The following is a 1,065,974-nucleotide window of genomic DNA, read 5'->3' as shown; positions in this document are numbered from 1 at the left end:
AGAGTACTATTAGACATGGACGATGAGGGTAGACGCGCGCGAAAAGCGAACGGTCACGGCGCGTAGAGGCGAGAAAATATACAAATGATACGCGCACGACGGAGTATACTCGCACGGCGGCACGTCGCGTCGCGAAATACGCGTGCGAGTCGGCATCACTCGGCCGGACTCGGGCCGGTTCGCCGCCGCCGCCGCAGCCGGTGGCGACGCCGCGCGGCGCACGCGCGAAGCTTCTCCGAATTTTCGACTAATATTCGACCGAATAATTATAAATTCTATAAATATATGTATGCGATGTGAAATATAAATATAGCATTGTAATTTGCAATGAAACATTTGTTTCTAAAGAGACATGTCCATTTGTATTAATTAGGATTTTTATATTAATTAGAATCATAAAATAAAAATAATGAGAGTAATTGATAAATAATATAGCATTGTATAATAATCTCTTTTCGCTAATTACAATGCTATATTATTTATCAATTACTCTCATTATTTTTATTTTATGATCCTAATTAATATAAATAGATAAAAATCCTAATTATATATAAAAAATGGAAAAATATTTCTTTCTTCTTCTATACAAAAAAAAATATATATTTGCCTATTAAATCAAATATAAAATTACCAACGATGATATACTGATGGAAATAATTATTAATAATGAGAATAAAAATAATAATGAGAATGAAAACAATATCAACGCTATTTATAAAATCGATGATATGCATACCTGGTTTTGATTGTGCACCAAAATTGCATCTTCGCTGCATTTTGACGAGATATTCTGATACTTCTGAGGAGAGGGAGAGAGACATAAGATGTCGGCCGTTGCACACAGGACTCAGGACAGGGCTGTCGATATCGAAATCACCATATTAACGCTCAGCAACGATTGCACACGATGTTTACGTTACGACGCGAACACTTTACGAGACACTTTTGATAATTATTCACTCGCGAGATTCACTTTTCGAAGAAGAACGATCGCGAGAAATACGGAACGAGTCGCGACGCGTTTTCTTTCCGTTCCGTGTATTAACTGACTGCGGTTCGAAAAGGATGCCTTCGAGAATCGCAATATTGCAGAATCGCGACTCTCGAAGTATCGATACAATCGAAGTAGCGACGTCATAGCGCGTCACAACTTCGCGCGAGTTTTGATTTCATTTGAATTAAAAATTGTAAAATGATTATATAATGATTATATATATAATATATAATGATATATATAATATATAATGATATATATATAAATATACGTATTTAATTTTTCTATCTTTTGCGAGAAAAAGAAGCGAAAGAAATGAAAACGGAAAAAGCACAAATAAACTAATATTTAATGAATAAATATCTAAGGCAGAGAGAAATAAACTTTGAAATATTTTTATAAACATATTAGGAATAATTGACACAATGCATTATTATTATTATTATGCAAAGCGTAATCAAATTATAATTACAGGTACTTATGTACCTAACTTTTCTTAAAGAAAAAATTTTTTAAAATTTATACTTCTTGTTTATGATATTTTTACCTTGTTTTGTTCAGCTTAAAGATACTCTCTTACAATAAATACATAAATTTTATCAAATTTATTTATTCCTAATATGTATAATTAGATAGAGATTAGAGTTATGTAACAAAGTGTAAAAATTTCTGGCACTAGAGTGTCATATATTTTTCGTATACTAAAACTTGTAATAATTTGTCTTTGTACGTCGGATCTAAAATTTCGTCCAGTTTTCTTTCGAGTGTCGGCACGTTGTTTCCATAATTACGCGCGATATCTTTAAACGATGATAATAATGAGAAATCAGTACCTAAGCGATAATTTATCCATTTTACAGCATCGGGTGATAACGCATTATCAATGGAATATCGTTGCATTATCAATTTCGTCAAGTCGAAGCATAATTCTGATATCTTCACAGGCTCGAAGACATCGTAATTCCTACATTTATTGAATACCTAATTCAAACATTCAAATTGTTATTCTATTGATAAGATTTCACTTTAATTATAACTAGTAATATATATTTTTGCTCACATCTGTTTCGTCCATTTCGTAATCTGCATCGCCTAATAACGAAATGCTCCAACAGAATAGAGCGCTAATCGCTATTCCGGGACATTTATTAGCGATTATTTCGTTAAACTTTTGGAAAAATACCGACAAAGTACTTTCGATGCACTCCAATTCGTTGCACGGCTCAATTTTGCAAATTAACTTGGATGCTTCGTGTCGAATGTCCGCATTATCGTCGATTAATAATTGCAACAGCATTGTCCACCAATCTAATGTGGGATCTGCAAACATTATATTACACATCCTTACATCTCTTATATTACACTCTCACATGAATTTAATTATAACAATGCTCAAACTTACGACAATGTTCAGAATCGATATTGTCCTTATTAAAAAGATCATACAATATATCAAAAACCGATGATCTAAGATCTTTACGTAATGAACCAATCCAATCACTATCACAGACTTTTCTATAGATATCCTCTCCATATTCCATCGTAAGATCTTCATTCTTAAAATAGAAATACATTTATATATTACAAAGATGCCGAAAAAATATAGTAAAAATATAAAAATATGAAACAATCTGCAAAAAAGAATTAAAAGATACAAAAATGAGCAAAATAAAAAATGAACAAACCTTTAACTCGTGAATTAGTGTCACCATACATTTGCCTAGCAATCTTAAGTAACAAATACGTTGAGAAAAGATATCACTCGCATCATGTAAATGCATTTTTCTCATAACTAAGCTACAAATTTCACGCTTCTGGGCAATATCACACTCATTTACACCCATTAGGCAGTTATACAAGAAATCGAAGACTGCATCTTGCAACTTAGGATTATATTTATATAAATCTTCAGTAAAATTGACAACTGCGTCAATAGCATTAGCATTCAATATTTTTCTTTGCTGACAAGATTCTTTCTTGAGTACTTCGAAAACTGTGGTCCATGCGATGCTTTGTATCTCTGCTTCTGGTACAATCAAAAGTTGTGAATATATGTTGAATGCTTCACTTTGTCCATTGCGCATTGATTGTAAGAAATTCGAATATTTTTCAATGCAAAGTATAAATTTGATTACAGATATTTTATACATTTGTTCGCCTGGTCTTTGTCTTAATAAATCTTTTTCTATTAAATGTTGCCGCAATCTATGCAACATATCTTCCATTTTGCAGCTTTCGATTCTAAAAATATATGAAAAATTGTATTAAATAAATATTCATAATGTATAATAAATATTTCAAGTATTACAGATATCGTAAAATAGTTATCTTACATATTTTTATCTAAATTGTATAATTTATGAAGAATGTCGATGTAAACAGTAGCTACTGGAAAACAACCAAATCCATTGGTTCTTTTCTCCAATCCTTTCAATATCCAATCTGTTGAGTTTAAAAAATCTGTAACGTCAGATTTTAACAACTTGACGGATGGCAATCTTGTTAAGATTTCTAATATCTACAAATTGAATATCAGAAATTAATATTTTAATTACTTAAAATCTAATTATTCAATTATTATGTACTTGCCTGTAGTAAATAGCCATGTATTAAATTTGCAGAGATCTGAGTATCTCGCGCTGTACATAAAATTAAAAGTAATTTTTTTACAAAAATGTGAGCTGTGTTCTCCGTTAAAAATGGCACCAGTGCTCTAGCTGCAAGTTCACGTGTTTTATATACAGGGCTTTTAGCGCATTGCGATACCAAATTAACAAATTCATTTATCTGAAAATACACCTGCCATTATGTCGTTTATCTAGAATAAATAGCAAAAAGATTGGATTTTTTAATAAATACCTTCCAAGCAATATCCGTTCCATCGAAATGATAATTAATATACAACCGTGACAATAACAATAAAATTGCTTGTACGTTCGATTTTATCATAATATCGTTAATCGACACGAAAGTTTGCAATTCCTCCAGAATAAAAGGTAGGAGATGAGGATATCTTTCGAAAAATATTCTCCCTGTCATTTTGTTATCTGTCGTCAAATTAATGTGATCCTTGGTTCTTTGAACGCCAAAAATTCGAATTATAAGTGCACTGAATAATAACGTAGCCGCGTTACGTTCCTGTATTTCAAAATTATTCTCTATGTGAATAAATTATTCATATGATTAATATTAATATTTTTCATATCAGAATAATACAGCCATTACTTACCGCCCATGTTTTACTATCATAATTTCTGAATGCCACTATCAAACCATCCGCAATATAATTCTTGACCATATCTCCGAGTTGAGAGTGTCTAAACAAAGCTCTAAGAATGTTCATAGAGTGAGTTTTTATCTCAGTTATATTAAAATTAGTCTCCTTATAATTGTCCTCATTTCTATTTTCTATCATAGAATGATCGTATTTGGAAAATATTGTATTTTCATACATTATGCACTTTACTTTCTGCCAACTAATTGTATTTTCGAGCATCGAAAATTGCAATAAAATTTTCATAACTGAATGAAACGCAGACACATTTGAATTATTATGGGTTTTTGGTTCTGAGGATAGCACTGCCTGTTTTAAAATAAAATTAATTTGTTTTAGCAATTATTCTGCTAAATCTTTGATAAGATTTCATCTTTCATTTTTGTCCAAACCTGTATCATAAACGGTACTCCCGCGCTTCTTCTTGTTGCACATAATTTCGAATACCCTGGCGTTAATCCTGTAATACCTATTAAGATATCGTACAACCAATGCATAGGAAGTGCATTTAAAGTTGTGTTTGTTCGCCATAATCGTGTGCATACTTGATAAAAACCGACATACACCTGTTCAAACGCACCTCTGTGCTTCGTTTCACATAATAATGAAACTAGATGCTTCATTATATGCTCGATCTGTTAACATATCATTATATTAGCCTTGTTTAGTCATAAAAATACGCATACGCATATAGATATATGTATATCTTACTTGTTGCTCCGTTAGTAATCCGTTTATAGATTCACCAGTTTGTATCGATGCCTTGCTGGAGAGTAGCCCAAACAACTGACTGACTTCTTTAACAGTACGCCAAGAACACAATAATACCATTTGCGGCGTTATAGTTTCTTTCTCAGGAAATGATGTATCGTCATTAAAGTTTAATAGTTTCAAGTCCATAGGTAAATGTCCTTCTGGCGAAGAATTATTTACTATTACAGAAACAGTATGATTTAATTCAAAGCACAATAATATGATATTAGCTATGGTGTTTCGCCAGAGATTGTCCGTTCCTGCACCTCTGTAAAAAAAAAATTACAAGTATATTACCATTCAAATTTGTAAAAAAATTAGTAATACAGCACATTTTTTCTCTTAATTACCTTAAATCACAATCAAAAAGCAAACTTCTCATACAGAATAAATATCCATACAAGGAACATTTAACAATTGCCATCCCTATGTTCTGTTTTGCTAAAGTTAATGCTTCCTGAAAAAATAAAGACAATAAAGCATTTTATATACTATAAATTTGTAGTACAAATTAATAAATTTATTAATAAATTTATAATAAATATTATAAATAAAAAATATACAATATAAATATATATAATATATAAATAATATATATAAATATAAATATATGTAATCTAAAATATTTATTATATAATAAAAATAATAATTAAATTTTTAATACATTAGAAGAAATGTCATATTTTATGTATACATACATGCAATTTTCCGCATAACAGTAACACCAATTGCAATGTTATCTCTTCTGTAACATTGTCTTCTATATTGCAATAATCGCAAAATATATTTTTTATGACAGGTGATAACTGGGATACTTTTAATATATATGCGGCTGTAACACTGTCTATGGGTCGTATGCTACCACCTAATTCAAGTGCAACTTTAATCATTAATTGGACCTGAGATTCCAAATCCAAGCACAATAACATTGGATCCATAAGTTTTAAAATTTGATATGCCATTTCCTTATTTGGCTCATATGTATCCAGCAATAAACACTGGAATATCGTTTCGGCTTGTTCCTTACTCCATTTTATATCTTTGAATTCATTGCAAAGTAGCTGTTGCGTAAGTAAAAGTATTTGCAAGCTGGATCGTCTACGACTGTATGTTGCATCTGGATACAAATTGTTCACACAAATTTCACGCAAGTTTATAAAAAATATAGTGTAATCTTCTATATTACGTTCAATTTGCTCAGACGTTTTGTAAGATAAAGCCAAAGCATTTTCATATGTTTCAGTAAGGTTATTTTGTTCTTTATGACGATTTCTCATGTTTTCTTCTTGAGTCAGTTGTCTCTGCATGACAGCCAAACTGTCTTTCAATCGCTTTAAAGCCTAGAAAAGAATTATAAATTTAATTTACATAAGATTTTGAAGATTTAAGAAATAAAAGACAATGCCAATATATCTGATACCTTCTTAACAAAGGGAACATATTCCATCTTTTCGCACATATTATGCTTTAGAAACAATAGAATTGTATCAAGTTCCATGCGTGTAAAATGTAATGTGCTTTTCTTTGATTCCACTAAGAGTGCCAACATCTCCAATCTGCACTATGTAAAAAAGACAATGTTTGAAACTGTTTATTACCTGATTGAATTTTGAAAGTAAATATTACGTATAAAATAAAGAATTATTTTTTTATTAAAGCAAGTTATCATTATTAATTCGAGGTAAATCGTTACCTTTTCGCTGTAATGCCTGATGCATGTTTCTAAAACACTGTATTCCAAAGTATTTCGCCATTTGACAGTTTGCTGCGCTAATTTCTCATCGGTATCCAACTCGCCCTTTTGTTTCAATATTCTTAAGCCATTTAATAATGTATGAAGTTCCTCCTCGTTCATATTTTTTAATTCCTGCATCCTTTAAATCCGCAATATTGTACAATGCTGTATAGCGAAAATGTGTCTTTTTAGGTTGGAAAACTATTTACATACATTTCTGATTAGTTCATAAAGCCATCTTTGATACAATTTAATATAAAAATAGACAATAACGCTTTTACTGATATTCACAAATTTCTCTATTAATCAATAATCAGTCAATTATTCGATTAATATAGATGTCTGCTTGATTGTAACAAATTCAAATTTGTTATATACATTACGATATCCCGATAAAATGAGAATACCACGACTTTTGATGTAATAATCGAGATAATACTCTCGTTTAAAAACGAATATCTCAATTAATATAAATACAGTATAAATATCAACGCTAATTCGATAAACAAAGTAATTTATTCACGAATAACTCAAGCGATTCAAAAAACAGCGCTACTACGTCATCAAAGAAACGTCAAAGCGTTCGTAAATCTGCCCGTCAAAGTGCAAAATTTGATCGACCAATCGGAGACCGAGGATCTCTGTGTCCTGATTGGTCAATCGAGCGATTCACCCTAGGTAACATATTTTCGAACACGATCTGCTGCCATCTGGTGCACTTTCGAATTGTGTCGTGGTCAACGGTCGCGTTTTCATCGCCGGTCCGCGAAATGAGTGTGAATACATTAATTAGCGTCGTTAATTACCTTCACGTCATGAATTATTGTATAAATCCGATCGCGTCGCGTGTGCCGACATCGGGATCGCGATCGCGAGCGCGAGATCGACCTCGTCATCCGTGTATCTCGCTCGAAACATTCGTTCGAAAGATCTCGTGACGTCACAGCTCATCCGACTCGAGCCACCGAAAGTTCGCGCGCGCGAGTTTCCGAGGGCGGATTGTGAGAATTATTGGGCGTCTTTCGACGCGAGGTAATAACAATAACAATCTTTAGTAATGTAAATAACTATTTTTGGCGCTGCTACAATTTGAATTTGTATGTTACAGGTCATCCTGACGACGCTTTTACAATCTGAGAGGAGGCCTAGGAGAGGCATCAGGCATCGACGAAGTGATCCTTGGGTATTGTTATTTATTGTATATAAATTGTTACAAATTGTATGTACACGCATTAATTCGGTTCATTTATTTGAATGATTTAAATGAGAGAGATTCAGAAAGAAAGACTTTTATATAATAAATCGTATGAAAGTTGCTATTTAAAAAGTTTTGTAGTATTACAATATTATATATATAATTAGAGAGAATTTTGTAATATATTAAATAATTAAGATTTAAATTTATTTCATATTTATATATCTGCTTATTATAATATACGCATTGAATATAATATTTGATGCGTACAGTAGTAATTTTGGAATATTAAATATTTTGCGCTTTGCTATAATTTGGATTTTATATTTGTGTATTACAGATAATGTAGCTACAAAATCAACAACTTTGCTGTGCATCAGTGAGTGATGATCTTTTAATATTGAGGTAACGGATTTGTAGTAGACTATATATATTGTGGATACATCCATTGCCTTAAAATGGATGAGTTAGAACAAATTAGATTAAATGACTTTTAATACATTTTTTCAATATGCACCTACTCTCCATGAGTTAATTAAAACATAAATTAAAAGAGAATTATAGAAAGCAATTTTGTCAAACGTAGTAAATTTTATCTAATTTACTTAATAAAAAGAGAGAATACGCTTATTTTAATAATTACATATATATAATGATAATAATTTATTCTTATATCGCATCAATCATATTCTGATTTGTTATAATCCATCTGTTTCTATTCTAAAATTTGTTAAAAAAAAAAAAATATACTATTTTACGCACAAAAATACATATTGTACACTGAGAGAATTTTCTCTTAGAATTTACCCTGAAAATCATGGTAATCGTAGGACAATATGGTATGGAAAGAATTTTATGAGAATTTCTTTTATTATTTATCACAATAAAAATAATATCTATCACAATAAAAATAATAATATCTATCACAATAAAATATAAAATATGTTTGATTAATTTTACTAAACTGCATAGTAAAATTAATCAAACATGTTTTATATTTTATTGTGATAGATATTATTATTTTTGTTGTGATAAAAATATTAATCAGAGAAGTTCTCATAAAATTCTTTCCATACCATATTGTCCCACGATTACCATGATTTTCAGGCTAAATTCTAAGAGAAAATACTCTCTGTGTATGAATCATCAATCAAGTACATATATATAAATAATGATTTTCAATATAATTATTATTTATTAATATATATTTATTATTTATTAATATATTATTTATATAAAAGTATTAAGAAATACCTATTATAGATTCGTTCATAAAGCCATCTTTGATACAATTTAATATAAAAATAGACAATACACGCTTTTACTGATATTCACAAATTCTCTATTAATCAATAATCAGTCAATTATTCGATTAATATACATGCTTCATAGTTTGCTTGATTGTAACAAATTTAAATTTGTTATATACATTGCGATATTTCGGTAAAATGAGAATAGCGTGACTTGATGTAATAATCGAAATAATACTCTCGTTTAAAAACGAATATCTCAATTAATATAAATACAGTATAAATATCACGCAACGCTAATTCGATAAATAAAATAATTTACTCAGATAAATAACTCAAGCAATTCAAAAATAGCCACATAACGTCATCAAAACGTTAAAGTTGCGTTCATAAATCTGCCCGTCAAAGTGCAAAATTTGATCGACCAATCGGAGACGGAGGATCTCTGTGTCCTGATTGGTCAATCGAGCGCTTCGCCCTAGGTGACCAAATTTTCGAACACAATCTGCTGCCATCTGGTGCACTTTCGAATTGTGTCAACGGTCGCGTGTTCATCGCCGGTCCGCGAAATGAGTGTGAATATATTAATTAGCGTCGTTAATTACCTTCCCGTCATGAATTATTGTATAAATCCGATCGCGTCGCGTGTGCCGACATCGGGATCGCGATCGCGAGCGCGAGATTGACCTCGTCATCCGTGTATCTCGCTCGAAACATTCGTTCGTTCGAAAGATCTCGTGACGTCACAGCTTATCCGACTCGAGCCACCGAAAGTTCGCGCGCGCGAGTTTCCGAGGGCCGATTGTGAGAATTATCGGGCGTCTTTCGACGCGAGGTAATAACAATAACAATCTTTAGTAATGTAAATAACTATTTTTGGCACTGCTACAATTTGAATTTGTATGTTACAGGTCAACCTGACGACGCTTTTACAATCTGAGAGGAAGCCTAGGAGAGGCATCAGGCATCGACGAAGTGATCCTAGGGTGGGTATCGTTATTTATTGTATATAAATTGTTACAAATTGTATGTACACGCATTAATTCGGTTCATTTATTTGAATGATTTAAATGAGAGATTCAGAAAGAAAGACTTATATAATAAATCGTATGAAAGTTGCTATTTAAAAAATAAGTTTTGTAGTATTACAATATATATATTATTAGAGAGAATTTTGTAATATATTAAATAATTAAGATTTAAATTTATTTCATATTTATATATCTGCTTATTATAATATTATACGCATTGAATATAATATTTGATGCGTACAGTAGTAATTTTTTGGAATATTAAATATTTTGCGCTTTGCTATAATTTGGATTTTATATTTGTGTTACAGATAACGTAGCTACAAAATCAACAACTCTGCTGTGCATCGGTGAGTGATGATCTTTTAATATTGAGGTAACGGATTTGTAGTAGATTATATATTGTGGATACATTCATTGCCTTAAAATGGATGTGTTAGAACAAATTAGATTAAATGACTTTTAATAAATTCTTTCAATATGCATCTACTCCAAGATCAAATTAAAACATAAATTAAAAGAGAATTATAGAAAGCAATTTTGTCAAAAGTAGTAAATTTTATCTAATTTACTCAATAAAGAGAGAGAATACGCTTATTTTAATAATATATATATATATAATGATAATAATTAATTTATATATCGCATTGATCATATTCTGATTTATTATAGTCCACTCATTTGTGTTCTAAAATTTGTTTAAAAAATACACAAAAATACACGATTTTATGCACAAAAATATATATTGTACACTGAGAGAATTTTCTCTTAGAATTTACCTTGAAAATCATGATAATCGTGGGACAATATGGAAAGAATTTTATGAAAATTCCTCTGATTAATATTTATCACAGTAAAAATAATATCTATCACAATAAAAATAATAATATCTATTACAATAAAATATTTAAAATATGTTTGATTAATTTTACTATGCAGTTTAGTAAAATTAATCAAACATGTTTTATATTTTATTGTGATAGATATTATTATTTTTATTGTGATAAAAATATTAATCAGAGAAATTCTCATAAAATTCTTTTCATACCATATTGTCCCACGATTACCATGATTTTCAGGATAAATTCTATGAGAAAACTCTCTCTGTGTAGTTTCAACATATATAAATAATGATTTTCAATATAATTATTATTTATTAATATACTATTTATATAAAAGTATAAAGAAATACTTACACAGAGAGAATTTTCTCTTCAAATTTATCCTGAAAATCATGGTAATCGTGGGATAATATGGTATGGAAAGAATTTTATGAGAATTTCTCTGATTAATATTTTTATCACAATAAAAATAATATCTATTACAATAAAATATAAAATATGTTTGGATTTACTATAGTATTTTTACTATATTTACTTTAAAATTATATAGTACTGTACTACATAATTTTACTTTGTAAAATTAATCAAACATATTTTATATTTTATTGTGATAGATATTATTTTTATTGTAAATATTAATTTGTGGTAAATATTAATCAGAGAAATTCTCATAAAATTCTTTCCATACCATATTGTCCCACGATTACCATGATTTTTAGGATAAATTCTAAGAGAAAACTCTCTCTGTGTAGCTTCAACAAAATCGGAGAGGACGGAACTCTCCTTCAGTATATTACTTTTATTTGACATTGCGCGCAGTTAAAACTCGTAGACGTAATTACCACGTGAAATATGCGATTAACTCGCTGCTTCGATCGTTTCGATACCTCGAGCAATATTGCGGTTCGACAGATTTCGAATGGCAGTCGCTTCACCGAACGCACCGCGGCGTATCGCATTCCAATTAGTCTCGGCATTTCTCGCGGTTATTATATCGTCGAAGGGCGAATTTTACGCGGGAGTATCTCATCGCAAATTGCCGATATCGGTATCGACTCGGATTCGAAATCCTCTTTGCACATTTAAGGCGTCGTTTTCTTTCCGAAATGCAGCGGAGCGATTGATGCGGAGCGTCTTCATCCAGGTATCTGCAGCATGTTTTACAATTAACTGGCACAAAACTGGCATATTATGCTTTGCTTTTTTTCCCCCAACAAAAATGATATTTTTGATTCGCCTTATCTTATGTCTGATTTAATAAAGTGTGAACGAGAAAGAAATCTCCACACTTTCTCATTGTCTGCTACATTGATATTTAATGTTTTTTGTGCTGCGAAAAAAATGTATCTCGTAAATATTATGGCATTTACTGTCTAGTGCACACTATGTGTGCATAAATCACGCACTGTGTATAGCTCTCATATTCTACGGCGTAACCTGTACTCACTACTTTATTCTGTCGACAGGCTTATCTTGGCGGCATATGTTACAAACATATCTCTGCTTATATATCTCTAGACGAATGGCTGTCGCTAAATTTAAAAAGTACAATCTTTTGTTGATTTACATAAGCCGCATGACGTCTCATTATTATAACTTGAAATCTTATACTTATAAAATATCCTTTATTTTTAAAGATTTTCTAAATCTATTTGCGCGTCGACAATTAATTCCATTTCATTTGCTTTCCAAAGCGCCAATTTTCGTATTAAACAAAAAAATAATACGTATACAATATATTACATAAAAAATATCATTTTTGTAAGAAAATGTGGAAAAATGATGTTCCTGATTTTATTTTAAATTGTCGATACTTTGTTATCGCTATATTTTGATTACATATTATTATCATAGTACAATGATATTCATTTTTTTTTTCTTAAAAAATAATTATTAATACTAGCAGGGCAAAATTTTAAGCCCTTTTTGAGATACTTTAAATATTTCAAAAAATTTATGCAACTACATTGTTTCTATTTTAAATAAATAGAAATTATATATCGCAAAACTATATAAATATATTAATTAATATTTCTCCGATAATGATATTAATATTTTATAATTACAAATAAATAACATATTTTATGCACAGTTTGCTACACTAATGTGTACTGTATAATACTTATATTTTTATTATTTAACAATATTTTACTTTTTTAGTAAATAATTTATAACAAACATGAATAAATTTAGTATTATTTTTTAATATTTATGATAAAATTATATTATTTTTTAATATTTCAAATATTAATATTTTTTTTCTCAGACCAGTTCTCTTTATTATATTTTATTAAATAGCAAAATTTGTGAGAAATTTGTGAGAATTGTTGAATATATTTTTTCCTCTTTTTATTAGGATGTTTGTAAAGTCTCAAATATCGTTAAATAATCGTACCTATTTATATTTGCATGATGCAACTTGTTTTATGAACTTAATTCGCGAATGGATTTTCCTGCATTATTTAGAAGATTGCAATTTCGCTTTAACGATCTTCATTACAAAACAATTTCAAAGAGCATCAGTTTCATGGTGCACTCTGACATTATTAGGTCAACCCATCCCAGTACGATTGCAATTATTATTTTGCAATCTTTTCTCTCTGGTAATAAATTTGCACGGAGAATTCTTTTTATGAATATTTACAATGTCGAAGATCGAATAAAAATGAAAACAAATATTATTTATAAGCACAATGTAATTAAATAATTTAAGATTCCATAAAACCATCATTGTGATAATTTTTTAAGATATCTTGTAAATGCTTAAGCCGCGTTTGTATAATTTAGATGTTCTTTTCATAGTTTTGCACGGATGATAAAATCTGTGTAAAATATATATTATATCAAGATACCTATCTGACAAGATAATTAACTGTTTTTATTTTGAATTATTTATGCCAAATAATTATAAAAAAGAAATCAAATTGTGAAAAATTAATTTTTATAAAAACTGTAAGATTATAAAAAATTCTTTATATATTTTATAAAATTAGATTCGATTACAGATAGTTTACTTCCAAAAAACGCATGATAAATTCAAGTATAAAATATTTCGCGCATATTTTCGCAAATCTCGTGTATTTTTCTGAAGAAATTACACTACATGGTGTCTCATATTTTTACCTTCTTCTTAAAGACGAGGTCAAGCACAGGTGGTATGTCTTCGTTAATGTACGAACCGCGGGAAGAGATGGATCTTTGGAAATTACGTGAGAGCTGTTTGTGTTTCGTTATTTTAATTGCGCGTCATCCTGGGAAGAATCCCAGAACATTTCCGACTATTCTCCGGTCAAAGTTTCTTCCTTCCATCTAACCGAAAATGCGGTCACGCGGTTACCTGAGAGCCTAACATAAATTGCGTAATTAATTGTCATTTAAATTGGCTACAACTTTTTTTACTAATCACAAGTTTCACCTTCAAGTATATTTACGAATTTATCCCGCTTCTCGCGAGATCGAGAATAAGTTTCTTAAAATCAGATTTGAAGATATATAATTGAGTTATGGATTACATTAAAGAAAAAATACAATTGAATATTTATTTTCTCAGAGAATAAAAATCGAGAAACTATACGTGATTGTCTATAAATGTAAAGATTTAATTCAAGCTTTATATAATGATTTGATAAAGTTTTGTTTCTTTTAGCTACATTCTCTATGTACTATATTCTCTCTTTGTTTATGTAATATGTGAGCATACTTATTTCATTTTAAGTGCACAAAGCACAAGAAGATTTACATAAAGATGTAAAGAAAAGGAATGATGAACGAAGAAAAGAATATTATTACATAGTTCTATATATATATATATATATATATATATATATATATATATATGTGTGTAAAAATATATACAAAATATTACTTGCATTTTATATTTATATTACGAAAAATACCGAAATGAACGAAAGAATACAATGAATGTTCACACTGAGCGCGTAACCATCCATTGATCCATCTACTTTAATATCTTTAGTTTGCAAGAGATTACTTCTGGCTTTCAGAATTTATTAATAACATTTTAATAAAATCGCGCACAATTCTTTGAAATTGTTTACACCGCGCGTATTCTTGATAATAAGTAATCCGCGTTGCCGGCAATATATAACTATACATACGAAATTCTTGGATCGACCGCGAATCTCTTTCGCGCACGAGGGTGGCTTTCTGGCGAACAAGTTTGTGGAATTTTCTTCTCATTTACGTCGGTTCAGCGACGCAACGCGTTTTGTGACTCTCAATTTCCGGCGAAACTATTCGACAAGCTCACACCGCGAGTGGAATACTTTCGCAACTGTATAGAATACAAAACAACTCTAGGATTGAATTCGGAATTGGGGGAAGGAAATTTTAAATTGAGACTTCTGTTCAAAAATCTTTTCTCGAATCGAAGAGTCTCTTTACCTATTTGTACGTCTTTAGATATGTATACGGGGGAATGTCATTAAAGATACACGAAGAGAATTTTCTCTTGTTAGAATTTACCCTGAAAATCATGGTAATCGTGGGACAATATGATATGGAAAGAATTTTATGAGAAATTCCCTGATTAATATTTATCATAAGAAAAATAATATCTATCACAAATATAAAACATGTTTAATTAATTTTACTAAATTGCATAGTAAAATTAATCAAACATATTTTGTATTTTATTATGATAGATTTTTATTGTGATAAATATTAATTGGAGAAATTCTCATAAAATTCTTTCCATACCATATTGTCCCACGATTACCATGATTTTCAGGGTAAATTCTAAAAGAAAATTCTCTCTGTGTATATAATCTCTCAATTATATTTATTTTTTCTGCTTTGAGATATATAAATTAATGGTTTAATTTTTTTTGTCTTGCCATTGCAATATTTTTTTTCTTTCTTACTTTCCCATTGTTTTCCAGTCGCGTGAATTCTCGAGGGATGTATTTATCGTGTATGAATAAGAGACAATGTGTGTCCCGTCACATGCACAATGTCTTCACCGACCAATTCCACGCTTCGTTTCTCACTTCACCGTAGGACGTTTGTACTGTACCAAGAGAATTCTCTCCCTCTATCTCTCTCCTTCTCTCAAATCACTTGAGCGGAACATGATGTCTCGCGGAGAATTGTCTGATGCTGGTAAATAACCGAGGTAACTGCTAATTCGATTTACTGGCCAACCCCCTTTGCTTCTCTCCCCCCTGTCAGATTCAATTAGCGAGGAGTTTACGGGGCTTCGCAGGGGCAATCGACTAGTCTCTACAATTAAATTCCACACGCCACTATGTCAATTATCGTTTCGAATTCGGAAACAGGAAGATGCTTCTTCCGACCCGCCGGATAAACAATAATATTCGAATTCCCACATAGGATTAATCGTCGGCAAAACATCGCGAAGACGTCAATAAACGTCTTAATCCTTCGCACGTACTTTTTTTTAGATCCTTTTTAATAGAATTTTGAGATCTGTGAGTCCTCTTTCTTTTTCGTTGTCAAATTGTCGTGAACATATTTAAAAGATATAATATTTATAGAAGAGAAACGGAATTTGCCACGCTTTACTTTCTTAAATTGTATCAATTTTATAGCAATATTTTGTATATTTTACTTTTAATTTTATTTTTTTTTCCTGCACGTAAACATTATTCAGCGACAACGTTTGAATAGAACGCGTCAAAGTGGGTCAGAAAACTGACAGATGATGCTAAAGTTTGCTCAACACATGATTGCAACAATGCGATACGCTTATCACCATAAAACGTGTCGTAAAAGATATAGAGGCTCTTTATCGCTTATGTATTGCTATATTGTAAATTAATCATAGTTATCAACACAGTTATAGAAAACACTAGTTGAAATAACTTTTTTTTTGATGCCATAATGAATAAAGATTATTTCTTAAAGCCGAGAGAAAATAATTCATTGGTCATAAATTCGAGATCAACGAAATACGTGTGTTTGCATAATTGATTAATTAATTAATTCGTAAATTTTGCGTGCCATTTCCAATGAAATCTCTAGTACTTTCGGGTGGGAAAGAATTAAGGATCGACTTCTGGTTAATACATTCTCCGCATATATACATGTACACATACACACAGTATTATGTATAATATATGTGCCTCTATATAAATTCTTTAGCGGTCCTCTGAGTGAGCTGCGCAGGTAGAAACCGTAGGTTGAGATAAACATAGGAATAACAGCCATCGCTATATGTGTTATCGTTGATGCACTTGTTCTCCGGAATTCCGGACTCTCTAATTTAAAATAACGAGACACGAGGATCTATTGCCGCGTGTCGTCTGCGCGCTTCAGTGTTCACCGAGCGTTAAAATTTTCGCACAGAAACGAGCAAGTTCCCGCAATAGGGCACAGACATCTGGAAGTCCGTATATAACGGCGTCTCATTAAGAGAGCGGTACTTTCCCTTTTATAGCAATACTACGCGATGCGAAGATATGCTAAGCTTATGCCGAATACACGAAGAAGTTCCCCCTGCCGATTGTTCGGCTTGATTGTCATGCATTATTAAAACACATTTAGAATTGCAAGAAAGTTCTTAATTCGCGCGAGAGCGCGCGTATATGTATGCGAGAGAAAATATTTTAGATTGAGTAATTCAAGTAGACTATTAATTTCGAAATTGAGAAAGTTTCTCCACTCGTTCTCCAAATTTATGCCAGTCTGATACTTAAATTCGCGCGCGGTTGCTGATACAGAAACTTGAAATTTCCTTTTGTACTTGGTTGTGTTTCGAGTTTTCTCCTCGAAATAACGCCGAGAGATCACTTCCGCTGTAGTTTGCATTTCATATCATATTTGCGAACAATTGTTGGGAGATTACAATAGATTTAAAACAGAGTTGCACCGCAAACCCCCCGTTCGTTCGTTCGCGAGCGAGCGAACATTCGCGGATGACAGTAATTGTCAAGCTCGTTATAAATATACGGATATCATGAAACGAATCTTTAATTATATTTGTTACACATTTTAATTGTTACATTCGAAATATAGGTATATATTCGACAGGGAGCCTCTAGACCTGAATGTGCGAGAGAGCTTGACACTTTTATATGTCACTTTTTCTCCTGTTAGATTCTAATCGAACGTTAATGAGTAGCGGCTTCCGGAGTTCAATGAATTCGCTCGAATAAAAAGAGTTGATTGAACGGTTGCGGAAGAATATATCGCGACGAGAGCGTGAAGAGCAGATTTCAGAATCGAATTTCCGAAAGTACGACCGCGAAGAAACGAATTACGCGTCGAACCGTAAAACTTAAGATCGAACGCGTTACGGGAAATACGTAACATCTAACGGCGTATTATATACCTCGCAACTTCTTAAACGAGTAATCTCTCTTTCGTTTTCCTGGCGCCTCCAAGTCGCTCGTACGTAAAAGATAACACAAATTCAGGTACAAAAAGGGCTGATAAGAGCGTGGCCCCAAATATTAGGTGCAACAAAATTATTTTTAAATTCTTCTATACTTATTTTACACAATAATTAGTATTTTTTAATAAATATTTCTTAATAAGTAGTATATTTTATTTATATTTTATTATACATTTTATTATATATATATTTTATTTTATATATTATATGTATATATTTTATTATCATATATATATTTTATTTGATATATTTATTTTAATATTTATTTTAATATATTTTTAATCAAGTATTTCTTAATTAGTAACTTTTAATAAGTAGTATATATATTTATTTTACAAAATAAATATAGAGGAATTTAAAAATAACTTTATTGCACTTAACATCTGTGCTTGGTTCTTTTAGTAGCCCTTTCTATGTCTAAATTTGTATTTATATATCAGAGCTTTTTCGATCTATTATTTCAATAAAAATAATAATATTTTATTTTGTAAAAAGTACAAGTATATCAGCATAATAAATATTTTTTTAATAAGTATTTTTTAATTAGTAATTTTTAATAATAAAGTAGTATATGTATTTATTTTGCAAAATATATAAATTATAGAGAAATTTAAAAATAACTTTATTGCACCTAACATCTGTGCCTGGTTCTTTTATTAGCCTTTTCTATATTTAAATTTGTTATTATATATGAAAGCCTTTTCGATTCATTGTTTTAATAAAAATAATATTTTATTTTGTAAAAAGTACAAGTATATAAGTATAATAAATATTTTTTTAATAAGTATTTTTTAATTAGTAATTTTTAATAAGTAGTATATATATTTATTTTGCAAAATAAATATAGAGAAATTTAAAAATAACTTTATTGCATCTAACATCTGTGCCTGGTTCTTTTAGTAACCTTTTATTTATCTAAATTTGTATTTATTTATTAGAGCCTTTTCGGATTATTATTTTAATTAAAATAATAATATTTTCCGGTCATTCTGGCAATGCAAGAAACGCACGCGCAATCTCGTACAACACAGCGGCTTCGTAGTCGGCGATTAATCGAGACGAGCTTCTCGGTGTATCTTTCAGTCTGTATTTTACATTTTACGCGCACGCGAGTGTCTTGTCTCAAATATAAATTTCCTGCTACCGGGCGCTAACTCGTTTCAATCTTATCTCTTTAATGGATATCAAGATGGCGAAGGATGCAAATGAAGGCTTTTCATCCCGACTTCCTTTCTCGCGAGTAATTCACTAACGGTAGGCGGTATGGGATTTATTATATCCGTAATTTTTTAATCTATTCTTTTCTTTTTTTTTCCTCACGTCGCTTTTATTATGCGAGATCTTTGTTACAATTGTACTCTAGGGCTTCTTTGTTTCCATTATTGATTTAAATATATCGATCGCGGTATTTCTCTTGTTCCGCGCGCTATGAATTTTCATTATTTGCAAAATAATAAATGTAAGTTATATCTCTCTCTTTCCCCTCCCCTCTCTCTCTCTCTCTGTATTTCTTTCTATTATCAAGCTTGTAAAATTAATATGATTGCGGTGAGTGAGTATGGCGTGGACAGAATAATTGGCAAACGACCAATATACCGGTGAATTAATATTTACTTACTAAGTAATATTTATTCATCGTGTTTCGTCGTGTAGTAGTCTTTTTCAGTTTGCAAATTTAATTAATAATTAACAGTACATTTTCAATTACTAACGATTACATATTCAGATATCGAATGACCAGACTTTCGGCCTACTTTGCATATCTATCTCTCCATTTATTATTTTACTGAACAATTCTTTTACCGTTTGTATTGCACGTCATTTGCAAATACTATTAATACATTAATGAAATATTTTTAAATTAAAAAAATATTAATATTAAGCGTACATGATACATAATATACACAGTTGAAAAATTTGTGTTAAATTTAACAAATATCACATGTCCCAAACGGTCCACAGAAATTTTTGTGTTAATTTAACATAATACGGATATGTTAAATGATGACACGAATACTGTGTTAATATTTTAACATAAAATAAATGCAAACTTCAAGTAAATTTAAAATAAATTTTGTGTTAAATTAACATAGTTTTCATGTAAAAATTAACTTAAAAAATTGTTAATTTTACATTTTATCATCCCCACTTACATTATAAAGTAAAATTAACATTTTTTTCTGTAAATTTTAACAGAAATCTTGTTACTAATAATACCAAACATATTTATTGTGTAAAATTAAAAGTAAATACACATTGTGTTATTTTTAAACTTTTTTCCAGTTATTTTAATAATTTAACATTTAAGTTCAATTAACACAACAGCAATATGTTAATTTAACACATGAATGTGTTAAATATTTAACACAAAAATTTTAACGGGGATCGTTTTTAACAAGAAAACACAAATTTTCAAACTGTGTACAATTGTGTTTATTTAATATTTATTTTATATTATAAGATATATGTATTATGTATTTTTTTGAATTATTAATATATTTATTATATATTTTTTAAAATAATTATTATATATTATACATATATTAAATATATAATAAATATATTGTCTCATGTATGATTACTAAGTATTGTTAGGTGACCTGATTTCACATTTCACACATACACATACATATAAAAGATATATAGGGATTTCTTTCTTTTCTTTTATTTCATTGTTACATTTACTTTCGCGCAATCTACTCTCATTCATCTTCTATTTTCCCCGACGTATTGTCAGATTAAATACCGAGTACATTTAAAAGAGAGAGAGAGAGAGAGAGAGAGACCAGGTCCATGTATACAATATCCTGCATATGTATATAACTCGCGCGTGTGTATGTACATATACGAAGGAAGCGGAACACCCACGTCGATCCGATATCGACGTCTAGGACGATCGTAAAAAATATACAGCATTTTTTCAACGCCGCATATTTTTCAGACACTCTATCATCGCGAAATCGGCCAGAAACGAGAGAGAGAGAAAGAGAGAGAAAGAAAGAGCGAGAGCGCGCGATACTCGATTCGATCTCAAGAGTTCGGCGTAATTCGGCCGTTTCTCCAAACATTCTTTGTCTCTCTCTCCCTCCTCCCCCCTTCCTTCGCCCCCCTCCCCCGAGCAGGTAACGTGCCAGCGCAATGGCGCCTTACTGACTGCACCTGGGACAACCGTTCGCCAGGTTAGGCCTCGCGCCGATTGGCCGGCCGGCTTAAAGCCGGGCGCTGATTGGCCGGCGTCCCGGCTCCGCCGGCACGAAGGCTTAATCTCGTTTACCGTAGGCGCGCTGGCGTTCAGTTTAAGTTACCTCGGCCGGTCGGACGGTCGATCGTCCGTTCGCTCGCTCGCTCGCTCGCTCGCTCGCTCGTCTGTTTGTCGCGTCAAACGTTCGAACCCGAACGAACCATCCGAAGGACCCGAGATCGTCGTCCGGGCCGGATTATTTCGTACGAAAACCCGACGGCGACTCGAGCGACGCCGGTCCCGGGGAAGAAGTGCTGCTCTTCTCTGCGCGTACGCGAGAGCGAGGACGCGGTGACACGATCTCTCGCGCGCGCTCGCGCGTTTCTCATCGCGCGTGTTTCTCTGTGTGCGCAAGCGCCTCCGCCGTGAAATGCGCCCTGGCCTCGCGTACATATACGTCCGTAATTACGAGCGAGTCGGTGAGTGAGCGAAGCGTATAGTACAAACGCGCGACGCATCGCACGTATATAAATACATATCTGCGTGTATGTGTATGTGTATGTGCGTGCATCATCACGGAGAACGGGTAGGCGCGCGCGCGCGTAACGGCTCTGTGTTTCTTCCCCTTCCGTCTCTCCTCCTCTCTCTCTCTCTCTCTCTCTCTCTCTCTCTCTCTCTCTCTCTCTCTCTCTCTCTCTCTCTCTCTCTCTCTCTCTCTCTCTCTTTTTCTCTCTCTTTCTCTCTCTTTCTCTCTCTTTCTCTCTCTTTCTCTCTCTCTCTCTCTCTCTCTCTCTCTCTCTCTCTCTCTCTCTCTCTCTCTCTCTCTTTCTCTCTTTCTCTTTCTCTCTTTCTTTCTCTCTTTCTCTCTTTCTTTTCTTGGATCGCGGCCGAATCTCACCGTCTTGTGTCCCGCGATTGGTCGGGCGCGTAGTATTTTTGAAAAGTCATATATATATGTGTGTGCATGTGTGTATGATATATATATATATATATATACGTGTGACGTGCTGTCTTTCTCTCTCTCCCGTTATAACCGCAAGAGAATCGCGTTCGCGGCCGCCGTATGGACGATTTTGAGAAAGCCGTCCGGTCGAGGAGTCGCGTCGGTCGGATAAAACGGATGGACGGAGAAAGAGAGATCCCAGACGTCGACGCAACATACGCGTACTTCAGAGGGCGCGTCTCTCTCTTTCTCTCTCTCTCTTTCTCTCGCGCGAGCTCATGCGCGAAAGTTCGAATTTCGAGTGACAGGTAAAACGAGATCTCGGGCGAGCAGAAACGAACGTGGGAGCGAGAGAGAGAGAGGAGATAGCACTTATTCGCTCTTTGTTCAAACTCCGAAGCCGTGCGCGTAATCGCTGTAATTTCGGGCGAAAATTTATTCCCCTTCTCTCCTTTTCTTTCTTCCTGCCGCCAAAAGTGATCTCGAGGTTGTTTTTCGGTATATTTTTCCCCGTATCTCTGTTGAGAAGTGAAGGGCCGAGAGAATCGCGAGAAAAAACGCGGGTAAATAGCGCGAGTGAAGTGTCTTTATTCAGTGTGTTTCTTCATCCAAGTTCGTTATTTCAGTGGTGTGAAACAAACGGAGAAGTAGGATCGAGATTAATAATGCCGAAGATTCTTTCGAGCGTCGAAGTTTGACAGACTGAAACGTCACCCGGAATTTTGACAGATACGTCGCGGAGTCGGGAAAATCGACCGGAATTTCCGTTCACGTCGCGAACCTGTATACCTGTGTTTGTGCTAGTTGTACAGTGTACAGAGGTTAGAATCGCGTGTCGAGGTGGGAGAGAAAAAGCGATTTCTCTCTCTCTCTCTCTTTCTGTCTCTCTTCCTCGAGAAAAGGAGAGCGGAAAGGTTGTAAAACGCGAGCGTGGAAAAAGGAATATCGAAACGACGTCGGAAAGAGGCAGTTCCTCGATCGAGATCTGGATTACGCGGGCGTGTCGAGGATCGCCAAGATTTTGCCAATTCGTAAAAAAGGTGAGTGACATTCTGTTCGCAACCAGAGAATATATTCTTTCGCGAAAGGATCTCTCTCGCTAAAAAATTCCTTGCATCTCTTTCTTCCGAAGATTATGCGTATCTGAAATCTGAAATCACACTGTAGGTAAACTGACAAAGTAACGCGTGTGTTAGACAATGTTACGAGAGAGAAGAAAACAAACAAAAACTCGTTACTCTTTTATATCCGCCGAAACGAACGATTTATTTTACGGTCGAATTGTTTTCGTTTCTGACATTCGAGCATCGCTAATCGATCAAACGGTTCCGTTCGAATAATTCGATCACGCGCGTTTCTTTGGAGAATCTGCGTTTTATACTCTGTAAATCGAGATCACACCGTTAATTTCGATGAATTTCGCAATTGAACGCTGTAAAACGACGATTAAAATTGATTGTAATTCCGCTGTTATTTATATTTCACGCCATTTAGAGAAGCGTTTAAAAAAATGTAAAATAAATGAGGTAAATAAATAACATACGATTCCTAGATTTAAAATTTAAACGAATACGTGATTTTCGAGGGGTGTCTCACTCATAAAAAATTTGAACATGTATTGCGAATTACCGAGAATTCTAAGTAATTCCATGTAATGCTCCATATAATTTAGTAAGAAAAATGTAATCAGAATGATAGATTATAAAAAGAAGTGTTAAGAAAAGTAAATTTATGAGATATTGTATAAATCATATAATACCAATGTATTATGCAAAAAATTTAAAATTAATATTTTTTTTTTAATTCATATTGCAAGTATTTAGTTGGAACACCTAAATTAAAATATTATATTATAATATAAGATATAACAAAAAGTTACGTGTTCCCAATTATAAGTTTTAAAAAAATGTCTCGTTTTAAACTTGGTGATTAAAAAATTGAGAAATTTTTAAAAATCAATTTAAAACATTTTTAATAAAAATTTCTTTTATATAAATTTGAACACACAAAATACAAATAAAATTATTTTAGATCTGAACAAATGAAATATCAAATATTAATGATTTTATAAATTATAATATTTAGTAAAATACATATTAAAAAAACCTCATAACAATATTATTTTTACTTTTTAAGACGTTTTAATCTTGTCTGGGTTATTTTATGCTTGTAAATCAATTCCAGAAAAAAATGTACATGTATTGCGACAGTGAGACGCCCCTCGTAAATAACATACGATTCCTAGATTTAAAATTTAAACGTGATTTTTTTTCTATTATCGACGCGCACGAGTTTCACGTCTTGTCAATGTTCGTGATAAGAAGGGCCGTTCGATAACGGCCCAAGTCCATAGAAGTAACTCGTCACGAACTTAATTCTAGAACCTAACCGATCGTTAGCAGGGGAGATGTTGATCCTATTAAACGCTCGCTCGCCGGCTGCCAGCTAGTTTAAAGCATCGCAGGAGTCGGACGATTCGGACGATTTCGCCACCATCGTACCCGCTCTCCAGTTAGAGCGTACTTTCCCGAGAAAGTCGACGTAGTGGAGGAAACGCACGCGATATCCCGAGAGTCGCACCGAGAGAGCCCCCGTTTCGCGAATAAATCGAAGAAAAGTCGGTGCTCGCGTGCTCGTCGGCCATCCTCTTACACGGATATAATTATTCGATTCCAGAACGTGGATCGATAATAATTTGCAATTTGATGCTTCGTACGATATTGTATGAAATATAGATATCTCACGCGGATTATAAATTAATTAATGTCATTTTTTATATAACTTTTATGTATAATATATAGGTATATATTATTTTTTATATATATTTTATATACTTTTTATGTATTTTATATATATTTTTATATACATTGCATATATATAGTTAATAACATTTTTTATATCGATATATATATATATATATATATATATATATATATATACAATATCGATATGAAAAATGTTATTAACCATGTACAGTTTGCGCTGAAAAATACATTTGTAAAATGCGTTGAATGATAAATCTGACATGTATAAAAAAATATATATAAATATACAAAATATAAAAAACATACATATAAAAAATAATATTAACTAATATATATAATTTATTATTATATACATATATTTCAAGATATACGGAATGATATAGGTAATAAAGATTATCCGCGAAATGAAGAGCCTGCGGATTATTTATTTGACGTTAATTTTAAAATAAATTAAAAGCATCGTCCATATATTATAATTTCGCTAACGATATCGAATACGTACACATTTATTTGTGTAATGAGTTATAGAATTTGCCCTTTTCGTTTCGCTCGATATTTTCTTGTTACTGATTTTTCTACTTATTTTATCTAATTTCTCCGTCTTGTCTCTTTCTCCATCCAAGTTTTATCTCATTTTAAATGCAAAAAAGTATAAGAGCATGCAGCTTAAGAAGCACCAAGACTTACTATTCCCCGTTCGACGGTGCTCCGTCTGCTGAATTTTATTTGTCTCTTAGCTGTATTTACATTCGAAAGATGTACGAAAGAGACGCACGAGCGGAATTTTCCGTTTCGACGATCGCCGAAAGATGATTTACAGCGAGAAAAGTTTCGACGATCGTTTCGCAATTCCAATCGGTATCCCTCGCAATTGTCGCTCATTGTCTGTCCTGACGATTTGTGCCATACATGAGCTGAGTGATAACAAATCTTTTCTCTGCAAGTCTCTTTTGTCTCCATCGGAATTCAGAGTTCACAGTAATCTTTCTGCCTTATTAGTTCGAATTTCCGACATCAAAGTCGATTCTGAAAGAAAAAAAAATACAAGTTATTGCAGCATATAGCTGTCAAGTATGCTTTAATAAAAAAAGATATAAATCTCAACTAATTAAAAGGACTGCATTTCCGCGAAACTGAATATTTAATTTCGTCGAGTATACGAAGTAACTTTATAGATAAAAAAAATATGTTATTTTTCAGGAGGACACACGGACAGGGATGGCATGAGGGAGGGCTCCGGCAACGTTGCCGACGTGGTGAGTAAATGAAATACACTTTTCTCTCTTTGTAGATGAGAACTAGAGATAAGTAAAGATGAAGACATTTCTTCTTTTTACTTATGCGCGCGCTTTAATCCGTCCGCAAATTTTTTATCTCCCTTGATCTATATTTTGCCTTTCTATATATATATTTCTCGTATAAGTTTCACCACAATATCTGATAATAGGAGACAATATTCCTTTAAGACGGTTATAGTGGCTATCTTTTGGCGTCTCGCGTCAAAGCCGCGTCGAGAACAGCCGCGCCAAGTATTTTCGAAAGCCTTCGGGCTGTCGGCGTCAAGAGAAGTAGGCTACCGGGTTAATATCCAGCAGAGAGAGAGAGAAAGAGAAGGGGGGGAGGGATGACAGTAAAAAAGGGAAAAACGAGGAAAAGCGCGATCGATGTGCGAATGGTGAAATTTGACATTTCGTGGCAATTGACTCGTAACGAGATATCGCGAGGAATGTTTCATGTCAGTCAATTAGACGTCTGCGATCGTGCGATTTCGCACACCTATTATGTATGTACGTTTCCCTCAGTATTAGTAATTCTCGCGAGAGACGACATTCGGGACAGAGCAGCAACGTGCAACATACAGTATATGTATAAATTCTACGTAACGACTCGCTAAACGCGGACGGAAGCGCGGATATAAATATACTATGCGCACGTTTCGAGAGACACAGAGTGCGTACGTCCGGTAAAATGCGACTGTCTGCTCGCACAACTTCGCGAAACCGGAAATAATTCATCGTCCTTTCACTCGAAATAATTTAAACGCAAACTTTTTGCTAAAAAATTGCAAACGATAAAAATTTTACGCGATTTTTATCTTATATTTATCTAAAAAGTTTTCCTATTTTCCCTATCTAAGAGTTTTCCTTATTTTTTGCTCAAATCGAGAAATTAAATAATTGCAGTCGATTAAAAGATCAATGAACGAAAATATTTCATCATTTTTCTACTCGCCATAATTTAAACGCAAACTTTTTACTAAAAATTGTAAACGATTAAAATTTTAAGCGATTTTTATCTTATATTTAAGTATCTAAAAAATTTTTCCTATTTTCCCTATCTAAGAGTTTTCCTAATTTTTTGCTCAAATCGAGAAATTAAAATAAATTGCAGTCGATTAAAAGATCAATGAAAATATTTCATCATCTTTCCACTCGATATAATTTAAACCAAACTTTTTGCTAAAAAATTGCAAACGATAAAAATTTTACGCGATTTTTATCTTATATTTATCTAAAAAGTTTTCCTATTTTCCCTATCTAAGAGTTTTCCTTATTTTTTGCTCAAATCGAGAAATTAAATAATTGCAGTCGATTAAAAGATCAATGAACGAAAATATTTCATCATTTTTCCACTCGACATAATTTAAACGCAAACTTTTTACTAAAAATTGCAAATGATTAAAATTTTAAGCGATTTTTATCTTATATTTAAGTATCTAAAAAATTTTTCCTATTTTCCCTATCTAAGAGTTTTCCTAATTTTTTGCTCAAATCGAGAAATTAAAATAAATTGCAGTCGATTAAAAGATCAATGAAAATATTTCATCATCTTTCCACTCGATATAATTTAAACCAAACTTTTTGCTAAAAAATTGCAAACGATAAAAATTTTACGCGATTTTTATCTTATATTTATCTAAAAAGTTTTCCTATTTTCCCTATCTAAGAGTTTTCCTTATTTTTTGCTCAAATCGAGAAATTAAATAATTGCAGTTGATTAAAAGATCAATGAACGAAAATATTTCATCATTTTTCCACTCGACATAATTTAAACGCAAACTTTTTACTAAAAATTGCAAACGATAAAATTTTTGAGCGATTTTTATCTTATATTTAAGTATCTAAAAAATTTTTCCTATTTTCCCTATCCAAGAGTTTTCCTAATTTTTTGTTCAAATCGAGAAATTAAAATAGATTGCAGTCGATTAAAAGTTCAATGAACATATTACAAACCGAAAATATTTCATCATCTTTTCACTTGAAATAATTTAAACGCAAACTTTTTACTAAAAAAATTGTAAACGATAAAAATTTTGCACGATTTTTATCTTATATTTATCAAAAGAGTGACTTTTTTCTAGTATTTTTTTTTAAATCGAGGAATTTAAAACAGATTGAAGTTTCTCAGTCAATTGAAAGTTCAATGAACATATTACAACCGAAAATACTTTATCATCTTTCCACTTGAAATAATGTAAACGCAAACTTTCTAAAAGTTGCAAACGATAATTATTTTAGGCAATTTTTATCTTATATTTATTTAAACTCTAAACTCTAAAGAGTGACTTTTTTTAGTATTTGTTTTTAATCGAAGAACTTTGAATAGATTGAATTTGCAGTCAATTGAAAGATCAATGAACATATCACAGGAATGAAGATACTAAATAATTCAAGAGTATTATATGTAATATACTCCTCGCCAATCTATTAATTTCTCAACCTTGTACATTAAAATTCCGCGGTGGTTTCTCCTTCGTTAAAAGTTAACGAGCTTTTTAATTTTAATAGATTGTGAAAAGTTTCTATTATTAAACTTTTCCGCTCTGTCGGCTTTCCATATGGTTTTGTATGAACTCTGCGCGTATGTTCTGAATTGCGTGTCTCATGAAAGGGAAACCGTTTTAAATACAAAAAAGGGAAATCTCTAAGCGCAATATCTTGTTATTAGATTTCTTTCTCACGACACAGCTGGCACAAATTTAAGAATCAGAACCTGCATTTACATTTTTAGAGCACATATTCATAGTAACTTGTTACCAGGGTTTTCAATTAGTTCGTACATTATTTACAAACAATAATAAAGGGTAGCTGTCGGAATAAGCACTTTCCCCGTCAAATATGCCAGCAGATTTACCTTTGTATATTGCGTTTGCATGTTTATCATGTTTATAATAACGAAATGTAAATGACGATATAGTTATATGAGATATACATATAATCAGTCGAAATATTTATACACTAATTACAGCATTTCCAGATATTGGATAACAATCCGCATTAGCTAAATACAGTATAATACTATCGATATACTAGTCACATTCATTATTTCAGATATTTTAACTACAAATATTCAGGACATTTGATAATAATTACATTTTGCTTTACGTGATAATTTTTGTTGAAAATTTGATAAAAAAACTTGCTGAATAATTTATTTAATGATGATTACTGCATTACATATTAATTATTGAAAAAAAAAAATAATGAGTAATCATATTCTGTATAATAAAATACGACCGTGTCAATTTCCATATCAGTATGGAGACTCTCAGAGAGCAGAAGACAGGTGATATAACAGTCGTTGCTCGTTATTCGCTATTCATTATGCAATACGCGACAGAATTAGATCTCGTTATCTCCTCGTATACGATTTTACGGCATCGAATCGGCCACGTGTAGTAATCGACACGAATGTAATCGATATTAATCGACATGTTTCACGGCACGAGTCGTTCTATGCTTTCTCATCGGACAGACGGATTGCAATTAACAGCATGGTATTAATTAGCGAATTTATCTGCGCCCCGTGTACTACATACATATACAAGTATAATGCATCGTCGTTATAAATTGTACGTATCTCGCGTCCCATTTGTTTCGTTAGTGCGCTTAAATGAGATTTGGATACGTTTCATCTGCGAGTACCAGTGCGAACCAAATTATTCCGTATCGCGCTTTATTACGAAAATTGCAAAAATACATCGCGCTTTTAGAAGAGGAAGCGTCGGGCGTATATATTATAATTGTCGAACGTAGTATACGTGACTTAAAAAAATTGAAATTTCTTTAAATAATTTGAAAATTTTGTATATGGAAATCCCTTGTATCTTATAATATTTTAATCGTCACAAACTCCTATTAAAACACTATAATTTTTTTAGTAAAAAACCAGAAGTTTATCACACACACAATCAAATAAAAATTCTGTAAATATATACGATATTGATTTTTCACACACAGAGAGAATTTTCTTTTAGAAATTACTCTGAAAATCATGATAATCGTGGGACAATATGGTATGGAAAGAATTTTAAAAATATGTTTGATTAATTTTACCATACTTTTAGTAAAATTAATCAAACATTTTATATTTTATTGTAATAAATATTATTTTTTTATTGTGATAAATATTAATCAGAGAAATTCTCATAAAATTCTTTCCACACCATATTGTCTCATGATTTTCAGGGTAAATTCTAAGAGAAAATTCTCTCTCTGCAGAGGTGCAAAAATCGAAAATATCTTTTTTTTTATGATACGAAATAGCTTTATGGAGAAATAGTTATATCGAATGGAGTATACGATTTTAGATATATATGAGAAATTCTCGAAGAGAGAGAACTGCTTTTGTGTGTGTGCGATGCATCCTTTGATCATATATCTATGAAGTGCCGGCAGTCGCACTTTATCGATAAGATCTGTATCCATCGTATCTAACATTCTTGACACTTTTAAATTTCGCACGGTATTCCGATGAAATGCATTCAAGCATAATAGAGGCGAATGCGTTATCTCATTCTATCTTTAGCTGTTGCGACACGAGGTTGGATACAGATCTGAATATATAGGTAGTAACATCTTTATAGTTACGTAGTCAAAGGATGCGCCTGGCATAACCAGAACCATGCTGCTTTTACCTTTAGGGATTAGATGTGTCGACGGGTTAATCGCTGGAGAATTTTGGTGCGCAAGATTGACTTTATTAGTTAGAATTAGCGAGTATCCCTTAAATGAGATATTAATTAATTACCGTATATTTTCCACGTAATCTCAGCGGGACAAGAAAATGGAACACATATTGATATATTAAAAGAAAAATCGATTATTCAATTATAAAAATGGAAAAAAATATCGAAAATTATATTTAATACATTTCCGATGTAACAATATCTCATCTCTCATTACAAATCAATTAAAAAATAATTTAAGAGTAGAAAACAACATGTATATACGTTAGTACAAAATAAAAATATGTTGTTATTACTAAAATAATATTGAAGTAATAATTGAGCAATATTTTAATGGTTTGTTTTACTTTATTGCAAAAAGATTTAAATAATAAATACGGCTTACATAAAAATTATACGAAATAATATTCATGAATATAGCATGGGAATAATTTAAAATCATCGCAAATAGTACTAATAATAAATCACGTTTATTATACATATACATATATTCTATCATATATATTATAATTTAATAATATATTACGTTTTGTTTGCAAACTGAAAATTGTTATCCAATGTCGAATAATTATTAAAAACTTGATATACATACATATATTAATTTTTATTTTATGTTAGATATTTTTTAGCGATTCATTCATTGTATTTTTATTAACCTGAAAATATATTATTACATATTAGAATTTCCTCTCGCGCGTTATAAAAAAAATAAAACATTCTCGCTTCGTTTTTGCATAGAGTACGCGATTTTTACATTAGGCAAATATCAGATAGGAATCTAGGACTCATATTTTATAAGTCGTAAAAGAAAAAAATCGCAAAATCATGACGATCGCATAAGGTAACCAACGGCCGTTACCGCATCTATAAGATAAGCAAATACGTTTTTAATGATATTCGTCATTCATTCTCTCTCCCTCCCTCTATCTCTATCTCTCTTTCTCTTTTATCTCGATACTTGATAGTATAGCGGTGGCGGATCTGAAGGGGAAATCCCGACCTTTCTTTCGATCCCCTTTTCCAAATGACTGAACTCACTCGAATGCATCGATGAAACCGAGGAATATCAGGAGTTATTTAATAATGCTGACGCCGCTCTTATATCCGATATTGCTCCTCAATTAAGGGGGAAGTATTCTCTCTAGAATCTGCATATAGAGTGCGTTTTTGTATGTTGATCTTTCCCGTGAGAATAGGGAACGTTGGGAGGTAAACCGCTGACCAAACATATGTGGATTAATTCCGTAATGTGCAGGTATTAAGCTGGTTGTTCGCTATAAGAGCAAACAAGTATAACGATGAACGGCAAATGCGAAATTAAATTTGTATGAAACTTATTTTTTAAATCGATTATATCACGAGCGAGTCAGATCGAACATGAATCGAACGCATAATTAATACTCCCTATTTGTCGTTTATTTAGTACATATTAGATAATAATCTATATATTAATGTATAATCAGTACTAAAACAACAATACGTTATTAAATTATTATTGGAAATCAAATATCATTGGTTGCTTTTAGAACAAATAGCTTTAGAAATCATTTAAAATTAGCATTTTTGTTATTTGATAATTATTTTATTTTTTGATAATTTTAAATTAGTTTTATGATACATGATTTATTTGGAAATTGAAGAGAAAATTCAGTGATTAACTCTTGACCAAAGATTATCATTAATTATTTAAACGGAAATTATGTGTTATTACTTTCGTTAAATAATAGCTTTATAAGCCCAATAATTCTATAACTAATATCTCAACGCGCGTCAGAATTTGCTAGCGGTTTATATCTCTCAAACAGCGTATCTCAAGTTATTTGAACGTTCTGTGGATGCAATTTTGATCCATGTTCGACCACGATGGAATGTATCCATTAGCACGTTGGAAATGGACATTGCAGATACAGTTGGGAGAGATGTAAACTGTCTTTTATAGCAATTGCGCTATTCGAAATATGCATGTTTAAAATTGCATTCACTTTATTCATTAATGCGGGCTGATCTCTCATTTTTAGGATGAAAACTTTATGAATAAAATAATTTTTTAACAATATAAATAATTCCTTTCTCTACATAAAAGTTTGTTGAAATTATCTAATTATCAAATATCAGATTATTAACTGTTTAATAATTTTAATATTAATTTGAGATGTATATTTTATTTTCATTTTTTTATATTGCAATTATGGCTTTTAATGGATTGGCAACATAAAACGCAGAAGAATTTACGATGTCACAATTCAAAGATTATAATGCATTACAATATTGCTCATCAATTTTGATTTAATTGATTTATCGAGCGATAGAAAGACACAATAATTCAACTTCCATCAATTAATTAGCCAATTGATGGATTAATTTTTAAATAAATAATAGATGAGAACTTTTCCAATTAATCCATTGCGTCTCGTAAAACGAGTTGGAAATAATTGACAGAAAGTTTGAATGAAGAGACAAACACACGTGTACATTACATTGTATAAGGCGCGATAGTTGGAACTTTAATGATATCTCCCTCTCTTGTCAGCAATGCTTCTCGCTTTACGTTGAGCTCATGGTATTATCTCAGCGTCGTTCTATGTAGTAGATACCTATATACCCTCACTCTCTCTCTCTCTTCGTAGATACGGAAATTCCATAATGCATACAAATACCTACAGCTTATTGATGGGCGGATGCGAATCCGAGCGCGTCACGCGAGTATCGTTTTCGCATTCGCCTCGGTATGCGCTAAACGTCAGCGCTAAACATCAAAGGCATATACGCCCCTATTGCGCTCACAATCGGTCAACGACGACGACAGCGTACTGCTGATTCGATCGTATATGCTAATTTCACGGCTGAACACGTCCGCGATAATATTCGACGGCATTAACTCTTTGACACTTTGACTGCTGCTGCTGCGTTAGACGTGACGCCTGGTATATCTCTTTCGGTGTTATGTACAAGATAATAGAGTCAAGAAAGTAATTCCGCATGAAGGAAATACTCGTCTTTTATGTTGGATCTTTCGTTGTCGAGAAAATTAATATCGAAGAATTAATATCCTTTGTCATTTCAAGCTGAAATAATTTTTACTTATATTACAACATAAATTATCCAATATATGTCAATAATATTTCGATTCTATGAAGATCAGTTAATTTTATAAATTAATTTCTAATTTAATTTTTAGTAAAAGATGGATTTTGAAAGACTTCATCTTAATTAATTAATATAATGGTTGTTTAAATTTTTCGAGGAGTGTCTTCTGAAATACTCGTCTTTTATGCTATTATAGATTTTTTGTTGTCGAGAAAATTTATATCGAAGAATTAATATCCTTCGTCATTTCACAAACTGAAATAATTTTTACTTATATATTACAACATAAATCATCCAATATATGTCAATAACATTTCGATTCTATGAAGATTAATTAATTTTATAAATTAATTTCTAATTTAATTTTTAGTAAAAGATGGATTTTGAAAGACTATCTTAATTAATTAATATAGTCGGTTGTTTAAATTTTCCGAGGGGTGTCTTCTGAAATACTCGTCTTTTATGCTAGATTTTTCGTTGTCAAGAAAATTAATATCGGAAAATTAATATGCTTCGTCATTTCACAAGCTGAAATAATTTTTATTTATATATTACAACATAAATCATCCACTATATGTCAATAACATTTCGATTCTATAAAGATTAGTTAATTTTATAAATTAATTTCTAATTTAATTTTTAGTAAAAGATGGATTTTGAAAGACTTCATCTTAATTAATTAATATAGTGTCGGTTGTTTGAATTTTCCGAGGGGTGTCACACTGTCGCAATACATGTATATTTTTTCTAGAATTACGCATTATTTCGCATTGATTTACAAGCATAAAACAATAATAACCCAGACAAGATTAAAACGTCTTAAAGTATCCTAAAGTAAAAATAATGTTATGACGTTTTTTAAATAGGTATATATTTTATTAAATATTATAATTTATAAAATCATTAATATATTTGATATTTAATTTGTTCAGATCTAATCTAATTTTATTTGTATTTTGTGTGTGTTCAAGTTCATATAAAAGAAATTTTTATTAAAAATGTTTTTTTAAATTGATTTTTAAAAATTTCTGAATTTTTTAATCACGAAGTTTAAAATAAGACATTTTCTTAAATTTATAATTGGGAATGCGCGTAACTTTTTACTATATCTTAATTATAATATATTATTTTAATTTAGATGTTCCAACTAATATTTGCAATATTAATTTTTAAAAAATATTAATTTTAAATTTTTTGCATAATATTATATAATTGGTAGTAATGATTTACAATAATATCTCATAAATTTATTTTTCTTAACATTTCTTTTTATAATCATTCTAATTACATTTTTCTTACTAAATTAAACAGTACTAATATTTAAATATTGTATTTTATTTAAAAAAAAAGAATTAACGCACAATTACACGCATTCCGTCGCATTACTTAGAATTATACGGTGCATTACATGGAATTATTTAGAATTCTCGGTAATTCGCAATACATGTACAAATTTTTGAGGAGTGAGATACCCCTCGGAATTTTCTATCGAATTGTATCTCTTTCTGCCGCTCTTCGTCCTACGTTTGTTTATGTACTAGTCCTAGTCCTTTGAAACCATCTGTGTGTGTTATTCGGATGAGTACGCGTATCCGATCCGTTCGCGATGAGGTGGATTTCGTGAACGACGTTTACAACACACAACGTGACGCGACACAATGCAACAAGGCTCAAGAGACGGAAGAACCGCAAGAGAGGCCTAAGTGCAAATGCCTGTTTCCGGAAGCGTATCGCTTCCTGCTTTTCTCCTGTAATTCGCGATCGGGGTATCGATCGATGTGTGTCCGGCTATCGATCTGCGAGACACATTGTGTTCGCGAAGTTCCCGAATTAATCTATTTTTTTCTTTATTTCTTTCTTTTTCTTTCTATCCTGGAAAGAGAGAGGAAAAAGAAATATCGGAATAAAATTGCAATAATATATACCTACGTCATATTAATATAATAGGGAATAGGGAAAAAAATTAGAATGCAATTTGCTTACAATAGTTGCAAATATGTCTTCCACATTTTATTCATTTATTTTATTTTTGTGTGTAACAAATGTGTGACAAATATTGCGCTGCGTATGATTTATTTAAAAGATATTGATGACGTTCCGATAAATAATCCAAATTTCATTCGTGCATATATTTATTATATTTGTTCCATTTGTGTCATAAAATTTCACTGCCACCTGCGCCTGTTCTTTTTTTTTTATAACTATACACTTTTCGAATCGTCCGATATCGCTTGTCACGTCGTGCTTCGTCGACATTCGGATAGATACCAACCACACGCCCACAATAGCGTGCGCGTTTACGGTTGTACCTATCCATCGCCTTTTTCCGCGACGAGAGATAAAAATCCACCGGAGATGTATTCCCACGGAGGATCGAAGGGATACAGCGGTACAAAAGAGGGAGAGGATCGAAAGCGAGAGGAAAGAGAGAGAGAGAGAGAGAGAGAAAAAAAGAAAGGGAGAAAAATCGAGCAGACCGCGAAGGAAAAGGACCAACGCGATTCTCTCTCGCGATTTTCCGACCAACCTAGAAACTCTTACGGCTTCTTCGCTGCAAGCTCTAGTTGTCCGAGAGTAGTACTGGATGCAAAATGACCTATTTCATCCTGCGCCGCGAGCAGTCTTGAAGCTGTTTTTAGATAATAGGAGCGCTGCACCGATGGACGCGAAAAGCTATAATTTTCGTCTTGTTTATTTAATTTAATTTATTTTTATTTATTTTCTTTTAGTTATTTTTATTTATTTTCTAGTTATTTTTATTTAATTTATTATTCATTATTTTATTATTTTTTATTTATTTTGTTATTTATTATTTTTATTATTTTATTATTTTATTATTTACTATTTATTATTTTATTTATTATTATCTATTTTTATAATGATTTTTATTTACGGTCATCAGTGCGGTTGCTCTACACAGAGAGAATTTTCTCTTAGAATTTATCCTGAAAATCATGGTAATCGTGGGACAATTTGGTATGGGAAGAATTTTAAAAATATGTTTGATTAATTTTATACTTTTAGTAAATTTTACCATACTTTTAGTAAATTTTATTATACTTTTAGTAAAATTAATCAAACATATTTTATATTTTATTATGATAGATATTATTATTTTTTATTTTATTTAATTATTAATCAGAGAAATTCTCCTAAAATTCTTTCCATACCATATTGTCTCATGATTACCACGATTTTCAGAGTAAATTCTAAGAGATAATTCTCTTTGTGTACAAACGTATAAATATTAATAATAATGATTACATTTTAAATGATTATTATAATACTTGGTCAAAACGTACAACGATATTAAAACAATTTTAATAATTCTATAGCTTATGTTTTACAAAAAGAATGGAGATATAATATACAATTATAATTAAATATACAAAATTCTGTCTACGCGATTTTTCTGTTCTATACAATTCCATTGTATAATTTTATAAATTCTCAAAATCTCTGAAGGAGAGTGGACGTGATAAAGCTTACTCGACTCAAAATATCTCGACAACCCTATTTATCTCGTAAGGTTAGCACTCAGATCCATAACACTCAACGCGATAATGACTGAGAGAGCTTAGCGAGAGCTTTTATTTCGTGAGACGTGTCGACGTCGCGTTGATGCATCGATTTACGCCGTTGTGGACACCAATCCAGAGACGCGTATGTAAAATCGAGTGCACGCAATTCGCTTGCTGCAGATGCACCCAATGAATGTGTGAGTCTCATGGTAAACGTAACCAGGCTACGCACTGGCGTATTCAGTGCGCTTGCGAGAATTAATGCAGTTGGCTCGTTGCATTTACAGCTATTTCTCGTACATAGGGTGTCTCGTAGAAACAGAGGAACACGTTCTATCCGCTCGTAGATATTTTCGAGCGAAATAAAAGTAGCGATTGATATTTTTTTTTCAGTTAGAACAGATACTCTCAACATTGAAAAGAAAAAGAATTTTAACGGATTACACTTTACGAATGATTTACGAAAGTAGATTTTTTTTAAAAGTTCTGAAAGAGATCAAAGGATTTGCAGACGAGGGGTGGGTGGGAAAAAAATTGAATAAAAAATAATCGCATTTGTCTCTCGAGTTACATAGTAGCACCTCTTCTGCCTGCATTTTAATTTTGCGATCAAAAATTCTTTTGTTAATAAAACGGATTATCGCATGCGCGGATTCTTGAAAAAACTTTGCTAATCTTTTTCGTAATTTTCGTTCGAAAATTTTTTTCCACGAATTGAAGAGACTAGATTTATTCCCTCGTAAAATGTTCTCGTATGCATTCGGCTGTAATTAATACGGACGTATGCAAATGTGTAACATGTATGTACGACTGGCAGAAAAAAATATCTCTATATAGATTTCACATTATAACGACTTTTATATATATGACTTTTTGAAGTCAGATTCACATAGGTACTTTGATTTTTTATTTATTCTTGATATGCGCGTTTTATATTTGGCGCGATTAAAAATCTGATAAGTTAATATTTTTTTAATAAAGGTTATTTCGATTATTTAGATTTAAAAAAAAAACTTGGTTAATTTTTGTGCGTTTTCCACTCGGAAGAATTGCGACGCGTTATTCGAAAGAGCTTGATTTATTCTCTCGTTATTTTCGCGAATAATATTTCGGTTCTCTTTAATTAATGCGGACATATGCAAATGCGTAACAACAATAATGGACAAAATAACATTCAGGTGTATCGGATTTCACGTAATTACGATGTTTTGATGTCGGATGCACATAGGTAATTGTGTGCACAGTACATTTCGCGATTTACGCTGCAACTTTTTAATGCGGTTTACCTTTACGCGATCAAAAATTTCTTAAATAAATGTCAGTCTTTTGTAATTTCATATTAGAATTAATAATTGTTTTTTTTCTTTGAAATCCATGAATTTAACCTGGAGACATGGCACATGACATATTATTGTTTATTCGTCTAATTAATGCGAACATGTATATACAAATGCACACGATATATAACAATGCAAATGAAAAAGCATCTTCACACATATGTGTGATTTCATATTATTGGTATAAATTATTAGTAATTATACATACATATATATGTAAATATTAATTATAGTAATTATAATTATTATAATTTATTATAAATGTAAATATTTATTGTTTATAGCTATTATTATTTATTGTATTAGTAATTATTATTTATTGTATATGAATATTTGTATATGTAAATATTTACATATTTTTTAAAAATCTGATGCCATCAAGTTCACATAAGTAGTTCACATAAGTAGGTGCATATATCCTTTTGCATTGCTAAAATAAAAAAAATTCTCTTATCTAAAATAGTAACAAAAAATCACTCGTAGAAATTTGTTAAAATCTTGCTACATACATACTTTGATTTATTCGTTAAAACGTTATGCTTGCTACGATTAAATTCTTTATATAGAGCGACATACATATTTCTTCACGTGTAATGTTCGGATGCATATGGAGACCTCGTTTAGTCGACGCGAATACATATACATACACACACAAATGTACGAAAATAAAAATGTCTCGTTTTACCCTCGCCTTGATCGTTTTCGCGCGCGAAAAACGTACATATATGTACATATACATGCACATATATGCATATATGTGTCTCGAGATATGTAAGCTGCAAAAAGTCGCAAGGCGGAAGATATATAAAATTCAGGCGCCTATATCGTAGCGTCATATCCCCTCGCGTCCGAATAACTCGCGCGCGAGAAATTTCATCTCTCTCTCTCTCTCTCGTCATCGCTCGCGGATAGTCTTCGAATGCACACGCCTCATCGCTGTCGCGCCATTCGTTCGCTCGCTCGTTTCTTCGTTCGTCGGCTTCCTTTTTCGCTGCGCACAATTTCCGTAGCACGCGGACTCGTCAATATTCATTCTCGTTTCTCTCCGGTTCGTACGCGCCAGCAGCAACGCGGAACATTCAACGGAGGATTGATTTGTCCATAATGTTCAGGAAAGGAGAGGAGAGAGAGAAAGAGAGAGACAGAGACAGGTAGTTAGCAGCGTTCCGATAACCATTCGATCATCCTGCTGCTAAACGAATTACTATCCGATATACAAGAGGGAAAATGACAGTTGATTTTTAGCTCGATGAATATTTCGAGAAATAAAGACGTAGAAACTTTGATATATTTTGCAAACTTTATTATAATATTAAAAGATGGAGAGAGAGAGAGAGAGAGGAAGAAAGAGACGGAAATTAATTGGGTATTAATTCTTCTTCTGTTCTTTTGAGATATTTTATCAGTGTTTCCAAAATAAAATCTTTTCTGTATATGAAATGTTTCAAAATATCTTCTGATATATCAGATGTCTTTTGACATGTTTTTCTTGTATATGTGAAATATTTCTTTTACAATGTTTTTTTTGTATGTGAAATTCTTCAAAATATGATACGTGCGTTACTTGGTATTACTATGTTCGCGAAAAAAAAACACAAGATATCCATGGAAAGAATCGGGATGCGAGATAATTTATCTGTGTGAATCAGAAATATCGATTAATAAATTAATTAGAAATATCGATTATTCGAATATATACGAAAGAGTTAATTGTTAATTCGTGTATTTAAAAAAAAATATTTGAAATCTTCTATCTTTTAAAAATCTGAAAAATCTTGGAAATTTTTTTTTACTGGAAAAAAATTGAAACTAGAGATTTTAATAAGTTACTGCTTTTTCTCGTCTTTTAATTAACATCACTATTAAAACTGAAATGAAAGTAATTTTTATTCGTTGTTTTTTTGAGTTTACAATCAATTTATCGCGATTAAATCGTAGGATATTGCTGAAGAAAAAAGTATAAAAAAATAGAAAATGTATGGTTCACCAACGTCAGTTAATCTTACCTTAATCGATTCTCTGTCTCTTTCTAGTGCCACTTGCGGTCAGTTGAAGTAAAAGTAAAGTTAACCGAAAGTGAAAACGGGCAAAAACGGTAATTAAGCTTCTTATAAAAGAACGCGTAGGAAAAATAGGGGACAAATTAATTATACAACTTCCAATTTTTTCACTTCGTACCTTTATATTTTATTTTCATTCTTACGCAGAATTATTTTGCATATTCTATAAAACAATTAAGGATAAAAAATAAGATATTATTCATTTCGCCTTTCGGAAATTCTCAACAAAATGTGCATAAGCGTATCCAACGTTTGAACATACATAATTTCCTCTCGAAACATCGCTATTATAATCAAATGTTCTAAAACCGCGCACATTTCCAAGGATATAAGAGAGAATTGCGCAATTGCCAAATAAATTATCGCCGGTAGGATATACGAGAGACGGGGAAGGAACGTGTCTATAAATCGTATGCGATATCGTGCGGTAATCAATCCGACAGGTCAGTCTGACGCGGGAAACGAGAACCTGACGAACACGTCGTATACGTTGTGCTCCGGTACAAAAAATCCATGGGTGCCATTGATTTTCAATGTCTCGTAATTCCATGTCCATTAAGATAGCACGTTCGAAATTCAAGCATCCTGTTATCGCCCGATTTGCCGCCATTTCTATGCTAATCTATTATCTATGACCGCGAAGTCTTACGCTCGGAAAATTTAGCAGGAGGAGGAATGATCGCTTGATCCATCAAGAATTGATTTAAAGCAGATTGCCATATTATTTCTAACGAATTATTATCTAATTTAATCCAACATTAAATCGAACGGAACTTTCAACTTGATGTAATGTTTTTTTTTTTCGCACAGAATCTTTATTACTTTTTTACATGTGCGCAAGAAAAAACTGATGATCCTCCAGGCTTTTTGCTTAAAAGTAGATTCACGCTTTCTATATCCCTGCTTTACGTCCCGAGTTTTCAGAATATACGGAGATTCCGATACATTTGGGCTCGTAGAACATAAATCACAGGTCACTGCGTAACCATCGCTATAGGCACTGGACTTAATTAACAATGTAAAATCTCGCGGCGACCCCGACATGTGTGCGATGTCCGTGGCTCTGATTTATACTCCTTGAGGAAACCGAGGTTTATAGTAATCTATACAGAGTGCTCATTAATAGGTCCATTTGTCGAACAACCTGCTTATTTATAGAATTATTAAAAAATAAAATAATAATATCTTCATCAACAAAAAATTTAATTCACGATGGATATCACATTTTTTGCAGTTTTTGGAATTTTAATAAACAACAATTATAATAAATATAATTAATCTCTAAATAAATGAATAATATATAAATATTAAAAATATATCTATACAACTAATAAATAATATATAAATTAATAAATAAAATTAATTTATATATTATACATTATTATATACACAGTTGAAAAATTTGTGTTAACTTTAACAAATATCACATGTCCCAAACGGTCCACAGAAATTTTTGTGTTAATTTAACATAATACGGATATGTTAAATGATGACACGAATACTGTGTAAATTTTTTTAACATAAAATAAATGCAAACTTTAAATAAATTTAAAATAAATTTTGTGTTAAATTAACATAGTTTGAATGTAAAAATTAATTAAAAAAATTGTTAATTTTACATTTTATCATCCCCACTTATATTATAAAGTAAAATTAACATTTTTTTCTGTAAATTTTAACAGATAAATCTTGTTGCTAATAATACCAAACATATTTATTGTGTAAAATTAAAAGTAAATACACATTGTGTTATTTTTACACTTTTTCAGTTATTTTAATAATTTAACATTTGAGTTCAATTAACACAACAGCAATATGTTAATTTAACACAAAAATTTTAACGGGGACCGTTTTTAACAAGAAAACACAAATTTTCAAACTGTGTATTATTATTGTTATATATTATTTTAAGTATAGAGATTAATTATTTATTAGACGTTTAATGTATCATGGAGCTTATTCTTATCTTCATTTACTCGATCCTGCGATTCGATTGTTTTACTACGCGTTTTCGATCTGAATTATATTTAAATAATCGAAAAGTCGACGGAGCATCTCCCATCACTATATTTTTCTGTCGGCGCGCGAATAATAAACAGAACCGCAGCATATCAACAATAGCGTGCTAGACGACATCGAGGTTGAACTACTTTGTTATTGATAATTCGTTGGCGAAATATTTTACGCGCTAGTGGGGATATACAAAGCCTGCGCGATACATTCCACAACCTCGTTGTCATTCGCATAGTGAGACTCGAGCGAGAAGGTGAGGGTTTCATATATTATCATATTATCATGCGAAATGCGATCATTCCGGATAATTATTATAATTAGCAATTATCAGCCTGCGCGATCGATTATTTTAAAATGCTCGTATAATTTAATATTCCGCGTAAGTGTAGCACGTGAAATATTTCGGGAATACTTCGGGAATACTAGAGTCAAATATATTTCGTTCGATGCTTTATCGTTTAACTTTTCGACGATCTAGCAAATAAAATAAAAAATAATTAAAAAATAAATAAAAAGATAAGTTCCGTGATACATTGATCGTCTAAAAAGTAATTACTCTATACTTAAAAATAATTGTATAATTTAATATTTCACGTATATATACAGGATGTCCGGTATTGCCGCATCTCTCGTGTGCAGATAGAGCGAAATAAACCGAGTAGAAAAGTACGTTTCGCGATTTTCACAATAATTAAGGAGAAATTAATTTAAAAAACTCGGTCAATCCGCGCGAATGCAAGCGCGGAGTGAAAAGAGATATGTATATCCCACTGTTATACGGTTGCTAGGTGCAATATATGTATAATTCAATTTGATTATTAATCCCAACGCTTTGTCGCACGTCTAGTAACCGTATAACATTGGATTGTATAACTTGTCTCTTCTCGTTGTACTCGTGCGCGGATTGGCCGATCTTTTTTAATTAATTTCTTATTAATTATTGCGAAGCTCGCAAAACGGTAGAGGACTTTTCTACTCGGTTTAATCCCATTCTACCTGCACGCGATAAGTGGGGCGATTATTACTGGACACTCTGTACATATATAATATTTTCCAATTATTTTTTTAAATATAAAATTAAAAGAGAATTAGCGAGGGGTGTCTCACTCATCAAAAATTTATACATGTATTGTGAATTATCGAGAATTCTAAGTAATTCCATGTAATACTCCATATAATTCTAAGTATCTAATGCGACGAAATGCGTGTAATTATGTTAATTCTTTTTTTTTAATAAAATACAATATTTAAATATTAGTAGGTACTGTTTAATTTAGTAAGAAAAATATAATTAGAATGATTATAAAAAGAAATGTTAAGAAAAATAAATTTATGAGATATGATTATTGTAAATCATATAGTACCAATGTATTATGCAAAAAATTTAAAATTAATATTGGAAATATTTATAGTTGGAACACTTAAATTAAAATATTATATTATAATTAAGATATAACAAAAAGTTACGCATTCCCAATTATAAATTTAAAAAAATATCTTATTAAACTTCGTGATTAAAAAATTCAGAAATTTTTAAAAATCAACTTAAAACATTTCTTTTATATATAAACTTGAACACACACAAAATACAAATAAAATTAGATTAGATCTGAACAAATTAAATATCAAATATTAATGATTTCATAAATTATAATATTTAGTAAAATATATACCTATTTAAGAAAACATCATTTTTACTTTTTAAGACGTTTTAATCTTGTCTGGGTTATAATTGTTTTTATGCTTGTAAATCAATGCGAAGTAATGCGTAATTCCAGAAAAAATATACATGTATTACGATAGTGAGACACCCCTCGAGAATTAGAATAGAAATCATCTAAAGTAATTTTAGTGAAAGTGAGATTAACGTAAAATATATATTCGTCCGAGTCGCACACGTGTCGAGTACAATCGAAGCTTTGTAAGCAGAAAGATGAGAAAACGAAAGGGGAGTCGAAACGAGACAAAAGCTCCTTTTAGCTTCCACTTTGCAACGTGACTGTGGCTTGAACTTTGGATTGGCTAAATATATGTTTATTTCAATCGAGATATTTATTTGCACACGTCTCATTTGAACACGGCATTTTATTTTAAAGAGGAGAGATGCGAGTTTAGTAAATATACTCTCCAAAAATATTTATCATTTACTTATTAGCCGAGAGTTTTCGAAGGAAATTTACGTGTATGCTATTCAATATGTGCTGTAAATTGCTCTATATATCCGGGTTGCGAAACATTTACGAAATTGTATTTGAATTTGATGCATCCCCTTTAATCAAAGCGTCCAGAGATCCTTATGCACACAACTTTCGCACCTGTTATTTGTTGCCGTTACTTGTTTACTCTAAATAAATAGCTTCTACTTGCAAGTGACAGTCAATTTCGCGGCCCTTTCATCTCGTGTATACTCGCAGAAATAACAATTTGCGAAATGCTGAAGTAATGAGCTCGCTTGTAAATGCGTGTATGCGTATCGCATGTGCATTTGCCGCGCGCGAGGCGTACAACGTGATCCGCATAGAAGTGAAATTCCTCTCGAGAACTCGACTCGCGCGAGTAGAATGGTGCCAATTTGTACAAAAGCTGACCAGCGAAATATAATATCTTCGACCGCGTAAGTGAAACGACCTCGCGGTTCTTGGGGGATGAAGCACTATAGAAGCTTCAAGCGAAATCGAATCTCTGTGTGGTTGTGAAAGAATACTTTACTGTGTATACTAACGAGAGTATCCAAGTATCGAGAAGGGAGAGAGAGAAAATATATTTTACTGTAAGCGGATCTAGAAAGATTTTTTTTTTTTTTTATGTTATTATACGATGTACGGAAAATTTCAAACAAATTACTCAACAAAAATATAATGTTACGAGTGAAAATTAAATTCAAATATATAGAGCATTTTTATGTGAATATATATACATATAATAAAATCTAATATAGTATGTATATATGTCGAAAAAATAATGAACTGAAATGATTTTACCTGATATATTCTTCTGTAATTTAATCTGATAAAAGTCTCGATATGGTTTTTTTAGTACGTGGGAATTAATAGCATGCAATTGAAGGGTGAATGTGCGAACATCAAATGCTAGATAAATATTATTTTCAGTCTATATTTCGTCATGTACTTTTTTAAAAACTTTTTTATTATAAAAGTAAAATGTGTGTAAAAATAAAATATGCAACGTTTTCGTTTTACAAATGTCAAACATTACAAGTGGTACAAACATCATAATTGCAAAAATATTATTGATAAATTTAGCGCTGTTCAATTTGTTTCAACAGTATATTTTTACAAACCATGCAATCAAAAATGTTTTTTTTCGTCGCAATTTAGAATATTATATTTAGCATTTGGTCGTCATTCGATCTCCATTCTTCAAATGAGAATTCTCGGAGAATTCTCCAATTCCATTTGAGAGTCCATTTAAGTCGAAATGACTTCAACGAGCCATTTCGGAAATAAGTGCATCGCAAAGAAGGGGACTTTCTCACGTAGAAGTTGAAATTTATTCCAGACATGTACGTCTGTGCGTTCAACCCTGACCCTGCTCAAAGCCTGGAACTTAATCGAAACCAGAACGGGGGCAGTATCAGAGGAGAGTAGATGTAAGAGATAGGCAATGGAAAAGAGAGAGCGAGAGAGAGAGAGAGCGCTCGACTGCGATAGAAGATATTAAAGAAAGCAGTATAATATACACTCAAGTTGTTTCACATGAATAAACAGCCGATTAACAGAACTAATATTTTGTAGAACGTAATCACAAAATTAATATCGCATTACATTTTATAATCTATTATTTTTTTTACATACATTATGAAATATATTTTTAAAAAACTATATTAAGAAAATAATGTATTTTTTTACAAGAAGATATACGTTTTAGATTTCGAGAAAAGTTTGTCAATTTTTTAATTGTAACAAGTTTGAAATTTAAATGATATAAATTTATTATAAATTAAATATTATAAATTTTTTATTATATAAATATATAATTAAAAATGAATAATCATAATTAAAACAAAATAAAATGAATAAATTATAAATTTTTTGCCATGTGTTACATTTTACGTAAAATTAAATTTAAACGTTGTGGTGCACATATGGTATTATAAATTTGCGCAGAGAGATCTTAGGCAAATTTATATTAAAAAATATACAAAAGTGCGAATCACTCTCTCTCTCTTTTCCATTTCTAATCTCTTTTGTAAATAGAGTATCTAAATATGATTGAAATGAGATTGATTCGATATACATATATGACAAATATTATTCATCCATACAATGTTCTCAATATACGATGTTGTCCATTTCCATACGAGATATTATCTCGCGGCCACATCGCGTCATTTTGTAGCTCAAGGCAAACATTTCCGTAAAGTAATTGCGTCCTCCTTCATTCTTTCTCGATGATTACATCGAGGTGAGCCGGACTCGCCGAACTTTTACTCCCGCGAATCTCTCCACTCTCGTTCACCCATTAGCATATCTATCGAGAGTTTTCGAGACGAATCGATGCTGCTTTCCTCATGCTCTTACTTAGAAAAGTTTCGTTGGCCTGCGGCCCCCTCCTTTATTCGATCTTACTTTAATTAGACCTCGTTTTCATCGTGTTTATCGGCGTCTAACCGCTACTCGAACTTTCAATTCTGGCACAATTATAAGGCTCATTAAAAACTGCATTAAAAGCGTGCTATTCATAAATAAAAATCTTTATTAGTATGTCGGGATTTCGCTATGATATTTAAATACCGCGCGAACATATTACTATTTTTTAAATAATAAACAATTTTTATTTTTTATGTTAAAATTATTTTAAATAATAAATTAAATGAAGAAAAGTAATTAAAAAAAGAAAATTATATAAAATAAAAAGAGAAAAGCGATATATATAGGAAATGAATAGATTCTATGGCGTCAATATAATTTTATAGTTTGATGTCTTCAAAAAAAATACAAGAATTGTCTTTGCTATTCAAGAATAGTAGTTCGTACACTGACAATGAGAGAATTTTCTCTTCGAATTTACCCTGAAAATCATGGTAATCGTGGGACAATATATGGTATGTCAATATTTAGTCAATATTTAGTATGTCAATATTTAGTATGACAATACTAAACTGCATAGTAAAATTAATCAAACATATTTAATATTTTATTGTAATAGATATTATTATTTTTATTGTGATAAATATTAATCAGAGAAATTCTCATAAAATTCTTTCCATACCATATTTACCACCCGCGATTACCATGATTTTCAGGGTAAATTCTAAAAGAAAATTCTCTCTGTGTAGGCACGATTATATTTGCACGACTAAATGCTCTCTTGGCGAATATTACAAGAATTACATCTCTGTGATACTTTGTCTACTGAAAGAGATCGCGTTACACCGCGGATATACATATACAATATACGTACGCAATGACGATGCGTGTCTATCAGATTTCCGTTTCGCTTCGCGAAGTAGTAATCTGCCGAGTTTCGGATTTATTCCGGTTTCGGGCACACGCAGCCATTCACGGCAGTCATTCCGGGGACAAAATTACTTTTATTTTTTTATTTTTTTATCCGAAACCGATATACGGCTCGACGAATCAGGTTACGGTACATTTTCAGATTTCAAATTTCAGATCTATTACGTTTGTGTAAACACCCCACACATATTCGCGGTGAATAATTCCGCACGCTCGTGCGAGAAATTAATATTCGTGTGAAATTATTACCTCGCTCGTCTCTCCACTACGAAGAAACCTATGTCCCTTAAAAAAAATATCTGAATTTCGGAAAAAGATTGGTTCCCAACGGGCTAATATACGCCCGATGATTTAATAGAGTAACGATGAACGGGGGACAAAACGCGCCTATATCGATCGGGCGACGTTGCGAGGAGAACGCGAAATTACAAAGGCGTAAAAGTTCGGTATTCAGTTTAATTAGATTTTCCCGATAATAAAATTGTGCCCCGAGGGGCAATAATTTTCAGACAACAGACTTTTGCTCGGCCGAGTTGCCCGGCTCGTTATAAGCCGGCATGGCCAAGAGCTAACTTTTTTTCTGGGTCAAAGGCGTTTTGTCTAAAGCTAAAGTTGTATGAAATGCAATCCGGATTTATCAGTACATTCCCTCGTTCCGCTGCAGCCTTTTGCACGATGACTTCTTTTTGTCCTCCCTCCGTTGACTTTTTAATAAAATTGATTAATGCTCCTTGGATGCGCGCGAATTACGAACGAATGCATTTCGTGATTAATTTCAATTGCTTTATTAATCAATTAAAATAATCTAATTAATTAAAATAATAATAACTAAAATAATCGCAAAAGAAATAACCAACTGTTTGATGTAACATAAAATTTAGCTGCTTTGGACTCTTCTTCGTGATCTCTCGCAAGAAAATGTGTCTGCAAGCAGCGATTATTTGGCGATAATAGCGAATATATAATCGTACAATGTATCATTCTTTATAATCGGCTTACCGAAACTTTAGTAATTAATAGGACTTTGGCGAGTGCATGCAATATTCTCGCTTTCGCTTTGACTGGATTTCGGTTATCGATTATAACCCCCATCGTTATTGAACTTGGCCAGAATGCTGCTCTTCGCATAATGATCGAAAATTCGCAAGCAACAGTGTCATTAAGCTAACAAGGCTACAAAACAATCTACTGCGTTTTCGAGTAAAAGAGCACGTTCTCTCCTATAGCTACGTATCGCGTCGAATATACATGGTGCTTAAAAAGGACCGCTGTTTGTTACCAACGACCCCCGGTCAATTTTCAAACCGAATTTTTAGCTAGATTTTTTTTATAGTAACTGTTTCATATTTATCAGCTCTCTTTATCACAAGCCTTTCCATCTCCTAAATTATTTCAAGAGTTCATAAAAGTTCGAAAGGTTGCTTGCAGGTCCGGAACACCCGAGGGGTGTCTCACTGTCGCAATACATGTATATTTTTTCTGAAATTACGCATTACTTCGCATTGATTTACAAGCATAAAACAATAATAACCCAGACAAGATTAAAATGTCTTAAAAAGTAAGAATGATGTTGTTGCGATGTTTTTTTAAATATATATTTTATACTAAATATTATAAGTTATGAAATCATTAATTATTTGATATTTAATTTATTCAGATCTAATCTAATTTTATTTGTATTTTGTGTGTGCTCAAGTTTATATAAAAGAAAGTTTTTAAGTTGATTTTTAAAAATTTCTGAATTTTTCAATCACGAAGGTTAAAATTTTTTTGAACTTATAATTGGAAACACGTAACTTTTTGTTATATCTTTATTATAATATAATATTTTAATTTAGGTATTTTAACTAAATATTTGCAATATTAATTTTAAATTTTTGCATAATACATTGGTATACTACCTATATGATTTACAATAATCACACATATCTCACAAATTTATTTTTCTTAACATTTCTTTTTATAATTCTAATTATACTTTTCTTACTAAATAAAACAGTACTAATATTTAAATTTTATTAAAAAAGAATTAACATAATTACACGCATTTCGTCACATTACTTAGAATTATACGGCGCATTACATGGAGTTACTTAGAATTCTCGGTAATTCGCAATACATGTACACATTTTTGATGAGTGAGACACCCCTCGGGAACACCCTGTAGTACATACAATATACACATACATATATTTCATCGAATGCTGCAATGAACAATAGCGCCTTCATCAATTGCGACAGGGTGCTGATGTCGTGTTCGTTATCACACGACGGTGAATGCCACTCGATATTCGAAGCCATGCATGCCAAGCTCGATTCTGTGTGCCTTTCTCTCAAATTTTCGGGAAATGTGGCCAGGGAGGGGTCATACATACCTCGCTTGTGCAATCGAGACCGAAAATGCTCTAACCTCGGAGTTCTCGATAGGCCTTGCATCGCTGTTGTTGTCACCGTCACGTTTCTATGACGACCACAAACCTGTTCGATAAGCGTTGAATAATAAGTCAGTGGTTCATTGCGGTGTGTACGATGGAGAATATCTCTGATAGGGTTTCACTCTTGCGCTGTTATTTAATAAACGAATACCGCGACGGAATGCTATTCCGTATTGCAAATTTGAAGAGCAAAATAAATGAAATAAAACAAATGAAAAAATACTGAAGCTAAATAAAATAAAATTAAAAATATTGAAATATTTATTCGAAATTAAATTTGTTGCGTTAACATGGTTTTTCTATTTTAATTTGCAATTGATTTTATTACTGAAAAAATATATATGAAATTAATCAACCAAGTAGACACACACACACAACAACAGAGTCTTTTGTTTAAATATTCATGGCTGAGACTCTTGTACATTTATATTCGTACGTATTTTTGCTGAGCGCTTAAAAGGAGCTTAACCCAAGTCAAGATAAATTCCCTCCACTCGCTCACCTACTTACTTTCGAGTCGAGTGGTCGCATATGGTTGGATATAGGTTCTGTTTTGTGTCACAGACGTGAACAGGAAAACGCTCGTTGCCGACACTCCCTCTACGAGCAACGAGCTGTCCTAATCTGAATGGCCGTACTTGTTACGCATTGATTTCGATTAATTAAAGGCAAGACCCGAAAGAATTTCGTCTCCCATTCGCATCGCCTTCGCTGTAGTAGAGACCGAAAAAAAATAAATAACGAAGACGAAATTCCGTCAACGACGGCGAAAATTCCGCGAATAGAAAAGTCATTACGTTACGTATACAGATGTAATGTACGTAATGTATGTAGCAGATTTTACATTTTCTTATTTCTTCTTTGAAATTGCGTAAAACTAGATTTCTCTCTCTCTCTCACTCTTTCTCCGAGAGAAAAACTAAAATATATTTTCATATATGCACGTACACACACATATTTTAAGTTAGAGAAAGTCGCATTAAATACACATACACATCTCGCATTGTCTTTTACGTACAGTTTTTTAATGAATTCGTACAGCGTCTTTCTTTCGTTAAAGCATTATTTGCGCGAGAGTCACGGATTATTTCGCACGAAATGTAATAAAAAAAAAAAAAAAAATTTTCCGACTGTAATTCTTTTTCGAACAAAAAAAAGTTTTAAAAAAATAGTAAGCGTTCGCTTCTGCAATCTCTTAAATTAACATTCGTAAATAAAACGTTAGTCCGCGGATAAAACTAAGCTGAGAGTTTAATCGTCGCGATGAATTAATATCTTCCGGATATAATATGCGCATAGGCAATATCAAGCAGCGCATTTTTAATTCGGACGATATATTCGGCGACGAGGAGGAGAGAGAACCATTTTCCGATAGACACCCGAGCGGTCCGCGCGGTTTTGAAATACGGGAACCGCAGGGGAGGAGGAAACGTAATCCAGCTACGATATTTCGATTTTATACCGCATCCTTGCGGTTTTACGCAGGTGCAAAAAGCGCACTCGTTACTATATATACGGAGGAGAAGAAGTGAGCGTCGCATGCAAATGTGGGATTATAAATTTGAGGGATCATACATATCCTTCTGTGCGCGCGAGTGGAAGAGTAGTATTTTTTTTTTGTACGCGGATTATTTTGTCAGGAAAAGGATATACTAGATCGATAAATCATCTTGACGTTAATGAGATAGATCTTTACACGTAATTGTGATTTATCTGCAGTACGTTGATCTTGTACATTTTGACCGATACGAAAAATCCTAAACGACACGCGTAGAATAATAAGAGATTTTCATAGTGTTAGAGAATAATGGAAGTATATTAATTATATATAATTAGGCGACAGCGGAGCATATTTTACAAATTTTTCACGTGTAAAAAAGAAGATTAACTGCACTTTTCAAGGTTATTTTATTTCGAATTTGATTGATCTGCATTAAATGTGTATGATACTCGTATTTATTATTTGATGTTTATGTTTCAATGCGTGTTAATTTTTATTTATTTTATAAAGGTTTCTGAAGAAGTGTTTTTTAAATTAATGAAATAAAAATATCACGAATATTTTTTAAAGAAATCAAAATGATAAAATTTTTTTTACACATACGTATATATATTATACATAGAAAAGTATTGCAGCATTATTACAATTGCATTAATACATTGTTGTAATGTTGTATACGTGGCGAATAAGGGTTTTCGAGTTTAGTTTATTTTATCTTTAAACTGCAACAAGAAAAAGAGCAGCGAAAATATTATTTCACGTTATCATAAAGAAATGTTTACTACTTATCGTGATTGATTTCACGATACATTTATTTCGTATATAGACTTAAACCGTAGCAGAATATCGGCGAAATGGATGAGAACAAATATGTACATCGAAATCAGAAGTAGTAGTAGCTGAGTTTATGACGAGTGCACGAAACGCGCATTTTAAGCATTCGAGATGAAAAAAGTTATTAAAAAAATATGTGACATGAATATATTCGCAAAATAATCACCGTTGAAAAATATCATCCTTATTTATTTATTTTGATTTAGTTTTATTTTTATATTTTTATTTTATTATCGCGAAATAATTATGCATTTTGTGTATAACTACACTTCTCTATATTATATATATAGTAATTACAGAATCACAAAATATGTAACATTATTTTTGATTCACAAAATTCAGAATTAAATTTTTTAATTTAAACGTTTCGGTGCTTCCCCATTTTTTTTGTTCATTGATTTGCTGAAGAGAGTCCAAAGGAAGGACCGAAATGTTCAAATGAAATAAAAAAGATTCAAAAACAAAAGTTTATTATGCCTTTCTGCGCCAGGGCTCTTATATTTAGCCCATTATCTACTTGAATTTTGTATTTATATTTTTTTTTCCGTTTTATTATCGTTTTTTTTTTCGTCAGAATAATCTAAGTTTAAAACGCAAAGTTTTAACTATGTTAGCGATCTTTTACGCTTAGGCATTCGTCGAGTTCGCCACCGGTCAGGGCCGACGTAATTGGAGAGGACTCGGAAGTTCTCCAGTTCTGTCCTGCGCTCCAACTATCCCCCTGACTCTTCGTTTGAATTTTCCACGACACTCGTCCGTGGCAGGCAGCTCTCCAATTGCCGCCGAGTGTAAAGAGAGCGCATAATTAACGGACTCGCGGCAAAACGCGCTTTTAGCCCGTGCGAACTTTCTTCTGGATCAACGTCTGAATTGCGCCAGTTTAATATATTTACCGCCTCGAAATCCTCCGGTATCTAATATATATTCGATATTATTATTCCGTATCTTACCATGTATGTGTATGTATGCACGTCCTTTTCGGATAAAAATGCATAGCGAAATCGACAAATCCCTCGACAGTTTTTATTTAATCTCTAAAAAAAATCACTTAAAAAAAACACTCGAAAATTCTATGATAGCGACATATGGACATGAAAGATTAGTGTTGTAGTGTAAAATGCAAATAATTACATTATTCATCATATAACATTAATTATTAATCACTGTGTCAATTATCGAAAATCTTGTAATATGTATAGCATTAATGATTAATCTACAATAAGCTCAAAATACGGTTAAAAAGTCATCAGCGAATACACTAATCGAATATCGTTTCGAGAGAAGAGGAGGATCGCTCCGGCGTTAGATAATTAATCTGCATCGCTTATTCGAACATAACTCGTGTGTCTTGCACAGAACGTGCATATTACCCATCTTTCGCATGAGTTAAAACACCCGTGTTGTATATGCACGATTGGAGAACAATAAAGGTGTGCAATTAACGTGTGCGCGAGAAACGTTTGCCACCGGCGTTTTCCTTCAGAGGAAATTCCCCGATATTCGCTCAGATTCTATCACTTTTCAAAGCGGTTTAATCCCTTTGTTTGATTTTATATATATATATATATATATATATATATATATATGTTTTTTTTCTACTTCTTTTCCTTGTCGCGACTTGCTCCTGCAAATGCGTTTTTATAATTTTCATTGTTAAAACTGTGATAAATCCGTCGAGTTTTTTTTTTTTTTTTTCAAGGAGTTATTGATTTCAATTTTTATTTCATTTTTTTCAATTTCAATTTATATTTCTGCATTTGCGCGGGAGAGAAGCATAAGCGATATTTACAATACAAAAATGATGGATTATATAATTCAAATAATTCACGACGCGAAATATTATTGTTTAGTTTGCGTACCAATTTTAACAAACGTCCACAATGACGATTATATAATTTTTAAAATGGAAAAATAAAATACGAGAATATTTACATAAATTTGTGACCATAATAATGAGAAGTTATGATCATAAAAATGCTTTTTGTATTTTGCAATTCGAAATGATAAATGTTTTAATGTCGTAATATTTCTTCGTATAATCTCTGAAATTCCGAAATATAAAACGAAAAAGGGTATAGAATGTAAGACTGCAAGATTTAAAACTTTTTTTTTCATAAGATCAGACCTAGCAATATCAAGTATGCATCTTTTCTCACAAAATAGAAAAAAAGAAGTTATTTCTCAAGAGGTACGATATTTACTTAAGGAACTTCAGATATTTAAGGAAAGTGGAGCAGTAAGTGGAAAAGAGGGTGAGAGGAAGAATGTAGTGATGAATACTATGATAAAGACGACGATCAATGATAATGATAACGATTGCGAGAAATGAAAATTAAGAAGACAATAAATAATATGATATTCTATACCTATATAAGAAAAAAGGGCTTAATATATAATGCTTGTTTAAATTTACAATTGAATGAATAAATGAGCGTAGTTTAAAAGACCATTTAAAAGTTCATTTATAAAAAAATTGAATATAAATATTTAATATATTTATTAATACTCGAAAGAGAAATCTCAATTTTCAAAAAGTTGTCTAATTTCATATTCCTGTAACTTTATCATTTTGTGTACTTTATTATATAAACTATTATAAACTTGATTGTTTTCGAAACTAAGCCTCTCAGATATGATAATCGAGCTAGTTACGTATAAAATAATTAAGTATTTTGATTATATGCATTTTACATATTTATCAAGATATTTACAAGATTCAAATTAAATTATTAAAAAAATTATAATCAAATTAATTTTACATACAAATTAATTACGTATCTTGATGATATGTATTTCTGAATTTCACATATTTACAAGATCTTCACAAGATTCAAATTAAATTACTAAAAAAAAAATATAGCTATCGAGCTAATTTTACGTGTAAACTAATTATAAATCACATATTTACAAGATCTCTCTTCTTTCAAATTAAATGACAAAAAAAATTATAATTGAACTAAGCAGTTTACGTATAAACTAATTACGTCTCTTGATGATTTGTATTTCACATATTATATCTTTACATCTCTTTATATATTTATATCTTGATATATGAATTTCACATATTTACAAGATATTCACAAGATTGAAAATAAATTATTTAATTATTTAAAGAAATGATAATTTTGTTAGAAAAAATGCTCTTTGATCGCACACATACGCGCACAAAATGCAAGGGATAATTATAAATCTTGATTACATGTATTTCTGAATTTCACATATTTACACGATCTCTCTTCAAATTAAATTACTAAAAAAAATTATAATCGAGCTAATTTTACGTATAAACCAATTACGTCTCTTGATGATACGTATTTCACATATTTACATCTTTACATCTCTTTATATATTTACATCTTGATGTATGAATTTCACACATATTTACAAGATATTCACAAGATTGAAAATAAATTATTAAATTATTTTAAAAAATGCTCTTTGGTCGCACACATACGCGCTAAAACCGTGTGTTGCGGTGCAAGGGATGGAAGCGGATTTGGGGCCGGCAGCAGGAAACAGGGGTGGTTGCGCGCTGCGCGATGCGCGACATGGGGTGGCGCGGCGCGGCCACCTCGGCCACGCAGTTCGTCGACGAGCGCGGCCGCGGTGTATTCGCGGTGTCTCCGCTCCCCGTTACTGTTCGGCAACAGTTGACAGTTCGCGTTGACACCGATTGATTGACCATTTTTCGCGCGCGATCTATTCGAGCGGCGATTTTCCCGCCCTTCGCGATCTTATCGCTCTCGAATATTATACCTCTTCCTCCTCTCGGATGATTTTAGATTTTAATATCGCGGCGCTATCTCAATCCCGAGACAGGAAGATCACTCTTGCGTCCCTCTCGCTTTCGTAAATTTATTCGACCGCGATATAACCGTGATTTTCCACGAGCGTTTTCTTTTTTTTTTTTTTCGCTCTCGTACGTCGGCCGAGTGTCGATAAAAATCTCCATATCAATAGAACATTCTCTCTTCCGTGATTCATCGGGCACCGGCTGATTTTCCGGCGAATCGAGCGAGATCCTCGTCCTCGCGACTTTACGTCCCCGCGTTCATTTTTAGAAATGAATTTATTTTTAGAATTTCAAGTTCATCGACTCCGCGCAGACCTCGTATGAGCGCATTACTGAGTGAGTAACGAAGTATAGCTCTTAACGTTTGCAATAGAGAATTTCAGCCAGGGTAAAGGAAGGGAGAGTGGAGTGTAGAGGTAGAGTAAAAGGGGAAAAAGCTCTTTGTAATTTGCTTCCTACTGATATCATAATGAAATGTCGTATGAGATTTGTTTTCAAGGATATAATTGTGAAACGAGTATTTCTGACATCTAAATGAATTAAATTTTAAAATCTTTGGCGTAGAAAGGTTTAGGAAAAAAAAAATTTTAATATTCTTTGTATGCTGCTTAAATTTATTTAAATCTTTTGATTTTATTTGGACGCCAGAAAATCACAAAGATAGGCTGTATTTTATATTTATATAAACTAAAGCGTCTATATATGAAATAATTGAATTTTCTTAACGTCATTTGACCTCTTTACTTTTCGTTTGTACATGAAATGAAAACCTGAAAAACTTTAAAACTGCAGTATTTTCACAACTAGTGAAGAAAGTAACCTTGTTACTTTTTGAGATATCGCTTCGATGAAAGAGTAGCTAATTGCATTTCAAATGCAATATTTTCTAAATTGTGTATAATTCCTTTGAATACTAACTTTAATTTAAAAGGGAGAAAAGGACGGTATTTTTTTTAAATTGAGGGCTTCAGAGTGCAATATCGGACTCTCTCTTTTTAAGAACTTTATAAAGATTGAGCTTTTACGTTAGATGTGATTATTGATTTTTAATAATAATTTAAATTTTCGTATTATTTCGTAATCACTGTTGCGCTGTTACGAAACAGATGCAGATGTTGTTTACATAAATTATTCATCAGTACGTTTTACATGTGTATAACTAGATGTAGATGTAAATTACTATCACATATATGCGTGGAGGCTCAACTTGGATTTACACTACTTCAAATTACGTTATCATGCGGTAGACAGCTCTCTCGAGCTTGATGCACAACTTGGAATTATATCATCGAAATAGCTTTATCAAGCTCGATGGAAGCTATACGATTCTGTAAAGCGTATCTCTTCGTATCGCTTACCTGCTGTGCCGTGTAATGATACTTATCATTATATGCATGAGTATCTATTGCGGATAGATCGTTATTACACCACTCGAGGCAATTAAGGAAGCGCTCCTTTGAACGATATTCTTTAGATAGAATCAGATCTCTTATAGCGATTACGGGAGCTAAAAGTACTCGCGCGTTTACATAAATCTATTTATTTAAAATCAAGTCTCTTTCTTTGAGACAGAATATCGAGATAAATTTTTTAAAAAATATCGAATATCTACTGAATAAATTCTAGGTATCTATATTTCATAAATTTTTATACACGCGTATATTAATCCATTTTATTTTATATTATAAATAAAAAAATCATATACGTTTTTTTTTCGCATTTTACATAGTTGCAGCGATAGATTAGAAGCCTTAAGTAATTTATTAGTAATTAAAATTGTTTGAGGAAAGATCGGAGGAGAAGTAAAATTTAAATGACTGGAAAATTGGAAACTTTCGTATATATATATATATATCATTTTGTTACTTGATATAAGCTCACAAAATTGTATCCTTGTTTACGTACTCCGTTGAAATTTGAAGTCAAACTCGGCATTCACGGAAAACGAAACTGAAACGCGCACAGAGAGTCGCGTTGGAAGATTATATTTCCATAGTTTGTACGTCCGAGAGATGCAGCTTGAATCGCGATATGTACAACTTTGATGAGCCAGGAAGTAAAGACCGAGAGACAAGTTAGTCTCCCTGCGGAGCGTGCTACCTCTGCGGATAAATCGTGCCGGATAATTTTACATGGTACAAAATTGATCGCGTTTCACACGCGAAAATTTAATTTAATTTCCCCGTGCACGCTAAAGGAGAAAATTCTTCGACTGTGTCAAAAAGATAAAGCGTGTTTGATATTTCCAATAAATTTCGACTTTGAATCTTTTTATCTTCGCTCATGATTTAACAATTTTATTTAAAAAATAAAAACATATATGTACACAAAGAGAAAATTTCAATTGTATTAAAAATAATTTAAGAGAGAGGAAATAGTATATTGCAATATAAAATTAATAATAGTAATACAATATATTATTGATTATATACAATGATAAAGTATAATATTAGGCAAGTAGAAAAGTTTTTTTAAATTATAATATAATAGAGTAGAAATAGAAAAAAGCCTTCGATGTTTTCACGTAATACATATTGTATTATCGTTTTAATATTTCGCGAAACTTGAACGGAAACAAAAATTTTTGGGAAACTGCATCACGTATACTCTAAACGCTTTGACCTACTTTTTTCGAACCTATTTTCTCAAACTTGAGGCGATTCAGAAAGAAACGTTTAGAATATTCGCCGGAAATATCGGCCAGAGAAAAACTATCGCTACGTGTTATATAAAATTTAATTCAACAATAAAATTTTTGCTTGTATGTATATATATGTTTAAAATTCTTACATCTTATGCGCGAGATTCGAAAGATTATAAAACACACACTCGCTGATGCCTAATATATAATACACGTTTTCAACGCGGAAAGAATATCGCCGAGATGATGGCGCACAAATAGCGGTCGTTGAATCTGATTTTCCTGTTTGGTCTATCGCACTTGGTCGCCACAGGGAACGTCCTTGAAAGCATCCCGCTGCCCGCGAAATTACCGTTCGTTCTCTATACGTGGCTTCTCCACGTGCAGCAGACGAATCGTAAATTCCACGGTCGACAGCCGAGCCGCTCGAAAGACCCGCTTCGGTCTAATTCATTTCAAGTCGACGTGGCCGACACGCGTTTGCGTCGACAAATACCGCGAATTGCACATTTTCACTTAAAAACTCGTTTACCCAACCCGCTCGTTAACTCGCTCTACTAACGCGTTCAACTAACGTTTCGCAGGTTCGGAGTGTCAGTTATATTAAGACGTGTTGCCCATAAAATATGAAATAATGTCAGTCTTGTATCAATGATCTATCTAAAGATAGGCTTTGACTCGAAAATCCATTTATATTTTTGATATTTTTTCGCAGAGCGAGAAACTGCACAGAGAGAATTTTCTCTTACACAGTTGAAAAATTTGTGTTAAATTTAACAAATATCACATGTCCCAAAGTCCACAGAAATTTTTGTGTTAATTTAACATAATACGGATATGTTAAATGATGTCACGAATATTGTGTTAATATTTTAACATAAAATAAATGCAAACTTCAAGTAAACTTAAAATAAATTTTGTGTTAAATTAACATAGTTTTAATGTAAAAATTAACTTAAAAAATTGTTAATTTTACATTTTATCATTCCCACTTATATTATAAAGTAAAATTAACATTTTTTCCTGTAAATTTCAACAGATAAATCTTGTCACTAATAATACCGAACATATTTATTGTGTAAAATTAACAGTAAATACACATTGTGTTATTTTTACACCTTTTCAGTTATTTTAATAATTTAACATTTGAGTTCAATTAACACAACAGCAATATGTTAATTTTACACATGAATGTGTTAAATATTTAACACAAAAATTTTAACGGGGACCGTTTTTAACAAGAAAACACAAATTTTCAAACTGTGTAGAATTTATCCTGAAAATCATGGTAATTGTGGGACAATATGGTATGGAAAGAATTTTATGAGAATTTCTTAAGCAATAGAGAAAAATAAAATAAAAAATAAATATTAATTAAACCTATTTTATATTTTATTGTGATAAATATTATTAATTTTTTTTGTGCTAAACATTAATCAGAAAAATTCTCAAAATTCTTTCCATACCATATTGTCCCACAATTACCATGATTTTCAGGGTAAATTCTAAGAGAAAATTCTCTCAGTGTAGGTTTCGTTAATATCGCTTTGGTCAAATACAGGAGGTTTAAGAGGCTCTCAACACGCAAAACTCGGAAATATTTAGAAAAAAAATGAAAGAATTTCTTCTAAACAAAAAGTTATGTTTATATACTTTATATACTTAACTCAACTTTACTTTATCGACTTCGCATCACTCGCGGCATTACGTTAGCTGCACTTTTCCCCGGGGTGTCTTTAGCTTTAATCCTATTCGCCATGCCGTTAACGTAGCATGGAAATTGACGGATTACGACGTCGTAAGCTGCATCCGTACTGCATAATAATCGGGCTCGATAAAAACCTGTTGAATTCGCATCCGATCCCATGGCAAGAAACTGCTCGGCGCATCTTATATAGTAGTACGTATAGAAAGAATTCGCGCAATAGACAGATAGATAAAGAAAGAGAGGGCAAAGACCGGCTGGGGTATCATCAAATTTTAAACCAGGAAAGAATCGATCCGAGGTGGGTCGAAGAAAAATCCGCGGACGAAAACTAGCTCGAGAGACTCGGGAGAAAGCAGTTCCATGCACAATTTACCCTCGCTCCCTTTCTTTCATTAGAGACGATTCAGGTCGCGCAAGCTTCGCAGGTTCAGGAAACCCTATATACGCGCTTACGTCCGTCTAAATTTCGTCTGTCGAATCTCGTTACACCTCCCCGGGAAAATTAACCGACTTGGCCGACACACGCGACATTTTCGCGAATTAATCGGCCGAAATCTAATTTGCGCGCGACGGCTATCCCCGAGCTTTGCATGCCAAATTGGATAACCATCAACGCGCACTGATGTGCAAAACCATCGTCGTGGAGACGCGGGGCCACGCGCAGTGTTCCCTCTCATTTCCATAAATTGATATGCACTTCTGGCCGCCCTGTAGGTGGGTACGTAGGTACGAGTTGTCGCGCCGCAAACGCGGCAACTCGTTTAACTCCATCCCCCGTACGTCGTTGTGTACCGTTTATATACGAAGAATATTTTGTCACTTTAATAAATTTTTTCCCCGACCAGAGAGAGAGACAACGCGGCTTTGTAATAATTTGCATCAAATGCTTTTGCACGTGGGACGTAGCTTCAAACGCGCGATATACGTCAAACACGCTTTATATAGAGATAAAAATTTTTTTCAAATATTTTCCGTATGCGGATATATTTTCTAAACTATATTTTGCAGAGTTTTATTTATTCCGGTTTTTGTAGGTCGATACACAGTTGAAAAATTTGTGTTAAATTTAACAAATATCACATGTCCCAAACGGTCCACAGAAATTTTTGTGTTAATTTAACATAATACGGATATGTTAAACGATGACACGAATACTGTGTTAATATTTTAACATAAAATAAATGCAAACTTCAAGTAAACTTAAAATAAATTTTGTGTTAAATTAACATAGTTTTAATGTAAAAATTAACTAAAAAAGTTGTTAATTTTACATTTTATCATCCCCACTTATATTATAAAGTAAAATTAATATTTTTTTCTGTAAATTTTAACAGATAAATCTTGTCACTAATAATACCGAACATATTTATTGTGTAAAATTAAAAGTAAATACACATTGTGTTATTTTTACACTTTTTTTCAGTTATTTTAATAATTTAACATTTGAGTTCAATTAACACAACAGCAATATGTTAATTTAACACAAAAATTTTAACGGGGACCGTTTTTAACAAGAAAATACAAATTTTCCAACTGTGTATATGTATTTTTATATCGACGCGTAATTGCAAGTTCAATACTGTGAAACACGAATCGGGCGTAGAATGTGAACTAGTAATTAGGAGTTACTCTCTCATCTCGTGTATTATTCTTAGCTGTGAAATCGAATAATAATAGTACATTCGCGATTCAGACAGAACGCGATTATATTATGTTCTACTTTATCTTGTTAGCATCGTTGTTATTAATTCTCGAACCGCACATTCGAGTTTCTTTTCAAGTATTGCTGAAAAATTTCTATTTTCTTGCATTTGAACTGAAATCATGAATATATGAAAAATAAAAATTTTTTTAATAAAAACATTTATCTGTTTGTTTGCATTCTTAGATTCGAATCTTGCGCGAATAAAACATTTTTAAACAATTTTTGCGATTTTAATATTCATACATCTAAATTACTTTGATATAATACGGGGAATATAATTTAAAAAAAATCAAATATATAATAAATACATAACGATACCTATATTTTGATCAAATTATGAATTTGCTTGTATATTAAATCTCTTTAAGAGAGGTCCATCCAATTTATATTTGAAAGGAATACGATTAGAAGGTAAAATTTTAACAAGGATTTTGATGAAATTCTAACAGCATTTGTCGCGAAATGTTGCCTGCGACTTTCAACGACGGAGCGATGGCAACGTAACTTCATTCTTCGGCTCCTATAAGATGGAGCTCATTATCACGCCTTATATTCCGACTTTATGGATGAGGATAGAGAATTATCGGGTCACGGCGCGACATAAAAAGATATCTTCTCCCTTCTTTAATGCCGATCTTGATGAGATGCCGAATCGTAATATCGGAAAGATTTCGGACTTTTTGACACACACACACACACACAGCGAAGCCGTGTTTTCATGACTCTTTTTCATCCCCCGCATCTTTTGCATCATTCTTATAGGAAAGTATATAAATTCGGCCTCGTCGATTTCCCGCCGCGTTCAGTTCACTCCTTCTATTAAGAAAACGGGAAAGTTATGGATTATTTGAACGTTGAATATCGAGGAGAATGAATATCGAAAGCGAGAAGACAGCAAGCTCGGATTCTAGTGATAAGCGACCGAAATAACTGCAATTTTCTTGCAGATATATGTGGAGCTATAGAAAGTGCCCCACTTTTCTATCAGATGACAATTGAGTGACAGTTGCTCTCTGAGCATCGTGGATTCAATTTTTTCTTAATGAAATTATTTTTTAATCAGACTCGAGAGTTCAAAATTGTCAAATTATTTTTTAATTACAAATGATGACATTGCCGAGTTGTTTCTCTCGTTGGATCTTCAGGTATGTTTCGACAAAAGATTTTGAGATAAGAATTTTATTTCGTCGCTAAGAAATACGTAACACTCGGAAATGTGAAAAGTTGGAAAAGTTCAGAAAGAGGACACTCTGACAGGCTCGCTTCGACAGTTTCGCTGAGGAAGAATCAAATTTGTCTCGATGACAATGTTATTAAAATTTGTTTCGGTTAAAAGTTTGCCGCTTCCTTTCTCATTAAAGTGATAACGCGCCAGCTTAAAGTTAATAGAGTGTGAAAAAATTGAAAAATGAGAGATATGTCTTCTTTATAATATTTATTTTCTCGCTGATTAATCGCTTCGTTTTCGCGACAGCTGTGACGAGAAGCTGGTAATGTTAAATATAAATTCGAAAAGTCACGATGCAAATCGATAAGACTTGACCTGAAAAAGAAAAAATCGAGGTGGTAGAAGTCAAATAGAGGCCGAAAAATCAGCGTTAAATATTATCACAATAGCAGCAGCGGGATTCGTATCTCTCTATCTGCCTTTCTATATATCTATATAGTTTCGCGCGTTCCCTGCATTACAAGCGATTCGATACGCTGTCGTCCTGAATCTTTAAAGCGTTACATGTCGATTTGTGTCAAGTGGCTTATAAATGGAAAGTAACGCGCGTACTATACACTCGCACTCGCTCAATGGCAGATTTATCGATAGGCGGTCGCTTAGGGTCCTTAACTCTCGAGGGGCTTTCACAAATCATTCTGTGAATTTACAATTGTTCCATAGGATGACATTTTGGCTGAGAGAAAATTGATTCAATACTCGATGGAATTCAACCAGAGATTTCATTAATATTCGATTGTTTAAATTTAAGAAAGGCACGAATTATATATATTATTAATCTGCGCTCAAATTTCAAAATTATATCAATATACATGGAATTTAATCCAACGAAGGTTTCGCATCAAAGAGCCATTGCATAAAGACATATTATCATATAACACAGAATATCGTCTCTTAAATAATTTTCCTTTCTCAATTAACGGTTTAATTATATTATGATAAATTATTATGATAGTATTATATATTCGGCACGGGTGGAATAGCAGGCAATGCTCGCATTTGCTTTGAATGAATATTGCATTATCTGGTGTCCCCCATTCGTCGAGCGATAACTATTACGAAGAATAAACTTTTGATTATAGGATTAAATTGTTAGGTTTAAATAATCGGCGAACGATTTCCAGAAATGAGAGGAAAATAACAAGGTTAATGACGAAATATCACTCAGACAAATTTTATTTGACAAAGATAAGATTTGTAATTTATATTTTTTCTCTTATAATATTTAGAAATGACACCTCCAAATGACATCTTCAAACAAAAGAGCCTTTTCCTACACTCTTTCTCAGAAAAGATTTTGCAGAAACTAAAAATTAAGAAGAATCTTGAAAGTTTAAAGAAAATATTCCTTTACACTGGCAAAACGACGCAATTTTGCAGTTTTTTCAACGATCAGCGATATCGTTTCTTCTTAAAGCTGTCATATCGTTTTCACGTGTGAACGTGCGAGAACAAACGCGTATCCGCCGAAAAAAAAAAAAAAACGTGGGCTTTTGCGTTTTAACGTCAATTAAATCGCGTAAAAGCGAAAGTCGGTGGACCGCTGGCTGGTGGTCCATGTCATCAGGAAGATGCTGGCGTGCGTCTATCCGCGGGAAAACTTCGAGGTGAAAACCGTGGCTGTGAGGCTCCACCATGGAAAATCATCCAAGAGAAAGTCCAAATCCAATGTAAAGGAAAAACTTGCTTCGGCCACCACGGAGGCTGAATGCAGCAACGGCGAGCGAGTAGGACACGAGGTAAGGTTCTGCTCGATGCACTTTGCCGTCTCGCTTTTCGCTCTGATGCCGGCGCCGCGCCGGAGAGAGGTTTACACACATTATGAATAAATACGTAAAAGTTTGTGTAAACATTATATTCTGACAACGACAGTGCATTATTAAAACTTACTAGAAACGTAATTAGACATGCCAAGGAATGTTGAAGTTTTCAACATTTTATACGTTACGATGCTACAATTAAGAAAGTTTGTTAGAGAAATAACACGGAAAAAAACAATTTTAGCTACCGTAGCTAATTTTAGCCAACTAATATTTTTAAGCTGTATTTAATAATTTATATAACTTTTAAAAATATACTTATATTTAAAGCATTTATATGCATCAGTTATCAGTTTGCGTACACAGTTGAAAAATTTGTGTTAAATTTAACAAATATCACATGTCCCAAACGGTCCACAGAAATTTTTGTGTTAATTTAACATAATACGGATATGTTAAATGATGACACGAATATTGTGTTAATATTTTAACATAAAATAAATGCAAACTTCAAGTAAACTTAAAATAAATTTTGTGTTAAATTAACATAGTTTTAATGTAAAAATTAACTAAAAAAATTGTTAATTTTACATTTTATCATCCCCACTTATATTATAAAGTAAAATTAACATTTTTTCTGTAAATTTTAACAGATAAATCTTGTCACTAATAATATCGAACATATTTATTGTGTAAAATTAAAAGTAAATACACATTGTGTTATTTTTACACTTTTTTTCAGTTATTTTAATAATTTAACATTTGAGTTCAATTAACACAACAGCAATATGTTAATTTAACACATGAATGTGTTAAATATTTTACACAAAAATTTTAACGGGGACCGTTTTTAACAAGAAAACACAAATTTTCCAACTGTGTATCGTTTAAGAAAGGAAAAAAATAATATTAGCTATATATCACAGTTAAATTGTAGCTAATATTTTTAAGCTATACTTAATAGTTTATATAACTTTATTTAATAGTTTAATAGGAAATTCTCCATTAAGTTTTAATTAGAAGTACTAGCTTAGAGAGAGAGGAAAATATATATTAGGGAAAATTTAGCTATGGTAGAGGAAAAGAGAAAGCGTTTGAAAGTTTTATTCATTCCAGGTTAAATTAATGTACATATATGCCTAAAATGTTCCAGTTTTTATTTGAATGATATCATACAAACTTTCGTATCGTAATTATCTCTCTCAGCGAGTCTCTCGTATACTTAACTTTAGTAATACTCTCGTACTTATTATACTTTCACCAGTATACTACATATTGCATAAAACGTATAATCTGTATAATGAGACAACAAGCTCGTCCTTTATATATGCTCAAGTCTAATTTTCTACACTTATTTTCTTATTTCCCTTTATAAAGTTATTTTAAATAAAAACAGTACTTAGTTAGCAACAGTTGTTTAACATTCTTTATATTTTATTAATTCTCTTATGCATTTATAACTGTAGCGCGAAAGAAATGGCAATTTTTTTCATTATCCAACAATTATGTAGAAAAATATTTTTCTCTCACAGTTCGAGAGATATAATATAATACGAAGTGAGGTGCGAAATACGCACGTACAGAAATTCTATCATATAATCAAGAAATAGGAGAAATTACGAAATTACGCTTACATTAATTTCGCGAATGAATGTGCCCGAAAAAGGAGAGGGGAGGGAGAAAGAGAGACTTCGCTTTAAGCGAGCCGTTCCGTGCCGAGGCGAACAAACTGCCGATTACGTTACGGCTTCTTCCGCGCTACCTGTTCTCAGGCTCTTGGAAATTAATTTCGCAGGGGGATCGTCCAGGCGGGATCATCCCCCGAGGATTATCCGCTCCTACAAGAATCCGTTTCTATGAGAAATTTCTTTTTCGTTTACGTGTTCCCACGAGGGAACATCTTTTCGCAACTTTCTCGCCCATTCACGCACGAACCAATTCGATTTTATGCCCGAGATTACTACTCTTTTTCCCTTCTAATGTTGGGAGCAACTGGTTAGATCAATCGAGAATTTGGCGTTCTGAAGGATCGCATTCGCGCTCCGTATTCTTGTAATTTTTCTTTTATTGAAGATATTATACCTAAGAGAGAGAGAGAGAGAGAGAGAGAGAGAGAGAGAGAGAGAGAGACACGTGCATATTAAATAATATATGGAAAAAAAATGTTAGCTTTCCATGCCTAAATTTTAGCTATGGTAACTAATATTTTTAAGCTATAGTTTAACGGGAAATTCTCTGTTAAATTATAATTCAAAAATATTAGTTACCACACAGAGCTAAAATTTAGACATGGTACCTAAATTTCAGATGTATACACAGAGAGAATTTTCTCTTAGAATTTACCCTGAAAATAATGCAATGATAATCGTGAGACAATATGATGTGGAAAGAATTTTATGAGAATTTATCTGATTATTATTTATCACAATAAAAATATCTATTACAATAAAATATAAAACAAAGAGAATTTTCTCTTAGAATTTACCCTGAAAATAATGCAATGATAATCGTGAAACAATATGATGTGGAAAGAATTTTATGAGAATTTATCTGATTATTATTTATCACAATAAAAATATCTATTACAATAAAATATAAAACATGTTTGATTAATTTTATTAAACTGCATAGTGAAATTAATCAAACACGTTTTATATTTTATTGTAATACATATTATTTTTATTGTGATAAATAATAATCAGAGAAATTCTCATAAAATTCTTTCTATATCATATTATCCCACGATTACCATGATTTTCGTTGTAAATTCTAAGAGAAAATTTTCTCAGTGTAGGGATACCTGAAATTTAGCTATATATGATAGTTAATATTTTTTTCCGTGATAAATGATTGTGGATATCATTTTTTAAAACTTGTTAAATGCGAATGTAAAGATAAATATACATTTGTAGATTGGAGAAAAAATATTCTTAAGAGAGAAGTAAGATGTTTTAAGAGTTTCACTTTGATGGTTTGTAAATCAGTTTTTATATCAAGTCCTATTTTAACTAAAGGATATTTGAAAAAAGCTTGAACTTAATGTAAAGTAAATCTGAATATATAGAAACGTAATAATGAAACATAATATTTATTTAAAAGCATTGAAATATTATTGAAATAAAAAGAATAATGTATCTAGACATATAACAAATGTAAAATCCAGAAAACAAAATGTTAATTTTTATAATTTGAAAAGAAACAATGAACATATCTCAATATTTTAACTAAAGGATATTTGAAAGAAAAAAAACTTGAACATAATGTAAATAAAAAATCTGAACGTGCATAAAAACGTGATTAATGAAACATAATATTTATTTAAAAGAGAAGATGAAATATTGAAATATATGCATAAAGAGGTATATCTAGACACGTAACTCAGAAAATAATAAATGTTTATTTTTACGGTTTAAAGAGAAACGTATTAAATATCTCACGTAGTCCCGCATTCGCTGCTGTATCATAACGGTGTGCCGGGATAAATGAAATTGAATGGGATTCGCGTCTCCGGCTGTCTCGGTGAAGTGACTCTCTTTCCATTTCTGCTGGCGATCGCGATACGTCGCGCTCGCGCGACGTTTAACATTTAACACTCTGTTTCGCCGTTTCCTTAACATTCTCCTCTCGCGTTCGCCGGTCGCTTCGAAACAATTAACTGTCATATGTACGAGCGAGCGTACGCGCGCGGAATGAAAAGAGGCGCGGAAGCTGGAACGATGATGCTGTTCTCTGGAGCGGCGCCGAAGGCGCTCGTATTATCTTCCTCGTTTCACAGCACGATTGTTATTGTGTCTCGCGAGCGACGCGATGATACTTTCGTTCGTATAGCTGCTTTGAAACCACCGCCTTGATTCGCGCCTGCTGGAGAACGTGATTGCGCTCTAAGAATTGTATGCGATGAAGATTCATTTTTTACAGTAACACATATATTGTCTAGAGTTATCTCTCTCTGTCTCAATCAGATATATCTCTCGTTCATTTTTTTTCGAATGTCTATAAATATTACTTGAATCATACAAGTGACGTCAGAACTTTGGATCTCGTGTGTTCAATAATTTCGGATACGTCTGTCTTGTGAAAAAGTATAGGATATGAGTAATGTTTGCGTTTTTCTTATGCGAAACACGTTCCTCGCGTGCCACGTCGTATCCTTTTCTTCTACCTATACATATACGAAATGTTGGGAAAACAATGCAGAATTTTGAGAAGGCGGATGTTAGTAAATTAATAAGTGATAAATCAGTCGAAAAATTAATCTGGTTTTATTTGGAAACAATTTTGTTAAAATTCGTAATCCTTTTATTTATTTCCTTCATTAAATTATAGGAACGCTACCTTGTTTTGTATCTTATTATGTACGTTACTTCTAAATAACAGCGAAGCGGAGCTCGACGCTGTTAATCTAATTTTTGAATGAGAAAGAGAGACGGATAATTCGTTTAAAACTGTTCCCGTCAAAAGTTTTTTAAAAATTTGTTTCTTGCATTTATTTTGCTTTGTAAAAATGCAAAAATATAATAAAAAAATATATAAGGTAAGAATGCAGAATTTTGAGAAGGCGGATGTTACTAAATTAATAAGTGATAAATCGAAAAATTAATCTGGTTTTATTTGGAAACAATTTTGTTAAAATTCGTGATCCTTTTATTGAAATATAAAAAAATATATTGTATATATGAAAGAGATACATACAAGCTTATTTTTCTACGAGAAAAATGCAATTTTATTCGAATCGCTCAAAAAATAAAAGAAAATTAAATAACGAAAGAAAATCCCTGCGGAGATAATCTCTTTACACAGTCGTCGATCGGTTTTGCGCGACCGCAGCATCGGCCGATCGTGAAATATACCTTTGCGATATTTTCATCTTGCGCGCGGGCCTTCGTTTGTGACACGCGGTTTATTTTGCACCGTTGACCGCACTTTCATTGACGTACGAAGGTTATACGGAGTCCTTGTCGGTCGGTGGAATTCGAAGGGCCGGCCTTGGGATTCTACCTGGTATCGGGCGCGCCGGCCGGTCCTCCAGATGGTGGTGGAGATGAAACAAAAAGAGCCGTGAACGCGCATCATTCGGTCCAGCGATCTCTCCTCTCGCGAAACGCGTTCCTCGCGCTTCTCGTATATCTCTTTTCTCTATGCGAAGCGTTAAGAAAATCTCCAGGGCTCGAAGGAGAGGCCTTCGACTAAACTAGACTACGTGGAAGATGCTTAATCAATGGGGGTCCGAAAGGGGCAAAAGGGGGCATTTGCCCCCTTTGGAATCAGTAAAAAATTAAGCATTTGCTCTCATTTTGAATAAACGGTGGAATTTGCATATTTAATATAAAAAATGAAAATAACAAAAAAATTCAGTTTTAAAAAATTAAGAAAGAACAAAAATAAGAAACAAAAAAAATTTTATCATGCCCCCTTCCTGGAAAAAATCCTGCGGACGCCCACATGTGCTTAATCTATGAAAAAACTCGATCTCGTTCGAGTCGGAAATGATTTTCAGTTTCGGTAATGTCAAGTGACTTAATATTTTCTGTCGGATGCAGCGAACGAAAGATTATTTTATCTCGAGATATTATTCATAGGCTGTATTTAAGTTGGAATTTCGATGAAAGATGAATGAGAGTGAGCGCGCTATTTATTTCCTTCTCAGATCTCTCGATTGAAAGTCTTTTATATTTCTTCTCTCTTTGTAGGAGATATGAAAGATTCTTATTTCTCGTGTCTTACTACTTGTCAATAGGATATTTCGATATATAGATTATATGCGAGCATGTTTTTCCAATTTTTTATTTAGCTTTAAATTCTTTAAATTTTACATGAATTTAATTTTTTTTTATATTTCCATAGAAAAATTTTTTTAAATATTTTAAATATCTTTCTTTTAAATATTAAAATTTTTTAAAAAATATTTCGAAAAAATAAATAGCAATATAATCTTTCCAAACTTTTATCTGCGCATCTGTCACATGACACGTGCGTTCTCCAGAAGCTCAGCGATATTGCGGAAGGTCAAGAAACAATAATGAAGGGCGTCGATCGAAAAGCCGGTATTAAAGCGCGATATAATTAATCGGTCGATTCGGCGCCTGCTCCCGCGTTCCACGCCATCATTGTCGTTTTACCTCGACATACATCGATGCATTCGTGCGCTTATGTGCATTTATCTTGTTGTTTCAGTTAGCAGTGGGCGGGGGTGGTGCTGTGCTGGTGCTTAGCGAGCTTGAAAGCATGGCAGCCAGGCAACAGCGGGAAATCGCTCAGCAAAGGCGCCTCCTGGAGCAGAAAGAGGCCCGCTTAGCCGTGCTTCGAGGCGCACAGGTGAGTCGCATCATTCTCTCCGATCATCCATAAAGAAAAAAAATATTAGTTGCCATAGCTGAATATATATTTTAGCCATCTCTATATTAAACCTAAAATTCAATTATTATTATGCTTGAATTTTAGCTAATTAATATTTTTAGGCTTTTAGTTTAGTAGAGAATTCCTCGTTAAATTATGGTTAAAAATATTGGTTATCATAGCTAAATATTTTAACTATCTCTATATTACACCTAAAATTTAATTATGTCTGAATTTTAGCTAATTATAGCTGATTAATATTTTTAGGCTATAGTTTAGTAGAGAATTTCCTGTTAAATTATGGTTAATACTTCAAATATGTTCTTATTGACACGTGAAAATCGCGCTCAAGCACTTATTTCGAGAATGAAATTTAGAGATACACATGTAGCTGTGATGAGAATTGAGATCGCTGAGAAAATAACAATTTTGATCGAAAGATACGCCTGCACACTTTGACAATTTGGAATCACAATTATCTCCGATAATTTAAATAATTGTTACACGCGTTCTCTCTCTCTCTCTTTCTATTTATATATTTATTTTTTTAAATATCGACGCGCATATAATCTATAATTGCATCGAAATATCCTATTGACGAGTAAGACACGAGAAGAGTCTTTTATATCTCCTATAAAGAAGTAATACAAGGAATTTCAGTCGGGAGATCTAAGAACCAAATAAATAGCGAGCTCACTCTCATTCATCATTCATCGAAACTTCTAACTTTAATATTGCCTATCCTATAAATAATATCTCGTATATCGATGCGAGATAAAATAATTTCGTTCATTGTATCCGACAGGAAATATTAAGTCACTTGCATTATTAAAATTGAAAATCATTTTCGACTCGAACAAGATCGATTTTTCATTGATTAAGCATTTTCCACTTAGTTAGTTTAGTTGAAGCATATAACATTCGCTTCTTTGTCGAGTCCTGGAGATTTTCCTTTCACTTTGCTTAGAGGAAAAGGATATATGAGCATATTTCATGAGAAAAGAGCGCTGGACCGAATAATAATATGCGCCGTGACTCTTTTTGAGAGAATCAGGTCTCTTAGAAAATTAATAAATATATCACATCGAAATCCGGCTCTAGATTACGGTTTTTTTTTTTTTTTTTTTTTTTTCCTGGAAAATTAACTTGTCGATGATGACAGATTTTCAAACATTGTTTGTGATAATTTCACTTTCTATTTCGTTTATCCATCTCTTAATCCAGCATTCATCGCATTAGGCGGATATTCATCATCTGCCAACAATAGTCGTATTAACGTACTGTTTACCCTTTCAGGAGCCAGCACAGCAGGACAGACTCGCTAGATTGAGGCACAAACTGGACCAGCAACAGAGCAAGCTGAATCGACTGCGATTACTCAGATCGCAGACGGATCAGTCGCGTGTCAACAATGCAACATTGAGTAAGTTCATCAGAATTTCTCTCACATTAATCCTTCAGCATTCGATTTATCTGATATTTTGAAAACAAAAGTGTAGAAATTTTTGTGCATTTTTAAAACTCTTTATTACAAGGGTAAAAGTTTACATAGATTTGCATTTATTTGAATTTACCGAGGGGTGTCTCACTGTCGCAATACATGTATTTTTTCTGGAATTACGCATTACTTCGCATTGATTTACAATTTACAAGCATAAAACAATAATAATTTAGACAAGATTAAAACGTCTTAAAAAATAAAAATGATGTTATGACGTTTTTTTAAATATACATTTTACTAAATATTATAATTTATGAAATCATTAATATTTGATATTTAATTTGTTCAGATCCAATCTAATTTTATTTGTATTTTGTGTGTGTTCAAGTCTGTATAAAAGAAATGTTTTAAGTTGATTTTTAAAAATTTCTGAATTTTTTAATCACGAAGGTTAACATTTTTTTGAACTTATAATTGGAAACACGTAACTTTTTGTTATATCTTTATTATAATATAATATTTTAATTTAGGTGTTCCAACTAATATTTGCAATATTAATTTTTAAAAAATATTAATTTTAAATTGTTTGCATAATACATTGGTATTATATGATTTACAATATCTCATAAATTTATTTTTCTTAACACTTCTTTTTATAATTATACTAATTACATTTTTCTTACATATAATTAAACAATACTAATATTTAAATATTGTATTTTATTAAAGAAAAAGAATTAACATAATTACACACATTCCGTCGCTTTATTACTTGTAGAATTATACGGCGCATTACATGGAATTACTTAGAATTCTCGGTAATTCGCAATACATGTACAAATTTTTACAAATTTTGTGAGACATCCTTTGGAATTTACTTTTGCTTATATATATTTTTAAATAAACGATATAATGATCTTTAATCTGTCAAAATCGACAAAACAAATGAAATCGATGAAGAATTAATACTGGGTAGCTCATAACGATATTTTTCGACGGTGATCTATATTTCTCGACAGATATGTAATCAATGTTACGGAAATTACTGGAAAAGCTCTTTCCTGATCGAAAGTTATTACTTTCTTTTACATTACATAAAATAAAAAATTATTTAGATAAAATTATCTAGATAATATTAGAAAAACAAATTTATCTAGATAACCAATTCTCACATTTGTTAGCATTAAAGCTAGACGTAAACGCACTAAATTTAAATCTAATGGTAGGGGAAAAAATTTTGTTTCTTTTTATATGTTTGTCACGCGTTTCTCAAATTGATTGATTTTTCGAGTCTCCCGAAATTTATCGCGTATCTATATATCCCCGCGTTTGCGGCGCGAATTGATATATATGCTGTCAGGCGCCGTACTGTATTCCAATTCGTAAAAGCTAACGCATAGAGCTTGGCGTCTCTCTCACGTGCGCATACCTTGTTAATTGAGCATTGTTCGGATCGTTACATCTATACGGCGTACTGAAAAACGATAACTGCGGTTTGCAATGCGACACGCCGTCGCGATAATAGCTTCGAAAGGAAAGGGCGAAACTCGCTCGCTCGCGCGCTTCGTTACAGAAATTCCCTAACGAGTCGACACGGCAGCGAACCGTAAATTCTACACTTCACAACAATCTTCGAGTAAAAAAAAAGCTATAATGATCCGCGGAGTCTGTATACGATCGTCGCGTTTCATCGCTTTAATAAACGAATGCATTTGCGAGCCTTATGGCGGAATAGAGGAGATTGCTCTTTCAAAAATATTCTCAAAGAACAAAATTATTCATTCTCAAATATTTTGACGTTTTTGATGTTTAAGTAAAAATTATGTATAGTTTCCGCAAACCCGGAAGATTTTGAAGTATTTTTTTATCTAATGTGATATATGACAAAATATTTGTCTCTTACTCTCTCTTTTTGCAATATTTAATTATTTATTAATTTTATAATTTATCACTTGATTTTGTTAATTTTATTTATTATTTATTAGTTATTTATTAATTATTTCTTTATTATAATTATTATTTATTAATATTTTATATTATATTTTGCATTTTAAAATTATTTTGATTCATTTGATATTGAAGTGATAATACATACTTTTATTCTACTGCGCACAAATACTTTTTTCCTTTAAAATAATATTTTGAAATGAGAAAAATTGAAAAATTATGTTTAAATCAATTTTAATTTGTATATAAGAGTTTTTTTTTTCAATGTTATTAGAAGTGGAAAGTGAATATGCAAGTGTTTGCATCTATAATATAAATCCTTCTGATTTCTTACTTCTGAATCTCATCTATCGAATCAGCGATGTATATCTCGTCTTTTTAGCAAGGATCCGCAAAACTTCCTTCAATAATCGCGCAAGATTTATCACTTTTCCTCTTCTCGAAGTCATAGGAAACGCTTTACTTTCAACTTTCGACCCTTTTAATTTGTAATCACGACGCCTCTGACCTGCCCCTTTTGTCTTTCGCAGAGAGCTTTAAAAGTTTAAATAACCAAACTCTCTCGCGCGTTGTGTAATTTGCTATAAGCTCAAATGGGCAAGAAATCTTCCGGCTGGAATAAGGAATTTCCTCGCGTGAACGTATACACTTCCGTATATACGATTTCCCGATGGACTTGAACTAATTTACCCGATGCACCTGGGTTAACCATATATTCGGTCGCTCTTTCGATCGTATTCTTGCGAAATTCTCCATTAATTTTATATGTACTATTATTAAAACGCAATATCAATATGGTATGATTGGCTATGAGAGCAATAGCGCGGTATGTTAGGCGCGGCATGTTTTTAAAAAAATTTTATTTAAAAAATTTTTATTCAGATGTTTCGATACATATGAGACGTACGTTTCGGCTCTTTTTTTGAGCCTTCTTCAGCGCAATACAAAATTAACAGCGCATGAAATAACATTAAACAATAATATATGGATTGGATTCGGTAAATTTAAGAGACCGCATGTTGGGGTGCAGTGAATGTCAAAGTGGTGCTCCGTTTCTTGACAAATATCCATAAATTATATTCTATGTGGCTGTATCTGAGGTTAAGGAATGTTATTACCAATGGGTAATTTACAATAATTGGGGTACAATGTGTAAGTACTAAAAATAACTCACAGAAATAACAACTTGGTAGCCATATCCGCAAAGCACCCATCAAAATTCGAATTAGACTTCGATTCGACCGCAAAGCGAGGTGGTAATGTACTAATCCATTATCTCGACCATACAGCGAATGATCTCGAGAGTGACAAATTTAATATGTAGATGTTTAGAGTTAACCCAAACGGTAGCAAACAGTACACTAAACATAATAAATATCTAAAAAAGGTCGACAAAGACCCTAAAAATGTAATAAACATAATATAAAAAGCGTGTGTTGACATAAATTGGCAAGCCATATAATCCTACTGTAAAATTAACAAGTAAATTAAAATAAAATTTCTTATGAAGTAAGATTTATACAACAATGAGAATAGCTTCAAAATGAACACAATTATCGCATTATAGTTACTTATAATTATGCAACTATGTCGACACTGTGTGTTGTTTTAATTATATTTTAGGAAGTTTATTAATTAAAGTTGAATAGATATCTGGCAAAAGTTCTGTATCCGTTTGTAAATTTATGCTATTTTCTTGTCTCTTGATGAACAACATTTCAGAAGTTAATCGCTTTGTTAATATGGGTTCTTTGTCTAATAATTGCACATCATCCCATTTAAAATCGTGGTCAAATTACTCTGATGCATAATTCCAAGTTTTTTTGATGATAACGTGGACCCATACCGCGCCTAACATACCGCGCTATTGCTCTCATAGCCAATCATACCATATTGATATTGCGTTTTAATTTAAGTAGAGCGTTCGAATGATAATTTTCTTTGTCATTTACTATTATTAAGTTCGATATATAAACACGAGAGTCTAACATCGGATATTTAAATATAATGCTCGGGAAAAAAATGAAATTTGAAATATTAAAGCCGAGGGGTGTCTCACTTATCACAAAATTTGTACATGTATTGCGAATTACCGAGAATTCTAAGTAATTCCATGTAATGCGCCGTTTAATTCTGAAAGTAATGCGACGGAATGCGTGTAATTATGTTAATTCTTTTTTTTAAATAAAATACAATATTTAAATATTAGTACTGTTTAATTTAGCAAGAAAGATGTTATTAGAATAGTTATAAAAAGAAATGTTAAGAAAAATAAATTTATATATGATATTGTAAATCATATAATACCAATATATTATGCAAAACATTTAAAATTAATATATTTTTTTTAATTAATATTGCAAATATTTAATTGGAACACCTAAATTAAAATATTATATTATAATAAAGATATAACAAAAAGTTACGTGTTCCCAATTATTATAAGTTTAAAAATTTTTTAAATTCAGAAATTTTTAAAAATCAACTTAAAACATTTCTTTTATATAAACTTGAACACACACAAAATACAAATAAAATTAGATTGGGTCTGAACAAATTAAATATCAAATATTAAATGATTTCATAAATTTTATAATATTTAGTAAAATATATATTTAAAAAACGTCATAACAACATCATTTTTACTTTTTAAGATGTTTTAATCTTGTCTGGGTTATTATTGTTTTATACTTGTAAATAAATGCGAAGTAATGCGTAATTCCAGAAAAAATGTACATGTATTATTGCGACAGTGAGACACCCCTCGATTAAAGCGTTCTTCAGCTACGTTAAGCGATCGCGAATGTTAAATCGTAGAGACGCCCGAAGATAAAAAACCATAGTTTCCCCCATTTTCTCGATCCATTTTCGTAGATCGGCGATATTTCGACGGCAATCCATCTGGTTTCGGTTGAAACGATAAGGGAGATTTATCTTGTCTTCGCATTGGAAGGTACGATTAATCTTCAGTATCTCGAGCCCCGACGACATCGAGCGTATACTCGACACAAGCTATCCGAGGGGGGATACTCTGTATACCTATATAAAATGAAATCCAAATACACAAACCGAGGAACGGTTTAAAAACGGTTCGCGTGCTCCTCGCTATTCAGCGGCCGAGAATCATCCCCTCGGAAAATAAATTGGAAAGATCCGAGACGCGCTTCACTTTTATAGGAATGCAATCGCGCAGAACTCATCCGCGGTCGCACATCGCCGATAAATCATTCTCCGGAGCGCCGAAATATTCGATATAAACGTCCGCGAAGAGCCGAGAGAGAATTGGCAACGAAAAGTGAACCCCTCCTTAATTCGTTAACGTCACTTTATTTATCGAGCTGCGCGAAATCGGTCCCCGGCCTTCCATCACGTTTTATTTGTCATCGAGATGAAGTGATTCACATTGTAAGAGGGAGAGAGAGAGTTGTGTGTTGGCACAACTACTTATATACATATAGAAGAGTAAATATCAACAGAAAAAAAATTAATCGTTCAATTTCACAATAGAGGAAGGGAAGGGAGAGGAGAAATCGAACAAAATCTGCGCCGGTGGTCGCCCTCGCTTGAACAAATATCAATTTCGCTGAGCAAATTACGCGTTGATGCGGCGATCAATTATATGTCGCAATAATAACAATCGCGAATTGAATCAACTGGTTGCGTCATTGATCGGAGCGATTTGTTTGATCGCTCGGTATCTGTTCGAACGAGTTTTCGTACGTGCGCCAATCTCTCCTTCGTTCGACTCTCCGAGTAACTTTTTTTTTCCCTTCTTCTCTCTTTTTGTTCGTCAGCGCGGAATTCGCGCACTGATCGAAACGCGGACGCTCCCTTTTACCTTTCGTATGTATATGCACACATGTGTTGCGCGATATTGGCCCTGACACGCAACACGTGTGTGGCCACACCCAGCGGAACACAGGCATATATATACCAAGGCTTGTCGTAATTTTTATGACCCAATCCTCCTGGAACGCTTGTCGAGGGATAGGCCGAGTTTTTTTTTTTTTTTTTTTTTTTTCCCCCCCATTGTCAAATGTCACTTAATACGCGAGTATCACGAGTATATAGCGATTTGTGTTTTTACAGAGCTGAAAGCTAAACGTTACTTTACGCTTTAATACAATATAAAAAAAACTATCGAAAATGTTTTTACCATCTACTCAATATTTCAATATTAATATTTGCAGCGAGCAAAAATTGTTACGATCACTTTCCTAATTCTGCTAAAGTACACTCGAGTGCTTTACATCTTTAGTGTAAAATATTAAAGAATATAAAAGAAGTAAAAAGTGTGTAAATATTTGCATAAGTATAAAACTGACCGTAAAATATTCCGTCCAGATACATTCTTGTCTCTCTCTTTTTTTTTTTAATAATAAGTAACGTTTTACGATCAATTTTCTGCGGAAAATGTTCGACGGAATTAAAAAAAACCTTAGAAAACTACGAGAGTTACAGAATTTAGATGAGTACACGGGAATACTGGGGTAAATATTTGATATTTTTGTAAAGAAAATGTTGTACACACTTTACAAATCGTAGATAGAATATCGGGCATCGGGTATATTGAAATTCCGGACAGTTAGTTTGCAGACCAGTTTCCGACGTATGACAAGCCCGCGTATATGCATTTTCATAGCGGATTTTCTCGTCGTTTGACGTTGCGTTTTGCATGCATATATCGGTGTTGGTAAATTTGATCAGTTTTGCATACCTCGCGTCTCGAGTACTTGCGAGCTTTCTCTGTGTCAGCACTCCGAAAACGATTAGAATTATAAAATATATTGCATGAAGATGAAATAAGGGCAATATAAACAACGATTCGACACATTTTTCCATCAATTTCAACGTTTCAAATCAAGTTGTCCGAATGTTTTCGAAAGAAAATTGAGGCTTTTTGATTAATAATTCTGAATAAATGATAAAAATCATTTCGAAAGCTCGCGCAAGCTCGTTTCGCTTCTGCAGCTTGCACATTTTGCCCAATAAATAAATATTGGATATTTTGCATTTATCAATAATATAATTATAACTGTATTCTCGGGACCAAAAGTTTATAACTTTTTTGTATTTATGGAGAGACAAATATACGATATATTTAGAGATTTTTTTGAATACCTACATATAACTTTTTCGAAAAGAAAGAAATTTATTTGAAATGGAAACAAATATATAGATGAACAAAAAGAATGCAATATAGTTTAGACCACGAGGTGGATTTTTTAGCGTTGCGAAAAAGCTTGTATTCTATTTAAAAAAAAAATCTCAAATATGAACTTTCGCAATCTTGCAAGTTTTGATTGTGCCGAGAATTTTCAATGCAACTCACTCGAAAATCGTACAAATGAACTAACGTCGCATGTCGCATACATACATACATACATTAAAATCTCAAGTTATTCGCTGCAATCTTTAGTGGTGTTTGTTCGCTCACTCAGTTAGGGACTCTTCTCTTGAACGCGCGCGAACGTAACATTTCCATATACAATGGAATATCCGTATATGGGTGGGACGAGGGGACGACAGGGGGAGGAGGGATTGACGTGGAGAAATTAAATATTATCGCGATGTCGGGCGTGTGAATGCCGGGTGAAATTCTGAAGCGGGTGCGACATGTCATTTGCCGTGTGGTGCATTTATAGCAACGACGTGGATGCATCTATTGTTTAACGGCATCGCCTCGCTTTTCCTATATAGGTGCACATATTTGCGCGACACGGGTTCGTTCGATCGCACGCGCACCGGGGATGTTGAAAATGTGCACGTGTTATTTATTTCTGCTCTCTTCGGCGGGAAAAGGGTCGATACTTTGGCGAGGGATTGTATAAAGGTTAATAAAAAAAAAAAAAAAAAAAAAAAGAGTACAAAAGTTTTTCCACGAATATGCTGCCCCTCGTCAAAACGAGTCGTGAAATTCGTTGTCGGCTTGGAAAATGGAAATCTTTCGCAGATTTTCAAATTTTCACTATTATTGCGACGATGTCATTCGGGATGTTAATGTCGAAACGTTAAATCGGGCAGTAATTCATTTCGCTCTCTCTCTTTCTCTCTTTGTTATTGTTTCTTTATAATTAGCAGTCGCAAATAAAACAATTATAACTGTTCGTATAGTATATTTTTTGCATGTCGGTACTTTTGTACTCTTTAATAAATGTGTATTAGTATTTGTTCGATTTTGAAATAATGAAAATGGTCATAATATTTTCGGAAACGCAAAACTATAGGAGCATTTTCGAGATATTTTGTTTTGATTTACATTGCTATTTTCATCCTTATATACCGCGGCCATTTATTCACGCATTTGCATTACAAATAAGATAAGAAAGAAAGAGGACAAGGTATACAATTTGCACTTCATTATGTATATTCATCTAATGAAACTTTAATGAGAACGGATAAAACGTGCAATGATATTCGAAAATAAAAGATAGTATCCAACGAACGCGAAAAAAAAGTATAATAGCTTTTATGTTTCTTCGATATTTTCACTGACAAGAGTAAGAGTCGCTTCCCCAGATCAGGTGTGGAGAATCTGTTATTAAAATTAAGATGGTACGTATACGTACATACAAATATAAGGCAAGAAAAAGATAAAGAGTGCGAAGGGAACCCCGTTTCCGGTATAAAAAGACTCTCAGAAGGCATTCGGTGGTCGCAAAATTTCCTCTGAATAGACTGACATTCTCGGAAAACGAATTCAAGGAACATTCACGAAAAAGTTGAACGCCCCTCGATACTTTAGCAAAAATATATTCGCTTCGCGGAATACTTTATGTGTGTATATGCTCAAGTGGCATGCATAATGAGAGATATTTGAGTTTGTTGGAAAGACTGGCAAAACGATTGGCTTTCATACGAAAAGCTCTCTCGTATTTTCCCATCGGTTTTCCCTCGTTCTCTCGCAGATGCATATTAAAACTAACTCATATATAGTTCAATTACTTCGAGTGTTTTTGCTGGAAACTTAACGGTTGACTGATTTCGCTTTATTGTTTAATTTGTTTCTGCTTTCTAGTAATGAAATACATCTTTGTGGAGATACATTTGTATTTATATATGTTAACTTTTCGTTATATTTTCATGTAGAATGAATATGACAAACGCGATCAATATTTGATCAAATCAAGGAAGCGGTTCTCCGCTCTTCCCCTAAAATTGAGATAAAGGAGAATAATAAATGTCAATTAACTGTAATTGATGAGACTTCAGATATGATTAATCGTTTAATTTAACATCAAAATTTTTGCTAAATATTATTAAGTTTAACAGCAGTTCTCTATTGTTTTAATACTTTTTTGGATTCTGCCTGTAGGTATAGAAAGACAGACACGAGATAGACTGTTAAAGTTAATCGGCGTTTGTGAAATTGGTTCTAAATTTAATTTAATTACGGTCAAAGTTAAACTACGCGGAAGGAATCAACCCTTGACCCTTTTATCCTTTATTCCTTTTATATGCAAAATACCTACAAAATCGCCCACTAGTCACATAGACATTCTACACTGTAAAAAAATTTAGTAAATTTACACAAATAATAGGTGTAAAAATTACATGATTAGTCTTGTAAATATAAGAAATCATGTAATTTTACAGAAATTATGTAATTCCACAAAATTATGTAGATTTATCTTTTATTATGTAAATATATCTTCTTTTATGGAAACTTACGAAATAATATGATATTTTAAAGATTTTATGCGTAATTATCTAAATTTTTGTAATATTACTCAATACAACAGTAATATTCTATATATCGTGTTTAATAATATGTTTAATAATAATATGTTTAATAATATGTTTAATAATACAATTATAAAAAATTTTTTATATTATCGTTTTATAATTTTACATACATATTGTAAATTTACTTTTGCAATCAGCTTAATTACAAATGAAGAAATTAATTTTACTTGTATATACTGCAAATTTACAAACGCGTGGAAATTTACAACTATTATAGTGGATCTTAAAATTACCCACTATAATAGTTGTAATTTTACACAAAATTTTTTTACAGTGTAGCGCAACCGCATTTATATACTGAATTTGTATTTTTTTCTTAGCATAAATGAAACTCTGACATATAATAATGTTATTCATTAATTAATTATATGTTTAATAAATTAATTGGTAAATTTATATATTTTTTATATCACCATTTTTTTGTGTCATCACTTTTTTACGCAGAGTTCACAGATTCTATGAATATGCCAAATTTTTTTCCCTCCATTTCTTCCTTTTAACGCCACGTTTACGTGTTGCTTTAATCGATTCGCAAATTTATTGCCATATAAGTGAACACGTGCGGATCGATCCATGCCAATTGGCAAAAGTGCCGATCTGCATACCGATGATTTTAACGCACTGCGATAAACAACGCAAGAAAAAAGTCAAGTCAAATCATTTATACGCGATGCGTTAAAACCGACTGACTCTTTAATTCACAGCTCTGAAATTGCAGCATCGTTTTCAACGCGCGCAATATTGATAAAAAGTTTAATATACTTTAATCGATTCTTTTTCTAATTCTTTGAAAAATTTTTATCATAAATCTTTACGGTTAATAGAGACAATATATTTTTGGAAAAATTATAAAAATTCATATCGTTAATTATATTTCGCTAGGAATAAAAAAATTACAAGGCGAATTTTTTTCTCTAAATATCCTTAATTAATTACTTGTCTTAGCAAGATTATTAAATATATAATTAATTAATGAGTCACATTTCATTAATCATTTTATTTTATTTTTTTTTATTTTAACTATTTTTTGTTCTTCTCAAAGAATTAATCGAGGTATATAGTAATTAAATATACCGATCATTTTCGGCGAAATCTTAGCGATTCGGTGAGAATCGAATGTAATCTCGGGGATTCTCGGTTTCGTATTAATTAGTATTACAATGGCCAGTTTCGGCAACGGAGATTCGCGCGGCTGCAAAATAATGAAAGACCATAATAAAGGGTGTTGTTCTTGGATAGATCAGACAGTACTCAGAGATACGAGCGGGTACCAATCCAGAATTCGATAATGGAATTCTAGGTCAGAGCAGATCGCTCTGTACTGGCCAATACGGAGTTCCGTGTAGCAATATGTGGTTGGTTTAGCGGTCCATCGCGCGCGTATAATAACTTTCTAATCTGATACGAACTATCTGATACGAACGAGACGCTGTGTTCTCCACGAGACGCTTAAGATATACGTCGACGGAATTCAGGAAAGTATATATATCGCTCTCGGGGAGGTCACCCGACGATGATTAATGCGCCTGTTAATACGACGTCATCCTCCTGGCACGTAAACGTTGGCCAGTGTTGGGCGCAGACAGGGTGTATACCCCGAGGACGACAATTTATGATATTGAATGTCAAAGGCTGAACGCGTAAAAGGATATCTCGTTCATTTCAACGTATACATATATATACATATACCGTATAATAATTCAACGATAAAACTGTCCTAATTTTTTAAAAATTAAAAAGAAATTTTTGTAATGCCTCGTATACTTTATATTTAGTTTACGCGTTTAAGTTTTATTAAATTTTGTTTAAAAATTTCGCACCCGATTAATCGTGTATTTAATTAAAAATGTACGAGGCGCCAGATTATTCAGTATAAAATCAGATGTAAAATCACAAGGTAATATTTTTTTTAATTACACTAGTTTACAAAAAAGCCATTTTTTTGAATATTAAACTTTAATTATTTCGGAAACTTGCTGACGTGCTGGTGAAAATTGGCTTGCGGCATCCTTTTCAGCATCCAAGAAACTTTTTATATTTAAAATACTTTTTGGCTGTAAACTAGTGTTATCTAAAATTATCAAACAAAGTATCCACAAAATATTCCAGATCATTTTCGATATTTACATAAGAAACACAATAAAAATGTGTTATCTTCCACAAAATATATATCCTTCATTCTTATTATTCTGCATATTTTCTTGTTATATATATTCTTCATTATTACTCTTATTTATTCCTATTTTATCCTCTTAATCTGTTCTTTCGCAGCCTCCGATCTGGACTGCATCAGAGCCCTGTTCAATGAGAAGGAGAAGGAGCTCTCGCTGGCGGTGGCGAAAGTCGAGGAGTTGACGCGGCAGCTGGAGGAACTCCGGGGTCGTCAGAATGCTCCCGCCGGTGGTGGAAGCGCCGGCAACGTCGGGGGCGGTCTCGCGGGTGCCACCGGCAACGGACACCTGGCCACCCCGGCTAGCGCCGAACTGGAGAAACTCAGGAGAGAGCTTATGGTAAGCTCCCGCCATCGATTCTCCGTCTCCTGAGAGCCGACCGCGCTCGCTACGGGAGTATCATCGTATTTGTCCCAATTTCGACCGTAATCAACCATAAAATACGCGTTCCAGTTATGAACGAGTGGCTCGGAGTTGCCGAGAAATGGATGTAGAAAGTTTAATTGGTAAAACGTAAAATGTTCAGGGGTCGTTAAAAAGAGATATTTTACTTTTGCGCTATATATTCCATGAATACTTGAATAGAATCTATTTAAAGCGTTTATTTATTCCTGCCATCTTTTTCCGATATATAAAGATGATTTTTTTTAACAAACTTATATTTTACTATTATTTTTCTTGTAATTTATAATTATACAATATAATTGTTGATCTTATATTTATGAATACATGTTGATGATTAAAAATAATCTTCTTGATTTGTGCACAGTATCGCAATAAGATGAACGAACAGCAAAACCAGGTGGTGTCCCAACAACGTCAGGCTCTGGCTCAACGGCAGGCCGAGATGGCATCGATAGACGCGCGAATAGCTCAGCTCCAAAGTCGTCTCCAGCGCAAGAGAGCGTTAAATCAGCGGTTGGCGCATCAGCTGGGTCCTAATGGAAGCGGTGGCGGCGGACGTGGCGTCGTCGGCGGCGCCAATAACGCAGGATTCCCAGACACGAAGCTCGACGGCTTTAACAGCAGCAGCAAGCTGAGGCCGACCGGCAACATCGCCGCGATCGAGCCGTACTCGCACATACCGAACGACAACGATTTCAATCTGAACAAAAACGACCCCAAGTACCAGACACTGCCGTACAACACCAAGTTCACGGTGAACTTCAAGACCATAGAGGACGACGTGAACAAAAACAAGATACAACACTCGGCGAGCGCCTCCCAGTTGGGACAGCGGCCGACCTTTCAGCAATACGGACACCAAATCGTTCACAGTCAGTCGCAATCGCACATTCAGGGTGAGTACTTTTACATTTTAGCACAGTAACTGTAACTCTCTGAACGATTTTTAAAGTCGATTCTTATCTAAAGAAAATATATAGTTTTGGAATAATTTAAATTAATTGGATCTAGTTGTTTTATATCGCATTTTCAATGATAATGCGGTATTTATTCATTATGTAAATTTTATTCAGAATATATGTATTAACGCAGCGCACGCGCATACATATTAAACAATTATTTATAATGATTAAAATTGATATTTATAATGATTAAAATTGATTAAGATATATATAAATAACTTATTTGTCATAAAAATTAATTTCTTTATAAGTGCTTGTAAATTAATAGCCTTCGTATTATTTAATCAGTATCATATTAGTGCGATTTGACGTGAATTTAATGTGTCTAAAATGTTTAGGGCAATCTCAATTATTAGGAAGCAATCAGCAGCAACAGCAGCAGCACAATCAAAATCTCGGCAATCAACCCGCGATTCAATCGAGTTGCGCCTACAATAATAACAATAACAACAACAACAATAATAATAGCAACAATCTCATCAGTAACGCGCATAACTTTAGTCCGGACAATCTGTCGCAAGGTCTTCGTCTTCATCAGAGCCATCAACAGCAACAACAGACACAGCAGCACCAAAATAACAATGCCCAGCAGAAGCAACACAATGTGACTAGCATCGGCGGCGCATCGACGACATCGAATGTCGTTGGTGTGACCGTTCCGTCGATCGCACAAGCCGCACAGAACTCGCATCGGAATCTACAGCAGACCGTAGGTGGACATCAGAAACCAGTATCGAGCGTGGCGCCGAGTTTTTCCGTCAAGTCGCAGATCTATCAGACTTCCTCGACCAAGATTCATCCGGTGATGCCGCAAACGTTGAGTCTATTGGGTCGCGGACACAACAATAACAATAATAACGCGGCGCAGAACTATATTAGCAACAATCAGCAGCAAACAGCAGTGAGCACGCAGCTACAATCTAGTGTCGGAAATCAAGAAGCAAATTACAGACACGGTTACTCTGCTGCCCAACAGCAGCAGCAGCAGCAACAACAACAGCAGCAGTATCCCAATCAGACGGCTAGTATTCACGCGTCCTCGCCGGCAGCCGTCTATCAAGTTCAGAATTCGAATCTCGCCGGCTTTCACGGCACCGTCGCGACGACTTTCGGCAATTCTTCCCAAAAGTACAACCAACCCTCGCAGGTATCGAACTCTAACGATCTCGTACAGAATCAAGATCAGAACCAGGTATTGAACAGTCAGAAGGTCAAGTTCGAGCCGGGCAAGAGTCAGGAGAAGTTTGAGCACGCATTACCATCCAGTAATAAACATGAACAACAGCAACAACAGAATAGGTACGATCAGAATCTCACGAGTAAATACGAGCCCCAACAACAGAGCGGTAAGCATGATCCGGTCGGAATTCAAACGAAACACGAGCAGCATCTGCACAACGTTAAGTACGAGTCCGGTTGCCAGAATTCGCAACAGTATGGCAAACACGAACAACAACAACAACAACAGCACGAAGGAAGATTGCCGAACAAGTACGAGAGCAGCGGTCAGAGCAAATTCGAAGCGGCGTCGACCAAGTATGAGCAGAATTCCGCAACGAAGCATGCGGTCGATCACGTAATCGCCAAGTTCGAGATTCCCGCGAAAACGCCGTACGAGTTTGACAACAGGCCGACGAACAAGAACAATGAGAGCGAGAGGAAGAATTTCAATGAGTCGCGAATGGAGGATAAGACAAAGCCGGCATTGCCGCCAAAACCGAGCAAACCGAATCCACCACCAAGACTGACTCATCACGAGAAGATCGATGTGCCGTCATCCGAAGGCATCAGCGAGTGCAAGATGACCAACGCGAATCTCAATTCAAGGTTTGTATACTTTCGATTTTGAACTGAAGATGAGAAATAATTTTTTTATGATTAAAACACTTTTTCCAAACTGCCTTAAATTTATATTTTTAAGAAGACTAATAATATTAAGATGAAAGAAATGAATAATATTCATTATCATTGAATGATATTATTCATTCGTCGATTAATTTGATTGGTAAAGGATTAGATAATTAATCGGATATATAATAGACTTGAAGTTATGAAATTATAATTATTTTTGTATTAAACTTCTCTCTTCTTTAGTTAAAACGTATCTGTGCTGGTTATGTAATAATGCTTCTCTAATTAATTACCGAGAATAATTTTCTAGATCTAATTAGATACACCCATTTGAAAGAGACTTTTTTAAAAATATAAATGGGAATCATGTTAATTTCATTTTACATCCAATTAATTAAACAAACTAATATAGAATTTTAGACATTATATAATACAAAAGCTTCGCATCGTGTTAAAAAATTACACATTATTCACTTTTAATTAAAACATAATTTTTCGTTATTTTTCTTTTATCATTCGGTGAAATATTTTGTATACATGTATGTGTGTAAAAGAACTTCTCGTACATGTTACAGTTTAGGCAGGCGCGTGACAAGTTTTATAAATCCTACCCTTTACACTCCCGCCTCCTCCCAGAAGGGGAAAGTTACGAGGTCGTCGAGAAATTCATCGTCGAGCGATTCGCGCGAACTCAAACTGCGGAATGACAAAACGATTACCGGGTTAATTATAAATGTTAATTAGTTCGCGATCGATTTGGCGAGTGAATCGAAACCTCTCTCTCTCTCTCTCGAATAATAGACACCGAAATAGAACCGCTCTCAGTGTCCGCGGAGACGACGCGCGGGCTATCCTCTCTTCAGTGTTCACGAGTTCTCCGAAGTTGGTTCGCCACACAGTGATACGCGGGATCAACATTCGAGTCAACGATTTCGATCAATTGCGGGACGATCCTCAATTACGCGGCCATTAACAGTAACAGTAATATCCGTCTATTGGATGGCCGAGCTCTTCTGATAGACAGATTGAGCGACAACTAGATCGCGACCTTTATTTATGTCCTTTGCGATTTTGCATGCCGCCGACCGATTCATCGACGCGCTCGTTTCGGATTCGAAAAATCTTGAATGGGATTCCGGCATTGCAAATTATATTCGGTTTCCCTTTCGTCGCGGTGAATAAAAAATCGTAAGTCTCAGATATAATTAATTTACACGCAATTCGATTACTTATATTTTATTATCATCGATTCTGTCCTGGGCTTCTTATAATAAGACTTCTGACAGAAGTGTCAGAAGTTATTATATGTTCATTAATTATTTTAAGTAATTTTAATTAATTCTTTGAATTAATATTATTTAATAGGACGAAAATAAGATAATTATTCATCAATTTCTTTAATTATAACTCTGTCAATCCATGTAATCCATGTAATGATAACGTTAATGCTTACTGAGTTTTTAATTTTATAAATCTCGTGTACAGGTCAGATAAGGACGAGGATATACCGCCAATTCCCACGTCGGAGCCGCCGGAATCTCCCACGGAGACACAGCTGGCAAATCATCAAATCATCAAGGCTCGGCCGCTGACTCTGAAGAAGGCACCGATATCGGAACAGCCTAGGCTAAGATACAAATCCAATGTTCACGTATCGATAAATCGACGGATTGAAATGCCCCCGGCCTTCCTGTTCCCGGAAACGGAAATCCCGGCGGATCTTATGCAGACCGAGCAACAGCAGCAGCAGCATCAACAACAAGTTATCGATACTACGGACAATTGCAAGAGCTCCGTTATAGGCGACGATATCGGAGACGGCGAGAGATTGGAAGAGGCGGATATCATCGATGCTCTGAATGTCATCAACATCGAGGATAAGCCGTCGAAGATGAAGACCGATTCGGAACTGGCTGGCGAGGTAGAAATAGACGGAGGCAAGATATCGGAGGTAATGAGGAGGAAGAAGGGAAATCTCAAGTCGTCGAGCACGACAGGAAGCGGAAGCGGCAAGGTCAATCTATCCAGGAGGGTGTCGTTCGATCCGTTGGCGTTATTACTCGACGCTAGTCTCGAGGGAGAGCTTGAGCTCGTGAAGAAGACCGCGAAGGAGGTTGCCAATCCGAGCTCCGCCAACGATGAGGGTATCACCGCTCTGCACAACGCTATATGCGCCGGTCATCTCGAAATCGTCAAGTTTCTTGTGGAATTCGGCTGCGATGTCAACGCCCAGGACAGCGATGGATGGTAAATGGAATGATAATTATTTTCAGTAGTTGCGTAAAAAGCAAGTACCCCGCACTAATCTTATGTGGAATGGATTTCGGTTAAAATAGCTGATTTTTTCATATGTTGTAGCTTATGATCTGTTGAACAAAAGATTCAATAGTTTCAAAGCTAAATAATGGACAATTATTGAGTTACAGCCAGTCAAACAGTTCGTAAAACCCGAGTTTTTCATATTTGACTGATTGAAATTAGTAACTGTTTAGATTATTTAGCTTTGAGCCTGTTACATTTTTTGTTCAGTAGATCATAAGCTGCAACATGTGAGAAAACCAGCTGATTTTATCGGAATTCAATTTCATCTAGGATTTCACATAAATTCAAAAATTACGCACTAATCCTATACAATATACAAAATTGAATCTTATAGTGCAGGGTACTTTGATAGAACTATATATATAATGTTGAAGAGATTGACTACACAATTTTTTCCAGTATTTTTAAGAGAAGATTAATTTCACAAAATCTGTCATTAAAATTAATAAGATTATGATATAAGAAAATATAGGGTGTATGAAGTTGGCACCCCTATGTTATGCTATCATAGTTCTGTTAAGAGTTCTGAGTTAAGCCTACGGCACACGGTACGATTTTTCGTACTGGATTTGATAAAATTTAGTAAGATATTAGAAATGCTGCATTCTGATTGGTGCATTTTTAGTATGTTACTAAATCTTATCAGATCCAGTACGAAAAATCGTACCGTGTGCCGTAGGCTTTATTTAGAACCATAGGAAGAGTTCTTGATAATTTTTAGAAATAGTTTCGGTCATTACGATAACGAAAATCAGTTTCAAAAAATAGGGGTGCCAACTTCACATTTTTTTACACATCGAGTTCTAATATAGTTTTGAGCAAAGTTTTAAGGTTCTTTTATGTATATATACATAGTTCCTGATTATTTTTTAAAAGAGTTCTGCAATTTTTAGATAAAAAAACGTACCTATTTTAGAAATATCCTCGATATTGAAAGTATGTTTGTTATCTCTATAAAAATTGCAAAACTCTCAAAAAACAATCAGCAACTATGTAACTATTAACCAATTTAAATTTACTCACCTCACGGTTGCTCCTTTGTTGCCCGATGCCTCCCCGGGCCTCCTTCTCGTACAAGTTTCGAAACACTTGCATTCGCGTTATTTTTTTTCGTTCGCGACGCGCGGCGACGTCCGGGTTTTAGCTATCACAATCTTCGTCGCGTTTCGGTAAAACGCGAGACTCGCGAGAGCTTATTCGCGCGCGACTAAAACCGAAGCTCCATTTTCGCGTCGCCGCTTTTTCCAAGACCTACTTTTCGCAGGGGCTTATCGAACGAAGATGATCAAGAGAGCGACTTCGCCGCAACGCACTGAAGTCGCCGAAGGACGCAAGCGAGACGAATATTAAACGAGATTCACGGCCGACGAGATCAGTCTCGCGCGTGCGACGCGATCGGATTTATATGATAATTAACCACCAAAGACGCTAATTAATACACTCGTCCTTTCGCGGACCGGCAAGAAGCGCGCGACCATTGATCACGAAGAATCGAAGAAGAGCACTGGAGGTGGAGCTGGACTGGCACTACCAGGTTCGGAACGCGCAACGATACGTCGCGCCGAGTCGTAGTGGTGGAGCATTGTAGGGATCGCGACGTGGGAGCTCGGCGAATCACGTCGCGACTACATACCCCCACCACTACGACCTGATTCGCTGAACCTCGCATGTACGTTGCGTCGCGATCCCTACAATGTCCCACCACTACGACCTGGTGGGGGTATGTAGTCGCGACGTGATTCGCTGAACCTCGCACGTACGTTGCGTCGCGAGCCCTACAATGCCCCACCACTACAACTTGTCGCGACGTGTCATTGGTCGTTGCGCGTTCCGAACCTGGCAGTGCCAGTACGTGCGAGGTCGTAGTGCTGGGGGTATGTAGTCGCGACGTGATTCGCCGAGCTCTCACGTCGCGATCCCTACAATGCCCCACCACTACGACTCGGCGCGACGTATCGTTGCGCGTTCCGAACCTGGCAGTGCTAGTCTAGCTCCACCTCCAGTGCTCTTCGGTTGTCCATGATCAATGGTCGCGCGCTTCTTGCCGGTCCGCGAAAGGACGAGTGTATTAATTAGCGTCTTAATTATCGTATAAATCCGATCGCGTCGCACGTACCGACATCATAATCGCGATCGCACACGTGAAATTGATCTCGTCGATCGTGAATCTCGCTCAATGTTCGTCTCGCTGCATCCTTCGGCGACTTATTCAGGGCGTCGCGGCCAAGTCGCTCTCTTGATCATCTTCGTTCGATAAGCCCCTGCGAAAAGTGGGTTTTGGAAAAAGCGGCGACCCGAAAATGGGGCTTCGGTTTTATTCGCGCGCGAATAAGCTCTCGCGAGTCTCGCGTTTTACCGAAACGCGTCGAAGATTGTGATAGCTAAAACCCGGGCGTCGCCGCGCGTCGCGAACGAAAAAAAATAACGCGAGTGCAAGTGTTTCGAAACTTGTACGAGAAGGAGGCCTGGGGAGGCATCGGGCAACAAAGGAGCAACCGTGAGGTGAGTAAATTTAAATTGTTTAATAGTTACATAGTTCCTGATTATTTTTTGAAAGAGTTTTGCAATTTTTATAGAGATAACAAACATACTTTCAATATCGAAGATATTTCTTAAATAGGTACGTTTTTTTATCTAAAAATTGCAGAACTCTTTTAAAAAATAATCAAAAACTATGTATATAACTATTTAAAAGAACCTTAAAACTTTGCTCAAAACTATATTAGAACTCGATGTGTAAAAAAATGTGAAGTTGGCACCCCTATTTTTTGAAACTGATTTTTGTTATCGTAATGACCGGAACTATATTTCTAAAAATTATCAAGAACTCTTCCTATGGTTCTAAATAACTCAGAACTCTTAACAGAACTATGATAGCATAACATAGGGATGCCAACTTCACACACCCGAAAATATAAGAGAATATTTTATCTTTAATAAATTATTCGCAAGATCTCAAAAACTTATATAAATATCTAATATTTTTCGTGTATAGGACACCGTTACACTGTGCAGCCAGTTGTAATAATCTGTCCATGGTGAGATTCTTGGTCGAGCACGGAGCCTGTATCTTCGCGACCACTCTTTCGGATCACGAGACCGCTGCAGAGAAGTGCGAGGAGGACGAAGAAGGCTTTGACGGATGTTCAGAGTACTTGTACAGTTAGTATCATCGTCGTCAATGTCAAGATCGATAATAATTATGCGTTTGTAGAATAAAAATTTAATCTTCTTTTTGGCACACAGGTGTTCAAGAGAAATTGGGAATTATGAACAACGGTCAGGTCTACGCGGTTTTTGATTATGAGGCGCAACATACCGACGAGCTCTCGTTGAAGAACGGCGACTCCGTAGTCGTACTTCGGAAGGGCGATGATAACGAACGGGAATGGTGGTGGAGCAAACTCGGGCATAAGGAAGGCTATGTACCTCGGAATCTATTGGGGGTAAGCGTAATTAGTTAAATGAGATCGTTTTCTTTTTGTTACAAATTATAAGTACGAAATATAAAATTCTCCGAAAAGGATTTCGCGATTACTTAAAACTTAAATGTATAAATTACTGAAGAGTAATTTTTTAAAATATAAAAACAAATTAAGTACAAAATTTCTCGAAAAATCAATTTAACAAAATTCAAAGAGCAAAAGTGTAAACTTACGAAATAAAATTTTAAATGTACTAAATTTTAATTAATTTTATAAATTAATTTTAATAAACTTATAAAATAAAATATTAAATATCGAAAGTATTTTATATAAATGTACTTATAATTCATGTATAAATGCTTTTAAAATGTAAGATACATATAAATATATCGGAAAAGTTTGCAATATAAAATGCTATACAGTTTTTTTATTTAAAATATGTATTTCCATCAATTTTAACAAAATGCACGAGACAAACTATGTTGTTTATATGTTTCAGTTATATCCCAGAGTACAACCAGCGAAGGCGGTTGACTAAGGAGTTTCGTACTCGCAGAATATCCGACGATTATTACAGTATTCGATTTGCAGCTTTATCTTGTTAATTGTTATTACACGACACATAGGCACATTAGTAGCGTTATTTAATAGCATCTCATTGCGTATCCGAAGCGGATACGGATATCGCATAGTGGGATTCTACCAAACTTTTTAACAGCGTAATAATCTCTTCATTTTACAGAGTAATTTTTTTATGACTTTTTTAAAGGGAGATCAGGATGGATCTCTCTTTCTCGATCAGCGGTCGTGGATTTGCCATAATCCGCGAATTGAACGATCGCGCAAACTCGTATTATTGACGATGTACATAGAACATTTGTTTGAATGTGTATTCCCCGATGACTCTTTTTCCTTTTCACATTATTTCGATATAATAGGAACGTTTTAATAACAAATCGTGTGACTATTGATCGACGTCTATCAGTTTTTATCGCATTTGCCACGATTATGCGCACACTTTCACTCTTTCGTTCAAAAGTTACTTAGTTAAGAATTAGTGAGACATTTCGTGTGTATACACAATTGCAAGCCATTAAATCACTTATTACATGTTTCAAAGAATCTTATCTTTTTATTATATATACAGGAAAGAATGTCCTGTAATTAGCGAAAGTGCATGCATAGCATTAAACCTTGTGAAATTTAGAATCGATTTTTGTTAATGGAGGATATTGTTCCCCATTTACTTAAGCCTTAGAGATGCAAAAATAAATAGTGGAATTTTTTTATCGTTTTATTTTAAACACATTATTCGTTGTTTAATGTAAAGTCTATATATACATACACATTACTTTTGTATTTGTACAAAATTGTAATTTAGGACATAGTTATTATTAGAATTGTAAATGTTGAAAATCGAGAGAAATGTTGTAAAGAGCAGATAATGATTTACCTCGCGACGTCTTCGCTAAAGAACGATTGACTCGAAATTTCACAAGCGCTATATATGTCTACTTTTCCTCGATTCCGGATGTTTACGATTACTCTGTAATGCGCGAGCATCGACTGTAAGAGTTTTATCACTTTAATTTGCTTCACCTAAATGCTCAAGTTTAGATGAGGTCAGATTATGTTGTTGCATTATTTACCCAGGAGATATTATCGAAATACTTCGGATTTTGTTCATTTTTTTATATATATATTTTTTGGAGCTGTTCCTAAATGACGCGTAATCTTGCCAATACGCAATGATGAACGATACGATAGCTTTTCGAATGTCAATGTGCAATTATATGGGAAAACGTAAAATGATAGGCTATACTAAAGAAATATATATATATATATATATATATATATATAGATGATATACATTTTAATTACGCCCAATTATACTATTTTGATTCGACAATGTTCTAAAATGTAATATCTAGAGCATCTACAAGATAATTTCTCGATCGAGTGTAGCGCTGTCAGAAATTTTCTAAGCATCCTTACTACGTTGTGCTCTCCGTAATAGATATGTACAGGTGTGTGATATATGCGAATATGAGCCGCTTAGAGGATTTCTGATTGCTTTGTCAAGTGAAATATGTGCCTTTCGAAAGTAATAAGAAATATATAAGAAAAACACACACACACGATATATTATGACAAATAAATTGTTTTTAATAAAAAAATACATTCTTCACCAGTTAGTCCATTACCCCTCTCAGGCATCATTTACAATAAATATATTACAATTACGATATAAATATGTAATAACGCTAATTACTATTACATTGGTTATGAAAAAATGTTCTCGCAACATACAAAAAAAAAATATCATTCAATATAATGATTTTGATAAGAGCGAGAACTTAAAATACATCAAGAGAGTTACGATGAAATAATTGTTATACAACATAACATAAAACAGTGTTTGGTTTCTGATATAAAAACGTGCCTTTTTAATTCTATGTACACTGAAGTATGTATCTTGTTTATACTGTTAAACTTGGATGTGTGCATATCTCTCTTTTTTTATATACGAGAGTAATATATAATTTATATAAAATAGATTTTTTTTTAAATGTAAAAACGCGTATAAAAATTTTACAACAAACTTATGACATAGTCTTGTACAAGTATTATCGAAACAAAACAAAAATGTACTTTTGAGAGTTAAAAGTTACATTCTTATTCATATACTCTGACAAATGTAACAATTATCAAAGTTTTTTCATTTAAAAAGACCTCAACATCTTATTGTTTCTCGTCAATTAATATTTTTAGCTACAATATTATTCACTTTCTTTAACATTTTTCACATGTGCTAACAATTCTTTTCACTGGGAAATTAAAATTGTACTTATTTCCTGTATTTTAAAAGTAATACTTAATAATAAGATAAAAAAAATCTATTAAAGAATTAATATACAAAGAGGCACACACTATCTGTAGCTTATGAGGCTTAAAGAGAGTTATAAGGCATAAATGTAATTTGTTTTATATCAGCCACTATGTCTAATAATGATCGTTGGATGATATATATATTAGATTCATTTCATATATATATTATCCGCGTGTTATGTGTGTGTCTACGTAGTATAATCATTGAGAGACTGAACAAATATATAATAAATATAAAACACTTATGTTTACGTCAATGTACACATGTATAACACATGTATAGTTCAAGATATAAATTAGTGTTAATGATGAGAAGAAATCTTTTCCATTTTTTATTCTTTAAGTGAAATCGTCCCCAACGGCTTTTGTACTGGTTAATTCTACTTTATATATCACCCTACATACTGACATACAGGGCTGTCAATATTATTAGTTTAGCTTTTACCGAGCCCATCTGATAAATAATTAAATAAAACTATCAAGCATATGTGTGTGATATCAAATAGAATAATTAAATAAAACTATCAAGCATATGTGTGTGATATCAAATAGAAAAGAGGTCTAAACCTGTTTTGCTTCCTTTGCCATCTGCAGACATATTTGAAACTCTTCGCATTCTTTCACTATGGTTTTAAGACTGTAAATAATTAACACTCAAACTACCAATTTTAAAAAGTACAGTAAATTTAATATAAAAATTACTGCACAATCTTGTAACAGAAAGAAATAGTAAGCTGTTCTATTTTACATACCTTTCAATATAAATTTCCAGACTTGAGATTTCAAATTTTCCTCTTCTTATGCTTTCAGCACAAAACTGTGACAAACTTCTGAAACATTTACGTGTGGTATTACAAAGACCCTGATTCTCCCACTCGGGTAATTCTTTGGCGATTTTCCATGCTTCCAATACATAGTGCATCAATGAGACCCAGTGGTGGGATTCTTGCAGAATTCTTGCTTGATCGATTAGAGCTTTCTAAAGAAATAAAATCACAAGATAAGAATTCATAGTCACTCACTTTTAATATAAGTTAATCAAGTTTAACAAATAGAACACTTAATAAATGTAATTAATTTTTTATAATCAAATAAAATAAAAATAAAAAACCTTTTAAATATAAATGCTCGAAAAATAAAAATGTTTAAACAAATATAAACCTGAAATGCATCAAGATGTATGTAAGCGCAATTGTATGCAGAATCATCATTCAAATTAGGGGAAAATACGAGGCTGGCGTAAATATTCTGCCTCAAGACAATCAATTTCTCTAAGAACGGTTGAATATCCACGTCTGATATTTTCTTTGAAAGAATATAACGAAGCTTTTCGTTCTCGCGCAGCGTACCGTCTTCCTGCGCGTATACCAATTCCATAATCAACTGCACAAGTTGCTCGTGACTAAGATCTCGTAAAACGTTCACAAAATTATCATCAGATCGCTGTTTACTTGTAGCATCTAGTGACATTCGTGAGGACAACAATGTTTTGTTTCTCTTGCTTTTCGGTGTAGAAAATTCAGACTGACTGGTATCGCCAAGAGAGAGTCTCTTTCTGGCTGCATCTCTCAACGTCATGTTTGACGTCGATGGACTTTTAATTGGCGTATGGTCTTTAGAACTCAAACTGAAAGAAAAAGATTATTAGATTTATTCAAAGACTAACTATACTGTGATCTTCCCGACAAATTAGCATTTACAAATTAATACACAATATATTGTACCTGAGTAAACTATGTCGCTTATATGTGTTGAGATCGGGAGACCATACTATGGACTTGCGTCGACCTCTCTTTTGAATGACAAGTTCATCGGGACTCTGCGGCGAGTTCCAATTGTCGGGAAGTCTGTTTAACCAATTCTGCACTGTTCTTACATCCATGTTGTGAGACGCGGCTGAAAAATATAGAGATGTCAAAACAATTTTTTCAACAAGCATCACAAGTCATACCTTCTATTTACATACAGGCATACATATTCTTGCTTTCGATAAAAATCTAACTATCTATAAATAAAGAGACTTATTTTCAAGAGAAATAACAAATTTTTCAGAATTCACAATCCATCAGGGAGCTTAACATTTGAGGTTAATTCCCAAAATATCGCGTTCGCGAGTCAAGTGTATGTCGAGAACGCATTATTTACATTCGGAAGCAACGATTGTGTACTGAAAGGAAAAAACGACACGGAATAACGACATTTGGGACGCGAAACATACCTGGCAGGGAATTGGCGGGAATCGGATCCTCCGCACGTCTTGTGCGCGGGGAAGGATCCTCTCGGAGTCGTCTGACAGTCGTGGTCATCGCGATCGCGCGATAATATTCTCGGGCAACGTCTCGAACACTCTTCGCGAAGAGTTTCAGTCACGAGGTTCAACGAGAGACGTCTGTCAAAATACGTAGATCGGCATTCACCGGTGTTGTTGTACGAGAGAAGACAAGAGACACCGAAGCGTGACTGGTGACTGATGTCTTCCGCGCATGCGTGACGTAACAGCTGCGAGCTGCGAGATGTCATGGGAAGTTTCGAAACGTCAAACGGAACGAAAAACAAAACGCGCGCGAAGAGAGAGAAAGAGCTCGATGAAAGGAAGGAGCTTGGGTTAGGTTGATTTCAAACGCGTGTGTTTGTTTGTGGACAGAGTATTGTCAAACTTGTTTGTTCGACGATGTCCGAATCAGTAACAGGAAGATGCCTTTTAATGTGTCCAGAGAAAGAACGACGGATGTAAGTTTCCGTGCAATGTAGAAAATTCAGAAATAAAAAAAATATGCAATATTGAGAGAAATATAAAATATAAATATTTAAGATTGATTTATCTTCTTATTTTTTTTATGTGTAAAAATAGAACAAGCATTTTCTTATCATTTTTCTTTGTAACTAATGATACCAGTCTATATCTGTCTTTTATATTAATATATATTTTTGGAAGATGTAACAAACAATAAGCTGATATGTAATTTTCCAATTTTTCATTCAGGAGAGAGAGAGAAGGCTTGTTACACAAATACGAGGTTGATGAGGAAACAAAACATGTGAAAAAGCCTAAAGCTGATCCTGCGAAAACTATAAAATGTTTTAGTCGTTCCGCTGCTGGTCAAGTTATGACAGATTCTTACTCGTTACGTCCACCACACGTATTATTATCCACTGTCCGATACTTATTCACCAAGTAATTTCAGATATTTCTTTAAATACGATTTATCCATCACAATATTATTATTATTAATTTTATTCCTATTATTAGTATTATTAAGAAGCGCAGTTTCTCTCATATCTGTCATGAAACATTGATTATAATATGTAATGAGATATTATTTACATAACATGATGTATAATAATATTCTAGAATAATCACGCGAACGGATTTAGATTGGACGTTAATATACGATTTTGTATTCGACCGACTGAGATCAGTGCGACAAGATGCTGTAATCCAAAGAATCAATATTACCATGAACATTCTCCTTCTAGAACCAATCGTCCGATTTCATACTTATGCTGCGCAAAGGTACAAATTGATCAGCACATATTGCAAGTTTGGCAAAATATTACAAACAAATTCTTTTTAGGCTCTGTGAGAAGAATATTTCGGAATTTGATGCAAAAATAAATAATAAACATTTATTAGAATGTATCAAACAGTTACTCGTGTTATATGATAAACGAGATTATAAAAATACGAATAATGTAGAAGTACACGAAGAGCTAGAAAAGTTGGCGTTAAACGATAGTCGGTCAGAAATGGAAGCTTTATATATTCTTCTCCATGTCGGCGATCAAGAGGCTTTAAAAAGAGCTCTTATGCTTTCTTCAGATCTGAAGTAAGTTGTTGGTCTCGTGATAAAGTTAAAAAATTAATATAAGCGTTTATATATGTATTATGAAGTATCTGTGATATGGTATCATTAATTTCTAATATTTTTTCTAATATGTTTGAACAGAAAGTCGCCGGCAATTCAATTAGCTACAAAAATATCACTTGCTTGGTATCTAAAAAATTATGTTCGTGTTCATTATCTGGTTCAACAATTACCTCCAATATTGGCTTGTGCATTTTTTTGTAACTTACAAAGTTTCAGAAGGTATATCTTATTATTTGGTTTTCATTATTATATATGTATGTATATATGAAAAAAAGAATTTATATTATTCCATAATATTTAAAATTTCATTTCAAATTATTTATAAATTAATGAATTTCATAAATAAATAATAATATATATTTCAGAAGTGTTTTACAAATGATGAGTTTTGGCTATAATAGTAAAGTATTGACATTCCCAGGATTAAAGCTACAAGAACTTTTATTCTACAGAGATATACGTAAAGTCCAGGCAGATTGCAATTTATTTGGCTTGATATTTATTAATGAAAATATTTTATTTCAAAAATCACAGTTTAATAAACAAGCTTTGCAAGTTAGTACAAAATTCAGAAATTGTGTAATATTTTATAACTGTAATATTTTATCTTATTCTTTTTTATGTTACAGGCCAATCCTGAGATGTATTATACTTTTGCCACGTTACATAAATTTATACCAAAAATTTTGTTAGAATGTACCTCTAATTAATAATAAATGTACTCTATTATAATATTTACATTTATTGAGAATCACTGGACGAACTACTCGAGGAATCTGTAGACATAACTTCAACATCTTCGGTTTCTTGTTTATGTGTATTGACAGCCACACTGCCTTGTCCGCTGACAGACATATGAATCTCTCCCGACGGATGCCAAGCAAATTGATTCGATTGTGATACAGGTGGCTCTGAAATAGCAATGAAACATTTTTAAAGATATGCATATATTTTTATTATTTTTTAAATAATATATAAATTTTATTTTTATCTTTACCTCCAGCAGGATGTCCTGCTCTATGCAAATCAGATGGGATACCTGGATGAGATCCAAGTAATTGTCCATTTAAAGGTAAATCACTTAATCGTCCCAGGTATCCTAATCTCATTTCAATATCTGTAATGTAAAAAAGATGTAGAGTTTATAATTATATTGTAATAATGTTATGAGCAAGAGATAAAAGTGTAATACAAATTTATTTAAATATAAATATAAAATTTATACCTGTTGGATATGGTCTTCTGGGATCTCCCTGCTGCCATGATAATGGTGCACAAATTGCATTGGTCGCGCTTATCCTGTGTGCATATTTAATAAGCTCTTCTGAAGGAACAGGTCTCTTATTAGCACGCGCGATAGACTGTAATTTCTGCTTTGCTTGATAAATTGCGGTAGCTAAGATCTGCTCTGCCTCCTTTAATTGCCGCTGCAGTTGCTGAATGTCTTGATCCTGTCTCTCTACTTCGGCTTTCAGAGCCTCCATCTTTAGATTAATCTTGGCTTGCTCCGCAGCCCGTTTCAATGTCGCCTTTAATTCATTATCCTTGGCAACCAACAATTCGGTTAGCTGAGCGTGCTCTGTACTAGAGAGCTTTGAAGGCTTCTGAGCGATTGTGTTTTCTATCATTTCTCTGGAAAAATATCAGAATATTATGTTGAAAAATCACAAATTACATAAATTCTATAAATCTATCAAATCTCTCATTTAACATTGCTCGAGTCCAATAAATTCTACAAAATACTCGTAGTGAATACAACTTACTTTGCTATTAACTCAATATCATCCACTAATGATAACAGAACTTCTCTCGTACTTCTGCTCGATGCCATCGCGACTCGTTTAACAAATTGTCTAAAATATGAGCACTTTTAATTGTCAACATATAATTATAACAGCACTCATATCAAATGTAATAATCAATATTTTTGTTATACCTTTTCAATAAAATACCGAATACGTAGACATTCCAAATACACGGATGTCTCAAAATGCATCAGCTGTGCTGTGGCTTGATTTGACGCGACTTTTTAAAAAAAGTATGCACAATTTTATGCCACGATTACATTTGTGCGACAAATTTGTCCAATAGAGAATTTCTGGAGTGCAACCAATCACATGGCCAGGTATGGGGGATTTTTATTACCCTAGGCGCGATCGACCAATCACAGGATTCCTGGCCATAGTTTTAGAAACTAGATAAAAACCACTGTACGTCTCCCGCCCAATTTAGGGATTTTATCCCTTCCACTGTTCCACTACTGCTATCAGCAGTCCGTTCTGTATCGATGAAAGAAGAAGAAGAAGAAGAAGTCGGTTGAATGTTTTATCGCGTTTGATGAGTGAAAAATCGCCTTCCCTCCCTTTCTTTTAGCTGTGAATAAGGCCCGAATGATCGACAAGATCGTCTGATTGCTCCTCGCATCATGTATATTAAACAGGTATTGCGGATGAAATCATAATACTCCAATCTTTCGCGGCTCTTTCCACAAACTGCGCTTTATTTCTTGATGCTTTCTGTGTTTCTTTATTGAGACATGTGAAATCGTTGAATTCTATAGATATTTTCGTCCAGATTTGATATAATTATAGATTACTTTGAATTATAAGTTATCATTGACTCTTGGAGATTGATATTCCATTTAAGATGTCGATACTTTGTTATTATTACAATTCTTATGGTGAGATTAGTGAGATCGGTTTTAGTATGATGTTAAGCTTATATATTGTTGATTTATGTCAAAACAGGTGATCATTCAAGGATTTAAGTCGTATCGTGAACAGACAATTGTCGAGCCTTTTGATCCAAGGCACAATGTAGTAGGTAAATATCTGGAAATTTCATTTAATTACGCAGAATCAATATACATATATAGTTACTATATATTGTAACGCTTAATACTTTTTTGCAAGTTGGCAGAAACGGATCTGGCAAGAGTAACTTCTTTTATGCCATTCAATTTGTCCTGAGCGATGAATTTTCCCATCTTAGACCCGAACAGAGACAAGCGCTGCTGCATGAAGGAACTGGACCTCGTGTTATATCTGCTCATGTAGAGATCATATTTGATAATTCTGATGGGAGATTACCGGTAAAATTTTATTAAAGCACTCTAAATATTATTAAAGCACATAAATATTACATATGACATTGTTTCTTTTTTCACAGATTGATAAAGATGAAGTTTACCTAAGACGAGTGATTGGTTCGAAGAAGGACCAATATTTTCTTAACAAAAAGATAGTAACGAGGAACGATGTAATGAATTTATTAGAGTCAGCAGGATTTTCCAGATCTAATCCTTATTACATTGTGAAGCAGGGAAAGGTTTGTGGATGTAGTGTATATTTATATTTATTCTGCAGTTACATAATCTCACAACATAATTGTTTTTAGATAAATCAAATGGCAACAGCACCAGATTCGCAGAGATTAAAATTATTAAGAGAAGTAGCAGGTACTAGAGTATACGACGATAAGAGGGAAGAATCAAAGTCCATTTTGAAAGAAACAGAAGGAAAACTCGAAAAAATCGAAGATTTTCTACGAACTATAGGTAATTAAAAATCGAAATTACAATACAGGACAACAAATTAAAAAAATAATTTAAAAAATTTTTATTACAGAGGAACGTTTGAAGACACTCGAGGAAGAGAAAGAAGAATTGAAAGAGTATCAGTTCTGGGATAAACAACGTCGTTGCTTGGAATATACTATTCACGAACGCGAACTCAAAGAAAATAAAAAGAAATTAGAAGATTTTGAGAAATCTAGGGCGAATAGTGGAGCTGAACAGGCGAGATTGGGAGCAGAAGCAAAAACTGCACAAGAGATGGTACGCGCAGCTACAAAAAGACTAAAGGAAGCAAAAAAAGAAGTACAAACAGCCAAAGAAGAGAGAGACACTCTTAGGTAATATTCCACATTAACATTATCGTGTATAGTGTATACTGTTGATAAAAATATAGTAGAGAAAAATTATACGAATATATTTAATATTTAATTTAATACAGTGCAGAGCAGCAGCAGTTATTAAAAGAAAAGAACAAATTGACTTTTACTATTAATGATTTGCTGGAAGAAGTAAAAGGTGATAATGATAGCAAGAAACGCGCTCAACAAGAATTGGAAAAGTTAAAATCTAATATTTCTGTTCGGGAACAAGAGCTAAACGATCTTAAACCACAAGTAAGAAAATATATAAATATTAAACATTAATTAAGATAAATATATATGTACATTAAAAAATATGTTTATTCTAGTATGAGCAAATGAAACGAAGAGAGGAAGAGTGTTTACGAGACTTACAGTTAAAAGAGCAGAAACGTAAAGAATTATATGCTAAACAAGGTCGTGGCAGTCAATTCACCACTAAGGTACACAAAAAAAAAGAATAAAAAATACAAGAAAAATAATTAGAGAAAAAATTCTTAAAGACATTTTAGTAAATTATTTTAATTATCTATTGCAGGATGAAAGAGATAAATGGATTCAAAACGAACTTAGACAGCTCACCAAACAGATAAAGGATAAAGAGGAACATCAAAAAAAAATTAGCGAAGATTTAGGACGCGATGCCGAGAAACAGATTGGTCTGGAGAAAAAGATAGGAGAGCACACACGCGAGATGGAACGACAACGCATATCAATTGATGATCATAACAAGCAATTTTACGAGCTCAATAAATTGAAGGATCAGTGTCAAGCAACTCGAAAAGAACAGTACGTCTATTCGATTAAAAGATTGTTTTAAAAATAGCTTACAATAAAAAGATAATCTTTAATCTTAAATAAATTTCTTAAATTTACGAGATAAATGCATTCAATTATAGATATCGGCAAGAGAGTGTATTGCAATTAAATTTATCTGGTCTAAAGGAAGATTTAGCGAAAGCGGATCAAAGCTTAAGATCTATGGCTGGCAAACCTATTTTGAATGGCAGGGATAGTGTACGCAAAGTACTAGACACTTTCCGGTAAGGTTTATTTTTTTATGATACATATTATATGAAGACTTTAAGAAAAGAATTCTCGAACGCTTCTTTTAAGATCTTATATATCGATATATTGTAATATTACATGTATATATGTGCTTAATAATATCTTTGATTTTATAGTACACGGACAGATATGGCTCAAGAAGTGAGCAGTTACTATGGGAATGTAATTGAGAACTTCAATTGCGATAAGAGCGTTTATATGGCTGTTGAAGTGACCGCTGGAAATCGATTGTTTCATCACATCGTGGAAACTGATAAATTTGGCACAAAGATCTTAAAAGAAATGAACAATCAACGATTGCCAGGAGAAGTGACTTTTATGCCTCTAAATAGACTTCATGTGAAGTATATCAATTATCCACAAACTTCTGATGCTATACCTATGATATCCAAATTAAATTATGATCCTAAATATGATAAGGCAATAAGGTAAAAGTACATGCAAAATAAAAATCATTGAATCAAAACTTTCTCTTATCTTCTTATTGTCTTTGTGATATATACTGATTTGATTTTATATATTAATATTTTTATGTATATTTTATGTACAGATATATATTTGGGAAAACTTTAATCTGTCGTAATCTGGAAGCAGCTACTACTTTGGCACGAGATTCTGGTTTAGATTGTGTTACCTTGGAAGGAGATCAGGTGTCATCCAAAGGTTCTTTAACTGGTGGTTATTTCAACACGCTTAGATCACGACTTGAAATACAGAAAACTAGATCTGAATTAATATCTCAAGTTTCTACCCTCGAAACTCAATTAACGACGCTTAAGGATGAAATCAGAAAAGCGGATCAAAATATCAGTTCTTATGTTAGTGAAATGCAGAAGACCGAAACTAGAAATAGTAAAGCCAAGTAAGCGATCTTAAGAGATATTCTACTATATGTATATAATTAGTAAGAACTTGGAATTTTCAATACTAAAAGTTTTATTTAAATATCTATATTTAAATCTATTTAATATTTTTATATTTAATTTTTTAATATATAATTATATATAACTTTATATATAATTTAATTATATATAATTTCTATATATAATTTTATATATAATTATTTTTATATTTAATTCCTAAATAAATGTTAGATTTTTATCATACATTTTCATTATCGGAATTAATTAAATTATTATTCACATAACAGAGATATATATGACAAAATGAAAGCAGAAATACGTATTATGAAGGAAGAGTTGAGCGGGATTGAAAGATGTCGGACACCGAAAGAAAGAAGCCTTGCGCAGTGTACATCAAGTTTAGAAGCGATGCGTGCGACTAAAGATGGCTTGGAGAGTGAATTACATCAGGAACTCATGGCGCATTTATCCGTCAGTGATCAGCGTCAGGTGCGCATAAAAAAAATTAAACGTAATTGATCTTTTCGAAAAGATCACATTTCAATTTACCTTTTTATTTTTTATTAAGATTTTAATTTTGTTACGATATATATATGATTTATAGGTAGATACTTTAAATGACGAGATAAGGCGTTTAACAAAGGAGAACAAGGAAGCGTTTGCAAGACGAATGCAATTAGAAGCAGAAAAGAATAAATTGGAAAATTTATTAACAAACAATTTAGTGAGAAGAAACGATGAGCTAGTTCAAGCTTTGCAAGAAATATCGGTTGAAGATCGACAGCGACAACTCGACACGTCCAAGACCCAGTTGGCGGATATTGAAAAGAGATTAGTGAAAGTAAATGAAGACATTAAATCGCAGAATGAAAAAGTGATTACTGCTGCGAAGAAGGTGAGACATTTACAAATATTGCACAATAGTCGCTTGTTATGTTTAAATGAAATGTTTAAGTAAGTATTTGTTATTATATCTTTAAGTAAAAACAATCTACAATTTTCATTCTGTTGTATGTTTAGCAAAAATCAGAGTCTAATGAGGTCGAAAAATGGAAATTGAAAGAAAAAGAAGCGCAGGAGAAAATAGAAGCTGATGCAGAGGACTTCGAAAAATTAGCGAGCAAATTAAATATCTTGCAGCAAAAAATAGCGGAGTGTACACAGAAAATTACTGAGCTAGGTGCCCTGCCGAGTCAAGAGATTTATAATAAGTTTAATAATATGTCCACAAAACTGGTTTTTAAAGAAATGGAAAAAGCAAACAATCATCTAAAAAAATATAGGTGCGTTTTTTATAGTAAATTTGCTGCAACAAATAAAAATTATTATTAAAAAAAAAGTTAACACTATTTAATTAAACTGAATTAAGAATTGTCTCAATTTGTATATATTTCTTGTTTTTATATGTTGGTTTAAAATTTTTATTTTTATATAATTTTTCTTATATTATTTCTAGCCATGTTAATAAAAAAGCCTTGGACCAATTCATGTCCTTCAGTGATCAGAAAGAAAGATTAGTGAAACGAAAGGAAGAGTTAGATCGAGGTGATGAGAAAATAAAAGAACTCATGTCAGTACTCGAACAACGCAAGTGCGAGGCGATACAATTTACATTTAAGCAGGTACAGCCGTTTATGTATAACTTAAACAACTATTGTTTGAAGCTTGACTTTTCTTGCATGAAGAATTAATAGTAATATATTTAGTTTTTCATGATAATATACATATAATTTCAAGTGCAGTTTCACATATGACATTTTTTTTTTAAGGTGAGCAAATACTTCAGTGAAGTATTCAAGAAACTTGTACCTTCGGGACATGCACAATTAGTCATGAAAACTGCGGATGGTGACGAAGGAGATGATGGAACAGCGGAACCATCTGATTCTGATAGATTTATTGGTGTTGGTAAGAGAATATATATATATATATCAAATACTTTTTCTCTCTGTAGCATGATGAGAAAAATTTGTTTGAAAATTTGATTACACAAGCAAAAATTAATTTTTTTAAACTAGTCTAGCAACGTTTCATTTATGTAAAAATTTATTTTTTAATTTTTAATTTAAATTTGTAAATGTAAAAAAAATTAAAATTAAATTATAAATTAAATGTAAATTAATTTAATTTTAATTTTTATGTAATTATGTTTCATTTATAAATATAACAATTTATTAAAACTAGTCTAGCTATGTTTCATTTATGTGATACACATTTGACTTACGAATGCTAATGCAATTTTTATGACATACTAATTTGTTATTTTAGGTATAAGAGTGTCATTTACGGCACACAGAGGTGAAATGCGAGAGATGAATCAACTGTCTGGTGGACAGAAATCGCTTGTAGCATTGGCACTGATATTCGCGATTCAAAAATGCGATCCAGCACCGTTTTACTTGTTTGATGAAATCGATCAGGCATTGGATGCACAACATAGAAAGGCAGTAGCAGATATGATCCACGAGCTCAGTTCGGATGCGCAATTCATTACTACGACTTTCAGGTAATATTCAATGCAATCAATCTTAGTTTTGTAAGAAATTTTAAAATTCTCTTGCTGCTTTCAAAATGATTGAATTGTAATCTTAAACGTGAGGCAATATGAAAAATGTGTTTGTTTCACAGACCGGAATTGTTGCATCATGCGAATAAATTCTACGGAGTAAAGTTCAGAAATAAAGTTTCGCATGTCGAATGCGTGACGCAAGAAGAAGCCGCCGATTTTGTCGAGGACGACACAACACATGGTTAAAATATAGAAATATTTTATTTAGAAAATCGTATGTATGAAATTATTTTTTTGTTCAGTAATGAATATCAACGATCGATTTTATTATCTTTACTTTTTTTTCGTGATGGTGATTTTAAAAAATCTGATATATGAGATGACATAAAGAAAAAAAGAAGCAAAATTTGTTTTTGTATTCAATTTTATGTATTTATTTGAATTCTCTGCATGTTATACGTATGTATGCAATATGCAAAGAAATTATATAAATTAATACTAAAAGAAAGACTGTATGTGTCAGTGTAGTATATTACATTATGAATTACATATTATCACAAAGTGAGTAAACAATATAAAATGTATAGCATTTTTGATATTTGATTTTCAAAAAATTATATATAAGAATATCATATACATAATATAAATATATGATTTAAAATTTTTATATGTGCAAAGTTACTTTTTATATTATAAGATTTATAGGATAAAAAACTAAGTGATAAGTGTTATAATAATAATTGGTTTTGCATGACAAGAAGTCTTAAAATAACTATATCATTATCCAGGATAGTTTTTAAAGTGAATATAGAAAAGATGGTAATAAGAAAATATTCCAAAATAAAAGAGAAATTTGGTTTAAAAAGAAGTTTATTTATTTGAAGCATTCTTCTCGTATTATATTTGTTGCTTTAGTCATGCTTCGCATTCATCACATTATATCATATAATTAATTTTAGGTTAAAAACTAAGTAAACCTTGATAAAATAAATGTTAGCGGGTGCTCATATACAGAAATAATTCCATTTTACTATTTTAAAAGATTATTATGTTTTTTAGATGACTTTTGTACCTAAAATATAATAATTACACTATTTTGGTTCTGATACTTATGGCTCAGCCATTGGATTATGCGAGTTTTTTTATAAGTAAATATTACAATATTTTAAGAATTCACACAGCTTCCCACAATTACACTTTTTTTTTGTTTGCACAAAGCTTCACGTATATGTATATATTGGTATACATATGATCACTATAACAAGTCTCGTAGCGCAAAAGTCATCGATGACACTAAAGGCCACTGTATTTGCACGAAAGGATCATGTGTACAACATAACTTCTATTGCGAATGGCGCTTTGAACACAGATTTTAAGAGCAAGTCGATAAGTATCCCAATGGCTAATGTATCTGCAATACATGAATGCGAATTTCCTTAATATTGAAGGAACTTGATAGCAAAGTGTCATTTTTTTTTATTACAACTATGTTTTCAGTTTCTTACATCTTCAATGAATAGCTATGAGACCAGATTCCAAAAGTTTTTGTAACTTTGCAGCTATATCAGGATTCTTCAAGTGACTATAAAAAGGAAAAAAATTTATCAATATCCACATTAATAAGAGAAAGAAAATAAATTATTTTGGAAAGAATATTCATAATTTTCTCTTGATTTGCAGAAAACATTTAACAATATAAATGTTATAAGAATGTCTTATTCATCTTGAATGAAGCAACAAAAAGACAGGAAGAACATATATATAATATTTTTCAACAATTTTTTGTGTACTTATAAAAATTAATATTAATCTATTTTTAATTTCCGAAATAAAATAATAATAAATACAAAATTCTTTCCAAAACGAACGATTAAATGATAAATGAAACAATATCTAAATCAATAGGTATACTTACTCTTGTAAAGCTCTTGGATCTTGTTGCATTTGTTCTAAGATCATCCTCATGGCCGGGTCTCGCAATATACTTTGGACTTCAGGATCTGACATCGCTCTTTTTCTAACTTCTTCTGGATTGGAACTAGCGGAGACAGCGCAAGAACGATAGCCCTCCAACGCTTCGCTGTTTTGTGGATCCAATTCCAGAGCCTTCTGATACGCCGTCAAAGCTTTCCCCTGCTGTTGCATGGCTTGCAGAATCTTTCCTTTTCTAATCCAACCCTTGATGAACTTTGGATCCAGCTCGACGACCTTCTCGCAATCCTTCAGGCCGAGATCGAACGCCGCCAATTTGGTGTAACATGCCGCTCTGTTACTATAATATTTAGGATCGTCCGGATTCCTTAGGACCGCCTCGGAGTAGTGCTTTATAGCCGCGGGATAGTCGCCATCTTTGTACTTTTGATTGCCAAGTTCTTTCTCCTCTTCCGCTTTGATCGGGTCGACATAAGCTTTTCTCTCCTCTTCCTTGATTCTTTTATCTATGTCCGACAGTAAAGTCTTAATTTCCGGCGTTCTGTGTTCGGACATGGACTTTTCATAATACACTTTGGCCTGCTTCCAGTTTTCTATCTTCTTGTAAGCGTGACCGATTCTCGTGAACGCTTTAGCTATTAATTTGAAATCCGCTCTGTTTTCTCTACCGACTTCGATAGCTTTCTCACACTGAGCGATACATTTCTGATACTCTTTCTGCTCAAAGTACACCGCCGCTATATTTAGCAGATAAACGATCTCTGTCGAGTCTAATTCTACGGCCTTATTGTAATGTTGTAAAGCCTCCTCGAAGCATTTCTTCTTATAAGCTTCGTTACCCAGTTTCTTTTCCTCCAAAGCTTTTCTCTTCTCGGGTGGAAGATTGTCCTCCTCCTTCTTCTCTGGTTTCGGTTCTGGTTTGGGTTTTGGCGGTTCCGGTGGATTCATCGGTTCAGTTTCCATCGGTTGGTCCATGAACTCATTCCTCATAAGTACCCCAAGAGTGTTAAACACTCTAGGGTCTTGGAGTTTGGTACTGATAACCTGTGGATTGGATCGTAGCTCCTGCAACAGCGTTAGATAGTCAGGATCGGACATATATTTCCTCGTTGTGGGATCACTTGCTAGCTTCTCAAACATATGTGGTGCGTTGAAAGGATTAGTTGCAGCTGTTCTCTGAGCTCTCACTTCGACGAGAGCCTTCTTGAGTTGCTCGTTGTTAGGATCCAACTGCAGACCTTTCTCGTAAGCCTTGATAGACAGGTTGTATCTGCCTAGGTACGCGAGAGCGCTTCCTTTGCGCGAGTAGCCCTTTCCCCAATCCGACTTCAAACTGATGGTCTTCTCCGCATCTTCCAACGCCTCCTGATACTTTGCGGCTTTCGCGTAAGCCGCCGAGCGATTGCTGTAGAGAACGTGATTATTGCTGTCCAGGGTGATCGCTTCTGTATAATATTTGATGGCCTCATCAAATTTACCTTCTTGTAAAGCAACATTACCGCTCTCCTTCAACAAAGCAACCTGCAAAGCGATACGTTTCAACATTCTAGTATTAGGAATATAAATTATATATAAAATACATATATATCGCAAATATTATCTAAAAAATGTAGAATCTCTTTCATCAATCTATGAATAATATCAAGGGGTTAGTTTGCAGTTGTGGATATTTACTCCTAATTTAGCTTTATCTCAATCATTTCTCTGTTACGATTTATTTCGACGAGAGGTAGGAGTAAACAAGTAACACGTGTTCGGAGAAGCTCGGGAAGATTATCGGAGAACGAGGGAACGAATTTATTAAGTCTTGAAGGTTCTCAAGAAGCGTCCTCGAGGGAGCACGATGTTTTACATCTCTCTCGCTACTCTCGATCGCGCGCGTAAATATTCACAGCTGTTCGCGTTTACCTTATCAGCCATCATGTACGCCAGGAATACAACGTTATTCCGTTATCTCCGTCTCCTCGTGCGAAAGACACGATTATTAGGATACGATGACTCGTGTGAATCTTCGCCTTCGCGAATCTTCTTTCTCGTGTTATATTCACTCGCGTGTCCGGCGCTGATCTCGGAAGGCTCCAGAAACAGAAACGGACGAGTGGCGACCTCTCATCGCAACTAGCGCGACACGTTGCTTCCTCTGATAATTGTGTGTATTGTATTTAAATATCAGAAAAAGAAAAGATATTGTACAAAATATTTTTTTTCCTGCGCATAATAAAGAATATATTATATCTTATCAAATAAAGTATATGAAAAAAATAAATACGAAATTCTATATATAATATTCAATGTATATTTTATTGTTAACTCTTCTCGTTCGAAATATATTAATTCTTCTTGTTATACAAAAAAATATATGTTAAATATATGTTAACATAAATATATTAGAATAATATATTTATATATTAACATATATATTAATAATATATTTAGAATATGTAATAATTCTATTTAGAATATAATGTAATGATTATATTTAGAATAATTATTGTATTTATTAATATAATAAAAATAACATAAAAAAATATATAGAATACATAAAAAATATAGAAAAAGATATATATATGTGTGTATTTGTATGATATGTATATATGTATGTGTGTAGGCAATTATGCAAACGAATGTTCTAGCATGCTTGAGACACTGACATTGAAAATTAGCATGTATATAATTTTTTCTTACAACGAAAACATTTTAAAAAATCAATGCTTTTTATTTCAAGTTAAAAATAAAGAAGAGAGACTAAACTTTAACAACAATAAACGATGATAAAACTTTATTTTTCGAATATCTTTCGTCTCATTTAGCTTGTTTACTTTAACACAAAATGCCTCTCATGTGATAAACTATATAAAATAATGTCAGTCATTAAATCGTTGCGTGCAATACATTTCTTTGTTGTTGTTAATAAGACTTTATAAAACATGAAACTGCGAGGCAAATTTGAATATCACGTCAGATTTTTTTTGTACACATATATGTAATAAAATATTATACCCTTATAATATCTTTTTACAGAAATAGGATTGTCATTATGTAAAATATAATGCATTTCATTCTCTTAATATTAAAACACCAATAAAGACACGATCCTCTGATAGCATTAATTATTACTTATGTAATCTCCGTATTTATGCTCAATTATTATGTTCGCATTAGTTAACTTTGATTGCACTCCATTCGAAAAATAATAGTCATATAGTCACATAGTTAAAAAAACACAAGAATTATTAATTATTAATTATTATTATTATTATTAATTATTATCTCGCACTTTTTATAATGACGACATGAACAATTCACTTTCAAGTTTGTGAACAGGTCGATTTACATAGAATTTTTCGAGAGGTAGAGACTTTCTTTCTCAAGAACGCGAACTATAATTACTCTGTGCTTACGGAGGCTCAGACGAAAGAGATTTCATTTCTCCAGACATCCAAATATACCCCGAAACCTGCACGGGGATCTCTCTATCCCTTTCTTTCTCTCTCTTTCTCTGTAGCTCAAACTCTCTAAAAAAGGAATAAGTTCACGCGAGCTTCTTGGAATGCCTAGACCATTACACGAAACTTGAAATAACCCGCGACCGGTCCTTGCTCTACATTTTTACCTCGCTATTTCTGATTTAACGGCGTCGTTTCATTTGCGTCTAACGCTTCTAAAAAATACATTACGTCTGTGTTGTCGCACAAATTTTATAATACATATTTTTTTCTGTATTAATAAATACAATAATTATTCTAATAATATCTATATTAACATATATATTTTTTTGTATAACGAGGAAAAATATTTCGCGAAGAGTTAACAAAATATGTATTGAATATCGTATATAAAATATTTCGTATTCCTTTTTTTTTTTTTTTTTTCATATATATACTTCATTTTATAAAATATAATATATTCTTTATTACGCAGAAAAAAAATATTCTGAACACACACAACATCTCTCTCTCTCTCTTTTTCTTATATATACGTTCTTTTTTTCCTTTAAACCTATATCTCCTATTACGATGTGGGAATTTCCAGATTTCCTCGTGAGAATATGTTGACCCATCTCCAAGCGATATCGATTTCGTGTAATTTTTTGTGTCGTTAATAATAATGTCAGACGCGATCGAGGAAAAATAAAAACATAACTATATATAAAGCGCTGAATTTTTTGCGATACATTTTTTTTATTAAAAATAATTATTTGGCTTTTACATACGAGTGTAACAATAATGATATCATCGTCAATGTTGTAGTTGTTATTAATATATTTCATGACAGTGAGATACACTCTTATACGACTCTATATCAAAAGATAGCTATGTACAGAAAATAATTAGAGTGGATTTATGAGTGTCGATAGGAGCGATCTTATATTATTAAATGAACACCGATCCGTTAATGTTCGTCATTTGATAAACATCGTACCGTTCTGTGGATCTCTTTTATCTAATATAAATATATCGTACACATATTTATAGTACTTTTGCACATTAACTGATTAGAACTAATAATGCATATATCATACAGCTATATAAATCGCGCGTGAAAACCTGAATTTAATTATTTCTCCTCGATTTAAAGTTCATTTTGTACATACAGTCACACATATTCGTTTCGAACGGGGAACTTCTCTATATGTAAAATTACGCACATTAGCTAAATATTAGATATTCCATTCTCGCATTCCATAACTATCATTCATATTTTTACAACATTCTCTCGAAACACTCTGTATTTTACAGGATGTTGCAGAGTTAATAATAAGAAAAAGAGACTGCTGTGTAAAAAACTGCCTATGCATTATTGCTTCGTTCGTAATGGAATATTCGTTAATCCCGTATCAGTTTGTTTCTGAGATCTTGACTTTTATCCATTAGCTTATCTTGCATATATTGCTATCGATTCGAAAAACGACGTATACAATCAATTAAGCAACTGAATAAATAAGAATGCAACTTTGATATCTTTTTTCGATCTGACAAACTTTATCATCCATTGCAATTATCTCTCAATTGTCTGAGAAAGATAAATTTCATAAGCGCGTTTATGCAACTCGCGAAGATATTTTTTATACATGTAGTCTTTCTATCTTCCTCTCAACAATTGTCCAGTGTCTGACTGCTACTTACATTATGGATTTGGACATTTCTCTCTTCCTCTCAGACCTTCAATGTCTGTACGTTTTTTAACTGGAGAATTGTAGATACGTAATTCGGCTCGTCGTCGCTGCTCTCGGAATCCGAATCCGGCAAAGGCTCCGGTGTCGCGCCGTGTCGCAGCAGCTCTCTGGCGAGCTGTCTATCGGTATAAAGGGCCAATTGGTAAACCGTCAGACCGCTATACGTCTTCGTGTCCAGACAGGGTTCGCACTCTTTCAGCAAGAAGATGATTATCGGCCAGCATTTACGTTCTACCGCGAGATGAAGTGCCGTTCTTCCCGCCAAACACTCCTTCGCCTCGAGATCGGCGCCGAGACGCAGCAGAAGACGCACCAGGTTCACATGTCCATTGGTGACGGCCACGTGCAAGCACATCTCGCCTGAAATCAAATGATGATATACGATTTGCCGATGTCTCACTATTTTATGAATAATTTCCACTTGAGAAGTTTCCATATAATTATTTTAGAATTTTTTCCTGACAAATTTTTTCTCTAAAATTATTTAATTATATGTTGCTCTTTTAGCTATCAATGATATAGTAAATAAAAAAATAATTTTTTCCATATTTGAAATAATTTTGAAAAGAGGAATTTTAGAAAAAACACTTTGTAAATTCTAAAATTCTAAAAGTGGAAATTATTCATAAAAAATAGCGAGATACTTTCTATAGTTACATATATATCTCTCTATATATCCTATATGTGTTTGATAGATGTTGCTTTTTATGATTGAATAATCGACTTGTATCTGATCTTCCGACTTTCCCATCATCTTTCCCGATGAAGACGGGGACTCGGGGGTGAGATGGGGACGAGTCGCATACCTCGACATGTCGCGAGATATAGATAGAACAAGGAAGACGCGGTGAATCATTGTCGTTGGAGAGGATTTCGCTGGCGTCCCGCGGTCCAAACTAGGCCCGCGCCGATCAAAGCGACTTCTAAAATTAACCGCGCCGTGTTACCATAGTCTCATTGGCGGAAATTTAACGTTACATGTACATCTCACTTCCGCTGATAGAAATATTCCCGTAGAATCGAGCCATAATCATCAAGTATTCAAGTAAACCTAATACACTGTCGCTTCTTGTTTTCATTTCGCGTAAGAATCCCGATCACGGAAATGCTGTTGACATTGAAAGAATTAATAGCTCTGGTTATCCACTCGTTTCCAATTACGGTTGTCAGTGTCAGTGCCAACGAGAGATTGTTAATTTAAATTAGATCATCGGGCGCTGCTTCAAGGAATTCAGAACGACATATATTGCGCTACTGTATAACATTACGTAAAAAAGATTGCGAAATTCCTAAGAAATTCGCGTCAAAAATACCATGCACGAAGTTCGTGGATGTGATTAGGGTCAGTCACGAGGGAGAATCGATTTGTTTAAGGGTGAAAGTCTGACGGAAACCACTGACGTCGACGCCGCTGTGGGGTTTCCCGACCGAGCTCAGGCGAGGCGAGAATATCGAGCAGCATGCAAATAGTCTCGCGTGTATTTTTAAATATCAAAAACATCTGCTCTCTCTCTTCTCTCTTTCTTCCTCCGGTTCTCGCGGCGTCGCGACGCGCCGCGTGATGTAACGCAAGCGTAAGAAATGCTGCCAAAATTCCATCGTGCATGCAAAACATTCTCCCTCAATGCCGAGTTCGATTCTTCACGGAGAGATTTCCCTGCGCTTTCAATCATCGGTTACGATAAGCTTTGGACGTAAATCGACGCGTCTTTGCACGCTGGAATTAGAGACGAAAATGATTGAGAAATAAATAAACCAGTTTCGCATTATCATAATTATTCATTCAAGCCTATTGGCAAAAATTAATTTATGTAAATCAAGGCTAAAAATAACATTGCTGCATATTTGAAGAAATTAAATTGCAAATTTGTTTCTACAAAAACAAGCTTTATCTAATTTAGATTGTGATAGTAGAAATTGTGTGTCACATATTTTGGGAGCAATTATTTAATATCGAAACTGAGAGTTCGTTTAAGTAGAGGATTAATGAGGAGATAAAATAAATTCGCAGAATTTTATGAATGTCGCTAACAATTGCCCTCGAATTCGATCAATCAGTCGTCATTTCAGAACGATCGGCTGCGTTTTGCACGCGTGCCCATATGTGCGTTACACGTGTAGCCCGAGCTTGCAATGGAATATGTGCCGATGACGCTATACGGGATTTCCAAGACTTAAAAAGTCCGTGAACATTTCGAACGACCGCTGACTAGAGTCATTTTCTCTTTCTCTCTCTAAATCCCATTGAAGATTCTAGTTTCAGAAGAGAGCACAGGAAAGGAGATCCAACACGCCTTCGGGCTTCTTTCCCCCTTTCAGTTTCTTCCTAAGGATTTATCGATTTTTGAAAAATATAAATATAAATATATATATTGTGTGTTTAATATTTTTAAACAATTTTTGCAATTTTTTAATTTTATTAAAAATTAAGCCTTTCTCTTTTTAGTGCAAACGAAGAAGAAGAAAGGGAAAAAGATGGGAAAGTTTTGTGATTAAGCTTACTGCGATTTATGTAAACTGTTTTCACAGGAATTTTTTCTAAATTTCTTTGAAATCTTTGCTGATAAAAAAACTTCCGCGTTTACAATTTCCCGGAAGGATTAAATATTATAATCAAGAAGCTAATCGAATGACGATACTTGTAGGAATTTAAATTGCTAGTTTATTAAACGAAAAATCTATCTAGTAAAAAAACAAAAAAAACCGGAATTTCAATATATACAGCTAGATAATTTGTTGCACCTGATGAAAGAGAGACTTGTATACTCGGTAACACTTGCATCTCCGCTCGAGCGTCAACGTTTTAAATAAAGGAGACGAATTTATTGGCTCATTAATTCATCGGATTTGATCTGCTTCGATCATTTATCGGATTTATGGTGATAAGTCACGGTCGTCTACGCGGTCAAGATCACGACTCGATAACGGATGTATGCAAAAAATATGCACATATTCGTATTCACCTGGGAAATCCCCTTGCGCCACTAGGACGAAAATTTATCTTTAGATAAGGTGAACAGTGCGTATAATAGTGCGCGGCCTCGGTTCAAAATTTTACAAATAAATAAGATAAGGCTCTGAGGAATAATATGTTGTATATTATTTTCTAGAATTATTTCTATATATTATTTCCATAATTTCTATATTTTCTTTCTTCAATTTTTAAGAGTTAAAAATATCTTTCAAATCTCTCTTCAGATATTTCGGATATATTTCTATCCAAACAAAATTCAATGAAAAATGCAACAGAGAATATTATTTCTATCTCCATTTCTTTTTAAAGTTAATTTTACAAAAAATTTGCTTCTACTTTTAATCACCTTTAATTTATACATAAACCGTTCGCATCTCAACGTTGAAAAAAGTTTATTTCGAATTAATAAAAAGATTTAGCATCGGAATATATGTATATAAATGCGTGTCGTTCGATGCATAATGGCGCTATGCAGTTTTTAAAATTCAAATTACCTCTCGATTAACGATTTCTATTTCAAAAGGAATATTCTCTGACGTTATTGAGACGACGGAACTCCCAAACGTGAGGGCAAAAAAACATTTACAATGAAATTATGAAAAATATACGCATATGTAATATCGTCATTTATTGCGCGAGCTTTACATTTAGAAATTCCACCTCGATGTCCTTCGTTTCGCGGACGTAGATTTCCTTGCAATAACATTACTATGGACTGACAGTCATTATGTTGCAAATAACTGTTCGTAATTGCAAATTATAGGCACCATTAAGCAATATAATACGTACTTAAAATACAAGACGAAGTCTTTGTGTGCGATAAATCCTGAGATAAATCTTTCCCAATTTTTCTACATGTTTGCCCTGTGCTCCTAGTTTTCTATCGAATGCTTACCGTTATAGTTGATTTGCTCCAAGTTCTGAGGTAAAGAGGGAACTTTCTGTCCGGGTATCAGCTTATTCCTCTCCATCGGGTACAATGAATCCGTGAGAGCTTTAGCGCAAGCGAGATCTCCGCTCGCGCAAGTCAGATGGAGAGCTGTATTTCCACGGAAATTCCTCAGGGATAGATCCGCACCCGCCAGGACCAGACGTCTGACAATCAGCGGTTGTTGCGTCAACACCGCCAGATGCAAGGGCGATTGCAGGTGGTCGTTCATGACGTTCAACAGACGTGGGTGAGGCGCCAGACTTATCAAAATGAGCGCAGCCTCCACGTAGCCCTGCATGATCGCGATGTGCAATTGCCTGTGTATAGAATAAATATGTGTTACATAAGACTGTGGATAATTAAAGTCAGCGAGAGACTCGCATTATGTATTATTCTTGTACTATTTATCAATCCTTAGAGCTATTGTTATTTTTCTTATAGCTTTCTATTTTTATCTTTCAGTCCATTAATACTATTTTCTATATATATGCATCAACTACTTAAATAGTTAAAAATAAATAATTAATTAAATATAAATAAAATAGTCTTTGCTTAATTATATATAGTGTCAAAAATTTTCCTTTAATGTTAGTAAAAGTCTATACACAATTCTTTCTATTTGCATTATTGTATAACTTACAGTTGCTCAGTTTCTTTAAAGATCTTTAAACGGAAGGAATTTGTTTCATTGAGCCGGTCATTGAGCGCTTCGTCGCACGTTAAATATGCATATAAATCACTGGATTTACGTAAACGTTAACGTGTTACGCATAATGATATTCGCGCCTGAATCAATGTACTCGTGAATCAATGCTCGTAAACAAAAAAGAGAAACAACTTGCGATAATGATATAAGATATTAGAGATAATTTGCTAGGCTGATCAGTTCACACGATTCAAAAACAAAATTTACAATCTTTTTTTTCTCGCGTTTTTTCAAAATATAATGTAAAGTCGAAAAAATGTCTTACACACGTACAGTACGTATTTTTTGGATTTTTTTTTTATTTTGAAAATTGAATTAGAAGTTCTAAATATGATATATCATTACATTATTTTTCTCCAAGATTTCAAAATATTAAAATTTTTTTCTGTTTTGTTTAATAATTATGAATATATTTTAGAACAAATATAATTGAAACAAAGATACAATAATTTTTTTTCGACTTTAAAATTTATAAAATATAAAATTATAAAATATCTTTATAAAATATCTTATGTCACATTATTATTTAACAAGCTTATCTTTAAATTATTAAGTTTGATTAGCACAAAGATTGCTTCCTATAATAAAATAAAAAATCGTATATCAATTATTCAGCGATTATACTTTGCGAGGAAATATTGTCTGAATATAATTGTGTTTCTATTTTCGCCGATGTCACACGAGAGATGTCATAGATAATTTTAATTTTAATGCGGCATTAAAAAAGAATCAGCTGATAGATAAGTAAAATGACTTCAAGATCAACAAGATAATAAATTAATTATATTGATTAATAAATATCGCAATAAAACTCACGTGTCACCATCGCCATCCTTGGAATAGAACTGCCAGAGATCCTTGTTGATCATCAAGCACCGATCGTCATCATCAACGTCACCTTGTCGATGTTGCTCTCCATCTGTCACACTAGCACCCACGTGTGACAGCTCGAGGATCTTCGGCTCGGCCTGAATTAATCCGCTGCTCAGAGTTAGTCGGTCTAGGTCGTCGCTGAGTTCGACGTCCACGACGCCGCTGTCGGAAGTCCTGATTGATTCCTTCGCGGTCGATGCCGCTTCCGGCATCATCGGACCCCCTGCTTGTCCTGGCTGCGACCCCGCGTCGCGAATCTCGCCGCTGAATTGCATATTGCCGACAGACAGGAATCCGGAATCGTCGTTACTCGTCGTCAATCCGCTGTCATCTCGCTGCTTCCTGTCATCGTCCTCTCGCTCCTCCATCCGAGCTATCGTGCTCGGGGAGTACCACATTTTTCGGTGGCTCGAGATAAAGAGGTTCGATCGCTCACCGGCGACGCTACACCCAGGATTCCAAAGAGGAGAGGATGGCGTCTCTGAAAAACACCGCGCGCTAAAGTTTAGTTAACAAGGTTCTTATCTGCGTGTAATTCGACGTGATACTCTTCAGAATATGCGCTCTGTGTTTTGTCGTTACGTTTCCAGGATGATTGTCCGGGCTATTGTCGATCTATCCTCGTTCGGTTAATTTGCGTTTTCGAATTCCTCCGGCGTTTTTCTTCCGTTCGTTCGTCGATGATATATTTGACGCTGTTTATGAGGTCCTTCTTTTTCTACGTCCGTCGTCTTTCTGCTTCTTCGCTCTGTGTTAGCATGTTCATTTTTCCGAGATGGATATCCGTTCTATATATCTTCTTAGAAAACTACTATCCTCCAACTCTGTTTCGCATGACGTTCACCGCATCACGGAAGAGATTCGCCTGTCAGCGTCAGTTGATCCTGGTCGCGTGAACGGAAGACGGCCTGGTCGGTTGATTCGTCGTCGTGACGTTGGATCGTGGACGTTGGGAGGTTGATGAACCTCATCGTCCCGCGTCTCGAAACAAACTGATCGGTAGCGAGCGTGTAAATAACGACGTGCTTATCGTATATGCGTAAAATACGTCGTCGATCACGTGACAGATCTCGACAGACCCGTAGGCGGAGCACTTCTCGAGACTCCTGTAAAATTTACCATGAAAGAGGTAATATTTATACAGTGACTTCGATTACGATAAATTAATACAGATTCGATTTACAATTTCTTATTTAAACGAGAGAATTCTATATAGATATTATTTATTTCAACATTGTGTATCGTTTTCTCGCAAAGGGTCTAACGAAACCTCTTATGAATGAAATTTATACAGGACTGAGGTCTGAACAGCGTCTGCTAGCGCTTCCTCTAATGCACATGCGCGTGATTCGCTCTCTCAAACTGCACGATGAAGCCTCCAGCAATAATTCCAAGCTACACAATCGCGCGAAGTAGGGATGGGAAAAACCCATCGGTCTCGGGCAGGGCTGGCCGGAAGGTATATCGCTTTGATGCCTTCCATTTCCGTAATTTTGAGCAGCAAAATATATTGCATTATTTTAGAAGTACTGTTACTTTGATAAAAGTTTTTGAAATATTCTCGCAGAAATCTTACACAATGTTTGAAATAAAATTAAAAATATGAGAAACGATCAATTACATTACAAAACTAGGCATTTATTTTTATTATTTTATATTAAATTTTGTATTGAAAATATAAGATACATATATATACAACATACCGGGATTTTTCGAGAGCGGAGTTGTGCATCTCTTTCTCTCTCTGTTCTCTTTCACGAGATATCATGACACTCGAGCGTGACTTCATATAATTATATGTTGGAGAACACATTCAAACGAAAGCCTACACGTTTCTTCAATATTTAATTACGCTGGGAAACTCTCTCTCTTCCTCTGCAGAAACTGCTTCAAGAAGAAATAAGTTCGCCAGCTTCTTGGAATGCCATTATACGAGGTTCAAAATAACACACGACGATCGGTTCTTGCTCTACATTCGCGTTTTACGTTTCCAAAAATCCCGTTAAGTTTGTTATCTGCATCTTTTAAGATCCTGTCAAATAAATTTATAATTAATAATTATCAATAATAACATAATAATCAATATAATCAATCTTTTATAATCTTGTTAAATAAAGAAAGAGGAATTCTTTTTTCTTTCTAAAAACTCACATAATCGGCCTTCCTAAAATCATCGGGATATCGTACGATGATATTTTTATTCTATGCATGTACTGTCAAACGGCTAATTAAAGTGACTGCAATTGAAGAGCAGCACAAGACGAGGAATTGACATTTCCGTTTTTGAAATCATTTCAAACAGACATCTTTGCGTTATTTCCCATGTCATTATTCCGTGCCTGTAAACACGAAAATTATATAATGAAAAAAAGATCGAATTTAGATAAATTGTAATACGAAACATTAATTCTTTTTTTATCTTCGTAATTTTTCTACAGATGTAAAAAGAAGAAAGTTTTCAAAACTAAAGAAGAAAAGAGGAAAGAATAAAGGATAAAATTCTTTAAAGGAAGAAATATTGATTGAAGGAAAAAGAGATAAAGAAAGCGACAGAAAGAGAAAGAAAGAGAGATTGTATAACATGTTTTTTTATTAAAAATAATTATAGACTATATAATATATATACGAATATAACAATAATGATATCGTCATCGTTCCTGCTATTAATATACCATGACAATGACATATATTCATGATTCTAACGGAAGATGCCTATGTACGAAGAGATGAAAAGGATTAACTATGGAAGTAATTACATACCACTACAATGAACACTGATCCGATTAACGTTCATCGATCGTATTGTTCTGGACCTTTTTTTTCGATACGCTGATTATAAATATATTGTACAAGTCGCACATAAGAATGTGGATTCAATTATTTCTCTCCGACTTAAAATATATGTTGCCAAACCACGTGCCAACTTTGCGTCTATTCTATGAATCTCTGTAACGAGATTTTTCTTCAAGAATATTCGCGTCGTCGAACGCGCGGGTTTGTGTGAAAACGTACTCCTCTATTTACAACCGTAAAGTATCGTATTGGCTAAGCGCAAATATTCCATTCTCGCTTCGTCACAACTAACACACACATCTCAGAACTGACACACCTATTGTTCGCAGATTCTACGTTTAACATTCTCGTTAAAATATACATTGTCCTTTTTATTATTTGTACAGCCTTTCTTGGAACACTCTGTACAACACTCGGAACACTGCTGCATGCCTAGCATGGCTTGCTAAGGATTACTTACAAAGGGGAAAAGCGAACGACCGGAGCTGGGACAGCTCGCGCCTACGTATTGTCGCTTCGTTCGTAATCGGATATAGTTCGTTATATAAATCGCGTATAAGTTCGTTTCTGAGATCCTCGATTTCGAACTGAGATACTCGTTCATCCCTCAACTTGCACATGTTGCTGCCGATATCGATTTAAAAAGCGTACACAGTCTACTATATAGTAGTAATACTTGACGACTCTTAAGACATTTCTATGATCGCGCATTATATGTTATGTAACAATCTCGTTTCATTTCCTATTTGTTTAACCGGCAAATCCTTTCACTTTTCATTATGAATCTTAATCCATCCAGCAGATTAAGATGACATTACAGGGACGCGTTTCAAAGTTAGACACTGAGTTTACTTATGCATTAAAATCATTGTCATGCCAAATGGATTTTTTATATTTTCTTATCTATCAATTTTCATTCTAATTATTTATCTCGATATCTTTTCAATATATTAATATGACGTCGTCCAGCGCGTCAAAACTCGAGTTTATTACATTACTAGTTAATTTGTGCGAAATGCAATTTTTAAATCTAATTTGATAAATCTAATCTAATTTTTTCTTTTCAGATTTTCTTCCCAATTATTCACTTAAATTCGTCACTTAAATTCGTCATTAATTTAATTCATTCACTCAAGATACAAATTTATACGGAAGATAGAGAGACGCGAGACGTACTTTTATAATTTTCTTTTTTTATCTGACAAGTTTCATTCATTGTATAAAAGTTATATCCATCTTAATTCGACTAATAAACTAAAATGATTTCGCAGACGCGATTCGAGAGAGATCTTCGTGCACTCTTTCTATCTTCTTTACGGCCGACTAATTCGGCGCCCAAAGACGTTCAATGAATTAATGAATAGATTACTGACCGAGGTGAAATAGATTTTAGACCGTCACTCCGACCGTGTTTTGCGTCTTGACGAGCGCGGGCAAGTAATCCGGCGTCCACAAGGACCTCTCCGTTTCTTCGTCCTCGCTGCTCTCGGAATCCGATTCCGGCAGCGGTTCCGGGGTCGCGCCGTGACGCATCAGCTTCCTGCGAGCCTCCTTGGCGAACCCACTGTGAATGTCCAAGGTCAACTGATAGGCCGTCGTGCCACGATACGTTCGCTCGTCCAGACACGACGTTCGTTGACATTCTGGCAGCAGGAGCTCGAACACTAGCCGACATTCGCGCTCCACCGCGAGATGAAGGGCAGTATATCCCGCCAGACCCTCCTTTGCCTTGAGATCGGCGCCTAGGCGCAACAGAAGTCGCACCAGGTCCACGTGTCCGTTCGCTGCGGCCACGTGCAAGCACATCTCACCTGAAATCAATATAAAAAGATTGATAAGCACAACCGGATGATCCAACGTAATCCTATATTATAATATTCGAGATTGGAAAATCCCTGCAAGTGATATCTAATCGAATCAGGATTGATAAAGGGATCTAACGTCTAACACGATGGAAAAATATCTATCCGTTTTATATCTTGACGAGATATCGCACTGATAAGTGTGAGCTAATGTGAGCTAAATGTGAGCTACCGATTTGGATCTATAATTTTACCGAATTTTTCATCTCTTTTTAGGCGAACCAGAAGAGATACGTCGGAATGACCGAGTCACGTGTCTCTCGAGACTTGTGTCGCGGGATATAGATAGAACTAGGAAGGCGTGAGATGAATCATTATGTCGTATCGGAGGTTTGGCCGGAGTCCCGCGGTCCAAACTAGGCTCGCGCCCGATCAAAGTAAGTGCTAAAATTAAGCGCGCCGCTTTACCAGTCGCATTGGCGGAATTTAACGACACATATAGCGTCTCACATCAGTAATTGCAAATACATCATGACTGCGACGTCGATATCGCATCCATGAAGGCAGAAATTATTTCTGCCTTCTGCACGAAGTACATAGTCATAAATACAGTATCGTACGATAGGTATTATAGCGTTCGCTTACGTTTCATGTCATGTAAGAATCGTACATGTGGTCATTCGCAGCGTCATCCAGAGAGTCATTCGACCTAATTAGAGTTTTAGCTTAAACCATACTATGACGCGATGTAAAAGAAATCGTCGAGTCTCTTCGTGCATGTTAAAAATACGAAGACTGACTTGAGACCGCTAGGAGGTTGATTAGGGCGAGACATGAAATAGAATCGATTTTTTTGAAGGGTGAAAGTCCGATGGAAGTCACTGACGTCGACGCCGCTGTGGGCTTTCCCGACCGACCGAAAATATCACGCAGCAAAGCACAAATAGTCCCGCAGGTATTTTTAAGTGTCAAAAACATCTGGTTTCCTTGGCGTCGCGACGCATAATATAACGCGTATATACACAAATATAAATAAGATAGCGGCAAATTCCATAGTATACGCGAAACATTCCTCTTCGATCTTGTTTTATTAAGCATATCTCTTTTTTTTTACACGATTTTTTTTTATAAAGACGAATATCATATTCATCTTTCGATAAAGGTAATTTTGCATGTCGCATTTTCGATAAATTAAAATCGCGCAAATCACAAAATCTCTGCTGCTCGCGGAAATAACAACTTTACTTTATCTAATTTCAGTTGTAAATTGTTATCGCTGAATATAATAATTCATCGTCATTTATCTTCGCCGCTTGTTTTACCAAATTATCGCTTGTTTTGTACAAGCGATTATTTAATCTTAAAAATTCAGAAATCTATTTTCCGCAAAAGTGTAAGTATGTTAAGTAAGATTTGCGGTCATTTCGAATGAATCAGTCATTTCTCGATTGCGGAAACAGTACCGAGAACTTATTTTATTACTCATCGATCGTTAATCTAGATCTAGATGAATATGTGCGAATTAATTTAACATAGAGAGACTTTTCGACGTGTTTGCAATTTCTCTTTTAGATTCAATCAATTGCTCACGATCCAGAATGATCGGTTACGTTGCGCTTCGCACGTGCGTGAATATATTAAGTTATCAAGCAAGCTTGCGGCGAAATAAAATGCCGATGACGCTATATACATGTATATGGGATTTCCAAGATTTCTAAAAAGTCTACCTAAATATTTCGTGATGAACGATTATTGCTAGAACAATTTTTTTCTTTTTCTGTCTTCTCTTCTAACTTCCTTCTTTCTCTACGCTTTACATTTAGAAGGAGAACTGTATATAATATAACATAGAAGAGAGATTTATAGTATACTTCAAGATCTCTTCGTAATTAATTTTTTTAGAAAATATTGTATATTACAATTATAAATATTATAAATATTATTAATAGTATTATATATATTATAAATCCATATACAGTATATAATAGTACCATATACATTATAAATATTGATATATTGATTATAAATATAAATAGTAATCATTAATAATATATAACAATTATTAATAATAACAAATACAGATTTATAAATAATATCAAAACTAATGAATTAATGAAAAAAAAAAAATATATATATATATATATATATTTTCAAGAATTAAAAATTACATAATAAATTTCTTTTACAAAGAAATTTATTTCAAGGAGCAATTTTTTATCTCATATTTATAGAGAATTTAATAGACTCGCGTACGAAACAAAGATTACAGATTTTTGCAAAAAGGCAAAAAACAAATGTAAAGTTTTAGAGACAACTTTTCTTTATACTGATATTCATAATACTCTCTTTTTTTACATCTTCGATTATTTTTAGAAACTTTTACATATGTTTTGTGATACAAGCACAATGACATTAGTCATTCCGACGAATCCCGCGGTTTTATCACGAAACCTTTCACCGAGGTCGATTGTTACGCTTTATCTGAACGCAAATTTTCGTCATAAAAGCAGGAATTCCCCGGGTGGAATATGAGTACGCGTATATATTTCTCGCACCGTTATCGAGTCGCAATCGTAAAAGTGACAACGCGTATTATTATCGCCGTAAATCGGAGTGCATGCGTATATTAGAAATACATCGAAAGAGTATTTAACAAATTTATTATGTGTAAAATTTGATGTTCGAGAAAAACGACGTGTCATCAAATATATCATTAAGTATAAGCCAGCTGTATATTGAGTATTTCGAACTAAATAAATTTTTAATGACAAATTATATGCGATCAATTATCTTTTACTAGAAACAAGTCGAAATACAATGCATTATTTTGCAATGTTTTAATTATCACAAGATTAAACATTTTTCTTATTTATCTTCATATCTTAAGTTACTCTCTCTATATCTCTTTCTATTAAAGTATATTTAAAATATAATGAAAAATAATGCTTCTAATTACATTCCCGAAGCTTATTTTGTGAATAATTAAAAAAGCGATTTACGTTTTAATGTATAAACATATTCAATACATTTTTTTTATAAAAGAAAAAAATCGATTTTAAATTATTAAAAGAACTTCTTATTAAAATATAGAATTCTCAATATAATGACTATGAAACTTTTCGAATTCAAATTCGCATATTTTTTTTATTAAAATGATGTTTCTGACATGAGATGATGGCACTTTCAAACGCGAACGCGAAGATGACTCTCGATGAAATCACAGGAAACCTGCGTACGGTTCCACGTGTTCATGGTCGTAATATCATCGTTCGCGAGCTTTATATATGACTTATTCTGCGTGGTAAAAGCAGTTAGGATTTTCCACTGCCATCTCGGCTGCGTTCTTTGTCTCCACCGTCACGGACGTGGATCATCTTTTCTTGCATTATAACGGTGATTAACGGTCATTATATTGCACGCTTCCAAATAATTATCGTAATTGCAGGAAAAAAATTGCAACGTCATTACAATATTGAAAAGACGAATAAGTCCTCGTTATGCTTATTTAACGCGCAAGAATGCTGTTCCCTCTCTATTCTAATCATTTTTCCCTAATTTTTCGAAAAATATTTTCTTTTTAGTCCTCTTATTTTTTATCCTATACACTGAGAGAATTTTCTCTTAGGCCCATATTCTGAATCCTCTTTTATCGATAAAAGCGCTTTTAAGCATATATAGTTTCTGTAACAGAGGGGCCTTAGAATTTACCCTGAAAATCTTGGTAATCGTAGGACAATATGGTATGGAAAGAATTTTATGAGAATTTCTCTGATTAATATTTATCACAATAAAAATAATAATATCTATCACAATAAAATATAAATATGTTTGATTATAGTAAAATTAATAAAATAAAATAAAATAAATAATAAAATAAAATAATAAAATAAATTAATAAAATAAAATAATTTACTATAGTAAAATTAATCAAACATATTTTATATTTTATTGTAATAGATATTATTATTTTTATTGTGATAAATATTAATCAGAGAAATTCTCATAAAATTCTTTCCATACCATATTTACCACCCACGATTACTATAATTTTCCGGGTAAATTCTAAGAGAAAATTCTCTCTGTGTATAAATAAAAAAAATAAAAAAAAAATAGCTAATAATTATCGAGTGATATTTACCGTTGTAGTTTCGTTGCTCCAAATTTTGAGGTAAGGCGGGTACTTGTTGTCCGAGAGTCAGCTTATTCCTCTCCATTGGGTATAACGGATCCGTGAGAGCTTTAGCGCAAGCGAGATCTCCGATCGCACAAGCCAAGTGCAGGGCTGTGTTTCCACGGAAATTTCTCAGCGATGGATCCGCGCCTGCCAGGATTAAATGCCTGACGATCAGTGATTGGTGTGTCAACACTGCCAGATGTAGGGGCGATTGCCAGTCGTCGTTCATGGTGTCCAACAGACACGGGTCAGGTGCCATTCTTATTAAACAGAGCGTAGCTTCCACGAAGCCTTGCACGATCGCGATATGCAATTGCCTGCAATTAAATATGTTATATAAGTATAAACAAACCAGTCTTGGAAGGAGTCTTGTGGTATCATAAACTCTTGTTTTTATGTCTATTATGTCATTCTTATTCATTAACCCTTAACCCTGGAGCATATTATTAATTAATTATTCAATCTTTGCATTATATTATCTCTTTCTATATATATAAGAAGATAAGACAATATTTTAAATTTATTGTACAGTGATAAAATCAGTATTCTCTTTAATTATATACATATACATATATATATATATATATATATATATAATTAATAATTAAAGAGAATGTGGTTGATTTAATTACTGTGTAATAAATTTGAAATATTATCTTTTTTTTTTTTATTGTATAAGAGAGCCGTCTCTCTTGTGGAATTCCTATGTGCGTCACTCAATAATTTATCGTTGTTGTTATTCATTTGAATTCCCAAAAGATGATGCGTATCGAAGAATGAAACTCGTTTCATTGAATCGGTCAACGAGCTCAAGTCAAGCACTGAACACACGTCAAAGGTATATATAGGCCGCTCTACGCGAATGCCAACGTCGACGTTATGCATAATGACGTTCGCGCTTAAATCAATGCATTCGTGGTCATTAAAAAAAAAATCCTGCAATATGCCAAGATTAGAGATGACTATTCGCCAGCTTCGATTCGACGGAGCGTATAAATCGGTTTATACAATAAATTTCAAGGATACAGTAATAAAATTTATGATCTCTTTCTCTTTGATTACTTTTCATAATTTATGGTAAAATCGAAGAACGCTACTATTTTCTTATTTTTGCTAATGCGTGTAATTTGCGACAAATTGATTACTGCAATTAAAAAAATTAAAAAAAAAATATATATATATAAATAAGGCAAATGTCTTTAGCAACTTTATAAAAATGTACAGAGATTTTTAGAAACTCTTCAAGAATTTAGTCATATGATTCTTGGAAACTTTTTTTCGCGAGCTCGATCAAGTAAGCAGGAACTAATTACTACTTGAAAAATAATTGCTGCTCACTTCATTACTGCTATTTGCTTTTAATCACTTGTTGTAGTATATTTGTTAAGTTGTGTATTAGCATTTGCATAGTATGAATAATACACATTCGACCCTGGACCTGTTGACCGCGTTAGCATCGTGATCACGAATGCATTCTGACTGCAATAAGCCGTTAACACGTTTAGGATCTAACGGATCGCCGACTTATAAGATAGATGATAAACACAAGATGAAGATTCGTGTATCCTCGATATACAAATCATAATAGTCAAAACATTTCGAGAGCTCGCGTTAAAAGCATCCTATTGCAATATTTCCTAAAAATATGTCGCACTATTATAATTAATATAAAACCAATCATACTTTGACATAAAAGAGTCCGAGTGATTCTAACATTAATACAGATAGTAACTGACATATATCACCCACGTGTCTACTCCAGAGAGAGTCAAAGGGTTAACAAAAAGGTGGTCGATGAAATAAGAAACGTTCACTAACGTGTCACCGTCGTCGTCCTGGGTATAGTAGAGCTGCCAAGGTTCCTCGTAGCTGGTTTCCCGCTCGTGTTGCTCGAACAGCGGTGCCTCATCGTGTTTAGTGTCGCTGTCCGGCGAGATGAGGTTCGTCGTCACGGGTGACAGCTCGGGGCTGGTCGACTCGGCGGCCTGTATCAGTTTGCCGCTCTTGGAGGCCAGCGGATTCAGGCTGACCTGCTTCAGGCTGAGCTGGCTCAGGGTGTCGGTGAGGTCGAGGACCACGCCGCTGTCGGTCGCCCTCATTAGCTCCTCCGCGATCGCCGTTGCTGATGGTGATGATGATGATGCGGTCGTCGTCACCGCTGCTGACACGGGAGTCGGCGGCGTCGCCGCTCGCTCCTTCCCCTTCTCCCCCCCAGGTCGCCCCTCCTGCTCCAGTAGTAACCCCGAGTCGCGGATCTCGCCGCTGAACTGCAGATTGCCGCTCGACAGGAATCCGGAATCAACGTTGCCCGCCTCGTCGTCCTCGTCGTCGAAGCGCTTCTTCCCGTCCGCTGTAACATGTCCCTCCATCTGGGTGCTGCTTCCGCTCTCGCGGCTGGGCTGCCACATTTTTTCAGGAAGCCCCAAAAATTCGTACAATTTTTTTTTTAAAGACCTTCCCTCTTCTTACTTTACCCTGACCGCGACACAAAAAATTGTGAAATAAAAAAAAATCGCTCTTCGCTGCTATTTTCTCGTTGTCGCGCGTGATGTGACCCTTGAAGTCTCTCAATCAACGCGTTCGATCGATTCTTACTCGAAACCGACGTTTTCTTCCGTTCGTCTTCCTCGTCCGCGCGTGTATTCGGCCGCCCGAGAGAGAAAGAGAGATCCCCTTCTCCGCGAAACAGCTGTGCCCGCACTTTGGTCTCGTCCCGTCGTCTATCTCCGTCTGTCTATCTATTATCTATCTACCACCTTCGCTCTGCATCGCTCGCGTATTTTTTTGACACACTCTCTACTCTCCTTCGCCGTCTGATCTCCGTTTCACCGCACCGAGGCGAGGCGACTGTGTTGATTTCCGGTCGCAAACAGATGGGAGAAAGTTGTCGCTTCGTCTACAAACTTCGTGGTCGGACGTCGATACTCCTCACCGTTTCGTATCTCAGAACGAACTAAGCGACGACGGGATAGATGCGGTGTTGCTGTTGTCGGACAGACATTTCTCGCGCATGCGCAATGAATGTCGCGCAATGACGTATATATCTGCGATTCGACGAGTAAAATGACAGAAGAGAATCATTTATCGTTTTTTCAAAAAAATAATAAATAGAGAAGTGATTTTGCGTTCATATCGCTTTAAAATCTCCATTGATTTTTTTTTATCGAAATTCTTTATTAAGAATGATAATTGTAAACGTTTATGCGGGGTCTACAATAGAGTCGTAAAGTCGTAAGTCGTAAAAAAATTGACCAATCACGGTTGAATGTAAGGAGAATAATCGACTGTGATTGGTAAACTTTTTATGACTTACGATTTTACGACTCTATTGTAGACCACGCATTTAGAGATAGAGAGGGGCCGAATGACACCTTTTTTATATTCACGCTAGATACAGACTTGGGATCACGTTTGATGCGCACGCGCGAGGAAGATGGACATTTAACATCTCTCCGGCGGTATAATTCCCGAGGAAGAGAGAGGAAGAGAGAGCGGAGTAGGGGCGGGAAAACCCATCAACCTCGGGCAGGGCCAGCTGTATGGCGTATAATAACCGAGACACCGATGCGACTTTTATTTTACAGATAAAGCCGATTTCAAAACCGCGAAAAAAACTATCTTAATAAAACACGTTACGTTATTTTATATCAAATATTTTATACCAAATTCGCTTCGGAAATTTTAGTTTCACTGAAGAAGATTTTAAATAAAATGCTTTGATATCTATTTGTTTTATTATAAAGATAATAATATATTGTTAAGATATTAATAATATTAATAATAAGATTGCAATATATTAATATATGATATATTTATCTATCATAATAAATATATCTACTTGGAAAGAGAAATAAAGGAGCGCGGTTTAGTCCCGCGATCAATTTTAATTGCTGTTTATAAGAACCGACCCTATGTAATCGCGAATATTGCTAAACGTTCAGACATTTAAGGAAATATATCTATAAAGGAAATATCCATCTATGCTCTGTTGTTGTACAAATAGGTTTTCACCGCGAATAAATGAACTGCGAAGGAAAATACGTTTGCTTACAATAAATTTGCGGGAAACGCGAGAATTATCTGGTTGATTGAATTACTTTGAATTAAATATCATTTACTGCGCTTTACTCTGTCAGCGGAAAGCTCATTTAAAAGCACGTAGGAAAAACCGATTAGAAAAGAAATAATTTTAAATACATTTAATACTATTAAAAGTGTCTCATCTAAATAAAGATCTAGAGCAGTCTTGAAAAAGAGCCGTATAAAATTAATCGATTTTCTCTTTCAACTATCCGAAATGTTATGTTTTCAATCATCAGATCTGGATGAAAGGGCAGTATATTAGATAGATTATTAAACGGAGGAATAAAATTTGGAGTTTTATAAATACTCTCAAAAATAATTTCGAGTTTATAAATACTCTTCATAATTTGGAGTTTTATAAATATATCTCGATTTTTTCTAAAGGCGAAACGCGCGGGAGGCTCGTCTCTTAAATCAATGCACGTCTTTATGTAATAAAATATTCTATGACGAGCGCGTATCGTTGTTTTTTTTCTTATCGGCATGACATTTCTTTCTTTCGTAGTAATTTGCGTGCAAGCGCGATCACAGATTCTTATCGATATGTATCGTAAACGTCTCTTTCAATAATGACAGCTCTTTTAGAAAAATATCTAGACAGAGACAGAGAGAGAGTGCTCTAAATTTCTACGTAGCAAGTCGATTTGTTCGTATTGGAATTGTGTAATATTGCACGATAAGGCGCGCTTTTATCTCGTAAGTTAGATTAATTATTAGATGCAAAAAATGTCGCAATTTCGTATCGATAAAGTTTTACTCTTCGTTTTCTGAACTGACACACATACGCGGATCTTTGGACAAGATTTTATATCTCTCATTCATTCTATAAATCTTTTGCGTTTAGTACCTTTTTTATTCTAGAGACATTGACACCGCTTACATTCAAGTCGCATCATCTTTTTTTTTTCTTTTTTCTTTTTTTGTGGAAATGAATCATCGGATTTTTCAGGTCTTGTAAAGTCCGAAGAGATTTAAGACTTTAATATCTATTTCTTCGAAAAAGAATTCATTGAAAATGACGCGAAAGCTAAGCGAAATTTAAAAAAAAATTATTTTCTGACGCGCGATGGATACGCTTGGTGTAAACAAAACTGGCAATTATAAACAGCAAGTTATTTGCAGAAACTGCATAAGAATGTGATAGTGAATTTATAATTATAGTCATAAGTCAATAAATTATTATCGTTAAATGTATAAACATAATAATTGATTTTTTATAATTATAATCATATAATTATTTTTATAATTATAAATATATATATAAATATTTATAATTATATGTTTATAAATATATTTATATAAATTATATATTTATAAATATATATAAAAATATATATTTATATAATTATAAACATAATTATTTTTATAATTATAATCAAGAGTTGATAATTAGAAAAATCGACTTTCTACAATCTTCTGTACACGCATACCTTTAGCATATATTTAGCAGATTTTTTTCTTTCTCTTATGAATCGGCGCTACGCGTGATTTACACGTTAATCGATGTAACTTTCGCATTTGCCGCCGCATGTGATAGTCGGACTACTTTCTTCGTAGCACCTCTGGGTAAAAGCGGCGCGACGCGACGAACTCACCGGAAATTCCACCGGCATTTCTTATCTGAAGCGGCCTCGCGACGATGCACCGCAGTAAATGTCCCATGGTCGTTTACTGTTCGTATACCGGGAAATCGATTCGCCGAATATGCGACCTCGATGCGTACAAAGGAGAGAAATTCCATATGGGTTTTCCCATTATTATATTGAGGCCGTACAATAAACCGTTAAGGCAATTAATCATTTATTACCTGTTATTTTTTTTCGTCAGAACGGTCCAAACATGTGTACGTGATCTTCTTTCCTCGAAAGATAACGGTGCTGAGATTTTTCAAATTTCGCTGATGTAAGCGTTGCACGGTAGCTAAAATTGTAAGAAACAGAACATTATTAAAATAATAATTTTTTAAATAATATAATTTATTAAAATAATAATTTTATTTAAAAATAATAATTTTTGTTTAAATTTATAGTAAATGAAAAGTATATTATGTAATATTTTTTCACAAATATAAAACACATTTTTAGATTTATGTTTATCTTTTGATTAAAATATTTGAAGCAGATTTGGCCAAAATAAAAATATAAATCAATTTGCTCGCAATTTGTTATTTATCAACACTAATTTTATCTTCGTAATTAATATTTAAATTCAATCTATTTGCACTTATAGAGAGCTTTATTCGTAGGAAATCATTTGTCCTTAATCACTCTGGTAATTACTACTAATGCCTTGAAAGAGAAACATACTTTTGAGAAATAAAAGATCGAACACGTGCAATAGCAAAGCTTTTTGATAGATAAAGAGATCGAAATAAATAATGAAGTATCTATTCGGGACTTACTATCGTTTAATAAAATCGATCGATTATTTTACGATGGAAATTTTTCGGTGTACGTGCTTGTAGTCACAGGTGAATATCGCCGACGTCAATGTTCGGATTATCTGGGGGAAAACCTACGATAACGATAGAAAATGTGTAAATAATCTCAAACATTGTATTTGCTCGATATATCGCATATCATCGACGTCATATCTTAACAATTAAACTATCATCTCAATTATTAAAAGTACAATTTCTTCTTTCCTTCAATATTATTTAAATTTTTCTACCAGTAACATTAAATGCATCTGTCTCTCAAAACAAATATTTTAACTAAATTAAAAATTAAATTTAAATTAAAAATATTTTAAATTAAATATATTTAATTTATTTAAATATTTATTATGTTTTTAAAATCTTTGCACACTTGCGCAGAGAGAAGAAGAGCAATTAGGATAATTTCTGATTGAAGCTAGAAACATGTTTAAAATATATGTTTAAATCAAAACATATATCTTAATTTAATTTATCAAAGATAGAAACTTAACAAAATGATATTAATTTATAGCAGCGTAATTAAAACTTATTCAGGTAAAAGATTTTGCATAGCTGCTTATATGCGCAAAAGACTCGATCGATCACGTGTTTAATGTCTAAGGATGCCCACATAGTTGCATTATATTAGACAACACATGATTGGTCGATTCATAAATATGCATTATGCGGAGGCTATTCAAGTTTGCCTGTATGCATAAATTTTTATATACATTTATGAAACAACACAATCTTATGAATCAACATAAATTATGAATAATGTCATTTGTGTTATAATATGAAATGTTTCGAAAAAAATATTATTAAAAAAGTAAGAGAAAAATAATCGAGGAAAATAATTTTCCATTATATATTGTTAGACGTCCATACGTGACGTGATGTTATTTCGATTGCATTTGCGTGCGAAATTGCATTCGCGATTTGCACGCGACACTACTTATCACACGCATAATATCGCACAATCGCGTGCACATGCATATTTACGCACGAACACCGTTCCAATATTCATTGATAAGTGCCATGACGAGATATGACTTTCTTAAAGCAATGTGATACTTGCACAAGTACTCGCGACAAGCGGGTCATCGAGGTCCCAGCAATAATTTTTCGTAACTCTGCGATGTAAAATACAGTTGCTAAATGGACATTGAGAATACTTGCAATACAGAATATTATAGATATATTTTTTGCATTGTGAAGTTTATGCATTCCGCACAAATATCTTTCAACTGAGATAGCGAGCGACTACGATTTCCAACTATAATCTATTAATTTTGCGAAATAAAGTAATTCCATGAATGAAAATTAATCGAATGCACGATCTTTAATATTATGCTTTCCCGCACGTTTTAAATATATTAATATTCTATATAAATTAATAAATATATATTAATTATAGCATTTTTTAACTAATATTTGATTTGCATTGAAATTTATATGATGCATTATCAATATACATATTAATATTTTCTACTATGTCTACATTATAATTTATATTTATGTGTGTATAGCATAATAGAAAATATATATTAATATAAATCTATCTTATATAAAGTTATTGAAATTGTACACAAGGTTGAGCTAGTTTCTGACGTATCGAATTAAACTGAAGCATTTGCACGTCTGTTATCTCAATCTTGGAAAATTACTGATTATTTATGTTGTTTATAAAAGAACCGATTAAAGTCGCGATTATATAAGACAAAAGAAAGGTAGCGCTTTTAAATTCGTGCCGCGACAGATACCATTATTATTCAGCTATACAACAGAAGTTGGGGAAGTACGCTGACTCAAGAATGGCGAAGCGTATGGACGACTGCATCGCTTTGACATTTCAAACCTCATTCCATGGTGCTTCTTTCTAATATATTGTTTAATTGTTTCCTTGTATCCTCAATATTCCTTATTGTTAGCGCGATTCAATTATTCGCTTGATCTATTTATACTACTAATTAACATGCGATTATGCAAATAAAGATTTGCAAAAAAGAAAGCGATAACTAGTTTTACTTTGATAAATACTTGAAAAATAGCATTCTCGGGATATTGTTTACAATAGCGCATAAATAATGTCGCATAAATGTCGCATGAAGTCAACGTTTATTTCGTATTGATATTTTCCTGCGAATTCATATATCACAGTCATGTTTCTAAATTAAATGCATAAATTGAAGATTGATTGAATCTGTCATATCATTATTTATAAGCGAAAACTTGACACAAAAGTGATATTAACTACTTCATTTAAAATGATTTCGATTACTTTTCGATTACTTTTTTATTTAAAATAATAATCATCGCACATTGCTCTTTTCTAAAGCTTTTCTAAAACTTATGCTGTCGAATCAACTACAGATATAATTCAAATTTTCTAATCGGAGACGTAAGAATGAAGAAAAGTCTGCACAATTTATAATTGATCAATTTTAAGTGAATAATAAATAAATATTGCAAATTATCGACGCTTGACTTTTCATTATGTGCTAAATTCTTCAATCTTGCGTATAATACTCTATATAAAAATATTATTGAGAATGCTTGCCAACAAGGAAGTATAACTTTTAAAATCTGACACTTACAGCTTCTTCTATGTCAATTTTCCCAACGAATCTCATATCCTTGACTGGCCATCTGTCGTTGCCAAATATTGACGAACGGCGTTCCAAGTCAAGTTTACAGAAAGCCAAATTTTTTATGCTGCTCTTGGTCGATGTGTTTTCTTTCCTTCACTGCAGGAAATTCACACTGCCTTGTCTGTAGCTTTCATAACCAGGAGAAGGAAAAACTCGAAAATGATAATTCCGCGAGATAGATGTCGACTGCTACCGGTCCTCACCGAGAAACTGTAAAATTTTCAAAACGAATAAAGTACGTGTAAAATTATCGTATGATATTATATGCTGTTAACTTACAAACTGTTCGTCTCCTGTTTATGCCATGTCTGTGAACTCCGTTTTAAAATATCCCGGTAGATAAAAAAGAGAAGGAGAAGGTAAACAGATAAAAAGGGATTAAAAATAAACATTCTTACTTTGTTCTAGAAATTGGGAGGATTCATTGATAGAATGGAGAGGAGGAGTTACAATTCTTACCATCACTGAGCTGTACTGACAATGAGATACGTCTCACTAATCTCAGATAAATATTGGTTCACTGTCATTTGTCACATACGTGTGGATTTCCCCATGTATTATCCATGTTCTGTTATTAATAGCGATTAGTAATTCTATAATATAATTTTGGAAATTGTAGCAGTACACAAAAATAATTAGCAAAATATTATATTATTCAAATAAACATTGCTTTTTAATATATAATAAATATATATAATAAAATTGTAATTATAGAGGTTTAAATGTAACAATATATATATAAGATTGTAAAGTTGTGATAAACGATAAAAATAATCATGTATTGATACAAAATTTATAATCAAGAGTTGATACTTTAATGACGAGATCATATTTACTTTGATGTATTACTTTATACATATATCACGTTCGATATGTGTACAATAAAAATTTACTTTTGAGATTAAAAAGCGATGGAAAAAAACTGATACAAAAAGACTAGAGACATAAAAAAGCAAAGAAAAATCTAAGATTTGAATTTATAATCCACCTTTTAGCAAAATGTGTCTATTTCAGCTATATTTCTTCGATACGATGGTACATAATCAAATAATTAAACTGAAAATAAATCACGTTTAACACTAAATACAAATACACATCTCTGAAAGATACACGATGTAATTGTAAATAATTACAATGAAATAAAAATAAAATCTTTATTATAGAGATGCGTAAAGCATCCAGTTTTGGTAGTTTTGATGCAAAAGTGATATAATATAATAATAAAAGTAGTGAAGTCGGAAAGTGACAACTCTTTTTATATAGCACAATTATTATGCGTTATAATGTTCGAGTATACCTTGTCTGATAAGCGGCTCACATGTAGCTCTTGGTAGCAGATGATATGTGTTCTTTTTGAGCGTAATAATTTCGCCATCGTCGAGTTCCAGCTTACCGAAATCGGTTAAGCATTTCACCTGAAAGAGAAATTATATTTGATTACTATCGACAAAAAGCTAATTATAATATTCTTTCTATCTCTTCCTTTCTCTCTGAAATTTCAGAATTTTTGAAAACGTTAATGCTTTCCGCAACATAATCTACATTCTTAAAAATTCATCAAGTTCATAATGGATTAATATTTTTCTGTAAAAAGTCTTAAAGTTTTGATATATAAAATTAATTAAATGATAAAATCTGAGAAATTTTGAATATATATTTATAACAATTAGAAAATGCACAAAAATGTGACATGAAATATACATAAAAATATACATAGATAGAAATAATTATACATAGAAGCAAGTAAAATGATTTTCTTGCACAGTTCTTTCTATTATGCTCTGACTTACATTACAGATACTTACTTCGACATAGAGCGTCTTTGGAGGACTCATGTTCACAGTCAGATTCAATCCGTGATCATCTCCGATTGATCTCATATAGGTGGCCAGAGATTTGTTGTAATTCTGAAACCATTGCACCTCTGCATTTAGCAAATTGGCGGTTATCTCAGTCGGCAGGATGCTGCCCAATTCCCAACGCATCTGCCGTAAACGCCTAATCCGATGACACAGATATGCCAGAACACACCTTTTGTTTCTGAGCAGGGCTGTATGGCGGAAATGCACTGACGGTAATAACTCATTACTTCCTTCATTCTGTATAGCGTTACTGAAACATTTATAAAAAGTTTAAAACATTTGTAGAAAGCAGAGAAAAATTGTCAAGAGATTGACATTTAATCTTTGCAACTCGATTTTGATCGCTATATATCACAGAACAGACAAATATATTACTTTATTAAATTTATTATATCGTTATCATGAGACTCGTTACACAAGAACTATATAAACTTTTTATTTTTTGTTAATTTTTTTAAGTTGTAAAATAGTTTTGATCGAAATGTGTCATATAATATACCTGTCCACCAGATTGGCCTCGTAGAGAGTTTGCATCTCTTCAAAAACTTGTCGCATCACCTGTTCCTGAAAATTGAAAAAGGCTTTATGGTTATGATTATATTTACAATTATATAGATATATAGAATAATATAACATTCTAATATATATATATATAATTAACATTCTAATGCTTACATTAAATGGTCGGATATCTTCGTACATATCGAGCTCTGTTATAAGTTTGATAGCTTCTTTTCCGAACATGTTTGTAAAGCTCTGTATAATCGTTCGTCAAAGTTTATTAAACTTTTTGTCACATATATATATATATATATGTATATCTCTGTAATATAAGAAATGTACATTTATTGTAACATTTAGTTCATTTAAATTACCTTTTCTCTTTCCTACTATTTGAGTCTTTATCTTCTATTCATTCAACGAATCATACGTTTAATTAATCGCGTTTGATTCTTAGCAACGTGTTTACAAATACGTTGAAATTTGAACATTGATCTCGTCATCACGTGATCAGCTGCGCAAGCGCGAAACAGAGCCTAACCTCCAAGACACTTGTCGCATTCATAACAAATTATCAAAACATATTATTCTTGACGAAAATGAACTTCGATCGACACATTTTCACGTTATTTACGAGAATTGATAAATCCAATGACTTCACACCTTAGACTTTGATCAATTTCGATAATAAATTATTTTAAAAATGATTACCGTATCCTTAATGATGATTCAAAAAGTCGATGATCACAATTCGTTGATTATTTTGAATATCCGATTTTATTGTAAAGAACAATATTCAATATTGTCGAATAATTCATTCAAAATTAAGCGAAAAAATTGCAAATCAACCCAAGCTGCGGATTCGAATGCTCTATATATATCACACGCACAAATACATATAGATGCCATATGCCATCTTGCCATCTAGTGATTAAAGAGATGGAACTTTCAAGAATATTTCTGAATTATCAACTATTATTTTTTTAAGATCAATAATTAATTTATTACTTCATAATAATTAATTCATAATTAATTGTTTAATAATTATTTTTTTGTATGCATATAGGCATTTGTTTTTCATACTTGTTATTCGAAAAAAAGAATATCTTAGTATAAATAATAACTTTTAAAATATTTTAAATATTAATACATATACATATATATATATATATATAAAAATATATAAATATTATATAAATATAAATATTATATAAATATTATATAAATATATATATTAATATATCATAATATATAAATATTATGGCAGCACACTCTTTTTCATCTATATTTTTCTGAAATACATTTTTTTGAGTATTCCGAGATACATATGAAAATTAAATCTTTTACTGAATCCTATGTAATATATAGTTACATAGTAACCAAGTAGATACAAAATCAACAAAGATCGTGGTTATTTCTTGATGCGTGAGTCTCGTTTTAATTATTAAACGAGCATTATTCTAATTGCCAAGGAAAAATTGGTCGTGACACGCAATCTATTTCTTGCAAAGCTCTTTAAGAACGCGACGAAATAGAACTGTCAATTATTTCCTTAATCGGTAAATTAAATCACAATTTTCGTATTATATAAGTTAATGTTTTTTTTTCAATTTTGTGAAGTTTTATACAAGATAGTGGCAATGATGATTTTGTTTTTGGCTACTTAGCATTGATTACGAATTATCGAATTCAGTATTATCAGTTGAATATTAACTCTCTTATGCATTTTAAAAATCAGAATAATTCTATATGTAATTTTTACATATTTTTTAAATATATACGCAATTTCAAATATTGATTTGTATATAAATATTAATATTATGCTAAAATATTGTTCTTTTTGTTCATAAAAATATAAATAATCTTTGTTATAATTATTATATTTTATTTGTATATATGAAAGAGAATATATAATTTTTATATAATAATTTAGCATAATACTTAATATCTGTGCCAATATTTGCATAATTTATGTTAATATTAAAAAATAAGAAATATATGAATACTGTGATGTTTCAATATTAAAAAGTGCAATTGTATTCATTAAAATAAAAGAGAAAAAAAACTCTGCTGTTGAGAGAGAAAATATTAAATATCAAATGACTTTCAATTCTAGACTAGACGTTGCTATCGTTTCTTTGTTAAAAAAGAGATTTCTTTCTTAAGACATATTCGGGATAATAAATGTCTTGTGACAGGCTATTATATCGGGGAACTTACTTCGCAGAACCCTCGATTTTCTGCACCGTAATTACCTCTGCGTGTATTTGTATCACGAGCTCGTTAATCATTATATTATATCGCGTGCCTACCATGTCGCCGATGTCCCCGTGCAGCCGAAAGAGAACCCGAAAGCCGAACCTACGTAAACGAACAGAAAATACGCGATTAATGCAGTACTTCTCTCTGCTTTGCCGAAGATAGATCAATCGATCTGATATTGAAATTCACACAATTATATCTTCGGCGAAGATATAATTAGCGTTTTGTAATCGCGATCCGATTAACATCCTTCCAACTTCGAAGATGTTGCGCAATAAAAGGGTACAACAGGAATCGAGTGTTTAAAAAAATATATAAAATAATTACATATAAATTGCAATAAAATTATAACATTCACAAATAATGCGGAAATCCTAAAAGCATTGAAGAAAGATCTAAAAGATATCTTGGATGTTTTTTAGATGGCTTTCGAATCTCTTCAATGTTTCTTAGTTTTAAACATTACGTGGAGACTATCTCAAAGATGTATTAACATAATAAATTTCGTACTTTAGGGTGGAAAAAAAACGACGAGACGAATGGCGAAGAAAGTGCAACCCGCGGCATTGCAGACAGAAGTTCTTAATGACGAAGAATGGGCGAAGGTATTGGCGCGGAAAGGTTTAGTAGGCGAGTAGTTTTTACCTCGTAGAAGTATATAAAAATAACTTTTCTATTAGATACGTTGTCAAACATATTTTTGATATAATGTCCTTGTTTAGTGGTGGACGTGTATTCGGATTGGAGTGGTCCTTGCACAGGCATGGTGAGCATCCTGAAAAAGATAAAAATGGAAATTGGAGGCGACGCACTGAGTTACGCTACGGTAAGTGTTAGAAAATGTGATATAAAAAGAATTATCATATCGTATATAAGTAAATAAAAATTAAAAATTAATTTAATAACATAAAATCAAGATATGCTAGAAATAATATATTTATCCTACAGAAATTACTTTTCATCCAAGTTAATCTCCAACATAAATATCAATTATATATAAAAGTATTCTTAGCATGTTACCCTCTTTCATTGTTTTCAGGCAAATTGCGATCGCGTCACCGATTTAAAGAGATTTCAAGGAAAGAGCGAACCCATATGGATGTTTATTCATGTAAATATTTTGCAAGTAATTCACATTAGAAACAATTATTATATGAATTTGAGATTGAATTATTTTTGTGACAGGAAGGACGAATGATTAATTTAATGTTTGGAGCGCATTGTCCGGAATTTGTGAAAATGCTGACGACCGAGCTTGAAAGAGTTCAAAACGGCGGCGAACACGAGTAAGTTGAAAATCAATGATTACTTCAAAATTTTTTGCGCGTTATTAATTAGTTGTATAACTTAAAATCTAATAATACTTATAAACTTATCAATTAAACAATTCATTCATTAAATATCGATCAACCGCGAAGATTCTATGACATCCTAATCGTACAATATCATATTGCAAAATATAAATTTGTTATTACTTTTGTACTCTTTATTATGCTAAAAAAAATGCAGATTCTCGCTGGAGATTTCTGAGAAGAGTCCAGAAGAAGTAACACGACTGAAAATCCAGGAAGAGGCAAAAATAGCCAAGGAAATAGCGAGAAAATCTCGGAAAGGTAGAATATTTTATTAACCATAAACACTAAGTAAATCAACTTCCGCCCGAGACAAAATTCTATATATGTATATATCGAAAATAACTTATCACCTGACATAGCAAAAATCGTTATATAGAAGCTGAAGCTAAAGCGAGATATGAGGCGGAGATGCTGCATCTGACCACCTCATTGTGCAACGAAACTTGTTTGCTGCTGTTTCCTTGGATATTCAAAGACGAAGAAGGACGTAGAAGAGACAAGAGATCGAGCCCATCATATGTGGAATTAGTTGAGGAAATATTGCCGGAAAATTTCACTGTGGAACAAGAGATACGCAAACGATTGAATGAGGATTTGCTTCGGCAAATGCTCGATGAAGTATTTTCATTTTCCTATACTATAACAGACTCTCTCATTATAAATGTTGTTAGTAAAATATTCATATATATACATATTCATAAATGTACATACATATTCATATATATACATATTCATAAATGTACATACATACTCATAAATGTATACATACATATTCATATATATACATATTCATAAATGTACATACATATTCATATATATACATAATCATATAGTATATATATATTTAGTAAAAATATATGATTTTCTATTCTGCAACATGCAGTCTACCTATAGCTTTTCGGAAGCTGCCAAACAATTGCTATTTGATGGCAAATGTATGTTCATGCGATTGAAGATTGTCGAAGGGAGGAAGAATCTTGAAGTTCATAATTATCTGTGCAGTATTTTGTTCAACGAACCAACATTACCGGAAACAGACGACTGTTTAAACGAAGAGTGGTATATGATTTATTTTTAATGTGTAATTTGATACACTTGCAAAGTATAGAATTAATTGAAAAACTGACATCACGATATTTTCTGACAAATACTAATGATGATAAAACTATTGAAAATGAATAAAAATACTTGCAATTAATATTCTGATGATTTATGTTATTAAAATTAATCATTACATTAATCTTTATATAGTTTTGCTGGAAAACATTGCCCAGCTTTTGAAGTCCCTGACAAGGAAAATAAAAAATTTCCTTTTGCTTGGACACCTCCAAATCCCAGAAACAAGGCAATCGTTTTTCGTACGATATTTAGTGTTTATACTAACACAACATATCCGGTAAGTATATGTGAAAAGTACATAAGATTTAATAGTGTCTTTCAAAATCTTTAAAAAGCTTGAATCGAGAAATAGATATTAATTTTATATGAAATTAAACAATATAATTATAACTCTGATTCATATTATATATGCTTTAATCTAATTTACTTGAAATTATAATTTATTAAAAAACATATGCACTTTTTTAATAATAATAATAATAATTATGTGTTAATATATAATATATAATTAATATATAATATAATATATTATATATATCTCGATTTTTTCCACAGTATGAAGATAAAATGACAAAAGTGCCAATAACTATTTTCAAATATGATTATACGCGTAAAAATGATTTAAAAATGGTGCTGAAGATGTTCAATGATGAAGTTATCAATTTTGGTATATTCGAATATGATAAACCACCTGAAGCTAGGATAATCGGCAGAAGTATAGAGGCATTCGAGATGAGCCCAGAGGAAAAAACGGGGTATATATTCTCTTCTATCATATATATATAATATAAAAAAGTTCGGTGATGTAATCCATTTTTTCAGAATTTAAAAAAGTAATCTTAAAATTGTAATTTTATTTTTAAAAACCTTAGACAATATGTTATACTACTCTTTTACTTTCTATCTTTAAAATAGATAATAATTTTATAGATAACAACATTTACAAAACTTTTTAACTTTCATATCTTTATCAATTTCTCAATTAGATAAATATTTTTGAACATTTCTTTCAAATTCTGAAAAAATGATAAGTGTATATATATATATATATATATATATATATATATATTACATTGAATTTTTTATATCTTTTATAACAAAGAAAGCTTACCTGAATATTAAATTACTCCACATTATATTCACAGTTACGAAATATTCGTCTGTACAGTGAAGAAAGTAGGTTGCGAAGCATTTCTGGGTTTTGCTGGAATTGGACCTTTCCACGTGAGCGAAAATCCAGAGAAGGCTATTGAAGAGTCCAAATTATATTTTCCAGATGTTACTGTCGTAGAAGAAACGCAATCGGATGACGAAGAAAAACCCGAGGAACTGGAAGAGAATCAAGATGATATAGCAACATAATTATTTCATGGCATGATATATTTATAAAAGATAGTAAAATAAAAAATTTAATAAATTGAAATGTAACAAATAGTAAATAATAATTTTTAATTGCAAGATTATAAACAAATTTAATAAATAATAATGTGTAATATCGAAGAAGAAAAATTACTAATAAATGATATTAAAATTTTAGCTATGTATGACAAGAAAATAAAGAATGAACATTAAATTAACGTTGATTTTCCAGCCACTTTATTTGATGTAAAAAAATAAGAATGCAGTTGAGAATATCCATTAAAGTGATTAGATGAAACTTATTTTTTTAATCACAATTGCTACCGCAGCTTCTTGTCTTTTCATATTTTTTACCTTTTAGAATGCATGTATAAGAATAATGCATAGATCCGAGTCCAAAATGTCTCACGCTCTTACAAGTCTTACATTAATGCTCTCAGAATTTGCTCCAATATGGAATTTGCCGATCAGAGCACATAATATCAGCTGATCGAACATAATGATCTCTTAGTTTTTAAAATGCACATTTTTAAAGCACATACCTGCAAGAATATTCAATGTCAAGATTAATTTATTCCCTCTCTGTATATTTTGTACATAATTTTATTTTATATATTTTAATAATATATAATATTCCTATAATATATAAACTGTACAATATGATTTCTGCAATAATAAACATTATGTACAACATAATATTTACCATCAATTTTTGATCTCGGAAGATTTTAATGATAATATCAACAATTACTGCCATGCAATTCTCTCTTCTATGTTTCTTCATGAATCTCACTCACATAATATGTGCGCAAGATAAATTTTGCTCATAAGGAATCATTTCAACATTATGTAATGAAATTTTGAATGTTCTTCTTGATAAATACCAATATAGCTAAAATAAATAAAGTTTTTATTATTATAATTATTATCATGATTTAAAATTCTTACATTTTTCTCTCTTTTTTGAAATATGCCAAATTTATGAAATAAATTTTTAAAATAAGCAGAATTTTTCAGACTTATATAAGCTTCTAATAAAAAAATTGTATTGCTAATCAGAGAAAAAATAAGTGTATATACTTATATAGAAAATAAGTACATACATATATACATATACATAATTTATACTAGAAATTAGGAACAGAAATTATGTAGAATATATCTATACATATATACAGGGTGTTACAAAAGCATCGGATTTGCTTAGCACCATGTGATAGAGAATCTAAGAAGATTTTTCCTCAATGAAAATGTCGAGGCATCAATAATTTTCGAGTTATAAGTGATTGAAAATGAAGGGCTTTTCGCAAAATAAACTTTATGGAATTAAAATATTAACAAAACTGCATTCTTCAGTTAATTGCAGGTCAAGTTTAATTTAATAGAATTTTAATTTAAGGCTTAGTTACTAAGATATATGATGGCAAAAATTGGGAACTTGCAAAAAATGATGACCTCCCTCGACACTTTCGTTGAGGAAAAATCTTCTTAGATTTTCATTCTCTATCGCATGGTGCTAAGCAAATCCGATGCTTTTGTAACACCCTGTATATAGACTGTATGTTTATAAGATTCTATAAAATTTTGTATACAAAATTCCATAGTCAAAAAAGTTAAAGAATTGCAATTACAAAGAATTGAAGAGATGTATCAATTGCAATGATCCGTTTATTTATACTACCAATAATCGAATCATAAGGTTACAACTGACAAAATATTTTTTAGCAAACATTCAAACTGAATCAGTTTATATAAAATCTGATACAGAACCTGTTCTTTTTAGATATATTAGATATATATATGTGCAGCTAAAAAGAACAGACTTATAGTGGGTGCAATTTTAAAATTTAAAAGGCAGATGAATTTGTTTATAAGTATATATATTATCATAATCACTAGATTTCTCTTTTTTTAAATAGATAAATAAATTACAGAGAAAGACACGATATGAAGCTTTCACGTGTAATCCATTGCAAAAACTAATCTCAATGAAAAATCGATGCATTATTTTTAATAAAGTTTAATAAGATCTTATATGTGATTTTGGCTTGATAGTGATTAACTGATATTTATCGAAAATAATTTATTTACCTTGAGCAGAACTCATAAATATCTCGAGACATTCGTCGCATCTTCCTATCGTGTTTATGATTAATATTATTGATATCCTAAAAAAAGAAACAACTATTGTTAATTAAACAGTATAATATTCGATAGGTAAACACAATTATCTCAATAATAAGCTGCATAATATCTGATTTTTAATCATTTTTTTTAATCAAATCGAACATGATCTTACCGTTACATTTCGTGCCATTTTTCTATAGATCATGAACGACATAAGAGATATAGAAGAGGAACTCGCTTTGTGAAAAGCTCGAAGAACAAGTTACTAAAGAAGTTAAAAAAAAGGTCTGTTCCTTTTTAATCCTACTCTGGCCTAGTTTACATCGAGCACTTGATACGCGTATCAAATAGTGCATTTAAGCTGATCAGCCAATAAGAGAGATAAGACAAGGTGCCGTCATGGGGTAAAACCGGATATCGGATATGACGTTTTCGATGGCGCTTTATTTTGATTGTTGAATAAATGCAAGAATTTTAATTCGAAGTTATTGATATTTTTTCATAAAAAAATGTGAATAATGAATATTAAAACACAATATATTTAAAAAAAAGGTTTACAAACATATATATTTCATTACTTTTCCCATGTAAGATAAGGTAATATAAATTGACTATTAAGAAATTATATATTGTCTATATATTATTATATATTTACATTATGTATTATTATAAATATAATTTAAGCATTGTATTTAGACTCGTAGAAAAATGTGCAAATTCTAGAATAATAAATTGCAATATTCATAAAAAATATGTGAACAATTTCGTTTATTTCTCACTAATTTTTGAATGTTATTTTTATATACAATTGTTTATTACTTGTTTCTTGTCGTTTTTATTTACTTATGTATAATTACCTTATAATTTACACAAATGTTAACACCACTTTCATTTTATATTGACAGGTGACAGGTTAGGGTCGGCTAGGCTTTCTTTGTTAGTTATATATATCTTTCTCTCTCGCACTTCCGGTTATATCCCAAGCGACGGAGCCAATCAGAAAGTGTTGTCAGTTTTCCTAGTCACGCAACACGGGGAGAGAGAGAGAGAGAGAGAGAGAGAGCGCGTGTCGATGTGCGCGGCGCTTGATCTTCAATGGCGCTGCGTCGCGCATCGGAATTCGCCGGCGCGGAGGGGGGTGGTGGTGGGGTGGTGGGTGGTGGCGGTGGGGGTTGTGGTGGGGGGATGCGCGCGCCGGCGCGGTTATCCCCCCACCACCACCCCCCTCCACGCCGGCGAATTCCGATGCGCGACGCAGCGCCATTGAAGGTCAAGCGCCGCGCACATCGACACGCGCTCTCTCTCTCTCTCGTTTCGGTTCCGTGATTCTGTGTTGCGCGATCTGAAATTGGCAGCACTGATGTCAGTTTTCAGTTCCATGAAATGACAGACAGTTCGTGACCTAAATAAATTGTGCACACGAAGAGAAAGATGAAAGTTACATGGTTACGTTTATCATGTCTTGCAAGTTTGACGAAGTCGTTGACATAAATATTAATTAGTTATTATAAGAGTATCTAAATTTTTGAAGAAAAGACGTAATTGGAAAAATGCAGTGAGTATATGTTGATATCTCGCTAAAGTGCTGAAAATATTCTTGCACGAATTCTCTCCTTTTTCTTTTCGCTGTCACTTTTACTTTCAAAACAGCTGTTCGCCAATACGGCTGATCAATTTCATCTGTCACGTTGATTTCCTTTCACGAAATTGAACATTATTCTTTTTGCCCCTTATTATTGTTGGCATTGGCCAAATTATTTGTTATAACGCAATGTGTCATAACATAGCACATCTGTCACATCTTTCGATGTAGAGGGGATATTTGCAAATATATATATATACGAGAGTATATCTTGACATCAAAAGTATATTATAACTTTGCTTTGAAAGAAGAAGTGTAAATAATAAATCACATTTAACAAAATATATTTTTCTTGTTGATAAGTTAATAGGTATGTAAAAAAATAATTATGTATATTTTGTTTCTTTATGAAAAAATACAACTGAAGGAAATAACAATAGATTCTTACATTTCCAGAAATTGTGCATCATCTTTAAAAAAAATATTAGTTTCTGACAAAAATTGTAAGAATTATATTCTGTTAATTTTAATTCGATTTTAATAGTAATTTCTTTAATCTTTTGTGATATATTTTTATTTAAAAAAATTGCAAACAAGATAGAAAATATCAAAATTGAAATCGCGAATTGTGAAAACATGTATGAATATGATGCAATCTTTATTCTGCATGATGGTATATTACAAGATTTTCATTTCATATTTTATTTACAATTATATTATTTTCATCCTAATATATATTTCAGAAATTTTATTTTTATAATAAAATTTTGTAAAAAGTATAAAAAGTGCATAACGTAGTTATTCCTGTCCCTATTAAATATTCATATAAATTATGAACAAAAGTATCAATTTTTTTATAGTTAATTAAATTTCATAATTAAATTTTTAGATAAATAACACTAAAAGAATGACAATTTTACAATTAATATATTATTGATTACAGATATGGAATCGTTTTTACAACTTTTTAATCCACAAGATGATAAGGACATAAGAAAAAGGCAGTGGGATGATTTTGAAAATAATGGAAATGGATTATCGGATTGCGAAACTTCCAGTACCGATGAAGATCAAGAGGACTGTCTGCCACCGGAGCCTGAACAAGGAAACATAGAATATAAATTAAAATTAATAAATCCATCTAGTCAACGTTTTGAACATCTTGTTACCCAGATGAAATGGAGGCTAAGAGAGGGACACGGAGAGGCAATTTATCAAATTGGTACATATAACTACAATATTTATAGTTTTGCATTACTTTTCTCTCTGCTTATCTTTCAATGTGTTCAATATATAGGAGTGGAAGACAATGGAAAATTGACTGGTTTAACAAAGGAGGAGATGAAAGCATCCTTAAAAACTCTGAAAGACATGGCTTCCAGACTGGATGCTACTATAAGGATATTACGCGAGCGTATAGTCACGAGTTCTACAAATAAAACTTTGGCATCTCAAAATAGGAATAATAATATTAATAAGGAGGAAAAGAAAGTTGCTGAAGTATTAGTAAAAAAGTTACGAAAGGACGACAGAGAGGACCAGGATAGTATCGTAGATCTGAGACTGGCGGTTATTGGTGCGCAAGATGCTGGAAAGTCGACTCTCTTAGGTGAGAGAATTAGCAGAGGATATTTAAGGTAGAGACACTGCCAGTCTACACTCTGCTACTTAGTTGCCTGCTATTTATCTTATGTTTATACTCTCTTCATCGAGAGCACAATTACCAATTATATAAATGATAATAATAATATAAACTCAATGTGTACATAGGAGTACTGACGCAAGGTGAGTTGGACAATGGTAGAGGAAGAGCGAGACTCAATATGTTGCGTCATCTGCACGAGATAAAAACAGGTCGCACGTCATCGATATCGCACGAGATCATCGGATTCGATAGCACGGGTCACATCTTGAACTATGCTGAAATGGCCACAGCCGAAGAGATATGCGAACACGCCTCGAAAGTCGTTACGTTCATCGATTTAGCTGGACACCGAAAATACTTGAGGACGACGGTACTCGGGCTTACAGGTATGTAATATTGAAGTTTCTAATTACGTGATATATATTATAATGAGAATAACTTATATATGTTATATATAATAATGAATATATTGTATATTATAATGAATATTTATATATTATATATAACTTATATATGGTTTTTTCCTGTAATAAAAAAAATTTGTTATTAAAATATATATATATTTGAAAATAGTCATTATACTTCCTTAGGATATTCACCGCATCATGTTATGCTAGTCATAGCGCCACCTCTAAATGAAGTGTCGCAGGAACATATGGCTCTCTGTTTAGCGTTAAAACTTCCATTCTTTATCGTTGTGAATAAAATCGATTTAGGATTCTGCGACATGTCTGAGACTCTAGTTCAACTTGAGGATGCTATGATGACGCAGGGATATCCCAAGCAATTAGTATTGTTTAGCAATAATGATATACCGTCATGGGACTGTACGTCAGATGTGATACCAGTATTTAGTGTCAGTTGTGTTACCGGTGAAGGTCTTGAGGAATTGACCGCGTTTATCAAAAATTTGACACCTTACGAGATGAATTCAATCGATTCCGATCCGGAATCCTGTCTATTTCAAATTGACGAAACGTTTAGGTAGGTGTAACAGCCTTAAACTTCATATTTTACGATCAGTTTTATGAATTTTTGATATTCTACGAATTAATATAAATAATTAATATAAATAATAAATAGTTTTTACATATATCTTTTTAATGTTTCGAAAGTAATGTGTTTGCTTCATAAATCTCTTATAAATATTACACGATGTAACTTTTTTATTTTACTGTGTATAGGGTAGCAGGTTTGACGCAACCAGTTTTAGGAGGATTACTCGTTAAAGGGGCGATTGCACCGGGAACACGTTTATTAGTAGGACCTTTGCCGGACGGAGAATTTAGTCCAGTAAGAGTAGTTAGTTTACATCGTAATAAAGCTCCGTGTTGTTTAGTTCGAGCGTCGCAAAGCGCTAGTTTAACTCTAGCGCCACCGACGAACCGTAGCCCTCCCCTACCGCATCTTCGCCCAGGAATGGTTTTAGTCTCTCTACGTGATCGACCACACGCGACACTTTTTTTTCAGGTGTGTGGAGAAGCTTCGATTTATGTGGTGTGAATTGTATAAACTATGCTGTTAGTATATCGATTCAAATTCTTGTTTTTTATTAATTTTCTATAAAATATAGTTAAAATCGTTTATGAATTAATTATAAAGAATTTGTTTGTTAATACCATCGAGATTATTATTGTTTTTTAAAAATATGAATGGTTTGCTAAGAATAGGAATATTCAAGAATGGTCAACTTATGTACGATCCGATTTGTATATTTAAATATGAAATTTAAATACTATAAATGTTGTGTTTTAGGCAACTGTACTGATATTATATCATGCCACTGCGATATTCCCCGGTTTTCAAACGACAGTACATGTGGGTAACGTGAGGCAGACTTGCGTCATTGAAGGGATAATGGATGTGCAAGATAGGGGACTGCAGACAAATGACACTGCTTCTGTATTATTTAGATTTGTTAGCCATCCAGAATATCTTCATGTCGGAATGCAACTCTTGTTCAGAGAGGGACGTACTAAGGGAATTGGTACAATTACACAGATCTTTCCCCTGATTGGATCGCAGAACTCGATCAAGTGAAAGAAATTACATGACGATGTAAAATAACATCCGATACACAATTTTCTAATATTTATATAACTTATAAAAGAAAAAGGGAAAAGTGCATACATTTTTATTTTAAAGTAGAATCATATTTATTGGTATTAAAAAAAATAATATTAATTGTTTTTTCATTATATGCTGCTCACAACAGAAAATCTTTTTTAGAGTATCGATATCTATTTACGTAATAGATACAAAGCTTCAAACATTTTTGTTAATATAAAATATTTTAATTTCCAATAAATACGTTTATGTAAATTTAGTTTTACCAATTATTTTTTATTGTTTGTGCTATTTGGACAATTTGCAGAATTCTCCAAAAAATAACTCCATTACTGTTTTGAGTAGCATATTAATGTGTCACGCAAAAAGAATTTAATTTTGTTTGTTATAAGTAGTTAGATTTTATTAGAATAATTAGAGAATAAATAAAAGCAGGAAAAAAATAGTATGTTTGAGAATAGAGGCATAAAAACTAGGAAGTTTTTTTTGACCTATTAGCAAATATTTAATTATTTTGAACAATTGTATATATATTAATATATTAGAAAACGAATTTACTTTTGTGTTATAAGTATTTAGTGATGTTATTAGGATAGGTCTCCAAAAGAGCAGGTGATATGCGGTATGTTTTTATATAGGTACATAGTCAAATTTTTTTCTTTATGTAGAATAGGCCCTTAACATAAAAATATAAAATTTTTATTTTCTTTTATTGTGTGCATATATATTTTTGTATAAAAATATAATGCCAATATCTCAAATTTATAATGTGATATATCTTACTTTAATTACTTAATTTATAAATAATTGGTGTATGTGCGCATAATAATTATTAAAAAAAAGATCAGAACTTGTGGAAATTTTTCTTTCAAGAGCATTTTTTTTTTTACTACATTCTTGCTACGCTTTTGATGATGCACAGTATAAAGCACAACTTCGTTTATTAAATATGCACAATTCTTTATCCTCATAAAAAATTTGCAAACACACGTATTTTACAAATGTAAAAGAAAAATAAAAATGAATAAGAAGGTAATTTTTTTTCTGTATTAATTATACTAATTATAGCTTAAAAATAAAACTTGATAGTGTCTCTACGATAGTATATATTTTCTCGATTACAAAGCATCTAATGCATATGTATCATTCGATGTGGTTGAATCTGATGATTTATTATATCTGTTAATGAATATTATTTGATTATGCTATCTCTTTCTCTTGTTTTCTTTTAGAAAAGATTACTTGTCATTATTAAGGCATCGAATGACTAATGTAAGATATTGAATTTGAGAATGTATAATAATTCTTCATAATACTTTTTTTTAACAATTAATTTTTTCTTTATTTCTTAGAATATTCTTTTATATAAAAAATACAAATTGTTTAGAAAATTTAAGTAATAAAATTCTTTATCTCAAGTAATCATTTTTGAAATGCAGCGCTTTTTAAACTGACCGCGATCGCCTGTCCGCTAGTTGCGCATGCGCAAATTAAATCCCGCGCATTTTACGCGGTCACTGACGCTGGACGGAAGATCGCTCGTTCGCTCGTCGTTTAATTCAATAATTCACGGTATTTTCACAGATCACGTTCATCTTGCAGCAACATAACGTAAGCGGACAATCTTCTGATTAATTTGATAATACTCTTTGATTGATTTTGATTACGAAATACGTATATTTATGTGACGAAATGTGTTTCAGAGAAGGCGCAACCTCTCGTAAACGTTGCAGAGATCGCAAAATACGCAGAGCCCGACGAGTAAATATATTTATCATTTCTTCAGGAATATAATAGTTAATAAATCTGTGAAATCCATAGCCCGAGATATTTCTCCTCGGAATGTTAATATAATTAAATGTTTCAATCATCGAAAAATTAAGAAATAAAAGTCCGCATATTTTTATCTCGGGTAGTAGTTTCCGAGAGGCAGAGCTGACCAATCACAGGCCGCGACAGCCGTCACGTGACTTGCGCATACAGTCGATTAATTATCGCGCACTTCACGCGGCTGTTCATACCAGACGGACAGACGAAGGATCGCTCGTTCGTTTAGTTGGATAATTCACGATATTTCGCAGATCACGTTCATCATGCAGTAACACAACGTAAGCGGATAACCTTCTGATTACTTTGCTAATACTCCTTGATTGATTTTGATTCTGAAATGCTTATATTAATGTGAAATGTGTGTTTCAGAGAAGGCAACCTCATAAACGTTTATGCAGCGATCGCAAAATGCGCAGAGAGCTCGGTGAGTGAATACATTCATTATATTTCTTCAGAAATAATACTTCAATCTGTGAAACTCATAGCCTGAGAATATTTCTCCTCAGAATCTTAGCATATTTAAATGCTTGAATCGTCGAAAAATGAAGTAATAAAAGTGCGCATCTTTTTGGCTCGGGTAGTACATATATAGTTTCCGGTAGAGTTCGAAAGCTGACCAATCACAGGCCGCGGTTGAACAAGCGGCAAAGTAATTCCCGCGCATTTTACGCGGTCATTATTGCTAGACGCTAGACGGAAGATATCGCGCGTTCGTTTAGTCCGATAATTTACGTTATTTTCGCGAATTACATTCGTCGTGCGGTAATATATATAAGCGGATAATCTTCTGATTAACTTGATAATACTCCTTGATTGATTTTGGTTATGAAATGCATATATCAGTGACGAAATGTGTGTTTCAGAGAAGGCAACCTATGATAATAAACGTTTATGCAGCGATCACAAAATACGCAGAGCTCGGTGAGTGAATATATTATATTATATATTATATTATTATAATATATTGTATTATAATGATATTATAATATCATTATATAATATATTATATCATTATATAATATTTATTCTAGAATATAAAGTTAAATAATAATTAAATAAAATTAAAAAAAAATATATATAAAAAATATAAAAAAAATAAAATACAATGAAAAATAATTAAATAATAGTTAAATATTTAAATCTGTGAAATTCATATCCTGAGATATTTTTTCTCAAAATTTTAGGATAATTAAACACATCAAGATGAATAAATGTGTTTCGAAGAAAGCAGCCTCTTTTGAACGTCAGCGATGCAGCGATGCAGCGATGCAGTGATGCAGAAATGCAACGACAGCGATGCAGAGATAGGGTGAGTGAATTATTAAATATTATTCATTATATTTATTTCAGAATTATATCTGAAATTTCTTAAATTTTGCTCGGAGAAAATATTTCATCTCTACATGTAAAACTTCCCAAGTAGCAAAAAAATATTTAAAAAATGTTTGGAACTCATTTTCAAAGATTTTAAAAACGTTAAAATAATTAGTTAAGTCCCTTTTTATTTATTAAAGAAACGTTTATTTTAACATTAATGTAATATGAATATTTATTTACCATTTATTAAATATTTATTTTATTAATATTTTATTAATGAAATATTTTATTAATAAAATATTTTACTAATAAAATAAATATTTAATAAATGTTAAATAAGTATTTATATTACATATTAACATTAAAATGAACGGTTTTTTAATAAATAAAAAAGGGAAACTATAATTATTTTAACGTTTTTAAAATCTTTAAAAATGAATTCCAAACATTTTTCAAATATTTTTTTACTACTTGGGTTATCGCTTGAATGCTTTTATATTTACTGACGTTAATTTTATTACGTTTTTGACAGACGCTTTTTTTCGCGTCCGTTTTGAATTATTATATTGCAATATAATATAGACTCAATGAAGTAATAAATATATACACAAAGAATATATTAGAAATATATAAAAATATATTAGAAAATTGGAAAAAGAAATGCTCCGAAATGTTGACGAAATATTTTTGTTTATTCTGAGCAAAGTACAAAACACTTTTCTAGCTTAAGATCTAGCAAGTTACATTTGCAATGTTATTTCTGTGTTTTGCGCGATCGCAAATAATTGATAAATGCGTCGTCGATACGCTCGCTCGACGTGTACTTTGAAATAATTTAATTAAGGCAACTGTTGTTACATTATTAATATTTCTCGCATACATATATATATATATATATGTATATATATATATCTCTTTTCATCACTCGTTAATTATCTCGATCTGTCGTAATACATTACACTCGTCTCGCGCGATTAACGGCACTTTTTCTCCCAAAAAACGCGATATATGTACTAAATTCTACCCCGACTAGACTAGTAAGCGATCGAGACTTAAAACTGGTTGCGATTACATTGCTCGTTATATACAAATTTCGCCGAATCACTGGGCGGGAGTTAGGCTATATTATCATCGACAAGTCGACAAATAAATTAATACTTAAAATATGATAATTTAATATCGTTGACAAAATAATTAACCGAAAGACTGTTGACCCACAATTGTGAGTGTGATAGGATGAAATAATATAAATCGCATATTTTCAATATTTAGATTGTTTCTATTGTTTGGGACAAGATAATTTGATCTTTTTTTTTATCTATTTAATAGTTTAAAAATATATTGGCAGCGATCGTTTCGAGTAATATCTTGAATTTTTTAATATGATTATTCTGTACTTTACTCATCTGCTTATATAATGAACGACTCGTAGTTCATCGAGTTAAATTTCCACTGCTTTTGTTCATCAACGTGTTTCTCTCTTAACTCCCATAAATAAATTAATATTATATATTAATATAATTATTATATTATTAAATTTAAATATATATATTAATATAATAATATTAATTAACCCAAACATAGTAAAAATACTGTATATAATATTTTAATTTGAGAGAATATAAAGGTAACGATAGTTTTTATGTAGGTTTCTTATCATAGAATTATAGACATTTTTTTCACGGTTCTCTCTTCGTATCGCAGATAGAATTCTGTGAACGCGAGATCTTGTGCATCACTAATATAGCGCAGAGCATAATATATTTGTTCCTCGTACTTAAGAATATATATGTCGGGATGAGATATTCATTTAATTCTCTATACTGTTTAAAAAGTCTCTGATCGTGAGCTTGAGATCGTGCAAAGATCAAACTGCTTTCTTCATTTAAAAAATCAAAGAAAGCTCATTTAGTATAAAGAATGAGAAAATATCGAATACACGGTGTATAAATATACCGATGTATCACAACTACGGTATATCGTCTCACAATTTGTGAGACTAGATTTAGAGTATCATTTTATACAGTGTAAATATTTTCTTTATAAAATCATTATATCAAATAGGCACGCGATTGAGATTATTAGCGTTGATATTGCTTATGATTTGATGTAATTAGGTATATGAAATTTAGTAAAATTATTTGCATTATGTAATGTAACATTACATACTGTAAAATACATTTTATATTTGATTGGCAGAGTGTGAAATGTGACATTTTTCGCGCTCTAAAATGTTCTACCTTTGCAAGTGGTTTCTTGCAATACTGGGTAATACTAATTCCCTTTATTACCATATATAATGGTTATAAATTATTGTCTCTTAGTAAATGCAAGTTGTGTAATTAGGAAATATTGATTTAAACCGCGCTCATTTTTATCTTTTTTAAACAGATTTAGATGTTCAAAATATTTATTCTTATTAGTAACTCTTCATTAATGTGCTGAATAAGAATAATTGTCATATTATAATAAAATTTTAATATAATTTGTTGAAGAAAAATTCTATTACAAAAGATTTAAAAAAATATTGCAGTTGAAATTAGAGTACATCAGATTTTATAAATGTTATGATTATAATAAATGTGTAAACCAATTTTAATTTTATTAATATGTATATAATTTTTAATTAATTTAAATTATAATTTTAATTAACAATATTATATGTATATAAATATATTATATACATTTCAATTTACTAAAAATTGACTTATTAAAATATTGAAAAGAGAGCCAATATACATACATATATATTATATGCCACAATAATGAAGAGTTATATTCTTAGTCTCGCGTAAATCCGTTGTCGCGCGTTGTCATGATTATCGACGTATTTTCGGATCATAAAGCGGTTTCGAGAGCAGGAGCACTCGGGCTACGTGTTGCAACGTTTTGCGTCACAGCGTGCTGCGGAGATTCTGATCGCGCTCTAAATCTCTTGCTAAAATAGAGATTCTGCGACGGATCGGTGCTGGTAGGTGTGCCAGCTAGGAACTGTGCTCTCGCCAATTGATTGCTGATCCTCCGCGACTCGAGAGCGCTAATGGGATCCTCATTTTTCGATTCGAGCGAACTCTTCCGTATCGTCGTACTGGTGATATCATTTCGGGAAGTCAAGGACGAAGTATCTTGACCGGTCATTGTAGTTTTCGCAGGAAACGCGATTCGTGCAGGTTCATTAAGCGCATTTGTAATTGGTTCTTGAGTTTTCTTATGTTGATCCAGCAATTTTGCGGGATCAAGATTGAGCTCGTTCGCGTTAGACATCTTGTTCGCCGTTAGTTTATCCTTGAGATTCGCGACTTTGTCCTCGCGATCGACGATGTGCAGATGATTCGCGACGAAGTCGTTGCAGAGATCTAGCTGTCTTCTAAGATTCAGTCTTGAGATGGGAGACGTGTTCTCCGGCGATGGTTTCATAGCCTTCTCTTCCGCCGCGGTGTCCTCGATTATGGTGGACGAGAGAACGTCGGTTCTCGGTGTTTGAAACCTCCAGACCGAGCGTGGACTCAGAACCTTGGCTAGAGGACTCTGATGAGCGTTCGGCGACGATTGTTGCTGTTGTTGTTGACATTGCTGGCGCGACAGTTTTAATTGCTCCGCCGCCGACAGTCGCACAGGATTTGCCTTTACGCTTTGCTGAAGAAGCAAACGTTTGAAGTCCATCCGTGACGTAGGCGATTGCACGGTGGTTGGTACCTGAAATCGAACATCGAAATAATATTTATTCTTCGACATTCTTTTATTTGTTTAAACAAATTAGCACATTTTCTCTTGAACTAATAATAAGAAATTTAGAATCGTTTATCTTTGAATTCTTTATTGATATCGGTGAAATTACCTCTGCAGCTTTCTGAGATTCTGGGCTCCAGCTGTGCCTGGTGCCAGCTGGTGCCTTCACTAAAGAGTTCATCGATCCGCAAAGCGACAGATCTTCGTCATCGTTCTCGTTGAGCTTGATGTTGAGTCGCTTTTTCGACTTGTGAATCGCGGCGTATAACTCCTCGTTGGACATGGTGCTCTTAGTAGGAGACAGGATCAGATTGGTCGGCGTCGTCCTGCCGGAAGACGTCTGGACGGGAGTGCTTCTACCTGAGGAACCACTCATCGGTATCGGCGACGAGCAATTATTGCCGGCGGTGATGGTTAAAGCTAGACGTTCCGCCACGGTTGGCGCCGATCGCCCGTGATGGTCGGTGGGAGTGGACGATTTGAAGCCGTTATTGTAACAGCCATGGCCGATCGGTGAAATTGGATTATTCCGTAGAACGTCCGTGTTAGGAGACTTCGTAAGAGAATCATTAGCGGGCGAAGATGCGAAGAATCGATAGCCAAGTGCAGCTAAATTTAACGGCGTTGCGAACCTATAACAATGAGACGTTTAAAGCAAAGTCGTTTACTTTTAGGCTTGATGATTAGGGTGTGATCTCTTTACTTTCCCATATAATCTTTTACACAGTATATAAAAATAGAGAAGAAATATTTATAAATAATTATTAATAATATTATATTTATATATATATATTTATTATATTATTATTAATATTATTAATCTCCTCAATTTACCCACGTATACATAAGAGTTCAAACTTGCATTTAATTTAAGAATGCAACTGAGCTAAAAAAAATTCGAGTTTTCTTGGTCCTCACCTATTTCTGACATCCACAACCGATTGCGATTGACTCTGCACAAATTTGCCTCTCGTTTCCGCTTGCTCCAAATTATTATTTCTCACGTCCACGTGGGCGCCTCGTTGACTCTGCTCGCTCTCCGCAGTCGTGACCCTTTGTTGACTCTGTTTCGCCAGCATGTGCATGCTGCTGAGAGAACCACGTCCCAGACCCCTGGTGATATCCGGCGTGACGCTACGAGGCGGCTCGATTTCTCGCTGAGGCCTCCTCGTCGGCAGGGTGTAAAACTGCTGTTGATCGATATCTCGTACCGGCGCGCAGAGCTGCTGGTTCCTCGCATTATGCATGTGCACCGTCTGATAGTTGCTGACTCGTTGTTGGTACTTGTAGTTGGACATCCGCTGCTGATCGTAAAAGTTCTTACGATTGTCATAAAGCTGGACATTTTGATGAGGCTCGTAGATCTCCTGCGCGTACAATTGTTTCTGATCCGCGATCGGTTGCTTCTCATTTACGGGATAGGCTCGCAGATTCGGCGGCTGCGACTCTTTCAGGATATCTTGGTACCTCTTTTGCGACTTTTGCCGATCCTCGGGCTTCGGCGGAGCGATGTAGGGCGGCGGTTGAACGATCGCTTGTGGCGGTACCGATTCCGAAGGTATCGCCAGTAAAGTGTTGTCTGCAACAGTTAAGAGAAGGTAGTTACATTCCTCGCAGATTGATGATTGATAAGATACAGGATCTCAATATTATTGTTTCTTAAAATTTTTCTTAAGTAGTGTAAGAGAGAATAAAGTGATACTTTAGGAAACATGTTAGATCTTAATCATGCTTATCTATGTTTTAATTAGTACATTTTATTATTTATTTTCTTCTTTCGCGTGTTACGATTGTTGTTCGTAATATTGCGATTAGAAATTGAGGATATAAAAAAGTTACACAATTTTTACATATTAAAAATATAGTGTAATACGTAAAAGTAAATTTTAATACAATCATTAATCCTTTATTTATTTTTATCGGCTTTATGAGCATTTCAATTCAATGTTAATTACATCTTAAATGTAAGCCAAAATCACGTGCGCGTTCGCGCATATAAATATTAGAAATATTTATATAAAGATTATTGTCGTAATTGTGAGCAATTAATCTTTCCAAGCACAAAGCAAACACATTGCAAAAGCGTCACAAACACAAGCATGCGGTAAACAAAACGCGAGCAAATCATGATATAGCACATGAGTTTGATATCGATTTTTCCATAAGTTATCTAAATGAGTCGTACACATTTTAAATAGACTAAGCTAAATTTTGGAAATTAAAAAAATTATATTATATAAAATTTTTTTCTCTTGTTCACGATCAAGATCAAACTCTTGCGCACAATATCCACAAAGTTAAAAAAAACGTACTCACCAGGTACATGGAACTATGATATGTGGGTGAGAATTACTAATGAGGGGTAGTGCCACACGCGCGCGAGGTGCATTTTTTCTAAAACTATATGGCCACATATATCAGATAAAAAGAAAAACAAAATAGACAAAAAAAACAGGCTTTGGATTGCGGGATTTGGTGCAATATTTACACTCTTACAGAGGTACAGATGATGGACATTGATGATCTATATATAGATGATAGAAAGAGAGAAAGAAAAAAAATGACAAAATGCAAGTGCTTTCAAAAAAGAATGACGTCTATTCAACATACATTCCTCGTAATTCGTTAATGACACATCGTATCGGTGACAGTAATAGTTCTATGTACAAGCATGAGATGTACCGCCGCAAGATGCACCGGATGTATAAGAGAAAAAAATTACATATATATATATTTTTTTGTAATAAATGTGCATACGAACGGCGGGTAGATCTTAAAGCTACAACACATATATACATGTACATACAATACACGCTGATAGTGCATGCTCCCCCTCGCCCAGGTTGTAAGTACATCTTCGCGATATTAGTTGCAAGCTGATTAATTAACAGCACACGTAGCTCATTGTCAGAGTAACATCGTGAGGAAAGCGTCTCGACTTCCGGGTATCCCGATGATTTTAATTAACGCATACACGCGATGTGTCTTATACAGCCGGTATGTTATTAGCGCGTTACACCTTGCATAGAATTTGCGATACATAATATGCTATTACGCTAACAAAGTGTCAGCGAGATTATGACACGGTAACTAGATTGCAGATGGTTTATCTCTACCTATATTACAAGAATAGTATTATGTCATTTGTAAAGGAAGACTAATCATTTGAAATATATTAACGATTCGTTCGGTGTATTTTATTATATTGCAATAGAATAACCGACGTTTCTTTATATAATTTTCATATTTTTATTCACTTCAGTCTTTTTTCGTTATATTGATAGTTTTGGCAAAAAATATAGTAATATTAATTTTATAAATATAAAATTTTTATAAAGATATAATTTTTTTATATTTTAAAAAAGAAAAATGTTATATATCACGGCGTCACTCTGATTGAGATCTATGGTTGCAGCTACGGGATTCTATGTAATGTACCTATAGTTAGTCCTTGTTAGTCAGTGATAGACTACTTACAACGAGAGGGCGAGCACACAATATCGAGCAAACATGCGACACGGCAAGTTAGGGCATATTTAATACGAGAGCTTCACAAGCATGCCGGAACGTCATTACTGCCATTACTTCGTCAATTATTAGGGAAGTGACGGCTGTTTGTTCGTGTAGAACGTTTATAATGATAGTCAGTCGTTGATCAAACATAAAGCTCTTAACAGTTTCCCGAGATCACGAGAAGCGCAATAATTTTACGATATAATCATTAAAATCACCATAACTATATCATAAATCATTATTTACACAATTCGAGTCGAAGTAAAACATAATAGCTATAACTTATATTAATTATAACAATATAGCAAATGTAATATATATATATATCTAAAGTTTAAAGATATAATTTTAACAAAAGGATTTTTGAATTTTACGAAAATTTTCGATTAAAGTAATGGACGAAAATGATCAACAAAATAAGGTAACTTAGATATACAATAATCGCATCGTGTAGATCAATAATTCAACTTCATATAATGTGCTACTATTATTTATCGATCAATCTCGGCCGCAATTACACTTAAATGCATGCGCATCGAAAATTTTTTCTCTTGTTGCTATTGACGAGAAAAAAGTCATTCTCGTTCATAAGAGTCATCGGAATAAATATTTTCTTTACCCTTGACTTATCGCTCACAGACTAAGTGTGAACTGCAACGTATTACACATTTATTGTTAAGTAGATAACGATTTTATAGGCTCTAACTAATCCTCGTTTTTTTTTTTTTTTTTTTTTTGCGATATTTGCACTGCATCTCAAGAAATAACCACGAAATTATCAATCGCAATAACAGACTCATTAATTTCGTAACGTGTCAAAATTGTGATAGTATCTAGCGATGCGACAAAGTATTCTCTCTTATACGATAAGATATGTTGTAATAATAAAATGCGGGTAGCAAACACAATTTGGTATAATTCCACATGAGTGCACATATATATGTGTGCTACTAATAAATATAATTATTATAAATATATGACACAATAGATTGACCATGTTTTTTTCTAAATTGTCTAAACACATAAACATAAAAGTATGTTATGTATTTTTCGATAAAATGACTTAGTGCTTGTTCTGTGCAAAATCCAAAAAAATCGATAATGAGGTAAATTACTTATGTCCTTTTGTCACTGGCCATACGTATGATTATACAAAGAATATAGATCAGCGTAAATTTAACTAACATAAATTATATTATATATCAAAATTAATACTTTGCATGTCGTATTACACAATACGTTTGTTCTTAAATTAAACGAAGAACCGCAATTACAGACGGTATCGCGTACAACCGATTTCGCAACTATTTATATTTATCGGCGCGATTTTTTGTCGTACATCTATAAATTGGACGGATTTTACGGTTTTCTTACGTCTCGCAAAAATTGCGCGTCTACATGATGTATCCAGTCTAAAAATAATCGTATAAATATCGGCAAAGATAAAGATTATCTGGAATCAAACTTCAACAGTTAAATTTACACGTGCTCTCTTTCTTAGTCTTTCTTTTAATATCATTATTTTGAAAAAACCCGATGAATTATTATCTGTAATTAATTACCGTTCGACGCAGTCCGTTAATTTCGACCGCGATTTTATGTAACGGCGGCATTTTATGTATCACTCCCTCCAAGGTCTTTATCGTGTGACATTTACAGATCACACATTCAGGATCTTAATTATCTTTTACGTTTCTCTCGCTCTTTATATATGAATATTTATTTTTATATTTATTTTTTATATTTATATTTATAAATATAAAGATAAAAATAAATTTTATATTTATATTTATAAATATAAAAATAAATATAAAAATATATATAAAAATAATTATATATATATATATATATATATTTGTGTATCAATCGTGATGATAATATTATGTACACACTTCGCGGGAGACCGGGCCGATGCACGTTACATGTTGGTGAAAGTTTGTTTTCGAGATAAGTAATGTTGATTCATCCGTCAATCTGGAGTTGATGCGATAGGGGTGGCGAAATGGGGAGGATCGACCTTTTCGTTCTCTTTCTCTCTTTTATTTCTTGTGTCTCTGTATGTCATTTGATTTCACAGCGGTACTTTCCACTGAATTTCTTCATCTCGCTCTCTTTTCTCTCGTATTAAGCGCTTTTTTATAATCGTGCGCTGGTTTTGCAATACCGATAACAACACGCGGTCACTCATGCGATCCCTAACATTTAAGCTTTCGATGATGTCACTGATACAATCATGGACTTGACAGATAGACAAATTAGCACCTTATTTGCCCACTTACATGGAATGCTGAATGGAGATCATAGATGTATATCGATAGCGTAAAGAGGAAGATAAACGTTACATTTGTCATCGTAATGCAGAAAAATATTATTCTTTTCGCGTATAAAAATTTAGAATAATATTAACAAGATCTATATATGCGAGAAAAAAACAATCTAAAAATTAATAAATTTTTAAAATCTAAAAATTTTTAATTTAATATTATTAAAAATTCAAATCAAAAATTTAAAAATTTCTTGTGTCAAAAATATGTTGCAAATACAGAGAAATTTTTGATGTCTAAAAATGTAATTGTATATCAATAAATATAATCTCTTGAAAATCAGAAAATAAAAGTACCGCAGCTTACGTAAAGGATATAAATAAACTTTTTTTCTCATTAGTATATCACTGATACAAAAATATTATGGCTCAAAGATCAACGCAATACAAACAAATAACCAAGTTCGGAGTAAACATATATATATATATATATATATATATATACATATGAATACACGTATATTCGATAACGATTTTCTTTCTTCAATTAAGAGTAATTAATTAAAGCTGGCGTTAAGGACAATTTTTAAATTATGATGGAATAATGGAAAATTTTTAGTTATCAATTTGGAACTTGTCAAAAGATATGGAATATGATTGAGTTGATATAAGCGATGATAAAAAAAAGTCATGATATAATGCTAAGAATGCAATGTTATATCATAAATTCAATTTTCTTTTACTTTTATTGTTTCTTCGTAATAAATATAAAGCTTTAAAAGTGCAATAAATATAATATATTTAAAATTCAGAAATAAAATTTAAATATGTCCATTAATGATTTGGATATAAATGTTTTTTAAGCACTATTTGAGTAATATATTTATTAAAATACTAAATATAGGGTATGGATAAATTAAAATGCTGTATTTTTAGACACTGTCAAATTTGAGAAAACACATCTTTAAAATATAAGTCATAAGTCATAACTGATAAAAGAGCCATAAATCATTTACAGTGTATAACTTGTAATTGCAAAAAAATGTCGGGGGGATAGTGAGACAACAGGTTTAATGATCGAATTAATTAATTTCTTGTGATATGCAACACTTACGAGACCGCCTGGTCGCGATGAAGAGAAGATGTCTCGCCAGCATGTCGAAGTATCGTCGCGACCGAACCGGCCGGGGATCTTGAATCGATTTACAACCGCGCTGCTCTGTCTATCAACAGCTCCGGCGACTGTCTGTCTAGCGACAAGATTTCCTCCCCGTTTTTGCCCCGATAACGTCTTATCATGGCGCGGCTCTAAAAAAACCACGATTTCGTTCCGCGAGTCATCCGATCTGACACGCGAAGCCCCGCGAAGAGATCTCTCTCGATCTCTTTTAGAAAGGATTTTCCTTGATCTCGCAAACCTCAAATTTTTAAGAGAAAAATAATCACGCAAGAGATACGATAGAAAGGACGGTGTTACAAGGAGATGTCATTGGATCGCGATTAGACGCTCTGATGGCTCGAAGAGACGTGACTCCTCGTCTTCGTAAAAGTATGTCAATTTTCTGCACCGCATTTTGCAATCGAGACTTTTGAAAGTCGCAATTCTCGAGCGAGATTCTAGGAGGAAAATTTCGCGGGCGAAGGACGAACTCTCTCTCTCTATTTCACGATTTGATCGACCGGATCGAAGACGCGCACTGAAGACCTCGGGATGCGCATGAAAGTATTTCAATCCTCGCGGTGGGGATTTTTGTTTATCAGCACCCCGGCTATTATCGGGTCGGGATAAATATCTGTCTGATGCAATTCGCGTTGCTTGTTGAGCCAGCAGTTAACGATGCTGATAAGGGCTAAACAAAGTCTTCACTGGGAGCTTCGTGGGAGTTTTCCAACGGCTCGCTAAAGATTTCCTATACTGGCCACCTCATTGCGATAATTTCCTAATCGCCACCCCTTTGCGATAATTTCCCTCTTGTATCGTGACAAAAATTTTTTATGTTTCGTGATTTAATGACGTTTAATTTGAATAAAATAAATGTGTAAAATAAAAGTTTAATTAATTGAATCTCTAGAGTAATACACAATTAATTAACAAGTCTAATCTGCAATAGCTTGATTTCAAGAAATAAGATTATTACATTATTTTAAATAAAATAATTTATTTGATGATGAATCTAAAAAAAAATTGAATTAAGAAAATTTCATATTTCTCCAAAAGTTGAGTCATCATAGATCGTCAGAGTATTGTGCGATCTTGTTGAGTGTTCTCCGATAAAAATTCATCGATAAAACTGTTGAACTCTAAAATATTCCATGTACACAAAGATTGTCGTTTGACGACAGAGAACTCGGCGTTTTATCTCGTCACAATAAATTAAATACACCCTGGGGATCGTTTCGCCGACTCGCGGTTGTAAAGAACGGGCGCGAGTGTCAGAGATAATGGAAAACGTGACCGGTAATGCGTATTTCCCTATCCATATCTTTGTTTGCGTGCGAAAAACATAGCCGATCTTGCTACCGTGACCAGCCGGCGTTTGCTTGTGGCCCCTCGTCTTCGAAAAATTCGCGGGAATGACATACTAAAGCCCTGATCTGCCAATTTCGCCTTTTGCATAATTGCGCGTGCAATATCGGCGTTGCGCGTCTCGATATCTCCCCCGCGATTTCTCGCTCCAATTATATCTGATTAGACCTTGATGATACTCTCTCATCCTCCGATCTATTTTACGCGATGATCTTGCTGTTATTTAACAACTGAGTATCAACATCTTGACTCGTGGAAATCGTTCTCCGAGAAGTTATCGCGCCGAAGCGGACCTTTGATAGCAAAAACGCCGATTTTCGAGATATCGTGTGATGCTTGTTGTATAACAAAAGCTTGCAATGTTATATATTCTAATCTCTCGAGCAATATTCCATTTTAACAATTATAATATTTCTTTTCAAAGTATTCTCTTTTTTTTTAAACGTTGAGATATATTTACCAATATTAAAACTAAATTAAAATATGAAAAGAATTCAAAAAACTTTTTGCGAATAAAAATATTAATTTTCCAATATTGAAACGGTTGCTGTATAAAAACAATTTATATCCCTGTGATTTATATATAGACTTTTATTTTTTTCGAAAATAAATATATAATAGAGAAATTTAAATTAATTTTTTAAGATATATAATATACATATAATATATATAATATATACATATATAATATATATAATAATATATAATAAATATATATAATATATATTTAAGATATATTTAGCTAATTCAATTAATTAGCCATTGTTTTAATAGAAAAATGGACTCTAAAAAGTACATTCCAGTACATATATACTCTAGTGCCGTTAAGAATACATTATCACACTCTCCAAGAGTGTCTAATAATCATTTCCGATTAAACCCAACGTTCGCGTCCATTTGTTTTCCTAAGCGCGACTTGATTTACGCCAGAGCTCACAGCCTATCATCTCGCTATGCCGCTTCGTATCATTCGCATTTTAAAACTGACTTTTACATGCTATCAACTTTCTTCAGTAGATTTCTACATCCGTTAACGGAGCATTAAGATACTTTAATCGTTTCAAAACTTAGCCGAGCTTAAGTTTTAAATTCTAAAGTCCTTGATTTCGTCAACCTTGATAAGATAGAAGTGGGAATCAAGTTGTTAATTTCATTATTTTAGCTTCATATCGGTATTGCCAAAAAAAAAAAATAGTATTGCTGAATTGATAACGCGTTTTTTACCAGATTTCCGTATCGTTACCAGAATACTTGAGCACTCTAGCAGGTTCTAAGTCCAAAGCTCTCGGTCTAGGACTAGCCGGCAGCGATTGGATAGATACGGGTGAAGTCGTTAACTTCGTCTCGAAGGTCACATTGCTATTGACCCGCGGCTCCGGACTAGAAACCGTTTCGGGATAGTTGATCCTCTCTCTCAGCAGCTCCTCTTGGAGCTCCTCGGAGGGCGTCCTGCTGATCTTGGACGACTTTTCCGCTTGGCTGCTCGCGGAGAATTTCTTGATGAACATGATCGGACTGTTCGCCATGCGATAGCTCTCGCTACGCTTCACCTTGCGATCCACCCTATCGCCAGATCGCGTCGGATCGGACTTCTTTTTCGCACTCTGATTATCTAATTCCGCGGAATCGGTCGTCACGTTTTTATCGCTAGTTTCCAAGTTGTTCATTGTATTCTCTTCGATTTTATTTTGACTATCATAATCGGATCTCTTCCTACAAAAGTTCGGAGTATCGAGATCCGAGACCAATAATTTCCTACCCAACTTAGGCGTGTTGCCGGTTACTTTCATAGTCTTTGCATAGAGACCCGATTTCTCAAAGTCTAGTCGCGAATTCGCAGAATTCAGGACGACAGGATGGTTGACCTTGGACGGAGCGATCGCGCGAACGTTCGTCTCGTGAGCATCGCCATTGTGCGCCGGCGGATAGTTCTCGTCGTGATCGGATTTGCGCTTCGTTTGCCTGTCTACCTGCGAACCGCCCTGACTAACCCCTTTATCTACGAATCCGTCCGGTTTGTTATTCGGCGCAAGAGCGAGGGTCGGACTGCCAGATTGCCGTCTAGCGCACTCGTCGTTAACGCGCGATGATGCAGGAAAGATCGCAGTGCGTGGTGCTTCTAATCTATCGGTGCGGCCAGTGCAATCGCGGTGCTCGTCAGTGCTGGACGTCTTACCTTCGTCGCCTTGCACGTTGACGTAAGCCCCGCGGAACTGTCTGTGGGGACTGGTCGGGTTTGTGGGACCGACCACGGTCGCCGGGGTGCGCACGTAATCCGGACTGGCCGCGCGATCCGGACTCCGCGCCGCTCGAATGATCAGCTTGCCCAGCTGGGGCGACGTCGGCGGCGTGGATGCCCGAACGTTCGGATCGTCCACGACGTCGCCGCTCTTTGTGACAGCGCGGACATTCGGCGTCGCGCGATGCAGCAACGGCGAAGGGCTAGGTGATATTCCTTCCCTTACGAAAGGGCCTGAAAAGCGACGCGTTGCATGAAAGCAGGAAATCGTGAAAGTTATTATATCTATGAATTTTTTAATTATTTCATCTATCAATTATTATTTTTTATTTATTATATTATTATATATAATTATATATAATATAATAAATATATAATATTATATATAAATATTATATTTAATAATTAACGTCCATTATATATTTATTAAGATTTTGAAAAAAAATGTGAGCTTAAATTTCGAAATGTTTGATTAAAGGAAGATTTTTATTAGACGATAAATTGATAGTCGAATGATTAAAATAACATGCCTGGATTGAAGGTCGTGTGCGCTCCTTTCCTCCTTTTCAAACTATCGGACGAGTAGACGACTTTGCCTTCGGAATCCAAGGTGACTCGGGCGCCCTGTCTTTTCCTTTCCAACGACGAGTCCGGTTTCTTTGGCAATTCGCTTAGACTCACATACTCGGCGTCTTTCTTGAAGATGTCGGAATTGGCATAGGTAACGGTAGGTCGGACGGCAGTCATGCCTGATGATGACGATGACGATGACGATGACGAAGACGCAGGTAGACCCGCGGGACGCTTGTCGTTGTTGTTCCTCACGTCGGCTATGGTCACATAGTCGCCGGAGTCTGCGTTCGACAGCTCCTGCACGGCGCTGTTCTTCGTGGCGTGCTTCTTGCCCGGAAGTACGCCGCGAAGTTTGCCCAGGACGCCGCTCAGCGGACTGATCTTGATCGACGACGACGACGGCTGGCTCGTCGTCGCGATCGCTCTGTCGTTGTTGGCGATTGCTGGCAACACCTGTACGGTGGCGTACAGATTCTTGTCCTGGCCGTTGATCACCTCCATCTTGGAGGTGCCAACGGTGGCGGACATCAGCACCGATCCGCCACTTTGAAGGCTGATTCTCCTGGTCGATTCGTTCGTCTTCTTCTCGCACTGCTCTGTCTCTCTCGCGTGCTCGTCGTCGGACACTGGTGGCGTGATTACGCACATCGAGGGAATTCGGCTGGTCGTGATCGCCGTCTTCGAGCGGATTCTCTCGATTCGCTCGCAGCCCTCCAGATCGCTGGACTCCGAGTACTCGAACTCGGAGCAGGATCGTCCGGTGCAGGCAGGACTCGAGGCAGACTCGACGGGAGACGAGGACGTATTGTGACCGCTATCGGGTGATTCGCCGCCGTTTTGATTTTGACCGTGAACCTGTTAAAATTAAATTAAAATAGATTAATAGAACTGAGAAATATTAGAAGAGTATTGGAATTAATTATTAAAAGATTTAATAGAATTTATACATGAATATTATTATTTTATCTAAAGCCCAGAATTTGCTATTTGATATTAATTATTTAATTCTTTAAATAATTAATATCTTATTTTCATAATTGTATAAATAATTATTTAAATAATAATTATTTATATAATAATATATTATATATAATAATTATTTAAATAATAATTATTTAAATAATTAATATCAATTTGCTATTTGATGTTAATTATTAAATTATTTAAATATTATTATTTATCTCATTTTGATAGAATTTTTTTCATTGCAAAGATAAATTTGATTCGTTCAGTTTAATTTTTTGTCAGAGCTAGAATATTAAGGCTGGAATATTAAAGTTTAAACTTACCATAGCAACAACCGTGAGACTAGATTTGCGTTCCGGAGGCAGTGGTGCCAAAAGCGCGGTGCAAACCGTTCCGGCTGAACTAGTCGTCGTAGAAGTCGAGCCTCTGCCAAATAGTTCGTACTCGTTCTCGACAATTGGCGAGGTAGGGTCTGAACCGATGTCATTAGTTTTGGTTAAAGGACTCTGCGGCATCGGTTCCTCCTCCCTGAGCGTTTTCAGACCTGAATCCATGTGAAACGAGGTATAATATCCCTCCGTGTCGCAGGAATACACTGACGACGTCTCACCGTCGTCGGAGAAAGGCACCACCGTGATATCCTGTATGATATCCGGGGTTAAGGTACCTTCGGAGGTTACCGAGGATGAGGCCGAGGTGTCTCTTCCCTTGAGTCGCCTCATGTGATTTAGGGAAGTCGAGGACGTGCCGATCGAAGCTGTCGTCGTTGATCTGGATTATAAAATAATTTTTATAATTAAATTTATTATATATTATTTTAATAATTTAAATAATTTTTATAATAAATTATAAAAATTATATTTATTATAATTTTTATGACTAGAACAACACAAGCGCGCGCTACGCGCGCGCCATTCTTCAGTTTTATGTAAAAAAATTATATTTAAAAAAAAATAATATAAAGTTTGTTTAAACTCAATTAATATTTTTCACAGAAATTAGCCGATTAAAGCGTTAATTTGCTAATTAAATTTTAAAATAATAATATATTAAAAAATTAAAATAGTAATATGTTATAATACCTTATTTTTGATTAATATTTTTTGACAGAAATCAGCTGATAACTGTCAAAAATATTAATTGAGTTAAAAGTATTGTAATATATTATTTAAAACATATTATTATTTTAAAAATTAATTAACAAATTAACGCTTTAATCAGCTGATTTCTATCAAAAAAATATTAATAAAGCAAAAATTTGCTAATTAAATATTCTAGCTTACATATTTATATTTATATTGTGTATGTTATAATGCGAAATAACAAGATTATTCTAATATTCTAATATATGTATGTATTTTATTTGTTACAGGTAGCATTGCGATTCACGCGTCGTGTCGAAAGTGCCGTATAAAGTTTCGCGTGTCGGGAGTGCCGTGTAAAGTGTCGGGCGATCGTAATTATTCGTGTTTTCGCGAGTGTCGTGAGTGCTACGAAGGACCAAGAGAGGAGAAAGAGGCCTGAGGAGGCATCGGGCGACAGCGGAGCAACTGTGTGAGGTATATAAAAACATTTTTTCTAAACTACATTGTTTATGAGATATTCGACACACACATGTATATGCATAATTTGAATATTTTGTTTTCAGATCAATGTGTGCTGTGTACTACAACTCCGGTATTCTACGTATCGGTGAGTGAGAAATTATTTATTTTATAACATTTCTATAGCGATAATGGGGGGGTGTATATAATATATTGGAACTATTAAAGGTGTCCAAATTAATATTGAGCTATGTCTTGGAAATCATCAAAATGGGTTTAGATTCTGTGAAAGTCTTACCTAGGCTGATGCGTAGTAGTGGTGGTTTCGCTACCTATGCTGGCCCTTCCGCTCTCGGAGGAGGCGCTCCAGTTCCCGGAGCTCGAGTGCGGGGCGTCGTCGCGGTTGCTGCCCTTTCGTCGTTCTCTTCTCTGAGCGGCGCTCTCGCGCAATTTCACGCTTGGCTGTCTGTTGTCCGTGCTCGGCACCGACACCGGTATGCTCGCCGTGCTCTTGCCGCTCGAGCTGGACGAACTGGGCTTCCTCTCGTGCGATTTATCTCTCCTACGTCTCGTGGTCACCGTCTCGTAGATGTTGATCTCCTCCGGCGATCTCGTTTGGCCTTGAGTCTGCTCGCTTGATCTCTCCGTCGCGCTGATCGTCGTCGGTATTTCTTGCTGCTGCTGTTGCTGATTCGACTTCGGACTGATCAGCTTCAATCTGGACATGCCCCAAGCCTTGAGCGTGTTGAAGTGCGACTTCTTTTCCGTAGGAGAGTCTTTCTTCGTGGCGCCCAGGAGGTCCGTGCTAACCGAGCGATGAGCTCTCGACGCGGCGCTTGGCATCGTTTCCTCGGGCTCGTCGCCAGTCGTCTCCCTGTCGGCGATAAATTATCTCTCAACGATGCGTACATGATGTAGGAGTGCTGTAGCGAGGGCGATTTCGCATTTTTAGAAGCGAGGGAGAGTTTATTGCGCGAGAGATCGCGTCGTGATTAATTGGATAAATCGCGATGTAGGGTTTTACGACAGATTTATCATCCGCGTGTATTTCAATTTGATAGTCGAGTTGGCAGGGACCTCGTGGGAGGTCTTGGACTGATCGAGATTGCGATATCGCGCGACAACGATACGGAGATGATCCGCGAGTATTATCGCGGCAATAGAAGGTACAAAGGTAGAGTTACGGGAGATTCTTCGTGCTTGAACGACTGCGAAAATATGAGTGAGCTTTATCGAGCGTAACAAATCGCCGTCTCTTTTTCGAGGTATAGATCTCCGGAACCGCGTCCATCTCTACTAGTTAACAAAATTGCTACGCGATAAAACGGATAAGATGAGAGCAAAATATATATTCCTCTCCCTTATATTATATTTATTATGTCGTAAAAGTTGAAAGGACGAAACACTCGGTGGGCGATCTATTCCATTAAATATCTACGTGTATTATATGCAAAATTTTTTCTGTATATACTTAACATGTTCTTACTTTTTAAAAAAGACTTTTTTATATATTATATTTATCTTGCATATTGTATATTCTGTATATATTTCTTGAGTCTCACCTCATATTCACTAAATGGCACATAATGGAGCGTTTTAAAGCAGTATTTTAATTAATAATTAGAGATATTAAAGGTATGCAGAAAAAACTCTCAAAAATATTTTGATTAAGAATCGCAGGATATGATAAATATGATAAATAAATACTAACCCTCCAATAGCTTGTCGAATCTCTTTCTGATCGGTACCAGCGATCGTGTTTCGTCTCTTTCCTCTTGGTCTGCGTGGCCGCGATCTCCTTTTTACCGCCGTTTCCTGAGTCTCTGGCCCTGACAGCAAGGACTTCCTCCTCATCGACATTCTTGCGAAACCTCGTCCGCTCACATCCACCGCCACGATTTCCGCCGGGAATCTACGATGAAAGCATCGTACATTTTGGGATCACAATAAAGGGAGATCATCAATCTGTCATGGGGTACAAAAACTGAATGTGGGTCGGGGAAAGGACATATCGAACTACATAAAGGAGACAGACTTTTAGCTTATACAGACCTATTATATGAACTTACGAAGATATCTGTAAGATACCTCTGTAAGATTTTGTATTCTAATTTTGAATTTCTTATGAATAATTTAAGGAAACAGCAATTTTTTTATTCTTGAATCTTTTATGGTCAATTTTTCCACTTTTTAATTTTTTAAAAGTGGAATTAATGTGAGATTTCTTAAGATTCGAAGATGATAATTTCTTTGTTTTATACGACATTGCGTTAAATTTTAATAATTTGTAATATATAATTTTCTTTCTAAATTATATATGTAATAAAAATCTATAAAAATTTAACGCAGAGATGGCAGTGTATAAAATATGCTAATGTTTTTAATATCCTTTCAAATCAATCATTGATCATAATTTCGATCGGCGTAAAGATTTCTCTATTTTACGCGGCCTCTATTTCCACATTTCTTCTCTATCGACGATCTAATGTATCCAATGTATTGAGATAAACCGCTTACTTGAGCGCGATAGCCTGAACCTGTTCCTCGGGGCTGGGTAGCTTGTGATCGACGGCATCGTCGCTGGTCGTGTCGCCCAGAATCCTGGACGAGCAGTCCGGCGGTACGGTGACGTCGCCGAGCGCCTCGGCGGATGTCCATCTTCGCAGATCTTCGATAGCAGCCGGCTGCAACAGCGTAATAACACGCGCAATAAAGTCACCGCCCTCTCTCTATATAAGATACCTTCTTTTGCACGGTCTGTTACGCCATTCTGTATAATTACCCAATATCGCCCAACTTATCTTTTTGAAGAAAGAGAATGCAGATAGAGAATATATTTATAAATTTATCACAGAGATTTAGATAAGTCTCATAAAATATATATTTAATAAATGACAAATCTTTAAATATAATCATAAAAAAATCAATAAATAATATTTAAAGAATATCTTTTATGATCAAAAAGAAATGTTTTATTATTTCTATTTATTTTAAAATAAATTGTGAGAAAAAAAGAAATAAAACATTTCTTTTCTTTCACAAAGGATATTCTTTATTAATTATATTAGTTATTGATTTTTTTATGATTATATTTTATATAGATATGTTATTAAATATATGTAAATTTATTTTATATGAAGTACTATAAATACAACTATCTCATTTTATTATTTCAAAACTGAGCCTAATTAAATAGCTAAATAGTTATAACCAATAATATTGGAAAAAATACAATTTGCTTCTTTATGCCACCTTAAAAAAAAATTGTGCTAATTTGTACGGGTTTGCTTGATGTTGTTACACGACCTGGCGTGTAACAAATGATTCTTTCCTTTCTTCCTTCCGCGACAAGAGGGTCGCCTCCCGCGATTCACCTCGCGAGAAACTCGACGCCGCGGCGGAGGAGGAAGAAGAGCGAGCGAGATATTTTACGCGCGTGGGTGTTAACCATTGTCGTGATGTCACCTCGTCGTCCGGGCAAGTTTCACGCGCGGAATACGGAACGGATCGAGTTCCAAGCGTCTGCTAACTTTTCCACACGATGCACTCGCCCTTGTTCGCGACCGGTCCGTGAAAACGACCGTATCGCTATTGTTAGGGTCTTAATTTCGCGTATCTCCGCGAAGAAGCGAGAAGTAGAAGAGAGAAAGTAAGTCCAAAAAGAATTTTAAAAAAATTTATAAAACTATTTACAAAACTATTTACATCATTTTAACTGGACTGACTGTAAGTTACAGAATCGAGGTGGGAAATATTAATTTAAATGTGAATTAATAAAAAAAAATTACTTGTCATTTTAGACGTACAATTTGCGTTTATTTAAGAAAACAGCTGTTGTAGTAAACATAAAAAAGATTTATGTGTTTTACATAGAAATTTGTATCTGATTGAATTTAATCAATTTATCTCGAAAGTCATCTTTTGTCTTCAAAGAGATAAGGTCGTTTTTAACTCTTACATTCTTCAGCTTATTAAGTACTTCATTACTGTCATATGTTGTAATTATATCGTAAATCTTCGTGTTTGATATGAACCAGTTTAATGTCAGTTCAAGTTCAGAGAAAAAAAATTAACCACCGTTTGCGATTTAACGTCAAGTGGGGAAAAAGCATTTCTCGGGAAATTAGTGAACTGTTTCAAAGAAACGGAGTTCGACCGTAAAAATTCTTCAATTACCTACACGGTGAAAGTTAATTACATTGAATTAAGTAGGCAAAGGGGTCAGATTTGATTCTACCTGGCATTTCAGAGCTAATGTCTCAGATCGAGCGTTATTAAATCTGACTGTGATCTCTCTCTCTTTCTCTCTCTCTCTCTCTTTGTTCGGTCACTCGTTATTAACCAAAGTTTTAACTCGATATTATAAATTTCTTCCGCATTTCACAAAGTCAACGGGAACAGTGTAATCACGGCGATAAACCGAGTATCGTTACGTAATTCATTAAGAAAATATACGTATGAATGCGTTGCTTGTGTACGCTTTTTCACTCGATAAAAAGATCTCATTGTATGCCAAAGTGCATGCAAAATTGTTACAACATTCTATAAAACATTAATTTTTAATCCCTAATAAAACTGATCTATTTTATAAATTTCAAATATGCATTTTGCTGATGTGCAGATTCATATAATTCAATCTAAAATTCAGGATAAATAAAAGATTCTCGTGACCTATATTCCTTTGAGTATTAAAGGATTAATTATGATTATCGCTGATAAACACTTTTGTAATTTTTATAATATTCTCCAAATAATAAAAAAAATTAACTGCTACATTAGGCGATACACTGATGACATTATAATTTAAGAAAATTAATGTTAATCTATTTGCTAAAATCGATGGAGGGCAGAAGTTAAGAGAAGTATATATCAACTGGTGGAATGTGCCGTAACGCGTTTTCATAGAAAGTTAGATAGAGGAATGTAACTTACGATTCTGGACTCGATGTCGAGGCTGTGATCCCGTCGTCTCTTACCAAGGACGGGAGTACAGAGGAACATATCCATCGAGCTGCCATCCCTCCTCAAGGAATCCAAACTTCGGACGGCGACTATGGCAGCGAGCTCGTAGAGCTCCCTCAGGGCTCTCGGCCTCGTGTCCGCCGTGAACAGTCTCGTCGATGGTTTATTCGTGACGTGAAAATGTTCCGTTCTCGTCGCGAAAGTGCAGATATCCGATTCCGCTGTAACACCAAGAATACGAGGAGTTTAACTATCGGCTTGTCGCCAAAGGAGCAAAATATCGATTTTATAGATCGTTACGTGTGTATGTAGCCACGTGTTTATATAATTTCCATATCTTACCCCCGAGACATCGCGCATAATGAGAGTATCAATCTTTTTCCTTTATGTAATTTCCATATCTTATCCCCAAGACATCGCAATAAGTTATAAGAGAATTCTCTCTCTCTCTCTTTTGAGATTATTTCATTTCTATATATTTAATAAATTATCCTTATTTCTTAAATCATTTTTTAATATACACAGAGAGAATTTTCTCTTAGAATTTACCCTGAAAATCATGGTGGAATTTTATAAGAATTTCTCTGATTAATATTTTTATCACAATAAAAAATAATAATATCTATCACAATAAAATATAAAATATGTTTGATTAATTTTACTAAAAGTATGGTAAAATTAATCAAACATATTTTTAAAATTCTTTCCATACCTTGTCCCACGATTACCATGATTTTCAGGATAAATTTTAAAAGAAAATTCTCTCTCTGTATAATTATAATATACAAGAATATATAAGATATTACAAATTATTATGGGTGGGAATATGTTTTCTTAATTTTATGATTAAATATTGCACAAACACATGCTTGTGTCACAAAACTTTTTTATATTTCTTATATTAAAGACAATTCGCGATCGTATTCGCGTGGATTAAATATTTGCAAACACGTACGGTATTTCTAAAAATAAAAGAACAGGAAGAAAGATTTATTGGAGTAAATAAAAAAAAACGGTCGAGTAACGATGAGGAGGAAAAAGAATGTCTCGCGCGCCTCGTATCAAAAAGAGGCGTTCACGAGGCGCGTCTTTTTTCTCCCATGGCCGTCCCATAATGCGGCGTTTTAAACTCCGTAATATACTTTTTGCCGGTCATGTGTGGCGGGTGATATCACGCCGCTGACATATCTTAACTGTAAACATGTTCCATTCACGGTTTCTTGCACCGCATCGCATGCAGGCGCACAGGAATCAGTAAAAAAAACCTAACTCATGCCACCCGCGCTTCGGAGGGGCACGCTTGATTCGACGTTTCCGGTTGTTTTCAGAAACGGTTTCTTCCGTGACGCCGGGGCCTTAATTTCCGACAATGAGGCCCTTCCTAATGTTTTCAATTACACGCCTAGGGACAATGATCTCATACGTGCGAATTATGAAATAACAATTTCTTTGAAAAACAAGCAAGTTATAATAGATAATAATGAATCTTGAAGTTCATTTTTTTTTTAATCAACATTTTCAAAATAATTCTTTTCATTATTAATTAACAACGCGCGCAAAATTTTGTCATATTTATTTATTATTTCCTGATAATCATTTATATTTCCTGATTTTTTCTTTTTAATTGGATTTTTTATAGTTTAATACTGATACTTTTATCCAAGATTCTCTATACACACACTCATATATATATTTAAAATATATGTGAATTGGATGATGGATGAGTCATAGTTTGAGTCTGACTTGCGTTTTTTTCGCCGATGTGGTCGTCGATCGTGAAAGAACAATGAAATCCCGTAAACACCTTTTGTATTCACCGACAATTAGTTTTGTTATTCAGAGGGATCCTTAATTGCTGACTTTTTTTAGCCAGTTTTTCTCGCCCGGCAACGTGTATACGGTGATTTGACAATACACGTTTCTCTCGCCATGCTTGTGCTTCTATTATCGCGTGCTTCTTATGTTTTCTCCCGTTGTTCGGGTTTTGTTTCGCACAATACCGCGAGGGGGGTTAATCATCATCGGTCCGACACGCGATAGGGTTCGTGCACCCCTTTAGAATTCCGTCTCGATTCTCCTGCGAATTCGCTGGCGCATCTAATAACGCTCGATTTGCGCTCCGATGCTGTGAAAAGCTATTTCACAGAATTGCGATCTACCTCGTAAAGCTTTGCCTTTTAATATTACGGAGCTAACTAAAAATGAATTAACTTATAAATTAGAAAATTTTAGAATCTTTCCTGATTTAAAAAAAAAATATATATATATATTATAATAGTTAGAGCCATACGGTTTTCACGTTTTTTCTTGTCTTAACGAGTACGATTCAGAACTCTAACGTCTTTCACCAGAACTTGATATTTTAAAAATATCTTCAATATTGAAAGTATGTTTTTTATCTCTCTAAAAATTGCAAAACTCTAAAAAAATAATCAGGAACCATAAAACTATAAAAGTATTAAACAATTTAAATTTACTCACCTCATGGTTTTGCTCCTTTGTTGCCCGATGCCTCCCCGGGTCTCCTTCTCGTACAAGTTTCGAAACACTTGCATTCGCGTTATTTTTTTTCGTTCGCGACGCGCGGCGACGCCCGGGTTTTAGCTATCACAATCTTCGTCGCGTTTCGGTAAAACGCGAGACTCGCGAGAGCTTATTCGCGCGCGACTAAAACCGAAGCTTCATTTTCGCGTCGCCGCTTTTTCCAAGACCCACTTTTCGCAGGGGCTTATCGAATGAAGATGATCAAGAGAGCGACTTCGCCGCAACGCACTGAAGTCGCCGAAGAACGCAAGCGAGACGAATATTAAACGAGATCCACGGCCGACAAGATCAATCTCGCGCGTGCAACGCGATCGGATTTATACGATAATTAACCACCAAAGACGCTATTTAATATACTCGTCCTTTCGCGGACCGGCAAGAAGCGCGCGCCCATTGATCACGAAGAATCGAAGAAGAGCACTGGAGGTGGACTGGCACTGCCAGGTTCGGAACGCGCAACGATACGTCGCGCCGAGTCGTAGTGGTGGGGCATTGTAAGGGTCGCGACGTGGGAGCTCGGCGAATCACGTCGCGACTATACATGCCTCTACCAGGTCGTAGTAGTGGGGGTATGTAGTCGCGACGTGATTCGCCGAGCTCCCACGTCGCGACCCGTACAATGCCCCACCACTACGACTCGGCGCGACGTATCGTTGCGCGTTCCAAACCTGGCAGTGCCAGTAGTGGTGGGGGCATGTAATCGCGACGTGATTCGCTGATCCTCGTACGTACGTTGCGTCGCGAGCCCTACAATGCCCCACCACTACGACTCGGCGCGACGTATCGTTGCGCGTTCCGAACCTGGCAGTGCCAGTCTAGCTCCACCTCCAGTGCTCTTCTTCGGTTGTCCGTGATCAATGGTCACGCGCTTCTTGCCGGTCCGCGAAAGGACGAGTGTATTAATTAGCGTCTTAATTATCGTATAAATCCGATCGCGTCGCACGTACCGACATCGTAATCGCGATCGCACACGTGAAATTGATCTCGTCGATCGTGAATCGCGCTCAATGTTCGTCTCGCTGCATCCTTCGGCGACTTGAGTGCGTCGCGGCGAAGTCGCTCTCTTGATCATCTTCGTTCGATAAGCCCCTACGAAAAGTGGGTCTTGGAAAAAGCGGCGACGCGAAAATGGAGCTTCGGTTTTATTCGCGCGCGAATAAGCTCTCGCGAGTCTCGCGTTTTACCGAAACGCGTCGAAGATTGTGATAGCTAAAACCCGGGCGTCGCCGCGCGTCGCGAACGAAAAAAAATAACGCGAATGCAAGTGTTTCGAAACTTTTACGAGAAGGAGGCCCGGGGAGGCATCGGGCAACAAAGGAGCAACCGTGAGGTGAGTAAATTTAAATTGTTTAATAGTTACATAGTTCCTGATTATTTTTTGAAAGAGTTTTGCAATTTTTATAGAGATAAAAAAACATACTTTCAATATCGAAGATATTTCTAAAATAGGTACGTTTTTTTATCTAAAAATTGCAGAACTCTTTAAAAAAATAATCAGGAACTATATAACTATTTAAAAGAACCTTAAAACTCTGCTCAAAACTATATTACAACTCGATGTGTAAAAAAATGTGAAGTTGGCACCCCTATTTTTTGAAACTGATTTTCGTTATCGTAATGACCGGAACTATTTCTAAAAATTATCAAGAACTCTTCCTATGGTTCTAAATTACTCAGAACTCTTAACAGAACTATGATAGCATAACATAGGGGTGCCAACTTCACACACCCATAGAATTTTATATTTTTGTCGAGAAATAAAAAAATCTTGTACACAATATACAATTCTCTCTCTCTTATTAAAATTATTATATAAATTTAGAAGAATTCTATACAATCTTTTAATTTACTGAAACTAATTTTAATTTTTTTTTAAAATTTGGATCTATGAAAATGAATAAGATTGATAAAGTGTACACACAGAGAGAATTTTCTCTTAGAATTTACCCTGAAAATCATGGTAATCGTGGGACAATATGGTAAGGAAAGAATTTTAAAGTATGTTTGATTAATTTTACCATACTTTTAATAAATTTTACTATACTTTTAGTAAAATTAATCAAATATATTTTATATTTTATTGTGATACATATCATTATTTTTTATTGTGATATATATTAATCTTCTACCATATTGTCCCATGATTACCATGTTTTTCAGAGTAAATTCTAAGAGAAACATCTCTCTGTGTATAAGTTTAGCTAAAAATTTCGAAATTTCGAATATTCTATGTTATCAATTCCTCGGCATACACGCTCCAAATGGCTTCTGGAATACTTCGGCATTAAGAGTTAAAGCTAACGGTTCATTACGAGGCAAGGTAGTAATATCGCACGACTGCTCCGGGCACATTTATGCCACAGTATATAAACAGAGTGATGCGAGTACGTGCGGCCCGCTATCAGCGAGAGGGAGAAAGACCCGCCTGTACTTCGCCGCAGTCCGATTCGATACAATCGTCCGTGGAGTATTTCTTACTAACCGTCTGTAACCTCGGAAGCCGATGCACATAACTACACGGCCGGGTACAACCTTCCGAGCGGACGAGCGGAGGATCGACCTTCCATCGTGATGTTCTTGCAATCGCGAGCGCGAATAATCGAGGCTGAAACCGAAGCTCTCCGTTCCAGCACATTTCAGATTCCCCTAAAAAATTATTATCTTCGTGCAAACGTTTCTTTTTCTCATTTTTAAATAAGCTTTATTGATAAAAATATCAATTTTGTACTTTAATTGATTCGAATCAATTGCGATTTTTAATTTTCGCTAAAATAAGATAAAAAGGCATTAAGTAATTAATTCTTATATTTTCTCTAGAAAACATATTTCAATTGCATAATAGTCATATTAGCAACTCGCAATAGTTTACAGGAGATTGCAAAAATTTGTCGTTCTCTCTTTTTAATTGTGTTTGCGAAATCTTACATGGAAAAAAAATATATTAGCTATATCATAGTTAATATTATATACCTATCCCTATATTAAATTTAATTATCATGTCAAAATTTAGCTATAGTAACTAATATTTTTAACTATAATTTAATGGGGAATTCTCTATTAAATTATAGTTTAAAAATATTAGTTACTACAGCTAAAATTTGACACGATAATTAAATTTTGATTTTAATAGGAGAACAATATTAGCTATGGTAACTAATATTTGTTTTCCATGTAAGATGCAAACACAGTTAAAATGAGAGAACAAATTGTAAAACACAAATTTTTGCAATCTTTTGTAAGCTAACTGTAAGTAATTCAATTTCAGATGTAATATAGAGATATCTAAAATTTAGTTATGATAATTAATATTTTTTCCCCATCGGTTCGCATTTCTTTTATAGTAAAAAGTGGCAAATATTACACAGAGAGAATTTTCCTTTAGAACTTACCTTGAAAATTATGGTAATCGTGGGACAATATAGTATGGAAAGAATTTTATGAAAATTTCTCTGATTAATATTTATCACAATAAAAATAATAAATATATCTGTCACAATAAAATATAAAACATGTTTGATTAATTTTACTAAACTGCATAGTAAAATTAATTATTTTATATTTTATTGTAATAGATATTATATTATATTTTTATTGTGATAAATATTAATCAGAGAAATTTTCATAAAGTTCTTTCCATGCCATATTGTCCCACGATTATCATGATTTTCAGGGTAAATTCTGAGAGAAAATTCTCTCTGTGTAACGCGTATCACTGATATTTTCAATCAGACGCGAAACGGGAAAAATAAAATATTATATATAAAAAAATACTGTTTCGGTTAAAAAAACATAGCGGTCCTAGGTTGCTCGTTGGCGGAGAATGCGCTTGGATGCGTTTCCGAGCGCGGGATCTCGTCTCGATCGAAACTCGCGGCATTAAGCGGCGTCACGGTTGTTAGTAAAAGAGGGCCGGACTCTCGGGAGATTTTTTACAGACGCCAGAAGAGAGCGAGTTACGAGTCAAGGCCGGCTGCACAGGTTGCTCGGTCATGAGAATAGAAATATGAGCAGGGAGGGAGGAGGGCCCGTGTTCAGTAACAGTCGTACACCTGAGTATAAGCACTGCCCTGATCTCGGCAATAACAGGCTTCGAACTAGTCGTAGTCATTTCTCACAAATCAGCACGATCCACCGTAACCGCGGCCGGCATGAGCTAATTACAATAGTATACTATATGGCAACGACGTATGGGGTCCGGGAAATAATGATAGAACCACTTCGAGAACGTGAGGTAAAATTTGTTTGTAAGAAAACACGGAATTACTCTGAGTTCTGGAAAGCATGTATCATTTTAAATTACTGGATGCAATTATTTGTGAAAATTTTATAATCTTTCCTTATTTAAAAAAGTAAATTATATATATAATATTATATATTTATATAAGAATATTATATATAATATATATAATTTTTTATATTTTTTATAAAATATTATTATTTTATTATATTATATTTATAATTTAAGAAGAAAAGAAGAAATGTTAAGATATTTAATATTGTGAAAATTGCAAACTTCTTTCTTAAAGAAAAAAATCTTTATATTGATCCAAGAATTAATGAATGAAATAGGTAACTCTCGCAAGTTCAGAACACATTAGTGTACTTGAAAAGTAAGAGAAAGAATACAAAGATTTTATTTACTTTTTCACCCTCCTGATTATATATATTCTCTTTTATCTTATTTCTCTATACATCCTTCCAATCTCACGTATCCTTTCGACTGCTTGGCTCGTCTCTGCGAGACGACAAGTTTCATGGCGCAGTTTCGCAATATCCGGTAGATCTCTCTTGGTTAACCGCCAGCCAGCGAAAGCGGAATCGTCGTCGATCGCACGAGGCACGAAGTAAGTTCGACGAATCGAGAGACAAGTAAAGTCGAAAGAAAACAGAAAAAGAGAGAGAAAGAGAGAGAACAGGAATATACAACACACCCCGAGATAGACAAGAAGACGACGAAGAAGACGGAGGAGAGGAAGATGGCTAAGAGAAGAAGGATGGGACGAGGGGAAGGAGTAGGCAGATTCCCGATGGTGAAGAGCCCGGTCGGCCCGTGGGAGGTCCGCTGTAGCCGATGAGCCTCGGTTGTGCAAAGTGCCCCGAAGGGCCGCTCGCGCGGCCCTTCAGAGGGACCGACAGACGGCTCACCGGTTGCTCCGGCCTCTTCGCAGACCACGACTCAAACCAAGATATCAAGAAACGCGTAATTCATGCTTGCCTCTCTCTCCTTCTCTTTGTGCTCCAGTCTGTCTTTCTCTCTTTCTCTTTATGCTCCATTCTCTTCTGTCTCTTTCTCTCTCTCCCTTTTTCTATGTAGAGCGAGAAAATTGAGCCTTGATTATTTTTCTCTCGAGTGCCTAGGATTAATTCTAAACTTTCTTCCGCGTTTCTCATGACATCGGATCAGCTGATCTTGTTTGCATTATGAATAAGTACTGGGATTTGTCTTGAATATAGATTAGAACACCTTGGGTTTTTTTTTTAAATAAATTATCGATCGCGACAAGTTGTTTGGTTTTCGAGAAAATAAGCTAGGATTATATCGTATACCTATACCTCACATTATTAATTTTTAGAATATATAATCGGATTTATTTCTTTCTCGCGATCTCTTCGCAAATTCGATGCAGGGAGACTCTTGCAATAATATTGCGACTGTTGATCTTCTTGATAAATTTAGATTGCAACTCTCTATAATTTGATTAAAGACTCTGCATACGTACGATTCATTCTTTTGCAAATTCGGATCACGGAGAATGCGAATAACGCGATGCGAATGCGAGTGCGTTGATTTGTGTCGATGATAAATCGACGAAGATAGTATCTCGAATCGAAGGTGGGTATAAGGTGGAATACCGTGACGTATACGCAATGATGTATTACGCGATCATCTTAACGAGAGTAACATAATTGTTACATAGACCGAATTGTTATAGAGACCGAAAAAGAGAGAGTTTATCATAATAATATATACAATAATACACGGAGAATTTTCTCTTAGAATTTACCCTGAAAATCATGATAATCGTGAGACAATATGGTATGAAAAGAATTTTATGAGAATTTCTCTGATTAATACATATAAATAATAATATCTATCACAATAAAACATGTTTGATTAATTTTACTAAACTGCATGGTAAATTTAATCAAACATATTTTATATTTTATTGTGATAGATATTATTATTTTTATTGTGATAAATATTAGAGGATTTCTCATAAAATTCTTTCCATACCATATTGTCCCACGATATCCATGATTTTTAGGGTAAATTCTAAGAGAAAATTCTCTCTGTGTATATAATATATATATAATATATATTATATATAATATGTAATATATAATATAATATAATATATATAATATATATATATATATAATTAAAAAAATAAAATATATAATAATTAACAAAATAATTAGGTATATGTAATCGCTGTAAACGATTACTCGTAATTACGTTAACCCAAACATCTCTCCTCTTGTCGTCATGTTACGCTAATTGTATACGTCGACACGCGCGTATGGTGCAATGCAAACGAGTCCGACAATCGGCAGACGCGATTCTATCAGGTCTCTAATTACGACACGTCCCAGGCCTGCCTTAAGGCCCGCGTAAGAAAGATCGACCGATCGATCTTCTCGACAAAAACCCGGAATCTCCCGGAGAACGAACCTGCGGAGGGAAAGAGGGTAACCAGCCGGTCGTCACGTAACGCTTGTATTCGAATACCAACCGGGCCTGTTTATCTCTCTCTTCTCCCTTTCCTCTGCTATCTTCTTCCTCCGTGAGTGCCCACAGGGTCTCTGACGGATGGCGTAGGCACGCATCACGCACTCAGACCGGGGTTTCGCGGCCGGGTAAACACAGACCCGCGGCAAATTCGGGTCCCCGTGTAATCGCGAGAAAAACAAGTTCGCGCGCTGGCCCCGCCGGATATGCATTTCGGAATCCGAGCCCCCTTTTGTAAGCCACGTTCGTCGGAAGAGAAAGAAAGAAAGAGAAAGAAAGAGAAAGACGAGACAATCAAGAGAAGAGGGAGTTTGCTTTTCTAAAAATAATATTTATTTAGAAAATAAATACGTTTGGGGATTATGTCCCTCTTTTTGATTTATGATGTATAAAAAATACTCGCGTCACATGTGTTCATATAAAACCCGGTGCATTCTACCGTGCTACTGATTTTGATATGTAGAAGTTTTATTAACGAAAAAATATGTCACTCTTTTTATGTAAATTTTTATTTTTTACGCGTTACGAAATTCCCGATTCTGTTAATCAATACGACATGTTAGACAAAAACATAGATATATGCTGACAATATATAAAAGAAAATTATTAATTCTTTAATAAAACATAATAAAATTCTTTGTCATATCTAAAGTAATTAAAGTCTAGACTGGAGGTCAAAATAATTAATTCTATAATAATTATCGCTGAATAAGGAATTGAAAAGACTCTAAGAAAGAGCAAAAAGAAAGCTAGAGAGAGGGAGAGAAAATGAGCGACGAAGAAGGAAAGAGTTTGCGCGGCAAAAGACTGAATAAAAGTGGCGAGGAGAAGCGCGAAGGGACGAGAGGGAAAAAGGGGAAAGGGATGAGGAAGAAGAGGGAAGCAGTCGGTGAGGCACAAGGGAGAAGACCGCGCGAGGGGCAAGGTGAGGTAAGAGTGGAATGCGGTTACGGTAGATCGCGGACCAGTCCTCGTACAGGTCCTGCAAGACCCGAGAGACGAGGCTCCCACAAATAAAAAAAAAAAAATAAAAAAAAAAAAAAAAGAACGACGAGAACAACGAGAAGTGCCCCGCCAAGCCCCGAAGATCCTCGCCGACGTCGCCATTCACTACCGGGGCCCGCGTGTGTATGTATACATGCTTATACGTTAGCTGGCCCAATAAATTTCCGTCGTTTTATAACGTCGACCTGCGGCCTATCTACGACTACCGAGATTGTTCGCAGGCTCGCACCTGATTCCTCCTGCCGTAGAAAACAGAGGGTCCGATTGTTCTGAAAAGCTCCGATAGCGGAATCGTTGTTGATATAAGACAGGTTTTTTTTCGGAATCAAATATTCCATTCAACATAGAGAAATTCTGAATTTATATTTATTACATTTATATATTTTTATATTTTATATTTATATACACAGAGAGAATTTTCTCCTAGAATTTACCCTGAAAATCATGGTAATCGTGGGACAATATGGTATGGAAAGAATTTTATGAGAATTTCTGTGATTAATATTTATCACAATAAAAATATCTATTACAATAAAATACAAAACATGTTTGATTAATTTTACTATGCAGTTTAGTAAAATTAAATGTTTTATATTTTATTGTGATAAATATTAATCAGAGAAATTCTCATAAAATTCTTTCTATACCATATTATCCCACGATTACCATAATTTTCAGGGTAAATTCTAAGAGAAAATTCTCTCACAATCAGTGTAGAATTTATATACATGATTAATTTCGCAATTAATTTCAATTAAGAAATCGTAATAAAAATATAGAAAAAAAATATATAGGCTATACAATAGTAAATGTATTAAATTGTTTTTAACACAAATTCTAAATTAATATTTATAATCATTTCATGATTAATTTCGCGATTATACACGGAAAAAAATTAGCTACCCTATATAGCTAAATTTTAGCTATATTGCAATCTGAAATTTAGTTATCATGCCTAAATTTTAGCGATGATAACTAATATTTTTTAGCTATAGTTTAACGGAGAATTCTATAGCTAAAAAATATTAGCTATCATAGCTAAAATTTAGGCATAACTAAATTTCATGTGTAATGTATGAATTAAGAAATCGTAATAAAATTATGAACAAGAAAAAAATACTGCATTGTCCATTCAACACAAACAAATTCTGAATTCATATTTATAATTATTTCATGCTTAATCTCGCAATTATATGAATTAAGAAATTGTAATAAAAATGTAGAAAAGAAAAAAATATATACCTAATATATATGGTAGTAAATGCATATAGGAATATAAATTGGAAACATTCATTTTCTCTCGAAGTAAATTACCGTAAAGTAAAGTGACCTCGAAATAATACCTCGAGTACATTAAGGGGAAGGGGAAAAAAAATAAAATCTTATCGCGCGCGCGTATATTATGGAGGTCGGATGCGACATGCATCTTTTTATACGTAGCTTTTTACGAGCAGCCATACGTGCGCGCAAATAACGGAGATAATATTTCGACGTAACCGCAACCACGCTCGCTACGATTTATTTTCGCCGGGAAATAAATTCGGCTTTCGGCGCGGAGAGAGCACGAATAATGTTTCAACGAAGTCGCGCGAGAGAGGACGTCTTTCTCTTATAGGACTCGTACTCGTTTCTCAGGATTGGGTTCTCGTCAGAATGCGGTGGGTGTTCCCGATTGCTTGCCAGGACATAGCTCCTGTAAAAGAGTGACGTATCCCCCATGCCCGAAATCCTGGCACACCATCTCCCCGATCCCATTAACTTCCCTAAATTGCTTGGCGCAGCGAGAGTGCGAACAATATTTCGCGCAACCCGATTTCATCAATCTTTATTCAATATCGCAGTATACATGAAATAGGATTAGAACCAACCAACCATTTCTCTGTAATTTGGGAGTAATATTTCTTATACTATATAATTATCATTCTAAGAAAACGAATAATATATTTCGTTAATCATTTCTTAAATTTTAGATAGGAAATTTTATATGTATATAAATTTAATTTTTTTTCTTAATTTAGCTTGTATATTTTTATCACTCAAATATTACTCTTATATTTTTTTAATTGTCTATAATTTTTTATTAAACTTTTATATTTCCAAATATAATATTTTTAAAATAATAAATTGGCTCTGATATATAAATACAAAAACAGATATGATAAGGATTAATAAGAGCCAGGTGCAAATATTAGACAACAAAATTGTTTTTACATTCCTCTTTAATATTTTAAATCATCATTTATAAACCATCAATCTACATTTAAAACGCGTTCAAAATAATTAAAGAGGAATTTAAAAACAACTCTGTTGCGATTTTATTATCTGCGCCTGGCTTTCAATAATCCCTTTCATATATGATTTTGTATAATATTTTTGTTTTTAATATTGAAAATAATTATTGCGAAATTATTCCTCCGTTATTTCGTTGCGTGCATTTTCTGCAGTGACCATGCACGCAGAATGCAATCGTGAATACAAGACGAAGGGTGCGGGAGTTTATTGAATGCGTGCATTATGACGTAAAGGAGGGACCTCGTTAATGCCAAACTGAAACCGGAGTTTATGGCAGGCAAAGACATTATGTAGAATTTGATCGACTGGAGCGCGGTGACGAGAAGGGTTTACTGACACAGCAGAAGAAAGTTTCGGTCATCATTCATCGGTTTAAAATGATGATCACAACTAATCTCAAACGTATAATAATTGCATGCATACTGCTGTTTCGCACAGTAATCGCATTATTATATATCAATTTTAAAACAGTTTTATATTTTAATTATTTTTTTGTTATATAGTATTATACAGGATAATTTTAATATAAATTACCAGAGATTTTTTGATCGATATTTAGTTTTCTTTAGTGAAATTTTCTCAAAAGCTCTGTTAATATTTCGATATTTTTATTAAAGAAAAATTTCAAAATGCTCCAAGAATACGCCTGCAAAACTTAGTTATTTTAGAATTATTCTATATAATTCAACATACTATCACCTTCTTGATATCACTTATTGTCTACGAAAATATATATTATTCCGAATTGATCTTTATTGCGATTCTGCTGCAATTCAAAGAGAATCAGATCATGTGATCGTGTGGAACGAGGACGGCATCAGAGACAGTAAGATTCTATCAGATCATCCGATCGGAGTCGAGGACTGACACGACTAGAAAACTAAGATCGAGAGTCGATAACTTTCTAACAGAATCTTGACTCAAGCTAGTGTCGATTCTTGGCCCGAGAAGAAAAAGACAAAAGCTCCAATAATAATCATCTCTTCCGCTCGTATTCGTCGCAAAATCCTAATGTTGAAATTAATATCGCGGTGTAGATAGATTCGGTCATGTCGAAAACTTTGATCGAAATAAGAGATTCTCATTATAGATTAAGGCACGAATGTGTGTGTGAAGATCTGGCATCTGATTTCGTGGGAACTCATAAATAATTACGAGTGTTGCGACTCGTGGATATATCCATCTTTAATTTTAGCTTGTATATTTATATCATGTACGTTATAATGCAAAAAATAATAAAATTGTTCTAATATACATATGTATTTTATTTGTTACAGGTAGCATTGCTGATAAGCTGCGCGCGAGTTTGCGAGATTCTCGAGTGCCGAATGGATCGTTATTTCGCGTGATTATAGTTTTCGCATCGTTTTTTTCTCATTGTACAATGTACGCGAAATACGCGTGCGATTCACGCGTCTGGGACTGTCGGGAATGCCGTGTAAAGTGTCGGGCGACCGTAATTATTCGTGTTTTCGCGAGTGTTGTGAGTGCTATGAAGGACCAAGGGAGGAGGAGGAAACCCGGGGAGGCATCAGGCGACAGCGGAGCAACTGTGAGGTATGCAAAATAAATATAACATCCTCAATTTTTTAATTCGTTACTGGTAAAATTATTTGATTTATCTCTTGATTTATTTATGGAATTTATTTTGCTATTGTATATATATATATATATATATATATATATATATATATATATATAGAGAGAGAGAGAGAGAGAGAGAGAGAGAGAGCAGGGATTTTAAAATAAAATTTCAAGTAAGCAAGGCAGCAAGGATTTTAAAATAAAATTTCTAATTTCTATTTTATGTACATAAAATATTTTGGAAATTTTATTTTAAAATCCTTGCTTCAAAGTTAGTAGGCATTTCCTTATATAGCTATATATATACACACACATGTATATACATAATTTGAATATTTTGTTTTCAGATCAATGCTGTGTACTACAACTCTATTGCACGTATCGGTGAGTGAGAAATTATTTATTTTATAACATTTCTATAATAGGAGTGTGTGTGAAGCTTTACATACACGGCACGAATGCATAAAACTGGTTATATATGAACATAATTGACATATGCAGATTTTATTTTGCGATATATCTATATTCGCGAGCGATGATACCTTTCACATCCGCTGCTACTTTGATAGCAATTTATATTTGGGAGGGGAGAGAAGGTAAAATAAATTTTTTAAATATTTTTTGTCACCTCAAAGAGAAATTATATATGTATATTACAAATGATACGATACAGCAATATGATAACGATAGAAAATAATCTACACGAGAATGGCCTATAAAGATATTATCGTTTTAATTCACTTGTCGCAAAATGATTGATTGGCACGAACGAGCGAATGACATCACGACTCTGGAAAAAAAATGAGACTGTCTGCGCGAATTATCCTGCCGGGATATCCATATGTGAAGGATGCTCGTCGCGACGCGAAAGACAGATGACCGTAATGCGATTCACGTGTGTCCTCGAATCGTCTAAGGGAACGAAAACGTGAGATAGAGGCATCCGGCACCGGCACAAAACCCGTCCGACGACTTCGAGATTCTTACTTCGGAGCGGGTGTACCTTTGTGTGTCGCATCGAAAGCGTGGATTTCTTTTTTCGTTTTTTTTTTTTCTCTACGTTTCTCTCTCTTTTTCTCTCTCGGCTCGCTCATACGAGAATGAATCAACGGGAAAAGATACTCGCGGCTTTAACGAGCTTTCTCCCTCTCCCCCCTGTCCATAAATTATGAATTATTCAATGATTCATGGCTCAAAGATGGCGGATCGTGAATCGATGGAGCTGTTGACGCGACGCGTGAATGACAGGCGGACTTAAGGCTCGTTTGACATTAAATGTTCTGGCAAATTGTGGTCCTGATACAGTCGTGTCATTCGTTTTCGACATCGGGACACAGCAGCATCGTTTCACTTTTTATATACTGGCTTCCGTGTCGTATGACAGGAAATATTGTGACACGATATTACACGAAAACGAATATTCAGTCAGTATAAAAAAATTATTTTTATTTTTAAAAATGATTATTAAAAATAATTTATTATTTAAAATTTAATAATTATTATATTTAAAAATAATAATTATAAATTATATATACTTTACTTATACAATTAAAATCTTGTTTTACTGAAATAATTGTTACTTTTTTATGTGATATTTTATCGCGAAGAGAAATATATATAATTATTCTATATACTTACTTTTTTTTAAATAAAAATGAAATAAAATAAACAGTCGCGTTTAATCATTCAGTGATATTAAATTTATATTCTTTTTAATTTTTTCATATATCTAATATTTATCAGTATCGCGCGCGCATCTTATAAATATATGCATATATACATATGTATAATACAATATGTCAAACGTATTATAGTGAATATATCAAATGTAGTAGTATACAATAGTACACAATACGCATGTACACACTACAATGTATTAATGAATTCTCACACATTAATTGGCAACTGATTGGACGTTAAAGAAATCGGATCGGCAAACATCGGATTAAATTATAGTCTGCGGTAGATGTTCATCTAATTCTGTCGATCAAGCGATTATTTTTCCGTCCTGTGCGGTCAAATCGCCGGTTTAGTTAATTTCTTTTTTCATATCGCGTTATTACATCGCAAATAGAGAGAGAAAAGGAGAGACCGTAAAAGTGACGTCCGGCCTCAACTGTCATTATGAGTTGGCGCTCGCATTTTACTTGCTATAATCATTAGTACACGAACGACTAGGCCACCGTTAAACTTGTTTTGCGATCGGTTGTAAAATGCTAATGCATGTTCTTTTCTTCTTTTACTATTTCTTCTCACGCGCGCGGAAAACTGGAACAATCTCGGGTTCGGTATCGTCGATAAGTGAGATTGCTTGCTTTTAGTTTCGTTTAATTAACAGCGTATAATTAAATTGTTAGTCGGACTTATTACCAGCACACGAACTTAACGTTAATTGGAATATCCGACGTGTCATTTCCCCGTATATTGCGAGGTAATGAAATTAATTAGCGGGTTTATTCGCTGACGATGGCTTTTTTAATGATATAAATAATATAATATATTTTTCGTTCTGTGTGCGCAATCTTCGCGTCAGCGATATTTTAATGATATGTGTAAATGTAACATCTAACGTTCGCGTAAAACTTGCATCTCTTCCAATTATTTGTTACCAACGAAATTCTACTTCACACCGTAATTCTTACTTTATCGTAAAGTACTTGCAATAAAAATACACGTTGCGTATTTTTTTCTCTGTTTCGCGCAAGACAAATATTCTCAACTTTTATTGACGCAGCAAACACGAGAGACGTCGTTCTTCGCGTGACGCAAGAATTATTTCGTAATTTCCGGTACACGAGATGCACTTCGTCGGAGCGGACGAGTGACCTAATTTTTCATTTCCCGAACAGAATATTTCCGCAGACAAGACAAGTAGTCTTTCTTTCGCTTTTTTTCTCACGATGCATCGTGTTTCTTACAGTGTGTCTTATTAAATTCTGACCACGAATATCTGTCAACTTTATCGACGAATAAAATACCTTCGCGCGAATTGAATTAAATCTATTTTTCAATTCAATTTAATAATAATATATTTTTATACATTTGTTGAAGTATATTATTAAATATATATTTTTTAAAAACCTTTAATTGAGAAAAAACGCGATAGAAGAGAAATGGATGCTCTTATATTAGATTTCGGCTGTGAAAGAACCGATCGTCGCCACGTGTGAGACACAAAGTCACTTTCTATCAGTGCCGTTTAATATATTTGCGCTTAACCGAGCACCATTATCAGTAGACGTTCGCTCAAAGTGTAAAACAACGATGGACAAAGAGAGTCGCTTAAACGGCATTTCGAAGCCGCCATTTTCCGCGAACCGCTCGTTAATCTTCGCGGTCCCGAGGTACGAAACACAGAGAGGGTCCCTCTCCTTCTCGAGTGCAATCTCCTTCGTACTGAATACACAACGCGATTCACGGCGGTGCGCTCGGTTGCACCGAGCGCAGCGCAGCGCAGCTAAGGGTCACTGCACTGTGTAGGCCGCGGCGTTTAAAAGTCGCATTGCGACGTATAGGTGCGCGCAGCCATCACGCTTTTGGACGGCTGTACTTTATTCGGAAAATAGAGAAAGTCGCGTGCAATTCTCTTGGAAACGAGCCGATCTGCGCCGTACGAGTCGCCAAAACGCGGGCTCTTTCTCTCCCTCTTCGCGTTTCCAAGCTCAATTTGCATAATGGGTAAATTATATTTTTAACGTCGGAATACATAATAAAAAATAATTAAAAAACCGCGGGATCAAGGACGCGAACATTCGGTATGATGACGCGTAAAGTGTTTTTATTTTATTTTTTTTTTTTCGATGAGAGATAATTTTTTACGACATGCGATATGATATATTCCGTCTTGCGATTTTATCGGTCTTATCAGCTTGATAATACCGTTCGATTTCCACGAAGGTCTCGTCGTTAACCGGGGGGATGAGGTAAGGCGGTTAATTTTCGATGCGGACGCGCAAAATTCGGTAGCCGACCGGCAATTTCGCTCTGGTAACGACGCGTCATTCTTTCCCCCCGCGGGAAATCGGGGCGAGCGCGAGATCGAAGAGAAGATTAACAGATCCGACGACGATGAGCGATGGGAGGCACGTTCGATCGGGACGGTAATTAATGCCGGCGGCGATCGCGATTCCGAGGGCGGTACCAAAAGGAAAACAACGGACGCGCGGGAGGCCCTTTGAAGTCGCGCGGATTGCGCGGCGCGATGCGCCGATTGCGCTGAAGCTGCACCGCCGCCAGGAAGTGCATTGTGTCATTAGCTCTATTTAAACTTCGGCTAATTGACGATAAGAGCCGAGCTCTCTTTCTTCAATCTTCTATACAGAGAGAAGAGGGGATGAACAGTAGTTACTCTACGCGAGAGAACATAGTAATCGAAGAGAGCTGGGTAGAAAAATAAATAAATTGCAATTAAACACATTTATGCAATTTCGTTAAAAAAAAATTCGACAGTACATTATATGAATTTTAATATTTTTTTATGGTTTGGAACATATTGAAAAATTTTAAAGAATCTTATTATTTTGTATAGTGATTAAATTCACATGTCATTAGTCATTAGCTGTATTTAAACTTCGGCTAATTGACGATAAGAGCCGAGCTCTCTTTCTTCAATCTTCTATACAGAGAGAAGAGGGGATGAACAGTAGTTACTCTACGCGAGAGAACATAGTAATCGAAGAGATCTGAGTAGAAAAATAAATAAATTGCAATTAAACACATTTATGCAATTTCGTTAAAAAAAAATTCGACAGTACATTATATGAATTTTAATATTTTTTTATGGTTTGGAACATATTGAAAAATTTTAAAGAATCTTATTATTTTGTATAGTGATTAAATTCACATGTCATTAGTCATTAGCTGTATTTAAACTTCGGCTAATTGACGATAAGAGCCGAGCTCTCTTTCTTCAATCTTCTATACAGAGAGAAGAGGGGATGAACAGTAGTTACTCTACGCGAGAGAACATAGTAATCGAAGAGAGCTGAGTAGAAAAATAAATAAATTGCAATTAAACACATTTATGCAATTTCGTTAAAAAAAAATTCGACAGTATATTATATGAATTTTAATATTTTTTTATGGTTTGGAACATATTGAAAAATTTTAAAGAATCTTATTATTTTGTATAGTGATTAAATTCACATGTCATTTAAATTTATATCTTTTATTAAATCTCCCTCCCTTAATATCAGCAGACATTTTCAAATCCAAGTAACAAAAAGACAATAAATCGTATGCATTACAAGATCCTAATGATGATAACTGAAATTACTAAACTAATGACACAGTTAGTATATAGTTGTAAAAAAAAATGAGAACGATTCAGGGATTGGCGATCGATCGGTAAACGAGATTAGAGTAACGATTGTTCTACATTTACATATACACATGTATCACGAGACCCCCCATAAAACTTGTAAACTCGCCGTCACGATTTGATCGTTTGCCGGCCAACTCTGATCAATCGGGCGATGTTTGGCACGATTGAAGAGAGATACGGCACGCCAACGTGCTGCGTGTACTTTGACTCGCATGTCGAAATGTTTCCGCATCGCCTAACTCCGAATCGATCTTCTCTTTCACGCCAAATGACAATTAAAGGGCACCAAGCAATGGGATCACGCGAAACAATCCGTTCTCGAGCGTTTTATCTGTACGCGTGTTACACGCTACAGCTTCATAAATCTCACGAAAAAGCCCTCGTCTCTGACGAAGAAATGAGAGCGAAAATTACATAAGAGAGTTTATACGAGGAATTTAAATTAAACTTTAACAAAATGAAAAATTTATCATTGTATCGAAATTTCTAAAATAAATTAAATTCTCCGTGTACTTTCTAATTTAAAATAGCGTTGTGAGGAATCTGGAAAAAATAATTTTTAGAGCAACTTGAAAATTATCGGATCGAATATCATATAATATTAAATCCCCCTTGCTTGATCGAGCCAAATTGAACAGCTGAGGTTTTTGTAAACAGTTTTTAATATGGACTATTAAGAGGTCTCTCACCCTCGTATTGACTCAAGGATTAGTCACATCACGATTCTTAATTCTGCCCACGGAGTATCATCGTGTATCAACGATAGTGGTTTTGTATGCATTGAAGCTAGGTCTCATTGCTTGATCCCGTCGATCGATCATCTCGCGAATGAAACTGGCGCCGTAAATGGCACTTATCTCCGTGGCAGACAAAGGGATAAAAGCCGAGGACACTTACTAGTTAAACTCAAATGAGATTAGTACCAATTGCTCTGACAGAAGACATTCAGTGCGCTTGACAAACGCTCCCTGGCGACACACAAGACCGTAGACAAGAGCTAAAAAGCTTCGTCATTACATTATATTCATTTATCGGAGACACGTTCGTGTTCAGCAAGAAGTTGCCAGAGAATTCTCATGCAAAACGTGATATAGGTAAAGTAATTGTAATTATCATCTCCAACTAACTGGCGTCTAAATTATTAAATTGCTTTTTCTCTATCTCTACTCTACTTCAATTAACGATCTCCCATCCGAGTTCGATCTATCACAACGATTCCCATTGTCGGCGCGAGCAATTACGGTAATTACATTTCGTAATCTAGGCGCTCCATCAATCAATATACAGACGGATAAACGGAGCTCGTTAGGGTCCGAAAATTGACCGTCTTGTTTATTCGTCGTCGTAATTGGCCGAGAGAAGGAAGGTCCGAGTCCGATCGATAGCTGTCGCGCTTTTTTTCCCGCGTGGGTGAGCGACGCTCATCATCAGGGGAGCGACGAGCGGCAGCATCGACAGGAAGAAGAGAGAGAGAGGGAGGGAGGGAGAGGAGAGAGAGTGCATCGGACGTTGCATTGTGCTGTTAGACAAGTCGCTGGACAAATGGCCGCGCCATGGATGGATGGATAGACGCGGTCGTTGACAATTACAATGAATCATACACGATACGTCAGCCTCGAGACCGACCGGTGCTCGGTCATGCTAGAACACATCTCCCTCGTCATCCTCTCTATCATCTTCCACGGCGACTTGTGTCCGCGCTGCTTACATCGCGCGACTACGCGAATCGCGCTGTATGTCGTCTGGTTGGGGGTCCCTGATACGAGATGCAATTCACGCGGATTCATGGGGTGTGATAAGCATATATTATTCCTATCTGTGAAACATAGTGCGCGTATAACCAACGGTATTAATCTCTTCCCTAATTCGCGATTAATGATAAAATAAGTCTGTATGTTGCATATTTTGTGATACAAAATTTTTCTGCGGCTTATGTCGCGTTGAAGCAAAAATATTTCTAACACGAGATTTTAAATCCGCGATCTTGAACACATAAATATTCGGATGTGATGTATGACATGATTTGAGCCATGTTTTATTACTATTTAAAAATAATTATTATTTTGAAATATTATTTCTTGAATATTGTACGATGTAATTCTTGGGCTTTGGATAACTAGATACTTCTTTATATTTTTATATAAATAATATATTAATAATATATAAATAATAATTATATTGAAAATCATTATTTATATATTATTAAATATTTCTAACACGAGATTTTAAATCCTCGATCTCGAATACATAAATATTCGGATGTGATGTATGACATGATTTGAGACATGTTTTATTATTATTTTAAAAGAATATTATTATTTTAAAATATTATTTCTTGAATATTGTACGATGCAATTCTTGGGCTTTGGATAACTAGGTATTTCTTTATATTTTTATATAAATAATATATTAATAATATATTAATAAATAATAATTATATTGAAAATCATTATTTATATATTATTATCATATTATTTATATATTATACACACTTAGTATGTTGTTAGAATTTAAATATAGCCGGGATAGAATATATGATACGAGATGCAATTCACGCGGATTCATGGGGTGTGATAAGTGATAAGCATATATTATTCCTATCTGTGAAACATAGTGCGCGTATAACCAACGGTATTAATCTCTTCCCTAATTCGCGATTAATGATAAAATAAATATGTATGTTGTATATTTTGTGATAAAAAATTTTTCTGCGACTTATGTCGCGTTGAAGCAAAAATATTTCTAACACGAGATTTTAAATCCGCGATCTCGAAGACATAAATATTCGGGTGTGATGTATGACATGATTTGAGACATGTTTTATTATTATTTTTAAATAATTATTATTTTGAAATATTATTTATTGAATATTGTACGATGCAATTTTTGGACTTTGGATAACTATAGGTACTTCTTTATACTTTTATATAAATAATATATTAATAATATATAAATATATAAATAATAATTATATTGAAAATCATTATTTATATATTATTAAATATTTCTAACGCGAGATTTTAAATCCTCGATCTCGAACACATAAATATTCGTGTGTGATGTATGACATGATTTGAGCCATGTTTTATTACTATTTTAAAAGAATTATTATTTTGAAATATTATTTATTGAATATTGTACGATGCAATTCTTGGGCTTTGGATAACTACACTGAGAGAATTTTCTCTTAGAATTTACCCTGAAAATCATGGTAATCGTGGGACAATATGGTATAGAAAGAATTTTATGAGAATTTCTCTGATTAATATTTATCACAATAAAAAATAATAATATTTATCACAATAAAATATAATAATATTTATCACAATAAAATATGAAACATATTTAATTAATTTTACTAAACTGCATAGTGAAATTAATCAAACATATTTTATATTTTATTGTAATAGATATTATTATTTTTATTGTGATAAATATTAATCAGAGAAATTCTCATAAATTCTTTCCATACCACATTGTCCCAAGATTACCATGATTTTCAGGGTAAATTCTAAGAGAAAATTCTCTCACAATCAGTGTATTAGGTACTTCTTTATACTTTTATATAAATAATATATTAATAATATATTAATAAATAATAATTATATTGAAAATCATTATTTATATATTATTATCATATTATTTTATAAATTATACACACTTAGTATGTTGTCAGAATTTAAATATAGCCGGGATGGAATGATGGTTATAATGGGTCCATAATTGGCTATACGTCTTTGTCGCTGTTTTTTCATGTTCTCGAGTTCCTGTGCAATTTCCTTCATTCGTCTCCTCTCTTTACGCACGCATCCGCGACCATTCGTCTTGTAAATCATCTCCGGCTCTTGTAAATCACGTCATAGCTGCGAATAAATGATAGACTTTAACGCGCAAGGTCACTGGCACGTGGTAACTCGTAGTTACTCTATTGTATTTGCATAAACCGGTCACGTTACGCGGATCACAATAAGAGGGAGAACACGAGAAACTCGGAGTGTCTGTGCCCTTATATTTTTTACGTTCCACACGAGGAGGTAAGAAAACGAGTGACACGTGCAATGATTACATTAGCGAAACACCTTCGTATTTCCGCATTCGGAACATTAATAATTCCGCATTTCATCATAAATATAAATAATTAATTAAATATTATTTTTATCGTGCGATCTAATTGTAATATTTAAATTATTATTATTTCAAATTATGCGTATTTTGTATTTTATTATCTTTTTTATCGGAACTTTTGTTACTTATATATAATAATCGGAGTTTGAATATTCAACCCCGTTTTTTCGTTATCGTCATCAATGGAGGACTTTTCCGATCGAGTGCTTCTTTATCAAAGTTTGCTTTTCAATAAACTCGTTCCTCGGATTCAATGGCTATCATAGAAGATAGCGCTTTTGCGCGATAAGCGGCGGATTATTTTTCTTTCAAGCGAACCGTCTTACTCGGTTTTGTCGATAAAGATTTCCACAACTCTCGTCTTTCACGGATTACACCGCATTCACAACCGCGTAGTCGATGGCAAGAAAAAGTGGCACATGTGTCGAGTCAGATAGAAGTTTTCTTTACGGGTAGAAACACTCGCACGTGCGTAATCGTTTTCGTCTTTCCACGGTTCAATCTCTCCTAGATGTAGCCGAGCGAGTTCTCAAAGTCTCGTCTGCCAGAAAGCGAATGTCGTCGAGTGACTTAATGCTACGTGATATGTTGGTTTCCCTACCACGTGGCCGCCATCCTGGTCCTGATAATAGGCTCGCAAACTGATTTTTGATATTACATAAAATGCCCTACGATAAATTGTGATAACGATGAAATAGAATGAAAGATTATATATTTATTTTTATGAGAATTATCTTTAATTTTATGTATTTATTTAATAATATCTTTTCACTCTTATATATTTATTTAATAACATCTTTTCAATTTTCTATATTTATTTATTTTATATATTATATTATTTATTCTCTTTTGGAAAAATAAAATAAAATAATATAATAAAATATTATATATTATATAAATATTATTATATTATTCACTCTCTTTTTTCTTTTAAAGAGAAATAATATAATGTAGATAGTGATAATGTAAAAGAATGAAAGCTTCATGCTCGGCTACCGCATTATTGCCGAGAAAGCAGCAAAAGCATGAAGAAACGACGAAAGAAGAATTTACGGGTAACATATGATGGGGACGAGACTCAGGTCTCCGGTTATGTCGTCACGGTTCCCGAGAAGGATTTTGGTTATTACCCAATTCCGGGGGATCACGCACCGGAGGCAACGCTTTCTAAACGCGTTCGGGTTAGGTCCGGCTCTCTTCGGGTTAGATAGGTGACGATCTAATGCGATGAGATCTATTCGGGTGCGCATGAAGCAACATACCGTGAGAGATATAATAGTATATCGCGCTCGCAGGTCATTCCGTGTTACACATACGTGGATGGAACTTCTCTCCCATGTGTTATATACACACGTGGGCAGATGGTGGCCCCGGGCCTGTTTGCCCACACAATTCTGACAGCTCTCGCGCGCGGTGAATTCCTCGCGGATGAGATTGTTGGATCGTCGATCGTTTATAGTAGCGGATTGTCAGACTGCGAGATTGCTGCCGCGGAATTTTTATGAAAATTCTACGGGGGATGATGATTTGAAGGGTTGTTCAATTTTACGGAAATCTCGTTTGTTTTTTTTAGTAAAGAGGCTAGAAAAGATATTTTATATAAATAAAGAATTGTGTGATGTCGAAATGATTTTAATACCAAAAAGAGAATATTTAAAAAATACTAAAAAATTTTTCTCTATATTTGTGTAATTGTTCTAGAGAAATTATAGCTCCTATATATTTATTATTTATACGGAAATTTATTTCTGGATTAAAGAAAAAAATTATGCGTGCGTGGAAAGTTGAAATTTTTCAGAATTCTTTTTTTTCCTTAAAGAATAATCTCGCAGATGATAATAATTTAAGGAAGAACAAGAATTCGATGAACTTCGTATAAATTCAGTCTGCACGCGCCATTATTTCATAGTCACTCGGTCTAGTTATTTTGAACGGATGCGGTCGAAAGGTCGATTTACATAACAAGAGCCTAAACTCGCGTAATTTACATTTCCTTTCTACCCCTCTGTCCTCTCAACAGTACATATATGTACACGTATGTGGAAGAATAGGAGTCGCAATGAAAATCGATACGAGTATTTTCATTGTATTAAGTCGAAATAAAAAATTGAACAGACGTTTCGAATCCTTAGATATTGGACTAGATATTAAACTATCCTTTTGTGTCATATAAAGTAGTAAAATATAGTTGAAAATATCTATCGAAAATATAAATATGTTTCATAATTTAAAGTGATTATAATTAAATTAAAATATTTTGTGAGATGAAGCAGCATCTTTCTTAAAAGAAACGATTAATTATTATTTATATATTGAAAAAAATATTATGTAATTACACACATGTATAAGAATTAATGATCGTATTCTCTCTACGATACTAAGAATTGTGTTTTGTCTCCTCCAAAAAATAGATTGCTTTAAAAAAATTATATACATACATTTTTAAAGTTACAATTAAATATTCACGCATGAGAGAGCGTTAGATGTGCGGCGCGCTCGTTTTGATACAGAGGAAAAACGAAGCGAGGAAGGAAGTTGCTGCACCGTGACGACTGATGTTTCCGTTTGGAACAGCGGCGGCATAGACGAAAACTCGTCGGTGGAATAAAAGTTCCACCGGTGTTTCCACCGGAAGCGGCAGCCGTTGCGCCATTATCTATTTCGTTTTTCATTCACATACGTTCGAATGCAGGTGTGGATGCAGTTTTAGGTACGAAACGCCTACGAATAATAAAACGAATCGATCGCTAAGATAAAATTTTCCACGCAAAATTCCACAAAGTAATAACATATTTACATAATAGAATTTTATTTAAATTATTTCAATTGTTAATTAAAAATTGTAGAAATGCATATATATATCGTGGCGTATGTTTGATTTAATTGAATTGTATAATCCAAAAAATATATATATATATATGTATAAAATCAAATAAATTCAAGCCATGATATATTTCATTTGCGTTACGTTGTTCAAATAATATTACAAGCGCCATGCTTTTCGTGCAGAAAACTGTATCACGCGAAGCGAAACCGAAACGCCTATTACAAGGGTGAACGACACACCCTTCAGGGTAAGGGTTCGGTTGCGCATCCTGCAGGAAACCGTACGAAGAGAGTAACTGGAAAGAAAATATCTAACACCAAAGGGGATACTCTTGTAAGCGAAAAGAGGCTTCTTTTGTAACGAAAATCCGTTACGGAAGAATTCATGACTCGAGATAAACTTGCATTAACTCCATCTTCTAATCTCTCTATGAATTTATTTGAAATAATTAATATTAAGACTCTTAGCAACGCATTTTTTCATGAATTTTTTTTATTAATTTATCATTATTAATTTATTAATCCTCTCCGACTTTATCATCGAAACATACACGAAAAAAAATATTAATTATCATAACTAAATTTTAGATATCCCTATATTTCACCTGAAATTTAGTTATCGTGTCTTTTAGTTATTAATTAATATTTTTTAGTGTAATTTAACGGAGAATTCTCCGTTAAACCATAGTTTCAAAATATTAGTTATATCTAAATTTTAGCTATGGTAGCTAATATTTTTGTCTGTCTATTGCAATATTAAATTTATCTCATCGTTGCGATGCTTTTAGTATCGCTCACAAAGATTATTGATGCTCACGCATTTCAACGAGCTGTCGAAATAGTCATTTCCTCCTATCCCTGCAACGAGTCGATCCACGTCCGCCGAAGGGCAGAGTCGGATGCTTTTACTCGCTCCAATTGCCGTATGCTCTTATTGAAGTGTTGACCGATTAATGACCGGGCGTAGCAATGTTGTGCCGACCTTGTATAAATTCACGTCGACTTTTTCACGCCAACTTCCTCTCCGAAGGCGTCCATCATGTCGCTTATCCAAACAACAGCGAAGGCCGGAATCTTAATTTACGGCAGTATCGTCGCGGGGTATGAGATTAAACCAGCAAAAATATATACAAGAAAAGCTATATGTAAATTAATTCGCAAGGATTTTTAAAGACATGTTGAACTTGAAAAGTTCTTTACTAATTATTTAAATTTAACTCTCGCGCGAATTTTTATCTATTTATTGACTCCCTAAATATTATTTCTTCAACGCCAATTAATTTTAATAAAGTCATTAATTTAAAAGCTCTTTGTTTCTTTTTTTTCAAGAAAAAATTGGCAGAAAGGAGTGATATTTAAGTTACAATTGTACTTGACTAATATCGGAGAAATTGGATCTTAAATGTCACTATTGTTGCACTTAACGTGCACTTGTGCAAGTCTCTCACGGTTAGTCGATATACGAGTCGTATTGAGAAGCCATTTTTTCGCGAGTGTGTCGCTCTAATGCTCGCTTCGATATCTCGAAAAGAGGGTCGCGTGGGCGCGTTTAAGAACTACGTGCAACGCGAACTCCGACCCCGGCTCGGTTGTCCCCAATTTCGAAACTTAACCTCTCGACGAGGCCTCGTGCTAAGTGCTACCTAAGTTAATCGTTTAATTAATTCTCCCGGTCCGGTCGTTCGCATCGCTTTCACCCAATTAACTTCTCTCCCCTGCATCTCCACGTCGCAAATTCGAGATAAAAAATAAAATATAAGAGAAGAGGAGGGAAGATGAGGAATTAAATCCTATCGAGCACACGCTGTGAAAAGGCACACGTTCCCCGCAGATAATCATTTAAATGGATAATTGTCCGCTAGACAAGAACTGAGGAAAGAGAATGTCTGTTGTGAAACAGACAGTTTCGCTTAATTATCGTGATACTGAAGGAGGGCAATTTAAGTAATTTGTATCGCGTGTGTAAGTTGCAAGATATTTTTCGAGCTAATATTTAAAATAATTTTTACAAAGCACGTTGCTAACACGAATTTAAGCCGGTTATAATTAAAGCAATCTATTATTTTTTTTTTTTAAATATAATATGTAAAGTTGTGACACATACATACTTGCTGCGGATATTCATATTATTTTCATTTTAATTTTACTTATATAAAGAGAGACAATATATATATTTAATTTTGCAATTAAAATATGAAAATTTCTTAAACAACATTATTAATTGTTACATTATTTCGTAATTGGTAGAAACATATTTTTTTACATTGATTATACCGATGAGAGAAATGAATTTATTACGTCGGCTGTACACGTGTACTTTGATTTTACGCGCTTTGAAATTCTAGAAGGATGATCAAAGTAATTATCACGTCTTGATGGCTTTTGTTTGTCTCGTGCAAGCGAAAAGCAAAATTCGTAGCATCTTGTTAGAAGCACGAAGTTTCTTGTCGGTCGAATCGGGAAAGATGTTGGAAAGAAGGAGCAGGGAAACGAGGGAGAGAAATGAGAGAAGGGTTTTCGATCTTCTTGGGTCTCTTCAAGATCCTCACTCAGCTTTAACGCTCTCTCGAGGAGAGAGAGCAACGTCTCAGTTTCCATACGACGTATCGCTTTCAGACTCCCTTCGAAGCAGTTCTCTAATTCCACATGCTGTAGTCGTCTACGATAATAACGGGTTTTCTTGTCGCGCGAAGACAATGTCAATTCGGCCTAAGTCAACTCAAGTTTCAGAGTCTCGCCATAAAATAAACCCTGGCAAACGTTGACCGATAAGAAGGTATCAGTGTAAACTCTTTTGGCAATGTAAAATAAATATAAAATAGAGCTAGTATATATTTAAGAAAATCAATATATTTCGTAGTTATTAATTCTTTTAAATTATTAAAATTTTTTTGTTTTATTTTTAATTATTATTTTTTGTTTTATTTTTTAAATAAATTTTATCTGTTATCAGCATAAAAAAATAATATAAAAGTAATAAATATAATAAAAAAAATGTATAATAAAAATATACAATATGTTATATAGTAATATATATTAAATATATATATATATATTTATATATTTTTCATACATTGCCAAAATGAGATACATATCTCAGCATTTAATTATTAATATATAATTATATATATATAATTATATATAATTATACTGCTTGCGTGAGAAACGATTATTAAGGCTTATAATTATAAATTATGTCGCGATGTGCGATACACGATAATGATAAGCGATGCCTAGATTAAATGGAGAAAATACCGCGTGACGCGTTGTTGTTTACGTTTGCGCCTCGACTTGTTAAAGTATGTATACATGAATTTATATACATATGTCGTACATACATATGTATACGGTATGCTCTGCCGAGTTTACCTGTGCGTGCAATCATACATATCGTAAACAAACGACGAAATTCCTCCCCATTACTAGCGAGACCGTCATGAATTATAGAGTGATAGCATCGCAGGGTCTACGTCACGTTAGTCACATAAGATTTCGGCTGTAGTCGTGAGAGGAGTGTCCGTGAACAGGACACACAAAAATGTCTTGTGTACTCAGAAGTAATTCTTGTAACTAGAAACTGACTTTTTTCCAAGATGTTTTTATGTTTATTAAAGGAACGGTATATAGTTGATATTTTTTAATTAAAAGACAGACGATATGAACAATTAAAGTTATAGGGTGCATCTTTTCTTCCCTTTCGTATAGTTGTTATTTTTTTAATTAAAAGACAGACGATATGAACAATTAAAGTTATAGGGTGCAAAATATTATTAGACGCTGCATTAAATATTTATATCATGAAATTTTTCGTTTTTTAATAAATAATAAATATTGTTCAGTTTTGAAAAAGTGGATATATGTTGAAGAGAGTATAATTGAATATATTTTATTTGAGAAAGAAGAGAATAGAGGTTTATATGTTATTTGAAGACATATATCGATAACCAGAAGGTTATCGATATATATGTCTTCATAAAAGGACTAAAAGATTAGAAGATTTTTTTTAGAAGTGTAATATATTATCGTTCAATTACCTCTCAATATTTTTTACAAACTGATCATACACTTATCTCATTATTATTAGATCGATCATATCGTATTCCTATGTTTTTCTTTCACACCCCAAGTGCACGATAAGATAATCGAGAGAAAGAGAGAGAAAAAAGAGATTATATAATAAACATTGATAAAAGAATATTACTCTTTGATGTATATACATGTTTTCATTAAATTATTATCAAAACAATTCTAAAATAAATAAAGTTTAAATTAGGGTAATTTTGTAGCTCTCACTATTTTGAAATGTAAAATTTAAGAAAACTAGAACAACACAAGCGCGCGCCATTCTTCGATTTTATGTTAAAAAAAGAATGTTTTAAATAATATGTTATAATACTTTAAACTCTATTAATATTTTTTGACAGAAATCAGCTGATAACTGATCAGCTGATATCAAGAATAAGGTATTATAACATATTATTTACAACATATTACTATTTTAATTTTTATATTATTTAAAAATTTAATTTTTTACCATATTATTATTTTAAAAATTAATTAGCAAGTTAACGCTTTAATCAGCTGATTTCTGTCAAAAAATATTAATAAAGCGAAAATTTGCTATTTAAATATTCTAATTTACATATTTGTATTTATATTTATATTTATATTGCAATATAAAAATATTTTTTCTAAACTGCATTGTTTATATTCGACACACACATATGTATCTACATATAATTTGAATATTTTGTTTTCAGATCAATGTGTGCTGTGTACTACAACTCAGCTATTGCAGGTATCGGTGAGTGAGAAATTGTTTATTTTATAACATTTCTATAGCGGTAATGAGGCGTATATAATAATGTTGAAAATATTAAAATACTAATATATTTTAAATATGTTATAATACCTTATTCTCGATTAATATTTTTTCTTTCTAAAGCCATATCTTTTCGAACGAATCTCCTTCGAGTTTTAATTAATTATTAATATTAAGTCATGTATTATAGTATCGCGCGCGCGCTATTAGAATGAAGTTGCCGATGTTTGTAGCGAATAGCGGCCATTACCGAAACGCCGCGAGTATCAGACAGTTCGAGCTTCGTCCCGCTTTGATTAATTGGTAAGCATAATCGTTAGAAACGATTTCGAACCTTTGTATTGTAATATTTATCAATCGCATATCATAATTTCACCGTTAATATGTAGGCGTAATTGTTCGAAACGCATATTTCGCGAAAAATTCGATGCAAAATCTCTTGCCAACCTAACCCAACTTAATCTGTTGTCGCGCGCCGCGAATGTGTTGCGATCCGTGGATATATTTATCGTTAATTCTAGTTTACATATTTATATTGTGTACGTTGTAATGCGAAATAATAAGATTATTCTAATATGTATGTATTTTATTTGTTACAGATAGCATTGCGATTCACGCGTCGTGTCGGGAGTGCCGTATAAAGTGTCGCGCGTCGGGAGTGCCGTGTAAAGTTTCGGACAATCGTAATTATTCCTGTTTTCGCGAGTGCTACGAAGGAGTAATGACGGTCGACCAAGAGAGGAGGAGGAAGCCCGGGGAGGCATCGGGCGACACAGCGGGGCAACTGTGAGGTATGCAAAATAAAAACATTTTTTCTAAACTACATGTTTTTCTAAACTGCATGTTTATGAGATATTCGACACACACATATGCATATACATAATTTGAATATTTTGTTTTCAGATCATTGTGTGCTGTGTACTACAACTCAGCTTTTGCAAGTATCGGTGAGTGAGAAATTGTTTATTATATAATATTTTTATAGCGCTAATGGGGGTGCGTATGATATGTTGAAAATATTAAAATAGTAATATATTTTAAATATGTTATAATATCTTATTCGCGATTAATATTTTTTGGCAAAAATCAGCTGATAATTGTCAAAAATATTAATCGAATTTAAAATATTACAACATCCCTTTCTAAAAAAGCATATTAAGTCGATTCTCGCAAAATTGTTGCATCTTTTCCGCGATGCTGATTGACTGTTTCGATTCGCATTATGCGTTATATTCGTAGCATCGAGAGGCTATCATCGCGAGGGTTAGTAGTTTAACAGTTTGTTCAAAATAAAATTAAATAGAATAATATGTTTTAAATAATATATTATAATACTTCAAACTCGATTAATATATTTGACAGTTATCAGCTGATTTCTGTCAAAAAATATTAATCGAATTTAAAGTATTATAACATATTATTTACAACTTATTACTATTTTAATATATTTAACATATTATTATTGTAAAATTTAATTTAGCAAATTAACGCTTTATTAATATTCTTTGACAGAAATCAGCTGATTAAAGTGTTAATTTGATAATTAAATTTTAAAATAATAATATGTTAAAAATATTAAAATAATATGTTGTAAATAATTTAAAGTATTATAACATATTTAAAACATATTATTTTATTTAATTTTATTTTGAACAAACTGTCAAACTGCTAACCCTCGCGATGACAGCCTCTCGATACTACAAATATAATGCACAACGCGAATCGAGACAGCCAATCAGCATCGTGGAAAAGAGGCAACAACACTTGCGCGAGAATCGACTTAACATGTCTTTTTTAGAGAGGGAAAATCGCTTGTATGGCAATCGTAAATTCGCGGTTGTGTTCGATCGTAAATAGAATGAAAAACTAATGATGCTGATTAAGAATGCATTTTTGTCTCAACGTCGATAGTTGGTAAATGACGTTCCAGCTCGCGGAATCGGAAGAGACCGCAGTTTACGCTAATACGATTATATACGCATTGTATCGCAAAATTCGCTAATTCGCTCCGAGAGAGAGAGAGGTGTGTCGAACTCTCTTCGTTTAGGCGCGCACCTATATTAAGCGGCCCTTGACACTGTCAAACACGAGCGCGCTAGCAAGTGCAAGCAAACGTTCGCTTGCTTAGACGCTTTTAGACGAGGCCGACGAGCTTTCCGAGAGACAAAGCGCGAGACCAGCATTTTACCAGCATCTCTCATCCAGTGATCTGTTCACGAAACTGCGCGCCGGAAAATGTATGTTTGAGTACGTATATGTATGTGTGTTTAGGGGAGAGTCTGACTTAAATATAGCGCACAGGGGTGGCACTCTCCGCGATATACGCTCTCGCCAACCACTAAACCCTGAAATAGCTCTCGCCCGTCTCGTGGACTTTTACCTTCTATCCCTCTCTGTCTCTCTCTCTTTGAGAGATGTGTAGACATATTACCGCGTTTATAGCCCTCCGAATAACAGATTATAAAATCCCGCCGGCGAACCCCAAAGCCACGTGTACCCTTTCTCGAGGAAGTCTGCATATATGTTAATATGTTCACTTCGTGAATATGAATATTTTCTGAATAATATAAAATTTTGTTTTTAACGTTTTGTATACACATGCATTTCTACTCACGGTTGAAATATTAAATGCAAAATAATAGATGCTGGTAATTAAAAAATATACAAAATACGGACTTTTATATAAAATCCCGCCGACAAACTCTAAAGTCTCGCATATTTTTTCTCGCGAGAACGTCTGTGTATTAATATATTCACCGTATATGAATATTTTCTACATAATAAATTTTGTTTTTTTTTTTAACATTCCGTATACACGTGCATTTCTGTTCATGGTTGAAATATGAATTCAAAATAATAGACGCTAATAATTAGTGGTAATGAAAAAATATACAAAATACGGACTTTTAATATCGATTATCATTTTACTATTAACATTTATTCGCGTCGATTTTTTATCGATGCCTCTCAAATTACACAAGACATACCAGTTTTGTAATATTAGAGTTTGTTAGCGCTAAGTTATTACGTGTCGCGGAATCGCGAATCCTTACGACGCGCGCGAATGTAAAATCGTGGATGGCCGGATGTTGCCTGACCGAAGACGGATTCACAGCCAAGTAGCGTCTCGCGGCCATTCCATTGCGTGTCTCGGAAAAGTAAAAGGGTAAAGCGCACCGACGAAGGGAGAGACGACGGTCGGGACAGGCAATTAGCTTGCAGAAATAACTACTTTCCATTTCTCCGCCACGAAATCTGTCCGCCTCTCGTCTTCGCGTTATCACTTTGGTAAATAAATTTTCGGGATTACATCGAACGAAGGTTACATTGTAAAAGCTGATATTCAAATTCATAATTAACCCCAAATCATTTTTATACATTTAGTTTTTTAATATAATATAAATATATATTTAATTATTTATATATATTATATTTTTTTATTTAATTATTTATATGTATAATATAAATAATTTTTTCTCTCTTTTCAAAGAATTTATGTGCACGAAGAAATAATTATAATATTTTTTTAAAGGTGTTTTTAATTTCGAATATATAATGGAATATAACGCCGTCTTATGTCGAGATTTACAGACTCGTTTTAAACAATAATATCGTATTTTTGACCGATAGAGAAACGTTGATGTAGCATTATATCGCTCGATATATCGCGTCCCTTTGTTCCGTTCGCGCGCTCCGCCGTTACATAAAATACTCGCAATCTCACAAGTGGATCTCGACACGTCGATGCTCGAGAGGTGAGTATGTTTAACCCGAAGTGTGCCTCGCGCGCGTTTAAAGGATTTCAATGTTCGCGCCGTTCGAGGTACTTCGCTAATGAAATGCTAATGAGAGTGCTCGGCACGTCACCTAGCCAGTCGGATCGTGCGAATGTCGAAGATGCATAGTACAAACATAGTTCGAATGCACACGAATAAAACTAACTTTGAGTGTAGTATTGAGTATATCCGCATTAAAATTTCAATCAATTCGACTCTATCAATTTCGTTCTTTGTCTCTTCCTGCCTTTTAACTCTCATCTTAAATGTCATTCTAGAGATCCTTGGAATTTAATTAACAATAAGTGTAAGTTTTTATAAGAGTAAGTTTCAAGTCCTCAAAAATTTATTTTCTCTTCTAAAGATGTCATCGATGTAATCGCAAAATAAGGGATTAATTATAGAGTGAAATTAAAGAATTTAATTAAGTATAAGTTTTATAATTTCTCAAAAATTTATTTTGTCTTCTAAAGATATCATCGGTATAATCGTAAAATGAGGGATTAATTATAGAATTAAATTAAAGAATTTCATTAAGTATAAGTTTTCATAATTTCTCAAAAATTATTTTGGCTTCTGAAAATATTTCGTTCACTCTCTCTTCGTGTCTTTTAACTCTTATCTTAAATGTCATTCTAGAGATCCTTGGAATTTAATTAACAATAAGTGTAAGTTTCAAGTCTTCAAAAATTTATTTTCTCTTCGTGCCTTTTAACTCTCATCTTAAATGTCATTCTAGAGATCCTTGGAATTTAATTAACAATAAGTGTAAGTTTTTATAAGAGTAAGTTTCAAGTCCTCAAAAATTTATTTTCTCTTCTAAAGATGTCATCGATGTAATTGCAAAATAAGGGATTAATTATAGAGTGAAATTAAAGAATTTAATTAAGTATAAGTTTTATAATTTCTCAAAAATTTATTTTGTCTTCTAAAGATATCATCGATGTAATCGCAAAATAAGGGATTAATTATAGAGTTAAATTAAAGAATTTTATTAAGTATAAGTTTTCATAATTTCTCAAAAATTTATTTTGGCTTCTGAAAATATTATCGATCTAATTGAACAAATGAGAGATTAATTATAGAGTTAATTAAAGATTGATACTGAATTAAAAAAACAATGATCAAAATTTCTTTTTTCGTTTTTAATAATTTTCGCTTTAATGAGCTCGAGTTTGTGGGATATACTTGCTATGAAAAATCGTTCTACACTTTCAATCAATTGAATTCTAAAGGTCTCAAAACATTTTATTCACCCTCAGTTCTCGTTGTTGCTTCGCCATTCTTTACGATACCCCGACATCTTTGCTCGACGGTGTTTATATATCGACTGTATTCAAATCGGCTTACATCGTCGCGACTGAACACCTCCGATTCTATTCAAATTTCTTCAGGATTGATCGTCACTTTGGCGAGCGAGAGAAGAAAAAGCATAATTCTCGCGCGATTCGCATAATTCGCGACTCCTCTCCCACTTCGTCTCGCCTTTTCTCCTCTCGGTTCCCATCAGGTTTTTGCGTTAGCGAGCTTCGTTGGTGGGCTCTCGATTGCATTCACGCACGCATCGCGTAAAGCCGGTGGCCAGCGAGAATTTATGATACCAGCAGATATTTTAGAGAGATTTTATACAGACGCGCATTATCGGTCTACGAATCGCGTTTCCGTGAGAATTAAAAAATTTGGCAGCCTCGTCGCGATTGACAGAATCTTTTATATAACGCCACTTATACTCTTTTAAGTATATAAGTATCACTCGATGCAGTGTCATATCGCAGATGTGATGGAAAGCGTATCAATTTTTATTTACATTAAATAAAAGTATGAGCAATAAAGTATCATTAAATAAAAGTATGAGCAATAAATATTAATTTCTCAGATAATTCGAGATGGTGACAGTACCTTAATTTGGCATATTAAGAAATTTTATGCTATAAATTAATTAAAAGAGAGAAGATAATATCGCGAATAAATTCTTTGAATATATCGAGAAAAAAAATCGACTGGAGTTGACGTCGAACGGCGAAATTTAATATTGCGTCTGTTTCATATTTTATGCAACGAGATTTGCACGAGAAATGCAATTCACCAAAGTGCTTTCGATATTAATACGGATTTAACGATATGCGTATTACCTTATAATACCGAAGAGATGGATTTAAACATGGGGATACGTACCTGAAACAAAAAAAGAAAACGAATTTTTATATACATTATAAATATAAAAGAGTTTAGTTGTAAAATTTACAATTAGAGATTTTTTGCCAGATATTTTTGAATATTTTGGCATTGATATATACGGTTTTTCGGTGGAATAAAAAAATTACTGTCCGTTAACGAAAAAAGTCCGATGTAAAACTCGTTTCTGCAGAAAAGTCAGAATTGCTTGGATTTTATCCAACGATAAACTCATCGCACAGTAGTAGGTATAGAGAGTTACACTCCGCCCTTACTTGCCCAAATTGGCGGTAGCCTTTTAGCTGTTGGATCGTAGCCAGTGTCGCTCTTTTGTATCGGTTCTCTCCCTTTATACAGAGTGTGTTCTAATAATATTAGAACATACACATCCTTGCACTTATTATTCAGTTCAAATCAAAAGTTTAAAGCTCAAAGTTCTTAGATAAAAAATTCTTCCGCTAGTCTAATCGTCAGTCTGTCAAAAAAAAAAGTTATAATATCTATCTATAAATTGTTATGGATATTTTATTATTATCTGAGATTAAAATTACATTTCAAGTATCTATCCATGATAATAACAAAATTTTGTATCGGTTCTCTTCCTTTATGCAAAGCGTGTTTTCATAATAATATTAGAACACACATACATCCCTGCACTTATTATTCAAATCCAAAGTTTAAAGCTCAAAGTTCTTAGATAAAAAGTTCTTCCGCTAGTCTAATCGTCAGTCTGTCAAAAAAAAGCTATAATATCTATCTATATAAATTATAGATATTTATTATCTGAGATTGAAATTACATTTCAAGTATCTATCTGTGATAATAACAAAATGTTGTATCGGTTCTCTTTCTTTATGCAAAGCGTGTTTTCATAATAATATTAGAACACACATACATCTCTGCACTTATTATTCAATTCAAATCCAAAGTTCAAAGTTCTTATTGTTAGATAGAAATAAGTTCTTCCGCTAGTCTGGTCGTCAATTTATTAAAAAAATTATAATATCTATCTATATAAATTATAAATATTTATTATCTGAGATTGAAATTACATATCAAGTATCTATCTGTGATAATAACAAAATGTTGTATCGGTTCTCTTCCTTTATGCAAAGCGTGTTTTCATAATAATATTAGAACACACATACATCCCTGCACTTATTATTCAATTCAAATCCAAAGTTCAAAGTTCTTATTGTTAGATAGAAATAAGTTCTTCCGCTAGTCTGGTCGTCAATTTATTAAAAAAATTATAATATTTATCTATAAATTATAGATATTTATTATCTGAGATTGAAATTATCTCTCGTGATAATAACAAAATTCAATATCAATGCGAAATTGATATTCACCGATTCCCAATAATTTATTCGCGTCTTGCTGCAAACTGATTGCGTAATTCTAAACCGACGTGACGCGATTATATAACAGAGTTGCTCCATCGTGGAGAAAATGTCGCGGCTGCAATGAACAATCTATTGCCTCCTCTACAAGTTTTACGGACGTATCGTGTACCGGAAAAAGTCCCAAAAGTGATTTCACCATTGCCATAAAAGTCCCGACTAGGGAGTCATTGTTGCAACGAAAGAAGTTTTCGCGCGATACATGTTGCATATTTATGCGACGCCGTCGACACTGCATCGCAAAACGCATCTCGTGCCGGTTATTAAAGGGATAATAAAGCGTATTATCTCGAGGGATGCGCGCGATCGTAAATGCCGTCATGCGTATATACGAATTGTTGAAAGTCGTTAGGAATTTACAATCCGAACACTCGTGTAAGAGATAATTAACATCTTAAGCGCCGAAATGGCATTTCAGATGAACGATAAAAGAAAGATTTTTCTCAGATGCCTGCATATTAAACGAAATTATAATCTATCGTATGACGCACAATATATTCATATTCTTATCGTGTGTAAAATTCTCTCTTTAGAAAAGACATTTAATTTCTTCAAATAGAAATGATAAAAATAATCTCAAATTGAACAACTTCTAAATGTAAAATAAGAAATGCTCCAATATATAAATATAAATTCAGGGATAAAAAGGGCTAGGCACAGATTAGGTATAACAAAATTATTTTTAAATTCCTCTATACTTTATTTTGCAAAAATTTATTTATTATTTAAGATAATTTTGTTGCACCTAATAAATAAATTTTGAATTTATTTTCTGACTCTTACTAGCTCTTTTATATCTGAATTTACATTCTAAATATAAATTTTCGAAATAATTGTTTATTTAGAAAGCAAAATATAGGTCTTCTCTGTTGCACGTTTATATCGTCCATCTTGAACGGCGATAAAATAGCTCTCGTTTATCTTAACGCTCATCGACGCGATAAATGACTGGAAAACTTGAAAGCGATGGGCGAATCTCTCGATTGGATGCCGTGAAGAAACTAACACCGTCTCTGCACGCGATTTTACCAGAGTATCTCCCCTTTTATACCGCGACAGCAGTTTGGACGCGACACCGATCGCTCGCGAGAGGAGGATATCGTGGACACGATAAACTGCCCCTCTTTGGCGGTGAGGTCGTTAAGCAGAGTACCTATCTCTCACACTTTCTTCCTTGCTGCAAGGGATACCCCGCGTACTTTTACGATTCTTAAATTGGCAATTCCGCGGCATCCCCCCCTTCTGCTTTTATTTGCTCGATCGCGCATTCTTGGACGATCTTCGGATACGAAATATATACGTTGAATATTGCGAATCGTTCCCACGATTCGCATTATCAAGGAAACTCTATGGCTGTGATAAGATGAAGGGGGCGTCATCGCGATACACTGCATTTGTCGAGTTTCGAATTAATATAATAAGCTCTTTTGAAGAGAAAGAAAAATAAAAATCTAAGAAAATGTCTAAGAAAAATTAATTGTTATATAAATATATTAATTAATATAAATAGTTACTAATTTTACCTACGTGTTTTCGCGATTTATTTATTTCTTTTATGAGATTTCTCACATTTTATACATTTATTTTCCTGCGTATTTTTTGCAACACAAAAAATTCAAAGCTCTAAATATAAGGGAGAATGAAAAATTCCATACATTCCGTTAATCCCGTGAATTTATTCGTTGCGAACCTCCCACGTGTTTCACCTAATAAATGTACCGGGAAGGCTGAAGAAGCGATATTGGAATGTACGTGAATGATTGTGCGCAAAGGTCATTGGATGCATGCCAGATCTGCATTTCCTTTCTCGTGAGATGAATATGTTTGAGACTAAGATGGATCGTGCAGTTTTTCTCGTCTCGCTGACAGATGCAATTCTCTTTAAAAAACGATCTTCTGTCTCGTCGCTTTCATATTCAAACGTCTCGCGATATTTAAGGAACAAGAATAAATAAAAATAAATAATTATCACTAAATTAGGCGTTGAATAATTGTTATTATTCGTGCTTCAATGTTATTTTTATTGTCGGTCGAACAATTATTTCTAAATAATTATTTTTTTTTCTTTAATGAAGTTCTTGTCAGGATGACGATGCAGTAATAAAGTAACTAAAATTTCTAAGATACATGATGACTTTAAGATTCTCGCGAACGAGAACATGATACTGCGTTTCATATTCTCTCGTTCTCAAGAGAGATGCAATTTGCAATTTGTTATCATCATAGTCGTGACAACGTGAACTGTTTGTCACTATTATGACTACTGTCGTTTCCTTTCAGTTACAAAAAAAAATATATCGGTACGAACTACGGTAAAAAACTACGCAAGGTATTGAAAGTATAATATTCTTTTATGACGTTTTCATCATAATAAAACACGGTTCGACGCGTATCACCGTAGCGGTTATTTCGACCGAACAGAAACGCGCTCGGGTTGTTTCTTCATCGTATCGTGTCGATCGTAAAGCTCGAATTTCAATCACAATTTCTATCCCGGCTCGTTCCGGAATCCATAAACTCTTTCGTGTGACTTTGAGCATTTCTCACGCACGCAGATTTGCTGTGTAATTTTTTCAAGACCTTTAATCTCGAATTACACTCACGGAAGAAAAAAAAAATATTAGCCACCATAGCTAAATTTTAACTGTCCCTATATTACACTTAAAATTTAGTTACCATGCCTAAATTTTAGCTATGGTAGCTAATATTTTAAAGCTATAGTTTAGGCATGGTAACTAAATTTCAGATGTAATATATAGGGACAGCTTTTACGTGGCTTCTCACGCGAGAAACCGTAATTTTTCGTAATTAAATGGAAAAAAAATATTTAAGAATGCAAGCGAAAATATATAACTCTAGGACAGTTAAAAATCAAGAAATATTCCGTTGCGCGATAAGTTTTACAGAGTAGTAATCGAAGGAGGAGAGAGATTTATTTCTGTGCAGAAACTTTTGCTCCGTGTTCTCCGGTATCGTGTTCGCGATATATCTGCGCGATCTACGCGAATTATCGTGCATCCTCGTGCGGCCTCGCGGGGACGATTTACGAATCGGAGAATCATCCCTCTGCACGTCGCGTACAATCGATACAAACACCTATGTATGTACCTACCTACCGTTGCACGCGCGTGCATGCAATTTTACGTGCGTGATGCGCGTACACGCGCATAGGGTATAAACTGGTTCGCCCACCCAATCTAACCCGGTCGTATGAGCGCAAGAATCCCGCACACGCTCCGGGCGAACTTCGCGAAATGAATCGATTTTCGAAATTGGAAGGCGGCCGGGGCCGTCCGTTCATTCGGAAAAATAGTTACGCGCCGCTTCGTTTAGAAATCGCCTCTCGCAAACTCTCGGCAGACCCCTGTGCGTAATGACAGACTCGCCATGGTGGTCTCGCGATAGTTAAGCAGCGGAATAATCGAAGACTCCATTTCTCGAGGGAGAGTTACGGATTGAGTTATAGCCCGCAAATTATGCGTGCATGTGTTGGCAGTTGGATTATAGAATATTCGAATTTGCTGAAACTATAGGATTATGTGATGTCTCAGTTTCGTGTACATTTAATTAATATATAATTATGACTGTCTAGTATTAATTAATATTATTAATTATGCTATTATATTATAAATTGATAATACTATTAATTGATAATATTAATTAATACTATTAATAATATATTAACTATTAATATAACTATTAATAATATATAATTAATAATATTAATTAATACTATTAATATTATATAAAATTAATATTAAAACGAGCAATATTAAGTGGTTGGATATTAGATACATTTATATTAGAATTATTATATTAAAAATAATTATAATATAAAATATATCTAATATCATAAAATGTATCTAATATTATCAGAGCAATTATAATAATATAATTGAAATAAATTGTGCGAATACAAAAGTTTTAGAAAGAGCTTTAATTATCGCGCTAAATATTATTTTTCAATTGTTATTAAATGATATATCACAACGTACATGTCTCTTTAAATTGAATTTAATACGAATATCTTAATTAGGAAAATGCGCAGTGTTTTCTTAATATAAAGAAATATGTACTCGAAATGCAACCGCGGAGGAAAATTCATAGGCGCATGTTCTCACTTAACATTGCAATCTCCTTGTGTTTTATTTCTTCCGTCCTCGTGCTACTGTTTTACAGAAACTCATTTTAACAATGTGCTCGTAGATTCTGATTAGAATCGTGTGCACCGGGGCACGCGGTAATATTATACGGAATACCGTTAAATCTAATTTCGTCACTTTAATTAGATCCCTTTCTTCACGTGGCCCTCGTTTCGTGAACTCTACTAGCAAGCACATCATAAAACGAACTTGTTTGTTTTCCCTCTTGATTATTTTTCCAGCCGCTTTTTTCAAAGAAAAAAAAGTGCGATTTCATCGCGCCACATGTAATCCTTAATCTCGAACTCTTGATCTCTGCAAATTCAATCTATCTCTTCTGTACGGGAGAAATATTGTCGCGCGACAAGATGACTTTATCGATAAGTAGTAGTTTGTTGTATGTCTATTTCGTTTCCATAATTCAAACGGCATGAAGGGAAAGAGGGATTTACATTTGCCGAGATATAAATCATGTAAAGTCAAAGAGAGAGACAGAAATAAATATTGCGAATCTTGCTTTGGTGGAATTATGGCGTACAGTTGGAAAAGTTTTCTTGTTAAAAAATATGCGCGTTAAAATTTTTGTATTAAATATTTAACATATTTATGTGTTAATTTAACATATTGCTGTTGTGTTAATTGAATCAAGTGTTAAATTATGAAAACAACTGAGTGTAAAAATAACACAATGTGTATCTATTTTTAATTTTAGACAATATATATGTTCTATATTATTAGTGACAAGATTTATCTGTTAAAATTTACAGAAAAAAATGTTGATTTTGAAGATTAATAAGTGAGGATGCTAAAATATAAAATTAACATTTTTTAGTTGATTTTTATATTAAAGCTATATTAATTTTACACAAAATTTATTTCAAATTACTTATAAAATATTAGGTATTCGTGTCACTATTTAACATATTCGTATTATGTTAAATTAATACATTTTCTGTGGATTGTTTGGAACATGTGATCTGTTAAATTTAATACAAATGTTTCAACTGTGTGTGGCAATTATGCCATGTCTCGCTGTATCACGAAGACAAAGAAGAAGAGCGTCGCTCGCGCGGAAAACGCGACGTTTGCTCTCGCGAAGAGCAATTAGGGACGCGCTCCCGCGATTCTTCTCGCGATTTCCCCCCCTCTCCTCCTCCTTCCCGCGGACGGTCGACGAACCTGGGTTCATCGGTCATCCCTCGGGCGCTCTCCGGTTCGCGCACTTGTCCGCGAGTGGCGATTTCCTTATTCGGATCCACTGGATCGGCTCGCAGAAGAAGCACCGAGGTGCCTCGCGACTGCACCGCAATCTTGCACAGCTTCCAGATACGAATTAAGATATATCTATACGAGGTATTTGATTTCCTGCCGCGTTATATCAAGTGCCGATTCTTCGAGGGTCGATTTTATCTTAAAAAATTATCCCAATTATTGCTTCTGAATTAATTTCAATAATGTTACACATATATGAACGTCTAAACAGTTCAAATTAAAAAAATGTATCTAATTAATGTTATTTATAGTAGACACGCGCGCGTTTATGGGGTAAAATAATTCGAATTATTGTCCAACAAAATTTCGATCGATCAGCTGATCAATGTTTTACGTTACGATCGCATCTCGCACATTTCCGATTCGAGATAGTCACGATAGGAAACTTGCTCTCGCTCGAGGAAAAGAAGTCGCAGCGGCAACATGAGACAACACACAAGGAAAGAGGATGAGAGAAAACACATGCGACGTGCAGCCGGACCTGCCGTTGCATTTGCACGTGCAACGGCTGTGCGGAATTTATTGCAAACTGAGCGTATATACGTACGCATCGTACGCATCGTACGCATTGCTCTCACAGACGCGAATCCCGCCGATGCGTCATAATTTTCGGTGGAATTGTTCGAGGCCATTCGTAAAAATACACTGCGTCAGAATTTTTCGTGAGCGAAAGTTTTTTTAGAAACCGATTCAAAGTTATAACATTTTTATTAAGGTATTTTAAATTATATTTATCCCGTGAAAAGTATTACACAATTTATATTCAATGTTAATAATAAATACATAGACATTACACTTCATAAAATTTTCGTCAATAAAATATGTAGTGTAATATTATGATAATTGTTCTATAAATTTATATTCGTTTATCTTTTACATAGCAATTTTCATTTTTTTGGAAAGTACTTATTCTTGCCTCTAATTTTTTTTCTATTTCTTTTTTCGATTAATATTTCTTAATAAAGAAATCTCTTTCTTCTTCATATTGAACAACTATAGACAATGCAAATGTATTGTTTTATTTTCTAGATTTTGCGCATTGTTGATGAATTAATCTACATAGCTCTGGGTTCATTTAAAGACTTATCTAGAAACATTTTGACGTATCGGCGAAAATGTATCGTTATTTGAGTTAATCGGAAAATCTGTATAAAGAGTCGAGGATTGGAGGGTCGCCGGGGCAAATGTAATTAACGTGCTGAAGGGGTGGCTGAGAGCTCTCTCTCTTTCTCTCGAGCTACTCCAACCCTTTCCAACCAAAGGACTGTAACGTGCGCAATGATTTCGCGGATGAAGCGGATGGACCGGATGAGGGCAGCTGACCATTAATGCCGGGGGTTGGTCGGCACTGTTCACTGCGCTGTTTCTGGCCGCCCTTGGGAAGGGATCGGATTAAAAAGAACGTAGAAAGATAAAACCGGACGGCAGATGGGATGTTTACGGCTGTACAGGACGAGCGAGATTCATTGTTATCGCGATGCAGAGCGATTCTATCCGATCTCCTCCGAGCTCGATGCAAACTTGCCGTCTGATCTAGCGCGGCGCCAGAAATAGGAAATTATATATATATAATTATAATAAAAAGTTATATAATATATTCATGAACGCATAAATTTATATGATTAAAAACAAAGTTATATAATTAATACAGCACTATGGATAATAATTATTCCTAATTGGTTTTAAATTGTGTAACAGGGTAATTTTGATAATCATAATTTTATTTTTTTTGATGACATTTTTCATAATTTATTTTGATTATTTTCGATAATACAAATAGCAAATTTGGGAGATTACGAATATTTCATCATCCAAATTAAATAAGATCAAACGCATAAGATGATAGAAAAGATTGTTGTCCGTCTTTAAATTTATGTCTATCACAGCTGTCGTGCAATTTAATTTGCACACATAAGCAATTAACAGCTACTAATAGAACCTGTCTAACACTAGCTACTAATAGAACCTGTCTAACACTAGTATAGTATATGTGAAGGAATATAATTTCTTGCGCGGTTAAATCTTTCAAGCTGCCGCGCGCGTTGCGACATGCCGAAGAATAATTATCGTGTCGAAGTTAATGGCGAGCTACTTTCCCAAGGACTTTTAATCATACGAGCCGTTACTTGCGAATTCAGAGATCCCTTGAAATTTACCGGCACGTTGCGCAAAGCTCGCATCCAGGAACGGATTCAGAGAAATCGCGACCTTCATTTTGAGATTTTCAGTCTTTAAGTAATTTCTATTCATTTCTCTAAAATATAAGATATAAAAAATATAAGATCTAGAATTCATAAAATCAGACTTATTAAATTCCAAAATATGATCTAATAATTTAAATTAGATTTGAAATTAGAAGGCGAAAAAAATTAAATTTAAAAATATCTATAGAACATACTTGTATTGTTGCAAATTAAGTTTTATAGATCAATATATGATATAAGAAATATGAATTGAGAGAATAAAATTAAAAATTTTAAATATATAATTATTAGAAAAAAATTGCAAGAAAATCAGAAAGTCTAATTAAATATACCTGTGATATTTTATATGTCTCTTATATATTTTTTTAAATAAAAATTATTTAAATAAATTCCAAATATCCAAGTTACACGTGGAAATTTTAATCTGATTAATTTTTACAACTGAATTTTGAACTCTAACATCTTTCTGCTATTCAAATTTTTATCTTTTATATATATTTCGCGGATTCCCATTCGAGATTGATAATAAATGTCCATCTAACTATCTCGAGAACTGCTTGAGAAAGGTTGAGGATCTCCGTCCCTGATTGGCTCGGTGAGAACTTTTCGTTCGACATCGTCTAGATGGTCGCCCGTGGTATCCTGTGCCAAGAATGGTGCGGACGGGTCACCATATACGGTTTGCATTTATGCGAGTTGGCGTTGCGGGTTTTTTCAGACCCCGCGGCTTTGAGGCTATATCAACGAATTGCGTAATATTTTTGCAGCGATATTTGCGCGAACATGTCCGTATCAGCTGTGCTATTAGCTATTAAACTGTTCCTGCGGGACGGATCTCGTTAAGAGCGACAAGCTACTGTGTCCAGTTTCGAGATGACTTTTTTTTACCAGCTAGCGACGACTCGTCACTCTGCTCTGCGAGAGTCTAAATGATTTTATTTATTTTCGAATAAAAGAAAAACGCTGAGAACCAATAGGAAATTAAATAACAAATATGAAGAATGACAGTTTAACACAAACGTCCGAGTAACCGTGAAATTAAAGTGTGACACCCCCTGTAATAATTTAATTTCCTTCTTACGTATATATAATATTAATCTGGATTTACTTTTAATTTTTTAGATATATTATATATATTAAATATTATTATTGTATATTTTATTTTTATTATTTTTACCTCGAGATGATTTTTTATTCAATTTTCCTATTAATTTTCTATTACCTTATTAAATTGTTGCTACCAAGTTTTAACATAATCATCATAATCGTGTTTTTATAATACATATCAAACGGCAATTAAAGAATCGACGTTAAATGCAAACCACAATCAGCAATAAGCGCGAGTCCTGTCTCCTTAAACGAATTCGCGTTGTATTTACATACGTTTCAGAAATATAGACGATAGACCACGTCACACACACACACGCGTGTTCCTCTTATGTGCTTCGGTTCGGCACTTCGGCTTCGGAGCGAGCCGTAAAACGCATCGGCCGGTGAAACCTTTGACGCGACCTCTCCGCGAGAACAAGCCGCGAACATACAGCCTACGGTCGAAAGGGAAGAGCATAAAGTATAAAACACACACATCCACACGTACAATGTACGCGACACACGTGATTGCTCTAACGGCTGGCTCGCGGCAACAAACACACACACACACATTCACCCTTTCTCAAAATAAACGCTACGGCACCGTTTAACGAAGTGGTGTGTAAATTATGTATCGCTGTCTTTTCTCTTGTCTACACACGCTGGTGTGTTTCGCGTTCACCAGTTTCAGCCAGCACGTTATTTTAAAATTGATACGATAAAAGCGAAGAAATTACAAACAACTATAATTCGTAGTAGTAGATGAGAGAGAAAGAGGCTGAAAATCGATAAAACTTGTAAATAATCTAATGAATTTACTAGACTAGACCATCCCCAGTGAATAAATTCGCGTCACAGGAAACATAAAATTTGTGGTCCTCTATTTCCTCTAGTTTCTCTCTCTTTTGTAATTTATATTATATCTTCTGAGTTTTCTCTATCTTATTCTTGTCTTAAAATTTACTAAAGTTGCTTTATTCTTTTATTATATTTTCTTTTTTGTGACTCTATTTAAATATTCTAATACACATACACACATTATTTAATGTAATATTGTAATATTTCTGCATCGCTTTTACGAAATAATTAATACAATTATGCCGCGTAATTACAGATATATATATATATATATATATATATATATATATATATATAGCTTTACTTTAATAGTTACATGACAACTTTATCTGACTAACGTTAAATCCTCTCAGAGTAGTTAAAATATTTTATATGTAGATAAATCATATATTTGAAATCGTTGTCGTACTTGCGACACAAACGTGTCACAAGCCGAGATAAACTACCGTTTACACCGACATTCAATCTTCGGATTCAGATTGCACAGTCTCGATTCGCAAGCGTGGGCAGTCTTATCGGGGAATTCGTGAGTAATCCGATTAAAATCAAGACCAGCGGAAATGGATGGTGTCCGTGGTTGATTCTCGCTTTCTCTCTCTCGTCGTAATTTAATCCTCGTTAGAAGGATGATCGCGCAAACGCGGCGCAATCTTCTTTGCAAACTGTGCGCTTTTTGCAACTGCGCATTTTTCGCGGTTGTCGAAGGTCATCGCGTTTCAATTTTATAGTATAGCGAAGTGCTATACACGCGAATATTTTGCCGCGATAAGGTTCTCGAAAGAGCCGAAGATTATCGATGCGATCCCTAGGAAATCCTGGAACGACTTTGTATATCGGTATACACAAGCTTTTTATAATATACATTATTTATTTATTTATTATTTTTATTTATTTTTATTTTATTATTTTAAGTTTATAGGGTTTCTCAATTTTCTCGATATTTTACATTTATAAAATACTTGAAAAATTTGCTCTCTATAGCAAACTGATGCTCCGATTTGACGATAATTATATTAATAAATTGAAAAGGCTCTGGTATGTCAAATATAAAATCAGGACTAAAATCTAATAAGAACCAGGCGTAGATATTAGACGCAACAAAATTATTTTTAATTAAATTCCTCTTTCTGGAATAAATTCAAAATAATCAAAGAGAAATTAAAACACTTTTTAATTATTTTGGAGTAAATAATTTCAAAATAATTGAAGAGAGAAACAATTTTGTGTGGCGTCTAATATCTGCGCCTGGCATCTTTTATTAACTCTTTTTATACTTGATAATTAAATTGTATCGCATCTCCCATATGTCCTGACTGCCTTTCCTGTCAAATACCGTTACCGTGCATTACGTCGTCCGTTATTCCAGATTTGCACGCCATTTGCGACCGAGCGAGTGCAGGTTCCGGTTGCACGGTCCTTGAGCAAGGGCTACTGAACTTCTCGGTCGAGGATGCTCGTTGTGACGTGACGCGTATCCGGTTTATAAGGCATCGGCGACCGGTCGATGAGAAATTTCACGGGAAAAACCGCGCGGCTGGTTCCCGACATTCTTCGAAAGACTGTTCGAAACGATGAGAACACGCGCGGAAAAAGATACATCCTATCAATGATTAAATAGCTCCCTCGAGAAGCGTGCGTCTGCCGACTACTAATGCGTCTAATCTCGCTGTTGGAAATCTTAGGTACATCGAACAGTCTCCGATGTTTCTCTTGTATCAAAAAATTAACGCATAAATTGAAAGAACTTAAAAAAATTGTACATAAAATATATAAAATATATATTCTTTAATAATATTTTCAATAATGTTTAACATTATACATGTGCATTTTGCACGAAGAGAATTTTCTCTTAGAATTTCTCTGATTAATATATTTATTACAATAAATAAAATATAAGACATGTTTGATTAATTTTACTAAATTGCATAGTAAAATTAATCAAACAAAAAAATTCTCATAAAAATCTTTCCATACCATATTGTCCCACAATTACCATTGTTTTTCAGGGTAAATTCTAAGAGAAAATTCTCTCTGTGTATTATACATATATAACAAATGTATAATATTAAATATATATATTTTTAATTTGAGATGTAATTGCTGTCAGGACAAGAATGGCTATAGATATATTTCTTTGCATCAAATTAAGGTAATTTGACTAGAATATACATATTTGCTCGACGACATAGAGCAAAAGAAATCTATCTCGCAATAATCGATTTTAATCGAAAATGGAATTGTATCCCCGGGGGTGCGTCGGCGAGAATCGCATAACAATCGCGCAGTACCGGCTGCATCGTGAATTAATTCCCATCCGACCGTTAATCGAACGTGAACTGATCCAATTTAGCCTGAGTCGACTTGGCGAACTGTCGCGTCTCCGAACTCTGGAGCTCGTCTAGTCTCTCGAGTTCTGCAGCAATAGATGAATATATACGTGTAAAGGTAGAGAGAGAGAGGAGAGAAAGGGAGAGAAATAGAGAGAGAGAACACTGTGGGAGCTCACGATCCTCTGTACGTGCTTTGTAACCGAGATACTCGGCGCGTTTAGCCTCTCTTGTGAACAGCATCGGCGAGCCAGCCTCTCGAGTCGATGATGATGCATGGAGCCGAAATAACGAAAGAAGTGGATGGTTAGAAAGCGCGTTAGCTACGAATGATTTATTTTCATTTGCCGCCGTTGAGAGTGATGTAAACTCGCAGCAGTATGTACAGTTAAATGCGCGATGAGGAAATCGAGAAAGTAAAGGACCGCGTCGCGCTTCAATAAATTATTTATTTTCATAATTATTGTTTGAACATGTATAGTCCGTCAAATATAATATTGACATAATATTTTGATAATGATATATATATATATATATATATATATATATAATAAATTTTAACAATAATAAATAATTAATTATCTCTTCTGTATATAGATTTTTATATTAAATAAAATTCTTTATTTAATATAAAATGTATTGTAAGACATTTGTTACATTGCATTAAATGCTGCTACATAATAAATCAGAAAAGCATGATGAAAATTAAACAGAGTAAATGTTAAAATATTGTAAGTTATTTAATGAAGGAAAAATATTTCACGTGCCGAGATTAAGAGATATATATATATCGCTAGATAATCATTTATTAATACACAATCTAAATTCCGGAGTTTTCGTTCGATCGTTGATCGAATGAACAGCGACGACTACTGTATCATGGGAATAGAGTGAAGAGATGGGTATACATGCACTTCGATCCCGGAAAGGGAAGCCATCGTAGAGCTTCCAATCTCCCAGACAGAAATACGAGCCCATTGATCATTGACAAAAGGCAGCAGTTTCAATTACAACGTATAATGCGAATAATTCGACAATATCAAAAAATTATCGGTAAACGAATCGTTCGAATATTTCGCTCTAAAAGAATATGAAATTAGATTAATTAAAATAATTACAAAAAATATATATTTCGTTATAATTTTAATTAATTAAATATATATTAATTATATAATATGTATATATTAATTATTATTTAATTAAATATATATTATTTATAATTATATATATAATATATTGTCTATATACTTCTCTCTGTATAATTTAGTTATCTGTCAGCTATCTTAAAGATTAAAAATTCTGCGTTTGTGAAATATCTCTACGCTTAGTACAGATTAATATACGCGCAGTATATTTACCTCTTAATCGAAGGGGAGAGTCGAAAGAAGACGCAACTTTCTCCGGATACTTGCACATCGCGGACGACCTTAATGATCCGCGACACTGCCGGTAGGTCCGGTACAACGTATAATGGATGGCTCGAGATTGCGCGGAATGAAGCTCGCGACGTGACCGCACCATTAGCGCGATATCTACGAAATTAATCTAGTACGCGTCCTAGAATAATTTCTATGTTTACTGACATTTGCATGCAGGAACGTCGGCCCCTGTACACCGTAAACGTGCGAGAGCGCGCTTATTACAGCGTGTATTACGAGTCACGTCGCGTCGACGAGTTAGGGAACGACGTTACAGAAGCGCTACCGTTCGTAAAGACCGGCGGTAAACACGATGGGATATTATACAATATATGTTGCATAATACTCTGATTGATATACGCTCGGCATTCATCCGCGAGATTAAGCGATGAATAAATGCGCGTCGTTTATACCTCTGATTCCTTGACAGACATATTACAATGACGATGTGCGCGCGCGCGCGCGCGAATTCTCTTATCGTTTTTTTATAATTGTTTTTAGACATAAATAGCGATACACGGTATTATTAAAGGCGACTTTCTATTTTCTCGTAGCTCTCGTCTGGATGTCGTCCAGGTGATATTTCGGTAAAGGCACGAAACCGAGTGGCCTACTTCGCAAAGACTATTCATAGTTCGGCCATAATCTAACATTAGCGTTGCGACATCCGAAATATCCTCCTAATGTATATATATAAACTTAGGCTAATCGATATATGCGATACGAATTTTATATATCATCGAATTTTGCTCGATATTAAAAAAAATCAGGAATCAATATCCTTCATTATTCTATTTATTAGAATACAAGATTTTTAAAGAGAAAGATCTTTTAATTAAGATGGTGTTAAATGGAAATTGCTTATCTTTCTTAGAAGATACGCAAGTTTTTCCGGTTCCACATTGGTGTTAATTCTATTATCACTTTCGCACATACACACATATACACACATACACATTTTTCGCACATGTTAGAAAGAACGGATAAGACCCCATTTGGGTCGAAGGAGGAAGAGTATTTCCCGCACGAACACGAACACGATAGTCCGATTAGGATGGCCTTTCTTAATCCTCTTAAGACTCCCTAATCTATATACGCTCTCACGACAATCCTGATTTATCTACACAGTCGTGCGTGTTTGTCGTGAAACGGGGGTCGCATGAGACCAAATGGGTGCCTTTTATTATACGTGCTGTTACGGAAGTTCTCATCATTACATTGATACATTATAAAGTCAATCTTTTCACCCTATAACTAATTGGCATTAATTAAAATTGATATTAGAACCAACAATCATAAATAAATATTTTTCGTAATATTATAAATATATATCTTTTTATTATTTATAGATTCTGATAGAGAAGTGAAAGTAATTTGTAGAATATATTACTCCAATAATTAATCAAAAGTCATTTGTTACTTTCATTATTATTATTATTTTGATAATTAATTTCAGAGATATTTTTTTCATATATAATTACGTGAGATAATTATTTAAAGGGTTTTAAAATTCGATCCGATTGAAACTGAAGAAATTTAAAACAAAAGTCGACATCGCTGGGGCTAGTGTGACACGCGATATAAAATATGAAATTTTCTGCGTCGCGTAGGGGGTAGCAACCTGCTTTGATGGCGACTGATAGATGAAACGCGATATATGTTTCATCAGTTTTATACTGGATCGAGTTTTGCATGTTCGCTCTATTATTTTTTTTTCCTTCCCGCGCAATCTGATTTGCATTCTGCTGTTGCTGCTCCGCGGGATGCCGGCAAAGAATATATTTTCTCTCTACCATGTATGTAACAACATCAACTTGCGGTTTGCGTAAAAAAGACGATTTACTCTACGCTCGCTATTTTCTCGCGGTTTTGCCCCCTATAACTTGACTTCATCTACGTTGGATACTTCATGACGTTCGTTTTTCGAATCTCGCGGTTTTGAAACAACAGCGTTGTAGCTTCTAGATGGATAAAAATTCCTTATGGTAGATAGACAGCTTCAAGACTCTACTTATTCGTTTTCAAACGGTCGGTGCTTATAATCATGAGATGGGTCGCAATCTGAGAAGTCGTTTCTTGGAACACGTATCGTATATATGAAACAAGCGATACTCTGTCTACCGTTTAGTATATCACGCAGATGATGTGAGAGACACATTTAATAATAATTCATACACTTTTATTATTTTCCCCTTAATTTAATTAGTAGGAATATTATAAATAGCAGTTATTAGAAACAGTCGCCGTTAATTAAAATATTCGACTTTAAGTCTTCAGACATCATATAGAAATTATTTATAATTATGCAAATATAATTACTATGCAATAATAATCGCGTACATAATTATTGTCATTATTAAAAATGATATAATAATAATAATGATACAGTATCGATCTCAACAATATAGGTATAGAGATTTATTATAGTTATTATTTAGATTCAATCTCGCGAAAACGCCAAATGGACGCATAATTGTAATTATATCGAACAAATTGCGCGAAAATGTTTGACGACAAGAGCGCAAGGTCCAGAAATTTCCGGTGCTTTACGCGCGAACAGCGAATTAAATTCTTCCAGCATACATTCGGGCGCGATTACAGAGAGAGAGGAAAACAAAAACGGCGAGCATAATTTGACGTACATTCACCGGCAATTTGGCGCCCTTTCATGCACACGTTTACCCCCCCGAAAACCGCAACTGCGCGCTTTCGGCTCCCAGTCAGACGACTGCCATCGATGTTACAAAGACGAATTATATCCAACATCTGTTCGTGTTTTGCTACCTGAATAACCGTGCATAACGCTTAAAAGCGCGACATATAATATATATATATATATATATAATATCGAGGGCGACCCGGCATAATGTATCCATCGCGGGGTGCAGATTCGGATAATGCAGTTCCTCCTCTTCCTTTTTATACGAACAGTAACATCCGTCGACTGGATGACCAGCCTTTCACGCTCCATTATGCGCGTGATTTTCGCAGATTTTTGTCATTGTTGCGCAAGTGAGATTACTCCGTCATTAAACTATCATTATTTGATGGAACTATATATGTGTTAAATACTTTATAATAGAGAATTAAATTTTTTTAGGAAAAAATAAAATCGATAGACAATTAATGAATGTTGAAAAAATCTGTTATAAACGCTGACAAAATTTTGTTATAAATTAATCAAACAATAAATTATAATTGAGCTATAAATTGAGATTAAATATCATGTTTAATTAAGCTAGAGATAGAGAGCCTAATTAAAAATATACAGAGATAAGGATAAAAAGATGCTATCACGATAAATTTGATGTCATGTTTTTGTATAGTTGACCATATGTGATAGGACAGTTGTTAATTTTAAGCATATGCGAAATAATACAAACTGCGTTTCACCCCTCACTGACGAACTGGAGAACTCTGTTTTCGATCGAATGGCGTCCCACCTACATGCCATGCCTACCCTGAGGGTCAGGACAAAACGTATTTTATACCTTGAAAAGGATGCGAGCGAGAGCAACCCTAAAATTACATGCGCAGTAATATAATGCAGCCGGTGGCATCCCACGTGATTGCATTGATATCAAAATACGGGGCAACCGTTCGTATATATATATTGGCGATTTCAATAGCGCTGCACTTGAAATGAATCTCTAACATGTGGTATGCCGCATGGTGCACAGTTATAGCAAAACAACTTGTTGTTCGCTCTCAAAAAATATCGCAAGGTTTGCAAAAACCAAAAACTATAGAATGGGAAGTTGACTTTTTGTGCAAATTGATTTTTTCAAGCAAGAAATGTTTTGCGTTGAAAATTAAATGTCTAAATCTATAAGATCAAAAAGATATATCACATTTTTGATATTTTATTTAAATTAGAAAAATTTAAACGAGAGACGAATGGTATATATTAGAAATTATTTAGGACAAAATATATTAAAAGTAAAGAGGTTTTTAAGATAAAAATAGACAAAGAGAATCTCTCAGTTTTAAAAATTTAAATTAAAATTGTTTTCGTGCAAACACTTCGTATTTACCGGACCGATAAATTCAATCGATTGCTTTTAAATCGACGATCGCAATGGCCATCCGTGGAATCCGCCAAATCCGGATTCGTTAATTGTTCAGGGGGACCAGGTGCAGCGAGCTATGTGAACGGACACACATGACAATCGCCGATAATCACGACGCTTTTGTCAACAGCAGACACGACGCCGTGTGTGCTCCGAAAAGCAAAGAGTTATGCTCCGATGAACTTTGCGACATGAGAGCAGTGTGTCCCCCTATCTCTCCACCCCTTCGGAGGACCCCGGGGAGCGTTCTCGAGGGCGAGAGGTCGACCAGTTCGCAATATGAAATTTCGGGCACGTAGGAATGTCTTGGGTGCACTCGCTATAGAGCCGGAACGATATTCGCGGGATGGCGGAATACGGTATTCCATAGTCGTCGATCGAGATTTACGACCTGGCTGTGCTATGCGACCGAAATTACGTATCCAGTGCCAAAAATGATTTTGATTCGCCGCGGTTGCATCTATAGTCGCGCTTACGATGCTCGAAGAGCGGCGCGATATCAATTTTCCTCCGACGTAAATTTAATTTCTTCCAATAGGAAAAGATCGCGAAATCTCTAGACATCCATGTTGGGACTCGCAGCTTTAATATTACGATTTTAATTATTATCGTTTATTTCATTTTTTACATTTACGTGTTTAATGCGCCATTAACAACCTGACTCATTAACATATTCACCTGCGCAGAATTTTTTCCACGACACGTGTGCATATCCGCATAATTCACCGACTATACTCTCCGAAAGTGGAGTGGAACGTCGCGAATGTGGGTCGGCACGTGCGCTATAATTATGTCCATCTAAACATTATATGCACCCTCGATCTCGATCGACGGGGGTGATGGGAGCGAGGGCATGACTTGTAGGGCTGGGGAGACTGAGAACCGTCTCGGCGAATTGCATTCGGGGACGCCACGCATTGTCGCGGTTAAAAACACTTCATTTACGGCGAATTAGAATCTCGATCCCATGGGAGAGGAGGGAATGCGATCGACGTTAGATCGGCCCTTCGCGCGCGACGACCACGAACAATGCGCTGTTGCTCCCCTGTGACACCTTGTACTCCTTCCGACCCCCTTTGAACTCGCCGCGGCTCTCTCACGTTGAGAGCCGGCTTCCCGATTCACTTTCGCTCGTTTCAACTCATTTCATCGATTCAGTGTGTTTATCGAAAAATAAATCTCTTATTTCCGATGGACTCTACTCACGGGATGCTAGTTTTCACTTCCAATTCTATTCGTTCGTCACTGAATTTATTATTATTATAACATATATTATACACATACATATAATATATAATTTTATATATGTAATTAATTATTATATTATAATTTATTATATATAAAATTATTATATGTATATTTTTATTATTATATTTTTATTATCATATATATATTATATTATTATAATATATATGTGTATTATATAATATAATTATATATAATATATAATAAAATATTCGCTATATTGATAGATAGTTTGATAATGTATAAAATCGATTTTCTAATTAATGCTTGATACTTTTAAGAAATTTTATTCTTGAGAAAAATATATATCTATTTATAATATATATATAATTATTTATATATATATATAATATAATATTATTATATTATATTATATGTTATATATATTAAACATTATATATTAGAGAGAAAAAAATACATATATAATTTTGAGCGACAATTAGCAATATCTGCACCAATTTTGCTTGTTCGAATTTTTCTGGCGGCCCGCTGTTTCCGTCGAAGCCGGCTTCCTCCGGTTCGATCGCACGAGCAGTCAGGCGAGCTTCTGCCGTACATGTTTAAACGAACGTTGCCGTGAACCGAGGGTGGCCGAAGGGTAGTTTGATGGGCCGAAAGGGGGACCGGTGGGGACCAGGAGGGGCAGGTTTGATCACGCGACGACTACGACGACGGCGACGAGAACGATGTGGCTAAGGTTATTGACATCTTGCCGGGTAGTCTGCATATACGCGCCGGCATTACACGTCTCCCGATTGTCTTTGTTACTCTCTCTCTTCCGTACGTATAGTCCCGTGTTATCTTACTAAGAACACTCACCTCGCGATCTAAATTATGAAAATCACATCTCAAAGCAACATCCGTGCTTTCTACTAATTATCGGCAAATCGCGACATGAAATTTCACGATGTATGTATATTAGACTATACCATTACCATTTCCGCAATTCGAAATGAATGCAGACCCGTATATGTCGATAATGCGTTATATACATTATCGATGAAATGTACTTCGAAGTAAAAGCTATTTGTTGTGTTAATTATGAATGTCGCGCACAAGTCTATTCAAGTCATCACAATTGACATAAATAGCCTCGTTAACTGCGAACCTAAATTACCATAGAGCTAGACTAATTTAGTTGTTATTAGTCATATAGGAATATATCATTATTAAATTAAATCTTTTCAGAGAGAGAGTTAGTTCGGAAAGATCTATATCTTTTTTTTCTTTTTTTATCGATTTTAAGAAATATATAATATATATCAAATCACTTCTTTTTTTTAATATATCGTCACTTTTTTTATAAAAATTTATTTGATATTGAATTTCATTCATTCATCAAACGTCATTTTTATAGAAAGATCTATATCTCTTTCGTCCTTTTATTGTATTCAATTTTTCTGGAATTTAATTTCTCTGAAAAATATATACATATTTCTATATATTTTACATATATTCATATATTTCTGAAATAAATCTCTCTATAAAATAATTTTAATTTAATTTAATATATAATTTAATACATATAAAAGATTTTATAATTATATATATAAAAATGACGACGGAGAATTTGAGATATTAAGAACAGAGAGAGTATATATACATATATAAAAATCACTTTTTCCTTTAAAAATTTATAGACGAGTCTAAATTAAACTGCCACGTGCGTTTTACGTTTTTACGCTTGCCATTTGCGGTAAACGTCATTTAGTTCCACTTTGCATAACAGCTTCCTATAATGCCGTCGTAACGAAATCCGAGTGCGAGCGAATGCTCGGCGGCGGCGTACGTTGACTTCATCCCGCGCTTACCTGGGCAGCAGGTGCATTTAGTCCGTTGCTTGTGGGAAACACCTGATAACTCGTGCACATACGCGCATCTGCGCGTGTGCGGTTCCTTGTCCGGCTCTAACGAAATCACCTGCAACCTCGCGTTCGCACGTGTGTAACAAGTTTTCTCTTACAAATCGATTTTTGCAACGCGCAGATATACGATAAATGTGATAGATGTGTGTAATCGCTAATAATATATCAAAGAGCCCAATTGTTTTTAATAAACGGAAGCCACAAATGACAGGAAATCTGGACATCACGCTATCCTTGCGGATGCACCTGGCGCTGCGGCTTTCTTTAAGGATGCAGAAAACAAAAAGCACCGCGAACACAAATGTGGAGTACCATTCATTAACACAGATATTCCAACTCACGAGATTTCTCTGACCAGACAATGTTTTTTTGAGCATTAATTAAATATAACGAGGAGAAAATAGTATATAGATTGAACCTTTAAATAATAAACTAATAAGTCGCACTAATTTATGAAAATATATAAAGATTGAGAGAGAGAAAGAGAGACAGAAAAAGATGAAAGCTAAATTATTATTTATTTTATTCATATATTTTATTATTGTTACTTTTCTTAGAATTTAATATTTGTATTCTTTTTCCTGGATAAAGCGCATATCTTCACCGGACAGTTAATTTACTAGCTTATTACTGAATATGAATATGTCCAGATGTGGAAGTCAAATCCCATATTCTGATGTCAGCACAATTCTATCGCGTGTCGCACCTGGAGAAGAGAGCGTTAAATTAAGATTACTCATCTTCATCGATTGCTCCACCCTATATCCGCGATCACAATCGTATATCATATAGCCGCTGGATGCGTCCATTGTTACTTCGAGAAAGCAACAGCTCATTTATCATAACGTTTGTGAAATTGTATCGGGGGGGGATTGTTATCTCTTCTTACTTATAATTAGTTAAAAAATCGTCGTAGCCTTCTAAGCACAATGTCTATTCAGAACATTCTTCTGGCGATCGGAAATCTCATCCCGTCACCATCCTCATCGCGCTTAATTATCCGCGCGATGAGAAGTCGCTTTAAGCGATGAGAACGAAATATCCGATAAGAATAGAGATATAAACGTATTACACGGAGAACTGTTACGCTTCGACGATACGAAAACGGAAAGTATCGCGAGGAGGAGAAACAATGAGATAAGCGTCGGAAATTGTAGTTGTGCTGAATGCAGACGCGAGTCCCCATTCACACCGTTTATATGAATGCGCGAGTAAGCAAGCTCGCGCGCGCAAAGAGACGTCGCGCGTGTTACGAGATGATCGCGGAAGGATCGACGAGATAATTACGTAATTGCTTAGTAATTAAGTCAACGCGACACATTTCCGCGTGGGCGAACGTGGGATGGCATCAATAGGCACCGCGTGCGTTTGATGTAACCGTGTGTAATGGATCATAATAGTCACGGTTGGAATTTATACGGTGAATTATACACATACACACACTGTAAAAAAATTTAGTAAATTTACACAAATAATAGGTGTAAAAATTACACACAGTTGAAAAATTTGTGTTAAATTTAACAAATATCACATGTCCCAAACGGTCCACAGAAATTTTTGTGTTAATTTAACATAATATGGATATGTTAAATGATGACACGAATATTGTGTTAATATTTTAACATAAAATAAATGCAAACTTCAAGTAAACTTAAAATAAATTTTGTGTTAAATTAACATAGTTTTCATGTAAAAATTAACTAAAAACATTGTTAATTTTACATTTTATCATCCCCACTTATATTATAAAGTAAAATTAACATTTTTTTTGTAAATTTTAACAGATAAATCTTGTCACTAATAATATCGAACATATTTATTGTGTAAAATTAAAAGTAAATACACATTGTGTTATTTTTACACTTTTCTTCAGTTATTTTAATAATTTAACATTTGAGTTCAATTAACACAACAGCAATATGTTAATTTAACACAAAAATTTTAACGGGGACCGTTTTTAACAAGAAAACACAAATTTTCCAACTGTGCATGATTAGTCTTGTAAATGTAAGAAATCATGTAATTTTACAGAAATTATGTAATTCCACAAAATTATGTAGAGATTTGTCTTTTATTATGTAAATATATCTTCTTTTATATGGAAACTTACGAAATAATATGATATTTTAAAGATTTTATGTAATTATCTATTTTTGTAATATTACTCAATACAACAGTAATATTCTATATATCGTGTTTAATAATATGTTTAATAATACAATTATAAAAAATATTTTTACATTATCGTTTTATAATTTTACATACATATGTAAATTTATTTTTGCAATCAGCTTAATTACAAATGAAGAAATTAATTTTACTTGTATATACTGCAAATTTACAAACGCGTGGTTTACAACTATTATAATGGGTCTTAAAATTACCCACTATAATAGTTGTAATTTTACACAAAATTTTTTTACAGTGCATATATATATAAATTTATCTTTAAATGTGACGAAAAGTTTCGAATTAATCTTAAACTATTAATAAATATTAATAATACTAGAATGATATCCTCCTGTAATAATTACAATATAAAGAGATATTTGTAGAACATATGTTTAACAGTTTTAGATCCATATTTTTAAACAATGCAAAAATGTGTTATAAAAGATTGAATTTAATCATAATCTTTCATATTTCTTTTTAAATGTAAAATAGTACAGAAAATAATAAAATAAATGTTGTAATCGAGAATACGTTTAAAAAATAAATTTTTTTGTGCGAACAAAAATGATACAATAAAATGATACAATATAAAAGGATGCATAATTAAATAATAGCACAAAAAAAAAATATTAGCCACTATAGCTAGCTATGTGTTAAAGAAGGATGCATAATTAAATAATAGCACGAAAAAAATATGAGCCACTATAGCTAGCTATAACAGCTAATATTTCTTAGCTATAGTTTAATGGAGAATTCTCCGTTAAACTTAATTAAGAAATATTAGTTATGGTGGCTAATATTTTTTTTCCGTGAGGGAGACGATTAAAGTAAGACTAGGAAAAATATTAGGAATAAATATTAAATATTAGGAATAAGAATTATTTTAAAATAGTAAAATCGGAAAAACTCTAATATAAAAATACAAATTCGAGTATAAAGACTTAGTAAGGGCTAATAAACTACTAATTGTAAGAGTCCTTTATACCCGAATTTGTATTTTTATATTAGAGTTTTTCCGATTTTATTATTTTAAAATAATTCTTATTCCTAATATTTAATATTTATTCCTAATATTTTTCCTATTGTGCGCAGGGCCTAAGGAGAAACAATAATATTATCACAGAAGTCGTTCAACTTTGGAGTAAAATATTGGCGGAAATAAATGCAATAAAAATCTCGTTCTAATTAACGTGTACCTAATTACGGAGCGAAGCCGCGTTAAACGGTATACCGTAACCAAGTTCGCCGTTCCGCAATGCGGGTGTCGGTTATAGTTTCGAAGTTAAGTCGGTTAGCGTAGCCGCGTTAAACGGTCCGTTCGCGAACTTTCGTCCCTCTCTCTTTCTCTCGAAACACAAAGCCATCGCAGCGAGGACAAAGGCGAGGCCTTTTAACGGCACCGTATAGTTACGTATTCGGGGAGACACGGCGAGACACGCGCTTTAAAACATCAGTCAGCAACGGCGCCGAGACGTGTCCCAGCCAGATTCCGTATTGTTCTCTCACATGTGGCCTCGACTCATCGACCGACCGACCGACCGACCGACTCTCTCTTAAACGTTCGAATCCGAACAAGAACCGACCTCTCGAGAAAGTAACGAAGGGCGCATTGTAGTGTTTCTTTTTCTTTCGAGGGAGACAAAAAAAGAAAACATCTTCCTTACACCCGTTTGTAGCATTCGTTCTGCTAAGCTGGAATCGATCAATCTTATTTTCTCTTAAAGAAAATAAAAATAAAGAAATAAATTAAGCACATGTTGAAATAAAAAATTTATATTAAAAAAAAATTTCGCTCTTTATTTATTAAAAATACAAAGCGGTATATTCAATTAGACAAATCATTCGATTAAATATTATTAAATTATATATCGCCTTAAAGCAAAAATGCAAAAAAATTGAATGGCATTTTTCTTTTTGATAACAAGCAAGTCTGTCTGGCATCTCATTCATCTCCCTATATATTATTCCTTCGGTTGGAAATGAGAATAATTTACGACGTTAATCGGATTGTCGATGAGAAACCGAGTCACTAAGTGCGATTATAAGAGCGAAAAGTCAGCGTTTATCGGAACGAAGTGAGAAACCGGCCAATTATCGGTGCGAGAGATAGGATCGCGATATCGCGGACGAAACTGTAAATCGTAAAGCGAACGAAATGCAATAAATCGATCAACAGACGATGTAATTGGACGACGGTGGAAAGAAAAACCGCGCGGAGAAGAGATAAATGGGAAGAGTCTAACATCACGACAATGTCGAATCGCGAGAAATATCACAATAGTGTTTCTCTGTACAGATAACGGTGCCCTTCATGGGCTAGAATCTTCCCTTCGACGACCCTTGGATCGTCGATCTTTTTAACAACGAGCTAGAGATCCTTCCTACTCTACCTTTCATTCATATATAATCATATGTTCATCATATGTATTTAATATATATACATATAAATTTTTTTTAACATATATATTTATATATCATTAATTATATATATATGTATATTAAATATATATATTTTTTAAACGTATAAATTAACAATTTTCCTAACATGTGTTTCTTAGACTTGTTTTTAAACCGAAATATCCAATAATAGCATAAATATCATTATGGGGCGATAAAAATTGAAATATGCGCACCATTAAAAACTGCGGCCGACATAACAATGGCTGATAGGATAACAATGAATAACAATGTTATATAGTACACCATGATGTTTGCATTCACGTCGAACACGATATAAGATATCGCAAGGTTATCAACCTTTTTTATTATTTTTTTTTACACACCGCATTTCGCGATACTAGTGCAATAACAGAGCGCAGTTGCATAAAGCGGCCGAGATATATCTACGTAATCTGACTTTTTCTCGATAGAAATGTCGCGTCGCAACGTTCACTCCCGAGTAACGTCCTGGAGGAATTATTGTGTAGATAGCGGGCAATAAATGATCAAATAAAGCATAATTATATCATATGATTATATATACAAATGCATCATTTTAACGATAACGCTGTGAATATACCTATTATCATCACTTTTCTCGACGCGGTTGCTGTTTCCGAAGGACGAAACTAGTGCAATCACCGGCGGATTTTTCAGTAGAATGTCTGCGTGTCCTACATCCGTGTTGCGTAAGCAATAATTGCATCGTATCACGCGACGCGTCTCAACAATCCCGCGTTTCTCGCTAACGATCACTTAACTGCACTCGCGGCTCGACTACGCGAAACTGCATCGCATCTCTCATTCCATGAGATCCGCAGGTTGCGAGGATACAGTTTTTCTCACGAAAATCTGACAAATCTCCAAAAATTAGGAACTAAAAAATTATCCCGCAATTTCTAAATTTTAATTCCTTTAAATTTTTTGGCAAATAAATGTCATATTTAAATCCGATTGACATAATTAATTTCCAATAGCTCAATATTTATTATATTATTATCCTTATTTATCTGCGTTCAAGAGCTCGATTATTAAGCGCTTATATCTTAAAAATGATTAGTGCCTTTTGATCCCAGCTTGCATACGACGAAAAGATATTTAAATTGTGCATGCATCAACATAACGGAATTAATAATATAAGAGCACCATACTTGTAGTGTATGCTTGTATAAACGAATAGATTGAAAGGATAAAACCATTTAAGTGTAATTGACAATCTATATGAAGAGCGGGCCACAGTAAGTTCACTTGACTTTGACGTCCTTAACATCGACTTCTTCACGCTATTCAGTCACGTATAACGTCTAAAGATTCTTCCCTGCTCATTTAGATAGTTATAATCACTTTACCGTTCTGTACTTTCTCGTGGAAAAATAAACGATGAAAAATATTATCTCTCAATGCAACATTTCTGCTATAATAGAAATAAGAATTTTCCCAAAGTTAGAAAATCTCGGAGAAAATATTGCACTGAAATATATAATATATAGCAAACAATAAATAAGAATACCCTTATAAATAATAAGCACGGGAATGTTTATAAAAAATAAAGCAAATAATTTCTATGAGAGTTCTGTCCCTCATTAGAGAGTGGATATATATTTGTTTCAAAAAATTCAGGCCATTTTCCTTCCGCATAAAAGGATCATAAATAACATATAACTTTTACTGCACAAAGATAGAAGGTTTCCTTAGAGAAAAATTTAGGACACACAGAGAAATTCTCAAAAGATTTAATATGATAAAAAATACCGTTCGTTCGTTGAAATTAAGCGGCTATTTGTATAGAAATCATGTCTTAGAGAATGTCAGTGCGTTTCGTCACGCAAAGCTTGACGAGCGAACGCACTCGCAGGCCTTAGTTAGTGAAACGCAACTTGCAAGTTATCATCGGCGCGCACGTGAATTGTAAACAGAAACGTTTGAGTAACGGGGTCGTTACTCTTTCACAGGGGATAATCGTGCGATAACGTAACGTCTAACAGACTAACGTTTCACGCCAGTCGTGGACGATAGGTACTAGAAATTGCTCTTTCTGCCGCGCCTTTATCAGACATGTTTGAGAAAGCTGTAACTAACTTATAAGGTGATGTATAATTTTTATAAATAATTCAAATGATTAAAAAATATTTTTTTACACACTGAAAAAAAAGATTATTTAATTCAACTAATATTTAGTTGAATACGTTCAAATAAATCATTTATTTGAAAGTAAATAATATTGATTTGATATGACAAATATTTATTTGATATAAGAAAATCCTTTTCAAAGCAAATAAATATTTATTTGTTTCAAATAAATGATTTATTTGAACGTATTCAACTAAATATTAGTTGAATTAAATAATCTTTTTTTTCAGTGCAGATATTAAATTTTAAATTTAAACTATTCCAACTTTTATTTGCCACTCATGTAAAATGTAACATTTTTTTTACATCGACAAATCACAATAAAAATTTCTTGTAGATATTTTTCTTGTCGTTTTTACATCGATTCAGAATTATTTTATATTTACATAAATTTTCTTTTATAGAAAATTATTATAAAGAATATGGTTTATAGATAATTATTATAAATGTAATTAATATAAAATTGTTAAATATATTTTAATTATTTAATATACAATGCTGAATCGCCAAGCTTTCGAGATTAATGTCAGACTCGGTAGAAATGCGAAGCGTCGAGGATCGAAAGGAATTCGTAAACTGCACATCGAAATTCTCTCTGCTCTGTCTATCTCTTCTCTAGGAGAGAAGTCAAAGGTCGCGAAAGGGCTTTGGCAGGTAGATGTAGGCGAGTAATGGTGCTTAATAATAGGTTCGTAATGCGCGAGGGCAGGTGTGCGAGTCGAGATGATTAATTAAACAATGATAGGTTTAACTCGCTTCCTCGCGGCTCTTCCACCAGATCTCCAGCTCCTTGTACGATTGATTGATGATCGAACGGTTTACTGCGTCGCGTTTACACATGTGTAAAATGGCGGAAACGCCGGGAAATCGCGATTAATTGCATTATCGTCGATATAATCGCATTCTGCGAATTCTTCCAAGACCTCGACGATTATAGGTCGTTCGACGCGGTACCTGGACGCGCGAGAAAGGTCGTCCGAAACCGGTATTCGAGTTACGAAACCCGGGATATAGAATGGGATGGATGAGAGAGAACCGGACGAAAAAATTCCAGATAAAATTGCGAAATAAATTAGAATACGGAATTTTTTCGTTTTTCAAAGCGCGATTCTAGGAAGAGCAATCAAATGTTACCACTAATATTAAAGATTCGTTTCGAGCGTTCTCTAAATTTGACGTGAAATTTTTATTAACATTCCTAGAATCTCGCGAGAACGTATTCGCAGCTGGGAAAAGTCGTAAAGGTGGAGTCGTGGCTGCTCGAGTCGGTTCGCATTTGGTTCTCGTTCGTTCCCAAGACAGAAATCGTGACCACCGAAAATACCCTGCGATCATCAAGAGGCATCTGTTCCCTTCTTACAAGCACGTGGTGTAAGATGAGGAGGGCTGTTAAAGTGGCTGCTCGAGGAAATATACTCGCTATCTCCGAAAGAGGAATAAAAAAAAAAAAAAACAGGGAAAAGGATATAACACGAACCCGAAGGAGAAATTCCTCGCGTCCGTGAGATGTACTCATTATTTTCTCCTTGCTGTTGCCTTTTTTACAGTTACCACTGTGAGAAAGATAACTGGGATTATATAGGATAAGACACGTATGTATTTGAATTATACGTGTGTCGTAAAAATATATGTTATCACTTCGCGTATTCGTATACACGGAAACATTAATTTAATCATTACAATCATTCACTTAGAATCATCTTCCTCACTTATTTTTAATCCACAAACAAACCTTTCATTATTATCTGTGTGAGCAACCAACTAAATACTTGCAAAGGATAATGATTTAAATATATTATACACTTATCTCTAATATGATTCAAATATTTATGGAGGCTTTCATAAATATTATATATATATATATTCACAAATTTTTGTATGTGATTTTATCTGGGTTTATACATATTATCATCAAATTTCATTACTTTTCGATAAAACTTTACTACAGGTTTTTAATATATTTTGCCGATGTCTGCGAGGGGGAGCGTATCTTATCTAGCCAGGAACGAACTTGTTTTATAGCGATATATACTTTAACGCGGTAAAGAGAAGTTTTATTCGAAGCACGTGCCTGGGTGTTAAGCCAAGCTAAAATTAAGCGGGAAAGTGTCCCTGCCCCTGCTTTCTCTCGTACCTACCCTCCGTCCTATCGCTCGATGATCCCCCTCCTGCTCTTCGATGCCAGCTGGCAACCGGAAGTAAGCGTAAGAAGCCGGCCGAGGAAATAAAGGAAGCAACGAGACGAGGGGTGGTGAAAAACCGGAGACGGGGCTGCAGCCGAGGACCGTTGCGGCCCACTTTTATTTCCGTCCGCGTCGTTATTATTCGTGCACGGGGGTCCTCGCTTGATATCCACGGCGGGATTCATGGGGTGAAGAGGGAAAAAGTGCGTAAAAATTCCAAACGAGTCAAACAGCTGACGCGGCAAATTTTTTAACTTCAAATATAATATGAAATTTAACGTTGTACATTAAAGTGAAATTATATAACAGTCGTGATATTTTTTGAAAGATTATTGATAATGGTAATTTGAAAAAATTATGTTCGAACTCCTGTTTTTCTTTTTACAGTATTAAGTTAATTTAAAACTAAGTTATGATTTTTATTTTTACTTATGATTTTATTTGTTTTTTTTTTCTCTCCTTCGGACATATCATATTCGCAATTTGTATGAAATGGATTATATCGATTTTATAAACCAGGGTTCGATTACAAGGATTTCGTATATCTGTCTTAAAAAGACAGGAGTAAATTCAAAATATCAGTGTATTTATTCAAGAGGGAAGGACGAGGCTATTAGAGTTTCGCGTTCTTGTATACGATAAACCAACTACTTACGCGTGAAAATAAACCCCATCTTCTGGAATAAGTGTTTTATCCGCGGAAGAGAAAATCGTTAACATGGTAATGAAAATAAATCATGGCTGTATTTTTAAATGCAGCGTTGAAAAAAAAGTGAAAAGAAATTTCTAATAAAAGTCTAGAGAGGAGAAATTTATATACTGCGGCGTCTCTTTTCATATGAAAAAGTCTGAAAGGTATAAAGAACAACTTTACTGTCAGTACAAGTACGAGTAAGAAGGAATAAAAGTGCATTTTCGCGAAGTCGATATGGGAAGCCCCATCAAGCTAACTGCTCGCTTGTAGTTCGTAATACTCGTGAACCTGCTCGACCAGGTCGAACCACATCCTGCGCGTGGTCATTTCCGCAGAAGCCAGCCGACTGCTCTGTCCTCTCGACGCTCGCCGCAATATTGCACATTAATAATATCAGATTTCCGAAGTTAAAAAAAATTTATTCTACATTTTTATAAAAATTTGTCTGACCACTATTCTCACAAATTTGATATCGATTGACAAATAAAAATGTTTTATTCGTTTAAATTACCGGAGAATACAAATTTATGTATGTATCTCGTTTCTATTGATTCTGAGCTCAATCTAATTTATTGAATCCTGAGCTTGCACAATTTTTAAAAATACAGTCAATTTTCATTTTTATGTTCCTTTGCCAAGTAATCTTATGAGCTATATGAATAATGCATAGTTTTCAATAATTTTGCGAATTTATGATTAAAAGTGTTAGCTACATAAAGCTCGGTTTACGTTGTATTGTATGCAAACTAGTAACGTATGACATGTTTACATGTCAATATTTTGCTTTCCTCTCTCTCGACCTCGATGTGCCCCCGGGAATGTAAATTCTGATTTCACCGGGATTTGCGATATCCCTAGCGAGATACTTGAGCCTGAAGGTTCAAGGCTAACTATACTTTCAACCGGTGCTCGCGGCTCTCTCGTGTAGCTTCGGGAGAAGTTATGCTGGATGTCGGCGCACGGGAATATTATCTAGCGGATGTAATAATTTATTAATCGCGCCGCAATGATGTCTTAATAATCCTGCAAAGCGTATATCTAATCCTATATATAAAAATAATGAATAATGTAATTGACAATGTGTGTTGCGTTGATTTTATTATCGCGAGTACATAAATCAAAATCATCAAATAAGACGTAGCTTTAATAGACGAAGAGATTTCAAAACTGAAATATATATAAATCTTTAAAAATAAATTTTAATATCTCGCTCTATTTTGATAATCGATATAAGAATGAGAGAGAGAAAGGGCTCTCCTCCTCGTCAAATCGAATATATTCGAAACGCACCGGTATTACATTACGTCTGGCAGACGTTATTTTATCTGCTTCTTCCCTGTTCACCCTTGGGAATTAAAATTCTCGCCGCCCCACGGAGAAAACTCCGAAGCCCGATGCCGTTTGTCCCGGCGATTACCTGAGTCAGCTGTCTTAGCTAGAAGCGCCTTTGCAGAACCTCATGGCATAGGAGGCGGGAAAAAAGCGTGGGTTCTTTCCTACGGGCATTTTCGAACTACCGATTCCCTAGGGAGGGAGAAGAAAGAAGCCTCAGCTGTTTGCCTATGGTAGCCATAGATGAATATCGAATATTTCGTCAAAAGTAGATACCATGACAATATTCGCAATATACTTGCGATTTTTGACGGAGCGATTAATTAATTACATCAGAATGAATAAGAGCAATTCGTCCTACATTGAATTACACTGCATTAAAGATGGATTTTAATTTCTTAATAAGATATAATATCAAAAGTGAATATTTTTTCAGATTTAGTACAAGTGAGAATGCAAAATGTTTCTTTTAGTTTCCCGTTTGAAATTACCTATGATAATGCAATTGCATCGGAGGAATGAAGAATTAAATTAAAATGTGTCGACACGTGAGAGAAAACACGCCATTGTTACGCGCTGTGATAAAATCGTGGTTTTCTCTATTTTACGGTTGTAACGGAGCTTGAAAAAAACGTGAGTTAACGTGAGAATTCTGTTAGTTGATCTTTAAAATCTTTTTTTTTTTACCAAACTACTTCAAGTTATCTAGATAGAAAGAACATTGATCTACAGTGTAGAAAAAAGAATCAACAAGAGCACTTAACTTTAATGAGACTGATTTGTCACTTTGAGTTTGCTACGTAAAAAATTTAAATTCTTTTCTTCTATTATAGCAAAGAAGATAAAGCAGTCTATTTATGGTATCCACATTTATTTATCTTTATTTTTATTTTCATGCATTGTGCACTGTTTAATAATCATTTCATGAATTTATTAATTTAGTCTGCTATAAAACTTTTGGAGATGAACTAAAGTCGATAATTTAAAATCGATAATTATAAACGTAGCGTTCAAAACGCGCGATTAAAAATGCTACATTCTACACACATTTCACAGATACTCTTTGAATAGCATTTACATTCAGCTCGCGCACTATCTATCCTTTATTACATTCTCGGAGGTGGACCAAAGTGAATAGCTTCGAGCGACTCATTAACTCCGGCCCTTGCACCTCCGTCTTTAGATGTTACCTTGTTTCTTGCCTCCGTGAAAAACGTTTAAAAATAAAAAAAGGACACCGAGAATAAGAGATGCTTTGTGTTGGCAACACCACCCGGAGCTTAATCTCTCTTCTTGGATGAAACTCGCTTTCGGCACCTTCTTATGATCCGTTTCCCACGGTGCCATAAGGCCAGGTAACCCCCGGGAATGTTTTCCCCACAAAGTGAAAACCTCTTCACCGCGTTCGTCTCTTCATCAACTCAATCTTTTCTACTGCTCTCTTCTCGTTTTCTCCGCTATCCTCCGTGAAATTGAGATGAAATGTTGTCCCTTACAATTAGCGTCCTTTCGATAGGTAGAGAGAGAGTTGCCAAAGGTAATAACGCCGTGATAACGTTAATACGTCACATTCGAAATCGAGGGAGAGAAATCGATTTGCATACTTTTCCGAAGAAATAATTACTTCATTAAATTCTTAATACTTCATTAAACTTTTTATTAAAAAATCTAAAAGAAAGTAGAAGAAATCTGAACTCTTGCTTGCCTTTCGATCGCCTGTCGATCAAATTTAATGACAGCAATGTATTAAAATGTAAATATTATACGAAAAATTACGGATCTTACGTAGGACGCGAAAAAATATCGTAATCATCGAGAGTTGCCTTATGCAATTGCAGCAACTCGAGCGTGAGAGCATTACATCGTATATCCCCCTAGTAATTTGCCGAGATCTTAATTTTATTCAATAACCTGAAGCAGATTTTCCATGTCGCACTAATGACATAATTATAACCAATTTCAATCTTCCTAATCCTATTATCTCGACGATCGCTATTGTCAATCCGAACCAACAATCGCGATTTCGTCACTCAAAGTAGCCAATTACACCCATAAAACCGTCGTCTCCAGCTGAAAATCCTTTAATCCGAAAATCCTTAATCCTCGGTGAGAAAAAGAGAAAAAGTTCTAGTGCTCGCCGGACAGATACTCACGGACTGGTATCTTCTTGGGATCAACAGTGCCCAGTCGCTCCTCGATCATGTCGATCTTGCGACGCAGGTGACCGCTCCTATCGGCGACCTGGCCCAGCTCGGCGGTGAGGCCCGCGAAGATGTCCTCCGCGACGGTGAGCAAAGAGGCCAGCTGCTTGAGGGAGCTGGTAAGGGCGCCGTTCGCCACCGCCTCGAGCTCGGCGCCCACCGGCCACCCCGGATGCGAGCCCGCGGGCACGTGGCCGCGGCACAGGTGCCGCGGCTCCACTTTTCGCATCACAAACGGCATCACGACGACGTCGAACGCAGTGAACCGCACTCGCGCATAACACACTCTAATGTCGGGTCCCCCTCATCCATCACCGGGGCACCGCGTCGTCGCGGTCGCCGCACGCGGTTCCGCGGCCGAATCCCGCCGCGGTTCCGACGCGGCGCCGACTACGCGACTCCATGAAGCCGTCACTTTTCAACCTCCTTCACTATATCCCTCCTCTCTCTCTCTCTCTCTCTTGTTTCTATTTTTTTCTCCTTACCCTCTCGGCACTTTCACTCCGCACACTCTCGGTCGAACCGCGAGAAATTCGATTCGGATCGATCAGGATTCGCGCGCGATCGCGAGAAAGACTCTCGCCGGGGATCTTGGGTGCGACACCATCATCCTCGCGGTTAGGGATCTTTCGAACCGCGAGATTCTTTCGCGCGCGATGAGATTTTCTGTGGGACGGCGGGTTCAGGTAGATTCGGGGACACGAGGTAAATGTGAAAAAAAAAAAAAAGAAAACACGACGGTGACGGTGAGAGGGTCGGTCGAACGTACCGCGCGCCGCGACGATGCTACGCGAAGTGCCGGCCGGTTTGGCGACCAGTCGCCGACCAGCCGGCTGGTTCTCCCATTCAAGTTCTCGTGCGAAAGCCGCCTTTGATCGTCAGACATGCCGCCATCGCCATCTGCCGACCCTGGCTTTCGAGAAAGATATCTACTGCCGCTACATTGCTTTCTCTCCCTCATTTTATATTTAAAATATAAAATAAAATAAAATAAAAAAGAAATATTAAAATTAAAACACATTTCGACATATCATAAATTCATGAAGTACGCAAATAATGAAATATTAATGTGAAACATTTAGCTCCTGCATCGTGTTAGTTTTAACCAACAATGAATAACGCTACAATATTTCTCTCGTATTATTTTACATTTAAAATATATAATAAAAATGTAGAATATATTTAAACAAATTAACGTAAATTCATGAAATATGCAAATGATAAAATATTAATACAAAGTTCCTGCATCATGTTGGCTTAACCAACAATGAATAATGTAGAAACTGAAGGATCTTCGGAAGCTACACATTCTAGGTGTTGCATATTCTGTAACTTGAAGCTGAGTTGTCGAAAGTAGCGAATAAAGCATCTTATCCTGCGACAGGTTTCGTCGATATGTTACACACTAACCGTAAGTGTTGATTCAAACTCCAGAAAATTATCGCCCTTCTCGTGAAAATAAGAAATTTTTAAAAAATGATGATAAATTATTTTATACATGTATAAAATAATAAGTAAGATTAATATTCACTCGAAATTAAGAAAAATTAAAAAGCATTTTATTGTGTGTTAAAGTTACTCAATTAAGGATACCGAAATGGAATTTTCTAAATTTTTTATCTTCTCGATTAACGGGAGAGCTTCGATGTACATGTTAATTGATAAAAAAAACAACATGAACAATGTATGAGCAAGTAATTGTTGGATGCTATGCATAGTGCATCAGAGACGAAATATCTACGACATGTCTACATCACACCGGAAATTGATGATATCAAATCACCGATGCAATAAAAACTTGAACGTCCGCGTGACATTCTTCGCGAGGCACCATTTTAGAATGAACCAGATATCCCCATCAATGGTTACAATATGAGGCACCCGTAATGCGCCCACAGGGCTAAAAATATTTAAAAAGAGCTCTCTCCCTCCCTCTCTCTCTCTCTCTCTTTGTACGTGTATAAGCTTCTTTATATTTTATATTAATCGCAAAGAATAACAAGATACATGCGATCCCCAATTACACGTCCATCCTCGCGCAGAAACTTCACTGGTGGACGACCTGGTGCTATTCTAACTTAGCGAGAGACGTGTCCTGCATACGCGCAAACTATCGATCCGCGATAGCCGCCGCCGATCGAGTTAACGAACGTCGTAATTCGCGTTTATTTTCATAGCCAACTAAACAAAAAGTTACAGCGGCGGTAACAACTCGACGAGTGCGCACAACGCTCGTTAGCGTAACAAATTTAACGGACAATACCAGGGAGCCATATAGGGACGCGGGATTCGATTCGGCGTAAAGTAAGCTAGCCGGAATTGGGCTTGATGTAATTGATAGTCCAAACTTATATTATCCTTGGGCGGGTCGGTGTAATGGGCGAGGATTACCGGCGCTTTTCTTTCGCCTCGCCTTAATTTGCGCGCCGCATGTGCGCAATTTCACACGATAAAGTCCCGCACTTAGCGCGAGTGCTCGGGGATGACTCTCCTCTCCGGAGATCTATCTTTCGTCGGGAGAAGCGATCGCCTCCCCGTAAAACGCGTCGAACAACCTAATTTTACGGAATGTAAAAAATGTCAAACGAGCGAAATAATAGATAGATGCCATATAAATTTTCAAAGAACGTCTATACATATATCTTTAGTTTATAAAATTCAAGTAAATTTTGCGACACAAAGTTTTTCACATTTAAAGCCACAGATAGTCAATTAATTTTAATTTTCAATTTTATTTGTTAACATTTTCATATTTGTTTAACGCGATATAGAATTTAATATCAATATGAGATGAAAGCATTAGACAGACATGATTGTTAATGATAAAACGATTAATGATTAAACGAGTGAGTGATTTTGAGAATGAATTTAAAAATGTAGGAATCTGTTTTTATGCCATCGAAAATTAGTTGAAACACTGTACGAAACTCGAAATCAATTGATTATATGTTTGGTGTTCATTCGGACCAATGAACCTGAAAGAGTACTTACTTACTTACCTATAGGATAAGATTATACATGCCACAATGTACCGATTTAAAAAGATTTTAAGGACCGAACGTTATGTTGTTCTCGAAGCAAACAGCTTGTATGTGCTTTTTTATGCGCTTTTTCGGCCGGACTTTATCAGAATGGTACTTGAAAATGATTAGGCCGCGGACTACTTAAGGATGCTAAAATCGTGTTCCTCAGTTCTTTATTATCCAGCGCGTATCTCAGTTCTTCGTGAAAGAGATGCATGCTTAGTGATCGGCATGAATCAAACGGATTCCACGAAAAAGTACAGTCGAAATAAAAATTGAAGGCCTTACAGAAATTTCAGTCTCATTTTATTTCTTTTTTATCAAATTATTACTGCTCAATGCCAATATAAATTTATTATTCGACGTTGACATTTTATTAAGCATGAGTCACATATGCAATTTATAAGAAAAAAAATATATATTTTAATTTTTTTTAAAATACTCTTTTCTCTAAATTTTTGTTTAAACACTGTCTACAATATTTAAATGTTATACATGTAGAATATAGAATATAAAAGAGTATAGGATAGGGGATCAGATAGAATATAGGATACGTTTTTTAAATATTATAGTTATCTAAGAAAGCAAGACTGATTACGTTTTGAAAAATTCAATTAAAGCGAATTAACGCAGAACGCAGAATCAGCTGATGAAATCTTATTGTATTATGAATATATAATTTTCCTCGAATTCATAAGAAAATATATACTTCAACATTTAACATTTTTTCTAAAATGTTTAAATATTATATTATAGAATATAAAATATAAGAGTATAGGATAGGATACAAGATAGAATATAGTGTATGTTTTTAAATATTATAGTTATCAAAGAAATTTACGTCTTGAAAAATTCTAAAGCGAATTAACGGTAAAATCAGCTGATGAAATCTTATTGTATTATGAATATATTATAATTTTCCTTGAGTTTATAAGAAAATATATACTTCAATTTTTTTAATGATATTTCTTTTCTCTAAATTCTTATTTAAATATTTTGTTTAAAATATTTAAATGTTATATAATGTAAAATCTAGGACAGAACAAGATAGAATATAGAATATGTTTTTAAATATTATAGTTATCAAATGAAGCAGAAATGATTACATCTTGAAAATTTTAATTAAAGCGAATTGACGCAGCTGGTGAAATCTTATCATATCGTGAATTATAATTTTCCTGGAATTTTTCAACGCTGATCGCTCTTCGAATTTGAGTTAATTCCACTAGGTTTTCATCCCCACATTGAATTTTCCGTCTATTATCAATCTCATTCCTCTTCTTTCGTATAATGCGATTCATTGTCAGCGTAAATCTCTCAAACGAGCTTAACCTTGACAGAATTCTTTATATAAGTATAATTTAAAATGCGCTAAACCCGATCGAAAATGCAACGACACCAAGTTGCACGAATCGAACATTGTTTGTACAATTATTCGATCATGTAAGGATCCTTAAGGATCCATTCATCTTCTATTCTTAGCTCCGGTATGTTCGGACGACCGTACCTATCGTATGTATGTACATATATATATATATACGAGTTACAGGCCACGCTGTTTTTAGCTCATGCGCAAACAACATTGAGCAATGGGTGCTCTCCGATGGGATATCCGACCGGACAATCGAAGGTTCAGAGTGCATAATTACACGCGGTGACAGCGCCCCTTAAGTTAGCCGGGGATCCCCGACTGCCCACACAGGACGAACTCGAATACGTAGCGCAACGTTTGGTCCTTAAAACCAGGCGCGTTTCTTGTTTCAACCGGGTTGCAATGGCCGGATTTACCTGCTGCCCTTTCCTGCCGACTTCTTTTTACGAACGGAAACGAATGGGGGAGGTGGGAGAGGGAAATATATCTTCCGCGCGCGCGGGGTTTATTGTCAACAGACCTCGGACAATGGCCGAATTGAAGGACAGAAGTGAATTACGAAGGAGTCGAAGGGTTCCGGAGCTATTCGGAGCTCGACAACATTGCGTATTCGGCGAATAATTAAGAGCGCGCAAAAGGGCCGAGGAATCTGTTGTGACGGAAAGTGTATTTAATCGAGACGGTATTTTTATATATATTTTTTTTACGGGCGATCGAGCAGCTCGCTGGACGTCAGCCTCCCTCGTCACAACTCTGCGAGCACGACGTCTATAAATTATGTCAAAAGTATGAATTTTCAAAAAAAGTTGTTTGAAATTCCGGTCCTTTGTATCTGTCTTCAAAAATGGGATTCCTTTTCTTAAAAAAAAAAAAAAAAAAGTGAATATATTCGAAACTATTAAAACACACATTTATGCGCTCTTCTAAAAATATCCGAAAGTTCTCTTTTGTGGAAATTTTGCGAGACTTAAATTTATTCCGAGAAACGCACATTCATCAGTTGACGATTGTAAGATTAATTCGCGTTTAATATTTACGGTCATTCACAACTTTAAAAAATCCTGCATGTAATATAATATTTTGTATCCCGTTCTCTCTCATGTGTGTATATGATATTAAACGAGAAAGGATAAGAAGAAATATCTTTGTAGAGATTCGGGATTCTGTAAGCTGCGAAGGAGAACCAAGGATGTGTATCCGATCGTCTAAATATCTCGGCGAGACGAAGAATCCGCGTTCGGCTGCGAGATGCAACAATGTTGTATTCAGGAATGTTTCACGGGTTCACCGGGGCCTTTCGGGGGGGACGCCTGTACCATTCGATAGGCACGCAAACTGGAAAACAACAGGCCGAGTTATTTCGATCAGGCCATTCGTTGGGAATCTTCGGATTCTACAAGTCGCGACACATAGCGATTTATACGTACGAAAAAATACCGGAAGGGTTGCCGCAAAATCGAGCCGAGGAAACGAAGAGAGAGAGAGAGAGAAAGAGAGAGGGAGAAACCGAGGGTTGCGAGAAAGGGAAGAGGAAGAGAAAATGGGACGAGGGGGGAGAAGGGAGAGAAGAGATGCACCGCGTGCGAATTCCCTCCTCGTGGGTTCCTGCGCGCAGCGTTGATGTCTAAACCCCCTCCTGGGAAGAGGGGTACAGCATATATACCCCTTTTCCCGCCCACCCGTTAGATGCTGCGACGAGCACGCTGCACTTCCCCTCTTCGCGTCGCATTTCCCCCTTGGTCCCTCTTCCTTCCCCCTCGTTGGGTTCCTTCGTCTCTCTTTCTCCCTCTCGCTCTTCCAATGCACAAAGTTGCAACCTGCGAGCTATCTCTCTCGCTCCCGTTCATCTTTCTCTCCCTCCCCCACCATTGCAGCTTCCCACTCCGGCTTTCTTGTCTCCCTACCAAGCCGCCGAGCCACCCACCAGCTACCAGCCTCTGTGCCACTCTGGAGTACCCTCTGTGCATCACCCTTGGTTCTCTCTCTCTCTTCCTCTCTTGCCATCCGTGTCTCTCCTTCTCTTTTTCTCGCTCCCACGTGTCACGCTGCCGGCGATCGGCGCGCCAAAGTGCGGCGACAGGCGTCGCAAATTCGCTCCTCGCGACTTCGGCTCCACTCGGACGGTTCCGGTGCACCGGCCGGAGGATCAGAGGAATTCGCCAGTACACCAGTACGCGCCGCGCTGCCTTGCCGGCAAGTTGTATATGTAGTGACGTAGGTTTTCCTTTCCTCATCTTCGTCGTAATACAGTCTAGAGTGCCCGTCGTCGAGTGCCCGTCTCTCGAGGTCGCGAATCGCGCACGTTCGCGAGACTCTCTTTCGTCGAGCGAATTAAAAAAAAAAAAATAAATAAAAAAAAATAAAAAAAAATAAAAAAAAACAAAAAAAAACGCGACCATTGTCAACGTGAACTAAACGACGCACTTCCGGAGGATTCGCGGGATACGAGGAGAAAGGAGCGACAGCTCGCGACGTAGGGTATCGATGAGAGATACCGAGGAGAGAACGATCATCTTTCAGGAGCAACGAGGGCATCGAAGGTCGTCGTCGCGAGCATCATCGCGAACTCCGGGGAAAATCCCGTCGTCGTCAGCCGGACGACACGAGGAGCGCACGAATCATCACGCCCGCGACGAGCAGCGATCACCGTCATCATCGGTGACGACGCAAAGGAGTAGACTCATCAGCGCACATCAGCTCGCGCGGCGGGCCAAGTTCCTATCAAAACATGGCCACGTGACCCCCGGACGGCACGGGTTGTAAACACAGAGTTTGACCACGTGGTCTGCTTCCTCTCTCGCCGCCACGTCGTCGTGCGCCTATCATCTCTCTCTTTCTCTCTCTCTCTTCACGTCGCGTCTCTCTCCTTCTCCACCCCCCTCGCCCGCTAACCGCCGTTATCACCGTCATCGTCGCCGTCGCCGCTCTTCTCCTTCTACGACCCTCTCGCTCGCGCGCGCTCTTTCGGCACGCAGAACATACCGCGGAATCCTCAGTTGGTTCATCGCCGCCGCTAGCCGCACGTGAGCGCACGTCATCGCGAACTCCGAAAGAGTTTCCGCGCCCTTTCATCGTGGCCGCGTTTCACCGTTTTCGCTCCGATCGGGTCCCTTCGGATGGTGATGATGTGTTGAGGAATCCCAAGTGAGCGAGAAGGAGAAACACGCAGTAGTGTCGCGGCGCATTAATTGGACTCCAACGAGTGGACCAGCGCCGCTTTTCGGCGAGGACGTGCGAAGGCCATCTTTTCGCTCTCGCATATATATACTATACACAACATACATACTTATATATATATATACATCTAGTGATAGTGCGAAACGCAATCTGGATCGTCCCCCCTCTCGCGCGAACGAGCTTTCTCGATTCTCCCGCCTTATCAGCGCAATCTCGATTATTTGGATCATCGCAGATTCAAAGTTTCCAACATGATGGATTCGGTGCCGGTCTCGGCCACGGGGTCGATGAACCCGTCGCAGCAGCAACAGCAGCAGCAACAGCAGCAGCAGGCGCAGAAGAAGGGGGTCTCCTTCGAGTTCTCGACCTCGCCTGATCTGGAGACCGGCTTCGAGCCGCAAACCAGAGCGCGGTCCAATACCTGGCCGCTTCCGCGACCGGAAGGGTACGTGGAGGGCAACGCGCCCGCGACGAAGGAGGGCGCGGAGGGTGGCACGCCGCCCCATCAGACCCAGCTCGCCCAGGGTGGTCTGCTGCCGGTGAAGAAGAACTCGTCGAGGAGGAACGCCTGGGGCAACCTAAGCTACGCCGACCTCATCACCCAGGCGATCACCAGCGCGCCGGATCAGCGGCTGACTCTGTCGCAGATCTACGAGTGGATGGTCCAGAATGTGTCCTACTTCAAGGACAAGGGCGACAACAATAGCAGCGCCGGCTGGAAGGTAAGTCGGATACCCTTTTGTACTTTGTATTCGCGAGTTTAGAACTCGTCTTCTCTAGTAGAAGGTAAATTTGACGATTGGTTGGCGAAGATTGAATTTGTCAAGCGACATTCAAGTGCCTTTTCCCTGAGAAGCATTTGAATCTTGGCTCTTTTCGAGATAATTCGTTAATAGAGCGATAGGCAAACGACCGGCAGTAAAAATGTTAAAATGCGTGTCGAGACACGTGTGTTAATGATCCTCTTTTCTAACTCAGACAGCTTATCTTAATGTTGTTCGGTGTCCTTGTATTTTTTTTTTTTTTTTTTTTTCGTCTTAACGTAAATGCGTAATAAAAATTTTTCTTTAAAACGATGATTCACCCAACGAAACGTGATAAAAGACAGAATAAAAGTCCACGCTTCCCTCGAAGGTGTCGGCTATTCAGATATTTCAATTTAATGCAAGAACCGCGCGATTTTTATCACTCGGGTAACCCGAGTTCGAGCTAAATGCGCGGGCATGAATGCGTACCGAAGTCGCTCGGAGAGTCACGTTTATAGTAGTATAAAGACTTCCTGTTCTGTTGTATGGAAACAATTGTGACACGCGACAGTGCGAAGGTTAGACCGCGAGAATTCATCCGGCAGGAATTTATGCGCATGTAACGATATTTTTGATGATTCACGTTGAGATATTACATTACAAATGGGACGTTTTTTTTTTTTTTCTTTTTAGAGAGGAACTTTAGTCTAGGGAAGAGAACGAGTATTTTACCATATTTAACGCACTCTTGTAAACTCGACACTTTTAATATATTTTTAATTATTCCGATCACCCAATTATTTTTTTATATAATTCTTATTAATTCTATATCGCGCACAAGTATATTATTAGAGATTTTTTGTTCGGAAGATGTTTCGAAATTTATTCTTTTGTAATTTCAATCTTTATCAGTGATGGAAATTTATATGACAGAAATTAATTTCGAGAGAGGGAACGATATGTTCTTGATTGATTTCAAATCTAATCTATTTTAATTTGAAAGCTCTAATCTAATTTATAAAGTTTAGTACAATTCTCAATTACAAGAGATGATACGTTGTCTTTTGACAAAAAAAATTTAGATTGTCTTTCGATTGTAAAAATACTACTCATAAATCCTTATTTTACATTTCTTTTTAATTAATGGAAACAGTGGATATCTCTCGAGTAACTTGAAACTACGCTTTATAATTGATAAGAAGAAGCTTATCTGAACGATAAAGAAAGGATAGCACATTCGACGTTTCTTTCAATAGGAATCGAATCTATTTATTATACGTAAATTACCTACACACTTTGTTAATTTTTAAACCATGACATTATATTATTGACATATTATGTAATCTTTCGAGGAAAACAAAGGTCACGCAGTTATCACACAGTACAAACAGAAACACATAACGAAAAGCAGAATTGATTATTATTCCACATACAACTAAAACGCGGAATTTCGATCAAGTTATATAGTCTTATACATAAATAATTAATTGATAATTAATAATAAAATAGCTCATATAAATGACAGTTGATCTGTTAATGAAATTAAACAAATGTAATGCGAATGTGAGAGTTCGAACAAAACGTTAGAATTGCGCGAAGCGAGTGTTTATGTTAAACTATTTAGCGTGGTGCACATAATTAAAACGTTAATAATGCATTATAGCGTTTACAATTATAAAGCATCAGCTTCTGGGTCGGCGGACTCGACGTTACGCGTTTATGTATGACGAGAGGTATCTCGTTTTCGTATTTCGTTACAACTACTGTTCAACTAATTAGCCATCAACATTTCAAGTAATTTAATCTTGAAAACTTGCAGTTTTGCGCGAGTGTGCAATAGTTAATAGTCTTCGGCGTAAATTATGTCGACGCGCGAGCCTACTTCGTTGCAATGACACTTTAAACTCAGCGAGAAAAAGAAAACAAATTTGTTTGAAACGAATATTTCTTCGGCATTTTTTTCCGTGCTTTTTTCTTTCTTCTTTTTTTTTACATCGTTTCTTAATCGTTTTTCATAATTTTTAATATTTTAACAGAGAGAGGGAGAGTTGCAATTATCGAAAAATTACATTTTTCTTGATTAAACAGTTAAAATAAAGGGTAAAAATTATAGAAATTACACAAAATGGTATTATTTTTGTTCTATAATTTTATAATATTTTTATATTAAATTTTATATTATAATATATATTTTTTAGAAAGATCGTTCACAATTCATGAAGAGATAGACACACACGCATATTTGCCGATTAATATTTTTTTGTTTAAATGAAATAGTAAAAGTTTTAATCACTCATAACGTTTATTAGCCATTAAATGATCATGAAATAGTGAAAAGCGTAATGAATCTTTTTATCACTCATTTTCGTGGATCGATACTACTAGTACAAGAATATTTCAAAGAAATAAATCAATATTTTTCTCTCTCTATCTCTATCTCTAAGAAATTTACATTATTTGAATTGAAGTTGTTTTGACATATATGTGAGACAAGTTATTGCAATTCTTATCCAAAGAGCTAATAGCTCCAAGTTTAAGGACCTCTCTCTCGTAATTCTCGCAGCACCTAAACGCACCAATTGACAAGTGTGTTTTCCATGTTTTCCTCGCCTCGCCGTTATTTAAATGAAATATTAGAAATATCGCCGGTGAATGGAGGGACAAGCGCTTCTTCCTCTGATAGCTCGTCGTCGTTCAATTATCGCGCGTCGAACCGAGAGGCGTCAAAACTCGCGGCAAGAATCCGCGCTAAAAATCTACGGGCAGCAAGGGGGGTCGGCGGATCTGCGAAACTTGCGGATGCAAGTCGCGAAGGAGCGACGACGGCTGCAGCTGCGGCGGCATACAGTCACGTGGCGCAGCGAAGACTCGAGGAACAGAGAAAGAGAGAGATATCCGTATCTCTTCTTTTGTGCGTTTCCCGCGCGCGCACCGGGAATGCATACCGACGCAAAATGCAACGCGGGGAGTTTAAGGCCCGTTTGCACCGTTCGTTGGCGCATCGTCGTCGCCCATTGTCGCCGCTGCTGCGGCCATCATCATCATCGACGTCACGCCGGGTCGAAGTACACGCATAAATCGATGCCGCCGGACGGACAATCGTTGTCGCTCGTTTAGCTCTCTCTCTCTCTCTCTCTCTGTCTGTCACAGACGACATTACGACGCGAATTATTTATGCACGATGCTTGTGTGACGCGAAAATGCCCGACGAAAGTTCAGGGATACGTTCAGCGTTCCGAGAATCGGATGGAGAAGGAAGAGATATTTTCCTTGTACAAGAGAATTCATACGGATATCCCTTTTGCTGCCTCGTCGGTCATCAGCAATGAGAAAATCGCAAAGAATCGTCCCTATTATGACTGATCGCAAGTCCTCTCTTCCCCTTACAGCACACATATTCGAAAGACATTCAGAGAACATCCAGTAAACATCATCTGGATGTCCTCTGAATATATGTGTCTTGTTAGAGCTTTGGATATAATCGGATAAAATTTATCACGAACGCGCGCGCAAGAGACGTCATTAACCAATATGAATGTCATGAGTATGTAAAATTTATTCATGAAGCGCGTCCTATCCCCCTTTTACATCAAGGCCCTTCTGCGCACTTGTCCATACATATATGTGCACTTATCACGTGCGCGCTATTAATTACGTTGCTAAGAAGTTATATAGTTACCTTATGGTAACATTGTTGCAACTCGAGTAACGCGTCGCGAGCACAATAATTGGTGCTCTCTCCGGCATGCAATCTCCTCTCCGCTCGTCGAGAAATTTTTTTATTAGGCCGCCTGAGCGATAAGTGTTGCGCATTCTTTTCAGCGATATGCGCTTCGTCTCGGCGCGGTGTGAATTCAACTTTACGCGTGAATCGGTCGGACCTTCGTGTCAAGAGAGATGGGGAGACGGTCGACGACTTGCTTAGGTGCGAGACATATCTTACATATAGGGCGCGAACGCGGATATACGCTTCTCCTTCAGCCTTAATAAGCTTCCGCGAAGCTTCCGCGAGACAGTTGACACGTAATGACACTTAACAAATTACCGCTGGATCTACACGACGAAAGTATCTCGCGTAATAAGAGAGGGACCGAAAGAAGAAGCCATCGCGCCGTAGGATCTATAGAGCAGCCTAATTCTCCCATTTACTTCGTCCCTGCGTCCCTCTTGCCTTTTATAGTGTCAGCGAAGGTTTGGAATTCTAGCGCAACGCGCTAGAGAGAGGAGAGGTGTCGAGGAGCCAAAAAGGTCACTCATCCGTCTGGTTTTGAGACCAACGCTGGCGCCTGTTATTACAAAGCTCTCTCCTCTTCTCCCCCCTTCCCTTTTCTCCGTCCCTTTCCCTCGACGCTGATCGCCGGTATCCTTCCATGACGATTAGAGGCGGCCTGCTCTAACGAACGACAGCGAGCTCGACTGAGAATGCTCCAATCTCCGTCTTCTTCGCGATATCTCCACGTCGTTACGGCACGATAGATACTGGTACACTATCGGTCAGTGAAATCGGAACGTCACGGAGAATCCTGGATTCTCTCTTAGATCGTTATCGCCGAATTATCTCCGGCTTCTTAAGGAAAGAAGAGAGAGAGAGAGTGATGAAAGGAGATCAACCGGCGTGTCGCGCAAAAGCTTCGACTTTATCTTTCAATATTCTCTGATAATTAAAATTGCCACGGTCATCAATCTCAGGTTTGGACCTTAGGAATGATTTGTCAGAGCAATGGTATTTCTATATCACGCGTTCTATAAAATTATAAGATTAAAACATATAAAATATTATTTTTTCCCAACGACGTGACTAAATTATGATTTTTCTCAATAATTTTGTAAAAAATTTATAGCCATTTCACATATAGAGAGGCTAACTAATTGTAAGAACTATTAATTTTCGTCGCGTGTCATAATGAGAAGAAATGTAATCGGATTGATATTTTAAAGAGGAGACTAATTATGTGGCAATTGCTGCGTCCGGAAAAATTATAAATGCACCTGGATAGCTTCATGGTGTTCTGATTTCTCTGAACAGTGCCTTGCATGACAGTATCTCACGCGAAGTTACCTTGTAACTCTGACGTCGTTGTTTCGCGATTAGCGCGATAAGCACTGTCGACATGAAACGGTGATATATTGTGCGAATATAAAATAGAGAGGCGATTGCAATCTTCAAATAAAGTAGGAATCTGCCTGACAGAAAGCAGATGGAAATTTACTCGTCAGAAAGAAAGAAGATTCTATGCCAGTAAGTCGAGAAGTGCTCAAAGTCTTTAGTAGAGAATTCTTGCAAGCACACATACGTATATTTCGTAAGATACACGTAAATTTGTACATTTATATATATAGTTGCTGTATTAACAAATCGGAGATAGTTTCGCAAGGAACTGATAAATGTGATGAAATATATCAAAGATAATTAATCGTAAGCGATAATAAAAACTGGCGCCGTAAAGTAGATACGATATCGAGCTACGGTTTCTAATTTCTACTGTTCTCTACGATTTGATTTGATAATTATTATTGACCGGTCCCAATACAGGATTGAGATATATTAAATCGAGGTATAAAGACAGTAATCGACCATATAAACTTTTAACGAGACATCATCGACTTAATGAAAAGCAGTCGCCGCTTCCTAATAATATTTCCGTCGGACCCCGGCTCGAAGGATTGATTGCGAATCATTCTACGGAACGGAGCACATATTAGAAAGAGCACTTTGTGTATTATCTGGTACATGATAATTAAAAAAACTCGCAAAGAGTAAAATATACTCCCGCATTAAATAGCGCTCATAAAAAATTAAATGGCGATAATTATTTAATTATCCAGGTCATTAAAGTAACTAAATTATCAGGCTAAAATTAGAAATAAGAATTGAAAAAAATAATTATTATAAAAATAAAAATAAAACGTGATATGATAGATAAGAGAGAAAGAGATAAATATCCTGTATATAAAATATTCATTGAAGAATTATCTTTTACGCTTGTCAAATAAATAATATTCAAAATAATAATAATACCATAAAATAATAATAATTCGAAATAATATTAAAATTATTGCACATTATAATTATTATTAAAAGAAGTTTGCTTCAAAATAAGAACAATTTGTTAAATGAATCTCTGTAACGTGCGAATCTCGGATAAATAAATGTTGAATAAAATTCCGCATTGCAAAATACTTAGCATGATTCGAGATGCGTGTATCGCCTCATATCCTCGCCGCGTGAACAAATTAGTGGAAGCGTAAATCATGCAAAATCGCAAGCGCGCACAAAGTGCCATAATCGACGGAGCGAAAAATTCACTCGCAGCTCCGAGTTTTTTCCATGGAAAAGCGCGCGTTTTATCACGCAGTCATTAAGCGAGGGTTAACGGCGCAATTAGCGTAAATCGCAGCCAGACCGCCCAACGCGTTTCGAAAATTACTCGCGTTATATGTATAGAGTTTCTAATCTTACCGGAGGGTCCAAATTTATACGAACATAAATTATGTTATTCCAAAATTTTCGCGAAATCGAACTCTTCGCTTAGCAAAATCGATTGTCATTTTTAAAACATCTTAATTTGTGGATTTTTAAATTTTATGGAAACGAGATACATTATTTAGAAATTGAAAAATTATTATAATTATTAATTATTTGTAATTTAATTTTTTATCATATTTATTACATTTATTAAAATAGTAATAATAAATAAATATATTTTCTTGTCATTTACATTTCTGAAGCTAATATATCTTTCGTTCTCCATTTCTTCGCTCTTGAAATAAAATAAAAAAATCGGAAATGAAATCTTTTTTCGGATCCATTTATGAGGGTCATTTTCCTAGTATTCTCGAGTACACTCTCGATACTCAGCTCCAAAATTCCTTTCCTCTATACGCGATGTGTATTTCGAGTTATAGATGCGCTCGGTTGAGTTTAAAGGAGGCTTCCCGCGTTATTTTTGCACGACCGGCGTCGTTGGCGCATCTCTCTTTAGCCGATCATTCTCTCTTCCAGTTACTCTTTCCTCGATTCTCTCGTCCCTTTTCCTTTCTCTCTCTTTGTTTTTTTTTTTTTTTTTTTTTCGTTTCGGCCTCCGTGTGCGATCTTGCGACGCTACCATGTTGCCAATATTGTCATCCCGAGATCATCTGCTCCCCCGCCCACTTTCGGGCCCGGTGCGATCGGGACCGGTAAAAGTTTCCTTCGGAATTTCTACATTCGTCAATTTCTCGTTTCGGTGTTCAATACGCATTAAATCCTTCTTGCCATATTCGATTTTAAAAAAAATTTTTAGAAGAGTTTTTTTTATAAATATTATAATATATAAATTTTGTTTTTACTATTCAAATTTAAAATCCAAGTATAAAATCTCATGTGACTATAATTTAATTATATAAAAATATAGCCCCAATATAGAAATTTCTCTTATTATTTAATCGAATATTATTTATTTCGAAATAATTAGAGAATCGTATATATTGGAGAAAGTTCGGGAAATTTTTCTCTCTCTTCCTCTCTTGAAATGTCAGAAATGCAGCTAGGGAGATAATATAAAGAAATGTATATAATAAAGTAAAAAAATATATTTCTCTCGCACAGATGCAATTTTATTGTATTTAATTTTTTTATAATCTGTTAAGATTCAAGTTCAAAACGATCTTTACCGTCGATTTTGGATAACGAATAGGATTTGCACTATATTTTGTACATCTAAGACTCCGGATTGTCCGAGAAAAATGATTTATAGAACTCTTGGAGATTTTTTTGATATCGCGTTTATATCGACATACTTGTAACTGAGAGAAAACGCGATCTGTGACGTATCCTGCAGACTTCGCCGTATCGAAAGTATATCCGTCTTTTTCTTTGAAAATGTAGCCGTCAGTCTCGGGATTCCATGGTCAACACTCTATTCACCTTGCCTCGAGCAAGGCTGCGATTCCCTCGCCGGTAAATTGCGACAGAATCATGCCGGCTGCGCTTTACAACCGCGCTTCTCGATTCCGTTCCTCTTCTCTGTACTCGGCGCGCGACATCGCACAGAATCCGCCTTTCTCCCGGTAAAATTTCTCGCCCGGAGCGATTTTCTCGAGAACTCTCCGAGAGCGTTTCGTTCGTGCGCAAGACGGCTCTTCTGTGCGGTGGAATCTGAATCCCACCGATCGAGTCGGTTCGAGCCGTCGAGCTACGAATTTTCTGTGAGAAAGAGTGATCGATAAATTGTGACGGATTCATATTCGATCATAAATTTGCCAAGTCTCTCGGCAAAAGAGAGCCTTTTTTCTGGCCTAATTTTATTATATTATATATATTTTTATTATATATATTATATTATATATTTGGGAATTTGAGACAAGCCTTTTAGATGGCGGAGGAATAAAACGTTAGTCGATTTATTTTTTTGACATTTCTTTTGACATTTCTTTCGACTCTCTTTTTGACATTTTCAATATAAAATGTGCTTGTAAATAAATCTCTATTTAAAGTTACGTACTCGTGAAATTAAATATAGAACTGTCTTTCATTATTTTTTGACACTTTTCATAATTCCTAATTTTTTCTTTTCGAAAGCTATTGGTACCTTAACATTTTTATCGAGAAGAAATTAAATCCAAATTATTGGAAGGGGGGGGGGGAACTGTTTTAAGTATATAAAAAATATATAATTTCCGCCGAAATTATAATTTGTTTTCGTCGCCGGTGACGATATTTAAATGTCAAATAAGGTTGCTAGAACCGACGATGATGTACCGCTGTATTCTTGAACAAGGACAATTCCGCGTCAAAATTAAATGAGAACCGAATCCGTGTCCTCGACATTTCGTTGTCCTGGATAAATCGTCCTGCGTGATCGAAGCGAATATATATTTCTCACGCTGCGCTATTCCGCGAGCTTCCTCTCGCACGCTCTTTTTTCCTCGCGCGGAGAGGAGGAGAGTCGCGTGTTGCATGCGCTCGCGCGATGACGTAACAATGCCGCGCGCGCATATATAATGCACAACCGCGCTCCTCACGTCACGTAACGTACCCTTGACTCTCCTAATGAGTATCGCACATTCGTTACGTATGTTGCGCTTCATGGAACGGATATACGAGTTGCGGCCACCATCGCGAATTAGCGCGAACGCGGCAAGTAATATCCGACGTGCGGCTCGTATACGATTCAATGCCACGGTGAAGATCGTCTTGTCGCAATGTATAAATATTTTCGATTATACTTATCGTAAGACTGGATTATAAAATTAGAGCACCGTCCTATTGCTATTTTTTTTTTTTCAGAATTGAGATAACATTTATCACGAATTGTTGAAAGATAGATTAAGGAAAGACGTAGAAGGATTTTTTTCTTCTGTGTAATTATATTAGACTTTTAATAATTGTAGAAGAGTGATGGGAAGAGAGATGTTGCGGTTTGCAACATAATTAGCATGTTTCCTCATACGTACATGTACGTGAAAAAATCACGCACTGATCGCTTTATAACCATCTCATTATACGCAGTTTTATTTAATCTCCCCATCTTATTTCCGGTAGCGTTCTCACGTGAGACGTGCATTTGCACCGCTGACGAGACTTGATTATTATACTAAATAGCTGCCATCCATATTTCTGAAACGCGACCAAGTTTATACGGACGTTTTGCGTTCTAATAACATCATCGAGTCATAGTTATATCGCTCTGTTATAGCAGCAGCAGCAGAGTAATTATAATCTTTAGTGTGAGGAATCCCCCGGAGATCAGGCATATAGGTCACCTCATCATGGCTGATCCCGAAAGGGTCACGACATCGAACTTCAGATAATCGTAACGAATAAAGATCCCCCGACCAATGAGATTCTCGATGCGAGAGCTCTGAAGAAACATGCGACGGTTTTATAAAGTGTGTCAATGATATATTATACATATACATTCGAATGCGCTATTGAATCGAGTCGAATCGAATCAGTCTGCAACAGTCTGTTTTTTGAACATCTTTATATATCTTTATTTCAGCATTTCGCCGATAATTATAAAGTGTATATTTCGTTAGCATTCAAAAACACACATGTAACTTTCGAACGAGAACGAGCATTGATATAAAAAAATTACATAAGACGTGTATTTCTCGCGTTCTCTTGTCAGCTGTCACGAAAAAGACGATGATAATCTTTTTATAGTGTTTCTACAATCGATAGTATAGGAGATTATATGTGCCGATCAAGATTGCAATTATGCAGAATAATGTGATTCGTAGAAGGATATTTAATTGTGTAGATTATATTCTTTATACACGCAAAGCTATTTTCAATCAAAGATTATTGATACGATAATATAAATGCCTATATTTAAAAGAGAAAAGAAAGAGATTTAATATGCACAAAATAAATTAATATCCCTCGGCTAAGTATCGAGCAAAGCAAATGAACAGTGAGTTACGCAATAACAGTTGAAGTTTTAATGATGATATTTCTTTTAAAGTTTATTATCTTATAAAGTTTATTAAAAAGCGCGGAGACTTTCCTTATCTCATATTTTCTTTTAAATTTGATATAGTTAGATGTGTAATTTTAAGAAACAACGTAATTTGTTTAAATATGAATACATAAGATAAAAACGTTAATTATATAATAATTAGATAATCGTATATCTCGTATATATGTCACGTACGAAAGAGGAAAAATCTTTTCTCTCTTTTTTCTTCCCCATTTAAAAAAAATTTTATATTTTACAAAATATTTGCGAGAAAAAAAGTAGAGCTATCTATTTATATTTTATATAAAACCGAAGAATTTCAAAAGCCGCGCTCTCTACCAGATTCCGCTTCGTAAACCTTATTACATCCTAAGAGGGGATATATTCACAAGAGTTCTCGCTAACACAAAAATCCACCTCTTACTCGACCATTTTCACGAATGGTGGAAACTTCCATCTCTGTCAAATATGGAAACTTCGTTTATCACTTTTGAAACGAAGGCGCGGCGAGGAGGAGGAAAAGCGCGGAGCGGAAGGGGATCAAAGGGGGTCAAAGGGGGACGAGAGTCGCGAACAGGCTCCGTGTGTCCCAGAGCGGTGTGTTTCATACTTCTACGATGCATCTGTACCAATTGGTGTCCGGCCCCCCTCCGATTCCCGAGGCACTGACCTCTCGTGCCATTTAACCGCCCTTCTCCACCAAACTGATCTCCCTATCCCTCCTCTCTCTCTCTCTCTCTCTCTCTCTCTCGCGACGACGACGTTGTCCAGCATCATCATCACCGTCTTCGTCGTTCCTACATACGACGACCGCGTCCCTAATTTTTTTTAATCCGACCCGACGATCTATGCCTCTGTGTCGTCAGCTCTTATCTCTTCCCTCTAGGCGCGCGATAGGCGCTCGATACACATAACGTTATACATATCCTCGGCCTTCTATGTCGGCATGCTCGTTACACGCGCGTTCCGGAATCCGCGAGTATATGTGTGATAGTCAGAGGAAATATAAATTTTCCGATACGAATTTTTTTCGTTATAAAAGGCTTTAATCATTTTCACGGGAATGTAAAAAAAAATAGAGTTATTTCGATTCCTGCGAAATATTTAGTTAATATTTACTGCACATTCTGCGTTTGTAATATAATATGAGTGTTGTGTGTTTGTTATCACATTTGTAGGAATAAGAATATTTTTTTCTAAAATGACGATATCGTGTATTATCACGTGATGGCGATCGGAGTGTGATTTGCATGTACATAGTAATTAAAATTTATTCAAATATATATAAAAAAAAGAGCATTGCATTATATAAATGAAATGTTGAATTAATGATCGTCTGATTAGCGTATATAAATTCAACGTCGGGAATAATTTATCATCTTATTAGTCTACATTAAGAGAGACTTAATAATTAAAAAGATGCATATGTATTATTTAAGTTGTTTTAGATGCATTAATAATAATAATTGATAAATATGGATCGCTCAAGAATGTGATATCTCGGAAGCAATTAGAAAATTAAAAGGACAGAGTCTTTTCGATTGCAACACCGTCCTATATATCGACGTGACACACATCTATTTTCAAAGTTGTCGCTCATTTCACTAAGATATGGGCGTGTCTTATTCCACTATACTAATAAAGGGTCGTCTACTCCGTTATACAGACACGTGTGGTCAGATAGGAGCTAGACAAACGTGTCGTCTGCTCGAATTACATGTCGTGGAACCGATACCCGATAGTCTGATCTGTCCATTTCTATGATTTATTTTTCGAGACTGCGAGAATATATACGAACGCATTGCATCCTAATTTATTTTAACACACATTATTTCCCCTCGACGAAAATATACGGGGTGTAATCGAAAATAACATATATAAAGTACACTATCAAATTTTTTGACCAATTTGGAGACGATTCTTCCCTCAGTAAAAATATCGAGGCACCAATAATTTTCGAGACACAAAGGATTGAAAAAGAAGGGCTTCTTGCAAACTAAACACGTTGTGGAGTTAAAATATTAACAAAACTACGTTCTGCAGTTAATTTCAAGTAAAGTTTAACAGAATTATAATTTAAGACTTACACAAAATTATATGATGGCAAAAATTCGCTGAGGTAAAATCGTCTCCAAATTAGCCAGAGAAGAATCTGACGATGTTCTCTATATATATGTTTTTTTTTTAGTTACACTCTGTAAATGTAAACAGAAACGCGTCGTTTTTTTAACGCACTATATATATTTAAAGACAAATCGGAAAGAAGAAGAAGAAACGAAAACCAAAGAGGTGAAATGGAGGAAGCGCGGGACATTTTAAATAAATACAGTTTACATAACGATGTACGTGTGCAAAAATCACCTTTGCTCTCCGCGTACTGTATATTTCCGCGAGAAATATATTACTGCCGCAAGGCTCGCATGCACTTTCCGCGTCATTCTAATTAAGTCTTTCCTCGCGTTTCCGTCTCTGACGTAAAAGGAAGATGCTTTCTTCTTTGCGTTTCGCGCGCGCGGGACACTTTTATCTTTCAAATTGCACCGGGTAAACGAAAATATTTTTTGAAATATAAATTAAATAAAAAAAATTAATTAATATCGAAATTCTCAAGTACTTGTAAGTATTGCGGAAAAAATAATAAATGTAATATATATTTTGATATAACATAATTGCGATTTTAAACGTAACATTTTCCTTCGGAATAGTAAATACACGTATCGCTGCTCGCAGACATGCGCATATATATGGTAAAATATTTTCTAATGTAAAAAAAAAGTTTCTAAAACAGCATGCATACGCATGTATAAAATAGAAGAGATATAGTCAAATTTCGGATAATTACGAAAAATTGCTACTTGCGGCTAGGCCTTGATAATGAAAGGATGTGATGGACGTGAAAAGAGCCGAATGTTAAAGCTGAGAGTCCTTTCATTTCTATTTCTCTTTTTTCATGCTGAAAACTATGTGCTGTTGAATCTTTAGTTTCAAAAAATGTATATGTATATCCAGATATACATATATGGTTGCGCTTACTTTTTCTTTTTCATCTCTTGTATATATACTACATATAGGCGGTAGCATATCTCGTCTGATTTTTCGAAAGGACGACAGTAACGTTAATACGGGCAAAGCTATTATAGATTTGTGTAAAGGTAGAGTGTCTAAAAAAATACAAAGGGAATTCATTAATTTAGCTCTTTAGCTTTAAATATTAAATAATTTAGTTCTTTGAGGCTCTTGATGTTTCTTTTTCGATTAGCGAAACTTTGTAATTATTTCTTCGTAGTTTTAACTAATTACTGTGTATGATTTACATTTCGCATAAAATTAACAGAATTTTTGAATTTGAAGATAATTAACTAACTAAATAATTAAAATACTTTAATGAGTTATCTTATTAGGAAAAAAAATATGAGAGTACAATATACAACTATTATTACAAATTATACAATAATAAAAAAAAGTTAATAATTACAAAATCTCGTTAATTGGAAAAGAAACAACGCAGGTTCAAAGAGTTAAATTAATTAGTGTTTAAAGTTAAAGAATAAATTAATTATTCCTTTGTATTTTTGAATAGGAGTTAAACATTTTATCAAGGTGCATCATATAATAAAATTTTTCTACTTTGTATTTTTCGTAGTTTCATATTTCGTCAAGGTGCATTGTAATCAAATTTTTCTATTTTTGGCCATATGTCGACTCGTCTCCGTTTCCGCAGGAAAAATGGACATCGGCGGCAAAATCCGCTTATCTCTCTCGACTATATTGGAACCCGATATCACTGCAATTGGAAGGAAAACTTCGCGAAAGATTCTGATAAAGATTTTTGGGAGATTTTTTGGTGATTTTTGGCGAAAGGATTACTTCAAATATATCGTGTCATATCGCAAATTCATCCGGAATATCGAGATACCGAACCATCTCGAAGAGCAAAGTTGAACTTTAAAAGAGATTTCACTCGAATGTCATTTTATTTCGCTCGTATATACAAAATATCAAAACATTTTCGGCTCTTGCGTGCTTCTGACACAAATTTCGATTATTTGCTTTTAAAACAATTTTTATTTTAGTTAAGACGTATGCGTAACTAGCTGATATTATATTATTCTTATGTCTCTTAAATGAATGTTAATACAAGTGTGGGTAAATACAATATCAAGGGCGAAAAGGGCGAGGGGAGAGGGAAATGACAATATAGTCATTAATACAATTCGTATGATAGCAATAACTGAATGAATTCGTTCTTTCTGTTCAACATTGGAAAGTAAATTTATTAAGAGAAACATATACAAGAAAAATAATCCTCAAAATTTATTATCATGTTTATAATATTTGAATTATTTTTTATTTTCTTATTTCTTGACAATCGTTAAATTTAACGAGTGATATATTATAGAGAATAATAATTATTTGAGAATGTTACATTTGTATAATAATAATAATTTTATTATTTTATCGAATGTCATATGATATGTCAAATCGATTGACAGGGATTGGCTGAATCATTAGAAGTTGTATCGCATATTTGCATAATATTTCTCAAAAATGTCATATATTCGTGTCAGCTTTACACTCAGATTGCAATTCTGCCTCTCTCATCCTTATTTTTCTTTCACAGTCTCCGATTGCAGCAGAGTCTGTGAAACTCCAAAAGCCTTACGAGCTTTCTAGATATGTAACATGATTTCAAAGTAAATAAATTATTGTCTGTCCCTTTGGTGACCAACTTTTTCATGATTAACTGTGCAAGCACAACGACAAGTTTCGATTTCTATGCAACCTTGGTTACTATTTAGCAACTTTTGAATGGGGAAAAAGAAGTTTTATACACACAATGGAAAAACGGTTTCGCAGCGTTTAGGAACAACTGTATAAATATCGTTAAATGTTGATTTTATAATGTCTGCGACACGCGGTTGTCACGCGATTATTTCACATTCTGGAAGGAGTCACTTATACAAGTTTCTTTAGCCGAACATTTATCCGCGATTTTGATCCATTTTCTGCAAGTGCGAGCGAAAGAGAACTGTCTAACATTTTAACATCAGAGTAAATTACTTTATTGAGATATATTAATAGAAAAATTTATATTTCACAGAAAGATATAATTTTAATATTTGAAATCGCGATGTATGCCAATAATTATTGTGAATATTATTTCTTAAAAAAAGATTGTGAAATATTTCTGATATAATATTTTTCATTGCTATTTTTTATTGTTATTTTTTTACAGACAAATATAAAACTGCGAATCGGAAATAATTAATTAAGAGCTACATCACACAGTAAAATAGAAATAATGATAATATATATTTATTGTACGTAACATCTCTCTTTTGAAAATAAGGTTGAACGAGAGATATCGAGTCTTTAGATTTCTCGATCCACGTTTATGAAAGCAATATCAAATCAACGAGAAATCGCGAATACAATCGAACGAATCGACTTTATCTTGATTCATATTGTAGAAAGTAATTTATCAATATGAAGTGTCTGTTTTCGTTTTCCTCATTCGCGACTGACAGTTGCTTCGTAAAATCAATTTTCTTAAAAGATAAAGCTAATACAATCCCATTCAAATATTTGTTTCCATTTAAAAAAAGAGATATACCTAATGTATATCTCGATAAGAGGTATATTTCAGAGCTCACATTTTTTTATATTTAATACGAAAGATGTAAGAACTATTGCGTTATGCTTCATCGACAAGTATTGAATTTGTCAGAGGATTAATCGCGGCGAGAAAAGAAAAGATATATGCCTGTAATGAGACAGTAAACATTTATCTAGAGTACGCAAATCGATGTTATCCTCGACACACGTCCCGGATCTACGCACATGCCAATACCGGCGATTTGTTATCCACATGTGAGTAATAAATGAATTCATAGGCGCGGGGAGATGCAAACAATGACGCAGGGGGAGAGGAAAGAGAGGGGAAGGTGCAACATATTTCCTTGTTGCATATTTCTTCCCGCATTGCACGTGCTAGCGCCTAAATGCAGTAGATGTGCAGTCCACAAACACGAATATATATATATTTTTTACTTTTTTTTATTTTTTTATCTCATACTATATCTCATACTATATACATAAAAAACTACAACTCTGATTGTCTCTATGTGAGCGAGGATAAAATCAGCTGTTTTGCATTTCTTTTATTGAATGGGCGAAAACCACGAGTCATCTCTTCGACGCCAATGATTCGCCAGGCTTTGAAAGCCAAAAGATACGTTTGTCCGCTAATATTCTACGGTACCGAGCATCTTTTGAAAGACATTCCATTTCACCTATTCCCTTCTTTCAATCGTGTTTGAAATATTTTACTCGATATTCTATTTTTTTTTTAATTTCAATTTGTAAGAGATGTTTTGCGCGAACAGACTTTGTAGCGAGTATCCGGCCTCTTCTCCGTCGTTGATGCGAGCCGAAGACGCTCGATCGTTTTCCTTAATTAGTAGTAGTCACGGGACCTGGCAGACACCTCGTGCCAACCGCGGAGTAGTATAGTAGACTACTTGCCAAGACTGTACGCAACTCGTGTCGGCGCAGTTGGTGCGCAGTATGCTGAATACTTCTACTACTACTGCATCAGCACACGGCAGCAACAGCATCGTCGGGACACACACGAAGTGGTGGACCAATCGTCGCTTGCGACGCAAGGGGCACGACCGGGCTCATCTCTTCTAGCTCTTCTCGCGTCGTCCGCGTCGCAATTCGCGTCGGACACGGTCGTAATCTACGCACGTCGCCTCTCTTTCTCAAAACCTTGCGGTTTCTCTCTCTCTCCCTCCCTCTTTTTCTTTGGCATCACCAATCGCGTTTTCATGACGTTCATGCCCGGCCGTCAAAGTCCCCGGGGTCAAAGTCAACCGCAGACGTATACCGTCCCGCGCGAAGGTTTGCGAAGATGGTCTCTCTCGTCGGCGAGGAAAAAAGGCGCGAAAGGCTTTCGGTCGGGTCCCGAACCGCACATCCGTTCGCAGTTGAATCGTATTTCGCGTTTCGCAATGAAGGGTTCTATTCTTATATTCTAATCGAAGGTGTGATGTTCTAATGATACGCAAAGAGAATTTTCTCTTAGAATTTACCCTGAAAATCATGGTAATTGTGAGGCAATATGGTATATGGAAAGAATTTTGAGAATTTCTCTGATTAATATTTATCACAATAAAATATGAAATGTGTTTGATGAAAATATTAAATATATATATTATATATATATTTTAATATATGTAATATAAAATTATATTATATAATAATATATAATAATATTATATATGAAACAACTATTGAAAAATGTTAGTATAATATTCCTGTCACACCGCGCAATCTTTGAAATTTTGACGTTTCTCGCTATAGGCACGCAACCATAGACGTCGCTTAAAGTAAAGTGTCTCCGAGCATTCCGATGCCGATTATGCGCACGATAGTCGACTCTCTCGACTTGGTCCCCGCGTCCTCGAAGCAACTCCGCGCTCGTGATTTCGTTATCCAACAAGTGTCGCGGGCGCGCGGGAGATGAAGAAGGAGAGGGCGGCGCGAGTACGTATCGCGACACTCTAAACTTAGCCTCCGCTCATAAGAGGCCTGCGCGCCATGTCGTCTTATGGCTTGCATAATCGTTCTGTACTTTTTAATAAGAGGCCACGCAACGTGGAGCGCGAGGGAGATGCAGATGGGGAGATTCTCTCTATCGCGTTTGATAACCGCTATCGTTATCGAATTTGATCGGGTTACGTAAAGACATTTCATCATCATCGAGTCCGGTCGATGATTGATCGACCCCGGTTGATTGATGGACTGGTTGATTGATCAAAACCACGGAGAAGAACGAACGATATTCTTATTTCTGACAAGTTGATGGAATTGTAACAGTTTTTCTGAAATATTGTACATTATTACGGAATCATTGTCGATTATTTATCTTTGTCATTAGATTAATGATCTGTGTAATCTTATCTTCTTTTCCTTATAGGTATATTTAAGAAATTATGCTAAAAAGAGTGAGTCAAAATATATTATATACGTTTCCTATTGACGATAGATAAAAAAATATTCAAGTAATTACTATCAATTATTTTTACAAGCTTTATGAAAAGTTTTTCATTCATATTTTTTCTGAATTCTTCCTTTCTTTTTCTATATTTCTCCAATATTCCTTGAAATATTTTTTCAAACGTCTCTTTAGAATGAGTGTAAATAAATGTAAATTTTTTAATAAACTCTACATGTATATAGTTACTGGAGTTAGATAAAAAAATGTTGTTTTCATATCTATAAATGTCATAACTGTATTAAGAAGTCTCGAGAAATTTCAAATCATCATACATGACGTTAATCTCGGATAATCTCTTTACATAAACCAGACTAGAAAACTAAAATAAAAATCATTTGAATATACGGATTATTAATAGATACGTTATTGCATATCTTAATAACTATTTGTGTCACATTTTGCTATTTTTGTCGCATTCCCAGAGTAAGTAGTACCCGTTGTACTCGTATTTTTCTTTCGTGCGGGAAATCACGAAGTTGAACACTTATTATTAAGCGGAAAAATAACTCGCACATGTGTTATGAATATTTCAGTTTATCGGACGCCGCGATTTTACAAATACACATATACACGCATACATGCGACATTGAGGAGCTGCTTGTATCTATTCGTTATTTGTCACGCGCAACGAATCGCGCAAAAAAAAAGCGACCGCAAAACAACTGTACACAACAGTGTAAAATTGTCTATCACGTGATAGGCATGATACTTTAATGAATTACTCGATAACTGCTCAATGACGGTGTGACACGTTGTTTGCATTTTCTGTGTACGCAGATTTTCCTCCTTCTATTGTCGCGCATTTTAAATCTACATTGAATGGCGTTGTCGCTTAATATTATTAATAAAAAAAGTCAGGTCAAAACATCTAATAATAATGTGTCAGTCCGACTGTATGTCTCTTGTTTACATCCGCTGCTTATAATATGTCTACCGAAAGTTCCCACATTGATAATACGATATACCTTGACGGAAATATATGCTGAATTCAGAGGTTTATTGCCTTAATCTCTTATTCTTCAATTTTTTTTTATTTCGAATTTGAACGATAATTACGAGAAACTCGCTGGTGTAACGAGATTTTTGACCCGGCGGGAAATATAAATGATATTTTATGCGAAACAGTAATTTATTTCGGCGCGACCAAAGATTTAAGTGACAATCCTTAGTTGGTTCTAGATGCGGAATACCGCAGACCGCAGCTCGAAAGTGTTTCTCTCTCTTTACTCGTATACTTTCGCCGCATATTTAGGGTCGGATGTTTATTCAGGCCAGTCTGATCCTAAATCTTGGTTTTTTCTGTCGTAAAATAGATTAGCTTAGACGTGGACAGTTAACAATTTATGCGCTAAATGCGAAGTGAGAAAGTGCGCCTCCGAAAGAGTTAAGAAGAGTGATGCGCCAACCACCGCTGATTGCTTGTCACGCATTGTCAAGCCGGTGAATTCTTCATCTATACTTCATCTCGGTCGGCGAAACCGGACAAACACCTCTTCAGCCGGTTAACGATCTTCGCAACATTGGAAACCGCAAAATGCTTTTGTACAAATTTACCCTCATATATACGTAATATATAATTTTCATATCGCGCGCGCAACAGATTGATTTTAATAAGCTACTATTTTAATATAACTCACTGTAGGACACACACAGTAGGACACAAAAATTTGTGTTAAATTTAACAAATATCACATGTCCCAAACGGTCCACAGAAATTTTTGTGTTAATTTAACATAATACGGATATGTTAAATGATGACACGAATATTGTGTTAATATTTTAACATAAAATAAATGCAAACTTCAAGTAAACTTAAAATAAATTTTGTGTTAAATTAACATAGTTTTAATGTAAAAATTAACTAAAAAAATTGTTAATTTTACATTTTATCACCCCCACTTATATTATAAAGTAAAATTAACATTTTTTTCTGTAAATTTTAACAGATAAATCTTGTCACTCGAACATATTTATTGTGTAAAATTAAAAGTAAATACACACTGTGTTATTTTTACACTTTTTTTCAGTTATTTTAATAATTTAACATTTGAGTTCAATTAACACAACAGCAATATGTTAATTTAACACATGAATATGTTAAATATTTAACACAAAAATTTTAACGGGGACCGTTAAGAATTCTAACAAGAAAACACAAATTTTCAAACTGTGCAGAGATAATAAAAAGATAAAAGAATGATCATTATTCTCTTAAATTAATCATAATTAAAAAATTTTATTCTAATTAAATTTAATGCTGCGGTTTAATAAATTCTTATATATCTTATCGCGCGCATCCTGTGAAAGATTTTTTTAGAAGATCCTTCAGAGGAGATCGAACGAAATTAAACGCATCTGAGGATGGTAAATTCGTGATGGAGCACGATGAATGAGTATACGCGATATACATATATGTCTGTCTCTACTGCGCCTTACAACGGAATTATAAGGATAACCTATGATCCGTGATCGGTGTAGCGTTTCTCCTCCGCTGCTGCTGCTGATGGCTGGCTGTCGATCGTGCATGCGTAATTGCGAATTATCGCCTCATCGACTTGCGCAACGTTTCGCATGCTCGTCCACATCGCGAATTGCGAGGGATTATCGCGCCTCCGCGTATCGCTGAGGAACCCGGCGAATCGAGCCATATTCGTTCCGCATATGTAACGATCGTGCGAATTACGTTTAAACGGTATTATCGGATCTTGTAGACGCGCTCTCGATAAAATTGCGATTTAAAGGAGCAATATCTCGCACGGTGACAGATGTCGAAAAAGTATTTATCGGCGTTGAAACTGAGATTACACGGTTCCATTATATTCTCGTTTGTCAGTAATTTATTATAGTTATCGTGTCACATTTCAGATAATTTTCTCAGATTTTTTCTCCTAATAAAAAGAAATTGAGTTAGGAGAGTCGATAACGTTCGAAACGAGAACGATCGAATACTCTTCTCGGAGATGTTTAGGTAGGCGAGAGAACAACTGCGTAACGCAGATCTCGCGCCACGTAACGACCTTAGCCATCCGCCCCCGCGCCGAGGTAGAAGATGTCGGCCGATGGGCTCGTCGTTTATTTTGAGAATCGCGTTCGACCTCTCTCGGACTGGGTCCCCTTACTTTCGTACACTCGCGCCGTCGAAAATAGCCCCGGCACCGCAAGATGGGCACGAGGCGAAGTCAGAAGTGCGAGCTTGATCGGACCTCGCCGATGCGATGCGTCGATTCGCCGCCAAGTTGGGCGAAAAAAAGATCGCGATGCTTTTGCATATTTCCATATTTTTCTATTATAAAAAAAAAAAACACGTTCTATTTCATAAACGATATTGACTTGGAAGCTGTATTTTTGACAACGGCGGAATATATATTTTTACTGCAAAAATGAAATAGATTTCCCTTTTTAGTATTTGATTGTTTCGTTTGAGATGTTATCGCCTTCCTAATTCAATTTTTCGTCGAATTTTTATTTTTTTATATTCTTTTTATTGGGAGGAAAAAGTCGGGGAATTTTTCTTGCGCGAATATTTATTTGAAATGGCACAATAACGAATTAGTAACAAATAAGAATAAGAGGAAACTAAGTGTATTTGCAATCTAGTTTCAACGCTAATAAATGCTTTCGACATCTGTCGCTGAGATATTGCTTCTTTAAATCACAATTTTATGGATCGTGTCTATAATTTCCGATAATACCGTTTAAATGCAATTTCTGTGAGAAACATATCTCGCACATCTTTCTGCGTATCTTATATTTTTTTCGAACATTCTTCATCTGGCAAATGATTCTAATTTACAAACTATATTTCCGACCATTTGGCAGAGCAAACTGTCGGTGCATTGTCTCTCCTTTCTAATTTCGGACTCTCATTTTATAAATATTTCGTCGAATATTCGAAACAACGAGTGATTACGTTATAATTATATATTATTGTATATTGCATACGAGTGATTATATATTATAATTGTGTGTCGTATTTTTGCTCCTTGTTAAACATGACTTTTCAGTCTCATTCTGTATCCCACTTTTCTAATTTCGGGATAACAGTTTTGGAGAACAGTTATTATCGATATTATCGAAACTTATATAAACACGATCGATAAAATTGTAATTTAAGAAGTAATATCTCGCTTAGCGACAGATGTCGAAAGCATTTATTAGAGTTGAAACTAGATTACATGTTTGCACTTATTCTTGTTTATTAATAATTTGTTATTGTCTCATTTCAAATAAATATTCGCGCAAGAAAAATTCCTCAACTTTGTTCTCCTAATAAATAAATAAATAAAAAAAAAAAAAAAAAAAAAAAAAATCGACAAACGAAAATTCTAATTACGAGGCGATAACATTTCTTATGATTTCTTTAACATTATATATTTGACGTGGACTATTTAAGCGAAAAAAGAAATGAGGCAAACATGAAGAGTAAATATCAACGACAAACTTTAAACAAAAATAAGTGAATTTTATGTTTCATGATTGTATAAGTAATTATTTCTAAACGATACAGTCCCATATTTTCGTTAATGTTAATGAAATTAATTAAAGTTTAACCAATTCTCTGCCTAAAGATAGAACTAGAAAGGTTTATGTAATAAGTTGACTTCGATTAACGTTTATCGAAGAGAAGGCTTCTGTACTAAAAATAGGAAAACAATCTAATAAGCAGCTTAATAAACAGCCTTAGTCTTAAATGAACAAAGGGGAGCCTTTATACGTGATATATTGAAGTAAGACATTTAATTAGCAACGTTAATTTCCTATCGCTATCAATCGCTCATCAAAATCTCCCATCATAGTAGATGGTAGAAACGATCGGAGGAAAGAATTTTCTGCGAAATAATTATTTTGTATAATAATTCCTCTCCATATAATTTTTTTATAGAATTTCTTCCTAAATTCCTGATCTTGTAATGTCGAAAAACTGAAGTTTCTTCGACGGAGAAAATAGATATAAATAGATGGTTGAAATTGGCTGATAAGCGCCCGATTAAGTCGCGATAGATTTATCTGTTCTCTGGCTGGATTTTACGGATTTGTAATCGACTAATTTATCCGATCGTTCGCTGATCAGAACGAGTGCAGCAGCAGCAACTGCAGCTTTCTCTCGTATCCGCGACGTTCCGCTTCCTTTCTCGCGAGCAGAGGCGAATCGAGGTGAATTCACACGTGGCTCGCGTCGTTCATGATCATTAATACACACATACATATACACACAGATGCGTCTCGTCGGCCGCCTCCGATTAACCGGAGGCGTGGATGACGTCGAACGGAATGCATAAGGTCGTAGCATTAACGCCAAGTCAGAGACAATGCATCGTCATCGCTCTAACGCAGACTTCATCTTCTTTTTTTTTCTAACTTTAGCGCACGGAAAAAAATATCGCGAAATAAAAATTTATATGAAAAAAAAAAGACCGAAAAATATATATCTTCTAATTTATTATTAGAAATAATACGGGTAAATTAATTTTTCGACGAAAAAATTATTTTTGCGGGCAACGTAGCGATATATCGCGATACTCTCGATTATTATTCAAACCGAACCTTCGACAGAGACACAGGTATTTTTATGCATTTTCATGCCCGCTTCGAAAATCAATTGTCTCTCTTCTATACAATTCCCCGATCATCATTGCGAATGTGTCCCGGGATAGATCGACGCCTCCTATGCCGCCCAATTTTTACCCATGTGATAACCGTTATTATTACGAGCGCGGTGTAATGGTAGCTATGCAAATAAAGGCCGCGACGCATTTTTATCGCTACTAGATATGTACACGCGCGTGCGCACGCACACATACATGACTGGCGAATATGCGCGATATACTATATTGAAATACAGCGAAACCGCATTCTTCGCGGGGCGGCGTACAAGAAGCGGCACTATATTTCTATTAGGCATTCTCCCGCATTCGATATCGTCTCATATGTCACGGCAATGACTCTGTTTTCTTGCGCGACACGTGTAACGTATGTACGACATGCCTCGCTGTTTCGAAATGGAAGCAATACGTCCTCTCCTAGCTCTCGGCACCGTCGTGATTTATTCCATTTCTGGTCGTCGCTCAGAGGCTCCTCCCGGTCACAATGTTGAAATATGAGAGAAATTTATTTCCTTATTTATATATATTAAAAATTGATTATTTTATTATCCCCTTGTTTCTTTTCCCCCCCGAATAATCCTTCGCGCGAAGAGAGAGAAATTATATTGATAATTAGTAGCCAATGGATACCCCGTGACGGAAGAATGGGGGTTGGAGAGTGAATCGGTTTTAAGTAGAAATCTCGCTGACTCACTTCCACTCGCTTCACTTGCTTGCTTCTACTAACTCAACCCGGTCGCCAGGAAGCAGTTACTCTTATTCTCAGTCGCTATATTTTCTCCGGGACGACAGTTCTTGACTTCAATTTGATTCACTTCTGGACCCGCTTCTCTTCGCGCGCCAGTGTCCGAGTGCGAGCGATTATTCACTCGAGAGATCGTTCTTAATTTGTCATAATAATAACAATATGCTCGGTAATTTTGCAATCGATTCGTAAATATACGTACGTGTAATTAATAAATATTTTTTGCGAATATTATAATGTGAAAAGAAATTAATTGTAACGTAACGTAAGATAGAGAGATTCCTCGCGTGCTCGAAAATAAAAAAAATTCTAATTTTTATGATGCGAGACGAGAGTAATAGAAATGAGATCGCACGCAATAGTATATTGCGTGCGATCGACTTGCACGTAATATAACGTACGTTTTCCTTTTCTCGAAATTCATTACACATGACATTACACACGGGGTTAGACTCGCGTCCGGGGCTTCAGGGACACGCTTTGTACGCAGGCCTTTTAATTTATGTGTTATTACACCTGAAGATATGTCATTCACGCAGATATGCGGCTCTTCGCGATTCATACGTCGACATATGTAGAGCGATAACTCTCCGATTGTCAAACAAACGCGTATTGCAGCTTGGAAAAATGTTATTTGGAGAAGGGTAGAGAGAGAGGGATGTGATTCAGTAGACATTGAAATAGCGCGTTGCTGAAGAAAGAGGAATTAACGACGTTGCTAAAAGAAAAGCGAGGTCAAGGAATCGTTGCTGAAGAAGAGAATCTTTCGGAGGGGTCCCCGAAGTCTCGCGACACGAAGTTTATTTACACGTCTTTTATATACATATAAGACTCTTCTTCGACGGACAGAGATTCCTTTCGCTTGAACAAATCTCTAATTACGGAAAAATACGCATATCTAACACATTGCTGCCCGCCAAAAATAAATGGTCGTAAACAAGTTCGTACTTGGCGGAGAAAGGCGCAAATTCGTTCGGAATTCTTCTTCCTTCTTCGCGAAGTGCGTCCACCATCGTGTAGGATAGTTGCGCGTTGCAGTCGAGAGTTGCTATTTCTCACTTCCTAAAATATCCTCTGCATTTTCAGCTATGGCGGCGACGCACCACGTCGAGATTATATGCGCGCTGCAATCAGCATAGCTACCGGTTTGCCAGTTATATATCCCGCCCGATTCTCCTTCAAACGCATCGGCAATTACAAAAAGCGGTTCGGGTAAAAAAAATACGAGAAAATAGGGGAATTAAATCGCTATGTGTATGTATGTACTTTGTTTCATATCGTTCCGCACATACGAGACGCTCAATTTCATTTTATTACGCTGGAAAAAGGTTTTGTAATACGCAATACGGTAAATATTTTTAAAAATATTTTGTTAAGCTATTAAAAAAAAGATATATACAAAAACAAAGTCTCTCTCTTTCTCTCTCTCTCTCTTTTTATTACGAATACGACGAGAGATTGTAAAATGATTCGACTGATACTATAATGGCGAACGCGAGTCATTATATTTTCTTCACTGAATTTTGAATATCGGGTGATTTACGTCATCCTTTTGATCGACTGCATTAACATGTTGCATTAATCACGGATCGCATTCTTTTTACATATTTCGACGCGCACGGGACAAATTGTACATTTACATTTTTATTACAAAGCCACGTACTTGTGTAACGTGTAACTCTATGCAACCTGCGCATTTTCGCGCGTTCGAAATAAATGCATTCTAATAGATATGCAAGAGCGGGTTTGTCGTGCACCCGGTTTTTAGTGGATGATGCCGATTTTGAAGCGTGTTATAAAACTCAGCGAAACGAATAAAGCAGCGGAAGCGTGACGCAAAATAATAAAAAGCTAAAACGTAAAAATATATATATATATACATATACATATATATACCTATTTGCACGTGGAACTCGTGGAAATAATAAAACGACAATCTGCAATTAAATGAGTATTAGATTTTTCGGATGAATATTGAATTAGAGAGAATCGGGGAGAGGGGAATGATTATTTCGATGAGAGATACCCCTTTTAACGAGACGTTTTGTACAAAAAACCCAATGTGTGCGCGTGATACGATCTAATAATCTATATATAAAAATCCAAGTTGCGCGTCCCATTTGAAACTGAAGCGCGAAAGCTGCAATAAAACTTCCCGCTGCTAAAATTAACTGAAGTGCGATATATCCTCTGACTCATTTGGGTGCTTTCCCAGTGTCGTATAGTATAGTCGACACGCGTGACCGACGAGGCTTTCAAACGATACGCATTAAATGTTTTGTTAAAAGTCCGATCGTATCTCGTTCCTCTACTGCTGAAGACATCAGTTTCATCCGGCTCAAAGTCTCGTGTACAAAGCATTATTATCGATTATACGAGACATCGATGATAATCGATGATAATCGATGTCTCGTACAAATTATCACACTCCAAATATAGAATAAAACTTTGAGATTGGCGAGAGAACTTTGATAGCACCCAGAATCTTTAACATGGTTCTTATTATTAAATTAAAATTATAAATCGGAAAGGCTCCGATAATAGAAGCAAATTCAAGTGTGTTGATAAGAACCAGCAGATATTAGGTGCAACAAAGTTGTTTTCAAATACCTCTATATTTACTTTTATAAATAAGTATAGAGGAATGAAACAATTTTGTTGTATCTTTGTAAAATAAGTATAGAACCCTTTTCATATCTGTTATTATTAAATTATTTACTCCAATAAATTATTAAATTATCTACTTCGCTACTGTCAGATCTCTGTATATATAGGGAATTACTGATAAATTTAATTTCCTATCGATATAAAATTGCAAACTAATTGGAGACCCTCGCGTTTCGACGCGTTAAGTAAAATTTGAGACTTATAATATCAATTTGAAAAAATATGAAGGATATTTCGCAAGATGAATTTTTTGACAGCTAAAGAAAAAGCGCGAGACTTTGACGAAACGCGTAACATCGGGACACCCAGTGTACAATGTTACGTCGCGCAGCAGCGCGGCGCACACACACACACACACACACACACACACAGACAGACACACAGACACATACACAGACACAACATACAGTCAATGTTCATCACGACGAAGAAATCGTCGTGGATGCCGCACCGCCGTGGCAGCGTGTACGCAATAGCGCTTATTTATCGTTCGGCCGTGCACGTTCAGTGACACAGCCACCGTCGTATTATCATCCCGTGATCTGACCCTTCGTCACCCTTCGTACATGCGTATCTCGCCTCCATTCTATTCGCTTACATCTCTCTTTCGCCTCTTCGCACCTTCGTTTCCTCGCCCGGTTCCTCTCTACGTTATTGTGCTGAGACTCGTCTCTCATTCAACGATACGTCCTCCTCTCGCGTGCAGAGACTATACTGTATACTGATCTGATACTTAGACTAGACCGCCAACATCCGTTCTTGGCTGCTACGCCGAAAAGCAACGAAGCATCATGGCATAATCTGTCGACTTTGTGTGAAATATAATTCGAAAAATCCAGAGAGTTTCGAGAAACTTGAAGAAAGTGCGACGAGAATAGAAATTTCGAAAAATTTATCGCCATCTCGTTGAATTATATATATACTACCTAAACACATTGTCTTTTTTAATTAATATATACAACGTACTATAATAATTATTTTTAATACGATAATCGTCGTTACACATTAATACTATTGTGCTAATCAAAATAATTCGTTATTACAATTTTTATACAAACGAGAGACGAGACGAGATGAGAGCGAGCCCACACATAACTCGCCATTATTTCCTTCATCGGTTAATTGGAAGCGTCCGTACATATACTCTCTCTTTGTATCAATAGCAGCTTGTAACCATAACGAAATAATTACTCCTCCGGCAGTGCTAAATTTCCGCGATGTAGGCGTCTTTTTGATCGGAAGCAGCGTACGAAGAGATTGAAAAAAAAAAAAAAATATATAATAATAAAAGAGAAAGAGAGAGAGAGAAAGAGAGTAACGCCGCCGCCGGGTAACGAACCGACGCCGAATATTATTTTTCCGAAGAATTATTCTTTCACGTTCGCACGCACGTCACGAAAGCAAATGCTTGCGCGCTACGTTTAATTGGCAAATGCTTCGAAAAATACGAGCCCTTTAATTATTTCGAACCATAGCCAAGCGCGCGTGCATATACATATACGGGGGGCCGCATTGGCTTCGTTATTATAAACAGAAAATATCCGCCCGCATTTTTTCGCGTAATCCGATGTTTCGCGTGCATGCATGAGAAATTGCACGTCGGCGAACTTCATAACGGCTCTACCCCCGTGTAGTACGTACGTACATACATACGCGGATAAACATTTTAGTGTAATTATTGCGAAACATTTTGTGTGCGCTCCTGACATGCTATCGTCCAATCATCGCCGTCCGTTTTGACGTACGGCGTATCGACATTATTTGTTATAAGGTATACGAATGAGTTTAACAAATCGGCGCTGCATTAGATTAATAATGAATGAGAGAGGAAATCTGTCGAACAGAATTAAAATCAATCTTAATCAATCGATATAAAAGAATTAAAATCAATCTTATAATACTGTATACAGGGTCTCCCACACTGTAAAAAAATTTTGTGTAAAATTACAACTATTATAGTGGGTAATTTTAAGACCCACTATAATAGTTGTAAATTTCCACGCGTTTGTAAATTTGCAGTATATACAAGTAAAATTAATTTCTTCATTTGTAATTAAGCTGATTGCAAAAATAAATTTACAATATGTATGTAAAATTATAAAACGATAATGTAAAAATATTTTTTATAATTATATTATTAAACATATTATTAAACACAATATATTATTAAACATATTATTATTATACATATTATTAAACACGATATATAGAATATTACTGTTGTATTGAGTAATATTACAAAAATTTAGATAATTACATAAAATCTTTAAAATATCATATTATTTCATAAGTTTCCATATAAAAGAAGATATATTTACATAATAAAAGACAAATCTACATAATTTTGTGGAATTACATAATTTCTGTATAATTACATGATTTCTTATATTTACAAGACTAATCATGTAATTTTTACACCTATTATTTGTGTAAATTTACTAAATTTTTTTACAGTGCAGGCTTATTCGTTAATGACAGATTCTTGGGATTATTTGGAAATGATTTTTCCTCCATGAAAATGTCGAGGATTTTCTCGCAAACTAAGTCTTGTAGAAATAAAAATATTAACAAAACCACACTTTTCAGTTAATTTAATAGAATTTTAATTTAAGGCTTAGTTACAAAGATACATATATGAGGGTAAAAATCAAAATTCCTCCCTCGACATTTCATCGAGGAAAAATTGTCTCCTTAAATAACCTTTAAGAATCTTCCATTCTGAGACACCTTGTATATTCAACGTGAATTATTTTACGATGATCGTCGAAGAAGATCACGTATATATCGTAAGAACGGAAAAATTTTCACGAATACATGTGTGGTATAAGCTTTTTTTTCCTAACGAACCATTCTTTCGCTAACAAGACGCGAATGCATTGTTTTAACCATTTCATACGTGTTCTTTTGTTCTTCAAAGTCAAAGTGGAAGCTCTCAAGGCGTTTTTCATTCAGTTGTTTCGGGAAGAATACATTCGGAAAAGAAGAAATTCGCGTGTTAAACGTCGACAATTACGTTCGCTTAAAAGCGCGCGAACAATTCAACGCGATTTCGGACCCGAGTTTTCTCTCTCTTTCACGTAACGATATAATAACACCGTAATTGCATGCGACTGCGTTGTGTCTTCGGGTTAAAGCGAGCGCTCTGTTTTACGTAATTCTATGACGCGTTAAGGCGCATACCGACGTGTGTGTGTGTGTTCTTCCTGCATGTAAAGGCCGATGCGAAACGACTACCATCGGGCAGTGAGATGCAAATGGCGCTACAAAGAACACTTTTCGCAACAGATGTGCACGTATACATATATATGTATATATATGTGTATTGACGCGTTGTGCAAGAGAAGAAGGCGCGCGCCTCTTCTCTTCTCTTGCTCTTGCTCTTGTCGGGGGCCCCGAAAGCGCCTCTACAGGGCCAGCGACCTCGTTCGAGCGGGACCCGGGGCCCGCCGCGGGGTCCACGATCGTGAGAAGAGGACTTGGGAGCCTCTCCGAGGGCACCACGTGGCCGGGAGCGCGCGCGGCGCGTCCTTGGATTCTCTCCCGGCCCTTCGTGCAATTTACATTCGTCTCGTAACCGAAGCCACCGAAGGCCGAACGGACGGAATATATCCGGCAGAGATGAGAGAGAGAGAGAAAGAGAGAAAAAAGGAGAACCGGGGCCCCGAGGCCTCGAAGAGACGACGAACGGGGCCCTCTTGCTTTACGGCCGCCCGATCGTAAGGCACGTCTCTCGTGTCGGGATTTTTGAATATTTTCGAGTGGCGACCGTGGAAAAAAAATCGCACATACGAATGCGCGAGAGTTCAGGGGAAAAAGCGCATTATTAAAAATTTATACATATATATATATATATATATATATATATATATATATATATATGTATATTTTTTTATACCGCGTGAATATTCACGTGAATTGTGAATAGCGATTTTATTGATTACTAATGGAGAGAGAGAGGGAGGGAGTTGCGATTATATACTTCGATATATTCTGTAAGATAAAATAAAAATTTTAATCTTGATTCAGAATCACGAAATTTGACTTTTGCTGGTCTTTTTTTTTCTCGGCGAACTCCCTCGGGAATTCTCGATTATATAAAGTTTTTTCCGCCTCAATTATGCATTTTTTAAAATTCTTCCGACTTGACGCATGTCGCATTACTTGCGTTACCGTGGAAATAATTTGTATAATTTATATATAGATATATACAGGTATATATTTATATATTTACATCTGGAAATTAAACGTGAAAATTAAATATATGTGAACAAATATTGCGATTGAAATTTTGCGCAGATCATTACGGAATTTTAATTTGTGGCATTATGAATATTATGCTAAATATGGATGTTTTATACATACATATATTATTTATTTAACATATAGCTCTAGAACGAACGAGTTTCAACGATTTATATTTATCTATATATTCGTCGACGGTATACGTTATCTTAAGTTAAGAGTATTTTATCTCTTCTCTAAATTATATAATAATTCTGTATTGTCTCACATATACAAACACACACGCACACATACATGAAATTAGTAATAATAAGATAAAAATCTATTGTCGATCGGTAACTATCCGTCTCGATATTGATGTGTGAAGATTTCTCTCGATTTCCATACGGAATCTTTCGAAACGTATCTCGTATACATTTACGCTCCTTTCCATTCAGAGGACCGGACAATCGCAATCTCAATCTCGGCGATTTTTTTCGGCGATCACGTTTTATCGTAGACGTAAAGTGACGTATTTACTTTCACGTATATATATTTGCTTAGGTCCGAGAGCTCTCTGCTCTCTATATTTGTCCACATATAAAGAAGAGCGTCGTTCCCAATCCATCGTATTTTAATAAATCGGCTGCAATATCCCGACACTACGTATGCTTTCCGAGTCTCTCTCTCTCTCATTGTATCTACGTCGCGGGAGCAGTAAAGCCACGTCAAACAGAGCGCGCCGATAACGGACTGATAACGCCCCCGTGATAAGGCGCCCCCTTTCCTCCCCCAACGAGCCACCGAAATGCGCCCACATCTCTCTCGCGCGGAGGAGGCTCGTTTCTCTCCAAGTTAAGAGAGAAGATCTCGCGAGTCAACAAATTTCAGCGTTTCTCGATACGTGCCCGCGCAAAAATAGCTGTTAATGCCGAAGATAAAACAAATAAAAAACAAAAACTTGTCAATTTTAGAGAGACAGACAATATTACTCTCTTTAATTATATACATTTTCCCGTCGAGTGGCTCTTTTTCTTTCTTTCCGAAACGAAGAGAGAGAGAGAGAGAGAGAGAGAGAGAACGATCCTCCTTATCGAAACCTTGGTATCTTCTGCGAACGCGCGAATTGATGATCGACATTGTGCGTATCGGGGTACGCACTTAAACTTTAACGTCCCTTATTTGCCTGCCCTCGTATCTTCTCAGGGCCGAGGCTTAATGAGTCGCGATATTTCGGCCGTGAGCCGAAAATCGCCAACGACGTGATAATGACGATACCTCGATATCGCGCTCGCGAATTCGATCGCCCCCCTCCCTCCTTCCCTCTTTTTCGTCAAGAAGCTGAATTTATCCGCGGCTGGATTCCTCACGTGAGAGCATCAGCCTGTACATTTTTTCGAAACACCTGTGACAACATCGCGATACGAATCGAAAGTTCGTCGTCGCATTTAAGCCCCTTTCAGAGAAAGACATAGAGAGGGCGGGAGGAGAGAGGAAGGGCGAGTCGGGTCTTGTTAATAAATTCGATCAATATAGATTTATACGATGCACGCGTGATGTAAACTCGAGCCTCCTGGTGGGCCCTGACTTCCGATTTGCATACATACAGTGTGACGCAATTTTTGATCGATTTTCAACGAGCAGAGACGCGAAGCAGATATTAATCCTCCCATTCGTATCGTCATCGCTCATTTCCTACCCTCTCTTCCCCCTTTAACGATTAATCATGTTGCACTTTGTTTCGAGAGAGAGAAAGATGTTCTTGGTAGAGATGTGATTTTCAGTAGCAAGAATAATGTTGCGGAATAAATGTACGAGAAATATCGGCCGTGCGAGAGAATTTCATCCTCTGTCTCTGTTTTAACTTTGATAACGAAAGTATCAATCGCGAAACTCTCAAGTAGACATTCTCCTTTTGAGCAAACATTTTAATCTCGCCACGCTGCACTGCATAATAACAATGGTCAGAAGACAGAAAGAGATGACAGAAAGAAAGAGAGAGCGTGTGTATGCAAAGTTTTCGTTTAAAAATTGCACGTGTCTATTAATAATAATTAATCGTAGAATGATCATTTTTCTAGCAAAACAATGCAGCATCGTAGTAGAAATAGAGAGATAAACCAGGGTTGGCAAAATTCCACATTTTTTGGATAAAGTCCATGCCAGTGGTAAAAACCGGTATTTTCCGAAAAAAAAAACCGGCAAAAACTGGTACTTTCTAATAAAAACAAAATAAATTAAAAAATTTTTTATATCTTTAAAATTAAAAAAAATGTATTTTATATATTAATTTGAATTAAAGAAGATTTTATATTTCTCTTATTTTTTTAATCATAGTGATTAATATGGTTTATTAATTAAAGCAAACGCATATTTTTTCATAAAATTATATGAATATATTTTAATGTAATCATTTTTATAGTTTTTGCCAGTTTATTCCAATGGATAAAAAAGTCCGAGACGGTAAAAACCGGAATTTATCATGGTTTTTTCCACTTACTGGACTTTTCCGGCCAACCCTGAGATAAACTCGAGCTTGAAATATGCATTCTGAATGATTCAATATACATCGAAAGCAGAGATAAATATGTAAAGAATTATTAGAATTTTATTGCTCCGATTTGATATCGTTCGAATAATTTTGGAAATTTTGTTAAATCAAAAGATGTGTTTATTTGATTTATCAATTTTTTGCCTTCCTCCTCTCCCTCTTTCTCTTTTTATTCTAAATTTATAAGGAAAGGCCAGGAATTCTACGTACATTCTTTTTTACGTCATTATTGCTCCGATTTGGTATCGTTCGAATAATTTTGGACATTTTGTTAAATCAAAAGATGCGTTTATTTTATTTATCAATTTTTTGCCTTCCTCCCTCTTTCTCTTTTTATTCAAAATTTATATGGAAAGGCCAGGAATTCTACGTACATTTTTTCTGACGCCATTATTTTTGCTCCGATTCGAGTAATTTTCGAAATTTTGTTAAAATCTTAACACAAAAGAGAGAGAGGCGCATTTCTTCTACTGACACATCTTTATTTCATTCATCAACTGTCTGCTCTCCTCCTCTCTCTTCCTTTCTTTCTCTGTCTCTTTATCCCGACTTCATATGAAAAGACGAGGAATTCTGCGTACATTCTTTCTGACGTGTGGCCATTATTTTTGTTCCGCGGAGGTTTTACGAGCGACCGTGTCGCGTTGACGCGCGTGCAAAATCGTGCGTCGATGAAAATAGGAAAACAGGTTTCGCAGGAATGACGCTCTTTGCACCATTGACGACGGCGGATTAGCATTTTCGCCGGCACGTGTAAGAGTGCGCGCGCACGAGCACACATGTCAAGTGCTTTTCCATTCAACGAGACGGCGGCTACCTAGCTAGGCGGCTGTCTATCGTGACTGCTACAAGGTGCGAATATTGTACGCGCGCATAATTATTGTCGTTTAATCACGAATAATAGCCATCTGCCTTCGAGGCAGGTTTTTGATGCCGCGATAAAACGTCGCGATGGATCAGCAAGAGATATCGAGATACGTTAACGAGTCGTTCGCCGGAGAGAAAAGAGGAGAAAATGGTCGTAAATTAATGAAAATTTCACAAGCGCAAATATTCTTTTCGCGCGTGTAGGTATAGTTGCAATTTCGCAAGACGTTTCTTTTCTTTTTCAGCGTCGTCTCCAATAGAGGAGCGTCGCACTCGACATTTGCATGGCACAATGTTGAACAATGATATTGAGTGTTTCCTCCGAGGGAAGAGTTTAACTACTTTCGTTCATCAATTCATTCTGATCAATTACGCGATTAATAGCGCGTAATTCTACAGTAGTTACGCAGAAGAGAGAGAGAGAGATAGTTACGATCGGTACGAAAAATTTATTTTGAAAATAAAGAGAGATAAATGTTTGACTAATTGCAAAATAAAATCTCATCGCTTTCTCTCTATCTTGAGATTTAAATTTTTTACACACGAATACAGTGAATGATACATCGATCGAACGAAGGCAAAATGACACGATTCACTTGAAAAATATCGAGACACCCAGTATGCGGCGTCACGGACTCGAATGACCCGCAGCAATAATGTGGCCGATAACGATTCGAAATTTTTACACATGCTGCGGAGTGCAACGCAGATTTATCTGCGAACGAAATTTATTCGAGAGCGGTCGGTTCGAGTTAACGCTCCCCGATAAGTGCAGAAATGTATTCCATCGGCGAATTTGACGAGCGGTATCCGATCGGCAGGCGGATTATGGCTGAGGTATGGCGGATGTGTCATCGGGGTGGGAGAGATGAGAAGAGAGCGTAAGGGGAAAGAGAGAGAGAGAGAGAGAAATAGGGGAAGAGGAGAGAGCGAGAGAGAAGACGACAACCAGCTCGCGCGCAGATAACCGGCTCTTTATCAGAGCTCGAGACTTCATAGGGGTTATCGCACTGACCGCCGTTGCCACGTCCAATAACTTCGAGAGAGAACTCGCGCACTCCCTCCCTCGAACTCTCTCTCTCTCTCTCCCAAGCGCGCGTTTGCATATTTTATTCCCTTCTACAAGTATCTCACTCGACTTGAAATACGATTGAGGCTGATTATGAGACACGTGACATCGCGATAACGTGATTTCGCCGCGATTGATTTCGAGGGGGCGGAAGGGGGTACGAGAATTTAATTATTATTAATTTTCGCGCAAAGTCGAAGGTTCGTTGTAACTATATGCAAGTGTTTCAAAGATCATTATTTTATCATTATAAAATTGTGTGATATCGATATATATATAATAATTTTTAATATTATATATAATATATATATATATTAAAATAGATTAATTAATGTAAATATGAAGTATAGTAATATGAAATAGTAATGCTTATTTTGATAATCAAATAAAAGATATATAATATTCAGCGATATAATTAATCTGTCGTTAAAATTAACGCAGCAATCAAGTAATTGTATGTGTGTATATGTACATAAGCGGTCGTGATTTAATTTTTAAAAAATGAAACGAAATTAATTTTAACACACAATGTATGAAGAGGCGCAAAGCTTGTTTCAGTTTCGCGATATTGCGCGTGTTTCTCGTTATATTCATTATACAGATTTTTAATGAGCGATTGTTGCACGAGTAGTTGACCGATATGTGCGCCTTTAATAATTCATGAGCAACGTCAGATACGAGGAAACGTAGAATGAAAAATGACAAGTGCGTAGATATGCTTGGCGCCTTGTATTCCAAGTGTTTTGTATATGAGACGTAGATTGTCTACGTCTATACAAGGTGTAGCGCGATCAACATTTATACCTACTTTGATTATCTCGTGTTTAATAATAGCAAAATTTGCAATCAGCGCGAATCGCGTTTTGTTCCGAGAACTGATAATTCGCGATTTTATTGCACGAAATTTGGAAACAATGTTTCGTTATTTATTTACACATTCTTTTGTGTTTATCGTTTCCAACTTTATTAACGACGGTTCTAATGGACCATAAAACCATATGTAAACGCATCGAAAAATCGCGACGATAAACACACGATTATTTTCAATTATATGCATAACATGCATTTTGTGTCCCTCTCAGAAATTGTTCAATTAAATTATTTTTGCGGATCGTTCTTGCAAAGTGCATAATTTCCTATTTTCTTGCGATTTTCGCGGTATTAAGAATCTGTCATTGAAATAGCGTCTCCCATAACGCGAAGTTGTATCGGAGAATTAATTTTTCTTCTGAAAATTTCGTGAAAATTTTTTAGGAGCGAGAAAACGCGGCTGGAAAACAAAGGAAAAAGACTCGCTGTGCTTCACCTGCGCGCGAACGTTGATAAGAGAAAAAAAATTATTATTATCGCACCGCAAGAGGATCTTGGCAGATTTCCGGGCTGCGGTCTGCGGTCATTCCGTGCGATGTTTGAAAAACGCAAGGGCAATAGAGAAGAATGTTGCGATAGATGCAACATTCTTCCATTCGCGTCCGGGGAGAACCCGGGATAATCCAATTATATAAATTCACTTGGATCGAATAATAACAATGTTTCGAGATTCGCGATAATTCGCGGTTTATATAGTATATTTGTCGTTGATGTAATTTTTTTTATCAAACTTTAGTTATCGGTACAGTATTTTTGAGAATTATTTTACCTTGGCATCAATAATTCGCTCCGTTTCTTGCAGTCGAAAGCTTGAAATAAAGATCTAAAATTTCTTATCGCGATAACACAATTATATATAATAAATATACAATAATATACTGGAATATTTTTTTTATTTTTGCCTTACTTTCTTTTCTCGTGCTGCTTCTTTAAACGCATTATACCCATTACACTTTTGGCGCTTCGCCATGTTTTTCCCCTTTCTTATTTAAAATATGGACGTAATTCATTTGCATGCGAAATTTTAATTCGACATTAATCGCGCATTTGAGCCACGTGCAATTTTTATGGCTTATATACGTCGCTGACTATTTATACGAAACGGTAATATAAAAAGATCGGTATAATTTAATACTCGGGACCAACCGAGAGAGAGAAAGAGCGCCCCATCGGGCGTATCTGGTTGTAACGAATCGTCGAGTATCGACACGGTGAAAAAGGGACTCCTGTGAATTAGCGTTAAAGTGAACTCTCCCCGCACGTTTTTGTCGAGGAGAGTCGATGTATGGTCGCTTACACACGCCAGGTAAAACGCGGTATCCTCTCTCTCTTTCTCTCTCTCGCGGGCGCGAGGGTATGTCTGTGTCTGTGTTTGTGAGTGCATCCGTACGGGGTACCTTTGCAGGCCCGTCACGGGCGCCGTGGAGCGGGCGGCGGGAGGCACTTGGCCCGAATGGGCAACTTGTTGCATTTCGGCTGGGAGCGAACGGCTCGATAATATACTGCAAGAGGCTCCCGGTTGTGCGTGTCTTCCTTCGCGAGGAGGAGAGACGCGTCGGGTGATTTCGGTGGAAGGCGCGGATCGCCTTAAAAATTAATTTTTATTTCGCGCCGCGTGTGCAAGAGAGAATTCCGTTCCCCAGATTCCGACACTCTAATTCTTCTTCGCACACGAGTGTCCGAGATGAGCGACAATATCTCCTAGTCTTTGAAATTATATCGAGAGACACAAAAAAATGTTGCGATAATGATAAAATAATAAAAGAGAAAGAGAAAGAGTTGAAGAGCAAATTTTTTAATTAAAAATTTGTTACGTATAAAATAAAATTATTATAAAATATAATAATATATTATGAAATAATTTATCATTATATTATAATATGTAATAAATAATATATTGTTAATTTAAAATACATTATAATAATATTATAAATATATTATAAAGAAAAATTAAAATTTTATTCGCAGTAATTTTTTCCTCTATTTATTTTCGTTCTCGATAATTTTTTTCTTCTTCTTCTAATATCTTATAAATCTTTTAAATCTTATGAATCGCTTCTGTTCGCATTATCCCAACGTTAATAACGTACAGAATGAAATGCTCGTGGTATTATCTCGCGGTGCGAAGCGGGCGTTAAAACTGAGCTTCGCGGTTAACGAGCTGCTACGTTGAATTTTCATGCAGATTGCGGAAGCTCTTGGAACGTATAACGCTGAAGCCTTGCGGTTCGTCTTGTAAATTAACTCTTTTTTCTCTCTCTCCCTTCCACCCCGCGCGAAGCCCTTCGACGCAACGTGATCAAGTTGAATGTGGCTAAGTACATTACTATAACCACTTAAGCGGTCTGGACGAGGTTTATTCTCGCTAATTATCCCGTCCCTGCTATGGACGGAACCCGTCCGTGTGTTTCGCGTGGATAAACCCAATGCGAGAGGAACTCGTTTGATTATATTAAAAAAGAATTGCAAACACACTAGAGGAAAAGAGAGAGGGGGGGGGAAACGCGGAGATTATTTTTCCGCGCTCAATCAACAGGAAAATAAGAAGATAATTATTAACGAGGGGAAACCAATTTTCACCGTGTTAATTCGTGAGGAAAAATAAGAACGGAATAAAGGATCGTGTAACGTATAAAAACCAACCGGAATTGGCCCAATCGCGTATATTTTTCCGCGAATTTGGATGATTTTGCCCAGGTACCTACATATATATATAGCAGCGAGCGAGAGCCACGAGTCGATGTAAACGAAATATCGAATTTTAATTTGCGCGGCCGAATCGTTTTAATTGTTTACGGTCGAGAGGCGAAACTTTTTGCTATTACAGTTGATTATTTATTTAATTACTTGCATTATATCCGTGCGCGCACGTGCCACGTCGTTGCTCCTCGGCAAATTATGCTACACACCGATGAACCTTATAGCGGTTTGTCATTTCTCCCGCGGCAACCGCGGAGGGTGTGTGTGCGCCGATAATTAAAATAATTCAGCCGAATAAATTAAAATTCGACGATTCATTTGACCCAAGCTTGACAACGCGAGCGCGCGCGCGGGGCGGCTCTCCGATTTTATTTGCAAATAAATAGCAATTGTTAATTAGATACGAGCGTTAACAGCGCACATATACATATATGTATATGAAGCCGCCGCGAAATATATAAATTATAGTCTCGGAGGGAAAAAATACAGACGTATTTCAGTATTTATTAGACTCAAATACATTGTTAAAATTAATAATCACATTTACTAAAAATTAATTTTTTTATAAACTGAAAGATTTCTTCATAATTTTTGACTCATTCGCAAACACTTTCTTTAGTGGTGGAAATCTATATCGCATCACTGCCCATGATATTTGTGTTAAATGATTGCTGTTGTGGTGTTTTATTTTTGTACAAATCCGAATAATTATGTTAAACACTGTGCATCATAATTTATTTTATTTTAATTAAATTATAATTGGTTTTTTTTTTTTTTTCTTGACAATACAGTCTTTTCGAATAGTCGTCAAAATTTTAAGATTAGAGAAAAGGAAAGTGATTTGTTTATTAAATATTAAAATATAATTTTGAATATTCTGTGCATTTATAATTAAGATTACTTCCTCAAATAAAATACTAAAATTATATAAATTAACGTCCGCGAGTATTTTATTAATTTAAGATAATTTGGATCTAAATAAACGATGTGCGTTTGAATGCTTATATAATACATTTAATTTTATAAAAATTGCGCCCTATTAACACAGCACCTAGGCTCTTATTATAATTCAGTTTAATGTTTAATTTTATATATAAATTAAATTATATTATATTAAATTATTAAAATTATACAAAAATTATTAGAAACAGTAAAAATGTTATTTGAGTCTAACAAATAATCTGAACACGTCTGTAGAACGTTTCTTTTTTTCCAAAGAGAAATTTAAAATATATTCGCGGGAAAATAATGAAACATATTTGATATCGGTCCGCGAAATATATCGGAATACAGAGTCTGGATGAATCCTGGATATCCCTCGTTCTATTTTACTCCACTTCAACGGACATTGTTGCGTCGTCTGACAAAACCGGACACCCGATACATGCTCGATAAAACGCCGCGATAGAGCCGACTCGAGAGCCGATTAAGTGCGATGGCTCGTAAAACTCTCCTCGTCGACGGGATTCTTCGTCGTCGCCACAAAGTTTATTCGCGCGATGGCGAAGAGAGAGAGAAAGAAAGAAAAAAAAAAGAAGATTCGCTCTACAAACTCGTCCGATTCGCGGACCCAAACAGGTATTTCGCGAATATACTCACGCACGTGTCAACCAGGCCGACATTGCGTACCAGGGTACGCACAAATTACTCAGGTGAAGCGAGCGTGGTCAACCCCCTCCCGCCCCCTTACGCGTTACATGGGGGAGAAAAGGAAGTGAGGGGACCGTCGTTAAAAGCGGCCGTAAAAACGGCAATCGCGTGCCGGCGCACATACGTCTTAATTGTCGGCCCTTTCTCATACAATGAAGAAGCCGAAGAAGCCGGCCCCCCGTGTAAACGGCCCTGATTTACGGCGGATTCTCATTTCGGAAGTCCCGGCGTCGTAAACTCGGATTTAACAGAATTTCCGTTCTCGGTTTGCCTCGTCTCATCCTCCCTTCGTCTGTGTATTCCAAACGTTTCAGGTATTAATTTGATCCCGCCGCGTCTGTATAAGCTGATTATATTGTATTTTGTAAGATTGTGTGACGTTGTAAGGAGATTGTGCGCCCCCCGGATTTATATACTCTGTAAATGCGAGCCCTTTTTCATCTTTTTTTTAATTAACTTTCCTTTTTTTCTGTTATTAACTTAGTTGTATATTTATATTTATATTTATTTTTCCAACAGGCTTTCTACATACATATATATAATACATATGTATATCATCGTGTTATTTGTTTTTCTTCCGTATCGCTGAAATTTGCTACCGCGATAATAATAATTACGAGCTATTTAATGCGATCATGTATACTCGCGAATTTATGTCCGCAATACAATGAAACTTCATAAATACATTGGGGGATGATAGTATTAGATACGCTTCCCTGTGTGTGTATCGCGACACGACATCTTTGTTCTTCCATGATCAGTGCATTTCTTTTTTTTTTTTTTTTTTTCTTTTTTATCTCAAGCGCTACCGATTTGACGCGACGCGTTACTATATGACGTAAGACTTCTGAAATGGTTCTACAGTGTGAATAGTTTAAATACCCGCGTAACCTTGCTACATTGTGTAAATATGCACAGTACGTAGCCGTAACAAGATTAAAAAGGCGTAAGGTTGCATAACGATACCTGTGTTGTGTTTCGAGCCCGACGCTTGATGGGCTTCTCCTCTTTCTCTTTGTCGCCCTGATTTCAGACCCACTCGCTCAACATTTTCGAACCGGTTGCATCCGGAGCTACATCGTGACGGGATGCCGAGAGGAGAGAACGCGGTTGTATATTTAAGAATAGATCCATCACTCAACACCTTCTGACCGTGATCCATCACGCGGTTGTAATCGAATTAAAAAGAAAAGAAAATATATATGCGGGTTGCAAAGTGGATATGAATGAATCTATATGTAATACATACGGTTGCCGATACAATTTGGAGATTCTAATTAGTGATTATAAAGACGAGCGTGTTACGCTACTTGGTCGCGCATTGCGTTTAATTACAAAATATGATAATATCAGTTGCGATTTATTACGATATAATATTTAGGAATATAACGATTTTTTATATTCGAGTTTTGTGTTTTTTACGGAATTTATTTGCAGAATCGATTTTTATATCGATATAATAAAAAATATATAATATATATGATAAAATATTATACATTTCAAAATATACAGAATCGATTTTTAAATCGACACAATAAAAGAAATATCTTATATCGATATAATGGAAGATAAATATAGTTCCAAGTCCTTTCTATATAAATAGTCCGAGAAGATATTAGTTAGGATCGTTCCAACTCGAACTGGTCGAAATTAGCTCGGTTCCTTTTTCGCGTCCGGAGTTTAGATAAGGACCAGAAGTCCGATGGAGCGTTATTGAGTTAGAACGATTTTCTCTCTCTCTCTCTCTCGCCATCGATCCCTCACTATAGAACGCGCAGTAACCGGATCGGGATCTACTAAGTTCCTTACGCTTTTATTAGAAGAAAGTGCGAGCGTCGCCTTCGTCGCGCCTTATGCCATTTGTTGGCAAAAGCGAGAATCGACGAATCCGGGCCAACTGGGCCCCGGTCCAAGTGCGTTCCGCTTCCGAGTAAGGGCGAGAGGGATGATGCGGAGGGAAAGGGGAAGGACGGTATAAGGAAGCTCATGAGGAAATTACTACGCGATTACATCCCCCCCCGACCGGCAGTAGAAAGCTTGCGAGAGAGAGGCGAGGTTTCTCCTCCCAGTCTCATCTCTCTCGCAACGTTGTCTTTTTTTTCTTTCCCCCGCTTTCCTCTTTTTTTTTTTTTTCTTTACCCTCTTCTTTTCTCTTTTGTCCGTCGGCCTTCTCTTTAAGCTCGCGGACAGAGAGAGAAATTTCTCTCCCGCGGAACACTGGCAAGAATCCCGAACTCGATCGAGTTTGCTCCTCTTGTTACTTTTCGCCTCCTGGTCGTATAATAAGCAGTAAAACGTGATTCATCGCGAAACATGGTCAGCGGAGCAGAGGGTGTCGTATCTTTCGCGTCGCGTGAGATTCAATTGAATTTGAAAACCGGATTTCACGCGGAAAGAGAAATGGCCGCGCAAAGACGCTTATAAACCCCTTTGAACGCTGCAAACTTTTACGTTGCGTTGCAACACTCGACTTGCGAAATTTTAACGCGCCAAAGGAGGAATTAATCTTTTAAAAAATTGACTTTTAAACTTCAGAAGTTTACAATTATTTTTTGCGGTCATATGTATTTTTATTTGATCCTAAAAGGGAATCAATGATTATATACATATATATGTGTAATCATTGAATATAAAATCATATATATATATAATTATTGATCCCTTTTGAGAAAATAAAAATACACATAACCGCGAAATATCTCATTCAACATAAAAATATTGTCCATTTAATATAAACGTAATACTGGAATATTTACGCACATTACAAGTGTACAGGTTGTTATTTATGTAAATAATACACTACGTACGTGCGATGGACATTGAATAAATAATATTGGATAAATACTTGTAATAAAGATAAATTATCGATATGTTTTTTTATATATGTATATACGTGCACTTTTTTAACCGATAAATTTAATAGCTCGCCGCCAAATTCCGTATCTCTCTCCAGTTCGTCGCAATAAAAACGCGCTCTCTTGACTCTCTATATATTTGTGAAATATTTATAATTAGCTAATAAATCGCAATGAAATTTGTCGTTACGCGATAAGGATATCGCGCGTTTTCGTGTCTCTTCAAAAATGTTTTCCGTCGAAAAAAATTTACAATCAAAATCGTCCTTTAACAATCGCGCTATTCATTTAACAGACATGTCTATAATTATTATTTTCTCTTTTTTTGTTTCAGGTAAGCTCGCCTTATCTCCCGATGTTATTGATGGATCTTGTCAATATCGAAACGAGAAAAAAGATCATTGTTATCGCAGTGATCATTCATAATCACAGTGTGCGATAAGATGGTTATTTTATATCGGTAGGTAAAGCTTTATTATCAGTAATCGAATTGTCTTAGAGAATGTAAGGAACAGACTATAAAGAGTGCCAATATAGAGAAGAAATATATATATATATATATATAGTGCATGTAAACAAAAGAGAGAAGGAATTTAATTTTTTATAACTTGCCAAATATTCGAAATGAAAAGAAAAATACGAACGAATTAAACGAGGAACGCGTGAATATAATTAGCCGAATGAACTCGATGTTAAAAATTCGAGAATTTCGCGCGCAACGAACAGGAATATCTTTTTATTGAATTCTTCACTTAAAGAGAGGGAGAAAAACGCGAGGGGAATCTTCTTCTCGAAGAAGAAGACATTCGGGACATTTTGTAGACAACGGAGGGGAAAGCGCTTTTCTTCCACCGTATTTCGCTTCCTTTAATTGAATTGGCGCGCGGCGAGTCCGCCCGGACAATGTCAAATGAAGAAAAATTGCGAGCGCGGTCGATCCGGCTATATCCGACGTAAACGCAAGCGCTTTAGTTGCTCGGGCTAATGTTCGCGGCGACAATTCGACGACGACGACGACGACGACGGTGGTGGCCGGCGGCAATTGTACGAGAAACAAATTAGCATCGATATTAAGGCCCCGATCCCGTGACAAACGATTACGCGAACGTCATCCCGATACCCCCGCGCCGTGATTAACATCGGCGAGTCATTAATCGCGCGCGCTTTCTGGATTACGCAAGCTTTTCCTGAACAAGATATGCACCTGCATCTGCGCTTCCGCTCGCGAGGTTGCAGCGTGCGATATCTCCAATTAAGAAACGCTTTGTACATTTCCGTCTCATCGGAAAGTCTCGAGAAGATAGTGATTTATTTATACACATTTTTTTATTCATATGGCTCAATTTCTTGAAAAATTGCATGTTTATTTTAAAAATTATACAAATATTCTTAAATATATTTAAATAGAATGTTTAAAAATATATTAAATATATTTAAATATATGTATAAATTTTTAATATATATATTTGAAATAATTTTTTAAATATAATTAAAATAATATTTAAATATAATTTTTTTTAAGATTGGTAAATGAGAAAAAGAGTCGAAATATGCGACTTGAACAAGCAGATGCATTTGCATCTGCGCTTCCGCTCGCAAAAATGCAGTATGCGGTCCTTAATTAAGAAACGCTTTGTACATTTACATTTGTTTGTATTTGTCATTGCATTAGAAAGTTTCGAGAAGATAATGTGTGATTTATTCATACATTCAAAAAAACCTCATTTTCTTAGAAAAATTATGTATAAAAATTGTGCATATATTAATAAAATATATTATATATAAATATATATAAATATATAAATATATATTATATATATTCTTCCTAAATAAAATATATATAAATATATCCTTCTATTTCTCTTAAGATTAGTAAATGTGTGTTATTTATATATCGCGGTGGAGAATCGAGAGAAAGAGGGTCGGGACGCGACTAAATTTTTAGTGCTAAGAAAGACTTGTTGAGAAAGTTGAGAAATTTCTCGAACGGAGATTTTCATCGTGTTAAATGCATCGAATAATCTACCGCAGCGAATCTTCGCTGCTTTGCGAGATTCACTCGATATTCTACTTTGTGCAACATCTCGCAGCAGGTAACCCGCGGTCCGGAAAAAAAGAAAAAGAAAAAAAAGGGCGGCAGAGGCGTTTTGGATTCGCGTTGTAATGATTAACTTCACCAAACCGAGGAAAGGAGTGAAAAATTCATATATATTAGTAATAATTACTAAATTTTACATATAAATTATATTAAGAGTAGGCATTTTTCCCCGCCCTCCCTAGAATCAGCAATAAATTAAATATTTGTTCTTCCTAAATAAACTGGAATTTACTTACACATTTAATATAAAAAAATAAAAATAAGAAAAAAATTTTTAATTTAAAAAAATTAAGAAAAAATTAAAAAATTAATTATGCTCCCTCTGGAAAAAATGGCGGACACCCATGACATGATATTTCATAATCAAATGTTTAAAACTTAAAAATAAAAAAAATGCATTGGTCGATCGGAAAGAAGTAACGCGCGGGATTAATCATCTCTGTTCTCGAGGAAAGGTGTTCGGTCGTTTTCCATATTTTACTATCCTATGACGCGTCGAACGTTTCTCGCCCGAAAATGACGGCGATCGCGACTTAATGGACGTTACTTACGACACTGTAATGCGATTTGCATTCCGGTCAGACTGCCTTCTCACAATTTTTCGATTAACGACATTCGCGTCGCTCGGCGAGTATTATTGATTTATATACTCGGCAAATTTTTCGGTAAAAGTGATTACTTCGATACGAACGAAGACTTATGCGAGTCTAATGTAATTTGCATTCCGATGAAGACAGAACTGTTTGGCAATTCGTAATTAATTGTATGAAAATTTGCTTTCTTCGCACGAGTATTTTATATACATATATTTACACCGATTATACGGAATGACCCCGATAAAGTGAATATCACGAAAATGTCGCGAAGAGAGGCCTAATAAATATTTTTTTCTTGTCTCACAGCGTATTTTAATATTCGAGATCTTATGAATAATTAAATCCCCGAAATTAAAATTTCGTGTCGTTATAATAAAATCCATTAGAAATTGAAAACGACGAATAATCTTCGATTATTTATTCGCGCCTCTGAAAATTAATTTGTCAAGGACCTTTCAATTTGAATGGCTTAATGCCCGAAAGCCATTTTCGCCTCTCTCAAGGATATTTCTATAATAAAAATAAATTCAAATTAAAAAAATATATATATAAATATCTCGCAATTCTTCTGGGATTCTCTGGCGATTCGCGCGACGAGAAAATTTTCGACTAATTACATCAATCCGTTAATTTCGCGGAGCGAATTAATACTTTGTCGAACACGGCTTTCGCGAGTGTAAGTTACTTCTTCTTCGAAGAGTCTCGTAACGATGTTGCCTGCAGAAGAGCGCAGGTTAACTGCGTAAAATACTTAGTCCCCACCTGGCGCGCGACGCCGGTCGCCGGTCTGTCTTTCGCCTTGAAGAAGGTTGTGCCCCGCGAGAGACGTCGCCGAGGAAACGTCTAAATATATTATCTTACTACGTATTAATAGCCGGTAGCGTGTACGGTGGACGCGCACGCACACGTACCCATCAACCAGGTTGCCAGAATCGCGTGCACAGATCCACGGGGTGTCCGTTTCGTTTCGTTTCGGCATTTTCGATTAGCACGGTCGTAAATTGATACACATAAAATTCGCGAGATTTATCGAGGTGTCCGAATCGCGAATTGAAAATATGCAACGTTTTGTATATCGTTCGAGTAATCGAAGGGGAGAGATGCAACCAGTGTTTTAATCAATCTTAAAAAAAAATTTTTTTTTTTAAATTAATCTAGAAGGAAATTTATTTTAGATTGAAGTTTAAATGACTGCACTGAACGTGGGTTTAATATATGGGTGATAATAGAGTTAATCTAATTGTTGTCGAGTTTTTATTTTTATATCAGAGATATATGATGCAGGTCTTCAATGACGTATTTTTTTTTTATACGAATTTTTCGACGCTTGTCTATGTGAAATGCGCTATCTTGATTTGCAAAATTATAAGCTTTCTGAAATGTTGGAATTGGAGAGGCGATTTTGTTTACAAAAAGTAGTTTAATCGAAAAATTTTTAAAGCATCGGTCGTGCTTGCTTATATGAATAAGATATGTGTTATGGGAATTGTTTCGTGGATAAAACGTATACGTTACATTAAATGATATCTAAATTATTGCATCAAGTGGAAGTACGTGGTAATATTACGTATCGAATATTAGAAGCGAGATGTCGATAAAGAAGTAATTTTATAAAAGTGTTGCAAGCATCGCCTCATTTGTATAATGATTCGTAAGAGAGAAGAGAATGACATTTGGACCCTAATTATGTTTTAATATAGCAATTAAAGTTAGTCAATTAAAAGGACGTAGTCGGTAATGACGCTTCAATCATTATTAAATGTTGATTTATTATTATGACATGATAGTTGTTACTTAATGTGATAAGTGAATATCGTCAATCATAAGATGTTATTCCTTGATAAGATGCACACAATATGCGTCATCAATGATTTACGCTGTTCGCGATTTTGCAATGTTTATCGAGAGCCACTATCTTGCACTGGTAAACTTAATTTGTTTTGCTCACATTTTCTTATATAAAAAGAAAAAAAAAATTATGTCGCAGCACATAAATAACATTCACGCAGCACACACAAATTGATAGAAAATATTGTACATATTTTGCTTGCATGATATCGTTACCAGATATTTTATCATATTCGCAGAAAACAAATTTTTTTTTCGCGCATTTTAATAACGATTTAATGAAGAAACATTTTTCTTCTTTTTTTGTTTTTACGGAACAAAATAAGATTGTTGAACTGTTTGTAATGATACGGTTCATTAATTCAAGTCGATATTCATTGCTACATATTATATAGATAAGAAATATCTTGTAAATGTATGTAAAATTATGTGTAAAATTTTAGAAATTTTTCTAAATTTTTACTCTCTCTTTTTTTCTATCCTTAATCTCTCTATATAATCTCTATGTAATATCTATTTAATACCATAGTATATTTACCTAATCATCGTCTGAGATCTCTAATCGTCGATCGCGTTTAACGCTCAGACGCGCATATCAAGATCGGGATTTCTTTCCTGCGACGATTGATGACAAAGTGCGCACTCGTTCGCCACCGAGACTGCAAGTGCAACGATACGATGCTCTCTCGCGCGCGCGGATGCAACGCAGGAGGTGACGTCACCACCGCGGGTGCAATCGGAGGCTGCACAGTGGTTCTCCGCTTTGTTGATATTCCCGTGTCTGTGCGTGTGGATTTATGCGAATCGCAGAGACGAACGACGCAACATTACACGTGTTTTAATCGAGTAAACACGCGGTGTTACGCAAGTGCCACATTGTTTACGTCATTGGTTCAATTTGCCGCGGTAATTGAACGTACACCGGGCGCGTTCTATTTTTTATTATATTCTTGGAGCGATATTCGGAACGAAATATCTTCCCGTAAAAAAGTGCCGAGGGAAATAATTGTTTATCGCAATTTTTCGCGAAATGCAATTTTTTACATGTCAAGTTGTAAATATTTTGACAAATTATTTTATTAAGCTGTATATGTGTATATAAGTATCGGAGAATTGGTCCGATTGTTTTTTTTAAATTAGAAGAGTGGATTGACAAGGTGGGGTTTATTTTGCAATATCGAAAAGTGTGTAACTCGCATTCGATAAATTAATCTTAATGAACTCACTTTTGCGAGAAAAAACTGGAAAATAATCTCAAAAAGAACTGCGACTCATTTGCAGCGTCACAACTCATGGGAATTTTCCCGCGCGGCTCATTTGCATGCTTGCGTACTTTTATAACGTTGCGTCTGCAGAATTTCGAGGACGCTTTTACGCATTCGCTTATCGTAAGGCATAGCTTAGAGACACCTCCGACGATACCGACTATTTAAATGTTAAACACATATATTTCACACGCAAATCTTCAGAGCTAATTAACGAGAGATATTAATTTTGCGGTCTCCAAGTTTTTATTAGATTCTCGGTTTCTTGAAATTATTCGGAAATTTGTAATTTTCTGAAATCTGCGATTCTCAAATTCTGGGATAGAAATTCGAATTCTTAAGTTTATAGATTTTTTTAGATTTCGATATATTTTCAGATTCTTGGAATCTTAAATTCTCAGATTTTGAAATTTTTGGACACTCAAATTTTTTTAGATTCAAGGGAAGCCTCTCAAAATCTTTATATATTCGCATATTGCTTTTTTTATCTCGTTAGAATTTCGGGGGAAAGAAAAATGTTTCTACGCATTCGTTCGGTCTGAGACACTCGGTAGAGATTCTAGAGGAGCAACCTCGGCGAAACGACGGCATTCGTTATTTAAATATCGACGTATACACGAGGATCTTATGTTAATAGCGCGTGATAATTAATACAGCCTATGACGAGATATTATTTGTTCTTCCGCGGATCCTCGGCCACGTCGAAGTCGCCCGAGAGTCGCATATATTTCAATAAATCGCGAATCTTATCGCGATCGCGATTGTATCGGCATTCTCGTGCATTATGCGAGTTGCAAATGCGGGTTAGTAGCGACTTATTAGTTATTCAATACCGCACTTGTGGCCTCACCGAGACACTCGAGACGCTCATCTTTTTACGTCGCTCGAAGCCTTGAAATTTTCAAAGATTATTATTAGATTTTTAAATTTGCGCAAGTTGAAAATTCTCACATTCGTGAATACTATATAAACGTTAGATTCTCTCCGAAATAAATTGATTTTTTTGAACGCGCTCAAGCTCTTTTGGATACTTGGCTCATTTAATCTTCAAATTCTTGGCTCCTTAAGTTCTTAGATCATCGTTTATTAAAAAGACAAAAAAAAACATTTATTCGCGGCGGGTTCGAATTATTATAGTCCCGTAAAATTTCTGATGGCCTGAACGATGTCCTTGATCTAACAGCATTTTAAATTCACACGATCTGGATTGCTCGCTGACGAGTGCAGTTAAGGCCAATTTTGCACGAGGTCACGTTTCAATCGGACCATCGAACATTTGCATCCCGAGTTGCATTCCGAATTAAAATGTGCTTAGAGCAAACGCTCTTTGACAGCGGCGACGAGTACGTTTTGTAATTAAATACAAAAGAGAGAGAGAGAGAGATCGTAAAAATTGATATTTATTGCGTGATTCGCGCGATCTCGATCGCATCATTTTATGCTAAACTCGTTTAAATGCCCGGGTCATTTGAGGTTTTAGCGGCGCGCACTTTTTAGCTTTAAAACTTGCTCGTTTTCCCCGGAAAAAAAAAAAACGACGCCTTTGATCTCGCGACTTTTTTAATGTCCACCCGTTATCCTCGAATTCTTAAAGACGGAATGTGAATGAAGTGCCGGCCAGCCAGCGAGACTGCGACTTGTTAATATTCCGTCTGGCTCGGAACACGACTGCATGTTCTTTCTCGAGATGCTCGTGTCCTCCGATGTATTGTTAAAGGATATAAATGTTGCATAAATCGTAAACGCGGAGGCGCGCGCTTTTTCCCTCTTCGCGTTTCTCTTCGATTTTGCGTTTTTCACCACGAAGGACTAGAAGACTAAGAATTTGTTTTTTTTTTTATCGCGTCACACGTCGCCCGGATGGAACCGTCATTTCATATTTTCGATAGTAGCTGAGAGAGTGACGGAAGACCAATCTAATGCAATGAGGACTGAGAGTTGGGAGTTGAGAATTGGGGGAGAGAGAAAGAAAGAGAGAGATAAATTTTTTGAGAGTCGCAGGTGAGTTAAAAGTAACGAAATGATTGCAAGATAAAAACTGAATTTATACTAAATATACATTCTAAATTATGTCATTGGATAATATTGAAAAAAAAAAAAAAAAAAAACTATATGCTAAAGAAGAGAGAAAAAAAGAATATAAAAGATGAAGGGAGAGACAATAAATATAATAAGAACGATCGCTTCTTAGATTATTACGTCATAGACATAAGAATATTATTTTCGAGTTAAATATAAAAATTAAATATAAATATTAATAACGCGTTGTACTAATTATTACTGTATATCAACCATGTACAACTCTCGATTATCGTCGGAACGTCTTAAAAGACACTATTGTCTTGTTCTTCTTTGTGACGTGTACTGACAAAGCTTGATGTAATGTGCTGTAACGTGTACCTTCACTTCCAAGGGTTGCACCTTGCGTAAATAAACTTGCACTTTGATTCACTTGAGTTGCATCAACGTTATCTTCGATGATGCATTTTATACTGTCGCTACACGAGGGCGATATAGAAAAAGGATATGTTAATACGTGTAAAAGAAAAAACGAAGAAACGAATACTTAGTCTCTGTGTAGGATCAGAATCAGAAAGTGAACCAAAATGAAGTCTGACTTAAGAAATTTTAATTTTGTGTCTTGTCAAAAAAAAAGTTTCTAATTATCAATATTTTTACATTAATATTGTAACAATATTATATTTCACGTCAGTATCATTATACGCAAAAGGAAATTATAAAAAAATATTTTCCTCTGGATTTTCTCGTTACATATAAATCTGATTTATGCTTTATATATTATTTATGAGATATTTTAATATATATCGCTGATAAAAATCTAATAATAAGTCAATATATCCGAGATGATTGTAAGAGGTCTTCTATGATAGTATTTTCGGAATTGTCCTGAAGATGTATGTTCTCTCACACATTTCCATCTTAATCATCTTGGAAATTCATCGTTTTAAATTTAAATACTTTGTTAATTAGTAAAATGCAATTCACATAGACATATAAGAAATTTTGACCGAGATATTCTATCTCTCTTTCATTTATTTATTTCAATGCGGAATATTTATTAAAGCCATCTTTACAGAAAATACATGCAGAAATAAAATAAAAGAAACACACGTGTATTTTTAGTAAGATTATCTATTATTTATATATATAGTTAGTCCCCGATATGTGCATATATCATATAATTAATCAACCGACCTAAGGTTCTTTTACGGATGAGGATATTTCGGACATATCGTTGCGATATATAAATTTATTAAAAATATATATTGGAAACGCGCGCGGAGAGAATACGTTCGATGGCTTTAATTATAATATTTCACAGATCCGAGCGATTAACGGCGTATTTTTCGCGATCATTGTTGCGATATTTATCGAGTCTATTTTCCGCGAGCGCGCGGCCGGATAAAAAAGAAAGGTCATTATATGCACGCGCAAAATGGGTACCTTGATTTCTAGATGCGTTAATTTCCCCGGAGATCCCATCGCCCAGAAACTCGCGTCCGCGTGTTATATCGGCGCGTGTATGGCGACTCGTTTAAAAAAAACTAGGACGCTTTTTTGTTTCTTTCTTTTTTTTTTTTTTTTTATCAATATTCGCGCCGGTGATTGACTTTTTCTTCGTCGTGTCGGGGGGAGGGTTTTCAAACCGACCGTAATTATCCGCGCCAATATTTTCGCACAATGTACGAATTTACGGTCTCTCTTTCTTGCATATTCATGCCGCGTAATTAAAGCCCGGGTGCTGCTGTTCGTCGGCCGAATTAGTTTTATATCAAAGCCCCCGGGAGTTCGATACTACTACTACTACTACTACTACTACTACTACTACTACTATATATTTCGAATCTTTCGTCTATAATCTATGCATCTAGGGGGATCCGCGGGGTTATCGATCCGGCGATTATCCGATGTTTTGTGCTCAATGAAACGGTTAATTTTTGTACGAGAAACTTCGCCAACGTTATTTAATTACAATCTCTCTCTCTTTCTTTCTCTCTACAAAATTACGATCTTTATTGGTTTATTAATTCATAATTGCAAAAGAGTTTGATATTGTTTTATCTCTTCCTCTCTTTCTCTGCTGCGAATTTCAAATATAATTTATAATATAAAATTTATCACGAAATGGAGATTATATGAAATTAAGAAAATCTCATAGATTAGAAATCACACAAAATTATAAATTAGCAGTTCTCTTAAAACGCGATATTAGTGGGGGTATAGGATTTAACTTAATAAATTTAATAAATGACAATTTATATATTCATTTGTCTGAGGTAATAATTTAAAATATCAAATTTTGATTGATTACAAACACCCATATGTATAATACCTATGTATAACACTAGTTTACAGCCAAAAATTGTTTTATACCAGATAAGGTGATTTTTATAGATTTTTGGATGTTGAAAACGATGCCAAAAATTGATAAGAAACACCTTGTCCGGTTTAAAATAATGAAAACAATTTTTTTTTTTTGTAAACTAGTGTTATACATAAAAGACGACGCAGCGGGTCTTGTGGATAAATTATATTATAATCGCGAATTGAGGCTAAAAAAACGCGATTTGACAATGCGAGTTCTACTTCGTCGGACGTAATGAGAGACCTCGGTGGAAAATTACGTCAACTGGTGTCTGCGCTCGCACAAATGCGATTATTAATCGTCTAATCGTCACGATCAAGTACAAAGAGGAGTACTTATCGATTCCGTCCTCTTGTAGATAGAGCCGAGTCGCGTGAAAACCGAAAGTAAGAGATTTCAGACGTCAGCCGAGTATCACGTGCCGTCGCCGCCGTATAATCGCGATTATGCCTGAGAGCGCATGACCTACGTCAACCTTCGAATTTACGAAGGTGAGGGGTCCCGAGGTGGCAAAGCCGCGCCAGACGGCATTCACCGCCGCGAGAGAAAGAAACGGCTCTCGGTAAATAGGCTCTTTTTACAAAGGGGTTTTGTGTGCGGACACGCACGCGTCGACGAGAGGCGCGAGAATAGATTTCTTTTGTCGGTACGACGAAGCATTCTGTGATTTTCGCCATTCTGTAATTATCTTGTACTATGATGACGATCGTGCGAATGAGAAATTGTATACGGAGGACGAAACTAGAGTCGTGTCAATTTAATTTTATTTTATTGCGAAAAATTGTCTCAAAATTCTTGTTTACTTTGACATTTTTATATTTTATTTTAATTTTTATATTTTTCTCTGTAAATTATAATTAAACATGTAATCAGGCAGTAATATGCAGTCATTAAAACGATATGTTCTTAATCTCATCTTATCGTTATTAGTCTCATCGTAAGATAATAAATGCTGCATCTCCATACTTTGAAAACATACTACCGAAATTTCAATAAAATAAAATATAGATATTTGTAGCTTTTTATAATATCCAAAAGTAAATTTGATAAAATTATCGACGTCTCTTATTTTTCTCGGACTTCTTATTTTTAATTTTATCCCGAGACATTGAAGTTTCATGCATTAACTTCCGAAATAAGCAATATAAGAATAGTATCCGTCAAGATGGCATCATATAATGGCGAATAAGTTCCAGTTTATTTCGGCTTATTTTCCATCATTATGATTAGATTTGGATCTCCTTAATTTATCCAGAGGCACTAATGAAATTATTAAAATTTTGATCGCTGGAACTATATTTATGACACGTCAGACCGTCCGCGCTCCAAAATTATATTCCCAAATGCCATCGCGTTTGCCGGCGAGTAGTAGTAATGCACAGACGTCGGGAATCCATATAATTCATTATACGACCGACTTTATTTCCGTCCACAGTCAATTTAACGCAAATGAAACACATGTCATCGATTCATCGAACTTAAAACACGAGAATTTCCTTAGACAAATATTATGCTTATAAAAGAAAAATCTCAAGTATAGAGTTTGTCGTTCGAATCTTTTCCTTTAAATTCTATCAGCTGCCTATTCTCTATGCTAATTAATTAAATGAATCAGCGAGGATTATATCGTCTCTAATAGCACTATTTCGAGAGTCTCGCGATATAATTGTATTCGAGGGATATAATTGGCGCATATATAGAGTGAACAGAGCGTATCTTTTGAGAGGAGAATACTCGATAATATCGCGAGCCATTCCGTAATGAGATTGATCGGGCATTAATTTGGGATAGCAAGGCTCTAACAGTTAAAGCGTGACGTTAGTCGCGATCGGCGATTTGCATTATCAAAAATGCACCGAGCTAACCGTCTTATCATTCGGATCGTCTGGAATTGGATTAAAGCACGTTTACAACGAAGCTCGCAATCTTGACGATCTTACCAGGTCATCAAAAAATTCTATAGACCCAACACAGGTGTACGTATAAATTTCTATATCCAGAGTTACCTTAACTGATTCATAGTTGCTTTGAAAAAAATTTGGCCAACTTTAATCAGAGCTCTCATAGCTCACGAGTAATTATAATATATGTCGGTAAAGAAAAAAATAAATGATATAGTTAATTTTCAAGAGCGTGATAGTTGACAGCTCAAGAGCAGTTCATAAATTCGTTATTAATTCAATTGATTTTATCTCGGCGGCTAATAAAGGGATTGAAAATCTGTATATTCAGCACGCGTGACTCCGGAAGGACGATTGTTGTAAATATATCTTTATCTCCGAATTTTCACACGCATGTTCGCTCGCGTGCGCGCGCGCGCGCGCGAAGAGGAAAGCGCTTCCTCGCTCTACCGCATGCATATAGATAAACCGGACGACTCGTTGTCCGAGGTCGGTGCTCAAGGTTGCCGGTGACGTCACTGGACCTCTTCCTCGAGCACCCTCCGGCCTCTCCCCGCCCTGCCCCTTGCGCCAGCACACAACTTGCTCGGTGAAGCGCCTGCTATATGCGCGGCGGCTCCGCCGACACCTTCTAATATGACGACGACTTGGCGTTTACATTCGCGACACGAGGCAGACATCTAACCCAGCTACCTACCGTCCGTCTGACCTGCTCCGTCCCGTTCTCCTTCTTCTCCTCTTCCAGTTTTATAACTCGCGCGACTGCGCAGCACACGTGACGCGCGTGTGAAATAAACCTCACTTGGTCTAATGTCAACCGGCGATTCGGTTGTTTTCTATTTTGTTTTGTTTTGTTTTGTTTGCGAGGAGACAAGGTGGTGAATAGTAGCACCTGCTTTACGTTGAAGAGGAATGTCCTCTCTTTCTTCTATAATCCCCAAATTAATGAGCTCGACGGGGTTCACAGCCTACCATAATTTGCATAATTTGCATATATTTAGCTTTATCGCGGCAATTTTTAATGACAGCTTTGCGCATTCTTTGAAGTGGATTGATTAAGTCAGTGTTCGATAAAGTTTCATAATCTTGATTAATTTAGAAAGAATTTAGAAACGTTCTAAATTTTATTTATATACGATTCTGTTAAATTATTGATGCAATTCTGAATTGTGTTCTGAAAAAATAGAGAAAAGAAAAGAAACTCAAATCAGTGTTGCTTAAATAATTTTTTTTTTTTTTTGAGACGTGACTCATCCTAGTGTGACGCCGTAATATGTTAATAAAAGTCATAAAATAAATTTTTGAGACACCAGGAAAAAATATAAAAATAGTATTCACGAAGAGAGACGCCATCATAGACGCCAGTCCGAGATTCAGTTTATTTCGGGTCATTTTCGATCGTCATCGTCGGATTTGGACGTCCAGAAGTACAAATCGACTTGTAATCGCAATTACATAGATATGTATATTGTAGACGTACGAGGAAAAAGCATTCGGTCTCTAAAATCGAGATAAATGGATTATAAAGCTTTGAATACGTCTGCTAAAACGTTTTTTTAAAATCTGCTAAAACGTTTCTTAAAATGCATTATACATAAGATTTTCAACAAGATGCGGGCGCAAAAAATAAGGTTTATTATATCTTTTTGGAAGTAGTTTTAAAAGTTGTGAATTTAATTATTTATATAATAGAAAATCTGAAGAAAAAAAGGCTACTTATTCTGAGAATAAAATGTAGATAACTGATATAATAAAAATAGACAACTTGCAAATCTTGTTACTTTTTTTAACTTAGCTTTGAATTTTCTAGATAAATAACATAATACACTTTCAAGTGATTAACACAATAATCCTGATAATTTAAAATAATTTTTACAATATATATTCCCGGTCTTTATAAATCTTTCCAAATACGAAGAGAGAGGATTTAAAAGTCTAGCTCTCTCTGAAATCGAGCTTGAACGAGCTCAACCTGAAAATTAATTCATCTAATTGATTCATCTAAGTGGTACCTGCTAATTCCCGCTAATCCAATCTCGCAATTGAAAATTCACGCGAACGAGGGGGGATTTAAACGAAACGCGATCGAAAGCTTCGCTCTCTGCTTCGCTTTCTCTCTTCTTCGGCGATTCGGAATCAGCTTTTTCCCGTGACCTCTTACGTACGTAAACAGTGGTGATCTTACTAAGAATCAAGACCTTGCACGATTACGCTGGCGGAGAGAGAAGGCGAAAAAATATCCCGTCTCTCTCTCTCTCTCTCCTTTTCCTTTCTCGATTCTGGCCGGCTGGTGTCTCTTAGTTAGCGCACGACCGGGCCTCGGCCGATAAAATTGCAGATAGCGCATGCAGAGAAGAGAGGCGGAGACTCCCGACATTATTCGTTCTACGTCGCGAGAATGACGCGGCCTTGAGCGATGTTGAGGGAATGCGAAAGCTCGCTGGCTCGCGGGAAGAGAGTCGGCGCCGCGGCTGGTTACCAGTTAATTAAGCGCCGGGTTAAGTTAGGTGCGGTTTCGCGCGTGCATCATCAGCGGCTAGTGCGAAATTGAAGCTGCAGCTCTTTTGCCGCGTCAGCCTTAGATAGTAGGCACGCGAGATTTCACTCTCACAATCGGTAAAGAGTAATTAGGAAGAGAAAAAGGAGGCTCTTTTGCTTATCTCTCGAGTGAGATGTGTAGATAATTCTATTATACTTTTGAAAAAAAAATGCAAAGAAGAGAGAATAATAAAGAATAATTCTGACGCTTGTAATATCAAAATTTTTCTTTTCTTTAGAAATATGCCGAGATGATAGTATCTAGTTGTAATAAATTAAACATGTTCCGGCATGTAATACTTTAGAGATACATATCTTTGTATTTTTAAATTCATATATCAGAATAACGCGCGCGTTGGCTCTTTAAAGCTCCAAGTCGTAGAGAGATGTTAATTGTTTTAGAGAGTCGGAAGAACATATTATATTATTAGATCCGAATTGTAAAATGCTACTGGTTGTCTTAGTCTTAGTCTTTCAGGACGCATATTGTTTAATTGCGGTCCACAAATTTTGATATTTATTATTTTAATATTATCCCAGTACACCATATAGAATGATTTGTGATTTTATTTTCAAGTTTCATACTCATCGTTCTACTATGAAATCACGGAAATCGTTAAATAGTCCAGTCACAATAAAAATGATATTTCAATTTCAAAAACTGTACCAGGATTGTTTGAATATTGACTGCATCAAAAGTGTTTATATAGATATTGATTTTTATAAATATATAATTAAATAAGAAAAGAGTCTAGATAGATGCGATTCTTTTATATAATTTTTTCTTCACGTTTATAATAAGTCGTAAAGTACATAAAAATACATATTTAAATTTCGAAGAGCCAGACATGGAAGTCTGGCTATACTAAAGTCTTACTGTTAATTATACATAAAAGTATTTTTTTTAAATGACTACTGGAGAAAAACATATGTTAAATAAATAGATATACGGCATACAAACAGTCTTTTAAAATTTTATCTATTCCTTGAAGTCTTATAATTTTCATAATTCAATTTTACATCTTGCAGACAGTTTCTTAAGCGAGATTCATTCAGAATTTCAACAACTTTTTCTTCTCTCTTCTTCTCTCTTTATGTGCAATTTTAATTGTACATAGTTGGAAAATTTGTGTTTTCTTGTTAAAAACGGTCCCCGTTAAAATTTTTGTGTTAAATATTTAACACATTTATGTGTTAATTTAACATATTGCTGTTATGTTAATTGGACTCAAATGTTAAATTATTAAAACAACTAAAAAAAAGTGTAAAAATAACACAATGTATATCTATTTTTAATTTTACACAATAAATATGTTCCGTATTATTAGTGACAAGATTTATCTGTTAAAATTTACAGAAAAAAAATGTTAATTTTACTTTATAATATAAGTGGGGGTGATAAAATGTAAAATTAACAATTTTTTAAGTTAATTTTTACATTAAAACTATGTTAATTTTACATAAAATTTATTTTAAGTTTATTTGAAGTTTGCTTTTATTTTATGTTAAAATATTAACACAATATTCGTGTCACATATCCGTATTATGTTAAATTAACACAAAAATTTCTGTGGACCGTTTGGGACAGGTGATATTTGTTAAATTTAACACAAATTTTTCAACTGTGTAATGACTAAAAAAATGCAAAGGTTAACGTAAGTTTAAGAAAAATGGTTTATCCTAAAATATGAAATACAGCTAGAGAAAGAGAGAGCACGTATTGGGATAAGAGTCTACACTTGTGGGAATCGAAAGGTTAACGCGGCGGCTGATTGACGTCGATCGTAACCGGTCCTGGACACTCGCTCTTTCACTCACACGAGCTCTGTTAACGCATAATTTTCCGATCGCACGTACCTATGCGTACGTGTGTGTAGATATAGGTACGTATATCGTACAGAGATATGTGCGCACGCCTAGGTGCGTGCACGCGTGGGTTTTCACGCCAGGCTGCTCGGATTCCTTGAGAAGGCATATGTGTGTGAGGTCGTCGTCGCTGTCGCGCAAAGGTCGTTATCGAGATTGCGGCTTTTGTATAACGCAAGTGTAAGTTACGCAATCGCTCGCTCGCTCGCTCGTTCGTTCGATCGCACGATCGATTGATCGCCGCGATCCAACTCGTTGTCCGTCGCGCGATAAAAAGCTGCGGGAAAAAACGATTTTTAATCTTCCAGCGGTCGCCTACGTGTGCGAGGTGCACTGTTGTTGCAAAAAAAAGGGGGAAAAAAATGGAGAACGGAGTACTCTTGAAGAATCGAACGATTCTCGGATAAAAAAAATAATTCATATATTAATTTGTAAGATATTCATTGTAAATATTGTGTAAAGCGAAGTTGAAATAACCTTGTAAATTACGAAAACTAAAATATTAAGTGGCATCTAAAAAATGAATATTTCATATCCCCTTCGTAAATTACGAAATTAAATAAATCTTCGATGTAAATTATGGAATATATTCTTCAAATCTTGATTTAAACAAAATATCACTAGAAGTTCACGTGGATCCGTCCCGCATTTTATTCTTAAATATCGCGTAATCTATACATTTATACGATTAAATTAATAAATATATAAACATATTTTGTATATTTTTGTATTCAGAGATATTACTTATTTATTCAAGTCAAGTTATTTCATCATTACGTGAAACATTAAATTATATTTCTTAATGATACGCGATATGACGACAATGCGAGGTATACAAAAAAAAAGAGAGACATGCCGGAAGGTTAACAGTTTGCATTGACCAGTCGTCTTCTTGCGCGATCGTGCCCTTGCCTTGGATCGTTATATAATCAATCGTCGAGGCTCTAAATATTACCTCAGCGGCGGATGATTGTGCAAATTTTTTTATTTTTTTGCGAAATTTTATATTCTAATGTCTCTATCAACTTTACGATTTTACGCAGATTTTCTTGAACTTTTCATCTCGTTTAAAAAAGCTGTATAAATTAAATACAAAATTGATATGAATAAAGTAGATATATCTGTAAAAATTTTCATTTTTTCTATTTTTTTTTTACCTTTGGCATATCTGTTTTTGCATGCATATATATATTCAAGACGTTTTATGTATCATAAAATCCGCAAGTCTGAGCGAGAAATTTGAGAATAATAGAGAAATAAAATAAAATATATTACGTAATTCCGCGAGTCTTTGAAAATTACGGGTCCGGGCTCTCTTGAAAATTTTTCCTGCGAGAATTCGCGGAAACTCGGCGTCTCCGTCAAAATTACAGTCGTAGATTCTAGATAAGGCGCCAAGCGTGTCATTCAAGTAATAGTCAAGTAGACTCCTCTGTGAGAAGGAATACTCAATGACGAGGCCGGCTCATCTTCGGCATGAACTACCGATTACGTCGTTGCTTAATGAACCTCGCGTGAGTTCTCCAACCAATTATTTGAGGAAGGTTCGAAACGGAAGCAGCGGTAAAGACATGGTATTGCGTTTAAACGAAAGAGCAGCAATTCATTACTGCTATTTAAAAAAAAAAAGAGAGAAATAAAATATACTTGTGTAAATTAACGAGCAGAGAGAGAGATACGAACGGATACGAAGATTGTTCGCTGTTACGTCATCTGTACAGTCAAATATAAAAATATATATTTGATATATGGATATTAATCGCAACTCATAAGCATTTATTATTCGATTGTAATTAATAATTATTACAAATGTTATCCATTTGCTAATTTAATTATTCCGTTTAATTTAACTTTTATTTAATAATATTAAGGGATTCGAATGATGACAGTCGATCGGCACTTTTATATAGTCACTTAAATATAAAAATATATTCAATATATGGATATTAATCGCAACTCTCTCACAAGTATTTATTATTCGATTGTATCAATAATTATAACAAATGTTATGTCCATTTTCCAATTTAATTATTCCGTTTAATTTAACCTTTATTTAATAATGTTAAGGGACTAAGAGAGAACGATGACAGCTTCGGTCGAGACGAGGATCGGCAAGATGCGCGTTCGCGTGATGCATCACGCTTCGTCCGAATTGATCGTTACGCGAGCACAGCCGCCATAATAAATGTACTTGCAGACGCATTTAAACGTATGGCGATCGCAATATCCATGGTAACGGCGCCATCGATCTTTATGGAATTTTTTATAAAGCCACCCTTATGCGTAGTCACATCGCTCAAGTGCGTTTACGTAATGCGTGTACATGCATATACATGACATGGAAGGTGGCGCCTATATGTAGATGTTCGTGTGCCTCATGATATACATATATATATATATATATAAAAATATATATTATATATATTTTATATATACATATATGTGTACAGAGTGTCCCCGTGTGTGACGTGTTTTTTCTGGATCACAGGTACTGAATTCTACGTTAGGGTGTCTCAAATTTCGAGCCCTCAATAATCTCGAATTATGACTGAATAAAAATTTAAAGGGAATACGAATAATTAAAATTTTATTCCATTTTGTTCAAAAGCGTCGACTTTGTCTTGCGAGAATCTGAGTTCTGAGGCTTAATATTTTATGTTGGAAATTAAATATAAAAAATTAAATAAAAATTTAAAGGGAATGCGAATAATTAAAATTCTATTCCATTTTGTTCAAAAGCGTCGACTTTGTCCTGCGGCAATCTGAATTCTGAAGCTTAATATTATGTTGGAAATTAAGTAGGAAAGGAATATAGAGACGCCAAATCCGCAAGAATTCGCTGTGTAAATGTGTGAAGTTTGAAACACCTTTTATGTAACCGTGTATGATTATAAATGCGTAACGTAATACCCAACAATTTCTGCGTTTCATGCTCGCTCGTTACTATCGATATGGCTGCTACATTTAGAACAGCGTCTCTCAAAAAGTCCTTCGTGAGAGAGATCCTCAAGGAAAAAAGATTATTAAATTACAATGAATAATATCGTAAGACACAAAAAAATTAATTCTCGAGATTTAGTGAGAAAATATAATGATTTTTGAAAAATAAAAACATATTTCAAAATATAGGAAAAATTATGTAAATTAGGAGAATTTTGTAATTTGTTAATTTCATAATGATATTAGTGATAATTAATCATATTTTTGCGATTAAAAATATTGCCAGATATTTTCAGGAAAAGCAAAATATATATATCTGAATTTATATATTTTTGCGTTTGCTTTCTGTTTTACAATTTTATAATATTAATAAAATATATATATATATATATATATATATATATATATATTTTACATAATTATAAGTAGAATTCGTAATTGACAGCTGCTTCGAAATTAATTTTCAACGATATTCTTTCATTCTGTTGGCATTTAAAATTAGTTTTAAGAAAGGAAATGCAAATCGGGTATGTGAAAAATATATGTATGCCGTCGAATTCGCGCTTTCGAATATCTATCCCGAATTGAGAGGCACTGGATCACGGCGCGTTCTCGGCTCCTTTCACTTCGAATCTCCTTTTAGTATAAGTGGAAACATCTACCGTTACCTATATCTACCTACCTACGCCTCTTATACGCCAGGTATGTGCCCGCGTGCCATAAAAGCGGAGCGCGAAGGTATATATGTAAAGATGAGCATCTCCACAACAGGTGCTCAGTTTCCATGGACGCGGAAGTGCGTCGTTTACCGGGCGCGACGTCGGAAAAAAATGTCTCGGTATCTCCGTCGCGCGCGATCTCTTTCGGCCGGGTCTTGTTTCCCCTCTCGAGACGAGAAGATTGAAGATCCCAAAGAAAGTAAAAATAGCCAATTAAATAGAGGCGCGCGCGTGTCAGAGAGCGATAAAATTTTCATCATTATATAGTTTTTATATCGAAAATCACGCGTATAGTTAAATATCGATCGCGAATTATCTTGGAATTATTCTATATTTTATTTAATTACGAATGTGTAATTAAAAAAATATAATAATATGAGAAAATATATATCGCTATATATTTGTATCTTTATTTGTTGTAATAAAAGCGCCGTGTTGATTTAATTAATTTATATTCGTTTAAAATTAGACGCATTGATTTTATATATAATATAAATTGTTACGAAACATTTTTTAATTTAAATTAGATCGAAACAATATGGTGTAATTTCGTATGATTATTCCCAGAATAAAATTTCTCTGAACGATTTTTCATTTTAATGTATTTAAAAAAATGCGATGTATATCTTTGATGCAGGGCTGTTTGGAAATATGTTCTCCGACATATATTGCACGTCCTGTCTCGAGTTTGCACGCGTGTTTCTCACATTCCTTTCGATGTTCCATTATATATCTGTTAATTCCGTCCTCTTTTTTTCGGACGGAATTTTCGCGGTATTTTACACACCCGATATCGAACATCCGCGTGTGTTTATTTCATAATGTAAAATAAAAAAAAAAAAAAAAAAAACACCACCGTTCCACGGAATAAGAATGCGTATGTGTTATTAATAAATAAATAAAGTAGTATCGCCGCAATTTTATTTGAATTTTATGCGTTTTTATTTTTTTATTATTTTTGTGCGGAAAATATGGAGAGAAAAAAACGGCCGATTATCAGAAATCAAATATGCGATGCACTTTGTAGGCGAGGCATCAGCGATGCGTTTCGCTGAATCGATTTGCTTCGATAAATTTCTACGCTACGCGCATAATTTGATGCGCGTTTCGCTCCGTCATATCCAAAGTGTTATCGTTTTACTGTCCCGTTGCATTCTATCATGTTATAATCCCTTCGGACAGAATTCCGTTTCTTAGAAGCACCGCGCTACGTCCGGTGGAATCACACGTTCGCTTGATAAGTGAATTATAATAATAAGTAACAATGTAGGCTCCCTGCATTGATAAATTACAAATTCAAAAGGAGGCTATATGGAGCCACGCGTAGGGTGTAGGTACGTAAATATTAAAAACAAACTTGTTGGAATAACAAATTTATTGAATCTAAACGTTTCGATCCTTTCTTTGGACCTTCTTCAGTAAATTTACTGAAGAAGGTCCAAAGAAAGGATCGAAACGTTTAGATTCAATAAATTTGTTATTCCAACAAGTTTGTTTTTAATATTTACGTACCTACACCCTACGCGTGGCTCCATATAGCCTCCTTTTGAATTTGTAATGAATTATAATAATTTCTCAATAAGTTTATTTTTTTTTTCTTCTCAATTAGTTTCTTCTTTTTCTTGTAGATATTATCGTACACAATTTTATTAGCATTTTTTGTTACGTATAATTCAAGACGAATCAAATTTGTGTCTCTTACGAAACTTTTCTTAGAGAGCGCATATTCTTAATTAAACGAATTATATAGTATATATCCACAGAAATAAATTTGACAAATTGACAAAGTGTCAACTTTCGTTCTTCGCTTATGCTCGAAAAATTTCTTCTATTAATAAGACATTATTCTTTATAATGATACATTTGCCAAACGGTAGGTACCAAGTCGTTTCCGACAACAGGAAGTCTCAAGCGTCGTAGAATGTCTTACTCAGCTCCGCTTCAGCGACAGCGACTCTAGCATCACGCATTACCTATATCCAAGGCATCGCTGCTGTTATTTTATAGTCACTATCAGTTCGCCTTCTGCGTAGCGCATTCCTCACGGTATATATATATATATATATATATATACATATGTGGACCAAGAGAGAGAGAGAGAGAGAGCTGGGCATTTAATACTACGTATTTATCTCGCCGACGAGACGTGCCGCGGTCCTACATACGTGCGGTTATGCGGAAGACATTGACGTATATGGATATTCTTTCGATCGTCACGCGCGCGTGCGTGCGGGGGTAGGGTTAACCCCCTATGTGGTACCCTGACGAAATCGCGTCATTCGATAATCGTCGTCGTCGTTGTGACGCAGCCGATGATTGCCCCTGGTTGGCTATCGTCGGCGATGATACATTGTCGCGGTTCGCATTGTCCTCGAATTGCATCTGCCCGTTGCGTGTCTTATATCCCTTAGCGCGAGATGACGATGACGGACCGAAAGCGCAATCATGCATCCCGGCATCTCGCCCGCACACCGGCTCTCCACGCCTTTATTTAACGGCCAATTTTCCCTTTTCCCATCCTTTTCCGCCGTCCTCTCCCGGTTTTACCAGAATGGGGTATGTACAACAGGCAAATCCCTAGTCGGCAGCTGGCCACCCCTGAAAGCGGTTTTATGCGAATTTCGGGAAATGCGCCCCGAAAGGGTTTAACGCGTGCAATGTCGGGAAGAAGAAGCGCAAAGTCGACAGATGTCGAAGTCGAGACGCATCGATTAAATGCGGAGGCTGGAGTGGTTCGCATACCGGGTGATCAAATTTTTTATTATTATATTTTAAAATGAATATCGAAAAAGTATATAATTTATGAATATTCCCTAATAAATCACTAATTTATTGTGATTGTAATGAATTTAATGCGACGAGAAGGTAATATATTATTTTTTGTATATTCCATAATTTAAATTTTAAAATAGAAAAATAGAAAAAAGAGAGAAGAGTTTCCGAGAATTTATTCTTGCACAAATAAATCTTTCTTTATTAAATTAGTTAAATTAATTAGGAGTAAAAATTATTTTTTAAGGATCCCAAATACATAAGAGTTTGGCTTTTGGTGGACTTGGCTGCTTTTCTCATATGTTTTGTAGCTTATGATCCGTTGAACAGAAAAAAGAATAAGTTCCAAGTTAAATAATAGACAGTTACCGATTTACAGTCAGTCAAACACTCAGGCTCTGCGAGTTGTTCGACTGAACTGTCAAAGCTCAAAAACTGTCCATTATTTAGCTTTGAGACTATTACATCTTTTGTTCAGCAGGTCATAAACTATGACATATGCAAAAACCAGCCAATTCCACCGAAAGCCAAAATCCTATTTATTTAGTGCGGAGTTCTTTTCAAATGAAGACACGGTTTCCGAGTTTTTAACATAGAGATTTTTTTAAAGATTCTCTGTAATAAGGAAGCGCGTCTGTCTGGTTTCTGGCCGCGTCGGAAATGCATTTCACCGAGCGAGCGGTCCCATATGGACCACCGTGTGCATACGCATACCAGTTTTTCTCGCAGACACCCGCTTTCATGTGACGGCCAACCCTTTCCTCCCCGCCTCTCCCGCGGAAACGTCTCTCTCGTGTGACCGCGACGCACACTTCGGGGGTTCCCCGGCCGGCGCGCGATGAATGGCCGGGATTTTTGCATAAAGGACTTTTGCGAGCGCGCGGCCCGACCCGGTGGTGCGTGCAACATCCGAGAGTGTGCACCAGTTTTGGAATTAATCCAACCAGCCGCTCTCTCACGTTCGGTAGAGCGTGGGAGAAATCGGGACGATCATCTTTCGGGGCGATCTCCCTCGAATTTCCCGATGAAATACAGAAAAGATCTGAGAATGACGGAAACTGCAGATCTCGAGCGGATCATCTTGCTATAGTCTAGGATGTCGAGAAACTTTATACTCATTCATGATACTCATTATATCGTGTTATTACACTCTTTCGTATGGAAAGTTAATTATTGTGATTTTTGTTGACGCCAATTTGCATGGGGATAATTCTGTCGGAATTTACTAATTATGTTATTGAACTTAAATTATGATTAGTTTTAGTTTGCGCATCTTTTTCGTAATATCTAGTCTAGTCGAGCGGCGAAACATATGTACAATAATATCCGCGCAAATTGAACCGGTTCGGTTTTACTTTACCAAGGTTGCCCGGCGTATGTCTCTATTAAAATTTAGCGGCCGACTAACAGGCATAGCTTGCGCCGTATAACCTCGAAATAGTTCGTTTATATGCAAATACAATGGGCGATACAATGGGCGAGCGAGTGATACGCGAGGATGGTTTGCGCAAACCCGCACATGATAGTATACAAATGATAAAATTGCATCAACCATAATAATCGCGCATGCGCGCGTATATATATAATATTCGCTGCCATAAGTGCTCGATCATCATCATCATCACACTTTTTGTCCACACCTCACACGGGACGGCTAATATCGACGTTTATGCCTGGCGTGATCGTATCACGCGGTAATGGTCCTGCTAAATCTGTATTTACCCGCTGCATTTATCCGTGTAATTATGAGAGAGGAGGATTCACGAGCGTATCCAAAGTTTCCTCCGCATCTTCGAACAAACAAATTTGCCGAGAGACTTATTATTATCGGTCGACCGACGCCCTTATCTGTATCGCGAAGGTGCAAGCAGTTAAAATAATAAAAGGCATCGTAATTTTGATAGCACAGATCGTAGTACCTACATACCGTTCACTCTTGTGATAAGAGAGATTTTTTGCTCTTATCACGCTTATAAAATCCGCTTATTGATCCGTATCTTTGAAACAGGTATTTCTTCGAAAGATTAAATAATAATTTTGAGTAATTAATTAATAATTACAAAAGAAAACAATTTTACATCTTTTCTATATATCTGAAATTATATTTTGATATTATTTTTTACATTATTTTTATATTTTTATATTAGAAAAAATTTTTTTTTAATATATATTTCTGTATAAAATGTTATAATTCCATGCTTTATTTAAAAAAAAAATAATCGCTCTCTTTCGAGGTTAACGCGTGAAAAATTATTTTATCGCAGCTGGCGAGTGATTTCAAGAAGACGCGGCGCTGTCGCGTTGCATCGCGCGTTCGAGACCTTATGACCTACTGCGAAACCGCGCAGTGCAATTTACCGCGGCGACGGCGGCGTTATCGGCGAAGTGCAAAGCGCGAGTTTGCATAGTTTATTCCGCTTTCAGGCGAAATCAGTAGAAGATAGGAGAGAAAGAGAAAACAGACACACAGCGTTAGCGCGAAGCGATTCCACGCCATTTGTCATTAAACGGCCATTTCTCTCGAGAGCGCGCGGTGGTTAACGTTTTAGATCGCGAGAGATCTGTGGCTGATCTCTCGCGCATCGGACGTCCCGATCTCTCTGTCCCGAGCTCTTAGTAATTTTTCCTGCGACACGCGCTCGTGCGGTTGCATTATTGATGAGATAATTGACTCGCCGTATTTATGACGCGCGATATATTGTGCGGCATATAGTGCGCATTAACCCTTTCAGTGTCAAAGGCTTTACTCGTGGAAAAAAAATCGAAATTTTTGTAGAAATTGTATCTAAATATGTTTAAACAAGTAGCAATAAAATTACGTGAGGAGAATAACTGCTCGAGATAGAAAAATATACAAAAAGCAATAATAAAATTGTAGCAGAGTGAAGAAATAATTATGTGCATTTATATTTTTTAGAAATAATTATGTGCTTTTATATTTTTTATAGTCTATGTAATACGAAGAAAATTAAAAATGATAAAAAAGAAAAATTAAATAAAGATAAGAATGATAAAAATTACGAGAATTGTGTACACAAGTCGCATATAATTGTGTATATATATATATATATATATATATATATATATATATATATATATATATATATATGGCACGAAGACTATTAGTATATATTTTATACAGAGATGGTAAAAGAGCAGAGTGAAATGCCGAATGACTATAAAATTATGAACGGAAAAACATGGCGTATAATGGAGGCCGGCGAAAGGGTTAATGACATTTGCAGCGTCGAACAGAGAGGAGGACTCGATCGCGAGCGCGACCGCAAAGACACCAATTAATTCGTTGTAAATGAGAGAATACAGAATCGTGTATCGCGCGCACGAATTTTCGGGATATTAATATCGCGTTTTAGTTGTATGTATACGCGCGACGGATGTACAGAGAGCGACGAAGCGCCGCGCTGTTGTGTTGTGCAGCGACGATTCGAAGGTTAATATTGTAATATTCATATTTTATGCATATTGCGCGGCTGCGGCGGATATTTCTGTGATGTTGCAACGATACGAGCCCCATATGATACATTGCGAAAATCTAGAAATAAAATATTTAACGGCGCAAAATTCATTCGCTTTATATCCAAATCATTTTCGAATGAATTATTGCTAGGATCAGCCTCGATATACATATATGTATATACATATACATACATATATATATATATATATATGTTCATCATAAATATATCGAATCTCTTTAGGCTCCCTTAGATAACTTAAGAGATAAATAATTAATATATTTATAATTTTAAGTGGTTTTTTTACTCGAGTAAAGTGAAGTGAATATATGGAAAGTTATAGCGTTTTAATATTTGGGGAAAGTACGATGAAAGCTGTCAATGGAGAGCCATTCTTATCACTTTCGGGATTAAGAGGGCTTATGGTAATCGCGGTCTGGCAATCGATCCTCGAGACCCTTCTTCGCACCCTTTCAAAGTCTCATTCTCACCGCTTTCCGGCTTTGTGCGCGCGCGGATAATTCCAACCGATCAGTAATATCACGGCATGCACATGCACGCCGAGCGTGCATTACGTTATCGCGATAAATATCGTGCTCGGGATTTTTCCATCTTCGATATATATGTATATAGTAATATACGAGGTAAAGCGTGCGAAACCGTACACCGGTCGAAATAAAGCCGTATCGAAATAGTAAATCGGACGAGGAAGAGGAGGAATAATTTCCCTACCTTTCCGCTATACCTCGTGATCTCTTCTAAAAGTTGAACGTGAAATTATGCGTTTGGCAATATGGGAAATATGGTGAATTTACCTTCCGGCATTTCTTTTTTTTTCCGCGGACATCGGGAGCTTTCGCGATTCTTTTTAATTAAGAAGAAATTAAAGTCACCGCGACTTGTACTTGTCTTTCGTAAAGCAATCCGCGCAGTCTTTCTCTTTTCTTTTTTTTACTTCTCTTTTCATTAAGCGTAAAAAAGGAATCCATATACTTCCGCTCGAGAGAGAGAGGAGCGGCGATCTGCGATGATAATTTTCTTAATTTTCTGATATTCCAGCGGAACAGAGAGAGAGAAAAGAAAATGCAGCCAAGGGACAAAATTGGGTTAATTGGCGCGAGACATCAAAACGGAATTAATTTATCTAATCTTGACAATTATTAAGCTCGCATCTATAAAGTGTCGGGAGAAAGAGAGAGAAAGGAAAGGGAGTCTGGCTCCCTTCTTTGCCGAAGATTCGCCGACCGCTTTATTAGCATCTCGCGAAAACGCACACTTCCCACGCAATGTGGGTTCCCACCGTATATACTTCGCTCGCCCTTTTATATTCTTCTTCGTCTTTTTCCCTCCCACTCTCTTTGGCGCGCTTTGTCGAGGAACGCGGGGTCTCCCCCCGCGGGGAGTCTTTATGCAAATGCGATTCTCAGTTTTGAGTTCCTTACCGTGCTCCTTTTCTTGCGTCATAATCAAAATTTTATAGCCCGCCCTATATCCTTCACACGCATATATACACGCACAAAGTTGCTGCTGCCACAAAGCTGTGCATTGTAAACGCAAGGACAAAGCGCATACTCGCGTGTTCACTGCACTTTTCGAATGCTAATAGCTATTATGAGTCGGATGCAATTTCGGGTTGCATTCGGGATATCGTCACTTGGCAACCGGCGCGCATTGTAGACAATATGCTAATCCGCGAAACCTCCGCGAATTTCGGCGCAATGTGCTTCTACGCAACGCAATGCATGCCAAATGACTCGGTGGTTGTCGCTTGTACCGTCTGCTATAAATATATAATGCGCGCAGATCTTAAAAAAAAATTCGCAATTTAACGGTGCCTTCTTTCGCAACTCTTTAGAGCCACGAGCTTAAATCTCCCTTGAGTATTAAGTTTGTTTGAAGTTAAACAAGAAGAATAGATAATTTTGTTATCCAATTTCGATACTGAAGCTTTAAAACTCTTAAAAATTCGTAATAAATATTTTATCAGGAAAATATGCACTATAATCGTGAATACTTTTCATTTTAATGTTGAATTTAATAACTGTCTCGTTAATTATATTTAATTATATTAACATAATATAAATATAATAATATATATAAATATCCTTTTCTAAAAAAAAATATGTAAAGTCGATACTAGCATATCGAAGTTTATTATTGTCGCTTTTCTGTGATGCTCATTGACTGTCAAAATTCGCGTTGTGCGTTATATTCGTAGCATCGAGAAGCTGTCATCGTGAGGGTTAGCAGTTTGACAGTTTGTTCAAAGTAAAATAAAATAAAATAATGATATTAGTTTTAAATAATATATTATAATACTTTAAACTCGATTAATATTTTTGACAGTTATCAGCTGATTTCTGTCAAAAAATATTAACCGCGGAAAGTATTATAACATATTATTTAAAACATATTATTTTATTTTATTTTATTTTGAACAAACTGTTAAATACTAACTCTCGCAATGGCAGCCTCTCAATGCTACAAATATAACGCACAATGCGAATCAAAACAGTCAATCAACATCGCGGAAAAGATGCAACAATGCTTGCAAAAATCGACTTAACATGCTTTTTTAAAAAGGAATGTTATAATATTTCAAATTCGATTAATATTTTTGACAATTATCAGCTGATTTTCGCCAAAAAATATTAATCACGGATAAAATATTATAACATATTTAAAATATATTATTATTTTAACATTTTCAACATATTATATACCTCCATTAGCGCGATAGAAATATTATAAAACAATTTCTCACTCACCAATACGTGCACAAGCTGAGTTGTAGTACACAGCACACAATGATCTGAAAACAAAATATTCAAATTATGTATATACATATGTGTGTGTCGAATATCTCATAAACATACAGTTTAGAAAAACATGCAGTTTAGAAAATTTTTTTTTTATTTTGCATACCTTACAGTTGCCTCGATGTCGCCCGATGCCTCCCCGGGCCTCCTCCTCCTCTCTTGGTCGACCGTCATTGCTCCTTCGTAGTAGCACTCACGACACTCGCGAAAACACGAATAATTACGATTGTCCGACACCTTACATGGCACTCTCGACATGCAAAACTTTACACGGCACTCCCGACGCGCGACACTTTACACGGCACTCCCGACACGACGCGTGAATCGCAATGCTACCTGTAACAAATAAAAAATACATACATATTAGAATAATCTTATTATTTCGCATTATAACATACACAATATAAATATGTAAGCTAGAATTAACGATAGATATATCCACGGATCGCAACACATTCGCGCGCGCGACAACAGATTAAGTTGGGTTAGGTTGGCTAGAGATTTTGCATCGAATTTTTTGCGAAATATGCGTTTCGAACAATTACGCCTACATATTAACGTTGAAATTATGATATGCGATTGATAAATATTACAATACAAAGGTTCGAAATCGTTTCTAACGATTATGCTTACCAATTAATCAAAGCGGGACGAAGCTCGAACTGTCTGATACTCGCGGCGTTTCGGTAATGGCCGCTATTCGCTACAAACATCGGCAACTTCATTCTAATAGCGCGCGCGCGAGACTATATACATGACTTAATTCGTCAAGTTATCAGCTGATTTCTGTCAAAAAATATTAATCGAGGATAAGGTATTATAACATATTATTTATAACATATTACTATTTTAATTTTTGTAACATATTATTTTAAAATTTAATTGGCAAATTTTTATTAATATTTTTGACAGTTATCAGCTGATTTCTGTCAAAAAATATTAATCGAAAATAAGGTATTATAACATTATTTACAATATATTACTATTTTAATTTTTATAACATTTTTATTTTAAAATTTAGTAATATTTTAAAATTAGTAAATTAACGCTTTAATCAACTGATTTTTGTAAAAAAATATTAATCGAGTTTAAATAAACTTTATTATTTTTTTAAATATTATTTTTTAAATACAAAACCGAAGAATGGCGCGCGCTTGGATTGTTCTAGTATATTAAAAAATAAATATAAATATATTATAATATAAAATATAATAAATATAATATAATAAAATACAATACAATAAAAATATATAAAAAAATATATAATATATATGTATATATATAGAATGTTACTTTAATTGTTTTGCAAAATACTGTAATGTCAGTTGCTTTACGTTTTTTGTACCGATAATCCAGAAGACGTCTATTTTGGTTATGCACAGCAGACTCGTTAGACTATCACGTTGCAGCAAAAGCGTAGACGGGAATTTGCTCACAGGTATAGGCGAGTTCGGCACGGCAGAGTAGAGTTAAGAAGATTAGGAGAGTGGTCAGCGAAGCTTCAGCTAACGCCATTACGATTAAGAATGCTTCATTATGTACGAGCTGACCGATTATGGCCGTTGACCGCGCTCACTACAGAGCTACCTTGTACCATATCGAGTGGTAGTTCGTTAAACATCGGGGATGAGAGTCTATTATGCAATTAACCCACGTCGAAGAGCACCCTTCCCCTTCTCTCACCCCCTTCCTACGTTCTTCCCTTCTTCCTTTTTCGACGACCATCTCCCGCCCTTTTTTTCCCGCGCATTCGTTACATCGTTGGATATATGCACATTCGGCGTTGCGATATTAATATATTTCCTAGCGAGCTTTTTGTGCGTAATATTATTACATGTAATTAATATTCTAGAACTTTACGTGAAACAGATACGTAATATCAATTTTTATATCGAAATCGGGTAAAATAAATATGACATTATTCATTATGAAATTTAAAGAGTAAATTTTACAAGAATTTAAATTAAAGTTAAAATATTAATATTGATTTTCTAGTTGAAATATGTGTACGAGGTAAACTGCGATTACGTACACATCCGAAATCTTCAAATCAATTCTTGAAACGAATAATGAAGCGCCGAGAATGATAGATAGGTTCCCTTTAATACATAGCCGTTCATTCCCTCTGGGCCACTAATTATATTAACACTAACACAAAATCCGTGTTCTATACGCGTGTTCGCGCAAGTGGAAACATTTTAATTGGTGTATCTGCGAGAGAGAAAGAGAGAGAGAGAGCGGATGGCAAAAGGGAGCGTCAACGCTGTTAATTTTCGCGTTCTCGTCTAATACTTTCCACCGCTCTTCTTTACAACCTTTTTCTCGTTTCTCTCATACTACCCGTCTTGAGCGAGGGAAAACTCCCACGGCTATCTAGATGAGGAAGCAGGTGAGATATCGCGACGCGAAGAGGGATGCACTTAAGGGAGGAAGGGCCAAACGGAGGGCGACGGAGGCTAGGAAAGAGAAGATGAAGAGGCTTGTCGCGCGAGGGGGTGAGCGTCTCTCATCACGAGAGACCGATGCTAATTTGCTACGTATTACGCGAGGTTTACGCCTCCCAGCCCTCTAGCATTCCTCATTTCTCCTTGCGGACCTTTATCGTTTTCCTCTCCCCCTCTGCGACCAACCACCTGTCTTCATTTCTGTCTGCGCGAAAAGGCAAAGGAGCTTCTTCCTTCGTTGGCATCGACTCCCTTGAACGAGCGACGACGATTCTAAGATTTCTTTTCTACGCTTCTGATGTCGTCGTCGAGTGAACCACGACGCGATGTCTTTTAACATCAAGGAACGACGCTCTTCAAGTCAAACGCAAACGCGTTTGATACGATTTTTAATAAATGTATATGTATGGTATATGATATTTTTTTAATAATAAAATATGGTTGTTACGTCGACGTTTTTATTGCGCAATCGAATATGAAAGAAATTAATTATAGAGAATAATTAAAATTTGTGTCATAAATATATCTAATAACCCGTAATTTAATTATTTTTATTAATTAATAATAGAGTTGAAGGAACTTTAGTCACATCTCTAATAATGTCTGAATAAAAAAACATCAGTTATTAATAAGATTAATGATAACGTATCTAAAGAGAAGGTCTAATTGGCGCGTTAGGGAAAAATTGAATTTTCAAAATACCTCTCGTTCGATTATTTCAGCGACACCTCGCGCATCTATAGTGGGAATAACGCTCGCATGCGATTGTACGAGTACATAAATCGTCGTGATAAAGAACGCGGTATTACGAGGTGCAGCCGGTTGTAGCGAGAGCTTCGAGAACGTGAGGCGAAACGCTGATTGAGAGGCGCTGCCTAGCAACTGGTGTCCTCGCAACCTTTTTCCCTTTCGCCCCTCTCTCTCGCTCTCTCTTTCCGTCCCGTTGCAACCCCCTTCGAGCTTCCCGCTTATCCTTGACGGCTTCGCAGTCCCCGCGATGATGCACCGTTTCCACCACCGTGAAAGCGAACGAGGAGCATCCGCGATTCACGATGCACCTTTCCTCTTCACGCGCGAGCGATACAAACTCTCGAATAGGATAAACGACACCCTTACTGTGACGATTTAAACGATATCTATGGCGAAATGATCGATGGTCCATTAGAAATAATGCATTAATATGTGCGGATGCTTTTACGTCATTATGATAACGCGAATAAAATCTCTAAAATATATTCTTATTTCCGATATGTGTATTTCGAATATTATTAATATTATTAATATTTTCAATAACGAGAATAATTATAAAAAAGTGAGAGGAGACATATTTTTTCAAAAACTCAAGACACGATACTTATTATATCTTAAATACTATATTATATGAATATCATAAATTAATTGTGATTTGTTAATCAAGCTGGGAATAATTAGTGCCGCTTAAGCATCATCTCCTTCCTTCGTTTATTTGAAATAATATGTTTCTCGCGTTACTGTCAACACACATATACACATACAGTATATTCGAAAGTTTCAAAGCGTTTGAAATAAGCAGGCTCTATTACATTATCCAATGCGGGTTTTTTTTTCCATCGTTGTTTACTTTTCCACCCCCGCACTTTTCTCTGTGTATCCGATTCAGTATTTTTCGATGCGCGCGCATGTTTTGCGCCGCATTACATATATATGATCATTTTAATAATTAGATAAAACGCGCGAATTAAAAGTAATTAAAATGGATCCCGGCGAACATGGCCGCGCATTCGACAGAGATTAATAACGATTGATGCTACACTTGTAATCATAATTAAGTATGGATGAATCATATCCGCCGCAGGAATGCAATAACGTTTTGTGTAATGGAGATGGCAAAGTTGATTGGAACATATTTGATGGATTTTACGTGCTTCGCTGATTGGAGCGGGCTATACGAGCTCTCGCGCGCACGAAAATTGTATGTTTCTCTCATACAATGGGAATCCGAATTCATAATTCTTCCGATTAATGCGCATTACCGTCGAAACTCGTCAAAATTCCGAGATGCGGGAATAAAATATTCAGAAAGCGCGATCAAAATCGCCAATGATGTATATCAGCGAGAGAGACCAGAGTATTCTCAGATATATTTTTAATAACATTAATATTATCGTATGGGATAATACTCGTTAAATTATAATGAAGACATGCAGTATTGAGAGACTTTAGTTAACGACCGCTATTAAAAACGTTATTAAGAATTATTTCTGCATTTTATATATTTCCTGTATATTTATTTTAATTTATCGTGAATCATTCACGGCATAAAGTTTTATATTTTTAGACGCGAAAGAATAATTAATAATGAAGAGATATTTCAAATTATCATCAAAATTCATTTATAAAGGATTCATTCATAAATAAGTGCGTTTTTTGTTTCTATTAATAGTAAACATATTTAAATAAAATGATCAATTCAATATGATAAGTAGTATTTTATGATAATATTTTTCAATATTTTTTTATATAATATAATTGTAAGAGAGAACTAATTATAAGACATATCTACACAGAGAGAATTTTCTCTTAGAATTTACCCTGAATCAGATATGTTTAATTTTACTATATAGTTTAGTAAAATTAATCAAACATATTTTATATTTTATTGTGATAGATATTATTTTTTATCGTGATAAATATTAATCAAAGAAATTCTCATAAAATTCTTTCCATACCATATTGTCTCACATAATTACCATGATTTTCAAAATAAATTCTAAGAGAAAATTCTCTCTGTGTAGAGTTTTGAACATGTGTGCTAAATAAAGAAACAAGCTTGTACGCATAAATTCCGTAATTCCAGCGCAATTATTCATGCGACGTAAATTTTTGTGCACGTCACCCAGTATATGAAAGTTTTTGCGATTCCGACTGAAATCCCTTGCGCCACACGAGTATTATTTTCCCGCCTATATCGCGCGGAAGGGTGGATTTGTGTAGGTGAAGAAAGGTCGCCCCTCGAGGGTAGGTAGGTCGAACCCGAAGAGTGCCACTGTGACGGTCAGGGGGGAAGGTAAAAGGTAGAGGGTAAGGGATGTCACACTTGTTGCTCCTTCCTGAAACCCCTCGCGTTGTGTTGGTACACCAGTCTTTACAGGCGAAAACACGCTCGCCCTCCTCGACGGCGTTTGTGTGTGTCTGTCTGTGTGTGTATGTTTGCGCGGTCGCGATTTATGCAACCGCAATTCCTCGAAAAGAACCGCGCGTCCCCTAATGAATTCGCTAAATTCGATTGCGCTCCAAAGGTGCTTTCGCGCGCGCTTCATCAAACTAGTTGAGTCGAGTCTGTTTAACCATATGATTCGGACCGCTTGTTCCCAAAATATATCAAATTGTGGAATTGTTGGATTTGTTTCGAAATTTTAATTACGCTGCTTTTGCGAAGTAGAGTCTGTGTTTCGAGATTCTGTGATATTTTTACTTATCTTTGATTATCTCTAACAATAAGTCTAAAGATCGTGTTATGGATGCGACGAGATAGTAATAACAACATGACCTATACAGATATTTAATAATTTTATGATTGGCTGTGATTATGAAAAATAAATCACTTCTGATCACTATCTGATCTTACTTTTGGTTTTCCTTATCTGACGATATCATCTCGTGGCCTTATACTTTGACTTTTTACGTTAAAAGTATTAAAAGATAATTTCCAATAATTGAAAAAAATATATTTGAAAATAATTAATTTCGATACACGCTAATCCTTGCTATATAAATGCTAAGATTATTCATAAATATCTTCCCTACAACGATATAAAACGAGTTATCGTAAATTAAAATTAATTTGTAAAATATTGTTTGTTTATTTACCAAGGTTTTTCAATATAGATTGCATTCTGTATCAATATACAATTAAAAAAAAAAAAAAAAAATGAAAAATACGCGAAAGTACATAGCAAACAAATCCTTGTTCACGATGCATGATTAATTTAGCTTTCTCCAATCCGCGCGTGAGTAGTCGACTCTTTTATAGTCCGGAACAGTTACTGACGGCGGATTGCCTGTATTCGAAGCATCGAGAGGAAGACCTCGCGCGTACACAGTGTGCAGTTACGCAATCCTTCAACGGGAGCTGTAATTCACCGGTTTCCGGCAGATCCCCGCGCCGGTTTCCAGCATTTAATACATTACTACGCGCGTGAATGTGTCGTCGTAAGCGGACGCGGCATATTCGCGCAGACGAGAGCTCCGGTATCGGCGGCTAATGAATTTCATTTGGCTCGTTGCGCGCGATGCGACAGAGAGAGCGAGAGAACGAGAGAACGAGAGAGCGAAGCGGGGCGCAAATTACTACGGGTGCAAGGCGCGCAGGAAATTTAATCGGGCTTAATTACTGCCTGGGCTCTTCCGCAGCGCCGTCGATAATCGACTAAAACATGTCGAATCGGTCAATTCGATACCGAGAGAGAGAGAGATGCCGCATCGCGAAGCGCGTTGCACCTCTCTCCGTCTCGTTCATCGGTGCATATTAAATTAATCGCAAGCCGTCCGAAAGAGAGAGAGGGAGAGGCTCGTGTTGCAGGTAGCTATTTATTCTATCGGTGACAGTACTTGCGCCGATGCGTCTCTCTAACTGCGGCGTGTCACGCGAAGTGCACGCGCTGCAGCTGCTATCCGCTAAATTGATCAGCCCTCCTCGATTTTCTATCGCTGCAATTGCGCTTGTCAATCTAGCGCTAGGAACGCGGCACGAAACGGGCGGCGAGATCGTGTTGGCCGATAATTATGGATTCGCTTAGGAATAACGTCGCGCTCAACGTAGGAATATTAGCGGTGTGTGCGATAAGAGGCGCTGATAAATCAAGCGTGATAAGCTTGAGAAGGTGTGCGCGAAGACGACTGATATGAAAATTAAATTTCGGACGAGGTCACGAGTCTGCGATCGTATATGAATTTATGTTTGTATCTATATTATAAAGATGCGATCGTTATGAAGAAAGTTATGATGTATATAGAGTAAAGATATTGTCGTTAAAATGATAGTAAATTGTTGAGGTGTATATATTATTAACGACGAGATTATTGATTCGCATTTTATCGACGTTTTATTTCTTGAAAAATATATTGTATCTATTATGAGAAATATAATATTATTATTCAATACATATATTATATGAGATGCATAAAAAATGAATAACAATCGCGAGAGAACTTAAAAATATATCATAAAGCCGATTCATCTCTCTAGTTATTATTAATCGTTGAAAATTCGCAATTATTGATTATCGAGTTAGAATCCGGCTAATTTGCGAGAATGAATTTCCTTTTCTCTCTGCAGGAAAATTAATTTCCGCGCTTTCAAAGCCAGAGCGGCCGTCTTAATGGCCGCAAAATTTGAATAATGACTATGTTGTTGAGCACTTCACCTGCCGAAAGAATTTGTCTTGTTCCGAGAAAGCTCACCGCGCACACCGTGATTTTATCCCTTTATTCCTGAAAAATCCCAAACGATCCCGAAGGACGTAACGAGCCCAAGGAGCCCTTAATTTCCCGACGGCCGAAAACGGCAATTAATCAGGCTCCGCGCTTCATCGGATTGTATCGCGCCGTCTTGTTCACCCTTCTTCTTTTCCGCCCGACCAACTTCCGTTCGAGATAATTTTTCACGAATTTAATCTTTCCTTCCCCCCTCGTACTCGTGTAATATCATGGCATTGCCCGTCGACATTCTTACTACGCTTGTTTTCGACCGCGGTCGATTAACGATCGTTTAATCACGTCGCTGATATTGCGGCTATAAAATTCTACGCGACTATAAAAAAGCTATAAAATATAGATCTTTTCTTCTATATATTCAAATTGTTATTTATTTAAGAATTCTCCGCCAACTCTTGTTCTTATATATAGGTATATATTTAAGTTTTTCCTAATTTATTTTATATTATTTTATATTAAAATAATGTCTTATTAAAACAATATAAAATAAATTAGAAAAAAATTCAAACCTTTATTATATATATATGTGTGTGTATATCATGTATAATATATATTAAATTTTTTTCTAATTTATTTTATATTATTTTATAATAAAATTATATTATTTTATATTAAAATAATATTTTATTAAAATAATATAAAATAAATTAGAAAAAAATTCGAAATTGTATATGTACATATAATAATATATTTAATTTTCTTTCAAATTTATTTTTAATTTATATTGGAGTAAATTGTTTTTTTTTTCGCAAAATGCGAAACTTGAAGATAATTGCATCGGGTTCAAGAGGTGCATCCGAGGGGGTCAGTGACACCAAAACGCGTGTCTCCGCGATAAAAAGGCGCGTTGTTTTGTCGGGATTCAGCCCAGTCGCAGTCAGCCAACGACGACGACGACGACGGCGATATGCGAATGCATATTTTTTTCCGAGCTCCTACTTTATAATGTCATTCCGGGGAATCCGATAGTCCCCTTACTTCGCCGAATGAAACGGTACGCCGAGAGAGAGAAGAGGGGTCCCTTAAGTATTTATCCGTGGCATAAGAGTAAGCATTAGCTACCGACGTGCGCGATTCGCGCGTTAAACACGCGTGCACAAGCGCAGCACGTCGGTTCCTTTTTCGCCCATGTGTAATTGAATACGCCGAGCTGACTCCCGAACGTGATATCGCCGATAACGGGAGGTTACGGATTGCGCAGCGCGTATATATTCGCTTAATGAAAACAAATCGTCTTCCATCCGCTAACCACCCCGCGAGAAATTTGCACCGCGAATCGTATTATTACCAGAGGCGGTGTTTCTCTCTCTCGCCTCCTTTTTTTCCCTCCGTTTTACCTCGTGAAGTTCCACACAATCCAGCTCGAAACAACGTTAATTTTTCTTGAAAATGCTTCCAGCCAGTGTTCGATGCTCGTATCGAGATACTCCAAATAAATCAACCGGTATTTTGCTAACGTTAAATTATTTTTCGAGAGAAGATAAAGAGAGAAGGAGAGATAAAAAATATTAAGCTGCGGAATAGATTAATATATCTTCGGCATTACATTGTCCGTGAGCAAAATTTATACTCGTGAACATCGATTGTTAATTTGCGCCATTAATTTACCGAAAATCGTAATCCCATCAATCGAGAAACATATGTAAAAAAACAGACATTTCCCCTTTGTAAAAACAAAACTGAATAATTGATAAAAAAAACTGCATATAAAAATAAATAGCATTCGAGAGAAATGAAAGAAAAAAAATAATACACACATTACGGATCGAGAATTAATTACGGTCGCATTAATATATTCGTCGCCTATATAATCGACCGTCCATCAGAAAAGAAACCAAGAAACTAATCGATGTCGGACGCATATCGATAACGTTCCGGTGAATTATTCGCGACAACGCGGTCTGCCGTATCGTTAGTCCGCTAATCGCCGAGCTTTGTTATAAAACCATGAGATCTCGCATTAATGATGACGATGAAATCGGCATCGCGTTTGGCGACATGTTTTATTCAGGCGGTCGCCTAAACCCGACGACGAGTTAACCGAACGAGTTAACGAGGTTAACGTTAATCGGGCAATTAGTGATGACGTTAATCGTGATTTAGGGACGGGTTGCACGCAGGTGAGCCGCGGTTCTCTCTCTCTCTCTCTTTCTCTCTCTAAGCGGTCAACCCAAGGCTCGCTGCACATAATTCAACAGGTGGGTTGTTGCGAGGTAGGCTTACGAGGGTCCTCCGGCGCGCGTCACTTCAGCTTCTCCTCAACCCCCGATTGAATTACCTACCTACCTATCTACCTACCCTTGTCTCGGTCTGTACCCTGTCTCTCCAACCCCTGCCACGTCGCGTCGCTTTTGCTTGCCAACCCGAGAGAATTCGATCCTCATTCGCGCTCGCTCGCGAATCGAAGTGCACTTCTTTATGCATCCACCTCCGATTCTTCTTTTTTCTTCGTTTCAGCTCTCGAGATTCTTATCGATCTTGTATTTGATTATTTAGTTTAATAATTGATTATTACTCGACGATATCAGATATCGTATTTAAAAGTTTTCGTTCAAAGGAACATTATTTTCTTCTTAAAAAAAAAATCGTTGATAAATAAAGGAAGACGCTATATTAGATGAGAACGAGAAACGATCCGTGACATTTCCGTAAATTAATAAGCGCAAACGAGAGAGAGAAAGAGTGTACGAGGAACAAATACATATATAGGATGGGAATCCTCAAATATCGCTTTTCGAGCGAGTAGCGAGTAGTAGAAGTGAACGGGGGCTCGTTGGGGGCGAGTCTGGTGCTATCGTTCCTACGTAACGGATATTACACTGACGACTATAAAAATTAAATCGGCAAACTTTCGATCCCGCAGCGTCGGGCAGCCAATGGCGAAAGAGCGGAAGGATATCGGGATGTGCGAGGGGAACGATAAACCTTTATTACTTCTCTTGCGACGGTTTCCGCGTCGATGCCGCGAAATGGGACGCTTTAGTTTTAACGCGCGAAATCGCGTTTCTATCGATTAGCGCGATCGCTCTGTTGTATCGCGGTGTCTAGGATTACTCAACATAATCATTTCTTGCGTATTCGCAAAAATTTATAAATTATGGAAATCAATCTTTCTTTTTTAATATATTCATTCATTTTTCTAAATTTTGTTCTGCATTAAAAAATGTTGCGACTAACAGCTTTAATATTCCGTATAATATTATACTTTAATATATTCCGTATAATATATACAATATTTCGTATATTAGATATGCTTCTACAGAAATCTGTTAGAAGATATAGATGAGAGAAAGAGGGAAAAAGGAAGAAAAAAAATTAAATTGGGCAAAGACAATATTGGGTAAGAGAAAATTGATTAATATAAAGAATTGACAATTGTGTCCAAGTTAGTGATCAAGCAGGATCTTTCATTTTTCATGAAATTATCAATCCTCAATGGTTCGATAAATCATTGAAGACAATAAAATAATGACAGAATTTAGAATAAAGTAATCTATGTTAAATTCTTAATTTCTTAGTGATTTATTAAATTTTCCTTTTCTAGCTCTCATGTTAGCTAAGAAATAATCATAGTTCAAACTTTTCAATTTTAGAATAATTAAATATTAAGATAGAATTAATGGAACTAAAAATCTATTTAAATAATTGCTCGTTGAAATTTTGATGTCTATAAATATAGATATAGTTAATCAATTGAATGCATAATTTTTTCCACATATTACACATTGACGACAGATTATTGTAGTGGTTCGTCGTAAATTGAAGATTGTCGAGAGAAGTATAATTATTTTCCTCGCACTTGGGTTTTTTTTCCAAGTCGCGCCAAAGGATGATCTCTTTATGCGCGTTTCTTGTAAATTTAACGATTTAGAGCGTAACCGACAGAATGACAAACTACTGTTTCCACGCGCACGACAATGCAGCATGGGACAGTGTTCCACAATACTACATCATTATAAGCAATTTCAGCGGGGCCAACAAAATCGGGAGCTGTTACAAAACTAGTTTTATCGGAAATGTCGTTTCTTGCTCCGCTCTCTCTCGAACTTCTGCTGGGAAACATATTTCTCTGCGTTTATGTGTCTCTTCTCTAGGCAACATTTTATATCCAAAATTGACATTACGTTCCCGAAATTTATGGGACGGATAATGCGAAAATTTGAAAGTTGGAAAAATGTCGAACTTTTGCTTGATTTCACAAATTCGCGGAATGTAATTTATAGTGATCTATTCCAGACATATACAGTGTGTAGAGATGTAGAGAAAATTATATATCCTTGACATTTAAAAACACGCGACGCGGAAATAATTTTACAGAATCAAAAAAGCATTAATTCCGTACGACGTTTGACGTTAACAAATAATGTTAAAAATATAACTTGAATCGTGCAAAATTAATGTACAGCCTTAATAATAAATTGATTAAATTTATTAAAAGTTATAATCTTTGACAGAAAGCACTAGGAAGAATGCATTATGTATTAGCGATTTTTAAAAGATTTCTCGATTAAGATGTTATAGTATTAAAATACTTTTAACGTACTATTACTTTTTCATCGGAAAAAAGGAAAATGGAAAGAAACATATATATATGCATTCCATTTTACGGAATGCATAAGATCGAATTTGATAAAATACTTTTTCCGAGAACTTTAAAACACTGCGTAGAATAGTTTTCGTTCGTCCTCCCATAAAAGTGGATTTGCCTGGCTTTCGCACTCAGGCTTTCGATCCTCCGCCACTTTGCACACGATCGTCGTTCCAGAAGATATATCAAGATCCAGCGTCCGTCCATCGCGTCTCTAAGTTCCACCCTTTCCCTATAATCTCCGAGCAAAGTTCGCGGAACTGGTTCGCGAAAATCTCGCACACGCAGCTCCGTCGCATCACGGGGGCAGCATCTCGGATGCACGGGGGAGGGACAAGAGAGGGGGTGCACCCGGGATGCATTCAAAATCCGGGAAAGGGGAATCCCCGGCGAGGAGGAGGAAAGAGAGAGAGGAAAAGACGACGCGCGAGCGGAAGATGGAAGTTTCGAAGGTGCAGGAAGGTGGTCGTCGTCGTCGTAGGGGTCGTATCTCGCCGACTACCAGGGGTAGGTGAGCGTCGAGTCGAGGGAAGAAAAATGATCCATTAATCTGAAACCCAAAGTCTGGCGGCGCCGGGCGTCGCGGCGGCGGCAGTGGCGGCGGCGTCGACGGCGTCGGCGGCGTCGGCCGTGTGCGATGTCGGTTTCGGGCGGCGCGCATCCCTGCTTCTTCGTCTCCTTCATCTCCTACCCTATCTTCTGCTCTACTCTGCTCTGCTCTCCTCTCCTCTTCCCTCTTCGTATGTGCGAAACGAGAGTGAGTGCGTGTTCCCACACGCGAGCGACTCGAAGAAGTGGTGATCTCCTCTCACGAAGTCGAGCGAGTGGAAGAGAACGGCGAAGGGCAGACTTAAGAAATGGATCGGACGGAGAGAGAGAAAACGCGGCCATGTCGAGGTGTCGAGACGAGGGACGACCGGCGCGGTGGCCGCATCTGAATTCCAAATTTGACGCGGCTACATCGCGTCGGTGATTAAAGAGTTGGGAGTCGATGTCGATTGCTAGCGTTGGATGTCAGACTTGTGCTTCTTATCCCGAGGGTAATAGTCGGTGGTGGATACACGAGACTCGTCTGATCACTTGATAGTATCGATTATTGTGATAATTGCGGACCGGAAGATCGACTCCGGATTCTCCCCCGGGTTCAGTGATCTCTGGGTTTTTCCTCCGAAACAATTAATTTCGAAACTTTTACATTTATTACTTCTTTATAATAAAATTATATATTTATACACAGAGAGAATTTTCTCTTAGAATTTACGTTTATGTTTGATTAATTTTACCATACTTTTAGTAAATTTGTCTATACTTTTAATAAAATTAATCAAACATATTTTATATTTTATTGTGATAGATATTATTATTTTTTATTGTGATAAATATCAGAGAAATTCTCATAAAATTCTTTTCATACCATATTGTCCCAAGATTACCATAATTTTCGGGGTAAATTCTAAGAGAAAATTCTTTCTGTGTACATTCTAATAAATATATAGAAAGAAATTAAACTTCTAAGAAATAAAACAATTAAGGGAAGCTTCTAGGAGCATCCCTTAATTTTTCGAGTTCTAATAATTCTTTTTTCTAAATCCTTTCACCATTCATAAAATAATTCAATTTTTTTCGCGACTGCCAAATGATTCGATGGTCGTCGGTATAATTTTCGGATGGATCGTTTGACAGAAACTACGATCGAGCCGCGAAGCGTTAATGTCGAAGATCGCGGTGAGAAAGGTAGAAGACGAAGAGAGAAAGAGAAAAAAAGCGGGATAAAAACGCCGATGTTCAACCAGCCGAGCATGCAATCAGTGTCAGAGATATCAAAAGTTTCACTCTCATCGACTTTTTCCGAGTTCCCCGGACGAGTTCGACGAGGGGGCGGCGAATCGTCGCTTTTTCTTTTCTCCCTCGCCCCTCTCTCTTTCCTATCTCATTCTCTTTCGGTGACGCTGCTCTCGCCCGGCCATAAACGGCTCTAGCTCGTAATTTAAAATAAAGGAAGCATAACCGTGCATCTTAAACTCGCTACGGACTCGCCGGCGGCGCTGAAGTGAGAGGCAAAGCTGAAAAGAGAGAGAGATAGAGAAAGGGATGGAAGGAAGCTGCGGAAGAGAGCAGCAAAGGGAAGCAAGAGGAGAGAAAGAAACGAGAAAAAGGGAGAGGAGGAACGACTCGTTGAACTATTAGTGGCACGCCATTACCCCACGATGCATTCATAACAGCCACCACGCCGCAGAGCGTTTCTCTCCCTCAATTTCGCGACTACGAGACTCCGGAGTCGAATTCGCGAGAAAGAGAGATGGACGGCTTGTCGGCCTGCTAAAGGAAATGAAATAAAGCTCGCGCGAGAAGCTCGAAACTGTTGCGACGCGTCGATGGGCAAGCATTCATCCTCCGAGAAGTGAGAAATCAGGATAGGACGAATAATAAGAGTACACGCGATGGACATTATAATTCTAGTCTAGGTGGATCGTAAATTTTGACATCAATGTGTATAGATTTTTTTAATCCCCGAATATTTAAATATTTGCTAGAATATATTTTTTAACAACTTATGAAAATATACGAGTATATCAAAGAGGAAGAAATTTTTATTTGCGATTGCTGACGTATTTTTGGATAAATGGAAAATGGAATGATTTCTTTAAAAATAAATGCATTAAAAATTTTTATTATCTTCTTATCGAAATTTCAATTTGTGATAAGCAAAATCACAGATACGATATCGATGTATATCGCGTATACTTAATCGTAAAAAAAAGTGACTAAAAATTATAGAAAATTGTGCAACCTCTCGAGGAGCAATCTTTCTGTTTCAGCAATTAAAATGTTAAAACATTACAATATTGTTAAATAAGAGAAAGATTTTGTGCGCTGACCGTCTGACGTCTAAGTGGCACAACTATTCGCGTTACATCGAGGGGCTAGTTATACTGCAGTAACAATTTTGGAACAGAGCAACGTTTAATGGGAGCGCAGCGACTCGTTAATTAAGAGACTTCGCTCGGACAAAGTACAACAAGCGGCCTTGAAGCGTAGGGACAAAGGGATCTGGGTCAACTGTTACTCGCCTCATGATCACGAGAAATATGGATTAACTCGACCAGTTTAAACCTTAATTTTTCGAGTTTTCTGCTGAACGTTCTGCCTCAGAGAATTGTCCCAGAAACGTTTTCATCCCCGATGATCGTAAGCGGATGTCATTGCCATGTTCCCCGAAATTTCAACGCCAATTTTTGCAACAAGATAAACTGGTCTTAAACTAAAAAATTATTATTCCTTAGAATAAATTTCTATATTCTGGGATGCATTAAAGTAACTTGAATTCGAGTAAAATATATAGGAACGCGAAAGAAGAAGAAATAATATGAAATTAATATATTCCATCCTTAGTATACACGCTTTTGCTATATTCTTTTATATAAAATTGCGGGAAACGCATTTTGTTTGATTTTCGATGTCATATTGTTCAGACGCGATTCAACATTTCGCCGAAGAGCACGACTTTTCATTGTGTTCGCGTCTTCTTATTTCCTTGCCCGTTCTGCGATCTTAAACTTCAAGGCGCTGTTAAATCGCACGACTCTATTCATCACTCACTGCCTTCCGTTTCCTCCGTGGCCGATACCGCGCCAAATCATAAATTTTGCAAATCCTTGAATGCGGTTCGCCGCAGATTGAGCGTAAAGGGTATTTCGAAAACAGTAAGAAGAGATTTAAGTCTCTCTCTTATATATGCGCTCACATTTCGCTTATATCGCGTGATTGTAATCTCAACAATTAGGGAGTAGTAGATGTGCCATCGCATCTTTACACATAATGATAAAGACCATGAACTTTCACTTAACAGTTTCCATAAATATTAGTTAAGGCTAACGGCGATTCTACATGGCCCTTTTTAGAACAGGAAATGAGCGGAAAGTCAAAGTTCAATTAACTTTATTTAACATTTATAGAAACAGCCATATATAGTTTGCGTCAGAAAGGTTGAAACAGTCGAAACACTTTTTGTCTCATCGTAACCCTTCCCTCATTCTCTCTCTCTCTCTAATATATAAATAAAAAAAATAGTAGCTGTCATTTTTTATTTATATTTTATTTATTTTTTATTTATATCTTAGTATATAAAATCTTAATGTATAATACTAATGTAATAATGACTGTTCGTGAATTATATACTGAATATTACTTTACATTTTTAAATGATGTATTACTTTATATTTAATATTTTCTTAATTAATTTTTTTTACGGATAACGCATTAAAAATTTTATCATTATCTTCGACATATGTCGTAATTATTATATAGAAATAAATGTATACGTGTAAAAATATGTGTGTGTATTAATGAATGTATCTTTTACGTTAATGCTTTTTCTCTGTTGGGAAATAAAAATTCCTTTTCCTAAAAATTCCTAAAAATTCTGAAATTTTTTATTTTTTAATATTTCGTCAAATCTCATAATCTCTTTTTTCCTTGAAAAATTCTGCTGATAAAACTCGTTAATTTTCTTTTTCGAAAAGTCCCAAAATTCCAAAGTACGAAACGGCGTATTGTCCGATAGGTGCGCGATCGATCACGTGGCCGCCGGGTCGCGATTTCGGATCCCGTCGTCCGTTCGACGACGACGAACGATCGATCAGGGTCCATCCAGTCGACGAGTGCGTTCGCGCTATCAGGTACGAATCGCCCGATGCCGATTCTCACGGTGCCGGGAGGTGGCCGGCGCTGCCAATTGATCCCCAATTTCCCTGCCACTTGCTATGCAACCTACGCAATGGCATTCCGGGCGCGTTCGCGCGAATATATACTTCGTCCGAGCGAGAGGAATAGAGAGGAGACGCGGTGGCCTCGGTACCGTCGCAGTAGTCCCGAGTAGTAGTCAGAGTGAGTTGACCCTGGCTCGCTTGCAATTGATCTCAATTAGATCTCCCTCTCCTTCCCCTTGTCCTGTCTCTCTCGCTCTCACTCTCTCTATCGCGGCGTCTCGCTCTGCGAGCTCAATTTTTCTCGCCTCTCTTCGTCTTGGTCGAAGGTGATTTCTCTTCGGTCTTCTCTCCTTTTCCTTCTACTCGCCGATGCGCGCTGCATCCTCGATGCAACTTGTGCATCGTTATGCAATTGAGGCAGGGAGGTCGTCTCTCTCCCTCTCTCTCTCTCCTTCCCTTCCTCTTTCACCCCTCTCTCTCTCTCTTTCTCTCTCTTCCTTTCACCCTGTCCCGTGTTGATCGCTGTCTCGTATCCTGCGTGCGATCGATATCTTTGTACCCGTCGCGTCAGTCGAGCTTCGTCGTCGCCGGGACGAGTCGGGATCTCTCTTTGTCGAACCCGATTAGAGAGCAGAATATAGTATCTGATAAGATTCTTTGAGAGGCGGTGGGGTTTCCCCTCGCCGTTTGTGGCATTTTCTCTCAAGTTCATATATTAAATATTTAACAGGTTTCTTTTCGATCTCATAGCATGGGAAATATCGCTAGCGTAGTTAATAGTATAACAAAATAGTAAAATAAATAAATAATAAATCATTACATAAATACACACACACATCAGATATGAAATAATATGATGGAAATAATTCTCTTATAATATGATGGAAATAATTCTCTTGTATTTTTTAATTAAAAAAAAATATATAAAAAATTCCATGGCAAGAGTTTAACGAAATATATCTGTTGAGAGAGAGAGAGAGAGAGAGAGAGAGAGAGAGAGAGAGAGAGAGAGAGAGAGAGAGAGAGAGAGAGAGAGAGAGAGATAATTAAATATTATTTCAGTAATAAGTTGGATAAAATCTGCATGAAAATCGGCATGTTGAATATTAATTATTAAATTGAACGAACGACATAAATGAACTCTTGGGAATGATATGGCACGCGAATGAAATCTTGACAATTTTTAAATAGCACGTGCCACCGGAATAGACTTTGTATCCGTATATAGATGCAGTATCGTATTTAAGTTCAAGGTGTTTCGAAATTGGACTCTTTCAAAACAAACAAATGTTACTTACTTTCAAAACAAACAGCTCGTATGTCGCGAGTTCGTTTTGCACGGTAAGCTTTTCCCATTAACGCCGTCTTTAGAAAGAATCTAGCTCGAAATGTTACCTTCGATTAATCGGTTAGCAGGTTTTTAATATCAACTCAGCAAAATTTTGAGAAACGAGTCGACTGTAATATTATTAAAGTGAACACCTTGCAATTTCGATCGATCTAAGCTATCGAGATAAGTAAACAATGCGATGTATTATATATAAAAATAAAAGTTCTCGTTGTGTGCGAGGGATAAAATTTTTTACAAATATTATATAAATTGTAATAGAGAGCAGAGAAAAAAAAGAAAGAAGGAGAAACGTGAAAGAGAGTCGTATTCGATGTAGCAACCCCCATATCCTTCCGCTCTGACTAACTTAATTCGCGTTAGTGCGTCTTGGAAAGTGCAGTCAAAGTGGGCTCTTATTACTACATCTTGTCGCCGCCGGCGAAATTTCCCTAGTAAATCCGTGCCGGAGTTGTTTGGCCGGCTCGTAAGAACGAACGGACCGCGGCGATGAAAAGCGAAATGAGGCAAAGGATGAAGAAGAGGCGATGGCAGAGAGAGGACCGGGAGCGGATGAGGTATCGTTTCGGATGCTCGAAAGTCCAAGTGGCTTACAAATCGCGAATTTCCGTCGCGCCGGCAGCATTTCCGCGTTTTCCGTGGATACGAGTGCGTATCTGCGAGATAGAAAGAGAGGAAGATTCTAAAGAAGGAGAAGAAATTCTCCTCCCTTTTTGCCTTTCCTATGGTCGTCATCCTCGTTCCCGAATACGAATAGACGAAAGCAAAGGAGGACGATGGAGGCTTGGAGAAAAAAATTCGATAGACGACGTATCGATAGTTGTCGACTCTTGTTGGAGAACGGGTAATTAAAGCATTTTCAAAATTAAACTTCAGAAATGTAATTAAATGAACTTTGGGTACTCAAACAATGTAGCAAGCAAGTATGTGTGTGTGTGTGTGTATGGTGCAGACTAATTAATGAAACTCTCAGAACTAGAGTGAGAAGTGAAATAGGGAAAGCTATGGACGGATCGAATCTATAATTTGTTGAGTCAGTTTTAAATAGAGTTTCACATTTAAGGTAGACGTAGAAAACTTTGGACACATATGATACTTTAATATCTTTCAAGCTCGCGATATGCGATTCGCAATATTTTTACATCTCTCTGGCGAGTAAATATTAATCAAATTATATATATTTCAAAATCGTCAAAATTTTTTAAAGCGATATTTTATCTCTTGGGTTTGTTTGAACTAGTCATTTGGATCCAACTTTCATATTACTATATCAAATTTCTTTTATATTTCTATAGTTAAATTTTAGATGTCCCTATATATTACATCTAAAATTTAGTTATCATGTCTAAAAAATTTAGCTACGATAACTAATGTTTTTAACTATAATTTAACAAGAAATTCTCTATCAAACTATAATTTAAAAATATTAGTTATCATGGTTAAAATTTAGACGAGAGGTAATATAGAGATACTTAACATTTAGCTATGGTAATTAATATTTCTTTTCATGCATAAATGATTCTAAAATAAAATAATAAATTGCTAAAGTAGCCTTGTGCCATATTTAGACCAGTCGATATATAAGAAACGCGCAACTTACAATTTAACAAATTTGACACTTTTCCACACGCAATCTCGAGAGACAAAGAAGTTTCGCGCTATTTTTCCGCGCGGATATAGCAGACCGTCGTCATTGTTGGAGTACATCCCGGGGCTTGAAAAATCGCGCACATTGATGGGATTAATCTGCCGCCGCAGTCGACTGTCGTCGGTGCTTTTAATGTGGAAAGATATTCCTAACGGACGCGCGCGCGCGTATATACAACGTTATATATAACAATGCCGGGGACATTTCCTTTAGCTATCCAGCCGTTCGCGAGCGAGCGGAACAGCCGTCGCGAAGAAACGCAAAAAGAACTGCAGCCGGCAGAAGAGCTATGAGAGAAACTGGGGCCATCAAACAAGCGCGCGACGAGGAAAATGCAGAGGAGATCTACGAGTGTCGGAGGATCCGAGGATATATGACATTTGTGAGATTTCTCTTCGCCTTTTTTCGCCTTGGAATTAACTCGCCGAAAACTGAACCTTTGTTCGGTACTCGTGAGACATTGATCAGAGAGAGTTATTCCTTTTGTTAATTTTTTTTAAACTCGTAGATTTTTGGGGAAAAAAATGTAAACATTTTTCAAAAAAAAAATGAAGACTTTCCGTTCGCGTAAAATTAAGGAGCGCGCAATTTTTACCAGCGAAAAACGTTGATATAAAAATAAAATGAAAATTTCACCGGCAAACGTAAGAGAGGAAAAGTATATAGCGAAAAGAGCAATAGAAAGAGGAGAGGAGAGGATACAGATGAAAGATTAGAGCAGTCGCACTATCTTTATTGCCCCAGACCACATCCGAGAGAGGTAATACCTTTTGAAAGAGTTTATTTAGCGGCGACGATGGGTTAAAGCAAGGAGGAAATCTCGATCGTCGTTCTCTCGATGCCATACCGTTTGATCTCCGATTCGAACGACAAGTTCGTTAATTGGCGAAGGGTGAAATGACTGACTTCTGGGCGAAGAACTAATTGATCGCTCGAATGAAGGGAGAGGAGGGAGCGATAGAACACGAGGCGCGGAGAGGTGATTTAGCGCTTTTTCGCGACGAGCTAAGATCGGCCAGCCGGTAAAAATAGATCGTCGTCGACAAAGGGGAGACCTTTATCGTGGCCTGGCGATAGGGACGAGTTTACGGACTAGTTGTGTGCAATAAAGGGAATAGGGTTTCGCGTGGCGAGCAGGAGGAGGAGGAGCGCGAGAGCGCGCGCGTCGCGAAAAACGATGAAAAAGTAAAATCCCGGCCGGGATTCGAGCCGCGGCGCATAAAGGGTGCAGTGAGAGAACGACGAGAGGAGAGATGCGAGCGAGCGTCTCTCCTGTCTACTGATCCGGACGAGGAGCCGGAAATGCGGTCGGGATATAATACAGGCCTACCGCGCGCACCGGCCATTTTGCGCGCTGTCTTCTGGAATCGATAGCGCTCGCGTTTCATTTTGTTTTTTTTGCAAATCGAGATGTTATACACTCCAGAAGCTCTCTGAAGATGTTAGGGATATATTAGAACTTTTAATAAGGCTATGCATGTACTTTGTCACGTGCCGGATGTTATTTGTAATCGCCGCGGGACGATCAGCTGATTGTGACAGATGTGAATTTTTGCTAATCATATATATTTTTTTATAATGTAATTCTTAATGTTATATTTTTTATTTGATTGTGTGTGTAAACTATACAAGAGAGATATAGAGAGAGAGGATCGCTATTTTTATTAATATATTTTTGTCTGATTTTTTAAATTTTCACATAAAAACGCTTAGTAATAAATAAGATACGTGTTAAATACCGAATAATTTATATTTCAAATATAATGGTTATTCCTTTGGATTAGAGCTAATGGCACAATTTGCGGAATCGATCAGCGTAATCTCCGGCGTATCGAATCTGGTAGTGTCACGGAGAACTCTGCTCCTTGACACCACAAAAAGTTCGATATAAGGTGTATTTGATTCGCGAAAAGGGCAAAAAAGCGCAGTGACATGGCAGGGGATAGGGTTTTGTTAATAAAAAAAAAAGAGAAAACTCGGATAAGATAGAAGTGCGAGGGGAGGGGGGGAAGAAGGGAGCAAACGCTACTATCAATCAAACAAAACCTGTCTGAGACGAAAAATCGACAAGAGGTCCTTCTTCTTTCTAGAGAGGCACCGAAGGAACATACGACCGCGTGGCAAGGACATACGACCTCCTCTCCTGGGTGACCCGCTTTCTCCTTTAATCCCGAAAAAAGCCTCGTTCATACGAGATGCTGAGGATCAAGCGAACGAGATTGGATATCATCTAACACTCAGACGTTTATTTTCAACTGGCTCGTGTAATTAAAAATATTACACACGAAAGACACACCGATGTTATAACGCGTATCGATTGTTTATATTCTGTGTTTTCCCTGTCTAAAAAAACATGTTAAGTCGATTTTCGCAAATACTGTTGCCTCTTTTCCGCGATGCTGATTGGCTGTTTCGATTTGCGTTGTGCATTATATTCGTAATATCAAGAGGCTGTCTTCGCGAGGGTTAATAGTTTGACAGTTTGTTCAAAATAAAATTAAATAAAATATGTTTTAAATAATATGTTATAATACTTTAAACTCGATTAATAGTTTGACAGTTATCAGCTGACTTCTGTCAAAAAATATTAATCGAATTTAAAGTATTATAACATATTATTTATTACTATTTTAATATTTTTAACATATTATTTTAAAATATTAAAATAATAACATGTAAATAATATGTTATAATACTTTAAATTCAATTAATTTTTTGACAGAAATCAGCTGATAACTATCAAAAATATTAATCGAGTTTAAAGTATTATAACATATTATTTTGAACAAACTGTTAAACTACTAACCCTCGCGATGACAGCCTCTCGATGCTACGAATATAACGCACAATGCGAATCAAAACAGTCAATCAACATCGCGGAAAAGATGCAACAATGCTTGCGAAAATCGACTTAACATGCTTTTTTAGAAAGGGATGTTTTAATATTTTAAATTCGATTAATATTTTTGACAATTATCAGCTGATTTTTGCCAAAAAATATTAATCGCGAATAAGATATTATAACATATTTAAAATATATTACTATTTTAATATTTTCAACATATATTATATACCCCCATTAGCGCTATAGAAATATTATAAAGTAAACAATTTCTCACTCACCGATACGTGCACAAGCTGAGTTGTAGTACACAGCACACAATGATCTGAAAACAAAATATTCATATTATGTATATGCATATGTGTGTGTCGAATATCTCATAAACATGCAGTTTAGAAAAACATGTAGTTTAGAAAAAATGTTTTTATTTTGCATACCTCACAGTTGCCCCGCTGTCGCCCGATGCCTCCCCGGGCCTCCTCCTCCTCCTCTCTTGATCGATCGTCATTACTCCTTCGTAGCACTCGCGAAAACACGAATAATTACGATTGTCCGAAACTTTACACGGCACTCCCGACGCGCGACACTTTATACGGCATTCCCGACACGACGCGTGAATCGCAATGCTACCTGTAACAAATAAAATACATACATATTAGAATAATCTTATTATTTCGCATTATAACATACACAATATAAATATGTAAACTAGAATTAACGATAAATATATCCACGGATCGCAACACATTCGCGTGCGCGACAACAGATTAAGTTGGGTTAGGTTGGCTAGAGATTTTGCATCGAATTTTTCGCGAAATATGCGTTTCGAACGATTACGCCTACATATTAACGTTGAAATTATGATATGCGATTGATAAATATTACAATACAAAGGTTAGAAATCGTTTCTAATGATTGTGCTTACTAATTAATCACAGCGGGACGCAGCTCGAACTGTCTGATACTCGCGGCGTTTCAGTAATGGCCGCTCTTCGCTACAAACATCGGCAACTTCATTCTAATAGCGCGCGCGCGATACTATATACATATGACTTAATATTAATAATTAATTAAAACACGAAGGAGATTCGTTCGAAAAGATATGGCTTTAGAAAGAAAAAATATTAATCGAGAAATAAAGTATTATAACATATTATTTATAATATATTACTATTTTATAACTTTTACCATATTATTATTTTAAAATTTAATTAGCAACTTTTCGCTTTTTTTTAAATCAGCTGATTAAACCGATAATTTGTTAATTAATTTTTAAAATAATAATGTTTTAAATAATATGTTGTAATACTTTAAACTTGATTAATATTTTTGACAATTATCAGCTGATTTCTGTCAAAAAATATTAATCGAAAATAAGATATTATAATATAGTATTTACAACATTACTATTACAATATTACTATTTTAATTTTTTAACATATTATTTTAAAATTTAATTAGCAAATTAACGATTTAATCAGCTAATTTCTGTGAAAAAATATTAATTGAATTTAAAGAAACTTTATATTATTTTTTAAAAAATACCATTCTTTTAACATAAAATCGAAAAATGCCGCGTGCTTGTATTATTCTAATTCATATAAATATTAGATAAATTAATCAAATTAATCTCTGTAAGAGAGAGAGTCGAGAGACCGGAGGAATAAAAGTTAAATTCGTTCATTTTTAGCGATCGAATTTAGGGAATAATTTTAAACTCCTAGACACCGTGTTCAATGTTTATATGGAAACGAATCTATGGTAAATATGGTCGCCTTGAGAATAATTCGGCAGAAGGACGGGCACGTGGCAAATCTCGCTAGACACGCGCGTTTAGCCATGAATATTGCATGAGATTCGAAAAGCCATACGTTTCCGCGAGGCGGAGAGAAAAAAAAAAAGCTTATCGTGCGACATATATTTTTTTTCGGAATAAAAAAACCACCGTGATAACTGATAACCAGCGATAATCTACGCTTCCTATTGTGCATGCGGTCACGTTGCGCAATCGCGGCCGCTTTTATCGGTGCAAGAAACGCCAGAGCGTCGCCGACGATTAAGAATCCCCGGCGACCCTAAACCTCCGAGTTAGGGCGAGCGAAAGCCGCGGTCGCAAATCACAGATTCGCATCGCTCGGTTTCCCGATAGGTCACCAACCACACTAGCACACACCGCCACCACCCACAATTCAATCACATAAATATCGAACGCCCGCGCGCGCGTTGCCAGCCTTGAGATTCCATTCAATAACGGGTGGTCGTACGAGAGCGAGAATCGGCGACGCACAACGGTCGGGAAACGTGAAACTTATGTCAAAAAGGTTCTACCTCGACAGGAAATGAAATATCCAGAAGGTCAAAAAAATTTTTATTTACGAAAAAAATGTCTAAATATCTTTGTATATCTATATATCGCTCGATAAATGAAAAGGATAGAAATAATCGCTTTTTAATTTTCATGTTTATTATTATAGAATTGATTGGAATTTATTATTTATTATAGCTGCATAGAAATTCGGATATGACGGATTTAAATATTTAGCGGCGCAAAGTGATCTCGGAAACTTTCATTTAAGTGTGCTGTCAAAGAATTAAAAAATTCCGAGAATCTTTACATTGAAAAAAAAGGTGTTAATTTGACTAAATACGTTTAATTCTTTATCATATCTTTAATTGATCAAATATGATGTACTTGACTTAAATACTTAAATATTTCAACTAAAGAAATGATAATGAACTAAATTTATTTACTCAAATTAATAACTTTTTTCAGTGTGAAAAATATTAAAAAATCTTATTAAAAAATTATTAAAATTCAATTAATAAAATTAATAAAGCTTTTAAAGAGAAAAAAAGAAAGAGAGAAAGAGAGATGAAATGCCAGTAGAATTTGTACGATTTTATTTTACGATGGCATGTGCAGAATTCGCGAACATAATGCATTGTGATCAAAGTTTCGTAAGATGAGGGACAATGGAGGGAAAAAAGTCCGAAAAAGCGAAAGTCTGCTGGACGAGACGATGCCCGAGAGCTTTTATTCCCGGGTATTAGCATAATAATTGCGAGATTGGCGATTCAAGTCCGCGTATGTCGCATACACACACATATATACGATATGTGAAAAGCTCCGGTTTCACCGAAAAGCCGATCGTCGCGTCCCCGAAGACGGATACGTTCGTAGTTTTTCGGCTGTTTTGGAGCTACCCGGCGGAAAAGAAGGTTACGACATGGAATTCGCCGGCTAACCCACTTGCCGGCTCCTAACCGGAGATATAACCGACGTTGCAGTCGTCTTGCGGACTCTCGACAGGACTGTATTCGGAAAGAATGTGCAGAAGAAACGATATAAACTAATGCAGAGATTGATGAATTCATCACTGTATATATAAATAATTTCAAAGTGAAATGAGCTTTGAACGTAGTCGAATATCGAAACTTCAAATAAACAAAAGATTTGCGGGAAAGCTGTATGAAACATGTTTCAGTTCTTAGATTCACTGTAAAAAATAATTAATAATTGAAAAATAAATAATTAAATAAATAATTAAAAATAACTAGAATAAATAATTGAAAATAAAAACTGCTTTAAATAATATTGAAAATAAAAAAATCTTGGCATAAAAATTTAATAAATCTTTTGATTAAATTGCACGCAAATACACAGTTTTTCTGCGGCGGTTATTATATCTGCTCTCATGAATAAATTAAATTTGGATTCGAGTCTTCTTTAATATAACCGACTGACCATGTTTTCGCCTTGTTTTCTCAAATCGACCTCAAGTGTTGATGAAGAAAAGCAGTTTTTCCTTCAATCAAATCGCACTGGGCGCCGTATGGCTCGTGATAACCTATCAGCTTGGAGATAACCGTGCGGCGTTTATCATTGGATTAATGGAATATTACTGTTTAAGAGAATTAATATCGCCTTACGAAGAGAGATACCGAGAGAACTCTGCCAGCGATTCCGCAAGCGAGGAATGTCACGTCCTAATTACCTATTGCACGCGAAACGCATTTACTCGATAATAAAGAATCTCGGGAATACAATGTGAAGATACTTTAAATGTCAACATAAATTCTGCGACACTTGCAATCTGCAAAATTAGCGTGTTTTCCGTATGAGACCGTAAAAAAGAACTTGTAATTATCTAAATCCTTAATAATATTAGCGTGATGCGACACTGACATTTAATTTGTGCTTTGATTAGATAAAACAAATAATAATTTATTCCTGAACACGAATTTATCAGCTCCAGACAGCTAGATATAGAGAAATAGTAATATTTAGAAAATAATTTAAATAAAGCGTATACATTAAGATAATTTATAATTTTGTTATTGGCACACAATTTATTTCACACGAAATAAAATAAAGATATTCAGGTCATGTTCGGAATCCGACTGGAAAGCTATTAAAAGCTATTTAAAATTTTTCTCGCGTGTACACTTCGAAGTTGCAGTTTGATATGAACGAAAATGATTTTTCGGACTCTGTATATTGATAGTCGCACTCGTTGTGTCGTTATGCGACGAAACTGCAACGCAATCAGGAAGTCATCAGACACTCCGATAAGCATGGAACGCGTTACTTGATACAAATTCAATGGCATCGAATCTTTTGCGTGGAATCGCGGTCGTGCGACATTTCTTAGAATTAGTCCGACGTTGTCCTAGATTTCAATTCAATAAAACTGGCGATCGTGTTATTTTCTTTAAAATCTTTTCGACGAAGCGTAAAACTTTCTATAAAAGAGAAAAATGTGTGTATGTTTTTATTAAACATAAAAATATAAGCAGAGTAAAACAAAGAGAGAAAGAGAAAGACAGAACGTAGAATGTTTTTAGATATTAATTCTGCAAAGTAATGTTTGTATGCAGGCGATAGGGCGTTCATCTATACTACATAAAAAAAAAAGAAAAAAAGAAAAAAAAATGCAATTGCACTCACGGCGAGCAATATAACGCAGCTTGGAATAAATATCGCGATAACCGCCTCACAACGTGGAGATTGCACTTATATTTTGCAGGTCTATAACATAACAATGAAATTGCATTTGCGACCGATAACAGGTGCGCGAACGGTTTACGAAAATACGCGTAAGAATTATATTGGAGTCCTCATACTTTTCATTCGCGATCAGGAATATTGTATTTTTTTGCCGCGTCATTTCTCGACAGCGACGAAATTTTCCGCGACGACTAACGATGGAAGAAAGTGAGAAAAGAGAGCGAAATCTCGTTGACGATGACGACGACGACATCAGAAGAGGGGGAAAGATTAAGACAAGCAGCGGAATCGTTATCAATGGTGTCAGGGTCCCGTGGCTCGTTACCGCATAACTATCCGGATATCCGATCGAGACCCACACACAATCGCGCACACAGAGCCATTCGATCGCGCTTACTCGGATTAAAGTCGGCCGCGCGCGATTGTGATTGGGGTAGTTAAGGCGGTCCCCGCCCCCTATAATCCATTGTTTCACTGGCCGTTAATTGTTATCGCTGTTGCGCGGTACAATAAAAATTACATTCGATCGCAAAACGAGGCTGATAAGCCCTCTCGTCTCGCTACTGCAGCCGATTATATCGGCGCCGATAAGGTGGCTCATCCCCGATATGAATGCAATTCTCAAGTTGTCGCTACATTTTCGGTAATATATGACATTTAATTGCACGAGAGATGTGTATTCTTATACATTTCCATAATCTTTCAATATTCTTATTTTTTATCTGCTATTAATTCTCGCTTTAACACACATGCACACAATTTAAGAATTAATCTGGAATCCAAAGTACGCGTTTAAATCTCTTTCCATTTGAGGAGATTAAAACATTTTTATTTTGTATTAAATGTTTCATTATATCTTCAGAAGAAATCATTCTTTATATATGGACAGAAAATCTCGAGATACAAATAGGGAATTTATTTAATATCGTACGAGCATAAAGAAATTTGTTAAATTAATTTATATCGTAAATATTATTACTGCAGGTGCTGTTTCTATATCTGACAATCTAAAAATATTCTACAAACCTCTTATCTCTTTGATATTTGACATACTTGTGGCAATTTCGGTAAAAATATATTTTTTTTAGCACGTGTAAGTGCACCTGCTCACTTTAATCGATTATCTTGACCGATGCCTAAGTTTATCTAATGAAAATGCGAGTCTGAGAGATGCGTGCTTCTGTTACGTAACTGGTTATTGAGTGAATACGTCGCTGGCTAGAAAATAGGTCCGATCGATTGGAAACGGAATGAGATTAGTCAATTAGATTACATTAGTGATACTTTCAACGGAACATTAAATCCTGAAAATTTATAACGATTCTAGAAATTTTTTAATTTTATGCGAAATTTATAGATTAAGCAAAGTATAAATTACATGTCATACATAAGCGATTATACTCATCTGAAAAACGCACGTGCACATTACATGCATATATAATTCAAATAGAAATTTTAAAATTAAAATAAAAAATTATATATATAAGTTTATTTAAAAGATATTATATAATATAGAAATTATAAAAAAGCAATCACACTCTTTCTTTTAAACAATCTAATCTTTTTTTCATTACAAATAAAACATTTCTCAAACGAATATTTAATTATCTCAATCACCCTTATTGCGAGCTTATTGTTAGTACAAGAAGCTGTATGAGCTTTCGAAGATGCAGAACTCATCGATCGACTTGTCGTCGATCAATTTTTCCAGATTTCGATTAACTTGCGCGTCCTTAGAAAAAAAAAGGAATAATCGTCCTAGCGTGCGCACTCTTGAAAGCGACACTCGTTTGTAACAGTTAAGGGAATTCGTCGTCGACGAGCCGGGCGTCGCAACGTCGTGTTGGCATCGGGGATATCCATCAAGCTCCCTAAACGTGAATTACCACCGGTTCTTTCGACCTAGAGGATTTCCGAAGAAGCGAGTGGCAGTCGGCGAATGGCGGGACAAGACTAAAGGAACGCGGAGAATCCGAAGAAGAAAGGATGGCTGTCAAAAGTTGCTTTGCAAAGGGAAGAGAGCCATCCACCTTTTCTTGCTCCTCTTTCTCTTTTCGCGAGTGTTTCCTTTCTTTCTCGCTGTACCGGATTAAGTAGAAAAATCGATGACTTCTGATCCGCGAACTGCTTGAAGAATTTGACAAAGATGTAATTTATATATTTAAATATTAATGTGAAGGAAACTTGTGTTCGACTCTGTTTATAAGCTATACGGATAATTTTCGAAGAAATGACTTGCAGCTTTAGCTCGGGTCACTTTCGTGCCGACAGTGACGAATAATGGATATTCTCGAGTCAACGAGGGAGAGAGAGAGATATAGATACGATGGAGCGATGGAAGACGCAGGTCTCTCCTCGCGATAAATTCGCGCTATATTTTTCACGGTGGAACCATCTCGTGCTTCTACGTCCTCATAACCGGCACAAATTGCACAAAAATACTGCCACGTATAAATTGCGGCGAAATCGGCGAATGCGCGCGCCGACAAGTCCGGGACTCTCCCGTATCTAATTTGAGCGAAAGCCTTTCCCGTTCCTCCGTATAACCGCATCGTCGTCCCTTTTCTTGTATATCGTATACTCGTCCAAGGACGAGTACATCTCCGGATACATTTTTAACCCTTCCCGAGAAAAATTACGAAATTACCCCGGAACCGTCTCTCTCCTCGCTGTATTTTAATCTTAACTATAAAGAATAATATTTGAGGGGGCAACAAGAGATTAAAACGGCGATTAAAAAAAAATTTTTTTAAAAAGAAAAATTAAAAAACTTGTTTTGATAAAATTTTTTTAATGATAAAATCCCGCTGCGCTGAGAATGATACTTTAGATGCATCCAGATTTTCGGGAATTGCCGGCCTAAGGGAGAAACTTCGGAGAAGAAGCCGCGCGATCAATTATCTGCACCTATGTCGCGGGGTGAACTTTCGAACTTTCCGGAAATAGGAAGATCTGCCGCGCGTTTTTCTATTTGCCGATATCTTAGTCGCGATAAAGAGCAGCGGGGCACTGGCCGAGTCGATAAAGGAATCTATTACCGCGGAAAATAGAAGGAAAGAGGGAAGATTCACGAAGCGGGGAGATGCTGGCTCCGCGACGGAATATCTCGGAATTTTTCAGCTCTCCCAGCTATTACAATATAGTGTTTCTTTATCTGCGCGATGATACCGCGAATGTCGAAGGAGGGGGATTCGCCCTTTCGTTTCCGCCCAGGAAGATCGGTAGTTTTTCTCAGATTTTATTGGTAGCGCATCGCCAGGACACACAGCGCAGTTATATTCGGTTAATATTGACCGCCACTTTCCGATAGTGCTCATCGCGGAATCGCGGAGCTGTATTTATGATATACAGTTACGGAAGAGACGAACGATCGCGAGTATCTCGGATTAAATTCTGCGAGAGCTTCGTCGCGAGACGAGCCATCTCTTTCGCTTTTCGAGAAGTTACATATATAGCAGCGAAAAGAAAGATATTGTACATTTTCATAGATATTTCAAATATTGCAATTTTATTCAATTTTTTATTTTTTCCTATTTTATTCGAAAAAGTTATTATGTTGCAAAGGCTTCATTTTATATTATTTCACAAGACTAAAAAGTAACTGTGTGTGAGATTCAGAATTTTCGTAAATAAAAGCTTCTTTTCCATATAAATTTCTATTAATATTTATAAAAATTAATTTTTTAAATATATATTATATATTATATATTATATAAATATATTTTAATTATATAATTTTAATAATATTATAAATATATATTTTTTTTAATCTTAAATTTGTAAATATAAATTTTTTTTATATATTCATAATTATGAGACTAGACGATCACAAATTCTTATCAAATATTGAACCTTTACTCGAAAGTACTAATCCAGGAGAGATGACTCGCTTCACTTAAGAAAAATTACTTCTCTCGATTTTGTCCATCGCGAATGGACAACTTCCTTCTCCTCCTCCTCGCAATTTTCCCGAAAAACGCTGTTAACATTCAGTTTCGAGGGAAACGCACTCGGCAAAAGCGATATATCTGTTACGATCGCGTCCGCGAAATTCGTGCAAATATAGCTTTCCAAAGGAAGATCTCAAGAGCCGCGAATCGTCCGCTGCGAGACTCGGCCGAGACGAGATGGCCTTTCCTCCCTTCTATCTCCAGCAGCAAGGAAATGGAGAGGAAACTGATCGAAGCTGTTAACGTAAATACGCGAATGGATGTACGCGATCGGAAATCGGGATTAGTGAATTGGCTCACTGTTTCTCTCTTATACTTTTTCTGCGGCGGAAAAAGAGAGAAAGAGAGAAAGAGTGCGCTTCTTTCTGTGCTTCTTTCTCTCTTTTCTTTCCTCCTTCCCCCCAGAAACTGTCTTTTCGCCTTCTCGATCCTATCCTGCTCTATTCTGATATCTTTTTCGTTTTCTCCCTCTCTCTCTCTCTCTCTCTCTCTCTCTCTCTCTCTTTCTCTCTAGTTCTCTTCCGGTTCATCACCGAGCGAATTGAGCGTTCGATCTTACATTTGGCCGGCAATCTAGATTTCTGATTTGAGTGCTCGCAACTTTCGAGCAGTGGAATCCGTTTTACTTCTCGCTCGGTCGCTCGTGACTTCCGGTCTCGAGCGCGAATTAACCGAAGCTCCCTTTAGTCTCGATCGCGAGTTAATTCGCGTCTCCTTCGCTCCGATCGGCGAAGAATATATCGTACGTTAACTTCGCCAACTTGGTCGTGTGACGAGAGAATAATCGAGAGTACGAATAAAAATTTCGCGTGATACAAATTATCGGTATTTGCATGAAAGTCACGATCGTTCTCGAGAAAAAACCAGACATATCAGATTATGCAGAATACAGGTAATCCTTTTGCCTAATTAATATAATAGGTTCTTTGAGTTCACGTGTAAAAAAAATAGGAAAAAGATTATTTTTCCGAAAAAATAATTTAAAAAAATTAATTATAAAGTGGAGAGAAAAAATGAAAAACGTCTGTTTGATGTAAAAGCGAAGTCTTGCTGCGCCACTTGTAACGGATCACTTTTACGTCAGCACGAAACGAGTGGCCTGGCTAAAGTGCATACAGGTAGGCGGTGCGTGGGTGTACACGTGCGTGTGTATGTGTATATGTATATATGTACATGTCTCCAGCCATAAGCAACTGCACACTCGATCCTTCTTCGATCGTTCGGCAAATGCTTTTTACGAAATTGGGCTCGTCAATGGAATTGAATTAATGTATACCGAGAGAGAAAGAGAGAGAGAGAGAGAGAGTTATATACGCGGATTGGTGGGATGGTCTTGTTGGCAGTCTTCTTCATGGATGTGATCGGTTCTCGGTCATCATCTAATCACCTGAGAGCACAAACGTCGTCGCCGATGTAAAACGATACCGCTTCTCTTTTGCGAGCTTTTACGCTCGCAATCGCTGCCAAACTTTCGACTGACGTTGACAACTGTTATTACGTAACGTAGACGCGATTATTTCGGAAAAGAGCGAGGATTTGTTCGAATAAATCAAAGAAATAAATTGAGAGCCAAATTAAAGAGCTTACTACACAACAGCGATTTAAATGATTTTTTTAGGAATAAAATTTAGTCCAAATTTAATTTTGTGTCGATTAATCATGTCAAATTTTTTTATTAATAGTCGGTCTATAATTGTGAGAAAACTAAAAATCGAATATTCGGAAGAACGGAGATTTATTTAGATTTAGATGTATAATTCGATTGCATTGTATACTTTCAAGCGAGATTTGATCAAATTAAACATGAACCATCGCGAATTTTCTAATAAGAAAGCGGTAGAGAGGTTTAAATCTTCAACGCGATACCTCTGCTAAATTATATCGAGGCGCAAGTTCAAAGGGAACTCGAGTTTACTGTAGACTAAAAACCGAGGTCAAAGGGGAAAATCTCTATTGCCTTACTAAAGAAATGCTTTTGTCTAACTTGAGGAAGTACTCATTCAACAAAGTTCACTTGGTCTATTTGCGAAAGAGAAGTGGTTAAAAGCGTATAATTTAATTAATTAATCAATAAAATATAAAATAAATTAATTAATCAATATTCGGCGCGATTAAATATGCACGATGCATTAAGAATGCACAACTATAACATGATCTGGATACACACATTCGTTAAATCACTTTCTCAGATTATATATTGATTGACGAGGTTCGCATTCTGATTTTAAAATTATATAATCATGTGTGTGTGAAATCAGAGTTGTGTGTCAAACAGCAATTACTTAATGTACATCCTCTGTTGACGTTGAAACGTGTTATCGTTATCTCGGGCGTGATTATGAGGTCTCTTTATGGCGCGATGAAAATCATCAGCGTAAGACACGCGCGTGGTTTCGACCTGTCCGCAAACCGCAACTTTAGTAACCGCGTCCTTCTGATAAGAAAGACTTACAGAAGCGTGAGAGATACGCCATGACAAGATAAAAACCACGTCCGTAAAAATTGATGTAGAACCCTGTTTCCTTCCGCGATATTTATACGGCTATTTATAATCGTTTCCCGTCTCGCGCATGGCTTCAAAACACATTGCAATATGACGAAATTATTTATGTAACGATGAAGTACATAACGATAGATATATTTCTGAAATCGTTACGTACGATATATCTTTATATTTCTTGGACAAACTAATCGTGCTGTATTTATTAATATTTGGATTTTTATATCCTCGCATATTTCGAAAATTTATTTATTAATACATGTTTAATATTATATAGTATTATATTAATATTGTATAATATTATATCGATATTACATAATATTATGTAATATATTATATAATTTTTGTATTATACATATATATGTATATATATATATATATATATATATATATATATATATTATTAATGCAAAATGTATAATGCAATTTCATATTATCAACATTGCTTTTTGCATTATTACATCAATCATCTTTTGCATACTCAATGTTCCTATCTTTAAAAGAGGGAAATTATCAAATTGAAATATGTGCGATGAAAAAAAATCCTATTTCTACAGTTCTCTAATTCACATGATTTTTTCATACGATTTCCGTCTCGCAGATTTCTTTTCGTGCACGATGGTAGGAAATGACGTATATCGCGAGTGCATGTCGAATCATGCATCCTCGAAGCTCGAGGCGATCGAGACAAATCGTTTGTTCAGGCCGGGCCTGGTTCCTTTTTCTGTCTCCACAGCGGATTAAGAATTAAAGCTTCCGTGCTTGTAGTTACCTAACGATCGCGATTCATTATTCAAGCCCGTCCCTTTCCTTGGCTACCGCCGCCAATCATCATCGCAAATTCCCTGTGACGAGCGATCGCCCGTACATTTCCGCATTCCCCGTATCGGAAAGGCCATTTGCAATCTGTCGAAACCGAGATGTAATTGATCGCCGGCAAGAATGCTGTCCTCGTTCCGTAAGCGCATTGTGCGCGATATCAAGCACATACATTAAAACGAGAACATCTTTCATCAGTGGCCAAATTCGAGCTCTTTAAGAATTTTATAAGAAATTTCATAATAAATTTTATAATTAATTTTATAATTAATTTTATAATATAAATTTTATAATAAATTAAGTAAACTTTTTGATAGAGTGTTAACTGTTAACATAGGATAAGCGCGATAAACGTCACTATTAGTATAACAATTATTATTCTTATTTCAATCATGTTTTTTTGCAGGATTATTTTTTTGCAATAAAAAATGTAGAATAAATAGAAAATTTTTATGTGATTAACATGTGTCGCTTTTCTATCACCAATGCACACTCACAATTATTATCTATATATACACGTAGGTATTAAACTGTATCCATAAACTTGTTCCCAAATGATAAGATACTCTAATAAAAAGGACAATTGTCAAAGACACGCATAAAGTACGCTGGTTCTTGATTGTTACCGTTGTTTGCCAGACACCCTATGCCCTATCGACCTTGAATCGATTGCCGATTAAATTTCGGCATTCCTTATCACGCGTTAGTGAGAATGGCGACGTATGGATACGAGTATATATGTCCTATAAATTACGCGTTATACAGTCCATTCGAACGTGAGATAAAAATCGTTCCTTCTCTCTTGCCCTCATCTAATCCGAGCATCGCCGACCATCTTTGTCGCGTTCCTCTCGCTCCTCCGAACAACGAGGACTGTTTCCTCGCGGTTTATAGAGATTTTGGACGAAAGTGCCGAGTTTTATCGGCAGCGGAATATCACAGTCGAAACCCAAAGAGGAAGAGAGAAAGAAAGAAAGAAAGAAAGAGAGAGAAAGAAAGAAAGAGAGAGAGAGAGAGAGAGAGAGAGAATATAAAGTTCGTTCCTTGCGTCGTACGAGATCAACGAAAAGTGATCTCTATCTTGAGACTCAAGTCGACTAATCTCGCCAAAGCGTCTCTCTTTCTAAACGATATCTTTCTAGTTACGTTATGAATAGAGATGGGAAATTTAATTAAATATTGTCGGGGTTGATCGACATTGAAGGGACTTCTTAGCTATAGTTTGTACTTTGCATAATTCTAATTAACATCAAGAGAACGGCAATAGCATGTCGGGTACAGCAGCTTCTTATCTGATTTTTAGTTTTTGTAATTTTATCAGTTTCGACATTTTTTAAATTCTATTGAAATTAGAATTATTCAATTATTTAATATTTCTTCGTAAACACGTTACCAAACTAAAAGTACTTTTGTTAGGCTTGATTTACTTAAATCAGATAACCGTAATTATTATATAATTAACTAATAAAAATTACTTATATAGCATTATTTTTCTACAAATATAAAAATGCAGTGAGAAGCGTAAAAAAAAATCACACATTTCTAATTAAATATTTCTTCGATGTTTCGGAGTTTAAGGATTAAAACATCATTTTTTTCAAGTTGCAACTAATAAACTAATTAAGATGCTGCAAATCTGCCGACATAATTTCTTCGCAAAAACTTGGCGACTCGTCGAAAAAAATCAGAACGGTGGCGCCAAAAACGTCTTCATCTTTGGAGCGTAGTGCCGATAAAGGCGGGTAGATGATAGGGTTATAAAGTCCCGCCATATAGCTCGCGACTGCACGACTGGAATGGCTGATAGCCTCATCGGAGGCCTGTCCCCTGAACGAGAGTTCGTCGCGGAGGGTTAAAGGCGCAGGAAGCCTGACGCGCTGACGATCATAAAAGCATCCCTGCCAGCGCGATATCCCGGACAGCAGCTTCTCGAATTTGTCGACAAAAAAAATATTCTCTTTCCAGATATCCATCCTTCCCAAATATTCAAAAATCGGTCAAGCTTGAGATAAAAGCAATGCCGAGCTCGGATTTATATCGCGGAACTCATTTGTCATCGATTCATTTAGCGAGCTTATCGAGACCGGAAACACTAGCGTGACGAGACAGAAGGAGGCAGTTCGTAAAACTCTATTCTTCTATTTTGTTATACAGTCGTTCGCGGACTCTGCGGTATTCAGTCTACAACTACACATGCGGAATTTACACGCTGGATGAATATCGCCCGGTAGATATGTCGGTCCCATTTTTTTGCGGATTGATATTGAAAGGGATACGTGTTGTGTGGGTGGAAGCAGCAAATGCTGTGTGCGTCATGAAGGCGAGCTATTTCTTTCTGGCAGTAAAGAATACATCGTGTACATTTCCAGGTTATAAATTTTTGGATGTCAAAGTGCCCGATGCACACATGTCAGACAACCAAGTAAATTGGATATAGCAGCTGGATGATAAATATCTTGCAACTTTATGATTTTTATCAAAATCTATCGTAAAAAACTTAAAAAATTTTTAAAAATACTCGCGTAAATATATAAATATAGATGCAGAGAGACAGGATAGATATTCATTTTCTGTAAAAAAATTTCTAATATAATAAATATATAGAATACATATATTATAATAAATATTTTAATATAATAAATATTTATTAAATATTCTATATGTATTATATATTACATATATAATAAATATAATAAATATATTCGCGAATATCTTCTTTATATGTATATGTATTAAATGATATAAAATAATAATAGTAATAATAAGATACCATCGGAGGAAATAGATTCTACGATAATCCCTGTCTATTTAAAGGCTAACAATCCGCGACTGTTTTAGGACGGCGACTTAACGAAACGATAAAACGCCGCGGCACGAGTTTGCGAAAGTTCTTCGCGGTACTTCGCGTCAACTTCCGCCTGTCTCGTTCGCGGTATAACGGCCGTTTTGAAGAAGCCAGTTTTATTTATCGCGCCGTCTTCTACCGTGTGTGTCTTTCGTCTGAAAGTATCTTCCATCTTGCGTGGAGACCCGGGAGACGAAGACGGAAATTGTTATCGCCTCGCGACACTTTCGTATTAAGGTAGAAGCTTTCCGAAATTTTTCGGAAGAGAGAGAGAGGGGGAAAGAGACCCGACTCTTGTAACCGATTCAATTTGCCTAATGAAGAAGACAGGAGGGACGACGGGGAACTATAAAACGCGGGCTTCTATGATTCACTCTTCGAATTGATTTTTTCGTATACGCGATACTCCCGTATTCCCTTACACAAATGTCATGCGATGATACGAATTGCTTCTTCGCTGCGGATTTAGATAAAGACTACGGGGTATAACATCGAACATAATTTAAATCCTTCGTATAATTTATAAAAGAAGAGGGATACCTAAGCTGATTTATTCGACATGTATAAAATATATTTTAAATATTTTTAAACCTCTTTAAACGTGAAAGATTTCTCAATATTGAAGTTTCTTCTCTATTGTTCTATAATACGGAGAATCTTCAATGATCATGTCATTTTTTCATATTTTTATCGCACATATAAAAGAGATCAAATTGATTATTCAGCAACACAATCGATTCGAGACTTTATTTAATTCCTATCTACTGATGCGCGATTAAAGTTAATATCTTATTCTTTTTTATTGCAACTTTGTTATATAAATTATGTTATTCTATCTGTTTGCACAGAATTCTATACGTCACAACCTGTCGCTACACAGCAGGTTTATGCGGGTGCAAAACGAGGGTACCGGCAAGAGTTCCTGGTGGATGATCAACCGAGATGCCAAACCGGGCAAGTCCGCTCGTCGCAGGTAAGTTCGGATAGCTGATAATTTATCCCTTCTTTCGCGTTTTATCTCGACTATGAAGTTGAGAGTACCGTGCGTCATATTTATTCTACAGAGCCACCACGATGGAGAGCACCGGAAGTCTGGAGAAGCGACGCGGCCGATCGAAGAAGATCGCCGAAGCGCTAAGAAACGGCGGACTATTAGAACCCACGTCTAGTCCCAGCAGTAGCGTCGGTGAGGGTCTAGATTTGTTCCCGGACAGTCCCCTGCCCCCTGCCAGTGGATTCCAGCTTTCCTCTGACTTCCGGTACGTTTTATCACGGTCGGACTTTAATTTCGTTTAATCGAAAATTAAATATAAATGATCAATTTATAGACTATATATACGAAAATTTATATATATACTATTTTGATATATATTTTTTTAACCATGGCAGCTCAATGAATCTAGTAAAATCGGGATTAATAAAATAAATTTTTTTATTTTGCAAGAATTTCATGTATGCGAATATCAAAGGAAAATTCAGAATAGTGATTTTAATTATTTGGAGATATAAATACGATGAATATAGAAATTAGATATCACACACATCAAATGTATCATGTATGTATATATGTCATATATACACATATTATGAAAGAATTTATATTATATGGAGGATAGAAAAGATATCTCAGTTATCGGTACCGGGAACAATATACGGCTTAAAACAAAACGAAATATTTTTCTTATTCAAGTCCTCGCGCTTCGAGCAACGCCTCTTCCTGTGGCCGATTGAGTCCTATCCCGGCGGTTCTCGGGGAACCAGACTGGACGCCGACCTACGCGCCTTCTTACAGTCCGGAACAACAACTAGGTATATATTTAACACTAATCTCTCCTTTCTTTTCTTCCTATTCCTCTTGATACATTTTATCAAATTATTCTCACACAATATTACAAAATCCGTCTTTTAGAATATTAAAAGAGCGTTGCATGCGTATATATAAATCGCAAATTATATCATATATAAATAAAGCTCGATCACAACTTTAATCAAAATTAATTGGAAGATAATATAAACTTTTTATCGTCTATGCATCTGTGTGCGATATGCGATTGATACGTGGTAAATCGTGCTCGATAGCAGACACGATCCTAGCAGGCAACCTGGCAGAGACAATGAAACTGGAACCCTACCAAATCTATCAGACGTCACCGCCGGCCAGCCACCAGCAGCAAACCGGGCCGCCGCCGCCTTACTACGAAGCGCAATATCAGAGGAACAACGGCCTACGTACCCCATCGTCCGCATCCTATAGCTTGCCACCTACCCCGCAATCGGCCAATCAGCAGAGATGCCCGATCCACAATCTGCCGTGCGCCTGTCAGATGGTGAGTCCGAACGTTTTTGGCGGATTTTTCGCGCGTGAACGCCACAAAGGAGAACGTTGGCGTTTTTATATTGCGCACGTTCGGCCTGGCAGTGTTGCAAAATCAATAAGAATCGTGATACGTACGTTTTATACACATATACACACGTACGAGGAGTGCCTGTTTAGTGGTATAGTGTTCTATATCTGGTCACTTATGAGAGATATATAACGTTAACCAACGCGCGCGACAGCGAACGAAAGCGATTGATAAATATATCACGTCATTTTGTAGAACTTTAATTAAATGTGATATAATAGAGAGGCATTGTCGCGAAAGAATCGAGAAATCTTTTTTTTTTTTATGGACATTTAATACGTTATTTTTCACGACGCCACGTATTTTCGCAGGAATATTTTTGTTGTCTCGTGTGAAAAGATTCCCATTCGATGAAAGCTTATTTATATTTCATTATTGAAACTGGCTTAAAAAAGCATCATATGCTTATGAAATTGTATCGAAACGTATTTTCGATAACGATACAAACGCAAACATACTCGAGCCAAGCTCGGGGACAATCTATCTCTTGTAATTGAGCAATTTTCGAGATATTTTTACATTGTTTATTTCTTACTTATATACGAGTTAGTTATTTTATTGCTATAAAATATATACTCTTTGTATTTTATTTTTCGAAAAATTTAAAAATTTACACAGTAGCCCAAATAACGAAATATTTAATTTTTCGAGATTTATTTTGTAATAAATTATGACAGTTTTATATATAATATAGACGAATGGCAAAAACACGAATAGTATATTTTACGACGCAAATAGCTGCGTGAAAAAATATGTTTTATATCTCGTTTGTGAATTATTAATTATATATGTTTAACATATATGATCTATTTGTTTTTCACGTCCCTTTCTTTTCACAAATTTGAAAATTAGAACCTGAGCCCCGGAATGTCACCATCCGGCATGTCGCCATCGTATCAGCAGAGCGAGCCTAGCCCTACGACGCTCAGCAGCAGTCAGCAGCAGACGCTGCAATATATGATTCAAACGCAACAGCGTCAACAGCAACAACAGCAGCAGCAACAGCAGCAACCGCAGCATCAGCCGCAACATCAACCGCAGCATCAACCGCAGCATCGGCCGCAGCATCAGCCGCAGCATCAGCCGCAGCATCAACCGGCGCAGACTGGACCAGCCGGTCCCAGTCCGCCAAACACGCCGACACCCTGCCCCGCCACACCCAGCACCATGATGGGCCAGCTGATGGGCGCGCTCAATCAGACCGCCCTCCTCGACGACCTTAACATCCTTAACATCGAGACGATGCACGGCGGCTTCGACTGCAACGTCGAGGAGGTAAGTCTGATCATGCTGCGTCTGTTAGGTACTGATACCGGTGTTTCTAAGATATTTTCAGACTTTTTTTATTAAGATACCATTTTTCTCTTTCTTGCTAAGTAAAATAATTTTCGTGAGCCGTAAAATACAAATATAAATATGGAAAGCCAATTAGTTTTCCTTGTGTGATTTCTATGATATAAAATTCATATTTCGATCATTAATAATCTTATTATTCGAAAAATTGTTTCCCTAATCTATACAGTAAATATAATATAATTTTCCTAGAAATATTATGCTGTGTAAAAATATGTTAAGTAAAATAACTTTTGTGAATCATAACATATGTATAAATATAAATATGGAAAGCCAATTAGTTTTTCTTGATTCCTATTATTTGAAAAATTATTTTCCTTATCTATATAAATATTATATAATTTTAATATTTAATATATATAATTTTCCTAGAAATATATTATGTTGTGTAAAAATGTGCTAAGTAAAATAATTTTCGTAAGTCATAAAATATAAATATAGAAAGCCAATTAGTTTTCCGTGATTCTTATGATTTAAAATCCATACTTCGATCATTATTAATTTTCTTAATCAGAAGATTGTTTTTCTAATTTATATAATAAATATTATAATTTTCTTAGAAATATTATGCTGTATAAAAATTTGCTAAGTAAAATAATTTTTGTAAGTCATAAAATATAAATATTTATATGGAAAGCCAAGTAGTTTTTGTTGATGCTATACAATACTTTGATCATTATTAGTCTTCTTATTCGGAAAATTATTTTCCCCCCTAATCTATATAGTAAACATTATAATTTTCCTAGAAATATTATGCTATATAAAAATGTGCTTTATACGATAAACATTGCAAAAATTGATACAAAATTGATACACGGAAAATTAAATAAATAATTTGTAGTTTGAACTCTGCGAAAAAAATTTATCACCGAATGTATAAAATAAAGAAGGAAGGGGGAAAAAGCGAGCTTTCATAAAAAAAATATATATACACAGAGAGAATTTTCTTTTAAAATTTACCCTGAAAATCATGGTAATCGTGGGACAATATGGTATGGAAAGAATTTTATGAGAATTTCTCTGATTAATATTTACCACAAATTAATATTTACAATAAAAATAATAATATCTATCACAATAAAATATAAAATATGTTTGATTAATTTTACTATGCAGTTTATTAAAATTAATCAAACATGTTTTACATTTCATTGTGATAGATATTATTATTTTTATTGTGATAAATATTAATCAGAGAAATTCTCATAAAATTCTTTCCATATTGTCCTACGATTACCCATGATTTTCCGGGTAAATTCTAAGAGAAAATTCTCTCTGTGTACAAAGGCGCGATTCGACACGTGAATTGCAGGTAATCAAGCACGAGCTGTCGATGGGCGGCACGCTGGACTTCAATTTCCAGCAGGGGGTGATGGGCACCGTACAGGTGAGCGACGGCAACGTCGTCGGCCAGAACGGCGGCATCGTCTCCCAGAACGCGGGCGTCGTCGTCGGCACGACGGCCGGTAACGCGCCCACGGGCGTCTACGTCAGCACGAACGCGGCCACCCCTGCCGCGACCCCCTCGTGGGTTCACTAGCAGTTAACCCCCCTGCCCTCGACACCCCCGTCGTCCTTGCCGATGCCGCCGTTGTCCAACGGATCGCTGGATAACTTCCGCGGGACGACCGAAGGGCAGCTCATCGGTGAGTTCCTCGAGATTTCTTTAGACTTTCGTGTGTTAGACCGCCGATGAGATCCGGAAATTATCGTAATTGTTAAGACATGGCAAATGTATATGGATCGATTGAACCGCGGCAGTCCTTGGCTGCATTCTTCGGATTTCTTCGGCATCGAACCGGAAAAATATTTGTGCTTACTTGTTAGAAAAGTCATATATATATATATTAGATTTAAGTAGTTTAATTTACGAAGATTCCACATATGAAAAAATCCAGAGTTTCTAAATGTCATTCGTTGTTTATTTTTGCTTTATATGGGGCTAGTAATGAGAAGAGCTCATCATTACGTATTTAATAATTATTTCACGTTCGAGACCGAATATTCCACGAGAGTGATTGACAATTGCATAATTTACTCTATTTCTTTTTCGGACTTTACTATAAACGGAATAATAATCCCAATTAATTCCCACGCAATAATTTGATTCGAATGTATCACGTGTTGGGAATCATCGCCATTGTCTTGCGTTTGTAAAATATGTCACGATCTGCAAATCAATATGATGTACCCATCCTGATTAATCGTCCGAAAGTTCGTTCAGGAACGAAGAGAGGATTCTCTCACGCTCTCGCGTTTTTCGATCGCGAAACTACGAAGAGAGAAAGATATTCGGGACGGATGCAAAGAGGGACTGGCAGAGACGGAGAGGGGGAGGACGAGGAGAGGGCAGGTCATTGATTGCCCCCTCGTGCACGCAAAATAATATTTGCATACTCGTGTCATAACAGTGCTCAGCCGTATGGTATTTAATAAATCGCTTCGACGTTTTGTGCCTCCGTCCCCCTCGGACCCCCTCTCAGTCCTACCCCCTACCATCCCCGGGTCGGCGATTTCGTACGTGCCGACACATTCATATAGCGGCAATCCGTGTATCCGACGGTGTTTTGTGCGAAATCGCTATTGACTTGGACGCGATAACAATTACATCGCCGCGGGCCGCGAATTTTATGGAAAGCCTTAACACAATATTGCTGATCGCGATCACGGGAAAACAGTCGCATTTTGTTTGACGAAGAAGCGAAGCGGACAATTACGCGCATTTGCGGAAAAACACACTTGCGGCAGGTCTCGGTTTTTTCTCGCTAAGGTAAGGTTTGCGTTTAACGACTAGCCCATTTTTTTTCATCGTATATATACATGTATATATACATATATATATTTGCGCTCATTCAATGTAATTTTCATTATAGATATAAGAAAGAATCTAACTGCGAGCAGAGCGGATATTATATTTGTTTATTGATTTGTTTATTGATTTAATATAATTGGATTTAATATAATATATAATTTGGATAAGATATAAAATAGAAAGGTAGATTTATGTACAGAAGCTCGAAAAGCTCCTAGAAAATCAAGAGAGCGAAGAATGTACAGTAGTGTAAAAAAAATCTGGAAATTGTTTTGGAAATAAAATTGACAGTTATGGAAGGTATTGAAAAAAGTTGCACACCTGTGTCTTCAGTGTATATTTCACGTTTCAACGAGCGAAAATTATTTTTAAAAGCCAAGCAAAAAGCGCAATTTACAGGGGACTAGTCGACTATTTTACTCGATATACATATAGATATATACGAGATGCGATAATCTCCTCCACGTCATTTCCCAGAGTATTCATTTACGCGGAGTGCTTAAACATTCGCGTCGCTTTGCGGCGATGCGACCTTGGACGATTTATACACGAAATTACGTTGATAATCGCGTCCGGATAATGCGATCTGTCTCTTTGCTCTTGGTCGGCAGCGAGCTCTCTGCGCGTAAAGCTTATGTTAAAAATTTAAACGTTTTCACGTTCCTCTCTCTCTCTTTACGTCGGGGTTCTTTTTTTCACACTTTAGTCTCTCTCTTTCTCGATAGGGGCAGGGGAAAGCGGTGTAAAAATGTAACGTGATTTCTCGCGAAAAATCGCTTTTTGCTGTTAGTACTCTTTGCCGCAACACGACTAAAATAACTCCCACCCCGAGTTGCCAGAGCCTTTTAATCTTTAGCGCACGCACAAGTGCGGCGTGTAATTACAGCTTTATCCTACCATCTCGTCGTCGTCGCACTAATGGAAATAAAAATGCATATACGAATGCACGGATAAACGTTCGACGATATTAATCATCTGCTAGTAATCGCGTTCTAGCGTGTATTTTCCGGCGTCCAGTCGCAACTGGACGGCTGGGATGTTGCTGACTTCCTCTCTCTCTCGATCCGTCGCGGTTGCGTGATCGCCGCAATAATGTTTTTTCTCTCTCTCGAGTGTTGCAAAAAGAAATGTCGAGAATGAAGTGTAATCGTCCACCGATTCATTCGCCAGCCTGTGCAATGATTCGCAAACTAATTGCCGCGATATTACGCTCATCTCTTTTTGACAGCAGGATAAAAAATAAATAACAAATGGGAGATCGAATAATTAAGAGAGTTTCGATATTGATAAAGAGTAAAAATCAAATAAAAAATTAATCAAGGGAAAATTAACTTGATAAAAATTAGAAAAAAAAAATATATATATATATGTAAGTCGAAGTAAAAATTTCGCTTTAAATTAAACGTAAACGCATTTTCCCTCGCTCGATCGATACTCGAATGACGCTGATCTCGATTTTTCGCGAGTCTCCTTGATCTCACCTTCATCATCGAGCGAAAGCAAAGCGCAAAGCGGCAGACACGGGAGGGAAAAAAATGACGCGAGCGTTTGGCCGCGCGAGCGACTCATTTTTTTTCCTTCCGGGGAAGCCTCTTTTGGCGATTGCACTCACATGGCAGCCTACTTTGTTGTCCCTACGAGCGCGGATATTATTTACACGGCGGAATATCGGCCCGAGAGAGATATTAGCTTCTAGAAAAATATTTTTCAGAGTGGCGAACGCGCGCGAGCAGCGAAAAAATACCGCCCCCGGGCTTACGCCCCGGTATATTAACGCTTCCGGCGGCCGTTCCAGTAGTTTGTTGTGCGTATGAAACTGGTATGTGCACGTCGATCTCCGTTAGTTCGCGGAAGGGGGGAGGGGGTAGGAAAATCGATGTCTTTTTGTTTCCTGTCCCCTTCTTTCCCCCCGCGATCTCTCTCGCTCTTTTTTTTCGTCCAGACTGCATATCCATTTACCGTCTGGTGAAAAGGGCATAAATTCGAGCGTCTGGATAAAACCGATACTCGGCGGCGAAGCGGAGCCGGAGCGGAGAAACGCGACGCGTAAGAAACGCGCTCCGAGGCACGAACGTTTCAACGCGGCAGCGCGAAACGTCGTGACGGTGACGGGAAAAATTCCGCGGTAATTCTTCCGCGGTACAATCGGGGGAAAAAAATTCCCCTCTCCCTGCGCTTGCTGCTGCTTCGTGAAAATATTTTCAATCATTTTTAACGGGGCGAAAATTTTCTCCATCCAAGCTTAGGTGGAGTAACCAGGTAATTAAATGACGCGCCAGGTAACCAAAATTGATTTATCGAAGCCCGAAATACGATATAATAGACACCTTATCCGAAAAATCAGCTGATCATGTTTAATCGCAAAAACCAGAATAAAAGGGGAATAATTTTCCATTCTACTTTCTCTCTCCGGGCAACGAGATAACGAGAGACAGAGAGAGAGAGAGATGAGAAGGTTGATAATCCGGGGGATTGCTCCGTTTTATCGAGCACGACGATAAAGGAACGAGCGTCGAAGTCCGGCTTTATCCCGCCGTCGCTCTGTAAAACTACTCGCGAGAGTAGAGTCTCGGCCACGGAGCGAAAACGGCGAAACTATGAGAAGCGTCCCTCATTAAATGGGAGCACGCTCGGCGAAACTTTTGTCGTCCGAAATAACAATGGAGTCTCTCGAGCGCCAGATTATTTCGAGATCACACGGTACATGACTCTAATTGAACGACTTCCGGTCGGCGTCGCGCTAATGGAGAACAGATTTTCAGATTTTCCGTGCCCGTCCGTAACTCGCGGTCGAAACTCGCTTGTCCCCGATCGGTTCCCTTTCTCGCGAAAACTTCCAAGTTAAAATAAAAAGTATCAAGAAAGAAGAGAGCGAGAGAGAGAGACAAGCAGGAAAAGAATAGAAACAAAGAGGGTGAATAGGGGGCAGACTAAGATGCTACAATAGATCGAGGTGGAGAACATGTAGGTTGCGGGGGGGGAGGGAGGGTGGATTTTCGTTCGCCTGACAAGGTTGGGTGGGGCAAGAAGTCTCTCTTCCTCTTCTGCCTCTTTCTCTTCTTTCCTCCACCAACTTTATAATTCTTGCGACGCTTTTGGGGAATGAGATTGTCGGCAGCGGGGGCGACTAAGGGGGTGACTGGGCTTTAAGGTAGTCCGCTGGCGCCAGTGACGTCTGCCGAATAGCTGCTGACTCCTAGATTCCTGCAGTTTCGGCTAAGTGGTTCCCTTTTGCCCCACTTGAGCGTCTGTGAACGCACACCTTCACCCTCTCCCCTTCTTTCCCCCCTTATCACCGGACCGCGTCTATCGATAACAAGAGTTGAGTCGATTTTTCATCGATCGCGGAAAAGCAGCATGACTAGGGCGACGAACAAGTCGATATTTTCTGCCAAAAAGTTTTTGCCCTCGTAGGTCAAGGTTTAGACATTCGCACGCGAGGGAGGGATTTGCTCTCCTTACTCGCGAATAGGAAAAATTTTCAACTATTTAAAGTAGAATTTCAAAAATGATGAATATTAAACTCTATGAATTGTTTCATCTGCTCTAAGAAGAGCCTATTTTATTATAATTTCCTAAATATAACGAAAATATGAAGAAAAGTTTCTTAAACATTTTCTTTTCTGTAATATTTTAACTATCTTTAACTATTTTATGTATATATCCTAGGTAATAATTAAGAAGATGCTATCAGAGCAACTCGCAAAAGCTTTAGCAGCAATCAATTTTGGATTCTAATGTTCGATATATTTTTATATACCCAATAATATGGAAAGTTATTAAAAAGAGAAAAGAAAAGCTATAATTGACCTTTAATTTGCGAAATTGTATGATCGATTATTAATAAAAATGAGTTACATTAAAACTAGTTTGATACAGATAACTAAATTTATAAAGTATTAGATAGAATGTATATATCAGATATGATTAGCAACGAACAAAATGCTTAATCTTCATTTAAATGGTTAGCGACACTGCTGCAATCTTGATGAATCGATAGCGACAAGAGAGACGTGCCACACGTGTCAAAATTTAATTACATTTTGCAGATGATGACTGACGTAATTGGACGCCGAACGGTTGGTTTATTAAAGTTTCGAGTACTGCTGGATCATCGCCAATCTTACATTAGTAAGCAAAAGAATTCCAGTCATTTAATCCTCAACTTAGCCCGTTGAAGTCTCATGTTCAAGGCCATTTTATTATGTAATTAATCAAAACAAACTATTATATGATAGTATAAAAAAATTGAAGTTGAAATAATTTTTTATTATTATTGGATAATTTAGAAATTAATAATTATGTTTTAAAAAAATGATATAATTGATTGGAAAATTTTAATGAAAATACGTAATTATTTTTTTACCACAATAATAATAATAATAAACGCACTTTTTTTATTTTCAAGTTATTACTTGTGCGTGTACAAGTATGTATGAATAGTGACTTAAGAGAGTCAAAGGATTCTAAACATTTTTAAAACCCGTTTGACCTCGGTACTTTATGTTGGATAAAGTTAAATGCATCCAAGTGTATTCCCCGGTGGAACGTACGAGTCGACGTCACTCTCGATGAGAAGGGCTCGAGTTTTTTTTTTCTGGGTCAAGGCTCAACCCTTTTGTGCTATCCTGCAGTCTCGGAACACGTGTCTTAAAAAATGGTTAATTGAAGAGGCGTATCATATTGAGCGCTCATTTTCCATCAGAGAGCTTAGAGAGAGAGAGAGAGAGAGAGAGAGAGAGAGAGAGAGAGAAAGAGAGAAAGAGAGAGATCGCTGTATAAACTTATTCTAGATAAAATATTCGTGTAAAAAAAAAACTTGTAAATAATTAAATAATATATATATAGGATTATGCTTTTTTTTGTTTTAATTTATATACTATCATCTCTCTCAAGCTGATTTTTTTTAGAGAATAAAATCATATCTCGATATATTACGATGTGTGTAAAAGAAAGACTGCAATTTAACGCTCGTATCGTTGACCTTGGACGCAGTTTTCTTAGATAAGTACTTTAGTGACTATAGACGGCTCGTCGTTAACGATTGTTATTATAAACTCGTGCGGAGGGATAACATTACGCGGTAGTACGACATTGCTCTCGGTTACGGCCAATTAATCTCCTCTGACCCAGAAAGGATTTGAACTATTCGTTTAGAATGGCCAATGTTACCGGGAAAAATCGCCGGGGTGGGCAACGGGTGGTAGGTTGTAGGCCGCGCGCAAAATCGCCGTTAGTGTCACCGGGATGAATATAAAAGTAGCGACGATACGTCTGGTCGACTGCGAAATTTAAGATGAATCGGTATGTTCTTGGCCGGCGTTCCACTTTCGGAAAGTTTCGTTTATTCGTTCTCTTTCGGAAGGACAAATGTAGTTTTGAATGCAATTGGATAGCGCCCCCGCTCGAGTATTTAGGTTGGATTATACAATCGCACGGGATTGTGAACAAGTTGACCAACTTAAAATAAAACCCAACGCGTCGGAAGGAAAATTAGAAATAAAAGATTTCTCTTCTGACGCTTTAGAAAAATATATAATAGAACGAAAGAACTTTCTTTTTAAGTGACAAAGTTCCAAGAGATTACGCCTCTTCTTTCATTATATCAATAGATTAGATTATCAATAGATGATTGATAATTTTAATAATAGCAAACAAGTATTGAGCACGTATTGAGAGCTCGGTTTTTCCAATACTCTCGTAATTTCCCCTCGCAATTTGCATTCGCATTTTCATCGTATATATCTAAACCCTGCGTATTACGAAATTAAAATACCAACGAGTAACGACGACATTTCGTGTACCTATGTGTAAAGATCGATTCACGCTTCGAACCTCTGCAGCGACAACGTCGCAAAAAACGTATGCATAAAAGAGGCCTAACGCTCTTCTCGAGACTTTCTTAACCTACTTTTCTGCGGAACGTACTCACTCGACGCGAGCATCGTTCTCGATCCATCCATCGATCAAACGATTGATTCGGCCCGTCATATATATTCTACAAAACTGCGATGTATACGCGCTCGTATCCGCGGTTACCGCGAAATCGCAACAAATTTTGTCGTCTAGAAAAATTGCGTCGTTGTTCTGCCCTTCTTAATTTTAGAGAGAAGCTCGCTTTAAGATGAGAAATATATCGGATATTTATAAAATGCATAAATCTGTCATCGACAGGAACCCGCGAATTCGCGGATCGCGTAAATTATTTATATTATTACGTATAAATAATATATGTCCGAACATTCGGCGTTGACCGACGTGAAGCCAGGCCCCACTCTCTTCGTGTTCTGATCACTTCGCGGCCTCTTCCGTACCTGCTGCTCCTGCTTGTGGGAGTGGTACTCGAACCAGGCGGCCTCGACGTTTCCTCCGTTAATGCCAATAAGGAATGCCGCCGGGTGTGCATTCCTCGGAGCAGAAATGTCGCGGACGGAGGAAAAGGGAGGACGGCCGAGACATCAAAAGAGTCGAAAGAGAGAGAGGGGGGGATGCAGGGATTGCATAAAAAAGAGAATCGCGGCTTCCTTTGCACGTGCGTACGCGATATTCTCGTAACGGCATACGACGTCGGTCAATAACGGCATTCCGCAGAAAATTAGGAACGAGCGCACCTCGTCCTCGACGGCGTTTAACTCTTCTGCCCTTAATCAAGAATATATGATGATCGCGAAGGGACGAGAGACGATCGCGAGTCGAACGAGTCTTGGTTTCACTTCTCAGAGAGATTCTTCAAAGGTCTTCTTCACCTGTCTTCCCCTCCTATTATATTATATTAACCTTAATCCGCGATGACTATTGGAATGCTAATGATGCGAAATCTTAACTGTTTCTTATTGAGCTGCGTGACAAGCGTATTTTGTTACAAGCATATCTCTCATACGCGAAAAAATTAAGTTCACCCCGATGCTCTCGAATTTATTTTCTAACGCAACAGAGAATGTCTCTTACATACAGATGTATAATTTTTATTTAGAAAAGTTTCTATATAAAATAATGGTCATAATTTAAAAATGATTAATAAAGTGAAGATAATCATCGAAATAAATAGGATTTTTATCCATCTATAAGTGACAAATGCAACCATCTGCGTAAATTTGTCGGAGAGACTGTATAGAATTTAATTTTTAATATTTAACAGCAAGATTATGGAAACATGTAACGAAAAAAAAAATTCATAAAAAATATCCACACGGCATATTTTGGCCATTTATATCGCAAAATGCGTTGTCAATATGCAATTCTAATTATTGTTTGACAGACACGTTTTGGTTACAAAATATATTGCATTATTTTGTCATATATTTTTACATAAATTTCCAACGCCATATCATGAAGTACCGACTTTTTTTCTTTGTGCATCGACACGAAATTAACTATATCGCATGTCTCCAATAAAATCGGAGTTTTCTTTCTGCAACCAATTATCATCATTATCCACTCTATTTTGTCTTAGAAAAAATAATATAGAGAAGGAGCGCCCTAATTAGAGCTGGCATGCAATTTACGTTGCACGCCTCCGGCAATTAGAATTCCGTTTTTTGCGACTCTCCATTTCTTTTATTTTACCGCATAATTTTATTCTAAAAGAAACTATAAACACTATAAAAAAAAATACTAATCGTAGAGAAATGTTTATAAAGGAAACAAAAGGAGAGTGAAAATAGTCATGATTAAGAATTGAGTTTTTACTTTCCGGAAAATCAAAGAATAAATTATTTTAAATTACGTTTAAATTAATTACCGACGATCGGAGAACAGTAACATTTAAAAAATCGAGAGAAAGAGATTATAAATTTCCAGGAATTAATTAATATCTGATATTTCTGGCGAAACAGACATTTTCTCATTCGGCCTGATTTTCCATAAAGGTAACAAATTTTAATCTTAATTCTTGTAATCCTTTTTTTCTATCGGATCTCTTGCGTTAAAGAAACGCCCTTAAGGCGGTGATTCGAATCTTCAGCCTTTTGTAAATGTAACGATGTAACTATAGCGTCGCGATAACGTCAGTCGGTCCGCGGGGGTTGGAGAACGAAGGGCGCCAACCGACTCTTAGGTGGGAAGGGGGAAAGAGGGGGTGACTGGGTTTGCGGACTTGCCTAATCGAGCGTGCGTTTCCGATGAATTATTCAAGATCGAACGCCAGTCTCTGGACTTAGCCGTCCTTAGCCGTTAGGCGTTTATTCTCATTACGCGGCTTGCCTCTCCCGCATGTTTCGTATGAACGCGCCGATAAGACGCCCTGCGTTCTCTGCACCCTTCCGGCTCACGAGAGACCTCTTAACCCTCTCCTTCAAAAGATTCTAGAATAACACAGTTAACGTGTTCCCTTGGGAAATTCGTTCCTTACGAAATCTTGAACAAGAATTGTGAAATTTACAATAGACATTGATAAGTTATATAAAGTTGTCGAGAGAAAATTTATAAATTTGACAGTGAAAGGAAATTATCTTGGACAAAATTAGTAGAATATTTTGAAGTCAGAGATGTGCTCTCTCGAAATTGATTTGATTCCTTAAAATAAAGTAGAGACTGAAAAATATATATTCAATATAAGTTCTATAACAAATACTTGAGAAGTTCGAGCAGCGATAGGGTTCTAGGATGGCAGAATCCAAATTATTTATAATTGCAAATTATAACACGTATTAGATTCTTTTCTTCATCAAAGATAATAATAAATGTCAGAAATATGTAAATCAGAAATAAATGTAATATGTAAGTTCATAAAATAATTTTAAAGTGAGGATAGTTTTTCTCGTGGAATTCGCGAATAATATTTTATGTCTGACGCGATCGAACAAAGTAGCCACGCGTTGTAAGTACGTTGACGTTTCGTTGTAAGTACATTACATTCACCCCATTAGAAATTCTAATCAAACCACGATGTTCATGCACGCCTTTCGTGCACTTCGATTCGGTCGACCGATCGTTTATTGTAAACCTATCCGTATTTCGTTGTAATTGTGCGCACCATCCATAAATCATGTGTGATATAGATTTTTAATCTCTCTCTTTTATTTTTTTCTCTTTCTCTCTTTCTATCTTATCGTTAAAATTTCTAATGATAAATGTAATATTATCGACATAACGCGTTCCTCCTCGATAATTAAAAAGAAACACGATAGATCTGAAATATCTGGAATATTTATTTTCTTTTGATAATTTTTTTTCTATTCTTAATCACCTTCTTCCGGATTTCATCTTTTATTTTAAGCATATCGAGAGAATTTATGTTTCCAGGATATGAAATAAATTACTATACTCCACTCCCCTGTTCTTTCCGCCTCTTTAGACGTGCGGGAAAGTTTCAAAGCCGACGGATATATTTATGGTGTGACCTAACTTGATGAAAAATTGATTCTGTAATGCAGCGAGAGCAACTGAACGCGACTGCCCGATGATGACGCGACGGGACGGATGGGTAAAACGGGAGGAAATAAGGAAAAATCACGGTTATAAGAGTGGTTTAATTGATTTTACAACGACCGACATCGCTAAGTAGACCGTGATAGGTTCTCGGTGTCACGCATCGATAACCGTCCGGCTGCTTTTTAATACACTCAGTTCTTTTACGCTTTTCATTACATAATTTCGCGCATATGGGTCGCGAGCAGGAATTAAATCGATATTGTGAAAACTGTGCCGGAATTAATCCGCTCTATCAAGTTACTTCTATTTTTGGGGAATCTAAAGCGTCTAGTTGCGCGCGTAATTGTAGACTTGAATTCTAAGCAATGCTATGAGCTGCAAAAATCATATTATGTCGATAAATATCGAGTTAAATACATCCAGAAATATCTTATCGTGACAATTATAATTAATTTTGATTCCATAAATCAAATGAAAAAATTTTAATGATGAATTCTCTAAATTCTTTCATACATTTATTACAATATAAAAAAATACGATTAATTAAAGAACATATATATTTTCTGTTTCGAAGAAACACAAGAGAGAAATAAGTTGGAGATATTAGGTTTCTCTTTTTACGCGAAAAAGCTACAATTTCAGGATTAGCCAGGATCTCGAAATTCAAGCCTCCAATTGTCGAGGATGCCCACGAGAGTCTCCTTTTCACGGGAATCTCTCTATATACTCCCCGATATTACGGTAGTGTCTCAGGAGGACGTCTCTTAGTCGAGTACGATTTAATCGCGTCTTTCAGCTTTTTAATTCCCGCTTCGTTAAAAAATCTCGGACACCGGGGAATCTACGTTACGTAAATCGGCTTCGGCGGTCAAACGTCATCGGAATTCTTGATGCATAAGTGGCGCTTAGGTTTACTATACGTTTGATAGGGCGTCGCGCTTCACGTGCTTCCATTTGTCGGACGATGTCCGACAAATTGCGCGGGACTTCATCCCGTGACTCGTTAATGATGGGTTCCGTGAAAGTATCGAACGCGTGAGCGGAATTCGCGAATCTTACGCGATTAGTATGCTAATGCGACGTGTCTCTCTCTCTCTCCCTTTCTTCTCCGAATCGAGACGAAACGTTTCGCTGATCGATCGATCTCTCGCGAGCTAGATATCACGCGTGGCGCCTTGGCCTACGCACTTTGCTTGCGTAATGCACACGTGTAATGTATTCAACTTCAAATATATATACTACTTACTGTGAATTTGTACATATACAACAAATTCTGTTAAATAATTGATTTCATAAGCGTGTTGGGAGGACTTAAATTTCGCCTTCGTTATCGGCGCTTTTTCGGCTCGAGCTGATCGGTTGGTTCTCCAATAGAGAGATGTCGGCGACGATAATTTTGTGCGATAAAGCGCCGCGGCGTTTTAATAAAAATGTTCCCCGATATTTTATTTATTTTTGATATCCAGCCGGCCGCGTGCGTTCTGAATGTGTCTACACTTGACGTGCGTAAATATTTGTGACTGGTGCGCTCTCGCTATTGTCGGGCTGAACGGTTGATTAAAATTTTAGGGTAAATATATCCGCTGGCGGTATTTTTACGCGTCCGTTTCCGCGTTCGCGTTTCACTGTTATAATATACCTTCATAATATTTAGCTTGCGCTTTTACATCTGCCTTGTAATCCATCGTAATGCACACATCAAAGAATCAAAGTATCTAATATTCTCTCCGCGTAACGATTGATTTACAAAAAAAATTAGATCTTTAAAAGAATCCAATAAGTCTTGTTATTTCTTTTCTTTTAAATGTTCTCACCCCCCCCCCCTTTAGCTATATAATTAATCTTAAATTATAATAACACATAAGAGTAAAAAATGCAGTAACATTGCTTACTATCTTATAATGATTTATATTTAATGTAATATGTCACAATTTATATATTGTACCTATAAAAACTTCTCCAATATTACTTCAACAGTTGAATTCCACTCGTTTCTTATATTAAATTCTGTATATTATTTTTGGAAATTTTTTACACCACTCTCTGGGGGAAAATATATAAGGATTTTATAGAACATATATGTATATATATGCGTGCAGATTTTAACATTGTTAGCGAAATGGAAAGTTTATAGTTTAAATCGCCGACTGACGAGGTAATTGCTGACTACTACTACCGATTATTACTACTGTGTGACTATATTACTGGCAAGTCAAGCTTGTAAGAGATAAGTGTGCATGATACGTCCCAATGGCTCGCTGTCCCATCGTTTCATTCCGACGAACGACCGTCAGAATAAGTACCGTCGTATTTGTGCGCATGTGGCCCGAATGTGCAACGAAGGTTAGAAACTGACATTTGATGGCTGCCTCGGTACGCTTGCACTTGCTATGCATGCAGCGATGCACGCGGGCAAAATGCACAAGTCATTTCATTAGCTGGTCATAGATGACTGTGCCACTGAGAGTGCAAGTCTCTTTCTCAATGGCTGAGTTTCAAAAGGGGCAAAAAGCTCGGATTCTCGCATGTCATCGTCAATCTTGCCACTTTGTGTTTCGTAATTTCGCGGAAATGCTTATTACCGCGAACATTAATTTTAAGCCGTATTTTAATACAATTTGCATATAATTAAATGTAATATATTTTTGTAATGACAAATTTAATTATATAAATTAATTATCAATTTATTAATAAATTGGTCATTAATTTATACTATTTGTTAAAACCCGAGATTTCTCTCTTGAAGGAAAAAGAATTTTTCAGAGTTATTCAACTAATACTCTCATACCCACGGATCATTCATCTATGATATAATTTTATAAATTATTTTTTATATTTAAATATTTGGTAAGATTTTTATTATTAATTTTCCTTGGTTGAACAATTCACAATTTTTTTTATTATTTACAAATTAATTGAATACTCCTCCTACTGATATATTTCACTAATGAAATGATATTATGAGCCATATATCAATAAAATCTTATATATAATATATTATAAGTAGCTTAGACAAGACTGCGAGATGCCTCTATAAAATTATGCAAAATTATGTTCGGCATTTATCGGCGAGAGACTATACTCGAGAGATATTTCGGTTCGCTATTCACTGGAGTATTTTTAAAACATTTTGGCAAGATATCGAACGAGTTTTATCCTCTACGCCGAGAGATTGATATTGCGCGTACATTAAACACAATTTTACATTTTATAGATCATAACTCTATTTATAAAATCAAAGTTTCGCAATGGAGAATACGCCTACTACTCGCGCACTTTAATTTCGCGCCGCGAAATTCCGAAATCTATGAATCGGAAACTTTTTTCTCCCGGCACGAGATAACGTGATGCTCGTTGTAACTGTGCCATATCGTGACACACGACGGTATTTTTGCGATTCGCCTTTGGCGCTTACCTTTACAAAGCACGGGGAAAGTATTCGCGATTTAATGGGCCGATCTATACAAATTGCGTTTTATTTTGAAAATGGCACAAGCCAAATTTTGACGCGAGGCTGCTAACAATGTATTATTGTTTTACAATAATCGACCGACCTGTTTTAAATTGGAATAAAGTTGCGTTTTAAACATATGTTACATCTCGTAAAAAAAAAATAAGTCTGTTAAAAGTACGAACAACTGAAAGAAATATTTCAAAGAGAATTTTGAAAGCAGATTGATCGGATTTGTTTCTTCGTATAACTTTAGGATCATATTTTTCAAATTCCAAACACTGTCGCGCCGAAACATTTTTACATTTCGGCTTTTTACGGATAAAATAAATATCACAAGTCTGAATTCAATTTTGATGCATGATTAGCGCAAGAACATTGAAAAGCTTTACAATTTATTTCCAACACAAAGGCGCATTTTTTTGTCAATTCTATTTTAACGTCATCATATAATAATCACGTATCGATCACGCAGCAATCACGTAATATCACGTTGCCGGAGAGTTTCCTCTTAAATAATTAATATTCCGTCGCTTTATAAACCGAAAGTTATATTAATGTTGCAAGCGGACGAGATGGATTTTGAAAATTCCGGTTTTACAGCAGCGATTATTTGCCATTTTCGCTATTTCTGTAACCGAGACAGGTGATTTTAATGCTATTCGATGGCCAACTGGCGTTTTAAAGGCTGACTCGCGCGTCTCTGCGGATGATGATGCGCCGCGGAATCTCTCGATCCCCGAGATCTCTCGAGTTCTCGACGATGAAAAAGTAGGCCAATCTGTACGCGCGTGCGCACGTACAACACGCGATACGCGTGACCGACGATATTTTTCGCGTCACCCTTCTCGTATATATTCGGTCAACCATCGGTTGAGTATATCTCTAGAGGCGAGAACTTTCCCGCCAACAACGGGGCCCTGTTATTTTGCCTCACGTGGCACACTTTATGATGTACCGGGACGAAAAGTTTACGATAAATCGGGCCCCCTTATGCAATATATGGAATTTAAACATTTTGTTGAATTTTCAAGATAGTATAAAGAAAAAAGCAACATTCGTGCATAAAATGCTAATGCACGTGAGAGAAAATATAGCGATATTAGGTAATAGAATCATTATAATGCAAACGAAAAAAAGAATTTCGAGGAAATGTTTACTTTCTAAAAAAGGCATGTTATAAGTCGATTCTCGCAAGTATTATTGCCTCTTTTCTGCAATGCTGATTGAATATAACGCACAATGCAAATCGAAACAGTCAATCACATCGCGGAAAAGATGCAACAATTTTGCGAGAATCGACTTAATATGCTTTTTTAGAAAGGCATATTATAATATTTTAAATTCGATTACATAATATTTTTGACAATTATCAGTTGATTTTTGTCAAAAAATATTAATCGCAGATAAGATATTATAACATATTTAAAACATATTACTTAAATATTTTCAACATATTATACATCCCCATTACCGCTATAGAAATATTATAAAAACAATTTCTCACTCACCGATTACGTACAGTAGCGGAGTGTAGTCCAAAGCACATTGATCTGAAAACAAAATATTCAAATTATGTATATACATATGTGTGTGTGTCGAATATCTCATAAGCATACAGTTTAGAAAAACATGCAGTTTAGAAAAAATGTTTTTATTTTGCATACCTCACAGTTGCCCCGATGTTGCCCGATGCCTCCCCGGGCCTCCTCCTCCTCTCTTGGTCGACCGTCATTGCTCCTTCGTAGCACTCGCGAAAACAGGAATAATTACGATTGTCCGAAACTTTACACGGCACTCCCGACGCGCGACACTTTATACGGCACTCCCGACACGACGCGTGAATCGCAATGCTACCTGTAACAAATAAAATACATACATATTAGAATAATCTTATTATTTCGCATTACAACGTACACAATATAAATATGTAAACTAGAATTAACGATAAATATATCCACGGATCGCAACACATTCGCGTGCGCGACAACAGATTAAGTTGGGTTATGTTGGCAAGAGATTTTGCATCGAATTTTTCGCAAAATATATGTTTCGAACAATTACGCTTACACATTAACGTTGAAATTATGATATGCGATTGATAAATATTACAATACAAAGGTTAGAAATCGTTTCTAACGATTATGCTTACTAATTAATCAAAGCGGGACGAAGCTCGAACTGCCTGATACTCGCGGCGTTTCGGTAATGGCCGCTATTCGCTACAAACATCGGCAACTTCATTCTAATAGCGCGCGCGCGATACTATATATATATGACTTAATATTAATAATTAATTAAAACTCGAAGGAGATTCATTCGAAAAGATATGGCTTTAGAAAGAAAAAATATAAATCGAGAATAAGGTATTATAACATATTATTTATAACATATTACTATTTTATAACTTTTACCATATTATTATTTTAAAATTTAATTAGCAACTTTTCGCTTTTTTTTAAATCAGCTGATTAAACCGATAATTTGTTAATAAATTTTTAAAATAATAATATGTTTTAAATAATATGTTGTAATACTTTAAACTTGATTAATATTTTTGACAATTATCAGCTGATTTCTGTCAAAAAATATTAATCAAAAATAAGATATTATAACATATTACTATTTTAATTTCTTAACATATTATTATTTTAAAATTTAATTAGCAAATTTAACGCTTTAATCAGTTAATTTCTGTGAAACAATATTAATCAAGTTTAACTAAACTTTATATTACTTTTTTTTAACATAAATATTTTTTTAAACATAAAATTGAAGAATGGCGCGCGCTTGTGTTGTTCTAGTTAATTAAAAGCCTGATACAATCTACAATTCTTTTCAATTATTTCCAATAAAGAATTACACTAGTTTATACAGCCAAAAATTATTTTAAACCAGACAAAGTGTTTCTTATAGATTTTGGATGCTAAAAACTGATCTGATTAGAATTTTCGGATAACGTTATTATTTTTTACAAAAAAATCTCAAATATCACAAAGTTGTTTTTTGCATATTTATCTCAATTTTACATTAAATCTCGATTATTTCGGAAACCTGACATGCTGGTGATGACTTGCGATATTTTATTCAACATTTAAAAATCTATAAGAAACACTTTGTCTGATTTAAAACAATTTTTGACTGTAAACTAGTGTTATTGAAAGCCATATAATTATATTTCTAAAAAAAAAAAGATATATATAATAATCGGTTACTAAATTTCTCCGGTGATTTTTCGCGCCAGAAATAATATTCTTAAGACTTGAATTTGTTTAAAAAGGCGATATTGCACCTTTGGATTTAACTCGAGACTTTTCGCTTTCTTATGGATATCGATAGATAGGCGACCGCAGAATGGATCATACACGCACTCTACTTATAGAACACGGTGAGCGAGCACGCACGTACGCACGTACGCACGTACGCATGCACGCACGCGCGATGTTCAGCGAGTCGCAATCGGTGCGTCCACACCTTCTCACGCGTGTATACGTGCGTGCACGCACGCTTGGCTCCACTCGGTAAAGTTCTAAAATAAGCCGCGAATATAGGCCGTCGAGACGCTCCATCTGCCCGGTGGGAACTCTACGCACCGTTTATAATTGCCCGCTCGCCTTATCAAGGAAGGAAGGAAGGGACGCTCTTCCTCATAGTCTTTCGCGTGAGAGAGAACGACGAGAAAATCATTTGCGAAATAGGAAATCACATAAAGAATTAGACACCATCTTGTAAGAAAATGTATGAAAATGTCTCTCTTTTTTCTCTTGAGAGAAAAATTGGATGATGAAAAAATTATTTTCTTTAGTATATTCTTTAAATACTTTTTATCTAGCTTCTTATCCATCTGCCAAGTTTTAATGTTAGGAAAATAAAAAAAGTTTTAACTTTCTTGACTTATATATACATATAAGAAAGTAAAGAAAGTATGTAAAACTAAATAACTTTGATTAGAAGTATTCACATTTTTATTCTCTAGTCTAGTATATAACGTGTTTTCTTATATATATACGCGATAAAAACTTTCAGATAATACTTTAGATAGTAATCTTAAATGCCATGTGTGTGGATGTGTGTCATGTCAAAATAAAATGAAGGTTAATATATCTTAGATATGATTAATTATTACTGCTTATATCACTATTGCGGTCAACGACCCATTTATCACTTTATACGATAAAATGATTATATATGACAAGTGCGTGTCGATCGAAAATATATCGATCATGTATCGCGATGTAAGAGTTGTAAGAAACGTGCGATACATCTCTCAAGGCCGTTTTGAGTTTCACATTAGAACATATGTGTGAATAGATGGACACATCGAATATACGTAATAGGCCGGTATTCATAGTCGGTTCTTATTTCAAGACCGTCTTAAGTAATGTCTTAAGATGCAAATACGACTCTGTGATTGGTTAATCACATCTTAAGATTGTACTTAAGGCATTCTTAAATATAAGAACCGACTATGAATACCGGCCATAGTCTAGCATGCGTGCGTGCGTTCGAATGACGTATACGATGAATTAAGCTAATCTCGCAGCTAATTGGTCGAGAAGATACGATGAATCGAGCCCCTCTTCGTGGGAGGCAAGACCTCCATTCTTTCTTCTCAAATTATCAATATAATATTTTTGCAAGTAGTATACTAGCTCTAATTAAGCGACAATCTCGACAATTCGACAAACATACGATCTACGCAACTAGCGTTTCGATACCTTACGTAATATTTGTATTCTCGAGTAAATAAAAACGTGACGCGGTTGTCATTCTTTTTAATATTTCGCTAAAGTTGGAGCCTTCTTTAAAGAATCATTAATAAATGAATAATTAATAATCAATATTAGCTACTTAAGTTTTAATTAATTCACAAGAATTTTGTTACAAGAGTTAGAATTTTCAATATAAAAAGAAATTTCAAAAAGAGTTTACTTATAATTGCAAATTATTTATATATAATATTTAGATTTAAAAAAAAATAAAAAAATGCAAGAATGTTATTGATGATTAACGCCATATTCACTAATCGTTTATAATGCGGAATTTAAATAACATAGCGAAAGAGAGAGAGAGAGAGAGAGAGAGAGAGAGAGAGAAGCTTCCGACAATTGTCGTTGCAAAATCTAACTTGGGGGAAGGGCCCTCGCCCTCTCCTCTCTCGTCGGACGGGAAGGAATTAGGTGGGAAATTATTTAAATTATTCCTTTCCAATGGGTGACAGGTCGTCGGTGGCGGCGGCGGCGCGGGATCGTGGAAGTGACGGGGGCGAGAGGATGAGCGGCGCCGCCGCCACCGCCAAGGAGGACCACTTAATAAAGAGCCGCTGACAGCGTGACAGTAAAGTAACTTCGTTCGCCGGAATTTAAAATTAGATTCATAAAAATTATTCTAATAGATTCTCTCTCTTGCTAGCTGGCTGGCGGAGTCGCCGCGCAAAGCAAATGAGGTAAATTCGATTTGACACGCGGGCCGTTCCCGCATTCTTCTTCTGTTCTTCCACGACCTTATCCTCCCTCCTTCCTCTCATCGTCACCTTTCTTTTCTTCTCTCCATCTTTCTCTCTCTTTCTTTCCCTTCCGCATCTTTCGCCCCGACGGCCTTGTCTCTCGGTTACCTCGAGGTTCCCTTCGCGAAAGGAGCGGCAGCAGTAGCGAACAGGACGAGTTATGCAAATGCCAACAATAACCGAACGTCAATCAAGGAGAAAGTTAACTTCCGAGGATATGGCTGCTGCTTCTTCTTCTTCTCTCGGAAGAAAGGCGAGGTGGCGCGAATAAGTGTTCCCGTCTATATAAATTAAGGGAAACCGATGACGGGGCTGCGAGAACGAGCTCGTCCTTCGCGGAACAGTGACAGCCGGAGGACGGGTCCTTCGAATGTAATTTAAAGTTTGTCAGGTTAGAATCTTTCGCGCGCGCGAAGGGCAAAAATGACCTTCTCTCAAAGCATCGGCTTCGCAGAAGCAGCCTGGACAATCTAGATCAAGATAATATCGATGGATTTATTTGATTCTGATGTACACGTATCAAGGATTTCATTTGACATCGTTGAGATGTTCGGTAAAAATTATTAATTAATATAAATTTAACATATCTTCTTACAATCTTTAATAAGTATTAACAATCTATAATAATTATCAATATAATATCAGAAAATTATGTGTAAAAATGTTGAGCAGTAGTTTGAGATTTTCTGAAGTTACAATTAAATTTTCTAATTATAGATTTTTATATATCTTTAAATTAATTAGATATTTAATATCATATAATAATAATCTGTTACAATATTTTATTCTCATTCTTAATTACTGTGGGATCAAATATGTGGAATTACGAAGAGAGAAGGAGAGATATATAATCAGATTTTCGTATAAAATATATATTTTTGATGCAATTGTTGTCAAATATTTGTTCTAAATCGCGATGCCTCTGATTGATGTTCTGATCGCTTTCTTTCTATCGCGGCAATGAAATTAAAATTGGATGAGCACCCAATATTACTCGAGGATATTTAGCACTTTCCGTAATGGATACGTAATCGAGTTATTTGAGGAGGGTAAGAATCTCGGTTTTCATGGCGTTTGAAGCCGAGCAAATAATCAGTGCAGAAATTAAGTCAATTAGTAAGAAGGTAACGGTTGCGAGGATAAAATGGAGGAAAGGGGTAATTTAAGCTCTACGTCGTTTATCTCCGAAAATAAAAGCCGCGTATTTTGCGCTTTACGAAGTAAAGTTCCCGTACTTTTCGACTTTCACGATGCGAAATCTACAACAAATTATAATGACATCTCCATCTGTGCGCTGTTAATTTACTACCAAATTTCTCAAAGCAATGTAATCTTATTCTCTTATTCGCGAGCGCGATCATTGTAATTCGCTCAGCATTTTTTGTTTTGATTTAATACGCACAATTTAAATTGACATCGCATTAAATGCACTATTCGCGAACGAAATTCACGAGTTAAGCCCAGTATTTCGCGGGCTGCTCGCAAATTATAATCCGATATGAAATCTACAACGAGTCATGACGTCGCACTCGACATACGTGCTAATTAACATTACATTTATGCGGAAGAACCCTACCGTGGAAAATAATATCCAAAATGGAGTAACATTGACGCACGGATAGAACAGTGTTTCATATTACTTTTCAGAGTAGAGTTTCTCACGAATTATATTCGCGAATTATATTTTGATTGACCATTTCTTACCTAGATATAATCACGATCGGATTAAAAATTTTAGCAGTCAGAATTTATTGCAATTTTAATGCTAATTTTGTTTGAATTTTTCTTATATTATTGCACTTTGTAAGATTAACTGCCTATATAAATAATCTATCGTTTATCTATACTATTTCGTTTTTATCGATAGATAGGGATATATTGTTATGAAATTTCTTTTCGATTGCCTTAAAACAATTTTTTTTTCATAACTCGAGAAATATTTTTTACATTGCTTTAGGCACAAAAAAATTATTTTCTGAAAGAAGAAACTGAGTGTCTAATGTCTTTCTATAATTTTCGTGATATTTCTATGACAGATAAATTCACAAGATTTATATTACTTTGAGTCTATATAACGTCATAAAATTTTGGCCGCCACTGTATACATTTTCACGGACGACTCGAATAAGAAAGAATCGCGAAGCGCATCCTTCCGATATCTCGTGCCATATATGAATCCCCAACTTTACAAGCCGTATATACACAAGCGCCGATTTATAACGCTCCACGGAATGATCGCGACAGCAATAGGAAGCTCGAATCGCCGGGTGTCCATCGTCGGGACCGTCCGACGTATTTCCGGTGCGGGAAAGTAGCCTGTTGGCAGCGTCGTCGACGGACGATTGAACCACCGTCCACTCCTGTTCTCGCCCCGCGAAACCGACGACGGCTTCTTGCCAAAATCGGGGGTAAAGCGAGAGAAGGGATTCTCTTTCTTCACGATAATCTCGGCCGAAAAGGCGAAGATGGCGCATTCTTATACACAGCCCCGTTATAACATAACATAATGTTGAAAATCGATCTCGACTTGTCCGGTGCACTAAATCTGATTTTTTTTCGGATTTGCAAAATAAAAAAAAATATTTTACTTCAGATAAAATTAGATAAATTCCAAAAACATATACATATCTCAAGACGCAAAAATAATATATATATATTTGTACACATTGTGAAAATTTTTAGCGTTGTTTTTATTTCGAATCAACGTGAAACGCGATTTTTTAAATTTAAATCTCAGCATGAAACAGCCACATATAAAGGACGGCGTTAAGCCGGAGTGGGAATTCCGGTCATGGCGGTTTCTTATTTCGTCGCAAAATACTCGAGATATTCGGCTCGGATGCGCCACCGACTTTCCTGGTGTGTATCCTGTGTATACGGGGCGGAGGTGTAAAGCCAAGCTACTTTCTCGGTAGTGGTATCAGTGGGCACTTGTTGCTCCTCTGGCAAACCCCGTGAGTGTTTACACGCTAAATAAGTGTACACAACACCGTTACGACGACGACCACGCCACGCTTCGTCCCGGCAAACGGATTTTGGTGTATGCCCAATATATATTCGGCTGTGTCTGTGTGCGCCCTTTTGTTCGCGTGTAAGCGCGGTGTCCCACCAGCGATTATCACGTTCCTTTTCGCTTGAGGAATTCCTCGATCGATTTTAGCGCCAATTTCAGTATACGCGAGATTAACAAAATTTTATAATATATATTTTCTCTATTTTAATTTTCAAGAATTTTTGGAAGGTCATTTCTTATCAAGCTGTATGATTTTTCCGTCATTAAAAGCGAGATATAATTTTTAAGATAGGGCCATGTGTTGTGTTATCAAGTCGCGCATAAATTCACATTTTATTGTACATGATATATTGCATATACTGTCGAAGGATGCACATATAGCGCAAAAATTATATCGATTTTCTGCAATTAATACAAGAGGAGAGGGGATGAAATTTACCTAATATGTAATTTACTTTTGTAATTTGATTCATGCAACTGAAACTTAAATCAATGCATTTTATTGAAGCACATACGATATTGCAATGATTACCTGTGAAATACGTGATATTATGCCCTTTGTATTTTTCCCATGTGATTCACACATATTGGAAATTCCACATCTCGTCGTGTGTTAAACGGATAGATAGTACTTTTATGATATTAACGAGCAAATTAAAAGTACGAAGCAATAAATTGGAATGGATAATCCGCTAAAGGACAGCTTTATGATCAAACGCGCGAAAATAAACATATAGAAATAGTGTATCCCTATACTTTCAGGTTCTTGACATAGCAGTATATATATCCGGTGTACGAAAATTTAGTCTAGATATCACTATCATTCCGACGCTTTCGCGAGTCACACATGCACAAAGACGTGTCATGGTGAAGCGAAAGGGAGGAGGGGAGAGAGAAGGGGGTGTATACGACCTGACGTCGCGAGATGAGGTATCGCGGGATGAATGGGCACGCAACAAGCTACACGCTGAATGTGCCAAATTGAGGGGAGTCATTTGTTTGACGCCCCGTCGCAACCGCGACGCGTGACAGCTCTTTCTCCCTGCCTCTCTCTCTTTCTCTCTCTTCTATGTAATCTCTTTTTTTTTCGTCTACCCTCGTAATTGCACCACGAACAATCGGAGCGCGCCCTTCCCAGTATGATTGGCAGGCATCAATGACGCCTTCCCCTTCCTTCCTCGCATCCCTCTATCTCTCTATCCGAAAAATGATCGGTGGCACAGTGATACTCCGAAACACGCAAATTGACAGGACTTCGCATACATCATTCTTATACGAAATAGTGCCTAATGTACAATTTCGTGAGATCTAAACATTGTTAAAAATGTTGAAAAATTATTATTTATATCAAATCATTCAGAAATGGAAAAAAAATTTGGCCAAGTGAAAATAGCATCAACAAAGTAAAAATCATATTATATCTTTTTCTATTTTCATATAAAATAACGTCATATAAAATAACGAAAATATATGTTTGCCACGAAAGGATATATATTATCCGAAATAATGATCTGTCACTGGTGATGTTATTAATTTATAATATTTTCCTTTTATTATTAGTTTTGAGTAGCTGTTAAAGCAAAGTCAATTGAAAATTTAAAAGCTATAATATGTGTGAAATATATTGAAATATTATGTGTGAAATAATTTTTAATTAGCAAAAAAATTAAATAATCCTATATATTCTCTTTAACTAATTCCAAACCGCTCGCATATTCTATCAACCTCATTCTGATTCATATACTATTGTTAAAAAAATTTTATTTGCCAGTAAAGTCAAAGATAGCAAACACATTGCGATGGAAAATACAGTATCTGTGTTAAAAATGTCTGTGTATAGAGAGATATCGCGCAATATACATATATGGTATTGCTTTGCGTTAAAAATTGGACGTCACGTGCAGATAAGATTATAAATTATTCCGATCTTGAAAGGGGATGTTGACGTAAAGCAGCATCCGGAAGTAGGTCAGACGTATAATTATCTCTCGCGACGAAACGCAGCCTCACAGAAATCTTACCCTTTAATTACGGTCGCCTGGAAACTTAACCGAGCGTGTGAAGACTTGTAATTTATAACTTATAACTTAAGTACGCTCGATGTCTTCGAGAAATTTATCGCGCTCGCGCGCGCATAGTCGCGCGTTTAATAGCGAACTTCGAGAACACACCTTCGCCTTATTATATCTCAACTCATCTAATGACATCCCTAAACACGCCTATGAACTAATGGCAGATGGACGCGAATCGAAATGCATTAATCAACTCGTGTAATTTCATTTTCACATTAGCATATCTTAGCTTTTTCAATGCCATTTTTTTTTTTGCAATCTTCCATCAATTTTACGCGTCAATTATATGGTGTAAATATATTTACAACAGCATTCTAATTATTTCTATAATTTCTATTAAAAGAGGTAATAAAATAGTTGATAATATGATAAAGACGTTACGCATCAATAAAAGCGTGAATAAATAATAGTATCATATGACTGCTATAATCATATCGACATAATCTTCTTTCATATTTCATTGTTATATTTTACTTGTCAAATGCACTGAAATATTTCCGCGATATTGTATAATTAATATTCTCCTACGAGATGTGACAGCACGTAAAAACTGATCATCTGATGCGTAATTAAAAGCATTCTCTGTATCGAAAAAATTACAATAGTGCCATTTGCAGACTGCAAGATGCATCTTATAAATAGAAACCCTCGTTCATCTTTCAATCTTCTCAACGAGATTATCGTGCAACGACTAAACATTCGAAATATCATCATTCATTTTTGTAAGCTTGCAAGTTCATCCAAGAAATACGAAGAGTTATACGAAGAGTTTTGCCGCTCTAGCGAATTATTTCACGATTAGTCGCGTTTGTATCGTACGAAGTTTAAGAACCTGCAAAAAAATTGCAGATTCGAGAGTTTAAAAATCTGTGGAAAATTTTTAAGATATTGAAATTTTTTAAACAATTTCAGAGAGAGAATTCGAGGAGAAAGAAAGAAGAGAGGGGGGGAGTGTGTGTGTATCTTGCCACTCTATTATATATCTCCGTCACTCTCGGATCTGTATCGCACTCAACGCCTCGTTTAATCAGTTAGGCGACTTGACACACCTCCGGAACTTCAGGAGCAACCCGTGAAATCGTTAATCCCGATAAAGTGTACGACACGCCACGACGGCCTTATCGCGCTCTCGCCCGCTCCAGCACACGTATATCGATTATGCGATTTATCGCGCAGCGATAAAGTCACGGCGGCGACAAATTTCCCCGGGCGTTAATTCCCCCGACTGTCGCGCCGAGTGAACTTCCGCGCCGCGGCTTCCTCGCCGTTGCCTAGGTAAATCGGCGACGGATAACGCCTGCGACGATTATCGGAGGCAGCATGTAGGAAGGAAGGAAGGAAGGAAGGAAGAGAGGACCCAGAAGAGGACGTGTGTCCTCGCGGGAAGGATTGGAGATTAGCGACGCCTCAGGATCACTGGAGCAGCATGATCCGATGCGAGGCGCCTCGCTCGATCGCGCGTTCAGTGGCCTTGAAATAATTACATCGGCTCCCCGTCGCCGCCGTCGCTGCTCCTAAGCGACACTTGCTCTCGTTCCCTTAATGACGCGTTTTGCGACGTCATCTGGAATGCCTTCCCGTCGAAGGCAACGCGAGATCTCGCTTTGACATCCCCGGAAAGAGCAAACTTGCCACTTGCAATTTCGATTGCTTATACGTTCTTTAAGTTTGAATTTTGATGATAAAATTTGACTTAAGAAAGGCTAAAAGTATCATAAAAAAAATTTAAAGAATGTAAAATTTTATTGAAAAAAAAAATTGAGAAACATGTCTTATACTTTATGATGAAGATAATTCTAGTAAATTGCTAATATCTTTAAAAAAAGTTTTTTCATTATATATACTTAATCTGTTCATATTCAAAAAATTTATATATATATCCTTAAATAATCAGAAAATAATGAATATTGGAAAATGTTTCATATTTTTCATATTAAAAAAATTTTATATCCGTAAATAATGAGAAAATAGCGAATATTGGAAAATGTTTCATTTGGATCATCAATGAACAGCTACTCAGATACTTTGATATCCCGAGAGGAGAAGGGGCAGAGAGGAATTTTTCAAAAAGGACAGTCTAGAGAGAGATTGCAGTAACATGGAGGCATAATGAAATAGGATAGGTCATGGCGAAGGAAAGTACGCAACGGATGCCTCCGGCTTCCGGGGCAACCTGCTCTAGTCTACATTCTCAGAAGGGTAAACAACCCCACCGTTTGTTTACCCACTCACTCGCACGCTCGCTCACTTTTAAAGCTTTTCAAACGGTATTCAAGCTCATAGCTCCTTAAAGCGCCTACATTGCTCCGCAAGAAACTGCATACATCTTTCCTATCATTAATTATTTATTATATTTGTCACTTATCTAACTTCATACATTATATACTTCAATCATTATAATAGAACAGCTAAATAGTAAGGTATAAAAGGCATCATCTCAACGTTTTTCGTATAAATAATTCCGATTTTATCTTTTATTCGCATAAAATTATTTTCCTGTGCTCTATAGCGGATTATATTAATTTAGTGATACTACATTCGATAAATGCATCTGGTTATTTGAAAAATTCTTTGTCGGAAAAATGGATTTTAATTAATTTTTAAAAAATATGTACATTTATAATATATACACACGCGCGTGCGATATATATAAATAAAATTATTTTAAATATAATAATGTATTATTTCTTAGTAAATAATATAGATAATAAAATTACAAGAAAAATGTGACGATATTAGAAATAATAATAACTTCAAGAGTGTTTATTTTTGCTTGACAATATTTTTTTAATTACCTTTGACATATCGATTCCATCTTTTCTATCTTTTGAATGCGGGAGAAAATTAAATTCGCTGTTACATTATTGGATCTTGATACGATCTTTCTTACTCGGCGATGAGAATATGTAGGATCTTAAGAGAACCGCGGGAGGTATGATATATCCACTCACCCTCGTCCGAGAGAGGACTGTCATGGCAACAACGATCCATCCGCCTGCCTATCCGCGCCTCCTCTCATACTATCTCGGCTCTCTCGCACATTTTCCGTCCACTCTGTCTCGTTTCCATTCGTTTCTCCCTCTTTTCTCGCCCTCCCCCTTTCCGTTCCCGCCTGTCCACCCACCTGCCAGGAAATTAAAGTGCTTCGTCCGATTTCTGAGAGTACTCCAAATTGGTATCGTTTGTTACACGAAAGTGCGTGTTTCAGAAATAATACAAGTATGACGTGAGAGACGAGAGAGAGAGAATGCCGGATTACCTTTAATTCCGTAAACGTAAAACTTTGTAGCAGGCGACTTAAAAAAATTGAATTACTCGTTTATTTTTTATTTTCACTATTAATTAGTATAGTGTGTTTAAAATTCATTAGGATTAAAAATATTGTCAAATCAAATTGTAAGATTGATGTATCTTTAACGAATTTTGAAAGATATAAAATCACAATTTAATTTTTCTCTTTAATATAATTAAATAATATATCCATATTATTCTTTATATGTTATCAACAATTTTTCTTGTCATCTTCCTTGTTGGTAATCTTATTATTATTTTATTTGTGGCAAAGATTCAACGCACACATGACTATATTGTAGCAACAAAGATTTGTCACGTTGAATCTTTGATTTGAATACGTAAAAATAGAATAATAAGATTATCAATAAGGAAGACAACAAGAAAAATTGTTGATAACATATAAAGGATAATATACATATCAACTTAAATACGCATCAACTTATCGACTGACCTGATATTTAGGTTCAGCACAGCAGGACGGCTCTCTTGATTGAATTACCCAATGAAATGTCCAATTACCTTTTTTTCGGACGAGGGTAATTTTCGCAAAAAGACCTTTCAATTGAGTAATTTTCCACGTCCATTAGCGGTATACGATTTCAGATGCACTGTCATTGTTAACATCGTTGAAATGCGTTCTGAGGGTGCAATCGCATCTCTCTCCCGACGTAATGTAAATTTACGAGCCCGATATTGAGTTACACCGCGATTGCGAGAAATCACGTACGTTGTATTAATATTGCCGTGGAGCATTCTTACAAAAGAATTCGCGAACGATGCACCGACTGAAATTCCTCTTTTTATTCATAAAACTCACGTTTCTTCGCTCGACGATGAGCGATGGTGCAAGAGTGACTAAGGATGACACGCCCGATAAATCTGTTTGAAAAGTGAATAAACGACTCGTTCGATTTATGTATAAGACTCAACGCATGACTTTGCCATGAATAAAATGCAAATGAACACAGTCATATGTATATAATGTTGTTTTAAAATATTTTCAATACGTAAAGTTGCTCTAAATTACTTTTGAATACAGTCACGCATCAAAATTTCGTTTTAACATTATTTTAATACTATATATATCTTAATCAAATTTTTCCAATGCTAAAATTGTTCTAAATTATTTTTCTATAGTTATGAAAATTGAGCTTTAACTATATTTCAACATTATCTTTTTGCACCGATAATCTTTTTCTCGGAAAGTTTAAAAAAATATGAAAGAACGTTAAATAAAGTTTTTAATACAAAAATTAAATAATCTTTCCTAACTTTCGATTAATCTCGATTTTGCGCAAAACTCTCAGCCATTTATATCTTTCGTTTTACTTTGTGTTATATTTTATAACGCTTAAGTACTTGGGAGCATTTAACTGAAGTATATGCTAGATCTATCGATTCATTCGTTTCTGCTGGATTTATGTCGCAGATAGAGCACGCGGTGTTTGGAAAAAGTTTCCAGATAAATGTCATTGCGCAGTATGCGTCCGATTCTGCAGTCGGTCATCGCGGCATCGCGATAATCGAGTTGAAAACGATAATGTTCGTATACTTCTCCGGCGTCGTTCATGAGAATTGTAAAACGGAACGAAAATACAATCAGGCCGCTCGATAGTTTTGATGGTTTTGCCGTCGTAAAGCAACTTTTACGACAGTCTAATATTGATGTGTTTAAATTTTAGAGCGGATTTTAATTTCCCACAACTCCCACCCTCTCTATTTGTACTTTTAGGCTGCGCAAAATTTTGATTGGTATAAAATTATATGTCATTATTATAATAGAAAAATTAAGTCGTTAAAATACTCCGAATTAAATATTCGAGGAAAACACATTTTTATTTCATGCTATTGAGATGGATCTCTGCGTGAGAAATAAAGCAAAGTTAAATTTTATAACTCCTTAACAAAATTCAATTTTGCACTCAGAATATTCTTGAAGAGTAATTGTTTGCCATCTCGTTAAAGTAATCTGAAAAGATAGTTCTCTCTCGCTGTCTCTATCTCGCTACTTGGTAAAAATGTATCCTATTATACGCTTTCTCGTCTCTGAAGAAGTAGTCGACATTTATGAAATCTTAATCAGCCGCTTAATTACCCGCGCGGTGACATCGGGCCAATGGCTTTTATAATGATATTTTTCGCACGCCAGATTTTTGACTGATATACAGAAACTATTAATCGTCCAATCATTATATATACTATCCTTCGCGCGAAGGTAAAATTCCTAGTCGATCCTACAAAGATTTTACGCCGCCGTATGAAACATTCATCCGTCGAGACAAAGAGAAAGGCTTCTGAAGACGCTTGCTCTCAGCGGGTCATGAGGTTAAAGTTCAGAGGGATCCTTCTGAAGGCGCAGACGCTCGCAGACGAGCCTGTGTCGGGACGAGCTAATTATGAGTAATAGATTCGCTAGTCAGAGGATCGGGAGGGTGTCGGACACCAGGGATTGAATCGGATTCGGGAGAAATAAAGGATCGTCTCCTAATGTCGTCCTGTAACACGTAGATAGGCTCGCGACTGGATCGAGGGGGTGGAGGGGGTGAAGGGACGGTGGCGGCGCGACGACGGCGCGAGGACTAAAACTGTCAGCCTTGACAAATCTACGAGCGACGCCCTGATAAATTCAATTAAACAATTATATCCCCACACCCCGCCTCGTGCTCGAGCGAGGTCGGAGGGAAGAGAGCCATTTCTGAAGTTTATAGCCGGTCTCAGATCAAGCGTGGCGCGCGGCCCGGGGGATGTCTTGGAGGGCGGTTCGTCTTAATATAAAGCGAGTTGGTAAGTTTGGTAGTACCAGCCAGCAAGAGGCTAACTTATAATGCGATTTGTTTAATCGGCGCCAACTACTTTGTTCCGCCCGGCGTTTTCTGTCGTCGTCCTTTAAGAAGGAGCTACGTACATAGGAAGAAGCCATCTCTCCTTCACCCTTTTCCCCATTCTCGTTCTTTCACCCGAGGCCCGACTCGCGTTGACTCTCGTAACGACATGTAGTATCGAATCACTTCCCTCCCCCTTTCTCGCGTAAGCCGGAATTTCGAAGATGACGTGTTAACGACTTGAATCATTGTACTTTTTAATCTGCTTAGAATTCTTAGTATTAAAGTCTGAGAGACATTATTCTTTCAATCTATTAAAACTGCAACATGAAATTTTCTATGTTAATCAAATCAAAACTGTTTGGTGTTTACTCTACATCTCGATTTCCAAAAGTTTGAATAAATAAATTTGTATATTATTATAGCAGAAATATACAATAAAAATAATTTTCTGATAAATATAAAAATGTGGGTATATATAATATATATATTTTTTAATAATAATGTTAAATATGATAAATATTATTTTTGCTCCTTTTTTTAAAATAAATAAAAGAATTAGGAAATCACTTGAACGAGATGTAACCTATATATCTACTATTTTAATATATAATAATAACATGAGAAAATGTGGATTTCTCTAATTCGTTGATTTTTGGAAAACAGAATAATTAATGTTACTTTATGCCTCGGACATTAAGAAGAAGTAAAACGTACATTCAAATATAGAAAATTCACTATTTTGCTTCCAAACTACGAAATGACATTAATTGGGCAGCTCGGAAAGTGACGTGCATCAAATTTTAGAGATGTTACTGAAATAATTACATAGCATAATTTGTACTTGCATCTCCTTGAATATATTATAACTCAGAATAAACGAGTTAAATAACCTACTTTGAAAGTATATATACATATATATGTATATGTTAATTTATATCTTTTCCATTATATATAAATCACATTTCACAATTAACGTCTTTTCTTTATAGAATTTTCCAAAATGCGCTTTGTTATTAATTGCCAATATATAATAGAAAAACTATTTATCAAAGACAAACGTAATTAAAAATATATTAATTACACATTTATTATAACAAAAATTGAAAAATAATGATAAAAAATAAATTAGATACCTAAATTATTAGACTTATCTATGCAATAGATTTTTCTAACAGAATTAGCAGAATTATTAGAACTTAGTAGAATTATTAAAATTGTTTACTCAATAATTAATAGAATATCATTGTACTACTCAATTTTCTTTTAGAAAAGTCTAGATTAAATTTCTAAAATAGATTTGAATATCAGAAGGAGGGATCTTGAATAATTTAATGATCGCGAGTAACAATAAAAAGTTTTCATCGTTTTATGGAGAGCAAAACGTTTCTGTAATTTTCGAGAAACTCAAAAAAAAACTTCGTAGTAGCGCAGAATCTTTAAATTGTTCACGTGAGTACCAGAGTGCTCAAATGTAATCTTTTTTTACTCTAATATTTTTAGTGCGTCATTTCTTATCCCGCGCACGAAGATGTAAAAGCGCGAAAAATTTCATGCGAGGAGATGGATTCACTTAGAAATCTCGCCGATCAGCTATAATAAAACATATGTTTTCGCCAAGTCTAGCCTCTCGCATCACTCACATTTCACGCTCATTATTCACGTTTCGTCGCGTCAATTACGCCACTCAATTCTCTAAAATTCGCGAGAAATATGTATTCTCGGCTAAATAACCCGGGGATGCGTTCGCGACTTGGCTCCTCCAGAATCCTTCGCGGCATCGTTTTTCTCATCTTTTTCCTCGTCGTCTCTCGCGTTGAACCGGAAAGGGAGCCTCGGTGGAATCTCCCTTTGGGGCACCGCCGGCACCGGGGCCGCTTCGTCCTCGTTATGCGGATTAATAGACACTTTACGTCCCTTTTGGACAATCTGGGAAATTAGCGTCGGCCGAGCGTAACTCATTCATGGGTAGTTAACGGCGGATAGCCGGGGTTTCGCCGGACTTAATACGCGAGTCATAAGTCGTGAAGTTCTTGCGCGAAGGCAGGCGCCCGGCTACCGAAAAGAAGACGTCAGAATAGGAGGGAAAGAGGGTGGAGAGAAGGAGGTTAGACAGCGGAGAAAGAGGTCGGGAGAGCGAAAAAGAAGGAGAAAAAGAAGATCGCGGGAGATGGTGGATGACAGGGACCCGGGGATGGGTAACGCGAGGGAGAGAAAGAGGAAGATGGGGGAGGATTGGCGGTGGAAAGTGGCGGCGGCACCGGGGTGCACCCGGAGGTGGAGGAAGAATATGCGGCTGCAAGAAAGAGCCGTCCAATATTTCAGCGCGGGACGATCGCGCGACTGAGCGACCACTTGAAATATCTTGTCGCCGGGCGAAAACTTTCGGGCACCGGCAGCCGCTGAAACATGCTGACGCAAACGTATATATGTATATATATATGTATATATATATGTATATATGTATATATATATATATATATATGTATAAGACCAGCGGGGTAGGGGGGGAGAACTCGAAGCCATCGAGTCGAGTCGAGTCGAAGCGCCGCGACCTGCCTGACTCGCGACTGACTCGTTCTACTTCGCGAATGCAGGATGCTACGTCGTCCTTGCGGTCGTACCGTGGATCTCTGTGTTTCATCGCATGGACGAAAGTTAGATGGCTGACCTGGAGGAGCCAGTTTACAGAACACGGAAGCTGACAGTTAGTTCTCCACAAATGTGGAGAAATTGGAGCGATTGGATGGGGCGGACTTGTGGCAAAATGTGCACGTTTTTATAAATAATATTTTGTATACATTTTTCATTTATTCTCCGATATGAAAAAGAACTTTTTAATCGACCCTGCTTTTACTCGTTGTTAAGTTTTATGAGAAATATATACATATATATGTGTATACAATGCAAAGTTTCAGGTAGTGGTCGCGCGTTTTTTGCAGTAATCAAATGGAGTATGAAAGATCATGTCGCGCGCTAACGACATTATAACGAACCAATTTACTACAAAACCGATTTAGACTGTCTCAAATGAAATATTCATGGGTTAATTAAGAGTAACTGTTCCCGTATATATGTCGACAATAATAGGCCGGCGACTCAAACGTTTAAATATATGGTGAGTGCTCAGCTTTGATGCCAAATTACATCGCGAATTATGCAGTTACTGTTAATAAGGATAATTAAACACCAAGATGAAATACGACGAAAAGTAATTAAGTTAATAAATTGATTAAGTATAAACTGAAATACACTTTCACGTACCTTATTATACAGAATATTTCATATCTTTAATCATGCAAAATATTTGATATATTTGTTAAATTTTTTTTCTCATTAGTAGACAAAACATTAAGCACATATAAACATAGTCACAGATTAACAGCAAGTACAGCTCGCGATAAGCGTCTGATACGATTATAGAAACGAGGGGAAATTATACTTCGTAGTATGCTATTTAGCGTGTGCATAACATTCGTATCGCATAGCACGCGAATCTCAAGTTAAGAGTGCACGATTAAAACGCTAACGACGTGGAAAAATTGCATATTAATCGGACGGTATTTTCAATGTCCAGTGATGCGAAAAAATCTGAATTTTCTACGTTCTTTTCCAACAAGACTCTAGCATCGATCTCTTCCACATATAAAGAAGATAAAATTAAAAATTATTAATTTTCGTAATATTGTATAATATTAAATATCTAACAATCTAATTTTTATTTAGAACTCCTTATGAAATTGATTAAAAAATATTCTTATTCATATACTTTATGTATAAATCTGGAAATTTAATTCATTTCAATTCTATAAGAATAATTTTAATTATAACTATAGAGCTGAAATGAAGATAATTGCATGGATAGTAATAAGATTCTCTTGTTATAAGAGAAAACTCGATTTTAAATTTAGAAATCTGAACATAGTATGATCTTTTGTATTTATGCCATTTCTTCTGTGTGTTTCTTCTATATATCTTCGAGACACGTTCTTACTAAAGAAGCAAGCAGCCGAAATTCCTCTCCGGCCACGCTAAGATCGATAATCGGCGTGAAACGGCGCCGTTCATCGCGAATAAGTTGCGCTGAGGTCGCACAACGATACTTTCAGAGCGTCTAATTTAATTTTACGATATAAAGGCGATGCGACGCCAGTGGACATAAACCTTAACTATATCCGAATTGTGGGCATAGGTCGAAGGTCATACGAAACGAGTCAAACGCCGCCGCTATTTCATCTGAGCAAGGTCGATATACAATGTGTTTTGTCAATTGCGCATTTTTCTTTCATTCAAATAGCCGAGGGTAAAATTAATAAGAGCATGATCTTTTCATAATCAAGATATCGATATCAGCAGAGTAAAAAATATTTATCGAATTAGGTTTTAAGTTTCACTTAATCAGACTTTTTGCATTTTGTTTTATTATAAATGAAGTTTTATTCAACTTCTTTTGGTCGAAGAAATTTTTTATATAAATATAGGTTCGATTTAAATCCTATTAAAAAAGAATATTATAGGATAAATGATGGCCCACCCATTCTCCACTAAAAAAAGTTTAAAAATCAACTTGTCCATCAAGAATCACTACAAAGAGAGCATTTTCTTTTAGAATTTATCCTAAAAATCATGGTAATCGTCGGACAATATGGTATAGAAAGAATTTTATGAGAATTTCTTTAATTAATATTTATCACAATAAAAATAATATTTTATTGTGACAGATATTATTATTTTCAGAGAAATTCTCATAAAATTCTTTCCATACCATATTGTCCCACGATTATCATAATTTTCAGGATAAATTCTAAAAGAAAATTCTCTCACAGTGTACTAATTTATCTTTCTGTATTGAAAATGTGTTTAAAAAATTAAGACTAAAGATTTGCTGAAAGATAGCTATTCTAAAATTGCTAGAAATGGTATCTCGATCCTCGATCAAAAGATTGTAGTGTATTTTTGGAGCACCCGACATGTAGCCGACTCGAGCTGCACTCCCCGATAACGACGCGATCGAGTAGTCCCGTTCGTCTCGCAGGAGACGAAGAGAGCTAGCCAGTCAGCCAGCCAGCCAACCGGTTGGGCCGTTGTGCCGGGGGTTGAAGTGGAACTGAGCCGCACACGGGGTGTGCGGGACGACGGCGCCGGGACGGCGCGCCGCGGCGCCACGTGGCCAACCCCTCCTACCCGCCGCTATCTTGCCGCGTACCCTCCTTCGGCGCACCGACACGCGTCTTTCGCCCCCTTGCACCAACGAGCCCGTCGCCGTTTCTACCCCGCCGCTACTCGACAGGCTAACCCTCCTCGTTCTTCTTTTCCCTCTTCCCTCCTCCCCCTCCGCCGCCCCTCGTCCTCACATCTGCCTCATCCCCTTTCTTCGGTAGTCGACCGGCACCGTCTCTATCTGGATTCGAATTGCCGCGTATCTCTACGAGTAAGTACGATACCGCGAGCTAGGCTAGGGGTGGCTGAATATAACCTTTCGATAATGGCCGAATCCGCTTCGAGATAGTTGTATGTTACCGCGATATCTCTCGCCGCTTTTTTTTTTTGCAAAATTTACGAAATTCGTTCTTGAAACGGACGCGACGTAAAAGCTTATCAGGCACAAATCGGATAATACTAAAAGTTACATTATTTCCACTTGTAAGTTGACATTAATTGAAAAAAGGGGAAATCACGTAAGATATGTCGTATTCTTGTAAAAAAATTTGAATTATAGGGACATACAAATTACTATTTCGTCGTAATAACACGCTGATTAATCATGATTAGCCTCTTCTACTGAAAGATGATCCTAACGATGAGATATTGACGTCATTCAAAAAATTCGTATAATATAAATTTGATGAATTTTAATTAATAAATAGCACAGTTAAAAAAAGCAGGTCGAATGGTATCACATTTACCGCTGAATCTGCGAACGAAAAGGACACCGTTTCTCGGCCGATATCTTTAGTATTTAGCGCTGCTGTGCTTAATTCGCAATTTCAGGATGCATAACGATAAATGTCGCGCGAATATTATATGGCGTCATTTCCTCTGACCGTATATTTAGAAAAGCGGTGGCAACGGGTTCAAAATCACGACAGAGAGAGAGATAGAAAAAAAGAGAACAAGAGAGAGAAAGAGAGACAAAACGAAACGGAGAACACGTGGGACAAATAAATATGGTCGGCTCGCACGTGCCAAAACGTACGCGCGTGGGTGGGCTCGTAATTTTTGGCGGTGACGATTTTTCAAAATCAAACGTAACCAAAAGGTCGTACTATAAATTCCATTCCTCTACATACACCCTCCCCAACTTCCCCTTTTTCCCCCCGTCGCATTCTCCTCGCCCGTTCCTAGATACATTGCGTAACGACACGTAACTCAATGTAATTCAATCGGCCCCGCATTTTTGCTCACGTTACTGCCATATATCAGCAGGCACATCATACATCGGCATGGTACGCCACCACTATCCTCCCCCTCCCTTCCTGGCCTTCCACTCTCCGACTCTCGGTGTCAGTGACAGATAGAAATGGCGCTGTCCCGGGATGGAAATTAAAAATATAAAAAACTGTGCTCTATGCAAAGCTAACGCAACCTATTTTTTCAAATTGAATCCGCCCAACCGCTCTCTTCGTATATTGAACGCGTTTCCGAGTCGTAGTAATGGATGGCCGAAATGGAAGCTTGATTCGATGTGTAGTCGTGTAATTGATACAAGAGCTGTAAGTATTGCTAATGCTCACTCTTTTAAATACTGAGGAAGAATAGCGTCCGAGTTTTCCGAGTTTATATGTAACGCGAGTTTGAAATAGTGTAGTTTGTTTTTTTTTTTTTTTAGTAAACGCTAGAATCAAAATTATTGTACGGTATTGCAGTTCAATTTTTATGTTCCGTAAACTGTCATACTGGATAAAAATATAAAATATAACTATCTATTTCATGCTTTTTTCTATCGTGCACAAGGAATTAAGATGTATATCGTTATATATTTGAACAAATCGCTGACTATTCTATAACTTTGTATCTTAGAAATGTCTTTCTTCAAACAAAAGATTAAATATTTATTATCGTCTGTTTAAACAAAAGAAAATTCATATGATTGTGAATTTCTTATTTCAAAAATTGAATTATAAAAGAGAATATTCGAGCGGTACTGTTTACTTTGAAATATCAGTACCATTATAATTAATGTCGCTATTAGTGTAATTATATGGAGTCTATATGCATACTTAATTCATAATTCATAATTAATGACGTTTGACCTAGAATGAAACGTGAATGTAGCGTATGCACATATACATATATATTTGCATTGTATTATTTAGATAAATATTTACTTCGCTCGCAAATATATAGACATGTAATATTTTGTAAAAAAAAATGCGAAAAAATTTCTTTCCTCTTTTGCGCGAATCGTAGAAAAAAAATCGTAGAAAAAAATCAGCTATTAACAATAGTATTATTAAGCAACGTTTAACTCTGCAGAGAGCTAAAAATACACATAAACATTATAATTAACAAATCACGAAAGTTCTTTACTGTCACAAAATAATTTTCACGTCAAAATACTTTTTATGCTAAAAAATCTTTTTACGCGAACCGACATCGGAACATTTGTTACGAGTTACGCTGTATGAAAAACGATTCGCGCCGGTAAATGGTAATCCGCCAAATCGCGCGGAATAAAATCTCGCTTCGCGAGATAAAACCCGGACGTTCGCAATCGGATGTTTGCAGTGCGACGGTTAATTATCGCCTGAAAGAAAAGTCCACTACCGGTTTCATTGGGACGGAAATGCCGCTACTTCCACGCCATTGATATAGTTTCGGTTAATTGTACTCTTTTTGTACCCGACGCAATCGACGTTGGATTACCGCGATTATGCAATCGAAGGGAGAGGAAGATAAACGATCAATAAACCCCCTTGGGAGTCGGAAATAAAATCGCGAGCAATAAAACGTTTTCTTCGAAATTGTCACTGATTCCAACTTCATCACGAATTGCGCGATAAAAAACAAATTCGAAAGAGAAAAATCTCTCTTTCTCTCCGTTTCTTCTCCGAAGATCTATATCGGTTATATCTGCACTCGGCTCTTTCCCTTTCTCCGTTAAATATTTAAGCGCTATCCATTAAATACTTATATTGTTAGCGAGAGCCCTACTTGAACGTATAACGCCGGTGTTTCCGGTATATCTTTTCTAGTATAATAATGAATGCGATCGTAAAATGTTGGAATTTTTCTTTTCATTGCACGCGAGCGAATTGTGTGCCCAATTATAGTATATTACATCCTTGAAAACGTGAAACGCAAGCACCTGGAGCCGAAACGCAGGAAACGGAAAGTATATGGGTTCGAGCGGAGTTGGTAAAAAAAAGAAAGATGACATCGGAGAGTGTAGAATCCATTAGCAGGTCCGGACGAGAAGGGAGCCGCGCTTTAGCATCGACGCCCGATTTTTCATCCCGCTACGAGAGCTTTTGTACGTGCGCGAATGAATGAGCGACCGGCTACCATTTTTCCCTCTATCCTACATCGCTGTCTAAATCCACCGGAACTGGATTTTCACGCGAGACACGTGTCAGGAGAATCGCGCGTCGAATCTTCGAAAGATGCTGCTACACTTCTATAGATTTCTGGAATTTTACCTTTAGTTCTCAGTTATTAATTCTTAAGATTTAATGAAAATGCATAGCTTCGAGCTACCCCCCTCCCCCCCCTCTATATATATATATATATATATATATATATATATATATATATATATAATTTATATCCCTAACGTATCGTGAGATCTATTTATCGCTTTTCTACACGGAGATAATTTTCTCTTAGATTTTACCCTGAAAATTATGGTAATCGTGTGACAATATGGTATGGAAAGAATTTTATGAGAATTTCTCTGAGAATTTATATCACAATAAAAATAATATCTTACAATAAAATATAAAATATGTTTGATTAATTTTACTATGCAGTTTAGTAAAATATTAATCAAACATGTTTTATATTTTATTGTGATAGATATTATTTTTATTGTGATAAATATTAGGCAGAGAAATTCTCATAAAATTCTTTATGTATCTATAATCCATATTGTCCCACGATTACCATGATTTTCAAAGTAAATTCAGTGTATGAGTTAATTATGTATCAATTTGAGCCAATGTTATTACACTATTCTAAGTGTGTGCCAAGTATGCAACTACTGACAATTATATGTTTCAACATATGTTTCATCTCGTAATAAAGTTCATAGTATTATATATTACGATCGTTAAAGCGCAATTAAATTCGCTTGTGGATTTAGCGCAAAGTCGGTGCAAAGCAAGTATTTCAAAGTGTACAGTTCCTTCTTTTCACTTTCTCTCCTTCCGTTTACCCTCTTTCTTTCTGTACTTGCGTACTCAGTGTACATTTCCTGTCTTCTCGAATCGACAACATTTTGTTTGAGATCGCAATGAAATAAGAATAATCGACAAGAATTCACGAAAAAGAATATACGGGAAAAAATGTTATAATAATCGAATCCAGATAAAAAATATATATACAAGAAAAATATTAGTGACAGATTCAATTTTGAAATTAATCAATATAATTTCCTAAATTAACTATAAAAGTATTATTTCTGAGGAATAATTTTATATCCTTTTTGGGTTTCATTTATTCAGCAAATTATTGAATAACGATTAGAATGACGTACAAATTATCTATTGTATGCTAATTTAATTATTTATTATCTCAGAATTTTTCAAAATTTCTTTTTTCTAATATTCTAATTAAATAAAGAAATTTCTCAATATGCTTTATTCTATTCCTTTTATCTTAATCCCTCTTAATCCCTCGCGTATCTCCATCTTTTTCCTATATTCCACTTTGAAGTTATCTTTGCATTATCCTCTCTCGCGAATCTTTCTCTCTGATAGAAAGACAGAGCGAAACGGAAGTGACAAAAGGGAAAAAATACAGCAGCGAACGAAGTACATACATCGGCCGAACGAACAAACGGAAATCGGTTTGGTATTGGTATGCTGCCAATGCGCAGGCAGGCGGGGCGGGAGGGGGCGAGTGGCGATTGGTCGTCGCTCAACACAAAGTGGATCAGCCGCATGCATAAAGCTGGGTGGAAAAAATCGAGATGAAACGCTACGCGCTCTGGACCATCCGTCCGGTAAATATTAGCCCGTCCGGATCTACCCGTACGGGACACTTTTTCTTCGCTGTCTCAGCGCGTTCCCGTTCTCATAAACAAAGTAATGACGCCGCCCCGCCGACGCGAAACCCAATTCCCGGATTTCGGCGTTAGCTAGCCGACAGTGGTCGCAGCCTTGTGTGCACACACACACCCACGCATATACCCACATGCACATAGATATTCGCACACATATTCGCGATCGAACTACTACGTGTTACCAACACATTCGCGCGAGCCGCGTGGTAAAAGCCACCTCAGCATGTAAATCACGTCGACGACGTCGACGACGACGACGATGGCGGCGACGAGGACACTACTCTGTTCGTCCCTCTAAATCCTCTCTTCCTCTCCCTGTCGAGCAGGTTTGCGTGAATCTATCCGACAGTATCAGCTATCGACTTCTTGCTAAACAATGTCTCGATCGCAAGCTCTTTCTCTCTCTTCCTCTCTTTCTTTCTCTCTCTCACTCTCGCTCTCGCAACTTCATCCTGTGTAGTTTCTTCATTTTTTTAGGCTTCGACTTCTAACTTGATATCCGTTACCTGGTTCATCCTTTCGTCCCTTAGATTCTTCTTCTTTGTCTTCTTCTTCTTTCTTAGTATCCTGATTGGAGAATATTCTGATATCTATTACCCCAAGTTGTTGTCCTTGTCCCCTAACTTCGGCTCGCGTTCTTCTTTTTTAAATCCCTATCTTGATCCTGCTTCGTCGACCTTGTTAGTGCCGCTCGTTTATGCATTATTCGTACTTCGTCTTCGATCTTGATCCTGCTATCCTCGGTCCTTTGCGTCCTTCGAACTGAGAGAAGTTCCTCACCGCGTGTTTTTCTGTGTTTCTCAATATTTATTATCAACGCAACATCGTTCTTACTCTCTTTACCGCAGTCCTTTTTTGTACGATCCTCGCTGCTTTTACCTTCCCAACCTTTCTCGATATTTATTGTCTCATCACATCGTCCTTACTACTTTGCTCTTTCTCTCTCTCACACTCACACACACACACACTCACACACACACACACTCTCTCTCTCTCTCACACACACACACACACACACACATACTTACGCACAATGTTGTATATCCTTTCGCGTGTATCATTCTTCTTCATTTTCTCTCTATCTTAATCCTACCTTGTTCTCTTCCTTTGAAGGAAACGACTTCTCGACTTCTCGCCTTTGTTTCTCTCCTGTCATTTCTGATATTTATTATAATATTTATTTATCTATCTGCATCATCCTTACTACTTCGTCGAAGTTTCGTCTTTCATGATGTTTCCTCATCCTTTTTCTTTCTTCACTGTCCTTTTATCTTTTTTCCTTGACTTCAGTTAAATAGTATCTAATATATATTTTGTTTAATTTTTTATTTCTCATATTTTTCCCTTTATAAAATATTTTTTTATAATAGTTTTGATTATAGATGTATTACTATATATATATTATTTGAGTGACTTATACGCATCATGGATAGTTATCAACTATTCCACTACACGAACTCGCGCTTCATTGCTCATCATCTGCAATTTTTTGTCGGAATCTTTCTGGAAACTGTGTTACCAAAGTTTCTCTCGCGTTTTTGTAAGAAGAGTTACTCTCGCAGAAATCGACGTGATTTTTGTAACAACCTAATATAACGATGCGACGTTACGTCATCTCCACCTAACTTCCTTTCTTTCCGAACGATCGCTCCTTGTCTCGCTCGTATTCCCCTTCTTCGTTCTTCCAATCGCGATCCACGATCCTTTCTCTTCGCCCTTTAACCAATCTGCAAAACTGTCGCTTCCGGTCTCTCCCGTCGTCGACCATCCCGACAAACGTCGAGAGTCGCGTCGGAAGAGAAGGATTTTGATCTCGCTGGCTGCCGCGGTCGAAGGAAAACTTCTCAATATCAGGAATGAAAAAGTTGGCTGCCACGGTCGACTTCTTCGGGGTCGAATGTTCGTCGCGAAGCTGGACCAATTTAGGGCAATGGATCAAGCGCGTAGAAAATAGCAGAAGCGACCCTTTAGCAGTCGAACAGTCTCAAAAGTTTCCGTTCTTTCGGGAGATCGCGTTGAAACAGCCTCCGCTGACTGAGTTCAGTTGTGAGTGCATCAATCGAGCGTATACGTTATTGAATATCTTTTTGCTAAACGTCAATTATCTAGATCCTAATTATATTAAACTATATTTAAGAATCCAAATTGATAAAAAAGTTCCAAATTAATAAAATTAAAGTCGAAATTTTGAGGTTCTCTGAGATATATGTATGTTTTAAATATGTATCAAATTTAACATTATATAACTCTCAATGAAATTATATTTAATTAATTCTACACTATAATATTGATCTATATATCTTCTAATTAACAAAGAGTAAAATAGTGAATTAGATTTTATCAAAATTAAGACTAATTATAGAGGAGAGAAGAACCCGACAAGATTACACAATTAACAAAAATATATAAATTATTCCAAACATTAATTGTGTAATCTTGTCGGGTTCTTCTCTCCTCTATAATTAGTCTTAATTTTGATAAAATCTAATTCACTATTTTACTCTTTGTTAATTAGAAGATATATAGATCATTATAGTGTAGAATTAATTAAATATAATTTCATTGAGAGTTATATAATGTTAAATTTGATACATATTTTATGATGCATCCGCACTTTAAAATATTATTGTTTAAAAGTTTTACTTTCTCAAAAGAATTGATTTGGCAGTAACTTGAATATTATTTATTTATTCAAATAAAAAAACTCTTATTTGACCGAAGATATACTTAATTATAAATTGCAATTCATCTCAAAATGCGAAAAGTAGGAAATATTCTTTGAGTATATACAGATAAAGTTGGCAAAAAAGTTTCTCTCTCTCTACATTTAAATATATATTACTTATTTAACAAATAAATAATATAATGATAAGTATTTTTAAATATTACTGTTGTAAAGACTTTTTTATGGTAAATTGTTTGAATTGAATCAAGTACCTATTATTTATATATATATATAATTTTTACTTTTATTTAATTACTTAAAACATACATCTTCAAAGAGCAAATAAATAATCGTGTGTATTATTTATATTTCGCGAGAAAATTGTAAAACTGTACTTTTGTAAAACTACTCAATAACGATGTGCTTCGTTTTCTCTGTTACAGATATTCGGCATGCTGAGGACGAAAGGGTGAACCGACAACTTGTGATAAGATATAGACATAATGATGCCAGATTACGACGAAATACGTACTTCAAAAATGCCAATTTACGCTAGTGCAATTGTGGTGCAAGAAACTAAAATGCTGCGTGCGCGATCAAACGTCGGCGAGGGCTTTTTCATCATCATTTTATCAACAGTCTTTTCGATTTCTTCCACAGCGAGCGGCTGCTCAAAATAAGTCGGAGACGATTTATTTTGCCGGCGACGACTACGAGATTATATGAGCTCTCGCGAGTTTGCGAACACTTTCGTAATAGATTAATCGACTAGATCTGATACCAAAAATTTATTTGTATTTACTTTGTTGCAAAAATAATTTTGATAATTAACTTTTAAATTTTCCAGAGGAAACATTTTTTAAAACGTTATTATCGTTATCAACGTTATTAAAAAAATATCTTCATTTCGAATTGATAAGCTATGAGATATGGATTCACAATGTTATTTTTTTTCTAATAATTTATTTTAATATTAATATATATTATGAAAAAAACATTTATTTCAATATGAAATATTTATAGATTTTTTTCGCAATACTGGATTTTAAGGGTTAATTTATATTTGAATATTATATGATCATTAATTGTTCCGTAATGAGATTGTTTTGTTCAATAAGACATCCAAATAACGTATTGCTCAAAGAAATTCTGCCGATCCATTTCGATGATATTAAAAGTGCAATTTGTTTTTAACAATTGCGTAGCAGATTTATCGTCGAATCATTACCAGACCATCGAAAAAGGATTTTCAGAACCGTAACCTCGCGCGTGCATCCCGATTCACGAAGCGTCTCCGACCTTTAAAATCGAGGGCTCGAACCGCCGAGACATTAAACCGCCAAAACGAATAATTTAAGCGCGCGCTTAGTGCTTCGGTAGATTAACTTTGCTGAAAATAGGCGCCGGTTTAAGTTCTCCGCGTGAATTTTTTCACGCGATTTCCTCAAGGACCTTCAGTCTTTTCTCGATCCCGCGATCGGGCGGCATCCAAGTCAATTTTTTAAGTATAAGACGCGTCGGTCTGGATTAAACTTAGATTTTAACGCGGCGATTTTCGCGATCCCGAAGAACATCGCGCAGTACTATTATAATCGAATAATTACGTATAATGCGTGTATACGTTGTATACACACACACATACAACAAATATATATTATTTGTAAGGACACGGCGGGTGGAGGGTAAGGCGGAAAAGGGACGATGAAGAATTAAAGCTCGCCGACGTACAAGGCCGTACGTACAACGATCTCTGTCGTCTGTAAAAGTAACCTCATAACGTTCTAAGGTGCACGCTATCGCTGCACAATGCGCCCTTTTTAAATCCGGCACCAATATGCGCTATTAGTACATTTACGTCCCCTTCTAAATGTGATTTGTTCCAAACGAAAGCGCGAATCAATGACACGATCGAAAATTGTGTCTTTTTTCTTTTGTTCTTTTCTTTTTCAATAGAGATATCTATCTGATAGATCGTTACTTGCTCTAAATATAACTGTCTGTCTCTGAGACTTTGTTTTATCTCGAATGTGAGATGCACTAATTTATTTATAATTAGAAACGAGGCAATCGCGTTTAAGCAAAATGGGAAGAATTTTATATTTTTGTGTTGCGAAAGCGGAGCGAGTATATTAATGAAGAATAATGAATGAATTCGATGTTTGATTTCAAAAAATTAAAATTTTGAAGCTATACGTTAAAAAAAAGTGTCGAGCATTAATTGCGCGTGCACTTCCGAAAGGACGCATTGTGTGTGCAAAGAAATATAAAAATATATTACATATATATATATATAGATATATATATAAATAAATATAAAAGAAAGATATACATTATTATTGTACATGTAATTATTAAAGTAACGCAGAGGTGAACGAAAAAACAGTCGCTAGCAGCGATATATATGCATATATACATATATATATATGTATATATATATGATATTAAATAGAAAAAATATTGAATATACTCTATACAGTAAATATTGTACGTTCGCTAGTGTTACACGTTATACATATATATAGTACGTACAATATATATTATATAATATATTTAGGTTATATATTTAGGCTACGTTTAAGATAAGCATTAGGTACAATTAATATAAGTAAACCGCTATTACCAGTAGATGATGTAAAAGTGTAAGTTTAGTCATCGATCAATGGACGAATCCGCGACGCGATTCTAACGTCGCGGCACTTCAAATCTGGTATATCGATTTTAGGAAAAACGGAGAGGAAGAGCAAAAAGAAAAAGAGAGAAAGAAGAGTGAGTGAGAGAAGGAGAGAAAAGTACATTCAGCTGAGAGCTGTACGTTCACGACTCATTGGTGCTTTTCCCTAGGTAAATATATATTACTTTGTATCTTTCTCGTCGGCGGAATAATAATCGTTAATCGATGTCGCTGCTAAGTAAATGGGCCGAGAGTGTCGGAATTCGTCGTCGAGATAAAAATCGCGAGTCGCCGCAAACGTTTCTCGAGATTTCCCTCTCGCTGTGGAGAAAATTTCCAGCTGATGCTTTCAGCATTCAATTAAATATAAAATAGAATCGAAAAGATCCTTTTTTTTTCCTTTAAATCTCTATTCGAATTATTAATAACGTCTAATTTTAATTCAAATAATTAATAAAATTCAATATAAATATTGTGAAAAAAAATTAGTTAAAAGCTCACATATATTTCCGAATATTGATCAAGAAATCAAGGAAAAAAAACGCTAACCGCGATTATAGATGATCGCGACACACCGCGAAGTACATCCGAAAAGTTCTAGACCTGGATGTACAAATAATGCTTATTTTTGCTATATCTTAGAGCGATCGAGGACTCTAGAGCTCGTATACAAATGTTTGTGATGAATCGAAAAGATTAGTATATAATGCGTGATATTCGTCGATTCGCGCGATGCATCGTCGATTATTTAATTAGTGAATCGCGCGAACGGAGGGAGGCGCCTGGAACTTTTTGGAGTCATCCCGCGAATTGAATAAAAAGTCTAATCGCGAAACTTTTCTGACACTATCGGTATCTCGCGGTCGATAGAGATCGACAGCGAATGTTCTCGAGTCTGACCAGTGTTACGAGAGTACAGAGTCTGTCTCGTAAGAGATTGAAAAAAAAAGAGAGAGAGAGAGAGAGAGAGAGAGAGAGAGAGAGAGAGAGAGAGAGAGAGAGAGAGAGAGAGAGAGAGAGAGAGAGCTTAGACGAATTTGTTAAATATTAATATTCGTAACTGCTATTGTCCCAAACGTATAATGAAGCGGCAGCCCACGCGAAAACGATATTTCTGTATAGCACTGTTATATCTGGATATTCTTAGATTCTTCCCGGGTTTTCCTAGCGGATTTCGCCCGAGATGGTGTAATTTTGCGAGGCGTATGCTCTAGGTGCTTAAGACGGAGAGATCGACTCTTGTCGACTCATTGTCAGCAACGGCAAATTCGAGCTTACAGGTGACTCTAGTTGATAGCGCGGTGAAGTTTTTACGAATTTTAGAGATAAATCGCGTTGCGCATGATTGACGAATTAGTTGGTGTCCTATAGTTACGGAAATAATTTCTGCGATAATTCGATCGGGATTTTAACTCTTAACTGCGTTTTTCAACCGGTTTTTCGTTCGATTCGCAACTACGCAATGAATATAAATTATTTAGAAAAATAAAAATTAATCGGAAAAATAGATTGTTGTAATTTTCCGCGGAATAACGCGCATTTAAGAGCAAAATCCATCTGTCTAAATCCACTATACTTCCGTTAGACGAATTTATCTGTTCTGAAATTATGACACATTGAAACGATCAATTAATATAATAATTAATAAAGATATTAATATATGAAAATATAATAAACAAACAGATCTCTTCAAGAAATGCTTCGTTTGAATTCAAATGCACTGTCAGAATAGTGTCGTTAAAGTTGTAATTAATGTGAAGCATGGTGGATTCAAAAACGCAGATGATGTCGAAAGAATTCAATAGACTGTCCATCTTTTGTAGATGCCCAGATATTTGACATCGTGAGAAATTCTCGACGCATCTGTTACGTGCGAACAGGGCAGAATCGGAGTAACATAAGTAACCGCAACAAGCGAAATGAGGTCAATTCTATCGACATAAATACGATTAAGTTTTATAGAGTACCTATGTGCGTACGTCAATACCGATAGCAGATCCCGTTCGACTGAGATTTATCGCGTATGTGATAAGCATTGCATGCCGATTAACCTGAACGACTAACAATGGCCAACAATATGCAAAATGTTAAAAGAAAATTGTAGAATTTAATTGCAATCTTGATAAAACATTTAATTCTTTCGTAAGTATAACGTGGCAGATTTTTCTATTTATTCGAATAATGATAATTCGATAATTTTTCAAATAATAATAGAATAGAAAGTGTTACGTGTGATATATAATTTTAGATTCTTTTAATTAAAAAAAAAAAAAAAAGAATTATATTATATACATATACATCTAATTTATTTATTATGATTAATTGATAATATTCAAAAATATTATTTCATATCAATGTTAGTCGAGTTCAGACGCTTCGGCTATCCTTAAAGGTTTACCAGCGTTTTATTAAGGCGAACAGAAACATGAAATACGAGCTTTCCGTTTTGGCGCAAATGTACGAAATTATTCGTAAGTGTTCATAACATAATTACCGTAATTAGCACTTAGGGACGGAGCTGATTTACATACAAAACACACGTGTGACACTGGGGACAAGTAATCTTTTTCCACGACGTGAAACATGAGGTGATAAAATGACGGACAGTTTTCCGGACGAAGATTTCGAATGGCGAATAAAAATGCACAATTATTGCGTAAGATTGGCATTATGTAGGCGCATCGCTACGCTAATAAGTTTAAAATCTTTTCTAAAGAAGGATATGTTTTGAATTTTTCTCTCAATTTCCTGAAAATTTCGAAATATTCTTTTCGATCCTTTTGATTTGTATAAGAAAAATTCTATTTTTATTATTCTCTTGTTAAGTTAAGCGAAAGAATTATGCTCTGTGCATGCATGTATATATATTTCTGTGCTTGCAACCAATGAATTTCTGTAAAAAAAAGCGCGAAATCTAATGAAATCCAAAAAATCCATGTATGCGCGCTGGAATCAAATAAATGATTTTTTCTTCCGAAATCGACTCAATTATTGAAAAGGGAAATGCGCTACGTTGCGATCATTGAATCGACGTTTAAAAAAAAAAAAAAAAAAAAAAAACGTCACTCTGTCACACGAGCGTGCTTGATTTTCGATCGAAATGGATTTTAAAACGTCATTAAAATGCATTAGTTCCCATACATGTACCCAGCATGCATGATTTCGTCACCGAAGACGAAAACGCGCAAGTGAAACTTTTTTTTTTTTAGAAAAAATTACACTCGCGTCTCACACATACTTCGAAAATCACGCACGAGAAACGAACTTTTTAGGCAAAATTATTATAGCTCGTGTATCCGTCCACTGAATATAGTGCGTAAAAAGAAGTTTTGCGACATTGTTACACATATACAACGTGGCTTTAAGCGACAATTTAGGGTGTGATAGTGTCGATAATACAATCCTGAAAAGAGTCAATCTTTTCGACGTAATCCGCAACGTTTTACCTAGCCAGCAAGCCTAGCTTCACAATTATTGTTATATTTCTTTTTAAATTTATATATAAATTTATTTAAAAGTGCACACATACACAAGTAGTCTGATTTATTTTTTTTTAAATATGACATTTGGAAAATTAAAAAAAAAAGAGAAATAAAAAAATGTCTTTCTGTTTAAGATTTACTTTTTTTGCAATAATTTTTGCCGCTAGATAATTGTGAAACTGGTGCTTGTCATGTATCTTCGATACCTAAGTTCCTTCATGACGTTCAAGATTGCGAAGGGAGCCGTTCGGTGATTTCTTTCGAGAACATAATCTCTCGTATATTCGCGACGTGTAAATTACATGCTACTGTTGGCGACTTCCGCCTCAAACATTGGCGCGATTTTTTTCATCGGACAAACGTTATGTAACGCGTCTGAGACCAAGACAAAGATCGCGACTTAGCACGATAATTATAACGACGAGCTTCTTCTGCGAGATGATTTCGAAATGACGAGTCGTCTGATTTACATCGCGTTTTTTAATGAAATATTTTAGACAAATCGATCAACTATATAAAAACGAGCGGTCAAGTGCGAAAAAGATTTAATAAAATTTTAGCATTAGATTAATTGTTCAAAAGTAGTTGTTTCCAAAATGAAAGGAGAAATTCAAGTATAGGCTCCTCGATCGAGAATTGGAAGAACTTTAAAAAAAAATCTGTTTCGAACTTGTCCTCTCTTGTGTATGCGCGGTGCAAATATAATATTACTTAGCGATACATAAAGTAATGTTTATGGAAACACAAAAATGCATCTCGGCTGATAATTATACATATAGTCAATATTAATAGCACAAGAAAAAGAGAGAGAAAATGGGAAATAATGGAGAAAGCGAGCATCGCGTTTGATCGCCGCTTTTCGGATCGAAAAAGATGACGATTCGGTATCGATCGGCGTTCCTGAAGCAATCAATCGCATCGAGCGATCCAATTGCAGCCCAGAGAAATATGTATGAAGCGTGTTTTGCGGACGCCGGATATTCGTTTTCTCGCGCAAGGAATGTCTCTCGCTATGTTTTTCTTTCGTTTTCCATTTTTTTTTAGTAAATTTTACACACGCGCACTACACTTGGTCGCGAAGCGGCAAAAAGCGACGATACATTGACGCGATTTAATCATTAATTCTACTTGTAGCCCTATTATAGCATATTATTATTTTTCTTTCCAGATATACGCGCATGTAAGCACATATGTTTGATGATATGTATAAGATGTGTAGAGATATATTTGAAACTTGAGTTATATATATTTAACATAAATACTATTTAATATATAATTCAAGCTTATAATAAAAACGGGTTGTATAGAACGGATTGTCTTATTGTTTCCCTAAAGTTCCCTCAAAACTTTCCTACCTTTTTATAAAAAAATTCCTAGACGAGAGTTTACATTTTAATAATATATTTAATAAATGTCACTGTCAACAATTTTATATATATCTCGCAAAAAATTTTAACGAATAAATATGAAAATCTTAATCGAAATAAAAATATGAATCGGTATATAAATTTATATTTAAAAGTCAGATATTTTTATCTAATATCTTAAACAAGAATAATCTAGATTTTATTATTTTTATAGAACGTAGTAAATATATCATTAGAAGTTAAAAATTTAATTTATTTGTTAGATATTTTTTTCTCTCACGAAATACAGAAAAAATTTTTGTTGTAAGATATTTCATCATCGTTTTTCGGAGACAAATATGCGTCATTTCAGCATAACGATACTTGTTATAATAATGTTGCAAAGCTTCGAATGGGCCTTTTTTCTTTAAGAATCGGGTTCAAGAATCGAGCACGGAGGTATTATGCGAGGAAGGAAATAGATACCACTTTTTACGCATGGGCATATATATTTTACCAAAGAATCGTTAATCAACGTCAAAGAGAAGAATGGCGCATTGTAGTATCATCCTGAAAGGAGAAAGGTAAGAGGTACGATAGCGACAGAAGGAAAGACAGGAAGGAGGACTTAAAATGGAACTTCTAAATGCCAGCATACCTTCCCACCCCATCATTTCTATCTAGTGTTTCTAAGCGAGTGTGATAAAATACGTGTACTAATCGCATATATTAAAATGCGAATATAATTTTTTTTAAATGCAAAAAATTTACGCAACGTTTTTTAAGTATTAAGAGCGTGACACGAAGACATTAAATAGCAAAGATATTAATTAATATAATTAATTACGTAATTTGTTGCAATCGTTGACCTGCGCAATGTAAAATTAAATTCTGAGAGTAAAGAAAAACACGAACAATATTCTGCGTAAAACAATTAAAATGTAAAAAATATATCAATATTGTATCATATCGCAAATGATTGGAAATTATATTCGGCGACATGTTCATGTCGCCGCTAATCTTATCATCGGTTAACAATATAACTGTTGTTTAGTTAACCATGATTCGAAACTCCAATACCTCTCCATTAAAATTTACTTACGGCACCCAATATAGCGGATTGAGCCATTATTGAATCTCGGCGGAATTTCAAATATTGCAATAAAGGCATTACGGATTCTCTTCTGGAATCTATTATTGAGCAGAGTCAAAGAATGTCACTTTATCACGGAAGTTGCTCTTGATATTGCACAATTGACACGAACGAGAATGAAAATAATCGCGCTAATCGCATTTTACATATATAATCATCGTAATATCATCGCATTTAACTCGACGTTAAATATAACTTTTTATTATGCAGTAAGATTAATGCAAACGTCAACGATTGCAACGCCGTCGTTAATAATAATCGATAAGTGCACTTACTATTGAGAAATCTTCATATTTCAATGATCGTTGAAATTCCAACGACAAAATTAATAATATAGAATAAATCATAGTATATTAACTATATTTTATTATATATCCATCAAGCGTTTTTCAATCGGTGGAACGCGAAACATATTTGAGATGTTTTTACCGAGATTTTTACCAGGAAGCAAATTTTTTTATAAAAGTTTTTATTACATTCCTCGATTAATAAACATGATTAATAAAAGTAACATAAATTATATATATATATATATATTTATTTATTATTGTTTTGTTATTTTATTTATTAAATATTTTTTATCGCTCAGAAGAGATTGAAAAACGCTGTAATAGATATTATAAGTCAGTTAGTCGTCAATTTCGAGGATATATGTATAATAATTGCAAAAAATATTCGCGCGTAATAACGAATTAATAAAATAATATATTCCTATGATAAAAATGTAGTGTTTCATATCAATAATATGATAAAAAAATATTACTTATAAATATGACATATATTATGAGTAATTCGTATATCATTAATCGAAACTTTTCAAAAAATTTTCAAAATTATGTTGAAATCAGCATAAGAAAAAACATTCATAAGTGAAAAATTGGAAGATATAATTTTTTTAGCATAATTATACCATTCATCCGTATTAATATAGAAGAGAAATGTTATACCACAAAAATAATGTAGTAAAATAAATTCTCGGAACCACGAAGGTTAAAATGTAAATTCCGCATTTGCTGCAAACTTTTTCGCAGGCGAAATCATCGAATTGGCACCGAAGGAATACCGATGCTTCGGTATAAGAAGAGAGAGATCGAGAACCAGAATTAAACGGGGATAAAACGAGATAAAATAAATAGAGAGAAAAAGTACATCGAATGAAGAAAGAAGAGAACGGTAGAGATTTCTTTCGATTTAATTAGGGGTGGCTACGAGAGAAAGGGAAAGGTGGAGGGAGAGAGAGAATCGCGTGATTCGCGGCCGGGTGACCCGTGTGTGTCACGGCAATATGGCACCCCCGCAGTCCGCGGAAATTCTTAATTAAATTCTCGCTGCTTCCTCGGGGCAGACCTGACCGAGGAGGCCGCGCTGAAACTCTATCGGAGTTTTTTCATCCGCGTGGGTCCTGCGAGTCAAGCAGAGACCGGCAAGCCAATTCTCCCTCCATCCTTTTCCCCATCTCTTTCTCCACCAGCACTTGGCAACTTCAGATTACGTTTGGTCCTCTCGAGGCGAAGTCTTCTCGCCGCAAAGTGAGCTTTATTCTAATCTGCCGCAACCGTCGCAACGCAAAATAATTAAGCTCGCGACCATAGGCGCTGGTTCTGGGGATATATATCTCGATCTCTCTATTCCTTTTTCCTTTCTTGCTTTATTTAGAGCCGGCGCCGTCTCGTTTCTACGAAATGTAGTTCGTTCCGCCAGTTTTACGCCAGAAATTTGCTTAACCCTGTATTGCCTTGCGTTGTTTTGAGACAGTCGAATAAATATGAAAAAGCGCTTATTGAAAAAGTAGAAAAGATATGTTCTTTAATAAATTTAAATTTGATTTAAAACTTTTCTCAGCAAAAATGTAAATTGCGATTTAATATTAAAAAATAATAATTTATTATTATTAATTTTACTGTCATTGAAATAAAAAAAAGATTCTGAGAACAATTAATCTTAATAAAAATATAGATAAATGAAATAAATTTACATCATGTTATTAGTTTTTCATGTCAATATTTGCAAAATTAGAAAATCGCGCAATAAAGGGTTAAATTTGCCTGTCAAAGCTCAACAATTACGATTTATTACTTGTAAGCTAGTATAACTTGTCATTTTAAATCGTTTTTTTATATTTGAGTAATTACAATAATATTGCAAAATTTTTAGTAAAATAAATTGAATTAATAATATTAAAGGTACAAAATTTTAGTGTAATATGTATCAGAATAAAATCTTAAAAATATTTATAATTGTGATGTAATTAAAATATAAATATAAAAGAATTAAAATAAATAAATAATTTCATATATTGATATTAAATTAATATCATTTTGTTGTACAATTATTACCCGTTATAACGATATATGGAATTCAAAAGCAAATGTCTTTGTTATATTTTCGAGTGACGTATTCGTGTTTCCGCGTTGCGAGAATCAAATAAAACTTCGAAATATTCCGCTCGCGATATCATCTCGTATGCATATATCTATATATCATCGTAGTTGACTGCTGAGCTTTGGCAAGGCTCAACCATCGGAAATGGTGGCTGCCTCCTGGCAAAACCAGCAATGTAAAACGCCCGGTTTGCGCGAAAAATTGCAACATTTCTCAAAATATTTCACTATAAGATGTCGAATATACAGAGAACTTGCGCGACTAACTTTCTATTGATTTGCAATAATTTTATATTAATTCATCGAACAAGTATTATTTAAACACCAACATTGCACTTTATTTTTATTAAAACTTGCAATATTTCACGATGGATGTGAGAAATAAATGAATATCTTTTTATAAAGTTATTAATGAATAGTTTAACAAATTTTACATTACAGTACATAAATTTGCATTCTGACTAAAATATTATACCAATACTTTTTATAAATATTTATTTCTTTATTTGTGATTTTCTCAAAAATTTAGCAAAATATCCAAACATATCTTTATTAAACACGTAACAATTCTTATATTCCTTTACTTTATCTTCTATTTTCAAATTTATACGTAATTTTGTTGGTGCAAATCTTTCTATATGAATATTGAACTTAATTTTATGATGTCAAAGAATTTGGCATACATTATGTAATATATATGTGTATGTGTATGCGTGTAATAATTCTTATATAAATATTTAAAAAATTACCATCGTGAAATAATTCTATGTTATTGCAAATAAATAGTTGCGCAAGTATAATATAAAATAGTTCCACTTATCCATTGCTGCTTTAATAATTCACTCACCGCAGCTGTTATTTCCTGTAACAAAAACAAATTATTTATTAATTATTTATTATACTCAATAATTTTCATAAATACAAACCAAAATGTCATTACTCAATAAGCAAGAAATTATTAATAAAATATTATTACAATGATATTTTACAAAATATAACATATTCAAATATCTAGTTTTTAATGTCATATATAACGCCATAATAAACTTTGAGTCACATCTAGAGATAATGTTGAAATAGAAGTAATATTATCGTAAACAATAATGCGTCAACATTTTTTCATTTTGTTTTAATATTTTTTAATTTTTTAAATGTTATAAATAACATAAATCATTGACTCATTGTGTTTAATTAAAATAATAATGCAATTTATATAATTAAATTTAATTTATATGGAAACTCAGATTTTTTCCCAAATAGATAATAAACGAACAATTTCTCATTCATCCATTCAGTTTCAAATAATTAGTTTAATATATATATTCTGAATTTTCAGGTTTTTTGTATCAGAAATCAAATTAATGAGAACAGTTATTAGACTTTTGGTTTTAGTAGCTTCGCTCTACAATCTCTCATTGGTGATAACTTATACGTTAAAATTTCTAAGATTTTATATTTCTTGCTTATGTTTCTTCCTTATGTTCCTTGCTTATGTTTCTTGCTTATTGAGTTATGCTATTACATTATGCTCTTTCACGCATAATGTAATATATTGATATTTGCTTGAAATATATTATCAAAGTTTATTTTACCTTTTCTATATCTCCCTGTAAACTTTAGTATGACACCTGAAAAATATTCAAATAATTATAAATGAGATAATTAAAATGCACAATTACAATTTTATTTTATTTTATGGAATATGAAATAAAATGTGTATACATACATATGAAACAGAATCAGATTATCACAGTTGGAAAAATAATCGTGCGTATTTACAACAACTCACCGAGTAGCTGCTGTAGTCAAAATTATCGCTGAGGCTGCATCTGGGAGGCGCCGAGACACGTAATACAAGGAGTCCAATGTTTACAAGACAATAAACCATGTCCATCATTCGTTCGGCACTCCCGACGATTCACACGACGACATACACGATTACACGACGCGATGCGAAGAGAAACAACGAATGATTCGTACTCGCGCGATACATAATTCGGCACTCCCGGATATAGATTGGCGCGCAATACACGATTTTAACGCGTAAAAGGTGCGAAGAACGCGGAGCTCTTCGCTCTTACTTTCGCCATCGGCCATTATCGCCGAACATCCATCGTTCGTTCGGCACTGCCGACCATCTACGCGATCGCGCGACGCGACGCGAAGAAACAACGAATGATTCGTACTCGCGCGATGCATAATTCGGCAGTCCTGGTATAGATTTGCGCGTAATATACGATTTTAACGCGTAAAAGATGCGAAAACACGGAGCTTCGTCTCGACTTGCGCCACCAACCGTTACCGCTAAAAATCTGTCATGGCGCCCACTTATCGACTCGACGGTTCGAGAATCGCAATTGGATCGAGATCGATATATTCCGACGCCGCTCACGATAGCGCGATTCACGAGTGAATAATTAACCGTCACGATCGCTCAATATACATACGTAATTCGACTCCCGATGTATGCATACGCATATATATGTGTACTATTTTCACTTTTCACGGGTATAAAACATAAAAGGCGAGAGAGAGAGAGAGAGAGAGGCCGACGACGAGATACGGCGACGACACATCCGGCAATGAACGCGACACTTGAACGACTGAACCGCCTATCGTCCGACGCGCGATTAGACGCTCTCGGTGTTTGTTTACATCCGCGAGATGTTTTGTAAGACGCGCGAAAGGCAACGCATATCGGGGCGCGCTTACTCCGTCATTCCGGTAACGAAACGCGGCGAGGTGAAGAACGACGAACGCTTACCTCATCTTGTCCGGCGACGAGAATTTGGCGGTAACCGTCGACCAACTTCGGACGCTCTTTACAATCGCGCGATTACGTGTGATTGTACCATAGACTCGTAATGTCACTAGATTTCACATGGACAGTACGCGCGCTCCTATTGGACGCAGGATTACAGCCAATAAGGAGGGGGTAAGAGAGTAAAGATCCTGCGAGAGAGAGAGAGAGGAAAAGATAAACGCCGTCTTTTTTGGTGTGTTCCTTTTGACACTACAAATGGAGAGTTTTATCGACCAATGAGGACAAGGAAATTTTGGTTAATAAAAATGTACCTAATGCGAATTGATAAGAGATGGTCAATCAAAGCTATGGATATATTTTATGACACTCTGTTTTATAAAAGAGGATAAGGCCCTGCGCACAATAGAAAAAATATTAGGAATAAATATTAAATATTAGCAATAAGAATTATTTTAAAATAATAAAATCGGAAAAACTCTGATATAAAAATACAAATTCGGGTATAAAGGACTCTTTCTAGTTTATTAGCCCTTACTAGTTCTTTATACTCGAATTTGTATTTTTATATCAGTGTTTTTCGATTTTATTATTTTAAAATAATTCTTATTCCTAATATTTAATATTTATTCCTAATATTTTTTCTATTGTGCGCAGGGCTTAACACGGTTACATTTTCCCAGGGGCGTAGCCAGGTTGAAATGCTAGAGCAAGCAAAAAAATTGGCAGAGCAGGAAAAGAAGCAGGACGGACAAAAATAATTTTTTTTTTTTTTTTTAATTAAAGAACTAAAAAGTAATGCACATACAAAAGTATGCACAAACGCCAAATACATAGTACCTTGTTTATTGAATTAAATAAAGATGGTGCCTATTTTAAAGCTCTCAAATAATAAATTTTGATTAAGTATTATTAACAACAATAACAAATTTTAAAATAATAATGAGTGATAATTATGAAAAAATAATTATTATAAATAATGAAATATTACAAATAATTTGGGAATATTTTAATAAAAAATAATTAAAATTTATTTATAAACGGTAAAATTTATTTATAAAAAATAAAAATTATTTATAAACGGTAAAATTTATTTATAAAAAATAAAAATTATTTATAAACAGCTAGACTTTTCAAGAGCAGACAGAAAAGTTACAAGAGCAGGCGAAGCCTACTTTGCCCCCCACCCCTCCCCGACCCCAGCTACGCCCCTGCATTTTCCTCTCTTATTATTAACGTTCTTGGCTTCAATGAAAGCGCGCAAATCTAGCTGTATATGTAAATTTATAAAAATATACATAGTACGATAATTAATACTCCATTCTCTCCGCATATAGGTGTATTCGTATTTAACGTGGAGTAGTTCGTTTTGAGAGAGTAAAAACACGAGACGTGAGATTCGAACGAGCCTTGACAATGATACGACGACAATAATATCGCACAATACTAAGGTAAATGATTGACTGTCGTTCAATGTACAATAATAAATAATAACTACGATGCTGACAATACCGGTGTTTATGTACAGAGTTGTGTTTTGGCAGGTACGAGACAATACGCGAGACATTACGAGGTTAAGGTTACATTGATGAAAATGTGACGATAATCACGACATTATTTACGTATTTGACGTTTTCTACAACTCTCTCCGTGTTCAAGGTATTACACGTATTATATTTCTCTTATTAGATTAAATATTGACGTATGTAGATCACACATAGCCTATAATCATCGCCGGTCATAAACCGGAAGAATTGTGTCTGATTGCCTTTCGCATTACATATAATTAGTTTTTTATTAAATAATTAAATATTAAAAATGAATAATTTATTAATTTTTTCTATTAAAAATGCATTAAATAATGAAATGTTAATTTTTTGAGAGAGAGAAAGAGAGAAGGAGAGAGAGAGAGAGAGAGAGAGAGAGAACGATAACCCTATCTTACGCCATAATTGAGAGAATAGTATAGTCTCTCTTTTTGTTGGTAATTCTGTAATCAGAATCGCATCATATAGTGATTTGTGATTGGTCCGCCATGTTTAAAAAATTCTTCCATATTTGTTTAGTAATTTTTGTCGCTATGATTAGAAATCGGAGTGAAGTTCACGTCGCGAGTGAGTCGCCTTTCATAGTAAATTATTGCTCCTATGTACGTACATACTAACGTACTGTTCCCGCGCAAATCGGCCTCTCTCGCGTCTCGCGTTTCGTCAATCTTTCCTGCAAATATATATCGTACGTGCAATATCAGACAATATCAAGTGTCGAATTATACGTATCGGGCTCCGATCATAATCAATTGTTCGCTCGTCCGAGCGAATATCGCGCGATATTCGCGAGAAGAAGTGTCGGACGGAGGTACCGAGGCGTATCAAGTTGCTCGGGAATCGTGAAGTTGGCGTCGCGTCATCTGAATATAACGTTCGCGTTTTTACCGTGTCTCGTAATTCGTAATGGCGGAACAAAACGCGCTCGCCAAAAAATCGCGTCTCGCGTGTAAACAAGTAGCCGGGAGTGTCTGAAAATCGCGTTGGTCGTTCAGTCCGTCCGAGTGTCATGTATATAATTGTTGTAAGTATCAGTACGCGTTCGAGTTTCACGCGACATCGTCTCTCTCTTTCTCGCCTTTCGTAGCCCCGTGAATTCCGCACATAAATGTATATCGGACAATAATAATTATTCATTATTCATTATTCCAGTGAATTATGATGGCGAATGTGTCGGTACGAGGGAACTCGCAATCCGAGAGTGCCGAGGAAGTGATATTGGACTGTCGCGGCAAAGTGCAACAATTCGGAGGATCATCGACAAGAAGCGAATTCCGGAAATGATCGTCCGAAATAAAATGGCTCGGCACCTTTAAATGGCAAGTCAGTTCCTGCTCCATCGCTGTTAAGTCATCGGGAGAAAGCACCGAGGTTAAGATCACACAAAGTAAAATATTTATTGGCGAAGGGGCGAGAAGGAGGGCGATATCATCTCGGAATAATGCAAACATTTTCCGGGGATACGCGAATATCCCCGGATATCTAAATACACGTTGAGTAGAATTATGCGCAAACATCTGTCTTGTAGCATCGACGTCGAAATATTTGAGAAAAAGGGTTATAAAAGGGTTAGCTCTCTCTGCGCGAAAGTATCAATATGTATATATATTAATGGCTCGAAGCTGAGTCCACCCTGTAGATAGACGTAAAGGATCATGAATTATGAATCACTGTTCGCCGGAGGACAGTGCCTATTCTCTGTTTTCTTATCTTGCCGGCAAAAAGATGAGAGTGAGCTCGATATCGAGAATTAATGAATATTTTGTCGCGATTATTACTTTGCAAATATTTCCATTACAAATGATGATTAAAGATTGCGTTGATTCAAATCTTGTTTCGAGTTTGAACTTTGAAGATTTAATTGCAGACTATTTTATATCTCACTGTATTTAAGATATAATATAAAACCTGTATTTAAGATATAATAATGTAAAAATTGATAAAATAAGAATTTTATAATGCGTTATAAAAAATATGCAAGTAAAACAATTAAGAAATATTTTTATCAATTCTTTAGATTTGAACAATTATTGCATTTATGTTTAGACTGTACTGTAACGAAGTCAATTTACATATTATTTACATAGATTTTAATATCTAATGCATTTTAATAGTACATTCAAATGACGAGTTTATCACATTTTTATTAAACTAGAACAACACAAGCGCATGCTATTCTTTGTTTAATAAATTCTTAGTTTGTTTAAATTTGATTAATATTTTTTCACAGAAATCAACTAATTAAAGCGTTAATTAAATTTTAAAATAATAATATGGTAAAAAATTAAAATAGTAATATGTTATAAATAATGTGTTATAATACTTTATTTTTGATTAATATTTTTTGACAAATCAGCTGATAACTGTCAAAAATATTATAACATATTATTTAAAACATATTATTTTAATTTTTATAACACATTATTTTAAAAATTAATTAGCAAATTAACGCTTTAATCAGCTGATTTCTGTCAAAAAATATTAATAAAACGAAACTTTGCGAATTACATTTTAAAATAATATGTTATAAAAATTATAATAGTAATATTTTATTTTATTTGTTACAGGTAGCATTGCTGATAAGCTGCGCGCGAGTTTGACTGCGGGAATCTCGAGTGTCGAACGGATTCGTGTGATTATAGTTTTCGTTATTTCTCATTGCGCAATGTACGCGAAATACGCGTGCGATTCACGCGTCGCGTCGGGAGTGCCGTGTAAAGTGTCGGGCGATCGTAATTATTCGTGTTTTCGCGAGTGTCGTGAGTGCTATCATGGACCAAGAGAGGAGGAGGAGGTCTAAGGAGACGTCGGGCAACAGGGGGGCAACTATAAGGTATACAAAATGAATATATAATATTTCTTTTAAGAAATATATCATTCTTGTTATATTTGTTTAAGTATCACTATATATATATATATATATATATATATATGTATTTTATTTATTATTTTACAGGTAAGCAATAGTAATAGGATAGGAGGAGAAGGAGACCCGGAGAGGCATCGGGCGACACAGGCAACTGTGAGGTAAGCAAAATAATTATATAATAACATTTCTTTTAAGAAACATATAATTTTTGTTTAAGTATCTCTCTATATATATGTATATATTTTATTTGTTACAGGTAGAATTGCTGATAAGCTGCGCGCGAGTTTGAATGCGGGAATCTCGAGTGTCGAACGGATTCGTGTGATTATAGTTTTCGCATCGTTATTTCACATTGCGCAATGTACGCGAAATACGCGTGCGATTCACGCGTCGTGTCGGGAGTGCCGTGTAAAGTGTCGGGCGATCGTAATTATTCGCGTTTTCGCGAGTGTCGTGAGTGCTACCATGGACCAAGAGAGGAGGAGGAGGCCCAGGGAGGCATCGGGCGACAGCGAGGCAACTGTGAGGTATGCAAAATACCTAAAATCATTTTTTTCCTAAACATCATTGAGATATTCAACCGCTTTTAGGACTTTCAAAACACCCTGTACACACACACACACACACACACACGTATATATATAATTTGAATATTTTGTTTTCAGGATCAATGTGTGTGCTGTGTACTATAACTCGTTCGGCATCGTTTTGCACGTATCGGTGAGTGAAAAATTCTTTATTTTAACATCCCTTTCTAAAAAAGGCATTTGATTATTATAGAATAATTATATATATGGAATAGAGAGTAATTCTTTGAAAATTTTCATTTATATATATATTTTTTTTAGTAAACATAAAAACAAATATAGCTATTGAATTAAATATAAATTAAAATTATTAAATTAAATTAATACAAAAATTAATATAAAATGAAATAATTAAATATAATAAAATCAAAAATAATAATTATATTAAATTATAATTGTGTGACAATTATAAAATATTAACATTGATTTTCTCAAATCTTTTATAAATTACAATATTTTTTTCTAATTATTTTCTTTTTATAAATTTTTAATTCTGTAACTATATATTCAAATATATATTATACATATATTTAGTTAACGTTATGATAATGTTACAACAACAGCTCAACCTAAATGAATTCACTCAACCTAATTATGAATTTATTTTTAATGAGCTGTCTTATTGTTATTTGTTGTTGATAAATTAGTAATACACAAAATTTATTTGTACAATATTTGCTTCATGTATTTGCTGTTGATATATGATGTTTCTCAAACTTTAACTCTTATCAATATTTTTATTAACTATTCTATTATTTAATTTAATTTAATTTATCCAAGTTATCTCAACTGATGCCACTTATATTAGTTTAAAAGCACACTCCTATTTTTACTTTTCACTATCGATTTTTACTATCGATAAGCTTTTACGTTTGTATCAGTAGCTAGTAAAATAGAAGTCTTTTGAGCAAGCAATTTTCTTGAGGTAATATTAAATTCTGGAATTTCTCTGATAAATCTAATTTTATTATTGATTTATATTATTATAATTTATATTATTCATGTAGATATAATTTAATCATTTTTTTATAAATGTCACAAATTTCCGAGTTTTCTTTTTAAATAACTAAAATTCTTGAGAAATATAAAAAGTAATAGATTTATTAAATTAAGATTATTGATAATAATAATGCTAGCACCATGTCTTAACAAAAATTTTATGAATGTGGTGTTAATATTTATAAAATGAATTCAGTGTCAGTTAATTGAAATTAATTAAATCGCTTACTACAATTATACGTCACAGCCAGTATTAAGATGTAAAATGAAAGGGAAATTTATTAAATAACTGCAAGAGTTATTTAATGTTGATAGAATTGAATTTTATATCGACACGAGAATTCTGCGTTATCGGTCTGCGTTGTCCTTCTCGTTTTTAAAGTATCAATGTCAGAGGACGCCCAATGTCATATAGTTCGTCCAGGTCGGTCGCGGGCGCAGGAGCACGATGGTCGTCCTCCGGGTTGCCGTTTGGCAGGAGTTCAGTCGGTGCCGGTCGGTCCCGAGAACCGTTCACGTCTGGACATCCTGCGGGACGCAAAATCTAAGATGGCAACAGATATGTACATTTGATAGGACGGTCCATTCGATCAGAGAGAAAGCCGACTCGGTTTTAACGTAACGCGCGATAATGAGCGAGTGAAAATAGAAAGATAGAGAGAGAGAAAGAGAAAGAAAGAGAGAGAGGAAGAGGGTGAGAAAGAGCGAGGAACGATGAACGAATAAGGACAGGTGCAACATCATCAATCGCGCATTATCCAAGTGGGAGGGAGGGGGGAGAGGGTGCGATATTACCCTCTTTTTGACATAATCGCCGAGAAAAGACCGGATCGAGAGTGGCAGACTGCTAGTCGTGCTGTGACGGAAGTTAGGCGCTTTCGACGATATGCCCGTGACAAATCGCAACGGAAGATAAAGGTGAGTGAGTTCCGGTTGCTGCTCACCGGAGTATTGGACGATTTTAGGAATTCTCGATAAATTTTAATGCCGTGAAATATTGGTGAAATATTAGTGAAATATTAGTTTCGAGCGTTGTCGTGAAAATGAAAAATTTGTCGATCACACTTATACTGATGTAAAATTATTTTGGCTACAAGAAATAGAGAAATAACGTAGGAGAACGGAGGGTTGGTTTAAAGATTAGGAAATTAGTACAAAGATTTTTCTTTCTACAAATATATATAAATGCATATAAAGTATTTTAAAAATAGATCAATAATTTTACTGATATTAATCAAAATCATTTTTCTCTTTTCTTTTTTTTCGTTTAAATAACATTATTAACTTTAAAGTATTCTTTAATTGTCAAGAGCAATATAGAGCACTTTACATTGGTGCTTTGAGATATTGAGACAAATTTGAAATCTACAGAAATTTTCATAATTAACAACTTGAATAATCAATTGGTAATTGAAAATAATTGTTCTATATAGTTAATAAAATGTGAATTAAATTAGATTAATCAGATAATAAGAAGGTAATGAAAAATGAAAGACATCACAGGAAATATTAAGATGGAACAATTGTAGAAAATCTGTATCGAAAGAGAAAACAATGAAAGAGAAGAAAGAATAAAAGTTTGAAGGATTGGTTTTAGTTGACTTTAACTTTCGGTATGAATAGAGAACCGAGAAATGAAGAGAATATTTTCCTCGATAAGCTTGAGGTACAATAAATTCTTAGAATCAAAAATATTTGTTTCCCGCGATACACTAAAACGGACGATAAGATTTTTGTTTGGATTGATAAAATTAAGATTTCTTATAGAACAATTTATATGTGCGAGCAATTATATAGGTACTTGCTGATTTTTTTATAAGTAGAATAGAATATAAAAATTAGAAGAAAGACAAGGATAATTAATTGATTATATATCTGTATATTTCACGTGATTTTAATCATTTATTTATGAAAGTTGAATAGACGAGGCTACACACAGTTGTTTTAATATTTTCGTGAAAAGATGTTACATATACCTACATACATTAGAGAGATATGATAATTAAACTAATATAATATATTAAAATTATATATATCTTATTAATTATATATTTGTACATAATATATACAGTATTTAAAATAATGCAAAAAATTTAGTGGAGATTAATTACAATTTTTTACAACGCGTTCTCCTCATAAATATGTGAAGACGCATCGCAGAAATGCATGGAATTTATAGTGAAAGGTATAGAAATTGCATCTCTCTCTCTCTCTCTCTCTCTCTCTCTCTCTCTCTCTCTCTCTCTTGTATATACGTACATATATATGCTTGTATATACGTGTAAATATTTTATATATATATATATATTTTAACATATTGAACATTTGACGACAAGCAATTCTCTTTGAGATGAAATGGTTCCGTTATTTTATAATTTATGTGAAAGAGCGTAACGCGATGTTGTAACGAGACAATGACAGGCATTTTGCATAAGAATAGCCGATATCGCGAAAGATCGTTTATTACGAGCTTGCCGAAATTGCGGCACGATATTCTCGCGAATTCTGTTTACAATCCCTAACGTTTAACTTGAGCCTTCCATAGTTCTACATATCAGGCCGAGAGTTTCCGCGCCGAAGAGGGAAAGGGTTGAAGGGGATCAGCATAAATTTCACGATTTATTGATCCTCGCAAGGTGCTCAGTATTATCAAGTTTGGCTCAGCGACACACTCGGGGCTCAGTCTTGCCTGATTTATCAGCACGGCTGTTAAGTCAATCGAATCCCGCCTTATCCGCGAATGCACAAGATTCTCAATAATTCCGCAAAAATTAATATTAAAAAATCCAATTAATTTTCCAATGATAAAATATCGGCATTCGTCTTTCGTTCATCGGACAATATTAATCCCTCGTTTTCACGATAACCGCCTCATTCGCAGCACTTATGCATAAATGAATTTAATTCGAGGAGCAAATATTAGTAAGAAAATAAAAAATGTCGCGTTCGTGTAAAATTTAAATTTGATGAATTTAATTAATAATTATTTTATCTATATTGTAATCAATAATTTTTTTATTTTTTTTATAATATGTTTCAAAATATTATTATATATATATATATGTATATTACTTTATACTGATTACTACATGCATTAATTAATTTGTACATATTTTATTCATATATATAAATTCAGAAAAAAGACTCGAGACGAAAACTATAAATCGAGAAAATGATTATCGACGCAAATCGGTAATCTTACAGTCAATAATTCCAAAGTACTATGAATGTTACATTTCTCCGAAGCTTGGGCTCTTCTCCTTAGTTCGTTCCGCCTTCGGAATTTGACTCTTCAATTGTAGTTTGCGATCGTAACGTAAATTAGACATTAGACCAACTGCTCGGTCGATCGTGCGAAAAGCTCCACGCCACGTGCGGCGAACGCGTCGCCTAAAGGAAATTGTCGGATTCAGCCGGAAATTGCGAAATTCCCGATAGCAACGATCTCTCCATCCTCTCGATCGCGATTTTCTCGTGCGCTGTTTCCAGCCTTCCCTTTCTAGGACGTACGCATCGCGAGGATCTCTGTAGCGAGGATTTCATCTCGCGATTACGTCGTCTCTCGTTCCTCTATCGGTCGACCAGTTTAATGAAGACCTCCATTGATACCTTTCATGGAGGTATCGTAGAGCAGTCTCCGTCTCCGATTTCTTATCAGCACGCTACGAACGCGGCAGCGAGATCGTGGGTATATAGGTAGGATTGGAAAATCCTCTTCGCGGAGATAAGTCGAGAGGGAAGAGGAACTTGGGTTATAGCGCGGCCATATAGCTGGTTTTTGATAAGCTTGCTGAGGTCAGGTTATTTTTGCGATATATTTGAGTACGAGGATTCAGCGATCATTTCTTTTACGCTCTTTACTCTTTGTTAATATATTGAAGTTTTATAGTAACTATGAATAATGAATGAGATATTTCTCTCTTTCTCTTTCATCAATAAAATGAATAATTTGTTGTGAAAATTCAGAAAATTGGAAATAGACAATTATATTTAATATATTTTTCAATAATTATATCTATAATTAATCGATTTATACTAATTATCGACGCACAAAAATATTAGACTTGATTTAGTGTGTTGGTTTACCGACTTCTTTATGATAACTAGTGCGATCGATCTTTTCATGTGAAAAAGCTTTTAAAAAATAGCTACTGTAGTGAAGAGAAGAAATATGCGCTTGTATATATCGATGAAACCACCGATCATAAAAATAAGTCGTTTGCATGTCTTCTTTTTGTTAGATGTTCTGCGATCGTTAAATCTCTCTTATATATACATACAGTATCAGACTGAATGTGCTTACTCGTGATTGTCGAAAAGATCAATATTTCGAATGTGAGCTTCCGATATGATATTCCTTTTTATATATATATTCTGCGAATAATATAGATGCACGTTGAAAAGAAATATACCTTACTCTTTGAAAGATATATAAGGAAAATGAAAAATTAGTAAGAAAAGTGTACTTTTTAGCATTTTTTAGCTTTTTTGTAGAAACAGCATTGAAAAAATTAATATTAAGCACGATGTAAGCAAATATAATCTAGAGAGAAGTGATTTTTTATTTTTGCAGGATGATACAGAGAAATTGCGTTTTAGCTTCTAGAAGAGAATATCGAAATACGCGCAAAGAAAAACGTATTTTAATTTTCATAGAATTCTCTCATATGTAATATATAAATTAGAGCTTTCAAAAATAAAAAGTTATTAAGACATAAAATACACATTAGTAGTAGGCAACAAGAATATTTTAATATATTATAAATTAAATAAAAAAAGCATTTATTAAAAAAATGAATTACATATTGATAAACAACGCGCGCTTTCGCATTTTCTTTAATAGTAGAAAAAAATAGTAAAAATATATAAATTATTAGAAAATATTTTCTCTTTTCTCGCGTTCTCTCTCTGTCTGAATATTATTTCGTGTCTTATATATATCATGATTATTCATCGCATGTAATACGCAGTCAACTTTTGGTTCAATGCAGTTCGTTACTAGCGAGGGCGGAGAATACGGCAATAGTGTACCAATAAGTTTTCGACACGAAATTGAAATCCTGCGACCTGCGAGCGTAAACTCGTTACTTATTCGTTTCGAAGCACCGTAATAGCGTTGCGAAACTTTCAGTCGGAATAGCATGCTATATCCCCGATCGTTTAGCGTGCGAGCGCGTCGGGCCCTATCGGTGTTCGTTTCCCTGGTGGCCCGAAACTTAGTATCGTCGCATCGCTACGTTGCAATAGTGTTTATCCTTTAATTTATGTTCTAATGTCGCGATTACTGAAATCACACGTAGAGAAGGGCAAACAAAGCCAGCACAATTAACTGTAATTTTACGCATTTCCTTCTCCAATTTCTAAACAACATTCTTTTTTAAAAATATTTTTGTAATATTATAAAATATATATATAACAAGGAACACATATTTATTCCCGTAGAAAATTTAATTTCAAGATATTAAGATATATACAATATATATATATATATATATGTATATATATTTCTTTTTTTTCTTTTTTTTAAATCAAATTTCCTACGGGAATAAAAAACATGTCCCTTGTTCCGATCTGGAGGTAAACAATATTTTTTGCGGTACATACACGTGCCATAGTAGCTAAACATATTTTCAGAGCAATAATAAAGGAAACGCGAAATGTTTGACCGTCATTTAGTTCGTAAATATAGATGATTTATCGCCGAAAGGCAGGAAAAATGTAGAAAGCAAGTAGAATTCACGTTTTATCGCTGATCTTTTCCATCTTGCTTTCTTTCACATTCGCAAAGTTATGGATCGCGTTGTAGGAAAAATGGAATCACGCGTCGCCGTTTTGTTTTATTAACAGAGTCGTTTTCTTCGGCGATAGCACGTGACCGGCATAATATGTGGACGTTGCATGTGCGAGCAATATGCGAGAATTTCCTTTCAGATGCTCCGTGGATCCGCGATATTTCGCGCGTTACCTCCTTTGTTCATATTTTAAATTATTGAAAAGTACGGGACAAATTACAGAGTAGCAGATTTTTACACGGCTCTCTGTATTTTGGATAATCGAAAGTTATACAGTATCTCCTTAATTTATCGTTACACATATTATATATGCGATTTATTTTTCAAAATAGAACTTTGTTAACACAGTCGCTTCGGCAGCTTGAAAAGATTCTGTCGTAGGTGTATGCATTATCGGTGCATCACATCACAGTGATAAGTGCGTAAATTCGATCAGACCTGGAAGAGGAGATGACGGCACAAAGATTCACGAAAATTCAAAAATGCGAACGAGGTTCTCTCTTCCTATCCTTTCATCCCTCTTCACTGGCGTGTAATATCTCGCTCGTGAGTAGGTATCACGTTTGCGTCGGCTTTAAACCGTAGTTACAGGCGGTCGAAAGAGGAGACAGGAAGAGAGAGTTGCTCGTATCATATTTTTACGAGAGCCCGATTCTTCAAAGGCTCATCCTTTTTTTTTCGCGGAAATGATTCTTGCGTTTGTGCGTGAAGGATAAAACAGACCGACAATAGCCGGTGAAGAATAATTATAACGCCATATTTTTTGAGTCGTGTCCACGGTACGATAAATTCTTCTCGGGAAAAATTTGTAAGGAAATTGGATGCATTTAATGACACACGATAAATCTTTATTCCGTGAAATACATTATTGGCTTTTCCCTATAGCAGACGGCAAAATGGTTCCCTTCGGGCCTTCGGCGTATCGCCACGCTGCGAGATTACACCAAATGATAAATAAACACATAGATTTTGAACCGAAGATGAGAATAATTTGAAGGAATTTTATTCCGTTTGTGATAATTACTTATAATGTTTTACTGTGACAAAAAAATCACAGGAAATGCTTGTTCTGATTAATATATTTATTTATAATGAATTGGTCACAAAATATCTTTCTTCTATGTTTTACAAAATCTTGGCCTCGATGTAAAAATGATAAGATATTAATGTGTGATATGAAATACATACTCTGAAAATACTAAGAATATGTTTTTTTATTAAATAGATTTTTATATAATAATAGCAGATTTGATATTACAATACAAATTTATTATGTTGAATGGCGATTATTAGAAAATTAATATAAATTATTAATAGTTAGTTAGTGTATTTCGGTGTATTTATTGGTCCCCTTGGGGCTTCAAATTACAAATATATATATATTACATCTATCCGCACTTACAAATATATACATATATATATATATATATATTACATCTATCCGCACTTACATTTACAAAACTAACTTATCCTATTAATATAAATTATTAATATAAATCAGTAAATTACCTCTTACCTCATAAAATATTAATCAGCAATTTGTAAAATTATTTATTAATTTCATAAATAAAAATTCGTAAAATTACTGACCTAATTAAATTGAGTTATATTATGCAATATTTGATTACAAGCGATGTATATAATGTTCAATAATTATAACTATTAAATACAAGTTTATATATATTTATATATAAATGTTATTCTCCGTTTATATGTTCTAACATCAAATATAAGTATCGAATGCTATTTTATCCGTCCACAAACTGTATCAAACTCAACGCCGATCGATCTTTATATACACAATGAATACGGTACTCACGGTGTTTTTTCGCAATCGCAAAACGATCGCAATATCGCACAGTCGGTATCTCATTTGCCTTTTGCGACGGGCTCTATATATCAGTGCGGAAAACAGGAACTGTGTTTACATGGGGGAGTAAAAAGAACCGTGTCACTGCTACGAATATAGCCAGATGCACTTGTACATATATACTCATACATTTTTACATATATACTCATTTTTCGGGAAACGAGCGTAGTCAAATATATAACGAAATATTTTGCAATTGTGTTTCAGGTGGGACCCAAGGAAAGAGCATCTTATCCTAAAGGGAGCAGTGGGAGAAGAAAATATGGGAAAAGGAGACAAGAGAGGCATCGCGCAGCGCAGTGATGGTGGTGAGTCCGTTTTATTAACAATCCTAAATGCTTGAATTAATAACGAGGTAAATAACAGGAGATGTAACACACCCCAAAAAAGTCAAATAATTATCGTAATTTTTCATTTATTTATTGATTAAAAAAATAACAATGTTTCAAAAAAAAGCCTAAAAATATCTAGAAAGATATTTAAGAGATTAGAATATTTTTTAAATATTTTCTAGAACTTTTTGATTTTTTTAAAAATCGAGACAAAAATATGCAAAAATATTTAGAAAAATGTTTATATTAGTGAGCTTTGATTGAAAAGATAGGGACAACGTACATTATATCGAATATTCCTGTTACTTATTCTCGATTATTAATTTCTATTTCTGAGCTTTGCATGTCTCACGTCATTGCGCGAGTTTTGCAATTACGTTTGCAAATATTACGAACTTTCTTTTTATAATTCGAATGATTTTCAAACAGAAAATCGAAATAAGATGATGATTATCTTGCATATCTTTATAAACACTACAATTTCTCATATATACATATATCTCTCTCAGATATAAATATTATATAGCGAGAATTAAACCTAAAATATATATTTGCCCTTTTTGCGGTTAAGATACTCTTTTTGCGAATCAATATTCCTTTCTCCTTCTCTGTCGCAAAAGCGTGATTTACGGGGGTGCGCTTAAAAACATTTCCCTTGCCCTTTCGCCCGAAAATTGTTTGCTTCGTCGCCTATTTCCGGCGGCGATTCGTGACGCACACGCTTCACGCTCAAGATCGCGATCAAAGGAAGGAACCGCAAACCGGAAACTGCCGCTGCCACGCACGCAAAACGACCAGGGAACGTTTGCCTGTCGATCGAGCTAGTTGTAAGGTGACATTGAACGATCGGAATTTCGATACGGAACGCGAATATCGGGGCTCGCATGTTATCGACGTTATTTCGAGGGAAAGGAATAGTGCATGTCTGTAGTGCGCGTGTATAGGGACGGAATTGAATCGCAGGGAGAAACAGGGCGGGGAGAGACCGCACACTACGTATATTTGCGCTTCCACCCTTATTTTTCTCTTCGTTCTCGATACGACGACGACGACGACTGCACCATCTACGTCGCACTGTTATTTGCTCGTTGCGTATTTGCGATTACTCGCGCAGGAAATAGCTCGATATCGCGTGAGAGTGCTTGCCCTCTCGATTGTGCACACACTCGCGGCATTGTTGCATCCCCGGATTTCGGCGCAGTCGCGTTTCCCTCTTCAGCCGTATATTTGTTTCTCGATTTTGCGCGTGTAAGTTGTTTGCATTAGAAAAAAATTGAAAACGATATTCAAATTAAACAAATTGTTATATTCAATGATTAGACAGTTAGAAGGATTAATAGTCGTGAAATATAAGATATATACATATTGGAGTTAAAATTTTAAAATGCCTTGTTATATAGCGAATAAACTGGAAGCAATAAAATATATCGAAATCCTCGATTTTCGCGCGAATGGTCGCAGATACGTATACGTTCGCGAACAATGATACATTTCAGCGCAGTTTTACATACGAGAGAATCTGGAATACTTTCCGGCATTACTCGCCATTCGATTTTGTTCATATTCCATGAATGAAGATTGAGAACGATGATGCATCTCTCTGTATTTGCGATATTTGTCGGAGTAAACTCTGACACGATCCGTGATTAATCGAAATCAGGTTAATGCCTTATTAGCAAATCTATATTAGCTAAATTAATGAATACTAAATTAACCAATAATAATCAAAACATAATATAAAGAACATATTTGTCTAAATATTTATATAATTTAGCAGCGTGTGCATATAAAATTTTTTATTGAAATTGATCGCGAAATAATTATTCACGGTGCTACATATTTTGATCTTAAATCATTAATATATAGGGACATGAGAATAAATTAAATAATTTTTTTACAATAAAAACAGAAAGAAACGACTTAATTCGAATTAGTTTTGAAGACAATGCACTTCTCAAAATTCCAATCGCGAACACAACGGGGCCAAGAAAACTGTTCAAAACTCGACGCGTTAGATGGCTCTTTTAGCGGAACAATACGAGCGCGGTTCAACAAAAGCAACATGCCGACACAAAGGTGGCACGTGTTGGTGGGCCGTTTGTCACTTCAGGTGCACACCTCCCTGATGCAGGGGATCGCGCGAGTTATCTATTTGCTCGTGGATGCATCAGAGCGACGACAGAACGCCCGCGCTCGCTTGTATTTGCAAAGTTGAGACAAGAAGATGAGAAATGTGATTGCGAGAGAAAAGGAAATAGAGAGAGCTTTTCCGCGTTGTGAAAAGAAACGCTTCGTTTCAATGGAAAGATACTGTTGCGTCCGTTCGATTTTTTTTTTACTCACTTAATAACCAAAATAACATATTTCTCAATCGTACAGTTATTTTTTTTATATAATAAGTTTTTGCTATCAATTTAATTTAATATCTTATTTAATATTTTATATTAATATGATAAACTCCAGGAAGAATCAATTTAAGGAAAAGTAAGATAAAAAAAAAGAAACGGTTTTATTTAATAAAATTGATGAAAAAGTTTGTTTCATAAAGAATTCCAACAAACTTTGAAAGATCAAAAGAGAATTTTGTCGTTATTTTTAATAATTTCCGAGAAAGCAACTTATATATAACTTCAAAAAAGTAAACCATTCTATATAAATATCTACAAAATTGAAATTTTTCTGAAATATATGTATGTGTATGATATTTTACAAAAATTCCTGCGATAAGATATTTCTATTAAATAATTAAACACCGCGTAATTATATCTCATGCAGTAATTTAACATTAAAAAGGATCACATTAACATCAAAAGGGATCTTTTCCGAATTAAAGACATTGTAAATCCTTCTCCCGAAAGCTCGGCGCGTCTTTAATGGAAACGTCGCGAATCGCATTATAGTCGAGTCTTATGAATTGCATTATCTCGTTACGTTTCACAAAGCAGACTGAGCATCGAAGAAAAAGGCAGGCGAATCACGAAAGGATACAAAGATAAGGCAGCTTGGGGAAAGTGCATCTTGGATGCATATCGAGATAGACATAGCGAACAGACAATAGCCTTGGGGATGATCTTTGAGAGCACTGGATGTGCACCTGTTGTCGACACGCTGTCGACAGTTTGTTATTGGGGTTTATGTGTACGTGCGAGGAAACTTCAGACATAAGATCTCTCTCTATCTCTCTCTCTCTCTCTCTCTTCTCTCTGTCTTGTGTGTGTGCGCGCAAGATGATCTGTGTAATACATCATATGGAATAAGTCGTAATGTATCATTATACATCGCGAAAATACTTTTATCTTCGATTTGACATTTATTTTTATTATATTCGATATGAATAGTATGACTCAAAATATTTAACTTTTATGTCTTTCATATAAAAATATTCATGTCAGCTATTAATTCGCGATGACAAATCATATCTGCTTTTTTTAATTTTAATTTTTATTAAATATTATATAATTCTCTATATTAATAAATTATATTATTTTATTACTAAATATTATCTAATTTTTAATTCATATCATTTTACGATTCATATAGTATCAGAAATATCCACATATAAAGAATGGAAAAATAATAGAGCAGTATTAAAGGTCGCGGCAAAGATTAGCTTATGTTAAAAAATAGCTTGTGGCTTTTTTAAAGTTAAAAACTAATTTAGAATATAAAAAATACGATTGCAAAAAGTACATTGCACAATAAACTCACAATAAATATTAGATTACAAGAAGGAGGGAGGGTCTTACACTATTATTTATTACTGTACTTACGTTTGCGAATTATATGTATGTCATACGATGTTACATAAACTCGTTTTATAGTTCGAATATTGACGAAGGAGATGTAATACGTAGGGAAAAAAAACTAAGTATGGGGGGACAATACCCGTTTACCTTGACCGCGTTGTTAAGTGATTAGATGCGCCACCGTGATTAGCATAATTCGCGCATGAGTGCTAAAAAAGGCGCGTGCCGACTGATGAAACGCGAGTTTTCAAATGCAAACTATTGCAGTTTTTTTTTACTCGCACAAAAAACGCGCTAAAAACAGCGAGTTAATACTCGTATGCGTTTATTAAAAATTGCAAACCTACGAGCAAATATGCTGTAGCAATTATCGAAAAATTAGAGTGTATTATTATTAATTCTAATTTTAATCGTTGATAGACAATATTAATAAACAGTAAAAGATAATTACTAAAATTGTTTGAGAAACAATAAAAAGTGACGTTTTCAATTTTCGTCGGAGTAATTCTGTACCGAACGCATTGACGATTGCAACTAGAGCGACACGTAATGCATTATCCAAAGTGGTTGCTCGCGTCAATAGTCGACTACGTATGTATGTATTTGCTTTTGCCTTACCACGTGTCGAGATGCGATGCGAGGTGGCACCTTTAGATTCACAATGCGACTGATTGAACGGGAAATGTTTGCAGGCTCTTAAACGTTGAATGGCTTCGTTATCGGACGCGATAGGCAAAATGTCGAGAAAAAAAAGGAAATCGGAAGAAAGATATAGTGTACAGATAAATATAATATAGCTGAAAAAGAGCTTGTGGCATATTATCGTAAATGTGAGAATCATAGCTAAAAATCCCTCTTTTCTCGTTCTCTTTTTCTTGGAGGCACTTTAAATGTCGAATCTTGTATTTTTAATTCAAAATTTTCAATTATTATACACAAAGTATCTTACTACTACTAGCAGAAATATTTTAATTACTCTTCGAGGAATTTGTATGGAGTTTTCTGTAGCAAAACTTTGTCGCGAGTTCTTATAATGTTCTAAATTTTAATATTCTAATAAATGTTATCAGTGCTACAGTTTAAACTAAAGTTTTGTCAAAATAGATTAAATTTTTTAATTAAACAAACGGAAAGATTTGAAATATTTCATTTCTTCCGAAATTAGTTTTCCGAAAATCAGTTCAAACTAAAAGACAAATTAGGAATGTCAAAATATTTCAAGTCCAGATATCGGATTTAATTTTTAATTAATTAATTACTAACATTACGTGATATTTTATGCAATCCTTGTTACAACATTAACAAATATCGATAGAGAACGGCAAGCATTTTAAAAGAATTAAAAATATATAACACGTGTATATATAACTTTTCTATATTTCATGTTTTTTATGATGTGAGCCGAAAGGGCGTAAAAACATGTCAATGTTGCTGCGAGATGATCAAATTTTGCATCCGTAACGAAGTTTGGTCGTCGCGCGAAGCGAAAACGCAGACAGATATTTTGGGTTATACAGGTTCAGATAACTTTATTGTTTTCTCTCTCTTTCTCTCTACGTACGTTACATAAATATTCGTCTGATTACGGCGTACTAGAGCCTACCTCCTATATCACATGTGGAAAAGCTGCAAAAGTGTAATGCTCTTGCCTCTCGGCTACGTACAAAAAAAATTTACAGTAATTAAGCGCGCGCTCGCTTTCGCACGCCATGTTTGCGCAGGCAAACGCGATGACAAACGAGATGTCACGTTTTCTTCCTTTATTCATTTTTTTTACAGCTATACGTAACATTACATGCTAGATGTTGGCTGTTGGTCAATATCAAAGATTAATTGATTACTAATTTAACATGTTATCGATTTCTGACGTTATTTAAGATAAATACTGCTCGCTACATTTTAAAAGTTGACACTTTTTTAAAATGTCTCTTAGACTATATAAACACACTATATGTATATAAATGACTATCTAATGTGCACTATCATTGAAATAAGCGGATAGAAAAATATTATTTTTAGTTCGCGATTATAATAAAATAATTGTTTTCTCTAATATAATATACAATATATCTTATTGTATATAATCTTCGTTATATTAATATTACATGATGACTTAATACGTTAAATATAGCATAATGAATTTTTTTTGACTTAATTAATTACATCTTCGTCCTTGCTTGATAACTTTCTTCGAAATATATTTTATGAGTATTCATTTTTCTCATACGCAGAGATGAGAATTTGTAGATATTCGACAATTATAAATAATTGTGTCGCTGGATATATAATAAATAATCGATATAGTTTAAAATTTAAATTTTATTTTATATATATCTATGTGAAATGTATTTCCAGGCTTTAATGTTTATGGATATTTTTTAACTATGTATGTATTTTTACGTTAAACATAGAAAAATATATTTTAAAATTTATATTTAACTTTATTATTAGTATGTTTTTTAACATTTTATTTAATTCAATTTAATGTTTTCTTACTTTTATTAAAATTTGTCATAAAAATATCGTACTACATATATTTATTCTCTCTCTCAATAACTGTTTAATTCATATCATAAGAATTTACCGCAATTATCCGACTTGATCTTGCTTAATCCTAAAAACTATCGCCGATATCGTGACAGTATCAAGATTTTTCCTTCCGCAAACATCTAAGTCTACTTACTGAGCTCTTTCATCCAGCAACACAAATATTTGTACAGAGCAGATAGAAGTCACACACACAAATTGATTCGCAGTAACTCGAAACTTTCTATTCGATCTTGCGTTAATTTCGAAGAGACTTTCTCTCTCTTCCTCTCTCTCTCTCTCTCTCTCTCTCCTTTTCTCTGCCTAATTGGCATTTCTCGCTTGAAGGACGAAGGGCGGAATCTTATTGCGAATGTTATTGATTTGACGTGTTCTCATAGAACTTCATGACTTCTGTCCTGGCAGCATCCGCGACAGTACCTCTGCACGGGTTAGGATCCCAATTAACCCCGGGGCAGCCCATCGATTCGAAACACTTTACGAGACGATTGTTATTGGGCGAACAACATTGAACAATTGCCCAGATACATGGTCCGGGATTCTGTGCGGGTGGCCGCGAGGTCGGGGGGACGGGGAACATTGACGCTTGTATGCCCTCGCGATGCGGATTAATCCCCTGAAAACAATTAATTAAATTTCAATTTCTTCTAATTTCATTCCGATGGATATAATTGTGTGTGATAAATAAAAATTTCCAAATATATTTTCAACGTGTGTGAAAGAAAAATAACATTTGCGTGTAACTTGCAACAATGACATATTAATTAATATTTAATATTTTTATTTAGCACACACATACATCACTTCTTTTTCACTATACTTTTATTTAATATTATATCGCCGTTTTCGGCGAGAATATTGCGAGAAAATGTCGGAGAGATGGACAAGACGATGAGGCGCTGCTCAATGCTCGGTCAATTAAGCGAAACAAAGGGGCGCGATGAAAGGGGGGACTTGTCGAGGGGGCACGAAATCCGCCGCAACTTGCCGTATGGTTTAATGAAGCACGCTACGGTTCGGTAGCGCGAGACAATCGGCGACGACCGCGAGATCGGATTCGTCGGTAAACGAAGCGCTGCCCGGACGGATCGAGTTCGCGCGATCGAAGTAAAGTGCTTTGACAGACAAATGGGAAGGACTCACCGTGAAATCGATCTCGTTATTGAAGCCGGCCCTCGGTAGCACCGCCGGCGAGACGGACGAAGGACCGGGACGGACCACAATTATCCTTGCGCTCACCGGCAGGGAGTTGAGTCTGACTAGTTCGTGCCTTCTCCACTGGTCGGTCTCCTTCGGTTTGTACTCCCTTATTCTGCGACAGAAATAGGAATAGGATCGCGTTTATCGAACGGGTCCTTACGAGTAAATTCTCTAGCCCCGATCATGCAGGGTGTTAATAAGTCGTGCGATTGTTGCCATTTTAAATTTACGTGATTTAAGAAATACCTCAGATTGAGCGAGTAAAGTTTATTAAATTCAATCAAGAGCAACGCGATTTTTTAATCCTCTTTTTATTTCGGAGATAAATACTATAGTAACAAAACGTAATTATATATAGTAAATATATTAATATCATAAAATAAGAAATATATAAGAAATAATCGTATTAATTAATTTACATTTTTCCTATTTCATTTTATAATTTATTTTTAATAGCATTTTACACGGTTTATAATCCACGATAAAAAATTTATAAATTTATAAATTATAATAATTACAATAATTATAATTTATAAATTAAAAATTATTTATAAAAATTTATAAATTTATACATCATATACATCATATATTTTTTAATTTTTTAGATATTTTTTAGATTCTTAATTCTTTAAATATTCTTTCTGTCATATGGAAAATTACAAATAGAATTTATTCAAATTTCTGTCGAGCTTTATTCGCGAATATTTCATAAATTAAAATGGATTTAGCCATCAAAGATTTATATTCGCCAATTCCATCGCGATAATATTACTCCTCAGCAATAAGAAAACAAAAGGAAAATAAAAACAAACAAACAATATTAAGCATTGATAACGTGGTGCAAATAAAGTTTGCTGGCGGTGCGCCAGGCGGAAACTTAGTTTTTACAAAACGCGCCGTGTCCCGAGAGGATTCTTACATACCTGCTATCATCCTGTCGTCGTCTTTCGGCCTCCAGCCTTTGCTTCTCGCGTTCCGCCGCCGCCCTCCTGGCCCCTTCGTCCCGTACCAAATTGCTCGGAATCGGTTGACTATCCTGCCGTCTTCTGTGCTCTTCCAAAAGACGAGGATCTTGATGGTAGGTCGTCTTCGTGGCTTCCGGCTGTCTGGTTCTTCCAACTTCGCTCCTGGATCGTTCTTTCAGCGTCTCCTGTCTCCTTCTCTCGACCTGCGACTTCGTCGCTTCCAATCGCTTCCTATCCTCTTCGTATCTTCTGGATAGCGCCTTTCTCGCCTCTTCCTCTCGTCTAACCGCCTCTTCTCGCATCCGTTCCTCTCGCAGTCGTCTCTCCTCTTCCTCTCGCTGTAGCCTGGCAAGTTCCTTCTGTCGCTCTTCCGCCTCGTGTCTCTGCCGTCTCTCTTCCTTCAACCTTCTCTCTCTCTCCTGCTGCCTCTGCCTGACTTCCTCCGGCGAATCTCGCCAATCGATATTATACGTAGGCGCGGACGGACCGTGATGTCTTCTCGCTCCGGAATCGGGATACCTGACGGGATCGCGACGCCTAGCCTCCTCGATCAGTCTCCGTTCCTCGAGCCAGTTACGTTCCGTTATGCTCGATTGATTGCTTCTCGAAGGCACGTTCACCGGCTGGTTTCTCCTGATGTAGTCCTGCAGCTTCCGCTCTTCCTCCTGCCTCCTACTTTGCTCCTCGGCGACGCGATATTCTTCGTCGTCCCTGCTCGCGTTTTTTCGCGGATCTCTGCTCTCTTCGGGTCGATAGCGCCGTCTGTTCTCCTCCGACCTGCGATCGGCATGAGTGACGTTGACAGGTTGATTTCGCGCGATATATTCCCGCAGCTTCTGTTCCCGTTGTTTCTCCTCTTGTTCTCGCGCGCGTCTTTCTTCATCTCGATCACGCTGTCTGATATCGTTCGGGTGACTGATTCGGTGTCCCGTGTGCATCAAGTTCGATGGTGGCTGCTGTCGCCTCGTCTCTTCCTGCTGTCTCCTCTTTTCCGACCATTCTCGGCGACGATCCTCCAGTTGTCTTCTATCATCTTCGGAAAGATTCGCGCGGTCTTCTTGACGTCGCCTTTCCTCTTCTTTCTTTCTTTCCGCTTCTTGCTGCGATCTGTACTGTTCCTCCTGTTCCTCTCGCCTCCTGGCTTCTTCTTTTAATTGTCTTTGTCGCTCTTCTTCCCTCCTCCTTGTCTCTTCATCGTGAAGCTTTTGCCTTCTCTCTTCGTTGCTCATAGGTGTTTTAGATTCCGATCTCCTCGCGCTTTCCTCCTTCCATTTATTATCATATCGTCTCCTCATTTCTTCTTCTTCTTGCATTCGTCGTCTTTGTTCCTCTTCTTCCCTCCTCCGCTCTTCCTCTCTTCGTCTGGTCATCTCCTGTGTTCGATCTATTTCCTGTCTCTGTCTCTCCTCCATCTGTCGTCGTTGCGTCTCCTCGTCGTCTATGCGAGGTGTCGACGTATGATACATCCTGCTACGATTTTTATTGTATTGCATCTTTCGCATCTCGTCCCTTCTTCTTGCCTCTTCCTCCCATCTATTAGGTGCCTTTCGACCACCCTGTTGCATTTGCCGAAGTCGCTCCTCTTCTTCCTCCCTTCGTCTCTGTTCGAGTAGATTCTCGTACTCCCGTCTGATACTATCGACGTCGGGATTTCCACGATGCTGGTCACGTCGCCCGGATACATCTTGATGGTATCGCATCTCGTGCTGCCTGCGACGCTCATTCACGGTCTGTAATTCGTCGCTGGATACGACACCTTCGTTCTCGCCAAAGCCCCAATTGGCCGACCGCCTCGCGCGTTTTCGCTCGTCATTCCTGTCCGCAAATCCCTCGATATTTACCTCGGTGAGCCGCAGTAACCGTCGATTCCTGATAACGCCGTCGTCATCATCGTTCACCGAAACGAGCTCTCGTTTTGCTTTAGTTCTTTTTTTGATTTCAACATCAATGGATTTTCGCGACTTTTCTCGATCGATCTCGTGTCCGCGAGAATTTTGTGGAATTGATCGGCCCAAGTCTCCCCGACTCGGTAACTTTTCCGACATAGACTCGTCCAGATGATCGGAATTAAGATGGCTAGCGTCCATGTCGCCCCTGTTTGGCTTCTTCTTCCTCGTAGAGGTCTCTAATTTCTTTAACTTGAACAGCTCGTCCATCTCTTCGTAGTTCTCTTCATCGTATGACGGATCGTAGTCGAGATCGAGCGATATTGGCATTACATCTAGCAGCACGGACGGCGGTACCACCCCTTCCTCCTTGTCGGGCGTATCTATCGATCTTTTCGCCTTGTGGGATGATGGCGACGCTTCCAGACCCTCGCATCCAACCTGTAGCTCTGGCACGCCGCCGACGCCAAAGGCGTCTCTGTTGACCGAAGGTGTCTCGGTTCGTTGCTCCTCGAAAAAGTTCGATTGCCTGTGATGAATCTTCGGGTCCATTGTCGTCGACTTAATTTCCGGTGTCTTTGTCTTTAAATTCAAGTGGCTCTTCTTCGGAGCTTTACTCTTGTTTCTCGACGGTAAAACTATGGGGGATGTGGTTGCGGTAAGCAGAGCCTTCTCTTTGGACAGGTCCAGCTTGTATATTTCCATCGATCCCGGGCCTTGATCCTGAAACGTGTCGTCGGCCACAAAGGGGTCGTCCAAGAGATCTGAACGAGGTACCATCGCTTCGCGCGAAAGCGTCTCCGGCATCTCGTAACCGTAATCGACTTTGTCGGCCGCGAATTCCGTGGTAGCGATATTTGGCAACCGCCTCTGCCAGCTTGAAAGGGAGTAGACAATGTCCTTCAGAGGCTTCTCGAGCGAAAAATCTTGCTCGCCAAACTTGGCATTGTGATGTAGAGCTTTTAACTCTAAAAAATATAATTGTGAGAATTTTGAATGAAATATTTTTCGAAAAGGAAAAATTGCTTATTTTAGAATAGATAAAATTTTTATTTTTAATTTATGAATTTGATATTGTTCTTTTCGTGGCATATCTACGATAAAATATTTCACACACACATACATAAAGAGATTTTCCATATAATGCATATAATTCAATAATGTTCATACATTATTATGATTATTATCATTTAATTATATTATTTATAAATTATTATGTTTTTTTGGTTATCGATATAAAATTATTATATTGAAACTTTGACTGAATATAAAATTGAATTTTCCGAAATCGAATCTTTTTGATCTACAGTAACTACGTATATATTTTCAACATTAGGAATGTAATATTTTATAATGCAAAACTTTTCCAGATACGTGCAAGGCGAATAATTGTATAGAAAAAGTTACGTAATTTTTATATCTGATTTAAGAAGTTTAAAAATGACACCGATGTGTATCGAGCAAATTTTTTCTACTTGAAATTATGTAGATACTATTGAGCAAAATTTATGACACAAATTAGGATATATACTCGGAAAGACTTTAACTATTTTCACGAATACAGATTTTAATAAAGGTTTAATTTTGATTTAATATACGGACGCGCGAGAGATTCTTTAAAAGATATTTAATAACGATTTTATGCTCGGTTAGAACTAATGTAGTTGCATACTATAGCGACGTAAGTAATGCTCGACGTCAATTTATTACTCTGAAATTCTTGCATGCCGTTATAATGTAAAACTGTGTATGTGTGTGTGTATTACTCGAAAGATATGGATTTTCCATTATTCTCCTAAATAATCGTTATGCTCCTAATTAATCGTTACATTCTCTCTTCCATACTCTAACGCGTATAGAAAATTTACTAATTATTACTTATTTTTAAATATATTATATATGTTTATTTTATATTAATCAGATATTTTTTATTTGCTCTTCTTCCTAAATATTTTTATATCTCGAAAATTATATTTTTCTAGAATTACCACTATATTAACAATGCAATGCGTCAATAAAAATCTATTTTCGACACATATTTTTGACCTATAAAATATAAAAGCAGAAAAAAATGCATTCAAAATCTTATTTTCTATACATCTATAACGTGATGAGATAAAAATGAAATAATAAAATTATTTGGGATTAAATGTATATTGAAAATTCGAGCTTTTAACAATTATAGGCGGTATATGCATTCGATATTGGAATTGCACGAAGATGACGACTAAAGAGAGCTTAATTAATCAGGAAAGCCGGGGCAAAGGGGGAATCGGGACGAACGGATTTCCACCGGGTTAGGTCGAGCTTTGCTATACGTATATTTCGTCTCCATTAAACGGCAGCACGACAGAATTAAATCGCTGACGTAACTGAAGCTAGAACTTGAACTAGAGCACTATATATATATCTGCCTAGCAGGTAGATGAAAGTGCCAAGTACAACACCAAATATAAGTAATAAAATATTTAAAGCATATTTCTCTATTCGGCGTTGTTTATGTGCCAGAAAATTTATTGAAAGATTTATATCTAATAATTAAAATATTAATAGAATAAAAATATTGTAGAGAAATATTATATTTTCAGGAAAAATATTTATAAATATAGAATAAAGAAGCTTAATCAAATATTAATGAAGTAAAGTTACTATAAAAAGATGAAAACTTTTGCTTCGATATTTCCTTAAAAGCGAGGCAAGAAATCTAAGCAAATTGAATATTTTAATAAAATAAATATTTAAAAATAACGTTATTATATACACTTTTTCCGCGATATTTTATCGTACAGAAGGAAAAAAAGAATTAAATAAGATTTATACTAAGCTTTTCTTGAAATATCCTCAAAATAGCAATTTTGTATTCGACATAGCCCCTTGAATTAATCGCGGGACGCGATATAGTGCCTTATTCCGTTGAATTGGACGTAATACTATCAAGTCTGACATACCCTCCGCGGAAATCGACCTTCGCGAGCCGATCCAAAGGTCGAGCGGTTGATCCTCGGCTAGTTTGTGAGCCCTCCAGTCTCTGGTCTGGTCTCGTTGAAGCTCAGTGTAGTGATGCGGGGACGCGGGGGAGTATTGATCGTTGGAGAGGTGGAGGGTGACTGTTCCTCCTACCAGACCCGCCACCGTGAACCAAACCGTGGCCAGAGCCACTGTCACCCGTGGCTGCATCCTCCTGCAATCAAACGAAAGGTTTCCTCGTTATTCAACCTCAGTCGAGCACTCTGACTTACTTGGCTTGCATTGATAGAATCCCTAATCTCTTAATCCGAATTGAAATTATGCTCGAATTTTCGATTACTTCCAACATTTATCAATTCTAAAGAATTTGAATTGATTTAATTTATATGGAAAATTATCATCCTTCAAAAATGGGCAAGGAACAATTAATTAATTTTTTATTTAGAGGTCTTTATCGAAGAGAGGGTAGAATCGCACAAAACTCTGTTCAGATCCAACTAATATATTATGCTAATTGAAAATTTTAATTATGTAAAGTTACCTATCATTTACAATGGATTTTTTATTTAATGTTAAAAGTTTTAATATAAGAGAGAAAAATATATCTTTAGTCGTTGAGTAATCTTTAGTCATTTATTTCTATGGTTTCAAAAAATTAATTTAATATTGTAATTTTTAGGAAGAAAAAAATAACTAGAAAAATTAAACTAAAATAAAATCTCAAATATTATATTATTGGTATTAGTAGCCGCGCTTTATGAACTTTATATCCATTCCGTAACAGAAAAATGAGTACGAGATAACCATGATAACACGTCACTTCGCATTAAATGAAGGAATTAAAAAACACTGAACCAAGAACTGGAAAAACACACAGAAAGAAAAATAGAGAAAGAGAGAAAAAAAAGGAAAAAAATATATTATACAATATCAATATTTTCAATTTTAAAATAATTATTAAAATATTAAAGTTTTTTAATCGAATAATTCTTTCTCTATAAATCTTGTTTATAAATAGTACATATTTTAATACTTTAAAGCTTTAATTTTAATTATTTAATTGAAAATTGCAATAAGTTTATAATGATCAAAAAGCAGAACTTGAGTTCTATTATAGGTACAATAATATTAAAAGATATTTAGAGAAAGTTTTTTTATAGAATAAAAATATAGGAATAAAATTCTAATTCGATAGAATTTTATGGTTCTAAATAGAAGCTAAATAATATTGAAAGAGATTGATCTGACTCTCTACTATATTAAAATAAATGTTAGATTGAAAATTGAGGTAAAAGGAATATAAGCAAAATTCTGATTCGGAAAATCCAGAATGTATTTCTGTGAGTCTCGTGTTTTTTATATAGGAGAGAAAGAGGTTCTTTGATGTAACATCATAATGTAGTAAAAGAAAAACTATTGAGTGCCAAACCTCTCTCTATATCACTGAAAGAAAAAAAGATACCAATATTTTAACATAACAAATTAATATTCTAGACTCTTATTTTAATATATATATATATATATATATATGTAAATTATTTCTTAAAAGATAGATTTTTTCGTAAAATATAAATTAAAAAGTAAATTATATATGGAGCAAACAAGGACTCTATATATTATTAAAAGTTAGGCAAAGGATGCATCAAGTATGCGCAAATCAAGCACTCTCAGAATCTATTCCTTTTTATTCACTGTATCAACCATCTCTCGTGCGAATCTTATTCTCCGAGAGAGAGAAAAAGCAAGTTAGTCCAGCTCTCTTTGACTCTTTGAAAATCTCAAACAACTACCTATCGTCACTCTGTCCGCGAACTCTAGCATCCTTCAAAGGATCGATCCACCGCTTTGAAAGATGAAAGCAGGTATATCGAAACAGCCTATATCGAGAAAGCCTACCGTGCAACTCTCGAACGACACTCGAAGTAACCCTCTCTTCTCTCTTCGATTTCCGGATCCTGCTCCTCCTGCACACGAATCTGCCGGCACTTTGCGACACTTGGAGCGTGCTTCTCTCTCTAGCTCTCACTCAGCAAAACGAGAGAATGAACGAGAGGAATGGGTATAGATAGAGAGAAGTCGATATCAACGACGGATCGAGTGATCTTGACACACTGCCCGCGTCAGGTCGAAGTAGCTAAACTTAATATCGTGACGAAGGAGAAGGCGAGGAGAGAAGGCCGCTCATGTAGAATCAACTCTCGTGTCTGCGCGATGCGCCAATTGACTTCCGCCAACTGACGTCACATTTCTCTCTCTCTCTTTCTTTTTGTTCGTCGGCCCAGTTGACCGAAAGACCAGCGGTAATTTTGCCAATCGTGACCAAACGTCAGTGGTGGGTTTCTCCATTGTTTGCGTGTCAGATAGTAACGTCGAAGAGCCGTGGAATTCTGGCACGTGTCTGGGGAAAACTTGTATCTATCGTATTTTATTATTTTTGCGGTGATACGACGGTTTAAATGTGAAAGATATCATGTGCGGAAAGTACAAACATAAAGTAAGTTCCATTAGAACGCGGGGATTTATCTAAACTTCCGACTTTCTACTGATAACGATATGAATCACTGTGAATGTAATGCAGATTTTAAGTCATATCTAAATGAACACTTAAGAGGAAGGATTTTGGAAACTTGAATTTTTATCGTGTTTTATTACTTATTTCCATTCATAAAAGAATGTTGGTGAAATTTAAGAGAAAAAAATATTATCTGTTATTATAAGATATAAAATATCTTGATGAGAGTTAAAGAAATTATTTTTTAGATAAAAAATTTTAAGATATATATAACTGTCATATTTTAAATGAGAGTTTCGTTCCTGTGAGATATTGAAAGAGTTTTATCTTTATTTAGGTGATGGTAAAATCGATATATTTTTTAGAAAGTACCTTGTCTACAAGTATAGCGAGCGATTATATTGAATGGTTTAGATTTTGTCATTACAGTCAGCTAGTTAGTGCAAGTTATTTTTAGCTACTCATTTGGTCTATCATCTAAAGGAAGCGCGGTTGATCGGACACTTTATAGACTCAATGCACTCACATCATCATCATGAAGTCAATTAGAATAATCAGATATTTTTTTCTTTCTTCGAAGATCAACGATCTCGCGCCATAGTTCATTAGACTAGCATATATTTTCTCCAATCATGCAGAGAGATATTTTAAATCGTTCATGTATCGCAAAATTTTATGGGATTTTTTCTAATTATATATCGTATCTTGGCAATATAGCGATTAAGCTAACTTAAGTGAGAGGAATGCGATTTCAAGCAAGAACGCGTGGTACATTCTCGACGCAAACGGGAATATATATGTATATCTGAAAAGAAAAGGAAGGGAGACCTATGAATAAGGATTTATTCGCAGCCGCAAGCGAATACTTGCGATTTAACGGCAGAATGAATTATTCGCGACGATATAGCGGGATATATAATTGTGATATATTATCGTGCGATATATCACAATTTTTTTTTCGATAGCCATGTAATAGGAATAATAATCCGCTGACAGACAGTGTCGGCAAATGTATAATTAGAATGTAATTGATATTCATAGACATTATCGTGTATAAGCTGTAAAGAAGTCGAGAATTATATCTTGTATATATATATATATCAATATCAAAGCGTCTCCTAATTGTTAGATATTACAACATAATAGTCGATTGTGCAACTACACAGAAGTGATTAATTAGTAATAGACCGTGCCTTTAATTAAATAGTCGCAAACTCACGTTTAACGAGCCAAACTCGACGTTGTAAACTACAATTACGTTTAGCACGAAACGGAATGCATGACGTAGCCTTATCGAAGTACTTCATTCGTTTACATACATATTCATGCCTGCCGATACCGATCCATTTGTTTCATTGCAGAATTCAAATGTCTCTCTCGTTTTCAAATAATTTTTTTTTTTAATTGTAAAACAGTGAAAAAATTATATATGATATTTTTACATTATATATTTTATCAAAAAATATTTTATTTAATATTTTTATTTAATCATATTATTAAATAAATGAAAAGAACAAAATATCAGAGTAACTCTATATTTTTAGAACTGTTTCCAAGTTATATCAATTATGTCGTTAACTATCTCATTTCAGTAAAAATTAAATAATCCAGATTTTAATATAGAGATAATACATTTAAAATTGTGATATAGATCTGTTGATTACATTTGGCGCTATAAATACGCGAATTTTTGTGATAAATAATTTATTTCTCCGAGAAAATGGGTTTACCATGTTCTTGCTCACTCAGATCCCCAATTATAGAAAATGCTCGCGGCATCGCGCAAACTTAATTGCATGAATTGTTCTAGACAAGCCGGATTTAAGTTCTGCCAATAGTCGGCAAACACGCAAGTTTCATTTCTTCTTTCTCGTATCTGATCTATCTATCTTGCCCTCTCTCTCTCCTATTTATCTCGCATGCTTGAGGCAACAGCAGCAACTAGGATAAACTTTCCTTTCACATCTAATTCTGTGAGAAAATCGCTATAGTTCTTTCCCCTCCTCTCCTGCAAACGCGGTCAATGTCAAAAGATAGGCCCGAAAACGAGAAACATATGTGCAGAAGTTACAATTTTCTGGCTGGATGTGTATTACGTTATCTCCCACAGATATATTTATATCATTGATTTATTTTATTTCTATATCTAATGCGTATAGAGAAATGTAATATATGAATTATGTAAACATTTTCCGTATTTTTCTGCTTTTCATAGCTTTCGGTTTCATTTCATCTTTTTGGATGGAAATAAAATACATTTTCTCATATTCTTTTTATTTCACTATAATTACATATTTAGAATTGAAATACATGAAATATCTGTTCTAAAAAGAAAACGAGAGAGAAAGAGAAAAGGGAATCAAACGAATCATCCTTTATCTTTTCTTTCCTTTATTTTCTCTTAATAAAAAGTAGGGAATTATTTTTGAGTTACAAGCGATTAAAAAGAAATAAAATTTTTCAATGATAAATGAAGACTTTTTTACTGGTTCAATTGTTTATAACTTAAAAATTCCTCTCTCAAAACATCAACTCCAAACTATTCTATGAGAAAAATCTATAAAAATGTATCCATATAAGTGATTGTGCTAAAAAGATCTCTCTGTACAGAATTTTCATTCAAAAATGCTTAAAAGTGGACTCGGGCGAATACATAGATTTAGGATATTTTGTGCAACTTGTGTTGTATACGAAGCACACAAGTATCAGAAAGCTCCTGTCGCGAATATCTCGATTTTCGATGCTGATTTCACTGTATCGCGCGTGGTTTATACGAGTCTGGATATACTGTCGGAAAAATGGTCGTCCGGGGATTCGCGCTCGCGACGAGACAGCTGCATCGCGGTTTATTATGCGGCACACGAAATCGGATTAGGATCGCAAATGCGTGTAGCTTGATCGCCGATAATAACGCGTTTGCGACGCGATAGGTGCAGAGCTCTAGAACGGTCACTAGAAACGTTGCGACCACTATACAGTGTGTATATATATATATATTTACCTGTGTGTATATATATAGACGTTTTATGTACGGATATAGACACTCTCGAGAGTAGTCCGCGCTATCGATCGCGTCCGTTTCGGCCTGACTTTTTGCAGATAACGTATTGAAATATTGGAGCTTTACGCAAGTCTCCGATGTTGTGCGAGCGCGATGTGTGTTCACGCGAGGTAAACGAGATTTTTTTCTGTTTATTAAACGCTTATGTATACTCCTCCCTCGTGTATATGCACTCTTATCGATGATAAATTGTCTTAAACCGCGAACGATTAACCATCGAAACTTTAATGGCATTACGTTATGTACGTTTATTCCACGAGCAGCGAGAAGCCTGCATAATGCATATTGAAAGTAGGCATTAGCATTGCATTATGGAATGTATATGGAAAAGAGTAAAGGAGAATGACTCCGGTGAATCACAAAATATTCTATATAAACGTAAACTTGGAATACATTTTTTCTCGGAGTAAAATTTTTATAAAGAGCAAAGTTATAAAAATATACTCTCCTCTCTCCCTCTATTACTTGTATAAAATTCCCTTTATGTAGAAAAATATTTATGAAACATTATCGAGAGCTTACGAGGTTTTCTATCCGCGAAAAGCGGCAGCGGAGAGACAGAGAGAGAGAGATCTCTCAATCGATAGATTTTTACTCGCCCTCGACTCAAGGAAAGCACATTAGCAACGCATTAGCACGTTAAAGTGTACCGCGAATTATACGGCAGCATTGTTGGGGTTTCAGAAGGTTAATTGCGACTTAATAGGCGGTCCGTTTTCCGCCTCTTATTCTGCCGCCGCGAATTCCTTAACGCAATAGTGCGAGATGCCGCGCGGATGATTTATTTCTGCAAGCGACTCACGTACTCGTGCATAAATAATGCTGATGTGCCCGCACCGTAAAACGGTGCATCGTAGGAGGCTTTACCGTTTTGCGGCGAGTATAGCGTGCCGACATTTTGAATCGTAAACCTCCACGCGTTGTCCTTACAATTGAGATATAAAGTTGATAAATACACTGCATGAAAGATGAAAGGAAAACAAGCATTACACGTCTTGGAAAATATGGCGATGTTTTAGAGAGAGAGATAGAAAGAGCAACGTTATCAAGATTTCGAAATTTGTGGCCGAGGGCCGAGTTTTGTCCAATTTCCATCTATGTAGCGTATGTATTTTCATGAAAATGTACAACTAGTGCGGGTCGTTTCGAAAGATGTATATTTGCGGCAGCGAATATTCCGCGAGAGCAATTTGCATTTTTCCCTCCCTTAGGAAAATTTAATCCAAGGTTTATTGTGGATCGCTAAAAGCTCTTTCTCTCTCTCTCCCTCTTTCGCATTCTTGAGCGTTTAAGTGTTCCGACAATACTCTTTCTTTCCTAGATTCGTATATCTTTTAAATAGTTAATTCCAGCGATTTTTCAGATCTCTATATAGCCTCTTTCTTTTCGAATAAAAAATTTTTATCACTGCAATTTTGCGCTAATTATTTTGTGTTGCTTGTAACGATCGGAGGACAATTTTTGTCGTGTAAATTTGTTAGGGAACGAGACGATCATTCGCGAAACAGCCACTAACTGTGCGCCCTCTTAACGTGCAGCTTTAATTGTTATTATATTGCAACACAAATTAGACGACGTTGCCAACTCGCAAGTAACTCGATTGAAATAACGGATATACTTTCGTAATTACTAGGTCCCCGTCATTTCAGCGCTAATCCATTTCCTCCACATCTAGTAACCCGGAAACGCCGGTAGCAAATTACTTCCTGAACTAAGGGCTTCCCCTTCGTACTTGATTTACAAGTCGCTCTACGACCTTACGTCGATTTTATATGCTAAAATACTATTTAAGATATTTTTAGGAGAAAATATAAAATATACATACATATACATATGTATATATCGTGATTAGATTCCACGTTTAATTAGAATTGTTTGACATTTAACTGAACTTTCTTGACGAAAAAAAATTAACGCGATTAAATTTTTAACGACTCTTACCAAACAATTGAACTCGTGCAAATTGCATTTTGTATCGCCGATCGATTAGCGTTAATTGAGGGAAAGCTACAATCGAGCAAAAAGTGTCACCTAATTAACGCGAGCGCCCGCATCACCGTTGATCAGCGGGTTCGCACCGCTAAATGCGATTATTTATTAATCCCGAGTGATTTATATCGGCTGTGCTCTTTAGCGGGAGAACACCAAGCACAGAGTAATGATCTCATTCATTTCATAATACAAAATTATGAAAACTGTCAGGCAAATAAAGAATCGCGTCGGTTCCATTTTCTTCGAAACATTCCCCAGACTGCGTTCTGTCAAATCAACCTTAATCCGACTCTTGTCTTATCATCTAAAAGCAGATAAAAAAAGAGACCGACGTACCCGCGAGTTATTCCAATATATTATAATTAATATATAACGGTATTTTAAATATTAGAATAAAAATTATATAGTATTAAACACTAAAGAATCGTACAAGTGTATGAGATATAAAAAAATACAAATATTACAAAAGATCAAGATTGCGAAAATTAATAGAAATTACTTGTCTGGTAAAAATAGGGCAGAAGCATGTAAGGTTTCTTAGTACACGCGATATCTGTAAAAGGCCATTCAATTTCGCTTAGAAATCGATAATTAAAAAACGAATTATGCGGAGGTCTTCTGTGTAAGAATCTTGCCTCGCCGCTTCTTTTGATTTCCGTCAAAGATTTTAATATCCGCCGTTGCTTTCTTTTTTTGCCAAAATCTAAAAGAAAGAAGACATCTTCTGAAGATTGTCCCCGCGATGTATACGATAATGTGCGACAACCGGCTAAAATCACGATAGCTGCACTTGCCACTTGAATGTTGAGGGATAAAACCGGCACAAAACATGATTCTCTGTCGGAGACTTCACTATTCTTACTCTCAAATAGCCATTTCGTCCCTGCGAGAAAGAGACGACACTTTAATTCTAGATAAACTATCAGCAAATTGCATGGAAAATAGAAGAGATGCGCTCAAAAGAGAGAGAGAGAGGGAGGAAGAGTTTTATTGTACCTCAGGGTATACGAGAGATGGAGATGAGAATAATCTGGATACGTCTGATGTGAGATTCTATTCTTATCCCGCAGGAAGTTATATTAAACGTCAATGGGTACTTCTGTTATTAGAGAGATATTATTCTTTAAAATATTATATATATATATATACTGCGACAGATTTACACCTTGCGTGATTCCTTCGGGCTGCGAATCGATTCATAACATTGCTCGTTATTTCTTGTAGCCTTTTCTAACAATAATTACTTTTCTTTCGTGCAATGATTACTTCTTCGTCCCACTATCTTTCTCTCTCTTTCATTTTTTCTCTTTATTCCTTGAATATTAATTAAAATATTTCCTCTGATATTTTAGAGGGTAGATAATAAAATCGTATTTTCATATACAATCCGGATTTGCAATTAAATAATAAATAATGTATTAAATGGATACTCTTTCTTATAATTAATTTTCGATAATTAAATACTCGACACATATTTTTTGATAAATATTTTCACGAAAATAATCGCATGCAACACGTTTCAAATCGATTTGAAAATAACGAGAGATACAAAAAATAAAAATATCTAACTAGACTCAGGTTAATAGGGACTGAAAGGCAATTCCCAAATTAAATCTGTATTTTACGATACCATTCGAGCAACACGGCCGTAAGGCAAATGTGGGGCAGAGGTCACGCGTCGTTGATGCGAGCAGAAATTTACAGCACGATTACAAATTAACACGACATTAGTATCGGAAACTGGCAGGCAGGCAGTCACCTCCGAACCAAGTCTATATAGGCGAGTGTCGAGCGACGTTATCGCGTTAGCCGCGAGCGAGCGAGCAAAATAATTAGAACGGCCTTATATATATATATATAAGCGGTACTACGAAGAGCCTATTTCGAACTAACCGGATAACCCCCGCGGGCATTAATCGTCGCCGTCGCCGGATGTCAGGCTCCGAAATCATTACGGGAAAGATCAGCAGTGACTTGCGACTTCTTCGAAACGCGACGGCCTTAATATCGGCCTCCTCCTCCTCGCGTCTCTTCTTCTCATTTCGAGATCGAGATATAAATCGCCGATATTGTACGTACGTCTTGCAATAAGCGTCTCGTTCCTCATGTTTAACTCTAAATTTGACTATGTATGTGATAACCATGTACATCCTCCTTTTTTATTGTGTGAAAAGATTTATATTTTCTGACTATAGTGTCGTCAGGTTTTTAAAATCCATGTAAAGTGCAAAGATATGAACATTTTCTAAATATTTTTATATACATATTTTTTTATAATTTTATATTTCTTAATTTAATTTGTACATTTATGATAGAAACTGATTTTTTATTAATGATATATTTTTTAAATATATAGAATGCATTGTGAAGTAAAGAAAGATTTTGATACATCAGAGATTTTAAACTCTGCAAAAATACTTAAAAAAGTAGTTCCAATATTTAAAATTTTCATTTCTTTATATTTATGCATATTTAATTAAATGGATATTTTTCAAATTGTTAATTTTATAAGAGAGAGAGAGAGAGAGAGAGAGAGAGATCATTATTTATATTTTGCATTACTCCGAATTAATCTCTTCTAAGTTATATAAAAAATATTTGTACAAATTTTATATATGCAAAACGTGGCGAATCATGCGAAAGAGATGGACGAAATTGCACGATAACGCTAAGTGCATAGCAATTATATTTTTGCGCAACGTAATCTTTATCATGCTCTTAAAACTCCTCATTGAGCAGAAACTATCGTTTGTTTGCCGAACACTCCATTTTTACGTTTCCCATGACGAAGCAAGGTGCGCCTCTATCAATGGCTAATTGCATTAATCTCTAATTACTTTAATGCGCGATAAGGTTGGATGCTCTTCGCCATCGTAAACCTCGAATTAGAACAGCGCAATTAAGTGCTTCGATTAATCGTATATATGCATCGTACATATATAACTAAATAAATAAAACATTCGAGTTATCAAAGCCAAGCAGAAATATTATCATTCTGTTAAAGACATTACTCTGCGTATCAAATACATATATATCAAAGTGGTAAAATAAATACTTATTCACACATTTATCTGGCATAATTGAAGGTGCTGAAAATGATAACAAAATAAATTGTTTATAAATTTATTGGAATTGTAAATAGTAATTGTTAGGCTTATAATATCAAATCAAATAAAATATAAAATTAATAAATTGAAAAAAAACAGGGAAAAAATAGAGAAAAATAAAATATACATATACAGAATGAAATTTACTTTCGCGCAATAACTGTCGAATATAAATTTTATTTATTAAATGAATCTGCCAATAGAGCATCCTGCTGTGAATATATTGATTTAAACCAGTCAGAGGAATGCAAATTTACGCACAATTACGTCGATGTTTTCATGTCGCGAAAGCGAACGAACGATCGTTGTTTATATATGCGTATACAGCTGATCCAACTTCGATAAATAATTTTGTTATGTAACAACCGCGAAACTTGCCATTTTACTCGATTCTCGTCGCGAGCAAGAATGTGTGATTACAGTTCTGTTTAATTACTACTCTTTTCATCGATATTTCCGATATTTTGGAAGATTGCCTTTGTAACTGGTATCGATAATAGTGGAAACGCAGCATTGCTTTGCATTAATTGATCAAATATTCCAGCCAAATTTTTCAAGGTATTACAATATCAATTATCAATTTAAAAATGCATAAAAAAATTTGAATTCTTAAATTTGAATTTTTAAATTAATTTTATAAATTAATGCTCCTTTTTATTGATTAATTTTTCGTCGATATCATGTAGTAGAACGACGACCATAAATATATTAAAACGCGTTTCGAAATGTCAATGTATTTGTGCTTGTGTCAGTTCTTTCGTCATTTTACTCCATTCAAATTTATCTTAAAGAACTTTTCATTTTTTTCCTCGAGATATGCTACCATCTCGCGAGAAACTTAACGGTGCTTTTGCAAAGCAATGTATAAGACAGCATTGAAATCGGATTCACGAATCAGCTTGCTGGCTCGCCGGAAGAATTCATTCGCCCGTATAACGCATAATGCGGCTACATTCCCATCGGGATTACGCGGATTCCACCGTTTCGGAACGCTCTACCAACACCCGTCACGATTCTCCCGATGATTTCAAATTCTACCAGAGAAAGGCGAGAACTTAAAACCACAACAGAAATATATGCACGATGAGATGCAACTGTCGTACAAATAGCTGCCATTTCTAAGTCTCTTACGATGTAGAAATTTTCATTTTTACAATGTAGTCGACAAACGCTGTTGAAAAACCGAAAAATTAAATCTCAAAAAATACTAAGATATTGCAAGTATATTTAAATGCATTTGATAATCGAAAAATGTATTTATCAATTTGTTAGAAGCGATTAAACCACAAAAGAAACTTGACTCAAAGAAATATTCCCATATAGTTTTTAGGAAAATGTTTTTTTTTTTATATATTTTCTATAAAAATTATTTAACAATTCTAAAAATATATAAATATGCTTGCTTTTTCCCTTAGTGTATTCTAAAGTTAAAAACACAAAGATATATCTGATAAAATCATTGATTCATTTTTGCTGCGTCTAGGATTTTCCCAATCGTTGATTATTAATTATTCGCGAACAATCAGAAGAAATTGCACGATCAACATTGTCGCGCAATGTCAGAGGAAGTTCACGGCCGTGTCAAATGTTAATGCCGCCGTAATCGAAATCGTTTAAATGCTTGTCATCACACGCGCTCCCGCCAATTTTATCGCGTTAATGATTATGATATATGGACATTAGCTTATTAAAGATAATTCAGTGTTTAAATCACTAGAATATATTGCCACCGGCTAAATTATCTTTGGTTTGTCGGAATTAATGGCCGCACATTGTTGTCTCGGATCCCTCCATTCGAATCATGTATGGAAATGATGAAGAACTCGTATTTTACATGCAGTCTAACGAGAATATTACGTAAGAATATTAATATATATTTTACTCGAAGAAGTCGTCTGTATATCTTCAGTCGTCAATTTGTATTTAGAGAATATAATTTTTAATCTTACAGAAGGAGGGGGGGGTTTATAAGTCGCGACAGTAATTTACCAAATATAATCTCAAACAAGCAATATTTACTTTCTCTCTATACTTCGGGCGCGTGCATTAATAACGGAGCTACAATCCGGTTAAATGTGTTAATTAAGAACTTAGATAAGCTTGTGAGGGATGCCGCGCGAAACTTCAAATTACTTCGTTACCCGTCTACCGAGTTTTAAACGAAAAACATCTTAATCCGCGGTCACCGTGTAAAACGAGCTTCCACCAGAAAATAACATTTTGCTTGCGCATCTCCGACTTTCTTTCTTCGTCTTTTGATGAAGAAACTATCCTTTTTGTGCGTATTATTTTCATCTAGTATATTTCGACTGATCGTTATTCCGAGACTCGCTCGAATTTAATGAGAAACTCGAATACTCCTCCATGCGCAGGACTCGCTTCGATCTCCGAAATGCAACACGAGGTCGAAACAATGTCCAAAGTGCAGTAAAACCTGATGCATTGGAATTCTCCCAGGGGAGGTAACCGAAATTGTACACCGGCGGGCGACGTCGCCTAAAATCCACCGTTTCCACTAATCTGCATCGCGACAGCAAACACGGAATATTATCAAAGTAGCAGGTCATACCGTGTATGAGCGATCGCGCTAACAATATCGCGAGCGATCCGCGACAGTTACCGTAATAGCGTACCGGGTCACGTGCGCTTAACATTTAACGCCGCTCTGCACGCAAATCGTGCGCGTTTTTTACGGTAACGAGACTTTCTTTAATAACGCTTAGGATAGAGAAAAAAGTCGTCCTATCGTTTATTTTTACGGAAATCGCTAGTTGTCCCGGCTTTGTAATTACATTTAACGGCGTGTATTCATGCAACGTCAACTATTCACTCTGCAAGTGCATGTTAATAGATAAGACAGGTGTTTTAGAAATTTCTTCGATAATAAATTCTTCGACGAAATTAAAATTAATTTTTTTCATAATGAAAAATTCGATATATAATTTCTCTTTAATTTTATCTGACTTTTTTTTACTTGAAAAATATTTTTTTTTTCCAAGTAGAATATACATATATCTCTTTTCAATAATTAAAAGAGGAGATATCTTTTCTTCCGACGAGATTGCGAAGATAAACAAAAATTGATAACGAGCTGGAATTTCCATCGACGCCATTCCTGGGTATTTCCAGCCAACAAGCTATTTTATATGCGTTTTCAGTAAATTATGCAAACTTGATATTCATTTGCGCGCGACAAAGTAGTGGATATATTTGATGCATTGTCCGTTATTTAATCCTTACAATCGCATCACAGTTTGCAAATTATATTTATTATAGTGTTATAAAGGAAGTTATGCAACTGCTGATGAGAATTTTATAGCAACACGGATTTTACATTTAGAGTTTGAGAATAATCGACAGTGAAAGTTTACAATGCAGCCGAGTGATGCAATGTTTCTTTTTGTTTGCATTGTGTTACTCGGGTAATGAAAGGGGATAAAAGATAATATTGTCAATACAACTGGACTTGAGAACGAACGAAAGGGGAAACAGTAACAGAATCGTCGTGCAGTTAAATTCAACTTATATTCTGTGAAATGCAACATTTAATAATAACATTACGCAATGCACATTTTATAACAAGAACAAATTCTTATTGTTTTTTATATACGAGAATTTTTGTCTATGAAAATAATCTCTAAAATTATTTGTTTCTAAATTTATTTTTACAAATATTTTAATTGTTTTCTTTAATCCAGATATACTTTCTTTATCGAAATTTTATATCGCTTAATATTTTATTTATTTCACGTTTGCATTTAAAGATTGTTTAATGTTATTATTTAACTAGTAACACAAAGCAGATGTGCTGATATTTAATAATTTTTTTTTTAATTAGAAATTATAGAGTTTCTGTCTATTTTTATTAATTCTGCAAAATAAAGTCAAATTATGATATATTTATATACTTAGAAATTTGATTTATTCTGCAGATATAACATAGAAGTAGGCAGTTATTTGCTGTCCTTTACATTTTACTATTTAAAAAAACACGGTTTTATTTAAAAAAGTTAAAGTGACGTTGCTTTTTTATCAAACAAATATTTGGTCAAATTTTATTATTTGTTGCCGGTTAGAAACTAAATTTAAATTTAATAAATTTCTGTTTATCACTTTTTTATCAGATTATTGTTTAAAAATCGTGGCGATCATTATGAGGACTCTGTGTTGTGTATAAATATATATGTATATAAGAGCAGTATATTTAATTATAATTTTCGTCATAATTAATTATGCACAAAATGCAACGCAATGGTCGTTAATCTCACTATTGTTTAGCGTTTCTGTTGCATTTGTGATGTAATGCAATTACACGATTGTGAACAACGCAATAGGATAAAGCAATATGTTACAAGCAACATGCTGCACCACAAACATTAGGACTATAACGAAATTTCCTTCCGTATATAATCAGCGCTACGAGATCATCTGGAATTTCCATCAAGGGTATAACGAGTATTTCAAACGTTTATGGGCGCATGTTTATCCGTTTAAAAGTTTGTTTGTTATGTCTTTTTGTCATTAATATTAATAAGGAAAATTTCGGGGAAAGAATCTGCAATGACGCATCTCTCTCTCTCTCTCAAATAGATGGAGATTCTCAAATAGATGGAGCGAAGCTATTATTTAATATAAAAATTTTAACTTGTGTTTTACTTATTTTTTATTTATGACATTTTAATTATTATTTTTCATATTCATTGAAGAATAAAATTGGCTCTCAATTTGTCATCAAAATTAATATCGAAAACATATTCGTGAACATTGTAAGTTCAACGAAACAAAGAGTTATTATAATGATAGATCACAAGAGAGATTCGCGAAATCAAATAAGGTAAAGATTTTTTTAACTTATAAAATGTATACTAATATATTTGATATATTGAATCGTAATAATCTAAAATTAAAAATTAAAAAGATAATTCTACATACACTTAATGCATCAATTTTTATAGGGTTTGCAATCTATAATCCGTATTTCTTATAGCTAAGATTTATATTATGACCTCTGCTCATGGCAATTTTTAGTTTATAACTGTGAATACTTCGCTAATGAAGTCTCCTGTTTGAATAACGTCTACTTCAAACTACTCAAAAGCAGAGTTTACGCGCCCTGCGTTAGAACTCTGTATAATCTTCAATACCGAATATCTCTCTCTAATAAATATGCCAATAAAGTTTTTGCTAAAGCAAAGTCCTCCTATTTTTCTTTAGAAGAAAATTTCGAAGAAAATTATCTTGCAATTTTTGAGTACGTCGCATTAATTACATTCCAAATTAAAAGTTTTAATTAGAAAATAAATATAAAATACAGCTACTAGCTAGATATTGATGATACTTGCAATTGCAGTGAATAATCGAGAAATATATGACGCGTAAATTTTATTATTTTTCGAATAAAAATATTATAATATCCAATGACAAGAAATCATGGTGTTAAATTTATTTTTAATTTACAAACGCGCTTTATTAAAAATTTGCGTAATAATTCTTTTATACAATGAGGTCCGAATTATCGGATATCCCGATGGTAACGCGCGTCCGTAGGGTCGTCGAATATATTGTCCTCGGGGTAGGCGGCTTTGTGTTGTCCTTCCTGTGTCAGATGGACTGATTTATGGCGCCTACGTCGTATCGAACAGCTCACCGTCCGTGTTGCAACGTCCAATTTGTAGGCATGCTGTGGCAATTTTGCGAGTTGCGTCTTTTCTACCGTGAGTCAAACGGCGGAGCACAATTGCCGATATTACTAAATAATATAATAATAAATATAGCGCGAGTAAATGATGATGGCCATTGATTTTATATTCATCATTTTTAAATGAGCAAGTCTCTCTCGATACCTATTTTAAGATTGGGACTGAAAAAAGATAAAAGATAAAAATATTATTTAAAGAAAATGCATTTAAAGTTTTCACTTTTATCTTATAGAATATATATGCAAGATTATATTATGGTTATATAAATTTATAAATTTTAATTTATGGTTAAATAAATTTTAATTATATTAATTTTTTATCTTCTCGTCTTTACATGCATTTTTTTATCATATATATTTATATGTGCATATTACATTTCTCTAAACTATATAGTTATTACAAAGCTTTATCGTTATATTAATTTGCGTTTTAGAAGCAGTCAGCCGGATAGTCGGCAACTCGAATTCGCTTTGTAAAGGAAGAGCGAAATTGCCTTTATTATACCGCGCGAATTATTACGCAAATCGCTTTACTATATAAGGCGGTGTTAGTATCTTTTTATGACGTACAATGATTTACGACGTCGACAAATTATTTCGCGTTGGTATTGTTGATTCGCGAGAACGCGGTCGATTATTTTCATAATTCAAATACGACGTATCGACATAATGTCGTGCGCATTTGTTACTTTTTTTCACGCGGATGCGAGAGAAGAAACGAAGCGGAAACGAAATTGCAGAAAAAAGCGCGTATTTTTAATTCCACCTTGTTTAAATTTCACGTTTGCCGATATATTTCGATTTGGAATATATCGAATGAACAGATTTATTACAAATTCGGAAATAGCTTTATCAGATATTAAATTAGCAGCATCGAAAATCGTGCATTTACAAAAATTATAACATAGATGAGAGGTAACATAAAATAAAATTAAATAATTTATAAAATATTATAAATAAAATAGAGAGAAAATCTAAAATAAAATAAAACACTAATATATCGAAATAATATTAAAAAGACTGAAAAAACTTCTTTTCCATAAATTATTTTTGCTGTAAAAGCTGTTTTTTTTTTCAGATTTTCAATTTTGAGATGCTTAGAATCCCGATACAACAGATGCGATAAATAATTCTGAAAGCCTTACAAATTCCTGTCGATTCGTTGTAGCACGCGACACGAAATCGAAGAAGGAAATAGCTTTGCGAGGCAAGAAAAAGATGAAACGCTCGATATTTTATTTACGTGAGAAAAAGTTATTCTGTGCGTACATTTTTTTCTCGCTTTTACATATATAAAATAAACTTATGAAGGGCGCTTTCGTTCGGAGTTAAAGTGCTCGCCCGTCAATAGCTATGTTCGCTTGTCCATTCATTCGTTCGTATATATTCGGCAATGCAGTTCAACATCATGATGCAAATGTGTGCACTCGCGCACGCGAGAGTCTAGCTCTAGTTAATTAATTGAAAAATTTGCGCCGAATTAACCTCATTAAATACACAGCCAGCTGTGTCAAAAGCGCGAGTAAACAAGCGAGCTTGTTTACATTATGGTAAAATCTGCTCGCGGCGTACAGGAACTATTGCAACTATTATAACTGGTATATCGGACATATGTGTATATATCGGAGTATAAATAATTGCAACACCGCCGCCATTGTGCCGGCAATTTTCGCACTTGGAAAAATTAATGTTCCGCGTCGTTCCGGATGTTTTTTTTTTACCGGTTCACATTATTGAAAAATACCGTGGTCTATGCAAAGTAAACAAAATTGCATTGGACACAAAGAGGCGGTCGAAGCAAGGAAACGAGACAGTCGGGTAATTACTTTTTCATTAGAATCGCAAATAAAGAAGAAAAGATCGACAGATATAATCTCGTTCGAGTGTCTTGATCTGATGGAAAGGCACATTGTCAATGTCGACTAAAGGAAAAATAACGAGAACCGCAAATTGTAATGAGGGTAGTGTCAAGGGGAAGCGTCAGAAAGGTCAGTAGAGAGAAAGAGAGAGAGAATTCATAGAAAAGTTGAGAAAAAATGCGAGAGAAAAAAGCAAAAAATAGAGAAGGGGTGACCACAAGAAAAGATAAAGAGGACGGAAAAGAGAAAAAGAAGGTGAGAAGAATGGAACTCTATTACGGTAAAAATATGTATGAGAAAAAAATAAAAGAATTAGAATAAAATTACGTGGAATGGTTAGGTACAAGATAACTGAATAATGGAAGAGGAAAAGATGGTCGCAAGAAAGGGAAACAAAAGGGGTAAATTGAACGAGGACTCGAGAAAAATGGTACTATTAATGCGGAAATATGTATGAGGTTGGAAAAGTTACAATGGAAAAAAAAATAGAATGATTAGAATCGAAAGATTTGAATAATGAAAGGGAACATAGAGTTAGGAAGAGGGGAAAACAAAGATAAATTTATTAAACAGGCAAAGAGAAAATTGAGTAAAAGTTATATTTTTTTCACGCGAAATATTAATAGTTAGAACATTTCGTACATGCAGTTATATTATGATATTCCTATATGCGATATTATTATTAAATTTAATAATCATTAAAATGTGTGTAAAATACTTTTCAAAGCTATAATATTGAAGCAGATATATAATAGCACACTATAATAGGATTTATTTTAATTAAAAATTTAATTGTGTGAAGTTGGAAATATCAATTTTCAATTAATGTCGCATATATATACGATATATTACAAAGGAAGATTGGAAGGCAGGGAGGTGGGAAAAAACGGTGGTGTGAAAGAAAATGACACGTTGGCAGAGAAAGGAAAAGCGGTGGAAAAGTCAAAGTTGAATGAAGGCCGTCACGCCATGCTTTTAATTTCGTGAGGACCGTTCGCCAATTGATTTTATGCAAATAACGTGGTCGGGACCCCTCCCGATTCTATGTGTCCGGCTCAAATAATACTTTCATAGATAACCGACTGGAACTGAACCTATGAACGTTTGCCATTGAAATAAAAAAAAAAAAAAAAATGACAGAGCTGCTGTAATCGTTATTTGCGGAAGATCGTTGGTCAGTCAGTTTAGCGTAATCGAATCGAAGTCCGTTTTACCAATTAACCGGAGATAACGTTTCTTTCTGTGAAAACACTCCAGAATATAAGAAATAAAATATAATCTCATTTAGACAATTTTTAATGCGACTTTTGAATATAAAATTTGAAGATAAAATATATTTGAGAGATCGGATTTTCTAGAGGAATTTTTGCAGTAATTATCGTTATTATTACAAAGAAAATAAAAATTTTAAAATACTCGAGAAAGAGAGAAAGCTTTTTAGGATTACGTCGGATTAGTATAAAAATTATAGAAAGGATAATTTTGGATTAGATAATTTTTTATTTAGGCGGGCAAACCATAATTTAGTTATGCTGAATATTATTTCGCAGATATATCTCTGCGATATTTCCACTCCGAATAACGGACAGACTCTCTATGCCTGGAGAAGCAGCATTAATATGATTCTAGACTTTCGACATTGTTTCCTCTCTCTCTCTCTCTCTCTCTCTCTCTCTCTCTCTCTCTCTCTCTCTTTCTCTCTCTCTCTTCCATATCTCGTTAACAATTTCACGTACGACGTCGTTAAAGTCCGAGTACTCCCGAGGAGGACAAGATAAACGTTTGTCACATAGTATATCGCTACAGATATACCAAATGACTGAACGAAATTAACGGAAAGCGCAGGGATACTATACGCAAAATAGTACATTAATTCTGTACAGTGTAATATCAGATATACCTTGCTTGTTCCATCTCTCTTCTACCATTTAGCCATTCCTCTTTCCCTGCATTGACAATATGTTTGACTTTCTCTCTCTCTCTCATTCTCCCTCGTGTGCTATTCCGATATCACCGTGTGACTCTGCTCTCCGTCATTATTAATGGTACTATTCTGGAGGGTAACCACCCCCTCATCTCATTTCTCCCTATTCGTACTACACATGAACATATGTACGTAGCATAACAATGCCGACCGGTAAAGGGATATGCGAAAAAGGCGAGGTGCAAATGGCATTTTTCACAGTTTAGGGAATGCATTTTTAAAATGTCGCGATGCTTTCACATTTTCCGGATGTACCCGCATGATTCGTTTTCTTCTCTCTTCCGTTCTGCATATAACAGTGTGCGGAGCGAAGCGAACAACGAGTATTGTATCATCCGGTAGCTAAAAAATGTCATGTTTCCAAAAAGTTGAAACTCGAAATGGAACTTGCGCGTATCTTGAAGAGTCGAAAGAATTTATATAACTATACGCTTTAAAATAACAAAATCGATATTATTTTCATCTAATCTTCTGAACCACGGAATGGTTGCGTAAAAAAATATATTCGGCATTTTATATTCCACATTTCTTCAAATTAAATTGCAGTTAGAAAATAAATATTTTTTTATAGACCCAAATAGAATTATATACTCTATTGTATTTTCATAAAGCTCCCCCGGATGTTTTACAGAAGTGAAACGTTTCTTTTTGTTACGGTCACAATATACAGATGTAATTAAAAACATTTTGCAAACATTTTCACTCCAAATTGCGCACACCTCGAGGCGGCGTGGAAATTATTAACGTTAATTTTGTGTAAACATGAGGTAGCCGGTGCAACGTTTCATTCATTCGTAATATACAAAAGTTCGAAACGAGATTTCAGGATGCGATTGCGCTCTATATTTTCAGCGAGACAACAAATAACTCGCGACGATGCACGTGACGTTCGGACGCTTCGTTAGTTTGTACAACAAAGTTCGATGAAATTATATCAGCATGAAAGATCCGTATCGCGCGTACATTAAACTTTTTTTTCCGGTTTGACTGCATTTTTTAAACTTTGAAACTGTTATTACTCCCCTCATCTCTCGTGCACCTTATCTCCGCATATAATACATCTTCGTAAAATTGTGCGATACAAATAAATCAGCATCGAATGCCGGAACATGGTTTACGTTAATCAGAGGAATAGCGCGAATAAAACGGAATAAAAAAATTGCGTTAATTAATACACATAAGCTACAGCTTAATGACGACAAATTAATTCATCGTAATGGCCTATGTCTGTATTAAAGAGTTATTAAACTTTTCGAGCTTTTCGATCGCGAGGAAATACGTGCAATGAATCTCAAGAGAGATCGGGTCTTAACGTGATAAGAATTTTTTATCGAGGTATCAGCCCCAGGCTTTCGTGAAATCTATCATTCTCATCAAGAAATCACTGTCTTTAAAGATTATGCTTTTAAATTTATTACGACAAAAGTTAATTGTCATAGATCATTTAAATTATACAATATCGAAAAATAGTTTATTAAAATTTCTTTTTTTTTTTTTTATTTGATTTCAATTTTTATTTTCAATTATTAAAAAATTATTTTAAAAAATTATTAAAAATATTTAATTATCAGTAAAACAAATATGTATATAATTAGCGAGAGACTTAAAAATCTCGTCAGATTAGAAAACATTTATCTTTCAAGAAGCTTGGCTTAAAAATTATTTACCTTTCAATATATCTGGCACAGAGAGAGATTATTTCGATTCCAAAGAAACACACACATGTGTAAAATATAATCTGTTATAAACACATTCTGCATGCGAAAATTATCACTGATAATATCGAATACTTTCGCAGGTCGTTGTCATGTGTTAATCCCGACACTGCACTGCGTGGCCGCGAGCGTTTCACGCATTCTGGCTATTTCGGGAAGCCGTTTAATCCGTTCATACTAGACCGTTTGTTTACTGCAGTCATTTGTATACCGTGTTGGGACTACGTCAATCTAACGGCGGTATGTGAGCGCGGTTTTCAGTCAACCTTGCCGGCTTTTCTGAGAAACTGAACAGCGCTCCCTTGTAATTCGCCACGTGCGTCATTCTGTCACGCGCAAAACAAAATGATTCATATATGTACGTCGTTTTACGTATACGCGAATCGCGTCCAAATCATATACATATATCGTGTCGAGAATTGAGGCAAATTGTGATAGAATTAACAGACATAATTTTTATTATTTAAATACATTACACTGAAAAAAAATTGTTAACTTGACTAAATTGTTCAACTAAATAATATTTCGTTAACTGAACATATAAAAATATTTAAATTAAATATAAAATATTAAATCTAACAAAACGTGTATTTGACTTAAATACTACTTTCAGTATAAGCAAAAAAAAAAAAAATAAGCGTGAAAATCACGGCTGTATTCTGTCGGACGTAAATTAAATATTTATAATGCGAATCATTATTTCAGAACGTAAGGAAAAAACACATTAATGTTTAATTATAATATTCAAAGTTGGCCTGCTACGTGTGGAGCTATTTTAAATTGGAAATGTATGTATATCTCACTCATATAATATAGATTGTATATTATTTGTATAATTAATTATTTCGTAATATTTGTCGGAAATGCGCACAAATGTCATTTAGCACTCAAAGGATTAATATCAAAACGATATTAATTATTCAAGCGCAATTACACAAGGCTTTGATTCGCTAATCCGTGTTCCAGACGGCTGCAATAGTTGCAGCAGCAATTCGCAGACAGTAGTTACAGCATTAGTGCACAGACAATATAGTAGTTACAGCTGTAATATATACTAGGCCCTGACTACAGGTAACAACATTTCGGGCATTAATTGTAGATTAATGTGTGGTCGACCAAACTGCAATTTTCGCTTTTTTTAATGTCATAAATTCGTTCTATGAATTTAAAAAATGGCCGAGAATTAGCAAAAAATCCCCCACAGCCAAACATTAACAAAATTTTTTGAGTATAGTGATATCTCTCGCAAGTCTAGCTCGAAAGTAGTTTATCCCAACTTGAGGCAAGTGTCAATTCCGCATCACGTAACACGATCCAAGTGATATCAAAGGGATTTGTCCGATCTAATCTCCATCTCCGCGTAATCTGTTAAGACGCTTCGGGACAAGGAGTTACCTGCTTTTCGTGACTAAATTAACGGGAAAGGCTCTCTCGTCTAGAGCTCCGCTTTATTCTAAACGAGGCTGCGAAATATTTCGCGACACGTCATCTCAGGGGATGATCCGTCTTTGATAAGTAGCGCTGTCGTAAATAATATTATCGAATATCGATTTACGTCCAAGCTATGCGGACAATAGCAACGAGTCCTGTCGCGTTATCGTGTCAGGATTGACAGCCAGATATCTAAATGGCGATATCGATCCGCTCGAAGGCGATATCTCGACTCCGGTCGGTCGGATCGATAACACGGCGGAACTGCAATTAGCATACGCGTGATTGTGCAGCGTCACGGCTGCTACTAAACCTGTCATTTCCTGAGCACGTTCCAAACAGTGTCTGGCGTTAACGGCCAGACGCGATATCTTCCAGGAAATAATAGTACGTCTTATTAAACTTGCGCCCCGTCTGCGCTCGACCGTGAAATAATACTTGCTTTGGATTATTATAATTGTTATGGATAAACTATGACAGCCTTCAAACGCTAAATCACACATCTTATTAAAGTTGTATTTTCAAGTAAAAATGACAGTAATGATATTATTAATGCGTTCAATCTAGAAAATCAACTATTTGATAAAATATTACTAATAAAATAATAATGATTGCGTGTGACTTTTTCTCTTCAATAAGAAAAATTAAAATATTTTAATATGATAGAAATATGCTAGGTGAGAGAGAGGGAGAATGTAAAAGTAATATATAATCAAGTATCAGATAATTGTTCAATTACGAAACAAATTTTAACAACTCTTTAATCTATTCGATCAGCGATTGAGTGCTTTGGAAACTCACCCGAGATTACGTTACTTCCAAATTTTCGCATACTAAAAAAAAAAATTAGCTAAATTTTAGATGTTTTTATTATACCTGAAATTTAGTTACCATGTCTAAATTTTAATTCTCTGGTAATTAATATTTTAACTATAATTTAACGCGGAATTTCCTACTAAACTGTAGCTTCAAAACATTAGTTACCATAACTAAAATTTAAGTATGGTAATTAAATTTCAAGTGTAATATAGGGATATCTAAAATTTAATTAATGTTTTTAAGTACAGTAGAGCATACAAAAAAAATCAGGAGAAGTTCTACAGTAGAGAATTTCTCGTCAAATTAAAGTTAAAAGTATTAATTATCATAGTTAAAATTTCGACATGGTGCCTAAATTAAGGTGTACATATGTACAGGGACACCTAAAATTTAGTTATCATAACTAATATTTTTTTTCGCGTATATCCTGACAATACACTGAGGGGACACAGCCGGGTCTTATCTACTGCAGCAGCAGTTATTACGGTCTCGCCGGGTCGGCAGGCAGCGTCGTCGCCGTCGGCAGGAAGCCGCTATGATATTCATTGAGCCAAATGAAAAATTACTTCTCGCATTATGCGCGAGCGAATAAGCGAGCCGAGCTTGTTCGACTAATTGCACGCGCGATTGAAACGCACGCGTATCAATCAAAGTCAACCACGTCTGTTGATCCCGAGTGAGAACCGCGCTAAATGAATATTACGGCCGAGATCGCTTAATCAATTTTCTTACGTGCTCCACTTTTTGATTTTTCATACAAATCGGAGCAGTCGCAAAATTAATTTCGTAATATCGATAAAATATTCAAATTGAATACATTAATGTTTACATTGAGAATTGAATCTTTTTGTATTTAATTATTATTTATTTACGGTAATTATATTTGTACACGAGTTTGTTAGTAATAATTGTTTGAAAAATTGCGAGAATTATTTGCTCGGATTTCTATTACCTATATCGTGTCAAGATTTCTTTCCTGATTTTTTTTGTATGCTCTATTATATATTCTTGTTTTATATTATATGTTAATATCACACTTAGTTTGAAGATTTTTATATATTTTAAGATATCGCGTGAATTTTATTATTATTGTTAAATGAGCGAAAACTAAAATGCGCAGACGTTCGTTAGACCGCATCGTCCTGCGAAGAACTCGCGAAACGATATCCTATTTTCTAACGAACTGATTATCTCTTCCGCACACAGTGCAATTATTTTGCCCGTGCTGCTGCAGCGGAGCGCCATTTCGGCAAACGACCCCCGAAATTCGTCGCGGTATCCAGGGGAATTTCCTGCACGTTGCGTAATCGCGGATAATTAACCAACACAGGGCCATCACATCGAAGCCCCGATCTCATACGATCCACCCCGCTACAAATCGAAATTTGTACGCGATAGATCATGTGTGGTCGATGTTCCCGGGGAGGTAAATGCAAATTCTGCCAAATTCGATAATTAACTTCTCCGTGTAAAATTTTTGTATCGACCTGATAATTCGATTTTTTAATTTACTTTTTTTTAAACCTCGTTTTCTTTTATAGCTCACCTGACGACGTTTTACAACTCGTCGTGATCTTTGAATGAAATTTTGTGGCAAACGAAATGAAATAAATTAAAATCGAACAAGTTTAAATATATTTTCACTCGTAATCGTAAATTTCAAAAAATGAGATGTATATTTAGATAAATCTTATGGAGAGTGTTTAAAACGTATATATAATTTTTCTGTGTTTGCTTGACTACATAAAGCGACTATATTTTTATCAAGTTGTAGCGATAGCTCGTCAATCAGTTATTGGTCAACGAAAATTCAGAGAAATTGTCGAAAATTTGGGAAACACAGAAGCCAAGGTTACATCGAAATTATATGTTGATATTATATATTTAGTGTTCGAAATAGCGCATCTTCTGCATATATAGATTACGGATTATCTACGAAGAAAACAGTTGACGTAGCCTATTGTCGCGAATAATATAATGCAGCACTCACGTGATTTTTTCCACGTTCGTTCTGCTAACAATATAAGATACGCGTTCCCGTAATACATGAGCTATTCTCGGACTTGGCTCTCCATTGAACATTAGACAGTAACGCGTTTTACAAACAGGGCGAGACAGATTAGATTATGGGCGGCGAGTCATTATGCGGGCTTCGGCACCTCCCTTATCAAAGCTCACGGCCGACCAGCTCTTATCATCGCGCGCGCGAGTATTGTAAGGAAGATTCGTGTTACTCTATGACACACACACATACACATAGATACACACATATATTTAACATGATGCGTCCGCTGTATGAAGCGTGAAATATGCCTTCTCCGGGGCAAGTTCTTCTTTCGGGAAATTGTTTTTGCCTCGCTAATAAAGACCGGCGAAAATTGCAATAATATATATATTAACGCAATAAAGCCTGCGAAATAATGTGTCATACACATTCGGATCATTTATTTAATTTATGGGTCTATTCTGTAAAAAGCTCTTTAACGCTGTATCTCTATAAGCTCTGTAGCTCTGCAGCTTTTTAGCTCTTTCTTTTTTCGTTCTTCGCTCTTTCTTTTTTGTGCTACATAGCTTATAAAAATACAGCGTTATAAAGCATTTTTACAGAATAGACCCATTAATTTAATCTATAAATAGAAATACACATCTTTAAGTAGGATAACAAAAGAAGATTAAATTTTTTTATCGCAATTTGACTTTAATATTCGCCACACTTTGTTCATGAACAAAGCTTTTATCCAAAAGGAGCAGATATACAATACATTTGAAAGAAAAGTGGATTTTTTTAGTATACAATACACATCAGGAATTGTCGACTCGAGAAATAACCGCATCGAATGTCGTGCTTGTAGAGTAATAATTTCCGCGGATGCCGACCATTTCCGGCACTCTCGACCATTTGAACGAGCCGTTAAACTTTCGCAAGTTCCGCAATGGTCACATTCAAAAACCGTATTGCTCATTACTGGGTAGGTGTGAAAACGAAAGAGATTTCTATGACTTGATTTACATCGTAAAACGAACATTCTCTCGGCATTTCTTAGAGATTTCCTCGCATTTTGCAAAAATTTATGGATCAAAGATAAGATAAGTTTGCTAAAGTTGACTTTACATTGTTATAACATTGGCGATTAATTTTTTATTTTAATCTTTCATAATTTTTTCCATTATTTTATCCTTCTTTTTCTATTTCCCTTTCTACCGTCTCGTTTTGTTACACTCGCTATATAAATTTTGGAATAACTTGTGCGTTCGTAATTTGGATTTGTATCTTTACGCAAAGTACAAATTGCAGCTGTAATGTAAAACATCATGAGATATAAAGCGCGAGTTATCGTAAAACGATGCGTTGTTACTAATATGCCACCTGGGAGACATGTGTAGTGTATGCACATTACCGTGACGTTGGAAGATTGACGAGCGTTGTGTGACTTGCAAATGCATTTGGTCAGATATATTTCGCGCACGAACCGCCAGAATCGGTGACATGCAAAGCATACATACATATAGGTATATAAAATGCCGCCCACGTATATATAAATAAATATAGTAGCGACAAAATAATATCCCCATCCGTGAATTACGAGACGAATCGAGCGAAATCGAGCAGATTTCAATGAAAATATTTCAGAAAATGCATTTACATTTCGAAAATTTATGTCAATTATACATATAAAATTCGTCGTAACTTGATTATACGGCGAAATGAAAAAGCAATTAGCCGGCGATCGACATCATTATCGCTTGATATTTACCGTCCAAAAATCGTGATGTATATTTGCACAAAAACTAGAATGTAAATTTACACAGGGCGTAATATATGGCGCCCCCGATGGAAAATGCGGCATCGATTAAATGCGACGGAAAATGCAGTTACGCATAAAACACATTTATTTCGTAAACGATAAAATGCGTTTAGATGGATGCATTCAACGCGTTGCAACAATCAGTATCGATCGTGCCTTAAATGATATATGCATTACAGAGGAGGATTACTTGCAATGGAAAATACGACATTTGAAAAATGCGCGAAATCTGTCTGAAGACTTAATATTTTTTTAAGCGACTACGTTTCAAAGATAACAAAGAAACTTCTCTCTGTCTATATTAAAGCGTAATAATCTACTATTGAAATTTGACGATTATAATAGCCATTTAATTTTTTATCGCTGTAATATCTCTTTCGAAAATTTTTCACACATTGACGTGATAAATAATCGGCGATAGGATCTGCTTATGTAATCGAAGAAATTGAAAATTTCGAATATCGTTGCTCAGCAATATGCACACGTGTGGATACACGTATGTATTTCTGCGTTTTGCTTCGCTCGCATTTTAACTTTATAAGTTGCGCTTAGCGCACATATGAATTCTATTTTACGGAATCTTGTTGCATTTCTCTTTTTCTCTTTAAGCTTTGTCTTTATATAACAAGCATAAATTAAGCAAGTTTATTTTATTCTGCCTTTTCTAAACGAAAAATGTTGGAGCGAAATATATTTTATTTTGATACAAAACATTTTTTTTTCTCGCGCGACGTCAGGTGTTTGTGTTTATCGTTGTCTTTTTTATGCGACCGGACATTCTTTTACGATATCGCGTCGACGAAATGTTTTATCCCACAGCATCGCAACTTTTTGTCTGACAGATTCGCGTTCGTATACATTGAATAGCGTATACAATACTTCATGCATTTATTCCAAACGAAATACAAAACACTGTCGCAAATAGGTATATATACCTATGTGTGCGTGTGAAATTTAAATTCTCATTTAAGCAAAGCAATTTGTCAGATGGAAAATATTTTTTTTCCCCGCACAATCTTTATATGAACGCAATAGCATAAATAAAACTTTCTTCCCATTGCCTTTTTAATCGTCTCGCAAGGACGAAACCGGTCGGTCGAAGAAGACGATACTTCAGGCGAATAGAGCCCCGGGGGTATTTAGCATTTATATACGCGACGTAACTGCGTTACTCGGCATACGGTGCAGTTCCTGATCGATAAGCGTCGCATCCCCTGGCGGAGGTGGTTAAGGTGGAGGGGAGGAGGAGGAACAGGATGAGTCCAAGGCGCGAGATGGAAGAGGAGATTTTTTGTCGCGAGTTTGCGACAGCTTGATAGCCGTTCGCTCGCACATTGACGTAACGTGGGGAAGGGAAATAGGTGCCTGCCTGTCGCGTAGTCCCCCTCCGTCTGCGGGGATTTATTGTCGATTCCGTACGATTCGCTCATCCAGAAAATTTCGTACCTATGGGACGTACATACATACACTTGCCAGACTGTCGATAAGCCACGCGATGCACCGTTAATCTGCATGCGCGTGCGTATATACAGTCGAGATGCGCTCGGGGGCGACATTAGCGAAACGCAGGTTGTATAGCGTTTATCGTGCCGTGAGTTTATTTCGAGAGAACGATAAAAAAGGGGGACCCTTTTCTTTGGCACTTTTAAAACGTCAAATATGTGGCCGCCATCTGAGAGAAGCGCGGAAGGATATAAAGTGCAGAAATTTATTTTCTCGGAAAAAAGCCGCGAAAAATCCAGAAAATAATAAATACGCGGTTGTACACATATTTTATAAAAAGAGAGGGGAAGAATATATATTATATAAGTAAATGAAAATAGACGAAAGATAGATGAACACTCCCGCAATAAGACTTACTTAAATATTATTTACCTATAAGCAATACTTTTTTTATCATAAAAAACATTATAAAGAATATAAATTTATTATCTCTCTCTTCAAACACATATACAAAAAGGAAAGTATACAACAATGTTATTTATTGCAATTAAATTGTTTTAAATAATCATATTTGGAAGCTTTAATTAAATTTTTATTAATAAAAAATATGCGAGGAAAATTATTTAAAATACAGCAAAAACACGATAAAATCAATAACAAAACCTGTTCTAATTTACACGATAATAGAATTTAAATTCGTAATTTTATTTGTTTTAATTGCCATCTCAATTACATGTAATTATCTGCTCCTAATTGCATTCATTCATTATTTTCTGATAAAGTAGTTTTACCGTTTGTAACCTTCATTTGATACCTCATAACTTGATAACGAGTCCTTTCATCGTTATATAAACGCGCGTTCGTTACATATGATTGACAGCCGAGATCTGTAACATTATTTACATGATGACGATACTTTGACACACGGCTCTATTGACGCAATCTCGGAGGAATCGTTTCACAAGTCGCTATGCGATTAAATTGCGCGACCTTGTCAGCAGGGCTCCGCGTTGCTAACATAACGACATATGCTCTCAATGACAGTCAGGAACATCGCTGTGACTGCTAGCATGGAACGAGCGTGTCAAGTATCTATGAGATCACTGCTGCGTTCATCGTCACTGTATATTTTTTCATGCGAGAAACATAAATGTCTAATTCACCTTGGACCAGGCTTCAATAAAATCAAACCTGATTTATGATCGTAGAAAAATGATGACACATCTTTATATATCTATATATCTTTTATTCTTCTATTATTCCTTTATCTTTTTTTTTAAATACGGAATTTAATTATATTACATTTTGGAATATGAAATTTAAAACGCAATATGTATTAAATAGAACAATTAATTTCACAAATTAATTTCACGAAATGTGTTTATACTTATTTGTCTCTAACGCGGCTTATATTTTTTTTAGTTTCGTTTTTTTTTTATTTTATCATCTAAATATTTTCTTTATTACATGATATTTAAATTATTATTTATTTGTATGATTTATTTAAATAAACCTATTTAAATAATTATTTGCAACTAGTCTGCATTTGAAATGTGCTCACAATTGAAACTGGCATTCATAAATCCTTATTTTCGTTTCGGTAGAATTTGAAATCGAACGCATTTGGTTAAACAATCTTCTAATAATAAAGTTACTACTATAATTAAATTTTTATGAAACACAAATATGTTTTTTCTAATATATTTATTTTAATTTTATGAAATAACTTATAAAATAATTGATATGAGGAACAGAGGAAAGAGGAGAATGAGTTAATCTCCAGAAAGCCGCGAAATTGCTACATTTCTTGACGAGATCGACAGTTTTCGATCGCAGACGACGTCGAAACGCGCGATTGTCGCCTCAGGCAAAGCGCCACTCTGTTGTCATTATACGTTCGTAATTATAGATCTCATTAATGCGAGAACGCAAGGAGACAACGGTCGGGAATGCGCGCGCGATAATTAACGCGTCGATAATATTTCAATAAATAGACTTCTTCTTCTTCGCGGATCAAAACAGCGATAAGGAGCAACAGCCTCGTGTAGATTTTTTTCTATCTTGTCAGCACTGATACTTAACGTTAATTCGCGATAATTCCTCGGCAAATACAATAGCAGGATCAGTCGAAGCGGAAATTAGCTTATATCGAGAGAGAAAGATAGAATAGTTGACAGCTGTTAAACAGGTGTGATTATATAAAGGTGCCATACAACTGGAATTTTTTTCCAGAAATTAGCCCCTTCAATATACATAAACTTCTCTCAGATGTTTATTACGTAAAATTAAAAAAGGCTGCGCGACTTTTATTGTAAATTAAATTAAAATTTAGTTTCTGTATAATTATTATAATTTGACATTTAATTTAATATTTTGGTGCTTTAGACTTTGTAAATTTTTAAATATTTTGTTTAATATTTATCACCTATCGCGAGTATATATTATAAAATAGGTAACTCTAAATTTTTATGAATTGAAATAAATATGAATAACACGAAATATATAAATATTTATATTCCAGATATATTTATAAAAACTTTTACACTATTTAACAAGATGTATAAAAAGGAATTATTATATTTTAAAATATGCTGATAATGGATTTAGATATAATTCTATGTTCAAGTAGAAAAGTATTCAAGTAATAGAATTTGCAAAATTATCAGTCTTCTTTTCGAATGTTCAGTTTATCACATATTATCGTGCGCGATAACCTTGAAGAAACTAAGTATCGCTTTATTTTTAATTTACGTCGATATATCTCTAATATATCCATCTCGTGTGATGGAGAACGTGCGAATGTCCGTTTAAATCAAAATCTTTCGATAAGAGTTAGTTATTCCAAAATGATTAAATGCCGATAATTACGTCAACAGTGCTATATACGATACGTGACTACGTACCAAAATTTCGTAGTACCTGTTAATTAACAGTTATTAAATTTGCATAATGCTTTAATAGGATTTTCAATTGATCTCCATTTATGATAATGTAATTAAAGTACCCTCTATAATAATTTCTGCGCGACTATCGAGATGTGGCCGCGTTTAATTATATATGCAATCATATGCGGACTTTTTTTTTCCAGGTAAAGTCAACCTTTGTGGTTACACTACACGCGTTATTATCCATCGTATGCCAAGCTCATTATGTCTCATTAGCAAAAAATAATTGTTACAGAACGTGAAAATGATTTATATCACCTGTCAGTGGAACAATAATTTAACTACTTATTTTTGTGCGTATAATTATTTCGAATTTTTTTTGTACTTTTTCTCCAATTAGTAGATAGATAGACTCTTATTCTATAAAATTAAAATTATTTAGCACGCGATTATCTTGACAGCTTTATATTTAAAAAATAAAATTGTACATACCTGCTTGTTAAAGTCACCGTTAATTAGTTCTCGCTACTAGGCCGCTGCAAACAAGTTTCATTCGTGCACGATGGATTTCTAACACGTCTTTGCCAGTCACGTTTTCCTGATCGCGCTCATTTATGGCGCAAAACCCAGGTGCAAAACTGGCGCCTCTCCTTGTGCCGAATTAATCGCAACGCACTCTAAAATTCACTCTATCTCTCTCTCTCTTTCTCGTTGCGTCGATGCCTGCGGCACTGAACGCGATTCTGCTCGACTCCAAGGCTGTCCCCGCAACCAGGTTTTAGCGGCAATCTAATTTGCGACGATCGATGCGCGATTGCAGCCCGGGAGCTCGACCGGCCGCGTCGAAGAATCTCGTAATCTTCCTTCGGGGTGGTGAGATTCCGGTCGATCTGTTTCCGGGGAAGTTAACCGATTGAACGGACCCGACGTGAGGGAACCCGGTGTTAAGGTGCGGCAATATGGCAGGCGAGATATTGATTCGTCGAGTCGTATCGATATCGTTCTCTCGAGGGGAAATTCGGCCACTTCGACGTGGCCTCGCCGAAATACGCCGGATCGAGATTGATAGATAAAGCGCGGAAAGTCTTCGGACTTTTTTTTTGGTACACGGTAAATTAATCGCGCGATCGAACAATATCCTTCGCGAATCGTATGCCTCCTTCAAAGTGTATCCTTCAAAAAGGAGAAAGTTTTTTCGCCAGCTTTCCACGGAGGAAGGTCGCGTCGATCATCGGCGGAAAAACTTTTTCATGCCGTTTCTCACGAGGAAAGTTTTAATCGTACCGGAGGAAGTTTTAATCGCGTTCCGCGGATCTACAACGCTTACTTGCTGTTAAGCGTAAGAGAGACGTCGCGTTCGTGTTTTTCACCGTCGTTGGCCGAGGTGTCACTGCTTCGACGTGCATCCTCGCGATTTATAAAGCCTCTCTCGTCTCCGGCGGATAGTCTCTCTCTTTGCATGCCGCAGCGTGTGTGTCAGTCCGACTCTCTCGTTATTATTCCCCTGCCAAGTGGCCGTTTCTCCCGCCACGCGGTTTGCAAGCCGGTTGCCACCCACCGTCACGCATCTGTATCCTAAAGTCTAAAGCCCGAATCGTCGGCTGTTGCTTTATTTTAATTAGATTTCTGCATTTCGTCTGGGAAAAACGAAACGGCTTAATTCGAGACCTCACTTCTCAGAAGTGCGATGAATAAATCTGAAGAGCGAATATTTTCACGATGAATAAATATGAATAAATTATATATATAACGTCATATCTTGCAAGCTGTAAAATAAGATGAGTCTCATTAGTTGTGTTGCTTAAAATTAATTTTTTATTAATTCAACTTTTATTGCATTGTACATAACAGCGAATAGTCTATTTTAATCTGAATATTTAAGTAAAAATGCATAAAAGATGCAACTCATGAGAAGTGAATATATTGTTGAAAAACGGTCGGATGGTTTCTTTCCGTGTAATTTAGGCTTAACGTGCGAGTTCGCGCAATCAAAGTGATTGGCGTGTTACTAAATTTATGGGCATTCATTTTAAGAATCGATGCCTCTGACTCTGGTTAACCTTAATTGAAGTTAACTGAATTCATTCTCTCTCTAGATCGTAGATACGATCATGACACAGATAGAAAGATATAGTACACCAAGATTAGAATTAATCAACGTGGCGGGAATTGACAATAAAAAGTGCCATACATAATACGTAACATTAATGAGGAAGATGTTACTGATAAAGAATTATTAGCATTCCTTCTAATTTAAACTATTTTTAGAAAAAAAATGTTGCATGCACATGTGTATGTTTAAACTTTTTTATTTACAATTAAAAACATACTTCACATTATTCGAATTAATATTGTTAGTGTTATTTTCATACGACGTAGAAAATAGCAACAAGTTTTCGCACCTATATCTGTACTCTGTACTTCTATTTGTAAGTGAAAAATACCTAGAACGAACGAATCCTCTTAAAACGAAGTTAATGTATATTGTTTGGATTATCTTTGCACGTCAGAGACTAGCAAGAGATTTTTCTCATGGACTTGAAAGCTTTTTATCTCGACCGCGAGAAAAAGCGATGATAAAAGTTTCAAACAAGTTTGTTTTAACTTCTTCTTACGATCTCGTTAATTTATAGAGTAATGCGCTCGGTGTGACCTCATTTTGTGACAAATTTGTATCAGAATGCAACGGCAAAGATTCGATTGCGTTTGAACAATTTTAGCAATATTTTATTCATTTGCGTTACTGTTTGCGAAAGAAAATAATTCTAAAAAATTAATTTTTGTCAGTGCAAAAGATTTAAAATTTCATATCAAATCTCATTATACAGATATATTCCTATTTATAATATAGTTTAATGATATATGTTTGCTTACTACCATATAATTACAAATTTCAGTTATGCGTAATTACACGTATGATATTTTCACAGTTTTAATTATTGTTGAATTTAACATAAGCAATTTTTCATTTCACTGTCTGTGTGTGAATGAAATCAATTCCGTCAGAAATACTGTTGTACACATACATTTTCGCTTTAAATATTCAACGTTTGCATTAAACTTTTCGGGCAAACAGAATCTACAGAATTGGACAATAATACATTTTACTTCTCTGCGTGAGAGCATATAGATGTGTGATTCGTAGTGTTCCAGCTTCACCGAGATAACAATGTTATCTTTATCGCTCGCTTGCCAAAATTAGATGCAGCTCGTCTGCAAATGCTCTGGGAGAATACTAATCTTTTTTTGGACCGAAGGAGCTCGTCGCTCTAGCTTCCTCTCGTGCGTCATTTTGCGTGGGAAAGCCTCGCGATAACCGATAACGGAGTCTACCAAAAGTCTGTCATAAATTGCTCTGCGTAATTATATAGCGTCGCTTATTTTAAAACTGCACACCTTATACATCTCTCTAGTCAATCTAACCGTGCCATTCATCGCGAAAAGTGGCTCGAGTCCTAAAGTTTGGAATTTATTGTTGCAATTGCAACCGCTTGACACACATACACACGACGTGTCGCGGTATAGTTCGTATCTGTCAACTTTTGTTTCAGCCTCGCGTTCGCGAGCGTGAACTTTATATCTTGCGTCCCGTATATTTAAAACGCATGGATCTTTTATTCTCTTTTTATTCACTCTCTATTCACGCGCACACCTTTCACCACACCTATATACGCTACATTGTGTCGGTAATTATAGCGTCACCCGATTCTTTTTCTGCTCTGCTTTTTGCAGACAGCAAAACGCTTTCTCTCTCTCTTTCCACGTGTATATTTGTTATCGCTCTTCCGACTTCTCCGCGATCGAGATTTCTCCTGTTTCGGGGGACAGTTTCGGAGCGCGAAAAGATAATGGTTTCGAGGTTGCGGTCCATTTTAGCGGGAACAATGACGCGATAATGTGTCCAGATACCTACCTCGTTGTTTCGTTTCCCAGATGCAGGGGGAGAACGAAAACGCTAACGTAACACGAGCACGTCGACACGTCATGTTAAATTTGCACGTGCGCACGTGTGAGTACATCCGTGCATGCTCTCTCGTCTACGTTGCATTAACGATTGCGCCGAGTTCGTTAATGAAAACGAATGTGCGGATGCACGAGTGTGTGGGATTTGCGCGGCGCGAAACCGCACGTTAAATTAATTAATTAAACCGTTTGTTAACTGAATAATTTAATGGTTTCCTGACGACATCGGCAAGCGATACTCGATGTCAATACAAGTCGTTTTTTTTTTCACTAGCCGAGAAAGTTTGCGAAATTTGCATATTTTTTAATTTGTCTGTACTTGTTTTGTTCTCCTTATTTTATTTTTAATATATACCTAATTTTATATTATTCTCTATACTTATACTTATTTACAAAATAAATATAGAGAAATGTAATAATAATTTTGTTGCACTAAATATCGCGGCTCTTGCTAGCCCTTTTCATACCTGAATTTGTATTTATATATCAAAGCCTTTCGAATTTTTAACAATACTATGCAAATTTTTTGTAGACCGCAGAGTTTATAAAATTTCATAGATCAAAATCTTATATATTTAATGCTTTATTTCTGTTACTTTTGGAAAGGTTTTTTTGATTATCGGACAGGCCGTAAATTCGTTTTAAAATTGTCTATTAGAAAAATATCGACGCGATCAAAGTTCAATAATAATTCTTTGTTGCATGCGTGATTCATTATTTCTCCCGCGAATTCATCACTCTCATGGGAAAAAACGTGATATTTCTCTTCGCCGTCCACTCTAAATAATCTCGTTAACTCGCCGGACTTGGAATTAATTCGGCAATTTGCGGGTGCGGCGAATTAATCTTCACCAGCGAAGGAAAATAACGGGTTCGGTATTGTTGCGGTCGCCGCTGCAGGTCTGTCGATACGCGACAGAGGGCTGCAACAAACGAATGTGTGCCTTTATATTTTAAATCGAAAACGCGGGTGAGGGGGCTAGAATATTGCAATTGCACCAGATTTTCACCGATTCCTCGCTTCTTGCGTGTATTAATGCGACCGATTGCAAATCAATGCCGTGTGTAAATTTTTGATCAATTTATCTATCAATTTTTCTAATATCTAGCGTATTCCAAAGCTTAATCAAATTTTAACAAATACGTGAAATTATAGATATTAAATTTTCCATTGCTCTCTCTCTCTCTCTCTCTCTCTCTCTCTCTCTCTCTCTCTCTCTTTTAGACACACACACATATAATCCTAGTTGAAATGGCCAATGGATTTCATGAATTATATAATTTTGATTAAAAATGTATCGAAAATACACAGGTCGTATTAAATTTTTCGAAAGCCCAGATCCAAATCCATTTTGGAGTATATTTAATATTTCTCTGAATAATTATCAATTCATGATATTTATAACCGATAGTGTAGGTATATTGCGGATATCAAAACTGAAATAGCGGATCAATAAAGGATTAAAGGATTAAAACTAAAACCGCATCTCGCAATATGTTCTCCAACCATGGTCAGTCGTTTTATTGATAAAATTTGATTATTTTGCTTTCGCTTTTTTAAATAAAAGTTCTTATAAATTTTCTATAATTTTTAATAGTAAACTTTTATTTTTAAATTAAATTTACATGCTTGAGAAATATTTGTGAATTAAAAAGAAATAATATATATACAAAATTATTATTTTTTCTTTAACTTGAAAAATATCTACGATATTTTAAATGAGAAAAGGAAGCTGTGGCAAATTTTTTTTAAACCACTTATAGATGAATGACGATATTTGTGAAGTACTCTGCGTAATACAGCTAATCCGCGTTTCGAATGAACCAGCTAAACTCGAGAGCCATTGATTATTCATAAATTTACATCGTGTAATCCCGACCTCGGCTTGCAATCGCGGAGATTAGGTTCAAGGGTACGCCATGCAAATATGGGCGGCGGAAAGAGCTCGGAGCGATAGACGCAAACGTGATGAAAAACCTGACGCGGACGACGAAGCGATATAGCGCAGCATATATGCATCGCGAACGATCTTCGTAACAAAGTTCTCGTAATGCAAATGCTTATCAACGATAATTCCGCAATCGATCCAGCCGTTGCGCCCAAATATTCGTATATCGTTGAACCACCAGGTGTCGATTACCCTTGCCTGCGTTACAGCGGATTAGGGTCACATCGATACCTTGATGAGGGCACTTTGGAAAGTCGCTTAATCAAGATATATCCCTTCCTCCATTTACGAGCGTCATCAGAGCTCTATTCGCAATCTCGATGCGCTCGAAAAGGCTCAAGGAATTAATTCAAAAGATACGGATCTAAATCTATCTATCCATGAGTTCTGTATGAGTAGAAGAAAGAGGGAAAAAATGGACGCTGGGATATTTTTTAGAAATTCATATCTGCAAAAATTGTAAACGCGTCTACAATTACAGCTGTTTTCGACAAATTTGCGAGTGCATATACGTAGGATCAATTCTCTTTGCCGTCAACAACGTAGCGTGCAATTCTGAAGCAGATGCTGCTCGTACTTGCCACGAGGATTCTCGTTGCAGTCACAAAATGCATCGACCCGAAACGCTACGGCACGAAAGCAATCCACGGAATTTAATTAAACCCCGGCGCGTTTTTTTCGACCACGAACGCGCTTCCGTCTGCGTGCCGACTAAAGTGGATATATACTATATATGAGAAGATATCTGGCCTCAAAGGCGTGATGAACTTAGCTCCAGAAAATACGAACGCGCGCGCGCGGGGTAAAACGTAATAATGGACCTTACTTAATTAAAGCGTTCTTCTTAATTACGCATTCTTAATGGCCGAAGATGAAAAAGTATCGCTATACGTTGAGAAACGAGCCGCGAAGAAATTCTCGCATTCTCAAGTACGAATTCAGCAAATTCGCATTTCAACAAACTCTGCTTAACGAAATAATAACGTCAGGTTTTTGATTGTTTTGCGCTAAATAATTCGAAATTTATACATAAAAAATGAAGAAATATGTATAACGATTTGTATTAATTATTATAATTAATAATTCTGCCGCCGTTATTTATTATGCTTAAATATGGGCAATTTATACTGTCATAATTTATCGTATAAATATCCATTGTATAGCTAAATAGATAATTGATTGACGATTGAAATTAAATGATTGATTCCATTCGCGAAAAAGTATATATATATATTTATAAATATTCATAAATTTTTGTATTGTTTGGAATTTGATGAATTTGTTCTTAGAGAAAATTGTAGTAACATTTGCTAAGAGATATAAAATATATGCATTATGAATATCGGGCGCGCGTTGTATTCTTGTCATCTACGTAACGTTGCTTGAATAGAAACTTCCATGGAAACTGTCGCGATGGTAATTTACAAGGTTCCGTTGTTGTATTATGGAAATGAGCAGATTGATTGGATTACTTTCATAAGGGATTTTTTCGTGACGTCACTCTCTTCTAGGTATATGCAAAATCATCAAATCATTCTTCTATGATTTAAAATTAAAAGGAAAATAGTTACGATTCACCATGTATATAAATTTTTTTATTTTGCCTATTCTTAAATAATATATTATAATTATATTAGTTCTGTTAATTTTATATTTATCTCGGATGCAGTAAAAAAACGATATTAATTATATATGAAAAGATATATATTATATTTTCATTTAAAAGGATATTTTACTGTAAAATTGTATTTCGGTTACAATTGTTCTGATTCTTTTACATATCATAATTTTAACTTTGTCATTTTTTTCATTACCTGTGTGATTTAATTTTTCCGCTTTTTCAAAAAATTATGAAATAATTTTAGCGTATCTCGAGAGCGAAGGAGAAAAGCTATTCGGACTTCCGCTAGTCATGCTATTTCCTTGAAATGAGATGAAACGCAAATCATGGTCTTCGAGAGTCAGTTAATCCTTATCTTTCTTGCTTCCTTTCAGACTCCTTCGTTGAATTAAGATTAAACTGCCTAGTATGACTAACGGCGATCAATACTAGTCGTTTTACGTTTTGCATTTATCAAGAACTATCATTCGGTTTTACCGCTCGATGTAATAAAGTCTGTCAACATTGTAATGCGATGAATAATGCAACGTATAAATTTTTATTATAAAATAAAACATTACATATCAAAATTAATTAATTTAAATATCAATTAAATTATATAAATATATGATTAAATAATACATTATTTATATATAAAAATAGATATAAAATAATATTTAATTATTCGAGGATATTTTTAATATGTAATTATGACACACACAAGAGTTAATTAAGTTAAATTTGCGGAATATTTATATTCTCTCCACACACACGTACGCATATAGCCTTCAAAATTTATTACATGTGTGGTGAATCGTTAACCAGAATTCCCGCTATGTACCTTCGCAGGGTGAATTTGCGCGACTCTGGATAGGTTTGGTGAAATATTTCGCGGTATAATTAGACGGTAAATTCTGTCGTCCTATGTGCGACCTCTTACAGATTCCATTGGACGCCTTTACCACAATCGTCGATGTAAACTACGTCTTTTTCGCGAAACACTCCATTGTTCTGCGTGAACAAATGAAATTTTCTCGTTCATTTTCACTTTATGGTATAACTTTTCTTTTAAAAGCGAGGTCAAAGCGACTCCGTTCATATATTCGAATTTTCTACATCTCTCGTCGACGGTCGCTTTAGATTATCCTGTTCCCTTCACATTCAATCAAATTCTAATTAGCACAGCGGTTTTCACAAAATTGTATTGTAATTACCACGTCCGGTTTAGCAAAGAAGTTATTTTCTCTTCTATCACTTTTTGATTAACGCAAATGCTTTTGTGTGTGCGTTTAATTACCATCATTTTTACAATTGCCACAGGCGCTGTTCTCGTAAAACTGCACGATACAAAGCAATGATGAAAAATTCTGAAAAGAAATTCTTTTATTATACGCATTTCGCATAGTTACATGATCACGATTACCATCGCGAACATATATATGCATAAAGTGGAGCAGGAGCGATATCTGTGGATTGATTTCTTCATAGAGATAATAGGTACTACTCTATTTAGTGCATAAGCGAGGTCTCGGGAAAAGGCAAGAGTCAAAATGTCGTTGTGATAAGCGAGAAAATGGCAAATGTACGAAACAGGTTCTTGATTAATGATTCCCGATGCAAGATGCGAGATTAGAAACTCCGTGCACGTAATATCCTCCTGCGATATGCAACAATTCACGCGACGATCGTAATTATGTAACGAAACGTTGAGAGCCGCCAGCAATAATGTGATCAATTAGTCGCAGACTCGAGATGATTGGCGGATAAAAACGGCGGTCAAGATAATTATGTATGTGCACTTAGCGTATTTAAGAGATAAAATCATGTACATTAGAGGACACGCCGTGTAAGAACGAAATTGCTTTGCGCACGTGTAAAAAAAATAAGTGGAATGCAATTCTTTGAATTTACATAATCGCAGAAATCAAGCGGAAAAATCGTTCTTAGAAACGTAAAACACCTAGTGAATAAAGTTCGTATAATTGAGTGTCGCGAATCTCTTCGACGCGGCTCTTATTCTTCTTGTTTCCCCGCGAGAAAAGGATTCGCGCCGACAATAGGATACGAAACGAGAAGGTGAGAGAGAGAGAAGTAATCCGACGCCCGTTTCAATTCTAATTACAATAAAGCCGACTTTAATTGCGCGACAGAATTCGCGGGGCGCAATCAAAGTACGCCTCTTTGTTGCCTCTAATGGACGGAGCAAAAAAAAGGGAGGGGGTCCACTTCCACATCCGCTTCCCCAGGGAATTATATACCTCTTCCGTCGGGGATATCACCGCTGTGATTCATCGTCGGTGGCGAGATGCAAATGTTTGACCAACCCGTTATCTCGAGGGAACCACCGGTCCGCGCCTTTTTCGCACGCGACCTCCCGCCTCTTTTTTTCTCGGTCTCTTCTCTCTTTTTTTTTTTTTTTTTTTTTTTTTCTTTCATCCCAGCCTCCCTCCGTGCCTTTATTCCCCGCGAATTCGTGAGCCCGATGGCGAGAGAACTCGCGGGAATCGTAAATCATGGATATTGGACGGTGTCGATGATTCTTCTCGCCCGGCATCTCGCCATTAGAGGGATACTTGATATATACTATGCCATCCCGCGTACCACGAGAGGAGGGAGGGAGGATAGAGATCATTTTCACGCCTCATTATCACCGACTTTGCATGCGCGCTTCGGCACGTCGCGTTAATCGACAACATTGAACGACAATGTTGTGGCTCTGCGGACGAAGTTTTTATGACTGACAATGAGATGAGATAAAATCTCGTTGCTATCGAAATCTTTTGGCGAAGGAAAACAATTGCGAGATATATACAGAAATTTTATGATAAGATAATTTAATTTCTTTTTAATTAAAAACAATTTTTTTAAATTTATTTCCTTCAAGTTCAATCTGTTATTTTACACAAAAATCGCAGATGGTTTAAATTAAATGTACGATATGAGAGTATCTATTTTCGTTTAATTAATAAAACATTTTACGAAAATTCTTTGTATCAAAGCGATATGGAGAAGAAAATATCTGTAATAAAAAAAAATACAATGATGATAGAAGCAAAATTATTCCAAAGGAATCTTATTGTCAGACTCGTCGAGGTAATCACTATTAATAATTGACAAGGAGCAGATTCTGCGCGTATGTAATATACTTAAATAGCAGTATACATATGTGTGTGACCCTCGATAGAATGTCTCATTGTTCGCGCACATCACTGCGCAATGTCGCGTAATATTTTTACAACTCGGGATAATCTCGCAAATTGCGCATAATCCGTCCATTCGCGTCAGTCATCGATGCAGTCATCTGAAGGTACGCATTTAGACCGCGCAATCGCTATTCTTTTTGATGAGCAGTAAATGCAGAGCGGAGTACAAACACGTGGAATTATTCTTTTGAAATTTGATGTCAATCTTCGTTAATGAAAATCTCGTCGGAGACAATAATAAGATAGTATATTCACTCTGTATAAGCTGTTGGAAGTCGAGAACTTTTCGCAAATTAAGCTTCAAAGGCTTCATGGAACATTATCCTCCGTTGAACTCATCAAGTGTACTTTATTTGATCAGAATTTTAACTCGATACCTATTCGTCAAGGTATTGAATGAAGGTTTAAAGGTGTCTGAAAAATGTTATTCTTTCTATTATTATTATTATATATAATAAAAAATATATATTTTTTATATGTATATAAAATTTCTCTGTTAATGATAATTGTATGAGTGACATAAAAGAGATAATTGCAGGAGTAATCCATGCCCGTATACGCTTATGTCAAGTAACAGATCCGTTCAAGAGTCATCGAGTGTTTCGCGAGAAGATGACGTCAAGCGTTTCTATGCATCGAGAGTGCATTCGATTCGATGCGTAGAGTCGGTGTATCGGATAGTTATTCGCGCGATAGCCGCGTGCAGGAATTCTCGCACAGTTTATCGTACGTGAGCACGATCGGAGCTTCACTTATTGTTAGCATCGCTCGCGTCTCTCTCTCTCTCTCTCTCTCTCTCTCTCTCTCTCTCTCTCTCTCTCTCTCTTGGCAATAAATTCGACTTTATGCACACAGAGGCAACACAAAGCCGACGATTTAATGGTTTCGAATAGAATGCCGACGCATAGTCGCGCGGATATATACAACCGCGTTTACGGCAACGTGGAGATTCATTCAGCTTCCCTAAAGACGCTTGCTTTTAATGTTTATACGCGCCAATACTTGCTCCGATTTTCCGCACGATATTCAATCTCCGATAACTTGAATTAATTTATTAATTAATTGTTAATTGAGTTTAATCCGAATTTACCGGCAGCTCTTCCTTCCCGTGAAAGTTACGTGGAAATTTCACATTTCTCTTCAAAGTAACTCGATCGAATATCGATATAATAAAACAAAGATTTCAAGTATTTTGTGAGAGCGCCTTTCTCCATTTAATTTATTAATATCGCTTTTATATAGACTTTAGGAATTTTTTTTTGTTTTTTTCTCTTGATGTTAGATTAAAAATGTTCTGAAACTTAAGAAGTATTTATGAAAATAATCGAACGCGTTGATTAAATCGTCTCTGAAAAGTTGACTATTTATTTAATTTTATTATTTATGTTAAATTTGACAATTTGTTACAATTTATCGCAAAATTATTATCATATCAATGTTCAAAATTATTTTATACGAAAAGAGATTCTTGTATGCCTCGCTTTTCCAATATTGCAGGGAAAGAATGCCGGAAAATTGGCAGCGTCGTGTTAGCAGAATTGAAACTTAGTATCTCTAGCGAGGAGAAATTATAAATTCACTTTTGCGTTGAGAGGATAGAAATGTTTCTTCGGGGAATACGTTGTGACATCGTTATATTCATACTGTCTCGTGTCTTATGCACTAGAGAAGCAATTTTGTCTGTACTCTTAATACAAAAATATTGTTCGCAGGCATTGAATATCGGTCGTTTACAAATTTTCCGCTTATCATCGCATTGAGAAAATTGTTATTTTTCAACCTATTTACAAACTTCTCAGAAGAGAGAAAACGCGTTCGAGAAATCTTTACAAATTATATTGTTGTAACTTCTTCAATATCTCTTTTAACTTTTAACAACATTATGTTGTGCATAAAAAGCGTAAAAATTGTACGATATAAAGATATATATAAATTTGCAACGATTTCTCGTTTAAAAAAAAGAAGCAGAGAGAAATATAATGTCTCAAGAAAATGTTAACAAAATTGAAATATGAAATTGAATATGAAATTCATTCTATCGCACACCTTATGAAAGATAATAATTCTGCTTCTTCTCGTGCCACTTCTCTCCTCGTCTGTTCATGTCTGTCTGCAACTATACTACCCAAGTTATACGCTATTACGCAAGGAAAATTGGGGCGTGTCCGGATAATCTGATTTTCCACCGTGATATCATCCGAAAAAAAAAGAATCGTGCACGTATTTCAATGTAGGCGCGGTGCAAGGAATTATTCGATAGAAGATACGCTCCTCGATAATCCACCTCGACGTGTAAGAGCGCAGTGCCGTCTTCTAACATGAGCAAACGAAACTTCGAGATTAATGATGTCATTCTGTCATTCGTTTTTGTTGTTACACGTGTAGCATAATTTGTATCGCGATTTACAAATATATCGTCAGCTGATGCTTTGTTTCTTAATTTAGGGATACAGCATTATTATTAAAGTATTTTGAAATTAAATATATATATGTGATTTTCTCTCTCATGTATTTAGAATCGAGATCTCGATGCATATATACATTATATACCTATATTTATATATATATATATATATATATATAAATAATATTTATATTAATATGTATATATTAATTTTAATATTAATACATATTATAAATATATAATATATATATCTATATATAATATTCATACATATATATGTATGTATATATGTATTCCATCATCGCGAAACAATACAGAGATATTACTTTTTGTCTTCCTATTCATAGCTGCAACATTTGCATTCACCCAAGTTATGCTGTTATAAATTCGCGGAGCTTCGGGCGATCGTATTGCGAAACACTTTGAACATTAGGAATCTCGAATAAATTCGTCGCCTCGGGGCCTTCCGGGTCATCAAGACGCGGCTGGGTGGACCGACCTAGAAGAAATATCGGGCGAGGCGATGTATCAGACGTCTCTCGTTTATCTACTTCTCCCGCGCATTGCTCCACGTCCCGACACGTAGCCACCCGGTGGAATCTGTCCGATAAATCCGTGACTCTCGCGGAACTTTCTTAACGACCTGAGAGGCCAGTCGCTATATCGGACTTCTCGGGCGATCGTTTTCCATCGCTATTTCGTTCGACGAGGCGAGATCAAACGTACAAGCCTTCGCGTTTCGTTAAATGAAGCGAGAGTCGTCTAGATTCAAAACATTCTCACATCGAGCCCACTCGATTTCCGTGTATCGGAATTTTCTCGGCGAACTTTGCAGACGGTGTCTTTGAAACCGTAGAAGGGAGATCACCCGGAATGAGTCGCGAGTTATAACGAGTTGGAAAGTGCTCTCTGAAATTTTATCACGCCTATCCAGTTTCGAGCGTATTAATCTTTTCTCAATTGATTTCGATAGAGATGCTGAGATTTCGAAATATATACAGAAATTGTTGGGAGAGAAATGAAATATTTACTAGAGATAGAAAAATATTTTATAAACATTATGCCGTATATATACCATTATATATTTAATTATTTATTCTCCAGGAAGAGTGTAAATGGGGAGAAATTAAAAAAATTCAAGATGTGCAGAGTATCATCGATTTTAAAAATTCTGTGTAAAATTTTAATCAAAGATTTCTTTAGAAGAAAAAAATTAGAAAAACATGTAAAGTAGTAATGATACAATGATAACGAGAAAGATATGAGAAATTAATTAAAATGTTGTACGGTCCGAATTACAATTTCTCGAATAATCGTCTGTCGCACGAATACCGAAAACGATTGACAAACGGGGGTGGCTTGCGCATCCGCGATTGACGGCACCCTATATAACGTGACTTTCAATTAGCAACGCCGAACCAGGAATGAAATTGAATTTTCCGGCCGAGCTCTTAGCGTAAACGAAAATTTACGTCGACGCAATACGGATGCGATGTTACTTAGACACGAGTCGTGTATGTGATGCGTGCGTGTACATTACAGTATATACGGTTTTTCGCCCTGTTGTAACGAGGAATAGTGGGATTTCCGGGCTTCGCGCATCAGCACACCTCTTCCCAACAAGAACTTTCCCATGTACGTGAAAACGCTGAAAGGTTTCCATCGACCGGATACCGCTTTTCGCTCGTTACCGTTACCTTTTTCCGCGTCCGTTTTCTCGACAACCTCCCTCCTCTGCGATTCTTCTCAGACGCGTCCGCGAGCTTCCTGTATTTAGCCTGTTACAACTTCCCTAAAGTTTTAGTGGAAGAAATTTATCATTACGAAAAAAATCATTATTTTACGAGCGCAGTTGTTTAAATACATGCATATTAAAATATATTATTTTGGCAATACGAGAATATTCCATCAATTATATTTAGATTATAAATTATACAATCACATATATAGATTATATAATTACATAATTATTATAAAATTATTTTATATAATACATATAATAATTTCATTATATAATATATTATTAGAATAATTAATATAGAATATAATTATAGTATAATTATATATTTTAAAAAAATGATAGAAAAATTTTATTAGCTTTGCATTATATATCAATACATTAATCATCTTTAAAAGTATCGAAAGCTTTCCTTTATTCTAAAGATGACAATGATATTACACAATCGGCAGGGAAATAAATAACGCTGTATTGTCATAATGTATTGTAATAACGTGCCGTAATTTCATTCAATTCAGATAATTCAGATCTTTTGTTTCACCGTGCGGCCATTCAATCAAGCGATGCTTTTCCATTAGCAATAGTGTTTGTTGTCGGCGAAAAAGCACGATATAATCCAGCCCTGCACATTCGCGCATCGAGAAAACCGCAGAGATGTGGTCAATACGTTTGATCTGTGTAGCGAAATCCGCCTGTGCATCCATCCATGTGCTAGTCGCTTCAACAGCATCAACACGCCGGTCTCGTGGGCGAAAAATCCGGTTTACCGATCCTCAATAGCGCGTGGTGGATATGATGAAGCTCTATCTGCTCACAAGAATGGGTAGCCCTCTCTGTAAAGTCGGAAATGAATCCGCGAATCTTCTCCTTAGTGACGATTTCTCCACAAGGCGGGGTAAAAAATTTACATCTCTACAACGTTGTACGTATTTAAGTGTGTATCGAACAATTTTAATTCTGGAAAGAGCTTAATTCTCTCTATAGAAACGCTCGTCGTCCAGGAAATAGTCCAATAAATTATTAAATATCTATCAGTAACGACGCAATTTTACACCCTTCAATGAAATTTTTTATTACGTTTTGATACTCGATGACGACCGTTCGGAGAATTTAGTACAGCCGTTTTTCCATTCAATTAAATATTTCGCAAATTTATTTTACTCGAAGATGCTGCGAAAGCTCCTTTCAACGTTAATAGCATTCTTTCATAATTTTTTTCAAAACTTATCAATTTAATAATCGTGTGCAAAAATATTTTTATTTGTATTGTGTTAAACAATGATACTTGTATTAAAATATTATACACACACTCTAACTTCTTTTGCTTCTTTCATATATATAAATTTAATATATCTGAAAAATAATTATACATTATAATAAATATAATATATTACAATTACTATAATATTATAATATATATGCACACACACAATACATTGTTTAATATATACTAGAACAACACAAGCGCGCGCTACGCGCGCGCCATTCTTTGATTTCATATTTTAAAAAATAATTATTAAAATAATAATATTTTTTTGACAGAATCAACTGATAACTGTCAAAAAATATTAATCGAGTTTAAAATACCATAACATATTATTTTAAACAAATTATTATTTTAATTTTTAAAATATATTATTTAAAAACTTAATTAACAAATTGGCGCTTAAATCAGCTGATTTCTGTCAAAAAATATTACTAAAGCATTCATTTGCTAATTAAATTTCAGAGTAATAATACGTTATAAAAATTAAAGTAGTAATGTTGATAATACTTTATCCTCGATTAATACTTTTTGACAGAAATCAGCTGATAACTGTCAAAAATAATAACCGAGTTTAAAGTAGCTAATTTCTATAAAAAAATATTAATAAATCTTCTCGTCCATAAAATCGTAATTAGTCTCGACGTTGTGATTATCTCGATTATCAAAACAGTCTTACAGAAAATTCTATTTTTTTTGTTCGCACTTGTTTTAGATTTAAATACTGAATTTTTATGCATTGCATAATTAATTAATATATACTTCTTTATGTATTGATTGCAATGCATGCATAAAAATATGTGAATTAATTATGCAATGCATAAATATTCATTACTTAAATCTTTAACAGAAAACCAAAAAAATAGAATTATATACAAGAATCTTTCGAACAAAATATCTATGCTTCTATCAGATTCATGCGTCTGTACACACACATCCAACACACTGCAGTCTCGCGCGAGACTGACCGCAAGACTCTGAGCAGCGGTATCGCCAAGCGCACCCGACACCCTACACATCCTCCACGCTGCGCATCTCGCGCGAGACTGATTCTCGAGACATTGTGATTGCGAGACTGATCGTTAGTCTCGCGCGAGGCGCGCAGCGTGGTAGACGTATAGGCTGTGTTTGGCGATACCGCTGCACAGAGTCTTGCGGTCAGTTTCGCGCGAAACGTGCAGCGCGATGGATGTGTGTGTATGTACAGACGAACGAATCTAATAGAAATGCAGATATTTTGATCGAAAGATTCTTGTAGAAAATTCTATTTTTTTTAATTCTCTGTTAAAGATATAAATAATAAATATTTATGCATTGCATAATTAATTGACATATTCTCAGGCATGTATTGCAATAAAGGCATAGAAAAATATATATTAATTAATTATGCAATACATAAAAATTCAGTATTTAAATCTAAAACAGAAGTACGAACAAAATAGAATTATCTATAAGAATCTTTTGTGAATAGAGATAATCATAACGTCGAGATATGATTTTATAGACGAAAGTATTTATTAATATTTTTTCATAGAAATTAGCTACTTTCGCATGGGGTCAGCGGTAAAAAATTATCGTTTTCTAATATTTAAAGACGAGCCAAAAATTCATCGATTATACATTTTAATAGTACATTGATTACAGAATCATTTGGTACCAAACAGACACCAGCGTACAAACTTTTTCATTTGCTATACATAAAATAAGGATGCCTCGCACAGGGTCCGCGTCAAAAAAGTATCAATTTCTAATATTTTAAGACGAGCCAAAAATTCATCGATTATACATTTTAATAGTACATTGATTACAGAATCTTTTGGTACCAAGCAGACAACAGCGTACAAATTTTTTAATACGATAAACATAAAATAAGGATGCGTCGCACAGGGTCAGCGGTAAAAAGTATCGATTTCCAATATTTTAAGACGAGCCAAAAATTCATCGATTATACATTTTAATAGTACATTGATTACAGAATCTTTTGGTACCAAGCAGACAACAGCGTACAAATTTTTTAATACGATAAACATAAAATAAGGATGCGTCACACAGGGTCCGCGTCAAAAAAGTATCGATTTCTAATATTTTAAGACGAGCCAAAAATTCATCGATTATACATTTTAATAGTACATTGATTACAGAATCTTTTGGTACCAAACAGACATCAGCGTACAAATTTTTTAACTTGATATACATAAAATAATGTTGCGTCGCATAGGGTCAGCGGTAAAAAAGTATCGATTTCTAATATTTTAAGACGAGCCAAAAATTCATCGATTATACATTTTAATAGTACATTGATTACAGAATCATTTGGTACCAAACAGACACCAGCGTACAAATTTTTTAACTTGATATACTTAAAATAATGTTGCGTCGCATAGGGTCAGCGGTAAAAAGTATCGATTTCCAATATTTTAAGACGAGCCAAAAATTCATCGATTATACATTTTAATAGTACATTGATTACAGAATCTTTTGGTACCATGCAGACACCAGCGTACAAATTTTTTAATACGATAAACATAAAATAATGTTGCGTCGCATAGGGTCAGCGGTAAAAAAGTATCAATTTCTAATATTTTAAGACGAGCCAAAAATTCATCGATTATACATTTTAATAGTACATTTATTACAGAATTATTTGGTATCAAGCAGACAACAGCGTACAAACTTTTTCATTTGCTATACATAAATTAAGGATGCGTCGCACAGGGTCCGCGTCAAAAAAGTATGGATTTCTAATATTTTAAGACGAGCCAAAAATTCATCGATTATACATTTTAATAGTACGTTGATTACAGAATCTTTTGGTACCATGCAGACACCAGCGTACAAATTTTTTAATACGATAAACATAAAATAAGTATGCGTCGCACAGGGTCAGCCGCAAAAAAGTATTGATTTCTAATATTTAAAGACGAGCCAAAAATTCATCGATTATACATTTTAATAGTACATTGATTACAGAATCTTTTGGTACCAAACAGACACCAGCGTACAAATTTTTTAACTTGATATACATAAATTAAGGTTGCGTCGCATGGGGTCAGCGGTAAAAAAGTATCGTTTTCTAATATTTAAAGACGAGCCAAAAATTCATCGATTATACATTTTAATAGTACATTGATTACAGAATCTTTTGGTACCAAGCAGACAACAGCGTACAAATTTTTTAATACGATAAACATAAAATAAGGATGCGTCGCACAGGGTCCGCGTCAAAAAAGTATCGATTTCTAATATTTTAAGACGAGCCAAAAATTCATCGATTATACATTTTAATAGTACCTTGATTACAGAATCTTTTGGTACCATGCAGACACCAGCGTACAAATTTTTTAATACGATAAACATAAAATAAGTATGCGTCGCACAGGGTCAGCCGCAAAAAAGTATTGATTTCTAATATTTAAAGACGAGCCAAAAATTCATCGATTATACATTTTAATAGTACATTGATTACAGAATCTTTTGGTACCAAACAGACACCAGCGTACAAATTTTTTAACTTGATATACATAAATTAAGGTTGCGTCGCATGGGGTCAGCGGTAAAAAAGTATCGTTTTCTAATATTTAAAGACGAGCCAAAAATTCATCGATTATACATTTTAATAGTACATTGATTACAGAATCTTTTGGTACCAAGCAGACAACAGCGTACAAATTTTTTAATACGATAAACATAAAATAAGGATGCGTCGCACAGGGTCCGCGTCAAAAAAGTATCGATTTCTAATATTTTAAGACGAGCCAAAAATTCATCGATTATACATTTTAATAGTACGTTGATTACAGAATCTTTTGGTACCATGCAGACACCAGCGTACAAATTTTTTAATACGATAAACATAAAATAAGTATGCGTCGCACAGGGTCAGCGGTAAAAGGTATCGATTTCCAATATTTTAAGACGAGCCAAAAATTCATCGATTATACATTTTAATAGTACATTCATTACAGAATCATTTGGTACCAAACAGACACCAGCGTACAAATTTTTTAACTTGATATACTTAAAATAAGGTTGCGTCGCATAGTGTCAGCGGTAAAAAGTATCGATTTCCAATATTTTAAGACGAGCCAAAAATTCATCGATTATACATTTTAATAGTACATTGATTACAGAATCATTTGGTACCAAACAGACACCAGCGTACAAATTTTTTAATACGATAAACATAAAATAAGTATGCGTCGCACAGGGTCCGCGTCAAAAAAGTATCGATTTCTAATATTTTAAGACGAGCCAAAAATTCTTCGATTATACATTTTAATAGTACATTCATTGCAGAATCTTTTGGTACCAAACAGACACCAGCGTACAAATTTTTTAATACGATAAACATAAAATAAGTATGCGTCGCACAGGATCAGCGGTAAAAAGTATCGATTTCCAATATTTTAAGACGAGCCAAAAATTCATCGATTATACATTTTAATAGTACATTCATTACAGAATCATTTGGTACCAAGCAGACACCAGCGTACAAATTTTTTAATTTGATAAAAATAAAATAAGTATGCGTCGCAGAGGGTCAGCGGTAAAAAGTATAGATTTCCAATATTTTAAGACGAGCCAAAAATTCATCGATTATACATTTTAATAGTACATAGATTACAGAATCATTTGGTACCAAACAGACACCAGCGTACAAATTTTTTAACTTGATATACATAAATTAAGGTTGCGTCGCTTGGGGTCAGCGGTAATAAGTATCGATTTCCAATATTTAAAGACGAGCCAAAAATTCATCGATTATACATTTTAATAGTACATTGATTACAGAATCATTTGGTACCAAACAGACACCAGCGTACAAATTTTTTAATACGATAAACATAAAATAAGTATGCGTCGCACAGGGTCCGCGTCAAAAAAGTATCGATTTCTAATATTTTAAGACGAGCCAAAAATTCTTCGATTATACATTTTAATAGTACATTCATTGCAGAATCTTTTGGTACCAAACAGACACCAGCGTACAAATTTTTTAACTTGATAAAAATAAAATAAGGATGCGTCGCACAGGGTCGGCGGTAATAAGTATCGATTTCCAATATTTTAAGACGAGCCAAAAATTCATCGATTATACATTTTAATAGTACATTGATTACAGAATCATTTGGTACCAAACAGACACCAGCGTACAAATTTTTTAACTTGATATACTTAAAATAATGTTGCGTCGCAGAGGGTCAGCGGTAAAAAGTATAGATTTCCAATATTTTAAGACGAGCCAAAAATTCATCGATTATACATTTTAATAGTACATTGATTACAGAATCTTTTGGTACCAAACAGACACCAGCGTACAAATTTTTTAACTTGATATACATAAATTAAGGTTGCGTCGCATGGGGTCAGCGGTAAAAAAGTATCGTTTTCTAATATTTAAAGACGAGCCAAAAATTCATCGATTATACATTTTAATAGTACATTGATTACAGAATCTTTTGGTACCAAGCAGACAACAGCGTACAAATTTTTTAATACGATAAACATAAAATAAGGATGCGTCGCACAGGGTCCGCGTCAAAAAAGTATCGATTTCTAATATTTTAAGACGAGCCAAAAATTCATCGATTATACATTTTAATAGTACGTTGATTACAGAATCTTTTGGTACCATGCAGACACCAGCGTACAAATTTTTTAATACGATAAACATAAAATAAGTATGCGTCGCACAGGGTCAGCCGCAAAAAAGTATTGATTTCTAATATTTAAAGACGAGCCAAAAATTCATCGATTATACATTTTAATAGTACATTGATTACAGAATCTTTTGGTACCAAACAGACACCAGCGTACAAATTTTTTAACTTGATATACATAAATTAAGGTTGCGTCGCATGGGGTCAGCGGTAAAAAAGTATCGTTTTCTAATATTTAAAGACGAGCCAAAAATTCATCGATTATACATTTTAATAGTACATTGATTACAGAATCTTTTGGTACCAAGCAGACAACAGCGTACAAATTTTTTAATACGATAAACATAAAATAAGGATGCGTCGCACAGGGTCCGCGTCAAAAAAGTATCGATTTCTAATATTTTAAGACGAGCCAAAAATTCATCGATTATACATTTTAATAGTACGTTGATTACAGAATTATTTGGTACCTACCAGACACCAGCGTACAAATTTTTTAATTTGATAAACATAAAATAAGGATGCGTCGCACAGTGTCAGCCGCAAAAAAGTATTGATTTCTAATATTTAAAGACGAGCCAAAAATTCATCGATTATACATTTTAATAGTACATTGATTACAGAATCATTTGGTACCAAACAGACACCAGCGTACAAATTTTTTAATACGATAAACATAAAATAAGGATGCGTCGCACAGGGTCCGCGTCAAAAAAGTATCGATTTCTAATATTTTAAGACGAGCCAAAAATTCATCGATTTTACATTTTAATAGTACGTTGATTACAGAATTATTTGGTACCTACCAGACACCAGCGTACAAATTTTTTAATTTGATAAACATAAAATAAGGATGCGTCGCACAGTGTCAGCCGCAAAAAAGTATTGATTTCTAATATTTAAAGACGAGCCAAAAATTCATCGATTATACATTTTAATAGTACATTGATTACAGAATCATTTGGTACCAAACAGACACCAGCGTACAAATTTTTTAATACGATAAACATAAAATAAGGATGCGTCGCACAGGGTCCGCGTCAAAAAAGTATCGATTTCTAATATTTTAAGACGAGCCAAAAATTCATCGATTATACATTTTAATAGTACGTTGATTACAGAATCTTTTGGTACCATGCAGACACCAGCGTACAAATTTTTTAATACGATAAACATAAAATAAGTATGCGTCGCACAGGGTCAGCCGCAAAAAAGTATGGATTTCTAATATTTAAAGACGAGCCAAAAATTCATCGATTATACATTTTAATAGTACATTGATTACAGAATCTTTTGGTACCAAACAGACACCAGCGTACAAATTTTTTAACTTGATATACATAAATTAACGTTGCGTCGCATGGGGTCAGCGGTAAAAAAGTATCGTTTTCTAATATTTTAAGACGAGCCAAAAATTCATCGATTATACATTTTAATAGTACATTCATTACAGAATCATTTGGTACCAAGCAGACACCAGCGTACAAATTTTTTAACTTGATAAAAATAAAATAAGGATGCGTCGCACAGGGTCAGCGGTAATAAGTATCGATTTCCAATATTTAAAGACGAGCCAAAAATTCATCGATTATACATTTTAATAGTACATTGATTACAGAATCATTTGGTACCAAACAGACACCAGCGTACAAATTTTTTAATACGATAAACATAAAATAAGTATGCGTCGCACAGGGTCCGCGTCAAAAAAGTATCGATTTCTAATATTTTAAGACGAGCCAAAAATTCTTCGATTATACATTTTAATAGTACATTCATTGCAGAATCTTTTGGTACCAAACAGACACCAGCGTACAAATTTTTTAATACGATAAACATAAAATAAGTATGCGTCGCACAGGATCAGCGGTAAAAAGTATCGATTTCCAATATTTTAAGACGAGCCAAAAATTCATCGATTATACATTTTAATAGTACATTCATTACAGAATCATTTGGTACCAAGCAGACACCAGCGTACAAATTTTTTAACTTGATAAAAATAAAATAAGGATGCGTCGCACAGGGTCGGCGGTAATAAGTATCGATTTCCAATATTTTAAGACGAGCCAAAAATTCATCGATTATACATTTTAATAGTACATTGATTACAGAATCATTTGGTACCAAACAGACACCAGCGTACAAATTTTTTAACTTGATATACTTAAAATAATGTTGCGTCGCAGAGGGTCAGCGGTAAAAAGTATAGATTTCCAATATTTTAAGACGAGCCAAAAATTCATCGATTATACATTTTAATAGTACATTGATTACAGAATCTTTTGGTACCAAACAGACACCAGCGTACAAATTTTTTAACTTGATATACATAAATTAAGGTTGCGTCGCATGGGGTCAGCGGTAAAAAAGTATCGTTTTCTAATATTTAAAGACGAGCCAAAAATTCATCGATTATACATTTTAATAGTACATTGATTACAGAATCTTTTGGTACCAAGCAGACAACAGCGTACAAATTTTTTAATACGATAAACATAAAATAAGGATGCGTCGCACAGGGTCCGCGTCAAAAAAGTATCGATTTCTAATATTTTAAGACGAGCCAAAAATTCATCGATTATACATTTTAATAGTACGTTGATTACAGAATCTTTTGGTACCATGCAGACACCAGCGTACAAATTTTTTAATACGATAAACATAAAATAAGTATGCGTCGCACAGGGTCAGCCGCAAAAAAGTATTGATTTCTAATATTTAAAGACGAGCCAAAAATTCATCGATTATACATTTTAATAGTACATTGATTACAGAATCTTTTGGTACCAAACAGACACCAGCGTACAAATTTTTTAACTTGATATACATAAATTAAGGTTGCGTCGCATGGGGTCAGCGGTAAAAAAGTATCGTTTTCTAATATTTAAAGACGAGCCAAAAATTCATCGATTATACATTTTAATAGTACATTGATTACAGAATCTTTTGGTACCAAGCAGACAACAGCGTACAAATTTTTTAATACGATAAACATAAAATAAGGATGCGTCGCACAGGGTCCGCGTCAAAAAAGTATCGATTTCTAATATTTTAAGACGAGCCAAAAATTCATCGATTATACATTTTAATAGTACGTTGATTACAGAATCTTTTGGTACCATGCAGACACCAGCGTACAAATTTTTTAATACGATAAACATAAAATAAGTATGCGTCGCACAGGGTCCGCGTCAAAAAAGTATCGATTTCTAATATTTTAAGACGAGCCAAAAATTCATCGATTATACATTTTAATAGTACGTTGATTACAGAATTATTTGGTACCTACCAGACACCAGCGTACAAATTTTTTAATTTGATAAACATAAAATAAGGATGCGTCGCACAGTGTCAGCCGCAAAAAAGTATTGATTTCTAATATTTAAAGACGAGCCAAAAATTCATCGATTATACATTTTAATAGTACATTGATTACAGAATCTTTTGGTACCAAACAGACACCAGCGTACAAATTTTTTAACTTGATATACATAAATTAAGGTTGCGTCGCATGGGGTCAGCGGTAAAAAAGTATCGTTTTCTAATATTTAAAGACGAGCCAAAAATTCATCGATTATACATTTTAATAGTACATTGATTACAGAATCTTTTGGTACCAAGCAGACAACAGCGTACAAATTTTTTAATACGATAAACATAAAATAAGGATGCGTCGCACAGGGTCCGCGTCAAAAAAGTATCGATTTCTAATATTTTAAGACGAGCCAAAAATTCATCGATTATACATTTTAATAGTACGTTGATTACAGAATTATTTGGTACCTACCAGACACCAGCGTACAAATTTTTTAATTTGATAAACATAAAATAAGGATGCGTCGCACAGTGTCAGCCGCAAAAAAGTATTGATTTCTAATATTTAAAGACGAGCCAAAAATTCATCGATTATACATTTTAATAGTACATTGATTACAGAATCATTTGGTACCAAACAGACACCAGCGTACAAATTTTTTAATACGATAAACATAAAATAAGGATGCGTCGCACAGGGTCCGCGTCAAAAAAGTATCGATTTCTAATATTTTAAGACGAGCCAAAAATTCATCGATTTTACATTTTAATAGTACGTTGATTACAGAATTATTTGGTACCTACCAGACACCAGCGTACAAATTTTTTAATTTGATAAACATAAAATAAGGATGCGTCGCACAGTGTCAGCCGCAAAAAAGTATTGATTTCTAATATTTAAAGACGAGCCAAAAATTCATCGATTATACATTTTAATAGTACATTGATTACAGAATCATTTGGTACCAAACAGACACCAGCGTACAAATTTTTTAATACGATAAACATAAAATAAGGATGCGTCGCACAGGGTCCGCGTCAAAAAAGTATCGATTTCTAATATTTTAAGACGAGCCAAAAATTCATCGATTATACATTTTAATAGTACGTTGATTACAGAATCTTTTGGTACCATGCAGACACCAGCGTACAAATTTTTTAATACGATAAACATAAAATAAGTATGCGTCGCACAGGGTCAGCCGCAAAAAAGTATGGATTTCTAATATTTAAAGACGAGCCAAAAATTCATCGATTATACATTTTAATAGTACATTGATTACAGAATCTTTTGGTACCAAACAGACACCAGCGTACAAATTTTTTAACTTGATATACATAAATTAACGTTGCGTCGCATGGGGTCAGCGGTAAAAAAGTATCGTTTTCTAATATTTTAAGACGAGCCAAAAATTCATCGATTATACATTTTAATAGTACATTCATTACAGAATCATTTGGTACCAAGCAGACACCAGCGTACAAATTTTTTAACTTGATAAAAATAAAATAAGGATGCGTCGCACAGGGTCAGCGGTAATAAGTATCGATTTCCAATATTTAAAGACGAGCCAAAAATTCATCGATTATACATTTTAATAGTACATTGATTACAGAATCATTTGGTACCAAACAGACACCAGCGTACAAATTTTTTAATACGATAAACATAAAATAAGTATGCGTCGCACAGGGTCCGCGTCAAAAAAGTATCGATTTCTAATATTTTAAGACGAGCCAAAAATTCTTCGATTATACATTTTAATAGTACATTCATTGCAGAATCTTTTGGTACCAAACAGACACCAGCGTACAAATTTTTTAATACGATAAACATAAAATAAGTATGCGTCGCACAGGATCAGCGGTAAAAAGTATCGATTTCCAATATTTTAAGACGAGCCAAAAATTCATCGATTATACATTTTAATAGTACATTCATTACAGAATCATTTGGTACCAAGCAGACACCAGCGTACAAATTTTTTAACTTGATAAAAATAAAATAAGGATGCGTCGCACAGGGTCGGCGGTAATAAGTATCGATTTCCAATATTTTAAGACGAGCCAAAAATTCATCGATTATACATTTTAATAGTACATTGATTACAGAATCATTTGGTACCAAACAGACACCAGCGTACAAATTTTTTAACTTGATATACTTAAAATAATGTTGCGTCGCAGAGGGTCAGCGGTAAAAAGTATAGATTTCCAATATTTTAAGACGAGCCAAAAATTCATCGATTATACATTTTAATAGTACATTGATTACAGAATCTTTTGGTACCAAACAGACACCAGCGTACAAATTTTTTAACTTGATATACATAAATTAAGGTTGCGTCGCATGGGGTCAGCGGTAAAAAAGTATCGTTTTCTAATATTTAAAGACGAGCCAAAAATTCATCGATTGTACATTTTAATAGTACATTGATTACAGAATCTTTTGGTACCAAGCAGACAACAGCGTACAAATTTTTTAATACGATAAACATAAAATAAGGATGCGTCGCACAGGGTCCGCGTCAAAAAAGTATCGATTTCTAATATTTTAAGACGAGCCAAAAATTCATCGATTATACATTTTAATAGTACGTTGATTACAGAATCTTTTGGTACCATGCAGACACCAGCGTACAAATTTTTTAATACGATAAACATAAAATAAGTATGCGTCGCACAGGGTCAGCCGCAAAAAAGTATTGATTTCTAATATTTAAAGACGAGCCAAAAATTCATCGATTATACATTTTAATAGTACATTGATTACAGAATCTTTTGGTACCAAACAGACACCAGCGTACAAATTTTTTAACTTGATATACATAAATTAAGGTTGCGTCGCATGGGGTCAGCGGTAAAAAAGTATCGTTTTCTAATATTTAAAGACGAGCCAAAAATTCATCGATTATACATTTTAATAGTACATTGATTACAGAATCTTTTGGTACCAAGCAGACAACAGCGTACAAATTTTTTAATACGATAAACATAAAATAAGGATGCGTCGCACAGGGTCCGCGTCAAAAAAGTATCGATTTCTAATATTTTAAGACGAGCCAAAAATTCATCGATTATACATTTTAATAGTACGTTGATTACAGAATCTTTTGGTACCATGCAGACACCAGCGTACAAATTTTTTAATACGATAAACATAAAATAAGTATGCGTCGCACAGGGTCAGCGGTAAAAGGTATCGATTTCCAATATTTTAAGACGAGCCAAAAATTCATCGATTATACATTTTAATAGTACATTCATTACAGAATCATTTGGTACCAAACAGACACCAGCGTACAAATTTTTTAACTTGATAAAAATAAAATAAGGATGCGTCGCACAGGGTCGGCGGTAATAAGTATCGATTTCCAATATTTTAAGACGAGCCAAAAATTCATCGATTATACATTTTAATAGTACATTGATTACAGAATCATTTGGTACCAAACAGACACCAGCGTACAAATTTTTTAACTTGATATACTTAAAATAATGTTGCGTCGCAGAGGGTCAGCGGTAAAAAGTATAGATTTCCAATATTTTAAGACGAGCCAAAAATTCATCGATTATACATTTTAATAGTACATTGATTACAGAATCTTTTGGTACCAAACAGACACCAGCGTACAAATTTTTTAACTTGATATACATAAATTAAGGTTGCGTCGCATGGGGTCAGCGGTAAAAAAGTATCGTTTTCTAATATTTAAAGACGAGCCAAAAATTCATCGATTATACATTTTAATAGTACATTGATTACAGAATCTTTTGGTACCAAGCAGACAACAGCGTACAAATTTTTTAATACGATAAACATAAAATAAGGATGCGTCGCACAGGGTCCGCGTCAAAAAAGTATCGATTTCTAATATTTTAAGACGAGCCAAAAATTCATCGATTATACATTTTAATAGTACGTTGATTACAGAATCTTTTGGTACCATGCAGACACCAGCGTACAAATTTTTTAATACGATAAACATAAAATAAGTATGCGTCGCACAGGGTCAGCCGCAAAAAAGTATTGATTTCTAATATTTAAAGACGAGCCAAAAATTCATCGATTATACATTTTAATAGTACATTGATTACAGAATCTTTTGGTACCAAGCAGACACCAGCGTACAAATTTTTTAACTTGATAAAAATAAAATAAGGATGCGTCGCACAGGGTCGGCGGTAATAAGTATCGATTTCCAATATTTTAAGACGAGCCAAAAATTCATCGATTATACATTTTAATAGTACATTGATTACAGAATCATTTGGTACCAAACAGACACCAGCGTACAAATTTTTTAACTTGATATACTTAAAATAATGTTGCGTCGCAGAGGGTCAGCGGTAAAAAGTATAGATTTCCAATATTTTAAGACGAGCCAAAAATTCATCGATTATACATTTTAATAGTACATTGATTACAGAATCTTTTGGTACCAAACAGACACCAGCGTACAAATTTTTTAACTTGATATACATAAATTAAGGTTGCGTCGCATGGGGTCAGCGGTAAAAAAGTATCGTTTTCTAATATTTAAAGACGAGCCAAAAATTCATCGATTATACATTTTAATAGTACATTGATTACAGAATCTTTTGGTACCAAGCAGACAACAGCGTACAAATTTTTTAATACGATAAACATAAAATAAGGATGCGTCGCACAGGGTCCGCGTCAAAAAAGTATCGATTTCTAATATTTTAAGACGAGCCAAAAATTCATCGATTATACATTTTAATAGTACGTTGATTACAGAATCTTTTGGTACCATGCAGACACCAGCGTACAAATTTTTTAATACGATAAACATAAAATAAGTATGCGTCGCACAGGGTCAGCCGCAAAAAAGTATTGATTTCTAATATTTAAAGACGAGCCAAAAATTCATCGATTATACATTTTAATAGTACATTGATTACAGAATCTTTTGGTACCAAACAGACACCAGCGTACAAATTTTTTAACTTGATATACATAAATTAAGGTTGCGTCGCATGGGGTCAGCGGTAAAAAAGTATCGTTTTCTAATATTTAAAGACGAGCCAAAAATTCATCGATTATACATTTTAATAGTACATTGATTACAGAATCTTTTGGTACCAAGCAGACAACAGCGTACAAATTTTTTAATACGATAAACATAAAATAAGGATGCGTCGCACAGGGTCCGCGTCAAAAAAGTATCGATTTCTAATATTTTAAGACGAGCCAAAAATTCATCGATTATACATTTTAATAGTACGTTGATTACAGAATCTTTTGGTACCATGCAGACACCAGCGTACAAATTTTTTAATACGATAAACATAAAATAAGTATGTGTCGCACAGGGTCAGCGGTAAAAGGTATCGATTTCCAATATTTTAAGACGAGCCAAAAATTCATTGATTATACATTTTAATAGTACATTCATTACAGAATCATTTGGTACCAAACAGACACCAGCGTACAAATTTTTTAACTTGATATACTTAAAATAAGGTTGCGTCGCATAGTGTCAGCGGTAAAAAGTATCGATTTCCAATATTTTAAGACGAGCCAAAAATTCATCGATTATACATTTTAATAGTACATTCATTACAGAATCATTTGGTACCAAGCAGACACCAGCGTACAAATTTTTTAACTTGATAAAAATAAAATAAGGATGCGTCGCACAGGGTCGGCGGTAATAAGTATCGATTTCCAATATTTTAAGACGAGCCAAAAATTCATCGATTATACATTTTAATAGTACATTGATTACAGAATCATTTGGTACCAAACAGACACCAGCGTACAAATTTTTTAACTTGATATACTTAAAATAAGGTTGCGTCGCATAGTGTCAGCGGTAAAAAGTATCGATTTCCAATATTTTAAGACGAGCCAAAAATTCATCGATTATACATTTTAATAGTACATTCATTACAGAATCATTTGGTACCAAGCAGACACCAGCGTACAAATTTTTTAACTTGATAAAAATAAAATAAGGATGCGTCGCACAGGGTCGGCGGTAATAAGTATCGATTTCCAATATTTTAAGACGAGCCAAAAATTCATCGATTATACATTTTAATAGTACATTGATTACAGAATCATTTGGTACCAAACAGACACCAGCGTACAAATTTTTTAACTTGATATACTTAAAATAATGTTGCGTCGCAGAGGGTCAGCGGTAAAAAGTATAGATTTCCAATATTTTAAGACGAGCCAAAAATTCATCGATTATACATTTTAATAGTACATTGATTACAGAATCTTTTGGTACCAAACAGACACCAGCGTACAAATTTTTTAACTTGATATACATAAATTAAGGTTGCGTCGCATGGGGTCAGCGGTAAAAAAGTATCGTTTTCTAATATTTAAAGACGAGCCAAAAATTCATCGATTATACATTTTAATAGTACATTGATTACAGAATCTTTTGGTACCAAGCAGACAACAGCGTACAAATTTTTTAATACGATAAACATAAAATAAGGATGCGTCGCACAGGGTCCGCGTCAAAAAAGTATCGATTTCTAATATTTTAAGACGAGCCAAAAATTCATCGATTATACATTTTAATAGTACGTTGATTACAGAATCTTTTGGTACCATGCAGACACCAGCGTACAAATTTTTTAATACGATAAACATAAAATAAGTATGCGTCGCACAGGGTCAGCCGCAAAAAAGTATTGATTTCTAATATTTAAAGACGAGCCAAAAATTCATCGATTATACATTTTAATAGTACATTGATTACAGAATCATTTGGTACCAAACAGACACCAGCGTACAAATTTTTTAATACGATAAACATAAAATAAGGATGCGTCGCACAGGGTCCGCGTCAAAAAAGTATCGATTTCTAATATTTTAAGACGAGCCAAAAATTCATCGATTATACATTTTAATAGTACGTTGATTACAGAATCTTTTGGTACCATGCAGACACCAGCGTACAAATTTTTTAATACGATAAACATAAAATAAGTATGCGTCGCACAGGGTCAGCCGCAAAAAAGTATGGATTTCTAATATTTAAAGACGAGCCAAAAATTCATCGATTATACATTTTAATAGTACATTGATTACAGAATCATTTGGTACCAAACAGACACCAGCGTACAAATTTTTCAATACGATAAACATAAAATAAGTATGCGTCGCACAGGGTCCGCGTCAAAAAAGTATCGATTTCTAATATTTTAAGACGAGCCAAAAATTCATCGAGTATACATTTTAATAGTACATTGATTGCAGAATCTTTTGGTACCATACAGACACCAGCGTACAAATTTTTTAATACGATAAACATAAAATAAGTATGCGTCGCACAGGGTCAGCAGTAAAAAGTATCGATTTCCAATATTTTAAGACTAGCCAAAAATTCATCGATTATACATTTTAATAGTACATTCATTACAGAATCATTTAATACCAAGCAGACACCAGCGTACAAATTTTTTAATTTGATAAAAATAAAATAAGTATGCGTCGCAGAGGGTCAGCGGTAAAAAGTATAGATTTCCAATATTTTAAGACGAGCCAAAAATTCATCGATTATACATTTTAATAGTACATAGATTACAGAATCATTTGGTACCAAACAGACACCAGCGTACAAATTTTTTAACTTGATATACATAAATTAAGGTTGCGTCGCTTGGGGTCAGCGGTAATAAGTATCGATTTCCAATATTTAAAGACGAGCCAAAAATTCATCGATTATACATTTTAATAGTACATTGATTACAGAATCTTTTGGTACCAAGCAGACAACAGCGTACAAATTTTTTAATACGATAAACATAAAATAAGGATGCGTCACACAGGGTCCGCGTCAAAAAAGTATTGATTTCTAATATTTTAAGACGAGCCAAAAATTCATCGATTATACATTTTAATAGTACGTTGATTACAGAATCTTTTGGTACCATGCAGACACCAGCGTACAAATTTTTTAATACGATAAACATAAAATAAGTATGCGTCGCACAGGGTCAGCGGTAAAAGGTATCGATTTCCAATATTTTAAGACGAGCCAAAAATTCATCGATTATACATTTTAATAGTACATTGATTACAGAATCATTTGGTACCAAACAGACACCAGCGTACAAATTTTTCAATACGATAAACATAAAATAAGTATGCGTCGCACAGGGTCCGCGTCAAAAAAGTATCGATTTCTAATATTTTAAGACGAGCCAAAAATTCATCGAGTATACATTTTAATAGTACATTGATTGCAGAATCTTTTGGTACCATACAGACACCAGCGTACAAATTTTTTAATACGATAAACATAAAATAAGTATGCGTCGCACAGGGTCAGCGGTAAAAAGTATCGATTTCCAATATTTTAAGACGAGCCAAAAATTCATCGATTATACATTTTAATAGTACATTCATTACAGAATCATTTGGTACCAAGCAGACACCAGCGTACAAATTTTTTAACTTGATAAAAATAAAATAAGGATGCGTCGCACAGGGTCAGCGGTAATAAGTATTGATTTCCAATATTTTAAGACGAGCCAAAAATTCATCGATTATACATTTTAATAGTACATTGATTACAGAATCATTTGGTACCAAACGGACACCAGCGTACAAATTTTTTAACTTGATATACTTAAAATAATGTTGCGTCGCATAGGGTCAGCGGTAAAAAGTATAGATTTCCAATATTTTAAGACGAGCCAAAAATTCATCGATTATACATCTTAATAGTACATTGATTACAGAATCTTTTGGTACCAAACAGACACCAGCGTACAAATTTTTTAACTTGATATACATAAATTAAGGTTGCGTCGCATGGGGTCAGCGGTAAAAAAGTATCGTTTTCTAATATTTAAAGACGAGCCAAAAATTCATCGATTATACATTTTAATAGTACATTGATTACAGAATCTTTTGGTACCAAGCAGACAACAGCGTACAAATTTTTTAATACGATAAACATAAAATAAGGATGCGTCGCACAGGGTCCGCGTCAAAAAAGTATCGATTTCTAATATTTTAAGACGAGCCAAAAATTCATCGATTATACATTTTAATAGTACGTTGATTACAGAATCTTTTGGTACCATGCAGACACCAGCGTACAAATTTTTTAATACGATAAACAAAATAAGTATGCGTCGCACAGGGTCAGCGGTAAAAGGTATCGATTTCCAATATTTTAAGACGAGCCAAAAATTCATCGATTATACATTTTAATACTACATTGATTACAGAATCATTTGGTACCATGCAGACACCAGCGTACAAATTTTTTAATACGGTAAACATAAAATAAGGATGCGTCGCACAGGGTCCGCGTCAAAAAAGTATCGATTTCTAATATTTTAAGACGAGCCAAAAATTCATCGATTATACATTTTAATAGTACGTTGATTACAGAATCTTTTGGTACCATGCAGACACCAGCGTACAAATTTTTTAATACGATAAACATAAAATAAGTATGCGTCGCACAGGGTCAGCCGCAAAAAAGTATTGATTTCTAATATTTAAAGACGAGCCAAAAATTCATCGATTATACATTTTAATAGTACATTGATTACAGAATCTTTTGGTACCAAACAGACACCAGCGTACAAATTTTTTAACTTGATATACATAAATTAAGGTTGCGTCGCATGGGGTCAGCGGTAAAAAAGTATCGTTTTCTAATATTTAAAGACGAGCCAAAAATTCATCGATTATACATTTTAATAGTACATTGATTACAGAATCTTTTGGTACCAAGCAGACAACAGCGTACAAATTTTTTAATACGATAAACATAAAATAAGGATGCGTCGCACAGGGTCCGCGTCAAAAAAGTATTGATTTCTAATATTTTAAGACGAGCCAAAAATTCATCGATTATACATTTTAATAGTACGTTGATTACAGAATCTTTTGGTACCATGCAGACACCAGCGTACAAATTTTTTAATACGATAAACATAAAATAAGTATGCGTCGCACAGGGTCAGCGGTAAAAGGTATCGATTTCCAATATTTTAAGACGAGCCAAAAATTCATCGATTATACATTTTAATAGTACATTCATTACAGAATCATTTGGTACCAAACAGACACCAGCGTACAAATTTTTTAACTTGATATACTTAAAATAAGGTTGCGTCGCATAGTGTCAGCGGTAAAAAGTATCGATTTCCAATATTTTAAGACGAGCCAAAAATTCATCGATTATACATTTTAATAGTACATAGATTACAGAATCATTTGGTACCAAACAGACACCAGCGTACAAATTTTTTAACTTGATATACATAAATTAAGATTGCGTCGCTTGGGGTCAGCGGTAAAAAAGTATCGTTTTCTAATATTTAAAGACGAGCCAAAAATTCATCGATTATACATTTTAATAGTACATTGATTACAGAATTATTTGGTACCAACCAGACACCAGCGTACAAATTTTTTAATTTGATAAACATAAAATAAGGATGCGTCGCACAGGGTCAGCCGCAAAAAAGTATCGATTTCCAATATTTTAAGACTAGCCAAAAATTCATCGATTATACATTTTAATAGTACATTGATTACAGAATCATTTGGTACCAAGCAGACACCAGCGTACAAATTTTTTAATTTGATAAAAATAAAATAAGTATGCGTCGCAGAGGGTCAGCGGTAAAAAGTATAGATTTCCAATATTTTAAGACGAGCCAAAAATTCATCGATTATACATTTTAATAGTACATTCATTACAGAATCATTTGGTACCAAGCAGACACCAGCGTACAAATTTTTTAATTTGATAAAAATAAAATAAGTATGCGTCGCAGAGGGTCAGCGGTAAAAAGTATAGATTTCCAATATTTTAAGACGAGCCAAAAATTCATCGATTATACATTTTAATAGTACATAGATTACAGAATCATTTGGTACCAAACAGACACCAGCGTACAAATTTTTTAACTTGATATACATAAATTAAGGTTGCGTCGCTTGGGGTCAGCGGTAAAAAAGTATCGTTTTCTAATATTTAAAGACGAGCCAAAAATTCATCGATTATACATTTTAATAGTACATTGATTACAGAATCATTTGGTACTAAACAGACACCAGCGTACAAATTTTTTAATACGATAAACATAAATTAAGTATGCGTCGCACAGGGTCCGCGTCAAAAAAGTATCGATTTCTAATATTTTAAGACGAGCCAAAAATTCATCGATTATACATTTTAATAGTACATTGATTACAGAATTATTTGGTACCTACCAGACACCAGCGTACAAATTTTTTAATTTGATAAACATAAAATAAGGATGCGTCGCACAGGGTCAGCCGCAAAAAAGTATTGATTTCTAATATTTAAAGACGAGCCAAAAATTCATCGATTATACATTTTAATAGTACATTGATTACAGAATCATTTGGTACCAAACAGACACCAGCGTACAAATTTTTTAATACGATAAACATAAAATAAGTATGCGTCGCACAGGGTCCGCGTCAAAAAAGTATCGATTTCTAATATTTTAAGACGAGCCAAAAATTCATCGATTATACATTTTAATAGTACGTTGATTACAGAATCTTTTGGTACCATGCAGACACCAGCGTACAAATTTTTTAATACGATAAACATAAAATAAGTATGCGTCGCACAGGGTCAGCCGCAAAAAAGTATGGATTTCTAATATTTAAAGACGAGCCAAAAATTCATCGATTATACATTTTAATAGTACATTGATTACAGAATCATTTGGTACCAAACAGACACCAGCGTACAAATTTTTCAATACGATAAACATAAAATAAGTATGCGTCGCACAGGGTCCGCGTCAAAAAAGTATCGATTTCTAATATTTTAAGACGAGCCAAAAATTCATCGAGTATACATTTTAATAGTACATTGATTGCAGAATCTTTTGGTACCATACAGACACCAGCGTACAAATTTTTTAATACGATAAACATAAAATAAGTATGCGTCGCACAGGGTCAGCGGTAAAAAGTATCGATTTCCAATATTTTAAGACGAGCCAAAAATTCATCGATTATACATTTTAATAGTACATTCATTACAGAATCATTTGGTACCAAGCAGACACCAGCGTACAAATTTTTTAACTTGATAAAAATAAAATAAGGATGCGTCGCACAGGGTCAGCGGTAATAAGTATTGATTTCCAATATTTTAAGACGAGCCAAAAATTCATCGATTATACATTTTAATAGTACATTGATTACAGAATCATTTGGTACCAAACGGACACCAGCGTACAAATTTTTTAACTTGATATACTTAAAATAATGTTGCGTCGCATAGGGTCAGCGGTAAAAAGTATAGATTTCCAATATTTTAAGACGAGCCAAAAATTCATCGATTATACATCTTAATAGTACATTGATTACAGAATCTTTTGGTACCAAACAGACACCAGCGTACAAATTTTTTAACTTGATATACATAAATTAAGGTTGCGTCGCATGGGGTCAGCGGTAAAAAAGTATCGTTTTCTAATATTTAAAGACGAGCCAAAAATTCATCGATTATACATTTTAATAGTACGTTGATTACAGAATCTTTTGGTACCATGCAGACACCAGCGTACAAATTTTTTAATACGATAAACATAAAATAAGGATGCGTCGCACAGGGTCCGCGTCAAAAAAGTATCGATTTCTAATATTTTAAGACGAGCCAAAAATTCATCGATTATACATTTTAATAGTACGTTGATTACAGAATCTTTTGGTACCATGCAGACACCAGCGTACAAATTTTTTAATACGATAAACAAAATAAGTATGCGTCGCACAGGGTCAGCGGTAAAAGGTATCGATTTCCAATATTTTAAGACGAGCCAAAAATTCATCGATTATACATTTTAATACTACATTGATTACAGAATCATTTGGTACCATGCAGACACCAGCGTACAAATTTTTTAATACGGTAAACATAAAATAAGGATGCGTCGCACAGGGTCCGCGTCAAAAAAGTATCGATTTATAATATTTTAAGACGAGCCAAAAATTCATCGATTATACATTTTAATAGTACATTGATTACAGAATCTTTTGGTACCAAGCAGAAACCAGCGTACAAATTTTTTAACTTGATTACATAAAATAAGGTTGCGTCGCATAGGGTCAGCGGTAAAAAAGTATCGATTTCTAATATTTTAAGACGAGCCAAAAATTCGTCTTCTTTATCTATATTTTCTTTAATTTAATTTAATGATATGTACACATAATATCATGTATATCATAATATAAACCACAATAATTGCATTCACAAATTGAATACACTATTAACCTCTCAATATATACATTTGAACTGTCAAAATGCGTATATACATTTGAACTGTCAAAATGCGTCGCTCAACCTTGACAGGCTTTTATCAATATGAAGTAATGTACAACGCAGCACATATCGAGATAACCAATCAGCATCGCGGAAAAGAGGCAACAATACTTGCGAGAATCGACTTAACATGCACTTTTTAGAAAAGGGAAATAAATAGTATTGTATATATTATATTGATGCTATAATAACTACTTACATGATATGATGTACGATTACGTGCGGTACAAAGCTTTAGCAAGATAAACTATCCACGTCAGATCCTCGTTAATGACCTGCGCGAGTTCGCGTGCAGTTGCAACAAGAAATCCGACCCGAATAGCCACAATTTTCCGCAAAAGTTGGGCAATTCCAGAGGTAGAATAGCGACGAAACGCTTGTGGTCACAAGCTTAACTATCTCTTGAGACTGACGCGAAGCTCCGGCTTTTAGGATAAAGATCCCGAAAGTCTGAAGAGCGACCCTCCTCTCTTACTGGCATTCTTAACGATCGCATTCTCCTTCACCAGAAGGTTACGACTATTAGGAAGACTTCAAGAAATAACGTTAATCTCGCAAGGCAAGTCAAGTCGTTCCCGCGCCTCTTTGTCTCTCTCGCATTATTGCGCGAAAATTCATCGCGCCGTTTTACAGCCAGATATAGGAAACGAGCCGAATAAATTCTTTGCATCGTACATCGCGGAAATATTTTGGCGATCGTTAAAATACGATAAACTGCGAACCGCATTATGGCGGTTGTATGAAGCGAAATTAGTTTTCAACTATGTTGACGTGCTTATAAGCTTTTTATCGCCAGCTTTTTTATCTTGTCGCTTTATTAATTTATTTCTGAAATTTATTACAATATATATAGTATTTTTCTCTCTTCTCTCTCTCTTTTATTTATTTTAGATTTATTTTCTTAACAGTATATATGTTCGAAAGACATTCTTTCGACGAAACAAGAGCTTGAAGTTTGATTATTCGAAAATTCCCTGGTAAATCAAGCTAGAGAAAAAAAAATACTTTTATCTGATCGCGATACAGAGAGATCGGTGGATTTTCCGGCGCAAATTTAAGAGATAACGAGAACTCGTTCGGCAATCACGATCACGTTCGACCAATCGGGCGATGTAAGAACGACGATTCACTTAATGCGGACGCGAACGACAAAGCGCTTGTTGCATTTTGGCATCCGGCCCGTATCGAACGGAAAAAGCCCTCCTCTTCTCGATCCCGCCACTTCCGCGAAGGGAGATACATCCCGGCGCCTCGTGATCGAAGAAGCGGGGAACACGAGGAGCCACGTAGGAGACTCGCGTACTCTGAATTTCAATGAGACCATCCGACTACTGGAAAAGGCACGGCAGGGTACAAATGCCGGACGACGTGAGCGAAATCCCTCGTTCCTCGTCCCTTATCGGCTCTCGGCTCTTCGTATGAAATACCGAATGGCGCGACACTGCGTGTGACGTATGTGAGTGAGGGCTTTGAGCTTTTCGGGAAATTCCCTACGGCTAACTTGACGTGAGGACTACTTCCCGAAGAGTAGTAGTCGACCACGGCGGTTTGGCAAATTGTATAAAACGCGTGATGCGGAAAGGACTGTCGCGATAAACTGGAATTGGATTATGGCTTGCAGGTTGTGCTTTATCGCGCGATGTATAATTGTATGTATGTATTTCGCAAAGTGCGACATATCTTTATTACCGAAATTATAATTACAGATTTCTCATACGATACTCCGTATAATACTATAATACCGAAATTAACCGGAGTGCGTGTTTGAGCAAGATTCACGTTTCTCTTTTATATTCATCCTACGCGGTTCGCATTTGTACGCGCGATGGCGGATCATAAACGTATCTTTACTACTGCAGACTTAACACTCTCGCGAAGCGAGTGCACAGGGATGCACTTAATTGAACTCAACGATTAGAGCTTTGTGAAAATTTAAAAAATTAAAAATTAATGGATCAGAAGAATTAAGAAATTGATTTTTTGTATAAAAACTTAATCTGTTAATAAAAAAAAGAACAGTCGCTCAATATGTACTTTGAAGATCTCATCTGGAAACTGCACTCGAATCTACTAAAGTCCCGCGAGTCGACGAAATGTAATTACCAAGTAATTCGGAGGATTGTTGGGGGGCAAGATGGTGCGTTTTATAGAAGTTGGCAGTCGGCCAGCTTCTTCTTGGCGACGCGCAAATCATATTATCTTAACGAGACCAGATAACGCTCTTTTGTCGGCGAACGATGATACCGCAAATGCATCGTCACGACCAAAAACCATCGCAGTTAAATGCAAACGAAAATGAGAACGTTCTTCATTCGCGTAATTGACTGCCGAGGCAAATTGCGTTTCTTGCTATCATCGTTACCATCGAGATTGCGTGAATTTAGAAGCTCATATAAAAGGAAAGAGAATTATTATCTCTCGACACATCAAGTTCATTCTGAGTAAAAAATTACTTATTTATTTATTCTGACATATTTATAATTTTTTCTCCCTTATTCTGTACTAGAAGAATCTATATAATGTTCAATCAATTTATTCCATTCACTTTACGAAGTTGTAAAATTTAGAAAGAGATTTCTTACAGGACATTATTATGATAAAGATGAAGTACTTTTAATAAAGAGTGGTCTTATGTTGTAAATGAAATTACCAAGGTATAACAATCATACGGTTAAGTGGGGAACGGAGTGTAGGATAATTTATTTCTCTCCTCTATTATACGCAGAATAATCGTTTCATCGTTAAAAAAAATGTTATGTCGAAGCATCGCTATTAAAGCGGATCTATTTAACGTTTCTCGTCCGTCGAACTCTTCGTCGTATAAAAGAGCGGATTATAATATAGATGTATAAGATGTCTTACACACAAACTGGCACTTGGCCAAGCTCGAACGGGCAATTCTCTACTAACGAACACAACGGATGTTGTGAACCTCAGAGATTTCGTACCTTTCTTCTCCCACGACGATGAAAAATCGTCGCATCTTTTTTCATACGCGAGCATCTCATTTCTCGGAGATAAAATATAGATGCGGTAAATGATTAATGTGAAATAAAAATTCTTTTTTTTTTTATTTTACATGATAAAAATTTTTTCCCCAGATGATGGTTAATTAAATTTCCGCTGACGAGAGAAACCGTTCTCAAAGACACTGTAGATGACGAGCTTTTTAACTGAAACGCGACGACTCTCTATTTCGCTGCAATGAATTTTTCGCACGATGATGGTGTATACTCGAGTAAGGAATACAGGAACACGTGGAGAGCTTTGACTTTGTAACGACTTACAAAAGCGTAAAGGAGAATTGCTGGGCGTTTCATGCGTTTTATACTGCGAGAAAATCTCTCTCGCGACAGTCACGTAGCATTATCATGTTTACGTTCATCGCGGTTGACAACTTATGAAATGGTTCTCCTCGGCGAGAAGACGAAATATAATCAGAGCAGCAGAGGAGGAGGAATTCTCCGCGAGGAAAATGTTGCGGAAGACAGTGAGAACTTTGTAGAATACATTCTCGCGTTACTTGCAACAAAATGTTAAATGCGTAAATTATTCCGCAGATACGATAATCAAGTTGTTCTACACGTAATGCTGGAGGCGATAAAGTTTCTTCAATAGAATTTGAAGAGATTTTTTGAGACTGCCTCTTCCAATATATTTAAAAAGTATGCAAGTAATAAAAGAATAATTTATTTATCTAAAAAAAAATAATAGAACAAGCTTGTTTGAATTTAATCAACAAGCTCGCTTCTCCTTTTTTTTCGGGATTCAATGGCGGAAAATAAAAGCAGCAAAGTACTTGTAATGCAATCCGACGTAAATATGGACACGGTAGTCTGGCGTTTAATCAGTCGAGCTTCATTTGGAAATTACAGGTCGTAGTAGTTAGGTCCCTTGCTCAAGAGAGATTAAGCCGGCCGGCTTGAAAGGATGAAACATGATAAAGCGATCCATTACGGACGGAGAACGGATTAAAGTAAGAGTCCCGCATTCTCCCCGATATATCCTCCGTATAAGGACGATGAAAACCGCTGGCTTTTTCTTTTTTATACTACGACACTACACTTTTTTTAAAACAAGTCGCGGAGAGAGCTAGGAACCCGTTGTTATATGGATAACGGGTTGTGTGCATCTCCTCGACAGGGGTTGAACTTCAACTCGGGGGCGGGCTCGATCGCTTTAAAAGTCCCGCTTCGACGGCTGCTTTAAGAACAATCCCGTGTTTTACGAGTAAGGAGCTTTAGCCCGCTCTTCTGCACCACCGTACTTTATGTCGCCCCCAACACGGGGGCGGGCGATGTTGGTTTTCCTCGTCAAGTCATCCACTTTCCGGATGCAACGAGTGACATTTGCCGAGTTCTCGGTTCGGGGGAGAGATGGGGGAGAGCGACTTCCTCCTCTTGTATGAATCTCATCTTCGCGGTGTATGAATCTCATCCATTATTCCCGGGCGTCTTTATCCCATCGACGATCGAAAGAAAAGCGCCCCCGCGAATTTGACTTTATAATGTCTATTCGTCGTTGAGCGATTCTGTTTAATTCAAAATTGCAAGATGTTACATCCATTGTATGTATGTATGTACTCGTATGTAATATATCGGGACCAGTGATTCAAATCGAGCATTGTATGTTTCAGCCAGCACCAATCTCGTTGGCAAATTCACGCAGAGCGTCCGAAGGATCGTCCAGGATGTGAAGGATGAAGGCACTTCCAGTAAGTCTGAGCATTATATATATATTTTATCATACTCGTTCCGCGTAGGAGTTTAATTAAACTTCAGCCGCCAACTTGGCTAATCGCTGTTACTCGATAATTTTGTACGCTAGGAAGGACCTCGAAATCCCAGTTCATTCGCATTCGTTTTTATCTTAAAAATATTTTTACATACAGCTGGTTAGTAAAATTTTACTTACTCATCGATACGATATTTATGATCTTTCTTGATAATCTAAGAAAAGAATCTGTTAGAATAATCTTTAGGAAAAGTTTAAAGAAAGATAAATTTATGAAGATAATTTTATATGCTAGGAAAGTCTGCGAAATCCCAGCTTATTCACGTTTGCTTTTATCTTAAAAATATTTCCGTACAGCTGTTTAGTAAAATTTTATTTGCATATCGTTGCGATCTTCTTCGATAATCTAAGAAAAGAATCTATTAATGGAATAACCTTTAGAAAAAGCTTAAAGAAAGATAAATGTATGAAGAAAGTTTGTAAGAGACTCTTTCAAACATTTAAATATAATTTTATAATTAAGACGAATTTAAAGAGAGAGACTTAAATTAAAAATTTTTTTTTCAATCCTAGAAGCTAATTAAATTACGCGAGTCTCTTCGTTTTATAAGTACAGCAACTTCTCGGTGAACCGAGGATAAAGACATTCATATACGTATCGGTTGGAAATAAACGTCTGGCAATCTACCAACAGCGGACGGTTGTTAGTTGTCCCATGAATGGAATCGAAACGGAAACTCTTGTATTCAGTGCGGGCCGAGAGTAACGGCATGTGTCGGCGGCCGCTATATTACCTAAAAGGACGGAAGCTCCATCATCGACGGAGAATTCCGTCACGTTCGGATTAACGTTTTCCCATCAACGAGCGCGGAACTATGATTAATTCCGACGTCAACATGCTCGCTCCGATGCCGGTGAAATGCGGCGATCAGATAAATTCCTAACGTACGATAATGACACGTGTACAGGAATGTGTTGCTCGACTCATCACCATCACATGTCCGCAATTTTGTCGACGAACTTTCGCCAAACTAACGAATTTGTAATCGATTATCTCTCGGTGAAATATCTATTAAAATTCTGTTTAATAGTCTATATATTAAAAAATCTATATTAAATATATTAATTCTATATTAAAAATTTGTTTCTATAAAAATTACACTTTTGTACGTCTCTTTTCAAATATAGTCTCAATATATTATATTAATAATATGTTATATTATATATAATATAATTCTCACATATATATTAATATAATATAATCTAATATAAATAATATATGATTATTTATTAACATATATTTATATTGAGATTACTTCATAATTATATTTTTTACGTTTTTTAATAGATACATTTATTTAAGTTTTTTTAAGATTGAAAATTTCTTTATAATTTTTTGACCTGCAGATTATTCGAAAACATCTTTAATGATAAAAATTTATATTGAATCAGGAATCTTGATGTTTGTGTCATATTATCACTGATATTGATTTTATCGTGTTAGTTTGTACAAATCTGAACACACATATATATATATATATATATATATATATATATACATTTATGTATATTATGTATAATTATGTTGACCTATACTACTTACATTTACTACATTATTTTGTCACCATTTTGCATTTAACTTTTTAATTTATGATGTCCAAATTAATTAATATTACTTATTATTTATTATTATATGTATTGATTGATAGTATTTTTATTAATTTATATCATACATATTCGTATATATGCATAATCATTTATGTACATACATATTCGTATATATGCATAATCATTTATGTACATACATATTCGTATATATGCATAATCATTTATGTACATACATATTCGTATATATGCATAATCATTTATGTACATACATATTCGTATATATGCATAAACATTTATGTACATACATATTCGTATATATGCATAAACATTTATGTACATACATATTCGTATATATGCATAAACATTTATGTACATACATATTCGTATATATGCATAAACATTTATGTACATACATATTCGTATATATGCATAAACATTTATGTACATACATATTCGTATATATGCATAAACATTTATGTACATACATATTCGTATATATGCATAAACATTTATGTACATACATATTCGTATATATGCATAAACATTTATGTACATACATATTCGTATATATGCATAATCATTTATGTACATACATATTCGTATATATGCATAATCATTTATGTACATACATATTCGTATATATGCATAATCATTTATGTACATACATATTCGTATATATGCATAAACATTTATGTACATACATATTCGTATATATGCATAAACATTTATGTACATACATATTCGTATATATGCATAAACATTTATGTACATACATATTCGTATATATGCATAAACATTTATGTACATACATATTCGTATATATGCATAAACATTTATGTACATACATATTCGTATATATGCATAAACATTTATGTACATACATATTCGTATATATGCATAAACATTTATGTACATACATATTCGTATATATGCATAAACATTTATGTACATACATATTCGTATATATGCATAATCATTTATGTACATACATATTCGTATATATGCATAAACATTTATGTACATACATATTCGTATATATGCATAAACATTTATGTACATACATATTCGTATATATGCATAAACATTTATGTACATACATATTCGTATATATGCATAAACATTTATGTACATACATATTCGTATATATGCATAAACATTTATGTACATACATATTCGTATATATGCATAATCATTTATGTACATACATATTCGTATATATGCATAATCATTTATGTACATACATATTCGTATATATGCATAAACATTTATGTACATACATATTCGTATATATGCATAAACATTTATGTACATACATATTCGTATATATGCATAAACATTTATGTACATACATATTCGTATATATGCATAAACATTTATGTACATACATATTCGTATATATGCATAAACATTTATGTACATACATATTCGTATATATGCATAAACATTTATGTACATACATATTCGTATATATGCATAAACATTTATGTACATACATATTCGTATATATGCATAAACATTTATGTACATACATATTCGTATATATGCATAAACATTTATGTACATACATATTCGTATATATGCATAAACATTTATGTACATACATATTCGTATATATGCATAATCATTTATGTATATACATATTCGTATATATGCATAAACATTTATGTACATACATATTCGTATATATGCATAAACATTTATGTACATACATATTCGTATATATGCATAATCATTTATGTACATACATATTCGTATATATGCATAATCATTTATGTACATACATATTCGTATATATGCATAAACATTTATGTACATACATATTCGTATATATGCATAAACATTTATGTACATACATATTCGTATATATGCATAAACATTTATGTACATACATATTCGTATATATGCATAAACATTTATGTACATACATATTCGTATATATGCATAAACATTTATGTACATACATATTCGTATATATGCATAAACATTTATGTACATACATATTCGTATATATGCATAATCATTTATGTACATACATATTCGTATATATGCATAAACATTTATGTACATACATATTCGTATATATGCATAAACATTTATGTACATACATATTCGTATATATGCATAAATATTTATGTACATACATATTCGTATATATGCATAAACATTTATGTACATACATATTCGTATATATGCATAATCATTTATGTACATACATATTCGTATATATGCATAAACATTTATGTACATACATATTCGTATATATGCATAAACATTTATGTACATACATATTCGTATATATGCATAAACATTTATGTACATACATATTCGTATATATGCATAAACATTTATGTACATACATATTCGTATATATGCATAAACATTTATGTACATACATATTCGTATATATGCATAAACATTTATGTACATACATATTCGTATATATGCATAAACATTTATGTACATACATATTCGTATATATGCATAATCATTTATGTACATACCTATTCGTATATATGCATAAACATTTATGTACATACATATTCGTATATATACATATTCATATATATACATATTCTGGTTTGAAGTATTTTATAACTTATTATTTAAAACATATATTATTTTATTTAATTTTATTTTGGACAAACTGTTAAACTGCTAATCGTCGCGATGACAGCTGCTCGATGCTATAAGAATATGCTTATCTGCTAATATGCTATATGAATATAACGCACAACGCGAATTGAGACAGCATATTAGCATCGCGGAAAAACGACAACAAAGTCAATAACAAGCCGTTTTTAGAAAGGGATATGAAACTTGAATAAGTGTGTCTATTAAAAAACAGAAAAAAATATAACTATGAAGTAATCTCAATATAAAAATATGTTTGTGTTTATAATCTACACACGTCTTTATATAATATATTATTTTAAAATTCTACATTAAAATATCTAATCGAGAATAATCATTGTTTCCAAAAATCTTATTTTTATATCTCAGTCAGTCTCAATATATTAAAATTAAAAAAAAATTAATAAATAAATTCTATATGAAAAATCTAAATTCTGTAGTAACCGAATGAAACAATTTTTGTCTCTTTTATATCGATACACCTCGTGTAGCTTAAAGTGTTTCGGGCTTTTCCTGGAGTTGGAACTTTTCGAACTGGAAATTCGGACGCGCTCGATGAAACTGCAGGCGGAAACTGGAGTTGCTTATCGCGTCGTTCGTCGTGCTCGATTTATTTATGTCGAAACTTTCGTCGCCATCGCGGTGTCGAGTTAATTGGAAATTAATTAAAGCGCGACATTCGGGCGCTCGATGTCTCCGCTCGTTTCTATCGCGCTCAATTTAACGATACCCGCTAAAATCCCAACGATCGACACGCGCGATACGGAAAATCGATCAATCGACTTCGCGTCAAAGTATCCCTCCGTATAAGGGAGAGGAATTCTAGCCCGCATATCTTTCGAAGTCGCATCATCCCATATTTCTTTCTCTCCGGTGGACACACAGGTGGACAAACGAAGGAGGAGGTAATCGAGACGAACGAGAGGCTGAGAGTCGTCAGGATTCGCCTGGACGGCAGCTATGACACCGCCAAGAGGGCCCTCGTCGAACTGATGTGCAAGTACACCGATAGCAAGCAAGTCCGCAACGTGTTCCAGCGTTACAATCTCCTCAAAGTTATGATCAAGGTAAGACAAGGAGTACCGGCGGTGTATATATACCGTTGTAATTGGCGCGCGCACACACGCGTGTTGTTTTTGCTCCACTTTGAGCACTTTGTGCTCGACACGTGTCAGTTCCAGACTGCCGCTTTCTGTTGATGTAATTACGTAATTATGCCGCCCCCGGTTTATACCCCCGGTAAAACGGAGGATGAATGACAGAGAACTTGCACTTCCGCGCTTTGAAACTCGCGCTCGATCGAGTCACTCGCTTCTCTCCGACTTTTTCTATTAAGAAATTAGTAATTAGCTTTTGTAACGTTAATGCAAATTTATGTAATAAGCTTTTTAAGAAGTTTGATAATTGGCTTTATATCCTGGCCATATATAACAAAAATTAATAAATAATTCCCAGATCATTTCATCGACAATATTATAATACCCATATATTTCTTATTTTTATTCTTCTTAAATATATTTTTAAATTAATATATACTCGCTATCGTAAATATATTTGTCAATTTTTTACCGAGATATATAAGACGGCCAAAAATAATGCAGTAATAATTTAAAAACAGACCATCAATAAACCATATTGTATTTATTTTGTTTTCACAATTTTTCAAAAATACGCGTAAATAAACCGATAGTGGAACTTATTGAAAAATGATTGAAAAAAAAAAGAGAGAAATGAAATAAAGAAACAGCGAACGAGAGAACAAAGTGACAGATGTGTGTATGTTGTCAGTGTACATTTTGTCAGTAAACAGTCAACATGCGTAGAGCGCAAAATATCCAAGCTCGATCCATGTGTAAATCGGCACGGAAGTTCAACTGCAACAGCATAAACCTTCGGAGAAGGGAAAAACTCGAAAAAAAAAAGAACCGTCCACGCCGTTTTTTTTATTTCTTTTATTTCTTTTATTTCTTTTATTTATTTTTCGAAATACTTGTTTATACCTACCCTGTGTATACGCGGGTGCGTTTATTATTCCGGGAGATAGATTGCGCGAGACGAGCAACAAATAAAGATGCATGCGAGAGATACCCGGACATGTCGGCGCGAAAGACGCGTTATCGCCACCTTTCTGTTTTTTTCCCCTTCTTTTTACTCTATTTTTTTCCTCAGGGATGCATACATAACGTCGGATGTATGTGCGCGAATATCGAACGTTTATTTCTAGCGGGTGTGTAAACTTTCATTGCGAGAGGCACAATCGTTCGTATCGAGAACTTCGAGCTTTTTTTTTTTTTCAGAAAAATCAACCCCTGCGATTAATCCTCAGGCGATACGAATAAACTTGTTCTCTGTAAATCGCGCCGTGTGCGTATCTCATCGATAATCGATGTACATATAATTTTCGAAATGCATTTCGAAGCGCTTTGTAGAAAGATGTAAAGGAAGCAAACGCGGGTGGAAATTATCGGCATTATTGAAATTAGCAGTGCTTTTTGCTGTCGTGGAATTAATAAATATCACGAGATTGCTCTCTTAATACGAAACGATTTTAACGGCATTGAAGAGATTAAAATCGAATCGAGACGATTTTAGAGGACATGTGTGTATGAATTTATTTTTAGAAAGCAGATGGAACTCGTGGTTTTCTTAGACCACAATGTTTACAGTTTGTAAGTCGTAGTCCACAAATATAAATGCAGATTAATGACGGCTTTGTAAAGGCGCTGGAGAAATCGATCGCGTTCCTAAACCGCGTCTGATAAATGGACCGGCAATTTGTTTTCTCCAGAATATACGCGGATAAAAGGATCCGTTGTACAATGGCCAATCGCCTGCTTGCACAAACGCCCTGCTTTTTTTTTTCCCTCGATTTTTCTCGTCGTCGCGACGACGGTAGCCCGAGAGCTACCGACGGTTTTACCTTTCCAGGACGTAATTAAGCTGGAGACGCAGTATTGGACGCTGGTGGATATACCGAGACAGGAGAAGCAGGAAACCGTGCCCGCCTTCGTGTTGCGTGCCTGCTCCATCATGGAGAAGACCCACAAGAGCGGGGAAGGCGTGAAAACTTCGGCGCGCCTCGCCGAGGAGGCCGAGACCAAGAGGGAGCGTATCGAGAGACTCGAGAGTGAGTATTCCAAGTACGAGAGTAATCAATTGCCTGTTGAGAGTAGTAATAGTGGTATAGCCTGCAGTGGTTTTGTCGGAGGAAGAAAACAGTTCTCCATTGTCCTCCGTCGATTGTCCTCCATTGTATATACGTACCACTCGTTTTATTTGCCGCGACTTTGTTTACTGTCTAGCTTTAGCGCAATCTCGATCGATTATGTTCAATAAATTAATTAATACACGTGTGTATGTTTCAGCATTAAACTCATTAATTCTCATTTTATAATAAGATAATATATGTTCCAAGGGATTTGTAATATAATTTCGAAGTTATTTAATTTTATTTAATTTTTATAATGAATGACATATTGTACTTTTTCACTTTCGTAATTAAAAAAAAAAATCTGTATAATTTATATTGCTTGTTTTATTCGCGAAATGACAAGTGTATTGTTTCACTCTTCGCGCAAATTGAGCAGAAAAGATACGATTCAATGGCTGTCCCTTGGAAAGTCTCCAAGCATGAATAATATATTATTTTCCGTCATAAGTACTCGATCGGGGAGACATCGAAGATCTATCGTGCCATTAGGTCGAAACAAGACCATCATATTTTACTCTCAATCTCATCATCCTTTAACAAATGATTGACGGTATTAAAATGACGTTGACGTGGATTATAAATTAAAAAAAATTGATTAAGTAGAATATTAGAGAGCATTATTTCTTTCGCGATTCGAAAAACTTGATTCTTCGGAAAAAGATTTGAAATTGGTAAAATATTAAAAATTTTTTAGTTATCAAAAGAGAGAGAGAAAGAAGGAGAGAAAGAGAGAGAAGAAGAAATAAGAGTGCAATTAATCCCTTTTTCTGGTCTCATTTACGCTGGTTTTTTACGCTCTCATAAATATTCAACAAATGCTTCGTACAACAATTCATAATTTCAGAGCGTGGAAGATTTATGGTATTTTTCATTATCGCAATACGCGGCGAAAATTATTCGAAAATTATTCTTTACCGTGTTCCGTGATGCATTCTAAATGCAACCGCTGCTGTTTTTTACAATTTGCGTGCGCGTTCGCGATTATCGCCCTAATTTGTAAAACATTCAAGGCAAGAAGGACTTATTAACGTGAATTGCCGATTTAAAGCGCATCTTAGACAAAAGTGCCGTATTAAAAATATTTCATTCAGACAATACTTTGCCCTCTCATCCACTTAAAAGAACTCTTTTGTGAACTACAGATTCTAGTTGAAATTATTTGAGAAAAATGACTCGATTTAATTGATTGACTCTAATTAATCATGAAAATTTTTCGTTTATTCTTATATTCTTCATATTTGATTTTACTTTGGTTTACACACACACACACACACACACTCTTTCTCTCTCTCTCTCTCTCTCTCTCTCTCTCTCTCTCTCTCTCTCTCTCTCTTTCTAATATATATATATATATATATATATATATATATAATTTTATTTTATTTATATGTTTTATTTTGTTTCTTATATTTTGATAATTAAACCTGTATTTTTAAATATCGATCAAAAAGGCTGAAACTGTTATGAAAATATTCCAGGTGATGAAGCAAATACATATATAAACCAATGTACAATAAAAACTTTCAGGATAGCGTTTAAAAAAATATTAAAAATTAATAGTCAGGATTAAAAAATATTGTGTTCAATATTACATATCCTACGTCGGTGCTTTAGTTTGATTCCGTGCGTTGCACATAAATGAACATATTAACGATCAACATATATCCATTGCTTGATTTCCATTTTGCTGCAGGAGCAATATTTCTCTAAGCTTTAATTAATGCTCCGATGCATGATATGCCAGGGAAACTACATTGGTGCAACCGCACGTAACATATATCCGACCTGTTTTTTTTTGTGTGTTCGTTCGTTAATAGTAAAAAGTTACTTCGAAAAATTGTTTACGTTGTGTCGATATACGTATAGAAATATATATCGTACAATTTAAACCAAAAATATTTTTTCCAACAAAAGATTTATTATATCGGGATCTATGAATAAGGCACATGTGGACTTTTTTAAAATAAATAAATATACTTTTATTAGCGTTTTTATTTTGGAAGTCGTGCAATATTGATGTTTGTTAAAATGTAAAACATTTCATTAATATATATATATGTATATATATTTATGGTAACATTCATAACAAATGGAATAAAAAGGATAAAATAAGGTAACGCTTTGTATAGGTTTGACGACGGCGCAAATCGAAGCGGAGAACACCCAGATGACCAATGATTTGTACAGATTATTGAAGAAGTACACGGGTCTCAGGAATCTCATCAAAGGGTTGAAAGTACGTGCTTTGTAAGAGACTTTGTAAGAAACTGAACTTGTGGATTCCGTGATGTAAACAAAAATATTTGCCCGAGAGAAACTACGGTTCACGAGAGAGAATACTGGTTCGCATAATATTTGAAAACGTGTCTTAATTTTAACTTAAAGTTGTTCAATATCCTGTCTGCACTTTAAAAGTGACGTAATTTCTGAACGATAACTATTTCATCAAAATTATAAACATTATATACATATATAAATCTTTCTGAAATATTAATGATTGAGATATCGACGAAAATTCGTAAATTATTCTGTCATTCAATAAGCACACAATTTCGTCTTCAAAAATTAGAATTTATTCTAAAAAGTATAATATATTTATTTTCGAATGACAATCTTATTCTCGATTAAAGCGAATTTCTTTGAGATATGAGTTATATCTCTTATTGATTTCGCGATTATATAATTGTAAAAGGATGACACTGTTCGACCGCGGCTATCATATTAGGACATTGTTACGATCGTCCTCTTTTTTTTCCTTTTACGTTCCAATAACTTACGTAACACTGCTGTTATAAGGCTTTTCCGATGGCAACGCGGCGTTTATCCTCTATTCGTTTTACTCTTTTCCTTCATACAGTGTCAAATAAATCGAAGATTAAAGGCGACCGAGAGTATCGTGATATCAATAAGGTAAACTACCCTTCGTCGTCCTATAACGTTTCCGCAAACGCGCGAAATCGTAGAAATCGTTTCAATACGATTTTACATCACGTCTTTCAACAAAAAGTTATCGCCATTTAAAGCTATCTTTCTCGATTTTTTTTTTACAAATTAAGAATCTTTTGATATTACATTTTCCGCGAGAAACATTTTACTTATTAAATTCCGATTGGAAAGAATACAGTGACACGATTGTAAGGTAAAAGGAAAAATATTTTGCAAAAAATTATGCAATGTAAAAGAATAGACTTCTATGCACAATTGTCGTCTATTAATCGGCGAAAATGATTGAAGGGGGCCGATTTCTATCGCAGGAGGAGTACAACAGCTCGAAGGTCTATCCGATGTTCCCGCGTTATACGATACTGAAGGATATGATAAAGGACATAATGCACAACCCGGACTACATGGAGGTCTGTCACGAGGTGGACCAAGCATAGCGGCCGGACCCCCTCCACCGTTCGCCACGTATGACCCTGTAAATTCTTCGGGGTCTCCGCGTGGTTGTCGGTGAAGGGGGTGAATCACAGAACTTTCAGCTTCGACTGACGATTTCAGTTCGGAACGGTAGATCCTTTTTTTTTTTCTATTTTTGTTTCTCCTCGTCTATATATACCATCTATATATAGCCATCTTCGTTCTTACGAATCTTGGAGCAACTCTGGGGCATCAAGTTGCGTTACCGTTTGTGTTAACACTTGCGAATCGTATACAATTTCTCGCAGGTAAGTTAGACCCAATTCGAGCGAGAAATGGATAATGAGGGATTGGATTTCGCGCGGAAGTGCATTATCGAATGTCGTGGAGTACCTAGCGACGAATTCCTTCATCAGTGTTGTAGTAGCGTCGCACATCACGAAGATGGAACGGCCGTGAAATCAAGATACGTCACGAGGTAATTTTTATATTATAACCGTGAGAATGCTGCTACTTGCAGCTTAATCGTCGCGAAAGAAAAAATGGAAGCCAAGAAACATTCGATGTTTCGAAAAAGATATCAAACATATTACTTCGCAGAGAACAAAAAATTGAAATTTTTATAAATAAAATTTTAATATATAATTTATTCTTATGAGATTTAAAGATTAAAAAGCGGTCAGACACATTCCTCGTTGAATTTTCGTTCGGAAAACCTTCCAACAATGTTCCAAGTTGTCATCAAAGAATCCGCGGATGAAATAATGGTGATGACTCTAGAACTCGCTTTATTAAATCCAATATTTTTTTAACCTCCACTTTGCGGGGAAGAGAAGACTAGAAGTCCTTTCGAAATAAATCCAAGTAGCAGGATTCGCCAGAGATTTTCCAGTCGTAGAAAGCCGAGAGGTGATTTTATAGTTTCTGATTTCGCGTCGAAATAGTCGCTCGTACATCACACACAAAAGAGGCTAGTCACGTTATTATTGATAGTGGATGTCGTGTGCACGTGGTATACCATTAATCAATTAAGAACAGTTCGCAAGATCAAGTAAATTCGTATGAGTCTGCGAGCGTGAGTTTGTACATAGGTATGCAACTCGTGTATATGTGTGTGTGTAAGATTAGCGTGAAATTGTGAGAGTGGCATCAATGTGGAGCATACTATTATCTGCTTCCTGCTGTATAGGACTCTCATAATAAGAGACATCGTCGTAATCGTCGGTCTAACGCGATTGAATTTACTCGCTTTATCTATAAACAGGACAAAGATCGGACGAGTCGAGACGTTTGAGCAACATTCTGCAAAAAGGAAAGACGTATTTATAATAAGAAACGTTGGTTGATGATTTAACGCTTGAAAAAATGTGGGATTTTACATGATTAATCTTAAATGGAGATTTTATTGGAAATATTTGGATATGTATTGTGGATATATAAATGAATCATATATATTTAGTGTGTAAAATATTGGAATATTTGAATTCCTAGCTTTTACCTACAAACAGGACAAAGATCAGACGATTCGAAGCGTTTCAATGCTGAAAAAAAAATACATTTATGATAAGGAACATTAATTAATGATTTATCGCTTGAAACTAAGATTTACACAGTTAACTTTAAATGTGGAAATTTTATTGCAATATTGAAATCATATGTGTATTTGGTATATATAATATTAGAATATTAAAAAAAGAAATACATACAGATTCATATTTTAAAAGAACCATATAAAATGCGAATTTATATATCTTGAGATTGAAGCAAATCAAGTCTGAAAACCATGAATTAAACATAGACGTAAATTAAAAATTTGGAACTTACAGATTTATCTTAACATTAAATTTTTTTCTAAGATGAATTATAAAGGTAATATAAATCTTTTCCTTACATTTCAACTGTAAATTACTAAAGAAAACGATTTAAAAAAGTATATTTTCGAGCAAATGTCAATCAAAAAATCAATCTGACAATTTTTATTTTTATTTTGTTCATATGTTACTCACATTTTTATCGATTACTCATTTTAGAATCAGAAATATGCCCAAGATGCTAAATGCTAATCGACAATTCTCTCTGTGTATGTAAATACCATAAATATTAATGATTCCTTGGTTAAAGTACACGCAATGCCTCCATTACGAATCGCGAGATAAGCCAAGATTGCATTTGTGTCGTATGAATCAATGTGTTTCTTTCGTGCGGGAAGCAGAACGGCAAGAATATCACGTACACATATATGTATACATAATACATACATTCTTATTTTTAATGCAACGCATTCGTACATGTTAGGATAGAATATTCACATCCATTTAGAAACTAAATGCGGTTCTTTCAAATATTTATATCGAGAGTGATTTTCGCGCTAAAAATAGATATATCACATCGAGCAGAAAGAAAATTACTCATTAATTGAATATCATTAATTGATTAACATGATTCATATGAAACTCGTGATCAAACAGCGTTTAGCTAGACATGCAGTGACAATTTGTATGCTTAACAATAATGGCAGTGAATATAACATTCCCCATACACATATTTAGAATGAAGGATGCTTTGGGTTGAAAGCGTTAATTTAATATTAATTTTGTGCATAATAAACATATCATCAAAGCCATATTTACTATATACACTCCGATGCGAAAAAACCTCACGAAATTGTACGAAAAAGTGTCTAAATGAAATAGAGAAGCTTGAGAGAAACGTCAAAATTTTTTATCTCGATAATAAAAAAAAATAAAAAATATTGTACCGAGGAAAATTAATTAATAATATAATTTTTCAATTGTTGAAAAGTCGCGCCTGTCACTTAATTATCGCGTTGAGATACGAAGGTCCGTTAACAATATGGAAATGAAATTTTTCGCACAAAAATCGCCTTCTCGAAGGACTTTCGCTCGGAGTATCCACATACACTTATGCACATGCATATGCATATGTACATGCATATCGTGCTGTTCGATATTGACAAACACAGGGGATGGATCACAGCTATCCGACATTATACGTGCCATGTTCTCCAAGTGCTATACCTCATGTAAGTATTTATGTAAAAAGAAGCCGCATAAAAAAAAAGACGCACGTTACACTGATTAATTCGTAATTACAGTCATTAGCGCCAGTAATTAATTCGAGGCGCCGTAATAGGAGGTACCTTTTAGGATTTTTTTGTTGTTCTTCATACTGTTAAGATCTAAGTATAAAGATGTATACATATACTAAACTACATATAAAAAGAGAAATGGCTGACAGCCCGAAATCAAAATACAAAATATAATGCGCGGCAGACATTGGGACGACGAATGGAGGCTCCATTATTGCGGGCCCTTTCCAATGTTTGGCGATGATTAGTGCCCTCCTCCCTTTCCCCTTAACACTGTGTCTCCCCTTTAAACCGTGTAGCACTGTATAATCAAAAGAAATTGTAATTTATCAAAATGTCTAATCAAATTCAAATAGTATCCTCGATCATCATTTACGAAGCTGGATATACAGGCGATAAAACATAAAATCAAAATATCTAATTATCTTATATTCTCTGATTTTAAACCAAACAAAAATCAAAATTTGTATCGAAAAAGAAGATATTTTTAGAAAATGTCTCTTTCCTCTTTAAAAGAAAAAATCACACGACAATATTGATACTTCAATGTTTTAGTTTTATTTTGACAAAAAGTCTCTCGATAGGTGAATAATAACTCTTTTGTCACCGCGTTCGATGCGAAAACACAAAAACGTCACATTATCGGATTGGATGAAAGCGACAGTAATCAGTGACATTATGCAGTGTATTATGCAGCACATTGTTACATCGTGATTAGTTTTGCGCGTCAATACTTGTTAGCATAATATACGTGGATGGTAATGTGTGATTATCGTGGAAGAAGATCAAAGAACTCATCAAAATATATAGTAGTAATTCATTTAACGAAGAATCGCCAGCATTAATAATCTGTGTCTGCATCCAGCGCGTTTATAAAATATCTTTTCTTCGCATTGACCGTTTAGAATAGAGCTTTTGACGTATATGTACGTATATTTATCTTCCACTAATATATTGTATATATAAAGACATTGAGGCACATATATTATCATGAAAATATATCTATAATACTCTTCCCGTGTTATTATAATTTAACGAATTTTTGAAACATTTCACAAGATGCAGTATATTAATTGTTAATTTTGCTATCATTTTTTTGATACGCAGCAAATTATTTTGTCGCATATATTCTCTTGGGATAGCAAATTTATATCCTGAAATAATTTATTTCTTTGAAAAAATCTATATATGATAAAAATTTGCAGGGTATTTCGATTAAAATATAACAAAGTGTCTTTTTTTTTTTTAACAAAAGTGAAAATTCTCCATACATTTTTGCAAGCGAAAGTTTACGGAGAAGTTAGCATCGTTTTAAGAAGAAAAGCTTTGATATTCTGTATAATCGGAATATATTTTTCAGCACTTAAAAATTTCTAAATATTCACGTCATATGGAAATCTTTGTATCTATTTATCCGTTTTATGACACAACTTGTGTAAAAATATTTGTAATCTTGTATATTTGAATCGTGAATATAACATATACGACCAAGATAATTAATCTATAAATTTATGGATTAATATATTGATGACACAATATAAAGATGATTTTCAATTGAAGAGTCGGATTTGGAATTCACGAGGGTCTAAATGCGAATAAATTATCTGTGCATTATTCATATCGACAAAAATAATTTTATTACTGACAAGTACAAATTTATGCAGTAATCAATATTATGATAATTTTTCTTATAGTAAAAAATAATTTTTATTACAATTATATACTTGAATTTTATTATAAATAAAGTTTACTACAATTGTGAATTGTTCTATAAAATTGGATTTTATTATACGTCTCGAGCAATAAAATTGTTTACATATGCTACGCGTGAAAATAATTCATGAAAGAAAATTTTTATATATCATAATTTCTCTGCGAATGGAATATATAATTGCAATAGACCCTTTCGTGATCTTAAGGTCTTCAATTTCCTCTTTGTCTATATCAATAATTGGACTGGTCGTTATACTAATACATTTGAAGCTCGTTCTTATTGTTCGATTTTCAGTACGATATCGTTGATGTTGGTCGCAAATCAAGGTTATCACTAATAAAAATGAAAAATTGTAGACGATCTGATACTTTTCAATCGTGATCTAGGAATTCATTTTTATTTAAAAAAAAAAAAATTTTTTTTTTCTTAAATTAGAAAGATTATGCATGTAAAGATGAATGCATTCGACTGTACGAAATCGTGCGAAAATCGCGCAGTACAAACACAGCTCCTACAATATATCACTATAACAAGAATTATATTGTAACTCGCGATTATCACCAGGCGATTGACTCGCTTAGGTCGACGCAGCTGATATTTTTTATGCAAACCGGGAACTTTCTTAGACCAATTACCGTAATACTATGTATAAGGTATGAACCTAAAGATATATACTTATATATAGCATAACGCTAAAAATCGTATATGTAGCAACGGAGTAAAGCTACTACTCGATATGCAATGTCTCTGAATTGAAGAATAAATAGCAAGCGTGCTCGCCTTTTCGACGAAACTAGGAGAGTGCCAAATAGATTTTGAAAGTTTATACATGAGTGTGTAAACGTGTATGTGTGTGTGTGTGTGCGTGTGTGCGTGTATGTTTTCTGTCACATTTTTATAGAGTGCTGGCTGTAAATACAAGAGCGGTGCTCTCGTTCGCTGAACTGATCGTTATCAAACTTGATCATTATCCCCAATTTATAATGTTAAACATTATTCGTTGTTTCCTCATCTGTGATGACAAATAATCTAATTTATAATTTTGTATAACAATTTTTTTTGTCATGTTAAATTCCTTAATTGTAGAATTATAAAATGTCTTTGTAACAAATACAACAATTATTATAGAGAGATTTACGCCAGAAAAAAACTTGATATGAGCTTGAAGGTATATATTAAAAGACTTCGTAAAATGTTACACGCAAATAGCTATGAATAAATACGTAAAAGTATATGATCTACAGTGCTATATAAAGATCACTTCAGCGAAAATAGCCTCTTATCGTCTAAGTATAGAAATAACGAACAGTATACAAGCGTCAGATACAAGAGATCTACCGAATGTGTTTTAAAAGAGCGGGTGTATATGGTAGATTTACATAATTGTACTAGTATTATAACGAGATATCTTATTCTTAATGTCCTTCGATCTTTCCTTAATTTGTCTAATTCTATATTTCTACAATATTTAAGACTTAATTGTTTGTGTTTTATAAAAATTTTTTATTGCATATTTATTAATTTTTTTATATGATCTATATGTACTAACTTTATTTTTTGCAACGTGAATTAATTATATCTCGATATTTTATATCACACGATGGATGATAATTAATACATTATAATTATCTTTTGATATAAAATTTCAATTTTTGAACATTGAACTTTAATTGACTTTAAAATTAGTAAAAAAACATATATTTGCAGTGATATATATACACATATAATTGGTTGAATAAAATAAGTATAGCGAGATCGAAGGAGTATTAACGATTAAATATGAATAAGTGTACAATAATGTTAATCGCGAGAAATCCGATGGATTTCCGGTGCGAGGAAACTTGACTTTCTCTCGATCTCGTTGTCACTCTTAATTAAATGTGTTTGCGAATTCACAGATGATATTCTCGACCAATATCTATTTGTCTATAATCATCGCATTACCATTGTCTCTCTCTTTCTCTCTTTGTGTAATCATGTACTCTCTCGTGCAAAATGCATATTCATACAAGAGAAAAGACCTATAGCGTTTTAATCCGCTCTCTTCTATACATACTGCGGACACATACACACTATATCCGCTTTCTATTGATGATAAGCGCTTCGGTTTGCATATCGATAAATCATATATATTATATACATATATAGATGTAACATTTTTACGAAGAAATATATTTTGGCAAATTCTTCGTGGCCGAGTTTACGCGGAAAAGACCCCGAGAAGACCGATGTCCTTTGAGACTATTTAGTTTTTTGCGACAAAACACATTTATACAGGATGTCTTACTCTGAATAAGAGTATTGTACGAAAAATGAGCCGACAGGAAGATTTATTTAATGGTAAATTAAATTAAACATATATATATATATATATATATATATATATATAATAAAATAAAGAGCTCTCTCTATGTAGAAAAGCACAATTAGAATATTTTATATTTTAATTATTTATTTTCTTTTCATAAACTAGAGTTTTCTTTTGTGCAAAACTAGGATATTTTCAATTTTATCAGATTTAATAAAAGTCTGTCGATATTTTTCAGTATAGAATTACAAATAAGAATTCGGAGAATTTTTCTCGTTCATGGCGAGACATCTTGCATAAGATTTAGCATAGGATCAGTCACTCTACGTATGCATTCATCGTTAGTTTCAGCGACGTGAAACGACCTCTTTTACTTAGAGACTCGATGTATAGTACCAAATGTATAGAAATACACCGCTAGTTCAGCTAGCTTTTGCGTACTTTGTAAAATATGCGCTGTAATAAACATCGTCGGCATCGCGAACGTGCAATTCAATGGAATAATGCAAGAGTTCGAAGTTTCTTAATCTCGAATTCATTAAAAAAGATATTTTTTGACATACAGAGAAATTTTAAAAAATTTATAACTGCATCTATTTTTATTGATTTTAATGATAATATTAATTATAATGAAATTAATACTTGATAATAAGTTTTCTTCTAACTTTCTTATCTTTATAATTATAATTAGTATATATAATTATATATTATATTATATATATAATTACATTATATATTTATAATAAGTAATTTATAATAAATAGTAATATTTTTAATTTATAAATAAAATATTCTTGAAATAATATTGAGAACGTTGAATAGCTGAGACGCGATTCCGTGCGATTTATTATACGTGCGCGTTTCCGAATCGATTGGATTTTCAATGAATTAGAGAGTAATCGTTGTTATGAGCACACGCTTTTCCTATTTCAATTGTTGATACCATTAATCGCTAGTAGTATGTAATCACGTGCAAGAAAATTAACACTGTTGTGAATATGTTATATGTTTCGTTACGGGATAGAGAATCGTGAGGATCGCAATTGATTATTCATTTCTGTGAAAAATTACGTCTCTTCATATTCAAATCTCTATGCAAATAAGAGAGGAGAAATGTGTTACGCTAAAATTAATTGTTCAAAGTATATATATTTGTGAGAAATAGCACTTTTGCCTTCTACCGATTCTTCTACGAAGTTTTGTAAAACCATTTATAATAATATATGTTTATTCATGAGTTTCTATCTTCTTAGCAAATCCTTCGGATAACTAATCTGGAAAGTTAAATCCTTTCGAGGATACAGAGTCCTGATCTCTATTTATTAATGTGGTTCTCGCGATTCGACGAGAGTAACGTCTTTATGTCTGAACACAAGTGGTTTGATAGTAAACGATTAGATTTAGATGCCATGCTAGATTAGATGGCGAGAAACGTAACAAGTGCTAGATGTCATAGAACGTTACACTATGCATAATTCCACCGATTCTTCCCTCTTATTAATCGCATCTGTGAGTTTCCCGGCGGAGGGATATATAGTGAGTAGCGATATATTGTATGTTATAGCCTATAGAGTTACACCGACTATATTAGATCCTAGTCAATCAATCAGTTTGACGGAAGTGTATGCCGCAATAATAATCTGATTTCGTTCAATGTGTCTTTGTTATCGCGAAAGAGGTATTACTCGTTTATTGGCTGTTAAGCTTTGTTAATAAAAATATTACGAAATTTTACATTGAACGCCGACGTCTTTAATTGCGCTTTCTCTATCGTCCTTAAAAAAATTTTAAGAGAATAAAATACTTTCTTTTTCTCATGTATCATTTTTATCAATTAAAATTATTTGTTTTAGAATTAGATATTTTTATATATTTAAACAATGAAATATTTATTGCAATTTTTAGACGTCGAACTTGCGATTTAATGTATGAAAATGGAGAATTGAAAAAAACATTCACCTTTCATTTCTCTCATTTATATTCTATAAAATCTGTTGTTTGTTTTTAAATATTTTAAATATATATTTTAAATATTTAAAATGACAATGTGGCCTAATTTTTTTTATGGTTGATAAAGCAGTTTTCATCGAAATAATTTATCGACCGCGCCGATAAAGTCGCGATCTGTCACCAGTCGGCAGCACCGTCGATTTTCGGGCATAGTAGAAGTAAGATGGCCGCCACCGACTCCAGTTTATCTAGTGAAAATCCCGCCAAGAAGGAGGATGAATTCAACGAATTTTACTCAGAGGTATGCGAGTTCCCATTGATCCTGGTGTCTCTTTATATACAACGCTGCCGACAAAACAATACCTGACTCTTTGTTCGTGAGTAGTCGTAAATAAATTCGGAGTAGCGACTCCGTCAAATGTTGCTTTGTACTAGCGATAAAATGACGAGAAATTTTTTCACAGGTAATTCGTGTTTTATCTTCGTCTTTTAAATTCGTATACATAATTATATTGAATATTGCAAACAACATTATTGTTGCAAATGTAAAGGTTTGATGTTCGATGCTCCTAACCTATACAAACAATGTTTGTGTTGGAATTTCTCAATGTTTTGTTTAAGTATACAGAGTATTCTATTATTACAACGTCGTATTTTACGAAACTTATTGAATATTATTACAGTTAAATATCTATTTTAATAATTTTCCTTAATATCATAGCTATTTAGCTCGCAATTGCATTTTCTGTACTATCTTTATATTGGAACTAAATATGACAATGCGCTGATAATATATTTTATTTATTAATAGCGTCTATTTGTTAAAAATGGCTTGCAAATAGTCATAACTGTATTTCTTTTCTCTCTTTTAGTATGAAAATTGTATTCCTTAATGTAAACATATATTCTATATTGAATATTATTGGAACAAATTTTTCAAAATATTTTGCTTTTCACAGTTTGCTGAAAAAGGTTGACAAGTATATAAAATAAATTACATATATCTACTATAATATAAGTTTGTTACATTGCATTGTCTTGAAATTTTCAATAATATTTGATTATAGTAACATTATTATTGTTATTTTTTTCTTGTCTTTTGTTAATTATATAGAATTTAATTAAAATACTACACTTATTATAATCATAACAAAATTTTGTTATATCTTTCTATAGGTTAAAGAAATCGAGAAAAGAGATTCTGTGCTGACGCCTAAACAACAAATTGATAGATTATTGCGACCTGGGTCATCTTATTTCAATTTGAATCCATTTGAAGTCTTACAGATTGATCCAAGCACAGCAATAGATGAAATCAAAAAGAAATACCGTCGTGTAAGTATATCCATCTTTTCTTTTTTCTCTAATAAAAGATAAGTAGTACAGTTTAATGTCGTGATTTTTATTATAGATGTCAATTTTGGTACATCCTGACAAAAATCAGGATGATGCAGAGAGAGCGCAGCAAGCCTTTGAAAGTAAGTGTAATAATAAAGGATATATATTATAATGCAACAAATACATAACAAAATATCTCGTTGATTACAGTTGTTAATAAGGCGTGGAAAACTTTGGAAAATGAAGAAACGAGATCAAAATGTATGGATGTCATTGAAGAAGCAAAGGCTCGGACTGATCACATGGCAAGTATCTAATTATTTATTATAATTTATTTCTAATTTCTTTAAAGAGACATGTCACATAGCATATGCTTTATTATTTTTATATGACATATAATATTGCATTTTAAAGATTGCAGAAAAGAAGAAAAAATTGAAAAAAGAAGGAAAATCAGAGAATTCAACTCCGACCCTCTTGGAAGAAGAAACCGAGGAAGGTTACAGGCACGCAGTCTGGGTTATGACGATGAAGTTGTTTGCTGATATGGAGCGAAGGAGGTTAGTTTACAATCTTTATTTTAAACAGAAAAAAGAAATATATTAAAATATTAATTTCTCTTTTAAATTAAAGATTAAAATATTAAAGCTGTCATAAATTAAGTTTTCCTTTTTTTACTTTTTTTTAAATTAAAATGGATGCTATACTACTAGATATTTTATACAAAAATAAATTTATTTAAAATAATCATTTTTTTCGCAGACGTGAATTGGCCACGAGAGACGCAGAACAGCGCAAGAGAAAGCGCGAAGAGGAATTATCAGCAGAAGCTCAAGCGGCGTTAGAACGCGAATGGCAACGAAACTTTGAAGAATCTAGACAATCACGTGTCGATAGCTGGAAGGCGTTTCAGTCCGGTACCAGTGCCACAAAGCAGAAGAAAACGAAGAAGCTGAAGGCCTTTAGGCCGCCGAAAACGAAGGCGGAATCGCGATAATCGTCGTACCCTTTTCTTCACTTTCAACGTGCGGATTCTGGTTTTAGTCGACGCGATATTTTATCTTAGAGATTTTCTCGCAGCGCGTTAATGTAGATAGGTTAAGTGATCCAGCACACCGCGATAATCCAGCAATCGATCAACGTACTGGATCATTTCAATTTGGAACTGAAAGAAAGAAAGATATTGGACTTCAGAATACTTTTTATTGATTCTAAACTATTCAGTTTAGTGAAAGGTAAAAGTTTTTTCATTTTGTCCATTATTAACCTAAATGTCGAGTTTCTAAGAGATTCTCACACTAATCAGTTTCACTAATCTATTAAAAAGAATAACTTATTATACTTTTAACTAGAATGCATCTCTTTACTTTACTGATATAAGAAGATTATCACTGAAGTTTCTTGAATCATTTATATTTTTTATGAATTTCAATTTATCATTATTAATATAACATATATTAACAAATTTTGAAGGAGTTGGGGTGAAATTGATCGCAAGTCCACTTTCTTACTTAGATAATCGTGATTTGAAGCCAGAAAGGTTTTAAATATTGGTGTTACGAGTAAAACTGGTGTTACGAACAGATACATATTTTTGCGAGAAAGAAAAGATATATAAAAAGAGAACACAAGCTATTGGATGAAAAGGGAACTTGTCTCTTTATAAAACACCGTATATATACGAGTTAAAAATAAGTTTCATGTGCGTGTCGCAGTCTTACAATGAAAAATTGCCGTTCATTTTGAAAACAATGTAAACTGCACAATAATTTCGCTAGAATTAATTGTTCTTAAATTGAAACATTTAAATTTTATTTTAATTTTTTCGTTTACATCGCATTCAAAGTGCCCGGCTCGACTCATTTTGTATCTAAGACTCGCGTTTCCTCGCAAAGTTAATTATTAAGAAGTTTTCTCGCGAATTCCGCGATTGCGGTATTCACGATTAACATGTGTAAAAAAAAGGAGGAAAGAAAAGGAAAATTTCTCCGAAGCATTGTACATTTGCAATATCAATGACGTCATTGCGTGACAAATGTCAATTTTATAATCTACGTCTACGTGTGTCTCGTGCTTTTACTATTAAACATACGATCGTCCATCTTAAGGAAAGTAAAGTTGGGTGTATATTATGATGAATTCAGAAATCAGGGAATTTTGACGACTACCATGTTTTGGACGCGATAAACGGCAAGAGTGCACGAATTAATATTTAAGAATGGAAATTGTTACGAAAAAAACGCATACAGATTTCAATATTTATTGTAGCAAAACCATGTTTGTATCTATGATACAATAATTCAAATTTTGGAATTGTCAAGATATGGTATAAATTCATAACTCAAATCTTTATACTATTCTTTTCTTTATACTACTAGAGAAACGATTCTCTTGGCATTATTGCAAGGGACTCGATTCTGCACTGAATAAGATCTCGAATTATCGTGATGCCATTTGAATTTAAGCTCTGCTATTCAAGTTATACGATATTGTGATAACTCGTTTATCACTTTGCGAACACGATATCGATATTATATAAACAGTGTACGACTGCGAAGCTTCATCGAGATTGAAAATAGTTCGAGCTTTGAAATCAACTGTGAAATGTGAATATATACGTATAAATTGTTTCTAAAAGACTGTTTACTGCATGTGACTTCGATACAGTGTGTATATCCTATTCAACTGCATTAAAGGATCTTCCATTGAATCGTAACTGCAGCAGCGACATAAGATTATCCACTTAAATTATACACTCTGTAATAAAAGGATACATACGATCGTGCTTTCTCGTTCTTCACATCGAAATTTCTACAAGGAATATACATACATATCAAGGTATCCTCTAAATTATCCTAAATAATTATAATATCTCTCGCCTATAGAGATTCCTCGATTTATCAGTTTGGAATTGATAATAAAAAATATTTGTAAAACTACTTTCTAAGATAAAAAAATCAAATCCAAATTGATTAAGAAATCGATATAGATAAAAGAATACATTATCATATCTTGAAACTTTTCTTTTTGATGTCTTTATAATATTAAAATTTATCGTGTTGAATGTCTTTATAATATTAAAATTTATCAAGTTGAATGTCTTTATAATATTAAAATTTATTATATTAAAATATATATATAATTATTACATTATATATAAATATATATATAATTTATATTTAATTATTACATTATATATAATTATATATATATAATTTATATTTAATTATTATATTATATATATAATGATATATAATATATGTGACGTTAAAGAGATTTGTTTTTTCATAATGTACGCGGAAAGATGTCTTTTATTAACAATAAGAAGTTCGCGCCATGCGCTGTGATTGAATATAAAATTTAAATGGATTGACTTGCGCGCGCATTCCCACAGGTTTACCGCTTCCGGAAGAGCGCGCCAATCACAATCGTATCAACATTCCGAGCAGTGTGACATTGTACATACGCTCGACAGTCCGACATACAGTGGATACTGCTGATTTTCGACGAAAAAGTCGCGACTCAAGTGATTTCGTCTATTAAAATCGTCCCTACGATGCAGCATGATCTCGATGGAACGACAAAAAGCGGAAGCATATCTGGAAGGATTACTCGGAGATCTCCAGAGGGTGAAAGACATTCGAAGAAGGGATGTGCTGAAGATCATGTGAGTTTCAAAAATGGACTCTCTTCCAAATTTCTGAATTCATGATAAAAATATCAAGAAGAGAGAAAAATACATTTCTAACTCTAACCTACGTTTACATGTATGTGCGATTGTGATCTCGTATTTTTCTCTTTTCGTGATATTTCGAGAATGCTAGTAGTTAAAAGTCGCAGAATGTGTGTAAAATGAGAACAAACGAGAGTTTCTATATCATTTTTAATTAGTCATTTTATAACATTTTATATAATTTTCAACCCAAATCATGATCATATACAACATGCGTATTTAATTATATATGTATACACATCTCTTTATATATTTGACTGGAAGAAAACAAACCAGCCATGTTTATTATTATGAGAGCCGACCTTCGCGGTTATGTGCTGACTTACAATTTGTAAATATGTAGTATTTTGGTGACCAACTATGTGCTTTGCAATGTAGTAGAGTCATACGGTAGCCGTGACTATTATATCTTGCTATTGAAGAAAATTGTCGATGCTCTCATCGTTATTATCGTCGTAATCCATAATTGCTGCCTATTTTCTTTTTTTTTTTTTTTTTTTTTCCTAGTGTTCGATCTTTTTAAATCTCTGAAGAGATTTAATAGCTATTTGACATATATAATATAAATGTAAGAAAAAAGGAATTAAAAAAAAAATTTTTATTTTTTTAAAATTCCTTTTCTCTTACATTTTAATTATATATCAAATTGCTAATTAAATTTCTTTGGAGATGTAAAAATATCGTAAAGATCGTATAAATTTTATATATATATATAAAATATACACACTGAGAGAATTTTCTCTTAGAATTTGCCCTGAAAATCATGGTAATCATGGGACAATATGATGTGGAAATAATTTTATGAGAATTTCTTTGATTAATATTTATCAAAATAAAAATAATAATATCTATTATAATATAAAATATAAAATATGTTTGATTAATTTTACTATGCAGTTTAGTAAAATTAATCAAACATGTTTTATATTTTATTGTGATAGATATTATTATTTTTATTTTGATAAATATTAATCAAAGAAATTCTCATAAAATTCTTTCCATACTATATTGTCCCACGATCACCATGATTTTCAGGATAAATTCTAAAAGAAAATTCTCTCTGTGTATGTACATAGATTATATGTATATTATAATTTATATAAATATATATATATATATAAAATATATATTATATTATATGTATATACACATATATAAATATATAAAATTTATACGAATCTATTATTTTTTTGAATGTTAGCCAATGACGTTGTGAGCATTAAAATGTAAATTTGCTCGTCGGAATAATAGCATCGTTAAAAAGAAGTACATCGTTAAAAAAACAAATCTAAAATCCGGGGTCTCTGCACTCGCTTACGATTGAATGCACTTCACGTGACTGCTTTACAATTCACAGAAGATGCGTGAATAGAATTTTAGAAAGCAACTCTGCGAACTCATATTTATAGGCGCACATATAATCCAATAACTCGAAGTGTTATAAAAAAAATAACACATTGTTAGAATTTCTTTAGATAACGCGTTAGGTACTCATTTATATTTATCATTCATATTTATCAATTTTTGAATCGACTGGTAGACTTATCATAGAGTTTTATGGAAAGAGGATAGATGATCGATTATTTCAAAATCCAAAAATGTTTCATATCGCATAGGAGAGGGAGAGAAAGAGAAAAAGAGAGAGAAGAGCATTTATTTGCATGCTTATGTACTTACATAAATTTGTATACGTGCACATATAATCCAATACCTTGAATTATAAAAAAAAATAACACATTGTTAGAATTTCTTTAGATAACGCGCTAGGTACGCATTTATATTTATCATTCATTTTTATCAATTTTTTAATCGATTGATAGACTTTATCATAGAATTTTGTAGAAAGAGGATAGATGCTCGATTATTTGAAAATGCAAAAATGTTTCATATCGCATAGGAGAGGGAGAGAGAGAGAAGAGCAATTATTTGCATGCTTATGTACTTACATAAATTTATATATGACAACTGTTAGCGTGCATCAATATGCATCCAACTACTTACCGGTATATACATATATTGTGTCTCACGCGATGCATTTGCGCTCTTGCGATCGTTGCACGCGATTGTAAAACGCAAGTAAAACGCAACAGGTAGCAGCGCCTTCCGCGTCCTTTCGAATTTTCGTTGCAGTTCTTCTAGATAGATGCAAGATGCATTTCCGCGCTGGAATCGAAAGGGAGAGAGAAATCGCAGAACTAGCCGCGGCTCCGTGAGATCGCGAAACGAGAGGAAACCGAAAGTATCAAACGATCGATATAATAGTATACTTGTACACTATTATGCACGTATTTATCAGATACAGTGCGCGTAATAAATGTCGTGGACCTGAATATAATTTTAAAATCAATTAAGATAAAAAGAGACATTTGAATAAAATAAATTATGACGACAAGATAATTTCAAGAGAATTATCAATATATAATTTCCATCATTTTTACTTAACGTTTTCGCTATGTATTTATCATATTTTAATTTAATTTGTCGTTTATTGCGAAAAAAGTTACAAAAAAAAAAAAATTTTATAATATATTTTGCAACACACGTTTCAATAAGTAATCAACAAATGTAATACCAAATACAGTAGGATTATCTGTCAAATAAATCAGACTGACGTTTGACGAACTTGAGACACGTGTGACTGAATAAAGAATAAAATATTAATCCGGTTGATTATGGGACAATATATATAGGTTTTATAAATATATGCGGGTGAATCATGATGAGGGAAATTGCGGCAATAACATTGACCACAGGCTCGATAGAAACGCGCAGTTAGATATTATTTCCTGTGACATTGCTCGCTTTTCCTCCGGCAGTTATTCAAATTATTCCGATATCCGCCTCCAGGCGTTTTGTAAGAAAAAAAAGCAAATAGCTCGATGATGCATTGACGTCACGAACGCGCTGCAATCATCGCTGCAATGCAATTTATATGTCGTTGGGATATCGAGTCAGAAAGGGTGAAGGGGTCTGTGAAGATGCGGGACACAAATTTTATATTTTATAAAATTTAACAAATATTGATTAGACATTAATGAAATTTTAATGGAAAATCGTCAATCAGACTTTAATGGATTTGAGGGGGGAAAAACTGTAAAAAATACATTGAAAGAACTTTGTTATAAAATTTGTATAGCCTTTTAGCTAATGTCTTATCAGATCTTGTTACTCGGAGATGCGTTTACGAGATTTTTTTTCAATTAAAAATTCTTTACGTAGTATTCAGATACACATATAGATGATATTAGAAAATTAAACTCCATATGAAAACTGAAGAAGTATATTTTTCATTTTATTTTAATATCGTCTTGGTTAAAATTCCTCGGATATTTCTCGGGATGTCCAATTCCGTCATACATCACTGATCCCTCACATTATACGGTACGCTCACACATATACATATATATACGTGACCTCTCTTCGATACCAATGCACACATATGGAACAGGTAAAACGATGCCACACAAAGGCACGTTTCTACACACACAATCAAGAATTCTGTGTATTGTTTATCTGTGTGTGTGTATATACAAGAGAAGGAAGAGAACATGGCGCACCAGTACGCGCATAAATACACACGATCAAGTATCGCATTATCGTCTGCAAATAAAGGAAAAGAACACGCGGCACCGCTACATGCAAAAATATCGTATCGACTCGTTCGTGTCTTGCGAAGTGTTGTATGTACGACGAGATTGGACATCCGGAGATATATCCGAGGGGATTATAAATGAGATAAAAAATATTAAATTAAAATAAACGAAAACATTTCTTCAATTTTTATCGAGCTCTTTGATTTTATCCATATATTTGTATCTTGAGTATAAAAAGAATTTTCAATTAAAAAAAGTCTCACGTAAGAGCTCAGTAAAATTTAATGAAACATTTATTAACCGAAACGTTGTAAAAATGTTTGCGCATTAGATAGACAGATAGAGAGACAAACAGATACGACAACGTTCTACACAAACGCATACAGAGGCGAAAAACATGCTACGCCAGTTCTACACACGCGTGAATCTTTGTGTATATGTGTGTGTATGTGTGCAGGCAGGTAGAAGGAAAAGAATACAGCAAGCAGAGTTACACTCACCCGCATACAACACACCTTTCACATAAACGGGCAGCATGCAAAGAACACGCCGCACCAGTTTACACGCGACACACACATAGATATACACACGCATACAGGTTCACACGTAGCCCAGGCAGGTGAAAAAAGATATCTGTACGTGCGTGCGCGTGCACAGGTAAGAGCGACGAGCAGCGCAGCGCGACACTCGTCCGGGGGCCACTACCTCAGTCAGTGAGGTGGTGTTCACCGCCGTGTGTGGTGTGCGGCTCCTCGTGGTGTTCTCTTCTTCTTCTTCCACCTCCTGCACCTTGCACCATCATCACCCTGGGGTTAGTGTCAGGTATAGACGCACCAAGACGGATCCTGTGGCCTTGCGGACCAAGAGCGGACCTTAGGAACCGCTCTTTCGCTCGCTGTCCCTCTTCGTGTCTCTCTCCTTCTCTCTATCTGGTATCGCGGGTAGCCTTGACGGGCGCCAGCCAGACTGGACATCAGGCGCTTAACCCGGCCTGGCCTGGCGAACACACGTGCGCCGAGAGAGTTAAGTGAAAGAGAGACTCGGGTTCTTCGCGAATTCGTCTCGGGGAAAATTCTCGATTCCTAAAGATAGTTCGAAGGGGAGGAAACGATAGGATGTTCCATCGGTGATCGGGTGCGTGTGGCAACGCGAGTGCCGAGAGGATGTCGACGACGGATGTAGTCCACATCGTGCAGCAGGGAGCCGCCACTGACGAGGACCAGAGGTAATCTCGCTCTTTCGCTCTCTCTCTCTCTCTCTCTCTCTCTCTCTCTCTCTCTCTCTCTCTCTCTTATCTTTCTCTCCCTTAAGATTTATTTCGGCCTGTACATAAACTTCACGCGGTGAAGGGCCTTTCCCCGAGTCGGGAATCGGTGAAATATGGTGCAGGGTCTCAAGGATAGGGGGATGAACGTCTTTCATTGTCTAATATTCATATCGGTCTTTCGAGATAGAAAAGAATTCGTGAAAAATATTATAGTTAGTCTATTGTTTGTTGTACAATGACTTAATAACGCGCGTGCATCTTTAAAGTGCAATCTGGAATTTTTTAAATCTTTCAAATCTGAAAAGAGAAAGCTGGAAGACATTTAAGGATTCAGAAAAATTAGATCCTGCAGATACACAGGTTGGAGTTTTAATGTAGCTATCGGCTTCCGGTTCAATAACCGGTTTCATATTTTCTTATTGTGAAAATTACGATAAAACCATAGGGTTTCTTGTTTACTTTGCAATAAGATAGAAAAAAATAGTGGATATTATATAAAACGAAACAATATAAAACGAAATCGATTCGATTATATAATTTCAGCTGAAGAAGAAAATTTAATCGCAGATTTTTAAAATAGCAATCCTGTGGTGACAAAATGACAGTATTTCATTTCTTTCGATTATTCTTTCTTCTAGCTGGAAATAATGATTTTAAAAGAAAAAGCAATCTTTTAGAAACACTTTAGACACATCTCTCAGCTGCCTTTCCAACATAATTTAAAGAATAATTTATAGATATTTACAATACAAGAATATTAGATGAATATTAATTTTTATTTTACAATATATATATACAATATATATTTATTTATTTATTACAATATGTATTGTAAAATAATAATTAATATTTATCTGTGTTCTTTTATTATAAATATCTCTAAAAATTATTCTTTAAAGTCAAATTATGTTGAAAAAACAGAGATGTGTGTAAAAATTGTTTAAAAGAAAATTAGGTCTTGTAGATAGGTGTCTTTATATGATTTAGACATATTTCTAATCAAATTAATTTGAGTATAGTCGGTCGAAATATTCGACGGTGGTGAAGGTTGCGAGTAACAGTCGCTTCATATTCAGACATCTGATCATGCGTTTCATATTGCAGATAAGTGGTGGGTTGTTAAGAGAGGCAGGAATTTTTGACTCGAATAAAATGAGGAGAAAACGATGAAGCGTGGAAAAACTTTATAACGGATAAACGGGAGGAAACGGCATTCCGTAGCGCGAGATATTTATTAACACAATATATATTTATTTCAATTATGTTGGAAGACGAGTTATTTGATTGATAGAAAGATTATGTATCATCTTCTTTATATTTTATTTTCCTTTCTTTTCATACTCAAAAGAGTGCAATGTAATTTGTGTTCAATGTGTGATATTTCAATTTATTTATTTATATCTTTTCTGTGACTTATCACTTATTACTTAATTATTTTTGCTATATTATTTGTGCTATATTTTTTATATCTATTTACAATTTGTGTTGTATAGAGATAATTCGCGTGTAATTAGGGGAATGTCTTCTTTATCTAGCATGCAGTTATCATTGAAAGTGTTCTTTTGACATATATAAATGAATTTAACATTGCACTTTCATGAAAGATATCTTATTCGAAAATCTTCTGATCAATTAATTTAGCTGTCGCTAATTTGCATATATGAATCGTTTTGTACGCTTATCGTTATTACCGGTGAATGCATTATATCACAATATACGATATAAAATACTTCATTTTCCAGAACTTTGCTCCAATCTACAAAAAAGAAAATTTCGAAAAAATTCGCAATCTTATATCAATTATTTTTATAGAACTTTAATATAAATTAATTTTTTCTTTTTATAAATCATAGAAAATAATTTTTATCTATAATCTATTCTATCTTTTTTTAATAACAATTTTAAAAGTATTAAAATAAAAATTCAAAATGTGTTTTATTTTTAAAGAATGCTTTCTCTTTTGAAATCGTTTTTTAGTTAGAAAAAATTAAGATTGAATGAAATAAAATACTATAATTTTGTCACTACAGGTTGACATTTAAAAAATCTGTGACCAAAATTTCTTCTTCAGCTGAAATTAAATCGATTCGATTACGATTTCGACTTTTATTTACTCACACATCTTGCAACGTAAACGCTTTATCAGCGTTATTTGCGTTACACTTTCTACTTGTTATCCGTAGCAGTAAAATCTGATGAACAGGCAGTCAACTTGACAGCGACTGTCGAATACCGTCGTCAAATCGCCGTCGTTCTCGCGAAACCTGTTTCGACGTTATCCAGAATTGTTCTGTCGTCTAAGCAAAGTATCTCGTTCGCTTTGCTCTATTCGCAAAGCGGATTATGAATGTATTTATTCCTTTCCGTTACTTGGCTCGGCAAATATGAATCGTTATCTGCCACCAAGTTACGAGGTGATCTTAATTTCTCACGCTAAAAGTGGAATGCGTAGTATTAATAGTGGCAATGTTTATAAGTCTGATAGAGAACTGCTAATTATATTTCTTTTCATACTTTTTCGAGAGAGAAATATGTAAATGTGTGCACAAAAATTGAGAAATAATTTATTTTTATTTTCTTGTTTAAGCAGATTAAATTCTTGAGACAGTTTGTCGATGTTCTCTTGAATGTTTAAAGTTTAAAGTTGTAATTTGTAAACTCGTGATTCATATTCAGGTACTCGCTATCGGAAGGTCTGATGAAAGATCGAATCCACATGTCATGCACCTGTTGCACGAATGACTGTATGTACAAATCGGGATTGTTGCGAAATCGTAGAATCATTTACAAATAATGTTGAGAAAATCATTGAAGAAAATATTTATATTTGACTATTTTAAAATACATAGAGAACAACGTTAAATTTTGCAATTGCCGAAAGTACAAGTTGTTGAAACTAATTTTTAATTTAAACTTTATGATGATATATTGAAGAATTTTATTATTCAATTCTATCAATATAAAGTATCGATAAATTATTATGTCAATGAATTATTAGATCATAGGTGAATGTGTAAAAAGAATTACACATGTATTTGCTCTCTCAAGCATTTTACAGAGTTTCAACAGCGGATAATCTTCCGCTTAAGCGACTCTCTGTGGCGGAACGAGCGTGTAATTAGACACATTCTTGCATCTCTTCGTTTATAATGCAACTCCGCCGTGTAATTTGCTAATATTGCAGCACGTGTAATTTCGATCCTCAGCTTGCCTCACATCTCGCATGCTCTCTTACGGGCCTTTAATTGTTAATATCGAAAATCGCGCCTCCACTTAACGTAGTACATCCGAGGGAATCGCGAGCCTAAACGATAAACTCTCATTAAGCTACCCACGCTTATCCGTAGAGACCCGGCGAATAAACGACGACGAGAGAAAAAATTATATATTGAAAATTGTTTCGTATAATGTCATGATTGTAGCTTCAATCAATAAGCAGGTTCTCCACCTCTTCAATCATCCTGCATTAGATTTTCTTCGACGAAGAGGGGAAAAAAGCCGCGCGAGATTGGAGAGGGAAACTTCTCAGAGAGGAAACTCTCGACTTGCTCATGACTTGACATTAACCGGTAGAATTAATTTTCCTCTGGTATCTTTCTCTCTCTTCATCATCGCTTTATGAGACGAGAGACGGGGAGATCAGGGCTATTTACCTTCGCGACGAAGAAATCGGAGAGAAGACGACAAGGCGGCGTATAAAGACACTCGGGGACACATAGATACACACCATATTAGTCACGTTTCTCGATGGAGATACTGTCGTCTCTCTCTCTCTCTCTCTCTCTTCTACCTTTTTTCCTTTCTCCTCGCTCTTCCAATGTCAATGACTGCTCCCTTGGGGCTAGCTGTGACCCCCCGTGTGAACGAGTCTCGTCTTTCTGTGTCTCGCGAAGCCGCTCAGCCGGAATGGCGCTTTCACACGAAGGTGGAAAGAGCGAGCACAATGTGTGTACTCGCGCATAATATTCGACGCTTCGTTATATCACGCGAGTAAACGCGAGTTATATTAGGCTATACGAATATCCCGACTGTGCGAACACACTATCGCGTTAAGGGGGGACTCATTACGAGAGCGCCTGCTCTGAAGAACGTTCCTCTTCTGAACAATAAATTGATTTTTATCTCGAATCTCCATCCTGAAGCTCATATTATTCGAATCATATATGATACATAACAATTGTTGAAAGATAAAATCGGATAAAAAGATAATAATAAGCGAAGATTTAATATTTGCCTAATTAAGATATACAGTCATTTTTGGATATGAAGGACCCTTTTATCATTGATAAGAGAGACCGAATAAGAGGCAAAAATCGAGCAAGGAACGCGGAAATCCGATCGCGAATGTCCGGTATCGAATAGGCTCGCGGATTACTTGGAGAACGGACCTTAAACCTTAAGGTTGAGTAACGGTTCTTTCGGCGCGCGCGTTTACATGCGCACACATACCTTACCTACCTACCTACCTACCTACCTACCTACCTACCGTGTGTCTCTCCGACTCCGGGGGGAAATCGCCATTTCTGTTGCCGAAGCGTCGCGAGCACGAACGATGCAACGAAAAGCGTTCCTGGCGAACCTGTCCTGGTCCCGCTTCTTCGCTCAGCCAAGGCAGGGTCGACGCACCGAACGTGACGATATTTTGACGTGCCTCAGGCGGACTTTGCTGTCGCGAGACTCGACCCGGCACGTGACTCTCGCTCGATTCGCAGTTGCGCAAGGTAAACCGAGTCGCGAAGGTAAATGAAGTATAGAGAAGCTGAAGAAATATAGACGTTCGCGTTGTTCGTGCTTGATCGTCGGCTTTTCTTCCGAGGATATTCGAGAAAAAGGGGAGTCTTTGCTGAAGAGAAATAAAGTAGTACGGAGACTATAATGAGTACGCAGTAATGAAAATAATATAAATCGTATTTTTTGCACTACAATACATCCTTCGCGTCCTAAAATGAACTTATCTTGGTTATATGCTTATCTTTTCATTAAGATAACGTCCGCATATGATAATTTCTGTCGACTCTCCTGTCATCTATACACTCTTTTGCCTATCGTATTTCTTCTGACCGTGACTCGAATTTTGTCGTCTCGTGCGTAGTTATAATTAGATGTATAAATAGAAGATCCCGTCCTTGTAATTGCGCAATTTGCCCTTTATTGCACAAAGCAGGATAATAATTTACGTGTCGACCGATTCAGTAGCACAACATTCCTGTGACGCATTCCTGGCAATTTAATTAACATAATGGCGGGAAAATTATTGTTTCGCGAATGACAGACCGCACACGAGTATTCCTTCTTGCTAATTATTTTTCTTTTCTTCTTTTCCGCTCCAGATTTTGTAGTTACGCGGGGGTAAAAAAACGTCTTCGTCATCCTCGAGACATGATACTCCGTACTTAGATATTGACCCGCGCGACCTGATTTTCCCCTTTCCATTGAATCTCTAAGACATCGGAGTATCACTTGAATATAAAGCAAATGACAAGTTTCTATTATTTCAAAGTTGTGGTAAGAAGAGAAGGGCCAATTAAGGACTAAAAAAATTTGTCAAGCTAATTGTTCATTCTCCTTTGCCGTGTTATTCGATTCTACGTATTAATTATGCTTTTAACTCCTACGTGATCCTAGATCTTTTCACCTTCCTCACCCTTTTTCCTTTCTTTTAACTTTCACTTTCTACGAAGTTGATTTTGTTGGGAAAAAATTATTCTATTCACATCATGCTTATGTGAATATTATAATACCTTTCAGGATATATATGTATACATAATTATTCATGATGAGGTATTATAAATGTAGTCTAACGCTTCTCTTCTCTTCTATTTATAAATTTATTTTCTATGCATCAGATCTTTTAGAAACATATTTATTTAAAAAATTAAAATATTCGAATTTACTTTTTGATTAATTTCTGTGTTATTCTCTTAAATTTGCATTTCACTAATATTAATTTTAACTTTTTGACGTTTCTTTCTCATTTCATTCTAAACTGTTTCGTAGCTTTTTTAAAACATTTCTTATACTCAAATGTTTTCCAGTAAAGTTGCTTATTAGGTTCTTATCGCGCGTAGAACCACCGGCGTGGAACTGGAAACTGTTGATAATACCGTTTAGCAACCGAGTGTAAAAGTCCCAACAACTTTAACTCATTATATGATACTTCGTTCCAGTAAATCACCATCGATATCGATATCGGTGTGTTATGCAACGCGAATTCTATATTCATTGATACAAATATTTACAAACGTCGATATAGTAGATTATCCTTATCTTTTAGACCTGATAACCGGATAACACTTGTTTTCACATAAATCTACGCTGTATGTACATACATACAAAGTAGTTTAGTTACTCTTCCTGATCCCTGAGAAACGTATTGATTAACGATTAGACGCGCCTTTATAGTACAGCATCCGTTATCCAACGTGATTACGATGATTAATGAGCCGATACGAATCTGTCCTCCCACGTTCAAACTTCCTCCGCAATCGCGAAGGATATGTAAATCATCCCCATTCATCCAGGATGCTTCTTTACATAATTATTTCTTTTTTTTTTTAATAAATATTCTTTAGTCTCCTTTGATCTGTCGTTTGCGTTCTCCAAAATTCAGAGAGTCCAGAAAAATCCCGCCAAAAATTTGCATTTATCGAATCAGGTCGATCGCGATGGAAATCAAACGGAAAGGCCATGGCGTCCAACGTCATTTGTGGTCAAACGTCATTTACCACGAGAGAGAGAGATGGAGAGAGGCATTATTGTCGTCTAATGTACGTCCAGGCACGCCCCCGCTAGCTGGGGCCCGACAAGAGAGCGAGTCGCGGCGAAGTGAGGCGAAGCGTGCCGAGGGGCCCCATCGACCGCGCGGGCCCCGTCGTCGATCGGCGAGATCGCGACGAGCCGAGCTCTCGCGAGGTGTTCTCCTCTGGACCACTCTCGCGTTTCCTCTCGCCGAATAATCCATCGATTACACGGGGGATTATGTGATTCGAGCGCGCGTGTCCGCTTCCGGTCTCCTGAGTCTTGATGACGAGACTTGGCGATCGATCGGTCCGAAACTGGTGTTCCGAAGTGGCCTAGGTACGTCCGCGAATCCGGCTCTGTCATCGGTGGTTTCTAGGTTGAGTGTGTAATTGAGTGCAGTGTAGTTGCGGGCATTGTGGATACGTCGAGTGAACGTCAGGCTTTAACAGGGATCCGAATAATCGGGAAGATTGAAAATTTTGTGGAATACCTAATATATTTGTCGCCTTTTGTTTCGATATTATTTTTTCATCTTTTAAATATTTGCTTTCACTCCTTAGATAGAAGCATAGCATCTCTTTTATGTGTCTGCTTGTTAGTTTTATTTATCAGGTCATTAGTTTATTTCTTATTTTTCTAATTACATTTATATTTGATATCATAAACACACTATAACAATATTAAATGTATTTATTCCAAATATTATAAGATTTACATCCTATATCTCTTTGAAATAGTGCAAGGAAAATGATTCATCTCTTTGATGTAAGAGAACGAGATAGAAATTGGAAATAAAAATCCAAACTCATTTGTTATTATGATGAGAAAACTTGTTATAAATTATACGAGTTTAAATTTATTCAGAAACGCATGTGAAAATAGAGAAAATAAATTCCGTATAATTTCCACCTTTAGTTGTCAAATGCAGAGAAATTGATTGATTCTCGCTGCTTTCAGATGATGATTCTTCCTCGTATATTACGCGAGGCAAAAAACCGAGAAAAATGTTTTATCACGATGCGAAAACGCATTAAATAGGTTGGCGCCGGCGTGATTGCTTTCAACCGGTACAGTTCGTCTTTTAAGCGTATCTCGTTCCTCAGAAATGGCAGTGAGCAACCGGATGTGCACGCCTATTCGCGTTTAAATTCCGCATTAATGCGAAGCGCTCATATTTTACGCAATCGAACGCTTCTTCAGCCGAGATTCAAGTATGGACGGGAAAAAAGTGCATTATTATTCAGTTTTATTTAGCTTCCTCATATCTTATCCATTTCTTTCATATCTTCTTTACATTCATGATAAAACCTACTCATTACGTGTGAAATTTACTCTTAATTATATCTTTAATTAACAAAAATTGATATTAATTCAATTGATATCGCTCCTCAAGAAAAACTTTCTTCTTCTTCATTTTTTTTTATACAGAATTAACAAAAATGTGGATCGCTATTTCAGGAGTATATTGTACTCATCGAAATGAGTAAAAAAGTCATATAAACATGTCTAATAAAAATGATTTTTTAATTGGTCCTTTTGTCCTGTCAGGACGTTTGACAGATGCATGTTTGGAAAACGATTTGTTTATTTTGTTTGAGATATGAAAATTATTTTCTACCATTTTGAAAATAAAATAATATGCTTTATAATTATCTTGAACTTTAATTCAAACATGATTGACATAACGTGAAAATGACGTATTTTTAAACATATGTTTATATGAACTTTTTTGCTCATTTCGATGAGAATATGCTCCTGAAGTAACAGCCCATATTTTTAATACATTCTGTATTAATAAATCAGTGTATCTTAAAAACAATAGAAAAATATAGTGTACAAGAATTTTTTACAAAAATAATTGTAAGAAAGATGCACTTTCGGCTTAAATAGTGCGAAATGTAGAAAAGTAGATAACAAATAATATTCCCTCGATCGCGTATTCGATCTTGTTCGAGACGCTGTCCTGTTACATCGCCGGATGTGAGCGCAATGACTGTTCGCAATGAGTTTTCTCGACTGTCAGAGACGGAAGTGAACGAACGCACGACCAGGTGCGTAGCTGCATGTATGTACATATACATATATGTACATTCACGCGATCGGCATAGCGAATCTTCCGTCTCGCACACACATACATATCATCTTAATTTATTCTATCATATACATATAATACATATACGTCTTTTTTTTTTAACGAAGCATTCTTTGTCGTCAAATTGAATTTCTCGGCGCGAAGTCGTCGGCTCTGTTCGCCATAAAATTATTCAATGGAAACTCGCGTATCTTTCTCTCTTCCTCGGCAAAATAGTGACTCTAGTATCGCCAGGTATGGAAATTTTCTTCCTGGACCGGACGACGAGTTACGCTTATTGGTATTCTAATCGTTTGCTAGTCTATTGCTATTCCCTCGCACGATATTCATTGTTCGTACCTGATCCGATCTGGAGAATGAGATAGAGAAGGAAAGAGTATGACTTGAAGGGAAAAAGAGAGAGGCAGAGAGAGAGAGTAGGCAAAGTAGGAGAGTAGACTGCATTTCATTATTCTAACATGCTAAACCGCAGAACGCGTTTTATGAAGTTTTTTTTTTTTTTTCATGAATAAGAAATGTATACATACATAAAAAATGAGCATTGTAATATACTCTACGAGAAGAGAATTGATAAAAATAAATTCTTAGAGATGAAAAATTAAGAAATGACAAAGTTGACCAAGATATCTCGAATTTAACGAAACTAAACGTCGCGCTTTCTCACTTTTAGCCGCGCAAACTTGGGAGTTAGCGTGCTAATTTTTCTCGTACACTTGACGGAAATCGGACATGTATACCTGGTGAAACACCCACGAGACTTTGCGACGTTGTTGGCAGTTAAGCGACGAGATTAAGCAATCTTTCGCGCGTGGTACGTCGAATCTTTTTATAACAAAAGGAACCTAGATACGACCGTCCGTGAGTCATCGTGACAGCAATCAGTCGGCGCAGTCGTGTTTCGGAAAGTTTTCTTTCTCTTCATTCGTAAATATCCCACGGTAATTTATTATCCAGTCAATTAAATACTCGTTGAAAACTTGTTTCGATTGTCGGAGGAAAGACGGACTGTCTCTTGTCACGATTTAATGCGATTACCTGGTGCATATTAAATATTGTTATAAAAGAGGTAGGCATTTTGTGTCAGTGCATCAGTGTTGGGTTATCCTCTTTAAAAGGATTCAATGATATTTCTCTACGTTTATAATTTATTTATTTAGGAGATTTTGTGATGTGAAAACTATTAGGAATGTTTGAAAATATAAATACAAAATCAGACAGGAAAACTAATAAGAGCCAGATATTAAACGCAACAAAATTGTTTTTAATTTCCTCTTTAATTATTTTGATTTTGAAATCATTTTATTTTTTAAATTTATTAGTTTTTAACTTATTATTTTAATTTGAAGAGACAGAGAATAAAGTTCGCGATCAATTGCATAATAGCACTTGTCAGCTGCGTGACATTTGGAGTAAAAATATATTCTCTCCGAAAGAGAAAGAGAGATTATATAATTTGCATAATAATTATAAGCTTTAAATCTATACACATATAAGAGACGAATTTATTTTGCTTTCAACTTCTCTCTAAATCTTAATTTGTACGAATGCAGTTTTAAAAAACCGGAATGAAAGCTCATGAAAATTGATTCCAATTGCCCTTCCGGATCGGATATTCGCACGATGAATCGAACACGTTTTATCTACTAAATCTGCCTGCGTAAGTGTGAGAAGAAAAAATGCATTAATACTGTAGTTAACAGCGTGTTTATATTCGCGTTCAACGAGGAAGAAAATCTGGCGGCCTGCAATTTTTGCTACCGCACTCGAGTGTGATGAAACGGTTGTTCATGATTATAATGGAAAACACGGTACGTCACGTGCGTCAGTTGCGTGAATAAGTCGCGCCATTAAGTCGAGCGCCAGGATGACGACGACAACAAGAAATCGCGCCGGTGTGATCGAGATATATCTTGGCTCTCGCAAACTCGTTCGTTTTGGCCGTTCGATGAATAATCGCGTTCAGATATATATACGTATATGCAACGAACGACGCAGCAGCTGATGGTTAATTACCCGCGCTGTCGGCTGCAAGCAAACAATAATTAAACGTAACTACGTATACAGGCGATAAAATCGCTTGGTCGCGCAAAATTCGACGCCCAACAGAATTGTTTAACGCTTGAATAACGTTTCGCTATGTGTGTTCGATTCATCTAGCTTCTATTCAGCGATCGAGAAGGATTTACCGAAGAAACTAATCGGGAGAACGATCGCGATGGGGCGGATAAAAATAGGAACGAATTAAAAGAAATTGCAACGAATTTCAAGTGTGTGATTTAATAATATTTTTAATAAGTGTGTAGTTTAATAATAATTTTTTTAATACTCGGTTCTCTTCAGCATCTATTCTATCGCGGTTCTTCGCGAGCTTCGCGAAGTTCAGAGCGCGATAGGCCGACTTGGAAGGTACTTGGGGGATCTCCTGCATCCGGCTTTGTGTTCGCAGGAGGCTGAAGGCTGATCTACAGTACCTGAGAAGAAGGGGACTGCTCAAGGCGTCCAGCAGCAGCAGCAGCGAGCTATCCCATCAAGGACGCAAATGCGCGCGATGCGGCGCGCTGTTCGGTAGATTTTACAACACCGGTGCGAGGTGCACGCGTTGCAGGCACCGCGTGTGCCGGCAGTGTCGCATCGAGATCGGGAACCACGCAGCGGGCGACAAAGAAGCCGAGTGGATCTGCAACGTTTGCTACAAGATCGCGTAAGTGCCTTCTGGAAATAATTTTCTCGCTGAAAACTCGAAAATGTCGAAAAAAATTAATTTCTCTTATTATTCAATGACAATTGAAATATAAAAACTGCATTTTTGTTCGTTATATTATTGCACAGAGAGAATATGATTATAGTATTGTATGATGGAAATCTGATAAAATAATATTGTATCGTGTAAGTGTCTTTAGGAAATAATATTCTCGCTGAAAACTCGAAACGTAAAAAAAAATTAATTTTTCTAATTATTCAGTGACAATTGAAATAAAAATTAGCTCTGTATTTTTATTCATTATATTATATTGCACTGAAAAAAAATTTAATTAGTATTTTATAACAATATATTTTAATATGAGGTTTTCATCATATTAAAATATATTGTTATAAAATACTAATTAAATTTTGTGTCTCCTGGAAATAATTTTTTCGCTGAAAATTCGAAACGTCCAAAAGAATTAATTTTCCTTATTATTCAATGACAATTGAAATAAAAATGAGTTCTGTATTTTATTCGTTATATTATATTGCATAGAAAAAATCGAGGGGTATCTCTAAGTAATGCGACAGAATGCATGTAATTATGTTAATAATTACATGCATCTTTTTAATTAATAATGCCTCTTTTTAATTAATTTTAAATGAAATACAATATTTAAATATTAGTATTGTTTAATTTAGTAAGAAAAATGCAGAATGATTATAAAAAGAAATGTTAAGAAAGATAAATTTATGAGATATTATTGTTAAATCATATAGTATATCATATGGGTGTGTGAAGTTGGAACCCCTATGTTATGCTATCATAATTCTGTTAAGAGTTCTGAGTTATTTAGAACCATAGGAAGAGTTCTTGATAATTTTTAGAAATAGTTCCGGTCATTACGATAACGAAAATCAGTTTCAAAAAATAGGGGTGCCAACTTCACATTTTTTTACACATCGAGTTCTAATAGTTTTGAGCAGAGTTTTAAGGTTCTTTTAAATAGTTCTATAATTCCTGATTATTTTTTGAAAGAATTCTGCAATTTTTAGATAAAAAAACGTACCTATTTTAGAAATATCTTCGATATCGAAAGTATGTTTTTTTATCTCTATAAAAATTGCAAAACTCTTTCAAAAAATAATCAGGAACTATAAAACTATAAAACAATTTAAATTTACTCACCTCACGGTTGCTCCTTCGTTGCTCGATGCCTCGCCGGACCTCCTTCTCGTAAAAGTTTCGAAACACTTGCACTCGCGTTATTTTTTTTCGTTCGCAACGCGCGGCGACGCCCGAGTTTTGCAGGGGCTTATCGAACGAAGATGATCAAGAGAGCGACTTCGCCGCGACGTCCTGAATAAGTCGCCGAAGGATGCAGCGAGACGAACATTGAGCGAGATTCACGATCAACGAGATCAATTTCACGTATGCGATCGCGATTACGATGTCGGTACGTGCAACGCGATCGGATTTATACGATAATTAAGACGCTAATTAATACACTCCTTTCGCGGACCGGCAAGAAGCGCGTGACCGTTCATCACGGACAACCGAAGAAGAGCACTGGAGGTGGAGTTATAGACTGGCGCTGCCATAATCGGAACGCGCAATGACCAACGACACGTCGCGACAAATCGTAGTGGTGGGGCATTGTAGGGCTCGCGACGCAACGTACGTGCGAGGTTGAGCGAATCACGTCGCGACCACAAACCCCCACCACCTGGTGGAGCTAGACTGGCACTGCCAGGTTCGGAACGCGCAACGACCAACGACACGTCGCGACAAGTCGTAGTGGTGGGGCATTGTAGGGCTCGCGACGCAACGTACGTGCGAGGTTGAGCGAATCACGTCGCGACCACAAACCCCCACCACCTGGTGGAGCTAGACTGGCACTGCCAGGTTCGGGACGCGCAACGACCAACGACACGTCGCGACAAATCGTAGTGGTGGGGCATTGTAGGGCTCGCGACGCAACGTACGTGCGAGGTTGAGCGAATCACGTCGCGATCACATACCCCCACCACCTGGTGGAGCTAGACTGGCACTGCCAGGTTCGGAACGCGCAACGACCAACGACACGTCGCGACAAGTCGTAGTGGTGGGGCATTGTAGGGCTCGCGACGCAACGTACGTGCGAGGTTGAGCGAATCACGTCGCGATCACATACCCCCACCACCTGGTGGAGCTAGACTGGCACTGCCAGGTTCGGAACGCGCAACGACCAACGACACGTCGCGACAAGTCGTAGTGGTGGGGCATTGTAGGGCTCGCGACGCAACGTACGTGCGAGGTTGAGCGAATCACGTCGCGACTACATGCTCCTATCAGATCGTAGTGATGGGGGTATGTGATTCGCCGAGCTCCCACGTCGCAACTTCTACATACTCCCACCACTACGACGCGACGTGGCGCGCGTGTCGCTGCGCGTTCCGAAACTGGCAGTGCCAGTCTAGCTCCACCTCCAGTGCTCTTCTTCGGTTCTTCGTGATCAACGGTCCGCGAAAGGACGAGTGTATTAATTAGCGTCTTTGGCGGTTAATTATCGTATAAATCAGATCGCGTCGCACGTACCGACATCGTAATCGCGATCGCACGCGTGAAATTGATCTCGTCGATCGTGAATCTCGCTCATGTTCGTCTCGCTGCATCCTTCGGCGACTTCAGTGCGTCGCGGCGAAGTCGCTCTCTTGATCGTCTTCGTTCGATAAGCCACTGCGAAAAGTGGGTCTTGGAAAAAGCGGCGACGCGAAAATGGAGCTTCGGTTTTATTCGCGCGCGAATAAGCTCTCGCGAGTCTCGCGTTTTACCGAAACGCGTCGAAGATTGTGATAGCTAAAACCCGGGCGTCGCCGCGCATTGCGAACGAAAAAAAAATAACGCGAGTGCAAGTGTTTCGAAACTTGTACGAGAAGGTGGCCCGGGGAGGCATCGGACAACGAAGGAGCAACCGTGAGGTGAGTAAATTTAAATTGTTTAATAGTTACATTGTTGCTGATTATTTTTTGAAAGAGTTTTGCAATTTTTATAGAGATAAAAAAACATACTTTCCATATCGAAGATATTTCTAAAATAGGTACGTTTTTTTATCTAAAAATTGCAGAACTCTTTTAAAAAATAATCAGGAACTATATAACTATTTAAAAGAACCTTAAAACTCTGTTCAAAACTATTGGAACTCGATGTGTAAAAAAATGTAAAGTTGGCACCCCTATTTTTTGAAACTGATTTTCGTTATCGTAATGACCGGAACTATTTCTAAAAATTATCAAGAACTTTTTCTATGGTTCTAAATAACTCAGAACTTTTAACAGAACTATGATAGCATAACATAGGGGTGCCAACTTCACACACCCGTATATCATCCTATTAAATCATATAGTACCAATGTATTATGCAAAATTATTATTCTTTTATATAAACTTAAACACACACAAAATACATATAAAATTAGATTAGATCTGAACATATTAAATATCAAATGATTTCATAAATTATAATATTTAATTAAATATATATATTGAAAAAAGTCACAACATTATTTTTACTTTTTAAGACGTTTTAATCTTGTATGAGTTATTATTGTTTTATGCTTGTAAATCAATGCGATCAAGTAATGCGAAGTAATGCGTAATTCCAGAAAAAATGTACATGTATTGCGACAGTGAGACATCCCTTGGAAAAATATAATTAATATTCTATGATGTAAACATGATATTAAAATATATTTTATATATCGAACAAATCAGAGGAATGACGTATCTCGTTGATTCTTATTTGTTTAATATTTTTAGTAGGTTTAAATAAAATTTTATACAGGCCTTTTGCTAATTAATATAAATGTAAGTAAGACGAAATTCTGAAAGCAAAAAATAGTAAATAAAGCTGAAATAAAACTTTGATAATTTCGAATTTAAATAAAAAAATAAAATATGATACGTACGTTTCGCATCCTTTGTTTCTCGTTGACCTAATTTTGAACCTGTTCAATTTTCAGAGAATTACACTTGGTTACCGGCAAGTGGATGTACGAAAGTCCAGTTTCCAGTGGAACCGTGAACGAAAAAACATCGTCCTTTCCAGTAGACATACTGAGTCGTAGCATTCGACGAGCTTGGACGATTAATGGTGCGTTCCGATAGTTAATCTTTTATGAATAACGCGGCAAATTAATTGAAAGAAGGGAAAGTTTCAACAAACGTCAAAATTAAATATTAATATTAATTAAAATATTAATTATAGCGATTTAATTAATTTACTATATTCATTTCTTTATTGAAACTTAATCACGCTTTCGTATCATATAGCTGTGAATTCGTAACATAAATTATTTTTCCAAAAGGTCCTCCAATACGTTGGTCAGCTGCAAGAAAGTCCCCGGAACTGCGCCTGTATCGAAGTCTGCCAACTCGTCATCAAGACTATCGAGAGCCGCTGGATGACTCGGGCTTCGACGATAGAACATTGTCGAAACTCGAGGATTCGCGAGAGGACAGTTTGAACGCGAGGGACTGCAAGGACGTCGAAGACACGGAAGACTGCACGAATGTAGACGAAACGATCGAGAAGAACTCATCGATTAATGAACGAACGAAACGAGAGAAATTGATCGATAAATCCGAAGTGTCATCGCCTGACACGGGAAAATTTAGTAAGAAGAAGGAACGATCGGGCAAGGAACAAGAGGAACCCGCTCAGGAGCATAGCACACCGAGGATCTCCCTGATAAAACCGCCGAGGATACTTGCGAAATTCATATCGTCCGAGACGAAACCGAGCCCGACGAAGCATGGCGAGAGAAAGTCGAATATTCCTATTTTCAGAAGGAGCTCCAAGGAATTCGAGGACATCCGAAGTCCACAGGAGTCGCCCAAGCGATCGCTCATTCCTCAGAGGTATACATAATTTTCCTTTCTTTCCTTGACAAATAATGAATTTGACAAATCTATTTTTTAAATAAATCCTATATTATAATTATTATTAATAATCTGTTATTGATCTTTATCATTATTTTTCAGATACAGAGGAAGCACCGATGACTTGCGTCGTAGTCGCGAGGACATAAGCGTACCGAGTCTGATCCCGAAACTGCTGTCCTCCCGTAGCAAGGAGGAGCGATTGAAGCGACAAGACAGCAAGGACGACATTCGTCATTCATCGAAATCGGGACGAAAGGAGGAGACCAAGTCCTCGTCGTTCGTCGTCTCGCCGGCGTCCAGCGGCAAGGACGAAGCCGGCAAATCGGGAATAAAGATATTTCGCCGCGACAATAGTCGCGAAGACGTGGGCAGAGACGGCACGAATCCGATCAAGGAATCCGCGAAAGGTAAGCAGCAGGACAAGCAAGAAAGAGCGGAGAGCGTGGGCGGCGCAACGAGATCGAGAGTCGCCGGAATCGAGCAGAGCAGAACGAGGTGCGAGGACGGCAAGATCGACGCCAACGACATCGAGGAATTGTCGTCGAGAAACGAGGCGGCAATCGAAGTCTCGTCTTTCGAACAGCATGAAATAATATTACTGGACTCGCGAGTTGATGCGGAGAACCGGGACGACGCGAGAATGCTCGACGTGATTGTCTCGGAGGACAGCACCCAGGACGAGCGGATGCGGGAACGGGATACGATGGTCATGGGCGAGAAAGTGATAAACGAGAAGCGTTTGCTGGCGACCCCAGAATCGGTTGAGTCCGTCGTGGAGAACGATAAGGAGCGGAACAATAATGAGGAGGAGACGAGGGACTCCGCCGATCGATTGTTAGACGTCGGCAGCGACGCAGGTGACGTCATTGGTGAAAGAAAGGGCCCGCTGGAGATCGGCTATGGAAAGAGGCCGGACGAGTTCCAAGTGGTCAGTGAATATGCTTGTGAACTGTTTATTGTATGCGTGGGCGCGATACATATGGTCGTATGTATGTGTATGTGTGAATGTGGAGGTGTTATCGGCATCTTTTACGAAACGTGAGAGCCTTTTCTCTTAAATATATGATTATGTTAATGACAATTCAATCGAGAAAAAAGAATTATTTAATAAAAAATTTATATTTGATATTTTTCGTAAGACAAAATGTAAAATTAAGATTATTCAAACTTTAAACATTTAAAAATTACATCGTAAAATTTTAATTCTTATAATATAAAATATTTATGTATTTTTTATATTTTTTATTTTTATATTGAAAAGTAGATAAATTTTTTCAAGATCTTTACGTACATATTAACTTTTCTACTTAATGTTAATTTTTTAAGATGAGATGATTTGAGACATCTAAAAAATATAGAAAATAAACGGTGAAATTATTATTACTCTTATGCCTATTCAAGAAATGACGAAATAATAGCTAATAACAATTTTCTGGGAATTGGCAATTCACGTGCAAGTGCCAATTACATATTTATGAATCATCATCTATCAAAAGAAAGAAGGCTCTGTCGCGCACGTTTAATTTTAATATTTATCATTATTCATGACGAGATCGCGTTACTTAATATCCCGAGTCTATAAGCATGATATTGTTATGCGCATATTGTTTGCTAAACAGGTGCGGCGAAAATTCTCCAAGGAAGAATTCTCGAATCCAGACGACACCGACGACACTCCGAATAAACGTTGTTCAAGCGTAAGTTTTTATTGAATTGCAAATTTTTTATTTATATTTTATATCTTCTATCATATTATGTATTTTATATATATATATATATATATATATATATGTATGTATTTTATATATATATATATATATATATATATATATGTATGTATGTATTTCATATTATATATTGGGTATTTGTAAAGAAGATAGTTTTTGATTAAATTTTCTCTCGTTTTTATTGACAGCATTTGTCGCCGGAAGCCAGTCCGCTGAGCACGAGATCTTCGAGATACAGTCCTCGGGAGAGCGAGAGCGAACCTACTCCTGCATTGCCACGTAAAACCGGAGGAGACTCCTGTTCTGCATCCCAAAGGATACGTGACACCATTACAAGAACCAGGAGAGAATCCAACAGTAGCACGAGATACGAGAGCAGCGGTAGCGAGAGTGTCAGGTGAGTTGATGAAGAAGATTCGCTTCAGCAAAATTAAATTTCCAAGAAAGTATTCGTGTGCATTTCTTTTAATCCATTTAAGAAAAAAAAGAGAGCTCTTTAATTTTTTAAACATAAAATTATGTTTAATTTAAATAAAAAATTACTTTTTCAAGATGCAAAAATCTCTAAGAAATTAAATATTACAGCTTTGTTTTTTTTTTGTTCTCTCTACACAGATTAAGCGAGACCGGCTTGCACGGATACGTGGAGTTGGCTAGGAAGGTGAAATTTTTCGGGGGTAACGGCAGCGGCGCGGTTTCGTCGACGATCGGCGGTGACGAGATGGTGCAACGTGACAGTGCAACGAGTGCGGGCGAGGATGAGACCAACAAGGATGGCCACGACAGAACAGGACCGCTTCCTTCCCAGGGAAGGACAATGCTGCGACGAAGACGACAGTTCGATGCTCAAGGTAAGTTACAATTATAGTGTTTACGATAGAATTAAAGAAAACAAAAAAAGTAAACTCTAAAATTCTTTTTTAATTTTCTTTAATTTTTTAATTATATAATTAAAAGAGTGCAGCCAAATTTCTCTCCTTTTTTCAACACCTCCAATTGAGCTAAATGATGGATTAAATAAAAGTTTACGATAGATTAACTCTAAAAATAATATTTGATCTTTTCACAAACTGCTTGAAAAAATATTATAATGTAGTTTTGTCTTTTTCTTTTTTTTTTTTTTTTTTTTTTGTATGTTCGATTTATTGTAATTTTAAATATCGCTATCTGTTCCTAATGAATTTTTTTTGATCGCTTATTTCTTTGAACATTTGCTCGGCTCAACATAATATTTCTAAAGGTTAATCTACTAATTACAATCAATTTCTGAATTGGAAGTAGTGAAAAAAGAGAAGGTTTTTCTACGAAAATCGCACTCTTTTTTTCTCTCTCCTTTCAATTATAAGTGTATAGTATTTTATAATTGAAAGAGTATCGGTTCTGTTTGTTTTCTCTAATTTACTTGTTTGCATCTCTTATTTGTAAAAGCCGCACTTAGGCATAATTAATAATTACAAACAGTGTAATTAATATACAATAACAAGTATCGTTTCGCTTTTGCGATTATCTGCCTGCATATAATTATCCAGTCGCGTGCTCGTCCTAATCTCAATTAAATTTCTGACATATCTTCGATTTTTTTATTGAATTCTGTAATCGCTCCTAATCGACCACGAAAACGCAAGATTTCTTCATTGATGAATTATCAGGAACAAACTTTTTTTTGTAATCCTTGTAACAACTCATTTTAGACGCTTAATTAATTAATTAATTAAAATACTTGGATTGCTATATACATACATATTATAATTAATGAAATTAATTTTAGCAAAAATTCTATTTATTTATGCTTTATTTATCAAGCTTATCAACACTAGTAATCTCTTTAATTCACATGTATATTCATTATCCATAAAGTATACCGTTTATCGTGCACATTCAGCACGATAAACGTGACTGCGCGTATGTTCATACATTATAAAGAGTACCATATGGCTCCCGCGTAACGATAAGCTCATCGATTATCGAAGTCCCTGGCAAATTTCCTGGTTCGAGAACAGTCAGTATTCTCCGAAAGAGCCATGCGGGATGTTATAAAAATTTAAAAACGCGAATTGTGAAACGATAAGCCCGTTTCCGACCCGGTGTTAGACTCTCGAGGGAGCTCTGTTAATTGCAATAAAAATCATATCTAACTGAAATTACGTCGAAAGTTCAGAATACAGTAAATCATAAAATTATATCTTAATTAGCGTGTCGCGAGCAAATATTCCAAACTAAAGACAACTGACAAGAAAGGAATAATTAATGGAATATCGAAAAGAAACATATTTAAACTGATTTTCTTCATTGTTTATTTTATATGAAAAAAAGTTTTGCCGAAGATATAAAATAATGTTTCGAAAATAATCGATCGCGATGTTTTGATTTGACGTTAGAGCAATCTTTCTAGAGGTTGTTTTCGATGAAAACTCCGCGTATTCTAAAGTCTGCAATCATGTTTCAATGGAGCAGAAACATTAAGAAAAGCAATTATCCTTAATCTTGCATTTTGTTCGCCGCGAAAGATCCGATGGAATGTGAAAGGAATGCATTCGACGCTTATTAGTGCGTAAAATAGTGCATATTCCGAATTATTGCCGGTTTTCGTGATCCAAACACGTTAATTTATTGAGAAACGATCGTAATCCGAGTCGAGCGTAAATCGAACATCTGGCGGATTGATTATTTTATTTATTTTCCTTCATTAATTTTGCGCAGAAGGAGAGAGAAAAGAAGTGTGTATTTTTGCAAGCATGCAATTGCAAAACATAATTCGACTGTCAATGACATTTCTGTTATCAATGTACTTTCTCATTTTCTACACCGGGCTTATCGTAATATTGTACCTGTTATGGACTAGAAGTGATTAACAATCAATATCAAAATGAGTTTTATATATTTTTTTAAATTTATTTCATGAAAAATATTTTTCAAGAATAAAAGAAGAAACAGAAGAGAAGATAATCTCTTAAAAAAAATTGTAGGAAATGTAGATAGGAAGAGAGCATACTGTAGTAAATTAGTATCTTAAGTTCTCCACGCCGTACTTGAAGTAGGCTTACTTTGTAGCCATATTCTCCAGAGTTCTCCAGAGTTCATACATTTTTTTTAATTAACGTCCATTGTTATCTCCCTTGCGTCATTGCATTCGAGATTTATGACACCTTGTTACCATTTATTTCAAGCATAATTCGCTCGAGGTCGCGAATCTCAAAGATTTCGAATAAAAGTCTTATCTGCGCCGCCTTATCTCTATTGTCCATTCTCGCCCGAGTATGATTCTTTTAGCACGAAATCATCTGTACGTGGCGGTAGGTAGGTAGCAGGTGAGGCGAAGCGAAGCCGGGCCCAGGGGAGCAGCATAGGAATAATAGTGTAACAGCGTTCCTCCTGCTGACGCTCTATAGTCCGCTCACCTGTGCCGTGAATATACGGGGTGACTCATCAGGAATAATAAAACAGAGACGTGTCCGAATAGTCCGTGAAACCGAAACATTGTAATCGGACGATTACGTGTCAAATTATCAAAAAATTCCCCACTTACACGATCTGACGCAAATCCTTATCTCAGGATATTCTTTTAAGCACGATTGCATGTAATTTTGATTAAAGAATGAGATGGAGAACGACACGATATTTCGGATTAATCAGAAAAAATATTTTATCGGTGATATTTTGTTTAATAACGTGAACAATTAACAGTTTGTATGCAGAACCATTGAAACATGTGTAGTTTTTCTATGGAAGAGATTTAGTTTCCTTGAAGATCCTGATGTCAAAATTACTTAATTTTTAAAAATAAAATAATAAATAGTTAGAAGACAAAATTCTCAAGTATATTCATAAAATTTCTTTTCGTCTAATAATTTCTGATATAATATCGCAAGAAAAATGTCTTTCAATCTGTCTTCGACATCTAAAATGGATATCATTTTTCTTTATTTATCTATTCTCAATTCATTAAAAAGCTTCTGAAATTAAAATCGTCATTGTCATGCAATGTAAATCAATCTTTATGAACTGCTCGACGAAATTATAGCGTGTACGTGTTCTAGGATTACTGTGTTTCGTTCACGGACCTTTTAAACATGTGTCTTCGAGATGTTCTCGTTGTCCCGGTCAAGCGTTAAAATTTATCGGAATTTTTCTAGCAAAGATATTAAAATAGGGTTAAAAGGAAAGGGTGTTAAAGATGCAGATCACCCAGTATAGCGCGATGCACTATAGCGCCAAGGTACTATAGGCACCTTAGTAAGGTAGTGACCGACGCGGGGGGACTCAGGTGTGCCCCCTCGGCGTAGACGCTCTCAGTTTAGCGGCGGTAGCCCACGCGAATCGCTCACTTTGCCTTCTTCGCCTTGGCGTGGCGACCAAAGAAAGCCGTCTTTATTTCGCGAACACAGGAAACGAGTCGAGGTAAACCCAATCTTATCGCATTTTCCCCATATTTTGACGTTTCAAAGTGACAATCGAACCCTTCGAGCCCTCACAAATCGTCTTTAATGAGAATATTTTTAAATAATTACAGCAAACGAGACAATTTAACTCGATATAGAAAATCGAGAAGATATATATATATTTTTTTTATTAATAAGTGTATATAAGTGAATTTTCTTCTTTATGTTGGAGAAAATTATTTAAAAATAGGAGTGCAGTTTTCTCATGTATTTTGCATACTTCGCTCTGAAATAAGGAAAGCCGCCAAAAAGCTTCGTATGATCAAAGTACTTTGGTCTCTTTGGAATAATATCTTTAACGTGTTTGTTGCGATAAATAAGACTTTTCGTGAAAAATTCTCTCTTTTGTGTACATTTTTTTTGGTTCTTTTGTGAAAAATATTTCAGAAAAATGTTTGAAATACGTGATTATGTGATTATTTCCGAATGTATTGTATGTATCTTTGCGATATAACAACCGATACGTCAAGGACAGAATTTAAAAAAGCTGAGGCTGAGGTTAGTGAAAATCTGAAATAAAATTTACGAGTTTGTATTGTTGTTATTCGCTGGCATCGTTATTTCGGGATGTTGACAGATAACATAAGACAATGTCAGATATCGACGTGACATTTTGCGAAGTTTTCGCGAAAATTCAAGAGCATTTTCTGATGTGTTCGTCGTCGATGTTTGTTGCAAAAAGCATTATCACGTTTTGAATTTTTTTGACAGACTCTTTTCTGTATAAACTTAAATGATGACACTCTGGCAAATTAGTTTTATATATATTCCTGATTTTATATGGATTTTATTTTAATCGAATCTTTTGATTTGAGTGAGTTAATTTAATTTCCTTAATTATTAAGATATTAAATATTAAAAATAGATTAACAGAGATATTTCCCAAATAATTTATTCAACTCTCATCTGTATTTTTGTATATTTAAAGAATAACCTTTACGCTTTAAAATCTCAAGTCTTTTAAGCAATGATTGGAATTAAATATACACTTTCTATAACAACGTACATGAATTAGATGAGATTAAAATCATGAAGTGATAATTCGGGATTCATGAATAAAAGAAAGATTTTAAAATAATCTTGATATTCAAGTACGAGGAAAACACGAATAAATTATAAATAAATGTATTCCATGCAAAAGAAAGCATAGTCGTGTAAATATACCATATTAATTTGATACTTTCTTTTCAATCAAGTATAGACAGAGCGACAAATATAATCGCACAAATATAAGATAATTCTGAAAAATTACGAACCTACCTCATTCCCAAATCTCTCGATTCTTATCATCGGCTGAAGACCCAGATTCGCGACTTCCGTTATTCTCATTTCAAATGCGTTCTATTAAGACTAACTTGGCAATCTCTCTTTCATCCGGTCCACCTCTCCTTTCTCTTTTCTTCTTGTCTCTCTCTTTCTCGCTATCTCTTTTTCGAGCGGCGTCATTCACAAGAATAGTGAAGAAGGCCCGGTTAGTGATAACGGGGCGCACGAGGGAAAGGGGAGACAGAAACGATGGGCCGCCCTCGTGCCATTGACCAGGTAATTCAGCGGCGCGTAAAAAGCGGGCATAAAAGCGCGCCAACGAAGCGGGCCCCGATTCTGCCCTCTCTCATGCCCCTTTACATGCCGCTATTCACGACGAGCTGCCTCACGACACCTGACCGTGTCCCGTTTACTTCTTATCTCCTATCGGCGCAAGAAGCACCTTGCCGCATAAACGAGTAGTGGAAACGAGAATTTAATCATAACAGCGGGGAAAAATGGCGAGATCTCTCGAAAAGATCAGCTGATCGTCTAAGAAAAAATTTAAGCAACATAATTAATTAATAAAAATAATATAATTGAAAAATTAATAAAATATATAATATAATTTCGATACTTGGTCCCAGCGTAAAATCCTTGTATAGGGCGAAGGAATAATTCATCTCTTATCGAAAATAGAAAAGAAAGGATTAAAAGAGAAGGTTTTTTAAAAATAATTGTTGTCGCAAGGACCACTCAAATTTTCGCGAAAAAGGGCTATGATTTATTCCGATTACTTTGTATTCTGTTTGTTGTTTGAGACAGTCGGAATCGCTCTAGCACGAAGTATATGTGATTCATCTAAGCGCACATAGTTGCACAGTAGAAAAGACACGAGGATAGGCAGACACACACAAGACGATGTAAGACCAGGCAGAGATTTAGACGCCACGCCGTTCCGCCAGCACATAATAAAAGTGCATTGTTTCAGAGTGCACAATAGATATAAATTCAATCCTCCTACGTACTGCATTGACGCATATGTGTGCGTGAGCGAAGTAACAAAGTACAAAAGTCTCGCACGCGCGCATGATGCATTATTACGTCGTTCATTATCATACTATTTTCGTATCGTCCTTACTATTAGCATACGATTTATAATCGGTATGATTTTCTTTTTGTATTCTTCGAAAAATGCATTGCATTGCCTTTTTTTAAAATAAGCAGAGAATTGAAAAAAAAAACATTTTTCTGAGCTCACTCCGTAAATTAAACTTTGGCATTTATATAATATTCCGGCATCTCGATCTAAATAATGTCATAATTTAATAAAAATAAAATTGAATTAAATTTTAATAAATGTAATATAAACTTATTATAAATTTATTTATTAATAAATATATTTATTAAATAAATACATTATTAAATGAATAAATAAATATATATATATGTATCTATATGTATATTTATTTATTTATCGCAAAAAAATTTAAGCAGAATAATGCTTGATCATCAATTTTCTCGCAATTAACTAATGGAATCGATTGAGAAAATTTGTGAATCATGTCGTGAATTTGTAATCATTAGAATTTGGATTCACCACCGGTTCGTTAGCGCTGTGAGCAAATAACGTACATGCTCGTAACATTCAGAAGTTAGTTCCTCGAGTTGGGAGAAAACATTAGCGCAGAGTTTTGCGCATGTTCCCTTCTAATTGCATCGTAATTTGTTCACTGCTTCTTGCGTATAAATGAGACTCCGCAGAGGATGCTCTCTGTTAAAGTGCAATCGCATTCTCAGCCCGAAGGGTTCTTTATAGTATCACTGTGATGTGACTTCAGCCTATCGTTTCTCCTCATTAGATTGCTATAGTTAGTTATATCGCTTATATTTTTCTGACTTTTTTTTGCAAATCCACATAATAAGCTCATGTGTATTTTTATAGAATTTTAAAGCAGTTTTTTTATCGCGATGATATATGTTATATGTGTGTCTAAAATATATATTTCTCCGATCAAACAACTTTGTGCTCTCCCTATTTTATTTGCATTTTTTATTAATTACATTTTCGAGAGATGAACACTTGTATTATTTTCAAGCTATATAAAATATAAATTCTTGAGGCGCTAAAGAGTTAATTGATGAAAACGATAAAGCAGCTACCAGCATGTTGATAAATAGAACTTATCAGAAGAACCCGTCTTTTATCTCCCCGTCTCTACGATCTTATCGCTTTATCGCTGAATCAGCCGATAGACAACAGGTGAAACGTTAACGATTGTTCCCAATTGTTGCAAAAGGTTCACGACGACGCGGGAGGTCGCACGCGAGATCGTCCTGTTGCACCAGCGAGGATCTGCAGAGCCTGCAGACGTTGAACCTAATCGGACGTGGTAGCGGAAGCGGGGGTCGACAACGCAGTCCTAATCCGGCATCGATCGGTCCGGAACAGGCAGCATCCGTGGTCGACTACAGACGGCTCGTGTTCATCAGCTCGGATTCATCGTCGGGCCGCGAGGAGGACGACGCCGACAGCAGCTGCTCGAGCTCGTCCTACCTGAACGGGCTGCCGCGCAACGGCGGTCATCATCATCATCATCACGCGCAGTCGCTCGAGGACTGCGACTGGGATTACTTCGAGAGTGGTTCCTTGCCGCTGCCGACGACGCCGACCGTCACCGTCGCCGGAATCGCAGATATCAACGTCGGCCAGGACGTCTGGAGTTGCTGCCCGGGACGCGGCTCCGCCTGCCAGGTATTTAAGCGCATTTCCCTCAAATTATTAAATATAAATTATTATATATTTATGATATATATAATAATTAAAATATAGTCAAAAAATCACAATTTTTTAATTTTATTTTATATATATAAAATACAAACTAGATTTCCATTTGACTAAATTTTATTTGACTGATTTAAAATTTATTTTTAATCAAAATAAATTTCAAAAAATACATTTTTGCTGTACTTATTCGCGAAACAATTTTATAATATATAATATATATACATGCTATATATCATATGCTCGAAAAGGTTTTAAAATATTAAATTGATACAGAAACTTAATGTATTTGTCAAATATAAAATTGAAAATGAAATTTAAAATTGTAATTTTTCGATATATTTTTTTTCTCGGCTAAAAAGATTCATCGGACTTTTAAACATTTATTGCGTGCAGATTCGCCTGCACAATAATATATGTATTTATTACTTTCACCTTTTTTAGACATAATTATTAGACATACGATTTATAATTTCTATTAGCTTTTTACACATAGCCTCTCCTATCTTTAATTAATTTGATCGATTAAATTAAATATCACTTGACTGATAAATTAAATTATATTTGACTGATTTTTTAATCAAAATAAATTTCAAAAAATAAATATTCGCGAAACAATTTTATAAATAAATCGAGGAGAAGGATATTACAATGCGATGAAAAGAATGTTCATGGATATGAACACAACTCATGTGACCGCGACTGAGTGCCGCTGGTTGTGCATCCGTTTGACAAATACATTGCTACAACTAAATTAATCATTCACGTTCTACTAGCGAAGAGAGTCGCACATGGCAGCTATGCGGAATTCACGGTCACACTTTGTCAATAAACCGTACTGGCAGTCTCTCTCGTATATCGAACGACGGCCTCATGCTGATTATGTCGATCGATAAGTGCTAAGCTGGCAAATTGTCATCGTCGGCTTTCAAATTGCTGACCCATTTCTGTTGACAGCTTGTATAAGTAGAACAAATTTAATGGAAAATAAAACTCTTATTTTAGATTAATAGATTTTCAAATATGCACGTATTTTAATAATGTCAAAACGTTACATAAATGTCTTTATGAGAAACGTCAAACGTGAGAAATTAAATATTGCTTATTTTTTTAAATGAATATATGATATATATTTCTTAATTATCAACACAATTTGTCATGTTTTATTTGTATCGTTTTAAAAATTTTTTCTATGTTTAATTTAATTAAAGATAAAAATTTATCATTTATTTAATAAAATAAAAATATATAAAATGTATAAAAAAGAAATACATGAAAAATACTATAAAAAATAAGAAATTAGAAAAGAAAATTAGAATTATTATCATATGATTAGTAATAATAATAATTTATATTAATAATAATAATAATAATTTATATTAATAATAATAATAATAATTTTATTTTTATTATTATATTAGAATTATTATTTATTGAGATAAATTTATTTATAAATAAAAGAAACGCAAGTTCTCTACACGTACATGTTACAAAGATGAAATTGATGGAAAGAAAAAGAGCTCTTCAAGATAGATCTATCACCCTGTCGTTCTACTTAGGCTTGTGGCGGTTCCCGAAGCGCGAACGTGCTCCCGGTGCCGGTGCCGATACCGGTTCCGGTTCCGTACCCCGTGCCGATACCGGCCGCCCTGTGGACCGGCGACTTCGCGGCGGCCGCGTCATCCATGATAAGCCGCGGCGAGTCGGGCCACGCCGAGTCGGGAACTCTCAGGTTACGAGGCGACCCGGCGGCACCCTGGTTTGCCTGGCATCCCCGTTTCAACCAGCCCTTACATGGCGCGCGTCTGGACCCTCGACTTGCCGGCACCTTCGATCCGACCACCTGTACCTTCCATCCACCGGAACAGATGATGACCCCGAGACTGTACGGACCGATAATCGAGACGGCAGCGATTCCATCGACAAATCTCGAGTCTTCTCAGGACGTGATAGATGACGCGAAAATTGTGTCGAGAACCGAAGAGCTCAGGAAGGAGGAGAATTTGCCGGTGAAGGGCAAATCTGATTCTTCCATCGTGAAGAATAGATTGGAAGAGATGAAGAACTTTGAGGCGGAATGCAAGAAAGATGACGAAGAGGTGGAAAGCAACGAAGAGGCCGCCTGCGAGGATTCCTTGTCGTCGTCCTTCGAGAGAAGCGCGCAGGGGATGTATCAGCATTCGCGAGAGGATTCGGGCAGCTCGTCCGGGAGATCGTCGGCGGACAGTAGCGACCTAGAAGACGATTCCGGTTCGCATAGGTTCTCCAAGGTGTTCGTGGTGAACGATGATTCGCTCACCAGCGACAACGACATCGAGGATAACGCGGAGGACGATTCGGATTCCGCGGCCGAAGGCGGCGTAACCTTGAAACGCGTCACCGCGATTCCCGAAGAGGAACCGGTGGTCTTGCAACACGTGAGGCTGCTAAATGAGGACGTTCTTATGGACAGTCGATCGGAAATAAACGAGGATGAATTGAAAGAGTCCAGAAGGCATTCCAAGGCTTACTCCGAAGACGAGAACAAATTACTGGATGAATCTGTCGCTCATTTGGCCAACAAGCGGAAAAATCGTAGCAAGAAGAATGAAACCGATAACGGCGATAAGCAACTTCCTCTCCTACTACACCGTCGATCAATCTCTGAAGAAATGTATTTAGCGGATGATAACGAATGTTCCGATAATCGAATCGAATTGAAGTCCATCAGAATGCTCGATCCCGATAGTATCGATTCATCTGTAAACATCTTGAAGACAGACGAGAGACCTATTTCGAAAGACCGATACGACGAAGAGAAAACCGATACGTTGAGGGAGATTTCACAGGACAATCTGATCGAGTCAAAGTCACCTACGAGCGACGTCTGGGATCCAACTATCGTTCCGGATTCCCTCGAAATTTCCGGAGTTTCCTCCGAAATGTCAGTTATTGAAGACGTCGACGCCAATCATCGGGAAAAATCTCGAGTTTACGATGTTGAACAGATTGCGAGATTGATCGTAACGAACGATTGCGAAAGACAAGGAGATAAGAAGTCACGTTTATCGGAGGCGAATTGTTCGAACGGCAACGTCACTATCGACGCGTCAACTGATAGTTGCAGTAACGAGAGCAACACCACGGGAAGCGAGATTAGCAGCGACGAGCTTCACGAGTACGAGGTAACCCCGGTCGAATCATTCTTTAATTACAGCAACGAGATCCCGGCGATCAACGGCAAGTTAAATCAAATTAACAAGAGGAGCACGGAAGATATTACGAGAGATATCAAGGAGAATGACTCGCGTCTTCATAGTAATCGCGATGACAAAGGAAGTCCGACGATGATGAAGAGTGGCGCGAAACGAAATGTTCAGTTCGAGAAACCGATCGGCGAGCGAGCTTTAAGCAATTCGATAAAGTCGACGATCGATGTAAAGGATGATGGCGATGATGACAATGATGACAATGATGAAGACGACGACGACGACGACGACGACGACGAGGGTTATCGGTCTGTTACGTGTCGTCGCGGTGGCCAAGATGGCGGGACGAAAGACAACGACCCGACGGCGTCGACGGGCGAGGAACAGGTAGGAGTCGACGTGGGCGACGCGATAACCACCAGCAGGAGTCAGGAGATGTCTAGGAGCGCGGAGGAACAAGGTGGCGCGGGCGGCAAGACGAGCACTGCGCATGACGGCACGGTGAGAGGCGAGATTGTCGTTCAGGTGGGAGGAAATAGTGATGGTAACAGTGATAGTGGTGGTGGTGGTGGTGAGAGCGCCGAGGAAGGAGACGCGACACGGTTTCGCTCAGTCGAGCGACGCCCGTGCACTCGGCAGGAGAATGGATTTCCAGCTGACAGTCCAACATCGGCCAAGGATCTTGCGAGAGACCCAGCCCAGCACAATAACAGCAGTAACATTTATAACATCAACAATAGCAGCGGCAACAACAAATACAGAAGCCTCGTGATGATCACCCAGGAAGCCTCGTACCAGCCGGTGAGTGTCGTCACGTCGGACACTACGACGCTCCTGCAACCGGATGAGATCCATTCGGTTGGAAGCCAGGGGGGTCTGGCCAGTTACTTTCAGCTGGCGCTAGAAGCAGCGAGCGAACCGCAGCTTCATCGCAAGAACGCTCCGCGCAAACCGTTAATGGTGAAGAAGCTGGCGGCAGTCGCGGTTACTGCGACAGGTCATCAGTCGGCTGAGCCCGAAGCGGACAGTGGTTTGAGTGTCGGTAGTGCCAGTGAAAGCGACGACGTGTCCGCGCCGAAGAACGTGCCAAAGTCCCACAATTGCCGACAGGAGAGCGTCGATGACGTGTCCGTCAAGGATCGTTCAGTGACGGATTGTCGCGAGGGTACGCGAACCCGCGTCTCGTCGCAATCCAGCGACGAGAATTCGAGCGCCGGCGGGGTTATCATACTTGAAGAAGGTCTGGCCGACGATGATTCCTGGGTGGAGGAAGTGTCCCACGACGAGGACGAGCCGGGCGCGACCACTGCCACGGAAGAGAGTTCCGAGGATGAAGCTAATAATTTTGGCGATCGCGAAGAGGAGCTCAGAGGCTATCGCAGGCAAGCGATCGACTTTACCTTGCACACCATCGTCGAGGAATCCTGCGAGGAAAGTGAAACGGAGCCGAGTCTGACTACAGGAAGTCCCTCGAAAAAGCCGAGACCACCTTCCGCCTCAGAGCTGGAGAAGTATTTCTTCTTCGGATTAGGAGGCGATGGAAACAATTCCAGCATGGGCTCGCGCGAGGTCGACAGCCTGTCGGAGACCTCGTCGATTTACTCCGAAGGACTGGAGTCGCTCGGACAGGATGAAACTAACGGTATTAGTCAGAATCAAGACAGGTTGACCAGCGATGGTTTCCTGAATTCTTCTAGGTTAGAGAAATATTATTTATCCGAGTTCCTTGGCTTTGATCAAGATAGAAGAGATTCTGATGGTTCGGTAGGTAGTGATTCCGAAGGTAGACCTAGTCCGGAAGCGCAGAGAAGGAAAAAATTGGTACGCGCGAGAGGTACAGGCAGATCTCACAGTTCTTCTTTAGATAATCTATTGGCACTCACGCAGAGCTCGCAGAACTTGAGCTCGCAAAATTCTCTCCAGGATCTGAGTCTCAATCAAGACGCGCAGGAGACTCAATCTGAAGGTTCTTCGACGGAGACGGATGGCACCGATGACGGTCAAACCGCTGTTTTTGGCACAGACGGTCAGTTCGACACAGTGAAGCGCAAGAAGAAGAAGCCGCGGAATCTGGGAACTCAGAGTCCACGTGTTCCGGATGATCGAAACAAGACGCCGGAACCCAGCAGAGAAATGATGCTGATGAATGAGATTGTGATGGAAAACGACAAAGAGGAGATGAACTCCGAAGATTCGGACAGAGCAAAAACTCCACAGCCGGAATCCATTCTGTCCTCCTCTTCCTCGCCATCTACTCTTACAAATAGCAGTAACACGTTGAACACAGCCTCGTCTTCGCAAATTGATTCTTCAAGAAGCTCGGTTCCGATTAATTTGAGCGACGGTCAGCGATCGAAGCAGCAATCGCGGGACTCGGGATTCGTCGGCAGCTGCGATGACCTTCTTCAGCATCAAAAATTACCCGATGATAGTCAAACGAGTGGTATGGAGATTGATCAGGAAGTCGGCAAAGATCGCCTGCTCAACAAGATCTCGGAACATTCTCAGAACGCGAGTCGGAGCTCTGCCGAGGAAGGTGCGGCCAGCGCGGAAAGAAACAACTTGACGAAACATCCGGTGAACCATGCAAGTCTGCCGCATCTGGCGAACGCTTCGCTATCGCGCAAAGACAGTTTCAACAACTGGTCCAGCGACGAAGAGACGAATCTCATGATGTCGAAGATGCGACAGTTCTTCAAGACGATGGTGGCCAATTCGAACGGACAGGCACCGGGACAGAGCGTCGCCAGTGCGAATTCCAGCGGTGTCTCGCCTGCACCGAGTCCGCGACTTCCGGGTTATGCCTCGAAGGCGCGTCTTTATGGCGCTCAGAATCGCACGAAACCGCCGCAGTTGGTGTACTTCGAGAACGAGCTGACTCGACTGATGAAGACGGTCCCGGGGATACGCGACGAGCAGGTGCGGGAGATCGTCGAGTATCTCAGCTCGGAGGACACGTGGTCGGACTCCTACGACAGCTCGGATTACACCAGCTCCGATCTTGAGGGCGCCGCCAGCGGACGTAGGTCGGCCTTGCAAGAGCAGATCTCGCAGAGCTGCCAGCAGATCATTAGCAAATTCGACACCACGTCTGGCGGCACCGGCAGTGGCAATAACAGCGGCGACGTGACACTGTCGGACAAGGAGAGGGAGCAGATGAAGGGACCACGCTCGAGTTCCGCGATGCAAAGCGCACCCTGCCTGGGCAGAGATACCGCGTTCGTCTACCAGAAGTTGGTGCAGAGCTTCACGAAGATGGCCGGCGACGGCGTGAGCTCGGACGCCAACTCCACGCCGCACAGCAGCCCGCCGTTGATCGCCAAAGTGATGCATCACATCGGCAGCCGACTGGTAGCGCTGATGCACGAGGTTTCCGAGGGTGGTCCAGCCGCGCATCATCACTCTACCACCTGGCGACGATACTCTCAGCATCATCGGACTCCGTCCTCGACGTCCACCACCGAGGATGACGATTCAACGTCCGATTCTGCCAACACGCCTTCGTCGGCGCATCTGCAGCTGCCGAGGTCGAAGTCGCACGATCCTTTGCTGTTGATCAACAGTCATCCGGCAGTCTCCACCGGCCAAGAAGGGGAGGAGCGGGAGGCCAGCGACTATGAGAGATTTTCCTGGCGCGGTAGCTTCGAGTCGGCCCTGATGGCCGCAGATTCAAGGACGAAACTGAGCCTGTTGGCGTGTTCCGGTGACGTCAGTGGTGGTGGTGGTGCTGGTGGTGGCAGTGCTAGTGCGAGTGCGAGTGCCCTGGCCGCGAAACGGCGCAGCGCCGGCGATCTCTTGTTCAATCCGAAGAGCTTCTCCAGGGAACAGCTGGACAGGGTGAGAAGTTGCGGCTCGATCGGCGGCGGAAGTGGGGGCGGGACTGGCGGAACCGTTGGCGGCTCCGTCGAGGAGAGGATCTGGAGCAACCGGAGGAGATCTTCCGTTCCTGATGCTAATACCAGGGGAGAGTCAGGTGAGCTCATGCGTGACTATCTCTCTATGTATATACCTGTGTGTGTGTGTGTGTGTGTGTGTGTGAACGAGTGAATGAATACGATATGTGTTGCTCTCCTCCACGCGGGAGTGATCTCCCGCAGATTGTGTTACATCGCGGAAACGACGGTAATTGGCGTTACAGCTCGATTTTGCCTCACCGCAATCCCGTCCGTGGCTCGTCCGAACATTCCTTTTCCGCAATTACGCTACGGCGCGGGCTGAACACGGCTGGCCACGCTACGGTCAGATCACTTCCGATAATGGGGTTATATTTTATGTGGAATAAATAAATATACACGAGCGGGCGCGTCGACTAATTTAATTTAATTATACTTATATATTGGTAAATTAAGTCGGGATTAAGAAGCGTGAAGGATACATCGCGCATTGTGTATTTTATGCTGCACGCGATTCTGTTTTTAGTTAGTTGTATGATAAATAACAATGAGTTTGTGTGCTATATAAATAGTAAAATTATATAAAAGAAATAACGTTGAAATATAAAGAAAGCATTAATTATATATTGTTTGAATACTTCACGAATTATTTACTGATATTTTAAATTGTGTCTCATTATTGAGAATTATAGAGCATGAATCGATGAGGAAAACATTTCAATGCAAAACTCATTATAGCGCGAGATTAATTAAAAATTATTCAAATCTGTAATAATTTTGTTTTATACGTATATAAAAAGAAGATAAAAATTGTGAAGGATTTAATCATTTTTTTCCTGCAGAATCGGTTTTGTTAAAGCTCGTCATCGTAATTACGAATAAATAAAGATATTATGAACACATAATATTATGAATAAATAATGTTCACATGCATATTGATGCGTATATAACTTTCGCACATTAATAAAAAATATTTTCTAATAAATTAAATACGAATTTGTGGACAGCATTATGTGGATTTGTACTGATATTGAAATCGTGTAAATTTTGTAAGAGCCATTTGTCTTCCAAAAGTTACGCAAAATGATATTGCGCTCATTATATTTGCATGCTGTATAGATAATAAAATTATATGAAAAAATAACATTGAAATAAAGTAACAAAAGTATTAATATATTGTTCAAATACTTCACGAATTATTTACTGTTATGATATGTCAAATTATTAAATTGTGTCTCATCATTAAGAATTATAGAACAAGAGTCGATAAGAAAAACATTTCAAAACAAAACTCATTATGAGCGTAAGATTAATTAAATTGTTCAAATCTGCAATCAAGAATTTTGATACGTATTTATAAATACGATTGTATAAAAAGAAGATAAAAATTATGAAGCACTTAATAATTTATTTGCCCTCATTATATTCACAAATACATTGATATCGTCAATACCGTTTAAGGAATTAAAGAATTCAATATAAATAAATATAGTAAATATTTATTGAATTTAAAGACAATTTATCAATTTGAAATTAATCTTGAAAAGTATAAAAAATAATTAATAGTCTTCTAATTACAATAAAAAATAATATGATTGAGTATGAATAAATTGATCTTCATATAGGTACATATTTAAGCAAATTATGTAATAAGAAATTAATAAAATAATAATAGGCTGTATGATGAATATATTTGTTGATAAAATAAATATAATTGAAATTAATCTTAAAATAATTATAAAGTCTATAAGAAGTAGTTCTTTATCTATATAAAAAAATAAAAATTAATTTTACCATTTAATAAAAAAAAATCGACTGTTAATCGCTGCAGGTGCATCAGCCGGGGATGAGGACACCGAGGACGAACTGGAGTACGGCGGAGAATCGCGAGCGACGACTCTTCCACGTGGCATGCAATCCGCTATCAGTGCAGCTACCAATTCCCTGCCGCGACTTCCGGCCGGATCGGGTCCACCCACCGGTCTGACGACGACGACGACGGCGACGACGTCGTCGACGTCGTCATCCGCGTCGCCAATGCACAAGGCGCACAGCGTCTACCACTTCTTGCCACAGCACAGCGGCGTCAAGTCCGCCCGATATCGGCCTCCTGGCTTCGCCAGGAACAGCAATGTCGGGCCCGGCGCGATCGGAAGTGGACCCAAACGCGCCGTCAGCGCGCCGGGTCTTCAAGTTTCCGGTTCACAATCGGCAGCTGGCAAACGGGACAACTCGCGGTCCAGGAGGCAGCAGGCGATGTCTCTCACGTCGGGTAAGTCGCCTCTTTTTTACATATTTAAATATACATATTTGAGGATTTTTTGAGAGAAGTTTTAAATTTTTATGTCATTTATTATTCTAAAATTAATTACGTGACAGATATTTTAAATATATATGTATAACAGATGTATATATAATAAATATGCATAAATTTATGAATTAATTTAATAGCTGGCTAAATTGTCAGATTAAATTGATTAATTGCAAATATTTTAAATCCTTATTTTAAATTGTTTCACATATCATTATTATTTTTTTCCATTATTGGCTTTTTCTGTACGAAATCTTCATTAAGAATTTAGAATTTCACGAAAATAAATGAGAGGGTGCAATATTCTAAGTAGCGTTATTGTGACTTCTTGTTTACATGACACACATTGAGTTTTTTATTTTTTATTTATATAGATATTCAAATTTTATAAATAATTTCTGGTTTTAAAAATTCCCATAAACTTTCCCACGTAAATGGAAGGACTCGATGGAGAATCTGTAAATCACCATGAGAGAGAGAAAGTGTGCGACTTTTGATACAGCTTTGATATAACCGAGTATGCTACATAGCAATCTCGTTCTAGGATCGTAAAATGATACGAGCGATTATAATTGGCATATAATTTGATTTGATTGTGATCAAAATCAATCTATAAATTCATGTTTACTTCTTTTATTAGAAGAATTTTATGAAGCAAATTAATGATGCGATTAAAAATACATTAATTTTTTATCATTTAATATATACAGAGTATCTCACGAAAGAGAAGTTGCCGAAACTAATCAGCTATCATTTTTAAATATAAAGAACAAGAAAAATAAATAAATTTTTAATAGATAATTGGCAGTTTTATTTACATGTGGACTAAAACCAATCAAAAATATTTTTATCATTTAATAAACATTTATAATTAAGTCTCTTTCATGATGAATATGGATCTCAAAAAGAGTTGTTACAATAAAATTCTTTACAGTTTCCGAAAGAGACTTCTTTTCTCTTTCCATTTTCGAAAATAGCATTAAGATTGTCGATACTTAACATTTTTTATAAACGTATTTTTAAATCATAAAAATATCTCCGATTTTATCTTTAATTAAGATGTAAATAAAGTCAAATATTTTGCATTAGAAGATAATTTACTTTTCTGTTCTCTACATGTGTTTAAAAATGACAGCTGATTAACTTTAGCAATTTCTCTTGTAGGATATCTTGTATATCTTTATTATTACTATATATATATTCTAAATATATTTCTCATTCATTACCATCTTGATAGAAATTTGTATGCCATCTTCTTATGCTAAGATTAATTACGTGACAGATATATTTAATATATACATATAACAAATATATATATATATATATATATATATATATATATAAAATAAATATGCATGAATTTACGAATTAATCTAATAGCTGGCTAAATTGTCAGATTAAATTGATTAATGGCAATTAAAAAATTAGAGCTAATTATTTTCACATTTTTCGTTTCACTCTGTTTCTTATGCAACATTTTTATTTAAAAAATACATTAAGGAAAATAGAAAAAAATCTTAAATAGAGACGCATCTTGAGCGACGAGTGAAAGCGCATGAATGAAAGGAAATTCGGTCGGTGCTAGGTATATGTGATTCTCGTGTGATAAATTAGGCGGCCTCGCGGCATCGTCACGCACACGTGGCTCGCGCCATGCAAATGATTAAGTGTAAATATGAAATTATGATCAGCATCATCGTAATGAAGAGTGCAGGCGGGAGAAACCGTTTTTAATATTCTTCGTAAATGACAGCTAGGAATGGAAAGTTCGCGGCGAAATTCAAAACGCGGTTATCGCGCTCTCTCGCTCTCTTTCTCTCAAAATCCCACAAAATCTTGTAATCTTATTGTTTCAATATTCTATCTGAATTACTTAAACATGTCATGTTTTTTTTTAAAGCTTGACATTTAAATTAAATAAAAGCTCATATTATATTCGATATTTATCGTCGAGAATAATTCTACTTTAAATTTGATAAGTAGTTTAGTAAATTAATACTCTCTGTCTTAAATTAATTTGCCTTAAATGTTCTCCATTAAGTGTATATCTGTAATTGCCATGTTACGCCCAATTAAGGCTTCCTGATTAGCTTAAAAAAAATCGCCTATCACTTTAAGAATCTGAATGATTCGAGTGTGAGACACCTTGTATTACGTACATTGTACACTCATGTATAGTAAACGTGAACGAGGCGTGATTTTTTTTCTGCAAGGAAAGTAATGCGAGTAGTTGGCAAATTCCTTTGTCTTCTTTGAAGTTGTAAATATTGCGAAAAGCGAGGCTGTTGTTGCGAAAACGTGCTTCTCATCGCGTGAAATTTGGTGTAATAACAGGTCTGAGTTAACTCTAACGACTTTGTTTGCCTTCTCTCCTTTCTTTTAAGAATTAATTCAATTATGATTACGTCAGGGAGAGAATTATCCATTGTATTATATCTCGTGCTGAAGAGTTACATTTTGCGAATATCGAGAGATGCGTATTTTTCTGGCTATTAGTTGATTATAAAACTCGATCGTGACATGCAACCTTTGCAAGAGAGTGCTTTACCCTTCCATCAATAATGTGGGTTATATATATATATATATATATATATATATATATTGGAAAAAATATATGTATATATAATGTTAGAATATATAGAAAAATATATAGGAAGCAATTTATAACACACGTTAGAAAAAAATTGTGTTGAAAATACGAGTTATATAAGATCGATAAATGTGATTTATGGACAAATTTTTATACAAAAGAAAATTAAAATCTTAAATATGTAGTATATAGAGAAGCAGGAAATATAAAATCAGTTCAAAATTATATATTTTAAGATATTTATATCAATATAATCTCTCTCTGCCCCTCTCTCTTTCTCTTTTGAAAAATGAGTTCCACAAATTATAAAATAAAACAAGCAAACTTTAAAAAAATGGAGTATGTTTTAATGTGCTTCTTCCGCTTCTCTGAGATGCAGACACACTCTCTCAGCTTCTTTCTTTTCTCGTAAGAAGTGAAAAAGGAAAAGACCTCGCACGCCTCTCGTTTCTGCGCGACAATAAGTAGAACGCGCGCATTGATAATACCGCGCTCGCTCGAGTGTGACAAGTGCAACTGCGCTTTATTACGAGGTTTCCCTTCTTTTCTCCGACATCCCTGGCCTGAACCACGCGAACCCGGTGACAATCGATAATGCCACGCAGCGCCGATCGTACGCACTCCACGTGCGCGTAACGTTGAACTTTTCTTTGCGTCACAACGTCGTAAGTGCAACATTCGCGCTGCACGCAACAGCATTGTAAATTGGTGCATTCACTTGCGATGCATTCCATTTTTTCCTCAGCTTTCATTTTTTATTTTTATAAGTATATTTTTTGTGTGCACATTATATATAATTGCTTTGCGCATTTATTTATTTATATATAATAATATAATTTATTTAAATATAATAATAATATAATTTATTTATATATAATAATATTATAATATAATTTATTTATATATAATAATAATATAACTTATTTATATAGAATGTTGCGAAAAGCAATAAATATATATGTGTATATTTATATGTTTACAACTTTAGAGAAAGGAATTTGCCACTACTTGCGTTGCTTTCTTTACAGAAAAAAATCACGTTTTGTTCACGCTTACAATGTATGTACATACACGTATATAGGATCACAATCGAATCATTCAGATTCGTGAAGTAATAGTGATTTTTTTTTAACTACAAGCAGAAAGTCTTAATTGGGTGTAACATGGCAATTAATAACAGATATACACTTAAACAGAGAGTATTTACGGTATATTAATTTAAGGCAGAGGATATTATTTATCTAAACTGCTTATTAAATTTAAATTAGAATTATTCTTGAGATAAATATCGAATATCATAAGCTTTTATCTAACTTGAATGTTGACTTAAAAAAAAACATAATTTAAACGATGCATATGAATATTTAAATATATATCTATATATTACATATACATATATTTTTTTACATACACATATTACGAATGAAACACTATTCGTACACTTTCATATCCCACTGTACTTTGCTGATCGATCGGAATATATCGCAATGTTTGCCGAGCATTGACCTAATCCACTTACAAGAACTTGCGTAAATATCTTTCGATAGTTTCGATCAAACTTGTGTTTCTTTTCCCATGATTACAAATTGTCGCGGTTAAAAAGACAGTGGTTAGAGAGAACCGGTTACAAATTAAGAAAATCTCAGAAAACAAACGTTGCTCGCTTAATATCTCTCGTGAAGAAAAAATATATACATATGTTTGTAACAGAAATACACTCTTCTTTAGATCAATCTGGAATCTGGACATTTGAAATTAAAGCTTACACTTTATATAACATTCTTGAATAACTTTTGTGTATTTAACTTTTACATAACTTATATTTTACATATGTATTAATATTTATGTTTTTTATTATAATGTGTGCATATAGCGTTACGAACTTTTCTCCCAATTGCAATATTGCAGATATAACATATGAAAAGGAAGTAAAAGAGACAGTATTTTTATATTAGCTTAAAATATTAATTATTCTTGTTTTTAATATAATATATCAACCTAAAATATTATATAATTTAATTCGAAGCTAGAATAATTAATATTAAACAACAAGATAATTTTTCTTCTGGCTGGTTATTAATATCAATCATTATTGCTGCAAATTCAGCGCTAATTATTTATTTTAATAGCATTAGATTATTCTTTAGTTGATGAAATTCAGTTTTTGCTGTTTGTGGATAGTACCTAATGAAATTAAGGTCCTTGCCACTCCCGTTTTTAGCTGCGCCTGCCGCAGATCGATAACGGAAGGGACTATCCTGTAATTTGTAATTCGAGAGATAAAATCTCGGAGTTATAACCAATCATCGAAATTATTCTCTTGCATGCAAATATATAGCTAATAAAAAAAAAACAATTTAAATAAAATTTTCTCTATGTACATATTACTTCGATAAATTTTTTTATTATATTTTCTAATTTGACTCTGAACGATTCAACACTTACTCGAGCAAAGTTGAATATAAATTCACGGTAAAAGATCAAATTAAATTCGACACAGAAATATCTTTTCAGAGAATAATTTTAACACTTTTCTAAATAGCAGATATGCAAGTTTAAAATATTATAAATAAGAGAATTATTTTTTCTTTCAAAATATATATCCGACAGTCTTATTAAACTCTTGAATTATCTAAAATTAAATAATTCAATGTCAATATATTTTTTTATCTTAACTTTCTAAAAGGATATTCTTGAATTCGTGAGACATTTCTATATTAACGTCGACATGGCATTGCAATAATACTGTATGCGTTTTTTTTTACAACATTACATGCAAGTTTGTAACTTCCGAGTCATGGAAAACTTCATATTCGTTTGCCATGCATTCGCTCATCTTTTTTTTTTTGCTCATTAAAGATCGGTCGGCGACAGATTTACGTTCAATATTGTAGGCTCTATAAGAGTTTATGTTATGTTCACCGGCGGCCATCGTTACGTTATTGCTTTTAAACTAGATCGATTTTTCCTAATACGGATAAAGACAAATGTGTTTCTCAATCGCTTTGCGCCGCCAGCAATGCAGGATATTCCGAGTCATTTTGTTCTCTTCGAAAGTACTTTAATGGACAGCGATTACATGTATAAAGAGAAAAATAGAAAAAGAGAATCAGAGTATACATTTAATAAATATATGATAATTAAAACTTTTTTTTTAATATAATAATTGAAAATTATATTTTTAATAGAAATTAAAAATTAAAAAAAAGAATAATTTCTTAAATACGTAGATATTTTAATAAATATCAAGCCTACACATATGGTAGAAAGTTTTTCGGTCTTTCATGTTTTTCGAGAGATTTTATTTCTGCACTATTGAAAAAAGCATGAAAGAAAACAATTATTATCTTCTTCTCTTGCTCTCTTTTTCTCTCAGAAAATAAACGAATTATGAAAAGGATGTTGGCATTAAGTACGTAAGAATGTCGTTGAACCATCGTTGCTGTGAGTTTTGGAATGCGTGTCAACCTTTTTGCACGATCGTTGAAACGGTTCTTTGCTGACAACCATGAAAAGCACGATGTTCTACTAGCTACACATCTTTCAGATTTCTACGGCTACGATCCGCGCATCGATTAACAAAATCGTACAAATAAAAAATCGTATCGAATAAAATGCAGTAATGCAATTAATATTTGTGAAATATATTTCTTTTTTCATAAAAATTAACTGAAGCTTCCCTTCTACATGATTTTAAATGACAAAAAGATTTTAATGTTCACTTGGCTTTATTTGACATTTATTTTTATTTAAAAAAATTAATAAAGTAGAGAATATTTGAAAAATTAATTATTTTAGCTTCTTTAAAAAAATCTATATCTATTTTTAGATTTTGGATGATAAAACATGTTGAAAATGACACATAGTCCTTTCGTACTAACGTTTATCATGGCGATATGTTATTGCCTCGATAAAGTAATTCGATAATTAAGAATGTGCTAACTACTGCGTTTGCGGTGAAACACATCGAGACCTGCGTACATTCCCTTACACGGTTGTAGAAAATAATTCCGGTAGTGAGTAGTTTAATTACTCTCGGATACGCAATAGCGTTTTCTAAAGGAAAGGTACGCGAGAGTGGGATTTATCGTATAAAAAAAAAAGGGTAACGCGAAATAAAAATAGAAATGACGATTGTATAAATACGCAACATTTCTTTTTTTCAAGCGAGAAATTTAAGTAAAAGCATTTTTCTACAATTTACTCTCTCTCTCTCTCTTGTCGAGATGAAAAGATGCAGAAAGGAAAAGAAGAGAGAAATAGAAATTTAATTGTTGCAAAAATAATTGAAATAAGTATATGGAGGGAAAGATTTAATTACCACGCATATATTAATTGGATAATTCCCCTTCTTCTTTATAATCATACTTGGCTAACGGATAATTCGATCGCCTGAGTCGGTCGAACAAAGTTCTCGGGTCAGGCGAGACAGAACTTTCGCCTGCACTCTCGGTGCGTAGTACTATGTCCCGGATACGGCCTGATCACGTGCAAACACACGTATGGTTCAACCAAGTAACAGCAGTTTTCCCCACACGTTGAAAATTAAATCCATAAAAAAAAGAAAAAGAGAAAATCCACAGATGTGGTAAAATTCTTAAAAAGACAAGCACACATAATTATTCACGTTTGACAGAATCAGGTAACATCTAATTAACTTTCTTCATCTGGTGTCTTGAAATATGATATAAAAAATATCTACAATGATCGATCTTAATTTTAGCGGCAGGATATTCATGCTGTATATAAAATATATTAAAGAAGGATGATAAATCTAGAAGATAGGAAATTGAATTTATTAGCAGAAGAGAAAGACAGATTATTAGCGAATTAATTACTTATCAATTGGAATAATATAATAAATTGTGGGACAAGTTTGGAGCCAACAATAAGCATAAAGAAAAGTATCTCAGTCGCATCTCTGCGTCACATTTGTGCAATAGACTTTCTGTTTGATGACGAATGCAATGTAGTTGATATACAGCGCACAAGTTGCTCACGAAAGATATTTTTCTCAGGTCGTGCGCAGAGATACGTCGATACATACATTCACCTTGGCACACATTCACCTAAACCCGCTTTTAGAAAAGTTGCGAACCTAACCGATCCGCATCCGACTCTATTGTGGCGAAAATGTTATCGCGACTGCAATTAGGATGCAACCGCGAAAACAATGGTTATCAGCGAATGGCATTATCTAACGTTTAATTGTTCACTACTTGGACATTCATTACTCAGCACGATGTACAACGGCGATTAGGCTCAGTAAGAGAGTGTATATGTATGTCATTGTTTTCGTAACGCATCGTGTGTGTTTAGAGTACCAATATTTAGATATGCTTATCTCTTACATTTTTTTTTCTCACAAAGCTATAAAATATTAAAACCTATATATCGTTTTGCAAACGTAGCATGAATTTTCTAAGAGAAACAGTTAAGGATTGCGAAATTGTTGTTTAATAATAAAAATTGTTTAATGAAGAATCTAAAAAATCATAGAATCTAAAAAAAATTTCAATAAAAAAATAAAGAAAATTTATGACACTTGAATTAAATATTCTAAACATATATTTTATATTTAATTCGCATGTCTTACAACAAAATCGACATTGTAATAAGACCTTCTTTCACGTGTAATAATTATCGTATCACTCGTTATCTCAAAACTCGCCAGATACTAGACCTTGAACATGGAGGCTGTTTGTCCCCTAGAAGGCAGGAAACAAAAATCAGTATTATCGTTGCTTTGTTCCGTTCAGTGGAAGAACAAATAGTCAAATGAAGGGACTCGTCAGTATAGCAAGTATTTCGTTCCGTGTTGCGTCTTTCTCTCGTTAATTATTGTATATCATTGTAAAATATTAAATATAAAAAAATATCAAATTAGTAAGATTATTAAGAATTATTATTTTCAATTTTTAATCTTTGAAGATAATTAATTCTTAATCCAGGATAAAAAAAGTATTCAAACATATTAAAGTTAGATGTACATTATTAGAAGTAAATTCGCTTCGAGATCAGTGAAAAATAGAGTGCGACTGATTTCAACTAATTAACACAAAAATCTGAAGTATCAAGATTGAATGAATAAATCTCAACGAGATGACGAAGAGTGCTCGTTATTCGACTTTCAAGGAGTCTCCCATCCGGGGCTCCTGGACCACTGGAAAAATCGCGCAACGTTTCGCTTCGAATTGGCTACTGTTATTTTGTTGCGATTCTTGTTGTGGACAGAACATAGCTTCTACTTCAGGATCGAACAAGACGAACGAGAAAAAGATCCCGAAGTCCGGAGTCGAATCGCAGACTCCGTCGATCGATTCTGCGAAATTGGAAGACGGCATTGAACTCTCGATGGAGGAAATTCTTGTGCACGATCATGGAGTATCAAAAAATGACGTGAACGAAGACGGTACTTTGTTGATAAACCGCAAAAACGGTTCCTCGACCGATACCTTGGATTCCAAGAGCAAGTCCCCGTCAGGTAGCGGAGCTTTGACCAACGGAATGAGACGGATGATCGACAGTTTGCCGGGACTTCCAAGGAAGGAGAAGAAATCACCATCACCTAGCGACGAGAAGAATGTCTCGGAAAGCGATTCGGAAATAGGATATCCTGCCAGTATCTTTGCCAAGTGTTCGAAACGATACGGGCAGCAAAGAGCGATTAATGTTCCTCAATTGATAATAAGTTAGCTGAAAAACAATTAAATTTTAATTATTGAAATTTCTATAACGAATACACGATTCATATATGTTATATATTTATATTTATAGTTAGACCCGAAAATATTTTTAAATATTTTTAATATTTAGAGGTTTTCACTTAAGTTAATATTTACGAAACTTTCATGAAGATGCTCTCTGTTCCTTGAAAATGTTTATTATCGATCTCTCTTGCTAATTAAACATTGAACGTCTGAATCAATTTGAGTAATCGAGTGTTTTCTTTGATGATGTTACAGATGATGGAAGCAGCTTGTCAGAGGCATGCAGTACTCCGATTATTGGAGCAGGATCACGAGCAGGTTCTAGTCATACAGTGATGGACATGGACGATATGGATCCGAGCCATCTCGCTACTCGCTCGTCTCTCTCGAGTCTTGGAGTAAGTGTAAAATTTATTATTATATACATATACATATAGAGAGAATAGAATAGAAGAAGAGAGACCGTGTCGGACAATTGTAGTTGCATCTCGCCGCAATCCATTGCACTTGTCATTCCCAGCTTTCGAGAGAAATTGCGTATCTATTATTGCAATTTAATGCAGAACAAATTGCGGCGTTAAACCTCATTCGGAGGGAAAAATACATGGTTCTTGCTTCACGCTGGGAGCCTCTTTAAAATCCTTACCATTCTATCATTTTCACAATTCCAGGCACGCTCAGACTCGATGGCGTCGGTATACAGCGGTGCGGGCGAGGGACGTTGCTGTCGATCCGTGGTCGTCACGGGCGAGGTGGAGTTTGCCTTGCAGTACGACTATAAAAATCTGACGTTCGAAGTGCACGTGACCAAGTGCAAGAACCTCGCACCCGTCGACGTGAAGCGCAAACGATCGGATCCGTAAGTATCTTTACTTAATTTCCTCGATTTCTCTCTCTCTTTTTTTTCCTATTTTATTTAATTTCTCCATTTAATTTAAATAGAGTAAATATTGTTATATTAAAGACTTTCTTTATAAGAATAAAATTATTTTATTAAATATTCATTATTCTCTGTATAATTCTTCGTGAAATGCTCTTTTTTTATGAAATAATATTTTTACTTAATTTGTCGATTTCTTCTTTATTTCTCTATTTTATTTAATTTCTCTATTTAATTTAAATAGAGTAAATATTATTATATTGAATGTTTTCTTTATAAAATAAATATGGTAGAAAATAAACACACGGTATTTAACTTCTCACAATCTTCTACGCTTCTTCCAGGTACGTTAAGGTATATCTCCTGCCGGACAAGTCGAAGAGTGGCAAGAGGAAGACAAAGGTGAAGAAGCACACGTTGAATCCGGAATTCAACGAGACATTAAAGGTAAGTAGTTGAAGTCGAAGTCCCCGGATGTTCGTTGTATCGTTTGCATGACAATTCTCGGTGGTTCTCGTCATCGCGCGGTTTTAGTTCCATATGAGCCTGAGCGGCCTGGAGACGAGAACGTTATGGCTGACGGTCTGGCACTCGGATATGTTTGGTCGCAACGACTTCCTCGGCGAGGTGCGAATGCCCCTGGAGAACAAGATATTCGACGACCCGGCACCGCACTGGTATCCCCTACAAGAGAGGGTGAGTTTTACCGCCGCACATAATCGCGGAATGTTAGCGAAGAATCAATTTTTCGTCGGTGAAAGAATCATTCTTTCTGAGATTAGATTTCGAAAGTTAGAGTCGTCGCTCGCCTCCGAATGAAGTAAGTCTCTTGGACGTCAATGTGCATTCAATGGATTGCATCAATATTTAGCAGATTGCTTCACTGTGCAATTAGAGTCGTTATTTCTTCCTTTCTTTCCGTTGAGGCTGCTACTTCGGAGCTTCTTATTACAATGCTTTCGATGTGTTCTGACACGAGCGCATGTAAATGCAAACTGTATTCGAATATATGAGAATAGATATAAAAATATATAATTTAATACATTTGTCTTTTAAGATTTTAAATATAATATCAAATCAAATTATTATATTTCTTTGAATCAAGATTATATTAATTAATCCTGATATTCTCTCTTCTCTTAAAAAATATCGCGGAATTCTCGCTTTTGAATAATATATAGTTTTGAAAATAATTTTGATAACATAATACAAATATAAAAATTTTAAATAATTTATTTTTTAATGAGTATATAATATAAAATATATATAAGAAAAAAAATGTATATTTATGATTAAAAATAAGTTAATGAATCAAATAGAATTAATTAAAGTTTTTTCTGTACTTTGTATTTTTTGGGGGTATTCACTTGAGAATTTTAGTAGAAAATTGAAATCATTTTTTCGAGAAACAAAGAACCAATGCAGATAATTATTGGCTCGCAGACGGAACCGTTCGACGATCCGGTTGCATACAAGGGCGAGGTGATTGTCGGCCTGAAATTCGTGCCGCCGGATCCGGCGCAGCAAGAACGCGATCGAGAGAGCGGCGCGGAACGTGGCAGTTCCAAGGCGAGGAAAAACTGGAGCCGCGGCGCTCTCCACGTGCTTGTCAAGGAGGCCAGAAACCTGCAAACGCGCGGCAAGAATTCAGGCACCTGCGATCCCTTTTGCAAAAGGTACTCTCTCCCCCTCTCAACTCTGTGAATATTGTAATATGTTTCTATCAAGATATGTTAAAAAATATAATTTATAAAATTTGGGCAATTTTTTATTAATTAGTTTTTATAGAAAGCAACTTGTTATAGTCATTTTTTTTATCTGAACTATAAATTCAGCGAACGATTTGCTATAATTATTTTTGTGTATTATTTTTTTATCTGAATCATAATTCGCAAAATTTTTAATGATTCGTTTTTAGCTTTTAGAAAACATTCTTACAGTCTCGACATAATTTTTTCAGCTATTTGCTTCCCGACAAAGGCCGATCCGGTAAGCAGAAGACCGGCGTCGTTCGTAGATCTGGTGGTTCGCCGGTTTGGGGACACACGTTTATCTACAAGGACGTCAGTTTGCAAGAATTAGCAGAACGTGGATTGGAATTAACAGTCTGGGACCACGATCGAATCGCTAGCAATGAATTCCTTGGCGGGGTTCGATTTAATCTCGGCACCGGTATATATAAAAGTCACATAAATAATCTAAAGGAATTATTACATATTTAGAGATTATATAATTATCTTCTTTTTCATTCAAGTTGAATTTATCTCGACAGCAGACAATAGCTATTCCCAAAAAAGACTCTCAGCCACATGATTTAATTATGGAAATGTCATTTCTTCCATTCGGTCCATTTTCTATATTTCAAAGATTTGCTAAAGATTCTTTCTTGCATTTTTTTCTCTTGACAATAGCACAAATGTTCATTTTCATTTTCATTTCAGGAAAGCATTATGGGAAACCGGTGGATTGGATGGACGCGACCGGCCGCGAATTGTCTCTGTGGCAAAATATGCTTGAGAGACCGAACTTCTGGGTCGAGGGCGCGGTGACGTTGAGGCCCAATTTGCACAATCACGGGAAAAGCAACGGCTCTTAAAAGCAGCAACGAAATCATTCATTCGCGAATCATTTCCGAGAGAGAAAAACGGTCCGGAAGTGCTGATTTAGTCCAAGTCGATTGTACATAGTTCTAAAAACGTCGCGCGCTCATTTACGACGCGCGTTATTCTAAATAATCGTGAATAATAATGAAAAATCAGTGCCTTCGGGAACAACGTAAACTCGATTTTCTTGAACGAGCCTAGACGAAAATTTTCTGCGAACTTTCGGTCCGCTGCGAAGATCATCAATTCAGTATGTCATTTTTTGTCGCGACTCTGAAATCTTTTTTATAGTATATACTATAATAATTATTTAAACTAATTTCTTTTGAGTTTTCTGTTTATTCTTATTTTGCTATGCGCTATTAATTTCTATATAAATCATTTTCAAATTTCTATATAAAAGTTTCATAAAATTTCTATTATATTGATTTCTAATGATCGCATTGTACATAAAATGATTGCTTTCCTGGTTTCTTTTTAGCAATATCTGTTTTGTTTTTATTTTATTACCACATTTTGACTATTCTAAAAAAATATTATTTCTTGATGAAAATTAGACAATTCATTTATTTTCACAAGTCATTTTTCCTTGATTCGTTTAGCGATAAAAATTCTAAAAGAATTGACTATACATTAGACTGTGTTTTGCTATTTCCCACTATTTTTTCATTATATCTTCCTTTATACAAAGCCGGAATTCGTAACAACTACATTAACATAATTGACGTGCCAAACTTGAAAAGTTGTGGCGAATTCATGCTGCGATTAATTTCCTTAATATTTATATATTTTTCAAATTGAAGTTATATATTATTAGATACAACTTGACTAGTTTCGATGTTGTCTTAAAAAAAAATATCATTTATTTTATTTTCATAACCAACAGTTTCCTTTCTTCGCAAATTATTATAAAAATCAAAGCGAGATCTATTTTACTTTTCTATTTTGAAGCTGCACGTTATGTATTTTTCCTTATTATTTTCGATTGCAATTATTACGAAGGAAGAATGAATTCCTAGATGAATATACAAACTATGCAATTAACAAAATCTCGTGCAATATTATAAGTCATCGATGATATTCTTGAAAAAATATTTTTAGGTTCTTAAAAAGTCCCGAAACGGGAATTAAAAGCAAAAATTCGTCCGTCCAAACATTTGGCGGAATGATTATCAGCATCTACGGATATGTATGTAAAATTTTAGCTATTTGCGAATAAGTAAATTAGAAATGACGAATAAGTTCTCGCTAAGTTCCAAACGTTGAATCACGAAGCGTTTCCAAAATTCTATCTCACAGAAAAGATATTTGAAAAATAATCTGATGATACGCAAAATAATTTTTAAAAACAGTTTTGTACAACTATGAAAAAAACAAAAAATGTAATATATTATATTATATAAATTTATGTAACATATCGCGAATATGTACGAAAAATTGCAAAAGGCAAATGAACGGAAGAGCCGCATTACGTTTTTATATTTTGAGATCATCAATTTTTAAATTTAATTAATATATAGAGGATATATAATACACATATGTAACAAAATGTATTCTTAATGCGCACAGTTTAAGAAGTCATTTTTTCTAATTTGATAAAATAATCGAAACTTAAATAGCTTTTAAAAATAAAAATCGCCTTTCACTGACAAAATAATTAAATTGTTGCGACAAAGAGATAATAATTTATATGGAAAATTCAAATATTTTATTAAAATAGAATACGTTTCCTACGTTCATTTGCTTATTATCTGCTAAATTATTCGAGACGTCTGAGTAAAAAATTCAACGTTTAGAACGTTAGAACTTTGGACACTTTCCTTTCTCGAAAAGAAAGATGCTTCCAGCAATAGGTACAATAGGAATGAGTGAGTCTTTAAAGCGAGCGAGCGAGTGAGCGAGCGAAGGAACGGTATATTTACGAGATTTAAATATGACCGCATTCCTTTTTTTCACAATTTGAGCGCCAACACATTCTCGCATATAGATGTTATATATTTATATATACATATACGTATACACAAGAAACTCGCCATTCACATATATGTATATCTAAAAATAAAGAAGCTTTCTTCCGGTAATTCTAGAGCGACCGTATTCATAATATAGTATGATTACGTTAAATGCGTTCGGTGGTTTTTTTTTTGTTTTTTTTTTTCATTCTATGTATTTAGCGTTAAATGTCCTGTGATCCAATATCTGTCTTAAACAGCATTCGATAATTTCATGTACATTTAGCGTTAAATGCGTTGTTATAGAGCGTGTTATAGATACGGATCGATGACTCTCGAATGTTGCAACATAGATCGAAGGATTGAACTGACATATTCGTACTTAAATTGATTATTATACCTTCGATTACATATTTGGGAGTGTAACATCGTAAATTGTTGCGTGTTATAGTTAGCTGTAAGATTCTCTCTTCCTAAAAACAGGGTTTTAACGAAAGGAAACTATAAAACTGCCTTTAACATTACGTAGGGATTCAAGTGATGTGCTCCCTGCAAAAAAATAGATGAATAAAAAAAGTTTAATTTGAATATATTGATTATTTGTCAATCTCTAGCACAAATTCGATTTATATTGTCAAATAAGATATATTTAAAATAGGGAATTTAGTTCTCAAACGTGACTGATAGAAAAAAAATGATTTATATATTTAATTTATCTCTGATGAGATTTAAATAGAATAATTGAAAAAATAACAAAGATAGAGGACTTAAGAAATTATATAAAGCCAAACACTTTGATAGAAGAAATACATATAAGGAATTCATAGTGTAAGTAAATTAAATTTCCTACAAATTTTTAATTCAACTATTTTTTGCAGGACCAATATGTGCATGTTAGATTTAAAACTAACACAAATTCTCAAAAAAAAAAAAATATATATATACATACATAATATTTCGATAATCTCGAAATATTGAATTCAGTGTGGTTGCGATAATTGTACGTCGAGCATGTTTACGGACCAATAGCAATAGAAACTTGAAGATACTTATTACGTTTTCTATTTCGATAAAATCCCCAAGTTACTCTATGTTAGTCCACTTAGAGCACTTAATTAATATTACGAAATGTAATGTTAAAACTTAGAAAATCAGACATTTATTTATATGTCGTTCGTCGGTGTGTATATGATAATAAAAATTTTATACGTTTACTCGTATGCTTTGCGTGATTTATTAATTGCGAGTAAGCGCCTATATATATGTAAGTTAGGCACATTATTATTCGAGAAAAAAGTACATGAATCGTCATGATACATATAAAGAATTATCAAGTTTGTTTAAAAAAAAGAGTAAAATATTATATGCAAATTGTTGTAATATAAAAAGTTATATCATTTTACGTTTGAAATAGTGCGACAATTAAGTAATTTTAATTATATTTTTATTTTTTAATTTTCAACAAACTATTTTTAAAAGAAAATATATATATTTTATTTTTTTTCATTAAAAATTTTAATCTCTTATTTTCATGATGAAAAAATATTGTGAAATATATATTATTATTTACTATATATTGTCTCTTCTTAAAAAGTAAATTTCACAATTGATATTAAAATGGTTGTTTGTATAAAAAAATTATTATCATGTAATTATTATCATGATATAAGGCTTGGATATATCTTTACCATCAAAATCGATAATTAATCTTGTATATATCGCATGTGATAAATTTTAATAACATCGAAATCTAGGAAGAGATATATCGTTGATAATTGATAATATTTAATTATTATTAATCATACCTGACTAGAAGAATCATTTGTTCGATATTTTAAGGCCATGCTTAAGAATATACTCGTGCAATTACTTTATATTCTTCCTCATTTAGAGATCGCTATTCGAGATGAAACGGTTACCCTCCGAATTCTTGCCGGAGTATCGATACTTGCACTTTCCATATGCACCTGGCAAAAGAAAATTTATAAAAAAATGTATTTAATATCCAGTACATTTACTGTACTGTATAAATTTATAGAGAATTCAGCAATCTTAAAAATCAAAACGTTTAAATTGCATTTCGTAAATAATGTTTTTTTTTTAAACAACACAGTCACAATTGAACGATTTGATTTAAATCTACGCACCTTTGTGATCCTGAGGAGTACGCATCGCATTTGGCAAGGGTGTATAATGAATGTTGAAGTATATGTCGTCAAACTCGTTTGCGGCTTGCGTCGACCTAGGTACGGATTTGTGTATCAGCTCCGGGACGAGCCTGATCGTCCTGGAGTATTTGCCACGAGCCGTAGCATTTAATCTCTCCTGCTGAGTGACTTTTCGCGAGTCCAGGAAACGAAGACTCGGAGGTAGAGTGTGGATGGCGTAAAGCCTGTAACGCTCATAATCGTCCTCGTCGGTGGATATCGGATTGGTCAGCTGATCGGGATAGCCGGGATTGCCCAGGAGACTCACGTACTCTATATTAGGACAGCATTCTCGAATCCGCTGGAGAACTCTGTCGATGTTAGATATCTAAGAAAGAAACATACAGCTTAGTTTTTTTCAAACGATATGTCTTTTAGGAGCCTTTTTACATATCTTTTACATATCTGTTTTATTATGAAGGAAAATAAAATAAGATAATTTATATGATGAGACACGTTAGAAAAGATTGACATTTTTAAATAATAAATTTAAAATTTGTGTCTTTATTATTGCAGTGTTTTCATTTAAAAAAATGGTATTATTTTATAATATAATAATTATTTTTATTATTTCTCGAAATAGAGCATATACCTTGTTATTATTTAGACTTAACGTGGTTAAAGTCGGAATGCATGACAGCGTTTTGAGATCGTCGAGTTTGTTGTTGTCCAGGATTAATTCCTGAAGCTGCTCGAAATCCTTCACGCCAGAAACGGTGGTCAGCTCATTGTAGGAGAGATCCAAGCTGAGACAATTATGACCGACGACTCCCACCAATCCATTGGGAATCTTTTCCGCTCTTTGTCCAGTATACCAAGCCTATAAATTAGCATAAAATAAAATTAATAATATAAAAACGAAAAGAATAAAAAATATACACAAATTTTAGGATACTTTTAAGATTAATTTTACAAATTAGAAATCATTGTGTTATTATAAACGAAAAATTAATTTCTGATAATTTTTTTATTAATATTCTTTTATTTATCAAAAGTTTGAACTTCTCTAAGATGTGATAAGAAAGTGACAAGATTTTAATGACTAATTTAATTTTAGTTAAATAGTTATCAGTATATTTTTTTTTTTTTATTTGTAACTTTTTATAACATTTTATACAATAATTTTAAAATGTTATAAAAATTATATGAAAATATTTAATTAAAAATTAAATTGCTGGTACTATCTGATTATTAAAATTAAATTTCAAAAATTTATTATTATATTTAAATCATATTTAATAAAAAAAGATAATTATATAATTAATAAGATTTACTCTTTCCGACTGTATTTCCCACACATTTCATTTCCAAAATTTCTCATTATTTTCCAAGTTCGAGCATGCACTACTTATTTACAATAACAAAAAGTGCAAGAGAGTGCAGCCGAAAAGCGTATATTCGTTTCAATCAATGTATATCGTGATATGTGCGCACTGATTAAATGTTATATTGCGCGCAATTAAAATTGTAAAGCAATTTTTTATAATTACCCGTCCGTTATCGAGCGTCAGTGCACTCCTGTTGAAGTCTTGCTGACTGTAACCCGCCATGTTGCATGTTATGCCCCACGCAAGCAAAGAGAGAATATTATCGCGCGGTTAATGACATAGATAACACTTTGTGCGTGTATATATTGTTGTAATAAAATTCGATATCTTGTACGCATGATCATATATTCGGTGTGGCTCGTTGGTCTAGGGGTATGATTCTCGCTTAGGGTGCGAGAGGTCCCGGGTTCAAATCCCGGACGAGCCCCGTTATTTTTTTTTTAACTATAAAGCCAACTCTTTAGCCATTAGAAAATATATGTGTTAAATTAATTGTGTTAATTATAATTGTGTTAAACAATTACAGAGAGTATATTGTTTATGCAATATATTATCGATAGTGAAAAATTTTCATTTGTTGTAAACTTGTTTTATATATTAAATATATTTTATATGTTAAATATAAAATTATAATATTCGTTCGCGTTTAATTTCATTTTTAAGCCTCATTCTTTAAAGATTGTGTAATTTAGACTAACAATAAGATTATAAATATATCTCTCTCTCTTTAACTTTTTTCTCTTTCAATAAATAACATTATAATAACTTTACTACGACGCGCGCGAATTCTAATAATATAATTGATAATCTACAGCCCGATATTTTATTATGATATCAAATCGCTCAAGGTTTTTTTATTCTTCTTTAGTTTATGTATCCTGTGAGATGTGCTGCTTATTTTCAAAATTGAAGTTTTACTAGAAGGACCTGCTTCTTGATCGTATTCTTCCTTAACATTTGAATGTTCTTGCTCACTCAATTTGTCTTGTCTTAGTTTCTGTACGAGTTCGTCTTTCGACTCGTGAAAAACGTTTCCATCAATCTTTGGAGAATTATTATCACTAAAACAAAAAATAAAGCAATAAATGTAATATACTTAATATTACTATTAAGTATATTATTGCATATACCATATAATAGCATATACTGTACCTTGCGCTATTCAAAGGTATTCTAGATTCTATCTTCGCATGTGACGTTGGCAAGTTTATTTCATTATAAAAATGAAATATACGTTGGAAAGTTTTTACAAAATCAGTTGCAGCTGATACAGTTGTATCAATATGAAACAATTCTTCGCTGAATGGTTTTGTAGCGATATACTCTATAAGATATGAATGTTTATTTTTAATTTAGTTTAATTTTATTTTTAAATATTTAGCTGTTTGAAAGAAAAACAATATTACATACTACAAAAAATACGTACTTCTAATCAACTCTGCACCTTCTGCTTTATATTCTGTGATTTCCTCATCTTTTTGTTTTACTAAATCCAACAGAATCTTATATCGGTGAACCAGTTTCATTGATGACAAACAGAGGGGCATAGTCACATTTTCCCAAAACTGTTGCGATGTTTCTTTGAGAAGATCTAATGAGAATTTTAATTTTACGAAATCTTTGTCTTTCCGCAGATCTATTCGATATGTGGAAACATCTACAATGTTGTATGTATGTATATGTTTAGGAATATCGTTTAACATATCCATTACCGGTTGTTTCCAGTCAAAATCTTCAAGACTTAAGAGAGGATTCAAGGTCTGAAAATATAAACACATTATATATAAGTTTACATATTCAATACTTAATAACAAATTATTTTTAATGAAAAATAATTTTGTTATTAAGAGAGATATATTTTTCAATATTCCAATTTATATTTTTTTATTTAATTTGTACTTAATAATGAATAATAGAGATTTCAATATACACTATGTATATGCGCAGTAATATTACACACATAATTATAAAATGAATCATTTGAGTACCTGGAATTTGTGGAATATAGTTTCATCTGTAAGAGTCTCCATCCAAATTTCTATTAGATTCGTTAAAAGAACTTTCCATGATTCGTTTTTCTTTATAAAGCAAACCATATGAGCTTCGTCGTTTATCTTGACATTTTTCCAAACCATGTTTTGCTCGCAGCAGTCCGGAATCATATTTATGTCGTGATTTCCAACCTTAATAATATAAAATGATAAAATAATTAGATAAAATTTGAAATACAAATATATAAATTTAAATTATATTTCGCAAGCAATATTGGGTATATAACCTGTCAGTTTCTTAAAAATTCCTTAACGACTTCATAATGCAATTATAATTAATTAAATGCAGCGGTATATTTTATAATGAAATATACCATCGCATTTATAATGAATAGATCTTTATATTATTTGTTCTTAAATCTAAAATTTTAGATACATATTTCTGTTTATATAAATTTATAAATATCCATTGACATGAACATGAAATGTACCTAGAATTGCCACATGAAACAGTTTTAAGACTCCGATATATCGAGATTTCGATATATCGAAGTGCGATATCACGCTGCTATTGGTTGCGTATCAAATCGCATTTTGATTCGATATATCGAAACAAAGGCTGAAGTAACTATTTTCGTTTGTAGTGAAGCAAAGTGTAATATGTGTCTTTCTTATTACTGTGATCTAGTGGAATAAATAATATATTTATCGTTGTTTATATATAATAAGGAGATAGTAATACTCTTAAGGTTAGAATTATGCAATACTTTAAATAATGTTTCTGTCGATGCATGGTTTTGTTGTCAATACATGTTTTTGGAGGTTACCTATTTTTTATATTACTAGAACAACACAAGCGCGCGCCATTCTTTAATTTTATAATCTATATTATAAATTATATATTTTATTAATTTACTTGAAAATGATACATTTCTGATCATATATTCACACAAAAAAATCAGGAGAAAGCAATTAGATATATATATATATATAAAAATCAACAGAAATGTTATGAGAAAATAAATAAAATAATTTAACAAAAAATATGATCTAACAATTAATCAAATCGATTAATTAAATTATTCTCGAATTCTTTCAGCTTTTTCTGAGTGCGAGTTAAATGTGAAGTTGCATCATCGCAACTTGCCGGAAACTTTCGAGGATTTCCGTCTAGATGACACTTCCCGCCAATTGGTAAGCACTGTAGGGTTACACTCGCTTGTATAGAAGGACTCGTGAGATTTATCAGCGCCACGGTCCTTGCACAATCTGTCAGACGGCGTGAAATTTTCGGTTTTACGTAAAGACGCCTTCGACGTGTTGCCGGATACTTTCTCTCCCTTCGTTATCAGATAATTACGAAGTAATATACCGTCGTATTTCGGCGAGAGTTCGAGAAATTCTTTCGCGAAAGCTTTATCAAACTCCGCGCGTGATTTTCTCGTCTTTCTATTTCCTGCCAACAAGTATGTATATTGAAACATTTAAATTCTTATTTATTAATTAGGAGAATCTCATATATATATATTTTTTAATAAATAGTAATTGAAAATTATTATTATTAGAATATTATTTATTTAATAATATAATAATTCTAATAAAATTCTTAATATTATATATAATATATAATAATTCTTTTTTAATTAAAAATAATTTATAATTAATTTATCAATAATAATAATTATTATTATTTAATTAATAATTTAATTATGCATCTTCAATATGTATGACTTTAATACATTACCGTGCATTTTTTCTTTAACAATTTCTTTTTTAGCAAAACTTTTACTGATATCAGTTTTTGATGTTCGACATTTTCTTTCCATATTGTTGAAAAATCTTAATTTTACACAGGATTTTCCAGTTCCGCTCATGCATTGCGATGTCATTACATGCTTCGATGATACATGCTGTAATAAAAGCTTCTTGAAGAAAGTTGTAATGACGAGTTTTGACTGTAATTATTAACTCTGTCGCTGGTATAAAAGGATATACATTAATAAAAAATATTGGGTTGTTCGGAAAGTCATTTCGTTTTTTTCACATACAATTTGTATGTGAAAAAAACGAAATGACTTTCCGAACAACCTAATATATTTAAAGAAGTTAATTGAAAATTAAATCATTATTTAAATTTTTGTACCAATTTTTGAAGAGCTTGATCTTTTCTTCTGCATCTCGATGCTAAGTTGTTTAAAATATCCTTGGTGTACGCGTTTATCTTTTTCGTGATACTCGATAATTCATCGTACTCGAGTTTAAGTTGTCTAACGAGGTAACTCTCAACTCCCGAAATCGGTATATCGGAATCAATCGTATCATTATTTAAAAGATTACAAGATACTCCTACATCCTTGACTAAAATAGCATCTTGAAAGTCGTCAGTTTTATTACTTCTGTAACACGAATCACGAAAATCTTCTTTATTCAATTACAAATTTATCGAAAGTCAGTAAAATAAAATAATGGAAAGAATAATATAAAAAATAAAAGTAAGAGCGAGAAAGGAAAAAAAAATAAAAATTTCAAGATTTAAATTAAAAGTAATATTTTCAATTAAAATGTTTTGCATTAATTGAAAATAATATTCTCAATTTAAATGTTTTCGGAAACTAAATGACATGCGTTTCTTTTTATCATAAAGTTTCATAAATTACATCTGTACAGTCTTAATAAATAAAATTACACCTGTAATAAGGAAATCCGCAATAATCGATTTCGCTATTCGAGTTCGTCCTTCGCAAGGGATCATTCTGGATTATTACGAATTCATCGGGCATATAATCTTTTACGACATTTATCGAATTCGATGATACTGTCGAAGCAATCGGATTTTTATCTTGTGAAGGGAAAGTATTCTTGAAATTTTTTGTGCCGGAAATCGCTGAATATTTTCTCCTCGCCGACATAATACTACATGCATCGCCCGTTTCCGGGGAGCTAATTGCGCATATCTTAGAAAAGCAGATTTTAATAATATTATTAAAATTAATAACAAAGTATATAATTAATAATAAATTATATAACTAATTAATAATACGCAATAGATGTTTATATAAATATATGCTCAATGATTTCATTATTATAATACATTTAAAAATGTGATTTTATTATTATAATATATTTAAATGAGTATATATATTTATTACATTTGTATATTGTATATTATTGTTATAGAGATAATTACCTAAAAATGTAGCGCGGAAGTAAACGCAACGTCGCAACACGAGAAGAGAGGATGTGAGGACAATTACTTATCAACAGATTCATCGATTAAAGGATTCATCAATTGTAATTACCGAGATCCTGAACTTTCTTCGACCCATCACCGAGAAACACAGGCAAGTACCGTAGTCTTTGTGTCTTTGTACTTTAGACGTATCCATCACATTATAATAAAATCGCGATTACACCGATTAATTTTGGAAAACGAAAAAGATGGAATACTTCCTTATTTCGTTCTCTACAACGGGGTTATTTTTACCTCTCAATAGAGCAATCGAGAATATCGAGATTAATCCTTGACTGCAATCTATGGACAACTTCGTTGTCGCTTGTTTAAGAATCTGCAATATGTATAGGATGTTATTTTAGCTTCTTCTTTTTTAAGAAGCAAAATTAAATTATGAATCAAATGATAACATAAATAAATTGACAAAATATTCTTTAAACAGCCGTTTGCTATTTTTTATCGTATTTAAATACTATAAATTAAAATTTGTGTTTATCAGTAAGGGGATAATTTCTTAAGGTCTAAATACACGTGTTTCATGTAAATAAATGTCAAAAGAAATTGTACTGAGAACTAAACAATCTTCTTTAAGTTTTAAAACATTATATTTTATTAATTTTACGGCAAATCCGCCATTGAATTGATTGTAAATACGGAATTCTACGCCATTGGTGGCTCATTTTCTCCGGCCGACAATCGCGATAACGATGATGATGACGGCACTACCAGATCTACATCATCTTCATGACTTTGGGCGCCCGTTGGTTTTGGCGCCCGTTGGTTTTGGCGCATTAAAATTGTGTTTAATTAATTAATAATTAGTTAAATATATAAGACAATTATTATTTAAAAATATAAAAATTTCATTTTTATGTGAGATATATAATTAAATTAATTGCAACTATATATATTTCTACACAAACAATTTTATTCTATAAGATCGCGATTCCCGAGAATTTTATTTTTCAAATTCTCTCGGTTTAATCTTCAAGAACGGTTCTCTCTCAAGCTTTGCTCTTTTACGATTTCTGACAATTCTCGATATAATAATAGCAATAGTAATAAAAAAAGGATGAAATACGACTCGATTTTAAATATGGCGAGCTTTTCTTCGAATTTTGCATCTAATTTTTCGCCAATTTTTTTGCAATTTTTTCCAAAGTTCCAAATATATTTCAATTCTTCTATATCACATGGGCCCAAAAGGCCCATATTTGTATACATCACTGTACCAGTTCGTCGAGCACGGTCGGGGAACGGGTCGCGACGTCGCGGCCCCGCAGTCTTCGGCGTTCCGTTCGCCAGTCGTTGTCGGATCCGTCTTTCTGGAGGATTTTCGACGTGCATCTGACGTGCATTTCGCGCGAGAATGTGCAAAACGTACAATTAGTGCGCAATTCGTCGTCCAAAAATCCGAGAGGCGCGTATGTTCAAATATATCTGTGAGATCTCTCCAAGATTTATATATTTGCCATCGCGATCTTGAAGATTCATAGCGGCCCCCGGGACCGCGATGTCTTTGGGCATCACCGAACCCGATGTGAGAGTCGTGAAAAAAAATTGATTTTAAATAATTGATTATCAGTACTCCGAAAAGATTGATAAAAGATTGCTGATTGATAAATATATTTATCAGTATATTATTAAATTGGAATATAATATAATTAATCACGGTTAGATAATTACGAGATTGTCAAAAATTATTGCGTTATATCGATATTGAAATAATTAACTGGATTGATAAATAAATAACTATTCAAGGATCGAGAGAAAGTAGCGACGATCGCTGGTTCGCCATCGGACTCCGAGAGAGTTGTATAAAGTGTACGCGATATGTCGGGGACTCGCGATGAGTGACATTTTCGCTTCTACTTATGAACTAAACTCATTCGCCCTAACGCTGTAACGATCGACCGGAACATTTTATCGGAATAGAAATGTGGGGAAATGTGTACCAAAAAATATACCGCAGCTCCTTCATTAGTGAAAGCACAGTGATATACCGGAAGAAATTATGAGTATAAAAGATCCACAGAAAGGAAACAGAACCAGAGCAGAGTCGCACGATCGATGAGAGGAATCGTGGCACAAATAGATAAATAATAAATATAATAGCGATAAGAGCGATAGCATATATGTGATGCAAGGATAGCCACTGATTTTATCAGCAACTCTCAGCGCTTTCTTCATGCTGAATAATCGTCTTCGCGTGGTTGATCTCGATTTCGATCCTGCTGATATCGAATTGGATTTCTTCTCCTTCGGAGTACCACATTTATAGGAGTCCGGTTATCGCACAATTTGCTTTAATGTGGATTTACCGAGATTAGATGGATAGATCAGATGTCAAGATTAAATAAGTGCGCGTGCTGGATCTCGTAAATATCCGAGAGTGATTCTTGTGAATAATATATCGAGACGAGTCGAGATTGCGGCGAAAATCGGATGAGACGTGTCGAATGGAGTAAGATTCCTCGCAGATCATCATTGTCGTGGATCATCGATGTAGCGCGATGTCGGTCTGGTTGCCTGTCGTGGCGACGCTCTGCCTCTGGATGGGCGCTGGTGAGTTCAATGCAAGATTCCGCGATGTGCGCCGGCTGTCAGATTGAGATATATTTATATGCCTGAATATGTTTTTTAAAGAATTAAATTTAAAAAAATTTAAATTTAATTTATAGAGGAGAAATTAAATATAATTTAAAGAATTTTAAATTTTATTTAAATTCTCCTCTACAAATTAAATAAAAATTTTTTTAATTTGAATTAATTGTAAATTTATGTTATGATTACTTTGATTAATTGATATTAATAAACAACAATTAATGAATAAAGAATGTATAAAAAAGTGGAACATTGCAGTAAATATAAATATCTGCGAAATATACAAAGCCAATAATGTGCTTTAAGAGGATAGCACGAGATCTATGAAGCAGCAATTGCGAAATCAGGGATAAAAAAATCGAGAATCTTTCACAAGCATTCCATGAAACCGAAGATATCTAAGATGAAAAATATTTGTGATACTCGTGGAATTTATAAACTATTCTTTTATAGACGCAATAATCTTGGAGCAAGAATCTTTACAATATCCGCGATAATTCCAAACGAGATAATTTCGAAATTACTGATTAATTTTACATTTTTTAAAAAATATTAATCTTTAATATTGCACATTGCGGTTTTTTTGGGCAAAGTATATTATATCTAATAAGATGAGTTATACAAATACTTTTTTCTTTCTAATATGTCATGGAGAAAGCTGCGCGCATTCGCATGTATAAAGATACTAGAGTAATTATTATCTAAACACGTGACGTATTTTTTTATTAGAAAGAGAAAGAAAGAGATAATTTTTTATTATTTGCAAAAATAGCGGCTATTTCGAAATACAACAATTGCAGAATTACAATTCATTACAGATCTTGCATATGCTCTTTCTAATAGAAATTGTGATGTGTTATAATAAAAGTTTGATGACCAAACACCTTTCGTGCAGCAATAATATCCCATCACGGTTTTACACAGTAGCTTATTTGTCTTAACAGTAGCTTTCTGTAAATATTCTTAATAAATTTTAAAAATAATTATATTAAAGATCTTTTTAATATTTCTTAAATAAATTATACATAAATTCACAATAAAATGTAGATAACAGTTATATTAATTTAATTATGACTTACCTATTAAATTGCCCTATTGCCCTATTGCCCTATTGCCCTATTGAAACTTGACCTATTATTGATATCTTTTTAGTAATGTTTTTCTAAAACATGAGCATATAATATAAATATTTAAATATGATATAATTCATCTTTAAATTATCATAAATTTTAATTCTAAATTTACATACATGTAAAACTTTAAAAAATAATAAAGAATTAATAATAATAAATATTATATTCTCTCCCCCCCTCTCTCTCTCTCTTTCTCTCTCATCCACTCACTATCGAGAATGATTAAATATATATGTATAATTGACCGATATACAGGATAATATTGTTTGGTATTTTATATATTAAATTTGTTTAGATTTATGGAAGAGAGAGAGAGAGAGAGAGAGAGAGAGAGAGAGAGAGAGAGAGAGAGAGAGAGAGAGAGAGAGAGAGAGAGAGGGAAAGAGATTTGAGCAAGTAGAAAGTCCATAATATCACAAGAAAGTCTTGTCAAGGCCTTTCAAAGTCGGCCTTTTGTCAAATCCCTCTTTCTCAACTCAGATAATTGCCGAAGAAAGCCAGAGAGCAATCGATCGCGTGGTAACAGTTGCGACACGATTACGAGATATGTATGTTCGAGCGTAGGAATGCAACAAGAGGAACAGGACAATTCATCCGTCAGGATGTTTTGCATGTATATGAACATACCGACAATTGCTTGAACGCTAAAGACTTTAATTAGTCGAGTGCGCAAATAGTTGCAATCGAACCTCGTAATTGCAATTCAATCCCTGGCAGTGCATCCTGTAAGATAAGCCCCATCGCCATTTTAGTTCGCGCAAAAAATGACAATAAAACGAAGTATCTTTTAAATAACTCCAAGTGATTAAATAATTGAAATATCTTATCGATCGACATGTGTGATTAGCCTACTTATTAAAGTGATAATAGAAATTATATTTATGAAACGATCTTATGAAACGATACTTCTATATAATAGATATTTTTTATATTTTTTAAAGAGAAGAAACACTCATATTTTATATTTTTATTTTTATATATGTGTAATATATATTTACACAATTTATTTGATACTCTTTGCAGAGAATAAACGATATAGCAAACAATCTAGAATACAAAAATATAAATACATTTCTAAGTTTGAAATCACGTACATAAGTATATATATTGCATATCTTGTCAATCTCATGTATATGCATGACGTTTGACATGATTAATCTTTCGGAGAATAATTAACGGCAGCCAGGAAGCGGTTTTGAGATTATTCGCAAATAATTACAGCTACTTTGATACGATCTCTTCTTTCAGGGCAATCATTAATGATTTAACCGTCTTTCTCAATAAAATGTAGCACTTTACAAATACATAATTTTCTAAGTTACTATAGCACTTTTTTCTTTCATTGTCAGTTTTAATTTTATTTACATTTTAATTTTCTATATCGATTATAATTTCTAATTTTTTTATATTAAGTAATTTCTTAAATTTTCTTGTATCATAACATTATCGCGAAATAATTTTCTACTTTATGCAATATTTTCCCATAATATTAATATTCGAAAAATTGATCTATATAAATTTTATAGCGCTGGACTAGTCAGAATTTCTCGAGCTACGTGGCTTGAATATTTCAATATCATTCGAAAGTTCGTATCACAAAATAGTTCGTATAGCACAATTCTCGCCACGCACAGTGTGTACATACAGTATCCACCGGAAAAATAAAAGCACGCACAATCTACGCATGCCAGAAATACTGGCATCGGCCTCGTGTAAACCTTCTCTTTGCGTCCTCATCAGCAGCTGATACAATATAATAAATTCCAGGGAATTTTTTATCAAAATTATTCTACGATTTAATTTTCTTGGGCAAAAAATAATTTATCTTGGTCAAAAAAATACAGTATCGTTACAAGTATATAGTTCTCTTCTTGTAATGTGTCTGATTTGAAAAAAATGGAAGATATAGAGTGAATTAAATTTTTTTTATCGAAACCTGTTTGATGTTAAAGTATGAGAATGAAACGGTAAGGAAAATTGAGGGAAATCCGTGCAATTGTGCGAGGACAAACTTTATTCTCAGCACGATGAAGCAGTGACACGATCGCAAACTCATGAGACGCAGGTATTAATACATTGCACCTGGCGGTCGCATAATCAGGACGCAGACACTCTGCAAAAACTGACGGTCAGGCTTCACAATAGAAGCCTTGGTTTAATCCTTTTCAAAGGCAAAGGCGAATATTCGTGTTTGAAATAGCTCGAGAAGTAGTATAACTGCGATGGATCGAACACTATATAATTGATCGAATAATTATTTTTATTGCAAAGAAGTTAGTATCCAAATACTTTTAAAATAATAGAAAATTGCTTTACAAGTGATAATATAATATAATTATATATATAATTCGTCTGTTATTTATTAATATATTTAGAGGAGATACAGAAAGGCAGAACATATATTTCTCACTTTCTAAGCTTTATTATGAAAGTTGAAAAGATACACAAACTTGGAATAAATTGTGTGAATTATTTTAGATAGAGATTCAAATGAGAAATAAATATGAATTTTACTTATGGATCTTTCATCTATAATATTTAAAAAAAAAAAATTATTTTTTCCTAGTATCGTTTTACTCTTTTACGAACACCATTGCGGATTTCGTAAAAAAATTTAATTTATTCTGCCTTCCATTTGTTTTCAAATCGAGCACTACAAGAAGAGAAATATATTCTTGCAACAATACTGTATTTTTTGAATAAGATAATTGTTTTTATCCAAGAAAATTAAATCATAGAATAATTTTTGATAAAAAATTCCCTGGAATTTATTATATATCAGCTACTGAAGAAGGCAAAAAGAAGGGGTTTACACGAAAAAAAATAATTATTGCAATGTACTACTTGTTATTTATTTCATTATTCTTTAACAAGTGGTCAGATGCAATAATTAATTAAAAATGTTCTTTAAATAAATTATTAAATTGTAAATAAAAAAAATGGGTAGTTCAAAAAAGACGAGAATTGGAAGTGAAAGATTCTTGTATGAAAATTATCCGGCTCGGTACTTTTCGCGAGAATATTAACAACGTCCAAGTACAGAGACAGTCATACAAACCGGGTCACCAGACACCGAGCAAGAACCCATACCTAACCTTCACTGACACCAAGACTCGTCGACCATGTCGAGATGGAGGGACCAAACGCGTTTCCATTAACTCGTAGAATTTCTCGCAATAGCGCATCTTCGTGCCATCGTCTTCTTCGCGCGTCATATCGCGATTTATAGCTCAGGATGTATTTATTCTAGCTTTTCTGCAATTCTGATTGCTGTGGAGAACAAGTTTTTCCCGAAAAAAAAAACCGATTAGTCCTACAAAATAGCATTAGCAAAACAAAAACCTAAATCAAAAGAAAAAGCATAAAATTATATACATATAAATTATGTATATATATACAATATAAATCATATAAAATAAAATCACACACACAAGATAGATTTTATCTATATATAAAGAATCTAAATTTAAAAAAATTGTTTCTTAATTTATATTATATATATTTATGAGATTTGCATATTATATTTTCTTTTTTAATTTACATTATACATTTTTCTACTTAATTTTTAATTTAATATTATACAGCAATAGTATATTTTTTAAATTCTCGGAACAGAAATTTACTCGAGCATAAATGCGCTTTTAATAATTTCGGTTTAATGCGCAATAAGCTCATCACCAAAGCGAATGCAAATGCAACGTGTTATTACGGTGCGGTGCATATAAAATCGTTTTATGCGGGTACCCTTTTCACCAGATAAAAATTGCTCGTAACCAGTTCTAAACAATTCCTCGGCTTTGCAGGCTACTTTTGCGCTTGTTCATGCATTTTTATCAATGTTATGTTAAGGAAAAATCCACTTGTATTATAAGCGAGTGTTGCAAGCAACAGTTTCGTTATCCTTGCAATTATCTTGACAACGAATACAGGATGTCGATAATATAATTATTTCTCTGAGATTAAATCTCCTAAACAAGTGGAATCAAAAGAGAATTTTCTTAAAACTAATGTATTAAATATCTAAGAATTTCATATATGCAAAATAGAGCTATTGTAATAATTTGTGCAAAAGGATTGCTGGTGTTAGCACAGGAATTTGCATAACCTGTCAGCCACTATTTTTAGCTAAGACTTGAATCGGATTATCGCAATTAAACAGTGTGCGATTGTACAATAGGTGCTTTCAGAATTTTACAAAATCTTGAGAAAAAAAAGAAGAATGAAACATCTAGATAGAGTAGAAAAATACGACAGATTATTATTTTATTAAGCGTTCTTCAATCAATCAGCCATTTTTATGTTACTTAAAAAAAAATCTAAATGGAGAAATATTCTGAATTACTTTATAAATTTCTCAATCATATTTGAAGAAAATAAATTGCGAGATGATGGAGGACTCTTCTGAGCTAAAGACTTTTCCTCTTAAGATTAAGCCGCGTCTTATCTTTTACTGCGTGACAATTCTGGGGAGGAAGAGTCTCTCGAAGTCTTCTCGAGAATGTTACGTAAAGATCGTTAAAACGCGATCGCGCCTCGTCGGCTCGTTTGATTTTTTTTTTTTTCAACTCTCGAAGGCGTTGTCGCGCATGAAAGTGAAGCGTCACGCCGAAGAATATTTAAGGACCGACGATGACCTCACCATGTGAAGTGAAAGTTCCCCGGCTTTGCTTCGATTCGACTCTCGGTTCCACACGGTCGGACCGAGATGACGGGAATAAAAAGAGATGCACGGCCTCTTTCGGCATCTACAGTACCCGGAAATATACTTGCTCCAATGACGTCATGACCTTGGTCGAAGCCGCGTACTTTCCGGAGGTTTTCGATCTTGCGACAACTTGCGCGTTTCGTATTTTTATAGAGAATTGATTAGAAAATTGAATAGAATAAAATCTGACCCGTATGATGTTTTTCAATCAAAAAAATTGACACATCTTGAAATCCTGAAGAAAGGATTCGCTCTTTATTAATTCAATGTGTGCAGAAAAATTCACTGCCATCGAGATGACAGAATCTCAGGAAAGAGACAGGCAGAAAGAGTAGGTAGTAGATAGAATTTCAATTTCTTTTCACAATAATTCTCGAGAACAGGTCAATAATAATTATTCTTCATGCAAGACGAGATAAAAAGGTGTCTCACTTCTAAAAGGAATAATATTTGAGAACAAAAATTCTGTGAAATTAAAATTTATTTATTTTTTGATATAAGTATAACAGCTTATGACATTTATTTTTTCGATCTTGCGACAACTTGCGCGTTCCGTACTTTTACAGAAAATTGACGGTGAAATGTCAAGTTTCTACCATTCAATTCCTTTCTATCTTTAGTAATAAAATTACAATAAAATAAATTTCTCCGAAAAAAATATATGTAAGAATGAATATTATAGTAAAAAGATCATTAAAGAGTACTTCTGAGATTGATGATAAATTGATCTCAAGAACTGCTTGAACGATCGTTCTCGGAACGGATCTAAAGTATTTGAAAGGCAAAGAGGTAAGAGCGGCTGGTTGTAACTTGTATCGAGAAAACATCGCCGACTCGGCTTTGCAATCCATCGCGACCAACGACGGAAATCGAGTGGTTCACTTTCAGATCCTGTTGCACGTCTTGCATTACTTTATCACTGCACCATTCGCCGGGTGAGTCACACGAAAACTGCACCTGCCCTCTCATTCCGTATCTTGGAAATCCCTTTATCGTGTATAAAATAATCGTGTAAAAATGTAGTATTTTTTCAACAAAAAATTACCGCAATTAATTTATTATTTTATATTATTAAATTTATTTTTTATTCCTTTTTTATTAGTTATTTTATTACTTTCTTATTATTTTTGATTAATTAATTATTTATTTGATTTACTCTAAATAATAAAATAAATAAATATTGTTTTGTATTAAAATTAAGGATTAATTAACTGTATACACATTATTAAATTCTTTAATCATCATACCATCACATCTATGATTTCCCATTTAAATCGTAAAAGTAATTATCGAAAGGATACGTCTAAACGTGTAATGAGGCGGCAATTTGTCCGTGATATATAGGCATTGAATTGCACGAATCGAGACACATTTGTTGATTGACGATGGCTAATAATTACGAGCATCTCTTCGGCCGTTCAGCTAATTTGCGATCAACGATCGGCCGATCAATTTCCGAGCTTCACCCGTTTCCGATACACCTGTCTTTGCCGAAGCGAGAGCTCTCGCGAGAGAAACGAGCTCTCGGAGCATAAATCACGGGGCCGGACTTTCTAGCCATTAACGACAGCTCTAGTGATGAGAGCTACCGCCTGTCTAGAGCCATCGGCGATGTTCCCGATGTTGTCCTATTCGTCTCGAAGAGAGAGACAAAGAGAGACGAGCTTTAACATTTCGCGGTTTAACTAAATGTTACGCTTGCAGCGCAGATTATTGAACACACGGTGTGATTTATTGAAGAGCCATTAGAAACCTTAATATGCTAAGTAGCTCGCGAATGCGTTAAAATTAGCCATGCAAAATGACCGATTCTCTTTATGTTGCATTTAATATAAGACTCAATTTCTTAAATTTGACACATTCAAAAAATCCACGGAAACAGTTAATGATGTCTTGTTGAATAAATAACTTGAGGACTAGATTATAACAGTGTGAGAAAAATTAAGCAGAGTATCAAAAATATGATATTAACCGTACGATAAAAAATAAGTGAATGAATTTTAATTTCACAGAATTTTTGTTCTCAAATATCTCATTTCCTTTTATATAAAAAATAATTAAATTAAGCAAAAAGACATATTAAATTAGAAACATTATACACAGAAAAATAACATCTTCTGTTTATATCAGAATTTCTTCATCCGAAAATAATAATTTTTTTTAATTTGAGCTAACTGTAACTCTTTCCAAAGGTTACGCACAGTTAATCTTTCGAATCAAAACTCTTGCAGAAGTGAGACACTTTTTTACCTCGTCTTGCATGAAGAATAATTATTATTGACCTGCTCTCAAGGATTATTGTGAAAGGAAATTGAAATTCTATCTACTACCTACTCTTTCTGCCTGTCTCTTTCCTGACATTCTGTCATCTCGATGACAGTGAATTTTTCTACGCATATTAATAAAGAGTGAAAATCCTTTCTTCAAGATTTCAAGATGTGTCAATTTTTTTGATTGAAAAACACCATACGTGTTAGATATTTTTTATTCTATCCGTTATAAGAGGAAAATTTTGAAAAAAATATTGTGAAAACTTTGAAATTGCTTGCTTGCTTCTACGCTTTGTATTCTTATCTTAATGATAGGATAAATTTCTCTCGAATTAAAGTGGAGTTTCTCTCGAAGAGAATTAACAGATGCAATCTAATTACAAATCTTTCTTCAGAATCTTAAACGAAGCAGATTTTTCACGAATTAATTTTACCTGAGAACTAATTAATATTCTGCTTTGATAACACAGTGGAATTTCTTTTTATTAATTTTTAAAACAATAAATTAATTATTTCTCCATTAACCCATGCTATTTAATTATATTCTCTACATTTTAAACTTATTGTTAAATTAAATTTATTTATATTAACTTTTAAAATAATTAAATTAATTATTCATTTATTTATGTTCTCCATTGATCCAAGTTATTTAATTATATTCTCTAAAGTTTTAACTTATTGTTAAATTAAATTTAATGGAAGCAAAGTACTTTCCATTCCATTTTTCCCGAGATAATCGCCCAAGGACCATTGTGAAAGGCCTGAGAGACTCCACCTGCCTCTTTCGAGAGAGCAAATCCCCCTCATCTCCTCTCATGTTGCGAGGAGAGCAACAGTAGAGTTTCCTTTAATCGGTCATCCAAGAAGTAGGGCAGCTCGTTGCCAGTAATTTCAGCGAGCACCAAGATTTCAATGTCCAAGGACAATACGTGATTCGTATCAACGAAACAGTATAGTATTGTGGACACTCCGTTAACGTTATACGTCAATATTGTTGGAATAACAGTAGTCAACAGGGTACCAATGTTGGCTTTCAATTATCCTAGGTGCATAGAATCACATCGATCCACGTATAGGCGAATGAACTTTTTTTTTGATCATCCAAGGTACGGACAATTCTATAGGGACACGCGTCGCTTATCATTATTACGATATATACGATTTATACCGGAATGAAAAGGACTCCATTTCTTCTCTCGACAGACGCATATATTCACGCGGATATACACAAACACGACGTGGACGAGCGAGCCGTGTTCGATCGCACTTTCATCGTCCCACTTTCTCCGTGTTGGGACGCATCGCCGGACTCGACCACCACACTCTTCGTACTTCTCCTCGCGAGGGAATCTTTCGCAACCTTCACGATAACCTCGGCTTCTCGTCCTCCTCGTCGTTCGTAGCGACGTTAAAAGTAGAAAACGCGCGAACGAAAACCGAGAAAGTCCGGGAGAACCGCACATCCGTCTTTTACATCTTGCAATTAGACACGTCACAGACATCCGGAGGATAACGACCCGAAACCTGCTCGAATCGGTCGCGATTTAGGAAAGTCCCAATCGTGATTGACGCAAATCGGCGCTCACTCGCACATTGGAGAATGCTCTCTTTATATAATCTAGCATAATTTTCTCTATTTTTTTATAATTATATAGACTGTCCTCTGTCCTCTCTTTTTCTCTCTCCGCAATTCGACATTCACTCAGAATTTTAATAATGTATTTTCTGAATACTTTGTAATATTGCAGAAAATTATATATGTTTATATATCGCAATTTTTCACAATGTTTAAATATATTCTAAGTTTTTACAAATTAAAATTTTATCAAATTAAAATTTATTTAAAACGAATTGAACGATGACTGATCTTGTTATCAATATAATAAAATTGATCCTAAAGTCAGAAGAGATGTTCATCAGGTATTCACATTCAGTCATTATATAAATAAATATATTTATAATTTAATATATATTTATAATATTCATAATTTAAAAATGAAGAAAATTTTATGAGATTTTATGAGATTAATTATTATCAAGCTCAAATTAAAAAAATTCTATCAAATTAAAATTTATTTAAAATGAATTGAACGAGAAATGATCTTGTTATCGATATAAAAATCAACTATCAGAAGAGATCATCAGATATTCGCATTCAGTCAGTGTATAAATAAATATATATTCATATATGTAATTTAATATATATTTATAATATATAATTCATAATTTAAAAAGAAAATTTCGTAAGATTTGCTAATTATTATCAAGCTTATTATAACTATGATCAAATTTAAAAAATTCTATCACATTAAAATTTCTTTAAGCTACATTAAACGATAAATGATCTTGTTCGATATAAAAATCCATCCTAAATTTGTCAGAGGAGTATTCATTAGATATTCACATTCAGTTTATTATAAATAAATGTATTCATAATTTAATATATATTTATAATTTAAAAAGGAAATTTTGTAAGACTTGCTAATTACTAGCAAGCGTATTAATTGCGATCTTTTATCTCTACATCAGCATTTTCATTTTTAATTGCACAATTTCTTAGCATCGCATATCTATATATTGAAGTAAATAGAGAAAAAATAGTAACATTGTGTATCAAGAACTTAGTCGTGCGACAATGTGTGACCGCGATTTACGGTACTATTCCACGTCATCTCGTTAATATACACTTATTCGCGAGCGATCGGTGAGGAATTTTTTTATTTTCATCCGATCGTGACGCCGATTGACATTGATACGAATACGCATGACGGCGCATCGCATTACAATGCGCACACCGACTTCATCTCAAACGCGTTTATAGCGGTATTGAAGTCACTGCACTGTGAGAATACAGTTACTGTGTGCGCTATATTCTCATGAATAATCGCTATGATTACGGCGGCGCAAAGGGTGAGAAGAGCGCCAAGTGAAGCCGGCTCTCTGCCATTATGAAAAGATCGTCACGCTTACGTCGCTCTTCTTCGTCGAAAAAAAAAAAAAAACACATCTTCGTCGTGCCTTCTCTGACAGAAGCTCATTGACTTGAGAGAACTGTTATTACATCGAAAACAAAGTCGTTTAATTGTAATCTTTTTTTTCCCACATTGCGAAACGTGAGATGCATCGCGAAGAGAGTTTTAAGCTATGCAATGGTGATGATGGGTCTCAAATCTTCTTTAATCCTTTTCGCTCTTAAATTTTTTTCTCATAAATTTCTTCGATTAAGTTTAAATTAAAGCTTAATTTTATTTTTTTTTAAATATATTAGCAAATATTGATTTTTTAGGACATTCTGAAGGATCGAGTCGCGTAATAGCAGAAGCAAAATTACAGACGTCAATCATATTCGTGAGAAGAGAGCATGCAACGCGAAAGAAGATTAAAATCCGTTAATTGTTCCTTGATGAGAATATTAATGAGAAGTAGATCTGAATTTTGAACAAATCGCGAGCGCGTTCTTGTTTGTTGCACGATGCACTTTCTATTTCTTAGTATATATGCGCGCCTTTCGCGCCATATCAAGATTGGCCGGCTGGTATCATAACGCTCTTCACCGAGACTGACTTTCTATTCTAAGCATAACTCGCCGGTTCGATCATTCCTAATAAGAAATGATCGTTGGGATGTGATTACCGCGAAATCATATGACGAAATGATTATTTGTCGGGGACGCGCAATCAGCTGATGTGGAACGTCGCGATGAGGTCTAGTTATTTGCTTTTCTCGTTCAACTGTGCTTTGTAAAATAGTACTTAAGACAGTGCGTTAGCATTAATTATGCGAGATACAAATGATAGAAAAAGTTTTAAAATATTGAAATCTCTCAAACATTTGCGATATATTTTTCTCTCTTCAGAATTTTCCTTTCTCGAACTATAGTTTAAAGCGTTACAATTTTTTTAATTTAAGAAAGAAAAATATATATACATGAACAATTCTGAATTTATATATAATAATTTTGAATTTATATACGTGAATAATTTTTCAAAGAGATTAATTATGCGTATAAGAAACCGCGTAGCCGAAAATGCGTAGAACGAAATCTCTGTGGAGGGTCACAGTCTACTTGACGATATGAACTCGAAATCCAGGAAGGAATGCATATCAAGGCCGATCTCTCGGTGCGCGCGCATTTCCACCCGCTGCTCTCTCTCATTATCGTTCGGTAAACCCGCGGCTAATTAGAGCTCGAGCGTGTAAAGGAACGAGCTCTCGCTTGCGAGGAATCGAAGCCGATTTGAACGGGATTTCAGTCGCGTTGTCAACCTTCCGTGACGAGGGGGCCATTGATTGCCGACGAACTGAATATCCTCTCAATCTATTCTATCTAATTCTAAATTAATATCTTAGTCTGGAATTACACAATCACCGTAATGATTTAAATTAAAAAAAAACTTTTCAGAACTTAAGACGATAAGAGAAAAAAAAGAAGAGTTTAAATATGCATACGCAGATGTAAATGTCAAATCTCCGATAAAGTTAAAAATACAATATATTAGTATATATATATATATATATATATATATATATATATTTATATATTAAAATATATCAATATATATTAATAAGGCGTTTGCTAAATAAATTTTAAAATAATAATAATATGTTAAGAAAATTAAAATAATATAATATGTTGTAAATATATGTTATAATGCTTTAAACTCGATTAATATTTTTGACAGTTATCAGCTGATTTCTGTCAAAAAAAATTATTCGCGGATAAGGTATTATAACATATTATTTACAACTATTTAAATATATTTAGCATATTATTATTTTAAAATTTAATTAGCATATTAACACTTTACTAATATTTTTTGACAGAAATCAGCTGATTTCTGTCAAAAAATATTATTCGCGGATCCACAAAGTTTCATGTCTGTAAAATGTTATAATATCGAAGTTTGAAAATTTTTAAGTCGCAAATCGCTATATTGAATAACCAATTATATTTTATACTTGCAGGGAGTCAGTTCAGCGACAATACACCGCCCATAATGTGGCTGGATCGAAACTGGGTGCTTCCGGACAACGAACCCGTAGGAAGCATCGTGACCAGGGTTCGCGCCGAGGACAATGAGCAGGACACGCTGACTTATGGTCTGGAACCTCTCGGGCACAATTACAATGGGGACGACAGTCCACAGCCTCCGTTGCCATTCTTCATCGACAACAGCACCGGTACCGTCTTTCTCAACGAGACCCTCAAAGGAAGGGTGAGTATACTATCGACGATTATTTAAAAAAATGATATTTTGTATTAAAATTTTAATACAGTACAGGGTTTTTTAAAAAAGTCTCGAGAATAATAAAATAAATAATTTAAAATAATAAAATAAATATATATAATTTTGATGAAGAAATATAAAAAATGAGAGTAATATTTTTAGACACGTGATGTAAATTAGAGAATGTGTATCCGACTAATTAAATATATGCATATTCTAAATAAATTGTGGTAACATATATATTGTCGAACGCAGAATCGAATGCAATGGATTAAATAAATTCGAGTTTATTGGAAAAATGTATTGTAAAAAAAATGTAATGTGTTGTCTTTGATATTGGATGAAAACACGACCTGTCTACTTATACGGTGTTGGCGAATGCTCGAATGTCGAGGCGTTTGAATTACGCTTCTTGTTCATTCTTCTCTTTCCAGGGAGGCCAGAACCTGTTCCTTTACGTGACCGTTTCCGATGGTCAGCTCACGGCGAAGACTGAGGTTTACGTCAACATCAAGAACGCATCGGCACCGAATCGGGGAAAGACAAGGTGCGTGTTCACGTACACATATACTATAGCAGTTTCGATAGCTCGTTGCAATCTATCGTGCATCCATATTTAAAAAAAAAGTTCGACGTAATTAAACGCTGGTTTTTGGAAAGATAAACATGTAGAAAATTCTCCATAATTAAAATATATGCATCAATCTTAGAAATTAAATTTGTAAAAAAAAGTTTAATTTTTTAAATATATATAATTATAAAATATATATATTAAAAATATATATATATATAATATTTAAAATGTTTTAAAATTAATAATAGTCATATTTTCTAATCTATGTACATCGGTCGAATAATAATTATGAATGCGGTTTGATAAAATGCAACATATGGACTTCTGGTGTCTCTTATGTTGTATTTTTTATTTATAACAAAAAACTAAAGTAGAAATAATTCTTTTTCATTTTATGTTATTTTTGAGTTTCAATTTTTCGTTTCATACATCCAAAATGTTTATTAAATCTCGCAACCTATATTTATTAGAACTTCTTTCTTGACGAAAGTTTAAGTATTATAAAAGAGTCTTTTTTAGCAAGAAATAAAAATACATTGCATATAATTAATTCCATTATTCTAATTTGATATAAATTTATTTTCTCATAAAATTATTGTTTCTTCTATAAATTTAAAATTAATTTATATTTAGAGATATAACAATTAATATCTAAGTGAAAATTCTATTGAGTGTTTACAAAAAATGGCATTTTTTTCATAAATGATAAAAAACAATACTCGACCTTAAAGGAGACCCAGCCGTGATTCGTTCCATTATTCATGCTCCACTTGGTTAACGATCAGGGACGGATCAAACAAAAATTGCAAAATGTAGAAAAGTATTTATATTATAAAAAAATCAGTTTCTTATGTAAAAAGTCAGAATGCTAATTTTGTAAAATTGTTGAAGCATTTTTTGAGAAACAAAATAAATATAAGCTACTAAAAACACTAGCTTCAAAAGCACATAATTATGAACTATGCTATTGAACTTTATATTTTATTTGATATTTTTTTCAATCAAAAAATTTATTATATTTAGTCTCAAAAGAATGATTTCCGTTTTTCACAGGACACCCTTTCCAAACCAACACGGTTCCGGAGGCCGAATACGACCGCCCTTCCTCGGTTTACCCAATCTACCGAGCTTCCCCTCACCTTTGCCTCCTTTGCCACCGAAGCAGTATCATCCTGAAACTACGAAACTCGAATTGGAGAGGACGAAAACCAAGGAGAGCGACAACAACGTCAGCGGTAGTACGGTTGGCACCGTCACGGAGGAGAGCGTCCAGGTGAACGAGGTGGAGGGTCCTGCATTGAGCTCGAAAGTCGCACCCTCCACCGCGCCACCCTCGCAGGATATGGCAATGACTCTGATACCGGTGGTAGCCGGATGCGCTCTCGTCCTGGGTCTTGGCATGGGCGCCTGGTCCCTGAGGAACAGATTTTGCGACAGCCGCAAATCCAAGGCGGACACGGTACGTGAAATAAAATTTATTCAAAAAAATGTAAAAAGAAAAAGAAGAATGTTCAGATGTTTAAATCACACAGTGTTCTACGATTTTCAGAAAGAACAGGCGTCGGTCAGCGTCTCTAATCTATCCGACGATCCTTCTCTCATCCTGAAAAGATGGCGAGGTCCAAAGGCTCGCAGCAATCGTTATCAGCCGTGGGAGAAAGAATCTCAAGCAGGCATTCAGAGCAAGCAGGAGGATAAGTGGGAGTTTGCCAGGCATAGATTGAAGGTAATATTTCATCATCACTGATTTTCACAATTGATAATTAATTCTTGGATGTGTTACTAAGCTCCCAAATAGAACAATTAACTGGCTAGTTAAATACACTAATTTATATTAAGTAAATAAGCTTTGATTAGTTATAGCTTGATCAATTAAATAATCATTTTTTTCTCTTATTCTCTGTTTTTTAATTTAGCAATTAATTATTCTCAGGTTTTCAACATCCTTGGCGAGGGTTGCTTCGGCCAAGTGTGGAAGTGCGAGGCTCTGGACATCGATGGCAACTCTGGTCCCACGATAGTAGCGGTAAAAACTCTGAAGGAGAACGCTACCGAACGAGAGCGGCTGGACCTTGCGCAGGAATTGCGGGTCATGAAGAACCTAGATCCTCATCCCAACGTGGTGCGGCTTCTAGGATGCTGCACCGAGCGTGAACCTATGTTTGTCATCCTGGAATATGTAAGTGGCGGCAAGCTGCAGAGTTTCCTCAGAGCCTCCAGAGAAGAAAGGAATCACGGAGGCGCAGGCTTGACCTCCAGAGATCTCACTGGATTTGTATATCAGGTAAACGATCGAGAAAGCTTTGTATTTTAAATCTCTACAGTCGACTTAACTTTTCACATTTGCTATTCATTTGCGTTAGATTGCCAAAGGTATGGAGTACCTAGCGTCGAAAGGTATCATTCATAGAGACCTGGCCGCCAGGAACATCTTGATCGATGAGAATCGCGCGTGCAAAGTGGCGGACTTTGGCTTTGCCAGGGATGTGGCAGCCAATCAGATTTACGAGAGAAAATCTGAAGGTAGACTTCCGATCAGGTGGATGGCACCCGAGAGTCTATATGACAATATATTCTCTGTCAAGTCAGACATCTGGAGCTTCGGCGTATTGATCTGGGAAATCGTGACTTTAGGATCGACACCATATCCCGGACTAGCCGCCGCAGAAGTAAGAATATTTATAAAGTATCCAAAATTTCAGTAAAATTCTCAATCACGCAGCTTTGTATAAATTGAATTAAATTGAAATTAAATTGAAAAATACACATTTATAACATAAAAAAAATTTAATTGACTAAAATTTAATTATATATTAAGCGAAATAAGGAAACGTTAAATAAAAATAATTTGATTGAGATTAACATAATTAGAAAGAAAGATCAATTAAATTCATTAAAATCGTGACAACCGAAATGTTTGTTTTATATCAAAATACTTACATTTTTGCAGGTGATGCGAAGAATCAAAGAGGGCTATAGATTGGACAGACCTGAACACTGTAAAAGAGAGCTCTATAATATTATGTATTATTGCTGGGACAAGGATCCGGCTTGCAGGCCATCCTTCGCCGAACTTGTTAGCCTAACCGAAGGTCTTCTACTCGACGAAACGGATTATATCGAGCTCGATAGGTTTCCAGATCACTCATATTATAATGTACTCAATCTCAGCGGAGAAAAATTGTGAAGTTTGTGATTGTGATCATGAACGTTGTTGTCACTTTCGACTCTTGTTGAATAGATAAGACGTTTCTGTAATTAACATTATCATTTAATTGAATGGACTTTTATATTATTTTTTAGCCGACAAGAAATATTAAATTATATAGGATTGACCGAAACATAATATTGTATTTCGTAATGATGTGTGTTTAATGTGTTATTTGCTCTCGTTGAAGAATGACTTGAGATAGAACTTTAATATTTGCTACGGCGTAAGACTGTTTGATCGTTTTGTTAAATACTCACGCGCATGTACATATATAACATGATTTTGTATGTAACTTTTATTAAAAATGGAAAATATAAACATAATATAAATGTCGATATAAATGTCGTTCCCGGGAAAAAATCCATATATAATTAAATATAAATATATAGAATTATATAGAATTATATTTTATTATAAATGTGGAATTTTTCTCTCTCAGGATGTTTATATAAATCGATGAAAAGTATTTGCAAATACTTTGATCAATATTCATATCATGAAGTTGTATATATGTATCGAGTTAAAATATTGTTGTAAGTTATTGTATAATTAATAATTAATGCTCTCTGTCTATTGTAAGAATAAATAGATATATGTATATATAATCTGATTTTTCTCTAAAATTGTTTTTTTTATTTTCTATTGAAAATAGTATATATTAACTGTGCTGTTAAAATATAATTGAATTTATATGAAATGTATATATATATATATATTTAAATATTATAAGTACATTACGAACAAATGATAAAATCAAATTTAGTTTTATCAGCAATTGAAAGATAATTATGGTTACATAATTCTAGGTAATTATGATGCAGATGGTGGTATTAAACGATAGAGATTCTTCAATAAAAGTCTGAACATTTTTAACTTTTTACTGATTGGTCCGGACCAAATATGGCAAAACTATCTATTATTTTTATGTTTAAAAATAAAAGCTTTTCTCTCTTTGTCAATAATTACAGATATTGGTATAATTTTGATTTGCATAATTTTGCAATTTATCTGTAATTTGTATAATACATAAATATATAAGCATCAATCAAATTTAGTTTAAGGCAAAATAAAAAATTGCATATTATTTTTTATTTTAAGAATTTTTAGAATTTTGATAGGGATTTCCAGTTTTTTATCCAATAACTAATCGATATATATATATATATTTGTTCTATTTTTTGTCATATAAAATGTATAATTTATTTAGTTTCAAACGTGAAAAAAATTTGCCGACAATGCGGTTATGATAGAGAAACCCTGGTCATATGTCATTTGTTACGTTATATATATTAAAATGTAATTTATAATGTGCACCAGACTTTAATTCGCGAATCAAATTCAAGTCTTGTAAAGTAATGCTTGTCGCCTTAATTTTCACTTTTGAATCTGCCTATAGTTTTATTCAATCGTAGCAGAAGGAAACCGGAACAACGGGGAATTCCACGAAAGAATATATAGAGAATATAATCTCATATATAAATAATATAACGAATATTTTTTTGTCAATTGTTTGTGTGTCCGAAGTAACATTTTGTACTTGTATTTTTAATTCGAAATCGAGCTAAATCACAATGGTAGAAGAAATTCGTGATATGGTATAGTATATTATATACGTTATTAGCATTTGTAGTATATGTGCTAGCAAAATTTTTTCAATACATATATTGCGTTATATCATAATTGATTGCTTTTTTTGTGTTCTTAACAAATTGACTGACCGCTTATAGATAATTAAATCACGATAACACTTAATTTAATGTTCATGAAATGAATATCTTTTGAATAATATCACGAATTATATGTACTGCAGAATACATAATTTTTTCATAATTAATTCTGATTATTTCAGTGGTGCGATGCATTAGAGGAATTGCTTCAATGTCCTGTATGCTTAGATACAACGCAAGGTACAAAAGTTCAATGTATAAATGGACATCACATATGTAATCCGTGTAGAGTACAGCTACAAATATGTCCTATATGCAAATCCTCCTTTATTCATACAAGAAATTTGGCAGTGGAACAACTGGCAGCTAAATTGAATGATATAAAGGTACAGTCCTTATTATTTTCATAATATAATGATACTAATAATAAAATGCAAGAATAATATGAAAATAATGTCCTCATATATATACACAAGTCAGAAACATTTTTGATCAAATTTTGAAAAATAATTGATTAAATGATATAATTTTAAAGTATTATCACTTATCACTTCCAGTTGTCATTACTGCATCCGTATCATGTGCTCAATAGAAGAATCTTGCATAATAAAGTATGCGTAGCCACTCAAACCGAGATTGTTTCCATGCCTTCCACATCTTCTGCTTGTCAAACTGAACCTGTAAATCAAGCTGAACCTGTTACTCCGAGAAGTGAACAAAAAAAGCCAATGAATATAGCACCTAGAATAGGGAAAGGAGTATTTCCATGTCGGATCGGTTCCTGCACAGTGGAATTAGCACACGGAAGAATCATCGGTCATTTAAGATATCATCATAAAGATGTATTTTATGAGGTATTGTTCAGTAGATTTTATGAATTATATCAATCAATGAGATTGGGATGTGGCAATATTATAATTGAATTTCTTAAATTTGATTGATCTCAAATTGATTTGAAATGATGGTTCTCTTGTTTGGATTTTGCATGATTAAATATAATTATAGTTCAGCACAAGAGGTACTGTATTTAAGAAAAAGTGGAGTCTGGAATACATCTTGAATAGGGATTATGATTTCGCATTTCATATTAAAGAGATGGGCCTCTTTTTTTTAAATGTCAGTGTAAGTCAGATGGGTGATTTAATAGCTTCCGTACAAATTGTCAATTGTACTGATGTAAGCAAACAGTTTACTTATACATTTGAGGCAGTTGGAACTATGAATGCCTCTTACACTGGTCAGGTAATACTATGTTCATATTTATTCATATGATTTCATATATAAGGAGAGAGCTCATTTTTTATATTTTCAGATGAAATGATATATAATTATAAATAATTATAAAACTTTTACAAAAGAATTGTAGCATTGAAATTTTAGCATTGAACATTTATTTGTGTCTCTCTCTCTCTCTTCCTCTCTAACTCAAAAAAATAGATAATATATTAAACTATTAAAAACTTATACTTTTCAACAGGTAAAGTCATGTCGAGTAAGAAGGGAGTGCATTTTTAATGATTGTCTGCATGTACGCGAGAACGATATGCGCCACATAATCGACAATAAAAACTTTTTTCATTGCAATCTTACGATGAAGCGTAGAGTCAATTATAGAGCCACTGCACAAGATAATGAGATGCACGTACTTGAAGACGTTTAATTCAAGAAACAATTTGATATTATATAAAAAAATTGCATGCTGAACACTATGAATTTCTTGACAAAAATTTAACGTAATTTCATTTATTGCTTTTACCAAACATAATGTTTCTATATAAATAATTAAGGTTTTTATTCAGTTATGTAATATAAAACAAACTTTTAATTGTTTATAGTTTATAGTATGTTAACAACTAGTAACACTTTATTTTATGACTCAATGTAATTTTCATTGAAATAAGTATGTAGTTTTTAATTATATTTTGGTCTTATACATTAGTACCAATACTGTCTAATTAATAGATAAGAGAAGCATTTAAGAAAGAACTTAAGATTTCATCATAGATTGCAGGAATAGATGCAATCATGCAAATAATGTGACAATTTTTCATCAAATAATTTTCAATATAATTTTATTACAAAACCACAATTAGGCAGTTCTGTATTGAAAAAATAGGAAGAAAAAGAAAAAAATAATGACTTTTTTACTTGCTACACTTTCTATAGTCACTCTCCAAAATAGGTCTAACAATATCATAAGTTTATTGATATAAATGAGAATTTTAAGAACTTGTTATGACAAAACGAGAGAACACTTTGCAATATCTATGTATTATATAATTATGACATATATGTGATATAACTTACATATAATATTACAGAAATAAAACTTGTTAATGAAATATTTTCGTATAATGTGAAATAAAGTTATTACATTTAAAAAAAACTAAACTGAGTGTTTAACCAATATTATTATCCATCTAATTTTTAAATACAGGATCTCAGTATTTAAACTGCTGCAAAATTGCAACAAGACTACGTATACCGCTGATATAAGATGATTTTGATAAATCATTCATGTTTATTGTGGATTTTCTAAATACATCAGTAAAACACAAAATTCACGCGTCTCTCGCTTGTAATTAACATCTACGTTTTTTTTTTTTTTTCATTCATTTCCTGCATACTAATTAATGTATGTTAAGAGCTACTGCATCTCTTGCACCTCTAATAATTTTTTTCCTTTTTTTTTGTTTGCTTGCCTATTTATTTCCATACAAATTAATAAATCGCCGTCTCTCGTTCATTCCTTCGTCTTGTTTTTCTTAATTTGCAAGAAATCCGAAAATCATGCAGTGTGTATTTCAAGTCTGTCGTAAATCTGTCACATGCAATTACAAAATAAATGAAGATTATATTACCTCTGCGCATATCATAATGCCACGAGGATAATAGGCTGCATCTTATATAGTCGAGCTCGGTATTTCCGTTCTTTCTACATATCTTTGGAGAATTTTGCACATTTCTCGCAATCGAATAATTAAGTGATTTGTTTTCGTCGCCGCGCATACGCTTATGTACGATTACTTAAATCGGCATACGCTGAATGCGAAATTACACTGCTTGGCCTCCTTTAACCAGATTCCGGCGCGTCCCTTCAAGTGGTCCCGCCCTCGCGTAGCGACTTCTGCTGCTCGAGAAGCCGTTCTAACGGCGAAGGACCCGGTCCGGACCATAGAGACTGCTGATGGAGTCGTGCCTTCATCTGATCTTGACCCGTCGAATTTGTATTGATCGGCGTGTTGACGGTACTCCATGTGTTGCTACTAAACAAGGAATAAGTATTGCCGGTACTCACGGGTTGAGACGGCTTCTGCTCGACCTAGAAAAGATATCATATCATATTTAATTATCTCGTACACAAAGGTACATCGAGATATATAAATGCAGTATAATATAAAGAATTGTTGTAAATAACTTTGACATATTAAATCTTAATTTTCTTTAAAATGTTAAATGAATATTACATAACTTCGAAAAAAGTCCATGATAAACCTTTATTGAACCTTGATAATTATGATACATATGTGTCACTTGTAAATATAAAATTAAAAACAACCATTCTTTGCATTATATATTGAAATAAATAAAAGAAATTATGCAATATACAAATTATAAATATATTATTATAATTATTAATATAATTAATAGTTCATTTTGTACACATTTTACAATAGATATTTCAGAAAACTATTCTCAGATTTCGATTTGTCAAACTATAATAATTATTTTTTCAACTTTTTTTGTAATGTATTGCAGATAAAAATTTCATAAAATTAATTTAATAAATTATTTTCAGATATACATTTATAGGAACATTTCTCTTATTCGATTCTCTGGATATATTGTATGAGTCGTGTGTTTTATAGATATTATGACTTGTTTTCTGACAAAGTGACAGTACTTACTTCAAACATTCTGGAATCCTCGAAATTATTTCCTGCCATAAGATGTCTGCTGTGCTGTCCGTTTTGTTGTTGCTGCTGGTAATTTTTACCCGGCGTCAACGGCACCCTACTTGCTATATTTCCGAGGGTAGACGAATCGCTCCATTTCGAGAATGCATTGTCGTTAACAGTGGAATCCTTCATGTGCATCTGAGTTGCAGTATTATTAGCCGGACCCCACCAAGCGATCGGTGGTTGAGGGGGTCGGCTGTCCCTCCACAAGTTAAAGTGCTCTGTCGGCTCGTAATTGCAGAACATGTTGTAATTATTCGTCACTGGCTGTTGCTGCGGTGGTTGTTGATTCTTGTTAACTATCTTAGTCTGATTCGGGAATTGAAAGTCCATCGTGTCGGGATTATTCTTATAAAACGACGGCGACGGCTGATTTTGCGACAATGGACCCTGACCGACGAAAGTTTGACTCTGATTAAAATGATTCTGATTGAAATTAAGCTGAAAGTTTGCTGATCCGCTCGTTGGACTCTGCGAATTGTTGACCAGGGTTGTTAAACTCGATTGCTGGGGATCCTCGTACACGGATAATGTCGACATCATCGCGGATACGTTTGCCATACCTGAACTACCGTTCAACTGATTGTGCATGCTATTCGATCTAGAATTGCTCTGCATCATGTTCTGCTGCTGTGTCTGTTGCAATCCGATGGCGTGATTCTGTTGCTCCACGTTGATGCTAGTCTGTAGCCCCATATTATTCGCTGGCAGATTCATATTTTGCAACACGCTTGGCTGAGCGGGCGAACCTAATCGCATGTTTTGCTGCAACAATTGCGCAGAGCTGTGAGACACATTTTGCGGCATCCTCTGATGCAACGGTCTGCTCTGATGATTGATCGAATGATGTATCCCGTTGATGCCCTGCGGTATCGCTGAAACCGGTTGTCCATTGTTACCAAGCTGACCCTGTATCTGATAATGCGATGGTCGGTTCATGAAGTTGTTGGCGAACTGCGGATTCTGCGCGTTAAACGACTGATTCGGAGGATAGCACACCGGTCCCAAGATCGAGGTCTGTTGATTTCCGCAGGTCTGCGCCGCTATGTTGCCAGTGTGCAACTGCGGGAGCATTTGTTGAGCAACTTGCTGAGCCTGTTGTTCCTTGACTACCACCAATTGAGCAGGCATAGGGATGTTGGGCGGCAATGTTGGTTGTTTCACGAGTCTCTGTTGATTCTGAACCAACAGGGACTGGCTCTGCGAACCGGCGGACGGAGCGAGCGACATCGTTGACAGTCGAGTTGGAGGGCTAACAACAGTATTGTTCGCGCTGGAAGCCTCGTTAGCCTTAGGCATCTCTAGAATCGGTGTCGGTTTATTCGCCATGGAAGTAGTAATCGGTGCGACGTTCGCCGCTTTCGTCTTCTTATCGTTCTCCTCCTCGACGATCACGGGCGATACATTCTTGAACGTCACCTGCTTCTGCTCGGTCTCCGCGCGACGCATAATCGCCTGCATCGCGATATTTTGCCGCGGCTTTCTTGCGCCGGAAGACGGAAGAGAAGACGCCTCGGCGCCGCTGGTTTCGGAGTCACGGTTCCGTTCTAAGGTACCCTGGGGCTTAAGGATGCCTTGAAAGATCTTCTTATCTGCAGGAATCTCGACGTCAGTCTCCGTAGAACTTTTGCTGCTAGCTGCTTCAGACAGTACCGGGCTCATCGAGGTGTTCAATTGTTTCAATTCCTTGTTCAGACTAAGTTCCTCGAGTTCCTTCATCAATTCGTTGCTGAGTCCAGCGCTGTTACTTGTAGACGTGAATCTGCTCTCGCCAGTTTTCTCCTCCGTCGTAATCGAGATCGGCGCAGATCCATTGATGCGATTCTGAGCGAGACAACGGCCCAGATGCAGAATGCGTACGGCACGCAATTTGTTTAACATCGCGGTGTCGCCTTCTAACGCGGTATTCGTGAATCTAAGATTCTCGAAACTTTTTTCCAATGGTAAGAAACCCTGAAGGTCGCGATCTTCTGGCAGTGGCACTACAGCATCTGTGGTTCATATTATATTTCATTAAACTTATCTTACTTTTTTATCTTAGAGAGAAAGAAAAGATAAAGAAAAAAAAATAAGAATTTTTTGTGATATTAATATTTTTTATATACTCAAAACAAGTTATTATATAATATTATATATATAACAATACAAACACAATATAATATTATTTAATATAATAATATAATAATATAAATTATATTATTATATAATATATTATATATATAATATTTTCTACTATAAACTTTATTTCTAAACAATTTAATTCTCATCAATGATATTTAAAATATGCAAGCAAATAATTTTACAATGACTGCCTGATAATTCTGAAATACAATGCGTAACTACTTACACTTGTCATGCTTAAAATCCACCACACAATTCTGCAGAGCATTCAAAAGCACGCAGAGGCTGGGCCAAATTTGTAATCTTGATGTAAAAGCAACTTCCTCCAAAACCGTGGGTTTTATGTTGATCCATTCAAGGCACAGTTTTACTGCAAAGAAAAAAAAATTAGTTGTGCCTTATTTCGTTCTAATCGAACGAAAATTGCGGTATATACAAAAGATATACTTACTAGAAGGCAACGCAAAATACTCGATGATAGAGTTCTTTATCGTATAGACGGGTAACAACAAAGCAGACAGAGTGCCTGCGATTAGGTCCAGTATACAATCACGGGCCATTTTTTCATCGTTGGTCAATTGTTCGTTTTTGAGTAATTCCGTGTTATCGGTGCCACTTCCGACTGCGTGTTGCAGAGCATATAGATTTATTACCAACATCTGTATCAGCATCCACGGACTGAAACTCTCGGTGGCGACCAACGCGGTTAACGTTTCTGTCAACTGTTTACTGTACGAACACGCGAGCTTCAAGTCGCCAAAATTATGAATTATTCCGTGCAATTTCAGAAAGACAGCGATATACTCCTGAGAATTCAATTTGGTCTTGCCGTCGATATTGAAAGATTTGTCGTTCAAGGCGGATGACAGAGTAGTGGCGAGATTCGCCGTGGCAACAGGAAAGGGATGTTTGACAGCTACTGAACGTGCATAATGAAACACTGTTCCCAATTTGTCACCACGGGATGCTTCTAGGAGCGCCAGTTGATTATAAGGCTGTCCACTGGATGGTGACAATGAAACAGCGTGTCTATAAAACATCTCAGCTTGCTTGCTTTCATTTCTATACCGTGCAATGTCACCCAGATGTACAAGGCAATATTGGCAAGCATAAAAACAAGACGACTTGTGAGGCGGAGATAATTTTTCAACAGCCTTCCATGGGGATGTGTAACCATATACATAACCTTTCCTGTAAGAATTGATTATATATATTTTTAATAATGATAAATAATAAAATTGAACACAAAATATACAATTATACTTCTGTCAAAGACATATACCTTCTAAATGGTAGATCCAAATCAAATACAGTGCAAATTTCCTGCAGCAGAGTTAAATAAAACCCACTGGCCGCTTGTAAGCACCAACTGAGCAACGCTTGCGATTCACTACGCTTGGGATTCTTCCTGTCCTTGGCCTGCGACTGTAGAGTCGCTATATAGTTCTTAAATCCAAGATTCCACAGCTCCTGCTCGACTTTCCTATCCAAGGCGTATTCCAAATCCAGTATGAGGACTTGTTGATATATCTTTTGCAACTGCTGCTGACATACCCAGGCATCATTGTCGTTCAGCAAATCCTTACAACGCTGGACTTTATCCTTCAATGGTTCCGCTTTCCTGTTTAAACACATTCATTTCATATATTAATAAAATACAAACTAGAAAAGTATTTTGCATTTTAAAGCTGTAATTGAATCTTACTTGAGAGCCTGAACGGCTGCCTTTAGGCCCATATTCTGTCTTCCCTGGTCAAATGCGACGTCCTTCACCTGCACATTTTTATTCACATTAATATCCTTCTACTCGAGAAGACAAAGCAGAATTAAATTTCGCAGTTAATTTTTTTTTAAATCGAAAACTTGAAAGATTTATTCTTTCCCTTAACCTCTAATCAAAGATTGCTTCGACTTTCTTGATCGTCACGAAATAATGTTTAGCAAAGATAAAGCAATAGCGCAAACAAACCTACGTTTCATCATCATCATCATCATCATCGATTTTAATCGACAGCACGTCCCAATCAAAACAGATCTCACACTCAGCAGAAAGTTGATTAAGTGGACGCCATTTTTTTTTTTCAGCGTATCAAAAGTACAAATAAGCGCAATCCGGGCGCAACTTGTGTTAGAAATCTACACTCACTTCATCCTAACCTAACTCAACCTGACAGTTTAAATCATCGCGTCTTCTGCTGGATGACAATCGAACGCGAATTTCTTTTTCGCGAAAGAAAATCGAATCGTCACTCTTTTTATTATCACTCGTCATCGTGCAAATCATCATTGAGATTTAGGTTATGCGTGCATGTTTCTTTTCTCTCATACGTGCAAATTGTTTACGTATGTATGTACATACATGTTTGCGGGAGCGAAAGATGGTGGAGTGGAAATTATTGGCGGCGAAACTCGGAGGAATGATAATCGCGATGTGACGTTCCGAATAATAATAACTTACTTTCGCACATTTTTGCACGACACTGCTGATCTTTCAACCCGCCTCCAACGCATGTTGCCAATTTCAGGTCGCGCAACCATAGAATATATAATATATAATATTAGAGCGCGTGTCGACGTGCGCGGCGCGTTCGACTTCGACTTTAACCTTCAAGTGGCGCTGCGTCACTGCGTCACGCGGTCACGGAATTTGGTGCGCAGAGTGGGGGAGAATGGTGGGGGGGACGTGGTGGGGGCTGGCTGGGTGGCGCGCGCATCCCCCCACCACCCAGCCCCCACTCCGCGCACCGAATTCCGACGCCGCGTTGAAGGTTAAGTCGATTCAATTCAAAGTCGAAAGTCGAACGCGCCGCACACTTCGACACGCGCTCTAATATTATATATTTTATATATTCTATGGTCGCTCCAACGTTGACAGATGGAAGCTTTTGAAAAACAAACTTGCGTCACACATTTTCGTTGCGGCTATTTTTACGAAATTACTTTTTCGATTATGATGAAGGAAAAAGGAATGGAAAGAAGATGAAAGCTTTCGAGATTTTTTTTTTTACCAGCAAGATCTTGTTTTAAATGCCAGTATAATTTTTGACATATATTTTTGTAATATGATGCGTTACATATTTCGCATATCGCACACGAGGTTATAAATTGATTGGAAAAAATGTTGAATATTATTGCGAGACCGCGTTTAAGCGAATATTTAAAGCATCTTCAGTGGCAACGACACAAAAAAGTAAATATTGAATGATTCTGATAAGATACAAGTGACATAAGATACATAATATCTCATCAAGATCTCATGTCTTGAAACTTTATACTTTTTCTTGAAATAAACAATTAAAAGGTCCTTTGACTTAAAAAATGACTAAGATTCAATAAAAAAAAGTTTTTAATTATTTTATATCAAGAAATCCTGTGTGTTGGTTATTCCTCATTCATGCTTGTTCCAGTACAACACAACAATTGACGCAGCCAAGACTAGGCAAGAAAATGTAGAGGCCAGACAGAAAGAAATCATGGCACGTGGACTTCCTAAGCGAAAGCGAATAAAAGGCGTTAAACAAATTTTGCTAGTTGCCTCTGGTAAAGGTGGTGTTGGAAAATCAACAACTGCTGTAAATTTAGCAACAGCCTTAAAAGTTATCGAACCGAAAAAGTCGATTGGACTGTTAGATGCAGACGTTTTCGGACCGTCTATACCATTGATGATGAATATATACGAATCTCCTGTGATAAATCAAGAGAATCTCATGGAACCTCTTGTAAATTATGGTGTGAAATGGTGATTAATTGTTAAGCGCATTAAATGATTCGATAAATGGGTCTATGCTGTACAATTTTTTATTTTACTTGCAGTATGTCCATGGGATTTTTAATCGATGAGAAATCACCGGTAGTTTGGAGAGGCCTCATGGTGATGAGCGCGTTAGACAAGCTGGTGAATCATGTGGCATGGGGCTCGCTTGATTATCTTGTAATTGACACTCCTCCTGGAACGGGAGACACGCATCTATCCCTGATTCAGAATTTCTTTATTACTGGCGCCTTGCTAGTAACGACGCCGCAAAAAGTCGCGTTAGAAGTGACCAGGAGAGGCGCAAATATGTTTAAGAAATTGGACATACATGTTGCTGGAATCGTAGAAAACATGAGCACCATTATGTGTCCAAGATGCATGACGGAGATTCATCTCTTTGGCAATGCCACATTATCATTAGCTAAAGAACTTGGTAATTAATTATTATATAATAATTATAACATATAATTATATATTTTATTTTATATTTTATATAATAATATATTTTATATAATTATATACAATATAATTTATTAATAAGATACGTTTCTTTTCAATTACAATGAATGTTCTTATTTATTACATTTATTACATTATTATTTACATGAGAGATGTATTTTTTCTTTTTATTTTTATATTTTAATATATATGTGTCTGTGGGTAATATATAATATGAATCATGTATGTCACAGATGTAGATATCTTACAGAAGATACCAATGCACGAAAGCATCGCAGAAAGTTCAGATAATGGTAAACCGATTGTTTTGGCAGCTCCAAAGACCAGAGAGGCAGAGGCTTATAAAGAATTAGCAAAACATGTGATCACATTTTTGAATAAGCAAGAAATATATGAAGAATGATTTTTATATTCAAGTAATATATTTATATAATATATTTCTATAATATATTTCCTATCTCTCTCTACAAATCTAAATAATAAAAGGCTGTAACAAAGATTTCCTAAAATATGTGATAATATAACAGTTGAAATTATTATCAAATTTGATATATCAAAATCTATATATTTATATATTATTATATCAAAATTTGATATAATATTCATTTAAAATAAAGTGCATTTTTAAAAATTCAGTTTGAATTAGAATTTAAAATCTATCGTCAAGCTCGAGATGTAAATATATATCTGATAAATTTGCATAAAACAAACAAAAATCAAATCATATACATATAATATTGGCCGATGAATATGCGGTTATGAAAGAAATAAATCTTGGAATAAATCTAGGTAACCTCTGAGAGAGAAGCGAGAGAAAGAGAGATAGTTATAGACAATAAATATTTCTCATAGTAGCAACAGCTAATCATTTTTCTTTCCGTAACAATTTACACCGAAAAATAATAACATTTATATGGATTTTTCTCCCCAAGCTTGTCCGTCCCTAATGTAAAATCCATAAGGAGGAGAGAGAGCGAAATTTCGGCGGAGCCAATAGAAATGGAGCGTCGCCGCGTTGAAAACGGGCCTCTACTCTCTCCGGCGAGCGTCTCTCTCTCGTCGGTGTCGGTGTCCTGTTGCTGTGTTTTGTCGATTTTGGCGGGCCGGACTCTGCCAAGCGGTGCTTCGTTCTTCGATTATCTCCTGCCGTCTTTACGCCTATTTCGGAGGGATAAATGATGACGGACAAGGACGGCGGTAAGGATTCGTGTGCTCCTGCCTTCTTTCGCTCTCCGCGTGTTTCCGCGCGGCAATAAACAAATTGTATCGGCGATCGGCGATTTCGGCGAAAGGACGCCCCGACGTTTATCGTCACGCCGCTCTCGCGTGAGCACCTAGAATAGAACACGATTCCGCACAAATCCCTCGGTTCGTCGTGTTTGTAAATGCGGGAAAAAAAAATTCGAACCAAGGCGATTCGTCCGGATGCGAGAAAATTGGGGAAAGTCGCGGTTGTCTCGAACACGTTGCCGACACAACGGTTGTAAAATGCCGTGTTAATGGCTCTTGGAAAGAGATGCCACCTCCCCGATGGTATTTCTAAACAATATAGTAAATGTTTCGGACGATATAACAAGCCGGTCGAACGCGCCTTGCTCTTATAATTATTTCGGCGAAATGGTCGCATTAACGCGCTCGAAACTAAAAACGTACTTCGTGCACGATGAGAAATTTTATTCTTTTAACTTCGCCGTGGAAACGTTTGTAATTATGATAGGAGCATTAATTTATTTAAATTTTATATGTGTTGGGTGTTTTTAAATATATACAATGTGATTTGTCGTGGAATATTTGTAATTATAATATATTAGAGCATTTATTTATAAATTGTATATATAAATATTAGGTATTTCTAATTTTTCAATATGCATAATGATTGCGTACTTATATTATTAATTGTGCATTTAATTCTATGTATATTTATAATAATTAAAATTTCTTTATTTGTATACGAACTGATATTATATAGATGATTTAAAGATGTGTACATTATTTTGTGCACGACAGTTATATTTATATATCATCTTTTATACATTATCTCATTTATTTATTTTGTACACAGTAGAAGTTTTATGCACAAAGTTTAAATGGTTGATATATCTGTTTAGAAGGTTTTGACGATGCAGTAGAGGAACGTATTATTAACGAAGAATACAAAATATGGAAGAAAAATACACCATTTTTATACGATCTTGTGATGACACATGCTCTGGAATGGCCTTCTTTGACCGCCCAATGGCTGCCAGATGTTACCCGACCGGAAGGAAAAGATTATTCAGTGCACAGATTAATCTTGGGTACTCATACTTCGGATGAACAGAATCACTTGCTCATTGCAAGCGTCCAGTTGCCGAATGAAGATGCGCAATTTGATGCTTCTCATTACGACAATGAGAAGGGCGAATTTGGTGGATTTGGTTCCGTGAGCGGCAAAATCGAAATCGAGATAAAGATTAATCACGAAGGCGAGGTCAACAGAGCACGATACATGCCACAGAATCCATGTGTGATCGCAACAAAAACACCCTCAAGTGATGTGCTTGTATTCGATTATACCAAACATCCAAGTAAACCTGATCCCAATGGAGAATGTCATCCAGATTTGAGGTATGCATGTGATTTGTCAAACAGATATGACATAAATGGACAAAGTATCAATATATCCTATCATGATTATAATTGTATTTATGTATCTATTATAACTGTAATTATACATGTGTTCAGATTGCGAGGACATCAAAAGGAAGGTTACGGTCTCTCATGGAATCCAAATCTCAATGGATATCTGCTTAGTGCGTCTGACGATCATACAATCTGTCTATGGGATATCAATGCCACTCCAAAGGAAAATCGTGTTATCGATGCCAAAACTATATTCACAGGCCACACAGCTGTGGTTGAGGATGTAGCTTGGCATTTATTACATGAATCCTTATTCGGTTCGGTTGCTGATGATCAAAAGCTCATGATTTGGGATACTAGGTAATTATTGTCTGTACATTTACATTAATAATTGTAATAAATATTTTTCTAATAAAATTTTTAAGTTTTTCAAAAAAAAAATATTTAAAATATTTAAATTTAATTATATTAATGTTAACTTTATAGATATTAATAAAATATTGTATGTATATATATTGTGTGTGTAATTTCCTTAACATTGTTTTTTAAATTAACAAAAGCAATGTTAAGAAAATTACATATACACAATATTCTATTAATATCTATAAAGTCTCTCAATATTCTATTAGTATGCTACTAAAATTACGATTATTTAATAATGTACGTTATCGCTAATTTTAATATGTGCAGATGTAACAACACTAGTAAACCAAGTCATACCGTGGATGCTCACACTGCGGAGGTGAATTGTCTCAGTTTTAATCCATATTCTGAATTTATACTGGCCACTGGCAGCGCAGACAAAACTGTAGCACTCTGGGACTTGCGGAATCTAAAACTGAAGTTACATTCGTTCGAATCACACAAAGATGAGATCTTCCAGGTTCAATGGTCGCCACATAACGAGACGATATTGGCGAGCAGCGGCACAGATAGACGATTGCATGTTTGGGATCTCAGCAAAATCGGCGAGGAGCAATCGAGCGAGGATGCCGAAGACGGACCACCCGAACTTCTGGTAATAATGAAATTTAATTGACCACAATAAGAAAATTAATAATTAAGAAAGAGAATTTCTTAATAAAAGAACATTTAAAATCTCCCAGATAGCAAAAGTAGTCATTTTGACGTCAAAATGATATAATAATAATTGTGATATCTGAGTCTATTACTTTCTTTTTCTAATTTAGATATTTATAATTACTCGAGTCTCCTTTTGGAATCGAGAATCTAAATATTCAATTCTCATTTCTTAATTTAGACTCTAAATATATTTTACAGTTCATACATGGAGGTCATACTGCAAAGATTAGTGATTTTTCATGGAATCCAAACGAACCGTGGGTTATATGCTCGGTATCAGAGGATAATATAATGCAAGTATGGCAAATGGCAGAAAATATTTACAACGACGAAGAACCCGAAACACCGGGCAGCGAAATCGAGACTGGCGGTTCATAACGCGGAATGTAATTCGTCGAATCGTTTTGAACTATTGCTGTCGATTGAGGATTATAAGCGCAGCTACAATTGCGCGTCATGTTGTTAAATCTTTTGGTGTAACAACTGACAACACAGACGATGACACACATTTCTTTCCATCGAGAAATAATAATCCTCGCTTTTAATTGATCGATTACAAGTAAATTAACACGAAAAATGTTGTAATTAAGAAAAAAAGTTTATCACCATATTTTCGGAAGTTCCATGAACACATTTTGGATAGATAACATAAACAATTGACATTTTATCACATTTGACTAAATGGATTTATATCTTCTTGAATGGCAATTGCGAATAGCGAGTATTATTGTTTCGCGATGACGACTTGGCTATGTTTAAAAACAACAGAATAAACTGGCTAGTTAATAAAACTAGCTAAAACAGAATAACTGTTAGTTCCACCCGTTACAAGTCATCTTTTTGTATGAAGGCACTATTTCTCTGTCACAGAGGAGGAAGCTCAAGTAAGTTTAGGACATGCCAAGTACTTTTTCTACTTCGTTTTAAGCGTGAATAATAAAGAAATGACCCAAAATCGAATGATGCTTAGTTCAACTTGCGCTTTTCCCAATTTCCTTTATTACTATTTTCTTATGACTTTTTACTACTATAATCCTCACAGTAATTTAAAATAATTATAAATGTAAAAGAAAAAAAAAACAAAACTTAGATATTGTAATAGGTGGGGAATTGTTAGCTTTTTTCCTAGAATTAAATACAATAACCAGAAAAATAATTATTTTTAACAGCTTACAATTTTTTTTTGTTATCTGGATCGATGAAGAAACACATTCAATACAAAAAAAAGCACGCAAATCAATTTTTACATTATCACTGTACAAATCTTTTAACAAGCACTTTAAAGCGGTTATAATATAATCATTTCCTTGGCACTTTGCAAGTGTGTATAATAGGAAGTGCATTCTTATTCGAGATAAAATATACATGTATATATGTAGACTTTGTTCCCACATTATAAAGCTGTTTGTGAAAGCTCGTTGTATATCTGCGTGAGTAAGGAGCCGTCGTATTCAGAGCTGTTCATTGATATTCGTTCAGTAATATTTCGGTCAGCGTCTTCGTTGTTGACATTCATAATTCTGAAAAAAAAAAAAAAAAAGAATAGAGCGCTCACATATAATGCTTCTTCAATTTTGAATTTATTAATCAGCGCAATTAATTGATTATTCATTACCAAAATCTGCGCATTATATGGACATCGCTTATAGAGCGTGTCTTATGCCAGCTGCGCATGCAAAATAAATTGTTTGCAATATACTAATGATTATTTGTGAATCGAAATTCATACAAATATACATAAGTAGACTTTAATATATTTAATATTATATATAATTTAAATCTGTTTTATATATAAAAATATAATATATATAAAAATTTAAACTTACTTTTTTCCAGCGTCTTGCCGTTTAATATCATCGAGCAAGCTCATTATGGAGGGCGTCAGAGTTGGACGAAATACCTGAAGTTAATTAATTGCATTAATTTCGTCAAATTGAAAATCACAAAATGAAGAGAAAAAAGTTAGATACCTACAGTTACAGCTGAACATCGCATTTCACGAAGATCAATGTTCCTGAAAAGATCATGCATCAACAACTCCTCTATGCTCGTGAAATGATGCTCCGATTCCGTGAATATCAACTCGAGAAACCTTAGAACCTACGATTGAAATATATGAGTACGTATTGGGAGATTCTCGTTTTGTGAATAAATTATATATGTTACTGTTCTCAATTCATACCTGCGGATGCATCTCGATGTCTGATAATTGGACGGCAGATGGTCTGAAGGTAGACAATTCATAACCGGCACACATTTCGAACAGTATATGTCCTGATAATATAAAAAAATAAGTTACATCGTTAAAAATCTGTTAATATACAAGATGCTGTCCGAAGACAATAAGATCTTTCGTATAATTTATTTTATTAATGACAGATATTTTTTTGTAAAATATATTAAATTCATTATTAAATGTATGAAATTAAATACTACAATAAAATAAAATACTGCATTTTATTAAAAGATCATAATATTGAACTTGATTAAAAATATGTATAAAATATTTTATCATCTATTGAAATATAAAAGAACAAAAATAATAAACGACTTTTCTTCGTTCCTATTTTAAAAATAATAAACATTATATATCTAAAACATTATATATCTTAAAAAATATCATTTAATTGAGAAATATAATAAAAAAGGCAAATTAAAAAAAATATATATATATATACATATATAATCTATTATATTAAAAAATATAATTTAAAAAGTAATTGAAAACTATATTAAATTTTTTTGCAAAATATTAGAAAATGTTTTTAATTGACAATTCTAACTTAATGTATTGCTATGTACCGAAACAGATAATGTCGATCGAAGTGGAATGCGTTAACCGGGACGTTACAATGGGATGTATTCGACTGGTGAAGCCTAGAAGATTATTCTCCAGACCGGCCAGTCTTGCAACGCCGTTCTGAATCACCACGTTACCCGAATGGAGATGAGTCACCGTAGGAAATCCTCGTTCCTTCAGGAACATCAGCGCTTCCAAAACCTGTCGTCCCATTCGTTGCACCTGCGGTAGGGTAAGTCTTTTGCCCCGTGCGGCATATTTATGAATCCATTCCTCGTTCCAGCAATTTCGTTCGATCTGTCAAACGATATATTTTTCTTAAGAAAATATTTTCTTGGAGATCGATATACTGAAACTTTTTCCTGTCCTCAGTAATTGGAAATAAAATACGTCAATGTTTATAGAAGTATAATAACAAATTTCAGTCTTTAATTATTTTAAATGGACTTTATAAATACTTTTAATTAATATCTCTTTAAGAAAGAGAAAAATGAGTAAAAATCAATTTTTTAAATCAGATCAAAAAATTTTTAAATAAAATTTGTACGCGTAATTTTTCACCATCCTGTAGAATTTAAATATTTTTGCGCCAAGAACGGGATACTTACGCCATATATTAGATCCTTGAGACTACCCTGGTTGATAGGCTGCACCAGGACAATGTATGTTTGGTCCTCGTACTCGAGAAAATCGACGTGAAAAACAGGACAAATGTAAGGGTGTTGTAAGGCCAGGAACAGATTGTTCAAGATATCCTTAGTGGAAGGACAGACGGACAGCGGGCAGTTTCGATTCAATGGCACCAAAGTCAGCAATCTATCCGTCTTCAGGGACGTGTCCCTCACCATGAACCAATATTTGTCCACCCTTGATCCTAAAGGATATCTTAATAATACTAACAGCATTTCTTTACAAAAACTTTTTAAAGACATTTCTCGGGGTCACCGATATAAGAGACAAAAATTAAGTTTCCAAGTACAAAAAAAGTCGATCGCCTACGCGATTTTTTTATACTCGAAAACTTACGTTTCTATTGTTTAACAACTTTTTACTGTTTAACAACTTGTTCATTTTTTAATTTTCTAAACTTTTTTATATATTTCTAGATTTTTTTCTATTCCGTTCCATAAAAAAATTTGTCGAGAAATCTTATTATATTTTCATTTGTCATTTGGATGTTTCGATGGACTCAAAAGAGAGTGATTGGGAGAGGCTCACCGATATTATTGAGTTGCTTGATGAGAACAAAACGCGGCGTTTTATCGATGTAATCCCGGCAGATTGATAAAGCACGATCGCGAGATTTCTTTTCCATTTCCATGTACTCGACCCCATCCTCGCTGACAGATTTCGATCCATGGTTCAGCGCCGTGTAACGTCCGTTCCTGTTGAGTATGTGTAAAATTTCATTTAATCATCCCCTTCTCTGTTTTTTTTATTTTTCCATCCTTTTTCGCTGAGAAGATAAAACGCGCGAGCATTGTAACATTATTTTAATTGTATCACGCGATCGAATGAATTATCCTATATCCTGATCGTTCAAAATTCTCAGATTTATATAGATTATTTTAATTTTTTAACATTACAAATATATAATTAGAACGCAACAGTCATCAGATACTGTAAAATCTCTTTTGAAAAAAGCTTTCGTATAGTTACCACATTAAAATAATATATATAAATATATAAAATAATAAATAAAAAATGTAAAAGTGCTTAACATAGTACAATGTAAACACATTCGTACATTTCTGTGACCTATATTTTTCCAAGAGTTCAATATTATTTTGTATATCTTGTATATATTATCGTATAAAAAAAAAACTTTCTACCTGTCATTTAAAGTTGCGCAATTTTGCGCTTGCCTGACGGACAATTCCTGTGCATTATTGTGCCTCTGGTTGCAACAAAAGCGGATTAGATTCGCGAGCCACGGATTACGATGCGGTCGCGTGTCACTAATGCGCCACGTTGCTCTATGACTGCAAGGGGTTTCATCCAATAAAAAATAAAAAAAAAAGGTCATCATACATTGTATATCGTCGCGTAAATCAATCTTTATATATGTGCTGTGACACGAGGCACGTTAATTGAATTAAAGATTGCAGAGAGTCCCAGAGCTATCGCCGCTCTATTCCAAATTATTAAAAAATAAAAAAAAAAGACGAAAAGAGACGTGCGCGAATTTGTTTGGAAATTACGAAGAATCAAAGAGACTCCCCTTTGATGAAAAGATTCCAAAACACTCTGTATTTGCACATTTTTGCCTTTTACCTGCGCACAGGAACTCGGAAATTTCCGTCTACCCGATGACGATTGTCTGTCGTAGGTTTTCGATCTTGATGTGGATTGCTCATCATTATCAACCAGACGTTTTTATGAAACGGTGTAAACGATAATTATATATGCGATAATAAATTTTCGAAAGAGAAAAATTCACTCTCGTATATGTCAAAAAGAAAGTTCGAAGCAGTTTCGATGGATCCTTAGTTTACAAACAGAAACGAATGCTCGATTGATTTGTAGTGAGATATAGATGATGCCACAATAGGCAATATCAAACAATATCAGACAGAATGTCACTATATAGAGCAAACGAGGGAGGGATCATTAATATAGAGCGACACGATATTGTCAATCAACCAAATGCCTGTTGATTACTTGTTGAAGCAACAAGTAATAACTGATTCAAAACGGAGAGAGAAAGGAATGGTATACTATTGCTATATTTGAATAATATATATACACTGCCTGAGGGAATAAACCTCTCATCGAGGGATTATTGCATATCTCACTTTATGGAGACAGATGGCTGAATTGAACTTTATGCGATTTATATTTCACGTTTGACGCATATTCCTCTCCTGTACATAAATAATGTAATCAGTCGCACGTTTAATATACATAGAAGGAAATATTTTAATCAATTTTAAATATATTATAAATATAAATATATTATTTTTATACAAATAATCATATTAAAAAATATTTGTTAATCTTAGAATATTGATTATTCTTCTAAAATTCTAAATTAATAGATATATCACTCAATTTTTAATATATATCTTTTATATATATTTTATATATTATATATATATATATATATATATGTATATATTTTTTTTTTTAGTAAATCCCAATTTTATTATAAAATTTTATATAATATATATTATATATTTATCTATATACATATACAAATATATTATATACATTATATATATTATATATGTATATTATATATTATATATATTATATACATATATTATATACTTACTTGACGTCGCCTTGATCCTTATATCCTCGCGCCGCCGATACGCGGCTGAAGAGCAGCCGCGCGAGATTGTCCAACTTGTTCGCCAGCTGATTACCCTTGTCATCCTCGCTTTCGTTGTCATCTTCCGTGCTCACGCTTCGACCCCGTCGTAGCGAGCCCCTCGCCGAGCTCATCGCCCTGGCGTTTAGCTCCGTGGCGCTCTGCGTTCTGCGATTGACAGCCCGACGACGACGACGAGTGCTCGAGTGACTGGAGCTCCGATGCTGACAGAATCGGTCGTGGCCGGTCACCTCCGACTCCCGGTTCCGCTGTCCTTCACCCTCGTCCTTCTTGTTTAGGCTCTGATAGAGATTGAACATCTCTTCGCGCGCGCCGCAATTACGGTTCGATTGGCTTCGCGAATGCTGATGTTTTGCTTGGTCCCAGCTTGGTGTCTGAAATATTGTTCGCCCCTATCGCGTCTATTCCTCTTCATTAAACTTCATTCTCGCGAAAGATACGAATCAAATCGATCGAATGATTAATCAAGCTGTCCCGATGCTTTTATGTGAAATTAAAAATGAATATTTAATGAGAAACTTAGCTGACTGTTCTATTTTTTTTTTTTTTGTGCGCGCGAGACGCTAATTATATTGCATAGATGACAATGAATATCGATACACACACACATCCTAAGATAAGATATATATTCTAAGATAAGAATTAAATAGATGTAATATTAATGAGATATTGAATTCTGCATACAAGTAATAAATGTATTTTAAAAAATTTTTCGAAGATGGTTTGAAATTTTCAAAGATCGAATTTCTCCTTTCAAAGAAAATTTAAAGACATGAAAAAATAAGGACTTTTAAAATTTTATTTTTACCACTTTTATATACATGCAATATAGAAGCTTATTCAATTTAACTTTTAATTATCTGATAGTGGAAACATTCATTTTGTTACCGTTGCAATGATAAAATTATTCCAATAAAATAAAAAATTGTATCGTACAATATTTTATTAAATGTTCAAATATATTTGTTAAAGCTATTATTTTAATTATTCTTTTAATAATTTTTTTACTATGAGAAAGTTTGTTAACACGCACGTGTGAATGTTGATGCGTTTAATGTATTAAAAAAATAACAAAATATTTTCGAAAAAGATCATTCTAGAAAATATGATATGATATATGAATATGAAACTTTCATAAAATTAATTTTAAATCTCAAATTTAAATGTATCATTTTTTTCACAAACAAAATAATTTATTCTCTGCATTAGTTTGCTAAAAACAGCATCTTTTATATGTATTATTATGTGCAATGATAGAGAGAGAAAAGAGATGTTCTGATTTTATAATTGTCAGCTTTTACCTTCGTAAAGGAAAAGAATGATAATAAAGAAAAAAAAGTAATTTTATAATTGACTCTCTCTTCGAGAAAAGCGCTTTCTTTAACAGCATTTTATAAATTGTCGGATTTTTCCTGTGACCTTTTATCAGTTTAATTTCACATTCGAATCAAATTATTGCGAGTTTTCAACGTCGCGAAAGATACACACGAATACATTATTAAAGCGCGGAATCGTTTCGCTATTAATACCGTTCTTGAAATTCCAAATCGATATGAAGCGATTATTCGCGTCCGCTCAAAACACCTATTATTTGTCAGGATATTCCATCTCAAGTTTCGCGAGGTCGTATATCTGAAAAATCTTGTATAAAGAGGAAAGAAAATAATAGTACAAAGAAAGATTTTTCTCAAGAATATTACATCATCGGATTAGCATTTTTCTTTATATGCAGAGATTTTGTTATCTTATATATTCTATAATATATATATTCTCTTTTGTGAAATATGAAATGCTGAAAATAATATGGATTTGATATGTGTTTATAACAAAATTGCGTTAATATAATTAATAGCACTATCAAGGACTACCTTTTATGAAATTAATAATCATTAAGCTTAAGTAATCAGAAAAGTATATTGATCGCTTAAAATAATTCATATTGTATACATAATTCATGAGTAAACAGTACAAGTTATATCAGTGAACTATAGTATCTGTTAAATTTTTTCTTTGTTTTCTTCCGAAATTTTTTAAATTAAAAATATAATGAATAAAAAATTAGAAGATAATATAAATAAGAAATATGATATAAGAAAATTAATAAATTTTATTTATTTATAAAATTATTAACTTTATTAATTTTTTCTTTCTTATATTTATTAATTCTATTACGTTTAATATCACAATTAAATTATTGTAGCGGTAAACCAATTTCCTCCTTATCATTTTCTATGCATGACTTACAATTAATCAATTGTCAACGATTTAATTCGTCACTTACTGTTGAGAAACGTGAATCGCGCCCTTTGATGTTGAATTATCTTGTGAGAATATTCGACAAAATATCACAGAGGATCGGTTGGTCCGTAGAATCGTTGGTTGAAGAAATTTCCGTGTGTCCGCTATCAAAAATGTTTAAAAAAATTACGAAAATACAAATATTTTTTACATATTAAGTTAATAAAAAATTGATTTAATAATCTCTTATATATAACTCTATATCAATCAACTTGATCTAGAAAATATTATGTGATATAATACGGCAGCAATAAAATAATATGTTAGTGAAAATTTATTAATGACATTTTCTATGATAATTATTTACAAGAAAATAAAATGTATTTTTATAGCATATCTCGAAATATTGTTCTATGCGTACTCGATAACGTTACTCGGCAACGAAAGCGCGATATATGTACAGGAAGGTCGATGAGTCATATACATACTATATTTTTAAGGGAAAATTCTATGAGAGAGTGTTAATTTTTCAAATAAATTTTTATAAATAAAATAGAAAAACAAATATATATATATATCTCATATATAAAGAATCTAAACAAATTTAACGTTGCATTAAGCATTTCAAACGACAATCCAAGGCGTGTTTTATCATTTTTAGTGAAAATTCTCTCCTACATATTTATAAGACTCCGCATTTTTATAAGATTCCCGTAAAAAAAAAAAAAATAAATTTTCTTATCGATAATAACACTAAAAAGGTCGTCGTACCGAATATCGAAAGCGCGATGATCCTCTGATTTTTCCCGGGGCAGGTGCAATGTACCCGAAGTTCGAGTTTCCGTGCTATCGACCCGGTGCGCGGTGGAACCGTAGGGCAGTGTACTTCCGCGCGCGTGGACTCCAACTTCCAACGCGTGTTCCGCCGCGGCGGAATCGCGACTTGAGGCGGACGACGTCAACGCCGCGCCGAGCAGCAGCGAGGCTGGGTGGACACTGACGGAGACGGAGAGCGCGCAGAGATCCCCGGCGGCGGTGTGGCCGACCGACCGACCCGGAGCGACACAGATTCCGTTCTGCACAACCCCACCTTCCCTTCCCGCGCTCCTTGCCCTCCGAGGTCCGAGAGGGTGGTGAGGCGAGGTAAATGGCACGAATGGCGCACAAGGGAACGAAACTCTCTTGAAAGTTTCTCTCTTTCTTCTTTTTTTTTTGTCTTTCCCTCGATAGAGCACAAATGTGGACGTGATCCAAATTGATGAGGCTAATCTTGGATTAATCTGCGAAACTAGAAAAACGATTTTAATGTGCGAAACGAGATGACACAGATTTAGAAATATGTTCTATCTAAGTTTCTACAAGTACGAATTATTATATATGTGATCTCTCTTGTAATGTTTGTAAAACAATTGTGGCAAGCATGTAAATATTTTAAATATTCAATTATTTAAATATTCTTAAATAGATAAAGCGGATAAAAGCGCAATCATCCCCATCTCTTCGCGAGTCTTTCCTTTCGCTTGAACTTGATCCCACACAAACTCTAATCCTCGCAGTTTTAGGGTTGCTTTTCAGGGACGTGAAATTGTAAGTAAATCGATTTAGAAATACATAGTATCACTGTTTAATTACAAACATGTCTTTCAACAGAAATAAAATATATCCTATATATAAAAGTTATATTGCTTTGTTTTAAATTCTTTATCTAATTATTGTATTTTATAATACATTTTTTTGGTATCTCTTTCTCTTTGTCTCTCTCATAGTTTTCTTTCGTTTAAATTTTTTATAAATAAAAATGAAAAAATAATAGGTAATAATTATGTTTTTAATTGACATTTTGTCGTTTTTTTACTTATAATATTATTGTTCGTTTCGTTCTTGTTCACTCATAACTTTATATTGTAATTTCCACTTATTCGGAGAAACGCCATATATCTGTAATATAATATATATATATTTATATATATATTTATATGTAGCGACATTATATCATTGTTCCAATAAGATAATATAAAAAAAGATATTATATTTTATATATATTAACATTGATTTAGATTTTTTCTTAATCATATTTTTTAGAAAAAATAGAAAAACAAAAATATACAATTTTTTAAATATAATTTAATATATCTAATAAGAAGAGAGAGTAAGATTATTTTATATGTACATATATAAATGTGTGCGCGTATGTATGTGTATAAAAAATCATTATGAATATATTATATAATTTTGTGCTTACATCTGCCACAAATTGCAAGGCGGAGCGATAAGTCAGCTCATTTTCTGCTCGGGATCCCCATGTGTACTCCAATTGTGATTGATCATTCTTATCTACTGATCTTTTTTCAAGATATCTCTCATTTACAAAATCCTATATAAAATAGATAACATTTAAATATGCACTATTTTATATATGATAAAATTTATAATCATGTTATTTCTTACTACTGTCACCAATTGTTTCACATCACCAAAGTATTCATTTTGGAAGCTGTTGTTAGTTATAATGCCCAGATTACGCAGAAAACTCCATAATATATCTGTAAAAATATTTCATAGGTAATATTCACATTTATCAAATCACAGGTTTCATGTTATTGTTATTTGTTTTTATTTTAAAACAAATAAACAATAAAAATCTTAAATAAGTAAAATCACCTTCTTGGCACGCTTCGCCATGCATAAAAATGTGAACAAGCACAAGATATAATAGCACCTGCTTATTGCTATTTTGAAAAATGAGATGTGGAAGATTGTTTTCTATATTATTCACCAATATAAATTTATTATTTTCGACTTCTGCCAGTTCAAATCCGAATACCTTTAATAAAATTTAAAAACAAAATTTAATATCAAATGTCAAAATAGGAAAGTTTGGTCTTCAGAATAATTATACAATTATACAAATATATATATATATTTATATAATTGTATATATATATATATATAATATATATACAAAAAATATATAAAATAGAATATATATATATATAAAATAGTAATTAAAAACATAGACAAATATACCTCAGACAATTCCCTGTTAACTTTATCTATAATTGGATGGAACAATTTGTGATTTCCATTCAATACATTTTTAACGATATGTATCTTTTGTATAGGCTGTTTGTTTTTATCTGCCGCAAACAAATATCTTATTACACTGCTAACTAATTGCATTTTCTCTTGTATATCCAAGTCTTGCGAGTTCACTATCTGTGATTCTTGGAAGGACGTACTTCTACCTCTTCGCTGTAATGATGCATCAGTCTGACTGCTTGAGCCAGATTGATCTTGTGATAAAAATATATCACTGCTACTCTCTCTCATGCTTCGAGTATTTTGCGTTCTTCTTTTACCTATAAACACAATCACCATCCATTATACTCGATAATAATAATGATAGCAATCAGTGCTATTCTGTGTAACTTGGAAACGAAAGAGATTTTATAATACTAAAAATTATAAAAATTCTTCTAAATTATATAATTTTTAGATGTATTCATACGAAAAGAAAAGTAGCATTGTTTTGTTTCCAAGAATGGATATAATAAAAATATATTCTTACTCATTTTGGCAAGTGTTAAAGATAACCAAACATCACTTTGAAACTAAATTCCCATGTGGCGTAACTTTGCGAAATATATATCGAAAGATTTCAAACTTTTTGTTTCAAATCGAATATGCACAAGACGCACTGATGTGCCTGTTTATGCCGCTCAATGTTACTCCATTTTGAGTAACTGCTTCCCTCTGTAAACAATCGCGAAGATAAATTTGAATAACTTGAAATGTTCGCTGACCATCAACGCCCTCTCAGAAAATATTGCAAAGTGGAAAGCTGCAAGTCAGATGAAGTACGGATGGTAAAGAAGAAAATTACTATATGTATACATTTTTATAAATAAAAAAATAACAGAGAATATAATGAAAAAAAATTTTGAGAATAGAAAATATTTTTATAAAAAAATGAAAACTATTACTATATACAATCGGTATTATATTATCTAGGATAAATATAATTTTTAACTGTTAAAAAAATAATTTTAAATCATTATTTAGATAAATCTTTTTATGCATATTTTTATATGGAACACTACATAATTTGTTTATTTTTATATTTGAAAATATATATAATATTTCTTATCTAGATCAATTTGTAAAACACTCTGTATAATGGAAAAAAATTGAAAATCGCTGCACTGCTTTCATCGAATTTATAAAATATATGTCAAAGAGAGGATATGTAAAAAATATCATCAATTTTGTGACGTGTGTATTAATTTCAATGCTATATTACCACGAAAATTATAAAATATGTGCGATTTTGAAGGAATGACAAGAAGACTGATGACTATTCCGCCGGATTTTGTGCCTTATATGGAGAAGCATAGATTATACGAATTCTTTTATGTAATTAAATTTATATCATCTTGCTCGTTTTATCTGCTCAAATATTTTTTTGTTAATATTAATTATATTATATTACAATATATATCAATATACATCTATTAGAATGTATATATTTTCTTCATTTTTCTTTATCTGTTACATTACGATTGTATCATATTACATTGTATTATATCATAAAAAAAATTATATAGGAATTAGTGACGCAATTATTGATCCAACAACCCGAGGACCCAATAGTGTTTATGAAACAATGCGTTCAACATGCTATACGAAAACGAGATATTCCCAGAATCATCCTTATAGCTCCCCCAAATTTTGGTAATTCGTATAATCAAACGTTAACACGATTAATTGCATAAATATTTTTCTAATAAGAAATTTGCTATACTTATTATAATATTACTTATAAAGTAAGATTAAAAAGATCAAGAAGTGCGTAATATTTATATTTTTTACAAATTTACAATATTTATTTATATATACATATATAGATTTTTCAAGACAAATAAAACAAAAAATTCTCTTTCTGTCGACAGACAAACTGACTCTCGCGAAAATTCTTCAAAAGGAAATTGGTAATCGTCCTGTAACTCTAAAAGATCTTTGTACTCTATCCTCTGCTAAAGTATGTTATTGTCATCAACATTATTTATTGTTTATGAAATGTCTCAAAAAGAGAGAAAAAAATGCTATTAATTATTTTTTTTATTTTATCATATAATATTTTATTTTATATATGCACATATGTATATTTCAGAACACGTGTTATTGTTATAACGCGACTTGTTATAACGAGATTGCAATGAAAATGAAGGAAATGTTAATGTCAGGAATACTTCACGAATCTGGGTGGACATTAGTTGGTAATTTAAATTTGCTTAAATTGTTCATTGGAATTATTCTATTGAATAAAATAGCTATTATTGAGCTATTTTGCAAATTTGTAATATAATATAATTAAATATTATATTATTCACACTGTTATAAGAAATATATAATTAAATCGCTTTTATTTCTCTTCTGCATGAAAATAAGTAATTTATTTCGATATAGATATACCAAGAAACAAAAAGGAAGCACGTGCGATGCAACGTGTTGGCGTGATACCTACACACGTAATACAAATTATACCACCAAATGTAGAGGATGAAATTCAAAGTATACTTACTGCATGATCTGCTATTGTGATCATATCCATTTAGATCCATTTTTATTTTTAAAGCCCAAAAAAGTCAACCTGTAAATATAAATCAAATTTCTTTTTAGATTAATGACATTGTAAATTTTACATTTTTTATACATATTAATATATTTGTAAAGTGTATAAACAATATATGAAAGTACATTAAATTTATAAAAATAAAATTAAAATTAAAACATAGAAATCCATTTCAAATACGTATTAGCAGAATTAAATATAAAACCCTTAATATTTCTGAACAAATGCAAAATTGATCTCTATTTGACTCTCATCTTTTCATGAATCACATTTATTTTCAGAAGATGTGAAACAATGCAATTATAAAAGAACTATTCGAGGTCTACGTGAAGCATATGCTAATCTTTTAATTGTTAGTTATTAATTTTTGCTATTATGATATTCAGTAATAATAATATTATATTTTTTTTCTTCATTATTAGTATCATTGCCTATTATATTAACATTAATATTATATATATACATATAATAAAAAAATGAATTTTTATATCATGATTATTTCTTAAATTATAAATCGTGCGAATGTAATAATTTACATATTTTATATTATATAAATTAAATATAATTCTGTTACGAGATCAAAAAAAATGGATTAAAAAAGATGGAATAAAAAACTTCTTTTTAGGAAGTTAAAGCTGGTGTTAAGACAATTCAAGAACTGGGCAAAGATTGCGCAAAATTAACGAAAATTAGGAAACATTATGGGGCACCGTCGCTCTTTCGCATTGCTCTTATAGGTCCTCGAGGATCAGGTCATCATTCTTTGGCAAAGCATATATCTGAGAGATTTAATCTCGTTCATGGTATAATTATAATTAATATTAATATTTACTCTAGATTACTTATATATTTTATTAGAGTGATTGATATATATATATATATATATATATATATATATATATACTTTTTATATTAATATAACGATTTGAGTGGGCGGATTTAGTTATAATAATAATATTTCGAGTGTACAAGTAATGCATTATATTTTTATAGTTGACTTTAATTATATTCTGGAACAAGCATGTTCGCAAGAAATGGCTTTAGGTGAAATGTTGCGATTATGTGAACATAGATGCGGACATAAATTAAAATCAGAAGCGAGAATACAAATCGTTGAGGTGCAATATAGTTTGCTAAAAAAACAATCGATTTAATTTTTTATTATTATGTATTTACTATTTATAGCAATACGTCCTCGAATCCGAATGCCTTAGGAAAGGATGGATTTTAACCGATTACCCTAAAACTGTAGAGGAATTCAAACTTTTGGATATGATATCTACACCACCAAATAGGTACATTCCCTCTTCTTAAATAACCAGAATTCTAAAAATTCTGTAATAATTACGATTTTCAAAAATGTGTTCAGAGTAATCATTCTCAAAGTGGACACACAAAGGTGCAGAGAAAGACTCTTAAATCATCGACCTAATGTCATCACTGGAACTGAACATAATATTCCGTCGTGTGAATCTTTAGTAATAGATCCAGACTATAAATTGGATGTTTATTCCAAAGATTACAAGGATATCGTTGAACAAGATGTAATTAACATATTAATTCTCACAAACATTCTCATTCAAAATTTATACAAATATTTTGTTTTATACAAGTATTTTGTTTTAATGCTAAAATTGACAAATATATCTTATATATCTTTAAAAAAGTATATTAAAAAAATATATATATTAATAAAGGAAAATTTTATATTAATTTTATGCTAATTACACTATACTTATATAATAATTTTATACTAATTTAATAAGTTAAATTGAGATTTTAAACATTAAAAATTTTCTTTATTGCTATTCGTAAAATAATAATAATAATATTCGTGAATGTGAATATAGCTTTGGGAGTATGAAGAGAATATAAAAGCTATAATGCGATATGCGGGGGAAACTGCATCTGTAATAGATGCGATGGATGATAGAAAATGCACGAGGGAAAATCTAGAAGCATGCTTAATGCGACCAGCACAGATTGCGAAACCTAGAATTCCACAATCACCATCTATAATCGATCCAATGGATATAGAATTCGATCCTGATGATGAACCCGACCCGAAAATTTTCGACGATATACGCGCACCGGAGCCTAAATATTCTTTTATCTAATAATTGAATCCTATCTAAAACATTTCTGTAGAAAAAGAGCGAATTAAAAATACAAATAAAAAATAAATAACAACGACTTACACAGGCTTTAATTTTCGCAAAAAACGTTTAAACTTCTCAATTAAAAATTAAGGCTTGTATAATAGCAATTTTTTATATGTATTTTTTACTTTAATATATCTTTCTTTCTTTTTTTTTTTTTAGGTACTAAGGAATATACTATATTAATATCTAATAAAAATATTTTTAAAACATACAACATGAATTATATATCTGTTATTTCATATATAGAGCATTCAATTTTTAGATATAATATAATTTTTGAGAATTTTTTCTTTCTTATATATTCCCTTTTCTAAAAAGTGCATGTTAAGTCGATTCTCGCAAGTATTGTTGCCTCTTTTCCGCGATGCTGATTGGTTATCTCGATGTGTGCTGCGTTGTACATTACTTCATATTGATAAAAGCCTGTCAAGGTTGAGCGACGCATTTTGACAGTTCAAATGTATATATTGAGAGGTTAATAGTGTATTCAATTTGTGAATGCAATTATTGTGGTTTATATTATGATATACATGATATTATGTGTACATGATATTATGTGTACATGATATTATGTGTACATGATATACATGATATCATTAAATTAAATTAAAGAAAATATAGATAAAGAAGACGAATTTTTGGCTCGTCTTAAAATATTAGAAATCGATACTTTTTTACCGCTGACCCTATGCGACGCAACCTTATTTTATGTAATCAAGTTAAAAAATTTGTACGCTGGTTTCTGCTTGGTACCAAAAGATTCTGTAATCAATGTACTATTAAAATGTATAATCGATGAATTTTTGGCTCGTCTTAAAATATTATAAATCGATACTTTTTTGACGCGGACCCTGTGCGACGCATCCTTATTTTATGTTTACCGTATTAAAAAATTTGTACACTGGTGTCTGCATGGTACCAAATGATTCTGTAATCAATGTAGTATTAAAATGTATAATCGATGAATTTTTGGCTCGTCTTAAAATATTGGAAATCGATACCTTTTACCGCTGACCCTGTGCGACGCATACTTATTTTATGTTTATCGTATTAAAAAATTTGTACGCTGGTGTCTGCATGGTACCAAAAGATTCTGTAATCAACGTACTATTAAAATGTATAATCGATGAATTTTTGGCTCATCTTAAAATATTAGAAATCGATACTTTTTTGACGCGGACCCTGTGCGACGCATCCTTATTTTATGTTTATCGTATTAAAAAATTTGTACGCTGTTGTCTGCTTGGTACCAAAAGATTCTGTAATCAATGTACTATTAAAATGTATAATCGATGAATTTTTGGCTCGTCTTTAAATATTAGAAAACGATACTTTTTTACCGCTGACCCCATGCGACGCAACCTTAATTTATGTATATCAAGTTAAAAAATTTGTACGCTGGTGTCTGTTTGGTACCAAAAGATTCTGTAATCAATGTACTATTAAAATGTATAATCGATGAATTTTTGGCTCGTCTTAAAATATTGGAAATCTATACTTTTTACCGCTGACCCTCTGCGACGCAACATTATTTTAAGTATATCAAGTTAAAAAATTTGTACGCTGGTGTCTGTTTGGTACCAAATGATTCTGTAATCAATGTACTATTAAAATGTATAATCGATGAATTTTTGGCTCGTCTTAAAATATTGGAAATCGATACTTATTACCGCTGACCCTGTGCGACGCATCCTTATTTTATTTTTATCAAGTTAAAAAATTTGTACGCTGGTGTCTGCTTGGTACCAAATGATTCTGTAATGAATGTACTATTAAAATGTATAATCGATGAATTTTTGGCTCGTCTTAAAATATTGGAAATCGATACCTTTTACCGCTGACCCTGTGCGACGCATACTTATTTTATGTTTATCGTATTAAAAAATTTGTACGCTGGTGTCTGCATGGTACCAAAAGATTCTGTAATCAACGTACTATTAAAATGTATAATCGATGAATTTTTGGCTCATCTTAAAATATTAGAAATCGATACTTTTTTGACGCGGACCCTGTGCGACGCATCCTTATTTTATGTTTATCGTATTAAAAAATTTGTACGCTGTTGTCTGCTTGGTACCAAAAGATTCTGTAATCAATGTACTATTAAAATGTATAATCGATGAATTTTTGGCTCGTCTTTAAATATTAGAAATCAATACTTTTTTGCGGCTGACCCTGTGCGACGCATCCTTATTTTATGTTTATCAAATTAAAAAATTTGTACGCTGGTGTCTGGTTGGTACCAAATAATTCTGTAATCAATGTACTATTAAAATGTATAATCGATGAATTTTTGGCTCGTCTTAAAATATTAGAAATCGATACTTTTTTGACGCGGACCCTGTGCGACGCATACTTAATTTATGTTTATCGTATTAAAAAATTTGTACGCTGGTGTCTGTTTAGTACCAAATGATTCTGTAATCAATGTACTATTAAAATGTATAATCGATGAATTTTTGGCTCGTCTTTAAATATTAGAAAACGATAGTTTTTTACCGCTGACCCCAAGCGACGCAACCTTAATTTATGTATATCAAGTTAAAAAATTTGTACGCTGGTGTCTGTTTGGTACCAAATGATTCTGTAATCTATGTACTATTAAAATGTATAATCGATGAATTTTTGGCTCGTCTTAAAATATTAGAAATCGATACTTTTTTACCGCTGACCCTCTGCGACGCATCCTTAGTTTATGTTTATCGTATTAAAAAATTTGTACGCTGGTGTCTGCATGGTACCAAAAGATTCTGTAATCAATGTACTATTAAAATGTATAATCGATGAATTTTTGGCTCGTCTTAAAATATTGGAAATCGATACTTATTACCGCTGACCCTGTGCGACGCATACATATTTTATGTTTAGCGTATGAAAAAATTTGTACGCTGGTGTCTGTTTGGTACCAAAAGATTCTGCAATCAATGTACTATTAAAATGTATACTCGATGAATTTTTGGCTCGTCTTAAAATGTTAGAAATTGATACTTTTTTGACGCGGACCCTGTGCGACGCATACTTATTTTATGTTTATCGTATTAAAAAATTTGTACGCTGGTGTCTGTTTGGTACCAAATGATTCTGTAATCAATGTACTATTAAAATGTATACTCGATGAATTTTTGGCTCGTCTTAAAATATTAGAAATCGATACTCTTTTGACGCGGACCCTGTGCGACGCATACTTATTTTATGTTTATCGTATTAAAAATTTGTACGCTGGTGTCTGTTTGGTACCAAATGATTCTGTAATCAATGTACTATTAAAATGTATAATCGATGAATTTTTGGCTCGTCTTAAAATATTGGAAATCGATACTTTTTACCGCTGACACTATGCGACGCAACTTTATTTTAAGTATATCAAGTTAAAAAATTTGTACGCTGGTGTCTGTTTGGTACCAAATGATTCTGTAATCAATGTACAATTAAAATGTATAATCGATGAATTTTTGGCTCGTCTTAAAATATTAGAAATCGATACTTTTTTACCGCTGACCCTATGCGACGCAACATTATTTTATGTATATCAAGTTAAAAAATTTGTACGCTGGTGTCTGTTTGGTACCAAAAGATTCTGTAATCAATGTACTATTAAAATGTATAATCGATGAATTTTTGGCTCGTCTTAAAATATTAGAAATCGATACTTTTTTGACGCGGACCCTGTGCGACGCATCCTTATTTTATGTTTATTGTATTAAAAAATTTGTACGCTGTTGTCTGCTTGGTACCAAAAGATTCTGTAATCAATGTACTATTAAAATGTATAATCGATGAATTTTTGGCTCGTCTTAAAATATTGGAAATCGATACTTTTTACCGCTGATCCCATGCGACGCATCCTTAATTTATGTATAGCAAATGAAAAAGTTTGTACGCTGTTGTCTGCTTGGTACCAAATGATTCTGTAATAAATGTACTATTAAAATGTTTACTCGATGAATTTTTGCTCGTCTTAAAATATTAGAAATCGATACTTTTTTGACGCGGACCCTGTGCGACGCATAATTATTTTATGTTTATCGTATTAAAAAATTTGTACGCTGGTGTCTGTTTGGTACCAAATGATTCTGTAATCAATGTACTATTAAAATGTATAATCGATGAATTTTTGGCTCGTCTTAAAATATTGGAAATCGATACTTTTTACCGCTGACCCTATGCGACGCAACATTATTTTAAGTATACCAAGTTAAAAAAATTGTACGCTGGTGTCTGTTTGGTACCAAATGATTCTGTAATCAATGTACTATTAAAATGTATAATCAATGAATTTTTGGCTCGTCTTAAAATATTAGAAATCGATACTTTTTTACCGCTGACCCTCTGCGACGCATCCTTAGTTTATGTTTATCGTATTAAAAAATTTGTACGCTGGTGTCTGCATGGTACCAAAAGATTCTGTAATCAATGTACTATTAAAATGTATAATCGATGAATTTTTGGCTCGTCTTAAAATATTGGAAATCGATACTTATTACCGCTGACCCTGTGCGACGCATACATATTTTATGTTTAGCGTATGAAAAAATTTGTACGCTGGTGTCTGTTTGGTACCAAAAGATTCTGCAATCAATGTACTATTAAAATGTATACTCGATGAATTTTTGGCTCGTCTTAAAATGTTAGAAATTGATACTTTTTTGACGCGGACCCTGTGCGACGCATACTTATTTTATGTTTATCGTATTAAAAAATTTGTACGCTGGTGTCTGTTTGGTACCAAATGATTCTGTAATCAATGTACTATTAAAATGTATACTCGATGAATTTTTGGCTCGTCTTAAAATATTAGAAATCGATACTCTTTTGACGCGGACCCTGTGCGACGCATACTTATTTTATGTTTATCGTATTAAAAATTTGTACGCTGGTGTCTGTTTGGTACCAAATGATTCTGTAATCAATGTACTATTAAAATGTATAATCGATGAATTTTTGGCTCGTCTTAAAATATTGGAAATCGATACTTTTTACCGCTGACACTATGCGACGCAACTTTATTTTAAGTATATCAAGTTAAAAAATTTGTACGCTGGTGTCTGTTTGGTACCAAATGATTCTGTAATCAATGTACAATTAAAATGTATAATCGATGAATTTTTGGCTCGTCTTAAAATATTAGAAATCGATACTTTTTTACCGCTGACCCTATGCGACGCAACATTATTTTATGTATATCAAGTTAAAAAATTTGTACGCTGGTGTCTGTTTGGTACCAAAAGATTCTGTAATCAATGTACTATTAAAATGTATAATCGATGAATTTTTGGCTCGTCTTAAAATATTAGAAATCGATACTTTTTTGACGCGGACCCTGTGCGACGCATCCTTATTTTATGTTTACCGTATTAAAAAATTTGTACACTGGTGTCTGCATGGTACCAAATGATTCTGTAATCAATGTAGTATTAAAATGTATAATCGATGAATTTTTGGCTCGTCTTAAAATATTGGAAATCGATACCTTTTACCGCTGACCCTGTGCGACGCATACTTATTTTATGTTTATCGTATTAAAAAATTTGTACGCTGGTGTCTGCATGGTACCAAAAGATTCTGTAATCAACGTACTATTAAAATGTATAATCGATGAATTTTTGGCTCATCTTAAAATATTAGAAATCGATACTTTTTTGACGCGGACCCTGTGCGACGCATCCTTATTTTATGTTTATCGTATTAAAAAATTTGTACGCTGTTGTCTGCTTGGTACCAAAAGATTCTGTAATCAATGTACTATTAAAATGTATAATCGATGAATTTTTGGCTCGTCTTTAAATATTAGAAAACGATACTTTTTTACCGCTGACCCCATGCGACGCAACCTTAATTTATGTATATCAAGTTAAAAAATTTGTACGCTGGTGTCTGTTTGGTACCAAAAGATTCTGTAATCAATGTACTATTAAAATGTATAATCGATGAATTTTTGGCTCGTCTTAAAATATTGGAAATCTATACTTTTTACCGCTGACCCTCTGCGACGCAACATTATTTTAAGTATATCAAGTTAAAAAATTTGTACGCTGGTGTCTGTTTGGTACCAAATGATTCTGTAATCAATGTACTATTAAAATGTATAATCGATGAATTTTTGGCTCGTCTTAAAATATTGGAAATCGATACTTATTACCGCTGACCCTGTGCGACGCATCCTTATTTTATTTTTATCAAGTTAAAAAATTTGTACGCTGGTGTCTGCTTGGTACCAAATGATTCTGTAATGAATGTACTATTAAAATGTATAATCGATGAATTTTTGGCTCGTCTTAAAATATTGGAAATCGATACCTTTTACCGCTGACCCTGTGCGACGCATACTTATTTTATGTTTATCGTATTAAAAAATTTGTACGCTGGTGTCTGCATGGTACCAAAAGATTCTGTAATCAACGTACTATTAAAATGTATAATCGATGAATTTTTGGCTCATCTTAAAATATTAGAAATCGATACTTTTTTGACGCGGACCCTGTGCGACGCATCCTTATTTTATGTTTATCGTATTAAAAAATTTGTACGCTGTTGTCTGCTTGGTACCAAAAGATTCTGTAATCAATGTACTATTAAAATGTATAATCGATGAATTTTTGGCTCGTCTTTAAATATTAGAAATCAATACTTTTTTGCGGCTGACCCTGTGCGACGCATCCTTATTTTATGTTTATCAAATTAAAAAATTTGTACGCTGGTGTCTGGTTGGTACCAAATAATTCTGTAATCAATGTACTATTAAAATGTATAATCGATGAATTTTTGGCTCGTCTTAAAATATTAGAAATCGATACTTTTTTGACGCGGACCCTGTGCGACGCATACTTAATTTATGTTTATCGTATTAAAAAATTTGTACGCTGGTGTCTGTTTAGTACCAAATGATTCTGTAATCAATGTACTATTAAAATGTATAATCGATGAATTTTTGGCTCGTCTTTAAATATTAGAAAACGATAGTTTTTTACCGCTGACCCCAAGCGACGCAACCTTAATTTATGTATATCAAGTTAAAAAATTTGTACGCTGGTGTCTGTTTGGTACCAAATGATTCTGTAATCTATGTACTATTAAAATGTATAATCGATGAATTTTTGGCTCGTCTTAAAATATTAGAAATCGATACTTTTTTACCGCTGACCCTCTGCGACGCATCCTTAGTTTATGTTTATCGTATTAAAAAATTTGTACGCTGGTGTCTGCATGGTACCAAAAGATTCTGTAATCAATGTACTATTAAAATGTATAATCGATGAATTTTTGGCTCGTCTTAAAATATTGGAAATCGATACTTATTACCGCTGACCCTGTGCGACGCATACATATTTTATGTTTAGCGTATGAAAAAATTTGTACGCTGGTGTCTGTTTGGTACCAAAAGATTCTGCAATCAATGTACTATTAAAATGTATACTCGATGAATTTTTGGCTCGTCTTAAAATGTTAGAAATTGATACTTTTTTGACGCGGACCCTGTGCGACGCATACTTATTTTATGTTTATCGTATTAAAAAATTTGTACGCTGGTGTCTGTTTGGTACCAAATGATTCTGTAATCAATGTACTATTAAAATGTATACTCGATGAATTTTTGGCTCGTCTTAAAATATTAGAAATCGATACTCTTTTGACGCGGACCCTGTGCGACGCATACTTATTTTATGTTTATCGTATTAAAAATTTGTACGCTGGTGTCTGTTTGGTACCAAATGATTCTGTAATCAATGTACTATTAAAATGTATAATCGATGAATTTTTGGCTCGTCTTAAAATATTGGAAATCGATACTTTTTACCGCTGACACTATGCGACGCAAATTTATTTTAAGTATATCAAGTTAAAAAATTTGTACGCTGGTGTCTGTTTGGTACCAAATGATTCTGTAATCAATGTACAATTAAAATGTATAATCGATGAATTTTTGGCTCGTCTTAAAATATTAGAAATCGATACTTTTTTACCGCTGACCCTATGCGACGCAACATTATTTTATGTATATCAAGTTAAAAAATTTGTACGCTGGTGTCTGTTTGGTACCAAAAGATTCTGTAATCAATGTACTATTAAAATGTATAATCGATGAATTTTTGGCTCGTCTTAAAATATTAGAAATCGATACTTTTTTGACGCGGACCCTGTGCGACGCATCCTTATTTTATGTTTATTGTATTAAAAAATTTGTACGCTGTTGTCTGCTTGGTACCAAAAGATTCTGTAATCAATGTACTATTAAAATGTATAATCGATGAATTTTTGGCTCGTCTTAAAATATTGGAAATCGATACTTTTTACCGCTGATCCCATGCGACGCATCCTTAATTTATGTATAGCAAATGAAAAAGTTTGTACGCTGTTGTCTGCTTGGTACCAAATGATTCTGTAATAAATGTACTATTAAAATGTTTACTCGATGAATTTTTGCTCGTCTTAAAATATTAGAAATCGATACTTTTTTGACGCGGACCCTGTGCGACGCATAATTATTTTATGTTTATCGTATTAAAAAATTTGTACGCTGGTGTCTGTTTGGTACCAAATGATTCTGTAATCAATGTACTATTAAAATGTATAATCGATGAATTTTTGGCTCGTCTTAAAATATTGGAAATCGATACTTTTTACCGCTGACCCTATGCGACGCAACATTATTTTAAGTATACCAAGTTAAAAAAATTGTACGCTGGTGTCTGTTTGGTACCAAATGATTCTGTAATCAATGTACTATTAAAATGTATAATCAATGAATTTTTGGCTCGTCTTAAAATATTAGAAATCGATACTTTTTTACCGCTGACCCTCTGCGACGCATCCTTAGTTTATGTTTATCGTATTAAAAAATTTGTACGCTGGTGTCTGTTTGGTACCAAATGATTCTGTAATCAATGTACTATTAAAATGTATACTCGATGAATTTTTGGCTCGTCTTAAAATATTAGAAATCGATACTCTTTTGACGCGGACCCTGTGCGACGCATACTTATTTTATGTTTATCGTATTAAAAATTTGTACGCTGGTGTCTGTTTGGTACCAAATGATTCTGTAATCAATGTACTATTAAAATGTATAATCGATGAATTTTTGGCTCGTCTTAAAATATTGGAAATCGATACTTTTTACCGCTGACACTATGCGACGCAACTTTATTTTAAGTATATCAAGTTAAAAAATTTGTACGCTGGTGTCTGTTTGGTACCAAATGATTCTGTAATCAATGTACAATTAAAATGTATAATCGATGAATTTTTGGCTCGTCTTAAAATATTAGAAATCGATACTTTTTTACCGCTGACCCTATGCGACGCAACATTATTTTATGTATATCAAGTTAAAAAATTTGTACGCTGGTGTCTGTTTGGTACCAAAAGATTCTGTAATCAATGTACTATTAAAATGTATAATCGATGAATTTTTGGCTCGTCTTAAAATATTAGAAATCGATACTTTTTTGACGCGGACCCTGTGCGACGCATCCTTATTTTATGTTTATTGTATTAAAAAATTTGTACGCTGTTGTCTGCTTGGTACCAAAAGATTCTGTAATCAATGTACTATTAAAATGTATAATCGATGAATTTTTGGCTCGTCTTAAAATATTGGAAATCGATACTTTTTTGACGCGGACCCTGTGCGACGCATCCTTATTTTATGTTTATTGTATTAAAAAATTTGTACGCTGTTGTCTGCTTGGTACCAAAAGATTCTGTAATCAATGTACTATTAAAATGTATAATCGATGAATTTTTGGCTCGTCTTAAAATATTGGAAATCGATACTTTTTACCGCTGATCCCATGCGACGCATCCTTAATTTATGTATAGGAAATGAAAAAGTTTGTACGCTGTTGTCTGCTTGGTACCAAATGATTCTGTAATAAATGTACTATTAAAATGTTTACTCGATGAATTTTTGCTCGTCTTAAAATATTAGAAATCGATACTTTTTTGACGCGGACCCTGTGCGACGCATAATTATTTTATGTTTATCGTATTAAAAAATTTGTACGCTGGTGTCTGTTTGGTACCAAATGATTTTGTAATCAATGTACTATTAAAATGTATAATCGATGAATTTTTGGCTCGTCTTAAAATATTGGAAATCGATACTTTTTACCGCTGACCCTATGCGACGCAACATTATTTTAAGTATATCAAGTTAAAAAAATTGTACGCTGGTGTCTGTTTGGTACCAAATGATTCTGTAATCAATGTACTATTAATATGTATAATCAATGAATTTTTGGCTCGTCTTAAAATATTAGAAATCGATACTTTTTTACCGCTGACCCTATGCGTCGCAACATTATTTTATGTATATCAAGTTAAAAAATTTGTACGCTGGTGTCTGTTTGGTACCAAAAGATTCTGTAATCAATGTACTATTAAAATGTATAATCGATGAATTTTTGGCTCGTCTTAAAATATTGGAAATCGATACTTTTTACCGCTGACCCTGTGCGACGCATCCTTATTTTCTGTTTATCGTATTAAAAAATTTGTACGCTGTTGTCTGCTTGGTACCAAAAGATTCTGTAATCAATGTACTATTAAAATGTATAATCGATGAATTTTTGGCTCGTCTTAAAATATTGGAAATCGATACTTTTTACCGCTGACCCTATGCGACGCAACCTTATTTTATGTTTATCGTATTAAAAAATTTGTACACTGGTGTCTGCATGGTACCAAAAGATTCTGTAATCAATGTACTATTAAAATGTATAATCGATGAATTTTTGGCTCGTCTTAAAATATTAGATATCGATACTTTTTTGACGCGGACCCTGTGCGACGCATACTTATTTTATGTTTATCGTATTAAAAAATTTGTACGCTGGTGTCTGTTTGGTACCAAATGATTCTGTAATCAATGTACTATTAAAATGTATAATCGATGAATTTTTGGCTCGTCTTTAAATATTAGAAATCAATACTTTTTTGCGGCTGACCCTGTGCGACGCATCCTTATTTTATGTTTATCAAATTAAAAAATTTGTACGCTGGTGTCTGGTTGGTACCAAATAATTCTGTAATCAATGTACTATTAAAATGTATAATCGATGAATTTTTGGCTCGTCTTAAAATATTAGAAATCGATACTTTTTTGACGCGGACCCTGTGCGACGCATACTTAATTTATGTTTATCGTATTAAAAAATTTGTACGCTGGTGTCTGTTTAGTACCAAATGATTCTGTAATCAATGTACTATTAAAATGTATAATCGATGAATTTTTGGCTCGTCTTTAAATATTAGAAAACGATAGTTTTTTACCGCTGACCCCAAGCGACGCAACCTTAATTTATGTATATCAAGTTAAAAAATTTGTACGCTGGTGTCTGTTTGGTACCAAATGATTCTGTAATCTATGTACTATTAAAATGTATAATCGATGAATTTTTGGCTCGTCTTAAAATATTAGAAATCGATACTTTTTTACCGCTAACCCTCTGCGACGCATCCTTAGTTTATGTTTATCGTATTAAAAAATTTGTACGCTGGTGTCTGCATGGTACCAAAAGATTCTGTAATCAATGTACTATTAAAATGTATAATCGATGAATTTTTGGCTCGTCTTAAAATATTAGAAATCGATACTCTTTTGACGCGGACCCTGTGCGACGCATACTTATTTTATGTTTATCGTATTAAAAATTTGTACGCTGGTGTCTGTTTGGTACCAAAAGATTCTGTAATCAATGTACTATTAAAATGTATAATCGATGAATTTTTGGCTCGTCTTAAAATATTGGAAATCGATAATTATTACCGCTGACCCTGTGCGACGCATCCTTATTTTATTTTTATCAAGTTAAAAAATTTGTACGCTGGTGTCTGCTTGGTACCAAATGATTCTGTAATGAATGTACTATTAAAATGTATAATCGATGAATTTTTGGCTCGTCTTAAAATATTGGAAATCGATACTTTTTACCGCTGACCCTGTGCGACGCATACTTATTTTATGTTTATCGTATTAAAAAATTTGTACGCTGGTGTCTGTTTGGTACCAAATGATTCTGTAATCAATGTACTATTAAAATGTATAATCGATGAATTTTTGGCTCGTCTTTAAATATTAGAAATCAATACTTTTTTGCGGCTGACCCTGTGCGACGCATCCTTATTTTATGTTTATCAAATTAAAAAATTTGTACGCTGGTGTCTGGTTGGTACCAAATAATTCTGTAATCAATGTACTATTAAAATGTATAATCGATGAATTTTTGGCTCGTCTTAAAATATTAGAAATCGATACTTTTTTGACGCGGACCCTGTGCGACGCATACTTAATTTATGTTTATCGTATTAAAAAATTTGTACGCTGGTGTCTGTTTGGTACCAAATGATTCTGTAATCAATGTACTATTAAAATGTATACTCGATGAATTTTTGGCTCGTCTTAAAATATTAGAAATCGATACTCTTTTGACGCGGACCCTGTGCGACGCATACTTATTTTATGTTTATCGTATTAAAAATTTGTACGCTGGTGTCTGTTTGGTACCAAATGATTCTGTAATCAATGTACTATTAAAATGTATAATCGATGAATTTTTGGCTCGTCTTAAAATATTGGAAATCGATACTTTTTACCGCTGACACTATGCGACGCAACTTTATTTTAAGTATATCAAGTTAAAAAATTTGTACGCTGGTGTCTGTTTGGTACCAAATGATTCTGTAATCAATGTACAATTAAAATGTATAATCGATGAATTTTTGGCTCGTCTTAAAATATTAGAAATCGATACTTTTTTACCGCTGACCCTATGCGACGCAACATTATTTTATGTATATCAAGTTAAAAAATTTGTACGCTGGTGTCTGTTTGGTACCAAAAGATTCTGTAATCAATGTACTATTAAAATGTATAATCGATGAATTTTTGGCTCGTCTTAAAATATTGGAAATCGATAATTATTACCGCTGACCCTGTGCGACGCATCCTTATTTTATTTTTATCAAGTTAAAAAATTTGTACGCTGGTGTCTGCTTGGTACCAAATGATTCTGTAATGAATGTACTATTAAAATGTATAATCGATGAATTTTTGGCTCGTCTTAAAATATTGGAAATCGATACTTTTTACCGCTGACCCTGTGCGACGCATACTTATTTTATGTTTATCGTATTAAAAAATTTGTACGCTGGTGTCTGTTTGGTACCAAATGATTCTGTAATCAATGTACTATTAAAATGTATAATCGATGAATTTTTGGCTCGTCTTTAAATATTAGAAATCAATACTTTTTTGCGGCTGACCCTGTGCGACGCATCCTTATTTTATGTTTATCAAATTAAAAAATTTGTACGCTGGTGTCTGGTTGGTACCAAATAATTCTGTAATCAATGTACTATTAAAATGTATAATCGATGAATTTTTGGCTCGTCTTAAAATATTAGAAATCGATACTTTTTTGACGCGGACCCTGTGCGACGCATACTTAATTTATGTTTATCGTATTAAAAAATTTGTACGCTGGTGTCTGTTTAGTACCAAATGATTCTGTAATCAATGTACTATTAAAATGTATAATCGATGAATTTTTGGCTCGTCTTTAAATATTAGAAAACGATAGTTTTTTACCGCTGACCCCAAGCGACGCAACCTTAATTTATGTATATCAAGTTAAAAAATTTGTACGCTGGTGTCTGTTTGGTACCAAAAGATTCTGCAATCAATGTACTATTAAAATGTATACTCGATGAATTTTTGGCTCGTCTTAAAATGTTAGAAATTGATACTTTTTTGACGCGGACCCTGTGCGACGCATACTTATTTTATGTTTATCGTATTAAAAAATTTGTACGCTGGTGTCTGTTTGGTACCAAATGATTCTGTAATCAATGTACTATTAAAATGTATACTCGATGAATTTTTGGCTCGTCTTAAAATATTAGAAATCGATACTCTTTTGACGCGGACCCTGTGCGACGCATACTTATTTTATGTTTATCGTATTAAAAATTTGTACGCTGGTGTCTGTTTGGTACCAAATGATTCTGTAATCAATGTACTATTAAAATGTATAATCGATGAATTTTTGGCTCGTCTTAAAATATTGGAAATCGATACTTTTTACCGCTGACACTATGCGACGCAACTTTATTTTAAGTATATCAAGTTAAAAAATTTGTACGCTGGTGTCTGTTTGGTACCAAATGATTCTGTAATCAATGTACAATTAAAATGTATAATCGATGAATTTTTGGCTCGTCTTAAAATATTAGAAATCGATACTTTTTTACCGCTGACCCTATGCGACGCAACATTATTTTATGTATATCAAGTTAAAAAATTTGTACGCTGGTGTCTGTTTGGTACCAAAAGATTCTGTAATCAATGTACTATTAAAATGTATAATCGATGAATTTTTGGCTCGTCTTAAAATATTAGAAATCGATACTTTTTTGACGCGGACCCTGTGCGACGCATCCTTATTTTATGTTTATTGTATTAAAAAATTTGTACGCTGTTGTCTGCTTGGTACCAAAAGATTCTGTAATCAATGTACTATTAAAATGTATAATCGATGAATTTTTGGCTCGTCTTAAAATATTGGAAATCGATACTTTTTACCGCTGATCCCATGCGACGCATCCTTAATTTATGTATAGCAAATGAAAAAGTTTGTACGCTGTTGTCTGCTTGGTACCAAATGATTCTGTAATAAATGTACTATTAAAATGTTTACTCGATGAATTTTTGCTCGTCTTAAAATATTAGAAATCGATACTTTTTTGACGCGGACCCTGTGCGACGCATAATTATTTTATGTTTATCGTATTAAAAAATTTGTACGCTGGTGTCTGTTTGGTACCAAATGATTCTGTAATCAATGTACTATTAAAATGTATAATCGATGAATTTTTGGCTCGTCTTAAAATATTGGAAATCGATACTTTTTACCGCTGACCCTATGCGACGCAACATTATTTTAAGTATACCAAGTTAAAAAAATTGTACGCTGGTGTCTGTTTGGTACCAAATGATTCTGTAATCAATGTACTATTAAAATGTATAATCAATGAATTTTTGGCTCGTCTTAAAATATTAGAAATCGATACTTTTTTACCGCTGACCCTCTGCGACGCATCCTTAGTTTATGTTTATCGTATTAAAAAATTTGTACGCTGGTGTCTGCATGGTACCAAAAGATTCTGTAATCAATGTACTATTAAAATGTATAATCGATGAATTTTTGGCTCGTCTTAAAATATTGGAAATCGATACTTATTACCGCTGACCCTGTGCGACGCATACATATTTTATGTTTAGCGTATGAAAAAATTTGTACGCTGGTGTCTGTTTGGTACCAAAAGATTCTGCAATCAATGTACTATTAAAATGTATACTCGATGAATTTTTGGCTCGTCTTAAAATGTTAGAAATTGATACTTTTTTGACGCGGACCCTGTGCGACGCATACTTATTTTATGTTTATCGTATTAAAAAATTTGTACGCTGGTGTCTGTTTGGTACCAAATGATTCTGTAATCAATGTACTATTAAAATGTATACTCGATGAATTTTTGGCTCGTCTTAAAATATTAGAAATCGATACTCTTTTGACGCGGACCCTGTGCGACGCATACTTATTTTATGTTTATCGTATTAAAAATTTGTACGCTGGTGTCTGTTTGGTACCAAATGATTCTGTAATCAATGTACTATTAAAATGTATAATCGATGAATTTTTGGCTCGTCTTAAAATATTGGAAATCGATACTTTTTACCGCTGACACTATGCGACGCAACTTTATTTTAAGTATATCAAGTTAAAAAATTTGTACGCTGGTGTCTGTTTGGTACCAAATGATTCTGTAATCAATGTACAATTAAAATGTATAATCGATGAATTTTTGGCTCGTCTTAAAATATTAGAAATCGATACTTTTTTACCGCTGACCCTATGCGACGCAACATTATTTTATGTATATCAAGTTAAAAAATTTGTACGCTGGTGTCTGTTTGGTACCAAAAGATTCTGTAATCAATGTACTATTAAAATGTATAATCGATGAATTTTTGGCTCGTCTTAAAATATTAGAAATCGATACTTTTTTGACGCGGACCCTGTGCGACGCATCCTTATTTTATGTTTATTGTATTAAAAAATTTGTACGCTGTTGTCTGCTTGGTACCAAAAGATTCTGTAATCAATGTACTATTAAAATGTATAATCGATGAATTTTTGGCTCGTCTTAAAATATTGGAAATCGATACTTTTTTGACGCGGACCCTGTGCGACGCATCCTTATTTTATGTTTATTGTATTAAAAAATTTGTACGCTGTTGTCTGCTTGGTACCAAAAGATTCTGTAATCAATGTACTATTAAAATGTATAATCGATGAATTTTTGGCTCGTCTTAAAATATTGGAAATCGATACTTTTTACCGCTGATCCCATGCGACGCATCCTTAATTTATGTATAGGAAATGAAAAAGTTTGTACGCTGTTGTCTGCTTGGTACCAAATGATTCTGTAATAAATGTACTATTAAAATGTTTACTCGATGAATTTTTGCTCGTCTTAAAATATTAGAAATCGATACTTTTTTGACGCGGACCCTGTGCGACGCATAATTATTTTATGTTTATCGTATTAAAAAATTTGTACGCTGGTGTCTGTTTGGTACCAAATGATTTTGTAATCAATGTACTATTAAAATGTATAATCGATGAATTTTTGGCTCGTCTTAAAATATTGGAAATCGATACTTTTTACCGCTGACCCTATGCGACGCAACATTATTTTAAGTATATCAAGTTAAAAAAATTGTACGCTGGTGTCTGTTTGGTACCAAATGATTCTGTAATCAATGTACTATTAATATGTATAATCAATGAATTTTTGGCTCGTCTTAAAATATTAGAAATCGATACTTTTTTACCGCTGACCCTATGCGTCGCAACATTATTTTATGTATATCAAGTTAAAAAATTTGTACGCTGGTGTCTGTTTGGTACCAAAAGATTCTGTAATCAATGTACTATTAAAATGTATAATCGATGAATTTTTGGCTCGTCTTAAAATATTGGAAATCGATACTTTTTACCGCTGACCCTGTGCGACGCATCCTTATTTTCTGTTTATCGTATTAAAAAATTTGTACGCTGTTGTCTGCTTGGTACCAAAAGATTCTGTAATCAATGTACTATTAAAATGTATAATCGATGAATTTTTGGCTCGTCTTAAAATATTGGAAATCGATACTTTTTACCGCTGACCCTATGCGACGCAACCTTATTTTATGTTTATCGTATTAAAAAATTTGTACACTGGTGTCTGCATGGTACCAAAAGATTCTGTAATCAATGTACTATTAAAATGTATAATCGATGAATTTTTGGCTCGTCTTAAAATATTAGATATCGATACTTTTTTGACGCGGACCCTGTGCGACGCATACTTATTTTATGTTTATCGTATTAAAAAATTTGTACGCTGGTGTCTGTTTGGTACCAAATGATTCTGTAATCAATGTACTATTAAAATGTATAATCGATGAATTTTTGGCTCGTCTTTAAATATTAGAAATCAATACTTTTTTGCGGCTGACCCTGTGCGACGCATCCTTATTTTATGTTTATCAAATTAAAAAATTTGTACGCTGGTGTCTGGTTGGTACCAAATAATTCTGTAATCAATGTACTATTAAAATGTATAATCGATGAATTTTTGGCTCGTCTTAAAATATTAGAAATCGATACTTTTTTGACGCGGACCCTGTGCGACGCATACTTAATTTATGTTTATCGTATTAAAAAATTTGTACGCTGGTGTCTGTTTAGTACCAAATGATTCTGTAATCAATGTACTATTAAAATGTATAATCGATGAATTTTTGGCTCGTCTTTAAATATTAGAAAACGATAGTTTTTTACCGCTGACCCCAAGCGACGCAACCTTAATTTATGTATATCAAGTTAAAAAATTTGTACGCTGGTGTCTGTTTGGTACCAAATGATTCTGTAATCTATGTACTATTAAAATGTATAATCGATGAATTTTTGGCTCGTCTTAAAATATTAGAAATCGATACTTTTTTACCGCTGACCCTCTGCGACGCATCCTTAGTTTATGTTTATCGTATTAAAAAATTTGTACGCTGGTGTCTGCATGGTACCAAAAGATTCTGTAATCAATGTACTATTAAAATGTATAATCGATGAATTTTTGGCTCGTCTTAAAATATTAGAAATCGATACTCTTTTGACGCGGACCCTGTGCGACGCATACTTATTTTATGTTTATCGTATTAAAAATTTGTACGCTGGTGTCTGTTTGGTACCAAAAGATTCTGTAATCAATGTACTATTAAAATGTATAATCGATGAATTTTTGGCTCGTCTTAAAATATTGGAAATCGATAATTATTACCGCTGACCCTGTGCGACGCATCCTTATTTTATTTTTATCAAGTTAAAAAATTTGTACGCTGGTGTCTGCTTGGTACCAAATGATTCTGTAATGAATGTACTATTAAAATGTATAATCGATGAATTTTTGGCTCGTCTTAAAATATTGGAAATCGATACTTTTTACCGCTGACCCTGTGCGACGCATACTTATTTTATGTTTATCGTATTAAAAAATTTGTACGCTGGTGTCTGTTTGGTACCAAATGATTCTGTAATCAATGTACTATTAAAATGTATAATCGATGAATTTTTGGCTCGTCTTTAAATATTAGAAATCAATACTTTTTTGCGGCTGACCCTGTGCGACGCATCCTTATTTTATGTTTATCAAATTAAAAAATTTGTACGCTGGTGTCTGGTTGGTACCAAATAATTCTGTAATCAATGTACTATTAAAATGTATAATCGATGAATTTTTGGCTCGTCTTAAAATATTAGAAATCGATACTTTTTTGACGCGGACCCTGTGCGACGCATACTTAATTTATGTTTATCGTATTAAAAAATTTGTACGCTGGTGTCTGTTTGGTACCAAATGATTCTGTAATCAATGTACTATTAAAATGTATACTCGATGAATTTTTGGCTCGTCTTAAAATATTAGAAATCGATACTCTTTTGACGCGGACCCTGTGCGACGCATACTTATTTTATGTTTATCGTATTAAAAATTTGTACGCTGGTGTCTGTTTGGTACCAAATGATTCTGTAATCAATGTACTATTAAAATGTATAATCGATGAATTTTTGGCTCGTCTTAAAATATTGGAAATCGATACTTTTTACCGCTGACACTATGCGACGCAACTTTATTTTAAGTATATCAAGTTAAAAAATTTGTACGCTGGTGTCTGTTTGGTACCAAATGATTCTGTAATCAATGTACAATTAAAATGTATAATCGATGAATTTTTGGCTCGTCTTAAAATATTAGAAATCGATACTTTTTTACCGCTGACCCTATGCGACGCAACATTATTTTATGTATATCAAGTTAAAAAATTTGTACGCTGGTGTCTGTTTGGTACCAAAAGATTCTGTAATCAATGTACTATTAAAATGTATAATCGATGAATTTTTGGCTCGTCTTAAAATATTGGAAATCGATAATTATTACCGCTGACCCTGTGCGACGCATCCTTATTTTATTTTTATCAAGTTAAAAAATTTGTACGCTGGTGTCTGCTTGGTACCAAATGATTCTGTAATGAATGTACTATTAAAATGTATAATCGATGAATTTTTGGCTCGTCTTAAAATATTGGAAATCGATACTTTTTACCGCTGACCCTGTGCGACGCATACTTATTTTATGTTTATCGTATTAAAAAATTTGTACGCTGGTGTCTGTTTGGTACCAAATGATTCTGTAATCAATGTACTATTAAAATGTATAATCGATGAATTTTTGGCTCGTCTTTAAATATTAGAAATCAATACTTTTTTGCGGCTGACCCTGTGCGACGCATCCTTATTTTATGTTTATCAAATTAAAAAATTTGTACGCTGGTGTCTGGTTGGTACCAAATAATTCTGTAATCAATGTACTATTAAAATGTATAATCGATGAATTTTTGGCTCGTCTTAAAATATTAGAAATCGATACTTTTTTGACGCGGACCCTGTGCGACGCATACTTAATTTATGTTTATCGTATTAAAAAATTTGTACGCTGGTGTCTGTTTAGTACCAAATGATTCTGTAATCAATGTACTATTAAAATGTATAATCGATGAATTTTTGGCTCGTCTTTAAATATTAGAAAACGATAGTTTTTTACCGCTGACCCCAAGCGACGCAACCTTAATTTATGTATATCAAGTTAAAAAATTTGTACGCTGGTGTCTGTTTGGTACCAAAAGATTCTGCAATCAATGTACTATTAAAATGTATACTCGATGAATTTTTGGCTCGTCTTAAAATGTTAGAAATTGATACTTTTTTGACGCGGACCCTGTGCGACGCATACTTATTTTATGTTTATCGTATTAAAAAATTTGTACGCTGGTGTCTGTTTGCTACCAAATGATTCTGTAATCAATGTACTATTAAAATGTATACTCGATGAATTTTTGGCTCGTCTTAAAATATTAGAAATCGATACTCTTTTGACGCGGACCCTGTGCGACGCATACTTATTTTATGTTTATCGTATTAAAAATTTGTACGCTGGTGTCTGTTTGGTACCAAATGATTCTGTAATCAATGTACTATTAAAATGTATAATCGATGAATTTTTGGCTCGTCTTAAAATATTGGAAATCGATACTTTTTACCGCTGACACTATGCGACGCAACTTTATTTTAAGTATATCAAGTTAAAAAATTTGTACGCTGGTGTCTGTTTGGTACCAAATGATTCTGTAATCAATGTACAATTAAAATGTATAATCGATGAATTTTTGGCTCGTCTTAAAATATTAGAAATCGATACTTTTTTACCGCTGACCCTATGCGACGCAACATTATTTTATGTATATCAAGTTAAAAAATTTGTACGCTGGTGTCTGTTTGGTACCAAAAGATTCTGTAATCAATGTACTATTAAAATGTATAATCGATGAATTTTTGGCTCGTCTTAAAATATTAGAAATCGATACTTTTTTGACGCGGACCCTGTGCGACGCATCCTTATTTTATGTTTATTGTATTAAAAAATTTGTACGCTGTTGTCTGCTTGGTACCAAAAGATTCTGTAATCAATGTACTATTAAAATGTATAATCGATGAATTTTTGGCTCGTCTTAAAATATTGGAAATCGATACTTTTTACCGCTGATCCCATGCGACGCATCCTTAATTTATGTATAGCAAATGAAAAAGTTTGTACGCTGTTGTCTGCTTGGTACCAAATGATTCTGTAATAAATGTACTATTAAAATGTTTACTCGATGAATTTTTGCTCGTCTTAAAATATTAGAAATCGATACTTTTTTGACGCGGACCCTGTGCGACGCATAATTATTTTATGTTTATCGTATTAAAAAATTTGTACGCTGGTGTCTGTTTGGTACCAAATGATTCTGTAATCAATGTACTATTAAAATGTATAATCGATGAATTTTTGGCTCGTCTTAAAATATTGGAAATCGATACTTTTTACTGCTGACCCTATGCGACGCAACATTATTTTAAGTATACCAAGTTAAAAAAATTATACGCTGGTGTCTGTTTGGTACCAAATGATTCTGTAATCAATGTACTATTAAAATGTATAATCAATGAATTTTTGGCTCGTCTTAAAATATTAGAAATCGATACTTTTTTACCGCTGACCCTCTGCGACGCATCCTTAGTTTATGTTTATCGTATTAAAAAATTTGTACGCTGGTGTCTGCATGGTACCAAAAGATTCTGTAATCAATGTACTATTAAAATGTATAATCGATGAATTTTTGGCTCGTCTTAAAATATTGGAAATCGATACTTATTACCGCTGACCCTGTGCGACGCATACATATTTTATGTTTAGCGTATGAAAAAATTTGTACGCTGGTGTCTGTTTGGTACCAAAAGATTCTGCAATCAATGTACTATTAAAATGTATACTCGATGAATTTTTGGCTCGTCTTAAAATGTTAGAAATTGATACTTTTTTGACGCGGACCCTGTGCGACGCATACTTATTTTATGTTTATCGTATTAAAAAATTTGTACGCTGGTGTCTGTTTGGTACCAAATGATTTTGTAATCAATGTACTATTAAAATGTATAATCGATGAATTTTTGGCTCGTCTTAAAATATTGGAAATCGATACTTTTTACCGCTGACCCTATGCGACGCAACATTATTTTAAGTATATCAAGTTAAAAAAATTGTACGCTGGTGTCTGTTTGGTACCAAATGATTCTGTAATCAATGTACTATTAATATGTATAATCAATGAATTTTTGGCTCGTCTTAAAATATTAGAAATCGATACTTTTTTACCGCTGACCCTATGCGTCGCAACATTATTTTATGTATATCAAGTTAAAAAATTTGTACGCTGGTGTCTGTTTGGTACCAAAAGATTCTGTAATCAATGTACTATTAAAATGTATAATCGATGAATTTTTGGCTCGTCTTAAAATATTGGAAATCGATACTTTTTACCGCTGACCCTGTGCGACGCATCCTTATTTTATGTTTACCGTATTAAAAAATTTGTACACTGGTGTCTGCATGGTACCAAATGATTCTGTAATCAATGTAGTATTAAAATGTATAATCGATGAATTTTTGGCTCGTCTTAAAATATTGGAAATCGATACCTTTTACCGCTGACCCTGTGCGACGCATACTTATTTTATGTTTATCGTATTAAAAAATTTGTACGCTGGTGTCTGCATGGTACCAAAAGATTCTGTAATCAACGTACTATTAAAATGTATAATCGATGAATTTTTGGCTCATCTTAAAATATTAGAAATCGATACTTTTTTGACGCGGACCCTGTGCGACGCATCCTTATTTTATGTTTATCGTATTAAAAAATTTGTACGCTGTTGTCTGCTTGGTACCAAAAGATTCTGTAATCAATGTACTATTAAAATGTATAATCGATGAATTTTTGGCTCGTCTTTAAATATTAGAAAACGATACTTTTTTACCGCTGACCCCATGCGACGCAACCTTAATTTATGTATATCAAGTTAAAAAATTTGTACGCTGGTGTCTGTTTGGTACCAAAAGATTCTGTAATCAATGTACTATTAAAATGTATAATCGATGAATTTTTGGCTCGTCTTAAAATATTGGAAATCTATACTTTTTACCGCTGACCCTCTGCGACGCAACATTATTTTAAGTATATCAAGTTAAAAAATTTGTACGCTGGTGTCTGTTTGGTACCAAATGATTCTGTAATCAATGTACTATTAAAATGTATAATCGATGAATTTTTGGCTCGTCTTAAAATATTGGAAATCGATACTTATTACCGCTGACCCTGTGCGACGCATCCTTATTTTATTTTTATCAAGTTAAAAAATTTGTACGCTGGTGTCTGCTTGGTACCAAATGATTCTGTAATGAATGTACTATTAAAATGTATAATCGATGAATTTTTGGCTCGTCTTAAAATATTGGAAATCGATACCTTTTACCGCTGACCCTGTGCGACGCATACTTATTTTATGTTTATCGTATTAAAAAATTTGTACGCTGGTGTCTGCATGGTACCAAAAGATTCTGTAATCAACGTACTATTAAAATGTATAATCGATGAATTTTTGGCTCATCTTAAAATATTAGAAATCGATACTTTTTTGACGCGGACCCTGTGCGACGCATCCTTATTTTATGTTTATCGTATTAAAAAATTTGTACGCTGTTGTCTGCTTGGTACCAAAAGATTCTGTAATCAATGTACTATTAAAATGTATAATCGATGAATTTTTGGCTCGTCTTTAAATATTAGAAATCAATACTTTTTTGCGGCTGACCCTGTGCGACGCATCCTTATTTTATGTTTATCAAATTAAAAAATTTGTACGCTGGTGTCTGGTTGGTACCAAATAATTCTGTAATCAATGTACTATTAAAATGTATAATCGATGAATTTTTGGCTCGTCTTAAAATATTAGAAATCGATACTTTTTTGACGCGGACCCTGTGCGACGCATACTTAATTTATGTTTATCGTATTAAAAAATTTGTACGCTGGTGTCTGTTTAGTACCAAATGATTCTGTAATCAATGTACTATTAAAATGTATAATCGATGAATTTTTGGCTCGTCTTTAAATATTAGAAAACGATAGTTTTTTACCGCTGACCCCAAGCGACGCAACCTTAATTTATGTATATCAAGTTAAAAAATTTGTACGCTGGTGTCTGTTTGGTACCAAATGATTCTGTAATCTATGTACTATTAAAATGTATAATCGATGAATTTTTGGCTCGTCTTAAAATATTAGAAATCGATACTTTTTTACCGCTGACCCTCTGCGACGCATCCTTAGTTTATGTTTATCGTATTAAAAAATTTGTACGCTGGTGTCTGCATGGTACCAAAAGATTCTGTAATCAATGTACTATTAAAATGTATAATCGATGAATTTTTGGCTCGTCTTAAAATATTGGAAATCGATACTTATTACCGCTGACCCTGTGCGACGCATACATATTTTATGTTTAGCGTATGAAAAAATTTGTACGCTGGTGTCTGTTTGGTACCAAAAGATTCTGCAATCAATGTACTATTAAAATGTATACTCGATGAATTTTTGGCTCGTCTTAAAATGTTAGAAATTGATACTTTTTTGACGCGGACCCTGTGCGACGCATACTTATTTTATGTTTATCGTATTAAAAAATTTGTACGCTGGTGTCTGTTTGGTACCAAATGATTCTGTAATCAATGTACTATTAAAATGTATACTCGATGAATTTTTGGCTCGTCTTAAAATATTAGAAATCGATACTCTTTTGACGCGGACCCTGTGCGACGCATACTTATTTTATGTTTATCGTATTAAAAATTTGTACGCTGGTGTCTGTTTGGTACCAAATGATTCTGTAATCAATGTACTATTAAAATGTATAATCGATGAATTTTTGGCTCGTCTTAAAATATTGGAAATCGATACTTTTTACCGCTGACACTATGCGACGCAACTTTATTTTAAGTATATCAAGTTAAAAAATTTGTACGCTGGTGTCTGTTTGGTACCAAATGATTCTGTAATCAATGTACAATTAAAATGTATAATCGATGAATTTTTGGCTCGTCTTAAAATATTAGAAATCGATACTTTTTTACCGCTGACCCTATGCGACGCAACATTATTTTATGTATATCAAGTTAAAAAATTTGTACGCTGGTGTCTGTTTGGTACCAAAAGATTCTGTAATCAATGTACTATTAAAATGTATAATCGATGAATTTTTGGCTCGTCTTAAAATATTAGAAATCGATACTTTTTTGACGCGGACCCTGTGCGACGCATCCTTATTTTATGTTTATTGTATTAAAAAATTTGTACGCTGTTGTCTGCTTGGTACCAAAAGATTCTGTAATCAATGTACTATTAAAATGTATAATCGATGAATTTTTGGCTCGTCTTAAAATATTGGAAATCGATACTTTTTACCGCTGATCCCATGCGACGCATCCTTAATTTATGTATAGCAAATGAAAAAGTTTGTACGCTGTTGTCTGCTTGGTACCAAATGATTCTGTAATAAATGTACTATTAAAATGTTTACTCGATGAATTTTTGCTCGTCTTAAAATATTAGAAATCGATACTTTTTTGACGCGGACCCTGTGCGACGCATAATTATTTTATGTTTATCGTATTAAAAAATTTGTACGCTGGTGTCTGTTTGGTACCAAATGATTCTGTAATCAATGTACTATTAAAATGTATAATCGATGAATTTTTGGCTCGTCTTAAAATATTGGAAATCGATACTTTTTACCGCTGACCCTATGCGACGCAACATTATTTTAAGTATACCAAGTTAAAAAAATTGTACGCTGGTGTCTGTTTGGTACCAAATGATTCTGTAATCAATGTACTATTAAAATGTATAATCAATGAATTTTTGGCTCGTCTTAAAATATTAGAAATCGATACTTTTTTACCGCTGACCCTCTGCGACGCATCCTTAGTTTATGTTTATCGTATTAAAAAATTTGTACGCTGGTGTCTGCATGGTACCAAAAGATTCTGTAATCAATGTACTATTAAAATGTATAATCGATGAATTTTTGGCTCGTCTTAAAATATTGGAAATCGATACTTATTACCGCTGACCCTGTGCGACGCATACATATTTTATGTTTAGCGTATGAAAAAATTTGTACGCTGGTGTCTGTTTGGTACCAAAAGATTCTGCAATCAATGTACTATTAAAATGTATACTCGATGAATTTTTGGCTCGTCTTAAAATGTTAGAAATTGATACTTTTTTGACGCGGACCCTGTGCGACGCATACTTATTTTATGTTTATCGTATTAAAAAATTTGTACGCTGGTGTCTGTTTGGTACCAAATGATTCTGTAATCAATGTACTATTAAAATGTATACTCGATGAATTTTTGGCTCGTCTTAAAATATTAGAAATCGATACTCTTTTGACGCGGACCCTGTGCGACGCATACTTATTTTATGTTTATCGTATTAAAAATTTGTACGCTGGTGTCTGTTTGGTACCAAATGATTCTGTAATCAATGTACTATTAAAATGTATAATCGATGAATTTTTGGCTCGTCTTAAAATATTGGAAATCGATACTTTTTACCGCTGACACTATGCGACGCAACTTTATTTTAAGTATATCAAGTTAAAAAATTTGTACGCTGGTGTCTGTTTGGTACCAAATGATTCTGTAATCAATGTACAATTAAAATGTATAATCGATGAATTTTTGGCTCGTCTTAAAATATTAGAAATCGATACTTTTTTACCGCTGACCCTATGCGACGCAACATTATTTTATGTATATCAAGTTAAAAAATTTGTACGCTGGTGTCTGTTTGGTACCAAAAGATTCTGTAATCAATGTACTATTAAAATGTATAATCGATGAATTTTTGGCTCGTCTTAAAATATTAGAAATCGATACTTTTTTGACGCGGACCCTGTGCGACGCATCCTTATTTTATGTTTACCGTATTAAAAAATTTGTACACTGGTGTCTGCATGGTACCAAATGATTCTGTAATCAATGTAGTATTAAAATGTATAATCGATGAATTTTTGGCTCGTCTTAAAATATTGGAAATCGATACCTTTTACCGCTGACCCTGTGCGACGCATACTTATTTTATGTTTATCGTATTAAAAAATTTGTACGCTGGTGTCTGCATGGTACCAAAAGATTCTGTAATCAACGTACTATTAAAATGTATAATCGATGAATTTTTGGCTCATCTTAAAATATTAGAAATCGATACTTTTTTGACGCGGACCCTGTGCGACGCATCCTTATTTTATGTTTATCGTATTAAAAAATTTGTACGCTGTTGTCTGCTTGGTACCAAAAGATTCTGTAATCAATGTACTATTAAAATGTATAATCGATGAATTTTTGGCTCGTCTTTAAATATTAGAAAACGATACTTTTTTACCGCTGACCCCATGCGACGCAACCTTAATTTATGTATATCAAGTTAAAAAATTTGTACGCTGGTGTCTGTTTGGTACCAAAAGATTCTGTAATCAATGTACTATTAAAATGTATAATCGATGAATTTTTGGCTCGTCTTAAAATATTGGAAATCTATACTTTTTACCGCTGACCCTCTGCGACGCAACATTATTTTAAGTATATCAAGTTAAAAAATTTGTACGCTGGTGTCTGTTTGGTACCAAATGATTCTGTAATCAATGTACTATTAAAATGTATAATCGATGAATTTTTGGCTCGTCTTAAAATATTGGAAATCGATACTTATTACCGCTGACCCTGTGCGACGCATCCTTATTTTATTTTTATCAAGTTAAAAAATTTGTACGCTGGTGTCTGCTTGGTACCAAATGATTCTGTAATGAATGTACTATTAAAATGTATAATCGATGAATTTTTGGCTCGTCTTAAAATATTGGAAATCGATACCTTTTACCGCTGACCCTGTGCGACGCATACTTATTTTATGTTTATCGTATTAAAAAATTTGTACGCTGGTGTCTGCATGGTACCAAAAGATTCTGTAATCAACGTACTATTAAAATGTATAATCGATGAATTTTTGGCTCATCTTAAAATATTAGAAATCGATACTTTTTTGACGCGGACCCTGTGCGACGCATCCTTATTTTATGTTTATCGTATTAAAAAATTTGTACGCTGTTGTCTGCTTGGTACCAAAAGATTCTGTAATCAATGTACTATTAAAATGTATAATCGATGAATTTTTGGCTCGTCTTTAAATATTAGAAATCAATACTTTTTTGCGGCTGACCCTGTGCGACGCATCCTTATTTTATGTTTATCAAATTAAAAAATTTGTACGCTGGTGTCTGGTTGGTACCAAATAATTCTGTAATCAATGTACTATTAAAATGTATAATCGATGAATTTTTGGCTCGTCTTAAAATATTAGAAATCGATACTTTTTTGACGCGGACCCTGTGCGACGCATACTTAATTTATGTTTATCGTATTAAAAAATTTGTACGCTGGTGTCTGTTTAGTACCAAATGATTCTGTAATCAATGTACTATTAAAATGTATAATCGATGAATTTTTGGCTCGTCTTTAAATATTAGAAAACGATAGTTTTTTACCGCTGACCCCAAGCGACGCAACCTTAATTTATGTATATCAAGTTAAAAAATTTGTACGCTGGTGTCTGTTTGGTACCAAATGATTCTGTAATCTATGTACTATTAAAATGTATAATCGATGAATTTTTGGCTCGTCTTAAAATATTAGAAATCGATACTTTTTTACCGCTGACCCTCTGCGACGCATCCTTAGTTTATGTTTATCGTATTAAAAAATTTGTACGCTGGTGTCTGCATGGTACCAAAAGATTCTGTAATCAATGTACTATTAAAATGTATAATCGATGAATTTTTGGCTCGTCTTAAAATATTGGAAATCGATACTTATTACCGCTGACCCTGTGCGACGCATACATATTTTATGTTTAGCGTATGAAAAAATTTGTACGCTGGTGTCTGTTTGGTACCAAAAGATTCTGCAATCAATGTACTATTAAAATGTATACTCGATGAATTTTTGGCTCGTCTTAAAATGTTAGAAATTGATACTTTTTTGACGCGGACCCTGTGCGACGCATAATTATTTTATGTTTATCGTATTAAAAAATTTGTACGCTGGTGTCTGTTTGGTACCAAATGATTCTGTAATCAATGTACTATTAAAATGTATAATCGATGAATTTTTGGCTCGTCTTAAAATATTGGAAATCGATACTTTTTACCGCTGACCCTATGCGACGCAACATTATTTTAAGTATACCAAGTTAAAAAAATTGTACGCTGGTGTCTGTTTGGTACCAAATGATTCTGTAATCAATGTACTATTAAAATGTATAATCAATGAATTTTTGGCTCGTCTTAAAATATTAGAAATCGATACTTTTTTACCGCTGACCCTCTGCGACGCATCCTTAGTTTATGTTTATCGTATTAAAAAATTTGTACGCTGGTGTCTGTTTGGTACCAAATGATTCTGTAATCAATGTACTATTAAAATGTATACTCGATGAATTTTTGGCTCGTCTTAAAATATTAGAAATCGATACTCTTTTGACGCGGACCCTGTGCGACGCATACTTATTTTATGTTTATCGTATTAAAAATTTGTACGCTGGTGTCTGTTTGGTACCAAATGATTCTGTAATCAATGTACTATTAAAATGTATAATCGATGAATTTTTGGCTCGTCTTAAAATATTGGAAATCGATACTTTTTACCGCTGACACTATGCGACGCAACTTTATTTTAAGTATATCAAGTTAAAAAATTTGTACGCTGGTGTCTGTTTGGTACCAAATGATTCTGTAATCAATGTACAATTAAAATGTATAATCGATGAATTTTTGGCTCGTCTTAAAATATTAGAAATCGATACTTTTTTACCGCTGACCCTATGCGACGCAACATTATTTTATGTATATCAAGTTAAAAAATTTGTACGCTGGTGTCTGTTTGGTACCAAAAGATTCTGTAATCAATGTACTATTAAAATGTATAATCGATGAATTTTTGGCTCGTCTTAAAATATTAGAAATCGATACTTTTTTGACGCGGACCCTGTGCGACGCATCCTTATTTTATGTTTATTGTATTAAAAAATTTGTACGCTGTTGTCTGCTTGGTACCAAAAGATTCTGTAATCAATGTACTATTAAAATGTATAATCGATGAATTTTTGGCTCGTCTTAAAATATTGGAAATCGATACTTTTTTGACGCGGACCCTGTGCGACGCATCCTTATTTTATGTTTATTGTATTAAAAAATTTGTACGCTGTTGTCTGCTTGGTACCAAAAGATTCTGTAATCAATGTACTATTAAAATGTATAATCGATGAATTTTTGGCTCGTCTTAAAATATTGGAAATCGATACTTTTTACCGCTGATCCCATGCGACGCATCCTTAATTTATGTATAGGAAATGAAAAAGTTTGTACGCTGTTGTCTGCTTGGTACCAAATGATTCTGTAATAAATGTACTATTAAAATGTTTACTCGATGAATTTTTGCTCGTCTTAAAATATTAGAAATCGATACTTTTTTGACGCGGACCCTGTGCGACGCATAATTATTTTATGTTTATCGTATTAAAAAATTTGTACGCTGGTGTCTGTTTGGTACCAAATGATTTTGTAATCAATGTACTATTAAAATGTATAATCGATGAATTTTTGGCTCGTCTTAAAATATTGGAAATCGATACTTTTTACCGCTGACCCTATGCGACGCAACATTATTTTAAGTATATCAAGTTAAAAAAATTGTACGCTGGTGTCTGTTTGGTACCAAATGATTCTGTAATCAATGTACTATTAATATGTATAATCAATGAATTTTTGGCTCGTCTTAAAATATTAGAAATCGATACTTTTTTACCGCTGACCCTATGCGTCGCAACATTATTTTATGTATATCAAGTTAAAAAATTTGTACGCTGGTGTCTGTTTGGTACCAAAAGATTCTGTAATCAATGTACTATTAAAATGTATAATCGATGAATTTTTGGCTCGTCTTAAAATATTGGAAATCGATACTTTTTACCGCTGACCCTGTGCGACGCATCCTTATTTTCTGTTTATCGTATTAAAAAATTTGTACGCTGTTGTCTGCTTGGTACCAAAAGATTCTGTAATCAATGTACTATTAAAATGTATAATCGATGAATTTTTGGCTCGTCTTAAAATATTGGAAATCGATACTTTTTACCGCTGACCCTATGCGACGCAACCTTATTTTATGTTTATCGTATTAAAAAATTTGTACACTGGTGTCTGCATGGTACCAAAAGATTCTGTAATCAATGTACTATTAAAATGTATAATCGATGAATTTTTGGCTCGTCTTAAAATATTAGATATCGATACTTTTTTGACGCGGACCCTGTGCGACGCATACTTATTTTATGTTTATCGTATTAAAAAATTTGTACGCTGGTGTCTGTTTGGTACCAAATGATTCTGTAATCAATGTACTATTAAAATGTATAATCGATGAATTTTTGGCTCGTCTTTAAATATTAGAAATCAATACTTTTTTGCGGCTGACCCTGTGCGACGCATCCTTATTTTATGTTTATCAAATTAAAAAATTTGTACGCTGGTGTCTGGTTGGTACCAAATAATTCTGTAATCAATGTACTATTAAAATGTATAATCGATGAATTTTTGGCTCGTCTTAAAATATTAGAAATCGATACTTTTTTGACGCGGACCCTGTGCGACGCATACTTAATTTATGTTTATCGTATTAAAAAATTTGTACGCTGGTGTCTGTTTAGTACCAAATGATTCTGTAATCAATGTACTATTAAAATGTATAATCGATGAATTTTTGGCTCGTCTTTAAATATTAGAAAACGATAGTTTTTTACCGCTGACCCCAAGCGACGCAACCTTAATTTATGTATATCAAGTTAAAAAATTTGTACGCTGGTGTCTGTTTGGTACCAAATGATTCTGTAATCTATGTACTATTAAAATGTATAATCGATGAATTTTTGGCTCGTCTTAAAATATTAGAAATCGATACTTTTTTACCGCTAACCCTCTGCGACGCATCCTTAGTTTATGTTTATCGTATTAAAAAATTTGTACGCTGGTGTCTGCATGGTACCAAAAGATTCTGTAATCAATGTACTATTAAAATGTATAATCGATGAATTTTTGGCTCGTCTTAAAATATTAGAAATCGATACTCTTTTGACGCGGACCCTGTGCGACGCATACTTATTTTATGTTTATCGTATTAAAAATTTGTACGCTGGTGTCTGTTTGGTACCAAAAGATTCTGTAATCAATGTACTATTAAAATGTATAATCGATGAATTTTTGGCTCGTCTTAAAATATTGGAAATCGATAATTATTACCGCTGACCCTGTGCGACGCATCCTTATTTTATTTTTATCAAGTTAAAAAATTTGTACGCTGGTGTCTGCTTGGTACCAAATGATTCTGTAATGAATGTACTATTAAAATGTATAATCGATGAATTTTTGGCTCGTCTTAAAATATTGGAAATCGATACTTTTTACCGCTGACCCTGTGCGACGCATACTTATTTTATGTTTATCGTATTAAAAAATTTGTACGCTGGTGTCTGTTTGGTACCAAATGATTCTGTAATCAATGTACTATTAAAATGTATAATCGATGAATTTTTGGCTCGTCTTTAAATATTAGAAATCAATACTTTTTTGCGGCTGACCCTGTGCGACGCATCCTTATTTTATGTTTATCAAATTAAAAAATTTGTACGCTGGTGTCTGGTTGGTACCAAATAATTCTGTAATCAATGTACTATTAAAATGTATAATCGATGAATTTTTGGCTCGTCTTAAAATATTAGAAATCGATACTTTTTTGACGCGGACCCTGTGCGACGCATACTTAATTTATGTTTATCGTATTAAAAAATTTGTACGCTGGTGTCTGTTTGGTACCAAATGATTCTGTAATCAATGTACTATTAAAATGTATACTCGATGAATTTTTGGCTCGTCTTAAAATATTAGAAATCGATACTCTTTTGACGCGGACCCTGTGCGACGCATACTTATTTTATGTTTATCGTATTAAAAATTTGTACGCTGGTGTCTGTTTGGTACCAAATGATTCTGTAATCAATGTACTATTAAAATGTATAATCGATGAATTTTTGGCTCGTCTTAAAATATTGGAAATCGATACTTTTTACCGCTGACACTATGCGACGCAACTTTATTTTAAGTATATCAAGTTAAAAAATTTGTACGCTGGTGTCTGTTTGGTACCAAATGATTCTGTAATCAATGTACAATTAAAATGTATAATCGATGAATTTTTGGCTCGTCTTAAAATATTAGAAATCGATACTTTTTTACCGCTGACCCTATGCGACGCAACATTATTTTATGTATATCAAGTTAAAAAATTTGTACGCTGGTGTCTGTTTGGTACCAAAAGATTCTGTAATCAATGTACTATTAAAATGTATAATCGATGAATTTTTGGCTCGTCTTAAAATATTGGAAATCGATAATTATTACCGCTGACCCTGTGCGACGCATCCTTATTTTATTTTTATCAAGTTAAAAAATTTGTACGCTGGTGTCTGCTTGGTACCAAATGATTCTGTAATGAATGTACTATTAAAATGTATAATCGATGAATTTTTGGCTCGTCTTAAAATATTGGAAATCGATACTTTTTACCGCTGACCCTGTGCGACGCATACTTATTTTATGTTTATCGTATTAAAAAATTTGTACGCTGGTGTCTGTTTGGTACCAAATGATTCTGTAATCAATGTACTATTAAAATGTATAATCGATGAATTTTTGGCTCGTCTTTAAATATTAGAAATCAATACTTTTTTGCGGCTGACCCTGTGCGACGCATCCTTATTTTATGTTTATCAAATTAAAAAATTTGTACGCTGGTGTCTGGTTGGTACCAAATAATTCTGTAATCAATGTACTATTAAAATGTATAATCGATGAATTTTTGGCTCGTCTTAAAATATTAGAAATCGATACTTTTTTGACGCGGACCCTGTGCGACGCATACTTAATTTATGTTTATCGTATTAAAAAATTTGTACGCTGGTGTCTGTTTAGTACCAAATGATTCTGTAATCAATGTACTATTAAAATGTATAATCGATGAATTTTTGGCTCGTCTTTAAATATTAGAAAACGATAGTTTTTTACCGCTGACCCCAAGCGACGCAACCTTAATTTATGTATATCAAGTTAAAAAATTTGTACGCTGGTGTCTGTTTGGTACCAAAAGATTCTGCAATCAATGTACTATTAAAATGTATACTCGATGAATTTTTGGCTCGTCTTAAAATGTTAGAAATTGATACTTTTTTGACGCGGACCCTGTGCGACGCATACTTATTTTATGTTTATCGTATTAAAAAATTTGTACGCTGGTGTCTGTTTGGTACCAAATGATTCTGTAATCAATGTACTATTAAAATGTATACTCGATGAATTTTTGGCTCGTCTTAAAATATTAGAAATCGATACTCTTTTGACGCGGACCCTGTGCGACGCATACTTATTTTATGTTTATCGTATTAAAAATTTGTACGCTGGTGTCTGTTTGGTACCAAATGATTCTGTAATCAATGTACTATTAAAATGTATAATCGATGAATTTTTGGCTCGTCTTAAAATATTGGAAATCGATACTTTTTACCGCTGACACTATGCGACGCAACTTTATTTTAAGTATATCAAGTTAAAAAATTTGTACGCTGGTGTCTGTTTGGTACCAAATGATTCTGTAATCAATGTACAATTAAAATGTATAATCGATGAATTTTTGGCTCGTCTTAAAATATTAGAAATCGATACTTTTTTACCGCTGACCCTATGCGACGCAACATTATTTTATGTATATCAAGTTAAAAAATTTGTACGCTGGTGTCTGTTTGGTACCAAAAGATTCTGTAATCAATGTACTATTAAAATGTATAATCGATGAATTTTTGGCTCGTCTTAAAATATTAGAAATCGATACTTTTTTGACGCGGACCCTGTGCGACGCATCCTTATTTTATGTTTATTGTATTAAAAAATTTGTACGCTGTTGTCTGCTTGGTACCAAAAGATTCTGTAATCAATGTACTATTAAAATGTATAATCGATGAATTTTTGGCTCGTCTTAAAATATTGGAAATCGATACTTTTTACCGCTGATCCCATGCGACGCATCCTTAATTTATGTATAGCAAATGAAAAAGTTTGTACGCTGTTGTCTGCTTGGTACCAAATGATTCTGTAATAAATGTACTATTAAAATGTTTACTCGATGAATTTTTGCTCGTCTTAAAATATTAGAAATCGATACTTTTTTGACGCGGACCCTGTGCGACGCATAATTATTTTATGTTTATCGTATTAAAAAATTTGTACGCTGGTGTCTGTTTGGTACCAAATGATTCTGTAATCAATGTACTATTAAAATGTATAATCGATGAATTTTTGGCTCGTCTTAAAATATTGGAAATCGATACTTTTTACCGCTGACCCTATGCGACGCAACATTATTTTAAGTATACCAAGTTAAAAAAATTGTACGCTGGTGTCTGTTTGGTACCAAATGATTCTGTAATCAATGTACTATTAAAATGTATAATCAATGAATTTTTGGCTCGTCTTAAAATATTAGAAATCGATACTTTTTTACCGCTGACCCTCTGCGACGCATCCTTAGTTTATGTTTATCGTATTAAAAAATTTGTACGCTGGTGTCTGCATGGTACCAAAAGATTCTGTAATCAATGTACTATTAAAATGTATAATCGATGAATTTTTGGCTCGTCTTAAAATATTGGAAATCGATACTTATTACCGCTGACCCTGTGCGACGCATACATATTTTATGTTTAGCGTATGAAAAAATTTGTACGCTGGTGTCTGTTTGGTACCAAAAGATTCTGCAATCAATGTACTATTAAAATGTATACTCGATGAATTTTTGGCTCGTCTTAAAATGTTAGAAATTGATACTTTTTTGACGCGGACCCTGTGCGACGCATACTTATTTTATGTTTATCGTATTAAAAAATTTGTACGCTGGTGTCTGTTTGGTACCAAATGATTCTGTAATCAATGTACTATTAAAATGTATACTCGATGAATTTTTGGCTCGTCTTAAAATATTAGAAATCGATACTCTTTTGACGCGGACCCTGTGCGACGCATACTTATTTTATGTTTATCGTATTAAAAATTTGTACGCTGGTGTCTGTTTGGTACCAAATGATTCTGTAATCAATGTACTATTAAAATGTATAATCGATGAATTTTTGGCTCGTCTTAAAATATTGGAAATCGATACTTTTTACCGCTGACACTATGCGACGCAACTTTATTTTAAGTATATCAAGTTAAAAAATTTGTACGCTGGTGTCTGTTTGGTACCAAATGATTCTGTAATCAATGTACAATTAAAATGTATAATCGATGAATTTTTGGCTCGTCTTAAAATATTAGAAATCGATACTTTTTTACCGCTGACCCTATGCGACGCAACATTATTTTATGTATATCAAGTTAAAAAATTTGTACGCTGGTGTCTGTTTGGTACCAAAAGATTCTGTAATCAATGTACTATTAAAATGTATAATCGATGAATTTTTGGCTCGTCTTAAAATATTAGAAATCGATACTTTTTTGACGCGGACCCTGTGCGACGCATCCTTATTTTATGTTTATTGTATTAAAAAATTTGTACGCTGTTGTCTGCTTGGTACCAAAAGATTCTGTAATCAATGTACTATTAAAATGTATAATCGATGAATTTTTGGCTCGTCTTAAAATATTGGAAATCGATACTTTTTTGACGCGGACCCTGTGCGACGCATCCTTATTTTATGTTTATTGTATTAAAAAATTTGTACGCTGTTGTCTGCTTGGTACCAAAAGATTCTGTAATCAATGTACTATTAAAATGTATAATCGATGAATTTTTGGCTCGTCTTAAAATATTGGAAATCGATACTTTTTACCGCTGATCCCATGCGACGCATCCTTAATTTATGTATAGGAAATGAAAAAGTTTGTACGCTGTTGTCTGCTTGGTACCAAATGATTCTGTAATAAATGTACTATTAAAATGTTTACTCGATGAATTTTTGCTCGTCTTAAAATATTAGAAATCGATACTTTTTTGACGCGGACCCTGTGCGACGCATAATTATTTTATGTTTATCGTATTAAAAAATTTGTACGCTGGTGTCTGTTTGGTACCAAATGATTTTGTAATCAATGTACTATTAAAATGTATAATCGATGAATTTTTGGCTCGTCTTAAAATATTGGAAATCGATACTTTTTACCGCTGACCCTATGCGACGCAACATTATTTTAAGTATATCAAGTTAAAAAAATTGTACGCTGGTGTCTGTTTGGTACCAAATGATTCTGTAATCAATGTACTATTAATATGTATAATCAATGAATTTTTGGCTCGTCTTAAAATATTAGAAATCGATACTTTTTTACCGCTGACCCTATGCGTCGCAACATTATTTTATGTATATCAAGTTAAAAAATTTGTACGCTGGTGTCTGTTTGGTACCAAAAGATTCTGTAATCAATGTACTATTAAAATGTATAATCGATGAATTTTTGGCTCGTCTTAAAATATTGGAAATCGATACTTTTTACCGCTGACCCTGTGCGACGCATCCTTATTTTCTGTTTATCGTATTAAAAAATTTGTACGCTGTTGTCTGCTTGGTACCAAAAGATTCTGTAATCAATGTACTATTAAAATGTATAATCGATGAATTTTTGGCTCGTCTTAAAATATTGGAAATCGATACTTTTTACCGCTGACCCTATGCGACGCAACCTTATTTTATGTTTATCGTATTAAAAAATTTGTACACTGGTGTCTGCATGGTACCAAAAGATTCTGTAATCAATGTACTATTAAAATGTATAATCGATGAATTTTTGGCTCGTCTTAAAATATTAGATATCGATACTTTTTTGACGCGGACCCTGTGCGACGCATACTTATTTTATGTTTATCGTATTAAAAAATTTGTACGCTGGTGTCTGTTTGGTACCAAATGATTCTGTAATCAATGTACTATTAAAATGTATAATCGATGAATTTTTGGCTCGTCTTTAAATATTAGAAATCAATACTTTTTTGCGGCTGACCCTGTGCGACGCATCCTTATTTTATGTTTATCAAATTAAAAAATTTGTACGCTGGTGTCTGGTTGGTACCAAATAATTCTGTAATCAATGTACTATTAAAATGTATAATCGATGAATTTTTGGCTCGTCTTAAAATATTAGAAATCGATACTTTTTTGACGCGGACCCTGTGCGACGCATACTTAATTTATGTTTATCGTATTAAAAAATTTGTACGCTGGTGTCTGTTTAGTACCAAATGATTCTGTAATCAATGTACTATTAAAATGTATAATCGATGAATTTTTGGCTCGTCTTTAAATATTAGAAAACGATAGTTTTTTACCGCTGACCCCAAGCGACGCAACCTTAATTTATGTATATCAAGTTAAAAAATTTGTACGCTGGTGTCTGTTTGGTACCAAATGATTCTGTAATCTATGTACTATTAAAATGTATAATCGATGAATTTTTGGCTCGTCTTAAAATATTAGAAATCGATACTTTTTTACCGCTGACCCTCTGCGACGCATCCTTAGTTTATGTTTATCGTATTAAAAAATTTGTACGCTGGTGTCTGCATGGTACCAAAAGATTCTGTAATCAATGTACTATTAAAATGTATAATCGATGAATTTTTGGCTCGTCTTAAAATATTAGAAATCGATACTCTTTTGACGCGGACCCTGTGCGACGCATACTTATTTTATGTTTATCGTATTAAAAATTTGTACGCTGGTGTCTGTTTGGTACCAAAAGATTCTGTAATCAATGTACTATTAAAATGTATAATCGATGAATTTTTGGCTCGTCTTAAAATATTGGAAATCGATAATTATTACCGCTGACCCTGTGCGACGCATCCTTATTTTATTTTTATCAAGTTAAAAAATTTGTACGCTGGTGTCTGCTTGGTACCAAATGATTCTGTAATGAATGTACTATTAAAATGTATAATCGATGAATTTTTGGCTCGTCTTAAAATATTGGAAATCGATACTTTTTACCGCTGACCCTGTGCGACGCATACTTATTTTATGTTTATCGTATTAAAAAATTTGTACGCTGGTGTCTGTTTGGTACCAAATGATTCTGTAATCAATGTACTATTAAAATGTATAATCGATGAATTTTTGGCTCGTCTTTAAATATTAGAAATCAATACTTTTTTGCGGCTGACCCTGTGCGACGCATCCTTATTTTATGTTTATCAAATTAAAAAATTTGTACGCTGGTGTCTGGTTGGTACCAAATAATTCTGTAATCAATGTACTATTAAAATGTATAATCGATGAATTTTTGGCTCGTCTTAAAATATTAGAAATCGATACTTTTTTGACGCGGACCCTGTGCGACGCATACTTAATTTATGTTTATCGTATTAAAAAATTTGTACGCTGGTGTCTGTTTGGTACCAAATGATTCTGTAATCAATGTACTATTAAAATGTATACTCGATGAATTTTTGGCTCGTCTTAAAATATTAGAAATCGATACTCTTTTGACGCGGACCCTGTGCGACGCATACTTATTTTATGTTTATCGTATTAAAAATTTGTACGCTGGTGTCTGTTTGGTACCAAATGATTCTGTAATCAATGTACTATTAAAATGTATAATCGATGAATTTTTGGCTCGTCTTAAAATATTGGAAATCGATACTTTTTACCGCTGACACTATGCGACGCAACTTTATTTTAAGTATATCAAGTTAAAAAATTTGTACGCTGGTGTCTGTTTGGTACCAAATGATTCTGTAATCAATGTACAATTAAAATGTATAATCGATGAATTTTTGGCTCGTCTTAAAATATTAGAAATCGATACTTTTTTACCGCTGACCCTATGCGACGCAACATTATTTTATGTATATCAAGTTAAAAAATTTGTACGCTGGTGTCTGTTTGGTACCAAAAGATTCTGTAATCAATGTACTATTAAAATGTATAATCGATGAATTTTTGGCTCGTCTTAAAATATTGGAAATCGATAATTATTACCGCTGACCCTGTGCGACGCATCCTTATTTTATTTTTATCAAGTTAAAAAATTTGTACGCTGGTGTCTGCTTGGTACCAAATGATTCTGTAATGAATGTACTATTAAAATGTATAATCGATGAATTTTTGGCTCGTCTTAAAATATTGGAAATCGATACTTTTTACCGCTGACCCTGTGCGACGCATACTTATTTTATGTTTATCGTATTAAAAAATTTGTACGCTGGTGTCTGTTTGGTACCAAATGATTCTGTAATCAATGTACTATTAAAATGTATAATCGATGAATTTTTGGCTCGTCTTTAAATATTAGAAATCAATACTTTTTTGCGGCTGACCCTGTGCGACGCATCCTTATTTTATGTTTATCAAATTAAAAAATTTGTACGCTGGTGTCTGGTTGGTACCAAATAATTCTGTAATCAATGTACTATTAAAATGTATAATCGATGAATTTTTGGCTCGTCTTAAAATATTAGAAATCGATACTTTTTTGACGCGGACCCTGTGCGACGCATACTTAATTTATGTTTATCGTATTAAAAAATTTGTACGCTGGTGTCTGTTTAGTACCAAATGATTCTGTAATCAATGTACTATTAAAATGTATAATCGATGAATTTTTGGCTCGTCTTTAAATATTAGAAAACGATAGTTTTTTACCGCTGACCCCAAGCGACGCAACCTTAATTTATGTATATCAAGTTAAAAAATTTGTACGCTGGTGTCTGTTTGGTACCAAAAGATTCTGCAATCAATGTACTATTAAAATGTATACTCGATGAATTTTTGGCTCGTCTTAAAATGTTAGAAATTGATACTTTTTTGACGCGGACCCTGTGCGACGCATACTTATTTTATGTTTATCGTATTAAAAAATTTGTACGCTGGTGTCTGTTTGCTACCAAATGATTCTGTAATCAATGTACTATTAAAATGTATACTCGATGAATTTTTGGCTCGTCTTAAAATATTAGAAATCGATACTCTTTTGACGCGGACCCTGTGCGACGCATACTTATTTTATGTTTATCGTATTAAAAATTTGTACGCTGGTGTCTGTTTGGTACCAAATGATTCTGTAATCAATGTACTATTAAAATGTATAATCGATGAATTTTTGGCTCGTCTTAAAATATTGGAAATCGATACTTTTTACCGCTGACACTATGCGACGCAACTTTATTTTAAGTATATCAAGTTAAAAAATTTGTACGCTGGTGTCTGTTTGGTACCAAATGATTCTGTAATCAATGTACAATTAAAATGTATAATCGATGAATTTTTGGCTCGTCTTAAAATATTAGAAATCGATACTTTTTTACCGCTGACCCTATGCGACGCAACATTATTTTATGTATATCAAGTTAAAAAATTTGTACGCTGGTGTCTGTTTGGTACCAAAAGATTCTGTAATCAATGTACTATTAAAATGTATAATCGATGAATTTTTGGCTCGTCTTAAAATATTAGAAATCGATACTTTTTTGACGCGGACCCTGTGCGACGCATCCTTATTTTATGTTTATTGTATTAAAAAATTTGTACGCTGTTGTCTGCTTGGTACCAAAAGATTCTGTAATCAATGTACTATTAAAATGTATAATCGATGAATTTTTGGCTCGTCTTAAAATATTGGAAATCGATACTTTTTACCGCTGATCCCATGCGACGCATCCTTAATTTATGTATAGCAAATGAAAAAGTTTGTACGCTGTTGTCTGCTTGGTACCAAATGATTCTGTAATAAATGTACTATTAAAATGTTTACTCGATGAATTTTTGCTCGTCTTAAAATATTAGAAATCGATACTTTTTTGACGCGGACCCTGTGCGACGCATAATTATTTTATGTTTATCGTATTAAAAAATTTGTACGCTGGTGTCTGTTTGGTACCAAATGATTCTGTAATCAATGTACTATTAAAATGTATAATCGATGAATTTTTGGCTCGTCTTAAAATATTGGAAATCGATACTTTTTACTGCTGACCCTATGCGACGCAACATTATTTTAAGTATACCAAGTTAAAAAAATTATACGCTGGTGTCTGTTTGGTACCAAATGATTCTGTAATCAATGTACTATTAAAATGTATAATCAATGAATTTTTGGCTCGTCTTAAAATATTAGAAATCGATACTTTTTTACCGCTGACCCTCTGCGACGCATCCTTAGTTTATGTTTATCGTATTAAAAAATTTGTACGCTGGTGTCTGCATGGTACCAAAAGATTCTGTAATCAATGTACTATTAAAATGTATAATCGATGAATTTTTGGCTCGTCTTAAAATATTGGAAATCGATACTTATTACCGCTGACCCTGTGCGACGCATACATATTTTATGTTTAGCGTATGAAAAAATTTGTACGCTGGTGTCTGTTTGGTACCAAAAGATTCTGCAATCAATGTACTATTAAAATGTATACTCGATGAATTTTTGGCTCGTCTTAAAATGTTAGAAATTGATACTTTTTTGACGCGGACCCTGTGCGACGCATACTTATTTTATGTTTATCGTATTAAAAAATTTGTACGCTGGTGTCTGTTTGGTACCAAATGATTTTGTAATCAATGTACTATTAAAATGTATAATCGATGAATTTTTGGCTCGTCTTAAAATATTGGAAATCGATACTTTTTACCGCTGACCCTATGCGACGCAACATTATTTTAAGTATATCAAGTTAAAAAAATTGTACGCTGGTGTCTGTTTGGTACCAAATGATTCTGTAATCAATGTACTATTAATATGTATAATCAATGAATTTTTGGCTCGTCTTAAAATATTAGAAATCGATACTTTTTTACCGCTGACCCTATGCGTCGCAACATTATTTTATGTATATCAAGTTAAAAAATTTGTACGCTGGTGTCTGTTTGGTACCAAAAGATTCTGTAATCAATGTACTATTAAAATGTATAATCGATGAATTTTTGGCTCGTCTTAAAATATTGGAAATCGATACTTTTTACCGCTGACCCTGTGCGACGCATCCTTATTTTCTGTTTATCGTATTAAAAAATTTGTACGCTGTTGTCTGCTTGGTACCAAAAGATTCTGTAATCAATGTACTATTAAAATGTATAATCGATGAATTTTTGGCTCGTCTTAAAATATTGGAAATCGATACTTTTTACCGCTGACCCCATGCGACGCAACCTTATTTTATGTTTATCGTATTAAAAAATTTGTACGCTGGTGTCTGCATGGTACCAAAAGATTCTGTAATCAATGTACTATTAAAATGTATAATCGATGAATTTTTGGCTCGTCTTAAAATATTAGATATCGATACTTTTTTGACGCGGACCCTGTGCGACGCATACTTATTTTATGTTTATCGTATTAAAAAATTTGTACGCTGGTGTCTGTTTGGTACCAAATGATTCTGTAATCTATGTACTATTAAAATGTATAATCGATGAATTTTTGGCTCGTCTTAAAATATTAGAAATCGATACTTTTTTACCGCTGACCCTCTGCGACGCATCCTTAGTTTATGTTTATCGTATTAAAAAATTTGTACGCTGGTGTCTGCATGGTACCAAAAGATTCTGTAATCAATGTACTATTAAAATGTATAATCGATGAATTTTTGGCTCGTCTTAAAATATTGGAAATCGATACTTATTACCGCTGACCCTGTGCGACGCATACATATTTTATGTTTAGCGTATGAAAAAATTTGTACGCTGGTGTCTGTTTGGTACCAAAAGATTCTGCAATCAATGTACTATTAAAATGTATACTCGTTGAATTTTTGGCTCGTCTTAAAATGTTAGAAATTGATACTTTTTTGACGCGGACCCTGTGCGACGCATACTTATTTTATGTTTATCGTATTAAAAAATTTGTACGCTGGTGTCTGTTTGGTACCAAATGATTCTGTAATCAATGTACTATTAAAATGTATACTCGATGAATTTTTGGCTCGTCTTAAAATATTAGAAATCGATACTCTTTTGACGCGGACCCTGTGCGACGCATACTTATTTTATGTTTATCGTATTAAAAAATTTGTACGCTGGTGTCTGTTTGGTACCAAATGATTCTGTAATCAATGTACTATTAAAATGTATAATCGATGAATTTTTGGCTCGTCTTTAAATATTAGAAATCAATACTTTTTTGCGGCTGACCCTGTGCGACGCATCCTTATTTTATGTTTATCAAATTAAAAAATTTGTACGCTGGTGTCTGGTTGGTACCAAATAATTCTGTAATCAATGTACTATTAAAATGTATAATCGATGAATTTTTGGCTCGTCTTAAAATATTAGAAATCGATACTTTTTTGACGCGGACCCTGTGCGACGCATACTTAATTTATGTTTATCGTATTAAAAAATTTGTACGCTGGTGTCTGTTTAGTACCAAATGATTCTGTAATCAATGTACTATTAAAATGTATAATCGATGAATTTTTGGCTCGTCTTTAAATATTAGAAAACGATAGTTTTTTACCGCTGACCCCAAGCGACGCAACCTTAATTTATGTATATCAAGTTAAAAAATTTGTACGCTGGTGTCTGTTTGGTACCAAATGATTCTGTAATCTATGTACTATTAAAATGTATAATCGATGAATTTTTGGCTCGTCTTAAAATATTAGAAATCGATACTTTTTTACCGCTGACCCTCTGCGACGCATCCTTAGTTTATGTTTATCGTATTAAAAAATTTGTACGCTGGTGTCTGCATGGTACCAAAAGATTCTGTAATCAATGTACTATTAAAATGTATAATCGATGAATTTTTGGCTCGTCTTAAAATATTGGAAATCGATACTTATTACCGCTGACCCTGTGCGACGCATACATATTTTATGTTTAGCGTATGAAAAAATTTGTACGCTGGTGTCTGTTTGGTACCAAAAGATTCTGCAATCAATGTACTATTAAAATGTATACTCGATGAATTTTTGGCTCGTCTTAAAATGTTAGAAATTGATAATTTTTTGACGCGGACCCTGTGCGACGCATACTTATTTTATGTTTATCGTATTAAAAAATTTGTACGCTGGTGTCTGTTTGGTACCAAATGATTCTGTAATCAATGTACTATTAAAATGTATACTCGATGAATTTTTGGCTCGTCTTAAAATATTAGAAATCGATACTCTTTTGACGCGGACCCTGTGCGACGCATACTTATTTTATGTTTATCGTATTAAAAATTTGTACGCTGGTGTCTGTTTGGTACCAAATGATTCTGTAATCAATGTACTATTAAAATGTATAATCGATGAATTTTTGGCTCGTCTTAAAATATTGGAAATCGATACTTTTTACCGCTGACACTATGCGACGCAACTTTATTTTAAGTATATCAAGTTAAAAAATTTGTACGCTGGTGTCTGTTTGGTACCAAATGATTCTGTAATCAATGTACAATTAAAATGTATAATCGATGAATTTTTGGCTCGTCTTAAAATATTAGAAATCGATACTTTTTTACCGCTGACCCTATGCGACGCAACATTATTTTATGTATATCAAGTTAAAAAATTTGTACGCTGGTGTCTGTTTGGTACCAAAAGATTCTGTAATCAATGTACTATTAAAATGTATAATCGATGAATTTTTGGCTCGTCTTAAAATATTGGAAATCGATAATTATTACCGCTGACCCTGTGCGACGCATCCTTATTTTATTTTTATCAAGTTAAAAAATTTGTACGCTGGTGTCTGCTTGGTACCAAATGATTCTGTAATGAATGTACTATTAAAATGTATAATCGATGAATTTTTGGCTCGTCTTAAAATATTGGAAATCGATACTTTTTACCGCTGACCCTGTGCGACGCATACTTATTTTATGTTTATCGTATTAAAAAATTTGTACGCTGGTGTCTGTTTGGTACCAAAAGATTCTGCAATGAATGTACTATTAAAATGTATAATCGAAGAATTTTTGGCTCGTCTTAAAATATTAGAAATCGATACTTTTTTGACGCGGACCCTGTGCGACGCATACTTATTTTATGTTTATCGTATTAAAAAATTTGTACGCTGGTGTCTGTTTGGTACCAAATGATTCTGTAATCAATGTACTATTAAAATGTATAATCGATGAATTTTTGGCTCGTCTTTAAATATTAGAAATCAATACTTTTTTGCGGCTGACCCTGTGCGACGCATCCTTATTTTATGTTTATCAAATTAAAAAATTTGTACGCTGGTGTCTGGTTGGTACCAAATAATTCTGTAATCAATGTACTATTAAAATGTATAATCGATGAATTTTTGGCTCGTCTTAAAATATTAGAAATCGATACTTTTTTGACGCGGACCCTGTGCGACGCATACTTAATTTATGTTCATCGTATTAAAAAATTTGTACGCTGGTGTCTGTTTAGTACCAAATGATTCTGTAATCAATGTACTATTAAAATGTATAATCGATGAATTTTTGGCTCGTCTTTAAATATTAGAAAACGATAGTTTTTTACCGCTGACCCCAAGCGACGCAACCTTAATTTATGTATATCAAGTTAAAAAATTTGTACGCTGGTGTCTGTTTGGTACCAAATGATTCTGTAATCTATGTACTATTAAAATGTATAATCGATGAATTTTTGGCTCGTCTTAAAATATTAGAAATCGATACTTTTTTACCGCTGACCCTCTGCGACGCATCCTTAGTTTATGTTTATCGTATTAAAAAATTTGTACGCTGGTGTCTGCATGGTACCAAAAGATTCTGTAATCAATGTACTATTAAAATGTATAATCGATGAATTTTTGGCTCGTCTTAAAATATTGGAAATCGATACTTATTACCGCTGACCCTGTGCGACGCATACATATTTTATGTTTAGCGTATGAAAAAATTTGTACGCTGGTGTCTGTTTGGTACCAAAAGATTCTGCAATCAATGTACAATTAAAATGTATAATCGATGAATTTTTGGCTCGTCTTAAAATATTAGAAATCGATACTTTTTTACCGCTGACCCTATGCGACGCAACATTATTTTATGTATATCAAGTTAAAAAATTTGTACGCTGGTGTCTGTTTGGTACCAAAAGATTCTGTAATCAATGTACTATTAAAATGTATAATCGATGAATTTTTGGCTCGTCTTAAAATATTAGAAATCGATACTTTTTTGACGCGGACCCTGTGCGACGCATCCTTATTTTATGTTTATTGTATTAAAAAATTTGTACGCTGTTGTCTGCTTGGTACCAAAAGATTCTGTAATCAATGTACTATTAAAATGTATAATCGATGAATTTTTGGCTCGTCTTAAAATATTGGAAATCGATACTTTTTACCGCTGATCCCATGCGACGCATCCTTAATTTATGTATAGCAAATGAAAAAGTTTGTACGCTGTTGTCTGCTTGGTACCAAATGATTCTGTAATAAATGTACTATTAAAATGTTTACTCGATGAATTTTTGCTCGTCTTAAAATATTAGAAATCGATACTTTTTTGACGCGGACCCTGTGCGACGCATAATTATTTTATGTTTATCGTATTAAAAAATTTGTACGCTGGTGTCTGTTTGGTACCAAATGATTCTGTAATCATTGTACTATTAAAATGTATAATCGATGAATTTTTGGCTCGTCTTAAAATATTGGAAATCGATACTTTTTACCGCTGACCCTATGCGACGCAACATTATTTTAAGTATATCAAGTTAAAAAAATTGTACGCTGGTGTCTGTTTGGTACCAAATGATTCTGTAATCAATGTACTATTAAAATGTATAATCAATGAATTTTTGGCTCGTCTTAAAATATTAGAAATCGATACTTTTTTACCGCTGACCCTCTGCGACGCATCCTTAGTTTATGTTTATCGTATTAAAAAATTTGTACGCTGGTGTCTGCATGGTACCAAAAGATTCTGTAATCAATGTACTATTAAAATGTATAATCGATGAATTTTTGGCTCGTCTTAAAATATTGGAAATCGATACTTATTACCGCTGATCCTGTGCGACGCATACATATTTTATGTTTAGCGTATGAAAAAATTTGTACGCTGGTGTCTGTTTGGTACCAAAAGATTCTGCAATCAATGTACTATTAAAATGTATACTCGATGAATTTTTGGCTCGTCTTAAAATGTTAGAAATTGATACTTTTTTGACGCGGACCCTGTGCGACGCATACTTATTTTATGTTTATCGTATTAAAAAATTTGTACGCTGGTGTCTGTTTGGTACCAAATGATTCTGTAATCAATGTACTATTAAAATGTATACTCGATGAATTTTTGGCTCGTCTTAAAATATTAGAAATCGATACTCTTTTGACGCGGACCCTGTGCGACGCATACTTATTTTATGTTTATCGTATTAAAAATTTGTACGCTGGTGTCTGTTTGGTACCAAATGATTCTGTAATCAATGTACTATTAAAATGTATAATCGATGAATTTTTGGCTCGTCTTAAAATATTGGAAATCGATACTTTTTACCGCTGACACTATGCGACGCAACTTTATTTTAAGTATATCAAGTTAAAAAATTTGTACGCTGGTGTCTGTTTGGTACCAAATGATTCTGTAATCAATGTACAATTAAAATGTATAATCGATGAATTTTTGGCTCGTCTTAAAATATTGGAAATCGATACTTATTACCGCTGACCCTGTGCGACGCATACATATTTTATGTTTAGCGTATGAAAAAATTTGTACGCTGGTGTCTGTTTGGTACCAAAAGATTCTGCAATCAATGTACTATTAAAATGTATACTCGATGAATTTTTGGCTCGTCTTAAAATGTTAGAAATTGATACTTTTTTGACGCGGACCCTGTGCGACGCATACTTATTTTATGTTTATCGTATTAAAAAATTTGTACGCTGGTGTCTGTTTGGTACCAAATGATTCTGTAATCAATGTACTATTAAAATGTATACTCGATGAATTTTTGGCTCGTCTTAAAATATTAGAAATCGATACTCTTTTGACGCGGACCCTGTGCGACGCATACTTATTTTATGTTTATCGTATTAAAAATTTGTACGCTGGTGTCTGTTTGGTACCAAATGATTCTGTAATCAATGTACTATTAAAATGTATAATCGATGAATTTTTGGCTCGTCTTAAAATATTGGAAATCGATACTTTTTACCGCTGACACTATGCGACGCAACTTTATTTTAAGTATATCAAGTTAAAAAATTTGTACGCTGGTGTCTGTTTGGTACCAAATGATTCTGTAATCAATGTACAATTAAAATGTATAATCGATGAATTTTTGGCTCGTCTTAAAATATTAGAAATCGATACTTTTTTACCGCTGACCCTATGCGACGCAACATTATTTTATGTATATCAAGTTAAAAAATTTGTACGCTGGTGTCTGTTTGGTACCAAAAGATTCTGTAATCAATGTACTATTAAAATGTATAATCGATGAATTTTTGGCTCGTCTTAAAATATTGGAAATCGATACTTTTTACCGCTGACCCTGTGCGACGCATCCTTATTTTATGTTTATCGTATTAAAAAATTTGTACGCTGTTGTCTGCTTGGTACCAAAAGATTCTGTAATCAATGTACTATTAAAATGTATAATCGATGAATTTTTGGCTCGTCTTAAAATATTGGAAATCGATACTTTTTACCGCTGACCCTATGCGACGCAACCTTATTTTATCGTATTAAAAAATTTGTACGCTGGTGTCTGCATGGTACCAAAAGATTCTGTAATCAATGTACTATTAAAATGTATAATCGATGAATTTTTGGCTCGTCTTAAAATATTAGATATCGATACTTTTTTGACGCGGACCCTGTGCGACGCATACTTATTTTATGTTTATCGTATTAAAAAATTTGTACGCTGGTGTCTGTTTGGTACAAAATGATTCTGTAATCAATGTACTATTAAAATGTATAATCGATGAATTTTTGGCTCGTCTTTAAATATTAGAAATCGATACTTTTTTACCGCTGATCCCATGCGACGCAATCTTATTTTATGTATATCAAGTTAAAAAATTTGTACGCTGTTGTCTGGTTGGTACCAAAAGATTCTGTAGTCAATGTACTATTAAAATGTATAATCGATGAATTTTTGGCTCGTCTTAAAATATTGGAAATCGATACTTATTACCGCTGACCCTGTGCGACGCATCCTTATTTTATGTTTATCAAGTTAAAAAATTTGTACGCTGGTGTCTGTTTGGTACCAAATGATTCTGTAATGAATGTACTATTATTATGTATAATCGATGAATTTTTGGCTCGTCTTTAAATATTAGAAAACGATACTTTTTTACCGCTGACCCCATGCGAAAGTAGCTAATTTCTATGAAAAAATATTAATAAATACTTTCGTCTATAAAATCATATCTCGACGTTATGATTATCTCTATTCACAAAAGATTCTTATAGATAATTCTATTTTGTTCGCACTTCTGTTTTAGATTTAAATACTGAATTTTTATGTATTGCATAATTAATTAATATATATTTTTCTATGCCTTGATTGCAATACATGCCTGAGAATATGTCAATTAATTATGCAATGCATAAATATTTATATCTTTAACAGAGAATTAAAAAAAATAGAATTTTCTACAAGAATCTTTCGATCAAAATATCTGCATTTCTATTAGATTCGTTCGTCTGTACATACACACACATCCATCGCGCTGCACGTTTCGCGCGAAACTGACCGCAAGACTCTGTGCAGCGGTATCGCCAAACACAGCCTATACGTCTACCACGCTGCGCGCCTCGCGCGAGACTGACGATCAGTCTCGCAATCACAATGTCTCGAGAATCAGTCTCGCGCGAGATGCGCAGCATGGAGGATGTGTAGGGTGTCGGGTGCGCTTGACGATACCGCTGCTCAGAGTCTTGCGGTCAGTCTCGCGCGAGACTGCAGTGTGTTGGATGTGTGTGTACAGACGCATGAATCTGATAGAAGCATAGATATTTTGTTCGAAAGATTCTTGTATATAATTCTATTTTTTTGGTTTTCTGTTAAAGATTTAAGTAATGAATATTTATGCATTGCATAATTAATTCACATATTTTTATGCATGCATTGCAATCAATACATAAAGAAGTATATATTAATTAATTATGCAATGCATAAAAATTCAGTATTTAAATCTAAAACAAGTGCGAACAAAAACAATAGAATTTTCTGTAAGACTGTTTTGATAATCGAGATAATCACAACGTCGAGACTAATTACGATTTTATGGACGAGAAGATTTATTAATATTTTTTTATAGAAATTAGCTACTTTAAACTCGGTTATTATTTTTGACAGTTATCAGCTGATTTCTGTCAAAAAGTATTAATCGAGGATAAAGTATTATCAACATTACTACTTTAATTTTTATAACGTATTATTACTCTGAAATTTAATTAGCAAATGAATGCTTTAGTAATATTTTTTGACAGAAATCAGCTGATTTAAGCGCCAATTTGTTAATTAAGTTTTTAAATAATATATTTTAAAAATTAAAATAATAATTTGTTTAAAATAATATGTTATGGTATTTTAAACTCGATTAATATTTTTTGACAGTTATCAGTTGATTCTGTCAAAAAAATATTATTATTTTAATAATTATTTTTTAAAATATAAAATCAAAGAATGGCGCGCGCGTAGCGCGCGCTTGTGTTGTTCTAGTTATTAATAAAAATTAAAAATGTTCCATTTTTCACACACTGAGAATTTCATCTAAAAAATTAAATCTTAAAATTATTTTTGCCATATATATAATAAATATTTTAGATAATTTAATTTTTTTTACGTCACAAAGAAAGAGAGCACAGATAACGCGCGCGCATATGTGTATATAATAAATATTCTTATCTTAGTTTATTAATTAAAAAAAGTTTGTATATTTATTCAAATTAAATTATGGGTATTTATGTTAATATGTTTGTCTGATGCAATATTGTAATTTAGCTCAAATGATCATAAAGAATAGAAACATCATTCAAGAAACAATATTAAAGAAATTAATCTATGTAAGTATATAAAAAGAAAGAAATTTTGCTAAGTATAAAAAATTATGTTTTGCAATTATTCATGCGAATATTATATATAAAATGTCATTATACACACACATATACACATACAGTATTTCGTCTATTTTCTCATCATAAGAAAGAGATGATAAAGTATAAATAATTTATTTATACGACACATTATTTCTTACTTCGCATAATTAAATGCACAAATAATTGGATATGTGTAACTGTTATATATTATTATTATAATAATATATACGAAGAAAATTATTTTTTGGAAATCGCATATAAGTACTTTAATCGTATTTAGAAAGTTTTAAAAGCGCTCAAACGAAACGGATGGCCCCGAGTGGTATTAAAACCACAGTGGCACTCACGCTAATGCTCGTAATTGCCTCAAACGCAAAGCATATTTCCGGATCAAGGGTGTATGGATGCAGATAGGTCGCTCACGCATCTATATTACGCACGAAGACTTACCGTAAGGGATGCGACCCTGATAGAGTCACCCTCTTCTCATCAGGATACTTGTCCACATTGCGCGAAATCTACCGGAACAAAAAGGTCTTGGTGTATCTTTTCAACCGGAAATCGTAAATCACACGAGTCGGAAAAACGCAGGGATTAATTTCTTAACCGTAAAAAGATTTTCTTGAAATAAATCGTTTCACGTGTATTTTCTTTTCTTTTTTTTTTTTTTTACATAAAAAAAACAGCAGCTGAATTTCTTTTACGATAAAATCGATCGTCCAACGTAATCTTCTTTTTTTTTTTTTTTTTTTTTTTTCAAAACTTAAAATACGGACATTTTAATTTCACGGTAATAACTCTGAAAATTCTGCATATACATTTTTTATCTTTATATAAATGAATCATAACACTTTTGTGCTATTAAAAAGAATAGCTTAGTATAGAAGGCAAGAACTTAGGTAGAAAACCGATTTTCCAGATTGTGCTAGAGATAATGTTAAATGTTATCGCTCCTTTTATTTGTGTAACTCTCGTTAAACATGTTTATAATTAATTATTTCAGATAAAAAATTACAGATTATAGCAATCATATATTTGCTATACTTTAAGAGATATTTTCATGAAAAACTTAATAGAAAAAATTAGATCTAAAAACATAAACTTAGATTATTTAATATAATATGAAATTGAGTAATATGGTCATCTGGCTGCTAGAATTAAGAACAACAACAATGAAAATTACTAGTATTAAGTGCAATTCTATTTGTTTATTATTATATTAATTAAAAAATGTCAAAAAATTATATTTATTTTTTATTTTATTCTTACATTTTATATTAAAAAGAAGTTAAAAATTTACAATACTACAATATCATTGGCCGTATGTATTTAATCAAATATAACTGAATATTTAATATCTAAATATGCCAGTAATATAATCTTCATTCTATTAACATATTATTTTTAAATAAATAATTCATTTTTAGTATTAGCATTATATAATCTTTTCAATAAAAAAACAATAAATAAAATAAAAGCACATTTAGTAGGTAATAATATTAACAAAAGTGACCAATTTTAATTGAACTGACTGCCAATTTAAAATTTGAGAGTGCCGTGCATTCATCTAATTTCTAATTGACTCGATTTAAGATAACATGAGTTTTACCAGAAGATATATCAAATATCAAAATGCTTATTAAAGTTGGAAGATATTCCTCTCAAAGACCAAACGTACTCTATGAGTGCGCGCACTAGAATGAAATGTTGACTCCGGAAAAGGGGAAAAGCGCCTGCGTGGGTTTATTTTGTGAAAAGGGCTTAATTCATGAGGAAAAAACATACGCTGAAGTAATTTCAGCGCCTTATCGAATAAGTAATTCAGTCGTATCGATCGTGTAATTATATATATATTACTAAGAAATTTGTTCAATTGCACATGCTCCGATCACACGATGGTATTTTGTGTAATGTCTACTGTTATATAAATTTGCGTTGAAATTTACACTGATGAGGGAAGAAAATATGAAAGATATTAAATCGATCAATGAAGAAAAGAAGGAGTATGTGCATCGTCGTCGATTTTTTCACAGTCATATATGTCTTAAATTTCTAAAAGAAATGACCGGTATCACGGCACAATATTTTAGTCTTAACAAAACTCTTCTCGTGACTATAGGCTTGTGGCCTCATGAACATTCAAAACTCGGACGACTTCGGTTTATTTTTTTCTTTGGTATATTGACGACTGCTATTTTATTTCAAGTAAGGCAATATCTTCATATTACTACCGTGAGCTAAATTATAATAAATAATGATTTATAACAGTTCTGTATTACTTATCATGTGTTTCAATAATTTATTAAATTACATTCACTTATAATTTATACTGAAAAGAGCAAATATTATATAGGACATTGAACATAAAAAAAATAATAATACCAGTTTAGTAATAAAAATAATTAACAGATCGCGAGACATGCATCTCAATTATTTGAATGCGATAAACTGTATGCGATGAGTATCTTTGATGATTTGTAAATTAGAAATTGTGAATTTTTGATATTTTTTTTATATTAATAGTTATGTTAATAATTTCGGTTCCAATCCCTCTTTATATATAACATTATAATAATATAGTACGATGTTGATAGAACTCTGTATATAATAATAATTACAAAACATTATCATATACCACAATTACGTATAAAAAAATAATTATTATAATTTAGAGTACTGATTCCATTCGGATATTTCTGCAAACGCTCTAATGACAATAAATGTAAGCAAACATGTGATATATGTATAAAACATTATTATAATGTTCGTATACATAAAAAAAGAATCTTTGTGTGTCTTTATTCTAAAACAGAATATCTTTATTTATAATTCTGATACATAGTCATACTAGTCCTTTAGATTATAATCTATATTAAGATCAATAAAAAGATCAATAAAAAAATTTATAAAATAAAGACTACATATATTTTTATCTGAGAATGAATAATAACTCGAAATTCTATAGATTTAATAAACTCGATGTCCATTGTGTGATTGGCAATTAGACAATCCAATAAAAAAATTCAAGTTTTTATTAATAATAGTTCACAAAAAGATTATTTAATGCAAACATTTCTAAAAATTCATTGCTTGCAGTTTACTACATTTCTTACTTCAAAATGTACAGCTGATTTCGTCATCAAAATTTTAACTAACGCACTCTTTTTTACTATTTTTGCGATAATATACATCGTCTTCGCTATTAATACAGAAACTGTAAGTTAATGATTTATAGTACCCATTTCAAGCGATATTTTTGACAATTACATTTTTATAATTAGTAATTTTTTTTATTATATACAACGGTACAACAAATTGTTGGACTGTCAGGTGAAAGATTTATTGACACAATTTCAACATGTATACGATCAACTGAAAAATAAATATGAAAACGCTATCATTGAAAAATACAGCTACAATGCTAAACGTTATACGATTGCATTTATAAGTAAGAGACAACATATTATATTACGTGTAAACTGTTGGAACATTATGCAACAGAAGTTTAAATGTTAATCACTTTTAGTAATTTATATTTGTAGCATATCTACTCTTATTGTCATACAATTTTCGTCGATTATAACTGATGTCATTATATCGACAAACGTATCTCAATCACGTCGCCTGCCGATTATGACAGAGTATTTCGTCGATCAAGACAAATATTTCTTTTTAATTCTGTTGCACTTAAATACAGCATTTTGCATAGGATCAGGTGTGATGCTGGCAACCGGCGCAATGCTTATTGCATATCTTGTACATATTTGTGGACTGTTTAAAATCGCTAGGTATAAAAGAGAACATTTAATTGAGTTTTAAAATAAAACTGTGTAATACTGTAAATAAATATAAATATAGAATTTATATCTGTAAAAATATATCGCAAAGACAAATAAGACAAAAAATGTGCTTCTTGATAAATGTTATTCACAGTTATCGGATTGAACATGCAATGAGAGTCAGTATGTTACAAAATATTACTCCAGAGAAGAATACATTGATATTAAAAGAAATAATATGTGCCGTAGATATACATCGGCAAGCAATGAAGTTAGTATCCACTCTATAATATGAGTATGATTTGTCTAGTAATATTTTTTATAATATAATAATAATATTTCTTTGTCTTTTGAAGATTATCCAAAATTTTGGTATCCAGATTTGAAGCTATGTTGTTCTGTTTAATAACAGCAGGAGTAATATCACTGAGCCTTAATCTTCTTCAGGTATGTCTCAAATTATGTTCTTAAAGATGCTTTTGAACACCCAAGCATTTAAAATATTCTATAATATAATATTTGTTTAATGTTACACACACAAACACACGGGAAAAGTACATTTCTCGTTCTCTTTCTCCTATTTTCCAAGTCTATTTTATTCTTTCATTCTTTTACAATATGATATTTTTGAATAAATAATATTTTGCGTATTTATAATATTTTTGTAAGCAAAGTAAAGAGAGAAACTAATGAAAGTATATTTAAAGTAAATATTATAACATATTATAATTAAATTATAACATAAATTTCACGAATATTATGTTTTTGTATAAATTTTTATAATTTTTATTAATTAATTTAAAAACTTAGTATGTGTATAACAGAATAATTGAGAACTCATCTGAAAAACTGGTTACAGCTATATAAAATTTGTATTTTAGATTTTTCGGATTATGTCGATTGGAGGTAATGTCGATGAAATTTTCAATCCCACTATATTTACATTTGTCAGTATTTTATATATGTTCTGCGCCAACTATATGGGACAAAATGTGACAGATCATAATAAACACGTATTTATTACCGTGTAAGATATACTCTTATAAAATACAACTATATAGAATAGTTAATTACGTAAAATTTTACATTGAAAGCAAGAAATAATAGTTGTTTGTAAAAAATAATGAGCATACGCTGTACGGACTGAATATATATATGTGTATGTGTGTGAAAAATATTGATCTTTCCCTCTTTTCTCTCTACAATTACAAATTAATTTACACTAATTGTGTAGGTACAACGTTCCGTGGTACAAAGCTCCGTTACATGTACAGAGACTGATACTGTTTCTATTGCAAAAAAGCGTTCAAGATTTTACTTTAGGTGTCGGTGGATTATTTGTTGGATCGTTACAGTGTTTCGCCACGGTAAGAGAAAATAAATATCTCTCAGAATGCATTTAATATGTTACAAATAAACATTACAGTTGGTGAAAGCTTCGGTCTCTTACTTTACTGTCATATATTCAACGCAATAATAAGATAAGAGAAATAGTAATAAATATAAATGTGTATATGTATATGTATATATAAATTATAGTGTGACAAAACTTCAATATTACAATTATATTATATTTAAAATTTAAAAGGATATGAATATTAATTCTATATAGGTACATAGATTACATAGATTTTCAAAAACTGCATCGAAGAATTGAATATTCTTCGATTTCATATATGAAATACTGATATTACTCAATTTTTATTCTTAAGTTCTATTTTTTTTATTTGCGAAATATGTATTGTCACATTATTATTAAATATCTAATTTATACATTGTAAATGTTAATATCACTAAACTTTCTTTTATAGAATAGTCTTTTTATAATCAATATCTTATATGCAAAAAGAAATAACAAAATCTAAGAACTTAAGCTACTCAACAAAAGAATTCCATTATTTTTTTATGTAATTTAACTGTCTTTTGTAAATCAAGCTAAAAGAGATGATTTTTTTTAAAGATGACACAAAATTATTATTTACGTTAAATTACTATTTATATTATTTATTTCACAAATATCCGAATTTTATCTCTATTCTCTTATCTCTTATTCTCTATCGGAGCAGTTATAGTTTATATGTAATGAGTTAAAAGACACAAATTAAATTGATTTTAAACAAATATGAATGCAATGGTAAATGTTGTACCACTGCACTTACAAGTAAAATATTTTAGATTTTTAAATACGTTTACACTTTTTAATCGTAAGAGTCAAGATGGAAAATCGATACGCAAAAGTTTAAATACATAAAATGCATATTATACTTCATATAATTATTTCTACGAAAAAAATTCGTCCACATACATGCATTTATAAAGTATATGTTATATATATATATATATATATATATATATATATGTGTATGTATAACGAATAAAATAATAGAAAATGTGCAATCATTTAGATAAAAAAAATTTATCACAATTGGGTTAATAAAAAAATATGAAAATTTATAATGCGTAAATATGCTGAGTGTAAATCAACTTAAACAAAATATAAGATAAAAATTTAAATAATTTTAGCTTTCTAACGCTTTTAGTTTGAGCTATTTTCAGTATCTGCTTTTATCCTAGCTCAAGTTTCGTCAACTGTTCTCAATATATATATTATATACAAATATTATTTATACCAATAAATATATCCTGACTACTTTGTTAACCTATTACAACGGAATATTATAAAATATTAATTTCAAAAACAAACTTTTGATATTCGAGAACTTTATAGCGTTGTGCACCTCATCGTCAATCTATATATAGAGTTTGTATTTATCCCATAATGTATTAGATTTATTATTATTCGTAATATATGTTTATTTTATTATTTAAACATTTATTTCGAGCGATGAACCAATGTTATGTTTAATCGCTTTAAGATACAAAATAACAAGTTTTATTAGATAGATCAGACATTAAAATGTTTAAAGTTGGAAGATACTTTTCTCGAAGACGAAACGTATTCTATGAGTGCGCGCACTAGAATGAAATGTCGGTCCCGAAACAGAAGAAAAGCGCCTGCGTGGGATTATTTTGTGGAAAGGACTTAACTCATGGAAAAATAAAACATACGTTGAAGTAATTTCAGCGTCGTGTGTAAGTATTGATCGTGTAATTATATATGTGTACATACATCACTGAGAAATTTGTTGAATTGCACGTGTTCCGATCACACGATGGTATTTTATGTAATGACTGGTATTATATTAAATTTGTGTTAAAATTTACACTGAAAGAGAGAACACGTAAAAAATATTAAATCAATAAAGAAAAGAAGGGGTGAGCGCACCATCGTCGATTTTATCACAGTTATACGTGTTTTAGAGTTCTAAGAGAGATGACCGATATCACGGAGCAATATTTTAGTCTGAACAGAATGCTTCTTCTGGCTTTAGGCTTGTGGCCTTATGAACAATCAAAACGCGAGCGACTTCGATTTAGTTTCTTCCTTGGTATATTGATAACTGCTATTTTATTTCAAGTAAGACAATATCTTCATATTACTACCGTGAACTAAACTATAATAAATAGTAATTTATAACAACTCTGTATTATCTATAACGTGTTTCAATAATTTTTCTTAAATTGCATTTACCTATAATTTATACTGCGAAGAGCAAATATTATACAGGACATTGAACATAAAAAAAAAATAATAATACCAGTTTAGTAATAAAAATAATTAACAGATCGCGAGACATGCATCTCAATTATTTGAATGCGTAAACTGTATATGATATCAGTGCCTTTGATCATTTGTAAATTAGAAATTGTGGATTTTTGATATTTTTTTTATATTAATAGTTATATTAATAATTTCGGTTCCAATCCTTCTTTATACATAACGTTATAAAAATAGTACGATGTTGAAAGAACTCTGTATATGATAATAATTACAAAACATTTTCATATAACACAATTGAGTATATAAAAATAATTACAACAATTTAGAGTACTGATTCCATTCGAATATTTTTGCAAACGCTCTAATGACAATACATGTAAGCAAACATGTGATATATGTATAAAACATTATTATAATGTTTATACGTCATAAAAGTACCTTTGTGTGTCTTATTCTAAAACAGAATTATCATTTATTTATATGATTTCGTACTCTTTCTAATCCCTTGGATTATAATATATATTAGGATCAATAAAAAGATTTATAAAATAAAAACTAAATATATGTTATTATCTGAGAACGAATAAATCAAAATTCTAAAGATCCTAATGAACTCGATGTCCATTGTTCAATTGGCAATTAGACAATCCAATAAAAAAATTAAAGTTTTTATTAACAATTTTTAAAAAAAGTTCTTTAATGCAAACATTTCTAAAAAAAATCATTGCTTGCAGTTTACTACGTTTCTTACTTCGAAATGTACAGTTGATTTCGTCGTCACAATTTTAACTAACGCACTCTTTTTTACTATTTTTGCGATAAAATACATCTTCTTCGCTATTAATATCGAAAATGTAAGTTAACGGTTTATAGTGCCCATTTTAAGCGATAGTTTTGACAATCAAATTTTTATAACTAGTAATTCATTCTGACATACAACGATGTAACTAATTGTTGGACTGACAGGTAAAAGATTTATTGATACAAATTCAAAATATATATGATAAACTAAGAAATAAATCCGAAAACGCTATCATTGAAAAATATAGCTATTACGCGAAACGTTGTACGATTCTGCTTACAAGTAAGTCAAAATATAAGTGTAAACTTTTGGAACATTATGCAACAGAAGTTTAAATGCTAATTATTTTCTAATACTTCTAGTATGTGCATTTTGTAGTATAGTTGCTTTTATTGTCGTACAATTTTGGTGGAATATAATTGATGTTGTTTTATCGATAAACATATCTCAATCACGTCGCCTGCCGATTAAAACAGAGTATTTCATCGATCAAAAAAAATATTTCTTTTTAATTCTATTGCACTTAAATGCAGCAATTTGCATAGGAATAAGTATTCTAGTGGCAGCCGGATCGATGTTTCTTGCATATCTTATACATATCTGTGGATTGTTTAAAATCGCAAGGTATATAAAAACAAAAATTTAATCGAGTTGTAAATAAAACTGCGTAATACTGTAAATAAATATAAATAGAATTTAAAATAAACAGAATTTTTATCTACAAAAATATATTGCAAAGGCAAATAAGACAGAAAATGTGTTTCTTGATAAATATTATTCACAGTTATCGCATTGAACATGCAATGAGAGTCAGTATGTTACAAAATATTACTCCAGAGAAGGATATATTGATATTAAAAGAAATAATATGTGCCGTAGATATACATCGGCAAGCAATGAAGTTAGTATTCACTCGATAATAAGCGTATAATATAATTTATCTAATAATATTTTGTTTGTCTTTGAAGATTATCCAAAGTTTTGTCATCTAGATTTGAAGTAATGTTGTGCTATTTAATAGTAACAGGCGTAATATTACTAAGCCTTAATCTTTTTCAGGTATGTCTCGAATTATATTCTTAAAGATGCTTTTGAACATTTAAACACTTAAAATATATTCTATAATCTACAATATAATGTGTGTTTTATGACACACACATAAGGGAAAGATCTCTTGTTTCCCTTTCTCTCTCTATTTTTTTCTTTAGTTCTTTTAATTTTATATTTTTGAATAATTAATATTGCGTATAAATTATATTTTTGTAAACAAAATAAAGAATTAATAATACAAAATGAGAAAAATATCTCCAAAACTATGTAAAATGTAAAATTTATAATGTAAACACGGGTATTATGTTTTTGTATAAAATTATAATTTTCACTATATATAATTAATTTAGGAACTTAGAATGTATATAACGTAAAATGATTGAGAAACCGTATTTAAAAAACTGATTACAGTTATTAAATTTGTATTTTAGATTTTTCAGATTATATCGGTTGGAAATGATATCTCCGAAATTTTAATTCCATTTGTAGTTACAATTATTATTACTTTATACATGTTCTGCGCCAACTACATGGGGCAAAGACTAACAGATTACAATAACCATATATTTGTTACCGTGTAAGATATACTCTTATAAAATACAACCATATATATAACAGTTAGTTATATAAAATTTTACATTGAAAGCAAGAAGCATAGATAATTAGTTTGTAAAACAAATAAGCATATACTGTACGGACGTAAATGTGTATATTTTTTACGTATACATATATATATTTATATCATAATTATTAATTAATTTCTATTTCTAAAATTACAAATTTGTTTACACTAATTGTGTAGGTACAACGTTCAGTGGTACATAGCTCCGTTACATATACAGAGATTGATATTGTTTCTATTGCAGAGAAGCACCCAGGAATTTACTATAAATGTTGGTGGATTATTTATTGCATCGTTAGAGAGTTTCAGCACGGTAAGAGGAAATATAAATATCTTTCGAAATGCATCAATATATTATATACAATATATTAAATAAACATTACAGTTGGTGAAAGCTTCGGTCTCTTACTTTACTGTCATATATTCAACGCAAAAATAAGATAGGAAAAGAAATAATAACATATATATATAAAATTAATATATTAAATTATAATGTAAACAAAATGTAGTTAACTTCGAAATATTACAATTACATTATATTCAAAATTTGAAAGGGAATGAATATTAATCACATAGGTTTATTTAGAAACAGACGTAAGAAATCTCCGAAAATATATATATATTTAATTAAAGATATACACAACATATAGATTATACATACAGATTACATAGATTTTCAATGCATCAAAAAACTAAGCATTCTTCGATATCATATACGAAACACTGATACAAATTCACTTAATTTTTAATTTAAGTTTCATTTTCTTTATTTGCAATATATATATAGTTACATTATTATTATATATCTAATTTATACATCGCCAATGTTAATGTCGCCAAATTTTTTTTATAACTTTGTCTTTTTGTAATAAATGAGTTATGTGCAAGAAAGAAAACATATCGAGTATTGAACATTTGATATTCCAGAATTAATTTGCGTTGTGCATATTCATCGTCAAGCTATAAAATTTACATTTATCCCATAATGTATTAGATTTATTATAATTCGTAATATATAATATATGTTTTTTTTATTATTTAAATGTTTGCTATCAAGCGTTGAAATATTATGTTTAATAATATGTCCAGTAACCTGAATCTCTATCTGTATCAAATAAGTTTTCCATTTTGTTCTTCAATCTGTTTTTTATAATATATTAGGAACAAGGAGCAAATCTTAATTGTGCCGATTTTCTAGTTAAAATATAAAAGCGCCGTGCATTCATCTAATTGATTCGACTTAAGATAACATAAGTTTCACCAAATAGAGCTGACATCGAAATGTTTAAAGTTGGAAGATATTCCTCTCGAAGACCAAACGTATTCTATGAGTGCGCGAACTAGAATGAAGTGTCAGTTCCGAAAAAGGAACAAAGCGCTTGCGTGGAATTATTTTGGGGGAAAGGGCTTAATTCATGGGAAGAAGACATACGTCGAAGTAATTTCAGCGCCTTATCGAATAAGTAATTCAGTCGTATCGATCGTGTAATTATATACACTTCACCGAGAAATTTGTTGAATTGCACGTGTTCCGATCACACGACGGTATTTTGTGTAATGCCTAGTGTTTTATTAAATTTGCGTTGAAATTTACATTGAAATAGAGAACTTGTGGAAAATATTAAATCGATCAATGAAAAAAGAAGGGGTAAGCGCACCATCGTCGATTTTTTCAGTCATATTCTAGATTTCTTAGAGAGATGACCTATATCACAACACAATATTTCAGTCTTAATCGAATGCTTCTGCAGACTGTAGGCTTGTGGCCCTATCAACAATCAAAAGTCGATCGACTTCGGTTTATTTTCTGCCTTGGTATTTTGACGACTGCTGTTTTATTTCAAGTAAGACAACATCTTCATATTACTGTATACTACTATAAGCTAACAATAACTTATATAATGATCTATGTTAATGATAACAGTTCTGTATTATTTATTATGTGTTTCAATAATTTATTAAATTTTATTTATTTATAATTTATATTTAAAAAAAGTAATTGTTATATGAGACATCGAAAACGAAAAACAAAAAACAAAAGATGAAATCAATTTAATAATAAATATAATTAATAGATCGGCATATATCAAATATATGCAATTATCTGAATACTTAAACTGTGTGCGATATCTTACTTATTTGTAAAAATTGTAACTTCGATATATTTTTATATTAAAAATTTCGGTTTTAATCTCAATTTACATAATGTTATTAAAATATATTACGATAATTTTAACAAACGCTCTGAATATAATTGTAATTACAAAACATCTTCATATATCGTAATTATTATATAAAAATTATGTATTATATATAAAACCAATTACTATAAAGAATAGAATAGAATACCGAATCTATTCGGATGTTTCCGCAGACTCTCTAACGACAATAAATATATGCAAAAATGTGATTTATATGCTTAAAACATACTTCTAATATTCATATACGTGTATGACATAAAAAGAATAATCTTCGTGTTCCTTCTTCTAAAACAGAACAAAAATTTGTATTTTGTTTATACTCTTTCTTATATCTTTGATTAAAATATTTAAACTACTAATAATTCGAAATTTTTTTACAATGGATTGCCTGACTGCCAACCGTATACAACGATATCACGTTATATTTGAACCAATATTTAAAAAATTTATAAAATAAAAATTAAACATGTGTTCTTACCTTAGAATGCATAAAATGAAAGTCTACTATAGATCATAATAGACTTGATATCTGTTGTACAGTTGGCAGTGAGACAATGCATTGTAAAAAAATTTCGAGTTATTAATAGTTGAAATGCAGAGTCTTTAATGCAAACATTGCTAAAAAAAAAATACTGTGTGTTTGTAGTTTACTTCATTTCTTACTTCAAAATGCACGGCTGATTTCGTCATCAAAATCCTAGCTAACGCACTCTTTTTTACTTATTTTGTGATAAAATATATCTTCTTCGCTAATAATACCGAAGTTGTAAGTTAATGATTTATATTATAATAATACACATTCTAAGTGATAGTTCTGAAATGTTTATAACTAATAATTCCTTCTGACATGCAATACGATGTAACTATTTGTCGGACTGATAGATGAAATATTTATTAACACAATTTCAACATATATATGATCAATTAAGAAATAAATATGAAAACGCTATCATTGAAGAATATAGCTATTATGCGAAACGTTGTACGATTCTGCTTACAAGTAAGTCAAAATATAAGTGTAAACTTTTGGAACATTATGCAACAGAAGTTTAAATGCTAATTATTTTCTAATACTTCTAGCATGTGCATTTTGTAGTATAGTTGCTTTTATTGTCGCACAATTTTGGTGGAATATAATTGATGTTGTTTTATCGATAAACATATCTCAATCACGTCGCCTGCCGATTAAAACAGAGTATTTCATCGATCAAGAAAAATATTTCTTTTTAATTCTATTGCACTTAAATACAGCATTTTGTATAGGGATAACTACACTACTGGCAAACGGATCGATGCTTATTGCATATCTTATACATATGTGTGGATTGTTTAAAATCGCTAGGTATATAAAAACAAAAATTTAATCGAGTTGTAAATAAAACTGCGTAATACTGTAAATAAATATAAATAGAATTTAAAATAAACAGAATTTTTATGTACAAAAATATATTGCAAAGGCAAATAAGACAGAAAATGTGCTTCTTGATAAATATTATTCACAGTTATCGCATTGAACACGCAATGAGAGCCAATATGTTACAAAATATTAGTCCAAAGAAGGATACATTAATATTAAAAGAAATAATATGTGCCGTAGATATACATCGGCAAGCAATGAAGTTAGTATCCACTCGATAATAGGCGTATAATACGTCTAATAATATTTTGTTTGCCTTTAAAGATTGTCTAAAGTTTTGGAATCCAGATTTGAAGCAATGTTGTTCTGTTTATTAATAGTAGGAGTAGTATCACTGAGTCTTAATCTCTTTCAGGTATGTTTCGAATTATGTTCTTAAAGCTGCTTTTGAACACCCAAGCGCTTAAAATATTCTATAATACAATGTGTGTTTTATGTTATACACAAGGGAGATCTCTCGTTTCCTTTCTCTCTCTGTTGTTTTCTTAGTTTTTTTAAGCTGATATTTTTAATTAATTAATATTGCGTAAAATTTATATATTTTTGTAAACAAAATAAGAAACTATAATATTCAAAATGAGGAAAATGTCTTTAAAGTAAAAATTATAATATAAATTTCGCAGGTATTATGTGTTTCTATAAATTTATTATAATTTTTACTAATTAATTTAGAAACTTTGAATGTGTATAACATAGAATGATTGAAAAACCGAAGTTATCTAAAAATTTCATTAGTTATAAAATTTGTATTTTAGATTTTTCGGATTGGAGATGATATCTCCGAAATTTTAATTCCATTTGTATTTACAGTTATTATTATTTTATACATGTTCTGCGCAAACTATATGGGGCAAAACTTAATAGATCATAATAAACACATATTTGTTAACGTGTAAGATATACTCTTATAAAATACAACTATGTAGAGTAGTTATAGTTATATAAAATTTTACATTGCAATCAAGAAGCATAATAGTAATAATAGGTAATAGTAGTTTGTAAAACAAATTAGCATATGCTGTGCAGACGTGACTGTGCATATTTATATGTGTGTGTATCAAAATTATTCATTTTATATTTCTAAAATTAAAAATTTTTATACTAATTGTGTAGGTACAACGTTCAGTGGTACGTAGCTCCGTTACATGTACAGAGATTGATACTGATTCTATTGCAGAAAGGCGCCCAGGAATTTACTGTAGGTGTCGGTGGATTCTTTGTTGGATCGTTAGAGTGTTTTGCCACGGTAAGAAAAAAATATCTCTCAGAATGCATTCAACCTATTACACATAAACATTTCAGTTGATGAAAGCTTCGGTCTCTTACTTTACTGTCATATATTCAACGCAATAATAAGATAAGAGAAATAGTAATACGTATAAATGTGTATATGTATATGTATATATAAATTATAGTGTGACAAAACTTCAATATTACAATTATATTATATTTAAAATTTAAAAGGATATGAATATTAATTCTATATAGGTACATAGATTACATAGATTTTCAAAAACTGCATCGAAGAATTGAATATTCTTCGATTTCATATATGAAATACTGATATTACTCAATTTTTATTCTTAAGTTCTATTTTTTTTATTTGCGAAATATGTATTGTCACATTATTATTAAATATCTAATTTATACATTGTAAATGTTAATATCACTAAACTTTCTTTTATAGAATAGTCTTTTTATAATCAATATCTTATATGCAAAAAGAAATAACAAAATCTAAGAACTTAAGCTACTCAACAAAAGAATTCCATTATTTTTTTATGTAATTTAACTGTCTTTTGTAAATCAAGCTAAAAGAGATGATTTTTTTTAAAGATGACACAAAATTATTATTTACGTTAAATTACTATTTATATCATTTATTTCACAAAAATATCCGAATTTTATCTCTATTCTCTTATCTCTTATTCTCTATCGGAGCAGTTATAGTTTATATGTAATGAGTTAAAAGACACAAATTAAATTGATCTTAAACAAGTATGAATGCAATGGTAAATGTTGTACCACTGCACTTACAAGTAAAATATTTTAGATTTTTAAATACGTTTACACTTTTTAATCGTAAGAGTCAAGATGGAAAATCGATACGCAAAAGTTTAAATACATAAAATGCATATTATACTTCATATAATTATTTCTACGAAAAAAATTCCTCCACATACATGCATTTATAAAGTATACGTTATATATATATATATATATATATATATATATATATATATATGTATGTATGTATAACGAATAAAATAATAGAAAAGACTAAAATGTGCAATCATTTAGATAAAAAAAATTGATCACAATTAGGTTAATAAAAAAATATGAAAATTTATAATGCGTAAATATGCTGAGTGTAAATCAACTTAAACAAAATATAAGATAAAAATTTAAATAATTTTAGCTTTCTAACGCTTTTAGTTTGAGCTATTTTCAGCATCTGCTTTTATACTTGCTCAAGTTTCGTCAACTGTTCTCAATATATATATTATATACAAATATTATTTATACCAATAAATATATCCTGACTACTTTGTTTACCTATTACAACGGAATATTATAAAATATTAATTTCAAAATCAAACTTTTGATATTCGAGAACTTTATAGCGTTGTGCACTTCATCGTCAATCTATATATAGAGTTTGTATTTATCCCATAATGTATTAGATTTATTATTATTTGTAATATATGTTTATTTTATTATTTAAACATTTATTTCGAGCGATGAACCAATGTTATGTTTAATCGCTTTAAGATACAAAATAACAAGTTTTATTAGATAGATCAGACATTAAAATGTTTAAAGTTGGAAGATACTTTTCTCGAAGACGAAACGTATTCTATGAGTGCGCGCACTAGAAAGAAATGTCGGTCCCGAAACAGAAGAAAAGCGCCTGCGTGGGATTATTTTGTGGAAAGGACTTAACTCATGGAAAAATAAAACATACGTTGAAGTAATTTCAGCGTCGTGTGTAAGTATTGATCGTGTAATTATATATGTGTACATACATCACTGAGAAATTTGTTGAATTGCACGTGTTCCGATCACACGATGGTATTTTATGTAATGACTGGTATTATATTAAATTTGTGTTAAAATTTACACTGAAAGAGAGAACACGTAAAAAATATTAAATCAATAAAGAAAAGAAGGGGTGAGCGCACCATCGTCGATTTTTTCACAGTTATACGTGTTTTAGAGTTCTAAGAGAGATGACCGATATCACGGAGCAATATTTTAGTCTGAACAGAATGCTTCTTCTGGCTTTAGGCTTGTGGCCTTATGAACAATCAAAACGCGAGCGACTTCGGTTTAGTTTCTTCCTTGGTATATTGATAACTGCTATTTTATTTCAAGTAAGATAATATCTTCATATTACTACCGTGAACTAAACTATAATAAATAATAATTTATAACAACTCTGTATTATCTATTACGTGTTTCAATAATTTTTCTTAAATTGCATTTACCTATAATTTATACTGCGAAGAGCAAATATTATACAGGACATTGAACATAAAAAAAAAATAATAATACCAGTTTAGTAATAAAAATAATTAACAGATCGCGAGACATGCAACTCAATTATTTGAATGCGTAAACTGTATGTGATATCAGTGCCTTTGATCATTTGTAAATTAGAAATTGTGGATTTTTGATATTTTTTTTATATTAATAGTTATATTAATAATTTCGGTTCCAATCCTTCTTTATACATAACGTTATAAAAATAGTACGATGTTGAAAGAACTCTGTATATGATAATAATTACAAAACATTTTCATATAACACAATTGAGTATATAAAAATAATTACAACAATTAAGAGTACTGATTCCATTCGGATATTTTTGCAAACGCTCTAATGACAAAACATGTAAGCAAACATGTGATAAAACATTATTATAATGTTTATACGTCATAAAAGTACCTTTGTGTGTCTTATTCTAAAACAGAATTATCATTTATTTATATGATTTCGTACTCTTTCTAGTCCATTAGATTATAATATATATTAGGATCAATAAAAAGATTTATAAAATAAAAACTAAATATATGTTTTTATCTGAGAACGAATAAATCAAAATTCTAAAGATCCTACCTACCTACCTGAACTCGATGTCCATTGTGCAATTGGCAATTAGACAATCCAATAAAAAAATTAAAGTTTTTATTAACAATTTTTAAAAAAAGTTCTTTAATGCAAACATTTCTAAAAAAATCATTGCTAACAGTTTACTACGTTTCTTACTTCGAAATGTACAGTTGATTTCGTCATCAAAATTTTAACTAACGCACTCTTTTTTACTATTTTTGCGATAAAATACATCTTCTTCGCTATAAATACCGAAAATGTAAGTTAACGGTTTATAGTACCCATTTTAAGCGATAGTTTTGACAATCAAATTTTTATAACTAGTAATTCATTCTGACATACAACGATGTAACTAATTGTTGGACTGACAGGTAAAAGATTTATTGATACAAATTCAAAATATATATGATAAACTAAGAAATAAATCCGAAAACGCTATCATTGAAAAATATAGTTATTACGCGAAACGTTGTACGATTCTGCTTACAAGTAAGTCAAAATATAAGTGTAAACTTTTGGAACTTTATGCAACAGAAGTTTAAATGCTAATTATTTTCTAATACTTCTAGCATGTCTATTTTGTAGTATAGTTGCTTTTATTGTCGCACAATTTTGGTGGAATATAATTGATGTTGTTTTATCGATAAACATATCTCAATCACGTCGCCTGCCGTTTAAAACAGAGTATTTCATCGATCAAAAAAAATATTTCTTTTTAATTCTACTGCACTTAGATGCAGCAATTTGCATAGGATTTGGTATTCTAGTGGCAACCGGATCGATGTTTCTTGCATATCTTATACATATCTGTGGATTGTTTAAAATCGCTAGGTATATAAAAACAAAAATTTAATCGAGTTGTAAATAAAACTGCGTAATACTGTAAATAAATATAAATAGAATTTAATATAAACAGAATTTTTATCTACAAAAATATATTGCAAAGCCAAATAAGACAGAAAATGTGCTTCTTGATAAATATTATTCACAGTTATCGCATTGAACATGCAATGAGAGTCAGTATGTTACAAAATATTACTCCAGAGAAGAATACATTGATATTAAAAGAAATAATATGTGCCGTAGATATACATCGGCAAGCAATGAAGTCAGTATTCACTCGATAATAAGCGTATAATATAATTTATAATTTATCTAATAATATTTTGTTTGCCTTTGAAGATTATCCAAAGTTTTGTCATCTAGATTTGAAGTAATGTTGTGCTATTTAATAGTAACAGGCGTAATATTACTAAGCCTTAATCTTTTTCAGGTATGTCTCGAATTATATTCTTAAAGATGCTTCTAAACATTTAAACACTTAAAATATATTCTATAATCTACAATATAATGTGTGTTTTACGACACACACATAAGGGAAAGATCTCTTGTTTCCCTTTCTCTCTCTATTTTTTTCTTTAGTTCTTTTAATTTTATATTTTTGATTAATTAATATTGCGTATAAATTATATTTTTGAAAACAAAATAAAGAATTAATAATACAAAATGAGGAAAATATCTTCAAAACTATGTAAAATGTAAAATTTATAATGTAAACACGGGTATTATGTTTTTGTATAAATTTATTATAATTTTCACTATATATAATTAATTTAGGAACTTAGAATGTGTATAACGTAAAATGATTGAGAAACCGTATTTAAAAAACTGATTACAGTTATTAAATTTGTATTTTAGATTTTTCAGATTATATCGGTTGGAGATGATATCTCCGAAATTTTAATTCCATTTCTAGTTACAGTTATTATTATTTTATACATGTTCTGCGCCAACTACATGGGGCAAAGACTAACAGATTACAATAAACATATATTTGTTACCGTGTAAGATATACTCTTATAAAATACAACCATATATATAACAGTTAGTTATATAAAATTTTACATTGAAAGCAAGAAGCATAGATAATTAGTTTGTAAAACAAATAAGCATATACTGTACGGACGTAAATGTGTATATTTTTTACGTATATATATATTTATATCATAATTATTAATTATTTTCTATTTCTAAAATTACAAATTTGTTTACACTAATTGTGTAGGTACAACGTTCAGTGGTACATAGCACCGTTACATATACAGAGACTGATATTGTTTCTATTGCAGAGAAGCACCCAGGAATTTACTATAAATGTTGGTGGATTATTTATTGCATCGTTAGAGAGTTTCAGCACGGTAAGAGGAAATATAAATATCTTTCGAAATGCATCAATATATTACAAATAAACATTACAGTTGGTGAAAGCTTCGGTCTCTTACTTTACTGTCATATATTCAACGCAAAAATAATATAGGAAAAGAAATAATAACATATATATATATAATTAATATATTAATTTATAATGTAAACAAAATGTAGTTAACTTCGAAATATTACAATTACATTATATTCAAAATTTGAAAGGGAATGAATATTAATCACATAGGTTTATTTAGAAACAGACGCAAAAAATCTCCGAAAATATATATATATTTAATTAAAGATATACACAACACATAGATTATACATACAGATTACATAGATTTTCAATGCATCAAAAAACTAAGCATTCTTCGATATCATATACGAAACACTGATACAAATTCACTTAATTTTTAATTTAAGTTTCATTTTCTTTATTTGCAATATATATATAGTTACATTATCATTATATATCTAATTTATTCATCGCCAATGTTAATGTCGCCAAATTTTTTTTATAACTTTGTCTTTTTGTAATAAATGAGTTATGTGCAAGAAAGAAAACATATCGAGTATTGAACCAATGTTCTGTTCAATAATATTTCAAGTAACCTGAATGAACCGTAATCTGTATCAAATAAGTTTTCAATTTCGTTCTTCAATCTGTTTTTTATAATATATTAGGAACAAGGAGCAAATCTTAATTGTGCCGATTTTCTAGTTAAAATTTAAAAGCGCCGTGCATTCATCTAATTGATTCGATTTAAGATAACATAAGTTTCACCAAATAGAGCTGACATCGAAATGTTTAAAGTTGGAAGATATTCCTCTCGAAGACCAAACGTATTCTATGAGTGCGCGAACTAGAATGAAGTGTCAGTTCCGAAAAAGAAACAAAGCGCTTGCGTGGAATTATTTTGGGGGAAAGGGCTTAATTCATGGGAAGAAGACATACGTCGAAGTAATTTCAGCGCCTTATCGAATAAATAATTCAGTCGTATCGATCGTGTAATTATATACACTTCACCGAGAAATTTGTTGAATTGCACGTGTTCCGATCACACGACGGTATTTTGTGTAATGCCTAGTTTTTTTTAAATTTGCGTTGAAATTTACACTGAAAGAGAGAACTTGTGGAAAATATTAAATCGATCAATGAAAAAAGAAGGGGTAAGCGCACCATCGTCGATTTTTTCAGTCATACATATTCTAGATTTCTTAGAGAGATGACCTATATCACAACACAATATTTCAGTCTTAATCGAATGCTTCTGCAGACTGTAGGCTTATGGCCCTATCAACATTCAAAAGTCGATCGACTTTGGTTTATTTTCTGCCTTGGTATTTTGACGACTGCTGTTTTATTTCAAGTAAGACAACATCTTCATATTATTGTATACTACTATAAGCTAACAATAAGTTATACAATGATCTATGTTAATGATAACAGTTCTGTATTATTTATTATGTGTTTCAATAATTTATTAAATTTTATTTATTTATAATTTATATTTAAAAAAAAGTAATTGTTATATGAGACATCGAAAACGAAAAACAAAAAACAAAAGATGAAATCAATTTAATAATAAATATAATTAATAGATCGGCATATATCAAATATATGCAATTATCTGAATACTTAAACTGTGTGCGATATCTTACTTATTTGTAAAAATTGTAACTTCGATATATTTTTATATTAAAAATTTCGGTTTTAATCTCAATTTACATAATGTTATTAAAATATATTACGATAATTTTAACAAACGCTCTGAATATAATTGTAATTACAAAACATCTTCATATATCGTAATTATTATATAAAAATTATGTATTATATATAAAACCAATTACTATAAAGAATAGAATAGAATACCGAATCTATTAGGATGTTTCCGCAGACTCTCTAACGACAATAAATATATGCAAAAATGTGATTTATATGCTTAAAACATACTTCTAATATTCATATACGTGTATGACATAAAAAGAATAATCTTCGTGTTCCTTCTTCTAAAACAGAACAAAATTTGTATTTTATTTATACTCTTTCTTATATCTTTGTTTAAAATATTTAAACCACTAATAACTCGAAATTTTTTTACAATGGATTGCCTGACTGCCAACCGTATACAACGATATCACGTTATATTTGATCCAATATTTAAAAAATTTATAAAATAAAAATTAAACATGTGTTCTTACCTTAGAATGCATAAAATGAAATTCTACTATAGATCATAATAGACTTGATATCTGTTGTACAGTTGGCAGTCAGACAATGTATTGTAAAAAAATTTCGAGTTATTAATAGTTCAAATGCAGAGTCTTTAATGCAAACATTGCTAAAAAAAAAATACTGTGTGTTTGTAGTTTACTTCATTTCTTACTTCAAAATGCACGGCTGATTTCGTCGTCAAAATCCTAGCTAACGCACTCTTTTTTACTTATTTTGTGATAAAATATATCTTCTTCGCTAATAATACCGAAGTTGTAAGTTAATGATTTATATTATAATAATACACATTCTAAGCGATAGTTCTGAAATTTTTATAACTAATAATTCCTTCTGACATACAATACGATGTAACTAATTGTTGGACTGATAGATGAAATATTTATTAATACAATTTCAACATATATATGATCAATTAAGAAATAAATATGAAAACGCTATCATTGAAGAATATAGCTATTATGCGAAACGTTGTACGATTCTGCTTATAAGTAAGTCAAAATATAAGTGTAAACTTTTGGAACATTATGCAACAGAAATTTAAATGCTAATTATTTTCTAATACTTCTAGCATGTCTATTTTGTAGTATATTTGCTTTTATTGTCGCACAATTTTGGTCGAATATAATTGATGTTATTTTATCGATAAACATATCTCAGTCACGTCGCCTGCCGATTACGACAGAGTATTTCGTCAATCAAGAAAAATATTTCTTTTTAATTCTATTGCACTTAAATACAGCATTTTGTATAGGGATGACTACACTAATGGCAAACGGATCGATGCTTCTTGCATATCTTATACATATGTGTGGATTGTTTAAAATCGCTAGGTATATAAAAACAAAAATTTAATCGAGTTGTAAATAAAACTGCGTAATACTGTAAATAAATATAAATAGAATTTAAAATAAACAGAATTTTTATGTACAAAAATATATTGCAAAGGCAAATAAGACAGAAAATGTGCTTCTTGATAAATATTATTCACAGTTATCGCATTGAACACGCAATGAGTGCCAATATGTTACAAAATATTAGACCAAAGAAGGATACATTAATATTAAAAGAAATAATATGTGCCGTAGATATACATCGGCAAGCAATGAAGTTAGTATCCACTCGATAATAGGCGTATAATACGTCTAATAATATTTTCTTTGCCTTTGAAGATTATCTAAAGTTTTGGTATCCAGATTTGAAGCAATGTTGTTCTGTTTAATAATAGCAGGAGTAGTATCGCTGAGCCTTAATCTCTTTCAGGTATGTTTCGAATTATGTTCTTAAAGCTGCTTTTGAACACCCAAGCGCTTAAAATATTCTATAATACAATGTGTGTTTTATGTTATACACAAGGGAGATCTCTCGTTTCCTTTCTCTCTCTGTTGTTTTTCTTAGTTTTTTTACGCTGATATTTTTAATTAATTAATATTGCGTAAAATTTATATATTTTTGTAAACAAAATAAGAAACTATAATATTCAAAATGAGGAAAATGTCTTTAAAGTAAAAATTATAATATAAATTTCGCAGGTATTATGTGTTTCTATAAATTTATTATAATTTTTACTAATTAATTTAGAAACTTTGAATGTGTATAACATAGAATGATTGAAAAACCGAAGTTATCTAAAAATTTGATTAGGTAAAAAATTTGTATTTTAGATTTTTCGGATTGGAGATAATATTGATGAAGTTTTAAATCCTTGTTTACTTACAATTATAAGTATTTTATATATGTTTTGCGCAAACTATATGGGGCAAAACTTAACAGATCATAATAAACACATATTTGTTAACGTGTAAGATATACTCTTATAAAATACAACTATGTAGAGTAGTTATAGTTATATAAAATTTTACATTGCAATCAAGAAGCATAATAGTAATAATAGGTAATAGTAGTTTGTAAAACAAATTAGCATATGCTGTGCAGACGTGAATGTGCATATTTATATGTGTGTGTATCAAAATTATTCATCATTTTATATTTCTAAAATTAAAAATTTGTTTATATTAATTGTGTAGGTACAACGTTCAGTGGTACATAGCTCCGTTACATATACAGAGATTGATACTGATTCTATTGCAGAAAGGCGCCCAGGAATTTACTGTAGGTGTCGGTGGATTATTTGTTGGATCGTTACAGTGTTTTGCCATGGTAAGAAAAAAATATCTCTCAGAATGCATTCAACCTATTACACATAAACATTTCAGTTGGTGAAAGCTTCGGTCTCTTACTTTACTGTCATATATTCAACGCAATAATAAGATAAGAGAAATAGTAATAAATATAAATGTGTATATGTATATGTATATATAAATTATAGTGTGACAAAACTTCAATATTACAATTATATTATATTTAAAATTTAAAAGGATATGAATATTAATTCTATATAGGTACATATATTACATAGATTTTCAAAAACTGCATCGAAGAATTGAATATTCTTCGATTTCATATATGAAATACTGATATTACTCAATTTTTATTCTTAAGTTCTATTTTTTTTATTTGCGAAATATGTATTGTCACATTATTATTAAATATCTAATTTATACATTGTAAATGTTAATATCACTAAACTTTCTTTTATAGAATAGTCTTTTTATAATCAATATCTTATATGCAAAAAGAAATAACAAAATGTAAGAACTTAAGCTACTCAACAAAAGAATTCCATTATTTTTTTATGTAATTTAACTGTCTTTTGTAAATCAAGCTAAAAGAGATGATTTTTTTTAAAGATGACACAAAATTATTATTTACGTTAAATTACTATTTATATCATTTATTTCACAAAAATATCCGAATTTTATCTCTATTCTCTTATTTCTTATTCCTTATCGGAGCAGTTATAGTTTATATGTAATGAGTTAAAAGACACAAATTAAATCTTAAACAAATATGAATGCAATGCTAAATGTTGTACCACTGCACTTACAAGTAAAATATTTTAGATTTTTAAATACGTTTACACTTTTTAATCGTAAGAGTCAAGATGGAAAATCGATTCAGATACGCAAAAGTTTAAATACATAAAATGCATATTATACTTGATATAATTATTTCTACGAAAAAAATTCGTCCACATACATGCATTTATAAAGTATATGTTATATATATATATATATATATATATATATATATATATATATGTATGTATGTATAACGAATAAAATAATAGAAAAGACTAAAATGTGCAATCATTTAGATAAAAAAAATTGATCACAATTCGGTTAATAAAAAAATATGAAAATTTATAATGCGTAAATATGCTGAGTGTAAATCAACTTAAACAAAATATAAGATAAAAATTTAAATAATTTTAGCTTTCTAACGCTTTTAGTTTGAGCTATTTTCAGCATCTGCTTTTATCCTTGCTCAAGTTTCGTCAATTGTTCTCAATATATATATTATATACAAATATTATTTATACCAATAAATATATCCTGACTACTTTGTTCACCTATTACAATGGAATATTATAAAATATTAATTTCAAAAACAAACTTTTGATATTCGAGAACTTTATAGCGTTGTGCATTTCATCGTCAATCTATAGAGTTTGTATTTATCCCATAATGTATTAGATTTATTATTATTCGTAATATATGTTTATTTTATTATATAAAGATTTATTTCGAGCGATGAACCAATGTTATGTTTAATCGCTTTAAGATACAAAATAACAAGTTTTATTAGATAGATCAGACATTAAAATGTTTAAAGTTGGAAGATACTTTTCTCGAAGACGAAACGTATTCTATGAGTGCGCGCACTAGAATGAAATGTCGGTCCCGAAACAGAAGAAAAGCGCCTGCGTGGGATTATTTTGTGGAAAGGACTTAACACATGGAAAAATAAAACATACGTTGAAGTAATTTCAGCGTCGTGTGTAAGTATTGATCGTGTAATTATATATGTGTACATACATCACTGAGAAATTTGTTGAATTGCACGTGTTCCGATCACACGATGGTATTTTATGTAATGACTGGTATTATATTAAATTTGTGTTAAAATTTACACTGAAAGAGAGAACACGTAAAAAATATTAAATCAATAAAGAAAAGAAGGGGTGAGCGCACCATCGTCGATTTTTTCACAGTTATACGTGTTTTAGAGTTCTAAGAGAGATGACCGATATCACGGAGCAATATTTTAGTCTGAACAGAATGCTTCTTCTGGCTTTAGGCTTGTGGCCTTATGAACAATCAAAACGCGAGCGACTTCGGTTTAGTTTCTTCCTTGGTATATTGATAACTGCTATTTTATTTCAAGTAAGACAATATCTTCATATTACTACCGTGAATTAAACTATAATAAATAATAATTTATAACAACTCTGTATTATCTATTACGTGTTTCAATAATTTTTCTTAAATTGCATTTACCTATAATTTATACTGCGAAGAGCAAATATTATACAGGACATTGAACATAAAAAAAAAATAATAATACCAGTTTAGTAATAAAAATAATTAACAGATCGCGAGACATGCATCTCAATTATTTTAATGCGTAAACTGTATGTGATATCAGTGCCTTTGATCATTTGTAAATTAGAAATTGTGGATTTTTGATATTTTTTTTATATTAATAGTTATATTAATAATTTCGGTTCCAATCCTTCTTTATACATAACGTTATAAAAATAGTACGATGTTGAAAGAACTCTGTATATGATAATAATTACAAAACATTTTCATATAACACAATTGAGTATATAAAAATAATTACAACAATTTAGAGTACTGATTCCATTCGGATATTTTTGCAAACGCTCTAATGACAAAACATGTAAGCAAACATGTGATATATGTATAAAACATTATTATAATGATTATACGTCATAAAAGTACCTTTGTGTGTCTTATTCTAAAACAGAATTATCATTTATTTATATGATTTCGTACTCTTTCTAGTCCCTTAGATTATAATATATATTAGGATCAATAAAAAGATTTATAAAATAAAAACTAAATATATGTTTTTATCTGAGAACGAATAAATCAAAATTCTAAAGATCCTAATGAACTCGATGTCCATTGTGCAATTGGCAATTAGACAATCCAATAAAAAAATTAAAGTTTTTATTAACAATTTTTAAAAAAAGTTCTTTAATGCAAACATTTCTAAAAAAATCATTGCTTACAGTTTACTACGTTTCTTACTTCGAAATGTACAGTTGATTTCGTCATCAAAATTTTAACTAACGCACTCTTTTTTACTATTTTTGCGATAAAATACATCTTCTTCGCTATTAATACCGAAAATGTAAGTTAACGGTTTATAGTACCCATTTTAAGCGATAGTTTTGACAATCAAATTTTTATAACTAGTAATTCATTCTGACATACAACGATGTAACTAATTGTTGGACTGACAGGTAAAAGATTTATTGATACAAATTCAAAATATATATGATAAACTAAGAAATAAATCCGAAAACGCTATCATTGAAAAATATAGTTATTACGCGAAACGTTGTACGATTCTGCTTACAAGTAAGTCAAAATATAAGTGTAAACTTTTGGAACTTTATGCAACAGAAGTTTAAATGCTAATTATTTTCTAATACTTCTAGCATGTCTATTTTGTAGTATAGTTGCTTTTATTGTCGCACAATTTTGGTGGAATATAATTGATGTTGTTTTATCGATAAACATATCTCAATCACGTCGCCTGCCGTTTAAAACAGAGTATTTCATCGATCAAAAAAAATATTTCTTTTTAATTCTACTGCACTTAGATGCAGCAATTTGCATAGGATTTGGTATTCTAGTGGCAACCGGATCGATGTTTCTTGCATATCTTATACATATCTGTGGATTGTTTAAAATCGCTAGGTATATAAAAACAAAAATTTAATCGAGTTGTAAATACAACTGCGTAATACTGTAAATAAATATAAATAGAATTTAATATAAACAGAATTTTTATCTACAAAAATATATTGCAAAGGCAAATAAGACAGAAAATGTGCTTCTTGATAAATATTATTCACAGTTATCGCATTGAACATGCAATGAGAGTCAGTATGTTACAAAATATTACTCCAGAGAAGAATACATTGATATTAAAAGAAATAATATGTGCCGTAGATATACATCGGCAAGCAATGAAGTCAGTATTCACTCGATAATAAGCGTATAATATAATTTATAATTTATCTAATAATATTTTGTTTGCCTTTGAAGATTATCCAAAGTTTTGTCATCTAGATTTGAAGTAATGTTGTGCTATTTAATAGTAACAGGCGTAATATTACTAAGCCTTAATCTTTTTCAGGTATGTCTCGAATTATATTCTTAAAGATGCTTCTAAACATTTAAACACTTAAAATATATATTCTATAATCTACAATATAATGTGTGTTTTACGACACACACATAAGGGAAAGATCTCTTGTTTCCCTTTCTCTCTCTATTTTTTTCTTTAGTTCTTTTAATTTTATATTTTTGATTAATTAATATTGCGTATAAATTATATTTTTGAAAACAAAATAAAGAATTAATAATACAAAATGAGGAAAATATCTTCAAAACTATGTAAAATGTAAAATTTATAATGTAAACACGGGTATTATGTTTTTGTATAAATTTATTATAATTTTCACTATATATAATTAATTTAGGAACTTAGAATGTGTATAACGTAAAATGATTGAGAAACCGTATTTAAAAAACTGATTACAGTTATTAAATTTGTATTTTAGATTTTTCAGATTATATCGGTTGGAGATGATATCTCCGAAATTTTAATTCCATTTCTAGTTACAGTTATTATTATTTTATACATGTTCTGCGCCAACTACATGGGGCAAAGACTAACAGATTACAATAAACATATATTTGTTACCGTGTAAGATATACTCTTATAAAATACAACCATATATATAACAGTTAGTTATATAAAATTTTACATTGAAAGCAAGAAGCATAGATAATTAGTTTGTAAAACAAATAAGCATATACTGTACGGACGTAAATGTGTATATTTTTTACGTATATATATATTTATATCATAATTATTAATTATTTTCTATTTCTAAAATTACAAATTTGTTTACACTAATTGTGTAGGTACAACGTTCAGTGGTACATAGCTCCGTTACATATACAGAGACTGATATTGTTTCTATTGCAGAGAAGCACCCAGGAATTTACTATAAATGTTGGTGGATTATTTATTGCATCGTTAGAGAGTTTCAGCACGGTAAGAGGAAATATAAATATCTTTCGAAATGCATCAATATATTACAAATAAACATTACAGTTGGTGAAAGCTTCGGTCTCTTACTTTACTGTCATATATTCAACGCAAAAATAATATAGGAAAAGAAATAATAACATATATATATATATAATTAATATATTAATTTATAATGTAAACAAAATGTAGTTAACTTCGAAATATTACAATTACATTATATTCAAAATTTGAAAGGGAATGAATATTAATCACATAGGTTTATTTAGAAACAGACGTAAGAAATCTCCGAAAATATATATATATTTAATTAAAGATATACACAACACATAGATTATACATACAGATTACATAGATTTTCAATGCATCAAAAAACTAAGCATTCTTCGATATCATATACGAAACACTGATACAAATTCACTTAGTTTTTAATTTAAGTTTCATTTTCTTTATTTGCAATATATATATAGTTACATTATCATTATATATCTAATTTATACATCGCCAATGTTAATGTCGCCAAATTTTTTTTATAACTTTGTCTTTTTGTAATAAATGAGTTATGTGCAAGAAAGAAAACATATCGAGTATTGAACCAATGTTCTGTTCAATAATATTTCAAGTAACCTGAATGAACCGTAATCTGTATCAAATAAGTTTTCAAGTTCTTCAATCTGTTTTTTATAATATATTAGGAACAAGGAGCAAATCTTAATTGTGCCGATTTTCTAGTTAAAATTTAAAAGCGCCGTGCATTTATCTAATTGATTCGATTTAAGATAACATAAGTTTCACCAAATAGAGCTGACATCGAAATGTTTAAAGTTGAAAGATATTCCTCTCGAAGACCAAACGTATTCTATGAGTGCGCGAACTAGAATGAAGTGTCAGTTCCGAAAAAGAAACAAAGCGCTTGCGTGGAATTATTTTGGGGGAAAGGGCTTAATTCATGGGAAGAAGACATACGTCGAAGTAATTTCAGCGCCTTATCGAATAAATAATTCAGTCGTATCGATCGTGTAATTATATACACTTCACCGAGAAATTTGTGGAATTGCACGTGTTCCGATCACACGACGGTATTTTGTGTAATGCCTAGTGTTTTATTAAATTTGCGTTGAAATTTACACTGAAAGAGAGAACTTGTGGAAAATATTAAATCGATCAATGAAAAAAGAAGAGGTAAGCGCACCATCGTCGATTTTTTCAGTCATACATATTCTAGATTTCTTAGAGAGATGACCTATATCACAACACAATATTTCAGTCTTAATCGAATGCTTCTGCAGACTGTAGGCTTATGGCCCTATCAACATTCAAAAGTCGATCGACTTTGGTTTATTTTCTGCCTTGGTATTTTGACGACTGCTGTTTTATTTCAAGTAAGACAACATCTTCATATTATTGTATACTACTATAAGCTAACAATAAGTTATACAATGATCTATGTTAATGATAACAGTTCTGTATTATTTATTATGTGTTTCAATAATTTATTAAATTTTATTTATTTATAATTTATATTTAAAAAAAAGTAATTGTTATATGAGACATCGAAAACGAAAAACAAAAAACAAAAGATGAAATCAATTTAATAATAAATATAATTAATAGATCGGCATATATCAAATATATGCAATTATCTGAATACTTAAACTGTGTGCGATATCTTACTTATTTGTAAAAATTGTAACTTCGATATATTTTTATATTAAAAATTTCGGTTTTAATCTCAATTTACATAATGTTATTAAAATATATTACGATAATTTTAACAAACGCTCTGAATATAATTGTAATTACAAAACATCTTCATATATCGTAATTATTATATAAAAATTATGTATTATATATAAAACCAATTACTATAAAGAATAGAATAGAATACCGAATCTATTCGGATGTTTCCGCAGACTCTCTAACGACAATAAATATATGCAAAAATGTGATTTATATGCTTAAAACATACTTCTAATATTCATATACGTGTATGGCATAAAAAGAATAATCTTCGTGTTCCTTCTTCTAAAACAGAACAAAAATTTGTATTTTGTTTATACTCTTTCTTATATCTTTGATTAAAATATTTAAACTACTAATAACTCGAAATTTTTTTACAATGGATTGCCTGACTGCCAACCGTATACAACGATATCACGTTATATTTGATCCAATATTTAAAAAATTTATAAAATAAAAATTAAACATGTGTTCTTACCTTAGAATGCATAAAATGAAATTCTACTATAGATCATAATAGACTTGATATCTGTTGTACAGTTGGCAGTCAGACAATGTATTGTAAAAAAATTTCGAGTTATTAATAGTTCAAATGCAGAGTCTTTAATGCAAACATTGCTAAAAAAAAAATACTGTGTGTTTGTAGTTTACTTCATTTCTTACTTCAAAATGCACGGCTGATTTCGTCGTCAAAATCCTAGCTAACGCACTCTTTTTTACTTATTTTGTGATAAAATATATATTCTTCGCTAATAATGCCGAAGTTGTAAGTTAATGATTTATATTATAATAATACACATTCTAAGCGATAGTTCTGAAATTTTTATAACTAATAATTCCTTCTGACATACAATACGATGTAACTAATTGTCGGACTGATAGATGAAATATTTATTAATACAATTTCAACATATATATGATCAATTAAGAAATAAATATGAAAACGCTATTATTGAAGAATATAGCTATTATGCGAAACGTTGTACGATTATGCTTATAAGTAAGTCAAAATATAAGTGTAAACTTTTGGAACATTATGCAACAGAAGTTTAAATGCTAATTATTTTCTAATACTTCTAGCATGTGCATTTTGTAGTATAGTTGCTTTTATTGTCGCACAATTTTGGTGGAATATAATTGATGTTGTTTTATCGATAAACATATCTCAATCACGTCGCCTGCTGATTAAAACAGAGTATTTCATCGATCAAGAAAAATATTTCTTTTTAATTCTATTGCACTTAAATACAGCATTTTGTATAGGGATGACTACACTACTGGCAAACGGATCGATGCTTATTGCATATCTTACACATATGTGTGGATTGTTTAAAATCGCAAGGTATATAAAAACAAAAATTTAATCGAGTTGTAAATAAAACTGCGTAATACTGTAAATAAATATAAATAGAATTTAAAATAAACAGAATTTTTATGTACAAAAATATATTGCAAAGGCAAATAAGACAGAAAATGTGCTTCTTGATAAATATTATTCACAGTTATCGCATTGAACACGCAATGAGCGCCAATATGTTACAAAATATTAGTCCAAAGAAGGATACATTAATATTAAAAGAAATAATATGTGCCGTAGATATACATCGGCAAGCAATGAAGTTAGTATCCACTCGATAATAGGCGTATAATACGTCTAATAATATTTTGTTTGCCTTTAAAGATTGTCTAAAGTTTTGGTATCCAGATTTGAAGCAATGTTGTTCTGTTTAATAATAGTAGGAGTAGTATCACTGAGTCTTAATCTCTTTCAGGTATGTTTCGAATTATGTTCTTAAAGCTGCTTTTGAACACCCAAGCGCTTAAAATATTCTATAATACAATGTGTGTTTTATGTTATACACAAGGGAGATCTCTCGTTTCCTTTCTCTCTCTGTTGTTTTTCTTAGTTTTTTTACGCTGATATTTTTAATTAATTAATATTGCGTAAAATTTATATATTTTTGTAAACAAAATAAGAAACTATAATATTCAAAATGAGGAAAATGTCTTTAAAGTAAAAATTATAATATAAATTTCGCAGGTATTATGTGTTTCTATAAATTTATTATAATTTTTACTAATTAATTTAGAAACTTTGAATGTGTATAACATAGAATGATCGAAAAACCGAAGTTATCTAAAAATTTGATTAGTTATAAAATTTGTATTTTAGATTTTTCGGATTGGAGATAATATTGATGAAGTTTTAAATCCTTGTTTACTTACATTTATAAGTATTTTATATATGTTTTACGCAAACTATATGGGGCAAAACTTAACAGATCATAATAAACACATATTTGTTAACGTGTAAGATATACTCTTATAAAATACAACTATGTAGAGTAGTTATAGTTATATAAAATTTTACATTGCAATCAAGAAGCATAATAGTAATAATAGGTAATAGTAGTTTGTAAAACAAATTAGCATATGCTGTGCAGACGTGAATGTGCATATTTATATGTGTGTGTATCAAAATTATTCATTTTATATTTCTAAAATTAAAAATTTGTTTATACTAATTGTGTAGGTACAACGTTCAGTGGTACGTAGCTCCGTTACATGTACAGAGATTGATACTGATTCTATTGCAGAAAGGCGCCCAGGAATTTACTGTAGGTGTCGGTGGATTATTTGTTGGATCGTTAGAGTGTTTTGCCACGGTAAGAAAAAAATATCTCTCAGAATGCATTCAACCTATTACACATAAACATTTCAGTTGGTGAAAGCTTCGGTCTCTTACTTTACTGTCATATATTCAACGCAATAATAAGATAAGAGAAATAGTAATAAATATAAATGTGTATATGTATATGTATATATAAATTATAGTGTGACAAAACTTCAATATTACAATTATATTATATTTAAAATTTAAAAGGATATGAATATTAATTCTATATAGGTACATAGATTACATAGATTTTCAAGAACTGCATCGAACAATTGAATATTCTTCGATTTCATATATGAAATACTGATATTATTCAATTTTTATTCTTAAGTTCTATTTTTTTTATTTGCGAAATATGTATTGTCACATTATTATTAAATATCTAATTTATACATTGTAAATGTTAATATCATTAAACTTTCTTTTATAGAATAGTCTTTTTATAATCAATATCTTATATGCAAAAAGAAATAACAAAATCTAAGAACTTAAGCTACTCAACAAAAGAATTCCATTATTTTTTTATGTAATTTAACTGTCTTTTGTAAATCAAGCTAAAAGAGATGATTTTTTTTAAAGATGACACAAAATTATTATTTACGTTAAATTACTATTTATATTATTTATTTCACAAATATCCGAATTTTATCTCTATTCTCTTATCTCTTATTCTCTATCGGAGCAGTTATAGTTTATATGTAATGAGTTAAAAGACACAAATTAAATTGATCTTAAACAAATATGAATGCAATGCTAAATGTTGTACCACTGCACTTACAAGTAAAATATTTTAGATTTTTAAATACGTTTACACTTTTTAATCGTAAGAGTCAAGATGGAAAATCGATTCAGATACGCAAAAGTTTAAATACATAAAATGCATATTATACTTCATATAATTATTTCTACGAAAAAAATTCCTCCACATACATGCATTTATAAAGTATACATATATATATATATATATATATATATATATATATATATATATATATGTATGTATGTATAACGAATAAAATAATAGAAAAAACTAAAATGTGCAATCATTTAGATAAAAAAAATTGATCACAATTAGGTTAATAAAAAAATATGAAAATTTATAATGCGTATATATGCTGAGTGTAAATCAACTTAAACAAAATATAAGATAAAAATTTAAATAATTTTAGCTTTCTAACGCTTTTAGTTTGAGCTATTTTCAGCATCTGCTTTTATACTTGCTCAAGTTTCGTCAACTGTTCTCAATATATATATTATATACAAATATTATTTATACCAATAAATATATCCTGACTACTTTGTTTACCTATTACAACGGAATATTATAAAATATTAATTTCAAAATCAAACTTTTGATATTCGAGAACTTTATAGCGTTGTGCACTTCATCGTCAATCTATATATAGAGTTTGTATTTATCCCATAATGTATTAGATTTATTATTATTTGTAATATATGTTTATTTTATTATTTAAACATTTATTTCGAGCGATGAACCAATGTTATGTTTAATCGCTTTAAGATACAAAATAACAAGTTTTATTAGATAGATCAGACATTAAAATGTTTAAAGTTGGAAGATACTTTTCTCGAAGACGAAACGTATTCTATGAGTGCGCGCACTAGAAAGAAATGTCGGTCCCGAAACAGAAGAAAAGCGCCTGCGTGGGATTATTTTGTGGAAAGGACTTAACTCATGGAAAAATAAAACATACGTTGAAGTAATTTCAGCGTCGTGTGTAAGTATTGATCGTGTAATTATATATGTGTACATACATCACTGAGAAATTTGTTGAATTGCACGTGTTCCGATCACACGATGGTATTTTATGTAATGACTGGTATTATATTAAATTTGTGTTAAAATTTACACTGAAAGAGAGAACACGTAAAAAATATTAAATCAATAAAGAAAAGAAGGGGTGAGCGCACCATCGTCGATTTTTTCACAGTTATACGTGTTTTAGAGTTCTAAGAGAGATGACCGATATCACGGAGCAATATTTTAGTCTGAACAGAATGCTTCTTCTGGCTTTAGGCTTGTGGCCTTATGAACAATCAAAACGCGAGCGACTTCGGTTTAGTTTCTTCCTTGGTATATTGATAACTGCTATTTTATTTCAAGTAAGATAATATCTTCATATTACTACCGTGAACTAAACTATAATAAATAATAATTTATAACAACTCTGTATTATCTATTACGTGTTTCAATAATTTTTCTTAAATTGCATTTACCTATAATTTATACTGCGAAGAGCAAATATTATACAGGACATTGAACATAAAAAAAAAATAATAATACCAGTTTAGTAATAAAAATAATTAACAGATCGCGAGACATGCATCTCAATTATTTTAATGCGTAAACTGTATGTGATATCAGTGCCTTTGATCATTTGTAAATTAGAAATTGTGGATTTTTGATATTTTTTTTATATTAATAGTTATATTAATAATTTCGGTTCCAATCCTTCTTTATACATAACGTTATAAAAATAGTACGATGTTGAAAGAACTCTGTATATGATAATAATTACAAAACATTTTCATATAACACAATTGAGTATATAAAAATAATTACAACAATTAAGAGTACTGATTCCATTCGGATATTTTTGCAAACGCTCTAATGACAAAACATGTAAGCAAACATGTGATAAAACATTATTATAATGTTTATACGTCATAAAAGTACCTTTGTGTGTCTTATTCTAAAACAGAATTATCATTTATTTATATGATTTCGTACTCTTTCTAGTCCATTAGATTATAATATATATTAGGATCAATAAAAAGATTTATAAAATAAAAACTAAATATATGTTTTTATCTGAGAACGAATAAATCAAAATTCTAAAGATCCTACCTACCTACCTGAACTCGATGTCCATTGTGCAATTGGCAATTAGACAATCCAATAAAAAAATTAAAGTTTTTATTAACAATTTTTAAAAAAAGTTCTTTAATGCAAACATTTCTAAAAAAATCATTGCTAACAGTTTACTACGTTTCTTACTTCGAAATGTACAGTTGATTTCGTCATCAAAATTTTAACTAACGCACTCTTTTTTACTATTTTTGCGATAAAATACATCTTCTTCGCTATAAATACCGAAAATGTAAGTTAACGGTTTATAGTACCCATTTTAAGCGATAGTTTTGACAATCAAATTTTTATAACTAGTAATTCATTCTGACATACAACGATGTAACTAATTGTTGGACTGACAGGTAAAAGATTTATTGATACAAATTCAAAATATATATGATAAACTAAGAAATAAATCCGAAAACGCTATCATTGAAAAATATAGTTATTACGCGAAACGTTGTACGATTCTGCTTACAAGTAAGTCAAAATATAAGTGTAAACTTTTGGAACTTTATGCAACAGAAGTTTAAATGCTAATTATTTTCTAATACTTCTAGCATGTCTATTTTGTAGTATAGTTGCTTTTATTGTCGCACAATTTTGGTGGAATATAATTGATGTTGTTTTATCGATAAACATATCTCAATCACGTCGCCTGCCGTTTAAAACAGAGTATTTCATCGATCAAAAAAAATATTTCTTTTTAATTCTACTGCACTTAGATGCAGCAATTTGCATAGGATTTGGTATTCTAGTGGCAACCGGATCGATGTTTCTTGCATATCTTATACATATCTGTGGATTGTTTAAAATCGCTAGGTATATAAAAACAAAAATTTAATCGAGTTGTAAATAAAACTGCGTAATACTGTAAATAAATATAAATAGAATTTAATATAAACAGAATTTTTATCTACAAAAATATATTGCAAAGCCAAATAAGACAGAAAATGTGCTTCTTGATAAATATTATTCACAGTTATCGCATTGAACATGCAATGAGAGTCAGTATGTTACAAAATATTACTCCAGAGAAGAATACATTGATATTAAAAGAAATAATATGTGCCGTAGATATACATCGGCAAGCAATGAAGTCAGTATTCACTCGATAATAAGCGTATAATATAATTTATAATTTATCTAATAATATTTTGTTTGCCTTTGAAGATTATCCAAAGTTTTGTCATCTAGATTTGAAGTAATGTTGTGCTATTTAATAGTAACAGGCGTAATATTACTAAGCCTTAATCTTTTTCAGGTATGTCTCGAATTATATTCTTAAAGATGCTTCTAAACATTTAAACACTTAAAATATATTCTATAATCTACAATATAATGTGTGTTTTACGACACACACATAAGGGAAAGATCTCTTGTTTCCCTTTCTCTCTCTATTTTTTTCTTTAGTACTTTTAATTTTATATTTTTGATTAATTAATATTGCGTATAAATTATATTTTTGTAAACAAAATAAAGAATTAATAATACAAAATGAGGAAAATATCTTCAAAACTATGTAAAATGTAAAATTTATAATGTAAACACGGGTATTATGTTTTTGTATAAATTTATTATAATTTTCACTATATATAATTAATTTAGGAACTTAGAATGTGTATAACGTAAAATGATTGAGAAACCGTATTTAAAAAACTGATTACAGTTATTAAATTTGTATTTTAGATTTTTCAGATTATATCGGTTGGAGATGATATCTCCGAAATTTTAATTCCATTTCTAGTTACAGTTATTATTATTTTATACATGTTCTGCGCCAACTACATGGGGCAAAGACTAACAGATTACAATAAACATATATTTGTTACCGTGTAAGATATACTCTTATAAAATACAACCATATATATAACAGTTAGTTATATAAAATTTTACATTGAAAGCAAGAAGCATAGATAATTAGTTTGTAAAACAAATAAGCATATACTGTACGGACGTAAATGTGTATATTTTTTACGTATATATATATTTATATCATAATTATTAATTATTTTCTATTTCTAAAATTACAAATTTGTTTACACTAATTGTGTAGGTACAACGTTCAGTGGTACATAGCACCGTTACATATACAGAGACTGATATTGTTTCTATTGCAGAGAAGCACCCAGGAATTTACTATAAATGTTGGTGGATTATTTATTGCATCGTTAGAGAGTTTCAGCACGGTAAGAGGAAATATAAATATCTTTCGAAATGCATCAATATATTACAAATAAACATTACAGTTGGTGAAAGCTTCGGTCTCTTACTTTACTGTCATATATTCAACGCAAAAATAATATAGGAAAAGAAATAATAACATATATATATATAATTAATATATTAATTTATAATGTAAACAAAATGTAGTTAACTTCGAAATATTACAATTACATTATATTCAAAATTTGAAAGGGAATGAATATTAATCACATAGGTTTATTTAGAAACAGACGCAAAAAATCTCCGAAAATATATATATATTTAATTAAAGATATACACAACACATAGATTATACATACAGATTACATAGATTTTCAATGCATCAAAAAACTAAGCATTCTTCGATATCATATACGAAACACTGATACAAATTCACTTAATTTTTAATTTAAGTTTCATTTTCTTTATTTGCAATATATATATAGTTACATTATCATTATATATCTAATTTATTCATCGCCAATGTTAATGTCGCCAAATTTTTTTTATAACTTTGTCTTTTTGTAATAAATGAGTTATGTGCAAGAAAGAAAACATATCGAGTATTGAACCAATGTTCTGTTCAATAATATTTCAAGTAACCTGAATGAACCGTAATCTGTATCAAATAAGTTTTCAATTTCGTTCTTCAATCTGTTTTTTATAATATATTAGGAACAAGGAGCAAATCTTAATTGTGCCGATTTTCTAGTTAAAATTTAAAAGCGCCGTGCATTCATCTAATTGATTCGATTTAAGATAACATAAGTTTCACCAAATAGAGCTGACATCGAAATGTTTAAAGTTGGAAGATATTCCTCTCGAAGACCAAACGTATTCTATGAGTGCGCGAACTAGAATGAAGTGTCAGTTCCGAAAAAGAAACAAAGCGCTTGCGTGGAATTATTTTGGGGGAAAGGGCTTAATTCATGGGAAGAAGACATACGTCGAAGTAATTTCAGCGCCTTATCGAATAAATAATTCAGTCGTATCGATCGTGTAATTATATACACTTCACCGAGAAATTTGTTGAATTGCACGTGTTCCGATCACACGACGGTATTTTGTGTAATGCCTAGTTTTTTTTAAATTTGCGTTGAAATTTACACTGAAAGAGAGAACTTGTGGAAAATATTAAATCGATCAATGAAAAAAGAAGGGGTAAGCGCACCATCGTCGATTTTTTCAGTCATACATATTCTAGATTTCTTAGAGAGATGACCTATATCACAACACAATATTTCAGTCTTAATCGAATGCTTCTGCAGACTGTAGGCTTATGGCCCTATCAACATTCAAAAGTCGATCGACTTTGGTTTATTTTCTGCCTTGGTATTTTGACGACTGCTGTTTTATTTCAAGTAAGACAACATCTTCATATTATTGTATACTACTATAAGCTAACAATAAGTTATACAATGATCTATGTTAATGATAACAGTTCTGTATTATTTATTATGTGTTTCAATAATTTATTAAATTTTATTTATTTATAATTTATATTTAAAAAAAAGTAATTGTTATATGAGACATCGAAAACGAAAAACAAAAAACAAAAGATGAAATCAATTTAATAATAAATATAATTAATAGATCGGCATATATCAAATATATGCAATTATCTGAATACTTAAACTGTGTGCGATATCTTACTTATTTGTAAAAATTGTAACTTCGATATATTTTTATATTAAAAATTTCGGTTTTAATCTCAATTTACATAATGTTATTAAAATATATTACGATAATTTTAACAAACGCTCTGAATATAATTGTAATTACAAAACATCTTCATATATCGTAATTATTATATAAAAATTATGTATTATATATAAAACCAATTACTATAAAGAATAGAATAGAATACCGAATCTATTCGGATGTTTCCGCAGACTCTCTAACGACAATAAATATATGCAAAAATGTGATTTATATGCTTAAAACATACTTCTAATATTCATATACGTGTATGACATAAAAAGAATAATCTTCGTGTTCCTTCTTCTAAAACAGAACAAAAATTTGTATTTTGTTTATACTCTTTCTTATATCTTTGATTAAAATATTTAAACTACTAATAACTCGAAATTTTTTTACAATGGATTGTCTGACTGCCAACTGTATACAACGATATCACGTTATATTTGAACCAATATTTAAAAAATTTATAAAATAAAAATTAAACATGTGTTCTTACCTTAGAATGCATAAAATGAAATTCTACTATAGATCATAATGGACTTGATATCCGTTGTACAGTTGGCAGTCAGACAATGCATTGTAAAAAAATTTCGAGTTATTAATAGTTGAAATGCAGAGTCTTTAATGCAAACATTGCTAAAAAAAAAATACTGTGTGTTTGTAGTTTACTTCATTTCTTACTTCAAAATGCACGGCTGATTTCGTCGTCAAAATCCTAGCTAATGCATTCTTTTTTACTGTTTTTGTGATAAAATATATCTTCTTCGCTATTAATACCAAAGTTGTAAGTTAATGATTTATATTTAGTATAATAATACCCATTCTAAGCGATAGTTCTGAAATTTTTATAACTAATAATTCCTTCTGACATACAATACGATGTAACTAATTGTCGGACTGATAGATGAAATATTTATTTACACAATTTCAACATGTATATGATCAATTAAGAAATAAATATGAAAACGCTATCATTGAAGAATATAGCTATTATGCGAAACGTTGTACGATTCTGCTTACAAGTAAGTCAAAATATAAGTGTAAACTTTTGGAACATTATGCAACAGAAATTTAAATGCTAATTATTTTTTAATACTTCTAGCATGTCTATTTTGTAGTATATTTGCTTTTATTGTCGCACAATTTTGGTCGAATATAATTGATGTTATTTTATCGATAAACATATCTCAGTCACGTCGCCTGCCGATTACGACAGAGTATTTCGTCAATCAAGACAAATATTTCTTTTTAATTCTATTGCACTTAAATACAGCATTTTGTATAGGGATGACTACACTAATGGCAAACGGATCGATGCTTATTGCATATCTTATACATATGTGTGGATTGTTTAAAATCGCTAGGTATATAAAAACAAAAATTTAATCGAGTTGTAAATAAAACTGCGTAATACTGTAAATAAATATAAATAGAATTTAAAATAAACAGAATTTTTATGTACAAAAATATATTGCAAAGGCAAATAAGACAGAAAATGTGCTTCTTGATAAATATTATTCACAGTTATCGCATTGAACACGCAATGAGTGCCAATATGTTACAAAATATTAGACCAAAGAAGGATACATTAATATTAAAAGAAATAATATGTGCCGTAGATATACATCGGCAAGCAATGAAGTTAGTATCCACTCGATAATAGGCGTATAATACGTCTAATAATATTTTCTTTGCCTTTGAAGATTATCTAAAGTTTTGGTATCCAGATTTGAAGCAATGTTGTTCTGTTTAATAATAGCAGGAGTAGTATCGCTGAGCCTTAATCTCTTTCAGGTATGTTTCGAATTATGTTCTTAAAGCTGCTTTTGAACACCCAGGCGCTTAAAATATTCTATAATACAATGTGTGTTTTATGTTATACACAAGGGAGATCTCTCGTTTCCTTTCTCTCTCTGTTGTTTTTCTTAGTTTTTTTTACGCTGATATTTTTAATTAATTAATATTGCGTAAAATTTATATATTTTTGTAAACAAAATAAGAAACTATAATATTCAAAATGAGGAAAATGTCTTTAAAGTAAAAATTATAATATAAATTTCGCAGGTATTATGTGTTTCTATAAATTTATTATAATTTTTACTAATTAATTTAGAAACTTTGAATGTGTATAACATAGAATGATTGAAAAACCGAAGTTATCTAAAAATTTGATTAGGTAAAAAATTTGTATTTTAGATTTTTCGGATTGGAGATAATATTGATGAAGTTTTAAATCCTTGTTTACTTACAATTATAAGTATTTTATATATGTTTTGCGCAAACTATATGGGGCAAAACTTAACAGATCATAATAAACACATATTTGTTAACGTGTAAGATATACTCTTATAAAATACAACTATGTAGAGTAGTTATAGTTATATAAAATTTTACATTGCAATCAAGAAGCATAATAGTAATAATAGGTAATAGTAGTTTGTAAAACAAATTAGCATATGCTGTGCAGACGTGAATGTGCATATTTATATGTGTGTGTATCAAAATTATTCATCATTTTATATTTCTAAAATTAAAAATTTGTTTATATTAATTGTGTAGGTACAACGTTCAGTGGTACATAGCTCCGTTACATATACAGAGATTGATACTGATTCTATTGCAGAAAGGCGCCCAGGAATTTACTGTAGGTGTCGGTGGATTATTTGTTGGATCGTTACAGTGTTTTGCCATGGTAAGAAAAAAATATCTCTCAGAATGCATTCAACCTATTACACATAAACATTTCAGTTGGTGAAAGCTTCGGTCTCTTACTTTACTGTCATATATTCAACGCAATAATAAGATAAGAGAAATAGTAATAAATATAAATGTGTATATGTATATGTATATATAAATTATAGTGTGACAAAACTTCAATATTACAATAATAACAAATATATATATATATATATATATATATATATATAAATTATAATCTGTGATGAAAATTTATTAACTAAACTTCATTATTATAATTATATTACATATCAAATTTAAAAGGAGTTAAATATCAATTCCTTCTGTACCTGAACAGACATAAGAGATCTCCAAAAATATAAATATATTTCATTAAAGACACACACACACAGATTATATATAAATTTCATATAGATATTCAATGCATTCAAAATTAAGCATTCTTCAATTTTATATACGATTTTATTACGAAACACTGATACAGAATCACTAAGTTTCACATTATTCTTAAATTTTATTTTCTTTATGTGCAATATATTTAGTGTCACATTACTATTATGTCTAATTTATACCTTGTCAATGTTAATATCATCAAACCTTCTTTTATAACTTTGTCTTTTTATAATAAATGATTTATGTGCAAAAGAAGCGTCAAGATCTAAGAATTTAAGCTGTCTTGAATAAGAGAATCCTATTATCTTTACACATAACTTGATAATATAAATGTTTTATGTACGTATGTATTGCTAAAAGATACGATTTTTCTTAAAAATGATACGTAAAAAATTAGTTATTATACAAACAACAAATTTAATGAAATATTATTATATTTTCTTTAAGCATTTCAATTTTTCGTGCATCCGATTTGTATGAGACATATTACTTCGAAATATTACTGTGAAATGACTAATTTATTCTAACAATTATTTAATAACGTCCTTGAATGTTTAAATTAAACTTATTATTATAAATTATAATGATCAAAGTAATATAAATAATAAAGATTTATGTAAATATACTAAGCAAAACTATTTTTGGGGGGGAAAATGATATTTCTTACTTTATGAGCGATAAGTTTGACAGATGATACATCGATATTTTAAATTGAAGAAGACAGTACTCTCGAAGATCAACTGTATCTTACGAGAGCATGTACTAGAATGATATTGCAACAGCGAGAAAAAGGAAATGCGCCTGCGTGAGACTTTTCTCTCTCACGAGTCTGTTTTTCTGTCTTTTTGGTGAGAAAAAGACATATGTTGAATATTTCAATGCAGCATATCGATCGCTTAATCGTAGACAATTTTCACGAAAAACGTTGCTAAATTGCGAATGTCCTTACACTAAAGTTCTCTAACACTTAGAGTATTAATTTTACGATAAAATTTACATAAAGAGAGAGAGGAATTTTCATTCAATTGATCAGACGAAAAGGAAGGGATGAAAGAAGCGTCGTCAACTTGTTCAGTTATATACATCTCGACCCTCTCGAAGAGATGATTTGCCTAGAGAGTCGGTACTTTAATATCAATCGAATTCTTTTACTTACAGTTGGCTTGTGGCCTTACGCCCAATCTAAACTCGTTCGAGCACAACTGATTTTGCTGTACGGTATTTTGACAAGCTTCATTTTATTTCAGGTACATCAAACATAGTTTTACATAATTATGCGATATTTATATTACATAAATTTTATAAGCTAACAGATTGTAATCTGGTATGCACGTATATTTGTGTTAACTGTAGCATTTTTAATCTGGTATGTATTTTTATGTTAACTATATATATTATAGAAATATATCTTTGCTAATTATTTTTATATGTATACTGTTATTATATATATATGTATGTATATATATTATATAATATAAAATATTATATATATAATGTTATATAATATATAATATTATTACGTAATATGTTTCTATCTAAGTAGCAAAATCATATCTTATCAGAAAGATCTAAATTATTAACTGCTCTTTTCTGCATAAGTTGAACAAGAGGCGCGCAAAATATAATATTTTACACACACACAATTATCGCATAATTAAGCTTTTGAAGACAAATCATTGCATAATTTTGTGTGTATATGTGTGTATGTGTAAGACATCACATTTTGGGTTCCTTTTGTCGAATTCATGCGTAGAAGAGGGCAATAAAATAATTTAAATTTTTCTATTTTTTGATAAGATAGAACATGTTACTTTTTTTCATACGATTTTTGATTAAACAAAATTATTTCTCGCAGTTTATGAAATTTGTGTCTTCAAAATGCACTCTACAATATGTCATTGAAATTCTTTCTCCCACAACTGCATTCATTTTCTATGCGATACAGTACAGCAAGTTTTGCTTTAACATGGATGTCGTAAGTGAACAATAGATTTTTCTACTTTTTGTGAATAAACGTGTCGTATATTGCTTTGTCGCGTCTCATAAAACACAAATGGTAGAGAAATTTCGTTGAAACGATAGGTGAAACATTTATTAGACCTACTTCAATGTACCTATAACGAGCTAAGAGATGAGAGCGAAGTCGCCATTATAGAAAAATATTGGAATATCGCAAGACGTTACACTGAAATACTTACGCGTAAGACAATCTCATAATTTTAATTACTTGAAAAGTGTTTAATAGTTTGTACTCTGAGTCAAGTTCCTGGTTATAACAACTGAATAGTAAAAGATGAAATAGATTTACAGCGTATGATATTTGTTATTAATTTTTGGAATATATTAATAAGTGAATTTTTAATGAATGTGGCTTTTGCATCGCCCTTTAGTGATTGTCATGTCTGGAATGTGTGTCTTTATTCTTTCTTCATTTCTACCGCATATTTTCGCCACTAATGTGTTACCTGGAAACGAGTCGCGACCACACATTTCGCTACAAATCGTCCCAGGATACTTCATTGATCAAGAAAGATATTTTTATTTAATTATGTTACATACAAACGCAGCATTCTGCATAGGAGCAACGGCAACGCTAGCGACGGGAACAATGTGTATAATGTATGTGCAACATATTTGTGGAATGCTAAAGATTGCTAGGTGAGAAAATTAACATGACTATGAAAATTTGTGTCTACACAAAATCAAAAGTTTCGTTATTTCGAATAAAAAAGTTCGACAAAATTGCACTAGATTCGTATCGGTATTTGCTCTTATTTCGTATAACATGGTACGCGAGTAGAAAAATGGTAAAATTAATAAATATCACAATTATTTATAGTTATCGTATGGAGAGGATCATAAGAGTTGACACTCAACAAACAAGCGCCGTTATAAGTGCAAATTTAATTTACGTGGGTATGGTGTACGCCGTAGATATGCATCGCAAGGCTGTAAAGTTTGTATTATCGAATGATATATGTATGTACATACATACAGAAAGTATCGTAATATGTGGGATTCACTTTAGGTATAAATTTCTTGATGAACTTTACGTCAAATATTCTTTAATAAAAATGTTACATTTTAGATATTTTTTAATCGCTATAAACAATTAAAAATTTAAAAGCTTTTTTTATACAAAGTAATATCATAAAAACTTTACTCATTTAAATTTTGCATATATAAATTTTAACTAAAAAAATGTTTTATTAAAATCTTAGCTCATTAATGTATTTAATATTGGAAATAAAGAAATAGTAAATAAAAAAAAATAACATCACAAATCAACATTACGAGCTAAAATGTATTTGACTGACATAAAAAATTATATTCCTGAACTGACTTCTATGTGTTACGGTACACATTATATAACAACGCAACTAATATCTTTCGTTTTTTTTTTTGAAGGTTTATACAAATTTTAATTTCCTCAATTAATAAATTCTTATTCTTCTTAATAATAGACGGATTACTTACAGCAAGCCTCAATCTTTATCAAGTGAGTATTGTTCTTTCATACACTATACATATATCTTCTTTTATAAAGAGTGTGCATTTGTATATCGTTTTATGGCAAGATGTAACTTATTTTCACTAATAATCTGAATGAATCAGTATTATTCAGTATTATTCAGTTTTATCAACAATATTATTCAGTTTCTAAAGCGTAAAATTGTGATTGAAATATAAGTAAAAAATTGATTATGCTATTATAAAACTTGTATTTCAGCTTTTTCAAGAACTGTCATCTGGATTTGCTGTCGAAAAAATTATAAAGTGTAGTCTTTTTTTGGTTTTCTATTACGTATATACTTTCCTCGCCAACTATTTTGCGCAACAAATTTTAGATCATAATAATCACATATTTGCTACTGTGTAAGAAAAATTTTTATGTGACATTCACAAATTAAAATAATAACGATGAAAGGCAATATAAAATAAAATAAAATCCACAAAAGGCAAAACCTAAAATGCTGTCTTAAACAAATATGCGTGTATTTTCAATATGATTTATTAATCTTTATGCTCGTAAAAAATTACCGGTTATTAGTTTGGTCATCATTTCGTAGGTACAATGTTCAATGGTATATAGCTCCCTTACGTATACAGAAGCTGATACTATTCTTGATACAAAGAGGAACTAAAACTTTTGAGAACCTCGTAGTTATTGGTGGATTATTTGTAGGATCCTTAGAGGGCTTTGCCACGGTGAAAATTTTATAAAAATTTACTCAACGCTGTATATTTCAAACATTTAAAGAAGATATTTCTTATTGCAGTTGGTCAGCGCGTCAGTTTCATACTTTACATTTCTTTATTCCACGAGACAATAACAATCGATGAACTAATACTATGTAAAATCGATATAGTACGGATGTGATATATATTACATGGATATATATTAAGCATAGAATGTAATAAAGTTTAAATTAATGGAAATGCGATGATAAATTATGATGAACAATATAATTATTCTTATATAGCTTTCGATAGATTATACTCTTTAATACGCCTAATACGATATATGTATACACACAGATACATCCAATGCTATCTTTACATATAAAGAATTTAAAAAGATATATTAATAAAACAGATATTTCAAACGTGTATTTTTGGTAGCGAATGGCATAAGCTAGAAAATTAAGAAAGTTATTAAAGTTGTTAGAAAAATATAAAATATCAAAGAATATAAAAAGTCAAAGAATATAAAAACTCAAATAAAAAGATATAAATTACACAATAAAATAAATTTCAGTAAAGAATAATGCTTTGCTGATACTTAAACATGATAATTTAAATATGCTGATATGCTGATAGTATGGGCACAACTTAAGCGAGTATTTGTTAGCAGAAAGTATACAACAGAATGAAATGTATGTGGTGTAGAAAAGCGATTGCGACTGCGCGACTTTTCTACGCAAAAGTCCTCTCATGAATACTTTTTCGTGAGAAAGTACCTTCTGTTAACTTTTAATATGAAATCGATCGTTTATTCATGAACCATAAGTCCACCTAAGAAAATTTCTTAAATTGTGTAATTGCCTTATTTTCTACCATCCAATTTTAAGTATAGTTACTGTACATTATTCAATCATTATATAATACTTTATTCAAATTTCCTATTTATCGAATTAGAAAGATTACTGTAAAATTTACACCACGAGAAAGAAGTCACGCATCAAGCGATCGATGAATCGAAAAGAAGGGGATAAGTGAATTTTCGTCTATTACTTTTCGTCATACTTGTGCGAATAGTCACGGAGAGATGATCAGCCATGGAAAAATGATCTGTCTCGAAACTCAACATTTTAACATTAACCGAATTATGTTGCTTGCCATTGGCTTGTGGCCTTATCAGCGATCGCTCCTAGTTAAATTTCAATTAATTTTATTTCTTAGTACTCTGACAACTTTTATCATAGTTCAGGTAGATATTTTAATTTTGCCGGACGATTTAAATATCACCAAATAATTGCTTTTGTAATAATTGTTATGTTATGTTATAATTATATGAAATTATTAATGACATACGTTATTTGCTAAATTAGTGTATGTAGAAGATTAACAGAAAATTGAGAATTTGCAGATTAATAAATCAAATAATATACAAATAAATAATGTTACTTTTACAATGCGATTAATAAAATTATTACTTGCAGTTTACAACATTTATAACATCGAAATGTACTGTGGACTTTATCTTTAAAGTTTTATCTTCTGCATTCTTTTTCATTTGTTTTGATATCAAATACAATTCGTTTTGGATTAACGCTCATATTGTAAGAGTGAAAATTATTAAGCATTATTGATAGATATATCTTTGAATGCAATATATATGGGTTTCCGTATTTGTTATTTGCAATGTCAATATAGTTTTTTATTTTATCAATATAGTTTATTTATTTTTTTTAACATATCGTTTACTTTCTATTCTTTAATCATTATATGTAAGTATTATAATGTACTGATTAAAGAAAAAAATATATATAAAGTAGACATTTTAGTTTAAGCCTACTCAAGAAAGAATACGGAAGCTCAATTATAATCATTTTTCAATGTTGCAAAAGTAATGTCATACAATATTGTCAACATGATAGTTAAGGAATTCGTTGAAGCAACTTCAAGACGTGTGTAATGAGATAAAAGACAAAAATGAAATCGCTATCGTAAAAAAGTACGGAAGCAAAGCGAAACGTATTACGATTATACTTATATGTAAGATAAAGTGTTTCTCGATTTTCCTATATTTATATTCCAATAAGTATCTTTCTATATTCAAATAAATAATTTGCAATATTTTAAGAAAACTTAAATAATATTTTATCTATTTATTTATATAAATATTTTCAAACTTTTCTCAGTAATTGGAATAGTCTATCAAATTACTTTTATTTTGCTACAACTTTGGCCGTACATTCACCACATTGTCCTCATAAACATATCTCGATCACATTCGATACATATTGCGACAGAATATTTTATTGATCAAGAAAAATATTCCTATTTAATTACTCTGCATAGTTTCGCAGCATGTTGCATAGGAACATTAGCAATGGTAGGTACAGGAGCTATGCTTATAACATATCTTCAACATACTTGTGCAATGTTTAGTATCGCCTGGTAAGTAAAAAGAGCAGAAATAGGTACAGCAATTTAAGTGATATTCTTAAACAAATAATATAAATATAGCAAACAAATATTTCTATAGTTACCGTATCGAGCAGGCAATAGATATTTCACAAAAAGACGGCTTTAAAAATGAGGAAAAGTGTTGTAAAGAAATAATTAGTGCTGTAAACATTCACTGCAAGGCTATGAAGTTTGTACTAATATTTGTTATATCAATAAGAAATATTAAATTAAATACAAATAATAATATACAATTTTTTATATTTAAAGGCTTAGCAGTTTTTTAATATCCAATTTTGAAGGATCGTTCTTTTTCTTAATAGCATCTGGTGTAATTTCCGCAAGCTGTAATCTTCTTCAGGTAAATTTCATTAAATTCTTGAACGTGTTATATGCCACTTTATAAAATTACAATTAGTCAACAAATCCGCATAGATAAAAAAAAATAATAAAATGGTTTCCTAAAAATATATTAATTAAAAATCTAAAAAAATTATTTGCACGTTTATCTTTTCTTACAAATATAAACTGCACAAGGTATAATAATGTAATATGATAATAATGTAACGTGTCTCATTATTTTCAGATTGCGTATCTACACGATAACATTGAGCAAATTATAACATCTTTAATTTTTTTAATCATGCTCTACGTGTACTTGTTTTTATCCAATTATATTGCGCAAGATATTACGACTCATAATGAATATGTCTTTGTTACAATGTAAGAAAAATTTCAACTTTGTGTAGGTGTATTTGTTTTGCATAGATTAAAATTGTGTGTGTGTTTTGTGAATGGATATGCACCCGTGCACGTGCGTGTGATAAAAAAATTAATACATTACAATTTTATGTAACAAGAATTTTTTCATTCTATTATTTCCTAGATATAATGTCCATTGGTATATGGCTCCAATACGTATACAGAGAATGATACTTTTTCTGCTACAAAAGGGCACTAAAAGTTTCAACATGGTTCTTGGTGGAGTATTTGTAGCGTCCATGAAAAGTGCGGCTTCGGTGAGAAAAATATACAAATACATCGCACAAATAATGTATTATAATTTCCTGAATAACAAATAATAACTAAACAAAACAAAAGAAGACTCGTTTCATTACAGCTGGCGAGCACTTCCATATCGTACTTCACTGTTCTTTATTCTGCCCGGCAGGATTAAAAATGATAAATAATTACAAATTATTATTTTATGTCTATAGACAAATTCGTAGCGATCGTTTTGAGGTTCAGATGTAGCATGATTATTATTCGAAAGAAACATAATCTCTAGTCAATTAAATAAATTGTTACATTTTAATAGCTGGTATTATTTAAAAATTATAAGATTTAACACAATAATAACATTATGTAGTATAAATGTGTAAAAAAATGCAATAACAAATTTTAGAAAAATTATATAAAATATAAGATAAAGTTTTTATAATTAATAGTATCATTTTTTGCAAGCGTTATTTAATTGGACATTTGACATTGGACATTTGACATTGGACATTTATAGTTATTTAAAAAAAAACACTCTGTAATAATATCAAGTATTTTCTAAACTGAAAATGGAAGGAATAAACTATTTTTAAAAAATAATATTTCTCTCTCTCTCTCTCTCTCTCTTTCTTTATATCTTTTTCTTTTTTGTAGACAAGAGCTTAGCTGATCAATAAATAAAAATGTAAAAATGTTTGCAAAGCTGTGCAAATGTGCATAAGCTGATAGTGTATTTTCAATAAAAAGTTTATATTTACAAATAAATTTAACTAATATGTCGGTATTTTAAATAGAACAACTACTATATGTATATGTCTCTATAGAATTGACTGTAACTTATGAGTGCACGCACTAGAATGAAGTGCGTCAAAATACATCGCTGCAAAGTGTTGAATGCGCATGTGCGGTTTGATATCAATAAAAATTCTTTTATGGAGTTTTTCTCTATGGGAAATAAACAGGTGTTATATTACCGGCGTCGAAATCGATCGTTTAATTTAATTATACACTCTTTCGCGAGGGGAAGTGTGAATTTCCAAGTATCTCGATCTCACACACGATGATATTACATATTATGGAGCATTTACAATAATTTAAGCAATTTGCATAACAATTTAAGTAAAATGTAATTTTAGTAAAATGAAGCTATAGCATAATTTTGGTCGATCGAAAGGGAATAAGCAAACGAATTTTTTTTGCACTATCAAATGTATCTCGATGCTTGCGGAGAGATGATTTGCATCGACTGTCTGCATATAAGACTCAATCGAATTCTGCTACTCGCGGTTGGTTTATGGCCTTATCAGCAATCGAAACTCGTTCGATTTCAATTAGTTCTGTTTTTTACTATATTGACGACTTTTATTATATTTCAGGTATGTCTATATTTTTTTATAGTATCATTTTGCACGAAATAAACTAGTTTACTATTAGTCTAATTTATATATATTCGATGTTATACAATATTAACAATATAAATAATAATATATTTTAATTTTAATTTTTATTTAAAAAAATTTAATTATATATTTTTGCATATAAAAAATTTTTTTCTCATAAAATTATATGTATATAAAATTATATATTATAACTGAAAATTTAAATTTAAATATTATATTATTATTTATATTATTAATATTGTGTAACATCGAATAATATATAAAACACACACACACACACGTATTTGACGTTACATTGTATGTTGAGTATATATATTGTTATAATATATATTGAGTATGATTACAATATTATATGGAAACAATATTGATAATCTTTGATTTTTTTATACTTTTCTAATTAAATTTAAAAAATAAAAATTTTAACAAAAATAATTGAATTTAGAATTATCATTTTCAGTTATCAAAATTTGTAACTTCAAAATGTACTCCAGATCTTTTCATCGACATTTTCTCTTCTGTATTAATTTATATAACTTTTATCATTAAATATACTTGGTTTAGTATTAACATTGAAGTTGTAAGTAAACATTATATTACATATCGTATTCGTATGTGTACGGAAATGAACATTTGCATGAAGAATAAACTTTTATAATATAAATATATCTTCGTTACAAATTTCACGAAAATAATCGATATAAAATATCGTTAAAACGACAGGTGAAGTATTTGTTGGAACAACTACAAAACATCTATAATGAGTTAACAGATAAGAATGAAATCATTATTATACAAAAATACGGCAATTATGCAAAACGTTACACGGCTGCATTAATATGTAAGATAAATACTTTTGGTTTTCAGTAAACGTCAAGTATATACTTTATTGAAAAGCAATTGGTAAATTTTTGCAATAAATCTAAATGAGTATGTGTATTAAAACGTTCTGTAGTAGTTTTCATATGCATCGTACCTGTTCTAACTTTGTATCCATTCTGGCCATACTTTTACGACATCTTATTATCAATAAACGAGTCTCGATCACATCCTCGGCTGCTGTTTGTTACCGAATACTTTATTGATCAAGAAAAATATGTTTATTTGATTTTATTGCACGCATACGCGGCTCTATTCATAGGAATAATCACAACAATAGCGACAGGAACGATATTTATAGTTTATCAAAAGCATGCCTGTGGAATGTTTCGAATCGCTAGGTAAAAAGATAAAATAAGGAAAATATTAGATTTCAAATCTGGAATAATTTTAAAAATATAGAAATTAAGAAGAATTACATAATTACGACAAAAGAATTGCTTGCAGTTATCGTATCGAACAAGCAATGGCAGTCGATACTTTGCAAAAAAACCTTCAAAATAAGAATTTGATTTACAAGGAATTGATTCATGCCATAAATATGCATCGTGAAGCTATGAGGTGAATCTTTAATATTTAATCGATATACATATGTGCAAAAAGTAGGCGTAATAATCTCTTTTTTTCTCGAAGATTCGCAGACTCATCGGTATCCAGATTTAAAGTAATGTTCTCCTTTATGATAATAAACGGAGTGATTTGCGGAAGTCTCAATGTGTTTCGAGTAAGTCCTATCTCTTTTCTCAAGTGTATCTTTGAACTTTGTCATAAGATTAGTTACCCTCAAATTTTCCAATTACTGTTAAATTTTTATCCAGTTCTATTTAAATCAAAATTCTATTTGAAATTAATGGTCAGCTTTTATTAACAATAAGATTGTTAATGCATTCGTACTTTAGATTTTTCAGATCCTGACACTCGGATATAATCTTGAGAAATTATTGTTACCCTTTATAACAGTGCTTATTTATATATTATACATGCTCATAGGCAACTATGTTGCACAAGAAGTTATGGATCACAATAATGATGTATTTGCCACTGTGTAAGGAAAACATCCATACCATTCAATCACATATGTATATTCTTATAATATGTACTTATTTTGCATAATATAAAAATTAAAAAATCATAATTACACTATAATTAAAAAAAAAAAAAATAAAATAATATGTATGTGTATGTGTAAAATAATTAATAGATTTTATTCTTTTTTAATTATTAATGTGTCATCATGTAGGTACAACATTAAGTGGTACGCAGCTTCATTAAAGATACAAAAAATGATATTGTTCCTATTGCAAAGAAGTACCAAAGTTTTCAATTTAAATATTGCCGGATTGTTTGTGGGATCATTGGAAGGTGCAGCTACGGTAAGGAATATTTATATCAAAATTTATATCTCGAAAGCATAAAATATATTTAACAAATAATGACGAGTAAACGAATAACAATGAGTAAAATGAGAAAACATATGTCTCATTATAGTTGTTCAGTACCGGACTATCATACTTTACTGTACTTTACTCTACACGGATTTAACACATGTATCAATTAATAATTTAGTCGAATAACAATAATGGAAATTGCTAGTAACACACAAATGATATTAATTATTATCTGCAAAGCTGGGTTGATCGATAAATAAAAAGGACTGTAATAAATGTAATTGTTAAGGAAATAGGAAGGCATATAAAACAACAGTGTTTACAGTAAATTGTGAAAATATGTATTCTTTACCCGTTAAAGATTAATAGCACATATTCTTTATATAAAAGCTGGAATGGCAACGCTGCCATTTTTCTAAAGAATCAAACGTAAGAATCAATTTACAAAAACTCAAGCACTAAGTCTAAATGAGATATGTTAAAATACGTTTTTGTTATGACTCTGCCAAGTATGTAAGACTCTTTGTTCAAAAGTAATTTTTATGAGAATAAAATATCCATTATATATTTATAATAATTATATAATAATAAATATCCATTAATGTTATTGTGTATGTGCAATGCTGCGTATGTGTGGAAGATTAAGTGCACAAAATGATTTGTTTTTGTAACGTGTCGTTGCGTATTTTTTAACAAATTATTTGTACGTAATAATGTCAATCGTTCTGTATTAAGAAACACTTGACTATTGCTATTGACTAATGTTCTACATAGTATCTTTATAAAAAAACTTATACTATTTATATTGCAAAAAAAAGCAGAATTTGTTTCAATTTAAATGCGAGAGATGTTTTTTACCATCTATCACATAATAATTATTTCTTGTAATAATTATCATGTCATAATTATAAATTCCATAAAAAATTATTAATTCCATAGGTACCTTATTTGCTAAATTATTGTAGAAATTTAACAGAGAATTAAGAAGATATAGACTAATAATCGAACAATGTAAAAATAAATGTAGTTCTTATAGTTTGAATAATAAAATGATTACTTGCAAGTTTACGACATTTATAACATCAGAATGTACTCTGCATATTATTTATAAGGTTTTATCTAATGGATTCTTTTTCATTTGTTTTGCAATCACATATAATTTATTCTAGATTAACGCTGATATTAAGAATATAAATTATTGAGCATCATTGATAAATGTAACTTTGAATGCAATATATGGGTTTCTGTATTTGTTATTTGCGTTCAATATAGTTTATTTTTTCTTAACATATCGTTTACCTTCTATTCTTTAATCATATATATATAATAATGTAAGTATTATAGTGTACTGATCAAAGAAAAATATAAATTTGACATTTTAGTTTAAGCGATTAAGAAATACGGAAGCCCAATTATAATCATTTTCCAATGTTCCAAAAGTAATGTCATATAATATTATCAACATGATAGTAAAGGAGTTTGATGATGCAACTTCAAGATGTATGTAATGAGACAAAAGAAGAAAATGAAATCGCTATCGTACTTACAAAAAGATACGTATTACGATTTTACTTATATGCAAGATAAAGTTTCTCGATTTTCCTATATTTACATTCTAATATTTTTTATATTCCAAAAAATAAATTGCCACTGTAAAAAAAATTAAGAATAACAATTGATTTATACAACTATTTTGAAATGTTTCTTAGTACCTACTTGAAATATGCTCTCTATTTATTTTTTTTTGCTACGGCCGTACATTCGTCACAATATTGTTCTCACAAACAAATCTTTATCACATTCGGCGTACATTGTGACAGAATATTTTATTGATCAAGAAAAATATTCCCATTTAATTGTGCTGCATAATCAGGCAGCATATTGCATAAAATCATTAGCAATAATATCGACAGAAACTATGCTCATGACATACATATTTTCAACATACTTGTGCAATGTTTAGTATCGCCTAATTTTATAAATGATTTATCAAGTCGTTTTTTAAGAGAATCTAAGACCTCCTCAATAACTAAACTTACTCCACGAACGCACGCACAAGACTGACGTACGTGAAAATATACCACTGGAAAAACTCGATAGCGCTTGCGCAAACTTCGATCGACAAATTGTCTCACGAGAAAAGAACACCTGTTGAATTTCTTTCAATGTCGGATCGATTGCTCAAATGTTTTCCCCGGCAATCTGTCTCGATTTCACGATGATGTTTTGTGCAAACAAATGTTTCTTACCAAATTAAATAACTTATGTTAACATTTCTTGTCAAAATAAAAAGCTATATAAATTTTAATCGAAAAAAAGTAATAAGCGAACCATCCCTAACTTTGCGTAATCGAACGCATCTCAATACTGGTGAAGTATAGTGATTTGTATCAATATTTAATATTTGATATCAAGACTTAATATTTTAATCTTAATCGAATTTTTCAATAGTCAATATGGATTTATAGCCCTTTCAGCAATCAAACCTCGTCCGACTTAAGGTAATCCTGAATCTTAGTATTTTTACATGCTTTATCACATGTCTGGTATGTTAATATTTTAATCGATATACGTAATAAAACATTACATATTATTTATCGTTCTTTATCGTTCTTTAATGTTATTTAACGTTATTTAAATTAAATTTTTTGGTAGTAAATGGTATAAGTTTGAAAACTGAAAAAGTTTAGAGTTATTAGGGAAAAAAATTACGAACAAGAATTTAAACAAAAAATACACAGTAAAGTAATTCGGTGCAGAATAACACGCCCTGCTAATACTAATTTAAAAAATGCGAACATGCTGATATTGAGCACAACTTAGACGAGTTCTGTTTCTTAGCAGTGTCTGCAAAAAAATGAAAAAGATGCAATATCAAAGTAAAGATTGCGACTGCGCGACTATTCTATAGAAAAGTCATCTCATAAATATCTTTTCGTGAGAAAATACCTTCTGTTTACTTGCTTTTAATGTAAAATCGATTATTTATTCATAAACTTCCACCTAAGAAAATTTCTTAAATTGCCTAATTTTCCATCCAATTTTAAGTATAGTATAGTTACTATACATTATTCAACTTCCCATTTATCGAATTAGAAAAATTACAGTAAAATTTATACCACGAGAAAAAAGTCATGCAAAGCGATCAGTGGGTCGGAAAGACGGGATAAGTGAAATTTAGATTATTACTTTTTCGTCAAACTTGTGTCGACAGTCAAGGAGAGATGATCTGTCTAGAGACTCAACATTTTAACATCAACCGAATTCTATTGCTTCTCATTGGCTTGTGGCCTTATCAACGATCGCCCCTAATTGAACTTCATTTAATTTTATTTTTTGGTACTTTGACGACATTTACCATATTTCAGGTAAATGCAATTTTATTGTAAATTATTATCACTAGTATAAATATTGATATGTATAAAAATCAATGGATTATTTTTTAATTTTGTCGTTCGATTTAAATATTATTATATTCCATAATAATTGTTTTCTAATAAAAAATGTCATATTATAATTACATAACATTATTACTTATGTATCTCATATGCTACATTATTGTACGTAGAAGATTAAAAAAGAATTGAGAATTTACAGCTTAATATATATGTACATCGAATAAATGTACATAATGTTACTTTTACAATAAGATTAATAAAATTTATTATTTACAGTTTACAATATTGATAACATCGGAATGTACTCTGGACACTATCCTTAAGGTTTTATCTTCTGGATTGTTTCTCAGTTGTTTTGTAATCAACTACAATTCGTTTTGGATTAACGCTCATATTGTAAGAATTATAAATTATTTAAACATAATTGAATGTATCTTTGAATACAATATATGTATATGGGTTTCCGTATTTGTTACGCGATTGATATAGTAATTATAATTATTATAGTTATTATTTCTTAACACATATCGATTACTTTCTATTCTTTAATCATTATAATGTATTACAATGTACAGATGTGTATATATATATATATATATATATATATATATACATATGTATAATATATAAATATATATGTATATAAATAGACGAATTAGTTGGAACCCGATCACGAAAATACGGAGATCCAATGTATAACAATTTAGAATTTTGCAAAATAAAATATCATACAATACTATCAACATAATAGTTAAGGAGTTCGCTGAAATAACTTCAAGATGTGTGTAATGAGATAAATGATAAAAATGAAATCGCTATCGTACAAAAATACGGAAGCAAAGCGAAACGTATTACGATTATACTTTTATGTAAGATAAATTTTCTCGAATTTTCTATATTCACGTTCCAGTATTTACTCATTCTTATTTAAATAAATAAATTGCAATTGTAAGGAAACTTAAATAATATGTTTTAATTTATATGATTCTTTAAAAATCTTTTTAGTACTTGGAATATCTTCTCTATTTATATATATTTTATTACCATTTTGGCCGTTAATTCGTCATATTATTACAAACAAATCTCTATCAGTCTATCATTTGAACTGTTTTGAAACAGAACATTTTATAGATAAAGAAAAATATTCCTACTTAATTATGCTGCATTGTAACGCAGCATGTTGCATAGGAATGTTAGCAATGGTATCGACAGGAACTATGCTCCTAACATATTTTCAACATACTTGTGCAATGTTTAGTATCGCCTGGTAAGTAGAAAGAGCAAAAATAGGTACAACAATTTAATTTATATTTTTATAGACAAATATATAATTATAAGAATATAATTATTTACAGTTATCGTATCGAGCAGGCAATTAGTATCTCACAAAAGGATGGCTTGAAAAATGAGAAAAAGAGTTGTGAAGAGATAATTCGTGCAGTAAACATTCATTGCAAGGCTATGAAGTTCGTATTATTGTTATTACTGTCTTCAACAATAATAACAAATATTTAATGCACATAATAATATATACTTTCTCATTTGAAGGCTTAGCAACTTCATAATATCCAATTTCGAGGGATCGTTTATTTTCTTGATAGCGGCCGGTATAATTAGTCTGAGTTGTAATCTTTTTCGGGTAAATTTTGTCAAATTTTGGAGTCGTGAGCCATTTCGTAAAATTAAATTTAGTCAACAATTCGGCATAGATATAGAGAAATAATAAAATTGTTTTTTACCGATATGTCGATAAAAGACATATGAAATTATTTCTATGCTTATGTTCTCTTAAAAATATAAGTTGTATCTACACATGATATATATGCACGCTTCTTAGAAAATAATGCAAAATTTTGCAATTGCAATTATTTGCAATGTATGCTACACAATAAGCGACACATTACACAATATAGATCTTATTTTACTGACATACAATAATTTACACTATGCATAGAACAGTGTTGTGCGTAAGAATATGACTATAATCATGCAATGTGTCTTATAATTTTCAGATTGTATCACTTAACGATAACATCGAACAACTTGTAGTATCTATAATTCTATTAATTACCCTCTACGTGTATATGTTTGTATCTAATTATACTGTTCAAGAAATTACAGATCACAATGAATATGTGTTTGCCACTGTGTAAGGAAAATTTAAACTTCACATGTGACTGTATTTGTTTTGCAGATACATAAGTCAAAGTTATAAATTTCTAATAAAATTAACATAGTTTGAAAGAAATAAATATGTTAATGTATATGTATATGTGATAAAAAAAATTATTTACAAATTTTATGTAATGAGAATTTTTTCAATTTATTGTTTTCTAGATATAATGTCCATTGGTATATGGCTCCAATACGTATACAGAGAATGATACTTTTTCTGCTGCAAAAGGGCACTAAAAGTTTCAATTTGGTTCTCGGCGGAGTATTTGTAGCGTCCATGAAAAGTGCGGCTTCGGTGAGAAATATACATATATATCGCACCATATATACAATGCACTACAATTTCTTCAATAACATATAATAAGTGAACAAAATGAAAGAACACACGTTTCATTACAGCTGATGAGCACTTCCATATCGTACTTCACTGTTCTTTATTCTACCCGGCAAAATTAAAAATATGAAAAAATAATTTAAAAAATTATTTTATGCCTGTAGAACAAACTCATAGCGATCGTCTTGAGATTCGAATGTAGTATGATTATTAGCCTCGAAGAAAGAACAAAGTCTTTATTTAATAAAGGAAAGTAGTATTACACATTTTAAAGATTAGTAAAAACATAATTAGATAAAAACTATAAGATTTAATCTGCGCATTTAATAACTTTTAAATGTAGTAGATATAAATATGTAAAAAATGTGCGATTTATAAAATTTTAGAAAAATTATATAAAATATAAGATAAAGTTCTTATAAGTAGTATATTTTATTTACAAAAGCATAATTAATAAATGAATTTTATTTTTAATATTATATAATTGTATATATACATTGCTTAGTTATTTGAAATCCAAAAAAGAATAATAACATCAATGTAATAATATCAATTAAAATTCAAATTTCAAATTGGAAATTGAAAATTAAATATTAGCGATAAATTGTTCAGAAAAAGTAATATCTCACTCTCTTTCTCTCATTATTTTGTAGACAAGTAGACAAGAGCTTAGAATCAATAGATAGAAATGTAAAAATGTTTGTAAAGATGTGCAAATGTGCATAAAACGATAATATTTTCAATAACAATTTTATATTTACAAATAAATTTGTAACTTAAAATACATCAGTATTTTAAATAGAATATACTAACTTACTTTATACGTCTCTGTAGGATTGACTGTAACTTATGAGTGCAGACATTAGAATGAAGCGCATTAAAATACACCGCTGCAAAGCAATGTATGCACATGTGCGGTTTGCTACCAACAAATTTCATAAAGTTTCTTTCTATGGGAAATAAACAAGTGTTGTATTTCAGTCGGCGCCGAAATCGATCGCATAATTATACACTCCTTCGTCAGGGAAAGTGTAAAATGTTTCCAAATGTTTCGTTCAGTTGTTAGAGAAAATAAAATATTAAGAATATAAGAATATAAACAAAAAGTATATAGTAAAATAGCTTTCGCTAAAAAATAACAAGCTTTACTGCTGATATTAATTTCAAAAATGTTGACATGAGCTAATATTGAGCACAACTTATTGTTAGATGAATGTTTCTTAGCAGTGTCTGCAATAGAATGAAACAGATACAACACCAAAAAGTAGCTATTGCGACTGCGCGACTTTTCTACAGAAAAAATCCTCTCATGAATACTTTTCTGTGAGAAAAATTCCTTCTGTTAAATTGCTTTTATGTGAAATCGATCGTTTATTCATAAACTTTCAACTAAGGAAATTTCTTAAATTATTTGTAATTGCCCAATTTTCCATCCAAATATAAGTAGTTACTATACATTATTCAATTTCCCATTTATCGAATTAGAATGATTACTGTAAAATTTACACTATGAAAAAAAGTCATGCATGAAACGATCAATGATTCGAAAGGGGGGGATAAGTGAATTTACATTTATTACTTTTCCATCAAACTTGTGTCGACAGTCACGGAGAGATGATCTCTCTCGATCTGTCTCAACATTTTAACATTAATCGAATTCTATTACTTCTTATGGGCTTATGGCCTTATCAACGATCGTACTTAATTGAACTTCAATTAATTTTACTTTATAATACTCTGACGACTTTTATTGTATTTCAGGTACGTATGCATTTCAATTATATATTTAATATGAAATCATGCGTATTATATACTGACGTGTAAAAATCAATCAATACATTATATTAATTTTGTCGCATGATTTAAATATCATTATATTCCATAATAATTGTTTTTTATAATAACTGTCGTGTTATAATTATATATAAAATTATTAATTATATATCTCCTTTGCTAAATTATTGTATGTGAATAATGTACAAATAAATAATGTTACTTCTACAATGCGATTAATAAAATTATTACTTGCAGTTTACAACATTTATAACATCGGAATGTACTCTGGATCTTATCTTTAAAGTTTTATCTTCTGCATTCTTTTTTATTTGTTTTTTAATCAAATACAATTCGTTTTGGATTAACGCTGATATTGTAAGAGTGTAAATTATTAAAATCACTGATGAACGTATCTTTGAATGTAATATATATATATGGGTTTCCATATTTGTTGCTCGCGATCAATATAGTTTATTTTTTTTTACAAATTCAGGTAAAAAAACGATAATAAAAACCAGGCACAAAAATTAGCAACACAAAGTTTATAAAATCTACTTTATTTAATTTGAACGTTTCAGCATTTTCTTTAGATCAATTTAGATACGTATCTTTTTTTATTAATCGATCTATCAAAGATACTTTAAAAGAAGAACCGAAACATTCAAATTAAATTAAAGAGATTTTAAAAATAAATTTGTTGCGCCTAATTTCTACGCCTGGCTCTTATCATCCAGTTACATACCTGAATATGTATTTATAAATCATTTCGATGTGTTATAGTTTATTTTTTCTTAATTATATCACCTCTATTTTCTATTCGTTAATTATTACAATGTAAATATTATAATGTATAGATTGAAGCAAAATTTAAAGTATACATAAAATAGTTTGAACCCCATTAAAAGAAAGAATACGGAAACCCAATTATAATCATTTTCGAATGTTGCAAAAAAAAATGTTATACAGTATTGTCAACATGATAGTTAAGGAGTTCGTTGAAGCAACTTCAAGACGTGTGTAATGAGATAAAAGACAAAAATGAAATCGCTATCGTAAAAAAGTACGGAAGCAAAGCGAAACGTATTACGATTTTAGTTATATGTAAGATAAAGTTTCTCAATCTCCCTATATTTATATATTCTAATAAGTATCTTTTTATATTCAAATAAATAATTTGCAATTTTAAGAAAACTTAAATAATATCTATTTATTTATATAAATATTTTCAAACCTTTTTAGTATTTGGAATGGCCTATAAAATTACTTTTATTTTGTTACAACTTTGGCCGCACATTCATCACAATATCCCCACAAACATATCTCGATCACATTCAACGTATATTGCGACAGAATATTTTATTGATCAAGAAAAATATTCCTATTTAATTATTCTGCATGGTTACGCAGCATGTTGCATAGGAACATTAGCAATGGTATCGACAGGAACTATGCTCATAACATATCTTCAACATACTTGTGCAATGTTTAGTATCGCCTGGTAAGTAAAAAGAGCAGGAATAGGTACAACGATTTAAATGATATTTTTAGACAAAAATAGCAACAAAATTATTTACAGTTACCGTATCGAGCAGGCAATTCGTATCTTACAAAAGAGCGGTTTCAAAAATGAGCAAAAGTGTTGTAAAAAGATAATTCATGCTGTAAACATTCATTGCGAGGCTATGAAGTTCGTATTATGGTTATCTTCAATAATAAGTATTTAATGCACATAATAATATAATATAAACTTTCTCATATTTGAAGGCTTAGCAATTTCTTAATATCCAATTTTGTGGGATCTTTTTTTTTCTTGATAGCAGCTGGCGTATTTTGCCTGAGCTGTAATCTTCTTCAAGTAAATTTCATCAAATTTTTGAACTAGTCGTGTGCTACTTTGTAAAATTAGTCAACAATCCCGCATAGATAAAGGGAAATAATTAAATGATTTTCTGGCGATATTAATCAAAAACCTAAAACATTATTTGCATGCTTATTTTCTCTTACAAATATAAAATTTAGAATAGTATTTGTACGTAAGAAGCAAACGATAATCATGTAATGTGTGTCTCATAATTTTCAGCTTGTGTCACATAACAATAACATTGAACAAATTATATTATCTCTAATTATGTTAATTGTCCTTTACATATACTTATTTTTATCCAATTATACTGCGCAAGAAATTACGGATCACAATGAATATGTGTTTGTCACTGTGTAAGGAAAATTTAAACTTTTTTTTTTACTGTATTTGTTTTGCAGATACATAACATTAAATGTTTCTTTTCAAGTGGATATGCTTTGAAAGAAACAAATATGTTTGTGTGTGTGTGTGTGTGTGTGTGTATTGGCGCGCGCGTGAGTGTAATAAAAAAATTATTTACAAACTTTATATAATTCGAAATTTTTCAATTCACTGTTTTGTGTGTAGATATAATGTGCATTGGTACATGACTCCAATACGTGTACAGAGAATGATACTTTTTCTGTTACAAAAGGGCACTAAAAGTTTCAATCTGGTTCTCGGTGGAATATTTGTAGCGTCCATGAAAAGTGCGGCTTCGGTGAGAAATATATATATATAATTTTCTTAATAATAAATAATAACTGAACAAAATGAAAGAAAACACGTTTCATTACAGCTGATGAGCACTTCCATATCATACTTCACCGTTCTTTATTCTACCCGACAAGATTAAAAGTATAGTGATAGAATAATAAGTGATAAAACAAATATTTTAAATATATTTTAAGTTCGTAACTGTCTTCGAGATTCAGTTGTAGCATGATTATTACTCTCGAAAGAAGAAACAATATTTTTATTCAATAAAATAAATTATTGTTATATTTATATTTGTTATATTGTTATAATTTAATAACTAGTATAGATAAAAATTTAACAATAGCAATATTAAAATGTAGTATCAATACGTACAAAAAATGTGACATAATTGTAGAAAAATTATATATGTATAATGTAAGATAAAGTTATTATAATTATAATATCTTTTATCTGTAATAGCGCAATTAATAATAAATATATTTTATTTTTGATATTATTTAATTTTATATACATTGTTTAGTTATTTCAAGTCCAAAAAAAGAGCAGACTAATATTAATTAAAATTTATATATTTTTTTTAATTTGAAATTAAAAACTCAATATTAATAAGAATAAACTATTTAAAAAGAAATAGTCTCTCTCTCTATCTCTCTCTCAACTATTTTGTAGATAAAAGCTAATTCAATACATAGAAATGTAAAAATGTTTATGTAAAAATGTGCAAATATACATGAAATGATAGTTTGTTCAATAAAAACTTTACCAATTTTGTAATTATTTGAATGTCACTATTGTAGAATGCTCTGGGTTACACTTTACGATATCTCGCACTTTTTTCGCGAAACATTTTATAATTAATTTATCGATTTGTTAAACGGATCGAGAACCTTCTCAATAACTAAACTTACTCCACGAATGCACGCGTAAGACTGACGTATACGTGAGATTGTTCCGCTTGAAAAACTCGATGGCGCTTGCGCAAACATCGATCGACAAATTGTCTCAAGAGAAAAGAACACCTGTTGAATTTCTTTCAACGTCGGATCAATATATAGTTCAAACATGTTTTCTCAAATTAGACTTTATGTTAACATTTCTGATGAAAATAGAAAGATTAAAAATTTTTAATTAAAAGACTATAATAAGCGAACCCTCACCAACGCAATCAAACGTGTTTAAATATTCGCAAAGTATGATTTGTTTCACAAGACTTGTTTGTATTAAATTCTATATCAAGATTTAATATTTTAAACCCAATCAAATTTTCCAAATAGTCGCAGTTGATTTATAGCCCTCTCAACTTTCAAAACTCTCGTCTGACTATAGGTAATCTTAAATCTTGGTATTTTGACAAGTTTTATTATATTTCAGGTACGTTCACATTTTAATCAATGCATGTACAATTGTGCAGTCGCCCTTATACAAAAAAAACTACGTTTGTATGCAGTTAAATTAAATTTAATTAAATTCTTAATCGATAAAAATTCTCAAGCACCATTTGACAAGGTTGAGACTCATTTTTATACATTATCAAGAATCTATGGCTAAATTGGCAATAAAATGGAAATAAGTGCACCGCACATGACGAACATTAAGGATATTTAAAATTAAGTAAATTGCTACTTGCTAATTGCTAATGTTCCGAATGTGTTGTTCATGCATGCTTCAAATTTTGATAGTCTTGGATCACTTTATTGTTTGATACTTTAATCACTTGTTTTCTCCTATATTTTTTGCAAAATATTAATTATGAAATTTTGTATATTTTTAATATGCTAATTATTGATAAGACAATATATTATTAATAATTAAACAAAATAGATATACTTATATGTGTATGTACAAATACTTATAATGCAATTTTTATATTTTTTATTTTAGAAATATGATTAATATAGATAGGTTTAAATTCAAAACAGTTAATGAGATTAATTAAAATGTTTTAATTTTATGTGTAAGAAATGTCTTACATATATGTTTAAAACATCGATAATAATATTGAACTTATTATTTTTAATTAAAAAAAATTGAATTATCACGTCTAAAAATATATTTATTCAGAAGATGTACTCAAACAAATACATTGAGAAAGATAAGAATTAACTTATATTATGAAAGAAGAAAAGAAGAAACAAGAAAAAAATAGTGCCATAAAGAATATTTTTTTTTAATGATTATAAATCAGGAGTGCATTTTGCAGTTATAAATGCTGTGTGAGAGATTTGCAATCAATAAATTTACCGATAAAATTGCATTAAAAAATTATTCCTTGATTTGATCAGTAAAATATATAAGTCTAAAATAATTAGTTACTTTGCAGTGTATAATGAGAAATAAAAATGCTTATAATAATTATTATAATAGAAATATATATATATATATATATATATATATATATATTATATTGTTTGTTGAAACATAAATTAGATATAAAATATGGGCATGAAATATTGCATGATAAAGAACGGTTACTAGTAACGTGTAATGTTTTATACATACGCGTAAAATATATCTTAAATATCTTCTTCATTATTATTATTTTACTATTTATAATGTAATGATTATTTTATAGATACAACAATCGGTGGTACATAGCACCATTACATGTACAAAAGTTGATAATTTATATGCAAAGAGGAAGCAAAACTTTCCATTTCAACATTGGCGGACTGATTGTGGCATCCTTAAAGTATTTTCACCACGGTAGGAATTATAAATTACATTATATTATAAATATTATAAATTACGTAAGATTTAAAGTACTTTACACTAATAATGCAATATAAGATTTTTTTACAGTTAACGAGATTAGTGTTCTATTTCACCGTTATTCTATATGCAGAAATAATGCAAAGATACATTATCTGACAGATAGAAATTGACTAAATAGAAATCGGTTATAATTTACTTTTCACAAGTGATATATTCAAAAAAGTAAAATGTGTAATATCGAGAAATGTTGGATAAATAAATTAATACATCACCGTATTGGCATTAATTCTGTTTCCTAATTGTTGCATTGTTTTGAAATTTACAATCATTTTCCATAACAGATATCTATTTAATCTCTACACACATACACACACACACACACACACACACACTATGGTATATGTATTATATTAAGTATAGACATATATAATACATTGTATATATCTTTAAAAAATATAAAGCAATATTTAATAAATTAATGTTAGCTTGAAATGTATACGGAATTAAAGTTTACATATTTTGACAAATAAAGTCCATGATATCTTACATAATACTTTAGCGGGAATAGTTTCATAGCTGATTTGCGAACATACGTGGCAGACTGACGTTCCTCTCGAAAGTCAAGTTACTCCTACGAGCGTATACATAAGAATGAAGCATGTGTACACCATGTCACTGGAAAAAATCGACTGCGCTTGCGCCGACTTCGATCGAAAAAATACCTGATGAATATTTCTCTGTGTGACATACACATTTATTAAATTTCTTTCTATGCAAAATCGCTTAATCGCTTCTTCCACAAAATTACATGTGCTTCGATTCTATAATATTTTGTACTTTATCCTAAATTAGATAATTTATGAAAAAAATTTACTTTAAAAGAGCGATTCAAGACTACTTAATGAAAAGAAGGAAAAAAAGGACAGGCGAATCTTTATTAATGTTTCCGCAGTCCAACATGCTTCTATGCTCGTCAAATAATGATCTGCATCAAGACTGAATATTTTAATCTCAATCGTATTCTCCTACTCGCCATTGGTTTATGGCCATATCAGAAATCAAAATTTGTTCGGTTTCAGGCAATCTTGTTCTTTGGTATTTTGATAAGCTTTGTTATATTACAGGTATGTCTATATTTTTAATCGTATTGTTATAGAATATACACTATCATTATTAATTATAGCAAGCGCTAATTTTTATGCAATTTTTTAATATGTAATCATATTATATTTAATTATATATATTTAAAATATATTGATAATAAAGAATATATTGCAACTGCTATAGATAATTATAAAAAATTTTATCACATTATTATATATTATTATACACTACAAAGTAGATTATTGTTTTATTCTTAGAATTAGTAAAGTAAAATGTTCTTTCCCTAAAGAAAAATGTTTCTTTTTTTAAAGTAATTTTTTTAAATAAATTGAATGATTGTAGCTTACAGCGCTTATAACTACAAAATGCACTTTTGATTTAATCATAAAAGTTTTCTGTGCCACAATATTCTTTAGTGTTACCGTAATTAAATACAACATGTTCTGGATTAACGCTCATCATGTGAGTTAAATTCTTTGTGTACTTGTGCACAAAGAAATATTTCTAATAATTTCTAATAATTAAGTTTTTATGTATAACAATCATTTCCATCTTTTCCTAAACATTTTTGTTGTAATGATAGGTGAAAAATTTATTGGAGCAACTACAGTATATCTGTAATGAGTTAAAAGACGAAAACGAAATTGCTATTTTTATAAAGTATGGAAATAGCGCAAAACGTTGTACAGCTATAATTACATGTAAGACTGCATTTCTTGTTAAGAAATACTATATATCATACTATATGTATATAATTATTAGTATGAAAAGCACATGAAAAACATGAAAGATAAAATTTTAAAAAAATCAAATTAAATTAAAGATTCCACGATACAAATTAAAATTTTTAATAATTCTGCTTAATTATTTCGAGTAACACTGTTAGCTTAAATTTATCAGCTTTTTAGAATAAATAAATAAAAAGCTTAACTTTATCATTATATTTATCAGCTTTCTAGAATAAATAAATAAAAAAACTTAAAAATATGTTTACACAAATATATGTATATTTCTACAATATATGTATAACATGTTTACTCTTAATTGCTTTTAATTATCATTTTAAAAATGTACAAAATTTTAAACATTCTGCAATAATGTCAAACCAGAAAAAATAGTTAAGAAACAACAAAATATGTATAACTATTTCTTTTAAATGTTCTTAGCGTTCGCTATATGCGCTATATTTATTACTACTTTACTACCAATTTGGCCACAAATTCTTGATGTTGTTTTGCATAAAAATGAGTCTCGACCACGTTCGATAATACAACTCGTGCCTGAGTATTTCGATCAAGAAAAATATTTCTATTTAATTTTACTCCATACAAACGTAGTTATTTGGATAGGGTCGACTACATTGGCAGCGACAGGAGCAATGCTTTTAGGATATGTTATATACGCATGTGGATTATTTCGAATTGCAAGGTAAGAAAAACAATTTAAGAATAATTATAAAAATAATTGCAAACAAATCCTATGTTGATAAAATCAATTTTATAAAAATTTGACAGCGTAAATAATATTCCACATAATAAATAGTATTTTTTCGTATATACTTTCCTAATTACAAACAAATCCTTTGTTTGGTTTTTTAATGTCTCGATACAATCAATTTTATAAAAATTATACAGAGTAAATAATAATCCAAAAAGTAAATAATATTTCTTCGTATATAGTTAATTTAATTTAATTTTAAACAAAATAATTACATTTTTTATGATATCAAAAAGTTCTAATCATTTTAGTAATGTCATAATTTCCTTTAAAAAAAAAAGAGACAAAAATATAATTAAAAATTTTTAATTAGCACTTTCTCCATTAAGTTACTTCTCGTTTCAGAAGTTTATAAAAAAAAATTGTACTTTAAAATAAATACAATTTTAATGCCATTGTAAAATAGAGCGCGTGCAATAGGCTCAAAATAGAATTTAATCTATTTCTAAATCATTTTTGCCACAATTACAATCACTCAAGGATATAAGTATAATATCAAACACTGCTCAGTTTAAAGAAAACTTAAAAAAATTTATTGACTTCTAACTATTCTGTATGCAAAAAAAATGGTCAAATTAAAATTTTCGAATTTTCTTTTATGAAAAATATATTTACATAAAAAATAAATTATTACTTTGAAAACATGAATAAATATTAATGAGTTTCTTTGTACCATGCAAAATATTAAAAACTGCTATTTCTTATCTAAAATACAAACAAAAAATACGGAAAGATGTTATTTTCTTTGTCTATATCTCGTATATTTACAGAAAAATAATAATTCACAGTTATCGCATCGAACAAGCAATGACAATTAAAGTGCTCGAAAATATTCATCTAAAAAGTCGAACTATGATTTATAAGGAAATAATTTATTCTATCGAAATGCATCGCAAGGCTATAAAGTTGGTATGCATGCGATAACAATTGAATAGTGATCATTGTAATTACATTCTATTTTTTTTAAAGGTTTTCCGAATTTTTTTTGTCTACTTTTGAAGGCTCCTTCTTATTAATAATAGTAATTGCTGTAATATCTTTAAGCCTGAATATTTTTGGAGTAAGTATTTTCGAACTTTCTTTTTTTAGAAAGAGACATATACTATACCATTTCATAATAAACAAAATTCAAAGAATTCGTAGATGACAAAAATACAATCAGAACGCAATAAAAGTAACTGATAATATTAATAACGTGCTTAAAATTATAAATTGCAAAAAGAACAATCTCAACATGTTATGAATTGTTTTCTTTTATATCTCTCGGATATAATTTTTTGTAACATTATTATTCTATGCAAATTAAGTCAATCTTTTGTACATATAAAAAATAATTACTATATAATCATTATGCTTTAGATTTTTCGCGATGCATCGCATGGAAATAAAGAAGGATTTTTATTACATCTATTAGGTTTATCTGTCGTCCTCATATATATGTTTATAACTAACTATGCCGGACAAGAAATTACAAATCATAATAATCACGTATACTCCATTGCGTAAGATATAATTTTATATATTATTTACACAATTGTATATACATAAGTAAAATATATCATACATATCTCCTTCATTATTAATTTTTCCTATTTATCAAGAAATAATTATTTTATAGCTACAATAGTCGATGGTACATAGCACCATTACACGCACAAAAGTTGTTACTCTTTATGTTACAAAGAGGCAGCAAAACATTCCATTTCAATATCGGTGGACTGATTGTGGCATCCTTAGAGTGTTTCACCACGGTAAGAATTATCCTATTTTATAAACTACTGTAAAATTTAATATCCTTCCCACTAATAATGCAACAGAGGAATTTTTTTACAGTTAATGAAAGCATCAATGTCCTACTTCACTGTTATGAATTCTATGCAGGAATAATGCAAAGATATTATTATCTGTAGTTACAAGTTGGCTAGATACAAATCGGTTATAATTTACTTTTCACGTTTATAAAAATTTTATGTTTTTTATTCGCAAATATAATATATATATTTATCACATTATTTCATAGGTTCGATGGTATACGGTAGACGGCACCATTACACGCACAAAAAATTATACTTTTCATTTTGGAATAGTAAAATTTTCGACAAAAAATATCTCAGATCTGCTTATAATGTCATTAGAGTGTTTCGCCGTAGTAAGAATTACAGTATGTCATAAACTGCGATATACATATTGCTTAATATATTTCACAGTGTATTATAAGAGACACACTTTATTATTACAGCTAACAAAAACATCGATGTCTTATTTCACTGTTTTCTACGCAGCAATAATACGAAGATACATTATCTAAAAAAAAATCGGTCATAAAATGTTCTCCGCGCATTTGAAGAAATAAAATATAATTCCAATAAATTTTGCAGAAATTAAAATAATACAGAGTTTATGTTACTGCGTTTTATTGCCTGACTGTTGTGTATTGTTTAGATAAAATCAGGGGAAAATCATAAATTTATAATAATTTATTTTCCGACAATCTTCCTGAGTTTCATATTGATATATACATCGTGCAATATGTGTCTTTAAAAAGTATAAGATAAAATAAATAATAATCTAAAGTTAATTTTAAAATTACATAATGAATTAACTTATATAATAATAAAATAACTTATATAATTTCGAACGAATTTAATGTGATCAATTTTTGCATTAACAGCAATAATAAGTAATATATGACAAGAAACTTAATGTACAAAGTTGTTTATATAATATAAAATAATATAAAATCATGCATGTTTTAATTAAGAGCAACAATTATTAAGCTAGTTTCAAATATAGAAAACTCTGAATAATAATTCACGGTACCTCATATTTTGCTGGCGATATTTTTATAATTAATTTGCCAGTCAAGACGGCTCGACATCGTTTCTCTAGAAAAACAAGCTTCTCCCACGAGCGCACGCACAAGAATGAGGCATGTGAAACTGCGTTACTTGGAAAAAAATGATTGCGCTTGCGCCAACTTCGATCGAAGAGATACCTGTGTGTGTGTCAATGAATGTTTCTTTGTGTCACATGTATTTATTAAATTTTCTTCTATGTAAAATCAATCGCTTAATCGCTTCTCCTCAGAAAATTGTTAAAATACAATTGCTTCGTTTCCATAATATGTAGTGTAATTTTGTATTTATCCTGAGAATTAGATAATTTATGACAAAATGTACTCCAAAAAAAGTGGTAAGTTCAACAATACTTAATTTAAAGGAAAAACAAGGGATGGAAGCTTTATCATTCTTTTCACAGTTCAATACGTTCCCATGATCACAGAGTGATGATCTGCGTCGAAACTGAACATTTTAATCTGAATCGTATTCTCCTACTCGCAATCGGCTTATGGCCATATCAGAAATCAAAATTCGTACGGCTTCAAGCAATCTTGTTCTTTGGTATTTTGAGTAGCTCTGTTATATTACAGGTATGTACATATTTGAGTAGCTCTGTTATATTACAGGTATGTACATATTTCTAATATAGTATTATAGAATATGCACTAGATACATCATTACTATAGCAAGCGCTCACTTTTATGCAATTTTTAAATATAATCATATTATATTTAATCATTAATAATAGAAAACAAAAATGCAATTAACTGCTATACTAATAATTATAAAAACTTAATCATGTTATTACATATTATTATACAAATTAAATTACTGTTTTATTGTTTTTGTTAGTAACGTAAAAAATGTTGGCTGCGATTTTTTAAATAAATTGATTGATTGTAGCTCATAGCGCTTATAACCACAGAATGTACTTTTGACTTTATCATCAAAGTATTTTGCACCACAATATTCCTTAGTTTTTTCGTAATTAAATACAACATGTTCTGGATTAACACTCATCATGTAAGTTAATTGCTTACTATATTTCTACAAATATATATTTCTAATATTTATGTTTTTATATATGACATTGTTTTTCAACTTTTTCAAAATAGCATTAAATATTATTTGTGATGCGGTAGGTGAGAAATTTGTTGGAGCAACTACAGTATATCTGTAATGAACTAAAAGACGAAAACGAAATTGCTATCATTACAAAATATGGAAGTAACGCGAAACGTTGCACAGCTATAATTACATGTAACAAAGCATTTCTTGTTAACTATTATATGAAGACATTAAAAATATGAAAAACACAAAAAATAGTCATATAAGCAGATTCCAATCATAAATTCCGATAAATCCGATACAAGTTAAATATTTATATTTATAAAAAATTAACTATTTCGACTCTTACTTAGCTTAAATATATTTATCACCTTTTTAACAGAGTAAATTATAAAACTTGATTGGTAAGAAGGAGGATATGTACACACGTTTGTATATATTTCTACGATATACATATAACATGTTCACTCTATTGTTTCTTATTATTTGATTTTATATTTTTTATTTTATTTTTATTTTTAGTTTTTATTTTTAGACTATATGCTAAAAATATATAAAATTTTAAACATTCTGCAATAATATCAAAGCAGAAAAATGATTATTGGAAAAGCGAAATTTGTGAATTATGTATAATTAATTTCAGAACACAAAAAGAACAAGTTGTATAACTATTTCTTCTAAATGTTTTTAGCATTCGCTATATGCAGTACATTTATTGCTACTATACTACCAATTTGGCCACAAGTTCTTCATATTGTTTTATACAAAAATGAGTCTCAACCTCGTCAAATACAACTCGTGCCTGAGTATTTTGATCAAGAAAAATATTTCTATTTAATTTTACTCCATATAAACGTAGTTATTTGTATAGGGGCGACTACATTGACAGCGACAGGAACAATGCTTCTAGGATATGTTATATATGTATGTGGACTATTTCGAATTGCAAGGTGAAAAAATAAATTTAAGAATAATTATGAAAATAATTGCAAACAAATCCTTTGCATGTTTTTTATATGTCGATAAAATCAATTTTGTAAAAATTTGACGGCGTAAATAATATTCCACATAGTAAATAATATTCCACATAGTAAATAATATTCCTTCATACTTTCTTAATTTAAACAAAAATACGACATTTTATATGCTACCAAGAAGTTCTCATTTTTTTTAGTTATGCAAAAGTAACAATTTCCTTCAGAAAAAAGGAAGCAAAATATAATTGAAAATTTTCAATTAGCACTTTCCATTAAATCACTATTCGTTTCAAAAGTTAAAAAAAATTAATTTTGAAGCCAATACAATTTTATCGTTTTACAATGAAATTAAAATAAAATTTAATTAATTAAAAAATTTATTGTCACAACTACAACAATCACATAAAATGTATGAAATCGCTGCTTAATACAAAAGAAAAAACTATTTTAAAAAAACTATTTTATTGTCTTCAGACTATTCTGTGTATGCATAAAAAATATTAAAATTTAAACTTTAAAAAATGTTTCTGTGTCATGAAAAATATCAGAAACTGCAATTTCAATTCTAAAATAAGAACAAAAAATATATAGTGTTATTTTTTTGTGTATATTCTATATATTTACAGAAAAAAAATATTTACAGTTATCGCATCGAACAAGCAATGACCATTAAAGTGTTGGAAACTATTCATCTGGAAAATCAGACTATAATTTATAAACAAATAATTAATGCCATCGAAATCCATCGCAAGGCTATAAAGTTGGTATGCATGCAATAACAATTATATAGTGATTACTGTAATCATATTACATTTTTCTTAAAGGTTTTCCGAATTTTTATCATCTACCTTTGAAGGGTCATTCTTCGTATTAGTAATAATTGCTGTGCTTTCTTTGAGCTTTAATATGGTTGGAGTAAGTTTTCATGAGTTCTTAAAACTTTTATTTCTGAAAAAGAAGAATATATATTTTATAATAAATAAAATTCAAAGAATTTATAAATAACAAAATTACAATCAGAAAGAAATAAAAATAACTTATAGCATAAATAAAAAATTATTTTAATTATAAAATCATAAATTTTTCAAGAAAAAAATCTCAACATGTGAATTATTTCTTTTGTATACTTCAATTATTAATTTTTTTTGTAACATTAATATTCCATTAAGTTTTTTTGAACATATGAAAAATAATCATGATGTTTTAGATTTTTCAGAGTATATCGCAAGGAGAGAAGGAAGGATTTTTATTACACCTAATAGGTATAATTGTTCTCCTTTTATATATGTTCGCAGCCAACTATGCCGGGCAAGAAGTTACAAATCACAACAATCACATATACTTCACTGCGTAAGATATAGTTTTATATATTGTTTACACAATTGTACATACATACGTATAATGTATCATACATATTTCCTTCATTATTAATTCTTCACTATTTATTAAGTGATGATTATTTCCTAGATACAATAGTCGGTGGTACATAGCACCATTACACGCACAAAAGATGGTACTCTTTATATTGCAAAGAGGCAGCAAATCTGTTAATCTTAATATCGGCGGCCTAATTGTGGCATCCTTAGAGTGTTTCACCATGGTAAGAACCGTGTATTATAAATTGTGGTAAAATTTAAAATACTCCACACTAATAATGCAATAAGAGTCTTTTATGCAGCTAACAAGAATGTCAATGTCCTATTTCACCGTTATGTATTCTATGCAAGACTAATGCGAAGAGATACATTATGTGTAGATAGAAGTTGGCTAGATGCAAATCGATTATAATTTACCTTTCATGTTTGAAAGAGCAAAATATGTCATATCGAGAAATGTTGACTAAACGAATGAATATATCACAATAATGGCACTGATTTTGTTTTCTGATTGTTGCATTGTTTATGAAATCAAATCACAAATTCACAATCATTTCGTTTCCAATAATGGATATCTAATTAATTTTTATATCAACTATATTATATATATTAAGGACCAATTTCACGAACGTCGGTTAATTTTAACTTCCTGTTAAACTATATCTTTGTCTCTTATTAATTACGTTCATAAAAAGAAGATAAATATATAGTTTAACCGATGTTAAAGTTAACTGACGTTGGTGAAATTAGCCATAAGTATAATATATGTATATGATATACATATACAATACATCGTGTGTATTTCGAGAAAATAGCAAACAAAACAAAATAATATTTAGTAATATAAAGTTTGCTTCTCAAGTGTATGCAGAATTAGCATATGCATATTTAGGCAAATACAATCCACGCGCGATATTTTATACAACACTTTATATATATATACGGTATACTAATTTCAATAGTTTCATAGATGATTTATAGTCCACTGAAGTTCCTCTCTAAAGTCAAGTTTCCTCTACGAGCGTATAAACAAGAATGAAGCATGTGAACATCATGCGCCTGAAAAATAAAGCGATTGCGCTTGCGCCGACTTCGATCGAAAAGTTATGTCTAAGTATTTCTCTGTAAGAAATACACATTTATAAAATTTTCTCCCTTGTGAATTCGATCGCTTAACCATCTCTTCTTTACAAAATTATTCAATAGTACACATTTGTGCTTTATTTCCATTATTTTTGTACAATTTTGTATTTTACATAAATTAGATAATTTATGATAGAATTTACTCTATAAGAGCGATAAATTCAAGAATAACTTAATTTGAAGAAAGAAAAGGAGGAGATAGGCGAATATTTATCAACTTTTCCGCAGTCCAACTTGTTACTATGCTCGTCAAATAATGATCTGCATCGAGACTCAACATTTTAAACTCAACCGAATTCTTCTAATCGCAATCGGCTTATGGCCGTATCAGAAATCAAAATTTGTTCAGCTTCAGATAAGCATATTCTTTAGTATTTTGATAAGCTTTATTATATTTCAGGTACGTTTATATTTTTAATTATTGTAAAATGTGAACTAAACACGATATTACTAATTATACGCGCTTACTTTTATGCAATATTTTTAAATATAATCAAATTATATTTAATTATTAATAATATTACAATACATTTTTGAAAATTCTAGTAATTATTACATTATTATGTAATTTTAAATATTACAAAGTAAATTATATTGTTTTACTCTTAATAAAGTAAAGAATAATCTTTTCCTAATGCAATTTTTTCAATAAATTGATTTATTGTAGCTCACAGCGCTAATAACCACAAAATGCACTCTTGACTTTATCATCAAAGTTTTCTCTACCACGCTATTTTTTAGTTTTTATATAATTAAATACAACATGTTCTGGATTAACACTAATCATGTAAGTCAACTTCTTAATCTTATACTTGTACAAGCAAATATTAATAATTAAGTTTTCATATATATTCATATATAATATGTGCAATCTTTTCCAACTTCTCCAAAACAATGTTAAATATTATTGTGATGGTAGGTGAAAAAATTGTTAAAGCAACTGCAGTACATTTGTAATGAAATAAAAGACGAAAACGAAACTGCTATAATTATAAAGTATGGAAATGACGCGAAACGTTGTACAACTATAATTACGCGTAAGACAACATTTCTTAACTACCATTTTACTTATTATATTAATTACTATATATATACATAAAAAACATAAAATATATATGAAAAATAGTTATGTAATTGAGCAAATTCCAATCGTGATAAAAGTTAAATATTTAAATAATATCTACTGTTAAAGAAGATATATATATTTATCATTTTCCTCCATTTGTTTATCTAAACAAACAAATTGTAAAACTTTAGTGATAAAAAGAATGTTTACATACGTATGTATTGTATACATATATTTCTATATACAACACATGTATAACATACTTAATCCTATTCTTTTTTATTATTACATTAAAAATATACAAAATTTGAAACAATCTGCAACAATATCACAGAAGAAATGTGCTTAAAGAATAGTAAAATTTGTAAATTATCATAAATATATATATATAAATAATATATGTCATAAAATATAAAAAAACAACAGTTTATATAACTATTTCTTTCTAAATATTCTCAGTATTCACCTTATGCACTTTAATTATTGCTACATTACTGCCAATTTGGCCAGAAATATTTGGTACTGTTTTACACATAAACAAGTCTCAACTACGGAGTCAGACAATACAAATTATGACTGAATATTTTATCGATCAAAACAAATATTTCTATTTAATTTTACTACATACAAACGCAGTTTTTTGTATTGGGGCAACTACGTTGACAGCAACGGGAACATTGCTCTTAGGATTCGTTATACATGTCTGTGGAATATTTAAAATTGCAAGGTAAAAAATTGAATCTTGGAATGAACACGATATGCATGCTACAAATAAAATCTTCATTTATTTATTTTTTTTTATTTGTCCATACAATTTTGGGAGAAATATTTACAGCTGAAAAATTAATCACAGTTATCGTATGGAGCAAGCAATGACGATCAAAATGCTCGAAAATATTAAAATAAATAATCAGACTATGATTCATAAAAAAATCTTTTACGCCGTCGAAATTCATCGCAAAGCTATGAAGTTGGTATGCATGCGATAGCAATTATATATAACATTTGTAATATTTTATTTTTCTTCAAGGTTCTCCGATCTTTTGTTATCTAATTTTCAAGGCTCATTCTTTTTGATAATAATGTTATGTGTAATTTCTTTGAGCCTGAATATTTTTGCAGTAAGTGTTTTGCTTTTTGTGTTCTTAAAACATATTTCTAAGCGGAATATACATATATGACATAATAATAATAATAATAATAACCAAAATTGGAAATTTTATAGATAAAAATAATAAAATAAAAAACTAATATAAGTATAATTGACGATATGAATACCAAATTACGTTTATAAAATCATTCTTCGAAAAAAAAAAAAAAAAAAAAGAAAAATCTCAACATGTGAATTGTTTTATTTTATTTTTCGTTTATAAGTAACATTACTGTATCTTGTAACATTATTCCATATAAACTGAATAAATTTGTGAACATATGAAAAATGATAATTAAAATCATGATGTTTCAGATTTTTCGTAATGTATCACTTGGAAATAAAGAGGCATGTTTATTACATCTAGTATTTGCATCTGCCATTTTATTATATATGTTTATAGCTAACTATGCCGGTCAAGAAGTTACAAATTACAGTAATCAGATGTACACCACTGCGTAAGAAAAAAATTTTTTAATTAGTCGCAATTGTGTATGTGTGTGTATATTTATTTATTTATCTATATCTATACATTTATCATATTATTTCATAGGTATAATGTTCGATGGTATATGGCACCGTTATACGCACAGAAAATGATACTTTTTATTTTGCAAAGGGGTAGAAAAACTTTCAATCTAAATATCGCCGGACTGTTTGTAGGATCAATAGAATGTTTCGCCATGGTAAGTATTACCGTATGTCAAAAATCGTGATTTTTACAGTGCAATATAAGAGACGTACTTTATTATTACAGCTAATAAAAACATCGATGTCTTATTTCACTGTTTTATATTCTATGCAGCAATGATACGAAAATACATTATTTAATAAAAAATCGGCCATAAAATGTTATCCTCATTTGAAGAAATAAAATATAACTTCAATAAATTTCGCATAAATTAAATAATACAGGATTAATATTACTGCCTTTTATTATCTGAGTGATGCGTTTTTTAGAGATATAATTAAGAAACTATAATTATTTATTTTTCGAAAACCTTTTAATTTTTATATTATGAAAGATATATATGATGTGATTATGTGATACGTATCTTAGAAAGTATGAGATATAACAAATGATCACTAATAATTTTAAATTAATTTTATAATTACATACAAAATTAACATATATATTTATAAACAATTTTAATATTAATGGTATTGATTTTGTTTTTTGATTACATTGTGTTACATTGTATTATGAAAGTGCGAAATTTGCAAGCATTTTGTTTCCAATAATATGGATATCTAATTTATCTTTATATTAAATTTCATCATGTTATAAGTATGATAAATTGTTTATGTATATATTTATACAATATGTCGTATATATATATATATATATATATATATATATATCTCAAAAAAACAGGAAACAAAACGAATAACACACACACGCACACACACACACACATCTGCATAGATACCGTAATTTCAATAGCTTCGTAGCTGATTCATTTAGTAGTATTTACGAACACATATGACAGACTGATCCACTGAAGTTCTCTTTAAAGTCAAGTTTCCCCTACGAGTGTATAGACAAGAATGAAGCATGTGAACATCATGCGACTAGAAAAGAAAGCGATTGCGCTTGCGCCGACTTCGATCGAAAAGTTATATCTAACTCTGTACAAAATACACATTTATTAAATTTCCTCTCTTGTGAATTTGATCATTTAATCGACTCTTTCTTTAAAATTGTTCAATTACACATTTTGCGCTTTATTTCCACAATTTTGTGCAATTTTGTATTTTATCTTAAATTAGATAATTTATGATAAAATTTACTCTATAAGAGCGATAAATTCACGAATATTTCATTTGAAAAAGGAGGGGATAGGCGAATATTTATCAAGTTTCTCACAGTCCAACATGTTACTATGCTCGTCAAATAATGATCTGCATCGAGACTCAACATTTTAAACTCAACCGAATTCTTCTAATCGCAATCGGCTTATGGCCATATCAGAAATCAAAATTTGTTCAGCTTCAGATAAGCCTATTCTTTAGTATTCTGATAAGCTTTGTTATATTCCAGGTATGTCCATATTTTTTATCCATGTATGTCTATATTTTAAACGTATTATTGGAAATTATTGGACTATACATACTATTACTAATTATAGCAAGCGCTCAACTTTAAATTATATTTAATTATTAATAATAAAATACATTGCAACTGCTACAATTATTAAAGTTTTTATTATTTTATAATTTCTATTACTTTATTAAGTTATTATTATTAACGTTATATATTATTAAATATTACATAGTAGATTATATATAGTTTTATTTGTAATAAAGTAAATAATAATTCTTTCCCAATGCGATTCTTTTCATAAATTGATTTATTATAGCTTACAGTGCTAATAACCACAAAATGCACTCTTGACATTATCATCAAAGTTTTCTCTACCACGCTATTTTGTAGTTTTTATGTAATTAAATACAATATGTTCTGGATTAACACTCACCATGTAAGTCAACTCCTTGCTCTGTACTCGTAAATATTACTAATAATTAAGTTTTTATATATGAATATACATATATGTTTATGTGTGTGAATATATAATATATACAATCTTTTCTAACTTCCTCCAAAACAGTGCTAAATATTATTATAATGATAGGTGAGAAACTTATTGGAACAACTACAGTACATCTGTAATGAAATAAAAGACGAAAACGAAACTGCTATAATTATAAAGTATGGAAATGACGCGAAACGTTGTACAGCTATAATTACGCGTAAGACAGCATTTCTTAACTATCATTTTACTTATTATATTAATTACTATGTGTGTGTGTGTGCGTGTGTGTGTGTGTGTGTGTGTGTGCGCGCGCGCGTGCGCGTGCGTGTGTGTGAAAAACATAAAATATATGTATATGACAAATAGTTATGTAATTGAGCAAATTCCAATCGTGATAAAAGTTAAATATTTAAATAATATCTACTGTTAAAGAAGATAAATATATTTATCATTTTCCTCCATTTGTTTATCTAAATAAACAAATTGTAAAACTTCAGTGATAAAAAGAATGTTTACATACGTATGTATTATTTTTTTTTATTATTACATTAAAAATACACAAAATTTGAAACAATCTGCAACAATATCGCGGCAGAAATGTGCCTAAGGAACAGTGAAATTTGTAATTTATCATAAATATATATATAAATAATTTATGTCATAAAATATAAAAAAACAACAGTTTATATAACTATTTCTTTTTAAATATTCTCAGTATTCACCTTATGCATTTCAATTATTGCTACATTACTGCCAATTTGGCCAGAAATATTTGCTACTGTTTTACACATAAACAAGTCTCAACTACGGAGTCAGACAATACAAATTATGACTGAATATTTTATCGATCAAAAAAAATATTTCTATTTAATTTTACTCCATACAAACGCAGTTATTTGTATTGGGGCAACTACGTTGACAGCAACGGGAACATTGCTGTTAGGATGCATCATATACATCTGTGGAATGTTTAAAGTTGCAAGGTAAAAAACTGAATTCAGGAATGGACATGAAATATATGACTGCAAATAACATCTTCATTTATTTGTTTTTTTAATTTTTATTTGTCTATACAATTTTGGGAGAAATATTTACAGCTAAAAAATTAATCACAGTTATCGTATGGAACAAGCAATGACGACCGAAATGCTCAAAAATATTAAAATGAAAAATCAAACTATGATTTATAAAAAAATCTTTTATGCCATCGAAATTCATCGCAAAGCTATGAAGTTGGTATGCATGCGATAGCAATTATATATAACATTTGTAATATTTTATTTTTCTTCAAGGTTCTCCGATCTTTTGTTATCTAATTTTCAAGGCTCATTCTTTTTGTTAATAATGTTATGTGTAATTTCTTTGAGCCTGAATATTTTTGCAGTAAGTGTTTTGCTTCTCGTATTCTTAAAACATATTTCTAAGCGGAATATGTATGACGTAATAATAATAATAATAATAAAATAATAACAATCACATAACCAAAATTGAAAATTTTATAGATAAAAAATTATAATTTAAAAGTAATATTTATTTATTATAAATTAATTATATAAAATAATTGACAATATGAATACCAAATTATGCTATAAAATCATAAATTTAAAAAAATCTCATCATGTGTTGTTTTATTTTATTACTCTTTATATGGGTCTTGTAACATTATTCCATATAAACTGAATAAATTTCTGAATATATGAAAAATGATAATTACAGTCATGATGTTTCAGATTTTTTGGAATGCATCACTTGGAAATAAAGCAGCATGTTTATTACACCTATTAATTGTATGTGTCGTACTTTTATATATGTTTATAGCTAACTATGCCGGACAAGAAGTTATAAATCACAGTGGTCAGATGTACACCACTGTGTAAGAAAGCATTTTGTGTTATTCACAATTTGTATATACATATATATATATATATATATATATATATATATATATATAATATTTATCACATTATTTCATAGGTACAATGTTCGATGGTATATGGCACCAACAAACGCACAGAAAATGGTACTCTTTATTTTGCTAAGGGGTAATAAAACTTTCGACGTAAATATCGCCGGACTGTTTGTAATATCATTAGAGTGTTTCGCCTCAGTAAGAATTATATAATATTGTATGACATAAACTTCGATGTTTACATACTGCTAAGCATATCTTTCAAAGTGCAATATAAAAGAAATACTTTTATTATTTTATTATTACAGCTAATAAAAGCATCGATGTCTTATTTCACTGTTTTATATTCTATGCAGCAATGAAAGAAAGATCCTGTCTAACAAAAAATCAGCCATAAAATATTCTCAGCGCATTTGAAGAAATAAAATATAACTCCAATAAATTTCGCATAAATTAAATAATACGGAGTATATATTCCTGCGTTTTATTGCCTGTCTGATGTATTGCTTACATAACAAAAACTATAATTATTTATTTTCTCGAGAATTTTTTTAAATTATATACTTTTATAAAATATATATGTTATATCATACGTGCCTTAAAAATATGAGACTTAACAAATGATCACTGATCATTTAAAATTAATTTTATACAAAATTAACATATACATTTTTGAACAAATTTAATGTTATTTTCTGCTTCATTAACAGCAATAAGCGATATATAACAAGAAACTTAATATATAAAGTTGTTCATAAAATATAAAATAATATAAAAATATGCATGTTTTCATTAAGAGCAATAATTATTAAGTCTGGCGTGTTACAAATATAGAAAACTCTGAATTATGATTTACAGTACCTTATAGTTTACCGATGATAATTTTATATCTAAATTGCAAGCACACATAAGGCGGATCGACTCCACGTTTCTCTAGAATGACAAACTTCCTTTGCGAGCGCACGGACAAGAATGAGGCATGTGAAACTGCGTTACTTGAAAAAAGAGCGATTGCGCTTGCGCCGACTTCGATCATGAAGCTACGCTGTGAGTGTGTGTCTGTGTAAAATAACACTTGTTGATATTCTTTCGGGGTAAAATCGATGGTGCACTTAGGTCTTATCAAACAAAACTATACGAATATTCTAGATATTATATGTACATATAATAATTTTTTAAATAAATTTGTTGATTATAAATTACAACAATTTTGATTGCAAAATGTACACCAAATCTTGTAATCAGAATTTTCTTTTTTATATCATTTTTTTGCGTTTGTAATTAAATAAGACAAAGCTTTCTAAGGTTCAAGATTCGTATATTTATAAAATTAACACACACAATTTTCTTACACTTTTTCAATTCATTATCTACTCGTTTCATTTGTTGTAACATCGTTACAACAATTGATACTATTTTCATTGCAAAGAGATAGCAGACCTTTCAGTCTGAATTTCGATGGATTGTATAACATCCTTAAATTGCTTCGCCTCGATAAAATAATTATACCTTACATTAGAATATACACAATATGTAGCATGCAGTGCACAATAAAAATTAAAGAGAATGCATGTTTATTGCAGCTAACGAGTTGATATATTATTTCAGTATCATATACTCTACGCAGCAACGTAAAGATATATCGTTTAATATATTGAAATAAAAACTCTAGAATATTGAAATAAACGAGTTTATCTAATTTATCGAAATAAGAAATAGATGCGTGTAACTTTACAAATAACACTAAAAATATAAATATTCAGTTTTTCTCACCTCCAATTAATTAAGTCTCACCCCTCCAGTTAAGAATAAAAAAATATTATTCAAAGTATATGTCTTATTAAATATGTCATCATAACAATCTTTATTTTCTTTTTAAATTATAACATTATTTATGTAAATAAAGAGAAAAAAATTAATAGACTCTCAGAGAGATATATATATATATATATACACAATCGTGGTTGATTTCATCATAATCAAATTTACATCTGAGAGTCTATTAATTTTTTTCTCTTTATTTACATAAATAACGTTATAATTTAAAAGGAAAATAAAGATATATATATATTTATGTATATAATAAAAATAATGAAAATAATAATATTTCACAATCATATATAAATCCGCCGTATGAGAACATAGCGACAATGTTAAACGAAAAATGTCATTAATATATCGTATTACTCCAAAAATGGATGAAAATGTCACGAAAGATATAACAGATAAACGTAATATATTTTTTAATCATCATTTTCATCATTTCTAACCGCACTTTGTAATAACAAATTTAAACCGTTATCGTGTATCAGAAATTAGCATTAAGTTAAAAACTATAGTAATTTCTATTCTTTATCGACAATATTTTTATGACTGATATATTAGTGCGTAAAGGCAATCAATCAATAGTCTGTCTTCAAAGAACAACCGTATCCGACGAGTGCACGAACTAGAATGAGGCACATAAGAATGCGACGAAGGAAAAAAGCGACTGCGCTTGCGCGGACTTGACTAAGAATTCATTATATATTACGAGTACCTTTGTGTGAGAAAATAAACACGCTTCAAATTTTCCTTCATTAAATCGATAGTTTAATAATTGCCCACCTCTCCCCGCATAAAGATGCAAAATTGCGAATATTCTCACTGTTTGTGATCTCACGTTGGTATTTTGTACTGTTTGGTATTTTATACTGTGCTGTTCTGCATTTATATGTATTAAGATATCAGTTTACAATTTACGATAAAAGAGAAACAAATTATGGAATATTCAAGAAAGAACTTAAGAACATACGAGGATAGTTGAACTTGTCGATTTTTTTCATAGTCAGAAGTGTCTTGATTCTCACCGAAAAATGATATGCATAGTGAACCAGCATTTTAGGTTCAATCGTATTCTTCTACTCGCAATTGGCTTATGGCCTTATCAGCGATCATTACTCGTTCGATTTCAACAAATCTTGTTTATTGGTATTCTGACAAGTTTTATTGTATTTCAGGTATGCTAATACTTTTAATTGCATTATTATATGTTTATTAAGCCATTATATATTTAAATTTACTTATTTATAACACATAATCTAAATAAAATTACAATATATTTAATAATTAAGAATAGATTGTTATATAAATGCGATTATAAAAATTTAATATAATTATAATTATTTTGTTATGTTATCATAAATAGAAAAATAACTGTAATTGTTTCAAATAATCAAATAAAGAAATAATTTATTATTACATTTTCAATTTTTTTTATTGATTGCAGTTGACAGTATTTTTGAATTCAGAATGCACATTTAATCTTGCTATCAATATTCTTTCTTTCGTATTATTTTTTATGACATTTGTGGTTAAATACAACTCGTTTTTGGTTAACTCTCAAGCTGTAAGTTAAATCAGTATTATATTTGTTTACTTATTTATTATGTTTATTATTATATGTTTACTAATTTATTTACAATGCAATTAAATTAATTTTTTTATATAATTTTTCTAATTTTTAAATATAAAATTTAAGTAATATTACTATTAATTAAAAACATGATAGGTAAGAAATTTATTGGAGCAACTTCAAAGTATTTGCAATGAGTTAACAGATAAAAATGAAATTATTCTTATGAAGAAATATGGAGACATCGCAGAACGTTATACAGTTAAAATAATGATAGGTAAGAAGACAATTGATTAGATATCGCAAAAAAAATAAATTAAAAAGTGACAAAAATCAAATAATTAAAAGAGAGAAAGAGGGAGAAAAGAAAAAGAGGAAGAGAAAGAGAGAGCAATCTTGCATTTTGCAAATATACTCTTAAGTGTTACATTTCATCAAAGTACAAAAAACATAATTATTTATATTACTATTAAAAATAAAAATATATTTAGATATTTTAAATGGTATTTTAAATAATAGAATACACAGTTTAAAGATCTGCAGTGAAATTTCATGTGCAATTTTCTGTAATATTAAAAAAAAAAATTGTCAAAGAACCAAGAAATACAAAAGATATTCGAAACATTATTCCAAATTAGTTATAAATTAATCGCAAATAGAAAATTTAAAAAACAGCGATTTATATTATATCTTTTTATTAAAATAAATATAGTGTTTTCAACATGCGGTATAATTACTATCTGTTTCGTGCCAATACATTCACACATTCTGGATATTGTTCTGCCCATAAATGAATCTCAGTCAGGTTCTACGACACTCATTTTGACTGAATACTTTGTCGATCAGGAAAAGTATTTCTATTTAATTTTCCTACACATGAGTATAACCATATGTATAGGGGTAACTGTATTTATAGGAACAGGAACAATGCTCATAGCATACCTCAAACATGCTTGTGGAATGTTTACAATCGCCAGGTAAGAAAAAGAATTGTAATGTCTTTTTAAAAATTTTTCATAATGTAAGTAAAATCTTCTTTACATCATTACGCAACAAAAAATAAAACTATATAGAATAAATATTTTTTTACAGTTACCGTATCGAGCAAGCAATGACAATAAATATTTTACAAAATAGCTTGAAGAATGAGATTTTAATTAATAAGAGAATAATTTATGCCGTGGACATTCATCGTAAAGCTATAGAGTTAGTATATTTTATCTGATAATGCCATCGTATATGTAAAAATTTATTTTAAATTGTACCAAATGCAATCGTATATGTAAAAATATATCTTCAAGGTTCTCCAAATCTGTAATATCTAATTTTGAGAGATCGTTCTTTTTTTTAATAGTATTTGGTGTGGTTTGCTTGAGTCTCAATCTTTTTGCAGTAAGTTTTTAAACATGACTTATTGTATATATATAACATATTATATCACAATTTAAGAAATCCGTTAATAAAAAAAATAATAAAAAGACTATAAAGAATATTTAAGAATCTAAATTCCAAATTGACTTATAATATCAGAATCGTAAACTATGTATAGAAAAGACGTTAAAAAAAATTCTGTTAATGTACATTTTATATCTTTTGTCTCTATAATTTCCTTGCAACATGAATCGCCCATAAAAACTAATTAATTTCAAAATATTGTATATATGAGAAACGTTGATCGCAATCATATTGTTTCAGATTTATCAAAATATATTATTTGGAGATGATAAAGGAGAATTTTTATTACACTTTACAATTGCATTCCTAATTATTTTATACATGTTCTTAGCCAACTATGCAGGACAAGAAATTATAGATCACAATAATCACATATTTTATACTGCGTAAGAATCAATTTTATATAATGTTTATAACTTTTACTTTCTATGAAAATATAGATTTACAAAATTAAAAAAACCTATACATATAAGATTATTGACACACTTCTCAAATTATCGATTCGTTGTCTAGTCATTTGTTCGTAGATATAATGTTCGCTGGTATGTAGCACCGTTACACATACAGAAGCTGATATTATTTCTGTTACAAAGGGGCAGCAAAGTTGTCAGTTTAAATGTGGGCCAACTGTTTGTAGCATCCTTAAACTGCTTTGCCACCGTAAACACCTCATTTATTTATTAGTAAAATATAACATAATTGCATAAGCAAATTAAAAAGATGTATTTCATTCCAGTTAGCGAGTGCATCGGTATCTTACTTCACTTTTATATGTTCTACACAGCAATGAACATAAAGGAATGTATATTGTTTAACAGTAGAGACAGTGTAGACAGTAGTATATTAATACTAAACAATAGGTAAGTATTATTGTACATATGTCAAATATCAAATGCTTGGTTTTTTCTTCTTTTAATTAACAAAATAGAACTAAATTAACTAAATAAAATTATTAACAATGTATATAATGTCACTCTTCTTTTTTTCAATTGTAATGTTGCCTACACAATGAGCAGAGAAAAAGATTAGTTGATTTATATATATGAAAATCGATTACGTTAACGAAATCAACACCATAAGTAGTTTTTGTATAAATGACATGTGTGTTCTAATGCAATTCAGACTTTTCAGATGCTTTATAGCAATATGAGTCATTCTATTTCAAATCAACAAAAAATAAATTAATTCATTGCTGCGTAATTTTTTAGTTTGATAATTTTTACATGCTTATATCATGTATTTTTTAGAGTACAAAAAAATTTTTCTCCTTAGTTACAACAATTGTATATGTATCGCGACACAATAAGGTTAATTTTTCACTTTCTATTTAAATAGGTACTTGTAGCTTATTGTATAATAAGAATAGAGGACTGGGCTTAATCTCATTTTAAAGATTGCAAGTTAGAGTTTTAAGCATGTATGTGTGATTTATTTGATAAAATTTAACGTATGAACGTACAATGAGTTGCATAATTTTTGAAAATTGACAATTGCGATTACATTTTTTTTAAAATTGTAATACTTTTTTCATAGAAATAATAGGAATACCAAAACCTGATTTTTTTTCTATTACTATTTTAGTATAAATACTTCTTGGGACAAAAATATCAATGTTTTTCTTCAGTCCTTTATAATGAAAAAATTACCCAAACGTAAAAAAAATTAGAAATTTTCCAATTTCAAGATTAAGAATATAAATTGGAACTGAATTTAAAAGAATAAAAACAATAGTGCATAATATGATATTTTGATATATTAAATTAGTAAAAATTTTGAGTTTTTTAAAGTCCTTTGGATAGAAAGAATTTTCAAAGTTTGTGAAAAATGTAAACGTTATGTTTTTAAATGGATAAAAATTGCTCAAATAATACTATTTAATGTATCATATTCATCTAAATATTCGTCTAAATTATTATTAACATAACCTTTCAACTTTCATAAAAAATAAGCCTAGTATATATTGAAACAAATTAATCTATCTAGTATATCGAAATAAAAAATAAATAAATAAATGTAACTTCAAATAAATGTAACTTCAAACTTCAAAAAAACACAAATGTTCAAATTTTTTCATCTCCAATTAATTAAGTTTCATCTTTAAAAATTAAAAGAAATTATTCAAAATATATAATATCTCATTTATATATAAATCATAACAATCCTCATTTTCTTTTTAAATTACAACGTTACTTATGTAAGCAAAGAGAAAAACATTCATAGACTTACAGATGTAAATTTGATTGTGACAAAACCACGAGATATTTTCATGTATACATATACACATATAAAATGTAAATAAAACTTGTCTCCTAAACTTGTCCAAAATAAGTAATATGCGTTAAATTTACCTTTCATCCATTATGTATTGTTTAAAAATACTCCAAAATTAAAAATTAAAAATTATTTATATACTGAGAATAAATATTTTTCTTGAAAGCGTCGTATATATAAAAGAAACATAAGCAGTAAATTGTCGACAATTAATGATAAAATATAATAATAAATTTCACTGATATGGATCATTTATATGGATAAATCCACCATAGCGACAGTGTTGAACGAAGAATGTCATTTATATCACATTACACCAAAAATGAAAATGTCACGAATGATATAACAGATAAACGTAATATATTTTTAATAACAATTATACTCTTTAATATTAACAAGTTTAAATCGTCATTATGTGCCAAAAATTAAGTTAAAAAAATATAGTAATATATACTCTTTAAGAACATACAATATTTTTACGGTTAGTATGTTAGCGCGTATAGATGATCAACACTGCCTTTAAAGAACAACCGTATCCGACGAGTGCACGAACTAGAATGAGGCACATAAGAATGCGACAAAGGAAAAAGGCGACCACGCTTGCGCGGACTTCACCAAGAATTCATTATATATTACGAGTATATACCTTTGTGTGAGAAATAAACACGCTTCAAATTTTCCTTCATTAAATCGATAGTTTAATAATTGCCCACCTCTCCCCGCATAAAGATGCAAAATTGCGAATATTCTCACTGTTTGTGATCTCACGTTGGTATTTTATACTGTTTGGTATTTTATACTGTGCTATTCTGCATTTATATGTATTAAGATAACAGTTTACAATTTACGATAAAAGAGAAACAAATTATGGAATATTCAAGAAAGAACTTAAGAACATACGAGGATAATTGAACTTGTCGATTTTTTTCATAGTCAGAAGTGTCTTGATTCTCACCGAAAAATGATATGCATAGTGAACCAGCATTTTAGGTTCAATCGTATTCTTCTACTCGCAATTGGCTTATGGCCTTATCAGCGATCATTACTCGTTCGATTTCAACAAATCTTGTTTATTGGTATTCTGACAAGTTTCATTGTATTTCAGGTATGCCAATACTTTTAATTGCATTATTATATGTGTATTAAGCCATCATATATTTAAATTTACTTATTTATAACACATAATCTAAATGAAATTACAATATATTTAATAATTAAGAATACATTGTTATGTAAATGCGATTATAAAAATTTAATATAATTATAATTATTTTGTTATGTTATCATAAATAGAAAAATAACTGTAATTGTTTCAAGTAATCAAATAAAAAAATAATTTATTGTTACAACTTTTTCAATTTTTTTATTGATTGCAGTTGACAGTATTTTTGACTTCAGAATGCACATTTAATCTTGCTATCAATATTCTTTCTTTCGTATTATCTATTATGACATTTATGGTTAAATACAACTCGTTTTTGGTTAACTCTCAAGCTGTAAGTTAGACCAGTATTATATTTGTTTACTTATTTATTATGTTTATTTATTATATGTTTACTAATTTATTTACAATGCAATTAAATTAATTTCTTTTTTATATAATTTTTCTAGTTTTAAAACAAAAAATTTAAGTAATATTACTATTAATTAAAAACATGATAGGTAAGAAATTTATTGGAGCAACTTCAAAGTATTTGCAATGAGTTAACAGATAAAAATGAAATTATTCTTATGAAGAAATATGGAGACATCGCAGAACGTTATACAGCTAAAATTATAGGTAAGAAGACAATTGATTAGATATCGCAAAAAAAATAAATTAAATAGTGACAAAAATCAAATAATTGAAAGAGAAAAGAGAGAGGAAAGAGAGAGAGAGAGAGAGAGAGAGAGAGAGAGAGAGAGAGAGAGAAATCTTGCAATTTGCAAATATACTCTCGAATGTTACATTTCATCAAAGTACAAATAACATAATTATTTATAATACTATTAAAAATAAAAATATATTTAGATATTTTAAATGGTATTTTAAATAATGGAATACACAGTTTAAAGATCTGCAGTGAAAATTTTTGTGCAATTTTCTGTAATAATATTCAAAAAAAAGGTTGTCAAAGAACCAATAAACACAAAAAATATTCGAAACAATATTACAAATTAGTTATAAACTAATCGCAAATAGAAAATTTAAAAAACAGCGATTTATATTATATCTTTTTATTAAAATTAATGTAGTGCTCTCAACATGCAGTATAATTACTATCTGTTTCGTGCCGATACATTCACGCATTCTCGATATTGTTCTGCCCATAAATGAATCTCAGTCAGGTTTTACGACACAATTTTTGACTGAATACTTTGTCGATCAGGAAAAGTATTTCTATTTAATTTTCCTACACATGAGTATAACCATATGTATAGGGTTAACTGCACTTATAGGAACAGGAACAATGCTCATAGCATACCTCAAACATGCTTGTGGAATGTTTACAATCGCCAGGTAAGAAAAAGAATTTGTAATGTCTTTTTAAAAATTTTTCATAATGTAAGTAGAATCTTCTTTACATCATTACGCAACAAAAAATAAAACTATATAGAATAAATATTTTTTTACAGTTACCGTATCGAGCAAGCAATGACAATAAATATTTTACAAAATAACTTGAACAATGAGATTTTAATTAATAAGAGAATAATTTATGCCGTGGACATTCATCGTAAAGCTATAGAGTTAGTATATTTATCTGATAATGCCATCGTATATGTAAAAATTTATTTTAAATTGTACCAAATGCAATCGTATATGTAAAAATATATTTTCTTGTCGTTCAAGATTCTCCAAATCTGTAATATCTAATTTTGAGGGATCGTTCTTTTTTTTAATAGTATTTGGTGTGGTTTGCTTGAGTCTCAATCTTTTTGCAGTAAGTTTTTAAACATGACTTATTGTATATTATATAACATATTATATCACAATTTAAGAAATCCGTTAATAAAAAAAATAATAAAAAGACTATAAAGAATATTTAAGAATCTAAATTCCAAATTGACTTATAATATCAGAATCGTAAACTATGTATAGAAAAGACGTTAAAAAAAATTCTGTTAATGTACATTTTATATCTTTTGTCTCTATAATTTCCTTGCAACATGAATCGCCCATAAAAACTAATTAATTTCAAAATATTGTATATATGAGAAACGTTGATCGCAATCATGTTGTTTCAGATTTATCAAAATATATTATTTGGAGATGATAAAGGAGAATTTTTATTACACTTTGCAATTGCATTCCTAATTATTTTATACATGTTCTTAGCTAACTATGCAGGACAAGAAATTATAGATCACAATAATCACATATTTTATACTGCGTAAGAATTAATTTTATATAATGTTTATTACTTTTACTTTCTATGAAAATATAGATTTACAAAATTAAAAAAACCTATACATATAAGATTATTGACACACTTCTCAAATTATCGATTCGTTGTTTAGTCATTTGTTCGTAGATATAATGTTCGCTGGTATGTAGCACCGTTACACATACAGAAGCTGATATTATTTCTGTTACAAAGAGGCAGCAAAGTTGTCAGTTTAAATGTGGGCCAACTGTTTGTAGCATCCTTAAACTGCTTTGCCACCGTAAACACCTCATTTATTTATTAGTAAAATATATCATAATTGCATAAGCAAATTAAAAAGATGTATTTCATTCCAGTTAGCGAGTGCATCGGTATCTTACTTCACTTTTATATGTTCTACACAGCAATGAATATAAAGGAATGTATATTGTTTAACAGTAGAGACAGTGTAGACAGTAGTATATTAATACTAAACAATAGGTAAGTATTATTGTACATATGTCAAATATCAAATGCTTGGTTTTTTCTTCTTTTAATTAACAAAATAGAACTAAATTAACTAAATAAAATTATTAACAATGTATATAATGTCTCTCTTCTTTTTTTTCAATTGTAATGTTGCCTACACAATGAGCAGAGAAAAAGATTAGTTGATTTATATATATGAAAATCGATTACGTTAACGAAATCAATACCATAAGTAGTTTTTGTATAAATGACATGTGTGTTCTAATGCAATTCAGACTTTTCAGATGCTTTATAGCAATATGAGTCATTCTATTTTAAATCAACAAAAAATGAATTAATTGATTGCTGCGTAATTTTTTAGTTTGATAATTTTTATTTCATGCTTATATCATATATTTTTTAGAGTACAAAAAAATTTTTCTCCTTAGTTACAACAATTGTATATGTATCGCGACACAATAAGGTTAATTTTTCACTTTCTATTTAAATAGGTACTTGTAGCTTATTGTATAATAAGAATAGAGGACTGGGCTTAATCTCATTTTAAAGATTGCAAGTTAGAGTTTTAAGCATGAATGTGTGATTTATTTGATAAAATTTAACGTATGAACGTACAATGAGTTGCATAATTTTTGAAAATTGACAATTGCGATTACATTTTTTTTTTAATTGTAATACTTTTTTCATAGAAATAATAGGAATACCAAAACCTGATTTTTTTCCTATTACTATTTTAGTATAAATACTTCTTGGGACAAAAATATCAATGTTTTCCTTCAGTCCTTTATAATGAAAAAATTACCCAAACGTAAAAAAAATTAGAAATTTTCCAATTTCAAGATTAAGAATATTAATTGGAACTGAATTTAAAAGAATAAAAACAATAGTGCATAATATGATATTTTGATATATTAAATTAGTAAAAATTTTGAGTTTTTTAAAGTCCTTTGGATAGAAAGAATTTTCAAAGTTTGTGAAAAATGTAAACGTTATGTTTTTAAATGGATAAAAATTGCTCAAATAATACTATTTAATGTATCATATTCATGTCTAAATTATTATTAACATAATCTTTCAACTTTCATAAAAAAATAAGCCTAGTATATATTGAAGCAAATTAATCTATCTAGTATATCGAAATAAAAAATAAATAAATGTAACTTCAAACTTCAAAAAAACACAAATGTTCAAATTTTTTCATCTCCAATTAATTAAGTTTCACCTTTAAAAATTAAAAGAAATTATTCAAAATATATAATATCTCATTTATATATAAATCATAACAATCCTCATTTTCTTTTTAAATTACAACGTTACTTATGTAAGCAAAGAGAAAAACATTCATAGACTTACAGAAATACTACAGTAAATTTGATTGTGACAAAACCACGAGATATTTTCATGTATACATATACACATATAAAATGTAAATAAAACTTGTCTCCTAAACTTGTCCAAAGTAAGTAATATGCGTTAAATTTACCTTTCATCCATTATGTATTGTTTAAAAATACTCCAAAATTAAAAATTAAAAATTATTTATATACTGAGAATAAATATTTTTCTTGAAAGCGTCGTATATATAAAAGAAACATAAGCAGTAAATTGTCGACAATTAATGATAAAATATAATAATAAATTTCACTGATATGGATCATTTATATGGATAAATCCACCATAGCGACAGTGTTGAACGAAGAATGTCATTTATATCACATTACACCAAAAATGAAAATGTCACGAATGATATAACAGATAAACGTAATATATTTTTAATAACAATTATACTCTTTAATATTAACAAGTTTAAATCGTCATTATGTGCCAAAAATTAAGTTAAAAAAATATAGTAATATATACTCTTTAAGAACATACAATATTTTTACGGTTAGTATGTTAGCGCGTATAGATGATCAACACTGCCTTTAAAGAACAACCGTATCCGACGAGTGCACGAACTAGAATGAGGCACATAAGAATGCGACAAAGGAAAAAGGCGACCGCGCTTGCGCGGACTTCACCAAGAATTCATTATATATTACGAGTATATACCTTTGTGTGAGAAATAAACACGCTTCAAATTTTCCTTCATTAAATCGATAGTTTAATAATTGCCCACCTCTCCCCGCATAAAGATGCAAAATTGCGAATATTCTCACTGTTTGTGATCTCACGTTGGTATTTTATACTGTTTGGTATTTTATACTGTGCTATTCTGCATTTATATGTATTAAGATATCAGTTTACAATTTACGATAAAAGAGAAACAAATTATGGAATATTCAAGAAAGAACTTAAGAACATACGAGGATAACTGAACTTGTCGATTTTTTTCATAGTCAGAAGTGTCTTGATTCTCACCGAAAAATGATATGCATAGTGAACCAGCATTTTAGGTTCAATCGTATTCTTCTACTCGCAATTGGCTTATGGCCTTATCAGCGATCATTACTCGTTCGATTTCAACAAATCTTGTTTATTGGTATTCTGACAAGTTTCATTGTATTTCAGGTATGCCAATACTTTTAATTGCATTATTATATGTGTATTAAGCCATCATATATTTAAATTTACTTATTTATAACACATAATCTAAATAAAATTACAATATATTTAATAATTAAGAATACATTGTTATGTAAATGCGATTATAAAAATTTAATATAATTATAATTATTTTGTTATGTTATCATAAATAGAAAAATAACTGTAATTGTTTCAAGTAATCAAATAAAAAAATAATTTATTGTTACAACTTTTTCAATTTTTTTATTGATTGCAGTTGACAGTATTTTTGACTTCAGAATGCACATTTAATCTTGCTATCAATATTCTTTCTTTCGTATTATTTATTATGACATTTATGGTTAAATACAACTCGTTTTTGGTTAACTCTCAAGGTGTAAGTTAGACCAGTATTATATTTGTTTACTTATTTATTATGTTTATTTATTATATGTTTACTAATTTATTTACAATGCAATTAAATTAATTTCTTTTTTATATAATTTTTCTAGTTTTAAAACAAAAAATTTAAGTAATATTACTATTAATTAAAAACATGATAGGTAAGAAATTTATTGGAGCAACTTCAAAGTATTTGCAATGAGTTAACAGATAAAAATGAAATTATTCTTATGAAGAAATATGGAGACATCGCAGAACGTTATACAGCTAAAATGATAGGTAAGAAGACAATTGATTAGATATCGCAAAAAAAATAAATTAAATAGTGACAAAAATCAAATAATTGAAAGAGAAAAGAGAGAGGAAAGAGAGAGAGAGAGAGAGAGAGAGAGAGAAATCTTGCAATTTGCAAATATACTCTCGAATGTTACATTTCATCAAAGTACAAATAACATAATTATTTATAATACTATTAAAAATAAAAATATATTTAGATATTTTAAATGGTATTTTAAATAATGGAATACACAGTTTAAAGATCTGCAGTGAAAATTTTTGTGCAATTTTCTGAAATAATATTCGAAAAAAAGGTTGTCAAAGAACCAATAAACACAAAAAATATTCGAAACAATATTACAAATTAGTTATAAACTAATCGCAAATAGAAAATTTAAAAAACAGCGATTTATATTATATCTTTTTATTAAAATTAATGTAGTGCTCTCAACATGCGGTATAATTACTATCTGTTTTGTGCCGATACATTCACGCATTCTCGATATTGTTCTGCCCATAAATGAATCTCAGTCAGGTTTTACGACACAATTTTTGACTGAATACTTTGTCGATCAGGAAAAGTATTTCTATTTAATTTTCCTACACATGAGTATAACCATATGTATAGGGTTAACTGCACTTATAGGAACAGGAACAATGCTCATAGCATACCTCAAACATGCTTGTGGAATGTTTACAATCGCCAGGTAAGAAAAAGAATTTGTAATGTCTTTTTAAAAATTTTTCATAATGTAAGTAAAATCTTTTTTACATCATTACCCAACAAAAAATAAAACTATATAAAATAAATATTTTTTATAGTTACCGTATCGAGCAAGCAATGACAATAAATATTTTACAAAATAGCTTGAAAAATGAGATTTTAATTTATAAGAGAATAATTTATGCCGTGGACGTTCATCGTAAAGCTATAGAGTTAGTATATTTATCTCATAATGCCATAAATGCAATCGTATATGTAAAAATATATTTTCTTGTCCTTCAAGGTTCTCCAAATCTGTAATATCTAATTTTGAGGGATCGTTCTTTCTTTTAATAGGATTTTGTGTAGTTTGCTTGAGTCTCAACCTTTTTGCAGTAAGTTTTTAAGCCTGACTTATTGTAACATATTATATCACAATTCAAGAAATCCGTTAATAAAAAAAAATAATAAAAAGGCTATAAAGAATATTTAAGAATCTAAATTCTAAATTGACTTAATATCAAAATCATAAATTATATAGAAAACAAGTTAAAAAAAATTCTGTTAATGTACGTCTTATATCTTTTGTCTCTATAATTTCCTTGCAACATAAATCGCCCATAAAAACTAATTAATTTCAAAATATATATGAGAAACGTTGATCGCAGTCATGTTGTTTTAGATTTATCAAAATATATTATTTGGAGATGATAAAGGAGAATTTTTATTACACTTTGTAATTGTATTCGTAATTATTTTATACATGTTCTTAGCTAACTATGCAGGACAAGAAATTATAGATCACAATAATCACATATTTTATACTGCGTAAGAAACAATTTTATATAATGCTTATACTTTTACTTTCTATGGAAATAAAGATTTACAAAATTCAAAAAACCTATAAATCTAAAGATTATTGACACACTTCTCAAATTATCGATTCGTTGTCTAGTCATTTGTTCGTAGATATAACGTTCGCTGGTATGTAGCATCGTTACACATACAGAAGCTGATATTATTTCTGTTACAAAGGGGCAGTAAAATTGTCAGTCTAAATGTGGGCGGAATGTTTGTAGCATCCTTAAACTGCTTTGCCACCGTAAACACCTCATTTATTTATTAGTAAAATATAACATACATAATTGCATAAGCAAATTAAAAAGATGTATTTTATTCCAGTTAGCGAGTGCATCAGTATCTTACTTCACCTTTATATGTTCTACACAGCAATGAATATAAAGGAATGTATATTGTTTAACAGTATAGACAGTAGTATATTAATACTAAACAGTAGGTAAGTACATATGTATGCCGAATATCAAATGCTCGGTTTCTTTTTCTTTTAATTAACAAAATAAAACTAAATTAAATAATTAACTAAATAAAATTATTAACAATGTATATAATGTCCATCTTTTTTTTTCAATTGTAATGTTGCCTACACAATGAGCAGAGAGAAAAAGACTAGTTGATTTATATGTATGAAAATCGATTACGTTAACGAAATCAACATCATAAGTAGTTTTTGTATAAATAACATGTGTGTTCTAATGCAATTCAGACTTTTCAGATGCTTTATAGTACATATGAATCATTCTATTTCAAATCAACAAAAAATAAATTAATTTATTGCTGCGTAATTTTTTAGTTTGATAATTTTTTACATGCTTATATCATATACTTTTTAAAATACAAAAATTTTTTTAAAAAATGTTCTTTTCAGTTGCAACAATTGTATGCATCGCTACGCAAAAGGTTAATTTTTTACTTTCTATTTAAATACTTGCTTATTGTATAATAAGAATAGAGAGCTGGGCTTAATCTCATTTTATAGATTGCGAGTTTTAAGCATGTTATATGATTTATTTAATAAAATTTAACGTACAGTAAGTTGCATAATTCTCAAAAATTGACAATCACGATTACATTTATTTGTATAATGAAAAAATTAATTAAACACAAAAAAAGTTAGACATTTTCCAATTTTAAGGTTATAAATTTTAATTGGAACTGAATTTAAAAAATAAAAATTAATAGTCCATAATATGATATTATATTACTAGTAAAAATTTTGAGTTTTTTTCATAGTTCTTTGGATAGAAAGAATTTTCAAAGTTTGTGAAAAATATAAGCGCTATGTTTTTAAATGGATAAAGATTGCTCAAATAATATTTTTCAATGCATCGTATTCATGTCTAAATTATTATTAACATAATCTTTCAACTTTCATAAAAAATAAGCCTAATATATTGAAGCAAATGAATCCATCTAGTATATCGAAATAAAAAATAGGTAAATGTAACTTCAAAAAATCACAAATGTTCAGTTTTTTCATCTCCAATTAATTAAGTTTCACCTTCCTTAAAAATTAACAAAAGTTATGCAAAATATATAATATCTCATTTATATATAAATCATAACAATCCTAATTTTCTTTTTAAATTATAACGTTACTTATGTAAGCAAAGAGAAAAACATTCATAGACTTACAGATGTAGATTTGATTATGACAAAATCAACCACGAGATATTTTCATGTATATAAACATATAAAATAAAACTTGTTTATTAAACTTGTCCAAAGTAAGTAATATGCGTTAAATTTACCTTCTATCCATTGCATTGTTTAAAAATACTCGTAAATAAGAAATTAAAAATTATTTATATTCTGAGAATAAATATTTTTCTTGAAAGCGTCGTATACGTAAAAGAAACATAAGCAGTACATTGTCGACAATTAATGATAAAATATAATAATAAATTTCACTAATCCATATAAATCCGCCATAGTGACAGTGTTGAACGAAGAATGTATTACATTAATATATCATATTACTCCAAAAGTGAATGAAAATGTCACGAAAGATATAATAGATAAACGTAATATATTTTTAATAACAATTATACTCTTTAATATTAACAAGTTTAAATCGTCATCATGTGTCAAAAATTAACGTTAAGTTAAAAAATATAGTAATACATACTCTTTAGGAACATACAATATTTTTACGATTTTTACGGTTAGTATGTTAGCGATATAGACGATCAATCAACACTGCCTTCAAAGAACAACTGTATCCGACGAGTGCACGAACTAGAATGAGGCACATAGTATAAATGCGACGGGGGAAAAAGCGATTGCGCTTGCGCGGACTTTGTGTGAGAAATAAACACGCGTCAAATTTTACTTTAACGTCAAATCGATAGATAATAATTTCCATTTTTTCTCAAGTAAAGCTATAAAATTGTGAATATTCTCACCGTTTATGATCTTATGTTGATATTTTATATTATGCTCTTGTATTTATATTAAGGTATTTATGTTATGATCTATAACGGAAGAAAAACATATTATAAAATACTTAAAGAGGACTTGAGAACACAGGGATAGTCAAAATTTTTTAGATTTTTTCATAGTCAGATGCTTTTCAATTCTCATCGAAAAATGATAAGCATCGTGAACCAGCATTTATGGATCAATCGTATTCTTCTACTCGCAATTGGCTTATGGCCTTATCAGCGATCATTACTTGTGCGATTTCAACAAATCTTGCTTAGTGGTATTCTGACAAGTTCTATTATATTTCAGGTATACTATATTTTCAATTGTATTATTATATGTCTATTAGGAGCAAGTATATATATTTAAATTTAATCATTTATAATATATAATCTAAAATATATACATATAATGTATTTAATTATTAAAAATAGATACATCCTTATATAAATGCTGTATACTATAAACATTTAATATGATTATAATATGATAATACACTTTGATGTTATCATAAATAACGAAAAGTAACTGATTGTTACAAACTAGTAATCAAACAAGAAAATAATTAATTAATGAATTATTGTAACTTTTTCAATTAAATTATTGATTTCTGTTGACAGTTTATTTGATTGCAGAATACACATTTAATTTTGTTATCAAAATTCTCTTCTCTATGTTAATTATTATGACATTTATGATTAAATAGAACTTGTTCTTGATTAACTCTCAAACTGTAAATTAGATTCTATATTATTTGTATAAACATTATATTATTTGTTTAAAATACAATTAAATTGATATCTTTTTATACAACTTTTTAAAATTTTTAAACAAGAAATGTAAATAAAATACTATTAACACGATTTATTAGCGCAACTTTAAATTATTTTTGTTACGATTTAAAAGATGAGACTAAACTATAAATATATGTATGTTTATATAAGAGTAGTTATATATAATATCTATATAAAAATTCATTTTCTTTTTATAAAAATTTTCTGAAGTTTTTATTTATTTATATTTTATCTTATACTCGAACTTAAATTAGTGCCCTACAAGCAATTAAAATTAGTTCGGCTTCATATAATCTTGTTCTTTATTTCAATTTGATAAACTTTATTATAGGTATGGCCATATATTTTTCAATCATATTATAAAATATGTATTGAACATATTATCAGTTGCAGCAAGCGCTTTTACGCAAATTCTAAATATAATCAGATTATAAATGATACAATGTAATAATATTCTGATAATTAGAAATATTTCATTAAATTATTTTATATATACTTTTATAAAACGTAAATTATTTGCTACTATAAATAAAATAATATATATTTTTTAATGTAATTTCTTAAAAAAAAACTAATTAATTACAGCTTACAGCATTTATAACTACAAAATGCACACCTAAGTTTATCATAAAAGTTTCCTCCTGCGCAATGATTGCTGGTCTTTATGTGATTTACTACACCTCGTTTTGGCTAAATGCTCATAATGTAAGTTGACTCGTCTAATTGCATTTGTTCGAGTAAATCTTCTAAAAAAATTAATTTTTAGATAAAGTAAATTATATTTTTGAATTAAAAATAATTCAATATTTCAATAATATTTGTTGTTATCATAATTATAGGTAAAATATTTATTGGAAGAATTTCAAAATATTTGTAACGAATTAAAAGACGAAAACGAAATTGCTATTATTGAAAAGTACGGAAATAGGGCGAAACATTTTACTGTTATAAGTAAGACATTAATTATATATACTACGCGTAAAATTAAATAGATTACAATCATGATAAAAACATTTCAATTAATCTTATTAACCACTTCAACTTTTAATTTATAAATATTATCATATCATATTTCTAAAATAAAAAGTTATAGAAATTGAATTAGAAATATTTGTACATATACATACATATATTCATATATTTCTTTCTTGTTTAATTAATATTTATCACAATAAACATATACAAAATTTTACGATTAACAATTTGCAAAAATATTAGAGGAAACAAGATTAAAGTATCATACAATGAAGTAATAAAAAAAAACTTATAAAAATTTGAAGTATGCATAAACAACATATTTCGGGACATATAGCAATTTATGTAACTAGTTCTCTTTAAATGTTCTTATAGTTACGTCGCTAACTATGTGCGGTACAATTCTCGTATTATTGTTACTTTGGCCACATAATCATGATACTTTGCATAAAAAAGAGTTTCAACCACATCAGACAATGCAAATCGTAACTGAGTTTTTTGTTGATAAAGAAAAATATTATTATTTAATTTTACTATATACAAATATAGCTTTTTGTATAGGGGTAATTACGTTCGTAGCGACGGGTCTAATGCTTATAGGATATAGTTTATATGCATGTGGATTATATCGAATTGCAAGGTGAGAAAATATATTTAAGAATAATTATTTATATATAATTGCAAACAAATCCTTTTTGTTTTTTAATGCATCGATACAATCAATTTTCTATAAATTATACAGTATAAATACAAAGTAAATAATATTCCTTCGTATATACTTTCACATTTTAAACAAAAATACGATATTTTTTATAATATGAAAAAGTTTATTTATTATATAGTCATGCAAAAGTCACAATTTATTTTAAAAAAAGAAAAGGAATATAATTGAAAATTTTCAATTAACACTTTCCATTAAATCACTATACGTTACAAAATTTAAAAAAATATACTTTAAAGGTAATACAATTTTAACAGCATTTTAAAATAAAGCCATTTTAAAATAATGCAATAAGCTCAAAGTAAAATTTAATCAATTTTTTAAAAAATGTTGCCATATCTATAACAGTCACGTAAAGATATATGTGTGATATCAAGCATTGCTCGGTTTAAAGAAAATTTATAAAAAAATTATTTTACTGACTTTTGACTATTATGTATATGTATACGAAAGAAATGTTAAATTTTAAAATCTATCTTTAATAGAGAATAAATTTAATAGTAATAAAAATAAATTATTACTTTGAAAAAATGAATAATTGTTAATAAATGATTGACTAATTAGTTTATCTGTGCTATTGAAAATATCAAAAACCGATATCTCAATTCTAAAATAGCAACGAAAAAATATTATTTTCCTTGTGTATATCCTGTATATTTATAAAGAAAAAAATTTTCATAGTTATCGCATCAAACAAGCAATGACCATTAAAGTGCTAGAACATATTCATCTAAAAAATCAGACTATGATTTGTAAAGAAATAATTGCTGCCATCGAAATCCATCGCAAAGCTATTGAGTTAGTATGCATGCGATAACAATTGAATAGTGATCATTGTAATCATATACTATTTTTCTTACAGCTTATCCGAATTTTTATCGTCTAGTTTTGAAGGCTTTGGCTTTTTAATAATAATGATTTCTATAATTTGTTTAAGCCTGAATATTTTTGGAGTAAGTATTCTCGGGTTCTTAAAACTCTTATTTCTGAGATTCATAAAATAGTAAATAAAATTCAAAGAATTCATATATAGATGACACGAAGTCATCAGAAAGAAATAAAAATAACTGATAATATTAATATCAAATCATGATAATTACAAAATTATAAATAAAAAAAATCTCAATGAATTTCTCTTGTATCTCTCGCTTATAAATTTTTCGTAACATTATTATTATTGTATGTAAATTGAGCAAGTTTTTGTATATATCAAAAATAAAAACTACATTCTGATGTTTTAGATGTTTCAGAATGCATCGCTTGAGAATAAACAAGCATTTTCATTACACATATTATTTGTATTTACAATGTATGCATGTATGTTTGTACTTAACTATGCCGGGCAAGAAGTTACAGATTACAACAATCACATATACTCCACCGCGTAAGATACAGTTTTATATATTGTTTACACGATTGTTCATGCATATCTCCTTCACTATTTATCCTCCTTTACTAATTCTTCACAATTTATCAAGTGATAATTATTTCATAGATACAATAGTCAGTGGTACAGAGCGCCATTACACGCACAAAAACTAATACTCTTTATGTTGCAAAGGGGCAGCAAATCTGTTAATTTCAGTTTCGGTGGACTGATTGTACCATCCTTAGAATGTTTCGTTATGGTAAAAATGACCGTATATATTATAAATTATGATAAGATTTTTAGAGTGTTTCATATACCAATAATGTGTGTGTGCAAGAGAAAAAACGATTTTTTTGCAGATAGTAAAAACATCGATGTCCTACTTCACCGTTATGTATTCTATACAGGAATAATGCAGAGATACATTATCTGCGTATATAGAAGTTGGCTAGATGTAAATCGGTTATAATTTATCACTATATGCACACGAAATCTGTACATACGAATATATTTTTGAAATATAATTATATCAATTTATGTTTCACGAACAGCAATAAGTGATATATCACTTTCGTGTTTTTTCTTTTTTTGCCAATCGAGACGGGAGATGGAAACGCTCGGACATCGCGTATCTACGGCTACGAGATTATGTGGGGCTCCGACCCCCTAAAACCATCCCCCCTCCTCCCTATAAGGAGTGTCCTGACCTTCCTTGATCCTTCTTATAGGAGCCCCCGGTAACGCGTGACCATGCCGTTCAGTCTTGCGGATTTCCGCTGTTTGCGCCCTTCAACTCCGGTGTCCTACTTTTTTCATCTATCTTTCTCCCCCCCGTCTATACCGGCTACCTTCCACAAATAATATATCACTAGAAACTTAATAAACAAAAATGTTGATATAATATGATATAGAAACATGCATATGTTAATTAAAAGCAACAATTATTAAATCTAGTTCGTTATAAATATAGAAAATTCTGAATTATGGTTTACAATTTAGCTTTCATATTTAGCCGGTGATAGGTTTGTTTATAGATAATTTGCGAGTACATGTAAAAAATTGACCGTATTCCTCTGGAAAGACAAACTTATCCCACGAGAGCACGAACAAGAATGAGACATGTGAAACTGAATTACGTGTGACGAAAAACGAATACACGGAATGCTTGAGAATAAAAAAGCATTTTTATTATACTTAATGTGTGTAGTTGCAATCTTTGCATGTATGTTGATATTGAACTATGCCGGGGAAGGAATTACAAATTACAACAATCACGTATACTCCACCGCGTAAGATACAGTTTTATATATTGTTTACACGATTGTGCATATATAATATATCCTGCATATCTCCTTCACTACTAAGTTCTTCACTATTTATCAAGTGATAATTATTTAATAGGTACAACAGTCGATGGTATATAGCACCATTACATGCACAAAAACTGATGCTCTTTATGTTGCAAAGAGGCAGTAAATCTGTTAATCTTAATGTCGGTGGATTGATTGTGATATCCTTAAGTATTTTGCTGCGGTAAGAAAATAATCGTATATTATTCTTTATAATAAAATTTTTAGAGTGCTTAATATTAATAATGCAATATAAAACATTTTTTGCAGCTAACACAAGCATCGATGTCCTACTTCACCGTTATGTATTTCTATGCAGGAATAATGCGAAGATACATTATCTGTACATAGAAGCTGGCTATATACATAGATACAAATCGGTTATAATTTACCAATGCACACAAAATCTTTATATACGAAATTAACGTATATATATTTTTAAAGAAATATAATTATATCAATTTATGTTTCACGAACAACAATAAATGATATGATCACTAGATTACAAATCAATTATTTATACAGTTATAATTTATCACTATCACATGCACACAAAATGTTTACATACGGAATTAACGTATATATATATTTTTGAACGAATATAATTATTATAATATATATTATTAATTTATATTTCATAAACAGCAATGATATATCATTAGAAATTTAATAAACAAAAATGTTGATGTAATATGATATGAAAACATGCATATTTTAATTAAAAGCAATAATTAATAAGTCTAGTTTGTTACAAATGTAGAACACTGAATTATGATTTACTGTTACCTCATATTTTACCAGCAATAGTTTCTTTTATAGATAATTTGCAAGCACATGTAAAAAATTGACCGTACTTCTCTGGAAAGACAAACTTCTCCCACGAGAGCACGAACAAGAATGAGACATGTGAAACTGAGTTACGTGAAATTAGAGCGATTGCGCTTGCGCCGACTTCGATCGAAAGAGTACCTGATGCGTTTCTATGTATGAAATATATATTTCTTAAATTTCCTGGCAAATTAATCGATTAAAGATTAAACGCTCTTTCTCACAAAATTGTTAAATTACAAATGCATCGTTTTCATAATATTATGTGCAATTTTGTATTTATCCTGAATTAGATAATTTATGATAAATTTATTTTAAAAGAAGTAAGTACAACAATACTTAATTTGAAGAAGAAGAAAGGGGAAATAGATGTGACTTTATCATATTTTTCCACAGTTCCAGACGTCCCTATGCTCGCAGAATAATGATCTGCATCGAAACTCAACATTTTAATCTTAATCGGATCCTTCTACTCGCAATCGGCTTATGGCCTTATCAGAAATCAAAATTCGTTCGACTTCAGGCAATCTTGTTCTTTGTTATTCTGACTAGCTTTGTTATAGTCCAGGTACGTCTGTATTTTTAATATTATTTTATATTATTATAGAATATGCACTTATATACTCAGTCATTAATAATTATAGCAAGCGCTTACTTTTAGATGCAATTTTTAAATATAATTATTTTTTATTAATAATAAAATATATTGTAACAGATATTAATTGTTAAAGTTTCATTATGTTATTATATATTTTTATATATTACAAAGAAGATTACTGTTTTACTATTACTAAAGTAAAGAATTGTTATCTTTTCTTAATATACGATTTTCACTAAAATGTTTAAATGTAGCTCACAGCTTTTATAACCACAAGATGCACTGTTGACTTTCTCATTAAAGTTCTTTCGACTGCAATATTTTCTATTTTCTCCGTAATTAATTACAATATGTTTTGGATTAACACTCATAATGTAAGTTAACTGTTTTTCTGTACCGATTTGTACAAATAAATATTTTTAATAACTTAATTTTCATACATGCAAGCTTTTCCACTTTTTCAAAACAGTATGAAAGATTATTGTGATGGTAGGTAAGAAATTTATTGGATCAATTACAGTATATCTGTAATGAGCTAAAAGATGAAAACGAAATTGCTATCATTAAAAAATATGGAAATAACGCGAAACGTTGGACAGCTATATTTACATGTAAGATAGCATTTTTTATTAACTACTATATATGAAAAACATAAAAAATACATGAAAAATAGTCATGAAATTGAGCAGATTCCAGTCGCGATAAAAATTAAATATTTAAATATTTCTGATTAATTATTTCGATTCTTAAATATATTTATCACCTCACTATCAAAACAAACAAACAAAAAAAATATAAAATTTATATATATATAAAATAACACGAAAAGACTTTGATATATGTATAAATTAAGAAAAGGGATTAATAAGAGCTAGATGCAGAAATTGTTCTTGATTTAATTTGAACATTTCGGTTCTTGTTTTTAATCAAAAACATTTACGTGTTTTGATCCACATTTCCGTCTTACATCTTTGATAAATCCTCAAAGCGATCGAAGACGAGATAAAGAACAAGGAGCGAACGTCCTGACCTCAGCAATATGGAAGACACACAGCAACTGTATAGTATATTAGTACTGTTTTTATATATCGCTGAGATCAGGACGTTCGCTCTGTGATCTTTATTCCGTTTTTGATCGCTTTAAGAACTTATCAAAGATACAAAACGGAGATGTCCTATCTGCATTTGTATATATGTATATGTATAACATGTTCATACATATTAATTGTTATCGTACTAAAAATACATATTTTGAATATTCTGCAAAAATATCAGAGCAGAAAAGTGATTGAACAGCGAAATTTTTGTAAATTTTGTATAAGTAATATATTTCAGAACATAAAAAAAAAACAATTTGTATAATTATTTCTTTTTAAATGTTCTTAGCGCTCGCCATATTCGGTGCATTTATTATCAATTTATTAGCAATTTGGCAACAGATTCTTGATCCTGTTTTGCACAAAAATGCATCTCAACTACAGAAACAAACAATACAAATAGTGACTGAATATTTTGTCGATCAAAAAAAATATTTCTATTTAATTTTATTGCATACAAACGCATTTATTTGTATTGGGTCGACTGCGTTGGCAGCGACAGGTACAATGCTCTTAGGATACATCATACACATATGTGGAATGTTTAAAATAGCAAGGTGTGAAAATATAAATTTAAAAATAGACACGAAATGTATGGCTGCAAATAAAATCTGTGTTTGTTTATTTTAATTTTTGTCAATACAATTTTGGGAGAACTACGTTTTTACAACAGACAAATTAATCATAGTTATCGTATGGAGCAAGCAATGCTGAACAAAATGTTTGAAAATATTAAAATAAAAAATCAAGATATGATTTATAAGGAAATAATTGATGCCATCGAAATTCATCGCCAAGCTATGAAGTTGGTATGCATGCGATAATAATTGTATAGCACTTATAGTAATAATATATTTCTTTTAAAGGATCACCAACATTTTCGTATCTACTTTTGAAGGCTCAATCTTATTGTTAATAATATTTAGTGTAATTTCCTTGAGCCTGAATATTTTTGCAGTAAGTGTTTTACTTTTCGTGTTTGTAAAAAACACTGTTTATAAAAACCTACTTCTAAGTAGTCTCATCTAACGTACAACATCTAATAATAACCTAAATTAAAAAAATGTATAGATAAAAATATATATGTAATAAAAATTGATGATATGTGAATACCCTCCCCAAATCGTCCTAATTATCCTAAAATCCTAAAATTTTAGGAAACGAAATTTATAATAAATATAGAAATTGCTTTTTGTACTTCTTGTCTATAATTTGTTATAGCATACTTATATAGTGAATAATTTATGAACATATGAAATATGTTAATCACATAATCATGTTTTAGATTTTTCGGAATGCATCACTTGGTAATAAGGAAGGATGTTTATTACATATGTTAAGTATGTCTGCCCTCTTTTTATATATGTTCGTAGGTAATTATGCCGGGCAAGAAATTACAAATCACAACAATCACGTATACTTCTCAGCGTAAGATATAATTATATATAGTTCACGTAATTGTACATATGTAAAATTATATAGGGTATCTGGTAATTAACTGATCAACCGAAAGATGATGGTAAATTGGATTAAACTGAATAGAAAAGTCCTGTACCATTTTGTTAAATTCGCAATAATTATTGCGTTATTAATTAAAATATCTGAGCAATGAGTACCGGCCTACCGTTTTCGACCTGCTCATTCGCTTAGATATTTTAATTAATAATACAATAATTATTGCGAATTTAGCGGTACAGGACTTTTCTTTTGTGTTTGACCCAATCTATCACCATCTTTCGGTTGGTCAGTTAATTATCAGACACTCTATATATATTTCCTTTATTATTAGTTCTTCATTATTTATCTAGTAATTATTTCATAGATACAACAGTAGGTGGTATATAGCACCATTACATGCACAAAGACTGATTCTCTTCATTTTGCAAAGAGGTAGTCAAAATTTCAACCTAAATATCGCCGGATTGTTTGTAATATCATTAGAGTGTTTTGCAACGGTAAAAATCATTGCATGTCATAAACTGCGACACACACACATATATACATATAACTTTCAATTAAAATGTTTCATAGTGCATTATAAAAGTTACTTTATTATTACAGCTAATACAAGCATCAATGTCTTATGTCACCGTTATATATTCTATGCAGCAATAATGCGAAGATATATATATATCTACCGAAAATCGACCATAATGTTTTCCCCATTTCAAGTAGTAAATGATGACTCCAATAAATTTAGCATAAATCAAATAATACAGAGTTTACGTTACAGCGTTTCATTGCCTGATTGTTGCATTATTTCGATAATCAAGAAAACATAATATCACTTTTATTTATTTTTCGATAATGGATATATATATTATATTATGAAATATAAACATCATGTGGTATGTGTGTTTTGAAAAGATATAGGACAAAATGAATATATTTAATACTCTAAAGTTAATTTTACAAGTACAGAATTAATATACAAATATACAGAATTAACGTATATATTTTTAAACAAGTATAATAATATATTAATTTTTATTTCATCAACCGCAGTAAGTGATATCTGTCTCGTAAAAAAATTGAAATAAGAAATAGATACCTAAGTGTGATTTCACAAATAATACTAAAAATATAAATGTTCAGTTTTTCTCATTTCCAATTAATTATATCTCTCATTTTCAATTAAACATTTTTTTAAATTTAAAATATATAATCGTCCCGTTAAAATCATAATAATTCCAATTTACTTCTTAAATTATAACGTTATCTGTGTAAGCAAAGAGAAAAAAGTTATTCTTATAGAAGCAAAATTGTAAATATTTTCACTATTTGTGATCTCTGCTGGTATTTTGCACTGTGTTGTCATGTGATTATATTAAAATATTTACGTTACAATCTATGATAGGAAAGAAATAAATTATGCAATATTCAAGAGAGAACTTGAAAACACGGATATAGTTGAAATTGTGTTGATTTTTTTAGTCTGACACATCTCGATTCTCATGGAGAAATAATATGCATCAACCAGTATTTTAGGATCAATCGTATACTTCTACTCGCAATGGGTTTATGGCCGTATCATGAATCACTACTCGTTCGATTTCAGCGAATCTTGTTTACGGGTATTCTGGCAAGTTTTATTATATTTCAGGTATGCCATATTTTCAATTGTATTATTATGTGTCAATTAGGCCATTGTATATTTAAATTAATTATTTAATTATTTAAATTTAATTTAATTATTTATAATATATAATCTAAATATATATGTATAATATATTTAGTTATTAACAAAATTCTTATAAATTCTGTATACTATAAACATTTAATATGATTATTATTATTATTTTGATGTTACCATAGAAGAAAAATAACGAAAAGTAACTGATTATTTCAAACCAGTAATCAAATAAAAAAATAATTAATTAATTTTACAACTTTTTCAATCAAATTATTGATTGCTGTTGACAGTTTATTTGATTGCAGAATGTAAGTTTATAAATTAGATTAAAACATATTTTAATATTTTCAACATATATATTATATACCCCCATTAACGCTATAAAAATGTTACAAAATAAACAATTTCTCACTCACCGATCACGTGCAATAGCGGAGTTGTAGTACATAGTACATTGATCTGAAAACAAAATAATTCAAATTATGTTTATACATATGTGTCGAATATCTCATAAATGCAGTTTAGAAAAAATGTTTTTATTCTGCATACCTCACAGTTGCCCCGCTGTCGCCTGATGCCTCCACGGGCCTCCTCCTCCTCTCTTGGTTGACCGTCATTGCTCCTTCGTAGCACTAACGATATTCGCGAAAACACGAATAATTACGATCGCCCGACACTTTACACGGCACTCCCGACGCGCGAAACTTTACACGGCACTCCCGACACGACGCGTGAATCGCACTGTGTCTCGCAATGTTACCTGTAACAAATAAAATACATACATATATTAGAATAATCTTATTATTTCGCATTATAACATACACAATATAAATATGTAAACTAGAATTAACGATAAATATATCCACGGATCGCAACACATTCGCGGCGCGCGACAACAGATTAAGTTGGGTTAGGTTAGGTTGGCAAGAGATTTTGCATTGAATTTTTCGCGAAATATGCGTTTCGAACAATTACGCCTACATATTAACGTTGAAATTATGATATGCGATTGATAAATATTACAATACAAAGGTTAGAAATCGTTTCTAACGCTTATGCTTACTAATTAATCACAGCGAGACGCAGCTCCAACTGCCTGATACTCGCGGCGTTTCGGTAATGGCCGAGGCTACAAACATCGGCAACTTCATTCTAATAACGCGCGCGCGATACTATATACATGACTTAATATTAATAATTAATTAAAACTCGAAGGAGATTCGTTCGAAAAGATATAGCTTTAGAAAGAAAAAATATTAATCGAGAATAAGGTATTATATAACATATTATTTACAACATATTACTATTTTATATAACTTTTATCATATTATTATTTTAAACTTTAATTAGCAAATAGTATAAATTAATAAAATTAAAATTTAATTAGCAAATTATAACATACACAATATAAATATAAATATGTAAGCTAGAATATTTAATAAGCAAATTTTCGCTTTATTAATATTTTTTGACACATATCAGCTGATTAAAGCGTTAATTTGCTAATTAATTTTTAAAATAATAATGTTATAAAAATTAAAATAAAAATGTTTTAAATAATATGTTATAATACTTTAAACTCGATTAATATTTTTATCAGCTAATTTCTGTCAAACAAAATTAATCAAGAATAAGATATTATAACATATTATTTACAACATATTACTATTTTAATTTTTTTACCATATTATTATTTTAAAATTTAATTAGCAAACTAACGCTTTAATCAGCTGATTTCTGTGAAAAAATATTAATCGAGTTTAAACAAACTTTATATCATTTTTTTTAAAATATTCTTTTTAATATAAAATCGAAGAATGACGCGCGTGTAGCGCGCGCTTGTGTTGTTCTAGTCATGTAAAAGTATAGTTATATAATATATCGTATCATATAACAATTCTTTGTCTGTTACATAAAGATTTTTCGAAATTTTTTTATATACTTTATCTTCTGCACGTGACTTATATATAGCCCTATTAGCAATCAAAATTTGTTTGGTTTCAAATAATCTTATTCTTTATCATTTTGACAAGCTTTATGATAAATGCGCTCATATTTTTAATTATATTATTATAAAATATGCACTAAACATATTATCAGTTGTAGCAAGCGCTTTTACGCAAACTCTAAATATAATTAGATTATTAATGATACAATGTAATACCCTGATAATTAAAAATATTTTATTGAATTATTTTATACATATTATAAAAGAAAAATTATTTGCTACTAAAAATAGAAGAACATGTATTTTTTAATTCAATTTCTTTTACAAAAAAACTGATTAATTGCAGATCATACCGCTTATAACTACAAAATGCACATTTGAGTTTATCATCAAAGTTTTTACCGGTGTAATGATTGGTAGTCTTTACATGATTTACTACAATTCGTTTTGGATAAATACTCATAATGTAAGTTGACTCTTCTTAATGTATTTGTTCGAATAAATCTTCTGATTAAATAAATTAATAAATTAATAAATTAATAAAAGATAAATAAATTTTTCAACATGACAATTAATTTTTTCTTCATTCAAAATACTAATCAATATTTCAATTCGTTATTATTACCATAATTATAGATAAAATGTTTATTGGAGCAACTTCAAAATATTTGTAACGGATTAAAAGATGAAAATGAAATTGCTATTATTGAAAAGTATGGAAATAAAATCAAATATATTACAATTATATGTAAGACATTTCTTGTTAATTATTAAGCGTAATATTAAACAGATTACAATCGTAATAAAAATTAAACATTTCAATTAATCTCATTAACTATTTTAACCTACATATTTTTATCATACTTCTAAAATAAAAAGTTTTGGAAATTGCATTACAGAAAGTATTTATACGCATACACACATATGTACATATTTTTTACTTATTTAATTAATAATATTTATCACTATAAAACTATACAAATTTTTACAATCAATAGTTTGTAAAAATATTAAAAAATACAAGATTATAAAGTATCAATTTTGAAGTGATAAAAAAAATTATCAAAATTTGAAACATGCATAAACAGCATATTTCGGCACATATATATAGTAATTTATGTAATTAATTCTCTTTAATTGTCCTTTAGTTGTATCGTTCGGTATTTGCTGTCTAGGTGTCATATTACTGCTGATATGGCTACAGAATACTGTTTTGTATAAAAATGGGTCTCAACGTCAGACAGTGCAATTCGTGACTGAGTATTTTGTGGATAAAGAAAAATATTTTTATTTAATTTTACTCCATATAAACGTAGCAATTTGTATAGGGGTGACTACGTTCATAGGGGGGGGTCTAATGCAAATAGGATATATTGTATGTGCATGTGGATTATTTCGAATTGCAAGGTGAGAAAATAAATTTAAGAATAATTATTAAAATATAATTGCAAATAAATCTTTTGTTTGTTTTTAATGTATTGATACTTTCAATTTTGTATAAATTATACAGCATGATCATGAAGTAAATAAATTCCTTCGTATATATTTTCACATTTTAAACAAAAATACGGCAATTTTTTATAGTACCAAAAAGCTTTAATTATTTTAAATGTGAAAAAAATCACAATTTCTTTCAGAAAAAAGAAGAGAAATAATTGAAAATTTTTAATTAGCATTTGCAATTAACGTACTACACATTACAAAAGTTTAAAAAGAAAGTTTAAGTCAATACAATTTTAATATCATTTTTAAATGGAGCAAGTGCAATAAGTTCAAAGTAAAATTTAATCAATTGTTAAAAATTTTGCCACAACAATCATATAAAGATATATGTGTGATATCAAGCATTAGTTTAAAGGAAAACTTATAAAAGAAATTATTTTATTGACTTCTGATGACTATTCTGTATACGAAAAAAATGTTAAATTTTAAGTTTGACCATCTTTAATGGAAACTAAAGTAAAAATTATTACTTTGAAAAAAATGAATAATTACTAATTAGTTCATCTGTACCATAAATATATCAGAAACCTCAATTTTAATTCTAAAATAGAAATAAAAAAGACTTTTAAAAAAGTATTATTTTCTTGTTAACCTGTATATTTATAGAAGAAAAAATTATTCATAGTTATCGCATCGAACAAGCAATGATGATTAATGTCGTCAAAAATATTCATCTAGAAAATCGGACTATAATTTATAAAAAAATAATTGATGCCATCAAAATCCATCGCAAAGCTATAAAGTTAGTATACAATAACAATTAAATAATGATTATTATAATCACATTCTATTTTTCTTAAAGGTTTACTGAATCTTTATCGTCTAGCTTTAAAGGCACTTACTTCTTACTGGGATTAATTTCTGTAATTTGTTTAAGCCTGAATATTTTTGTAGTAAGTATTTTCGGGTTCTTAAAACTCTTATTTCTGAGATAGAGATGTATTGTACCATTTAATATTATATAAATAAAATCAAAGAAATCGTAGATGACAATAATACAATCAGAAAGCAATAAAAATAACTGATAATATACTAATATCAAATTGTGCTAATTACAAAATTATAATTTGAAAAGAAAAAAAATAAATAAATAAACTCAATATGTGAATTGTTTTCTTTTGTATTTTTCGCTTATAATTTTTTTGTAACACACATTATTATTCTAAATTGAGCAAGTTTTTTGTACATATCACAAATAATAACAAATCTCTTCTGATGTTTTAGATGTTTCGGAATGCATCGCTCGAGAATAAAGAAGCATTTTCAATTCACCTAATATATTCATTTGGAGTCATTGCAGTATTGTTTGTAGTGAACTACGCTGGACAAGAAATTACAAATCACAACAATCACGTATACTCCATCGCGTGAGATACTGTTTTATAATATTGTTCACATGATTGTTCATACCTATAATCAATATATCCTGCATATCTCCTTTACTATTATAATTCTTCACTATTTATTAAGTAATAATTATTTCATAGATACAATAGTCGATGGTATATAGCACCATTACACGCACAAAAACTGTTACTCTTTATGTTGCAAAGGAGCAACAAATCTGTTAACATAAATATTGGCGGGATTTTTGAGCCATCCTTAGAGTATTTCGCTACGGTAAGAATGATCGTATATTATTAATTATAATGAGATTTTTAGAGTGCTTCATACTAATGCAATAGAAAACTTTTCTGCAGCTAACAAAAGCATCGATGACCTACTGCACCGTTATGTTCACCGTTATGCAGGAATAATGCAAAGATATATTATCTGTATATAAAAGCTGACTAGATCAATTATAATTTATACAGTTGTTATTTATCACTACATGCACACAAAATTTTTACATACAAAATTAACATATACATATACATATATGTATATGTATATATATATATTTTTAACAAATATAATTATATTAATTTATGTTTCATAAATAGCATAATGATATATCACTAAAAACTTAATAAAGAAATGTTGATGTAATATACAAAAGTATACAAAAACATTAATTAAAAAAAACAATAATTATTAGTTCTAGTTTGCTATAAATATCCAATATATGTATATATCCAATTCATCTGATCGTTTTTTTTTAAATAAACGTCTTAATAAATAAATCTTTCGTATTTAAAACAAAATACATTTGTGTATTTAATAGAAAGAGAAAAGAGAAAACGAAAGAAAATGTGTGGAAATAACTGAAAATATCTAACGTTTAAAGTATTGTCAAGATTGATGTTTTGGTAAGAAGATAATTAGTTAAAAGTATCCAGTCAATTTTTTCATATTTATTATATTTAAAAGATTAGTGAATTCACACTTTATCTATCTATTTCTAATAATTGTAAGTATAAGAAAAGTTTTTTTTTTTGTTATTTAGCTCCAAACAAATTTTACTATTGAAAAAGATTCTTGGAATTTTGCTTCAAATTTTATATTAAAACTATAACGTTTTACAGACAGTGTGTTTCTCAAAAGATATCTTATACGTACTATTATTTTCAATTAAATAATTATTATAAATAACATATTGTTAAATTATATATTTCTCATTTCTCTTTTTCTCTTATTCTTGTTAAATTATTGTATTATTGCAATATATTAGTATTACTATTATTATTATGTATTGTTATATAAATTAGTAAAAAGTATATAAAAAAAAGATGTAGCTGCAGCTGAAAAATACGCATCTTATATGACCATTCATCGATAAAGCCGTTCATGAATTAACATATGTTTTTTCATGAATGGTTTTAGCTCTCGACATTTGGCAAGACTGGCACTCTGACAGATCAGGTTATACAACAGCTATCAGTTTTGGTGCAGCTATGTAAACAAATTTGTTTATGTGGTAACGGCAAGAACAACGTGCACGAAATGAAAATTATGCGGTAGAGAGACGTCAATTGGATGTAATTTTGTTATTCTGGAAATGTGCAAATTGTAAATGTGACAGAGTGACAATATTGACAAATATTATTGTCAAAAAGATGAAAGTAACGACATTGAAAGGCATTTTTCCCGATCCAAGTAAGTAATGTTACATATCATTTGTGATCAAAATAATTGTATAAAAGCTCAAAAGAAGAGATTCTATTTAATTAAACTAACTGATAGATTTCGAATAATGCATTGCAGATAAAAAATAATTAATAATGTGTAATGTATATTTTATATAGAGCCAGTTAGAAGGAAGAATTTCATTCAGGAAAATATGAAAAATCTGCGGCGAATGGAACAATGCTTGCAAACCAACAAAGAGATAGAAGAGCTACAAAAATTGCAACTGCACAATCATCACAAAATCACAGACAAATATCAGAATGTATCTGCAAGGGTAGTCACCAGTTTCCGAGAGAAAAAAAACCATGAAAACAATCATACTGACTCAGTGTCAAAAAATAATGTTCAATTGAAAACTAATAATTCAGCGTCAACTGACAAAGTAAAGGATGATGTACAAATTGAAATCAGGAACAATATACTTGAACTGGATAAAAAGCATGCTGCTCCTGCTAAAAAGATTGTTAGACAGGGAATAAATAATAATATATCAGATAGACAGAAGAAAACTAGCAAGTATAATAGGAGTCAGGAGAAACCACTGTCAAAGATTTCATCCGAACCAGATGTTCGAACCAAAGCTGAAAATGATACGCAGAGTACTGTAAAATATAGAAATCAAGGGATTCAGACTTTAGATACAAACCAAGTGGAAAGTATATATTCTGAAGGCGTTATTCGGTAAATATATATATATTGTGTTATAGATTTTAAGCATTGTAAAATAATGAATGTTAAATTAAGAGTTGTAAAAAAAAATGTAATTCTCGATACTTATAATTTATTATCTACTAATTGTTATTTATTTAATTCTTATATTATTTTAGTATTAGTTTTTGATATTTGTTTTCAGTTTTTTGTTGATTTGATTTATTTTGCATAGATATCCCTCAAAGAAAGTTACAAAGCACGATGAAACAGTGGATAATGGCGATTTAAATCAGCAAAAGGAGAGAATTTTAAGGAATCAATCTGAATCACCTACAGATAGAGGCGATATGAGTAATCTTGAAGACGCGCAAAATGTCGATTTACGAAATTTCGTATCGCCGGTACCTAGAGAAGAAATCGATTTTATCAAATTGAATAAAGAACGCACGTCCATTGCCACTAAATTGGCGACACAGCTTAACAACGGTGTACCACCACCGAATTATCGCAAGGGTGTTGTTCCTAAGTACGACATTGCAAGTAACTTTTTTCCTTTATCTATGATTTTAAAAGAATTTTTCCTATTATCCTTATCATATGTCTCAATTACTATTTTTTTTTTACATTGTAGTACATTTTTTAAAATTACTTTATATAATCATACTATGAGACTGATAATTCTTCCATTTCTTTTACATAAAATTTATTATTAATAAGAAATAAGTTTTAGAGTAAATATAGTGCTGAGTAAATACTTATATGAAAGAGAAGCTAGATATATTAATTTGATAAAACTTATAATTTAAATCAGATAAGTAAACACTTAAATAATTTGCTAGATTCTTTTTTTCTTGTAACAATTTTTTTGAATAGATATCTTCGAGAGAGAAAAGAAGCACAAGAAAAGGAGCAAAAAGCCAAGGTGGAAGCAATGCATTCAGATTGTCCAGAAGGACATGTGCCCATACCTGACCATGAACGTAAAGAGACGTTACGACTATTAAAGAAAAGTATGTATATATTTTAATACATTTTATATTATATATATATATAATTTATATATATATTTAATTTTATATATAAATATAATTAATTTTTAGAAGCAAAATTGGATTTCTTTTAAAAATTAATTATATTTAATTAATTAAATCTATTTTTGATTATGTCTCTGATGCAGATTACCAAGATTATGTCAATGAATTAAATATGATGCCTATAAAAACAGATACTTTAAGAGCACAGAGGCGCAAGATTGAAATAGAGAAGCAATTGAATAAACTAGAAGAGGGGATCAAAGTGTTCTCTCGTCCCAAAGTTTACGTGAAAATAAATGCATAAGTTGGAATAATTCAATCAAAACACAATGCATATTTTTAGATATTGATTGTCCAACTATGTTTCAATGCACCATCTACTGTTTTAAGGGTCCAATGTAGTGAATGTAATTGTATATCTTGTTAGAAAATGGCGAGAATCACAATTGTACATATTTTTCATGAGTATGAAAAATTAATTAGTCCGATCTGTTTATGTCCAGCAGTTTGAAGATATGCTATACAACGGAGAGAAAGATTCACCAAACTATTTTCTTACAAAACTGCATGTACTCTGAGTTTAATAATTCTGTAGATAGAAGCGTCTCCAATTATAAAAATAATAAATATTTTATTTAATAAATTAACAATGCTGATTATTATTCAATATGTTCATTCTGCTTTTCTAAGTAACTCTTGTCGATAGTATGCACAAAGGATATTGGATCGAAATGCAACCTTCCAAAATTATAAAATATCTCTTCGTTGTCATACCACTTCTTCGTATCAAAGTCTTTAAAGAATATTGCAATCTCTCTTTTGGCCGATTCTGTTGAATCTGTGGCAAATAATATGTTGTTGTTTTTTACAAAGCTCATCATTCTCGATATTATGACGTTTATTACCAGATCCATGTGTTGCATTCCTAGTATCTGACAGACCAAACATGCCTCTGATAGTGTCCGGTGCATTGTATTGGGCTTGATAGACCTTAGTAGGGCCCATCAACTGTCGCCACTTGGCGACAGCATCGTGGCCAGCCAGGATGTGAATGTCGGACGGGCCGCTGCACATAAAAGTCACGAGACGATTGTAAAAGAACTTGTCTCTGTGCTCCTTATAAAACAGCTCGGTCTCCTCGCGAGACATCGTCGCCCTGCGCGATCTCACAACTTTGAAATTATTGTCGATTATTAAATCACGAATCTTCTGAAAAATCAGAGCGAGTTTCAGTCATGGTCCCCTAAATCTCGATGCTTTCTTCAAGAGTTCGAATCAATTTGTTCAACGTGTGTCCTGCGAAACTTAATCAGTCTGCGTTTTTCGCGTACCTTTAAAGAAAATGAGGTTAAGTTCTCATACCTGAAGAGCGAAGGGAGATTTGACTATGTGCGGCTTAAGTATCGCCAATGTTAACTGCAGATAATTCTTCGATTGCATATCAACATTCTTCGGAACATTTACGAATTCGAGAAGTCGTCACGGTATTGCCATTATTGATAGATAGAGGGATGCGGTTACCACGTGTCTGACTCTGACATAACACCACATGTGCGTTTACGCGCTTCCGAAAAATGCCGCACGTCGTGCTCATTCTTAATTACGGTGAAGATGCTCGATTCTTACTTTTCCTACTCTCATTGATTTCTATTCTCTTTCTCTTCTCCTTCAACCCTAATTGACATTTAATCTGATTATAAAAGATGTTTAAATTGTATATAATCTTGCTTTCGGCTTCATATATTATTGCAAATGCGAGACATTTTTTTTTCGCAACTAATGATAAATAAATTTACAGATATATATATATATATATATATATACATATTGTATATATAAATAAATATAATTTATAATATTTATATATTATATAGTATATATACATTTGTATAATATATATTTATCTAAATATATATTTATTAAATATTAGATAAATATATATATTTAATAATCTAATTATTTATAATATATATAATATTATATAATATACTATATATACACTGAGAGAATTTTCTCGATCTTAGAATTTACCCTGAAAATCATTATGAGAATTTCTTTGATTAATATTTATCACAATAAAAATAATATTTATTACAATAAAATATATATAAAATATGTTTGATTAATTTAATAAACTGCATAGTAAAATTAATCAAACATATTTGATATTTTATTGTGATAGATATTATTATTTTTATTGTGATAAATATTAATCAAAGAAATTCTTATACAATTCTTTCCATGTCATATTGTCTCACGATTACTATGATTTTCAGGGTAAATTCTAAGAGAAAATTCTCTCTGTGTATGATATATATATGTATATATAATTATACATTTGTTGTCATTTCATACTATGTATTGCAATTGTTCACAACTCAAAAATATATTCCGAAATTATGTTATTTTTATTTGCCCGAGATGACTATATTTGAATATGTTATATATTTCAAAACTTTTTTAATTCATCATAGTTTCATTTCAACAAAGGGATGCAACATATAAAATAATCTCGCTTAAGGAAAAATTAAACTTGAGATTCATCAAAGTGACTATATACGATTGACAATTGTCTTAGGGATATCCTGTATCGCTGTCACCCGAATGTCATCGTTGAATCGATTGAAGAAAACGAGAAAGATAAAATGCACGTGGATACGCAAGTACGTATGTACGTCTGTGTATATTCGCGTAAAACAAAGTAAGATAGAAAGATGGGAAAGGCAGTAAAGAACAATTGAATAGGAAAAATACGCAAAATACTGCCAGTAGTCAAAGTCAACCATCTAGCCAGCCACTATTCTCTGCCCCAACTCTCTCTTTCAACCCCGCTTCCCTTCCAATCCTCCAGTCTGTCAGGAGAACTATCTACTATATAGTTGATCTTGCCTCCTTTTCTTTCCTGTTTCTCGTCCTGTTGCGTCTCTTTCGCGTCCTTCTGTTTTATTCTTCCCTTTCTATTCCTAGTGTTCTATCTCGGTTGTACAGGGCGAGGCATTCAAAATACAATGGCCAGCTATAAATTATCCTTGGGAACGCTCTAGCATTAGATTCTGCCGGATTTACCCTTTATACACAGCCGCCACTCGCGAGAGAGAAGGCTTAATTGAGCGACCTCGATATAGGAATCACTGCTTTGTGCTGCTAATGTCAATAAGAGATCTATTTTTCTCCTCCATCTATTTTTACACTCTTATTTCAAATGAAAGTCATCATAATTATGAAAAAAGTCTTTATATTGAAATATAGAAATTGTATATAGAAAACTCTCTCTTAGAAACATGTTAAGCTGGTGATTACTAACGTCATGTCACCTTAATGTCAAATATATTCCTATATAAGCTTTAAATACTGGCGCTAGTTCGATTCTGTGACGATCAAAATATGTATTGCTCCATATAAAAATATTTGACGATATGTTGACGCTGACGTTACATACATTACTTAATGTGTCCAGAAAAAAATACGTTTTCAAAAAAAAATTCATAGATATACATATAATAAGTTCGTATCATGTTATATGATATGTTATATATATTCGTTGAGGCTGTTCCATCAACTGTTATCAAAGCCGTAATTGTCTACAAATATTTCGCACACATAAAATTAAATTGAAAGTTTAATTAAATTTTTCCCGAAAGTGCTTTTATGCCCTTTTTCTTTTTTCATTATTGGGGTTTCCATTTATATTCAGGCATAGGATACAAGAAAATTCTACAGATTTTACGCAAGTGACAAGATGTTAGATCTAAAAGTATAGATTTATTGTAAATGTGTAAATTTGGTTGAATTTTAAAAGAAAAAAGAAATGGAAAAAGAGCAGAATTTGAAACTGGTATCGTGTCGAAGAGATTCCTTCACAATTTTCGTTTCGTTTATTTCGCAACATCCTATTGTGGATCGATAGCATCCACCGGAAAAAAATCTCGCGCCTTTCGGATTGATTTATCGCAACTAATTCCTGTCGGAATGGTAATCGCGTGTCGCGCACCCATCTGCGGTCGGTCCCGTCGTTAAATTCGCGCACACATACATACATATACATATACACATATATATATGTATATATATATATATATATGCACATATATGTAGATAGCGAACGTGTTACGAGAACGAGCGAGTGACAAATTACGAATAAAATATTGATTCGCCGCCGGTTTGTCGGCGCGAGCGTTACGCCGAATTAATGTACCAGCGTATAATTGGACTACCGTTCGTATTAATTACCCGTTCGCGAGTTGCGTCAATCTCGAATTGCAACAGCAGCGACCGTAGTCTCGATTATTCAAACTGCGTTCGCAGAAGCAATCTTCATTACGCTTTACTAAAAGACATAACGATCCCGTTAATATTGACTGCTGGCCGAAGAAATATCAGAAACATGTTAAAATTCTTGTTAAACTTACTTAGATGGATCGTTTTATTAGTTTCAAAACTGTACTCGTATATAATTTGTATATTATTAAATTTTTCTTAATAATTACACGTTCATATTTTATTAATCTTTAAAATCGAATATTTCTTATGCTGTTTTTTTTTTTTTTTTTTTTTTTTTTCATATATTTAAACCTTCAACTTATTTTTTAAAAAAATTCTTCAAAAATTCTATGAAGAAAAGATAACTTTATATCAGCTAAATCACACAGGAAAACTATATGAAGATAAAAATATATTACAATGCAATATTAAATTTGGGTCTCGTAGAGAAACAGTTGGCTCTATCGGCTTAAACAAATCATTCCCGTCATGCTATCGTCGTTATCACTACTGTTCATGATGTACTGTCAGATTATTCAGCTCGTTGACCATGTAGCTATACGGTGGCGCGAACGGGCGATTCACTGAATAAAAGAATACAAATGAGATCGTGGAAACTTTCAAATCGAATTTGGTCGGAATTTTACGAGCGGATTGTCCGTAAAAGTGGCGGAATCGTATTTCGTATTTTTCCAACTCCTTTTTTCTTGTCTGGACAAGAGTTTTAAGTCGCTTCAGGGTCTCGTTTCCTTCTCTTTCTCTTTCAGCCTCCTCTTATTTCCTTTTTTGCGGCAGCACGACGACAAACGACAATAAACGGCTTCTTTCGGCCTCTTCGAAAAAACAACTTTAATCGTATCCAGCTTGTCTGGCTTGGCGCTTGTTACCGAAAAGTGAGGGCTTTTTATAGTCGAAAGGAAAAATCGAAGAGCATGTGTTGACAGAGTAAAACACAACGAGAAACAATTTAGAACGAATATAAGGGATAAATATAAAATCAATGAAATATATGAATTTGAAAAGAGAGAGAGAAAGAGAAAGAAACGTGGCAGTAAAAGATCTATTCGCAATCGAAGACAGATTGAGTGAATTTCTTTTCCAAGAAATTTTCATTTTGTGTAATTTGTAAATTACTTGATTTTAAAACGGCTATTTAAACTTTAGAAAATTTTTAAATCTCTTCTTTTAGTAAAAATATTAAAAAAGTCATATAGTTTATTTTCACATCAGAAATGAACACAAATATTTATTTGACGGAAGAAAACGGTTGAGAAATCAAAAAGTTAAGAAAGAAATGCCGGCGATCTCCTTAAGAAGTTTCCCTACGAGCAAATCTCCTCTCTTTTGGTATAACTTTAACCGTGAACTTTCACCGAATGTTTTCCCACAGCTGAAGAAAATCATTTTCCGAGCATTTTTGAATGATTCGCAAAATTATTGGCAATCAAGATATTATTTTCTAAGAATTAATGGCTTATGTAATTTTAACGAGCATATAAAAACGTAAAAATTATAATTTTCATTATGTATTCATACTTTATGTATTCTATGATTTATATCTATAATTTCACTTTGATTTAAGCAAGAAAAAAATGGCAAAATAAAAAACCAAAAAGAGAATGGAATAATTAATCATAAAAAATAAAAATCGTATTACAATTTTGTAAGATAGAAATTTAGTTTCTATGATAAAATTATATAACATGTATGTACACGAAAAATTTGTTTAGCGAATTTCATTTCTATACAGGTCGCCACAAATTTTAAAGCACTTATGACAATCTGACAAAAAAAGCCATAAACAAAAATTTATCAAGAAATTTGTCGCCGATTAGAAATTGATGAATTTCTGTTCACGACTTTTTTGTCAGATTATCGTGCCTTAAAAATCGCAGTAACCGTTACGAGGATCTGTATTTAAATATCTAAATATTTTAAAAATTCATTCTATCCATAAATATCCGTAAAAAAGGACTTTTCAAGAATGCCTTATATTTGTTAATCAAGAGCTGCTTATACACTTTCATATAAATTTTCCGAAGATCAAGATGCGAACAAAGTGAGCGATTTCTTCCAATTTCTAAAACTCATGAGCTAAGTTTTCGAACGTATATAAAAGAAAGTTTTCTTATTCTTCAATAATCTTATTAAATACAGCTTCGAGGAGAGAGGCGGGCAACAATAAATTTCTTTGGCAGTTTCGAGGTGCTGTTTTCCGCTCGCGACGCCATTCACGTTTCCGTCATATGTCAAACGAGAGATCGTACGAGTCTCTCGTTAACTCCACGGGGATGAGTTGCCAAAGATTTTTAAAAAACTACCGAGACTTGCAACTTCTCTTTAGCGACCATACTTTGGTGATCTGATACAAGTTTTAAGAATTCAAAGTGCGTGAAAAACATCTTTTTCTCAACAGATATTTACACAGTTAAAATTACTAGGAAATCATTAATTGAAACTTTACAATTATAATTTTCTCACGTGATTCATTTATTATAGATTAAAGTCATATATATTTTCAGAAAATGTTGCTGTAAACATTTTCATTAGATCTTTATTATTCCTAGAAATAATATTTCTATAAGAATATATATTTTATTAGGCCTGTGTTCATCATTTATATATTCTTATTTTATTTGTAAGAAAATATATATTTTTTAATAATTTTTAATATTAAAATTTTATTCTAAATTTTTATATATATATATATATATATATATATATTATATAAGTTTAAAAAAGAGAAATGATTTTCAAGCTCAGCCAGAAATCTTTGTTCAAGCATTTAAATTAGCGATTTTATTTTCCACCCATCGGCACGCTTTCTCATCAACATTTAATTTCATTGGTTAATATTACGGCAGAAATTACAAACTCTCTCTTACTCTCGCAACGAAGTGCTAAGTTACGCCAGTTGTTGTAAGGAGGATACGGAAATCAGAGAAACGTCGAGCGAAACCGAAGAAACTTAATTCACCGCCAACACGCCGTTAATTTGAACGACTCGAGCTGAATTCGCCCAAGATTTTGTCCCTTCCCGAATCCTCGTTTGCGAAGGGTGCGTCTCGGGTCGTGAGAATGCTACTTACTCATCCCGGACCCCCCTTCTGTGGTCGCTTCACTTCAATTTTCTCCATCGTTCATTAGAGCTCCTTATGTTCCCTACCTCTTGCTCTTTCACTCTAGGAAACGCAGCTAATTCAAAAGAGCTAGTCTATCTTTTTTTCTTGCGGCAGATGTAAAATTTTTATCATTTATAAAACACGTGTTGTCTCGCGAATCGATATATCAAACTGAGTTATATAATAAGAAGAAAAGTCAGAGTTTTTAATGTAATACAGATATGCGAATAATATAAAATAAAAATTTCCTTTAGATTATATTTAGATTCTTATTTTTTGCCAATCTATTGTTAGAGAGTTTGTGATAAAATCTTATTGATTCTTATTAAACGAATAAAAAAGATTCTAAAAAAAACTCGAGTTCCTTCTAATTCATATCATTGTAGATATAAAAAAAAGAATTCTTCATTATACGTTCAATATTCCGACAAAATCTTTTCTTATCGTATTTTTCGCTTTCAACTCTGCTTCAATTTTTTTGATGTTCATATCGCTCTCTACCTTTGAGCCGGGTTAATCCGAACGCCCTTGCGAAACTTCAGACGATCCTTAAGATTCCACCCTGCCTCTCGCACGTTGCCGGCGAATTAAATTTCGTCCTTGCGCTTTTCCCAACACGGACGTTCCTTTGAGTACCCTTCGGAGTAAAATTCGTTTACTTATGGGAAGTACGATGAAAAGGCGAAGATAGGTGAGCGACCGGACGGCGAGCAACAAGATGAGAACTAAAAAATCCTCGACTGATCGAATAAAAGTAGCTGTCCCTCAAGGGAGAACTTGCGGCTTGACGTGACAGGAGAGCAAAATTGTCGAGGGTCACGGAAAGACACCCGGTATTCAAAGAAGGGACCTTTAACAGCCTCGAGGGTTTTCTCGAGGAACGGCGGCACTAAAAGTCCTTGCCATACAATAGTTTGATAACAGAAAGGAAGGAAGGAAGGAAGGAAGGAAGGAAGAAACGTCTTAAACATCGCGGCAACATTTGCAAAACTTGCACGAGTAACACGACAAGACAATGTCTGTCCCCCGCGGACGAGAAGGAAAGAATTAGTTACAAAATGTTTAATATTGAAAATTAGCAGTTCTGAAAAAGGCGACGTCTAATTAAACTTTTTCTGAAGAAAAATGGTCACCGTATTCATCAGGGAATACGCCGTTCTCTGAAGTTTGATGAAAATCTTGCGGTAGATGTGAATGTAAGATGAGATTACAGCAAGTCATCCGATCGTCATCTATATACAAACGCGGTTTTTCCATTCTTTTGCAACTTCTTTTAATTTTCGATAATAAATATTTTAACAAACAACTCGTATAAATTAATTTTTTTTAATTTATGCCATTTTTCATCACAACTTTCTAGTCTTTGATAATGAATATTATAATTAAAAAAAATTAAAAATAAGATTTATCAGCGTCTACTTGAAATTATAATAATTTTAAAAAAACTACTATTTCTCATGCTTTAATAAAGTTTCCCAAAATTCCTCTATTTTCAATGATTCATCATTCAAAAGTTACTTCTCATTTAACGAATATTTACTTCAAGATAATCGAGAAACTCGTCTAACTATGTATAAAGAAGCAGCGATAATTTCAGAAAATCCTGTACATACATACACGCGTGTTCTATTAACGCGTAAATCACGCGTGCGAGAAGAGTGCAGTTTTCATTACAAAAAATTTATAACCCTCGACTTCTTCGCTTTGCCATTGGCCCTAGCTTATACCTACGCGTGCACACGAAGGGCACCGATTTCCGTGCACAGAGCGATAAAACGATGCTCGCACGACAACGATCTATCTCCGGGGAAGCGCGCGAAGAAACATCTCGGCGCAGCCGAGAGTTCTTTATCGTTTTTAATATTTTTCGCCCCCACGGGCGACGCGACGCCGCCAATCCGGGTCGGTAAGTCTACGGGGGATAGAGCGAGTTTTCCATCCTTTAGGCTGCGGAGAACGTGGCCCTGCAAGTGTAAATAGCGCCGGCAAAAGGCGTTAAGCGAGATAAACCGAGGTACCGAAGGGCTTTTTCTACGAACATTCTTCTCTATCTACGTTTTTATCCAATTGTAGGAAACATTTCTTTATGACATTAATTTCGTTTATGACATTTAAAGTTTCAACATTATCCTGATTAACTGACTTTCTTTCGTATAATAAAATTTTAACATTTCTCTCGTGTGTGCAAGTTAGAGCGTTAAATGTTTATCGTCTACGTTAAATAATCGATAGAGCATTAAAACAAATTGCAGTTGGGGATTGGATTATAAAGTTGAACATTTGAAACGTACAAAGGAATTCATGAAAATTTGGGTAATCGATTCTACAATGACGTGAATTTTTTTTAATCTGAATACTGGATAGATTATTATTCGGACAATTTTCATCAAGTTTTTATTTTTGACATTTGCATTTGTATTTCGTGATTTTAACTGTTTCTTTTTAGAAAGAAAATTTAAGCTTATAATAAAAAAAACTGCAGAATTATTATAATGTCTTTATAATATATATTTTTATATACTTTTGGAACGGTTTAATACACTCCCTCTCGTCTGGTTCCTAAATCTCCTCGCGCTTATATCTCTCTCTGTCTCAAGTCTTTGATGTAATAACTTGCATGGGGTACGGAAAACCATAAAGATAGACCTGGTAAGAAGCCAAGTATAAAACTGCCGCTGCACCATGGTGAACAGGACAAGCGTAAAGTTTCCAGCAATACGGGGATGTAATAAGAAATGACACAAGGGAAAAAACCAGCCGGGACAAATAAGTCGCGTCGAGCGAAAAATCGCGTCTCCTCATTCCGCGAAGAATCTTTTTTTTTTTCACGCCTTGTCTCCCTTTTCACCTGCCCTTCTTCACTCATTCGTTTTGTCCCTTCGCCTTTGTCCCTTCCCCTATAGCTTAAGGAAAGTTGCGCAATTTGTTCTTCTTCCTTCTGATCTTCGACGTATAGGCTGTCCCGGAACTCGCGCCATTTCTTTCAACTAAAGATATCGAATACGAGAGAAACGAAGAAAAATATCGGTTGTTTCAATATCAAGACGCAAATAATTTTTAATGCAAAAGAGCGATTGAATATTGAAAATTCGAAATTAAACTCGAACAAATAAATAAACAATACTTTGCGATAATAAAGGAAATACAATTCTATGATAATTATTGTATTACAATCATTGCGATTATTATTGCAGTATCCGTGTTCAATTTTATTTTCATCAATATTTATATTGCTTATCTTTTCTATTTTGTGTATATATTACATGGGTGCGCCAATTGAAAATGCTAGTAAACCGGAAGTAATATGCGCGCGTTATGATATAATTAATGAAGGCAATAAATTTGTGTTAATGAACTAATTACGATCTGCAATATACCAAATTTTCAAGCGGATACAAGAATGGCGCATAATTTATTTGTTTGTTCGGTAAAATTGAAAAGGACTGGTATCAGGTGCAATAACGAATGCGATAATTATTAAAATTAACGACGAGAAATTATCAAAATTTATCGGTTTTTACAACTACAAATATGCGCGTGAAATATTAACTACAGTACCGGTTCTCGATATCATGGGACCCTGTACGATAATTAATGTGCAAGGCCCCTCGATGCAGAGGCAAAATTATAAACAAAAAAGTACACACATATATATATATATATATATATATATATATATATACAATATTTAAATCTGTTTGTAAAACAATTGAGAAAATAGGAAAAAAATATGTGTGTTTCTTATCACAATTATATTAAAATGCAAATATAAAAAACATAATCTTGGAAGAAAATTTGTTCAAAGATATAAAGACATTTTTTTGAAAAGCTCTTTTACTTCTTTGCTTATATTTTTATCTTTATAAAACATATCGAAACACATTTTAATCCCTCCCTAATCATTAGGGGTAATCTATCAATCGCCTAAATGTGTTCGCTGAGTCATTTGTCGCTTTTGGCCCTAAATCGCGGAAAATGACAGGTTCGTTGACGGCCTTTATAGAATGCGGTAGACCATATCGATCAATAAGAGCGACATTAGCGATAGCGTTTACGAGCGCGAGTTCGTCATGAGCGGGGAGAGAGAGAAAGCAGGAGACCGCGTCGGATAAATCGGCAGTAAACGGTCGGCGTGCGCGATTTATTCGCTCGTCCCGGAGCTGAGAGCTGAAAAGAGGCGTTTCCGAGTGGCGATAACGAATGGGATAATAATTGAAATTAGGTGGCGGAGAAGGGCTAATACGCTCTCGCGCGCTCGAGCCACTCGAGTTCGTCGAGCCGGCAATTAAATCCCTCACGTATCGCGACCGCGATCTCCGCCTTAAGCCCGTACCGTCATCCGTGATGGAACGCGCGGCTCTTTTACCGCAAAACGGCCTTCGTGAATTCGCCTGCACATGAATTACGCACTTGGCACTTGGCTCGCGTAGAGAGAGAACATGTCTTGTGAGAAACAGTGCCGGTCGTCGAGTCTGCTGCACGTTTCGCGAGGATGTAATTGTGGCGGTGGCTGGAGAGGAAAGGACTATATGTAGAGAGAATAATACAAGAGTTGAGAAATATACATAGCTTTTACAGTTTTAAACTTTTACTTTATTTTATGAAATATGGCAAATAATAACAACTCTTTATTAATTATTAATAAAATTGTAGCGCTCTTATATTTTGAATAAGCTCCAGCTTTCAGTTTGTTAGTTTATAAAATATTTGCTAGTATAATGAATAAATTTACTGTTGCAAATATATTCTATATAGTATAATAGTATAGTATATATAATTTATTATTTATGTAAAATTTCTGTAAAATAAAATACATAATAAATGCATTTTAACTTGTGCTTTATCTTCAGCCACCGCTCTAATAAAAAAGAATTAATAATGCAACAATGCAATAACAATGTGATTGATTTTTTTTAAGAACTTGAAAACATTTCAAAGTCCACAATATTTAATTTTAAACTTAATTAAATCTACTTTGTAATTTATTTTTCTCAAACTAGAGATTAATTAATAAGTGTGCAAAAGATATGTATTAGAAAGAATATAAATGTTCATAAAATCTGCAAATAAAAATGCGAGGACAGAGAACGTGATTCTCGTGAATTTTCAACCCCCCAAATGTGTATGCCGAATATACATTCAATAAAATGTCCCACTTATTCATTCATCTGACATCAAATAGTATTTCCATCAACGATCACGTCGTTATCAGAATCGTTCGAAAAAAAGAGAATGGAGGAGACCAAGAGATATCGATAGAGAGCGAAATAAGTTGGTGACAAAGTGGGGAAAATGAGGAGAGCGAGCAGTGCTTTTCTGAAACGATAGGCATCTTCAGACAGTCTGCGATGAACTACCCTCAACCGTATCCAACCCCTCGACCCTTCGGGTAATAAACGACTGTCTAAAGCGCATAAAGAGCAGATTCGACTCGCGAAGATCTTTACCATGTCCCTCTGACAAACGGCCCGGTACTCAAGAGCCGATCTTCGTCAAGATTGCGGCCCGATCGCTCGTCTTCCATTTCACTTTGGACATTATTCGGCACTTTTCAGTTCGTATATATACAGCGTCCTCTGCTCAACGATATAAAAATCGGCTATAAATTTTATAATTAATTAAGGATCGATTTCTCTCGTCAGAGTGGAATTTTTATGAAACGGTAATTTTCCTTCCATCAAATATCTATTTATTCGCTCAATTTTGTAGATTTCTAAAAATAGATTTTTATTTCAATGATTATAATATTTACTAAGATATCTTTCAAATATAATTTTTCAATTTAAACCAATTTTTCAATATTTTATAATGAATATTTCCTTTCTCTTTTTATATAAGGAAACATCATTGTAAAGTTCATTGTGCATTGAATGGTTTTTATGGATTATTTTATCCGCAATATCCTTTCTGGAAAGTTATAGTCATTTTTTACTATCGTTGCCGTCAAAGAAAAATATCTTAATAATTGCGATTTTGCACCGTAATTCAGTTCTTCCGCTCTTCGAATCGCGCTCACCCTGATGTGCTCAATCACTTTCAATCTTTCAGCAATTTCAAATAATAAACGGATCAGCGCGCGGAAAGTACACGGCTGCAACTACTTGACAAATGATACCCGGCGACGATTCCCGATTCCTCTTCATCACGATGACGTCTGTATATAGATACTTTGTTCTACTCGCACGTCGCGCCGCATCGCGTTCGCGTTCACTCGCGACGAAGTAATTCCCGGCGTGAAATTTCGCTCTACGAAAGAGAATCCCCCGCGATACCTTAGCGTTGCATGCTCTTTCAACGACTCACTTCTGTAATTACACATCTGTCTTAATTCATATCGTAATCCTTATTCCTCACTTCGCCGTATTTTATTCCACGGCCCATTATGATCTTCATGGAATTAGTTTCGTTATTGTGTGATATTATAGAGAGAGCTAATTGTAAGTTTCACACACATAACGAAACTAATTGCGTGAAAATCATAATGGACTCTGCAAAACAAATATGTATACATATATGTATGTATATGTGTATATGAAGAGACATTAATATGTTGACATATATATGTAAGATTTCCATAAAAATTAATTAGATACTTTCTTCTTGAAAATTTACATTCAAATAGAACTGATAAAATAAATGTAAATATCTAAAAAAAATGTATATATTTCGTTTTTTTTTATCTACTTAGTTTATATAACATTATAAACTAAGTAAATAAAAAATTAATATCAATTATTAAAAAATGATTCTCACAATTGAAGAAGAAAATTAATATATTTCAACAATTGATATAATCAAATTCTAGTAGAATAAAACTTTACTCCTAATTTATTCAAGGAAAAATTACAGCTCTCTATAAAACTATATTATGTATAAATCCACATTTCACTCAAGTGTGTGCAGAACTCTCGCTCGACATTTGTCGATCTATATGCATAACGTTCGTTGAGGCACAAAAAATGAATTAAACTTTTCTAATTTTCTCTAATTTTTATTAATAAAGGTAAGAGTATAGCGTGAACTATATTTGCGATTCATTACAAGACTCTAGCATTTTCCCTTAGTCTTTCTCGCGATCTGTAGACCAATATTGCCTGTTTTTGAAATCACACAAATACATGGGTTCGATTTTCAATATCTATTCCTCGAGCGTTTACTCCACGGCTCTTCTCGATAGTATTGATAGTATCGATAGTAACCTCAGTTACTACTATCGCTTTTCTATCTTTCTTTCTCTCTCCCCCCTCCCCCCTCTCTCTCTTGATTTCTTCCCGTAGATTTGCCAGGATTTCGACACGAGATCAGTATCCTTGTTTCATCGAGATTTCGCCAGTCGATATCGTCCGTCTGTCTACCCTCACATCCGCTTATTGTTACTGTTCATCTCTTTGCTCCCCTCTATCGATCTTTATCTCTCTCGAAGAAAGAACATTATCTCGGGTCTGATGTTTTATCAAGCGACTAAGCAGTAATGTCACGTCTTTGCAAACTTCAACTCTCGAAATTAACTTTAATGATACTGGACTATTGCACATAAAAAATTCATTATTCTATTTTTCTTCTGTAAAACGGGCTTTGGGCAAATTATAAATACAGTAAAAGTAATTTTTCACTTAATCTTTCTCAAAAAGAAATTATATTTGATTAAGAAAAGTTAAAATAAAGAATAAAGATCACAAGCGAAAAAAGAGAAGAATGTATCGAATTTAAAACACTTTGTATTTAAAACATTCCTTAAAATATCGATCTATACGAGTATATTGAAATACATACTATTTTATACATTGTATTTATTATTCATTTAAATAAAAGATATTTTTTATTTGTTATATATTCATAAAATTATATTTACATATTTTATTACTAGTAAGAATTTTTAGTAATAATTGGATTTATAAATTTTTTTCTTGCAAGAGAGTTGCAAAAGATTGTTTCTTGAAATTATGCTGATTATCAATTACATTTTGTTTCATCTATCAATTACAATTAATTTTGTCGCATCACATAAATCGCGACGTAATAATTTCTCGACAATTTATTTGCGTACGCACGTTACATCATCGGAAGTGTCTCTTCCCTCCTCTCCCCCTTCCTCGTTAATTCGCCTATGGTATTCCCAAACTTTGCATACTAATTAACCGCGCGTTTATCTGCTCCCAGTATCTGGTACTCGAGGGGCCTCTTCCGTTCAGGGGGACGATTCTATTTTTTGTTTTCCATCTCCCTTTCCTGCCATTCCTCGCGTACGCTGATTAAATATTCTTTTATCTCTCGTTTTTAGTCGGTTTTATCGACAAGTACCAGCGTCCGCGACGATGTTATCACAATGCTTTCGTTCTGTTAAAACTTCGCGTAATGACGCGTCGACCTTCTTGTTCTTTAATAATGAGCTTTTACGCAAGAATAAGTCAATATATTTTCGATATGGCTACGATTGCATAAAGTTTTAGCTCAATTTTCTAATTACTGTATGATTTTGTATGTTTGAATTTTTTTTAATGCGTGTGCGAGAGAATTTAAAATACTATTATCAAGTTAAATTTCTTATTTAATATGCTAATATTTTGTTATATAACTATGTAATAGTATTTTAAAATCCCAGTTCTGATATATTTCTAATATTTTTATAGTAATTTCAATATTTTGCAATTTTTTAAAATGTATTAGATATAATTTTTATAACTTTTATTTGTTATGTATGTATGTATGCGTGTGTATAATTCTTTAATAGGATTTTATTATAATTCTACGTGTAATCATATAAGCGGATGGTCGAAACCTTTTAAAAAATTAATTACCGGAAAGCGTGTAGATATAGGATCTCCATAAAAAAACTCTCCAATGAAAAAAATAAGCTCGCATCGACGTGTCAAGTAATAAATCAATGATACAATTGAGGTCGGGTCAATAAACTCGCGTCGAAAAATGTAATTTGACATTTCTCTCTCTCTCTTTTCCTGCAATTGCAATTTTATCTGCTATTTTACACACTAATCGAAAACTTAATTATCGCAACGGGGAAAGAAATATTTAATCAGTTTCGCCATTATTTTTGAATCTTACATCTTCTTGCCTTATCTTTTCATTTTTGGTTTTTCTTCGGACGCGTTTATTCTCATTAGTCTATATCTGATTTGCGAATCTGCAGAAAGTATCAAATAAAACGAAACTCTGAAATTTTTCCTATCTTATGCTTCTTCATGATTAATATATAGCATAATCAATAATATACAGAGCATTTTAAAATAAGCTGTAGACACTAGCAATCCAACCAACAGAACCGTTCGAATATCGACATATTCGCTAATTTCTTAAATTATATATAATTTGATATATTTTTAAGGCAAACAAATAATAAACTTGTTTATAAATTTACATCTCTTATATTTATTTATTAATGTTCTATGTTGTATATTACTCGCGGCATATGTTATACTCAATCTCGTAAAAGAACTTTAATTACATATTAGTTAATTAAATTCTCTCAAATTAAATAATAAAATAATTTGATATCATATGCGTTTTCGCAATAAACATAAGAACTCAAATTTGATTTAAATAAAAGAATCGACAATTAAATTTCAACAAAATTAGTATATTAATATATTAGTATGCAATTATAAACTCATATATGTATGTTATATAAGTGTAAACAATTTTGGAATAACTGCTACATTAATTAAACAATTAATTAATCTATTTGAAAAAAGAAAATATTAAAACTTAAGTAGATTTTTGAAAAAAAAATCATCCCTCATACGTAAGCTCTTTTTGCAAAGAAACCGAAAAGAAACCTTTTATTTCTTGCCACTCGCGACGTCTTACCGCGACTGCTAATTAACGATCTCGTTATCTTCACGGGTGATTGCCCGCGACATTTGTACGGTAAACGAGATTTGATGGACTCCATCGTTTTCCCGCCATTTAATTTTCCGCCTTCGTGACGTGGGTCCCATTGTCTCCGTTAAGTACCCCGGGGCAAAAGTAATTGGTCGCGCATCGAATGAGCCGGAACGCTTCCGATAGCGCTTATCGACGCTGAACATGCGAGCGAATTGCTAACGCTCGCGAATACATAGCGGATGGCGGTTTCGTCAGCAGGCTGCGAAAAAAAAGAACAAGACCGATAGTACCCATGAGCGGCCTCAGGGGGTATTGCATTCGCACAAAGTGTGATTTGCATCCCTCTCTGCACTTAAAAAAAAAAACGAATAAAGTCAAATTAAAAGGAATGCTAATTTATAGATTGAAATTTTGCGAGAGAATAATATCGATTATAATTGCATTGTGTGCAAAAAAATCAAACAATTCATAGGCGTGAAAAAGCGCTCAAAGATATTTAAATGCAATATTTTTTAATAAAAAGAAAATAAAGATTTGAAGAATTCCGACAAAATTGTCAAATAATCGTTTCATCATCTGTTTTTTGTTAAAAAATAAAAGATCGTATAAATACAGCATTTACCAGTTAATATAATTAATTAGTTATATAAATATATATATATATAAATATTCCTTTCTCTCTTATGTATATATTGCTCATATCCATTATATGTATATAATAGTTATATAAATTTTCTGCACAATATATTGTTTCGCTAAAATTCTCTCAAATTTTTTTTACACAAAAAAATGCGGCAGGCTGACGATTTAGGGTAGTTGGCGAATATTTTCGTGCAAGTTTGCTAATCGGTCGAAAGCAATAAAAAACGGTGGAAACCGGAAAAGGAGAGGAAAACGGAAAAACGCGGCGGGAAGTCGCTGAAGGATTCTTGCAATTACGAGAGTTTTAGCGGCGCGAAAAGTGCGACTCGCGAAGAGTATGCGCGTGTAGCACGCGTAGTAGTAGTAGTCGAAGTACATATTTGAACACGGGAACGAAATGAGGGAACCTGCGTCCGACCGGAAGAATATATTTCCCACACCAAATTCCACCTTTTCGCGCGTTCTCGCCATCGTCGACGTATTATGGCCCGGCGACGTAAATTAAAAACTTGGTTCTCGCGCTCGCACACCACTTCGGTTATTCGCTTTTCTTTGATTCGTCGGGCGTACGCGCGGGATTCTTTTTCTTTCGTTTTACATCTACATCCTGCCTGCAACGAAAGCGCGATATAAGGCTTCGTGAAAAATCGACGGGGGTAAGACTCGTTTGAAAAATTGCGCGAATAAACACGTAGCTCTCTTTACACACGCGAGTGTCACGGATTTTTGTATAGCATATATTATTCCTTAAAAAAAAATTGTATATTTTACATATTATTTTTTTGCACAAATTAATGCGCCATACTCTCATTAATCGCGAATTAATTGTCAAAGATTGTTTTCTCCTGATCCGTTTTCCTCAAAATGCTTCAGGTTAATGCTCAGTCTTGTCCCTTGTGATTCTTATCTTACGATTTTTTTCTTACATTTTAATTTATGCAAATGATGTTAAAACACAAAACATATCGCTTTAAAGTTATATAGCTTATCTGCAAGTCGAAACTTGCACGACGTTGTAGATGTTCGATATATAGAGCAATAACTTTGCAGTCAGGTCGTGTACATGCATATTCAAATCTACGCAAAATCATTACATTGCTTTTTCTTTAACAGTTCATATTTTTTCAGAGTCTTAAATTATGTATCTTTTCTCGCCGAGAAGAGATGATAGAAATATTCTGAAGACGTCCTTTACAAATAGCAAATTTGTAAAAAATAATTCTAAAGAGTCTTATATAAAGAATTTTACATATATAAATTTATTATTTTATATATGTTATATGTATAAGGCAAATGCCAATTTAATTTCGCTCGTCAATTTTATGTATCACAGAGCAGGGGCGTGTGTGGTAAAGACAGACATACGATCATACAACATATCGATCTCCGATAAACGTCACAGGATCTCCTTCGCTCCGCTCCGCTCCGCTCCCGCGTCTGGCATACACGGGCTCTTATCACTGTCACTTTCCGGCCGAGCGACCGACTTTCTTCCTTGCTGGTGGCCGCTCGCTCACCCCCTTGGCCGACCAATCGGCGCACCCCTTTAGCGCCGCGCCGGCCGAATCCGCAGCGTGGCGCGGCGTTACTGCCGGTGCGGCACATGCGCGCGCCCAATCGTCGTATATCTATAAGGGTAGCTACCCTCGGCGAGGCCGGTCAGTTCTCGCCCGTCCGGGAAATCGGGTCGTTGTTCGCGCGATCGCCCGTTAGGTCCGTGTATCTCGTCGTCCCAGCATCCGACACGCGTCTCTTTCTCTTTCTCTCTCGCCGTCGACGGGAAACAAAAGGTCCGCGATGCCGAACGCGGCTTAGAAACTCCGTAAACTCACCAGACGGGGGAGTTTTACGAGACACGTGCGAGGTATCGTTTATGCCAGTAGAGGATTACATATCGGTCCCGCTGGTGTTACTGATGGGTAAAAGTGTTCTCGCCGTGGAAGTAGTGACGAATATACACAGTAAGGATCTCGTAAACGCGCGATCGGGTTGTGCCTTGCTCGTCTGTAAAGTCTTTCGGGCGACGAACTCTGAAGCAGAAACTTTGAACTCGGCTATCCCGGATACGCCGAATGTAAAAGCTACGTGTTTTCGCTCGTATAACGAGGGTTGTTGGTCATTGTGGGCGGAATGCGTGTCGATTTAATCATTTTCGCATCGCTTGGCGATGCTGATAAATTTGAATGACGAATTCGCTTGTACATTTTCCGGCGATGTCACCGTGATGACTTTATCAGTTGTCGCCATACTTTCAACGATACAAAATATGTACGTATAGGGAACAGGATTGATCGCCAGCAATACAATTTAATTAGATAATCATGTATCGTCCGATAATGCTGACCAAATGATGAATCTTATAGCGAAATATATAACAATATCGATAAATGAAATATGGTGAGAGGGTGATGAAGTAACACGAGTGGTAAACGTGTAATTCAATCGTCACGTATTAACTGGCGAATACATTGATCCACCAAAATCACTTGCCAATTCGCTTGTCAGAAATATGAAGGAATATTAAGCGAGAGAGATATTTGAGAGCGAGAAGAGAGAAGTTAATCGACGAAATGTGTGCACGAATTTAATTGTTCTCTATTGCCGATTGCAATGTCGACCGACCGAAATTCTACGGCAATTAGATTTCCGAGTGAGATTCGTATGAGAGTGTCATATTCGCGGAGAGAAAATTGGTTAACGACAAAATCCGTGTAATCCAACGTAATTCTCACATATCGCGTGTGAGAATGACAATCAATCGAAATATATACACAATAGCAATTTGCGTTGCAAACTTTTGCGTTTCGATATGAAAATATATATATATGGCGCGTAAATAAAAGGTATCTCCGTTAATAGAATAAGTAATTAACTAAATGAAATAGAAAACTAAAAAAAGTATTCACGTTCTATCTTTCAATTTTATTTTCGTATTCATGAGTCGATTCACGATGCTGGCTGACCGTATCATTAAAAATTGATTCTATCACTAGAATTTATTGGAGTTTAATTTGTTCTTCTTTTTCCTGAAGACGCAATATAAGTAGAAATAATAACCGACGTAAACTTTAGTTATTATAACTAATGCTTCTAAAAATGCTGTATAAGAAGTTGTGAATGATAAATGAGTTCTGAATATTATGAAGCAATGTAAATAAATGATATAGATAACAATCTAATAAAAAATCTACATTAATTTCAAGCAACAATTTAATTATATTACAATTATTGGTCAAGATTATTTATTGTGAGAAAAGTAATTAAAAATAGTAATTAATAACAGCTCTTGTTCATTCAAAGTGCATTTAACAAGAATGTGTTATAACATTAGTTATATATCGTTGAGTTTAACAATTTAACGGTGTAATCATGAGAATTTTAATTAAAATTATATAAGCATATTTAATTAACCGATAATGATTTAATAATTAACGCGTATATATATCATAGATTGCGCGAGTAAAATTTACTTTAATGAATAATTCAATTTCTAATAAAATTTACTTTTTAACAATCGTGAACCATATCTCGCTACAATCATACATCTCGTTAATTATGAAGCTGTAGGACTCTAAGGACGCAAGTTTGACGAGTTTATCGTTCAATAGAGAGGGATACCATTCGCTCGAGTGACTTGTGTCTTTGAGTCAAGAGCTCTGCAATTAGACGGAAGGGTTTGATGTCGGATGACATGCTTCAAGTGCAATCATATATGATTGCCCTTTGATCATCAGAAACGCGATCATCATAACATAATCCCCGGACAAATTCTGACACGAATACGCGGACAGAAACTTGTCCCGATACCTCGAGACTCCATTATTCGAATTGCAATTCAAGCAATAAAAAGGAAATAAAACACATTCGTAAACACGTTATATTAGATAACATGTGTACATTGCGCGAACGAGAAAATATATTCGAATTAATTAATATCTATAATTGTGATTGGTTAGGAGCAAAGCAATTCATATTTATATTTCAAATAAACGCTTGATTACACCGCCCCGTGTAAAAATTCTTTAAAACACAGTGTAATAATAATTGCTATATTTTTTTCCAAGAGAAATTAAAATTTGCTGAAAAACTCGTAAATGTTCGAAACACATACACACATACTGAGTTTAAACATGTACTTTATAGTTATAAATAAAAGAAAAACATCTGCTTGCATAATTATCAATATCAAAGGAGTAAACTTAAAGTTTTTCCTAATAGGACATTCCTAATATTCCCTAAGGCACTGAAAACATAATTATAGAATATAACAAAAAACAATATGTTCAATTATTAATCCAAATTTACATCAAGTATGTTAATTTTTTCGAAAATATTAAATTAATATTCCCTTAATAAAATTTTGACAGAAGTGCAATAATTGTTGCAAAAATACATATATATATTTTACACTTCTAACATTAAATATTCTAATAATTATATTAACCGTAAGTTAAATTTCTAATAAGGTTAAAATTCTAATTAAAATCGAAAATTGAATTTCAATAATTGATGCAAACGTGGATATTCTTAAATTCAGTTTCATAATTACAACTCTTTGTTTCACATTTTTTCCATTCGTCGTGAAAGATTTCTGTAATTTCGTTAAAACGCGATAAACCCTGGTAAAATTCTTCGTGGCTGTAATCGAGTGTTGCGCATTTCCATCCCCAGAACGGTCTCCGGAGAGATTATGAATTAGCAAGCGTGTTTGCCGAGACAATCTCGGACTCGTAGACTAGCAGCTAGCGATATCCCGAGCGCATCTCGGAATCTAGTTCACCATGTTTAGTTAACGTCAAATGAGTTATTCCGCGCGAGAAGCACAAAATGGATTCGCTGCTTACTGCGCTGCATTACTGCTCGCTGAGTTTACACATAAATTCTCTGCATTTTACATTAACTCCGTCGTCGGGCCTAGTGCAAGGGCGCATTAAAATCTCTCTGAAGTAACGATTAAGTTGGCCAGCGTTAAATTGATTTCAAGACCATTGCCTTCCTCAACGCATAAATTTCATGAATCGTCATTCAGTTTCGCGATTTTTAATTTTTTTACATATTAAAATTTTGTTCACATGTATAAAAAGTCTGTTTAAAATGTAGGAAAAGAATAATTATTTATTATAATTCTTTACCCATTTGCAGTTGATCTATTGATTCGCGAAAGGTTCGTTATTTCTTCTCAATTGTTTGAAACTAAATGTGAAAAAGGAAAATATGAAAAGTCCAGAGTAAAAAGAATCAAAGACATAAAAATCAAGGGGACAATTCTAACAAGTAGTATAGTTTGTTGTTTGGGCAAACGGGAATGTTGAAAATCCTTGTGTTGTAAAGAGATATCAGGCCAAATCGAAAACATCGATTCGATGGTTTGAAACGCGATGCTATCGCTAGTATTGCGGGTCTCTATGTTGTAATTGCATTTAGAATGAAACAGGATACTATTGAAGTTTCTCCTAGAACAATATTCCCTAAGGCACTGGGGAAACATAGTTGTAGAATATAACAATATAACAATAGGAATATAAACGGTATATCCAACTATTAATCCAAATTCACATCAAGTGTGTTAATTTTTCCGAAAATATTAGATCAATATTTCCTTAATGAAATTTTGACAGAAGTTCAACAGTTGTTGGAAACGTATATATATTTTACATTTTCAACATTAAATATTTTAATAATTAAACCGTCGTAAGTTAAATTTCTAATAAAGTTAATTTTAATTAAAATCAAAAATTAAATTTTAATAATTGATGCAACCCTGAATATTTTCAAATTTATTTTCATAATTACAATTTTTTGCTTCGCAGACGTAAAAAAAAATGTTTTCGAGCACAAAAAGAATTCAGACGCTTAGCAGTCAATTTGGAGTCTAGTCGAATTCTCTCGCATCATGAATTCTAGAGATTCCCCTGCCGATACAGGGGCAACTGATTAATGTTGAATGCGCGTTTGATAAATGATCGACTCCTCGACGAGGAGGAAGGCGATGGAGAATCTCTGGCCCGATGTGCTCTCTCACGGCTCGTAGCTGCGGTTTGATCGAAAAGATATTTCCTCCCCTTCATACACGCGAAAACTTCTTCCGAAAGATAAACCGCTCTCTTTCAGCCTCCGTGCCGTCCTTGGGGCCGGGGGGCATAAAAGTTTCCGCGCACGAAGAAGATTCACGAAAGATTTTTTCTTCTCGTTCGCCGCGTCGCCGCGACGTAATCCAGAGAAGGTCGACGGAGTTTCGTTTGGAAAATTTATAAGAAACTAACGAACACGAAACTCTCTCGGCCGGAAATTCTCGAGATACCCGAAAAGCGATCTCATTCAATCGCAGAACAGAGTCTGAGTATAATTCGGAGAAGTTATGAAGCTTGATGAAGAGATACAGTTCTCGAGATACTTTGGTTTGCAAATAATCGCGAAACTAAGAAGTAATTAGGAACAATGTAGAGAGGATAATATTAAGAAACAGTAATACAGAGTAAGGGCACAGTATATACTTAGCTTAAAATTAAAATTATTTTTTTACAATCTATTTTTATATAAAAACTATATATATGTGTATATTTAATATTCGTTGCGATTATGTGTTCACGAATAACATATATTTTAACAAAATTAAAATTTTAATAAAGAGACTCTATCGTATATATCAATTTTAATTTATTATAGAACGTTAAAAAAAAAGAGAGAAACAAAATATCATTGAAAGTATTAAAAAGTGATCAGAAGAATCTGTTGGCCTTCTTCGTTATTCGTACACTTTTAAAATTATGTAATTCTTTCTCGTGTTCATTATACAAATAATTAAAAAATCTGACTTTTCAACAGAAACTTGTTGACCGCGATGTATTGCGCGTCAAGTCGTTAGCGTGCCTGTCACGTGTGCAAGTCTTTATAATCCTCGAGGTTGCAGTGAAAGTAGGTCGAACTTTCGCATGGAAGGAAATTAGGGACGAGTTTCCGCGTGCATCATCTCTGCCTAGAGAGAGAGAGAGAGAGAGAGAGAGGCAGAGAAGGGAGGATCGATCTTGGAATTATTAGGTAATTACCGTGGTGCGGCGGGAATAATTCCAGAATCGATTACACAGGATCGGAGGTCGAGGGGGAAGCAATGGGGACCGATGGGGACGAACAGGACGGTATTTTTAAACCCTTCTCTCGCGGAATTAAGTGCTATCTCGTTTAATATTAGATCGCTCGCATATTTTTATCAAGTGATATTATGCAGCTCGAGAATTTTAGGAAAGAGCTCCGTCGCTTGTCTCGTTTCAATTTTAATCAGTTTTGAATTAAAATAGAATATCGAAACAGAAATATATATATACCGATACATCGAGATATCGAACGATATATTTAAATGTTATAAAAATAATTTCGCGAAACTGTCACGTAGAAAAATAAAACGATTAAAAAAAAGAGTCACACGTCGGGAGAGACTTCGCGGACGAACAAGGCGCATCCTTCCCATATTCGAAGAATCGAGGCGATTTCTCGAAATGGCGAGTCAGAGCGTGGAATGAATTTTGCAGAAAATCGAGAGCGCGCCGTAACGTCGACGACGACGACGAGGACTTTATATGAGACGACTCTACGACCCTTAATGCCTCCATCGTGAGCCGTCGGTAGTTACCCTACACGCGAGGGACGCGGTCCTGCGGGACTCGGGATCGACTCGGGTGGTGAGGAGGAGGAAGCCGAGGGAGCCAAGAGCTAGGATAAAAGAACGATGGGGGTGCCGGATGTGGAGCAGGCCAAGAGGCGACTCCAGGATATACTGAGGCGAGCGCAGAAGCTAGAGATACCGACGCAGGAGGTGATCTCGACGAGAACGGCGCGCAAATTGCTCGCGAGGACGCGCAACGTCCTAGCGTGGACCATCTGGATCGGCGTGTTCGTCGTCCTGCTCAGCGGCGTCGTCTACGCGCGCTGGCCGACACGACAGGACGTGGAGACTGTCAGGACCGTGCTCAGGCGAACAGTCAGTATATTTATCTTTAAATAATATTTAAATCGAAAAGACCCTCCGATATAGAAATTCAGGTATGAAAAGGGTTAGCAAGAGCCAGGCGCTTATTTTTTGCTTATTATACTTATTTTAAAATAAATATAGAGGAATTTGAATTGATTAATTGATGAATAAATTAATTTAAAAAATAATTGATATAAAAAACAATTTTGCGGTGCCTAATATCTGTGCCTGGCTCTTATTAGCTCTTATCGTACAATTTGTTTTCTTATTTTTCACAAATCGAAAAATCGATTTTGAAGAATTTTAGCTTTTGATAGAAAAAAAAAATTCGCAATTCACAGAAACGAACGATAATTCTTCCCTTTTCTCGTAATTTTCTAAATTCGCGGAATCTTTCGTGAAGAAAACATATTTAAATTCGCGTAAAACTTTCTCAAACATACGAATTACCCCTTTCTCATTTCGTTTACACAAAAGAAGAATAAGACTCTGTTCGCTAAAAATTCTCTTCTCGCTTTTTCCTTCGTTTCTTGCACTTTCTGTTCTTCCGCGATGATTTTCATCATCAAGAAACGACTTTTGACTCTCTATCAAACATTCGCGTCGCATCGTCAACATCGCTTCTATCTTCTATCTTTCAACGAAAAGTGTTTTACCTATTTATCGATATTGATCCGTCGTGGCTCGAGGATAGGCGCCTTTATTTAAATTTTCATCCAAATGATCGCGATACTTGCACCGATGCTACGTTTCGGTCAATTAAACACGCGATCCTAGCCATAATAATAATATCGATAATGCCGAAGAAGCATTAGGGGTAGGAAAATAAAATTCACCAGTGATATTTGTTATATGGACAGCATCCCGTCGACGGTTACGACCGATAAACGGGTACGACCACGGCATGGAAAATTCTCCTCGTAAATGGAAAAATGCAAACAACCGGTTACGGGAAAAGCGTTTCCGGCAGGATAAAAGCCGATCGATCTTTCGCATCTTTGTTCTATGCATTCCACCGATTCGCCATCCTTTTTTTCCAAGCTATCGCGTATCGATATAACAAATCATTATTCCAGAAGAATCGGTGAAAAGCTATTATCTAATATGAAAGAGGATAAATATAATGAAATAAATAAAATAAAATAAATATAATGAAGAGAACAGTTTGAAAGAATATTGTGTGTTAATGGGTTGTTTTTAACAGGCAGATATGTACATATCTCGCCTGAAATCGACACGCGAGTGATTCGATTCCTGAATTCGATTTCAAGGTTTCTACTGCATTCAGTCGATCGAAGAGCTTCGTCATTCGCTTCGATCATATTTCCCGATGAATTTCAATATTATCGATGCTCGATCGCGCAAAATCCCACCAAAGGAATATCGAACTCGGCGTTAAAGGGGCTAAAAAAAATCGGGGGTAGTAAAATTGCCTAAATAAAAGAGATTGCGGGTTCAAAGAGAGCCATCACATATGACCCATTCAGAGTGCATACACACGCACGCACATATATGTATATCTGTGTGCGTGGTGATTGATCAGTAAAATCATTTTGTCAATCTTGTCAAATTTGAGTTGCGCTTTATCGTTGGATATGTTACGACGATATTTTTGAAATAGCCTCTCTTGAAATTACCATTATATCATATAACGCAATTTCCAAAAAGCTCGCGATCCGATAGAGTGCTCTTTGGGAAAAAAATCAAACATCGATATAAATATATAAAAATGGATGATATCAAATAATTGAAAAATACATAAAAAATATATAAATAGAGAGACAGATAAAGAGATAAAAAGATAGATCATCAAGAAGATCTTTCTGGCATTAAAAAAAGTTTTCACCGGTGCTGGAACTCGATACATTCTAGAATATAATATTACGCGTACCAGTTATCGTGAAAACGCAATCAAAATTAGCAGTCGCGAAAACTAAATATTTCGGTTTCTCGATTAAAAATAAAAAAAAAGAAGAAAAAACAATACGCACCGCGTGTATGCATTTTTGTTCGAAACAAACACCGGCGGCGTTGTTTGTAATTATTTCAAAACGTCCGCGACCGTATATGTTTCAATTTACGCTTCGATATCTTCGTTTTGCTTTTTCATCGCGTATTTGTTGCTAGTTGCAAACTTGCGTTCGTTATTTCTTCGTTTTTCCCCCGAGTAACGCTAAAATGCCAACGGTACTTTCCGGTGTTTGTTAATTAAATAAGAGCTAAAAATTACAGGTTGGTTGTATTAATGAAAAATAACAGAATAGAATAAAGACCATATACCGGCGACCCCGAACAATCGCAATTTCTCCTCCATTGTTAAGAAAAAAATGTATTCCAACCTAATTAAACAATTTGACTTGTTAATAAAACTTGAAATTGTCCTTTAATTCTATCATCCAGCAACTTTTTTTTTCTTTTATATTATATAACATATTATGTTTAATTTTTTAAAAATATCTGAAGCTTTTTTTCCCATGGAGAGATTAATAATTTAATTTAATAATTTAAGTCATTTAACAAAATTTTAAATATAAAATTTTATGTAATTTAGAATTATACTTTTTTTATTCTATTATATCATTTAAATAAATTGTATAATTTATAAATATTACATTCTGCATATATGTGTTCTGTGATTTAAAAACAGAGACTTTATATGACTAATATTTGATAAATCTCCATTTCTTTTTGTACTTTTTAATTTTCTAGTTCTAGCTTATCTGGGAATAACGATATCTGATCTCTCTCAGTCTTCTCTTCTTCGTTTTCCGAGTTTGATAATTCGCGTTCACGCTTTTTCTTTTTCTTTTCTGCACTCTATCGCTTGCCGCGAATCGAGACGTCGAAAAGCAGCTGGAGAGCTGCTGCGACGGCACCCCACTCGAGGTGCTCAATTTCCATGGAAATGGCATCGAAACAGCGCGATTTCCCGCACTTTCCCGCCGCTCTTGTTCCCCGTCACGATTCTCTCACTTTCATGCACGAGTTTGCGTAAATATGAGCGCGGACCCGCTTTCTTCTCATTCAGACAGCACTTTTCGTTCAATCGATTACTGCGCGTGTTTTTCATAGAAAGAAAGAAAATATATAGAGAGAAGAGAGAGGCTACACAATCTCCAACGTAAAATAGTGAAGTCGGTGCGCTTATACGTGCATGCATACGTACTCGTCTCACGAAATGACACACCGAGTGCCCTAAATTGATCCAAAGCTATAAAATGTCTAGTTTAAATGCATCACCAAAGCTGAATTTTTTTCAACGTGACCGAAATTAAGAAGGCGATATTATGCTAGTTTAAAGCTGAATATTAATAACTTTAATTTTATTAATAAGTGAAATTTGCCGAATTTATAAAATCTAAATTTTTCAAACTTTTTCTTAATATTTACATGTAATATTAGTGTCAACATTTAATATTCGTCATATCCTTTCCTCATACCTTATTATTAACTCTCACAATATTGTTTTTTAATTTAATTCCTATATTTTCTCTTCTAAAATCGTATAATGTATCAACCATTGATATACCAACCATTAAAAGAAATATGATATCAATCATTAAAATAAATATAATTACATTTCTTCGCAAATATTTTTGTAGAACAATTAAAAAATGCAAATATAATATTTTGTTACGATATTTAATATCGGAATCAAGCTCCTTTTTTGCATAATAGGAATCGTATCGCACTTACAATTTTAAAAAACTCATGATTAATTAAATAAAAAAATTAAATTCAATAATATAAAATTAAATTATTGAAAAATTTTTTATAATATGATTTCTGCGCTAAAGGTATCATGTATTGGAACATTTTTAGAACATAATTAGTATAGGTTAATATGTTTATAAATAAGCAATAATAAATTCTTCCTCAAATGGAATTTATATTTATTTATAACTTATGCGAAAGAGAGCGAAGAAATGCGTACAGATCTAATAAATGTGTACAGATAGTCGCTACCTGCTTGTCGAAGAATGTTAAACTACCTCTTAACGGAGCTCTTTTCTCCGTAGAAAGAGCGGTGAACTTGAAAAGAATTTCGAAGGAATTTTAATATCCACGCAAAGTGTTCATCGCGCGGACGCTTCGTGCGCGTCCGTTAAATTAAAAAATGCTCCGTTAAATAGTAAATAGTTGAAAAAGTACGTGGAGTGCACGTAAGAGAACACTAACGAGGTCTACAAAGTATGCATAAAAGAAGCGATAAGAGTCCCGTCTCGGGATTAAACGGAGAGTTGTTTACTCCCCGGTCGCTTTCATCGAAAGGAAAAGAATCGGAAAAGATGAAACTTTTTATTCTCATACTTTTCTATATATATAACTAAAAGATGATATTAATCATTGCAAAGAGAAAGAAAGAGAGAAAAGAAAGAGTTATTTATTGTTAATCTTTTATAAACAAATTTTCTCATGAAAAAAATTCAATTGAAATTGGATTAATAACAGATGTTCCCAATTAAAAAAAAAATTATGCAAAAAAATAGATTTAATTTAGTCTCTCTAAATAAAGTTATTTTTCATCTTAGAAGAAATTTTCATTATATATAATATGGCTATGGCAGATATTCTTAAGTAATTGACAAGATATTGTATTAATTATCATACATAGCTAATTCATTTTTTTTGTTTAAAAAAAAAATGTTTATTTTTCTCTGTTTAAAAATGGATCAGTAACAGATCTTTTTATAATTATCAAAAATGAGAGAGAGAGAAAGAAATGTTATATCTATATGTAAAATTGTTCTTCTATAAAAAAAAGGATAGAAACAATATTAATAATAAAAAATACATCTATAAATATTTAAATATATATAGATATACATACATTATACATAATATATATATAGATTTATATTTATATAAATATATTTCTCTCTCTCATTTTTCGATGATATATATTGTCTTTCCTTCTGTCTTATTTACTTCCTCTTATTTGCTTTCATGCTCTTAATATTTATGTGTAATCACATATACACTCGCCTTTAAAAACTCGGCGACAAATTGTTCAAAGGATTCAATAAAGGGCGACGCTTTGCGAATAACACAGGTGACTTCCTTCGTCGCAAATAGTAAAATTACATTTTCACTCAGCAGCGCGTTCGTTTTGTAACAATCGCAATTATTTGCGCTGACGCGCGTGACACGGCAGTGCGCTTCGCGAGACGTGCGCGATTATTTACGTCGCTTGACGTATCGCGCGATTGCAGCCGTCCTGTGCATTCACAGTCAGCATCGTGTATGTAGAGTAGCTTCGAGAAGGGACCCGGGGAACACACACCGAAATATTCGGCAGTCTCATGCTTATGCTTACTCCAACAAATAATTTCACGAACATAAAATTACTTGTTTATACAAACACACGTGGAAAAATAATATTAATGTTTAATATAAAACTTTTTATATAATATATATAGTTCTTTAATCTTATATAATCACTCCCTTTAATGTTTGTATATTTTTTTCACAAGGAAAATTATCGCTGTTGAGACATATTAAAGCGAGGAATAAAGTAATTCTAAATATATTTAAAGATAATATAGGTTTCTTCTAAAATTTGCCAGATTATTGTTTTTCATTAATAATAGAAGACATTATTGTTCGCATCTGTGCACAATGCACACAATGCACACGAGGCTGTGTGTTATCGTGGCAATTTACAATGGACTGTATCCACTTGTGTCCGACCACACAGTCGCGTTTCCACTGCTCGGTTAAAGATGTATTTACCAGGGATTGAAATCGATTCAATTTCACCGATCAATTCAATCTTGGATACTACGCAGACGAAAGGATCTCTATACGTCTATTTGTGATAATAGTAACGCTTGCGCGCGCAGCTTAAATATTTATTTCAATCTACTTTTGCTTGTCGTATTTTTCGTACAGAATATGCCAGGATTATAACAGAAAGCAAACCGGTGACGCAGAGAGAGTTTTCTGAAAAATTTGGAATAAACTTCTGTTAACGAAACTCGTCGAAAAATAAAAAATTGTATAACTTTTTATATATCGTTACCTAGAAATCTCGCGAGTTGGGAAACTGTGCAATAAACTATTGTGTACACGCGGCGCTTTATATCGGTTCGATGCAGGTTCCGGATAAAATATTCTCTGTAGCAACAAGTGAGAGTTGCCGACAAAAATAAGGCGACACCGTCGACAATGAATAACTCGGTTTTATTGAAAGCCAACGACGGTCTTCCGTTCCGCGACAAATTACGAACGTAATATAACGTCGTCGCGCCATAAATATTGCGACGGGAGAGTAAATTATATTTCTGATTTTCTAGCAACTTTACATGACATATTTAAAAATAGATATATATATATATATGCATTATATATTATCGACACAATGTAAGGTTTCACGCAATAATAAATGTGATAATGCGAAAGAATATGGAAGATCGCAATCGCGTCTCATTCGTATATAATACGCATCTAAAAATAATTATATTAAACAGCTCTTCGAGCTCGATTTCCTCAGAACTGCCCATGTATATTTTTTCATTTAATTACGTCTTTATAAAACGTGCAAGGAGATACGTATACGACCAAGATCCATAGACCGCCATCAGCGGTACACAGCGGTATAGAATGGAATGGGAGAAGGGGTAGGTTGAATAGCTGGAGATTTTAATTAGGATAACCCGCGGGGCTATACACTCCTGAATATTGCATTAGCATGAGCCTCGCTCGCGGCGAACCCTTTAAACAAACATCTCGAAAAACCTCCTTTCGCTGACGGAACCGGAAGATAAGGGCCGGAGGGGGCGAGCGAGATGGCGAACGTAAAAGGGATAGAGAGTAACGCAAATAGCCTTTTCGGTACCTCAGTCACACGCGACTACCCGCGTTCCGACGATCCGGGGGTAATGTTTACCGTTCACCGACTCGTTCCTACCACCCGCACGGTTTGTTTGGTTTCGCGGCTAAATCCACGGAAATAATCCTGGGTTATTCCGAGTCGCACGAGGCCCCGGAATACGCCGGTCATCCGGAGAGCATTTCCGGATTACCGTAGTTTCATGCGACGTGTTTGCTCACGGCGTGTCCCCTTGTTTTTAGAGCTGAAAACGCTTTAGCGCGACGTAAGCAATTTTCTTTCAAGAGAAATTAGAAATTATTCAAAAAAGACACGAGAATTTTATTTGAAGAAGAGACCACTCAAAGTGTTCTCGATGCATCAGTGATTTACATATATATGTATATAATATTGTCGACAAATTTCTAAAGTTTTTAATTAAAATAAATTTTGTAATTTTAGAAATAGCATACAAAAGCTTATATATTTTTTTTAGAAATATATATATTTCTAAAAAGAGTTTATTGGATTTATCTTTTTACTACACAAAATTAATTTTTTATAATTTGATTAGATAATAAAAAAAACTTTGAATTAATTGGATAATTGAAAAAACTTTGAATTTTGAAAAGATCGAATTAATTTTCTCTTAAACGAGTGGTTTACTCTGCGCTATTGCGCCATTACCTTAAAACTCTTTTTCTTTGATACGACAACATCGCTACGCGAGGGGACACATATAGGATTTGCGTATACGATCGCCACACGGGAAGGAAATAATTTTGAAAACGTGAGCGCCGCGCCCGTAACGCGAATACTCACGGCTTAATTGTGCGCGAAATTGCCCCGTTTCAACATGCATGACCCGGCACGAACGTATACGTTATCAGTCATTCTACGGCATAACTATCGCACTTGCGTATACACAACGCATTCGCCTATCTGCATGTACAAAGCCATTTCCTTTAATGCCGCATATAACTGTTTATATCGTTAATGCCTGAAGTTACGCGATATTGTCTCACATGATGGACTTTACCATGAGTGATGAGGTTACTATATACTTCGGTGGCTGCACAATGAAAGGAAGATTATCATTTATATCCTGTGTACATTGACATACCGACCCCCTGATATCTCGTACATCTTGTTTGTGTTTGAAAAATGTCTAAACGTGACATTTGTGTTATAATGCTCATTATAGAATTAAATATTTTCAAATTTTATATACATATATGTATAGAAAAGTTGCATTTTTTAGTTAAAAATATGATAAAAAAACATGTTTTTAATACAGTTACAAAATACACGTTTTTCATGATTCTATTCAAAAATATAATTCAATATACATATATACATATTTTGCTTTAGAAAAAAAAATAACTCTTCTCTCTCTTCTCTTTCTCTAGTTTTTCTACATTTTCAAATATCGCAAAATGTCACACGGTCCAATGTAATTTCTCGTTAAACTGAGGGCGAAGGCAAAAAAACATAGAGCAAACTCGCTTGCCATTATTCTCACTGCCCATCCTACATTTTGTAACTACTTTGTTGCGTTGTGTGGAAACTGAATCTCGTAATTGAATGATAACATCTCGTACGAACCGTAGGTCGAGTGATTCTTTCGAGGTTCTCCAGCTACTGATAAAAATTCCAGCAGTTTCCCAAAAGTTCAACATCTCTTCGCGTGATAGCATAATTGAAAAATAATACACCGTTGCGAGAAAATAATTTATACCTCATTTTAGATGAATCAATCTTCAGATTGTAATGTTAATATTGATTCAGTTTTGAAAAACGCAAAACGAATAGGTTTCCTTTTTGAAACGAATAAATGTAGTTCTGTAATAATATTTTTAGCAAGCTTTATTCATATTTTTTAAATTAGAAAAAAATATACCGAAAACTACTTAATTCCTCGCGTAATCTACATGATTTACAATCATGAGAACGTCACTATTATAAACCTTTTATCGACATTTTTACGAGCTATTCCTCGTTGCATAAATATATCCATATAGATATAAAATAAATTTCCCATGTAATATATTTAACATTTTTCTAAATTTAAAAAATGATGATATTTGTGTGCCTGACTAAAAATATTACACTGAGAGAATTTTCTTTTAGAATTTACCCTGAAAATCATGGTAATCGTGGAATAATATGGTATGGAAAGAATTTTTCTGATTAATATTTATCACAATAAAAATAATAATATCTATCTAAATAATGTTTGATTAATTTTACTAAACTGCATAGTAAAATTAATCAAACATATTTTAATAGATATTATTTTTATTGTGATTATTAATTAGAGAAATTCTCATAAAAATCTTTCCATACCATATTGTCCCACGATTACCATGATTTTAAGGGTAAATTCTAAAAGAAAATTCTCTCTGTGTATAAATCGCAATAATCAATTTTTGTAAAGTATCAAAAACCAAAAGAAAGAATATATATGACAATATATGATTAATGCATTCGTTCGCGTGTCGTTTCGCGGATGCAGCAACAAACGCGCCAGATGAGCGGCAATGATGAGATAATTAACGGATATGGGTAACACCCCGAGGCAACAAACACGCATCAGTCCCGGGTACCAGTCCTGGCGTTATTTCGACTACTAATTAGGGGGCGACGAGTGCGAGAGATTCGCAGAGTGATCAACAGGCGCTGCGCGAGTGAGGCAACGACGGCGGTTTCGTAACGAAGCCTTCCCTTCCACCTCAATTATGCATGTAAATTACACACATTGAGTTGGGGGACCCACGCAATCACCGAAACCGTTACCCTATTGGTGCATACACTCATCCACCTAATCCGCGTTCCTTTAAACTCAATGTTGATACAAGATGTTCTACACGTTGCAAAATTGCCAAGTTTACCACCAAAGACAATTACGTTGGCGAATATTTCGGAAAGTTATCGGGCATTACACAGCTGGGTAGTTGCTCTAATAATAGCAAAATAAATTTATGCATATATGCATTAATTTAAGAAATATATATATATAATCAAAAATTTATATACATATATTGTATAGATATAAATTCAAATTAAAACTCAATATCTTTCTCTCTTTTTAAAAAAACTGAACTCTTTTACATAAAAGATTGCAAAATATATTCCAATTCGTATAAATTCATCAAGAAATTTACACAATAATATGTATATAAATCAGAGTAAAATCCATAATATTTCAAACACTCAATGTATGTGGGTATGTATCTAGTATAGAGTGTAGATCCATAATTTCGTGTATTCGGTAATTTACATATTTCTGTGCATTATGTTACTTTGATCAATCGGAAGCTTCAAATTACAAAGTTCTAAACTAATCGGTGCGATAATAATTCATGAGGAGAATTATGTTAACTCGGTGAAAAATTTATATTCGAGTCGCACGATAGATCTCTATTAAATTACATTACAGAATGTTACAAAGAGACTAGTTAGCTCGCAGAAACGAGCTACCGGCGTAATCAAGCCGATTTTAATCACGTATGTAAATTATAAGCACGAACTTGACGAACTTGATAGACAGACGAACTCGATCGAAGAGCTCGACAAGCTTTGAAAAGATTGGTTAAATCTGATTGAAGAAAACAATTCTTATGCATCCAGATTGGCAAGTAAAAGTGTCTCTTGGAAAAAAGATTTAAAATATTGAAATCAAATTTACGAAAAATGATATTCAATGATTATTCATTGAACTTTTATCTTCTCGAAAATTGCAAACATATAATAAAATAGTCAAATATCTAATACATTATATTCTATTTTGCGAATCGATTAATAACAAAATAAAGATAATAATAATTTTGCATTTTGTAAAACTACATTTTTGATGTCTTGTATTTTATATTTAAAAAAATTCTTTTTTAGATTTCATATCACAACGTATATATTTAGTATTAGTATTTTGCATTAAAATTTCTTTTTTGCGGTATTTCGTGCCAACTCTGTCTATATGTGAGCGTCAGCCTAGTCCGGTTCATGTTTATTCGCTTCGCTCCGGAGACACGGTGGCACATGAAAAATGAAGTGAACAGCATTTACGTGTGTCGCGCGATTTATGGTTGGTGCGTACATGTACCGTCGCGCGTTTCCGCGCAACCATTTTTCTGCGGGATGTGCTATGGAAAATGTAGGGAGGAACCTCTCGTTTTCTCGTTATAAAGCAACTTCGATAACATAAATAGATAACGAGATCTTATTTGTCGGGCAATTGCAAATAAATTTTATTCAAGCAGATATTTCGTACGAGATTTAATCCGGGATAAATAACGCGTTTAAAAATTGTTTACGTGAAATACGCTACACCTAAATTAAAATCTGCGCAAATAAATATTCAGAATTCATAAAATTATTTAAAGTATCTCCAGCGTAAATGGAAATAATTTCAGCCAATTCATTGATACAAATATTTGCTTTATATCTTTTAGCAAATTTTTCTAAGAATATTATAAATTAGTTTATCAGAAAATATATTATAGGCAAGAGAAATAAAAAGATAAGTTTTCGAAAGTAAAAACTTTAGAAATATGAATTTTAAAGAGCTAAGTGAATATTGTATTATTATAATGTTTTATCACAATCTTCGGAGAAAGAGGACGCTACTTTAATTTTCTTTTCCAGACTTGGACTATTTTATGTAATATAGAAAAGCCTTCATTTATCCCTTGCCTTTTCGAATCACCTTCAATGTTTACACGAGTCTCATGCCGGTGAAAGACCGTAATTTTACAGCGATCGTAACATTCTTTCTACGTGACAGTGTAATTTCCGGCAGCATCGTAATTCCCATGGCTTTGCGTTGCCATAGCTGTAGTCCTGTAATCTGCCAGTGCTTGCAAAGACAGCGGGATGGAGTCTTGGTAATTTTCTTTTACATTCGCCTAGAGCAGCAACGCAGCGCAAATTATAGATGAGATACACGAAGGCTTATGTATCCAAAATTAATACAGCAATGCGATTTTTACTTTCCACCTAACGCAGCAATTAGAGATTGACTTTTAAAATTGATTTTAAAACGAAAAAAAACCTAATCTTTTAGACAATAATCTTTACTTTTCTTTTTAAACGTCAAACGAATTTTATTTTATCCCGATATTAATAAAAAAGCACCGTTTTAGTTTCGACAGCTTCGTAATAAAGTCATCAATCCTCGGCGTTGATAGACGGACAGCCTATTCATAATGGAGAAGTGTTGTAACGGAAATAGCCCTCACGGCGCGTATACACCGTATTTGTCAGTGATGTAAAAATGGCGCGAATCTTACAATTTCAAATTCCCTTCGCACGCTCTCGTATTCTCATAGCGAGAGATATTTCTCCGGCGGGCGGCCGGAGATACCAGACAGAAAAGCGCATGATAAACGAGGAGTTAGTCTTTTATGGGTTACGGAACGATTTATAGTACTGTCCAGAAAGGTGGATACGTCCACCCTGTAGCATGCAGTCGTAACATTATTTCCCGGCAGCGGCATTTCTCGCGGATTTTGCGGGATAAATCAGAAAATTCTTAAACATCATTCCTTTCGATCGCGTAATTGTAGCGATCGTATTAATCGGATGGCGACAAGTAAAATAGTAGTGTCCTCTAAAACGTATCATTCAAAAAGACGTACTTTATTTAAGACACACAACGAAGATGTAAGATCTAGTCTTTTAAAAAATTAGATAAATTATAAAAAATTACTAATTAATTTTGGAGCAATCGATAAAAATGAACATATCACAAGCTTGCAAAATTATATAGTCTTTCATATACCAAATATTAAGTAATTATAAAATTGCAATTGAAAAGAGAGAAATTATATATTGCTAAAAATATAAGTTTCATTAATCGTAGCTGTAGTATTTTACGCGGCAATTATTTTCAGAATTAAAAAAAATGTTTTTTAATCAATTAATTAAGAAGAAAATTCACAAGCATATTGTGTATATATAAAAAATATTAAATTTTATAACGATCCATAAATCTATCTATAGTTGTATTCCCATTGCGATATTCTCCTATTCTGACTTACTATGCTACTAAAACTCGCCTCCTCGGTTGTACTCCGGTACAATTGTTACCTCACGCAATTTCAGAAACATAACCGCATAACCGGCGGATTAATCCGCCGGCATAAGTTTAGCAACGCGGTCAATTCATCCGTTTGCCGCGCCGTTTTGACGAGAAGATCGTGTTTCACGGTATCGCGAATCACGGACGCGCGTTTCGACGCGAATAAATCGGGTATCAACGATACTAGAATGATCAATTCATTGTCAGTAACAAATAATCCCGTAATCGTACACGTAATGCCGTTAATACCCGGAGGATAACGGCAGCCGATAAACTACTCTTCTCCCTCCTGTCCTCCGAAAATGTGCTCCGATTCGCGAAATACGGATCACTTGCGGTCTCACGCTGCTAATTGTAAGAGAAACGTATTTTTTTCCACCCAACTCTCTCGATATAGTTTGTTGCGCAAAATGCATAAGAATTCATGTGAGCGTGATACAAATGCAATAGAATTTTATAGATTTCTCCTTACAATATTAGATGAGAAAAATTTTGACAGATAATAAATAAGTATATTCATTTCTTGTCAAAATATTATAAATAGTTATTATAAAGAAAAGAAATTATCTCAGAAAAACAATCTCTAGCAATTTTGCTAGAAAAAGCTTTATTTATTTCAATATGTGTAATCAAACTAAAATAATTATATTAATAAAATTAATTTATTTTAAATTACTCTTTTAAATTACTCGTATATATCATAAATATATGATTATATCAAAATGCACCACAATGAATTTTACAGAAGCGTTTGTATGCACGCACCATCATATCAAATATGCAATAAAAACGCGAGTTTTGTCAAATTTTCGATAGCTTTTTACAAATTATTATTTAATGCAAAAATATGGATAATATTTTGCATCATATGTTCGACAAAATATCACCATCAGTATATACATATATACATATATGTATATATGTACATATATGTTCAAGCAAAGAAAGTTTAAAAAAGCATTTTTTACATTTTTTCTCTGAATGGCTCGATTTGACAATTGTATAAATTCGCGTGAATTCGCGGATGACATGTTTCTGACAGAATAGACACCTATAGGATGACAACATATTTTACGGACAGTGACACAAATCGTGCGTATATAGCTAGAAAGATTTAAAAGCCAAAGATGGATGTAAAAATGACGTTTCAATGATAAATTTGAGAGCGACAATTTAATACATAGAAAATCATTTGATATTGACTTTTATTAAATTAATTCTCCATCGTTAAAAAAATCAAATTAGAATTGATTCAATATAAACATTAAAATTGAATGATCACATAAGTGCCTATGCGTGTACATATAATTATTTAGATAATTTAATGATTGACCTACAAGAACTTCCACACTCTGTTTTTAATACAACAGAAACTTTTGATTTAATTAAGAGAATTATTTAACAATTATATGTTTGATAGATGTGTTTTTTTTTGCAAGTATAATTTTTTTAAGGTTTTCTCTTTACGAGTCGCTGTTCTACATATTTTAGCTTTTTAAATTTCTGAATCTCTTTCCGCGGTTTATCTCGTATATTCGCGAATACACGAGCCGTGGAAACATGTTGAATTGCGAGATAGAGAAACAGCAGGATGCTGCGGTCTATGTAGCATATCCATATCTCGATGAAATACGAGACAAGTCGTCGAAGTCGATACGACCGTTCGATATCGAAATGCAAGCACACACACACATTTGTAAAAAAAAATAGGATCAATATTAGTCGAATATATATATATATATATATATATATATATATATATATATATATATGTAATCCATCTCTCCTTTAATGTTCCTTAAACCGAAAGAAATTTATAGTGCGTCGTGTTATCTGCCAATTTTTGGCAAGTTAAAACTTTATCGTCTTTCCAAAGTCACAATCAATTGAGATATTATTTACGGAATCAATTTTTCTTTTTCTTTGCAAATAATTAAATTATTCTTTAAAATTATAATTATAAATCTTTCAAAATTATAGAATTTTTTAAAATAGTCCAAAAAATAAAATAATAAATTGAATAAAAAGAAAAACTCAAGTAAAAGAAGTTTGAGAAACACTGGAGAGACGTATATATGCAGGCGAGATTCAAAATTCATTTGATGCTTGCTGCACTAGCTAGCTTCATTGTTGTTGCAGCATCCATACATGGAGCATATAAAGTTACTGGTTGCGTGCATCGACGCATGTTTATGCAGTGAGACAAACAGCAAAGAGAAAGCAAAAGAGAAGGAGGAAGAGCTCCATCAGAGTTCAGTCATGACGTGGTCGATAAGATGTATAGCCGTATCGTGATGTTAATTCAATTTCAGCGAGCAAATGAGAAAATTGTTTAGTATTACGATCCGTTGCGATTCCGGTGTCGGAAAAGCAATAGAAACTAATTACAAATGCAATTGCCACTTGCGCAATATCAATATCTTGAAAATGTCAAATATCAAGTATCGTTTTCTAGATGCAATGGATAGATTAAATCAGATATTTTAGTTGCCGAGAATATCCTCTCTTTTTTCAGATGTCTCCAAAACCATCGTAAATGTTTAAAACTTGTAATTAAACTATTCTAATTTGTTTTTTTAATTCACGATACATAAATAAAAAATTATGCTACATTTTTTACATCTAACGACTAACATTTTGCCTGAAAATTTTAAAAGCGAATCGAATGTCTATTTTTATAAAATCAGATATCGTACATTGAATAATACGACTTTTCCTTATTTATTTCCCATTGTTAAATATCGATTCGATTTTAGTTTAACGTTGAAGTTCTATATTGACCGACATATGTCAATCTCAATTTAGACAATTATATTTATTTGGCATCATATTTAATATACCCTCGCATTAACTCTCTCCTTTAATTAAACAAAAAATTAATAGTTTCGTAACATTTCAAATAATATTTTATCGATTTATTCGGTGTATGTTTATCTCGATGTAGTCGATTGCAAATCTCTCGCAAAAAAAATTTTCGAGAAAAGCTAGATAAATTACAATGTTGATTCGATTCGCGAGACGAGAAGATCCAAATCCCCAAAAATTCGCTATCTCGCAGGGAAACAGTATACGCGACCCACGCACGACACAATACGCGATATTTATGGATAAAACTTTTTTTGTCGCAGTGTGTATACGCGAAAAAAAATCGCTGCAGTGTCTGTTTTTCAGGTAATTGCTTTTCTAGAGAAAAAACCGTCATGTCATCCCCGACCATCACGTCGTTTTCAATATTTACATGCGCGCTCGTCGCATCGCGCGTACAAATCGCGTTGTCGATTTTGATTTTGCTTTTTCTCTCTGTCTAACTTACATATTGACAAAAAAAAAAAAAAAGAAAAAAAAAAGAAAAATCGCCGCTCCAATATGCGAAGAGAATTTTTTAAACACGATACGCATTCGTCAAATCGAGAATCTGAACTAAAAATCTGAACGTCAGATTTGTAAGGCTGAAATAATAATGATAGATAAAAAACTTTGACATTGTCACTCACCGGTCGATGATCTCTGGTAGTATCGAATCTAAAACAAAAGAGAAATACGTTAATGTTGAGATATCAATATCAATTATATACTAATAAATATAGAAATTAAATTTTTAAAGTGTTAAACACACTTCACTAAAAAAATACAATATATTTAATGTAAATTATCATATAATATTATTTCATCTTTTTGATGTGACAAATCGTTCAGAATGAAAAAGTATCTCTTCAAATTCTTATTGTTGTCGATTTACAACCAAGGGCTCGTTCTATTAAAAAAATACCACTGTAAATACGAATTATATAATTACTAATAATTTTATTCGTGTTTATTAATATTTAGCAGAATATCATTTTTATGAAACGGCTCGTCTCGACTACGAGGAAGCTGTTTATCTCGTATATCTCGCGATTTTCATGGCTATACAGGTTTTAATAGCAGCGCATTAAATCGACTACAAGTAGTTACAGTCACGCAATGGTCAGACCGAGTCAATTCACGTATCTCGGCATAACAATCGCATCTGTTCGCGCTATCGAGCGACTCTAATCAAAGCAACGATCCTTTCCTTTTCAACGATTCATCTCGGGAGAAGCGGAAATTATTCTTCCGACACCGTTTGGTTGGCTCCGACAATATCTTCTATTGTACAGATAACGACACAATGTAAGTGAGAAATATAAACGCGAAATATTCGCTTTAAAAATTCTGATTTAAATATTTTATCGTGGCGTACAATAGATTATTTTTCGCGCATTTTAAATATTTGTACAACAACAGAAAGCGCATAAAAGTATTACTTTTGCAATCGATTAAGCCGATTGAATCTAAAAGACTATTTAAGATCCTGCATTTCTCGTAAGGATTTATTAGCATTACATTCGCAAAGTAATCCGATAAAATTTAATTTCGCTTAAAGCATCCGATCGCCGATGAAATGAAAGATATACGAAATAATGTTGACCGAGCAAGAGAGAAAGGAGAAAAGAAACTAGAGGACGAGAGCATCGTCTGTAAGGAGATGTATCTTTAATGACGAGCGGCCGATTCGATTGTCGAACTTGTTTTTTGCTGTCACAGATACTGTACGACGTACAAGATAAATAGCAAATAAAAAAGAAAGCGCTGCATCTTGCGCTGTGTAACTGGTCCTTCTCTCTCTCTTTCTTTCTTTCTCTATCTTATATAAAAGCGAGGCTCGGCTATCCCTTCTCGAATCTTTTCTCACCCTCCTGAAAACTTTAGCCGAGTTTTACGCCCCTCGATAAACACTGATTGCTCCTTAAATTGCCACGAGCTTGCACCTAAGTCCCGTGTTACGAGAAATTGTAACTGTCGCTTTTACATAACTGTCGTTACGAAATTTAACTAGTTGCGAAATATCGCAATTGATTAGAAATATCACATTAAACTTGTTTATTCCTAATTTTTTTATCTCGGTTTATAATCTCAAAAATAAAAAAGAAAATTATACACGGATTATTTTTAAATATATATCCTACAAAGAGGCGAAGAGAGATTTATTCATGAGAGATAAATCTGTTTGCGGATTATTTTCGTAAGCGGCGAAACGTTAGCGCGGCTATTCCGAAAGGCGCGCCATCTATTTACGTGCATTTTGATAATGAAGAAGGTGCAACAGACCAATTCAGCCGACCCGACTGTTGCGTGACCGCAACCACTTCGGGGTACGAGAGTGCAATGGCATTCAAAGCCTCGGGACACAGGTGCTCCAGCGCCAGTTCCGTGCCACTGGCTACGACTGTTCGTGCGACTATTTGCACGGTGTCGTGCAATTTGTACACACGCGTGTATCCTGAGCCTCGGAAAAATGCCGATGAAAATATTTCGTGAGATATATATCGTTCGTTCGTTATCTATTTAAGTCGCAGAAATTTAAATTGCCACAATTTTTTTCGGTCTCAATCTCTTACAGGTAGGTATCAAAAGCTATTGGTATCTCGATTAAAAATCAAATTAGGAATCTTGAGAGAATGTTAGCGCGTGATTTTGTGAAGAGATAATTCCGAAAAATATTACACTCTATAACTTACGTTACAATTTGTTGTAATTTTTCGAAATATGTATTAATCGCCAAATACTTCAAAGTACAAGACAAATTTATATGAACTATACGTGTAAAATGTGTCAACATCGCGATAAAATTGCATTACTACAGTGTAACAATGGCGAGCGTCACGTAAACGATATTTTAATCTCACTCGAATTAATCAGCTAACCGATCTAACCGGCACAAGTGAATTATGGGACCAGCTTGTGAATTCGTGCCGAGAGGCCGAGGTCGTGACTGTTACAAAACTCGCGTGCCTTTTCCACGACGTGGAAAAAGCAGCATCCGTCTGACCTTTCCTTGGCGACGTTGATGGACGAGACGATGATTGGTATTCGGGGTTCGAACTGAGAAATAAAGTACCGCCCCTAAGTTGCACCCTGATGTATCCCTTCCCAAGCCGTAGCAATTTTGTTTCAGAAAAATGGAGCACCCGTAAACCTTGTCGAAAAATCGTTTGGATCGACGTAGATATTAAGATGTCACAAGAGTAAGGGACACATGTGACATTTCTTTTTTTTTCGTACATATACGTTACACAAAAAATCTTTATATGTTGTATATATGATTGTATATTTATCAATGAATTAAATTATTTCGCGAATAAAGACATTATTGACATTATACACACACACACACACACAAAATTATTCTATATTATATTTTATATATATGTATACACTTAATTTTTTATAATTATTTAAAAATGTTATTTAAAAGTAATTTAAAAATATATTTTTAAATGTGCTTAGTAATTGCGCAAACATCTCACCCTACAATTATTCGCCCGATGCCATCAAGAGTCTCTCTTCTCTTGTTTATTTTCCGTGGCATTCACACGACATCCGCGAAAACACAATTAATTACAATCACGTACTAATCAATAAAATATGACGACCGCGCAGCACTTCACAGCATTTCGCGACGCGAATTTTATTATATCGCGATAGGAGAACAACGCATGTTCTCAAATTGTTAAGCTGCGAGATTAAATATGATTATATTTATTATTAATTAAACGCATTTTGACGTCACTCGTGATTCGGAATCGACTTGTTCTGAACTCACTACGTTTTATTAATGACAATGTAAAATTTTAAATCTTGGCGGCTTTATTTCGATACTCCGCAAGATACTATAAATCGAGTTAAAAGACGAGATAAATTACTCGTTTTAGCATCTTCGCGATTATATCTCGAGTGATAATGCATACGGAACGAATTGCGGCATTACTTTCCAGCTCGAGCTATATCGCGCAAATGATAAGAAGATGAGCGCGATGTAAATACTTATACATCGCAAAACTTGACTCGCTCATGCGCTATTGTTTATACGTCTTGTTATCATCTGTATGTGTGTGTTGACGCACTATTATTTACAAGTAATATTTTTTAATAATAACTCTACGTAATCTGCTTCTTCATATAGTTATCTCTATAATATAAATGTAATACTGTGTTTTATTAACACTCTTATTTATCGTATGAAAGGGAATTAAAATTAATTTTGATAATCGAAAAATTCATAAGAAAGAAGTGATTTATAACTGTTGTTCAAAGATAAGAGAAAACTAAAGAATTGAGAGCCAAGTTCATTGTGATTTAATTTAATTCTTCATTAAATAACTAAAGCATAAAATATTTTTCGACATTTCTCTCTAGTCTTCTGGCTTCGACATTTTCGCCCTTTTCCACGAGCGATGACAGAAAGAATGAGCCAACGAGGAAAAATGGGAGGACGGAATAAAGCGAACGCGAAAGTTCGCAAAGCCGAGGAATTTCCAGACGTGTTCCTGCGTGCACTTTACTCGCAGCCGCGCTACTTTTTCGCGGGAAAAAAAAAACAGGCGGAAGAGATGATTCGCCGCCGTCAAAACCGTCTCTTCCTCCGTCTTTTTTCCCGAGCGAATAAACCGCGCGCACGTACGGCGAATTCATAATGGGAGGGGGAAAAAAAAAAAAGAGAGGAGCTATGAAAAGAGAGCATTTCGGTTAAAGAGTCTTCTTTTCATCCTCGCTGTTATTCAAAACGTAATATCGTCTCATCCCCTCGGCGAAATTCACCCTTCCTGCGTACCTTCGCGCGTACCTTTAATGCCCGTGTTGCCACTTTCGCTACGTAATACGATAATGGCGCGTTAAGCGTGTTCAAAAGTGACTCTGCTTTTCTCAGTCTCCCTTCCTATCACGCATAGTTCCCATTCGCCTAAAAGTGTCGACGTGTCCGGAGAGAACGAGATATATTTATTCGTTGTTCAATTTTTCATCCTGTTTCTCTGAACAGTTAATGACATTGAGGGGGGCAGCCCAAGACAGCCATAAAAATTAATATCTCTTTACATGCGATAGTATGATTATCCATGATAATAGCATAGTTTTAGCCAAGTTGTTCTTTTAATAGCATTCACTCTTTAATGATTTTCATTTTATCTCTACGAGAGAATATTATTATTTTATAAAAAACTTCAGAAAATATTATACTTTTAAATTTAAAAAATATTTTCTTATTTTAACATACATAAAGAGTTTCAGAATTTTAAATTAAAAAATTAATTGTGTCGAACAATAAGGGTGCGGTGTAACAACCCTTGTTAAAAGGAGATTTTGAATTAAGATAAATTCGAGAGCACTCTTTTATATGTGTGTGTAGGTGTATGTGCAATATCCACCATGGCGGCTTTATACCTGTTTTCAAGAGACTCTTAAGTACACCCGGAGAGGTGAGAAGTATTAATTCGAGCCACTGAACCTCGGGGCCAAACATCAAAGGCAAGACGCGAGGGAGCTATATCGAGTTTCTCCTTTCAAGTGATGTTTAAAAACTTCAGAGTGTTGAGATAATTAGAACAAGGCCATCAAATTTACATAGAGTTGTTAATCTTTAGTAGAATTTTATAATAATGCGATAATTATATAAAATAAAATTATAGAAAGCTGCCGTTAATTTAATACAAGTTCTTTCCTGTACATATTGCTTTTACAATAGAGAAATTTTTTAGTTGTTTCTTTCTGCAAGAAAAATAATTTGTTCAGTAAAATAATTCTATAATAAGAATACTCAGCGGATAGGAAAAATATATAAGGCACATATAATATTCTTGATATTTTATATATCAAAAATTGAGAACGAAGGTAAGTGGAACGAATCGACAAATAAAGTTTGACATTTCTAGTTTTATTTTGGGGAAAGTATAAATATTTCAATTAATACTTTAGTTGATACTTAAAGAATCAGATGTGACGATAAAGTCAGATGTCACAGGATGTAAAGCGACATATGTATATGACCCGATTTTGTGAAGAAATTTCCGACTCTTAATTCGATTATATCCTCTAATCAACTCTTTTTCTATCTCTTTCTTTCTTCCTATTTTCTCGACGAAGCGCGTTCCTCGTTATGCACTGCACCGTAAATTCCGTCGTTTATTATTCACGGGTGAATCAACCTCTGGCGTGCGCACTAAAAACTTCGTGTTCGTTTTGAGGACGGATAATCAAAGGGAAATAAACCGGTCGCTCGTGTCGCGAGACGATTTCTCTCCGCGGAAAGATCGTAAACCGACGTATCTGTTTCCAGCCTATACTGTATCAGGGATACCGACAGCGATGCTGATTGTCAGCGACTTGGAAACCACGATAAGCATAGAATTTTTTCTATTTCTGGATTCTTCCAATCTCTTTTCTCTGACTTGGAATTTTATGATTTCATACAATAAAAATACAATTTTTTCATAAAAAAAAACTGAGGCTAAATTTTATATAATAACGAAAGCTTTCTTCTTTCATTATTGGGGAAAAATCTGTTTTTAGAAAAAATTAAATCAAGTCACAATATATTGATTTTCTAACAAGTAAAAATACACTCACACAACACACACACATATCCTACCATCTTTTATATTTTTTATTCCCTTGTCTTTATATAAATACCAATATTAAAATATATATAATATATAAATATAAGCAAATAAAACTTAAAATTGGTTTAAATTCTTTCAAAAATAAACTTTCCAAATTTAAAACCAAGTTTTATTAAAGTATATTTGTCTGTAATAATTATAAATTGCGTAATTTTTGTAGAAAACTTGAATATAATAGTTCAAATTTTTGTTATTCTTAAGAAACTTCTGAAAAATATATTATCAAATTAATCATCACTTCAATAATTTCAATTATTAAAGAATAATGTGCTGATTTTTAACGCAAATATTTAGTAATAATAATATATTTGTTATTTAGATATTGCTATAAAATTTGGTATGGCATTTTGATATTATAAACATTTAAATATTACAATTAAACATTGTAAACATATTTGTTGAAAAAAATGTCAATAATTGTGACCAACTTTATAAAATATGTCTACATTAATACCGGAAGATAGATATATGAATTATTAATAATGCTCCTTTCAAATGAGAGAAAAATTCAGATAATGACAAGTTCTATTTCTTTTGTCAAGTGGCAAATTTGAAAAGATTATTCGTTCGCAAAAAAATGTCGCAATTTCTCCACTTCTAGCACGGGGATAAGAAGAATAACACCTCGAAAAAGTCTCAATGCCAATACGTTTTTTTCGCTGTGACAAAATGCTACCAATTTTTTCTTTCAAAGTTTCTTAAGAAGATATTCGTCAAAGAGAAACTCTTAATGTGGAAATAAAATGAAAAGTTAATTAATAAGAATAAAAACTTTAATATTTTAATATATAAATTAATATTAAAAATAAAAATTGCAAATATTAATAAGAAAATTATAAAATCAAATATGTAAAAAAATTAATTAATCAATATTAAATATTAAGAAAAATATGAAACTGATTTTTTAAATAGAGAATTCAAAAATAATTGATTTAAAATAGAATTCAAAAATAAGAACATCAATAAGCCAGTAATCTTAAAAATTAAAATAGAAAAACTGTACATTAGTAGATTAACAACGCGTTCGATTCTTTTTCTATTTATACGGACCGCAATGCAGCGCTGGTCAGGTAATACATATTTCCACGCGCTCTTTTCCGACTCAACAACGCGAGAGAACGGAATCGACCAATGTCTGCCCTAGTATTTCAAAGCACTTGAGAGATATCCGCGAATGGACCGAGTACACAAAGAATTCTCTCGTACGGTCTCCTTCGTGCGCAGTTATAACCGTTTTCTGCGGAAGCTTTTATCGGAATAGATTAGACAGCTGAAAGGGCTGCCACCATATTCTCGCGGCGATGGTGTTTGATATGATCTTACTGCGCGCTCGCGTCGGTGAGAGAAAAAAAAAATAATCCCTTGGTGTGGGTTTTCTTCGAGAGGGTTTGATATTCCACGGATCATTCGTCTTCAGCTCCTCTCTTCGGTAAGACATTACCGCCACACTGGAATATCTTGCGCGGTCCCCCATTTTCTCGTCGGCAGGATTTCAGGATAATCCTGCTCAACCGACGCTGCGCGGGTCTTAGAAGAGAATGGGCAAAATGGAGAAATGCGTTGACGAAACAAGGAAAAAGCACCGACGGAGCGACATTTAACGCTAGGTTCAAATGTATGTCTTAAGTCCGAAAGAACGAAAGACACACACGCGCGTAAAATTGCAACGATATAATGAATAAAGTTTTATGTGAAATCAAACTTGTCCTTCAAGTTTAAATTAGAAAAAGATAGTGGTTTAATGTTTCTGACGAAAATTATCGATTATTATATGCAAAAATTGCAAAAATTAATTAAAAATAAATTAGAAAATATTTTAAATAAAGATAAATAGAAGATTGCTCTTTGCGAGCACAAGAATGCCATATTAAACACAATGACGCGTGTAATTGTGTCTAAAAATTAGTTTTTCCAATTAGAATTAATAATACCATTGTTTAAAATTACTATAAATAATAATCAGTCGCATTTTATGACAATTATATGTATACGCGACAGCGAGCATTTACCGAATTATCCTCGCTTTCTCCAATGGCTAATTCAATTCAATCGCGAATAATATCGCGAAAATTATGAGTCGCACGAAGGAGATACGAGAAAAAGATTTGCCAGATACCTGAACCTCAAATCGCTCGTCATGGCAACCGCGGTAAAGCCACGGGAAAAATCTTGCCCAAGAAAAGTTAAAGTTTTGATCCTCAACGACCCGATATCGCGGTACGTGCCGAACATCCTACGAGTCCTGGCTAACTACCAGCTTTTCCCTTCGAGCTCTTCTCTCATCTCCTAGAAAAATAGACCATAAGGTCGTTGCCCGTTCGAATATCCTTACTCGCGTTAAGTCTTTTAAGATGGTCTGCGCTTCCTTAAGATAGCATTTTCATAAATAATTATTACATGAAATATAATTAATATAAATAAATGAAGCTCAATCTCTCTCTCTCTCTCTCTCTCTCTCTCTCTCTCTCTCTCTCTCTCTCTCTCTCTCTCTCTCTCTCTCTCTCTCTCTCTCTCTCTCTTCTCTCTCTTGGATAAATCGACAATATTTTAGGATAGTATTTGTCATTAATGTGTTTGTATGTCTTATTATTTTTTTTAAATAATTTATATAGTATATAATTATTTATATTTATATAATAATTTAATAATTTATATAATTTATATAATTTTATATATTTTTTAGTTTATAGTGTGCTCTTAATTCTTAAATGTATATTTAATTATTATAAATTTATATTAAAAGAAATTCTGATCTCTCGAAAAAGTATATTTGGATAGCATTAATACTTTCTTAATCCTGTAAAAGTGCAGCATTATAAAAATATACGTAGTATCTCATCAACGCGTCATTCTGAACGTCAAATTATCAGAGCGCTCGCAACATAACAGAACCAAAATGACGGTAAACCAACATCGTGCGAGCTAACGGCGTTCGCAATTTTGTCGATAGCGCAATTTGCCCGCCGTCTCGTTGCGTCCATGTACGTACACGCACGCATACACACATCGTAATCGCATAATATCTCTCGAGATACCAGTTTACGCCGTGCAAGTGCCAAATTGCAGCTGCAGCTGCTGGATCTGCGCGACGTGAAATATCCGCCATAATAATAATAATAGGGCGCCGCCGCCCCGGGTCAGGTCAGACGTACATTCTACTCCGCAATTGTTTCGTCGCATCGTAATTACGGTATTATTTCCATTCTCGTCTAATCCACTGTTCCTGCCACTCTTCGCGCTGTCACATCCTCCCTCAACTCGTCAGTTATATATCATGGCCTGTGGGAAATCGAGCGTATCTCTCGTTATATTTCATTCTTGACTAAAACACTGTACGAGATATTTCGTGCTTGTTCTCTCCGCATTTTACTCCCCAAATTCGTTGATAAACTTCCACAAGAGCTTCGTGAAAATTCTCTAGACTTTTATGACAGTTTCTCAAGAGACAGAGAGAGATATTATAGCCTTAAAAGTTTATAAATTTCCACGAAAGTATCTACGTAAATAAATTTATAACTCTTCCTCCCTTTTTTTATTAATGATTATAAACTTTTAAACTGCACACTAATAAATTTTTCACGTTCTTCGTATATATTTTAAGATATTATCTTTTTTATTTTTCAATCTTGAACGCTTTAACGTTTGACATCCTAACTCTATCGCGATCTTCTCTCATTATAAGAACGCTCTCTATGCAAGTAACATTTCTCAAAGTATATACGTATGTACATTGCAAAATGTCCATTCTACAGTAAACGTTTTCCAGCGTTCGATTTCCCATGAAAATTGAATGATCTTCATTTCCCTCGAGATTCGCCCGCACCTTCTTCCGCCAGATCGTTAAAAGTGTTACCCTTAGTAAGTGCGCTATTACTCTCGAATGTCGGATGCATCGCATGCATCGACGTCGGGATGCATAAGTGGCGCGCGCGACAAAAGCGGAACGCAAACATCGACGAGCCAAAAGTTAGATAGAATTGAGTTCGCGAAACTACGAACGACGAACAATAACGTCGGCTTTTACAACTTGTAATTAAATTACCTAGCACGTGTACGCGCGCGCGATCGCGTGCAAATTATGCCGGGTGTATCGACCGGCAGCTCTTGACGAAACCCGCAATTTTTTCGGGAAATATTTCGGCCATGTAAAAAAAAACGCAATTTGCATGCGCGTCGTGTGCACGGAGAGTCAAATTATTTTAACGCAAACGAGAAACTGCAATTGACATATTGCTCACGCTATATGACATGTATCTGTATATACTATAGTACTTTTTTTCTCGCTTACATGTATGTTCGAAAGTTGAAGAAATAATAATGTAAGATATATATCGAAAGTTTCTCGAGGTATAAGTAATGCACAAAGTATCGATAACTTCAGTTTGACGTCTCTACGTAGAGAACAATAAATATATTTCATTTAATTATGTATATTTTCCTCTATATTTCATTTCATTTGCGTGGATGCACCTGCGAGCGGAACGGGAAAATTTATCGGAGTCGCGAGAGAAAACGAGAAACGGAATCGGGATTTAAGGGCAGTAGGGTAGCGATGGTACTCATAAAACTTGTACGCATCCGACACTGGCGAGAAATAGAAAAAAAGAGAGGCATGAAGAGAAACCTCCGGGTTGAGGAAAAACAAAACGAAAAAGACGACAACGCCGGAGATGCATCGGCCAAGTCTAGACCGCATTTTCCTATCCTAAGACAAAAGTATTATAAGTTTGAGAATACTCCGCGAAAGCTGGCGGCTCTCGATTTCGCGTCGTGAATCTGTTCTCCTTCTTCTTTTAGGTCAATCCTTCGAAGTCCCAAGATTTTGCGATTGTGCTACATACTTTCTCGCAGAACATATACATATGAATCCCTCTTATGTATGAGATTCATGCAAAATGCTTTATTTCGTAAACAGCATAAGTAAACTTTGTATAAATCTGATTAAAATATCATTATATTTATATCCTTAAATAAAATATATGTAATAAAATTACTTTAGTTATTTTCTTCTGTAATTATTTTATTTTATCTTGAACAACTCTGAGCAAGAAGCGATTGTCATTAATTTTGCCGAATTCTTTTCAATTTATAAATTATGATAGAAAAGTCTCTCAAATATGTAATTTTTAAATGGATTTTTCAACGACAATGTTTCTAATACATCGATTATCTTGGCATTCTGAAGAATAATAGGCTCGGAGAGATTCGATTAAATCCGATTTTTGAGGTGAAAGGAAAGCTTGCGCCGCGTTAGATTTACTAATGGCGTCGATAGTTCACATCGCGCGAAATAAACTTTCACAAGCGCGGCTCCCTGACTCCCCGCATACTCGATTCGCGGGTTTACACGATCGTTACACGAGTGTCATGCATAATGCATGTACTTTCGTGCACTCTAATCGGCAGTTTACTGTTAATCGACTGCCATTGTTTCTATTGAGATGCAGCTTTGCCTCCCGCGCTATTGTTCGATAATTTCATCTCCTCGAGTGCTCATCCAAGAGTAATACGCACACTCAGGTGTGAAATGCCGCACTATCTTTGATGATTATTGATCACCGCGACCGTATCGCATTGGAAACAATAAATTTAGCCTTTAAAATTGCCATAAATATCAATTTTGCATTGTTTTCTTATTTCTTCATTGTGTTGTTAGTTAGCGTTTTTAGTAAAGTATGATAAATCTCAATGAAGAATGCTTTTTATCAAAAATATGATATAAACAATATCATAATATATAAGAAATATATAAGAAAAAATTCCTGATTGATTATTCTAGTGAAAAATTTTAATAAAGATTTAAGTACGAGTAAAACAATTAAATTAAAATAAATTGCATCTTTCTATCAAAATGCAAAAAGATAATTTAATATAAAAGTTCAATAAAAGTTTCAAGTAATTAATATTCAACTAACGGAAAAATGGACTATTAAAAGCCAGGCGTGGTTAGCAAAGCGCAGATTTTTTTCTTTTAACGAGAATTTATTGATTAATTTTATTATGAATATAAGTTTCGGATTGTCATCAAATAATTAATTTGAGTTACTGTTGGTTGAATTGGTTATTAATCCATTTCGTAACCATCTTTTGAACGATTTTTTATCGACATGCTAATTACTTAATTACTGCTTTTTTCGATATCTTTTTCATAATGAGATAAACGCGATTTGCATCGCACATTTTTAAATCTTAAATGCCGAAATTTATCAAAAAAACATGTTCCGGATCGAATCGAAAACTCTCTGCGTGTTTAAGCGGATAATCATAGAAATTCTACAAACACTGGCAAATCCGCTACGTGAGTGGGATCGAGATTATGCTAATTACAGTCGCAGATGTAATTAGTAAATTATGTATCGGACCGTGTCAGTGCTGCACAGAACATTGTAAATTATGTTTCTCCTCTGCAGCTGTTTCGCACAAATCCCATTCATCCTGTATAATATTCATCACATTTGAGACAACGGTTGCAAAAAAATCTTCTGTACGAAAAATCAAGTTGTAAGAAAAATGTATTTAAAATACTCATTTTAGATTGTGAAATGTTGGCGATGATTTCATTAATTACTATATTATACGTAGAGTTACATGTGTGTGTGTATATAAGTACTATAAGTTAAAATAAAAATGTTAAAAGCATTTGTTTTATTTTATTTCCTCAAAATTTTCTTCATTATTTTTTATAATCTAATTTTGTCCATCATAAAATTAAGTTTCTTAGTTTTTGGTGCAAAAAGATGTTTCCGCCCGGGATTGAACCGGGGACCTTCCGCGTGTTAGGCGGATGTGATAACCACTACACCACAGAAACTTGTTGGAAGTACTTTCACTCTACTTTAGTGGCATTCATATCGACATAATTTTGCTCTAAATTATATCTACTTACAAGATAGCATCACAAGATTTACATTAAACATTGTTTAAATTTATTGGAATTGTACGAAAAAATTTTATGCACCATAATATAATATAACATTATATCACGTTATTTCAGAAATTTTTATAAAATATGGTAGTTACTCATAAATATACTTGTCACTGAAATATATGTTTCAATATATAATTGTACAATTTTTTAAATATTTTTTAGAATAATTCAAATAAATAATTATTTATGCGCGGCTGCGTTATTTTTATTCGTCGGCTCAAGTGGACATACTTTGTGATAAAAATTTTATCATAATATTATGAAAAATGTTTGCTACGTATCGTTATCACAACATACGTATTGCGTAATGTAATATATACGTTTGTATTCAAATAAGAATAATCTACAATCTACAAACATACATGTAGATAGATAGTTCGTAATAAGAAATTTGATTAACGAAATGTCTCTAAAAAGTTATGTCAAAAATTTAAGCCGTTTCTGCAAAATAAACTGTTTTCGCCTACGATTGAATAGCATTACTCTTGTTGCTAAACCCTCTATTGTGTTTTGGTGGTAGCCAGCAAGCTGCTTTCACCCGGATTACGTGAATGATCCGATTTTCAAAAACGTATGATAACTTTGTATTGACAGGTTAACAGCTGATCAAATTTGTATATCGTTGATTTATTTGTATATCGTTGATTTATTTTGTAACTAAAATAAATATGAGCTATATTGATTCCAATAATAATTTTTAATATAAATTGACATTAAGTAATCGATAATATTAATTAATTTCGAATAATCTCGTTAAAATAATTAATTGTGCCACTTTTTGTACCGTCAAAATGTACTTCTATCAAAATAATTAATCCGAGCGCGAAAGTGGCTTTCCCTTTCGTTCGGAAAAGCTGATCCCCTAGATAAGACTTAATCTCTAAAAGCAACTCGCGTAATCTTTCCTCTCTTATCGGGTGTCGCGTATCCGAATATCCTTTTAGTAAAGCCCTTCGTTACTGAAAGTACGCGTGGGAGGAAGCACGCGCGCGAATCTCTCGAGGGCAGAGCTTTAAATATTCACGATTTAATCTAAACTTACATCTTATCGAGGCAATCCCGAGCCCGCGGATTGGTTGTCGTCGCGGCGGACGAGTTCTCTCGCGAATGTGCGACTTCCGCCTCGAGGGTGCAACGACGACGCGAGGCGAATAAGGAACGTTCTTCTCGAATCTCTAAGGCGAGAGAGAGTAATATGTCGTAATATTTTATGGCGAAACGCCGCCGCATCGAGATGTCAAATTATTTCCCACATCGGAAATATTATGCGCGACATTTTTTCCACTATCTAAAGAGATTTGGATACGCTAGACGAGAAGGTTTGCTATACAACACAAAAGATAAATAAATTGTTCCATATTTCTATTTGTGTGTGTACGTGTAATGAAAATGAAGCTTCTATGTCTTTCCTGTTTCCTTTTTTGACACGTGCAAATTTCTGCATATAAGATCAATATCTATCAAAGCAATAGTATCGCCAATGAAACAAAATGTTATAATATACACGTAGTCTTTTGTGACGAATATACGCTCGCTATGCTCGTTCAATAAATGTACAAACAATTTTCTCTTCGTTATTTTACCGTTCGCTATTCATAGATTCATATTAGAATACTGTAAAAAAAGTCGTTTGTGACGTGATTGCGGGAAAAATTGCACAATATCATCGTTGAAACGCGAGAGAAGGGGAACACAGCACAGCAAAAGTTCCCCTTTTACGGGTAAACCCTTTCTTTCAGCGAGAACCGTCTTTACGATGATTATTATATCCGATGGGAAACAGCATGGATGGGAAATTCTGAAAGAGCGAACGGTGCGCAGAAAAAGCAGAGTAATAGGCATGCAATTTATTATCTGGAAAAAAAATTAGTGGTTTTCCGCGTTCGCGTTTGAAAATCCCTCGTCACGTTACTTACAATTCTCGTGCAATATTAATGAGCTTCCACCCATCATGGCGAAAGTGCGTCGCCGCAAATGCATTAGAAAAAATACGCAGTGATTACACATTATTTTTTTTTTTTGCTTCGCGTTTACGTTATTTCGTTGTAAGTGAAATTTTATTGCATATCTCAATATTCAATCATTCTATCGTATCCTCAATTATTATTCTCAAGCAATGTTTAGATTAATATATATAAGTGTATTTTTTTATTCAGTCTAAACTTATAAGATTAAATATAATAGAATTTGAAAACATACATTAATGTGTTCATGAGTATTAAGGCAATATATTTCATAATGATAAGATAGTTTCGTAACAGCAATAACTCAAAAATCGTTATTACCGCTAATATAAGTGCTTTTGCAATATTGGCATATCCTGTATGCTATTATAATCGACCTGCTGTCGCATACATACACACGGACACACACACAAAAAGTTGAGGGAAAATTCGCTGACGCATCTTATAAATGAAAGGTTTCAGGCAACAACACGTTCGGCCACGCGTAGCAAATTTTACAAATGATGCGTTCGAACAGCGCCGTAAATCATTAACGAGATTTAATAAAAATTTTCGTTCGTCGAACAAATGACATAAAATTTCGCCCTACTTATGCAAAATGTATAACGTTATACATCCCGACTGATATGTCACAAAACATCGTAATCTGAGAAGGAGTGGATCAGGAAAAACCTATAAAATAATGTTGTGCAAATAAATATTTGCGTCATTTTATTCGCACCCCACCATTGCCATCAGTAATTATGGAGAAATGCCACTGTCGAAGTTAATTGAAATATCGACGCTATACTGAAAGATTAATCGAGAGAAAGAGAGAGAGAAAAAAAGAATAGTGAGACAATTACGAAAGTCGGACTAGATTGACGGTATTTCAACGTCAAGCGTGCAAAACGAGAAGAAACGAAATGCGCGAAGGACGTGCAAGAAGCGAAAACGAAACGTGAAGAGTATCGTCGCCAATGTACCGCTAATCAAAGGCAAACGATTCCATTAATATTAATAGAAGAGAAAGCATATATTCTCTTAATATTGACAAAATATTCCACAACGTATTACTTTTATGTTTCGTAATCGGAAAAGCTTTCGATACATCCTTTACATTCCGGACAGTCCATTAACGTTATTTATGTAAGCGGATGCGATGTAATAATAAAAGAATGGAAACATTTTAAATGCATCTGCCATACATGATATATCTGAGAAAGATTTATTAATGCATATTTTACGAAAGAAAAATTTATCCATTTTGTAGTTTTATGAAGATTGTATATATTAAAGAATTTTCACAATTAAATGTATATAGATATTATATATAAATCCCCTTTTCTATTTATTATTTAATTATATATTAATATGTATTTTAAATATTATTATATATATTGTTTTTAATATTTTTTGTTTGTATAATAAAAATAATATATATTTGAGCAATTATATTTATCATCCGATGTAAACTGAATTTAATCTAGTAAGCGCTATTACAGCTTTTCCTCATTTACGCGACTGACACGAATATCCTCGTTTCGAAAGTGCGGTTGGTTGTTTTTCAGGTGGTTTCTCGTTTTCAAAGAAGATCGCTTCTTCGTGTGAGAAGCTTCTCCACTCGATATCGATTATCCATGTTTGTTCTCTTTCTTTCTTCGCTGCCGTTTCTTTCCCTACTGTTTGACTTCCGTTCTCGCTTCCACCCACTCGCCGTCCCGAAGATCTTATATTCTCACAAATAGCGAAAAATTCCCCTCTCAATTGAACGATCCTCGTCTATTCCATTCACGGTAAACCGTAGCGAACCACTCTTTCTCTTTATCTCTTTCTTTTCCTCCCTTCCCTTGCAACGATAATTAATTAAATAACGATGAGGCAAAACTTTTACAACGATTTGAAAGTTAGAAGCATTCGCATTTGCAGCATCCATAAATCTTATCTAATTTTATTCATTTCGCGTACATCATCTAAAATGAAATATAAAATTACAAAATCGCATCGAGTTAATGAATAAAAGAGAGAGTAAGAGAATAAGATGTTTAAAATTTTTTTATAAATTATAGAGATATTTTACCAAATCAATCAATTTTTAATCTTTCACGAATCTTTTTCGAATTTCGAATTAAATCAGATTAATGTATATGTTGACTCCTTCACTTCTGATTTTTTAATAAGATTAATTTACTGTTCATCCACACTCGCGTAATAAAAATTTGACATTATACGATACAAACGTCGAGCATGGTCTGGTTTGAAGCACTGATTGATGCCACTAGGCAAAAAGAAGAAGCACCCTAGTAGGGGTGTAGGAAAACTGGGAAAATGGGCGGGAACGAGAAAGAGAGAGAGAAAGAAATCGGTCGCAGTCGCGCTTGACTGTATACGTCAGATGCACGTACATCGATTGCCGCCAATCGATCCTCCGTGCACGAAGCGAGGTGAGGCAAGGATCTCGCGCATCGGCGGAATTTCTACCGCCAACTGGCTGCACATCCCTTAGGAAATGCACCAGCTCGAAGCTTCAGCCGATCGAGACGGAGTCACGCAGTCACATCCGCGAAATAACGCTGCACAATTACCGATTTATTGAATAACATAATTACAAGTTTTTACATAGCTTCTCTCGCAACCCTATAATCTCTTTGGATAATTAAATATTTATTATTAGATTCTCGTGCGGAGCGTTAATTTTGCAGCGGAGTAAAGTTAATTAATCTAAATACTAAATACAATATTCAATAAATATAAATTAATTAAATTATAATGGAATTATAATAAATTTAATAAGAAAATGCAATATATGTATATTTTTCACATAAAATGAGAAAAAACAAAAATTAATAAGGATAAGAGATATTTATATTTAACGAGAAATTTCTATTAATTTCTTTTAAATCTCTCCCATATATATTTTTCTTCGCGGAGATTTCATTAAATTTTCTTTTTCTTAAATTGCTATTTATTCGCGTTATTTACCCGTTCGGCGTATCGAGAAGCCTGATCGAAAGCTCAGCACACGGAATCGCAAATTGTTTGCCATCCACCGAAGGGGATCCTCGAAATGCGTATCCACGCGGTCGATGAAACGCGCGCGCGAAAGGAGTATCCAGGATATGTATCCCGAGTTGGTCTTCGATAGGAAGAGAGCCGGTGGTGCATCAAAGCGGGGTCTCCCCGAGACGGGGTGCATGACTGTATGTTTGCACGAGTCACGCTATTTGCTCCGCGATCTCGTTTCCTATTGCACGGCGGGACGACCGTCTACAGGAAGCTTCAAAGGAAGCACATAACATCCCGGGTGGACCTGGATTCCGTTAAGCGTCTCTCTGTTATACAAACACGAACTATGGGGCCGAAGTCCTGGCGAGACACTCGGTAACCGAAACGACTCTCGTCTCTCGCATATGCGTCGAACACGCACACGAATCGCAATCGGGATCGAACTAACGAAGTTCTAGCGGTCGGCCGAAGCCTGGGGAACGCGAGCGGATTTTGTTTCTCAAACAGATTGATAAACTTTAATTAAAGTGATAGAGATAGATCGCGCGTGTGTGTTCGTTCTATTTTATTTTACGTCGATATATGCACAATCTTATTTTTAAAAATTATAGATAACTAATTCTATTTGTTTCTTTCATTATATATATATATATATATATATATATATATATATATATCTGGGTTTTAATTTTCCTCTCACTGAGAGGAAAACTCCAACGTTATGTTAAAGAATAGCTCTTGAAATTAGCATCTGTTATTAGTTTTAAACTGATGGCTAATGCTTCGTGGATTAAAAGGTGCTTCAAAAATTTTCTCAATCACCATAAAGGATACGCACGATAATGAGGAATTGTTCAAGGTTCGGGACAAAATTAATCGGCGAATTATAAGATAATTACGAGAGACATCGGAGACGTAAATGATAAAGATAAATGATTAAGAAAGATATAACGTCGGAGATTCGCCTACACGATTTAAAAGGATAACCATCCCCATTTAAAGCAAGCCCTAACACCGAAACGTGACCGAAGAGAGAATGGTGTATATATTAGTGCGCATGTATACATTGTACATGTGTACATTGTAGAGAGGAAAATGCTTGAATTGGCTCTGCGAAAACAACGCGACGTATCATGTTCTCTCACTACTGACATCATGTTGCATAAGGCGAACACTCGCAATACTCGTGCGCGCAACATGCTGTTTCATACCGAGTATAATTCACGGTGATAAGTTGCATTAATTTGTCCGTCATATTGCACATTGTGAAATAAGCATCAAACCACTCCGAAAAATATTTTTTTCAGTGTTTGAATATACATAATATTGTAGCATTATTACAAGTAGATTTTATATCAAAAATAATTATTATACTTGCTAAATAATATTGTAGATGTATATTTAAAAAAAAAAATTATAAAAAATGTAAAATATAATTGTATACAATTATATTTTCCTCGTGTCTTTTTTCAAAGATAAAATATTATTTTGCACATAAAACCAAAAGTTTGTAGAAAAATGTTTTTACTTTTCTTACCTCATAGTTGCCCCGCTGTCGCCCGATGCCTTCCCGGGCCTCCTCCTCCTCTCTTGGTCGACCGTCATTACTCCTTCGTAGCACTCGCGAAAACACGAATAATTACGATTGTCCGAAACTTTACACGACACTCCCGACGCGCGACCTTTATACGGCACTCCCGACACGACGCGTGAATCGCAATGCTACCTGTAACAAATAAAGTACATACATATATATTAGAATAATCTTATTATTTCGCATTACAACACACACAATATAAATATGTAAATTAGAATTAACGATAAATATATCCACGGATCGCAACACATTCGCGCGCGCGACAACACATTAAGTTGGGTTATGTTGGTAAGAAATTTTGCATCGAGTTTTTCGCGAAATATGTGTTTCGAACAATTACGCCTACACATTAACGTTGAAATTATGATAAGCGATTGATAAATATTACAATACAAAGGTTAGAAATCGTTTCTAACGATTATGCTTACTAATTAATCACAGCGGGATGAAGGTCGAACTGCCTGATACTCGCGGCGTTTCGGTAATGGCCGCTATTCTACAAACATCGGCAACTTCACTCTAATAGCGCGCGCGCGATACTATATACATGACTTAATATTAATAATATTGATTAATTAAAACTCGAAGGAGATTCGTTCGAAAAGATATAGCTTTAGAAAGAAAAAATATTAATCGAGTATTATAACATATTACTATTTTATAACTTTTACCGTATTATTATTTAAAAATTTAATTAGTAAATTATAATATACACAATATAAATATAAATATGTAAGCTAGAATATTTAATTAGCAAATTTTCGCTTTATTAATATTTTTTGACAGAAATCAGCTGATTAAAGCGTTAATTTACTCATTAATTTTTAAAATAATAATATGTTATAAAAATTAAAATAATATGTTTTAAATAATATGTTATAATACTTTAAACTCGATTAATATTTTTGACAGTTATCAGCTGATTTCTGTCAAAAAGAGTATTAATTGAAAATAAGGTATTATATAACATATTATTTACAACATATTACTATTTTAACATATTATTATTTTAAAATTTAATTAGCAAATTAACGCTTTAATCAGCTAATTTCTGTGAAGAAATATTAATCGAGATTAAACAAACTTTATATTATTTTTTTTTAAATATCATTTTTTTTAACATAAAAAAAGAATGGCGCGCGCTTGTGTTGTTCTAATTTTTACATAAAACATGTAGACAATTATTTATTACCACGTGTTGCTCGTATTTTATTTAATTCGTATTTTATTTAATAGCAATTTAATGTTAAGATTTTATCGTTATTCAATTCACGACCAATTTGAATTCACGATTGAATCTGACTGAGAGCTGTTCTACAAGCCAAATGTAATAAGAAACTTAATATATGACCATTTTTATCGATAACCACTAACAAGCATTTGCGATTATCAGAGCATAACAAGAGCATTTACATTTTGCTTATAATCAACGTATAGAAAGGAAAAAACAAACGATAAAATCATCATTACGAATATAAAAAACAGAACAGAAAATAATAGTATTAACGAATGCTTTATTATGACGACCAAGGCTTCGACTTTAATAAACGATCGTGGGAGTCTATCGATTACATCTACGGAATATTCTTCAAAAATTTTAAATCCTGGCAGAAAGTATCGTTGACTTTTTTGAGTTTTTACCTCATAAAATGTTACACATCGTTTGTTATCTTTATAATTAATCCCGATCAGGATATTTAAAAATAAAAAGTATAAGTTTTACTATTAAATAATACTATTAAATAATTTTCATAGTCGGCATAGTCGACACCGTTGCCACAACGGTTCTATTAATACTTAAATTCATCAATTTCAAATTTCCTGTAGAGACGCTTGGAATATACTTTGTGTAATCAAGACAATGAATTATCAAATGAAATTTGTTCTCCATTCGAATAATATATCATTGTACTTCAAAAGTAGAAAGTTTAGGCCGTCCAGCAGATTGCTACTTTGCTCTACGAATGACTGAGCGTAACTACTTGGTTCGAAGGCAGAAAAGCATAGATATATGTATACATGCATGCACAACACACGTAAGCGGAAGTACGCGGCCGCGTGACAAGTAAAAGTTTCAGAAACTCGCCCTTTTCCGTTTCTGAGTCGCTCGATCCAGGTGGAGAGAGAGTTCTGAGTTCGAGTAAATAAATGAATACTATCGTTCATCTTTATCTTTCAAAGATAAACGAGCTTCTGCTTTCTCCCTCTTCATGAACAAATCATTTCTGATTTTCTTTAAGATTCATTCCTGAAACTTTCTTAAATGTATTGTCTTGTCGTAAAGTGTAAATTTATATTACAAATTCTGACGAGAGAAAAGGAAACGAGCATGACACGCAAACATGTTGAAAAATTGCGAAACATTTTAAACTCGCTAAATTTTTGAAGATGTTTCTCGATGCGATATCAAAGTAATGTAAAATTTTTAGCGCGTAATATTTTACAGCAGATCGAAACTATTTTCGCAAAATCGATATTTCCGATATCTATTCGAGAGCGCAGAAAATGTTTATCGCAAATGCTAAATTTACGCCACGTTACCTAGCTAAATTTTCTACTTGATCGATCTTGACATCAAGAGCATACACTACATAGATAGATCAATGATTCCAGAAAGGATGGAGAGCACGATGCAATTTATATCGAAAAGATTGCGCCGGGATATAAAGCGGTATTTTCTCTTTTCGATCTGGAAGAGTCGAGAATGAGGCGACGAAAAAGAAAGGGGGCGGAAAGATCAGCAGAGTGGTCTAGTCGACAGTAATTAAGAAAGTTGCCGGCGCACGAATCGTCCCTTATTAAAGCCACGGCGTTCCTAAATCGAAATTTATATCTAGGTTACTGTTCGGACGCGCGTCCGAAGGAAGGCGAATTTATCATCGAAATTATACGGGAAATTTTAATTAACTCATCCTTTGCTCCTCTGCTTGTTTCTGGAGATTCCTCCAGTTTTCGCAAGAGTCGAAATCACTTTGAATGGCAGGTCGAAAATGGTCATATTTCATAATAGAAACATAACGTCAAAGAGTTTAGAGCTCTTACTTATTGTTAGATGAGTAAATAAAAAAAAAACTATAATTGTATAATTGAAAGATTAAGGGAGAGCAAAAATAGACCGATTTATATACGAAATTCACTTCGGATACAATTTTATTCCGATCAAGAGAAATACACGAATTATATGGATGTAATCCATAATCCTCCCGCTTCGAACCTTTCGATTTATCGTGAGAACAAAACGAATTTCTATATACAAACGTTATTTTTATTCTCGGTATTTCTCCGCTTTCGGTTATAATTTAATCTGTAGCTGAGGGATAGTAGTAACATACAAAACCAACGCTCGAAAAGGCGAAGCGAGAAACGCGAGTTTTCACATAAATTCCGTAGCTCCCGATGAAAACCTCGTGGATGAGACTCTCGTGAGATAAGCGAGTTATCGGCTCTCTCGCTAACCAAGTTAAGAATGTCTTTCTTACAGGCGTTACGCGGCCGTAATCGCGCCAACGAATCCTGGCAGTAACCCGTTAACGAAGGATCATCCACAGGGCGAATTCTGCCCGACGAGATTCCGAAATCCGTGAACGTCGCGCTTTTCTGACCCGTCTCTTTCTCTCTCTTTCTATGTTTCTCTCGCCACCCGCAGGACATTATTTCAGGATTAAAGCTGCTGTTCTCTCGCCCGGGTATCAACGGCGGATAATATACGAGCGCGAAACTCCCTTGCAGTTTGCATTCACGATAATTCGGCCTTCGCGAATTTGTGTATTGCGCGCAAAACATTGAAATGCAATATTTTGAGAGACGCGTGAAAGAAAAATGCTGAATATTCTGCCTTACTGCATCTTTTCCGAGAATTGTTTCACACCGAATTGCCATAGAAAAAGTACAATACTTTCTGAATATATCTTTAAGAAACACGTCATTGTTTGGTACTAGTGTGTGTGTATATGTATATTTATATTTATATATTACACAGAGAGAAAATTTTGGATAATATCAATTTTATCATTTTCAGTTAAGAGTTTTTTTTATCTATTTTAATACTGCGAGATCTTGTTTTGACATTTATGTAGATAAATTATTCGTAATATATTATTTGTGACAGTTTTCAATTCGAGACTATTTTTACGTACACATAGATACTTGAATTGTTTTTCATATTTCTACATATCAAAAAATATCAGGTACGTTTACGCGCCGTTAAATTGGCAAATGTTTACGTTAACTTACATCTCTACTACTTTCCTTGACATATATATTGTAGAAAACATTTCTAAGTAATACACGCTTTGAATAATGTGACGCTACCTTTTCGTTTCTGAAAAATGCAACTTTAAAATAGTGTAAAAATAAAATTTTTCGAAAAAGTTTAGTCCTAATGATTTTAATTTTAACATGTTTTCAAGATCATAATTTTCAATAACTTTCAAAAGCTCTTCATCATTATTAAGCATTCATCATTGTAAACTATTCGCTATTAAATATTCATTTAAAGATTTAAATATGCAATTATACCGAATTCATTTCAAATTTTCCTTTGTGCAGAAAATTTCAAATTATATATTTTATATTTTTACTTTACTATAAAGTAAACGGCGAAAATTATTTCTGATTTTAAATTAAAGATTTAGATTTAATATTACTTAGGATATGTACCTCCTACAATATATGTCAAAAGAGAAATGATTCGTAAGATGTAAATTAATGTCACATCATTAAATCTCGCGATATTCCTCATTTATTCGGCGCGTTGCATATTTGGCCGTTTAATATTTTTTTATTGCTTGTCAAATACAAAATTTAGCATCTCTACAATCCTTACTCTTATCAACAGATTTTATTTAAGTAACGATGCGACGAACAGTGTTATAAATGTCAGGATCATCCGCGAACGCAATATATCGTCGTATATTTTTCGCTATTAGCGAAGGAATGTTATCGCGCGTATATATATTTCGAAACATAGTAGAGCACAGAGACTAGGTGCAACGGACGCGTCGATGTTATATTTTATTTTATATATTCCTTTTTTTCAAATTTCCACGTAGCCCATCTATATGGACGCCAGACGCAAACCTGGCGGTATAATTCCCGACACGCGCCGAGCATTCGTTGTCATTTATCTCTGACACCATGCACAATACGTGTAATCCTCTTTACGCTTCCACCCTATTCCCTTTAATGCCGCGGCTATTTGACATAAGCTGATATATCTCTCCTTACAAGTCCTCCGGGGAAATATTACTTATGCAATGGCCTGGTGCCGCTGTAATAAAAACGTATTTCCCGAATGCTTCCTTATTGCGCGCGCATTTTATCTTATAATGCATAACGGTTGCGACTTGCTTTATTCTCATTATCATATGATAATTTGACACAGGAACATTGTTTTCCTTCCTTCAACTCATTTTGCGCGGCTATCAGAAGAGAAATAGATGGTTGCTTTCTATTTCCTATGTCTTTTGCGAAACGAGATTTATTAAAGTACACGGCAGAAAAAGCTGATATCGATAAATTTTTCATAAGATATTTAATTTACATTTTCCTTTCGCGTCGGGCGATTTATCGGGGATGATCGATGGTAACAGCTGCGAATTGAGATACGAATTTGTCTTAATGACAAAAAGGTCCGGCGCGTTCGCGACTTCATTCACTAGCGACCCACTTCCTGGGTCTTAATATCCCTCGCGGGTCATTACTTCAGAATAAAATGGCTAATGTTTCCTGTCGCGGGGTCCGACTCACCCCCTTTTCCCAACGAAGAGCGGGTCCGAACGGCGGGCTTATACTCCGGTAGTTGCACAAGTGCAAAGTTTGTTATTGACACGGTAAAAGCAGACCGCGCCGGGCATTATGCAGATCAGGAAATTCGTATTCCTCCGCGTGCGAAGGGGAGAAACAGGACTGAAGGGGTGAAGCGACGGACTGTGGTAAAGGGTCGGTAGTTGCGGCGACTACCCTTGCTCCGTGGCTTCGGCCTTTAACTAGGAAGCTATGTGTATGTACGAGTACATAGTGACCCACTCTCAAACACTCCTTTAGTAACCACTTCGTGCGAAAAGGGAATAAAGGGGTTAAAAGGAGGGAGCGTGTTCTCTAATGTTTCGAGCGAATTTAAAAGTTACGGAAAAAAGTATATAAGTTTTTACTTCTTTACAATCACATTATTGCCGCGCATCTCTCGATTAATTTGTTGAACAAACTGTCCGAAGAGAGCGTGTAAGTAGATAAAGACGCTTTTAGTCAGATTCTAAATAGTAAAGATAATGAAATTTATTATACCAGCGTATTAAAGTTTTGTTACGTTAAATTTTTCGTTTACTCTTAATTATCTTAACTGTTATGTTTACTGATATATATTATATTTCGAGAAATTTTTTAATGTAAACATCTTGTACTTATGTGTTTACGTAAGTTTTGTACATGTAAGCATATTAAAAAATATATACACCTTTTGTCTTAGTAAAATAAATAATCGTATTATGTTATTAAATTATAAATTTAATTAAAACATTTACAAATTTAATTAAAACATGATATAATAAAAAAAATTAAATTTTATATCGCATTTAGTGTATATAATTTTTATTCCCAACCGTGGTGCATTTTTTCATCTAATTATTTTTATAGAAAATACAGATTTAAGCAATAAAGTACATTGAAGCACAACACTTCTTTGAACAATTATTTAAAAAAAAACAAAATGTATAAAGAAACATTTTTTATATAACAATTTTCTAGGCATAGGTGTGTAGACTTGGCATCCTTTCTTTCTTTTTTTTATAATTTTTTTAAGATATACAGGATGATCCTCGTAACGGGATCGCACTACGATTTTTAAAACAATAATTTGACAAAAAAAGTTATAAACAAAAATTTATCAGTTTCTAGTTTTTAATCGATAACAAGTTGTAATAATAAAAATTGGCCGAATACCTTTTTTAATAAAAAAGCAAAGTTATCTTGACTTTTTTAAATAAAAAGTTTTTTTTCTTTTTTAAATAATAATGTAGAAGATAATAAAACAAATTCAATGAATACACACAAGATTATTTTAAATTACATTACAATAAACCATTTTAAATTTGCTAAAGCGTAATTCTTCGCTATTGAGGAAGTTTACTAGCAACTAGTAACATAAACAGACTCAACAACTTGACCTTATGTTGTCCATAATTCCATACGTAGTTTAGTTATTAATCTGATTAGTAAACTTCTACTATCAGTTTATCGTATACCTGATATACTAAATTGCTGTTGTAATACGGAAAAGGTAGATATGTTACTATAGTTTGGCCAAATAATCAAAACGATAAAATAATCAAAATAATCAAAATGATTATAAAATAATCCATATGATTAAAATAATCATTTATTAAGTTACCATCCTGTATAATGCCCAGAGATATTAGCAAAGTTTTTTCATTCCAACAATTCCAAATAACACATGATAATTATAAAAATATGTAACATGTATGAAAACATGTGTAACATTTACATTATTTTCCGAATATATCAAATGTAAAAATAATTGTTGAGAAGAATGTTGATTAATTAAACATAAAATTTGTGCTATTATGTATAAAACAATGTAAAAGGATATTGTACATTTAAAATTATGAGAAAGATACGAGAGTTTTCCAGTTGTGTTAAAATATTCTATAAAATATTTCAGAAAAATACTTTTAATTGCATAAATATACACGAAATGTACGAAGCGTAATATGTGTACTAAACTTTATCGCAGTCCGGGAATAAAAATTCCGTCGTAAAAATGTAATTATACGTAACTTACAAAAGAGCTGATATTAGTTGTCTTTTAATTTTACTAATTTTAAGAACTAACAAATTTCGAGTATATATTTGAGTACCAAAGCGCGATGGGGAAAATAATGTTCGTCCGGACGGGAAGGAACCGTGCTCCGTATAAACATCCCGTCGTAAAGACACAGGTTTACAAGAAGACATCTTAGCTGTCTGGCGTTTCGCAAAGCGGACGACCCTCATAATGTTTGCAGTTTTACGATCTTTACGCAATGCGTGTAGGTATACGAGTGCATGTGCAGTACGATGCAGTTATTACCGCTGTTTCGTTCGCGTTTCTGCCGAAATAAAAATTTTCTGTACAAGATATGAGCGCGGTATCTAAGGAAAATACAAACACCGTATATCGAGTTCTTCGTGCGTTTTATAATATTATATATGTATTACTCTTTTTCTAGACAGTATAATAATTATTTCAATTATAAATATCTCTATTAAAACATAAATTCTTTCATATTTCTTCTCCTCTTTAAAGGAGATAATAATGAGAAAATTACTCTGTACAATACTAGTTCAACAAAGAACTGGTTTATATTAAAATACTGATATAATAATACCTCATTACCTCATTTACCTGTTTGATAAAATACATAATTTTTTCTCCCGTAAACATTTTTTTTTAATCAAAAGATAATCATTGCAAGATTTTTCAGAGTACCATATGACTATACCTATACCTATATATCCTGAAATTTCCACAATTGTCAGAAAAAATTAACGCAGCATAAAACAAGATTGCGCCTTCTTTCAGACTGACTGTAATTTTCCTATACATATGCAGAAGTAGCAGCAAGGTAACTCACAGTCGGACCTATCTCGCTTACGAACCTACGTATAAACCAGCTCGGATGCAGCGCCGTTATTTCCTCGTTACGCGATGCGCTGCTTGCGACTCTTGTTTTTCTAGCTAGTAACGTGGGCGAGCCTTGAATTCCGGACGGTCGGCTCGGCAAACATTCGCGGAGGAATTTTGGAATTTCGCAAAATGAAGCATAAAATGCTTCTACACTTCAGTGGACTTCAAATTCTTGCGATACCGTTTCTCGTTGAGACTTTCTTCAAAATATCCGAAAAACGTCCATTAAAACGTCTTGCTAGATGTAATATTTTCTGCTTTTAACGAATTTTCGAAAATTAATCGTTTCTCACAATCAGAATAATTTATAAAGATATTAAATAAATAAGCGTTAAAATTTTCTTTTAATTATTGATGCACGATAAAGTTCTATATTTTATCTTTTTAAATTGAAATTTTAACTAGAGAAATATATATTATATATACATATATACTATATCAATTGAGTTTATATATCATATACTTCAGAATGAATGAAGTAAAGTGATTATTTATTCATTTTCAAGCTCCGATCGCAAAAAAGTTGAGAAGGCAATAATAGCATGACACTGCAAAATTTCTTTCATTCTGCAAAAATTCAATATACGATAATTTAATGTTGCCGGAAGATCAAACGACTATTGATTAAATACGAGTAAAGATAGAAGCCTGTCGATAAAAGTATTTAATATCATTACTTCCTCCCAGAATAAAATTTCAGCAAGACGTCGAACGAGCTGCACTTGTCATTTTCTTTTTTCGTATATATAGAATAGCTAAGAAAAGTTATTTTATTAAATTGATTATTATTATAAATAAATACACAATACAAAATTCGATACTTCGAAATGTCACACATTTAGAATATAGGTATTTAAAGTTTCTGTAAAATCCTGATAAAGATAAATATTTTACTGCTATACATTATATTAGAAATACTAACATTGAAAAAAATAAATAAATAACATCCATTAAATTGCTTATTTTATTAGTTTAGTTATTTGACTAAAAAAATTCGCAAAGCTCATTTTTAAAGAATCAAGTTAAATCTAATAAAAATTAATTAAATATAATAGAATATTAAACTGTCTGAAAATATTTCTAAAAAAAATAATCCTAATGCTTTAAACGTTATTTTGATGTCTTTTCTGAGTTCTCAAATGATTTGAAAAATATAAATCACTCTAAAAGTTTTTGCTATTTTCTCACTAATCCGACACATTCTAACGCGCATGATTTGTGGTTGGCGCGTTAATACCCCCTTCGATTAGAAAGTTCTCTTTGTCCTGCCGGCGGGAAGTCAGGTATTATAGCGCTTCTCAAACGCTATCCTCATAATCGAGACGAGGTCGCGCCGTTGGCCTTAATTGACGATCTGAGGGGGCCTCGAAGGGAGAAGGTGGAAGGACTAATTACTATCCGATTTCTACCGGAATCTCGTTTACCGGGGTTGCAATAAAGAGGCCCGAGATACCGCGATGTCATTGACGCAGTGAGTACGCGAGAGAATATTGCCTTCCCCTAAAAAAGGGATGTTAATTAAACGGGTTGCTTAAAATTCCATTTGTAAAAAAAAAAATTCCCTGCCCATGAAATTCCCAAAGTTCTGACACGTTTCCCGTAAAGGAACTATCAACATCAAAGGACAGTAAAAAGTAATTATTCTTCGAAACGGAAAATATTCCTTAAAAATGTTTTCTTATACGGAAATATAATTTTCTCTTTTTGTTGTAAGAATAAAAATTACTGAGTGGAAATTTAATTTATAGAAGAAATTGCGCAAAGTTGAAGCAAATCAGGAAAACGTATTCAATACCTAACATTTTCTCTCTTTTTACGTTGCTTTTAACAATCTATGTTATAAACTACTGAAAATTGCGTACAAAGGAAAAATGATTTCTTACAGAAATTTTTACCTTTTGCTGAAATATGAAACCGGTCAAAGGGAAATTTGATATAAGAGGGAAACTATCCAGTGTACTGGACAAAGGCGCAAATATTTGAAACTTGATATGTCCTTTGTGCCGCAGCTTCGGACAAAGACAAGACATCAAAGGGATATCCGACATTACGAACGGACAAAGTATGTACAACGAATTTTAGTTAATTGGCTAGCGTTCTTAATGGGAGATAAGTATTTGAAGAAAAAAACCAATATTGTGAATAAGTCTACCCCCCCCCCCCAAAATTATTTTGGTCAACAATAATTAATTTTCTTGACAGGTAATTTCCTGACGAACGCATATTGAAATGTAAAGTTGAAATCAACGAGAGATGGAAAATTCAGAAAGTTCGGACTTCTCTCTAGCGCAGCTTATAGTCATCAATTTACGCTCACACCATTTTGGTATATCGTTAAATATTCGGGAGAAAAGTTTCATGGCGCTTTCCATAAATCAATTACGACGTTTAACTTCGTTTCGCCATACTCAGTAATTACACAAGTGGCGTTGCTTAGTAATAAATTATAGATTCCAAAGGTGAAGAGAAATATATATGTATATATCTTTCTATTCGCCTTTAGAATCTATAATTTATTACTAACAAGAAACGCCATTTATATATATATATGTATATATAATTATATACTGTCATATCATATTTATTTAGAAAAAATAATATCATAGAAAATTAATTTCGAGTGTCACAAATCTGTTTCCTTTCCAGATAATTAAATTCTAATTGTAAGTTATAAGTTATAAATACAATTTCATATAACCACTAATAATTATACTTCAATATATATATGTATGTATATCATCCTCTATAGATTGCTATCTCTTTGCGATAACCTAACCTTCGTGAAATATCGAGCAGCCAGTAGGCAACCACAAATTTTAATGATATTATAAAGCACTTATCGCCTCCTGAAGCTTATCGGATCGTTCTGAGAGAGCGCGACAAAACGGTCACTACCATTTTCGACTGTCATTATACGATCGAGATATGATCACTCGCTGGAGAACCACACATTTTATCCAGTTATAAAGCACTCAAACCCTTTAGAGGGCCGTTACTCTTGAATTAACGTGGTCTCCAGAGACGCCCAAAATTTCGTGCGATAACGCAAAATAGCGAAATAATTTGCAAATTTCCAATGTCATTCGATCATCTGGTCATATCATCAATAATTAATCCATTAACAATTACATGATCTGTCCATTTTGTTAATTATACCACTGATCGATATAATCAAAATGAAATAATCTCAGCTGCATAACAAGAGAAAATGACTGACAGCGGCAAAAAACGTTTTCCGAAAATAGCACGTCACTTCTGGGAAATGCAAATTGAATAGGTCGACATTTAAAAAGAGATGGAAATATTCGCAGAAAATGAGAGATGAAATTAGTAATTAACCATAGCAAGTACTATTTTAGTTCAAAATATAGATTATAATTTTATAATATAAATTTTTAAAAAATACCAAGAAATAAAAAATTAATTGTTAAAATTAATTATTTTATAACGATTCTTAATAATTAGTTTAATACATCATACTTTAATACATTATATTTTATTATAAAGATTTTAAAGCCAAAATAGATTTCACATATCAACCTATTTTATTAAATAGAATTTTTCTCTCACAGATTAAAATTTCTTTGACAGAAAATAATTAAATTCAGTTTAATATTATCGCTTTGTATTTTTTCATTTATGGAAAATATTTCTATTAATTTCTACTGATTTTGGCAAAAATCCCAATAAATAATTAGATAAGGACCGCTGTACTACATGCGATGTGTATGTACGCACCGAAATATGCACGTTTTAATAATTCGCTATTAAAACCGCACTAACTTTAAGTAATGTCCGACGCACCTTTCACCTTCTCTTAGTTACGGAAAATTTATGGCATGAAACATAACTACTCGCAGTTACGTGTAGTACGAACGAACCGACATTCATTTTCTACGGGAAATTGATATCACCGCTATACCTGCCATTTTTCTCTTATCTGATAAAACTTCGTTAAAGCATCTGAATTTTCAACAATGATAATATAATACTACGCGTGAATACCGTTAACTAACGCTTTCCTAACTATTATTTCGTTTAGTATTCTGTTACTTTCTATATTATAGAAATACATTGTAACTTTCACAAAATCATAACAATATTTTTTTATCACGTTTCTCTGTAAACTCTAAAAAATATTTTCTTTATAATTTGCAGTACAATATAATTTTATGTTTATTTGTTAGTTTTTTCTAGTTTTAGAATTAAAAATTTAATTTCAGAATAAAAAAAAACAAAAAATGTGTAACTTTTATAAAAATATTCCAATATTTTGAATAAAAAGAAGATTCAAAATTTTTTTGTTTTCTTTTTAGAAAAAAAAACAAAAATAAATCCACTTTATTTGAAATCTACTAAATTTTTCAAGAGAAGTCGATGAAACTTACGAAATATTAATTTTATATCGTTCTGTCATAATCATAACCAACGTCTGCCATTCTTCCAGAGATATAACAAAAGTAATGTTATTCTTTTAAACAAAATGTTGGCGCGAAACGAGGGCTGTGAATTTAATTAAACTTTCCACAAGATATTTCGCTTCCAGGAAATTACTGTCTGCGGCTGTCCCTTTAGTTTAATGTCTAATTTATGAAACTGATTCCCTCTCTCTTCTGAACGTTCTCGCATCACGAGACATTATACCAACGCGACAGCTTGCGGGCTTCATTGACCGAAGACTCGATCCGTGAAATTAAGAGTAAAGTAATTACTGAGGCGTAATTACTTACGCGATGCATGAAATAATTAAAATGCGTTTTGTTATATTCAATCATAACAATCGGATGCGGCGCGCTCTACTTTTTTTATTTATTCACCGACGAGTTCTACGAGTGGCATAACTAATTAGTTTCTTTCATTTACATAATCTGAAACGCTTCAAATTAAAAATTCTTCATTCAAAATTCCAAATAAATGGAATAATAAAAAAAAAATATTAAAACTTTTCATTTTTTTACTCGTTTTCTTTAAAACTTTTCAATTTTTCATATTTGTGCAAAAATTATTTTTTTATCAAACACTGATTGATAAAGTATCATAGCTTTTGTACTAAATTTTCATTATAAAGAAATTAATCCCCACATGTAATTTAATGATTTCACATACATACACACATTTTCTACAAGATATATTTTTTCTTGTACGTGTGCGTGTAAAAATATTTAAATTTTATATGTTATAAATAATATATATATTTCATAAGAAAAGGATCCCGACTTCTTTCTATTTGACACCTATCTTAGAAAAACATAAGAAAAAAAAGGCGTGATAAGAATCGCGCGAAGGGAACGATAAAAGAAGGAAATTGATGCTGGCCACGAACGCGGTGGCGACGGTGACGGCTTGTATTTTCGGGACGAACGGTGCGAAAATACCGGCTAGGTTATACGTGACCGAAAGACTGGCCCCTGGTCGCGTATTTTTACGATGAAGTTTGCGCCTCCGGCACCTCGCTTTTCACCGCAAATATTTATTTTACGGTCGGTGGCACGACTCTTTAACCCTCGCAGCTGCCCGCCGCTCGGCCACCGATGCACCGACCACCGAAAATTGCACTCGAGAGAGTGGGCAAAAAATTTATTTGCCGTGCTAGATCTAATAATACCGCTGCGTAATAATAAAACGTGCGTTTTGTTATATAATTTTCTAGATATAACTTCATGTGTTTCGTTACATTAATTTATAAATTAGATTATATTATGCTCACATTTTCATAAAATTATATTTTATTCCAATTTAAATATTGTATGTACCATAAATAGCGCGAAATATTCATCTATAAAATATTTTTCATCGCGTTAAAGAAATGCTCTTCTCTTGATTAAAATTATTTATAAACTTGTTATTATATTATCCCTTGTTTTTCATATAAGATATGATTTTTCAATTCATTGCCTTTCCGATTCATATATGTATATCTTTATCGATTGCGTGTTCAACATGACTCAAATTCCGACTCAAGTTTCCAATAAAGGACTATTTGATATAAATAAATAACAGGACTTTTTGCTTCTAACGTTTCTTATCTCAAAGATCGGAAACATCATACCGGAAATGACGCCGTTCAGAACTTGTGAAGGGAATCTCTCCCGTTTCTCCCGGCATTGACCCGCATCTCGATCTACCAGCAGCAAAATTCTCGTCAGCGCAAGCATTTCCTGCGAGAACTCTGCCTGATAACAGATAAGCCATGGCGTTATTGACAGCTTCGTAAATTGCGCGCTAAAAATCCTGAAGCTTCGTCGCAAAAAATGTAGTAATTATCAAACCAAGATCAATAATAATTCATTCGCAATTATAGGAAGTCCTTAATACTAAAATAAGTCTATTTTTAATGTAAATTCTATTTTGTCCACCACGTCATATTCTATTTATTCATATCTTTAAAAGACAATATCGGTGTTTCATAACAGATGCAGATCGTATTTTCTTCAATCATCTACTAATTCATGAATTCCAAATATGTAAAAAAATACTGCCAATAGCTTGACCAATAAGCTATAGAAAATGAAAACCTTTTAATAAATGCTTAGGGCTGCATCCCGGAATAAAAAAAAATCGGCTGAACTGCAATTTTTGAACAATAAATGCAGAATAAACGCACCTGCTGTATAGATAAAAAAAGGGGCAATATCGATGTATGATATTCCTATTTTAAGCTTCAACCGCCCAAAAACGTTTTCTAGATAGAACAATTTGGCTTCAAAGTCCGCTTATTGCACGCGATTCCCGATATATAGCAACTGTTTCATCATCGTTTCTAGAGGAACGATATAGACAGAATTATTGCATTTCTACGATTATCAATCAAAGTTCGGAAGCGTTAGATAAAAAAAGCGGCACTTACTATTTTACTTTTATGAAAAAACTGTTATGCAAACACAATTCAAATTCATATATAGCGCTTTTATTTACATATTGATCGAACTTTCTCTTAATTTTCACTAGCAATTTTGCTGCTGTTATAAAATCAAAAGCACAATATTTCAATGGTTATTAAATTATATCACACTTTATATTTGCACCTTTAAAACAATATTTTTATAATAAATCGAGAAATTGTAAACAAATAATATAATACAGTACTCGGAAATTGTCCTGCTTTACTGAATATTAACGTATAGAATTCCATTTTAAGTCATTTATTGGAGTTTTTATTAATTAATTTTTCGAAGACAATAATATATTATAAAAATCATGTATTATCTTACTAATGATCTCTTTCCAATCAATTCAATTAACGGGTTATATCAATGTTTCTTACAATTTTCAACGTATGTATATATAAACACATGTGAGAAGTATCTTTCATTAACCGTAAGAGCTCCCTATATCCGTAACGAAGTTAAAATCAATGCCGGAATGAAGTTGCCGACGTTCGGCTCATCAAATCGGCGAAATCTGCCGGTGCATACAAACGGCCGCGTTTCGTACGGACCGGAGCAAATCCGCAAACTGAATCTGCCTGACAATGAGGTTCCTTCGGGCAACAAACCGACGCGTATACACGCGCACAGACATCCGCGCGTACGGAAGTTTCCTTCCTCGCGAATGCACGAAATCGGAGCAAAAGCTGCGAGACAAAGACAGACACCTGCATAACAACCGTCAGGTTCAGAACTCCGTACCGAATGCATACCTCGTTTGTCCTCACGTCGCTTCAGCGGGATGACGGTGTAGCATAATTAATCGGTTTTCATAATGGCGTCTTATGCTAATACGAGACGAGACGCGACTCCAACTCTATTTTCCAATTATGCGGCTCCGTTTTCGGATCTCTTTGGCGCGCTCAAGTCATATGCTACGCGATAATTTAATTACGGAATGTATGTACAGAAATATCAATCGCGTTTAATAATTTACAAGTAGAGAGAATAAGTAGAGAGAGAAAGAGAGACTTTAGTGTCCTGTAATGATTCTTTGCGGTATAGAAATCTCATTGTAACAAATGCAAATCCACAATATGTCATAATTATAAACAACTGGTATCATTACATTTTAATCAAAGTTTCAATTTGATATTATATAATAAATATTGATAAATAAATCGTTTATAATTTCAGATAGACAGTCAAAACATATCGACATTTGAAACAATTTGGTTTCGTCGAAATTTTGAAATGGAAATTTAAGCTGGAAAATCAACTTAACTAAAATTCAATGATTTAGTTTCAATGTAATGGTATTTGCAAAATGTTCATTAATAAATTTCCGATGCTAATTTGATTACCCATTTGCGATCATCCCAGAGATTTAAATTTTTTAACATTATTATATACCTATACTACTTTCTATTTCTTAATATCACATTCTTTAATAATAAATTTTAATTATGCAAGCATTTATATACGAATTTTAACATCAGTTATATATATATATATACACACATTTCGCTTCTGGCATATGCGAGATCGAAAGAAACTTTTGAGAAAGAGATCCTCGGAGAAAAGATTGACGCTTTCAAAGTATTGCACAAATATGTTTCAATTTTTGCATATGAAATCGTATTATACAAGCTATGTAGTCAGAAACCATGGGCTAAAGTCAGTCGCGATCTCGGAAGATACGCGCGAGTAAATAATCGCCACACGGGCGGATCTGAAAAGCTGCGGAATAAATCGGCCCTCGAGTTTCCCTTTCCTTAAGTGCCCCTCGGCGTTTAATTCCAGTAGATTTAGCAGGATTCCTGCCTATATACCACCTCACGAAAAGACGTATATTTTCCAGCGGGTCGTAGCAATCCTCTCTCTTTCTACGAGTTCCATTCAGAAAGCCGCGGCGAGATTCCCTGTCCCGAAAATAAATGCGTGATTTCTCCACCTACCGGCCCGCCTCTCCTACTTCTTACGTCCGTTCCTCTTTCTTCCCCGAGGAAGAAGACACCCGGCTCGTATATCTGCTGACTATTCGCTTGTCTGCCTCAGATACGGTTGACGCTCGCGCGAGAAAGAAGACTGGGCAGAATATCCCTTAAACTTTGAGATTCCATTAAATCGTGGAACGAGACCTGTCGTCGGCAGCAGTACGCGTGCACTTTCAAATTTATGAAATTAGTTAGCGACGCGAGGCCAACTTATATTGTAGCCTGCAGAAAATTAATGTCGAGCTTTCATATATATCGAGTTTAAATAATTATTAAGCAAAAACATAATAGTTAGATACAATAAATAATTCTTTTAATCATAATTAAAAGTGTTTACGGAAAAATGTTGCCTTTATAAAGAAGTTTAAAAACATAAATAAAATATATAATCTCGTGCATATTTCTAAAACTCAAAAAATGCAAAAAAAAAAGATGAATCTAAACACACACACATAAGAAAGATATTTTAATATTTTGAATATCATAAAATTTTCTTTTCCCTCTACTCTCTTAATTTAGACATTATAATTGCATTTATATCAATTGCGGCCTTAATGTCCTGTTGATTAATGAATATGCGATCAGTTTCGTAACTTCATCAATACTACACTTAATCATCGTGAATGCTTCGAGCACTGCGCAATATCGGTACTTCGCTTCTGACGGAAGTCTCACCAGTATATCGGATAGATTAATGCGTTTCATCGGTATTCGACTATCTCTCTCTCTCTCATCTATCCTACCTATGCCTCTATCTCTTTCTCCCTCGAACTGTTATTACTTCGTAACGCTGTGCGGCAATGCCTGATTACGGCCGCTAGCTCGATTATGCGAAATTTGCCACAGGACCCCGCGAGATTGTCCCGCATTTCGTGCGTTCAAAGCACGGGAGAGGATGGAAGAGAGGAGAGAATGTCGGAGAAAGGTAGATCTCCTTCTCTCCAGAAACCGGTATCGAGTTCCATTAAACTCGGCGGAATGCACGAACTCTAATGCACCATGAATTAACCCATCGACGATACCATAAGTCTGCCCTGCCGTTCGTCTTGATTAAAGTTTAATTAAATGAATCACACCAATCTGTGTATATGTGTACTCCATGACATATCGATGTGATTATGGCTCTATTTCGCATATTAATCGATTTTATCGCGCGCCCGAATACGAAACCCTGCAAGTTCCATTTGCGAAAGATAGTTTATCGTTTGGATATTAGCTTTCTCTTAATCTTTCGATGTATAGTTTGTATTGTAAGACTGATAATACATTCCATTTAATGCAGAAATATTGCTTAATCTTAAAGATTGATTACAAAGATTAGGAAAAAGATGGTAATTTTCTTTAAGTTTAAAAACAAAATAAATTTTATTTAAAAAATTAATTTTTTTGATATGTAATAATATTTTGTATCAAAAAATTTTTAACTTGCATCGATTACTTTAAATGTAATATTTGCATTATTTTAGATACCTACATATTTCAAATATTATGTAATACGAAAAATAATTATAGAAAAATTAATAAAAATAACAAACGCTTTATGCATGTACATTTCAAATGTAATTGCAGTTTTTCTTTCCTAAAAATTTTGCGTACAAATTTGTAAAAATAATAGCCAAATATGCAATGAGATAAAGAATTATTTCATTTAACTATTATACATATGATTAATAATTCTATATAATATATTAATTAATGATTTAAAATAATCCAATAAAGAAGGCAGCAAACATAGATATATTTATATTTCAAATATTTCAAATATTTATATTTTCAAATACTATTCTATTCATTTCTCCCGCAGATCTGTTAATTAATATCGAGCACCATTGACATTAATGTCTGGCTCACGCGTCGCGGAATGTGCCTTTGTGCGCCATAAAAGCTTATATATCTCGGCAGAGAGTACGAGGGAGTTAATATATCTCTCTCTCCCGGTCTTCCTTCCTCGGCTACCGCCCAGTCTTTTCTTCGAGCACTTCCACTGCGGTCGCGCGGTGATCTTCTCTCCCGTTTTCTGTATTACAAACGCGGGCCGGGCCGCCGCATAATACAGAGTCCCGCGTCTGAATATTTAAAGCGGAACTTCGAAATTCAGATCTCGATGTAAACGAGCGAGGCGGGGAAGCCGCCGCTCGCTTTAAAACGCAACTGCGCGCTCAAGAAGATTGCCGTCTCGGGATCGTTAGCTTTTGGATATTAATCCGCGTCTATATAACGCGCGACTCGACGTAATTTTACACTTAACGCCCACGCGTAACGAGGTCTTATCGCGCGATAATATTTGCCCACTCGGAGCAACAACTATGAACTATGAACGCCCATGGAAAAGGGGTTAAAGTACCCGGTACATTTAGGATATCGCGCGGTAAGGGCCTCTCACCGCGGTGAGAAGGGCGAGCAAAGGATAGCCTCTCTGAAACTCTAATGGAGGCGGTTGGCGGATTTAGACCACCTACAGCCCTTTGCTTCTCCAAGGAAACCACCCTGAAATCCTTCCATCTGACTGCTCGCGTTCTATCTCTCGCACTGTTAATACCTTCCACTCCTTTATGTCCACTTCTTTGTTTCACGAAATTTCTGTCTTTGTCTGTCTCTCTCTCTCTATCTCTCTCTCTCTCTCTCTCTATCTCTTTCCCTCTTGTCGCGCTATATTAATTTTCCAGCAGTAAGAATGGAATTTGTCCTTTCGTTGGCGAAATAAATAGAGGGATTTATCTTTCTATTGTGAGATATTTCTTATGTCTAAATGAGATTTAATAATCTCATTTTATTGTAAAAGTACATCTCGCTTTATTAACTAATTAAGATTAAGGAAATTGCCTTTAAAATCTTTTGAAATATGTTGAAAAATTTCGCTATATCTTTCCACATTATTGCAATAATGACGCTGCGAAATCAAGAACTTAACGTGAATCAAAGAAGCTTCTCATTGGCTCATAATTTTCCTCTTTATTTAACGAGATCCTATCTTCCTCCATCAATCTACAACGTGCCTTCGCATTCCACTTTTACAAGGTGTCAATATTTATTCACCCCTCTAAAATATAACTTTGCAACGTGATAATGCGAACGATTAGAAACAACGATAGCGGCAATTTGCGCAATTCTCCGTTGGTATAAAACGGGCGCGATTCGCGTCGTCGGACACATCGACGACGAGCTTTATCTCTGAATATTTCAGAGATTACGGCGCGAGAGAGATGGAATGAAAGCGCGAAAGTGTGGACGACGGTGGAAAATAAATAGGAGCGAACGAGCGATTCTCCTCCCCCCTACCCCTCTTGTGTTTTCCCCTGTCATCCAGCGATGCGTGAAAATCCCATGCATGCGATAAAACCAAATGATCTTAACGGTACGGCTTTCGCGAACACGATTGTTTCGCGATTTTACAGAATCGCTTTTTTCTATTTTTCTTTCCCTCCCTCTCTTCTCGATATACAGAGTTGAATAAAAACAAAAAAAAAACAAAAAATAGTAGATGTGTTTCTGTAATGCTCTCCTCGCGTGGCTCAATCCGCATCATTCGAAACCACCCGTAGCCTTTTATGAGATCGAACAACAAGAAAATGTGTATCGCTATATGGAGTATCCTCGGCCCATTCAAAAAAATTGCCTTTTATAACATTTAATCCTATTGAATGTCGGTTATTCTTTTACAGAAACACGAATAAATACTAATCGCTTGCCCTTTAGACGATAGCTGTACTATCTAAACAGTTTGGAATGAAATATAAAAAGAAAAAAAATTGTGCAGAAGTATGTAATGTATAATATATTTAGTCATAATTAATATTCTTTACAATGCCCCTTAAGGAGAGAGAGAAAGAGAGAGAAAAGAAAAAAAATATACAATCTTATGTTGCATCAACAATTGCTATAAAAATCTAATTTTTTTGTTAATATTTTACTGATAGTATTTATATACTACACTTTTTTGTAAAAATAGATTTACAGTTTTCTTCGAAATATTAACTCATTTAAAGTTATCATCTAAAGTTACGTGAAAAAATTCTCATTATAGATATAATTCAATTTTCGTGTGAAGATGACATTTCTTCACATCCACTCTATTCTTCGTATTGTACCAAGAAAGTAAAGCTGTGCCGATACGCACATATTTCGGGACATTCCGTATGCAGGAGGATCATGTATCACAGAGTATATTGTTCCCGCGATATTCTTCACGCGGTTATATGGCCTTTTTATGATTCGAGGGGAACGACTCTCTCACGCGAATAAGGCTCGGAGCCCGAAGATAGTAGTAGCATAGAATCCGCAGAATGCCGGTCGCACGCCATTGTCGTGTAAAGACGAGCGCTCTGTTCCGGCATCAGAAAGCGCTTCCATTTAACACGCGGACGGGAAATAAGCTCGATAAATGCGCTCGCGCGTTTCCGAGACGGACGACCACCGACCGTTACAGAGATAGAGCTGAACGTCGTCGTATAATACGTCGTTTACGATAGAAACGCTACCTCTTTTATTGATCAATGAATCTCCCCTTCAACCCATCGCGGCGTTATGTCGAGATAGATTCGACGCAGTGCATTGTGATAAACTTGCAATGATATCTGGCGAGGATGGGGAGCATCGCAAACGGAATTTTTCATTGCAGACTCTTCGTACATTTTACAAATTTATAATATTTCTTCTAGAAAAGATATAATAATTATAATAATATTATAATTTATAATATCTCTTCTAAGAAAAAATATTATATAATATTATATAATATGCGGCTATTTATCGATTTATTTAGGGAACAAACTCGAAAATACCGTTAATTATTAAATTTATTTTAAAACATTCATTAAATTTATGCATAAAATTGTTAGCATTGATTTTTCGTGACAGTCTATTGAATTTTTTTACTATAAGATAGCTTGTTTTTCGAAATCTTCGAAACGGTTTGTAACGAGTCGCCGTTTCGTTTACAGTGGCACGAAAGAGGGACGTTAAGCGCGAAATTATGGCTGTTTTTCGCATTTCGAAAAGACAATCACGCACCGGTTGTAAAAAGGATTTCGCTTCGATCTCTCTCCTCGCTCTCGAGTCCTGCGTCCGAGTGAGAATCACTGCAAACCTGACGGCTCTCGAATCTTCCGCAGTTCTCTTGTCTCACGACGCTCCGATCTCCTCAGCTACGTGTCTGAGACTAAAAGCCTTTTCCACTTGTGCGAAGTACGGTGCTATTTGCCGCATAAGGAGGTAAAGTACACGAAGCGCCTCGCGAGAGCAATAGTAAAGGAAGCAATACCAAAGAGAACTCGGAGAGCCTTTTTGCGGTGGAGATTCTAATAATTAGATTTCGTGCCTGGCCGATTATGATTCTTAATTACGTTGCTGCGGAGAGCGAAAGGAACAACGCGAGATTGTGTGTGCGAGACGAATATTTTTGTGTGTGACCTGAGATAAAACTTTTCCTTTATTAAAAATGATAAAAATGTCAGAGAGTTGAGATTTGCGAGTAGCGTAATAAGATTATGAGATTAAGCAAAATTCTTCTAATTTTGAAAAAAACAACGAAACTATATATTCTCTTTGTACGCCTCTTGCTACATTTAATCGGCTATTATAATTTCTCTCGTCTCAAGAATTGTTTAAAATTTTCTAGAAAGAAGGGAAAAAATATATATATATTTCTCGCGTGTACACCCACCGGCATTAATGGTGTCCGGCGTTAAATGTGTGCGAATACGTGTATGACAGCCGAAAGTCATACGCACACATACGTAACGCGACATACGTGTATGACTTTCGGCTGTCATACACGTATTCGCACACATCTAACGCCGGACACCATTAATGCCAGTGCGTGTACACCAGATTGAAAAAAAACAATGGTGGAAAAATTGAAAATCCCCCGAGATTATAAAACTGATTATAAAACCTGCTGGGAATAAAAAAAGGAACGATGAAAAATACAACTCGTTTATTCCGCACCATCGAGCACCGTCGTTCTTCAAATCCTCGAGTAAACGTATAGCGATATAGGCGCGCAAGATAAAAGAATGAAATCCGCATTCTTTCACGAAACTGCGAGTGAGTCTTTGCGAATCAGAAGAGTAAGATACGCCGAAGGACGTTTAAAACCGCCTCGCGTGAAGAGTGCTTCTGTAAGGTAACGACTTGCATCTCGCAAACCCACCGCGCTGCTAACTGCAATGGGAGATTTTTACGCGACAAAAAGAGAACTCGCCTTTTAATATCTTCCCCTCTCTATCCCGCATCGCGTGAATAGCCACATTAAATCTCGCAACTTTTTGCCGCGTTGACTTGTTCGAGCAACCGAGCCCTTTTGCATACGACGAGTAATTCCTCTTCATGTATTACGCGCAGCATGAAATGACATATTTCCATAAGCTGTGCATACCTGTGTATGTATGCATATCTCGTTAACTTTTAAACACACGCATTCTCATACTATCGGAACGAAATAAGAACTGTCATATCTCCAGATCGCATTATAATGTTTAATGAGAAACCTCCAAGCTCTTCTTTAGTAAAAACTTCGCGCAACATTTTTCAATTTTTAATACAATATCTTTGTGACCGATAAAAGCGATTAAGCGGTTATTTTTTAAAACTTCACAGAGATTTGTCTATATAAGAAAAAAAATAACGTTAATTACGTAAAATTATGTTCAACATATTTAAAATAAAAATTTATGCGGTCAAAATTCGCCGAGAAAAATTCGGTAGTTCAGGACGTACGATTGCGTAATAGGTAATTTGCAATTCCCTCTATTTTACGATCGCGTCCAGTAAATCTGGAAGGGGGAGATAGAAAGAGGGAGAGGGAGAAAGAGAAAGGTATACCTAACCCCAAGCTCTCCGATAGCGAACCGGTACATACTATCCACCCTCATCGTCTCTCGTTTCCCATTGCTCTTTCCCTCTGTAAATCCATCCCTTTGTCACGCTTGAAGGGAAGCACTTTACGGCGGCCCTTCGCCAAGCCAAGTTTTGTGGACGTACGTTTCCTAGGCATTTCCGACTTTCTCTCGCATACATATACATACACAACATATGTACATATGTACGTTGTAGTATATACGTGCGCAGTATTGTCTGTAAATCCGCGAGCAAAACTACCTTGTACGGAGAGACAGAGCCTTTAACTTGTAGTTTTAAGAGACTGCACTGCGTTATGTTTCGTTATGTTACGTTATGTTTCTCCTGGCAAATTTACGCGTCGAGAATGAAAGAAATTTTGCGTAGAGATTAAAAACTTGATTTATATACAAAGAAGCTAAATAAAAATAGTCAAAAATAGCTTCCTTGTTACCGAGAAAAAATTTATAATAATATATTAAATGGAAAAATAAATTGTTATCTAACGTATGCAAGAGTTTTATATATATAGTATTTGTGACGCTTTGATGCCAAGCAAGAATTTATAATGAAACGATATATTTTAATTTAAAGTTCTTAGAATGTCGCAATTCTTCTGCAATTTTGTGGAAGAATTTAATTTTTGACTATAGTGACTTAAGAAATCTTACGCTACGATATTCTTTGGAATAATAATACAACAGGTATAGAATATGGTTATAGTATCGTCGAGAGTTACTCGCATAATTGCATTCCATTCAGCCGACTTTAAACCGTGGAAGTTCGCGGAATGTGCGATTCTGTATGACGTACGTAGCGATATCGTAAATTTCAGGTAGACGAGTCGCTGCGAATTAAATCTAAGTAAATATATCGTAAAGCAGATTGATACGAAAGGAATCCAATAATATCTACGTCATAAAATGAGCTCGCGTATTTAAACGTGTCGCGAGATAAGTGTCATTTCCTTCCGACGATTCTTCTTCAAAACTATGTCGCTTCGAAATAATTTTCAAATGTATTGTAAAGGACGTCTGTAGGTATATATTATATAATTATTTAATAGTATATATAGAACATAATTCGTTTATAATATGTTATAAAATTGCGAGACCTTAATTCGTATAATTTTTCCTTTATTTCTGGAGACGGCGCTCAGCAATGTTTCCCCTCTAAGATTAGAAAGCACGTGATATTGGCGAGAAGAGGAGACCGGAGAAAGAAAAAAGACAGAAACCTAAAGAAATAAAAGGGTATTGCTTTGACGTTTCGCGTTGGTCAAGCCACGGGACGCCGCGGTCGACCGCCGATATAAAGTTTTATTGCCGAATTCCCTTCGATCCTTTCCAACCCTTCGTATCCCCCGTATCCCGTCGAAAGCATCCCTCTCGCGTAATCTTCTGAAGTTCCTCTCTCTTCTCTCTTTCTCTTCCTCCCCGTGCTCTACCGTTTCCTCCTTTTGACTATCTGACTTTCAGAAAGAGAGAGGGAGAGAGAGAGAGAGAGACAGAGCACGGTAAAGCGATGAGACTGAATGCGTATTGTGTCGCACGAGTTGGCGATTGTACAGGCATGAGGACAGCTAGTTGAAAGGAGAAGTATCGCATTGTCCCGGGTGACAAGACGTACGAAGCGAAAGACTGAACAAGGATCGGAAAAGGATAACACGCCGCACGCGTCAGACTTCTTGATGCCTCGGAAAGCGTTCGCGACATCGAATGCGTCGGGGAAAATGCAAATGAAATTTCTTGCGAATTATTCGAGAATAACCTAACGCATGACGTATATTTAGCAATTATCTTTCATTGCTTATAATAGAATAAAAATAACGTTCTTTCTCGAAAGAGAACTTGAACATTTATATTGGAATTAAGCAATTTAAAATTAAGTACGGTATAGTAAAAAATTATATTTTAAAATAACGTAATAGAAACTAATTTCAAATAAAAGTTAAAACTCTGTCACATAAATAATTTTCTTTTTATAAAGAAATGAGTAAGTCTCAAATTTTTATATCAAATAATCTATAGCAAAAAAAAATAATAGCAAAAATATACGTTACACTAACTAGCTGCATTACATTTAATTAATAAATCAAATTAAAATATGAAAAACGTGAAACATCCCAATTAATGATCGTTGAGCTATATCTCGATGGTTGTTGCGTGACTTTTTATTGACATTAGTTCTGCTTCGTTTCGTGGAATTGCGATGCTACTCCTTCGGTGTAATGCCATTTTAATTTGCACGAACTGCAAGGCTGAATTTATGAGAAAACGATGCAAACGGCGATGTATCGCTTGAACTTTTTTATTAAACAACTTCGAGATTCAAATAACATCAGCCGGTACGAACACAAACCGCGAACGTTCGAGGTTGGTTAGTATCAAAGCTTCACAATGTAATTTTTATGGAACTTTCCAATACGTTCGACTGTCTTTTAATTAATTCATAAACAATATAAAAATTTGAAAGAAAAGTTCGGAAAATATAAACAGAATGAGAATAATTCAAAAGTCAAAAAGACAAATTGGACAATTCCGCATAATTTTGAGCAAATAAACTGTGATATCTGGCATTGTATTATAACATATAATTAATAATAATTCTATTCATATTCAATTCTCTTGATCGTACAAACAATAATTATGTTAATTTCAGTTTAGTTATATATTTTCCATAATTTAATTATCCGTATTTGTATATAGAATATTACATATGGAAATTATTCATATCAATTTATATCATATATATACGATATTATAATAATACATAAAATGATCCATCTAACAATATTTTTCAGGATATTCTTTTAATATTCGTGCAACTTTTCCAATTATAAATTTCTCAGAGTTGTAATTTGTACCCAAGAAATTCACTCTCTTAAGATATGTAAAAAAAGACGTGTTCCAAAAGAAATAACGTTTCATTATATATTTTTTCTACAAATCAAAACTTTGTAAAATTTATACTAAAACTAAGCAACCTTAGATGCCCCCCTTGGCAACGTGTTAATATCGGCTTGTTAAAAACAAGATCTATCTCAACAGGACACCTTTTTTTCTCGCATCGTCTCGCCCGAGGAATTTAAATGTGTCGGGTATCGACGAAAGGATATCGATTGCCTCGATGGCGAGCGAGGACAGACGTAGCCGCTAGGGAACGCGGTTGGAATCCTTGAGGCGACGAAGTTCATCCTGATGGGGAGAAACGCCATCTTATCCCTTTTTCTTTTTCCGATCGCACGCCGCCCACCGGTTACTTATGCTGTACGCGTACCACAGATAATGGAGCCAAATTATAACCCCCTGGGATTAACGTTATCTATCTATCCGCGATATCGAGGACTCAGCCCGACCTATAACCCTCACCCTTTAACCCTGAGACTGAGGAATTTATTATTGAGATCTACCCCCTTGGTAGAAAAAAAAAGCGAGATACCGAATTAAGTCTGAGAGAGAAAAAAATATTTCTCCAACTTGGAAGATCTTCGAGATCTTCGATGCTCCTTTAGATTAAATCTTCGGGATATTTAATTTGAGATACTGCCATCGATAGAGAAGAGTGGAAAGAAGAAAACCTGTATTCAGAGAACGAACCATGGTATCCTTTATCAAAGAATACTTGATGGAGAGAAAGAACCAGGTTCTCCATTTCTTTGCGGGATCTTCTCGATCCGAATATTGAGATAATTCTTTCTTAACGTGAATTAACACGATTTAAATTTGCGACTATCGCGAACAGCATTCAGTAAAATTCGTCATCTTTATTTTATCGATATTTTCAAATGCTTATTTGAAATATAAATGCATAATAACGTCTCTCAGTATTTTTAATTCTGTACAAAGTAAATGTAATATAAAAAGTTCTGTATGTTATCATAAATTATTTAATCTTTCCTCTCAAATATCTTTTAATTTTCAGAATTAAATATTTCAAAAAAATTAATTAAGTTGCAATTTAAAAATCAATAATATAAATTAATCAAATAATCCTAGTTAAAAAGTTATTAGATCTCATTAATTATTTTAGCAAGTTTAATTTTTCGTTAACCCGTTTTTTAGCCTTAACTATTATTCACTCATCGTTACTACATTGAATCTTATAATGCTCATCCTCATTTATTTATGAAAATTCTATAATTATCTTAATAGACACACAACAATACTAAATAATAGCGTAGAGGTTCGAAATAATTTCTTTCGATAGTATATTCGCATATTTTAACTTCCTGGAAATGTCCAGTCTTCTCGAAGATTTGTTGTAGTGGAGTTTCGAAGTATCACAAACTCTTTACATAACAATACGTTGCGGTGTAAAACCGAAGAGAGCAGCAAGAGAAATCGCGCCAGTGTTTCGCGCTTTTGCTCTTTCCCCTCCCCCCTTCCCCTCTATTTCACCCTTTTCCCCCAGAAACGTAAGCAACCGCTTTTTCGGTACATTGTCAGATGCGGATGATGGGCGCGATATTAAATATTCATAAGGTACAAATCGCCACCAAGAAGAAGCCTAGAAATCGGGTCAAAAGTTCAATCCGAAATACGTGTGAGTTAATCAAATGAGATTATCGACATAATAATGCTTCGAAATATTTTCTGTGACTCAGTAAATTTATAATAAAGTACACACACATTGAAATATTCGTTAAAATGTCACCGGTGTATTTTTTGCAGAAGTTCATAAAGCTTTTAATTTATTTTTAAAATATAACTACCTTTAATATCTCATACGTTTAAAAGAGACATAAAATTTTTATAAAAAATTTATTATGTATTATATAAATCATTAAAATATCATAATGTAAGTAATATAAATTGTCTTCTTTATCTGATACTTAGAAAATGACAGAATTACATCTTTTTTTTCTTTATGAAAAAAATATATAAAATAAATATATATCACATGAATATTGTTCTCTGTAATAAGATTTTACAAATTTTCTGTAAATTTTCATATAAATTAATAGCCAGTAGATTAGAATTAAATATTAATAAAATATGTTAGATTATAAAATAATAAATAAACTAAATAAAATTATTTATATGCTATTACCCCCAATTATTTATTAAATTAAAGTTTTAAAAATTTATGATCTGTCTATCGTCCGACAATTAATAAAAGCAGTCTAGATAGGAAAGGCTGATATCGATTATATAGGACTACTTTTCGATCGAGGGACGGAGTCGTCAATCAAGCGAAGGGGCGCGTAAATTATAATCGACAGTGGCCTCAAATTGACTTGCGTAATTATGGATGCGAAATCAGTCGCGTCGCGACGATGCGTGCAACGCCTAATAGCCGAATGTCATTCCGATCGAACGGTCTTGACAAATCGCAGCTTCCGCTTATGAATATCCGGACAGCATCAATTAATCGATCGATAAATCGAGCACAAATGTGAAGATTGAGTGACGGTTGTCTTTTTAATTTATTGAAATCAAACGAATTCTAGCGGAGTAATCTAGCATTAATTTCTTCAAGAATAATTCAACAACTTTACTGTCTAAAAAATAAATGTACATGTACGAATACTTTAAAACTCAATTATTTAGATATTATATTTTTATAAATTTTTCATATATATGTGCAATTGTAGTCTAATTTTCTTCGAAGGTTTGAAATATATGTATTCTTAATTCGCCCTCTTCTCGCCAGTCTTCCTAAATTATTACAAACATTTTGTAATTATCAGTTTATTTCAGTAATTTATATCAAACTCTAATCTAAAATTCTTAGAACGCAAATATCTTTCTCGAATAAAATTTTAATATTGCATTAAAAATCTATTTCCCATCTCACTTCAAATCGTTTTCAATTTTGGCGACGTTCCCTAATTCTTATTCCGGTGAAAACGTGGACGGAACTTCCATCACGTTGAAATAACGTGCAGGTGAATCGCGCGGAGACATCGCCGGCCCGGTATCGACCGCCATAGTTAAAAGTTACAGCAGATGCTGGGCGGTGATGAATAATTTTCAGAATCCGTCCGCGGCTCCCGGCGACGAGAGCCTTATCCTTTCTTTTTGGCTTCGTCGAACGATCCTTCTCCGGCTTTGTTCTACCGCGCGCTGTCATTATGTACCCGTGGGCGCAATTCTTCCGCTCCGCTTTTCACCGCTTTGCTCTCTGTTCATCCTTTCTTCGTCGATATTTTCCCTTACTTTTTTCTTTCGTCAAAGAAACGAGTCATTCGTTCTTCTGTGTGTCCGGAGAGCGCGACCAATATTCATTTTCGAAAATAAACGTTGAGAGCAATAGAGATACGATTATAATCAGTGGCACATTTAGAAAGCTTCCGACTTTTTATAAAAAAAATAAAATAAAATCAGTCACAAGAATTTCCAATTATGATTGTAAATATATTTAAATCAATCGCAAATATAAATATTTTTAAATATATGTTTTTGTTAACATATTAATACAAGTAAAATAAATTTTAAAAGATAAGCTAATATCAAATAATTAATTTCGAGAATTCAAAGAGAGATTAGCATTTCAATTAATTTTAATTTAGTAGGGTTAATTCATAAGTAATCAAAGATAATCTCTGTCGACTAAAAGGGATTAAATTTAATATAACTTTCGCAATACAACTTTCATATACTATTTCGATCCTTCTTTTCATGTTTCGTCAATGTAATAATTTCAACATTAAGTTTGCGAAAATATTACGAAGATGTTTTAATAAATCGTCAATTGTTTGAAAAATTATAATGCTTCTCATTATAAATAAAACCGTTTTATTTCAAGATAATGTAGACGCCACAGTGAATTAATGACTCAAATATCGGTTTCATCATCGAGTGCAGTGGAATAAATTTGGCGAACGCAAGTAAGTTGTAGCGGAGAGCGGAAGATTACCGCCGATTCTTCAGCGTTAGAGCGAATGCGCATTCATTCGATCCTCGATACATTCTTAGATCCTCGCCATTCACCGATCCTAGGTCAGCATTTCCGAAATCCTGGCTAACAACGAGAAACAGTCAAACTTTTATCGTCGCCAATACATACATAATTCAGGAGAATCGCTCGCAGCCGCTATGAAGAAGAGTTAGAAAGTCGAAGGTAGATGATACAAGAATCGAAGAAAAGGGGAAAAGGGAATGGAAGACAACCGTGCTCTTCCTTGCAAAGTAGAAGCAACAGTCAAGTGGTATCGTGTATCTATTCGTCGTAAAAAAATAAAGGAAAAAGACCAGAAAAAAGAAACAAACATAAGGTTAGATATCGATTTCGATATGCCAGTCGCGTAACTTTCTAGGCAAAAACTGACACTTTTATAAAGGAAACGAGAGCTTTTTTTGGAATTTTACTCTCTATTTCCGTATTAGCTTGATAAAGATATCGCGCTAACTTTCAAAACTCTTATCACTTCTCCTGTTAAAAAAGATTATATAATTATTTAATTCTTTTTACATCTGATAATATATTAAAAATCTTAATTTATTTTTTAACAATCTCGATAATCGATTAGTATTCTTAATTTTGTCATCATTATAATTTTTATATACAATTATCATTCATAAAATTAAATATTTTTACGGTAATTTAAAATTCTATTTAATACTTTTAACTTATATCTTTTAATATATTATTTCTAAATTTTTATATTTTTTTAATTTTTTCTCCCTTCCCCCCCAAATCTCTCTATGAGCCTAATATTTGGATAGGATACGTTCCTGACAGGTTCATCTTGTTCATTCTACCGTGTCGGGAGACTCAATTCAGAGGAGGCGACGCTCGGGTCAGAAAGCAATGGGAAAGTCTCATTTATCGCCAGGTCCGTGGGTCGTACCAGTTTGTCTCAGTATTTCTTTGGCGGTAGTTTGAGAGCGGGCTATAACGGACCTCTGGAGTCGCACAGCGGGTATAGACGCCGGGAATCCGGAGGTTGGGTGTAGTAGAAGCAATTCACTCTAGCGCGACAGAAATATCTGTTGTATATATCGCAAATATCTCATCGTACTGTCCTATCTATTTTTTTTTTCTCTCCGAATGTCGCTGAATTTTCGATGAAAGAAAAACACTCGAAGAACAATGGAACTATCTCGTCCTTACATCGCTTTAAGATCCATCTATATCGAGAATCTTGTTGCCTCCGAAAAGTATTACATTATATCAGATTATATCGCGCGAGAAAAATGGCGATTCAAGTCAAATTTTGTATGATTCTACCTGCAGTTTATATACAAAATGATCCTCGAAAGAAAGAAAAGTCTTATTGCGAGGCGTTGAATTTTCATGAAAATTTGCGTGTAGATAAAGCTCTGTACATGGTTGAAGAATGTAAACTTCCGAAAAAAGTAAACCTTGCAATCTTCCATCATATGCAAAACACTATGCATATATAAATGCATATATAAATTTACATGAAAATTGGACACCTCGTCTGATCATCATAAGCCTTCCTTGATGCGATATTTCCTTGATCATATATATTTTATTCAAGAATTATCTCAGAATCTACACACTACATAAAGATAATTTGCACAAAATATAACTTTATAAACATTCAACATACTTGAAAAGCTTAACATTGAAAATGTTTGATAATAAAATAGGAAACTCAACATTTTTTTTAAATTTTTCTCAAAAATATTTTATTAAAAATTAGCAAACTTTAAAAATTATAATTAAAACAACATTTCAAGTGTCGTTTCACAAATTTATTCGAATTCATTGTTAAAATTATATTTTGCAAAAAATCCCAGATAAATTTAACTTTATCTCTCAATGTAAATTTTTTTACAGCTAAACAAATCCGAGTTGCATGAATGTTGCACTTTATACGAATATTCTTCCGGAAGCGCGTTTAGCGAATGGCTATAAGAATTGACGAAATGGCTGAAGAAGGAAGTTGCTGCGCGATATAAAAGACCAGCTTTATCAATGAGTAAGAATTTGAAGGGGTCAAAGGCAAAAAGGGATTGCTCCATGCAATATGTATCAGCGCACGATATTCCAGTGGCGTTTTGTTATATGCTTCCTTTCTTTCCTTAGCCTTTCATGTCCCGAACCACCCTCGGTCTCTCTCGAAGTATCCCACAGGGAACGTTTCGCGGTTGTCCTTGAAGCGTCCTTAATTTTTATACGCCGCAAGGCGGAAGTAAGCAAGAAGGTCTCCGTATAATCAGGGGAATGAAGCTGACCTCGTAATTTTCGCGTTGGAATTTTGCCAAGGACACTTCAAATCGTTCTCTTCTGTGCCTGAATTTCTTTTTTACTCGTTTCTTTATCTCTTTCTCCGCCCGTCGTCATCGGAGAAATAATTCTCCGGTAACAGCCGGCGCAATTTTTCAAAAACGGACTTACAGAGACAACCGGAACATCCGTTTTCGATAAGATTGCGATATACAACGATATATACAACGCGATGATTCTGTGAAAGGATACGCATAATTTCCTTAACTTCCGGGAATGGTCAGTGCATACCGTAGAGAGTAAAATATAATTATACTTAATTGTAATTATACGTATAGTAGAGGTAGAAATGCAAGTGGCAAAGGTACGGCAAGTTAAGAGCGAAAATATTGCTACAGTCAACTTGCACGTTTCCCCACTTAAGAATCCAAACTCGCGAAAATCGTCGACACTTTCGAAACTTGGTTCTCGTTTAAACGAATATCGCGATAATCGCCGTACGATTGGAATGAGTCTTTGCACTTTGGGGAATCGGGTAATCCGGCAATATTCAGCAATATCGTAAGCATGTACTAAGGATTAAGATTGCAATCTTAGCGGCGATTAACGTCGAGGAAGATTGCGCTAAATCCATTTTCCCGATTTAAACATCATTCAGTAGACAAGTATATTGTTAAAATACACCAAGTGAAAAATTCAGATAATAATCAAGTTACTTTCATACAAAGCAAGTAATAGTCCGATGTAATTTTTACATTAATGAGCTATGCTCTAATTATAATTGTAGCCATATCACAATGATTTTAATTATAATGTTAAGAATTCAAAATAAAACAAGAAATATTCTTTAAATCTTAAAACTTGATCTTAATAATATAATTTCTGTTGTGCAAGTAATATTGCAATTATTTATCATATAATAAGATGTTTATCAAGAGACTTTAATTGCGAATAGCTTTCAAACATTTTATCTTCTTTTTTATATTTAATAATTTCAATGTACGATTGAAATTTAATCAGGAAAATTTTAAGAAAGAAAGAACTAGCTAAATATAAAGATGTTAATTATTCTTCAATTATAAACGCCACTTTTTGTACAATAGCCCTTCGATCGAAAAATCTTCTCGACTCGCTAATCGCCTCTAAAACGGGAACGAAAACTGTTCTCGGAATCTTTGACAATGGTACAGCTAATCTTCAACTTCGTTCGAAGTTCATTATTTTAATTGGAATTCTCGGATCGAACATTCTACTCGCTGTTGAAAAGAGATTGTGCAGGAAAAGAGAAGACAAGACACGATTTATTGTTTGAAGATTTTGTCACGATTTAAATTAATTCCATTTTACCTATATGAACCGTTTGATAAAATTCTAACTAGTTTGATGAAATTCTTATTACTACTGCAGTATCATTTTTTCTTAATTCAAGTCTATATATAAATAACTAAACTTTAACTTCCAATTAACGTTCAGTTCTAATAGAATTTTGTTTTGCTGAATATTTTATGTTTGATATATCGAATTTTCTATTAATATATTATGCATTTATATTTGAACAAAATTTCCCTTTCTCGTTTTAAATCTTTATTCTTAAGATATTTAATTTTAAGAGATGTAAAGAGAGAGATACGTCATTGTGTGACATTTTCATTAAAAAAAAGTCAGCGTAGATCAAAGAAGACAATAAAAATAATTCCGGCAAGATCTGTTCAAGGCTCAAAGAAGTCCGTATTCGAACTGACCGTAGCTTTATTCTATGGATCACGACACAAACGTTGAAATTTAATTTGAATGCTCGCTCGTCGTCGCAACGCGGCGGAGATGGAAGTGAGAGGCAGAGCAATTATCATTAGCAGCTCTCTCGGCGGCTTCTTGTTACCAAAATTAATTCAATTGCTCCGATGGCCCTCGGACGCGTTGTAGCGACGAGGGTTTTCGGCGATTAGAACAACAGGGCTTATCTCCATATCGGGCTGATCGATAAGCCGCTATGTATGGGCGGGTGATGTATCGACCCGCTCATATCTTATCAAATGTTATGACGTGTACAAAATGCTGCTAAATTAATACGTCGAAATAATTTTAAAGAAGAGTAATATCTCTAAAAGTGCTGCGAAAGACTCAACTATTCCAGATTTAATTGAAATCTAAGTAATTTTTCAATAGAATTGTTTTTTTTAAACAATCATTAATTAGCACAGGAAACGACAAGCTTAGTTGGCTTTATTTCATTTTCTTTTCCGTCGAAAGCTACGGCAAAAAATATTAAATTACTGACTCTCTATCCGTGAATTCGGAACTGACAAATTTTCGGATCGACTTCTCTTCTTTGGATTCCAATTAAATTTCGCGGCTGGTGCTTGTCTGCGGAAACCGATGCGTTCGGATAAATCCTTTTTTTTCCTCGCGTCAATTAAAATCATTCTGCGCGCTTTGAAAAGTCCATACCTTTTCCCTTCTCTAACCTCGCTTCGACTTCAACTTCATGGCATCGCTTTTGAAATATCGATCGCATTTAATAACAAAACAGAGGGAATTTTTCTATTACTTATTTCTGCGTGATACATATGCAAATAAAAAATAAATTTGCTAACTGTGATCTAGAATCAGAAATCTAAATACGTTTTTTTACAGAGTCGTTCTTTATAATACCGTATATTTGAATAAATATAAAATAATCTTTAATTTATATAAAATAATAGAATAACATAATAATAAATAAAATAAAATATTGACGCTACGCACGAAGCAAAAATTCATCCAAATTTAGTATATTTATTTATATATATGCACAATTCAAAATTAAATAAAACTTCCACCCTAAATCCATCGAAACTATTAAGAAACTTGGTTTTTTTAAATGCAAAATACTTTACTCCTATCATAGTTTTCTGCCGGAAGTGATGTTTAAGAAGCGATCGTTTGAAGTAATATTTTTCGAGAAAATTGACGAGATGTCTACAATTATACCGATAAAATACATCGAATAGCAAGTTTAATTCTGCATCATCGCCCTCGGCAATGAAAGATTTTGAGACACTTGTGTATTTCGGCTTGTGTGAGTTTCTGTGTCCGCGTTTCTCCCCTTTCCTTCTCCCTTAAACCAAGAAATCGAATCTCAGTTGAGTATACTCTACACTCCTTTGTCCTCTGCCTTTTTTGTTACCAACGCAATTCTCTTGAAAAATCATCGCCGCATCGCCGTATTTTTATCCTACACCTCTTTCTGTTCCAAGTCCTACTAGTTTAATGAAAGAAGCGAAAAGAAGCTCCGATTCGCGATTATGAATGATGAATTAAATTCGATGTCAGACTTTATAGAAAGAATATTATCGGTATCTATAGATTTAGAAATCGAAAAATAAGTGGAAGATGATAAAAAACTCATATAAATTTATTATTATTAATTTATTTATTTATTTTAATTACTAATAAAAGAAAAATGAAAAAGACATGTATGGGAATTAGTATGTATCATATGATATACTGGTGCATATCGTTTTGGTTTTCTTTTATCAGTTTTCAAATAAAATAATAATTTCTTGTTTCAAGAATTTAATTTCGTGAAGGTAATTGTTCTAACAATAAGCTAATGTATATTGTTAATCGCGTTGGCAATAAATTAAAGATTTTTTTAGATAATCCTCTCTATATAGAATTGTTTTTTTTTATCACAAGTAGAAATAATTACATTTATCCATCGTTTTTCATATGCGCAAAGTTAAAAATTAAAATTAATAAAGAATTTATAATTTTATCATCTTCCAATTGTTTTTCGATTTTTAAATCTCTCTATAGATACTAATAATAATCTTTCTTTAAATGCATCAGACATCGAAATTTGATTTATAACCACATAATTTTTACATTTCAAGTAAGTAGAAAAGGGATAATTAGACAAAGATAATTTCGTGATGTAACGGCAATTTCGCACAGCGAATTCTTTCGCGTAGTTATATCCTTCGATTTTTTCAATCTCTTCTTCCTTCGAACTAAGATATCTCCAGATTTCCCAACCCTCTCCACTATCTCTCGTTCTCTCTTTCTGTGTTTGTTTTCCCTTTATAAATTACCTATCGAAGATGACTATTTGACCTGAGCCGACCTTCTCAGATTCCAGTTGAAATGATAATGGTCGAGGTACACACTAGGGATGTTTAAATCCTGCCCCTCTGCTTTCCATAAATAATTGCCGGTGAAAATGGAGTAGATTCCCCGGTGGCTCAGACCAGAACAAGTTTCATTTTTCGATTATCCGGATCGACGGAGGGTTCTTGCATATTTTCTATGCACGTCTCCTCACGAATAATTGAGCGACCGTCCCCTCCTACCATCCAAGAAAGTTCAAAGAAGAGTAGCACCCCGAGGTGCTTGCTAATACTGATTAACGACAGACCCGTAATTTCTTCCTCGTAGTTCGCATCCACATTGCGTTTTAATCGAGCTTAATGGGGTTCTTTAGATCCGCGTATTGCATAATGTTCAGAGCGTTATGAATTAAATTCAAAAAGACATTGCCTCGGATAAATAATATAATAATAACATAATAATCTTTATTGTGCAATATAATAATAACATAATAATCTTTATTGTGCAATATGATATATTAAATTGTAAGCTGATATACGCGACGTAAAACGCTGGTTGCAACAAAGTGATAGCTATCAGATATAATGTGTGTGTGTGTGTGTGTGTTTGCGCACGCCCGATCTATATATACTTGAAAAAATAAGTAAAAGTAAATTAAAAGAAAATATAAATTATATATAAGATATTAATTAATGCAAAGTAATTAACAAAAGTATTAAAACAATAATAGTGAGATCGATATAACAAAAAAGTAGAAATAATAAATAAGTAGAAATGACATAAGAGAGAAGTCATTTAAATCATAAAGATTATAAAGTTACATAAAATTATGAGCAATGTAAAAAAAGCGTCGCAGTTCTAAAAGAGGAAAAAGATGAGAAAGAGGAAGTTCAAATATTTCACGGATAAAATAGAAAAAAAAGCTTCGAAATAAACCACATCAACATAATCAAATAAGAACAGAATGAGAAATTGTGACAAGAAATTTTTGAAATAAATATAGAACATGACATAGAGAATAGAACATTCGGAGATGAACATAAGCAGCTTGACATTTTACTGACAATGAGATATGACGTTCAAAAAACCAGTAATAAGAATCAACATGCAAACTGAAAATAATATTATCGTAAAAATCAATGAGAACATTGCGAATGTCAAAAAGTTGAAGATGCGATACGAAAAGAGAAGAATCAATTTATTTTAAGGAAAACGATTTAGGTCGATTACCCCTTAATTATTATAATTAAATAACATATATGTTATTTATGAAAATTTCTCTCGAGAAAAATATTTGTACTACTAACAAAATAAGAAAAATTTTATAGAAATAGAAATAGAATATTTTATATAACTTATTTATATATTATTTATAAAGTATATATATATAGTTTTTATTATATTATCATCTATTCAATATAATCTATAAAACTAATATTCATGATAAAAATATATTGTATTAATTAAAAGTGTATGTGTGTGTGTGCGTGTATATGGGGCTACATATATATAAAGATAATATATAAGATAATAAACTAAATAATTATTTAAAGCTTTATTTCATTTGTAATATAGAATGGTTTGACATGTGAATTATCTGTTTATAGCATTAACAAAATTTTCCACAGATAGTGTTTCGTAAATATAACTTCAAGTTTCAAAAATTCAAGTTATCTAATTGCAGTATGAAAGTGACGATATGCTTTCAATATTTCCTTGCAAAACATGTGTGTATGAAAGAACAGCATTACCGAAAAGAAAATGTACGCGCTGTTTGCTTTTTCTTTTCATCAAATCCTTCATTTCCCTTCCGCGTAAATACGGATCGCAGTGAGTTGTAGACTCCGAGTGCACGTAGAAATGACTATGCATTTGCGTATACAACATCGCATCTAGAAACAAGGATAGCGCCAAGTTTCTAGAAACGTAGAATAGATGTTTGTGATTAATATATATGCGGGTTGCATGTTCTGTAGCTATCTCTTTCAACTTGAGAACCCTCTTACTTATCTAAAGTAAATTTCCTAGTAGAATTCGCTTGAGAAAACCGTCTTTTTCGTAATTTTTTAATCGTCGACGTCAAATACTTGCTAACTAAATCCCCTTAAAATTAAATAAAAAATAGAATATAGCTCTAGTTATTTCAAAAATCTTATAATTTTAATTGCTTATAATTGAGAATTATTAATATTATCAATTGACTAAAAATCACGACTTTAAGATAGTATAAAAATTTCGAAATAACTCATAAATTATTATCAAAAGAATTTTATATCATTGAATTGAAAAAACTATTTCAGTATTTAAAACAGCGCAAGATATTTTTATTTTCTAACATAATTCACTGATAGAATATTTCTATGACATATTTTTCTTCATTTTTTTATATTATATAAGAAATTAATAATAACACATAGAAAGCTTGGCACACGGAGCTATTTCCCGAAACAATTATCTCGATAAAGATGTTGCTGCGCGGGCAAACATCTGGTCGATAAGAAACGGAAGCCGAAGTTATCCGGACAAAACAACGGACACGAGAGCGTCACTTTGCTGACGGCAAAAACTGTCAGGAGGCATCTGCGAAGTCGCTTGTGTGCGTGCATTTATAGTTTGCGTTGCAAAGATGCTGGATAGAGACGAAAATAATATCTCGTGATAAAAACGTATGCTTCGTCATAATTCACGGTTCACGAATGACTAAATATAAGTGTTTACCTAAAAAAGCTTCATCTTCAGAAAATTTAATTCAATAAAACTATAAGAATTTTCATACTTAATATAATATACAGAGTCGCAAAATTAACAAGCCACGTTTTATCGATCTTAATTATAGATATTATATTTTATAAATAAAATTTTTTCCAAATGAAAATGTTGAAAAATATAATTTTATTTAAATTTAATATTATTGATCGTATATCAGATATTTTGTAATATCTTCATGGCAAAATACTGACGTAATACTTTGAGATATCCATACAAGCTTACTGTTATTGCACTTGTGTGAAGATGCTTAGAGAGTCACCGTATATTCTCACGTTACAAGCACGAAATACAACGTAACCGATCCTACCGAGGATGTAAGATATACATACGGTACCAGTAACGGGCACATCTATTCACGATTTAATTGGTATCAGTTACGCCTTAACCATGTTGAGGATATGGGTAATGTGCTATGTATTTTAGGTCGATTCATTTAGCAGGTTGATTAATTACCTTCAAGCTTTACGTTCTGAACTGTTATGTGCTTTAATCTTAAAAATACCGAAATTTTCAGTACATATACAAGAAGCATGTATTTATCAAGTTAAGAAAAAAATTGCATTATCTATCAAAATAACTTTTTTGTATAATATTAAAATATATTAAAATATATTATTAAAATGCAATAATAATAATGATTAAATATAAGAAAAATATTTAATGATAAAAATATATGTAGTTCTTTTTACGCATTATCTTATTACTTATTATTAAGTACAAATATATTTATATTATTTTTTAAAAATAATAAACTTGATATCAAGCTTAAAATTATTTTTTACATTAAAAAAGAAAATAAATATATATATTATATATAAAATTTCTTAAAAATTTAATTTAATTAAAAATTTTTTTAAATTGAGAAATTGGTAACGAGAAAAAATTAACACTCAAGAAACTGTTATCAATTTCATTGGAAAGGTAATTAAAACGTGCATTATTGACAAAAAGTATTACCGCTAAAAAGTATCTACCTGCTCACTTCCGTGAACGATAGAAAAATAAGCGAAGTTCTCTCGAGAAATATAATCGGTTATTTTCTTAACTACGTTATGAGATATAACAGAATAATTATTTCCCTAGCAGAGTATTATTTTTCCGACGAACATAATTTCAATTATATCGAGCAAATGTTTACCCTTAGAACCAAAAAACTTTTGTTCGCGGATTTTCCTTTTTTTTCCAAGCGATTAATTTCTCCTTATAACTGCGTCGGCTTTTCGGCATTCGCGTATAAATCTCAGTCACGAACAGCTTTTCTCAATTTTTTCTCACGTTTGTTTTCTCATCATATGTAATGCCATCTTAATACAATCCGTATTCGAAGTAAAAGAGCAAATCGAATTCATAAAAAAATAGATGAATTAATGTCATAATTTATAGTAATAAATTTAAAATACGCAAATCCGTATATATCTTAACTAAAAATTTTAATGAAAATTTTAATGAAAATAAAACGTAACTACAATGTTATTATAAATTATAAAATACATTATACATATATATATAACTTTTTAAATAGAAAAAAAAATAAAATATGCATTCCATCATTTTATCTTATTTGCATAAATATTTTATATCTTGTATTTTGTCGTTGGCAGAAGTAACTCAAAGAGAGAGAGGAAGAAAGATAATATCGAGATATCCGCCATAAGGGAATCAGCATAATGGATAGCGCGGTAAAAGCACACTCGAATGTACGGTACAATCGCGAGGAATAGGGAGATTCAGAGAGAAGAATCGCCGGAAGGGAATGGAAGGATTCGGTGCTGTAGATATCGACCGATCGACCACCATGGCGATGGACCATTTTTATATTTCCCTCCCTGAAACATTTGACTTTCTTTATTTGATTTAACCAAGCTGATTTTTTCAATCGTTTTTGACAAAAACAAAAAATGCAAAATGCCTAGATTTAATATAATCGAATAAAATAATATTAATAATTTGAAAATATTAAGAATTATATTTATTGAAATCATTATTTACGCACAAAAGTGCACATATATGTGTAAAAAAAAACCATTTAAAAAATCTTTCAAAATATGTATTTTAGGAAAAATTATATATTTTTATCTCTATATATATTTTTATTTTTTCATTTCCATTATTCAAATTTTTTAATTGTTAAAAAAGATATTGTTTCTGGAATACCTTACGTAAATATTCAAATAATCAATTCTATATAAACTATATTTTTTGAATAAATAAGTTTTATATATGTATATATGTATATTGAAAAATTAACATTGCGAAAATAATAATTACAGATCTATATTCGAAAAATGATGTGAGAATGGCATACGGTTTTATTTTTCGTTTCCTTTTATATCATTCATATTCAAAACGTTATTCGAGTACAATGTGCATTATGCAAACTCTAATTTTCGTATTTCCCTCCCTTCCGTATCATTTCATTGCTCATCAACAGAGAGAGATATGACGGTAATTCAAGTGTAATACATACACTTATTACGCGGACATAACGCTAAACTGGTTTACCGGTATAATTAGCATTTCATTGTCATCAAATTACACTTTTCGCAGTGACGACGTGGCGCAATTATACATACGTGCTGTTACGTAATACGAGATACTCATATCAATTATCCTTTGTGGTATCGACAATACGCGTACATATATAATACATATATGTGCGTTTATCATTCCTCAAATTTGCAATTAATCGCGATATGATTAATGTCAGGATTCGCCAATACATTTTGTTAAAATTGCGGCATTATTCTCACAATAATAATTAAGATAAAAATATACAGTGAAAGAGAACCTTATCTTTCTACGAGAAAAAACGTTCGTAGAAAAAAAGCACTTTAATTATGAACAACTCTTAAAAATCTTAATTTAAAAATTTCCCCAACCCTTCACGTATATCAAGATTAATGGCATACATTTCTCAAAAGTGTATATTCTTTAATATATGCATTTAATACGTTAATTTATTCCCGCCTCACAATATATATATAATTCTTTTCTTCTCTCTCCTTTTTCACTCATTGTTCGCACTAATCCGCGTACTTTTGCTGCATTAAATTTTTTTCACGAGCGTCTTATTTATATAAATTTTCTTTTTTATAGTACCATGTGTTGAAGCACAAAAATAATTCTAGGACAAACTTTGCAAACTTTGCAAAGCTGCGTTTAACATCTGCACTCACAAATGCACGAGGGTATACATTAATTAATTAAATTATTAACGAGCTCATTCATATATGAGAAAGGGAAACAAAGAAGGGAAGGGGAAGGAGTGGAAAAGGGGATTCGTGCAACGTGATATTTCGCGGCAACATTGATGCAACAGTATGATGTGCGAGTACGACGCGCTCGGGTATCTACATAAATTAATTGTGTGAGATACGCACATGTGATGCGTAATGTGCCACGCACACCGCACGCACGGCCTGCATAATAATTGCACGTACATAAACGATGGGAGGGGGAGGAAACCCGGATATAACGCTCGAGTATCGTTTGCTTTACCTACAAACGCGCGTTTGCCGACGCGGTAATCGTTATCTAATGAAACAGTCGGCCGGCAAATAGAGTTGGATTGAATTTACTGTTACCGCTACACGTGGCCGGAATTTACCGATGAACGCCTAAAATCAATAGAGTCTATTTAAGCTTCACTTTACAGTTCATGCTGACATTTCAAACCCAGAATATTTGCAATTGTGCGCTTCTAACTCGTCTCGCTCGTGGCTTTCGACGTTTGATCGTGTAAATTTTATCTTTTGTCCATAGCCATATAATCTATGCAAAATGTTTAAGTACCCCATCACTTTGTTCGTATATATAAATTTTATTATTAATTTCTAATTCAATTTTTTCTTAATATCGTTAAAAAATATTTTATTTTTGTGTAGCGTATTCAACGGTATCGTATTTACAGTACCATAAGCTGGATGAAAAAAGGCTCATCATGAGCGTAGAAAATTTCCTGACCATCTTCATTTTACTTTTTATCGCCTTCATAATATCGTATTTACGCGGGACCAATGATATTTCACTGGCAGCTACCTTGCGGAGCTCCAGTTTATCTCATTGAGGTTAAATAGGAAAAAAAAATGATGAGAGCAAGAACCTGGAGAAAAGCAAAACGAGAAATCGCGAGGACGAGAGGCACGAAGTGAGCCTATCAACGGAAAAAGAAAGAATATGCACCAAGAAATTGCGAGAAGACGCAAGCAAAGCAACATAAAAAGACTGAAATAAATAAGGGTATAAAGAGAAAAAAATAAAAGTAACCCAAAGAGGTAAACTATCGACGAATCAGATTTTCAGTTTTTTCTTCACACTGAACGAATTATAGAATAAATGATTTATAATTCGTACAGTCTAGTTTTTTTTACATAATTTTCATATTTAAAGCAGACTTTACAAATTACGGATTTACGTAGTCTTTGCACCATAAGCCGTTCGCGAATTGTCACCTTTACGCCTTACTCCGAAGAAACCGAAAGGTCGGTTAGCCGAAAGGATCCCTAAGGATATTTGTTTAAGCACTGAGACCGCAGAGTTTCCCACAATTTCCCGTGGAATTTACGCTTTCGAGAGCTCTCGTATATTTTCACAACACGTCATCTTCCGCGCTTCGAGCTTACGATTGAAATTCCTGAAAATTTCCACACCAGATGCGACATATATAAGTCTTTGCTTTCACATTACATGAACTCATTCTATATAGAATATAAATTTATTAATCATTCTTTATCATATATAAGATATCAGTATAGTATTATTATATAGTATAGTATAGTAGTAATTATCTGAAATTTTAAATCGTTTCAGAACATTTTGAAATTTATATGTATTATGTTTTAACTTTTATATATTCTTGATTTTTTTCTTCGAATAAGAAAAATTAAAAACTAACTACTAATTTTATGGAAAATTATTTGCGGGATATACAATATAAATTTTAATATTTTAGACGTTTCTTTTTTCCACTCGCGTTTATGTAAATAACGTATACTTTACGTATACAAAAAAAAAACAAAAAGCTTATTAATATCTTTTTGCACAGTAGTAAATGGAGATAATTAAAATTCTAAATAAGATATATCTTTCTCTCTCTCTTTCTCTCTTCTCCGCATATATTTCATGCAGTTTATTATCCGTGTAGGAAAAAATGAACAACAGCTAGATGAAAAACCCGCCGACGTAATTTTGAGGTCCGCGATACAATCCTGAAATATACATATATATATATGTATGTATATGTATATATATACATATATATTAAACGCCGTTAGTGCGGCGCGTAATTGCCGAGGTGTTCTCGCGCCATAAAACTGGCAGTCGCGTCGCGAGAAATGACTCCTGCACCGAGAATAAACGACCGTTGTTTCTCATTTCTTGATCGCAAACGTAGTTCGCGTTTAAAGTTCAGCGACGCGGAACTTCCGCTCGACGAGTTATCCTCTCGCGTCACTCCCTCCCTCCCTCTTTCCCTCTTTCCGGTAGTTGCCGAATCAAAAATACACGACGGCGAGCACCGACTAAACAACCCTTGGGTGTAGATTTATAGACGAGCGACACCCGTTGGGAAATCAGCATCGTCTGTGCTTTCAGCGATCTCGCGAAAGAGAACGAAGAGTTTTCAAGTTTTCATTGACGACGAGTATCGCTACGTTGAAAGAGAAAGAAAGGGAAAAAAGGGAAAGACAGAGCCGAGGGATTGCGGATCCTGTTGCTGTATTCTGTTTAGAGGACTCTTAATCTTTAACGTTGGATTTAATCCTAATCTTCCTTTAGTTAGTTTCCAATGTAAATATGCAGTTGTAATCTAATAATAATTGATACTACAAGTTATATCTATATTAAGAATATTACGTTATAATAAGATTTTAATGTCTTTATTTGTATAATACTCTCAATTCTATGTTAAATCAAAGAATAAAGAATTTTATATATTAAATTATTAAAATAAATGGTAAAAAAATATTATTTTACTTTAAAAAAATTCTTTATTTCTCTAAATATTACCATTATTTTAATTATATATTAATTTTATATTTATTTTACCTTGTTATATGAATTATATGCATATTGATATATGTAATTGATCAATAAGATAACATGTTCTCGGAATTAACACAGCAAAGAGTGTGAGAGAGGATGTTGAATCGACTTGAGGTATCTCATCACTACCTTCGGCCGACTAGCATTAAAGTTTCAAACTGCCATCGTATCCCTTGGGGGATAAAATGCAGCGAATGCGCGCTAGCTGCAATTTAACCATGTGCAACCCCTCGAATTTCAACCTTTACGCTAAAGTACCGGATGTTTTGTAATTTTTTATTTTATTGCTGCATCTCTTATTTGCATTTAAACGTAAAATCAATCGTATGCAACAAAAATTTCGCAATCAATTCTATCTCGCATAATAATTGTACAATTTTTCTATTTCTTTGCTATTAATAATCTTGAATAGATAATTGAAAGACAGAATCAGAAGTATAATAATAATTATAAAGTATTTTGATATCATTAATAAGAAACTTTCATTTAAAATGTATTCTATTGTTCCGGATATTTAAATGTTGGATTAATTTTTATATAATTTTTATATAATGTTACATTTCCGCGCAATTAAATTAATTAAAAGATTAGTCGTTATTATAAAAATAATCGAAAGTTGTAATCATCGTTCTGATAAAACCGAAAGTAACAAATTTTATCAAAAGATATTATGATTATAAAAATGCATAATACTTAAAATAATTCTTTGTACGTGAAAGAAAATAATTATAATTGAAAATAGTAAAAATATAATATTGCTAATTCCATATTTACTATCAAAAATAATATCAATAATTATTACAAATTTGTTCTTGGCCGTATGCCGCCACGCGAGAAACGAAAGATAGGGAGAGAAGAATATCATGATAATAGTTATCGTAATGGCGAAATCATGACGCTTGTTTGCACGTGCGTTCCTTAATTTCGCCCACAAACGAACACTCTCAACAGATATTACAATGGAAAGTAAAAAGATGAGAAAAGGGGAGAATGAGACAGATGCGAGAAACACTTGCCAATTGTCTAATTTCATTACCATAAACACGTATTCGCGGTTGTTTTTAAATATCGATTATTTTTACTCTTTCTGGAGAAAAAGAAAAGTTGTACTAAAAATAAGCTCATTGTCAGATAAAAAATGTTCGTTCTAGTGTAATTAAAGAATAACAAATTTTCATATAAAAGTAATAACATATTACATTTCAATAAATACAATAATTATATTCTCAAGAAAACAATACATTATAAACATTAAATTTCAAATTGAGAAGTAGAATATGAATAATAAATTAATTCAATGAAAGATTTCTCGAAATATTTGCGCATTTTTAAGAAATGCTCTAAATTTAATCAGTCATACAATATAATTCAAAAATAATTTTCGTTATTTTCAACTTAGTACAACGTTTCTCTTTTATTATATGTTCTTTCGCTTTATAAAATTCTTTTCACGTCTAAAAATATTTAAATTTATCTCAAGGTATCGATCTCTTTATATTTTCAGTGTTCCGGTACAGCTTCAGGCGATTTTTCGGAACGAGTAGCGGCGCTTCTACAATCATCCTCGACCCAGGACGACTGCTAGTAGTGCATGACATGTGTGACAGCCCTTCCCTAATCCAGTACGTCAACGAAAGAGAAAAAAAAAAGGAGAGACAGCCGAAGGGAAAAACGATCCGACGAGCGTCTCTAAATGATTTTTGTCGAGCTAATCTGTAAGCTTTAAGACGCGCGTTTCGTGACAACGTCTCTACTTTAGGCTTAAGACATCGGTCTCTGTTTCGCGCGGATGATGTTGCAGCACGACGACGGCAGAATTTGCGGAAGTATCGCGGAGACGAGTCAGAACAAAACGCGACCTTCGCGAGACTTTGCGTAAAACGAAACGATCCCTCTTGAGACTCTTCTCTTTGCGTCACTTTCGCGAGAAAGAAAATCCGACTCGATATCATTGCTTACAAGTTAATTTTCAACGCTACAAACCGTATTTATAGACAAAGCAGTTATAAAATATTAAATAATGCGTGTAGCAAAAATTCAATTTTTTTATTTTTGTATAAAAGTTAATATATTTTAATTTATTTCAACTAGAACATAGTTAAATGTACATAACAAAATCAGTTTTGTATTTTACATTATAATTGTTGAAAACAATATTTTACTTATAATTAGAGATCATCATTTGTCTTAAATTTGATATAACGAGAGAAAAGATTATATATTTATTTAAAGGCCTCTTGAAAAATAGTTAGTAGTTAACATAATCTTTCGCTCTTATAATGGAAAAATAAAAATGTTTTAAAAATCTGTATTTTATATATAATATAAACAAATATTTTGCGATAATTCTCTTAAAATAAAATTCGATTATGACGTAACTAATAAACGCATAAATAAACGTATCCACATGTATCTACATGAGAAGTAACAAGATCGGATAAAAGTGAGAATAATATCTGATCAGAGTTTTCCGTCGTCAGACGAGTAAATGAACATAAGTGAATGTATGTGTGTGCAGAAGTCGGAAAACGTAAGAGATAGTTTTGAACGAGCATGTGGGTGGGTAAGTGGGTAGGTGGCGGAATGGTAGTGTGATCTTTCTGGCGAGGGCGCAGGCGTTAAATTTCCAGATAGCCCCGGCAAATAAGTGCCGCGTAGATAAGCGTGGAAAAACCGTGCCAACCCGCGGGGATAGGGAAACGAGTAGAAAAGAGGGAAAAGAAGGAAGCACCTAGGGATACTGGAAAAAGCGAGAGGAGAGAGAGCCGCACTGTGAAAACGGGGTGCGATAATGGTGCGGAAATGGTGTCGGCATACGTTAGCGAACGAAAAAAAAAGAAAACGTCGAAATTACGATTCACCCAGTACACGCGAGGGAGTTTTTCAGAATTAAAATTCTGATATTCTGAAAAAATCAATACACGTGTTGCTACATTTGCAAAGTTCACACCATCTCGGAAAGGATTATAATTATAGCAGTATTACTTTTTATAAATAATGAAGCCGTAAATACAATGAAAATAAAAGTGGGAAAAGACCGACTGCTATCATTTACTTGTTAATAACGTCTGCTACGATATTAAATAATTATTAAGAAAATTAAGAAAATCCGAAAATATACATAATACTCTGTAAGTTAAAGCAAAAAAAATATATTAATTTCTCAATATATCTTCAATATTTCAAATATTTAAAACAAAATTCGGGATTTATAACAAAAATAAAAAAGTCAGAGAAAGAATGAATTTTAATTCCAAACTGCACTATTTTATGTATAGAATTAATTAGATTACGAATTTATGAATAGAATTAATTAGATTACGAATTTTTATTTTGCAGAAATATCGATTTCGTTAATTTTTTTAAATAAATCATAGGTTTATATTTTATTTAAAGTAATTACTTATCTCTTTTGTCTAAATTTATATGTGCTAATAAAATTCATAAAAATTTAAATTTTGGAAAAGGAAATAAATGTTTTACTGTAAAATTCATTTAAATAATAATTTTGTCACTCGAGTTTTTTTTTTCTGCGATTGTCATCATCTTCGGTTATACTGTAATACTTGCAGTGACAGATGCATAGTCATTTCGCGTTTTATATATTGAATTCCACGCAACCAAGATCTATATAAATTGACGCGCCGTTACAAATGTCACGTATATGTATATAAAAGCATGAATATTCACGTTACGAAAAATATACGGAGGTTCGAACACCGCGAATATCGATACCCAAGATTGTTTAACCGCAAGCGAAGCGTGAAATATTTAAATCCACGTGCCGAAATGTTCTGAAAACCACATCGGCATTTGCATGACGCATTTCATCAGTGGCTTCGACAGACTCCAAAGGTTTCGAATCAAAAGTAAAAAATATATATAACCGCAATTTACACGTATCGAAGATTTATAATTCAAATTTGAAAAATATAAAAAAATATATATATATGGATTTATGAGAAGTTACTAAAATATATACATATAAACAATAAAAAAATTAATTTTTATTCAAGATATATAATATATAAATATAAAGTTTAAGTTTTATATTCAATAAAATAAAATAAAATTTTATATTTTTTTATAACAAATAAAAGATTTCATGTATAATTTCATGTATGATATTTATTTGTTATAAACAATTATGTATTTTATTTTTAAAAAATTTAGTTACATTTTTAAAGTAAAATTACTTTATCTCAAAAAAATGTTTTTAGATATTCAGAAGTGTTTTCAAAATTTAAAGTAGCGTCTAGCAATAACCCAGTTGATTATGACAGATTATATTCTTTTTCACATTTCAGAAATATCATAACCGATGCCGCGAAGAGACAAAACAGAATCGTACTATTACTCGAGTGACTCATACGTCATAATTAATCACGTCGCAGTCAGCTAGTATCGTTTTATTGGCTTCGTTACACGCTATGCCTGCTCCATAATGACACTTGGAGTTTCCATGCAAAACTAGGTTGGGCGTGAATCGCAAACGTGAGAATGGCAAAAGTAGTAAAATTGTTTGTGATTTCCCTCATGGATAGAATCATAAGTTACGGCTTCATTATTTTGATTGGCTGTGATAGTTATCTTTTCATAAAAATTATTAAACCGTTCCAATTATCATAATTTCAGTGATGCCTAAGTCATAACAATATGAAACACAAGTAAAAACTTCAGACAAATCAATGTCTCTATTAATTAAAAAATTTTTTTTTTAATCTCAAAAATAAGAAACTCAAATAATGATAAGAAGATATTATACTTCTTATACATTTTTTTAAATTTAACTTTTTTGTTATGCATATTTAATATTAAAAAATATTATCCAGAAATATAAATATTTTAGTTTTATTTTATGGCACAAAAAAAATATTTCTACTATTATAATTTAAATAGAAAAACCATAAAAACCTCGGAGTTTTAGTTTCGAGTAATTTAAATTGATATAATGATCTAATTAGTAAACATTGAACGTTTCGGACTATATTTCGCTGATTCGCGCGGAAAATCAAGTGATAGCGATCGAGTTTGTTCCGACATAAAGAACGTAGCGGCGCTTTCTTCGTTGCTTTCCACAGGGTATCGAATAGCACCATTATTCCCGGGAATATTTTACAAAACGTCAAAATAAAACTGATCGAGAGTTTCGATTAAATTCTTGACGATGAAAAGACAACGCGAGAACGAACGGCCATGCGGCGGGTTGTTCTTTTTTTGTCTCTCTCTTTCTCTCCCGCTTTCTTTGTCTAAAAGTTCGATTTTCCTTCCTGATAAATGCGGAAACGCGGATCGTAGAGACCTACGGCAGCATTTCAACGTGAACGAGAATACTAAATAAAGTCTGCCATTCAGCTAAGCTCTTAATCAGCCGTCTGACATAAGCTAGGTAGCTATAAAATATATATATTCTAAATATATCGCAGTATTATCTTATCCATTACGCTAGTTATTCTTGAGAATCTGTACAGATTCTCCGATCAAATATTTATAATATCATCGTATAACAAAGACATAATTTTGCAAAAGTTGCTTTGAACAAAAAGGCGCGCCATAATTTTTGACGATGGTTCTGATTGCAACCGCCGATGAAAGTCCCAAAAAACTGTGATTCCACGAACGAAACGATTTCGCCGCCAACACCAGTCGTATCGTATTCGACGCTCTAACTTTTGTCAGAGCGGATCGTATAAATAATGCCGATACGAATAAATGTTTGCAATGAAAATAGAAAGAGAGAGAGAGAGAGAAAGAGAGATATATCCGAAGCTGGTTCGTTACTTCGCGCGCTCGTCCCTTCCGTTAACAAAGTAAACTTAATATGTTTTAAAACATAAAACAACTCGAAAGCTATATAAAGTTCGAATGCTAGTCGGTTGCGTGCAGTAGTTTCGTCGTAGCTAGTAGTAACTGTATTTATCTGACTGGCCGCAACAACCGGCATTATTAATGCTTTCATATCGACCGCGTGGTGCAAATTTAACCACGGATTATAGACGCCAATACGTCGCGGAAAGTTCTTGCGTATCGATAATACGGATATATCCATGATTCTTGAGAGTTCCCGATTATTTATGTCTAAAATTATCCGACTTTTATATCAGGAAAGAGTGATCCCGCAATTAAAAAATAATGCAAGGTATTTTTCAGCTATAAATAAAATTTTGCAAAACAATTCGAAAAATACTTCTGATATGTTCGCGAATGCAGTCATTTACAGTCATTACTTAAACATATGTATACAGCTCGTACAGAATGGCGCGAATTTTATTTCAACCATTCACTTCAATTAAAAAAGACAATTTTTTTTTATTTTGTAACTTGGCGAAAAAAACACTGCGGGAGTTATATCCATGCAGTAGCTGTATACAAATTTGATGAACATATTTCCAATATTGAGAGCGTGTTCATACATGCAAAACTTGTACGACACACGGTGCATTTTCCAGCTAATTCCGCTTGTGCAAAATTCCCTTTTCACAATAAAATCTTTACACGCGTTCGCAGTTTCAAAGCTAAGTCGAACGTGAATATTGGAATCTCGAAACAGCCGCAAACGCGGACTGGGAAACAATTGCGCGGAAATTTCGCACATTGCTCGCGCGCGCAACGCGGCTTCCGCTCTGCGTGGGAGACCACGAGCGGTAAAGGCGGTTAACCGATCAGCCACAGTACTCAATATCATTAAGGCTTTCCATATTTATGGCCCATCGACCATGACCGCAGCTATGAATTTATCGCAAAGCCGAATTACGCGCGAAATTATTCCTGTCGTCATAATCGTAGACATGTGAAATGTTACGCTAAATCGGCGTCATATATGTTCCTCCATTATATAAAATATTTCCTTGGATTGCGATTAGTGCAGCGGAAATTGCTTCAAAAACTTTCTATATTAACTTTTATTGTAATATTATACTTTTCCGTATATTTAAAAATACTTATGTATAAGTAAAATATTTAGTAGACGATTAGAGTTTCAAGTATTATATTTATGTGCTACATTGTGTACGTAAAATGTCACGAAAAACCTGCAATGATATTATTATAATTTTAAAATAACTTTACAAAACAATAAGAGAGAAAAGACATTTACAACATTTCTCAATGTTTTAAATGCAATTAAAGATCGTAAGAGAAAACGTTTTTGCTCAACTAAAATAAAGAACTAAAAATGAAAAAATGGTTTTATATACAAATATGATATTTAATTTACATAAATACTCTAAAATATTACTTTAAATATGAATTATTATAACATAAATTATTAATATATCATAAATTCGTATCATTTTCATCTGAAAACTATTCCTTTTATATAAGGATAACATATTTCGTATTTTTGTTTCATAAATGGCAAAGGCTTTTCATGACACTGACGTGACGCGATATCCGTCATCCGCAAAATGTGAAATAGGAAAATCTCGTCGTTGGGAACATCGAGCTCAGAACCCAAGAATATCTAACTGAAATTCAATCCCCGACACCCTTCTTCACGCTCCAACTTGGGCCGACTCGACTTTTTTATCAGCCGATCAGAAAGTTTCATGGAATTAATTAAAGGCACGTTAACTTCCCTTTCTCGCGTTTTGCCGCTCGACGATTACGGATAATCGGTTGCCGCCACCGTTCGCGACGGCTCGTCCACCCCTTTCTGGTGGTAGTTCTTTGTTCCGCCGTCTACTGTCTGTCGCAAAATCAGACAAACGAGAAAAGAATTATCCGATTTCGTTGCTTCATTCTTATGCTCAAGTTAAAGAGAGAGAGAAAGAGAGTTAAATTTTTTAGAAATTCGCGAATCTTAAGACTTTTTTGCAATCGTCATATAAATTATTATAATAATAAAACTGACATAATACAGTGCACAATATAAATAATTAAAATTACTTATTACTGTTATATTAGTATAGTAATCAATTACGTTATTATTAATTATCAATTATTAGTAATCAATTACGTTACATTACGTGCATTTATCGTTAAAATTTATAAATACGTTACATACATGTATATATTTTCGGAATAATTACTGAAATTGATGTAAATGGATGTGTTCTGGAGAATATATATTATCGGACTATATGAAACATGAGTAACCATTACTTTGATAATCAAATATCACGAATTATATATATATATATTATAATTGCATATTTAAATCATTTCATTATATATCTCACAGTGAGATTCGAATCATTCAACGAAGAGAAGAGTCTGAAAAGAAGTTTAAAATTCGTTTCTCCGACAATTGGGTGTGCATTCGTAATTACATATAATTATTATTATCTTGTTATATATTATTATCACATAGGAATCGACATCGCTTTTGATCTACGAGACCAATACAGTGAAAAAGATATACACGTACGCAGAGTGTCTTATTATTATATGACATGGAATATAAAAGAATCAATTAAAATTTTATATCACTTTAAAATTATTTAAAATGTGTAATCACAGCTTGTCACATAAAAATCTTTTGTTATTAATTAAATTATTAAATTTAATTACACAAAATTTTTTTACGTATACATACAGCCAAACATTTCCTTATTAAAAGAAGTGAGAAACAATAATATAAGAAGCTCTGTATACAGCTTGACACGTGTGAAAAAATGCAGGCAACGTTAGTTGAAAGGAATGAGACGTCTAATCGAACTATTAATATGTAAACTACGCACTAGCCGCTAAGTTCCACGATCGATAGCCGTAATTTATCGTTAAAAGCAAGTAACGTAAGGCAACTTTAAACTCACGATTAGCGATTAAGTCTTGCTCACGGAGCCCAGCTGTTCCCGGTAATACGCCTCTCCTACTCCTATACTCCTATCTCCACGCGTCATCTTTTTTTTCCCACCCACCCTGTAGTTTCCGACAAGCCCGTTGTGCACCGGGCTGGCCTGTCTCCGACCTTTTTCTCTTATTCGCGCAGAGGCCAACCGCGCGCAGCTGGGTTAAGGATCAGAAGGATCTGATTAAATTGCTCGCGCGGGATGCGCCCGCAGGTGCGATGCGACGTTGACTGCGCCGGGAAAATCCATATCGTCGTCTCGAAAACGCTACTGCGTGTCGAGAATTTACCCGGTTCTGAATTACGAATTCGCGACATCTGCGGATACGCACAAAATTCAGAAAAAAAAGAAAAATTGCGATCCCAAAGTTAGAAGCGCGAGAGAATTCAGCAGAAATTTAATGTATTATTTATTTTGCAAAATATATTCGCAGGAAAAGCTGTATAATTGTTTCGAGATGTAACAAATATGAAATTTGTAAATATCAGTTCAATGAATTCGCGCACTTTCTTGCATTTCTAACTTTGATATCGCATATCTTTTGCCATGTGTTTATATATACATATAATTGTTATCTATATAATTATAACAATAATTATATATATAACTTTATATATTTATATAATAATTATATATAATTTATAATATATAATTAATAATATATAATTATAAATATATATATATAAAATAAATATATAATTTTATATAATAATTATATATAATATATAATAACAATTTTATACATATATATATATATATATATCTTATCATGATAAAAAGATATTGCGAGTTCAAAGTTAGAAGCGCGAGAAAACGCGCAATTCATTGAATCGATCTATTGGACTTGTGCAGCGTATCGTAAGGTGCTGCGTAAGGAATTTCGGAACGCGGCGAAAATTCCAAGACGCCGATCGACCGGGTGCGAATATCAGCATTTCTCGGGGCGCGATGTACCCGATCAGAGCGCGGTGACATTTCTGCGAAACGCTCGCGCGGAACATCTACGGAATTTCATTCTGACAGGATGCGAACGAGGAGGAACGACTTCCTCCGAATCGAGAACGTCCCGGGAAACAATATAAGAGCAAAAACAACGCGCATAAGTTACGCCTCGTTTGGCATCCCGCGAGCAAAAAAATTTTTTAAGATATTTATATTCAAAGGAATTTTTTCTCTCGAGAAGATTCTCGATTCCTTAAGAAGGTATACTGAAAGTTCATAATCAGAAAGATCCTGCCGAGCCTCACGTACATTTATTATCAGCATACCGGGATTAATATCTCGGCAAATATTTCGCGACCGCGAATAAACTGATTCTATCGGAATTTTCTATCGGCTCAGATTTATCTATATAATTATTATTATTATCGGTGTAAGAATGAAAGAGATCGAAATCAGAAATTATCTAGATGGTGAGATTCATATGCGCGGCACGTATATATTCATACAGAGTGTGTCAGGTTCGTTACCTTGCTTTTCAAGAGATTCTCTCTTGAATGAAGTGAAAATTAAATATTTATAAGTTGAATATTTTAAGCGCTAATCAATTCTTTGTAAAATGTTTAATACTTTTATCAAAATAATGAATATTAAAGAACAAAAGATTGCAATCGATGACGGATTTACTCTAAAGAAAAAAAAATTAAATTTAACTCATTGAGAAATTGATCATTTAAAAAAAGGGAAACGGTATACGAGTATCGAGACACTCGGTATATGTATAGGAACATACATATGTGTATAAGGCGTGTACATAATACGTAGGACGGCGGGAATAAACAAACTCTCTGTGGCGCGAAAAAAAGTATTATATATATATATATATACATATATATATATAAATACATAAATACATATATATTATATACATATTACAAATAGCCTATGCGAATAAGTTGTAACTATCCGTTGGTACACATATCGCACATATATGACCGAAAGGAACGGGGAAAAATATGACGCAAAAGATCGCTTCAGAAGTTAGCGAGGATAATGTAAAAAGAGAAAGAAAGGACGCACTAGAGAAAGGATCGAAGCAATATCGAAGTAATATCACTTCGCGATATTAAAAAATGTGCACAAACGTGCGGTGCTGCGTCGTGCGCTCTCTAACTACAATTACAAGTATAGAAATGATTTATTAACAGATAAAAAAATTTTACATCACATTTGTATACGTTGAGATTTATAAACGATACTTCGATTTTATATTTCTGTAAAACTTTAAGTAAAGATGGCATATCCAAGAACAATTTTAATATAAAAGTTATAAAATTCTTTGTTTTTTTTCTTATATTTTTTATTATTATTTAAATAAATTATATAAAAGTTATATTAATTAAATATATAGTTATATTAATAACTATATAATAAAAAATTAATAAAAAAGATGAAAAATAAAGTATATTAATTAAATGTAAATATTAAATTTTTTAAGAACAGAGAAAGATATGATTTTAAAAAATATTTGATAAATATAAATATAGATTTTTTCGCAATTACCACAATTTTACACCGATATAATTAAATATTTTTCAATCTTTTCTGTAATGCCGTCATTTGAAAGAATCGACATTTGAAGTGATAAAAATAGGGAAGAATAGGGAAAACAGTAAGCTGAAGATTCACTCATTTAATTCTGCCACGAATCAAATTGATTGTACAGATATGAAATGTATCGAAAGTGAAAAAATGGAAGGTGCTTTCGGAACAAATCCCTGTATGACGAAGATACGACAATGATTACCATGAAATCTCATGACACAACGAATGTAATAAAAAGAAGTTCTTCGTTTTTTACACGTCTTGTTGTTCATTAATATATCCTCCCTACCTCCCTATCCAAAAAATATAAAATATGAAAAATCTCAACATGCACATGCATACATACGCTTATATGTATACATTGTATGTGTGTATATACTTATTTAAAAAATCTTTTTATATTATATTTTTATCTTTTATATTTTATATTTATATTATATTTTTTTGTATATTTTATATTTCTTTACTATATTTTGATTCGTTTAAATGTTTCCATATTTTTATTTTAATATTGTATAGTTCATATTAATTAATTAATTAAAGTTTCTATGAAACAATGTCAGTTACACGCGCAATTTATATGTATGTATATGCAAAACTATAGCAAGATTATATATTGTAAAATATGTTAACGAAAAATATATGTAAAAGCAGTACAAAAATATATGAAAATATTTGCTAAGATTTTCTACATCTACATTTACAAACTAATATGAAAACTTTATTTTATTTTGTTTTATGTTTGGATTTATTTTATAAGAATTTATTTTTTAGAATAACGTAAAAATTTATTTATTTAATAAAACTCTTCTCTTCTATCTATAATAATCTATAAAAAGATAAGAGTTTTGTTAAATAAATAAATTTTTATATTAATATAAAAAGTAAATTCTTATATTAAAATAAATCTAAATATATAAAATAAATTAAAATAAAGTTCTCATATTAGTTTGTTAATATCGATGTAGAATATATATATATATATATTTCAACTAATATTTTCATATATTTTTGTACTGCTCTCGTATTATATTTTTCATTAAAATATTCTATATATTCTATATAATCTTACTATATTTTTGCATGTATAAATTGCGCGTAACATTATTTCATAAAACCGCTTGAATTGATTAATTAATACATGAATTACACAATATTGAAATAAAAACATTACAACACAGATCAAATATAATAAAGAAATATAAAATATACAAAACTGTAATATAAATATAAAATATAAAAGATAAAAACATAATATAGAAATATTTTTTAAATTTTAGCAATATTAATTTAAAAATGATTGTTCACATTTCCTTAAATTTTTGTTCTTCATATTATATTAGTGTGTATATGTATATTGTTTTAGAGACTAGATATATATAATCATATTTATTTACGAAATCCACTTACGAATTCCCATAAATTCTCACATTTTTTAAATTTCTTATTTACAATTATTTATGTGTACTTTTATTCATATGTGCTTTCATAAAAATATACGGCCAACTATATATCTATCTACTATAATTTAAAACAGAGAAATTCGAAATTTTTGTATTAATTAAATCTACGCTCAGCCTATTTCTCTTTTTATTAATTGCTATAATTAAATCTTTACTCCATATCGGTGAAATATATCAACGCTCAGATTATTAGCCGCGATAATATTATACAAGTTTAATAATAGATTATAAATTCTCATAGTTTAAGTATTCACATCAATCAAAAATAAAAATTGCGCATGGCAACAAAAATCTTTGTTCCAGCGAGAAAGCAGAACGCAATCATGGGCAAAATTTTATTTCAGGTTTATATCTGAATTATTTTTCTGCCATCAACAAAATATATTCTTGAGGTAAGTAAATATTTGTTTTGCGAATGGGGTGTGATAAATCAAATTCTCAAATGCAACAAATTGCACTTACCTTTTACTTTTTATGAAAAAGCGCGTTTTCTCTAAAATACTATCTTTTCCTCTCTGTGAAATAAAATGTGTAGAAAAATATAATCTACTTCATCTTATAATGTAAAACACATCGTAACTAGATTTAAAGAGTTATTAAATGGAAAAATCATATATAAATTTGTGAATGAATAATAATTATTAATATATAATTATTTTAACACATCAACTCTTCAGTTATATTTTTTGCAACTTTTTTCTTTGCAGCAGTAGAGAATAACGAAGTATTACTTATTATAAATATATAATAAAATAATCCTTTTTAAATCACTTTAAAAAGTAAAAATTCATAAATATTTATAATAAACAAAATGTTCTAATTTCTCTCGTTAAAGTAAATATGTGTTATAAATTTGTGTAACTAATAAAATATTAAATATCAATTTATACGTAGATGGCTGAGAAATTTTCATCGTGTTTAAAAATTTACTTTATCAATATCGCTTGTACTCTTTTCGATTCATTACCTTTGCAAAGCATTTTAATTCTCAAAACGAGGGAAATCCGACTTGTACCTCTATTCCGCGCAATGATTTGAATAAAATTGATCAGATCGCGATTATAATGTAAAAACGGAGAGAGAGAAAAAGAAGGCATTTTTAATTATAAACGAAATCCATTTGCGAGTCGGAGCGAATCGGCTAAATGTCGAGATCACATAACGTTTTCCGAGCATCGACACTATCCGGAAAATCCCGCGGAATATAGTTTTTCCTCTCTCTATACATATACACATATATATATATATTTCGTTGAACGGCGCGGAAATAAAATGGATACGCAGCGGGACGATAAATCGTCGCGTAGGTCCTTCCTAGCGTTTTGCGCCCGATAACGGCCAGGAACAAAAGGGAGGCGCGTCACGTTCGGCTCGACTCGGCTCGACTGGAATTTCGTCCCGACGAAAATTTTCATCGCGAGCGCGTATAGCTATTTATTTTATTCTCACTCGTACACGCGAATTGGATCCCGCGTCGCGTTCGAGATCTACGCGCGGTAAATCATCACGATCCTGCCGGCAAACGCCACCGCGTGCCGCGTTCGAAAATAAAACAACGAGCGACGAAAAAGCAACACACACACTCGCGAAACGGATTCTGAAAAATTCATCTCGACTGAGAAGAGCCATTCTGTTTTTTGGTTTTTTTTCCCCCTGTTAAAATCGATCATACAATCAACGACTGTTCTCTTATTTTGTAATCGTGCTAATTTCCTATGCAAAGATAATCGACATCGATTAGAATATTCTGTCGTTTCACTCTCGATTAATGCTGCGCAAGATTTTCTTCACGAGTAATTTATATTTATTTACTTATTTTATTATTATCGTTTTTCTTTTGAAAAAAAATCTATTTTGATTATAACAAAATTTCGGTATAGTATTTATAATTAAAAGAAATCATTCATATGATATCTTGCTGTAATAAATTAGAATTTATGGAAAATATGCGTTCAAAAAGAGTGAGAGGAAAAAATAGCATTTGAGAAAATCCGACAAAGATATTTATCGCATCATACAATAATATCAAAGAAACCGAAATTTATTTAAAATATATTTTAATACGATTTTATCAGACACATGTAAAATTCAAATAAACGTGAAAAAATTCAATAAATTTAATAAATCTGCTTGAGAATAACGTGTTAACGTTAATAAAATTTTTGAAATTTGTTTTATTTGATTGATACAGTCAAAGTTCGCGAGAAAGATAGAATTTCATATATAACATATTATAAAATAAAATATAATTAAATAAATGTTTTTTATTAAATTCGAGAGAAAGAGCAACCAACGCAAAATGACACATGTTGGAATTGCAAACAGTTAAACGCAATGACACCAAAAATATCATTGGACAAATAAATAATTATTCTCACGCAGATGAAACAAATAAATTCACTCACCGGACGATGATATCGGTGCCACCGTCTTTTTTCTGCATCCTGTAACAGATAAAAAAAATTATTTTTTAAACTCCTTTGTATAAGTAAAAATTAAAATAAATTAAAAATAAAATTTGTTCAATTCGATATTCCCGTTATATCCGTTATATGTATATTCGCGCGATTTTAAAAGATTTAGAAGATTTGAGATATATCGATATTTAATTAGGAAGAGGTTTATGCTTATATGCCTATTTAATTTTTCGCAACATTTAGTTAAATATATAAATATTAAATGAATAAAATAAATAATTAATAGACTCACCGGTCGATGCATCGCCGTTTCGCCATCCATCCCGCAATGTTGGGAATATCCGCAACACTTATCACAAACTGCGCGAAATACGTGTTTGGAGAAACGTCTCACGACAAACACTCGAACTCGCGAAGCGACGAACACGGATTTTAAATAATCGCGGGTGCCCGATCGCGTAATCCAGTGGGTAGATCGAGACGTTCGTTCGTCGCTAGATTCGACACTCCCGGATCGTCACACGCGGCAGGTACCCGCGACATTTATCACAAACTGCGCGAAATACGTGTTTGGAGAAACGTCTCACGACAAACACTCGAACTCGCGAAGCGACGAACACGGATTTTAAATAATCGCGGGTGCCCGACCGCGTAATCCAATGGGTAGATCGAGACGTTTGTTCGTCGCTAGATTCGACACTCTCGATTCCCGTCACACGCGACAGGTATCTGCGATACTTATCACAAACTGCGCGAAATATGTGTTTGGAGAAACGTCTCACGACAAACACTCGAACTCGCGAAGCGACGAACGCCGATTTTAAATGATCGCGGATGCCCGACCGCGTAATCCAATGGGTAGATCGAGACGTTTGTTCGTCGCTAGATTCGACACTCATCCCGACTCGTCACACGCGGCAGGTACGGCAGGATAGGTATCCCCGATTGCACTCGCGACCTGTAACAAATAAAATACATATATAGAGAAATACTTAAACAAATATAACAAAAATTATATGTTTCCTAAATGTTATTATATATTTTGCTTACCTCACAGAGTTGCCTCGCTGTCGCCCGATGCCTCCCTAGGCCTTCTCCTCCTCTCTTGGTCGACCGTCGTTGCTCCTTCATAGCACTCACAGTTACCAGCTGATTTCTGTCAAAAAATATTAATAGAGAATAAGATAAAACATAATATTTATAACATATTACTATTTTAATTTTTATAACATATTATTTTTAAATTTAATTCGCAAATTTTCTTTATTAATATTTTTTGACAGAAATCAGCTGATTAAAGCGTTAATTTGCTAATTAATTTTTAAAATAAGAATATATTATAAAAATTAAAATATGTTTTAACTAATATATTATAATTCCTTAAACTCGATTAATATTTTTGACAGTTATCAGCTGATTTCTGTCAAAAAATATTAATCGCAGATAAGGCATTATAACATATTATTTACAACATATTTTAATTTTTATAACCTATTATTATTTTAGCAATTAACGCTTTAATCAGATGATTTTTGTCAAAAAATATTAATCAAGTTTATTATAATATTAATAAAGTTAAACAAGAAGTTATAAAAATATCTTTTTTATATAAAATCGAGAAAAAACGCGCGCGTAATGCGCGCTTGTGTTGTTCTACACAGAGAGAATTTTCTCTTAAAATTTACTATGAAAATCATGATTATCGTGGGACAATATGGCATGGAAAGAATTTTATAAGAATTTCTCTGATTAATATTTATCACAATAAAAATAATAACATCTATTATAATAAAATATAAAATATGTTTGATTAATTTTATTATGCAGTTTAGTAAAATTAATCAAACATGTTTTATATTTTATTTTGATAGATATTATTATTTTTATTGTGATAAGTATTAATCAAAGAAATTCTCATAAAATTCTTTCCATACCATATTGTCCCACGATTACCATGATTTTCAAGGTAAATTTTACGAAAAAATTCTCTGTGTAGTTGTTAAAAAAATTTAAAAAGAAATAAAAAATAAAAAACGTATATTATCACACTTTTTGTTATCAATATGTCGATTGTCTTACTTCACAGGCGGCCTGAAGAGAGACGCGGCAGCTCCTGGAGAAGATGAATTTCCGTTGAAGAACTCACAATCGCATTACTTTATATACGACACTCTCGGAGTTCTTATCGCATTTCCAACGTCCTTTCGGCGATCGCCCGTTATTATGCACAGCACTCCCGGAGTCGTTCAGAATAAATAATCCGCTGCCACTGTCTTTTTTCTGCGACCTGTTACAGATAAAATTAACTATTTTTTTAAATCCTTTATATAAATAAAGATTAAAATAAATAAATAATAAAATTTTAAAAAAGAAAAAATTAAAAGACGTATATTATAACACTTTTTGTTTTCAATATGTCGATTGTCTTACCTCGCAAGTAACCCAAAGAGAGACGCAGCAGCTCCTGGAGAAGACGAATTTCCGTTGAAGAATTCGCACTCGCGTTACCTTATATACGATACTCCTGGATTTTTTATCGCATTCTCGATGTCCTTTCGGCGATCGCTCGTTATTTTGCACGACACTTCCAGAGTCGCTCGGAATAAGTAATCCGCTGTCTTCTTTCTGCATCACAGTTCTGTTACAGATAAAAAAATTATTTTTTTAAATTCTTTGTATAAATAAAAATTAAAATAAATAGAAAATAAGATTTAAGAAAAATTAAAAAAACAGAAAATCAAAGGACGTGTATTATCACACTTTTCATTATCAATATGTCGATTCACAAAGAGAATTTTCTCTTAGAATTTACCTTGAAAATCATGGTAATCGTGGGACAATATATGGTATGGAAAGAATTTTATGAGAATTTCTTTGATTAATATTTATCACAATAAAAATAATATCTATCACAATAAAATATAAAATGTTTTATTAATTTTACTATATAGTTAGTAAATTTTACTATGCAGTTTAGTAAAATTAATCAAACATGTTTTATATTTTATTGTGATAGATATTATTTTTATTGTAATAAATATTAATCAAAGAAATTCTCATAAAAGCCTTTCCGTACCATATTGTCCCATGATTTCCAAGATTTTCAGGGTAAATTTGAAGAGAAAATTCTCTCAGTGTTGTCTTAGCTCGCAGGCGGCCTGAAGAGAGACGCGGCAGCTCCTGGAGAAGACGAATTTCCGTTGAAGAATTCGCACTTGCGTTACCTTATATACGACACTCCCGGATTTTTTATCGCATTTCCGATGTCCTTTCGGCGATCGTTATTTTGCACAGCACTTCCGGAGTCACTCCGAATAAGTAATCCACTGCCACCGTCTTCTTTCTGCATCCCAGTTCTGTTACAGATAAAAAAATTATTTTAAAAAATCCTTTGTATAAATAAAAATTAAAATAAATAGAAAATAAAATTTAAAAAAACATAAAATCAAAAGACGTGTATTACACACTTTTCGTTATCAACGTGTCGATTGTCTAGCTCGCAGGCGACCCGAAGAGAGACGCGGCAGCTCCTGGAGAAGACGAATTTCCGTTGAAGAATTCGTACTCGCGTTACTTTATATACGAGACTCCCGGATTTTTTATCGCACTCCCGACTTTCTCTCGGCGATCCCTCATTTACGTTATATACGGTACTCTCGAACTTCGAACAAATAATTCGCGAAATACTCTCTACTCGCTCGCTACTTTGCATACGACACCCGGCCATTTTCTCATCGCACTCCTGATACCCTTTCGGCGCTTGCCCCTTACTTTGCACGACACCCGGACTCGCCCCGAACAAGTAATTCGCGAAACACTCGCGCGCGTTACTTTATATACGACATTCCCGATGTTTATCGCACTCTCCCGACACGTTTTCGGCGAATAAATCACGCGAAACGTAGCAATTCGCCCACCGTCGTTGTTGCACACGACACTTTTCGACGAAGGATTAACGGTCGCGGACGCTTTCGATAATCGCAAGCAAAATCTCGATTCTTGTACTATACTTCGCGGCAACTTCCGCCGATACGCGAATTGCAGCGCCACTTGTCGCGAATGATGTAGAGGGCACGCCACTTAATATTGCGAGTACTTCAAATCGTTAGTTGACCAATCAGGAGGGCGAAGCTTGCTTTATCCTGATTGGTCGATTAAATGATACGGAGCATTCACAATGTCCAGCGGAGGGACATCTATTATCTATACTTTATGTCTTGTGTAGTAACTTTTTCTAAAGAGAGAGAAAGAGAGAGAGAGAAAGAAAGAGAGAGAGAGAAAGAGAGAGAAAGAAAGAGAGAGAAAGAGAGAGAAAGAAAGAGAGAGAGAGAAAGAGAGAGAAAGAAAGAGAGAGAGGGGGGGGGGAGAGAGAGAGTGAGAGGGTGAGAGAGAGAGAGAGAGAGAGAGAGAGAGAGAGAGAGAGAGAGAGAGAGAGAGAGAGAGAGAGAGAGAGAGAGAGAGAGAGAGAGAGAGAGAGAGAGAGAGAGAGAGAGAGAGAGAGAGAGAGAGAGAGAGAGAGAGAGAGAGAGAGAGAGACTATATCTTTCCTCGCATCTGTTCCAATTCTGAGAATATTCGCCCATTAATTAACGCAAAAAGTATAGCTATAAAACGAACAAGGTTATAATACTACCCCCGGAGCTCGAGCAATCCGAGAGTCAATAAATAATTGATCGATATCGATGTACCTTGATTGACGCCGAAACCGACGCCATCGATGCTCGCCTCTTCGATCGCACAGTATTACACGACGAATAAGATATACCTCGACGAACCGATATGAATATTAAGAGAGACTATTAATGAGACGCGAATGAACACACCGCGACGCTATTTACGTACACGTTAATTGAGACACACCGCCGCGATCCATCCGCTCGACACTCGACGACAATCCTTTGGGCCTTGGGGCGGAAGAGAGGGGGCTACACGAGTTGCCACAAGACACGGTGCGTGACGTATGTGTGACGTACATGTGACGTATGTCGCGCCACCAAGGATTTGCGCGGGAGAGCAGGGACTACGCTACTCAAAACAAAGAGTGCAGCTCCGTGACGTATAGGGGCGCGCGCTACCGTCTATGTTTTCACTAGTGTAGCCCCCTCTCTCCCGCGCAAATCCTTCGCAAGATGTCTGACAATGTCGAGTGTCGCGAGTGGATGGGGCGAACAGATCGTCGTGAGTATCAATTATCCCACGAAAGTGTCGCGTTATTATACCACATTACCATTATCACATAGACAGTATTGCATCGCGCTTGATGTTTGTTCTAGAATTCTAATCTGAATCCATCGACATGGCATGATCCAGCTTCTCTCGCCGGGAAGAAAGGAGTCGAATCTCAGGTATTTATTAACTTCAATTCGGAGGAATCTCGATCCTAGATTTAGCTCGATCATTAAAGAAATACATCTTTTGTTCGAATGACAGAAAATCTGCTTTCTTTTTCAGACTTTTTCGGACTTGAAAATTTCCAGTGGAGCGAGCGAGACAGAAATAATGTACTCTGTACATGATTACGTCACTGAAGTTTCACTGTCGTGACTGACTTCAATCGACAGGTGTCGCGTCGCGATCATTTCCCTCGCGTTTGTCGTCGCCATTTTTAAAAGTGAATCTTCGACGAGTGTCTCGTAAAAGTACGTGTGCCGGCAGTGTCGAACTAATTACCGGATAATCGCTGCGCTAATTAGTCGGATTGTGATCGAGAGCGATTCGCGATCATCGGACTCGCCTGTCGAATCGTTTTTCTGTCAAGGTTTCCGCGAGCGGGAGATAAATATTGTGTCGGCCACGATGGTCGTTTTTTTTTTCCGTCCAGTATATCGTGTGTAACGAATCGGCAGTTTCGACGAGCAAATCAGTGTCTCTCGGTCAATTTGTACGATCGCTGTCGAGAAGGGGATTCGTCCTGTTACAGCGATGTTTACAGCATCGGAGGAATCGAATATATAGAGAGATCGAGGCGGACTTGATCGTCCTATTTCCTCTTATTTTTTCGACCGAAATGCATCGGCGTTGTGCATAACGGGCGTCGTCGTGTCGGATGATCGTTAATTAGTGCGCGAGGTGGTAATTAACAGGCGCGATTGATTCGTACTTCGTGCGAGAGACTGCTTGATGAGGAGCATAGTATCGGTCCAGGAGGAGCCAGGAATGCGGAATGCAGGGAGAGGATGCAGGATGCAACGAGGATGGAAGGAGCGATGAAGCGGCAGAGACCCATCCGGGTGAGTAAATTCATTTACGATATTTATACGTATGTTCATTTATTCGCAAGATGAATGCCTACCTTGTTATCGCGCGTTGTTAATAAACGCGAATATTATTAATCAATGCAATCTCGCGGCGAAATTAATAAATAATTAATAATTATTTGTTATTTATTATTATTTATTTATTATTTATTTCTTAATTATTTATTTCTTATGAAATAATTAATTAATTAATAATACATGTTTCGCGCGAATTAATAATATAACGTTTATATATTTTCCATTCGATTGTGCAGTACAGTGAATTTTTAATTTCTTATTGCATATACTTTCAAGCGTGACAACAAAAAAATATAAATTTTTTTATGATTGTGTCCGAGTGTCCGAGGTATGGACACTTTGTGACAATAATATTCTCGTCGCAATTTATTGCGACATACGAAACACATTGTACCTATAATAATGCGTTTTCCAACTGAGGAGGAAAATGAGCGTTAAAATTGAATTTGCGTACTACATAATTACTGGCAATTTTGCTAAAGTTGCCGCTACCTGTTCTCTTGTATTTCTGTAGATTAAAAGATGAAACACAAAGCTAATAAACATATAGACAGCTGTCCACGCGTTGTGGTTCAACAGTTCGGTCAACATTATTCATAAAAGCAAATTAAACAGTAGAGAAAGAGAGATCTTGTAGCTTTGCTCTATACATTACAAAGCACTTGTAACAAAACGTTTAAAACCGCTACAGATAATTGTGTACATACAACATAAATATTCCTTGTCATAGAGAAAAGAATTTATAATTAAATGCATATATACATTATTCTTTCTTTCTTTTAAAAAAAAACTTGTCTTTATTTATGTCTGCTTTTTATATCAACGTATATGGTTATTGTTTTAACTGTGAAAACTTTTGAGAAATTATTTTTACATTTTACAAGCGTTTTGTCAATTTTCTAAATTATTTATTTACATTTTTTCGATCGATTATAACTCGAAAATTAATATATTTCTTCTATATTTTAATTCAGTAATTTATTGATAATAGAAAAAAAAAATTGCTAATAGAATATATCATTGAAATCAATTACTTATATATATATATATAGCACATGTGCTTGACACACGTGATGAAAAAATGTGGAAATTAAATACGAAATAAAAATAGGATTTTTTAGTATATGATATATTAAAATGTACTGGTATATGATATACATATACTAAACAAATTCTATTTTTATTTCATATTTAATTTCCACATTTTTTCATCAAATGTATCAAGCACATATGCTGCAATGTACATATGTAATTGATTTCAACAATATATTCTATTATCAATTTTTTTCCTATGAGCAATAAATTACTGAATTAAAATCGAAGAAATATTAATTTTCGAATTATAATCGACCGAAAAAAATATAAATAAATGATTTAGAAAATTAACCAAAAGATTGTAAGATAGAAAAATTAAATACGAAATTAAATACAAAATAAAAATAGGATTTTTTAATATATGATATATACTAAAAAATCCTCTACTTCTTTTGTATATAATTTCCATATTTTTCATTTCTTAATACTGCAAAGTTTAACACATTCTAATATACATCAAATACTATTATTCAGAAGAAAATATTTACGTATTGTAAAACTAACAATAAGACGATTAAAAAAGCTAGCCGATATAACGCATTCACACACAAATAATGACCAAAAAATTTTCTTCTCTTGATTCTCCACCGGATTTCTTTTGGTAACTCGCGAAGATAAAGCTCGTCGTCACCCAAGAAACAACCCTGTCGACGGCCAGGAAATTGTAAACCAACCTAATTGACCGTGTGCTTTCACGCGCAGGTAGTTCTCGGAGCTTATACAGTAGCTCGAAGCTTTCGTCCGCACGATAAAAGTGACTGAAAGGAAAATTTCCGGTTTTTTTCCTCGTTTATTTCTTCGTCAGTCTTTCATCTTTTGTCTTTCATTTCTTCTTTCTCTTATGACTTTCTCACGTTTTCTCAGCCTCTATTTCGTCTTCGTTGTTTTCGCTGAAAAAGTTGGTTTGACGATCTTAAGTGACGAAACGGTTCGTCAGGTCGCGCGTATCAGGCAGTTACGAACGTTTTTTACGATACGCAAAAGTTACGCCACCATAACTTTCCACTTTCTTTGTCGGCCGGTTAAAGAACTCGATTACGTAATCGCGACGAGAGAAAGTCGGAGCAAGATCTTTCTTTTTTACGCCCTTACGCGATCCTCTAACTTTGCAACTGTCTTCGCGAGTTCTTTCACCGCTATTGTACATACATGCAAGTAGTTTAGCTCAGACATTGAGCAGACATCTCGCGTCGAAATAATATATCGTGAAATTTTGTAGTAATTTGCAAATTGGTAAAATATATCTCGATTTTAGAATATAAAAGACATAATATCTTTGAAAAATAGTTGTTTTAGATGAATATTTATTTACAAAATTATTTAATATATTGTTTATAATATTTATATAATAATACATTATAACTCGTATACATATATATTAATCACTTGTTATGCATACATTAATTTGTCTGTTTTATACATAAAAACTTGACACAAACTTTTTCATTTAATTTAGTAAAATAATTATTAAAGAAGACATAATACATTACTCCTTTAACAGCAGGGGTAACAAACTACAATTTATAACACTTTCAAAAAAATTAATTAAAATTTATTCTGTCTCTTGCTTCTCACTTGCAAAATAATTATATGCGTTATAATTTTAAGAACGTAAAAATAGAGAAAAAAGTATAAAATTATATTTCAAGTTTTTAAAAGCATTTTTCAATAAAAAGAACTAAGAAGTTTGAGTATAAGTTATAAATTTCTTTTATTCTATAAAAGATTCGTTCACGAAATTGTAAACTTGTTACAAATGTGAATTCACAAGTTCATACTGAGAAATATGCCGCGAAATTACAAGTAGAATTCTTCAGAAAGAAATTGGTAGCAAGCAGAGAAACGCGTTCACGATTTTTCGCAAGATTCTCAAAGGCTTATATCCACTCGGTACAGTAAACTCGAACGAGTAAAATCGACAGGAGATTCGTTTGGACGCGTTTCGGCATCCATTGCGGCCAGCCGCGTATGTTCCATTGAAAGTTTTAGTACGATCGAATCTTCGGTACAAAAGGAAAAATACGACCGCGAACATATGAGCGAATTCCGAACTTCTTATTCATACTCTCGATCGTACGATTGTCCTCGAAAAAGATTCTAATAATAAATTTCTCAAGAGCACGATCGAGGAAAGAAACAAAATGAGATAAAAAGAAATTTATAAAGAAACATTTGTAACTCCAATAGAAACTTTGTTCGCTATTATAAAAGCGTCAGTGTTCCGCAATTCTTTTTTTAAATTATTAATGTTTTATTTTTTAAACAAAAATTTTATCTAATTAAAGGATAATTTTATTTTACAATAAAAGTAATTCTATTTATTCTTATTTTTCATACTTTTTATTTTTTTTAAACATTAAATTATTAATTATTTAATAATTCTAGTATCAATCTGAGACTTCAGATAAAATTAAAAGCAATTGTGGTTTAATGTATTAAGAAATTCTGTACATTAAAATTATAGTCTTTATAATGAATAAAATCTTTCATCGACAATTTACAAAATTTTTATTACTCTGGAATATTTAATATATGGTAACAAACTTGATTGTAAAAATTTAATAATTTCTTTGAAGCTGATAGGACCAAATTAGCGAAATTAAATCGGATCCATTGAAATATTTAATACTCACTTTGTACTAATTTGTATTAATAAAGAGATAATTTTACACTATGTGCCATTTTAGAAAAAAGACGTGGTACTACTGACGCGATTTCACAGAGTACAAAAGTATCTTTACCATTAATCCAAATTAATACAAAATGAGTACTAAACATTTCAATGAATCCGATGGATTTAATTCTGCCGATTTGATTCGGTCAACTTTAAAGAAGTAATCTAATATACTACACTTACGTATGAGATAACTCGAAAAGTTGCAAATTCTTTTGTGTTACACAAAAATGGTTATTCTTTCCGAGCTGAGCACAGCATCCATTTTCTGAAGTACATCCGCGCCGCGACATAAACAAAAACAAAAATAAACGCACGTTGTGCAACGAAGCCGGTCCCCGGCAAGGAAATTCGCTCGCGGGTTTCCAGTTAAAACAGCCGGATAGACGAGAAGAAAGATCGAAGCGTCCGCCGCTTGAGAAAAACGCATGTGCGCTGGTGGAAACGGTGGCAAGAACTCTTAAATCCCTGAAAAAAGGAGGGATGAAATTTTCTTTTTTGCTAGTTTTGCCTGTCTGATGCGCTTCTGGCCATCGTTGTCCCTCGGGAACCATCTCCTTCCCGTCTCCCTAGCCGCGTTCTGTTTTTCTACCGAGCTTAAAATTATTTTTATCCGCGACGAAGGAGGAAGGGAAAATATCTTCGATATCTAGTGTTCTTACTTCTCTCTCTTTCTCTCTTTATTTTTCTCTTTTGCCACATTTTTTCAATTGCAATTCGCTGAAGAAGAACCCCCGATCCTTTTATTCATTTTTCTCCAACAGCTAATTTTTTAACTCAAAAAATGCGTCGCGTAATCTGTTTTGCTATAACAATTCTTACTTTGTTTAATTTAATTAGATTCGAGCGAAAAAGGTGGTCTAAGAAATAGGAGAAAACTTATAATGATACAAAACTCGTATAATATAAAAATATCTCCAAAATAAATAAACTATATTACTCATTTGTGATATACATATATATATTTACATATATTATACATATTTATTGAAATGTATTAAATGCATTTTTCTTAGACGATATCAATTTATGATATTTATTACTTCTAATAACTAATTAATTAAAGTTTCTTACATCTTTTAAAAAATTTTTTAATTTAGAAAAACAAATATTAAAAACACCACGTCTCTGCATGAGAATTTATGCTGATTTTTACCTCGTTATTCATTATATTAAGAAAAGTAATTTTAAAAAATCCGGTCAATAAGCCTACTAAATATTGCTTTCTTTTTTCTGATTTTTACTTCTTCTATAGTGTTGCATTCCCTGCAGCATCGGATCGAATCTTCTCTTGCTCGAGCCAATTGTTCTGAAATTAAAGAATGAGATCGGAACCGGGCAAGAGAGGAGCCTTTGACGAAATTGCGCGTTCTCGGTATTAAGTCATTGTAATCCGATGAGTCTCTTCTTTCTCCGTACGCTATTTGTTTAATACTCTTTTCTATTTCCCCGTTCTCTTTTTTCGGACGCGCTTCGCTTTCGGAAGCTTTTCGCTTTCGATATTCTACGGATATGCTCATGTCTCTCTTTTCATAAGCGATGACGAGTGCAACACTTCTGGATAAAGTTCTTCAAAACTTCTCCCATTCTCATTCCCGCAATAGGATCTATAGCGGACACTATTAACGTAATTAGTTCCTAGAGAATAAGAAAGAGAGAGAAGAGAGAGAAAGAGAGAGAGCGTGTCAAGCGAGGCTCTTTACCTCTCGGCCATTAACAGAGACTTCCTTCCGGTAGCTTTGCTCGAATTTCTTCAAGTTCTTTGGAGCATTTCTCGCGCGAACGGCGAACGCTCTATTCTTTTTTAAAGACCACGACGAAAGTGGAACGAGCTCGGAAATATGCTGCCTTGCACATTTTTCCATCATGCTGCTAGCTCGCTTCGTCCTCCAGAATAACGAACTCGCTCGGTTGATTAAGCTCCGCCTCATTCTCATTTTCGTCCGTTTCGCGATTTTTTCCGCATTATTTTCTTTCAGAGCAGCATTGCGCTCGATATAATTAACGCCGCGAAAGAAATTCGGAACTTTGTTCCCCTTAGCAGTAATTCATCTGTCAGCCGCAAGTGTCTTAAATATAATAGAAACATGCAAAAATCTTTTAAATTTTAAATATATAATTTATCAATCATACTGACAATGAAATGCGTAAAAAGAATAAATCTTCCTATAATATACACATATATACATATCCATATATATAAATTATATGACGATTTCAATATACTGGAAGAAATTTAAAAAATCATATTTTATTTAAAAACAGCTTTCTATTATTTTTTATTTTAATTTTAAGTGAATAATATTAATCTTTTTCTTATTAGAAATAAAGTAGCCTCAAATAGTATTTAAAATTCATATGTAAAAATGTGTGTGAAGAGAAAATTAGCGTATAATTTCATGAAAATATACTGAAAGAAATTTTAAAAAATTATATATTTTATTTAAAAACAGCTTTCTATTATTTTTTATTTTAATTTTAAGTGAATAATATTGATCTTTTTCTTATTAGAAATAAAGTAGCCTCAAATAATTTAAAATTTATATGTAAAGATGTATGTGTGTGAAGAGAAAATTTATAATTTCGTGAAAATACGCATTGATTACTTTTTCGAATTTTTTAAATTTTTACTTACACAATCAACCTTGCGAAACATTCAGTTGAATTCGCAGCCATCATCTTTGTACTTGAATCCGAAAGAGCACCGATGAAGGACTGTCGTACTCCTCCTAGATTAATTGTTCGATATCCAGACTCACGCGGATTAGATGGCACGTGGGCTGAATCGTTAATGGGTTTCTTACGGTATCGTCTAGATTGAAGGGCATGAGATAAAGGGGCAACGAGAGGTCGCGAACGCGCAAGAGAGAAGGAACATCGATGATTTACGAATGTGCCGGATTTCTGATCGATCGTTATCACTTATCTTTACTGGCTTGCAATATATTTTACGAACGCAGTAACGGATATAGAAAGCTGAAGGCACGAGCTTAGAAAATTGCTAGGCAAATAAAATCTTCAAAAAATTTAATTATTAAGTGAGAAATAATCTGGCTCTTTTTATTGTCAATATACGCATTATAAGTATTGTAATGATTAATGATGATAGAATTAAACTCATGTAAAATAAATGAAAATTACGCAAAAGTAAAAATTGTATTAAAGATAAATATTTTAATAGGAACACAGTTCTCTTTTTTTCTCATATTTTTCTATTGCTTTATATTATTTTCTTCACGAATAAGATTTTCTTTTTAAAAATTTCTTTAAAAGTTATTTATATTATCAAGCGAAAGCCCTAAACAAGCGCCACTGAGAAATCCGGCACTGCGCGAACGAAGGAGAAAGATAATCGCTGATGTTTCTTCACGGGCTCCTAAATAAACTCGCGAGGCGCAATAATTCACGGCAAATGCACGGTGCATCGAAGAAGTTTCGCGAGTGAGTGAATCGCGCGCTGAAACAAAACTTTGAGGGAAGTATTTATCGCTTGTCTCTCCTTCAAGAACAGTACTCTTCTTCGACCTCTCTGCAAACACGCTTTAGATCCTTCTTTTCGAATTGCATTCAGCCTGTCACAGCTTCCATGCGTGTTCTGGATATTGACTGAATGTCTTCTTTCAAGACGAATTCTATTTTTAACTTTGAAAATTGAAAAAGGAGATTGACGAAATTTTTTAACCGAGTTAGAATAAAAAAAATGATATTATTAAATAACTTACCTAGAAAGGCGTACAGAAAGATGCACAGAGTTGAGTGATAATTAAGGTACTTTATAAATAAAATGGGTACATTGATTCACATTGATTTTAGAGAAAAAAATTGCGATTTTAGGCGCTAGAAATTAGGCATTAGAAGTATAATAATATTATAACGTGATAACAATTTGATGAGATTACGATGCTAGAAGAAAATTAATTTAATAAGAATGAAATAAAGCTATCTATATCTACCATACTTTTACAATTTATTTAAAAATTTTTTAATAATGAAATATTTTTTTGTTTATTTTTATAAGAAATTTAAATCTATTTTAGAGAAAAATACTTCAATATATAGATACAAAATTAATAGAATTTACAGAATTAGCTGAAATATAAACATGCCAATTTAAAAAAAATTAATAAAAACTAATTAATAATTTTTTTAATTTTTATAATGAACAATTGTCAACGAGTTAAAAAAATATCATTTATATCACTTGAAAGACTTTGGCTTTGCACGTTACTCTCATCAAAATAGCCAGGCACCAAGAAGAGACTGTAATTAAGAATGCAAGACGAAATGCACTAAAATAGAGAGAGTAGAGCCGTCGAGCTTCTCTCTCTTTCTCTCTTTCTCTCTTTCTCTTTTTTCTTGACCTGAAAACAAATGTCAGTCGGCTTTAAAGCGGGCAAATGTCGCTTGCTTCCTGCAAGGACTTCGCCCAGGTTGTAACGATCGTTGTCGTCGTCGGGGAGGACAAGCAGAGGAAGGTTTTGGCCGCGTTCCAGCAGGATAAAATCCTGAAACGGACTTACAGGCGCTAACCTCTTAGCCTCTCCGACAGGATTAAGTCCTCTCGAGATGCGCGGGAATTCACTGAAGCTTTCCTTCATCGTTGCCGAAATGTCTCTTCCAATCTGCTCTGATCTTCCGCTGTTGGAAATCAACTCCACAGTACTCTCTCTTTTTCCTAATCTGCCTAATATTGTTGTCCTTTATTGAAAATTTCTGATCACGAGTCTTATATAAATTTTTTTTTTAATTTAATTAATTATACAATATATAAAATTGTAGAATTTATTGGCGATTGCTATAATTGTTCTGATTATATATTTACATCTATATATTATTAATGTGAACATTTATATATTATTAATCAAATTGTTGTAATACTGACATTAATGCAATAAATAAAATATTTGAATAAAATATTTGAATTATAAAATAACTTAAAAATAAGATATTAAAATATTTTCAACAATAGAAAATTTATTTATTAAAGTACTTACATAACTTATTATTTTTTATTTATTTTGCCTTATTAGTATTTTTTTACTTATTTTTTATATCTCTATATTGTCATTTGTTGGATATGCCTATAAATATTTTATCATGTTTATTATTTAATTTATAACCAATAGAAACTTTAAATTTTCAATTCTTAATGATGCAATTTGCATGGTCTATTAAGATAATAGCCTCTTTGCTATCTCAACAACGGTTTTGACAACTATTTTTGCCATTTTTCCATCCAAACTATCGCGTCCGCTATTTTTTTCTCGTCCTCGTTTTGCCGGCTTGTTTCCAGAGCTTTTTCGGAATTAATCCCCAGGCACCTACTACTTTTTCCTAATTGCTTTCTGCTGGTAATACTTTCATTTCCACGCCTCCGTGCGCCGTTGTAACATGTCTCAATTCCTAAGCGGGCAACCCTCTCGCCACTTCAATCCTTTTCCTACTTGTCTTGCTTTTTCTCTCAATGGCTCGAACAAATAGGATACTTAACCTTTTCTACCAAATTATTTTTATTTTTGTTATAAAAAGAATATTCAAATATTATTTTCCCGTTACATCTAGTAAAAAATACTCTTAATTTTTACTTAATTACAATAGAGATTATGACTGACTAAAATATATTGCAATATTCACTACAGAAAGCGCATTTAAGCTGACGTTTGATTTGATCATTTTGTATAGATTTAAACAGTTTTGAATATTAATTGCATTAAAATTGTTCAACACTAACAATAAAAAATTTGATATAAACATTCTTTCCTTCTATAATGTAAGGCAATTAAAGGTGGGATTTATCTCTTGAATCGCCTCCAAATGATACTTTTCTTTTGTATAACATTAATACCTTGAAACAAATAAAATCGTATATCTAAAAGTCTGTCATATAATCTGCCAGCCTTATTCTTTTTGATACCAAATCGATTATTACAAGTGGAATGGAATTGATTGTTACAATGGAACATATTTGCAGCGCAATGATACATAATACATTTAAATAATCGAATAATTTCACAGTTCTTGGCTATCGATACATATCTATAATGATCTGAGTGCATTAATGCATTCACATTTAACAATATTCATTCTTTGCACTTTGTGATCTTACCACGATCTTAATTAATTAATTATTCATTAAATACACTCACATACACATACCGGATTGGTCCTGTAATAAGATATACATATATTGTTGAGCAATTATTTTAGAAGACGAGCGAAATCAGTCAAGTGTGTTAACTCTTATTTTTACAAAAATATAATAATAGCAAAATATAAAAGATATTAAACAAAGTTTTTTATTTTTAATTTACAATTAGTACAACTAAAAAGAGTTAAATAAAACGATAAAATGCATAATTATTTTTCTGCACTTAACTATTTCTGTAGAAATAGTTAATTAGTCGAGATAAAAATACAACGAGCCGAGCACTCGCTAATGACAATTTAAAGTGCGGCGCCGAACAAGAGAAAAAAGTTATCACGATATATCAATCGATTGCTGCGCGCAATTTTTAGCGGAGAAAAAAGTTACTGCCAGCTTGACTGTAAATTAATAACGCAGTTATGGCAATCAAGCAGCGATCTAAATTATGAAAAAGCAGAACAAAAGTGTGAGGAACAATTCGGTATATATGTATGTGTGTATGTGTTACACGACTTATATAAATTGTAATAAATCGAGAAGAAAGGAAAAGCGACGTTAAACTAGAACGCCCAGATGACGTTTGAGAAAGCTCACATTTATTTTTGTTTATAAATATAAAACCACGGAAATTCTTCTTAATAAGTCTCAAAATTATAATAAATAATGTACGAAATATATCACACGAACAACAAACACATCATACGAAATAATAATATAACGCAATACAAATTTTACACTTCTGAAATCTGTATTATTAAAAAAATTAAGTATATTGAAAGATAATCATAAATTCTATCGGTCAAGCACAATATTTTAAAAATGATAAAAATATTTGGTTTATAAATTAATATATATTTAATTATATAGAATTATTAGACAGTACCATCACAGTAAAATAATTAAATGTTTAAATAAAATATTTTTGAATGAGAAATATTTGCACTCCAAATATTATCGCGCTGCAATATAATCGATAAAAGACAATCCTCTCCAATGTGAAGATAATTCATCCAGGCGGAGAATTTCGAAGACGCCCGAACAGTTTTAGCTTCCCGACAATTCTGGCGCGCAAACGTTGTAAATCGAATTTAAATCTACGAGGTATAAATACTCGCCGTGGAACACGGAGGAAAAAAAAGATAGAAAAACCGATGAAAAAAAAGTACAGTTACTGCATCCGGGATAATTAAACGTTCGGGGCTAATTTTACGCGACTAGCGATGAATTGACAAGGCGCCGTCGACTGCTTCGAAGACGGTACAAGAAGCGCTTTATCCAAACCGAATTAAATGGAAGTAGTCTCTTGATTGTTTGATGCTACCGTTTGTGCACCAGGGATGGGACAACGGCAGCAGGGTAACGCGAAACCAGAGAATGGATTTAAAAAAGAGAAACGCGTCTCCGTTTTCTCGCGACCGTTTCGCAGGACGAAGAAAATGCGCAATTTAATTTAATTAAACTCCGGAGCCAAACACACACGGAAAAAAATTCTGGACGGAATTTAAGGGGGCTTTTCATACCGCAATGTGTCGTGCTTTCGGAATATCCTAAATAACACAAAAACCAGCATCATAAGGGAGTTGCGCAGATATATGACGGCAGATAAATGAAAGAGAGGAAAAAGAGAGAAAGAAAGAGAGAGAGAGAGAAACATACGTTGCATTTTTACTGCCTTAAACATTTCCAGTGAATTTTAGTTTTCTTTGAATTTTAATTTTTTCATTTTTTTACATATACAATAAAACAATATTTTTTAATATTTCTAGCAAAGTTAATATTACGCGAATAATCATACAAAGCTTTTTAGATTTGCAGAGTTCAGCCACAGAGTATTTAAAACGTTTAATATTGATTTTTCCGTTTAGCAAAACCTTAATAGGAGCTATTACCTGCTAAATTTTTTTTAATTTTTTCTGCATTGAAAATCTTAACAAACTCTTAACGTCAAAACTACACAGAACATTTTCTCTTAGAATTTACCCTGATGAAAATCATGATAATCGTGGGACAATATGATATGGGAAAAATTTTAGGAGAATTTCTCTTTAATATTTAGCACAATAAAAATAATAATATCTATAAAATATAAAATATGTTTGATTAATTTTACTATGCAGTTTAGTAAAATTAATCAAACATGTTTTATATTTTATCGTGATAGATATTATTTTTATTGTGTAAATATTAATCAGAGAAATTCTCGTAAAATTCTTTCCATACCATATTGTCCCACGATTATCATGATTTTCAAGGTAAATTCTGAGAGAAAAAATTCTTTCAGTGTATAAATTCAGATTTTTTCTTTTAAAATAAAGTCCAGTTACCACAATTTTATAGTTAGAGAGTCTTTTAAAGGGAAAATAAAGAAAATCACAAAAATAGATATAAAACACATAGGTCACGTTCCGCTTTTATCACGTCGAGAGAATACTTCTTGATTTTTGATGACGCGCCTTATTTGTTCGGCGATTTGGCTCGGAACGACGAATTCACTTGATTGGTACAGGACACGTGCAGCAAGTACCGAGCCGACGAATACACATGTGTTTCGAAGACGTAGAGAGAGAAAGGACGAGAGAGAGAGAGAGAGAACGAGCCAAGTTGTGAAACGCGGTTAGTTAACTAGTTAGTATTTACTAACTGCGAATAGAGACACGTGTCTAACAAAGTGTGCACCAGCAGTCAGGAACAACGAACCTGCAGAGGAGTCGCGCTTCTCTCGTTCTCGACGTCGAAGTGCGTCTTCGCCAAATATAGCGTGTAGCAACATGCCGAATACGCCACGACGAATGTTATTCCGCGAATTACGACAGAAATTAACACCGCAAATTGGCGTGATTATACCTTATTGTTGTCGGCATCGAGACGATACTTGATATCCATACTGCTATTCAGCGACGTATTTAATAGTGAATATAGCAATCTGGGAGATCCTCGGCTTTATTTGCTCAATTATTATTTCCTTATATGTGCACATTAATTATTCACAGTGATGTATCGCTAATTGACGTAAACATTATTGTACACATATCGCAGCATCTTACTCTCTGCGACGCAACGTAACAAACGTTCCGTGATTATAGCAAATTGACATAGGTAATTGGCGTGATTACGCGTTATTCGGGTCGAGATTGAGATAATGCTTGGTATTCATCTTGATATTCAATGTAATATTTGTTCCTGTTTGCAGACTTCATTTGATTAATATTAACATTTGATCAAGTACGTGAAATGAGAGTTTACGAAATGAAATAATTATTAAGTATTGAAAATATATAGGTCTTAACGAGACGCATAGTTAATGAAAAGACATTTATTTATTATTGGATGAAATTAAATATACATAATCGATACGTTTCGACACTTGTGAAATGTATATTTAATTTTATCCAACAATAAATAAATGTTTTTTCATCAACTATATGAGTCTCGTTAAGGCCTATATATTTTCAATACTTTTTATGTATATACGAGCTTATAAATTTCAAATTAAATTTGAAATAATTATGTTGAAAATTGATGTAATTAACGTGCAATATCATCGATATAATATTTGATATTCACGTATTCTTAAATATTTTGCACAAAATATTATCGTATATATACAAACACAACGATCTGAAATAAAATATTCTGCTTCTACAGAATCGAAGAAAGCTTAATATTCCTTCGACAGAAGTGTAATGCATTCAAACTATTGAGCAGATAGTGCATCCGTGTTCGCGCATACATGCCGTATATATTCAGGAAACGTTCTGCGATATTTCGAAAACCGTTTAAAGCGCTACGTGACACACGATGAAATATCACACGACCGGTTATCTCTTCCCTATACGGAATGTGTCATATAAGGCATTGATTTTTCATTCGTCACAACTCGTCAAAATTATTTTTATTTAGACTGTCCGATCGTTTTTATTACAAGACTCGCGCTTAACAAAGAATTTATTATAAAAATATAAAGTTTTTTATTCTTATTCTTTTTTTTTTTAATAAGTTTAATTTAGAAAAATATATTTTTTTCTCTTTTTTTCTAATTTTTTAAATTATACTTTCTAATCTATTTTTTAACTTTTTTTTTATCCACACACATGTAAATTTTTTTATAGTATTGGTGAATACTAGAATACAAAATATGCACATTCATTGAATTAGAAAGTATGATATTTTTATAAAAAATATATTTTCAGCGACATTTTTAAGAGAGAGAGTAAGTCCGAGAATATATATACATCTCATTTTATGTAACAAATAAAAACGTTGTAATCTAAGAGTTAGTATGAGCATGCACCGAAAACTGAATTGCATTCCGACAAACGAGAAAGGGGAGGAAGGAAGAAGAAATGTGTGAACGAAAATTTATGCGCAGTGCCGTACGTGTACCCGGAGTGTCCACGGAGTACGGTATTATTCCTGGAGGAGTCGTAGGGAGGCGATGGCGCTCGCCAGGGGCTATTGTTCGTGGGTGGACGAGAGGAGCTATTAGACGCCTAGTTTAGTGGTTACTGGTCCCCGGTTGCGCTTCTACTATCTCGCTCGACCTCTCCGCTTCGCATCTTGTCCGTCCTTGGTGTCGTCCTAACCAACCCCTCGGAGACGATGGCGGGTTTGCTCGGGGAATTGGAAGACTCGTGGTTACTGGCACGTATTCTTGCTTGTTGGCGGTGAGCGAGTCGGTCGCGCCGGAAGCCGTCCGGAAGGTCGTGAATAAAATCTTAACTCCCGCATATCTCCTGCAGTACTTAGATCATTAAACCGTCCCATCTCTTCACGATCTATAAAATTAATTGGTTACGTAATTCCGTTTATGTCAATTCATGCAATAGATGCAAGAAAATATTCTTTATTGAAATCAGAGTAGAGAAAATTTAGTAAAAATATTCGTTTTTCGAAGATTTTTCGAGAAAAGAAAAACGATCTAATTAACGATGAGATTTCAATTAAATCAAATTATAATTTTTATTATGACAGTATTTTCATTCTTTTTATTACGTTATAAAAATTAAGAAATTGAAATTTTAAATAAGCTGGTATTTCTTTCATTTACGTTGCAAAGATTTCTAGGTGAATTATGGATTCCCGTCTTTATATATAAATGATTATTTATTTATTCTCGTGCAAAATATATAGGGCAAGTCGCGGTAGTTGTGTATGTATGTATGTGGGACTTTGCAAACCCGGCAGGAGTTCTAGCTGGTTGGTTGCTGCTCGTTTGCGGCGGCGTCTCGACCGGAAGACAACAGGGACCAGTAACCTCCTGAATAAAATCTTAGGATATATATCGCGTACATCCCCGAGGTATTAACTTCGTCTACCTCTCTCGAACTATAAGATCGAGAATATCGTCGCTAAGTACATATTAATCCAGGGCGATAACTCGATAGATAGCTACGTGCTAGCGATATCTTCTCCAAGAGAATTGATCTTGTAGACGGATTAGTCGCGAATTTTATGTAATTGATATATCTTTCTTCAAATCATATTTTTTTATAAGAATTTAATATACAATTATTTACTTTGATGTGAAAAAAAGAGAAATATAATAAGAAATTTAAATATTAACTTATAGTTTATATATATATATAAAACAGAACAGGATATTCTGTGACTGATTTTAATGTCATTTAATCTCATATTTTAAATTAATTCTCAGTATATTAAACAATTGATTACATAATGCATCTTATTTGAGATTTATTATATCTTTTTTATTTTTACATTTAATATATCAATATTTTTTCCTGGTATACTTATTTTTACGACAATTATAGGGACGCACATTTGAAGATAATAGAAGTAAGATTTTTTTCGGCAAAATGTATACAGAGATTTTCTCAAAAGCACTTAAGACGAACGAAACCGAGAATTAGGCAGCAGGCAGCCACAAATCCTTAACGGCGATAATTAATTCTAAGAGCTAGTATTAACAGAGAGAGAAGGGGGGAGGGAAGCCCGACACGAGATGAGAATGAGACGGATCGTCACCAGACCAATTCTCGCTTTCGACAATTACTCGGCCGTGTTCGCCGATGGCTTCTTGCCGAATTAAACGCCCGCCCGATCGCTTCTTTCTCCGTCTCATCTCCAGATTAAATGACCGTTCTTCCGGAGTCAACCTCGTAACACGGATTTCCTGTTAGAATCTCCCGGATTGCGACGTCTTTCTCGAATGGCTTTGAGTCCTTAGCTCAATGAACACGAAAATTAAATCATTCATTTTAAAAAGTATCTTATAGCAAATATAAATGTGTTTGCACATCTATTGATGAAAAATACTTTATTCTAATTTATAGATCTAGAAAATCTATATAGTACCTTTAATATTTAAGTATTTACTTTAGAAAGAAATAATAAATTTGTTTCAAAATAATGGTTATAAATAAAATTAAAGCTGAAAATATTTAAGTTTCTCTAAAATTGTTTTCAAGGAGAGGAAAGTATTTAGAAAAGTTACACTGTATAGTTTGTTGAGCTATATAAGAAAAATTTCTAACAGTCACGAGAAACTTAATATATATTTAATTGTTTAATCGCCTTTCATAATTATTATACAATCGTTGAACTTAATATATTATTAAAGAAAATCGTAATATATTATAATAAATAAAATTTAAAAATATTTATTCAAAAATGCAAAAATAACATTATATATATATATTTTGCTTTCTAAATGATAAGTTACAATATTTTACTAGAATTAATAGAATTAATCCATTTTATACAATTCTCATACATTAGTTTTTTATTTGAAGAAATTAAAATGACATTTGAATTATAACGAATCGACCAATGAAATCTCGGATACAATTGTGGCGGCATTTCCTTTTTACGTAGCATCATCCTTTTACGAGCTATCTCACCTGTCGAATTAAACGAGCGACTGGCACAAAGTGACACTTCCAATCGTATATTGCCGTCACCCTTAACGCTCTCAACTATTTCTCTGTTAGTGTGCGCCGCCACTCCGCAAATGAGAACACGTGCTTCTTCATGGAACAAAATGGCCTAGAGCACTTTCATGTCGAGACGACAACTTTGATATATTAATTCTCAAATCAAATAATGGGCTCAAACGATCTCGTATTAGTTTCCTAAAGTACATACATAATTTTTTATACTTCCAACTTTCTTTTAAACAATTATATTTTTTTACGAAAAAAGTATGTGACATTACGAAAAAATATATGAAATTGTATTTCTTATAAAAATTTTAATCTTTATAATATGTAATTTTATTTTTCTTTAAATAGCGCTATATTTTAGATGTAAATATGTTATATAAAGAAAAAATTTGTGGCGTTTGATTTCATGGAAACTTATAAACAATTAAGAGTTCTGGCTTTATTTTCAATAGTTCTAGAGCTCTTGGTATTAGTTTGAACAAATAGTTTTGGTCATTAAAGCAACAAAAATGCCTTAGTACAAACTTAGCTTACATATTCATATCATGTACGTTATAATACAAAAAATAATAAGATTGCTCTAATATATATATGTATTTTATTTGTTACAGGTAGCATTGCTGATAAGCTGTGCGCGAGTTTGCAAGATTCTCGAGTGCCGAATGAAATTGCTTCGCGCGATTATAATTTTCGCATCGTTTTTTTTCTCATTATGCAATGTATGCGAAATACGCGTGTGACTCACGCGTCGCGTCGGGAGTGCCGTGTAAAGTTTCGCGGGTCGGGAGTTCCGTGTAAAATGTCGGGCGATCGTAATTATTCGTGTTTTCGCGAGTGTCGCGAGTGCTACAGGAGCAATGACTCGACCAAGAGAGGAGGAGGAGGCCCGGGGAGGCATCGGGCGACAACGGGACAACTGTGAGGTAAGCAAAATAAAAACATTTTTTATAAATTGCATTGTTTATGAGCTATTCGACCATTTCCAGCCTTTTAAAACACCCTGTATACACACACACACACACACATATATATATATATATATATATATATATATATATAATATATATACATAGAGTATATACATAATTTGAATATTTTGTTTTCAGATCAATGTGCTGTGTACTACAACTGCGCTATTGCACGTGAGAAAGTGGTGAGTGAGAAATTTTTTATTTGATAACATAGCATTTCTATAGCGGTAATGGTCATATAATAATTAATAGTTTGGGTGCATAAAAATTCAATGTTATAGTTTTAATCGTAAAACAAAAATATATAAACTAATTGTGAAGAGCTATATATACTTTTTTAAAAATTTGGTACAATATTTTCTTTTATAACTATATAATTATACTATTCACACAGTATTTCGTCATTTTAAAACTATTTACTTTATTGTCTCGATAATTTAAGTCACGTTGAATGCGCGACAATTACATTTAATTATCGAGACGTATACAGTTTTAAATTAAGTTTACAGATAAGTATTAATTGGAATAATTAGCAATGCTTTTAAATAGATAAAAGAAGGAACGCGCATTCTTACGTTTTAGAAAATATCGTTTAAACAAAAGGCTTTCCATAAAGCTTGAAATAATTTTATAAATTAACTATTTGTACGCAATATAATTTATGCTATTTATATAGTAAAATTATTTTATTAAAATAAGTAACACACATATATTTTTTTAATGAGAAACAAATATACTTATGAAATTGTTTTTATATAATATAATTTAATGTTGTATGACTGATTGATTGATTTCTAATTTTAGTAGAGTTTACACTCTACGTGAACACACATACAAATTAATCGATTTAAATTTTCGAAATGTCAGAGAATTAGGGGCGGTTTTCTTAGCTGGTCCTGAGATCTATTTTCTAATTTCGGAGCTACAAATTCAATCTCCCTTTTCCGTGTACTGCCCCATCCTACGCTTGTTGAAACGAAGAGCTATCCGACAGACTTTGCCCATGATTCATAGATACTCGGTGCAAGGGTCGACTGGTTTAGCGTTTAGAGTGCCGCGTTTGAGCAAAAGAGAAAGAGAAAGTGAATGAGAGAGGAAAGGCAAGTGGAAGAGCACTTGCCTGAGCTACTCATCAATCCTTTCCCTATCAGGCTCCTCGCACGCTCTTGCTAAAAATCCAAATAACGAAACATGGCCCAGTCAGATCGATCGAGCATCTGGTTTTTTCCTTGATAGTTTGAAATTTTACTTGCCCGTTAAATAAATTCTTCTGAATTGTAGGAATTTTTTTTGTAGATATATTAACTTTCTGTAATTTATTTAAATCTTTAATTTATAAGTTATTTAATTAATTAATAAGATAATTAATTGATAAATTTAATTGACAACTTTGTAAATATCTTAATTTTTAAAGAATATTACGTATTTATCAACTGTAATAAATTGATGCAATTCTGCATTTTTTTTTTACAATTATATAAAGTGTCTCAGATTATACAGTTGACTATTTGCGAGCAATATTTTTTTTATTAACCGATAAAAATATTGCTAACATAGCACAAAGTTTATTGCTATTTAAAGCTCAATAGTTCTTTTATAGCTTTCATTAGAAAGAACCAAATATGATTTCGTCGCTTTGCTCCTTATTTTCTTGTCTTAAAATATGAGTTTGTAAATATATCCCGCTTTCTTTCCGACAATTCGCGGATCCAGAAGCCGCAGTAAACGTGCACAGTAAACGAAATCAGTACGTTGATTATTCTATCTAACAACGTATCTTCTCTATGAAAGCTGGATTTTTATTGCTCAAGCATTCTTCAAAATTCTATTTGAGGCAACCGGCGAGGCAACCAGAGATACAATCTTTGCCTTGATTTATCATGCCGCGAATATCGCGTGTAACACACAAGTGGATAGGGAACAATTGAAAAAACGTAAGCAATTTCTGCTCACCGAACTGTAACAAAATGGATTACATGATATTATAACGACCTAATTTAATTTTGGCAAATTTTATCAAAAATCTTTAGAGAGAGTTGTTTGACACTGTATACTCTATCCTAGATATTAATAGAAAAGATGATAAACATCGTAATATTTGACATCGAATAAAATAACAGGAACTTTTTTTTAGATAAATAATCAAATAACGAATCTTTAGTAATAATATAGTGTCATTATCTTACAAATATATGGCAAAAAAAGAAAAAGTTTTCAATATGAAATTTAAATTTATTTTGTAAAAGTTTCGACGTGATGTCTCTTTTTTATGTTGTCAACTACTTTCTAGATGTTTAATTCACTAATAAATGTTCACGAATTTATGAATAACGGAATACGAATAAGGGATAGAAAGAATAACTCACACGCATAGTCGGGCGTGTTAAAATTCGCGATATAACATTACTGTTTCATCGTGTATAATTAAAACACGCCTCCGAGTTGCGGTTGCATAATTGCAACGTCATAGCGAGCGTTGCACATTATGACTCACGCAGAGAAAGGGGGGGCTAATGCACATGCAGCATGATTCTCTTCTCTCTCCTTCCCCATCTCTCTCTTACTCTCCCTCTTTCTCTCTTCTTCCTTCCTTCGCTTTGTTCGTTAGTTACCGAGAAAGAAATTAGTACTTTCCGCGGCGAGACATAATTCTCGCCATGTGAGTCGCCATGCAGCAAAATACTACGTTTCGAGGAGCAAGTAAAATAGAAGGAAAAACGACGGTGGGAAAAGGGAGGATAGAGGGAGAGAATAACTCCGACCTACTCAGCACTCTTCCCCATTTTCCAAGAGCCGAAAGAGTAGGCTCTGCAGAATAGAGACGAAAAGAACGCGGGTAATCAGAGTCAGGCCGGGGTGTTAATTACATCGGTATGTGTTGGCGCGTTGGCACGTTGCCTGCTTTTAGTTCTGTTGCCTAAAGATGCAGTTGTAGAACGCGTGCGAGAAGAGGAAGATAAAGGTAAAAAAAAAGAAGGGGATGGCATTAAGGGATAGCAAAAGAAAGGGAAGCGAAACGATAAATGGTAGATCTGCAACGAAGAGAAGAAAGGATCACACTAGTGTGTTGATCTTCTCTTCTCTTTGTTAGAGAACTAGAATTGCAAGCTCGAGCGAGACGATGATAACGCAACAAGAGAGAAAAGGCATAGGAAGAGAAGACCGACACTGATTAGCAATACGCAAAGTTAGAGCGAGATAAAGCGATGAGGTAAAGTGGCGGAAACGAACGAGAGAGACAAACGATAGCTTCTGGAAGGGAGAGTAGATGCGGCGATCGATGAGAGGTTTTGGTGTTAGGTTGGCACGCTGCCCATTTTGTCCTCTCCTCTTTTAGCTCTTCCATCCATTTTTCTTCTCGTCTCTTCATCCTCAAATTTCTTCGGCGTCTTGTCGAGCAAGAATTCCGCGCTCTTAGCTCGGATTTCTGTTCCTGCTGCGTGAAATTTAAATAGGGGTCGTGACGAAGAGAGTTACTCGACCGATTTGAATGGGAATTTCTTCGTCTGGTATGGAACTTCCGGTATTCGCTACTTCGTTGGCCGATTGCCCGTTCCATGCTAACTCTTTTATAGCGAATCTCTTTTTCTCTCTCTCTCTCTTTCTCGGCCTTACTGGCAAAAAGAAAATCTTTGATAGGATCACGTTTCCTTTCTCGATGATTTAATCGAGAACCGAGTTAACGGAATAGTCAAATTAGCGTGAGCTAAGATCGATATGAAGATCTGCGTTAGACATTTTCTATATTATATCTGGAATAAATCCCCTCATAATTATATTAAAAATATTAACCTTACTTATGCTTTTAGAATTATAACGAACTCCTCGAGACGCGCCACGTAATAAAACATTTACAAAACTTATGAAACTCATTGGAGAAAATAATTACAGTAGATACTTTAAAGTTTTTATGCAAACTAATTAAAAGAGATTTTTTTATTTTTGACGAGAAACTCAGAATTTTTATTTAGTCAACATAGACTTAAATGAGAATTTCGCCGTGATTCATGAAGATGCGATATTTCACGCTTCAGACGCGTAAATCGTCGAAGAGCCAGTTATAAAGGCGATGATTGAAGGCGACGTCCGTTACATTTCGTACGAGTTTTCTCTTCCGGGAAAAATTCGCGGGAAAATAAACTCGACTCTCTTCGTGCTCGACTCGTCGCGTTCGCAGTTCGTGTTCATTCACGCGCGTTCTTTCGCCAGTTTTCTTTCATCGTAAGGCTGTCCGTTGACTCTGCTCCAAAAATGGCAAGTGCACCCTTTTTGTGTTAAAGGGCGGCTGGAAGGATTCTTCGGAAATAAAAGGAAGAGAAACCTCCGCATTCGTCTCCGCGTTTGTTCAATTCCAATCTCTTTCGCGTCACGTGAGCCGAGCATCGATCTTGCGCGGGTCAAGCGGAACTTACGACGGCGCATATAATGAGGGTAGTTAATTTCGTAGTTCCTACGTTACCTAATCGTCGGAATAGACCGAGTCCGAGTTGCGCCGCTCGCAATTAACCTGATTATCTCGTATCAATCTGGCCATTTATCTTGCGCGAAGAGTCGCGCTGGTACGGGAGTAACAATTTCCCGAAAGTTGAATCGAGTTTTTTTTCTTTATCGCACGATTCTCACACACCATCATTCGAAAAGAAGAGATCACACTTGTGCAATGTCTATAATTCAATTTATTGATAAATTTGGAATCTCTTTTGATGCACAATTTCAAGAATTCCGTCAAACTTTTTTTTTATTTGCTAAAAATTCCATTGTAAGTGGAATGTAACAACAGAATTTTCCTCAGTAAAATAGCATGTGTAATAAAAATTTTGCAGACTCGGAAAAGGATATAGATGTGTACGTATATATGTATATGTGTACGCATTTGTATATATACATATACATATATGCATATAAAATCATTCTGGATATTTTTCATCGTCAGTGGAATTTTTAGCTCTCTTTTCCGAGTTACAAGCTGCGAGATTCTGCGGAAGGATGAAAATGCGATAGGGTATGGGAGGGAAGGTATTACCTTCATACATGGACTGGATCCAGAGAGATGGATGAAGGACGAGGCGAGAGTGCGCGGTGAGGCCCGCCACGCGATGCGGAAACGATTCGATTCTCATGAAAGATAAAAGCGGATCCGCCCGATCCGTTTACATTATAAGGGCGGTTCTCTAAGTTTCCTCGCGACAACCTCTCGACAATAGTAATCAGCGAACGGCCGAAGAGAGGCTTTAAAAACGTGACGTAGATAGGAAAATTGGCAAACAGTGTCGAAGCGTTATAGAAACCATAAAAGTAACACTTAGATGTATATTACTCTCTTAAATTAAAAAGACGTATCTTATTTTCCAGCTCGCCGATTATTGTAATATTAAAAGTATATTGCTTCGAGATAAAGTAAAAATCTGACTTAAGAGATTCACGATTTAATACAATTTCCTGTCTTTAAATATATTCTTTAAAAGAGAAAAATGTCAATAAAAATGTCAGTATATTATCATATATCAATTATATAATCACATCTTAAAAATATAATGAGAAATTCTAGCTTAAACTATTGGAATTAATAATGTGCTATGTCTCTTCAATTTAAGAGAGCAGTGTAGTTGAAGGAACTTTTTCAACCAAGAGGATTCAAGACAAAAGTAGATCAAGTGCATAATTTATAAGGTCCACTTTAGGCAATGAAATCATATGTAAAAAGAGGTTTATAAATTACTGAACTTGGTTCATTTTTATATCCGGAATTCTTCAACTTTAAAAGTTTTTCTTGCTGAAGTCGTCGTTTGCCCTTTTTCAATTCGCGAATATTATAATATTTTTTCAATTTTCCAATTCACGAATATTATAATAAAATTGCGCATTTATATAATATAACATTATATCTATTATGCTAATAACTTTATGATAATTACGAAAAATCTAAAAAGTAAATTATATAATAAATATAGAATATAAATTTTGAAAGCATCTATTTATCGATAAATGGGTTATTACATATAGGAATGTTGCATTTTCTAAAAAGTAGAAAAATGAAAACAAAAAGCAACACGGAAAGAGCCAACTGGACTCTTCAACGTTCGTGGTTCCAAAACATGCTCGAGTTTTTGCTCGTTGAATCTCAAGCTTAAGTGTGCTTATGTTTCGAGTATACCGTGTTGCAATCTCGTATCTTGATACTGATAGTTTAACGCCAAAAAATTGTCACTTGAACGCCTCTCTCCTTTTTCTAAACGAAAAAAAAATTATTAACGTTTTAAAAAGGAGTAATTCTTAAAAGCCAATTTTTTCGTAAATTATTATTAATTGCATAATTACAAGAGAATGGATTTACATTATACATATCACGTAAATTATATTCCTTTATTGTAATTATATAATTTATAATAATTTACGAAAACAAATTTGGCTTTTAAACATTACTTCTTTTTAAAATTGTATAAAATACAATTTTATAAATATATATCTCATATTTTTATAAATTTTTAGGAGAATCTAAATCACATTTGTTAGAAAACTTTGCACATTTGTTCAACGAAATGAATGGAAAAAAATATAAGTTAGAAGCGATGCCGACGCAATGCAATGAGGTAAAAAATTTAACTTATCTCACGAATAAGAACGAGATAAGAACCGAGGGTGACGAATCGACTTCTTGAATAAATTGCACCGAATTTTTATTTAAATTATCCAGGATAAAATTCGATTCTACGACCCCTCGACTTTTACGAGTCAGCATCACTTCGGAGTCATTTTCGGGAAAGATCTTTCGCAAATCATATTTGTCACATCTGATTGACCTTTTAAATAAGTTCAGGACACATTATTGTTCTTTTTTATTTCGCAGATTTGAAAAATATTAATTTTAGAAAAACAAATATATGTATCAATTAAAAATATCTATTGTTTCAAACTTGCGAAATAAATTCAAGGTTTTACTTAAAACTACTAGCATTTATTTAAGATCACAATTTGTGTATCTTAAACTGTATAATTTCTTGTTAAACAGTATTTATTCCTAAGTTATTTTTAAATCCTTCACTAAAAGTTGTGTTCCATCAAATTACAATATTTGAAAAGAGCGATTTGATTATTCTGGCAATATACTATCCCAAAATTATACCATAGAGCCGTTAAAAAGATTGGGAATAAATATCGTCACACAAATGCTCCTGTAATCGCAGCTGAGAACGTAACTTTTTTTTTTTTTACTCCTTCGTGCGAGGCACAAAATCCGCTTAGTGCGACTTGACGAACGACGCTTTTAAACCTCGATAATGCGCCGCCGTTTTTTTTCCTCGTGCGGGCTCGCGAAATCTCTCCAGAGCGAATTTCATGAATAAAAAGACGAACGCGAAATGGGAGGGTTTGTGCGAGAGGTACGTTTAAGAGGGTGAACAGATAGTCTTGGATCCGAGAGGATCGTAAGACTAAATGTTACAAAGCGAAGGCGCGTGTCGATCTGATCAATTATCTCCATATATGTTTTAAAGAGGCGTTTATTTTTAATCAAATCGTGTTTTTTATCTAGCATGTAGAATTAACTAATTTCTCCTCTAAAGTGCCATTTTTCAAGGTACGTTGTATTGTACTTCAGAGACCGCGAAATCGGCTTAAGGCTGTTATCGTATTCCTTAATCGGTATTCCTTTTATATCACGATACAATGCACCTCGTTACGAGACTGGACGAAGAGCCTGACTACTTTCATCTTTTCTTTTTTTTTCTTTTTTCTTTTTTTTCAGAAACGACGAAGAAAGCCCGCGGCAGTTTCATCATGAATATGCATCAAAAGGCAAAGTTTAATTTCACTGGGTGGTAATTAAATTCTTCGGGTTAATTTCGGGCTTAAGTTTCTTTCGTTCGGAATTCATTACGTACATCCGCTTGCGCGCCACCGCTAAAGGAAACACGCGTCTCTTATTTCCTACTCATTTGCTTCGCGATTACAAGCTTTAAAGCCTTGCAAATTGGAAAACCGCAGAAAATCAGTAAATCTTATTAATTCTTGAAGATTCGCGATTTAATAGTATTACAAGAATGTAATTATGAATAAATTTCTACATTTTCTTACTTAAAATGATTTGAAATGGAAGATAAGGCAGGCGTGACACACTTTGACATAATGAGGTTAAGAAATGTTAAAATAAAAGAAATTTATTGACTTAGATTTATTTTAAATAATTGTCCCATATATAAGTCTCTCATAAAAAATATTTATTTTATTATTTATTTTAATATTTAAATATTGGATAAATAAAATTAACAAAACTAATTTTGTATATATAATTATTTCAATATTATATTACTTTAACACTGCCATACTTACATACTAAATTAATTTGAAAATTCAAAATAAGAGCAAAGAGGCGAAATAAAATTTATTCCTATTTAAAAACTATAATTTTAATTACAATTAACGTATCAATTTTTTTATAATCTTTCGATTATTATAATCTCTTAATATAAACTTTATATTTATTCAATAGATACGAAATCTTGGAATATTTATAATTATTTTAATTTTATATATGCGCGAATTCGTGTGAATAAAAAGTAAAAAATTCCGATTGTTGGATTACTAAAGAAATTTCTCCCAAGTACACTATTTACTAGTTGCAGTCAACCGCAAAGACATAAAAACGAAACGACGTTCAACAGCAGCACCATTTTTATCGGCGTAAGCCGCGCGGATTAAGCCTGTCTACACCCTCGACGCTCGTTACTAGATTTGACACCGGGAATTACGCAGAGACAGAAAGCCGCACCTCTGGTGTGTTCGTGGCCTTAAGTCAGTGTTCCTCAACTTTTTTACACGCGTGATTTTCTTCTCTGGGGGGTCTTTACTTATTCCTATAATTTCTACACGTTACTCATAATCACTATTAATTCGAAAAAAAAACTTTAGATATATACATTCTAATACAAATTTACTATAATATAATCTCCTATTTTTTACAAGATCCACATTGATATCCGCATTGAAAGCCATCAATCAGATTTGTGTGCTTTCTTCTTTCTTGTCTGATATATAGGAGAAAAAGAAATTTGTCCACAGACGCTTAGAAATTTGTTCTTGTTTAATTTTATATTAGATATATATTATTCCTTAGAGAAATATATGGCGTGGCATATTTGAAGGGTCTATAAAATCTGTATTGAGAACCATCGCCTTAGCCAACCTGCCAGAAACTTGTCCGTGTGCTTTTCACCACGTCTATAAGTACTGCTTGTCTGTATACACGACCGTGTTCAAAAGAGAACGCAAAAGAGAGAGAGAGAGATAGGAAAAAAGCTCGGATTATCGGAGCTTCCAGCAACCGTAGACCATCGCAAACGTCACCCTTTACCCTCGCTTACAGCACCTTTTTACAACCACCATTGACCAAAGATCAGAAAGGAAGAACTTTCGAGCTGTTCCGGCTCCAGCTCCAGCTCCACTTTTCCTTCCTGTCTGGCGGAAGCGCCAACTTCCTTTCATCCTGATTTTATATTACATATAGAATGTTTCGCGAGTAGTGCGTTGATTTTTAACGAAATCTTTTTCTCAAAAAGTATGAAGTCTATCTCGACAAAGATTAAATGAGATTCACGCTCGACCGCAACTTTTTTATTCAGTGCTAACCACGTTCTCATGAAATTAAAGTAAAGTAATTAATATGAAGCTAGATTAATATGAATACATTTTGATAACATAAAGTTTGAAAGTAAATCTTAGCTTAATATCGCATCAAACTTAAAAGCTCTTTAATACGATGCAGATTATTTTCCGGCTTATTTCAATAATCTCTCTCATGCGATAAATTGCACAGATTAAAAATAAATAAACAATTTAAAAAATAAAAAAATTAAATTGCCATTCAATTTCTACCAAATATATTCACCTGTTAGAAGTTAGCCCCCCATTTTTAGAATTAACATATTTTCACGGTTGTGCTGAATTGTGCTAGGTTTGTGCTATATTGTGCTCGAATATTATAACCATAATATGAAAAATACGAAAGAAAATGGAAAAAAAAGAATTTTTAGGTCAGCCCCCCACTTTTCGTTTTTTTCAATTTTTGCGATTGTGCTGAATTGTGCTAAGTTGTGCTAACATTGTGCTAAAATATTATTTTAAAAAAATAATAACAAAAAAAGTTATGATAAAAAAATCATTTTGGATAATATTGAATATAATTATCATAACTTTTTTTGTTATTATTTTTTTAAAATAATATTTTAGCACAATGTTAGCACAACTTAGCACAATTCAGCACAATCGCAAAAATTGAAAAAAACGAAAAGTGGGGGGCTGACCTAAAAATTCTTTTTTTTCCATTTTCTTTCGTATTTTTCATATTATGGTTATAATATTCGAGCACAATATAGCACAAACCTAGCACAATTCAGCACAACCGTGAAATTAATTCTAAAAGTGGGGGGCTAACTTCTAACAGGTAATATATTCGACATTAAAAAACAATACAATTATAGGACATTTATAAAGTGTGCTCATGATATGATCCGGTAATTCAAAGTTATATAATTCTGGACGATATATCATCGACAAATAGAGTAATTCCCTTCCGTAATGTTTTAATTATGCTGCATATATGCTTACTATTTTAAGCTTCGCGTGTAGACTCGACATGACGGATCACTACAGGGTTTAACATAAAACATAATTTATTTCATGCATATACGTTACATAGATATATATGCATATATTATGACGTACGTTTTCAAAGTTGCATTTAATTATTTTCTATATTATATAAATTTAATATCTAGATATATGTATATATTTAATATTCATACATGTTCTTTTTAATTCATTTCGCATTCAGATACCAATTTAAGGAAATGCAAAATTGTCAAGTTGAACAATCTTAAATCAATCATTAGATACATACGGATAAAATATACCTAAGAAAATATGTCCATTACTTTGAAAACGCAAAGTGTGAAAGCATAACAATATATATTTAAGGATCAATCTATTATTTTGAATCTATACAATGTTCTGAATAATATTCTAATCTGAATAAAATAAATATTATATATATAATGACATTACTTAGATCGATATGATTAAAGAAAATGTTTTAAGAGTAATTTTTTATAAATTTTATGTATATTTTAATATACATACTTTAAATTTGTGGAACCAATTTTTTGACAAATTCGAGAATAATTTTTTATTTAAAAAAAATTCTATTATTAAAATGCGACACTGCTTTCTCTGTTTCGTACGTATTTAGTTCTTTCCACCGAGAACGTCTTTCTTCCTTCCTTCCGGATTGTTCACCCGCGAGTCTTACTACCGTTTCTTCTTATCTAAGGGCGTCGTTTGACCTCGTCGCGCGAGATACTCGCTTCGAGATAACGTCCGTTACGACGTTTCGCATCCGTGCGTTTCGCGCTCGTCTGATAATGAAGAAAAGGCGGAAGTGAAAACTTGACCCGGCACTCTCTCTCTTATCTGACGGCCGTTTCTTTGTACGTCACGTAACCTAACGAGTTTCATTTCTCGGCATAACACGATTGTGTGTCTACCCGTACTTTCTAAGAAGCGACGAGTCTCCACGGAGCTTTCTCTCGAGCTTTCGCTTTCATTCTGCGAAATGTCTATCTTCCTGTGAGAAAACAACTTCCTCTTCATCGACATTATTTCATCATTCGTGCCATCATATTTTGCATTATAGTATCTTATTTGCAAAGTAATTTTTATTTTTTCATTATCATTTACATTTTCCTTCCTTTTCGTTGTATTCACGTTTTTGCTCCTCAACTTTTGCTTCCGTTTTTTTCCATCAAATTTTCACGATTTTCCCTTTTCTTTCTCGTTGCATCTAGGTAATCCAAAAATTCCGTTTCTTCACTTTTCATTAATTTTTACCTTCTTTCTCTGTACCTTCTTTTCTTTTTCTTAAGCTAAAATTCTGTTCCTTTGCCTCGTTTACTATCGAGAGTCTCTACTTCTTTTTTCTTTATCAATATTGCTTTACATTTTCTCCCTCTTGTATATCACGTGTTTATTTCTTTGAGTTTCTCTATGTTTTTCTTTCTTCCAACAATCCCTGTTTTACAATCTTTTTATTTTTTTTATTTTTTATCTCTTTGTCCTTTTACTTTAAAGCGGCGCTTTATTCTTCGCGCTCGAGGCTCCGGAAATGCGATGCGTTTTTCGTTACGCAATTCCCGAGTGAAAATCAGTTTTCTTTATCTAAGAGGCTTACTCGCGCTTTTGCTCTACCTTTCTTTAATACCACCCTCCACCATCCCGCCATTCCTTCATCTCTTCGCGACACCCTCGTAAAAAGCCTTCGCCGACGAGTGGGGAACATCTTCTGCCCGAATACATTCATTATATATGCGTCTCCTCACTCGATTTCCTTTTATCGCACGAAGAAATCGATCGCTTTTCCTTTACTCTCCTTCGAGCGACTCGTGAAGTTTTCATTCTTCGACTTTCGCGCTTTCTTATCGTCGCGATCTTCACGGGATGACTTTCTCGTCAGCCAGAACTCATTACAAACGCGTCTTCCAACCGCGTCATCATAATGCGCGACGTTTTCTTATTAAAAAAAAAAATGCCATCGAAAAGTCGAGCTTTCTTAAGAGGCTTCTGATTCACTCCCCGAGTTTTTTTCTTGCTGATCGCTTTCCTTTGATTTCACGCTGACGACTTCCATTTTTTCTTTTGTTACATAAGTAGAAGAAATCGTCATATTTCACTGTATTGTGTGATCATTTCTGAGCTCGTCATATATTGAACAGCAACTTTTAAACTTCACCGATAATATGTTATAGATATTCTATGTGAAAAACAACCGCGCATTAACTCTCAGCAAATATCGCATTTTTTCACGTACTTTGATATTGTGGAATCTCTTTATAATCTTATTTTCATAAAAGTTATGAATATCAAAACATTTTTATAAACGAATAATTACACTTTAATTACACTATTTTATAACATTTTACAACACAATTTATTTTTCATATTTTACAAGTTAATATTATGTATAGCAATGTACTTTATATTTTATGTAATTAATATCTAGTGTGTTCTCCAATATCTATTGAGAATAAATTTAGTATTGAACAGCTTATAATTAGATTAATTAGATTTTTTTGTAGAAATAAATAAAGAATACTTCCGAAATAGAAATAAATAAAAATTAGATTTCTAGAAATAAATTATTTAGGATTTTAATTTCAAAGATATGTATATACTTTTAGATTTTATACTTTATTCTTTATTTATATATTCAAATAGAGCAAATTTATTTGGCTCCCATTTTTTATCCGCGCTCGTTTCGTATTTGACTAGCAATTTCGCAGATAGGTCATATTTTAAAATGTGACCCGCCTCGCGACATTGTATTCAAAAAGCGTCTTCCGAGACTGGACGTGCAGATTCCTGTCTTAGATAGATAGATTTGTGGGCTAGGATGTAGAGAGAGCGAAATTCCTTCGCCCAAGTCTGCTTGTACTAACCGCGCGATCACGTCTACTTTTCACGCCGTCGTACGGCGTGACAGAAATCCCAGCCGAGTGTTTTATATGATAATGTACAAAGGATAATATTTCATTTTTTAAGAAGCTTTGCCGCACCTTATCTGACCGACCCAGTTGACCCCTTGCTCTTTGCGAAAGTTCGCTTTCCCTTCCCGAAAGACACTCCTTACATAAAGAAGCTTAATCATGCCGACCCAATCTGTGATATACCGTTCTCTCTGGGGAGATACGAGGCGACATAGTTTCAAACTGATTTTTAATTAATTAATATCTGCGAGAATATATTACATTTTCGCAATTTTCTGTCGTATTCTTTTGTCACGTTTTCATTTATTAATACAAGTCTTTTCTCTTTTAAAGTAACTTAGATATTAATGAAAAAATATATATATATTGAAATTTTGAAATCTTAAATAATTATCTTTCAATTAGAATATATTTATATTGATAACTATTTAAAATAGATATCTTGATTTCATCAATCAAAACACGGCTTGACACGCAACACGACAGTCTTCGATTGGCATTTTGTGCGAGTGAAAACTTCTTTCAAAATCCATTTAACTTCCGTAATATTTCCGATACATTTTTCTAGACGGACCGAAAAGTAATTATTTTGATTCTGGAGGGAAATGCGAAACGTGCAGGGCTCGAACGGGATCTAAAAATTCAATAGTCACGCTATGCAACTCGTGAAACTTTCCGAGGCAAAAGCATGTATATAAGTTACTTGTCGCAGAGAAAGACGATATATCGCGGGAGAAAACTCGGAAAGACAGCGGAGATCTGGGATGTCATTCACTTTGACGCGGCCACGTGCCTGATTAATGAGACGACGGGGGATTCTAACGAAGTCGCGACACTTAAATACCGCGGGAGAAACTTTGAGTTCTGTATATATACGTCGCTAACAACTTTTGGTGATTTATTGCGTTATTTATGGGATTATTTCGACGCGCGGTTTTTTCCTGCTCTATGCGCTTCTTTATCAGCCTTTTATTCTCCATTTATACGCGCGCGCGTGTTATACTGTGAATAAATCTGTACCTCTCGTAGAGTTTTGTTCTCGCAACATTTTCTGTACAGTTTTTTATAGCCTCGCACGAATAAATTTATTGGTCTCTTCAAAGGTAGAGTTTTGTGTATAATAATAAAAGGATAAATCTTATAACAAAAATATTTGTTAGATGTAATAAAATTGTCTTTACGAAGATATAAATTTTTCTATATAAAAGTAATGTTATGTATATATATAAACATAAAAATATATCCTAATATAAGTAATTATATTATATGTATATTAAAATAATATGAAGCTTCTGAATATCTGTACAAATTGGTAACACAAGCGGATAGCATTACGGATTTCATCATTACGAAATTATTATTATAATAATCATTATGTTATAATAATCATTTTTATGATTTTATAATTAATTTTATCAAATTTTTACTGTTAAATTCTCTGGTTGGTTTGACATTAATTCATATATTCGTTAGTGTAAACTTGACATAACTCAATTGAAAAGAAAACTTTAACAAAAACGGATCAACTTAAACTCGCTTGCGAAGCACCAGTTTTGATCTTCCTGAAATTGCTCTTAACGAGGCTTTAGTGCATATATCCAGAGAGAAAATAATTTGTTATTTACATGAAAATGTTTTAACAAAACTTTAAAAAAATATGGTAATTTAAAAGAATTATGAAACTCTGAATAAAAAGCATTGATTAAATAATATTCTTTATCAATGTTTATGATACAATAAACATGTTTTAGTCAAAGAATAATATACATTTGTAGGAAGAGCATAGAAAATTTTTCCTTATACAAAGAATACTATGAAAAATGTTATCAAACATTTTAAGATATCCATATTGAATCGTATACATCAGCGATATCAAAAAGCCACAAAAAATTATTCTGAAAATAATTTCGAATAATTTGGATAAATTATTACTTTAAAACAAAAACCTTACGTTTATAAACGTGTCATTTCATTCTGTTCACACTGCGCATATATATATATTTTCTCTTAAATATCTTGCATCTACGGTCTACCAAAGGGACAATACTGCAGTTGAATAGTGTAACAAAATAGTATCGTACAATTGAAATTCACCTACGCTGGTAACGTAATGGTATAGGTCAACGGTATCGTAGGTCGATAAACCACCGGGCGGGCGGCGATGTGGAACTGTTCCTGGAAGTGGTTACGGCGCCACATCGGTCGGCCCGATTATTTATGCAGGGAGCGTCAGCCCATTACTTCGCCTCTCATTTGTCAGACGCAGTCGTTTGTCGGAAGTTCAAACCTCATTACTTGCTTCTTGACCTTCGTGCGATGAGCGCACCGTCGCCGTCGTATCGTTATGAACCAAATCGAATCGACTTCCTTGTCTCGTTAAACTTTAATGCATTTGATATGCTCGATTTCCGGATACAGTCGAGAGAAGGCTTATTTTGCGCCAAGCGAATTATTTCTGGCATAGGTCGTCGTAAGAAGAAACCTAATTTAGATGTTGTGCAATCTCTTATTAACTTATTTAGAGTATATTCTGCTCTTATTTATTTAATACAAAAATTTAATTATCTTATATATATAATTTCTTACTCTCTTCGCACTCTGAAAATATAATATATTACAATGAATGTGTGTGTGAAAATGAAAATTATATACAATTATTTTCATGATACAGCACAAATCTTTATGTTTAGAATTTTGTGAGGTATTTTTTGTATTATTTTTCGACATTATCATTAGCACGATGAAATTGCTGATTTTTATATTTATTTTAAGTTCTCAATTTATTAACCGCCTTTAACATCAAAATGAACGCTACTTGACGATAAACTTTGCATAGTAAAAATCAGTCTTCATAAATTATTTGGCAGTTGATCCGGATTATATGGCGAGGGATAACGTCTTTGCAGTATCCCATCCTTCAAATATCAATGCTAAGCTAGATAAGAGAATCTATCTCACTCTGCTTACGGATAATCGGATTTATTATACCATTTCAAAATAATGCATGGCATACATATTTAATGTTTTTCGCGTATAGAATAAAAATAGCTTGCTGTTCAATCAAAAGCAGACATCAATTGTAAAATTCATAACAAGTTTTTATTTGGTCTACTATATTATTTCTATATTTATTTTAAGAACGTCAGTGTACATTTTTCGCATAAAATTAGAAGAAACACATTAATTATTTTTTACATATATTTCAAAATACATAAAAAATGTTTCGTAAAAAATTATAAAATAATAGAATTAATCTCGTGAATATAAATAATTAAATTTATAAATTGTAAATCTCAATTATTTCTAAACTCTGTAAATAATATAATATTGCAATATTAGAAAAGCAAGCAAGAAGGTATTATAGTTTAGTTTTACTAATTGTCCTTGTTTTAAGTAAATTCGCGAGCGTCCTCAATTTTAACAAAATAACAAATAAGAATACAAAATAGTCACAACGAATAAAACGAGATTTGATTCTTGTGTACTCAAACTTCGGTTAAAATCTCTAATCGGTAAAAGATGAAATTATAAATCGCACATTCAATGGAGTTCTTACTGCGAGAACGGGATAAATGATCGCGATGAGAAATATGTCGGGGGGCGGGTAGGACTAAGTGACTGATGATAAATTGACCAATTCATCCAATTTATCGTCGCATCCGCTGAGCGGTTTGACGGACATTTATACCGTTCAGCGAGTCCATTTTGGAATCGGCGAAAGGGCAGAGTTACGGTAATAAACATTGCTCATCTACGAAATTGCGACAGGGGGCCCAATGTTACCGATTCAATCGTAGTCGAATCGGTTTGACAATAGCGGCCAACAAAGAAGCTGTCACATGTATTATACTAGGCAACGCGTATCACCCACGGTTGCAAATGTATGCGTTTAGGTGGTACACGAAGACCACTCTGGTCCAAGGGTTCGCATGATCGATGTGACATCAGATGAGAACGGACCGGCTAATACTCGCGATAGCACGGACCAGCGGATATGCAGCTTCGGTCGCCACCTGGGCTACTATCTATTGGATTAGCCGATTCGATTAACCACTCATTAGAATGGATAAGTGGCCTTAACGGCACGAATGCTATTCCGCTGCCCGATCTCCGGTCTTGGTTTGAATTATCGTTGTGTAAATAATTTATGTTGGATATAAAACATAATACATCAGTGATTTATTCAGTTTTTCATCTATAAGTCGCGTATTATATATTATAAATACATTTATTTTGCCAAAAATAAGGAGATATTATTGCTATCAATTTTTTGCTTGTTATTTTGTTAAAAATAACAAGTAAACAATTAATTTAGTTAAAAATGAAAACGCTAACATTTCTTGAGAATAGTAACAAAATTCACTAGAGATGTTGTTTTACTTCTTTGTTTCTTATTAATGTTAGATAATACATTTTTGCATTTATTGTAATATATTTATTTAAAAAGAGTTACACTTTTTTTTAATTCATAAACGCAGCATAAAGGTGTAAACATGTCATGCAATTAAAACGGTGCAATTCACATTTAACAAAAATATTTAGAGTCTAGTCACGTTCAATTACCATTAATGCGCATTAAATTCTAGCGCCGCGGGCTCTGCACAGGAATTAATGGAATCCTCGACAAACCGTGATAATTGCGCCCCGTTAATTCGCTAATTGCGGTTTCTCCAGTTTCGCGTTGTCGTTATCATCAGCGTAACGGCGGCTTCGGCGGCGGCTTTGTAGCCTCCGCAGCGAATAATATCGGATGAAGTAGTAACGGGCAACTTTGTTCAGACGGGTTCGTATTTGCTTGTTGCTAGGAATTTATCGCTCTCAAAGTAGCTTGATTTACCCTTGCCAATATTACCGTGCGAAATCCGCGTTTGCATTGTCGACATTTTCCACGTAACTTCTTCGAACATCTTAAGCACGATTGATCAATCTTTACGATTCAATTTTCATTTTCCAGCTTCAGTTTTCACATCGGCGTTTTAGAAAAAAAAGAAACGTCCAGCCGTTGGACAAAATAATTGGAATATTTCTGTAGTAAAAATTCGGGCTATTCTCTAAATTGCACTTTAAATATAAATTTTTGTATGCATTTGAAAAACACTGGAACTTTTTTTTTCTCCGAAGCAGCCTATATATAGGCGCACGTTTCGTGAAAGTAGCGTCGCCGGGCGTCGGGCCAGACGGCGCCGGTCTACTATTCAGAACGCATAAGTTATTCGTTTAGCCTGCAACGTCGCGCGGCACCATCACGACGGTCCGTTGTACGTGGCTGGCGTGTCACTAGAAGTGCACACGGCCGCACACGTGCACGGCCTGCTAAAGCGAACTTATACCTGCCTGGGAAAACTGCTTCGCAGTGGCGTATCGAACGGATGGCGGGGAAGACAGTCCATTTCGGTCGAAAAATGTCATTACAAGTTTACCAAACCAAATAGAAAATTTGCCAAACTATAAAACGAAACTCTTGCAAACATATTTTCTCTCGCATCCTATTTTAAGTTTTATTTAGCGATGGTGGAAAGAATTAATATCGGATAAACTGGAAAGAATTTTAATCGCTAAAAAGTTTTAAAACTAGAAATATAAAGTTCGCCAAATTAAGAAAAAGAATCGATTTGCAAATATTATATGTATATATAGATGTATATGTGTTTCTCTTCTCTGTTGTGCATTTCCTATCCTAGAAAAATTCGTTTCTTTTGACAGCACAAAAATTAAAATGTTTTCGAAAATTCACTTATTTACATACATAATATAGCTTTTTTTAGATATATTCAAATATTTTATTTTTTATTTTAATTATTTTAATTTTTAATTTTTAATTTTAATACGAGTTTTCAAACAAACCAAAATATTCGCTAAAACATATAGTTGTTGGATATATATCTTTGCACATATATATATATAAAATATTTTTCGTATAAATTTTTAAGTTATGGAAAATGGATCGAATGGAATGGATTTGTGCTAGGTGACAAATATTTTAGATACGTCTGTGCTCGCACCTGCCCGCCGAAATACTCGTATATGTACCACGTTTCGTATTACGAAATGATCACCATAAGAGCGCCGCGGGAGGCATTAGCATTCTTTTCGTAAATTCGAGCACCGACAGATCGTACATACGTTGAAAGATGTATTATCCCGCAATATAAACGCTATGACTTTTCTCGCGTATCAATTTTTCGCCGTATAATAAATCGTTGTTTAAATTCTGACATGATTTTACACGCTCGAATTTTATTATATCGCAAGAATTTCGCGATCAATCGATAAGATGAAAAACGCATACTTATTGGCCGTTTAGATTTATGAGCTTTTAATTATAATTTCCTATACGTTTGATCCTCCGTTTTCAAGTAATAGGCGAGGTTGATGCAGAAAAAGAATACTCTGAAAATATTAAAATTAAAATAATGTTTTTTTTTATTTCAATTTATTTGATTAATATATTTTATTTAATTGATTAATATTTTTCATTGTTTTTTAAATGTTTAGTCTTTATATAGGTTTTATGCTTTAAACGGATATTTTCTATTAAAGAAAAATCTATCTAAATTCTAAAATAAAATTTTATCTTGCATCTCTGACGCGTTATTTGTTAAAACTCCTCCTTTTTTAACTTATTCATAAGATTATTCTATAGTTTATTTTTATGAAGACATATTTAGCTCAGTTTTTCACGTAAATTATATTATTATCTGTGCCATACGTGCCTATTACTGAATACCCTACGCGGGAAAACTCGGTGAAACATTCATAAACGAGCGAAGAAAAGTGGCTGCAAAGAAACAAAACAACTTATATCCATGAGTAATGGTCATAAATGGTCGGAGTGGTAATAGTCAGCGTTATATCCGACGGGGATGCGAGGAACGAGGACTGTAATAGCATCGTTACGATTTCAAATTATTTCTTAGTAGAAGTACGCACATAAATGGTGCGCATTTATTTTGCCGCTATCCTCATAGCTTCGATTATGCTCGCAAAATTTCATTCAAAGATATCGTCGAAAAAGTGAAAGGAAAATAGAACAGAATCATTTTCATGAAGTTATTATGCATCGTAAGGAACTTATTAACGCGATTGAAAGTGTACAGCATTCTTTATTTAAAAACAAATAATTTTATATATCTTATTTACGAAAATAAATAAGAAATATGTATATAATGTAATAAATATTAAAAAAGGTAAAATTAATATATAAAATTATAAATATAGTAATTATTATAATTAAGTAATTTAATGTAATTCAATTTAAACATACAATTCCCTCTTTCTGAAGAAAATAATATAGAAATCTAATAAACAATTCACTCTTTTTTATTTATATTAACGGAACGTAAAGGAAACTTGCCATTCCCCAAATAATATTTTAGGGTTTAAAATTTAAATTTGTATGAAAATTGATTGATACAGCATAAAATATTTTAATATTAATTCAATAATACCTGCAAAAAATTATCTCTTAAAAGATTAGTAACGGTTCTGTTATTAATATCCTTCGATACATTAATGCTAATAATATTATAATAATTACGAAGATAAGATAATAACAGATCCGATGAATGAAGTGAATTAATAAAATTGCAGATTGGCTTTGGCGAACGTGCTCGATTAATTTGCGGCAAATCGAACGGTATTAATTAGGGTGATTAATTTTGCAAAAACAACCCAATTATAGATCCATCACATTTTTCGAATACCACACAGTCTCGTTTTCGCGCGAGCACGACGAGCGTTATAGCGCATTAATATTAATAAATGGCATCAGATATTTCCCCGATAGCTCGAAACCTCATGCGTAATTATTTGCGATTTATTACATGAGATGTAAATTGTGATCGCGATTTGTTAATCGCATTTGGCATTTGTAAAACTATATTTTTAAAATTAATTTTATTTTATTACTTGAAAGATTTCCACTTTTCCAATTAGATCTCTAAGTTATATATCGTGTATGAATAAAAGTTTTTTCAATTATATCTCGGTTCGTTGAATTATAAGCTTATTATTTTCTTCGCTGCTTGTTTAAATAAACTTTTAACATGGGAAGCTATCTCGGGTTACTCAGTGAATATTATAGAAACTAAACGTTTACATTTAATTTTCAAAGATAACCTAGGCTGCTTCAGATAAAAGTGAATATACACGTGACTCGATTAAACTTTCTCGAGTTTTAATCCTTGGATTACGAAGAAGTTGCGCACTACTATATAGGTAATAGGTATACACGCTCACTCTAAGCGTTGCATACTATAAAATACTAAAAAAATGCTATATATCTTTAATATAACATTAATATTCAGATTTACTTGAGAACATATTAAGTATATTTATATATTTCATCTTGCGATGTATTCTATTCTGCCTATTATATTTCTTATTGCTTTTAGCAATTAATTTAGAAATAATGAAAAACAAATTAAGTTATAATTGTATAATGTTTAAGATTAAAAATTGGAATAAAACATAAGAATAACTAATTTCATATTACACGATAAACTTGCGATATATGTATATACAATATATTGGGATTCTATAAATTCATCAAGCGTAGATAAAGCCTGGGTTAAGTAAATCCCAGGAAAATCTTTCAACAATGCAACAAAGAGCCTCTATTTTCGTGATAAACTGTGGGATACTATTATGATAACATTATTTATCGCTCAAATTACATAATGCTCGCCTTCATAAATTACACGCCATGATTTCGAACGTGCGCGCCTCAGCTGTCTTTCGCTTTTCTCACGTTGCCCTTCCTCTTACTGCACGTTTTTCACTGAGCCCTTTTCTCTCTCTTTTCCTCCCTTATACTCTCTTTCTCTTCCCATTCAACAAATTGCTGGCGCGCCTCTCGGGATTTATCGTTTTTCCACTGGATGCTGCTTTATTTATTCCACATTCTTCGTGTATCAAAAGAGGATACGCTCGTACTGAAATATCATTGGATACACGGCGACAAGAGAAAAAAAAAGAGGGAAAAAAATGTGCACTCTCAAAAAGCGATGAAACGAAAGAAAAATGTGCTAATACGAAAATCCGAAGAAAATGACAGAATCGAACAATGGCGATGAAAAAGATGAGATAAGAGGAAGAAGAAGGGGATGATAGCGGGCGTGGGAGTGAGCTGTCACAGCTCTTCGGTATGCAGATTTTGCCAAGAGGATCGCGGTATTTGTAGGCGACAGCCACTGAAACGTTTCGCATCCCCTTCGAACGTTTTATGCCATTCCCCGTTTTTGCGAGGGCGATGCATCGCGTCGAAATTTACGTTCAAAATCCGCCATCCGCTCCCTGACGTCACCGACGAAAATCTCATAGCGAATATCAAATGTACACATTCTCTCTTCTTTTGGCGGGGGGGAATTTTATGCATCACTGTGTTCCTCGATATTTGTGCGAATCGATAACTGCATTGAGTATTTCACGTAACATTTTATGTAATTACAAAAATATTTGTTACATTACTTTTATAAATAATACATATAATGCTATCACAAGTAAAGCAAATTTTCTTTAAAACTTATACAATTTTACAACTTCTCTCGAAGTCTTATAAAAAAAAAGTTTTAATTTTAAATGGTAATGTCAGAGATTGACTATTCTGTATGTGATTATACGTTAAATGCATATAAGAGTAAGAAACTTTTAATTATTATTAGAAGATAGAATAAAGAACATTATTACGTAGATTCCGCTGGATAATAAATATTTCAATGCGTTTATATTTAATTTTACGGTAAAAAAATTGACAAAGAATGTATATGTGTTGGAACCGGTATTTCGTTTAATATTTATCAAAATAAATGTTTGTATTACGTAAATGAATAAAAATGAAAGTTTTTGCACATCGTACGCTCGTTATATCCTATAACTGGGATACGTTGATTAATATTTCTTGTAGTGCAGAGCGATAATTAGCATTGTTCTGGCTCCCACATTCTGAAAGTTACGCACAAAGCACGTCAAAGCGAAATTACACATTAATTTTGGCGCTGTAATTGGCGGTTACATCGGCATTCACGACGTGGTTACATTGCCTTTGACGTTTTTCGCTCATCGTCGACAATCAATTATAATGTAGAACGAAAAGATGCACCGTCATAGTCAAAATAACATTTTTTCAAAATTTTTATTGATAATCCCAAATTAATCAAAAAATACATAATATATCGATAAAACGAAAAACTAAGAAATAAGAATTTAAAACATTTAATTTATCAAGTATTAATAAAATCTTTAGAAAAAATTAAGATATTTTCTCTTAATTTTCCAAGAATTATTCACTTTTTTTTTTTAAACTCATGATGCTGCAATAGTAAATATATTGTTAAAAATTCTAAATTTTTATTATTATTAGCTGTTAGCTATTTGAAAAACATTAAACAAATTAAAGAAAAGAAATTTAAAGGAATAAAAAAAATATAATCGATTTTTTTTTTCGAAAGCACATGTATATCTATCGTTGATTCCCCGAGTGCAATCGCGTCTATTAAGATACAATCGATCGTTTGCATGAGCTCGTATTGTCGTTAGACTTGCGGATGAGACTTAACGTTGATTAATGCCGCGCCGTCGAGACGGCGTTGTTTTAATCCGCTTTGCTAAATTATCGCCATTAACAAATTGCTTGGCCCTAGCAACTCTACAGTGTCTGATGAGAGCGAGAGCGCGCGCGAAGTCGAGATTCTTGCAAGCGGGAGAGTGAAAGAGAGAAAAGAGAGGGAAGGGGGGCAGCATCCCTACAGGATGCGTTCGCTGCAGGACAGGTATTTACTAACGAAGGACGTGCGAACTGGTCCAGAACTCGGCTTTCCCGGCGACTTGGCAGAATCTGAGACGAGATCAAACACTAGATAGGATTACGAGGCTTATCGAAGTCACTGCGATACTCTTTACATAATATGCAGCGGCATCAAAATCATTAGATCAAAAATCATTAGATCGAAATTAAAAACTTCGCGTTATTTATGTGTTGTGTTATGGGATTGCTTTATCTGTGACATGAAATTTAGAAATATCCTCTTGATAGATTGGACTACTGATAATCTTAGATATTAATTAGATATACATATATAAGTAAAGAAACAAAAATACTATTTTTTTATTAATATTCTTATTAACAATATAATATATAGAAAAATCTTTTTTAGTTTTTTTTTAAGGATATCTTATTTTAATAATTTAAAAATTAAAATTTAAGAGGTAGGATCTGAAATATTTAATGTAAAAATTAATAAGTTACGATTACTTAATTATTCGTCAAACTTTTATTCAAACAGAATAAACTTCATACTTTCACAATTGTTGAAAAAGACACTACATAGTTTTACTATTACATAGTGTATTTTTTCTATATTTTTGCATGAAAGAAAATGGCTCGATTAAGGAAGTAAATCGAAATGAAACAAAACTTGTCAACATTAATTCTCTTGTAACTCGTTACATTGCTAGTAGATTGCACTAGTAAAAATTTGACAAATGAATTTTTACTTCTTCGCATTATTTATCTCGTATCGCATTTCGCATGCCGTTTAGTCGTGCATTGGATTTCATTTACCAAAATAGTAATACAGAGACTGATGAGTGTTAATTTTCCGATAACATTTGAAATTTCCACTTTATTCATGCAATTCTGGTTATAAACGCCAGAAATATAAATTCTAATTAATATGACTGTTCTCCGATTGCGCACGCTTAAATTTGGAGCTTAAAGTCACATGATCAGTTTAACGTTCATTTGATTATCACAATTTTCACCTAACGATATAATTTTAATTTATAAGTTACAAGCTGAAAATAGTTTAGTGTTGCATTAATTCACGACGAAAAGCGTTGTGTTAAGTAGGTGACTCGTAAAACGGTAGAAAGACAATCGGCGTTACATAACACAGGCATAAAGCTCGGTGAATTTGTGTTCGCTTGCATTAAATGCAGCTGATACAGAATATCAGGAATATACATATACATATATATACATACATATACATACATATACATATATATACATATATGAAGGTTTTTGTTACAGATCGAATTTTTAATCGTTTACATCTCGGAAATTCCTCCAAACAAAATATTGTAGAAATTTTGACAAGTAATAAAGGTTTTGCTAAAAATTTTAGTTGAATACCAAATATTCTAATAACTCAATAATTTTAATAAAATTTTATAATTCAACAGTTTTAATTAAATTAAAAATTTATGATAAAAATTTTTATCTCAGTTTATGGATTATCTGCTCTCAACGTTTCACACATTAACCTTAAATCAACCGTTATATATCTATATCAGATAAATGAGATCGTTGTCTTGAGTTCTCGCGCATGAAACCGCAAATTCCCATTTCATTTTCCCGTATATATCCTTTTCTTTCTTTTCGACCTCTCATAATCTTCCAAGTGGTTCTTATGGCTTTTCTTTCTCTCGTTCGCGCCAATTCTTCGTATGAATCGCTCATTGTCCTTCCTAATGGCGCTTTCATAGCATCTCCTCCTTTTGCACGAGCCTTCTTGAACGAGCACGATCCTTTAATCGCGAGCACGCGAATAGATTCTTCAAATCGAGCATATATCAAAGATTCGTACTATGTATGGGCGCGCGTGCGAACGACAGATTCGATTTCCGTCTTATCTACGAGAACGAAACGTAGACTTCATAAATCCTTTTCGTCGTTTTAAGAAGAGAACATATTCGCCGGTGACGAATCGCGCTACATTTTTCAGAATTGAGATGGAACCCCGTCAGAATAATTTTCGCACCGCGGTAAATGTTGAGTACATTGATTGACGTTCATCGTTCCGGAGCAATATTATTCGTAAAATACGTATAGCGGGAAAATATCACGCCTGCTCCAGGTTTCGCGAAGCATTCGTGAATTGGACAAGTACTTAAGTGTTCTCCGATCGCACAGTTCGAGCGTGAGAGCCAGCAATACTCGACCAAGGGACTGTGGGACAAGTATAGCGGCCGAATCGAAACGAAAGCGATAGCTAGCGAACGACCGGAAGTCGTGCGCGCGAGGCGAAACTTCGCGGGAAACAAAGTTATCGCGAACGACTTATCCGAGATGAACGAGTGGAAAAAGCTGAAGGGACCCTATGGGGAGATTTCGCAATTGTGTTTGCGCGAAAAGCAATGAAATTTCGCGAAGAAACTGCTTGAACATGACTCGCTCGACAATAGAAACGCGTTCGCTCGCTGTGGATTAGAAAAAAAAGACAAACGAAAAAAATTGCGAAAGGATTCCCTTGCAGTAGAGAATGAATGATAATATAACGCATATATCACGGATATGTTGATAATCCGGAAAATGTAAATGGAAAAATGGCTCTTTTTACTAGAATTTAAATTATTATTATTCCTCATATATTTTATATTTGGACATTTAATATCTGCAAAGTTGAATATTTTTATTTCAATAATTAAATGTCACAAACGCAATAGTCATTTCTTATGTTTAACATGACAGGGATGACTTTTGCGTTTGATATGCAACTATATGTAAATATTCAATTAAATAATTAAAATTGTGTTTAATTATCTTTGATAAAGAGTTAACTCTAAATCTGTCATGAAATTTGTTGGATTAATAGCGAATATATGTATATAAACATTATACAATAATTTACATAGCTTTTATTTTTTGCAAGGTATATATATTTTATTGATTAAATTATAAAAATATATACATAATATAGGATAAATAAACTTAATTAATAAAATATATTATTTATTAAAAAAGGGAAATTAGAAAATGAGTGGTAAAGTTTTGAATAACTTGCTGTCATTTCTTCTGACGCGAAAAGTCGTCATATAAGAATTTATTTTGGTAAACGATTGCAAGAGAGAACGTCTGCGTAATCCTCGGCGGCGAATTGGACTAGAAGCTTCGTAGGGCAGAATTTCGAGCACTTTAAGTGCCTTCTTGATTTACACAATCACTCGACTCCGCCTGTCGGTAATCTTCCCTCCGACCCCGTTCTTGACCCATAATCCATCCCCTCAAGTGCCGACCGCCTCAAACTTCCCCCCCGGGATTGCCGTTCGTTTGCTCATGCACTTTAGGTATGCTCGTCCCTTTGGCCTCGCGTATCCGACCAGCAGCAGCCGGGCACTTCTTCATGCCGTTAAAGCCTTCCGGTCGCGTGTGCAGGGCGCGAAGTTGCACGAACACGTCCGTCGGTTTATCTGCAATTATGCGTTTGCAGGCTCCATGCACCCTCTCTTGTCCCCTCAGACTCGAACTTGCGGATGAATATATGTGTGTATCTTTGATGGGAGATTTAACCCTTAAAATATAATCGAATAACATGTTATCGTACACAGAGAGAATTTTCTCTTTGAATTTACCCTGAAAATTATGGTAATCGTGGGGCAATATGGTATGGAAAGAATTTTATGAGAATTTCTCTCATTAATATTTGTTACATAAAAATAATAATATTTACACGTTAAAATTAATCAAACATGTTTTATATTTTATTGTAATAGATATTATTTTTATTGTGATAAATATTAATCAGAGAAATTCTTATAAAATTCTTTCCATATGGATATATATTGTCCCACGATTACCATGATTTTCAGGGTAAATTCTAAGAGAAAATTCTCGCCGTGTATGCATTCAGTCTCTCTCAAAAAAAATCATAAAATTACGAAACAAATTGCGGGACTATAAAAATTGAAAAAATAACATTTCTGTATTTTATATAAAACCATTTTTTACGAAGATTTACGAAACCATAACACTCGACGAATTATTTTTCCCCAAGAAAAGAAGCATATATCATTCGAACGAAAAATATTAATGATTGTTTTTGCGGTGATATATTATTCGGATGATTTAACTAACGAAATTTTATTTTTTCGTGCTCTGTTCTATCATATTATGGATTTCTACCTAAGGCATATTTATCATCGAATTTCCCTCAAAAATATTTTCAAAAATTATCGGAATTATCAAATAGCAGACGGTGTTGTTATAACGCGAACAATGAAACATTGAAATTTTTATTAGATACTTTGTCGGAAAAAGTTTCAGCTATGAGAGGGATTTGAGTTTCTTTTCACGATAGAAAAAAATACGTAATAATTGCGAAATATAATAGTGCCTATTAACTTCTGTACAAAAAGAAAGTTGTCTCACGATTATACGTAAGGGAAGAAAGTGTCAAAGTGAAAAGTTAGTTGGGAATCACTGTTCCTTCCGCGCCTTCCGCATAAACCACCGTATTTACCGGCGCCGCTTTGCGCGTGTTCACACTTGATTCTCTTCACTGTGCAGTCGCGTATTAGTATCCTCTTATACCGTGACAGGAGGGGAAGGGGAAACTTAATATTCGCTTGTTCGCATGCAAACACATTGCCCCGTTGTTGTGTGCACACAACAAGATTCTCCTACTATTTGCCCACCCTTATAATCCCGTATAGTCCCGGTTATTCGCATCAGGCAAAAGAGAGACGCGGGGGATGCGTGTCACCCCCGGCGTTATCCCGCCGACAAACATGAGGCCGTGCATCGTTCTCTAATTAAACGCCCTGCGAATGCGATTTGGACGATCCTGTAAACGGCTTTGGATGGAGGTAAATGTGCGAGAAGCCGATGTACAGAGAATGGCATGTATTATTAAATACAATTTCACTCGCGATGTTGTCTTACATAGAACATAGAATGTGTTGTAAGGCTCAGTGCTCCTTGTAGGTGTAGGTTCCTTTTAACAAAATTCAAACGAAACTTTCTTAATAAAATTTCCATTGAACTTCTTTCTTCGCAATGTTGTTTTAAATTTAATTTTTTTTTTAATATATGTACATATTGTGCGAAATATATATATATATATATATATATATTTCGCACAATATGTACATATATATATATTCTTTAATATATATATATATATATATATATATATTAAAGAATATTTAATTCTGCAGAACTAAAAGATATTTTTTTAGCACATTGATCACGTATATAATACCGCATTACTAGAATACATTAATTATAAAAATGAAATATAATAATGCAATAGTAGATTTCAATTGTATTTCATTCATTACAAGAAGTATAAACAACACGCACATTAATAATTATTATATATGCTTATATATGCATCACGCTAATTGCTTACAATTATTAATTATAATAATATATATATTTAATTATGAATTATGAATTGTATGAAATATATATTACTTAATAATACTATTGCATAATAATTAAATTGGTTGAAATAATTAACGCCATATTTTCAGAAAAGCTCTTACAGTTAATAAAGCCTTCGAATATAAATATTATTGTAACTTTTCCATTTTCTCTCTGTGCTTTATTGTATTTCTTTCTTTCATAAAACCCGCTATTGTAGTAAACTTAATTGGGCTACTAACACAATGCGATAGTTTCGTATAATTCTACGTTGTTAATAACAACGCGTCATTATAAAGCACAATTGTGAATTCCGGAATCTGAGGATACTCGTAGTTTTGCCAGGCTTTTCGCTGACCCACAAATCGCCATTTCAAACCCAAAGCACTTCCTTCTCGCGCAACCACTCTCGTTCTGTATCCACTAAGCGGCAAACTTAAGTCCTCGAACAGCCCTTTTAAATCCTACGACTTGCGACGACTTACCGACCTGTGAAAGGAAGCCGAAAAGAGAAAAGGAAACGACGACGACGATGACGTCGCAAAAGAAGCGAAACACAAACTTCCAACGTAAAAGTTATTAAGCGAGCATAGTTAGTCGGCGAGCATTGAATTTCGCACAGATTTACAAATACACAGCTGTCACTTTTTAATGACATCGTTAAAAACCAGTAATTATACAATCAAGCGAACTGCAACAGATTGAAAATTCATGAAATGCAAAATTTCATTGCTGCTTCTAACAAATGTTTACCGATTAATAAAAATAAAATTAATAATCTTTGCCTCGACAGCTGTTTAATTTTTTACTACATACTGAGTAGTATTTGCTACATTACTAGAATATATTTTAAAATTTCTTTTTGAAGTAATAAGATGAATCTTTTTGACGTTAATTATTAACAAGAATCCCAACTTCTCCAGATTAAAATACATAAAATTCTATCGTCAAACATAATATATCAGTAATTACACATTATATTAATATCTAACTCCATTGCATTAACCTGAAATATCCTAAGATAGAATTTGTTTAAATTGAAATAATATTGAAGAATCACATGATGATGTATATTACGTTTAATATATTTGTATCTTTGTCGATTTTAAAGTTCAATTAGTCAAGCGTGATCTAATATTACAGATGGATTATTTCACGGATTAGCTTTATTAAATACTATTGTGCTTTTAAATTAATATATGTGTGTGTGTGTGTGTGTATTTTATAATAGGAAATAATTCATTAATTTAAGCAATTCTGAACATATAGACATAACAAGAATTATGTATATACATATATTATTTGTATATATTATATTATATATTATATTATATACAATATTATATATGTTATAATGCAAAAAACCACAAATGTATAAACATTCATAGAAGCTTTTACATTAAAGAATTCTACAATAAGATATAGAACGAAAAAATTTCGATTACGCGTTACAAGAAAATTTTTTTTAGATCAATATGAGAAATTTAACAAAATAAGACATATGAACATTTCTATCAAATCTATGTTTAAAATTATTGAATTAAATGAGTGCTTTTAGTAAAAAAGGCATAGACAAAGCAGTAGTGGTAGTTTGCAAATAGCCAGACAGGCGAGTTCGACGACCGAAATCGTGATGAAAAGACGTCGAAAACACGTCTTTCGGTGAGAAAGATGAACGGGTGATAGTAGCGCGAAAGTGCCGGGAGAAGGTGTGTCGAGAGTCGCTCGTTGAAAACTCGTACTTTTGTACGAGGGAACGAAGAAAAGAGGGTGTCCCGGGGCCGTCTAATGAGTACGCGTCTCGGACGAGGATAAGAAGTCGGCCGGAGATTAAAATCGAAAAAAAAGTCGCCGGGGCGCGAGAAGCTATGGCGGAGATGTCTCGGGGGACACGAGGAACTGACGCGTCTTAAAATTTTAATTTCGAGGGATTACACGGCGGAATCTATTCTCCCGTGTTCCTCGCACCGTGAGGTACTACGAATAATCCTTTCGTACGCGAGAGATTATTCTCGTCCGATCCACTTTTCCTCGACAAACCCGTAGATCGAAACGTTAGCGTAGCACGGATAGAAAACTGTATTTTTTTTTCGAGAACTATTATCTTTGCGTTAGATTGCAGAGATGAGAGCAGAGTATAGCGGCGACAACAATGCGAGCGATATGATTGCAATTGTAGTGTTTTTCGCAATATAGACGCACTAAAAAAATAGAAAAAAAAAGGAAAATTCTTTTTTTCGCGTTTGCCAATATTCAAGATGATAGTTTTCTATTGCAAAAATGTTTGTGTTATTTTATTTATAGAAAAGCTCTATTTTCCGAAATAAAGGAAAAACGATATTTCATCAGAAATGATTTTATTTGTAACAATAAAAAAAATTTGCTACATTGAACAATATTTTATTTCTCTTTTTTAACAATATACAATTTAAATAAATCTTGATTTAAAAAAGATTAAATAATATAGTCTCGTATATTTCTCTTAAATTCTTGTGACTTTTGAAACATTTTATATATATAACTTTAGATGATTTTCTCTGGATTCTGTTGCATTTTTAACCTCCGTTTATTTTTAGCTTGTGCCAAAAAATGAGCAAAGGGCGATCGTTAATTAGACGCGCCACTTTTTGTTTCGGTGAAAGGTCGCGAGCTTAAAATGGAAGAGGAAACAAATGGTATTCTTACAGAAAGGTGTCGAGTTCTCTTCTCTTTTTGTCCGTGTTTCGCTAACGGTCACCAGACGGTAATTAACTGTTATAATAGGATTAAAACGTTGTATAATGGCAACCGGCCGACTTTTGGTATCGCCATGGGATCGCCGACGACAACGTGAAGCGTTTTAAGGATGGGGAAGTTTCGTGCAAAGGCAGAAGAGCCGCTTATACTATACATATTCGAGATATCAGGGTTGAATACGGATTACAGGGATATAGGCTTCTTATATAGGATTTTCGTACGAAATATATTTGCAAAAGATATTTCTATAGAATATTTATCATGGTACAATATGACCATAACGATATCGATATAAAATATATTAATAAGATAATATAAGAACGTATATACATAATTTTATAAACATATTACTGACTGAATTCGTTGTGCTATATTTTTCATACTCTTGTATGGCATATTATATTATATTAAGGAAAATATTATATTAAGGAAAAAAATAATAGTAAAAATTACGCTGAATTTTGTCGCATATCAAGAAAAAAAAATATTTGTTTGGTGCATTTACTAAAAGAGAATATCTTTCCATTATGATACAGAAAGCTGCATAGGCACTATATTTTAATTTCCAATTCTTTTTTATTTCTATAATTTTTTATTTAATCAACATTTACAAATTCTTAACAATGAATTTATAACAAATTCATAAATTGAATATAAATTGTATTTAATAATAATAATAAATATAATAATTGCACGTATATGTAAAAAACATTTTTCACGAGTATGTGTGTTTTGTATACGCGTGAAAAGTGCTTCTTACATATACGTGCAATTATTATTACATTTATTATTATTATTAAATACAAATTATATTCGATTTATTAATTTGTTATTACACTCGCAGCGCGATTGTGTACAGATAATTAGAAGAGAAAATGTTTCCATCGTGGCTGACTGCAAGAACAGCGCGATTAATTCGTCGAATTTATCCGTGGATGTAGCGAAATCTATTTTGCGAAACATAATTTATTTCGCGGGATATGCCGCGCGTGTCTCGCCCGTGGCATAATTGCATTCTGAAACATCGCAACGCCCCACGCGCGAATGAAAGTAATACAATAACGCGCATTAGTTCTGGATACGCGCAATTTTGCCGCTGCTTTTCGTTACCGGAAAGATTACCGCGCCCCCGCGACGCAAAATTATTGTCTGTAATTCGTGAAATAGAGCGCCATAAACGGGGAAGCAAATGATGCTTCTCCGTTTCTGTACATGAATAGGTATATTTTATGCGATACGAGATCTCCTGCTGTATATGATATTCCTGTGACGGGGACTCGACATATATAATCTCCTCGCGATTAAAGGAAACTTGGGGAATTATTCGAGGATCTGTGACACACTTATACTGTATACGAGTGGAAGAAAGGCAGCGTGCGTGATTTGTAAAGGTAAACTGTGCAGATAGCCATTCGATGCAGTGTTTTCACGCGCGCGAGTCTGCATAGAGAAGAGCGGCTTACGGCAGGAAAAAGTAACGTAAAGCCGGTTAAGCCTTTCGAGCGGGCGCTGTGGTCATCCATTCGCATTTGGAGTCCGTTGTTTTGCCCCTCGCAACCCTACATATTGTCTTCGGAAAATCCTCCTCGGGTAAAAGAAGCATTCTCTTTCGTCTCTATCCACGGGAATGCGCGATGCAACGGAGATTTGCGATAAGCGCATCAGTCCTCTCTTTCTCTCTCTTCCTTCTCGAGATGCTTCCCTCAAAAACGTTCGAATGCGCGAGACGAAATTAATATTGTTTATTTCGCAAATAATTTATCATAAATAGGTTTTTCAAAGATTTAAACATTATGAATTTTATATTTCAGTAAAATTGGAATTGCATTATCTTAATAACAATACATGATAAATGCATTGAATAAAATATTTCAAAAATTTACATAAAACAGGATTAATTTATATAATTTATGACGATGTGAATAAATTGTATTAAAATTAAAATTTAGCAGCGTTATATTTTAAATAGAACTTTTGCAGGATATTCTATACATTACTTTCCGCAGTTTTGGACAATATTTTTGATAATAGGTTTAAAATACGTAATACAATCACGTTTGTTGAACGAATTTCGGTCGAATTTCAAGATCTGCGAATGCTGATCCGTAAATGTGCCTCACGCAGCGGAGAATTCGACCAAAGGGGGGACTAAATATTCCTGCAAGTTGCAGGCACGCGGAGCTATTACGCAGCTCCAGCAGCTTGGCGTCAGAGCATCCAGGAACAATAACTACAATTTGTTGAGAAAGAGCCGCAGCTCACGGAGTCCCACCGGAGACTTGAGCTCCGTTTTCAGTCTCTCCCCGCAGTTTGTTAAAGCTCTCCATTCCCCTTTCCTCTCTTTTCGCCTTTCACCTTGCTAACCTCCCAACAGACTCGCTCGCGAGAGCTTAATCTCAAACAGTTTACGAGAGACTATAGTCTATGATTCCGGTCGCTGAAAAAGAAACACGTTTTGCTCTCTCTACTTCTCTCTTTCTTCCTGCTCTTCATGGAGAAGTTGAATAAATCCTAGCATATTATAGTTATATTGTATTATAATTGTAATTTAAAAACTCGACGGATAAAATTATTGTATTCTTTAACATAAAAATGTGCAGAAGAGAGAAAATTGCGCTATTTATTATTTCGTCCGATATATCGGGAGACGCGATTTTTGACTATCTATCTTCTACGTTTCGACTTGCACCATATAGTGGCCAGCAATCCAACACTCTACTCAAAATGTATATGGATTTTAGAAAGAGAAAATGGGACTTTTTATTTTTATTGCACTCTTTGAAGGAAAAAGTTAAAACCGAGAGACTTACTGAAAGTGCCCGACGAAAGAGGAGCACCGGTTGGTTGCGAGCTTTTATGGACGAATGATCGAGAGCTTTTACCGAAAGTCAGTCAAATGTCCTTCTTTTCAGCTTAATGCCACAAATGCTCTCCTTGCGAGAAAGCTGCGTAAATTCGGGTGTTAACGTGCTTGTGCCCTCGAGAAGCGTTTATTCCATGTGTAATTATAACACTGAACGAAAACTTCGAAAACTCGAGGCAACTTAAATAAGCTTGATAAATCAATATTCAACAGCCGAAACGCGATTAAAAATAACTTCTACAAGTTAAGCTTAGGAGATACTAATATAGATGACAAACTTTATTTCTCGTTTAATGTTACTCGTAAACATTTTACAAAATTTTAGTTGCAAAAATACACAATGTCGCATATTACAAAATTTGATTTGACAAACGTAGAAATTGGAAAAATAATTATAATTTTGTTATTTCTAAAATATCTAGTTAAAAAAATCGATTCTGTTTTTATTTTGATAAATTGTAAAAGTTTTTATATAAATATATAATTTTAATTTAATATAAAGTGCTATATAAAATATTATATCGAATAATGTAGATTCTAAAATCATCGCTAACTTTTCGGAGCGAAAAAGCTAGGAGACGAGAATTGAACTTCGAAGGAACATTTTGAAGTTTGCGACATTTGCATCCCACGAGTAATTTAAGCGCGTAAGCTCGAAAGCTAGAGATTCGTAAAGCAATTGTCTTGACGGAGACACATTAGGCACAAAATTTTAATTGTCGTTAGAAGTCACACGTAAGATAATCGCGACTCCAGTATTTACGAACGTCATCACGGAACAATGTCGCTTAATTTTCGACGTTGGCATACGATCGATGCAAGTAAATGGATTTGTTGTTGCGCTGTGTGTGTGCTAGAATTGCAGATTTTTTAAGCATCGTGAAAGTTGAATTTTAAAATACAGAAATCATAATTACATATATTATATATACATTTTATATACCTATATTTTATATGATAAGAATTATGTAATAAAAAGCACAATTTTTTGAATTTTTGGGAAATACTAGAAGAAGAACGTAAAACTATTTTAAAAAATAAAAATATCTTTATTGAAATTTCTTTGTTTTATGGAAATTAAAAATTTTAATCTGACTAGATTGCTAAGTTATTTGATACTAAAAAATACAAACTTACGATATGGACAAACTTAATTATCGATGTGCGTGAAATTTTTATTGAGAAAAGATCGAACTTTGAATTGTTTAAGAAACGTTTCAAAAGAACATTTCATAGAATCTGAGTATAGACATCCAATATGTTCTCAATATACAACAATATTCGTAGACAAAGAGCGTAACTGTAGACTCTAACGCGTGCAGCCGAATTCTCGGTTAGCGAGGGTGGTTTCGGGACATAACGGGAGTCCGCGACAAAGTGAAGAACTCCCTTCCCCTCGTCGTCGGATCGAACTTCGACGAATCCTTTGAACTTCATATCGTCTCCGTTTGCAAGCGGTTTACGTACGTTGACAAGAAAAGCTCCTTTCCATACGCTCATTAGAAGGAGTCCGTTATCGGAGGGCATACGCGGAACTTGCTTTGATGGAACTTGGTAGACTCCTTCATGACCATATTTGAATTCAATTAAATGCGAATCTCTACCAGTGAAATTGTAATATAATTAATAAGATGATAATTAATGAAGACAACCGCTTTTCGCGAAATACAGAAACATTCTCAAAGAAAAACTCTAATTTGTCTAAAATATTCTAGCTGCAGATTAGCAATTTATATATATTTAATATATTTATATTTTTATATCTTACAATTAATTGTATAATTAATATTTGATAATTTTTTTATATGTATTTTTGTACATACATTGCTGAAGAAAATAGGAGATAAAAACGTAATATAAATTGTAAATTTTGTTTCTAATTAGCGATCTTTTGATCGACTTGCCAATATTTTCTCAAACGGAAACTCGGGAATAAGTGCAAAGTTTCTTCGAAGCGATTCGAAAAGGATTAATTAACCCGATTACGGCAAGAAATATGAGAGGTCAATTTCAAGGAAGCGTCGCCACAATTTCATCGCAAATGTTTGATATGCGAAGGTCTTGCAAGTAAGGTCTTGCAAGCTCTTGTCGACGGTAATCACGAGACTCGCGCTTTACGTCGTAGTAGTCGTGTACATAGTGTCTGACCACAGAACTGCTTGTATCACTTGTTGGAGGGTCTTTGCCGCCAAACTACCTACACGAGAGACCGTAGCGCAGAAGTACGAAATCGCGATCGTTGATGAATCAATTCAACGCCGCGGCGCCGAGGAAGTACTTGATTCTACGAAATTAAAGCGAATATACCTAGTTCTGTTACTAGTAGTGATATTTGACTATAAGAGGAATTTTATTAAATTAATTAATTAATTTAATTTAAAGAGAGTGTATGTATTATATAAAATATGATTATCTACTTATATATATATAAACATATATTTAAAAAATTTAAATTGTTTGTAATTATCACAATTAAATCATTTATTATCTGCGACAAAAAATCAATCTGATATATAAAATACTAGAATAATACAAGCGCGCGCCATTCTTCGATTTTATGTTAAAAAATGATATTTAAAAGAAAATAATATAAAGTTTGTTTAAACTCGATTAATATTTTTTCACAGAAATTAGCTGATTAAAACTTCAATTTGCTAATTAAATTTAAAAATAATATGTTAAAAAATTAAAATATTGTAATATATTGTAAATAATACATATGTTATAATATCTTATTCTCGATTAATATTTTTTGACAGAAATCAGCTGATAACTGTCAAAAATATTAATCGAGTTTAAAGTATTATAACATATTATTTAAAACATATTGAGGGGTATACAATATAAAAACATTTTTTCTAAACTGCATTGTTTATGATATTGTATATTCGACACACACATATGTATATATATACATAATTTGAATATTTTGTTTTCAGATTAATGTGCTGTGTGCTGTGTACAACTCCTCTATTGCACGTATCGGTGAGTGAAACATTGTTTAATGTATAACATTTCTATAGCTGTAATGGGGGAGTGTATAGGTATAACATGTTGAAAATATTAAAGTAATAAGTTTTACTTGCGAGAATCGACTCAACGTGCCTTTTTTTAGAAAGGATAGGTATTTGCAATAGGAGAAGAATAATTTCTTTATTTTATCCAAATAAGAAAAATTAAAAAATTAGATAAATGTGATATAATAAATGAACAAAAAATCGAAAATTGCAGAATAATGTAGAAAATAAACGGTTGAACAAGTAGAAAGTGACAGAAAGATTGATGAGGGATCTCAAGTTCGATTACCAGAATCCACGAGAAAAAACGAAGCATGATATTCTGAATTCCGTAGCTTTCTTTCGTTTTCATCTGATCTTTCCTCATGTTATCAACTCTTCTATCTCTACTTTTTTCGATCTTGCTCAGTCATGGAAGCATCGCAATGAGGATTATGTTTTGTTACTCCAGAGTCGCATATCGACGCGAAATCTTGAGCCTTTGTTGTATGAGAGAAAATAAGGAAAATCAATGCTACATTCTCCCGAGCATTTTGTAGCGAAGACTTGCATTTTTTAAACGGAACTAACAAAAATTCCTTTGACGAGTTGTCGGAGATAAAAGCACAATGAGTTTTGTGCAAACAATAGATAATGTAATATTTGGATGAAAGTCAATTCGTAATTTAATTTCCCTATGACACATTTTAGAACTTAGTTCAAATTTTTTATTATAATTATCTAAATTATTATCAGATACACATGATTTTTTTGAATATGAATTAAATATGTGCTTATTCTTAAAAAATGAAAATAATTGCTATAATATATTATCATAAAATATAAAAGAATTTTATTATTTACATCGATTTATATTGTGATAAACATGACAACAAATGATTAATTTATTTTTTCAAGGCGCTCTTTTCTTTTGCATTAACTACAAATAACTATATAACTATGTATTATTAGAAATCTATATAGATTCATGAAGATTTATATAATACTCAATATTTATTTATTACTTACCTCTACTTCTCTCCTTTCAATTAAATATCCAATGCAATTTTCTGTAAACTTAAACTCTTCAAAAGTAAATAATCTGCTCATCCGCGACTTTTTCGGTGCTTAGAGCAACCTTTCGATTTCGTGGTGAGTGATTTTTCTTGTATTCAACGCACACGATACCGACGAAAAGCGCAAGAAAAAATTGCGCGCGTCCATTAATCCCGAATGATCGACGAGCACCGGCCGATCGACACGCTATTGTGCTACCGCGAGGATAAAAAAAAGCTGCGAAAAAAGAAGGAGAGGGTGAGAGAAGGGCCGGGGAAAAATCTCGCGAATTAATTTCAGGGTGTATCGGCGCCCTCCTCTTGCTGTGGTTTGCTGATAAACTGCGGGGATTAAATACTGCAGCGAGAGCGTGGCTGGGAAAGGGAGACACAGCGAGATAGGGGCGTGCGGAATAAAAAAAATCGGTCTACATCGGAATTTACAGCGCTGCAAATGGAGCATTTTGGATGTACGGGCGGCCGGTCGAATCGCGAGTAAATTCTAAAAATGGGATTTATCGAACGGCTGATTTCGCGATGCGAAAGCCCCCGTGCCATTAATTCTCTCGGTTATTTCATCGATTTAAGTGAGCGGAAAAGTATCGCTCATAATCTCGAATGAAATGTTCGTATAAATATAAATCCTGAGATTTTTTATGAAAAAATATTTGCCCATTATATAAGTATATCAATATATTTTAACAAATAAAATACGTCCCTTATATATGTATATTACAGCTTATTATTATATACATATATCGCTGGATTAAAAATATTATGATTACAATTAATAGCAATTTTATAACACTGATAAAAGAGCATATTTTTAATACAACTAAATTAGATTAAATAAAATATATAATAATAAAACATCAATAAAAATTTAAAAACGAAACAAGGAATAGTTGATTATAATTAGGAATTATAATTCCTAATGCCTATTAATTAATCTCTCTTAAACTTTAATATAAAACTTGTGAGATGTAGGAGGACATGTTAATGACACAATATACATATAATTATTCTTCAAAATGAGCTCGAGTGAACTGTTGGATTTTCCGTATTATCGAATGTCTCTAGGGTTTAATACTCTTTCGGCTGACACACATACCGTTGGCAGACACATATACACAAGTGTATACGGCCGGACACATTATACGCATATATACGCACGTATTTGGCGCATACAATCGCGAAGATATCCGAATTTCGGCGCTTGACAGCTCGGCCATTATTTACAAGCCACGGGGCATACCGCTACATATCGGGTGTACGTAACGATAGCGGTGAGTAGACTGAGAGTGGGTTAGGTGGATTGTGTGGCTGTGGCACCTACAATACCGTAACCGTTTATTCCCAACAGTTCCAATACAGAGAACGTTGTAAAAACATGTGTCGATTTCCTCACGATTAATGAATTTTGCAAGACAGATTATATTTAGACATGATCAGAAAAATGCGAGGGTTTTTAATTTGAATATGGTAGCTAAATTATAATCTTATGAAATATATTGCTATGCACTAACGGATCCTGACGTCGATAATGGGGTTGCAAAATTATTTTATTTAATATTTTTGGGGTTTCATGATTAGCTTCTATTCCAGTATCAACGACGTCGATCCGCCAGCGTATATATATATATATATATAAGTATAAGATACACATATATATATATGTATATTATATAGATATAAAGAAGTTTGCCTGATTATTTTCATGCAACGAAATTATCTCATCATTTCGTCCTATGTCTGACTTAATCTACACTTAACTCCTTGAATGCGTAATGAGTATAATTTCCAGTGTATCTTATACTTATATATTTATATATATATATATATAAGTATAAGATACACATATATATTTTATATATATATATATATAAGTATAAGATACACTGGAAATTATACTCATTACGCATTCAAGGAGTTAAGTATAGATTAAGTCAGACATAAGACGAAATGATGAGATAATTTCGTTGCACGAAAATAATTAGGCGAAATTCTTTATATCTATATAATATATACAATATGTATGTATAAGATACACTGTAAATTATACTTATTACGCATTCAAGGAGTTAAGTGTAGATTAAGTCAGACATAGGACGAAATAATGAGATAATTTCGTTGCACGAAAATAATTAGGCGAAATTCTTTATATCTATATAATATATACAATATGTATAAGATACATTGTAAATTATACTCATTACGCATTCAAGGAGTTAAGTATAGATTAAGTATCTATAGTCAGACATAGGACGAAATGATGAGATAATTTCGTTGCACGAAAATAATTTGGGGTTTAACCCCCCCCCCCTTCCAGGATCCGCCAGTGTTGCTATGTGTGTGTATGTTTCACACTTGGTATACATATTTAACAATCTTTATAATTACTCAAATAAAAGTTTTAACTAGCACGAAAGATTAATATAATCTGAAAATGTGTGAATCACAACAAATGACCAAAAAGAATGTTTGCCATGTTTTATTAGGCTACATTTAGAAAACAAATTTATCTTCTAATACAAATTGAATTATTAATGTTAAATCGTAAATTGTAAATTATTACAGAAAATTAATATTTAGCTTTTGTATAACTTATATTCGAATAATTATTCTCAAAATGTTTTCAATTCATAATAATCGAAATCCACTCTTAGTTTACATAAGAGCTATTGTTACGTATAAGTCTATTCAAAATACAAACCGTACAAGCACCGATAGAGAAGCTTCGATGTTATGAAGTACTCTTTGCGAAGAAAATACAAAAAGGAAAAGACGGCTTAAATGCTTCCTTTATGAACGGAACGTCTAAAAATTCACACAAGTATCTCTATGAGCGAATTTTATTTTTAAAGCTTCGAACAAATTAACAAAATTGCAAATTATTACAGAAATTTAATAATATTTAGCTTTCGTAAGATATTCAAATAATTATTCTCGAAATGCGTTTAATTCATAATAGCTATTGTTACGTATAAGTCTACTCAAAATACAAGCCACTCGACAAGCTTCGATGTTATGAAATACCCAAAGAAAATACAAAAAGAGAAGAACTACTTGACTGAATGACTCTTCCAAAAAATTCGGAGTTTAAAAAAAATATATCTGGCAATTAAAAAAAAACACTCGAGTTATGAATGAGCTTTTTTCTAATAACGCGAGGTTCTTAAGAGATTCAGCTTCTTCAGTCTTCGTGTATATTTTCGCACAGACCGCGAGGCGGTCGATCGGTTCATCACCCCTTTTTAGAAGAGACCGGTCTGGCGATGGTTGGTTTATACTGAAGAGAGAGACCCACTCGAAGTCGAGGATCCTCCATCCGGCACGTACGTCGAGGTCTTACCCGTCGCCTCGTCTATGGAGCTCGGCCAGACGGACTTGACGACAGTTGTTAGCGGAGAAGCACGCGACACACTCGATCATCCGGGCGGCCGACTTTTCACATAGAAAGAGAAATCTAGAGAGAGAAAAAGAAAGAGAGATAAAAAACCAAGGAAGTAAGAGGATTTTATGATCTGAGATAAATCGGAAGAATTTTTTAATACAATAAAACGATATATAATCTTCACTTTTAATATAATAAATCTTCAATATGTGAAAAAAAAAGAATATTTTAAATTTAGTTTGTTTGTCTAAATTTAATTCATTTATTAAATGTAAATTTCTCAATAATAAAATCAATTTTTTCGAGTATTTAAAAAGTAGGTCAGACCATTGTTGTACTGAATCCTTTCATGCAAGAGCCTGGAAATCATAAATTATTTATATGCAGAAAGAGAGCATATTTTGTGGAAAAATTCGGAATTAATAAAGAGATTTTACAAAAACAGGTATTAAAAAAATTTATTTAAATTTAAATGCATTTAATAAGATATAAAAATATATGATAAAATATGTGTATATACAAATATTAAAATTATTGCGAAAAAGAGATAATATACATCTTTAAAACATATAATAATAATAAATAATATATTAAAATAGAATGAAAAAAACACTGCGACCTATGTGACTTTATTAGGAAAGCTTGAGTACATTTTGTGGATAATGACGGATAATGAAAAATAATTCATTATTACCTTGTAAAAGTTGTTATTAGCAAATTAAAAATCTGAGAGTCGGAAGCAAAAGAAACGAGTAATCCCGCATTTCATATATAACCGGTCGTAATGGCGATGTTCGAGCGGAAGGCGGCCGATGCTTTTCCCCGGGGTCCTTTGGAATAGCATTGCTCCGGCTTTAGCGGGAAATCACTGTTGGTTATGATATCACGCTACTGAATCCTCCTGGGCTATCCCCGCTTGCACACCCCGTCCGCGCGGACCTCTTTTCCTTCTGGTTCTCCGTTGTACATGTATCTATCTTACATTTCTCTCCGGTCGTCATGTCTCGTCCCTTACTCGTCCGTCGACATCTCCCCGCGGACAGGGTACTGCCGGTAGCGAACAAACCACTGGACATGAGGGGGTTTGCTCAGACAGATACGCGAATGTCAGAAGAATGTAATAAATCAAAATGCGAGGAGAAAATGGGAAAATTTTCATGCGTCTCTATGACGCAACAATGTCGTTTTTGTATGTGTGACATGATAATAATTATAATAACGTTAAATTAGTTAGATACGCTATTATAATAATTATCGAAAAACTTCATTCACCAACTTCTATCACCACAACAAATTTTTAAACTTTTGAAAAGTAACACATAATTTCCATTCTTTAATAATACATATATTTTATAGGTCTTGTGTATAATTTTATAAGATAATAGTCTATTATTTATTTATTCTCTCTAATGAATTAAAATTACGGAAAGCAATACTGACACATATAAAAGAAAAATTTTATATATAGTCTGTACTAGATTCTATTATGTATACATATATGTTAAATTGTATATATAATATATATAAGATTTTTTTGGCGAGGATTTCTCTGGGATTAAATTTTGACATATTTACTTCCAATCCTGACACAATCTATATCGATACTTGCAAACAATAGCCAATGTAATCCTGGAACTTGAAGATAAAAGGAGAAATATCTCGTATCTATATATGTATCTTGTATCTATACATAGAACATTTCCTTTCTTCTATTTCCAAGCCAGAAAATGAGATTGGTTCTCCCGTTCCAAAGAAATGATTGAACACGTACTAAGATTGAACATGTGACAAAAAATAAAAGTAACAAACAGAAATTTTACTCGACAATCAAACAAATTGTTGCATTAACTAATAATATTTTTGACATAAAAGGAATATCATATTTTTACAATTGTTTTGTAACTGATTTTTTGAAATTATTAAATACTAAACTTCGAAAGACTAAATTTTTCGTCACATTTTTTTCTTAAAACAAACCGAGAAAGAGAATCAACCAATATCAATTATAGCTCAGAATAACATAATAAAATATAATCTGTAAAAATGGAATTCTTTGGCACTATTTTCGACACATTTTATAGCCATTTAATATTAAAAAAAAAATTTTTCTTTTTAGCATTTTTATTAAAAATTCTTCTTTATCTCGTCAGATAAAATAACTCTAAATTGCTTCTCAGTTACATGAAGCGCAATAATTACGACAAATGGAGGCAAGATCTATCAAGATCGCACGAGATCCATCAAGATCGCGGTATCGATTACCGAGACTCCAATGGAGCGAAACTTATCCGCCCATTAACGCCCATTTCGCGTTCTTAAAAGAGGGACTATCGCGAAAGTAGTCGTCGAGCGCCATTTACACGGCGTCGAGAGTCTGACTGCAGCCAGGCTGCATCCGCGAGTGTTTTTATTTCGCTCCATCTCGATTCCTTCTTGCGCGCCGCGCTCGTTTCCGCGTGCCAACCCTCTCTTTCCTCTTCCTCTCGGATAGACAATGAAAACTGGCAAGGCGAAACCACCGCTTAAAATCAGTAAGTGGTTTGTACCACTTTATTGCCGATTGCCCTCGGTGGCGCAGATGAAACCATCATGATACATCTTCTCCAGTCGCGCATTCTCTCCGCATTCTTCGACTCGAGATTCAATTCGCATTTTGTCTGTCAAACAGCTCTATCCGTCGCCGATTTTAACAAACTGACATTCTTGCAATATTACATTTCCTTAATAAATAAATAATAAATGTTTTTTGTTCGACCAAATGCGAATGAAATGCGATTAATGATCAATAATCAAGAAGCTATATGGAAGATAGAAGTAAAATTCAAGTCTTCACTCTGTTCACAAAATTTCTATAATAAAATTAACAGACTCGTTTATCCTATATAAAGATTTGACCAAACTGCAGTTTACTTAAAATTTATTTTTAAACAAGAAATGTTTAAAATTATATTACTACATCTACTACATCTTTCTACTTGAAAATAATATACAATAAGATACAAGCACATATGCACGTTATATGCACATTCTTTATTCTTTTTCTCTCTTATTCATATATTTGCATATCATTTTTATAAAATATAGAATATTGTTATTTTCTTTGAAAATGTTGAAGGAAAAATATGGTTGGAAATATTAATTTTTTTCAATCTCTTTCTTTGATCCACGTATATCTTGTATTTATTCCAAAATTTAATAAAAATATACTATTTATCTTGAAGAAAATCTCTAGATAAACTCTCACACACATTTAATTATATCAACATCTCACTAACATTTAATTATATTCATCAAGAACGTGTCAAATCATTAATATCAATTTTTGCATATAATTTATGCAATATACTTCAGGTGTACTTTTCCTTCCTCTTCCGCATCCTTGGTATTATTTTACGATCATCTTACTTCGCGAGAGATTTCTTCGTCATCATTCTCTCGCTCTTTCTTCCCGGACCCGCCTTTTCCGACCGCTAATGCATCCCTCAACGCACCCATTTCCCTCGCAAACGGAGCACAAATACTCTCCTTCTCTCCTCCCTCAAGTACATCTGCTCGTTCGCTCGTCAAAAGAGAAAGACGAGAACGGAAACGAAGTGATTCGAGTTTGCCTGATCCAGATTCCTCTTGTAAATACCGACTAGAACGCGGTGGTAGATATACACTCCATTATCATTGCACCGGTGATATCGTGCACGCGTTCGTGTGTCCGTGTCTGCCGTCTGTTTCCACTTTCACGGCTTGCCGACAAGCAGCAATCGTTCAATTCGAGACACTGATTAAGATTAAAGGTGCTTGAGACTCCATAGCATTGGCGAATGAATACCAACAATCGTAGTTTGTTTCATTCGTCGGAATGTTTAATGCGCTCGCGCGATTTTTCCCATTTAAAAGATAGCGTAATATATTATTCTCGAAATTTAGCATCTTAATCATATCGCGCGTATATTAAATTTATAAATCAATTTTACGTAATATAATAAACCATACTTTCAATCCCAACATTTTCTAGGGAATAACATTCTATTAATTATAAAAAAAATTCTCTTAAATACATATATCAAAAAATGCATTAAAATAAATTTATTTTTAATACTTGTTAAAGATATAAGCATGAATAAAGATGAATTATTTATTTAAATATGCTTCCAGTATTTTTAGGTTTATGTTCTAGTTTCATATTATCTATTTAAAATACGCCTTAATTAACTCGTCTAAAAATATTTCAAATTATTCAAAGTTACCATTTATAGTTGTACGCGCACATAAAAATGCAATACATAATTTATAAGTGTACACATATGCAAAGAGTGCGACATTTCGTAAAATTTTAATTATACATTTTACGTTGCAGAAATCAATATTATTATTTGTTATTTCGGTACGTGTTCCGTTTGTGTCAAACGGGACGAGTGTCATCTTTATGCATGTGTGCGAAAAGAAAGAAAAAAATGGATAGCGTGGAATCTTGTTAACTCAAGTCTCAAAGTGTAGTAGGTGCTAATGTAATATACATTCACGAGTGCCAAATCAACCCTTTCTATTGTTCGACAAAATTTGCCAGGCCGCACAATAGAGCGAACCCTCACGTTCCGTCTTCCTCTCTTTTCACTTCGCAACCCATATCTCTCTCTCTCTGTCTTCCTCTTTTCATTATTCTCTCGCTTCATCCCACATCTTTTCGCTCGTACGTTCCATTCCTCTGTCTCACAATAGTCATATACCGACCCGAAAAGCCTCGTAGATTTATTTGCAGCATGTAATTGGTCCATTTCTCTGGAGCCACCAACCAGAGCATCCAGCAGTAGTGGTGAACCGCTTCTCGCCAATCCCTTTATATACTTAACCCTTTTATTGTGTCCAAAATCCAGTATTTATTGTGCTTGTTTAAATAACATTTTATCTCATAAGTAATTCTTTTCATACAAATTAATATTTACTTCTCAAGGAAACAATTGTTCGATATCTAAAAAATAAGAGTTTAAATAATGAGTTTTTTTTTTCCAAAATTAATTTTTTATGTACAAAATTTATTTTGTATATAATTAATACTTTCTATATTGTACGATATTTATAGATTTTCAATTTTAATAACTCTTATTAATTTTGTTATAATCTCTTGTGTCTTTTTTTTTCTTATAAAATTAATTTTTATTTATTTTCTCTAACTGGTTTACACATTATTTCAATTTCTGGTGGAAATGTAATGACAAAAATACGTAGGAAAATGCATCAATCTCTCAAATATTAGTCTTTGCCACGCAAAAAGAACCAACAAGTATTTTTTTCAACATCATATTTGTTCCCTGCGTTTCCTTCTATGCATATAATACATGACGGACGACTGCGGTATTTGCTGAAAAATCATAAATCCCATGATGAGGGGCTACACCACTAGATTGATGGACGTTAAAGTCGCGTCAATGCGGGCTCGCGCGCTTTACGACGCCGGAGATTGTTTTTCATTTTCGAAACACAAACGCAATTCCGCATTCAATATGGTCGTAAATCAATTCCCGTAGTCGCAATAATTCCGCCGACGATCTTGTTGGCAATAGACGACGCTTTCATCGGCGAGAAACATTTTACATACCTTTTCTCGGCCCTCCCTCGTCCTGGTTCGTCCGTCTTATTTCATCCTGATTTTCCACTTGTCGCCTTCCCGCGTCGACTCACGCCACCACCATACCATCACTACCATCACCATCGCGAAGGACTTAAGCCCATTGATCACGTGCTCGATTACTCGGGGCCGGAGCTTGCTAGACACTCTCGGGGACAGAGCCATTCCCTTGCATTTGTCAGCCCGTCGATCCTCTCTCTTTCTTCCCGAAACGCTCCTCTCCGGCAACAGCCGGACCATTTCTCAAGAACGCTCACGAATCAATCCCATCTCGAGCTTGAAACGTAGTTTTCTCTGCGCTGGTTAATGGCAGCGTTCCTTATTATCAATTTTCCTTCACTCGCCGAGGAAATTGCCGAGAAGCGCGAGATTTCTCTTCCCTAGCATTGTCGATCGGTGTTATTGAGCTCGGCTTTCCGTGATAAATGGCGAATTGGTTGTATGGAAATATTAGTTTAATGGCATCTTGTTTAAATGGACTAATACATTTATCATTGTCGTTTTTATCAAAAAGAGAAGAGTGGAAGTAGAAATAAATTCAGGAGAGAGGCATATTATTTTGCTAATAATTGTAAAATGATGAATCGTTAAATCAAAAAATATATATATCAAAAATAACGTTTAAAATAAGTAAAATAATGTATATAATAAATAACATATGTTCCGTGTACGCACACAAGGAGAGGATCAGTCGGCGATGACGAATTTAATCTTCATTCGTTTAACGAGCTATTAATTAGCGTTTCGCGTTTATTGCGCTTGATGGATAAAAGGTCTGCCGATTCTGTTCCCTATTCTACTATTTATCACTCGGTATTTTATTGCCGATAACGGAACGTTTTCGTGCTCGCGCACGGCTTATTTAGCGCCACATAAACTGCATAACGATCGGTTTTATCGTCGCTAATTAAAACAGCTATATTATGTGTCTCATTCACACGCAACGTCTTCCAGATTTTAAAATCTTTAACATGCTACATATGGGAAATGTCTATACTTTTAGATATTTGATATATTTAACACAAGTGTTAATGTTGATGTTTAAAAATTTTGATTTTAGCTCCAATTTCGAGAACAAACTTTATTTAATATTTTTAAAAATTAAGATTAATTACTAATATATATAGTATTAAATGTATAGTATACTAAAAACTTTTAAGTTTTGTTCAAATAAAAAAATAATTGTGATAAGAATTATTGTAGAAAGATATTGCAGCCTTTATAGCCGATATTTAGCAAAACTGTTTCTTTTAATTTGCGGGGGGGGTTAACCCCCCCCCCCAGGATCCGCCAGTGTATATATATATTATATAGATATAAAGAATTTCTCGCCTAATTATTTTCATGCAACGAAATTATCTCATTATTTCGTCCTATGTCTGACTTAATCTAAACTTAACTCCTTGAATGCGTATAATGAGTATAATATCCAGTGTATCTTATACTTTTATATATATATATATATATATATATATATGTATGTATATTATATAGATATAAAAAATTTCGCCTAATTATTTTCATGCAACGAAATTATCTCATCATTTCGTCGTATGTCTGACTTAATCTAAACTTAACTCCTTGAATGCGTATAATGAGTATAATATCCAGTGTATCTTATACTTTTATATATATATATATATGTATGTATATTATATAGATATAAAAAATTTCGCCTAATTATTTTCATGCAATGAAATTATCTCATCATTTCGTCATATGTCTGACTTAATCTAAACTTAACTCCTTGAATGCGTATAATGAGTATAATATCCAGTGTATCTTATACTTTTATATATATATATATATATATATATATATATATATGTATGTATATTATATAGATATAAAAAATTTCGCCTAATTATTTTCATGCAATGAAATTATCTCATCATTTCGTCGTATGTCTGACTTAATCTAAACTTAACTCCTTGAATGCGTATAATGAGTATAATATCCAGTGTATCTTATACTTTTATATATATATATATAAAATATATATATATATATAAAAGTATAAGATACACTGGATATTATACTCATTACGCATTCAAGGAGTTAAGTTTAGATTAAGTCAGACATAGGATGAAATAATGAGATAATTTCATACACGAAAATAATTAGGCGAAATTCTTTATATATATATAATATATACAATATGTATGTATAAGATACACTGTAAATTATACTTATTACGCATTCAAGGAGTTAAGTTTAGATTAAGTCAGACATAGGACGAAATGATGAGATAATTTTGTTGTACGAAAATAATTAGGCGAAATTCTTTATATATATATATATATATATATATATATATATATATAATATATACAATATGTATGTATAAGATACACTGTAAATTATACTCATTACGCATTCAAGGAGTTAAGTTTAGATTAAGTCAGACATAGGACGAAATGATGAGATAATTTTGTTGTACGAAAATAATTAGGCGAAATTCTTTATATATATATATATATATATATATATATAATATATACAATATGTATGTATAAGATACACTGTAAATTATACTCATTACGCATTCAAGGAGTTAAGTTTAGATTAAGTCAGACATACGACGAAATGATGAGATAATTTCGTTGCACGAAAATAATTAGGCGAAATTCTTTATATCTATATAATATATATATACAATATGTATGTATAAGATACACTGGAAATTATACTCATTACGCATTCAAGGAATTAAGTATAGATTAAGTCAGACATAGGACGAAATGATGAGATAATTTCATTGCACGAAAATAATTAGGTGAAATTCTTTATATCTATATAATATATATTATATCTATATAATATATGTTATATAGATACGAAGAATTTCGCCTAATTATTTTCGTATAACAAAATTATCTCATCATTTCGTCCTATGTCTGACTTAATCTATACTTAACTCCTTGAATGCGTAATGAGTATAATTTACAGTGTATCTTATACTTATATACATACACTATCGGATCCTGACGTCGATAGCTCTTTAATGTTTGTTTTTCTTCATTTATATTTTTTAAACAAATTCAGCTAAACTGTTTCTTTTAATTTGCAAGGAGGGATTAACCCCCCCCCCCCCCCCCCCCAGGATCCGCCAGTGCACACAATTAAATCTTTGCTTCCGAATTTATAAAAAGAACAAATTTCTTCATGTTAAAATAATCAAATTTATTTTCCTAGAAAATAAAAATTTTATTTATTTGTATATTCTTACCGATATCATTTTTCATATGAAATGTGTTGGTTGTAAAAAGAAATTGTTAGGGACTATTGAAAATTCCTTTGCCTTCTGGTTCTGCTTTGCGAAAAGCGGAAGAGTGTAATTCGATGTCCGTGCCGAGACCTTAGAGAAGTTTAACGTTCTCCGAGCGATTTATTACCAGCTCGAGATAGAAATTCCTCGCATGCTTAAGCAAGCTAATTGACAAAGTAAAGCATTAGTTTCTGATTACTTCGGGCGACGCTAAATTTTTGATTGATGTCTGCAAGTAGCTGTATGGTACGCGCGCTCGGTTATTACCTACATCACATTTTACAAGCAGATTTAATCCGATTAAATTCCAACATTGATCAATGAATCATGTTTTTACATATTAATGCAATATACATATTTTCTAAGAAAAAGTATTGCAAAACTTTCTATTTTTATATATTAAAAGTAAAAAGAGTTTATATTAAACTCGATTTATAAAAAATGTATGTATATAAAATTTAGATTTTTTTTTTTATAAATTTGAAATGAAGAAAAATGACTATATCTATTTCTTTTCTTTCTTTTATTTTTTATAATAATTGAAATATACGTTTTTAGAATAATTGAATAATACGTTCTGAAATCTGATTTGCAGTCATTTTCAAAATATTTGTAATATGATATTTAAAATAAATGTTCACCACAGAAATAAAACAGGATTATTCACGGATATTTAGAGCGATATCGACATGTTTAACTCTTGCTTCTGATTCGATTGCGAATTCGAACTTCGTGAAATTCGCAGAAATGATATTATCTCGTTTGCCCGTGTGTATGCGCCCGCATTCCTCCGCTCCCTTCAGAAATTCCGTGGAACGATTTCATTTCTCCATGACTAACTCTCTCCGGGAACAGGAGTAACAGAGGATCGTGAATGCGCGCAATGACGAGGTGGATCGAAATTCGCAACTTTTACATGTGTCTGGGAGGGATCGGCTTGCGAAATTGTCGACAATGTCTTCCTTCCGTTGCGCGTTCCTCCTCTTTTCCACCTCTCTCTCCGTCACTCTCCCATTTTCCCGTCTGCGAAGTCCTGAGGCACTCCTGGGGAAAAGAATAAAAACATTACGAGGGATGAGAGGGGTAGCGGAGAATATGGTCTACACAAGGTGGAAGTCCGTAACAACGATGTGTTAGGAATAGGCGGGGAGGCAAGGGACGAGTTCGAGGTCAACCTTGCGGAAAACGTCGAAGGAACATCCCGAAATATTGCGATTCCGGTCACACAGCTCGACCTCCTGCAGCGCAAAAGAGAGAGAGAAAGAGGAGGAGGGATGAATCGAACAAGGATGATAGTAGATAAAGCCAGGAAGCGAGAGAACGTGCAAGTTCCTTCGGCAAGAAACCGGAGTTTCGTGACTGACCTGATCGCGTCTCGATCCCTTCCCTATATGTATAGTGGACAAAAACTGCGACAATGTCGTTCTATAAAACATGCCGAAGGAATCGACTAACTACAGTTCCTTAGATCGCTAAATCGTACGACCTGACTTCGCTGTAAAAGCACAAAAGCAGTAATAACTGTTATAGACGCGTAAAGCTTTCAAATCTTTTTTTTATATATCTTTCCTTTCGTTTTTCATTTTAAATAGCCGATATATAAATATGTGAAAATTAATATAGGATGTAATGAGGCCGATGAAGATGCGAGATGAATAGCTTTTATATATGTTTACAGATTCAAAGTACCACATTTTTTTATATTTTTGCTTACACGAATTATTATTAATTTATCTCACGAATTTATTTATAAGATATATTTTTTTGATTCCGAAAGTATATTTTCGAATATTGATTCAACTCAATATATTCATATAGAAAGTCTCGAATAATCGGTAAGAGAAAATAGTCGTTCCGTGTCGTATTGTATCGTAAAATATATATATCTGTTCGCAACGGCATAATTTTATAGAGGAGCCACCGTCATCGGGAAGTAGATAAATGCGCAAGTCTCTGCCTGGCGGAAAAACAAACTTCGTTGCGAGCTCGTCCGTCTGCAAGTTTTCCGCGTAACCGCAAGGGAAAAGAAGGGGGAGAAAAGGGCTGGAGAGAAAACGCGGTCGCTGCTGCCCGATTGATTCTTCTTCTTCGTAGGAAAGTTCCGACTGCGAAGCTGCTGGCTGCTACTCCTCCGGGAATTTTATTACGTTAGGGACACGCTTATCCCGACCGCAGATTCGCGCTAACATATCCCTTTCTCCTTCGTTTTTCTCCCTCAAACTCCGTCGACCACTCGATAGATTTAAGAGCAAGAAAAACTTGAGAAACCTTACGACAGTAAAAACAAGAATTATATATCGATGATACGGGATGAATCAGAAGAGAAATAAAATAAATTCAAAGCCCGTGTGCGCCATAAAGTAATAAAGAAAATTACTCTGTGATGGGAGAAATAAATAGATACATAATTGTGTAAGGAACGAAAGAATAATTTTAATTAAAATATATATTTTTGACGAAAAACGTATATGTTTTTTCCGTTTTGTTATATTGAAATTTTTATTATTTTAAGGCCTCTTTAGATGATCTATATTTTACGACAAAATTTAAGACATATTTTTTTATTCATAAATTTTATGTATTTCGTGTATTACAGAAAACGGTGTAATACAGACAAATTAAAATACATATCAGGATACAAGTATACATTAAAACATGTGATATAGAATTATAATTAGAATTCTGTTTTGAATTTAATCGCGAGTTATAGGGTGTATAAAGAGGCTTTTAAAAAGAGAGAGAAAACGTAATGTAATATCATTTTCTACTATTAAAATTGAATGAAAACTAAAGTCTCGAAGGCATTTATTAGTTGTACCGATATAAAAACCGCACTATTCATTTTTGCTAACTAAAAAAAAATTATAATCTTTTAAAGCTTTTCCCCATTTATATTAACATTTCTACAATAGATTTAATATAACACGTTGTTGAATTATAATATTCTTTTCAACTCCATTATTATTATCACACACAAACATATATACACGTATACATAAGTCGTTTCAAAATCTCTTAAAGATCTCGCACGGAAGAGAAAGAGTCTACTTAGAGCTCTTCCACATCTCCCTTCTCTATTTTTAAGAAAATATTGTTAGCTTCGCTGAATAGTAAATCACCAGTACTAAGAAAAGATAACACATATACACACATATACACGCACAGAGTGTCATTGTAATAAAACTGGCAGTGCGCGAAAAGCGCGCTTTTTGCAGGGGCAAAATACAAAGGGGACTACTTTTTTCAAAAATAAAAAAAAATAAAGGTATACACGCACCCGTTGTTGTGTACGTCTCGTGCCGGGAATAGAGATGTCGGCGCAAGAGCACCAGCGGCTGAGAGGTTGCTTAGCCTGGAATTCCGTTGATGGATGAAATTCACTCGGTGACGCCGCGCCGCGACTAAGTATAATAGAAGTGAAGTCGTGGAAGCGCACGCGGCCTACTGTCCTTGTGAATAGGAGCTTCGTTAAGCTTTGTCTGGGCAGAGTAGCTTCACCCTCGTCTCACCGCCCGTCTCTCAACTTTAACCCTGTATAACCCACCTCCTTCCCTCCTCACCGATGCTCCATCCGCGTATTCTGTGGCCTTGGTCCCTCTCCCTTCTCGGCTACCTGTTCGAATTAGAAGCATTGTTTGCGCTCACCGAGTTAAGTAGGTATGAAGAAAATTCGCCAAGCAAATTGGCCAATTTCGAGTTATAATAAATAAATTCATTAAACAATTATATAAGACACACAAATCGAGTTTACAATTCTCCGACACACTTTAACTAGTTTTGCATTATTTTGGTCAATTTTGGTCAGCCTTTGTTGACAGAATTTCCGCTTCAACTATTGTTTGTGTTTACCGTGGTATGTATAGGGCTCATACGGTTTGGCTATGACCGATAATGGCAAGGCATCGACCTATAGAGGGAACGCGATAAGTGCACATGCATCGGTACCATTAATGCGGCCCATTGTATGATCGCGTCTGACTATAACCGCGCCTCTACCACTGCAAAACTAATTGCAACGGCGTTGTTCTCTCTCTTGCTCTCTCCCTCTCCCTTTCTTGTTCGATAATTTTCTAAAATGACATATAGAAATTAATTTTATTGAGAAGTTTAATGCAATTAAGTATTTAAATGCAATAAGTACGTCTTCCGGAGAAACAGCAGGCAATATTAATAAGACCGCGATAGGAACTATTTATGCGGAGGATGGATATAGCTCCTTTATTCCTCCTTTATTTCTCTAGGAAAATCCTGAAATAAATGTCCCTTCTTGCTCCTTAAATCATTTCGAAGTGGGAATGATGCTCAGTCTTTAAAGAGACGGTTCTCTCGTTGGAGGACAAATTAAACCGCCATTAGCCTTAAGGAACCCGAAAGCCGGAAACGCGCGGAAGTAACGGAACGGCAGTTATGAGTGAACGACTCTTCTTCCGTCAGTCGATAAGTTCACGATGAAGAACCAAGCTCGATGTTCAGGTTCGATTATCCCGAAGTGGTTGTTTGTGTCGATTGCATTACGAGAGAGACGGAAAATACGCTAATTTTAGGAGAGAAGATTCAAATTGGATGCAATTAGACCTGGAACATTAAATTAGACGTAACCATTAGAGAAACGAGAAAATTAGATTTGCGAAAATTTCAGCTTTATCATGCTTACTAAATTTTCCTCTTGAATCAATTACTACATTTAGATATGTAGATATTTTCAATATAATTTGATGAGATTAAAAAATTCATATGGAGGATATTTGGAGATATTACACATCAATAATATATTTTTTCTGTGAATAAATTTTGCAACGTGAAATTTTTAAACCTGAGTTATATAAAATTTTAAGTTTTCTATTTTAAAATCGTCGGAGCTTTTAAATATTACGTTATTTTTATTTTTTTATTTAATTCTAGTTTTTAAATTCAACTTTTCAAGTATTTTGAGATATCTTTTAAAAGATTAAGCAATAATGGAATTAATTTAATTGTATTAAATTTAAACTTTAATTTTATCTCACTCGCGTGCACACAACCTTGATCTGTATTTTTCATTTTATCCAAATTTTTCATTGGTTCTTCAAAGCTCGTAAATTTTCAAGAGTTTCATAACTCGCTGCAAAATACTTCCGACATCTTACGATGTGCACCATCATCTTTGCACCACTGCTACAGAGATCTTACGCGCTTCTTCCTCGTCCACGTCATTCGTAAAAGCCAAAGTTAACTTTTGTCGACTTCCGTCGAGACAATGACGCGACTGCTGCCATGTGACGTGAGTTGTGCTACTTACAATTTAAATGCAGTGCAGTCGCGTCGCGCATGTTTCGCGTCACTCGTAATTCACTGTCTTACATCGACAAGATAGGGCTTAAGACAGATTCTATGTAACTTCCGGTCAGGTCTGAAAGTCTCTCTCTCGCTTGAAGTCCATGAAGTAGAGAACTCCTGAAGGATGTGAGTCACGAGCGCGCCATTAAAAGGGCGTTGTAACTCTTCATCCCATCACGAGGCAGCGAGCTGATGCCCGAAAACTTTCTAAGTACCTACCCGCTCTATTTTCCTCGAAAACGTAAATCTGGGTCAACGATGAACTGGGTAAACGATGTAATATCGAAGTAGATACGATTTTATGCACGGATTATTCGTAAAATGTCGAGTCCGCGTTTTCTCGTTGGTTACAACGAACTCAGAACAGATGTACAAAACGGCGAGTTTTGAAGATTGTCTACTGTCACCTGTGCTACTGTATTTTAGATAAATACACACACGCACATATGTGCAATAAAAATTTTAATTCTATACAAAGTTCGAAAAATTAATGTGCGTGATTAATAATTTTAATAACTCTTATATCGATGGCACTACTAGGCACTTTTATGCATTTTAATTAAAAAATATAATAGTAATATAATACCGAGCTTATATAATATAATTAATGTAAAATTTGAACGTATATAAAAAATATAACAAGATACAGAGAGAAAAAGAAACCAATTATAAAAGACATTTAAGAACACAAAAAAAAATTTTATAGCATTACACAATAAGTTATTATTGGTAAAGAAATAACTCTTCTCGACATTTTTATTTTGATTTAGTTGCCATCTTTTTAATCGCGCGCAATGCAATTTTGTGCGTACATAACAATTTTTATTATTTCTTGTTAAACTTATTTAATTTTTGCAGCTTTAATTTGTTTTGTCTCCTCGCAAGGAAAATATTCCTAGAATTAAATTTCTTCCAGAACTTTATCACTATCATTTATTACTATCACTTTTACAGTCTTGTTTAAAGAGCGTATTAGACTTAACAGAAATCGAAAGATAAATTTGCCACAAGTTGTCGTTGAGTGACGGGGTTCGATGTAATTGGTTCGAAGACGATAATCGGTCACGGAATTCGCAATTATTACGCGCATTGCGCGAATGAAACGCCTGTCGATTGGATACCGGAAACTTTCAATTCGTTTCCGACCGCGTCATCAAGCGTGTGATCTCGTTAGTCTCGGTCAAACTCCGTATTTATCTTGAGAATGGTACTAGCCAACTCTCTCATTCTCTTTTTCTCTTTCGGCGAAAGAAGCGAAATCAACCTTTACTTGCCACAACTTTAGCATTTGCGTCAAAACAGATGCCTCAATAAAAATTACGCAGTTTAAATATAATAAATATATAATATATAAGGTATATGTGGAATACTTTATGCACTAGGTAATTAATACTAACAATGTCTCAAAATAAAAAAAAAAAAAATCATAAATTTCTACAAAGTATTATAAAATTAGAAGAGTAGAGAGAAATTTGATTATATTTCTATATATTTATTTATTTTGAATATAAAATACATTTAAAACGTAACTAATAAAGATATCTATAAGAAATAGAAAAATAAAAATAAATATTTAATCCAAAAGATGAATTGTAACTAAAATATTTTCTTTTCTCTCACACGCAGTGTGTATATATTTCTTTATAAATGTATAATAATTGCTTTCTACTCTTCTAATTTTATAATACTTTTTAGAAATTTATTTTTTTTTATCTTGCATAGAAATTAACAGAATTGTTCCTAACTATATACGTCGGCGACAGTTTCCGCGGAACCACGAGTAACGGAACCGTTGAAAATCACTCTAATTCTCGTAAAGGGATTCCCCCCGTGTGTATGTATATATCTCTCTCCACCCTTTCACGTAATCTGAGCTTAACTAAACTCAGTCTTAAACTCGCGGTAATAGTCTTCGCTGTTAATCGAAGCTCCGCTCTAGTGTCTCGTTCTCGGAAGTTGCTCTGGACGACGACGACGACAGCGTGCATACGGTACGAGATTTTGTCGTCGTTATCCATCGGACTTAGTCAATGACCCTTCTCTCTCAAAACACGACGCAAAGGCTCGATTAAGGCGTTATCCAGTGCGCATGAATATCAAACTTTGGCCGGAGTACTGCATCGCTCCGTTCCGTTTACGTAACTTCAGCCGAGAACATGTCGAGAACGATACACTCGACGTCACCGTTGACCTCAGAGTCTTTAATTGAAGGCCGATAGTCATTATTCTTAATTAATAAATTGCGAAATTATTTTTTTAACAAAAATGTTGAACATATAGTCTTCGAATAAGATGAATAATTGAAAATTATTCATAAAAAATAAATTATTATAAATGAAATTAATAATTAAATATTGCCTTTAGCGATATAAAGCTTTAAGAAACAAAATAAATGACAAAAATATATTCTTCAACTAATTTTATAGTTTTCTGCTTAACGCGTAAAATTATTTTCTTAAAAAAGATGCAAAGATACTTTTTTTACTTATTCTATATTTATTTTTTAGCTTTATATAAGCATGATTTTTGATACTAATTTTTACTGACCGATATTATCTTTACAGTTATTATATTTAATTAATTAATTGCAAAGCCATTTTTTAACAAAGATTGAACATGTAGTCTTCAAATAAGATTAATAATTAAGAGTGAGATTAATAATTAAATATTGCCTTTAGCGATATAAAACTTTAAGAAATAAAATGGATGATAAAAATACATTCTTCCATTAATTTCATATTTTTCTGTTTAACACGTGAAGTTAAAGTAAGTAGTTCTCCCCAAAAAGCTGCAAATACTTTTTTTACTTACTCTTTAATCTATATATTTTTTTCTTAGCTTTATATATGTAACTCTCATAGAAGGATGCTTTATATTATTACGCTCGTCGCATCTCTCAACGCATTATCCTTTGTCTGTCTCAGAGAAGGGCTTGTCCTGTAGAAATTCTCACTCGCTCATTTACTCGTATGAAGTATATCGGTAAAATTAGGTTTGCGCGCGAAAATGGACGCGGGTAAGAGTTTGGCAGCTCATTTTCCCATCCACGAATATAACCCGGATGAAGAGAGATGTTTCCCCCGGACGCGTGCACGGTGTGGTATGAATACGTATGAAGGCTGTATTAAAGTTGGTGCCGAGGTGCCACACATAATACGTTATAATACGAGCCGCACACAAACGTACTTGTCCATCTCAGACACGGGGAAATGTAGCGGCGTCGCCACGTCACCCATACATTCGTGTTGCATACAATTTGCATAATGAGTATCCATCTGCCTAGAAACGTTCGCTTGAAAGGGATCGGATGAAAGTTAAACGCGCCTGTGTCTTCGTCCAACGTTTGAATTTCTCGCTCGATCTGTTCCGTTTGCGCATACCTGATCTCGTGTGATATCGTTTAGCAAAAATTTAACTGTGATGCTGACTCTCAAACGTATAAAACTCTTTCTTTTGCTTTTAAATCTAAATTAAAAATTATACCGTAATTTCAGGAAAATTGAAACATTATTTAATATTATTAATTATTATTTAATTACTAGACTTCAATCACTTTAGTGATTTTATCATCGCATATTTTACGGAAATTTAACTTGAATATTATTAAAATTTTACACGAAGCGTTTGATAGAAAATAAAAAAATGCAAAATTATTTACACATGTTTTCGTGATTTAATGCACATTATGCGCGTGCTTATGATATATTTTATGTTTCTAAATTACATAGAGTATATAGAGAATTAATCAGTCGTCGTATCGCACTTTAATTAAAGCACTTTAACGATCGACAAGTAAATAAATCTGAGTCACGACGAGAGCGTGTATCTTCGTTTACACTGCTTTCCAATCTGTCGAGTTGCTCGCAATTTTCCATCGAAGTTCCTATATCCTGTTTACATCCACGATATAAGCTCATTTCCACCTAAAAGGACCATCCCGCACATGATATGAATACGCATAAGGCAATATTAAACTTCGCACAGGACTATCCACCGCGGATACATATCCTCTTCTATCTAGACGAAATGTACGAGTTGTTATAAGATACATGTATATATATTCCGTACAGACACAGGGCTGACCCTACAAGTTCTTTTCCCCTTGCTATATTTATCTCCTTTCCTTTAGCGTTTTATCTTTAGATTAAAGACGTTCAGCGTGTCTCTCCTTTTCTAGTCATCTAAATTACATTTTTAGAAACTAAAAGCAGAAAATAAAACATATTTATTTCAGAAAATTAAAAATTTTTTAAAGATTAAAACTACTTTTTTTAACTTTCTCTAGTTTTCTAATTTTTAACTTTCTCTCTCTCTAAAGTTTTTAAAATAAAAAAAAATGTTTTTTAAATCTAGTTTTTAATAAACAAATATGTTTGTCAGAAATGTATAAATATACTAATTAATTAGATATCTTACGTGCTCAATTTATCATCGGATCTTGTTTCTGATATTTACTGTTGTTAATTAGAAATTTTGATATTCTTATCATCGTACTTTTATCATTGTTTTCCGCATTTACAAGAGGAATTGATATGAAATTCAATATATAGCATCCATTCATTTTATTACTTCTTCGATTAACTTGGAATCGAAGTTATTTCTTTGCATTAAATTATTCATTGTAATTTTCCACAATTTGCACATTATATACTCTTATATACTCTCTAAATTCTTTAATTAAAATACTGTTAAAGTTAAGTTAAAATTAACCCAAGAATATTATTGATATCTATATAATTTTCTCACTTGAAGCTTAGTTTATCTATCTCTTTATTTTCAATTAAAATATAATTTTGAAAAATAATTACAGATTTTTCGATATTTCTATTCGTAGAAAAAATCTAAGCTTCTAAACTGAAAGAGTTCTAATCAGAAAATAACGTGAATTAATAGCAAAACACACATGTACGCGACTGCGACGTGCATACGTGGCATTATACAAATACTTGAGCACACATCCGCGTGAAACGATGGGTCCATGCATATAATGTCGGCGCGTATATTTGGCCATTGCACAGCCAGGGATTTTAGCACGCGAACCAGGCCGGCCTTTAATGCTGAAATATCGTTGGAACGTCGCAGTTTCGTCCCATCGTCGTCGTTTTGCCGCACGAAATTTCGGGGTCCTTTCGCCGAGAGCGCAAAACCCTATTAACCGTACACTCAGATCTGCCCTCTCGACTGCTTTTGTTATAACACGTCATAGTTATTAAACAGCTATAGTGAAAAGGTGTTTTTTAGGAATTAAAATGTTCAACGCGATTATATATTTATTTCATGCAAAATTATTATTATTATTAAGTGATTTATATTATGGTATCTTGTTATATAACGATACATATACTCTGGATGATGTATTTACATGGACAGAAAATTAATGATCCTGTCAACGGGATTCAATCTCTAATGCTTAGCCGAATTGATTTTCGCATAAAATTAGAGTAAACGTCTCGAGTCGAGCGGCAAAACGACGAATTGTTAAGAGGAGAACCGCGACCGAAAGGAAGTGACGAGACCATCTGGAAGCTTTCTTGGTTGGAAAAACAAGCTGGCTGTCGCCAGGATAAGAGGATTAAGAAGATTCTGAGCGGGCAACGCAACGTTCGAGACCAATTACTCTCGGAACGAGGTTGATTCATAGCCGCAGTATTCGGGCATTACGTCAGCTTGGACGAGCCAAGAAAAAGAAAAACTGCCGCCACTGTCGTGATTTATCACCCTTATTGCGAATCACGCGCGCGCATGTGAATTGGAAAAAAGATCATGACGAAAATTGAATGTGCTTAAAAATAATCAATAATTAATTGGACGCAGTTATGCAATATGGAACCAACCACAATTTTTTTATTTCGAGATTTTATTGCAAATTGTGCCTGAATGTATCAAGTACAATTTGTAATAAAAATCTCGAAATAATAAAATTGATGGTTGGTTCCCCATATTGCCTAACTGCGTCCAATTAATAAAGTAGATTAGTTTTAATAGTAAATAACAAATGAGTAAGGCTCTTTTTCCTGCACTTTAGCTCTTTACTTATATTTTTAATAATTTCGAGTAGTGGAATAGAGGATGGAATTTTTTTATCTTTAAACGAGATATAATTTTTGAAATTTTAATTTTAGTAATCTAGAAAGATTTATTATTATTGTCGTAAAAAATAAATATACTTTTTGAATGAACTTTTTTATTAATCAAAGTTAATCGTTACATTAGCTTTGATACGTTGATTGTATCTAGAAATGATAGATTAAAAAAAGTTTTGCAATTTTTTTTACTATTAAAGAAAATATCAAAGTCAGTAAAAGACTTGATGTAAGATAAAATTCGCCCTGTCAAAACGACAAATTTTCGACCAATCTAATACATCTTATAACTTGGTTTATCATCTTACCGCGTAAGGATCAAAAGAAAAGAGTGGGACTTTCGACTAAAGTCGAAGGAAGTCGTAAAACGCTAGCAAGTAAGAATCCATCTTGCTGCGGAATCAAATCCGCACGATAACTTTGGACGGAAAAATTTCTGCTGATCGCAGGAGTGAAATCCCAAAGTGGTCAGACGATAAATAGCGGCGGCCGAAGTTCGCTCGATTTCTCACAGTTTTCATTAGAAAGCAACTCGTATTTCACTCTCTTTCTCTCTCTTCCTCTTTCCGTCGCGACTCATCTCTTTTTTTCCCCTCATTAACGGTACGTTGAGCTACTCTGCAATTTTCTCGACTAGACAATAAGCATCGCTGCGAAAAAAAAGAGACAAATGAGAATGAGAAGCATCCGCTTCTCTCTCTTCCCACTCTCTCATTTCCGCCTTTCATAAAATTTAAGAACCACCAAGATTCTCTTGCGTTATTCGTCTTCATTTTTTTAACATAGTGAGAAGCTGACAGGACTTCTTCCTACAAGCTCGTAGTTAGTGCACAGTAAAAACGTAAAAGTATACGACATAGCTGTGAATACAAAGAGCAGTTTTTTTTTTTTTTTTTTTTTTTTTTATGTAAAAGAAAATATCTAATGGAATCCAAAAACTAAGAATTTTTGAATTAAAAATTTTTAAAT

The 1,065,974-nt window shown here is 33.4% G+C and overlaps 52 protein-coding genes, 4 long non-coding RNA genes, 2 other non-coding genes and 1 pseudogene across 111 annotated transcripts in view; 40 read left to right on the top strand and 19 right to left on the bottom strand.

Annotated features, from left to right (window-relative positions):
- The window catches only part of LOC145944237 (uncharacterized protein CG43867), an 81,695-nt gene extending 80,663 nt beyond the window's left edge, over positions 1-1,032 (bottom strand). For 3 of the 5 annotated variants that reach the window (XM_083052462.1, XM_083052461.1, XM_083052463.1), the window contains exon 1: positions 737-1,031. The gene's annotated coding sequence lies outside the window, so the exon portion shown is untranslated. Of the gene's footprint in view, positions 1-736 lie in introns of all 5 variants that reach the window. The other 2 variants (XM_083052458.1, XM_083052460.1) reach the window with 1 other exon arrangement.
- Positions 1,033-1,583: 551 nt separating this feature from the next.
- On the bottom strand, positions 1,584-7,188 carry Thada (Thyroid adenoma-associated protein homolog). Of its 6 annotated transcripts, XM_083052472.1 has the most exons (16): positions 6,970-7,091; positions 6,715-6,895; positions 6,442-6,582; positions 6,208-6,361; positions 5,720-6,138; positions 5,372-5,478; positions 4,980-5,289; positions 4,661-4,903; positions 4,224-4,577; positions 3,854-4,132; positions 3,584-3,781; positions 3,328-3,512; positions 2,680-3,235; positions 2,397-2,550; positions 2,055-2,314; positions 1,584-1,975 (listed from the first exon to the last, which is right to left on the bottom strand). In XM_083052472.1, coding segments are annotated over exons 1-16 (3,849 nt in total). In that variant the 5' UTR covers positions 6,972-7,091; the 3' UTR covers positions 1,584-1,669. The 6 variants fall into 6 exon arrangements, with proteins under 6 accessions (XP_082908598.1, XP_082908596.1, XP_082908594.1 ...); XM_083052470.1 differs by lacking the exon at positions 6,970-7,091 and adding an exon at positions 7,170-7,188 and having other exon boundaries at positions 5,720-6,361; positions 6,715-6,921; XM_083052468.1 differs by lacking the exon at positions 6,970-7,091 and adding an exon at positions 7,164-7,180 and having other exon boundaries at positions 5,720-6,361; positions 6,715-6,921.
- Positions 7,189-10,565: 3,377 nt separating this feature from the next.
- LOC145943654 (uncharacterized) lies at positions 10,566-96,859 on the top strand. 9 transcript variants are annotated; one of them, XM_083051347.1, is made up of 12 exons: positions 21,763-22,109; positions 23,200-23,613; positions 26,539-26,594; positions 72,584-72,724; positions 74,042-74,168; positions 86,151-86,389; positions 86,820-87,351; positions 87,756-89,244; positions 90,754-91,515; positions 94,586-94,752; positions 94,837-95,036; positions 95,515-96,853. In XM_083051347.1, the coding sequence occupies exons 3-12, from the start codon at positions 26,562-26,564 to the stop codon at positions 95,551-95,553; spliced, it is 3,729 nt and encodes a 1,242-aa protein (XP_082907473.1). In that variant the 5' UTR covers positions 21,763-22,109; positions 23,200-23,613; positions 26,539-26,561; the 3' UTR covers positions 95,554-96,853. The 9 variants fall into 9 exon arrangements, with proteins under 9 accessions (XP_082907476.1, XP_082907473.1, XP_082907471.1 ...); XM_083051345.1 differs by having other exon boundaries at positions 21,763-22,216; XM_083051349.1 differs by lacking the exon at positions 21,763-22,109 and adding an exon at positions 22,580-22,596.
- Positions 96,860-97,751: 892 nt separating this feature from the next.
- LOC145943661 (uncharacterized) lies at positions 97,752-100,361 on the bottom strand. The gene is made up of 6 exons (XM_083051358.1): positions 100,123-100,361; positions 99,629-99,800; positions 99,066-99,531; positions 98,657-98,883; positions 98,472-98,541; positions 97,752-98,358 (listed from the first exon to the last, which is right to left on the bottom strand). Exons 1-6 carry the CDS (start codon positions 100,208-100,210, stop codon positions 98,302-98,304), a joined length of 1,080 nt encoding a protein of 359 aa, XP_082907484.1. The 5' UTR covers positions 100,211-100,361; the 3' UTR covers positions 97,752-98,301.
- A 9-nt stretch (positions 100,362-100,370) lies between these two features.
- LOC145943662 (germinal-center associated nuclear protein) lies at positions 100,371-102,533 on the top strand. The gene is made up of 7 exons (XM_083051359.1): positions 100,371-100,634; positions 100,888-101,079; positions 101,257-101,418; positions 101,480-101,731; positions 101,852-101,992; positions 102,139-102,328; positions 102,403-102,533. Exons 1-7 carry the CDS (start codon positions 100,576-100,578, stop codon positions 102,481-102,483), a joined length of 1,077 nt encoding a protein of 358 aa, XP_082907485.1. The 5' UTR covers positions 100,371-100,575; the 3' UTR covers positions 102,484-102,533.
- Med4 (mediator complex subunit 4) lies at positions 102,515-103,812 on the bottom strand. Of its 2 annotated transcripts, XM_083051360.1 has the most exons (5): positions 103,710-103,812; positions 103,537-103,626; positions 102,999-103,405; positions 102,771-102,890; positions 102,515-102,684 (listed from the first exon to the last, which is right to left on the bottom strand). In XM_083051360.1, exons 2-5 carry the CDS (start codon positions 103,602-103,604, stop codon positions 102,515-102,517), a joined length of 765 nt encoding a protein of 254 aa, XP_082907486.1. In that variant the 5' UTR covers positions 103,605-103,626; positions 103,710-103,812. The 2 variants fall into 2 exon arrangements, with proteins under 2 accessions (XP_082907486.1, XP_082907488.1); XM_083051362.1 differs by having other exon boundaries at positions 103,537-103,780.
- A 234-nt stretch (positions 103,813-104,046) lies between these two features.
- Positions 104,047-110,723, top strand: Smc3 (structural maintenance of chromosomes 3). Its single transcript, XM_083051351.1, has 19 exons — positions 104,047-104,213; positions 104,521-104,596; positions 104,686-104,864; positions 104,942-105,100; positions 105,170-105,329; positions 105,400-105,685; positions 105,787-105,961; positions 106,036-106,149; positions 106,245-106,495; positions 106,606-106,749; positions 106,891-107,202; positions 107,325-107,636; positions 107,925-108,126; positions 108,242-108,532; positions 108,658-108,920; positions 109,094-109,259; positions 109,407-109,545; positions 109,906-110,143; positions 110,266-110,723. Exons 1-19 carry the CDS (start codon positions 104,199-104,201, stop codon positions 110,390-110,392), a joined length of 3,609 nt encoding a protein of 1,202 aa, XP_082907477.1. The 5' UTR covers positions 104,047-104,198; the 3' UTR covers positions 110,393-110,723.
- A 275-nt stretch (positions 110,724-110,998) lies between these two features.
- On the bottom strand, positions 110,999-114,171 carry Stip1 (Stress-induced phosphoprotein 1). 2 transcript variants are annotated; one of them, XM_083051354.1, is made up of 4 exons: positions 113,987-114,171; positions 112,062-113,599; positions 111,652-111,728; positions 110,999-111,557 (listed from the first exon to the last, which is right to left on the bottom strand). In XM_083051354.1, exons 1-3 carry the CDS (start codon positions 113,999-114,001, stop codon positions 111,656-111,658), a joined length of 1,626 nt encoding a protein of 541 aa, XP_082907480.1. In that variant the 5' UTR covers positions 114,002-114,171; the 3' UTR covers positions 110,999-111,557; positions 111,652-111,655. The 2 variants fall into 2 exon arrangements, with proteins under 2 accessions (XP_082907480.1, XP_082907478.1); XM_083051352.1 differs by having other exon boundaries at positions 110,999-111,728.
- Positions 114,172-114,840: 669 nt separating this feature from the next.
- LOC145943660 (NF-kappa-B inhibitor cactus-like) lies at positions 114,841-123,136 on the bottom strand. The gene is made up of 3 exons (XM_083051357.1): positions 122,682-123,136; positions 121,124-121,476; positions 114,841-117,614 (listed from the first exon to the last, which is right to left on the bottom strand). The coding sequence occupies exons 1-3, from the start codon at positions 123,134-123,136 to the stop codon at positions 117,235-117,237; spliced, it is 1,188 nt and encodes a 395-aa protein (XP_082907483.1). The 3' UTR covers positions 114,841-117,234.
- Positions 123,137-125,308: 2,172 nt separating this feature from the next.
- On the bottom strand, positions 125,309-134,551 carry LOC145943659 (NF-kappa-B inhibitor alpha-like). The gene is made up of 3 exons (XM_083051356.1): positions 133,326-134,551; positions 131,472-131,824; positions 125,309-127,342 (listed from the first exon to the last, which is right to left on the bottom strand). The coding sequence occupies exons 1-3, from the start codon at positions 133,913-133,915 to the stop codon at positions 126,921-126,923; spliced, it is 1,365 nt and encodes a 454-aa protein (XP_082907482.1). The 5' UTR covers positions 133,916-134,551; the 3' UTR covers positions 125,309-126,920.
- A 6,176-nt stretch (positions 134,552-140,727) lies between these two features.
- LOC145943664 (DNA replication complex GINS protein PSF1) lies at positions 140,728-149,007 on the bottom strand. Of its 13 annotated transcripts, none has more exons than XR_014426559.1 (8): positions 145,241-145,805; positions 143,195-143,342; positions 143,019-143,083; positions 142,463-142,769; positions 141,955-142,072; positions 141,117-141,250; positions 140,937-140,972; positions 140,728-140,867 (listed from the first exon to the last, which is right to left on the bottom strand). XR_014426559.1 is itself a non-coding variant. In XM_083051363.1 (8 exons), exons 4-8 carry the CDS (start codon positions 143,261-143,263, stop codon positions 141,159-141,161), a joined length of 651 nt encoding a protein of 216 aa, XP_082907489.1. In that variant the 5' UTR covers positions 143,264-143,342; positions 145,241-145,381; positions 145,928-146,057; positions 148,868-149,007; the 3' UTR covers positions 141,139-141,158. The 13 variants fall into 13 exon arrangements, 9 of the variants coding, with proteins under 9 accessions (XP_082907491.1, XP_082907492.1, XP_082907489.1 ...); XR_014426560.1 differs by having other exon boundaries at positions 140,937-140,965; XM_083051363.1 differs by lacking the exons at positions 140,728-140,867; positions 140,937-140,972 and adding exons at positions 145,928-146,057; positions 148,868-149,007 and having other exon boundaries at positions 141,139-141,250; positions 145,241-145,381.
- LOC145943658 (uncharacterized) lies at positions 145,532-149,292 on the top strand. The gene is made up of 11 exons (XM_083051355.1): positions 145,532-145,564; positions 145,798-145,912; positions 146,005-146,108; positions 146,322-146,393; positions 146,468-146,568; positions 146,792-146,895; positions 147,014-147,255; positions 147,521-147,696; positions 147,889-148,033; positions 148,312-148,511; positions 148,902-149,292. The coding sequence occupies exons 1-11, from the start codon at positions 145,547-145,549 to the stop codon at positions 149,116-149,118; spliced, it is 1,494 nt and encodes a 497-aa protein (XP_082907481.1). The 5' UTR covers positions 145,532-145,546; the 3' UTR covers positions 149,119-149,292.
- A 3,239-nt stretch (positions 149,293-152,531) lies between these two features.
- On the top strand, positions 152,532-157,386 carry LOC145943766 (GTP-binding protein 2). Its single transcript, XM_083051573.1, has 7 exons — positions 152,532-152,797; positions 153,768-154,046; positions 154,122-154,433; positions 154,595-154,855; positions 155,060-155,453; positions 155,654-155,939; positions 156,225-157,386. The coding sequence occupies exons 2-7, from the start codon at positions 153,770-153,772 to the stop codon at positions 156,507-156,509; spliced, it is 1,815 nt and encodes a 604-aa protein (XP_082907699.1). The 5' UTR covers positions 152,532-152,797; positions 153,768-153,769; the 3' UTR covers positions 156,510-157,386.
- A 748-nt stretch (positions 157,387-158,134) lies between these two features.
- On the top strand, positions 158,135-195,931 carry LOC145943526 (uncharacterized). The gene is made up of 9 exons (XR_014426532.1): positions 158,135-158,147; positions 158,245-158,297; positions 158,453-158,644; positions 158,736-158,790; positions 159,230-159,287; positions 159,551-159,675; positions 176,866-177,052; positions 177,142-177,185; positions 195,848-195,931. It is a non-coding gene; the product is annotated as an uncharacterized LOC145943526 (long non-coding RNA).
- Positions 160,357-359,685, bottom strand: Gukh (NHS actin remodeling regulator GUK-holder). 3 transcript variants are annotated; one of them, XM_083051088.1, is made up of 14 exons: positions 359,582-359,685; positions 359,426-359,469; positions 336,197-336,426; positions 336,040-336,083; positions 181,970-182,220; positions 179,555-179,721; positions 178,749-178,949; positions 177,336-177,911; positions 175,817-176,264; positions 174,485-175,382; positions 173,892-174,188; positions 164,331-164,991; positions 163,522-164,044; positions 160,357-163,379 (listed from the first exon to the last, which is right to left on the bottom strand). In XM_083051088.1, exons 3-14 carry the CDS (start codon positions 336,346-336,348, stop codon positions 162,522-162,524), a joined length of 5,076 nt encoding a protein of 1,691 aa, XP_082907214.1. In that variant the 5' UTR covers positions 336,349-336,426; positions 359,426-359,469; positions 359,582-359,685; the 3' UTR covers positions 160,357-162,521. The 3 variants fall into 3 exon arrangements, with proteins under 3 accessions (XP_082907214.1, XP_082907213.1, XP_082907215.1); XM_083051087.1 differs by lacking the exons at positions 336,040-336,083; positions 336,197-336,426; positions 359,426-359,469; positions 359,582-359,685 and adding an exon at positions 254,198-255,027; XM_083051089.1 differs by lacking the exons at positions 336,040-336,083; positions 336,197-336,426; positions 359,426-359,469; positions 359,582-359,685 and adding an exon at positions 187,026-187,040.
- On the top strand, positions 195,928-214,202 carry LOC145943523 (uncharacterized). The gene is made up of 5 exons (XR_014426530.1): positions 195,928-196,127; positions 196,502-196,538; positions 213,189-213,232; positions 213,850-214,041; positions 214,154-214,202. It is a non-coding gene; the product is annotated as an uncharacterized LOC145943523 (long non-coding RNA).
- Positions 260,765-381,148, top strand: Foxo (forkhead box, sub-group O). Its single transcript, XM_083051090.1, has 7 exons — positions 260,765-262,539; positions 375,115-375,239; positions 375,331-375,525; positions 375,957-376,075; positions 376,346-376,593; positions 377,524-377,946; positions 379,337-381,148. Exons 1-7 carry the CDS (start codon positions 262,069-262,071, stop codon positions 379,562-379,564), a joined length of 1,809 nt encoding a protein of 602 aa, XP_082907216.1. The 5' UTR covers positions 260,765-262,068; the 3' UTR covers positions 379,565-381,148.
- Positions 379,664-428,903, top strand: LOC145943524 (uncharacterized). The gene is made up of 3 exons (XR_014426531.1): positions 379,664-379,670; positions 384,886-384,967; positions 423,697-428,903. It is a non-coding gene; the product is annotated as an uncharacterized LOC145943524 (long non-coding RNA).
- Positions 428,904-438,367: 9,464 nt separating this feature from the next.
- Positions 438,368-559,506, top strand: LOC145943522 (uncharacterized). Of its 4 annotated transcripts, XR_014426529.1 has the most exons (14): positions 438,368-438,498; positions 438,592-438,706; positions 439,747-439,965; positions 441,162-441,427; positions 441,551-441,621; positions 441,720-441,990; positions 442,129-442,183; positions 450,919-451,019; positions 539,730-539,807; positions 544,952-545,133; positions 546,995-547,193; positions 549,407-549,513; positions 550,532-550,784; positions 550,943-559,506. XR_014426529.1 is itself a non-coding variant. In XM_083051091.1 (13 exons), exons 7-13 carry the CDS (start codon positions 442,134-442,136, stop codon positions 550,655-550,657), a joined length of 843 nt encoding a protein of 280 aa, XP_082907217.1. In that variant the 5' UTR covers positions 438,368-438,498; positions 438,592-438,706; positions 439,747-439,965; positions 441,162-441,427; positions 441,551-441,621; positions 441,720-441,990; positions 442,129-442,133; the 3' UTR covers positions 550,658-559,506. The 4 variants fall into 4 exon arrangements, 3 of the variants coding, with proteins under 3 accessions (XP_082907217.1, XP_082907220.1, XP_082907221.1); XM_083051091.1 differs by having other exon boundaries at positions 550,532-559,506; XM_083051094.1 differs by lacking the exons at positions 438,368-438,498; positions 438,592-438,706 and adding an exon at positions 439,285-439,618 and having other exon boundaries at positions 550,532-559,506.
- Positions 457,630-498,129, bottom strand: LOC145943512 (uncharacterized). 2 transcript variants are annotated; one of them, XM_083051078.1, is made up of 5 exons: positions 497,159-498,129; positions 464,336-464,568; positions 459,460-462,355; positions 458,480-458,648; positions 457,630-457,952 (listed from the first exon to the last, which is right to left on the bottom strand). In XM_083051078.1, the coding sequence occupies exons 2-5, from the start codon at positions 464,562-464,564 to the stop codon at positions 457,692-457,694; spliced, it is 3,555 nt and encodes a 1,184-aa protein (XP_082907204.1). In that variant the 5' UTR covers positions 464,565-464,568; positions 497,159-498,129; the 3' UTR covers positions 457,630-457,691. The 2 variants fall into 2 exon arrangements, with proteins under 2 accessions (XP_082907204.1, XP_082907205.1); XM_083051079.1 differs by lacking the exon at positions 497,159-498,129 and adding an exon at positions 466,251-466,471.
- Positions 559,507-559,882: 376 nt separating the features above from the next.
- LOC145944075 (dnaJ homolog subfamily C member 8) lies at positions 559,883-564,534 on the top strand. 2 transcript variants are annotated; one of them, XR_014426614.1, is made up of 7 exons: positions 559,883-560,016; positions 560,892-561,050; positions 561,127-561,193; positions 561,264-561,358; positions 561,468-561,613; positions 561,816-563,891; positions 564,448-564,534. XR_014426614.1 is itself a non-coding variant. In XM_083052090.1 (6 exons), exons 1-6 carry the CDS (start codon positions 559,939-559,941, stop codon positions 562,048-562,050), a joined length of 780 nt encoding a protein of 259 aa, XP_082908216.1. In that variant the 5' UTR covers positions 559,883-559,938; the 3' UTR covers positions 562,051-563,945. The 2 variants fall into 2 exon arrangements, 1 of the variants encoding a protein (XP_082908216.1); XM_083052090.1 differs by lacking the exon at positions 564,448-564,534 and having other exon boundaries at positions 561,816-563,945.
- A 51-nt stretch (positions 564,535-564,585) lies between these two features.
- LOC145944073 (uncharacterized) lies at positions 564,586-619,019 on the top strand. Of its 2 annotated transcripts, none has more exons than XM_083052087.1 (18): positions 564,586-564,720; positions 580,926-581,180; positions 585,166-585,296; positions 585,511-586,063; positions 586,187-587,015; positions 587,707-587,784; positions 588,003-588,211; positions 588,430-588,665; positions 595,799-596,253; positions 597,843-603,444; positions 605,196-605,636; positions 615,231-615,373; positions 615,647-615,834; positions 616,200-616,302; positions 616,390-616,551; positions 617,299-617,531; positions 617,816-618,027; positions 618,297-619,019. In XM_083052087.1, the coding sequence occupies exons 1-18, from the start codon at positions 564,617-564,619 to the stop codon at positions 618,449-618,451; spliced, it is 10,089 nt and encodes a 3,362-aa protein (XP_082908213.1). In that variant the 5' UTR covers positions 564,586-564,616; the 3' UTR covers positions 618,452-619,019. The 2 variants fall into 2 exon arrangements, with proteins under 2 accessions (XP_082908213.1, XP_082908214.1); XM_083052088.1 differs by lacking the exon at positions 564,586-564,720 and adding an exon at positions 569,087-569,604.
- Positions 613,954-624,333, bottom strand: LOC145944076 (leucine-rich melanocyte differentiation-associated protein). 2 transcript variants are annotated; one of them, XR_014426615.1, is made up of 5 exons: positions 624,108-624,333; positions 623,210-623,437; positions 622,558-622,945; positions 622,216-622,377; positions 613,954-613,973 (listed from the first exon to the last, which is right to left on the bottom strand). XR_014426615.1 is itself a non-coding variant. In XM_083052091.1 (4 exons), the coding sequence occupies exons 1-4, from the start codon at positions 624,165-624,167 to the stop codon at positions 622,298-622,300; spliced, it is 756 nt and encodes a 251-aa protein (XP_082908217.1). In that variant the 5' UTR covers positions 624,168-624,333; the 3' UTR covers positions 620,334-622,297. The 2 variants fall into 2 exon arrangements, 1 of the variants encoding a protein (XP_082908217.1); XM_083052091.1 differs by lacking the exon at positions 613,954-613,973 and having other exon boundaries at positions 620,334-622,377.
- On the top strand, positions 624,301-624,372 carry Trnap-agg (transfer RNA proline (anticodon AGG)). The gene has a single exon. It is a non-coding gene; the product is annotated as a tRNA-Pro (tRNA).
- A 226-nt stretch (positions 624,373-624,598) lies between these two features.
- On the bottom strand, positions 624,599-626,393 carry LOC145944074 (uncharacterized). The gene is made up of 5 exons (XM_083052089.1): positions 626,224-626,393; positions 625,934-626,128; positions 625,372-625,705; positions 625,098-625,269; positions 624,599-625,006 (listed from the first exon to the last, which is right to left on the bottom strand). The coding sequence occupies exons 2-5, from the start codon at positions 626,105-626,107 to the stop codon at positions 624,772-624,774; spliced, it is 915 nt and encodes a 304-aa protein (XP_082908215.1). The 5' UTR covers positions 626,108-626,128; positions 626,224-626,393; the 3' UTR covers positions 624,599-624,771.
- Positions 626,394-627,035: 642 nt separating this feature from the next.
- Positions 627,036-649,396, top strand: Cad96ca (tyrosine kinase receptor Cad96Ca). Of its 2 annotated transcripts, XM_083051656.1 has the most exons (9): positions 627,036-627,130; positions 629,114-629,277; positions 644,846-645,096; positions 645,543-645,655; positions 646,736-647,141; positions 647,232-647,408; positions 647,616-647,966; positions 648,046-648,351; positions 648,633-649,396. In XM_083051656.1, exons 3-9 carry the CDS (start codon positions 644,878-644,880, stop codon positions 648,867-648,869), a joined length of 1,809 nt encoding a protein of 602 aa, XP_082907782.1. In that variant the 5' UTR covers positions 627,036-627,130; positions 629,114-629,277; positions 644,846-644,877; the 3' UTR covers positions 648,870-649,396. The 2 variants fall into 2 exon arrangements, with proteins under 2 accessions (XP_082907782.1, XP_082907780.1); XM_083051654.1 differs by lacking the exons at positions 627,036-627,130; positions 629,114-629,277 and adding an exon at positions 630,471-631,733.
- On the bottom strand, positions 627,070-629,322 carry LOC145943964 (uncharacterized). The gene is made up of 5 exons (XM_083051884.1): positions 629,236-629,322; positions 628,625-628,890; positions 628,080-628,332; positions 627,681-627,846; positions 627,070-627,392 (listed from the first exon to the last, which is right to left on the bottom strand). The coding sequence occupies exons 1-5, from the start codon at positions 629,320-629,322 to the stop codon at positions 627,070-627,072; spliced, it is 1,095 nt and encodes a 364-aa protein (XP_082908010.1).
- Positions 649,397-650,114: 718 nt separating the features above from the next.
- LOC145943606 (uncharacterized) lies at positions 650,115-652,850 on the top strand. The gene is made up of 5 exons (XM_083051240.1): positions 650,115-650,488; positions 650,743-650,946; positions 651,118-651,414; positions 651,566-651,802; positions 652,038-652,850. The coding sequence occupies exons 1-5, from the start codon at positions 650,465-650,467 to the stop codon at positions 652,218-652,220; spliced, it is 945 nt and encodes a 314-aa protein (XP_082907366.1). The 5' UTR covers positions 650,115-650,464; the 3' UTR covers positions 652,221-652,850.
- Positions 652,851-653,152: 302 nt separating this feature from the next.
- Positions 653,153-659,251, bottom strand: LOC145943605 (uncharacterized). 4 transcript variants are annotated; one of them, XM_083051237.1, is made up of 7 exons: positions 659,000-659,251; positions 658,346-658,413; positions 657,923-658,261; positions 657,092-657,831; positions 656,867-657,010; positions 654,469-656,510; positions 653,153-653,882 (listed from the first exon to the last, which is right to left on the bottom strand). In XM_083051237.1, the coding sequence occupies exons 2-7, from the start codon at positions 658,375-658,377 to the stop codon at positions 653,658-653,660; spliced, it is 3,522 nt and encodes a 1,173-aa protein (XP_082907363.1). In that variant the 5' UTR covers positions 658,378-658,413; positions 659,000-659,251; the 3' UTR covers positions 653,153-653,657. The 4 variants fall into 4 exon arrangements, with proteins under 4 accessions (XP_082907363.1, XP_082907362.1, XP_082907364.1 ...); XM_083051236.1 differs by having other exon boundaries at positions 659,099-659,251; XM_083051238.1 differs by lacking the exon at positions 659,000-659,251 and adding an exon at positions 658,610-658,974.
- Positions 659,252-659,417: 166 nt separating this feature from the next.
- Positions 659,418-661,264, top strand: LOC145944070 (iron-sulfur cluster transfer protein NUBPL). The gene is made up of 4 exons (XM_083052083.1): positions 659,418-659,830; positions 660,048-660,379; positions 660,454-660,827; positions 661,087-661,264. The coding sequence occupies exons 1-4, from the start codon at positions 659,759-659,761 to the stop codon at positions 661,254-661,256; spliced, it is 948 nt and encodes a 315-aa protein (XP_082908209.1). The 5' UTR covers positions 659,418-659,758; the 3' UTR covers positions 661,257-661,264.
- Positions 661,265-661,888: 624 nt separating this feature from the next.
- Caf1-55 (chromatin assembly factor 1 p55 subunit) lies at positions 661,889-665,508 on the top strand. 2 transcript variants are annotated; one of them, XM_083052078.1, is made up of 5 exons: positions 661,889-662,050; positions 662,965-663,460; positions 663,578-663,835; positions 664,166-664,493; positions 664,757-665,508. In XM_083052078.1, the coding sequence occupies exons 1-5, from the start codon at positions 662,029-662,031 to the stop codon at positions 664,934-664,936; spliced, it is 1,284 nt and encodes a 427-aa protein (XP_082908204.1). In that variant the 5' UTR covers positions 661,889-662,028; the 3' UTR covers positions 664,937-665,508. The 2 variants fall into 2 exon arrangements, with proteins under 2 accessions (XP_082908204.1, XP_082908203.1); XM_083052077.1 differs by having other exon boundaries at positions 661,890-662,050; positions 662,962-663,460; positions 664,757-665,506.
- Positions 665,509-665,884: 376 nt separating this feature from the next.
- Slob (Slowpoke binding protein) lies at positions 665,885-674,786 on the bottom strand. 5 transcript variants are annotated; one of them, XM_083052073.1, is made up of 11 exons: positions 673,702-674,786; positions 672,974-673,094; positions 670,633-671,066; positions 668,577-668,743; positions 667,967-668,232; positions 667,361-667,655; positions 666,741-666,832; positions 666,533-666,658; positions 666,385-666,458; positions 666,174-666,224; positions 665,885-666,078 (listed from the first exon to the last, which is right to left on the bottom strand). In XM_083052073.1, coding segments are annotated over exons 3-11 (1,431 nt in total). In that variant the 5' UTR covers positions 670,992-671,066; positions 672,974-673,094; positions 673,702-674,786; the 3' UTR covers positions 665,885-666,077. The 5 variants fall into 5 exon arrangements, 4 of the variants coding, with proteins under 4 accessions (XP_082908199.1, XP_082908202.1, XP_082908198.1 ...); XR_014426613.1 differs by having other exon boundaries at positions 665,990-666,078; positions 666,529-666,658; XM_083052076.1 differs by lacking the exon at positions 666,174-666,224 and having other exon boundaries at positions 666,529-666,658.
- A 2,479-nt stretch (positions 674,787-677,265) lies between these two features.
- LOC145943963 (adenylate kinase 8) lies at positions 677,266-680,746 on the top strand. Its single transcript, XM_083051882.1, has 11 exons — positions 677,266-677,343; positions 677,535-677,661; positions 677,880-677,968; positions 678,101-678,206; positions 678,397-678,501; positions 678,844-678,914; positions 679,188-679,365; positions 679,556-679,680; positions 679,748-679,857; positions 679,932-680,106; positions 680,413-680,746. The coding sequence occupies exons 1-11, from the start codon at positions 677,266-677,268 to the stop codon at positions 680,677-680,679; spliced, it is 1,431 nt and encodes a 476-aa protein (XP_082908008.1). The 3' UTR covers positions 680,680-680,746.
- Positions 680,747-735,023: 54,277 nt separating this feature from the next.
- On the top strand, positions 735,024-738,218 carry LOC145943633 (uncharacterized). The gene is made up of 9 exons (XM_083051295.1): positions 735,024-735,167; positions 736,059-736,178; positions 736,293-736,410; positions 736,489-736,750; positions 736,896-737,012; positions 737,098-737,188; positions 737,623-737,768; positions 737,976-738,108; positions 738,168-738,218. The coding sequence occupies exons 1-9, from the start codon at positions 735,024-735,026 to the stop codon at positions 738,216-738,218; spliced, it is 1,182 nt and encodes a 393-aa protein (XP_082907421.1).
- Positions 738,219-739,707: 1,489 nt separating this feature from the next.
- LOC145943745 (uncharacterized) lies at positions 739,708-743,286 on the top strand. Its single transcript, XM_083051542.1, has 10 exons — positions 739,708-739,834; positions 740,063-740,219; positions 741,098-741,217; positions 741,330-741,447; positions 741,528-741,789; positions 741,950-742,066; positions 742,134-742,224; positions 742,647-742,792; positions 743,018-743,150; positions 743,223-743,286. Exons 2-10 carry the CDS (start codon positions 740,076-740,078, stop codon positions 743,274-743,276), a joined length of 1,185 nt encoding a protein of 394 aa, XP_082907668.1. The 5' UTR covers positions 739,708-739,834; positions 740,063-740,075; the 3' UTR covers positions 743,277-743,286.
- Positions 743,287-744,537: 1,251 nt separating this feature from the next.
- LOC145943765 (uncharacterized) lies at positions 744,538-747,842 on the top strand. The gene is made up of 9 exons (XM_083051571.1): positions 744,538-744,681; positions 745,685-745,804; positions 745,921-746,038; positions 746,119-746,380; positions 746,541-746,657; positions 746,720-746,810; positions 747,211-747,347; positions 747,569-747,701; positions 747,758-747,842. Exons 1-9 carry the CDS (start codon positions 744,538-744,540, stop codon positions 747,806-747,808), a joined length of 1,173 nt encoding a protein of 390 aa, XP_082907697.1. The 3' UTR covers positions 747,809-747,842.
- A 1,463-nt stretch (positions 747,843-749,305) lies between these two features.
- On the top strand, positions 749,306-752,888 carry LOC145943567 (uncharacterized). The gene is made up of 9 exons (XM_083051164.1): positions 749,306-749,444; positions 749,673-749,829; positions 750,940-751,057; positions 751,138-751,399; positions 751,560-751,676; positions 751,751-751,841; positions 752,267-752,412; positions 752,634-752,766; positions 752,827-752,888. The coding sequence occupies exons 2-9, from the start codon at positions 749,686-749,688 to the stop codon at positions 752,878-752,880; spliced, it is 1,065 nt and encodes a 354-aa protein (XP_082907290.1). The 5' UTR covers positions 749,306-749,444; positions 749,673-749,685; the 3' UTR covers positions 752,881-752,888.
- A 1,111-nt stretch (positions 752,889-753,999) lies between these two features.
- LOC145943566 (uncharacterized) lies at positions 754,000-757,276 on the top strand. The gene is made up of 9 exons (XM_083051163.1): positions 754,000-754,143; positions 755,147-755,266; positions 755,383-755,500; positions 755,581-755,842; positions 756,003-756,119; positions 756,182-756,272; positions 756,674-756,810; positions 757,037-757,169; positions 757,226-757,276. Exons 1-9 carry the CDS (start codon positions 754,000-754,002, stop codon positions 757,274-757,276), a joined length of 1,173 nt encoding a protein of 390 aa, XP_082907289.1.
- Positions 757,277-758,821: 1,545 nt separating this feature from the next.
- Positions 758,822-762,358, top strand: LOC145943546 (uncharacterized). Its single transcript, XM_083051131.1, has 9 exons — positions 758,822-758,910; positions 759,139-759,295; positions 760,405-760,522; positions 760,603-760,864; positions 761,025-761,141; positions 761,216-761,306; positions 761,734-761,879; positions 762,101-762,233; positions 762,294-762,358. The coding sequence occupies exons 2-9, from the start codon at positions 759,152-759,154 to the stop codon at positions 762,345-762,347; spliced, it is 1,065 nt and encodes a 354-aa protein (XP_082907257.1). The 5' UTR covers positions 758,822-758,910; positions 759,139-759,151; the 3' UTR covers positions 762,348-762,358.
- Positions 762,359-763,164: 806 nt separating this feature from the next.
- On the top strand, positions 763,165-766,783 carry LOC145943545 (uncharacterized). The gene is made up of 9 exons (XM_083051130.1): positions 763,165-763,609; positions 764,614-764,733; positions 764,850-764,967; positions 765,048-765,309; positions 765,470-765,586; positions 765,649-765,739; positions 766,141-766,277; positions 766,501-766,633; positions 766,690-766,783. The coding sequence occupies exons 1-9, from the start codon at positions 763,466-763,468 to the stop codon at positions 766,738-766,740; spliced, it is 1,173 nt and encodes a 390-aa protein (XP_082907256.1). The 5' UTR covers positions 763,165-763,465; the 3' UTR covers positions 766,741-766,783.
- Positions 766,784-768,264: 1,481 nt separating this feature from the next.
- LOC145943480 (uncharacterized) lies at positions 768,265-771,827 on the top strand. The gene is made up of 9 exons (XM_083051015.1): positions 768,265-768,383; positions 768,612-768,768; positions 769,879-769,996; positions 770,077-770,338; positions 770,499-770,615; positions 770,690-770,780; positions 771,206-771,351; positions 771,573-771,705; positions 771,766-771,827. Exons 2-9 carry the CDS (start codon positions 768,625-768,627, stop codon positions 771,817-771,819), a joined length of 1,065 nt encoding a protein of 354 aa, XP_082907141.1. The 5' UTR covers positions 768,265-768,383; positions 768,612-768,624; the 3' UTR covers positions 771,820-771,827.
- A 996-nt stretch (positions 771,828-772,823) lies between these two features.
- On the top strand, positions 772,824-776,221 carry LOC145943479 (uncharacterized). The gene is made up of 9 exons (XM_083051014.1): positions 772,824-773,082; positions 774,087-774,206; positions 774,327-774,444; positions 774,525-774,786; positions 774,947-775,063; positions 775,126-775,216; positions 775,619-775,755; positions 775,982-776,114; positions 776,171-776,221. Exons 1-9 carry the CDS (start codon positions 772,939-772,941, stop codon positions 776,219-776,221), a joined length of 1,173 nt encoding a protein of 390 aa, XP_082907140.1. The 5' UTR covers positions 772,824-772,938.
- A 2,411-nt stretch (positions 776,222-778,632) lies between these two features.
- LOC145943478 (uncharacterized) lies at positions 778,633-784,322 on the top strand. The gene is made up of 13 exons (XM_083051013.1): positions 778,633-778,712; positions 778,903-779,170; positions 779,352-779,468; positions 779,921-780,011; positions 780,243-780,388; positions 780,583-780,721; positions 782,614-782,731; positions 782,878-783,136; positions 783,225-783,335; positions 783,416-783,506; positions 783,732-783,868; positions 784,032-784,164; positions 784,266-784,322. Exons 2-13 carry the CDS (start codon positions 778,911-778,913, stop codon positions 784,320-784,322), a joined length of 1,659 nt encoding a protein of 552 aa, XP_082907139.1. The 5' UTR covers positions 778,633-778,712; positions 778,903-778,910.
- Positions 784,323-785,376: 1,054 nt separating this feature from the next.
- Positions 785,377-793,837, top strand: LOC145943962 (uncharacterized; annotated as a pseudogene). Its single transcript, XR_014426601.1, has 18 exons — positions 785,377-785,520; positions 786,002-786,121; positions 786,265-786,382; positions 786,497-786,761; positions 786,868-786,981; positions 787,054-787,144; positions 787,320-787,465; positions 787,661-787,793; positions 787,909-787,955; positions 791,023-791,176; positions 791,483-791,602; positions 791,958-792,075; positions 792,212-792,473; positions 792,562-792,672; positions 792,755-792,845; positions 793,219-793,355; positions 793,544-793,676; positions 793,781-793,837. The product of XR_014426601.1 is annotated as an uncharacterized LOC145943962 (transcript).
- A 1,492-nt stretch (positions 793,838-795,329) lies between these two features.
- Positions 795,330-798,269, top strand: LOC145944066 (uncharacterized). The gene is made up of 9 exons (XM_083052080.1): positions 795,330-795,476; positions 795,747-795,866; positions 796,475-796,592; positions 796,731-796,989; positions 797,068-797,178; positions 797,256-797,346; positions 797,572-797,708; positions 797,923-798,055; positions 798,134-798,269. The coding sequence occupies exons 1-9, from the start codon at positions 795,330-795,332 to the stop codon at positions 798,188-798,190; spliced, it is 1,173 nt and encodes a 390-aa protein (XP_082908206.1). The 3' UTR covers positions 798,191-798,269.
- A 3,477-nt stretch (positions 798,270-801,746) lies between these two features.
- On the top strand, positions 801,747-813,830 carry LOC145943961 (uncharacterized). The gene is made up of 18 exons (XM_083051881.1): positions 801,747-801,890; positions 802,213-802,332; positions 802,454-802,571; positions 803,037-803,298; positions 804,156-804,272; positions 804,337-804,427; positions 804,727-804,869; positions 804,986-805,118; positions 805,201-805,244; positions 811,000-811,171; positions 811,439-811,558; positions 811,691-811,808; positions 812,297-812,564; positions 812,691-812,807; positions 812,868-812,958; positions 813,303-813,445; positions 813,541-813,673; positions 813,745-813,830. Exons 1-18 carry the CDS (start codon positions 801,747-801,749, stop codon positions 813,796-813,798), a joined length of 2,388 nt encoding a protein of 795 aa, XP_082908007.1. The 3' UTR covers positions 813,799-813,830.
- LOC145944069 (uncharacterized) lies at positions 806,654-810,159 on the top strand. The gene is made up of 9 exons (XM_083052082.1): positions 806,654-806,797; positions 807,111-807,230; positions 807,350-807,467; positions 807,967-808,225; positions 808,896-809,012; positions 809,077-809,167; positions 809,460-809,602; positions 809,720-809,852; positions 809,931-810,159. The coding sequence occupies exons 1-9, from the start codon at positions 806,654-806,656 to the stop codon at positions 809,982-809,984; spliced, it is 1,179 nt and encodes a 392-aa protein (XP_082908208.1). The 3' UTR covers positions 809,985-810,159.
- A 1,021-nt stretch (positions 813,831-814,851) lies between the features above and the next one.
- On the top strand, positions 814,852-823,759 carry LOC145943960 (uncharacterized). The gene is made up of 19 exons (XM_083051880.1): positions 814,852-815,028; positions 815,348-815,467; positions 815,621-815,738; positions 816,237-816,504; positions 816,637-816,753; positions 816,814-816,904; positions 817,252-817,394; positions 817,496-817,628; positions 817,739-817,785; positions 820,228-820,429; positions 820,699-820,818; positions 820,981-821,101; positions 821,537-821,801; positions 821,917-822,030; positions 822,126-822,216; positions 822,520-822,665; positions 822,807-822,939; positions 823,016-823,139; positions 823,615-823,759. Exons 1-18 carry the CDS (start codon positions 814,885-814,887, stop codon positions 823,067-823,069), a joined length of 2,427 nt encoding a protein of 808 aa, XP_082908006.1. The 5' UTR covers positions 814,852-814,884; the 3' UTR covers positions 823,070-823,139; positions 823,615-823,759.
- Positions 823,760-825,372: 1,613 nt separating this feature from the next.
- LOC145943959 (uncharacterized) lies at positions 825,373-839,826 on the top strand. The gene is made up of 18 exons (XM_083051879.1): positions 825,373-825,655; positions 825,927-826,046; positions 826,213-826,330; positions 826,786-827,050; positions 827,167-827,280; positions 827,384-827,474; positions 827,779-827,924; positions 828,066-828,198; positions 828,275-828,321; positions 835,692-835,863; positions 836,934-837,053; positions 837,188-837,299; positions 837,699-837,963; positions 838,726-838,842; positions 838,907-838,997; positions 839,286-839,428; positions 839,540-839,672; positions 839,773-839,826. Exons 1-18 carry the CDS (start codon positions 825,512-825,514, stop codon positions 839,824-839,826), a joined length of 2,385 nt encoding a protein of 794 aa, XP_082908005.1. The 5' UTR covers positions 825,373-825,511.
- LOC145944065 (uncharacterized) lies at positions 830,514-833,543 on the top strand. The gene is made up of 9 exons (XM_083052079.1): positions 830,514-830,897; positions 831,169-831,288; positions 831,455-831,572; positions 832,012-832,276; positions 832,392-832,505; positions 832,577-832,667; positions 832,955-833,100; positions 833,242-833,374; positions 833,455-833,543. Exons 1-9 carry the CDS (start codon positions 830,754-830,756, stop codon positions 833,506-833,508), a joined length of 1,185 nt encoding a protein of 394 aa, XP_082908205.1. The 5' UTR covers positions 830,514-830,753; the 3' UTR covers positions 833,509-833,543.
- A 2,170-nt stretch (positions 839,827-841,996) lies between the features above and the next one.
- On the top strand, positions 841,997-845,468 carry LOC145943642 (uncharacterized). The gene is made up of 9 exons (XM_083051322.1): positions 841,997-842,158; positions 842,443-842,562; positions 842,682-842,799; positions 843,575-843,842; positions 843,974-844,090; positions 844,152-844,242; positions 844,571-844,713; positions 845,108-845,240; positions 845,347-845,468. Exons 1-9 carry the CDS (start codon positions 842,015-842,017, stop codon positions 845,398-845,400), a joined length of 1,188 nt encoding a protein of 395 aa, XP_082907448.1. The 5' UTR covers positions 841,997-842,014; the 3' UTR covers positions 845,401-845,468.
- A 633-nt stretch (positions 845,469-846,101) lies between these two features.
- LOC145944067 (uncharacterized) lies at positions 846,102-851,690 on the top strand. The gene is made up of 9 exons (XM_083052081.1): positions 846,102-846,388; positions 848,713-848,832; positions 849,003-849,114; positions 849,515-849,773; positions 850,495-850,611; positions 850,672-850,762; positions 851,094-851,236; positions 851,357-851,489; positions 851,570-851,690. The coding sequence occupies exons 1-9, from the start codon at positions 846,299-846,301 to the stop codon at positions 851,624-851,626; spliced, it is 1,122 nt and encodes a 373-aa protein (XP_082908207.1). The 5' UTR covers positions 846,102-846,298; the 3' UTR covers positions 851,627-851,690.
- Positions 851,691-852,660: 970 nt separating this feature from the next.
- Positions 852,661-855,266, top strand: LOC145943818 (uncharacterized). Of its 2 annotated transcripts, none has more exons than XM_083051663.1 (5): positions 852,661-852,905; positions 853,055-853,619; positions 853,822-854,125; positions 854,463-854,599; positions 854,767-854,906. In XM_083051663.1, the coding sequence occupies exons 1-4, from the start codon at positions 852,866-852,868 to the stop codon at positions 854,559-854,561; spliced, it is 1,008 nt and encodes a 335-aa protein (XP_082907789.1). In that variant the 5' UTR covers positions 852,661-852,865; the 3' UTR covers positions 854,562-854,599; positions 854,767-854,906. The 2 variants fall into 2 exon arrangements, with proteins under 2 accessions (XP_082907789.1, XP_082907787.1); XM_083051661.1 differs by having other exon boundaries at positions 852,663-852,905; positions 853,822-854,115; positions 854,767-855,266.
- Positions 855,267-855,279: 13 nt separating this feature from the next.
- LOC145943819 (nucleoside diphosphate kinase 6, mitochondrial) lies at positions 855,280-856,167 on the bottom strand. 2 transcript variants are annotated; one of them, XM_083051664.1, is made up of 3 exons: positions 855,986-856,167; positions 855,529-855,832; positions 855,280-855,461 (listed from the first exon to the last, which is right to left on the bottom strand). In XM_083051664.1, the coding sequence occupies exons 1-3, from the start codon at positions 856,061-856,063 to the stop codon at positions 855,283-855,285; spliced, it is 561 nt and encodes a 186-aa protein (XP_082907790.1). In that variant the 5' UTR covers positions 856,064-856,167; the 3' UTR covers positions 855,280-855,282. The 2 variants fall into 2 exon arrangements, with proteins under 2 accessions (XP_082907790.1, XP_082907791.1); XM_083051665.1 differs by having other exon boundaries at positions 855,529-855,829.
- A 17,996-nt stretch (positions 856,168-874,163) lies between these two features.
- On the top strand, positions 874,164-965,969 carry LOC145944071 (uncharacterized). 2 transcript variants are annotated; one of them, XM_083052084.1, is made up of 3 exons: positions 874,164-874,451; positions 880,017-880,465; positions 964,201-965,969. In XM_083052084.1, exons 2-3 carry the CDS (start codon positions 880,214-880,216, stop codon positions 964,303-964,305), a joined length of 357 nt encoding a protein of 118 aa, XP_082908210.1. In that variant the 5' UTR covers positions 874,164-874,451; positions 880,017-880,213; the 3' UTR covers positions 964,306-965,969. The 2 variants fall into 2 exon arrangements, with proteins under 2 accessions (XP_082908210.1, XP_082908211.1); XM_083052085.1 differs by having other exon boundaries at positions 964,225-965,966.
- Trnav-aac (transfer RNA valine (anticodon AAC)) lies at positions 909,561-909,633 on the bottom strand. Its single transcript has one exon. It is a non-coding gene; the product is annotated as a tRNA-Val (tRNA).
- Positions 965,970-978,738: 12,769 nt separating the features above from the next.
- On the bottom strand, positions 978,739-980,096 carry LOC145943612 (uncharacterized). The gene is made up of 3 exons (XR_014426544.1): positions 980,016-980,096; positions 978,987-979,092; positions 978,739-978,894 (listed from the first exon to the last, which is right to left on the bottom strand). It is a non-coding gene; the product is annotated as an uncharacterized LOC145943612 (long non-coding RNA).
- A 29-nt stretch (positions 980,097-980,125) lies between these two features.
- LOC145943958 (uncharacterized) lies at positions 980,126-981,663 on the bottom strand. Its single transcript, XM_083051878.1, has 4 exons — positions 981,404-981,663; positions 981,161-981,292; positions 980,367-980,574; positions 980,126-980,223 (listed from the first exon to the last, which is right to left on the bottom strand). Exons 1-4 carry the CDS (start codon positions 981,661-981,663, stop codon positions 980,158-980,160), a joined length of 666 nt encoding a protein of 221 aa, XP_082908004.1. The 3' UTR covers positions 980,126-980,157.
- A 2,138-nt stretch (positions 981,664-983,801) lies between these two features.
- Positions 983,802-1,040,260, top strand: LOC145944240 (uncharacterized). Its single transcript, XM_083052478.1, has 4 exons — positions 983,802-984,166; positions 1,001,639-1,001,950; positions 1,002,134-1,002,180; positions 1,040,213-1,040,260. The coding sequence occupies exons 1-2, from the start codon at positions 984,100-984,102 to the stop codon at positions 1,001,947-1,001,949; spliced, it is 378 nt and encodes a 125-aa protein (XP_082908604.1). The 5' UTR covers positions 983,802-984,099; the 3' UTR covers position 1,001,950; positions 1,002,134-1,002,180; positions 1,040,213-1,040,260.
- Positions 1,040,261-1,065,974: the final 25,714 nt, after the last annotated feature.

The sequence above is a fragment of the Prenolepis imparis genome, unplaced genomic scaffold (genome assembly GCF_030444845.1).
Source record: "Prenolepis imparis isolate NDT839.2.m4 unplaced genomic scaffold, iyPreImpa1.0 SCAF_12, whole genome shotgun sequence".
NCBI lineage: Eukaryota > Metazoa > Arthropoda > Insecta > Hymenoptera > Formicidae > Prenolepis > Prenolepis imparis.
The sequence above is the reverse complement of the archived record's forward strand: the minus strand, read 5'-3'. Positions and strand labels throughout refer to the sequence as shown.

What these genes read in the sequence shown, in the direction of transcription:
- Thada (XM_083052467.1), bottom strand. An exon ending in GAACGGATATTGCTTGGAAG is followed by an intron (nt 3,782 to 3,853) that starts GTATTTATTAAA and finishes GTGTATTTTCAG; the next exon opens with ATAAATGAATTTGTTAATTT. An exon ending in TACATGGCTATTTACTACAG is followed by an intron (nt 3,513 to 3,583) that starts GCAAGTACATAA and finishes TTCAATTTGTAG; the next exon opens with ATATTAGAAATCTTAACAAG.
- LOC145943654 (XM_083051342.1), top strand. Translation starts at nt 66,221, where the DNA reads ATGCTGGCGTGCGTCTATCCGCGGGAAAACTTCGAGGTGAAAACCGTG. An exon ending in AACTCAGGAGAGAGCTTATG is followed by an intron (nt 86,390 to 86,819) that starts GTAAGCTCCCGC and finishes ATTTGTGCACAG; the next exon opens with TATCGCAATAAGATGAACGA. An exon ending in GTCGCAATCGCACATTCAGG is followed by an intron (nt 87,352 to 87,755) that starts GTGAGTACTTTT and finishes TAAAATGTTTAG; the next exon opens with GGCAATCTCAATTATTAGGA.
- LOC145943661 (XM_083051358.1), bottom strand. Translation starts at nt 100,210, where the DNA reads ATGACCACGACTGTCAGACGACTCCGAGAGGATCCTTCCCCGCGCACA. An exon ending in TACATCTTGATGCATTTCAG is followed by an intron (nt 98,884 to 99,065) that starts GTTTATATTTGT and finishes TTATTTCTTTAG; the next exon opens with AAAGCTCTAATCGATCAAGC. An exon ending in CTGGAAATTTATATTGAAAG is followed by an intron (nt 98,542 to 98,656) that starts GTATGTAAAATA and finishes AATTATTTACAG; the next exon opens with TCTTAAAACCATAGTGAAAG.
- LOC145943662 (XM_083051359.1), top strand. Translation starts at nt 100,576, where the DNA reads ATGTCCGAATCAGTAACAGGAAGATGCCTTTTAATGTGTCCAGAGAAA. An exon ending in CATACTTATGCTGCGCAAAG is followed by an intron (nt 101,419 to 101,479) that starts GTACAAATTGAT and finishes AATTCTTTTTAG; the next exon opens with GCTCTGTGAGAAGAATATTT. An exon ending in TTAATAAACAAGCTTTGCAA is followed by an intron (nt 102,329 to 102,402) that starts GTTAGTACAAAA and finishes TTTATGTTACAG; the next exon opens with GCCAATCCTGAGATGTATTA.
- Med4 (XM_083051360.1), bottom strand. Translation starts at nt 103,604, where the DNA reads ATGGCATCGAGCAGAAGTACGAGAGAAGTTCTGTTATCATTAGTGGAT. An exon ending in GATATTGAGTTAATAGCAAA is followed by an intron (nt 103,406 to 103,536) that starts GTAAGTTGTATT and finishes ATATTTTTCCAG; the next exon opens with AGAAATGATAGAAAACACAA. An exon ending in AGCAGGACATCCTGCTGGAG is followed by an intron (nt 102,685 to 102,770) that starts GTAAAGATAAAA and finishes TTGCTATTTCAG; the next exon opens with AGCCACCTGTATCACAATCG.
- Smc3 (XM_083051351.1), top strand. An exon ending in ATTCTGATGGGAGATTACCG is followed by an intron (nt 104,865 to 104,941) that starts GTAAAATTTTAT and finishes CTTTTTTCACAG; the next exon opens with ATTGATAAAGATGAAGTTTA. An exon ending in TTCATTACTACGACTTTCAG is followed by an intron (nt 110,144 to 110,265) that starts GTAATATTCAAT and finishes TTTGTTTCACAG; the next exon opens with ACCGGAATTGTTGCATCATG.
- Stip1 (XM_083051352.1), bottom strand. An exon ending in GATCCAAGAGCTTTACAAGA is followed by an intron (nt 111,729 to 112,061) that starts GTAAGTATACCT and finishes TCCTTTTTATAG; the next exon opens with TCACTTGAAGAATCCTGATA.
- LOC145943660 (XM_083051357.1), bottom strand. Translation starts at nt 123,136, where the DNA reads ATGTGGTACTCCCCGAGCACGATAGCTCGGATGGAGGAGCGAGAGGAC. An exon ending in AAGGATGGCGATGGTGACAC is followed by an intron (nt 121,477 to 122,681) that starts GTGAGTTTTATT and finishes TTCTATACACAG; the next exon opens with GCAATTGCACATCGCGATCA. An exon ending in GGAGCAAATCAACTATAACG is followed by an intron (nt 117,615 to 121,123) that starts GTAAGCATTCGA and finishes ATTTGATTTCAG; the next exon opens with GCGAGATGTGCTTGCACGTG.
- LOC145943659 (XM_083051356.1), bottom strand. Translation starts at nt 133,915, where the DNA reads ATGTGGCAGCCCAGCCGCGAGAGCGGAAGCAGCACCCAGATGGAGGGA. An exon ending in CAGGACGACGACGGTGACAC is followed by an intron (nt 131,825 to 133,325) that starts GTTAGTGAACGT and finishes ATTTAATTGCAG; the next exon opens with GCAATTGCATATCGCGATCG. An exon ending in GGAGCAACGAAACTACAACG is followed by an intron (nt 127,343 to 131,471) that starts GTAAATATCACT and finishes TATTGATTTCAG; the next exon opens with GTGAGATGTGCTTGCACGTG.
- LOC145943664 (XM_083051363.1), bottom strand. Translation starts at nt 143,263, where the DNA reads ATGTTCGGAAAAGAAGCTATCAAACTTATAACAGAGCTCGATATGTAC. An exon ending in CAAAGACGCTCTATGTCGAA is followed by an intron (nt 142,073 to 142,462) that starts GTAAGTATCTGT and finishes TTTCTCTTTCAG; the next exon opens with GTGAAATGCTTAACCGATTT. An exon ending in TGAGCCGCTTATCAGACAAG is followed by an intron (nt 141,251 to 141,954) that starts GTATACTCGAAC and finishes ATTATATTATAG; the next exon opens with AATTACTAATCGCTATTAAT.
- LOC145943658 (XM_083051355.1), top strand. An exon ending in CCATATGGATGTTTATTCAT is followed by an intron (nt 146,394 to 146,467) that starts GTAAATATTTTG and finishes TTTTTGTGACAG; the next exon opens with GAAGGACGAATGATTAATTT. An exon ending in ATACTAACACAACATATCCG is followed by an intron (nt 148,034 to 148,311) that starts GTAAGTATATGT and finishes TTTTTTCCACAG; the next exon opens with TATGAAGATAAAATGACAAA.
- LOC145943766 (XM_083051573.1), top strand. Translation starts at nt 153,770, where the DNA reads ATGGAATCGTTTTTACAACTTTTTAATCCACAAGATGATAAGGACATA. An exon ending in TGGAAAGTCGACTCTCTTAG is followed by an intron (nt 154,434 to 154,594) that starts GTGAGAGAATTA and finishes ATGTGTACATAG; the next exon opens with GAGTACTGACGCAAGGTGAG. An exon ending in ACGCGACACTTTTTTTTCAG is followed by an intron (nt 155,940 to 156,224) that starts GTGTGTGGAGAA and finishes GTTGTGTTTTAG; the next exon opens with GCAACTGTACTGATATTATA.
- Gukh (XM_083051087.1), bottom strand. Translation starts at nt 254,486, where the DNA reads ATGCCGTTTGTGATGCGAAAAGTGGAGCCGCGGCACCTGTGCCGCGGC. An exon ending in ACTACTACGCATCAGCCTAG is followed by an intron (nt 176,265 to 177,335) that starts GTAAGACTTTCA and finishes TTTATAATCCAG; the next exon opens with ATCAACGACGACAGCTTCGA. An exon ending in GTTGTGGATGTCAGAAATAG is followed by an intron (nt 164,045 to 164,330) that starts GTGAGGACCAAG and finishes TCATTGTTATAG; the next exon opens with GTTCGCAACGCCGTTAAATT.
- Foxo (XM_083051090.1), top strand. Translation starts at nt 262,069, where the DNA reads ATGATGGATTCGGTGCCGGTCTCGGCCACGGGGTCGATGAACCCGTCG. An exon ending in GGCAAGTCCGCTCGTCGCAG is followed by an intron (nt 375,240 to 375,330) that starts GTAAGTTCGGAT and finishes TTTATTCTACAG; the next exon opens with AGCCACCACGATGGAGAGCA. An exon ending in CAGTCCGGAACAACAACTAG is followed by an intron (nt 376,076 to 376,345) that starts GTATATATTTAA and finishes CGTGCTCGATAG; the next exon opens with CAGACACGATCCTAGCAGGC.
- LOC145943522 (XM_083051091.1), top strand. Translation starts at nt 442,134, where the DNA reads ATGTGTGTGCTGTGTACTATAACTCGTTCGGCATCGTTTTGCACGTAT. An exon ending in TCCTCAAAGTTATGATCAAG is followed by an intron (nt 545,134 to 546,994) that starts GTAAGACAAGGA and finishes TTACCTTTCCAG; the next exon opens with GACGTAATTAAGCTGGAGAC. An exon ending in GCGTATCGAGAGACTCGAGA is followed by an intron (nt 547,194 to 549,406) that starts GTGAGTATTCCA and finishes CGCTTTGTATAG; the next exon opens with GTTTGACGACGGCGCAAATC.
- LOC145943512 (XM_083051078.1), bottom strand. Translation starts at nt 464,564, where the DNA reads ATGCAGCCACGGGTGACAGTGGCTCTGGCCACGGTTTGGTTCACGGTG. An exon ending in AAGGTCGATTTCCGCGGAGG is followed by an intron (nt 462,356 to 464,335) that starts GTATGTCAGACT and finishes TATATTTTTTAG; the next exon opens with AGTTAAAAGCTCTACATCAC. An exon ending in ATAACGAGATCGATTTCACG is followed by an intron (nt 457,953 to 458,479) that starts GTGAGTCCTTCC and finishes AATTGTTTTCAG; the next exon opens with GGGATTAATCCGCATCGCGA.
- LOC145944075 (XM_083052090.1), top strand. Translation starts at nt 559,939, where the DNA reads ATGGCCGCCACCGACTCCAGTTTATCTAGTGAAAATCCCGCCAAGAAG. An exon ending in TCAACGAATTTTACTCAGAG is followed by an intron (nt 560,017 to 560,891) that starts GTATGCGAGTTC and finishes ATCTTTCTATAG; the next exon opens with GTTAAAGAAATCGAGAAAAG. An exon ending in GCTGATATGGAGCGAAGGAG is followed by an intron (nt 561,614 to 561,815) that starts GTTAGTTTACAA and finishes TTTTTTTCGCAG; the next exon opens with ACGTGAATTGGCCACGAGAG.
- LOC145944073 (XM_083052087.1), top strand. Translation starts at nt 564,617, where the DNA reads ATGATCTCGATGGAACGACAAAAAGCGGAAGCATATCTGGAAGGATTA. An exon ending in AGGGATGTGCTGAAGATCAT is followed by an intron (nt 564,721 to 580,925) that starts GTGAGTTTCAAA and finishes TTGTGTTCGCAG; the next exon opens with GAGGCTGAAGGCTGATCTAC. An exon ending in GGCCGGACGAGTTCCAAGTG is followed by an intron (nt 587,016 to 587,706) that starts GTCAGTGAATAT and finishes TTTGCTAAACAG; the next exon opens with GTGCGGCGAAAATTCTCCAA.
- LOC145944076 (XM_083052091.1), bottom strand. Translation starts at nt 624,167, where the DNA reads ATGGCGGGTTACAGTCAGCAAGACTTCAACAGGAGTGCACTGACGCTC. An exon ending in TGACGCTCGATAACGGACGG is followed by an intron (nt 623,438 to 624,107) that starts GTAATTATAAAA and finishes GCTAATTTATAG; the next exon opens with GCTTGGTATACTGGACAAAG. An exon ending in TACTCCTCAGGATCACAAAG is followed by an intron (nt 622,378 to 622,557) that starts GTGCGTAGATTT and finishes TTCTTTTGCCAG; the next exon opens with GTGCATATGGAAAGTGCAAG.
- LOC145944074 (XM_083052089.1), bottom strand. Translation starts at nt 626,107, where the DNA reads ATGATTCCGGACTGCTGCGAGCAAAACATGGTTTGGAAAAATGTCAAG. An exon ending in AGGTGCAGAGTTGATTAGAA is followed by an intron (nt 625,270 to 625,371) that starts GTACGTATTTTT and finishes CATATCTTATAG; the next exon opens with AGTATATCGCTACAAAACCA. An exon ending in ATACCTTTGAATAGCGCAAG is followed by an intron (nt 625,007 to 625,097) that starts GTACAGTATATG and finishes TTTTTGTTTTAG; the next exon opens with TGATAATAATTCTCCAAAGA.
- LOC145943964 (XM_083051884.1), bottom strand. Translation starts at nt 629,322, where the DNA reads ATGGATACGTCTAAAGTACAAAGACACAAAGACTACGGTACTTGCCTG. An exon ending in ATCAAGCTCTTCAAAAATTG is followed by an intron (nt 627,847 to 628,079) that starts GTACAAAAATTT and finishes CTTTTATTACAG; the next exon opens with CATGTATCATCGAAGCATGT. An exon ending in TGTTAAAGAAAAAATGCACG is followed by an intron (nt 627,393 to 627,680) that starts GTAATGTATTAA and finishes ACTTGTTGGCAG; the next exon opens with GAAATAGAAAGACGAGAAAA.
- Cad96ca (XM_083051654.1), top strand. Translation starts at nt 631,682, where the DNA reads ATGTCGGTCTGGTTGCCTGTCGTGGCGACGCTCTGCCTCTGGATGGGC. An exon ending in GCAAATCCAAGGCGGACACG is followed by an intron (nt 647,142 to 647,231) that starts GTACGTGAAATA and finishes TACGATTTTCAG; the next exon opens with AAAGAACAGGCGTCGGTCAG. An exon ending in CCGGACTAGCCGCCGCAGAA is followed by an intron (nt 648,352 to 648,632) that starts GTAAGAATATTT and finishes ACATTTTTGCAG; the next exon opens with GTGATGCGAAGAATCAAAGA.
- LOC145943606 (XM_083051240.1), top strand. Translation starts at nt 650,465, where the DNA reads ATGGTAGAAGAAATTCGTGATATG. An exon ending in TAGAAGAAATTCGTGATATG is followed by an intron (nt 650,489 to 650,742) that starts GTATAGTATATT and finishes TGATTATTTCAG; the next exon opens with TGGTGCGATGCATTAGAGGA. An exon ending in CTAAATTGAATGATATAAAG is followed by an intron (nt 650,947 to 651,117) that starts GTACAGTCCTTA and finishes TATCACTTCCAG; the next exon opens with TTGTCATTACTGCATCCGTA.
- LOC145943605 (XM_083051237.1), bottom strand. Translation starts at nt 658,377, where the DNA reads ATGGGCCTAAAGGCAGCCGTTCAGGCTCTCAA. An exon ending in GCAGCCGTTCAGGCTCTCAA is followed by an intron (nt 658,262 to 658,345) that starts GTAAGATTCAAT and finishes GTGTTTAAACAG; the next exon opens with GAAAGCGGAACCATTGAAGG. An exon ending in AGGATTCCAGAATGTTTGAA is followed by an intron (nt 653,883 to 654,468) that starts GTAAGTACTGTC and finishes TATCTTTTCTAG; the next exon opens with GTCGAGCAGAAGCCGTCTCA.
- LOC145944070 (XM_083052083.1), top strand. Translation starts at nt 659,759, where the DNA reads ATGTTGAATATTATTGCGAGACCGCGTTTAAGCGAATATTTAAAGCAT. An exon ending in AGTGGCAACGACACAAAAAA is followed by an intron (nt 659,831 to 660,047) that starts GTAAATATTGAA and finishes TGCTTGTTCCAG; the next exon opens with TACAACACAACAATTGACGC. An exon ending in GTAAATTATGGTGTGAAATG is followed by an intron (nt 660,380 to 660,453) that starts GTGATTAATTGT and finishes TTTTACTTGCAG; the next exon opens with TATGTCCATGGGATTTTTAA.
- Caf1-55 (XM_083052077.1), top strand. Translation starts at nt 662,029, where the DNA reads ATGATGACGGACAAGGACGGCG. An exon ending in CTCATGATTTGGGATACTAG is followed by an intron (nt 663,836 to 664,165) that starts GTAATTATTGTC and finishes TAATATGTGCAG; the next exon opens with ATGTAACAACACTAGTAAAC. An exon ending in ACGGACCACCCGAACTTCTG is followed by an intron (nt 664,494 to 664,756) that starts GTAATAATGAAA and finishes TATATTTTACAG; the next exon opens with TTCATACATGGAGGTCATAC.
- Slob (XM_083052072.1), bottom strand. Translation starts at nt 670,991, where the DNA reads ATGTTCAATCTCTATCAGAGCCTAAACAAGAAGGACGAGGGTGAAGGA. An exon ending in AAGGATCAAGGCGACGTCAA is followed by an intron (nt 668,744 to 670,632) that starts GTAAGTATATAA and finishes CATACTCAACAG; the next exon opens with GAACGGACGTTACACGGCGC. An exon ending in GATCGACATTATCTGTTTCG is followed by an intron (nt 666,833 to 667,360) that starts GTACATAGCAAT and finishes TTATATTATCAG; the next exon opens with GACATATACTGTTCGAAATG.
- LOC145943963 (XM_083051882.1), top strand. Translation starts at nt 677,266, where the DNA reads ATGACAAGAAGACTGATGACTATTCCGCCGGATTTTGTGCCTTATATG. An exon ending in GATTATACGAATTCTTTTAT is followed by an intron (nt 677,344 to 677,534) that starts GTAATTAAATTT and finishes AAAATTATATAG; the next exon opens with GAATTAGTGACGCAATTATT. An exon ending in TATAGCTCCCCCAAATTTTG is followed by an intron (nt 677,662 to 677,879) that starts GTAATTCGTATA and finishes TTCTGTCGACAG; the next exon opens with ACAAACTGACTCTCGCGAAA.
- LOC145943633 (XM_083051295.1), top strand. Translation starts at nt 735,024, where the DNA reads ATGACCGGTATCACGGCACAATATTTTAGTCTTAACAAAACTCTTCTC. An exon ending in TCGCTATTAATACAGAAACT is followed by an intron (nt 736,179 to 736,292) that starts GTAAGTTAATGA and finishes TTGGACTGTCAG; the next exon opens with GTGAAAGATTTATTGACACA. An exon ending in AAACACGTATTTATTACCGT is followed by an intron (nt 737,769 to 737,975) that starts GTAAGATATACT and finishes CTAATTGTGTAG; the next exon opens with GTACAACGTTCCGTGGTACA.
- LOC145943745 (XM_083051542.1), top strand. Translation starts at nt 740,076, where the DNA reads ATGACCGATATCACGGAGCAATATTTTAGTCTGAACAGAATGCTTCTT. An exon ending in TAACTGCTATTTTATTTCAA is followed by an intron (nt 740,220 to 741,097) that starts GTAAGACAATAT and finishes CATTGCTTGCAG; the next exon opens with TTTACTACGTTTCTTACTTC. An exon ending in CGTTAGAGAGTTTCAGCACG is followed by an intron (nt 743,151 to 743,222) that starts GTAAGAGGAAAT and finishes TAAACATTACAG; the next exon opens with TTGGTGAAAGCTTCGGTCTC.
- LOC145943765 (XM_083051571.1), top strand. Translation starts at nt 744,538, where the DNA reads ATGACCTATATCACAACACAATATTTCAGTCTTAATCGAATGCTTCTG. An exon ending in AAACACATATTTGTTAACGT is followed by an intron (nt 747,348 to 747,568) that starts GTAAGATATACT and finishes CTAATTGTGTAG; the next exon opens with GTACAACGTTCAGTGGTACG. An exon ending in CGTTAGAGTGTTTTGCCACG is followed by an intron (nt 747,702 to 747,757) that starts GTAAGAAAAAAA and finishes TAAACATTTCAG; the next exon opens with TTGATGAAAGCTTCGGTCTC.
- LOC145943567 (XM_083051164.1), top strand. Translation starts at nt 749,686, where the DNA reads ATGACCGATATCACGGAGCAATATTTTAGTCTGAACAGAATGCTTCTT. An exon ending in TAACTGCTATTTTATTTCAA is followed by an intron (nt 749,830 to 750,939) that starts GTAAGATAATAT and finishes TTGGACTGACAG; the next exon opens with GTAAAAGATTTATTGATACA. An exon ending in TTGTACGATTCTGCTTACAA is followed by an intron (nt 751,058 to 751,137) that starts GTAAGTCAAAAT and finishes TAATACTTCTAG; the next exon opens with CATGTCTATTTTGTAGTATA.
- LOC145943566 (XM_083051163.1), top strand. Translation starts at nt 754,000, where the DNA reads ATGACCTATATCACAACACAATATTTCAGTCTTAATCGAATGCTTCTG. An exon ending in TTGTACGATTCTGCTTATAA is followed by an intron (nt 755,501 to 755,580) that starts GTAAGTCAAAAT and finishes TAATACTTCTAG; the next exon opens with CATGTCTATTTTGTAGTATA. An exon ending in ATACATCGGCAAGCAATGAA is followed by an intron (nt 756,120 to 756,181) that starts GTTAGTATCCAC and finishes TTGCCTTTGAAG; the next exon opens with ATTATCTAAAGTTTTGGTAT.
- LOC145943546 (XM_083051131.1), top strand. Translation starts at nt 759,152, where the DNA reads ATGACCGATATCACGGAGCAATATTTTAGTCTGAACAGAATGCTTCTT. An exon ending in TAAGCCTTAATCTTTTTCAG is followed by an intron (nt 761,307 to 761,733) that starts GTATGTCTCGAA and finishes TTTGTATTTTAG; the next exon opens with ATTTTTCAGATTATATCGGT. An exon ending in AAACATATATTTGTTACCGT is followed by an intron (nt 761,880 to 762,100) that starts GTAAGATATACT and finishes CTAATTGTGTAG; the next exon opens with GTACAACGTTCAGTGGTACA.
- LOC145943545 (XM_083051130.1), top strand. Translation starts at nt 763,466, where the DNA reads ATGACCTATATCACAACACAATATTTCAGTCTTAATCGAATGCTTCTG. An exon ending in TGAGTCTTAATCTCTTTCAG is followed by an intron (nt 765,740 to 766,140) that starts GTATGTTTCGAA and finishes TTTGTATTTTAG; the next exon opens with ATTTTTCGGATTGGAGATAA. An exon ending in CGTTAGAGTGTTTTGCCACG is followed by an intron (nt 766,634 to 766,689) that starts GTAAGAAAAAAA and finishes TAAACATTTCAG; the next exon opens with TTGGTGAAAGCTTCGGTCTC.
- LOC145943480 (XM_083051015.1), top strand. Translation starts at nt 768,625, where the DNA reads ATGACCGATATCACGGAGCAATATTTTAGTCTGAACAGAATGCTTCTT. An exon ending in TTGTACGATTCTGCTTACAA is followed by an intron (nt 769,997 to 770,076) that starts GTAAGTCAAAAT and finishes TAATACTTCTAG; the next exon opens with CATGTCTATTTTGTAGTATA. An exon ending in CGTTAGAGAGTTTCAGCACG is followed by an intron (nt 771,706 to 771,765) that starts GTAAGAGGAAAT and finishes TAAACATTACAG; the next exon opens with TTGGTGAAAGCTTCGGTCTC.
- LOC145943479 (XM_083051014.1), top strand. Translation starts at nt 772,939, where the DNA reads ATGACCTATATCACAACACAATATTTCAGTCTTAATCGAATGCTTCTG. An exon ending in GGATTGTTTAAAATCGCTAG is followed by an intron (nt 774,787 to 774,946) that starts GTATATAAAAAC and finishes TATTATTCACAG; the next exon opens with TTATCGCATTGAACACGCAA. An exon ending in TGAGCCTTAATCTCTTTCAG is followed by an intron (nt 775,217 to 775,618) that starts GTATGTTTCGAA and finishes TTTGTATTTTAG; the next exon opens with ATTTTTCGGATTGGAGATAA.
- LOC145943478 (XM_083051013.1), top strand. Translation starts at nt 778,911, where the DNA reads ATGTCTGGAATGTGTGTCTTTATTCTTTCTTCATTTCTACCGCATATT. An exon ending in CAAGCTGTAATCTTCTTCAG is followed by an intron (nt 783,507 to 783,731) that starts GTAAATTTCATT and finishes CATTATTTTCAG; the next exon opens with ATTGCGTATCTACACGATAA. An exon ending in CCATGAAAAGTGCGGCTTCG is followed by an intron (nt 784,165 to 784,265) that starts GTGAGAAAAATA and finishes GTTTCATTACAG; the next exon opens with CTGGCGAGCACTTCCATATC.
- LOC145944066 (XM_083052080.1), top strand. Translation starts at nt 795,330, where the DNA reads ATGATCTCTCTCGATCTGTCTCAACATTTTAACATTAATCGAATTCTA. An exon ending in GCAATGTTTAGTATCGCCTG is followed by an intron (nt 796,990 to 797,067) that starts GTAAGTAAAAAG and finishes AATTATTTACAG; the next exon opens with TTACCGTATCGAGCAGGCAA. An exon ending in TGAGCTGTAATCTTCTTCAA is followed by an intron (nt 797,347 to 797,571) that starts GTAAATTTCATC and finishes CATAATTTTCAG; the next exon opens with CTTGTGTCACATAACAATAA.
- LOC145943961 (XM_083051881.1), top strand. Translation starts at nt 801,747, where the DNA reads ATGATCTGCATCAAGACTGAATATTTTAATCTCAATCGTATTCTCCTA. An exon ending in TAAGCCTGAATATTTTTGGA is followed by an intron (nt 804,428 to 804,726) that starts GTAAGTATTTTC and finishes ATTATGCTTTAG; the next exon opens with ATTTTTCGCGATGCATCGCA. An exon ending in ATTCATCGCAAAGCTATGAA is followed by an intron (nt 812,808 to 812,867) that starts GTTGGTATGCAT and finishes TTTTTCTTCAAG; the next exon opens with GTTCTCCGATCTTTTGTTAT.
- LOC145944069 (XM_083052082.1), top strand. Translation starts at nt 806,654, where the DNA reads ATGATCTGCGTCGAAACTGAACATTTTAATCTGAATCGTATTCTCCTA. An exon ending in GTAGCTCTGTTATATTACAG is followed by an intron (nt 806,798 to 807,110) that starts GTATGTACATAT and finishes GATTGATTGTAG; the next exon opens with CTCATAGCGCTTATAACCAC. An exon ending in CCTTAGAGTGTTTCACCATG is followed by an intron (nt 809,853 to 809,930) that starts GTAAGAACCGTG and finishes TCTTTTATGCAG; the next exon opens with CTAACAAGAATGTCAATGTC.
- LOC145943960 (XM_083051880.1), top strand. Translation starts at nt 814,885, where the DNA reads ATGATCTGCATCGAGACTCAACATTTTAAACTCAACCGAATTCTTCTA. An exon ending in ATTCATCGCAAAGCTATGAA is followed by an intron (nt 816,754 to 816,813) that starts GTTGGTATGCAT and finishes TTTTTCTTCAAG; the next exon opens with GTTCTCCGATCTTTTGTTAT. An exon ending in TGAGTCTCAATCTTTTTGCA is followed by an intron (nt 822,217 to 822,519) that starts GTAAGTTTTTAA and finishes ATATTGTTTCAG; the next exon opens with ATTTATCAAAATATATTATT.
- LOC145943959 (XM_083051879.1), top strand. Translation starts at nt 825,512, where the DNA reads ATGATATGCATAGTGAACCAGCATTTTAGGTTCAATCGTATTCTTCTA. An exon ending in TTTGGCTAAATGCTCATAAT is followed by an intron (nt 837,054 to 837,187) that starts GTAAGTTGACTC and finishes TCATAATTATAG; the next exon opens with GTAAAATATTTATTGGAAGA. An exon ending in GAAACATTTTACTGTTATAA is followed by an intron (nt 837,300 to 837,698) that starts GTAAGACATTAA and finishes ATGTTCTTATAG; the next exon opens with TTACGTCGCTAACTATGTGC.
- LOC145944065 (XM_083052079.1), top strand. Translation starts at nt 830,754, where the DNA reads ATGATATGCATAGTGAACCAGCATTTTAGGTTCAATCGTATTCTTCTA. An exon ending in GGAATGTTTACAATCGCCAG is followed by an intron (nt 832,277 to 832,391) that starts GTAAGAAAAAGA and finishes TATTTTTTATAG; the next exon opens with TTACCGTATCGAGCAAGCAA. An exon ending in TGAGTCTCAACCTTTTTGCA is followed by an intron (nt 832,668 to 832,954) that starts GTAAGTTTTTAA and finishes ATGTTGTTTTAG; the next exon opens with ATTTATCAAAATATATTATT.
- LOC145943642 (XM_083051322.1), top strand. Translation starts at nt 842,015, where the DNA reads ATGATCTGCATCGAAACTCAACATTTTAATCTTAATCGGATCCTTCTA. An exon ending in CTAGCTTTGTTATAGTCCAG is followed by an intron (nt 842,159 to 842,442) that starts GTACGTCTGTAT and finishes GTTTAAATGTAG; the next exon opens with CTCACAGCTTTTATAACCAC. An exon ending in AATCACGTATACTTCTCAGC is followed by an intron (nt 844,714 to 845,107) that starts GTAAGATATAAT and finishes ATTATTTCATAG; the next exon opens with ATACAACAGTAGGTGGTATA.
- LOC145944067 (XM_083052081.1), top strand. Translation starts at nt 846,299, where the DNA reads ATGGGTTTATGGCCGTATCATGAATCACTACTCGTTCGATTTCAGCGA. An exon ending in TTTGGATAAATACTCATAAT is followed by an intron (nt 848,833 to 849,002) that starts GTAAGTTGACTC and finishes CCATAATTATAG; the next exon opens with ATAAAATGTTTATTGGAGCA. An exon ending in CCTTAGAGTATTTCGCTACG is followed by an intron (nt 851,490 to 851,569) that starts GTAAGAATGATC and finishes ACTTTTCTGCAG; the next exon opens with CTAACAAAAGCATCGATGAC.
- LOC145943818 (XM_083051661.1), top strand. Translation starts at nt 852,866, where the DNA reads ATGAAAGTAACGACATTGAAAGGCATTTTTCCCGATCCAA. An exon ending in AGGCATTTTTCCCGATCCAA is followed by an intron (nt 852,906 to 853,054) that starts GTAAGTAATGTT and finishes TATTTTATATAG; the next exon opens with AGCCAGTTAGAAGGAAGAAT. An exon ending in GTTACGACTATTAAAGAAAA is followed by an intron (nt 854,600 to 854,766) that starts GTATGTATATAT and finishes TCTCTGATGCAG; the next exon opens with ATTACCAAGATTATGTCAAT.
- LOC145943819 (XM_083051664.1), bottom strand. Translation starts at nt 856,063, where the DNA reads ATGCAATCGAAGAATTATCTGCAGTTAACATTGGCGATACTTAAGCCG. An exon ending in AATCTCCCTTCGCTCTTCAG is followed by an intron (nt 855,833 to 855,985) that starts GTATGAGAACTT and finishes CTGATTTTTCAG; the next exon opens with AAGATTCGTGATTTAATAAT. An exon ending in GAATGCAACACATGGATCTG is followed by an intron (nt 855,462 to 855,528) that starts GTAATAAACGTC and finishes TATTTGCCACAG; the next exon opens with ATTCAACAGAATCGGCCAAA.
- LOC145944071 (XM_083052084.1), top strand. Translation starts at nt 880,214, where the DNA reads ATGGGGGTGCCGGATGTGGAGCAGGCCAAGAGGCGACTCCAGGATATA. An exon ending in GGACCGTGCTCAGGCGAACA is followed by an intron (nt 880,466 to 964,200) that starts GTCAGTATATTT and finishes ATTTATCTCAAG; the next exon opens with GTATCGATCTCTTTATATTT.
- LOC145943958 (XM_083051878.1), bottom strand. Translation starts at nt 981,663, where the DNA reads ATGGCCGGGTGTCGTATGCAAAGTAGCGAGCGAGTAGAGAGTATTTCG. An exon ending in CGACACGTTGATAACGAAAA is followed by an intron (nt 981,293 to 981,403) that starts GTGTGTAATACA and finishes TATCTGTAACAG; the next exon opens with AACTGGGATGCAGAAAGAAG. An exon ending in CCGGGAGTGTCGTATATAAG is followed by an intron (nt 980,575 to 981,160) that starts GTAACGCAAGTG and finishes TATCTGTAACAG; the next exon opens with AACTGTGATGCAGAAAGAAG.
- LOC145944240 (XM_083052478.1), top strand. Translation starts at nt 984,100, where the DNA reads ATGCAGGGAGAGGATGCAGGATGCAACGAGGATGGAAGGAGCGATGAA. An exon ending in AGCGGCAGAGACCCATCCGG is followed by an intron (nt 984,167 to 1,001,638) that starts GTGAGTAAATTC and finishes TATTTGTTACAG; the next exon opens with GTAGCATTGCTGATAAGCTG.